This window comes from Scyliorhinus torazame, chromosome 10, assembly GCF_047496885.1.
Source record: "Scyliorhinus torazame isolate Kashiwa2021f chromosome 10, sScyTor2.1, whole genome shotgun sequence".
Classification (NCBI taxonomy): domain Eukaryota; kingdom Metazoa; phylum Chordata; class Chondrichthyes; order Carcharhiniformes; family Scyliorhinidae; genus Scyliorhinus; species Scyliorhinus torazame.
Window position 1 is genome coordinate 126,690,997 of NC_092716.1, and position 1,118,887 is coordinate 127,809,883.

General features: G+C 52.5%; 4 protein-coding genes and 1 long non-coding RNA gene across 12 annotated transcripts; 3 read left to right on the forward strand and 2 right to left on the reverse strand.

Moving 5' to 3' along the window:
• Positions 1 to 210,432: 210,432 nt before the first annotated feature.
• On the forward strand, positions 210,433 to 213,000 carry LOC140430912 (uncharacterized). Its single transcript, XM_072518707.1, has 2 exons — positions 210,433 to 210,480; positions 211,137 to 213,000. Exon 2 carries the CDS (start codon positions 211,526 to 211,528, stop codon positions 212,942 to 212,944), a length of 1,419 nt encoding a protein of 472 aa, XP_072374808.1. The 5' UTR covers positions 210,433 to 210,480; positions 211,137 to 211,525; the 3' UTR covers positions 212,945 to 213,000.
• On the forward strand, positions 211,651 to 312,571 carry LOC140430914 (uncharacterized). Of its 6 annotated transcripts, none has more exons than XM_072518712.1 (2): positions 211,651 to 211,783; positions 308,548 to 312,571. In XM_072518712.1, the coding sequence occupies exon 2, from the start codon at positions 308,640 to 308,642 to the stop codon at positions 309,519 to 309,521; it is 882 nt and encodes a 293-aa protein (XP_072374813.1). In that variant the 5' UTR covers positions 211,651 to 211,783; positions 308,548 to 308,639; the 3' UTR covers positions 309,522 to 312,571. The 6 variants fall into 6 exon arrangements, with proteins under 6 accessions (XP_072374813.1, XP_072374812.1, XP_072374816.1 ...); XM_072518711.1 differs by lacking the exon at positions 211,651 to 211,783 and adding an exon at positions 295,789 to 296,046; XM_072518715.1 differs by lacking the exon at positions 211,651 to 211,783 and adding an exon at positions 299,286 to 299,303.
• A 5,162-nt stretch (positions 312,572 to 317,733) lies between these two features.
• LOC140430916 (uncharacterized) lies at positions 317,734 to 340,952 on the reverse strand. Its single transcript, XR_011949579.1, has 3 exons — positions 340,781 to 340,952; positions 335,019 to 335,122; positions 317,734 to 318,930 (listed from the first exon to the last, which is right to left on the reverse strand). It is a non-coding gene; the product is annotated as an uncharacterized lncRNA (long non-coding RNA).
• Positions 340,920 to 352,593, forward strand: LOC140430913 (uncharacterized). Of its 2 annotated transcripts, XM_072518709.1 has the most exons (3): positions 340,920 to 340,978; positions 341,956 to 343,201; positions 348,736 to 352,593. In XM_072518709.1, the coding sequence occupies exons 2-3, from the start codon at positions 342,422 to 342,424 to the stop codon at positions 348,766 to 348,768; spliced, it is 813 nt and encodes a 270-aa protein (XP_072374810.1). In that variant the 5' UTR covers positions 340,920 to 340,978; positions 341,956 to 342,421; the 3' UTR covers positions 348,769 to 352,593. The 2 variants fall into 2 exon arrangements, with proteins under 2 accessions (XP_072374810.1, XP_072374809.1); XM_072518708.1 differs by having other exon boundaries at positions 341,956 to 352,593.
• A 92,098-nt stretch (positions 352,594 to 444,691) lies between these two features.
• LOC140384866 (zona pellucida-like domain-containing protein 1) lies at positions 444,692 to 963,374 on the reverse strand. 2 transcript variants are annotated; one of them, XM_072466810.1, is made up of 12 exons: positions 962,875 to 963,374; positions 962,357 to 962,457; positions 907,160 to 907,386; positions 896,751 to 896,935; positions 896,170 to 896,242; positions 830,829 to 830,923; positions 731,544 to 731,624; positions 486,659 to 486,833; positions 481,579 to 481,668; positions 473,063 to 473,180; positions 447,114 to 447,140; positions 444,692 to 445,264 (listed from the first exon to the last, which is right to left on the reverse strand). In XM_072466810.1, exons 2-12 carry the CDS (start codon positions 962,448 to 962,450, stop codon positions 445,107 to 445,109), a joined length of 1,323 nt encoding a protein of 440 aa, XP_072322911.1. In that variant the 5' UTR covers positions 962,451 to 962,457; positions 962,875 to 963,374; the 3' UTR covers positions 444,692 to 445,106. The 2 variants fall into 2 exon arrangements, with proteins under 2 accessions (XP_072322911.1, XP_072322912.1); XM_072466811.1 differs by lacking the exon at positions 481,579 to 481,668.
• Positions 963,375 to 1,118,887: the final 155,513 nt, after the last annotated feature.

A 1,118,887-nucleotide genomic window follows, 5' to 3' on the forward strand; every position in this document is an offset into this window, starting at 1 on the left:
CCCCCAGTCACAGAGTCAATCCCCCAGTCACAGAGTCAATCTCCCAGTCACAGTGTCAATCACCCAGTCACAGAGTCAATCTCCCAGTCACAGAGTCAATCCCCCAGTCACTGAGTGAATCTCGCACTCACAGAGTCAATCTCCCAGTCACAGTGTCAATCTCCCAGTCACATTGTCAATCTCCCAGTCACAGAGTCAATCTCCCAGTCACAGATTCAATCCCCCAGTCACAGAGTCAATACCCCTGTCAGAGAGTCAATCCCCCTGTCAGAGAGTCAATCCCCCAGTCACAGAGTCAATCCCCCAGTCACAGAGTCAATCCCCCAGTCACAGAGTCAATCCCCCAGTCACAGAGTCAATCCCCCAGTCACAGAGTCAATCCCCCAGTCACAGAGTCAATCCCCCAGTCACAGAGTCAATCCCCCAGTCACAGAGTCAATCCCCCAGTCACAGAGTCAATCCCCCAGTCACAGAGTCAATCCCCCAGTCAGAGAGTCAATCCCCCAGTCAGAGAGTCAATCCCCCAGTCAGAGAGTCAACCTCCCAGTCACAGAGTCAACCTCCCAGTCACAGAGTCAATCCCCCAGTCACAGAGACAGTCTCCCAGTCAGAGAGTCAATCCCCCAGTCAGAGAGTCAGTCTCCCAGTCACAGAGTCAACCTCCCAGTCACAGAGTCAATCTCCCAGTCAGAGAGTCAATCCCCCAGTCAGAGAGTCAATCCCCCAGTCAGAGAGTCAATCCCCCAGTCAGAGAGTCAATCTCCCAGTCACAGAGTCAATCTCCCAGTCACAGAGTCAATCTCCCAGTCACAGAGTCAATCCCCCAGTCACAGAGTCAATCTCCCAGTCAGAGAGTCAATCTCCCGGTCACAGAGTCAATCTCCCAGTCACAGAGTCAATCTCCCAGTCACAGAGTCAATCTGCCAGTGGCAGAGTCAATCTCCCAGTCACAGAGTCAATCCCCCTGTCAGAGTGTCAATCTCCCAGTCAGAGTGTCAATCTCCCAGTCACAGAGTCAATCCCCCAGTCACAGAGTCAATCCCCCAGTCACAGAGTCAATCCCCCAGTCACAGAGTCAATCCCCCAGTCACAGAGTCAATCCCCCTGTCAGAGAGTCAATCTCCCAGTCACAGAGTCAATCCCCCAGTCAGAGAGTCAATCCCCCAGTCAGAGAGTCAGTCTCCCAGTCACAGAGTCAATCCCCCAGTCAGAGAATCAATCCCCCAGTCAGAGAGTCAATCTCCCAGTCACAGAGTCAATCCCCCAGTCACAGAGTCAATCCCCCAGTCACAGAGTCAATCCCCCAGTCAGAGAGTCAATCCCCCAGTCAGAGAGTCAGTCTCCCAGTCACAGAGTCAATCCCCCAGTCACAGAGTCAATCCCCCAGTCACAGAGTCAATCTCCCAGTCACAGAGTCAATCTCCCAGTCACAGAGTCAATCTGCCAGTGGCAGAGTCAATCTCCCAGTCACAGAGTCAATCCCCCTGTCAGAGTGTCAATCTCCCAGTCAGAGTGTCAATCTCCCAGTCACAGAGTCAATCCCCCAGTCACAGAGTCAATCCCCCAGTCACAGAGTCAATCCCCCTGTCAGAGAGTCAATCTCCCAGTCACAGAGTCAATCCCCCAGTCAGAGAGTCAATCCCCCAGTCAGAGAGTCAATCCCCCAGTCAGAGAGTCAGTCTCCCAGTCACAGAGTCAATCCCCCAGTCAGAGAATCAATCCCCCAGTCAGAGAGTCAATCTCCCAGTCACAGAGTCAATCCTCCAGTCACAGAGTCAATCCCCCAGTCACAGAGTCAATCCCCCAGTCAGAGAGTCAATCCCCCAGTCAGAGAGTCAGTCTCCCAGTCACAGAGTCAATCCCCCAGTCACAGAGTCAATCCCCCAGTCACAGAGTCAATCCCCCAGTCACAGAGTCAATCCCACAGTCACAGAGTCAATCCCCCAGTCACAGAGTCAATCCCCCAGTCACAGAGTCAATCCCCCAGTCACAGAGTCAATCCCCCAGTCACAGAGTCAATCCCCCAGTCACAGAGTCAATCCCCCAGTCACAGAGTCAATCCCCCAGTCACAGAGTCAATCCCCCAGTCACAGAGTCAATCCCCCAGTAACAGAGTCAATCCCCCAGTAACAGAGTCAATCCCCCAGTCAGAGAGTCAATCCCCCAGTCAGAGAGTCAATCCCCCAGTCAGAGAGTCAATCCCCCAGTCAGAGAGTCAATCTCCCAGTCAGAGAGTCAATCTCCCAGTCAGAGAGTCAATCTCCCAGTCAGAGAGTCAATCTCCCAGTCACAGAGTCAATCTCCCAGTCAGTGTCAAACTCCCAGTCACATTGTCAATCTCCCAGTCACAGTGTCAATCTCCCAGTCACAGAGTCAATCTCACGGTCACAGAGTCAATCTCCCAGTCACAGAGTCAGTCTCACGGTCACAGAGACAGTCTCCCAGTCACAGAGTCAATCCCCCAGTCAGAGAGTTAGTCTCTGAAGGGCCTGTACTGCGCTGTATTGTTTAAAAAAAAAGAGTCAATCACCCAGTCACAGTGTCAATCACCCAGTCACAGAGTCAATCTCCCAGTCACAGAGTCAATCCCCCAGTCACTGAGTGAATCTCGCACTCACAGAGTCAATCTCCCAGTCACAGTGTCAATCTCCCAGTCACAGTGTCAATCTCCCAGTCACATTGTCAATCTCCCAGTCACAGAGTCAATCTCCCAGTCACAGAGTCAATCTCCCAGTCACAGATTCAATCCCCCAGTCACTGAGTCAATCCCCCAGTCACAGAGTCAATACCCCTGTCAGAGAGTCAATCCCCCTGTCAGAGAGTCAATCTCCCAGTCACAGAGTCAATCCCCCAGTCACAGAGTCAATCCCCCAGTCACAGAGTCAATCCCCCAGTCACAGAGTCAATCCCCCAGTCACAGAGTCAATCCCCCAGTCACAGAGTCAATCCCCCAGTCACAGAGTCAATCCCCCAGTCACAGAGTCAATCCCCCAGTCACAGAGTCAATCCCCCAGTCAGAGAGTCAATCCCCCAGTCAGAGAGTCAATCTCCCAGTCAGAGAGTCAATCTCCCAGTCACAGAGTCAATCTCCCAGTCACAGAGGCAATCTCCCAGTCAGTGTCAATCTCCCAGTCACATTGTCAATCTCCCAGTCACATTGTCAATCTCCCAGTCACAGTGTCAATCTCCCAGTCACAGAGTCAATCTCACGGTCACAGAGTCAATCTCCCAGTCACAGAGTCAGTCTCACGGTCACAGAGACAGTCTCCCAGTCACAGAGTCAATCCCCCAGTCAGAGAGTTAGTCTCTGAAGGGCCTGTACTGCGCTGTATTGTTTAAAAAAAAAGAGTGAATCTCCCAGTCACAGGGTCAATCTCCCAGTCACAGAGTCAATCTCCCAGTCACAGACTCAATCTCCCAGTCACAGAGTCAATCTCCCAGTCACAGAGTCAATCCCCCAGTCACAGAGTCAATCCCCCAGTCACAGAGTCAATCCCCCAGTCACAGAGTCAATCCCCCAGTCACAGAGTCAATCCCCCAGTCACAGAGTCAATCCCCCAGTCACAAAGTCAATCCCCCAGTCACAGAGTCAATCCCCCAGTCACAGAGTCAATCCCCCAGTCACAGAGTCAATCCCCCAGTCACAGAGTCAATCTCCCAGTCAGAGTCAATCCCCCAGTCACAGAGTCAATCCCCCAGTCACAGAGTCAATCCCCCAGTCACAGAGTCAATCCCCCAGTCACAGAGTCAATCCCCCAGTCACAGAGTCAATCCCCCAGTCACAGAGTCAATCCCCCAGTCACAGAGTCAATCCCCCAGTCACAGAGTCAATCCCCCAGTCACAGAGTCAATCCCCCAGTCACAGAGTCAATCCCCCAGTAACAGAGTCAATCCCCCAGTCAGAGAGTCAATCCCCCAGTCAGAGAGTCAATCCCCCAGTCAGAGAGTCAATCCCCCAGTCAGAGAGTCAATCCCCCAGTCAGAGAGTCAATCTCCCAGTCAGAGAGTCAATCTCCCAGTCAGAGAGTCAATCTCCCAGTCACAGAGTCAATCTCCCAGTCAGTGTCAAACTCCCAGTCACATTGTCAATCTCCCAGTCACAGTGTCAATCTCCCAGTCACAGAGTCAATCTCACGGTCACAGAGTCAATCTCCCAGTCACAGAGTCAGTCTCACGGTAACAGAGACAGTCTCCCAGTCACAGAGTCAATCCCCCAGTCAGAGAGTTAGTCTCTGAAGGGCCTGTACTGCGCTGTATTGTTTAAAAAAAAAGAGTGAATCTCCCAGTCACAGGGTCAATCTCCCAGTCACAGGGTCAATCTCCCAGTCACAGAGTCAATCTCCCAGTCACAGACTCAATCTCCCAGTCACAGAGTCAATCTCCCAGTCACAGAGTCAACCTCCGAGTCACAGAGTCAATCTCCGAGTCACAGAGTCAATCTCCCGGTCACAGAGTCAATCTCCCGGTCACAGAGTCAGTCTCCCAGTCCAGAGTCAATCTGCCAGTCACAGAGTCAATCTCCCGGTCACAGAGTCAATCTCCCGGTCACAGAGTCAGTCTCCCAGTCCAGAGTCAGTCTCCCAGTCACAGAGTCAATCTCCCAGTCACAGAGTCAATCCCCCAGTCACAGAGTCAATCCCCCAGTCACAGAGTCAATCTCCCAGTCACAGTGTCAATCACCCAGTCACAGAGTCAATCTCCCAGTCACAGAGTCAATCCCCCAGTCACTGAGTGAATCTCGCACTCACAGAGTCAATCTCCCAGTCACAGTGTCAATCTCCCAGTCACATTGTCAATCTCCCAGTCACAGAGTCAATCTCCCAGTCACAGATTCAATCCCCCAGTCACAGAGTCAATACCCCTGTCAGAGAGTCAATCCCCCTGTCAGAGAGTCAATCTCCCAGTCACAGAGTCAATCCCCCAGTCACAGAGTCAATCCCCCAGTCACAGAGTCAATCCCCCAGTCACAGATTCAATCCCCCAGTCACAGAGTCAATCCCCCAGTCACAGAGTCAATCCCCCAGTCACAGAGTCAATCCCCCAGTCACAGAGTCAATCCCCCAGTCACAGAGTCAATCCCCCAGTCACAGAGTCAATCCCCCAGTCACAGAGTCAATCCCCCAGTCAGAGAGTCAATCCCCCAGTCAGAGAGTCAATCTCCCAGTCAGAGAGTCAATCTCCCAGTCAGAGAGTCAATCTCCCAGTCACAGAGTCAATCTCCCAGTCACAGAGGCAATCTCCCAGTCAGTGTCAATCTCCCAGTCACATTGTCAATCTCCCAGTCACATTGTCAATCTCCCAGTCACAGTGTCAATCTCCCAGTCACAGAGTCAATCTCAAGGTCACAGAGTCAATCTCCCAGTCACAGAGTCAGTCTCACGGTCACAGAGACAGTCTCCCAGTCACAGAGTCAATCCCCCTGTCAGAGAGTTAGTCTCTGAAGGGCCTGTACTGCGCTGTATTGTTTAAAAAAAAAGAGTGAATCTCCCAGTCACAGGGTCAATCTCCCAGTCACAGAGTCAATCTCCCAGTCACAGACTCAATCTCCCAGTCACAGAGTCAATCTCCCAGTCACAGAGTCAATCCCCCAGTCACAGAGTCAATCCCCCGGTCACAGAGTCAATCCCCCAGTCACAGAGTCAATCCCCCAGTCACAGAGTCAATCCCCCAGTCACAGAGTCAATCCCCCAGTCATAAAGTCAATCCCCCAGTCACAGAGTCAATCCCCCAGTCACAGAGTCAATCCCCCAGTCACAGAGTCAATCCCCCAGTCACAGAGTCAATCTCCCAGTCACAGTGTCAATCACCCAGTCACAGAGTCAATCTCCCAGTCACAGAGTCAATCCCCCAGTCACTGAGTGAATCTCGCACTCACAGAGTCAATCTCCCAGTCACAGTGTCAAGCTCCCAGTCACATTGTCAATCTCCCAGTCACATTGTCAATCTCCCAGTCACAGAGTCAATCTCCCAGTCACAGAGTCAATCTCCCGGTCACAGAGTAAATCTCCCAGTCACAGAGTCAAACTCCAAGTCACAGAGTCAAACTCCGAGTCACAGAGTCAAACTCCAACTCACAGAGTCAAACTCCGAGTCACAGAGTCAATCCCCCAGTCACAGAGTCAATCCCCCAGTCAGAGAGTCAATCCCCCAGTCAGAGAGTCAGTCTCCCAGTCACAGAGTCAATCCCCCAGTCACAGAGTCAATCTCCCAGTCACAGAGTCAATCTCCCAGTCACAGAGTCAATCTGCCAGTGGCAGAGTCAATCTCCCAGTCACAGAGTCAATCCCCCAGTCAGAGAGTCAATCCCCCAGTCAGAGAATCAATCCCCCAGTCAGAGAGTCAATCTCCCAGTCACAGAGTCAATCCCCCAGTCACAGAGTCAATCCCCCAGTCAGAGAGTCAATCCCCCAGTCAGAGAGTCAGTCTCCCAGTCACAGAGTCAATCCCCCAGTCACAGAGTCAATCCCCCAGTCACAGAGTCAATCCCCCAGTCACAGAGTCAATCCCCCAGTCACAGAGTCAATCCCCCAGTCACAGAGTCAATCCCCCAGTCACAGAGTCAATCCCCCAGTCACAGAGTCAATCCCCCAGTCACAGAGTCAATCCCCCAGTCAGAGAGTCAATCCCCCAGTCACAGAGTCAATCCCGCAGTCACAGAGTCAATCCCCCAGTCACAGAGTCAATCCCCCAGTCACAGAGTCAATCCCCCAGTCACAGAGTCAATCCCCCAGTCACAGAGTCAATCCCCCAGTCAGAGAGTCAATCCCCCAGTCAGAGAGTCAATCCCCCAGTCAGAGAGTCAACCTCCCAGTCACAGAGTCAATCTCCCAGTCACAGAGTCAATCCCCCAGTCACAGAGACAGTCTCCCAGTCAGAGAGTCAATCCCCCAGTCAGAGAGTCAGTCTCCCAGTCACAGAGTCAACCTCCCAGTCACAGAGTCAATCTCCCAGTCACAGAGTCAATCCCCCAGTCAGAGAGTCAATCCCCCAGTCAGAGAGTCAATCCCCCAGTCAGAGAGTCAATCCCCCAGTCAGAGAGTCAATCCCCCAGTCAGAGAGTCAATCCCCCAGTCAGAGAGTCAATCCCCCAGTCAGAGAGTCAATCTCCCAGTCACAGAGTCAATCTCCCAGTCACAGAGTCAATCTCCCAGTCACAGAGTCAATCCCCCAGTCACAGAGTCAATCCCCCAGTCACAGAGTCAATCTCCCGGTCACAGAGTCAATCTCCCAGTCACAGAGTCAATCTCCCAGTCACAGAGTCAATCTGCCAGTGGCAGAGTCAATCTGCCAGTGGCAGAGTCAATCTCCCAGTCACAGAGTCAATCCCCCTGTCAGAGTGTCAATCTCCCAGTCAGAGTGTCAATCTCCCAGTCACAGAGTCAATCCCCCAGTCACAGAGTCAATCCCCCAGTCACAGAGTCAATCCCCCAGTCACAGAGTCAATCCCCCTGTCAGAGAGTCAATCTCCCAGTCACAGAGTCAATCCCACAGTCACAGAGTCAATCCCCCAGTCACAGAGTCAATCCCCCAGTCAGAGAGTCAATCCCCCAGTCAGAGAGTCAGTCTCCCAGTCACAGAGTCAATCTCCCAGTCACAGAGTCAATCTCCCGGTCACAGAGTCAATCTCCCAGTCACAGAGTCAATCTCACAGTCACAGAGTCAATCTCACAGTCACAGAGTCAATCTTCTAGTCACAGAGTCAATCTCCCGGTCACAGAGTCAATCTCCCGGTCACAGAGTCAATCTCCCAGTCTCAGAGTCAGTCTCCCTTTCACAGAGTCAATCTCCCAGTCACAGTGTGAGTCTCCCAGTCACAGAGTCAATCTCCGAGTCGCACAGTCAGTCTCCCAGTCACGGAGTCAGTCTCCCAGTCACACAGTCAATCTCCCAGTCACAGAGTCAATCTCCCAGTCGCAGAGTCAGTCTCCCAGCCCCAGAGTCAGTCTCCCAGTCACAGTCAATCTCCCAGTCACAGAGTCAATCTCCCAGTCACAGAGTCAATCTCCCAGTCACAGAGTCAATCTCCCAGTCACAGAGTCAATCTCCCAGTCACAGAGTCAAGCCCCCAGTCACAGTGTCAATCGTCCAGTCACAGTGTCAATCTCCCTGTCACAGTGTCAATCTCCCAGTCACAGAGTCAATCTCCCAGTCCCAGAGTCAATCTCCCAGTCCCAGAGTCAATCTCCCAGTCCCAGAGTCAATCTCCCAGTCCCAGAGTCAATCTCCCAGTCCCAGAGTCAATCTCCCAGTCACAGAGTCAATCCCCCAATCACAGAGTCAATCTCCCGGTCACAGAGTCAATCTACCAGTCACAGAGTCAGTCTCCCTGTCATAGAGTCAATCTCCCGGTCACAGAGACAATCTCCCAGTCACAGAGTCAATCTCCCAGTCACAGTGTGAGTCTCCCAGTCACAGAGTCAATCTCCCGGTCACAGAGTCAATCTCCCAGTCACAGAGTCAATCTCCCAGTCACAGAGTCAATCTGCCAGTGGCAGAGTCAATCTCCCAGTCACAGAGTCAATCCCCCTGTCAGAGTGTCAATCTCCCAGTCAGAGTGTCAATCTCCCAGTCACAGAGTCAATCCCCCAGTCACAGAGTCAATCCCCCAGTCACAGAGTCAATCCCCCAATCACAGAGTCAATCCCCCAGTCACAGAGTCAATCCCCCAGTCACAGAGTCAATCCCCCAGTCAGAGAGTCAATCCCCCAGTCAGAGAGTCAATCCCCCAGTCAGAGAGTCAACCTCCCAGTCACAGAGTCAATCTCCCAGTCACAGAGTCAATCCCCCAGTCACAGAGACAGTCTCCCAGTCAGAGAGTCAGTCTCCCAGTCAGAGAGTCAATCTCCCGGTCACAGAGACAATCTCCCAGTCACAGAGTCAATCTCCCAGTCACAGTGTGAGTCTCCCAGTCACAGAGTCAATCTCCCGGTCACAGAGTCAATCTCCCAGTCACAGAGTCAATCTCCCAGTCACAGAGTCAATCTGCCAGTGGCAGAGTCAATCTCCCAGTCACAGAGTCAATCCCCCTGTCAGAGTGTCAATCTCCCAGTCAGAGTGTCAATCTCCCAGTCACAGAGTCAATCCCCCAGTCACAGAGTCAATCCCCCAGTCACAGAGTCAATCCCCCAATCACAGAGTCAATCCCCCAGTCACAGAGTCAATCCCCCAGTCACAGAGTCAATCCCCCAGTCAGAGAGTCAATCCCCCAGTCAGAGAGTCAATCCCCCAGTCAGAGAGTCAACCTCCCAGTCACAGAGTCAATCTCCCAGTCACAGTGTCAATCTCCCAGTCACAGAGTCAATCTCACGGTCACAGAGTCAATCTCCCAGTCACAGAGTCAGTCTCACGGTCACAGAGACAGTCTCCCAGTCACAGAGTCAATCCCCCAGTCAGAGAGTTAGTCTCTGAAGGGCCTGTACTGCGCTGTATTGTTTAAAAAAAAAGAGTGAATCTCCCAGTCACAGGGTCAATCTCCCAGTCACAGAGTCAATCTCCCAGTCACAGACTCAATCTCCCAGTCACAGAGTCAATCTCCCAGTCACAGAGTCAATCCCCCAGTCACAGAGTCAATCCCCCAGTCACAGAGTCAATCCCCCAGTCACAGAGTCAATCCCCCAGTCACAGAGTCAATCCCCCAGTCACAGAGTCAATCCCCCAGTCACAAAGTCAATCCCCCAGTCACAGAGTCAATCCCCCAGTCACAGAGTCAATCCCCCAGTCACAGAGTCAATCCCCCAGTCACAGAGTCAATCTCCCAGTCACAGAGTCAATCCCCCAGTCACAGAGTCAATCCCCCAGTCACAGAGTCAATCCCCCAGTCACAGAGTCAATCCCCCAGTCACAGAGTCAATCCCCCAGTCACAGAGTCAATCCCCCAGTCACAGAGTCAATCCCCCAGTCACAGAGTCAATCCCCCAGTCACAGAGTCAATCCCCCAGTCACAGAGTCAATCCCCCAGTCACAGAGTCAATCCCCCAGTAACAGAGTCAATCCCCCAGTCAGAGAGTCAATCCCCCAGTCAGAGAGTCAATCCCCCAGTCAGAGAGTCAATCCCCCAGTCAGAGAGTCAATCCCCCAGTCAGAGAGTCAATCTCCCAGTCAGAGAGTCAATCTCCCAGTCAGAGAGTCAATCTCCCAGTCACAGAGTCAATCTCCCAGTCAGTGTCAAACTCCCAGTCACATTGTCAATCTCCCAGTCACAGTGTCAATCTCCCAGTCACAGAGTCAATCTCACGGTCACAGAGTCAATCTCCCAGTCACAGAGTCAGTCTCACGGTAACAGAGACAGTCTCCCAGTCACAGAGTCAATCCCCCAGTCAGAGAGTTAGTCTCTGAAGGGCCTGTACTGCGCTGTATTGTTTAAAAAAAAAGAGTGAATCTCCCAGTCACAGGGTCAATCTCCCAGTCACAGGGTCAATCTCCCAGTCACAGAGTCAATCTCCCAGTCACAGACTCAATCTCCCAGTCACAGAGTCAATCTCCCAGTCACAGAGTCAACCTCCGAGTCACAGAGTCAATCTCCGAGTCACAGAGTCAATCTCCCGGTCACAGAGTCAATCTCCCGGTCACAGAGTCAGTCTCCCAGTCCAGAGTCAATCTGCCAGTCACAGAGTCAATCTCCCGGTCACAGAGTCAATCTCCCGGTCACAGAGTCAGTCTCCCAGTCCAGAGTCAGTCTCCCAGTCACAGAGTCAATCTCCCAGTCACAGAGTCAATCCCCAAGTCACAGAGTCAATCCCCCAGTCACAGAGTCAATCTCCCAGTCACAGTGTCAATCACCCAGTCACAGAGTCAATCTCCCAGTCACAGAGTCAATCCCCCAGTCACTGAGTGAATCTCGCACTCACAGAGTCAATCTCCCAGTCACAGTGTCAATCTCCCAGTCACATTGTCAATCTCTCAGTCACAGAGTCAATCTCCCAGTCACAGATTCAATCCCCCAGTCACAGAGTCAATACCCCTGTCAGAGAGTCAATCCCCCTGTCAGAGAGTCAATCTCCCAGTCACAGAGTCAATCCCCCAGTCACAGAGTCAATCCCCCAGTCACAGAGTCAATCCCCCAGTCACAGATTCAATCCCCCAGTCACAGAGTCAATCCCCCAGTCACAGAGTCAATCCCCCAGTCACAGAGTCAATCCCCCAGTCACAGAGTCAATCCCCCAGTCACAGAGTCAATCCCCCAGTCACAGAGTCAATCCCCCAGTCAGAGAGTCAATCCCCCAGTCAGAGAGTCAATCTCCCAGTCAGAGAGTCAATCTCCCAGTCAGAGAGTCAATCTCCCAGTCACAGAGGCAATCTCCCAGTCAGTGTCAATCTCCCAGTCACATTGTCAATCTCCCAGTCACATTGTCAATCTCCCAGTCACAGTGTCAATCTCCCAGTCACAGAGTCAATCTCAAGGTCACAGAGTCAATCTCCCAGTCACAGAGTCAGTCTCACGGTCACAGAGACAGTCTCCCAGTCACAGAGTCAATCCCCCTGTCAGAGAGTTAGTCTCTGAAGGGCCTGTACTGCGCTGTATTGTTTAAAAAAAAAGAGTGAATCTCCCAGTCACAGGGTCAATCTCCCAGTCACAGAGTCAATCTCCCAGTCACAGACTCAATCTCCCAGTCACAGAGTCAATCTCCCAGTCACAGAGTCAATCCCCCAGTCACAGAGTCAATCCCCCGGTCACAGAGTCAATCCCCCAGTCACAGAGTCAATCCCCCAGTCACAGAGTCAATCCCCCAGTCACAGAGTCAATCCCCCAGTCATAAAGTCAATCCCCCAGTCACAGAGTCAATCCCCCAGTCACAGAGTCAATCCCCCAGTCACAGAGTCAATCCCCCAGTCACAGAGTCAATCTCCCAGTCACAGTGTCAATCACCCAGTCACAGAGTCAATCTCCCAGTCACAGAGTCAATCCCCCAGTCACTGAGTGAATCTCGCACTCACAGAGTCAATCTCCCAGTCACAGTGTCAAGCTCCCAGTCACATTGTCAATCTCCCAGTCACATTGTCAATCTCCCAGTCACAGAGTCAATCTCCCAGTCACAGAGTCAATCTCCCGGTCACAGAGTAAATCTCCCAGTCACAGAGTCAAACTCCAAGTCACAGAGTCAAACTCCGAGTCACAGAGTCAAACTCCAACTCACAGAGTCAAACTCCGAGTCACAGAGTCAATCCCCCAGTCACAGAGTCAATCCCCCAGTCAGAGAGTCAATCCCCCAGTCAGAGAGTCAGTCTCCCAGTCACAGAGTCAATCCCCCAGTCACAGAGTCAATCTCCCAGTCACAGAGTCAATCTCCCAGTCACAGAGTCAATCTGCCAGTGGCAGAGTCAATCTCCCAGTCACAGAGTCAATCCCCCAGTCAGAGAGTCAATCCCCCAGTCAGAGAATCAATCCCCCAGTCAGAGAGTCAATCTCCCAGTCACAGAGTCAATCCCCCAGTCACAGAGTCAATCCCCCAGTCAGAGAGTCAATCCCCCAGTCAGAGAGTCAGTCTCCCAGTCACAGAGTCAATCCCCCAGTCACAGAGTCAATCCCCCAGTCACAGAGTCAATCCCCCAGTCACAGAGTCAATCCCCCAGTCACAGAGTCAATCCCCCAGTCACAGAGTCAATCCCCCAGTCACAGAGTCAATCCCCCAGTCACAGAGTCAATCCCCCAGTCAGAGAGTCAATCCCCCAGTCACAGAGTCAATCCCGCAGTCACAGAGTCAATCCCCCAGTCACAGAGTCAATCCCCCAGTCACAGAGTCAATCCCCCAGTCACAGAGTCAATCCCCCAGTCACAGAGTCAATCCCCCAGTCAGAGAGTCAATCCCCCAGTCAGAGAGTCAATCCCCCAGTCAGAGAGTCAACCTCCCAGTCACAGAGTCAATCTCCCAGTCACAGAGTCAATCCCCCAGTCACAGAGACAGTCTCCCAGTCAGTGAGTCAATCCCCCAGTCAGAGAGTCAGTCTCCCAGTCACAGAGTCAACCTCCCAGTCACAGAGTCAATCTCCCAGTCACAGAGTCAATCCCCCAGTCAGAGAGTCAATCCCCCAGTCAGAGAGTCAATCCCCCAGTCAGAGAGTCAATCCCCCAGTCAGAGAGTCAATCCCCCAGTCAGAGAGTCAATCCCCCAGTCAGAGAGTCAATCCCCCAGTCAGAGAGTCAATCTCCCAGTCACAGAGTCAATCTCCCAGTCACAGAGTCAATCTCCCAGTCACAGAGTCAATCCCCCAGTCACAGAGTCAATCCCCCAGTCACAGAGTCAATCTCCCGGTCACAGAGTCAATCTCCCAGTCACAGAGTCAATCTCCCAGTCACAGAGTCAATCTGCCAGTGGCAGAGTCAATCTGCCAGTGGCAGAGTCAATCTCCCAGTCACAGAGTCAATCCCCCTGTCAGAGTGTCAATCTCCCAGTCAGAGTGTCAATCTCCCAGTCACAGAGTCAATCCCCCAGTCACAGAGTCAATCCCCCAGTCACAGAGTCAATCCCCCAGTCACAGAGTCAATCCCCCTGTCAGAGAGTCAATCTCCCAGTCACAGAGTCAATCCCACAGTCACAGAGTCAATCCCCCAGTCACAGAGTCAATCCCCCAGTCAGAGAGTCAATCCCCCAGTCAGAGAGTCAGTCTCCCAGTCACAGAGTCAATCTCCCAGTCACAGAGTCAATCTCCCGGTCACAGAGTCAATCTCCCAGTCACAGAGTCAATCTCACAGTCACAGAGTCAATCTCACAGTCACAGAGTCAATCTTCTAGTCACAGAGTCAATCTCCCGGTCACAGAGTCAATCTCCCGGTCACAGAGTCAATCTCCCAGTCTCAGAGTCAGTCTCCCTTTCACAGAGTCAATCTCCCAGTCACAGTGTGAGTCTCCCAGTCACAGAGTCAATCTCCGAGTCGCACAGTCAGTCTCCCAGTCACGGAGTCAGTCTCCCAGTCACACAGTCAATCTCCCAGTCACAGAGTCAATCTCCCAGTCGCAGAGTCAGTCTCCCAGCCCCAGAGTCAGTCTCCCAGTCACAGTCAATCTCCCAGTCACAGAGTCAATCTCCCAGTCACAGAGTCAATCTCCCAGTCACAGAGTCAATCTCCCAGTCACAGAGTCAATCTCCCAGTCACAGAGTCAAGCCCCCAGTCACAGTGTCAATCGTCCAGTCACAGTGTCAATCTCCCTGTCACAGTGTCAATCTCCCAGTCACAGAGTCAATCTCCCAGTCCCAGAGTCAATCTCCCAGTCCCAGAGTCAATCTCCCAGTCCCAGAGTCAATCTCCCAGTCCCAGAGTCAATCTCCCAGTCCCAGAGTCAATCTCCCAGTCACAGAGTCAATCCCCCAATCACAGAGTCAATCTCCCGGTCACAGAGTCAATCTACCAGTCACAGAGTCAGTCTCCCTGTCATAGAGTCAATCTCCCGGTCACAGAGACAATCTCCCAGTCACAGAGTCAATCTCCCAGTCACAGTGTGAGTCTCCCAGTCACAGAGTCAATCTCCCGGTCACAGAGTCAATCTCCCAGTCACAGAGTCAATCTGCCAGTGGCAGAGTCAATCTCCCAGTCACAGAGTCAATCCCCCTGTCAGAGTGTCAATCTCCCAGTCAGAGTGTCAATCTCCCAGTCACAGAGTCAATCCCCCAGTCACAGAGTCAATCCCCCAGTCACAGAGTCAATCCCCCAATCACAGAGTCAATCCCCCAGTCACAGAGTCAATCCCCCAGTCACAGAGTCAATCCCCCAGTCAGAGAGTCAATCCCCCAGTCAGAGAGTCAATCCCCCAGTCAGAGAGTCAACCTCCCAGTCACAGAGTCAATCTCCCAGTCACAGAGTCAATCCCCCAGTCACAGAGACAGTCTCCCAGTCAGAGAGTCAGTCTCCCAGTCACAGAGTCAACCTCCCAGTCACAGAGTCAATCTCCCAGTCACAGAGTCAATCCCCCAGTCAGAGAGTCAATCCCCCAGTCAGAGAGTCAATCCCCCAGTCAGAGAGTCAATCCCCCAGTCAGAGAGTCAATCCCCCAGTCAGAGAGTCAATCCCCCAGTCAGAGAGTCAATCCCCCAGTCAGAGAGTCAATCTCCCAGTCACAGAGTCAATCTCCCAGTCACAGAGTCAATCCCCCAGTCACAGAGTCAATCTCCCAGTCAGAGAGTCAATCTCCCGGTCACAGAGTCAATCTCCCAGTCACAGAGTCAATCTCCCAGTCACAGAGTCAATCTGCCAGTGGCAGAGTCAATCTCCCAGTCACAGAGTCAATCCCCCTGTCAGAGTGTCAATCTCCCAGTCAGAGTGTCAATCTCCCAGTCACAGAGTCAATCTCCCAGTCACAGAGTCAATCCCCCAGTCACAGAGTCAATCCCCCAGTCACAGAGTCAATCCCCCTGTCAGAGAGTCAATCTCCCAGTCACAGAGTCAATCCCACAGTCACAGAGTCAATCCCACAGTCACAGAGTCAATCCCCCAGTCACAGAGTCAATCCCCCAGTCAGAGAGTCAATCCCCCAGTCAGAGAGTCAGTCTCCCAGTCACAGAGTCAATCTCCCAGTCACAGAGTCAATCTCCCGGTCACAGAGTCAATCTCCCAGTCACAGAGTCAATCTCACAGTCACAGAGTCAATCTCACAGTCACAGAGTCAATCTTCTAGTCACAGAGTCAATCTCCCGGTCACAGAGTCAATCTCCCGGTCACAGAGTCAATCTCCCAGTCTCAGAGTCAGTCTCCCTTTCACAGAGTCAATCTCCCAGTCACAGTGTGAGTCTCCCAGTCACAGAGTCAATCTCCGAGTCGCACAGTCAGTCTCCCAGTCACGGAGTCAGTCTCCCAGTCACACAGTCAATCTCCCAGTCACAGAGTCAATCTCCCAGTCGCAGAGTCAGTCTCCCAGCCCCAGAGTCAGTCTCCCAGTCACAGTCAATCTCCCAGTCACAGAGTCAATCTCCCAGTCACAGAGTCAATCTCCCAGTCACAGAGTCAATCTCCCAGTCACAGAGTCAATCTCCCAGTCACAGAGTCAAGCCCCCAGTCACAGTGTCAATCGTCCAGTCACAGTGTCAATCTCCCTGTCACAGTGTCAATCTCCCAGTCACAGAGTCAATCTCCCAGTCCCAGAGTCAATCTCCCAGTCCCAGAGTCAATCTCCCAGTCCCAGAGTCAATCTCCCAGTCCCAGAGTCAATCTCCCAGTCCCAGAGTCAATCTCCCAGTCACAGAGTCAATCCCCCAATCACAGAGTCAATCTCCCGGTCACAGAGTCAATCTACCAGTCACAGAGTCAGTCTCCCTGTCATAGAGTCAATCTCCCGGTCACAGAGACAATCTCCCAGTCACAGAGTCAATCTCCCAGTCACAGTGTGAGTCTCCCAGTCACAGAGTCAATCTCCCGGTCACAGAGTCAATCTCCCAGTCACAGAGTCAATCTCCCAGTCACAGAGTCAATCTGCCAGTGGCAGAGTCAATCTCCCAGTCACAGAGTCAATCCCCCTGTCAGAGTGTCAATCTCCCAGTCAGAGTGTCAATCTCCCAGTCACAGAGTCAATCCCCCAGTCACAGAGTCAATCCCCCAGTCACAGAGTCAATCCCCCAGTCACAGAGTCAATCCCCCAGTCACAGAGTCAATCCCCCAGTCACAGAGTCAATCCCCCTGTCAGAGAGTCAATCTCCCAGTCACAGAGTCAATCCCCCAGTCAGAGAGTCAATCCCCCAGTCAGAGAGTCAGTCTCCCAGTCACAGAGTCAATCCCCCAGTCAGAGAATCAATCCCCCAGTCAGAGAGTCAATCTCCCAGTCACAGAGTCAATCCCCCAGTCACAGAGTCAATCCCCCAGTCACAGAGTCAATCCCCCAGTCACAGAGTCAATCCCCCAGTCAGAGAGTCAATCCCCCAGTCAGAGAGTCAGTCTCCCAGTCACAGAGTCAATCCCCCAGTCACAGAGTCAATCTCCCAGTCACAGAGTCAATCTCCCAGTCACAGAGTCAATCTGCCAGTGGCAGAGTCAATCTCCCAGTCACAGAGTCAATCCCCCAGTCAGAGAGTCAATCCCCCAGTCAGAGAGTCAATCCCCCAGTCAGAGAGTCAGTCTCCCAGTCACAGAGTCAATCCCCCAGTCAGAGAATCAATCCCCCCGTCAGAGAGTCAATCTCCCAGTCACAGAGTCAATCCCCCAGTCACAGAGTCAATCCCCCAGTCAGAGAGTCAATCCCCCAGTCAGAGAGTCAGTCTCCCAGTCACAGAGTCAATCCCCCAGTCACAGAGTCAATCCCCCAGTCACAGAGTCAATCCCCCAGTCACAGAGTCAATCCCCCAGTCACAGAGTCAATCCCCCAGTCACAGAGTCAATCCCCCAGTCACAGAGTCAATCCCCCAGTCACAGAGTCAATCCCCCAGTCACAGAGTCAATCCCCCAGTCAGAGAGTCAATCCCCCAGTCACAGAGTCAATCCCGCAGTCACAGAGTCAATCCCCCAGTCAAAGAGTCAATCCCCCAGTCACAGAGTCAATCCCCCAGTCACAGAGTCAATCCCCCAGTCACAGAGTCAATCCCCCAGTCAGAGAGTCAATCCCCCAGTCAGAGAGTCAATCCCCCAGTCAGAGAGTCAACCTCCCAGTCACAGAGTCAATCTCCCAGTCACAGAGTCAATCCCCCAGTCACAGAGACAGTCTCCCAGTCAGAGAGTCAGTCTCCCAGTCACAGAGTCAACCTCCCAGTCACAGAGTCAATCTCCCAGTCACAGAGTCAATCCCCCAGTCACAGAGTCAATCCCCCAGTCAGAGAGTCAATCCCCCAGTCAGAGAGTCAATCCCCCAGTCAGAGAGTCAATCCCCCAGTCAGAGAGTCAATCCCCCAGTCAGAGAGTCAATCCCCCAGTCAGAGAGTCAATCTCCCAGTCACAGAGTCAATCTCCCAGTCACAGAGTCAATCCCCCAGTCACAGAGTCAATCTCCCAGTCAGAGAGTCAATCTCCCGGTCACAGAGTCAATCTCCCAGTCACAGAGTCAATCTCCCAGTCACAGAGTCAATCTGCCAGTGGCAGAGTCAATCTCCCAGTCACAGAGTCAATCCCCCTGTCAGAGTGTCAATCTCCCAGTCAGAGTGTCAATCTCCCAGTCACAGAGTCAATCCCCCAGTCACAGAGTCAATCCCCCAGTCACAGAGTCAATCCCCCAGTCACAGAGTCAATCCCCCTGTCAGAGAGTCAATCCCACAGTCACAGAGTCAATCCCCCAGTCACAGAGTCAATCCCACAGTCAGAGAGTCAATCCTCCAGTCAGAGAGTCAATCCCCCAGTCAGAGAGTCAGTCTCCCAGTCACAGAGTCAATCTCCCAGTCACAGAGTCAATCTCCCGGTCACAGAGTCAATCTCCCAGTCACAGAGTCAATCTCACAGTCACAGAGTCAATCCCCCAGTCACAGAGTCAATCCCCCAGTCACAGAGTCAATCCCCCTGTCAGAGAGTCAATCTCCCAGTCACAGAGTCAATCCCACAGTCAGAGAGTCAATCCCCCAGTCAGAGAGTCAATCCCCCAGTCAGAGAGTCAGTCTCCCAGTCACAGAGTCAATCTCCGAGTCGCACAGTCAGTCTCCCAGTCACGGAGTCAGTCTCCCAGTCACACAGTCAATCTCCCAGTCACAGAGTCAATCTCCCAGTCGCAGAGTCAGTCTCCCAGCCCCAGAGTCAGTCTCCCAGTCACAGTCAATCTCCCAGTCACAGAGTCAATCTCCCAGTCACAGAGTCAATCTCCCAGTCACAGAGTCAATCTCCCAGTCACAGAGTCAATCTCCCAGTCACAGAGTCAAGCCCCCAGTCACAGTGTCAATCGTCCAGTCACAGTGTCAATCTCCCTGTCACAGTGTCAATCTCCCAGTCACAGAGTCAATCTCCCAGTCCCAGAGTCAATCTCCCAGTCCCAGAGTCAATCTCCCAGTCCCAGAGTCAATCTCCCAGTCCCAGAGTCAATCTCCCAGTCCCAGAGTCAATCTCCCAGTCACAGAGTCAATCCCCCAGTCACAGAGTCAATCTCCCGGTCACAGAGTCAATCTACCAGTCACAGAGTCAGTCTCCCTGTCATAGAGTCAATCTCCCGGTCACAGAGACAATCTCCCAGTCACAGAGTCAATCTCCCAGTCGCAGAGTCCGTCTCCCAGTCACGGTGTCAGTCTCCCAGTCACACAGTCAATCTCCCGGTCACAGAGTCAATCTCCCAGTCACAGAGTCAGTCAACCAGTCACAGAGTCAATCTCCAAGTCACAGAGTCAATCTCCCTGTCACAGAGTCAAGCCCCCAGTCACTGAGTGAATCTCGCACTCACAGAGGCAATCCCCCAGTCACAGAGTCAATCCCCCAGTCACAGAGTCAATCCCCCAGTCACAGAGTCAATCCCCCAGTCACAGAGTCAATCCCCCAGTCACAGAGTCAATCCCCCAGTCAGAGAGTCAATCCCCCAGTCAGAGAGTCAATCCCCCAGTCAGAGAGTCAATCTCCCAGTCACAGAGTCAATCTCCCAGTCACAGAGTCAATCTCCCAGTCACAGAGGCAATCTCCCAGTCAGTGTCAATCTCCCAGTCACATTGTCAATCTCCCAGTCACATTGTCAATCTCCCAGTCACAGTGTCAATCTCCCAGTCACAGTGTCAATCTCCCAGTCACAGAGTCAATCTCACGGTCACAGAGTCAATCTCCCAGTCACAGAGTCAATCTCCCAGTCAGAGAGTCAATCTCCCGGTCACAGAGTCAATCTCCCAGTCACAGAGTCAATCTCCCAGTCACAGAGTCAATCTGCCAGTGGCAGAGTCAATCTCCCAGTCACAGAGTCAATCCCCCTGTCAGAGTGTCAATCTCCCAGTCAGAGTGTCAATCTCCCAGTCACAGAGTCAATCCCCCAGTCACAGAGTCAATCCCCCAGTCACAGAGTCAATCCCCCAGTCACAGAGTCAATCCCCCAGTCACAGAGTCAATCCCCCTGTCAGAGAGTCAATCTCCCAGTCACAGAGTCAATCCCACAGTCACAGAGTCAATCCCCCAGTCAGAGAGTCAATCCCACAGTCAGAGAGTCAATCCCCCAGTCAGAGAGTCAGTCTCCCAGTCACAGAGTCAATCTCCCAGTCACAGAGTCAATCTCCCGGTCACAGAGTCAATCTCCCAGTCACAGAGTCAATCTCACAGTCACAGAGTCAATCTCACAGTCACAGAGTCAATCTTCTAGTCACAGAGTCAATCTCCCGGTCACAGAGTCAATCTCCCGGTCACAGAGTCAATCTCCCAGTCTCAGAGTCAGTCTCCCTTTCACAGAGTCAATCTCCCAGTCACAGTGTGAGTCTCCCAGTCACAGAGTCAATCTCCGAGTCGCACAGTCAGTCTCCCAGTCACGGAGTCAGTCTCCCAGTCACACAGTCAATCTCCCAGTCACAGAGTCAATCTCCCAGTCGCAGAGTCAGTCTCCCAGCCCCAGAGTCAGTCTCCCAGTCACAGTCAATCTCCCAGTCACAGAGTCAATCTCCCAGTCACAGAGTCAATCTCCCAGTCACAGAGTCAATCTCCCAGTCACAGAGTCAATCTCCCAGTCACAGAGTCAAGCCCCCAGTCACAGTGTCAATCGTCCAGTCACAGTGTCAATCTCCCTGTCACAGTGTCAATCTCCCAGTCACAGAGTCAATCTCCCAGTCCCAGAGTCAATCTCCCAGTCCCAGAGTCAATCTCCCAGTCCCAGAGTCAATCTCCCAGTCCCAGAGTCAATCTCCCAGTCCCAGAGTCAATCTCCCAGTCACAGAGTCAATCCCCCAGTCACAGAGTCAATCTCCCGGTCACAGAGTCAATCTACCAGTCACAGAGTCAGTCTCCCTGTCACAGAGTCAATCTCCCGGTCACAGAGACAATCTCCCAGTCACAGAGTCAATCTCCCAGTCGCAGAGTCCGTCTCCCAGTCACGGTGTCAGTCTCCCAGTCACACAGTCAATCTCCCGGTCACAGAGTCAATCTCCCAGTCACAGAGTCAGTCTACCAGTCACAGAGTCAATCTCCAAGTCACAGAGTCAATCTCCCAGTCACAGAGTCAAGCCCCCAGTCACTGAGTGAATCTCGCACTCACAGAGGCAATCCCCCAGTCACAGAGTCAATCCCCCAGTCACAGAGTCAATCCCCCAGTCACAGAGTCAATCCCCCAGTCACAGAGTCAATCCCCCAGTCACAGAGTCAATCCCCCAGTCAGAGAGTCAATCCCCCAGTCAGAGAGTCAATCTCCCAGTCAGAGAGTCAATCTCCCAGTCACAGAGTCAATCTCCCAGTCACAGAGGCAATCTCCCAGTCAGTGTCAATCTCCCAGTCACATTGTCAATCTCCCAGTCACATTGTCAATCTCCCAGTCACAGTGTCAATCTCCCAGTCACAGAGTCAATCTCACGGTCACAGAGTCAATCTCCCAGTCACAGAGTCAGTCTCACGGTCACAGAGACAGTCTCCCAGTCACAGAGTCAATCCCCCAGTCTGAGAGTTAGTCTCTGAAGGGCCTGTACTGCGCTGTATTGTTTAAAAAAAAAGAGTGAATCTCCCAGTCACAGGGTCAATCTCCCAGTCACAGGGTCAATCTCCCAGTCACAGAGTCAATCTCCCAGTCACAGACTCAATCTCCCAATCACAGAGTCAATCTCCCAGTCACAGAGTCAATCTCCCAGTCACAGAGTCAATCTCCCAGTCACAGAGTCAATCTCCGAGTCACAGAGTCAATCTCCCGGTCACAGAGTCAATCTCCCGGTCACAGAGTCAATCTCCCGGTCACAGAGTCAGTCTCCCAGTCCAGAGTCAATCTGCCAGTCACAGAGTCAATCTCCCGGTCACAGAGTCAATCTCCCGGTCACAGAGTCAGTCTCCCAGTCCAGAGTCAGTCTCCCAGTCCAGAGTCAGTCTCCCAGTCACAGAGTCAATCTCCCAGTCACAGAGTCAATCCCCCAGTCACAGAGTCAATCCCCCAGTCACAGAGTCAATCTCCCAGTCACAGTGTCAATCACCCAGTCACAGGGTCAATCTCCCAGTCACAGAGTCAATCCCCCAGTCACTGAGTGAATCTCGCACTCACAGAGTCAATCTCCCAGTCACAGTGTCAATCTCCCAGTCACATTGTCAATCTCCCAGTCACAGAGTCAATCTCCCAGTCACAGAGTCAATCTCCCAGTCACAGATTCAATCCCCCAGTCACAGAGTCAATCCCCCAGTCACAGAGTCAATACCCCTGTCAGAGAGTCAATCCCCCTGTCAGAGAGTCAATCTCCCAGTCACAGAGTCAATCCCCCAGTCACAGAGTCAATCCCCCAGTCACAGAGTCAATCCCCCAGTCACAGATTCAATCCCCCAGTCACAGAGTCAATCCCCCAGTCACAGAGTCAATCCCCCAGTCACAGAGTCAATCCCCCAGTCACAGAGTCAATCCCCCAGTCACAGAGTCAATCCCCCAGTCAGAGTGAATCCCCCAGTCAGAGAGTCAATCTCCCAGTCAGAGAGTCAATCTCCCAGTCACAGAGTCAATCCCCCAGTCACAGAGTCAATCCCCCAGTCACAGAGTCAATCCCCCTGTCAGAGAGTCAATCTCCCAGTCACAGAGTCAATCCCCCAGTCAGAGAGTCAATCCCCCAGTCAGAGAGTCAATCCCCCAGTCAGAGAGTCAGTCTCCCAGTCACAGAGTCAGTTCCCCCAGTCAGAGAATCAATCCCCCAGTCAGAGAGTCAATCTCCCAGTCACAGAGTCAATCCTCCAGTCACAGAGTCAATCCCCCAGTCACAGAGTCAATCCCCCAGTCAGAGAGTCAATCCCCCAGTCAGAGAGTCAGTCTCCCAGTCACAGAGTCAATCCCCCAGTCACAGAGTCAATCCCCCAGTCACAGAGTCAATCCCCCAGTCACAGAGTCAATCCCCCAGTCACAGAGTCAATCCCCCAGTCACAGAGTCAATCCCCCAGTCACAGAGTCAATCCCCCAGTCACAGAGTCAATCCCCCAGTCACAGAGTCAATCCCCCAGTCACAGAGTCAATCCCCCAGTCACAGAGTCAATCCCCCAGTCACAGAGTCAATCCCCCAGTCACAGAGTCAATCCCCCAGTCACAGTGTCAATCCCCCAGTCACAGAGTCAATCCCCCAGTCACAGAGTCAATCCCCCAGTAACAGAGTCAATCCCCCAGTCAGAGAGTCAATCCCCCAGTCAGAGAGTCAATCCCCCAGTCAGAGAGTCAATCCCCCAGTCAGAGAGTCAATCTCCCAGTCAGAGAGTCAATCTCCCAGTCAGAGAGTCAATCTCCCAGTCAGAGAGTCAATCTCCCAGTCACAGAGTCAATCTCCCAGTCAGTGTCAATCTCCCAGTCACATTGTCAATCTCCCAGTCACAGTGTCAATCTCCCAGTCACAGAGTCAATCTCACGGTCACAGAGTCAATCTCCCAGTCACAGAGTCAGTCTCACGGTCACAGAGACAGTCTCCCAGTCACAGAGTCAATCCCCCAGTCAGAGAGTTAGTCTCTAAAGGGCCTGTACTGCGCTGTATTGTTTAAAAAAAAAGAGTGAATCTCCCAGTCACAGGGTCAATCTCCCAGTCACAGAGTCAATCTCCCAGTCACAGACTCAATCTCCCAGTCACAGAGTCAATCTCCCAGTCACAGAGTCAACCTCCGAGTCACAGAGTCAATCTCCGAGTCACAGAGTCAATCTCCCGGTCACAGAGTCAATCTCCCGGTCACAGAGTCAATCTCCCGGTCACAGAGTCAGTCTCCCAGTCCAGAGTCAATCTGCCAGTCACAGAGTCAATCTCCCGGTCACAGAGTCAATCTCCCGGTCACAGAGTCAGTCTCCCAGTCCAGAGTCAGTCTCCCAGTCACAGAGTCAATCTCCCAGTCACAGAGTCAATCCCCCAGTCACAGAGTCAATCCCCCAGTCACAGAGTCAATCTCCCAGTCACAGTGTCAATCACCCAGTCACAGAGTCAATCTCCCAGTCACAGAGTCAATCCCCCAGTCACTGAGTGAATCTCGCACTCACAGAGTCAATCTCCCAGTCACAGTGTCAATCTCCCAGTCACATTGTCAATCTCCCAGTCACAGAGTCAATCTCCCAGTCACAGAGTCAATCTCCCAGTCACAGAGTCAATCTCCCAGTCACAGATTCAATCCCCCAGTCACAGAGTCAATCCCCCAGTCACAGAGTCAATACCCCTGTCAGAGAGTCAATCCCCCTGTCAGAGAGTCAATCTCCCAGTCACAGAGTCAATCCCCCAGTCACAGAGTCAATCCCCCAGTCACAGAGTCAATCCCCCAGTCACAGATTCAATCCCCCAGTCACAGAGTCAATCCCCCAGTCACAGAGTCAATCCCCCAGTCACAGAGTCAATCCCCCAGTCACAGAGTCAATCCCCCAGTCACAGAGTCAATCCCCCAGTCACAGAGTCAATCCCCCAGTCAGAGAGTCAATCCCCCAGTCAGAGAGTCAATCTCCCAGTCAGAGAGTCAATCTCCCAGTCACAGAGTCAATCTCCCAGTCACAGAGGCAATCTCCCAGTCAGTGTCAATCTCCCAGTCACATTGTCAATCTCCCAGTCACATTGTCAATCTCCCAGTCACAGTGTCAATCTCCCAGTCACAGAGTCAATCTCACGGTCACAGAGTCAATCTCCCAGTCACAGAGTCAGTCTCACGGTCACAGAGACAGTCTCCCAGTCACAGAGTCAATCCCCCAGTCAGAGAGTTAGTCTCTGAAGGACCTGTACTGCGCTGTATTGTTTAAAAAAAAAGAGTGAATCTCCCAGTCACAGGGTCAATCTCCCAGTCACAGAGTCAATCTCCCAGTCACAGACTCAATCTCCCAGTCACAGAGTCAATCTCCCAGTCACAGAGTCAATCCCCCAGTCACAGAGTCAATCCCCCAGTCACAGAGTCAATCCCCCAGTCACAGAGTCAATCCCCCAGTCACAGAGTCAATCCCCCAGTCACAGAGTCAATCCCCCAGTCACAGAGTCAATCCCCCAGTCACAGAGTCAATCCCCCAGTCACAGAGTCAATCTCCCAGTCACAGAGTCAATCCCCCAGTCACAGAGTCAATCCCCCAGTCACAGAGTCAATCCCCCAGTCACAGAGTCAATCCCCCAGTCACAGAGTCAATCCCCCAGTCACAGAGTCAATCCCCCAGTCACAGAGTCAATCCCCCAGTCACAGAGTCAATCCCCCAGTCACAGAGTCAATCCCCCAGTCACAGAGTCAATCCCCCAGTCAGAGAGTCAATCCCCCAGTCAGAGAGTCAATCCCCCAGTCAGAGAGTCAATCCCCCAGTCAGAGAGTCAATCTCCCAGTCAGAGAGTCAATCTCCCAGTCAGAGAGTCAATCTCCCAGTCAGAGAGTCAATCTCCCAGTCACAGAGTCAATCTCCCAGTCAGTGTCAAACTCCCAGTCACATTGTCAATCTCCCAGTCACAGTGTCAATCTCCCAGTCACAGAGTCAATCTCACGGTCACAGAGTCAATCTCCCAGTCACAGAGTCAGTCTCACGGTCACAGAGACAGTCTCCCAGTCACAGAGTCAATCCCCCAGTCAGAGAGTTAGTCTCTGAAGGGCCTGTACTGCGCTGTATTGTTTAAAAAAAAAGAGTGAATCTCCCAGTCACAGGGTCAATCTCCCAGTCACAGGGTCAATCTCCCAGTCACAGAGTCAATCTCCCAGTCACAGACTCAATCTCCCAGTCACAGAGTCAATCTCCCAGTCACAGAGTCAATCTCCCAGTCACAGAGTCAATCTCCGAGTCACAGAGTCAATCTCCCGGTCACAGAGTCAATCTCCCGGTCACAGAGTCAGTCTCCCAGTCCAGAGTCAATCTGCCAGTCACAGAGTCAATCTCCCGGTCACAGAGTCAATCTCCCGGTCACAGAGTCAGTCTCCCAGTCCAGAGTCAGTCTCCCAGTCACAGAGTCAATCTCCCAGTCACAGAGTCAATCCCCCAGTCACAGAGTCAATCCCCCAGTCACAGAGTCAATCTCCCAGTCACAGTGTCAATCACCCAGTCACAGGGTCAATCTCCCAGTCACAGAGTCAATCCCCCAGTCACTGAGTGAATCTCGCACTCACAGAGTCAATCTCCCAGTCACAGTGTCAATCTCCCAGTCACATTGTCAATCTCCCAGTCACAGAGTCAATCTCCCAGTCACAGAGTCAATCTCCCAGTCACAGATTCAATCCCCCAGTCACAGAGTCAATCCCCCAGTCACAGAGTCAATACCCCTGTCAGAGAGTCAATCCCCCTGTCAGAGAGTCAATCTCCCAGTCACAGAGTCAATCCCCCAGTCACAGAGTCAATCCCCCAGTCACAGAGTCAATCCCCCAGTCACAGATTCAATCCCCCAGTCACAGAGTCAATCCCCCAGTCACAGAGTCAATCCCCCAGTCACAGAGTCAATCCCCCAGTCACAGAGTCAATCCCCCTGTCACAGAGTCAATCCCCCAGTCAGAGAGTCAATCCCCCAGTCAGAGAGTCAATCCCCCAGTCAGAGAGTCAATCCCCCAGTCAGAGAGTCAATCTCCCAGTCACAGAGTCAATCTCCCAGTCACAGAGTCAATCTCCCAGTCACAGAGGCAATCTCCCAGTCAGTGTCAATCTCCCAGTCACATTGTCAATCTCCCAGTCACATTGTCAATCTCCCAGTCACAGTGTCAATCTCCCAGTCACAGAGTCAATCTCACGGTCACAGAGTCAATCTCCCAGTCACAGAGTCAGTCTCACGGTCACAGAGACAGTCTCCCAGTCACAGAGTCAATCCCCCAGTCAGAGAGTTAGTCTCTGAAGGGCCTGTACTGCGCTGTATTGTTTAAAAAAAAAGAGTGAATCTCCCAGTCACAGGGTCAATCTCCCAGTCACAGAGTCAATCTCCCAGTCACAGACTCAATCTCCCAGTCACAGAGTCAATCTCCCAGTCACAGAGTCAATCCCCCAGTCACAGAGTCAATCCCCCAGTCACAGAGTCAATCCCCCAGTCACAGAGTCAATCCCCCAGTCACAGAGTCAATCCCCCAGTCACAGAGTCAATCCCCCAGTCACAAAGTCAATCCCCCAGTCACAGAGTCAATCCCCCAGTCACAGAGTCAATCCCCCAGTCACAGAGTCAATCCCCCAGTCACAGAGTCAATCTCCCAGTGACAGTGTCAATCACCCAGTCACAGAGTCAATCTCCCAGTCACAGAGTCAATCCCCCAGTCACTGAGTGAATCTCGCACTCACAGAGTCAATCTCCCAGTCACAGTGTCAAGCTCCCAGTCACATTGTCAATCTCCCAGTCACATTGTCAATCTCCCAGTCACAGAGTCAATCTCCCAGTCACAGAGTCAATCTCCCAGTCAGAGAGTCAATCTCCCAGTCACAGAGTCAATCTCCCGGTCACAGAGTAAATCTCCCAGTCACAGAGTCAAACTCCAAGTCACAGAGTCAAACTCCGAGTCACAGAGTCAAACTCCGAGTCACAGAGTCAAACTCCGAGTCACAGAGTCCATCTCCGAGTCACAGAGTCAATCTCCGGGTCACAGAGTCAATCTCCCGGTCACAGAGTCAATCTCCCGGTCACAGAGTCAGTCTCCAGTCACAGAGTCAATCCCTCAGTCGCAGAGTCAATCTCCCCGTCACAGAGTCAATCCCCCAGTCACAGAGTCAATCCCCCTGTCAGAGAGTCAATCTCCCAGTCACAGAGTCAATCTCCCAGTCAAAGAGTCAATCCCCCAGTCAGTAAGTCAGTCTCCCAGCCACAGAGTCAATCTCCCAGTCACAGAGTCAATCTCCCAGTCACAGAGTCAATCCCCTAGTCAGAGAGTCAATCCCCTAGTCAGAGAGTCAATCCCCCAGTCAGAGAGTCAATCTCCCAGTCACAGAGTCAATCTCCCAGTCACAGAGTCAATCTCCAGTCACAGAGTCAATCTCCCAGTCACAGAGTCAATCCCCCAGTCAGAGAGTCAATCCCCCAGTCAGAGAGTCAATCCCCCAGTCAGAGAGTCAATCCCCCAGTCAGAGAGTCAGTCTCCCAGTCACAGAGTCAATCCCCCAGTCAGAGAATCAATCCCCCAGTCAGAGAGTCAATCTCCCAGTCACAGAGTCAATCCCCCAGTCACAGTCAATCCCCCAGTCACAGAGTCAATCCCCCAGTCAGAGAGTCAATCCCCCAGTCAGAGAGTCAGTCTCCCAGTCACAGAGTCAGTCCCCCAGTCACAGAGTCAATCCCCCAGTCACAGAGTCAATCCCCCAGTCACAGAGTCAATCCCCCAGTCACAGAGTCAATCCCCCAGTCACAGAGTCAATCCCCCAGTCACAGAGTCAATCCCCCACTCACAGAGTCAATCCCCCAGTCACAGAGTCAATCCCCCAGTCACAGAGTCAATCCCCCAGTCACAGAGTCAATCCCCCAGTCACAGAGTCAATCCCCCAGTCAGAGAGTCAATCCCCCAGTCAGAGAGTCAACCTCCCAGTCACAGAGTCAATCTCCCAGTCACAGAGTCAGTCACACGGTCACAGAGACAGTCTCCCAGTCAGAGAGTCAATCCCCCAGTCAGAGAGTCAGTCTCCCAGTCACAGAGTCAACCTCCCAGTCACAGAGTCAACCTCCCAGTCACAGAGTCAATCTCCCAGTCACAGAGTCAATCCCCCAGTCAGAGAGTCAATCCCCCAGTCAGAGAGTCAATCCCCCAGTCAGAGAGTCAATCCCCCAGTCAGAGAGTCAATCTCCTAGTCACAGAGTCAATCTCCCAGTCACAGAGTCAATCTCCCAGTCACAGAGTCAATCCCCCAGTCACAGAGTCAATCTCCCAGTCAGAGACTCAATCTCCCAGTCAGAGAGTCAATCTCCCGGTCACAGAGTCAATCTCCCAGTCACAGTGTCAATCTCCCAGTCACAGAGTCAATCTCCCAGTCACAGAGTCAATCCCCCTGTCAGAGTGTCAATCTCCCAGTCAGAGTGTCAATCTCCCAGTCACAGAGTCAATCCCCCAGTCACAGAGTCAATCCCCCAGTCACAGAGTCAATCCCCCAGTCACAGAGTCAATCCCCCAGTCACAGAGTCAATCCTCCTGTCAGAGAGTCAATCTCCCAGTCACAGAGTCAATCCCCCAGTCAGAGAGTCAATCCCCCAGTCAGAGAGTCAGTCTCCCAGTCAGAGAGTCAATCCCCCAGTCAGAGAATCAATCCCCCAGTCAGAGAGTCAATCTCCCAGTCACAGAGTCAATCCCCCAGTCACAGAGTCAATCCCCCAGTCACAGAGTCAATCCCCCAGTCACAGAGTCAATCCCCCAGTCAGAGAGTCAATCCCCCAGTCAGAGAGTCAATCCCCCAGTCAGAGAGTCAGTCTCCCAGTCACAGAGTCAATCCCCCAGTCACAGAGTCAATCTCCCAGTCACAGAGTCAATCTCCCAGTCACAGAGTCAATCTGCCAGTGGCAGAGTCAATCTCCCAGTCACAGAGTCAATCCCCCAGTCAGAGAGTCAATCCCCCAGTCAGAGAGTCAATCCCCCAGTCAGAGAGTCAATCCCCCAGTCAGAGAGTCAGTCTCCCAGTCACAGAGTCAATCCCCCAGTCAGAGAATCAATCCCCCAGTCAGAGAGTCAATCTCCCAGTCACAGAGTCAATCCCCCAGTCACAGAGTCAATCCCCCAGTCAGAGAGTCAATCCCCCAGTCAGAGAGTCAATCCCCCAGTCAGAGAATCAGTCTCCCAGTCACAGAGTCAATCCCCCAGTCACAGAGTCAATCCCCCAGTCACAGAGTCAATCCCCCAGTCACAGAGTCAATCCCCCAGTCACAGAGTCAATCCCCCAGTCACAGAGTCAATCCCCCAGTCACAGAGTCAATCCCCCAGTCACAGTCAATTCCCCAGTCAGAGAGTCAATCCCCCAGTCACAGAGTCAATCCCGCAGTCACAGAGTCAATCCCCCAGTCACAGAGTCAATCCCCCAGTCACAGAGTCAATCCCCCAGTCACAGAGTCAATCCCCCAGTCAGAGAGTCAATCCCCCAGTCAGAGAGTCAATCCCCCAGTCAGAGAGTCAACCTCCCAGTCACAGAGTCAATCTCCCAGTCACAGAGTCAATCCCCCAGTCACAGAGACAGTCTCCCAGTCAGAGAGTCAATCCCCCAGTCAGAGAGTCAGTCTCCCAGTCACAGAGTCAACCTCCCAGTCACAGAGTCAATCTCCCAGTCACAGAGTCAATCCCCCAGTCAGAGAGTCAATCCCCCAGTCAGAGAGTCAATCCCCCAGTCAGAGAGTCAATCCCCCAGTCAGAGAGTCAATCCCCCAGTCAGAGAGTCAATCCCCCAGTCAGAGAGTCAATCTCCCAGTCACAGAGTCAATCTCCCAGTCACAGAGTCAATCTCCCAGTCACAGAGTCAATCCCCCAGTCACAGAGTCAATCTCCCAGTCAGAGAGTCAATCTCCCAGTCACAGAGTCAATCTGCCAGTGGCAGAGTCAATCTCCCAGTCACAGAGTCAATCCCCCTGTCAGAGTGTCAATCTCCCAGTCAGAGTGTCAATCTCCCAGTCACAGAGTCAATCCCCCAGTCACAGAGTCAATCCCCCAGTCACAGAGTCAATCCCCCAGTCACAGAGTCAATCCCCCTGTCAGAGAGTCAATCTCCCAGTCACAGAGTCAATCCCACAGTCACAGAGTCAATCCCCCAGTCACAGAGTCAATCCCCCAGTCAGAGAGTCAATCCCCCAGTCAGAGAGTCAGTCTCCCAGTCACAGAGTCAACCTCCCAGTCACAGAGTCAATCTCCCGGTCACAGAGTCAATCTCCCAGTCACAGAATCAATCTCACAGTCACAGAGTCAATCTCACAGTCACAGAGTCAATCTTCTAGTCACAGAGTCAATCTCCCGGTCACAGAGTCAATCTCCCGGTCACAGAGTCAATCTCCCAGTCTCAGAGTCAGTCTCCCTTTCACAGAGTCAATCTCCCAGTCACAGTGTGAGTCTCCCAGTCACAGAGTCAATCTCCGAGTCGCACAGTCAGTCTCCCAGTCACGGAGTCAGTCTCCCAGTCACACAGTCAATCTCCCAGTCACAGAGTCAATCTCCCAGTCGCAGAGTCAGTCTCCCAGCCCCAGAGTCAGTCTCCCAGTCACAGTCAATCTCCCAGTCACAGAGTCAATCTCCCAGTCACAGAGTCAATCTCCCAGTCACAGAGTCAATCTCCCAGTCACAGAGTCAATCTCCCAGTCACAGTGTCAATCGTCCAGTCACAGTGTCAATCGTCCAGTCACAGTGTCAATCTCCCTGTCACAGTGTCAATCTCCCAGTCACAGAGTCAATCTCCCAGTCCCAGAGTCAATCTCCCAGTCCCAGAGTCAATCTCCCAGTCCCAGAGTCAATCTCCCAGTCCCAGAGTCAATCTCCCAGTCCCAGAGTCAATCTCCCAGTCACAGAGTCAATCCCCCAGTCACAGAGTCAATCCCCCGGTCACAGAGTCAATCTACCAGTCACAGAGTCAGTCTCCCTGTCATAGAGTCAATCTCCCGGTCACAGAGACAATCTCCCAGTCACAGAGTCAATCTCCCAGTCACAGTGTGAGTCTCCCAGTCACAGAGTCAATCTCCCAGTCGCAGAGTCCGTCTCCCAGTCACGGTGTCAGTCTCCCAGTCACACAGTCAATCTCCCGGTCACAGAGTCAATCTCCCAGTCACAGAGTCAGTCTACCAGTCACAGAGTCAATCTCCAAGTCACAGAGTCAATCTCCCAGTCACAGAGTCAAGCCCCCAGTCACTGAGTGAATCTCGCACTCACAGAGGCAATCTCCCAGTCACAGTGTCAATCTCTCTGTCACAGTGTCAATCTTCCAGTCACAGAGTCAATCTCCCAGTCACAGAGTCAATCCCCCAGTCACAAAGTCAATCCCCCAGTCACAAAGTCAATCTCCCAGTCACACAGTCAATCTCCCAGTCACACAGTCAATCTCCCAGTCACAGAGTCAATCTCCCAGTCACAGAGTCAATCTCCCAGTCACAGAGTCAATCTCCCAGTCACAGAGTGAGTCTCCCAGTCACAGAGTGAGTCTCCCAGTCACAGAGTGAGTCTCCCAGTCACAGAGTGAGTCTCCCAGTCACAGAGTGAGTCTCCCAGTCACAGAGTGAGTCTCCCAGTCACAGAGTCAATCTCCCAGTCACAGAGTCAATCTCCCGGTCACAGAGTCAATCTCCCAGTCACAGAGTCAGTCTCCCTGTAACAGAGTCAATCTCCCAGTCACAGTGTGAGTCTCCCGGTCACAAAGTCACTCTCCCAGTCGCAGAGTCAGTCTCCCAGTCACGGACTCAGTCTCCCAGTCACAGTGTCAATCTCCCAGTCACAGAGTCTATCTCCCAGTCACAGAGTCAATCTCCCAGTCACAGAGTCAATCTCCCAGTCACAGAGTCAATCTCCCAGTCACAGAGTCAATCTCCCAGTCACAGAGTCAATCGTCCAGTCACAGTGTCAATCTCCCAGTCACAGAGTCAATCTTCCAGTCCAGAGTCAATCCCCCAGTCACAGAGTCAATCTCCCAGTCACAGTGTGAGTCTCCCAGTCACCGAGTCAATCTCCCAGTCGCAGAGTCAGTCTCCCAGTCACGGAGTCAGTCTCCCAGTCACACAGTCAATCTCCCGGTCACAGAGTCAATCTCCCAGTCACAGAGTCAGTCTACCAGTCACAGAGTCAATCTCCAAGTCACAGAGTGAGTCTCCCTGTCACAGAGTAGGTCTCCCAGTCACAGAGTCAATCTCCCAGTCACAGAGTCAATCTCCCAGTCACAGTGTCAATCTCCCAGTCACAGAGTCAATCTCCCAGTCACAGAGTCAAGCCCCCAGTCACTGAGTGAATCTAGCACTCACAGAGGCAATCTCCCAGTCACAGTGTCAATCTCTCTGTCACAGTGTCAATCTCCCAGTCACAGAGTCAATCTCCCGGTCACAAAGTCAGTCTCCAGTCACAGAGTCAATCTCCCAGTCACAGAGTCAATCTCCCAGTCACAGAGTCAATCTCCCAGTCACAGAGTCAATCTCGCACTCACAGACGCAATCTCCCAGTCACAGTGTCAATCTCTCTGTCACAGAGACAATCCCCCAGTCGCAGAGTCAGTCTCCCAGTCACAGTGTCAATCTCCCAGTCACAGAGTCAATCTCCCTGTCACAGAGTCAATCTCCCAGTCACAGAGTCAAGCCCCCAGTCACAGAGTCAAGCCCCCAGTCACTGAGTGAATCTCGCACTCACAGAGGCAATCTTCCAGTCACAGTGTCAATCTCTCAGTCACAGTGTCAATCTCCCGGTCACAGAGTCAATCTCCCGGTCACAGTGTCAATCTCCCAGTCACAGTGTCAATCGTCCAGTCACAGTGTCAATCTCCCAGTCACAGTGTCAATCTCCCAGTCACAGAGTCAATCCCCCAGTCACAGAGTCAGTCTTCCGGTCAGAGAGTCAATCCCCCGGTCAAAGAGTCAATCTCCCGGTCACAGAGTCAATCTCCCAGTCACACAGTCAATCTCTCAGTCACACAGTCAATCTCCCGGTCACAGAGTCAGTCTCCAGTCACAAAGTCAATCTACCAGGCACAGAGTGAATCTCCCAGTCACAGAGTGAGTCTCCCAGTCACAGAGTGAGTCTCCCAGTCACAGAGTCAATCTCCCAGTCACAGAATCAATCTCCCGGTCACAGAGTCAATCTCCCGGTCACAGAGTCAATCTCCCAGTCACAGTGTGAGTCTCCCGGTCACAAAGTCAATCTCCCAGTCGCAGAGTCAGTCTCCCAGTCACGGACTCAGTCTCCCAGTCACAGTGTCAATCTCCCAGTCACAGAGTCTATCTCCCGGTCACAGAGTCAATCTCCCAGTCGCACTGTCAGTCTCCCAGCCACAGAGTCAGCCTCCCGGTCACAGAGTCGGTCTCCAGTCACAGTCAATCGCCCAGTCACAGAGTCAATCGCCCAGTCACAGTAGGTCTCCCAGTCAGAGTCAGTCATCCGGTCACAGAGTCAATCTCCCGGTCACAGAGTCAAACTCCCCGTCACAGAGTCAATCTACCAGGTACAGAGTGAATCTCCCAGTCACAGAGTGAGTCTCCCAGTCACAGAGTGAGTCTCCCAGTCACAGAGTGAGTCTCCCAGTCACAGAGTGAGTCTCCCAGTCACAGAGTGAGTCTCCCAGTCACAGAGTCAATCTCCCAGTCACAGAGTCAATCTCCCGGTCACAGAGTCAATCTCCCGGTCACAGAGTCAATCTCCCGGTCACAGTGTCAATCTCCCAGTCACAGTGTCAATCGTCCAGTCACAGTGTCAATCGTCCAGTCACAGTGTCAATCGTCCAGTCACAGTGTCAATCTCCCAGTCACAGAGTCAATCTCCCGGTCACAGAGTCAGTCTCCAGTCACAGAGTCAATCCCCCAGTCACAGAGTCAGACTTCCGGTCAGAGAGTCAATCCCCCGGTCAAAGAGTCAATCTCCCGGTCACAGAGTCAATCTCCCAGTCACAGAGTCAATCTCCCAGTCACAGAGTCAATCTCCCGGTCACAGAGTCAGTCTCCAGTCACAGAGTCAATCCCCCAGTCACAAAGTCAGTCTCCCAGTCACAGACTCAATCCCCCAGTCACAAAGTCAATCTCCCAGTCACACAGTCAATCTCCCAGTCACACAGTCAATCTCCCAGTCACAGAGTCAATCTCCCAGTCACAGAGTCAATCTCCCGGTCACAGAGTCAGTCTCCAGTCACAACGTCAATCTACCAGTCACAGAGTGAGTCTCCCAGTCACAGAGTGAGTCTCCCAGTCACAGAGTGAGTCTCCCAGTCACAGAGTCAATCTCCCAGTCACAGAGTCAATCTCCCGGTCACAGAGTCAATCTCCCGGTCACAGAGTCAATCTCCCGGTCACAGAGTCAATCTCCCAGTCACAGAGTGAGTCTCCCAGTCACAGAGTGAGTCTCCCAGTCACAGAGTGAGTCTCCCAGTCACAGAGTCAATCTCCCAGTCACAGAGTCAATCGCCCAGTCACAGAGTCAATCGCCCAGTCACAGTCAGTCTCCCAGTCAGAGTCAATCTCCCGGTCACAGAGTCAAACTCCCCGTCACAGAGTCAATCTCCCGGTCACAGAGTCAATCTCCCAGTCACAGAGTCAATCTCCCAGTCACAGAGTCAATCTCACAGTCACAGAGTCAATCTCACAGTCACAGAGTCAATCTTCTAGTCACAGAGTCAATCTCCCGATCACAGAGTCAATCTCCCAGTCTCAGAGTCAGTCTCCCTTTCACAGAGTCAATCTCCCAGTCACAGTGTGAGTCTCCCAGTCACAGAGTCAATCTCCCAGTCGCACAGTCAGTCTCCCAGTCACGGAGTCAGTCTCCCAGTCACACAGTCAATCTCCCAGTCACAGAGTCAATCCCCCAGTCACAGAGTCAATCTCCCGGTCACAGAGTCAATCTCCCAGTCACAGAGTCAATCTCCCGGTCACAGAGTCAATCTACCAGTCACAGAGTCAGTCTCCCTGTCATAGAGTCAATCTCCCGGTCACAGAGACAATCTCCCAGTCACAGAGTCAATCTCCCAGTCACAGTGTGAGTCTCCCAGTCACAGAGTCAATCTCCCAGTCGCAGAGTCAGTCTCCCAGTCACGGAGTCAGTCTCCCAGTCACACAGTCAATCTCCCGGTCACAGAGTCAATCTCCCAGTCACAGAGTCAGTCTACCAGTCACAGAGTCAATCTCCAACTCACAGAGTGAGTCTACCTGTCACAGAGTAGGTCTCCCAGTCACAGAGTCAATCTCCCAGTCACAGAGTCAATCTCCCAGTCACAGAGTCAATCTCCCAGTCACAGAGTCAAGCCCCCAGTCACTGAGTGAATCTCGCACTCACAGAGGCAATCTCCCAGTCACAGTGTCAATCTCTCTGTCACAGTGTCAATCCCCCAGTCGCAGAGTCAGTTTCCCAGTCACAGTGTCAGTCTCCCAGTCACAGAGTCAATCTCCCAGTCACAGAGTGAATCTCCCAGTCACAGAGTCAATCTCCCAGTCACATTGTCAATCTCCCAGTCACAGAGTCAATCTCCCAGTCACAGATTCAATCCCCCAGTCACAGAGTCAATACCCCTGTCAGAGAGTCAATCCCCCTGTCAGAGAGTCAATCTCCCAGTCACAGAGTCAATCCCCCAGTCACAGAGTCAATCCCCCAGTCACAGAGTCAATCCCCCAGTCACAGATTCAATCCCCCAGTCACAGAGTCAATCCCCCAGTCACAGAGTCAATCCCCCAGTCACAGAGTCAATCCCCCAGTCACAGAGTCAATCCCCCAGTCACAGAGTCAATCCCCCAGTCACAGAGTCAATCCCCCAGTCAGAGAGTCAATCTCCCAGTCAGAGAGTCAATCTCCCAGTCAGAGAGTCAATCTCCCAGTCACAGAGTCAATCTCCCAGTCACAGAGGCAATCTCCCAGTCAGTGTCAATCTCCCAGTCACATTGTCAATCTCCCAGTCACATTGTCAATCTCCCAGTCACAGTGTCAATCTCCCAGTCACAGAGTCAATCTCAAGGTCACAGAGTCAATCTCCCAGTCACAGAGTCAGTCTCACGGTCACAGAGACAGTCTCCCAGTCACAGAGTCAATCCCCCAGTCAGAGAGTTAGTCTCTGAAGGGCCTGTACTGCGCTGTATTGTTTAAAAAAAAAGAGTGAATCTCCCAGTCACAGGGTCAATCTCCCAGTCACAGAGTCAATCTCCCAGTCACAGACGCAATCTCCCAGTCACAGTGTCAATCTCTCTGTCACAGAGACAATCCCCCAGTCGCAGAGTCAGTCTCCCAGTCACAGTGTCAATCTCCCAGTCACAGAGTCAATCTCCCTGTCACAGAGTCAATCTCCCAGTCACAGAGTCAAGCCCCCAGTCACAGAGTCAAGCCCCCAGTCACTGAGTGAATCTCGCACTCACAGAGGCAATCTTCCAGTCACAGTGTCAATCTCTCAGTCAGTGTCAATCTCCCGGTCACAGAGTCAATCTCCCGGTCACAGTGTCAATCTCCCAGTCACAGTGTCAATCTCCCAGTCACAGAGTCAATCTCCCAGTCACAGAGTCAATCTCCCAGTCACAGAGTCAATCTCCCAGTCACAGAGTCAAGCCCCCAGTCACTGAGTGAATCTCGCACTCACAGAGGCAATCTCCCAGTCACAGTGTCAATCTCTCTGTCACAGTGTCAATCCCCCAGTCGCAGAGTCAGTTTCCCAGTCACAGTGTCAGTCTCCCAGTCACAGAGTCAATCTCCCAGTCACAGAGTCAATCTCCCAGTCACAGAGTCAATCTCCCAGTCACATTGTCAATCTCCCAGTCACAGAGTCAATCTCCCAGTCACAGATTCAATCCCCCAGTCACAGAGTCAGTCTTCCGGTCAGAGAGTCAATCCCCCGGTCAAAGAGTCAATCCCCCGGTCAAAGAGTCAATCTCCCGGTCACAGAGTCAATCTCCCAGTCACACAGTCAATCTCTCAGTCACACAGTCAATCTCCCGGTCACAGAGTCAGTCTCCAGTCACAAAGTCAATCTACCAGGCACAGAGTGAATCTCCCAGTCACAGAGTGAGTCTCCCAGTCACAGAGTGAGTCTCCCAGTCACAGAGTCAATCTCCCAGTCACAGAATCAATCTCCCGGTCACAGAGTCAATCTCCCGGTCACAGAGTCAATCTCCCAGTCACAGTGTGAGTCTCCCGGTCACAAAGTCAATCTCCCAGTCGCAGAGTCAGTCTCCCAGTCACGGACTCAGTCTCCCAGTCACAGTGTCAATCTCCCAGTCACAGAGTCTATCTCCCGGTCACAGAGTCAATCTCCCAGTCGCACTGTCAGTCTCCCAGCCACAGAGTCAGCCTCCCGGTCACAGAGTCGGTCTCCAGTCACAGTCAATCGCCCAGTCACAGAGTCAATCGCCCAGTCACAGTAGGTCTCCCAGTCAGAGTCAGTCATCCGGTCACAGAGTCAATCTCCCGGTCACAGAGTCAAACTCCCCGTCACAGAGTCAATCTACCAGGTACAGAGTGAATCTCCCAGTCACAGAGTGAGTCTCCCAGTCACAGAGTGAGTCTCCCAGTCACAGAGTGAGTCTCCCAGTCACAGAGTGAGTCTCCCAGTCACAGAGTGAGTCTCCCAGTCACAGAGTCAATCTCCCAGTCACAGAGTCAATCTCCCGGTCACAGAGTTAATCTCTCGGTCACAGAGTCAATCTCCCCGTCACAGTGTCAATCTCCCAGTCACAGTGTCAATCGTCCAGTCACAGTGTCAATCGTCCAGTCACAGTGTCAATCGTCCAGTCACAGTGTCAATCTCCCAGTCACAGAGTCAATCTCCCGGTCACAGAGTCAGTCTCCAGTCACAGAGTCAATCCCCCTGTCACAGAGTCAGACTTCCGGTCAGAGAGTCAATCCCCCGGTCAAAGAGTCAATCTCCCGGTCACAGAGTCAATCTCCCAGTCACAGAGTCAATCTCCCAGTCACAGAGTCAATCTCCCGGTCACAGAGTCAGTCTCCAGTCACAGAGTCAATCCCCCAGTCACAAAGTCAGTCTCCCAGTCACAGACTCAATCCCCCAGTCACAAAGTCAATCTCCCAGTCACACAGTCAATCTCCCAGTCACACAGTCAATCTCCCAGTCACAGAGTCAATCTCCCAGTCACAGAGTCAATCTCCCGGTCACAGAGTCAGTCTCCAGTCACAACGTCAATCTACCAGTCACAGAGTGAGTCTCCCAGTCACAGAGTGAGTCTCCCAGTCACAGAGTGAGTCTCCCAGTCACAGAGTCAATCTCCCAGTCACAGAGTCAATCTCCCGGTCACAGAGTCAATCTCCCGGTCACAGAGTCAATCTCCCGGTCACAGAGTCAATCTCCCAGTCACAGAGTGAGTCTCCCAGTCACAGAGTGAGTCTCCCAGTCACAGAGTGAGTCTCCCAGTCACAGAGTCAATCTCCCAGTCACAGAGTCAATCGCCCAGTCACAGAGTCAATCGCCCAGTCACAGTCAGTCTCCCAGTCAGAGTCAATCTCCCGGTCACAGAGTCAAACTCCCCGTCACAGAGTCAATCTCCCGGTCACAGAGTCAATCTCCCAGTCACAGAGTCAATCTCCCAGTCACAGAGTCAATCTCACAGTCACAGAGTCAATCTTCTAGTCACAGAGTCAATCTCCCGATCACAGAGTCAATCTCCCAGTCTCAGAGTCAGTCTCCCTTTCACAGAGTCAATCTCCCAGTCACAGTGTGAGTCTCCCAGTCACAGAGTCAATCTCCCAGTCGCACAGTCAGTCTCCCAGTCACGGAGTCAGTCTCCCAGTCACACAGTCAATCTCCCAGTCACAGAGTCAATCTCCCGGTCACAGAGTCAATCTACCAGTCACAGAGTCAGTCTCCCTGTCATAGAGTCAATCTCCCGGTCACAGAGACAATCTCCCAGTCACAGAGTCAATCTCCCAGTCACAGCGTGAGTCTCCCAGTCACAGAGTCAATCTCCCAGTCGCAGAGTCAGTCTCCCAGTCACGGAGTCAGTCTCCCAGTCACACAGTCAATCTCCCGGTCACAGAGTCAATCTCCCAGTCACAGAGTCAGTCTACCAGTCACAGAGTCAATCTCCAACTCACAGAGTGAGTCTACCTGTCACAGAGTAGGTCTCCCAGTCACAGAGTCAATCTCCCAGTCACAGAGTCAATCTCCCAGTCACAGAGTCAATCTCCCAGTCACAGAGTCAAGCCCCCAGTCACTGAGTGAATCTCGCACTCACAGAGGCAATCTCCCAGTCACAGTGTCAATCTCTCTGTCACAGTGTCAATCCCCCAGTCGCAGAGTCAGTTTCCCAGTCACAGTGTCAGTCTCCCAGTCACAGAGTCAATCTCCCAGTCACAGAGTCAATCTCCCAGTCACAGAGTCAATCTCCCAGTCACATTGTCAATCTCCCAGTCACAGAGTCAATCTCCCAGTCACAGATTCAATCCCCCAGTCACAGAGTCAATACCCCTGTCAGAGAGTCAATCCCCCTGTCAGAGAGTCAATCTCCCAGTCACAGAGTCAATCCCCCAGTCACAGAGTCAATCCCCCAGTCACAGAGTCAATCCCCCAGTCACAGATTCAATCCCCCAGTCACAGAGTCAATCCCCCAGTCACAGAGTCAATCCCCCAGTCACAGAGTCAATCCCCCAGTCACAGAGTCAATCCCCCAGTCACAGAGTCAATCCCCCAGTCACAGAGTCAATCCCCCAGTCACAGAGTCAATCCCCCAGTCAGAGAGTCAATCTCCCAGTCAGAGAGTCAATCTCCCAGTCAGAGAGTCAATCTCCCAGTCACAGAGTCAATCTCCCAGTCACAGAGGCAATCTCCCAGTCAGTGTCAATCTCCCAGTCACATTGTCAATCTCCCAGTCACATTGTCAATCTCCCAGTCACAGTGTCAATCTCCCAGTCACAGAGTCAATCTCAAGGTCACAGAGTCAATCTCCCAGTCACAGAGTCAGTCTCACGGTCACAGAGACAGTCTCCCAGTCACAGAGTCAATCCCCCAGTCAGAGAGTTAGTCTCTGAAGGGCCTGTACTGCGCTGTATTGTTTAAAAAAAAAGAGTGAATCTCCCAGTCACAGGGTCAATCTCCCAGTCACAGAGTCAATCTCCCAGTCACAGACTCAATCTCCCAGTCACAGAGTCAATCTCTCAGTCACAGTGTCAATCTCCCGGTCACAGAGTCAATCTCCCGGTCACAGTGTCAATCTCCCAGTCACAGTGTCAATCGTCCAGTCACAGTGTCAATCTCCCAGTCACAGTGTCAATCTCCCAGTCACAGAGTCAATCCCCCAGTCACAGAGTCAGTCTTCCGGTCAGAGAGTCAATCCCCCGGTCAAAGAGTCAATCTCCCGGTCACAGAGTCAATCTCCCAGTCACACAGTCAATCTCTCAGTCACACAGTCAATCTCCCGGTCACAGAGTCAGTCTCCAGTCACAAAGGCAATCTACCAGGCACAGAGTGAATCTCCCAGTCACAGAGTGAGTCTCCCAGTCACAGAGTGAGTCTCCCAGTCACAGAGTCAATCTCCCAGTCACAGAATCAATCTCCCGGTCACAGAGTCAATCTCCCGGTCACAGAGTCAATCTCCCAGTCACAGTGTGAGTCTCCCGGTCACAAAGTCAATCTCCCAGTCGCAGAGTCAGTCTCCCAGTCACGGACTCAGTCTCCCAGTCACAGTGTCAATCTCCCAGTCACAGAGTCTATCTCCCGGTCACAGAGTCAATCTCCCAGTCGCACTGTCAGTCTCCCAGCCACAGAGTCAGCCTCCCGGTCACAGAGTCGGTCTCCAGTCACAGTCAATCGCCCAGTCACAGAGTCAATCGCCCAGTCACAGTAGGTCTCCCAGTCAGAGTCAGTCATCCGGTCACAGAGTCAATCTCCCGGTCACAGAGTCAAACTCCCCGTCACAGAGTCAATCTACCAGGTACAGAGTGAATCTCCCAGTCACAGAGTGAGTCTCCCAGTCACAGAGTGAGTCTCCCAGTCACAGAGTGAGTCTCCCAGTCACAGAGTGAGTCTCCCAGTCACAGAGTGAGTCTCCCAGTCACAGAGTCAATCTCCCAGTCACAGAGTCAATCTCCCGGTCACAGAGTTAATCTCCCGGTCACAGAGTCAATCTCCCGGTCACAGTGTCAATCTCCCAGTCACAGTGTCAATCGTCCAGTCACAGTGTCAATCGTCCAGTCACAGTGTCAATCTCCCAGTCACAGAGTCAATCTCCCGGTCACAGAGTCAGTCTCCAGTCACAGAGTCAATCCCCCAGTCACAGAGTCAGACTTCCGGTCAGAGAGTAAATCCCCCGGTCAAAGAGTCAATCTCCCGGTCACAGAGTCAATCTCCCAGTCACAGAGTCAATCTCCCAGTCACAGAGTCAATCTCCCGGTCACAGAGTCAGTCTCCAGTCACAGAGTCAATCCCCCAGTCACAAAGTCAGTCTCCCAGTCACAGAGTCAATCCCCCAGTCACAAAGTCAATCTCCCAGTCACACAGTCAATCTCCCAGTCACACAGTCAATCTCCCAGTCACAGAGTCAATCTCCCAGTCACAGAGTCAATCTCCCGGTCACAGAGTCAGTCTCCAGTCACAACGTCAATCTACCAGTCACAGAGTGAGTCTCCCAGTCACAGAGTGAGTCTCCCAGTCACAGAGTGAGTCTCCCAGTCACAGAGTCAATCTCCCAGTCACAGAGTCAATCTCCCGGTCACAGAGTCAATCTCCCGGTCACAGAGTCAATCTCCCGGTCACAGAGTCAATCTCCCAGTCACAGAGTGAGTCTCCCAGTCACAGAGTGAGTCTCCCAGTCACAGAGTGAGTCTCCCAGTCACAGAGTCAATCTCCCAGTCACAGAGTCAATCGCCCAGTCACAGAGTCAATCGCCCAGTCACAGTCAGTCTCCCAGTCAGAGTCAATCTCCCGGTCACAGAGTCAAACTCCCCGTCACAGAGTCAATCTCCCGGTCACAGAGTCAATCTCCCGGTCACAGAGTCAATCTCCCAGTCACAGAGTCAATCTCACAGTCACAGAGTCAATCTCACAGTCACAGAGTCAATCTTCTAGTCACAGAGTCAATCTCCCGATCACAGAGTCAATCTCCCAGTCTCAGAGTCAGTCTCCCTTTCACAGAGTCAATCTCCCAGTCACAGTGTGAGTCTCCCAGTCACAGAGTCAATCTCCCAGTCGCACAGTCAGTCTCCCAGTCACGGAGTCAGTCTCCCAGTCACACAGTCAATCTCCCAGTCACAGAGTCAATCCCCCAGTCACAGAGTCAATCTCCCGGTCACAGAGTCAATCTCCCAGTCACAGAGTCAATCTCCCGGTCACAGAGTCAATCTACCAGTCACAGAGTCAGTCTCCCTGTCATAGAGTCAATCTCCCGGTCACAGAGACAATCTCCCAGTCACAGAGTCAATCTCCCAGTCACAGTGTGAGTCTCCCAGTCACAGAGTCAATCTCCCAGTCGCAGAGTCAGTCTCCCAGTCACGGAGTCAGTCTCCCAGTCACACAGTCAATCTCCCGGTCACAGAGTCAATCTCCCAGTCACAGAGTCAGTCTACCAGTCACAGAGTCAATCTCCAACTCACAGAGTGAGTCTACCTGTCACAGAGTAGGTCTCCCAGTCACAGAGTCAATCTCCCAGTCACAGAGTCAATCTCCCAGTCACAGAGTCAATCTCCCAGTCACAGAGTCAAGCCCCCAGTCACTGAGTGAATCTCGCACTCACAGAGGCAATCTCCCAGTCACAGTGTCAATCTCTCTGTCACAGTGTCAATCCCCCAGTCGCAGAGTCAGTTTCCCAGTCACAGTGTCAGTCTCCCAGTCACAGAGTCAATCTCCCAGTCACAGAGTCAATCTTCCAGTCACAGAGTCAATCTCCCAGTCACATTGTCAATCTCCCAGTCACAGAGTCAATCTCCCAGTCACAGATTCAATCCCCCAGTCACAGAGTCAATACCCCTGTCAGAGAGTCAATCCCCCTGTCAGAGAGTCAATCTCCCAGTCACAGAGTCAATCCCCCAGTCACAGAGTCAATCCCCCAGTCACAGAGTCAATCCCCCAGTCACAGAGTCAATCCCCCAGTCACAGAGTCAATCCCCCAGTCACAGAGTCAATCCCCCAGTCACAGAGTCAATCCCCCAGTCACAGAGTCAATCCCCCAGTCACAGAGTCAATCCCCCAGTCACAGAGTCAATCCCCCAGTCAGAGAGTCAATCCCCCAGTCAGAGAGTCAATCTCCCAGTCAGAGAGTCAATCTCCCAGTCAGAGAGTCAATCTCCCAGTCACAGAGTCAATCTCCCAGTCACAGAGGCAATCTCCCAGTCAGTGTCAATCTCCCAGTCACATTGTCAATCTCCCAGTCACATTGTCAATCTCCCAGTCACAGTGTCAATCTCCCAGTCACAGAGTCAATCTCAAGGTCACAGAGTCAATCTCCCAGTCACAGAGTCAGTCTCACGGTCACAGAGACAGTCTCCCAGTCACAGAGTCAATCCCCCAGTCAGAGAGTTAGTCTCTGAAGGGCCTGTACTGCGCTGTATTGTTTAAAAAAAAAGAGTGAATCTCCCAGTCACAGGGTCAATCTCCCAGTCACAGAGTCAATCTCCCAGTCACAGACTCAATCTCCCAGTCACAGAGTCAATCTCCCAGTCACAGAGTCAATCCCCCAGTCACAGAGTCAATCCCCCAGTCACAGAGTCAATCCCCCAGTCACAGAGTCAATCCCCCAGTCACAGAGTCAATCCCCCAGTCATAAAGTCAATCCCCCAGTCACAGAGTCAATCCCCCAGTCACAGAGTCAATCCCCCAGTCACAGAGTCAATCCCCCAGTCACAGAGTCAATCTCCCAGTCACAGTGTCAATCACCCAGTCACAGAGTCAATCTCCCAGTCACAGAGTCAATCCCCCAGTCACTGAGTGAATCTCGCACTCACAGAGTCAATCTCCCAGTCACAGTGTCAAGCTCCCAGTCACATTGTCAATCTCCCAGTCACATTGTCAATCTCCCAGTCACAGAGTCAATCTCCCAGTCATAGAGTCAATCTCCCGGTCACAGAGTAAATCTCCCAGTCACAGAGTCAAACTCCAAGTCACAGAGTCAAACTCCGAGTCACAGAGTCAAACTCCAAGTCACAGAGTCAAACTCCGAGTCACAGAGTCAATCTCCGAGTCACAGAGTCAATCTCCGAGTCACAGAGTCAATCTCCCGGTCACAGAGTCAATCTCCCGGTCACAGAGTCAATCCCCCAGTCAGTAAGTCAGTCTCCCAGCCACAGAGTCAGTCTCCCAGCCACAGAGTCAATCTCCCAGTCACAGAGTCAATCTCCCAGTCACAGAGTCAATCCCCTAGTCAGAGAGTCAATCCCCTAGTCAGAGAGTCAATCCCCCAGTCAGAGAGTCAATCTCCCAGTCACAGAGTCAATCTCCCAGTCACAGAGTCAATCTCCCAGTCACAGAGTCAATCCCCTAGTCAGAGAGTCAATCCCCCAGTCAGAGAGTCAATCCCCCAGTCAGAGAGTCAATCCCCCAGTCAGAGAGTCAATCCCCCAGTCAGAGAGTCAATCCCCCAGTCAGAGAGTCAGTCTCCCAGTCACAGAGTCAATCCCCCAGTCAGAGCATCAATCCCCCAGTCAGAGAGTCAATCTCCCAGTCACAGAGTCAATCCCCCAGTCACAGTCAATCCCCCAGTCACAGAGTCAATCCCCTAGTCAGAGAGTCAATCCCCTAGTCAGAGAGTCAATCCCCCAGTCAGAGAGTCAATCTCCCAGTCACAGAGTCAATCTCCCAGTCACAGAGTCAATCTCCAGTCACAGAGTCAATCTCCCAGTCACAGAGTCAATCCCCCAGTCAGAGAGTCAATCCCCCAGTCAGAGAGTCAATCCCCCAGTCAGAGAGTCAATCCCCCAGTCAGAGAGTCAATCCCCCAGTCAGAGAGTCAATCCCCCAGTCAGAGAGTCAGTCTCCCAGTCACAGAGTCAATCCCCCAGTCAGAGCATCAATCCCCCAGTCAGAGAGTCAATCTCCCAGTCACAGAGTCAATCCCCCAGTCACAGTCAATCCCCCAGTCACAGAGTCAATCCCCCAGTCACAGAGTCAGTCCCCCAGTCACAGAGTCAATCTCCCAGTCACAGAGTCAATCCCCCAGTCAGAGAGTCAATCCCCCAGTCAGAGAGTCAATCCCCCAGTCAGAGAGTCAATCCCCCAGTCAGAGAGTCAATCTCCTAGTCACAGAGTCAATCTCCCAGTCACAGAGTCAATCTCCCAGTCACAGAGTCAATCCCCCAGTCACAGAGTCAATCTCCCAGTCAGAGAGTCAATCTCCCAGTCAGAGAGTCAATCTCCCGGTCACAGAGTCAATCTCCCAGTCACAGAGTCAATCTCCCAGTCACAGAGTCAATCTCCCAGTCACAGAGTCAATCTGCCAGTGGCAGAGTCAATCTCCCAGTCACAGAGTCAATCCCCCTGTCAGAGTGTCAATCTCCCAGTCAGAGTGTCAATCTCCTAGTCACAGAGTCAATCCCCCAGTCACAGAGTCAATCCCCCAGTCACAGAGTCAATCCCCCAGTCAGAGAGTCAATCCCCCAGTCAGAGAGTCAGTCTCCCAGTCACAGAGTCAATCCCCCAGTCACAGAGTCAATCCCCCAGTCACAGAGTCAATCCCCCAGTCACAGAGTCAATCCCCTAGTCACAGAGTCAACCCCCCAGTCACAGAGTCAATCCCCCAGTCACAGAGTCAATCCCCCAGTCACAGAGTCAATCCCCCAGTCAGAGAGTCAATCCCCCAGTCACAGAGTCAATCCCGCAGTCACAGAGTCAATCCCCCAGTCACAGAGTCAATCCCCCAGTCACAGAGTCAATCCCCCAGTCACAGAGTCAATCCCCCAGTCACAGAGTCAATCCCCCAGTCAGAGAGTCAATCCCCCAGTCAGAGAGTCAACCTCCCAGTCACAGAGTCAATCTCCCAGTCACAGAGTCAATCCCCCAGTCACAGAGACAGTCTCCCAGTCAGAGAGTCAATCCCCCAGTCAGAGAGTCAGTCTCCCAGTCACAGAGTCAACCTCCCAGTCACAGAGTCAATCTCCCAGTCACAGAGTCAATCCCCCAGTCAGAGAGTCAATCCCCCAGTCAGAGAGTCAATCCCCCAGTCAGAGAGTCAATCCCCCAGTCAGAGAGTCAATCCCCCAGTCAGAGAGTCAATCCCCCAGTCAGAGAGTCAATCTCCCAGTCACAGAGTCAATCTCCCAGTCACAGAGTCAATCTCCCAGTCACAGAGTCAATCCCCCAGTCACAGAGTCAATCTCCCAGTCAGAGAGTCAATCTCCCGGTCACAGAGTCAATCTCCCAGTCACAGAGTCAATCTCCCAGTCACAGAGTCAATCTCCCAGTCACAGAGTCAATCTGCCAGTGGCAGAGTCAATCTCCCAGTCACAGAGTCAATCCCCCTGTCAGAGTGTCAATCTCCCAGTCAGAGTGTCAATCTCCCAGTCACAGAGTCAATCCCCCAGTCACAGAGTCAATCCCCCAGTCACAGAGTCAATCCCCCAGTCACAGAGTCAATCCCCCTGTCAGAGAGTCAATCTCCCAGTCACAGAGTCAATCCCACAGTCACAGAGTCAATCCCCCAGTCACAGAGTCAATCCCCCAGTCAGAGAGTCAATCCCCCAGTCAGAGAGTCAGTCTCCCAGTCATAGAGTCAATCTCCCAGTCACAGAGTCAATCTCCCGGTCACAGAGTCAATCTCCCAGTCACAGAGTCAATCTCACAGTCACAGAGTCAATCTCACAGTCACAGAGTCAATCTTCTAGTCACAGAGTCAATCTCCCGGTCACAGAGTCAATCTCCCGGTCACAGAGTCAATCTCCCAGTCTCAGAGTCAGTCTCCCTTTCACAGAGTCAATCTCCCAGTCACAGTGTGAGTCTCCCAGTCACAGAGTCAATCTCCGAGTCGCACAGTCAGTCTCCCAGTCACGGAGTCAGTCTCCCAGTCACACAGTCAATCTCCCAGTCACAGAGTCAATCTCCCAGTCGCAGAGTCAGTCTCCCAGCCCCAGAGTCAGTCTCCCAGTCACAGTCAATCTCCCAGTCACAGAGTCAATCTCCCAGTCACAGAGTCAATCTCCCAGTCACAGAGTCAATCTCCCAGTCACAGAGTCAATCTCCCAGTCACAGAGTCAAGCCCCCAGTCACAGTGTCAATCGTCCAGTCACAGTGTCAATCTCCCTGTCACAGTGTCAATCTCCCAGTCACAGAGTCAATCTCCCAGTCCCAGAGTCAATCTCCCAGTCCCAGAGTCAATCTCCCAGTCCCAGAGTCAATCTCCCAGTCCCAGAGTCAATCTCCCAGTCCCAGAGTCAATCTCCCAGTCACAGAGTCAATCCCCCAATCACAGAGTCAATCTCCCGGTCACAGAGTCAATCTACCAGTCACAGAGTCAGTCTCCCTGTCATAGAGTCAATCTCCCGGTCACAGAGACAATCTCCCAGTCACAGAGTCAATCTCCCAGTCACAGTGTGAGTCTCCCAGTCACAGAGTCAATCTCCCGGTCACAGAGTCAATCTCCCAGTCAGAGTCAATCTCCCAGTCACAGAGTCAATCTGCCAGTGGCAGAGTCAATCTCCCAGTCACAGAGTCAATCCCCCTGTCAGAGTGTCAATCTCCCAGTCAGAGTGTCAATCTCCCAGTCACAGAGTCAATCCCCCAGTCACAGAGTCAATCCCCCAGTCACAGAGTCAATCCCCCAGTCACAGAGTCAATCCCCCAGTCACAGAGTCAATCCCCCTGTCAGAGAGTCAATCTCCCAGTCACAGAGTCAATCCCCCAGTCAGAGAGTCAATCCCCCAGTCAGAGAGTCAGTCTCCCAGTCACAGAGTCAATCCCCCAGTCAGAGAATCAATCCCCCAGTCAGAGAGTCAATCTCCCAGTCACAGAGTCAATCCCCCAGTCACAGAGTCAATCCCCCAGTCACAGAGTCAATCCCCCAGTCACAGAGTCAATCCCCCAGTCAGAGAGTCAATCCCCCAGTCAGAGAGTCAGTCTCCCAGTCACAGAGTCAATCCCCCAGTCACAGAGTCAATCTCCCAGTCACAGAGTCAATCTCCCAGTCACAGAGTCAATCTGCCAGTGGCAGAGTCAATCTCCCAGTCACAGAGTCAATCCCCCAGTCAGAGAGTCAATCCCCCAGTCAGAGAGTCAATCCCCCAGTCAGAGAGTCAGTCTCCCCGTCACAGAGTCAATCCCCCAGTCAGAGAATCAATCCCCCCGTCAGAGAGTCAATCTCCCAGTCACAGAGTCAATCCCCCAGTCACAGAGTCAATCCCCCAGTCAGAGAGTCAATCCCCCAGTCAGAGAGTCAGTCTCCCAGTCACAGAGTCAATCCCCCAGTCACAGAGTCAATCCCCCAGTCACAGAGTCAATCCCCCAGTCACAGAGTCAATCCCCCAGTCACAGAGTCAATCCCCCAGTCACAGAGTCAATCCCCCAGTCACAGAGTCAATCCCCCAGTCACAGAGTCAATCCCCCAGTCACAGAGTCAATCCCCCAGTCAGAGAGTCAATCCCCCAGTCACAGAGTCAATCCCGCAGTCACAGAGTCAATCCCCCAGTCAAAGAGTCAATCCCCCAGTCACAGAGTCAATCCCCCAGTCACAGAGTCAATCCCCCAGTCACAGAGTCAATCCCCCAGTCAGAGAGTCAATCCCCCAGTCAGAGAGTCAATCCCCCAGTCAGAGAGTCAACCTCCCAGTCACAGAGTCAATCTCCCAGTCACAGTGTGAGTCTCCCAGTCACAGAGTCAATCTCCCGGTCACAGAGTCAATCTCCCAGTCACAGAGTCAATCTCCCAGTCACAGAGTCAATCTGCCAGTGGCAGAGTCAATCTCCCAGTCACAGAGTCAATCCCCCTGTCAGAGTGTCAATCTCCCAGTCAGAGTGTCAATCTCCCAGTCACAGAGTCAATCCCCCAGTCACAGAGTCAATCCCCCAGTCACAGAGTCAATCCCCCAGTCACAGAGTCAATCCCCCAGTCACAGAGTCAATCCCCCTGTCAGAGAGTCAATCTCCCAGTCACAGAGTCAATCCCCCAGTCAGAGAGTCAATCCCCCAGTCAGAGAGTCAGTCTCCCAGTCACAGAGTCAATCCCCCAGTCAGAGAATCAATCCCCCAGTCAGAGAGTCAATCCCCCAGTCAGAGAGTCAGTTTCCCAGTCACAGAGTCAATCCCCCAGTCACAGAGTCAATCTCCCAGTCACAGAGTCAATCTCCCAGTCACAGAGTCAATCTGCCAGTGGCAGAGTCAATCTCCCAGTCACAGAGTCAATCCCCCAGTCAGAGAGTCAATCCCCCAGTCAGAGAGTCAGTCTCCCCGTCACAGAGTCAATCCCCCAGTCAGAGAATCAATCCCCCCGTCAGAGAGTCAATCTCCCAGTCACAGAGTCAATCCCCCAGTCACAGAGTCAATCCCCCAGTCAGAGAGTCAATCCCCCAGTCAGAGAGTCAGTCTCCCAGTCACAGAGTCAATCCCCCAGTCACAGAGTCAATCCCCCAGTCACAGAGTCAATCCCCCAGTCACAGAGTCAATCCCCCAGTCACAGAGTCAATCCCCCAGTCACAGAGTCAATCCCCCAGTCACAGAGTCAATCCCCCAGTCACAGAGTCAATCCCCCAGTCACAGAGTCAATCCCCCAGTCACAGAGTCAATCCCCCAGTCACAGAGTCAATCCCCCAGTCAGAGAGTCAATCCCCCAGTCACAGAGTCAATCCCGCAGTCACAGAGTCAATCCCCCAGTCAAAGAGTCAATCCCCCAGTCACAGAGTCAATCCCCCAGTCACAGAGTCAATCCCCCAGTCACAGAGTCAATCCCCCAGTCAGAGAGTCAATCCCCCAGTCAGAGAGTCAATCCCCCAGTCAGAGAGTCAACCTCCCAGTCACAGAGTCAATCTCCCAGTCACAGTGTGAGTCTCCCAGTCACAGAGTCAATCTCCCGGTCACAGAGTCAATCTCCCAGTCACAGAGTCAATCTCCCAGTCACAGAGTCAATCTGCCAGTGGCAGAGTCAATCTCCCAGTCACAGAGTCAATCCCCCTGTCAGAGTGTCAATCTCCCAGTCAGAGTGTCAATCTCCCAGTCACAGAGTCAATCCCCCAGTCACAGAGTCAATCCCCCAGTCACAGAGTCAATCCCCCAGTCACAGAGTCAATCCCCCAGTCACAGAGTCAATCCCCCTGTCAGAGAGTCAATCTCCCAGTCACAGAGTCAATCCCCCAGTCAGAGAGTCAATCCCCCAGTCAGAGAGTCAGTCTCCCAGTCACAGAGTCAATCCCCCAGTCAGAGAATCAATCCCCCAGTCAGAGAGTCAATCTCCCAGTCACAGAGTCAATCCCCCAGTCACAGAGTCAATCCCCCAGTCACAGAGTCAATCCCCCAGTCACAGAGTCAATCCCCCAGTCAGAGAGTCAATCCCCCAGTCAGAGAGTCAGTCTCCCAGTCACAGAGTCAATCCCCCAGTCACAGAGTCAATCTCCCAGTCACAGAGTCAATCTCCCAGTCACAGAGTCAATCTGCCAGTGGCAGAGTCAATCTCCCAGTCACAGAGTCAATCCCCCAGTCAGAGAGTCAATCCCCCAGTCAGAGAGTCAATCCCCCAGTCAGAGAGTCAGTCTCCCCGTCACAGAGTCAATCCCCCAGTCAGAGAATCAATCCCCCCGTCAGAGAGTCAATCTCCCAGTCACAGAGTCAATCCCCCAGTCACAGAGTCAATCCCCCAGTCAGAGAGTCAATCCCCCAGTCAGAGAGTCAGTCTCCCAGTCACAGAGTCAATCCCCCAGTCACAGAGTCAATCCCCCAGTCACAGAGTCAATCCCCCAGTCACAGAGTCAATCCCCCAGTCACAGAGTCAATCCCCCAGTCACAGAGTCAATCCCCCAGTCACAGAGTCAATCCCCCAGTCACAGAGTCAATCCCCCAGTCACAGAGTCAATCCCCCAGTCAGAGTCAATCCCCCAGTCAGAGAGTCAATCCCCCAGTCACAGAGTCAATCCCGCAGTCACAGAGTCAATCCCCCAGTCACAGAGTCAATCCCCCAGTCACAGAGTCAATCCCCCAGTCAGAGAGTCAATCCCCCAGTCAGAGAGTCAATCCCCCAGTCAGAGAGTCAACCTCCCAGTCACAGAGTCAATCTCCCAGTCACAGAGTCAATCCCCCAGTCACAGAGACAGTCTCCCAGTCACAGAGTCAATCTCCCAGTCACAGAGTCAATCTCCCAGTCACAGAGTCAATCTCCCAGTCACAGAGTCAAGCCCCCAGTCACAGTGTCAATCGTCCAGTCACAGTGTCAATCTCCCTGTCACAGTGTCAATCTCCCAGTCACAGAGTCAATCTCCCAGTCCCAGAGTCAATCTCCCAGTCCCAGAGTCAATCTCCCAGTCCCAGAGTCAATCTCCCAGTCCCAGAGTCAATCTCCCAGTCCCAGAGTCAATCTCCCAGTCACAGAGTCAATCCCCCAATCACAGAGTCAATCTCCCGGTCACAGAGTCAATCTACCAGTCACAGAGTCAGTCTCCCTGTCATAGAGTCAATCTCCCGGTCACAGAGACAATCTCCCAGTCACAGAGTCAATCTCCCAGTCACAGTGTGAGTCTCCCAGTCACAGAGTCAATCTCCCGGTCACAGAGTCAATCTCCCAGTCACAGAGTCAATCTACCAGTCACAGAGTCAGTCTCCCTGTCATAGAGTCAATCTCCCGGTCACAGAGACAATCTCCCAGTCACAGAGTCAATCTCCCAGTCACAGTGTGAGTCTCCCAGTCACAGAGTCAATCTCCCGGTCACAGAGTCAATCTCCCAGTCAGAGTCAATCTCCCAGTCACAGAGTCAATCTGCCAGTGGCAGAGTCAATCTCCCAGTCACAGAGTCAATCCCCCTGTCAGAGTGTCAATCTCCCAGTCAGAGTGTCAATCTCCCAGTCACAGAGTCAATCCCCCAGTCACAGAGTCAATCCCCCAGTCACAGAGTCAATCCCCCAGTCACAGAGTCAATCCCCCAGTCACAGAGTCAATCCCCCTGTCAGAGAGTCAATCTCCCAGTCACAGAGTCAATCCCCCAGTCAGAGAGTCAATCCCCCAGTCAGAGAGTCAGTCTCCCAGTCACAGAGTCAATCCCCCAGTCAGAGAATCAATCCCCCAGTCAGAGAGTCAATCTCCCAGTCACAGAGTCAATCCCCCAGTCACAGAGTCAATCCCCCAGTCACAGAGTCAATCCCCCAGTCACAGAGTCAATCCCCCAGTCAGAGAGTCAATCCCCCAGTCAGAGAGTCAGTCTCCCAGTCACAGAGTCAATCCCCCAGTCACAGAGTCAATCTCCCAGTCACAGAGTCAATCTCCCAGTCACAGAGTCAATCTGCCAGTGGCAGAGTCAATCTCCCAGTCACAGAGTCAATCCCCCAGTCAGAGAGTCAATCCCCCAGTCAGAGAGTCAATCCCCCAGTCAGAGAGTCAGTCTCCCCGTCACAGAGTCAATCCCCCAGTCAGAGAATCAATCCCCCCGTCAGAGAGTCAATCTCCCAGTCACAGAGTCAATCCCCCAGTCACAGAGTCAATCCCCCAGTCAGAGAGTCAATCCCCCAGTCAGAGAGTCAGTCTCCCAGTCACAGAGTCAATCCCCCAGTCACAGAGTCAATCCCCCAGTCACAGAGTCAATCCCCCAGTCACAGAGTCAATCCCCCAGTCACAGAGTCAATCCCCCAGTCACAGAGTCAATCCCCCAGTCACAGAGTCAATCCCCCAGTCACAGAGTCAATCCCCCAGTCACAGAGTCAATCCCCCAGTCAGAGAGTCAATCCCCCAGTCACAGAGTCAATCCCGCAGTCACAGAGTCAATCCCCCAGTCAAAGAGTCAATCCCCCAGTCACAGAGTCAATCCCCCAGTCACAGAGTCAATCCCCCAGTCACAGAGTCAATCCCCCAGTCAGAGAGTCAATCCCCCAGTCAGAGAGTCAATCCCCCAGTCAGAGAGTCAACCTCCCAGTCACAGAGTCAATCTCCCAGTCACAGTGTGAGTCTCCCAGTCACAGAGTCAATCTCCCGGTCACAGAGTCAATCTCCCAGTCACAGAGTCAATCTCCCAGTCACAGAGTCAATCTGCCAGTGGCAGAGTCAATCTCCCAGTCACAGAGTCAATCCCCCTGTCAGAGTGTCAATCTCCCAGTCAGAGTGTCAATCTCCCAGTCACAGAGTCAATCCCCCAGTCACAGAGTCAATCCCCCAGTCACAGAGTCAATCCCCCAGTCACAGAGTCAATCCCCCAGTCACAGAGTCAATCCCCCTGTCAGAGAGTCAATCTCCCAGTCACAGAGTCAATCCCCCAGTCAGAGAGTCAATCCCCCAGTCAGAGAGTCAGTCTCCCAGTCACAGAGTCAATCCCCCAGTCAGAGAATCAATCCCCCAGTCAGAGAGTCAATCCCCCAGTCAGAGAGTCAGTTTCCCAGTCACAGAGTCAATCCCTCAGTCACAGAGTCAATCTCCCAGTCACAGAGTCAATCTCCCAGTCACAGAGTCAATCTGCCAGTGGCAGAGTCAATCTCCCAGTCACAGAGTCAATCCCCCAGTCAGAGAGTCAATCCCCCAGTCAGAGAGTCAATCCCCCAGTCAGAGAGTCAGTCTCCCCGTCACAGAGTCAATCCCCCAGTCAGAGAATCAATCCCCCCGTCAGAGAGTCAATCTCCCAGTCACAGAGTCAATCCCCCAGTCACAGAGTCAATCCCCCAGTCAGAGAGTCAATCCCCCAGTCAGAGAGTCAGTCTCCCAGTCACAGAGTCAATCCCCCAGTCACAGAGTCAATCCCCCAGTCACAGAGTCAATCCCCCAGTCACAGAGTCAATCCCCCAGTCACAGAGTCAATCCCCCAGTCACAGAGTCAATCCCCCAGTCACAGAGTCAATCCCCCAGTCACAGAGTCAATCCCCCAGTCACAGAGTCAATCCCCCAGTCACAGAGTCAATCCCCCAGTCAGAGAGTCAATCCCCCAGTCACAGAGTCAATCCCGCAGTCACAGAGTCAATCCCCCAGTCAAAGAGTCAATCCCCCAGTCACAGAGTCAATCCCCCAGTCACAGAGTCAATCCCCCAGTCACAGAGTCAATCCCCCAGTCAGAGAGTCAATCCCCCAGTCAGAGAGTCAATCCCCCAGTCAGAGAGTCAATCCCCCAGTCAGAGAGTCAACCTCCCAGTCACAGAGTCAATCTCCCAGTCACAGTGTGAGTCTCCCAGTCACAGAGTCAATCTCCCGGTCACAGAGTCAATCTCCCAGTCACAGAGTCAATCTCCCAGTCACAGAGTCAATCTGCCAGTGGCAGAGTCAATCTCCCAGTCACAGAGTCAATCCCCCTGTCAGAGTGTCAATCTCCCAGTCAGAGTGTCAATCTCCCAGTCACAGAGTCAATCCCCCAGTCACAGAGTCAATCCCCCAGTCACAGAGTCAATCCCCCAGTCACAGAGTCAATCCCCCAGTCACAGAGTCAATCCCCCTGTCAGAGAGTCAATCTCCCAGTCACAGAGTCAATCCCCCAGTCAGAGAGTCAATCCCCCAGTCAGAGAGTCAGTCTCCCAGTCACAGAGTCAATCCCCCAGTCAGAGAATCAATCCCCCAGTCAGAGAGTCAATCTCCCAGTCACAGAGTCAATCCCCCAGTCACAGAGTCAATCCCCCAGTCACAGAGTCAATCCCCCAGTCACAGAGTCAATCCCCCAGTCAGAGAGTCAATCCCCCAGTCAGAGAGTCAGTCTCCCAGTCACAGAGTCAATCCCCCAGTCACAGAGTCAATCCCCCAGTCACAGAGTCAATCCCCCAGTCACAGAGTCAATCCCCCAGTCACAGAGTCAATCCCCCAGTCACAGAGTCAATCCCCCAGTCACAGAGTCAATCCCCCAGTCACAGAGTCAATCCCCCAGTCACAGAGTCAATCCCCCAGTCACAGAGTCAATCCCCCAGTCAGAGAGTCAATCCCCCAGTCACAGAGTCAATCCCGCAGTCACAGAGTCAATCCCCCAGTCAAAGAGTCAATCCCCCAGTCACAGAGTCAATCCCCCAGTCACAGAGTCAATCCCCCAGTCACAGAGTCAATCCCCCAGTCAGAGAGTCAATCCCCCAGTCAGAGAGTCAATCCCCCAGTCAGAGAGTCAATCCCCCAGTCAGAGAGTCAACCTCCCAGTCACAGAGTCAATCTCCCAGTCACAGTGTGAGTCTCCCAGTCACAGAGTCAATCTCCCGGTCACAGAGTCAATCTCCCAGTCACAGAGTCAATCTCCCAGTCACAGAGTCAATCTGCCAGTGGCAGAGTCAATCTCCCAGTCACAGAGTCAATCCCCCTGTCAGAGTGTCAATCTCCCAGTCAGAGTGTCAATCTCCCAGTCACAGAGTCAATCCCCCAGTCACAGAGTCAATCCCCCAGTCACAGAGTCAATCCCCCAGTCACAGAGTCAATCCCCCAGTCACAGAGTCAATCCCCCTGTCAGAGAGTCAATCTCCCAGTCACAGAGTCAATCCCCCAGTCAGAGAGTCAATCCCCCAGTCAGAGAGTCAGTCTCCCAGTCACAGAGTCAATCCCCCAGTCAGAGAATCAATCCCCCAGTCAGAGAGTCAATCTCCCAGTCACAGAGTCAATCCCCCAGTCACAGAGTCAATCCCCCAGTCACAGAGTCAATCCCCCAGTCACAGAGTCAATCCCCCAGTCAGAGAGTCAATCCCCCAGTCAGAGAGTCAGTCTCCCAGTCACAGAGTCAATCCCCCAGTCACAGAGTCAATCTCCCAGTCACAGAGTCAATCTCCCAGTCACAGAGTCAATCTGCCAGTGGCAGAGTCAATCTCCCAGTCACAGAGTCAATCCCCCAGTCAGAGAGTCAATCCCCCAGTCAGAGAGTCAATCCCCCAGTCAGAGAGTCAGTCTCCCCGTCACAGAGTCAATCCCCCAGTCAGAGAATCAATCCCCCCGTCAGAGAGTCAATCTCCCAGTCACAGAGTCAATCCCCCAGTCACAGAGTCAATCCCCCAGTCAGAGAGTCAATCCCCCAGTCAGAGAGTCAGTCTCCCAGTCACAGAGTCAATCCCCCAGTCACAGAGTCAATCCCCCAGTCACAGAGTCAATCCCCCAGTCACAGAGTCAATCCCCCAGTCACAGAGTCAATCCCCCAGTCACAGAGTCAATCCCCCAGTCACAGAGTCAATCCCCCAGTCACAGAGTCAATCCCCCAGTCACAGAGTCAATCCCCCAGTCACAGAGTCAATCCCCCAGTCAGAGAGTCAATCCCCCAGTCACAGAGTCAATCCCGCAGTCACAGAGTCAATCCCCCAGTCACAGAGTCAATCCCCCAGTCACAGAGTCAATCCCCCAGTCAGAGAGTCAATCCCCCAGTCAGAGAGTCAATCCCCCAGTCAGAGAGTCAACCTCCCAGTCACAGAGTCAATCTCCCAGTCACAGAGTCAATCCCCCAGTCACAGAGACAGTCTCCCAGTCACAGAGTCAATCTCCCAGTCACAGAGTCAATCTCCCAGTCAGAGAGTCAATCTCCCAGTCACAGAGTCAATCCCCCAGTCACAGAGTCAATCCCCCAGTCACAGAGTCAATCCCCCAGTCACAGAGTCAATCCCCCAGTCAGAGAGTCAATCCCCCAGTCAGAGAGTCAGTCTCCCAGTCACAGAGTCAATCCCCCAGTCACAGAGTCAATCTCCCAGTCACAGAGTCAATCTCCCAGTCACAGAGTCAATCTGCCAGTGGCAGAGTCAATCTCCCAGTCACAGAGTCAATCCCCCAGTCAGAGAGTCAATCCCCCAGTCAGAGAGTCAATCCCCCAGTCAGAGAGTCAGTCTCCCCGTCACAGAGTCAATCCCCCAGTCAGAGAATCAATCCCCCCGTCAGAGAGTCAATCTCCCAGTCACAGAGTCAATCCCCCAGTCACAGAGTCAATCCCCCAGTCAGAGAGTCAATCCCCCAGTCAGAGAGTCAGTCTCCCAGTCACAGAGTCAATCCCCCAGTCACAGAGTCAATCCCCCAGTCACAGAGTCAATCCCCCAGTCACAGAGTCAATCCCCCAGTCACAGAGTCAATCCCCCAGTCACAGAGTCAATCCCCCAGTCACAGAGTCAATCCCCCAGTCACAGAGTCAATCCCCCAGTCACAGAGTCAATCCCCCAGTCAGAGAGTCAATCCCCCAGTCACAGAGTCAATCCCGCAGTCACAGAGTCAATCCCCCAGTCAAAGAGTCAATCCCCCAGTCACAGAGTCAATCCCCCAGTCACAGAGTCAATCCCCCAGTCACAGAGTCAATCCCCCAGTCAGAGAGTCAATCCCCCAGTCAGAGAGTCAATCCCCCAGTCAGAGAGTCAACCTCCCAGTCACAGAGTCAATCTCCCAGTCACAGTGTGAGTCTCCCAGTCACAGAGTCAATCTCCCGGTCACAGAGTCAATCTCCCAGTCACAGAGTCAATCTCCCAGTCACAGAGTCAATCTGCCAGTGGCAGAGTCAATCTCCCAGTCACAGAGTCAATCCCCCTGTCAGAGTGTCAATCTCCCAGTCAGAGTGTCAATCTCCCAGTCACAGAGTCAATCCCCCAGTCACAGAGTCAATCCCCCAGTCACAGAGTCAATCCCCCAGTCACAGAGTCAATCCCCCAGTCACAGAGTCAATCCCCCTGTCAGAGAGTCAATCTCCCAGTCACAGAGTCAATCCCCCAGTCAGAGAGTCAATCCCCCAGTCAGAGAGTCAGTCTCCCAGTCACAGAGTCAATCCCCCAGTCAGAGAATCAATCCCCCAGTCAGAGAGTCAATCCCCCAGTCAGAGAGTCAGTTTCCCAGTCACAGAGTCAATCCCTCAGTCACAGAGTCAATCTCCCAGTCACAGAGTCAATCTCCCAGTCACAGAGTCAATCTGCCAGTGGCAGAGTCAATCTCCCAGTCACAGAGTCAATCCCCCAGTCAGAGAGTCAATCCCCCAGTCAGAGAGTCAATCCCCCAGTCAGAGAGTCAGTCTCCCCGTCACAGAGTCAATCCCCCAGTCAGAGAATCAATCCCCCCGTCAGAGAGTCAATCTCCCAGTCACAGAGTCAATCCCCCAGTCACAGAGTCAATCCCCCAGTCAGAGAGTCAATCCCCCAGTCAGAGAGTCAGTCTCCCAGTCACAGAGTCAATCCCCCAGTCACAGAGTCAATCCCCCAGTCACAGAGTCAATCCCCCAGTCACAGAGTCAATCCCCCAGTCACAGAGTCAATCCCCCAGTCACAGAGTCAATCCCCCAGTCACAGAGTCAATCCCCCAGTCACAGAGTCAATCCCCCAGTCACAGAGTCAATCCCCCAGTCACAGAGTCAATCCCCCAGTCAGAGAGTCAATCCCCCAGTCACAGAGTCAATCCCGCAGTCACAGAGTCAATCCCCCAGTCAAAGAGTCAATCCCCCAGTCACAGAGTCAATCCCCCAGTCACAGAGTCAATCCCCCAGTCACAGAGTCAATCCCCCAGTCAGAGAGTCAATCCCCCAGTCAGAGAGTCAATCCCCCAGTCAGAGAGTCAATCCCCCAGTCAGAGAGTCAACCTCCCAGTCACAGAGTCAATCTCCCAGTCACAGTGTGAGTCTCCCAGTCACAGAGTCAATCTCCCGGTCACAGAGTCAATCTCCCAGTCACAGAGTCAATCTCCCAGTCACAGAGTCAATCTGCCAGTGGCAGAGTCAATCTCCCAGTCACAGAGTCAATCCCCCTGTCAGAGTGTCAATCTCCCAGTCAGAGTGTCAATCTCCCAGTCACAGAGTCAATCCCCCAGTCACAGAGTCAATCCCCCAGTCACAGAGTCAATCCCCCAGTCACAGAGTCAATCCCCCAGTCACAGAGTCAATCCCCCTGTCAGAGAGTCAATCTCCCAGTCACAGAGTCAATCCCCCAGTCAGAGAGTCAATCCCCCAGTCAGAGAGTCAGTCTCCCAGTCACAGAGTCAATCCCCCAGTCAGAGAATCAATCCCCCAGTCAGAGAGTCAATCTCCCAGTCACAGAGTCAATCCCCCAGTCACAGAGTCAATCCCCCAGTCACAGAGTCAATCCCCCAGTCACAGAGTCAATCCCCCAGTCAGAGAGTCAATCCCCCAGTCAGAGAGTCAGTCTCCCAGTCACAGAGTCAATCCCCCAGTCACAGAGTCAATCTCCCAGTCACAGAGTCAATCTCCCAGTCACAGAGTCAATCTGCCAGTGGCAGAGTCAATCTCCCAGTCACAGAGTCAATCCCCCAGTCAGAGAGTCAATCCCCCAGTCAGAGAGTCAATCCCCCAGTCAGAGAGTCAGTCTCCCCGTCACAGAGTCAATCCCCCAGTCAGAGAATCAATCCCCCCGTCAGAGAGTCAATCTCCCAGTCACAGAGTCAATCCCCCAGTCACAGAGTCAATCCCCCAGTCAGAGAGTCAATCCCCCAGTCAGAGAGTCAGTCTCCCAGTCACAGAGTCAATCCCCCAGTCACAGAGTCAATCCCCCAGTCACAGAGTCAATCCCCCAGTCACAGAGTCAATCCCCCAGTCACAGAGTCAATCCCCCAGTCACAGAGTCAATCCCCCAGTCACAGAGTCAATCCCCCAGTCACAGAGTCAATCCCCCAGTCACAGAGTCAATCCCCCAGTCACAGAGTCAATCCCCCAGTCAGAGAGTCAATCCCCCAGTCACAGAGTCAATCCCGCAGTCACAGAGTCAATCCCCCAGTCACAGAGTCAATCCCCCAGTCACAGAGTCAATCCCCCAGTCAGAGAGTCAATCCCCCAGTCAGAGAGTCAATCCCCCAGTCAGAGAGTCAACCTCCCAGTCACAGAGTCAATCTCCCAGTCACAGAGTCAATCCCCCAGTCACAGAGACAGTCTCCCAGTCACAGAGTCAATCTCCCAGTCACAGAGTCAATCTCCCAGTCACAGAGTCAATCTCCCAGTCACAGAGTCAAGCCCCCAGTCACAGTGTCAATCGTCCAGTCACAGTGTCAATCTCCCTGTCACAGTGTCAATCTCCCAGTCACAGAGTCAATCTCCCAGTCCCAGAGTCAATCTCCCAGTCCCAGAGTCAATCTCCCAGTCCCAGAGTCAATCTCCCAGTCCCAGAGTCAATCTCCCAGTCCCAGAGTCAATCTCCCAGTCACAGAGTCAATCCCCCAATCACAGAGTCAATCTCCCGGTCACAGAGTCAATCTACCAGTCACAGAGTCAGTCTCCCTGTCATAGAGTCAATCTCCCGGTCACAGAGACAATCTCCCAGTCACAGAGTCAATCTCCCAGTCACAGTGTGAGTCTCCCAGTCACAGAGTCAATCTCCCGGTCACAGAGTCAATCTCCCACTCACAGAGTCAATCTCCCAGTCACAGAGTCAATCTGCCAGTGGCAGAGTCAATCTCCCAGTCACAGAGTCAATCCCCCTGTCAGAGTGTCAATCTCCCAGTCAGAGTGTCAATCTCCCAGTCACAGAGTCAATCCCCCAGTCACAGAGTCAATCCCCCAGTCACAGAGTCAATCCCCCAGTCACAGAGTCAATCCCCCAGTCACAGAGTCAATCCCCCTGTCAGAGAGTCAATCTCCCAGTCACAGAGTCAATTCCCCAGTCAGAGAGTCAATCCCCCAGTCAGAGAGTCAGTCTCCCAGTCACAGAGTCAATCCCCCAGTCAGAGAATCAATCCCCCAGTCAGAGAGTCAATCTCCCAGTCACAGAGTCAATCCCCCAGTCACAGAGTCAATCCCCCAGTCACAGAGTCAATCCCCCAGTCACAGAGTCAATCCCCCAGTCAGAGAGTCAATCCCCCAGTCAGAGAGTCAGTCTCCCAGTCACAGAGTCAATCCCCCAGTCACAGAGTCAATCTCCCAGTCACAGAGTCAATCTCCCAGTCACAGAGTCAATCTGCCAGTGGCAGAGTCAATCTCCCAGTCACAGAGTCAATCCCCCAGTCAGAGAGTCAATCCCCCAGTCAGAGAGTGAATCCCCCAGTCAGAGAGTCAGTCTCCCCGTCACAGAGTCAATCCCCCAGTCAGAGAATCAATCCCCCCGTCAGAGAGTCAATCTCCCAGTCACAGAGTCAATCCCCCAGTCACAGAGTCAATCCCCCAGTCACAGAGTCAATCCCCCAGTCAGAGAGTCAGTCTCCCAGTCACAGAGTCAATCCCCCAGTCACAGAGTCAATCCCCCAGTCACAGAGTCAATCCCCCAGTCACAGAGTCAATCCCCCAGTCACAGAGTCAATCCCCCAGTCACAGAGTCAATCCCCCAGTCACAGAGTCAATCCCCCAGTCACAGAGTCAATCCCCCAGTCACAGAGTCAATCCCCCAGTCAGAGAGTCAATCCCCCAGTCACAGAGTCAATCCCGCAGTCACAGAGTCAATCCCCCAGTCAAAGAGTCAATCCCCCAGTCACAGAGTCAATCCCCCAGTCACAGAGTCAATCCCCCAGTCACAGAGTCAATCCCCCAGTCAGAGAGTCAACCTCCCAGTCACAGAGTCAATCTCCCAGTCACAGAGTCAACCTCCCAGTCACAGAGTCAATCTCCCAGTCACAGAGTCAATCCCCCAGTCAGAGAGTCAATCCCCCAGTCAGAGAGTCAATCCCCCAGTCAGAGAGTCAATCCCCCAGTCAGAGAGTCAATCCCCCAGTCAGAGAGTCAATCCCCCAGTCAGAGAGTCAATCCCCCAGTCAGAGAGTCAATCTCCCAGTCACAGAGTCAATCTCCCAGTCACAGAGTCAATCCCCCAGTCACAGAGTCAATCTCCCAGTCAGAGAGTCAATCTCCCGGTCACAGAGTCAATCTCCCAGTCACAGAGTCAATCTCCCAGTCACAGAGTCAATCTGCCAGTGGCAGAGTCAATCTCCCAGGCACAGAGTCAATCCCCCTGTCAGAGTGTCAATCTCCCAGTCAGAGTGTCAATCTCCCAGTCACAGAGTCAATCCCCCAGTCACAGAGTCAATCCCCCAGTCACAGAGTCAATCCCCCAGTCACAGAGTCAATCCCCCTGTCAGAGAGTCAATCTCCCAGTCACAGAGTCAATCCCACAGTCACAGAGTCAATCCCCCAGTCACAGAGTCAATCCCACAGTCAGAGAGTCAGTCTCCCAGTCACAGAGTCAATCTCCCAGTCACAGAGTCAATCTCCCGGTCACAGAGTCAATCTCCCAGTCACAGAGTCAATCTCACAGTCACAGAGTCAATCTCACAGTCACAGAGTCAATCTTCTAGTCACAGAGTCAATCTCCCGGTCACAGAGTCAATCTCCCGGTCACAGAGTCAATCTCCCAGTCTCAGAGTCAGTCTCCCTTTCACAGAGTCAATCTCCCAGTCACAGTGTGAGTCTCCCAGTCACAGAGTCAATCTCCGAGTCGCACAGTCAGTCTCCCAGTCACGGAGTCAGTCTCCCAGTCACACAGTCAATCTCCCAGTCACAGAGTCAATCTCCCAGTCGCAGAGTCAGTCTCCCAGCCCCAGAGTCAGTCTCCCAGTCACAGTCAATCTCCCAGTCACAGAGTCAATCTCCCAGTCACAGAGTCAATCTCCCAGTCACAGAGTCAATCTCCCAGTCACAGAGTCAATCTCCCAGTCACAGAGTCAAGCCCCCAGTCACAGTGTCAATCGTCCAGTCACAGTGTCAATCTCCCTGTCACAGTGTCAATCTCCCAGTCACAGAGTCAATCTCCCAGTCCCAGAGTCAATCTCCCAGTCCCAGAGTCAATCTCCCAGTCCCAGAGTCAATCTCCCAGTCCCAGAGTCAATCTCCCAGTCCCAGAGTCAATCTCCCAGTCACAGAGTCAATCCCCCAGTCACAGAGTCAATCTCCCGGTCACAGAGTCAATCTACCAGTCACAGAGTCAGTCTCCCTGTCATAGAGTCAATCTCCCGGTCACAGAGACAATCTCCCAGTCACAGAGTCAATCTCCCAGTCGCAGAGTCCGTCTCCCAGTCACGGTGTCAGTCTCCCAGTCACACAGTCAATCTCCCGGTCACAGAGTCAATCTCCCAGTCACAGAGTCAGTCTACCAGTCACAGAGTCAATCTCCAAGTCACAGAGTCAATCTCCCAGTCACAGAGTCAAGCCCCCAGTCACTGAGTGAATCTCGCACTCACAGAGGCAATCCCCCAGTCACAGAGTCAATCCCCCAGTCACAGAGTCAATCCCCCAGTCACAGAGTCAATCCCCCAGTCACAGAGTCAATCCCCCAGTCACAGAGTCAATCCCCCAGTCAGAGAGTCAATCCCCCAGTCAGAGAGTCAATCTCCCAGTCAGAGAGTCAATCTCCCAGTCACAGAGTCAATCTCCCAGTCACAGAGGCAATCCCCCAGTCAGTGTCAATCTCCCAGTCACATTGTCAATCTCCCAGTCACATTGTCAATCTCCCAGTCACAGTGTCAATCTCCCAGTCACAGAGTCAATCTCACGGTCACAGAGTCAATCTCCCAGTCACAGAGTCAATCTCCCAGTCAGAGAGTCAATCTCCCGGTCACAGAGTCAATCTCCCAGTCACAGAGTCAATCTCCCAGTCACAGAGTCAATCTGCCAGTGGCAGAGTCAATCTCCCAGTCACAGAGTCAATCCCCCTGTCAGAGTGTCAATCTCCCAGTCAGAGTGTCAATCTCCCAGTCACAGAGTCAATCCCCCAGTCACAGAGTCAATCCCCCAGTCACAGAGTCAATCCCCCAGTCACAGAGTCAATCCCCCAGTCACAGAGTCAATCCCCCTGTCAGAGAGTCAATCTCCCAGTCACAGAGTCAATCCCCCAGTCAGAGAGTCAATCCCCCAGTCAGAGAGTCAGTCTCCCAGTCACAGAGTCAATCCCCCAGTCAGAGAATCAATCCCCCAGTCAGAGAGTCAATCTCCCAGTCACAGAGTCAATCTCCCAGTCACAGAGTCAATCTCCCAGTCACAGAGTCAATCTGCCAGTGGCAGAGTCAATCTCCCAGTCACAGAGTCAATCCCCCAGTCAGAGAGTCAATCCCCCAGTCAGAGAGTCAATCCCCCAGTCAGAGAGTCAGTCTCCCCGTCACAGAGTCAATCCCCCAGTCAGAGAATCAATCCCCCCGTCAGAGAGTCAATCTCCCAGTCACAGAGTCAATCCCCCAGTCACAGAGTCAATCCCCCAGTCAGAGAGTCAATCCCCCAGTCACAGAGTCAGTCTCCCAGTCACAGAGTCAATCCCCCAGTCACAGAGTCAATCCCCCAGTCACAGAGTCAATCCCCCAGTCACAGAGTCAATCCCCCAGTCACAGAGTCAATCCCCCAGTCAGAGAGTCAGTCTCCCAGTCACAGAGTCAATCCCCCAGTCACAGAGTCAATCTCCCAGTCACAGAGTCAATCTCCCAGTCACAGAGTCAATCTGCCAGTGGCAGAGTCAATCTGCCAGTGGCAGAGTCAATCTCCCAGTCACAGAGTCAATCCCCCAGTCAGAGAGTCAATCCCCCAGTCAGAGAGTCAATCCCCCAGTCAGAGAGTCAGTCTCCCCGTCACAGAGTCAATCCCCCAGTCAGAGAATCAATCCCCCCGTCAGAGAGTCAATCTCCCAGTCACAGAGTCAATCCCCCAGTCACAGAGTCAATCCCCCAGTCAGAGAGTCAATCCCCCAGTCACAGAGTCAGTCTCCCAGTCACAGAGTCAATCCCCCAGTCACAGAGTCAATCCCCCAGTCACAGAGTCAATCCCCCAGTCACAGAGTCAATCCCCCAGTCACAGAGTCAATCCCCCAGTCACAGAGTCAATCCCCCAGTCACAGAGTCAATCCCCCAGTCACAGAGTCAATCCCCCAGTCACAGAGTCAATCCCCCAGTCAGAGAGTCAATCCCCCAGTCAGAGAGTCAATCCCGCAGTCACAGAGTCAATCCCCCAGTCAAAGAGTCAATCCCCCAGTCACAGAGTCAATCCCCCAGTCACAGAGTCAATCCCCCAGTCACAGAGTCAATCCCCCAGTCAGAGAGTCAATCCCCCAGTCAGAGAGTCAATCCCCCAGTCAGAGAGTCAACCTCCCAGTCACAGAGTCAATCTCCCAGTCACAGAGTCAATCCCCCAGTCACAGAGACAGTCTCCCAGTCAGAGAGTCAGTCTCCCAGTCACAGAGTCAATCCCCCAGTCAGAGAATCAATCCCCCCGTCAGAGAGTCAATCCCCCAGTCACAGAGTCAATCCCGCTGTCACAGAGTCAATCCCCCAGTCAAAGAGTCAATCCCCCAGTCACAGAGTCAATCCCCCAGTCACAGAGTCAATCCCCCAGTCACAGAGTCAATCCCCCAGTCAGAGAGTCAATCCCCCAGTCAGAGAGTCAATCCCCCAGTCAGAGAGTCAACCTCCCAGTCACAGAGTCAATCTCCCAGTCACAGAGTCAATCCCCCAGTCACAGAGACAGTCTCCCAGTCAGAGAGTCAGTCTCCCAGTCACAGAGTCAACCTCCCAGTCACAGTCAATCTCCCAGTCACAGAGTCAATCCCCCAGTCACAGAGTCAATCCCCCAGTCAGAGAGTCAATCCCCCAGTCAGAGAGTCAATCCCCCAGTCAGAGAGTCAACCTCCCAGTCACAGAGTCAATCTCCCAGTCACAGAGTCAATCCCCCAGTCACAGAGACAGTCTCCCAGTCACAGAGTCAATCTCCCAGTCACAGAGTCAATCTCCCAGTCACAGAGTCAATCTCCCAGTCACAGAGTCAAGCCCCCAGTCACAGTGTCAATCGTCCAGTCACAGTGTCAATCTCCCTGTCACAGTGTCAATCTCCCAGTCACAGAGTCAATCTCCCAGTCCCAGAGTCAATCTCCCAGTCCCAGAGTCAATCTCCCAGTCCCAGAGTCAATCTCCCAGTCCCAGAGTCAATCTCCCAGTCCCAGAGTCAATCTCCCAGTCACAGAGTCAATCCCCCAATCACAGAGTCAATCTCCCGGTCACAGAGTCAATCTACCAGTCACAGAGTCAGTCTCCCTGTCATAGAGTCAATCTCCCGGTCACAGAGACAATCTCCCAGTCACAGAGTCAATCTCCCAGTCACAGTGTGAGTCTCCCAGTCACAGAGTCAATCTCCCGGTCACAGAGTCAATCTCCCAGTCACAGAGTCAATCTCCCAGTCACAGAGTCAATCTGCCAGTGGCAGAGTCAATCTCCCAGTCACAGAGTCAATCCCCCTGTCAGAGTGTCAATCTCCCAGTCAGAGTGTCAATCTCCCAGTCACAGAGTCAATCCCCCAGTCACAGAGTCAATCCCCCAGTCACAGAGTCAATCCCCCAGTCACAGAGTCAATCCCCCAGTCACAGAGTCAATCCCCCTGTCAGAGAGTCAATCTCCCAGTCACAGAGTCAATCCCCCAGTCAGAGAGTCAATCCCCCAGTCAGAGAGTCAGTCTCCCAGTCACAGAGTCAATCCCCCAGTCAGAGAATCAATCCCCCAGTCAGAGAGTCAATCTCCCAGTCACAGAGTCAATCCCCCAGTCACAGAGTCAATCCCCCAGTCACAGAGTCAATCCCCCAGTCACAGAGTCAATCCCCCAGTCAGAGAGTCAATCCCCCAGTCAGAGAGTCAGTCTCCCAGTCACAGAGTCAATCCCCCAGTCACAGAGTCAATCTCCCAGTCACAGAGTCAATCTCCCAGTCACAGAGTCAATCTGCCAGTGGCAGAGTCAATCTCCCAGTCACAGAGTCAATCCCCCAGTCAGAGAGTCAATCCCCCAGTCAGAGAGTCAATCCCCCAGTCAGAGAGTCAGTCTCCCCGTCACAGAGTCAATCCCTCCAGTCAGAGAATCAATCCCCCCGTCAGAGAGTCAATCTCCCAGTCACAGAGTCAATCCCCCAGTCACAGAGTCAATCCCCCAGTCAGAGAGTCAATCCCCCAGTCAGAGAGTCAGTCTCCCAGTCACAGAGTCAATCCCCCAGTCACAGAGTCAATCCCCCAGTCACAGAGTCAATCCCCCAGTCACAGAGTCAATCCCCCAGTCACAGAGTCAATCCCCCAGTCACAGAGTCAATCCCCCAGTCACAGAGTCAATCCCCCAGTCACAGAGTCAATCCCCCAGTCACAGAGTCAATCCCCCAGTCACAGAGTCAATCCCCCAGTCAGAGAGTCAATCCCCCAGTCACAGAGTCAATCCCGCAGTCACAGAGTCAATCCCCCAGTCAAAGAGTCAATCCCCCAGTCACAGAGTCAATCCCCCAGTCACAGAGTCAATCCCCCAGTCACAGAGTCAATCCCCCAGTCAGAGAGTCAATCCCCCAGTCAGAGAGTCAATCCCCCAGTCAGAGAGTCAACCTCCCAGTCACAGAGTCAATCTCCCAGTCACAGAGTCAATCCCCCAGTCACAGAGACAGTCTCCCAGTCAGAGAGTCAGTCTCCCAGTCACAGAGTCAACCTCCCAGTCACAGAGTCAATCTCCCAGTCACAGAGTCAATCCCCCAGTCAGAGAGTCAATCCCCCAGTCAGAGAGTCAATCCCCCAGTCAGAGAGTCAATCCCCCAGTCAGAGAGTCAATCCCCCAGTCAGAGAGTCAATCCCCCAGTCAGAGAGTCAATCCCCCAGTCAGAGAGTCAATCTCCCAGTCACAGAGTCAATCTCCCAGTCACAGAGTCAATCCCCCAGTCACAGAGTCAATCTCCCAGTCAGAGAGTCAATCTCCCGGTCACAGAGTCAATCTCCCAGTCACAGAGTCAATCTCCCAGTCACAGAGTCAATCTGCCAGTGGCAGAGTCAATCTCCCAGGCACAGAGTCAATCCCCCTGTCAGAGTGTCAATCTCCCAGTCAGAGTGTCAATCTCCCAGTCACAGAGTCAATCCCCCAGTCACAGAGTCAATCCCCCAGTCACAGAGTCAATCCCCCAGTCACAGAGTCAATCCCCCTGTCAGAGAGTCAATCTCCCAGTCACAGAGTCAATCCCACAGTCACAGAGTCAATCCCCCAGTCACAGAGTCAATCCCACAGTCAGAGAGTCAATCCCCCAGTCAGAGAGTCAGTCTCCCAGTCACAGAGTCAATCTCCCAGTCACAGAGTCAATCTCCCGGTCACAGAGTCAATCTCCCAGTCACAGAGTCAATCTCACAGTCACAGAGTCAATCTCACAGTCACAGAGTCAATCTTCTAGTCACAGAGTCAATCTCCCGGTCACAGAGTCAATCTCCCGGTCACAGAGTCAATCTCCCAGTCTCAGAGTCAGTCTCCCTTTCACAGAGTCAATCTCCCAGTCACAGTGTGAGTCTCCCAGTCACAGAGTCAATCTCCGAGTCGCACAGTCAGTCTCCCAGTCACGGAGTCAGTCTCCCAGTCACACAGTCAATCTCCCAGTCACAGAGTCAATCTCCCAGTCGCAGAGTCAGTCTCCCAGCCCCAGAGTCAGTCTCCCAGTCACAGTCAATCTCCCAGTCACAGAGTCAATCTCCCAGTCACAGAGTCAATCTCCCAGTCACAGAGTCAATCTCCCAGTCACAGAGTCAATCTCCCAGTCACAGAGTCAAGCCCCCAGTCACAGTGTCAATCGTCCAGTCACAGTGTCAATCTCCCTGTCACAGTGTCAATCTCCCAGTCACAGAGTCAATCTCCCAGTCCCAGAGTCAATCTCCCAGTCCCAGAGTCAATCTCCCAGTCCCAGAGTCAATCTCCCAGTCCCAGAGTCAATCTCCCAGTCCCAGAGTCAATCTCCCAGTCACAGAGTCAATCCCCCAGTCACAGAGTCAATCTCCCGGTCACAGAGTCAATCTACCAGTCACAGAGTCAGTCTCCCTGTCATAGAGTCAATCTCCCGGTCACAGAGACAATCTCCCAGTCACAGAGTCAATCTCCCAGTCGCAGAGTCCGTCTCCCAGTCACGGTGTCAGTCTCCCAGTCACACAGTCAATCTCCCGGTCACAGAGTCAATCTCCCAGTCACAGAGTCAGTCTACCAGTCACAGAGTCAATCTCCAAGTCACAGAGTCAATCTCCCAGTCACAGAGTCAAGCCCCCAGTCACTGAGTGAATCTCGCACTCACAGAGGCAATCCCCCAGTCACAGAGTCAATCCCCCAGTCATAGAGTCAATCCCCCAGTCACAGAGTCAATCCCCCAGTCACAGAGTCAATCCCCCAGTCACAGAGTCAATCCCCCAGTCACAGAGTCAATCCCCCAGTCAGAGAGTCAATCCCCCAGTCAGAGAGTCAATCTCCCAGTCAGAGAGTCAATCTCCCAGTCACAGAGTCAATCTCCCAGTCACAGAGGCAATCCCCCAGTCAGTGTCAATCTCCCAGTCACATTGTCAATCTCCCAGTCACATTGTCAATCTCCCAGTCACAGTGTCAATCTCCCAGTCACAGAGTCAATCTCACGGTCACAGAGTCAATCTCCCAGTCACAGAGTCAATCTCCCAGTCAGAGAGTCAATCTCCCGGTCACAGAGTCAATCTCCCAGTCACAGAGTCAATCTCCCAGTCACAGAGTCAATCTGCCAGTGGCAGAGTCAATCTCCCAGTCACAGAGTCAATCCCCCTGTCAGAGTGTCAATCTCCCAGTCAGAGTGTCAATCTCCCAGTCACAGAGTCAATCCCCCAGTCACAGAGTCAATCCCCCAGTCACAGAGTCAATCCCCCAGTCACAGAGTCAATCCCCCAGTCACAGAGTCAATCCCCCTGTCAGAGAGTCAATCTCCCAGTCACAGAGTCAATCCCCCAGTCAGAGAGTCAATCCCCCAGTCAGAGAGTCAGTCTCCCAGTCACAGAGTCAATCCCCCAGTCAGAGAATCAATCCCCCAGTCAGAGAGTCAATCTCCCAGTCACAGAGTCAATCCCCCAGTCACAGAGTCAATCCCCCAGTCACAGAGTCAATCCCCCAGTCACAGAGTCAATCCCCCAGTCACAGAGTCAATCCCCCAGTCAGAGAGTCAATCCCCCAGTCAGAGAGTCAGTCTCCCAGTCACAGAGTCAATCCCCCAGTCACAGAGTCAATCTCCCAGTCACAGAGTCAATCCCCCAGTCACAGAGTCAATCCCCCAGTCACAGAGTCAATCCCCCTGTCAGAGAGTCAATCTCCCAGTCACAGAGTCAATCCCCCAGTCAGAGAGTCAATCCCCCAGTCAGAGAGTCAGTCTCCCAGTCACAGAGTCAATCCCCCAGTCAGAGAATCAATCCCCCAGTCAGAGAGTCAATCTCCCAGTCACAGAGTCAATCCCCCAGTCACAGAGTCAATCCCCCAGTCACAGAGTCAATCCCCCAGTCACAGAGTCAATCCCCCAGTCACAGAGTCAATCCCCCAGTCAGAGAGTCAATCCCCCAGTCAGAGAGTCAGTCTCCCAGTCACAGAGTCAATCCCCCAGTCACAGAGTCAATCTCCCAGTCACAGAGTCAATCTCCCAGTCACAGAGTCAATCTGCCAGTGGCAGAGTCAATCTCCCAGTCACAGAGTCAATCCCCCAGTCAGAGAGTCAATCCCCCAGTCAGAGAGTCAATCCCCCAGTCAGAGAGTCAGTCTCCCAGTCAGAGAGTCAATCTCCCAGTCACAGAGTCAATCTCCCAGTCACAGAGGCAATCCCCCAGTCAGTGTCAATCTCCCAGTCACATTGTCAATCTCCCAGTCACATTGTCAATCTCCCAGTCACAGTGTCAATCTCCCAGTCACAGAGTCAATCTCACGGTCACAGAGTCAATCTCCCAGTCACAGAGTCAATCTCCCAGTCAGAGAGTCAATCTCCCGGTCACAGAGTCAATCTCCCAGTCACAGAGTCAATCTCCCAGTCACAGAGTCAATCTGCCAGTGGCAGAGTCAATCTCCCAGTCACAGAGTCAATCCCCCTGTCAGAGTGTCAATCTCCCAGTCAGAGTGTCAATCTCCCAGTCACAGAGTCAATCCCCCAGTCACAGAGTCAATCCCCCAGTCACAGAGTCAATCCCCCAGTCACAGAGTCAATCCCCCAGTCACAGAGTCAATCCCCCTGTCAGAGAGTCAATCTCCCAGTCACAGAGTCAATCCCCCAGTCAGAGAGTCAATCCCCCAGTCAGAGAGTCAGTCTCCCAGTCACAGAGTCAATCCCCCAGTCAGAGAATCAATCCCCCAGTCAGAGAGTCAATCTCCCAGTCACAGAGTCAATCCCCCAGTCACAGAGTCAATCCCCCAGTCACAGAGTCAATCCCCCAGTCACAGAGTCAATCCCCCAGTCACAGAGTCAATCCCCCAGTCAGAGAGTCAATCCCCCAGTCAGAGAGTCAGTCTCCCAGTCACAGAGTCAATCCCCCAGTCACAGAGTCAATCTCCCAGTCACATAGTCAATCTCCCAGTCACAGAGTCAATCTGCCAGTGGCAGAGTCAATCTCCCAGTCACAGAGTCAATCCCCCAGTCAGAGAGTCAATCCCCCAGTCAGAGAGTCAATCCCCCAGTCAGAGAGTCAGTCTCCCCGTCACAGAGTCAATCCCCCAGTCAGAGAATCAATCCCCCCGTCAGAGAGTCAATCTCCCAGTCACAGAGTCAATCCCCCAGTCACAGAGTCAATCCCCCAGTCAGAGAGTCAATCCCCCAGTCACAGAGTCAGTCTCCCAGTCACAGAGTCAATCCCCCAGTCACAGAGTCAATCCCCCAGTCACAGAGTCAATCCCCCAGTCACAGAGTCAATCCCCCAGTCACAGAGTCAATCCCCCAGTCACAGAGTCAATCCCCCAGTCAGAGAGTCAATCCCCCAGTCACAGAGTCAATCCCGCAGTCACAGAGTCAATCCCCCAGTCAAAGAGTCAATCCCCCAGTCACAGAGTCAATCCCCCAGTCACAGAGTCAATCCCCCAGTCACAGAGTCAATCCCCCAGTCAGAGAGTCAATCCCCCAGTCAGAGAGTCAATCCCCCAGTCAGAGAGTCAACCTCCCAGTCACAAAGTCAATCTCCCAGTCACAGAGTCAATCCCCCAGTCACAGAGACAGTCTCCCAGTCAGAGAGTCAGTCTCCCAGTCACAGAGTCAACCTCCCAGTCACAGAGTCAATCTCCCAGTCACAGAGTCAATCCCCCAGTCAGAGAGTCAATCCCCCAGTCAGAGAGTCAATCCCCCAGTCAGAGAGTCAATCCCCCAGTCAGAGAGTCAATCCCCCAGTCAGAGAGTCAATCCCCCAGTCAGAGAGTCAATCCCCCAGTCAGAGAGTCAATCTCCCAGTCACAGAGTCAATCTCCCAGTCACAGAGTCAATCCCCCAGTCACAGAGTCAATCTCCCAGTCAGAGAGTCAATCTCCCGGTCACAGAGTCAATCTCCCAGTCACAGAGTCAATCTCCCAGTCACAGAGTCAATCTGCCAGTGGCAGAGTCAATCTCCCAGTCACAGAGTCAATCCCCCTGTCAGAGTGTCAATCTCCCAGTCAGAGTGTCAATCTCCCAGTCACAGAGTCAATCCCCCAGTCACAGAGTCAATCCCCCAGTCACAGAGTCAATCCCCCAGTCACAGAGTCAATCCCCCTGTCAGAGAGTCAATCTCCCAGTCACAGAGTCAATCCCACAGTCACAGAGTCAATCCCCCAGTCACAGAGTCAATCCCACAGTCAGAGAGTCAATCCCCCAGTCAGAGAGTCAGTCTCCCAGTCACAGAGTCAATCTCCCAGTCACAGAGTCAATCTCCCGGTCACAGAGTCAATCTCCCAGTCACAGAGTCAATCTCACAGTCACAGAGTCAATCTCACAGTCACAGAGTCAATCTTCTAGTCACAGAGTCAATCTCCCGGTCACAGAGTCAATCTCCCGGTCACAGAGTCAATCTCCCAGTCTCAGAGTCAGTCTCCCTTTCACAGAGTCAATCTCCCAGTCACAGTGTGAGTCTCCCAGTCACAGAGTCAATCTCCGAGTCGCACAGTCAGTCTCCCAGTCACGGAGTCAGTCTCCCAGTCACACAGTCAATCTCCCAGTCACAGAGTCAATCTCCCAGTCGCAGAGTCAGTCTCCCAGCCCCAGAGTCAGTCTCCCAGTCACAGTCAATCTCCCAGTCACAGAGTCAATCTCCCAGTCACAGAGTCAATCTCCCAGTCACAGAGTCAATCTCCCAGTCACAGAGTCAATCTCCCAGTCACAGAGTCAAGCCCCCAGTCACAGTGTCAATCGTCCAGTCACAGTGTCAATCTCCCTGTCACAGTGTCAATCTCCCAGTCCCAGAGTCAATCTCCCAGTCCCAGAGTCAATCTCCCAGTCCCAGAGTCAATCTCCCAGTCCCAGAGTCAATCTCCCAGTCCCAGAGTCAATCTCCCAGTCCCAGAGTCAATCTCCCAGTCACAGAGTCAATCCCCCAGTCACAGAGTCAATCTCCCGGTCACAGAGTCAATCTACCAGTCACAGAGTCAGTCTCCCTGTCATAGAGTCAATCTCCCGGTCACAGAGACAATCTCCCAGTCACAGAGTCAATCTCCCAGTCGCAGAGTCCGTCTCCCAGTCACGGTGTCAGTCTCCCAGTCACACAGTCAATCTCCCGGTCACAGAGTCAATCTCCCAGTCACAGAGTCAGTCTACCAGTCACAGAGTCAATCTCCAAGTCACAGAGTCAATCTCCCAGTCACAGAGTCAAGCCCCCAGTCACTGAGTGAATCTCGCACTCACAGAGGCAATCCCCCAGTCACAGAGTCAATCCCCCAGTCACAGAGTCAATCCCCCAGTCACAGAGTCAATCCCCCAGTCACAGAGTCAATCCCACAGTCACAGAGTCAATCCCCCAGTCACAGAGTCAATCCCACAGTCAGAGAGTCAATCCCCCAGTCAGAGAGTCAGTCTCCCAGTCACAGAGTCAATCTCCCAGTCACAGAGTCAATCTCCCGGTCACAGAGTCAATCTCCCAGTCACAGAGTCAATCTCACAGTCACAGAGTCAATCTCACAGTCACAGAGTAAATCTTCTAGTCACAGAGTCAATCTCCCGGTCACAGAGTCAATCTCCCGGTCACAGAGTCAATCTCCCAGTCTCAGAGTCAGTCTCCCTTTCACAGAGTCAATCTCCCAGTCACAGTGTGAGTCTCCCAGTCACAGAGTCAATCTCCGAGTCGCACAGTCAGTCTCCCAGTCACGGAGTCAGTCTCCCAGTCACACAGTCAATCTCCCAGTCACAGAGTCAATCTCCCAGTCGCAGAGTCAGTCTCCCAGCCCCAGAGTCAGTCTCCCAGTCACAGTCAATCTCCCAGTCACAGAGTCAATCTCCCAGTCACAGAGTCAATCTCCCAGTCACAGAGTCAATCTCCCAGTCACAGAGTCAATCTCCCAGTCACAGAGTCAAGCCCCCAGTCACAGTGTCAATCGTCCAGTCACAGTGTCAATCTCCCTGTCACAGTGTCAATCTCCCAGTCACAGAGTCAATCTCCCAGTCCCAGAGTCAATCTCCCAGTCCCAGAGTCAATCTCCCAGTCCCAGAGTCAATCTCCCAGTCCCAGAGTCAATCTCCCAGTCCCAGAGTCAATCTCCCAGTCACAGAGTCAATCCCCCAGTCACAGAGTCAATCTCCCGGTCACAGAGTCAATCTACCAGTCACAGAGTCAGTCTCCCTGTCATAGAGTCAATCTCCCGGTCACAGAGACAATCTCCCAGTCACAGAGTCAATCTCCCAGTCGCAGAGTCCGTCTCCCAGTCACGGTGTCAGTCTCCCAGTCACACAGTCAATCTCCCGGTCACAGAGTCAATCTCCCAGTCACAGAGTCAGTCTACCAGTCACAGAGTCAATCTCCAAGTCACAGAGTCAATCTCCCAGTCACAGAGTCAAGCCCCCAGTCACTGAGTGAATCTCGCACTCACAGAGGCAATCCCCCAGTCACAGAGTCAATCCCCCAGTCACAGAGTCAATCCCCCAGTCACAGAGTCAATCCCCCAGTCACAGAGTCAATCCCCCAGTCACAGAGTCAATCCCCCAGTCAGAGAGTCAATCCCCCAGTCAGAGAGTCAATCTCCCAGTCAGAGAGTCAATCTCCCAGTCACAGAGTCAATCTCCCAGTCACAGAGGCAATCCCCCAGTCAGTGTCAATCTCCCAGTCACATTGTCAATCTCCCAGTCACATTGTCAATCTCCCAGTCACAGTGTCAATCTCCCAGTCACAGAGTCAATCTCACGGTCACAGAGTCAATCTCCCAGTCACAGAGTCAATCTCCCAGTCAGAGAGTCAATCTCCCGGTCACAGAGTCAATCTCCCAGTCACAGAGTCAATCTCCCAGTCACAGAGTCAATCTGCCAGTGGCAGAGTCAATCTCCCAGTCACAGAGTCAATCCCCCTGTCAGAGTGTCAATCTCCCAGTCAGAGTGTCAATCTCCCAGTCACAGAGTCAATCCCCCAGTCACAGAGTCAATCCCCCAGTCACAGAGTCAATCCCCCAGTCACAGAGTCAATCCCCCAGTCACAGAGTCAATCCCCCTGTCAGAGAGTCAATCTCCCAGTCACAGAGTCAATCCCCCAGTCAGAGAGTCAATCCCCCAGTCAGAGAGTCTGTCTCCCAGTCACAGAGTCAATCCCCCAGTCAGAGAATCAATCCCCCAGTCAGAGAGTCAATCTCCCAGTCACAGAGTCAATCCCCCAGTCACAGAGTCAATCCCCCAGTCACAGAGTCAATCCCCCAGTCACAGAGTCAATCCCCCAGTCACAGAGTCAATCCCCCAGTCAGAGAGTCAATCCCCCAGTCAGAGAGTCAGTCTCCCAGTCACAGAGTCAATCCCCCAGTCACAGAGTCAATCTCCCAGTCACAGAGTCAATCTCCCAGTCACAGAGTCAATCTGCCAGTGGCAGAGTCAATCTCCCAGTCACAGAGTCAATCCCCCAGTCAGAGAGTCAATCCCCCAGTCAGAGAGTCAATCCCCCAGTCAGAGAGTCAGTCTCCCCGTCACAGAGTCAATCCCCCAGTCAGAGAATCAATCCCCCCGTCAGAGAGTCAATCTCCTAGTCACAGAGTCAATCCCCCAGTCACAGAGTCAATCCCCCAGTCAGAGAGTCAATCCCCCAGTCACAGAGTCAGTCTCCCAGTCACAGAGTCAATCCCCCAGTCACAGAGTCAATCCCCCAGTCACAGAGTCAATCCCCCAGTCACAGAGTCAATCCCCCAGTCACAGAGTCAATCCCCCAGTCACAGAGTCAATCCCCCAGTCAGAGAGTCAATCCCCCAGTCACAGAGTCAATCCCGCAGTCACAGAGTCAATCCCCCAGTCAAAGAGTCAATCCCCCAGTCACAGAGTCAATCCCCCAGTCACAGAGTCAATCCCCCAGTCACAGAGTCAATCCCCCAGTCAGAGAGTCAATCCCCCAGTCAGAGAGTCAATCCCCCAGTCAGAGAGTCAACCTCCCAGTCACAGAGTCAATCTCCCATTCACAGAGTCAATCCCCCAGTCACAGAGACAGTCTCCCAGTCAGAGAGTCAGTCTCCCAGTCACAGAGTCAACCTCCCAGTCACAGAGTCAATCTCCCAGTCACAGAGTCAATCCCCCAGTCAGAGAGTCAATCCCCCAGTCAGAGAGTCAATCCCCCAGTCAGAGAGTCAATCCCCCAGTCAGAGAGTCAATCCCCCAGTCAGAGAGTCAATCCCCCAGTCAGAGAGTCAATCCCCCAGTCAGAGAGTCAATCTCCCAGTCACAGAGTCAATCTCCCAGTCACAGAGTCAATCCCCCAGTCACAGAGTCAATCTCCCAGTCAGAGAGTCAATCTCCCGGTCACAGAGTCAATCTCCCAGTCACAGAGTCAATCTCCCAGTCACAGAGTCAATCTGCCAGTGGCAGAGTCAATCTCCCAGTCACAGAGTCAATCCCCCTGTCAGAGTGTCAATCTCCCAGTCAGAGTGTCAATCTCCCAGTCACAGAGTCAATCCCCCAGTCACAGAGTCAATCCCCCAGTCACAGAGTCAATCCCCCAGTCACAGAGTCAATCCCCCTGTCAGAGAGTCAATCTCCCAGTCACAGAGTCAATCCCACAGTCACAGAGTCAATCCCCCAGTCACAGAGTCAATCCCACAGTCAGAGAGTCAATCCCCCAGTCAGAGAGTCAGTCTCCCAGTCACAGAGTCAATCTCCCAGTCACAGAGTCAATCTCCCGGTCACAGAGTCAATCTCCCAGTCACAGAGTCAATCTCACAGTCACAGAGTCAATCTCACAGTCACAGAGTCAATCTTCTAGTCACAGAGTCAATCTCCCGGTCACAGAGTCAATCTCCCGGTCACAGAGTCAATCTCCCAGTCTCAGAGTCAGTCTCCCTTTCACAGAGTCAATCTCCCAGTCACAGTGTGAGTCTCCCAGTCACAGAGTCAATCTCCGAGTCGCACAGTCAGTCTCCCAGTCACGGAGTCAGTCTCCCAGTCACACAGTCAATCTCCCAGTCACAGAGTCAATCTCCCAGTCGCAGAGTCAGTCTCCCAGCCCCAGAGTCAGTCTCCCAGTCACAGTCAATCTCCCAGTCACAGAGTCAATCTCCCAGTCACAGAGTCAATCTCCCAGTCACAGAGTCAATCTCCCAGTCACAGAGTCAATCTCCCAGTCACAGAGTCAAGCCCCCAGTCACAGTGTCAATCGTCCAGTCACAGTGTCAATCTCCCTGTCACAGTGTCAATCTCCCAGTCCCAGAGTCAATCTCCCAGTCCCAGAGTCAATCTCCCAGTCCCAGAGTCAATCTCCCAGTCCCAGAGTCAATCTCCCAGTCCCAGAGTCAATCTCCCAGTCCCAGAGTCAATCTCCCAGTCACAGAGTCAATCCCCCAGTCACAGAGTCAATCTCCCGGTCACAGAGTCAATCTACCAGTCACAGAGTCAGTCTCCCTGTCATAGAGTCAATCTCCCGGTCACAGAGACAATCTCCCAGTCACAGAGTCAATCTCCCAGTCGCAGAGTCCGTCTCCCAGTCACGGTGTCAGTCTCCCAGTCACACAGTCAATCTCCCGGTCACAGAGTCAATCTCCCAGTCACAGAGTCAGTCTACCAGTCACAGAGTCAATCTCCAAGTCACAGAGTCAATCTCCCAGTCACAGAGTCAAGCCCCCAGTCACTGAGTGAATCTCGCACTCACAGAGGCAATCCCCCAGTCACAGAGTCAATCCCCCAGTCACAGAGTCAATCCCCCAGTCACAGAGTCAATCCCCCAGTCACAGAGTCAATCCCCCAGTCACAGAGTCAATCCCCCAGTCAGAGAGTCAATCCCCCAGTCAGAGAGTCAATCCCCCAGTCAGAGAGTCAATCTCCCAGTCAGAGAGTCAATCTCCCAGTCACAGAGTCAATCTCCCAGTCACAGAGGCAATCTCCCAGTCAGTGTCAATCTCCCAGTCACATTGTCAATCTCCCAGTCACATTGTCAATCTCCCAGTCACAGTGTCAATCTCCCAGTCACAGAGTCAATCTCACGGTCACAGAGTCAATCTCCCAGTCACAGAGTCAATCTCCCAGTCAGAGAGTCAATCTCCCGGTCACAGAGTCAATCTCCCAGTCACAGAGTCAATCTCCCAGTCACAGAGTCAATCTGCCAGTGGCAGAGTCAATCTCCCAGTCACAGAGTCAATCCCCCTGTCAGAGTGTCAATCTCCCAGTCAGAGTGTCAATCTCCCAGTCACAGAGTCAATCCCCCAGTCAGAGAGTCAATCCCCCAGTCACAGAGTCAATCCCGCAGTCACAGAGTCAATCCCCCAGTCAAAGAGTCAATCCCCCAGTCACAGAGTCAATCCCCCAGTCACAGAGTCAATCCCCCAGTCACAGAGTCAATCCCCCAGTCAGAGAGTCAATCCCCCAGTCAGAGAGTCAATCCCCCAGTCAGAGAGTCAACCTCCCAGTCACAGAGTCAATCTCCCAGTCACAGAGTCAATCCCCCAGTCACAGAGACAGTCTCCCAGTCAGAGAGTCAGTCTCCCAGTCACAGAGTCAACCTCCCAGTCACAGAGTCAATCTCCCAGTCACAGAGTCAATCCCCCAGTCAGAGAGTCAATCCCCCAGTCAGAGAGTCAATCCCCCAGTCAGAGAGTCAATCCCCCAGTCAGAGAGTCAATCCCCCAGTCAGAGAGTCAATCCCCCAGTCAGAGAGTCAATCCCCCAGTCAGAGAGTCAATCTCCCAGTCACAGAGTCAATCTCCCAGTCACAGAGTCAATCCCCCAGTCACAGAGTCAATCTCCCAGTCAGAGAGTCAATCTCCCGGTCACAGAGTCAATCTCCCAGTCACAGAGTCAATCTCCCAGTCACAGAGTCAATCTGCCAGTGGCAGAGTCAATCTCCCAGTCACAGAGTCAATCCCCCTGTCAGAGTGTCAATCTCCCAGTCAGAGTGTCAATCTCCCAGTCACAGAGTCAATCCCCCAGTCACAGAGTCAATCCCCCAGTCACAGAGTCAATCCCCCAGTCACAGAGTCAATCCCCCTGTCAGAGAGTCAATCTCCCAGTCACAGAGTCAATCCCACAGTCACAGAGTCAATCCCCCAGTCACAGAGTCAATCCCACAGTCAGAGAGTCAATCCCCCAGTCAGAGAGTCAGTCTCCCAGTCACAGAGTCAATCTCCCAGTCACAGAGTCAATCTCCCGGTCACAGAGTCAATCTCCCAGTCACAGAGTCAATCTCACAGTCACAGAGTCAATCTCACAGTCACAGAGTCAATCTTCTAGTCACAGAGTCAATCTCCCGGTCACAGAGTCAATCTCCCGGTCACAGAGTCAATCTCCCAGTCTCAGAGTCAGTCTCCCTTTCACAGAGTCAATCTCCCAGTCACAGTGTGAGTCTCCCAGTCACAGAGTCAATCTCCGAGTCGCACAGTCAGTCTCCCAGTCACGGAGTCAGTCTCCCAGTCACACAGTCAATCTCCCAGTCACAGAGTCAATCTCCCAGTCGCAGAGTCAGTCTCCCAGCCCCAGAGTCAGTCTCCCAGTCACAGTCAATCTCCCAGTCACAGAGTCAATCTCCCAGTCACAGAGTCAATCTCCCAGTCACAGAGTCAATCTCCCAGTCACAGAGTCAATCTCCCAGTCACAGAGTCAAGCCCCCAGTCACAGTGTCAATCGTCCAGTCACAGTGTCAATCTCCCTGTCACAGTGTCAATCTCCCAGTCCCAGAGTCAATCTCCCAGTCCCAGAGTCAATCTCCCAGTCCCAGAGTCAATCTCCCAGTCCCAGAGTCAATCTCCCAGTCCCAGAGTCAATCTCCCAGTCCCAGAGTCAATCTCCCAGTCACAGAGTCAATCCCCCAGTCACAGAGTCAATCTCCCGGTCACAGAGTCAATCTACCAGTCACAGAGTCAGTCTCCCTGTCATAGAGTCAATCTCCCGGTCACAGAGTCAATCTCCCAGTCACAGAGTCAATCTCCCAGTCGCAGAGTCCGTCTCCCAGTCACGGTGTCAGTCTCCCAGTCACACAGTCAATCTCCCGGTCACAGAGTCAATCTCCCAGTCACAGAGTCAGTCTACCAGTCACAGAGTCAATCTCCAAGTCACAGAGTCAATCTCTCAGTCACAGAGTCAAGCCCCCAGTCACTGAGTGAATCTCGCACTCACAGAGGCAATCCCCCAGTCACAGAGTCAATCCCCCAGTCACAGAGTCAATCCCCCAGTCACAGAGTCAATCCCCCAGTCACAGAGTCAATCCCCCAGTCACAGAGTCAATCCCCCAGTCAGAGAGTCAATCCCCCAGTCAGAGAGTCAATCCCCCAGTCAGAGAGTCAATCTCCCAGTCAGAGAGTCAATCTCCCAGTCACAGAGTCAATCTCCCAGTCACAGAGGCAATCTCCCAGTCAGTGTCAATCTCCCAGTCACATTGTCAATCTCCCAGTCACATTGTCAATCTCCCAGTCACAGTGTCAATCTCCCAGTCACAGAGTCAATCTCACGGTCACAGAGTCAATCTCCCAGTCACAGAGTCAATCTCCCAGTCAGAGAGTCAATCTCCCGGTCACAGAGTCAATCTCCCAGTCACAGAGTCAATCTCCCAGTCACAGAGTCAATCTGCCAGTGGCAGAGTCAATCTCCCAGTCACAGAGTCAATCCCCCTGTCAGAGTGTCAATCTCCCAGTCAGAGTGTCAATCTCCCAGTCACAGAGTCAATCCCCCAGTCACAGAGTCAATCCCCCAGTCACAGAGTCAATCCCCCAGTCACAGAGTCAATCCCCCTGTCAGAGAGTCAATCTCCCAGTCACAGAGTCAATCCCACAGTCACAGAGTCAATCCCCCAGTCAGAGAGTCAATCCCACAGTCAGAGAGTCAATCCCCCAGTCAGAGAGTCAGTCTCCCAGTCACAGAGTCAATCTCCCAGTCACAGAGTCAATCTCCCGGTCACAGAGTCAATCTCCCAGTCACAGAGTCAATCTCACAGTCACAGAGTCAATCTCACAGTCACAGAGTCAATCTTCTAGTCACAGAGTCAATCTCCCGGTCACAGAGTCAATCTCCCGGTCACAGAGTCAATCTCCCAGTCTCAGAGTCAGTCTCCCTTTCACAGAGTCAATCTCCCAGTCACAGTGTGAGTCTCCCAGTCACAGAGTCAATCTCCGAGTCGCACAGTCAGTCTCCCAGTCACGGAGTCAGTCTCCCAGTCACACAGTCAATCTCCCAGTCACAGAGTCAATCCCCCAGTCACAGAGTCAATCCCCCAGTCACAGAGTCAATCCCCCAGTCAGAGAGTCAATCCCCCAGTCAGAGAGTCAATCTCCCAGTCAGAGAGTCAATCTCCCAGTCACAGAGTCAATCTCCCAGTCACAGAGGCAATCCCCCAGTCAGTGTCAATCTCCCAGTCACATTGTCAATCTCCCAGTCACATTGTCAATCTCCCAGTCACAGTGTCAATCTCCCAGTCACAGAGTCAATCTCACGGTCACAGAGTCAATCTCCCAGTCACAGAGTCAATCTCCCAGTCAGAGAGTCAATCTCCCGGTCACAGAGTCAATCTCCCAGTCACAGAGTCAATCTCCCAGTCACAGAGTCAATCTGCCAGTGGCAGAGTCAATCTCCCAGTCACAGAGTCAATCCCCCTGTCAGAGTGTCAATCTCCCAGTCAGAGTGTCAATCTCCCAGTCACAGAGTCAATCCCCCAGTCACAGAGTCAATCCCCCAGTCACAGAGTCAATCCCCCAGTCACAGAGTCAATCCCCCTGTCAGAGAGTCAATCTCCCAGTCACAGAGTCAATCCCACAGTCACAGAGTCAATCCCCCAGTCAGAGAGTCAATCCCACAGTCAGAGAGTCAATCCCCCAGTCAGAGAGTCAGTCTCCCAGTCACAGAGTCAATCTCCCAGTCACAGAGTCAATCTCCCGGTCACAGAGTCAATCTCCCAGTCACAGAGTCAATCTCACAGTCACAGAGTCAATCTCACAGTCACAGAGTCAATCTTCTAGTCACAGAGTCAATCTCCCGGTCACAGAGTCAATCTCCCGGTCACAGAGTCAATCTCCCAGTCTCAGAGTCAGTCTCCCTTTCACAGAGTCAATCTCCCAGTCACAGTGTGAGTCTCCCAGTCACAGAGTCAATCTCCGAGTCGCACAGTCAGTCTCCCAGTCACGGAGTCAGTCTCCCAGTCACACAGTCAATCTCCCAGTCACAGAGTCAATCCCCCAGTCACAGAGTCAATCCCCCAGTCACAGAGTCAATCCCCCAGTCAGAGAGTCAATCCCCCAGTCAGAGAGTCAATCTCCCAGTCAGAGAGTCAATCTCCCAGTCACAGAGTCAATCTCCCAGTCACAGAGGCAATCCCCCAGTCAGTGTCAATCTCCCAGTCACATTGTCAATCTCCCAGTCACATTGTCAATCTCCCAGTCACAGTGTCAATCTCCCAGTCACAGAGTCAATCTCACGGTCACAGAGTCAATCTCCCAGTCACAGAGTCAATCTCCCAGTCAGAGAGTCAATCTCCCGGTCACAGAGTCAATCTCCCAGTCACAGAGTCAATCTCCCAGTCACAGAGTCAATCTGCCAGTGGCAGAGTCAATCTCCCAGTCACAGAGTCAATCCCCCTGTCAGAGTGTCAATCTCCCAGTCAGAGTGTCAATCTCCCAGTCACAGAGTCAATCCCCCAGTCACAGAGTCAATCCCCCAGTCACAGAGTCAATCTCCCAGTCACAGAGTCAATCCCCCAGTCAGAGAGTCAATCCCCCAGTCAGAGAGTCAGTCTCCCAGTCACAGAGTCAATCCCCCAGTCAGAGAATCAATCCCCCAGTCAGAGAGTCAATCTCCCAGTCACAGAGTCAATCCCCCAGTCACAGAGTCAATCCCCCAGTCACAGAGTCAATCCCCCAGTCACAGAGTCAATCCCCCAGTCAGAGAGTCAATCCCCCAGTCAGAGAGTCAGTCTCCCAGTCGCAGAGTCAATCCCCCAGTCACAGAGTCAATCTCCCAGTCACAGAGTCAATCTCCCAGTCACAGAGTCAATCTGCCAGTGGCAGAGTCAATCTCCCAGTCACAGAGTCAATCCCCCAGTCAGAGAGTCAATCCCCCAGTCAGAGAGTCAATCCCCCAGTCAGAGAGTCAGTCTCCCCGTCACAGAGTCAATCCCCCAGTCAGAGAATCAATCCCCCCGTCAGAGAGTCAATCTCCCAGTCACAGAGTCAATCCCCCAGTCACAGAGTCAATCCCCCAGTCAGAGAGTCAATCCCCCAGTCACAGAGTCAGTCTCCCAGTCACAGAGTCAATCCCCCAGTCACAGAGTCAATCCCCCAGTCACAGAGTCAATCCCCCAGTCACAGAGTCAATCCCCCAGTCACAGAGTCAATCCCCCAGTCACAGAGTCAATCCCCCAGTCAGAGAGTCAATCCCCCAGTCACAGAGTCAATCCCGCAGTCACAGAGTCAATCCCCCAGTCAAAGAGTCAATCCCCCAGTCACAGAGTCAATCCCCCAGTCACAGAGTCAATCCCCCAGTCACAGAGTCAATCCCCCAGTCAGAGAGTCAATCCCCCAGTCAGAGAGTCAATCCCCCAGTCAGAGAGTCAATCCCCCAGTCAGAGAGTCAATCCCCCAGTCAGAGAGTCAATCCCCCAGTCAGAGAGTCAATCTCCCAGTCACAGAGTCAATCTCCCAGTCACAGAGTCAATCCCCCAGTCACAGAGTCAATCTCCCAGTCAGAGAGTCAATCTCCCGGTCACAGAGTCAATCTCCCAGTCACAGAGTCAATCTCCCAGTCACAGAGTCAATCTGCCAGTGGCAGAGTCAATCTCCCAGTCACAGAGTCAATCCCCCTGTCAGAGTGTCAATCTCCCAGTCAGAGTGTCAATCTCCCAGTCACAGAGTCAATCCCCCAGTCACAGAGTCAATCCCCCAGTCACAGAGTCAATCCCCCAGTCACAGAGTCAATCCCCCTGTCAGAGAGTCAATCTCCCAGTCACAGAGTCAATCCCACAGTCACAGAGTCAATCCCCCAGTCACAGAGTCAATCCCACAGTCAGTGAGTCAATCCCCCAGTCAGAGAGTCAGTCTCCCAGTCACAGAGTCAATCTCCCAGTCACAGAGTCAATCTCCCGGTCACAGAGTCAATCTCCCAGTCACAGAGTCAATCTCACAGTCACAGAGTCAATCTCACAGTCACAGAGTCAATCTTCTAGTCACAGAGTCAATCTCCCGGTCACAGAGTCAATCTCCCGGTCACAGAGTCAATCTCCCAGTCTCAGAGTCAGTCTCCCTTTCACAGAGTCAATCTCCCAGTCACAGTGTGAGTCTCCCAGTCACAGAGTCAATCTCCGAGTCGCACAGTCAGTCTCCCAGTCACGGAGTCAGTCTCCCAGTCACACAGTCAATCTCCCAGTCACAGAGTCAATCTCCCAGTCGCAGAGTCAGTCTCCCAGCCCCAGAGTCAGTCTCCCAGTCACAGTCAATCTCCCAGTCACAGAGTCAATCTCCCAGTCACAGAGTCAATCTCCCAGTCACAGAGTCAATCTCCCAGTCACAGAGTCAATCTCCCAGTCACAGAGTCAAGCCCCCAGTCACAGTGTCAATCGTCCAGTCACAGTGTCAACCTCCCTGTCACAGTGTCAATCTCCCAGTCCCAGAGTCAATCTCCCAGTCCCAGAGTCAATCTCCCAGTCCCAGAGTCAATCTCCCAGTCCCAGAGTCAATCTCCCAGTCCCAGAGTCAATCTCCCAGTCCCAGAGTCAATCTCCCAGTCACAGAGTCAATCCCCCAGTCACAGAGTCAATCTCCCGGTCACAGAGTCAATCTACCAGTCACAGAGTCAGTCTCCCTGTCATAGAGTCAATCTCCCGGTCACAGAGACAATCTCCCAGTCACAGAGTCAATCTCCCAGTCGCAGAGTCCGTCTCCCAGTCACGGTGTCAGTCTCCCAGTCACACAGTCAATCTCCCGGTCACAGAGTCAATCTCCCAGTCACAGAGTCAGTCTACCAGTCACAGAGTCAATCTCCAAGTCACAGAGTCAATCTCCCAGTCACAGAGTCAAGCCCCCAGTCACTGAGTGAATCTCGCACTCACAGAGGCAATCCCCCAGTCACAGAGTCAATCCCCCAGTCACAGAGTCAATCCCCCAGTCACAGAGTCAATCCCCCAGTCACAGAGTCAATCCCCCAGTCACAGAGTCAATCCCCCAGTCAGAGAGTCAATCCCCCAGTCAGAGAGTCAATCCCCCAGTCAGAGAGTCAATCTCCCAGTCAGAGAGTCAATCTCCCAGTCACAGAGTCAATCTCCCAGTCACAGAGGCAATCTCCCAGTCAGTGTCAATCTCCCAGTCACATTGTCAATCTCCCAGTCACATTGTCAATCTCCCAGTCACAGTGTCAATCTCCCAGTCACAGAGTCAATCTCACGGTCACAGAGTCAATCTCCCAGTCACAGAGTCAATCTCCCAGTCAGAGAGTCAATCTCCCGGTCACAGAGTCAATCTCCCAGTCACAGAGTCAATCTCCCAGTCACAGAGTCAATCTGCCAGTGGCAGAGTCAATCTCCCAGTCACAGAGTCAATCCCCCTGTCAGAGTGTCAATCTCCCAGTCAGAGTGTCAATCTCCCAGTCACAGAGTCAATCCCCCAGTCACAGAGTCAATCCCCCAGTCACAGAGTCAATCCCCCAGTCACAGAGTCAATCCCCCTGTCAGAGAGTCAATCTCCCAGTCACAGAGTCAATCCCACAGTCACAGAGTCAATCCCCCAGTCACAGAGTCAATCCCACAGTCAGAGAGTCAATCCCCCAGTCAGAGAGTCAGTCTCCCAGTCACAGAGTCAATCTCCCAGTCACAGAGTCAATCTCCCGGTCACAGAGTCAATCTCCCAGTCACAGAGTCAATCTCACAGTCACAGAGTCAATCTCACAGTCACAGAGTCAATCTCACAGTCACAGAGTCAATCTTCTAGTCACAGAGTCAATCTCCCGGTCACGGAGTCAATCTCCCGGTCACAGAGTCAATCTCCCAGTCTCAGAGTCAGTCTCCCTTTCACAGAGTCAATCTCCCAGTCACAGTGTGAGTCTCCCAGTCACAGAGTCAATCTCCGAGTCGCACAGTCAGTCTCCCAGTCACGGAGTCAGTCTCCCAGTCACACAGTCAATCTCCCAGTCACAGAGTCAATCTCCCAGTCGCAGAGTCAGTCTCCCAGCCCCAGAGTCAGTCTCCCAGTCACAGTCAATCTCCCAGTCACAGAGTCAATCTCCCAGTCACAGAGTCAATCTCCCAGTCACAGAGTCAATCTCCCAGTCACAGAGTCAATCTCCCAGTCACAGAGTCAAGCCCCCAGTCACAGTGTCAATCGTCCAGTCACAGTGTCAATCTCCCTGTCACAGTGTCAATCTCCCAGTCACAGAGTCAATCTCCCAGTCCCAGAGTCAATCTCCCAGTCCCAGAGTCAATCTCCCAGTCCCAGAGTCAATCTCCCAGTCCCAGAGTCAATCTCCCAGTCCCAGAGTCAATCTCCCAGTCACAGAGTCAATCCCCCAGTCACAGAGTCAATCTCCCGGTCACAGAGTCAATCTACCAGTCACAGAGTCAGTCTCCCTGTCATAGAGTCAATCTCCCGGTCACAGAGACAATCTCCCAGTCACAGAGTCAATCTCCCAGTCGCAGAGTCCGTCTCCCAGTCACGGTGTCAGTCTCCCAGTCACACAGTCAATCTCCCGGTCACAGAGTCAATCTCCCAGTCACAGAGTCAGTCTACCAGTCACAGAGTCAATCTCCAAGTCACAGAGTCAATCTCCCAGTCACAGAGTCAAGCCCCCAGTCACTGAGTGAATCTTGCACTCACAGAGGCAATCCCCCAGTCACAGAGTCAATCCCCCAGTCACAGAGTCAATCCCCCAGTCACAGAGTCAATCCCCCAGTCACAGAGTCAATCCCCCAGTCACAGAGTCAATCCCCCAGTCAGAGAGTCAATCCCCCAGTCAGAGAGTCAATCTCCCAGTCAGAGAGTCAATCTCCCAGTCACAGAGTCAATCTCCCAGTCACAGAGGCAATCTCCCAGTCAGTGTCAATCTCCCAGTCACATTGTCAATCTCCCAGTCACATTGTCAATCTCCCAGTCACAGTGTCAATCTCCCAGTCACAGAGTCAATCTCACGGTCACAGAGTCAATCTCCCAGTCACAGAGTCAGTCTCACGGTCACAGAGACAGTCTCCCAGTCACAGAGTCAATCCCCCAGTCAGAGAGTTAGTCTCTGAAGGGCCTGTACTGCGCTGTATTGTTTAAAAAAAAAGAGTGAATCTCCCAGTCACAGAGTCAATCTCCCAGTCACAGAGTCAATCTGCCAGTGGCAGAGTCAATCTCCCAGTCACAGAGTCAATCCCCCAGTCAGAGAATCAATCCCCCAGTCAGAGAGTCAATCTCCCAGTCACAGAGTCAATCCCCCAGTCAGAGAGTCAATCCCCCAGTCACAGAGTCAATCCCCCAGTCAGAGAGTAAGACTCCCAGTCACAGAGTCAATCCCCCAGTCACAGAGTCAATCCCCCAGTCACAGAGTCAATCCCCCAGTCACAGAGTCAATCCCCCAGTCACAGAGTCAATCCCCCAGTCACAGAGTCAATCCCCCAGTCACAGAGTCAATCCCCCAGTCACAGAGTCAATCCCCCAGTCACAGAGTCAATCCCCCAGTCAGAGAGTCAATCCCCCAGTCACAGAGTCAATCCCGCAGTCACAGAGTCAATCCCCCAGTCACAGAGTCAATCTCCCAGTCCCAGAGTCAATCTCCCAGTCACAGAGTCAATCTCCCGGTCACAGAGTCAATCTCCCAGTCACAGAGTCAATCTCCCAGTCACAGAGTCAATCTGCCAGTGGCAGAGTCAATCTCCCAGTCACAGAGTCAATCCCCCTGTCAGAGTGTCAATCTCCCAGTCAGAGTGTCAATCTCCCAGTCACAGAGTCAATCCCCCAGTCACAGAGTCAATCCCCCAGTCACAGAGTCAATCCCCCAGTCACAGAGTCAATCCCCCAGTCACAGAGTCAATCCCCCTGTCAGAGAGTCAATCTCCCAGTCACAGAGTCAATCCCCCAGTCAGAGAGTCAATCCCCCAGTCAGAGAGTCAGTCTCCCAGTCACAGAGTCAATCCCCCAGTCAGAGAATCAATCCCCCAGTCAGAGAGTCAATCTCCCAGTCACAGAGTCAATCCCCCAGTCACAGAGTCAATCCCCCAGTCACAGAGTCAATCCCCCAGTCACAGAGTCAATCCCCCAGTCAGAGAGTCAATCCCCCAGTCAGAGAGTCAGTCTCCCAGTCACAGAGTCAATCCCCCAGTCACAGAGTCAATCTCCCAGTCACAGAGTGAATCTCCCAGTCACAGAGTCAATCTGCCAGTGGCAGAGTCAATCTCCCAGTCACAGAGTCAATCCCCCAGTCAGAGAGTCAATCCCCCAGTCAGAGAGTCAATCCCCCAGTCAGAGAGTCATTCCCCCAGTCAGAGAGTCAGTCTCCCAGTCACAGAGTCAATCCCCCAGTCAGAGAATCAATCCCCCCGTCAGAGAGTCAATCTCCCAGTCACAGAGTCAATCCCCCAGTCACAGAGTCAATCCCCCAGTCAGAGAGTCAATCCCCCAGTCAGAGAGTCAGTCTCCCAGTCACAGAGTCAATCCCCCAGTCACAGAGTCAATCCCCCAGTCACAGAGTCAATCCCCCAGTCACAGAGTCAATCCCCCAGTCACAGAGTCAATCCCCCAGTCACAGAGTCAATCCCCCAGTCACAGAGTCAATCCCCCAGTCACAGAGTCAATCCCCCAGTCACAGAGTCAATCCCCCAGTCAGAGAGTCAATCCCCCAGTCACAGAGTCAATCCCGCAGTCACAGAGTCAATCCCCCAGTCAAAGAGTCAATCCCCCAGTCACAGAGTCAATCCCCCAGTCACAGAGTCAATCCCCCAGTCACAGAGTCAATCCCCCAGTCAGAGAGTCAATCCCCCAGTCAGAGAGTCAATCCCCCAGTCAGAGAGTCAACCTCCCAGTCACAGAGTCAATCTCCCAGTCACAGAGTCAATCCCCCAGTCACAGAGACAGTCTCCCAGTCAGAGAGTCAGTCTCCCAGTCACAGAGTCAACCTCCCAGTCACAGAGTCAATCTCCCAGTCACAGAGTCAATCCCCCAGTCAGAGAGTCAATCCCCCAGTCAGAGAGTCAATCCCCCAGTCAGAGAGTCAATCCCCCAGTCAGAGAGTCAATCCCCCAGTCAGAGAGTCAATCCCCCAGTCAGAGAGTCAATCTCCCAGTCACAGAGTCAATCTCCCAGTCACAGAGTCAATCCCCCAGTCACAGAGTCAATCTCCCAGTCAGAGAGTCAATCTCCCGGTCACAGAGTCAATCTCCCAGTCACAGAGTCAATCTCCCAGTCACAGAGTCAATCTGCCAGTGGCAGAGTCAATCTCCCAGTCACAGAGTCAATCCCCCTGTCAGAGTGTCAATCTCCCAGTCAGAGTGTCAATCTCCCAGTCACAGAGTCAATCCCCCAGTCACAGAGTCAATCCCCCAGTCACAGAGTCAATCCCCCAGTCACAGAGTCAATCCCCCTGTCAGAGAGTCAATCTCCCAGTCACAGAGTCAATCCCACAGTCACAGAGTCAATCCCCCAGTCACAGAGTCAATCCCACAGTCAGAGAGTCAATCCCCCAGTCAGAGAGTCAGTCTCCCAGTCACAGAGTCAATCTCCCAGTCACAGAGTCAATCTCCCGGTCACAGAGTCAATCTCCCAGTCACAGAGTCAATCTCACAGTCACAGAGTCAATCTCACAGTCACAGAGTCAATCTTCTAGTCACAGAGTCAATCTCCCGGTCACAGAGTCAATCTCCCGGTCACAGAGTCAATCTCCCAGTCTCAGAGTCAGTCTCCCTTTCACAGAGTCAATCTCCCAGTCACAGTGTGAGTCTCCCAGTCACAGAGTCAATCTCCGAGTCGCACAGTCAGTCTCCCAGTCACGGAGTCAGTCTCCCAGTCACACAGTCAATCTCCCAGTCACAGAGTCAATCTCCCAGTCGCAGAGTCAGTCTCCCAGCCCCAGAGTCAGTCTCCCAGTCACAGTCAATCTCCCAGTCACAGAGTCAATCTCCCAGTCACAGAGTCAATCTCCCAGTCACAGAGTCAATCTCCCAGTCACAGAGTCAATCTCCCAGTCACAGAGTCAAGCCCCCAGTCACAGTGTCAATCGTCCAGTCACAGTGTCAATCTCCCTGTCACAGTGTCAATCTCCCAGTCACAGAGTCAATCTCCCAGTCCCAGAGTCAATCTCCCAGTCCCAGAGTCAATCTCCCAGTCCCAGAGTCAATCTCCCAGTCCCAGAGTCAATCTCCCAGTCCCAGAGTCAATCTCCCAGTCACAGAGTCAATCCCCCAGTCACAGAGTCAATCTCCCGGTCACAGAGTCAATCTTCCAGTCACAGAGTCAGTCTCCCTGTCATAGAGTCAATCTCCCGGTCACAGAGACAATCTCCCAGTCACAGAGTCAATCTCCCAGTCGCAGAGTCCGTCTCCCAGTCACGGTGTCAGTCTCCCAGTCACACAGTCAATCTCCCGGTCACAGAGTCAATCTCCCAGTCACAGAGTCAGTCTACCAGTCACAGAGTCAATCTCCAAGTCACAGAGTCAATCTCCCAGTCACTGAGTGAATCTCGCACTCACAGAGGCAATCCCCCAGTCACAGAGTCAATCCCCCAGTCACAGAGTCAATCCCCCAGTCACAGAGTCAATCCCCCAGTCACAGAGTCAATCCCCCAGTCACAGAGTCAATCCCCCAGTCACAGAGTCAATCCCCCAGTCAGAGAGTCAATCACCCAGTCAGAGAGTCAATCTCCCAGTCAGAGAGTCAATCTCCCAGTCACAGACTCAATCTCCCAGTCACAGAGGCAATCTCCCAGTCAGTGTCAATCTCCCAGTCACATTGTCAATCTCCCAGTCACATTGTCAATCTCCCAGTCACAGTGTCAATCTCCCAGTCACAGAGTCAATCTCACGGTCACAGAGTCAATCTCCCAGTCACAGAGTCAATCTCCCAGTCAGACAGTCAATCTCCCGGTCATAGAGTCAATCTCCCAGTCACAGAGTCAATCTGCCAGTGGCAGAGTCAATCTCCCAGTCACAGAGTCAATCCCCCTGTCAGAGTGTCAATCCCCCTGTCAGAGTGTCAATCCCCCAGTCAGAGTGTCAATCTCCCAGTCACAGAGTCAATCCCCCAGTCACAGAGTCAATCCCCCAGTCACAGAGTCAATCCCCCTGTCAGAGAGTCAATCTCCCAGTCACAGAGTCAATCCCACAGTCACAGAGTCAATCCCCCAGTCACAGAGTCAATCCCACAGTCAGAGAGTCAATCCCCCAGTCAGAGAGTCAGTCTCCCAGTCACAGAGTCAATCTCCGAGTCGCACAGTCAGTCTCCCAGTCACGGAGTCAGTCTCCCAGTCACACAGTCAATCTCCCAGTCACAGAGTCAATCTCCCAGTCGCACAGTCAGTCTCCCAGCCCCAGAGTCAGTCTCCCAGTCACAGTCAATCTCCCAGTCACAGAGTCAATCTCCCAGTCACAGAGTCAATCTCCCAGTCACAGAGTCAATCTCCCAGTCACAGAGTCAATCTCCCAGTCACAGAGTCAAGCCCCCAGTCACAGTGTCAATCGTCCAGTCACAGTGTCAATCTCCCTGTCACAGTGTCAATCTCCCAGTCACAGAGTCAATCTCCCAGTCCCAGAGTCAATCTCCCAGTCCCAGAGTCAATCTCCCAGTCCCAGAGTCAATCTCCCAGTCCCAGAGTCAATCTCCCAGTCCCAGAGTCAATCTCCCAGTCACAGAGTCAATCCCCCAGTCACAGAGTCAATCTCCCGGTCACAGAGTCAATCTTCCAGTCACAGAGTCAGTCTCCCTGTCATAGAGTCAATCTCCCGGTCACAGAGACAATCTCCCAGTCACAGAGTCAATCTCCCAGTCGCAGAGTCCGTCTCCCAGTCACGGTGTCAGTCTCCCAGTCACACAGTCAATCTCCCGGTCACAGAGTCAATCTCCCAGTCACAGAGTCAGTCTACCAGTCACAGAGTCAATCTCCAAGTCACAGAGTCAATCTCCCAGTCACAGAGTCAAGCCCCCAGTCACTGAGTGAATCTCGCACTCACAGAGGCAATCCCCCAGTCACAGAGTCAATCCCCCAGTCACAGAGTCAATCCCCCAGTCACAGAGTCAATCCCCCAGTCACAGAGTCAATCCCCCAGTCACAGAGTCAATCCCCCAGTCACAGAGTCAATCCCCCAGTCAGAGAGTCAATCACCCAGTCAGAGAGTCAATCTCCCAGTCAGAGAGTCAATCTCCCAGTCACAGACTCAATCTCCCAGTCACAGAGGCAATCTCCCAGTCAGTGTCAATCTCCCAGTCACATTGTCAATCTCCCAGTCACATTGTCAATCTCCCAGTCACAGTGTCAATCTCCCAGTCACAGAGTCAATCTCACGGTCACAGAGTCAATCTCCCAGTCACAGAGTCAATCTCCCAGTCAGAGAGTCAATCTCCCGGTCACAGAGTCAATCTCCCAGTCACAGAGTCAATCTCACAGTCACAGAGTCAATCTGCCAGTGGCAGAGTCAATCTCCCAGTCACAGAGTCAATCCCCCTGTCAGAGTGTCAATCCCCCAGTCAGAGTGTCAATCTCCCAGTCACAGAGTCAATCCCCCAGTCACAGAGTCAATCCCCCAGTCACAGAGTCAATCCCCCAGTCACAGAGTCAATCCCCCTGTCAGAGAGTCAATCTCCCAGTCACAGAGTCAATCCCACAGTCACAGAGTCAATCCCCCAGTCACAGAGTCAATCCCACAGGCAGAGAGTCAATCCCCCAGTCAGAGAGTCAGTCTCCCAGTCACAGAGTCAATCTCCCAGTCACAGAGTCAATCTCCCGGTCACAGAGTCAATCTCCCAGTCACAGAGTCAATCTCACAGTCACAGAGTCAATCTCACAGTCACAGAGTCAATCTTCTAGTCACAGAGTCAATCTCCCGGTCACAGAGTCAATCTCCCGGTCACAGAGTCAATCTCCCAGTTTCAGAGTCAGTCTCCCTTTCACAGAGTCAATCTCCCAGTCACAGTGTGAGTCTCCCAGTCACAGAGTCAATCTCCGAGTCGCACAGTCAGTCTCCCAGTCACGGAGTCAGTCTCCCAGTCACACAGTCAATCTCCCAGTCACAGAGTCAATCTCCCAGTCGCAGAGTCAGTCTCCCAGCCCCAGAGTCAGTCTCCCAGTCACAGTCAATCTCCCAGTCACAGAGTCAATCTCCCAGTCACAGAGTCAATCTCCCAGTCACAGAGTCAATCTCCCAGTCACAGAGTCAATCTCCCAGTCACAGAGTCAAGCCCCCAGTCACAGTGTCAATCGTCCAGTCACAGTGTCAATCTCCCTGTCACAGTGTCAATCTCCCAGTCACAGAGTCAATCTCCCAGTCCCAGAGTCAATCTCCCAGTCCCAGAGTCAATCTCCCAGTCCCAGAGTCAATCTCCCAGTCCCAGAGTCAATCTCCCAGTCACAGAGTCAATCCCCCAGTCACAGAGTCAATCTCCCGGTCACAGAGTCAATCTACCAGTCACAGAGTCAGTCTCCCTGTCATAGAGTCAATCTCCCGGTCACAGAGACAATCTCCCAGTCACAGAGTCAATCTCCCAGTCGCAGAGTCCGTCTCCCAGTCACGGTGTCAGTCTCCCAGTCACACAGTCAATCTCCCGGTCACAGAGTCAATCTCCCAGTCACAGAGTCAGTCTACCAGTCACAGAGTCAATCTCCAAGTCACAGAGTCAATCTCCCAGTCACAGAGTCAAGCCCCCAGTCACTGAGTGAATCTCGCACTCACAGAGGCAATCCCCCAGTCACAGAGTCAATCCCCCAGTCACAGAGTCAATCCCCCAGTCACAGAGTCAATCCCCCAGTCACAGAGTCAATCCCCCAGTCAGAGAGTCAATCCCCCAGTCAGAGAGTCAATCTCCCAGTCAGAGAGTCAATCTCCCAGTCACAGAGTCAATCTCCCAGTCACAGAGGCAATCTCCCAGTCAGTGTCAATCTCCCAGTCACATTGTCAATCTCCCAGTCACATTGTCAATCTCCCAGTCACAGTGTCAATCTCCCAGTCACAGAGTCAATCTCACGGTCACAGAGTCAATCTCCCAGTCACAGAGTCAGTCTCACGGTCACAGAGACAGTCTCCCAGTCACAGAGTCAATCCCCCAGTCAGAGAGTTAGTCTCTGAAGGGCCTGTACTGCGCTGTATTGTTTAAAAAAAAAGAGTGAATCTCCCAGTCACAGAGTCAATCTCCCAGTCACAGAGTCAATCTGCCAGTGGCAGAGTCAATCTCCCAGTCACAGAGTCAATCCCCCAGTCACAGAGTCAATCCCCCAGTCAGAGAGTCAATCCCCCAGTCAGAGAGTCAGTCTCCCAGTCACAGAGTCAATCCCCCAGTCAGAGAATCAATCCCCCAGTCAGAGAGTCAATCTCCCAGTCACAGAGTCAATCCCCCAGTCACAGAGTCAATCCCCCAGTCAGAGAGTCAATCCCCCAGTCAGAGAGTCAGTCTCCCAGTCACAGAGTCAATCCCCCAGTCACAGAGTCAATCCCCCAGTCACAGAGTCAATCCCCCAGTCACAGAGTCAATCCCCCAGTCACAGAGTCAATCCCCCAGTCACAGAGTCAATCCCCCAGTCACAGAGTCAATCCCCCAGTCACAGAGTCAATCCCCCAGTCACAGAGTCAATCCCCCAGTCAGAGAGTCAATCCCCCAGTCACAGAGTCAATCCCGCAGTCACAGAGTCAATCCCCCAGTCACAGAGTCAATCCCCCAGTCACAGAGTCAATCCCCCAGTCACAGAGTCAATCCCCCAGTCACAGAGTCAATCCCCCAGTCAGAGAGTCAATCCCCCAGTCAGAGAGTCAATCCCCCAGTCAGAGAGTCAACCTCCCAGTCACAGAGTCAATCTCCCAGTCACAGAGTCAATCCCCCAGTCACAGAGACAGTCTCCCAGTCAGAGAGTCAATCCCCCAGTCAGAGAGTCAGTCTCCCAGTCACAGAGTCAACCTCCCAGTCACAGAGTCAATCTCCCAGTCACAGAGTCAATCCCCCAGTCAGAGAGTCAATCCCCCAGTCAGAGAGTCAATCTCCCAGTCACAGAGTCAATCTCCCAGTCACAGAGTCAATCTCCCAGTCACAGAGTCAATCCCCCAGTCACAGAGTCAATCTCCCAGTCACAGAGTCAATCTCCCAGTCGCAGAGTCAGTCTCCCAGCCCCAGAGTCAGTCTCCCAGTCACAGTCAATCTCCCAGTCACAGAGTCAATCTCCCAGTCACAGAGTCAATCTCCCAGTCACAGAGTCAATCTCCCAGTCACAGAGTCAATCTCCCAGTCACAGAGTCAAGCCCCCAGTCACAGTGTCAATCGTCCAGTCACAGTGTCAATCTCCCTGTCACAGTGTCAATCTCCCAGTCACAGAGTCAATCTCCCAGTCCCAGAGTCAATCTCCCAGTCCCAGAGTCAATCTCCCAGTCCCAGAGTCAATCTCCCAGTCCCAGAGTCAATCTCCCAGTCCCAGAGTCAATCTCCCAGTCACAGAGTCAATCCCCCAGTCACAGAGTCAATCTCCCGGTCACAGAGTCAATCTACCAGTCACAGAGTCAGTCTCCCTGTCATAGAGTCAATCTCCCGGTCACAGAGACAATCTCCCAGTCACAGAGTCAATCTCCCAGTCGCAGAGTCCGTCTCCCAGTCACGGTGTCAGTCTCCCAGTCACACAGTCAATCTCCCGGTCACAGAGTCAGTCTACCAGTCACAGAGTCAATCTCCAAGTCACAGAGTCAATCTCCCAGTCACAGAGTCAAGCCCCCAGTCACTGAGTGAATCTCGCACTCACAGAGGCAATCCCCCAGTCACAGAGTCAATCCCCCAGTCACAGAGTCAATCCCCCAGTCACAGAGTCAATCCCCCAGTCACAGAGTCAATCCCCCAGTCAGAGAGTCAATCCCCCAGTCAGAGAGTCAGTCTCCCAGTCACAGAGTCAATCCCCCAGTCAGAGAATCAATCCCCCAGTCAGAGAGTCAATCTCCCAGTCACAGAGTCAATCCCCCAGTCACAGAGTCAATCCCCCAGTCACAGAGTCAATCCCCCAGTCACAGAGTCAATCCCCCAGTCAGAGAGTCAATCCCCCAGTCAGAGAGTCAGTCTCCCAGTCACAGAGTCAATCCCCCAGTCACAGAGTCAATCTCCCAGTCACAGAGTCAATCTCCCAGTCACAGAGTCAATCTGCCAGTGGCAGAGTCAATCTCCCAGTCACAGAGTCAATCCCCCAGTCAGAGAGTCAATCCCCCAGTCAGAGAGTCAATCCCCCAGTCAGAGAGTCAGTCTCCCAGTCACAGAGTCAATCCCCCAGTCAGAGAATCAATCCCCCCGTCAGAGAGTCAATCTCCCAGTCACAGAGTCAATCCCCCAGTCACAGAGTCAATCCCCCAGTCAGACAGTCAATCCCCCAGTCAGAGAGTCAGTCTCCCAGTCACAGAGTCAATCCCCCAGTCACAGAGTCAATCCCCCAGTCACAGAGTCAATCCCCCAGTCACAGAGTCAATCCCCCAGTCACAGAGTCAATCCCCCAGTCACAGAGTCAATCCCCCAGTCACAGAGTCAATCCCCCAGTCACAGAGTCAATCCCCCAGTCAGAGAGTCAATCCCCCAGTCACAGAGTCAATCCCGCAGTCACAGAGTCAATCCCCCAGTCACAGAGTCAATCCCCCAGTCACAGAGTCAATCCCCCAGTCACAGAGTCAATCCCCCAGTCACAGAGTCAATCCCCCAGTCAGAGAGTCAATCCCCCAGTCAGAGAGTCAATCCCCCAGTCAGAGAGTCAATCCCCCAGTCAGAGAGTCAATCCCCCAGTCAGAGAGTCAACCTCCCAGTCACAGAGTCAATCTCCCAGTCACAGAGTCAATCCCCCAGTCACAGAGACAGTCTCCCAGTCAGAGAGTCAATCCCCCAGTCAGAGAGTCAGTCTCCCAGTCACAGAGTCAACCTCCCAGTCACAGAGTCAATCTCCCAGTCACAGAGTCAATCCCCCAGTCAGAGAGTCAATCCCCCAGTCAGAGAGTCAATCCCCCAGTCAGAGAGTCAATCCCCCAGTCAGAGAGTCAATCCCCCAGTCAGAGAGTCAATCTCCCAGTCACAGAGTCAATCTCCCAGTCACAGAGTCAATCCCCCAGTCACAGAGTCAATCTCCCAGTCAGAGAGTCAATCTCCCGGTCACAGAGTCAATCTCCCAGTCACAGAGTCAATCTCCCAGTCACAGAGTCAATCTGCCAGTGGCAGAGTCAATCTCCCAGTCACAGAGTCAATCCCCCAGTCCGAGAGTCAGTCTCCCAGTCACAGAGTCAATCCCCCAGTCACAGAGTCAATCTCCCAGTCACAGAGTCAATCTCCCAGTCACAGAGTCAATCTGCCAGTGGCAGAGTCAATCTCCCAGTCACAGAGTCAATCCCCCAGTCAGAGAGTCAATCCCCCAGTCAGAGAGTCAATCCCCCAGTCAGAGAGTCAGTCTCCCAGTCACAGAGTCAATCCCCCAGTCAGAGAATCAATCCCCCCGTCAGAGAGTCAATCTCCCAGTCACAGAGTCAATCCCCCAGTCACAGAGTCAATCCCCCAGTCAGAGAGTCAATCCCCCAGTCAGAGAGTCAGTCTCCCAGTCACAGAGTCAATCCCCCAGTCACAGAGTCAATCCCCCAGTCACAGAGTCAATCCCCCAGTCACAGAGTCAATCCCCCAGTCACAGAGTCAATCCCCCAGTCACAGAGTCAATCCCCCAGTCACAGAGTCAATCCCCCAGTCACAGAGTCAATCCCCCAGTCACAGAGTCAATCCCCCAGTCAGAGAGTCAATCCCCCAGTCACAGAGTCAATCCCGCAGTCACAGAGTCAATCCCCCAGTCACAGAGTCAATCCCCCAGTCACAGAGTCAATCCCCCAGTCACAGAGTCAATCCCCCAGTCACAGAGTCAATCCCCCAGTCAGAGAGTCAATCCCCCAGTCAGAGAGTCAATCCCCCAGTCAGAGAGTCAATCCCCCAGTCAGAGAGTCAACCTCCCAGTCACAGAGTCAATCTCCCAGTCACAGAGTCAATCCCCCAGTCACAGAGACAGTCTCCCAGTCAGAGAGTCAATCCCCCAGTCAGAGAGTCAGTCTCCCAGTCACAGAGTCAACCTCCCAGTCACAGAGTCAATCTCCCAGTCACAGAGTCAATCCCCCAGTCAGAGAGTCAATCCCCCAGTCAGAGAGTCAATCCCCCAGTCAGAGAGTCAATCCCCCAGTCAGAGAGTCAATCCCCCAGTCAGAGAGTCAATCCCCCAGTCAGAGAGTCAATCTCCCAGTCACAGAGTCAATCTCCCAGTCACAGAGTCAATCCCCCAGTCACAGAGTCAATCTCCCAGTCAGAGAGTCAATCTCCCGGTCACAGAGTCAATCTCCCAGTCACAGAGTCAATCTCCCAGTCACAGAGTCAATCTGCCAGTGGCAGAGTCAATCTCCCAGTCACAGAGTCAATCCCCCTGTCAGAGTGTCAATCTCCCAGTCAGAGTGTCAATCTCCCAGTCACAGAGTCAATCCCCCAGTCACAGAGTCAATCCCCCAGTCACAGAGTCAATCCCCCAGTCACAGAGTCAATCCCCCTGTCAGAGAGTCAATCTCCCTGTCACAGAGTCAATCCCACAGTCACAGAGTCAATCCCCCAGTCACAGAGTCAATCCCACAGTCAGGGAGTCAATCCCCCAGTCAGAGAGTCAGTCTCCCAGTCACAGAGTCAATCTCCCAGTCACAGAGTCAATCTCCCGGTCACAGAGTCAATCTCCCAGTCACAGAGTCAATCTCACAGTCACAGAGTCAATCTCACAGTCACAGAGTCAATCTTCTAGTCACAGAGTCAATCTCCCGGTCACAGAGTCAATCTCCCGGTCACAGAGTCAATCTCCCAGTCTCAGAGTCAGTCTCCCTTTCACAGAGTCAATCTCCCAGTCACAGTGTGAGTCTCCCAGTCACAGAGTCAATCTCCGAGTCGCACAGTCAGTCTCCCAGTCACGTAGTCAGTCTCCCAGTCACGTAGTCAGTCTCCCAGTCACACAGTCAATCTCCCAGTCAGAGAGTCAATCCCCCAGTCAGAGAGTCAATCCCCCAGTCAGAGAGTCAATCCCCCAGTCAGAGAGTCAATCCCCCAGTCAGAGAGTCAATCCCCCAGTCAGAGAGTCAATCTCCCAGTCACAGAGTCAATCTCCCAGTCACAGAGTCAATCCCCCAGTCACAGAGTCAATCTCCCAGTCAGAGAGTCAATCTCCCGGTCACAGAGTCAATCTCCCAGTCACAGAGTCAATCTCCCAGTCACAGAGTCAATCTGCCAGTGGCAGAGTCAATCTCCCAGTCACAGAGTCAATCCCCCTGTCAGAGTGTCAATCTCCCAGTCAGAGTGTCAATCTCCCAGTCACAGAGTCAATCCCCCAGTCACAGAGTCAATCCCCCAGTCACAGAGTCAATCCCCCAGTCACAGAGTCAATCCCCCTGTCAGAGAGTCAATCTCCCTGTCACAGAGTCAATCCCACAGTCACAGAGTCAATCCCCCAGTCACAGAGTCAATCCCACAGTCAGGGAGTCAATCCCCCAGTCAGAGAGTCAGTCTCCCAGTCACAGAGTCAATCTCCCGGTCACAGAGTCAATCTCCCAGTCACAGAGTCAATCTCACAGTCACAGAGTCAATCTCACAGTCACAGAGTCAATCTTCTAGTCACAGAGTCAATCTCCCGGTCACAGAGTCAATCTCCCGGTCACAGAGTCAATCTCCCAGTCTCAGAGTCAGTCTCCCTTTCACAGAGTCAATCTCCCAGTCACAGTGTGAGTCTCCCAGTCACAGAGTCAATCTCCGAGTCGCACAGTCAGTCTCCCAGTCACGTAGTCAGTCTCCCAGTCACACAGTCAATCTCCCAGTCACAGAGTCAATCTCCCAGTCGCAGAGTCAGTCTCCCAGCCCCAGAGTCAGTCTCCCAGTCACAGTCAATCTCCCAGTCACAGAGTCAATCTCCCAGTCACAGAGTCAATCTCCCAGTCACAGAGTCAATCTCCCAGTCACAGAGTCAATCTCCCAGTCACAGAGTCAAGCCCCCAGTCACAGTGTCAATCGTCCAGTCACAGTGTCAATCTCCCTGTCACAGTGTCAATCTCCCAGTCACAGAGTCAATCTCCCAGTCCCAGAGTCAATCTCCCAGTCCCAGAGTCAATCTCCCAGTCCCAGAGTCAATCTCCCAGTCCCAGAGTCAATCTCCCAGTCACAGAGTCAATCCCCCAGTCACAGAGTCAATCTCCCAGTCACAGTGTCAATCGTCCAGTCACAGTGTCAATCTCCCAGTCACAGTGTCAATCTCCCAGTCACAGAGTCAATCCCCCAGTCACAGAGTCAGTCTTCCGGTCAGAGAGTCAATCCCCCGGTCAAAGAGTCAATCTCCCGGTCACAGAGTCAATCTCCCAGTCACACAGTCAATCTCTCAGTCACACAGTCAATCTCCCGGTCACAGAGTCAGTCTCCAGTCACAAAGTCAATCTACAAGGCACAGAGTGAATCTCCCAGTCACAGAGTGAGTCTCCCAGTCACAGAGTGAGTCTCCCAGTCACAGAGTCAATCTCCCAGTCACAGAATCAATCTCCCGGTCACAGAGTCAATCTCCCGGTCACAGAGTCAATCTCCCAGTCACAGTGTGAGTCTCCCGGTCACAAAGTCAATCTCCCAGTCGCAGAGTCAGTCTCCCAGTCACGGACTCAGTCTCCCAGTCACAGTGTCAATCTCCCAGTCACAGAGTCTATCTCCCGGTCACAGAGTCAATCTCCCAGTCGCACTGTCAGTCTCCCAGCCACAGAGTCAGCCTCCCGGTCACAGAGTCGGTCTCCAGTCACAGTCAATCGCCCAGTCACAGAGTCAATCGCCCAGTCACAGTAGGTCTCCCAGTCAGAGTCAGTCATCCGGTCACAGAGTCAATCTCCCGGTCACAGAGTCAAACTCCCCGTCACAGAGTCAATCTCCCGGTCACAGAGTCAGTCTCCAGTCACAGAGTCAATCTCCCCGTCACAGAGTCAATCTCCCAGTCACAGAGTCAATCTCCCAGTCACAGAGTCAAGCCCCCAGTCACTGAGTGAATCTCGCACTCACAGAGGCAATCTTCCAGTCACAGTGTCAATCCCCCAGTCACAGAGTCAGTCTTCCGGTCAGAGAGTCAATCCCCCGGTCAAAGAGTCAATCTCCCGGTCACAGAGTGAGTCTCCCAGTCACAGAGTGAGTCTCCCAGTCACAGAGTGAGTCTCCCAGTCACAGAGTCAATCTCCCGGTCACAGAGTTAATCTCCCGGTCACAGAGTCAATCTCCCAGTCACAGAGTCAATCTCCCAGTCACAGAGTCAATCTCCCGGTCACAGAGTCAGTCTCCAGTCACAGAGTCAATCCCCCAGTCACAAAGTCAGTCTCCCAGTCACAGAGTCAATCCCCCAGTCACAAAGTCAATCTCCCAGTCACACAGTCAATCTCCCAGTCACACAGTCAATCTCCCAGTCACAGAGTCAATCTCCCAGTCACAGAGTCAATCTCCCGGTCACAGAGTCAGTCTCCAGTCACAACGTCAATCTACCAGTCACAGAGTGAGTCTCCCAGTCACAGAGTGAGTCTCCCAGTCACAGAGTCAATCTCCCAGTCACAGAGTCAATCTCCCGGTCACAGAGTCAGTCTCCAGTCACAGAGTCAATCTCCCCGTCACAGAGTCAATCTCCCAGTCACAGAGTCAATCTCCCAGTCACAGAGTCAAGCCCCCAGTCACTGAGTGAATCTCGCACTCACAGAGGCAATCTTCCAGTCACAGTGTCAATCCCCCAGTCACAGAGTCAGTCTTCCGGTCAGAGAGTCAATCCCCCGGTCAAAGAGTCAATCTCCCGGTCACAGAGTCAATCTCCCAGTCACAGAGTGAGTCTCCCAGTCACAGAGTGAGTCTCCCAGTCACAGAGTGAGTCTCCCAGTCACAGAGTCAATCTCCCGGTCACAGAGTTAATCTCCCGGTCACAGAGTCAATCTCCCGGTCACAGTGTCAATCTCCCAGTCACAGTGTCAATCGTCCAGTCACAGTGTCAATCGTCCAGTCACAGTGTCAATCGTCCAGTCACAGTGTCAATCTCCCAGTCACAGTGTCAATCGTCCAGTCACAGTGTCAATCTCCCAGTCACAGAGTCAATCTCCCGGTCACAGAGTCAGTCTCCAGTCACAGAGTCAATCCCCCAGTCACAGAGTCAGACTTCCGGTCAGAGAGTCCATCCCCCGGTCAAAGAGTCAATCTCCCGGTCACAGAGTCAATCTCCCAGTCACAGAGTCAATCTCCCAGTCACAGAGTCAATCTCCCGGTCACAGAGTCAGTCTCCAGTCACAGAGTCAATCCCCCAGTCACAAAGTCAGTCTCCCAGTCACAGAGTCAATCCCCCAGTCACAAAGTCAATCTCCCAGTCACACAGTCAATCTCCCAGTCACACAGTCAATCTCCCAGTCACAGAGTCAATCTCCCAGTCACAGAGTCAATCTCCCGGTCACAGAGTCAGTCTCCAGTCACAACGTCAATCTACCAGTCACAGAGTGAGTCTCCCAGTCACAGAGTGAGTCTCACAGTCACAGAGTGAGTCTCCCAGTCACAGAGTCAATCTCCCAGTCACAGAGTCAATCTCCCGGTCACAGAGTCAATCTCCCGGTCACAGAGTCAATCTCCCGGTCACAGAGTCAATCTCCCAGTCACAGAGTGAGTCTCCCAGTCACAGAGTGAGTCTCCCAGTCACAGAGTGTGTCTCCCAGTCACAGAGTCAATCTCCCAGTCACAGAGTCAATCGCCCAGTCACAGAGTCAATCGCCCAGTCATAGTCAGTCTCCCAGTCAGAGTCAATCTCCCGGTCACAGAGTCAAACTCCCCGTCACAGAGTCAATCTCCCGGTCACAGAGTCAATCTCCCAGTCACAGAGTCAATCTCACAGTCACAGAGTCAATCTCACAGTCACAGAGTCAATCTTCTAGTCACAGAGTCAATCTCCCGATCACAGAGTCAATCTCCCAGTCTCAGAGTCAGTCTCCCTTTCACAGAGTCAATCTCCCAGTCACAGTGTGAGTCTCCCAGTCACAGAGTCAATCTCCCAGTCGCACAGTCAGTCTCCCAGTCACGGAGTCAGTCTCCCAGTCACACAGTCAATCTCCCAGTCACAGAGTCAATCCCCCAGTCACAGAGTCAATCTCCCGGTCACAGAGTCAATCTCCCAGTCACAGAGTCAATCTCCCGGTCACAGAGTCAATCTACCAGTCACAGAGTCAGTCTCCCTGTCATAGAGTCAATCTCCCGGTCACAGAGACAATCTCCCAGTCACAGAGTCAATCTCCCAGTCACAGTGTGAGTCTCCCAGTCACAGAGTCAATCTCCCAGTCGCAGAGTCAGTCTCCCAGTCACGGAGTCAGTCTCCCAGTCACACAGTCAATCTCCCGGTCACAGAGTCAATCTCCCAGTCACAGAGTCAGTCTACCAGTCACAGAGTCAATCTCCAACTCACAGAGTGAGTCTACCTGTCACAGAGTAGGTCTCCCAGTCACAGAGTCAATCTCCCAGTCACAGAGTCAATCGCCCAGTCACAGAGTCAATCTCCCAGTCACAGAGTCAAGCCCCCAGTCACTGAGTGAATCTCGCACTCACAGAGGCAATCTCCCAGTCACAGTGTCAATCTCTCTGTCACAGTGTCAATCCCCCAGTCGCAGAGTCAGTTTCCCAGTCACAGTGTCAGTCTCCCAGTCACGGAGTCAATCTCCCAGTCACAGAGTCAATCTCCCAGTCACAGAGTCAATCTCCCAGTCACAGAGTCAAGCCCCCAGTCACTGAGTGAATCTCGCACTCACAGAGGCAATCTTCCAGTCACAGTGTCAATCCCCCAGTCACAGAGTCAGTCTTCCGGTCAGAGAGTCAATCCCCCGGTCAAAGAGTCAATCTCCCGGTCACAGAGTCAATCTCCCAGTCACACAGTCAATCTCCCAGTCACAGAGTCAATCTCCCAGTCACAGTGTGAGTCTCCCGGTCACAAAGTCAATCTCCCAGTCGCAGAGTCAGTCTCCCAGTCACGGACTCAGTCTCCCAGTCACAGTGTCAATCTCCCGATCACAGAGTCAATCTCCCAGTCGCAGAGTCAGTCTCCCAGCCACAGAGTCAGTCTCCCAGTCACAGTCAGTCTCCCGGTCACAGAGTCGGTCTCCAGTCACAGAGTCAATCGCCCAGCCACAGAGTCAGTCTCCCAGTCAGAGTCAATCTCCCGGTCACAGAGACAAACTACCCGTCACAGAGTCAATCTCCCAGTCACAGAGTCAATCTCACAGTCACAGAGTCAATCTCACAGTCACAGAATCAATCTTCTAGTCACAGAGTCAATCTCCCGGTCACAGAGTCAATCTCCCAGTCTCAGAGTCAGTTTCCCTTTCACAGAGTCAATCTCCCAGTCACAGTGTGAGTCTCCCAGTCACAGAGTCAATCTCCCAGTCGCACAGTCAGTCTCCCAGTCACACAGTCAGTCTCCCAGTCACACAGTCAATCTCCGGTCACAGAGTCAATCTCCCGGTCACAGAGTCAGTCTCCAGTCACAGAGTCAATCTCCCAGTCACAGAGTCAATCTCCCAGTCACAGTCAGACTCCCAGTCAGAGTCAATCACCCGGTCACAGATTCAATCTCCCGGTCACAGAGTCAAACTCCACGTCACAGACTCAATCTCCCGGTCACAGAGTCAATCTCCCGGTCACAGAGTCAATCTCCCAGTCACAGAGTCAATCTCCCAGTCACAGAGTCAATCTCACAGTCACAGAGTCAATCTCACAGTCACAGAGTCAATCTTCTAGTCACAGAGTCAATCACCCGGTCACAGAGTCAATCTCCCAGTCTCAGAGTCAGTCTTCCTTTCACAGAGTCAATCTCCCAGTCACAGTGTGAGTCTCCCAGTCACAGAGTCAATCTCCGAGTCGCACAGTCAGTCTCCCAGTCACGGAGTCAGTCTCCCAGTCACACAGTCAATCTCCCGGTCACAGAGTCAATCTCCCGGTCACAGAGTCAGTCTCCAGTCACAGAGTCAATCTCCCAGTCACAGAGTCAATCTCCCAGTCACAGAGTCAGTCTACCAGTCACAGAGTCAGTCTCCCAGTCACGGAGTCAGTCTCCCAGTCACAGAGTCAATCTCCCAGTCACAGAGTCAATCTCCCAGTCACAGAGTCAATCTCCCAGTCACAGAGTCAAGCCCCCAGTCACAGTGTCAATCGTCCAGTCACAGTGTCAATCTCCCTGTCACAGTGTCAATCTCCCAGTCACAGAGTCAATCTCCCAGTCCCAGAGTCAATCTCCCAGTCCCAGAGTCAATCTCCCAGTCACAGAGTCAATCCCCCAGTCACAGAGTCAATCCCCCAGTCACAGAGTCAATCTACCAGTCACAGAGTCAGTCTCCCTGTCATAGAGTCAATCTCCCGGTCACAGAGACAATCTCCCAGTCACAGAGTCAATCTCCCAGTCACAGTGTGAGTCTCCCAGTCACAGAGTCAATCTCCCAGTCGCAGAGTCAGTCTCCCAGTCACGGAGTCAGTCTCCCAGTCACACAGTCAATCTCCCGGTCACAGAGTCAATCTCCCAGTCACAGAGTCAGTCAACCAGTCACAGAGTCAATCTCCAAGTCACAGAGTCAATCTCCCAGTCACAGAGTCAGTCTACCAGCCACAGAGTCAATCTCCAAGTCACAGAGTCAATCTCCCAGTCACACAGTCAATCTCTCTGTCACAGTGTCAATCTTCCAGTCACAGTGTCAATCCCCCAGTCACAGAGTCAATCTCCCAGTCACAGTGTGAGTCTCCCAGTCACAGAGTCAATCTCCGAGTCGCACAGTCAGTCTCCCAGTCACGGAGTCAGTCTCCCAGTCACACAGTCAATCTCCGGTCACAGTGTCAATCTCCCGGTCACAGAGTCAGTCTCCAGTCACAGAGTCAATCTCCCAGTCACAGAGTCAATCTCCCAGTCACAGAGTCAGTCTACCAGTTACAGAGTCAGTCTCCCAGTCACACAGTCAATTTTCCAGTCACACAGTCAATCTCCCAGTCACAGTCAATCTCCCAGTCACAGAGTCAATCTCCCGGTCACAGAGTCAGTCTCCAGTCACAGAGTCAATCTCCCAGTCACAGAGTGAGTCTCCCAGTCACAGAGTGAGTCTCCCAGTCACAGAGTCAGTCTCCCTGTCACAGAGTCAGTCTCCCTGTCACAGAGTCAATCTCCCAGTCACAGTGTGAGTCTCCCGGTCACAAAGTCAATCTCATAGTCGCAGAGTCAGTCTCCCAGTCACGGACTCAGTCTCCCAGTCAGTGTCAATCTCCCAGTCACAGAGTCTATCTCCCGGTCACAGAGTCAATCTCCCAGTCGCAGAGTCAGTCTCCCAGCCACAGAGTCAGTCTCCCGGTCACAGAGTCGGTCTCCAGTCACAGAGTCAATCGCCGAGTCACAGAGTCAATCGCCCAGTCACAGTCAGTCTCCCAGTCAGAGTCAATCACCCGGTCACAGAGTCAATCACCCGGTCACAGAGTCAATCTCCCGGTCACAGAGTCAACTCCCGGTCACAGAGTCAATCTCCCGGTCACAGAGTCAGTCTCCAGTCACAGAGTCAATCTACCAGGCACAGAGTGGATCTCCCAGTCACAGAGTGAGTCTCCCAGTCACAGAGTGAGTCTCCCAGTCACAGAGTGAGTCTCCCAGTCACAGAGTGAGTCTCCCAGTCACAGAGTGAGTCTCCCAGTCACAGAGTCAATCTCCCAGTCACAGAGTCAATCTCCCAGTCACAGAGTCAATCTCCCGGTCACAGAGTCAATCTCCCAGTCACAGTGTGAGTCTCCCGGTCACAAAGTCAATCTCCCAGTCGCGGAGTCAGTCTCCCAGTCACGGACTCAGTCTCCCAGTCACAGTGTCAATCTCTCAGTCACAGAGTCTATCTCCCGTTCACAGAGTCAATCTCCCAGTCGCAGAGTCAGTCTCCCCGCCACAGAGTCAGTCTCCCGGTCACAGAGTCGGTCTCCAGTCACAGAGTCAATCGCCCAGTCACAGAGTCAATCGCCCAGTCACAGTCAGTCTCCCAGTCAGAGTCAATCACCCGGTCACAGAGTCAATCACCCGGTCACAGAGTCAATCTCCCGGTCACAGAGTCAACTCCCGGTCACAGAGTCAATCTCCCGGTCACAGAGTCAGTCTCCAGTCACAGAGTCAATCTACCAGGCACAGAGTGGATCTCCCAGTCACAGAGTGAGTCTCCCAGTCACAGAGTGAGTCTCCCAGTCACAGAGTGAGTCTCCCAGTCACAGAGTGAGTCTCCCAGTCACAGAGTGAGTCTCCCAGTCACAGAGTCAATCTCCCAGTCTCAGAGTCAGTCTCCCTTTCACAGAGTCAATCTCCCAGTCACAGTGTGAGTCTCCCAGTCACAGAGTCAATCTCCCAGTCGCACAGTCAGTCTCCCAGTCACGGAGTCAGTCTCCCAGTCACACAGTCAATCTCCCAGTCACAAAGTCAATCCCCCAGTCACAGAGTCAATCTCCCGGTCACAGAGTCAATCTCCCAGTCACAGAGTCAATCTCCCGGTCACAGAGTCAATCTACCAGTCACAGAGTCAGTCTCCCTGTCATAGAGTCAATCTCCCGGTCACAGAGACAATCTCCCAGTCACAGAGTCAATCTCCCAGTCACAGTGTGAGTCTCCCAGTCACAGAGTCAATCTCCCAGTCGCAGAGTCAGTCTCCCAGTCACGGAGTCAGTCTCCCAGTCACACAGTCAATCTCCCGGTCACAGAGTCAATCTCCCAGTCACAGAGTCAGTCTACCAGTCACAGAGTCAATCTCCAACTCACAGAGTGAGTCTACCTGTCACAGAGTAGGTCTCCCAGTCACAGAGTCAATCTCCCAGTCACAGAGTCAATCGCCCAGTCACAGAGTCAATCTCCCAGTCACAGAGTCAAGCCCCCAGTCACTGAGTGAATCTCGCACTCACAGAGGCAATCTCCCAGTCACAGTGTCAATCTCTCTGTCACAGTGTCAATCCCCCAGTCGCAGAGTCAGTTTCCCAGTCACAGTGTCAGTCTCCCAGTCACAGAGTCAATCTCCCAGTCACAGAGTCAATCTCCCAGTCACAGAGTCAATCTCCCAGTCACAGAGTCAAGCCCCCAGTCACTGAGTGAATCTCGCACTCACAGAGGCAATCTTCCAGTCACAGTGTCAATCCCCCAGTCACAGAGTCAGTCTTCCGGTCAGAGAGTCAATCCCCCGGTCAAAGAGTCAATCTCCCGGTCACAGAGTCAATCTCCCAGTCACACAGTCAATCTCCCAGTCACAGAGTCAATCTCCCGGTCACAGAGTCAGTCTCCAGTCACAAAGTCAATCTCCCAGTCACAGAGTCAATCTCCCAGTCACACAGTCAATCTCTCTGTCACAGTGTCAATCTTCCAGTCACAGTGTCAATCCCCCAGTCACAGAGTCAATCTCCCAGTCACAGTGTGAGTCTCCCAGTCACAGAGTCAATCTCCGAGTCGCACAGTCAGTCTCCCAGTCACGGAGTCAGTCTCCCAGTCACACAGTCAATCTCCGGTCACAGTGTCAATCTCCCGGTCACAGAGTCAGTCTCCAGTCACAGAGTCAATCTCCCAGTCACAGAGTCAATCTCCCAGTCACAGAGTCAGTCTACCAGTTACAGAGTCAGTCTCCCAGTCACACAGTCAATTTTCCAGTCACACAGTCAATCGCCCAGTCACAGTCAATCTCCCAGTCACAGAGTCAATCTCCCGGTCACAGAGTCAGTCTCCAGTCACAGAGTCAATCTCCCAGTCACAGAGTGAGTCTCCCTGTCACAGAGTCAGTCTCCCTGTCACAGAGTCAATCTCCCAGTCACAGTGTGAGTCTCCCGGTCACAAAGTCAATCTCATAGTCGCAGAGTCAGTCTCCCAGTCACGGACTCAGTCTCCCAGTCAGTGTCAATCTCCCAGTCACAGAGTCTATCTCCCGGTCACAGAGTCAATCTCCCAGTCGCAGAGTCAGTCTCCCAGCCACAGAGTCAGTCTCCCGGTCACAGAGTCGGTCTCCAGTCACAGAGTCAATCGCCGAGTCACAGAGTCAATCGCCCAGTCACAGTCAGTCTCCCAGTCAGAGTCAATCACCCGGTCACAGAGTCAATCACCCGGTCACAGAGTCAATCTCCCGGTCACAGAGTCAACTCCCGGTCACAGAGTCAATCTCCCGGTCACAGAGTCAGTCTCCAGTCACAGAGTCAATCTACCAGGCACAGAGTGGATCTCCCAGTCACAGAGTGAGTCTCCCAGTCACAGAGTGAGTCTCCCAGTCACAGAGTGAGTCTCCCAGTCACAGAGTGAGTCTCCCAGTCACAGAGTGAGTCTCCCAGTCACAGAGTGAGTCTCCCAGTCACAGAGTGAGTCTCCCAGTCACAGAGTCAATCTCCCAGTCACAGAGTCAATCTCCCGGTCACAGAGTCAATCTCCCAGTCACAGTGTGAGTCTCCCGGTCACAAAGTCAATCTCCCAGTCGCGGAGTCAGTCTCCCAGTCACGGACTCAGTCTCCCAGTCACAGTGTCAATCTCTCAGTCACAGAGTCTATCTCCCGTTCACAGAGTCAATCTCCCAGTCGCAGAGTCAGTCTCCCCGCCACAGAGTCAGTCTCCCGGTCACAGAGTCGGTCTCCAGTCACAGAGTCAATCGCCCAGTCACAGAGTCAATCGCCCAGTCACAGTCAGTCTCCCAGTCAGAGTCAATCACCCGGTCACAGAGTCAATCACCCGGTCACAGAGTCAATCTCCCGGTCACAGAGTCAACTCCCGGTCACAGAGTCAATCTCCCGGTCACAGAGTCAGTCTCCAGTCACAGAGTCAATCTACCAGGCACAGAGTGGATCTCCCAGTCACAGAGTGAGTCTCCCAGTCACAGAGTGAGTCTCCCAGTCACAGAGTGAGTCTCCCAGTCACAGAGTGAGTCTCCCAGTCACAGAGTGAGTCTCCCAGTCACAGAGTCAATCTCCCAGTCTCAGAGTCAGTCTCCCTTTCACAGAGTCAATCTCCCAGTCACAGTGTGAGTCTCCCAGTCACAGAGTCAATCTCCCAGTCGCACAGTCAGTCTCCCAGTCACGGAGTCAGTCTCCCAGTCACACAGTCAATCTCCCAGTCACAAAGTCAATCCCCCAGTCACAGAGTCAATCTCCCGGTCACAGAGTCAATCTCCCAGTCACAGAGTCAATCTCCCGGTCACAGAGTCAATCTACCAGTCACAGAGTCAGTCTCCCTGTCATAGAGTCAATCTCCCGGTCACAGAGACAATCTCCCAGTCACAGAGTCAATCTCCCAGTCACAGTGTGAGTCTCCCAGTCACAGAGTCAATCTCCCAGTCGCAGAGTCAGTCTCCCAGTCACGGAGTCAGTCTCCCAGTCACACAGTCAATCTCCCGGTCACAGAGTCAATCTCCCAGTCACAGAGTCAGTCTACCAGTCACAGAGTCAATCTCCAACTCACAGAGTGAGTCTACCTGTCACAGAGTAGGTCTCCCAGTCACAGAGTCAATCTCCCAGTCACAGAGTCAATCGCCCAGTCACAGAGTCAATCTCCCAGTCACAGAGTCAAGCCCCCAGTCACTGAGTGAATCTCGCACTCACAGAGGCAATCTCCCAGTCACAGTGTCAATCTCTCTGTCACAGTGTCAATCCCCCAGTCGCAGAGTCAGTTTCCCAGTCACAGTGTCAGTCTCCCAGTCACAGAGTCAATCTCCCAGTCACAGAGTCAATCTCCCAGTCACAGAGTCAATCTCCCAGTCACAGAGTCAAGCCCCCAGTCACTGAGTGAATCTCGCACTCACAGAGGCAATCTTCCAGTCACAGTGTCAATCCCCCAGTCACAGAGTCAGTCTTCCGGTCAGAGAGTCAATCCCCCGGTCAAAGAGTCAATCTCCCGGTCACAGAGTCAATCTCCCAGTCACACAGTCAATCTCCCAGTCACAGAGTCAATCTCCCGGTCACAGAGTCAGTCTCCAGTCACAAAGTCAATCTCCCAGTCACAGAGTCAATCTCCCAGTCACAGAGTCAGTCTCCCTGTCACAGAGTCAATCTCCCAGTCACAGTGTGAGTCTCCCGGTCACAAAGTCAATCTCCCAGTCGCAGAGTCAGTCTCCCAGTCACGGACTCAGTCTCCCAGTCACAGTGTCAATCTCCCGATCACAGAGTCAATCTCCCAGTCGCAGAGTCAGTCTCCCAGCCACAGAGTCAGTCTCCCAGTCACAGTCAGTCTCCCGGTCACAGAGTCGGTCTCCAGTCACAGAGTCAATCGCCCAGCCACAGAGTCAGTCTCCCAGTCAGAGTCAATCTCCCGGTCACAGAGACAAACTACCCGTCACAGAGTCAATCTCCCAGTCACAGAGTCAATCTCACAGTCACAGAGTCAATCTCACAGTCACAGAGTCAATCTCACAGTCACAGAATCAATCTTCTAGTCACAGAGTCAATCTCCCGGTCACAGAGTCAATCTCCCAGTCTCAGAGTCAGTTTCCCTTTCACAGAGTCAATCTCCCAGTCACAGTGTGAGTCTCCCAGTCACAGAGTCAATCTCCCAGTCGCACAGTCAGTCTCCCAGTCACACAGTCAGTCTCCCAGTCACACAGTCAATCTCCGGTCACAGAGTCAATCTCCCGGTCACAGAGTCAGTCTCCAGTCACAGAGTCAATCTCCCAGTCACAGAGTCAATCTCCCAGTCACAGTCAGACTCCCAGTCAGAGTCAATCACCCGGTCACAGATTCAATCTCCCGGTCACAGAGTCAAACTCCACGTCACAGACTCAATCTCCCGGTCACAGAGTCAATCTCCCGGTCACAGAGTCAATCTCCCAGTCACAGAGTCAATCTCCCAGTCACAGAGTCAATCTCACAGTCACAGAGTCAATCTCACAGTCACAGAGTCAATCTTCTAGTCACAGAGTCAATCACCCGGTCACAGAGTCAATCTCCCAGTCTCAGAGTCAGTCTTCCTTTCACAGAGTCAATCTCCCAGTCACAGTGTGAGTCTCCCAGTCACAGAGTCAATCTCCGAGTCGCACAGTCAGTCTCCCAGTCACGGAGTCAGTCTCCCAGTCACACAGTCAATCTCCCGGTCACAGAGTCAATCTCCCGGTCACAGAGTCAGTCTCCAGTCACAGAGTCAATCTCCCAGTCACAGAGTCAATCTCCCAGTCACAGAGTCAGTCTACCAGTCACAGAGTCAGTCTCCCAGTCACGGAGTCAGTCTCCCAGTCACAGAGTCAATCTCCCAGTCACAGAGTCAATCTCCCAGTCACAGAGTCAATCTCCCAGTCACAGAGTCAAGCCCCCAGTCACAGTGTCAATCGTCCAGTCACAGTGTCAATCTCCCTGTCACAGTGTCAATCTCCCAGTCACAGAGTCAATCTCCCAGTCCCAGAGTCAATCTCCCAGTCCCAGAGTCAATCTCCCAGTCACAGAGTCAATCCCCCAGTCACAGAGTCAATCCCCCAGTCACAGAGTCAATCTACCAGTCACAGAGTCAGTCTCCCTGTCATAGAGTCAATCTCCCGGTCACAGAGACAATCTCCCAGTCACAGAGTCAATCTCCCAGTCACAGTGTGAGTCTCCCAGTCACAGAGTCAATCTCCCAGTCGCAGAGTCAGTCTCCCAGTCACGGAGTCAGTCTCCCAGTCACACAGTCAATCTCCCGGTCACAGAGTCAATCTCCCAGTCACAGAGTCAGTCAACCAGTCACAGAGTCAATCTCCAAGTCACAGAGTCAATCTCCCAGTCACAGAGTCAGTCTACCAGCCACAGAGTCAATCTCCAAGTCACAGAGTCAATCTCCCAGTCACACAGTCAATCTCTCTGTCACAGTGTCAATCTTCCAGTCAGAGAGTCAATCTCCCAGTCACAGAGTCAATCCCCCAGTCACAAAGTCAATCCCCCAGTCACAAAGTCAATCTCCCAGTCACACAGTCAATCTCCCAGTCACAGAGTCAGTCTCCAGTCACAGAGTCAATCTCCCAGTCACAGAGTCAATCTCCCAGTCACAGAGTGAGTCTCCCAGTCACAGAGTGAGTCTCCCAGTCACAGAGTGAGTCTCCCAGTCACAGAGTGAGTCTCCCAGTCACAGAGTCAGTCTCCCAGTCACAGAGTCAGTCTCACAGTCACAGTGTCAATCCCCCAGTCACAGAGTCAATCTCCCAGTCACAGTGTGAGTCTCCCAGTCACAGAGTCAATCTCCGAGTCGCACAGTCAGTCTCCCAGTCACGGAGTCAGTCTCCCAGTCACACAGTCAATCTCCGGTCACAGTGTCAATCTCCCGGTCACAGAGTCAGTCTCCAGTCACAGAGTCAATCTCCCAGTCACAGAGTCAATCTCCCACTCACAGAGTCAGTCTACCAGTTACAGAGTCAGTCTCCCAGTCACACAGTCAATTTTCCAGTCACACAGTCAATCTCCCAGTCACAGTCAATCTCCCAGTCACAGAGTCAATCTCCCGGTCACAGAGTCAGTCTCCAGTCACAGAGTCAATCTCCCAGTCACAGAGTGAGTCTCCCAGTCACAGAGTGAGTCTCCCAGTCACAGAGTCAGTCTCCCTGTCACAGAGTCAGTCTCCCTGTCACAGAGTCAATCTCCCAGTCACAGTGTGAGTCTCCCGGTCACAAAGTCAATCTCATAGTCGCAGAGTCAGTCTCCCAGTCACGGACTCAGTCTCCCAGTCAGTGTCAATCTCCCAGTCACAGAGTCTATCTCCCGGTCACAGAGTCAATCTCCCAGTCGCAGAGTCAGTCTCCCAGCCACAGAGTCAGTCTCCCGGTCACAGAGTCGGTCTCCAGTCACAGAGTCAATCGCCCAGTCACAGAGTCAATCGCCCAGTCACAGTCAGTCTCCCAGTCAGAGTCAATCACCCGGTCACAGAGTCAATCACCCGGTCACAGAGTCAATCTCCCGGTCACAGAGTCAACTCCCGGTCACAGAGTCAATCTCCCGGTCACAGAGTCAGTCTCCAGTCACAGAGTCAATCTACCAGGCACAGAGTGGATCTCCCAGTCACAGAGTGAGTCTCCCAGTCACAGAGTGAGTCTCCCAGTCACAGAGTGAGTCTCCCAGTCACAGAGTGAGTCTCCCAGTCACAGAGTGAGTCTCCCAGTCACAGAGTCAATCTCCCAGTCACAGAGTCAATCTCCCAGTCACAGAGTCAATCTCCCGGTCACAGAGTCAATCTCCCAGTCACAGTGTGAGTCTCCCGGTCACAAAGTCAATCTCCCAGTCGCGGAGTCAGTCTCCCAGTCACGGACTCAGTCTCCCAGTCACAGTGTCAATCTCTCAGTCACAGAGTCTATCTCCCGTTCACAGAGTCAATCTCCCAGTCGCAGAGTCAGTCTCCCCGCCACAGAGTCAGTCTCCCGGTCACAGAGTCGGTCTCCAGTCACAGAGTCAATCGCCCAGTCACAGTCAGTCTCCCAGTCAGAGTCAATCACCCGGTCACAGAGTCAATCTCCCGGTCAGAGAGTCAATCTCCCAGTCTCAGAGTCAGTCTTCCTTTCACAGAGTCAATCTCCCAGTCACAGTGTGAGTCTCCCAGTCACAGAGTCAATCTCCGAGTCGCACAGTCAGTCTCCCAGTCACGGGGTCAGTCTCCCAGTCACACCGTCAATCTCCGGTCACAGAGTCAATCTCCCGGTCACAGAGTCAGTCTCCAGTCACAGAGTCAATCTCCCAGTCACAGAGTCAATCTCCCAGTCACAGAGTCAATCTCCCAGTCACAGAGTCAATCTCCCAGTCACAGAGTCAATCTCCCAGTCACAGAGTCAATCCCCCAGTCACAGAGTCAATCTCCCAGTCACAGTGTCAGTCTCCCAGTCCAGAGTCAATCTCCCGGTCACAGAGACAATCTCCCAGTCACAGAGTCAGTCTGCCTGTCACAGAGTCAATCTCCCAGTCACAGAGTCAATCTCCCGGTCACAGAGAAAATCTCTCAGTCACAGAGTCAGTCTCCCTGTCACAGAGTCAATCTCCCAGTCACAGTGTGAGTCTCCCAGTCACAGAGTCAATCTCCCGGTCGCAGAGTCAGTCTCCCAGTCACGGAGTCAGTCTCCCAGTCACAGTGTCAATCCCCCAGTCACAGAGTCAGTTTAACAGTCACAGAGTCAGTCTCCCAGTCACAGAGTGAGTCTCCCAGTCACAGAGTGAGTCTCCCAGTCACAGAGTCAATCTCCCGGTCACAGAGTCAATCTCCCGGTCACAGAGTCAATCTCCCGGTCACAGAGACAATCTCTCAGTCACAGAGTCAGTCTCCCTGTCACAGAGTCAATCTCCCAGTCACAGTGTGAGTCTCCCAGTCACAGAGTGAATCTCCCAGTCGCAGAGTCAGTCTCCCAGTCACGGAGTCAGTCTCCCAGTCACAGTGTCAATCCCCCAGTCACAGAGTCAGTTTAACAGTCACAGAGTCAGTCTCCCAGTCACAGAGTGAGTCTCCCAGTCACAGAGTGAGTCTCCCAGTCACAGAGTCAATCTCCCGGTCACAGAGTCAATCTCCCGGTCACAGAGTCAATCTCCCGGTCACAGAGTCAAGCTCCCAGTCGCAGAGTCAGTCTCCCAGTCACGGACTCAGTCTCCCAGTCACAGTGTCAATCTCCCGGTCACAGAGTCAATCTCCCAGTCGCAGAGTCAGTCTCCCAGCCACAGAGTCAGTCTCCCAGCCACAGAGTCAGTCTCCCGGTCACAGAGTCGGTCTCCAGTCACAGAGTCAATCGCCCAGTCACAGAGTCAATCGCCCAGTCACAGTCAGTCTCCCAGTCAGAGTCAATCTCCCGGTCACAGAGACAAACTCCCCGTCACAGAGTCAATCTCCCAGTCACAGAGTCAATCTCACAGTCACAGAGTCAATCTTCTAGTCACAGAGTCAATCTTCTAGTCACAGAGTCAATCTCCCGGTCACAGAGTCAATCTCCCAGTCTCAGAGTCAGTCTCCCTTTCACAGAGTCAATCTCCCAGTCACAGTGTGAGTCTCCCAGTCACAGAGTCAATCTCCCAGTCGCACAGTCAGTCTCCCAGTCACGGAGTCAGTCTCCAAGTCACACAGTCAATCTCCGGTCACACAGTCAATCTCCCGGTCACAGAGTCAATCTCCCAGTCACAGAGTCAGTCTACCAGTCACAGAGTCAATCTCCAAGTCACAGAGTGAGTCTCCCTGTCACAGAGTAGGTCTCCCAGTCACAGAGTCAATCTCCCAGTCACAGAGTCAAGCCCCCAGTCACTGAGTGAATCTCGCACTCACAGAGGCAATCTTCAAGTCACAGTGTCAATCTCTCAGTCACAGTGTCAATCTCCCAGTCACAGTGTCAATCTCCCAGTCACCGTGTCAATCTCCCAGTCACAGTGTCAATCTCCCAGTCACAGTGTCAATCTCCCAGTCACAGAGTCAATCTCCCGGTCACAGAGTCAGTCTCCAGTCACAGAGTCAATCCCCCAGTCACAGAGTCAGTCTTCCGGTCAGAGCGTCAATCCCCCGGTCAAAGAGTCAATCTCCCGGTCACAGAGTCAATCTCCCAGTCACAAAGTCAGTCTCCCAGTCACAGAGTCAATCCCCCGGTCACAGAGTCAGTCTCCAGTCACAGAGTCAATCCCCCAGTCACAAAGTCAATCTCCCAGTCACACAGTCAATCTCCCAGTCACACAGTCAATCTCCCAGTTACACAGTCAATCTCCCAGTCACAGAGTCAATCTCCCAGTCACAGAGTCAATCTCCCGGTCACAGAGTCAGTCTCCCTGTCACAGAGTCAATCTCCCAGTCACAGTGTGAGTTTCCCGGTCACAAAGTCAATCTCCCAGTCGCAGAGTCAATCTACCAGTCACAGAGTCATTCTCCCAGTCACAGAGTCAATCCCCCAGTCACAAAGTCAATCTCCCAGTCACACAGTCAATCTCCCAGTCACACAGTCAATCTCCCAGTCACAGAGTCAATCTCCCAGTCACAGAGTCAATCTCCCAGTCACAGAGTGAGTCTCCCAGTCACAGAGTGAGTCTCCCAGTCACAGAGTGAGTCTCCCAGTCACAGAGTCAGTCTCCCAGTCACAGAGTCAGTCTCCCAGTCACAGTGTCAATCCCCCAGTCACAGAGTCAATCTCCCAGTCACAGTGTGAGTCTCCCAGTCACAGAGTCAATCTCCGAGTCGCACAGTCAATCTCCCAGTCACGGAGTCAGTCTCCCAGTCACACAGTCAATCTCCGGTCACAGAGTCAATCTCCCGGTCACAGAGTCAGTCTCCAGTCACAGAGTCAATCTCCCAGTCACAGAGTCAATCTACCAGTCACAGAGTCAGTCTCCCAGTCACAGAGTCAGTCTCCCAGTCACAGAGTCAGTCTCCCAGTCACAGAGTCAGCCTCCCAGTCACAGAGTCAGTCTCCCAGTCACACAGTCAATCTCCCAGTCACACAGTCAATCTCCCAGTCACACAGTCAATCTCCCAGTCAAAGAGTCAATCTCCCAGTCACAGAGTCAATCTCCCGGTCACAGAGTCAGTCTCCAGTCACAGAGTCAATCTCCCAGTCACAGAGTGAGTCCCCCAGTCACAGAGTGAGTCTCCCAGTCACAGAGTGAGTCTCCCAGTCACAGAGTGAGTCTCCCAGTCACAGAGTGAGTCTCCCAGTCACAGAGTAAGTCTCCCAGTCACAGAGTCAATCTCCCAGTCACAGTGTGAGTCTCTCGGTCACAAAATCAATCTCATAGTCGCAGAGTCAGTCTCCCAGTCACGGACTCAGTCTCCCAGTCACAGAGTCTATCCCCCAGTCACAGAGTCAATCCCACAGTCACAGAGTCAATCCCCCAGTCACAGAGTCAATCCCCCTGTCAGAGAGTCAATCTCCCAGTCACAGAGTCAATCCCCCAGTCAGAGAGTCAATCCCCCAGTCAGAGAGTCAGTCTCCCAGTCACAGAGTCAATCCCCCAGTCAGAGAATCAATCCCCCAGTCAGAGAGTCAATCTCCCAGTCACAGAGTCAATCCCCCAGTCACAGAGTCAATCCCCCAGTCACAGAGTCAATCCCCCAGTCAGAGAGTCAACCCCCCAGTCAGAGAGTCAGTCTCTCAGTCACAGAGTCAATCCACCAGTCACAGAGTCAATCTCCCAGTCACAGAGTCAATCTCCCAGTCACAGAGTCAATCTGCCAGTGGCAGAGTCAATCTCCCAGTCACAGAGTCAATCCCCCTGTCAGAGTGTCAATCTCCCAGTCAGAGTGTCAATCTCCCAGTCACAGAGTCAATCTCCCAGTCACAGAGTCAATCCCCCAGTCACAGAGTCAATCCCCCAGTCACAGAGTCAATCCCCCTGTCAGAGAGTCAATCTCCCAGTCACAGAGTCAATCTCCGAGTCACAGAGTCAATCTCCCGGTCACAGAGTCAATCTCCCGGTCACAGAGTCAGTCTCCCAGTCACAGAGTCAGTTCCCCCAGTCAGAGAATCAATCCACCAGTCAGAGAGTCAATCTCCCAGTCACAGAGTCAATCCTCCAGTCACAGAGTCAATCCCCCAGTCACAGAGTCAATCCCCCAGTCAGAGAGTCAATCCCCCAGTCAGAGAGTCAGTCTCCCAGTCACAGAGTCAATCCCCCAGTCACAGAGTCAATCCCCCAGTCACAGAGTCAATCCCCCAGTCACAGAGTCAATCCCCCAGTCACAGAGTCAATCCCCCAGTCACAGAGTCAATCCCCCAGTCACAGAGTCAATCCCCCAGTCACAGAGTCAATCCCCCAGTCACAGAGTCAATCCCCCAGTCACAGAGTCAATCCCCCAGTCACAGAGTCAATCCCCCAGTCACAGAGTCAATCCCCCAGTCACAGAGTCAATCCCCCAGTCACAGAGTCAATCCCCCAGTCACAGAGTCAATCCCCCAGTAACAGAGTCAATCCCCCAGTCAGAGAGTCAATCCCCCAGTCAGAGAGTCAATCCCCCAGTCAGAGAGTCAATCCCCCAGTCAGAGAGTCAATCTCCCAGTCAGAGAGTCAATCTCCCAGTCAGAGAGTCAATCTCCCAGTCACAGAGTCAATCTCCCAGTCAGTGTCAAACTCCCAGTCACATTGTCAATCTCCCAGTCACAGTGTCAATCTCCCAGTCACAGAGTCAATCTCACGGTCACAGAGTCAATCTCCCAGTCACAGAGTCAGTCTCACGGTCACAGAGACAGTCTCCCAGTCACAGAGTCAATCCCCCAGTCAGAGAGTTAGTCTCTGAAGGGCCTGTACTGCGCTGTATTGTTTAAAAAAAAAGAGTGAATCTCCCAGTCACAGGGTCAATCTCCCAGTCACAGGGTCAATCTCCCAGTCACAGAGTCAATCTCCCAGTCACAGAGTCAATCTCCCAGTCACAGAGTCAATCTCCCAGTCACAGAGTCAACCTCCGAGTCACAGAGTCAATCTCCGAGTCACAGAGTCAATCTCCCGGTCACAGAGTCAATCTCCCGGTCACAGAGTCAGTCTCCCAGTCCAGAGTCAATCTGCCAGTCACAGAGTCAATCTCCCGGTCACAGAGTCAATCTCCCGGTCACAGAGTCAGTCTCCCAGTCCAGAGTCAGTCTCCCAGTCACAGAGTCAATCTCCCAGTCACAGAGTCAATCCCCCAGTCACAGAGTCAATCCCCCAGTCACAGAGTCAATCTCCCAGTCACAGTGTCAATCACCCAGTCACAGAGTCAATCTCCCAGTCACAGAGTCAATCCCCCAGTCACTGAGTGAATCTCGCACTCACAGAGTCAATCTCCCAGTCACAGTGTCAATCTCCCAGTCACATTGTCAATCTCCCAGTCACAGAGTCAATCTCCCAGTCACAGAGTCAATCTCCCAGTCACAGATTCAATCCCCCAGTCACAGAGTCAATCCCCCAGTCACAGAGTCAATACCCCTGTCAGAGAGTCAATCCCCCTGTCAGAGAGTCAATCTCCCAGTCACAGAGTCAATCCCCCAGTCACAGAGTCAATCCCCCAGTCACAGAATCAATCCCCCAGTCACAGATTCAATCCCCCAGTCACAGAGTCAATCCCCCAGTCACAGAGTCAATCCCCCAGTCACAGAGTCAATCCCCCAGTCACAGAGTCAATCCCCCAGTCACAGAGTCAATCCCCCAGTCACAGAGTCAATCCCCCAGTCAGAGAGTCAATCCCCCAGTCAGAGAGTCAATCTCCCAGTCAGAGAGTCAATCTCCCAGTCACAGAGTCAATCTCCCAGTCACAGAGGCAATCTCCCAGTCAGTGTCAATCTCCCAGTCACATTGTCAATCTCCCAGTCACATTGTCAATCTCCCAGTCACAGTGTCAATCTCCCAGTCACAGAGTCAATCTCACGGTCACAGAGTCAATCTCCCAGTCACAGAGTCAGTCTCACGGTCACAGAGACAGTCTCCCAGTCACAGAGTCAATCCCCCAGTCAGAGAGTTAGTCTCTGAAGGGCCTGTACTGCGCTGTATTGTTTAAAAAAAAAGAGTGAATCTCCCAGTCACAGGGTCAATCTCCCAGTCACAGAGTCAATCTCCCAGTCACAGACTCAATCTCCCAGTCACAGAGTCAATCTCCCAGTCACAGAGTCAATCCCCCAGTCACAGAGTCAATCCCCCAGTCACAGAGTCAATCCCCCAGTCACAGAGTCAATCCCCCAGTCACAGAGTCAATCCCCCAGTCACAGAGTCAATCCCCCAGTCACAAAGTCAATCCCCCAGTCACAGAGTCAATCCCCCAGTCACAGAGTCAATCCCCCAGTCACAGAGTCAATCCCCCAGTCACAGAGTCAATCTCCCAGTCACAGAGTCAATCCCCCAGTCACAGAGTCAATCCCCCAGTCACAGAGTCAATCCCCCAGTCACAGAGTCAATCCCCCAGTCACAGAGTCAATCCCCCAGTCACAGAGTCAATCCCCCAGTCACAGAGTCAATCCCCCAGTCACAGAGTCAATCCCCCAGTCACAGAGTCAATCCCCCAGTCACAGAGTCAATCCCCCAGTAACAGAGTCAATCCCCCAGTCAGAGAGTCAATCCCCCAGTCAGAGAGTCAATCCCCCAGTCAGAGAGTCAATCCCCCAGTCAGAGAGTCAATCTCCCAGTCAGAGAGTCAATCTCCCAGTCAGAGAGTCAATCTCCCAGTCAGAGAGTCAATCTCCCAGTCACAGAGTCAATCTCCCAGTCAGTGTCAAACTCCCAGTCACATTGTCAATCTCCCAGTCACAGTGTCAATCTCCCAGTCACAGAGTCAATCTCACGGTCACAGAGTCAATCTCCCAGTCACAGAGTCAGTCTCACGGTCACAGAGACATTGTCCCAGTCACAGAGTCAATCCCCCAGTCAGAGAGTTAGTCTCTGAAGGGCCTGTACTGCGCTGTATTGTTTAAAAAAAAAGAGTGAATCTCCCAGTCACAGGGTCAATCTCCCAGTCACAGGGTCAATCTCCCAGTCACAGAGTCAATCTCCCAGTCACAGACTCAATCTCCCAGTCACAGAGTCAATCTCCCAGTCACAGAGTCAATCACCCAGTCACAGAGTCAATCTCCGAGTCACAGAGTCAATCTCCCGGTCACAGAGTCAATCTCCCGGTCACAGAGTCAGTCTCCCAGTCCAGAGTCAATCTGCCAGTCACAGAGTCAATCTCCCGGTCACAGAGTCAATCTCCCGGTCACAGAGTCAGTCTCCCAGTCCAGAGTCAGTCTCCCAGTCACAGAGCCAATCTCCCAGTCACAGAGTCAATCCCCCAGTCACAGAGTCAATCCCCCAGTCACAGAGTCAATCTCCCAGTCACAGTGTCAATCACCCAGTCACAGGGTCAATCTCCCAGTCACAGAGTCAATCCCCCAGTCACTGAGTGAATCTCGCACTCACAGAGTCAATCTCCCAGTCACAGTGTCAATCTCCCAGTCACATTGTCAATCTCCCAGTCACAGAGTCAATCTCCCAGTCACAGAGTCAATCTCCCAGTCACAGATTCAATCCCCCAGTCACAGAGTCAATCCCCCAGTCACAGAGTCAATACCCCTGTCAGAGAGTCAATCCCCCTGTCAGAGAGTCAATCTCCCAGTCACAGAGTCAATCCCCCAGTCACAGAGTCAATCCCCCAGTCACAGAGTCAATCCCCCAGTCACAGATTCAATCCCCCAGTCACAGAGTCAATCCCCCAGTCACAGAGTCAATCCCCCAGTCACAAAGTCAATCCCCCAGTCACAGAGTCAATCCCCCAGTCACAGAGTCAATCCCCCAGTCAGAGAGTCAATCCCCCAGTCAGAGAGTCAATCTCCCAGTCAGAGAGTCAATCTCCCAGTCACAGAGTCAATCCCCCAATCACAGAGTCAATCCCCCAGTCACAGAGTCAATCCCCCTGTCAGAGAGTCAATCTCCCAGTCACAGAGTCAATCCCCCAGTCAGAGAGTCAATCCCCCAGTCAGAGAGTCAATCCCCCAGTCAGAGAGTCAGTCTCCCAGTCACAGAGTCAGTTCCCCCAGTCAGAGAATCAATCCCCCAGTCAGAGAGTCAATCTCCCAGTCACAGAGTCAATCCTCCAGTCACAGAGTCAATCCTCCAGTCACAGAGTCAATCCCCCAGTCACAGAGACAGTCTCCCAGTCAGAGAGTCAATCCCCCAGTCAGAGAGTCAGTCTCCCAGTCACAGAGTCAATCCCCCAGTCACAGAGTCAATCCACCAGTCACAGAGTCAATCCCCCAGTCACAGAGTCAATCCCCCAGTCACAGAGTCAATCCCCCAGTCACAGAGTCAATCCCCCAGTCACAGAGTCAATCCCCCAGTCACAGAGTCAATCCCCCAGTCACAGAGTCAATCCCCCAGTCACAGAGTCAATCCCCCAGTCACAGAGTCAATCCCCCAGTCACAGAGTCAATCCCCCAGTCACAGAGTCAATCCCCCAGTCACAGAGTCAATCCCCCAGTCACAGAGTCAATCCCCCAGTAACAGAGTCAATCCCCCAGTCAGAGAGTCAATCCCCCAGTCAGAGAGTCAATCCCCCAGTCAGAGAGTCAATCCCCCAGTCAGAGAGTCAATCTCCCAGTCAGAGAGTCAATCTCCCAGTCAGAGAGTCAATCTCCCAGTCACAGAGTCAATCTCCCAGTCACAGAGTCAATCTCCCAGTCAGTGTCAAACTCCCAGTCACATTGTCAATCTCCCAGTCACAGTGTCAATCTCCCAGTCACAGAGTCAATCTCACGGTCACAGAGTCAATCTCCCAGTCACAGAGTCAGTCTCACGGTCACAGAGACAGTCTCCCAGTCACAGAGTCAATCCCCCAGTCAGAGAGTTAGTCTCTGAAGGGCCTGTACTGCGCTGTATTGTTTAAAAAAAAAGAGTGAATCTCCCAGTCACAGGGTCAATCTCCCAGTCACAGGGTCAATCTCCCAGTCACAGAGTCAATCTCCCAGTCACAGACTCAATCTCCCAGTCACAGAGTCAATCTCCCAGTCACAGAGTCAACCTCAGAGTCACAGAGTCAATCTCCGAGTCACAGAGTCACTCTCCGAGTCACAGAGTCAATCTCCCGGTCACAGAGTCAATCTCCCGGTCACAGAGTCAGTCTCCCAGTCCAGAGTCAATCTGCCAGTCACAGAGTCAATCTCCCGGTCACAGAGTCAATCTCCCGGTCACAGAGTCAGTCTCCCAGTCCAGAGTCAGTCTCCCAGTCACAGAGTCAATCTCCCAGTCACAGAGTCAATCCCCCAGTCACAGAGTCAATCCCCCAGTCACAGAGTCAATCTCCCAGTCACAGTGTCAATCACCCAGTCACAGAGTCAATCTCCCAGTCACAGAGTCAATCCCCCAGTCACTGAGTGAATCTCGCACTCACAGAGTCAATCTCCCAGTCACAGTGTCAATCTCCCAGTCACATTGTCAATCTCCCAGTCACAGAGTCAATCTCCCAGTCACAGAGTCAATCTCCCAGTCACAGATTCAATCCCCCAGTCACAGAGTCAATCCCCCAGTCACAGAGTCAATACCCCTGTCAGAGAGTCAATCCCCCTGTCAGAGAGTCAATCTCCCAGTCACAGAGTCAATCCCCCAGTCACAGAGTCAATCCCCCAGTCACAGAGTCAATCCCCCAGTCACAGATTCAATCCCCCAGTCACAGAGTCAATCCCCCAGTCACAGAGTCAATCCCCCAGTCACAGAGTCAATCCCCCAGTCACAGATTCAATCCTCCAGTCACAGAGTCAATCCCCCAGTCACAGAGTCAATCCCCCAGTCAGAGAGTCAATCCCCCAGTCAGAGAGTCAATCCCCCAGTCAGAGAGTCAATCTCCCAGTCAGAGAGTCAATCTCCCAGTCACAGAGTCAATCTCCCAGTCACAGAGGCAATCTCCCAGTCAGTGTCAATCTCCCAGTCACATTGTCAATCTCCCAGTCACATTGTCAATCTCCCAGTCACATTGTCAATCTCCCAGTCACAGTGTCAATCTCCCAGTCACAGAGTCAATCTCACGGTCACAGAGTCAATCTCCCAGTCACAGAGTCAGTCTCACGGTCACAGAGACAGTCTCCCAGTCACAGAGTCAATCCCCCAGTCAGAGAGTTAGTCTCTGAAGGGCCTGTACTGCGCTGTATTGTTTAAAAAAAAAGAGTGAATCTCCCAGTCACAGGGTCAATCTCCCAGTCACAGAGTCAATCTCCCAGTCACAGACTCAATCTCCCAGTCACAGAGTCAATCTCCCAGTCACAGAGTCAATCCCCCAGTCACAGAGTCAATCCCCCAGTCACAGAGTCAATCCCCCAGTCACAGAGTCAATCCCCCAGTCACAGAGTCAATCCCCCAGTCACAGAGTCAATCCCCCAGTCACAGAGTCAATCCCCCAGTCACAAAGTCAATCCCCCAGTCACAGAGTCAATCCCCCAGTCACAGAGTCAATCCCCCAGTCACAGAGTCAATCCCCCAGTCACAGAGTCAATCCCCCAGTCACAGAGTCAATCCCCCAGTCACAGAGTCAATCCCCCAGTCACAGAGTCAATCCCCCAGTCACAGAGTCAATCCCCCAGTCACAGAGTCAATCCCCCAGTAACAGAGTCAATCCCCCAGTCAGAGAGTCAATCCCCCAGTCAGAGAGTCAATCCCCCAGTCAGAGAGTCAATCCCCCAGTCAGAGAGTCAATCTCCCAGTCAGAGAGTCAATCTCCCAGTCAGAGAGTCAATCTCCCAGTCACAGAGTCAATCTCCCAGTCAGTGTCAAACTCCCAGTCACATTGTCAATCTCCCAGTCACAGTGTCAATCTCCCAGTCACAGAGTCAATCTCACGGTCACAGAGTCAATCTCCCAGTCACAGAGTCAGTCTCACGGTCACAGAGACAGTCTCCCAGTCACAGAGTCAATCCCCCAGTCAGAGAGTTAGTCTCTGAAGGGCCTGTACTGCGCTGTATTGTTTAAAAAAAAAGAGTGAATCTCCCAGTCACAGGGTCAATCTCCCAGTCACAGAGTCAATCTCCCAGTCACAGACTCAATCTCCCAGTCACAGAGTCAATCTCCCAGTCACAGAGTCAATCCCCCAGTCACAGAGTCAATCCCCCAGTCACAGAGTCAATCCCCCAGTCACAGAGTCAATCCCCCAGTCACAGAGTCAATCCCCCAGTCACAGAGTCAATCCTCCAGTCACAAAGTCAATCCCCCAGTCACAGAGTCAATCCCCCAGTCACAGAGTCAATCCCCCAGTCACAGAGTCAATCCCCCAGTCACAAAGTCAATCCCCCAGTCACAGAGTCAATCCCCCAGTCACAGAGTCAATCCCCCAGTCACAAAGTCAATCTCCCAGTCACAGAGTCAATCCCCCAGTCACAGAGTCAATCCCCCAGTCACAGAGTCAATCCCCCAGTCACAGAGTCAATCCCCCAGTCACAGAGTCAATCCCCCAGTCACAGAGTCAATCCCCCAGTCACAAAGTCAATCTCCCAGTCACAGAGTCAATCTCTCAGTCACAAAGTCAATCTCCCAGTCACAGAGTCAATCCCCCAGTCACAGAGTCAATCTCCCAGTCACAGAGTCAATCCCCCAGTCACAGAGTCAATCTCCCAGTCACAGAGTCAATCTCTCAGTCACAGAGTCAATCCCCCAGTCACAGAGTCAATCCCCCAGTCACAGAGTCAATCTCCCAGTCACAGAGTCAGTCTCCCAGTCACAGAGTCAATCTCCCAGTCACAGTGTCAAGCTCCCAGTCACATTGTCAATCTCCCAGTCACATTGTCAATCTCCCAGTCACAGAGTCAATCTCCCAGTCACAGAGTCAATCTCCCGGTCACAGAGTAAATCTCCCAGTCACAGAGTCAAACTCCAAGTCACAGAGTCAAACTCCGAGTCACAGAGTCAAACTCCGAGTCACAGAGTCAAACTCCGAGTCACAGAGTCAATCTCCGAGTCACAGAGTCAATCTCCGGGTCACAGAGTCAATCTCCCGGTCACAGAGTCAATCTCCCAGTCCCAGAGTCAATCTCCCAGTCCCAGAGTCAATCTCCCAGTCACAGAGTCAAACTCCGAGTCACAGAGTCAATCCCCCAGTCACAGAGTCAATCTCCCCGTCACAGTGACAACTCCCAGTCCAGAGTCAATCTGCCAGTCAAAGAGTCAATCCCCCAGTCAGAGAGTCAGTCTCCCAGTCACAGAGTCAGTCTCCCAGTCACAGAGTCAATCTCCCAGTCACAGAGTCAATCCCCTAGTCAGAGAGTCAATCCCCTAGTCAGAGAGTCAATCCCCCAGTCAGAGAGTCAATCTCCCAGTCACAGAGTCAATCTCCCAGTCACAGTCAATCTCCCAGTCACAGAGTCAATCTCCCAGTCACAGAGTCAATCCCCCAGTCAGAGAGTCAATCCCCCAGTCAGAGAGTCAATCCCCCAGTCAGAGAGTCAATCCCCCAGTCAGAGAGTCAGTCTCCCAGTCACAGAGTCAATCCCCCAGTCAGAGAATCAATCCCCCAGTCAGAGAGTCAATCTCCCAGTCACAGAGTCAATCCCCCAGTCACAGTCAATCCCCCAGTCACAGAGTCAATCCCCCAGTCAGAGAGTCAATCCCCCAGTCAGAGAGTCAGTCTCCCAGTCACAGAGTCAGTCCCCCAGTCACAGAGTCAATCCCCCAGTCACAGAGTCAATCCCCCAGTCACAGAGTCAATCCCCCAGTCACAGAGTCAATCCCCCAGTCACAGAGTCAATCCCCCAGTCACAGAGTCAATCCCCCAGTCACAGAGTCAATCCCCCAGTCACAGAGTCAATCCCCCAGTCACAGAGTCAATCCCCCAGTCACAGAGTCAATCCCCCAGTCAGAGAGTCAATCCCCCAGTCAGAGAGTCAATCCCCCAGTCAGAGAGTCAACCTCCCAGTCACAGAGTCAATCTCCCAGTCACAGAGTCAGTCACACGGTCACAGAGACAGTCTCCCAGTCAGAGAGTCAATCCCCCAGTCAGAGAGTCAGTCTCCCAGTCACAGAGTCAACCTCCCAGTCACAGAGTCAACCTCCCAGTCACAGAGTCAATCTCCCAGTCACAGAGTCAATCCCCCAGTCAGAGAGTCAATCCCCCAGTCAGAGAGTCAATCCCCCAGTCAGAGAGTCAATCCCCCAGTCAGAGAGTCAATCTCCTAGTCACAGAGTCAATCACCCAGTCACAGAGTCAATCTCCCAGTCACAGAGTCAATCCCCCAGTCACAGAGTCAATCTCCCAGTCAGAGAGTCAATCTCCCGGTCACAGAGTCAATCTCCCAGTCACAGGGTCAATCTCCCAGTCACAGAGTCAATCTGCCAGTGGCAGAGTCAATCTCCCAGTCACAGAGTCAATCCTCCTGTCAGAGTGTCAATCTCCCAGTCAGAGTGTCAATCTCCCAGTCACAGAGTCAATCCCCCAGTCACAGAGTCAATCCCCCAGTCACAGAGTCAATCCCCCAGTCACAGAGTCAATCCCCCAGTCACAGAGTCAATCCCCCAGTCACAGAGTCAATCCTCCTGTCAGAGAGTCAATCTCCCAGTCACAGAGTCAATCCCCCAGTCAGAGAGTCAATCCCCCAGTCAGAGAGTCAGTCTCCCAGTCACAGAGTCAATCCCCCAGTCAGAGAATCAATCCCCCAGTCAGAGAGTCAATCTCCCAGTCACAGAGTCAAACTCCCAGTCACAGAGTCAAGCCCCCAGTCACTGAGTGAATCTAGCACTCACAGAGGCAATCTCCCAGTCACAGAGTCAATCTCCAAGTCACAGAGTGAGTCTCCCTGTCACAGAGTAGGTCTCCCAGTCACAGAGTCAATCTCCCAGTCACAGAGTCAATCTCCCAGTCACAGTGTCAATCTCCCAGTCACAGAGTCAATCTCCCAGTCACAGAGTCAAGCCCCCAGTCACTGAGTGAATCTAGCACTCACAGAGGCAATCTCCCAGTCACAGTGTCAATCTCTCTGTCACAGTGTCAATCTCCCAGTCACAGAGTCAATCTCCCGGTCACAAAGTCAGTCTCTAGTCACAGAGTCAATCTCCCAGTCACAGAGTCAATCTCCCAGTCACAGAGTCAATCTCCCAGTCACAGAGTCAATCTCGCACTCACAGACGCAATCTCCCAGTCACAGTGTCAATCTCTCTGTCACAGAGACAATCCCCCAGTCGCAGAGTCAGTCTCCCAGTCACAGTGTCAATCTCCCAGTCACAGAGTCAATCTCCCTGTCACAGAGTCAATCTCCCAGTCACAGAGTCAAGCCCCCAGTCACAGAGTCAAGCCCCCAGTCACTGAGTGAATCTCGCACTCACAGAGGCAATCTTCCAGTCACAGTGTCAATCTCTCAGTCACAGTGTCAATCTCCCGGTCACGGAGTCAATCTCCCGGTCAGTGTCAATCTCCCAGTCACAGTGTCAATCGTCCAGTCACAGTGTCAATCTCCCAGTCACAGTGTCAATCTCCCAGTCACAGAGTCAATCCCCCAGTCACAGAGTCAGTCTTCCGGTCAGAGAGTCAATCCCCCGGTCAAAGAGTCAATCTCCCGGTCACAGAGTCAGTCTCCAGTCACAAAGTCAATCTACCAGGCACAGAGTGAATCTCCCAGTCACAGAGTGAGTCTCCCAGTCACAGAGTGAGTCTCCCAGTCACAGAGTCAATCTCCCAGTCACAGAATCAATCTCCCGGTCACAGAGTCAATCTCCCGGTCACAGAGTCAATCTCCCAGTCACAGTGTGAGTCTCCCGGTCACAAAGTCAATCTCCCAGTCGCAGAGTCAGTCTCCCAGTCACGGACTCAGTCTCCCAGTCACAGTGTCAATCTCCCAGTCACAGTCAATCGCCCAGTCACAGAGTCAATCGCCCAGTCACAGTAGGTCTCCCAGTCAGAGTCAGTCATCCAGTCACAGAGTCAATCTCCCGGTCACAGAGTCAAACTCCCCGTCACAGAGTCAATCTACCAGGTACAGAGTGAATCTCCCAGTCACAGAGTGAGTCTCCCAGTCACAGAGTGAGTCTCCCAGTCACAGAGTGAGTCTCCCAGTCACAGAGTGAGTCTCCCAGTCACAGAGTCAATCTCCCAGTCACAGAGTCAATCTCCCAGTCACAGAGTCAAACTCCCCGTCACAGAGTCAATCTACCAGGTACAGAGTGAATCTCCCAGTCACAGAGTGAGTCTCCCAGTCACAGAGTGAGTCTCCCAGTCACAGAGTGAGTCTCCCAGTCACAGAGTGAGTCTCCCAGTCACAGAGTGAGTGTCCCAGTCACAGAGTGAGTGTCCCAGTCACAGAGTGAGTCTCCCAGTCACAGAGTCAATCTCCCAGTCACAGAGTCAATCTCCCGGTCACAGAGTTAATCTCCCGGTCACAGAGTCAATCTCCCGGTCACAGTGTCAATCTCCCAGTCACAGTGTCAATCGTCCAGTCACAGTGTCAATCGTCCAGTTACAGTGTCAATCGTCCAGTCACAGTGTCAATCTCCCAGTCACAGAGTCAATCCCCCAGTCACAGAGTCAGACTTCCGGTCAGAGAGTCAATCCCCCGGTCAAAGAGTCAATCTCCCGGTCACAGAGTCAATCTCCCAGTCACAGAGTCAATCTCCCAGTCACAGAGTCAATCTCCCGGTCACAGAGTCAGTCTCCAGTCACAGAGTCAATCCCCCAGTCACAAAGTCAGTCTCCCAGTCACAGAGTCAATCCCCCAGTCACAAAGTCAATCTCCCAGTCACACAGTCAATCTCCCAGTCACACAGTCAATCTCCCAGTCACAGAGTCAATCTCCCAGTCACAGAGTCAATCTCCCGGTCACAGAGTCAGTCTCCAGTCACAACGTCAATCTACCAGTCACAGAGTGAGTCTCCCAGTCACAGAGTGAGTCTCCCAGTCACAGAGTGAGTCTCCCAGTCACAGAGTCAATCTCCCAGTCACAGAGTCAATCTCCCGGTCACAGAGTCAATCTCCCGGTCACAGAGTCAATCTCCCGGTCACAGAGTCAATCTCCCGGTCACAGAGTGAGTCTCCCAGTTACAGAGTGAGTCTCCCAGTCACAGAGTGAGTCTCCCAGTCACAGAGTCAATCTCCCAGTCACAGAGTCAATCGCCCAGTCACAGAGTCAATCGCCCAGTCACAGTCAGTCTCCCAGTCAGAGTCAATCTCCCGGTCACAGAGTCAAACTCCCCGTCACAGAGTCAATCTCCCGGTCACAGAGTCAATCTCCCAGTCACAGAGTCTATCTCACAGTCACAGAGTCAATCTCACAGTCACAGAGACAATCTTCTAGTCACAGAGTCAATCTCCCGATCACAGAGTCAATCTCCCAGTCTCAGAGTCAGTCTCCCTTTCACAGAGTCAATCTCCCAGTCACAGTGTGAGTCTCCCAGTCACAGAGTCAATCTCCCAGTCGCACAGTCAGTCTCCCAGTCACGGAGTCAGTCTCCCAGTCACACAGTCAATCTCCCAGTCACAGAGTCAATCCCCCAGTCACAGAGTCAATCTCCCGGTCACAGAGTCAATCTCCCAGTCACAGAGTCAATCTCCCGGTCACAGAGTCAATCTACCAGTCACAGAGTCAGTCTCCCTGTCATAGAGTCAATCTCCCGGTCACAGAGACAATCTCCCAGTCACAGAGTCAATCTCCCAGTCACAGTGTGAGTCTCCCAGTCACAGAGTCAATCTCCCAGTCGCAGAGTCAGTCTCCCAGTCACGGAGTCAGTCTCCCAGTCACACAGTCAATCTCCCGGTCACAGAGTCAATCTCCCAGTCACAGAGTCAGTCTACCAGTCACAGAGTCAATCTCCAACTCACAGAGTGAGTCTACCTGTCACAGAGTAGGTCTCCCAGTCACAGGGTCAATCTCCCAGTCACAGAGTCAATCTCCCAGTCACAGAGTCAATCTCCCAGTCACAGAGTCAAGCCCCCAGTCACTGAGTGAATCTCGCACTCACAGAGGCAATCTTCCAGTCACAGTGTCAATCCCCCAGTCACAGAGTCAGTCTTCCGGTCAGAGAGTCAATCCCCCGGTCAAAGAGTCAATCTCCCGGTCACAGAGTCAATCTCCCAGTCACACAGTCAATCTCCCAGTCACAGAGTCAATCTCCCGGTCACAGAGTCAGTCTCCAGTCACGAAGTCAATCTCCCAGTCACAGAGTCAATCTCCCAGTCACAGAGTCAGTCTCCCTGTCACAGAGTCAATCTCCCAGTCACAGTGTGAGTCTCCCGGTCACAAAGTCAATCTCCCAGTCGCAGAGTCAGTCTCCCAGTCACGGACTCAGTCTCCCAGTCACTGTGTCAATCTCCCGATCACAGAGTCAATCTCCCAGTCGCAGAGTCAATCTCCCAGTCGCAGAGTCAGTCTCCCAGCCACAGAGTCAGTCTCCCAGTCACAGTCAGTCTCCCGGTCACAGAGTCGGTCTTCAGTCACAGAGTCAATCGCCCAGCCACAGAGTCAGTCTCCCAGTCAGAGTCAATCTCCCGGTCACAGAGACAAACTACCCGTCACAGAGTCAATCTCCCAGTCACAGAGTCAATCTCACAGTCACAGAGTCAATCTCACAGTCACAGAATCAATCTTCTAGTCACAGAGTCAATCTCCCGGTCACAGAGTCAATCTCCCAGTCTCAGAGTCAGTTTCCCTTTCACAGAGTCAATCTCCCAGTCACAGTGTGAGTCTCCCAGTCACAGAGTCAATCTCCCAGTCGCACAGTCAGTCTCCCAGTCACGGAGTCAGTCTCCCAGTCACACAGTCAATCTCCGGTCACAGAGTCAATCTCCCGGTCACAGTCAGACTCCCAGTCAGAGTCAATCACCCGGTCACAGATTCAATCTCCCGGTCACAGAGTCAAACTCCACGTCACAGAGTCAATCTCCCGGTCACAGAGTCAATCTCCCGGTCACAGAGTCAATCTCCCAGTCACAGAGTCAATCTCACAGTCACAGATTCAATCTCACAGTCACAGAGTCAATCTTCTAGTCACAGAGTCAATCTTCTAGTCACAGAGTCAATCACCCGGTCACAGAGTCAATCTCCCAGTCTCAGAGTCAGTCTTCCTTTCACAGAGTCAATCTCCCAGTCACAGTGTGAGTCTCCCAGTCACAGAGTCAATCTCCGAGTCGCACAGTCAGTCTCCCAGTCACGGAGTCAGTCTCCCAGTCACACAGTCAATCTCCGGTCACAGAGTCAATCTCCCAGTCACAGAGTCAGTCTACCAGTCACAGAGTCAGTCTCCCAGTCACGGAGTCAGTCTCCCAGTCACAGAGTCAATCTCCCAGTCACAGAGTCAATCTCCCAGTCACAGAGTCAATCTCCCAGTCACAGTGTCAATCGTCCAGTCACAGTGTCAATCTCCCTATCACAGTGTCAATCTCCCAGTCCCAGAGTCAATCTCCCAGTCCCAGAGTCAATCTCCCAGTCCCAGAGTCAATCTCCCAGTCACAGAGTCAATCCCCCAGTCACAGAGTCAATCCCCCAGTCACAGAGTCAATCTCCCGGTCACAGAGTCAATCTACCAGTCACAGAGTCAGTCTCCCTGTCATAGAGTCAATCTCCCGGTCACAGAGACAATCTCCCAGTCACAGAGTCAATCTCCCAGTCACAGTGTGAGTCTCCCAGTCACAGAGTCAATCTCCCAGTCGCAGAGTCAGTCTCCCAGTCACGGAGTCAGTCTCCCAGTCACACAGTCAATCTCCCGGTCACAGAGTCAATCTCCCAGTCACAGAGTCAGTCAACCAGTCACAGAGTCAGTCTACCAGCCACAGAGTCAATCTCCAAGTCACAGAGTCAATCTCCCAGTCACACAGTCAATCTCTCTGTCACAGTGTCAATCTTCCAGTCAGAGAGTCAATCTCCCAGTCACAGAGTCAATCCCCCAGTCACAAAGTCAATCCCCCAGTCACAAAGTCAATCTCCCAGTCACACAGTCAATCTCCCAGCCACACAGTCAATCTCCCAGTCACAGAGTCAATCTCCCAGTCACAGAGTCAATCTCCCGGTCACAGAGTCAGTCTCCAGTCACAGAGTCAATCTCCCAGTCACAGAGTGAGTCTCCCAGTCACAGAGTGAGTCTCCCAGTCACAGAGTGAGTCTCCCAGTCACAGAGTGAGTCTCCCAGTCACAGAGTCAGTCTCCCAGTCACACAGTCAATCTCCGGTCACAGTGTCAATCTCCCGGTCACAGAGTCAGTCTCCAGTCACAGAGTCAATCTCCCAGTCACAGAGTCAATCTCCCAGTCACAGAGTCAGTCTACCAGTTACAGAGTCAGTCTCCCAGTCACACAGTCAATTTTCCAGTCACACAGTCAATCTCCCAGTCACAGAGTCAATCTCCCAGTCACAGAGTCAATCTCCCGGTCACAGAGTCAGTCTCCAGTCACAGAGTCAATCTCCCAGTCACAGAGTGAGTCTCCCAGTCACAGAGTGAGTCTCCCAGTCACAGAGTCAGTCTCCCTGTCACAGAGTCAGTCTCCCTGTCACAGAGTCAATCTCCCAGTCACAGTGTGAGTCTCCCGGTCACAAAGTCAATCTCATAGTCGCAGAGTCAGTCTCCCAGTCACGGACTCAGTCTCCCAGTCAGTGTCAATCTCCCAGTCACAGAGTCTATCTCCCGGTCACAGAGTCAATCTCCCAGTCGCAGAGTCAGTCTCCCAGCCACAGAGTCAGTCTCCCGGTCACAGAGTCGGTCTCCAGTCACAGAGTCAATCGCCCAGTCACAGAGTCAATCGCCCAGTCACAGTCAGTCTCCCAGTCAGAGTCAATCACCCGGTCACAGAGTCAATCACCCGGTCACAGAGTCAATCTCCCGGTCACAGAGTCAACTCCCAGTCACAGAGTCAATCTCCCGGTCACAGAGTCAGTCTCCAGTCACAGAGTCAATCTACCAGGCACAGAGTGGATCTCCCAGTCACAGAGTGAGTCTCCCAGTCACAGAGTGAGTCTCCCAGTCACAGAGTGAGTCTCCCAGTCACAGAGTCAATCTCCCAGTCACAGAGTCAATCTCCCAGTCACAGAGTCAATCTCCCGGTCACAGAGTCAATCTCCCAGTCACAGTGTGAGTCTCCCGGTCACAAAGTCAATCTCCCAGTCGCGGAGTCAGTCTCCCAGTCACGGACTCAGTCTCCCAGTCACAGTGTCAATCTCCCAGTCACAGAGTCTATCTCCCGGTCACAGAGTCAATCTCCCAGTCGCAGAGTCAGTCTCCCCGCCACAGAGTCAGTCTCCCGGTCACAGAGTCGGTCTCCAGTCACAGAGTCAATCGCCCAGTCACAGTCAGTCTCCCAGTCAGAGTCAATCACCCGGTCACAGAGTCAATCTCCCGGTCAGAGAGTCAATCGCCCAGTCTCAGAGTCAGTCTTCCTTTCACAGAGTCAATCTCCCAGTCACAGTGTGAGTCTCCCAGTCACAGAGTCAATCTCCGAGTCGCACAGTCAGTCTCCCAGTCACGGGGTCAGTCTCCCAGTCACACCGTCAATCTCCGGTCACAGAGTCAATCTCCCGGTCACAGAGTCAGTCTCCAGTCACAGAGTCAATCTCCCAGTCACAGAGTCAATCTCGCAGTCACAGAGTCAATCTCCCAGTCACAGAGTCAATCCCCCAGTCACAGAGTCAATCTCCCAGTCACAGTGTCAGTCTCCCAGTCCAGAGTCAATCTCCCGGTCACAGAGACAATCTCCCAGTCACAGAGTCAGTCTGCCTGTCACAGAGTCAATCTCCCAGTCACAGAGTCAATCTCCCGGTCACAGAGACAATCTCTCAGTCACAGAGTCAGTCTCCCTGTCACAGAGTCAATCTCTCAGTCACAGTGTGAGTCTCCCAGTCACAGAGTGAATCTCCCAGTCGCAGAGTCAGTCTCCCAGTCACGGAGTCAGTCTCCCAGTCACAGTGTCAATCCCCCAGTCACAGAGTCAGTCTCCCAGTCACAGAGTCAGTCTCCCAGTCACAGAGTGAGTCTCCCAGTCACAGAGTGAGTCTCCCAGTCACAGAGTCAATCTCCCGGTCACAGAGTCAATCTCCCGGTCACAGAGTCAATCTCCCGGTCACAGAGTCAATCTCCCAGTCGCAGAGTCAGTCTCCCAGTCACGGACTCAGTCTCCCAGTCACAGTGTCAATCTCCCGGTCACAGAGTCAATCTCCCAGTCGCAGAGTCAGTCTCCCAGCCACAGAGTCAGTCTCCCAGCCACAGAGTCAGTCTCCCGGTCACAGAGTCGGTCTCCAGTCACAGAGTCAATCGCCCAGTCACAGAGTCAATCGCCCAGTCACAGTCAGTCTCCCAGTCAGAGTCAATCTCCCGGTCACAGAGACAAACTCCCCGTCACAGAGTCAATCTCCCAGTCACAGAGTCAATCTCACAGTCACAGAGTCAATCTTCTAGTCACAGAGTCAATCTTCTAGTCACAGAGTCAATCTCCCGGTCACAGAGTCAATCTCCCAGTCTCAGAGTCAGTCTCCCTTTCACAGAGTCAATCTCCCAGTCACAGTGTGAGTCTCCCAGTCACAGAGTCAATCTCCCAGTCGCACAGTCAGTCTCCCAGTCACGGAGTCAGTCTCCAAGTCACACAGTCAATCTCCGGTCACACAGTCAATCTCCCGGTCACAGAGTCAATCTCCCAGTCACAGAGTCAGTCTACCAGTCACAGAGTCAATCTCCAAGTCACAGAGTGAGTCTCCCTGTCACAGAGTAGGTCTCCCAGTCACAGAGTCAATCTCCCAGTCACAGAGTCAAGCCCCCAGTCACTGAGTGAATCTCGCACTCACAGAGGCAATCTTCAAGTCACAGTGTCAATCTCTCAGTCACAGTGTCAATCTCCCAGTCACAGTGTCAATCTCCCAGTCACAGTGTCAATCTCCCAGTCACAGTGTCAATCTCCCAGTCACAGAGTCAATCTCCCGGTCACAGAGTCAGTCTCCAGTCACAGAGTCAATCCCCCAGTCACAGAGTCAGTCTTCCGGTCAGAGCGTCAATCCCCCGGTCAAAGAGTCAATCTCCCGGTCACAGAGTCAATCTCCCAGTCACAAAGTCAGTCTCCCAGTCACAGAGTCAATCCCCCGGTCACAGAGTCAGTCTCCAGTCACAGAGTCAATCCCCCAGTCACAAAGTCAATCTCCCAGTCACACAGTCAATCTCCCAGTCACACAGTCAATCTCCCAGTTACACAGTCAATCTCCCAGTCACAGAGTCAGTCTCCCAGTCACAGAGTCAATCTCCCAGTCACAGAGTCAATCTCCCGGTCACAGAGACAATCTCTCAGTCACAGAGTCAGTCTCCCTGTCACAGAGTCAATCTCCCAGTCACAGTGTGAGTCTCCCAGTCACAGAGTGAATCTCCCAGTCGCAGAGTCAGTCTCCCAGTCACGGAGTCAGTCTCCCAGTCACAGTGTCAATCCCCCAGTCACAGAGTCAGTCTCCCAGTCACAGAGTCAGTCTCCCAGTCACAGAGTGAGTCTCCCAGTCACAGAGTGAGTCTCCCAGTCACAGAGTCAATCTCCCGGTCACAGAGTCAATCTCCCGGTCACAGAGTCAATCTCCCGGTCACAGAGTCAATCTCCCAGTCGCAGAGTCAGTCTCCCAGTCACGGACTCAGTCTCCCAGTCACAGTGTCAATCTCCCGGTCACAGAGTCAATCTCCCAGTCGCAGAGTCAGTCTCCCAGCCACAGAGTCAGTCTCCCAGCCACAGAGTCAGTCTCCCGGTCACAGAGTCGGTCTCCAGTCACAGAGTCAATCGCCCAGTCACAGAGTCAATCGCCCAGTCACAGTCAGTCTCCCAGTCAGAGTCAATCTCCCGGTCACAGAGACAAACTCCCCGTCACAGAGTCAATCTCCCAGTCACAGAGTCAATCTCACAGTCACAGAGTCAATCTTCTAGTCACAGAGTCAATCTTCTAGTCACAGAGTCAATCTCCCGGTCACAGAGTCAATCTCCCAGTCTCAGAGTCAGTCTCCCTTTCACAGAGTCAATCTCCCAGTCACAGTGTGAGTCTCCCAGTCACAGAGTCAATCTCCCAGTCGCACAGTCAGTCTCCCAGTCACGGAGTCAGTCTCCAAGTCACACAGTCAATCTCCGGTCACACAGTCAATCTCCCGGTCACAGAGTCAATCTCCCAGTCACAGAGTCAGTCTACCAGTCACAGAGTCAATCTCCAAGTCACAGAGTGAGTCTCCCTGTCACAGAGTAGGTCTCCCAGTCACAGAGTCAATCTCCCAGTCACAGAGTCAAGCCCCCAGTCACTGAGTGAATCTCGCACTCACAGAGGCAATCTTCAAGTCACAGTGTCAATCTCTCAGTCACAGTGTCAATCTCCCAGTCACAGTGTCAATCTCCCAGTCACAGTGTCAATCTCCCAGTCACAGTGTCAATCTCCCAGTCACAGAGTCAATCTCCCGGTCACAGAGTCAGTCTCCAGTCACAGAGTCAATCCCCCAGTCACAGAGTCAGTCTTCCGGTCAGAGCGTCAATCCCCCGGTCAAAGAGTCAATCTCCCGGTCACAGAGTCAATCTCCCAGTCACAAAGTCAGTCTCCCAGTCACAGAGTCAATCCCCCGGTCACAGAGTCAGTCTCCAGTCACAGAGTCAATCCCCCAGTCACAAAGTCAATCTCCCAGTCACACAGTCAATCTCCCAGTCACACAGTCAATCTCCCAGTTACACAGTCAATCTCCCAGTCACAGAGTCAGTCTCCCAGTCACAGAGTCAATCTCCCAGTCACAGAGTCAATCTCCCGGTCACAGAGACAATCTCTCAGTCACAGAGTCAGTCTCCCTGTCACAGAGTCAATCTCCCAGTCACAGTGTGAGTCTCCCAGTCACAGAGTGAATCTCCCAGTCGCAGAGTCAGTCTCCCAGTCACGGAGTCAATCTCCCGGTCACAGAGTCAATCTCCCAGTCGCAGAGTCAGTCTCCCAGTCACGGACTCAGTCTCCCAGTCACAGTGTCAATCTCCCGGTCACAGAGTCAATCTCCCAGTCGCAGAGTCAGTCTCCCAGCCACAGAGTCAGTCTCCCAGCCACAGAGTCAGTCTCCCGGTCACAGAGTCGGTCTCCAGTCACAGAGTCAATCGCCCAGTCACAGAGTCAATCGCCCAGTCACAGTCAGTCTCCCAGTCAGAGTCAATCTCCCGGTCACAGAGACAAACTCCCCGTCACAGAGTCAATCTCCCAGTCACAGAGTCAATCTCACAGTCACAGAGTCAATCTTCTAGTCACAGAGTCAATCTTCTAGTCACAGAGTCAATCTCCCGGTCACAGAGTCAATCTCCCAGTCTCAGAGTCAGTCTCCCTTTCACAGAGTCAATCTCCCAGTCACAGTGTGAGTCTCCCAGTCACAGAGTCAATCTCCCAGTCGCACAGTCAGTCTCCCAGTCACGGAGTCAGTCTCCAAGTCACACAGTCAATCTCCGGTCACACAGTCAATCTCCCGGTCACAGAGTCAATCTCCCAGTCACAGAGTCAGTCTACCAGTCACAGAGTCAATCTCCAAGTCACAGAGTGAGTCTCCCTGTCACAGAGTAGGTCTCCCAGTCACAGAGTCAATCTCCCAGTCACAGAGTCAAGCCCCCAGTCACTGAGTGAATCTCGCACTCACAGAGGCAATCTTCAAGTCACAGTGTCAATCTCTCAGTCACAGTGTCAATCTCCCAGTCACAGTGTCAATCTCCCAGTCACAGTGTCAATCTCCCAGTCACAGTGTCAATCTCCCAGTCACAGAGTCAATCTCCCGGTCACAGAGTCAGTCTCCAGTCACAGAGTCAATCCCCCAGTCACAGAGTCAGTCTTCCGGTCAGAGCGTCAATCCCCCGGTCAAAGAGTCAATCTCCCGGTCACAGAGTCAATCTCCCAGTCACAAAGTCAGTCTCCCAGTCACAGAGTCAATCCCCCGGTCACAGAGTCAGTCTCCAGTCACAGAGTCAATCCCCCAGTCACAAAGTCAATCTCCCAGTCACACAGTCAATCTCCCAGTCACACAGTCAATCTCCCAGTTACACAGTCAATCTCCCAGTCACAGAGTCAATCTCCCAGTCACAGAGTCAATCTCCCGGTCACAGAGTCAGTCTCCCTGTCACAGAGTCAATCTCCCAGTCACAGTGTGAGTCTCCCGGTCACAAAGTCAATCTCCCAGTCGCAGAGTCAGTCTCCCAGTCACGGACTCAGTCTCCCAGTCAGTGTCAATCTCCCAGTCACAGAGTCTATCTCCCGGTCACAGAGTCAATCTCCCAGTCACAGAGTCAATCTCCCGGTCACAGAGACAATCTCTCAGTCACAGAGTCAGTCTCCCTGTCACAGAGTCAATCTCCCAGTCACAGTGTGAGTCTCCCAGTCACAGAGTGAATCTCCCAGTCGCGGAGTCAGTCTCCCAGTCACGGAGTCAGTCTCCCAGTCACAGTGTCAATCCCCCAGTCACAGAGTCAGTCTCCCAGTCACAGAGTCAGTCTCCCAGTCACAGAGTGAGTCTCCCAGTCACAGAGTGAGTCTCCCAGTCACAGAGTCAATCTCCCGGTCACAGAGTCAATCTCCCGGTCACAGAGTCAATCTCCCGGTCACAGAGTCAATCTCCCAGTCGCAGAGTCAGTCTCCCAGTCACGGACTCAGTCTCCCAGTCACAGTGTCAATCTCCCGGTCACAGAGTCAATCTCCCAGTCGCAGAGTCAGTCTCCCAGCCACAGAGTCAGTCTCCCAGCCACAGAGTCAGTAGCCCGGTCACAGAGTCGGTCTCCAGTCACAGAGTCAATCGCCCAGTCACAGAGTCAATCGCCCAGTCACAGTCAGTCTCCCAGTCACAGTCAATCTCCCGGTCACAGAGACAAACTCCCCGTCACAGAGTCAATCTCCCAGTCACAGAGTCAATCTCACAGTCACAGAGTCAATCTTCTAGTCACGGAGTCAATCTTCTAGTCACAGAGTCAATCTCCCGGTCACAGAGTCAAGCCCCCAGTCACAGAGTCAAGCCCCCAGTCACTGAGTGAATCTCGCACTCACAGAGGCAATCTTCCAGTCACAGTGTCAATCTCTCAGTCACAGTGTCAATCTCCCGGTCACAGAGTCAATCTCCCGGTCACAGTGTCAATCTCCCAGTCACAGTGTCAATCGTCCAGTCACAGTGTCAATCTCCCAGTCACAGTGTCAATCTCCCAGTCACAGAGTCAATCCCCCAGTCACAGAGTCAGTCTTCCGGTCAGAGAGTCAATCCCCCGGTCAAAGAGTCAATCTCCCGGTCACAGAGTCAATCTCCCAGTCACACAGTCAATCTCTCAGTCACACAGTCAATCTCCCGGTCACAGAGTCAGTCTCCAGTCACAAAGTCAATCTACCAGGCACAGAGTGAATCTCCCAGTCACAGAGTGAGTCTCCCAGTCACAGAGTGAGTCTCCCAGTCACAGAGTCAATCTCCCAGTCACAGAATCAATCTCCCGGTCACAGAGTCAATCTCCCGGTCACAGAGTCAATCTCCCAGTCACAGTGTGAGTCTCCCGGTCACAAAGTCAATCTCCCAGTCGCAGAGTCAGTCTCCCAGTCACGGACTCAGTCTCCCAGTCACAGTGTCAATCTCCCAGTCACATTGTCAATCTCCCAGTCACAGAGTCTATCTCCCGGTCACAGAGTCAATCTCCCAGTCGCACTGTCAGTCTCCCAGCCACAGAGTCAGCCTCCCGGTCACAGAGTCGGTCTCCAGTCACAGTCAATCGCCCAGTCACAGAGTCAATCGCCCAGTCACAGTAGGTCTCCCAGTCAGAGTCAGTCATCCGGTCACAGAGTCAATCTCCCGGTCACAGAGTCAAACTCCCCGTCACAGAGTCAATCTACCAGGTACAGAGTGAATCTCCCAGTCACAGAGTGAGTCTCCCAGTCACAGAGTGAGTCTCCCAGTCACAGAGTGAGTCTCCCAGTCACAGAGTGAGTCTCCCAGTCACAGAGTCAATCTCCCAGTCACAGAGTCAATCTCCCGGTCACAGAGTTAATCTCCCGGTCACAGAGTCAATCTCCCGGTCACAGAGTCAATCTCCCAGTCACAGTGTCAATCGTCCAGTCACAGTGTCAATCGTCCAGTCACAGTGTCAATCGTCCAGTCACAGTGTCAATCTCCCAGTCACAGAGTCAATCTCCCGGTCACAGAGTCAGTCTCCAGTCACAGAGTCAATCCCCCAGTCACAGAGTCAGACTTCCGGTCAGAGAGTCAATCCCCCGGTCAAAGAGTCAATCTCCCGGTCACAGAGTCAATCTCCCAGTCACAGAGTCAATCTCCCAGTCACAGAGTCAATCTCCCGGTCACAGAGTCAGTCTCCAGTCACAGAGTCAATCCCCCAGTCACAAAGTCAGTCTCCCAGTCACAGAGTCAATCCCCCAGTCACAAAGTCAATCTCCCAGTCACACAGTCAATCTCCCAGTCACACAGTCAATCTCCCAGTCACAGAGTCAATCTCCCAGTCACAGAGTCAATCTCCCGGTCACAGAGTCAGTCTCCAGTCACAACGTCAATCTACCAGTCACAGAGTGAGTCTCCCAGTCACAGAGTGAGTCTCCCAGTCACAGAGTGAGTCTCCCAGTCACAGAGTCAATCTCCCAGTCACAGAGTCAATCTCCCGGTCACAGAGTCAATCTCCCGGTCACAGAGTCAATCTCCCGGTCACAGAGTGAGTCTCCCAGTCACAGAGTGAGTCTCCCAGTCACAGAGTGAGTCTCCCAGTCACAGAGTCAATCTCCCAGTCACAGAGTCAATCGCCCAGTCACAGAGTCAATCGCCCAGTCACAGTCAGTCTCCCAGTCAGAGTCAATCTCCCGGTCACAGAGTCAAACTCCCCGTCACAGAGTCAATCTCCCGGTCACAGAGTCAATCTCCCAGTCACAGAGTCAATCTCACAGTCACAGAGTCAATCTCACAGTCACAGAGTCAATCTTCTAGTCACAGAGTCAATCTCCCGATCACAGAGTCAATCTCCCAGTCTCAGAGTCAGTCTCCCTTTCACAGAGTCAATCTCCCAGTCACAGTGTGAGTCTCCCAGTCACAGAGTCAATCTCCCAGTCGCACAGTCAGTCTCCCAGTCACGGAGTCAGTCTCCCAGTCACACAGTCAATCTCCCAGTCACAGAGTCAATCCCCCAGTCACAGAGTCAATCTCCCGGTCACAGAGTCAATCTCCCAGTCACAGAGTCAATCTCCCGGTCACAGAGTCAATCTACCAGTCACAGAGTCAGTCTCCCTGTCATAGAGTCAATCTCCCGGTCACAGAGACAATCTCCCAGTCACAGAGTCAATCTCCCAGTCACAGTGTGAGTCTCCCAGTCACAGAGTCAATCTCCCAGTCGCAGAGTCAGTCTCCCAGTCACGGAGTCAGTCTCCCAGTCACACAGTCAATCTCCCGGTCACAGAGTCAATCTCCCAGTCACAGAGTCAGTCTACCAGTCACAGAGTCAATCTCCAACTCACAGAGTGAGTCTACCTGTCACAGAGTAGGTCTCCCAGTCACAGGGTCAATCTCCCAGTCACAGAGTCAATCTCCCAGTCACAGAGTCAATCTCCCAGTCACAGAGTCAAGCCCCCAGTCACTGAGTGAATCTCGCACTCACAGAGGCAATCTCCCAGTCACAGTGTCAATCTCTCTGTCACAGTGTCAATCCCCCAGTCGCAGAGTCAGTTTCCCAGTCACAGTGTCAGTCTCCCAGTCACAGAGTCAATCTCCCAGTCACAGAGTCAATCTCCCAGTCACAGAGTCAATCTCCCAGTCACAGAGTCAAGCCCCCAGTCACTGAGTGAATCTCGCACTCACAGAGGCAATCTTCCAGTCACAGTGTCAATCCCCCAGTCACAGAGTCAGTCTTCCGGTCAGAGAGTCAATCCCCCGGTCAAAGAGTCAATCTCCCGGTCACAGAGTCAATCTCCCAGTCACACAGTCAATCTCCCAGTCACAGAGTCAATCTCCCGGTCACAGAGTCAGTCTCCAGTCACAAAGTCAATCTCCCAGTCACAGAGTCAATCTCCCAGTCACAGAGTCAGTCTCCCTGTCACAGAGTCAATCTCCCAGTCACAGTGTGAGTCTCCCGGTCACAAAGTCAATCTCCCAGTCGCAGAGTCAGTCTCCCAGTCACGGACTCAGTCTCCCAGTCACTGTGTCAATCTACCGATCACAGAGTCAATCTCCCAGTCGCAGAGTCAATCTCCCAGTCGCAGAGTCAGTCTCCCAGCCACAGAGTCAGTCTCCCAGTCACAGTCAGTCTCCCGGTCACAGAGTCGGTCTCCAGTCACAGAGTCAATCGCCCAGCCACAGAGTCAGTCTCCCAGTCAGAGTCAATCTCCCGGTCACAGAGACAAACTACCCGTCACAGAGTCAATCTCCCAGTCACAGAGTCAATCTCCCAGTCGCAGAGTCAGTCTCCCAGTCACGGAGTCAATCTCCCGGTCACAGAGTCAATCTCCCAGTCGCAGAGTCAGTCTCCCAGTCACGGACTCAGTCTCCCAGTCACAGTGTCAATCTCCCGGTCACAGAGTCAATCTCCCAGTCGCAGAGTCAGTCTCCCAGCCACAGAGTCAGTCTCCCAGCCACAGAGTCAGTCTCCCGGTCACAGAGTCGGTCTCCAGTCACAGAGTCAATCGCCCAGTCACAGAGTCAATCGCCCAGTCACAGTCAGTCTCCCAGTCAGAGTCAATCTCCCGGTCACAGAGACAAACTCCCCGTCACAGAGTCAATCTCCCAGTCACAGAGTCAATCTCACAGTCACAGAGTCAATCTTCTAGTCACAGAGTCAATCTTCTAGTCACAGAGTCAATCTCCCGGTCACAGAGTCAATCTCCCAGTCTCAGAGTCAGTCTCCCTTTCACAGAGTCAATCTCCCAGTCACAGTGTGAGTCTCCCAGTCACAGAGTCAATCTCCCAGTCGCACAGTCAGTCTCCCAGTCACGGAGTCAGTCTCCAAGTCACACAGTCAATCTCCGGTCACACAGTCAATCTCCCGGTCACAGAGTCAATCTCCCAGTCACAGAGTCAGTCTACCAGTCACAGAGTCAATCTCCAAGTCACAGAGTGAGTCTCCCTGTCACAGAGTAGGTCTCCCAGTCACAGAGTCAATCTCCCAGTCACAGAGTCAAGCCCCCAGTCACTGAGTGAATCTCGCACTCACAGAGGCAATCTTCAAGTCACAGTGTCAATCTCTCAGTCACAGTGTCAATCTCCCAGTCACAGTGTCAATCTCCCAGTCACAGTGTCAATCTCCCAGTCACAGTGTCAATCTCCCAGTCACAGAGTCAATCTCCCGGTCACAGAGTCAGTCTCCAGTCACAGAGTCAATCCCCCAGTCACAGAGTCAGTCTTCCGGTCAGAGCGTCAATCCCCCGGTCAAAGAGTCAATCTCCCGGTCACAGAGTCAATCTCCCAGTCACAAAGTCAGTCTCCCAGTCACAGAGTCAATCCCCCGGTCACAGAGTCAGTCTCCAGTCACAGAGTCAATCCCCCAGTCACAAAGTCAATCTCCCAGTCACACAGTCAATCTCCCAGTCACACAGTCAATCTCCCAGTTACACAGTCAATCTCCCAGTCACAGAGTCAATCTCCCAGTCACAGAGTCAATCTCCCGGTCACAGAGTCAGTCTCCCTGTCACAGAGTCAATCTCCCAGTCACAGTGTGAGTCTCCCGGTCACAAAGTCAATCTCCCAGTCGCAGAGTCAGTCTCCCAGTCACGGACTCAGTCTCCCAGTCAGTGTCAATCTCCCAGTCACAGAGTCTATCTCCCGGTCACAGAGTCAATCTCCCAGTCACAGAGTCAATCTCCCGGTCACAGAGACAATCTCTCAGTCACAGAGTCAGTCTCCCTGTCACAGAGTCAATCTCCCAGTCACAGTGTGAGTCTCCCAGTCACAGAGTGAATCTCCCAGTCGCGGAGTCAGTCTCCCAGTCACGGAGTCAGTCTCCCAGTCACAGTGTCAATCCCCCAGTCACAGAGTCAGTCTCCCAGTCACAGAGTCAGTCTCCCAGTCACAGAGTGAGTCTCCCAGTCACAGAGTGAGTCTCCCAGTCACAGAGTCAATCTCCCGGTCACAGAGTCAATCTCCCGGTCACAGAGTCAATCTCCCGGTCACAGAGTCAATCTCCCAGTCGCAGAGTCAGTCTCCCAGTCACGGACTCAGTCTCCCAGTCACAGTGTCAATCTCCCGGTCACAGAGTCAATCTCCCAGTCGCAGAGTCAGTCTCCCAGCCACAGAGTCAGTCTCCCAGCCACAGAGTCAGTAGCCCGGTCACAGAGTCGGTCTCCAGTCACAGAGTCAATCGCCCAGTCACAGAGTCAATCGCCCAGTCACAGTCAGTCTCCCAGTCACAGTCAATCTCCCGGTCACAGAGACAAACTCCCCGTCACAGAGTCAATCTCCCAGTCACAGAGTCAATCTCACAGTCACAGAGTCAATCTTCTAGTCACGGAGTCAATCTTCTAGTCACAGAGTCAATCTCCCGGTCACAGAGTCAAGCCCCCAGTCACAGAGTCAAGCCCCCAGTCACTGAGTGAATCTCGCACTCACAGAGGCAATCTTCCAGTCACAGTGTCAATCTCTCAGTCACAGTGTCAATCTCCCGGTCACAGAGTCAATCTCCCGGTCACAGTGTCAATCTCCCAGTCACAGTGTCAATCGTCCAGTCACAGTGTCAATCTCCCAGTCACAGTGTCAATCTCCCAGTCACAGAGTCAATCCCCCAGTCACAGAGTCAGTCTTCCGGTCAGAGAGTCAATCCCCCGGTCAAAGAGTCAATCTCCCGGTCACAGAGTCAATCTCCCAGTCACACAGTCAATCTCTCAGTCACACAGTCAATCTCCCGGTCACAGAGTCAGTCTCCAGTCACAAAGTCAATCTACCAGGCACAGAGTGAATCTCCCAGTCACAGAGTGAGTCTCCCAGTCACAGAGTGAGTCTCCCAGTCACAGAGTCAATCTCCCAGTCACAGAATCAATCTCCCGGTCACAGAGTCAATCTCCCGGTCACAGAGTCAATCTCCCAGTCACAGTGTGAGTCTCCCGGTCACAAAGTCAATCTCCCAGTCGCAGAGTCAGTCTCCCAGTCACGGACTCAGTCTCCCAGTCACAGTGTCAATCTCCCAGTCACATTGTCAATCTCCCAGTCACAGAGTCTATCTCCCGGTCACAGAGTCAATCTCCCAGTCGCACTGTCAGTCTCCCAGCCACAGAGTCAGCCTCCCGGTCACAGAGTCGGTCTCCAGTCACAGTCAATCGCCCAGTCACAGAGTCAATCGCCCAGTCACAGTAGGTCTCCCAGTCAGAGTCAGTCATCCGGTCACAGAGTCAATCTCCCGGTCACAGAGTCAAACTCCCCGTCACAGAGTCAATCTACCAGGTACAGAGTGAATCTCCCAGTCACAGAGTGAGTCTCCCAGTCACAGAGTGAGTCTCCCAGTCACAGAGTGAGTCTCCCAGTCACAGAGTGAGTCTCCCAGTCACAGAGTCAATCTCCCAGTCACAGAGTCAATCTCCCGGTCACAGAGTTAATCTCCCGGTCACAGAGTCAATCTCCCGGTCACAGAGTCAATCTCCCAGTCACAGTGTCAATCGTCCAGTCACAGTGTCAATCGTCCAGTCACAGTGTCAATCGTCCAGTCACAGTGTCAATCTCCCAGTCACAGAGTCAATCTCCCGGTCACAGAGTCAGTCTCCAGTCACAGAGTCAATCCCCCAGTCACAGAGTCAGACTTCCGGTCAGAGAGTCAATCCCCCGGTCAAAGAGTCAATCTCCCGGTCACAGAGTCAATCTCCCAGTCACAGAGTCAATCTCCCAGTCACAGAGTCAATCTCCCGGTCACAGAGTCAGTCTCCAGTCACAGAGTCAATCCCCCAGTCACAAAGTCAGTCTCCCAGTCACAGAGTCAATCCCCCAGTCACAAAGTCAATCTCCCAGTCACACAGTCAATCTCCCAGTCACACAGTCAATCTCCCAGTCACAGAGTCAATCTCCCAGTCACAGAGTCAATCTCCCGGTCACAGAGTCAGTCTCCAGTCACAACGTCAATCTACCAGTCACAGAGTGAGTCTCCCAGTCACAGAGTGAGTCTCCCAGTCACAGAGTGAGTCTCCCAGTCACAGAGTCAATCTCCCAGTCACAGAGTCAATCTCCCGGTCACAGAGTCAATCTCCCGGTCACAGAGTCAATCTCCCGGTCACAGAGTGAGTCTCCCAGTCACAGAGTGAGTCTCCCAGTCACAGAGTGAGTCTCCCAGTCACAGAGTCAATCTCCCAGTCACAGAGTCAATCGCCCAGTCACAGAGTCAATCGCCCAGTCACAGTCAGTCTCCCAGTCAGAGTCAATCTCCCGGTCACAGAGTCAAACTCCCCGTCACAGAGTCAATCTCCCGGTCACAGAGTCAATCTCCCAGTCACAGAGTCAATCTCACAGTCACAGAGTCAATCTCACAGTCACAGAGTCAATCTTCTAGTCACAGAGTCAATCTCCCGATCACAGAGTCAATCTCCCAGTCTCAGAGTCAGTCTCCCTTTCACAGAGTCAATCTCCCAGTCACAGTGTGAGTCTCCCAGTCACAGAGTCAATCTCCCAGTCGCACAGTCAGTCTCCCAGTCACGGAGTCAGTCTCCCAGTCACACAGTCAATCTCCCAGTCACAGAGTCAATCCCCCAGTCACAGAGTCAATCTCCCGGTCACAGAGTCAATCTCCCAGTCACAGAGTCAATCTCCCGGTCACAGAGTCAATCTACCAGTCACAGAGTCAGTCTCCCTGTCATAGAGTCAATCTCCCGGTCACAGAGACAATCTCCCAGTCACAGAGTCAATCTCCCAGTCACAGTGTGAGTCTCCCAGTCACAGAGTCAATCTCCCAGTCGCAGAGTCAGTCTCCCAGTCACGGAGTCAGTCTCCCAGTCACACAGTCAATCTCCCGGTCACAGAGTCAATCTCCCAGTCACAGAGTCAGTCTACCAGTCACAGAGTCAATCTCCAACTCACAGAGTGAGTCTACCTGTCACAGAGTAGGTCTCCCAGTCACAGGGTCAATCTCCCAGTCACAGAGTCAATCTCCCAGTCACAGAGTCAATCTCCCAGTCACAGAGTCAAGCCCCCAGTCACTGAGTGAATCTCGCACTCACAGAGGCAATCTCCCAGTCACAGTGTCAATCTCTCTGTCACAGTGTCAATCCCCCAGTCGCAGAGTCAGTTTCCCAGTCACAGTGTCAGTCTCCCAGTCACAGAGTCAATCTCCCAGTCACAGAGTCAATCTCCCAGTCACAGAGTCAATCTCCCAGTCACAGAGTCAAGCCCCCAGTCACTGAGTGAATCTCGCACTCACAGAGGCAATCTTCCAGTCACAGTGTCAATCCCCCAGTCACAGAGTCAGTCTTCCGGTCAGAGAGTCAATCCCCCGGTCAAAGAGTCAATCTCCCGGTCACAGAGTCAATCTCCCAGTCACACAGTCAATCTCCCAGTCACAGAGTCAATCTCCCGGTCACAGAGTCAGTCTCCAGTCACAAAGTCAATCTCCCAGTCACAGAGTCAATCTCCCAGTCACAGAGTCAGTCTCCCTGTCACAGAGTCAATCTCCCAGTCACAGTGTGAGTCTCCCGGTCACAAAGTCAATCTCCCAGTCGCAGAGTCAGTCTCCCAGTCACGGACTCAGTCTCCCAGTCACTGTGTCAATCTACCGATCACAGAGTCAATCTCCCAGTCGCAGAGTCAATCTCCCAGTCGCAGAGTCAGTCTCCCAGCCACAGAGTCAGTCTCCCAGTCACAGTCAGTCTCCCGGTCACAGAGTCGGTCTCCAGTCACAGAGTCAATCGCCCAGCCACAGAGTCAGTCTCCCAGTCAGAGTCAATCTCCCGGTCACAGAGACAAACTACCCGTCACAGAGTCAATCTCCCAGTCACAGAGTCAATCTCACAGTCACAGAGTCAATCTCACAGTCACAGAATCAATCTTCTAGTCACAGAGTCAATCTCCCGGTCACAGAGTCAATCTCCCAGTCTCAGAGTCAGTTTCCCTTTCACAGAGTCAATCTCCCAGTCACAGTGTGAGTCTCCCAGTCACAGAGTCAATCTCCCAGTCGCACAGTCAGTCTCCCAGTCACGGAGTCAGTCTCCCAGTCACACAGTCAATCTCCGGTCACAGAGTCAATCTCCCGGTCACAGAGTCAGTCTCCAGTCACAGAGTCAATCTCCCAGTCACAGAGTCAATCTCCCAGTCACAGTCAGACTCCCAGTCAGAGTCAATCACCCGGTCACAGATTCAATCTCCCGGTCACAGAGTCAAACTCCACGTCACAGAGTCAATCTCCCGGTCACAGAGTCAATCTCCCGGTCACAGAGTCAATCTCCCAGTCACAGAGTCAATCTCACAGTCACAGATTCAATCTCACAGTCACAGAGTCAATCTTCTAGTCACAGAGTCAATCTTCTAGTCACAGAGTCAATCACCCGGTCACAGAGTCAATCTCCCAGTCTCAGAGTCAGTCTTCCTTTCACAGAGTCAATCTCCCAGTCACAGTGTGAGTCTCCCAGTCACAGAGTCAATCTCCGAGTCGCACAGTCAGTCTCCCAGTCACGGAGTCAGTCTCCCAGTCACACAGTCAATCTCCGGTCACAGAGTCAATCTCCCAGTCACATAGTCAGTCTACCAGTCACAGAGTCAGTCTCCCAGTCACGGAGTCAGTCTCCCAGTCACAGAGTCAATCTCCCAGTCACAGAGTCAATCTCCCAGTCACAGAGTCAATCTCCCAGTCACAGTGTCAATCGTCCAGTCACAGTGTCAATCTCCCTGTCACAGTGTCAATCTCCCAGTCCCAGAGTCAATCTCCCAGTCCCAGAGTCAATCTCCCAGTCCCAGAGTCAATCTCCCAGTCACAGAGTCAATCCCCCAGTCACAGAGTCAATCCCCCAGTCACAGAGTCAATCTCCCGGTCACAGAGTCAATCTACCAGTCACAGAGTCAGTCTCCCTGTCATAGAGTCAATCTCCCGGTCACAGAGACAATCTCCCAGTCACAGAGTCAATCTCCCAGTCACAGTGTGAGTCTCCCAGTCACAGAGTCAATCTCCCAGTCGCAGAGTCAGTCTCCCAGTCACGGAGTCAGTCTCCCAGTCACACAGTCAATCTCCCGGTCACAGAGTCAATCTCCCAGTCACAGAGTCAGTCAACCAGTCACAGAGTCAGTCTACCAGCCACAGAGTCAATCTCCAAGTCACAGAGTCAATCTCCCAGTCACACAGTCAATCTCTCTGTCACAGTGTCAATCTTCCAGTCAGAGAGTCAATCTCCCAGTCACAGAGTCAATCCCCCAGTCACAAAGTCAATCCCCCAGTCACAAAGTCAATCTCCCAGTCACAGTGTGAGTCTCCCAGTCACAGATTCAATCTCCGAGTCGCACAGTCAGTCTCCCAGTCACGGAGTCAGTCTCCCAGTCACACAGTCAATCTCCGGTCACAGTGTCAATCTCCCGGTCACAGAGTCAGTCTCCAGTCACAGAGTCAATCTCCCAGTCACAGAGTCAATCTCCCAGTCACAGAGTCAGTCTACCAGTTACAGAGTCAGTCTCCCAGTCACACAGTCAATTTTCCAGTCACACAGTCAATCTCCCAGTCACAGAGTCAATCTCCCAGTCACAGAGTCAATCTCCCGGTCACAGAGTCAGTCTCCAGTCACAGAGTCAATCTCCCAGTCACAGAGTGAGTCTCCCAGTCACAGAGTGAGTCTCCCAGTCACAGAGTCAGTCTCCCTGTCACAGAGTCAGTCTCCCTGTCACAGAGTCAATCTCCCAGTCACAGTGTGAGTCTCCCGGTCACAAAGTCAATCTCATAGTCGCAGAGTCAGTCTCCCAGTCACGGACTCAGTCTCCCAGTCAGTGTCAATCTCCCAGTCACAGAGTCTATCTCCCGGTCACAGAGTCAATCTCCCAGTCGCAGAGTCAGTCTCCCAGCCACAGAGTCAGTCTCCCGGTCACAGAGTCGGTCTCCAGTCACAGAGTCAATCGCCCAGTCACAGAGTCAATCGCCCAGTCACAGTCAGTCTCCCAGTCAGAGTCAATCACCCGGTCACAGAGTCAATCACCCGGTCACAGAGTCAATCTCCCGGTCACAGAGTCAACTCCCAGTCACAGAGTCAATCTCCCGGTCACAGAGTCAGTCTCCAGTCACAGAGTCAATCTACCAGGCACAGAGTGGATCTCCCAGTCACAGAGTGAGTCTCCCAGTCACAGAGTGAGTCTCCCAGTCACAGAGTGAGTCTCCCAGTCACAGAGTGAGTCTCCCAGTCACAGAGTCAATCTCCCAGTCACAGAGTCAATCTCCCAGTCACAGAGTCAATCTCCCGGTCACAGAGTCAATCTCCCAGTCACAGTGTGAGTCTCCCGGTCACAAAGTCAATCTCCCAGTCGCGGAGTCAGTCTCCCAGTCACGGACTCAGTCTCCCAGTCACAGTGTCAATCTCCCAGTCACAGAGTCTATCTCCCGGTCACAGAGTCAATCTCCCAGTCGCAGAGTCAGTCTCCCCGCCACAGAATCAGTCTCCCGGTCACAGAGTCGGTCTCCAGTCACAGAGTCAATCGCCCAGTCACAGTCAGTCTCCCAGTCAGAGTCAATCACCCGGTCACAGAGTCAATCTCCCGGTCAGAGAGTCAATCTCCCAGTCTCAGAGTCAGTCTTCCTTTCACAGAGTCAATCTCCCAGTCACAGTGTGAGTCTCCCAGTCACAGAGTCAATCTCCGAGTCGCACAGTCAGTCTCCCAGTCACGGGGTCAGTCTCCCAGTCACACCGTCAATCTCCGGTCACAGAGTCAATCTCCCGGTCACAGAGTCAGTCTCCAGTCACAGAGTCAATCTCCCAGTCACAGAGTCAATCTCCCAGTCACAGAGTCAATCTCCCAGTCACAGAGTCAATCCCCCAGTCACAGAGTCAATCTCCCAGTCACAGTGTCAGTCTCCCAGTCCAGAGTCAATCTCCCGGTCACAGAGACAATCTCCCAGTCACAGAGTCAGTCTGCCTGTCACAGACTCAATCTCCCAGTCACAGAGTCAATCTCCCGGTCACAGAGACAATCTCTCAGTCACAGAGTCAGTCTCCCTGTCACAGAGTCAATCTCCCAGTCACAGTGTGAGTCTCCCAGTCACAGAGTGAATCTCCCAGTCGCAGAGTCAGTCTCCCAGTCACGGAGTCAGTCTCCCAGTCACAGTGTCAATCCCCCAGTCACAGAGTCAGTCTCCCACTCACAGAGTCAGTCTCCCAGTCACAGAGTGAGTCTCCCAGTCACAGAGTGAGTCTCCCAGTCACAGAGTCAATCTCCCGGTCACAGAGTCAATCTCCCGGTCACAGAGTCAATCTCCCGGTCACAGAGTCAATCTCCCAGTCGCAGAGTCAGTCTCCCAGTCACGGACTCAGTCTCCCAGTCACAGTGTCAATCTCCCGGTCACAGAGTCAATCTCCCAGTCGCAGAGTCAGTCTCCCAGCCACAGAGTCAGTCTCCCAGCCACAGAGTCAGTCTCCCGGTCACAGAGTCGGTCTCCAGTCACAGAGTCAATCGCCCAGTCACAGAGTCAATCGCCCAGTCACAGTCAGTCTCCCAGTCAGAGTCAATCTCCCGGTCACAGAGACAAACTCCCCGTCACAGAGTCAATCTCCCAGTCACAGAGTCAATCTCACAGTCACAGAGTCAATCTTCTAGTCACAGAGTCAATCTTCTAGTCACAGAGTCAATCTCCCGGTCACAGAGTCAATCTCCCAGTCTCAGAGTCAGTCTCCCTTTCACAGAGTCAATCTCCCAGTCACAGTGTGAGTCTCCCAGTCACAGAGTCAATCTCCCAGTCGCACAGTCAGTCTCCCAGTCACGGAGTCAGTCTCCAAGTCACACAGTCAATCTCCGGTCACACAGTCAATCTCCCGGTCACAGAGTCAATCTCCCAGTCACAGAGTCAGTCTACCAGTCACAGAGTCAATCTCCAAGTCACAGAGTGAGTCTCCCTGTCACAGAGTAGGTCTCCCAGTCACAGAGTCAATCTCCCAGTCACAGAGTCAAGCCCCCAGTCACTGAGTGAATCTCGCACTCACAGAGGCAATCTTCAAGTCACAGTGTCAATCTCTCAGTCACAGTGTCAATCTCCCAGTCACAGTGTCAATCTCCCAGTCACAGTGTCAATCTCCCAGTCACAGTGTCAATCTCCCAGTCACAGAGTCAATCTCCCGGTCACAGAGTCAGTCTCCAGTCACAGAGTCAATCCCCCAGTCACAGAGTCAGTCTTCCGGTCAGAGCGTCAATCCCCCGGTCAAAGAGTCAATCTCCCGGTCACAGAGTCAATCTCCCAGTCACAAAGTCAGTCTCCCAGTCACAGAGTCAATCCCCCGGTCACAGAGTCAGTCTCCAGTCACAGAGTCAATCCCCCAGTCACAAAGTCAATCTCCCAGTCACAAAGTCAATCTCCCAGTCACACAGTCAATCTCCCAGTCACACAGTCAATCTCCCAGTTACACAGTCAATCTCCCAGTCACAGAGTCAATCTCCCAGTCACAGAGTCAATCTCCCGGTCACAGAGTCAGTCTCCCTGTCACAGAGTCAATCTCCCAGTCACAGTGTGAGTCTCCCGGTCACAAAGTCAATCTCCCAGTCGCAGAGTTAGTCTCCCAGTCACGGACTCAGTCTCCCAGTCAGTGTCAATCTCCCAGTCACAGAGTCTATCTCCCGGTCACAGAGTCAATCTCCCAGTCACAGAGTCAATCTCCCGGTCACAGAGACAATCTCTCAGTCACAGAGTCAGTCTCCCTGTCACAGAGTCAATCTCCCAGTCACAGTGTGATTCTCCCAGTCACAGAGTGAATCTCCCAGTCGCAGAGTCAGTCTCCCAGTCACGGAGTCAGTCTCCCAGTCACAGTGTCAATCCCCCAGTCACAGAGTCAGTCTCCCAGTCACAGAGTCAGTCTCCCAGTCACAGAGTGAGTCTCCCAGTCACAGAGTCAATCTCCCGGTCACAGAGTCAATCTCCCGGTCACAGAGTCAATCTCCCGGTCACAGAGTCAATCTCCCAGTCGCAGAGTCAGTCTCCCAGTCACGGACTCAGTCTCCCAGTCACAGTGTCAATCTCCCGGTCACAGAGTCAATCTCCCAGTCGCAGAGTCAGTCGCCCAGCCACAGAGTCAGTCTCCCAGCCACAGAGTCAGTCTCCCGGTCACAGAGTCGGTCTCCAGTCACAGAGTCAATCGCCCAGTCACAGAGTCAATCGCCCAGTCACAGTCAGTCTCCCAGTCAGAGTCAACCTCCCGGTCACAGAGACAAACTCCCCGTCACAGAGTCAATCTCCCAGTCACAGAGTCAATCTCACAGTCACAGAGTCAATCTTCTAGTCACAGAGTCAATCTTCTAGTCACAGAGTCAATCTCCCGGTCACAGAGTCAATCTCCCAGTCTCAGAGTCAGTCTCCCTTTCACAGAGTCAATCTCCCAGTCACAGTGTGAGTCTCCCAGTCACAGAGTCAATCTCCCAGTCGCACAGTCAGTCTCCCAGTCACGGAGTCAGTCTCCAAGTCACACAGTCAATCTCCGGTCACACAGTCAATCTCCCGGTCACAGAGTCAATCTCCCAGTCACAGAGTCAGTCTACCAGTCACAGAGTCAATCTCCAAGTCACAGAGTGAGTCTCCCTGTCACAGAGTAGGTCTCCCAGTCACAGAGTCAATCTCCCAGTCACAGAGTCAAGCCCCCAGTCACTGAGTGAATCTCGCACTCACAGAGGCAATCTTCAAGTCACAGTGTCAATCTCTCAGTCACAGTGTCAATCTCCCAGTCACAGTGTCAATCTCCCAGTCACAGTGTCAATCTCCCAGTCACAGTGTCAATCTCCCAGTCACAGTGTCAATCTCCCAGTCACAGAGTCAATCTCCCGGTCACAGAGTCAGTCTCCAGTCACAGAGTCAAGCCCCCAGTCACTGAGTGAATCTCGCACTCACAGAGGCAATCTTCAAGTCACAGTGTCAATCTCTCAGTCACAGTGTCAATCTCCCAGTCACAGTGTCAATCTCCCAGTCACAGTGTCAATCTCCCAGTCACAGTGTCAATCTCCCAGTCACAGAGTCAATCTCCCGGTCACAGAGTCAGTCTCCAGTCACAGAGTCAATCCCCCAGTCACAGAGTCAGTCTTCCGGTCAGAGCGTCAATCCCCCGGTCAAAGAGTCAATCTCCCGGTCACAGAGTCAATCTCCCAGTCACAAAGTCAGTCTCCCAGTCACAGAGTCAATCCCCCGGTCACAGAGTCAGTCTCCAGTCACAGAGTCAATCCCCCAGTCACAAAGTCAATCTCCCAGTCACAAAGTCAATCTCCCAGTCACACAGTCAATCTCCCAGTCACACAGTCAATCTCCCAGTTACACAGTCAATCTCCCAGTCACAGAGTCAATCTCCCAGTCACAGAGTCAATCTCCCGGTCACAGAGTCAGTCTCCCTGTCACAGAGTCAATCTCCCAGTCACAGTGTGAGTCTCCCGGTCACAAAGTCAATCTCCCAGTCGCAGAGTCAGTCTCCCAGTCACGGACTCAGTCTCCCAGTCAGTGTCAATCTCCCAGTCACAGAGTCTATCTCCCGGTCACAGAGTCAATCTCCCAGTCACAGAGTCAATCTCCCGGTCACAGAGACAATCTCTCAGTCACAGAGTCAGTCTCCCTGTCACAGAGTCAATCTCCCAGTCACAGTGTGATTCTCCCAGTCACAGAGTGAATCTCCCAGTCGCAGAGTCAGTCTCCCAGTCACGGAGTCAGTCTCCCAGTCACAGTGTCAATCCCCCAGTCACAGAGTCAGTCTCCCAGTCACAGAGTCAGTCTCCCAGTCACAGAGTGAGTCTCCCAGTCACAGAGTGAGTCTCCCAGTCACAGAGTCAATCTCCCGGTCACAGAGTCAATCTCCCGGTCACAGAGTCAATCTCCCGGTCACAGAGTCAATCTCCCAGTCGCAGAGTCAGTCTCCCAGTCACGGACTCAGTCTCCCAGTCACAGTGTCAATCTCCCGGTCACAGAGTCAATCTCCCAGTCGCAGAGTCAGTCTCCCAGCCACAGAGTCAGTCTCCCAGCCACAGAGTCAGTCTCCCGGTCACAGAGTCGGTCTCCAGTCACAGAGTCAATCGCCCAGTCACAGAGTCAATCGCCCAGTCACAGTCAGTCTCCCAGTCAGAGTCAACCTCCCGGTCACAGAGACAAACTCCCCGTCACAGAGTCAATCTCCCAGTCACAGAGTCAATCTCACAGTCACAGAGTCAATCTTCTAGTCACAGAGTCAATCTTCTAGTCACAGAGTCAATCTCCCGGTCACAGAGTCAATCTCCCAGTCTCAGAGTCAGTCTCCCTTTCACAGAGTCAATCTCCCAGTCACAGTGTGAGTCTCCCAGTCACAGAGTCAATCTCCCAGTCGCACAGTCAGTCTCCCAGTCACGGAGTCAGTCTCCAAGTCACACAGTCAATCTCCGGTCACACAGTCAATCTCCCGGTCACAGAGTCAATCTCCCAGTCACAGAGTCAGTCTACCAGTCACAGAGTCAATCTCCAAGTCACAGAGTGAGTCTCCCTGTCACAGAGTAGGTCTCCCAGTCACAGAGTCAATCTCCCAGTCACAGAGTCAAGCCCCCAGTCACTGAGTGAATCTCGCACTCACAGAGGCAATCTTCAAGTCACAGTGTCAATCTCTCAGTCACAGTGTCAATCTCCCAGTCACAGTGTCAATCTCCCAGTCACAGTGTCAATCTCCCAGTCACAGTGTCAATCTCCCAGTCACAGTGTCAATCTCCCAGTCACAGAGTCAATCTCCCGGTCACAGAGTCAGTCTCCAGTCACAGAGTCAATCCCCCAGTCACAGAGTCAGTCTTCCGGTCAGAGCGTCAATCCCCCGGTCAAAGAGTCAATCTCCCGGTCACAGAGTCAATCTCCCAGTCACAAAGTCAGTCTCCCAGTCACAGAGTCAATCCCCCGGTCACAGAGTCAGTCTCCAGTCACAGAGTCAATCCCCCAGTCACAAAGTCAATCTCCCAGTCACACAGTCAATCTCCCAGTCACACAGTCAATCTCCCAGTTACACAGTCAATCTCCCAGTCACAGAGTCAATCTCCCAGTCACAGAGTCAATCTCCCGGTCACAGAGTCAGTCTCCCTGTCACAGAGTCAATCTCCCAGTCACAGTGTGAGTCTCCCGGTCACAAAGTCAATCTCCCAGTCGCAGAGTCAGTCTCCCAGTCACGGACTCAGTCTCCCAGTCAGTGTCAATCTCCCAGTCACAGAGTCTATCTCCCGGTCACAGAGTCAATCTCCCAGTCGCAGAGTCAGTCTCCCAGCCACAGAGTCAATCTCCCGGTCACAGAGTCAGTCTCCAGTCACAAAGTCAATCCCCCAGTCACAAAGTCAGTCTCCCAGTCACAGAGTCAATCCCCCGGTCACAGAGTCAGTCTCCAGTCACAGAGTCAATCCCCCAGTCACAAAGTCAATCTCCCAGTCACACAGTCAATCTCCCAGTCACACAGTCAATCTCCCAGTCACAGAGTCAATCTCCCAGTCACAGAGTCAATCTCCCAGTCACAGAGTGAGTCTCCCAGTCACAGAGTGAGTCTCCCAGTCACAGAGTGAGTCTCCCAGTCACAGATTCAGTCTCCCAGTCACAGAGTCAGTCTCCCAGTCACAGTGTGAATCCCCCAGTCACAGAGTCAATCTCCCAGTCACAGTGTGAGTCTCCCAGTCACAGAGTCAATCTCCGAGTCGCACAGTCAATCTCCCAGTCACGGAGTCAGTCTCCCAGTCACACAGTCAATCTCCGGTCACAGAGTCAATCTCCCGGTCACAGAGTCAGTCTCCAGTCACAGAGTCAATCTCCCAGTCACAGAGTCAATCTACCAGTCACAGAGTCAGTCTCCCAGTCACAGAGTCAGTCTCCCAGTCATAGAGTCAGTCTCCCAGTCACAGAGTCAGTCTCCCAGTCACACAGTCAATCTCCCAGTCACACAGTCAATCTCCCAGTCACACAGTCAATCTCCCAGTCACACAGTCAATCTCCCAGTCACAGAGTCAATCTCCCGGTCACAGAGTCAGTCTCCAGTCACAGAGTCAATCTCCCAGTCACAGAGTGAGTCCCCCAGTCACAGAGTGAGTCTCCCAGTCACAGAGTCAGTCTTCCGGTCACAGAGTGAGTCTCCCAGTCACAGAGTGAGTCTCCCAGTCACAGAGTAAGTCTCCCAGTCACAGAGTCAATCTCCCAGTCACAGAGTCAGTCTCCCTGTCACAGAGTCAATCTCCCAGTCACAGTGTGAGTCTCTCGGTCACAAAATCAATCTCATAGTCGCAGAGTCAGTCACCCAGTCACGGACTCAGTCTCCCAGTCACAGAGTCTATCTCCCGGTCACAGAGTCAATCTCCCAGTCGCAGAGTCAGTCTCCCAGCCACAGAGTCAGTCTCCCGGTCACAGAGTCGGTCTCCAGTCACAGAGTCAATCGCCCAGTCACAGAGTCAATCGCCCAGTCACAGTCAGTCTCCCAGTCACAGAGTGAGTCTCCCAGTCACAGAGTGAGTCTCCCAGTCACAAAGTCAATCCCCCAGTCACAAAGTCAGTCTCCCAGTCACAGAGTCAATCCCCCGGTCACAGAGTCAGTCTCCAGTCACAGAGTCAATCCCCCAGTCACAAAGTCAATCTCCCAGTCACACAGTCAATCTCCCAGTCACACAGTCAATCTCCCAGTCACAGAGTCAATCTCCCAGTCACAGAGTCAATCTCCCAGTCACAGAGTGAGTCTCCCAGTCACAGAGTGAGTCTCCCAGTCACAGAGTGAGTCTCCCAGTCACAGATTCAGTCTCCCAGTCACAGAGTCAGTCTCCCAGTCACAGTGTCAATCCCCCAGTCACAGAGTCAATCTCCCAGTCACAGTGTGAGTCTCCCAGTCACAGAGTCAATCTCCGAGTCGCACAGTCAATCTCCCAGTCACGGAGTCAGTCTCCCAGTCACACAGTCAATCTCCGGTCACAGAGTCAATCTCCCGGTCACAGAGTCAGTCTCCAGTCACAGAGTCAATCTCCCAGTCACAGAGTCAATCTACCAGTCACAGAGTCAGTCTCCCAGTCACAGAGTCAGTCTCCCAGTCACAGAGTCAGTCTCCCAGTCACAGAGTCAGTCTCCCAGTCACACAGTCAATCTCCCAGTCACACAGTCAATCTCCCAGTCACACAGTCAATCTCCCAGTCACACAGTCAATCTCCCAGTCACAGAGTCAATCTCCCGGTCACAGAGTCAGTCTCCAGTCACAGAGTCAATCTCCCAGTCACAGAGTGAGTCCCCCAGTCACAGAGTGAGTCTCCCAGTCACAGAGTCAGTCTTCCGGTCACAGAGTGAGTCTCCCAGTCACAGAGTGAGTCTCCCAGTCACAGAGTAAGTCTCCCAGTCACAGAGTCAATCTCCCAGTCACAGAGTCAGTCTCCCTGTAACAGAGTCAATCTCCCAGTCACAGTGTGAGTCTCTCGGTCACAAAATCAATCTCATAGTCGCAGAGTCAGTCTCCCAGTCACGGACTCAGTCTCCCAGTCACAGAGTCTATCTCCCGGTCACAGAGTCAATCTCCCAGTCGCAGAGTCAGTCTCCCAGCCACAGAGTCAGTCTCCCGGTCACAGAGTCGGTCTCCAGTCACAGAGTCAATCGCCCAGTCACAGAGTCAATCGCCCAGTCACAGTCAGTCTCCCAGTCACAGAGTGAGTCTCCCAGTCACAGAGTGAGTCTCCCAGTCACAGAGTCAATCTCCCAGTCACAGAGTCAATCTCCCAGTCACAGAGACAATCTCCCAGTCACAGAGTCAATCTCCCAGTCACAGAGTCAATCTCCCGGTCACAGAGTCAATCTCCCAGTCACAGAGTCAGTCTCCCTGTCACAGAGTCAGTCTCCCAGTCACAGAGTCAATCCCCCAGTCACAGAGTCAATCTCCCAGTCACAGTGTCAGTCTCCCAGTCCAGAGTCAATCTCCCGGTCACAGAGACAATCTCCCAGTCACAGAGTCAGTCTGCCTGTCACAGAGTCAATCTCCCAGTCACAGAGTCAATCTCCTGGTCACAGAGACAATCTCTCAGTCACAGAGTCAGTCTCCCTGTCACAGAGTCAATCTCCCAGTCACAGTTTGAGTCTCCCAGTCACAGAGTGAATCTCCCAGTCGCAGAGTCAGTCTCCCAGTCACGGAGTCAGTCTCCCAGTCACAGTGTCAATCCCCCAGTCACAGAGTCAGTTTAACAGTCACAGAGTCAGTCTCCCAGTCACAGAGTGAGTCTCCCAGTCACAGAGTGAGTCTCCCAGTCACAGAGTCAATCTCCCGGTCACAGAGTCAATCTCCCGGTCACAGAGTCAATCTCCCGGTCACAGAGTCAATCTCCCAGTCGCAGAGTCAGTCTCCCAGTCACGGACTCAGTCTCCCAGTCACAGTGTCAATCTCCCGGTCACAGAGTCAATCTCCCAGTCGCAGAGTCAGTCTCCCAGCCACAGAGTCAGTCTCCCAGCCACAGAGTCAGTCTCCCGGTCACAGAGTCGGTCTCCAGTCACAGAGTCAATCGCCCAGTCACAGAGTCAATCGCCCAGTCACAGTCAGTCTCCCAGTCAGAGTCAATCTCCCGGTCACAGAGACAAACTCCCCGTCACAGAGTCAATCTCCCAGTCACAGAGTCAATCTCACAGTCACAGAGTCAATCTCACAGTCACAGAGTCAATCTTCTAGTCACAGAGTCAATCTCCCGGTCACAGAGTCAATCTCCCAGTCTCAGAGTCAGTCTCCCTTTCACAGAGTCAATCTCCCAGTCACAGTGTGAGTCTCCCAGTCACAGAGTCAATCTCCCAGTCGCACAGTCAGTCTCCCAGTCACGGAGTCAGTCTCCAAGTCACACAGTCAATCTCCGGTCACACAGTCAATCTCCCGGTCACAGAGTCAATCTCCCAGTCACAGAGTCAGTCTACCAGTCACAGAGTCAATCTCCAAGTCACAGAGTGAGTCTCCCTGTCACAGAGTAGGTCTCCCAGTCACAGAGTCAATCTCCCAGTCACAGAGTCAAGCCCCCAGTCACTGAGTGAATCTCGCACTCACAGAGGCAATCTTCCAGTCACAGTGTCAATCTCTCAGTCACAGTGTCAATCTCCCAGTCACAGTGTCAATCTCCCAGTCACAGTGTCAATCTCCCAGTCACAGTGTCAATCTCCCAGTCACAGAGTCAATCTCCCGGTCACAGAGTCAGTCTCCAGTCACAGAGTCAATCCCCCAGTCACAGAGTCAGTCTTCCGGTCAGAGAGTCAATCCCCCGGTCAAAGAGTCAATCTCCCGGTCACAGAGTCAATCTCCCAGTCACACAGTCAATCTCCCAGTTACACAGTCAATCTCCCAGTCACAGTGTCAATCTCCCAGTCACAGTGTCAATCTCCCAGTCACAGTGTCAATCTCCCAGTCACAGAGTCAATCTCCCGGTCACAGAGTCAGTCTCCCAGTCACAGAGTCAATTCCCCGGTCACAGAGTCAGTCTCCAGTCACAGAGTCAATCCCCCAGTCACAAAGTCAATCTCCCAGTCACACAGTCAATCTCCCAGTCACACAGTCAATCTCCCAGTTACACAGTCAATCTCCCAGTTGCACAGTCAATCTCCCAGTCACAGAGTCAATCTCCCAGTCTCAGAGCCAATCTCCCGGTCACAGAGTCAATCTCCCGGTCACAGAGTCAATCTCCCAGTCACAGAGTCAGTCTCCCTGTCACAGAGTCAATCTCCCAGTCACAGTGTGAGTCTCCCGGTCACAAAGTCAATCTCCCAGTCGCAGAGTCAGTCTCCCAGTCACGGACTCAGTCTCCCAGTCACAGTGTCAATCTCCCAGTCACAGAGTCTATCTCCCGGTCACAGAGTCAATCTCCCAGTCGCAGAGTCAGTCTCCCCGCCACAGAGTCAGTCTCCCGGTCACAGAGTCGGTCTCCAGTCACAGAGTCAGTCGCCCAGTCAGAGTCAATCACCCGGTCACAGATTCAATCTCCCGGTCAGAGAGTCAATCTCCCAGTCTCAGAGTCAGTCTTCCTTTCACAGAGTCAATCTCCCAGTCACAGTGTGAGTCTCCCAGTCACAGAGTCAATCTCCGAGTCGCACAGTCAGTCTCCCAGTCACGGAGTCAGTCTCCCAGTCACACAGTCAATCTCCGGTCACAGAGTCAATCTCCCGGTCACAGAGTCAGTCTCCAGTCACAGAGTCAGTCTCCAGTCACATAGTCAATCTCCCACTCACAGAGTCAATGTCCCAATCACAGAGTCAATCTCCCAGTCACAGAGTCAATCTCCCAGTCACAGAGTCAATCCCCCAGTCACAGAGTCAATCTCCCAGTCACAGAGTCAATCTCCCAGTCACAGTGTCAGTCTCCCAGTCCAGAGTCAATCTCCCAATCACAGAGTCATCTCCCAGTCACAGTGTGAGTCTCCCAGTCACAGAGTCAATCTCCCAGTCGCAGAGTCAGTCTCCCAGTCACGGAGTCAGTCTCCCAGTCACGGAGTCAGTCTCCCAGTCACAGTGTCAATCCCCCAGTCACAGAGTCAGTTTACCAGTCACAGAGTCAGTTTACCAGTCACAGAGGCAGTCTCCCAGTCACAGAGTGAGTCTCCCAGTCACAGAGTGAGTCTCCCAGTCACAGAGTCAATCTCCCGGTCACAGAGTCAATCTCCCGGTCACAGAGTCAATCTCCCGGTCACAGAGTCAATCTCCCGGTCACAGAGTCAGTCTCCCTTTCACAGAGTCAATCTCCCAGTCACAGAGTGAGTCTCCCAGTCACAGAGTCAATCTCCCAGTCGCAGAGTCAGTCTCCCAGTCACGGACTCAGTCTCCCAGTCACAGTGTCAATCTCCCGGTCACAGAGTCAATCTCCCAGTCGCAGAGTCGGTCTCCAGTCACAGAGTCAATCGCCCAGTCACAGAGTCAATCGCCCAGTCACAGTCAGTCTCGTAGTCAGAGTCAATCTCCCGGTCACAGAGACAAACTCCCCGTCACAGAGTCAATCTCCCAGTCACAGAGTCAATCTCACAGTCACAGAGTCAATCTCACAGTCACAGAGTCAATCTTCTAGTCACAGAGTCAATCTCCCGGTCACAGAGTCAATCTCCCAGTCTCAGAGTCAGTCTCCCTTTCACAGAGTCAATCTCCCAGTCACAGTGTGAGTCTCCCAGTCACAGAGTCAATCTCCCAGTCGCACAGTCAGTCTCCCAAGTCACGGAGTCAGTCTCCCAGTCACACAGTCAATCTCCGGTCACAGAGTCAATCTCCCGGTCACAGAGTCAATCTCCCGGTCACAGAGTCAGTCTCCAGTCACAGAGTCAATCTCCCAGTCACAGAGTCAATCTCCAAGTCACACAGTCAATCTCCGGTCACACAGTCAATCTCCCGGTCACAGAGTCAATCTCCCAGTCACAGAGTCAGTCTACCAGTCACAGAGTCAATCTCCAAGTCACAGAGTGAGTCTCCCTGTCACAGAGTAGGTCTCCCAGTCACAGAGTCAATCTCCCAGTCACAGAGTCAAGCCCCCAGTCACTGAGTGAATCTCGCACTCACAGAGGCAATCTTCCAGTCACAGTGTCAATCTCTCAGTCACAGTGTCAATCTCCCAGTCACAGTGTCAATCTCCCAGTCACAGTGTCAATCTCCCAGTCACAGTGTCAATCTCCCAGTCACAGTGTCAATCTCCCGGTCACAGAGTCAGTCTCCAGTCACAGAGTCAATCCCCCAGTCACAGAGTCAGTCTTCCGGTCAGAGAGTCAATCCCCCGGTCAAAGAGTCAATCTCCCGGTCACAGAGTCAATCTCCCAGTCACACAGTCAATCTCCCAGTTACACAGTCAATCTCCCAGTCACAGTGTCAATCTCCCAGTCACAGTGTCAATCTCCCAGTCACAGTGTCAATCTCCCAGTCACAGTGTCAATCTCCCAGTCACAGAGTCAATCTCCCGGTCACAGAGTCAGTCTCCCAGTCACAGAGTCAATTCCCCGGTCACAGAGTCAGTCTCCAGTCACAGAGTCAATCCCCCAGTCACAAAGTCAATCTCCCAGTCACACAGTCAATCTCCCAGTCACACAGTCAATCTCCCAGTTACACAGTCAATCTCCCAGTTACACAGTCAATCTCCCAGTCACAGAGTCAATCTCCCAGTCACAGAGCCAATCTCCCGGTCACAGAGTCAATCTCCCGGTCACAGAGTCAATCTCCCAGTCACAGAGTCAGTCTCCCTGTCACAGAGTCAATCTCCCAGTCACAGTGTGAGTCTCCCGGTCACAAAGTCAATCTCCCAGTCGCAGAGTCAGTCTCCCAGTCACGGACTCAGTCTCCCAGTCACAGTGTCAATCTCCCAGTCACAGAGTCTATCTCCCGGTCACAGAGTCAATCTCCCAGTCGCAGAGTCAGTCTCCCCGCCACAGAGTCAGTCTCCCGGTCACAGAGTCGGTCTCCAGTCACAGAGTCAGTCGCCCAGTCAGAGTCAATCACCCGGTCACAGATTCAATCTCCCGGTCAGAGAGTCAATCTCCCAGTCTCAGAGTCAGTCTTCCTTTCACAGAGTCAATCTCCCAGTCACAGTGTGAGTCTCCCAGTCACAGAGTCAATCTCCGAGTCGCACAGTCAGTCTCCCAGTCACGGAGTCAGTCTCCCAGTCACACAGTCAATCTCCGGTCACAGAGTCAATCTCCCGGTCACAGAGTCAGTCTCCAGTCACAGAGTCAGTCTCCAGTCACATAGTCAATCTCCCAGTCACAGAGTCAATCTCCCAATCACAGAGTCAATCTCCCAGTCACAGAGTCAATCTCCCAGTCACAGAGTCAATCCCCCAGTCACAGAGTCAATCTCCCAGTCACAGAGTCAATCTCCCAGTCACAGTGTCAGTCTCCCAGTCCAGAGTCAATCTCCCAATCACAGAGTCATCTCCCAGTCACAGTGTGAGTCTCCCAGTCACAGAGTCAATCTCCCAGTCGCAGAGTCAGTCTCCCAGTCACGGAGTCAGTCTCCCAGTCACAGTGTCAATCCCCCAGTCACAGAGTCAGTTTACCAGTCACAGAGTCAGTTTACCAGTCACAGAGGCAGTCTCCCAGTCACAGAGTGAGTCTCCCAGTCACAGAGTGAGTCTCCCAGTCACAGAGTCAATCTCCCGGTCACAGAGTCAATCTCCCGGTCACAGAGTCAATCTCCCGGTCACAGAGTCAATCTCCCGGTCACAGAGTCAGTCTCCCTTTCACAGAGTCAATCTCCCAGTCACAGAGTGAGTCTCCCAGTCACAGAGTCAATCTCCCAGTCGCAGAGTCAGTCTCCCAGTCACGGACTCAGTCTCCCAGTCACAGTGTCAATCTCCCGGTCACAGAGTCAATCTCCCAGTCGCAGAGTCGGTCTCCAGTCACAGAGTCAATCGCCCAGTCACAGAGTCAATCGCCCAGTCACAGTCAGTCTCGTAGTCAGAGTCAATCTCCCGGTCACAGAGACAAACTCCCCGTCACAGAGTCAATCTCCCAGTCACAGAGTCAATCTCACAGTCACAGAGTCAATCTTCTAGTCACAGAGTCAATCTCCCGGTCACAGAGTCAATCTCCCAGTCTCAGAGTCAGTCTCCCTTTCACAGAGTCAATCTCCCAGTCACAGTGTGAGTCTCCCAGTCACAGAGTCAATCTCCCAGTCGCACAGTCAGTCTCCCAAGTCACGGAGTCAGTCTCCCAGTCACACAGTCAATCTCCGGTCACAGAGTCAATCTCCCGGTCACAGAGTCAATCTCCCGGTCACAGAGTCAGTCTCCAGTCACAGAGTCAATCTCCCAGTCACAGAGTCAATCTCCAAGTCACACAGTCAATCTCCGGTCACACAGTCAATCTCCCGGTCACAGAGTCAATCTCCCAGTCACAGAGTCAGTCTACCAGTCACAGAGTCAATCTCCAAGTCACAGAGTGAGTCTCCCTGTCACAGAGTAGGTCTCCCAGTCACAGAGTCAATCTCCCAGTCACAGAGTCAAGCCCCCAGTCACTGAGTGAATCTCGCACTCACAGAGGCAATCTTCCAGTCACAGTGTCAATCTCTCAGTCACAGTGTCAATCTCTCAGTCACAGTGTCAATCTCCCAGTCACAGTGTCAATCTCCCAGTCACAGTGTCAATCTCCCAGTCACAGTGTCAATCTCCCAGTCACAGTGTCAATCTCCCGGTCACAGAGTCAGTCTCCAGTCACAGAGTCAATCCCCCGGTCACAGAGTCAGTCTTCCGGTCAGAGAGTCAATCCCCCGGTCAAAGAGTCAATCTCCCGGTCACAGAGTCAATCTCCCAGTCACACAGTCAATCTCCCAGTTACACAGTCAATCTCCCAGTCACAGTGTCAATCTCCCAGTCACAGTGTCAATCTCCCAGTCACAGTGTCAATCTCCCAGTCACAGTGTCAATCTCCCAGTCACAGAGTCAATCTCCCGGTCACAGAGTCAGTCTCCCAGTCACAGAGTCAATTCCCCGGTCACAGAGTCAGTCTCCAGTCACAGAGTCAATCCCCCAGTCACAAAGTCAATCTCCCAGTCACACAGTCAATCTCCCAGTCACACAGTCAATCTCCCAGTTACACAGTCAATCTCCCAGTTACACAGTCAATCTCCCAGTCACAGAGTCAATCTCCCAGTCACAGAGCCAATCTCCCGGTCACAGAGTCAATCTCCCGGTCACAGAGTCAATCTCCCAGTCACAGAGTCAGTCTCCCTGTCACAGAGTCAATCTCCCAGTCACAGTGTGAGTCTCCCGGTCACAAAGTCAATCTCCCAGTCGCAGAGTCAGTCTCCCAGTCACGGACTCAGTCTCCCAGTCACAGTGTCAATCTCCCAGTCACAGAGTCTATCTCCCGGTCACAGAGTCAATCTCCCAGTCGCAGAGTCAGTCTCCCCGCCACAGAGTCAGTCTCCCGGTCACAGAGTCGGTCTCCAGTCACAGAGTCAGTCGCCCAGTCAGAGTCAATCACCCGGTCACAGATTCAATCTCCCGGTCAGAGAGTCAATCTCCCAGTCTCAGAGTCAGTCTTCCTTTCACAGAGTCAATCTCCCAGTCACAGTGTGAGTCTCCCAGTCACAGAGTCAATCTCCGAGTCGCACAGTCAGTCTCCCAGTCACGGAGTCAGTCTCCCAGTCACACAGTCAATCTCCGGTCACAGAGTCAATCTCCCGGTCACAGAGTCAGTCTCCAGTCACAGAGTCAGTCTCCAGTCACATAGTCAATCTCCCAGTCACAGAGTCAATCTCCCAATCACAGAGTCAATCTCCCAGTCACAGAGTCAATCTCCCAGTCACAGAGTCAATCCCCCAGTCACAGAGTCAATCTCCCAGTCACAGAGTCAATCTCCCAGTCACAGTGTCAGTCTCCCAGTCCAGAGTCAATCTCCCAATCACAGAGTCATCTCCCAGTCACAGTGTGAGTCTCCCAGTCACAGAGTCAATCTCCCAGTCGCAGAGTCAGTCTCCCAGTCACGGAGTCAGTCTCCCAGTCACAGTGTCAATCCCCCAGTCACAGAGTCAGTTTACCAGTCACAGAGTCAGTTTACCAGTCACAGAGGCAGTCTCCCAGTCACAGAGTGAGTCTCCCAGTCACAGAGTGAGTCTCCCAGTCACAGAGTCAATCTCCCGGTCACAGAGTCAATCTCCCGGTCACAGAGTCAATCTCCCGGTCACAGAGTCAATCTCCCGGTCACAGAGTCAGTCTCCCTTTCACAGAGTCAATCTCCCAGTCACAGAGTGAGTCTCCCAGTCACAGAGTCAATCTCCCAGTCGCAGAGTCAGTCTCCCAGTCACGGACTCAGTCTCCCAGTCACAGTGTCAATCTCCCGGTCACAGAGTCAATCTCCCAGTCGCAGAGTCGGTCTCCAGTCACAGAGTCAATCGCCCAGTCACAGAGTCAATCGCCCAGTCACAGTCAGTCTCGTAGTCAGAGTCAATCTCCCGGTCACAGAGACAAACTCCCCGTCACAGAGTCAATCTCCCAGTCACAGAGTCAATCTCACAGTCACAGAGTCAATCTTCTAGTCACAGAGTCAATCTCCCGGTCACAGAGTCAATCTCCCAGTCTCAGAGTCAGTCTCCCTTTCACAGAGTCAATCTCCCAGTCACAGTGTGAGTCTCCCAGTCACAGAGTCAATCTCCCAGTCGCACAGTCAGTCTCCCAAGTCACGGAGTCAGTCTCCCAGTCACACAGTCAATCTCCGGTCACAGAGTCAATCTCCCGGTCACAGAGTCAATCTCCCGGTCACAGAGTCAGTCTCCAGTCACAGAGTCAATCTCCCAGTCACAGAGTCAATCTCCAAGTCACACAGTCAATCTCCGGTCACACAGTCAATCTCCCGGTCACAGAGTCAATCTCCCAGTCACAGAGTCAGTCTACCAGTCACAGAGTCAATCTCCAAGTCACAGAGTGAGTCTCCCTGTCACAGAGTAGGTCTCCCAGTCACAGAGTCAATCTCCCAGTCACAGAGTCAAGCCCCCAGTCACTGAGTGAATCTCGCACTCACAGAGGCAATCTTCCAGTCACAGTGTCAATCTCTCAGTCACAGTGTCAATCTCTCAGTCACAGTGTCAATCTCCCAGTCACAGTGTCAATCTCCCAGTCACAGTGTCAATCTCCCAGTCACAGTGTCAATCTCCCAGTCACAGTGTCAATCTCCCGGTCACAGAGTCAGTCTCCAGTCACAGAGTCAATCCCCCGGTCACAGAGTCAGTCTTCCGGTCAGAGAGTCAATCCCCCGGTCAAAGAGTCAATCTCCCGGTCACAGAGTCAATCTCCCAGTCACACAGTCAATCTCCCAGTTACACAGTCAATCTCCCAGTCACAGTGTCAATCTCCCAGTCACAGTGTCAATCTCCCAGTCACAGTGTCAATCTCCCAGTCACAGTGTCAATCTCCCAGTCACAGAGTCAATCTCCCGGTCACAGAGTCAGTCTCCCAGTCACAGAGTCAATTCCCCGGTCACAGAGTCAGTCTCCAGTCACAGAGTCAATCCCCCAGTCACAAAGTCAATCTCCCAGTCACACAGTCAATCTCCCAGTCACACAGTCAATCTCCCAGTTACACAGTCAATCTCCCAGTTACACAGTCAATCTCCCAGTCACAGAGTCAATCTCCCAGTCACAGAGCCAATCTCCCGGTCACAGAGTCAATCTCCCGGTCACAGAGTCAATCTCCCAGTCACAGAGTCAGTCTCCCTGTCACAGAGTCAATCTCCCAGTCACAGTGTGAGTCTCCCGGTCACAAAGTCAATCTCCCAGTCGCAGAGTCAGTCTCCCAGTCACGGACTCAGTCTCCCAGTCACAGTGTCAATCTCCCAGTCACAGAGTCTATCTCCCGGTCACAGAGTCAATCTCCCAGTCGCAGAGTCAGTCTCCCCGCCACAGAGTCAGTCTCCCGGTCACAGAGTCGGTCTCCAGTCACAGAGTCAGTCGCCCAGTCAGAGTCAATCACCCGGTCACAGATTCAATCTCCCGGTCAGAGAGTCAATCTCCCAGTCTCAGAGTCAGTCTTCCTTTCACAGAGTCAATCTCCCAGTCACAGTGTGAGTCTCCCAGTCACAGAGTCAATCTCCGAGTCGCACAGTCAGTCTCCCAGTCACGGAGTCAGTCTCCCAGTCACACAGTCAATCTCCGGTCACAGAGTCAATCTCCCGGTCACAGAGTCAGTCTCCAGTCACAGAGTCAGTCTCCAGTCACGTAGTCAATCTCCCAGTCACAGAGTCAATCTCCCAATCACAGAGTCAATCTCCCAGTCACAGAGTCAATCTCCCAGTCACAGAGTCAATCCCCCAGTCACAGAGTCAATCTCCCAGTCACAGAGTCAATCTCCCAGTCACAGTGTCAGTCTCCCAGTCCAGAGTCAATCTCCCAATCACAGAGTCATCTCCCAGTCACAGTGTGAGTCTCCCAGTCACAGAGTCAATCTCCCAGTCGCAGAGTCAGTCTCCCAGTCACGGAGTCAGTCTCCCAGTCACAGTGTCAATCCCCCAGTCACAGAGTCAGTTTACCAGTCACAGAGTCAGTTTACCAGTCACAGAGGCAGTCTCCCAGTCACAGAGTGAGTCTCCCAGTCACAGAGTGAGTCTCCCAGTCACAGAGTCAATCTCCCGGTCACAGAGTCAATCTCCCGGTCACAGAGTCAATCTCCCGGTCACAGAGTCAATCTCCCGGTCACAGAGTCAGTCTCCCTTTCACAGAGTCAATCTCCCGGTCACAGAGTCAATCTCCCGGTCACAGAGTCAATCTCCCAGTCACAGAGTCAATCTCCCAGTCACAGTCAGTCTCCCAGTCAGAGTCAATCACCCGGTCACAGATTCAATCTCCCGGTCACAGAGTCAAACTCCCCGTCACAGAGTCAATCTCCCGGTCACAGAGTCAATCTCCCAGTCACAGAGTCAATCTCACAGTCACAGAGTCAATCTCACAGTCACAGAGTCAATCTTCTAGTCACAGAGTCAATCTCCCGGTCACAGAGTCAATCTCCCAGTCTCAGAGTCAGTCTCCCTTTCACAGAGTCAATCTCCCAGTCACAGTGTGAGTCTCCCAGTCACAGAGTCAATCTCCGAGTCGCACAGTCAGTCTCCCAGTCACGGAGTCAGTCTCCCAGTCACGGAGTCAGTCTCCCAGTCACACAGTCAATCTCCGGTCACAGAGTCAATCTCCCGGTCACATAGTCAGTCTCCAGTCACAGAGTCAATCTCCCAGTCACAGAGTCAATCTCCCAGTCACAGAGTCAGTCTACCAGTCACAGAGTCAGTCTCCCAGTCACACAGTCAATCTCCCAGTCACAGAGTCAATCTCCCAGTCACAGAGTCAATCTCCCAGTCACAGAGTCAATCTCCCAGTCACAGAGTCAATCTCCCAGTCACAGAGTCAATCTCCCAGTCACGGAGTCAATCTCCCAGTCACGGAGTCAATCTCCCAGTCACAGAGTCAATCTCCCAGTCACAGAGTCAAGCCCCCAGTCACAGTGTCAATCGTCCAGTCACAGTGTCAATCTCCCTGTCACAGTGTCAATCTCCCAGTCACAGAGTCAATCTCCCAGTCCCAGAGTCAATCTCGCAGTCACAGAGTCAATCTCCCAGTCACAGAGTCAATCTCCCAGTCACAGAGTCAATCTCCCAGTCACGGAGTCAATCTCCCAGTCACGGAGTCAATCTCCCAGTCACAGAGTCAATCTCCCAGTCACTGAGTCAAGCCCCCAGTCACAGTGTCAATCGTCCAGTCACAGTGTCAATCTCCCTGTCACAGTGTCAATCTCCCAGTCACAGAGTCAATCTCCCAGTCCCAGAGTCAATCTCCCAGTCACAGAGTCAATCCCCCAGTCACAGAGTCAGTCTTCCGGTCAGAGAGTCAATCCCCCGGTCAAAGAGACAATCTCCCCGTCACACAGTCAATCTCCCAGTCACACAGTCAATCTCCCAGTCACAGAGTCAATCTCCCGGTCACAGAGTCAGTCTCCAGTCACAGAGTCAATCCCCCAGTCACAAAGTCAGTCTCCCAGTCACAGAGTCAATCCCCCGGTCACAGAGTCAGCCTCCGGTCACAGAGTCAATCCCCCAGTCACAAAGTCAATCTCCCAGTCACACAGTCAATCTCCCAGTCACACAGTCAATCTCCCAGTCACAGAGTCAATCTCCCAGTCACAGAGTGAGTCTCCCAGTCACAGAGTGAGTCTCCCAGTCACAGAGTCAGTCTCCCAGTCACAGTGTCAATCCCCAGTCACAGAGTCAATCTCCCAGTCACAGTGTGAGTCTCCCAGTCACAGAGTCAATCTCCGAGTCGCACAGTCAGTCTCCCAGTCACGGAGTCAGTCTCCCAGTCACACAGTCAATCTCCGGTCACAGAGTCAATCTCCCGGTCACAGAGTCAGTCTCCAGTCACAGAGTCAATCTCCCAGTCACAGAGTCAATCTCCCAGTCACAGAGTCAGTCTACGAGTCACAGAGACAGTCTCCCAGTCACACAGTCAATCTCCCAGTCACACAGTCAATCTCCCAGTCACAGAGTCAATCTCCCAGTCACAGAGTCAATCTCCCAGTCACAGAGTCAGTCTCCAGTCACAGAGTCAATCTCCCAGTCACAGAGTGAGTCTCCCAGTCACAGAGTGAGTCTCCCAGTCACAGAGTGAGTCTCCCAGTCACAGAGTGAGTCTCCCAGTCACAGAGTGAGTCTCCCAGTCACAGAGTGAGTCTCCCAGTCACAGTGTGAGTCTCCCAGTCACAGAGTAAGTCTCCCAGTCACAGAGTCAATCTCCCAGTCACAGAGTCAGTCTCCCTGTCACAGAGTCAATCTCCCAGTCACAGTGTGAGTCTCCCGGTCACAAAGTCAATCTCCCAGTCGCAGAGTCAGTCTCCCAGTCACGGACTCAGTCTCCCAGTCAGTGTCAATCTCCCAGTCACAGAGTCTATCTCCCAGTCACAGTGTCAATCTCCCAGTCACAGAGTCAATCTCCCAGCCACAGAGTCAGTCTCCCGGTCACAGAGTCAGTCTAGAGTCACAGAGTCAATCCCCCAGTCACAGAGTCAGTCTTCCGGTCAGAGAGTCAATCCCCCGGTCAAAGAGTCAATCTCCCGGTCACACAGTCAATCTCCCAATCACAGAGTCAATCTCCCAGTCACAGAGTCAATCTCCCAATCACAGAGTCAATCCCCCAGTCACAGAGTCAATCCCCCAGTCACAGAGTCAATCTCCCGGTCACAGAGTCAATCTACCAGTCACAGAGTCAGTCTCCCTGTCATAGAGTCAATCTCCCGGTCACAGAGACAATCTCCCAGTCACAGAGTCAATCTCCCAGTCACAGTGTGAGTCTCCCAGTCACAGAGTCAATCTCCCAGTCGCGGAGTCAGTCTCCCAGTCACGGAGTCAGTCTCCCAGTCACACAGTCAATCTCCCGGTCACAGAGTCAATCTCCCAGTCACAGTGTCAATCTCCCAGTCACAGAGTCAATCTCCCAGTCACAGAGTCAAGCCCCCAGTCACTGAGTGAATCTCGCACTCACAGAGGCAATCTTCCAGTCACAGTGTCAATCTCTCAGTCACAGTGTCAATCTCCCAGTCACAGAGTCAATCTCCCGGTCACAGAGTCAGTCTCCAGTCACAGAGTGAATCCCCCAGTCACAGAGTCAGTCTTCCGGTCAGCGAGTCAATCCCCCGGTCAAAGAGTCAATCTCCCGGTCACACAGTCAATCTCCCAGTCACACAGTCAATCTCCCAGTCACAGAGTCAATCTCCCGGTCACAGAGTCAGTCTCCAGTCACAGAGTCAATCCCCCAGTCACAAAGTCAGTCTCCCAGTCACAGAGTCAATCCCCCGGTCACAGAGTCAGTCTCCGGTCACAGAGTCAATCCCCCAGTCACAAAGTCAATCTCCCAATCACACAGTCAATCTCCCAGTCACACAGTCAATCTCCCAGTCACAGAGTCAATCTCCCAGTCACAGAGTGAGTCTCCCAGTCACAGAGTGAGTCTCCCAGTCACAGAGTGAGTCTCCCAGTCACAGAGTCAGTCTCCCAGTCACAGTGTCAATCCCCCAGTCACAGAGTCAATCTCCCAGTCACAGTGTGAGTCTCCCAGTCACAGAGTCAATCTCCGAATCGCACAGTCAGTCTCCCAGTCACGGAGTCAGTCTCCCAGTCACACAGTCAATCTCCGGTCACAGAGTCAATCTCCCGGTCACAGAGTCAGTCTCCAGTCACAGAGTCAATCTCCCAGTCACAGAGTCAATCTCCCAGTCACAGAGTCAGTCTACCAGTCACAGAGTCAGTCTCCCAGTCACACAGTCAATCTCCCAGTCACACAGTCAATCTCCCAGTCACAGAGTCAATCTCCCAGTCACAGAGTCAATCTCCCAGTCACAGAGTCAATCTCCCGGTCACAGAGTCAGTCTCCAGTCACAGAGTCAATCTCCCAGTCACAGAGTGAGTCTCCCAGTCACAGAGTGAGTCGCCCAGTCACAGAGTGAGTCTCCCAGTCACAGAGTGAGTCTCCCAGTCACAGAGTGAGTCTCCCAGTCACAGAGTGAGTCTCCCAGTCACAGAGTGAGTCTCCCAGTCACAGAGTAAGTCTCCCAGTCACAGAGTCAATCTCCCAGTCACAGAGTCAGTCTCCCTGTCACAGAGTCAATCTCCCAGTCACAGTGTGAGTCTCCCGGTCACAAAGTCAATCTCCCAGTCGCAGAGTCAGTCTCCCAGTCACGGACTCAGTCTCCCAGTCAGTGTCAATCTCCCAGTCACAGAGTCTATCTCCCGGTCACAGAGTCAATCTCCCAGTCGCAGAGTCAGTCTCCCAGCCACAGAGTCAGTCTCCCGGTCACAGAGTCGGTCTCCAGTCACAGTGTCAATCTCCCAGTCACAGTGTCAATCTCCCAGTCACAGAGTCAATCTCCCAGTCACAGAGTCAATCTCCCGGTCACAGAGTCAATCCCCCAGTCACAAAGTCAGTCTCCCAGTCACACAGTCAATCTCCCAGTTACACAGTCAATCTCGCAGTCACAGAGTCAATCTCCCGGTCACAGAGTCAGTCTCCCAGTCACACAGTCAATCTCCCAGTCACAGAGTCAATCTCCCGGTCACAGAGTCAGTCTCCAGTCACAGAGTCAATCCCCCAGTCACAAAGTCAGTCTCCCAGTCACAGAGTCAATCCCCCGGTCACAGAGTCAGTCTCCGGTCACAGAGTCAATCCCCCAGTCACAAAGTCAATCTCCCAGTCACACAGTCAATCTCCCAGTCACACAGTCAATCTCCCAGTCACAGAGTCAATCTCCCGGTCACAGTGTCAATCCCCCAGTCACAGAGTCAATCTCCCAGTCACAGTGTGAGTCTCCCAGTCACAGAGTCAATCTCCGAGTCGCACAGTCAGTCTCCCAGTCACGGAGTCAGTCTCCCAGTCACACAGTCAATCTCCGGTCACAGAGTCAATCTCCCGGTCACAGTGTGAGTCTCCCAGTCACAGAGTGAGTCTCCCAGTCACAGAGTGAGTCTCCCAGTCACAGAGTGAGTCTCCCAGTCACAGAGTCAGTCTCCCAGTCACAGTGTCAATCCCCCAGTCACAGAGTCAATCTCCCAGTCACAGTGTGAGTCTCCCAGTCACAGAGTCAATCTCCGAGTCGCACAGTCAGTCTCCCAGTCACGGAGTCAGTCTCCCAGTCACACAGTCAATCTCCGGTCACAGAGTCAATCTCCCGGTCACAGAGTCAGTCTCCAGTCACAGAGTCAATCTCCCAGTCACAGAGTCAATCTCCCAGTCACAGAGTCAGTCTACCAGTCACAGAGTCAGTCTCCCAGTCACACAGTCAATCTCCCAGTCACACAGTCAATCTCCCAGTCACAGAGTCAATCTCCCAGTCACAGAGTCAATCTCCCAATCACAGAGTCAGTCTCCCAGTCACAGAGTAAGTCTCCCAGTCACAGAGTCAATCTCCCAGTCACAGAGTCAATCTCCCGGTCACAGTGTCAATCCCCCAGTCACAGAGTCAATCTCCCAGTCACAGTGTGAGTCTCCCAGTCACAGAGTCAATCTCCGAGTCGCACAGTCAGTCTCCCAGTCACGGAGTCAGTCTCCCAGTCACACAGTCAATCTCCGGTCACAGAGTCAATCTCCCGGTCACAGAGTGAGTCTCCCAGTCACAGAGTGAGTCTCCCAGTCACAGAGTGAGTCTCCCAGTCACAGAGTCAGTCTCCCAGTCACAGTGTCAATCCCCCAGTCACAGAGTCAATCTCCCAGTCACAGTGTGAGTCTCCCAGTCACAGAGTCAATCTCCGAGTCGCACAGTCAGTCTCCCAGTCACGGAGTCAGTCTCCCAGTCACACAGTCAATCTCCGGTCACAGAGTCAATCTCCCGGTCACAGAGTCAGTCTCCAGTCACAGAGTCAATCTCCCAGTCACAGAGTCAATCTCCCAGTCACAGAGTCAGTCTACCAGTCACAGAGTCAGTCTCCCAGTCACACAGTCAATCTCCCAGTCACACAGTCAATCTCCCAGTCACAGAGTCAATCTCCCAGTCACAGAGTCAATCTCCCAATCACAGAGTCAGTCTCCCAGTCACAGAGTAAGTCTCCCAGTCACAGAGTCAATCTCCCAGTCACAGAGTCAATCTCCCAGTCACAGTGTGAGTCTCCCGGTCACAAAGTCAATCTCATAGTCGCAGAGTCAGTCTCCCAGTCACGGACTCAGTCTCCCAGTCAGTGTCAATCTCCCAGTCACAGAATCTATCTCCCGGTCACAGAGTCAATCTCCCAGTCGCAGAGTCAGTCTCCCAGCCACAGAGTCAGTCTCCCGGTCACAGAGTCGGTCTCCAGTCACAGAGTCAATCGCCCAGTCACAGAGTCAATCGCCCAGTCACAGTCAGTCTCCCAGTCAGAGTCAATCTCCCGGTCACAGAGTCAAACTCCCCGTCACAGAGTCAATCTCCCAGTCACAATGTGAGTCTCTCGGTCACAAAGTCAATCTCCCAGTCGCAGAGTCAGTCTCCCAGTCACGGACTCAGTCTCCCAGTCACAGTGTCAATCTCCCAGTCACAGAGTCTATCTCCCGGTCACAGAGTCAATCTCCCAGTCGCAGAGTCAGTCTCCCCGCCACAGAGTCAATCCCCCAGTCACAGAGTCAATCTCCCAGTCACAGTGTCAGTCTCCCAGTCACAGTGTCAGTCTCCCAGTCCAGAGTCAATCTCCCAGTCACAGAGTCAATCTCCCGGTCACAGAGACAATCTCCCAGTCACAGAGTCAGTCTGCCTGTCACAGAGTCAATCTCCCAGTCACAGAGTCAATCTCCCGGTCACAGAGTCAATCTCCGAGTCGCACAGTCAGTCTCCCAGTCACGGAGTCAGTCTCCCAGTCACACAGTCAATCTCCGGTCACAGAGTCAATCTCCCGGTCACAGAGTCAGTCTCCAGTCACAGAGTCAATCTCCCAGTCACAGAGTCAACCTCCCAGTCACAGAGTCAGTCTACCAGTCACAGAGTCAGTATCCCAGTCACACAGTCAATCTCCCAGTCACACAGTCAATCTCCCAGTCACAGAGTCAATCTCCCAGTCACAGAGTCAATCTCCCGGTCACAGAGTCAGTCTCCAGTCACAGAGTCAATCTCCCAGTCACAGAGTGAGTCTCCCAGTCACAGAGTGAGTCGCCCAGTCACAGAGTGAGTCTCCCAGTCACAGAGTGAGTCTCCCAGTCACAGAGTGAGTGTCCCAGTCACAGAGTGAGTCTCCCAGTCACAGAGTGAGTCTCCCAGTCACAGAGTAAGTCTCCCAGTCACAGAGTCAATCTCCCAGTCACAGAGTCAGTCTCCCTGTCACAGAGTCAATCTCCCAGTCACAGTGTGAGTCTCCCGGTCACAAAGTCAATCTCCCTGTCGCAGAGTCAGTCTCCCAGTCACGGACTCAGTCTCCCAGTCAGTGTCAATCTCCCAGTCACAGAATCTATCTCCCGGTCACAGAGTCAATCTCCCAGTCGCAGAGTCAGTCTCCCAGCCACAGAGTCAGTCTCCCGGTCACAGAGTCGGTCTCCAGTCACAGTGTCAATCGCCCAGTCACAGAGTCAATCGCCCAGTCACAGTCAGTCTCCCAGTCAGAGTCAATCTCCCGGTCACAGAGTCAAACTCCCCGTCACAGAGTCAATCTCCCAGTCACAATGTGAGTCTCTCGGTCACAAAGTCAATCTCCCAGTCGCAGAGTCAGTCTCCCAGTCACGGACTCAGTCTCCCAGTCACAGTGTCAATCTCCCAGTCACAGAGTCTATCTCCCGGTCACAGAGTCAATCTCCCAGTCGCAGAGTCAGTCTCCCCGCCACAGAGTCAATCCCCCAGTCACAGAGTCAATCTCCCAGTCACAGTGTCAGTCTCCCAGTCACAGTGTCAGTCTCCCAGTCCAGAGTCAATCTCCCAGTCACAGAGTCAATCTCCCGGTCACAGAGACAATCTCCCAGTCACAGAGTCAGTCTGCCTGTCACAGAGTCAATCTCCCAGTCACAGAGTCAATCTCCCGGTCACAGAGTCAATCTCCGAGTCGCACAGTCAGTCTCCCAGTCACGGAGTCAGTCTCCCAGTCACACAGTCAATCTCCGGTCACAGAGTCAATCTCCCGGTCACAGAGTCAGTCTCCAGTCACAGAGTCAATCTCCCAGTCACAGAGTCAACCTCCCAGTCACAGAGTCAGTCTACCAGTCACAGAGTCAGTCTCCCAGTCACACAGTCAATCTCCCAGTCACACAGTCAATCTCCCAGTCACAGAGTCAATCTCCCAGTCACAGAGTCAATCTCCCGGTCACAGAGTCAGTCTCCAGTCACAGAGTCAATCTCCCAGTCACAGAGTGAGTCTCCCAGTCACAGAGTGAGTCGCCCAGTCACAGAGTGAGTCTCCCAGTCACAGAGTGAGTCTCCCAGTCACAGAGTGAGTGTCCCAGTCACAGAGTGAGTCTCCCAGTCACAGAGTGAGTCTCCCAGTCACAGAGTAAGTCTCCCAGTCACAGAGTCAATCTCCCAGTCACAGAGTCAGTCTCCCTGTCACAGAGTCAATCTCCCAGTCACAGTGTGAGTCTCCCGGTCACAAAGTCAATCTCCCTGTCGCAGAGTCAGTCTCCCAGTCACGGACTCAGTCTCCCAGTCAGTGTCAATCTCCCAGTCACAGAGTCTATCTCCCGGTCACAGAGTCAATCTCCCAGTCGCAGAGTCAGTCTCCCAGCCACAGAGTCAGTCTCCCGGTCACAGAGTCGGTCTCCAGTCACAGTGTCAATCTCCCAGTCACAGTGTCAATCTCCCAGTCACAGAGTCAATCTCCCAGTCACAGAGTCAATCTCCCGGTCACAGAGTCAGTCTAGAGTCACAGAGTCAATCCCCCAGTCACAGAGTCAGTCTTCCGGTCAGAGAGTCAATCCCCCGGTCAAAGAGTCAATCTCCCGGTCACACAGTCAATCTCCCAGTCACACAGTCAATCTCCCAGTCACACAGTCAATCTCCCGGTCACAGAGTCAGTCTCCAGTCACAGAGTCAATCCCCCACTCACAAAGCCATTCTCCCAGTCACACAGTCAATCTCCCAGTCACACAGTCAATCTCGCAGTCACAGAGTCAATCTCCCGGTCACAGAGTCAGTCTCCCAGTCACACAGTCAATCTCCCAGTCACAGAGTCAATCTCCCGGTCACAGAGTCAGTCTCCAGTCACAGAGTCAATCCCCCAGTCACAAAGTCAGTCTCCCAGTCACAGAGTCAATCCCCCGGTCACAGAGTCAGTCTCCGGTCACAGAGTCAATCCCCCAGTCACAAAGTCAATCTCCCAGTCACACAGTCAATCTCCCAGTCACACAGTCAATCTCCCAGTCACAGAGTCAATCTCCCAGTCACAGAGTCAATCTCCCGGTCACAGAGTGAGTCTCCCAGTCACAGAGTGAGTCTCCCAGTCACAGAGTGAGTCTCCCAGTCACAGAGTGAGTCTCCCAGTCACAGAGTGAGTCTCCCACTCACAGAGTGAGTCTCCCAGTCACAGAGTCAGTCTCCCAGTCACAGTGTCAATCCCCCAGTCACAGAGTCAATCTCCCAGTCACAGTGTGAGTCTCCCAGTCACAGAGTCAATCTCCGAGTCGCACAGTCAGTCTCCCAGTCACGGAGTCAGTCTCCCAGTCACACAGTCAATCTCCGGTCACAGAGTCAATCTCCCGGTCACAGAGTCAGTCTCCAGTCACAGAGTCAATCTCCCAGTCACAGAGTCAATCTCCCGGTCACAGAGTCAGTCTACCAGTCACAGAGTCAGTCTCCCAGTCACACAGTCAATCTCCCAGTCACACAGTCAATCTCCCAGTCACAGAGTCAATCTCCCAGTCACAGAGTCAATCTCCCAGTCACAGAGTCAGTCTCCCAGTCACAGAGTAAGTCTCCCAGTCACAGAGTCAATCTCCCAGTCACAGAGTCAATCTCCCAGTCACAGTGTGAGTCTCCCGGTCACAAAGTCAATCTCATAGTCGCAGAGTCAGTCTCCCAGTCACGGACTCAGTCTCCCAGTCAGTGTCAATCTCCCAGTCACAGAGTCTATCTCCCGGTCACAGAGTCAATCTCCCAGTCGCAGAGTCAGTCTCCCAGCCACAGAGTCAGTCTCCCGGTCACAGAGTCGGTCTCCAGTCACAGAGTCAATCGCCCAGTCACAGAGTCAATCGCCCAGTCACAGTCAGTCTCCCAGTCAGAGTCAATCTCCCGGTCACAGAGTCAAACTCCCCGTCACAGAGTCAATCTCCCAGTCACAGTGTGAGTCTCTCGGTCACAAAGTCAATCTCCCAGTCGCAGAGTAAGTCTCCCAATCACGGACTCAGTCTCCCAGTCACAGTGTCAATCTCCCAGTCACAGAGTCTATCTCCCGGTCACAGAGTCAATCTCCCAGTCGCAGAGTCAGTCTCCCCGCCACAGAGTCAATCCCCCAGTCACAGAGTCAATCTCCCAGTCACAGTGTCAGTCTCCCAGTCACAGTGTCAGTCTCCCAGTCCAGAGTCAATCTCCCAGTCACAGAGTCAATCTCCCGGTCACAGAGACAATCTCCCAGTCACAGAGTCAGTCTGCCTGTCACAGAGTCAATCTCCCAGTCACAGAGTCAATCTCCCGGTCACAGAGACAATCTCCCAGTCACAGAGTCAGTCTCCCTGTCACAGAGTCAATCTCCCAGTCACAGTGTGAGTCTCCCAGTCACAGAGTCAATCTCCCAGTCGCAGAGTCAGTCTCCCAGTCACGGAGTCAGTCTCCCAGTCACAGTGTCAATCCCCCAGTCACAGAGTCAGTTTACCAGTCACAGAGTCAGTCTCCCAGTCACGGAGTCAGTCTCCCAGTTACACAGTCAATCTCCCAGTCACAGGGTCAATCTCCCAGTCACAGAGTCAAGCCCCCAGTCACAGTGTCAATCTCCCTGTCACAGTGTCAATCTCCCTGTCACAGTGTCAATCTCCCCGTCACAGAGTCAATCTACCAGTCACAGAGTCAGTCTCCCTGTCATAGAGTCAATCTCCCGGTCACAGAGACAATCCCCCAGTCACAGAGTCAATCTCCCAGTCACATTGTGAGTCTCCCAGTCACAGAGTCAATCTCCCAGTCGCAGAGTCAGTCTCCCAGTCACGGAGTCAGTCTCCCAGTCACACAGTCAATCTCCCGGTCACAGAGTCAATCTCCCAGTCACAGAGTCAGTCTACCAGTCACAGAGTCAATCTCCAAGTCACAGAGTGAGTCTCCCTCTCACAGAGTAGGTCTCCCAGTCACAGAGTCAATCTCCCAGTCACAGAGTCAAGCCCCCAGTCACTGAGTGAATCTCGCACTCACAGAGGCAATCTTCCAGTCACAGTGTCAATCTCTCTGTCACAGTGTCAATCTCCCAGTCACAGTGTCAATCTCCCAGTCACAGTGTCAATCTCCCAGTCACAGTGTCAATCTCCCAGTCACAGTGTCAATCTCCCAGTCACAGTGTCAATCTCCCAGTCACAGTGTCAATCTCCCAGTCACAGAGTCAATCTCCCGGTCACAGAGTCAGTCTCCAGTCACAGAGTCAATCCCCCAGTCACAGAGTCAGTCTTCCGGTCAGAGAGTCAATCCCCCGGTCAAAGAGTCAATCTCCCGGTCACAGAGTCAATCTCCCAGTCACACAGTCAATCTCCCAGTAACACAGTCAATCTCCCAGTCACAGAGTCAATCTCCCGGTCACAGAGTCAATCTCCCGGTCACAGAGTCAGTCTCCAGTCACAGAGTCAATCCCCCAGTCACAAAGTCAGTCTCCCAGTCACAGAGTCAATCCCCCGGTCACAGAGTCAGTCTCCAGTCACAGAGTCAATCCCCCAGTCACAAAGTCAATCTCCCAGTCACACAGTCAATCTCCCAGTCACACAGTCAATCTCCCAGTCACAGAGTCAATCTCCCAGTCACAGAGTCAATCTCCCGGTCACAGAGTCAGTTTCCAGTCACAGAGTCAATCTACCAGGCACAGAGTGAATCTCCCAGTCACAGAGTGAGTCTCCCAGTCACAGAGTGAGTCTCCCAGTCACAGAGTGAGTCTCCCAGTCACAGAGTCAATCTCCCAGTCACAGAGTCAATCTCCCGGTCACAGAGTCAATCTACCAGTCACAGAGTCAGTCTCCCTGTCACAGAGTCAATCACCCAGTCACAGTGTGAGTCTCCCGGTCACAAAGTCAATCTCCCAGTCGCAGAGTCAGTCTCCCAGTCACGGACTCAGTCTCCCAGTCACAGTGTCAATCTCCCAGTCACAGAGTCTATCTCCCGGTCACAGAGTCAATCTCCCAGTCGCAGAGTCAGTCTCCCAGCCACAGAGTCAGTCTCCCGGTCACAGAGTCGGTCTCCAGTCACAGAGTCAATCGCCCAGTCACAGTCAGTCTCCCAGTCAGAGTCAATCACCCGGTCACAGAGTCAATCTCCCGGTCACAGAGTCAAACTCCCCGTTACAGAGTCAATCTCCCGGTCACAGAGTCAGTCTCCAGTCACAGAGTCAATCTACCAGGCACAGAGTGAATCTCCCAGTCACAGAGTGAGTCTCCCAGTCACAGAGTGAGTCTCCCAGTCACTGAGTGAGTCTCCCAGTCACAGTGTGAGTCTCCCAGTCACAGAGTCAATCTCCCAGTCACAGAGTCAATCTCCCGGTCACAGAGTTAATCTCCCAGTCACAGAGTCAGTCTCCCTGTCACAGAGTCAATCTCCCAGTCACAGTGTGAGTCTCCCGGTTACAAAGTCAATCTCCCAGTCGCAGAATCAGTCTCCCAGTCACGGACTCAGTCTCCCAGTTACAGTGTCAATCTCCCAGTCACAGTGTCAATCTCCCAGTCACAGTGTCAATCTCTCAGTCACAGAGTCAATCTCCCGGTCACAGAGTCAGTCTCCAGCCACAGAGTCAATCCCCCAGTCACAGAGTCAGTCTTCCGGTCAGAGAGTCAATCCCCCGGTCAAAGAGTCAATCTCCCCGTCACAGAGTCAATCTCCCAGTCACACAGTCAATCTCCCAGTCACATAGTCAATCTCCCAGTCACACAGTCAATCTCCCGGTCACAGAGTCAGTCTCCAGTCACAGAGTCAATCCCCCAGTCACAAAGTCAGTCTCCCAGTCACAGAGTCAACCCCCCGGTCACAGAGTCAGTCTCCAGTCACAGAGTCAATCCCCCAGTCACAAAGTCAATCTCCCAGTCACACAGTCAATCTCCCAGTCAAACAGTCAATCTCCCAGTCACACAGTCAATCTCCCAGTCACACAGTCAATCTCCCAGTCACAGAGTGAGTCTCCCAGTCACAGAGTGAGTCTCCCAGTCACAGAGTGAGTCTCCCAGTCACAGAGTCAATCTCCCAGTCACAGAGTCAATCTCCCGGTCACAGAGTCAATCTCCCAGTCACAGAGTCAGTCTCCCTGTCACAGAGTCAATCTCCCAGTCACAGTGTGAGTCTCCCGGTCACAAAGTCAATCTCCCAGTCGCAGAGTCAGTCTCCCAGTCACGGACTCAGTCTCCCAGTCACAGTGTCAGTCTCCCAGTCACAGAGTGAGTCTCCCAGTCACAGAGTGAGTCTCCCAGTCACAGAGTGAGTCTCCCAGTCACAGAGTCAGTCTCCCAGTCACAGTGTCAATCCCCCAGTCACAGAGTCAATCCCCCAGTCACAGAGTCAATCTCCCAGTCACAGTGTCAGTCTCCCAGTCACAGTGTCAGTCTCCCAGTCCAGAGTCAATCTCCCAGTCACAGAGTCAATCTCCCGGTCACAGAGACAATCTCCCAGTCACAGAGTCAGTCTGCCTGTCACAGAGTCAATCTCCCAGTCACAGAGTCAATCTCCCGGTCACAGAGACAATCTCCCAGTCACAGAGTCAGTCTCCCTGTCACAGAGTCAATCTCCCAGTCACAGTGTGAGTCTCCCAGTCACAGAGTCAATCTCCCAGTCGCAGAGTCAGTCTCCCAGTCACGGAGTCAGTCTCCCAGTCACAGTGTCAATCCCCCAGTCACAGAGTCAGTTTACCAGTCACAGAGTCAGTCTCCCAGTCACGGAGTCAGTCTCCCAGTTACACAGTCAATCTCCCAGTCACAGGGTCAATCTCCCAGTCACAGAGTCAAGCCCCCAGTCACAGTGTCAATCTCCCTGTCACAGTGTCAATCTCCCTGTCACAGTGTCAATCTCCCCGTCACAGAGTCAATCTACCAGTCACAGAGTCAGTCTCCCTGTCATAGAGTCAATCTCCCGGTCACAGAGACAATCCCCCAGTCACAGAGTCAATCTCCCAGTCACATTGTGAGTCTCCCAGTCACAGAGTCAATCTCCCAGTCGCAGAGTCAGTCTCCCAGTCACGGAGTCAGTCTCCCAGTCACACAGTCAATCTCCCGGTCACAGAGTCAATCTCCCAGTCACAGAGTCAGTCTACCAGTCACAGAGTCAATCTCCAAGTCACAGAGTGAGTCTCCCTGTCACAGAGTAGGTCTCCCAGTCACAGAGTCAATCTCCCAGTCACAGAGTCAAGCCCCCAGTCACTGAGTGAATCTCGCACTCACAGAGGCAATCTTCCAGTCACAGTGTCAATCTCTCTGTCACAGTGTTAATCTCCCAGTCACAGTGTCAATCTCCCAGTCACAGTGTCAATCTCCCAGTCACAGTGTCAATCTCCCAGTCACAGTGTCAATCTCCCAGTCACAGTGTCAATCTCCCAGTCACAGTGTCAATCTCCCAGTCACAGAGTCAATCTCCCGGTCACAGAGTCAGTCTCCAGTCACAGAGTCAATCCCCCAGTCACAGAGTCAGTCTTCCGGTCAGAGAGTCAATCCCCCGGTCAAAGAGTCAATCTCCCGGTCACAGAGTCAATCTCCCAGTCACACAGTCAATCTCCCAGTAACACAGTCAATCTCCCAGTCACAGAGTCAATCTCCCGGTCACAGAGTCAATCTCCCGGTCACAGAGTCAGTCTCCAGTCACAGACTCAATCCCCCAGTCACAAAGTCAGTCTCCCAGTCACAGAGTCAATCCCCCGGTCACAGAGTCAGTCTCCAGTCACAGAGTCAATCCCCCAGTCACAAAGTCAATCTCCCAGTCACACAGTCAATCTCCCAGTCACACAGTCAATCTCCCAGTCACAGAGTCAATCTCCCAGTCACAGAGTCAATCTCCCGGTCACAGAGTCAGTTTCCAGTCACAGAGTCAATCTACCAGGCACAGAGTGAATCTCCCAGTCACAGAGTGAGTCTCCCAGTCACAGAGTGAGTCTCCCAGTCACAGAGTGAGTCTCCCAGTCACAGAGTGAGTCTCCCAGTCACAGAGTCAATCTCCAAGTCACAGAGTCAATCTCCCGATCACAGAGTCAATCTACCAGTCACAGAGTCAGTCTCCCTGTCACAGAGTCAATCTCCCAGTCACAGTGTGAGTCTCCCGGTCACAAAGTCAATCTCCCAGTCGCAGAGTCAGTCTCCCAGTCACGGACTCAGTCTCCCAGTCACAGTGTCAATCTCCCAGTCACAGAGTCTATCTCCCGGTCACAGAGTCAATCTCCCAGTCGCAGAGTCAGTCTCCCAGCCACAGAGTCAGTCTCCCGGTCACAGAGTCGGTCTCCAGTCACAGAGTCAATCGCCCAGTCACAGTCAGTCTCCCAGTCAGAGTCAATCACCCGGTCACAGAGTCAATCTCCCGGTCACAGAGTCAAACTCCCCGTCACAGAGTCAATCTCCCGGTCACAGAGTCAATCTTCTAGTCACAGAGTCAAACTCCCCGTCACAGAGTCAATCTCCCGGTCACAGAGTCAGTCTCCAGTCACAGAGTCAATCTACCAGGCACAGAGTGAATCTCCCGGTCACAAAGTCAATCTCCCAGTCGCAGAGTCAGTCTCCCAGTCACGGACTCAGTCTCCCAGTCACAGTTTCAATCTCCCAGTCACAGTGTCAATCTCCCAGTCACAGTGTCAATCTCCCAGTCACAGAGTCTATGTCCCAGGCACAGAGTCAATCTCCCAGTCACAGAGTCAATCTCCCAGTCACAGAGTCAAGCCCCCAGTCACAGTGTCAATCTCCCAGTCACAGTGTCAATCTCCCAGTCACAGAGTCAATCTCCCAGTCGCAGAGTCAGTCTCCCAGTCACGGAGTCAGTCTCCCAGTCACACAGTCAATCTCCCGGTCACAGAGTCAATCTCCCAGTCACAGAGTCAGTCTCCCAGTCACAGAGTCAATCTCCCAGTCACAGAGTCAAGCCCCCAGTCACAGTGTCAATCGTCCAGTCACAGTGTCAATCTCCCTGTCACAGTGTCAATCTCCCAGTCACAGAGTCAATCTCCCAGTCCCAGAGTCAATCTCCCAGTCACAGAGTCATTCTCCCTGTCATAGAGTCAATCACCCGGTCACAGAGTCAATCTCCCGGTCACAGAGTGAAACTCCCCGTCACAGAGTCAATCTCCCGGTCACAGAGTCAATCTCCCAGTCACAGAGTGAGACTCCCAGTCACAGAGTCAGTCTCCCAGTCACAGAGTGAGTTTTCCAGTCACAGAGTCAATCTCCCAGTCACAGAGTCAATCTCCCAGTCACAGAGTCAATCTCCCGGTCACAGAGTCAATCTCCCAGTCACAGAGTCAGTCTCCCTGTCACAGATTCAATCTCCCAGTCACAGTGTGAGTCTCCCGGTCACAAAGTCAATCTCCCAATCGCAGAGTCAGTCTCCCAGTCACGGACTCAGTCTCCCAGTCACAGTGTCAATCTCCCAGTCACAGAGTCTATCTCCCAGTCACAGAGTCAATCTCCCAGTCACAGAGTCAAGCCCCCAGTCACAGTGTCAATCGTCCAGTCACAGTGTCAATCTCCCAGTCACAGTGTCAATCTCCCAGCCACAGTGTCAATCTCCCAGTCGCAGAGTCAGTCTCCCGGTCACAGGGTCAATCTCCCAGTCACAGAGTCAGTCTACCAGTCACAGAGTCAATCTCCCAGTCGCAGAGTCAGTCTCCCAGTCACGGAGTCAGTCTCCCAGTCACACAGTCAATCTCCCGGTCACAGAGTCAATCTCCCAGTCACAGAGTCAGTCTCCCAGTCACAGAGTCAATCTCCCAGTCACAGAGTCAAGCCCCCAGTCACAGTGTCAATCGTCCAGTCACAGTGTCAATCTCCCTGTCACAGTGTCAATCTCCCAGTCACAGAGTCAATCTCCCAGTCCCAGAGTCAATCTCCCAGTCACAGAGTCATTCTCCCTGTCATAGAGTCAATCACCCGGTCACAGAGTCAATCTCCCGGTCACAGAGTGAAACTCCCCGTCACAGAGTCAATCTCCCGGTCACAGAGTCAATCTCCCAGTCACAGAGTGAGACTCCCAGTCACAGAGTCAGTCTCCCAGTCACAGAGTGAGTTTTCCAGTCACAGAGTCAATCTCCCAGTCACAGAGTCAATCTCCCAGTCACAGAGTCAATCTCCCGGTCACAGAGTCAATCTCCCAGTCACAGAGTCAGTCTCCCTGTCACAGAGTCAATCTCCCAGTCACAGTGTGAGTCTCCCGGTCACAGAGTCAATCTCCCAATCGCAGAGTCAGTCTCCCAGTCACGGACTCAGTCTCCCAGTCACAGTGTCAATCTCCCAGTCACAGAGTCTATCTCCCAGTCACAGAGTCAATCTCCCAGTCACAGAGTCAAGCCCCCAGTCACAGTGTCAATCGTCCAGTCACAGTGTCAATCTCCCAGTCACAGTGTCAATCTCCCAGTCACAGTGTCAATCTCCCAGTCGCAGAGTCAGTCTCCCGGTCACAGAGTCAATCTCCCAGTCACAGAGTCAGTCTACCAGTCACAGAGTCAATCTCCAAGTCACAGAGTGAGTCTCCCTGTCACAGAGTAGGTCTCCCGGTCACAGAGTCAATCTCCCAGTCTCAGAGTCAGTCTCCCTTTCACAGAGTCAATCTCCCAGTCACAGTGTGAGTCTCCCAGTCACAGAGTCAATCTCCCAGTTGCACAGTCAGTCTCCCGGTCACTGAGTCAGTCTCCAGTCACAGAGTCAATCCCCCAGTCACAGAGTCAGTCTACCAGTCACAGAGTCAGTCCCCCAGTCACAGAGTCAATCTCCCAGTCACAGAGTCAATCTCCCAGTCACAGAGTCAATCTCCCAGTCACAGAGTCAAGCCCCCAGTCACAGAGTCAAGCCCCCAGTCACAGAGTCAAGCCCCCAGTCACAGTGTCAATCGTCCAGTCACAGTGTCAATCTCCCTGTCACAGTGTCAATCTCCCAGTCACAGAGTCAATCTCCCAGTCCCAGAGTCAATCTCCCAGTCACAGAGTCATTCTCCCTGTCATAGAGTCAATCTCCCGGTCACAGAGTCAATTCCCCAGTCACAGAGTCAATCTCCCAGTCACAGTGTGAGTCTCCCAGTCACAGAGTAGGTCTCCCAGTCACAGAGTCAATCTCCCAGTCACAGAGACAATCTCCCAGTCACGGTGTCAATCTTCCAGTCACAGAGTCAATCTCCCAGTCACAGAGTCAAGCCGCCAGTCACTGAGTGAATCTCGCACTCACAGACGCAATCTCCCAGTCACAGTGTCAATCTCTCTGTCACAGTGTCAATCCCCCGGTCAAAGAGTCAATCTCCCGGTCACAGAGTCAATCTCCCAGTCACAGAGTCAATCACCCGGTCACAGAGTCAGTCTCCAGTCACAGAGTCAATCCCCCAGTCACAGAGTCAATCCCCCGGTCACAGAGTCAGTCTCCAGTCACAGAGTCAATCTACCAGGCACAGAGTGAATCTCCCAGTCACAGAGTGAGTCTCCCAGTCACAGAGTGAGTCTCCCAGTCACAGAGTGAGTCTCCCAGTCACAGAGTCAATCTCCCAGTCACAGAGTCAATCTCCCTGTCACAGAGTCAATCTCCCAGTCACAGAGTCAGTCTCCCTGTCACAGTGTGAGTCTCCCGGTCACAAAGTCAATCTCCCAGTCGCAGAGTCAGTCTCCCAGTCACGGACTCAGTCTTCCAGTCACAGTGTCAATCTCCCAGTCACAGAGTCTATCTCCCGGTCACAGAGTCAATCTCCCAGTCGCAGAGTCAGTCTCCCAGCTACAGAGTCAGTCTCCCGGTCACAGAGTCGGTCTCCAGTCACAGAGTCAATCGCCCAGTAACAGAGTCAATCGCCCAGTCACAGTCAGTCTCCCAGTCACAGAGTCAATCCCCCAGTCACAGAGTCAATCCCCCGGTCACAGAGTCAGTCTCCAGTCACAGAGTCAATCCCTAGTCACAAAGTCAATCTCCCAGTCACACAGTCAATCTCCCAGTCACACAGTCAATCTCCCAGTCACAGAGTCAATCTCCCGGTCACAGAGTCAGTCTCCAGTCACAGAGTCAATCTACCAGGCACAGAGTGAATCTCCCAGTCACAGAGTGAGTCTCCCAGTCACAGAGTGAGTCTCCCAGTCACAGAGTGAGTCTCCCAGTCACAGAGTCAATCTCCCAGTCACAGAGTCAATCTCCCTGTCACAGAGTCAATCTCCCAGTCACAGAGTCAGTCTCCCTGTCACAGTGTGAGTCTCCCGGTCACAAAGTCAATCTCCCAGTCGCAGAGTCAGTCTCCCAGTCACGGACTCAGTCTTCCAGTCACAGTGTCAATCTCCCAGTCACAGAGTCTATCTCCCGGTCACAGAGTCAATCTCCCAGTCGCAGAGTCAGTCTCCCAGCTACAGAGTCAGTCTCCCGGTCACAGAGTCGGTCTCCAGTCACAGAGTCAATCACCCAGTCACAGAGTCAATCGCCCAGTCACAGTCAGTCTCCCAGTCAGAGTCAATCACCCGGTCACAGAGTCAATCTCCCGGTCACAGAGTCAAACTCCCCGTCACAGAGTCAATCTCCCGGTCACAGAGTCAATCTTCTAGTCACAGAGTCAAACTCCCCGTCACAGAGTCAATCTCCCGGTCACAGAGTCAGTCTCCCAGTCACGGACTCAGTCTCCCAGTCACAGTTTCAATCTCCCAGTCACAGTGTCAATCTCCCAGTCACAGTGTCAATCTCCCAGTCACAGAGTCTATGTCCCAGGCACAGAGTCAATCTCCCAGTCACAGAGTCAATCTCCCAGTCACAGAGTCAAGCCCCCAGTCACAGTGTCAATCTCCCAGTCACAGTGTCAATCTCCCAGTCACAGAGTCAATCTCCCAGTCGCAGAGTCAGTCTCCCAGTCACGGAGTCAGTCTCCCAGTCACACAGTCAATCTCCCGGTCACAGAGTCAATCTCCCAGTCACAGAGTCAGTCTCCCAGTCACAGAGTCAATCTCCCAGTCACAGAGTCAAGCCCCCAGTCACAGTGTCAATCGTCCAGTCACAGTGTCAATCTCCCTGTCACAGTGTCAATCTCCCAGTCACAGAGTCAATCTCCCAGTCCCAGAGTCAATCTCCCAGTCACAGAGTCATTCTCCCTGTCATAGAGTCAATCACCCGGTCACAGAGTCAATCTCCCGGTCACAGAGTGAAACTCCCCGTCACAGAGTCAATCTCCCGGTCACAGAGTCAATCTCCCAGTCACAGAGTGAGACTCCCAGTCACAGAGTCAGTCTCCCAGTCACAGAGTCAATCTCCCAGTCACAGAGTCAATCTCCCAGTCACAGAGTCAATCTCCCAGTCACAGAGTCAATCTCCCGGTCACAGAGTCAATCTCCCAGTCACAGAGTCAGTCTCCCTGTCACAGAGTCAATCTCCCAGTCACAGTGTGAGTCTCCCGGTCACAAAGTCAATCTCCCAATCGCAGAGTCAGTCTCCCAGTCACGGACTCAGTCTCCCAGTCACAGTGTCAATCTCCCAGTCACAGAGTCTATCTCCCAGTCACAGAGTCAATCTCCCAGTCACAGAGTCAAGCCCCCAGTCACAGTGTCAATCGTCCAGTCACAGTGTCAATCTCCCAGTCACAGTGTCAATCTCCCAGCCACAGTGTCAATCTCCCAGTCGCAGAGTCAGTCTCCCGGTCACAGAGTCAATCTCCCAGTCACAGAGTCAGTCTACCAGTCACAGAGTCAATCTCCCAGTCACAGAGTCAATCTCCCAGTCACAGAGTCAATCTCCCAGTCACAGAGTCAAGCCCCCAGTCACAGAGTCAAGCCCCCAGTCACAGAGTCAAGCCCCCAGTCACAGTGTCAATCGTCCAGTCACAGTGTCAATCTCCCTGTCACAGTGTCAATCTCCCAGTCACAGAGTCAATCTCCCAGTCCCAGAGTCAATCTCCCAGTCACAGAGTCATTCTCCCTGTCATAGAGTCAATCTCCCGGTCACAGAGTCAATTCCCCAGTCACAGAGTCAATCTCCCAGTCACAGTGTGAGTCTCCCAGTCACAGAGTAGGTCTCCCAGTCACAGAGTCAATCTCCCAGTCACAGAGACAATCTCCCAGTCACGGTGTCAATCTTCCAGTCACAGAGTCAATCTCCCAGTCACAGAGTCAAGCCGCCAGTCACTGAGTGAATCTCGCACTCACAGACGCAATCTCCCAGTCACAGTGTCAATCTCTCTGTCACAGTGTCAATCCCCCGGTCAAAGAGTCAATCTCCCGGTCACAGAGTCAATCTCCCAGTCACAGAGTCAATCACCCGGTCACAGAGTCAGTCTCCAGTCACAGAGTCAATCCCCCAGTCACAGAGTCAATCCCCCGGTCACAGAGTCAGTCTCCAGTCACAGAGTCAATCTACCAGGCACAGAGTGAATCTCCCAGTCACAGAGTGAGTCTCCCAGTCACAGAGTGAGTCTCCCAGTCACAGAGTGAGTCTCCCAGTCACAGAGTCAATCTCCCAGTCACAGAGTCAATCTCCCTGTCACAGAGTCAATCTCCCAGTCACAGAGTCAGTCTCCCTGTCACAGTGTGAGTCTCCCGGTCACAAAGTCAATCTCCCAGTCGCAGAGTCAGTCTCCCAGTCACGGACTCAGTCTTCCAGTCACAGTGTCAATCTCCCAGTCACAGAGTCTATCTCCCGGTCACAGAGTCAATCTCCCAGTCGCAGAGTCAGTCTCCCAGCTACAGAGTCAGTCTCCCGGTCACAGAGTCGGTCTCCAGTCACAGAGTCAATCGCCCAGTCACAGAGTCAATCCCCCGGTCACAGAGTCAGTCTCCAGTCACAGAGTCAATCCCTAGTCACAAAGTCAATCTCCCAGTCACACAGTCAATCTCCCAGTCACACAGTCAATCTCCCAGTCACAGAGTCAATCTCCCGGTCACAGAGTCAGTCTCCAGTCACAGAGTCAATCTACCAGGCACAGAGTGAATCTCCCAGTCACAGAGTGAGTCTCCCAGTCACAGAGTGAGTCTCCCAGTCACAGAGTGAGTCTCCCAGTCACAGAGTCAATCTCCCAGTCACAGAGTCAATCTCCCTGTCACAGAGTCAATCTCCCAGTCACAGAGTCAGTCTCCCTGTCACAGTGTGAGTCTCCCGGTCACAAAGTCAATCTCCCAGTCGCAGAGTCAGTCTCCCAGTCACGGACTCAGTCTTCCAGTCACAGTGTCAATCTCCCAGTCACAGAGTCTATCTCCCAGTCACAGAGTCAATCTCCCAGTCACAGAGTCAAGCCCCCAGTCACAGTGTCAATCGTCCAGTCACAGTGTCAATCTCCCAGTCACAGTGTCAATCTCCCAGTCACAGTGTCAATCTCCCAGTCGCAGAGTCAGTCTCCCGGTCACAGAGTCAATCTCCCAGTCACAGAGTCAGTCTACCAGTCACAGAGTCAATCTCCAAGTCACAGAGTGAGTCTCCCTGTCACAGAGTAGGTCTCCCGGTCACAGAGTCAATCTCCCAGTCTCAGAGTCAGTCTCCCTTTCACAGAGTCAATCTCCCAGTCACAGTGTGAGTCTCCCAGTCACAGAGTCAATCTCCCAGTTGCACAGTCAGTCTCCCGGTCACTGAGTCAGTCTCCAGTCACAGAGTCAATCGCCCAGTCACAGAGTCAATCGCCCAGTCACAGTCAGTCTCCCAGTCAGAGTCAATCACCCGGTCACAGATTCAATCTCCCGGTCGCAGAGTCAGTCTCCCAGTCACGGAGTCAGTCTCCCAGTCACAGTGTCAATCCCCCAGTCACAGAGTCAGTCTACCAGTCACAGAGTCAGTCCCCCAGTCACAGAGTCAATCTCCCAGTCACAGAGTCAATCTCCCAGTCACAGAGTCAATCTCCCAGTCACAGAGTCAAGCCCCCAGTCACAGAGTCAAGCCCCCAGTCACAGAGTCAAGCCCCCAGTCACAGTGTCAATCGTCCAGTCACAGTGTCAATCTCCCTGTCACAGTGTCAATCTCCCAGTCACAGAGTCAATCTCCCAGTCCCAGAGTCAATCTCCCAGTCACAGAGTCATTCTCCCTGTCATAGAGTCAATCTCCCGGTCACAGAGTCAATTCCCCAGTCACAGAGTCAATCTCCCAGTCACAGTGTGAGTCTCCCAGTCACAGAGTAGGTCTCCCAGTCACAGAGTCAATCTCCCAGTCACAGAGACAATCTCCCAGTCACGGTGTCAATCTTCCAGTCACAGAGTCAATCTCCCAGTAACAGAGTCAATCGCCCAGTCACAGTCAGTCTCCCAGTCACAGAGTCAATCCCCCAGTCACAGAGTCAATCCCCCGGTCACAGAGTCAGTCTCCAGTCACAGAGTCAATCCCTAGTCACAAAGTCAATCTCCCAGTCACACAGTCAATCTCCCAGTCACACAGTCAATCTCCCAGTCACAGAGTCAATCTCCCGGTCACAGAGTCAGTCTCCAGTCACAGAGTCAATCTACCAGGCACAGAGTGAATCTCCCAGTCACAGAGTGAGTCTCCCAGTCACAGAGTGAGTCTCCCAGTCACAGAGTGAGTCTCCCAGTCACAGAGTCAATCTCCCAGTCACAGAGTCAATCTCCCTGTCACAGAGTCAATCTCCCAGTCACAGAGTCAATCTCCCTGTCACAGTGTGAGTCTCCCGGTCACAAAGTCAATCTCCCAGTCGCAGAGTCAGTCTCCCAGTCACGGACTCAGTCTTCCAGTCACAGTGTCAATCTCCCAGTCACAGAGTCTATCTCCCGGTCACAGAGTCAATCTCCCAGTCGCAGAGTCAGTCTCCCAGCTACAGAGTCAGTCTCCCGGTCACAGAGTCGGTCTCCAGTCACAGAGTCAATCGCCCAGTCACAGAGTCAATCGCCCAGTCACAGTCAGTCTCCCAGTCAGAGTCAATCACCCGGTCACAGAGTCAATCTCCCGGTCACAGAGTCAAACTCCCCGTCACAGAGTCAATCTCCCGGTCACAGAGTCAATCTTCTAGTCACAGAGTCAAACTCCCCGTCACAGAGTCAATCTCCCGGTCACAGAGTCAGTCTCCAGTCACAGAGTCAATCTACCAGGCACAGAGTGAATCTCCCGGTCACAAAGACAATCTCCCAGTCGCAGAGTCAGTCTCCCAGTCACGGACTCAGTCTCCCAGTCACAGTTTCAATCTCCCAGTCACAGTGTCAATCTCCCAGTCACAGAGTCAATCTCCCGGTCACAGAGTCAATCCCCCAGTCACAGAGTCAATCCCCCAGTCACAGAGTCAATCCCCCAGTCACAGAGTCAATCCCCCAGTCACAGAGTCAATGCCTAAAAGGCTGGGAACAGACGAAGCCTACGTGGAATATAAGGAAAGTAGGAAGCAACTTAAGCAAGGAGTCAGGAGGGCTAGAAGAGGTCACGAAAAGTCATTGGCAAATAGGGTTTCGGAAAATCCTAAGTCTTTTTACACGTACATAAAATGCAAGAGGGTAGCCAGGGAAAGGGTTGGCCCACTGAACGATCAGGCCGGTGAGCCTTACTTCAGTGGTAGGGAAATTATTGGAGAGAATTCTTCGAGACAGTATCTACTCCCATTTGGAAGCAAATGGACGTTTTAGTGAGAGGCAGCATGGTTTTGTGAAGGGGAGGTCGTGTCTCACTAACTTGATAGAGTTTTTCGAGGAGGTCACTAAGATGATTGATGCAGGTACGGCAGTGATGCTGTCTACATGGACTTCAGTAAGGCCTTTGACAAGGTCCCTCATGGTAGACTAGTACAAAAGGTGAAGTGACACGGGATCAGGGGTGTGCTGGCAAGGTGTATACAGAACTGGCTAGGTCACAGAAGGCAGAGAGTAGCAATGGAAGGATGCTTTTCTAATTGGAGGGCTGTGACCAGTGGTGTTCCACAGGGATCAGTGCTGGGACCTTTGCTCTTTGTAGTATATATAAATGATTTGGAGGAAAATGTAACTGGTCTGATTAGTAAGTTTGCAGACGACACAAAGGTTGGTGGGATTGCGGATAGCGATGAGGACTGTCAGAGGATATACCAGAAGGATGTGGAGGCTTTAGAGAGGGTGCAGAAGAGATTTACCAGATTGTTGCCTGGTATGGAGGGCATTAGCTATGAGGAGCGGTTGAATCAACTCGGTTTGTTCTCACTGGAACGAAGGAGGTTGAGGGGAGACCTGATAGAGGTCTACAAAATTATGAGGGGCATAGACAGAGTGGATAGTCAGAGGCTTTTCCCCAGGGTAGAGGGGTCAATTACTAGGGGGCATAGGTTTAAGGTGAGAGGGGCAAGGTTTAGAGTAGATGTACGAGGCAAGTTTTTTACGTAGAGGGTAGTGGGTGCCTGGAACTCGCTACCGGAGGAGGTGGTGGAAGCAGGGACGATAGTGACATTTAAGGGGCATCTTGACAAATACATGAATAGGATGGGAATAGAGGGATACGGACCCAGGAAGTGTAGAAGATTGTAGTTTAGTCGTGCAGCATGGTCGGCACGGGCTTGGAGGGCCGTAGGGCCTGTTCCTGTGCTGTACATTTCTTTGTTCTTTGTTTGTTGACACGTCCCGTAAAATGGGAACCTTCGTCGGATTCAATGCTGCGGGGGAGTCCTCATCTCGTAAAGATGTGGTGGGTTAAGATCTTTGCGGTGGTCTTTGCCGTGTTCGTTCTGGATGGGAATGCCTCTACCCATTTCGTAAAAGTGTCTATGTCGACTAATACGTATTTGTAACCATTCCTGCAAGGGGGCAATGGTCCTATGAAATCAATCTGGAGGTTAGTCCAGGGGCCATTAATGGGGCGGGTGTGGCTAAGTTGAGCTTTCTTTGCGTATCTGTCCGGATTGTTTTGTGCACAGATAAGGCAATTCTCAACGTAGTGCATTACATCTTCTTTTAAACTTGGCCACCAACAGAGCTGCCTGAGGTGGGCTGTAGTGGGATCAATTCCCTGATGTCCATGAGTGTCATGGAACAAACAAATAAGTTGATTCCTGTCCTGTTCAGGAACCACATAAAGGCGTCTTTTAACACCACACCGTCATGTGTGGTCAGTGCATTTTAAAATCTAACATAAGGTGCTGGAAATTGTCCTTTTAAAATCTCCCTGAGATTGCTGTCCTGCTTCTGGGCCTGCACTAAATCCTCGATATTAGTCTGCGAGACCTGAACTGCATTCACTGGTGCGCTTTCGGGGGGTGTCCAGAAATATCCATGCCTGGAACCTGCTTCGGCCAGTGCATCGGCTTTTACATTTCAAGGGAGCGAGGAACGGTGGTGACTGCGAATTTTAACAATACCAAAGGTCCTGTCCTGTGCTTTCTCTAAAATATGGCGAAGCAATGGGGCTGAAGGGAGGGGTTTTCCGTCTACGGAAACAAATCCTCTTGCTTTCCACAGGGGGAGGAATTCTGTGAGGCTATTGCAGACATAGAGGCTGTCCGAGTATATGTCTGCTGGGCTGGGGAAGGAATCTGGGTGATCTATAATATACACAATGGCTGCTAGATATGCCGCCTGCGCGCCTAAGTGGCCTGGGAGTCTTAGTGAGATTTCTTCTAGGGCGCGTCCTCGATATATATGCCGCATCCTGTAATGCGCTTCCCGTCTAATACAGTGGAAGAACCATCCACATATATCCTTAAGGGTTCGCACGTGTCTGTTGGCTGGGGGCTCTGGGGTGAACTGGGGGGTGTTTTCACAATAAAGGGGCCTGTGTTGTGGTGCGGTGAGATGATTTCACATTCGTGGGGGGTGCCTGGGTACTGAAGGTTATCGGCTAATAAAGTGTGGGTCTTGGTCTGTTTAACGGTGATGTCCCGTTCCTGCAAAAGAACGGTCCATCTGGCTGCTCTAATTTGGCTAACTGTACCGTCCTTAAGTCGTCCGTCAAGTAAAAGTTGGGGGGGGGGTGTGTTCCATGAGGATTGTGATGGGGTTTAGTCCGGTTGTGTCGGAAAAATACTGAACCGCCCAGAAAACTGCGAGCAGGTGCCTTTCACAGGCCGAAAATCCCTGCTCCACAGGATCTAAAACTCTGGAGGTATAAGCTACGGGTCTTAATTGTTCGTGCCGTTCCTGGAGGAGCACGGCCGAATGGCTAGCTATAGCATAGGGGGAAAGCGGGTCTGGAACTTGTAGTGCGAGGGCTGCAATGAGGGCTCTTTTCAAAGCATCCACAGCATCCGTATGCTGCGGAAGCCATTCCCAAGGGGCTCCTTTCTTTAGGAGTTCCGAGAGGGGTGCTGCCTTGCTGGCGAAACCATCAATATGGTTTCGGCAGTAGCCAACCAGTCCTAAAAATGACAGGAGGGCTGAAACATTCTGGGGAAGGGGCAATTTGGCAATCGAGTCAATTCTTTTGTGCTCGTTCTCGCGTTTACCGTGCGTGATAATCGTCCCCAAATATATCACCTTGTTTTCCAAAATCTGGGCCTTTTTTGGGGTAACTTTGCAACCAATCTGTTGTAGGAGTTCCAGGAGTTCAGCCAGAAGCTCAATGTGCTCTGCCTTGGTGTCTGTCTGCAGTAATAGGTCGTCCACATACTGGACCAGACATTTGGGGCGAGAACATTTTGATAATACATTTGCCAGCTGTCGGTGGAAAATGGAGGGGGAGTTGTGGAATCCTTGTGGAATCCTGCTGGCCTTTAAAAGTGAAGGCAAATTTGTATTGGCACGCTTTTGCGGGACAATCTTTTCAAAACCCATTTCTCATTATGCGCTTCTTCTGAGGGGTCATAGTTGGTACAGGCTTTTTGTCCTGCCTCTATGGCATGGGAGATAAGGGTGCGGGTCCATTTGGCCATACCGTCTTGGGACAAATGGGCGCGGTCTAAATGACCGAAAACGGCTGTGAAATGGATCCACAGGTATCCAGCAAACGCTGTGGGATGTTCTGTTTTTTTCTGCCTGCACTTATTCAGGCCTTCTACTGGGTCACCTCTGTTGTAGTCGATCGCGTCTAGGATCGCTGTGTGCATTTCTGCAAGGGTGCCTCCTACATTCTGTGGGTCAGGAACAGCTTCTGCGACCGAAGGGTCTAAACTCAAAGCTGTGAGCTTCATGTGCTGACGCTCATCCAGGCCGTACATGGTCGCCTGCTGCTTTACTCCAGCAAAGAAGTGGTGGGGGTCTGAGGTGGGGAGGAACGGTGTGATTTTCTCGCACGCGTCCCGTAATTGGGTCACGGTTAAGGGGGGCGTGTACAGGAATTCCGTGTCTCCTTCCGATGTGACTGTGCGGTGGGTGGTTACTGGGTTCATTGGCGCCTGAACTATCTGCTCTGTGGGGGGTTGAGGCGCTTTTCTCTTCTGGGGCTTTCCTTGCGCACATGTTCCCTGAACATATCTATGTCTCATTTAATTCTTCCCAATCCGGGCCGTCTTCTGTATCTAACTGGGATCCAAAGGTGCTCTGGAATCCATTCTGAACTGAAAGCAAAGACTGCAGTTCTGCAATCTGCTTCCTGCACTTCGAATGATCTAGTGAGCTCTGTCTGTGCTCCATGGTGGTAGCATGGAGTGCTCGTAATGCTGCTTTCAGGTCGCTACACTGTCTTTGTAATGCCTCTACCTGTTTCTCTGTTTCCTCTCTTACCAGGACTGCACATTGTGTGTCCTGATAGGCCTTTTCGTACTGTGTCTGGAAGCTGCTCACTTGGCATCATCCACCTTTCCGTCCTTTGCTGAAAACTTCCTTCTCAACTCTATGTTCTCTTTCTCAACCTCACTTACATCGACCTTGCTCATTCGATATACTCCTTCTTTCTCTTTACGGAGTGTCCGAACGACCTCCTCTGTGCCTCGCAATTGTGCCAAACAGGACACGATTGCCATCGGCTTGCGAGCTTTTCCCAAGCTTTTCTTATGAATCTCTGACAGGTTCTCCCACCAAGTATGTCCCATTCACCCGGGTCCTATTTCCTTATTCTCACAGAATTTACTCCAAAGGGGCCATATTTTCCATTTGAGGTACTTCCTGATTTCCTCTTCCCAAACGGGACACTGTCCTTCTCTGCTGCTGGTCGCTGCGACCACAAATTCTTCAGGGTTCATGAGGAGTCGCATTGCCTGCATTGCCATCTTTCCTCTCTAAACACTCTCTTCAAATTTGGAACGAGGGGTACTAAGGCGTTGCTGTAATTACGGGTACGGCTTTCGCTATTTTCCAGAATACAAACTCCCGACAGTTTTTCGCAACAAAAAATCTATCAGTTTTACCTTATAGCCCTGTTAGTTACGCATGGATTAACACACTTCCGAATTATGAGGATTAATCAGAACTGCTTGAACACTTGTGGTTTTTCTGTTCCCAATTGGATTTCTAATTCAAATTATGGGTTCCCCCGGAGTGGTTAAGCCACTTCTAAGTCGGGTCCCGCCAGGATGTCGCCAGTAATATATTGCTAACTTTTGGTTGGCTCTTAATTCGTAATTTGCTCTGTTTGTTTAACCTTTGCTCTAGAGTCGCCAAGTATCTTTATGATACCGCCACGAGGTTCAAGTTCAAGTACTGATCAATAACTCAACACACCAATTTGTAACATTCAAATCAAAACACATTTATTATATACAGTAAGTCACTGCTTATGCATATACTCTACTTTCTAGACTATTTTCTATCAATAAAAGGCCTATACTTAGCTTCGGAATTGGCCCACCAGGTTAGGGGAACAAATGGCCTTTCGTTCAGGTCCTGAGTCTGCAGGATTCAAAAGCTGGTATGGACTGGTAGCTAGGAGCGCCTATCTCGTAGCGAGCGTTGACTGGAGACTTACTTGGTTGGTGCGGCAGCTGGGCAGTTCACTCTCAGGGGCTGATTCGCCTTGTTGAGTGACACTGCCAAGAAGACCGATTTGAACTTGGGGGCTTTACTTTATAGTCCCCAGGGGCTTCCCGCCGTTCGGGGCAGACCCTGTACCTGGTTCCAAATGATTGGACTGCGTTCCGATCACTTGGATCGATTTCTCCAGTACTGGAGTTGTTCCCTGATCGCTGGGCGGTCCCTAAATGTCCGTTGGCCTCCCTTTGTCTTGGCTCCTGTGGCCACCTGAGTTGGCCACTTCCCGACTTAAAATGGAGAACCGCAAAGGCTGAAGGGAAATTCAGCCAACACAGGCAAAAACTAGCAGGTGCAAGTTTACTGTGTATTAGACTCCTCAGAAACCCAGAGAGCATCGATATAAGCAGCCATCTACATAGTAATGTAGCAGCCATCTACATAGTAATGAGCGATCCCTGGGAACAATCAAAACATTTTGAGGTAAACAAGACCAAGCCAGACTCCTCGGCGCCATCAGGAGCCAACACAAAAGAGGTTAATGGACACTTAAAGACTGCCCAACGATCAGGGAACATCTCCAGTATTGGAGAAATCGAACCAAGCGATTGTAACGAAGGCCAATCACTTGAAACCAGGTACGGGGTTCGCCCCGAAGGGCGGGAAGCCCCTGGGGACTATAAAGTAAAGACACCAAGTTCAAATCGTCCTTCTTGACAGGGTCACTCAGCAACACGAAGCAACCCCTGAGAGTGAACTGTCCAGCGGCCTCCAAGAAAGTAAGTCTCAAGTCAACGCTCGCTATGAGATAGGCGCTCCTAGCTACCAGTCCATACCAGCTTTTGAATCCCGCAAACTCAGAACCCGAACAAAAGGCCATTTGTTCCCCTGACCTGGTGGGCCAGTCCGAAGTATAGGCCTGTTAGTTATAGAAATACCCTAGAAAGTAGAGTTCATGCATGAGTAGCGGTTTACTGTGTATAATAAATGTGTACTGATTTGAATCTTACTAATTGGTGTGTTGAGTGATTGATCATTACTTGAACTTGAGCCTCGTGGTGGTATCATAAAGGTACCTGGCGACTCAAGAGCAAATGTTATAAAACAGAGCCAATTGAACCAACCAAAAGTTAGCAATACTCCTGCTGGCGCCGAGGAGTCTGGCTTGGCCTTATTCATCTGAATGTATCAATTGTGCCTGGGATTCGCTCATTGCTATGCAGATGGCTGCTAGTTTCAGTGCTGTCTGGTTTTTGCAAGTTCCAGTACACAGGATTTCTGTACTTGCTCGCTTTTGCCTGTGTTGGCTGAATTTCCCTTTAGTCTTTGCGGTTCTCCATTTTAAGTCGGGAAGTGGCCAACCCAAGTGGCTACAACAGGAACAGGCCCTTCGGCCCTCCAAGCCCGTGCCAACCATGCTGCCCGACTAAACTACAATCTTCTACACGTCCTGGGTCCGTATCCCTCTATTCCCATCCTATTCATGCATTTGTCAAGATGCCCTTAAATGTCACTATCGCCCCTGCTTCCACCACCTCCTCCGGCAGCGAGTTCCAGGCACCCACTGCCCTCTGTGTAAAAAAACTTGCCTCGTACATCTACTCTAAACCTTGCCCCTCGCACCTTAAACCTATACCCCCAAGCAATTGACCCCTCTACCCTGGGGAAAAGCCTCTGACTATCCACTCTGTCTATGCCCCTCATAATTTTGTAGACCTCTGTCAGGTCGCCCCTCAACCTCCGTCGTTCCAGTGAGAACAAATCGAGTTTATTCAACCGCTCCTCATAGCTAATGCCCTCCATACCAGGCAACATTCTGGTAAATCTCTTCTGCACCCTCTCTACAGCCTCCACATCCTTCTGGCAGTGTGGCGACTAGAATTGAACACTCTACTCCAAGTGTGGCCTAACTAAGGTTCTATACAGCTGCAACATGACTTGCCAATTCTTATACTCAATGCCCCGGCCAATAAAGGCAAGAATGCCGTATGCCTTCTTGACTACCTTCTCCACCTGTGTTGTCCCTTTCAGTGACCTGTGGACCTGTACACCTAGATCTCTCTGACTTTCAATAGTCTTGAGGGTTCTACCATTCACTGTATATTCCCTACCTGCATTAGACCTTCCAAAATGCATTACCTCACATTTGTCCGGATTAAACTCCATCTGCCATCTCTCCGCCCAAGTCTCCAAACAATCTAAATCCTGCTGTATCCTCTGACAGTCCTCATCGCTATCCGCAATTCCACCAACTTTTGTGTCGTCTGCAAACTTACTAATCAGACCAGTTACATTTTCCTCCAAATCATTTATATATACTACAGACAGTAAAGGTCCCAGCACTGATCCCTGCGGAACACCACTAGTCACAGCCCTCCAATTAGAAAAGCATCCTTCCATTGTTACTCTCTGCCTTCTATGACCTAGCCAGTTCTGTAGCCACCTTGCCAGCTCACCCCGATCCCGTGTGACTTCACCTTTTGTACTAGTCTACCATGAGGGACGTTGTCCAAGGCCTTACTGAAGTCCATAGAGACAACATCCACTGCCCTACCTGCACCAATCATCTTTGTGATCTCTTCGAAAAACTCTATCAAGTTAGTGAGACACGACCTCCCCTTCACAAAACCATGCTGCCTCTCACTAATACGTCCATTTGCTTCCAAATGGGAGTAGATCCTATCTCGAAGAATTCTCTCTAGTAATTTCCCTACCACTGACGCAATGCTCACCGGCCTGTAGTTCCCTGGATTATCCTTGCTACCCTTCTTAAACAGAGGAACGACTTTGGCTATTCTCCAGTCCTCCGGGACATCACCTGAAGACAGTGAGGATCCAAAGATTTCTGTCAAGGCCTCAGCAATTTCCTCTCCAGCCTCCTTCAATATTCTGGGGTAGATCCCATCAGGCCCCGGGGACTTATCTACCGAAATATTTTTTAAGACGCCCAACACCTCGTCTTTTTGGATCTCAATGTGACCCAGGCTATCTACACACCCTTCTCCAGACTCAACATCTACCAATTCCTTCTCTTTGGTGAATACTGATGCAAAGTATTCATTTAGTACCTCACCCATTTCCTCTGGCTCCACACATAGATTCCCTTGCCTATCCTTCAGTGGGCCAACCCTTTCCCTGGCTACCCTCTTGCTTTTTATGTACGTGTAAAAAGCCTTGGGATTTTCCTTAACCCTATTTGCCAATGACTTTACGTGACCCCTTCCAGCCCTCCTGACTCCTTGCTTAAGTTCCTTCCTACTTTCCTTATATTCCACACAGGCTTCATCTGTTCCCAGCCTTTTAGCCCTGACAAATGCCTCCGTTTTCTTTTTGACGAGGCCTACAATATCTCTCGTTATTCAAGGTTCCCAAAATTTGCCGTATTTATCCTTCTTCCTCACAGGAACATGCCGGTCCTGAATTACTTTCAACTGACACTTGAAAGCCTCGGTTCTTCAGTTCCCGCCTAATATTGTTATAATTAGCCTTCTCCCAATTTAGCACATTCACAATAGGACCACTCTTACCCTTGTCCACCAGCACTTTAAAACTTACTGAATTGTGGTCACTGTTCCCGAAATACTCCCCGACTGAAACTTCTACCACCTGGCTGGGCTCATTCCCCAATACAAGATACAGTACAGCCCCTTCCCTAGTTGGACTGTCTACATATTGTTTTAAGAAGCCCTCCTGGATGCTCCTTACAAACTCTGCCGCGTCTAAGCCCCTGGCACTAAGTTAGTCCCAGTCAATATTGAGGAAGTTGAAGTCTCCCATCACAACAACCCTGTTGTTTTTACTCTTTTCCAAAATCTGTCTACCTATCTGCTCCTCTATCTCCCGCTGGCTGTTGGTGTAGTAAACCCCGAACATTGTGACTGCACCCTTCTTATTCCTGATCTCTGCCCATATAGCCTCACTGCCCTCTGAGGTGTCCTTCCATAGTACAGCTGTGATATTCTCCCTAACCAGTAGCGCAACTCTTTTACATCCCGCTCTATCCCGCCTGAAACATCTAAATCCTGGAATGTTTAGCTGCCAATCCTGCCCTTCCCTCAACCAGGTCTCTGTAATGGTAACAACATCATAGTTCCAAGTACTAATCCAAGCTCTAAGTTCATCTGCCTTACCCGTAATACTTCTTGCATTAAAACATATGCACTTCAGGCCACCAGACCCACTGTGTTCAGCAACTTCACCCTGTCTGCTCTGCCTCAGAGCCATACTAGCCCTATTCCCTAGTTCTCCCTCAATGCTCTCACCTTCTGACCTATTGCTCCTGTGCCCACCCCCCGCCATACTAGATTAAACCCTCCCATGTGACACTAGCAAACCTCGCGGCCAGGATATTTATGCCTCTCCAGTTTAGATGCAACCCGTCCTTATATAGGTAACACCAGCCCCGGAAGAGCTCCCAGTGGTCCAGATAATGGAAACCCTCCCTCCTACACCAGCTGTTTAGCCACGTGTTTAGCTGCTCTATCTTCCTATTTCTAGCCTCACTGGCCCGTGGCACAGGGTGTAATCCCGAGATTAGAACCCTAGAGGTCCTGTCTTTTAACTTTCTGCCTAGCACCCTGAACTCCTGCTGCAGGACCTCGTGCTCCTTCCTGCCTATGTCGTTAGTACCAATATGTACAATGACCTCTGCCTGTTTGCCCTCCCCCTTCAGGATGCCCTCTACCCGTTCGGAGACATCCTGGACCCTGGCACCAGGGAGGCAACATACCATCCTGGAGTCTCTTTCACGTCCACAGAAGCGCCTATCTGTGCTCCTGACTATAAAAGACTCCTTAAAAGTCTCCCACATTTCAAATGTGGATTTACCCTTAAACAGCTGCTCCCAATCCACATTCCCTAGCTCCAGCCGAATTTTGTTATACTTGGCCTTTCCCCAATTTAGCACTCTTCCTTTAGGACCACTCTCGTCTTTGTCCATGAGTATTCTAAAACTTATGGAATGGTGATCGCTATTCCCAAAGTAATCACCGACTGAAACTTCAACCACCTGACTGGGATCATTCCAGTATCCAGGTCCAGTATGGCCCCTTCCCGAGTTGGACTATTTACATACTGTTCTAAAAAACTCTCCTGGATGCTCCTTACAAATTCTGCTCCATCTACGTCTCCAACACTATATGAGTCCCATTCAATGTAGGGGAACATAAGAACATAAGAACTAGGAGCAGGAGTAGGCCATCTGGCCCCTCGAGCCTGCTCCGCCATTCAATGAGATCATGGCTGATCTTTTGTGGACTCAGCTCCACTTTCCGGCCCGAACACCATAACCCTTAATCCCTTTATTCTTCAAAAAACTATCTATCTTTATCTTAAAAACAGTTAATGAAGGAGCCTCTACTGCTTCACTGGGCAAGGAATTCCATAGATTCACAACCCTTTGGGTGAAGAAGTTCCTCCTAAACTCAGTCCTAAATCTACTTCCCCTTATTTTGAGGCTATGCCCCCTAGTTCTGCTTTCACCCGCCAGTGGAAACAACCTGCCCGCATCTATCCTATCGATTCCCTTCATAATCTTCTATGTTTCTATAAGATCCCCCCTCATCCTTCTAAATTCCAACGAGTACAGTCCCAGTCTACTCAACCTCTCCTCGTAATCCAACCCTTTCAGCTCTGGGATTAACCTAGTGAATCTCCTCTGCACACCCTCCAGTGCCAGAAGTTAAAATATCCCATCACGACCACCCTATTGCTCCTGCATGTTCAATATCTGTCTACATATTTGTTCCTCTAATTCACACTCGCTTTTGGGAAGCCTGGAGTAAAGTCCCAACAATGTTATTGCACCCTTCCTATTTCTTAGCTCTACCCATATTGCCTCAGTGCTCGAATCCTCCATCGTGCCCTCCTTAATCACAGTTGTGATATCATCTCTGACCAGTAATGCAACTCCTCCACCTCTTTTACCTCCTTCTCTATCCCTCCTGAAGCATCTATACCCTGGGATATTTAGTTGCCAATCTTGCCCTTCCCTCAACCAAGTCTCAGTAATACCAATAACATCATATTCCCAGGTACTAATCCAAGCCCTAAATTCATCTGCCTTACCTGCTACACTTCTCGCATTAAAACAAATGCACCTCAGACCCCCTGTCCCTTTGCGTTCATCATCTCTTCCCTGTCTACTCTTCCCCTTAGTCACATTGAGTTTATTGTCTAGTACCTTACTGGTTTTAGTTGCTGCCTCTTTACTGATCTCTAACTTCCTAATCTGGTTCCCCTTCCCATGCCACATTAGTTTAAAACCTGCCCAACAGTGTTAGCAAAAGCACCCCCTAGGACACTGGTTCCACTCCTGCCCAGGTGCAGACCATTCATTTTGTAATGGTCCCACCGCCCCCAGAACCGGTTTCAATGTCCCAAAAATCTGAACTCCTCCCTCCTGCACCATCTCTCAAGCCACGTATTCATTCTGACTATTCTTGAATTTCTACTCTGACTGTCCCGTGGCACTGGTAGCAATCCTGAGATTACTACCTTTTGAGGTCCTACTTTTTAACTTATCTCCTAACTCCCTAAATTCTGATTGTAGGACCTCATCCCCTTTTTTACCTATATCGTTGGTGCCTATATGCACCACGACAACTGGCTGTTCACCCTCCCCCTTCAGTATGTCCTGCAGCCGACCTGAGACATCCCTGACCCGTGCACCCGGGAGGCAACATACCATTCGGGAGTCTCGTTTTTGACCACAGAAACGCCTGTCTACTCCCCTTACGATTGAATCCCCTATGACTATAACCCTGCCAGTCTTTTTCCCACCCTTCTGTGCAGCAGAGCCAGCCACCGTGACATGAGCCTGGCTACTACTGCCTTCCCCTGGTGAGTCATCTCCCCCAACAGTATCCAAAACGGTATACCTGTTTTGGAGGGAGATGACCTGCACTGCCTTCCTGCTCTTTCTCTGCCTTTTGGTCTCCCATTTCCTGTCTCCCTCACCAATCCTAATCTGCGGTGTGACAAACGCACTGAACATGCTATCCACGACCTCCTCAGCATCGCGGATGCTCCAAAGTGCGTCCATCCGCAGCTCCAGAGCTGTCATGCGGTCTAACTGGAGCTGCAGCTGGACACACTTCCCGCACATGAAGGAGTCAGTGGCAACGGTCGCGTCCCTGAACTCCCACATTGAGCACGAGGAGCATAACACGGGTCTGGGATCTCCTGCCATTTTTACATTTTACCTTAACTGATTACAAATATAATCAGTTGGAGGGTTACAAATGTTGTGCCCTTTTTTAAGAAGGGCTGTTGGGATAAGCCTGGGAACTACAGACCGGTGAGTCTTACTTCTGTAGTGGGTAAGTTGTTAGAAGGTATTCTGAGGGACAGGATCTACAGGCATTTAGACAGGCATGGGCTAATTAGGGACAGTCAGCATGGCTTTGTGAATGGAAAATCATGTCTCACCAATTTGATTGAGATTTTGAAGGGGTAAGCAAGAAGGTAGATGAGGGCAGTGCAGTCGCCGTTGTCTACATGGACTTTAACAAGGCTTTTGACAAGGTACCACAAGGTAGGTCGTTGCAAAAGGTAAAATCTCACGGAATCCAGGGAGAGGTAGTCAATTGGATACAAAATTGGCTTGGCGACCGAAGCCAAAAGGTAGATGTGGAGGGTGGTTTTTCAAACTAGGGGCCTGCGACCAGCGGTGTGCCTCAGGGATCGGTGCTGGGTTCTCTGTTATATATATTAATGATTTGGATGAGAATGTAGGAGGCTTGTAGGAGCTTGCAGATGATACCAAGATTGGTGGCATAATGGATAGTGAAGAAGGTTATATAAGATTGTAACAGGAACTTGACCAAATGGGCCAGTGGGCCGATGAGTTTAATTTAGATAAATGTGAGGTGATGCATTTTGGTAGATCAAATGAGCAGGACCTACTCAGTTAATGGTAGGGAGTTGGGAACAGTTACAGAACAAAGAGATCTCTGGGTACAGGTTCATTGCTCCTTGAAGGTGGAGTCACAGGTGGACAGGGTGGTGAAGAAGGCATTCAGCATGCTACGTTTTATTGGTCAGAATACTGAATACAGGAGTTGGGATGTTTTGTTGAAGTTGTACAAGACATTGGTAAGACCACACATGGAATACTGTGTTCAGTTCTGGTCACCCTATTATAGGAAAGATATTGTGAAACTAGAAAGAGTGCAGAAGAGATTTATGAGGATGCTGCCAGGACTTGATGGTCTGAGCTATAAGGAGAGGCTGGAACTTTTTTCCCTGGAGCGTGGGAGGCTTAGGGGTGAACTTTTAGACATCTATAAAATAATGAGGGACATAGATAAGGTAGATAGTCGACATCTTTTCCAAAAGGTAGAGGAGTCTAGAACTAGAAAGCATAGGTTTCCGGTGGGAAGGGAGAGATGCAAAAGAGACCAGAGGGGAAATTTCTTCACATAGATGGTGGTGAGCATCTGGATCAAGCTGCCAGAGGCAATGGTAGAGGCGGGTACAATTTTTTCCTTTAAAAAAGTTAAACAGTTACACGGGCAGGGTGGGTTTTGAGGGATATGGGCCAAGTGCAGGCAAGTGGGACTAGCTTAGTGATAGAAACTGGGCGGCATGGACAAGCCGGGCCAAGGGGCATGTTTCCATGCTGTAAACATTTATGACATCTAAGTGAGGTTTTATACGGATGGGACAATGACGAGTTTAAATCGCCACCTGATCTGCTGATCAAAGTCGCCTCCGTTTCACCGGTCTGTTTCCCAAGCTCCAGCAAACTCCTGGGGCGGGATTCTCCAATAATGGGGCTATGTCCCCACACCAGCGTCAAAACGCAGGCGTTTCACTCTGGACTTTCCTTGCGGACTTACACCGTGGATCAAGATGAAAGAAGTAGGTCCCCCCCAAATCGCGCGCGCCCGCGGATCGGTGCCGCCCGATCGCTTGCCTGGCCGTCTGTGAGGTCTCCCCCGGTGAAGGATCCCCCCCACAAGGGCGGCCGCGTACTGAATCTGCAGCCACCACCGGTTAGAACCACGTCGTTGGGAACTCGGCCAGTTTTCCTGGGAGAATTGCCACGGGGGCCTTTTTCAATGGCCCCCTACTGCGCGCGCATGTGCGAGCGCGATTCGTGGCGATTCTCCAGGGACCGGAGAATCGCAGGAGCGGCGTCGGACCGGATTTCATCGTTGATGTCAATTTTCCGTCCCCTCGCCGATCGCTATTTCGGTATGGAGGCTCGGAGAATCCAGCCCCTGTTACTCCAGAAATATTTAGATTGGCTGTGAGAGACGACAATCAGAGAGAGTCCACCCACTCGGCCCATTCTCTCCTCTTCCACAGCTGCTTCACATCCTGTAGGGACTGAAAACCAAGTGAGGAGATGGTGAGTGAAGGAGCAGAATTTATAATAATTACATTGCACAATGTCCACACGAATGTTCAGGCAGTCTGACTATCCTGTGGGAATCAGGTGTGGAAATGCTCCTTATGCTGTGTGAGAAGCTGCAGCTGAGAGATACTCGCTGCTTTGTGCTTATGTGTGTTTATTGGAAGCATTTCCCTTCTGATTTACAGGCTGAGATTTGTTGATGGGTCATTACTGAATATGAGAAGGTGAGGTGTAATTATCTGGGAGAGGCAGAGACACATTTATTCAAATTCTTTATAAAGATTTTACCTTAAGGCGTCGGCCTTTCCCAAAAGCCTGGGCTTAGATTTGACACTTTTGCCCAGTGCTGTGTGAGAGCTGAATTTGGGATGTGCAGACTGAGTGAGGTTAGTGTATCTAATTTCCCAGGATAAACCAGAACCTTTCAATCAGCTACACTGAAGCAATGTTTACCTCAGTTTGCAGCACTGCCTACCAAGTGTGTTTTCTTCAAAGAATTTGGGAAAACAAGTGGGAACATTTTGAAATCTCCCTTGAATGAACACATATCGACACTCACTGTGGAACAGTCTCTAACTGAGGAGGCAGCCACTTCAGCAAAGGAGGAGAGGGAGTTGGAAGAAATCATGTTTCCTTTTCCTGTTTTACAGAAGGATTGCACCGTACTACACCAGAGAATACACAGAGGATAGACTCCGCAGATAGATCCTGGACATCACCCAACTGTGGGAAGACATCCAGTCCTTTCACTGCATTGCTCAACACAGAGACGGTTGGAAAGTAAAGCCATCATCCGGAAATGGGTCGGGTCAGGGAAACTTTGACATCTCATCAGATCGGAAACTGGTCAGTGGTGTGGAACATTCCATCAGAACCAACCTTTCCAAAGGTTTGGCTGTGGTGATTTGTAAAGGTGAGGCTGGGAAGATATGTGAATGAGCTCCAAGTGTGGTGAGAGCTTCAATCATTCATCGAACCTCATGAACCACTGACTCATTCCGACAGGCGAGAGACTGGTCAAGTATGAATTGTGTGAAGCATGATCAGATCTCTAACACACAAGATTCATCTGTTGTACAACTACTATGAGAATAAAAGCTACATGGCAGGGAAACTATTCAAATGTGATGCGTGTGACAAATCATTCTCACACTCATCTTACTACCGTGTACACCAACGCATTCACACTGGGGAGAAACCATTCACCTGCGAGGTGTGTCACAAATCATTTGTGCAGTCATCGTACCTTCGTAGACACCAACGCGTTCACACCGGAGAAAAGCCATTCAAATGTGAGGTATGTAACAAGAGCTTTGCAGAATTCTCCGGCCTGTTATATCATCGCCGCATTCACACAGGGGAAAAACCATTCACATGTGAGTTGTGTGACAAATCGTTCTCAGTGTCATCAAACCTCCGTGCTCACCAACGCACTCACACAGGGGAGAAGCCATTCCATTGTGAGGTGTGTAACAGAGGCTTTTCAGAATTATCGAGCCTTGTGAATCATCGGCGCATTCACACAGGGGAGAAACCATTCACATGTGAGGTATGTGACAAATCATTCTCAACGTCATCAAACTTTCTTGCACATCAACGAATTCACACAGGGGAGAAACCATTCAAGTGTGAGTTTTGCAATAAAGCTTTTGTAAAGTCTTCGAACCTCCAGATACACCAGAAGATTCATACAGGGGAGAGGCCCTTCAACTGCGAAATTTGTGAGAAAGCTTTTACCCGTTCGTCTGATCTCCTGATGCACCAGATGATTCACACGGGGGAGAAACCCTTCAAGTGTGAGGTTTGTGACCAAGCCTTCTTGAAGTCCGGGAACTTGCACATACACCAACGCATGCACACTGGAGAGAAACCGTTCAAGTGTGACGTGTGTAACAGGGGCTTTGCACAATCATCAGCTCTGGTGGGTCACTATCGCATTCACACTGGTGAAAAACCATTTACCTGTGAGGTGTGCAACCGAACATTCGCAAGGTCATCGACCCTCCGTGCACACCAATGCATTCACACAGGGGAGAAACCATTCACCTGCGATGTGTGCAACAAGTCTTTCTCCAGGTCATCGCAACTCCTGCTCCATCAGAGGATTCACACAGGAGTCAAATTGTTCAAGTGTGAAGTGTGTGAGAAAACATTCACACTGTCATCGACGCTTGGGAATCACCGACGCATTCACACTGAGGAGAAGCCTTTCAAGTGTGAGGTTTGTGACAAATCCTTCTTGAAATCAACAGACCTGCATGTACACCAACGCATTCACATTGGGGAGAAACCATTCAAGTGTGATGTTTGTGACAAGGCTTTCACCCGTTCCTCTGATCTCCCGAAACACCAGCGAATCCACACTGGGGAGAAACCATTTCGGTGTGAGGTGTGTGATAAATCATTCCGCCACTCATCGACCCTCTGCACACATCAACGCACTCACACAGGGGAGTAGATATTCATGACTGAGGAGTGCTACAAATCCTCAAGATCATCTAACATCCTTCTTTACCAGATGACCCATTTGGGAGTTAACTCTTGAAATGTAAGTTTCGTGATAAAGCTTTTCTTACATCTTCACTCCTGGGTCATCCGAGGATTCACACAGGGGAGAAACTCTACAGGTGTGATGTTTGTGAGAAGGTTTTCACCCACTCCTCTGATCTCTGAAGCACCAGTGGATCTACGCTGGTGAGAAACCATTCAGATGTGAGGTGTGTGACCAGGGCTGGGATTCTCCCCTACCCGGCGGGGCGGGGGAATCCGGCGTAATGGAGTGGCGGGAACCACTCCGGCGTCGCGCCGCCCCAAAGGTGCAGAATTCTCCGCACCTTTAGGGGACAAGCCCTCACCTTGTGGAAGGCCTGCGCAGGAACGTCAGCGGACGCTCACGGCATCCCCGCGCATGCGCAGTGGAGGGGGTCTCTTCCGCCTCCGCCATAGTGGGGACCATGGCGAAGGCGGAAGAAAAAGAGTGTCACCACGGCACAGGCACGCCCGCCGATCGGTAGGCTTCGATCGCGGGCCAGGCCACCGTGGGGGCACCCCCCGGGGCCAGATCGCCCCGCCGGTAAGGTAGGTGGTTCAATCCACGCCGGCTGCCGAGGGTTGACAGCGGCGGGACTTGGGCCCATCGCGGGCCGGAGAATCGCCGGGGGGAGCCCGCCGACCGGCGTGGCGTGATACCCGCCCCCGCCGATTCTCTGGTGGCGGAAAATTCGGGACACGGCGGGGGCGAGATTCACGCCAGCCCCCTGCGATTCTCCAACCTGGCGGGGGGTTGGAAAATCGAGCCCCAGGTTTTCACACTGCCAGTGTATCTCCTGGTCCTTCAACACACTCACACAGGGGAGAAATGGTATCACCATGAGCTTTGTAATGAAACCTTTGCACAGTTGTCGGACCTCCTGGAACATCAGTGAACCCACACGGGAGACAATCCCAGTGTGATGTGTCAGGATTCTATCATCTACTCCTCTCTCACTAAATACCAACATCTCCACACCGACTTGGAGCTGACTCACCTGCTTCCATTACACTGAGAGTTGTCTGTTGTTTACCCTCCAGTGCTCACACAGGGGAGCTGTCCTTCCTCAGCAGCGTCTGCCTCAGCAGCGTCTGCCTCAGCAGCGTCTGCCTCAGCAGCGTCTGCCTCAGCAGCGTCTGCCTCAGCCCCGTCTGCCTCAGCCCCGTCTGCCTCAGCCCCGTCTGCCTCAGCCCCGTCTGCCTCAGCCCCGTCTGCCTCAGCCCCGTCTGCCTCAGCCCCGTCTGCCTCAGCCCCGTCTGCCTCAGCCCCGTCTGCCTCAGCCCCGTCTGCCTCAGCAGCGTCTGTTTTGTAAGGGCCCCGAAGAATCCAGCACGAGTTTTAAGGATACAAAATAATAACGTTTATTCACTATAACAATATATACATAGCAGTGGCAGTAACTTTCCTTGCTACCTTCTCCTTCCTCCTGGTTCCTGGACTGGCCAGCTTATTTATAGTAGGAGTTTCTCCGCCCCCCTGATTGCGGAAGTTCATACTCCCATAGGATTGTGGGATAATCATTAGTCCCCAGCCAATCGTCAGTAGGCAGGTTATAACATCCCTCCCCCCCAAAGTCCAAGGAATCCACCGTAGGCCCTGGCGAAGGGAGGCGTCGAACTTGTTTGGCCGCAGGCCGGACGCCATTTGCACGTGGCGCTGGATCAGGCGGCGTATAACGAGACGGAGACCGGCGCTTCCGTGATGAACGGCGCGGTTGTACATCCACGGCCTGTGGACCCGAGGATTCCCCCTCTGATTCATCCTGTGTCTCCATCTCGGAGTCAGAGTCTGCTGCCTCCGTCATGTCAGCGTCTCTGTCCCCATTCGGTCCCGTCATGACCTGCGCAGGCTTTGAGTGAGGCACCAGTGGAAGATTTGGAGGACTACCTTCCCTTGTTTCTGGTCTTTGCCGCTGTTGAACTGAGCTCCGGGGGCGGGGAATCTTTTGCGGGGATGATCTTCTGGACCGGACGTGGTCTACATGTTTTCGCTGGAGACGACCCTGGGCTTGCACTTGGTACGATATAGGGCCCGTTTGGCGAAAGATTACCCCAGGAACCCATTGGGCACCACCAACAAAATTCCGCACAAATACTGGCTCACCGGGCGCAAACTGCCGAATCGGACGATGCTGAGACAATCCCGGTCCCTGCCGTTCTTGTGTGCGGCGTACTTTTGCGCCAATGTCCGGGAAGACCATACTAAGGCGGGTGCGAAGTCTCCGGCCCATTAGGAGTTCTGCGGGAGTTAACCCAGTCACTGTATGGGGGGTGGTCCTGTACGTAAACAAAAACCGAGCCAGTCTCGTGTCCATTGATCCGGAAGACTGCTTCTTTAGGCCTCTTTTGAATGTTTGCACTGCACGCTCTGCCAACCCATTTGAAGCCGGGTGGTAAGGGGCAGTGCGGATATGGCGGATGCCGTTCATCTTTGTAAACCTAGCAAACTCCTCACTCGTGAATGGAGTGCCATTATCCGTGACCAGCACCTCGGGGAGGCCATGCGTGCTAAATGATAAACGCATTTTTTCAATTGTTGCACAGGACGTTGTCCCCTGCATCTTATGCACCTCCAGCCATTTGGACTGGGCGTCAATTAGTAGAAGGAACATGGATCCCTGAAAAGGGCCTGCGAAATCTGCATGTAAGCGTGCCCAAGGCCGCCCTGGCCATTCCCAGTGATGTAGGGGCGCAGCCGGCGGAAGCTTCTGATGCTCCTGGCAAATGGAGCAGTTTTGGGCCACCTTCTCAATGTCGGTGTCGAGGCCTGGCCACCAGACATAACTCCGGGCCAACATTTTCATCTTGGTCACGCCCGGATGCCCATTGTGCAAGTCTGATAATATCAGCTCCTGGCCTTTTTCCGGGACAACCACACGCGTCCCCCACAAGAGGATGCCGTCTTCCACGCTGAACTCTTGACAGCTTGGAGGAAAATGCCCGTAACTCGCCTGGGAGCTGTCTATGCTGCCCACCATACAGGACTATGTGCTGAACCTTTGACAGGACAGGCTCCGTCTGGGTCCACTCACGGATCTGTGATGCCGTGACAGGCAAGGTGTCCATAAAATTTAGGGTTGCTACCACCTCACCGGTCGTGGGGGTCGACATGGGGCCGGTCGATAAAGGCAATCGGCTCAGTGCGTCGGCATTTGCTATCTGCGTACCTGGTTTGTGCTCCAGAGAATACTCATATGCAGCAAGCAACAAAGCCCAGCGCTGGATCCGTGCAGAAGCAATGGGCGGTATCGACTTATCCTCTCTGAAGAGTCCCAGCAGGGGCTTATGATCAGTGACGATAGTGAAATGGCGGCCGTACACATACTGGTGGAAGCGTTTCACCGCGAAAACCACTGCCAGGCCCTCCTTGATCTGCGCGTACTTCTTCTCCGCTGCAGTCAATGTGCGGGAGGCGAAAGCTATCGGTCGCTCGGCCCCGTTCTCCATCTTGTGGGACAGGACAGCCCCAATACCATACGGGGATGCATCACATGTGACGAGCAAAAGCTTTCCCGGATCATAGTGGGTTAGTAACCCAGACGACGACAATTGTTGCTTTACCCGCCGGAAAGCGGTTTCTTGCGGCTGACCCCAAACCCAGGTGTGATTTTTCTTTAGCAGCAGTTGTAAGGGGGCCAGCGTAGTTGCCAGATTGGGGAGGAACTTCCCGTAATAGTTTACGAGACCGAGAAAAGAACGAAGATGCGAAGTGTCAGTCGGGGTGGGGGCATGTTGAATTGCACGCACCTTCTCTGCGACGGGGTGCAGACCCTCGCGGTCCACCCGATAACCTAGGTAGACTACTTTTGCCTGAAATACGCACTTTGTGTGACGTAAACGGACTCCAGCCTCCGAAAGGCGTTTAAGGACAGCCTCCAGATTTTCCAAATGCTCTTGCTCCGACGTCCCTGTAATCAACACGTCATCTAGGTAGACAGCCACACGTGGTAAACCTCTCAAAATGCCCTCCATAACACGTTGAAAAATTGCGCAGGCAGAGGATACTCCAAAGGGCAACTGTGTATATTCATACAGGCCCCGGTGTGTGTTAATTGTTACATATGGTCGGGAGGCAGGGTCCAGCTCCAACTGCAGGTAGGCGTGACTCATATCTAATTTTGTGAATGAGAGTCCGCCTGCAAGTTTCGCGTAGAGATCCTCTATGCGAGGCATTGGGTATCGGTCGAGTCGGGAAACTGTATTCACTGTAAGTTTATAGTCGCCACACAAGCGAACTGTGGCATCTGGCTTCATTACTGGCACAATTGGTGCTGCCCAGTCAGCAAAACGGACAGGCCTGATAATACCCAAACTCTCCAAACGAGTGAGCTCCCCTTCTACCTTCTCGAGCAAAGCGTAAGGCACTGGGCGCGCCCGGAAATAGCGCGGTGTGGCTCCTGGTTCAACTTGGATACGGGCTACGGCCCCTTTTATTTTCCCCAGACCAGGCTGGAATACCTCTGGGTATCGTCCTAGCACCTCAGTCAACCCTCCAGAAACTGTTTGGAGGATGTGCTGCCATTGCAACCGCAAATGGCGCAACCAGTCCCGACCCAACAGGCTGGGCCCATGGCCACGCACTACGATAAGTGGGAAACGCCCCTCCTGGCATCCATAGACAACAGGGGTCATTGTAGTTCCTGCAATGTCCAGTGGTTCCCCAGTGTAGGTGGCCAACCTGGCCTGTGAGTCAGTTAGTGTAAGGGTCTGTATACCCTGCTTGATGCGGTCGAATGTCCTCTGGGCGATCACGGAGACCGCTGCGCCAGTATCCAACTCCATCTCCAGCGGGTGGCCATTGACCCGTACTGTCACCTTAATGGGGGCCACACGGGGAGCTGCCACACAATGCAGCTGCAGGCAGTCGTCCTCCGTCTCCACGTCCTCAGGAGTGGTCGCCGCAGGTTCATCCACATGGAAGGTACGGCCTCTGGGCTGGTCCCAGTTACGGCCCCTGGGCTGGTCCCAGTTTCGGTCGGAACGACGGCGCCTCTGGCGTCCCCAGGACCGCCGTCCGCGACGGGGTCGGCGCCTACAAGTCTGACACGGACATGGCTCCTCATCCATTGGCTCTGGAGAAGGCTCCCTTCGGGGAGGAATGTCCGATGGCCACTGGCGTCGGTCTGGTCGTTGCCTCGCCCAAGGTACCGCAGGAGTGCGGGGGGACGTTTTTGGGCGGAAAGGGTTTCGCCCCAAGGCATGCACTTCCATTCCCTGTAGCTCCTGTACTCCTCGCTCTGCGCTCTCTCGGGACAAGACTATTTGTATTGCCTGTTGAAAAGTCAATGTTGGCTCCGCTAACAACTTTCTCTGGGTGGCCGCATTGTTAATACCGCAAACCAAACGGTCGCGTAACATTTCTGACAAGGTCTCACCATAGTCACAGTATTCCGCAATCCCGCGTAGCCTGGATAAAAAAATCGGCAAGGGATTCTCCAGGGGTCCTCTCAGCGGTATTAAACCGGTAACGCTGGACTATCGTGGACGGGGTTGGGTTCAAGTGTTGCCCCACTATATTCACAAGTTCATCAAACGTTTTGGTGTCCGGCGCAGCTGGGTACGCAAGGCTCCTAATCACCCCAAACGTATGCGGTCCGCAGGCGGTGAGCAATATGACCACCTGGCGCTCATTTTCAGTGATATTGTTTGCCCGGAAATAGTAACGCATCCGTTGCGTGTACTGGTTCCAGCTTTCCAGCGCAGCATCAAAAACATCCAAACGTCCGTACAGAGGCATGGTATGATAGAAAACAACTTGCAACCTGTATCCAACAAAAATCCAGGGAGGTGGCTTCAGCAGTGTAGACAGCTATTCACTTTTACCTTCGTCGCCAGTTTTGTAAGAGCACCGAAGAATCCAGCACGAGTTTTAAGGATACAAAATAATAACGTTTATTCACTATAACAATATATACATAGCAGGAGCAGTAACTTCCCTTGCTACCTTCTCCTTCCTCCTGGTTCCTGGACTGGCCAGCTTATTTATAGTAGGAGTTTCTCCGCCCCCCTCATTGGGGAAGTTCATACTCCCATAGGATTGTGGGATAATCATTAGTCCCCAGCCAATCGTCAGTAGGCAGGTTATAGCAGTCTGCCTCAGCCCTGTCTGCCTCAGCCCTGTCTGCCTCAGCCCTGTCTGCCTCAGCCCTGTCTGCCTCAGCCCTGCCTGCCTCAGCCCTGCCTGCCTCAGCCCTGCCTGCCTCAGCCCTGCCTGCCTCAGCCCTGCCTGCCTCAGCCCTGCCTGCCTCAGCCCTGCCTGCCTCAGCCCTGCCTGCCTCAGCCCTGCCTGCCTCAGCCCTGCCTGCCTCAGCCCTGCCTGCCTCAGCCCTGTCTGCCTCAGCACTGTCTGTCTCAGCCTTGTCTGTCTCAGCAGCGTCTGTCTCTGTCCTGTCTGTCTGAGCACTGTCTGTCTCAGCACTGTCTGTCTCAGCAGCGTCTGTCTCTGTCCTGTCTGTCTCAGCACTGTCTGTCTCAGCACTGTCTGCCTCAGCACTGTCTGTCTCAGCACTGTCTGTCTCAGCACTGTCTGTCTCAGCACTGTCTGTCTCAGCACTGTCTGCCTCAGCACTGTCTGCCTCAGCACTGTCTGTCTCAGCACTGTCTGTCTCAGCACTGTCTGTCTCAGCACTGTCTGTCTCAGCACTGTCTGCCTCAGCCCTGTCTGTCTCAGCACTGTCTGTCTCAGCAGCGTCTGTCTCTGTCCTGTCTGTCTCAGCACTGTCTGTCTCAGCACTGTCTGTCTCAGCACTGTCTGCCTCAGCACTGTCTGTCTCAGCACTGTCTGTCTCAGCACTGTCTGTCTCAGCACTGTCTGCCTCAGCACTGTCTGCCTCAGCACTGTCAGTCTCAGCCCTGTCTGTCTCAGCCCTGTCTGTCTCAGCACTGTCTGTCTCAGCCCTGTCTGTCTCAGCACCGTCTGTCTCAGCACCGTCTGTCTCAGCCCTGTCTGTCTCAGCACTGTCAGTCTCAGCACTGTCTGTCTCAGCACTGTCTGTCTCAGCACTGTCTGTCTCAGCAGTGTCTACCTCAGCACTGTCTGCCTCAGCACTGTCTGTCTCACCACTGTCTGTCTCAGCACTGTCTGTCTCAGCCCTGACTGTCTCAGCCCTGACTGTCTCAGCCCTGACTGTCTCAGCACTGTCTGTCTCAGCCCTGTCTGTCTCAGCACTGTCTGTCTCAGCCCTGTCTGTCTCAGCACTGACTGTCTCAGCCCTGTCTGTCTCAGCACTGTCTGTCTCAGCAGTGTCTGTCTCAGCCCTGTCTGTCTCAGCACTGTCAGTCTCAGCACTGTCTGTCTCAGCAGTGTCTGTCTCAGCCCTGTCTGTCTCAGCACTGTCTGCCTCAGCCCTGTCTGTCTCAGCCCTGTCTGCCTCAGCACTGTCTGTCTCAGCACTGTCTGTCTCAGCACTGTCTGTCTCAGCACTGTCTGTCTCAGCACTGTCTGTCTCAGCCCTGTCTGCCTCAGCACTGTCTGTCTCAGCCCTGTCTGTCTCAGCACTGTCTGTCTCAGCCCTGTCTGTCTCAGCACTGTCTGTCTCAGCACTGTCTGCCTCAGCACTGTCTGCCTCAGCACTGTCTGCCTCAGCAGCGTCTGCCTAAGCACCGTCTGTCTCAGCACTGTCTGCCTCAGCACTGTCTGTCTCAGCACTGTCTGTCTCAGCACTGTCTGTCTCAGCACTGTCTGCCTCAGCCCTGTCTGCCTCAGCCCTGTCTGCCTCAGCACCGTCTGCCTCAGCACCGTCTGCCTCAGCACTGTCTGCCTCAGCACTGTCTGCCTCAGCACTGTCTGTCTCAGCACTGTCTGTCTCAGCACCGTCTGTCTCAGCACTGTCTGCCTCAGCACTGTCTGTCTCAGCCCTGTCTGTCTCAGCACTGTCTGTCTCAGCACTGTCTGCCTCAGCCCTGTCTGCCTCAGCCCTGTCTGCCTCAGCCCTGTCTGTCTCAGCACTGTCTGCCTCAGCAGCGTCTGCCTCAGCAGCGTCTGCCTCAGCCCTGTCTGTCTCAGCCCTGTCTGCCTCAGCCCTGTCTGTCTCAGCACTGTCTGCCTCAGCACTGTCTGCCTCAGCACTGTCTGTCTCAGCACCGTTTGCCTCAGCACTGTCTGCCTCAGCAGCGTCTGCCTCAGCCCTGTCTGTCTCAGCACTGTCTGTCTCAGCACTGTCTGCCTCAGCACTGTCTGTCTCAGCACCGTTTGCCTCAGCACTGTCTGTCTCAGCACTGTCTGCCTCAGCCCTGTCTGTCTCAGCACTGTCTGTCTCAGCCCTGTCTGTCTCAGCACTGTCTGTCTCAGCACTGTCTGTCTCAGCACTGTCTGTCTCAGCACTGTCTGCCTCAGCACTGTCTGTCTCAGCACCGTTTGCCTCAGCACTGTCTGTCTCAGCACTGTCTGTCTCAGCACTGTCTGTCTCAGCACTGTCTGTCTCAGCACTGTCTGTTTCAGCACTGTCTGTCTCAGCACTGTCTGTCTCAGCACTGTCTGTCTCAGCACTGTCTGCCTCAGCACTGTCTGCCTCAGCACTGTCTGCCTCAGCACTGTCTGTCTCAGCACTGTCTGTCTCAGCACTGTCTGCCTCAGCACTGTCTGCCTCAGCACTGTCTGTCTCAGCACTGTCTGCCTCAGCACTGTCTGCCTCAGCACTGGCTGTCTCAGCACTGTCTGTCTCAGCCCTGTCTGTCTCAGCACTGTCTGTCTCAGCACTGTCTGTCTCAGCACTGTCTGTCTCAGCACTGTCTGTCTCAGCACTGTCTGCCTCAGCACTGTCTGTCTGAGCCCTGTCTGTCTCAGCCCTGACTGTCTCAGCACTGTCTGTCTCAGCCCTGTCTGTCTCAGCACCGTCTGTCTCAGCCCTGTCTGTCTCAGCACTGTCTGTCTCAGCCCTGACTGTCTCAGCACTCTGTCTCAGCCCTGTCTGTCTCAGCCCTGTCTGTCTCAGCACTGTCTGTCTCAGCCCTGTCTGTCTCAGCACTGTCTGTCTCAGCACTGTCTGTCTCAGCACTGTCTGTCTCAGCACTCTGTCTCAGCCCTGTCTGTCTCAGCACTGTCTGTCTCAGCACTGTCAGTCTCAGCACTGTCTGTCTCAGCCCTGTCTGTCTCAGCCCTGTCTGTCTCAGCACTGTCTGTCTCAGCCCTGTCTGTCTCAGCACTGTCTGTCTCAGCACTGTCTGTCTCAGCACTGTCTGTCTGAGCACTCTGTCTCAGCCCTGTCTGTCTCAGCACTGTCTGTCTCAGCACTGTCAGTCTCAGCACTGTCTGTCTCAGCACTGTCTGTCTCAGCCCTGTCTGTCTCAGCACTGTCTGTCTCAGCACTGTCTGTCTCAGCACTGTCTGTCTCAGCACTCTGTCTCAGCCCTGTCTGTCTCAGCACTGTCTGTCTCAGCACTGTCAGTCTCAGCACTGTCTGTCTCAGCCCTGTCTGTCTCAGCACTGTCTGTCTCAGCACTGTCTGTCTCAGCACTCTGTCTCAGCCCTGTCTGTCTCAGCACTGTCTGTCTCAGCACTGTCAGTCTCAGCACTGTCTGTCTCAGCCCTGTCTGTCTCAGCCCTGTCTGTCTCAGCCCTGTCTGTCTCAGCACTGTCTGCCTCAGCACTGTCTGTCTCAGCCCTGTCTGCCTCAGCCCTGTCTGCCTCAGCCCTGTCTGTCTCAGCACTGTCTGTCTCAGCACTGTCTGCCTCAGCCCTGTCTGTCTCAGCACTGTCTGTCTCAGCACTGTCTGTCTCAGCACTGTCTGTCTCAGCCCTGCCTGTCTCAGCCCTGACTGTCTCAGCACTGTCTGTCTCAGCCCTGCCTGTCTCAGCCCTGTCTGCCTCAGCCCTGTCTGTCTCAGCCCTGTCTGTCTCAGCCCTGTCTGCCTCAGCACTGTCTGTCTCAGCACTGTCTGTCTCAGCCCTGTCTGTCTCAGCCCTGTCTGTCTCAGCCCTGTCTGCCTCAGCACTGTCTGTCTCAGCCCTGTCTGTCTCAGCCCTGTCTGTCTCAGCCCTGTCTGTCTCAGCCCTGTCTGCCTCAGCCCTGTCTGTCTCAGCACTGTCTGTCTCAGCACTGTCTGCCTCAGCACTGTCTGCCTCAGCACTGTCTGTCTCAGCACTGTCTGTCTCAGCACCGTTTGCCTCAGCACTGTCTGCCTCAGCAGCGTCTGCCTCAGCCCTGTCTGTCTCAGCACTGTCTGTCTCAGCACTGTCTGCCTCAGCACTGTCTGTCTCAGCACCGTTTGCCTCAGCACTGTCTGTCTCAGCACTGTCTGCCTCAGCCCTGTCTGTCTCAGCACTGTCTGTCTCAGCACTGTCTGCCTCAGCACTGTCTGTCTCAGCACCGTTTGCCTCAGCACTGTCTGTCTCAGCACTGTCTGTCTCAGCACTGTCTGTCTCAGCACTGTCTGTCTCAGCACTGTCTGTTTCAGCACTGTCTGTCTCAGCACTGTCTGTCTCAGCACTGTCTGTCTCAGCACTGTCTGCCTCAGCACTGTCTGCCTCAGCACTGTCTGCCTCAGCACTGTCTGTCTCAGCACTGTCTGTCTCAGCACTGTCTGCCTCAGCACTGTCTGCCTCAGCACTGTCTGTCTCAGCACTGTCTGCCTCAGCACTGTCTGCCTCAGCACTGGCTGTCTCAGCCCTGTCTGTCTCAGCCCTGTCTGTCTCAGCACTGTCTGTCTCAGCACTGTCTGTCTCAGCACTGTCTGTCTCAGCACTGTCTGTCTCAGCACTGTCTGTCTCAGCCCTGACTGTCTCAGCACTGTCTGTCTCAGCACTGTCTGTCTCAGCACTGTCTGTCTCAGCACTGTCTGTCTCAGCACTGTCTGTCTCAGCACTGTCTGTCTCAGCACTGTCTGCCTCAGCACTGTCTGTCTGAGCCCTGTCTGTCTCAGCCCTGACTGTCTCAGCACTGTCTGTCTCAGCCCTGTCTGTCTCAGCACCGTCTGTCTCAGCCCTGTCTGTCTCAGCACTGTCTGTCTCAGCCCTGACTGTCTCAGCACTCTGTCTCAGCCCTGTCTGTCTCAGCACTGTCTGTCTCAGCCCTGTCTGTCTCAGCACTGTCTGTCTCAGCACTGTCTGTCTCAGCACTGTCTGTCTCAGCACTCTGTCTCAGCCCTGTCTGTCTCAGCACTGTCTGTCTCAGCACTGTCAGTCTCAGCACTGTCTGTCTCAGCCCTGTCTGTCTCAGCCCTGTCTGTCTCAGCACTGTCTGTCTCAGCCCTGTCTGTCTCAGCACTGTCTGTCTCAGCACTGTCTGTCTCAGCACTGTCTGTCTGAGCACTCTGTCTCAGCCCTGTCTGTCTCAGCACTGTCTGTCTCAGCACTGTCAGTCTCAGCACTGTCTGTCTCAGCACTGTCTGTCTCAGCACTCTGTCTCAGCCCTGTCTGTCTCAGCACTGTCTGTCTCAGCACTGTCAGTCTCAGCACTGTCTGTCTCAGCCCTGTCTGTCTCAGCCCTGTCTGTCTCAGCCCTGTCTGTCTCAGCCCTGTCTGTCTCAGCCCTGTCTGTCTCAGCACTGTCTGTCTCAGCACTGTCTGTCTCAGCACTGTCTGTCTCAGCACTCTGTCTCAGCCCTGTCTGTCTCAGCACTGTCTGTCTCAGCACTGTCAGTCTCAGCACTGTCTGTCTCAGCCCTGTCTGTCTCAGCCCTGTCTGTCTCAGCCCTGTCTGTCTCAGCCCTGTCTGTCTCAGCACTGTCTGCCTCAGCACTGTCTGTCTCAGCCCTGTCTGCCTCAGCCCTGTCTGTCTCAGCACTGTCTGTCTCAGCACTCTGTCTCAGCCCTGTCTGTCTCAGCACTGTCTGTCTCAGCCCTGTCTGTCTCAGCACTGTCTGTCTCAGCACTGTCTGTCTCAGCACTGTCTGTCTCAGCACTCTGTCTCAGCCCTGTCTGTCTCAGCACTGTCTGTCTCAGCACTGTCAGTCTCAGCACTGTCTGTCTCAGCCCTGTCTGTCTCAGCCCTGTCTGTCTCAGCACTGTCTGTCTCAGCCCTGTCTGTCTCAGCACTGTCTGTCTCAGCACTGTCTGTCTCAGCACTGTCTGTCTGAGCACTCTGTCTCAGCCCTGTCTGTCTCAGCACTGTCTGTCTCAGCACTGTCAGTCTCAGCACTGTCTGTCTCAGCACTGTCTGTCTCAGCCCTGTCTGTCTCAGCACTGTCTGTCTCAGCACTGTCTGTCTCAGCACTGTCTGTCTCAGCACTCTGTCTCAGCCCTGTCTGTCTCAGCACTGTCTGTCTCAGCACTGTCAGTCTCAGCACTGTCTGTCTCAGCCCTGTCTGTCTCAGCACTGTCTGTCTCAGCACTGTCTGTCTCAGCACTGTCTGTCTCAGCCCTGTCTGTCTCAGCCCTGTCTGTCTCAGCCCTGTCTGTCTCAGCCCTGTCTGTCTCAGCCCTGTCTGTCTCAGCCCTGTCTGTCTCAGCACTGTCTGCCTCAGCACTGTCTGTCTCAGCCCTGTCTGCCTCAGCCCTGTCTGTCTCAGCACTGTCTGTCTCAGCACTGTCTGTCTCAGCACTGTCTGCCTCAGCCCTGTCTGTCTCAGCACTGTCTGTCTCAGCACTGTCTGTCTCAGCACTGTCTGTCTCAGCCCTGCCTGTCTCAGCCCTGACTGTCTCAGCACTGTCTGTCTCAGCCCTGCCTGTCTCAGCCCTGTCTGCCTCAGCCCTGTCTGTCTCAGCCCTGTCTGTCTCAGCCCTGTCTGCCTCAGCACTGTCTGTCTCAGCACTGTCTGTCTCAGCCCTGTCTGTCTCAGCCCTGTCTGTCTCAGCCCTGTCTGCCTCAGCACTGTCTGTCTCAGCCCTGTCTGTCTCAGCCCTGTCTGTCTCAGCCCTGTCTGCCTCAGCACTGTCTGTCTCAGCCCTGTCTGTCTCAGCACTGTCTGTCTCAGCACTGTCTGTCTCAGCCCTGCCTGTCTCAGCCCTGTTTGCCTCAGCCCTGTCTGCCTCAGCCCTGTCTGCCTCAGCACTGTCTGTCTCAGCACTGTCTGTCTCAGCCCTGTCTGCCTCAGCCCTGCCTGTCTCAGCCCTGTCTGCCTCAGCCCTGCCTGTCTCAGCCCTGTCTGCCTCAGCCCTGTCTGCCTCAGCACTGTCTGTCTCAGCACTGTCTGTCTCAGCACTGCCTGCCTCAACACTGTCTGTCTCAGCACTGTCTGTCTCAGCCCTGTCTGTCTCAGCCCTGCCTGCCTCAGCCCTGTCTGTCTCAGCACCGTCTGCCTCAGCACTGTCTGTCTCAGCCCTGTCTGTCTCAGCCCTGACTGTCTCAGCACTGTCTGCCTCAGCACTGTCTGTCTCAGCACTGTCTGTCTCAGCACTGTCTGTCTCAGCACTGTCTGTCTCAGCACTGTCTGTCTCAGCACTGTCTGTCTCAGCACTGTCTGTCTCAGCACTGTCTGTCTCAGCACTGTCTGTCTCAGCACTGTCTGTCTCAGCACTGTCTGTCTCAGCACTGTCTGTCTCAGCACTGTCTGTCTCAGCACTGTCTGTCTCAGCACTGTCTGTCTCAGCACTGTCTGTCTCAGCCCTGCCTGTCTCAGCCCTGACTGTCTCAGCACTGTCTGTCTCAGCCCTGCCTGTCTCAGCCCTGTCTGCCTCAGCCCTGTCTGTCTCAGCCCTGTCTGTCTCAGCCCTGTCTGCCTCAGCACTGTCTGTCTCAGCACTGTCTGTCTCAGCCCTGTCTGTCTCAGCCCTGTCTGTCTCAGCCCTGTCTGCCTCAGCACTGTCTGTCTCAGCCCTGTCTGTCTCAGCCCTGTCTGTCTCAGCCCTGTCTGCCTCAGCACTGTCTGTCTCAGCCCTGTCTGTCTCAGCACTGTCTGTCTCAGCACTGTCTGTCTCAGCCCTGCCTGTCTCAGCCCTGTTTGCCTCAGCCCTGTCTGCCTCAGCCCTGTCTGCCTCAGCACTGTCTGTCTCAGCACTGTCTGTCTCAGCCCTGTCTGCCTCAGCCCTGCCTGTCTCAGCCCTGTCTGCCTCAGCCCTGCCTGTCTCAGCCCTGTCTGCCTCAGCCCTGTCTGCCTCAGCACTGTCTGTCTCAGCACTGTCTGTCTCAGCACTGCCTGCCTCAACACTGTCTGTCTCAGCACTGTCTGTCTCAGCCCTGTCTGTCTCAGCACTGTCTGTCTCAGCCCTGTCTGTCTCAGCCCTGCCTGCCTCAGCCCTGTCTGTCTCAGCACCGTCTGCCTCAGCACTGTCTGTCTCAGCCCTGTCTGTCTCAGCCCTGACTGTCTCAGCACTGTCTGCCTCAGCACTGTCTGTCTCAGCACTGTCTGTCTCAGCACTGTCTGTCTCAGCACTGTCTGTCTCAGCACTGTCTGTCTCAGCACTGTCTGTCTCAGCACTGTCTGTCTCAGCACTGTCTGTCTCAGCACTGTCTGTCTCAGCACTGTCTGTCTCAGCACTGTCTGTCTCAGCACTGTCTGTCTCAGCACTGTCTGTCTCAGCACTGTCTGTCTCAGCACTGTCTGCCTCAGCACTGTCTGTCTCAGCCCTGCCTGCCTCAGCCCTGTCTGTCTCAGCACTGTCTGTCTCAGCACTGTCTGTCTCAGCACTGTCTGTCTCAGCACTGTCTGTCTCAGCACTGTCTGTCTCAGCCCTGTCTGTCTCAGCACTGTCTGTCTCAGCACTGTCTGTCTCAGCACTGTCTGTCTCAGCCCTGTCTGTCTCAGCACTGTCTGTCTCAGCACTGTCTGTCTCAGCACTGTCTGTCTCAGCACCGTCTGTCTCAGCACCGTCTGCCTCAGCACTGTCTGTCTCAGCACTGTCTGTCTCAGCACTGTCTGTCTCAGCACTGTCTGTCTCAGCACTGTCTGTCTCAGCACTGTCTGTCTCAGCCCTGCCTGTCTCAGCACTGTCTGTCTCAGCACCGTCTGCCTCAGCCCTGTCTGTCTCAGCACCGTCTGTCTCAGCACCGTCTGCCTCAGCACTGTCTGTCTCAGCACTGTCTGTCTCAGCACTGTCTGTCTCAGCACTGTCTGCCTCAGCCCTGTCTGTCTCAGCACTGTCTGTCTCAGCACTGTCTGTCTCAGCCCTGTCTGTCTCAGCACTGTCTGTCTCAGCCCTGTCTGTCTCAGCCCTGCCTGTCTCAGCCCTGTCTGTCTCAGCCCTGTCTGTCTCAGCACCGTCTGCATCTGCAGCGTCTGCCTCAGCACTGTCTGTCTCAGCACTGTCTGTCTCAGCCCTGTCTGTCTCAGCACCGTCTGCATCTGCAGCGTCTGCCTCAGCCCTGTCTGCCTCAGCCCTGTCTGCCTCAGCCCTGTCTGCCTCAGCCCTGTCTGCCTCAGCCCTGTCTGCCTCAGCCCTGTCTGCCTCAGCCCTGTCTGTCTCAGCACCGTCTGTCTCAGCCCTGTCTGTCTCAGCACTGTCTGTCTCAGCCCTGTCTGTCTCAGCCCTGTCTGTCTCAGCCCTGTCTGTCTCAGCCCTGTCTATCTCAGCCCTGTCTGTCTCAGCCCTGTCTGTCTCAGCACCGTCTGTCTCAGCACTGTCTGTCTCAGCCCTGTCTGTCTCAGCCCTGTCTGTCTCAGCACTGTCTGTCTCAGCCCTGTCTGTCTCAGCACTGTCTGTCTCAGCATGTCTGTCTCAGCCCTGACTGTCTCAGCACTGTCTGTCTCAGCACTGGCTGTCTCAGCCCTGTCTGCCTCAGCCCTGTCTGTCTCAGCATGTCTGTCTCAGCCCTGTCTGTCTCAGCCCTGTCTGTCTCAGCCCTGTCTGTCTCAGCCCTGTCTGTCTCAGCCCTGTCTGTCTCAGCATGTCTGTCTCAGCCCTGTCTGTCTCAGCCCTGTCTGTCTCAGCATGTCTGTCTCAGCCCTGTCTGTCTCAGCACTGTCTGTCTCAGCCCTGTCTGTCTCAGCACTGTCTGTCTCAGCACTGTCTGTCTCAGCCCTGTCTGTCTCAGCATGTCTGTCTCAGCCCTGTCTGTCTCAGCCCTGTCTGTCTCAGCCCTGACTGTCTCAGCACTGTCTGTCTCAGCCCTGTCTGTCTCAGCCCTGTCTGTCTCAGCCCTGACTGTCTCAGCCCTGACTGTCTCAGCATGTCTGTCTCAGCCCTGTCTGTCTCAGCATGTCTGTCTCAGCCCTGACTGTCTCAGCACTGTCTGTCTCAGCACTGTCTGTCTCAGCCCTGTCTGTCTCAGCATGTCTGTCTCAGCACTGGCTGTCTCAGCCCTGTCTGCCTCAGCCCTGACTGTCTCAGCACTGTCTGTCTCAGCCCTGTCTGTCTCAGCACTGTCTGTCTCAGCACTGTCTGTCTCAGCAGCGTCTGTCTCAGCCCTGTCTGTCTCAGCCCTGACTGTCTCAGCACTGTCTGTCTCAGCACTGTCTGTCTCAGCACTGTCTGTCTCAGCATGTCTGTCTCAGCCCTGACTGTCTCAGCACTGTCTGTCTCAGCACTGGCTGTCTCAGCCCTGTCTGCCTCAGCCCTGTCTGTCTCAGCACTGTCTGCCTCAGCCCTGTCTGTCTCAGCCCTGTCTGTCTCACCCCTGTCTGTCTCAGCATGTCTGTCTCAGCCCTGTCTGTCTCAGCCCTGTCTGTCTCAGCCCTGTCTGTCTCACCCCTGTCTGTCTCAGCATGTCTGTCTCAGCCCTGACTGTCTCAGCACTGTCTGTCTCAGCCCTGTCTGTCTCAGCCCTGTCTGTCTCAGCCCTGTCTGCCTCAGCCCTGTCTGCCTCAGCCCTGACTGTCTCAGCACTGTCTGTCTCAGCCCTGTCTGTCTCAGCACTGTCTGTCTCAGCACTGTCTGTCTCAGCACTGTCTGTCTCAGCCCTGTCTGTCTCAGCCCTGTCTGTCTCAGCCCTGTCTGTCTCAGCACTGTCTGTCTCAGCACTGTCTGTCTCAGCACTGTCTGTCTCAGCCCTGTCTGTCTCAGCACTGTCTGTCTCAGCACTGTCTGTCTCAGCACTGTCTGTCTCAGCCCTGTCTGTCTCAGCCCTGTCTGTCTCAGCACTGTCTGTCTCAGCCCTGACTGTCTCAGCACTGTCTGTCTCAGCCCTGTCTGTCTCAGCACTGTCTGTCTCAGCACTGTCTGTCTCAGCCCTGTCTGTCTCAGCCCTGTCTGTCTCAGCCCTGTCAGTCTCAGCCCTGTCTGTCTCAGCAGTGTCTGTCTCAGCCCTGTCTGTCTCAGCCCTGTCTGTCTCAGCCCTGTCTGTCTCAGCCCTGTCTGTCTCAGCAGTGTCTGTCTCAGCCCTGTCTGTCTCAGCCCTGTCTGTCTCAGCCCTGTCTGTCTCAGCCCTGTCTGTCTCAGCACTGTCTGTCTCAGCACTGTCTGTCTCAGCACTGTCTGTCTCAGCACTGTCTGTCTCAGCACTGTCTGTCTCAGCCCTGACTGTCTCAGCCCTGTCTGTCTCAGCCCTGTCTGTCTCAGCAGTGTCTGTCTCAGCCCTGTCTGTCTCAGCCCTGTCTGTCTCAGCCCTGTCTGTCTCAGCCCTGTCTGTCTCAGCACTGTCTGTCTCAGCACTGTCTGTCTCAGCACTGTCTGTCTCAGCACTGTCTGTCTCAGCCCTGACTGTCTCAGCCCTGACTGTCTCAGCCCTGTCTGTCTCAGCACTGTCTGCCTCAGCACTGTCTGCCTCAGCACTGTCTGCCTCAGCACTGTCTGCCTCAGCACTGTCTGTCTCAGCACAGTCTGTCTCAGCACCGTCTGTCTCAGCCCTGTCTGCCTCAGCACTGTCTGTCTCAGCCCTGTCTGTCTCAGCACTGTCTGTCTCAGCACTGTCTGCCTCAGCCCTGTCTGCCTCAGCCCTGTCTGCCTCAGCCCTGTCTGTCTCAGCACTGTCTGCCTCAGCAGCGTCTGCCTCAGCAGCGTCTGCCTCAGCCCTGTCTGTCTCAGCCCTGTCTGCCTCAGCCCTGTCTGTCTCAGCACTGTCTGCCTCAGCACTGTCTGCCTCAGCACTGTCTGTCTCAGCACCGTTTGCCTCAGCACTGTCTGCCTCAGCAGCGTCTGCCTCAGCCCTGTCTGTCTCAGCACTGTCTGTCTCAGCACTGTCTGCCTCAGCACTGTCTGTCTCAGCACCGTTTGCCTCAGCACTATCTGTCTCAGCACTGTCTGTCTCAGCACTGTCTGTCTCAGCACTGTCTGTCTCAGCACTGTCTGTCTCAGCCCTGTCTGTCTCAGCACTGTCTGTCTCAGCACTGTCTGTCTCAGCACTGTCTGTCTCAGCACTGTCTGCCTCAGCACTGTCTGTCTCAGCACTGTCTGTCTCAGCACTGTCTGCCTCAGCACTGTCTGCCTCAGCACTGTCTGTCTCAGCACTGTCTGTCTCAGCACTGTCTGCCTCAGCACTGTCTGCCTCAGCACTGTCTGTCTCAGCACTGTCTGCCTCAGCACTGTCTGCCTCAGCACTGGCTGTCTCAGCACTGTCTGTCTCAGCACTGTCTGTCTCAGCACTGTCTGTCTCAGCACTGTCTGTCTCAGCACTGTCTGTCTCAGCACTGTCTGCCTCAGCACTGTCTGTCTGAGCCCTGTCTGTCTCAGCCCTGACTGTCTCAGCACTCTGTCTCAGCCCTGTCTGTCTCAGCACCGTCTGTCTCAGCCCTGTCTGTCTCAGCACTGTCTGTCTCAGCACTGTCTGTCTCAGCACTGTCTGTCTCAGCCCTGACTGTCTCAGCACTCTGTCTCAGCCCTGTCTGTCTCAGCACTGTCTGTCTCAGCCCTGTCTGTCTCAGCACTGTCTGTCTCAGCACTGTCTGTCTCAGCACTGTCTGTCTCAGCACTCTGTCTCAGCCCTGTCTGTCTCAGCACTGTCTGTCTCAGCACTGTCAGTCTCAGCACTGTCTGTCTCAGCCCTGTCTGTCTCAGCCCTGTCTGTCTCAGCCCTGTCTGTCTCAGCACCGTCTGCATCTGCAGCGTCTGTCTCAGCCCTGTCTGCCTCAGCCCTGTCTGTCTCAGCACTGTCTGTCTCAGCACTGTCTGCCTCAGCCCTGTCTGTCTCAGCACTGTCTGTCTCAGCACTGTCTGTCTCAGCACTGTCTGTCTCAGCCCTGCCTGTCTCAGCCCTGTCTGTCTCAGCCCTGTCTGTCTCAGCACTGTCTGTCTCAGCACTGTCTGTCTCAGCCCTGTCTGTCTCAGCCCTGACTGTCTCAGCACTGTCTGTCTCAGCCCTGTCTGTCTCAGCACTGTCTGTCTCAGCCCTGTCTGTCTCAGCACTGTCTGTCTCAGCCCTGTCTGTCTCAGCCCTGACTGTCTCAGCACTGTCTGTCTCAGCCCTGTCTTCCTCAGCCCTGTCTGTCTCAGCCCTGTCTGTCTCAGCCCTGTCTGCCTCAGCACTGTCTGTCTCAGCCCTGTCTGTCTCAGCCCTGTCTGTCTCAGCACTGTCTGTCTCAGCCCTGCCTGTCTCAGCCCTGTCTGCCTCAGCCCTGTCTGCCTCAGCCCTGTCTGTCTCAGCACCGTCTGTCTCAGCAGCGTCTGTCTCAGCACTGTCTGTCTCAGCCCTGTCTGTCTCAGCCCTGTCTGTCTCAGCACTGTCTGTCTCAGCCCTGTCTGCCTCAGCCCTGCCTGTCTCAGCCCTGTCTGCCTCAGCCCTGCCTGTCTCAGCCCTGTCTGCCTCAGCCCTGTCTGCCTCAGCACTGTCTGTCTCAGCACTGTCTGTCTCAGCCCTGTCTGCCTCTGCCCTGCCTGTCTCAGCCCTGTCTGTCTCAGCACTGTCTGCCTCAGCACTGTCTGCCTCAGCCCTGCCTGCCTCAGCCCTGTCTATCTCAGCACTGCCTGTCGCAGCACTGTCTGTCTGAGCCCTGTCTGTCTCAGCACTGTCTGTCTCAGCACTGTCTGTCTCAGCACTGTCTGTCTGAGCCCTGTCTGTCTCAGCACTGTCTGTCTCAGCACTGTCTGTCTGAGCCCTGTCTGTCTCAGCACTGGCTGTCTCAGCACTGTCTACCTCAGCACTGTCTGTCTCAGCACTGTCTGTCTCAGCACTGTCTGTCTCAGCACTGTCTGTCTCAGCCCTGTCTGTCTCAGCACTGTCTGTCTCAGCACTGTCTGTCTCAGCACCGTCTGTCTCAGCACCGTCTGCCTCAGCACTGTCTGTCTCAGCACTGTCTGTCTCAGCACTGTCTGTCTCAGCACTGTCTGTCTCAGCACTGTCTGTCTCAGCCCTGCCTGTCTCAGCACTGTCTGTCTCAGCACCGTCTGCCTCAGCCCTGTCTGTCTCAGCACCGTCTGTCTCAGCACCGTCTGCCTCAGCACTGTCTGTCTCAGCACTGTCTGTCTCAGCCCTGTCTGTCTCAGCACTGTCTGTCTCAGCACTGTCTGTCTCAGCACCGTCTGTCTCAGCACCGTCTGCCTCAGCACTGTCTGTCTCAGCACTGTCTGTCTCAGCACTGTCTGTCTCAGCACTGTCTGTCTCAGCACTGTCTGTCTCAGCCCTGCCTGTCTCAGCACTGTCTGTCTCAGCACCGTCTGTCTCAGCACTGTCTGTCTCAGCCCTGCCTGTCTCAGCCCTGTCTGTCTCAGCCCTGTCTGTCTCAGCCCTGTCTGTCTCAGCACTGTCTGTCTCAGCCCTGCCTGTCTCAGCCCTGTCTGTCTCAGCCCTGTCTGTCTCAGCACCGTCTGCATCTGCAGCGTCTGCCTCAGCACTGTCTGTCTCAGCACTGTCTGTCTCAGCCCTGTCTGTCTCAGCACTGTCTGTCTCAGCCCTGTCTGTCTCAGCACCGTCTGCATCTGCAGCGTCTGCCTCAGCCCTGTCTGCCTCAGCCCTGTCTGCCTCAGCCCTGTCTGCCTCAGCCCTGTCTGTCTCAGCCCTGTCTGCCTCAGCCCTGTCTGCCTCAGCCCTGTCTGCCTCAGCCCTGTCTGCCTCAGCCCTGTCTGCCTCAGCCCTGTCTGCCTCAGCCCTGTCTGTCTCAGCACTGTCTGTCTCAGCATGTCTGTCTCAGCCCTGTCTGTCTCAGCACTGTCTGTCTCAGCCCTGTCTGTCTCAGCACCGTCTGTCTCAGCACTGTCTGTCTCAGCCCTGTCTGTCTCAGCCCTGTCTGTCTCAGCACTGTCTGTCTCAGCATGTCTGTCTCAGCCCTGTCTGTCTCAGCACTGTCTGTCTCAGCCCTGTCTGTCTCAGCACTGTCTGTCTCAGCATGTCTGTCTCAGCCCTGACTGTCTCAGCACTGTCTGTCTCAGCCCTGTCTGTCTCAGCACTGTCTGTCTCAGCACCGTCTGTCTCAGCACTGTCTGTCTCAGCCCTGTCTGTCTCAGCACTGTCTGTCTCAGCCCTGTCTGTCTCAGCACCGTCTGTCTCAGCACTGTCTGTCTCAGCCCTGTCTGTCTCAGCCCTGTCTGTCTCAGCACTGTCTGTCTCAGCATGTCTGTCTCAGCCCTGTCTGTCTCAGCACTGTCTGTCTCAGCCCTGTCTGTCTCAGCACTGTCTGTCTCAGCATGTCTGTCTCAGCCCTGACTGTCTCAGCACTGTCTGTCTCAGCCCTGTCTGTCTCAGTACTGTCTGTCTCAGCATGTCTGTCTCAGCCCTGACTGTCTCAGCCCTGTCTGTCTCAGCCCTGTCTGTCTCAGCACCGTCTGTCTCAGCACTGGCTGTCTCAGCCCTGTCTGTCTCAGCACCGTCTGTCTCAGCACTGTCTGTCTCAGCACCGTCTGTCTCAGCACTGTCTGCCTCAGCCCTGACTGTCTCAGCCCTGTCTGTCTCAGCCCTGTCTGTCTCAGCATGTCTGTCTCAGCATGTCTGTCTCAGCACTGTCTGTCTCAGCATGTCTGTCTCAGCCCTGCCTGTCTCAGCCCTGTCTGTCTCAGCATGTCTGTCTCAGCACTGGCTGTCTCAGCCCTGTCTGCCTCAGCCCTGACTGTCTCAGCACTGTCTGTCTCAGCCCTGTCTGTCTCAGCACTGTCTGTCTCAGCACTGTCTGTCTCAGCACTGTCTGTCTCAGCCCTGTCTGTCTCAGCCCTGTCTGTCTCAGCCCTGTCTGTCTCAGCACTGTCTGTCTCAGCCCTGTCTGTCTCAGCCCTGTCTGTCTCAGCACTGTCTGTCTCAGCACTGTCTGTCTCAGCACTGTCTGTCTCAGCCCTGACTGTCTCAGCCCTGTCTGTCTCAGCCCTGTCTGTCTCAGCCCTGTCTGTCTCAGCCCTGTCTGTCTCAGCCCTGTCTGTCTCAGCACTGTCTGCCTCAGCCCTGTCTGTCTCAGCCCTGTCTGTCTCAGCCCTGTCTGTCTCAGCCCTGTCTGTCTCAGCCCTGTCTGTCTCAGCCCTGTCTGTCTCAGCCCTGTCTGCCTCAGCACTGTCTGTCTCAGCCCTGTCTGCCTCAGCACCGTCTGTCTCAGCCCTGACTGTCTCAGCCCTGTCTGTCTCAGCCCTGTCTGTCTCAGCCCTGACTGTCTCAGCCCTGTCTGTCTCAGCACTGTCTGTCTCAGCACTGTCTGTCTCAGCACTGTCTGCCTCAGCACCGTCTGTCTCAGCACTGTCTGTCTCAGCATGTCTGTCTCAGCACTGGCTGTCTCAGCACCGTCTGTCTCAGCACTGTCTGCCTCAGCACCGTCTGTCTCAGCCCTGACTGTCTCAGCCCTGTCTGTCTCAGCCCTGTCTGTCTCAGCCCTGACTGTCTCAGCCCTGTCTGTCTCAGCACTGTCTGTCTCAGCACTGTCTGTCTCAGCACTGTCTGCCTCAGCACCGTCTGTCTCAGCACTGTCTGTCTCAGCATGTCTGTCTCAGCACTGTCTGTCTCAGCACCGTCTGTCTCAGCACTGTCTGCCTCAGCACCGTCTGTCTCAGCCCTGACTGTCTCAGCCCTGTCTGTCTCAGCACTGTCTGTCTCAGCACTGTCTGTCTCAGCACTGTCTGCCTCAGCACCGTCTGTCTCAGCACTGTCTGCCTCAGCACCGTCTGTCTCAGCACTGTCTGTCTCAGCACTGTCTGTCTCAGCCCTGTCTGTCTCAGCCCTGTCTGTCTCAGCCCTGTCTGTCTCAGCACTGTCTGTCTCAGCACTGTCTGTCTCAGCACTGTCTGTCTCAGCCCTGTCTGCCTCAGCACCGTCTGTCTCAGCCCTGACTGTCTCAGCCCTGTCTGTCTCAGCCCTGTCTGTCTCAGCCCTGACTGTCTCAGCCCTGTCTGTCTCAGCCCTGTCTGTCTCAGCCCTGTCTGCCTCAGCACTGTCTGTCTCAGCCCTGTCTGCCTCAGCACCGTCTGTCTCAGCCCTGACTGTCTCAGCCCTGTCTGTCTCAGCACTGTCTGTCTCAGCACTGTCTGTCTCAGCCCTGTCTGCCTCAGCACCGTCTGTCTCAGCCCTGACTGTCTCAGCCCTGTCTGTCTCAGCACTGTCTGTCTCAGCACTGTCTGCCTCAGCACTGTCTGCCTCAGCACCGTCTGTCTCAGCCCTGACTGTCTCAGCCCTGTCTGTCTCAGCCCTGTCTGTCTCAGCCCTGTCTGTCTCAGCACTGTCTGCCTCAGCACCGTCTGTCTCAGCCCTGACTGTCTCAGCCCTGTCTGTCTCAGCACTGTCTGTCTCAGCCCTGTCTGTCTCAGCCCTGTCTGTCTCAGCACTGTCTGTCTCAGCACTGTCTGTCTCAGCACTGTCTGCCTCAGCACTGTCTGCCTCAGCACCGTCTGTCTCAGCCCTGACTGTCTCAGCCCTGTCTGTCTCAGCCCTGTCTGTCTCAGCCCTGTCTGTCTCAGCACTGTCTGTCTCAGCACTGTCTGCCTCAGCACTGTCTGCCTCAGCACCGTCTGTCTCAGCCCTGACTGTCTCAGCCCTGTCTGTCTCAGCCCTGTCTGTCTCAGCCCTGTCTGTCTCAGCCCTGACTGTCTCAGCAGCGTCTGTCTCAGCCCTGTCTGTCTCAGCCCTGTCTGTCTCAGCACTGTCTGTCTCAGCACCGTCTGTCTCAGCCCTGTCTGTCTCAGCACCGTCTGTCTCAGCACTGTCTGTCTCAGCCCTGACTGTCTCAGCAGCGTCTGTCTCAGCCCTGTCTGTCTCAGCCCTGTCTGTCTCAGCCCTGACTGTCTCAGCAGCGTCTGTCTCAGCCCTGTCTGTCTCAGCCCTGACTGTCTCAGCACCGTCTGTCTCAGCACTGTCTGTCTCAGCCCTGACTGTCTCAGCACCGTCTGTCTCAGCCCTGACTGTCTCAGCCCTGTCTGTCTCAGCACTGTCTGTCTCAGCCCTGTCTGCCTCAGCACTGTCTGCCTCAGCACTGTCTGTCTCAGCACTGTCTGCCTCAGCACTGTCTGTCTCAGCACTGTCTGTCTCAGCACTGTCTGTCTCAGCACTGTCTGCCTCAGCACTGTCTGTCTCAGCCCTGACTGTCTCAGCCCTGACTGTCTCAGCCCTGTCTGTCTCAGCCCTGTCTGTCTCAGCCCTGTCTGTCTCAGCCCTGTCTGCCTCAGCACTGTCTGTCTCAGCCCTGTCTGCCTCAGCACTGTCTGCCTCAGCACTGTCTGCCTCAGCATGTCTGTCTCAGCCCTGTCTGTCTCAGCACTGTCTGTCTCAGCCCTGTCTGTCTCAGCACTGTCTGTCTCAGCACTGTCTGTCTCAGCCCTGTCTGTCTCAGCCCTGTCTGCCTCAGCCCTGTCTGTCTCAGCACTGTCTGCCTCAGCATGTCTGTCTCAGCCCTGTCTGTCTCAGCACTGTCTGTCTCAGCCCTGTCTGTCTCAGCACTGTCTGTCTCAGCCCTGACTGTCTCAGCCCTGTCTGCCTCAGCACTGTCTGTCTCAGCACTGTCTGTCTCAGCCCTGTCTGTCTCAGCCCTGTCTGTCTCAGCCCTGACTGTCTCAGCCCTGTCTGCCTCAGCACTGTCTGTCTCAGCACTGTCTGTCTCAGCCCTGTCTGTCTCAGCCCTGTCTGTCTCAGCACTGTCTGTCTCAGCCCTGACTGTCTCAGCCCTGTCTGCCTCAGCACTGTCTGTCTCAGCACTGTCTGTCTCAGCCCTGTCTGTCTCAGCACTGTCTGTCTCAGTACTGTCTGTCTCAGCACTGTCTGCCTCAGCACTGTCTGTCTCAGCCCTGTCTGTCTCAGCCCTGTCTGTCTCAGCACTGTCTGTCTCAGCACTGTCTGTCTCAGCCCTGTCTGTCTCAGCCCTGTCTGTCTCAGCACTGTCTGTCTCAGCACTGTCTGCCTCAGCACTGTCTGTCTCAGCCCTGTCTGTCTCAGCCCTGTCTGTCTCAGCCCTGCCTGTCTCAGCCCTGTCTGCCTCAGCACTGTCTGTCTCAGCACTGTCTGTCTCAGCCCTGTCTGTCTCAGCCCTGTCTGTCTCAGCCCTGTCTGTCTCAGCACTGTCTGTCTCAGCCCTGTCTGTCTCAGCACTGTCTGTCTCAGCACTGTCTGCCTCAGCACTGTCTGCCTCAGCATGTCTGTCTCAGCCCTGTCTGTCTCAGCACTGTCTGCCTCAGCACTGTCTGCCTCAGCACTGTCTGTCTCAGCACTGTCTGTCTCAGCACTGTCTGCCTCAGCACTGTCTGTCTCAGCACTGTCTGCCTCAGCACTGTCTGCCTCAGCACTGTCTGCCTCAGCATGTCTGTCTCAGCACTGTCTGTCTCAGCCCTGTCTGCCTCAGCACTGTCTGCCTCAGCATGTCTGTCTCAGCCCTGTCTGTCTCAGCACTGTCTGTCTCAGCACTGTCTGTCTCAGCCCTGTCTGTCTGAGCCCTGTCTGTCTCAGCCCTGTCTGCCTCAGCACTGTCTGCCTCAGCATGTCTGTCTCAGCCCTGTCTGTCTCAGCCCTGTCTGTCTCAGCCCTGTCTGTCTGAGCCCTGTCTGTCTCAGCCCTGTCTGTCTCAGCCCTGTCTGTCTCAGCCCTGTCTGTCTCAGCCCTGTCTGTCTCAGCCCTGTCTGTCTCAGCACTGTCTGCCTCAGCCCTGTCTGTCTCAGCCCTGTCTGTCTCAGCCCTGTCTGTCTCAGCACTGTCTGTCTCAGCACTGTCTGTCTCAGCCCTGTCTGTCTCAGCCCTGTCTGTCTCAGCCCTGACTGTCTCAGCCCTGACTGTCTCAGCCCTGTCTGTCTCAGCCCTGTCTGTCTCAGCACTGTCTGTCTCAGCCCTGTCTGTCTCAGCCCTGTCTGTCTCAGCACTGTCTGTCTCAGCCCTGTCTGTCTCAGCACTGTCTGTCTCAGCCCTGTCTGTCTCAGCCCTGTCTGTCTCAGCCCTGTCTGTCTGAGCCCTGTCTGTCTCAGCCCTGTCTGTCTCAGCACTGTCTGTCTCAGCACTGTCTGTCTCAGCCCTGTCTGTCTCAGCACTGTCTGTCTCAGCCCTGTCTGTCTCAGCACTGTCTGTCTCAGCACTGTCTGTCTCAGCCCTGTCTGTCTCAGCACCGTCTGTCTCAGCACTGTCTGTCTCAGCAGTGTCTGTCTCAGCAGTGTCTGTCTCAGCACCGTCTGTCTGAGCACTGTCTGTCTCAGCCCTGTCTGTCTCAGCACTGTCTGTCTCAGCACCGTCTGTCTCAGCACTGTCTGTCTGAGCCCTGTCTGTCTCAGCACTGTCTGTCTCAGCACTGTCTGTCTCAGCAGTGTCTGTCTGAGCACTGTCTGTCTCAGCACTGTCTGTCTCAGCACCGTCTGTCTCAGCAGTGTCTGTCTCAGCCCTGTCTGTCTCAGCACTGTCTGTCTCAGCCCTGTCTGTCTCAGCACTGTCTGTCTCAGCACCGTCTGTCTCAGCACTGTCTGTCTCAGCAGTGTCTGTCTCAGCACTGTCTGTCTCAGCACTGTCTCCCTCAGCACTGTCTGTCTCAGCCCTGACTGTCTCAGCACTGTCTGTCTCAGCCCTGTCTGTCTCAGCACTGTCTGTCTCAGCACTGTCTCCCTCAGCACTGTCTGTCTCAGCACTGTCTCCCTCAGCACTGTCTGTCTCAGCACTGTCTGTCTCAGCACTGTCTCCCTCAGCACTGTCTGTCTCAGCACTGTCTGTCTCAGCACTGTCTCCCTCAGCACTGTCTCCCTCAGCACTGTCTGTCTCAGCACTGTCTGTCTCAGCACTGTCTCCCTCAGCACTGTCTGTCTCAGCACTGTCTGTCTCAGCACTGTCTGTCTCAGCACTGTCTCCCTCAGCACTGTCTGTCTCAGCCCTGACTGTCTCAGCACCGTCTGTCTCAGCACCGTCTGTCTCAGCACTGTCTGTCTCAGCAGTGTCTGTCTCAGCAGTGTCTGTCTGAGCACTGTCTGTCTCAGCACTGTCTGTCTCAGCACCGACTGTCTCAGCAGTGTCTGTCTCAGCCCTGTCTGTCTCAGCACTGTCTGTCTCAGCCCTGTCTGTCTCAGCACTGTCTGTCTCAGCACTGTCTGTCTCAGCACTGTCTGTCTCAGCACTGTCTGTCTAGGCCCTGTCTGTCTCAACCCTGTCTGCCTCAGCACTGTCTGTCTCAGCCCTGTCTGTCTCAGCCCTGTCTGTCTCAGCCCTGTCTGTCTGAGCACTGTCTGTCTCAGCACTGTCTGCCTCAGCACTGTCTGCCTCAGCACTGTCTGCCTCAGCACTGTCTGTCTCAGCAGTGTCCGTCTCAGCCCTGTCTGTCTCAGCACTGTCTGTCTCAGCACTGTCTGTCTCAGCAGCGTCTGTCTCAGCACTGTCTGTCTCAGCCCTGTCTGTCTGAGCACTGTCTGTCTCAGCACTGTCTGCCTCAGCACTGTCTGTCTCAGCAGTGTCCGTCTCAGCCCTGTCTGTCTCAGCACTGTCTGTCTCAGCACTGTCTGTCTCAGCCGCGTCTGTCTCAGCACTGTCTGTCTCAGCACTGTCTGTCTAGGCCCTGTCTGTCTCAACCCTGACTGTCTCAGCACTGTCTGTCTCAGCCCTGTCTGTCTCAGCCCTGTCTGTCTCAGCCCTGTCTGTCTGAGCACTGTCTGTCTCAGCACTGTCTGCCTCAGCACTGTCTGCCTCAGCACTGTCTGCCTCAGCACTGTCTGTCTCAGCAGTGTCCGTCTCAGCCCTGTCTGTCTCAGCACTGTCTGTCTCAGCACTGTCTGTCTCAGCAGCGTCTGTCTCAGCACTGTCTGTCTCAGCCCTGTCTGTCTGAGCACTGTCTGTCTCAGCACTGTCTGCCTCTGCACTGTCTGTCTCAGCAGCGTCTGTCTCAGCACTGTCTGTCTCAGCACTGTCTGTCTCAGCCCTGTCTGTCTCAGCCCTGTCTGTCTCAGCCCTGTCTGTCTCAGCACTGTCTGTCTCAGCACTGTCTGTCTCAGCCCTGTCTGTCTCAGCACTGTCTGTCTCAGCACTGTCTGTCTCAGCAGTGTCTGTCTGAGCACTGTCTGTCTCAGCACTGTCTGTCTCAGCACTGTCTGTCTCAGCCCTGTCTGTCTGAGCACTGTCTGTCTCAGCCCTGTCTGCCTCAGCACTGTCTGTCTCAGCACTGTCTGTCTCAGCCCTGTCTGTCTGAGCACTGTCTGTCTCAGCCCTGTCTGTCTGAGCACTGTCTGTCTCAGCACTGTCTGTCTCAGCCCTGTCTGTCTCAGCACCGTCTGTCTCAGCCCTGTCTGTCTCAGCCCTGTCTGTCTGAGCACTGTCTGTCTCAGCACTGTCTGTCTCAGCCCTGTCTGTCTCAGCACCGTCTGCCTCTGCACTGTCTGTCTCAGCAGCGTCTGTCTCAGCTCTGTCTGTCTCAGCCTTGTCTGTCTCAGCACTGTCTGCCTCAGCACTGTCTGCCTCAGCCCTGTCTGCCTCAGCCCTGTCTGTCTCAGCACTGTCTGTCTCAGCACCGTCTGTCTCAGCACCGTCTGTCTCAGCACCGTCTGTCTCAGCACCGTCTGTCTCAGCACCGTCTGTCTCAGCACCGTCTGTCTCAGCACCGTCTGTCTCAGCACCGTCTGTCTCAGCACCGTCTGTCTCAGCACCGTCTGTCTCAGCACCGTCTGTCTCAGCACCGTCTGTCTCAGCACCGTCTGTCTCAGCACCGTCTGTCTCAGCACCGTCTGTCTCAGCACCGTCTGTCTCAGCACCGTCTGTCTCAGCACCGTCTCTCAGCACCGTCTGTCTCAGCACCGTCTGTCTCAGCACTGTCTGTCTCAGCACCGTCTGTCTCAGCCCTGTCTGTCTCAGCACCGTCTCTCAGCACCGTCTGTCTCAGCACCGTCTGTCTCAGCACCGTCTGTCTCAGCACTGTCTGTCTCAGCCCTGTCTGTCTCAGCAGCGTCTGTCTCAGCCCTGTCTGTCTGAGCACTGTCTGTCTCAGCACTGTCTGTCTCAGCACCGTCTGCCTCAGCACTGTCTGTCTCAGCACTGTCTGTCTCAGCAGCGTCTGTCTCAGCCCTGTCTGTCTCAGCCCTGTCTGTCTCAGCACTGTCTGTCTCAGCCCTGTCTGTCTGAGCACTGTCTGTCTCAGCACTGTCTGTCTCAGCACTGTCTGCCTCAGCACTGTCTGCCTCAGCACTGTCTGTCTCAGCACTGTCTGTCTCAGCACTGTCTGTCTGAGCACTGTCTGTCTCAGCACTGTCTGTCTCAGCACTGTCTGTCTCAGCAGCGTCTGTCTCAGCCCTGTCTGTCTCAGCCCTGTCTGTCTCAGCACTGTCTGTCTCAGCCCTGTCTGTCTCAGCCCTGACTGTCTCAGCACCGTCTGTCTCAGCACTGTCTGTCTCAGCACTGTCTGTCTCAGCACTGTCTGCCTCAGCACTGTCTGCCTCAGCACTGTCTGTCTCAGCACTGTCTGTCTCAGCACTGTCTGTCTGAGCACTGTCTGTCTCAGCACTGTCTGTCTCAGCACTGTCTGCCTCAGCACTGTCTGCCTCAGCACTGTCTGTCTCAGCACTGTCTGTCTCAGCACTGTCTGCCTCAGCCCTGTCTGCCTCAGCCCTGTCTGTCTCAGCACTGTCTGTCTCAGCACTGTCTGTCTCAGCACCGTCTGTCTCAGCACTGTCTGCCTCAGCCCTGTCTGCCTCAGCCCTGTCTGTCTCAGCACTGTCTGTCTCAGCACTGTCTGTCTCAGCACTGTCTGTCTCAGCACTGTCTGTCTCAGCCCTGTCTGTCTCAGCCCTGTCTGTCTCAGCCCTGTCTGTCTCAGCCCTGTCTGTCTCAGCCCTGTCTGCCTCAGCACTGTCTGTCTCAGCACTGTCTGTCTCAGCACTGTCTGTCTCAGCCCTGTCTGTCTCAGCACTGTCTGCCTCAGCCCTGTCTGTCTCAGCACTGTCTGCCTCAGCCCTGTCTGTCTCAGCCCTGTCTGTCTCAGCCCTGTCTGTCTCAGCCCTGTCTGTCTCAGCACCGTCTGTCTCAGCACTGTCTGTCTCAGCACTGTCTGTCTCAGCCCTGTCTGTCTCAGCCCTGTCTGTCTCAGCACTGTCTGTCTCAGCCCTGTCTGCCTCAGCACTGTCTGCCTCAGCACTGTCTGTCTCAGCACTGTCTGTCTCAGCACTGTCTGTCTCAGCCCTGTCTGTCTCAGCCCTGTCTGTCTCAGCCCTGTCTGTCTCAGCACTGTCTGCCTCAGCACTGTCTGTCTCAGCACTGTCTGTCTCAGCACTGTCTGTCTCAGCCCTGTCTGTCTCAGCCCTGTCTGTCTCAGCCCTGTCTGTCTCAGCCCTGTCTGTCTCAGCCCTGTCTGCCTCAGCACTGTCTGTCTCAGCACTGTCTGTCTCAGCCCTGTCTGTCTCAGCACTGTCTGTCTCAGCACTGTCTGCCTCAGCACTGTCTGCCTCAGCACTGTCTGTCTCAGCACTGTCTGTCTCAGCCCTGTCTGTCTCAGCCCTGTCTGTCTCAGCACTGTCTGCCTCAGCCCTGTCTGTCTCAGCACTGTCTGCCTCAGCCCTGTCTGTCTCAGCCCTGTCTGTCTCAGCCCTGTCTGTCTCAGCCCTGTCTGTCTCAGCACCGTCTGTCTCAGCACTGTCTGTCTCAGCACTGTCTGCCTCAGCCCTGTCTGCCTCAGCCCTGTCTGTCTCAGCACTGTCTGTCTCAGCACTGTCTGTCTCAGCACTGTCTGTCTCAGCCCTGTCTGTCTCAGCACTGTCTGTCTCAGCACTGTCTGTCTCAGCACTGTCTGTCTCAGCCCTGTCTGCCTCAGCACTGTCTGCCTCAGCACTGTCTGTCTCAGCACTGTCTGTCTCAGCACTGTCTGCCTCAGCCCTGTCTGTCTCAGCCCTGTCTGCCTCAGCACTGTCTGTCTCAGCCCTGTCTGTCTCAGCACTGTCTGCCTCAGCCCTGTCTGTCTCAGCCCTGTCTGTCTCAGCCCTGTCTGTCTCAGCCCTGTCTGTCTCAGCCCTGTCTGTCTCAGCACTGTCTGTCTCAGCCCTGACTGTCTCAGCCCTGTCTGTCTCAGCCCTGTCTGTCTCAGCCCTGTCTGTCTCAGCACTGTCTGTCTCAGCACTGTCTGTCTCAGCACTGTCTGTCTCAGCACTGTCTGCCTCAGCACTGTCTGTCTCAGCACTGTCTGTCTCAGCCCTGTCTGTCTCAGCACTGTCTGCCTCAGCCCTGTCTGTCTCAGCACTGTCTGCCTCAGCCCTGTCTGTCTCAGCACTGTCTGCCTCAGCCCTGTCTGTCTCAGCACTGTCTGTCTCAGCCCTGTCTGTCTCAGCACTGTCTGCCTCAGCCCTGTCTGTCTCAGCACTGTCTGCCTCAGCACTGTCTGCCTCAGCCCTGTCTGTCTCAGCCCTGTCTGTCTGAGCACTGTCTGTCTCAGCACTGTCTGTCTCAGCCCTGTCTGTCTCAGCACTGTCTGTCTCAGCAGCGTCTGTCTCAGCCCTGACTGTCTCAGCTCCATCTGCCTCAGCACTGTCTGTCTCAGCCCTGTCTGTCTCAGCCCTGTCTGTCTCAGCACTGTCTGTCTCAGCACTGTCTGTCTCAGCCCTGTCTGTCTCAGCCCTGTCTGCCTCAGCACTGTCTGTCTCAGCCCTGTCTGTCTCAGCCCTGTCTGTCTCAGCCCTGACTGTCTCAGCTCCATCTGCCTCTGCACTGTCTGTCTCAGCACTGTCTGTCTCAGCCCTGTCTGTCTCAGCTCCATCTGCCTCAGCACTGTCTGTCTCAGCACTGTCTGTCACAGCCCTGTCTGTCTCAGCACTGTCTGTCTCAGCACTGTCTGTCTCAGCCTTGTCTGTCTCAGCACTGTCTGCCTCAGCACTGTCTGCCTCAGCCCTGTCTGCCTCAGCCCTGTCTGTCTCAGCACCGTCTGTCTCAGCACCGTCTGTCTCAGCACCGTCTGTCTCAGCACCGTCTGTCTCAGCACCGTCTGTCTCAGCACCGTCTGTCTCAGCACCGTCTGTCTCAGCACCGTCTGTCTCAGCACCGTCTGTCTCAGCACCGTCTGTCTCAGCACCGTCTGTCTCAGCACCGTCTGTCTCAGCACCGTCTCTCAGCACCGTCTGTCTCAGCACCGTCTGTCTCAGCACCGTCTGTCTCAGCACTGTCTGTCTCAGCACTGTCTGTCTCAGCACTGTCTGTCTCAGCACTGTCTGTCTCAGCACTGTCTGTCTCAGCACTGTCTGTCTCAGCCCTGTCTGTCTCAGCACCGTCTGCCTCAGCACCGTCTGTCTCAGCACCGTCTGTCTCAGCACTGTCTGTCTCAGCACTGTCTGTCTCAGCACTGTCTGTCTCAGCACTGTCTGTCTCAGCAGCGTCTGTCTCAGCACTGTCTGTCTCAGCCCTGTCTGTCTCAGCCCTGTCTCTCTCAGCCCTGTCTGTCTCAGCCCTGTCTGTCTCAGCACTGTCTGTCTCAGCCCTGTCTCTCTCAGCCCTGTCTGTCTCACCCTGTCTGTCTCAGCACTGTCTGTCTCAGCACTGTCTGTCTCAGCACCGTCTGTCTCAGCACCGTCTGTCTCAGCACCGTCTGTCTCAGCACCGTCTGTCTCAGCACCGTCTGCCTCAGCACCGTCTGCCTCAGCACCGTCTGCCTCAGCACCGTCTGCCTCAGCACCGTCTGTCTCAGCACCGTCTGTCTCAGCACCGTCTGCCTCAGCACCGTCTGTCTCAGCACTGTCTGTCTCAGCACTGTCTGTCTCAGCACTGTCTGTCTCAGCACTGTCTGCCTCAGCACTGTCTGCCTCAGCACTGTCTGCCTCAGCACTGTCTGTCTCAGCACTGTCTGTCTCAGCACTGTCTGCCTCAGCACTGTCTGCCTCAGCACTGTCTGCCTCAGCACTGTCTGCGTCAGCACTGTCTGCCTCAGCACTGTCTGCCTCAGCACTGTCTGCCTCAGCCCTGTCTGCCTCAGCACTGTCTGTCTCAGCAATGTCCGTCTCAGCACTGTCTTAGCACTTACTCCTAGGCCTACTAAATCTCCAGGGGTCTACTCCTCCCATCTGCTCCATGAAGTCCTTGAGCACCCTAGCCGCTGCCGGCCTCCTCCCGGTCCTGGACCTCGGATCTGTCCAGCCCTGGGTCCAGCACCTTATAAAGTCTCCCCAATTACCAACTTTCCCGCCTCCAGGTCCGGGATACATCCCAACATACGCCTCATAAAATTTGCATCATCCCAGTTCGGGGCATATACGTTCACCAGAACCACCGCCTCCCCTTGCAATCTGCCACTCACCATCATGTATCTACCCCCACTATCCGCCACTATGGTCTTTGCCTCAAACAGTACCCGTTTCCCCACTAAAATAGCCACCCCCCTGTTCTTCGCATCTAAACCCGAATGAAACACGTGCCCCACCCATGCTTTACGTAGTCTGACCTGGTCTATCAGTTTCAGATGCGTCTCCTGCAACATAACCACATCTGCCTTTAATTTATTTAGGTGTGCGAGTACCCGTGCCCTTTTAATCGGCCCGTTCAGCCCTCTCACGTTCCACATGATCAGCTGGGTTGGGGGGCTCTTTACCCCCCCTGTCGACTAGCCATCCCCTTTTTTAACCCAGCTCCTCACCCGGTTCCCACATACCCGTATATCCCCCCGACGGCACCCTCCCGTCTCGACCACCCCACCCCATACCAGCCCCCCCTTCTCCTTAGCAGCAGCAACCCAGTTAACCCTCCCCCTCCGCTAGATCCCTTTCTAGCGTAGTTGCACCCCCCATGTTGCTCCCAGAAGTCAGCGAACTCTGGCTGACCTCGGCTTCCCCCCTTGTCCTCGGCCCCCACTGTGCGAGGCCCCCTCCTTCCTGCGTCCCTGTTCCCGCCATAATTACCATAGCGCGGGAACAAAGCCCGTGTTTCCCACTTGGCCCCGCCCCTAATGACCGGCGCCCACAGTTCCTCATCCTCCCCCCCCCCCCACAACATGGGGAAGAGAGAAAAGTTACAGGGTCGCAACAACTTGAAAAATCATCCCCTCCCCCTTTTTCCCCCCCTCACCCCACATAATCACCCCACCACTTTGTCCCAAACGTTCTTTTTCTCGCCCGCCTATTCCAGCTTCTCGTCCACAATAAATGTCCACGCCTCTTCTGCCGTCTCAAAGTAGTGGTGCTTCCCTTGGTGTGTGACCCACAGCCTTGCCGGCTGCAACATTATGAATTTGACCTTTTTGTGAAGCACCGCCTTAGCCCGATTAAAACTTGCCCTCCTTCTCGCCACCTCCGCACTCCAATCCTGGTATACGCGGATCACCGCGTTCTCCCACCTACAGCTCCGAGTTTTCTTCGCCCATCTGAGGACCATCTCTCTGTCATTATAGCGGAGAAACCTCACCACTATAGCTCGAGGTATTTCTCCAGCACTCGGTCTTCGCGCCATAACTCGATAAGCTCCCTCCACCTCCAAAGGGCCCGCCGGGGCCTCCGATCCCATTAGCGAGTGAAGCATCGTGCTCACATATGCCCCGACGTCCGCCCCTTCTGCGCCTTCGGGAAGACCCAGAACCCTTAAATTCTTCCTCCTCGAATTATTCTCCAGCACCTCCAGCCTTTCCACACACCTTTTGTGTTGTGCCTCGTGCATCTGTCTTCACCGCCAGGCCCTGTATTTCATCTTCATTTTCAGCAGCCTTTGCCTTCACGCCCCGCAGCTCCTGCTCCTGGGTCTTTTGCTCCTCCTTTAGCCCTTCAATCGCCTGTAATATCGGGGCCAGCAGCTCCTTCTTCATCTCTTTTTTCAGTTCTTCCACACAGCGCCGCAGGAACTCTTGTTGGTCCAGGCCCCATACCAAACGGCCACCTTCCGATGCCATCTTGCTTTGAGCTTGCCTTCCTTGCCACTGCTCCAGAGGATCCTCCGCAATCCGGCCGCTTTCCTCTCCCTTTTCCATACGTGTCCGGGGGGATTCCCTTCTGGTTTACCGCACAGTGTTTTTAGCCGTTAAAATTACTGCTGGGGCTCCTATCAAGAGCCCAAAAGTCCGTTCCACCGGGAGCTGCCGAAACGTGCGACTTAGCTGGTCATCGCCGCACCCGGAAGTCCTATCCCATGCCTCCTTACTTTCTGCAGAAGCCTACCATGGAGAACCTTATCAAATGTCTGACTAAAATCCATGTACACTACATCCACTGCTTTACCTTCATCCACATGCTTGGTCACCTCCTCAAAGAATTCAATAAGACTTGTAAGGCAAGACCTACCCCTCACAAATCCGTGTTGACTATCCCTAATCAAGCAGTGTTTTTCCAGATGCTCAGAAATCCTATCCTTCAGTCCCCTTTCCATGACTTTGCCTACCACCGAAGTAAGACTAACTGGCCTGTAATTCCCAGGGTTATCCCTAGTCCCTTTTTTGAACAGGGGCACGACATTCGCCACTCTCCAATCCCCTGATACCACCCCTGTTGACAGTGAGGACAAAAAGATCATTGCCAACGGCTCGGCAATTTCATCTCTTGCTTCCCATAGAATCCTTGGATATATCCCGTCAGGCCCGGGGGACTTGTCTATCCTCAGGTTTTTCAAAATGCCCAACACATCTTCCTTCCTAACAAGTATTTCCTCGAGCTGACCAATCTGTTTCACACTGTCCTCTCCAACAATATGGCCCCTCTCATTTGTAAATACAGAAGAAAAGTACTCGTTCAAGACCTCTCCTATCTCTTCAGACTCAATACACAATCTCCCGCTACTGTCCTTGATCGGACCTACCCTCGCTCCAGTCATTCTCATATTTCTCACATATGTGTAAAAGGCCTTGGGGTTTTCCTGGATCCTACCCACCAAAGATTGTTCATGCCCTCTCTTAGCTCTCCTAATCCCTTTCTTCAGTTCGCTCCTGGCTATCTTGTATCCCTCCAACGCCCTGTCTGAACCTTGTTTCCTCAGCCTCACATAAGTCTCCTTTTTCCTCTTAACATAGAACATAGAACAATACAGCGCAGTACAGCCCCTTCGGCCCACGATGTTGCACCGAAACACAAGCCATCTAACCTACACTATGCCATTATCATCCATATGTTTATCCAATAAACTTTTAAATGCCCTCAATGTTGGCGAGTTCACTACTGTAGCAGGTAGGGCATTCCACGGCCTCACTACTCTTTGCGTAAAGAACCTACCTCTGACCTCTGTCCTATATCTATTACCCCTCAGTTTAAAGTTATGTCCCCTCGTGCCAGCCATTTCCATCCGCGGGAGAAGGCTCTCACTGTCCACCCTATCCAACCCCCTGATCATTTTGTATGCCTCTATTAAGTCTCCTCTTAACCTTCTTCTCTCCAACGAAAACAACCTCAAGTCCATCAGCCTTTCCTCATAAGATTTTCCCTCCATACCAGGCAACATCCTGGTAAATCTCCTCTGCACCCGCTCCAAAGCCTCCACGTCCTTCCTATAATGCGGTGACCAGAACTGTACGCAATACTCCAAATGCGGCCGAACCAGAGTTCTGTACAGCTGCAACATGACCTCCCGATTCCGGAACTCAATCCCTCTACCAATAAAGGCCAACACGCCATAGGCCTTCTTCACAACCCTATCAACCTGGGTGGCAACTTTCAGGGATCTATGTACATGGACACCTAGATCCCTCTGCTCATCCACACTTTCAAGAACTTTACCATTAGCCAAATATTCCGCATTCCTGTTATTCCTTCCAAAGTGAATCACCTCACACTTCTCTACATTAAACTCCATTTGCCACCTCTCAGCCCAGTTCTGCAGCTTATCTATATCCCTCTGTAACCTGCTACATCCTTCCACACTATCGACAATACCACCGACTTTAGTATCGTCTGCAAATCTACTCACCCACCCTTCTGTGCCTTCCTCTAGGTCATTGATAAAAATGACAAACAGCAACGGCCCCAGAACAGATCCTTGTGGTACTCCACTTGTGACTGTACTCCATTCTGAACATTTCCCATCAACCACCACCCTCTGTCTTCTTTCAGCTAGCCAATTTCTGATCCACATCTCTAAATCACCCTCAATCCCCAGCCTCCGTATTTTCTGCAATAGCCTACCGTGGGGAACCTTATCAAACGCTTTGCTGAAATCCATATACACCACATCAACTGCTCTACCCTCATCTACCTGTTCAGTCACCTTCTCAAAGAACTCAATAAGGTTTGTAAGGCATGACCTACCCTTCACAAAGCCATGCTGACTATCCCTGATCATATTATTCCTATCTAGATGATTATAAATCTTGTCTCTTATAATCCCCTCCAAGACTTTACCCACTACAGACGTGAGGCTCACCGGTCTATAGTTGCCGGGGTTGTCTCTGTTCCCCTTTTTGAACAAAGGGACCACATTTGCTGTCCTCCAGTCCTCTGGCATTATTCCTGCAGCCAATGATGACATAAAAATCAAAGCCAAAGGTCCAGCAATCTCTTCCGTGGCCTCCCAAAGAATCCTAGGATAAATCCCATCAGGTCCCGGGGACTTATCTATTTTCAGCCTGTCCAGAATTGCCAACACCTCTTCCCTACGTACCTCAATGCCATCTATTCTATTAGCCTGGGGCTCAGCATTCTCCTCCACAACATTATGTTTTTCCTGAGTGAATACTGACGAAAAATATTCATTTAGTATCTTGCCTATCTCTTCAGACTCCACACACAATTTCCCATCCCTGTCCTTGACTGGTCCTACTCTTTCCCTCGTCATTCGCTTATTCCTGACATACCTATGGAAAGCTTTTGGGTTTTCCTTGATCCTTCCTGCCAAATACTTCTCATGTCCCCTCCTTGCTCGTCTTAGCTCTCTCTTTAGATCCTTCCTCGCTACCTTGTAACTATCCATCGCCCCAACTGAAACTTCACACCTCATCTTCACATAGGCCTCCTTCTTCCTCTTAACAAGAGATTCCACTTCCTTGGTAAACCACGGTTCCCTCACTCGACGCCTTCCTCCCTGCCTGACCGGTACATACTTATCAAGAACACGCAGTAGCTGATCCTTGAACAAGCCCCACTTATCCAGTGTGCCCAACACTTGCAGCCTACTTCTCCACCTTATCCCCCCAAGTCACGTCTAATGGCATCATAATTGCCCTTCCCCAGCTATAACTCTTGCCCTGCAGTGTATACTTATCCCTTTCCATCATTAACGTAAACGTCACCGAATTGTGGTCACTGTCCCCAAAGTGCTCTCCTACCTCCAAATCTAACACCTGGCCTGGTTCATTACCCAAAACCAAATCCAACGTGGCCTCGCCTCTTGTTGGCCTGTCAACATATTGTTTCAGGAAACCCTCCTGCACACACTGTACAAAAAACGACCCATCTATTGTACTCGAACTATATCTTTTCCAGTCAATATTTGGAAAGTTAAAGTCTCCCATAATAACTACCCTGTTACTTTCGCTCTTATCCAGAACCATCTTCGCCATCCTTTCCTCTACATCCCTAGAACTATTAGGAGGCCTATAAAAAACTCCCAACAGGGTGACCTCTCCTTTCCTGTTTCTAACTTCAGCCCATACTACCTCGGAAGAAGAGTCCCCATCTAGCATCCTCTCCGCCACCGTAATACTGCTCTTGACTAGCAGCGCCACACCTCCCCCTCTTTTGCCTCTTTCTCTGAGCTTACTAAAACACCTAAACCCCGGAACCTGCAACATCCATTCCTGTCCCTGCTCTATCCATGTCTCCGAAATGGCCACAACATCGAAGTCCCAGGTACCAACCCATGCTGCCAGTTCCCCTACCTTGTTTCGTATACTCCTGGCATTGAAGTAGACACACTTCAAACCACCTACCTGAACACTGGCCCCCTCCTGCGACGTCAAATCTGTGCTCCTGACCTCTATACTCTCATTCTCCCTTACCCTGAAACTACAATCCAGGTTCCCATGCCCCTGCTGCATTAGTTTAAACCCCCCCCAAAGAGCACTAACAAATCTCCCCCCCAGGATATTTGTGCCCCTCAGGTTCAGATGTAGACCATCCTGTCTGTCGAGGTCCCACCTTCCCCAGAAAGAGCCCCAGTTATCCAGAAATCTGAATCCCTCCCGCCTGCACCATCCCTGTAGCCACGTGTTTAAATGCTCTCTCTCCTTATTCCTCATCTCACTATCACGTGGCACGGGCAACAACCCAGAGATAACAACTCTGTTTGTTCTAGTTCTGAGCTTCCATCCTAGCTCCCTGAAAGCCTGCCTGACATCCTTGTCCCCTTTCCTACCTATGTCGTTAGTGCCAATGTGGACCACGACTTGGGGCTGCTCCCCCTCCCCCTAAGGACCCGGAAAACACGATCCGAGACATCACGTACCCTTGCACCTGGGAGGCAACATACCAAACGTGAGTCTCTCACGCTCCCACAAAATCTCCTATCTGTGCCCCTGACTATCGAGTCCCCAATTACTAATGCTCTGCTCCTCTCCCCCCTTCCCTTCTGAGCAACAGGGACAGACTCCGTGCCAGAGGCCCGTACCCCATGGCTTACCCCTGGTAAGACCCCCCCCCCACAAGTATCCAAAGCGGTATACTTGTTTCTCAGGGGAACGACCGCAGGGGATCCCTGCACTGACTGCTTTTTCCCAGTCCCTCTTACAGTTACCCACCTATCTCCAATCTTTGGTGTAACTAATTCCCTGAAGCTACTATCTATGACCCCTTCTGCCTCCCGAATGATCCGAAGTTCTTCCAACTCCAGCTCCAGTTCCCTAACTCGGTCTTGGAGGAGCTGGAGATGGCAGCACTTCCTGCAGGTAAAATCAGCAGGGACACTAACTGCATCCCTCACCTCAAACATCCTGCAGGAGGAACATTGCACTCCCTTCCCTGCCATTCCTCTAACTTTCTACCAAGATCTGGCAAACAACTAAATTAAATTTTTTATAAAAAATTATATATAATAAAATATGGTACTTACCTCAGACCAATGGGTTTTATTATTAGGTTAGAGGAGGAGGGCGGGTGGGAGACACTACACGTGTAGTGTCCTGGGTTTCCTCTCCACCAGAATTTATTGGTGAGGGTCTTCCCAGACGTCCGCGCGTCGACTTCCTGTTCCCGCCTAAAACACTAATTTTTTTTTAAAAATTCTCAGCTCCTGCTGAAATTGACTAACCAGCCAGCTCCACTCCCGCCGAAATCGACTGGCCTGCCCCTGCAAAGACAAGTGCTTTTAAAGGACAGACTTACCTCCCAGCAGCCACTTCCGCAATGCTCCCGCTGAAACTGACTCACCAGCTGTTCTCCCGCCGAAATCGACTGGCCTGCCCCTGCAAAGACAAGTGCTTTTAAAGGACAGACTTACCTCCCAGCAGCCACTTCCGCACTGCTCCCGCTGAAACTGACTCACCAGCTGTTCTCCCGCCGAAATCGACAAGACATTCAACCTCTCTTGTCAACCATGGTTCCCTCACTAGACCATCTCTTCCCTGCCTGACAGGGACATACATATCAAGGACACGTAGTACCTGTTCCTTGAACAAGTTCCACATTTCACTTGTGTCCTTCCCTGACAGCCAATGTTCCCAACTTATGCACTTCAGTTCTTGTCTGACAGCATCGCACCTATCCCTCTCCATTACTAAAGTGAAAGTCACAGAATTGTGGTCACTATCTCCAAAATGCTCCCCCACTAAAAATCTATCACTTGCCCTGGCTCATTACCAAGTACTAAATCCAATATTGCCCCTCCTCTGGTCGGACAATCTACATACTGTGTTAGAAAAGCTTCCTGGACACACTGCACAAACACCACCCCATCCAAACTGTTTGATCTAAAGAGTTTCCACTCAATATTTGGGAAGTTAAAGTCACCCATGACTACTACCCTGTGACTTCTGCACCTTTCCAAAATCTATTTCCCAATCTGTTCCTCCACATCTCTGCTACTATTGGGGGGCCTATAGAAAACTAACAAGGTGACTGCTCCTTTCCTATTTCTGACTTCAACCCATACTACCTCAGTAGGCTGATACTCCTTGAACTGCCTTTCTGCAGCTGTTATACTATCTTTAATTAACAATGCCACCCCCCCACCTCTTTTACCACCCTCCTTAATCTTATTGAAACATCTATAACCAGGGACCTCCAACAACCATTTCTGCCCCTCTTCTATCCAAGTTTCCGTGATGGCCACCACATCGTAGTCCCAAGTACCGATCCATGCATTAAGTTCACCCACCTTATTCCTGATGCTTCTTGCGTTGAAGTATACACACTTCAACCCATCTCCGTGCCTGCAAGTACTCTCCTTTGTCAGTGTTCCCTTCCCCACTGCCTCATTACACGCTTTGGCGTCCTGAATATCGGCTACCTTAGTTGCTGGACTACAAATCCGGTTCCCATTCCCCTGCCAAATTAGTTTAAACCCTCCCGAAGAGTACTAGAAAACCTCCCTCCCAGGATATTGGTGCCCCTCTGGTTCAGATGCAACCCGTCCTGCTTGTACAGGTCCCACCTTCCCCAGAATACGCTCCAATTATCCAAATACCTGAAGCCCTCCCTCCTACACCATTCCTGCAGCCACGTGTTCAGCTGCACTCTCTCCCTATTCCTAGCCTCGCTATCACGTGGCACCGGCAACAAACCAGAGATGACAACTCTGTCTGTCCTGGCTTTTAACTTCCAGCCTAACTCCCTAAACTTGTTTATTACCTCCACACCCCTTTTCCTACCTACGTCATTGGTACCAATGTGCACCACAACTTCTGGCTGCTCCCCCTCCCCGTTAAGGATCCTGAAGACATGATCCGAGACATCCCTGGCCCTGGCACCCGGGAGGCAAAATACCTTCCGGGAGTCTCGCTCGCGACCACAGAATCTCCTATCTATTCCCCTAACCATTGAATCTCCAACAACTATTGCTTTTCTATTCTCCCCCCTTCCCTTCTGAGCCCCAGAGCCAGACTCAGTGCCAGAGACCTGGCCGCTAGGGCCTTCCCCCCGGTAGGTCATCCCCCCAACAGCATCCAAAACGGTATACTTGTTTTGAAGGGGAACAGCCACGAGGGATCCCTGCACTGTCTGCCTGTTTGTTTTTTCCCCCCTGACTGTAACCCAGCTATTCTTGTCCTGTACCTTGGGTGTGGTTACCTCCCTGTAACTCTTCTCTATCACCCCCTCTGCCTCCCGGATGATCCGAAGTTCATCCAGCTTCAGCTCCAGTTCCCTAACATGGTCTTTGAGGAGCTGGAGTTGGGTGCACTTCCCGCAGGTATAGTCAGCGGGGACACCGGTGGTATCCCTCACCACCCACATCCTACAGGAGGAGCATGCAACTGGCCTAGCCTCCATCCCCCTTACCTGACAGAATATAGCTGCCCTGTGGACTAACTAGTTCTCCACCCTCCGACTCTGCTCCCAGTCAGCTACACTTTCTGTAAACTCCTGGCTCTCTTCTCACTCTTTGCGGAAATGTCGGAAACAAAATGAAAGGAGCACCTTACTCCCTCCTCACCTAACTCCCTCGGTCACCAAACTCTTACTATAGCACTCAAATGCACCAAATTCAGCACCCCCTCAGTCACCAAACTCTTACTATAGCACTCAAATGCACCAAATTCAGCACTCCCTCAGTCACCAAACTCTCACTATAGCACTCAAATGCACCAAATTCAGCACTCCCTCAGTCACCAAACTCTCACTATAGCACTCAAATGCACCAAATTCAGCACTCCCTCGGTCACCAAACTCTCACTATAGCTCTCAAATGCACCAAATTCAGCACTCAGTGCAAACAAAGTCTGCACTGTCGGGGATCACTTTTATACTGTGAATCTAGACTCTGAAAACTGGCCTAATCCAATTAACTAATTAACAAGCTCCAGCTGCAAGTGCCCAGAAGTAGAAGCTTTGTTTCGAGCTGATTGAAAATTCACCTTCTTCTAAACCAAACGGCAACTTTTAAGTTAATTAACTATACAAAAGAAAGACTAAACTTTAGATAAAAATGAAGCCTTATACTCCCTCAGTCACCAAACTCTTACTATAGCACTCAAATGCACCAAATTCAGCACTCAGTCTGTCTCAGCACTGTCTGTCTCAGCCCTGTCTGTCTCAGCCCTGTCTGTCTCAGCCCTGTCTGTCTCAGCCCTGTCTGTCTCAGCCCTGTCTGTCTCAGCCCTGTCTGTCTCAGCACTCTGTCTCAGCACTGTCTGTCTCAACACTGTCTGTCTCAGCCCTGTCTGTCTCAACCCTGTCTGTCTCAGCCCTGTCTGTCTCAGCCCTGTCTGTCTCAGCCCTGTCTGTCTCAGCCCTGTCTGTCTCAGCCCTGTCTGTCTCAGCCCTGTCTGTCTCAGCCCTGTCTGTCTCAGCACTGTCTGTCTCAGCACTGTCTGTCTCAGTAGTTTCCGTCTCAGCCCTGTCTGTCTCAGCCCTGTCTGTCTCAGCCCTGTCTGTCTCAGCCCTGTCTGTCTCAGCCCTGTCTGTCTCAGCACTGTCTGTCTCAGCACTGTCTGTCTCAGTAGTTTCCGTCTCAGCCCTGTCTGTCTCAGCCCTGTCTGTCTCAGCACTGTCTGTCTCAGCACTGTCTGTCTCAGTAGTTTCCGTCTCAGCCCTGTCTGTCTCAGCCCTGTCTGTCTCAGCACTGTCTGTCTCAGCACTGTCTGTCTCAGTAGTTTCCGTCTCAGCAGTGACTCTCCAACCTCTCCCACTATCAGTCCAATTGTTTCAAGATGGTTAATTTAACCGTTGACCAGATCTCCAAACATCACCAAAAGAAGGCATCAAATGTATAGAAGCTGCTGTAGAAACTCACATCCTTTCAGTGCAGTGTCAGGTACAAACCACTCACTGACTCTCACTCTGACCAAGGAGGCAATCAGATACTCAGTGGTTAGAAAGGCTTCAGCTTCTGATCTACCAGCACAAGCACCCGGGGGAGGAGCCACACCTGGGGTAGTAATGGAGTGAAAAAAGCAAATGTGGATGCTGGAATCTGAAATGAAAGAGAAAATACTGCAAAATCTCAGCAGGTCTGCAGGTAGAGCTGATCATCTGTTGTTGTTGAATTCGATGTTGAGACCGGAAGGCTTCCCCCTTCCCTTTCCCCCACATCTACAGTTCATCCTCTGATGTTAATTTCTCTGCTCTTTGGCGTTTCACACCTTTTGTTCTCTCTGGGGACTGCCATTAGCACTATTTCCCCTTGGTTTCTGTGGCCATTAGCACCCGGTTTTCCTGGGTTTCTGTGGCTATTCATCTTTCATTCTCACTCCACTGTATAAATATTTCGCACTTTCTCTGTCAGCTTTGACAAAGGGTCATCTGGACTCGAAACATTAGTTATTTTCTCTCCATATAGATGCTGCCAGACTTGCTGAGATTTTGCAGCATTTTCTCTTTCGTAGTAATGGAGGGACTTCAATTAGCCTCAGCATCTCTGGTCTGTGGAGGGGGAGAATCAGCCGGGAATCCCATTCCTCATCAGTGACTCCAGCTGGGAATACAGTCAACCGTCCCAAAGTGTTTCATGGAGACATAATCAGAGAGAGAGAAACACCGAGACAAAGAAGGAGATATTAGATGGGGATGGTCAAAAATCTGGTGAAAAAGGTGGGACTGGAGGAGGGTCTTAAAGGAGGGGAGAGAGGTAAAGATTCAGAGAGGTTTAAGGAGGGAATTCTAAAGGTCCCGCTACCTAAGGTGCATCTATTACAAGCACTGAACAAACTCCTCTTTCGCAGTGGAGACAGTGGTATTGTCACTCGACTAGTAATTCAGAGACCTCGAGTCGTGCTCTGGAGACCCGGGTTGGAATCCCACCATGGCAGATGGTGAAATTTGAATCCAAAAAAATAAATCTGGAATTAAAAGTCTAAAGAGGACCATGAAACATTGTCAATTGTTGTAAAAACCCATCTGATTCACTAATGTCTTTTAGGGAAGGAAATCTGTCCTCCTTACCTGGTCTGACCTCCATGTGACTCCAGACCCACCACAATGTGGTTGACTCTGAAATGCCCTCAGGGATGGGCAAAAATGCTGGCCCAGCCTGCGAGGTCCACACCCCATGGACGAACAAAATAAAACATGCTGGGCACACCTTCCTTGGGAAAGACAGATGTAAAGTATTTGTTTAATGCCTCAGTAATAACCCTATCTTCGTGCAGAAATCCCTTTTTAGCCCCTCATTGGCTCCACTCATCCTTTTACCAACCTTTCACTAGTTATATTCCTGTGGAAGACTTTTGGGTTCCTTTTTACTTTCTCTTTCCTTCTGCCATTTGTTTTCCAATTCCCCTCTGAACCTTTGATATTCAGTCTAGTTCACTTGTATTCTCCACCTGGCAACGGTCATAAGCACACTTTTTCTCCTTAATCTTTTTTTGTCATCCAGGAAGCTCTGGATTTCTTTGCCCTGCCTTTCCCCTTTGTGGGAATATACCTGGACTTTACCTGATCAATCTCTTTAAATCTCTTTAACAACAATCTCTTTAAAGGCAGCGCATTGCTCAGTTAATGTTTTACTGAACATTAGTTAGTCATGTACAATATGTAGTGATAGACTTGGAATTACAGGAGAAGCAAAGTTTTAAAAGAGTCCAGCAAGGAAAATTGGTGGGGTTAAACAATAATACATCAAAGCAAGGAGTAATACAAACAAGGTAGATGAATTAAGAGGCACAGGTAGACAGACACATGGCAGCATATGTCTTTGCTATAACGGAAACCTGGCGAAAGGAGGGGCAGAATTGGCAGCTTAATATCCCTGTTTATAGAGTTTTCAGCAGGACAGAGGGAGATAAAAAAGGAGGGGGAGTAGCACTAATGGTGAAAGAATCAATTTCACTAATGGTGAAAGAATCTGTTGTGAGAACAGATGATATACTAAGCGGGTCAACGAACAAGGCTTTATGGGTTGAGCTTAGAAATAAAGAAGGGGCAGTCACTGCTGGGAGTACACTACAGACGCCCAAATAGTGAAAGGGAGATAGAAGAACAAATATGAAGCCAAATTTTTGCCTGTAAGAACATGAGGGCAATAATAGAATCATAGATCATAGAATCATAGAAGTTTACAGCATGGAAACAGGCCCTTCGGCCCAACCAGTCCATGCCGCCCAGTTTTTACCATTAAGCTAGTCCCAGTTGCCCGCACTTGGCCCATAACCCTCTATACCCATCTTACCCATGTAACTATCTAAATGCTTTTTAAAAGACACAATTGTACCCGCCTCTACCACTACCTCTGGCAGCACATTCCAGACACTCACTACCCTTTGAGTGAAGAAATTGCCCCTCTGGGCCCTTCTGAATCTCTCACCTGAAACCTATGCCCTCTAGTTTTAGACTCCCCTACCTTTGGGAAAAGATGTTGACTATCTACCTTATCTATGCCCCTCATTATTTTATAGACCTCTATAAGATCACCCCTAAGCTCCAGGGAAAAAAGTCCCAGTCTACCCAGCCTCTCCTTATAACTCAAACCATCAAGTCCCGGTAACATCCTAGTAAATCTTTTCTGCACTCTTTCTAGTTTAATAATATCCTTTCTATAATAGGGTGACCAGAACTGCACACAGTATTCCAAGTGTGGCCGTACCAATGTCTTGTACAACTTCAACAAGACGTCCCAACTCCTGTATTCAATGTTCTGACCAATGAAACCAAGCATGCCGAATGCCTTCTTCACCACCCTGTCCACCTGCGACTCCACCTTCAAGGAGCTATGAACCTGTACTCCTAGATCTCTTTGTTCTATAACTCTCCCCAACGCCATACCATTAACTGAGTAGGTCCTGGCCTGATTCGATCTGCCAAAATGCATCACCTCACATTTACCTAAATTAAACTCCATCTGCCATTCGTCGGCCCACTGGCCTAATTGATCAAGATCCCGTTGCAATCCTAGACAACCTTCTTCACTATCCACTGTGCCACCAATCTTGGTGTCATCTGCAAACTTACTAACCATGCCTCCTAAATTCTCATCCAAATCATTAATATAAATCACAAATAACAGTGGACCCAGCACCGATCCCTGAGGCACACCACTGGTCACAGGCCTCCAGTTTGAAAAACAACCCTCTACAACCACCCTCTGTCTTCTATCGTCCAGCCAATTTTGAATCCAATTGGCAACCTCACCCTGGATCCCGTGAGCTTTAACCTTCTGCAACAACCTACCATGTGGTACCTTGTCAAAGGCTTTTCTAAAGTCCATGTAGGCAACGTCTACTGCACTGCCCTCATCTACCTTCTTGGTCACCCCCTCAAAAAACTCAATCAAATTTGTGAGACATGATTTTCCACGCACAAAGCCATGCTGACTGCCCCGAATCAGTCCTTGCCTCTCTAAATGCTTGTAGATCCTGTCTCTCAGAATACCTTCTAGCAACTTACCTACTACAGACGTTAGGCTCACCGGTCTGTAGTTCCCAGGCTTTTCCCTGCTGCCCTTCTTAAACAAGGGCACAGCATTCGCTACTCTCCAATCTTCAGGCACCTCACCTGTGGCTGCCGATGATTCAAATATCTCTGTTAGGGGACCCGCAATTTCCTCCCTAGCCTCCCACAACATCCTGGGATACATTTCATCAGGTCCCGGGGATTTATCTACCTTGATGCGCTTTAAGACTTCCAGCACCTCCTCCTCTGTAATATGCACACTTCTCAAGACATCACTATTTATTTCCCTTCGTTTCCTAACATCCATGCCTTTCTCCACCGTGAATACCGATGAGAAATATTCATTCAGGATCTCACCCAACTCTTGTGGCTCTGCACATAGATGTCCTTGTTGATCCTTAAGAGGCCCTACTCTGTCCCTAGTTACTCTTTTTCCCTTTATGGATCTGTAGAAGCTCTTTGGATTCTCCTTTGCATTATTTGCCAAAGCAATTTCATGTCCCCTTTTTGCCCTCCTGATTTCCCTCTTAACTCTATTTCGACAATCTCTATACTCTTCAAGGGATCCACTTGATCCCAATTGTTTATGTACGTCATATGCCTCCTTCTTTTTGACCAGAGTCTCAATATCTCGAGTCATCCAGGGTTCCCTACTTCTACCAGCCTTGCCCTTCACTCTAAAGGGAATGTGCTTACCCTGAACCCTGGTTAACACATTTTTAAAAGCCTCCCATTTACCAGCCGTCCCTTTGCCTGCCAACAGTCTCCCCCAATCTACCTCTGAAAGTTCCTGTCTGATACCATCAAAATTGGCCTTGCCCCAATTAAGAATTTTAACTCTTGGGCCAGACCTATCATTCTCCATAGCTATCTTAAAACTAATGGAGTTATGGTCACTTGTCCCAAAGTGATCCCTCACTAACACTTCTGTCACTTGCCCTTCCTTATTTCCCAAGACGAGGTCAAGTTTTGCCCCCTCTCTAGTCGGTCCATCCACATACTGAATGAGAAATTCCTCCTGAATACACTCAACAAATTTCCCGCCACCCAAGCCCCTAATGCTATGGCTGTCCCAGTCAATGTTGGGAAAGTTAAAGTCCCCTACTATTACCGCCCTATTATTCTTGCAGCTATCTGTAATCTCCTTACATATTTGCTCCTCAATTTCCTGCTGACTATTTGGGGGCCTATAGTACAGTCCTATCAAGGTGATCTCTCCCTTCTTATTTTTCAGCTCCACTCATATAGACTCAGTGGGCGAACCCTCGGATATATCCCCTCTAAGTACTGCCGTGATATTCTCCCTAATCAAAAACGCCACTCCCCCTCCTCTCTTACCTCCTGTTCTATCCTTTCTATAGCATCTGTACCCCGGAACATTGAGCTGCCAGTCCTGCCCCTCCCTTAGCCATGTTTCAGTCATAGCTATAATATCCCAGTCCCACGTGCCCATCCATGCCCTGAGTTCATCCGCTTTGCCCGTCAGGCCCCTTGCATTGAAATAAATGCAGTTTAATGTAGACTTTCCTTGCTCTCTGCCCTGCTTTCTCTGGTCATGCTTTACACACTCTCCCTTCCTGCCTTTTGTTTCCGTCCCCACTGACTTCCTACATCGGTTCCCATCCCCCTGCCACATTAGTTTAAACCCTCCCCAACTGCACTAGCAAACACACCCCCGAGAACATTGGTTCCGGTCCCACCCAGATGCAGACCGTCCGATTTGTACAGGTCCCACCTCCCCCAGAACCGGTCCCAATGTCCCAGGAATTTGAAACCCTCCCTCTTGCACCATCTCTCAAGCCACGTATTCATCCTAGCTATCCTGTCATTCCTACTCTGACTATCACGTGGCACTGGTAGCAATCCTGAGATTACTAGCTTTGAGGTCCTACGTTTTAGTTTAACTCCTAACTCCCTAAATTCAGCTTGTAGGACCTCATCCCGTTTTTTACATATATCGTTGGTGCCTATATGCACCACGACAGCTGGCTGTTCACCCTCTCCCTCCAGAATGCCCTGCAGCCGCTCCGAGACATCCTTGACCCTTGCACCAGGGAGGCAACATACCAACCTGGATTCTCGTTTGCGTCCGCAGAAACGCCTGTCTATTCCCCTTACAATTGAATCCCCTATCACTATAGCTCTGCCACTCTTTTTCCCGACCTTCTGTGCAGCAGAGTAGGAGACTTACATCCCAATATTAAATGGGAATCAAACAATATAGGGAACTTTGGGAGAAAAATTCACGCAGTGTCTCCAGGAAAATATTTTCATCCTGTTAGTAACAAACTCAATGAGAGGAGATGCAATTCTAGACCTAGTCTTGGGAACGAAGAAAGGTGAGTGACAGTTGGTGACCCTATTGGGGGTAGTGATAACAATTCAGTTACATTCAGTGTTACCATGGAAAAGGACAGATATAAAGCAGGAGTAAAAATTTTGAATTGGGGGAAGGCAAGTTTTGTAGAAATGAAAAGGGACTTGGCTGAGGTGGACTGGCCAGCATTGCTAGAGAATAAATCAGTGGAAAACAGTGGGAAGCACTAAAAGGAGTGATCCTAAATGTATAAAGTAGACATGTCCCCTTCAAAAATAAGAGTGCAAATCTAGACCCCCCCTGGTGACCCCCCTGGTTGTCTCGAGGAATACGGGGTAAGATCAAACAATAGAAGAAAGCGTATGATAGGCACAAAGAACTAAACACTGCAGATAGCCTAGACAAGTAGAGAAAGTGCAGGGACAAAGTCAAAAAGGGAATCAAAGAGAGGGCATGAAAAAAGATTCACAAGTAAAGTTAAAGAAAACCCCAAAGATGTTTTTCCAAAATATTAATGGTAAAAGGTTAAGGAGAATGCAGGAGCTATCAGAGATGAAGAAGGGAACGTATGTGTCGATACAGAGGTTGTGGGAAGGGTTTTAAATGAATATTTTGTCTCTGTGCTTGCAATGGAAATGGATGATGCAGATATAGTAGTTCAGGAGGAACACTGTGAGCTATTGGATGGGATAATCATAAAGAGAGAGGAAGTACTCAAAAGGATTGGAATCCTTGAACGTTGATAAGACACCAGGATCAGATGGTTGTTTCAGAGGCTACTGAAGTAGGTCAGAGAGGAGAAAGCAAATGCTCTGAGGATAATTTTCCAATCCTCACTAGGCACAGGGGAGGTATCAGAGGACTGGAGAAATGCAAACGTGGTTGCATTGTTAAAAAAGGGATCAAAGGAAATGCCAAATAATTATAGGCAAGTTAGTCTTGTGTAGATGGTGGGCAATTTACTAGAATCAATCCCAGTCTCATCCAGCCTCTCCGAACTCAAACCATCAAGTCCCGGTAGCATCCTTGTAAATCTTTTCTGCACTCTTTCTAGTTTAATAATATCCTTTCTAGAAAAGGGTGACCAGACTTGTACACAGTATTCCAAGTGTGGCTTTACTAATGTCTTGTAGAACTTCAGCAAGATGTCCCTGTATTCAATGTTCTGTCCAGTGGCAGAATTAGGGGCAGCACGGTAGCACAAGTGGCTAGCACTGTGGCTTCACAGCGCCAGGGTCCCAGGTTTGATTCCCCGCTGGGTCACTGTCTGTGAGGAGTCTTCATGTTCTCCCCATGTCTGCATGGATTTCCTCCGGGTGCTCCGGTTTCCTCCCACAGTCCAAAAACATGCAGGTTAGGTAGATTGGCCACGCTAAAATTGCCCTTAGTGTCCAAAAAGGTTAGGAGGGGTTATTGGGTTACAGGGATAGGGTGGAAGTGAGGGCTTAAGGAGGTCGGTGCAGACTCGACGGGCCAAATGGCCTCCTTCTGCACTGTATGTTCTATGACACCAAGCATGCCGAATGCCTTCTTCACCATCCTGTTCACCTGTGACTCCATTTCAAGGAGCTATGAACTGGTCCTCCTAGATCTCTTTGTTCTGTAACTCTCGCCAACTCCCTACCATTAACTGAGTAGGTTCTGCCTCGATTCATTCGATCAAAATGCATCACCTCACATTTAGCTAAATTAAACTCCATCTGCCATTCACCGGCCCACTGGCCCAATTGATCAAGATCCTGTTGCAATCCTAAGTAACCTTCTTCACTATCCACTATGCCACCGATCTTGGTGTCATCTACAAACGTACTAACCATGCCTCACCCAAATCATTAATATAAGTAACAAATAAAAGTGGACCGGCACTGATCCCTGAGGCACACCGCTGGCTACAGGCCTCCAGTTTGAAAACAACCCTCTACAAACGTCTGTCTTCAAGCCACTTTTTTATCCAATTGGTTACCTCACCCTGGATCCCGTGAGATTTAGCCTTATGCAACAACCTTCCAAGCAGTACCTTGTCAAAGGCCTTGTTAAAGTCCATGTAGAAAACATTGATCGCCCTGCCCTCATCTACCTTATTGGTTGCCCCTTCAAAAACCTCAATCAAATTTGTGAGACATAATTTTCCACTCACAAAGCAATGCTGACTGTCCCTAATCAGTTATTGCCTCTCTAAATCCCTGTCGATCCTTTGAACAACGTACCCACCACAGTTCCCAGGCTTTTCCCTGTGGCCCTTCTTAAATAAAGGCACAACAATTGCTACCCTCCAATCTTCAGGCACCTCGCCTGTGGCTGTCGATTCAAATATCTCTGCTAGGGAGCCGGCAATTTCCTCCCTAGCCTCCCACAATGTCATGGGATATATTTCATTGGGTCTGGAGATTTATCCACCTTGATGCGCTGTATGATTTCCAGCACCTTCTTCTCTGTAATAGGTACACTCCTCCAAGCCATCACTATTTATTTCCCCAAGTTCCCTAACGTCCAAGCCTTTCTCAACAGTAAATACCGATGAAAAATATTCATTTAGGATCTCACCCATCTCTTGTGGACCTGCACATAGATGACCTTGTAGATCAGAGGCCCTACTCGCTCCCTCGTTACTCTTTTATCCTTTATGTATTTGTAGAAGCTCTTTGGATTCTCCTTTGCCTTATCTGCCAAGACAATCTCATGTCCCCTTTTTGCCCTCCTGATTTATCTTTAACTCTACTCCGACAACTTCTATACTCTTCAAGGGATCCACTTGATCCCAGCTACCGATGCATGTCATATGCCTCCTTCTTCTTTTTGACCGGGGCCTCAATATCCTGAGTCATCCAGGGTTCCCTACTTCTACCAGCCTTGTCCTTCACTCTAAAAGGAATGTGCTTATCCTGAATCCTGGTTAGCACACTTCTGAAAGATTCCCACTTACTAGTCGTCCCTTTGCCTGCCAACAGACTCCCACAATCAACTTTTGAAAGTTCCTGTCTAATACCATCAAAATTGGCCTTGCCCTAATTTAGAATTTTAACTTTTCGGCCAGATCTATCATTTTCCAATAGCTATCTTAAAACTAATGGAATTATGGTGACTGGTCCCAAAGTGATCCCTCACTAACACTTCTGGTCACCTGCCCTTCCTTATTCCCCAAGAGGAGGTTAGGTTTTGCCCCCTCTCAAGTCGGGCCATCCACATATTGAATGCAAAATTCCTCCTGAATACACTAAACAAATTACTCTCCATCCAAGCCCCAGCCCGTACCAGCCCCGTACCAGCCTCCCCAAACAGGCGCCGGAATGTGGCGACTAGGGGCTTTTCACAGTAACTTAATTTGAAGCCTACTTGTGACAATAAGCGATTTTCATTTCGTTTCATTCAAATGCTATGGCTGTCCCAGTCAGTGTTGGGAAAGTTAAAGTCCTCAACTATTACCACCTTATTTTTCTTGCAAGCATCTTTAATCGCCTTAAAATTTGTTCCTCAATTTCTGGCTGGTTATTTCGGAGAGAGCACAAAACATGACTGGACAGATGGTCTGTGAAAACAGGGCAGAGACCAAGGGAAGTATAGATGAAACTGCATTTATTTCAATGGAAGAATGCAAGTCGTACAATCCTATCAAAGTGATCTCTCCCTTCTTATTTTTCAGTTCTATCCATATATACACTCAATCGGCAAAAACCTCGGATATAACCTCTCTCTGTACTGCCGTGATACTGTCCCTAATCAAAAACGCGACTGCCCCGCATCTCTTACCTCCTGTTCTATCTTTCCTATAGCATCTGTACCCCGGAACATTGAGCTGCCAGTCCTGCCCCTCCCTTAGCCATGTTTCAGTAATAGCTACAATATGGGATGTGTCCCATGTGCCCATCCATGCCCTGAGTTCATCTGCTCTACCCACCAGGTCTCTTGCAATGGAATAAATGCAGTTTAATCTATACTTCCCTTAGTCTCTGCCCTGTTTTCGCAGAGCATCTTTCCGGTCATGTTTTGTGCTCTCTCCCTGTGATTTATTTATCTTTGTCTTACTGGACCCATTCACTGAGTTCTCCACAGTCTCTGTACTGTGGCTCTTTTTGATTTTTGACTTTGGTTTCTCTGCCTTTAACTTTTCCCGTTACTGCCTTTTTGTTTCTGTCCCCAATTTATTTCCCTCCAACCTCCTGCATTGGTTCCCATTCCCCTGCCACAATAGTTTAAACCCACCCCAACAGCACCAGCAAACACTCCCCCTAGTACCTTGGCTCCAGTCCTGCCCAGGTGCAGACCATCCGATTTGTACTGGTGCCACCTCCCCCAGAACCGGTTCCAATGTCCCAAGATTTTGAATACCTCCCTCTTGCACCATCTCTCAAGCCACATATTCATTTTATCTGTCCTGACATTCCTACTCTGACAAGCACGTGGCGCTGGTAGCATCCTGAGATTACTACCTTTGAGGTCCTACTTTTTAGGTTAACTCCTTACTCCCTAAATTCAGCATGTAGACCTCATCCCGTTTTTTACCTGTATCGTTAGTGCTGTCTGTTCAACCTCTCCCTCCAGAATGTCCTGCAGCTCCTCAGAGACATCCTTGACCCTTGCACCAGGGAGGCAACACACCATCGTGGAGTCTTGATGCATCTGCAGAAATGCCTGTCTATTCCCCTTACCATTGAGTCCCCTATCACTGTAGCTCTGCCATTCTTCCTGCCCTCCTGTGCAGCAGAGCCCGACACGGTGCCTTGAACCTGGCAGCTGCCACCTTCCCCTGGTGAGCCATCTCCCAACAGTATCCAAAACGGTATATCTGTTTTGGAGGGGGATGACCGCAGAGGACTCCTGCACTGCCTACCTACTCTTCCTCTGTCTGATGGTCACCCATTTCCTGTCTCCCTCAGTAATATTTAACTGCGGTGTGACCAATTCACTGAACGTGCTGTCCACGACTTCCTCAGCATCGTGGATGGTTCAAAGTGAGTCCATCCGCAGCTCCAGAGCCAACAAGCGGACACACCTATTACACGTGAAGGAGGCACGGACACCGGACGGATCCGTGAGTTCTCACTTATAATAATAATCTTTATTGTCACAGATAGGCTTACACTAACACTGCAATTAAGTTACTGTGAAAATCCCCGAGTCACCACACTCCGGTGCTTGTTCGGGTACACTGAGGGAGAATTCAGAATGTCCAAATTACCTAACAGCACATCTTCCGGGACTGGGAGGAAACCGGAGCACCCAGAGGAAACCCACGCAGACACAGGGAGAACGTTCAGACTCCACATAGACAGTGACCACGCCGGGAATCAAACCTGGGAGCCTGGAATTATGAAGCGACAGTGCTAACCACTGCTACTATTGCCGTGCTTACCTGATGGACGAGGTGACAGAGTTGACTTCTCCCAGAATCCTCTTCTGCCACCTCTGCTGGATGATGACCGTCCAACTGTTGGAAGTCTTACAACACCAAGTTAAAGTCCAACAGGTTTGTTTCAAATCACCAAATCACCTGTTGGACTTTAACCTGGTGTTGTAAGACTTCCGACTGTGCTCACCCCAGCCCAATGCCGGCACCTCCACATCATTCCAACTGTTGGTCACTGGAGAGGTTCTTTGGCTACCCGCAACACAGTCGAGGTGACTGATTCTGGGAGAAGTCAGCTCAATCTGCTGGACAAGATATCGATCTTTACCCCGCTTGTCCTCCTCACAGTGCCTTTTTTGGATAGAGAAGGGAGGGAGGGAAACACTAATGTAGTGTTTCGGGCTTATTCGCTCTTTGACACTGTTAGTCATCATTAGACTTTTCATTTCAGGTTTATATTGAATTCAAATCCCACCAGCTGCAGACGTGGGATTCGAACCCAGGTGCCCGCGTATTACCCTGGGTCTCATGATTACTAATGCAATAAAAATACCACCACGCCACCGCCTCTGTATTTACCACAGTGCATTTGCAAAGTTGCACTTTGATCCTAATTTAGATTTTGACTATTTTCCCTCTTACTTTGAACCCGGTTAATATCTCACTATTTCCTGTTTGAGTGCTATCGGTCTCTCCCAATATTTTGTGTACCTTGGTATTTCTTTCTAGTCTGAACTCCTGGTTCCCACACCCTTGCCACATTAGTTTAAACCCTCTCCCATAGCACCAACCATCCGCCCTGTGAGGAACCTGATCCGGCTCTGTTAGGTGTAACCTGCCCTGCCTGTACGGCTCCCATATCCCCTAGGGCTGATTCCCAATGTCCCAGGAGTCTAAAGCCCACCATTCTGTTCCACCTCTCCAGTCACACATTTATCTGCTTTATCTTCCTATTTCTCACTTGCGCCTGGTACCACGAGAAATCTGGAGATTATTACTTTGAAGGTCCTGCTTGCTAATTTTCGAACTGATTCCCTAAATTCAGACAACAGGATCACATCCCTCTTTCTACCCGTGTTGTTGATACTGATGTGGACCATGACTCCTGGCTGTTCACCCCCTCAGGATGCACTGCGGGTATTCAGCAACATCCTTCACCCCGACAGAGAGGCAACAAATTGTCCTGCATTCATTTCTGAGGCAGCATAAAAACCTATTTGTTCCACTAACTATTAAATGTATCACTATGACTCTTCCAGTCTTGATTGTGACCCTGTACAGCTGAACCAGCTGTGGTGCAATGGACTTGGCTCTGGTTGCATTCTCCAGATCAACCATCACTTTCATCAGTGTTCAGAACTGAATACTGGTTGGAGAGTGAGATACATTCACGAACTCCTGCTCTTTCTGCCTTTCTGAAACGTCCTGATATCACCCCTAAGATCTCAAGCTTGAATTTTAACGCTAATCCCCCTGTGCCAGTAAAAGAAGTCAGCTCTCAGGAGTTTGGGGTAGAATCGGACTGTGCTTTGGTTGGTGAATTTCAAGTGCTTTATTATTTTGGTTGATTCAAAGTTTAGTGTCAGCTGAATACTGTTTTTGTCTGCTGTTTTATCAATCTTCTGTCTAGATTTATAACTCACTATAAATTCACTTTTCACCTTAACCCAAACTACCTGATTTGTCAGCATGGTGTGTTCCTATTCACTGAAACACTCAGTAAAGAGTCCTGTACACAATATATTGGTCAATGTCACTGTCAGCTGGTGTACTTTCTCCATACATGGGTTTATCATTTCCAGTTCACCGGAAATGAAATGTTGCCCTGAGAAATAAAAGACTTGCATTTTTAAAAAAAAACTCTTTTTATTGGCTTTTCTCATATTTATAAACAGTTGTTGTGTGTATACATTACATGTATCTTGCCCGCGCTAATTTACTTTATTTTACAGAGGTTTGTTTTGTCCTTCATTTAACTAACTCTATGTACATTTGTTTGCCCTCTGGATCGATCTATGATTTCCCCCCCCTCCATCCTCTCCACCCCCCCCCCTCCCCCCCGCTATTGGCTTCAGCACCCTTCCTCTTTTCTTGTGGTTTCCCCACCTTCCTTCCGCGCCCCCCACCCCCCCAGGCTGCGCAGTTCTTTGGTTCCCCATCTATCTTTTTTTTTTTCTTTCTCCCCCCTGGCTTACTCCTCGCTGCTGGTCTCGAACAGGTTTTGGATCAGGCCGATGAACTGCCCCCAAGTATCCAGGAAGCCTTCCTCTGACCCTCGGGTGGCGTACCTCTTCTCCAGGTGGAAAAATTCCGAGAGGTCAGCGAGTCAGTCTGCAGCTGTGAGTGGTTATGCTGATCGCCAGCCGAGCAGGATTCTCCGGCGTGCGATTAGGGAAGCGAAAGCAAGAGCGTTGGCCACCTTCCCCATGTGAAACCCTGGCAGCTCCGATACCCCGAAGATTGCCACTATTGGGCATGGCTTCACCCTCACCCACACAACCTTGGACATTGCCTCGGAGAAGGCTGTCCAGAACCCAGCAAGCTTGGGGCAAGCCCAAAACATGTGGCCGTGGTTGGCCAGACCCCTCTGGCACCGTTCACATTTGTCCTCCACCTCGGGGAAGAACCTGCTCATTCGGGTTCTGGTCAGGTGCGCTTGTGCACCACTTTGAGCTGCACTAGGCTTAGCCTTGCGCAGGAGGAGGTGGAGCTCACCCTGCTCCAGAGTCTCAATCCTACCTCTGTCCCCAGTTCATCCTCCCATTTTTGTCTGGTCCCGTCCAGTGGTGTTCGGGCTCTGTCCAGTAGCTGTCCATATATTTTCCCACATAGCCCCTTCTCGCTGTCGGTACTTGGGACTACAATGTGGTGGCCATCACATGCCCATTAAGGGCAGCACGGTAGCCTTGTGGATAGCACAATTGCTTCACAGCTCCAGGGTCCCAGGTTCGATTCCGGCTTGGGTCACTGTCTGTGCGGAGTCTGCACATCCTCCCCGTGTGTGCGTGGGTTTCCTCCGGGTGCTCCGGTTTCCTCCCACAGTCCAAAGATGTGCGGGTTAGGTGGATTGGCCATGATAAATTGCCCTTAGTGTCCAAAATTGCCCTTAGTGTTGGGTGGGGTTACTGGGTTATGGGGATAGGGTGGCGGTGTTGACCTTGGGTAGGGTGCTCTTTCCAAGAGCCGGTGCAGACCCGATGGGCCGAATAGCCTCCTTCTGCACTGTAAATTCTATGATAATCTTCTCCCGGATGCCAAACTCTCGAGTGTATCAGGGCTGATAGGGCTGCTTGGTATGACCTGGGATCGCTCTCGTCATTCCAGACGAGTCTGTACGAATTATCTCTGCCATTAGAGGTGGTGTCTAGTTGTGTGGGGATGGAATCGGGGTCGTCATTGTAGATCGGTGGTCGGTGGTGGGGTTTGTTTAGGAAAGTGATCATGAAGGGATCACTCGGATCGTAGTCGGATTTGCTGGGTGTGGGTCCTGTTGCATGGGGATAGTCGGGAGGGGTGCTGTGGCTGTCGTCCGAGTCGCTGTCTCTGCTGCTGCAGTCTGTGGGCGTTCTGGGGCGGAGTGTATATTTTGGGGGTGGAGTCAAGGTCGAGTCCGTGGCTGGGCTGGACGTGTTGGGGGATGGTAGGGTTACGTTGGCTGTGGGCGGGGTGTGGTGTGCTGCGTCGAGCATGACGTGGTGTGAGTGGTTAGACTGTGTTCCATATGCCTTCAGCTGGTTGATATGGAACCACGCAGTCTTTCCGTTGGGATACTTTATGTTGTACATGGAGGGGCTTACTTTGTCCACAATGGAGTACGGACCCCAGTACTTTAGTGACAGGAATGTGCTGGGGTTGTATACGGAGAGCATGACTTGCTGTCCTACACTGTACTCCGTCGCATGCACTGTCTTATTGAAACAGGCCTTGCTCTGTTTCCTTTGTGTGCCTAATCGCTGCTAGCTGAGCCGTTTTAACACATTCTCTACCAGTTGTTCTACTGCTTTCTCGTGTATGAGGGCCGTCACCTCAGGGCTGGTCAAGTTTAAACCTAATAAACATTCTGTGCCTTTCATGGGGCGTCCGGTCATGAGGGTGTGTGGGGTGTAACCTGTAGAAGTTGAAACTGTATTACGCAGAAACATCAGCGCAAAAGGGAGGACTGAGTCCCAAGTGGTGTTGTTTTGCTGGACCATTTTTCTGAGGGTGGATTTTAGGGTCCGATTCATGCGCTCCACGATACCACTCGACTGTGGGTGGTATGCTATGTGGAATTTTTGCGTAATGCCAAATATCGTGAGGACATTCTTCATGACACGTCCCGTAAAATGGGAACCTTGGTCGGATTCAATGCTGCGGGGGAGTCCCCATCTCGTAAAGATGTGGTGGGTTAAAATCTTGGCTGTGGCCTTTGCCGTGTTCGTTCTGGATGGGAGTGCTTCCACCCATTTTGTAAACGTGTCTATCACCACGAGTACAGACTTATAACCATTCCTGCAAGGGGGCAATGGTCATATAAAATCAATCTGGAGGTTAGTCCAGAGGCCATTAACGGGTCGGGTGTGACTGAGTTGAGCCTTCTTGGCATATCTGTCCGGATTATTCTGGGCACAGATAAGACAATTCTCGATGTAGTGATTTACATCATCCTTTAAATTCGGCTACCAGCAGAGCTGCCTGAGGTGGGCTGTAGTGGGATTGATTCCCTGATGGCCATGACCATCATGGAACAAACCAATCAATTGATTCCTGTCCTGTTCAGGAACCACATAACGGGTGTCTTTTAACACCACACCGTCATGTGTGGTCAGAGCATTTTTAAATCTCTCGTAGGGTGCTGGATAGTTTCCTTTTAAAATCTCCCTGAGATTTCTATCCTGCTTCTGGGCCTGCACTAGCTCCTCGATCTTAGTCTATGAGACCTGAACTGCATTCACTGGTGCACTTTCGGGGGGTGTCCAAAGGTATCCATGCCTGGAACCTGCTTTAGCCAGTGCGTCGGCTTTTACATTTCCAGGGGGGGGGCGGAACGATGGTGACTTCGAACTTTGACTATACCAAAAGTCCTGTTCTGTGCTCTCTCTAAGATATGACGGAGTAATGGGGCTGAAGGGAGGGGTTTTCCGTCTGCGGAAACAAATCCTCTTGCTTTCCACAGGAGTAGGAATTCCGTAAGGCTGTTGCAGACATAGAGGCTGTCCGAGTATATGTCTGCTGGGCTGGGGAAGGAATCTGGGTGTTCTACTATGTATGCGATGGCCGCGAGCTCTGCTGCCTGCGCGCCTAAGTGTCCTGGAGGTTTTATTGCTATTTCTTCTAGGGCGCGTCCCTGCGCGTCCTCAACATAAATACCGCAACCTGTTATGCGCTTCCCTTCCAATATCGTGGAAGATCCTTCCACATATATCTTTATGGGTTCGCACGTGTCTGTGTGCTTGGGGCTCTGGTTTGAACTACCTATCTTTCTGGGGGATGTTTTAGCAATAAAGGGGCCTGTGTTGTGGTGTGGAGAGATAATTTCACATTCATGGGGGGTTCCGGGGTACTGTAGGTTGTCGGCTAAAAAAGTGTGGGTCTTTGTCCTTTTAACAGTGATGTCCCGTCCCTGCAAAAGAAGGGTCCATCCAGCTGCTCAAATCTGACTGACTGTACCGTCCTTGAGTCGTCCGTCCAGTAAAAGTTGGGTGGGGGGGGTGTTCTGTGAGGATTGTGATGGGGTTTAGTCCGGTAATGTACGAAAAATACTGCACTGCCCAGAATACTGCGAGCATGTGCCTCTCACAGGCTGAAAATCCGTGCTCCACAGCATCTAAAACTCTGGAGGCGTAAGCTATGGGTCTTAACTGGTCATGCCGTTCCTGAAGGAGCACGGCCGAAAGGGTGCAATCTGTGCTTGCTACCCCTATAGCGTAAGGGGAAAGTGGGTCTGGAACTTGTAGTGCGGGGGCTGCTACGAGTGCTTGCTTCAACGCATCCACAGCATCCATATGCTGCGGAAGCCATTCCCAGGGGGCTCCTTTCTTTTGGAGGTCTGAGAGGGGTGCTGCCTTGCTGGCGAAACCGTCAATGTGGTTTCGGCAGTAGCCAACCAGTCCTAAAAACGACCGGAGGGCTGAAACGTTTTGGGGAAGGGGCAATTTAGCAATCAAGTCAATCCTTTTATGCTCGATCTCGCGTTTACCATGTGTGATAATTGTTCCCAAATATATCACCTTATCTTCCAAAATCTGGGCCTTTTTGGGGTTAACTTTACAACCGATTGAGTGTAAGAGTTCCAGGAGTTCGGACAGAAGCTCAATGTGCTCTTCCTTGGTGTCTGTCTGCAGAAGTAGATTGTCTACGTACTGGACCAGACATTTGGGGCATGAATATTTGGCTAATCCATTTGCCAGCTGTCGGTGGAAAATGGAGGGGGAGTTGTGGAATCCTTGTGGAAGGCATGTCCACGTGTACTGCTGTGCTTTAAAGGTGAAGACAAATTTGTACTGGCCGCCTTTGCCAATGGAATGGACCAGAACCCATTACTGACATCCAAAACCGTAAAGAATCGGGAATTGAGTCCCTGCTTGAGCATGGTCTCGGGACTTGTGGCTACCGTGGGGGCTGCTGCGGGGGTGACTTTGTTGAGTTCCCGGTAATCGATGGTCAGTCGCCATGATCCATCGGGCTTTCTCACTGGCCAAATTGGGGCATTATTAGTGGAGGCTACTGATCTAAGTACGCCCTGCTCTAATTAGCTTTCAATTCCTTTTGAGATTTCTCCATCTGCCTCTTGGGGAAATCCATACTGTTTTTGGGGTCTGGGGTCAGGTCCTGTGATTTGTACGGAACCAGTCATCCATCCACAGTCGTGCTTGTGGGTCGCGAATGCTGTCCTGTTCTTTTGCTGAACTGCCCTAACCTGCTTGTCCGTGCTAAGCGTGGTCAGGTTGAACCAAAATTCGCCTACTGCGCTAATTTTGTTCGCGCATTCACCTATGTTGAGCGTTGCGGGGGCTCTTGCGGATTTTGCCATTTTCCAGACACACTGGTTGACTGGATCAAATGATAGGTTGTGGGAATTCATAAAATCGATTCCCAGAATGTGTTCTGCTGTGTGGGGTAGATCGACTAAGACTACGGGGTGCTTGGTGGTGATGTTGCCGATTTGAATGGGTACAGGGGCTGTGATGTGTCCTGGCTGTGAGTGGCCTGTAAAGCCACTGAGGGTGATAGAGGCTGTAGTGGGCCACGTGTCCTTTTGGAACATGATGGAGGAATTGATTGTGGTGAGGGACCCTCCTGTGTCCCATAGAAATTCGGTGGGCTGTCCCCCGAATTCTTGCTGCGACTACCGGTCGTCCGGACCTATCCCAAAGGGTGTCGCAGACCCAACTGGGGGAGCCCGAACACCATCAGTCCGTTCCGGTCAGGTCCGTCTGCTCTGAATGGGCGCTGACACTATGAATGGGCTCTGTCTTCTTCTTACTCAGAGTGCCCGTCTGCTGGGCTCTCTGAGGCTTTCGGGGGGTATTGCATTCCCTTGCAAAGTGTCCCAATTGTCCACAGTTGTAACACTCCTGTGACTTTTGTGGGGGGCTGTTCTTTCCTTCATTTACCCATGCGGGGTGGTGTGTTTTAACTGCCTGTATATCTGCGTCGGCCTGCTTTTCTTTGAGATTTTTAACTGTGGGTTTGTTTTGTACAGACTGCTCCCAGGTGCGGGACAATCTTTTCACTACCCACTTTGCGTTATGAGCCTCCTCTGAGGGATCATAATTGGCGCAAGCTTTTTGTCCTGTTTCTGTGGCATGGGAGATAAGGGTGTGGGTCCATTTGGCCATGTTGTCTGGGGACAAATGGGCGCAGTCTAAGTCTCCAAAAACTGCTGCAAAATGGATCCGCAGGTGTCCAGGAAACGCTGTGGGGTGCTCGTTTTTCTTTTGCCTGCATTTGTTGAGGCCATCTACGGGGTCACCCCGGTTATACCCGATCGCGTCTAGGACCGTGGTTTGCATTTCTGCAAGGGTCCTACATTCTGTGGGACAGGAAGGGCTGCTACGACCGAAGGGTCTAGACTCAGAACTGTGAGCTTCACGTGCTCTCGCTCATCCAGGCCGTACATGGTCGCCTGCTGCTTTACTCTGGCAAAGAAATGGTGGGGGTCTGAGGTGGGGAGGAACGGTTTGATTTTATCGCGCACGTCCAGTAATTGGGTCACTGTTAAGGGGGTGGTGTACAGAAATTCCGTATCGTCCGATGTGGCTGTGCGGTGGGTGGTTACAGGGTTCATTGGAGCCTGAACTATCTGCTCTGTGGGGGGTTGGGGCGCTTTCCTCTTCTGTGGCTTTCCCTGCACACATGTTCCCTGAACATAGCTCTGCGCTGGCGCAATTAACTCTTCCCAATCAGGGCCGTCTTCCTCATTTAACTTTGCTCCAAAGGTTTCTTGGAATCCTTTTTGGACTGAAAGCAGAGATTGCAGCTCTGCAATCTGCTTCCGGCAATTTGCGTGGTCTAACGAGCTTTGTCTTTGCTCCGTGGTGGCAGCAGGGGGTGCTCTTAATGCTGCCTTCAGGTCACTACACTGCCTCTGCAATGCTTCTACCTGCTTCTCGGTTTCTTCTCATACCAGGACTGCACGTTGCGTGTCCTGATAGGCCTTTTCATACGGGGACTGGAAGCTGCTTAAGAGCGCCAGACAAGACTGGTGTGCCCACTTGGCATCGTCCACCTCTCCGTCTTTTGCTGCCAACTTCCTCCTCAACTCTAAGTTCTCTCTTTCTACCTCACTTACATCGACCTTACTCATTCGATGTATGCCTTCTACCTCTTTCCGGAGCGTCCTACCGACCTCCTCTGTGCCTCGCAACAGTGCCAAGCAGGACACGATTGCCATCGACTTGCGCGCTTTCCCTAAGCTCTTGTGAATATCGCTCAGGTTCTCCCACCAAGTATGTCCTATACTCCTGGGACCTGTTTCCTCATTGCTACAGAATTCGCTCCAAAGGGGCCATCCTTTCCCTTTGAGGTACTTCCTAATTTCTTCCTCCCATACGGGACACTGTCCTACTCTACTGCTGCTGGTCGCTGCGACCGCAAATTCCTCTGGGTTCATGAGGCGCTGCATTGCCTGCATTGCCATCTTCCCTATCCGAATGCTTCTTTTAAATTTGGAACAGGGGTACGGCTTTCGCTAATTTCCAAAATACAAACTCCCGACAGTTTTGTCGCAACAAAAAATATATCAGTATTACCTTATAGCCCTGTTAGTTACGCATGCATACACACACTTCCGAATTATGAGGATTGATCAGAACTGCTTGAACACTTGTGGTTTTTCTGTTCCCAATTGGATTTCTAATTCAAATTTTTGGGTTCTCCCAGAGTGGTTAAGCCACTTCGAGATCGGGTCCTGTCAGAATGTCGCCAGTAATATGTTGCTAACTTTTGGTTGGTTCAATTGGCTCTGTTTTATAACCTTTGCTCTCGAGTCGCCAGGTATCTTTATGATAATGCCACAAGGTTCAAGTCCAAGTCAACACACCAATTAGTAAGATTCAAATCAAAGCACATTTATTATACACAGTAATCGCTACTCATGCACAAATTCTACGTCTAAGCTACTTCTCCAACTAACAGGCCTATACTTAACTTGGAACTGGCCCACCAGGTCAGGGGAACAAATGGCCTTTCATTCGGAATCTGAAACTGCGGGATTCAAAGCTGGTATGGACTGGTAGCTAGGAGTGCCTATCTCGTAGCGAGCGTCGACTTGAGACTTACTTCAGGGACCATTCACTCTCAGGGGTTGCTTCGCGTTGCTGAGTGACCCGGTCAAGGAGCACGATTTGAACTTGGGGCTTAACTTTTATAGTCCCCAGGGGCTTCCCGCCTTTCGGGGCGGATCCTGTACCTGGTTCTCGGTGATTGGACTTCGTTCCAATCGCTTGGTTCGATTTCTCCAATACTGGAGCGGTTCCCTGATCGATGGGCGGTCTTGAGGTGTTCGTTAACCTCTTTTGTGTTGGCTCCTGCTGGCGCCGGGGAGTCTGGCTTAGTTTTGTGTGTCCCAAATGTTGCTATTGTTCCCAGGGATTGCTCATTAGTATGTAGATGGCTGCTACATTATTATGCGGATGGTCGCTGGTATTGATGCTGTTTGGGCTTTTGCAGAGTTAAATACACAGCAAACCTACACCTGCTGGTTTCTGCCTGTGTTGGCTGAATTTCCCTTCAGCCTTTGCCGTTCGCCATTTTAAATTGGGACTTGGCCAATTCAGGTGGCTACAGTCATTATCACATTCAGCATCACGCCTGATGCTCGCTGTGAGCTGCCTACCCTTGACACAGCCCGTTTGGTCCTCTGCGACCACCTCTGGTACACAGCCCTCCAGCCTTTTGGCCAGGACTGTTTTTTTGCATCCACGTTCAGCAGTGAAATGGGTCTGTATGATCCACATTCCGTCAGGTCTTTATCTTTTTTAGGTATGATTGTGGCCTCCGCTAGCGTGGGGGGGCAGGGTGCTCCTTGCCAGTGAGTCTGCGAACATGTCCCTTAAGTGTGGGGCCAAGACTGGTGCGAATTATTTGTAGAAGTCCGCCGGGAACCCGTCGGGACCCGGTGCCTTCCCCGCCTGCATGGAGCTGATGCTCTCCATGATTTCTCCCAGGTCCATTGGTGCTTCCAGCTCCCCCTGTCTGTCCTCCCCCACAACTGGTACTTCCAGTCTGTCTAGGAACTGTTTCATTTCCACATCCCCATTGAGGGGCTCGGAGGTGCACAGTCCCTGGTAGAAAATCTCAAATGCCCAATTGATCTCCTTTGGCTCTGTTACCAGTCTGCCTCTGCTATCCTTAACCTGCGCTATTTCCCTTGTGGCTGCCTGCTTTCTCAGCTGGTTAGCCAATAGGCAGCCAGCCATATCTCCGTGTTCGTAGAAGCTCCCCTGTGTCTGGTGGAGTTGGTCCACTGCTTTCCTAGTTGATAGCAGGTTAAAGTCTATTTGCAGCTTTTTCCTCTCCGCCAGCAGTCCTATGGTCGGGGCCTCGGAGTATTTTCTATCAACTTCCAGAATGGAGTCCACTAGCTGTTGCCTGGCCACCCTCTCTTCCCTATCTCTGTTTGCCTTGTAGGCTATGATCTCTCCTCTGATTACGTCCTTCAGTGCCTCCCAAAACGGGGAGGGTGAGACCTCCCCGTTTTGGTTGTTACTGACGTAGTCGCCTATGGCCCGCAATATTTTTTGGCAGAAGGCCTTGTCAGCCAGGAGGTCCGTGTCCACCCTCCACGTAGGGCGCTGGTCCCGGCCTGTATCCAACCTCACATCCATACAATGTGGAGCGTGGTCGGAGATAACGATCGCGGAGTCGTCCGTTCCCGTGATCCCTGGAAGCACCGATACGGGTGTATACCTTGTGCACCTGTGAGAAGAGCGAGAACTCCTTTTCTCCAGTGCGCAGGAACCTCCATGGGTCCACCGCCCCCATAAATGCTCCTAGTTCCCTGGCCATGCCAGTCATTCTCCCTGTTCTGGGGTTTGATCGATCGGTCAGTGAGTCCTGTACGCAGTTAAAGTCGCCCCCATTATCAGTCGGTGTGTGTCAATGTCGGGGATTTCTGCCATGGTCTTCTTCATGAATTCTGTGTCATCCCAGTTGGGAGCGTACACATTTACCAGTACGACAGGTGCCCCTTCCAGGACACCGCTGACCATGACGTATCTTCCCTATGGGTCCGTAACTGTCTTGGTTTCCGTAAACCTCATCCTTTTGCTAATTAATATTGCTGCCCCCCTATCCCTCGTCCCGTAGCATGAGTGGTATGTCTGTCCCACCCAGCCCTTTCTTACCAGCAGTCAGTCCTTCTCCCTCAGGTGCTTCTCTCGTAGGTAGATTATGTCTGCTTTTAGGCTTCTTAGGTGGGTGAAGTGTCTGAATCTTTTCACTGGGCCGTTGAGCCCCCTTACATTCCAGGTAACAATCCTGGTGGGGGCTTTCTGACCCCCCCCCCTCCCCCGGTCCTGCGGGGTCACCCTTACTTACCTAGTGGACAGGCCCCTGCACTTCGGGGTTTCCCTTTGCTGGGGGCCGTCCAGAATGGCCAGGGTCACCGCTCTCACCATGAGGTTGGGCCCCAGTGCTCTGGGGTTTCCCTTTGTCCAGGGGGCAACCAATGTGGCCGCCAGATGTGTGTATGCCACGTGGGTGCGCCCCTGAACTCCGGGGTCTCCCTTCCCCCTGATGCCCTCCCGAGTGGCTGTTTGCGGCACCCTCTTGGTTCCTCGCCCTGCTCCATGCCTGCCGAGGCTTATGTCTGTCCTGCTTCGGTATCTCACCTTTCTCTTTGCTTCCCTTTTGTTCTGCGCTCTGCCCTCGACTCCTCCCCCCTCAAATCTCCGTCTCATCTTGTGGGGACGTCTGCCTGTGCGTCCACTGCTCCTGCACTTTCCCCTCGTTGCTGCTGCTGCTTGCGTCTCCCTGTTCCTTCGCTTTGGTGTTTCTCTTTCCTCCAGCCATCTGTCTCTCTCTCTCCTTACCCTGGGGTTGCCCTCACTTCCCCCATCCTCTACTCTCGCTGGGTCTGCCTCTGGCTTCAGATTTTTTTTTTGTTTGTTTGTTTGTTTGGGGAGGGGGTTGTAGTTGGTTCCCTTTCCTCCCCCCCTCTTTCTTTTCATTTCTCTTTTTGTTTTTCTTCCCCCTCTCCTCCTCCTAGTTTCCCTTCTCTCTCACTGGGTCAGGGGGGTCACGAGGGAGGTTTCCTGGCCTGGTCAGGAGTCCCCCTTTGTCTCACCGCTCACCACGTGATCGCCATCGGTCAGTGGGGGAGGTCTCTCTCTCTCCTGATCGCTGGCTCCGCTCCCGAGCACTTTCATCTCCAGCTCCGGGTTTGGTGGGGGGGGGGGGGGGAAGTGTCTCCGCTCCTCTTCTGCCGCCGCACTTTCCTGCTGTGGTCGGGCAAGTTCGCGCTCTTAGGCGCACGTTCCATTCCGAGAACGAGACGCAATTCAGGAGCCCCGCGACCGCTCTCTTCCCCTGTCGGAAGTCAAATCCGAGACTTGCATTTTTATATCAACTTTCACAAACTCGGCATCTGAAAATATTACAGCCAATGAAGTGTTTTTGAAGTGTAGTCACTGATGTAATGTCGGAAACATGGCAGTCAATTAGTTCACAGCAAGCCCAAATGTGAAAATGACCAAATAATCTGTTTTTGTGATGTTGATTGTCGGATCCATATTGACCAGGACATCAGGGATAACTCCTGCTCTTCTACAACATAATATCATGGGGGATTCTTTTACATTCACCTGAGAAGGCAGACAGGGCCTTAGTTTAATTGGTCTGAAAATGGTATCTCTGACAGTGCAGCTCTCCTTCAGTACTGCACTGGAATGTCAGCCGAAGTGCTGGAGCGAGACTTGAACCCACAGCTTTCTGACTCAGAGTCGACAGTGCTAACTAAGCCACCGCTGACAACAGCAGTGTGGGATGTGTAGCCTTGGATATGTTTCACAGAAGGTTAAAAGAGGAAGTGAGCAATGTTTTCTGTTATCCATACTCTCTCTCGCCCAGAGTGAACAAAGAACAAAGAAAAGTACAGCACAGGAACAGGCTCTTCGGCCCTCCAAGCCTGTGCCGACCATGCTGCCCGTTTAAACTACAATCTTCTACACTTCCTGGGTCCGTATCCCTCTATTCCCATCCTATTCATGTATTTGCCAAGATGCCCCTCAAATGTCACAATCGTCCCTGCTTCCACCACCTCCTCCGGTAGCGAGTTCCAGGCACCCACTACCCTCTGTGTAAAAAAGCTTGCCTCGTACATCTCCTCTAAACCTTGCCCCTCACACCTTAAACCTATGCCTCCTAGTAATTGACCCCTCTACCCTGGGAAAAAGTCTCTGACTATCCACTCTGTCTATGCCCCTCATAATTTTGTAGACCTCTTATCATGTCGCCCCTCAACCTCCGTCGTTCCAGTGAGAACAAACCGAGTTTATTCAACCGCTCCTCATAGCTAATGCCCTCCATACCAGGCAACATCCTGGTAAACCTCTTCTACACCCTCTCTAAAGCCTCCACATCCTTCTGGTAGTGTGGCGACCAGAATTGAACACTATACTCCAAGTGTGGCCTAACTAAGGTTCTTTCCAGCTGCAACATGACTTGCCAATTCTTATACTCAATGCCCCGGCCAATGAAGGCAAGCATGAAGTATACCTTCTTGACTACCTTCTCCACCTGTGTTGCCCCTTTCAGTGACCTGTACAGCTAGATCTCTCATCTCTCTGACTGTCAATACTCTTGAGGGCTCTACCATTCACCGTATATTCCCGACCTGCATTTGACCTTCCAAAATGCATTACCTCACATTTGTCTGGATTAAACTCCATCTGCCATCTCTCCGCCTAAGTCTCCAAACAATCTAAATTCTGCTGTATCCTTTGACAGTCCTCATCGCTATCCGCAATTCCACCAACCTTTGTGTCGTCTGCAAACTTACTAATCAGACCAGTTACATTTTCCGCCAAATCATTCATATATACTACAAACTAGTATAGAACATAGAACGATACAGCGCAGTACAGGCCCTTCGGCCCACAATGTTGCACCGACATGGGAAGTCAAAAAACAAAAGCCATCTAACCTACACTATGCCATTATCATTCATGTGCTTATCCAATAAACTTTTAAATGCCCTCAATGTTGGCGAGTTCACTACTGTTGCAGGGAGGGCATTCCACGGCCTCACCACTCTTTGCGTATAGAACCTACCTCTTGCCTCTGTCCTATATCTATTACCCCTCAGTTTAAGGCTATGTCCCCTCGTGCTAGCCATTTCCATCCGCGGGAGAAGGCTCTCACTGTCCACCCTATCTAACCCCCTGATCATTTTGTATGCCTCTATTAAGTCTCCTCTTAACCTTCTTCTCTCTAACGAAAACAACCTCAAGCCCATCAGCCTTTCCTCATAAGATTTTCCCTCCATACCAGGCAACATCCTGGTAAATCTCCTCTGCACCCGCTCCAAAGCTTCCATAGACACCACATCAACTGCTCTACCCTCGTCTACCTGTTCAGTCACCTTCTCAAAGAACTCGATAAGGTTTGTGAGGCATGACCTACCCTTCACAAAGCCATGCTGACTATCCCTAATCATATTATTCCTATCTAGATGATTATAAATCTTGTCTCTTATAATCCCCTCCAAGACTTTACCCACAACAGACGTGAGGCTCACCGGTCTATAGTTGCCGGGGTTGTCTCTCCTCCCCTTCTTGAACAAAGGGACCACATTTGCTATCCTCCAGTCCTCTGGCACTATTCCTTAGCCAATGATGACATAAAAATCAAAGCCAAAGGCCCAGCAATCTCTTCCCTGGCTTCCCAGAGAATCCTAGGATAAATCCCATCAGGCCCCGGGGACTTATCTATTTTCAGCCTGTCCAGAATTGCCAACACCTCTTCCCTCCGTACCTCAATGCCATCTATTCTAATAGCCTGGGTCTCCGCATTCGCCTCCACAACATTCTCTTTTTCCTGAGTGAAAACTGACGAAAAATATTCATTTAGTATCTCTCCTATCTCTTCAGGCTCCACACACAACTTCCCATCCCTGTCCTTGACTGGCCCTACTCTTACCCTAGTCATTCTTTTATTCCTGACATACCGATAGAAAGCTTTTGGGTTTTCCTTGATCCTACCTGCCAAATACTTCTCATGTCCCCTCCTTGCTCGTCTTAGCTCTCTCTTCAGATCCTTCCTCGCTACCTTGTAACTATCAAGTGCCCCAACTGAAACTTCACTCCTCATCTTCACACAGGCCTCCTTCTTCCTCTTAACAAGAGATTCCACTTCTTTGGTAAACCACGGTTCCCTCGCTCGACGCCTTCCTCCCTGCCTGACCGGTACGTACTTATCAACAACACGCAGTAGCTGTTCCTTAAACCAGCTCCACATATCCAGTGTGCCCTACACTTGCAGCCTACTTCTCCAACCTATCCCCCCCAAGTCATGTCTAATGGTATCATAATTTCCCTTCCCCCAGCTACAACTCTTGCCCTGCGGGGTATACTTATCCCTTTCCATCACTAACGTAAACGTCACCGAATTGTGGTCACTGTTCCCAAAGTGCTCACCTACCTCCAAATCTAACACCTGGCCTGGTTCATGACCCAAAACCAAATCCAATGTGGCCTCTCCTCTTGTTGGCCTGTCAACATATTGTGTCAGGAAACCCTCCTGCACACATTGTACAAAAAACGACCCATCTAATGTACTCGAACTATATCTTTTCCAGTCAATATTTGGAAAGTTAAAGTCTCCCATAATAACTACCCTGTTACTTTCGCTCTTATCCAGAATCATCTTCGCCATCCTTTCCTCTACATCCCTAGAACTATTTGGAGGCCTATAGAAAACTCCCAACAGGGTGACCTCTCCTTTCCTGTTTCTAACCTCAGCCCATACTACCTCGGAAGAAGAGTCCTCTAGCATCCTCTCCGCCACCGTAATACTGTTTTTGACTAGCAGCGCCACACCTCCCCCTCTTTTGCTTCCTTCTCTGAGCTTACTAAAACACCTAAACCCCAGAACCTGCAACAACCATTCCTGTCCCTGCTCTATCCATGTCTCCGAAATGGCCATAACATCGAAGTCCCAGGTACCAACCCATGCTGTCAGTTCCCCTACCTTATTTCGTATACTTCTGACATTGAAGTAGACACACTTCAAACCACCTACCTGAACACTGGCCCCCTCCTGCGAAGTCAATTCTGTGCTCCTGACCTCTACACTCTCAATCTCTCGTACCCTAAAACTACAATCCAGGTTCCCATGCCCCTGCTGTATTAGTTTAACCCCCCCCCACCCCCCCCAAAGAGCACTAACAAATCTACCCCCCAGGATATTTGTGCCCCTCAGGTTCAGATGTAGACCATCCTGCCTGTAGAGGTCCCACCTTCCCCAGAAAGAGCCCCAGCTATCCAGAAATCTGAATCCCTCCCGCCTGCACCATCCCTGTAGCCACGTGGTTAATTGCTCTCTCTCCCTATTCCTCATCTCATTATCACGTGGCACGGGCACAACCCAGAGATAACAACTCTGTTTGTTCTCGTTCTGAGCTTCCATCCTAGCTCCCTGAAAGCCTGCCTGACATCCTTGTCCCCTTTCCTACCTATGTCGTTAGTGCCAATGTGGACCACGACTTGGGGCTGCTCCCCCTCCCCCCTAAGGACCCGGAAAACATGATCCGAGACATCACGTACCCTTGCACCTGGGAGGCAACAAACCAAACGTGAGTCTCTCTCGCTCCCACAAAATCTCCTATCTGTGCCCCTGACTATCGATTCCCCAATTACTAATGCTCTGCTCCTCTCCCCCCTTCCCTTCTGAGCAACAGGGACAGACTCCGTGCCAGAGGCCCATACCCCATGGCTTACCCCTGGTAAGTCCCCCCCTCCCCACAAGTATCCAAAGCGGTATACTTGTTACTCAGGGGAACGACCGCAGGGGATCCCTGCACTGACTGCTTCTTCCCAGTCCCTCTTACAGTTACCCATCTATCTCCAATCTTTGGTGTAACTAATTCCCTGAAGCTGCTATCTATGACCCCCTCTGCCTCCCGAATGATCCGAAGTTCATCCAACTCCAGCTCCAGTTCCCTAACTCGGTCTTGGAGGAGCTGGAGATGGCTGCACTTCCTGCAGGCAAAATCAGCAGGGACACTAACGGCATCCCTCACCTCAAACATCCTGCAGGAGGAACGTTGCACTCCCTTCCCTGCCATCCCTCTAGCCTCCAACAATTAAATAAATAAATAAAAAATAAAAAATATAATAATAATATGGCACTTACCTCACACCAATGGGTCTTATTATTAGGTTAGAGGAGGTGGGTGGGTGGGAGACACTACACGTGTAGTGTCTTGGGTTTCCTCTCCACCAGAATTTATTGGTTGGGGGGGGGGCCTTCCCAGAAGTCAAACTTCCGGTTCCCGCCTTATATTAAAAATAAATAAATAAATAATAAAACAGAAAAGGAGAACAGAAACGGGACCAGGTAAGTGTTTTTAAAGTAAAAACTTACCTCCCAGAAGTCCCTTGCGCACCGCTCCCTCCGAAATCCAAAGTGCTGCTCCTGCAAAGGTAAGGGTTTTTAAAGGAAAAACTTACCTCCCAGAGGTCCCTTGCGCACCGCTCCCGCCAAAATCCAAAGGGCTGCTCCTGCAAAGGTAAGTGTTTTTAAAGTAAAAACTTACCTCCCAGAAGTCCCTTGCGCACCGCTCCCGCCGAAATCCAAAGTACTGCTCCTGCAAAGGTAAGGGTTTTTAAAGGAAAATCTTACCTCCCAGAAGTCCCTTGCGCATCGCTCCCTCCGAAATCCAAAGTGCTGCTCCTGCAAAGGTAAGTGTTTTTAAAGTAAAAACGTACCTCCCAGAAGTCCCTTGCGCACTGCTCCCGCCGAAATCCAAATCCGAAATCCAAGTATATACTAGGGGCTGGTTTAGCACAGGGCTAAATCGCTGGCTTTGAAAGCAGACCAGGGCAGGCCAGCAGTACGGTTCAATTCCCGTACCAGCCTCCCCAAACGGGGGCCGGAATGTGGCGACGAGGGGCTTTTCACAGGAACTTCATTTGAGGCCTACTTGTGACAATAAGTGATTTTCATTTCATTTCAACAGCAAAGGTCCCAGCACTGATCCCTGCGGAACACCACTAGTCACAGCCCTCCAATCAGAAAAGCAGCCTTCCATTGCTGCAACTCTGCCTTCTATGACCTAGTCAGTTCTGTATCCATCTTTCCAGCTCACCCCTGATCCCATGTGACCTCACCTTTTGTACCAGTCTGCCATGAGGGACCTTGTCAAAGGCCTTACTGAAGTCCATATAGACAACATCCACTGCCCTACCTGCATCAATCATCTTTGTGACCTCTTCGAAAAACTCTATCAAGTTAGTGAGACACGACCTCCCCTTCACAAAACCGTGCTGCCTCTCGCTAATACGTCCATTTGCTTTCAAATGGGAGTAGATCCTGTCTCGAAGAATTCTCTCTAGTAATTTCCCTACCACTGACGTAAGGCGCACCGGCCTGTAGTTCCCTGGATTATCCTTACTACCATTTTTAAACAAAGGAATAACATTGGCTATTCTCCAGTTCTCTGGGACATCACCTGAAGACAGTGAGGATCCAAAGATTTCTGACAAGGCCTCAGCAATTTCCTCTCACGCCTCCTTCAGTATTCTCAGGTCGATCTCATCAGGCCCTGGGGACTTATCGACCTTAATATTTTTCAAGACGCCCAACACCTCGTCTTTTTTGATCTCAATGTGACCCAGGCTATCTACACACCCTTCTCCAGACTCAACATCCACCAATTCCTTCTCTTTGGTGAATACTGATGCAAAGTATTCATTTAGTACCTCGCCCATTTCCTCTGGCTCCACACATAGATTCCCTTGCCTATCCTTCAGTGGGCCAACCCTTTCCCTGACTACCCTCTTTTCCTTAACCCTATTTTCCAATGACTTTTCTTGACCCCTTTTAGCCCTCCTGACTCCTTGCTTAAGTTCTTTCCTTATATTCCACACAGGCTTGGTCTGTTCCCAGCCTTCTAGCCCTGACAAATGCCTCCTTTTTCTTTTTGAAGAGGCCTACAATATCTCTCGTTATCCAAGGTTCCTGAAATTTGCCGTATTTATCCTTCTTCCTCACAGGAACATGCCGGTCCTGAATTCCTTTCAACTGACATTTGAAAGCCTCTCACATGTCAGATGGTGATTTACCCTCTCCAGTTTAGATGCAGCACGGTAGCATTGTGGATAGCACAATTGCTTCACAGCTCCTGGGTCCCATGTTCGATTCCGGCTTGGGTCACTGTCTGTGTGGAGTCTGCACATCCTCCCCGTGTGTGCGTGGGTTTCCTCCGGGTGCTCCGGTTTTCTCCCACAGTCCAAAGATGTGCAGGTTAGGTGGATTGGCCATGATAAATTGCCCTTAGTGTCCAAAATTGCCCTTAGTGTTGGGTGGGGTTACTGGGTTATGGGGATAGGGTGAAGGTGTTGACCTTGGGTAGGGTGCTCTTTCCAAGAGCCAGTGCAGACTCGATGGGCCGAATGACCTCCTTCTGCACTGTAAATTCTATCTATGATCCTTTTACAGGTAACACCTGCTCCGGAAGAGCTCCCAGTGGTCCAGATAACAGAAACCCTCCCTCCTACACCAGCTGTTTAACCACGTGTTTAGCTGCTCCATCTTCCTATTTCTCGCCTCACTGTCACGTGACACAGGGAATAATCCCGAGATTACAACCCTAGAGGTCCTGTCTTTTAACTTTCTGCCTAACTCCCTGAACCCCTGCTGCAGGACCTCATGCCCCTTCATGCCTATGTCGTTAGTACCAATATGTACAATGACCTCTGCCTGTTTGCCCTCCCCCTTCAGGATGCCCGCTACCCGTTCTGAGACATCCTGGACCCTGGCACCAGGGAGGCAACATACATCCTGGAGTCTCTTTCACGTCCACAGAAGCGCCTATTTGTGCCCCTGACTATTGCCCTTCAGCGCTTTGACCCTCCCTGCTGAACATCAGAGCCAGCCATGGTGTCACTGCTCTGGCTACTGCTGTTTTCCCCTGATAGGCTATTCCGCCCAACAGTATCCAAAGCGGTACACCTGTTCGAGAGGGGGACAACCATAGGGGATTCCTGCACTGACTGCCTGCCCCTTCTGGTGGTCACCCATCTCTCTGCCTGCACCTTGGGTGTGACCATATCTCTAGAACTGCTATCTCTGACGCTTTCCGCCACCTGCATGCTCCTAAGTGCATCCAATTGCTGCTCCAACCGAGCCACGTGGTCTGTGAGGAGCTGCCATTGGTTACACTTGCTGTACATGTAGTCGCCGGAACGCTGGAAGCGTCGCAGATCTGCCACATCTCACAGTTGGAGCACTGCACCCCGCTGAGTGACATTTAAGCACTAATTAATTAATTAAAAATAAACACTTGAATTATTGTCAGATTGAGTTACAATTAACTATATGGCCCTGATGCTAGATGCTTTTTACTGTAAAATTAAATGCTAAATACCGATCACTGCCCTCAGGTTTAGTTACTCCACTATCTAGTTAATCAATTAGATTTGTTTTGCAATATTATTTTTTTTTCAAATTTAACAGATTCCCAACCAGCCAATCAGATCACAGCTTTACTGTGATGTCACTTCAGTCCCTCTCCCCCCCCCCCCCCACGCAATTGAAAAGGTAATAAAAATAAAAATCACTTACCTTCCCATGATGCTCTCTGGTTTTCTCTCTGCAGATTAACAGTTACAGGCCAGAAGAAAGAGAACAAAACGGTAGGGGAAAAGCACCTTCTCCCACTCTGCACGGAATTACCTCACTGCACCAAATTACCAAGTTCCAGTTCCCACTCTGGATGTGTCTCACTCGCTCAGGGTGTGTCTACTTCACCTGCGCAAAACTTTCTGAGTGCGCTTTTTGTCTGTCTTTTTAAAAAATATATATTTTATTGAAGTTTTTCAAACAAAGATTTTCCGTTTTTACAACTTAATAAAGGAATATACATTAAACGTTATTTAAATAATATATTAAACTAACAACAGATGGAAAAAGAAATAAACAAAAAGCAAATATCAACAACTAACTAAGAAAAAACAAGAACACGGAATAATCCTCTCCCCCCCCCCACCCCTCCCCCTCCCCCCTGGGTTGCTGCTGCTGTCTTTTCTGTTTTTCCATTATCGTTCCGCGAGATAGTCAAGGAACGGTTGCCACCGCCTGGTGAACCCCTGAGCCGATCCTCTTAACGCATATTTTATTCGTTCCAGAGTTATGAACCCTGCCATGTTGTTTATCCAGGCCTCCACGCCCGGGGGCTTCGCTTCTTTCCACATAAGTAGAATCCTTCTACGGGCTACTAGGGACGCAAAGGCAAAGACGTCGGCCTCTTTCGCCTCCTGCACTCCCGGCTCTTCTGCAACCCAAAATATAGCCAACCCCCAGCTTGGTTTGACCCGGACCCCCACCACCTTTGAGATCACTCTTGCCACACCCTCCCAGAACTCATGCAGTGTCGGACACGACCAGAACATGTGAGTGTGGTTCGCCGAGCTTCCCGAGCACCTCCCACACCTGTCCTCCACCCCAAAAAACCTGCTCAGTCTTGCTCCCGTCATATGCGCTCTGTGTGGAACCTTAAATTGAATCAGGCTAAGCCTGGCACACGAGGACGAGGAATTTACCCTACTTAGGGCATCTGCCCACAGCCCCTCCTCAATCTCTTCCCCCAGCTCCTCTTCCCATTTTCCCTTCAGCTCCTCTACCATCGCCTCCCCCTCGTCTCTCATCTCCCTGTATATTTCGGACACTTTACCTTCTCCAACCCATGCCCCCGAAATCACTCTATCCTGGACCCCTTGCGTCGGGAGCCGCGGAAATTCCCTCACCTGTTGCTTTGTAAATGCCCTCACTTGAATGTATCGGAAAGCATTCCTTGGTGGCAACTTATATTTTTCTTCCAATGCTCCCAAACTCGCAAACGTCCCGTCCACAAACAGGTCCTTCAGCTTCCTAATTCATGCTCGCTGCCAACATTGAAATCCCCCATCTATCCTCCCCGGGACGAACCTGTGATTGTTCCTTATCGGGGACCACACCGAGGCACTCGTCACTCCCCTATATCGTCTCCGCTGCCCCCAGATCTTCAAGGTCGCCACCACCACTGGGTTTGTGGTGTACCTTTTCGGGGAAAACGGTAGTGGCGCCGTCGCCAGCGCTTTTAGGCTCGTTCCGTTACAGGACGCCGTCTCCAACCTTTTCCACGTCGCACCTTCTTCTTCCCTCATCCACTTACAGACCATCGACACATTGGCGGCCCAATAGTAGTCACTCAGACTCGGCAGTGCCAATCCCCCTCTATCCCTACTGCGCTGCAGGAACACCCTCTTTACCCTCGGGGTCTTTCCCGCCCACTCAAAGCTCATAATGCTCCTGTCTATTTTTTTAAAGAAGGCCTTTGTAATCAGGATGGGGAGGCACTGAAACACGAAAAGAAACCTCGGGAGGACCACCATTTTAACCGCCTGTACTCTGCCCGCCAATGACAGGGGCACCATATCCCACCTCTTAAAGTCCTCCACCGTCTGCTCTACCAATCGCGTCAAGTTAAGTTTATGTAGGGTTCCCCAGTTCCTGGCCACCTGAATCCCCAGGTATCGAAAATTCCTTGCTACTCTCCTCAGCGGCAGAGCATCTATCCCCCTGCCCTGTTCCCCGGGGTGCATCACAAAAAGTTCGCTCTTTCCCATGTTTAATTTGTATCCCGAGAACTCGCCAAACTCCCTGAGTATCTGCATTACCTCTGGCATCCCCTCTACCGGGTCCGCCACATATAGCAGCAAATCGTCTGCATATAGTGACACTCGATGTTCCTCTCCCCCTCTAAGCACCCCCCTCCACCTCTTTAGAGTCCCTCAGCGCTATGGCCAATGGTTCAATTGCCAACGCGAACAGTAACGGGGACAGGGAGCACCCTTGTCTTGTACCCCTATGTAATCAAAAGTATCCCGATCTTTGCCTGTTTGTAACGACGCTTGCCACCGGGGCCGCGTACAAGAGTCTAACCCATCTGATGAACCCCTCCCCAAACCCAAATCTCTTCAGCACCTCCCACAAATAGTCCCACTCCACCCTATCGAATGCCTTCTCTGCATCCATCGCCACCACTATCTCTGCCTCCCCCTCCGGTGGGGGCATCATCATCACCCCCAGCAACCTTCGTACATTGGCATTCAGTTGTCTCCCCTTAACAAACCCTGTCTGGTCGTCATGTACCACCCCTGGGACACAATCCTCTATCCTTGTCGCCATCACTTTGGCCAGCAGTTTGGCGTCTACGTTTCGGAGGGAGATGGGCCTGTATGACCCGCACTGCAGCGGGTCTTTGTCTCGTTTCAGGATTAGCGATATCGTCGCCTCCGACATTATCGGGGGTAATGTCCCCCTTTCCTTAGCCTCATTAAAAGTTCTCGCCAAAAGCGGGGCCAACAGGTTCATATATTTCCTATAAAATTCCACCGGGAACCCATCTGGTCCAAGGGCCTTCCCTGCTTGCATGCTCCCAATTCCTTTGATCACCTCATCCACCTCAATCTGCGCCCCCGGACCTGCCACCTCCTGCCCCTCCACCCTCGGGAACTCTAGTTGGTCCAAAAAGTGTCTCATTCCCTCTTTCCCCTCCGGGGGTTGGGACTTGTACAGCCTCTCATAGAATATCTTGAACACCTCGTTCACTTTCCCTGCTCTCTGCTCCATCTTTCCCGTTTCGTCCCTATCTCCACCAATCTCTCTTGCCGCCCCCCTCTTCCGAAGTTGTTGGGCCAGCAGCCGGCTCGCCTTTTCCCCATATGCATATTGTATCCCCTGTGCCTTCCTCCACTGTGTCTCTGCCTTTCCCATGGTCAGCAGGTCAAACTCCGTCTGTAATCTTCGTCTTTCCCTGTATAGCCCTTCGTCTGGGGCCTCCGCATACTTCCTATCCACCCTCAAAATTTCCCCTACTAATCTCTCTCTTTCTTTACCCTCTTGTTTCCCCTTGTGGGCTCTGATGGAAATCAGCTCTCCTTTAACCACCGCCTTCAGCGCTTCCCATACTACTCCCACCTGGACCTCCCCATCGTCATTGACCTCCAGGTATCTTTTGATACATCCCCTCACCCTTCCGCATACCCCCTCGTCCGCCAGTAGTCCCATGTCTAATCGCCAGAGTGGGCGCTGGTCCCTTTCCTCTCCTAGTTACAGCTCCACCCAATGCGGGGCGTGATCTGAAACGGCTATGGCCGAGTACTCCGTTCCTGCCACTTTCGGGATCAGTGCCCTTCCCAAAACAAAAAAGTCTGTCCGGGAATATACGTTGTGGACATGGGAGAAAAAGGAAAACTCTTTACCCATCGGTCTGGCGAATCTGCACGGATCTACTCCCCCCATTTGCTCCATGAACCCCTTAAGCACCTTGGCCGCTGCTGGCCTTCTCCCTGTCCTGGATCTGGACCGGTCCAGCCCTGGATCAAGCACTGTGTTAAAGTCCCCCCCCATTAACAAATTTCCCACCTCCAGGTCCGGGATACATCCCAGCATTTGCTTCATGAGTCCCGCGTCATCCCAGTTCGGGGCATATACGTTCACCAGCACAACCGCCTCATCCTGCAATCTGCCACTCACCATCACATACCTGCCCCCACTATCCACCACTATGGTCTTAGCCTCGAACGATACACGTTTCCCCACCAGTATTGCCACCCCTCTGTTTTTCGCGTCCAACCCTGAGTGGAATACCTGTCCCACCCATCCTTTCCTTAGTCTAACCTGATCCGCCAACTTCAGGTGCGTCTCCTGGAGCATAACTACGTCCGCCTTCAGTCTCTTTAAGTGCGCAAACACCCTTGCCCTCTTAATCGGCCCATTTAAACCTCTCACATTCCACGTGATCAGCCGGGTTGGGGGCCATTTACCACCCCCCCCTCGTCGACTAGCCATCCCCCTTTTTAAACCATCTCCTCACCCAGGTCTCACGCACCCGTCTGTCCTCCAAACGGCGCCCTCCCGTCATGACCACCTCGTCTCTTATCAGTTCCCCCTTACTCTCAGCAGCAGCAACCCAGTTAATCTCCCCCCCCCCCCAAGATCCCCCTCTAGCTTGATTACTCCCCCCATATTGCTTCCGGAAGTCAGCTATCTCTTGCTGACCTCGGCTTCCCCCGTTCATCCTTTGACCTCCCTGCGTGTGAGGCTCCCTTCCTTCCTGCGCCCTTTTTCCCGCCATAGTTTCCATAGCGCGGGAAAATACCCGCGCCTTCCTCTCGACCCCGCCCCTAATGGCGCAGTTCCCTCATTCCCCTTCCCTGTCCGCTTTTCCACCGGCGCCCACATTTCTTCATGTCCCCCACATCGGGGGGAGAAAAATTCCCCGTCCAACATTATTATACATTAGCCCTCCCCTCTCCCCACTTTACATTTCTGTGCCACCACCTCACTACCCCTCTCCAGGCAATTTCTCAAGTCTGGCCAATTTCTCTTCCTGAATAAATGTCCATGCCTCCTCCGCCGTCTCGAAGTAGTGGTGTTTGCCCTGATGTGTGACCCACAATCTCGCAGGCTGCAGCATCCCAAATTTGACTTTCTTCCTATGGAGCACCGCCTTGGCCCGGTTGAAACTCGCCCTCCTTCTCGCCACCTCCGCACTCCAGTCTTGATACACGCGTATCACCGCGTTCTCCCACTTGCTACTCCGTGTCTTCTTAGCCCAGCTCAGGACCATCTCCCTGTCCCTGTAGCGATGGAACTTCACCACTTTTACGCTTGGTGTTTCCCCTGCCTTTGGTCTTCTCACGAGGACCCGGTACGCTCCCTCCACTTCCAGGGGGCCCGTTGGGACCTCAGCTCCCATTAGAGTATGGAGCATCGTACTCACATACGCCCCAGCATCAGCTCCCTCTATTCCTTCGGGGAGACCTAAAATCCGTTGGTTCTTCCTCCTCGAGCTGTTCTCCAGGGCTTCCAGCCTTTCTATGCACCTCTTGTGTAGTGCCTCGTGCGTCTCCGTTTTTACCACCAGGCCCTGTATCTCGTCTTCGTTCTCGGCTGCCTTTGCCTTCACTCCACAGAGCTCCATCGCCTGGACCTTCTGTGTTTCCTTTAGTCCCTCGATTGCCAGTAACATCGGCGCCAGCACCTCTTTCTTGAGCTCCTCCACACATCGTCGGAGGAACTCCTGCTGTTCTGGGCCCCATACCATCTGGTCTCCCTCGGCCGCCATCTTGCTTCTCCCTTCTCTTCTCTGCCTCTGCTCCAAAGGATCCTCCGCAATCTGGCCACTACTGTCGCTCCTTTCCATCCACACCCGGGGGGACTCCTTCCTTTGTCACCTCACACTGGGTTTGGCCGCAAAAAATTTCCGTTGGGGCTCCCGATAAGAGCCCAAAAGTCCGTTGAAACGGGAGGTGCCGAAACGTGCGGCTTAGCTGGTCATCGCCGCAACCGGAAGTCCCTTTTGTCTGTCTTTTATACAGACATCAGCTAACCAGGGTGACTCACACTACTTAAGCTTCAAAGCCAAGAATACAATGTACAACCTTGTGTCATTAAACAGGCCTCAGGCGACTGACAGGTAACTGCCTCTCAGCAATTAGGGTGGGGGCAGCTTCAGCCAATCAGACACTAAGCTACACACTGCACTTTTAACTGAAAAACAGCAAAATTAGACTTACCACTTAGCTTTCCTGATTACCTCACTGCACCAAATTACCAAGGTCCAATTCCCACTCTGGATGTGTCTCACTCAGGATGTGTCTCCTTCACTTGTGCAAAGCTAGGAGTGGAGTGGCTTCCTCCTCTCCCCCAATCCTCCCTCAGTGTCTCTCTTTCTCTCTCTCTCCCTGTTCTCCCTCTCTATCTCACGTCCTCCCTCTCACATTCCCTCTCTCCCTCTCTCAGTTCTTTTTTTCTTCTCTGTTATGAAGGTTGTTGTAACTGGGAGAGGGGTGGGGGTTTGGGGAGGAGTCTTGTTTCTTTCAAAATGATTTAGAAGACCCCCACAGTGCAACCTCGCCGGCAGCTGCCAGAAACATCCTCCCCATCAATAAAAAACAACTCAAAACGGGTTTTAACAAAGGAGGAGAGGGGGTTGGAGGAAATCGTGTTTCCTTTTCCTGTTTTACAGAAGGATTGCACCGTACTACACCAGAGAATACAGAGAGGATGGTCTCCACAGATAGATCCTGACCATCACCCACGGAACAACTGCACAACTGTGGGAAGACACACAGTCCCTTCACAGCATTGCTCAACACAGAGACGGTTGGACAGTAACACCACCATCTGGAAATCGGTCGGGTCAGGGGAGCTTTGACATCTCATCAGATCTGAAACTAGTCAATGGTGTGGAATCTTCCATCAGAATCAACTTTCTGAAGGTTCGGCTGTGGGTGATCGGTGAAGGTGAGGCTGGGAAGAAGTGTTTTGGGGTTCCAACTGCATCTATTTTATCACCTGTAACGCAAGGAGGGCTTCATGGAAGGGAAACTGTCCCTGTGTGAGGAGTGCGATCAAGCATTTCCACAGTGATCGAGATTCATAAAACATCGACACCGTCACACTGGGGAGAAACCGGTCAAGTGTGAGGTTTGTGACAAAACCTTCACAAATTCATCAAACCTCCTGGTCCATCAGTTATCCAAGCCGGCGAGAAACCCTTCAATTGTCTGTGAGAAGGGTTTTGTGACAACTACAAGCCTCCTGAGACACCAAAGTGTTCACACCGGGGAAAAGCCCTTCAGGTGTGAGGTTTGTGAGAAGGTTTTCACCCACTCCTCTGATCTCCTGAGGCATCAGAGGATCCACACAGGGGAGAAACCCTTCAGGTGCGATGTTTGTGGCCAAACCTTCACATGGTCACCAAATCTTGTGCAACACCAACGGATTCGCACTGGGGAGAGACCATTCAAGTGTGAGATGTGTGATAAAAACTTTTCTCACTCGTCAGCCCTGGTGGATCACCGACGTCTTCACACCAGTGAGAAACTATTCACGTGCGAGGTGTGCGCAAAATCATTCTCACGCTTATCATCACTCCATGTACACCGCCACATTCACAGGAGGGAAGAGACCTTTCACAAGTGAAATGTGTGACAAATCCTCACACTCATCTCACTTTCACATACACCAAAGCATTCACACTAGGAAGAGAGCATTCATTTGTGAGGTGTGTGACAAAGCCTTCACAAACACACCGATGCTCCTGATGCACCAACGCATCCACACAGGGGAGAAACCCTTCAGGTGCGAGGTTTGTGAGAAGGCTTTCAGACACTCCTCTGCCCTCCTGAGCCACCACAAAATCCACACGGGGAGAAACCCTTCAGGTGTGAGATGTGTGATCGAGCCTTCATACATTCATCAACGCTCATGAATCACCGACGTATCCACACTGGGGAGAAGGTTTTCAGGGGCGAAATTCTCCGGAAACGGCGCGATGTCCGCCGACTGGCGCCCAAAACGGCGCAAATCAGTCGGGCATCGCACCGCCCCAAAGGGGCGGAATGCTCCGCATCTTTGGGGGCCGAGCCCCAACCTTAAGTGGCTAGGCCCACCGCCGGACTAATTTCCGCCCCGCCAGCTGGCAGAAAAGGTCTTTGGTGCCCCGCCAGCTGGCGCGGAAATGACAGCGGGCGCTGACGGCATTCCCGCGCATGCGCAGTGGAGGAAGTCTCCTCCGCCTCCGCCATGGTGGAGACCGTGGCGAAGGCGGAAGGGAAAGAGTGCCCCCACAGCACAGGCCCGCCCGCGGATCGGTGGGCCCCGATCGCGGGCCAGGCCACCGTGGGGGCACCCCCCGGGGCCAGATCGCCCCGCGCCCCCCCCCAGGACCCCGGAGCCCGCCCGCGCCACCTTGTCCCGCCGGTAAGGCATGTGGTTTAATCTACGCCGGCGGGACAGGCATTTTAGCGGCGGGACTTGGGCCCATCCGGGCCGGAGAATCGCGGGGGGTGGCCCGCCAACCGGCGCGGTGCGATTCCCGCCCCCGCCGAATATCCGGTGGTGGAGAGTTCGGCAACCAGCGGGGGCGGGATTCACGCCAGCCCCCGGCGTTTCTCCAACCCGGCGGGGGGTCGGAGAATCTCGCCCCTGGTGTGAGATATGTAGTGAAGGCTTGGCACGATCATCGGGTCTGGTGAATCACTGCCGTATCCACACTGGGGAGAAACCATTCTTGTGCAAGTCGTGCAACAAATCATTCCCGCAGTCATTGACCCTCCACGAACACCGTACGTATTCACACCGGGGAGAGGCCGTACATGTGCAAGGTGTGCGACAAATCATTCTCACACTCATCTCACTTTCGTCTCCACCAACGTATTCACACAGGGGTGAAACCATACAGATGTGACGTATGCAATAGGTCATTTACACGCTCAGCGACCCTCCATGTACACCAACACATTCACACAGGGAGGAAACCATTCAAATATAAGGTGTGTGACAAAGGCTACGCAAGCTCATCGAAACTCCTGCTCCATCAACGGACTCACACTGGGAAGTAACCCTTTGAGTGTGAGATTTATAATAAAAAATTTCTGAACTCTTCGATACTCCTGGGACACCAGCGGATCCACACTGGTGACAAACCATTCAAATATGACAACATTTCACAAAATCAATGTATCTCCTAGTTCATCAATGCACTCACAGCGAGAAACCCTGTGAGTCCTATAATAATAATCTTTATTGTCACAAGTAGGCTTACATTAACGCTGCAATGAAGTTATTGTGAAAAGCCCCTAGTTGCCACACTCCGGCGCCTGTTCGGGTACACGGAGGGAGAATTCAGAATGTCCAAATTACCTAACAGAACGTCTTTCGGGACATGTGGAAACCGGAGCACCTGGAGGAAACCCACGCAGACACAGGGAGAATGCAAACTCCGCACAGACAGTGATCCAAATCAGAATTGAACCTGGGACCCTGGCGTTGTGAAGCACGGTGGCACAGTGGTTAGGACTGTTGCCTCACAGACTGGGTTTGATTCCGACCTTGGTTGTCTGTGTAGAGTTTGCACATTCTCGTTGTGTCTGTGTGGGTACTCCAGTTTCCCCCCACAGTCCAAAAAAATGCAGGTTAGGTGGGGTTATGGGCTTACGAGGGTATCATAGAATCATATCACAGAATTTACAGTGCCGAAGGAGGCCATTCGGCTCATCGAGTCTGCACCGACCCATGTAAAGAGTACCCTACTGAAGCCCACACTTCCACATTATCCCAGTAACCCCACCTAACCTTTTTTAGACACTAAGGGGCTAAATTGCATGACCAATCCACCTAAACTGCACATCTTTGGACTGGGAGAAAACCAGAGCAACCATAGGAAACCCACGCAGACACGGGGAGAACGTGCAGACTCCGCACAGACTGTGACCCAGCGGGGAATCGAACTTGGGACCCTGCAGCTGTGAAGCAACTGTGCTAACCAATGTGCTACCATGCCGCCCAGGCCAGGGGAGTGGGCCTCGGCAGTGTGCTCTTCAGTGGGGTATGTGCAGACGCGATGGCATCCTGCGCTGTAGGAATTCTATGATAAGTTAGATATAAAGTGTAAATTGAACTTTCACAATCTTTAACACTGATTTATTAGACATCACCGAGGAAGTTTGCACCACCCACAGAAATGACCACAGTCCTAGATGGGAATAATGGGAGCGGTGAGTTTCTGCCAATTGCACCTATTTGAGGTGGCTCTTCAAATTACATTCAGGGTTTTTGGGTGTGTTGGGTGTTTCAGGTACCAACAATCAGTCATATTCATGATTCCAGTCTACCTGCTGGAAAATGTAGAACAGGATCAAGCGTTGAATTCAGTTCATATGATTTATTAAAGATTGTAAAACGGCCGGGAGAGCATGTTTGCCTTAACTTCTATGTAAGAAGTTAGACAGAACTCATCTTGGCTTACATATCCGAGAGCACAAGTTATATAAATTTTTTGACAGTCTTTATCATTTCTCTTTGCTCCTCCCAATATTCTGTAGCCTAGCCTTTCCCCAACAATTAATGTTTATTCAAGACCCTCAAGATCTCCATGGTGACGATATTATCCTTAATATCCAAGGACTTTCCTGTGACCTTTATAATCGGTAATAGATCACGCTTCTAGACATTGGCCAGCTGGAAACTCCTTCATCCGATAGGGGAGGAATTTATTCTTCCCTCCGATAATGGCTAATGCCAGCAGCTTGGATTTTTACGAAAACAAAGAGTCAGTCTCTCTCTTATCACCTATCTGGCCACGAGGCCCCAACTAGCTTCATACTGCGAGCTGCCCTTGACTATTTTACTTTTAACATAAAGGATAATATGGTTACCACTCCTAATTCACAGAATATTTTATCATGCTTGTGTATTAGATTATAATATGAATTCTTTTTAAGGTTATATGGGTGTGTCTTTAATATAAGTGTATCCATTATTACCATTTATACAGAGTGAATCTATAACAAATGTCAAATGTTTACCAGAGGGAAATGAGACAGCAGCTGCAATTAAAAAAAATGTGCAGCACAGGAACAGGTCATTTGACCATGCTGCCTGTCTAACCTAAAACCTTCTACACTTCCGGGGTCCGTATCCCTCTATTCCCATCCTATTCATGTATTTGTCCCTTAAACATCATTATCAAACCTGCTTCCATCAGGTAGCGAGTTCCAAGCACCCACGACCCTCTGTGTAAAAAACGTTACTCGCACATCTCCGATAAACTTTTGCCCCACACCTTAAACCTATATCCCCTTGTAATTGACTCTTCCACCCTGGGAAAAAGCTTCTGACTAGCCACTCTGTCCATGGACCTCACAGTTTTGTAGACGTCGATCAGGTCGCCCTTCAACCTCTGTCGTTCCAGTGAGAACAAACCGAGTTTATCCAACCTCTCCTCATAGCTAATGCCCTCCATACCAGGCATCGTTCTGGTAAACCTCTTCTATACCCTCGCCAAAGCTTCCACATCCTTCTTGTACTGTGGCGACCAAAATTGAACACTATATTCCAAGTAAGGCCTAACTAAGGTTCTATACAGCTGCAGCATGACTTGTCAATTTTTATACCCAATGCACCGGCCGATGAAGGAAATCATTTCGTATGCCCTTTTCTTTAAAATTTAGAGTACCCAATTCATTTTTTCCAATTAAGGGGCAATTTAGCATGGCCAATCCACCTAGCTTGCACAGTTTTGGGTTATGGGGGCGAAACCTACGCAAACACGGGGAGAATGTGCAAACTCCACACGGACGGTGACCCAGAGCCGGGATCGAACCTCGGACCTCGGCGGCGTGAGGTCACAGTGCTAACCCACTGCACCTCCGTGCTGCCCCGTCGTACGCCTTCTTGACTACCTTTACCGCGTTGCCACTTTCAGTGTTATGTGAACATGTACACCAAGATCCTGTCAATACTCTTAGGGGTTCTGTCATTTACTGTATATTTCTCACCTGTATTCGACTTTCCAAAATGTATTACCATATATTTGTCCAGATTATACTCCATCTGCCATTTTTCCACCCAAGTCTCTAACCGATCTATATCCTGCTGTATCTTCTGACAGTCCTCATCACTATCTGCAATTCCACCGAACTTTGTGTCGTCAGCAAAATTACTAATCAGACCAGTTACAATTTCCTCCAAATCGTTTATATATACTACGAACAACAAAGGTCCCAGCACTGATCCCTGCAGAACACCACTAGTCACAGCCCTCCAATTAGAAAAGCATCCTTCCATTGCTGCTCTCTGCATTCTATGACCTAGCCAGTTCTGTATCCATCTTGCCAGCTCACCTCTGATCCCATGTGACTTCAGCTTCTGTACCAGTCAGCCATGAGGGACCTTGTCAAACGTCTTCCTGAAATCCATGTCAACAACATCCACTGCCCTACCCTCATCAATCATCTCGTCACTGCCTCAAAAACTCGATCAAGATAGTGAGACACAACCTCCCTTTCACAAAACCATGTTGCCTCTCGCTAACACATCCACTTGCTTCCAAATGGGAGTAAATCCTGTTTCATAGAAAATAGAAGCATTCGGCCATTCGAGCCTGCTTTGCCATTCATTATGGTCATAGCTGATCATTGAGTTTGATACCCTGATCCCACCTCCCCCTCCCCATATCCTTTGATCCCTTTAGCCCCAAGAACTATATCTAATACCTTCTTGAAATTACAAAGTAGTTTGGCCTCAACTACTTTCTGTTGTAGTGAATTTCACTGATTCACCACTCTCCCGGTGAAGAAATTTCTCCTCATCTCAGTCCTTATCCATTAACTATGACCCTTAGTTCTGGACTCCCCCACCATCGGCAACATTCTTTCTGAATCTACCCTGTCTAATCCTCTTAGAATTTTGTAATTTTCTCTGAGATCCGGTCTCACTCTTCCAATCCCGAGATTACAACCCTGGAGGTCCTGTTTTTTAACTTTCTACCTAATTCCCTGAACTCCTGCTACAGGACCTTGTCACTCTTCCTGCCTATGTCATTGGTCCCAATATATACCACAACCTCTGGCTGTTCACCCTCCCCCTTCAGAATCCCCCTGTTCACCCTCCCCCTTCAGAATCCCCCTGCCCTTTCAGAGACATCCTGGCACCAGGGAGGCAATGTATCATCCTGGAAGCTCTTACGCATCCACAGACATGAATAAGTGAAGTTTTATTCAGATAGGACACTAATAAGTTTAATCTCCTTCTGATCAAAGTCGCCTCTGTTTCACGGTCAGTTTGCCAAGCTTCAGGAAACTCCTGTCACTCCAGAAATATTTGGATTGGCTGTGAGAGACGACAATCAGAGAGAGAGTCCACCCACTCTGCCCATTCTCTCCTCTTCCTCTTTCACAGCTGCTTCACATCCTGTAGGGACTGAAAACCAAGTGAGGAGATGGTGAGTGAAGGAGCAGAATTTATAATAATTACATTGCACAATATCCACACTAATGTTCAGGCAGTCTGACTATCCTGTGGGGGATCAGGTGTGGAAATGCCCCTTATGCTGTGTGAGAAGCTGCAGCTGAGAGACCTGGTTACTCGCTGCTTTGTGCTGAGCTGACTGATTGACTGTGTTGGATATTGAGTGTGTTTATTGGAAGCATTTCCCTTCTGATTTACAGGCTGAGATTTGTTGATGAGTGAATACTGAATATGACAAGGTGAGGTGAAATTATCTGGCAGGGGTAGAGACACATTTATTCAAATGTTTTTTAATGTCTTTAAAGATTTTACCTGAAGACCTCGGTCTTTCCCAAAAGCATGGGCTTAGGTTTGATACTTTTGAGTTCTTGTGAGTTCTCCCAGTGAGCCAGAGAAGACACAGCCAGAGTGAGATAGAACCAAGAGTGAGTTTGGGAATTTGAATGTAGGTGGGAATTGAATCAAATCAGTAAGGCAGTAAGGGGGCTGTTTAGCACAGGGCTAAATCGCTGGCTTTGAAAGCAGGTCAGCAGCACGGTTCAATCCCCTTAACAGCCTCCCCGAACAGGCGCTGGAATGTGGCGACTAGGGGCTTTTCACAGTAACTTAATTTGAAGCCTACTTTTGACAATAAGCGATTTTCATTCATTAGGGCTGTTTAGCACAGGGCTAAATCGCTGGCTTTGAAAGCAGAGCAAGGCAGACCAGCAGCACGGTTCGATTCCCGTAACAGCCTCCCCGAACAGGTGCCGGAATGTGGCGACTAGGGGCTTTTCACAGTAACTTCATTTGAAGCCTACTTGTGACAATAAGCAAATTTCATTTCCTTTTAAATTAATTTAAATTAATCTAGAATTGTGCAGTGTAGGTTAACAAGGGCTGCCCCACCCACTCACATAACTGGTTGGCAGTTAAGTGTCAGTCACTTTAAATCTACCTTGATGGAAAAGGAGGGGAGTCAACTCAGACCAATTTAAAAAGAGCAACTTGTAAACTCACTCCCAGTGAGTTCTCCCAGTGAGCCAGAGAGAAGACAGAGCCAGGAGTGAGACAGAACCAAGAGTGAGTTTGGGAATTTGAATCTAGGTGGAAATTCAAAACTTGGGGGTAGGAGGTGCTTTTTATCCCTGGTACGTGACTGGTAAGTAGTGTTTCTGTTTTCTTTTTCTTTTCATTGGTATATTTATTTATTTTTTTCTTCGTTGTTTATTTATTTATTAATTCTTTTGGGAAATTGTGATTGTTGAAGTTAACCGAAGGTTTAAGACATGGCAGGAGATCTCATGCTCCTCGTGTGCGATGTGGGAGCTCAGGGACACGTCCACTGTCCCTGGCTCCTTCACGTGCAAGAAGTGTGTCCAGTTGCAGCTCCTGTTAAACCGATTGACGGCTCTGGAGCTGCGGATGGACTCACTTAGTAGCATCCGTGATGCTGAGGACGTCGTGGATAGCACGTTTAGCGAGTTGATCACACCGCAGGTGAAAGGTACTGAGGGAGATAGAAAATGGGTGACCAAAAGACAGAACAAGAGTAGGAAGGCAGTGCAGGTGTCCTCTGCGGCCATCTCCCTGCAAAACAGATATACCGCTTTGGATACTGTTGAGGGAGATGGCTCACCAGGGGAAGGCAGTAGCAACCAGGTTCATGGCACCATGGCTGGCTCTGCTGCGCAGCTGGGCAGGAAGAAGAATGGCAGGGCTATAGTGATAGGGGACTCAATTTTAAGGGGAATAGACAGGCGGTTCTGCAGACGCAATCGAGACTCCAGGATGGTATGTTGCCTCCCTGGTGCAAAGGTCAAGGATGTCTCGGAGCGTCAGTAGGACATTCTGGGCGGGGGGAGGGGGGTGGGTGAACAGCCAGCTGTCGTGGTGCACATAGGCACCAACGATATAGGTAAAAAACGGGACGAGGTCCCTGAAATCAGGGAGTTAGGAGTTAAACTAAAAAGTAGGACATCAAAGGTAGTAATCTCAGGATTGCTACCAGTGCCACGAACTAGTCAGAGTAGGAATGCCAGGATAGATAGGATGAATGCGTGGCTCGAGAGATGGTGCAAGAGGGAGGGATTCAAATTCCTGGGGCATTGGAACCGGTTCTGGGAGAGGTGGGACCAGTACAAACCGGACGGTCTGCAACTGAGCAGGACTGGAACTGATGTCCGAGGGAGGGTATTTGCTAGAGCTGTTGGGGAGAGTTTAAACAAATGTGGCAGGGGGATGGGAACCGATGAAGGAAGTTGGAAGGTAGTAAAACAGGGACAGAAACAAAAGGCAGTAAGGGGGAAAGTAAGGCAGAGGAAGCCATAGTCAAAAATCAAAAAGGGCGACAGTGACTGAGGGGAGCTCAGTGAATAGGACCAGGAATACTAAAAGGAATAAAACGGGAAGTGAAAACATGAAGGGTAAGCGACGCGGCAGGTTGTTACATGAAGATATGGGTTCAACGACAAGGAAAATTAGGAGAAAGGTTGAGGGGAAATATAACTTAGGAGAGGTTACTGATCGAGGTGTTAAGATTCAGAACAGAGGTAAAAAAGCCAACATAAGTGTACTTTACCTGAATGCTCGTAGTATTCAGAATAAGGTAAATGAGTTGATGGCGCAAATCATCGTGAATGACTAATTTAGTGGCCATTACTGAAACATGGTTAAAGGATGGTCATGACTGGGAGTTAAATATCCAAGGGTATCAAACTATTCGGAAGGACCGAGTGGTGGTGTAGCTCTGTTATTTAAGGATGACATCCGGGCTACAGTCAGGGATGACATCGGTGCTATGGAGGATAAGGTTGAATCCATTTGGGTGGAAATCAGGAATAGTAAGGCAAAAAAGTCACTGATAGGGGTAGTAGGCCACCAAATAGTAACATTATGGTGGGGCAGGCAATAAACAAAGAAATAACTGATGCATGTAGAAATGGTACAGCAGTTATCATGGGGGATTTTAATCTACATGTCGATTGGTTTAACCAGGTCGGTCAAGGCAGCCTTGAGGAGGAGTTTATAGAATGTATCCACGATAGTTTCCTAGAACAGTATGTAATGGAACCTACGAGGGAACAAGCGGTCCTCGATCTGGTCCTGTGTAATGAGACAGGATTGATTCAGGATCTCATAGTTAGGGATCCTCTCGGAAGGAGCGATCACAATATGGTAGAATTTAAAATACAGATGGAGGGTGAGAAGATAAAATCAAACATTAGTGTTTTGTGCTTAAACAAAGGAGATTACAATGGGATGAGAGAAGAACTAGCTAAGGTAGACTCGGAGCAAAGACTTTATGGTGAAACAGTTGAGGAACAGTGGAGAACCTTCCAAGCGATTTTGCACCGTGCTCAGCAAAGGTTTATACCGACAAAAAGGAAGGACGGTAGAAAGAGGGAAAATCGACCGTGGATATCTAAGGAAATAAGGGAGAGTATCAAATTGAAGGAAAAAGCATACGAAGTAGCAAAGATTAGTGGGAGACTGGAGGACTGGGAAATCTTTAGGGGGCAACAGAAAGCTACTAAAAAAGCTATCAAGAGGAGTAAGATAGATTATGAGAGTAAACTTGCTCAGTATATAAAACAGGTCGTAAAAGTTTCTCCAAATATATAAAACAAAAAAGAATGGCTAAGGTAAATATTGGTCCTTTAGAGGATGAGAAGGGAGATTTAATAATGGGATTTGAGGAAATGGCTGAGGAACTGAACAGGTTTTTTGGGTGGGTCTTCACAGTGGAAGACACAAATAACATGCCAGTGACTGATGGAAATGAGGCTATGACAGGTGAGGACCTTGAGAGAATTGTTATCACCAAGGAGGTAGTGATGGGCATGCTAATGGGCTAAAGGTAGACAAGTCTCCTGGCCCTGATGGAATGCATCCCAGAGTGCTAAAAGAGATGGCTAGGGAAATTGCAAATGCACTAGTGATAATTTATCAAAATTCACTGGACTCTGGGGTGGTCCCGGCGGATTGGAAATTAGCAAACGTGACATCACTGTTTAAAAAAGGAGGTCGGCAGAAAGCGGGTAATTATAGGCCAGTGAGCTTAACTTCGGTAGTAGGGAAGATGCTGGAATCTATCATCAAGGAAAAAATAGCGAGGCATCTGGATGCAAATTGTCCCATTGGGCAGACGCAGCATGGGTTCATAAAAGAGAGGTCGTGCCTAACTAATTTAGTGGAATTTTTTGAGGACATTACCAGTGCAGTAGATAACGGGGAGCCAATGGATGTGGTACATCTGGATTTCCAGAAAGCCTTTGACAAGGTGCCACACAAAAGGTTGCTGCATAAGATAAAGATGCATGGCATTAAGGGGAAAGTAGTAGTATGGATAGAGGATTGGTTAATTAATAGAAAGCAAAGAGTGGGGATTAATGGGTGTTTCTCTGGTTGGCAATCAGTAGCTAGTGGTGTCCCACAGGGATCAGTGTTGGGCCCACAACTGTTCACAATTTACATAGATGATTTGGAGTTGGGGACCAAGGGCAATGTGTCCAAGTTTGCAGACGACACTAAGATAAGTGGTAAAGCAAAAAGTGCAGAGGATACTGGAAGTCTGCAGAGGGATTTGGATAAGCTAAGTGAATGGGCTAGGGTCTGGCAGATGGAATACAATGTTGACAAATGTGAGGTTATCCATTTTGGTAGGAATAACAGCAAAAGGGATTATTATTTAAATGATAAAATATTAAAACATGCTGCTGTGCAGAGAGACCTGGGTGTGCTAGTACATGAGTCGCAAAAAGTTGGTTTACAGGTGCAACAGGTGATTAAGAAGGCAAATGGAATTTTGTCCTTCATTGCTAGAGGGATGGAGTTTAAGACAAGGGAGGTTATGGTACAATTGTATAAGGTGTTAGTGAGGCCACACCTGGAGTATTGTGTTCAGTTTTGGTCTCCTTACTTGAGAAAGGACGTACTGGCACTGGAGGGTGTGCAGAGGAGATTCACGAGGTTAATCCCAGAGCTGAAAACGTTGGATTGCGAGGAGAGGTTGAGTAGACTGGGACTGTACTCGTTGGAATTTGAAGGATGAGGGGGGATCTTATCGAAACATATAAAATTATGAAGGGAATAGATAGGATAGATGCGGGCAGGTTGTTTCCACTGGCGGGTGAAAGCAGAACTAGAGAGCATAGCCTCAAAATAAGGGGAAGTAGATTTAGGACTGAGTTTAGGAGAAACGTCTTCACCCAAAGGGTTGTGAATCTATGGACTTCCTTGCCCAGTGAAGCAGTAGAGGCTCCTTCAGTAAATGTTTTTAAGATAAAGATAGATAGTTTTTTGAAGAATAAAGGGATTAAGGGTTATGGTATTTGGGCACGAAGGTGGAGCTGAGTCCACAAACGATCAGCCATGATCTCATTGAATGGTGGAGCAGGCTCGAGGGGCCAGATGGCCCACTCCTGCTTCTAGTTCTTATGTCCTTATGCTGTGTGTGAGCTGAATTTGGGATGTGCAGTCTGAGTGAATGCAAAGTATCTAATTTCCCAGGATAAACCAGAATCCTTCAATCGGCTACACCGCAGCAATATTTTCCTCAGCTTCCTGCACTTCCTGCCAGTGAGTTTTCTTCAAATAATTTGGGAAAACAAGGAGAGAAATTGCAAAATCTCCATTGAATTAACATTTCTCCTGAGTGTTTTTTATATTAAACACATTCTCTTAAGGGTAAAACTGGTCTTCACCAGCACAAATTGACAGCCCATTTTACACTCTGCCTGACTGTCTTTTCCATTGTCCTCACGGTGCCTGGGAAGATGGGGTCTGGGCTGAGGAAAGAAAGTAGCCACGTTTTCTGCTCCTGGTCACTATCCAGTGTCCTTGCTGGAAACAGTCAAGTGAGGGGAAAGAAAGGATTTGTATCTGATCCCCACACTGGGGAACAGCAGACTGACACTCACTGTGGAATAGTCTCTAACTGAGGAGTCAGCCCCTTCAGCAAAGGAGGTGAGGGAGTTGGAGGAAATCATGTTTTCTTTTCCTATTTTACAGAAGGATTGCATCGTATCACACCGGAGAATACAGAGAGGATAGACTCCACAGATAGATCCTGACCATCATCCATAGGTTAATAAGATGTCCGAATGAGCAAGGTCCATCTGTTTAACAGCCAGATGAATAAGAAACCATTCAAGTGTCAGACTTGTGACCAAGACTTCGCACGGTCATTGAGTCTCATGAAGCACCAACGCATTCACACTGGAGAGAAACCATTCAAGTGTGAGGTGTGTCAGAAATCGTTCTCGCAGTCATCGAATCTCCACAGACACCAACGTGTTCACACGAGGGCGAAGCCATTCACATGCGAGGTGTGTGAGAAATCATTCTCGAAATCATCACACCTTCGTGTACACCAGCGCACACACACTGGGGAGAAACCCTTCACATGTAAGGTATGCAAGAAATCATTCTCTGACTCATCCACCCTCCGTAGACACCACCGTGTTCATACAGGAGAGAAACCTTTCACATGCGAGGTGTGTAAAAAATCATTTACGTACTTATCAACCCTCCATGTACATCAACGTGTTCATACAGGCGAGAAGGCATTCAGATGTGGTGTGTGCAACAAATCATTTTCTCAGTTGTGTAATCTCCGCACACACCAACACAGTCACACAGCTGCAAAGCCATTCACATGTGAGGTTTGTGAGAAATTGTTTTCCACGTCATCAAACCTACGTGAACACAGACGCACGCACACAGGGGAGAAACCATTCACGTGCAAGGTGTGTGACAAATCTTTTTCGCAGTTATCGAACTTTCTCGTACATGAACGCCTTCACACAGGGGAGAAACCCTTCAAGTGTGACGTTTGCAACAAAGCCTTCACACGCTTATCAAGCCTCTTTGTCCATCAGTGGATCCACACAGCAGAGAAACCCTTCAAGTGTGTTGTTTGTGATAAGTCTTTTGTGACATCTACAAGGCTCCTGACACACCAGAGGATTCATACAGAGAAATAATCCTTCAACTATGTGAGATCGCCTTCAGAAACTCATCAAACGTTTTGCTCCAGCACAGGATTCACTCAGGGGAGAAATGCTTTACGTGCAATGTTTGTGACAAGGTTTTCACCTGCTCCTCTGATTTCATGAGGCCCCAGAGGAGAAGCCGTCGGTGTGAGCTCTGTAATAAAACCTTCGCACAGTTGTCAAACTACTCTTAGAACATCAGTGAATCCACACGGGAGCCAAACCCTTCCAGTTTAACGTGTTAGAATTTGGACCTGATTAGATTTGTGGAGGTGTACCTATCTGTGGCCAATTTAACTTTTAAATCCCAAATTCACAATTTAGATTAAATGGTTGTGTTGAGCTGACGTACAAAGTACAATCAATGATGAAGAGAGAAACAGGTATGGTGAAATAAAGTAGAATTTCTCAAAAAAATGGTAAATGTTCTTAATGTGCCTCAAGGGTCAGTGTCAGGCACATTGCTGTTTGTTTTCTATATCAATGATTTGCAATGTACAAGGCATGATCAGTAAATTTGTACTTAAAATACCAATACCAAATAGATGGTATTGTAGACAGTGAGGAAGGTTATCAAAAATTGCAGCAGGATCCTGATCAGCTGGGAAGTGGGCTGAGAAATGGCAAATGGAGTTCAATACAGGTAAGTGAGGTGTTGCAATTTGGAAAGTAAAATAAAGGTAAGACTTTCACGGTGAAAGGTAGGACCTTAAGGAGTATTGTGGAATAGAGGGACCTTGGAGTTCAGGTGCACAGTTCTGTAAAGGTGGAGTCACAGGTAGATAGAGCAGTGAAGAAGGCTTTTGGCATGCTGGCCTTCATCAGTCAGTGCATTGAGTATAGAACTGGGAAGTTATGTTGCAATTGTACAGGAAGTTGACGAGGCCGCACCGAAGTATTGTGTTCAGTTTTGGTCGCTTTCCAAAGGAAATGTTATTAAACTGGAGAGAGTACAGAAGAGATTTACAAGGACTCAAGAGACTGAGTTAGGGAGAGATTGGATAGGCTAGGATGTTTTTCTTTGGAGCGTAGGATACTATGGGGTGATCTTATAGAGGTGAATAAGATCATGACAGGCATGGATAGGGTGAATTGCACTCAGTCTTTTTCCCAGGGTTGGGGAATCGAGAACTAGAGGCCATAGGTTTATGAGGGGAAAGAATTAATGGGAACCTGAAGAGCAACTTTTTTACACAGAGGATGTTCTCTACGTGGAATGAGCTGCTGGAGGAAGTGGTTGAGGCAGGGACATTGACAATATTTAAAAGGCATTTGGACAGATACATGGTTCGGAAAGGTATGGGTATGGGCCAAATGTAGGCAAATGGGGTCAGCTTAGATGGCCACTTTGGTAGGCATGTACCAGTTTGGGCCGAAGGGCCTAACTACGTGCTGGATTCTATGAACAGGGAAGACGGCATGGATGAACTCAAAAGGCCACAAATCCTCTGAGTGTGCACAGCACATAAGACATCTTTTTCCTTCTGTTGACGCTATTAACAGGTGCAGCAAGCACTTAAGAAATAAATGGTATGTTGGCCTCTGTTACACGAGGGTTTGAGTAAAGGAGTAAAGATGTCTTACGGCAATTATATCGAGCCTTGTTGAGACCGTACCTTCAATATAGTACAGAGGTTTGGGGCTGGATTCTCCGCAGCCCGACGCTGAAATCGGGTCTGGCGCCGGGGTGGAGAATCAATTTCTGTGCATGGAATCGTGACCGGCGCCGGTTCCCCGATTCTCCGGGCCCCAAAAAGCGTAACCCTACCTGCGGCCATTGCTGGAGGCATGTCCTGCTATTCTCTGCCCCGACCAGCTGAAGTCCCGAAGGCGTGGATCTAATGTGTTCCTGTCATTCGGGATATTTGCATGGCGGCTGCGGACTCAGTCAGTGGCTGCCATGGTCGGAGGCTGGATGAGTGGAGGGCAGGGGAGAGGCCTCATACGGGACCAGGCAATTTTTGGGCGGGTGGTCAGGGTCGGGCCCGCGGCTGATCGGGGCACTATTTGCGCGGTCCAGGTCCGCTGTCTGAATCCGCCATGGAGCACGGCGCGACTGCTGGACGGCCTCTGACTCGGAAGTGCGGGGCCCCGCTGCAGCTAAAGCTGCTGGATTCATGACGGGTTCCTGCTAGCCCCCTGCAGGGCTATGAATATGGGGCCTTTTCACGCCAGTTTTTCTGGCGTAAAAGGCCACAGTTTTTACGACGGTGTGGGAACATAGTCCCCAAAACAGAGAATCCAGTCCTTGGTCTCCTTACCCAAGGAAAGATTTACTTGCTATTGTGAGAGTGCAACAAAGGTTCACTAAATTAATGCTTGGGATGGAGGGACGATTAAATAGACTGGGCTCGATTTTAGAAGAATGAGAGGTGATCTCATTCAAACATAGAAATTTGTCACAGGGCTGGACATGGTGATGCAGAAAAGATGCTTCCCTTGGCTGAGGGAATCTAGACCCAGGGGGTGCAATCTCAGAATAAGGGGCCGGCCATTTAGGACTGAACTGAGGAGGAATGTCTTCACTCAAAGGTGGTAAATCTGTGGAATTCTCTGCCCTTCAGGACCGGGGAGGCTCAGTCATGACTTTGTTCAAGACCGAGATCGATAGATTTCCACACATTAAAATATCGAGGGATACAGTAATAGTGCGGCAAAATGGTGTTGGGGTAGAAGATCAGCCTGGACTCACTGAATGGTGCAATGGTCTCGAAGGGCTAAATGGCCCACTCCTGTTCCTAGTTCTGATGTTCAGCGTGGGTCAGTATCTGCTCCTTAGAAGAGTGTTACCCTAGAAACCCTGCTGAAGATGTCTTGGAACCCTAAATATTTATCCCTCATTGCTCCTTGTGCCATATTTGGACATGGCTCATATTAACCCTTTCAGTGGGTTAAAAGTTAGGTCATTAGCTTTATCCCCACCTACGAAGCTCAAGTCATGTAAACAGGAGCTGAAAATAGATTCTTCGCACTCAATTCTGTCCCTGGATGTTACATAAAGTACAAGCGATGTTCCCATAAACTATGTTACATCCTTATCACAGTCTGTGGCTCATTGGTCTTAAGTTATTTTCACATACACAGGAACTGGTTACCCATGTGCTAAAAAACATTTAAACAAGGACTCCCAAGTCCCTTTGTGCTTCTGATTTCCTAAGCATTTCCCCATTTATAAAATAGTCTGTGCCTCCATTCCTCCTTCCAAAGTGAATAACCTCACACTTTTCCACATTGTATTTCATCTGCCACTTCTTTGCCCACTCTCCTAGCCTGTCCAAGTCCTTCTGCGACCCCCTTGCTTCCTCAATACTACCTGTCCCTCTACAAATCTTTGTATCATCTGCAAACTTAACAACAGTGCCTTCAGTTCCTTCTTCCAGATCATTAATGTATATTGTGAAAAGTTGTGGTCCCAGCACAGACCCCTGAGGCACACCACTAGTCACTGGCTGCCATCCTGAAAAAGACCCCTTCATCCTCACTCTCTGCCTTCTGCCAGTCAGCCAATCCTCTATCCATACCAGGATCTTTACCCTTCACACCATCGGCTCCTAACTTATTTAACAGTCTCCTATCAGGCACCTTGTCAAAGGCCTTCTGGAAATCTAAATAAATCACATCCACTGGCTCTCCTTTGTCTAACTTCCTTGTTACCTCCTCAAAGAACAGATTTGTCAGACACGACCTCCCTTTGACAAAGCCGTGCTGACTCAGTCCTATTTTATCATGCACTTCCAAGTGCTTCGCGATCTCATCTTTAATAACAGACTCTAAAATCTTACCAGCGAAGTCAGGCTAACCGGCCTATAATTTCCCGTCTTCTGCCTCCCCCCTTCTTAAACAGTGATGCTACATTAGCCACTTTCCAGTCCGCTGGGACCCTTCCTGCCTCCAGTGATTCCTGAAAGATCACCACCAATGCCTCCACAATTTCCTCAGCTATCGCTTTTAGAACCCTGGGGTGTAGTCCATCCGGTCCAGGTGATTTATCCACCTTCAGAGCTTCCAGTTTCCCCAGAATCTTCTCCTTAGTAATGGTCACTGCACTCACCTCTGCCCCCTGGTTCTCCTGGAGCTCTGGCATCCCACTGGTGTCTTTCACCGTGAAGACTGATGCAAAGTAACTGTTCAGTTTCTCTGTCATTTCTTTGTTTCCTATTATTACTTCTCCAGCCTCATTTTCCAGTGGTCCAATGTCTATTTTTGCCGCTCTCCTGCGTTTTATATTTTGAAAAAAACTCTTCCAATCTTCTTTTATATTACTAGCTAGCTTACACATATTGGTAATCAGCATCGATGCAGGGTGCAGCATCGTGGTGGTCTGCTGCATCCTCCACAACACCGAGCATCAGAGGGGCAATGTGCTGGAGGAGGTGGAACACAATGCCTCGTCCGACGAGGAGGATGCGGGGGTGGGCGAGTCATGGAGCTCGAGTAGGCACGGGAGGCCGCACAGCATGTGCACCAGGGTCAACGAGCACGGGACGCTCTGATCGCCTCCAGGTTCATCGACGGGGGGATGGGGTGTTGGTGTTGGAGGAGGGGGGACTCGCCAGAGGCATGGACACCGCACCCCACCTCCACACCCCCGCACTCCTACCCCCTGCCTTCCCAAAGGACAGCCCCGCCTGCAAATCCCTCCATGATACATACCTGTTGCACTAAAGGGCACTGGCCCTGGGTTGGCAGTAACAGTGGGTCTTGTCCATTTGATTGAGTATGATGACAATCCGCTCTGCGATGAGCCATGGTGCTCCACATCATTTGGTAATGTCTGACTCCTGCCCATGGTAGAACTTTCCACCGTCCACCTGGATGATCCCTGCATGCGAGCTAGCCATTCCATCACATGGTTCCATCGAATGCCTCGGGTGGCAGTGGTGGGATGTTCAACAGGGTGGGCTGGAGGTGTGTGATGTGGAGCCCAGGCCAGATCCCAGAGGGTCTGCCCATTCCCCCCCCAAATGTCCGCCCATTCCTCCACCCACCCCCTACGGCCAGCCCACCCCTCACACCCATCTGACTGGTGAACCACTGTATTAGGGCATGTAAGGTAGGACCTGCACTACAGGTTCGCCGGTAGCCTCTGCCGGCTGGCTCTGCCCACTAAGAACTGAATAAATATGCATGACCTCCGGTGCCCTGCCATTTCGCCAGCTGCAGCAGGAGGCCCCGCATCTGACTGTAATAAAGCCACAGTTGTACCCAATCTGCGTCTTTGTGCAATTGATTGCGCATCAATTTATTACAGTTAGATTTTTCCACAGAATGGATATCCGAATTGAACCCGATTGCCTGCAGCTGGATCCGCACTTGCCCGACGCCAGAAAAGATTTTACTCACTGGCTAGCATGTTTTGAGGCCTACATCAACGCTGCGGACCCCGCGCCAACGGAGGCTCAGAAGATAAACGTCCTGTACTCCAGACTGAGCTCCAGCGTGTTCCCGTTGATCCAAGACGCCACGAATTACACACAAGCAATGGAACTCCTTAAGGAACATTACGCGCAGAAGACGAACACGCTCTTCACCAGGTATGTACTCGCCATCCGCTCGCAACTACCTGGTGAGTCCATCGAAGACTTCTGGTGGGCCCTAATTCCACTCGTCCGGGACTGTGACTGTCAGGCTGTTACGGCCACCGAACACACAAACCTCATGCGCGATGCTTTCGTGATGGGGATTGCGTCGGACCGCATCCGAGAACGATTACTGGAAGGGGCCACGAACGAACTGGCGGAGACTAAAACCCTGGCGCTCTCCATGACGGTCGCATCCCGTAATGTGCAATCTTACCCCTCCCGCCGCGCTGCCCACCTTTCTACCCGCTCCTACCCATCCTGGACCCCGCCGACGACCTCCTCAGCCGGGGCCCTGCCTTCCCAATACGCCTGCGCCGCATGCCGATCCGCGCACCCCGGCGTTTCCGCTGCTACTTCTGCGGTCAGCAGAAGCACCCCCGCCAAAACTGCCCGGCCTGCACTGCTGTTTGTAAATTCTGCAGTAAAAAGGGCCACTTTGCGGCTGTGTGCCAGGCCCGCGCAGTCGCTGCGATCGCGCCCGCTATCGCCCCCTCCCCCATGCCAGACGCACAATGGGAGCCGCCATCTTCTCCTGGGGCCATGTGCGACCAATGGGCGCCGCCACCTTGTCCCCCTTCGGCCACGTGCTTGTCCCATCTTGTCCCGATCCCGCAATGGGCGCCGCCATCTTGTCCCCCACAGGGTATCCGGACATCCCGAGATCGGAACCGCACACACTCGCCACCTGAAGCATCCGACGGCTACCCGCAGCTCAGTTCGATGATGCTGGACCAATCTTGTCCGCACAACCTGGCCACCGCGTCGACGACGGTGAAAATCAATGGCCTTGCGACCTCGTGCCTGCTGGACTCCGGGAGCACCGAAAGTTTCGTACAGCCAGATACGGTAAGGCGCTGCTCCCTTGCGGTCCATCCTGCCAATCAAAGGATCTCCCTAGCATCCGGATCCCACACCGTCCCGATCCGAGGCGTCTGTACAGTCACCCTCGCTGTCCAGGGCATAGAATTTAGTAACTTCCGCCTCTCTGTCCTTTCTAATCTCTGCGCTGCACTCCTGTTGGGTCTGGACTTCCAGTACAATCTTCAGAGCATCACCCTCAAATTCGGCGGGCCCTTACTCCCCCTTACCGTTTGCGGCCTCTTGACCCTCCAGGTCGATCCTCCTTCCATTTTTGCCAATCTAACTGCAGATTGCAAGCCCGTTGCCACCAGGAGCAGATGGTACAGCACCCAGGACAAGACCTTCATCAGGTTCGAAGTCCAGCAGCTGCTTAAGGAGGGTATTATCGAGGCCAGCAACAGCCCCTGGAGAGCCCAAGTGGCAGTGGTTAAAACTGGGGAGAAACACAGGATGGTCGTGGACTACAGCCAGACCATCAATTGGTACACACAGCTCGACGCGTACCCCCTCCCACGCATATCTGATATGGTCAATCAGATTGCGCCGTACCGGGTCTTCTCAACAATTGACCTGAAATCCGCCTACCACCAGCTCCCCATCCGGAAGTCGGACCGGCCATACACGGCCTTCGAGGTGGACGGTCGCCTCTCCCACTTCCTTAGGGTTCCTTTCGGCGTCACAAATGGGGTCTCGGTCTTCCAAAGGGAGATGGACCGAATGGTCGACCAGTACGGTTTGCGGGCCACCTTTCCGTACTTAGATAATGTCACCATCTGCGGCCATGACCAGCAGGACCACGATGCCAACCTCGATAAATTACTCCGCACTGCCACTCTCCTCAGCCTGACCAAAACAAAGAGAAGTGTGTGTTCAGGACGACCCGGTTAGCCATTCTTGGCTATGTAGTCCAAAACGGACTTCTCGGGCCCGACCCCGATCGCATGCTTCCCCTCCCCCACTGTCCCAAGGCCCTCAAATTCTGCCTGGGGTTCTTTTCCTATTACGCCCAGTGGGTCCCAAACTATGCGGACAAGGCCCGCCCACTCATTCAGTCCACCCTATTCCCCCTCGCGGCCGAGGCACAATACGCTTTTGCCCGCATCAGAGCAGACATCGTCAAGGCCGGGATGCGAGCAGTGGACGAGTCACTGCCTTTTCCAAGTAGAAAGTGACGCTTCAGACATCGCCCTTGCCGCCACTCTAAACCAGGCAGGCTGACCTTCATGCCTCTGAAATTCGACACTCGTCCGATGAAAAGGAGGCCCAAGCTATTGTTGAAGCTGTGCGGCATTGGAGGCATTACCTGGCTGGTAATAGATTCACTCTTCTTACGGACCAACGGTCAGTAGCCTTCATGTTCAATAACACACAGTAGGGCAAGGTTCAACCGAATATCGATCAAAGAGCCAATACACCAGTTAGTTAGTTCAAAGTCAATACTACTTTATTTACACACAGTATGATTTACTCATACACTACAGGCTAAACTATGTCTATCACGAACACCTATACTTAACTTTGGGTGCCCATTTAGGTCAGAGGAACAATGGCCGTTTTTCGGATCGGAGGCTGTTGGGTTCGAAGAGGTAACAGGAGTACAGCTAAGGTCGTCCGTCTGGTAGCGAGCGTTGAACTTGAACTTACTTGCTTCTGGTGGTGCAGGTGGGTCTCTCCGGTTGAGAACCAATTCCAAGAGGCTGAACATATGGCGGGGGTTCCTTCTTATACTCGGGGGGGGGGGGGGGGGGGGTGGGGGGGGGCTTTGCGCGCTTTTAGGCGGGCCTTGAATTTGGTCCCAATTAATTGGGCAGCTTCTCGATCACTGCCATCAATCTGAGCCAATAAAGGGGCGGGTGCCTTGATGGCTGGGCCTGTCCGAAGTGGCTGTTGGCCTTGCTTTGTTTGTGTCTTCTTGCTGGGGTTGTGGCGCCGGAATGTGTGGGACGGTATCGGCTACCTGAGCATTAGTCTTTGTTCATCGGAGATGGGCCATCAGTGTGCAAATCTGCCAAGAGTTTTGCTTCTGTCTGCAGTCTGTTTTCTAAATACACATTCAGGCTCTGTGCCTGCTTGTTTACTTCGCATTATCCATTTTTCCCTGTATGCTCTGTGAGTGTCCATTTTATATATGCTGAAAGTGGCCATCCCAGATGGCTACATTCCTTCCTTATGATCCTCAACGCGAAGCGTGAAGGATCACATTACTGAATCATCTTTGTTCTCTGCCTAAGTCAAGAATCCGCAATCAAGGACAGGTTCTATCCTACTCTGTCCTATGGATTCGAACCTTTACCTAAATTGCTTTTATTTACATCATATCATTATAAAATCCTAAGGGGCACTGGAACATTCAAGCATGCATTATATTTCTTCTTTTAAACACAGGAACCGTTAACTATCTTTCTCTAAACTATCTTCAGGCTGTTAAGCCAATCAAAAAGAATTTACAAACAGTGTAAAACTATACAATAGCAGCATTACATTTCTCTGTATCTTGGCGGTCAAGTACAGAAAATTCACATCCTTTCTTTGTCAGAGCAAAACAAAAAAAATAATCGATGCACTTTATTTATTCAGAGAGAATTGTGGGTTTGCTGGAGTCCGAAAATAGGGGGTCTAAGTATGTATACCGGAGTGCGGGAGGCTTTCCTTTGCCATTTCCTTTGTCTCACTGTCTGGATGACACTGCAGAGTATTGCTATCACTAATAGGGCTTCCACGATGTATGAAAGGGAATACCATTTTATGAGGTTGTTGCACCAGGTTGGTGTGTCAGTGGCTGTTTCTGGGTGTGGTGTATGGCAGTGATGGGAAACATTCACGGCCTGTGGGGTAGGTGTCAGGGGGGTCGCTTCCGTGCGCAACTGTAGTGATCCCACGATGATCCAAATGTAGGTCATGATGTCCGTCTTCATTTTTCTCTTGGTCTTCCTCGGTCTTCTGATGTTTTGGATTTCCTGTGGACATAAGCATAATATCTGTTATTACCTTGTTTAAGATCTCGTATGTCTGTCTGTCTCTCCTTTTATCATCAATTGCCCATTAGAATTGTCACCTTATGTGACTCCCTCATTTTTTTTTTAAACCAAATATTTTTGGGGACAAGACATCCGAAAAAGAAAATACTGTCACAGGGCGAGCAGTCTCGCAGCCTGTGTGGCCGATGCGCTGAGTGGGCGGACACTTTCTCCGTCCAGCAGCCAATCATTTCGTCCAAGTGTTTGAGGATGTAAATAGCATGTGGGAGAGCGAGTCGGCGGAAAGGAAACAAAACTTATGGCAAAGAAAATTCTTTAAACCACAGACTAAAAGCAGTAAAAGAGTTTCGAAATAAAAGCTCCGAATGGGGTGCGTATGGGCAAGAATGGGTGGAATCCCCGGGTAGGGCGGTGATCAGTGCCGTAGGTGCACTACCCAAGCGTAGCTGACCAGATGAGGGGCCTCAGGCAGGACGGGGACCAGTGCCGTTACTCCACTGCCTGGGTGACTGGACAAGAACGGAAAGAATTTGTGTTCACCGTGGATAAACTGCCTCTTATGATTGCCGTCGAATCAGAAGAGTAGTTATGACTGTATCAATTGGTATCTGTTGACAAACTTGTTCCTCTAACTGCCATGTAGCATTAAAGGAGTAGTCGTGACTGCAAGGAAATTTGGCGTGGGGCCATGAATAAACTATCAAAGGGTCGTATACAATACAAACATTCAACATGTAACATATCAAACTAAAAATGGGCAGGCTCCATCAGAAAGAAGGACACCGTAAATCTCAGTCGGTTCCTTTTTACCATCATCTGGACACCTCATTGTCCCACTGCAAAAAGAGTCGCAAAGGGGCTAGCCTGGTGGGAGTCAGACACTGAGTCATCATCTTCTCCCGGTTGCCAAACTCGTGACTGGAGTAGGTGTGCCAAGGCGGCCTGGGCTGATGTGGGGTCCATCTCATCGTTACGGATGAGTCTGTAGGAATTGTCGCGGAGCCAATGCTTAGTGTCTTGGGTGGAGGCGGTAGGGGGCAATCCATCGTCATCGTGCGGTGGGTCTGGTTCAGGGGCTTTTATATAAGTGGTCTCGAAGGGGTCGAACGTATCCTGTTCGGAGTCGCTGGGATTGGGGCCTGGTGCAGAATTTAAATCGTGTGGCGGGTCCATGAGGTCTAACGTATCAGTGCTGTCGCTGTCGGTGCTAATCGAATGAAGGGAGGGGCGGAGTCGTGTCTCTGGGGGTGGAGTCAACTTGATGTCCGAGGACAGGCTGAACTGGTTGGGAGAGGGTAGGAATAGGTCGTCCATGGGCGGGGCATTTTCGTCTGCTGCTGCGAGTGAGATGTGGTGGGAGTGGTTGCACCGTGTGCCATAAGCCTTAAACTGGTTTATGTGAAACCATCCTGACTTGCCATTAGGATAAGTGATCTTATAAACGGAGGGGCTGACTTTATCTGAAATTGAGTAGGGTCCTGCGAATTTGGGGGAAAGAAATTAACTGGGGTGGTACAGGGAGAGCATGACCTGCTGTCCTACTGAAAATTCCGTTGGGTGTACCGTTTCATCAAAACATGCTTTACTCTTTTTTTCCATGTGCCTAGCCGAACAGCCGCGGTGAGCTGGGCTGCTGTAACATTTTCCAGGGTCTGCTGTACTGCTTTCTCATGGGTGAGGGCGGAGACTGTGGGGCTGGCCAAATCAAGCCCTAACAAGTATTCTGTTCCCTTCATGGGTCATCCGGTCATTGGGGGGGGGGGGGGGGGGGGTGTATCCTGTCGAAGTTGATACCGTGTTCTTAATGAACATGAGTGCAAATGGGAGAACTGTGTCCCATGTCGTATGGTGTTGCTGCACCATTTTCCTGAGGATTGCCTTGAGGGTTCGATTCATTCGCTCTACGATTCCACTTGATTGGGGGCGATGGGCAATATGAAATTTTTGTAGTATGCCGAAAATTGTGAGGACATTTTTCATGACGCGTCCTGTGAAATGTGAGCCTTGGTCTGACTCGACACTACGGGGAAGGCCCCATCTTGTGAAGATGTGCTGTGTTAGAATCTTGGCTGTCATTTTAGCCGTGTTAGTCCTAGATGGAAAAGCTTCCACCCATTTCGTGAAGGTGTCGATCACTACCAACACATACTTAAAACCATTTTTGCAGGGGGGTAGGGGACCCATATAATCTATCTGTAAATTGGTCCAGGGGCCATTAACTGAGTTGACCTTTCTTCGCATACCTTTCTGGATTGTTCTGGGCGCAAATCAAGCAATTCTCAATGTAATGAGTCACATTGGATTTTAAATCGGGCCACCAGCAGAGAAGTCTGAGGTGGGCAAGGGTTGAATATATCCCTTGGTGTCCATGGTTATCATGGAATTGGCAGATAATCTGGTTTCTAGCTTGGGTGGGGACCACATAAATACCGTCTTTTTAAATTATGCCATCGTGTGCTTTTAAAGCGTTTCTGCACTTATCATAGGGGGCTGGGAAGTTACCTTTTAAAACGTCCCTCAGCTTTTCGTCTTCCTTCCGTGCGTGGGCTAAATCTTGGATATTGGTCTGTGAGACCTGGACCACGTGTACTGGGGCATTCTTGGGGGGATTCCAAAAGTGACCATGTCTGGAACCTGCTTTTGCTAGGGAGTCTGCCTTAACGTTACCGGGGGGGGGGGGGGGGGGGGGGAAGAACGATGGTGGCTGTGAACCTTAACGATACCGTATTTACGGCCTTTAGCTGTCTTGAGAATATGCTGGAGTAATGGGGCTGAGGGGAGGGGTTTCCCGTCGGCGGAAACAAAACCTTTAGATTCCCACAGGGGTAGGAACTCAGTTAAGCTATTGCAGACATATAGGCTGTGGGAGTTTTTGTCGGCTGTGGTCGGGAACGAGTCGGGGTGCTGTACAACGTATGCTACGGCTGTTAATTTGGCTGCCTGCGAACCTAGGTATCCAGGCAATTTCAGTGAGATTTCTTCTAACGTGCGTCCCTGCGCGTCGTCTACATAAATGCCACAACCAGTGATTTGCTTGCCATTTAAAACTGTGGAGGAGCCATCCACATAAATCCTAAGAGCTGCGTCTGTGTCTGTGGCCTGGGGTATCTGGTGTGTAGTACCTGGTTTCGGGGAGCTGATTTGGGTACGAAGGGTCCTGCATTGTGCTTGGTGGTAATGATCTCACACTCATGTGGGGTGCATGCGTACTGTAAATTATCTGCGAGAAACGTGTGTGTCTTAGTCCTTTTAACCGGAATGTCCTGTCCTTGTAGGAGAAGGGTCCATCGTGCTGCGCGAATCTGGCTGACTGTGCCGTCCTTTAGTCTACCGTCTAGTAGAAGTTGGGTTGGGGTGTGCTCTGTCAGAATGGTTACGGGGTTGAGTCCTGTTATGAACGCAAAGCACTGAACAGCCCAAAAAACTGCGAGCAAGTGCCTTTCGCAGGCAGAAAATCCTTGCTCTACCGGATCGAGAACTCGTGAGGCCTGAGAGTGCAATGCCCCCCAGAAACAGCAGCGAAACCAGAACAGAACCAAGCCCATTCACAGTGTTAGCGCCCGTTCCGAGAACGCAGTCATGAACGACACCAGTTAGTTAGTTCAAAGTCAATGCTACTTTATTTACACCATAAGACATAGGAGCGGAAGTAAGGCCATTCGGCCCATCGAGTCCACTCCACCATTCAATCATGGCTGATTTCAACTCCATTTATCCGCTCTCTCTCCATAGCCCTTAATTCCTCGAGAAATCAAGAATTTATCAACTTCTGTCTTAAAGACACTCAACGTCCCGGCCTCCACCGCCCTCTGTGGCAATGAATTCCACAGACCCACCACTCTCTGGCTGAAGAAATTTCTCATCTCTGTTCTAAAGTGACTCCCTTTTATTCCAAGGCTGTGCCCCCGGGTCCTAGTCTCCCCTGCTAATGGAAACAACTTCCCTACATCCACCCTATCTAAGCCATTCATTATCTTGTAAGTTTCTATTAGATCTCCCCTCAACCTCCTAAACTCCAATGAATATAATCCCAGGATCCTCAGACGTTCATCGTATGTTAGGCCTACCATTCCTGGGATCATCCGTGTGAATCTCCGCTGGACCCGCTCCAGTGCCAGTATGTCCTTCCTGAGGTGTGGGGCCCAAAATTGCTCACAGTATTCTAAATGGGGCCTAACTAATGCTTTATAAAGCTTCAGAAGTACATCCCTGCTTTTATATTCCAAGCCTCTTGAGATGAATGACAACATTGCATTTGCTTTCTTAATTACGGACTCAACCTGCAAGTTTACCTTTAGAGAATCCTGGACGAGGACTCCCAAGTCCCTTTGCACTTCAGCATTATGAATTTTGTCACCGTTTAGAAAATAGTCCACGCCTCTATTCTTTTTTCCAAAGTGCAAGACCTCGCACTTGCCCACGTTGAATTTCATCAGCCATTTCTTGGACCACTCTCCTAAACTGTCTAAATCTTTCTGCAGCCTCCCCACCTCCTCCACACTACCTGCCCCTCCACCTATCTTTGTATCATCGGCAAACTTAGCCAGAATGCCCCCAGTCCCGTTATCTAGATCGTTAATATATAAAGAGAACAGCTGTGGCCCCAACACTGAACCCTGCGGGACACCACTCGTCACCGGTTGCCATTCCGAAAAAGAACCTTTTATCCCAACTCTCTGCCTTCTGCTTGACAGCCAATCATCAATCCATGTTAGTACTTTGTCTCGAATACCATGGGCCCTTATTTTACTCAGCAGTCTCCCGTGAGGCACCTTATCAAAGGCCTTTTGGAAATCAAGATAGATAACATCCATTGGCTCTCCTTGGTCTAACCTATTTGTTATCTCTTCAAAGAACTCTAACAGGTTTGTCAGGCATGATCTCCCCTTACTAAATCCATGCTGACTTGTCCTAATCCGACCCTACACTTCCAAGAATTTAGAAATCTCATCCTTAACAATGGGTTCTAGAATCTTGCCAACAACCGAGGTTAGGCTAATTGGCCTATAATTTTCCATCTTTTTCCTTGTTCCCTTCTTGAACAGGGGGGTTACAACAGCGATTTTCCAATCCTCTGGGACTTTCCCTGACTCCAGTGACTTTTGAAAGATCATAACTATTTCTTCAGCTATCTCCTTTAGAACTCTAGGATGTAGCCCATCTGGGCCTGGAGATTTATCAATTTTTAGACCTCTTAGTTTCTCTAGCACTTTCTCCTTTATGATGGCTACCATATTCAACTCTGCCTCCTGACTCTCCGGAATTGTTGGGATATTACTCATGTCTTCTACTGTGAAGACTGACGCAAAGTACTGATTTAGTTCCTCAGCTATTTCCTTGTCTCCCATCACAAAATTACCAGCGTCATTTTGGAGCGGCCCAATGTCAACTTTTGCCTCCCATTTGTTTTTAATGTATTTAAAGAAACTTTTACTATCATTCCAAATGTTACTGGCTAGCCTACCTTCATATTTGATCCTCTCTTTCCTTATTTCTCTCTTTGTTATCCTCTGTTTGTTTTTGTAGCCTTCCCAATCTTCTGACTTCCCACTACTCTTTGCCACATTATAGGCTTTCTCTTTTGCTTTAATGCATTCCCTAACTTCCTTTGTCAGCCATGGCTGCCTAATCCCCCCTCTAATAACCTTTTTTTTCTTTGGGGTGAACCTCTGTACTGTGTCCTCAATTACTCCCAGAAACTCCTGCCATTGCTGTTCTACTGTCTTTCCCACTAGGCTCTGCTCCCAGTCGATTTTCGTCAGTTCCTCCCTCATGCCCCTGTAGTTACCTTTATTTAACTGTAACACCTTTACATCTGATTCTACCTTCCTTCTTTCAAATTGGAGGTTGAATTCTACCATATTATGATCACTGCCTCCTAAGTGCTCCCTTACTTTAAGATCTTTAATCAAGTCTGGCTCATTACATAACACTAAGTCCAGAATGGCCTGTTCCCTCGTGGGCTCCATCACAAGCTGTTCCAAAAAGCCCTCCTGTAAACATTCAATGAATTCCCTTTCCTTGGGTCCACTGGCAGCATTATTTACCCAGTCCACCTGCATATTGAAGTCCCCCATGATCACTGTGACCTTGCCTTTCTGAAATGCACTTTCTATTTTGTGCCCCTGGTCCTGACCACTGTTAGGAGGCCTGTACATAACTCCCATTATGGTTTTTTTGCCTTTGTGGTTCCTCAACTCTACCCACACAGACTCCACATCATCTGACCCTATGTCGTTTAGTGCTATTGATTTAATTTCATTCCTAATTAACAAGGCAACCCCGCCCCCTCTGCCCACCTCTCTGTCTTTTCGATAGGTTGTGAATCCCTGGAAGTTTAAATGCCAGTCCTGAACCCCCTGCAACCATGTCTCTGTGATGCCTACCACATCATACCTGCCAGTCACAATCTGGGCCACAAGCTCATCTACCTTGTTCCGTACACTGCGCGCATTTAAATATAGCACCTTTAATTCTCTATTGACCGTCCCTTTTTGTTTTCTTAGTGTGGTGGACCTTGGTTTACTGAGCCTTTCCATACACTGTGTCATATTTTGTGGGATGGGGACTATCGTAACCTCTCCTGAGTTTTGTCTTTTCGTGCTTTTTTGTATTCCTAAGCAGCTACGCTTCCCACTGATTACTTCACCTCTTGTTTCCCTGACTTTCCCTTCCCCCCCAATATTTAGTTTAAAGTCCTATTGACCACCCTATTTACTCTTTTCGCCAGAACACTGGTCCCAGCTCGGTTCAGGTGGAGACCATCCCAACGGTGTAGGTCCCCCTGTCCCAAAACTGATGCCAGTGTCCCATGAAAAGGAACCCCTCTTTCCCACACCACTCTTTCAGCCACATGTTAACTTCCCTTATTCTTGCCTCCCGATGCCAATTTGCACGTGGCTCGGGCAGTAATCCGGAGGTTATGACCCTTGAGGACCTGTTTTTTAATTTGAATCCTAGCTCTTTATAATCTCTAAACAGGTCCTCTTTCCTAGACTTGCCTATGTTGTTGGTACCGACATGGACCACAACAACTGGATCCTCCCCCTCCCTCTCTAGTATCCTTTCAAGCCGGTCAGAGATGTCCCGCACCCTAGCACCGGGCAGGCCACATACCATGCGGGACTCTTTATCCTGCTCACAAAGGATACTATCTATCCCCCTGATAATAGAATCCCCTACAACTACAACTTGCCTATTTACTCCCTCCCCTGGAATGGCCTGCTGAACCATGGTGCCTTGGTCAGCTGACTCATCCTTCCTGCAGCCCTGTTCGCCATCCACACAGGGAGCAAGTGCCTCATACCTGTTGGACAGAGTCAAGGATAAGCATATGGATGATAATGGCATAGTGTAGGTTAGATGGCTTTTGTTTCGGTGCAACATCGTGGGCCAAAGGGCCTGACTGCGCTGTATTGTTCTATGCTCTATGTTCTAAGGGCTGAGGCTCCTGAGTTCCTGACTGCTGGTTCCCTTTACCTGCCTGACTTGCAGTCACACCCTGCTGTCCCTGGCCACTGGCAGGATTTAAACTACTTACTCTGACAGGTGTGACTGCCTCCTGAAACACAGCATCCAGGTAAGTCTCCCCCTCCCGGATGTGCCTCAGTGTTTGAAGCTCAGACTCCAGCTCATCAACTCTGAGCCGGAGCTCTTCGAGCAGCCAACGCTTACTGCAGATGTGGTCGCTGCAGCTCGCAATGGGATCTGCCAGCTCCCACATCAAGCAGCTCAAGCACATCACCTGACCAGCCATCACTAATTAATTAATTAGTTTAATTTAAGTTTACGAGTTTAGCTGTGTTTTTGTTTTTAAATTTGGGGCAGATTTTCTATCAACCAATCAGATCACAGCTTCCCTCTGACGTCACTTTTGGGGGGAAAAAACTGGAAAACGAAGTTACCATTAGGTTTTTATACTCACAGAGACTGCTCCTCCTCCTCCGAACGGCTCCCGAAATTAGGCCCGGAGAAAGAGAGAGAACAAAACAGTCGGGAAAAAGCACCTTCTCCAACTCTTCACCGAATTACCTCACTGCACCAAATTACCAAATTCTCACTCTGTCTGTGTCTCACTCACTCGGGCTGTGTCTCCTTGACCTGTGCAATGCTTACTAAGTGCGCTTTCCGTCTGTCTTTTATACAGACTTTAGGATGACTCACACTAAAACTTCAAAGAGAAGAAAACAATGTGTACCCTTGTGCCCCTTAACAGGCCTCAGGTGACTGCCAGATAACTGCCTCTCAGCAATTAGGGTGGGGGCAGCTTCAGCCAATCAGACACTAATCTACACTGCACTTTTAACTGAAAAACAGCAAAATCACACACAGTATGATTTACTCATGCACAATAACACTACAGGCTAAGCTATGTCTATCACGAACACCTATACTTAACTTCGGGTGCCCATTTAGGTCAGAGGAACAATGGCCGTTGTTCGGATCGGAGGCTGTTGGGATCGAAGAGGTAGCAGGAGTACAGCTAAGGTCGTCCGTCTGGTAGCGAGCGTTGAACTTGAACTTACTTGCTTCTGGTGGTGCAGGTGGGTCTCTCCGGTTGAGAACCAATTCCAAGAGGTTGAACATATGGCGGGGGTTCATTCTTTTACTCGGGAGGGCTTTGCACGCTTTTAGGCGGGCCTTAACCTTGGTCCCAATTAATTGGGCAGCTTTGCGATCACTGCCATCGATCTGAGCCAATAAAGGGGCGGGTGCCTTGATGGCTGGGCGTATCCTAAGTGGCCGTTGGCCTTGCTTTGTTTGTTTCTTCTTGCTGAGGTACTGGCGCCGGAATGTGTGGGACAGTATCGGCTACCTGAGCATTGGTCTTTGGTTCATCGGAGATGGGCCATCAGTGTGCAAATCGGCCAAGATTTTGGTTCTGTCTGCAGTCTGTTTTCTAAATACACATTCAGGCTCTGTGCCTGCCTGTTACTTTGCATTGTCCGTTTTTCCCTGTATGCTCTGTGAGAGTACATTTTATATTCTGAAAGTGGCCATCCCAGATGGCTACACTCTGCACGTTCCCGCGATGGAGCTGAGGGAGTGCGACATCCCAGTCAGGGACGATGCTATCTCCCGCTGGGTCTGTGCGACGCCATCTATCACATGGACAAGGGCGCCGATGCTTTCAGCGATGGCCTGCTGGGACTGGGCCAGACCCCGCAGCGTGGCGGCAATGTCCATGTGGCTCCGGAGCATGGCTGCCTGTGAGAGGGCAGCCCTGTCGTGGGCCACGGATGACGCGTGCGCACTAAGCCCCACGCCCTGAAGAACCTGACCCATGCCCAAAACCGTTTTCTCCATTGCCTCCATCGCAGACGCCACCCGTGCGGTGTCGGCCTGGGTGGCAGCCATGACCAGCACCACTCCCTGATCGTGGATGCGGATGGACTCCTCCAGCTGCGTCTGCAGTTGCCGCAAGACAGCCGTCATCCCGTTGTCTGATACCTGGGTTGCAAATGCATCGGGTCTGTGGGTGGGTCTGGAAAGCCCAGGAACCCGGGAGCCGTCTGGGCAGCAGCTGGGCCTGGCCTGCGTTTGGGCAGCAGCTAGGCCTGGCCTGCCCTCTGACCGTCCAGTCCCTCGGCTGCTCCTACCTCCACCTGCTGTACCGGTTCGGCTGTGTAGTGTGCACCAGTCTGTGAACCAGGAGCCTCGTCGCTTACTTGCCCAACCGAGGTGACTGTATCTGCGATGGCTGAAGTGGTGGGTGACAGCGTGCCCCGGCCGCTAGGTCCTCGTCTGTACCCTGAACCTTGGCCCGGTGCATTGAGACCACGGCCCATGCCAGGTGCCGTGCCCCTGTGCCTCGTCTATCGCAACGTCCTCCGTGCGTCACTGTCCTGAGGGGCTGTCATGTCGCCATCACTGTCCTGGCTCGCTGTTCCCTCCTCGTCCATCTCACTGTCATCTGTGTCATTACTGTCCGACCCAACGTCTCTGTCTGTCCTTGATGCGTCACACCTCGATGGCCCGGCTTCAGAGGATGGCCCTCCTCCCCGTGATACTTCTCCTCTTTCCGGTTCGACCCTGTGGCCGGAAGAGGTTGGAGCTGGACGGTGGCGGGGTGACCGAGCAGTTCCACGGCGGTGCTCGTGTGGCCCTGGAGAACACAGTAAGGCACGTTTTGTGAGACATGCGGAGTCGTATGTGAGAGGGTGGAGAGGGCAGTGTAAGGGTGTGGGCTGTGGGGGTGGTGCAGCGTCAGGCGGTGGGGTGGGTGTGGACTGTGGGGGTGGTGCAGTGTCAGGCGGTGGGTTGTGCGGGTGTGGACTGTGGGGATGGTGCAGTGTCAGGCGGTGGGGGCGTGGACTGTGAGGGTGGTGCAGTGTGAGGTGGTGGGATGTGAGGGTGTGGACTGTGGGGTTGGTGCAGTGTCAGCGGTGGGATGTGAGGGGGTGGTGTGTGAGGGGGGTGGAGGTACTGATGGGCTGAGGGACTGCATGCAGACAGTGGATTCTCGCTTGGAGCTTTGCCTCCGACCTGGCACGGCGCTACCTCCCGGCTGGCGGCTCCCCCAGCAAGGTCCAGTGCCCTTTGCTCGTGGACAGTAAGGGGGTGCAGCTCAGGTGATCCCCTCCGGTTCTTGCACGCTCCCTCTGATTGCGAGCTGTCTTGGCCTTTGGGGGGTGGGGGGGTGAACCTCAGGGTTAGGCGGTCATTAGCAGGACGCACACATGAACGCTACATTATCACAAAGTAGGGACACTAGGACCCACGCCATGGCACCTGCCCACTGGGTGGGGTGGGGGGTTCCACATGGGGCCCCAGCTCCCCCCCCCCCTTCCCCCGGCATGGGCAGTTGCCCGGGGGGGAGTGTCAGGGTACTTACCCTCGCTGCCCTCGTGAGGTCGTGCAGTTTCTTCCTGCACTGGTCTCCGGAGCGGGGGATGTTCCCCTCAGCGCTGATGGCCGTCCCAACCTCTCGCCATCCCTGCCTCACGGTGCTGCATGGCTGCCGGTGTCCGCGTCTGGGAAAGAGGATGGCCCGGCGCTCCTACACACCCTCCAGAAGTACCTCCAGGTCGCTGTCGCAGAAGCGGGGAGCGGCGCGACAGGGCTCCTCTATGTCGGTGTGCTAATCCGCGCACTTCCTTATACGCAGCGCGGCGTCATCCTGGCGTCGCGCGATGATGCCACTGGTCCTGCGCAACGCCCACCACATTTCTCGCGGCACCACTGCTCACCCCTTTTCTGGCACTGAGTCGGTCGTGGCGGGGGCCTGTTCGCGCCGTTGTGAAACGTGACGCCGTTCACGACGGCGTGGGCACATAGGCCCGCGATCAGAGATTCGCCCCCAACATCTTTGTGACCTCCTCAAAAAACTATAAGTTAGTGAGACACGACCTCCCCTTCACAAAACTGTGCTGCCTCTTTCTAATACATCCATTTGCTTTCAAATGGGAGTAGATCCTGTCTCGAAAAATTCTCTCCAGTAATTTCCCTACCACTGACGTAAGGCTCACCTGCCTGTAGTTCCCTGGATTATCCTTGCTACCCTTCTTAAACAGAGGAACAACATTGGCTATTCTCCAGTCCTCCAGGACATCACATTCAGGGCAGGTTCGATTCCCGGCTTGGGTCACTGTCTGTGCAGAGTCTGCACGTTCTCCCCGCGTGTGCGTGGGTTTCCTCCGGGTGCTCCTGTTTCCTTCCACAGTCCAAAGATGTGCAGGTTAGGTGGATTGGTCATGCTAAATTGCCCTTCGTGTCCAAAATTGCCCTTAATGTTGGGTGGGGTTACTAGGTTATGGGGATAGGGTGGAGGTGTGGGCTTCGGTAGGGTGCTCTTTCCAAGAGCCGGTGCAGACTCAACTGAAAATTAAGAATTTCAGCACTCTCATAACCTCAGGTCATTTCAAAACACATATTCAGCACAAGTCATTTCAGCAAAACTCCCTCTACTGAGTCCCATTGTTCTAACAAATACATTTGCAAGATAAAGTGCAGTCCAAGGCCACGACAACAGCATAGCAACAGTATAGAACCTAAAAGAACAGTCAGGTCAGCAACAAACCAGTTCAGGCCGCTTGTGATAACAGCGTTAAATCGCATTCCATAACTCATACAGGAATTCATCTATGAAACATTTTCGACTAATATTGCATATGGAAGATGGACAGCTTACCATCAAATCAAATGTATTTGACTCTAACCCAAACCAATTAGGATTACATAGGGGTGTAATTAGATGGCTGAAGACAGATATGATACAGTACAACTGTTACGTTTCGTTCGGCCATTTTTATCTGGATCATTGTACTCTCTCTTTCTTTCATGAATCATCTATACTTTGACTTAACTTTTCGCTGTCTCTCTATTTTCATATTTCACTTTCTGACTTGACTTTTGAAGTTATTGTGAGCTGTTTGCCTAAACAAAAAATAATTTCTGTGATTGTTTGAAAGTTCAATTGTCTACAAGTTGCCTCTCTGTGAGTCCTATGTTGGCTGGACTTATTAGAGAATAAGACTTTAAATGATTCTCAATTGTAATCAATAGAGACAAATAAAGCAGATTCTTATTTGCACCTGAGAAGATTTAATTTAAATTTCTACTGAGTTTTAGTAATCGCAAAGTGCTGCTAAAACCACATGGTAGATCTATCCTGCCGATTACGCCAAGTTGCACTTTATCTTGCAAATGTATTTGTTAGAACAATGGGACTCAGGAGAGTGAGTTTTGCTGAAATGACTTATGCTGAATATGTGTTTTGAAATGACCTGAGGTTATGAGAGTGATGAAATTCTTAATTTTAAATGGGAAAACTGGGGTTTAATAGACTAGGGACTTAATGTTTTTACCTATCGGTTGGATTAGAAATAGTTGGCTTCTACAGTCGGCCCTTTGATAAATCGAAAGAATAAGTGAGATATCATCACAATAAGATAAAATACATCATTAATGCGATAGGGTAGGTGAAAGCGCAAAGAGTAACTCATTCATATTGTCATTGCAGTTTTAAACAATAGAGTGGATAAGCATTGCATTACAAGCATTTCAGCAATAATTATTATAATTCTTAAAGAATAACAATTAATAAATTAATCAAATTTGATTCTACTGATTCAGTATTAATAAATTATACAATATGTTAATAATATAGTCAAATAAATGAATGATAATGCAGTAAATAATAGTTCAACAAAAACTTTCCATTTGATGTTATTGGCTAATAAATATGAACCATGTGGATTGGTGGGGCACTATGGGTAGGCATGCATTAGCCAAAGTATCTGATCAGCAGCACTAATACGTAAATAATAAGTCCAAATAGGAAAAGTCCCTTAATGATGTTAATTCCTGTGCCACCCAACCAATTGGAAAGTCAACCCCAATAAGTGTAATCAAAGAGTTGGACAATTTTGAAATTTTTTTTTTTTTTTTTTAAACGTTGTATTGGATGTGTATTGCTAAGTCTTTGACATCTTCTGGATTATACACAAAAGCTTGTTGAAAGGGGTAATTTTGCTGCAGAGACAAAAAGGGCGTATAGTGGGTGGATAAATTGAAATGATGCCATTTGCATCTCTAAACGTTTTTCATATATGTCACTCAAATGGACTGGAAGTAAAAGTTGAATTGCTGCCAAATTCCCGTTATCAAACGTCTTAGAACAATGTCTTGGAATATAGATTTGCTTTTAATCAGAGTGGTGTGTTTTTTTTTTAAAAAACAGCTTCCACATTGTCTGAAGTTTTAATTGCCAGGCTAATTTTAAACATTTATTTTAAAATATCAAACACGTATTGAATATATGACTGAACCAATCTTGCACTGAATCTTGGTTTTCTATAGATGAATTTGTCGATTCTGTTAAGGAAGCACAGCTACCAAGGTATGTTTATTAAAACTGCCATGAGAGGCTTTTGGATCGGGGCCAGCAGCATTTAGTGGTCGGTCTCAGAGTAAGATAACGGTTTGTTCTGGGGTTTACAAGTTTGAACTTCTCTCCAAATTTCAGCATCATACGGTTGAATACCTGATTCTAACCATGTCCATTTTTCTTCCATTGTACAAACATCCTGCATTTCACGTAAATCATGTAACAATTTGTAAATGTGACTGGATTCTGATGCCATTGGGAGGCAGCTTCCCTTGCTGCTTGGTCCGCAAGAGCATTTCCTCTTGCTTCCATAGTGTCTTCATAGAGTATGGGCTTTACATTTTATAACTGATACTTCTTTTGGTAAGACCATAGCTTCTGGAAGATCTCATACTTCCTGTCCATTTCGGATAGGTGTACCTGCTGTTGTGAAAAATCCTCTTTTTCTCCACAGATGGCCAAAATCATGTGCTATTCCAAAACCATATCTGGAGTCATTATAGATGTTAGCAGTTTTATCTCTTGCCACATGACATGCTTCTGTTAGTCCCTTTAATTCGGCCTGCTGAGCTGATGTACCTTGTGGCAAACTTCCTTCAGCTAATACTTTGTATGGGCTTGTGACTGCTCACCCAGCTTTTCTGATACCCTAGAGAGGAACCATCTGTGAATAGGATTAAATCTGGGTTCTGTAGTGGATCTTCTTCTGCTAAGCGTACCTCTTCCATTTCCTCTATTATTTTCATACAGCCATGCCCTTCTCCCTCCTCTCCCTTTTGTTCCTCGGGAAGCGGGAGCAAAGATGATGGGTTTACTGGACTGGCTTTGTGAAGACAAAGGTTGGGTGCTTCCAAAACTGCTGTCCATCTAGCTGATATAACTTGTGACACTCTGTTCATGGATAGTAGAGAATGGACTGAGTGTGGACATTTAATGGTTAACATTTGGTCTAGAACAAGGCCTGATGTCATAATTACAGCCCGACATGTGGCTTCCATGGCTTGTAAACAGCTGCCAAATGCTCGTGCCACATTGTCAAGTTTAATGGAGTAGTATCCAACTGGTCTCACCATGTTCTTGGGCTAGTACTGCAGTCATGTAACCCTCTTTTTCATGAACAAACATGGTAAAAGGTTTTCCATTGTTTGGAAAACCTAAGCCTGGTGCTGAACACAGGACCTTTTTCAAATTTAGAAATGATTGCTTCTGTTCTAAATTGAGATTAACTGGATCCTTTGATTTTCTGTTTCCTTTTAAAAGATCATTCAATGGTTGGGATAACTGAGTGTAAGAAACAATCCAATTTCTGTTAAAATTATAGTCCCAAAAAGGATCTTACTTCCTGTACAGTTGAGGGTTCTTTAGCTACTTTGATGGCAGCCGTTCTGTCCTGAGTAAGTTCCCTTTTTCTTTTGGATATTTTCTGACCTAAGGAAACAACTTCTTATTGGGAAATCTGGGCTTTGGCAAAGCTAGCTTTGTGACCATTAATACGGAGGTGGTTCAGGACCACTCGTAGGTCTTTCTCATGATCATCTTTATTGATGGAGACTATCAGAACATCATCTACATACTGGATAATGGTGGAAGGCAGATCAGGCAGTTGCCCGAGATGATTCTGTGGAGCCATGTGGCAAACAGTTGTGCTATTGTGAAAACCTTGCGATAGTCTAGTCCTTGTGCACTGTTGTTGATTAACTGTAAAAGCAAACCATGGTTGCATTTGCTTAGCTAGTGGTACTGACCAGAAGCCATTTGCCATGTCAGTGACTGAAAACCATTGAAGGTCAGGAGTTAAAGAGTTAAAGATTGTAGATGGATCTGCCACTAAAGGAGCTTTTCTGACAATGAATTGGTTTGCCTTTCTATAGTCAATAGTGAGGCGCCATGTGCCATTAGCCTTTTTTACAGGCCACACAGGGCTGTTTGATGAACTGTGAACGCGCACTAAAATACCCCTCTCTTCAAGTTGTTTTATTATAGGTAGAATGCCTTGAATTGAAGTTTTATTAATACGGTATTGTTTGGTACAAGGTGGAGCGGATCCCATAAAAGTGACTGGTTCCATTTTCAAAAGGCCACAATCATTTTTATCTATTGCCCAAATTGGATGATTTTGTATTTCATCTTTTTTGATGTGTCTAATGGACCAGGTGATTTTTCCATTATTGAAATTGAGTGAAGAATTTAGTTGTGATAAGATGTCCATACCTAGAAGTGCTTGTGTTACCGGACCTACCCAAATTGATGCCATCAGTTGATGTGGTCCAAATTCTAAAAGCAGTGGCTTAGTTTGTCGAAGAGTAATAGAATCTCCTCCTGCAGCAAAAGCTTCAATTTTTCCTGCAGTTAGGGGAAACAAAGCAGCATTCTGTTCAGTAACACAGGTAAGTTCTGCTCCAGTGTCAAATAAAAAATCGATATGAATACCTCCCACTCTTAGTGAAATATATAGTCCATCATTTTTCTGTTCCACGAGTGCATGTCGAGAAAAATGGAGAGAATAATCAAGAGTGGGGTCTAGTAGTTTTTTGAATTATCATGCAGAGAATGTCTTTGAGCTGGAGGACAGCTGTTTAACATTTCATTCATAGCATTGTCGTCATCGTGTACATCCCTACGTGGGTACGGCTCATCCCTACGTGGGAAAGGCTGGGAGGGTCTAGAATCCCTGTACGCAAGTCTGGGTGTTTCTTGTTGGAACGTAACCCTAGATGCGTCTGGTTTGTGCGCATCAGGGCAGTTTAGCACAGGGCTAAATCGCTGGCTTTGAAAGCAGACCAAGGCAGGCCAGCAGCACGGTTCAATTCCCGTAACAGCCTCCCCAAACAGGCGCCGGAATGTGGCGACTAGGGGCTTTTCACAGTAACTTCATTGAAGCCTACTTGTGGCAATAAGCGATTTTCATTTTCATCACGTGATTGACCGCGAGGTGGAAACATATTGTAGTGAACATTGTCTACTTCATTATCATCTCTACTTCATTATCATCTCTCGAATCCATCTGTTGTTTATGATAGCATGTTGCCATACAGTGTCCTACTCTACTGCAGAAAAGACATTGTGGTATTTTTTTTACATGATTTTAATGGGGCAAGGGTACATGTTTGCCCTGACGCTTGTGGTGAAATTGTAGTTACTGCTGATATTCCTGCAGGTGCTGCAACAGCTGCCGCTGGAGCAGCGGGTAGAGCAACACCTGCTGCTGGAGCAGCAGGTAACATAAGCTGAAATTGATCAACGGGTAAATAGGCTGATTGAGCAAAAGGTACAATGGGCTGGATTTGAGCAATAGGCTGCATTTGAGCAGGTACCATAGGCTGCATTTGAACAGGTACCATAGACTGCATTTGAACAACTAGTGTTAAAGATTGCCTGATTGTGCAGACCACGATCTATCTGAATGCATCGGTCAACCATGTCCCGATATGTACCAGCTGTGGCCCAAGCCGGTAAAACCAAATTCAAGGCAGCAGAAACTTCAGATTTAACACCGGCTATAAAAGCCATTTTAAATGGACTTAAAGTGCTTGTGTCCCATGTGTCTGTTTCACGTGCAAGTGTCATTCCTGAGTGTTCTGTCCAAGTATGCAAAAATCTTTCTTCAAAATCCTGAATATCTTCCTTATATTTTTGAATGCAAGATGTGATCTTAGACCAATCAATTCTCGAGGGGCGAAATCTTAATAGCCAATTTTTGATCGCCAGCCAACCAGCTTCTAAATTTAGCAAATCCTCTCCGAGGGCAATTTGTACCTCTATTCCAAGACTTGCACTGGCACGAATGCCTACTACAATAGTCAGAATTTGTACCCCATCAAATGGGTGGAGATGATAAACGGATTGTAATCTGTGAAGTTGACCCCATGTGGTCAGACCACCCTTTTTAGGGTGTGGAAGATCTTTGGACCAACCGTCAATTTTTTCAGGGTCTGCTGGTTCATGAATCCAATGGTGGTCAAATATGTTTTCAGTGACAGTTTCACCTTCCTCTTCTACTTTCTTGCTTCCAACTCTAATCCGTTTGCGTTTTAAAAGGGCGAGTCAAATTAATTTAGTATTTTACGTTGTAGCAAAATTGTTGCATCACTATCTTCATCTGATTCAACTGGCAAAGGAACTTTAGATTTTAATTTAGGCCTGACATTTGATCTCGGCTGTGCAATTGCCGATTGTGCCACTGGGGCTGCTTGCTGAATTTGAGCTGTTTGTTCAGCTGCTGGTTGAATCTGAGCTGTGCTTTGGTTTAAATTCTGAGCTGCAAGACTGTCTGTCAGGATCTTGCAGTATCCTTTAAAATTGTTCATTTCTCCTTCTAAAACACATCTTTCTTCGATTAACCTGCAATTTTCAATTTCAATTCGCTCAGTTTTTGTTTGCAACTGTTGGTATTTTGACTCCATTTCAAGAACTTTTATGTTGCAATTCCTCAATTTGAAAAGATAGCTGCTGGACTTTAAAGTCCAGAGAAGACACAGCCAGATTGAGACAGCAAAGAGTGAGTTTGGGAATTTGAAGCTAGGTGGCAATTCGAAGCTGGGTGGGGAGGAGGTGCTTTTTAACCCCGGTAAGTGACTGGTAAGTAGTTCTTCGTTTCATTGTCTAATTTATTCATTTATTTTTTTCTTTGTTGTTTTTAAAAAAAAATTGTAGTTGTTGAAGTTAACCGAAGGTTCAAGACATGGCAGGAGATCCCAGACCCGTGTCATGCTCCTCGTGTGCGATGTGGGAGCTCAGGGACCCATCCACTGTCCCTGGCTCCTTCACATGCAAGAAGTGTGTCCAATTGCAGCTCCTGTAGACCGCTTGACGGCTCTGGAGCTGCGGATGGACTCACTTTGGAGCATCCGCGATGCTGAGGACGTCGTGAATAGCACGTTTAGCGAGTTGGTAACACCGTAGGTGAAAGTTACTGAGGGAGATAGAAAATGGGTGTCCAAAAGACAGAGCAAGAGTAGGAAGACAGTGCAGGTGTCCTCTGCGGTCATCTTCCTGCAAAACAGATATACCGCTTTGGATACTGTTGAGGGAGATGACTCACCAGGGGAAGGCAGCAGCGGCCAGGTTCATGGCATCGTGGCTGGCTCTGCTGCGCAGCAGGGCAGGAAGAATGGCAGGGCGATAGTGATAGGTGACTCAATCGTAAGGGGAATAGACAGGCGGTTCTGCAGACGCATGGCTCACCAGGGGAAGGCAGCAGCGGCCAGGTTCATGGCATCATGGTTGGCTCTGCTGCGCAGCAGGGCAGGAAGACGAATGGCAGGGCGATAGTGATAGGTGACTCAATCGTAAGGGGAATAGACAGGCGGTTCTGCGGACGTAATCGATACTCCAGGATGGTATGTTGCCTCCCTGGTGCAAGGATGTCTCCGAGCGGCTGCAGGACATTCTGGAGTGGGGGGGGGGGCGGAGAGTGAACAGCCAGCTGCCGTGGTGCACATAGGCACCATTGATATAGGTAAAAAACGGTACAAGGTCCTACAAGCTGAATTCTGGGAGTTAGGAGTTAAACTAAAAAGTAGGACCTCAAAGGTAGTAATCTCAGGATTGCTACCTGTGCCATGAGCTAGTAGTCAGAGTAGGAATGTCAGGATAGATAGGATGAATGCATGGCTCGAGAGATGGTGCAAGAGGGAGGGTTTCAAATTCCTGGGGCATTGGAACCGGTTGTGGGGAGGTGGAACCAGTAAAACCAGATGGTCTGCATGGCAAGGAAGGGGGAGGGGTCTGGTAGAGGAGGAGAAAAGGATGCTGGGTAACAAGAGGTTAAGGAATGAGAAGTGAGGCCAATTAGGATGTATGGCCAGGTCAGGAGGGGTATAGGATGACCTATGGGAATCGTGTATGTGAAACTTGATGCCATTTGAATGTATTTGTAGAGATCCTTTGTCTCCAATAGCACTCGATTCGGAAGACCCTGGAGGCAGCTTGACACAAAGGTTGGTGGAGTTGTAGATTGTGTTGCGGGCTGTTGCAGGTTACAACAGGACATTTGCAAGGTCGAATTTGAATGCTGAATACAGGGTTAAAGACATGATTCTTGGAAGTGTGGAGGAACAGAGGGATCGTGGGTTCCACGTATATAGATCCCTCAAAGTTGCCATCCAGGTTGATAAAATTGTTAAGAAGGCGTATGGTGTGTTGGCTTTCATTAACAGAGGGATTGAGTTTAAAAGCCGCGAGGTTTTGCTGCAGCTTTATAAAAACCTGGTTAGACCACACTTGGAATATTGTGTCCAGTTCTGGTCGCCTCATTATAGGAAGGATGTGGATGTTTTGGAGAGGGTGCAGAGGAGATTTACCAGGATGCTGCCTGGACTGGAGGGCATGTCTTATGAAGAAAGGTTGAGGGAGCTAGGGCTTTTATCACTGGAGCGAAGAAGGCAGAGAGGTGATTTGATAGAGGTATACAAGGTGATGAGAGGCATAGATAGAGTGAATAGCTAAAGACATTTCCCCAGGGCAGAAATACCTGTCACAAGGAGACATAATTTTAAGGTGATTGGGGGAAGGTTTAGGGGCGATGTCAGAGGTAGGTTCTTTGCACAGAGAGTGGTGGGTTCCAGCGGAGGTGGTGGAGTCAGAGTTATTAGGGACATTTAAGCCTCTTGGACAGGCACATGAACAGCAGTAAATTGAAGGGGTGTAGGTTAGGTTGATCTTAGGTTAGGATAAATGGTTGGCACAACATTGTGGGCCGAAGGGCCGGTACTGTGCTGTTCTATGAATAACCCACCTCCTGACCCCTCAAAGTCTGTCCACCCTCTACAAGGCACAAGTCAGGAGTGTAATGGAATACTATCCACTTGCCTGGATGAGTACAGCTCCAACAACACTCCAGAAGCTCAACACCATCCAGGACAAAGCTGCCCACTTGATTGCTCCCCCTTCCACAAACATTCAAACCTTCCACCACCGATGCACAGTAGCAGCCGTGTGTATCATTTACAAGATGCACTGCAGTAACTCCAAGGTTCCTTAGGCAGCGCCTTTCAAACCTGTCATGATATTCAGGTGAACATCACAGCACATACATACACACATAATGATGGACAGATCAACGGACCAATCAACACACACAACACGACAGCCAATCACGGACAAGAGCCTACACAGTACTAAGGAGGGAACACGACACTTCTTGGGCACTCGAGCAGGAGAGAGCTCAGGGCACAGACCTCATTGCCAGCGACTCAGAGGTTCACCATGTGCTGAATACCAGAGTTCACTATGTTTATAGTACAATGAAATAAAACTGCGTTGTACCATATGCAACCGTGTTGGTTCGTCTGTGTGTCAGAGTACCCAACACTTCAAAACACTTATGGGCAGCACGGTAGCACAAGTGATTAGCACTGTGGCTTCACAGCGCCAGGGTCCCAGGTTCGATTCCCCGCTGGGTCACTGTCTGTGCGGAGTTTGCACGTTCTCCCCGTGTGTGCGTGGGTTTCCTCTGGGTGCTCCGGTTTCCTCCCACAGTCCAAAGACGTGCAGGTTAGGTGGATTGGCCATGCTAAATTACCCGTAGTGTCCATAAGGGTTGGGAGGGGTTGTTGGGTTGCGGGGATAAGGTGGAAGTGAGGGATTAATGTGGGTCGGTGCAGACTCGATGGGCCGAATGGCCTCCTTCTGCACTGTATGTTCTATGTAATCTATGTAAAAACCCACGACCACTACCATATAGAAGGATAAGAGCAGCAGATACCTGGGAACCCCACCACCTGGAGGTTCCCCTCCAAATCACTCACCACCCTGACTTTTAAATATATCGCCGTTCCTTCACTGTCGCTGGGGCAAAATCCTGGAACTCACTCCCTAACAGCACAGCGGTGTACCTACACCACATGGTCCGCAGCGGTTGAAGAAGGCAACTCACCACCACCTTCTGAAGGGCGACTAGGGATGGGCAATAAATACTGGCCTAACCAGCAATTCCCATAAATTAATTTTTAAAAAGTTAGGTTTTAATCAGATGGGACAATGACAAGTTTAAATCCCCACCTGATCTGCTGATCAAAGTCGCCTCTGTTTCACGGTCAGTTTGCCAAGCTTCAGGAAACTCCTGTCACTCCAGAAATATTTGGATTGGCTGTGAGAGACGACAATCAGAGAGAGTCCACCCACTCTGCCCATTCTCTCCTCTTCCTCTTTCACAGCTGCTTCACATCCTGTAGGGACTGAAAACCAAGTGAGGAGATGGTGAGTGAAGGAGCAGAATTTATAATAATTACATTGCACAATGTCCACACTAATGTTCAGGCAGTCTGACTATCCTGTGGGGGATCAGGTGTGGAAATGCCCCTTATGCTGTGTGAGAAGCTGCAGCTGAGAGACCTGGTTACTCGCTGCTTTGTGCTGAGCTGACTGATTGACTGTGTTGGATATTGAGTGTGTTTATTGGAAGCATTTCCCTTCTGATTTACAGGCTGAGTTTTGTTGATGAGTCATTACTGAATATGAGAAGGTGAGGTGTAATTATCTGGTAGGGGCAGAGACAATTATTTAAATTCTTTAAAGATTTTACCTGAAGGCCTCGGCCTTTCCCAAAAGCCTGGGCTTGGATTTGACACTTTTGCCCAGTGCTGTGAGAGAGCTGAATTTGGGATGTGCAGACTGAGTGAGGTTAGTGTATCTAATTTCCCAGGATAAACCAGAACCTTTCAATCAGCTACACTGAAGCAATGTTTACCTCTGCTTCCAGCACTTCCTACCAAGTGTGTTTTCTTCAAATAATTTGGGAAAACAAGGGGAGAATTTAAAAATCTCCATTTAATTAACATTTTTCCTGAGTGGTTTTTACATTAAACACATTCTCTTAGGGTAAAACTGGTCTTCAGCAGCACCACTCGAGGTCATAGAGAATTGATTGACAGCCCGTTTTACACTCTCCCTGACTGTCTATTCCATTGTCTTCACGGTGCCTGGGAAGATGGGGTCTGGGCTGAGGAATGAAAGTAGCCACGTTGTCTGCTCCTGGTCACTATCCAGTGTCCCTGCTGGAAACAGAGGGTGTGACAGTCAAGTGAGGGGAAAGAAAGGACTTCTATCTGATCCCCATTTAGGGGAACAGCAGACTGACACTCTCTGTGGAACAGTCTCTAACTGAGGAGTCAGCCCCTTCCGCAAAGGAGGAGAGGGAGTTGAAAGAAATCATGTTTCCTTTTCCTGTTTTACAGAAGGATTGCACCGTACTACACCAGCGAATACAGAGAAGATAGACTCCACAGATAGATCCTGACCATCACCCAACTGTGGGAAGACACCCAGTCCCCTCACAGCATTGCTCAACACAGAGACGGTTAGGCAGTCAAACCATCATCTGGAAATTGGTTGGGTCAGGGGAGCTTTGACATCTCATCAGATCTGAAACTGGTCAGTTGTGTGGAACCTTCCATCAGAACCAACCTTTCCAAAGGTTCAACTGTAGGTGATCGGTGAAGGTGAGACTGGGAAGAAGTGTGAATGGGATCCAAGTGTGGTGAGAGCTTCAATCATTCATCGAGCCTCATGAACCACTGACTCATTCGTACAGGTGAGAGGCTGTTCACTTTTCAGGTGTGCGAGGAGAGCTCCACAGGATCATATGATCTTCTAAAAGACAAGGTGAATCTGTTATACAACTGTTGACAGAAAAACAGCCACATGGCAGAGACACTTAAGTGTGAGCTGTGTGACAAATCATTCTCACGCTTATCTTACTTTCGTCTCCATGAACGCAGTCACACAGGTGAAAAACCATTTACTTGTGAAGTGTGTGACAAATCATTCTCACATCTTTCAAACCTCCGCTCACACCAACGTATTCACACAGGAGAGAAACCATTCACGTGTGAGGTTTGTGACAAATCGTTTTCGCAGTCATCAATCCTTCGCTCACACCAACGCATTCACACAGGGGAGGATTTGTATACCTGTAACATGTGTGGCAAAGCCTTCACACAGTCATCGAATCTCTTGGTCCATCAGACAATCCACACAGGGGAGAAACCTTTCAAGTGTGAGATTTGCAATAAAGCTTTCGCAACATCTACAAGGCTCCTGACACACCAGAGGATTCACAGTGGGGAGAAACCCTTTCGGTGTGAATTTTGTGAGATGTCTTTCATCCAATCCTCCGATCTCTTGACTCACCAGAGGATTCACACAGGGGAGAAACCCTTCAAGTGTGAGGTGTGCAACAGATCATTCACACAGTCGTCAACGCTCGTGCAACACCGACGTATTCACACCGGGGAGAAACCGTTCAAGTGCGAGGTGTGTGAGAAATCATTCTCGCGCTCATCCCACTTTCGTGTTCACCAACGCATTCACACAGGGGAGAAAACATTCACCTGTGAAGTGTGTGACAAATCATTCTCGCGGTCATCAACCCTCCATGAACACCACCGCCTTCACACAGGGGAGAAACCTTTCACGTGTGAGGTGTGTAATAAGGGATTTGCACAGTTATCAGGCCTGTTAAATCATCGGCATGTTCACACAGTGGAGCAGCCCCTGAAACGTGAGCTGTGTGACTGCGACATCAAACCGTGAACAATGCTCATGAAACACAGACACACCCGCACTGAGGAAAAGGTGTTCCAGTGTGAGGTGTGTCAAAGTCCTCACAAGGACTGCTGATGCACCAGATGATTGACACAGTGGAGGAAACACTCAATTGTGCAGGGTGTGAATGAGCCTTCCTACTGTCAGTGACATTTGTGCAACGCTGACATATTCACCCTTCATGTGAGGTCTGAAATGAGGGCTTTGCACAATCGGCAGACATTGTGATTCACTGGCACTTTCACACTGGAGAGAAACTGTTCATGTGTGAGGAATGCGGCAAAGCCTTCACAAGCTTGACAAAGGTGCTGGTCCATCAGGCAGGAGGAATGCTTCCAAGTTTGAGATTTATGATCAAGCTGTCAATATATGATCAATATATATTAATGATTTGGAGGAGGGAACAAAATGTAACATCTCAAAGTTTGCAGATGGTACCAAATTAGGTGGGAGGGTGAATTGTGACGAGGATGTAGGGATCCTACAGCAAGATCTGGACAGGTTGGACGAGTGGGCAAACCAATAGCAGATGCAGTATAATTTGGATAAATGTGAGGTTATTCATTTTGGAACCAAAAACAGGAAGGCAGATTACTACTTGAATGGTTGTAAATTGGGAGAGGGGAGTGCGCAGCGTGACCTGGGTGTCCTTGTGCACCATTCGCTGAAGGTAAGCATGCAGGTGCAGCAGGTGGTAAAGAAGGCTAAGTATGCTGGCCTTCATTGCAAGAGGTTTCGAGTATAGAAGCAGGGATGTGTTGCTGCAATTGTACAGGGCCTTGGTGAGGCCACACTTGGGAGTATTGTGTGCAGTTTTGGTCTCCTTCGCTGAGGATGTTCTTGCTCTCGAGGGAGTGCAGCGAAGGTTTACCAGACTGATTCCAGGGATGGCGGGACTGTCATATGAGGAGAGATTGACTAGGTTGGGATTGTTCTCGCTGGAGTTCAGAAGAATGAGGGGGATCTTTCAAATTCCTAGGGGTGCACATCTCCAAATATCTGTCCTGGTCCACCCACGTCGACACTACCACCAAGAAAGCACAACAGCACCTATACTTCCTCAGGAAACTAAGGAAATTCTCCACATTAACCCTTACCAACTTTTACAGATGCACCCTAGAAAGCATCCTATCTGGCGGCATCACAGCCTGGTATGGCAACTGCTCGGCCCAGGACCACAAGAAACTTCAAAGGGTCGTGAACACCGCCCAGTCCATCACACGAACCTGCCTCCCATCCATTGACTCCATCTACACCTCCCGCTGCCTGGGGAAAGCGGGTCGCATAATCAAAGACCCCTCCCACCCGGCTTACTCACTCTTCCAACTTCTTCCATCGGGCAGGAGATACATGGAGATACAGAAGTCTGAGAACACACACGAACTGACTCAAAAACAGCTTCTTCCCCACTGTCACCAGACTCCTAAATGACCCTCTTATGGACTGACTTCAGTAACACTACACCCTGTATGCTTCATCTGATGCCGGTGCTTATGTAGTTACATTGTATATGTTGTGTTGCCCTATTATGTATTTTCTTTTATTTCCTTTTCTTCTCATGTACTTAATGATCTATTGAGCTGCTTGTAGAAAAATACTTTTCACTGTACCTCGGTACACGTGACAATAAACAAATCCAATCCAATCCAATCTCATAGAGACTTATAAAATTCTAACAGGACTAGACAGGGTAGATGCAGGGAAGATGTTACCAATGATGGGTGTGTCCCGAACCAGGGGTCACAGTCTGAGGATTCAGTGTGAACCATTTCGGACAGAGATAAGGAGACATTTCTTCACACAAAGAGTGAGGAGCCTGTGGAATTCATTACCACAGGAAGTAGTTGATGCTAAAATCTTGAATATATTCAAGAGCGGCTGGATATAGCACTTGGGGAGAATGGGATCGAAGGCCATGGGGGGAAAGCAGGATTGGCTATTGAGTTGCATGATCAGCCATGATCGTGATGAATGGCAGAGCAGGCCTCCTGCTCCTATCTTCCACGTATCTATGTAAGTTCTCCTAAAGCCTTTAAACATTCTTGAACAGCAGTTTATCCACACTAGGGAGAAACTATATTGCTGTGAGACAATATTTTCAGACAGTCAGTGTATGTCCTGGTCCATCAACACATCTGTAGTAAAGCCAATCTCAATCTTAGTTCAGTCGTCGGACCTCCTGGAACATCAATGAACCCACACGGGAGACAATCCCAGTGTGATGTGTCAGGATTCTATCACCTACTCCTCTCTCACTAAATACCAACATCTCCACACCGACTTGGAGCTGACTCACCTGCTTCCCTTACACTGAGAGTTGTCTGTTGTTTACCCTCCAGTGCTCACACAGGGGAGCTGTCCTGCCACAGCACTGTCTGCCTCAGCAGCGTCTGCCTCAGCACTGACTGTCTCAGCAGTGACTGTCTCAGCCCTGTCTGTCTCAGCCCTGTCTGTCTCAGCCCTGTCTGTCTCAGCCCTGTCTGTCTCAGCCCTGACTGTCTCAGCCCTGACTGTCTCAGCCCTGACTGTCTCAGCCCTGACTGTCTCAGCCCTGACTGTCTCAGCCCTGACTGTCTCAGCCCTGACTGTCTCAGCCCTGACTGTCTCAGCCCTGACTGTCTCAGCCCTGACTGTCTCAGCCCTGACTGTCTCAGCCCTGTCTGTCTCAGCCCTGTCTGTCTCAGCCCTGACTGTCTCAGCCCTGACTGTCTCAGCCCTGTCTGTCTCAGCCCTGTCTGTCTCAGCCCTGTCTGTCTCAGCCCTGTCTGTCTCAGCCCTGACTGTCTCAGCCCTGACTGTCTCAGCCCTGACTGTCTCAGCCCTGTCTGTCTCAGCCCTGTCTGTCTCAGCCCTGACTGTCTCAGCCCTGACTGTCTCAGCCCTGACTGTCTCAGCCCTGACTGTCTCAGCCCTGTCTGTCTCAGCCCTGACTGTCTCAGCCCTGTCTGTCTCAGCCCTGACTGTCTCAGCCCTGACTGTCTCAGCCCTGTCTGTCTCAGCCCTGTCTGTCTCAGCCCTGTCTGTCTCAGCCCTGTCTGTCTCAGCCCTGACTGTCTCAGCCCTGACTGTCTCAGCCCTGTCTGTCTCAGCCCTGACTGTCTCAGCCCTGTCTGTCTCAGCCCTGTCTGTCTCAGCCCTGTCTGTCTCAGCCCTGTCTGTCTCAGCCCTGACTGTCTCAGCCCTGACTGTCTCAGCCCTGACTGTCTCAGCCCTGACTGTCTCAGCCCTGACTGTCTCAGCCCTGTCTGTCTCAGCACTGCCTGGCTCAGCACTGACTGTCTCAGCAGTGACTGTCTCAGCCCTGTCTGTCTCAGCCCTGACTGTCTCAGCAGTGACTGTCTCAGCAGTGACTGTTTCAGCCCTGTCTGTCTCAGCCCTGACTGTCTCAGCCCTGACTGTCTCAGCCCTGTCTGTCTCAGCCCTGACTGTCTCAGCCCTGTCTGTCTCAGCCCTGTCTGTCTCAGCCTTGTCTGTCTCAGCCCTGTCTGTCTCAGCCCTGACTGTCTCAGCACTGTCTGTCTCAGCCCTGTCTGTCTCAGCCCTGTCTGTCTCAGCACTGTCTGTCTCAGCCTTGTCTGTCTCAGCCCTGTCTGTCTCAGCCCTGTCTGTCTCAGCCCTGTCTGTCTCAGCACTGTCTGTCTCAGCCCTGTCTGTCTCAGCTCTGTCTGTCTCAGCCTTGTCTGTCTCAGCCCTGCCTGTCTCAGCAGTGCCTGTCTCAGCACTCTGTCTCAGCAGTGTCTGTCTCAGCACCGTCTATCTCAGCAGTGACTGTCACAGCAGTGTCTGTCTCAGCCCTGTCTGTCTCAGCCTTGTCTGTCTCAGCCCTGCCTATCTCAGCAGTGCCTGTCTCAGCACTCTGTCTCAGCACCGTCTATCTCAGCAGTGACTGTCACAGCAGTGTCTGTCTCAGCCCTGTCTGTCTCAGCCCTGTCTGTCTCAGCCCTGCACTGAGTCTCAGCACCGTCTATCTCAGCACCGTCTATCTCAGCACCGTCTGTCTCAGCAGTGTCTGTCTCAGCAGTGTCTGTCTCAGCACTGTCTGTCTCAGCACTGTCTGTCTCAGCACTGTCTGTCTCAGCACTGTCTTTCTCAGCACCGTCTGTCTCAGCCCTGTCTGTCTCAGCCTTGTCTGTCTCAGCCCTGCACTGAGTCTCAGCACCGTCTATCTCAGCAGTGTCTGTCTCAGCACTGTCTGTCTCAGCACTGTCTGTCTCAGCACTGTCTGTCTCAGCACTGTCTGTCTCAGCACCGTCTGTCTCAGCACCGTCTGTCTCAGCACCGTCTGTCTCAGCACCGTCTGTCTCAGCAGTGTCTGTCTCAGCAGTATCCGTCTTCAACCTCTCCCACCATCAGTCCAATCATTTTAAGAAGGTCAATTTAATCTTTGATCAGATTACTAAACATCACCAATATGTATCGAAGCTGCTGCTTATGCACAGATGTCACTGTGTCCCTGGGAGCATTTCATCAGCCACAGGAAGTAGGTGATTATGGAGAATGTGGGTCAGGATTTTCATTACTGAATATGAGAAGATGAAGTGTAATTATCTGGGAGGGGCAGAGTGAGGATTCTCACTGATTTTCAATTGTTGAGTTGTGTGTGTGTGTGCTGGCTATTATCCTGTGGAATGTGAATGGTCAGTTATGTATGTGTGTTGGGATCTGGATGTGTTCTGTCTTTTCTAAATCCCTTTAAGACCCACACACCCCTATCTCTGAATTTCGGAGAGGGTACAGAAGAGATTTACTAGAATGGTTCCAGAATTGAGGGATTGCAGTTTTGTGGAGAAACTGGGGTTGTTTCCCTGAGAACAGCGAAGGTTAAGAGGAGATTTGTCAGAGATGTTTAAAATCATAAAGGGTTTAGACATTGTAAATAAGGAAAAATTGTTTCATTACACCCAATGCTGATCCCAGCATCTCCATCTACTGGTTTGATGATAATTCCTTGAACTTGTTTGACCTGAAGCCATGATTCTCCATGGAGTCAATATTGAGGATTTCCCCAACTGCCTGTGGGGTGGGATATTCCCAGGGATGGTGACACTGGAGACTGGAATGTTTGAGGATTGGTTTCATTCAGCGACGTGTGTGCACAATTATTTCGTATACTGTCGTGCACAGCACCTGACTGTCTTTTCCATTGTCCTCACGGTGCCTGGGAAGATGGGGGTCTGGGCTGAGAAAGAAAGTAGCCACGTTGTCTGCTCCTGATCACTATCCAGTGTCCCTGCTGGAAACAGAAGGTGTGACAGTCAAGGAGGAAAAATAAAGGACTTCTATCTGATCCCACACAGGGGAATAGCAGACTGACACTCATTGTGGAACAGTCTCTAACTGAGGAGGCAGCCCCTTCAGCAAAGGAGGAGAGGGAGTTGGAGGAAATCATGTTTCCTTTTCCTGTTTTACAGAAGGATTGCACCGTACTACATCAGAGAATATAGAGAGGATAAACGCCGCGGATAGATCCTGACCATCGCCCAAGGAACAACTGCACAACTGTGGGAAGACATCAAGTCCCTTCACAGCATTGCTCAACACAGAGACGGTTGGACAGTAAAACCATCATCTGGAAATCGGTCGAGTCAGGGGAGCTTTGACATCTCATCAGATCTGAAACTGGTCAGATCTGAAGGTTTAGCTGTTAGCGATAGGTCAGGGTGAAGCTGGGAAGAAGTGTGAGTGGGCTCCAAGTGTGGTGAGAACTCCAATCATTCATCGAGCCTCATGAACCACTGACTCATTCCTATAGGTGAGCGGCTGTTCAAGTGTGAGGTGAATGAGGACGAGTCCACGCTGTGCATCCGTTGCATCACCTATAACACGTGAATTGAATGGAAGAGAAACCATTCAAGTGTGAGGTATGTGACAAATCATTCTCGTGCTCAACTCAGTCCTGAGACACCAACACATTCTCACAGGGGAGAAACCATTTACATGCGTTTGTGAAAAATCATTCTCCTCATCCACGCTCCGTGTACACCAACGCATTCACAGAGGGGAGAAACCAGTCAAGTGTGAGGAGTGTGGTGAAGCCTTCATACAGTTATCACATCACCTGGTCTATCAGACAATCCACACAGGGTATAAACCTTTCAAGTATGAGGTTTGCAATAAAGGTTTTGTGACATCAAAAGGCTCTTGGAACACCAGTTAAAAAACATTCAGATGGGAATTGTGCAATCGAGCCTTTGTCCAGTCATCAGCTCTCGCACAACACCGCTGCATCCACACTGAGTGGAAACTGTTCACTTGTGAGAACATAGAAAAATACAGAACAGAACAGGCCCTTCGGCCCACCATGTTGTGCCGAACCTTTGTCCTAGATTAAGAATAAATTAATCTACACCCCATCATTCTACCGTAATCCATGTACCTATCCAATAGCCGCTTGAAGGTCCCTAATGTTTCCGACTCAACTACTTCCACAGGCAGTGCATTTCATGCCCCCACTACTCTCTGGGTAAAGAACCTACCTCTGACATCCCCCCTATATCTTCCACCATTCACCTTAAATTTTGTCCCTTTATGTGAGGTGTGTGACAAATCATTCTCGCGCTCATCAACCCTCCACAGAATCGACGCACCCACACTGGGGAGAAACCATTCGCGTGGGAAGTGTGTGACAAATCATTCTCGCATTCATCGGCCCTCTGTGAACACCAACGCCTTCACGCGGGGGAGAAGCTGTTCAAGTGTGAGGTGTGTCTGGTGAGTGGCCGGCGTATTCACACAGGAGAGAAGAAAACATTCACGTGTGAGGTGTGTAATAAGGACTTTGAACAATTATGGGGCATGTTGGCTCACCCTCGCATTCACACAGTGGTGAAGACAAGCTGGGTGTGTGACAGCCTCACAGACAGCCACGCTCATGAAACACTGACACATCCATACAGAGGGAAAGGTGTTTAATTGTGAGGTGTGTGACACTTCACATTCTGAGACAGACTTGTGAAATACTGACACATTCACACAGGGTAGAAGGCGTTCAAATGTGAGGTGTTTAACAATAGTTTTACACAATCATCAGACCTGATTTATGGCTGACACATTCACACAGGAAACTGGTCACATGGGATATGTGTGGCAAAGCCTTCACAAACAAATAGAAATTCCTTGTTCTTGCTGGGAGTCACACAAGAAATTAGCTCTTCAAGAATGAGCTGATGAAGCTTCCCTGAAGTCTTTGATGCTCCTGGAACACCACTAGATTCACACAGTGGAGAAATCCATCAGGTGTAATGTTTGTGACAAGTCTTTCACTCGCACACCTGATATCCTGAAGAACCATGGGGATTTACACAGGAGATAAACAATCCAGATGTGAGGTATGGAACCTCCACACACATCAACGGATTTACACGAGGTTTAACCCATTCAGGTGTGAGGTATGTGACAAAGCTTTAACACAGTCAGTGTATCTCCTGGCCCATCAACACACTCACACAGGAGAAACCCTATCAGCGAGAGTTCTGAAATAAAAACCTTCACCCAATTTGCGTATCTCCTGGAACATCAGTGAACCTGCATGTAAGGTACCCTTCCAGTGTGACGTGTGCCAGGATTGTTTGTCCTACTCCTGTAAGAGTCCTTCCTGTTTATTCCCTTATTTCCCCCTTTATTTTGCCGTTATGATTTTTGATCCATGGGTGATTAACCAACTTTATCTTTAAGTCAAGTAGCAGTTTAGGAAGTTTGCAGACTACACAAAGGTTGGTGGAATTGCGGATAGCGATGAGGACTGTCAGAAGATACAGCAGGATTTAGATTGTTTGGAGACTTGGGCGGAGAGATGGCAGATGGAGTTTAATCCGGACAAATGTGAGGTAATGCATTATGGAAGGTCTAATGCAGGTAGGGAATATACAGTGAATGGTAGAACCCTCAAGAGTATTGTAAGTCAAAGAGATCTAGGAGTACAGGTCCACAGGTCACTGAAAGGGGCAACACAGGTGGAGAAGGTAGTCAAGAAGGCATACGGCATGCTTGCCTTCATTGGCCGGGGCATTGAGTATAAGAATTGGCAAGTCATGTTGCAGCTGTATAGAACCTTAGGCCACACTTGGAGTATAGTGTTCAATTCTGGTCGCCACACTACCAGAAGGATGTGGAGGCTTTAGAGAGGGTGCAGAAGAGATTTACCAGAATGTTGCTGGTATTGAGGGCATTAGCTATGAGGAGCGGTTGAATAAACTCGGTTTGTTCTCACTGGAACAAAGGAGGTTGAGGGGCGACCTGATAGAGGTCTACAAAATTATGAGGGGCATAGACAGAGTGGATAGTCAGAGGCTTTTCCCTGGGGTAGAGGGGTCAATTACTAGGGGGCATAGGTTTAAGGTGAGAGGGGCAAGGTTTAGAGTAGATGTACGAGGCAAGTTTTGTACGCAGAGGGTAGTGGGTGCCTGGAACTCGCTACCGGAGGAGGTGGTGGAAGCAGGGACGATAGTGACATTTAAGGGGCATCTTGACAAATATATGAATAGGATGGGAATAGAGAGATACGGACCCAGGAAATGTAGAAGATTGTAGTTTAGTCGGGCAGCATGGTCGGCACGGGCTTGGAGGGCCGAAGGGCCTGTTCCTGTGCTGTACATTTCTTTGTTCAGAGAGAACGAGGAATTCAGAAGTTACAGGAGAGAACAGTCTGCTAATCACTCCTAGTTTAAATCAGAGCTTTAGACTTTCCTGCACCAGATAAAGAGATGAGATGGGACTCAGTTTGATTGATTGGCTGGTGGCCAATGAATTGGTCCAAAAGGCCTGGCAGCAGGTGGTGATTGGATCCTGTCCCAATGGATGGTTTTCAGAGTCCCAAGGAGATTCAGTTTGACTCCTGGACACAGAACGACCTGCTTTTTGTCCCTATCCAGAAAAGCTGTGAGTGCTGTATTCCTGAAGCTGCAGAGAACCTGGATGAATGAATCTACACGAAAAACATTACAGGCTGTAAACAACGACCAGGACCAGGTCGTTTCTCCTGAAAGACTGTGAGTGCTGTATTCCTGAAACTGTAGAGGCCTGAATGACTTTACATTAAAAACCTTGAACTGAAAGCAAAGTTTGAACAGGAGTAAGGTGCTGAAAACATCCACGTCTTTTACTTATTTTTTTTATCCCTTTCTCTCTGCCTTTGCCTATCTTGTGTAGAGGGTTGAAGCAAGTTTAAATGGGGAATGAAGAATTAGATCATCATGAACCAGTTGTATTTGCTGCAGAGTTCATTATAGTTCTTGTTATAAATAAACAGTAATTGTGTTTAAACTTACAAACCCGGTGACTGTAATTATTGGACAGCCAAGGACCAAAAGCTTCGGACACTTTTCTAAGAATTATTAGTTAATTCACTTGTGTTGTGACTCCAGGTCAAGTGGGGCTGGAATTGACTGTGCACTTTCCCAGCGTGTCGTAGTACTCCTCTCTCACCAAACACCAACATCTCCCCATGGACTTGGAGCTGACTCACCTGCTGCCCTTACACTGAGAGTTGTCTGTTGTTTACCCTCCAGTGCTCACACAGCACAGCTGTCCTTCCAAAACACTGTCTGTCTCAGCAGTGTCTGTCTCAGCACTGTCTGTCTCAGCACTGTCTGTCTCAGCACTGTCTGTCTCAGAGTGTCTGCCTCAGCACTGTCTGCCTCAGCACTGTCTGCCTCAGCACTGTCTGTCTCAGCACTGTCTGTCTCAGCACTGTCTGTCTCAGCACTGTCTATCTCAGCATGTCAGTCTCAGCACTGGCTGTCTGTTGAAATCTACCATGCGGTTTAAGTGTAGGCTCGTATACACTTTTAACTCAGTAGAAATTTACGCTACACGTCTCGGGTGCGAAATGAAATCTTTTATTGTGTCCATTGATTATAATTGAGAGTTTGAGATTTCTTGTGGTTTCAAATCAAATGTTCTCAGAAAGCCCCTGCAGAAGGCTTTTAAGAGATATAATTAACTTAGTGGTTTACAAACAATTTGAACTTTCAAAATACAGCAATGGTTTCTTGCTAAAGCAAACCGCTTGCGCAGACTTTAGAGTTAGAGTAGAAATATGAAAATACAAAATAAGGATAGCGAGTAGTTAGGTAAATAGTATAGAGTGATCCCTGAATGGAAAATGGCTGCCCAGACTCTATCTTTCAGGAAAATGTTATCAGTCTGACTCCATTTGTCCCTACCCTTGTAATGTGCTGTTTGGCTTGGATGAGTCTCAAATTAGGGCAGCACGGTAGCATAGTGGTTAGCACAATTGCTTCACAGCTCCAGGGTCCCAGGTTCCATTCCCGGCTTGGGTCGCTGTCTGTGCGGAGTCTGCACGTTCTCCCCGTGTCTGCGTGGGTTTCCTCCGGGTGCTCCGGTTTCCTCCCACAGTCCAAAGATGTGCGGGTTAGGTGGATTGGCCATGCTAAATTGCCCTTAGTGTCCAAAATTGTCCTTCGTGTTGGGTGGGGTTACTGGGTTATGGGGATAGGGTGGGGGTATGGGCTTGGGTAGGGTGCTCTTTCAAAGAGCCGGTGCTGACTCGATGGGCCAAATGGCCTCCTTCTGCATTGTAAATTCTATGATTATAAAAATTCTATGAAATGCATTTGGTTGGATGGTTAGTTGTCAATCATCAATTTGCAACATATATGTGAATATGTTGCATCTTTGGGTGCTTTCTGTGTGTTGGAATGTAACTTACACTTTTAATCAGATCTGTTTTCTGCTGACTGCTATATTTATTCACATTTTGAACAATGGCAGATTCATTTTATTCATGTTAACTTATTGTGACCTTCATTGAATTGTTTCATTTGCTTCTGGTTAGACTGTAGATGTTTCAAATCCATGCTTTCATTATTGCAAGCTATACACTTTGCAATCTGAAGTTATGTTTGCAGTCTTATGATGGAATTCATTTTAAAAATGAATTTTGACATGGGCTTTAGTATTTACATCAAAATAGCTAAATCAATGATCCTTTTAACTATCAGAAATAGTTGGTTCCCTTCAGTCCTCCCTTTGATAAATCGAAAGATTAAGTGAGATATATCATAATAAAATAAAAGGAAGGAGAAATGCGATAGGATAGGTAAAAGCGCAAAGAGGAACTCATTCACATTGTTTTTGATGGTTTTCTTGTTTGAAAACAGCCTTCAACAATAGAGCGGGCAAGCTTTGCATTTCAAACATCACAACAAAAATACTTAAAATTCTTAAAGAATTATTATAATACAATAACAATTAATCAATAAATAGAATTTGATTCTACTGGTTCAGTATTAATCTTTTAGCAGTACATTAGTAATACAGTCAAATAATTGATAGGTTTGATCAAATAGTCAAACAGTCAAAGAATTGATAGGTTAGTAACGGTTCAACAGTAATATTTTAGTTCTATTTCATTTAATGGTGGTTAAGTGGGATTAATGTGAATCATTCTGATTGGCATGGCGTTTAGTGAATAGTTGGCTAACGCATTTGATCACCAGGAATGTCATGTAGATGGTGAATCCTGCTACACAAAAGAAAAAGATTGTACTGTGGACATTCCTGTGGGTCCCAACCACCTGCAAAGTTTCTCCCAGATAGAGATATCTGAGGGTCTGTCAAGCTTTCTGACTTCTTTTTGGATGTGTGCTGCCAGATCTTTAACTTCTTTTGAATTATCTGGAATAAAAGTGCAACACTCTGCACCAATCAGGGCACCTTTTTCGGCTAGCACATAATCAAGTGCCATTCGATTTTGTAGTGCCACGGTTCGAATTGCTTGCATTTCGTCAGAGATTTTAGGGCATTGGCAGTATAGTCAGCTACGTCTTGTATGATGATTGTTATTTTATTTAATTTGTTGGCTACCCTTGTTTCCCAATAAAAAGGAATAGAACAACGAACAAAGAAATGGACATTCTGGGGGGGGGAGGGTGAACAGCCAGCTGTCGTGGTGCACAAAGGCACCAAATATATAGGTAAAAAATGGGACGAGGTCCCTCAAGCTGAATTTAGGGAGCTAGGAGTTAAACTAAAAAGTAGGACCTCAAAGGTAGTAATCTCAGGATTGATACCAGTGCCACGAGCTAGTCAGAGTAGGAATGTCAGGATAGAGAGGATGAATGCGTGGCTCAAGAGATGGGTGGGATTCAATTCCTGGGACATTGGAACCAAAGAACAACAAGGAACAAAGAAATGTACAGCACAGAAACGGGCCCTTCGGCCCTCCAAGCCCGTGCCGACCATGCTGCCCGACTAAACTACAATCTTCTACACTTCCTGGGTCCGTATCCCTCTATTCCCATCCTATTCATGTATTTGTCAAGATGCCCCTTAAATGTCACTATTGTCCCTGCTTCCACCACCTCCTCCGGTAGCGAGTTCCAGGCACCCACTACCCTCTGCGTACAAAACTTGCCTCGTACATCTACTCTAAACCTTGCCCCTCTCACCTTAAACCTATGCCCCCTAGTAATTGACCCCTCTACCCCGGGGAAAAGCCTCCGACTATCCACTCTGTCTATGCCCCTCATAATTTTGTAGACCTCTATCAGGTCGCCCCTCAACCTCCTTCGTTCCAGTGAGAACAAACCACGTTTATTCAACCGCTCCTCATAGCTAATGTCCTCCATACCAGCAACATTCTGGTAAATCTCTTCTGCACCCTCTCTAAAGCCTCCACATCCTTCTGGTAGTGTGGCGACCAGAATTGAACACTATACTCCAAGTGTGGCCGAACTAAGGTTCTATACAGCTGCAACATGACTTGCCAATTCTTATACTCAATGCCCCGGTCAATGAAGGCAAGCATGCCGTATGCCTTCTTGACTACCTTCTCCACCTGTGTTGCCCCTTTCAGTGACCTGTGGACCTGTACTCCTAGATCTCTTTGACTTTCAATACTCTTGAGGGTTCTACCATTCACTGTATATTCCCTACCTGCATTAGACCTTCCAAAATGCATTACCTCACATTTGTCCGGATTAAACTCCATCTGCCATCTCTCCGCCCAAGTCTCCAAACAATCTAAATCCTGCTGTATCCTCTGACAGTCCTCATCGCTATCCGCAATTCCACCAACCTTTGTGTCGTCTGCAAACTAACTAATCAGAAGTTACATTTTCCTCCAAATCATTTATATATGCTACAAACAGCAAAGGTCCCAGCACTGATCCCTGTGGAACACCACTGGTCACAGCCCTCTAATTAGAAAATCATCCTTCCATTGCTACTCTCTGCCTTCTATGACCTAGCCAGTTCTGTATCCACCTTGCCATCTCACCCCTGATCCCGTGTGACTTCACCTTTTGTACTAGTCTACCATGAGGGACCTTGTCAAAGGCCTTACTGAAGTCCATATAGACAACATCCACTGCTCTACCTGCATCAATCATCTTAGTGACCTCCTCGAAAAACTCTATCAAGTTAGTGAGTCACGATCTCCCCTTCACAAAACCATGCTGCCTCTCACTAATACGTCCATTTGCTTCCAAATGGGAGTAGATCCTGTCTCAAAGAATTCTCTCCAGTAATTTCCCTACCACTGAAGTAAGGCTCACCGGCCTGTAGTTCCCTGGATATCACGTTTATTTCTTAGAGTGATTGGTTCTGATAGATAAGGGAGATGAGAGAGATGATGGATAGCAGGTACAACATATCCTAAATAGCAAGATCCTGACAAATTTTGGAAGCCAGGAGTATGCTTTGTCATTACAGATAAAATAAGTTCCATTATAAGCCGAATATTGGTAAATATATCCTTTTTTTTTATTAAATAATTTTTATTGAAGGTTTTCATAAAATATCAACAACAAAATGAGAAAGAAAAAAGAACCCAACAGGGGTAAGTACAAAACACAATCTAAAAAAGCAACCCCCCAAACCCCTCCCCAACCCGTACCTCAATAATAAATTAACATTAACACCCCGACTTAAGACAACAGGTGTATACACCCCCTCAGACCCTTCCAGTGTAAATAACATAAACAAAAATAAAGTAAACCCCCTGCTTCTGCCATTGATCAATGTCTAGCGTTCTGCCAGAAAGTCTAAGAACGGTTGCCACCGCCTAAAGAACCCTTGTACCGACCCTCTCAAGGCGAATTTCACCCTCTCCAATTTAATGAACCCTGCCATATCGCTGATCCAGGATTCCACACTTGGGGGGCCTCGTATCTTTCCACTGAAGGAGAATCCTCCGCCGGGCTACCAGGGACACAAAGGCCAGAATTCCAGCCTCTTTCGCCTTCTGCACTCCCGGCTCCTCTGCCACCCCAAATATTGCGAGCCCCAGCCTGGTTTGACCCTGGATCCTACCACCCTCGACACCTTCCTCGCTACGCCCTTCCAAAATTCCTCCAGCGCTGGGCATGCCCAGAACATATGGGTGTGATTTGCTGGGCTCCCTGAGCACCTAACACACCTGTCCTCACCCCCAAAGAACCTGTTCATCCTTGTCCCGGTCATGTGTGCCCTGTACAGCACCTTAAACTGTATGAGGCTGAGCCTCGCGCATGAAGAGGAAGAGTTCACCCTCCCTAGGGCATCTGCCCATGTCCCCTCTTCGATCTCCTCTCCCAACTCCTCCTCCCACTTACCTTTCAACTCCACCACCGAGGCCTCCTCCTCCTCCTGCATCACCTGGTAAGTTTCCGAGATCTTCCCCAATCCCACCCACCCCCCGAGAGCACCTTGTCCTGTACTGTGTGTGGCAGTAGCCATGGGAATTCCACCACCTGCCGTCTGGCAAACGCCCTTACCTGTAAGTACCTGAAGGTGTTCCCCGGGGGGAGCCCGTAGTTCTCCTCCAGCTCACCCAAGCTCGCGAACTTCCCGTCCAGAAACAGGTCCCCTAACTTTCGTATGCCTGCCCTGTGCCACCCCGAAAACCCTCCACCTGTTCTTCCTGGGGCGAACCGGTGGTTCCCCCGTAATGGGGTCCACGCCGAGGCCCTAACTTCCCCCCTATGCCTCCTCCACTGCCCCCAAATTTTGAGGGCCGCCACCACCACCGGGCTCGTGGTATACGTCCTTGGAGGGAGCGGCAGCGGCGCTGTTCCCAGCGCCCCCAGACTCGTACCCACACAGGACGCCGTCTCCAGCCTCTTCCATGCAGCCCCCTCCCCCTCCATCACCCACTTGCACACCATTGTCGCATTGGCCCAGTAGTACCCACAGAGGTTGGGCAGTGCCAGCCCCCCCCTATCTCTACTCCGCTCCAGGAACACCCTTCTCACCCTCGGAGTCCCTCGTGCCCACACAAACCCCATTATACTCCTGTTAACCCGCCTGAAAAAAGCCTTCGCGATAAACACGGGGAGGCACTCGAACAAGAACAAAAACCTTGGGAGCACCGTCATTTTGATTGACTGCACCCTACCCGCCAGGGACAGCGGCAATGCGTCCCACCTCTTGAACTCCTCCTCCATTTGCTCCACCAGCCTTGTAAAGTTAAGCCTATGCAGGGCCCCCCAGCTCCTGGCCACCTGGACCCACAAATATCTGAAACTCCTCTCCGCCCTTTTTAGTAGGAGCTCGCCAATGCCCCTCTCCTGGTCCCCTAGCTGAACTACGAACAGCTCGCTCTTCCCCATATTGAGCTTGTACCCCGAAAAGTCCCCAAATTCCCTAAGCATCCTCATTACCTCTGGCATTCCTCCCACCGGGTCCGCCACATACAGCAGCAGGTCGTCCGCATAAAGCGACACCCTGTGCTCCTCCCCACCCCGCACCAACCCCCTCCAGTTCCTCGACTCTCTCAGTGCCATAGCCAGGGTTTCAATCGCCAGTGCGAAGATCAGGGGGGACAGGGGACACCCCTGTCTCGTCCCTCGGTGCAACCGAAAGTACTCCGACCTCCTCCTATTTGTGGCCACACTCGCCATCGGGACCTCGTACAACCCGCCTAACCCACCTGACAAACCCCTCCCCAAACCCGAACCTCTTCAGCACCTCCCACAGGTACCCCCACTCTACCCTATCGAAGGCTTTCTCAGCGTCCATCGCCACCACTATCTCCGCCTCCCCCTCCCTCGCCGGCATCATGATAATGTTCAAAAGCCTCCGCACATTCGCGTTCAACTGTCTCCCCTTCACAAACCCCGTCTGGTCTTCATGGATGATCTGCGGCACACAATCCTCAATCCTCGTGGCTAAGACCTTCGCCAGCACCTTGGCATCTACATTTAGCAAGGAAATCGGTCTGTAAGACCCACATTGCAGGGGATCCTTGTCCCGCTTCAGGATCAAGGAGATCAGTGCCCGGGATATCGTCGGGGGTAAAGCCCCCCCCCCTCCCTTGCCTCATTAAAGGTCCTAACTAACAACGGGCCCAACAGGTCCATATATTTTTTATAGAACTCGACCGGGAAACCGTCCGGCCCCGGTGCCTTCCACGCCTGCATGCTTCCTATCCCTTTGATCAGCTCCTCCAGCCCAATCGGGGCCCCCAGTCCCGCCACCAGTCCCTCTTCCACCTTTGGAAACCTCAATTGGTCCAGGAAACGGCCCATCCCTCCCTCCTCCCGTGGGGGCTTGGATCGGTACAATTCCTCGTAAAAGTCCCTGAAGACCCCATTGATGCCAACCCCACTCCGCACCACGCTCCCTCCCCTGTCCTTAACTCCCCCGATCTCCCTAGCTGCGTCCCGCTTCCGAAGCTGATGCGCCAGCATCCGGCTTGCCTTTTCCCCATACTCGTAGACCGCCCCCTGGGCCTTCCTCCACTGCACCTCCACCTTCCTGGAATTCGGCCTGGAGGCTGCGCCTCTTCCTCAACAATCCTTCCTCAGGTTCTTCCGCATACCTCCTGTCTACCCTCACCATCTCCCCCACCAGCCTCTCCCTCTCCCCCCGCTCCCTCCGCTCCTTGTGGGCCCTGATGGAGATCAGCTCTCCCCTCACCACCGCCTTCAGTGCCTCCCATACCATCCCCACTCGGACCTCCCCGTTGTCGTTGGTCTCCAAGTACCTCTCTATCCTTCCTCGGACCCGCTCGCTCACCTCCTCGTCCGCCAACAGCCCCACCTCCAAGCGCCAAAGCGGGCGCTGGTCCCTCTCCTTCCCCCATCTCCAAGTCCACCCAATGCGGGGCGTGGTCCGAAATGGCTATTGCTGAATACTCGGTATCCTCTACTCTTGCTATCAGCGCCCTACTCAAAATGAAAAAGTCGATTCGAGAATAAGCCTTATGGACATGTGAGAAGAATGAAAATTCCCTCGCCCCCGGCCTTGCAAATCTCCAAGGGCCAACCCCTCCCATTTGGTCCATAAATCCCCTCAACACTCTAGCCGCCGCCGGCTTCCTACCCGTCCTAGACCTGGAGCGATCCAGTGCAGGATACAACACCGTGTTAAAGTCTCCCCCCATTATCAGGCCCCCCACTTCCAAGTCTGGGATCCGACCCAACATACGCCGCATAAAACCCGCATCGTCCCAGTTCGGAGCATACACATTAACCAGTACCACCCTCTCTCCCTGCAACTTACCACTTACCATTATGTACCTACCGCCATTATCTGCCATAATGCTCGACGCCTCAAATAACACCTTCTTTCCCACCAAGATCGCCACCCCTCGATTTTTGGCATCTAGCCCCGAGTGAAACACCTGACCTACCCACCCTTTCCTCAGTCTTACCTGGTCTGCCACCTTCAGGTGTGTCTCCTGGAGCATAACCACATCCACCTTGAGCCCCTTCAGGTGCGCGAACACGCGGGCCCACTTAACCGGCCCATTCAGTCCCCTTACATTCCAGGTTATCAGCCGGATTAGGGGGCTACCCGCCCCCCTCCTCCGCCGACTAGCCATGACCCCTCCTCGGCCAGCCATGCGCCCGCACCCCACACCCGGCCCGTTCCCCACAGCGGCATACCCCCGTCTTGACCCACCCCACTCGCTCCAGCTCCTCCTTGATCTTAGCAGCAGCAACTCGATTTCCCCCCCCCCCCCCCCCCCCCCCCCGGCTAGGACCAATCCTAGCTGGTTTACTCCCCCCATTGCACTTCCGCAAGTCAGCTGACTCCTGCTGACCCCAGCCACTCCCGCCTCCCCTTCGACTCCTCCCATTGTGTGGCACACCCTCCTCTCCCGCTCCCCATTCACAGGGTCTCCCCCTCCGTGCAAAGCGCGGGAAACAATCTTCGCTTCCCCGCCCCGGTCCCGTCCCTCCCAGTCTTCGGCACGGGAAAAAAATCCCGCGCTCCCCACCTACCAGGCCCCGCCACCAACCAAAATAGTGCCCAACCCGGCCCATCCACCCTCCCCAACCCGAAAGAGAAAAACAGAGAAAAAGAAACCCAAAACAATGCAAAGGCCCCCCCCCCCACGAACCAAAAATAGGCATAACATATCCACCGCAGTCCCCAATCGCCCATCCCGACCCTCAGTCTGTGTCCAGCTTCTCGGCCTGAACAAAGGCCCACGCCTCCTCCGGAGACTCAAAATAATGGTGCCGGTCCTTGTAGGTAACCCACAATCGCGCCAGCTGCAACATGCCAAACTTCACCCCCTTCCTGTGCAGCACCGCCTTCGCTCGATTGTACCCGGCCCTCCTCTTCGCCACCTCTGCAGTCCAGTCCTGATATATCCGAACTTGCACGTTCTCCCACCTGCTGCTCCTCTCCTTGGCCCACCTGAGCACACACTCCCGATCGACGAACCGATGGAACCGCACCAGCACCGCCCGCGGAGGCTCGTTAGCCTTGGGCCTCCTCGCCAACACTCTATGGGCCCCTTCCAGCTCCAGGGGCCCCTGGAAGGACCCCGCTCCCATCAGCGAGTTTAACATGGTGACCACATCGGCCCCCACGTCCGACCCCTCCAGCCCCTCCGGGAGGCCCAGAATCCGCAGATTCTTCCGCCTCGACCGATTCTCCATCTCCTCCAACCGCTCCTGCCATTTCTTGTGGAGCGCCTCGTGTGCCTCCACCTTTACCGCCAGGACTAAGATCTCGTCTTCATTGACAGAGATCTTTTGTTGAGCCTCTCGGATCGCCACCCCCTGGGCCGTCTTTGTCTCCAGCAGCTTATCAATAGAAGCCTTCATCGGCTCTAGCAGGTCCTTTTTAATCTCTCTGAGGCAGCGCTGGATACCCTCCTGTTGCTCCTCCGCCCACTGCCTCCACGCTGCCTGGTCTCCGCCTGCCGCCATTTTGTCCTTCTTCCCTCCCTTCTTCTGGTCCACCACCACCTTTTTTGTCACCCCGCTCCGAGTTAAAGACATATACTGACGGGGAACTATTATTAACTCCTTCCCACACCGGGAAACGTCGAAAAAGTGCCCTTGGGGGCCCTGAAAAGAGCCCAAAAGTCTCGAGAGGGAATCCTTTTGGCAGTGTTCGCTTCACCAATCTGCCCCAAAATGTCCGTGGAAACTCCTGAAAAAGGTCTAAGTGTCCGTTCCAGACGGGAGCTGCCGAATGCGTGACCTACTCCTCCATGGCCGCCACCGGAAGCCTCGTCCCCGCTTCTTCAGTGGCTCTGGTGAGATCTTTTCACAGTTGTTCCTCCTGCTGTTAGAATTCACTTTTGATAAAGGTCCTCAGGACTGTTTGCAGCTTTAAGCTTGCCCTTCCCCCGCTTGCATGCTGCAAACTGCTGCAAATGCTGTTTATCCTGTTGCAGCCAAATCTTCCACTGCTTCTGCCGGGCCTGGCAGCCAAAAGACACAACACCCCTGGAGGACACTGTCAGGGGAGTGTTGCAGTCCTCTTGCCACACCGGGAAATGTCAAACAAATGACATCTATGGCTAATGGCCACAGAAACCAATGGGAAAGAGTGCTAATGGCAGTCCCCAGAGAGAACAAAAGATGTGAAAAGTACAACTTTCATATGGATGATAATGGTATAATGGCTTTTGTTTCGGTGCAACATCGTGGGCCGAAGGGCCTGTACTGCGCTGTATTGTTCTATGTTCTATGTTTCTGTGGCCATTCGCACCCGGTTTCTCTGGGTTTCTGTGGCTATGACTCATCTTTCATTCTCACTCCACGGTATAAATATTTCTCACTTTCTCTGTCTGTTAGCTTTGACAAAGAGTCATTGGACTTGAAACATTAGCTTTTTCATCTCCCTACAGATGCTGCCAGACCTGCTGAGATTTTCCAGCATTTTCTCTTTCGCTATGGCCCATCTTCATCCCTCTAGGGTCATTACTAGTGAGACATATTGATCCTTCTTGTTTAAGAGTAGTTGAGAGATTAATATGTGGAGGAGTTTTATTTGTGTTATATTTAGGTTGATACCAGTCTGAAAAAGTGTTTAGTGGATAACCCGCAGATTTCCATAAAATAGCTTTAAATGAATTTGGTACCTTCCTTTCTTACATGATACTGCTCCAGGACGGGATACTGCAGAGCGAGGTGCGCTCTGATAGATGTACCATTCTGCTGTTTCTGAAGCATTAAAAGGGATAGTTAAGAAAGGAATGCCATCTCCTGAGTGGGTGGGGGTTGCAATGCATACCCAACAATTGGAAATATTGAAATTTTCAGCATATATCTTAGATATGTAAAGAAATGTGTTTTCATTTAACTCTGGGACAAAGTTTACAAGGCCAATTATATAACTGAAAATGAATATTATGGCAAACATTTTTACAGATCTTAATACTTATACGCGCGCTTCACATGTGACGCGTGGATCCAATTGTTCTTTCCTTTCAGTTTTACAGCGGACTGGGTGGTGAGAAGGATTAGAAAAGGTCCTTCCCACTTCGATCCTAAAGGCTCCTTCTGTAGTTTTTTGACGTAAACTACCTCGTCGGGCACAAGGTCGTGGCCACCTCCTGGGGGGGTCTCCCCAAGCGGCCAACACCTGTTGAGAAGCAGAACTAACAGCATTTGTTAAATTTCGACAATAAGTCAGCAAAGTATCACTCATTAAATGACAGTCTGCCTTTTGCAAGTCAATAGTCCCTGGCAGAGGCATTGGTCTGCCTGTGATGATCTCAACTGGACTTAAGCCTGTTGTTCTGTTTGGGGTTGCTCTGATACTGCATAATACTATTGGCACGACTTGGATCCAATTCATGCCTCCTTGGTTGTCCATCAGCCTTTCCTCATAGGATTTTCCCTCCATACCAGGCAACATCCTGGTAAATCTCCTCTGCACCCGCTCCAAAGCCTCCTCGTCCTTCCTATAATGCGGTGACCAGAACTGTACGCAACACTCCAAATGCGGCCGTACCAGAGTTCTGTACAGCTGCAACATGACCTCCCGACTCCGGAACTCAATCCCTCTACCAATAAAGGCCAACACTCCATAGGCCTTCTTCACAACCCTATCAACCTGGGTGGCAACTTTCAGGGATCTATGTACATGGACACCTAGATCCCTCTGCTCATTCACACTTCCAAGAACTTTACCATTAGCCAAATATTCCGCATTCCTGTTATTCCTTCCAAAGTGAATCACCTCACACTTCTCTACATTAAACTCCATTTGCCACCTCTCAGCCCAGCTCTGCAGCTTATCTATATCCCTCTGTAACCTGCTACATCCTTCCACACTATCGACAACACCACCGACTTTAGTATCGTCTGCAAATTTACTCACCCACCCTTCTGCACCTTCCTCTCGGTCATTGATAAAAATGACAAACAGCAACGGCCCCAGAACAGATCCTTGTGGTACTCCACTTGTAACTGAACTCCATTCTGAACATTTCCCATCAACCACCACCCTCTGTCTTCTTTCAGCTAGCCAATTTCTGATCCACATCTCTAAATCACCCTCAATCCCCAGCCTCCGTATTTTCTGCAATAGCCTACCGTGGGGAACCTTATCAAACGCTTTGCTGAAATCCATATACACCACATCAACTGCTCTACCCTCGTCTACCTGTTCAGTCACCTTCTCAAAGAACTCGATAAGGTTTGTGAGGCATGACTACCCTTCACAAAGCCATGCTGACTATCCCTGATCATATTATTCCTATCTAGATGATTATAAATCTTGTCTCTTATCATCCCCTCCAAGACTTTACCCACTACAGACGTGAGGCTCACCGGTCTATAGTTGCCGGGGTTGTCTCTGCTCCCCTTTTTGAACAAAGGGACCACATTTGCTATCCTCCAGTCCTCTGGCACTATTCCTGTAGCCATCTGGGGATAAAGTCTTTGCATAGCACCTTGGCTGTCTGGGAGGCTGTGGCTCTCCTAGCTGGAGCAGCTTCTACCCATCTAGAGAATTTATCCACTATTACAAGGACGTCATTGTACTTTTGGCATTTAGGAAGGGTGATGTAGTCTACCTGTGTATCCTGGAACGGTCCTGCAGGAGCAGGAGTGTTTAATTGATGCATTGATGTTATAGGTCCCAAGTTGTTCTTTTCACAGGTCACACAACAGTTTGATACCAATTGTGCGTGTTTTTTGAATCCACCACACCAACTCCTCTGGAATCGATCCATCATTTGTTGGGGTGATAGATGTCCCCATGAAGGGATTTGTTGGGCCAAAAAGGCATCAGTGCTTGTGGTGCTACTGGTTTATCAGTCTGAACCTGTCTCCAAATATCATCATCATACAACTGAATACCTGATTCTAACCATGTCCACTTTTCTTTCTGTGTACAGTCACATTGCATTTCACGTAGATCCTGTAATAAACTGGTCACTCCCAACTTGTAAATGTGATTGTATTCCTCATACCATTGAGAGACAGCTTCCCTTGCTGCTTGGTCCGCAAGAGCTTCCATGGTGCTTTTGCTTCCATGTTGTCTTCATGAGTATGGACTTCACATTTTACAATTGATACTTCTTTTGGAAAGGCCATGGCTTCTAGGAGATCTCATACTTCCTTTCCATTTCGGTTAGGTGTACCTGCTGTTGTGAGAAATCATCTTTTTCTCCACAGGTGGCCAAAATCATGTGCCACTCCAAAACCAAATCTGGAGTCAGTGTAGATACAAAGAACAAAGAAAAAAGAAATGTACAGCACAGGAACAGGACCTTCGGCCCTCCAAGCCCGTGCCTACAAGCTGAATTTAGGGAGGTAGGAGTTAAACTAAAAAGTAGGACCTCAAAGGTAGTAATCTCAGGATTGCTACCAGTGCCACGAGCTAGTCAGAGTAGGAATGTCAGGATAGAGAGGATGAATGCGTGGCTCGAAAGATGGGAGGGATTCAATTCCTGGGACATTGGAAACAAAGAACAACAAGGAACAAAGAAATGTACAGCACAGGAACGGGCCCTTCGGCCCTCCAAGCCCGTGCCGACCATGCTGCCCGACTAAACTACAATCTTCTACACTTCCTGGGTCCGTATCCCTCTATTCCCATCCTATTCATGTATTTGTCAAGATGCCCCTTAAATGTCACTATCGTCCCTGCTTCCACCACCACCTCCGGTAGCGAGTTCCAGGCACCCACGACCCTCTGCGTACAAAACTTGCCTCGTACATCTACTCTAAACCTTGCCCCTCTCACCTTAAACCTATGCCCCCTAGTAATTGACCCCTCTACCCCGGGGAAAAGCCTCTGACTATCCACTCTGTCTATGCCCCTCATAATTTTGTAGACCTCTATCAGGTCGCCCCTCAACCTCCTTCGGTCCAGTGAGAACAAACCGAGTTTATTCAACCGCTCCTCATAGCTAATGCCCTCCATACCAGGCAACATTCTGGTAAATCTCTTCTGCACCCTCTCTACAGCATCCAAATCCTTCTGGCAGTGTGGCGACTAGAATTGAACACTCTACTCCAAGTGTGGCCTAACTAAGGTTCTTTACAGCTGCAACATGACTTGCCAATTCTTATACTCAATGCCCCGGCCAATGAAGGCAAGCATGCCGTATGCCTTCTTGACTACCTTCTCCACCTGTGTTGCCCCTTTCAGTGACCTGTGGACCTGTAACCCTAGATCTCTTTGACTTTCAATACTCTTGAGGGTTCTACCATTCACTGTATATTCCCTACCTGCATTCGACCTTCCAAAATGCATTACCTCACATATGTCCGGATTAAACTCCATCTGCCATCTCTCCGCCCAAGTCTCCAAACAATCTAAATCCTGCTGTATCCTCTGACAGTCCTCATCGCTATCCGCAATTCCACCAACCTTCTGTGTCGGCTGCAAACTTACTGATCAGACATTTTCCTCCAAATCATTTATATGTACTACAAACAGCAAAGGTCCCAGCACTGATCCCTGTGGAACACCACTGGTCGCAGCCCTCCAATTAAAAAAGCATCCTTCCATTGCTACTCTCTGCCTTCTATGACCTAGCCAGTTCTGTATCCACCATGCCATCTCACCCCTGATCCCGTGTGACTTCACCTTTTGTACTAGTCTACCATGAGGGACCTTGTCAAAGGCCTTACTGAAGTCCATATAGACAACATCCACTGCCCTACCTGCATCAATCATCTTAGTGACCTCCTCGAAAAACTCTATCAAGTTAGTGAGACACGACCTCCCCTTCACAAAACCATGCTGCCTCTCACTAATACGTCCATTTGCTTCCAAATGGGAGTAGATCCTGTCTCAAAGAATTCTCTCCAGTAATTTCCCTACCACTGAAGTAAGGCTCACCGGCCTGTAGTTCCCTGGATTATCCTTGCTACCCTTCTTAAACAGAGGAACAACATTGGCTATTCTCCAGTCCTCCGGGACATCACCTGAAGACAGTGAGGATCCAAAGATTTCTGTCAAGGCCTCAGCAATTTCCTCTCCAGCCTCCTTCAGTATTCTGGGGTAGATCCCATCAGGCCCTGGGGACTTATCTACCTTAATATTTTTTAAGACACCCAACACCTCGTCTTTTTGGATCTCAATGTGACCCAGGCTATCTACACACCCTTCTCCAGACTCAACATCTACCAGTTTCTTCTATTTGGTGAATACTGATGCAAAGTATTCATTTAGTACCTCGCCCATTTCCTCTGGCTCCACACATAGATTCCCTTGCCTATCCTTCAGTGGGCCAACCCTTTCCCTGGCTACCCTCTTGCTTTTTATGTACGTGTAAAAAGCCTTGGGATTTTCCTTTTCTGGGGTAGGTGGGACCAGTACAAACCGGACGGTCTGCACCTGGGCAGGACTGGAACCGATGTCCAATAGTGTTTGCTAGAGCTGTTGGGGAGAGTTTAAACTAATGTGGCAGGGGGATGGGAACCGATGCAGGAAGTTGGAAGGTAGTAAAACAGGGACAGAAATAAAAGGCAGTAAGGGGGAAAGTGTAAGGCAGAGAAGCCATAGTCAAAAATCAAAAAGGGCGACAGTGCAAGGTACAGTGACTGAGGGGAGCTCAGTGAATAGGACCAGGAATATTAAAAGAAATAAAACGGGAAGTGAAAACATTAATGGTAAGCGACGTGGCAGGTTGTTACGGAAGATATGGGTTCAACGACAAGGAAAATTAGGAGAAGGGTTAAGAGGAAATATAACTTAGGAGAGGTTACTGATCGAGGTGTTAAGATTCAGAACAGAGATAAAAAAGCCAACATAAGTGTACTTTACCTGAATGCTCGTAGTATTCGGAATAAGGTAAATGAGTTGATGGTGCAAATCATCGTGAATGACTATGATTTAGTGGCCATTACTGAAACATGGTTAAAGGATGGTCACGACTGGGAGTTAAATATCCAAGGATATCAAACAATTCGGAAGGACAAAGTGGATGGTAAGGGAGGTGATGTAGCTCTGTTATTTAAGGATGACATCCGAGCAACAGTAAGGGATGACATCGGTGCTATGGAGGATAAGGTTGAATCTATTTGGGTGGAAATCAGGAATAGTAAGGCGAAAAAGTCACTGATAGGAGTAATCTATAGGCCACCAAATAGTAACATTATGGTGGGGCAGGCAATAAACAAAGAAATAACGGATGCATGTAGAAATGGTACAGCAGTTATCATGGGGGATTTTAATCTACATGTTGATTGGTTTAACCAGGTCGGTCAAGGCAGCCTTGAGGAGGAGTTTATAGAATGTATCCGCGATAGTTTCCTAGAACAGTATGTAATGGAACCTACGAGGGAACAAGCGGTCCTAGATATGGTCCTGTGTAATGAGACAGGATTGATTCAGGATCTCATAGTTAGGGATCCTCTCGGAAGGAGCGATCACAATATGGTGGAATTTAAAATACAGATGGAGGGTGAGAAGGTAAAATCAAGCACTAGTGTGTGTTTAAACAAAGGAGGTTACAATGGGATGAGAGAAGAGCTAGCTAAGGTAGACTGGGAGCAAAGACTTCATAGTGAAACAGTTGAGGAACAGTGGAGAACCTTCCAAGTGATTTTTCACAGTGCTCAGCAAAGGTTTATCCCAACAAAAAGGAAGGACGGTAAAAAGAGGGAAAATCGACCGTGGATATCTAAGGAAATAAGGGAGAGTATCAAATTGAAGGAAAAAACATACAAAGTAGCAAAGATCAGTGGGAGACTCGAGGACTGGGAAATCTTTAGGGGGCAACAGAAAGCTGCTAAAAAAGCTATAAAGAAGAGTAAGATAGATTATGAGAGTAAACTTGCTCAGAATATAAAAACAGATAGTAAAAGTTTCTACAAATACATAAAACAAAAAAGAGTGGCTAAGGTAAATATTGGTCCTTTAGAGGATGAGAAGGGAGATTTAATAATGGGAGATGAGGAAATGGCTGAGGAACTGAACAGGTTTTTTGGGTCAGTCTTCACAGTGGAAGACACAAATAACATGCCAGTGACTGATGGAAATGAGGCTAAGACAGGTGAGGACCTTGAGAGGATTGCAGCACTTAGAATTTCAGCGGGAGAGGCGTGCAGGGGCTGCCGGTAGGTGAGTATTTGAGTTTAAAACACTTACCTGGTCCCGTTTCTGTTCTTCTTTTCTGTTTTATTTTTTATTTTATTTTTTAAGGCGGGAACCGGATGTTCGACCCGGAACCGGGAGTTCGACCCGCGGACTTCCGGGAAGCTCCCCCCCACCCCCCCACCCCCACCAATAAATTCTGGTGGAGAGGAAACCCGAGACACTACACGTGTAGTGTCTCCCACCCTCCCTCCTCTAACCTAATAATAAGACCCATTGGTGTGAGGTAAGTGCCATATTATATTATTATTTTTCTTTTTAAAATTTTTTTATTTATTAACCAGATCTTGATTGGAAGTTAGAGGGATGGCAGGGAAGGGAGTGCAATGTTCCTCCTGCAGGATGTTTGAGGTGAGGGATGCTGTTAGTGTCCCTGCTGATTTTACCTGCAGGAAGTGCAGCCATCTCCAGCTCCTCCAAGACCGAGTTAGGGAACTGGAGCTGGAATTGGATGAACTTCGGATCATTCGGGAGGCAAAGAGGGTCAGAGATAGCAGCTTCAGGGAATTAGTTACACCAAAGATTGGAGGTAGATGGGTAACTGTAAGAGGGACTGGGAAGAAGCAGTCAGTGTAGGGATCCCCTGCGGTCGTTCCCCTGAGTAACAAGTATACCGCTTTGGATACTTGTGGGGGGGACGACTTACCAGGGGTAAGTCATGGGGTACGGGCCTCTGGCACGGAGTCTGTCCCTGTTGCTCAGAAGGGAAGGGGGAGAGGAGCAGAGCATTGGTAATTGGGGACTCAGGGGCATAGGAGATTTTGTGGGAGCGAGAGAGACTCACGTTTGGTATGTTGCCTCCCAGGTGCAAGGGTACGTGATGTCTCGGATCGTGTTTTCCGGGTCCTTTAGGGGGAGGGGGAGCAGCCCCAAGTCGTGGTCCACATTGGCACTAACGACATAGGTAGGAAAGGGGAAAGGGGACAGGCTTTCAGGGAGCTAGGATGGAAGCTCAGAACGAGAACAAACAGAGTTGTTATCTCTGGGTTGTTGCCCGTGCCACGTGATAATGAGATGCGGACTAGGGAGAGAGAGCAATTAAACACGTGGCTACAGGGATGGTGCAGGCGGGAGGGATTCAGATTTCTGGATAACTGGGGCTCTTTCTGGGGAAGGTGGGACCTCTACAGACAGGATGGTCTACATTTGAACCTGAGGGGCACAAATATCCTGGGGGGGAGATTTGTTAGTGCTCTTGGGGGGGGTTTAAACTAATGCAGCAGGGGCATGGGAACCTGGATTGTAGTTTTAGGGTACGGGAGAATGAGAGTATAGAGGTTAGGAGCACAGATTTGACTTCGCAGGAGGGGGCCAGTGTTCAGGTAGGTGGTTTGAGTATACAAAATAAGGTAGGGGAACTGGCAGCATGGGTTGGTACCTGGGACTTCGATGTTGTGGCCATTTCGGAGACATGGATAGAGCAGGGACAGGAATGGATGTTGCAGGTTCCGGGGTTTAGGTGTTTTAGTAAGCTCAGAGAAGGAGGCAAAAGAGGGGGAGGTGTGGCGCTGCTAGTCAAGAACAGTATTACGGTGGCGGAGAGGATGCTAGATGTGGACTCTTCTACCGAGGTAGTATGGGCTGAGGTTAGAAACAGGAAAGGAGAGGTCACCCTGTTGGGAGTTTTCTATAGGCCTCCAAATAGTTCTAGGGATGTAGAGGAAAGGATGGCGAAGATGATTCTGGATAAGAGCGAAAGTAACAGGGTAGTTATTATGGGAGACTTTAACTTTCCAAATATTGACTGGAAAAGATATAGTTCGAGTACATTAGATGGGTCGTTTTTTGTACAATGTGTGAAGGAGGGTTTCCTGACACAATATGTTGACAGGCCAACAAGAGGCGAGGCCACTTTGGATTTGGTTTTGGGTAATGAACCAGGCCAGGTGTTAGATTTGGAGGTAGGTGAGCACTTTGGGGACAGTGACCACAATTCGGTGAAGTTTACGTTAATGATGGAAAGGGATAAGTATACCCCGCAGGGCAAGAGTTATAGCTGGGGGAAGGGCAATTATGATGCCATTAGACATGACTTGGGGGGGTGGGTTGGAGAAGTAGGCTGCAAGTGTTGGGTACACTGGATATGTGGAGTTTGTTCAAGGAACAGCTACTGCGTGTTCTTGATAAGTACGTACCGGTCAGGGAGGGAGGAAGGCATCGAGCGAGGGAACCGTGGTTTACCAAAGAAGTGGAATCTCTTGTTAAGAGGAAGAGGGAGGCCTATGTGAAGATGAGGTGTGAAGTTTCAGTTGGGGCGCTTGATAGGTACAAGGTAGCGAGGAAGGATCTAAAGAGAGAGCTAAGACGAGCAAGGAGGGGACATGAGAAGTATTTGGCAGGTAGGATCAAGGAAAACCCAAAAGCTTTCTTTAGGTATGTCAGGAATAAAAGAATGACTCGGGTAAGAGTAGGGCCAATCATGGACAGGGATGGGAAGTTGTGTGTGGAGTCTGAAGAGATAGGCGAGATACTAAATGAATATTTTTCGTCAGTATTCACTCAGGAAAAAGATAATGTTGTGGAGGAGAATGCTGAGACCCAGGCTAATAGAATAGATGGCATTGAGGTACGTAGGGAAGAGGTGTTGGCAATTCTGGACAGGCTGAAAATAGATAAGTCCCCGGGGCCTGATGGGATTTATCCTAGGATTCTCTGGGAAGCCAGGGAAGAGATTGCTGAGCCTTTGGCTTTGATTTTTATGTCATCATTGGCGACAGGAATAGTGCCAGAGGACTGGAGGATAGCAAATGTGGTCCCTTTGTTCAAGAAGGGGAGCAGAGACAACCCTGGCAACTATAGACCAGTGAGCCTCACGTCTGTTGTGGGTAAAGTCTTGGAGGGGATTATAAGAGACATGATTTATAATCATCTAGATGGGAATAATATGATCAGGGATAGTCAGCATGGCTTTGTGAAGGGTAGGTCATGCCTCACAAACCTTATTGAGTTCTTTGAGAAGGTGACTGAACAGGTAGACGAGGGTAGAGCAGTTGATGTGGTGTATATGGATTTCAGTAAAGCGTTTGATAAGGTTCCCCACGGTAGGCTATTGCAGAAAATACGGAGGCTGGGGATTGAGGGTGATTTAGAGATGTGGATCAGAAATTGGCTAGCTGAAAGAAGACAGAGGGTGGTGGTTGATGGGAAATGTTCAGAATGGAGTTCAGTTACAAGTGGCGTACCACAAGGATCTGTTCTGGGGCCGTTGCTGTTTGTCATTTTTATCAATGACCTAGAGGAGGGCGCAGAAGGGTGGGTGAGTAAATTTGCAGACGACACTAAAGTCGGTGGTGTTGTCGACAGTGCGGAAGGATGTTGCAGGTTACAGAGGGACATAGATAAGCTGCAGAGCTGGGCTGAGAGGTGGCAAATTGAGTTTAATGTAGAGAAGTGTGAGGTGATTCACTTTGGAAGGAATAACAGGATTGCGGAATATTTGGCTAATGGTAAAATTCTTGGAAGTGTGGATGAGCAGAGGGATCTCGGTGTCCATGTACATAGATCCCTGAAAGTAGCCACCCAGGTTGATAGGGTTGTGAAGAAGGCCTATCGAGTTTTGGCCTTTATTGGTAGAGGGATTGAGTTCCGGAGTCAGGAGGTCATGTTGCAGCTGTACAAATCTCTGGTACGGCCGCATTTGGAGTATTGCGTACAGTTCTGGTCACCTCATTATAGGAACGACGTGGAAGCTTTGGAACGGGTGCAGAGGAGATTTACCAGGATGTTGCCTGGTATGGAGGGAAAATCTTATGAGGAAAGGCTGATGGACTTGAGGTTGTTTTCGTTAGAGAGAAGAAGGTTAAGAGGAGACTTAATAGAGGCATACAAAATTATTAGATAGGGTGGACAGTGAGAGCCTCCTCCTGCGGATGGAAATGGCTAGCATGAGGGGACATAGCCTTAAACTGAGGGGTAATAGATATAGGACAGAGGTCAGAGGTAGGTTCTTTACGCAAAGAGTGGTGAGGCCGTGGAATCCCCTACCTGCAACAGTAGTGAACTCGCCAACATTGAGGGCATTTAAAAGTTTATTGGATAAGCATATGGATGATAATGGCATAGTGTAGGTAAGATGGCTTTTGTTTTTTGACTTTCCATGTCGGTGCAACATCGTGGGCCGAAGGGCCTGTACTGCGCTGTATCGTTCTATGTTCTATGTTATCACCAAGGAGGTAGTGATGGGCAAGCTAATGGGGCTAAAGGTAGACAAGTCTCTTGGACCTGATGGAATGCATCCCAGAGTGCTAAAGGAGATGGCTAGGGAAATTGCAAATGCACTTGTGATAATTTACCAAAATTCACTAGACTCAGGGGTGGTCCCGGCGGATTGGAAATTAGCAAATGTGACACCACTGTTTAAAAAAGGAGATAGGCAGAAAGCGGGTAATTATAGGCCAGTGAGCTTAACTTCGGTAGTAGGGAAGATGCTGGAATCTATCATCAAGGAAGAAATAGCGAGGCATCTGGATGGAAATTGTCCCATTGGGCAGACGCAGCATGGGTTCATAAAGGGCAGGTAGTGCCTAACTAATTTAGTAGAATTTTTTGAGGACATTAACAGTGCGGTAGATAACAGGGCGCCAATGGATGTGGTATATCTGGATTTCCAGAAAGCCTTTGACAAGGTGCCACACAAAAGGTTGTTGCATAAGATAAAGATGCATGGCATTAAGGGGAAAGTAGCAGCATGGATAGAGGATTGGTTAATTAATAGAAAGCAAAGAGTGGGGATTAATGGGTGTTTCTCTGGTTGGCAATCAGTAGCTAGTGGTGTCCCTCAGGCATCAGTGTTGGGCCCACAACTGTTCGCAATTTACATAGATGATTTGGAGTTGGGGACCAAGGGCAATGTGTCCAAGTTTGCAGACGACACTAAGATAAGTGGTAAAGCAAAAAGTGCAGAGGATACTGGAAGTCTGCAGAGGGATTTGGATAAGCTAAGTGAATGGGCTAGGGTCTGGCAGATGGAATACAATGTCGACAAATGTGAGGTTATCCATTTTGGTAGGAATAACAGCAAAAGGGATTATTATTTAAATGATAAAATATTAAAACATGTTGCTGTGCAGAGAGACCTGGGTGTGCTAGTACATGAGTCGCAAAAAGTTGGTTTACAGGTGCAACAGGTGATTAAGAAGGCAAATGGAATTTTGTCCTTCATTGCTAGAGGGATGGAGTTTAGGACTAGGGAGGTTATGCTGCAATTGTATAAGGTGTTAGTGAGGCCACACCTGGAGTATTGTGTTCAGTTTTGGTCTCTTTACTTGAGAAAGGACGTACTGGCACTGGCGGGCATGCAGAGGAGATTCACTAGGTTAATCCCAGATCTGAAGGGGTTGGATTACGAGGAGAGGTTGAGTAGACTTGGACTGTACTCGTTGGAATTTAGAAGGATGAGTGGGGATCTTATAGAAACATATAAGATTATGAAGGGAATAGATAGGATAGATGCGGGCAGGTTGTTTCCACTGGCGGGTGAAAGCAGAACTAGGGGGCATAGCCTCAAAATAAGGGGAAGTAGATTTAGGACTGAGTTTAGGAGGAACTTCTTCACCCAAAGGGTTGTTAATCTATGGAAGTCCTTGCCCAGTGAAGCAGTAGAGGCTCCTTCATTAAATGTTTTTAAGATAAAGATAGATAGTTTTTTGAAGAATAAAGGGATTAAGGGTTATGGTGTTCGGGCCGGAAAGTGGAGCTGAGTCCACAAAAGATCAGCCATGATCTCATTGAATGGTGGAGCAGGCTCGAGGGGCCAGATGGCCTACTCCTGCTCCTAGTTCTTATGTTTGTGAGGCACGACCTACCCTTCACGAAACCGTGTTGACTATGTCTAATCAAATTATTCCTTTCCAGATGATTATACACCCTATCTCTTATAAACCTTTCCAAGATTTTGCCCACAACAGAAGTAAGGCTCACTGGTCTATAGTTACCGGGGTTGTCTCTACTCCCCTTCTTGAACAATGGGACAACATTTGCTATCCTCCAGTCTTCTGGCACTATTCCTGTTGACAAAGATGACTTCAAGATCAAAGCCAAAGGCTCAGCAATCTATTCCCTCGCTTCCCAAAGAATCCTAGGATAAATCCCATCCGGCCCAGGGCACTTATCTATTTTCACATTTTCCAGAATTGTTAACACCTCCTCCTTATGAACCTCAAGCCCTTCTAGTCTAGTAGCCTGAATCACAGTATTCTCCTCAACAACATTGTCTTTTTCCTGTGTGAATACTGACGAAAATTATTCATTTTGCACCTCTCCTATCTCCTCGGATTCCCAGCACAACTTCCCACTACTGTCCTTGACTGGCCCTACTCTTACCCTAGTCATTCTTTTATTCCTGACATATCTAGAGAAAGCTTTAGGGTTATCCTTGATCCTACCTGCCAAAGACTTCTCATGTCCCCTCCTGGCTCTTCTTAGCTCTCTCTTTAGGTCCTTCCTAGCTAACTTGTAACTCTCGAGCGCCCTTACTGAACCTTCATGTCTCATCTTTACATAAGCCTCCTCCTTCCTCTTGACAAGTGTTTTGACTGCCTTAGTAAACCACAGTTCCCTTGCTCGACCACTTCCTCCCTGCCTGACAGGCACATACTTATCAAGGACACGCAGTAGCTGTTCCTTGAACAAGCTCGACATTTCCATTGTGCCCATCCCCAGCAGTTTTCCTCTCCATCCGGTGCATCCTAAGTCTTGCCTTATCGCATCATAATTGCCTTTCCCCCAGATATAACTCTTGCCCTGATAGGTATATACCTATCCCTTTCCATCACTAAAGTAAACGTAATCGAATTGTGGTCACTATCACCATAGTGCGCACCTACGTCCAAATCTAACATCTGGTTCATTACCCAGTACCAAATCCAATGCAGCCTCGCCTCTCGTTGGCCTATCTACATACTGTGTCAGGAAACCCTCCTGCACACATTGGACAAAAACGGATCCATCTAAAGTACTCGAACTATAGCGTTTCCAGTCAATATTTGGAAAGTTAAAGTCCCCCATAACAACTACCCTGTTGCTTTCGCTCCTATCCAGAATCATTTTTGCAATCCTTTCCTCTACATCTCTGGAACCTTTCGGAGGCCTATAGAAAACCCCTAACAGGGTGACCTCTCCTTTCCTGTTTCCAACCTCAGCCCATACTACCTCAATTGACGAGTCCTCATCAAACGTCCTTTCTGCCACCGTAATACTGTCCTTGACGAACAATGCCACGCCTCCCCCTCTTTTACCACCTTCCCTGAGTTTACTGAAATATCTAAACCCCGGCACCTGCAACAACCATTCCTGACCCTGCTCTCTCCATGTCTCCGAAATGGCCACAACATCGAAGTCCCAGGTACCAACCCGCCAAGTTCACCCACCTTATTCCGGATGCTCCTGACATTGAAGAAGACACACTTTAAACCACCTTCCTGCCTGCCGGTACTCTCCTGCAACTTTGAAACCTTACTCATGACCTCACTACTCTCAACCTCCTGTATACTGGAGCTACAATTCAGGTTTGCAAGCCCCTGCTGAACTAGTTTAATCCCTCCCGAAGAGCATTAGCAAATTTCCCCCCCAGGATATTGGTACCCCTCTGGTCCAGGTGTAGACCATCCCATTTGTAGAGGTCCCACCGACCCCAGAATGAGTCCCAGTTATCCAGAAATCTGAAACCCTCCCTCCTGCACCATCCCTGTAGCCACGCGTTCAACTCCTCTCTTTCCCTATTCCTCATCTCGCTATCACGTGGCACGGGTAACAACCCAGAGATAATAACTCTGTTTGTCCTAGATCTAAGTTTCCACCCTAGCTCCCTGAATTCCTGCCTTACATCCCTATCCCTTTTCCTACCTATGTCGTTGGTACCTATGTGGGCCATGACTTGGGGCTGCTCCCCCTCCCCCTTAAGGATCCCGAAAACACGATCCGAGACATCACGCACCCTGGCACCTGGGAGGCAACATACCAAACATGTCCCATCTTTTGAAATCCTCCTCCATTTGCTCCACCAACCTCGTCAGATTCAGTTTATGTAGGGTCCCCCAACTCCTGGCTATCTGGATCCCCAGATACCGAAAGCTCCCCTCCACCCTCCTCAGCGGTAGGTCCCCTATCCCTCTTTATTGGTCCCCCGTCTGTAATACAAAGAGCTCACTCTTCCCTACATTGAGCTTATAGCCCGAAAACTCCCCAAACTCCCTTAGAGTCTGCATGACCTCCACCATCCCCTCCATTGGATCCGCCACGCACAGCAACAGGTCATCCGCATATAGCGACACCCGATGCTCTTCTCCCCCTCGGACCACCCCCTCCATTTATTAGATTCCCTCAATGACATGGCCAATGGTTCGATCGCCAATGCGAACAACAGTCGAAAGTACTCCGACCTCCGCCGGTTCGTCACTACACTCGCCATCGGGGCTCTGTAAAGGAGCTTAACCCAATTGATAAACCCTACTCCGAACCCAAACCTACGCAGCACCTCCCAGAGGTGCGCCGACTCTACTCGGTCAAAGGCCTTCTCCGCGTCCATAGCTGCCAGTATCTCCGCTTCTCCCTCCTCCGATGGCATCATTATCACGTTTAAGAGCCGCCGCACATTGGTGTTTAGTTGCCTGCCCTTTACAAATCCCGTCTGCTCCTCGTGGATTACCCCCGGGACACAGTCCTCGATCCTCGTGGCCAGCACTTTTGCCAGCAACTTTGCATCCACATTGAGGAGCGAGATCGGCCTGTACAATCCACATTGCAGTGGGTCCTTGTCCCACTTTAGGATCAAATAAATTGTCGCTTCCGACATTGTCGGGGGCAGGGTCCCCTCCTCTCTTGCCTCATTAAAGGTCCTCACCAGTAGCGGGGCCAACAGGTCTGCGTGCTTCCTGTAGAACCCCACCGGGAATCCGGCCGGTCCCAGGGCTTTCCCCGCCTGCATGCTCCCCAAACCCTTGCTCAGCTCCTCCAACCCAATTGGTGCCCCCAAACCAGCCACCTCTTGCTCCTCCACATTCGGGAATCTCAGCTGATCTAGGAATCATCTCATCCCCTCTTCCCCCGCTGGGGGCTGGGATCTGTACAGCTCTTCATAAAAGGCCTTGAATACCTCGTTTATTTTCGTTGCTCTCCGAACCATGGCTCCCCTTCCATCTTTGACTCCCCCTATTTCCCTCGCTGCCATCCTCTTACGGAGCTGGTGTGCCAGCATCTGACTAGCCTTTTCCCCATACTCGTAGGTCGCCCCCTGCGCTTTCCTCCAATGTGCCTCCGCCTTCCCTGTGGTCAACAGGTCAAACTCCGTCTGGCGCCGTCATCTTTCCCCAAGTAATCTTTCCTCCGGGGCCTCTGCGTATCTCCTGTGTACTCTCAAAATCTCCCCCACTAACCTCTCCCTTTCCATACCCTCTGTCTTCTCCCTATGAGCCCTAATGGAAATGAGCTCTCCCCTGATCACCGCCTTCAACACCTCCCATACCACCCCCACCCGCACCTCCCCGTTGTCGTTGGCCTCCAAGTACCTTTCGATATACCCCCTCACCTTCCCACACACCACCCCGTCCGCCAGCAGTCCCACATCCAGCCGCCACAACGGCCGTTGGTCCCTCTCCTCTTCCAGCTCCAGTTCCACCCAGTGCGGGGCATGGTCCGAAACGGCTATAGCCGAATACTCCGTCCCCTTCACCCTCGGGATGAGCGCCCTACCCAGAACAAAGAAATCTATCTGGGAGTAGGCTTTGTGTACATGGGAGAAGAAAGAAAATTCCCTGGCCTGCGGCCTTGCAAACCGCCATGGGTCCACTCCCCCCATCTGATCCATAAACCCCCTAAGTACCTTGGCCGCCGCTGGCCTCTTTCCAGTCCTTGATTTGGAGCGGTCCAGTGCTGGATCCAAAACTGTATTGAAGTCCCCTCCCATTATCAGGCCTCCTACCTCCAAGTCCGGAATGCGCTCCAACATGCGCTTCATGAATCCTGCATCATCCCAGTTCGGGGCGTATACGTTTACCAACACCACCCACGTCCCTTGCAGTCTACTGCTCACCATTACATATCGCCCTCCATTGTCCGCTACAATAGTCTTGGCCTCAAACGACACCCGCTTTCCCACCAATATTGCCACCCCTCTATTCTTCGCATCCAGTCCCGAGTGGAATACCTGTCCTATCCATCCCTTTCTTAGCCTGACCTGGTCTGCCACCTTCAGGTGTGTCTCTTGGAGCATGGCCACATTCGCCTTCAGTCCCTTTAAGTGCGCGAACACTCGAGACCTCTTCACCGGCCCATTCAGGCCCCTCACATTCCACGTTATCAGCCGGATTGGAGGGGCTCTCACCACCCACCCCACGCCCCGCCGACTAGCCATCTCCTTTTCTGGGCCAGTCCCGTGTCCACTCCTCCCTCACCCTCCAGTCCCCCAGAGGGGGGACCCCCGTCCCGACCACCTCTTCTGTGTCCCATTCCCTTTCGGCCAGTGTAGCAGCAACCCTTTCCCCCCCCTTCCCCCCCGCTAGACTCCTGTCTAGCTTTTTTGCTCCCCCCATGTCACTCCCGTAAGTCAGCTGACGCCTGCTGACCCCGGCTTCCCCCACCGTCCCATTGACCTCCCCGCGTGGGAGTCTCCCAATTCATATGCATTCCTTCGTTCCCCTTCCCGCCTTTCTTCCCGCGCACGGGAAAACACCCCGCGCTTTCCAAAGCCCGCTCCGCCCCCTCTGGCGCAGCGAGAGAGCCTTGTCTCTCTCCCCCAGCCCATGTAACATTTCCTGCGTGTGATTGACCCCCTATATACAACAACCATCACACATCCAACCCCAAAACATCCCCCCCCCCACCCTCACAAACCCTCAGTTAGAGTCCAACTTTTCAGCTTGTACAAAGGTCCACGCCTCTTCAGGCATTTCGAAGTAATAGTGTTGGTCCTTGTATGTGACCCACAGTCGCGCTGGCTGCAGCATTCCGAATTTCACTTCTTTCCGGTACAACGCCGCTTTGGCCCGGTTGAAATCCGCTCTCCGCTTTGCAACCTCCGTGCTCCAGTCCGGGTATATTCAGATCTCTGCATTGTCCCTATAAATTCTTGATTTCTCGAGGAATTAAGGGCTATGGAAAGAGAGCGGGTAAATGGAGTTGAAATCAGCCATGATTGAATGGTGGAGTGGACTCGATGGGCCGAATGGCCTTACTTCCACTCCTATGTCTTATGGTCTTATGGTCCCACTTACTGCTCCGCTCCTTCTTGGCCCATCTCAGGACCCACTCTCTGTCCGTGAACCGGTGGAACCTCACCACCATCGCCCTTGGCGGCTCATTTGCCTGGGGCTTCTTCGCCAGCACCCGATATGCCCCGTCCAACTCCAGCGGCCTCGAAGGGGCCTTCGTGCCCATCATCGCCTCGAGCAGCGTGCCCGCGTATGCCCCGGCATCAGCCCCCTCCACTCCCTCAGGGAGACCCAGGATTCGCAGATTCTTTCTCCTCGACCTGTTCTCCAGGTCTTCGAGTCTTCCCGCCCACCTCTTGTGTAGCGCCTCGTTCTGCTCCACTCTTACTGCCAGGTCCACGAGCTCATCCTCGTTCTGACTGACTCTTTTCTGTACCTCCTGGATCTTAGCTTCGTGGGCCTTCTGCGTGATCCCGAGTCCTTCAATTGCCGAAAGCATAGGCGCCAACATCTCTTTGCGCATCTCCTCGCGCTGCTCCTCGAAGCCCATGTAACATTTCCTGCGCGTGATTGACCCCCTATATACAACAACCATCACACATCCAACCCCAAAACATCCCCCCCCCCACCCTCACAAACCCTCAGTTAGAGTCCAACTTTTCAGCTTGTACAAAGGTCCACGCCTCTTCAGGCATTTCGAAGTAATAGTGTTGGTCCTTGTATGTCCCTGGCCACCGCCATTTTGTTTTCTTTCCCTCGCTTCTCCCGTTGCTCCAGTGCCGCTCCTTTGGCCGTTACACTTCTGGTCCGTTTAATAGAAGTTGGAGGGGGACCTCTCTCTTCCCTTCCCCACGGGTTGTGTCAAAAAAAAAAAAAGCTCCGTTGGGGCTCCTCTAACGAGCCTGAAAGTCCATGGTAGCGGGAGCTGCCGAATCGTGCGGCTTAGCTCCGCATAGCCGCAACCGGAAGTCGAGAGGGAATCCTTTTGGCAGTGTTCGCTTCACCAGTCTGCCCCAAAAAGTCTATGGAAACTCCTGAAAAAGGTCTGAGAGTCGGTTCCAGACAGGAGCTGCCGAATGCGCGACCTACTCCTTCATGGCCGCCACCGGAAGCCTCGTCCCTGCTTCTTTAATGGTCTTGGTAGATCTTTTCACAGTTGTTCTCTCTGCTGCTAGAATTCACCTTTGATAGAGTCAAGTCAGATTGCAACTTTAAGCTTGCCCTTCCCCCGCCTGCATGCTGGAAGAGGCTTTTGTCTATTCCTATAGCTGAAGCCAAATCCTTTACTGTTTCTGCCGGGTCTGGTAGCCAAAAGACATAACATTCCTGGGGGACACTGTCAGGGGAATGCTGCAGCCTTCTTCTCACACCGGGAAATGTCAAACAAATGCTGTGGGGGCCCTGTAAAAGAGCCCAAAAGTCCGTTCCAAGCGGGAGCTACCGAATATGCGACCTAGCTCTGCATAGCCGCACCCGGAAGTCCCCCTATGAAGGTTCAGTTAGGGCGCTCGAGAGTTACAAGTTAGCTAGGAAGGACCTAAAGAGAGAGCTAAGAAGAGCCAGGAGGGGACATGAGAAGTCTTTGGCAGGTAGGATCAAGGATAACCCTAAAGCTTTCTCTAGATATGTCAGGAATAAATGAATGACTAGGGTAAGAGTAGGGCCAGTCACGGACAGTAGTGGGAAGTTGAGCTTGGAGTCCGAGGAGATAGGAGAGGTGCTAAATGAATATTTTTTGTCAGTATTCGCAAAGGAAAAAGACAATGTTATCGAGGAGAATACTGAGATTCATGCTACTGGACTAGAAGGGCTTGAGCTTCATAAGGAGGAGGTGTTAGCAATTCTGGAAAGTGTGAAAATAGATAAGTCCCCTGGGCCGGATGGGATTTATCCTAGGATTCTCTGGGAAGCTAGGGAGGAAATTGCTGAGCCTTTGGCTTTGATCTTTAAGTCATCTTTGTCTACAGGAATATTGCCAGAAGACTGGAGGATAGCAAATGTTGTCCCCTTGTTCAAGAAGGGGAGTAGAGACAACCCCGGTAACTAGTGACCAGTGAGCCTTACTTCTGTTGTGGGCAAAATCTTGGAACGGTTTATAAGAGATAGGATGTAAAATCATCTGGAAAGGAATAATTTGATTAGAGATAGTCAACACGGTTTTGTGAAGGGTAGGTCGTGCCTCACAAACCTTATTGAGTTCTTTGAGAAGGAGGCCAAACAGGTGGATGAGGGTAAAGCAGTTGATGTGGTGTATATGGATTTCAGTAAAGCGTTTGATAAGGTTCCCCACGGTAGGCTACTGCAGAAAATACAGAGGCATGGGATTCAGGGTGAGTTAGCAGTTTGGATCAGAAATTGGCTAGCTGTAAGAAGACAAAGGGTGGTGGTTGATGGGAAATGTTCAGACTGGAGTCCAGTTACTGGTGGTGTACCACAAGGATCTGTTTTGGGGCCAGTGCTGTTTGTCATTTTTATAATTGACCTGGATGAGGGCGTAGAAGGATGGGTGAGTAAATTTGCTGATGACACTAAAGTCGGTGGAGTTGTGGACAGTGCGGAAGGATGTTACAAGTTACAGGGGGACATAGATAAGCTGCAGCACTGGGCTGAGAGGTGGCAAATGGAGTTTAATGCAGAAAAGTGTGAGGTGATTCATTTTGGAAGGAATAACAGGAAGACAGAGTACTGGGCTAATGGTAAGATTCTTGGCAGTGTGGATGAGCAGAGAGATCTCGGTGTCCATGTACATAGATCCCTGAAAGTTGCCACCCAGGTTGAGAGGGTTGTTAAGAAGGCGTACGGTGTGATGGCTTTTATTGGTAGAGGGATTGAGTTTCGGAGCCATGAGGTCATGTTGCAGCTGTACAAAACTCTGGTGCGGCCGCATTTGGAGTATTGCGTGCAATTCTGGTCGCCGCATTATAGGAAGGATGTGGAAGCATTGGAAAGAGTGCAGAAGAGATTTACCAGAATGTTGCCTGGTATGGAGGGAAGATCTTATGAGGAAAGGCTGAGGGACTTGAGGCTGTTTTCATTAGAGAGAAGAAGGTTAAGAGGTGACTTAATTGAGGCATACAAGATGATCAGAGGATTGGATAGGGTGGACAGTAAGAGCCTTTTTCCTCGGATGGTGATGTCTAGCGCGAGGGGCCATAGCTTTAAATTGAGGGGAGATAGATATAAGACCATGTCAGAGGTAGGTTCTTTACTCGGAGAGTAGTAAGGGCGTGGAATGCCCTGCCTGCAACAGTAGTGGACTCGCCAACACTAAGGGCATTTAAATGGTCATTGGATAGACGTATGGACGATAAGGGAATAGTGTAGATGGGCTTTAGAGTGGTTTCACAGGTCGGTGGTACATCGAGGGCCGAAGGGCCTGTACTGCGCTGTAATGTCACTTTAAGGTAACTCCTTCAATGTCCTTTCCTGCCCCCGTGCCTGGATCACGAACATCTCGCTCTTTCCCGTATTTAACTTGCAACCTGAAAATCGTCCAAATTCTCCTAGTATCTCCAGGATTTCAGCCATCTCACCCCCCCCCCCCCCCCCCCCCCCCCCCCAACTGGGTCTGTGACATGGAGCAGCAAGTCGTCCGCATAGAGAGAGACCCTGTGTTCCACTCCACCCATCCCCCCTCACTATTCCCCGCCAGGCATTCGATGATTTAAGGGCCATTGCTAGGGGTTCTATGGCCAGGGCAAACAGTAATGTGGAGAGCGGACATCCCTGTCTTGTCCCCCGACAGAGACTGAGGTATTCTGACCGGACTCGTTGGTTCTTACATTTGCCACCAGAGCCTGATATAACAGCCGGACCCAGTCCCCAAATCCCTGTCCGAACCCAAACCTGCCTAGAATATTCCACAGGTATGTCCACTCCATCCGGTCGAGAGCCTTCTCCGCGTCCATGGCTACTATCACCTCAACATCGCGCCCCTCCGCTGGTATCATTAGAACATTAAGAAGCCGTCTAATATTGGATGTCAGGTGCCTGCCCTTCACAAATCCCCTCTGATCCTCCCCGATTACCTCCGGGACACAATACTCTATTCGAGTGGCCAAGATCTTTGCCAGCAATTTAGCATCAACGTTCAGTAAGGAAATTGGTCTGTACGATCCACAGTTCTCCGGGTCCTTGTCTCGCTTAAGGATGAGAGAGATTGATGCCTGTGATAGCGTTGGGGGGAGTACTCCCAACTCCTTGGACTCGTTAAAAGCATAAACCAGGAGCGGCCCAGTAGCCCAGAAAACCTATTGTAAAATTCCACTCGGGATCCATCAGGTCCCGGGGCCTCACCCGATTGCATCGCCCACAATCCGTCTATCACCTCCCCGAGTCCAACTGGACCCCCCAGGACTTCCACGAGCTCCTCATCCATCTTCGGGAACTCTCGCCTCTCTCGGAATTGATTTATACCCTCATCCCCGGCTGGGGGTTCTGACTCATATAGTCGACTATAGAATTCACGGAACACGTCATTAACCGCCCCCGGGTCTATCACTACCTTCCCCCTCATATCCTTTATTTTCCCTATTTCTTTCGCCGCCTCCTGCTTCCTCAGCTGATGTGCCAGTATCCTGCCAGCTTTCTACCCATATTCGTACACTGCCCCTTTTACCCTCCTCAGCTGTCCCTCTGCCTTGCCAATTCCATTTGGAGTCTCCGACGCTCCTTCAGGAGCTCCTCATTCGGAGACTCCATATACCTCCTGTCCACCTGTAAGATTTCTCCTACCAACCTGTCCAGCTCCGCCCGTTCAGTCTTCTCCCGATGGGTCCAAATCGAAATACATTCCCCTCTAATAACCGCTTTCAATGCCTCCCAAACCACCCCAGCCGTGGTCTTTCCCATATCATTGTTCTTTATATACCCCAAAATTGCCTCCCTCACTCGCTCACAGATCTCATCATCCACGAACAGCCGTGCATCTAATCTCCACTGTGGGCGCTGAGATTTTTCCATGCTTGCCCATAGGTCTACCCAATCTGGTGCATGGTCTGACACCACAATTGCTGAGTACTCAGTGTCCTCCACCCCCGCTAACAGTTTTTTATCCAGTACAAAGAAATCTATCCTGGTGTATACCTTGTGCACATGAGAGTAGAATAAATATTCCTTGCTCCGTGGCAACCCCTCCCATGCGCTCCATGAACCCCCGCAGTTCTTTCACCATTGCTGATATCTTCCCTGACCTAGAACTCGACTGGCCCATTTTCGGATCTAGGACCGTGTTGAAGTCACCCCCCATAACCAACTAGTTCGAGTCAATGTCTGGGATCTTTCCCAGAACTTACTGAGAAATGCGACATCATCCCAGTTTGGGGCATATATATTTACCAACACCACTGCCATTCCCTCCAGTTTCCCGCTAACCATAATAGATCTGCCTCCTGGGTCTGCCTCTATCTTCCCCACCTCAAATGCCACCCTTTTGTTATTATCAGGATGGCCACCTCCCTTGTTTTAAAGTCCAGTTCCGAATGGAATACCTGTCCGACCCAGCCTTTCTTCAGTCTAACTTGGTCTCCCAGCTTCAAGTGTGTCTCCTATAGCATGGCCATGTCCGCTTTTAGCTGTCTCAAGTGTGCGAACACACGGGCCCTTTTGACCGGCCCATTCAGTCCATGAACATTTCACGTAACCAGTCTTGTCAGGGGGGCTCTTGCCCCCCCCCCTCCCCTGTCAATCAGCCATTATCTTCCTTGGGCAAGCCCTTAGCCCATGTCCCGCACCTCCCCTGGCGAGCCCCTCGGCAGCCACTGCCATCTGGTCTCCATCTCCATCCTCCTAAAAGTCCTCTAGCCGTCAGCAGGCCCCTCTCCCTGCTCCATCTCTCTTCAGCTCTGCCCCCACTTTGCTCCTGTGAACCAGCTCTTCCAGCTAACCTAGCAAATCCCGCTCCTGGCGCCCAGCATCCTACCACTTGCTGGATCCTCCCCCCCCCCCAACTCTTAACATAAGTTCTCAAAACAATAGCAAGAAACACAGAAAGAAAACAGACAATCCCCCAAGGTCCGGGTGCAGAGGCCCACCCCTCCTCCCTTTACAACATCTTATCAGTCCTTATCAGGAAAATTGGCGGAGTTACAACAGAAAGATGTAGAAATAAAACGGATATATCAGAAAGCACATGCGGAAGAGGAATCTGAGAGTATACCAGAGTGTTATTACCGCAAAAATTATGTCTTGATGAGAAAATGGAGACCTGTACATATGCAGGTGGATGAAAAGTGGGCAGGAGTTCATCAAGTAGTATTGCCGGTAGGGTACAGAAAGGAGGTGTTGCGAGTTGCACATGAGGTACCAGTGGGAGGTCATTTGGGAATAAGGAAAACTCAAGCTAAAATCCAGAAACATTTTTATTGGCCTGGACTACATAAAGATGTAGTTAAATTTTGTCAATCATGTCACGCATGTCAAGTGATAGGGAAACCTCAAGCAGTGATAAAACCAGCACCCTTAATACCCATTCCAGAATTTGAGGAACCTTTTACAAGGGTCCTAATCGATTGTGTAGAACCGCTTCCTGAAGCAAAAAGTGGGAATCAATATCTTTTGACTGTAATGGATGTGTCTACTAGGTTTCCAGAGGCCATTCCAGTACGTAATATTACAGCTAAAAGGATTGTGGAGGAGTTACTTAAATTCTTTACTAGATATGGACTACCCACAGAAATTCAATCGGATCAAGGAACGAATGTTACTTCAAAGTTATTCAAAGAGGTTATGTGTAGTTTAGGAATAAAACAATTTAAATAAACTGCGTACCATCCAAAATCGCAGGGCGTATTAGAAAGGTGGCATCAGACATTAAAGACAATGTTGAGGGCGTATTGTCAAGATTATCCAGAGGATTGGGATGAAGGAATCCCATTCGTATTGTTTGCAATTAGGGATGCACCTAATGAGTCTACCAAATTTAGTCCTTTTGAACTAATTTTTGGTCATGAGGTAAGAGGACCACTTAAATTGATTAAGGAAAAATTGGTGGGTGAGAAATCGGAAATTACACTTTTGGATTACGTATCAAATTTTAGGGAACGATTAAATAGAGTAGGTGAATTGGCTAGGCAACATTTGAAAGTTGCACAAAATGTGATGAAACGGGTAGTGGACAAGAAATCCAAAGTTCGTAGTGGTAGCCTTTAAAAGCTAGGTTTTGTGGACCGTATCAGATTGAAAGGAAATTAAGTGAGGTGAATTATGTGGTAAAAACACCAGATAGAAGGAAGACTCACCGAGTGTGTCTTGTGACTATGCTTAAAAGGTACTTTGAAAGGGAAGGAGAGAAAAGTAGGTTTTAATGATTCTAACTCAAAGTGACGAACCAAATCCAGATGACTGTGAATTTGACATACCTCAAATTAAATTGGAAAATGAGAATGTTCTTAAAAATTGGGATGAATTGTTAAATTACCTTCCACAGGAAAAACAAACTGATCTGAAAGAGCTATTGATATCACATGGGCAAGTTTGTAGAGCTAAATTGGGAAGTACTAAAATGGCTATACATGATGTAGATGTGGGAAATGCTGTTCCTATCAAACAACATCCATATAGACTTAATTTACTTGGAGTATAGTGTTCAACTTGGAGTATAGTGTTCAATTCTGGTCGCCACACTACCAGAAGGATGTGAAGGCTTTAGAGAGGGTGCAGAAGAGATTTACCAGAATGTTGCCTGGTATGGAGGGCATTAGCTATGAGGAGCGGTTGAATAAACTCGGTTTGTCCTCACTGGAATGAAGGAGGTTGAGGGGAGACCTGATAGAGGTCTACAAAATTATGAGGGGCATAGACAGAGTGGATAGTCAGAGGCTTTTCCCCAGGGTAGAGGGGTCAATTACTAGGGGGCATAGGTTTAAGGTGAGAGGGGCAAGGTTTAGAGTAGATGTACGAGGCAAGTTTTTTACGCAGAGGGTAGTGGGTTCCTGGAACTCGCTACCGGAGGAAGTGGTGGAAGCAGGGACGATAGTGACATTTAAGGGGCATCTTGACAAATACATGAATAGGATGGGAATAGAGGGATACCGACCCAGGAAGTGTAGAAGATTGTAGTTTAGTCGGACAGCCCCTGGCACCTAACATCCTACCACCTGCCTAGGCCCACCTCTAACGGCCTGTCGAACGCATCTTCCCCGAGCATCTTCTCCAGCACCTTCCCCACACACGCACCAGCATCCGATCCCTCTGGTAGAGTGACAATCCGGATATTCTGCCTGCGAGAACGATTCTCAAAGTCCTCCACCTTCTCTAAAGCCATTTCTGCCGATCCTGTAGGTTATTAATTTCCATTGCCGTCACAGTGTACTGCTCCTCTTGTTCCACCGCCAGCTCCTGCAACTTTTGCATCACCTGTCCCTCAGTCGTCACTTTCTCCTCCACCTGGTCGACCACCTTCTTAATCGAGGCCACTGCCCGGGTCAGGTCCTCCGCACACTCTTTACGATGCCGGGTGAACTTCTCATCCAAGTATTAACCCACTGATCCATCGTCCATTGAGCTGGCGTGGTCGAACTTTGCTTCTCTGCCATTGCATCCACCAAACTGTGAACTTCACTCCCAGCCAACTTTTGATTTCTTCTTTTATGATTGTTTCCTGGGCGCAGCTCCATAAACTAGGGCTCGTGTTCTTCTCCTCTCGCTTGTATCCACTTATTCCCATGAAAATCCAGCTTAAAAGCCGTAAAAAAACCACTAAGAGCATGAGCTGCTAAAGGTGCGACCGTTGAAAAATACAAAATAAAAATCGCTGATTGTCACAAGTAGGCTTCAAACAAAGTTATTGTGAAAAGCCCCTAGTCACCACGTTCCGGAGCCTGTTCAGGGAGGCTGGGGCGTTCACTCCATGGTCGCCACCGGAAGTCAAACACAGAGATTTTAAAGAAACATCTTTCTGTTGTATTCTGACAGAGATTCCCCTGATGTGAGTGTGTGTGTGTGTTAGTAAAGTAGTGAAGTGAGCCAGCTCTCAGGAGTGTGTATGGGGTAGAATAGGATCCTGCTTTAGTTGATGATGTGAATTATAGACAGATCCTCTTCAGGTGACGGGTGTTTGACTAATACCATGGGTAATGTTTGATGCACTATCAATTACGGCGAGAGGAGAGTAGAATGTAATCGAGGCTTTATTACACATAGATGTGTGGCCTCCTACAGCAGCATACGAAATGGCTGCTGTTTGGAGAGCACACAAGGTTTATACCCCGCCTCCTGGGCGGAGCCAGCAGGCAGGGATCTACCCCCGTGCCTGTAGTACAGGAGCCTTACCATAATACCCATATATACAATATAATACAACAGTGGTGACTACCATATTCACCCCCTGTTAAAAATGAGTCCAGCGGGGGTGGTGGAAAACTATGTACATACAGATTGGTTTTAAAATTACAGAGAAGGTTACAAATTTAGACGATCGGGCGCCTTGATCTGTCGTTGAGAGCGCTGCAGTGCTGGTGGCGACTCAGGCATCGGCTTGCTCTTCGGTGACTCCAGGAGTGTGTCGAAATCCTCTTCATCCCCGTGTGCGTGCAAGGGGAGGACGGATTGTCCTGGAGTGGGGGCTGTGATGGTGTGCGCCGGGGGAGGGAAGGTTGGCACCGGGGCAGGGGGGGGGGGGGGGGGGGGGTGGGGAGGCTGTGGGGACTCAGCTGGTGCCAGATCCCTGAGGGAGACTGTGTGATTGTTAAATGGAAAGAGTGTGAAGGAGAGATATTAAATGAAGAGTGTGTGAAGGAGAGGTTGTTAAATGAAACGAGTGTGAAGAAAAGAGTGCTAAATGAAGAGTGTGAAGGAGAGATTGGTAAATGAAGAGTGTGAAGGAGAGATTGTTAAATTAATTGTCTGAACGAGAGATTGTTAAATTAAGAGTGAAGGAGAGATTGGTAAATGAAGAGTGTGAAGGAGAGATTGTTAAATGAAAAGAGTGTGAAGGACAGATGGTTAAATGGAAAGAGTGTGAAGGAGAGATGGTTAAATGGAAAGTGTGTGAAGGAGAGATTGTTAAATGAAAAGAGTGTGAAGGAAAGATTGTTAAATTAAGAGTGTGAAGGAGAAATGGTTAAATCAAATGAGTTTGAAGGAGAGATGGTTAAATCAAATGTGTGAAGAAGAGATTGTTAAATGGAAAGAGTGTGAAGGAGAGGTTGTGAAATGAAATGAGTGTGAAGGAGAGATTGTTAAATGGAAAGGGTGTGAAGGAGGATTGTTAAATGAAAATAGTGTGAAGGAGGGATTGTTAAATGGAAAGAGTGTGAAGGAGAGATTGTTAAATGTAAAGAGTGAAGAAGAGGTTGTTAAATGGAAAGAGTGAAGGAGAGGTTGTTAAATCAAATGAGTGTGAAGGAGAGATTGTTAAATGACATGAGATTGAAGGAGAGGTTGTTAAATGAAAAGAGTGTGAAGGAGAGATTGTTAAATGAAATGTGTAAAGGAGAGATTGTTAAATGTAAAGAGTGAAGGAGAGGTTGTGAAATGGAAAGAGTGTGAAGGAGAGGTTGTTAAATGAAATGAGTGTGAAGGAGAGATTGTTAAATGTAAAGAGTGAAGGAGAGATTGTTAAATGGAATGAGTGTGAAGGAGAGATTGTTAAATGAAATGAGTGTGAAGGAGAGATTGTTAATCAAGAGTGTGAAGGAGAGATTGATAAATGAAAAGAGTGAAGGAGAGGTTGTTAAATGGAAAGTGTGAAGGAGAGATTGTTAAATGGAAAGAGTGTGAAGGAGAGATTGTAAAATGAAAAGCGTGTGATGGAGAGATTGTTTAAATGAAGAGTCTGAAGGAGAGCTGTTTAATGAAAAGAGTTTGATTGGGAAATGGTTAAATGAAAATATTGTGAAGGAGAGATTGTTAAATGGAAATAGTGTGATGGAGAGATTGTTTATGGAAAGAGTGTGAAGGAGAGATTGTTAAATTAAGAGCATGAAGGAGAGATGGTTAAATAAAATGAGTTTGAAGGAGAGGTTGTTAAATGGAAAGAGTGTGAAGGAGAGATTGTTAAATGGAAAGTGTGAAGGAGAGGTTTTTAAATGAAAAGAGTGTGAAGGAGAGATGGTTAAATGAAATGAGTTTGAAGGAGAGGTTGTTAAATGTAAAGAGTGAAGGAGAGATTGTTAAATGGAATGAGTGTGAAGGAGAGATTGTTTAAATGAAGAATCTGAAGGAGAGCTGTCAAATGAAAAGAGTTTGATTGGGAAATGGTTAAATGAAAATATTGTGAAGGAGAGATAGAAATAGTGTGAAGGAGAGATTGTTTGATTGTTTATGAAAAGAGTGTGAAGGACAGATGGTTAAATGGAAAGAGTGTGAAATGGAAAGTGTGTGAAGGAAAGATTGATAAATGAAAAGAGTGAAGGAGAGGTTGTTAAATGGAAAGAGTGTGAAGGAGAGATTGTTAAATGTAAAGAGTGAAGGAGAAATTGTTAATCAAGAGTGTGTGAAGGAGAGGTTGTTAAATGAAATGAGTGTGAAGGAGAGATTGATAAATGAAAAGAGCGAAGGAGAGGCTGTTAAATGGAAAGAGTGTGAAGGAGAGATTGTTAAATGAAATGAGTGTGAAGGAGAGATTGTTAAATGAAATGTGTGAAGGAGAGATTTTTAAATGTAAAGAGTGAAGGAGAGGTTGTTAAATGGAAAGAGTGAAGGAGAGATTGTTAAATGGAAAGAGTGTGAAGGAGAGGTTGTTAAATGAAATGAGTGTGAAGCAGAGATTGTTAAATGTAAAGAGTGAAGGAGAGATTGTTAAATGAAATGAGTGAAGGGGAGATTGTTAAATGAAATGAGTGTGAAGGAGAGATTGTTAATCAAGAGTGTGAAGAGAGGCTGTTAAATGAAATGAGTGTGAAGGAGAGATTGATAAATGAAAAGAGCGAAGGAGAGGCTGTTAAATGGAAAGAGTGTGAAGGAGAGATTGTTAAATGGAAAGAGTGAAGGAGAGATTGTTAAATGGAAAGAGTGTGAAGGAGAGGTTGTTAAATGTAAAGAGTGAAGGAGAGATTGATAAATGAAATGAGTGTGAAGATGGATTGTTAAATGAAAAGAGTGTGAAGGAGAGATTGTTAAATGAAATGAGTTTGAAGGAGAGGTTGTTAAATGGAAAGTGTGAAGGAGAGATTGTTAATCAAGAGTGTGAAGGAGAGATTGTTAAATGAAAAGAGTGTGAAGGAGAGATTGTTAAATGAAAAGTGTGTGAAGGAGAGATTGTTAAATGAAAAGTGTGTGAAGGAGAGATTGTTAAATGTAGTGTGTGAAGGAGAGATTGTTAAATGTGTGTGAAGGAGAGGTTGTTAAATGGAAAGAGTGTGAAGGAGAGATTGTTAAATGAAATGAGTGTGAAGGAGAGATTGTTAATCAAGAGTGTGAAGGAGAGATTGTTAAATGAAAAGTGTGTGAAGGAGAGATTGTTAAATGAAAAGAGTGTGAAGGAGAGATTGTTAAATGTAGTGTGTGAAGGAGAGATTGTTAAATGTGTGTGAAGGAGAAATTGTTAAATGGAAAGAGTGTGAAGGAGAGATTGTTAAATCAAATGAGTTTGAAGGAGAGGTTGTTAAATGGAAAAAGTGTGAAGGAGAGATTGTTAAATGGAAAGTGTGAAGGAGAGGTTGTTAAATGAAATGAGTGTGAAGGAGAGATTGTTAAATGGAAAGAGTGTGAAGGAGACATTGTTCAATGAAATGAGTGTGAAGGAGAGATTGTTGATCCAGAGTGTGAAGGAGAGATTGATAAATGAAATGAGTGTGAAGGAGAGATTGTTAAATGTAAAGAGTGAAGGAGATGTTGTTAAATGTAAAGAGTGAAGGAGAGATTGTTAAATGGAATGAGTTTGATTGGGAAATGGTTAAATGAAAATATTGTGAAGGAGAGATTGTTAAATGAAGAGTGTGAAGGAGAGATGGATAAATGGAAAGAGTGTGACGGAGAGATTGTTAAATGAAAAGAGTGTGAAGGAAAGATTGTTAAATTAAGAGTGTGAAGGAGAGATGGTTAAATGAAATGAGTTTGAAGGAGAGGTTGTTAAATGAAGAGTGTGAAGGAGAGATTGTTAAATGTAAAGAGTGAAGGAGAGATTGTTAATCAAGAGTGTGAAGGAGAGATTGATAAATGAAAAGAGTGAAGGAAAGATTGTTAAATTAAGAGTGTGAAGGAGAGATGGTTAAATGAAATGAGATTGAAGGAGAGGTTGTTAAATGAAGAGTGTGAAGGAGAGGCTGTTAAATGGAAAGAGTGTGAAGGAGAGATTGTTCAATGTAAAGTGTGAAGGAGAGATTGTTAAATAAAATGAGATTGAAGGAGAGGTTGTTAAATGGAAAGAGTGTGAAAAGAGATTGTTAAATGTAAAGAGTGAAGGAGAGATTGTTAAATGGAATGAGTGTGAAGGAGAGATTGTTAAATGGAAAGAGTTTGAAGGAGAGGTTGTTAAATCAAATGAGTGTGAAGGAGAGATTGTTAAATGTAAAGTGTGAAGGAGAGATTGTTAAATGGAATGAGTGTGAAGGAGAGATTGTTAAATGAAATGAGTGTGAAGGAGAGATTGTTAAATGGAAAGAGTGTGAAGGAGAGATTGTTAACTGTAAAGAGTGAAGGAGAGTTTGTTAAATGAAAGAGTGTGAAGGAGAGATTGTTAAATAAAATGAGTTTGAAGGAGAGGCTGTTAAATGAAATGAGTGTGAAGGAGAGATTGTTCAATCAAATGAGTGTGAAGGAGAGGTTGTTGATCCAGAGTGTGAAGGAGAGATTGATTAATGAAAAGAGTGTGAAGGAGAGATTGTTAAATGTAAAGAGTGAAGGAGAGATTGTTAAATGGAATGAGTGTGAAGGAGAGATTGTTAATCAAGAGTGTGAAGGAGAGATTGTTAAATGTAAAGAGTGAAGGAGAGATTGTTAAATGGAATGAGTGTGAAGGAGAGATGGTTAAATGGAAAGAGTGTGAAGGAGAGATTGTTAAATGAAATGAGTGTGATGGAGAGATTGTTTAAATGAAGAGTCTGAAGGAGAGCTGTTAAATGAAAAGAGTTTGATTGGGAAATGGTTAAATGAAAATATTGTGAAGGAGAGATAGAGATAGTGTGAAGGAGAGATTGTTAAATGGAAATAGTATGAAGGAGAGATTGTTTATGGAAAGAGTGTGAAGGTGAGATTGTTAAATGGAAAGAGTGTGAAGGAGAGATTGTTAAATGAAATTAGTGTGAAGGAGAGATTGTTAAATACAATGAGATTGAAGGAGAGATTGTTAAATGTAAAGAGTGAAGGAGAGGTTGTTTAAATGAAGAATCTGAAGGAGAGCTGTCAAATGAAAAGAGTTTGATTGGGAAATGGTTAAATGAAAATATTGTGAAGGAGAGATAGAAATAGTGTGAAGGAGAGATTGTTTGATTGTTTATGAAAAGAGTGTGAAATGGAAAGTGTGTGAAGGAAAGATTGATAAATGAAAAGAGTGAAGGAAAGGCTGTTAAATGGAAAGAGTGTGAAGGAGAGATTGTTAAAGAAAATGAGTTTGAAGGAGAGGTTGTTAAATGAGGAGTGTGAAGGAGACATTGTTAAATGGAAAGAGTGTGAAGGAGAGATTGTTAATCAAGAGTGTGTGAAGGAGACATTGTTAAATGAGGAGTGTGAAGGAGAGATTGTTAAATGGAAAGAGTGTGAAGAGAGATTGTTAAATGAAAAGAGTGTGAAGGAGAGATTGTTAAATGTAGTGTGTGAAGGAGAGATTGTTAAATGTGTGTGAAGGAGAGGTTGTTAAATGTAAAGAGTGTGAAGGAGAGATTGTTAAATGAAATGAGTGTGAAGGAGAGATTGTTAATCAAGAGTGTGAAGGAGAGGCTGTTAAATGGAAAGAGTGTGAAGGAGAGGTTGTTAAATGAAATGAGTGTGAAGGAGAGATTGATAAATGAAAAGAGCGAAGGAGAGGCTGTTAAATGGAAAGAGTGTGAAGGAGAGATTGTTAAATGAAATGAGTGTGAAGGAGAGATTGTTAAATGAAATGAGTGTGAAGGAGAGATTTTTAAATGTAAAGAGTGAAGGAGAGGTTGTTAAATGGAAATAGTGAAGGAGAGATTGTTAAATGGAAAGAGTGTGAAGGAGAGGTTGTTAAATGAAATGAGTGTGAAGGAGAGATTGCTAAATGTAAAGAGTGAAGGAGAGATTGTTAAATGAAATGAGTGAAGGGGAGATTGTTAAATGAAATGAGTGTGAAGGAGAGATTGTTAATCAAGAGTGTGAAAGAGAGGCTGTTAAATGGAAAGAGTGTGAAGGAGAGGTTGTTAAATGAAATGAGTGTGAAGGAGAGATTGATAAATGAAAAGAGCGAAGGAGAGGCTGTTAAATGGAAAGAGTGTGAAGGAGAGATTGTTAAATGAAATGATTGTGAAGGAGAGATTGTTAAATCAAATGAGATTGAAGGAGAGGTTGTTAAATGAAGAGGTTGTTAAATGAAAAGAGTGTGAAGGAGAGATTGTTAAATGAAATGAGTGTGAAGGAGAGATTTTTAAGTGTAAAGAGTGAAGGAGAGGTTGTTAAATGGAAAGAGTGTGAAGGAGAGATTGTTAAATGGAAAGAGTGTGAAGGAGAGGTTGTTAAATGAAATGAGTGTGAAGGAGAGATTGTTAAATGTAAAGAGTGAAGGAGAGATTGTTAAATGAAATGAGTGTGAAGGAGAGATTGATTAATGAAAAGTGAAGGAGAGATTGTTAAATAAAATGAGTTTGAAGGAGAGGTTGTTAAATGGAAAGTGTGAAGGAGGTTGTTAAATGAAAACAGTGTGAAGAGAGATTGTTAAATGAAAAGAGTGTGATGGAGAGATTGTTAAATGAAATGAGTTTGAAGGAGAGGTCGTTAAATGAAATGAGTGTCAAGGAGAGATTGTTAATCAAGAGTGTGAAGGAGAGATTATTAAATGAAAAGTGTGTGAAGGAGAGATTGTTAAATGAAAAGTGTGTGAAGGAGAGATTGTTAAATGTAGTGTGTGAAGGAGAGATTGTTAAATGTGTGTGAAGGAGAGGTTGTTAAATGGAAAGAGTGTGAAGGAGAGATTGTTAAATGAAATGAGTGTGAAGGAGAGATTGTTAAATAAAGTGTGTGAAGGAGAGATTGTTAAATGAAAAGAGTGTGAAGGAGAGATTGTTAAATGTAGTGTGTGAAGGAGAGATTGTTAAATGTGTGTGAAGGAGAAATTGTTAAATGGAAAGAGTGTGATGGAGAGATTGTTAAATGGAAAGAGTGTGAAGGAGAGATTGTTAAATGTAAAGAGTGAAGGAGAGGTTGTTAAATGGAAAGAGTGTGAAGGAGACATTGATCAATCAAATGAGTGTGAAGGAGAGGTTGTTGATCCAGAGTGTGAAGGAGAGGTTGTTAAATGGAAAGAGTGTGAAGGAGAGATTGTTAAATGGAAAGTGTGTGAAGGAGTGGTTGTTAAATGAAATGAGTGTGAAGGAGAGATTGTTAAATGTAAAGAGTGAAGGAGAGGTTGTTAAATGGAAAGAGTGTGAAGGAGACATTGATCAATCAAATGAGTGTGAAGGAGAGGTTGTTGATCCAGAGTGTGAAGGAGAGATTGATTAATGAAAAGAGTGTGAAGGTGAGATTGTTAAATGTAAAGAGTGAAGGAGAGATTGTTAAATGTATTGTTAAATGTAAAGAGTGAAGGAGAGGTTGTTAAATGGAAAGACTTTGAAGGAGAGGTTGTTAAATCAAATGAGTGTGAAGGAGAGATTGTTGAATGTAAAGAGTGAAGGAGAGATTGTTAAATGGAATGAGTGTGAAGGAGAGATTGTTAATCAAGAGTGTGAAGGAGAGATTGATAAATGAAAAGAGTGTGAAGGAGAGATTGTTAAATGTAAAGAGTGAAGGAGAGATGGTTAAATGGAAAGAGTGTGATGGAGAGATTGTTTAAATGAAGAGTCTGAAGGAGAGCTGTTAAATGAAAAGAGTTTGATTGGGAAATGGTTAAATGAAAATATTGTGAAGGAGAGATAGAGATAGTGTGAAGGAGAGATTGTTAAATGGAAATAGTATGAAGGAGAGATTGTTTATGGAAAGAGTGTGAAGGTGAGATTGTTAAATGGAAAGAGTGTGAAGGAGAGATTGTTAAATGAAAAGAGTGTGAAGGAGAGGCTGTTAAATGGAAAGAGTGTGAAGGAGAGATTGTTAAATGAAATGAGTGTGAAGGAGAGATTGTTAAATGTAAAGAGTGAAGGAGAGGTTGTTAAATGGAAAGAGTGTGAAGGAGAGATTGTTAAATGGAAAGAGCGTGAAGGAGAGATTGTTAAATGAAATGAGTGTGAACGAGAGATTGTTAATCAAGAGTGTGAAGGAGAGATTGATAAATGAAAAGAGTGAAGGAGAGGTTGTTAAATGGAAAGAGTGTGAAGGAGAGGCTGTTAAATGGAAAGAGTGTGAAGGAGAGATTGTTAAATGAAATGAGTGTGAAGGAGAGATTGTTAAATGTAAAGAGTGAAGGAGAGGTTGTTAAATGGAAAGAGTGTGAAGGAGAGATTGTTAAATGGAAAGAGCGTGAAGGAGAGATTGTTAAATGAAATGAGTGTGAACGAGAGATTGTTAATCAAGAGTGTGAAGGAGAGATTGATAAATGAAAAGAGTGAAGGAGAGGTTGTTAAATGGAAAGAGTGTGAAGGAGAACATAGAACATAGAAAATACAGCACAGAACAGGCCCTTCGTCCACGATGTTGTGCCGAACCTTTGTCCTAGATTAATCATAGATTATCATTGAATTTACAGTGCAGAAGGAGGCCATTCAGCCCTTTGAGTCTGCACCGGCTCCTGGAAAGAGCACCCTACCCAAACCCAACACCTCCACCCAACACCAAGAGCAATTTTGGACATTAAGGGCAATTTATCATTGGCCAATTCACCTAACCTGCACATCTTTGGACTGTGGGAGGAAACCGGAGCACCCGGAGGAAACCCACGCAGACACGGGGAGGACGTGCATGTTGATTCCCAAATTTCTTTCTCCGTCAGTCTGGCCTCAATAAAAGTCGAGATGGATTCGCACGTAAAAAGAAGTTATTTTATTCAGCTTGCAAGCTTGATTCATTTCATAGAAACATAAGAGACATCCAGTCTCCTACATCCCAGAAAGCGAATGAACAAAGAGACAAAGGGATCTCTGCAAATCAATTCAAATGGTATCAAGTTTCACATACTCGACGCCCATAGGTCAGCCTATATCCCTCCTGACCTGTTTGATCTATTCTGATTGGCTCACTTCCAATCCCTTTCTCTGGCCCCTATCAATGCAGCATGACTCTCATAGACACACCTCTTCCTGCTTTTTCCATGCGGTCTCAAATCCCTTTGTCTCTATCTGCCAGAATCAAAGTGGCTTATTTCTACATTACATTAACTAATATCTCTAAAGTAACTATTTTATATCACATTCGTCATGCAGACTCCGCACAGACAGTGACCCAAGCCGGAATCGAACCTGGGACCCTGGAGCTGTGAAGCATTGTGCTATCCACAATGCTACCGTGCTGCCCTTAAGAACAAATACATCTACACTATATCATTTTACCGTAATCCATGTACCTATCCAATAGCTGCTTGAAGGTCCCTAATGTTTCCGACTCAACTACTTCCACAGGCAGTGCATTCCATGCCCCCACTACTCTCTGGGTAAAGAACCTACCTCTGATATCCCTCCTATATCTTCCACCTTTCACCTTAAATTTATGTCCCCTTGTAATGGTTTGTTCCACCCGGGGAAAAAGTCTCTGACTGTCTACTCCATCTATTCCCCTGATCATCTTATAAACCTCTATCAAGTCGCCCCTCATCCTTCTCCGTTCTAATGAGAAAAGGCCTAGCACCCTCAACCTTTCCTCGTAAGACCTACTCTCCATTCCAGGCAACATCCTGGTAAATCTTCTTTGCACCTTTTCCAAAGCTTCCACATCCTTCCTAAAATGAGGCGACCAGAACTTTACACAGTACTCCAAACGTGGCCTTACCAAAGTTTTGTACTGCTGCATCATCACCTCACGGCTCTTAAATTCAATCCCTCTGTTAATGAACGCGAGCACACCGTAGGCCTTCTTCACAGCTCTATCCACTTGAGTGGCAACTTTCAAAGATATATGAACATAGACCCCAAGATCTCTCTGCTCCTCCACATTGCCAAGAACTCTACCGTTAACCCTGTATTCCGCATTCATATTTGTCCTTCCAAAATGGACGACCTCACACTTTTCAGGGTTAAACTCCATCTGCCACTTCTCAGCCCAGCTCTGCATCCTATCTATGTCTCTTTGCAGCCGACAACAGCCCTCCTCACACTCCACCAATCTTCGTATCGTCTGCAAATTTACTGACCCACCCTTCAACTCCCTCATCCAAGTCATTAATGAAAATCACAAACAGCAGAGGACCCAGAACTGATCCCTGCGGTACGCCACTGGTAACTGGGATCCAGGCTGAATATTTACCATCCACCACCACTCTCTGACTTCTATCGGTTAGCCAGTTCGTTATCCAACTGGCCAAATTTCCCACTATCCCATGCCTCCTTACTTTCTGCATAAGCCTACCATGGGGAACCTTATCAAATGCCTTACTAAAATCCATGTACACTACATCCACTGCTTTACCTTCACCCACATGCTTGGTCACCTCCTCAAAGAATTCAATAAGACTTGTAAGGCAAGACCTACCCCTCACAAATCCGTGCTGACTATCCCGAATCAAGCAGTGTCTTTCCAGATGCTCAGAAATCCTATCCTTCAGTACCCTTTCCATTACTTTGCCTACCACCGAAGTAAGACTAACTGGCCTGTAATTCCCAGGGTTATCCCTAATCCCTTTTCTGAACAGGGGCACGACATTCGCCACTCTCCAATCCCCTGGTACCACCCCTGTTGACAGTGAGGACGAAAAGATCATTGCCAACGGCTCTGCAATTTCATCTCTTGCTTCCCATAGAATCCTTGGATATATCCCGTCAGGCCCGGGGGACTTGTCTATCCTCAAGTTTTTCAAAATGCCCAACACATCTTCCTTCCTAACAAGTATTTCCTCGAGCTTACCAATCTGTTTCACACTGTCCTCTCCAACAATATGGCCCCTATCATTTGTAAATACAGAAGAAAAGTACTCGTTCAAGACCTCTCCTATCTCTTCAGACTCTATACACAATCTCCCGCTACTGTCCTTGATCGGACCTACCCTCGCTCCAGTCATTCTCATATTTCTCACATATGTGTAAAAGGCCTTGGGGTTTTCCTTGATCCTACCCGCCAAAGATTGTTCATGCCCTCTCTTAGCTCTCCTAATCCCTTTCTTCAGTTCCCTCCTGGCTATCTTGTATCCCTCCAATGCCCTGTCTGAACCTTGTTTCCTCAGCCTTACATAAGTCTCCTTTTTCCTCTTAACAAGACATTCAACCTCTCTTGTCAACCATGGTTCCCTCACTCGACCATCTCTTCCCTGCCTGACAGGGACATACATATCAAGGACACGTAGCACCTGTTCCTTGAACAAGATCCACATTTCACTTGTGTCCTTCCCTGACAGCCTATGTTCCCAACTTATGCACTTCAATTCTTGTCTGACAACATCGTATTTACCCTTCCCCCAATTGTAAACCTTGCCCTGTTGCACTATCCCTCTCCATTACTAAAGTGAAAGTCACAGAATTGTGGTCACTGTCTCCAAAATGCTCCCCCACTAACAAATCTATCACTTGCCCTGGTTCATTACCCAGTACTAAATCCAATATTGCCCCTCCTCTGGTCAGACAATCTACATACTGTGTTAGAAAAGCTTCCTGGACACACTGCACAAACAACACCCCATCCAAACTATTTGATCAAAAGAGTTTCCACTCAATATTTGGGAAGTTAAAGTCGCCCATGACTACTACCCTATGACTTCTGCACCTTTCCAAAATCTGTTTCCCAATCTGTTCCTCCACATCTCTGCTACTATTGGGGGGCCTATAGAAAACTCCTAACCAGGTGACTGCTCCTTTCCTATTTCTGACTTCAACCCATACTACCTCAATAGGGTGATACTCCTCGAACTGCCTTTCTGCAGCTGTTATACTATCTCTAATTAATAATGCCACCCCCCCCCCCCACCTCTTTTACCACCCTCCCTAATCTTATTGAAACATCTATAACCTATGATCTCCTATAATCTATAGGAGAGATTGTTAAATGAAATAAGAACAAAGAACAAAGAACAAAGAAATGTACAGCACAGGAATAGGCCCTTCGGCCCTCCAAGCCCGTGCCGACCATACTGCCCGACTAAACTACAATCTTCTACACTTCCTGGGTCCGTATCCTTCTATTCCCGCCCTATTCATATATTTGTCAAGATGCCCCTTAAATGTCCCTATCGTCCCTGCTTCCACTACCTCCTCCGGTAGCGAGTTCCAGGTACCCACTACCCTCTGCGTAAAAAACTTGCCTCGTACATCTACTCTAAACCTTGCCCCTCTCACCTTAAACCTATGCCCCCTAGTAATTGACCCCTCTACCCTGGGGAAAAGCCTCTGTCTATCCACTCTGTCTATGCCCCTCATAATTTTGTATTCCTCTATCAGGTCGCCCCTCAACCTCCTTCGTTCCAGTGAGAACAAACCGAGTTTATTCAATCGCTCCTCATAGCTTATGCCCTCCATACCAGGCAACATTCTGGTAAATCTCTTCTGCACCCTCTCTAAAGCCTCCACATCCTTCTGGTAGTGTGGCGACCAGAATTGAACACTATACTCCAAGTGTGGCCTAACTAAGGTTCTATACAGCTGCAACATGACTTGCCAATTCTTATACTCAATGCCCCGGCCAATGAAGGCAAGCATGCCGTATGCCTTCTTGACTACCTTCTCCACCTGTGTTGCCCCTTTCAATGACCTGTGGACCTGTACTCCTAGATCTCTTTGACTTTCAATACTCTTGAGGGTTCTACCATTCACTGTATATTCCCTACCTGCATTAGACCTTCCAAAATGCATTACCTCACATTTGTCCGGATTAAACTCCATCTGCCATCTCTCCGCCCAAGTCTCCAGACAATCTAAATCCTGCTGTATCCTCAGACAGTCCTCATCGCTATCCGCAATTCCACCAACCTTTGTGTCGTCTGCAAACTTACTAATCAGACCAGTTACATTTTCCTCCAAATCATTTATATATACTACAAAGAGCAAAGGTCCCAGCACTGATCCCTGTGGAACACCACTGGTCACAGCCCTCCAATTAGAAATGAGTGCGAAGGAGAGATTGTTAAATGTTGTGTGTGAAGGAGAGATTGTTAAATGTTGTGTGTGATGGAGAAATTGTTAAATGGAAAGAGTGTGAAGGAGAGATTGTTAAATGAAATGAGTGTGAAGGAGAGATTGTTAATCAAGAGTGTGAAGGAGAGATTGTTAAATGAAATGCGTGTGAAGGAGAGATTGTTAAATGTAGTGTGTGAAGGAGAGATTGTTAAATGTTGTGTGTGATGGAGAAATTGTTAAATGGAAAGAGTGTGAAGGAGAGATTGTTAAATGGAAAGAGTGTGAAGGAGAGATTGTTAAATGAAAAGAGTGTGAAGGAGAGATTGTTAAATGAAAAGGATGTGAAGGGGAGATTGTTAAATTAAGAGTGTGAAGGAGAGATTATTAAATTAGGAGTGTGAAGGAGAGATTGTTAAATTAGGAGTGTGAAGGAGAGATTGTTAAATGAAATGAGTGTGAAGGAGAGATTGTTAAATGAAAAGAGTGAAGCAGAGGTGGTTAAATGGAAAGAGTGTGAAGGAGAGATTGTTAAATGGAAAGAGTGTGAAGGAGAAATTGTTAAATGAAATGAGTGTGAAGGAGAGATTGTTAAATGAAATGTGTGAAGGAGAGAAGGAGAAATTGTTAAATGAAATGAGTGTGAAGGAGAGATTGTTAAATGAAAAGAGTGTGAAGGAGAGATTGTTAAATGAAAAGAGTGTGAAGGAGAGATTGTTAAATGAAAATGTGTGAAGGAGAGATTGTTAAATGTAGTGTGTGAAGGAGAATTTGTTAAATGGAAAGAGTGTGAAGGAGAGATTGTTAAATGGAAAGAGTGTGAAGGAGAGATTGTTAAATGAAAAGAGTGTGAAGGAGAGATTGTTAAATGAAAAGGATGTGAAGGGGAGATTGTTAAATGGAAAGAGTGTGAAGGAGAGATTATTAAATTAGGAGTGTGAAGGAGAGATTGTTAAATGGAGAGTGTGAAGGAGACATAGTTAAATGAAATGAGTGTGAAGGAGAGATTGTTAAATGTAGTGTGTGAAGGAGAAAATGTTAAATGGAAAGAGTGTGAAGGAGAGATTGTTAAATGAAATGAGTGTGAAGGAGAGATTGTTAAATGGAAAGAGTGTGAAGGAGAGATGGTTAAATGAAATGAGTGTGAAGGAGAGATTGTTAAATGAAAAGGATGTGAAGGGGAGATTGTTAAATGGAAAGAGTGTGAAGGAGAGATGGTTAAATGAAATGAGTGTGAAGGAGAGATTGTTAAATGAAAAGGATGTGAAGGGGAGATTGTTAAATGGAAAGAGTGTGAAGGAAAGATTGATAAATTAAGAGTGTGAAGGAGAGATTGTTAAATGGAGTGTGAGAAGGAGATATAGTTAAATGACGAGTGTGAAGGAGAGCTGTTAAATGAAAAGAATGTGAAGGGGAAATGGTTAAATGAAATATTGTGAAGGATAGATGGCTAAATGGAAAGCTTGTGAAGGAGAGAATGTTAAATGAAAAGAGTGTGAAGGAGAGATAGAAATAGTGTGAAGGAGAGATTGTTAAATGGAAATAGTGTGAAGGAGAGATTGTTAAATGGAAATAGTGTGAAGGAGAGATTGTTTAATGGAAACAGTGTGAAGGAGAGATTGTTAAATGAAAAGAGTGTGAAGGAGAGATTGTTAAATGGAAAGAGTGTGAAGGAGAGATTGTTAAATGAAAAGAGTGTGAAGGAGAGATGGTTAAATGGAAAGGGTTTGAGGGAGAGATTATTAAATGATAGAGTGTGAAGGAGAGATTGTTAAATGAAAAGAGTGTGAAGGAGAGATTGTTAAATGAAAAGTGTGTGAAGGAAAGATTGTTAAATGAAGAGTGTGAAGGAGAGATGGTTAAATGGAAAGAGTGTGATGGAGAGATTGTTAAATGGAAAGTGTGTGAAGGAGAGGTTGTTAAATGAAAAGACTGTGGAGGCGAGGTTGATAAATTGTGTGTGAAGGACAGATTGTTAAATGGAAAGAGTGTGAAGGAAAGATTGTTAAATTAAGAGTGTGAAGGAGAAATTGTTAAATGAAAACGGTGTGAAGGAGAGATTCTTAAGTGAATAGTGTGAAGGAGAGATTGTTAAATTAAGTGAGTGAAGGAGAGATTGTTAAATGAAATGAGTGTGAAGGAGTGATTGTTAAATGAAAAGAGTGTGAAGGAGAGATTGTTAAATGAAATGAGTGTGAAGGAGAGATTGTGAAATGTAGTGTGTGAAGGAGAAATTGTTAAATGGAAAGAGTGTGAAGGAGAGATTGTTAAATGAAATGAGTGTGAAGGAGAGATTGTTAAATGGAAAGAGTGTGAAGGAGAGATTGTTAAATGAAATGAGTGTGAAGGAGAGATTGTTAAATGAAAAGGATGTGCAGGGGAGATTGTTAAATGGAAAGAGTGTGAATCATAGATCATAGAATTTACAGTGCAGAAGGAGGCCATTCGGCCCATCGAGTCTGCACCGGCTCTTGGAAAGAGCACCCTACCCAAGGTCAACACCTCCACCCTATCCTCATAACCCAGTAACCCCACCCAACACTAAGGGCAATTTTGGACACTAAGGGCAATTTATCATGGCCAATCCACCTAACCTGCACATCTTTGGACTGTGGGAGGAAACCGGAGCACCCGGAGGAAACCCACGCACACACGGGGAGGATGTGCAGACTCCGCACAGACAGTAACCCAAGCCGGAATCGAACCTGGGACCCTGGAGCTGTGAAGCAATTGTGCTAACCACTGTGCTACCGTGCTGCCCTTTCCGTGAAGGAAAGATTGTTAAATTAAATTAAGAGTGTGAAGGAGACATTGTTAAATGAAATGAGTGTGAAGGAGACATTGTTAAATGAAATGAGTGTGAAGAAGAGATTGTTAAATGAAATGAGTGTGAAGGAATGATTGTGAAAATAAGAGTGTGAAGGGGAGATTGTTAAATTAGGAGTGTGAAGGAGAGATTGTTAAATGGAGAGTGTGAAGGAGCCATTGTTAAATGGAAAGAGTGTGAAGGAGAGCTGTTAAATGAAAAGAGTGTGAAGGGGAAATGGTTAAATGAAAATATTGTGAAGGAGAGATAGAAATAGTGTGAAGGAGAGATTGTTAAATGGAAATAGTGTGAAGGAGAGATTGTTTATGGAAAGAGTGTGAAAGAGAGATTGTTAAATGAAAAGAGTGTGAAGGAAAGATTGTTAAATTAAGAGTGTGAAGGAGAGATGGTTAAATGGAAAGAGTGTGAAGGAGAGATTGTTAAATGGAAAGAGTGTGGAGGACAGATTGTTAAATGAAAAGAGTGTGAAGGAAAGATTGTTAAATTAAGAGTGTGAAGGAGAGATGGTTAAATGGAAAGGGTTTGAAGGAGAGATCATTAAATGAAAAGAGTGTGAAGGAGAGATTGTTAAATGAAAAGAGTGTGAAGGAGAGATTGTTAAATGAAAAGAGTGTGAATGAAAGATTGTTAAATTAAGAGTGTGAAGGAGAGATGGTTAAATGGAAAGAGTGTGATGGAGAGATTGTTAAATGGAAAGAGTGTGAAAAAGAGATTGTTAAAAGAAGAGTGTGAAGGAGAGATTGTTAAAGGAAACGAGTGTGAACGGGAGATTGTTAAATTAGGAGTGTGAAGAAGAGATTGTTAAATGAAAAGAGTGTGAAGGAGAGATTGTTAAAGGAAAAGAGTGTGAAGGAGAGATTGTTAAATGGAAATAGTGTGAAGGAGAGATTGATAAATGAAAAGAGTGAAGGAGAGATTGTTAAATGAAAAGAGTGTGAAGCAGAGTTGTTAAATGAAATGAGTGTGAAGGAAAGATTGTTAAATTAGGAGTGTGAAGGGGAGATTGTAAATTAGGAGCGTGAAGGAGAGATTTTTAAATGGAGAGTGTGAAGGAGACATTGTTAAATGGAAAGAGTGTGTAGGAGAGCTGTTAAATGAAAAGAGTGTGAAGGGGAAATGGTTAAATGAAAATATTGTGAAGGAGAGATAGAAATAGTGTGAAGGAGAGATTGTTAATTGGAAATAGTGTGAAGGAGAGATTGTTAAATGGAGTGTGTGAAGGAGATATAGTTAAATGACGAGTGTGAAGGAGAGCTGTTGAATGAAAAGAATGTGAAGGGGAAATGGTTAAATGAAAATATTGTGAAGGATAGATGGCTAAATGGAAAGCTTGTGAAGGAGAGAATGCTAAATGAAAAGAGAGTGAAGGAGAGATAGAAATAGTGTGAAGGAGAGATTGTTAAATGGAAATAGTGTGAAGGAGAGATTGTTAAATGGAAAGAGTGTGAAGGAGAGATTGTTAAATGAAAAGAGTGTGAAGGAGAGATGGTTCAATGGAAAGGGTTTGAGGGAGAGATTATTAAATGATAGAGTGTGAAGGAGAGATTGTTAAATGAAAACAGTGTGAAGGAGAGATTGTTAAATGAAAAGTGTGTGAAGGAAAGATTGTTCAATGGAAAGTGTGTGAAGGAGAGGTTGTTAAATGAAAAAACTGTGAAGGAGAGGTTGTTAAATTGTGTGTGAAGGAGAGATTGTTAAATGGAAAGAGTGTGAAGGAAAGATTGTTAAATGGAAAGAGTGTGAAGGAGAGATTGTTAAATGAAATGAGTGTGAAGGAGAGATTGTTGAATGAAAAGAGTGTGAAGAAGAGATTGTTAAATGAAATGAGTGTGAAGGAATGATTGTGAAAATAAGAGTGTGAAGGGGAGATTGTTAAATTAGGAGTGTGAAGGAGAGATTGTTAAATGGAGAGTGTGAAGGAGCCATTGTTAAATGGAAAGAGTGTGAAGGAGAGCTGTTAAATGAAAAGAGTGTGAATGGGAAATGGTTAAATGAAAATATTGTGAAGGAGAGATAGAAATAGTCTGAAGGAGAGATTGTTAAATGGAAATAGTGTGAAGGAGAGATTGTTTATGGAAAGAGTGTGAAGGAGAGATTGTTAAATGAAAAGAGTGTGAAGGAAAGATTGTTAAATTAAGAGTGTGAAGGAGAGATGGTTAAATGGAAAGAGTGTGAAGGAGAGATTGTTAAATGGAAAGAGTGTGGAGGACAGATTGTTAAATGAAAAGAGTGTGAAGGAAAGATTGTTAAATTAAGAGTGTGAAGGAGAGATGGTTCAATGGAAAGGGTTTGAAGGAGAGATCATTAAATGAAAAGAGTGTGAAGGAGAGATTGTTAAATGAAATGAGTGTGAAGGAGAGATGGTTAAATGGAAAGAGTGTGAAGGAGAGATTGTTAAATGGAAAGAGTGTGGAGGACAGATTGTTAAATGAAAAGAGTGTGAATGAAAGATTGTTAAATTAAGAGTGTGAAGGAGAGATGGTTAAATGGAAATAGTGTGAAGGAGAGATTGTTTATGGAATGAGTGTGAAGGAGAGATTGTTAAATGGAAAGAGTGTGAAGGAGAGATTGTTAAATGAAAAGAGTGTGAAGGAAAGATTGTTAAATTAAGAGTGTGAAGAAGAGATGGTTAAATGGAAAGAGTGTGAAGGAGAGATTGTTAAATGGAAAGAGTGTGGAGGAGAGATTGTTAAATGAAAAGAGTGTGAAGGAGAGATTGTTAAATGAAAAGAGTGTGAAGGAAAGATTGTTAAATTAAGAGTGTGAAGGAGAGATGGCTAAATGGAAAGAGTGTGAAAGAGAGATTGGTAAATGAAATGAGTGTGAAGGAGAGATTGTTAAATGTAGTGTGTGAAGGAGAGATTGTTAAATGGAAAGAGTGTGAAGGAGAGATTGTTAAATGGAAAGAGTGTGAAGGAGAGATGGTTTAATGAAATGAGTGTGAAGGAAAGATTGTTAAATAAAGAGTGTGAAGGAGAGATTGTTAAATGGAGTGTGAGAAGGAGATATAGTTAAATGAAGGGTGTGAAGGAGAGCTGTTAAATGAAAAGAATGTGAAGGTTAAATGAAAATATTGTGAAGGATAGATGGCTAAATGGAAAGCTTGCGAAGGAGAGAATGTTAAATGAAAAGAGTGTGAAGGAGAGATTGTTAAATAAAAAGAGTGTGAAGGAAAGATTGTTAAATGAAGAGTGTGAAGGAGAGATGGTTAAATGGAAAGTGTGTGAAGGAGAGATTGTTAAATGAAAGGACTGTGAAGGAGAGGTTGATAAATTGTGTGTGAAGGTGAGATTGTTAAATGGAAAGAGTGTGAAGGAAAGATTGTTAAATTAAGAGTGTGAAGGAGAAATTGTTAAATGAAAACGGTGTGAAGGAGAGATTCTTAAGTGAATAGTGTGAAGGAGAGATTGTTAAATTAAGTGAGTGAAGGGGAGATTGTTAAATGAAATGAGTGTGAAGGAGAGATTGTTCAATGGAAAGAGTTTGAAAGAGAGATTGTTAAATGAAATGAGTGTGAAGGAGAGATTGTTAAATGTAGTGTGTGAAGGAGAAATTGTTAAATGAAATGAGTGTGAAGGAGAGATTGTTTAATGGAAAGAGTGTGAAGGAGAGATGGTTAAATGAAATGAGTGTGAAGGAGAGATGGTTAAATGAAAAGGATGTGCAGGGGAGATTGTTAAATGGAAAGAGTGTGAAGGAAAGATTGTTAAATCAAGAGTGTGAAGGAGAGATTGTTAAATTAGGAGTGTGAAGGAGAGATTGTTCAATGGAGAGTGTGAAGGAGAGATAGATAAATGAAAAGAGTGAAGGAGAGGTTGTTAAATGAAAAGAATGTGAAGGGGAAATGGTTAAATGAAAATATTGTGAAGGATAGATGGCTAAATGGAAAGAGTGTGAAGGAGGGATAGAAATAGTGTGAAGGAGAGATTGTTAAATGGAAATAGTGTGAAGGAGAGATTGTTAAATGGAAATAGTGTGAAGGAGAGATTGTTTAATGAAAAGAGTGTGAAGGAGAGATTGTTAAATGGAAAGAGTGTGAAGGAGAGATGGTTAAATGGAAAGGGTTTGAAGGAGAGATTGTTAAATGAAAAGAGTGTGAAGGAGAGATTGTTAAATGAAAAGAGTGTGAAGGAGAGGTTGATAAATTGTGTGTGAAGGAGAGATTGGTAAATGGAAAGAGTGTGAAGGAGAGATTGCTAAATTAAACGGGTGTCAAGGAGAGATTGTTAAATGAAGAGTTTGAAGGAGAGATTGTTAAATGAAAAGAGTGTGAAGGAGAGAAAGATAAATGAAAAGAGTGAAGGAGAGGTTGTTAAATGGAAAGAGTGTGAAGGAGAGATTTTTAAATGGAAAGAGTGTGAAGGAGAGATTGTTAAATGAAATGAGTGTGAAGGAGAGATTGATAAATGAAAAGAGTGAAGGAGAGATTGTTAAATGAAATGAGTGTGATGGAGAGATTGATAAATGAAAAGATTGAAGCAGAGGTTGTTAAATGGAAAGAGTGTGAAGGAGAGATTGTTAAACGTAAAGAGTGAAGGAGAGATTGTTAAATGGAATGAGTGTGAAGGAGAGATTGTTAAATGGGAAGAGTGAAGGAGAGATTGTTAAATGAAAAGAGTGTGAAGGAGAGATTGTTAAATGAAATGAGTGTGAAGGAGAGATTGTTAATCCAGAGTGTGAAGGAGAGATTGTTAAATGAAAAGAGTGTGAAGGAGAGATTGTTAAATGGAAAGAGTGTGAAGGAGAGATTGTTAAATGTCGTGTGTGAAGGAAAGATTGTTAAATTAAGAGTGTGAAGGAGAGATGGTTAAATGGAAAGAGTGTGAAGGAGAGATTGTTAAATGGAAAGAGTGTGGAGGACAGATTGTTAAATGAAAAGAGTGTGAAGGAAAGATTGTTAAATTAAGAGTGTGAAGGAGAGATGGTTAAATGGAAAGGGTTTGAAGGAGAGATTATTAAATGAAAAGAGTGTGAAGGAGAGATTGTTAAATTAAACGGGTGTCAAGGAGAGATTGTTAAATGAAGAGTTTGAAGGAGAGATTGTTAAAGGAAAAGAGTGTGAAGGAGAGATAGATAAATGAAAAGAGTGAAGGAGAGGTTGTTAAATGGAAAGAGTGTGAAGGAGAGATTTTTAAATGGAAAGAGTGTGAAGGAGAGATTGTTAAATGAAATGAGTGTGAAGGAGAGATTGATAAATGAAAAGAGTGAAGGAGAGATTGTTAAATGAAATGAGTGTGATGGAGAGATTGATAAATGAAAAGAGTGAAGGAGAGGTTGTTAAATGGAAAGAGTGTGAAGGAGAGATTGTTAAATGTAAAGAGTGAAGGAGAGATTGTTAAATGGAATGAGTGTGAAGGAGAGATTGTTAAATGGGAAGAGTGAAGGAGAGATTGTTAAATGAAAAGAGTGTGAAGGAGAGATTGTTAAATGAAATGAGTGTGAAGGAGAGATTGTTAATCCAGAGTGTGAAGGAGAGATTGTTAAATGAAAAGAGTGTGAAGGAGAGATTGTTAAATGGAAAGAGTGTGAAGGAGAGATTGTTAAATGCCGTGTGTGAAGGGAAGATTGTTAAATTAAGAGTGTGAAGGAGAGATGGTTAAATGGAAAGAGTGTGAAGGAGAGATTGTTAAATGGAAAGAGTGTGGAGGACAGATTGTTAAATGAAAAGTGTGTGAAGGAAAGATTGTTAAATTAAGAGTGTGAAGGAGAGATGGTTCAATGGAAAGGGTTTGAAGGAGAGATTATTAAATGAAAAGAGTGTGAAGGAGAGATTGTTAAATGAAAAGAGTGTGAAGGAGAGATTGTTCAATGAAAAGAGTGTGAAGGAAAGATTGTTAAATTAAGAGTGTGAAGGAGAGATGGTTAAATGGAAAAAGTGTGATGGAGTGATTGTTGAATGGAAAGAGTGTGAAAAAGAGATTGTTAAATGAAATGAGTGTGAAGGAGAGATTGTTAAATGTAGTGTGTGAAGGAGAAATTGTTAAATGGAAAGAGTGTGAAGGAGAGATTGTTAAATGAAATGAGTGTGAAGGAGAGATTGTTAAATGAAAAGAGTGTGAAGGAGAGATTGTTAAATTAAAAGGATGTGAAGGGGAGATTGTTAAATGGAAAGAGTGTGAAGGAAAGATTGTTAAATTAAGAGTGTGAAGGAGTGTGATGGAGCGATTGTTAAATGGAGTGTGAGAAGGAGACATAGTTAAATGAAGAGTGTGAAGGAGAGCTGTTAAATGAAAATAATGTGAAGGGGAAATGGTTGAATGAAAAGATTGTGAAGGATAGATGGCTAAATGGAAAGCTTGTGAAGGAGAGATTGTTAAATGAAAAGAGTGTGAATGAGAGATAGAAATAGTGTGAAGGAGAGATTGTTAAATGAAATGAGTGTGAAGGAGACATTGTTAAATGAAAAGGATGTGAAGGTGAGATTGTTAAATGGAAAGAGTGTGAAGGAAAGATTGTTAAATTAAGAGTGTGAACGGGAGATTGTTAAATTAGGAGTGTGAAGAAGAGATTGTTAAATGAAAAGAGTGTGAAGGAGCGATTGCTAAATGAAAAGGGTGTCAAGGAGAGATTGTTAAAAGAAGAGTGTGAAGGAGAGCTATTAAATGAAATGAGTGTGAAGGGGAGATGGTTAAATGAAAAGAGTGAAGGAGAGGTTGTTAAATTGTAAGAGTGTGAAGGAGAGATTGTTAAATGAAATGAGTGTGAAGGAGAGATTGTAAAATGGAAAGAGTGTGAAGGAGAGATTGTTTAAATGAAGAGTCTGAAGTAGAGCTGTTAAATGAAAAGAGTGTGAAAGAGAGATGGTTAAACGAATTGTGTGAAGGAGAGATCATAGATCATAGAATTTACAGTGAAGAATGTTAAATTAAGAGTGAAGGAGAGATTGGTAAATTAAGTGTGTGAAGGAGAGATTGTTAAATGGAAAGGGTGTGAAGGATAGATTGTTAACTGGAAAGAGTGTGAAGGAAAGATTGTTAAATTAAGTGTGTGAAGGAGAGATTGTTAAATGAATTGTGTGAAGGAGAGATTGTTAAATGAATTGTGTGAAGGAGAGATTGTTAAATTAAGAGTGAAGGAGAGATTGGTAAATTAAGAGTGTGAATGAGAGATTGTTAAATGAAAAGAGTGTGAAGGAGCGATTGCTAAATGAAAAGGGTGTCAAGGAGAGATTGTTACAAGAAGAGTGTGAAGGAGAGATTGTTAAAGGAAAAGAGTGTGAAGGAGAGATTGTTCAATGAATTGTGTGAAGGAGAGATTGTTAAATTAAGAGTGAAGGAGAGATTGGTAAATTAAGAGTGTGAAGGAGAGATTGTTAAATGAAAAGTGTGTGAAGGAGCGATTGCTAAATGAAAAGGGTGTCAAGGAGAGATTGTTAAAAGAAGAGTGTGAAGGAGAGATTGTTAAAGGAAAAGAGTGTGAAGGAGAGATTGTTAAATGAAAAGAGTGTGAAGGAGCGATTGCTAAATGAAAAGGGTGTCAAGGAGAGATTGTTAAAAGAAGAGTGTGAAGGAGAGATTGTTAAAGGAAAAGAGTGTGAAGGAGAGATTGATAAGTGAAAAGAGTGAAGGAGATGTTGTTAAATGGAAATAATGTGAAGGAGAGATTGTTAAATGAAATGAGTGTGAAGGGGAGATTGTAAAATGAAAATAGTGTGAAGGAGAGCTGTTAAAAGAAAAGAGAGTGAGGGGGAAATGGTTAAATGAAAATAACCATTTTATTCTTAACAACCTCTCCTTCACTCTTTTCATTTATCAATCTCTCCTTCACTCTTTTCCTTTAACAATCTCCCTCCTTCACACTCTTAATTTACCAATCTCTCCTTCACACTCTCTTCATTTAAGAATCTCTCCTTCACACTCTCTTCAGTGAAGGAGTGAAGGAGAGGTTGCAAAGGATTGATGGCTAAATGGAAAGTTTGTGAATGAGAGATTGTGAAATGAAAAGATTGTGAAGGAGGGATTGTTAATGAAGAGTGTGAAGGAGAGATTGTTAAATGGAAATAGTGTGAAGGAGAGCTGTTAAATGAGAATAGTGTGAAGGAGACACGGTTAAAAGGAAAGTTTGTGAAGGAGAGATTGTTAAAGGAAAAGAGTCTGAAGGATAGATGGCTAAATGGAAAGCTTGTGAAGGAGAGAATGCTAAATGAAAAGAGAGTGAAGGAGAGATAGAAATAGTGTGAAGGAGAGATTGTTAAATGGAAATAGTGTGAAGGAGAGATTGTTAAATGGAAAGAGTGTGAAGGAGAGATTGTTAAATGAAAAGAGTGTGAAGGAGAGATGGTTAAATGGAAAGGGTTTGAGGGAGAGATTATTAAATGATAGAGTGTGAAGGAGAGATTGTTAAATGAAAACAGTGTGAAGGAGAGATTGTTAAATGAAAAGTGTGTGAAGGAAAGATTGTTCAATGGAAAGTGTGTGAAGGAGAGGTTGTTAAATGAAAAGACTGTGAAGGAGAGGTTGTTAAATTGTGTGTGAAGGAGAGATTGTTAAATGGAAAGAGTGTGAAGGAAAGATTGTTAAATGGAAAGAGTGTGAAGGAGAGATTGTTAAATGAAATGAGTGTGAAGGAGAGATTGTTAAATGAAAAGAGTGTGAAGAAGAGATTGTTAAATGAAATGAGTGTGAAGGAATGATTGTGAAAATAAGAGTGTGAAGGGGAGATTGTTAAATTAGGAGTGTGAAGGAGAGATTGTTAAATGGAGAGTGTGAAGGAGCCATTGTTAAATGGAAAGAGTGTGAAGGAGAGCTGTTAAATGAAAAGAGTGTGAATGGGAAATGGTTAAATGAAAATATTGTGAAGGAGAGATAGAAATAGTCTGAAGGAGAGATTGTTAAATGGAAATAGTGTGAAGGAGAGATTGTTTATGGAAAGAGTGTGAAGGAGAGATTGTTAAATGAAAAGAGTGTGAAGGAAAGATTGTTAAATTAAGAGTGTGAAGGAGAGATGGTTAAATGGAAAGAGTGTGAAGGAGAGATTGTTAAATGGAAAGAGTGTGGAGGACAGATTGTTAAATGAAAAGAGTGTGAAGGAAAGATTGTTAAATTAAGAGTGTGAAGGAGAGATGGTTCAATGGAAAGGGTTTGAAGGAGAGATCATTAAATGAAAAGAGTGTGAAGGAGAGATTGTTAAATGAAAAGAGTGTGAAGGAGAGATGGTTAAATGGAAAGCGTGTGAAGGAGAGATTGTTAAATGGAAAGAGTGTGGAGGACAGATTGTTAAATGAAAAGAGTGTGAATGAAAGATTGTTAAATTAAGAGTGTGAAGGAGAGATGGTTAAATGGAAATAGTGTGAAGGAGAGATTGTTTATGGAATGAGTGTGAAGGAGAGATTGTTAAATGGAAAGAGTGTGAAGGAGAGATTGTTAAATGAAAAGAGTGTGAAGGAAAGATTGTTAAATTAAGAGTGTGAAGAAGAGATGGTTAAATGGAAAGAGTGTGAAGGAGAGATTGTTAAATGGAAAGTGTGTGGAGGAGAGATTGTTAAATGAAAAGAGTGTGAAGGAGAGATTGTTAAATGAAAAGAGTGTGAAGGAAAGATTGTTAAATTAAGAGTGTGAAGGAGAGATGGCTAAATGGAAAGAGTGTGAAAGAGAGATTGGTAAATGAAATGAGTGTGAAGGAGAGATTGTTAAATGTAGTGTGTGAAGGAGAGATTGTTAAATGGAAAGAGTGTGAAGGAGAGATTGTTAAATGGAAAGAGTGTGAAGGAGAGATGGTTTAATGAAATGAGTGTGAAGGAAAGATTGTTAAATAAAGAGTGTGAAGGAGAGATTGTTAAATGGAGTGTGAGAAGGAGATATAGTTAAATGAAGGGTGTGAAGGAGAGCTGTTAAATGAAAAGAATGTGAAGGTTAAATGAAAATATTGTGAAGGATAGATGGCTAAATGGAAAGCTTGCGAAGGAGAGAATGTTAAATGAAAAGAGTGTGAAGGAGAGATTGTTAAATGAAAAGAGTGTGAAGGAAAGATTGTTAAATGAAGAGTGTGAAGGAGAGATGGTTAAATGGAAAGTGTGTGAAGGAGAGATTGTTAAATGAAAGGACTGTGAAGGAGAGGTTGATAAATTGTGTGTGAAGGTGAGATTGTTAAATGGAAAGAGTGTGAAGGAAAGATTGTTAAATTAAGAGTGTGAAGGAGAAATTGTTAAATGAAAACGGTGTGAAGGAGAGATTCTTAAGTGAATAGTGTGAAGGAGAGATTGTTAAATTAAGTGAGTGAAGGGGAGATTGTTAAATGAAATGAGTGTGAAGGAGAGATTGTTCAATGGAAAGAGTTTGAAAGAGAGATTGTTAAATGAAATGTGTGTGAAGGAGAGATTGTTAAATGTAGTGTGTGAAGGAGAAATTGTTAAATGAAATGAGTGTGAAGGAGAGATTGTTTAATGGAAAGAGTGTGAAGGAGAGATGGTTAAATGAAATGAGTGTGAAGGAGAGATGGTTAAATGAAAAGGATGTGCAGGGGAGATTGTTAAATGGAAAGAGTGTGAAGGAAAGATTGTTAAATCAAGAGTGTGAAGGAGAGATTGTTAAATTAGGAGTGTGAAGGAGAGATTGTTCAATGGAGAGTGTGAAGGAGAGATAGATAAATGAAAAGAGTGAAGGAGAGGTTGTTAAATGAAAAGAATGTGAAGGGGAAATGGTTAAATGAAAATATTGTGAAGGATAGATGGCTAAATGGAAAGAGTGTGAAGGAGGGATAGAAATAGTGTGAAGGAGAGATTGTTAAATGGAAATAGTGTGAAGGAGAGATTGTTAAATGGAAATAGTGTGAAGGAGAGATTGTTTAATGAAAAGAGTGTGAAGGAGAGATTGTTAAATGGAAAGAGTGTGAAGGAGAGATGGTTAAATGGAAAGGGTTTGAAGGAGAGATTGTTAAATGAAAAGAGTGTGAAGGAGAGATTGTTAAATGAAAAGAGTGTGAAGGAGAGGTTGATAAATTGTGTGTGAAGGAGAGATTGTTAAATGGAAAGAGTGTGAAGGAGAGATTGCTAAATTAAACGGGTGTCAAGGAGAGATTGTTAAATGAAGAGTTTGAAGGAGAGATTGTTAAATGAAAAGAGTGTGAAGGAGAGAAAGATAAATGAAAAGAGTGAAGGAGAGGTTGTTAAATGGAAAGAGTGTGAAGGAGAGATTTTTAAATGGAAAGAGTGTGAAGGAGAGATTGTTAAATGAAATGAGTGTGAAGGAGAGATTGATAAATGAAAAGAGTGAAGGAGAGATTGTTAAATGAAATGAGTGTGATGGAGAGATTGATAAATGAAAAGATTGAAGCAGAGGTTGTTAAATGGAAAGAGTGTGAAGGAGAGATTGTTAAACGTAAAGAGTGAAGGAGAGATTGTTAAATGGAATGAGTGTGAAGGAGAGATTGTTAAATGGGAAGAGTGAAGGAGAGATTGTTAAATGAAAAGAGTGTGAAGGAGAGATTGTTAAATGAAATGAGTGTGAAGGAGAGATTGTTAATCCAGAGTGTGAAGGAGAGATTGTTAAATGAAAAGAGTGTGAAGGAGAGATTGTTAAATGGAAAGAGTGTGAAGGAGAGATTGTTAAATGTCGTGTGTGAAGGAAAGATTGTTAAATTAAGAGTGTGAAGGAGAGATGGTTAAATGGAAAGAGTGTGAAGGAGAGATTGTTAAATGGAAAGAGTGTGGAGGACAGATTGTTAAATGAAAAGAGTGTGAAGGAAAGATTGTTAAATTAAGAGTGTGAAGGAGAGATGGTTAAATGGAAAGGGTTTGAAGGAGAGATTATTAAATGAAAAGAGTGTGAAGGAGAGATTGTTAAATTAAACGGGTGTCAAGGAGAGATTGTTAAATGAAGAGTTTGAAGGAGAGATTGTTAAAGGAAAAGAGTGTGAAGGAGAGATAGATAAATGAAAAGAGTGAAGGAGAGGTTGTTAAATGGAAAGAGTGTGAAGGAGAGATTTTTAAATGGAAAGAGTGTGAAGGAGAGATTGTTAAATGAAATGAGTGTGAAGGAGAGATTGATAAATGAAAAGAGTGAAGGAGAGATTGTTAAATGAAATGAGTGTGATGGAGAGATTGATAAATGAAAAGAGTGAAGGAGAGGTTGTTAAATGGAAAGAGTGTGAAGGAGAGATTGTTAAATGTAAAGAGTGAAGGAGAGATTGTTAAATGGAATGAGTGTGAAGGAGAGATTGTTAAATGGGAAGAGTGAAGGAGAGATTGTTAAATGAAAAGAGTGTGAAGGAGAGATTGTTAAATGAAATGAGTGTGAAGGAGAGATTGTTAATCCAGAGTGTGAAGGAGAGATTGTTAAATGAAAAGAGTGTGAAGGAGAGATTGTTAAATGGAAAGAGTGTGAAGGAGAGATTGTTAAATGCCGTGTGTGAAGGAAAGATTGTTAAATTAAGAGTGTGAAGGAGAGATGGTTAAATGGAAAGAGTGTGAAGGAGAGATTGTTAAATGGAAAGAGTGTGGAGGACAGATTGTTAAATGAAAAGAGTGTGAAGGAGAGATTGTTCAATGAAAAGAGTGTGAAGGAAAGATTGTTAAATTAAGAGTGTGAAGGAGAGATGGTTAAATGGAAAAAGTGTGATGGAGTGATTGTTGAATGGAAAGAGTGTGAAAAAGAGATTGTTAAATGAAATGAGTGTGAAGGAGAGATTGTTAAATGTAGTGTGTGAAGGAGAAATTGTTAAATGGAAAGAGTGTGAAGGAGAGATTGTTAAATGAAATGAGTGTGAAGGAGAGATTGTTAAATGAAAAGAGTGTGAAGGAGAGATTGTTAAATTAAAAGGATGTGAAGGGGAGATTGTTAAATGGAAAGAGTGTGAAGGAAAGATTGTTAAATTAAGAGTGTGAAGGAGTGTGATGGAGCGATTGTTAAATGGAGTGTGAGAAGGAGACATAGTTAAATGAAGAGTGTGAAGGAGAGCTGTTAAATGAAAATAATGTGAAGGGGAAATGGTTGAATGAAAAGATTGTGAAGGATAGATGGCTAAATGGAAAGCTTGTGAAGGAGAGATTGTTAAATGAAAAGAGTGTGAATGAGAGATAGAAATAGTGTGAAGGAGAGATTGTTAAATGAAATGAGTGTGAAGGAGACATTGTTAAATGAAAAGGATGTGAAGGTGAGATTGTTAAATGGAAAGAGTGTGAAGGAAAGATTGTTAAATTAAGAGTGTGAACGGGAGATTGTTAAATTAGGAGTGTGAAGAAGAGATTGTTAAATGAAAAGAGTGTGAAGGAGCGATTGCTAAATGAAAAGGGTGTCAAGGAGAGATTGTTAAAAGAAGAGTGTGAAGGAGAGCTGTTAAATGAAATGAGTGTGAAGGGGAGATGGTTAAATGAAAAGAGTGAAGGAGAGGTTGTTAAATTGTAAGAGTGTGAAGGAGAGATTGTTAAATGAAATGAGTGTGAAGGAGAGATTGTAAAATGGAAAGAGTGTGAAGGAGAGATTGTTTAAATGAAGAGTCTGAAGGAGAGCTGTTAAATGAAAAGAGTGTGAAAGAGAGATGGTTAAACGAATTGTGTGAAGGAGAGATCATAGATCATAGAATTTACAGTGAAGAATGTTAAATTAAGAGTGAAGGAGAGATTGGTAAATTAAGTGTGTGAAGGAGAGATTGTTAAATGGAAAGGGTGTGAAGGATAGATTGTTAACTGGAAAGAGTGTGAAGGAAAGATTGTTAAATTAAGTGTGTGAAGGAGAGATTGTTAAATGAATTGTGTGAAGGAGAGATTGTTAAATGAATTGTGTGAAGGAGAGATTGTTAAATTAAGAGTGAAGGAGAGATTGGTAAATTAAGAGTGTGAATGAGAGATTGTTAAATGAAAAGAGTGTGAAGGAGCGATTGCTAAATGAAAAGGGTGTCAAGGAGAGATTGTTACAAGAAGAGTGTGAAGGAGAGATTGTTAAAGGAAAAGAGTGTGAAGGAGAGATTGTTCAATGAAAAGAGTGTGAAGGAGCGATTGCTAAATGAAAAGGGTGTCAAGGAGAGATTGTTAAAAGAAGAGTGTGAAGGAGAGATTGTTAAAGGAAAAGAGTGTGAAGGAGAGATTGATAAGTGAAAAGAGTGAAGGAGATGTTGTTAAATGGAAATAATGTGAAGGAGAGATTGTTAAATGAAATGAGTGTGAAGGGGAGATTGTAAAATGAAAATAGTGTGAAGGAGAGCTGTTAAAAGAAAAGAGAGTGAGGGGGAAATGGTTAAATGAAAATAACCATTTTATTCTTAACAACCTCTCCTTCACACTCTTAATTTACCAATCTCTCCTTCACACTCTCTTCATTTAAGAATCTCTCCTTCACACTCTCTTCAGTGAAGGAGTGAAGGAGAGGTTGCAAAGGATAGATGGCTAAATGGAAAGTTTGTGAATGAGAGATTGTGAAATGAAAAGATTGTGAAGGAGGGATTGTTAATGAAGAGTGTGAAGGAGAGATTGTTAAATGGAAATAGTGTGAAGGAGAGCTGTTAAATGAGAATAGTGTGAAGGAGACATGGTTAAAAGGAAAGTTTGTGAAGGAGAGATTGTTAAAGGAAAAGAGTCTGAAGGAGAGATTGTTAAATGAAGACAGTGTGAAGGAGAGATTGTTAAATGAAGAGAGTGTGAAGGAGAGATTGTTAAAGGAAAAGAGTGAAGGAGAGATTGATAAATGAAAAGAGTGAAGGAGAGGTTGTTAAATGGAAAGAGTGTGAAGGAGAGATTGTTAAATGAAGAGAGTGTGAAGGAGAGATTGTTAAATGAAGAGAGTGTGAAGGAGAGATTGTTAAATGAAGAGTGTGAAGGAGAGGTTGATAAATGAAAAGAGTGTGAAGGATTGCTAAATGAAAAGAGTGTGAAGGAGAGATTGTTAAATGAATTGTGTGATGGCGAGATTGTTAAATGGAAAGAGCGTGAAAGAAAGATTGTTAAATTAAGAGTGTGAAGGAGAGATTGTTAAATGGAAAGAATTTGTCATAGAATTTGCAGTGCAGAAGGAGGCCATTCGGCCCATCGAGTCTGCACCGGATCTTGCAAAGAGCACCCTACCCGAGGTCAACACCTCCACCCTCTCCCCATAACCCAGTTTCCCCACCCAACAATAAGGACAATTCTGGACACTAAGGGAAATTTATCATGGCCAGTTCACCTACCTGCACATCTTTGGACTGTGGGAGGAAACGGGAGCACCCGGAGGAAACCCACGCACACACGGGGAGGATGTGCAGACTCCGCACAGATGGTCACCCAAATCGGAATCGAACCTGGGACCCTGGAGCGGTGAAGCAATTGTGCTATCTACAATGCTACCGTGCTGTCCCGTGAAGGAGAGATTGTTAAATGAACAGCCTGTGAAGGAGAGATTGTTAAATGAAGAGTGTGAACAAAGAACAAAGAACAAAGAAATGTACAGCACAGGAACAGGCCCTTCGGCCCTCCAAGCCCGTGCCGACCATACTGCCCGACTCAACTACAATCTTCTACACTTCCTGGGTCCGTATCCTTCTATTCCCATCCTATTCATATATTTGTCAAGATGCCCCTTAAATGTCCCTATCGTCCCTGCTTCCACTACCTCCTCCGGTAGCGAGTTCCAGGCACCCAATACCCTCTGCGTAAAAAACTTGCCTCGTACATCCACTCTAAACCTTGCCCCTCTCACCTTAAACCTATGCCCCCTAGTAATTGACCCCTCTACCCTGGGGAAAAGCCTCTGACTATCCACTCTGTCTATGCCCCTCATAATTTTGTATACCTCTATCAGGTCGCCCCTCAACCTCCTTCGTTCCAGTGAGAACAAACCGAGTTTATTCAATCGCTCCTCATAGCTTATGCCCTCCATACCAGGCAACATTCTGGTAAATCTCTTCTGCACCCTCTCTAAAGCCTCCACATCCTTCTGGTAGTGTGGCGACCAGAATTGAACACTATACTCCAAGTGTGGCCTAACTAAGGTTCTATACAGCTGCAACATGACTTGCCAATTCTTATACTCAATGCCCCGGCCAATGAAGGCAAGCATGCCGTATGCCTTCTTGACTACCTTCTCCACCTGTGTTGCCCCTTTCAATGACCTGTGGATCTGTACTCCTAGATCTCTTTGACTTTCAATACTCTTGAGGGTTCTACCATTCACTGTATATTCCCTACCTGCATTAGCCCTTCCAAAATGCATTACCTCACATTTGTCCGGATTAAACTCCATCTGCCATCTCTCCGCCCAAGTCTCCAGACAATCTAAATCCTGCTGTATCCTCAGACAGTCCTCATCGCTATCCGCAATTCCACCAACCTTTGTGAAGGAGAGATTTTTAAATGAAAAGAGTGTGAAGGAGAGATTGTTAAATGTAGAGTGTTAAGGAGAAATTGTTAAATGAAGAGTGTGAAGGATTGTTAAATGAAAAGAGTGTGAAGGAGTGATTGTTAAAGGAAAAGAGCGTGAAGGAGAGATTGTTAAAGGAAAAGAGTGAAGGAGAGATTGTTAAAGGAAAAGAGTGTGAAGGAGAGATTGTTCAATGGAAATAGTGTGAAGGAGAGATTGTTTAATGAAAAGTGTGAAGGAGAGATTGTTAAATGGAGAGTGGGAGTAAATGGAGAGTAGGCATCACTCCCACTTGTGATGCAACTATATCATTACCCAAGATAAACTGTATTCCTGGACAAGATAGTTTCTCTATTCTTCCTACTTCCAGTTCACCACTCTTCATTGGACTTTCCAACCTTACCTTACCTAATTGAACGCTACTCCACTCACCCTGAATTCCACATATTACCACCTTTTCTGGCAACATTCTTTCCAAACTACATAACTCCTCATCTCTTACCATTAAAGATTGACTAGCTCCCGTATCTCTTAAAATTGTGACTTCTTTACCTGCTCCTCCTGATACACATGAGTAAACTTTACCCACACAAGTAAATTCTTTAAAGACATCTGGGACCTTCTTATCAATCACCTCTTGATCAGACTGTACAATCTTTTGCATTCCTTCGCTTCACTTGGGTTTTTCTTTACAACTTTAACAAACCTCACTGTCTTATCCTGTTTTACCACATCAGCCTTCCCAGTGCTTTTCTTCAACCACCAACACTGGCCTAGTTTATTACAGTGAAAACATTTGAAACTTTTCATTTCTTTTCCACCCTCCTGGATTTAAAAAAAAATCTGATGTACACTCTCCTTATTATCTCCCATCAGATCACCTTTACCTTTACCACTTGAGTATTTCTCATGTCCCCAGTTTCTATCCCTCACAGGCTGAAACTGATGTCGGAAACCAAGCTTTGATTTCTGAACTAATTCATAATCATCTGCCAATTCTGCTGCTAATCTCGCAGATATAACCCTCTGCTCTTCCACATGAGTTCTCACTACATCAGGAATTGAATTTTTAAACTCCTCCAAAAGCATAATTTTTCTGAGACCTTCACACGTTTGGTCTATTTTCAAAGCCCTTATCCACCTATTAAAATTACTCTGTTTGATCCTTTCAAACTCCATGTATGTTTGAACAAATTCTTTCCTTAAATTTCTAAACCTTTGTCTGTAGGCTTCAGGCACTAGTTCATATGCATCTAAGATGGATTTCTTTCACCTCCTCATACGTCCCAGATACCTCCTCCGGTAGTGATGCAAACACTTCCGTAGCTCTACCTACCAGCTTTGTTTGAATCAGTAATATCCACATGTCCTGTGACCATTTAATTTGTTTAGCTACCTTCTCAAATGAAATGAAAAAGACTTCCACCTCCTGCTCGTCAAACCGTGGCAATGCTTAGAGATATTTAAGTAGATTCCCACCAAGCCTTTGACATTGATGCTCTTTCTCACTATCCTCATCACCATCATCTAACTGCACGTTTCCCTTTACGTCTGCCAATTTTAACTGATTGTCATGTTTCATGGCCATTTTCTGAACTCTCTTTATCTTTTTCCCTGATCTGTATCTCCCTCTCTCTTTCTTTTTGTTCTGCTAGGGCTATTCTTTCTTTTCTCCTTTCTTCTCTCTCCTTTTCTTTTTCCTCTCTCTCTTTCGTATTGAAGCTGCTTTAATTCTTTCTCATGTTCCATTTGTTTAATTTGCAACTGAATGTTTTCCATTTTCAATGAGTCAAACTGTATCTCAGGCAACTTTAAATGCTTAGCCACCGCCATAATTACCTCATCTTTCCGCAATTTGTCAGGTAATGTTAACTGCAATGTTTTTGCCAAATCTAACAGTCTGTTTTAAGTCTCTGTCCATAAGGTACTGCGTGTGACAGTGTCCATCCCCCAAAACTTCTGAGCCTCTGAAAGAGCCATTGTCCACACCACAATACCACACCTGAAAAGCAACCACAATACGCTCACCCCTCACTGTCTTTAAGTTCACTAAGCCAATCCAATAGATAGACTTTTATCCCGGACGAGCCCCCAATTGTTAGGGGCCAGGGTTTAGAGAATCCCAAAGTGTATCATGGAGTTCACCTGACCCACAACTTTTAAAAGATTGTGATATGGGGAGCACACGGCTTACTCTACAGGTATGGTACAGCAGAACATGGACCAGTGGTTTTTAAAACAAAACAATGTTTATTCTACGAACTCAAGTTAACCTTTCTAAAACAAACAGTGAACATCTTAGCAACCAGTAAATCAAATACAACCCCCAAAGAATACCACACTAAATAACCTGTATGCTGTCCTTTTACCATCCAAAAGGCTTAACAAACCTCCAAACAGGAGCACATCAGTCCAGGGTTAAAACTTCCCTGACGCAACGCAGATGCATTAATTCTGAGATTGCAGAATTAAGTGTAAAGGACAGATGGGTAAATAAAATATGTCCACAATCATGTTTCTTGTTTAAACAAAAGAAGGGTGGTGACAAAATGACATCTGGTAGAGAACTCTTACTCCACCCCTTTTCAAACCAGCAGAGAATTAACCCGTGCTTGTTAGTGCCTGGATCTCGTATGTATCAATTGTGGGGACCATGAATTGGATTCAATTTGAATTGGTTTTTGGAGCAGGCAAGGAACTGGATTAGGGGTTTGCCCCTGACCACACTCTGAGCTCTGGCTTTGCACCTCTGATAAAGTGATTAAAAAGAACAGGTGAAGATGTATTTTTAATGGGAATTTACAAATCTTAAGTTTTGAATTGTCAGATATATTCAGATTAGTTAACCCACTCTGTCCCAAGCAGAATGGATATTTTGCGTTTTACTTTATAAGTAACTGCAAGTGGAACAATATTTGCAGTAGCTTCAGGAATTTGAGATAGTTGAGTTATTGTAAACTGGCTAACTAAATGGGCACAAGCACGTCGGGGTCGGGTTCAAGCGCAACAGAATCAGGCACGTAATTGACAAATGTGATATAAAATAGTTACTTTAGAGATACTAGTTAATGTAATGTAGAAATAAGCCACTTTGATTCTGGCAGTTAGGGACAAAGGGATTTGAGACCGCATGGAAAAAGCAGGAAGAGGTGTGTCTATGAGAGTGATGCTGCATTGATAGGGGCCAGAGAAAGGGATTGGAAGTGAGCCAATCAGAATAGATCAAACAGGTCAGGAGGGACATAGGCTGACCTATGTCCGTCGAGTATGTGAAACTTGATACCATTTGAATTGATTTTGCAGAGATCCCTTTGTCTCTTTGTTCAGTCGTTTTCTGGAGCTTAAGAGGCTGGATGTCTCTTATGTTTCTGTAAGATGAATTAAGCTTGCAAGCTAAATAAATAACTTCTTTTTACGTGCGAATCCATCTCAACTTTTATTGAGGCCAGACTGACAGAGAAAGAAATTTGGGAATCAACATTTGGTGCCGAAACCCGGGATTTCTCAGGGCGATCCTGATCCAACTGCGAAATCAGAATTAGACTGATTATGAACAGGAGGATGGGGAACAAAGGGCCCTCAATGTAGAACTGGAAAATGACCGCGCATTGATTGTTCCCCTCTTCTTATCGTCTGATTAGTCTGGTCACTCGCGGTTGGCACAGAAAGACCGCCTCGACGAAATCACAGGTCAGTCTGGGGATTAGCATTTTAATTGATGGGATTTCATAGAGTTAATTCGGCTGGGGTAGGCTGTACTGTTGATGTAACATTTCAAATATAAATGGTTCAACTTTATTTGTGAGTTAATTCGGCTGGGGTAGGCTGTACTGTTGATGTAACATTTCAAATATAAATGGTTCAACATTATTTGTGAGTTAATTCGGTTGGGTTACGTTATGAGAGGTAGATGTAACATTTGAAATTGAAAATGGTTCACCTCTATATGTCTGTGTGTTAAAAATATAGTTGATTAAGCTAAAATTTTCTCTTTGGACTGTAGTGGCGAAAAAACGCAGTTCCAAGGACTAGTTGAGATTATGGGAAATTCCTTGGATAGCACAAATGATCCAGGCATGCCACTGCAAATATTATGTGATAAGTATCCGGACAAAGCGAAGGACTTTAGAAAATTGTCAGCACAGTTAAGAACTAAAATGGGAGATGAATGGCCACTAGGGGGAACCAAAGACCTAGAAATGGTTAAGAAAATCCAGGGACAAATATGGAAAAAAAATCAAGGTATGAAAACTAAAGAATTAATTGGATTATGGAGGCAATATTGTCAAGAGGAAAAAGATAAGATTATGTTGTCCAGCTGGCAGGATAACGTCCTTAAAATGGGGATTTCAATTAGTGAACAGGGTAACCTAAAAACATTACAGATCTTGAAAAAGGAATGCGCATTTAAAAAAAGAGCAAATAGAGACAGGAAGGACCCGGGTCACACAAGAGGCGAACTTCTGGGAGGTGAGTACTTACTTTAAAAAGCCTTCCCTTTACAGGAGCAGCCCTTTGGATTTCGGCGGCAGCGGTGCGCAGGGGCCTTCTTGGAGGTGAGTAGTGTATTTAAAAAGCCTTCCCTTTACAGGAGCAGCCCTTTGGATTTCGGCGGCAGCGGTGCGCAGGGGCCTTCTTGGAGGTGAGTAGTGGATTTAAAAAGCCTTACCTTTGCAGGAGCAGCCCTTTGGATTTCGGCGGCAGCGGTGCGCAGGGGCCTTCTGGGAGGTGAGTACTTACTTTAAAAAGCCTTCCCTTTACAGGAGCAGCCCTTTGGATTTCGGCGGCATTACAGATCTTGAAAAAGGAATGCGCATTTAAAAAAAGAGCAAATAGAGACAGGAAGGACCCGGGTCACACAAGAGGCGAACTTCTGGGAGGTGAGTACTTACTTTAAAAAGCCTTCCCTTTACAGGAGCAGCCCTTTGGATTTCGGCGGCAGCGGTGCGCAGGGGCCTTCTTGGAGGTGAGTAGTGTATTTAAAAAGCCTTACCTTTACAGGAGCAGCCCTTTGGATTTCGGCGGCAGCGGTGCGCAGGGGCCTTCTGGGAGGTGAGTAGTGAATTTAAAAAGCCTTGCCTGGTCCCGTGTCTGTTCTTTTCTGTTTTATTTGTCTTTATATAAGGCGGGAACCGGAAGTTCGACCCGCGGACCTCTGGCAAGTCCCCCCCGCCCCCCCCCCCCCCAACCAATAAATTCTGGTGGAGAGGAAACCCGAGACACTACACGTGTAGTGTCTCCCACCCGCCCTCCTCCTCTAACCTAATAATAAGACCCATTGGTGTAAGGTAAGTGCCATATTATATTATTATTATATTATTGGCATTGTGCAGGTCAAGGTTCGGAGGTGGAGGAGCAGTCTCTGTCAGCGAGAGAACCTGAGAACATCGAAGACACTCAGAAGGTAAGAAGGTAAGTTACTTATTTTTACTTATTTTTACTTTTATACCTTTTTTCAAATTGTGTGTGTCGGGGGGAAACTGAAGTGACATCACAGAAAAGCTGTGGCCAGAGTGGCTGGTTGGGATTCTAACCTAAATTTTAAAAAAATTTGAGTATTTGGGAACTAATTAAACATCATAACTTAATTATAATTTAGAGGATATCTAAGCCAGAGATCGGAGAGTATTATAGTTAGCTATCGCATTTCTATTAGAAATCTAGTGCTGGAAACAGATAGTTGACAGTAACTTTGAAATTTAAAAAAAAAGTATTTAAAAAAAAAGACAAATTTTAATTTTAATTTTAATTAATTGACGCAATGTCAGTTAGAGGGGTGCTGTGCTCTGACTGTGAGATGTGGCAGGTCCGGGAGGCTTCCAGCGTCCCGGATGGCTTCATCTGCAGAAAGTGCACCCAACTGGAGCTCCTCACAGACCGCATGGTTCGGTTGGAGCAGCAATTGGATGCACTTAGGAGCATGCAGGTGGCGGAAAGCGTCATAGATCGCAGTTATGTAAATGTGGTCATACCCAAGGTGCAGGCAGAGAAATGGGTGACCACCAGAAAGGGCAGGCAGTCAGTGCAGGAATCCCCTGTGGTTGTCCCCCTCTCGAACAGATATACCCCTTTGGATACTGTCGGGGGGGATAGCCTATCAGGGGAAAACAGCAGCAGCCAGAGCAGTGGCACCACGGCTGGCTCTGATGCGCAGAAGAGTAATAGTAATAGGGGACTCTATAGTCAGGGGCACAGATAGGCGCTTCTGTGGACGTGAAAGAGACTCCAGGATGGTATGTTGCCTCCCTGGTGCCAGGGTCCAGGGAGTATCTATCCGAATATAGTAACTATCCGAATGGGTAGAGGGCATCCTGAAGGGGGAGGGCAAACAGGCAGAGGTCGTTGTACATATTGGTACTAACGACATAGGCAGGAAGGGGCATGAGGTCCTGCAGCAGGAGTTCAGGGAGCTAGGCAGAAAGTTAAAAGACAGGACCTCGAGGGTTGTAATCTCGGGATTACTCCCTGTGCCACGTGCCAGTGAGGCTAGAAATAGGAAGATAGAGCAGATAAACACGTGGCTAAACAGCTGGTGTAGGAGGGAGGGTTTCCGTTATCTGGACCACTGGGAGCTCTTCCGGGGCAGGTGTGACCTGTATAAGATGGACGGGTTGCGTCTAAACCGGAGAGGCATAAATATCCTGGCCGCGAGGTTTGCTAGTGTCACACGGGAGGGTTTAAACTAGTATGGCAGGGGGGTGGGCACGGGAGCAATAGGTCAGAAGGTGAGAGCATTGAGGGAGAACTAGGGAATAGGGACAATGTGGCTCTGAGGCAGAGCAGACGGGGTGAAGTTGCTGAACACAGCGGGTCTGGTGGCCTGAAGTGCATATGTTTTAATGCAAGGAGCATTACGGGTAAGGCAGATGAACTTAGAGCTTGGATTACTACTTGGAACTATGATGTTGTTGCCATTACAGAGACCTGGTTGAGGGAAGGGCAGGATTGGCAGCTAAACGTTCCAGGATTTAGATGTTTCAGGCGGGATAGAGGGGGATGTAAAAGGGGAGGCGGAGTTGCGCTACTTGTTTGGGAGAATATCACAGCTATACTGCGAGAGGACACCTCAGAGGGCAGTGAGGCTATATGGGTAGAGATCAGGAATAAGAAGGGTGCAGTCACAATGTTGGGGGTATACTACAGGCCTCCCAACCGCCAGCAGGAGATAGAGGAGCAGATAGGTAGACAGATTTTGGAAAAGAGTAAAAACAACAGGGTTGTGGTGATGGGAGACTTCAACTTCCCCAATATTGACTGGGACTCACTTAGTGCCAGGGGCTTAGACGGGGCGGAGTTTGTAAGGAGCATCCAGGAGGGCTTCTTAAAACAATATGTAAACAGTCCAACTAGGGAAGGGGCGGTACTGGACCTGGTATTGGGGAATGAGCCCGGCCAGGTGGTAGATGTTTCAGTAGGGGAGCATTTCGGTAACAGTGACCACAATTCAGTAAGTTTTAAAGTACTGGTGGACAAGGATAAGAGTGGTCCGAGGATGAATGTGCTAAATTGGGGGAAGGCTAATTATAACAATATTAGGCGGGAACTGAAGAACATAGATTGGGGGCGGATGTTTGAGGGCAAATCAACATCTGACATGTGGGAGGCTTTCAAGTGTCAGTTGAAAGGAATACAGGACTGGCATGTTCCTGTGAGGAAGAAAGATAAATACGGCAATTTTCGGGAACCTTGGATGACGAGTGATATTGTAGGCCTCGTCAAAAAGAAAAAGGAGGCATTTGTCAGGGCTAAAAGGCTGGGAACAGACGAAGCCTGTGTGGCATATAAGGAAAGTAGGAAGGAACTTAAGCAAGGAGTCAGGAGGGCTAGAAGGGGTCACGAAAAGTCATTGGCAAATAGGGTTAAGGAAAATCCCAAGGCTTTTTACACGTACATAAAAAGCAAGAGGGTAGCCAGGGAAAGGGTTGGCCCACTGAGGATAGGCAAGGGAATCTATGTGTGGAGCCAGAGGAAATGGGCGAGGTACTAAATGAATACTTTGCATCAGTATTCACCAAAGAGAAGGAATTGGTAGATGTTGAGTCTGGAGAAGGGGGTGTAGATAGCCTGGGTCACATTGTGAGCCAAAAAGACGAGGTGTTGGGTGTCTTAAAAAATATTAAGGTAGATAAGTCCCCAGGGCCTGATGGGATCTACCCCAGAATACTGAAGGAGGCTGGAGAGGAAATTGCTGAGGCCTTGACAGAAATCTTTGGATCCTCGCTGTCTTCAGGGGATGTCCCGGAGGACTGGAGAATAGCCAATGTTGTTCCTCTGTTTAAGAAGGGTAGCAAGGATAATCCCGGGAACTACAGGCCGGTGAGCCTTACTTCAGTGGTAGGGAAATTACTGGAGAGAATTCTTCGAGACAGGATCTACTCCCATTTGGAAGCAAATGGACGTATTAGTGAGAGGCAGCACGGTTTTGTGAAGGGGAGGTCGTGTCTCACTAACTTGATAGAGTTTTTCAAGGAGGTCACTAAGATGATTGATGCAGGTAGGGCAGTAGATGTTTTCTATATGGACTTTAGTAAGGCCTTTGACAAGGTCCCTCATGGTAGACTAGTACAAAAGGTGAAGTCACACGGGATCAGGGGTGAACTGGCAAGGTGGATACAGAACTGGCTAGGCCATAGAAGGCAGAGGGTAGCAATGGAGGGATGCTTTTCTAATTGGAGGGCTGTGACCAGTGGTGTTCCGCAGGGATCAGGGCTGGGACCTTTGCTCTTTGTAGTATATATAAATGATTTGGAGGAAAATGTAACTGGTCTGATTAGTAAGTTTGCAGACGACACAAAGGTTGGTGGAATTGCGGATAGCGATGAGGACTGTCTGAGGATACAGCAGGATTTAGATTGTCTGGAGACTTGGGCGGAGAGATGGCAGATGGAGTTTAATCCGGACAAATGTGAGGTAATGCATTTTGGAAGGGCTAATGCAGGTAGGGAATATACAGTGAATGGTAGAACCCTCAAGAGTATTGAAAGTCAAAGAGATCTAGGAGTACAGATCCACAGGTCATTGAAAGGGGCAACACAGGTGGAGAAGGTAGTCAAGAAGGCATACGGCATGCTTGCCTTCATTGGCCGGGGCATTGAGTATAAGAATTGGCAAGTCATGTTGCAGCTGTATAGAACCTTAGTTAGGCCACACTTGGAGTATAGTGTTCAATTCTGGTCGCCACACTACCAGAAGGATGTGGAGGCTTTAGAGAGGGTGCAGAAGAGATTTACCAGAATGTTGCCTGGTATGGAGGGCATAAGCTATGAGGAGCGATTGAATAAACTCGGTTTGTTCTCACTGGAACGAAGGAGGTTGAGGGGCGACCTGATAGAGGTATTCAAAATTATGAGGGGCATAGACAGAGTGGATAGTCAGAGGCTTTTCCCCAGGGTAGAGGGGTCAATTACTAGGGGGCATAGGTTTAAGGTGAGAGGGGCAAGGTTTAGAGTAGATGTACGAGGCAAGTTTTTTACGCAGAGGGTAGTGGGTGCCTGGAACTCACTACCGGAGGAGGTAGTGGAAGCAGGGACGATAGGGACATTTAAGGGGCATCTTGACAAATATATGAATAGGATGGGAATAGAAGGATACGGACCCAGGAAGTGTAGAAGATTGTAGTTTAGTCGGGCAGCATGGTCGGCACGGGCTTGGAGGGCTGAAGGGCCTGTTCCTGTGCTGTACATTTCTTTGTTCTTTGTTCTTTGTACGTAGTTCAATGGCTGGCCTTGAATTGACAGAAGAAGAAAAATTCAATAATTCGGAAAAGTCAGTAAAAGTTCCGTCTGCACCCATAGTATGGTCTGCACTCATTCCAGAACCACCAGAGTACAATAATATATACCCAGCCATTGCTCCCCAAATTTCAAATATGCCAGAAACTCAAGCCCTTTTGGGTGATAGTGTGGGTCCTGATTTACCAACTTCACAACCGAAAGAGCAAAAGGAACTCTGTCCCACAAGCCCAGTTAGCTCTAGGACAAGATCTCGGACAGTGAGAGAGGGGCTTGACGCTCACCAGAAACAATTAAGCATATCACCTAAGTCTCCCCAAACTAAGGAGACATCACAAGATTTGGGAACAAAGAAAGCTGAAACAACTTTGGTTGAAGAGAAAGACCTCCCCCTAGTGACAGGGAGAGACGTTGAAGTCTTGGAACAACCAGGGGAAATAGCTAGAGTGCCCCCTGGTGACATTCGGAGACAGTTACCGATTAGGAAGATGCGAAACCCCGACCCAGGGACTGCGGCAGCGAACCCCACGATAGATGTTTACTTCCCATGGACACCCAGTGAGATGATGGCTATTATGGCTACAATCCCAGATAGAAAAAAATCTCCTGCTGCCTTCGTGGATTCATTGAGAACTACCATCTCAATTTATCAAGCTGGGCCCTAGTCCAGCAGATTTTAACCCCAGCAGAGTACCGCAATTATCTTAACCACCTGAATTATGCTAGTCATGCCGCACTCCAGCAGGCCTATGCGTTAGACGACGATAGAAGGACACAGATCTTGAATGCATTGAATAGCACATTTCAAAGGCCCATAAATCTTTCTGTTATCTTAGACCTAAAACCTAAGAAGACTGAAGAGCCAGAGGAATTTCTGGAGCGTTTTAATGAAATCTACTGGGGGCAGTCAGGCGATTTGCTGTATCAAAATGGTCAGAATTCCCCTCAATACTGTGCTATGTTAATGCATTGCCTACCACCTTCTGTGGTTACTGCTGTGAAATGTAATAACATGAATTGGACAGAGAACGACCCTTCCCAGATGGCAAGGGCAGTCAGATTTTACTGGAAGGAGGGTGTAGGCCAAGAAGGAGGCTCAGGTACAAAGGTTAAGACTGAGTATGTAATGAAAAAGGATGATCTGCGACCCCAACAAGTGGCAGAAATGGTAGTTTACCAGCAGGAGCCCCAATATAGTGACTTTGGGTGGGTGGATCAGCGAAGAGGAGGATACCAAACCCACCCAAAGGGACCCTCACCCCATTTTTATGGCCCACCGAACGAATCAACAGTTCTACAACCGCAGCCCCCTCTGAGGGGCCATTGGTCTACTGGAAGACGAGGCCGGGGCAGAAATAGAGGGAGCAATGCATGTTTTAATTGCGGACGTGTATATCACTGGCAACAGGAATGCCCCTTTAAAAGACAGACAGTAGAAGGAGATTATTCGACCCAAAGGAGGGGGTACCCACCAAGGGGAGGACAGATGAGATACACTGACTTCTCCCAGGAAAACCCTTTCCCAACACAGGATTGACTAGCTAATTTAGCCATAAGGACTCTCCAATCCGACAGGGAACCTATTATCTCTCTGCAGATAGGAGATCAACATCACTCATTTGTAATCGACACAGGGGCAGCTATGTCTTCTGTGCAATCAACACTTAAATTACCAATATCCGACCACACGCAGCAATTGTCAGGGTTCCAAGGACAGGTGTGTGAGTATCCTATTTCTGAACCTGTGACAGTCACTTACGAGAATACGTCTGCAGAGCATCAGTTTGTAGTGACTACTGGATTGGACTGTAACTTGTTGGCCCGGGATTTACTGTGTATCTTCCAGCTACAGCTAGAATGCGGAGATGAGGGGGTAACGGTTACATCATGGAGGATGAGACAACAGTGCTATATTTCTATCACCCCCCAGTGGTGGACGTTAGACGTTGAACAGTCACTGCATCACGTTACCCTGGCCTATGACAGAACTGGATGAAACAGGGAGTTGGAGGACAAATACCGGCCATTACTTGAGACCGAATGGCCAGTCAAGGTGACAGCCACAGTCATGGGAAAAGAAGGTACAGCCGATTTTGTTACAATATCACCACATTTATGGCCACAGTCAGCTTCGGTAAGCCCTCATATTACACGTCAGGTCCATGACCAGTACCATGCCAGGGATATGGGGCGAATGGTCAGGAGGGCAGTGGATCATTCAGATCCAACAGACTACGCACTTCAAGTCATGCCAGACGGCACTACCATAAAATATTTTGAGGTCCCTGAAACGATTAACACTCGACTGCAGCATCACAGGGGACATGATGTGTTGGAATATGTCAATCCACAGGTCTGGGCGGAATACCCATCACAAGTGGGAAAGACAAATGTTACACCTATCAAGGTAATTATTAAGGATCATGCAAAGCTACCTTCCATTCGGCAATACCCCCTGAAATCTCAAGCTGCTCCATCAATAGATAAATTAATTCAAGAACTGTTGAAACAGGGTATTTTGGTCCCTTGCCAATCAGAATGCAATACCTCAATACTTGCTGTGCCTAAACCAGCCAAACCAGACCAGTACCGATTAGTACAGGATTTACGTTCAATTAATGCCATCGCACAGCCGTTACATGCTCTCGTCCCTAACCCTGCCCACATACTGGCTCAAATTCCAGCTCAAGCGCGGGTCTTCGCCGTAATTGACCTTCAGCACGCCTTCTTTGCCCTCCCACTTGCGACTGAAAGTCAATATTTGTTTGCCTTCACTTACAATGGACAGCAGTATACCTGGACCCGACTGCCACAGGGGTTCGTCAATTCACCTACGCTCTTCTCCAGATGTCTGCAGACCCAACTCCAGGCCTTGACATTGGAGCATGGTTCCACTCTAGTGCAGTATGTAGATGACATATTGGTGGCAAGTCCTGACGAGCCCAGTAATAGGGATGATATGATCCAATTATTGAACCACCTATCCTCGTTGGGTTATGTTGTTTCACAAGCAAAGGTCTTGGTGGCTCAGAGAAAAGTTAAGTTCTTAGGAGTTTTACTTACAGCCACAGAAAGAAGTCTCGAACCCAGTAGGATTGAACCAATATGCCAATTCCCCGCCCCTACAATAGCCAAGGAGGTTCGTCATTGGCTGGGTATGGTGAATTATTGTCGGCAGTGGATACCAAACATCGCTGTCTATACAAGGCTGCTGACGCCTTACACGAGTAAAGAGGGAAACTTTATTCTCACCACCGAGGCACTCGAGGCCTTCCGTTGCCTGAAGCAGGCCTTGCTACAAGCACCGGCCCTTGGTAGGCCCCTATACGACCGACCATTCCAGATATACTGTACTGTTCTGGAAGGATGTTCAACAGCGGTACTCACCCAGCAACATGGGGACAAGCACCGGCCCGTAGCATATTACTCTTCCAAACTCGACCCAGTGGCGTTGGGCCACCCTGTTTGCACCCAGATCTTGGCAGCGATATACAATAGTTTGCAGGCTGCTGCCAACATCACTCTCCAACAGGATATTACGGTGTATAGCTCCCACTCGGTAATCGCACTATTGGGGCAACTGCAGACTCAGCATCTTACCGCAGCTCGTCAGAATAGGTATGAGATATACCTTTTGAACAATCCACGTCTGACATTTAAATATTGTACCACTATCAATCCAGCCTGTTTTCTTAGCGGTCCCCCTGTCCATGAGGATGCGCCTGGTCACGACTGTTTAGCCTTGATTCAGGAAACTACAACAATAAGGGACGATCTGAGTGATATTCCGTTAAAACAACCTGACATGATTATGTATGTTGATGGCAGTGCATTAGTAAGCCCCACTGGCCGGAGACTGTCCGGTTATGCAATCATAGATCAGGATGGTCTGATTCTAGAAGCGGCAGCTTTCCAGACCCCTTACTCAGCACAACAAGCCAAACTTTTTGCCCTCACCCGTGCATGTATACTTGGGGGAGATCGCCGGGTAAATATCTACACTGACTCCCGATATGCTTTCGGGGTAGTTCATGACTTCGGACAACTCTGGAAGAATAGGGGATTCCTTACCTCGGCAGGCACAGAAATATCCAACCGGGGTTTAGTTAATGACCTACTGCAGGCCCTCCTTAAGCCCGCGCAGATTTCCGTTATTAAATGCGCTGCCCACACGAATGGTACAACCCCAGTTGACGTTGATAATGAACGAGCAGATCGTGCAGCGCGAACAGCCGCACAAATTCAGCAAGTGATGGTGCCTAAAATGTTAAGTCAGACTAAACGATCTACTATAAATATGTCTGCTTCTGACAAGTCAATGCCAACCATCCAAGACGTCATAAGGTTACAGGAGGACGCTCCTGAGAGTGATAAACAAATGTGGAAACGGTTAGGTTGTACATATGATTCTGTTTCCTCTTTATGGACCACGCCTGCACATCAGACTTGTATGTCTGATGTGCTGGCTTTATGGGTCATTGAATGTGTACACTTTGCAACTCATTGTGGGGCTCGAGGGACTAGTGATTTGTTGCTGGACACTTGGTGGCATCCTAAAATGCAGGGGTTGGCCCAAAGTATCAGTAATCGGTGTTTGATTTGTCAGCAATATAACACCGGAAAAGGTATCCCTTGTGGGAAGGGGCAAACCCCGTTGCCCAGTGGTCCCTTTGAGACGCTCCAAATGGATTACATTGAGTTGGAAAGGTGTCAATGTTACAAATATGTTTTGGTCATTGTGGATGTGTTCAGCAGATGGGTCGAGGCGTATCCGACTATCGATAATAAAGCTGCTACTGTGGTTAAAGTCTTGATGAGGGAAATCATTCCCCGGTACGGTATACCAGCTCAGTTAAGTTCTGATAATGGGCCTCATTTTATTGGACAAATTAACAAGGAGTTTTGCTCCCAGTTGGGCATACGCCAGCAGTTACACTGTGCTTACAGACCGCAGGCGGCCGGGTTGGTTGAGAGACACAATCAGACCCTCAAAACTAAATTGGCTAAATTAAGAGCAGACACGGGACTGACATGGCTTAAGTTGCTCCCCGTTGCCCTCTTCCAGCTGCGAGTTACACCTGCGGGACCAGCCCGGCTCTCTCCCGCCGAGATTCTTTATGGCAGGCCTCTTAGAACTCCTTGGAGCCTGCAGGTTCCCAGACGGGTTCAGTTTCATCAGATGACTGAAGAAATGACCACCTATGTTCTAGCCCTTATGCAAGTGCTCAAGGAACTCCATGGCCAAGTCCGCGCGGCTCACCAGCCATTGCCCCCAATACCTAGCTCACTTTCAGTCCAGCCCGGTAGTTATGTCATGGTCAAAAATTGGACTAGGAAGGGGTCGGAGCCGCGATGGGACGGGCCCTTCCAAGTTCTCCTTGCCACCCCCACAGCAGTTAAAGTGGAGGGGCGAAGTGCTTGGGTCCACCTACATCACTGTAAATTGAGTCCATCTCCACTACTGTAAAAGGTCGGATACTAACCTGCCTCCCTTCTCCAGTGCTATTTTACAGGTGTGGAGCATGATGGAGTGGCTACGCATCGTCTGTCTGATATTTGGCCTCACTTCGCTTGGCGTGTTATTGGCGATGGACATGGAAAAGGGGAATATTATGTATCTGTGTAGCCCCAACCAATCTACAAGGATACATCACCTATGCAAAGGTGATGTTCTTCGCTGCCCCCATATACGAGGACATGGTATCGACTCATGGAAGGTTATCAAAGTTAAGGAGAATGCAGGAGTCATGAAGCAGTTGCACCGGTCCCGGCGATGGGAAGGGAACATTATATGGACATTGCCTTGTTTTTGGAATACATGTAAATTTGATTTTGGTACAATAAAGGTAACATCAGGCTATCAGAAGAGTGTAGGAAGAGGCTATGAGAAAGAGAAAGGGACTAGAGAGAGGACGGGGCGTATGAGAAGGGAAGTACAGCTAGAACGTAGGTTACCGGGAGATACACTTAAGTTAATTAAAGGCCAAACTGAGGAAAACCCGGGTAGTATGAATCTCTTCTACCAGATTTACCACCGTCTGTATGGCCAGGGACGGGTTGTCTGCTACCCAAACCCCGCAGCGGTGTCTAGGTTATTTTCTGTTTCACCGCTTTGGGGCACTCCCCAAACGGTGGTTCATTGTCAGCATTCCGAATCACTGCCCGAGCAGGTCACTCTTCCTTACGATCCGGGTTCAGCACCACCGGCTATTTGCCTTCCCCTTCATAGATAGTTCATAGAATTTACAGTGCAGAAGGAGGCCATTCAGCCCATCGAGTCTGCACCGGCTCTTGGAAAGAGCACCCTACCCAAGGTCAACACCGCCACCCTATCCCCATAACCCAGTAACCCCACCCAACACTAAGGGCAATTTTGGACACGAAGGGCAATTTATCATGGCCAATCCACCTAACCTGCACATCTTTGGACTGTGGGAGGAAACCGGAGCACCCGGAGGAAACCCACGCACACACGGGGAGGATGTGCAGACTCCGCACAGACAGTGACCCAAGTTGGAATAGAACCTGGGACCCTGGAGCTGTGAAGCAATTGTGCTATCCACAAGGCCACCGTGCTTCCTCGGGATAATTCCCATTCACAGTACGATAGGCTGCGACGGTGGAGGGCGTACATACCTAGCCACTTCACTCCCAATAGGGATTCCCGGTCGTACGAGAATTGCTTCAGCAGTGAAGGATATGGCTGTTTGCTGGTAGAGGTGGACACAAATATAACATGTCTGTTTCCCACCTGTACAGACAGGAGGTGCCATATCACCCAGGCGTCTGGCCAATGCGTTTGTTACAACACCACTTGCGTTCCATTGAACGCCGGCCTCCAGCTCCTCTGTGGCTGGGCGAATGTCTCTCATATCACTGTTGGGACTAGGGCTTTCCGCATTGCTGGGCGGCCCGAATGACATTTCAAAGTTGGATAAACTGGGCTACTGGGAGGTCCTTACGCAACTGATATGCTGATTGTGATGCTAGTCTCCACACGGAACAAGGATTCTACTTTTTATTTAATGGTACAGCGACCAACGTTTTGTCACCCCCATTTCCCCGCCGAATTGCTATAGGGACTCTAGTCCCTACCACAGTCCCTTGCCCTTCGGCGTGGAACCTGCATAATCAGTTAGCACGCCAGGCAGTCTCTGCTGAATTTTGCGAGAACTGGAAAAAACCTCAGGTTCTTGCACCCAACCGGGGCCACTCAGCCGGGTGGGGCATTCTGAGCGTATTGACACTGGGAGGTGTGGGGGGTTCCTTGGCTGTCAGTGATCGGAATTATTTTATTTGCGGCCTTACCATCTTGGGAAATGAAACCTTGGGAGCCCTCGGGGCAATAACTAAGGAGTTGTCTCAGCTACGGTTGTTTGCAATGCAGAACCGGTATGCTCTTGACTATCTTCTGGCCCGTGAGGGTGGGGTATGCGCCATAGTACAGGGCAAGTGTATCATGGGAGTTCAGGACTTGACCGCTAACATCACTAAATTTATGGATCGCATACGGGATCACTTGGACGGGATGCAGGATCCTGGCTCTTGGGGTAACTGGGGATTTGGAGGATGGAAGGACTGGTTGATAAATATGGCCATGTATCTAGTGGTAGCTATCGACTGCATCTTTGTGGGCCTGGCCATCCTTAAACGTGTGATGGGTAGAATGCGGGGTGCACTGGATCAGATCACCGCCCCAATCACAAAAAAAAAAAATTTAACTGTTAAAATCCATGAGGGTGAGGCAGATGAAGGGGGGCTAAGACAGGAATTGGAAATGCAGCGATGGATCTTTTTAGATGAGGAACCGTAGCTATGGATTGGATAGTTCGGTTATCATGGAATGATAAAAGGAGGGAATGACGAATGTGATATAAAATAGTTACTTTAGAGATACTAGTTAATGTAATGTAGAAATAAGCCACTTTGATTCTGGCAGTTAGGGACAAAGGGATTTGAGACCGCATGGAAAAAGCAGGAAGAGGTGTGTCTATGAGAGTGATGCTGCATTGATAGGGGCCAGAGAAAGGGATTGGAAGTGAGCCAATCAGAATAGATCAAACAGGTCAGGAGGGACATAGGCTGACCTATGTCCGTCGAGTATGTGAAACTTGATACCATTTGAATTGATTTTGCAGAGATCCCTTTGTCTCTTTGTTCAGTCGTTTTCTGGAGCTTAAGAGGCTGGATTTCTCTTATGTTTCTGTAAGATGAATTAAGCTTGCAAGCTAAATAAATAACTTTTTACGTGCGAATCCATCTCAACTTTTATTGAGGCCAGACTGACAGAGAAAGAAATTTGGGAATCAACATAATCATGAGGAAAATAGATGTAAAAAGGTTGCAAAATATGAGAACTACTAACCCCTGAATAACACACATGTTCGGCCCATTCAGGATAAGCTTTATACGGACAACACCTAACACCTGATGACGACCAGGACACTTTTCCACTTTTCCCTTAGATTTTCAGATTAAACATTCAAAAAAAGGAATAAGGAAGGGAATATAAGAGAAACCAGTGAAAGGTCTACCCAGGAAGAGGGCCTGGATATACAATTGAATGGGACAACAGTGTTAGGGACACACACTAAGACAATCAACAATAATTAACAAACTCATCGATCGAGAAAGGGAGACAGCCAGAAGGCTCTGACAGGGGCAGCTAAGACACAACCTTGATCTGATCTAAAGGGGGATGGTGCCTGATTGAATAGACAGCCCGCAACTGGCTAAGCTAGCCAAATGACAAGAGACGCTGGACAACTGTACTCTCAAGGGACCAGAGTATGCTCAGCGATCCCCAACTACTGGGCGAGATAACGCGGGTAGAGGTGTTCCTGATGATCCCTATCATCACACCGGACTCAGGGCCATTCCCTCACAGCCAACTGGAGAACATTGGAATCGTACTGGCTAATACCTCGCTCAGGTACTATCTCACCGAGACCTCTGCTATACGCAGGAATAATATATGGAATCTCCCTCACGGGGTGTAAAGAGAAAGGGGACATTACTGTGTGCCCCCACCCGGTGGGACAGGGAGAGTTGAACGAATGTGAGTTAATCAGAACTCATGGTTGTGTCAGAGATTACACCTGCCCTCATGCATTTTAAGTTTACGGAGGAAAAAGAAAATACTGCATCTCCGCCACCATAACCTCCTATCACTATAACGTTTGTACCCCTTAGGCCCACCACTATAGGCCTAGCAAGGATCATTTGAGTTCAGATTATAAAGAGCCAGAGATGGTCCCACATCTTGCAGAAACTCTGAGGGAATGCAGACTCAAGATCGGTCAATCGGTTAAGCTTTACCACAAGTTACCGAAAAAAAAATCCATGCTTTGAGAAAAAGAAACACCGAGGAACTACTTCAGAGTGAAAGTTGGTGGCAGAGAGTATGGGACTGTTAGATCAGCTTATTTGCAAACTGGTATGAATAACACCATTTAATTACAGACAGCAGAGTTAGTCAGGGAGGCGGTAGGAATGGTTGATATGAAGGCATTGAACATGACATATATGGGTTCGTTTGAGGGGTGATCTTTGAATCACATGCACGGTGTACGTACAGCACATCTGGGAGGTTATATGCCCCAAAGGCCGTATATCTTTAATACACACCCTGCAGCCCTCATATCGATTCATTGTGGTCATTTGGGATTCAGTAAACATCTTCCATGACCAACAGGAGGGAATGTTGGTGGGAAAAATTCTGTCTCCCACATTATATGATTGTGGGACATTCATATGGGAAAATTCTGCTTTTTACAATATATAACTAATTCTTAACTATGTTGCAAATTATATCTAACCCTGCAATTCGATGTACTTTCTGTGTCTGATACTGGAAGCAGCCCTGTGTGCAAAACAAATGACTCATCGCCAGGTGCATACTCAAAGACCATGGGCTATTAACAAACTTTGCCCAAGGTCTGAATGCCTTAAGATATATGTGCCTGCCCGGCTAGCTACAAGTTGAAGAATTAGCACAAAAGGAAAAGGCTGTAGATTACAAACTAATAACATGGACTGAAGGATTAATTAGTTGCATGTAATGAATTGTGACGCAAATAAAAGGTGATTGGCTGTATGTAAATGAGATTACAAACTGATTTTGCTTTCAAATCTGTATATTGTCCACGTGCGAACCTTAACTCAAGTGAGAAAGAGTATTGCGAGGCTGCGGAGAGTCCAAATCTTTCTCCCAGATCTGATATAATAAACTACTTCTTTACTCACTGAAAAATGCCTACGTGTGAATATTTTCACCTCTAACAAATGTATTGTATGTTTTCTTCGAAATCTCAAGGAAAGGGGATGGAGTGATATGCATCAACAAGGGTATGTGTAAATATGTTAGCCTCCGACCAGTAGGTGTCAGGCAAGTAGTAGCAGGTGACACTAACCTGGTGAGTCTTGAGGAGAAACCATGGTGGTCAGTCGGGTTTGTATTAGTTCCGGTTTTATAGCATTAGTTTCCAAGCCGCAGTTTATTATACTATAATAAAATTAATTAGTCTTGAACTAGATGTTCTTTAGTACGCCGACTCAGTAATTGTCTCTGTACTCGAACATAACACCAGAGTCCTCAACGTCATGCCCAGTCCGGCAGGTCCTCGAACGACAGGCACTGCCGGTACACACCAGGCATCATGCGGCACTTCCTGCCCTCCGCCTCCTCGGCCTGTTCGGTGGCTAGCTCCCCATCCTCACCGGCTGACTCCTGTTCCTCTGGGGCAGACTCTGCTGCTGCAGAGTCCCTGTCAAGCAGCTCCAGCTCGTGCAGCCTTAGTGCATCCCCCAGGGCTGTGGCGACCAGGATGAAGGCCACCATTCCTAGTTGAATTCCGAAGTCCATTGTCTGTAGGGGGTGAAATGCAGACTTGTTAGCATGGTGTTTACCCCTGTGCCCAACCAGGTCCAACAAGCTACGCAGTTGCCCGAGCATGTCCCCCCTCCCTCCCCCATTCTCACACCCAACCTCAGCCATTCTCCCTGGCACTCTGCCCTTCACACCTCTGGCCCCGTCAGTGCCCAGCACCATGGAGGCCTCTGGCCCTGGTGCCCATCTCTGCAGCAGTACCAGTGGCTGGTGCTACCCACGCCAACGGTGCACTCTACAGCTCCCGTCCAGCTCTCTCCTGCAGGGCGACTGTGCACGTTGCCCTTGGGTGGATCGCGTGCTACCCCGCTGGCAGGTGGCAGCCGGTTGCAGGGGGTGGTGGAAGAGTTGGTGGAGTGGAGGGTGTGAGCTAGGGTGTGAGGGTGATGGGGTGGAGGCACCCATATGACCAGTGTCACTCTGCGCAACCACGAGCCATGGTGGGCGGTCAGTGGGATGCACAGCAAGATGGCTGCCTTGCAGGCCGTGGCAACAGTGGTCCATATCTTGATGCCCCAGTCCATTGGGGGGCTACTTGGCCCCACGGCTCATCCCTGGTCACATCCCCCTCCCGATGTCCACACTGCCCCCCCGCCCCTCACCGCCCAGCCAGTGGCAGGACCGGCAGCCCATGGTCGCGCCTCTCTGTGTCCTACCTCCTCTCTCTCCTTCACCTGTTTCCCAATTTTTGAAACCACAAGTGAAACTCGCATCAGTAATTCCTCCCGGTGGAGGCGGAGCATCGCGGAGGTCCCGGAGAATACCGGGTCAGGCCCATTAATGATATGTGAACGGCGTTTACTGTCGTTGCGGAGTAGAATGGATTTACGTCACTGTCGAGGAGCACGGCATTCTGGTGTGCGCCTGGCACCCGCCACGATTTTGGCGACACCTCCGATTCTTCGGCCAATCATGTTTGCGATTTCTGCACGTGTATGTTTTCAAGAAGCAGTTAGAAGTATCACTTGAGGCAAAAGGAATCAAAGGATATGGGGGGAAAGTGGGATTAGGCTATTCCAATGGATGATCAGCCTTGATCATGATGAATGGTGGAACAGGCTCGAAGGGCCAACCCTGCTCCCATTTTCTATGTTTCTCTGCTTTCTGCCTCTGATCTCTGGGTGAAATGTCAGACCGACCCGCTGGGTAGGGCTTGGTGGACTACATATTTTATTGTGTGTGCCCTGGCGGCTGTACACTGCCTGGATGTGTGTAAGTGCAGGAACCATAACCTGCTTTCCGAGAGCGAAAGCAAAACCCGTGCGCACTATTTCTCCCGCCCCTTGACCCCGTGGCTCTTGGCCCCCTGACCCCGTGGCTCTCGGCCCCCTGACCCCGTGTCACTCGGCTCCCTGACCCCGTGGCTCTCGGCCCCCTGACCCCGTGGGTGTTTTCCCATCCTTTAATATCTTAGCTAGTCTAATCCCATTCTCCCTCCTCACTCCCCACACCCTTCAATATCCCACACGATCCTTTCCTGTGGAATTGAGAGATGACTCAGACACTTCTGTTCATCAAACCTTATTTAATATTCTTGTCAGCAAGCGATTGCAAAATACATTTCCCCATTGTTTGCACCCTCTTTCTTTTGTTCCTCCCTTCATTCTCTTTCTCTCTGCCCTTGAGGAATCCCACTAACTCTTCATTTCTTCTCTCTCCACTCCCATCTTTCTGTTACTCTTTCTCACCGTCTCTCTCAGCCTCTCACACACCATCACTCTTTTTATCTGTTTCTCTCTCAGCACCTCACTCATCCAGTATCTCCACTCTCCACTCTCCACTCTCCCCTCTCTGTATTTTTCTCTCTTTCTATTGCTGTCTCTCTCTTTTGTTTGGTGCCTCTTTGCTGCCTGTTATTCTCGCTTTGTCTCTATCTCTCTGTGTGTCTCTCCCTCTCTCTCCCCCCCGCTGCTCTCTCTCTCACCCCCACTCTCAACTCCCACATTACTGAGGATCGTCCTCCATCTTTCCCTTGGTCCGTTTTCTCAGGAAAGGCCATCCGATCAGGAATGCTGCTGCTCCAACACACGAGAAAGCTAGGATTCCCATCCCGGCTCTGAGGGCTGCCACAATTTGTGGGTAATTCCTGGGAGGACAAGCTGCTGAGACAGACAGACACGGTTTGAGTCAATGGTGCTTTTTTTCATCCCTTTTACCCTGTCTCTCTCTTCCCAAGAATCCCATCTGCATTCTCCATCTCCTTCTCCTCATCTCTCTGTGGTACTGGGAACAGTTTGACAAGACTCATCGGCCAGGAACAGAAACTTCCACATGAGGCCCCTGGCTAAATCGATACTGGCCGTTTGCAAGAGCACTGAAGTCAACACAAACTCGTTATCGCTATAGGGACTTTGTGATTACCCACTCAGGTGTACACAAAAGAACAAAGAATATGTAACAAACTTCCAGGCACAGGTGATCAACTTTGCAGCAGAATGAAGGACAGCTAAAAGAAGCCATCGGACTCCATGATGATCTGATGGCTGGTCAGACGAGGGAGTTTCAGAGGACAATGGATATTGATTGAATCACCCTGGATAAACAGGAGCATCCTGTTCTTCCATTAATGAGTTTAAGTCTGGATGGGACAATTGAACTGAGGCCAGCTGTGGGCGTATACCTATGACTCAATCCAAACTTCCCAGTATAAAGGAAGGAACATCGGCACAGATATTTAGCCATAACCTGAGAGTCCCCCGGGCACAACCATCGCAAGAAGAAGGGACCCTGGGATTCATAGCCCAGCGAAGACATCCGCATCGTGATCGTAGCCTGGCCAGCCTCCTTCACGAAGTGAGGGTAAAACCTAAAGCTCAGCTGTGAGTCTGAGTCATTGTTGACTGAGAGAATTGTGAATAAAATTGTGTTAAATCGTGACCCTGGTTTTTCCTTTGTTCATCTTGCAAATAAGGGCACTTTGATAAAACTTTTGAATAATAAACTGGTCGAAGTGTCTGAAGTTTTACAGACAACACCCTCTACCGGCATGTCTCCATCACTCTTGCTGTTGCCCCTTTATCTCCCTCTCCTGTTCCCTATCTCTGCAAGTTTAAGGTGAGAGGGGAGAGATTCAGAAGGGCCCAGAGGGGCAATTTCTTCACTCCGAGGGTAGTGAGTGTCTGGAATGTGCTGCCAGAGGTAGTAGTAGAGGCGGGTACAATTGTGTCTTTTAAAAAGCATTTAGATAGTTACATGGGTAAGCTGGGTATAGAGGGTTATGGGCCAAGTGCGGGCAACTGGGACTAGCTTAATGATAAAAACTGGGCGGCATGGACTGGTTGGGCCGAAGGGCCTGTTTCCATGCTGTAAACTTCTATGATTCTTCTATGATTCTATAAGTGCATCGCTCTTCACCTTCTATTCTGCTGTCCACTTCCCTTCCTCTCCCTCCTAATCAACCACTTCATCAACCTCCTCCTTTTGCTCCCCCTTCTCACCCTCAAAATGCCCTGCTCCCGACATTTTCCCACTTGATCCCCTTCCCTCTCTCCATCCCTGCTACTTCTTTGCTCCATTTCTTCACCCTCTCCCCCTCCTCTCTTGACACCGCTCTCCCCTACTCCCTCTTGCCCTCCCACTGTCTCTACCTTCTGCCACTGCCTCTTCATTCTCTGCCCTCGCAATCTTCAGATTTGCCGTTCCCACTTTACCCATTTCTCCAGCTCACTCTCCAACATTTCCCCTGTTTTCCCAACTGCTCGTCCCCCAGACTCATTACTTTCCCTCTTGGCAGGTGGACGCCACATGACTGCCTCCACCCGGCCCTCCCCAGTGATACCAGTCAAACTGCAGCCAATCACTCCATGTGGGTCAGCTCAAGGTGCAAAGAGCCTGCAGCTCAACGTGGTTACAACGGTGTGGAGGAAAGGACAGTCCAGCACCACAACCAATCTACAGTCCAGTCTCATCAGCCAACTATGTGAAAACGATTGGCGCTGGCGCTGTACTTACATTGTCCAGAGGCGACGGAGAGGATGTCTAAGGAGACAAAATTAAATCAATCCAAAAATTAGTACTGTTGAAATTCACTTTCCTGTCTTGGGTGTGTTTGATGGGACAATGTAGAGGGAGGTTTACGGGGCAGCGCGGTGGCCCAGTGATTAGCACTACTGCCTCAACACGCCGAGGACCAGGGTTCGATCCCGGACCCAGGTCACTGTCCATATGGAATTTGCACATTCTCCCTCAGTGTGGGTCTCACCACCACAACCCAAAGATGTGCTGGTTAGGTGGATTGGCCACACTAAATTGCCCCTTAATTAGGAAAAAAAAAGAGTTGAGTACTCTAAATTTATTTTTAAAAAGTAGAGGAAGGTCTGGGCGTGATCCAATGGCCACGCTGTGCTGGAAAAGCAGCTCGCCGTGGCGCTGTATGGCTGATGAAAGCCGGGAGACCTTGTTCCTGGGATCTACCTGGCACTCGACACCTCGCGAGATTGTGTTGGATCTTGTTCATGTTATGATGTAAATCCTGCCCATTGTGGGATTTTCTTTGGGCAAATTACACATTAGAGCGAGACATCTAGATTGGATCACGCCCAGAGTAAACCTTCCTCTACTGTTTTTTAAATAAATTTAGAGTACCCAAATCTTTTATTTTCCAATTAAGGGGCAATTTAGTGTGGCCAATCCACCTAACCAGCACATCTTTGGGTTCATCACTGGAGGAAGGAGCAGTGCTCCGAAAGCTAGTGATTTGAAACAAACCTGCTGGACTTTAACCTGGTGTTGTAACATACCTTATACAGTTGCAGCATAACCTCCCTCGTCTTAAATTCCATTCTTCTAGCACTGAAGTACAAAATACCATTCACCTTCTTAATCACCTGTAAACCAACTTTTTGCACCTGTAAACCAACTTTTTGTGACTCATGCACTAGCACACCCAGGTCCCTCTGCATAATAGCATGTTTTAATATTTTATCATTTAAATAATAATCCCTTTTGTTGTTATTCCTACCAAAATGGATAACGTCACATTTGTCCACATTGTATTCAATCTGCCAGACCCTAGCCTATTCACTTAACCTATCCAAATCCCTCTGCAGACTTCCAGTATCCTCTGCACTTTTTGCTTTCTGGTGGGGTAGACTGAGGATCTCCGCTCACCGGACCTCCATAGTGTAGCGCGAGATCCTGAAGCAACCCGATCCACCCCGAACGCACTATGGGAGCATCTCTGCACCCCCAGCCCAATCACGCAGACAAACAAAATGCCAGCTAGCTTGGCACCATCATCCTGGCCTCCTGGCAGTACTAATGCCTGCTGGCAGCACCACCTGGGCATCTCAGCCATGCCAGGCCGACATCTAGACGGCACTTCCAGGGCACCACCCTGCCCAAAAAGCAAGCAGCTGGAGGCATCCAATCCTCTGGGAGACTTCAACGGGTGCTTTTCTGTCTGGTTCCTGTTTGTGGGGATCAGTGCTGTATGCCGCTCATTCGAGGTCTCCGAGGTGAAGGGAAGAATCTCAAGCCTCAGGTACCTTGAGAATCTATGTTCCCTAAAACTGGCAACATAGGTGGCCAGGGTGATTACAGGAGTTGGGAAATCATGTTGCAGCTGTATAAAATCTTGGTTAGATCGCATTTGGAGTATTGTATCAGAAGGATGTGGAAGCTTTGGAGAGAGTGCAAACAAGGTTCACCAGGATGTTGCCTGGTCTCGAGGGTGTTGGCTATGAGGAGAGGTTAAATAAACTAGGATTATTTTCACTGGAAAGACAAAGGCTGAGGGGAGACCTGATAGAGGTCTACAAAATGATGAGAAGCTGAGACAGGGTGGATAGTCAGAGGTTCTTTTCAAGGGTGGAAGTGTTAATTACACAGGTTCAAGGTGAGAGGGAAAGTTTAAGGGGAATGTGCGGGGTAAGATTATCATGCAGAGAGTGGTGGGTGCCTGGAACGCACATTAGCAACATTTAAGAGGCACCTGGATGGGTACATGAATGGGGAGGAAATAGAGGGATACGGACTGAGTAAGGGCAGAAGGTTTTGTTTTTAGTTAGGGCATCATGATTGACACAGGCTTGGAGGGCCAAAGGGCCTGTTCCTGTGCTCTACTTTGCTTTGTTCTTTGTTTTGTATCTAACCCCGTGCTGTACCTGTGGTGATATACATCACTGTAAGTACACAAAGGGTTAATGTACATACACTACGCCTAGCTAGACACCAGAGTGATCACCAGAGACATGACACACAGGCAGTCAACCAATAGGTCATTAAGATAGGACACGACCAACGGGCAGTCACGATACACACAGAGGTGACACTACCACAGGGGAGCATTACACCAACCCATATAAAAGGACACATCACTCATGCTCAGTCTCGTCCAGTGGAGACTCTCAGTGAGTACAGACACAGGGTTGATTGAACATCACTCCCACCACATGGACTGCAGCAGACTGGTTCGTCAGTCTGAGTAGCTATAGCAGGATTAAGAGTAGCGTCGAAACCAAGTAGGAGAATTGTTAATAGCTCAATAAATGTGTTAAAGTTTTCTCCAAGTCTCAACCTTCCTTTGTCAGAGTGCACATCAAGGAAGCAGCTTATGCTACGTCAAGGGTATAACAAAACATGGTTCCAGGAGTGGACTGTTAAATCCATATAGTTTCAATTCAGCGAACAGTTACAACCAGCAACAAAAGCCAGGCAAGATGATGTTCAGGATTCCGATTCCACAGCAGCTCCAGTACCAAGGCAATCTCAGTGAAAACTGGCGTTGGTTCCGGCAGAGATTCAAGATCTACCTGGTAGTGTCCGACCTAGATGGCGGGTAGACGGAGTGTTTGACGGGGAGAGTGTAGAGGGTGTGTTTGATGGGAGGGGGTAGAGGGAGTGTTCGACGGGGCGGGTGTAGAGGGAGTGTTTGACGGCGAGAGGGTAGAGGGAGTGTTTGATGGGGAGAGGGTATTGGGAGTGTTTGAGGGAGTGAGGGTAGAGGGAGCGTTTGATGGGAGGGGGTAGAGGGAGTGTTTGAGGGGGAGGGGGTAGAGGGAGTGTTTGACGGGGAGAGGGAGTGTTTGATGCGAGGGAATAGAGGGAGTGTTTGATGGGAGGGCGTAGAGGGAGTGTTTGAGGGGGAGGGGGTAGAGGGAGTGTTTGAGGGGGAGGGGGTAGAGGGAGTGTTTGACGGGGAGGGGGTAGAGGGAGTGTTTGATGGGGAGAGGGTAGAGGGAGTGTTTGATGGGAGGGGTAGAGAGAGTGTTTCAGGGGGAGTGGGTAGAGGGAGTGTTTGAGAGGGAGGGGATAGAGGGAGTGTTTGACGGGGAGGGGTAGAGGGAAAGTCTGACAGTGAGGGGTAGAGGGGGAGTTTGACGGGAAGGGGTAGCGGGAGTGTTTGATGGGAGGGGGTAGAGGAAGTGTTTGATGGGGAGGGGTAGAGGGAAAGTTTGACAGGGCGGGGTAGAGGGGGAGTTTGACTGGATGGGGTAGAGGGAGTGTTTGACGGGAGGGGGTAGAGGGAGTGTTTAACGGGGAGGGTGTAGAGGGAGTGTTTGACGGGGAGAGGGTAGAGGGAGTGTTTGATGGGAGGGGGTAGAGAGAGTGTTGAGGGGGAGGGGGTAGAGGGAGTGTTTGATGGGAGAGGGTAGAGGGAGTGTTTGATAGGAGTGAATAGAGGGAGAGTTTCAAGGTGAGAGAGTAGAGGGAGTGTTTGACGGGGTGGGAAGAGGGAGTGTTTGACGGGGGTAGGGGGAGTGTTTGATGGGATGGGGTAGGGGCAGTTTTTGCGGGGAGAGCGTAGAGGGTTTGGTTGATGGGGAGAGGGTTAGAGGGAGTGTTTAATGGGGAGCGGGTAGAGGGAGTGTTAGATCGGGAGGGGGTAGAGGGAGTGCTTGATGGGGAGGGGGTAGTGGGAGTTCATGATGGGGAGATGGTAAAGGGAGTGTTTGAGGAGGAGAGGGTCTGTTTGACGGGGAGTGGGTAGAGGGAATGATGACGGGAGGGGGTAGAGGGGGTGTTTGACGCGAGGGTGTAGTGGAGTGTTTGACGGGGAGGAGGTAGAGGGAGTGTTTGACAGGAAGGGGGTAGACCGAGTGTTTGACGGGGAGGGGGTAGAGGGAAAGTTTGACAGGGAGGGGAAGAGGGGGAGTTTGATGGGAAGGGGTAGAGGGAGTGTTTGACGGGAGGGTGTAGTGGGAGTGTTTGAAGGGGAGGAGGTAGAGGGAGTGTTTGACAGGAAGGTGGAAGACGGAGTGTTTGACGGGGAGGGGGTCAAGGGTGTGTTTTAGGGGGAGAGGTTAGAGGGAGTGTTTGACGGGAGGGGTAGAGGGAAAGTTTAACAAGGAGGGGTAGGGGGGGAGTTTGACGGGAAGGGGTAGACGGTGTGTTTGACGGGGAGGGGGTAGAGGGAGTGTTTGACGGGGAGGGGGTAGAGGGAGTGTTTGAGAGGGAGGGGGTAGAGGGAGTGTTTGACGGGGAGGGGTAGAGGGAAGGTTTGACAGGGAGGGGTAGAGGGGGGGTTTGACGGGAAGGGGTAGAGGGAGTGTTTGACGGGAGGGTGTAGAGGGATTGTTTGACGGGGAGGAGGTAGAGGGAGTGTTTGACGGGGAGGGGTTAGAGGGAGTGTTTGATGGGAGGGGGTACAGGGAGTGTATGAGAGGGAGGTGGTAGAGGGAGTGTTTGACGGGAGGGGGTAGAGGGAGTGTTTGAGGGGGAGAGGGAAGAGGGAGTGTTTGAGGGGGAGAGGGGAGAGGGAGTGTTTGACGGGGAGGGTGGAGAGGGAGTGTTTGAGGGGGAGGGGGTAGAGGGAGTGTTTGATGGGATGGGGTAGAGGGAGTGTTTGAGGGGGAGAGGGAAGAGGGAGTGTTTGAGGGGGAGAGGGTAGAGGGAAGGTTTGACAGGGAGGGGTAGAGTTGGAGTTTGACGGGAAGGGGTCGAGGGAGTGTTTGACGGGGAGGGGGTAGAGGGAGTGTTTGAGGGGGAGGGGGTAGAGGGAGTGTTTGATGGGAAGGGGTAGAGGGAGTGTTTGAGGGGGAGAGGGAACAGGGAGTGTTTGAGGGGGAGAGGGTAGAGGGAAGGTTTGACAGGGAGGGGGCAGAGGGAGTGTTTGATGGGAGGTGGCAGAGGGAGTGTTTGATGGGCGGGGTAGAGGGAGTGTTTGAGGGGGAGGGGGGATAGGGAGTGTTTGACGGGGAGGGGGTAGATGGAGTGTTTGACGGGGAGGGTGTAGAGGGAGTGTTTGACGGGGAGGGGTTAGAGGGAGTGTTTGATGGGAGGGGGTAGAGGGAGTGTTTGAGGGGGAGGGGGTCGAGGGAGTGTTTGATGGGAGAGGCTAGAGGGAGTGTTTGATGGGAGTGAATAGAGGGAGAGTTTCAAGGTGAGAGAGTAGAGGGAGTGTTTGACGGGGGGGGGGGAAGAGGGAGTGTTTGACGGGGGGTAGGGGGAGTGATTCAAGGGATGGGGTAGGGGCAGTTTTTGCGGGGAGAGCGTAGAGGTAGGTTGATGGGGAGAGGGTTAGAGGGAGTGTTTAATGGGGAGGGGGTAGAGGGAGTGCTTGATGGGGAGGGGGTAGTGGGAGTCCATGATGGGGAGGGGGTAAAGGGAGTGTTTGAGGAGGAGAGGGTCTGTTTGACGGGGAGTGGGTAGAGGGAATGATGACGGTAGGGGGTAGAGGGGGTGTTTGACGCGAGGGTGCAGTGGGAGCGTTTGACGGGGAGGAGGTAGAGGGAGTGTTTGACAGGAAGGGGGTAGACTGAGTGTTTGACGGGGAGGGGAAGAGGAGGAGTTTGACGGGAAGGGGTAGAGGGGTGTTTGACGGGTGGGTGTAGTGGGAGCGTTTGAAGGGGAGGAGGTAGAGGGAGTGTTTGACAGGAAGGGGGAAGACGGAGAGTTTGACGGGGAGGGGGCCGAGGGTGTGTTTTAGGGGGAGAGGTTAGAGGGAGTGTTTGACGGGGAGGGGTAGAAGGAAAGTTTAACAAGGAGGGGTAGGGGGGGAGTTTGACGGGGAGGGGGTAGAGGGTGTGTTTGACGGGGAGGGGGTAGAGGGAGTGTTTGATGGGGAGGGGGTAGAGGGAGTGTTTGGTGGGAGGGGGTAGAGGGAGTGTTTGATGGGGAGGGGGTAGAGGGAGTGTTTGGTGGGAGGGGGTAGAGGGAGTGTTTGATGGGAGGGGGTAGAGGGAGTGTTTGACGGGGAGGGGGTAGAGGGAGTGTTTGACGGGGAGGGGGTAGAGGGAGTGTTTGGTGGGAGGGGGTGGAGGGAGTGTTTGATGGGAGGGGGCAGAGGGAGTATTTGAGGGGGAGGGGGTAGAGGGAGTGTTTGACGGGGAGGGGTAGAGGGGGGATTTGACGGGAAGGGGTAGAGGGAGTGTTTGACGGGAGGGTGTGGAGGGAGTGTTTGATGGGATGGGGTAGAGGGTGTGTTTAACGGGGAGGAGGTAGAGGGAGTGTTTGATGGGGAGGGGTTAGAGGGAGTGTTTGATGGGAGGGGGTACAGGGAGTGTATGAGAGGGAGGTGGCAGAGGGAGTGTTTGATGGGAGGGGGTAGAGTGAGTGTTTAAGGTGGAGAGGGAAGAGGGAGTGTTTGAGGGGGAGAGGGGAGAGGGAGTGTTTGATGGGGAGGGGGTAGAGGGAGTGTTTGAGGGGGAGGGGGTAGAGGGTGTGTTTGACGAGCAGGGGCAGAGGGAGTGTTTGAGGGGGAGAGGGAAGAGGGAGTGTTTGAGGGGGAGAGGGTAGAGGGAAGGTTTGACAGGGAGGGGTAGAGGTGGAGTTTGACGGGAAGGGGTCGAGGGAGTGTTTGACGGGGAGGGGGTAGAGGGAGTGTTTGACGGCGAGGGGGCAGAGGGAGTGTTTGATGCGGGGTGGCAGAGGGAGTGTTTGAGGGGGAGGGTGTATAGGGAGTGTTTGACGGGCAGGGGGTAGATGGAGTGTTTGACGGGGAGGGGGTAGAGGGTGTGTTCGACGGGGCAGGTGTAGAGGGAGTGTTTGAGGGGGAGAGGGTTGAGGGAGCGTTTGATGGGAGGGGGTAGAGGGATTGTTTGAGGGGGAGGGGGTAGAGGGAGAGTTTGATAGGGAGAGTGTAGAGGGAGTGTTTGATGGGAGGGGGTAGAGGGAGTGTTCGACGGGGCGGGTGTAGAGGGAGTGTTTGACGATGAGAGGGTAGAGGGAGTGTTTGACGGGGATAGGGTATTTGGAGTTTGTGAGGGGGTGAGGGTAGAGGGAGCGTTTGATGGGAGGGGGTGGAGGGAGTTTTTGAGGGGGAGGGGGTAGAGGGAGTGTTTGACGGGGAGAGGGTAGAGGGAGTGTTTGATGGGAGGGGGTAGAGAGAGTGTTTGATGGGAGGGCATAGAGGGAGTGTTTGAGGGGGAGGGGGTAGAGGGAGTGTTTGAGGGGGAGGGGGTAGAGGGAGTGTTTGACGGGCAGGCAGTAGAGGGAGTGTTTGACGGGGAGAGGGTAGAGGGAGTGTTTGATGGGAGGGGGTAGAGGGAGTGTTTGAGGGGGAGGGGGGAGAGGGAGTTTTTGAGGGGGAGGGGGTAGAGGGAGTGTTTGAGGGGGAGGGGGTAGAGGGAGTGTTTGACGGGGAGAGGGTAGAGGGAGTGTTTGATGGGAGGGGGTAGAGGGAGTGTTTGACGGGGAGAGGGTAGAGGGAGTGTTTGATGGGAGGGGGTAGAGGGAGTGTTTGATGGTAGGCGTAGAGGGAGTGTTTGCCGGGGAGGGGTAGAGTGAAAATTTGACAGGGAGGGGTAAAGGGGGAGTTTGACGGGAAGGGGTAGCGGGAGTGTTTAACGGGAGGGCGTAGAGGGAGTGTTTGATGGGAGGGGGTAGAGGGAATGTTTGACGGGGAGGGGGTAGAGGGAGTATTTGAGGAGGAGAGGGTAGAGGGAGTGTTTGACGGGAAGGGGTAGAGGGAGTGTTTGAGGGGGAGAGGGAAGAGTTAGTGTTTGATGGGAGGGGGTAGAGGGAGTGTTTGAGGGGGAGGGGGGAGAGGGAGTTTTTGAGGGGGAGGGGGTAGAGGGAGTGTTCGAGGGGGAGAGCGTCTACGGAGCGTTTGACGGGTATGGGTAGAGGGAGCGTTTGAGGGGTAGAGGGAAGAGGGAGTGTTTGAGGGGAGAGGGAGTGTTTGACGGGGAAGGGGTAGAGGGAGTGTTTGAGGGGGAGAGGGTAGAGGGAGAGTTTGACGGGGAGGGGGGCGAGGGAGTGTTTGTGGGGAGTGGGAAGAGGGAGTATTTGAGGGGGGAGGGCAGAGGGAGTGTTTGACGTGAGGGGGTAGAGGGAGTGTTAACGGGGAGAGGGTAGAGGGAGTGTTAACAGGGAGAGTGTAGAGGGAGTGGTTGAGGGGGAGAGGGTAGAGCGAGTATATGGCCGTGGGGAGGTGGTAGAGGGTGTGATTGACGGAAGGGGTAGAGGGAGTGTTTGACGGGGAGTGGGCAGAGGGAGTGTTTAACGGGGTGGGGGTAGAGGGAGTGTTTGACGGGGTGGGGGTAGAGGGAGTGTTTGATGGGGAGGGGGTGGAGAGAGTGTTTGACGGGGAGAGGGTATTGGGAGTGTTTGAAGGGGAGGGGGTAGAGGGAGTGATGGATGGGGAGGGTGTAGAGGGAGTGTTCGACGGGGAGGGGGTAGAGGGAGTGTTTGATGGGAGGGCGCAGAGTGAGTGGTTGAGGGGGTTGGGGTATTGGGAGTGTTTGAAGGGGAGGGGGTAGAGGGAGTGTTTGACGGGGAGGGGGTAGAGGGAGTGTTTGACGGGGAGGGGGTAGAGGGAGTGTTCGACGGGGCGGGTGTAGAGGGAGTGTTTGACGGGGAGAGTGTAGAGGGAGTGTTTGACAGGGAGAGGGCATTGGGAGTGTTTGAGGGGGAGAGGGTAGAGGGAGCGTTTGGTGGGAGTGGGTAGAGGGAGTGTTTGAGGGGGAGGGGGTAGAGGGAGTGTTTGACGGGGAGGGGTAGAGGGAAAGTTTGACAGGGAGCGGTAGAGGGGGAGTTTGACGGGAAGGGGTAGCGGGAGTGTTTGACGGGATGGGGTAGAGGGAGCGTTTGATGGGGAGGGGGTAGAGGGAGTGTTTGATGGGAGATGGTAGAGGGATTGTTTGAGGGGGATCGGGTAGAGGGAGTGTTTGAGGGGGAGGGGGTAGAGGGAGTCTTTGACGGGGAGGGGGTAGAGGGAGTGTTTGACGGGGAGGGGGTAGAGGGAGTGATCGACGGGGCGGGTGTAGAGGGAGTATTTGACGGGGAGAGTGGAGAGGGAGTGTTTGACGGGGAGAGGGCATTGGGAGTGTTTGAGGGGGAGAGGGTAGAGGGAGCGTTTGATGGGAGGGGGTAGAGGGAGTGTTTGAGGGGGAGGGGGTAGAGGGAGTGTTTGACGGGGAGGGGTAGAGGGAAAGTTTGACAGGGAAGGGTAGAGTGGGAGTTTGACGGGAAGGGGTAGAGGGAGTGTTTGACGGGGAGGGGGTAGAGGGAGTGTTTGACGGGAGGGCGTAGAGGGAGTGTTTGAGGGGGAGGGCGATGGATAGTTACAAAGTAGCGAGGAAGGATCTAAATAGAGAGCTAAGACGAGCAAGGAGGGGACATGAGAAGTATTTGGCAGGTCGGATCTAGGAAAACCCAAAAGCTTTCTATAGGTATGTCAGGAATAATCGAATGACTGGGGAAAGAGTAGGACCAGTCAAGGACAGGGATGGGAAGTTGTGCGTGGAGTCTGAAGAGATAGGAGAGATACTAAATGAATATTCTTCGTCAGTATTCACTCAGGAAAAAGATAATGTTGTGGAGGAGAATGCTGAGACCCAGGCTATTAGAATAGATGGCATTGAGGTACGTAGGGAAGAGGTGTTGGCAATTCTGGACAGGCTGAAAATAGATAAGTCACCGGGGCCTGATGGGATTTATCCTAGGATTCTCTGGGAGGCCAGGGAAGAGATTGCTGGACCTTTGGCTTTGATTTTTATGACATCATTGGCTACAGGAATAGTGCCAGAGGACTGGAGGATAGCAAATGTGGTCCCTTTGTTCAAAAAGGGGAGCAGAGACAACCCCGGCAACTATAGACCGGTGAGCCTCACGTCTGTAGGGGGTAATGTCTTGGAGGGGATTATAAGAGACAAGATTTATAATCATCTAGATAGGAATAATATGATCAGGGATAGTCAGCATGGCTTTGTGAAGGGTAGGTCATGCCTCACAAACCTTATCGAGTTCTTTGAGAAGGTGACTGAACAGGTAGACAAGGGTAGAGCCGTTGATGTGGTGTATATGGATTTCAGCAAAGCGTTTGATAAGGTTCCCCATGGTAGGCTATTGCAGAAAATACGGAGGCTGGGGATTGAGGGTGATTTAGAGATGTGGATCAGAAATTGGCGAGCTGAAAGAAGACAGAGGGTGGTGGTTGATGGGAAATGTTCAGAATGGAGTTCAGTTACAAGTGGAGTACCACAAGGATCCGTTCTGGGGCCGTTGCTGTTTGTCATTTTTATCAATGACCTAGAGGAAGGCGCAGAAGGGTGGGTGAGTAAATTTGCAGACGATACTAAAGTCGGTGGTGTTGTCGACAGTGTGGAAGGTGGTAGCAGGTTTCAGAGGGATATAGATAAGCTGCAGAGCTGGGCTGAGAGGTGGCAAATGGTGTTTAATGTAGAGAAGTGTGAGGTGATTCACTTTGGAAGGAATAACAGGAATGCGGAATATTTGGCTAATGGTAAAGTTCTTGGAAGTGTGGATGAGCAGAGGGATCTAGGTGTCCATGTACATAGATCCCTGAAAGTTGCCACCCAGGTTGATAGGGTTGTGAAGAAGGCCTATGGAGTGTTGGCCTTTATTGGTGAGGGATTGAGTTCCGGAGTCAGGAGGTCGTGTTGCAGCTGTACAAAACTCTGGTACGGCCGCATTTGGAGTATTGCGTACAGTTCTGGTCACCGCATTATAGGAAGGACATGGAGGCTTTGGAGCAGGTGCAGAGGAGATTTACCAGGATGTTGCCTGGTATGGAGGGAAAGTCTTATGAGGAAAGGCTGATGGACTTGAGGTTGTTTTCGTTAGAGAGAAGAAGGTTAAGAGGAGACTTAATAGAGGCATACAAAATGATCAGGGGGCTAGATAGGGTGGACAGTGAGAGCCTTCTCCCGCGGATGGAAATGGCTGGCACGAGGGGACATAGATTTAAACTGAGGGGTAATAGATATAGGACAGAGGTCAGAGGTAGGTTCTTTACGCAAAGAGTAGTGAGGCCGTGGAATGCCCTACCTGCAACAGTCGTGAACTCGCTAACATTGAGGGCATTTAAAAGTTTATTGGATAAACATATGGATGATAATGGCATAGTGTAGGTTAGATGGCTTTCGTTTCGGTGCAACATCGTGGGCCGAAGGGCCTGTACTGCGCTGTATCATTCTATGTTCTATGCTCTATGTAGAAATGGTACAGCAGTTATCATGGGGGATTTTAATCTACATGTCGATTGGTTTAACCAGGTCGGTCAAGGCAGCCTTGAGGAGGAGTTTATAGAATGTATCCCCGATAGTTTCCTAGAACAGTATGTAATGGAACCTACAAGCGTTTGCACTGAGTGCTGAATTTGGTGCATTTGAGTGCGATAGTGAGAGTTTGGTGACCGAGGGAGTTAGGTGAGGAGGGAGTAAGGCGCTCCTTTCATTTTGTTTCCGACATTTCCGCAAAGAGTGAGAAGAGAGCCAGGAGTTTACAGAAAGTGTAGCTGACTGGGAGCAGGGTCGGAGGGCGGAGATCTAGTTAGTCCACAGGGCAGCTATATTCTGTCAGGTAAGAGGGGATGGAGGCTAGGCCAGTTACATGCTCCTCCTGTAGGATGTGGGTGGTGAGGGATACCACCGGTGTCCCCACTGACTATACCTGCGGGAAGTGCACCCAACTTCAGCTCCTCAAAGACCGTGTTAGGGAACTGGAGCTGAAGCTGGATGAACTTCGGATAATCCGGGAGGCAGAGGGGGTGATTGAGAAGAGTTACAAGGAGGTAACCACACCCAAGGTACAGGACAAGAATAGCTGGGTTACAGTCAGGGGGAAAAAAACAAACAGGCAGAAAGTGCAGGGATCCCTCGTGGCCGTTCCCCTTCAAAACAAATATACCGTTTTGGATGCTGTTGGGGGGGATGACCTACCAGTGGAAGGCCCTAGCGGACAGGTCTCTGGCACTGAGTCTGGCTCTGGGGCTCAGAAGGGAAGGGGGGAGAATAGAAAAGCAATAGTTGTTGGAGATTCAATGGTTAGGGGAATAGATAGGAGATTCTGTGGTCGCGAGCGAGACTCCCGGAAGGTATGTTGCCTCCCGGGTGCCAGGGCCAGGGATGTCTCGGATCGTGTCTTCAGGATCCTTAAGGGGGAGGGTGAGCAGCCAGAAGTCGTGGTGCACATTGGTACCAACGACATAGGTAGGAAAAGGGGTGTGGAGGTAATAAACAAGTTTAGGGAGTTAGGCTGGAAGTTAAAAGCCAGGACAGACAGAGTTGTCATCTTTGGTTTGTTGCCGGTGCCACGTGATAGCGAGGCTAGGAATAGGGAGAGAGTGCAGCTGAACACGTGGCTGCAGGAATGGTGTAGGAGGGAGGGCTTCAGGTATTTGGATAATTGGAGCGCATTCTGGGGAAGGTGGGACCTGTACAAGCAGGACGGGTTGCATCTGAACCAGAGGGGCACCAATATCCTGGGAGGGAGGTTTTCTAGTACTGTTCGGGAGGGTTTAAACTAATTTGGCAGGGGAATGGGAACCGGATTTGTAGTCCAGCAACTAAGGTAGCCGATATTCAGGACGCCAAAGCGTGTAATGAGGCAGTGGGGAAGGGAACACTGACAAAGGAGAGTACTTGCAGGCACGGAGAGGGGTTGAAGTGTGTATACTTCAACGCAAGAAGCATCAGGAATAAGGTGGGTGAACTTAAGGCATGGATCGGTACTTGGATAGAAGAGGGGCAGAAATGGTTGTTGGAGGTCCCTAGTTATAGATGTTTCAATAAGATTAGGGAGGGTGGTAAAAGAGGTGGGGGGGGTGGCATTATTAATTAGAGATAGTATAACAGCTGCAGAAAGGCAGTTCGAGGAGTATTAGCCTACTGAGGTAGTATGGGTTGAAGTCAGAAATAGGAAAGGAGCAGTCACCTTGTTAGGAGTTTTCTATAGGCCCCCCAATAGTAGCAGAGATGTGGAGGAACAGATTTGGAAACAGATTTTGGAAAGGGGCAGAAGCCATAGGGTAGTAGTCATGGGCGACTTTAACTTCCCAAATATTGAGTGGAAACTCTTTGGATCAAATAGTTTGGATGGGGTGGTGTTTGTGCAGTGTGTCCAGGAAGCTTTTCTAACGCAGTATGTAGATTGTCCGACCAGAGGAGGGGCAATATTGGATTTAGTACTGGGTAATGAGCCAGGGCAAGTGATAGATTTGTTAGTGGGGGAGCATTTTGGAGATAGTGACCACAATTCTGTGACTTTCACTTTAGTAATGGAGAGGGATAGGTACGTGCAACAGGGCAAGGTTTACAATTGGGGGAAGGGTAAATACGATGTTGTCAGACAAGAATTGAAGTGCATAAGTTGGGAACATAGGCTGGCAGGGAAGGACACAAGTGAAATGTGGATCTTGTTCAAGGAACAGGTGCTACGTGTCCTTGATATGTATGTCCCTGTCAGGCAGGGAAGAGATGGTCGAGTGAGGGAACCATGGTTGACAAGAGAGGTTGAATGTCTTGTTAAGAGGAAAAAGGTGACTTATGTAAGGCTGAGGAAACATGGTTCAGACAGGGCATTGGAGGGATACAAGATAGCCAGGAGGGAACTGAAGAAAGGGATTAGGAGAGCTAAGAGAGGGCATGAACAATCTTTGGCGGGTAGGATCAAGGAAAACCCCAAGGCCTTTTACACATATGTGAGAAATATGAGAATGACTAGAACGAGGGTAGGTCCGATCAAGGACAGTAGCGGGAGATTGTGTATTGAGTCTGAAGAGATAGGAGAGGTCTTGAACGAGTACTTTTCTTCTGTATTTACAAATGAGAGGGGCCATATTGTTGGAGAGGACAGTGTGAAACAGATTGGTAAGCTCGAGGAAATACTTGTTAGGAAGGAAGATGTGTTGGGCATTTTGAAAAACTTGAGGATAGACAAGTCCCCCGGGCCTGACGGGATATATCCAAGGATTCTATGGGAAGCAAGAGATGAAATTGCAGAGCTGTTGGCAATGATCTTTTCGTCCTCACTGTCAACAGGGGTGGTACCAGGGGATTGGAGAGTGGCGAATGTCGTGCCCCTGTTCAAAAAAGGGACTAGGGATAACCCTGGGAATTACAGGCCAGTTAGTCTTACTTCGGTGGTAGGCAAAGTAATGGAAAGGGTACTGAAGGATAGGATTTCTGAGCATCTGGAAAGACACTGCTTGATTCGGGATAGTCAGCACGGATTTGTGAGGGGTAGGTCTTGCCTTACAAGTCTTATTGAATTCTTTCAGGAGGTGACCAAGCATGTGGATGAAGGTAAAGCAGTGGATGTAGTGTACATGGATTTTAGTAAGGCATTTGATAAGGTTCCCCATGGTAGGCTTATGCAGAAAGTAAGGAGGCATGGGATAGTGGGAAATTTGGCCAGTTGGATAACGAACTGGCTAACCGATAGAAGTCAGAGAGTGGTGGTGGATGGTAAATATTCAGCCTGGATCCCAGTTACCAGTGGCGTACCGCAGGGATCAGTTCTGGGTCCTCTGCTGTTTGTGATTTTCATTAATGACTTGGATGAGGGAGTTGAAGGGTGGGTCAGTAAATTTGCAGATGATACGAAGATTGGTGGAGTTGTGGATAATGAGGAGGGCTGTTGTCTGCTGCAAAGAGACATAGATAGGATGCAGAGCTGGGCTGAGAAGTGGCAGATGGAGTTTAACCCTGAAAAGTGTGAGGTTGTCCATTTTGGAAGGACAAATATGAATACGGAATACAGGGTTAACGGTAGAGTTCTTGGCAATGTGGAGGAGCAGAGAGATCTTGGGGTCTATGTTCATACATCTTTGAAAGTTGCCACTCAAGTGGATAGAGCTGTGAAGAAGGCCTCCGGTGTTCTCGCGTTCATTAACAGAGGGATTGAATTTAAGAGCCGTGAGGTGATGATGCAGCTGTACAAAACTTTGGTAAGGCCACATTTGGAGTACTGTGTACAGTTCTGGTCGCCTCATTTTAGGAAGGATGTGGAAGCTTTGGAAAAGGTGCAAAGAAGATTTACCAAGATGTTGCCTGGAATGGAGAGTAGGTCTTACGAGGAAAGGTTGAGGGTGCTAGGCCTTTTCTCATTAGAACGGAGAAGGATGAGGGGCGACTTGATAGAGGTTTATAAGATAATCAGGGGAATAGATAGAGTAGACAGTCAGAGACTTTTTCCCCGGGTGGAACAAACCATTACAAGGGGACATAAATTTAAGGTGAAAGGTGGAAGATATAGGAGGGATATCAGAGGTAGGTTCTTTACCCAGCGAGTAGTGGGGGCATGGAATGCACTGCCTGTGGAAGTAGTTGAGTCGGAAACATTAGGGACCTTCAAGCAGCTATTGGATAGGTACATGGATTACGGTTAAATGATATAGCGTAGATTTATTTGTTCTCAAGGGCAGCACGGTAGCATTGTGGATAGCACAATTGCTTCACAGCTCCGGGGTCCCAGGTTCGATTCCGGCTTGGGTCACTGTCTGTGCGGAATCTGCACGTCCTCCCCGTGTCTGCGTGGGTTTCCTCCGGGTGCTCCGGTTTCCTCCCACAATCCAAAGATGTGCCGGTTAGGTGAATTGGCCAATGATAAATTGCCCTTAATGTCCAAATTGCCCTTGGTGTTGGGTGGCGGTGTTGAGTTTGGGTGGGGTGCTCTTTCTGGGGGCCGGTGCAGACTCGGGGGGCCGAATGGCCTCTTTCTGCACTGTAAATTCAATGATAATCTATGATTATCAACATCGTGGGCCAAAGGGCCTGTTCTGTGCTGTATTTTCTATGTTCTATGTGCTATGGAACAAGCGGTCCTAGATCTGGTCCTGTGTAATGAGACAGGATTGATTCAGGATCTCATAGTTAGGGATCCTCTCGGAAGGAGCGATCACAATATGGTGGAATTTAAAATACAGATGGAGGGTGAGAAGGTAAAATCAAGCACGAGAGTTTTGTGCTTAAACAAAGGAGATTACAAGGGGATGAGAGAAGAACTGACTAAGGTAGACTGGGAGCAAAGACTTTATAGTGAAACAGTTGAGAAACAGTGGAGAACCTTCCAAGTGATTTTTCACAGTGCTCAGCAAAGGTTTATACCAACAAAAAGGAAGGGTGGTAAAAAGAGGGAAAATCGACCGTGGATATCTAAGGAAATAAGGGAGAGTATCAAATTGAAGGAAAAAACATACAAAGTAGCAAAGATCAGTGGGAGACGAGAGGACTGGGAAATCTTTAGGGGGCAACAGAAAGCTACTAAAAAAGCTATAAAGAAGAGTAAGATAGATTATGAGAGTAAACTTGCTCAGAATATAAAAACAGATAGTAAAAGTTTCTACAAATACGTAAAACAAAAAAGAGTGGCTAAGGTAAATATTGGTCCTTTAGAGGATGAGAAGGGAGATTTAGTAATGGGAGATGAGGAAATGGCTGAGGAACTGAACAGGTTTTTTGGGTCGGTCTTCACAGTGGAAGACACAAATAACATGCCAGTGACTGATGGAAATGACGCGATGACAGGTGAGGACCTTGAGAGAATTGTTATCACCAAGGAGGTAGTGATGGGCAAGCTAATGGGGCTAAAGGTAGACAAGTCTCCTGGACCTGATGGAATGCATCCCAGAGTGGTAAAAGAGATGGCTAGGGAAATTGCAAATGCACTAGTGATAATTTACCAAAATTCACTAGACTCTGGGGTGGTCCCGGCGGATTGGAAATTAGCAAACGTGACACCACTGTTTAAAAAAGGAGGTAGGCAGAAAGCGGGTAATTATAGGCCAGTGAGCTTAACTTCGGTAGTAGGGAAGATGCTGGAATCTATCATCAAGGAAGAAATAGCGAGGCATCTGGATGGAAATTGTCCCATTGGACAGACGCAGCATGGGTTCTTTAAGGGCAGGTCGTGCCTAACTAATTTAGTGGAATTTTTTGAGGACATTAACAGTGCGGTAGATAACGGGGAGCCAATGGATGTGGTATATCTGGATTTCCAGAAAGCCTTTGACAAGGTGCCACACAAAAGATTGTTGCATAAGATAAAGGTGCATGGCATTAAGAGGAAAGTAGCAGCATGGATAGAGGATTGGTTAATTAATAGAAAGCAAAGAGTGGGGATTAATGGGTGTTTCTCTGGTTGGCAATCAGTAGCTAGTGGTGTCCCTCAGGGATCAGTGTTGGGCCCACAACTGTTCACAATTTACATAGATGATTTGGAGTTGGGGACCAAGGGCAATGTGTCCAAGTTTGCAGACGACACTAAGAGAAGTGGTAAAGCAAAAAGTGCAGAGGATACTGGAAGTCTGCAGAGGGATTCGGATAGGCTAAGTGAATGGGCTAGGGTCTGGCAGATGGAATACAATGTTGACAAATGTGAGGTTATCCATTTTGGTAGGAACAACAGCAAAAGGGATTATTATTTAAATGATAAAATATTAAAACATGCTGCTGTGCAGAGAGACCTGGGTGTGCTAGTGCATGAGTCGCAAAAAGTTGGTTTTCAGGTGCAACAGGTGATTAAGAAGGCAAATGGAATTTTGTCCTTCATTGCTAGAGGAATGGAGTTTAAGACTAGGGAGGTTCTGCTGCAATTGTATAAGGTGTTAGTGAGGCCACACCTGGAGTATTGTGTTCAGTTTTGGTCTCCTTACTTGAGAAAGGACGTACTGGCACTGGAGGGTGTGCAGAGGAGATTCACTAGGTTAATCCCAGAGCTGAAGGGGTTGGATTACGAGGAGAGGTTGAGTAGACTGGGACTGTACTCGTTGGAATTTAGCAGGATGAGGGGGGATCTTATAGAAACATATAAGATTATGAAGGGAATAGATAGGATAGATGCGGGCAGGTTGTTTCCACTGGCGGGTGAAAGCAGAACTAGGGGGCATAGCCTCAAAATAAGGGGAAGTAGATTTAGGACTGAGTTTAGGAGGAACTTCTTCACCCAAAGGGTTGTGAATCTATGGAATTCCTTGCCCAGTGAAGCAGTAGAGGCTCATTCATTAAATGTTTTTAAGATAAAGATAGATAGTTTTTTGAAGAATAAAGGGATTAAGGGTTATGGTGTTCGGGCCGGAATTTGGAGCTGAGTCCACAAAAGATCAGCCATGATCTCATTGAATGTTGGAGCAGGCTCGAGGGGCCAGATGGCCTACTCCTGCTCCTAGTTCTTATGTTCTTATGTTTGACGGGAGGGGGTAGAGGGAGTGTTTGTCGTGGAGGGGGTAGAGGGAGTGTTTGGCGAGGGGGTAGAGTGAGTGTTTGACGGGAGTGGGTACAGGGTGTGCTTGTCGGGGAGGGGGTAGAGTGAGTGTTTGATGGGAGGGGATAGAGGGAGTGTTTGATGGGAGGGGGTAGAGCAGTGTTTGACAGCGAGAGGTTAGAGGGAGTGTTTGAGTGGGCGAGGGTAGAGGGAGCGTTTTCGGGAGGGGGTAGAGGGAGTGTTTGAGGGGGAGGAGGTAGAGTGTGTGTTTGACGTGGAGGGGTAGAGAGAGTATTTGACGGGAAGGGGTAGAGGGAATGTTTAACGGGGAGTGGGTAGAGGGCGTATTTGAGGGTGAGAGGGTAGAGGGGAGGGGTATCATAGATTATCATAGAATTTACAGTGCAGAAGGAGGCCATTCGGCCCATCGAGTCTGCACCGGCTCTTGGAAAGAGCACCCTACCCAAGGTCAACACCTCCACCCTATCCCCATAACCCAGTAACCCCACCCAACGCTAAGGGCAATTTTGGACACTAAGGGCAATTTGTCATGACCAATCCACCTAACCTGTCTGTGGACTGTGGGAGGAAACCGGAGCACCCAGGGGAAACCCACTCCCACACGGGGAGGATGGGCAGACTCCGCACAGACAGTGACCCAAGCCGGAATCGAACATGGGACCCTGGAGCTGTGAAGCAATTGTGCTAGCCACAATGAACAAAGAACAAAGAAATGTACAGCACAGGAACAGGCCCTTCGGCCCTCCAAGCCCGTGCCGACCATGCTGCCCGACTAAACTAGAATCTTCTACACTTCCTGGGTCCGTATCCCTCTATTCCCATCCTATTCATGTATTTGTCAAGATGCCCCTTAAATGTCACTATCGTCCCTGCTTCCACCACCTCCTCCGGTAGCGAGTTCCAGGCACCCACTACCCTCTGCGTAAAAAACTTGTTTGACGGGGAGAGGGTAGAGGGAGTGTTTTACGGGGAGAGGGTAGCGGGAGTGTTTGTGGGAGAGGCGGTGGAGGGAGTGTTTGACGGGAGGGGGCAGAGTAAGTTTTTGAGTGGAGAGTGTAGAAGGAGTGTTTGACAGGGAGAGGGAGTAGAGGGAGTGTTTGATGGGAGGAGGTAGAGGGAGTGTTTGATGGGAAGGGGTAGAGGGAGTCTTCGACGGGAGGGGGAAGCGGGAGTATTTGAGGGGGAGGGGGTAGAGGGAGTGTTTGTGGGGGAGAGGGTAGAGGGAGTGTTTGACGGGAGAGGGTAGAGGGAGTGTTTGACGGGAGGGGGTAGAGGGAGTGTTTGACGGGAGAGGGTAGAGGGAGTGTTTGACGGGAGAGGGTAGAGGAGTGTTTGGGGGGAGAGGGTAGACGGTGGTTTGACGGGAGAGGGTAGAGGGGGTGTTTGACTGGAGGGGGTAGATGGAGTGTTTGACTGGAGGGGGTAGAGGGAGTGTTTGAGGGGGAGAGGATAGAGGGAGTGTTTGAGGGGAGGGGTTTGAGGGAGTGTTTGACCGGAGGGGTTAGAGGGAGTGTTTGACGGGAGGGGGTAGAGGGAGTGTTTAACGGGGAGGGGTTAGAGGGAGTGTTTGACGGGAGGGGGTAGAGGGAGTGTTTGATGGGAGGGGAGAGAGTGTTTGACGGGGAGGGGGTAGAGGGAGTGTTTGACGGGGAGGGGTAGAGGGAGTGTTTGACGGGGAGGGGTTAGAGGGAGTGTTTGACGGGAGGGGGTAGAGGGTGTGTTTGACGGGGAGGGGGTAGAGCGAGTTTTCGACGGGTGAGGTTAGAGTGAGTGTTCGACGGGAGTGGGTAGAGGGAGTGTTTGACGGGAGGGGGTAGAGGGAGTGTTTGACGGGAGGGGGTAGAGGGAGTGTTTGACGGGAGGGGGTAGAGTGAGAGTTTGACGGGGAGGTGGTAGAGCGAGTGTTTGACGGGTTGGTGTAGAGTGTGTGTTTGACGGGGAGGGGGTAGAGGGAGTGTTTGAGGGGAGGGGTTAGAGGGAGTGTTTGACGGGAGGGGGTAGAGGGAGTGTTTGAGAGGATGGGTTGATCTGGACCTGCATCATGGAATTCTGCAGGTGCTTTGGCCGCGATTGGTCAAGGGTGATCTCTCCCAGTTGCGGGTAGTCCAAGTCCTCAGCCAAGTCGAATTAACAAATGGCCGCCGCCGTCGGTCACACATGTCGAGACTAGAAGATGGCCGCCGCCAAGATGGCTGCCCCCATGACTCGCACGAGGCCAATGACATGTCAGAAAGGGGAGTGTCTGGCCGGTGCACAGCCACGTTGCGGGGCCTGTGGGCCTGAAGCTTGATTTACGGCCCTGGTGATCTTTTTGTTTCTGGGCCTTGGGCCTGGACAGGCAGACCCTCGCGAAATACCCCTTCTTTCCGCAGTCACTGCAGATGGTGGAGCGGGCTGGGCATCGTGGACGTGGGTGCTGGCCCTGCCCACAGAAATAGTACGGTGTGACCCCGGTCTGGGCGGGTCGCCGCACGGCACAGGCCCATTGCGTGGCCGAATCTGGAGAAGTCCGAGGGGGGCTCGCAGGGTCCGCAAGGTACATGCCTAGGTTGTGGTGGGCCACTTCCAGTGAGATGGCGAGCGTTACCATGTCCTGAAGGTCTTTTGCTCCATTTTTGAGGAGTCGCTGCCTGATATAGGTGGAACGGATGCCGGACACGAACGCGTCTCGGATGTGCAGGTTCATGTGGATTTCCGCCGTCACGTCCTGATGATCACCGTTCCTGGCGACCGCGGTAAGCTTTTCCATGTACTCATCTAGCATTTCCCCTGAGCGATGCCGGCAGGTAGAGAGCAGGTGTCGTGCATGTACCTCGTATATGGGTTTGACGAAACGCTTTCGCAGGATCTCGATTACCTCATCTTAAGAGGTTTCTTTCTCGATCATGGCAGAGATTCTATGGCTCACCCGGGCGAGGAGTAGGCACAGCTTGCGAGGCCCTAGGACGGGAGTTTCCAAGGATTCCAGGTAGGCCTCAAAGCAGCGGAGCCAGTACTTAAAAATGTATTTGACCTCCGGTGTCCGTGCTTCCAGGTTGAGCTTTTCAGGCTTGAGACCGAGTCCATCCTAACGTAATCTGTTTATTAAATTGTAGTACCCTCAATAATGACACGAGAGTGTAGAATGGTAAATGGAGGCTTTAATAAACAGAGAACTAGTCAGTGACCGAGACGTGTGCTTACTGAGTGCCGCCTACAGGGCGTCACCTTATATATGGCTCCCTGGTGGGCGGAGCCGGAGGCGGAGTCCCCCAGGGTTCTTAAAGGGGTATCACCTACATGATGTTAAGGGTACAGCGGGATTTCAGCGGGAGCGGAGCAGGTGAGTCAATTTCAGCGGGAGCAGTGCGCAAGTGATTTCTGGGAGGTAAGTTTCTCCTTTAAAAACACTTGTCTTTGCAGGAGCAGGCCAGTCGATTTCAGCGGGAGCGGGGCAGGTTAGTCAATTTCAGCGGGAGCAGTGCGCAAGTGACTGCTGGGAGGTAAGTTTCTCCTTTAAAAACACTTGTCTTTGCAGGAGCAGGCCAGTCGATTTCAGCGGGAGCGGAGCAGGTTAGTCAATTTCAGCGGGAGCAGTGCGCAAGTGATTTCTGGGAGGTAAGTCTCTCCTTGAGCCACCCGTCTGTTAGGTGGCACATGACACGCTGTAGCAGGGGGTCAGCCGCAGTCTCGTGGCGAATTTGGACAAGGCGTTCATCCGTGGCCAGTAGATTGGAGGCCATGAAGGCCACATGGGCATCAACCTGGCAGACGAATCCCGCTGGGTCACACGGGGTGTTGACTGCCCTGGACAGAGCATCGGCTATGATCAGGTCTTTGCCCGGGGTGTATACGAGCTGAAAGTCGTATCGCCGGAGTTTGAGCAGAATGCGTTGGAGGTGAGGCGTCATGTCGTTCAAGTCTTTTTGTATAATGTTGACCAGCGGGCAATGGTCGGTCTCGACGGTGAATTGGGGAAGGCCATGCACATAATCATGAAATTTGACGACACCGGTCAACAGGCCCAGGCACTCTTTTTCTATCTGCGCGTAGCGCTGTTCCGTGGGGGTCATGGCACGTGACGCATATGCAACGGGGGCCCATGATGAGGCCTCATCACATTGCAGGAGCACTGCCCCAATGCCAGATTGGCTGGCATCGGTCGAAATTTTTGTCTCTTTCGCTGGATCGAAAAAGGCCAATACCGGGGCCGTGGTAAGTTTGGTTTTAAGTTCTGTCCATTCGCTCTCGTGGGCAGGAAGCCATTGGAAGTCTGTCGTCTTCCTGACCAGGTTCCTGAGAGCTGTGGTATGAGAGGCGAGGTTAGGGGTGAACTTCCCTAGGAAGTTGACCATGCCCAGAAATCAGAGGACCGCCTTCTTGTCCTCTGGCTTTTTCATGGCTGTGATGGCAGCCACCTTGTCCGCATCCGGCCGCACACCAAACTGGGAGTGTGGTCCCCTAGGAACTTGAGTTCCGTCTGGCCGAAGGAGCATTTGGCTCTGTTGAGGCGTAGGCCCTGCTCACGTATGCATTTGAACACGCGCTGGAGGCGACTGATATGCTCCTGTGGGGTGGTGGACCAAATTATTATGTCGTCAACATAGACGCAAGCACCTTCAATGCCTCCATCATTTAGAACATAGAACATAGAACGATACAGTGCAGTACAGGCCCTTCAGCCCACGATGTTGCACCGACATGGGAAGTCAAAAAAACAAAAGCCATCTAACCTACACTATGCCATTATCATCCATATGCTTATCCAATAAACTTTTAAATGCCCTCAATGTTGGCGAGTTCACTGCTGTTGCAGGTGGGCATTCCATGGCCTCACCACTCTTTGCGTAAAGAACCTACCTCTGACCTCTGTCCTATATCTATTACCCCTCAGTTTAAGGCTATGTCCCCTCGTTCTAGCCATTTCCATCCGCGGGAGAAGGCTTTCACTGTCCACCCTATCTAACCCCCTGATCATTTTGTATGCCTCTATTAAGTCTCCTCTTAACCTTCTTCTCTCGAACGAAAACAACCTCAAGTCCATCAGCCTTTCCTCATAAGATTTTCCCTCCATACCAGGCAACATCCTGGTAAATCTCCTCAGCACCCGTTCCAAAGCTTCCACGTCCTTCCTATAATGACGTGACCAGAACTGTATGCAATATTTGTTCCATGATCCTGTGGAATACTTCTGACGCCGATATGATCCCACACGGCATCCTGTTGTAACAATATCTGCCAAAAGGGGTGTTAAAGGTACACAGTTTCCTGCTGGATCTGTCTAGTTGAATTCGCCAGAATCCTTTCGAGGCGTCAAGTTTGGCGAAGAGCTTGGCCCGAGCCATCTCGCACGTGATCTCTTCGCGCTTGGGGATTGGGTAATGCTCCTTCATTATGTTGCGATTCAGATCCTTTGGATCAATGCAGATTCTGAGCTCGCCGGAAGGCTTCTTTACGCACACCATGGAACTGACCCAGTTGGTTGGTTCCGTAACTCTGGAGATCACTCCTTGGTCTTGGAGGTCCTCCAGCTGCTGCTTGAGATGGTCCTTGAGTGGTGCTGGGACTCTGCGAGGTCCATGCACCATAGGAATATGAATCTGTTTGAGTATGATCTTGTAAGTATAGGGAGCGTGCCCATGCCTTTGTGCTGGTCGATGATGGCGTTCAGTTGTGCCCTGAAGTCAGCATCCTGGAAAGCAGACGTGTTATCAGGAGAGAGAGAGTGAACTCTTTGAACGTGGTTTAGCATTTGCACGCCTGTGCGCCAAGCAGAGAGTCCTTCGAGGAGCCCACGATCTCGAAAGGAAGGATGGCTTTTCGTGTCTTGTGCGTCACTTCAAGTTGGCACGAGCTGGTAGCAGGAATGATGTTGCCATTGTAGTCCAATAGCTGGCAGGCCGATGGGAGAATGGTTGGTTTGACACGAAGGCTTTGGATAGCAGACCACGCCATGAGATTAGCAGAGGCACCAGTGTCCAGGCGGAATCGTATTTGGGACCAGTTGACCGTCAGGGTGGCACACCACTCATCGTCTGGATCGATGCTGTATACCGACAGCGGCTGGTGTCTTTGCTTCGGGGACAGCCTGACACCGACTCGAAAAGATGCCTTCGGGTCCTCGGTGTCACTGCTGTGTGGGAGGTCGGAATCGGACTCGGTGACCGTGGGTTGAATTGCCCGAACATTCCTGTGAGGCTGGCTGAATCGATATGAATTGGAAGGCTGAGCTGTTAGACAGCAGGCAGCATAGTGGCCAAGTCTTCCACATCGTAGGCATTGTCGAGATTTTGCGGGGCATTGCCGCTTTAAATGGGCGGAGCCACAGTTGCCGCACGTCGTGGCGTCAGCACGTTCGCTGTGCCACCGCGCATGCGCGGTGCGGTCCTGCGTGGTGCGCGTCTGTGCATTACGTTCCTCCATGTCGCTGTCCCCTAGTTTGGTGCGTACAAGCGCGGGAGTCTGCAAAAAGCGCGCAAAATGGCCGCCCTCATCCAGGCTGAGTCCCTGGAGGTGTTCAATCACTTGGACCCGTTCTGCTTCGTGGGGACCTTGCCGCGCCGTTTCAGCCACTTGTATATGGGAGTACCGACTGGTGGCATTTTCATGTAGGACACAGGTCTCGATGGCGGTCACTAGGGTGAGTTGCTTTATTTTGAGGAGCTGCTGACGTAGGAGGTCCGACTGAACACCGAAAACGATCTGGTCGCGTATCATGGAGTCGGGGGTGGGCCCGTAGCTGCAAGATTGCGCAAGGATGCGGAGGTGCGTTAAAAAGGATTGGAAAGGTTCGTCCTTACCCTGCAAACGCTGCTGGAACACGTAGCGTTCGAAACTTTCATTCATCTCTACGCTGCAGTGAGTGTCAAATTTGAGGAGAACCGTCTTGAACTTCGTCATCTGCAAAGGTGAGAGAGTTGAAAATATGAATGGCATGGTCCCCGGCCGTGGAGAGGAGAAGAGCAATCTTTCTGGTGTCCGTGGCTTCGAGGAAGAGCTGGAAGCGCTGTTTGAAAATTGGCCCCGAGGTTGCTGGCGATGCGGAGCGGCGGCGGCGGGCTGATGTTGTCCATGTTGCAGAATGACGGAATGCTGGCGGAAGGCAGATCACTTGCAGGTAGGTCTAAGAAGTGCTAGTGTGCAACCACGCCTAGTATCATGATGTGTTGGGTGTTCTGGATCACATACAAGTCACCAACACTTGAAGTAGTGGAACACTATTTTATTAAAAGGTTAACTATTTAAACATACTTGAACTGTGGGTGAATATGATACCAGCTTTAACTAAAGACCTTTCCCTTGTCCTAACCAGTTGATGCACTCAGCACATGGTGAATGTCTGTGTTGCAGGTTGTGAGCTCTGTGCTCCTAGCTAGCTGTTACTCGAATGAGTAGGAACTCTGATGTCCCCTGTCTTTATGGTGCGTGTGCTCTCACTGATTGGTCCCACTGTGTGTCCATCAATGTGTGTCTGCACCATGATATACTGGTGTATATTATGACAGGGAGAGGGAGTGTTCGATGGGGCAGGATTGAGAATGTTGACCATAGAGGGCAGAGGAAGGTTTACTCACTGTTTCGGGTCCTGGTTATGATGGGTACAGATGTTACTGTGGTGGGACTGCTGTTGGTATCTCGCATTTCTGGACCATGGGCCTTCCGTCTTCTACGACTCTGGGCTGTGCTGCAGATCTGGAGAAAGAAGTCTTGATTAAAAGAGATTTACACATTGTTATCCTCCCAGAACACACCATCTGAGTGTTAGCCTCCCAGAACACACCATCTGAGTGTATGATGTTTCTCAGTTTAGCATACTGTACTCAGGCCACAATCAGGGCCTCCAGCTCCCTAACATCCATCATTTATGTTGTTCACCTTGCTCTGACACTCTGCTCTATGGCCATTGCCCTGCTGCTCTGAATGCCAACACAAGTTCAAGGAGCAGCACCTTATCTTCCCACCTGGTGTTTGCAGCCTTTAGTACAACCATTTCAGATTGGAAACTCTGTCCCTGTGTTTTGTATTCTTTTTCTTTGCATCTTTGTTTCGTTCTCATTATTCCCTAGATTTTCATAATGGCCAACATTGATTTATCTCCTGCCATTCACCCCTCTTCTAGACATTTATTTTGTTTTGTTTTAAATAAAAGCATAAAATGCTGGACATACCCAGCAGCATCTGTGTAGGCGAAGAGAGCAGGGTTAGTGTTTGAGGGCAAAGACATTTCTTCGGCACTGAACGATTGGATATTGTCTGATGAGGAAAGGTTGGACAGGGTGGATTTGGCTCCACTGGAGTTTATCAGAAGATCTTGAGGGGACATAGAGTTTTATAGCACAGGAAGAGGTCCTTCAGCCCACTGTGTCTGTGCCAGCCATCAAGCACCTATCTACTCTAATCCCATTTTCCAGCACTTGGCCTGTATGCTCTGGTGTTTCAAATACTCATTTAATGTTTCTTTAAAGTTGTGAGGATTCCCGCCTCTGCCACCCTTTCAGGCAGAGAGTTCCAGATTCCGACCACCCTCTGGGTGAAAAAGCTTTTCCTCAAGTTCCCCTCTAAATCTCCAGCTCATCTTCTTATAAATGTATGCCCCTGGTTATTGATGACTCTAACTAAGGGGTAAAGTTTCTTCATATCTACCCTATCTATATCTGTCATAATCTGATACACCTCAATCAGGTCCCCTCTGAGCCTTCTCTGCTCTTGGGAACACAACCTGAGTCTATACAATCTCTTCATAGCTAAAATGCTCCATCCTGATGTATCTGCAGTGCTATCACATCCCTCCTATAATGCAGATTCTAGAACTGCGCACAATACTCTAGCTGTGGCCTTACCAACTTTTTATACAGTTCCAACATAAGTTCCCTGCTCTTAAACTCTATGCCTTGCCAATAAAGGTAAGTTGACAAGGTGGATGTGGAGAGGATGTTTCCTCTTGTGGGAGAGTCTAGAACTAAGGGTCACTGTTTAAAAATAAGTGGTTGCTCATTTCAAACAGAGATGAGATTTTTTTTTCTGAGGTGGAGAGTCTCTGGAACTCACTTCCTCAAAAGGCAGCGGAAGCAGAATTTTGAATATTTTTAAGGCAGAGCTGGATAGATTCTTGATTAACAAGGGGGTAAAAGGTTATCCCGGGCCACCTGGATTCCCAGATACCGAAAGCTCTTCCCTACCATTCTAAACATCAGTTCTCCCAGTCTCTTCTCCTGTCCTCTTGCCTGGATCGCAAACATCTCACTTTTCCCCATGTTCAATTTATATCCCAAAAAATTGCCAAATTCTCCCAGGATACAAGAGCAGGTCATCTGCGTAAAGCGAGACCCGGTGCTCCACCCCTCCCCCCCCCTCCCCCCTCCCCCCCCCCCTCCCGCCCTTTGGAATTCTGCTTCTGCTGACATTTTAATTTTCCCCGAGAAAGTCGATGAACGGCTGCCACCTCCGAGAGAACCCCAGCATTGACCCTCTTAAGGCAAACTTTATTTTCTTGAGACTGAGAAACCCAGCCATGTCACTAACCCAGGTCTCGACACTCGGGGGCTGCGACTCCCTCCACATTAATAAGATCTGTCTGCGGGCTACCAGGGAGGCAAAGGCCAGGATGTCGGCATCTTTTGCCCCCTGAACTCCCGGCTCTTCCGACACTCCAAAGATCGTCACCTCCGTACTCGGCACCACCCGTGTTTTGAGTACCGTGGACATTACCTTAGCAAAACCCTGCCAAAACCCTCTAAGCTTCGGGCATGCCCAAAACATGTGGACATGATTTGCTGGGCTTCCCGCGCACCTCGCAAATCTATCTTCTACCCCGAAAAACCTGCTCATCCTAGCCGCTGTCATGTGTGCCCGTTGGACTACCCTAAATTGTATCAGGCTAGGCCTGGCACATGTTGAGGATGTATTAACCCTGCTTCGGGCATCCGCCCACAGACCCGCCTCTATCTCTCCTCCCAGCTCGTCCTATCACTTGCCCTTAAGCTCCTCCACCGGTGTTTCCTCCGCATCCCAAAGCTCCTGATAAATATCTGATACCTTCCCCTCTCCCACCCATGTACTGGAGACAACTCTGTCCTGTATCCCCCGTGGCGGCAGCAGCGGAAAGGCCGGAACCTGCTTTCTCAAGAAGTCTCGTACCTGAAAATACCTAAACCCATTCCCTGCTGGCAATTCAAATTTATCCTCCAAGGCTTTCAAGCTTTCACCCCGGCCGAATCCAGCCCTTTCCAGATCCTAGAGGCTCTTAACGCCATGGCCAATGGCTCGATGGCCAGAGCAAACAGTAACGGGGAGAGGGGGCACCCTTGCCTCATCCCTCGGTGTAGTTTAAAATACCCCAACCTCATCCAGTTCATATGCACACTCGCTACTGGTGACTGATAGAGCAACCGCACCCAGTCAATGAAGCTCTCACCAAACCCAAACCTTTCCAGCACCTCCCACAGGTAATCCCACTCCACCTGATGAAAAGTTTTCTCCACATCCCTCACTACCACCACCTCCATCTCCCATCCTTCTGAGGGCATCATAATAACATTTAAAAGCCTTCAAACATTAGCATTGAGTTGCCTGCCCTTTACAAATCCCATCTGGTCTTCCCCTATCACCCCTGGGTCACAGTCCTCTTTCCTTGTGGTCAATATCTCAGCCAGCAGTTTGGCGTCCACATTCAGTAGAGAAATTGGCCTGTCTGACCCGCATTGCTCCGGATCCTTCTCCCATTTCCGGATCAATGAGATCGAGGCCTGTGGCATTGTTGAGGGGGGGAGGACTCCCTTCTCTCTTGCTTCATTAAATGTCCTCACCAGCAGTGGGCTCAATATCTCTGAAAACATCTTATAGAATTCGGCCTTGCCAGATTACATGCCCTCCAGCCCCTCAATTATTTCCCCAATTTCAATTGGGGCTCCCAGCCCTTCCACCAGATCCTCATCCACCCTCGGGAACCTCAACTGACCCAAAAACTGCCTCATCCCCTCCACCCCAACCGGGGGTTCCGACTCATATAATTTACTGTAAAAGTCCTTAAACACCTCATTCACCCTCACTGGGTCCAGGACATTATTCCCACCTCTACTCTTTACTCTCCCTTCTCCCTGGCCGCCTCCCTTTTTCTGAGCTGGTGCGCCAACATTCTGCTTGCCTTTTCCCCGTACTCATAAATCTCCCCCCTTGCCTTCCTCAACTGTTCCACCACTTTCCTTGTAGTCAACAGCCCAAACTACGCCTGGAACCTCCGCCGCTCACTCAGTAGCCCCGCGTCCGGGGCCTCCGAGTATCTCCTGTCCACCTGGAGTATTTCCTCCACTAACCTATCCCTCTCAGCCCGTTCTGTCTTTTCTCTGTGGGCCCGTATCGAGATTAATTCCCCTCTGACCACTGCCTTCAAAGCTTCCCAAACCGTCACTGCAGAGACCTCCCCGTATCATTTGTTTCCAGGTAGTTCTGGATGGACTTGTTCACCCGCTCACAGATCGCTTCGTCCGCTAGCAGCCCCACATCCAGTCTCCACAGCGGGCGTTGTCCTCTCTCCAAACTAACCCGTAGATCCACCCGTATCGGATCATGTGGGGCATGATCCGGTACTGCGATTGCCGAGTACTCAGTATCCACCACCGAGTATTAGAGCCCTGCTCAGAACAAAAGAGTCGATGCGAGAGTATACATTGTGGACATGGGAGAAAAAAGAAAACTCCTTCCCCCTTGGCCGTGCAAACCTCCATGGGTCTACTCCCCCCATCTGTTCCATAAACCCCTTCAATTCCTTTGCCGCGGCTGGCCTCCTCCCTGTCTTGGATTTTGACCGGTCAAATTCCGGATCAATGACTGTATTGAAGTCCCTCCCATGATCAGGTTATGTGACTCTAGGTCCGGGATCTTGCCTAACACCCGCCTCATAAATTCCACATTGTCGCAATTCGGAGCATATACGTTCACGAGTACCACCCGCACCCCGTCCAGCTTCCCACTCACCATTATGTACCTGCTCCCCTTGTCGGACATGATTCTCCCTGCCTTAAATGCCACTCGCTTATTGATCAAGATCACTATGCCCCTGGTCTTTGAGTCCAGCCCTGGGTGGAATACTTTGCCAACCCACCCCTTTCTCAATCTCGTCTGGTCTATAGTCTTTAGGTGTGTCTCTTGTAGCATTGCCACGTCCACCTTCAGCCTGCTCAAATGCGCAAACAAGCGAGCCCTCTTGACCGGCCCATTCAACCCCCTAACATTCCATGTAATCAGCCTGGTCGGGGAGCTTCCCGCCCCCCCCCCCCTCCCCCCCTGCCGACTAGCCATCACAATTTTTAGGCCAGCCTCCAGTTCATGCCACCGGCCTCCTCGAGCCCTTCCTCGGGCATTCGCCGTCCCCGACCTCCCATTTGTCCCCCAGTAAGAGTTCCTCCCCTGTCAGCAAAGCAGCTCCCCCCTCCCCTGCTCCCTCCCCCCCTGGTAACAGCACTAGAAACCCAAACCCCACATCAAGCTCCAGCTTAACACCTGCTCGCCCCCCACTATGCGTCCGTGAGTCAGCTGACCCAAGCAGACTTGATAGCTCCCATCATGGCACCAAACTGTCTGTCTCCCCATTGTTCTCTCCCCTCTCCCCCAACTTGAACATACATATTCAAAGCATCACATTCCCCAGTAAACAAACATCAGAAAAAACAGTGAAAAAACAACCACAGAAAAAAACAGCCACAGAAACCAGCTCCCAGTAGGACAAAGTTAACTTTAGCCAAACAAAACAGCCCCTTATTACACACAACACTACTTATTCAAACCAGCACAAAAGTGATTTTCAACAAATCGCCACCACAATACTCTCTAAGGATTCAGTGTCTTTAATTTACCTCCAGTCTTTTTTCCTTGATGAAAGTCCATACATCGTCTGGTGTTTTGAAATAAAAATCCCGTTCCTCATATGTGACCCACAGATGGGCTGGGTACAAATCCCGAACTTCACCCCCTTCTTAAAGAGGGCTGTTTTTGCCCGATTGAACCCAGCTCTTGGCCAAATCTGTGCCCAGGTCTTGATAAATGCGCAGCTCGCAATTCTCCCACCTGCTGCTCTGCTCTTTCTTAGCCCCTCCGCAGAACGTGTTCCTTGTCCAGGAATCGGTGCACATGTGCCACCATCGCCCTCGGCGGCTCGTTCGCTTCTTCACGGGGGCTCTGTGCGCTCTATCCACTTCCAGGGGCCAAGGGAACGCCTCAGCCCCCATCAACTTCTCCAGCATGTTCGTCACATAGGCCCTCGCATCCGATCCCTCACTGCTTTCAGGGAGGCCGACGATTCTCAGATTCTGCTTCCTGGACCTGTTCTCCAGGTCCTCTAGCTTCTCCTGCATTCTTTTCTGGCGGTCGTTCATCATCTCCACCTTGGTCGCCAGCACGGTTAGGTATTCCTCATGCTCGGACACCTTTTTCTCCACCTCCTGGATCGCACGTCCGTAGGTTTCTTGATTCTGCACCACCTGATCAATCGAAGCCTTGATCGGGTCCAGCGTGTCCTTCTTAAGCTTGGCGAAGCAATCTTCAAAAAACTTCACTCACTGCTCCGTCGAGTGATGCACTCTCTAATTAACAGTGCCACTCCCCCTCCTCTTTTACCTTCCTCCCTATTCTTCTTAAAACATCTAAACCCCAGAACATCTAACAACCATTCCTGCCCCCGTGAAATCCATGTCTGAGTAATGGCCACAACATCATCGTTCCAAGTACTGGTCCATGCTCTAGGTTCATCTCTCTTATTCCTGACACTCCTTGCATTGAAACAGACACACCCTTCCCTACTGAGCCACAGAGCTAGGCTCAGTGCCAGAGACCTGGCCGCTAAGGCCTTCCTCCTGTAGGTCATCCCCCCCCAACAGCATCTAAAACAGTATGCCTGTTTTGAAGGGGAACGGCCACGAGGGATCCCTGAACTGTCTGCCTGTTCCCTTTCATTCCCCTCACTGTAACCCAGCTACTCTTGTCCTGAACCTTGGGTGTGGCTACCTCTCTGTAACTCCTCTCTATCACCCCCTCTGCCTCCCACATGATCCAAAGTTCATCCAGCTCCAGCTCCAGTTCCCTAACGCAGTCTCCGTGGAGCTGGTGTTGGATGCACTTCCCGCAGGTGTAGTCAGTGGGGACATAGTGGTATCCCTTACCTCCCACATCCTACAGGAGGAGCATGCAACTGCCTTAACTTCCATCCCCCACTGATCTGAATTCCCAAATAGAATTAAAAGGAAAAAAAAGTTGAAGATTAACATTCGTTAAGCTCTTCAAAAAAAGGGAGCTAGGCAGACCTCTGTGACATATCTCTCCCAGAAAGGCTGAAATGAGCAGATCTGGACACTCTCTCTAGCAGTCCTGTGAAGATTTAACTTCTGACTGAAAGGCGGTAATCAATAGCCATGTCTGTGAAAGTTTAAAACTATATTTGAAAGGCTAGTTATTAAAATACTCTCCAGCCTGGCCTGTGAGCACTTCCCTTGTGAATAAAAGACTGGAAAGCTGAAATTGATGTTCCCAACAGGTGAGGTTCCAGTCGAGCGCTACCTGTAGGAAGAGGGGGCTGTTTAAAAACCTATTTGAAATCCTCAAGTGAAAGACTCTAATATTATCTCAGTGAGTCAGAATGCCAGTCTGGTGGAGGAATTTCAACTGAAAGTGACAGAGAGAATTCTACAGCCTGCATGGAAGATGACCATTAGACGATCCAAACCAACCAATGATTTCAACTCTTACGACCTTAAAAGATCGCAGGCTACAAAGACCACTACCTCAGCAGCAAAGAACCATCTCACGGCCTTTTAATCCCTGTTATTTTCAATCATTTCCCTATCTCTACCATGTGTCTGTCTTGTGTGTGTCTGGGCGGAGGGTGAGATGGGGTTTGGGTAATAATTACATTGGCAGATTGTTTTGATACCCTGGGCAAGTGCGCAGTAAATTCCAGCCCCACAGACCCAGAGTTCCACATTAGTGAATTAACCAATAATTTGTGTTTTCCTGAGATCTTTAACCCATGACTGCTCCAATGAGTTACTGACACCAGACTTGTATGTAAAACTGTTTATTTATAGTAAGATTAAACAATGAATATATAAAATAAATAATTGTCACTATGGTCTACCAGTCTACCTATTCCCAAAACCCCATCCCACCCTCCACCCAGACACACACAAAACAGACACTGGGTAAGGAGATAGGAAGCGGGTTAGTCGAATGGGAATGGAAGGAAAAGGTTCAAGATGAATCTTTGCTGCTGTGGTTGTGGCCTATGTCGGCGCTGGTCTTCTCCGAATGTGAATCCTTAGGGAATTGGTTTAGATAAGAGATTCAGGTCAATGCAACTCTAATCTCCGACCACCAGATGAGCTCACACAGGAGATTCAGGCCAGCGCAATTCTGACTTCTGACTACCGGATGGAGTTCACACAGGAGATTCAGGTTAGTGCAATTCTGACTCTGACCACTGTGTGGAGGCCCCATCTCCTGGAGAAATTACTGGAAGTTTAAACCCGAGAACTCTACAGTGTCTTCTGTTTGCCTGATCTCTGTACAGAATATCGGCTGCATTATGAAGAGTGTACAGAAACACCGGCTGTATTTTAAAGAATGTTCACAGATTGGGTTCCTCCTAGCCATTCAGATAGAGGATTAAAGACTCACAGATCTGGTTGAGGAACTGCTTTGAATTTTCCTCCTGAAGTTTGCACATTCTCCCCCTGTCTGCGTAGGTTTCCTCCGGGTTCTTCAGTTTTCTCCCACAGTCCAAAGATGTGCAGGGTTATGTGGATTGGCCTTGATAAATGTCCCCTCAGCGAACAAGAGGTTAGGTGGGGTTACTGGATTGCAGGGATGGGATGGAGGCCTTAGTGTCCAAAATTGCCCTTAATGTTGGGCGGGGTTACTGGGTTATGTAGATAGAGTGGAGGTGTGGGCTTGGGTGGGGTGCTCTTTCCAAGAGGTGGTGCAGAATAGATGGGCCGAATGGCCTCCTTCTGCCCTGTAAGTTCTATGTCCTTACAACTCTCCCGGCGTTGTAACTCAGTTTCCACCTTCGTGAGCAAAGCGCAAGGGACCGGTAAATTCTCACCTGAGCCACTTGTATTTTATGCAGGCCCTCCTGGAATACCTCTGAATACTTCCCGCCGTCCTTTCTGCCGGTGCTCATCTGAAAAATATGCTGCCAAACAAAGCGAAGTGTTTGCAGCCGATCAAAGCCCAACAGATTAGGTCCCAGGTCATGTACCACTATTAGCGGCAGTCGGATTGTCTGCTGACCATGGGTCACGATTACTATAATGCACAACGGCTCCCCAGTATACATTGCCAATCTGTCCTTAGTATCACATGAGTTTATTTCCCGTACAAAGCCTGCAAAAGGTCTGCTGATGGAGAGGACAGTCCCTGTGTCATTCTCCTTCACTCAGGGGGTGCCCATTCACCTGCAGTTTAATCTCAATCGGTGCCACTTTAAGAGGCCGTGATATAGTTTTATAAAAATTTATTTACAGGATGTGGGATGCTGGTTAGGCCAGTATTTATTCCCCATCTCTCGTTGCCCTTCAGAAGGTGGTGGTGAGCTGCCTTCTTGAACCGCTGCAGTCCTTCAGGTGTAGGTACACCCCTAGTGCTGTTAGGGAGGATGTTCCAGGATTTTGCCCCAGCGACAGTGAAGGAACGGCGATATATTTCCAAGTCAGGGTGGTGAGTGATTTGGAGGGGAACTTCCAGGTGGTGGGGCTCCCAAGTAACTGCTGCTCTTGTCCTTCTAGATGGTAGTGGTTGTGGGTTTGGAAGGTGCTGTCTAAGGAACCTTGGCGAGTTACTGCAGTGCATCTTGCAGATGGTACACACAGCTGCCACTGTTCGTCGGTGGTAGAACATAGAACATAGAACATTACAGCGCAGTACAGGCCCTCGGCCCTCGATGTTGCGCCGACCTCTGAAACCACTCTAAAGCCCATCTACACTATTCCCTTATCGTCCATATGTCTATCCAATGACCATTTAAATGCCCTTAGTGTTGGCGAGTCCACTACTGTTGCAGGCAGGGCATTCCACGCCCTTACTACTCTCTGAGTAAAGAACCTACCTCAGACATCTGTCTTATATCTATCTCCCCTCAATTTAAAGCTGTGTCCCCTCGTGCTAGACATCACCATCCGAGGAAAAAGGCTCTCGCTGTCCACCCTATCCAATCCTCTGATCATCTTGTATGCCTCAATTAAGTCACCTTTTAACCTTCTTCTCTCTAACGAAAACAGCCTCAAGTCCCTCAGCCTTTCCTCATAAGATCTTCCCTCCATACCAGGCAACATTCTGGTAAATCTCCTCTGCACCCTTTCCAATGCTTCCACATCCTTCCTATAATGCGGCGACCAGAATTGCACGCAATACTCCAAATGCGGCCGCACCAGAGTTTTGTACAGCTGCAACATGACCTCATGGCTCCGAAACTCAATCCCTCTACCAATAAAAGCTAACACACCGTACGCCTTCTTAACAACCATCTCAACCTGAGTGGCAATTTTCAGGGATCTATGTACATGGACACCAAGATCTCTCTGATCATCCACACTGCCAAGAATCTTACCATTAGCCCAGTACTCTGTCTTCCTGTTATTCCTTCCAAAATGAATCACCTCACACTTTTCTGCAGCTTATCTATGTCCCTCTGTAACTTGTAACATCCTTCCGCACTGTCCACAACTCCACCGACTTTAGTGTCATCTGCAAATTTACTCACCTAGCCTTCTATGCCCTCCTCCAGGTCATTTATAAAAATGACAAACAGCAGTGGCCCCAAAACAGATCCTTGTGGTACACCACTAGTAACTGGACTCCAGTCTGAACACTTCCCTTCAACCACCACCCTTTGTCTTCTTCCAGCTAGCCAATTTCTGATCCAAACTGCTAAATCTCCCTGAATCCCATGCTTCCGTATTATCTGCAGTAGCCTACCTTGGGGAACCTTATCAAACGCTTTACTGAAATCCATATACACCACATCAACTGCTTTACCCTCATCCACCTGTTTGGTCGCCTTCTCAAAGAACTCAATAAGGTTTGTGAGGCACGACCTACCCTTCACAAAACCGTGTTGACTATCTCTAATCAAATTATTCCTTTCCAGATGATTATACACCCTATCTCTTATAAACCTTTCCAAGATTTTGCCCACAACAGAAGTAAGGCTCACTGGTCTATAGTTACCGGGGTTGTCTCTACTCCCCTTCTTGAACAAGGGGACACCATTTGCTAGTTTGAATGTGCTGAAGAGCAATCAAGATGGTCATTGTCTGGCACTTCTGTGGCGCGAATGTAACTTGCCACTTGTCAGCCCTAGCCTGGATACTGTCCAGGTCTTGCTGCATTTGGACATGGGCTGCTTCATTGTCTGAGGAGTCACGAATGGTGCTGAACATTGTGCAGTCATCTGCAAACATCCCCACTTCAAACCTTATGATGGAAGGGAGATCATTGATGAAGGAGATGAAGATTATTGAGCCTGGGGCACTACCGTGAGGAACTCCTGCAGTGATGTCCTGGAGCTGAGATGATTTTAAAAAAATCAATTTAGAGTATTCAATTTATTTTTTCCAATTCAGGGGCAATTTACCTTGGCCAATCCACCTACACTGCACATCTTTTGGGTTGTGCGGTCGAAACCCACGCAAACACGGGGCAAATGTGCAAACTCCACACGGACAGTGACCCAGAGCCGGGATCAAACCTGGGACCTCAGCGTCATGAGGCAACTGTGCTAGCCACTTGCGCCACCGTGCTGTCATCGGAGTTGAGGTGATTGACCTCGAACCACCACAACCATCTTCCTTTGTGCCAGGTATGACTCCAACCAGCAGAGAGTTTTCGCCCTGATTCCCATTGACTCCAGTTTAGCTCGGGCTCCTGGGTGCCAAACTCTGTCAAATGCTGCCTTGACATCAAGGGCAGTCACTCTCACCTCAGCTCTTTTGTCCATGTTCGAACCAAGACTGTAATGAGGTCAGGAGCTGAGTGACCCTGGCGGAACCCAAACTGAGCGTCCGTGAGCAGGTTATTGTTGAGTAAGTGCTGCTTGATAGCACTGTTGATGACTCCTTCCATCACTTTGCTGATGATAGAGAGTAGACTGATAGGGCGGTAATTGGCTGGGTTGGATTTGTCCTCTTTCTTGTGTACAGGACACACCTGGGCAATTTCCCTCATTGTCGGGTAGGTGCCAGTGTTGTAGCTGTACTGGAACAGCTTGGCCAGGAGTGCGGCAAGTTCTGGAGCACAAGTCTTCAGTACTATTGCCGGAATATTGTCAGGACCCATAGCCTTTGCATATCCAGTGTCTTCAGCCATTTCTTGGTATCACGCGGAGTAAATCGTATTGGCTGAAGACGGACATCTGTGATGCTGGGGACCTCCAGAGGACACCGAGATGGATCATCCACTCGGCACTTCTGACTGAAGATTGTTGCAAATATCTCAGCCTTGTCCTTTGCACAGACATCCTCCATCATTGAGGATGGGATATTTGTGGAGCCTCCTCCTCCACTGAGTTGTTTAATAGTGCACCTCCATTCACACTTGGATGTGGCAGTATTGCAGAGCTTAGATCTGATGTGTACGTTGTGGAATTGCTTTGCTCTGTCTGTTACTTGCTGCTTATGCTGTTTGGCACACAAGTAGTCCTGTGTTGTAGCTTCACCAGGTTGACACCTCATTTTTTGAGTATGCCTGATGTTGCTCCTGGCATGCTCTCCTGCAATCTTCATTGAACCCGGCCTGATCTGCTGGCTTGGTGGTAATGGTGGAATGGGGGATATTATATGTCAGGCCATGAGGTTGCAGATAGTGGTTGAGGACAATTCTGCAGCTGTTGATGGCCCACAGCGCCTCATGGATGCCAAGTCTTGACTTGCTAGATCTTTTCGAAGTCTATCCCATTTAGCAAGGTGGTAGTGCCACAGAACACGATGGAGGGTATCCTCAATGTGAAGACGTGACTTTGTCTCCACAAGGACTGTAGAGTGGTCACTTTCATGACATGCAGACAGACACATAATGACATACAGACAAGCAGCTAATGGACACAGAGAACAGGACATGACCAATAAGCAGGCAGGACACTTAGGGGTGGGATCTGACTATAAAAGACACGAGGCACTCACACTCTGCCTCTTTCCACTGATGAACATCTAGAGAGTAAGTCAAGGGTGTTGTTACAACCTCGCACCTCCACCACGTGGCTAAGAGCTAGTCTGGTTCAGTCAGACAGAGTAACCACACTTAAGTTAGCAGAGAGTCGAACTCACAGAGAACTGTGCTAACTGTGCTATTAGTTCAATAAACCTGATTGAACGAACATCAAGGTCTGGAGTATCTTTTTGATCTAAGCTGCATCCAGTTGCAGCCAGTGTTAGACCAGTGTACCTAATACGACGTGATACCAGGAGACTACTAATTTAGGGTGGCTTATCTTAGTCCGTTCCGTGATGACCAGCAAATGTATCCCGGCAGATGTAGAGTCTGCACGTTCTCCCCGTGTCTGCGTTGGTTTCCTCCGGGTGCTCCGGTTTCCCCCCACAGCCCAAAGACGTGCAGGTTGGGTGGATTGGCCATGATAAATTGCCCTTAGTGACCAAAAGGTTCTGAGGGGTTATTGGATTACGGGGATAGGGTGGAAGTGAGGGCTTAAGTGGGTCGGTGCAGACTCGATGGGTCGAATGGCATCCTTCTGTTCTGTATATTCTATGTTCATGTTCTATGAACGTTAATTTATTCACGGTCAAAAGAATCTGTCTTTTGGTGGTAAATACATACACAGTATCAATTCCATTTGGGACTACCAACATGCCGGTACCTGCCTGGGCCGGCCTTGATACTATCAGCCCCAGCTGGGTGGGCCTCCGCCCACTAGCGGGAAAGCACATATTCCAGAGTCCCACAGGGAGATGAATCAGGGTTTCCCCATGGGCCTCATGGAGGTTATTACAGAGAGAATTAGTTCTGAGTTAATTGGTTCCTAGCTCTTTACAGACACTACAACGATATATAACAGCTATCTCACTGCAGGGTAAGTAGGACGTTTTAGTGAAGGGCAAGACAAAGACCATATTTAGGAGCAGTTGAATATTATCACTCCTCATAACCTTGGTTGCCAGGTGTCGTGTGCTTACCTGGGCAGGCAGTGATGGGCAGACAGATATCTCGCAGATGCGGGCAGCACATTGAAGGTAAAAGGTGGAAAGTGGAAGATCACTGTGCTCAATGAAACGAAAGGCCTGGAAGGAGAAATGGGCATAGGGCGCTTCTCCATTCACCAGTATTGATGTCTTCTCATTCTTCACACACCTGGAAAAACAATGTTAAAGGGGTTTCTAGAAAATTCCGTTCACTAAAGGGGGGGTTGGGGCGGTGAATGTGGAAATGTCATCATTCCAATTTCTAATTGGTGGTTAGCATTGTTGCTTCACAGCACCAGGGTCCTAATCACGTCAACCCCTACTCCCAATAACGTCAACCCCTGCTCCCAATCACGTCAACCCCTGCTCCCAATCACGTCAACCCCTACTCCCAATCACGTCAACCCCTGCTCCCAATCATGTCAACCCCAGCTCCCAATAACGTCAACCCCTGCTGCCAATCACATCAGCCCCTGCCCCAATCACATCAACTCCTGTTCCCAATCACATCAACCCCTGCTCCCAAAGACGCCAAGCCCTGCTTCCAAAGATGTTAAGCCCCACCCCCAATGATATCAAACCACGGCCCTAATTACGTCAAGCCCCGTTCACCCCACCCCCAATGAGGTCAAGTCCCTCCCGCAAAGACGTCAAGCCCTGTTCCGAAAGACATCAAGCCCTGCCCCCAATGACTCCAAGGCCCATCCCCAATATGTCAATGACATCAAGCCCCAGTCCCAAGAGTCAAAATCTTGCACAACAAACCTTCCAGTTGAAAAGCTTGAATGGACTGAGCCACCTATTACTGACTCTCAAGCGGGTCCACACCAGTTGAACATCATTTAGTGAGTATCGAGCATCACCTTTGATCAATGGTTTGTCACCATCACAATTACTGATGAACAGGAAGATAAGAACAAAGTTGCCATGTCTTTCAAATGAACAAGCAAGTGATGAAGCTCCCAGCAGAGACAAACCATGGGAATCCCAGTGCAACTGCAAACTTGAGGAATGCCAAATGGAATTGTATGTTGACTCCCAAGCGGACGGATTGTTCATTGGGGAAGAAACAGGGCAGGAAACGATACTGAAATTCCTTGGCGACTGCCTGGTAGAATCTGGCTTTGACTCTCAAATGACAGAATTCTTGGACAAGCCCCAAAATGTGAAAATTATCTTGCTTTTCAAACAATGGACTCTCTTGGAAAAAAAACAGCGGATGAAATCCCCCATTGAACTGCAAGGAACAGAGAGTGAATTTGAAATTCGGCAGCCTCAACAATCCCAGTGTGAATTTAAAGCAATACAAACACCAGTCAAAGATCAAATGGCCAACAGTAAACATGCTGGATCAGGAATGGGGTTTCCTGACATGAATCAAAATGTGGGTCCTCCAGCTCCACTTATGATAACTAAATTGGCTCGAAAGCCTGTGGTAGTGACCCCTCAGCAGATGGAGCAGCCGATCGACTCCCGGAGAAATCATCGGGCGGGCTTCTCCACTCCCACGCCGAAGTGGCCGCGCCGTCGTGAACGCCGGCGAGGTTCACGACGGTGCGGAACGGCCCCGGTCCCGACCGATTCAGGCCCTGACAATCGGCCAGGATCGGGGCCGCATCATCTACATGCGCCAGGCCTTGTCGCCCGCGTAAAAGCGGCGCCGCATAGATGACACGGCCGGCGCCGCATAACAGACGTCATCCGCGCATGCGTGGTTGCCGTCCTGTCCAAATCCGCCCCGCAAGAAGATGGGGGACGGATCTTGCGGGGCCGCGGAAGGAAGGAGGTCCTCCTTCAGAGAGGACGGCCCAACGATCGGTGGGCACCGATCGCGGGCCACCCCACATTCAAGGTGAAGCCCGGTGCAGGATCCTCCCTCGCCCCCCCAACAGGCCGCCCCCCCAGCGTTCACGCACCGCCCACGACTGCAGCGACCAGGTGTGGACGGCGCCGGGGGGGAACCCGCCGTTTTGGCCTGGCCGCTCGGCCCATCCGGGCCTCAGAATCGCGGGGGTGCCGGAGAATCACCATTTTGGGTGTCTCCGGCGATTCTCCGGCCTGCGGCCCGCGAAACCCGACCGGGCCGTTCCCGCCGCTTGGGAAAATCGCGGGACGGCGTCGGACCAGCGTCCCCGGAAATTTTGGCGGCCCAGGCGATTCTCCCAACCGGCGTGAGAGTGGAGAATCGCGCCCATCATGTTTGACACAAACGTGGAAGTTCGTTATCCAAGAGTGAAGGCAGAAAGTAGGGATAGTCTTGTTTATCTCGAAGGGAAAGTGTATTTACTGGTCATAGATTACTTTTGTAATTTTCCTGAAGCGGCAGTTATCCAGCTTGTCAGCCAGGTGTGTTATAATGCATACTAAAGCTATCTTTGCTCATCATGGCATTCCACAGGTTGTCATGAGTTACAATGGTCCATGCTTCAGTTGTCAGGAATGGAGGGGATCGACTTCCGGTTGCGGCTATGCGGAGCTAAGCCGCACATTCGGCGGCTCCCGCTAAAATGGACTTTTGGGCTCTCCTGAGGAGCCCAACGGCAATTTCTTCGACAACTTCCAGTGTGGGAAGGTGAGCAAGGTCCCCCCTCCATAGTATATGGATTGGACCAGGAGTGGAGCGGTCAAAAAAGCGTTTTTGGAGCAGCAAAAAGTGCGAGGGAGAAAAAACAAGATGGCGGCGGGCGGAGATCAAGCGGCATGGGTGCAGGAGCAGCAGGAGTTTCTCAGGCGCTGCTTTGAGGAGCTGAAGAAAGAGGTGCTGGCGCCAATGCTGACGGCGATCGAGGGGTTAGTGGAGACCCAGAATGCCCAAGTGGCGACGATCCGGGAGGTGCGATCCGGGAGAACGAGGATGAGATCTTGGGCCTGGCGGTGAAGGTGGAGGCCCATGAGGTGCTGCACAAGAGGTGGGCGGAAAGATTCGAGGACCTGGAGAACAGGTCGAGGAGGAAGAACCTTCGGATTCTGGGTCTCCCTGAAGGAGTGGAGGGGGCCGATGCTGGAGCATATGTGAGCACGATGCTCAACTCGCTGATGGGTGCGGAGACCTCTCTGAGTCCCCTGGAGCTAGATGGGGCTCATCGGGTCCTGGCAAGGAGACCTAAGGCCAACGAGCCGCCAAGGGCGGTAGTGGTGAGGTTTCACCGTCTCGTGGATAGAGAGTGTGTTTTGAGATGGGCCAAGAAAGAGCGGAGCAGCTGATGGGAGAATACGGAGATCCGAATCTATCAGGACTGGAGTGCGGAGGTGGCAAAGAAGAGAGCTGGTTTTAATCGGGCCAAGGCGGTGCTCCATCTGAAGGGGGTGAGGTTCGGAATGCTGCAGCCAGCGCAATTGTGGGTCACATTTCAGGATCGACACCACTACTTTGAAATGCCTGAGGAGGCTTGGACCTTTATACAAACTGAAAAGTTGGACTGAAACTGAGGGTCTGTGGTTGTGGGCTGTATACAAGGTTTTAACTATGCGTAGGGAATGTTCCACGGGTTGGGCGATGGATGGGGATGGGGGAAGAGATCTGATGGGGAGACTGTGAGAGAATGTGGGCGCCGGTGCTGGAGGGAGGGCAGGCCCGGGAATGGGGGAATTGGGATTAGGCCGCAAAAGGAGCTGGGCCAGAGGGGGTGGGTTTGGCTTAGGAAAGCGCGGGCTTTTTCTCGCGTTAGGGAAGGGCGGAGGGGCGGGGTGGAGGAGCGCACACTGACTGCTGGGGAGGAGGGGGAGGGGGGATTCCCACACGGGGGGGTCAATGGGATGGCGGGGGAGGCCGGGGTCAGCAGGAGTCAGCTGACTTACGGGAGTGTTATGGGGGGAGCAAAAGAGCTAGACATGGATCTAGCGGGGTGAGGGGGGGGGGGGGGTATAGGTTTGCTGCTGCATTAGCCGATGGGGAACTGGAAACAGAAGAGGTGGTCGGGACGGGGGTCCCCCGTCTGGGGGACTGGAGGGTGTGGGAGGCGCGGACACGGGACTGGCCTAGAAAAGGAGATGGCTAGTCGGCGGGGGGGAGCGGGGGGAAGCCCCCCAATCCGGCTGATAACTTGGAATGTGAGGGGCCTGAATGGGCCAGTTAAGAGGGCCCGAGTGTTCGCGCACTTAAAAGGACTGAAGGCGGACGTGGTCATGCTTCAGGAGACACATTTGAAGGTGGCAGACCAGGTCAGGTTACGAAAGGGATGCGTAGGACAGGTATTCCATTCGGGGCTGGATGCAAAGAACAGAGGGGTGGCCATACTGGTGGGGAAGTGGGTGTCGTTTGAGGCCGAGACTATTGTAGTGGACAATGGAGGTCGATACGTGATGGTGAGCGGTAGGTTGCAGGGGGCGTGGGTGGTATTGGTAAACGTATACGCCCCAAACTGGGATGATGCCGGATTTATGAAGCGCATGTTGGGGCGGATTCTGAATCTGGAGGCAGGAAGCTTGATATTGGGGGGGATTTCAACACGGTGTTGGACCCAGCATTAGATCTCTCCAGATCTAGGACGGAGAAGAGGCCGGCTGCGGCCGAGGTGTTTAGGGGGTTTATGGACCAGATGGGGGCAGTAGATCCGTGGAGATTTGCTAGGCCCCTGGCCAGGGAATTTTCTTTTTTTTCTCACGTACACACAGCCTATTCCCGGATAGATTTTTTTGTTTTGAGTAGGGCGCTGATCCCGAAGGTGGAGGGAACGGAGTATTCGGCCATAGCCATCTCAGACCACGCCCCGCACTGGGTGGAGCTGGAGTTAGGAGAGGAGAGGGACCAACGCCCGCTGTGGCGTCTGGATGTGGGACTACTGGCGGATGAGGTGGTGTGCGGGAGGGTTCGGGGGTGCATTGAAAGGTATTTGGAGGCCAACGACAATGGGGAGGTGCAGGTGGGGGTAGTATGGGAGGCGCTGAAGGAGGTGGTCAGGGGAGAGTTAATCTCCATCAGGGCTCACAGGGAGAAGAGAGAGGGCAGGGAAAGGGAGAGGTTAGTGGGGGAGATCCTAAGGGTAGACAGGAGATATGCAGAGGCCCCTGAGGAGGGACTACTTAGGGAGCGGCAAAGTCTCCAGACGGAATTCGACCTGTTGACCACAGGGAAGGCAGAGGCACAGGGGGCGACGTACGAGTATGGGGAGAAGGCGAGCCGGATGCTGGCACATCAGCTCCGTAAGAGGATGGCAGCGAGGGAGATAGGTGGAGTCAAGGATGGCAGGGGAACTACGGTGCGGAGTGCGGTGAAAGTAAATGAGGCATTTAAGGACTTTTATGAGGAGCTGTGCAGATCTCAGCCCCCAGCGGGGGAAGAGGGGATGCGACGATTTCTAGATCAACTGAGGTTCCCGAGGGTGGAGGAGCAGGAGGTGGCTGGTTTGGGGGCGCCAATTGGGTTGGAGGAGCTGGTTAAAGGACTGGGGAGCATGCAGGCGGGGAAGGCCCCGGGGCCAGATGGGTTCCCGGTTGAGTTTTACAGGAAGTATGCGGACCTGTTAGCCCCGTTGCTAGTGAGGACTTTCAATGAGGCAAGGGAGGGGGGGGACCCTGCCCCCGACAATGTCCGGGGCGCTGATCTCTCTGATCCTGAAGTGGGACAAGGACCCACTGCAATGTGGGTCGTATAGACCGATCTCGCTCCTCAATGTGGATGCTAAGTTGCTGGCAAAAGTGCTGTAGCACCATCAATATGACGCGAGGCAGGTTGAGGTAATATCAATTGAAGGCTTTATTAAGCAGAACTTTATCCCCAGCAGCGTGGTTACAGAATGCAGCTGCTGAGGGAAATGGAGGGAAAAACTGGGTTCTTATACCAGCATTTCTGGGTGGAGTCCAGTAGGTGGCAGGGCCTATCAGGACCTGGCATCCCTCCACCAATAGCCTGTCGACACGTGGTGTACCGTATTACCCCTAATACATACCACCACAAGTGCTGGCTACGAGAATTGAGGACTGTGTCCCGGGGGTGATTCATGAGGACCAGACGGGATTTGTAAAGGGCAGGCAGCTAAACACCAATGTACGGAGGCTCCTAAACGTGATTATGATGCAATCGGTGGAGGGAGAGGCGGAGATAGTGGCAGCTATGGATGAGGAGAAGGCCTTTGACCGGTTGGAGTGAGAGTATCTCTGGGAAGTGTTGCGGAGGTTTGGGTTTGGGGAGGGGTTTATTAGTTGGGTTGAGCTCCTATATAGAGCCCCGGTGGCAAGTGTGGCTACGAATCGGCGGAGGTCGGAGTATTTTTGGCTGTATTGAGGGACGAGGCAGAAGTGCCCCCTGTCCCCCCTGTTGTTTGCATTAGCAATTGAGCCTTTGGCCATGGCATTAAGGGAGTCCAGGAACTGGAGGGGGGTGGTCCGAGGGGGAGAGGAGCATCGAGTGTCGCTGTATGCGGACGACCTGGCAGATCCAGTGGAGGTGATGGTGGAGGTCATGCGGATCCTAAGGGAGTTTGGGGACTTCTCGGGCTATAAGCTCAATGTAGGGAAAAGTGAGCTCTATGTGGTGCATCCAGGGGACCAGGGAAGAGGGATAGACAACCTACCGTTGAGGAGGGCGGAAAGGAGCTTTCGCTACTTGGGGATCCAGGTAGCTAGGGGGCCCTGCACAAACTTAATTTGACGCGGCTGGTGGAGCAGATGGAGGAGGACTTAAAAAGATGGGATGTGTTGCCACTCTTGCTAGCGGGCAGGGTACAGTCGATTAAAATGATGGTCTCCCGAGGTTTCTTTTTGTGTTCCAGTGCCTTCCTATTATGAATACCAAGGCCTTTTTAAGCGGGTAGGTAGGAGCATCATGGGTTTTGTGTGGGCAAACAAGACCCCGAGGGTAAGGAGGGGGTTTCTGGAGCGTAGTAGGGACAGAGGAGGGCTGGCGTTGCCGAATCTGGGTGGCTATTATTGGCCAGCCAACGTAGCGATGATCCGTCTGTGGAGGCGGCATGGAAGAGGTTGGAGATGGCGTCCTGCAAAGCAACGAGCCTGAGGGCGCTGGTGACGGCACTGCTGCCGCTCTCGCCGACAAGGTACACCACGAGTCCAGCAACGCTAAAGATCTGGGGGCAGTGGAGACGACATAGGGGTGAGATGGGAGCCTCGGTGTGGTCCCCGATCTGGGAGAACCATCAGTTCGTCCCAGGGAGGATGGATGGGGGATTTCGGAGCTGGCATCGGGCAGGGATCAAAAGAATGGGGAACCTGTTTATAGACGGGACGTTTGCGAGCCCAGGGGCGCTGGAGGAGAAGTTCAGGTTACCCCCGGGAAATGCGTTCAGGTATATGCAAGTGAGGGCGTTTGTGAGGTGGCAGGTGAGGGAATTCCCGTTGCTCCCGGCACAGAGGATTCAGGACAGGGTGATTTTGGGTGTATGGGTCGGAGAAGTCAAGGTTTTGGCGATATATCAGGAGATGAAAGAATAGGGGGAGGCTTTGGTAGAGGAGCTGAAGGGCAAGTGGGAGGAGGAGTTGGGGGAGGAGATTGAAGAGGGTCTGTGGGCGGTTGCCCTGAGTAGGGTTAATTCCTCTTCCTCATGTGCCAGGCTCAGCCTGATACAGTTTAAGGTTATTCACAGAGCGCATATGACAGGGGCGAGGCTGAGTAGGTTCTTTGGGGTGGAGGACAGATGTGGGAGGTGCTCGGGAAGCCCGGCAAATCACATCCTCATGTTTTGGTTGTGCCCGGCACTGGATGGGTTCTCGAGGAGTTTTACGAGGACTATGTCCAAGGCGGTGAAAGTCCAGGCAAACCAAGTTGGGGGCTGGGATTATTTGGGGTGGTGGATGAGCCGGGAGTGCAGGAGGCGAAAGAGGCCGGTATTCTGGCCTTTGCGTCCCTGGTAGCCCGGCGAAAGATCTTGCTCATGTGGAAAGACGTGAAGCCCCCCAGTGTGGAAGCCTGGATAAATGACATGGCAGGGTTCATTAAGCTGGAGAGGATAAAGTTTGCCTTGAGAGGGTCTGCGCAAGGGTTCTTCAGGCGGTGGCAACTGTTCCTGGACTATCTTTCTGGCCTGCAAAATCCTACCAACTGTCCTGGCTTGAGACAATTCACACCTCTTTAAACTGGGGTTACCCCATCTCTGGATCTGTAACGATTTAATCACCTGCTAATGCTTGCATTCCAAGCATTGTTTGGCATCTTTGAATTTGTCTATATATGTGTTTCTGGAACAGACCTCTTCATTCACCTTAGGAAGGAGCAGCGCTCCGAAAGCTAGTGACATCGAAACAAACCTGTTGGACTTTAACCTGGTGTTGTAAGACTTCGTACTATCTTTCTTCACTCAGAGGGTAGTGAGTGTCTGGAATGTGCTGCCAGAGGTAGTAGTAGAGGTAGGTACAATTGTGTCTTTTAAAAAGCATTTAGATAGTTACATGGGTAAGATGGGCATAGAGGGTTATGGGCCAAGTGCGGGCAACTGGGACTAGCTTAATGGTAAAAACTGGGCGGCATGGACTGGTTGGGCCAAAGGGCCTGTTTCCATGCTGTAAGCTTCTATGATTCTATGATTTTATGATCTCGCGGAGCGTTAGAATGAGGTTGGTCAGCAGCAGCAGCAACCCAGGGAGGGAGGAGAGGGGAGTGGGGTGTTTCTTTCGGGGGGGGCGGGGCATTTGGGCGGGTGGGGGAGGTTTTTTCCCCAGGGGTACTTGTAAAAAGCATATGGGAGGGTTAATATGTGCGGGAGAAACCCATCATATAAGCTCGGTATTATGTTTGATTGATATGTTTATGTTTTGCTCTGTTCTTTTCTGTCTTTCTTTTTTGTTACGGTTTAATTGGTTGAAAAAGTTTTGTTGGAAAAACTTTGAATCAACATATTTTCAACAAAAAAAAAGGAATGGAGGGGATTTGCGCAGAAGTACGACTTCAGGCATGTCACATCCAGTGTTTTATATCCACAGTTAAATGGGAAGGCAGAGAAAGGTGTGCAAATAGTAAAACAATTACTTAAAAAATCGATGGACAGCCAAGATGATCTATGTCTGGCATTGCTTGGTTATCGAGCATCATCATTGAGCAAATGGTTTATCACCATCCTAATTACTGATGAACAGGAAGATCAGAACAATGTCGCCATGTCTTTCAAATCAACAAGCAAGTCACAAAATAAAACACCAACGGCAATCTCGAAAGAGGAAGCAGAAGAGATACGATGACAGGTCAACCAGGTCTCTACAACCTTTCGAACACGATGATATCGTAAGGGTGGAGGATCCTGATGGCTGATCAAAGTGTGGAAGTGATCCAGAAAATAGGTCCAAAGTCCGATACAGTCATCACAGAACAAGGCCAGGTATTCAGGAGGAACAGAAGAGCTTTGTTAAAAATTCAGCAACCTGTTACGTCACTGTCAGCAGATGATGTGTGTGAAAACTTCTGCCCACCCAAACCAATGCAACCTGAACAAGTGTCATGCGAGTGTCCCTTTAAGAAAGCTTTTTGTCTTATCACATGGCTTCAGTGATGTCATAGTGTGGGTGGAGCTGATCTGTGGCTGTGAGATGTTTTGGTTTAATTTTCAGTTTGACGGCTGTGGGCTCAAGAAGAAAGAAGTGTTCCCAATCTTAATTTATTTTCATTTAAAAAACTGCTCCAGAAGTAAACAGGTTGTGGATACCTGCTTTGGTAACTTAAAAGATATATTCAGGGAAATATAGTGAGAATGCAGAGTGCTGGGTCACGCCCTTGAATAGGGGTTTTTGGTTTAGTGGATTTTGATTTTGAATTGGAACAGTTAAGGGGGGATTCATTAAGTTTCATACATCGATAACTGTAGCTGGGTGGTGTATTTATGTTTGTAATTGATAAAAATTCTTGCCGTGTGTTTATATATATATGTTAACTGTCATGAGAATGTCACTTTATGAAAATGAAATGAAAATCACTTATTGTCACAAGTACGCTTCAATGAAGTTACTGTGAAAAGTCCCTAGTCGCCACATTCCGGCACCTGTTCGGGGAGGCTGTTACGGCTTTAAGAGGCTTTAAGAAATGTTTGTCTGCACATGTTACTGCAGTGATGTCAGAGTGTGGGTGGAGCTGTGCTCTGGCTCGGCTTTTTAGTTTCACTTTGAGAAAAGCTTGGGTGTGTCTGCGTTTTTTGGTTCCGTTTCAGTGTTGGAGCTGGAGTCAGCCAGAGAAGGTGTAATGTTGTTCTCTCTGCCATGTAAAGACTATCTCTTGATCATTTAGTGAATTCAGAGTGATAACTGTTCTCAGTAGTGAATTTAAAAGGTTTGTTAAAAGTTTTTTTTTAATGTCTTATGGATGTTAAAAGGAAAGTAAGGATTACTTAGTGTTGTATTCTTTGGGGGTTGTATTTGAATTGATGGTTGCTGAGATGTTCACTGTATGTTTTAAAAAGTTAACTTGAGTTCATAGAATAAACATTGTTTTGCTTTAAAAAATACTTTTCCATTTCTGCTGTACCATACCTGTAGAGTGGGCCGTGTGCTCCCCATACCACAATCTAGTAAAGGTCGTGGGTCAGGTGAACTCCATGATACACTTTGGGATTCTCTAAACCCCGGCCCATAACAAATTGGGGGCTTGAGGGGGATAAAAGTCTATCTATTGGATTGGCTTAGTGAACTTAAAGACAGTGAGGGGTGAGCATATTGTGGTTGCTTTTCAGCTGTGGTATTCTAGTTTAAGTAGGGAGTGTCTTGTGGACAATGGCTCTTTCAGAGGCTCTGAAGTTTTTGGGGGTGGAGACAGTCACACGCAGTACCTTACGAAAGAGACTAAAAACAGGCTTTTAGAGTTGGCAAAAACATTGCAGTGAGCATTACCTGACAAAATGCGAAAATATGAGGTAATTATGGCGGTGGCTAAACATTTAAAGTTGCCTGAGATACAGTTTGACTCATTGGAAATGTCAAAAATTCAGTTACAAATTAAACAAATGGTACATGAGAAAGAATTAAAGCAGCTTGAATACGAAAGAGCTAGACAGGAAAAAGAAAGAGAGAGAGAGTTTGAACTTCGGAAATGGCCATGAAACATGACATAACTAAGCTCTTAGAATAAAGCTAGTTTTGATTAAAGTGTCTGGGAAGACTGATGAATCACACCTGAAGGGAAGGCTCTTGTGCTCATCCTAGCCAAATTCAACATAAAGATTGTAGGTCAGGTGGACTCCATCATACACTTTGCAGTTTCTAAGCCCTGGCCCATAACACAAGACTCAAGAGTACAATCTGAAGATGCACAGAATAATGCAGTTCCAACAGAGGCATCTTCAGAGCCACAAGAATGTCAAGCAGATTGGTCGGACCAACAAAAACTTAGAGGTCAACAAGACATCAAAAGAATCTGTAGCGGACACTGTAATTGTAATAGTATGGGGTTCTACAAAGGAAGAACACGACGACCGACTCATCAAAGTACTACAGAGTGTTGAGAAGTATGGACTAAGGTTGAACAAAGCCAAGTGTCAATTTGGCGTTAAAGAAATCACGTTTCTGGTGGCCAAGTTGTCTGCTCAACGCGTACAACCTGATCAAATCAAAATACAGGCAATAATGAATATGCCATGACCACCAGACAAGAAAAGAGTTCTGAGGATATTAGGAATGATCAACTATATAGGCAGATTCATACCGAATTTGACAGCCAGGGCAACATGTCTGAGAGAAATAATGAAAAAGTTGGATACTTCTGAATGGTCAGAGAAGCATGAGCAAGAATGACTTACTCTGAAGACAGCTTTGACAACAGCTCCAACACTAGCATTTTTTGACCTGACCAAGAAAATAAAAATCTCGACTGTGCGTCGAATGATGTGTTAGGTGCAGTTTTGGTACAGCATGAATTTGATAAGTAAATGGCAAGACACAGAAACCTTGAAAAATCTCCAGGAATGCTTGTACTATTGAACCCACCAATCCATGTGCGCATTCAAAGCATAATATATTCAAAGCATACAAGCATAAAGCAAATATACTCTCTTGACTAACTGAAATGTTTCACAAACTTCCACACCTAGTAACGATTCACGATCTGTGGCTACAATTGAAAATTTCACTTCATGGATTCTATCTTCGACTTGAACTTCAAATTCACACATGTCTAAAGAATCAATCCTTTGACCATTGTAACCTTTTAAAAATACTGGTCTGTTCAAAATCTTGGGCTTGATTCTCATTGCGTCAATATCCGTGATACTGATGAGATTCGCTCTCGCTCCTGTGTCGTGTTTGACACTTGTAAACGTTTGATTAATGAGTAATGAAACTGTCCAATTATCTTCATTTACAGTAGATACTTCAATCTTACTACTACTTATTTTAGTAGAAGACTTGTCTCTTCGTTTGGCTTGGTTGGCCCTGTGCATTAAAAACAACATCAATGACGAATGTGTCATAGAATCATAGATGTTTACAGCATGGAAACAGGCCCTTCGGCCCAACCAGTCCATGCCGCCCAGTTTTTACCATTAAGCTAGTCCCAGTTGCGAATACCATACAGCGCTCGCCCGAGGTTCCCCAGGCGAATACCAAACAGCGCTCGCCCGAGCTCCTCCAGGCCAATACCAAACTGCGGTCGCCCGAGGTCCCCCAGGCGAATACCAAACAGCGCTCGCCCGAGGTCACCGAGGCGAATACCAAACAGCGCTCGCCCGAGGTCCCCCAGGCGAATATCAAACAGCGCTCGCCCGAGGTCCCCCAGGCGAATACCAAACAGCGCTCGCCCGAGGTCCCCCAGGCGAATACCAAACAGCGCTCGCCCACGATCCCCGAGGCGAATACCAAACAGCGCTCGCACGAGGTCCCCCAGGCGAATACCAAACAGCGCTCGCCCAAGGTCCCCCAGGCGAATACCAAACAGCGATCCCCTAGTCGAATACCAAACAGCGCTCGCACGAGGTCCCCCAGGCGAATACCAAACATCGCTCACCCGAGGTACCCCAGGCAAATACCAAACAGCGCTCGCCCGAGGTCCCCCAGGCGAATACCAAACAGCGCTCGACCGAGGTACCCCAGGCAAATACCAAACAGCGCTCGCCCGCGATCCCGGAGGCGAATAGCAAACAGCGCTCGCCCGAGGTCCCCGAGGCGAATACCAAACAGCACTCGCCCGAAGTCCCCCAGACAAATACAAAACAGCGCTCGCCCGAGGTCCCCCAGGCGAATACCAAACAGCGCTCGCACGTGGTCCCCGAGGCGAATACCAAACAGCGCTCGCCCGAGGTCCCACAGGCGAATACCAAACAGCGCTCGCCCAAGTTCCCGCAGGCGAATACCAAACAACGCTCGCCCGAGGTCCCCGAGGTGAACACCAAACAGCGTTCGCCCGAGGTCACCGAGGCGAATACCAAACAGCGCTCGCCCGAGGTCCCCGAGGCGAATACCAAACAGCGCTCGCCCGAGGTCCCCTAGGTGAATACCAAACAGCGCTCGCCCGTGGTCCCCGAGGCGAATACCAAACAGCGCTCGCCCGAGATCCCCCAGATGAATACCAAACAGCGCTCGCCCGAGGTCCCCCCGGCGAATACCATACAGCGCTCGCACGAGGTTCCCCAGGCGAATACCAAACAGCGCTCGCCCGAGGTCCCCGAGGCGAATACCAAAAAGCGCTCGCCCGAGGTCCCCCAGGCAAATAGCAATCAGCGCTCGCCCGAGGTCCCAGATGTGAATACCAAACAGCGCTCGCCCGAGGTCCCAGAGGCGGATACCAAACAGCGCTCGCCCGAGGTCCCCGAGGCAAATACCAAACAGCGCTCGCCAGAAGTCCCCCAGGCGAACACCAAACTGCGCTCGCCCGAGGTACCAGAGCCGAATACCAAACAGCACTCGCACTACTTCCCCCAGGCGAATACCAAACAGCGTTCGCCCGAGGTCCCCCAGGCCAATACCAAACAGCGCTCGCCCGAGGTCCCCCAGGCGAATACCAATCAGCGATGGCCCGAGGTCGCTCAGGCGAATACCAAACAGCGCTCGCCCGCGATCCCCGAGGCGAATATCAAACAGCGCTCGCCCGAGGTCCCCAAGGCGAATACCAAACAGTGCTCGCCCACGATCCCCGAGGCGAATAGGAAACAGCGCTCGCCCGAGGTCCGCGAGGCGAACACCAAATAGCACTCGCCCGAAGTCCCCCAGACAAATACCAAACAGCGCTCGCACGTGGTGGCCGAGGCGAATACCAAACAGCGCTCGCACGTGGTCCCCGAGGCGAATACCAAACAGCGCTCGCCCGAGGTCCCCCAGGCCAATACCAAACAGCGCTCGCCCGCGATCCCCGAGGCGAATATCAAACAGCGCTCGCCCGAGGTCCCCAAGGCGAATACCAAACAGTGCTCGCCCACGATCCCCGAGGCGAATAGGAAACAGCGCTCGCCCGAGGTCCGCGAGGCGAACACCAAATAGCACTCGCCCGAAGTCCCCCAGACAAATACCAAACAGCGCTCGCACGTGGTCGCCGAGGCGAATACCAAACAGCGCTCGCACGTGGTCCCCGAGGCGAATACCAAACAGCGCTCGCCCGAGATCCCCCAGGCGAATACCAAACAGCGCTCGCCCGAGGTCCCCCAGGCCAATACCAAACAGCGCTCGCCCGAGGTCCCCCAGGCGAATACGAAACAGCGCTGGCCCGAGGTCCCTCAGGCGAATACCAAACAGTGCTCGCCCGAGGTCCCCGAGGCCAATACCAAACAGCTCTCGCCCGAGGTCCTGCAGGCAAATACCAAACAGCGCTGGCCCGAGGTCCCGCAGGCAAATAGCAAACAGCGCTCGTCCAAGGTCCCCAAGGCGAATACCAAACAGCGCTTGCCTGAGGTCCCCCAGGTGAATACCAAACAGCGCTCGTACGTGGTCCCCGTGGCGAATACCAAACAGCGCTCGCCCGAGGTCCCCGAGGTGAATACCAAACAGCTCTCGCCCGAGGTCCCCCAGGCAAATACCAAACTGCGCTCGCCCGAGGTCCCCCAGGCGAATCCCAAACAGCGTTCGCCCGAGGTCCCCCAGGCAAATAGCAAACAGCGCTCGCCCGAGGTCCCCGACGCGAATACCAAACAGAGCTCGCCCGAGGTCCCCGAGGCAAATACCAAACAGCGCTCGCCCGAGGTCCCCCAGGCATATAGCAAACAGCGCTCGCCCGAGGTCCCCCAGGCAAATAACAAACAGTGCTCGCACGAGGTCCCTGATGCAAATACCAAACAGCGCTCGCCCGAGGTCCACCAGGCAAATACCAAAGAGCGCTCGCACGAGGTCCCCCAGGCGAATACCATACAGCGCTCGCCCGAGGTCACCGAGGCGAATACCAAACAGCGCTCGCCCGAGGTCCCCGAGTCGAATACCAAACAGCGTTCGCCCGCAGTCCCCGAGGCGAATACCAAACAGCGCTCGCCCGAGGACCCCAGGCGAATACCAAACAGCGTTCACCCGAGGTCCGCCAGGCAAATACCGAACAGCGCTCACCCGAGGTCCCCGAGGCGAATACCAAACAGTGCTCGCCCGAGGTCCCCCAGGCGAATACCAAACAGCGCTCGCCCGAGGTCCCCGAGGCGAATACCAAACAGCTCTCACCCGAGGTACCCCAGACAAATACCAAACAGCGCTGGCCCGAGGTCCCGCAGGCAAATACCAAACAGCTCTCGCCCGAGGTCCCCGAGGCAATACCAAACAGCTCTCGCCCGAGGTCCCCCAGACAAATACCAAACAGCGCTGGCCCGAGGTCCCTCAGGCGAATACCAAAGAGTGCTCGCCCGAGGTCCCCGAGGCCAATATCAAACAGCGCTCGCCCGAGGTCCCGCAGGCAAATACCAAACAGCACTCGCCCGAGGTCCCCGAAGCAATACCAAACAGCTCTCGCCCGAGGTCCCCCAGACAAATACCAAACAGCGCTGGCCCGAGGTCCCTCAGGCGAATACCAAAAAGTGCTCGCCCGAGGTCCCCGAGGCCAATACCAAACAGCGCTCGCCCGAGGTCCCGCAGGCAAATAGCAAACAGCGCTCGTCCAAGGTCCCCAAGGCGAATACCAAACAGCGCTTGCCTGAGGTCCCCCAGGTGAATACCAAACAGCGCTCGTACGTGGTCCCCGTGGCGAATACCAAACAGCGCTCGCCCGAGGTCCCCGAGGTGAATACCAAACAGCTCTCGCCCGAGGTCCCCCAGGCGAATACCAAACTGCGCTCGCCCGAGGTCCCCCAGGCGAATCCCAAACAGCGTTCGCCCGAGGTCCCCCAGGCAAATAACAAACAGCGCCCCCACGAGGTACCCCAGGCGAATACCATACAGCGCTCGCCCGAGGTCCCCGAGGCAATTATCAAACAGCGCTCGCCCGAGGTCCCCCAGGCATATAGCAAACAGCGCTCGCCCGAGGTCCCCCAGGCAAATAACAAACAGCGCTCGTTCAAGGTCCCTGATGCGAATACCAAGCTGCGCTCGCCCGAGGTCCACCAGGCAAATACCAAACAGCGCTCGCACGAGGTCCCCCAGGCGAATACCATACAGCGCTCGCCCGAGGTCCCCGAGGCGAATACCAAACAGTGCTCGCCCGAGGTCCCCGAGTCGAATACCAAACAGCGTTCGCCCGCAGTCCCCGAGGCGAATACCAAACAGCGCTCGCCCGAGGACCCCAGGCGAATACCAAACAGCGTTCACCCGAGGTCCGCCAGGCAAATACCGAACAGCGCTCACCCGAGGTCCCCGAGGCGAATACCAAACAGTGCTCGCCCGAGGTCCCCCAGGCGAATACCAAACAGCGCTCGCCCGAGGTCCCCCAGGTGAATACCAAACATCGCTCGTACGTGGTCCCTGAGTCAAATATCAAACAGCGCTCGCCCGAGGTCCCCCAGGTGAATACCGAACAGCGCTCGCCCGAGGTCCCTCAGGTAAATACCAAACAGTGCTCGCCCGAGGTCCCCAAGGCGAATACCAAACAGCTCTCGCCCGAGGTCCCCCAGGTGAATACCAAACAGCACTCGTACGTGGTCCTCGAGTCAAATATCAAACAGCGCTCGCCTGAGGTCCCCCAGGTGAATACCAAACAGCGCTCGCCCGAGGTCCTCCAGGCAAATACCAAAGAGCGCTCGCACGAGGTCCGCAGGCGAATACCATACAGCGCTCGCCCGAGGTCCACCAGGCAAATAGCAAACAGCGCTCACCCGAGGACACTGATGCGAATACCAAACAGCGCTCGCCCGAGGTCCCCCAGGTGAATACCATACAGCGCTCGCCCGAGGTCCCCCAGGCAAATAGCAAACAGCGCTCGCCCGAGGACACTGATGCAAATACCAAACAGCGCTCGCCCGAGTCCCCCAGGTGAATACCATACAGCGCTCGCCCGAGGTCCCACAGGCAAATAGCAAACAGCGCTCGCCCGAGGACACTGATGCGAATACCAAACAGCGCTCGCCCGAGGTCCCCCAGGTGAATACCAAATAGCGCTCGCCCGAGGTCCCTGATGCGAATACCAAAGAGCGCTCGCCCGAGGTCCCCGAGGGGAATACCAAACAGCGCTCGCCCGAGTTCCCTGATGCGAATACCAAACAGAGCTCGCCCGAGGTCCCCCAGGCGAATACCAAACAGCGCTCGCCCGAGGTCCCCGAGGCGAACACCAAACAGCACTCGCCTGAAGTCCCCCAGACAAATACCAAACAACGCTGGCCCGAGATCCCTCAGGCGAATACCATACAGAGCTCGCCCGAGGTCCCCGAGGCGAATACCAAACAGCTCTCACCCGAGGTCCCCCAGACAAATACCAAACAGCGCTGGCCCGAGGTCCCGCAGGCAAATACCAAACAGCTCTCGCCCGAGGTCCCCGAGGCAATACCAAACAGCTCTCGCCCGAGGTCCCCCAGACAAATACCAAACAGCGCTGGCCCGAGGTCCCTCAGGCGAATACCAAAGAGTGCTCGCCCGAGGTCCCCGAGGCCAATATCAAACAGCGCTCGCCCGAGGTCCCGCAGGCAAATACCAAACAGCTCTCGCCCGAGGTCCCCGAAGCAATACCAAACAGCTCTCGCCCGAGGTCCCCCAGACAAATACCAAACAGCGCTGGCCCGAGGTCCCTCAGGCGAATACCAAAAAGTGCTCGCCCGAGGTCCCCGAGGCCAATACCAAACAGCGCTCGCCCGAGGTCCCGCAGGCAAATACCAAACAGCGCTCGTTCAAGGTCCCCAAGACGAACACCAAACAGCACTCACCCGAAGTCCCCCAGACAAATACCAAACAGCGCTGGCCCGAAGTCCCCCAGACAAATACCAAACAGCGCTCGCCCGAGGTCCCTCAGGCGAATACCAAACAGTGCTCGCCCGAGGTCCCCAAGGCGAATACCAACAGCGCTCGCCCGAGGTCCCCGAGGCGAATATGAAACAGCGCTCGCCCGAGGTCCCCGAGGCGAGTACCAAACAGCGCTTTCCTGAGGTCCCCCAGGTGAATACCAAACAGCGTTCGTACGTGGTCCCCGAGTCAAATATCAAACAGCGCTCGCCCGAGGTCCCCGAGGCGAATACCAAACAGCTCTCGCCCGAGGTCCCCCAGGTGAATACCAAACAGCGCTCGTACGTGGTCCCCGAGGCGAATACCAAACAGCGCTCGCCCGAGGTCCCCCAGGCGAATCCCAAACAGCGTTCGCCCGAAGTTCCCCAGTAGAATACCAAAAAGCGCTCGCCCGTGGACCCCAGGCGAATACCAAACAGCGCTCGCCTGAGGTCCCCCAGGCGAATCCCAAACAACATTCGCCCGAGGTCCCCGACGCGAATACCAAACAGCGCTCGCCCGAGGTCCCCCAGGTGAATACTAAACAGCGCTCACTCGAGGTCCCCCAGGCGAATCCCAAACAGCGTTCGCCCGAGGTCCCCCAGGCAAATAGCAAACAGCGCTCGCCCGAGGTCCCCGACGCGAATACCAAACAGCGCTCGCCCGAGGTCCCCCAGGTGAATACCAAACAGCGCTCGTACGTGGTCCCCGAGTCAAACATCAAACAGCGCTCGCACGAGGTCCCCGAGGCGAATATCAAACAGCGCTCGCCCGAGGTCCCCCGGGTGAATACCAAACAGCGCTCGCCCGAGGTCCCTGATGCGAATACCAAACAGCGTTCGCCCGCAGTCCCCGAGGTCAATACCAAACAGCGCTCGCCCGAGGACCCCTGGCGAATACCAAACAGCGTTCACCCGAGGTCCCCCAGGCGAATACCTAACAGCGCTCACCCGAGGTCCCCGAGGCGAATACCAAACAGTGCTCGCCCGAGGTCCCCGAGGCGAATATGAAACAGCGCTCGCCTGAGGTCCCCCACGCGAATACCAAACAGCGCTCACTCGAGGTCCCCCAGGCGAATCCCAAACAGTGTTCGCCCGAGGTCCCCCAGGCAAACAGCAAACAGCGCTCGCCCGAGGTCCCCGATGCGAATACCAAACAGCGCTCGCCCGAGGTCCCCCAGGTGAATACCAAACAGCGCTCGTATGTGGTCCCTGAGTCAAATATCAAACAGCGCTCGCCCGAGGTCCCCCAGGTGAATACCAAACAGCGCTCGCCCGAGGTCCCCAAGGGGAATACCAAACAGCTCTCGCTCGAGGACCCCCAGGTGAATACCAAACAGCGCTCGTACGTGGTCCCCGAGTCAAATACCAAACAGCTCTCGCCCGAGGTCCCCCAGACAAATACCAAACAGCGCTGGCCCGAGGTCCCTCAGGCGAATACCAAAAAGTGCTCGCCCGAGGTCCCCGAGGCCAATACCAAACAGCGCTCGCCCGAGGTCCCGCAGGCAAATACCAAACAGCGCTCGTTCAAGGTCCCCAAGACGAACACCAAACAGCACTCACCCGAAGTCCCCCAGACAAATACCAAACAGCGCTGGCCCGAAGTCCCCCAGACAAATACCAAACAGCGCTCGCCCGAGGTCCCTCAGGCGAATACCAAACAGTGCTCGCCCGAGGTCCCCAAGGCGAATACCAACAGCGCTCGCCCGAGGTCCCCGAGGCGAATATGAAACAGCGCTCGCCCGAGGTCCCCGAGGCGAGTACCAAACAGCGCTTTCCTGAGGTCCCCCAGGTGAATACCAAACAGCGTTCGTACGTGGTCCCCGAGTCAAATATCAAACAGCGCTCGCCCGAGGTCCCCGAGGCGAATACCAAACAGCTCTCGCCCGAGGTCCCCCAGGTGAATACCAAACAGCGCTCGTACGTGGTCCCCGAGGCGAATACCAAACAGCGCTCGCCCGAGGTCCCCCAGGCGAATCCCAAACAGCGTTCGCCCGAAGTTCCCCAGTAGAATACCAAAAAGCGCTCGCCCGTGGACCCCAGGCGAATACCAAACAGCGCTCGCCTGAGGTCCCCCAGGCGAATCCCAAACAACATTCGCCCGAGGTCCCCGACGCGAATACCAAACAGCGCTCGCCCGAGGTCCCCCAGGTGAATACTAAACAGCGCTTACTCGAGGTCCCCCAGGCGAATCCCAAACAGCGTTCGCCCGAGGTCCCCCAGGCAAATAGCAAACAGCGCTCGCCCGAGGTCCCCGACGCGAATACCAAACAGCGCTCGCCCGAGGTCCCCCAGGTGAATACCAAACAGCGCTCGTACGTGGTCCCCGAGTCAAACATCAAACAGCGCTCGCACGAGGTCCCCGAGGCGAATATCAAACAGCGCTCGCCCGAGGTCCCCCGGGTGAATACCAAACAGCGCTCGCCCGAGGTCCCTGATGCGAATACCAAACAGCGTTCGCCCGCAGTCCCCGAGGTCAATACCAAACAGCGCTCGCCCGAGGACCCCTGGCGAATACCAAACAGCGTTCACCCGAGGTCCCCCAGGCGAATACCTAACAGCGCTCACCCGAGGTCCCCGAGGCGAATACCAAACAGTGCTCGCCCGAGGTCCCCGAGGCGAATATCAAACAGCGCTCGCCCGAGGTCCCCCAGGTGAATACCAAACAGCGCTCGCCCGAGGTCCCCAAGGGGAATACCAAACAGCTCTCGCTCGAGGACCCCCAGGTGAATACCAAACAGCGCTCGTACGTGGTCCCCGAGTCAAATATCAAACAGCGCTCGCCCGAGGATCCCCAGGCGAATACCAAACAGCGCTCGCCTGAGGTCCCCCAGGTGAATACCAAACAGCGTTCGCCCGAGGTCCTCCAGGCAAATACCAAACAGCGCTCGCCCGAGGTCCCCCAGGCAAATACCAAACAGCGTTCGCCCGAGGTCCTCCAGGCAAATACCAAACAGCGCTCGCCCGAGGTCCCGCAGGTGAATACCAAACAACGCTCCCCCGAGGTCCCCCAGGCGAATACCAAACAGCACTCGCCCGAGGTCCCCGAAGCGAATACCAAACAGCGCTCGGCCGAGGTCCCGCAGGTGAATACCAAACAGCGCTCGCCCGCGGACCCCAGGCGAATACCAAACAGCGCTCGCCCGAGGTCCCCCAGGCGAATACCAAACAGCGCTCGCCCGAGGTCCCCCAGGCGAATACCAAACAGCGCTCGCCCGCGGTCCCCCAGGCGAATACCAAACAGCGCTCGCCCACGATCCCCGAGGCGAATACCAAACAGCGCTCGCACGAGGTCCCCCAGGCGAATACCAAACAGCGCTCGCCCGAGGTCCCCCAGGCGAATACCAAACAGCGCTTGCCCGCGATCCCCTAGTCGAATACCAAACAGCGCTCGCACGAGGTCCCCCAGGCGAATACCAAACATCGCTCACCCGAGGTACCCCAGGCAAATACCAAACTGCGCTCGCCCGAGGTCCCCAATGCGAATACCAAACAGCGCTCGCCCGAGGTACCCCAGGCAAATACCAAACAGCGCTCGCCCGCTATCCCCGAGGCGAATAGCAAACAGCGCTCGCCCGAGGTCCCCCCGGCGAATACCATACAGCGCTCGCACGAGGTTCCCCAGGCGAATACCAAACAGCGCTCGCCCGCGGTCCCCGGGGCGAATACCAAAAAGCGCTCGCCCGAGGTCCCCCAGGCAAATAGCAACCAGCGCTCGCCCGAGGTCCCAGATGCGAATACCAAACAGCGCTCGCCCGAGGTCCCCGAGGCAAATACCAAACAGCGCTCGCCAGAAGTCCCCCAGGCGAATACCAAACAGCGCTCGCACGTGGTCCCCGAGGAGAATACCAAACAGCGCTCGCCCGAGGTCCCACAGGCGAATACCAAACAGCGCTCGCCCAAGTTCCCCCAGGCGAATACCAAACAACGCTCGCCCGAGGTCCCCGAGGTGAACACCAAACAGCGTTCGCCCGAGGTCAGCGAGGCGAATACCAAACAGCGTTCGCCCGAGGTCCCCGAGGCGAATACCAAACAGCGCTCGCCCGAGGTCCCCCAGGTGAATACCAAACAGCGCTCGCCCGCGGTCCCCGAGGCGAATACCAAACAGCGCTCGCCCGAGATCCCCCAGATGAATATCAAACAGCGCTCGCCCGAGGTCCCCCCGGCGAATACCATACAGCGCTCGCACGAGGTTCCCCAGGCGAATACCAAACAGCGCTCGCCCGCGGTCCCCGGGGCGAATACCAAAAAGCGCTCGCCCGAGGTCCCCCAGGCAAATAGCAACCAGCGCTCGCCCGAGGTCCCAGATGCGAATACCAAACAGCGCTCGCCCGAGGTCCCCGAGGCAAATACCAAACAGCGCTCGCCAGAAGTCCCCCAGGCGAACACCAAACTGCGCTCGCCCGAGGTACCAGAGCCGAATACCAAACAGCACTCGCCCGAGTTCCCCCAGGCGAATACCAAACAGCGCTCGCCCGAGGTCCCCCAGGCAAATGCCAATCAGCGAAGGCCCGAGGTCCCTCAGGCGAATACCAAACAGCGCTCGCCCGCGATCCCCGTGGCGAATATCAAACAGCGCTCGCCCGAGGTCCCCAAGGCGAATACCAAACAGCGCTCGCCCACGATCCCCGAGGCGAATAGGAAACAGCGCTCGCCCGAGGTCCGCGAGGCAAACACCAAACAGCACTCGCCCGAAGTCCCCCAGACAAATACCAAACAGCGCTCGCACGTGGTCCCCGAGGCGAATACCAAAGGGCGCTCGCACGTGGTCCCAGAGGCGAATACCAAACAGCGCTCGCCCGAGGACCCCCAGGCGAATACCAAACAGCGCTCGCCCGACGTCCCCCAGGCCAATACCAAACAGCGCTCGCCCGAGGTCCCCCAGGCGAATCCGAAACAGCGCTGGCCCGAGGTCCCTCAGGCGAATACCAAACAGTGCTCGCCCGAGGTCCCCGAGGCCAATACCAAACAGCTCTCGCCCGAGGTCCCGCAGGCAAATACCAACCAGCGCTGGCCCGAGGTCCCTCAGGCGAATACCAAACAGCGCTCGCCCGAGGTCCCGCAGGCAAATAGCAAACAGCGCTCGTCCAAGGTCCCCAAGGCGAATACCAAACAGCGCTTGCCTGAGGTCCCCCAGGTGAATACCAAACAGCGCTCGTACGTGGTCCCCGTAGCGAATACCAAACAGCGCTCGCCCGAGGTCCCCGAGGTGAATACCAAACAGCTCTCGCCCGAGGTCCCCCAGGCGAATACCAAACTGCGCTCGCTCGAGGTCCCCCAGGCGAATCCCAAACAGCGTTCGCCCGAGGTCCCCCAGGCAAATAGCAAACAGCGCTTGCCCGAGGTCCCCGACGCGAATACCAAACAGCTCTCGCCCGAGGTCCCCCAGGCAAATAACAAACAGCGCTCGCCCGAGGTCCCTGATGCGAATACCAAACAGCGCTCGCCCGAGGTCCACCAGGCAAATACCAAACAGCGCTCGCACGAGGTCCCCCAGACGAATACCATACAGCGCTCGCCCGAGGTCCCCGAGGCGAATACCAAACAGCGTTCGCCCGCAGTCCCCGAGGCGAATACCAAACAGCGTTCACCCGAGTTCCCCCAGGCGAATACCAAACAGCGCTCGACCGAGGTCCCCAAGGCGAATACCAAACAGCGCACGCCCGAGGTCCCCGAGGCGATAATGAAACAGCGCTCGCCCGAGGTCCCCGAGGCGAATACCAAACAGCGTTTGCCTGAGGTCCCCCAGGTGAATACCAAACAGCGCTCGTACGTGGTCCCCGAGGCAAATACCAAACAGCGCTCGCCCGAGGTCCCCCAGGCGAATCCCAAACAGAGTTCGCCCGAAGTTCCCCAGGAGAATACCAAAAAGCGCTCGCCCGTGGACCCCAGGCGAATACCAAACAGCGCTCGCCTGAGGTCCCCCAGGCGAATCCCAAACAGCGTTCGCCCGAGGTCCCCCAGGCAAATAACAAACAGCGCTCACTCGAGGTCCCCCAGGCGAATCCCAAACAGCGTTCGCCCGAGGTCCCCCAGGCAAATAGCAAACAGCGCTCGCCCGAGGTCCCCGACGCGAATACCAAACAGCGCTCGCCCGAGGTCCCTCAGGTGAATACCAAACAGCGCTCGTACGTGGTCCCCGAGTCAAATATCAAACAGCGCTCGCCCGAGGTCCCCGAGGCGAATACCAAACAGCTCTCGCCCGAGGTCCCCCAGGTGAATACCAAACAGCGCTCGTACGTGGTCCCCGAGTCAAATATCAAACAGCGCTCGCCCGAGGTCCCCCAGGTGAATACCAAACAGCTCTCGCCCGAGGACCCCAGGCGAATACCAAACAGCGCTCACCAGAGGTCCCCGAGGCGAATACCAAACAGTGCTCGCCCGAGGTCCCCGAGGCGAATATGAAACAGCGCTCGCCTGAGGTCCCCCACGCAAATCCCAAACAGTGTTCGCCCGAGGTCCCCCAGGCAAACAGCAAACAGCGCTCGCCCGAGGTCCCCGGGGCGAATACCAAAAAGCGCTCGCCCGAGGTCCCCCAGGCAAATAGCAATCAGCGCTCGCCCGAGGTCCCAGATGCGAATACCAAACAGCGCTCGCCTGAGGTCCCTGAGGCGCATACCAAACAGCGCTCGCCCGAGGTCCCCGAGGCAAATACCAAACAGCGCTCGCCAGAAGTCCCCCAGGCGAACACCAAACTGCGCTCGCCCGAGGTACCAGAGCCGAATACCAAACAGCACTCGCCCGAGTTCCCCCAGGCGAATACCAAACAGCGCTCGCCCGAGGTCCCCCAGGCAAATACCAATCAGCGATGGCCCGAGGTCCCTCAGGCGAATACCAAACAGCGCTCGCACGCGATCCCCGTGGCGAATATCAAACTGCGCTCGCCCGAGGTCCCCAAGGCGAATACCAAACAGCGCTCGCCCACGATCCCCGAGGCGAATAGGAAACAGCGCTCGCCCGAGGTCCGCGAGGCAAACACCAAACAGCACTCGCCCGAAGTCCCCCAGACAAATACCAAACTGCGCTCGCACGTGGTCCCCGAGGCGAATACCAAAGAGCGCTCGCACGTGGTCCCAGAGGCGAATACCAAACAGCGCTCGCCCGAGGACCCCCAGGCGAATACCAAACAGCGCTCGCCCGACGTCCCCCAGGCCAATACCAAACAGCGCTCGCCCGAGGTCCCCCAGGCGAATCCGAAACAGCGCTGGCCCGAGGTCCCTCAGGCGAATACCAAACAGTGCTCGCCCGAGGTCCCCGAGGCCAATACCAAACAGCTCTCGCCCGAGGTCCCGCAGGCAAATACCAACCAGCGCTGGCCCGAGGTCCCTCAGGCGAATACCAAACAGCGCTCGCCCGAGGTCCCGCAGGCAAATAGCAAACAGCGCTCGTCCAAGGTCCCCAAGGCGAATACCAAACAGCGCTTGCCTGAGGTCCCCCAGGTGAATACCAAACAGCGCTCGTACGTGGTCCCCGTAGCGAATACCAAACAGCGCTCGCCCGAGGTCCCCGAGGTGAATACCAAACAGCTCTCGCCCGAGGTCCCCCAGGCGAATACCAAACTGCGCTCGCCCGAGGTCCCCCAGGCGAATCCCAAACAGCGTTCGCCCGAGGTCCCCCAGGCAAATAGCAAACAGCGCTTGCCCGAGGTCCCCGACGCGAATACCAAACAGCTCTCGCCCGAGGTCCCCCAGGCAAATAACAAACAGCGCTCGCCCGAGGTCCCTGATGCGAATACCAAACAGCGCTCGCCCGAGGTCCACCAGGCAAATACCAAACAGCGCTCGCACGAGGTCCCCCAGGCGAATACCATACAGCGCTCGCCCGAGGTCCCCGAGGCGAATACCAAACAGCGTTCGCCCGCAGTCCCCGAGGCGAATACCAAACAGCGTTCACCCGAGTTCCCCCAGGCGAATACCAAACAGCGCTCGACCGAGGTCCCCAAGGCGAATACCAAGCAGCGCACGCCCGAGGTCCCCGAGGCGATAATGAAACAGCGCTTGCCCGAAGTCCCCGAGGCGAATACCAAACAGCGCTCGTACGTGGTCCCCGAGTCAAATATCAAACAGCGCTCGCCCGAGGTCCCCCAGGTGAATACCAAACAGCTCTCGCCCGAGGACCCCAGGCGAATACCAAACAGCGCTCACCAGAGGTCCCCGAGGCGAATACCAAACAGTGCTCGCCCGAGGTCCCCGAGGCGAATATGAAACAGCGCTCGCCTGAGGTCCCCCACGCAAATCCCAAACAGTGTTCGCCCGAGGTCCCCCAGGCAAACAGCAAACAGCGCTCGCCCGAGGTCCCCGGGGCGAATACCAAAAAGCGCTCGCCCGAGGTCCCCCAGGCAAATAGCAATCAGCGCTCGCCCGAGGTCCCAGATGCGAATACCAAACAGCGCTCGCCTGAGGTCCCTGAGGCGCATACCAAACAGCGCTCGCCCGAGGTCCCCGAGGCAAATACCAAACAGCGCTCGCCAGAAGTCCCCCAGGCGAACACCAAACTGCGCTCGCCCGAGGTACCAGAGCCGAATACCAAACAGCACTCGCCCGAGTTCCCCCAGGCGAATACCAAACAGCGCTCGCCCGAGGTCCCCCAGGCAAATACCAATCAGCGATGGCCCGAGGTCCCTCAGGCGAATACCAAACAGCGCTCGCACGCGATCCCCGTGGCGAATATCAAACTGCGCTCGCCCGAGGTCCCCAAGGCGAATACCAAACAGCGCTCGCCCACGATCCCCGAGGCGAATAGGAAACAGCGCTCGCCCGAGGTCCGCGAGGCAAACACCAAACAGCACTCGCCCGAAGTCCCCCAGACAAATACCAAACTGCGCTCGCACGTGGTCCCCGAGGCGAATACCAAAGAGCGCTCGCACGTGGTCCCAGAGGCGAATACCAAACAGCGCTCGCCCGAGGACCCCCAGGCGAATACCAAACAGCGCTCGCCCGACGTCCCCCAGGCCAATACCAAACAGCGCTCGCCCGAGGTCCCCCAGGCGAATCCGAAACAGCGCTGGCCCGAGGTCCCTCAGGCGAATACCAAACAGTGCTCGCCCGAGGTCCCCGAGGCCAATACCAAACAGCTCTCGCCCGAGGTCCCGCAGGCAAATACCAACCAGCGCTGGCCCGAGGTCCCTCAGGCGAATACCAAACAGCGCTCGCCCGAGGTCCCGCAGGCAAATAGCAAACAGCGCTCGTCCAAGGTCCCCAAGGCGAATACCAAACAGCGCTTGCCTGAGGTCCCCCAGGTGAATACCAAACAGCGCTCGTACGTGGTCCCCGTAGCGAATACCAAACAGCGCTCGCCCGAGGTCCCCGAGGTGAATACCAAACAGCTCTCGCCCGAGGTCCCCCAGGCGAATACCAAACTGCGCTCGCCCGAGGTCCCCCAGGCGAATCCCAAACAGCGTTCGCCCGAGGTCCCCCAGGCAAATAGCAAACAGCGCTTGCCCGAGGTCCCCGACGCGAATACCAAACAGCTCTCGCCCGAGGTCCCCCAGGCAAATAACAAACAGCGCTCGCCCGAGGTCCCTGATGCGAATACCAAACAGCGCTCGCCCGAGGTCCACCAGGCAAATACCAAACAGCGCTCGCACGAGGTCCCCCAGGCGAATACCATACAGCGCTCGCCCGAGGTCCCCGAGGCGAATACCAAACAGCGTTCGCCCGCAGTCCCCGAGGCGAATACCAAACAGCGTTCACCCGAGTTCCCCCAGGCGAATACCAAACAGCGCTCGACCGAGGTCCCCAAGGCGAATACCAAGCAGCGCACGCCCGAGGTCCCCGAGGCGATAATGAAACAGCGCTTGCCCGAAGTCCCCGAGGCGAATACCAAACAGCGCTTGCCTGAGGTCCCCCAGGTGAATACCAAACAGCGCTCGTACGTGGTCCCCGAGGCGAATACCAAACAGCGCTCGCCCGAGGTCCCCCAGGCGAATCCCAAACAGAGTTCGCCCGAAGTTCCCCAGGAGAATACCAAAAAGCGCTCGCCCGTGGACCCCAGGCGAATACCAAACAGCGCTCGCCTGAGGTCCCCCAGGCGAATCCCAAACAGCGTTCGCCCGAGGTCCCCCAGGCAAATAACAAACAGCGCTCGCCCGAGGTCCCCGACGCGATTACCAAACAGCGCTCGCCCGAGGTCCCTCAGGTGAATACCAAACAGCGCTCGTACGTGGTCCCCGAGTCAAATATCAAACAGCGCTCGCCCGAGGTCCCCGAGGCGAATACCAAACAGCTCTCGCCCGAGGTCCCCCAGGTGAATACCAAACAGCGTTCGGCCGCAGTCCCCGAGGCGAATACCAAACAGCGCTCGCCCGAGGACCCCAGGCGAATACCAAACAGCGCTCACCAGAGGTCCCCGAGGCGAATACCAAACAGTGCTCGCCCGAGGTCCCCGAGGCAAATATGAAACAGCGCTCGCCTGAGGTCCCCCACGCGAATCCCAAACAGTGTTCGCCCGAGGTCCCCCAGGCAAACAGCAAACAGCGCTCGCCCGAGGTCCCCGACGCGAATACCAAACAGCGCTCGCCCGAGGTCCCCCAGGTGACTACCAAACAGCGCTCGTACGTGGTCCCTGAGTCAAATATCAAACAGCGCTCGCCCGAGGTCCCCCAGGTGAATACCAAACAGCGCTCGCCCGAGGTCCCCAAGGTGAATACCAAACAGCTCTCGCTCGAGGACCCCCAGGTGAATACCAAACAGCGCTCGTACGTGGTCCCCGAGTCAAATATCAAACAGCGCTCGCCCGAGGTCCCCCAGGCGAATACCAAACAGCGCTCGCCTGAGGTCCCCCAGGTGAATACCAAACAGCGCTCGCCCGAGGTCCTCCAGGCAAATACCAAACAGCGCTCGCCCGAGGTCCCGCAGGTGAATACCAAACAGCGCTCGCCCGAGGTCCCCCAGGCGAATACCAAACAGCACTCGCCCGAGGTCCCCGAGGCGAATACCAAACAGCGCTCGCCCGAGGTCCCGCAGGTGAATACCAAACAGCGCTCGCCCGCGGACCCCAGGCGAATACCAAACAGCGCTCGCCCGAGGATCCCCAGGCGAATACCAAACAGCGCTCGCCCGATGTACCCCAGGCAAATACCAAACAGTGCTCGCCCACGATCCCCGAGGCGAATAGCAAACAGCGCTCGCCCGAGGTCCCCGAGGTTAATTCCAAACAGCACTCGCCCGAAGTCCCCCAGACAAATACCAAACAGCGCTCGCCCGAGGTCCCCCAGGCAAATACCAAACAGCGCACGCACGTGGTCCCCCAGGCAAATAGCAAACAGCGCTCGCCCGAGGTCCCCGACGCGAATACCAAACAGCGCTCGCCCGAGGTGCCCCAGGCAAATAGCAAACAGCGCTCGCCCGAGGACACTGATGCGAATACCAAACAGTGCTCACCCGAGGTCCCCCAGGCAAATACCAAACAGAGCTCGCCTGAGGTCCCCCAGGCGAATACCAAACAGCGCTCGCCCGAGGTCCCTGATGCGAATACAAAACAGCGCTCACCCGAGGCCCCCCAGGCGAATACCAAACAGCGCTCGCCTGAGGTCCCCCAGCGAATACCAAACAGCGCTCGCCCGAGGTCCCTGATGCGAATACCAGACAGAGCTCGCCCGAGGTCCCCCAGGCGAATACCAAACAGCGCTCACACGAGGTCCCGGAGGCGAATACCAAACAGCGCTCGCCCACAATCCCTGAGGCGAATAGCAAACAGCGCTCGCCCGAGGTCCCCGACGTGAACACCAAACAGCACTCGCCCGAAGTCCCCGAGGCGAATACCAAACAGAGCTCGCCCGAGGTCCCCGAGGCGAACACCAAACAGCACTCGCCCGAAGTCCCCCAGACAAATACCAAACAGCGCTGGCCCGAGGGCCCCCAGGCGAATACCAAACAGCGCTCGCCCGAGATCCTCCAGGCAAATAGGAAACAGCGCTCGTCCGAGGTCCTCGAGGCGAATACCAAACAGCTCTCGCCCGAGGTCCCCCAGACAAATACCAAACAGCGCTGGCCCGAGGATCCCCAGACAAATACCAAACAGCGCTGGCCCGAGGTCCCTCAGGCGAATACCAAACAGCGCTCGTCCAAGGTCCCCAATGCGAATACCAAACAGCACTCGCCCGAAGTCCCCCAGACAAATACCAAACAGCGCTGGGCCGAGGTCCCTCAGGCGAATTACAAACAGTGCTCGCCCGAGGTCCCTCAGGCGAATACCAAACAGTGCTCGCCCGAGGTCCCCGAGGCGAATACCAAACAGCGCTCGCCCAAGGTCCCCAAGGCGAATACCAAACAACGCTTGCCCGAGGTCCCCGAGGCGAATATGAAACAGCGCTCGCCCGAGGTCCCCGAGGCGAATACCAAACAGCGCTCGCCCGAGGTCCCCGAGGTGAATACCAAACAGCGCTCGCCCGCAGTCTCCGAGTCGAATATGAAACAGCTCTCGCACGAGATCCCCCAGGCGAATCCCAAACAGCGTTCGCCCGAGGTTCCCCAGGCAAATCCCAAACAGCGTTCACCCGAGGTCCCCCAGGCAAATAGCAAACAGCGCTCGCCCGAGGTCCCCGACGCGAATACCAAACAGCGCTCGACCGAGGTCCACCAGGTGAATACCATACAGCGCTCGCCCGAGGTCCCCGAGGCAAATAGCAAACAGCTCTCGCCCGAGGTCCCCCAGCTAAATACCATACAGCGCTCGCCCGAGTTACCCCAGGCAAATAGCAAACAGCGCTCGCCCGAGGACACTGATGCGAATACTAAACAGCGCTCGCCCGAGGTCCCCCAGGGGAATACCATACAGCGCTCGCCCGAGGTCCCCCAGGCAAGTAGCAAACAGCGCACGCCCGAGGACACTGATGCGAATACCAAACAGCGCTCGCCCGAGGACCCCCAGGCAAATAGCAAACAGAGCTCGCCTGAGGTCCGCCAGGCGAATACCAAACAGCGCTCGCCCGAGGTCCCTGATGCGAATACCAAACAGAGCTCGCCCGAGGTCCCCCAGGCGAATACCAAACAGTGCTCACACGAGGTCCCCGAGGCGAATACCAAACAGCGCTCGCCCACGATCCCCGATGCGAATAGCAAACAGCGCTCGCCCGAGGTCCCCGAGGCGAACACCAAACAGCACTCGCCCGAAGTCCCCCAGACAAATACCGAACAGCGCTGGACCGAGGTCCCTCCGGCGAATACCAAACAGAGCTCGCCCGAGGTCCCCCAGGCGAATACCAAACAGCGCTCGCCCGAGGTCCCCGAGGCGAATACCAAACAGAGCTCGCCCGAGGTCCCCGAGGCGAACACCAAACAGCACTCGCCCGAAGTCCCCCAGACAAATACCAAACAGCGCTGGCCCGAGGTCCCCCAGGCGAATACCAAACAGCGCTCGCCCGACGTCCCCCAGGCGAATACCAAACAGCGCTCGCCCGAGGTCCCTGATGCGAATAGCAAACAGAGCTCGCCCGAGGTCCCCCAGGCGAATACCAAACAGCGCTCACACGAGGTCCCCGAGGCGAATACCAAACAGCGCTCGCCCACGATCCCCGAGGCGAATAGCAAACAGCGCTCGCCCGACGTCCCCGAGGCGATCACCAAACAGCGTTGGCCCGAGGTCCCTCAGGCGAATACCAAACAGTGCTCGCCCGAGGTCCCCGAGTGCAAATACCAAACAGCTCTCGCCCGAGGTCCTCCAGGCAAATAGGAAACAGCGCTCGTCCGAGGTCCCCGAGGCGAATACCAAACAGCTCTCGCCCGAGGTCCCCCAGACAAATACCAAACAGCGCTGGCCCGAGGTCCCGCAGGCAAATACCAAACAGCACTCGCCCGAAGTCCCCCAGACAAATACCAAACAGCGCTGGGCCGAGGTCCCTCAGGCGAATACCAAACAGAGCTCGCCCGAGATCCCCGAGGGCAAATACCAAACAGCTCTCACCCGATATCCTCCTGGCAACTAGGAAACAACGCTCGTCCAAGGTCCCCGAGGCGAATACCAAACAGCTCTCGCCCGAGGTCCCCCAGACAAATACCAAACAGCGCTGGCCCGAGGTCCTGCAGGCAAATACCAAACAGCTCTCGCCCGAAGTCCCCCAGACAAATACCAAACAGCGCTGGCCCGAGGTCCCTCAGGCGAATACCAAACAGTGCTCGCCCGAGGTCCCCGAGGCCAATACCAAACAGCGCTCGCCCGAGGTCCCCCAGACAAATACCAAACAGCGCTGGCCCGAGGTCCCTCAGGCGAATACCAAACAGTGCTCGCCCGAGGTCCCTCAGGCGAATACCAAACAGTGCTCGCCCGAGGTCCCCGAGGCGAATACCAAACAGCGCTCGTCCAAGGTCCCCCAGGGCGAATACCAAACAACGCTTGCCCGAGGTCCCCGAGGCGAATATGAAACAGCGCTCGCCCGAGGTCCCCGATGCGAATACCAAACAGCGCTCGCCCGAGGTCCCCGAGGCGAATACCAAACAGCGCTCGCCCGAGTTCCCCGAGGTGAATACCAAACAGCGCTCGCCCGAGGTCCCCGAGGCGAATACCAAACAGCGCTTGCCTGAGGTCCCCGAGGTGAATACCAAACAGCGCTCATACGTGGTCCCCGAGGCGAATACCAAACAGCGCTCGCCCGAGGTCCCCGAGGTGAATACCAAACAGCGCTCGCCCGCAGACCCCGAGTCGAATATGAAACAGCTCTCGCCCGAGGTCCCCCAGGCGAATCCCAAACAGCGTTCGCCCGAGGTTCCCAAGGAGAATACCAAAAAGCGTTCGCCCGTGGACCCCAGGCGAATACCAAACAGCGCTCGCCTGTGGTCCCCCAGGCGAATAACAAACAGCGCTCGCCCGAGGTCCCCCAGGCGAATCCCAAACAGCGTTCGCCCGAGGTCCCCTAGACAAATAGCAAACAGCGATCGCCCGAGGTCCCCGACGCGAATACCAAACAGCGCTCGCCCGAGGTCCCCCAGGTGAATACCAAACAGCACTCGTACGTGGGTCCCCGAGTCAAATATCAAACAGCTCTCGCCCGAGATCCCCCAGGTGAATACCAAACAGCGCTCGTACGTGGTCCCCGAGTCAAATATCAAACAGCGATCACCCGAGGTCCCCCAGGCGAATACCAAACAGCGCCCGCCTGAGGTCCCCCAGGTGAATACCAAGCAGCGCTCGCCCGAGGTCCTCCAGGCAAATACCAAAGAGTGCTCACACGAGGTCCCCAGGCAAATACCAAACAGCCCTCGCCCGAGGTCCCCCAGGCGAATACCAAACAGCGCTCGCCCGAGGACACTGATGCGAATACCAAACAGCGCTCGCCCGAGGTCCCCCAGGTGAATACCATACAGTGCTCGCCCGAGGTCCACCAGGCAAATACCAAACAGCGCTCGCCCGAGTTCCCCGAGGCGAATACCAAACAGCGCTCGCCCGAGGTCCCCCAGGCAAATAGCAAACAGCGCTCGCCCGAGGTGCCCCAGGCGAATACTATACAGCGTTCGCCCGAGGTCCCTGAGGCGAATACCAAACAGCGCTCGCCCGATGTCCCCCAGGCAAATAGCAAACAGCGCTCGCCCGTGGTCCCCCAGGCGAATACCAAACAGCGCTCGAACGAGGTCCGCCAGGGAAATAGCAAACAGCGCTCGCCCGAGGTCTTCGATGCGAATACCAAACAGCGCTCGCCCGAGGTCCCCGAGTCGAATACCAAACAGCGTTCGCCCGGTGTCCCCGAGGCGAATACCAAACTGCGCTCGCCCGAGGACCCCAGGCGAATACCAAACAGCGCTCACTCGAGGTCCCCGAGGCCAATACCAAACAGAGCTCACCCGAGGTCCCCGAGGCGAATACCAAACAGTGCTCACCCGAGGTCCCCGAGGCGAATACCAAACAGTGCTCGCCCGAGGACCCCAGGCGAATACCAAACAGCGCTCACTCGAGGTCCCCCAGACAAATACCGAACAGCGCTGGCCCGAGGTCCCTCAGGCGAATACCAAACAGAGCTCGCCCGAGGTCCCCCAGGCGAATACCAAACAGCGCTCGCCCGAGGTCCCCGAGGCGAACACCAAACAGCACTCGCCCGAAGTCCCCCAGACAAATACCAAACAGCGCTGGCCCCAGGTCCCCCAGGCGAATACCAAACAGCGCTCGCCCGACGTCCCTCAGGCGAATACCAAACAGCGCTCGCCCGAGGTCCCTGATGCGAATACCAAACAGAGCTCGCCCGAGGTCCCCCAGGCGAATACCAAACAGTGCTCACACGAGGTCCCCGAGGCGAATACCAAACAGCGCTCGCCCACGATCCCCGATGCGAATAGCAAACAGCGCTCGCCCGAGGTCCCCGAGGCGAACACCAAACAGCACTCGCCCGAAGTCCCCCAGACAAATACCGAACAGCGCTGGACCGAGGTCCCTCCGGCGAATACCAAACAGAGCTCGCCCGAGGTCCCCCAGGCGAATACCAAACAGCGCTCGCCCGAGGTCCCCGAGGCGAATACCAAACAGAGCTCGCCCGAGGTCCCCGAGGCGAACACCAAACAGCACTCGCCCGAAGTCCCCCAGACAAATACCAAACAGCGCTGGCCCGAGGTCCCCCAGGCGAATACCAAACAGCGCTCGCCCGACGTCCCCCAGGCGAATACCAAACAGCGCTCGCCCGAGGTCCCTGATGCGAATAGCAAACAGAGCTCGCCCGAGGTCCCCCAGGCGAATACCAAACAGCGCTCACACGAGGTCCCCGAGGCGAATACCAAACAGCGCTCGCCCACGATCCCCGAGGCGAATAGCAAACAGCGCTCGCCCGACGTCCCCGAGGCGATCACCAAACAGCGTTGGCCCGAGGTCCCTCAGGCGAATACCAAACAGTGCTCGCCCGAGGTCCCCGAGTGCAAATACCAAACAGCTCTCGCCCGAGGTCCTCCAGGCAAATAGGAAACAGCGCTCGTCCGAGGTCCCCGAGGCGAATACCAAACAGCTCTCGCCCGAGGTCCCCCAGACAAATACCAAACAGCGCTGGCCCGAGGTCCCGCAGGCAAATACCAAACAGCACTCGCCCGAAGTCCCCCAGACAAATACCAAACAGCGCTGGGCCGAGGTCCCTCAGGCGAATACCAAACAGAGCTCGCCCGAGATCCCCGAGGGCAAATACCAAACAGCTCTCACCCGATATCCTCCTGGCAACTAGGAAACAACGCTCGTCCAAGGTCCCCGAGGCGAATACCAAACAGCTCTCGCCCGAGGTCCCCCAGACAAATACCAAACAGCGCTGGCCCGAGGTCCTGCAGGCAAATACCAAACAGCTCTCGCCCGAAGTCCCCCAGACAAATACCAAACAGCGCTGGCCCGAGGTCCCTCAGGCGAATACCAAACAGTGCTCGCCCGAGGTCCCCGAGGCCAATACCAAACAGCGCTCGCCCGAGGTCCCCCAGACAAATACCAAACAGCGCTGGCCCGAGGTCCCTCAGGCGAATACCAAACAGTGCTCGCCCGAGGTCCCTCAGGCGAATACCAAACAGTGCTCGCCCGAGGTCCCCGAGGCGAATACCAAACAGCGCTCGTCCAAGGTCCCCCAGGGCGAATACCAAACAACGCTTGCCCGAGGTCCCCGAGGCGAATATGAAACAGCGCTCGCCCGAGGTCCCCGATGCGAATACCAAACAGCGCTCGCCCGAGGTCCCCGAGGCGAATACCAAACAGCGCTCGCCCGAGTTCCCCGAGGTGAATACCAAACAGCGCTCGCCCGAGGTCCCCGAGGCGAATACCAAACAGCGCTTGCCTGAGGTCCCCGAGGTGAATACCAAACAGCGCTCATACGTGGTCCCCGAGGCGAATACCAAACAGCGCTCGCCCGAGGTCCCCGAGGTGAATACCAAACAGCGCTCGCCCGCAGACCCCGAGTCGAATATGAAACAGCTCTCGCCCGAGGTCCCCCAGGCGAATCCCAAACAGCGTTCGCCCGAGGTTCCCAAGGAGAATACCAAAAAGCGTTCGCCCGTGGACCCCAGGCGAATACCAAACAGCGCTCGCCTGTGGTCCCCCAGGCGAATAACAAACAGCGCTCGCCCGAGGTCCCCCAGGCGAATCCCAAACAGCGTTCGCCCGAGGTCCCCTAGACAAATAGCAAACAGCGATCGCCCGAGGTCCCCGACGCGAATACCAAACAGCGCTCGCCCGAGGTCCCCCAGGTGAATACCAAACAGCACTCGTACGTGGGTCCCCGAGTCAAATATCAAACAGCTCTCGCCCGAGATCCCCCAGGTGAATACCAAACAGCGCTCGTACGTGGTCCCCGAGTCAAATATCAAACAGCGATCACCCGAGGTCCCCCAGGCGAATACCAAACAGCGCCCGCCTGAGGTCCCCCAGGTGAATACCAAGCAGCGCTCGCCCGAGGTCCTCCAGGCAAATACCAAAGAGTGCTCACACGAGGTCCCCAGGCAAATACCAAACAGCCCTCGCCCGAGGTCCCCCAGGCGAATACCAAACAGCGCTCGCCCGAGGACACTGATGCGAATACCAAACAGCGCTCGCCCGAGGTCCCCCAGGTGAATACCATACAGTGCTCGCCCGAGGTCCACCAGGCAAATACCAAACAGCGCTCGCCCGAGTTCCCCGAGGCGAATACCAAACAGCGCTCGCCCGAGGTCCCCCAGGCAAATAGCAAACAGCGCTCGCCCGAGGTGCCCCAGGCGAATACTATACAGCGTTCGCCCGAGGTCCCTGAGGCGAATACCAAACAGCGCTCGCCCGATGTCCCCCAGGCAAATAGCAAACAGCGCTCGCCCGTGGTCCCCCAGGCGAATACCAAACAGCGCTCGAACGAGGTCCGCCAGGGAAATAGCAAACAGCGCTCGCCCGAGGTCTTCGATGCGAATACCAAACAGCGCTCGCCCGAGGTCCCCGAGTCGAATACCAAACAGCGTTCGCCCGGTGTCCCCGAGGCGAATACCAAACTGCGCTCGCCCGAGGACCCCAGGCGAATACCAAACAGCGCTCACTCGAGGTCCCCGAGGCCAATACCAAACAGAGCTCACCCGAGGTCCCCGAGGCGAATACCAAACAGTGCTCACCCGAGGTCCCCGAGGCGAATACCAAACAGTGCTCGCCCGAGGACCCCAGGCGAATACCAAACAGCGCTCACTCGAGGTCCCCCAGACAAATACCGAACAGCGCTGGCCCGAGGTCCCTCAGGCGAATACCAAACAGAGCTCGCCCGAGGTCCCCCAGGCGAATACCAAACAGCGCTCGCCCGAGGTCCCCGAGGCGAACACCAAACAGCACTCGCCCGAAGTCCCCCAGACAAATACCAAACAGCGCTGGCCCCAGGTCCCCCAGGCGAATACCAAACAGCGCTCGCCCGACGTCCCTCAGGCGAATACCAAACAGCGCTCGCCCGAGGTCCCTGATGCGAATGGCAAACAGAGCTCGCCCGAGGTCCCCCAGGCGAATACCAAACAGCGCTCACACGAGGTCCCCGAGGCGAATACCAAACAGCGCTCGCCCACGATCCCCGAGGCGAATAGCAAACAGCGCTCGCCCGACGTCCCCGAGGAGAACACCAAACAGCGTTGGCCCGAGGTCCCTCAGGCGAATACCAAACAGTGCTCGCCCGAGGTCCCCGAGGGCAAATACCAAACAGCTCTTGCCCGAGATCCTCCAGGCAAATAGGAAACAGCGCTCTTCCGAGGTCCCCGAGGCGAATACCAAACAGCTCTCGCCCGAGGTCCCCCAGACAAATACCAAACAGCGCTGGCCCGAGGTCCTCCAGGCAAATACCAAAGAGTGCTCACACGAGGTCCCCAGGCAAATACCAAACAGCCCTCGCCCGAGGTCCCCCAGGCGAATACCAAACAGCGCTCGCCCGAGGACACTGATGCGAATACCAAACAGCGCTCGCCCGAGGTCCCCCAGGTGAATACCATACAGTGCTCGCCCGAGGTCCACCAGGCAAATACCAAACAGCGCTCGCCCGAGGTCCCCGAGGCGAATACCAAACAGCGCTCGCCCGAGGTCCCCCAGGCAAATAGCAAACAGCGCTCGCCCGAGGTGCCCCAGGCGAATACTATACAGCGTTCGCCCGAGGTCCCTGAGGCGAATACCAAACAGCGCTCGCCCGATGTCCCCCAGGCAAATAGCAAACAGCGCTCGCCCGTGGTCCCCCAGGCGAATACCAAACAGCGCTCGAACGAGGTCCGCCAGGGAAATAGCAAACAGCGCTCGCCCGAGGTCTTCGATGCGAATACCAAACAGCGCTCGCCCGAGGTCCCCGAGTCGAATACCAAACAGCGTTCGCCCGGTGTCCCCGAGGCGAATACCAAACAGCGCTCGCCCGAGGACCCCAGGCGAATACCAAACAGCGCTCACTCGAGGTCCCCGAGGCCAATACCAAACAGAGCTCACCCGAGGTCCCCGAGGCGAATACCAAACAGTGCTCACCCGAGGTCCCCGAGGCGAATACCAAACAGTGCTCGCCCGAGGACCCCAGGCGAATACCAAACAGCGCTCACTCGAGGTCCCCCAGACAAATACCGAACAGCGCTGGCCCGAGTTCCCTCAGGCGAATACCAAACAGAGCTCGCCCGAGGTCCCCCAGGCGAATACCAAACAGCGTTCGCCCGAGGTCCCCGAGGCGAATACCAAACAGAGCTCGCCCGAGGTCCCCGAGGCGAACACCAAACAGCACTCGCCCGAAGTCCCCCAGGCGAATACCAAACAGCGCTCGCCCGAGGACACTGATGCGAATACCAAACAGCGCTCGCCCGAGGTCCCCCAGGTGAATACCATACAGTGCTCGCCCGAGGTCCACCAGGCAAATACCAAACAGCGCTCGCCCGAGGTCCCCGAGGCGAATACCAAACAGCGCTCGCCCGAGGTCCCCCAGGCAAATAGCAAACAGCGCTCGCCCGAGGTGCCCCAGGCGAATACTATACAGCGTTCGCCCGAGGTCCCTGAGGCGAATACCAAACAGCGCTCGCCCGATGTCCCCCAGGCAAATAGCAAACAGCGCTCGCCCGTGGTCCCCCAGGCGAATACCAAACAGCGCTCGAACGAGGTCCGCCAGGGAAATAGCAAACAGCGCTCGCCCGAGGTCTTCGATGCGAATACCAAACAGCGCTCGCCCGAGGTCCCCGAGTCGAATACCAAACAGCGTTCGCCCGGTGTCCCCGAGGCGAATACCAAACAGCGCTCGCCCGAGGACCCCAGGCGAATACCAAACAGCGCTCACTCGAGGTCCCCGAGGCCAATACCAAACAGAGCTCACCCGAGGTCCCCGAGGCGAATACCAAACAGTGCTCACCCGAGGTCCCCGAGGCGAATACCAAACAGTGCTCGCCCGAGGACCCCAGGCGAATACCAAACAGCGCTCACTCGAGGTCCCCCAGACAAATACCGAACAGCGCTGGCCCGAGTTCCCTCAGGCGAATACCAAACAGAGCTCGCCCGAGGTCCCCCAGGCGAATACCAAACAGCGCTCGCCCGAGGTCCCCGAGGCGAATACCAAACAGAGCTCGCCCGAGGTCCCCGAGGCGAACACCAAACAGCACTCGCCCGAAGTCCCCCAGACAAATACCAAACAGCGCTGGCCCGAGGTCCCCCAGGCGAATACCAAACAGCGCTCGCCCGACGTCCCCCAGGCGAATACCAAACAGCGCTCGCCCGAGGTCCCTGATGCGAATAGCAAACAGAGCTCGCCCGAGGTCCCCCAGGCGAATACCAAACAGCGCTCACACGAGGTCCCCGAGGCGAATACCAAACAGCGCTCGCCCACGATCCCCGAGGCGAATAGCAAACAGCGCTCGCCCGACGTCCCCGAGGAGAACACCAAACAGCGTTGGCCCGAGGTCCCTCAGGCGAATACCAAACAGTGCTCGCCCGAGGTCCCCGAGGGCAAATACCAAACAACTCTTGCCCGAGATCCTCCAGGCAAATAGGAAACAGCGCTCTTCCGAGGTCCCCGAGGCGAATACCAAACAGCTCTCGCCCGAGGTCCCCCAGACAAATACCAAACAGCGCTGGCCCGAGGTCCTGCAGGCAAATACCAAACAGCTCTCGCCCAAAGTCCCCCAGACAAATACCAAACAGCGCTGGCCCGAGGTCCCTCAGGCGAATACCAAACAGTGCTCGCCCGAGGTCCCCGAGGCCAATACCAAACAGCGCTCGCCCGAGGTCCCCCAGACAAATACCAAACAGCGCTGGCCCGAGGTCCCTCAGGCGAATACCAAACAGTGCTCGCCCGAGGTCCCTCAGGCGAATACCAAACAGTGCTCGCCCGAGGTCCCCGAGGCGAATACCAAACAGCGCTCGTCCAAGGTCCCCCAGGGCGAATACCAAACAACGCTTGCCCGAGGTCCCCGAGGCGAATATGAAACAGCGCTCGCCCGAGGTCCCCAAGGCGAATCCCAAACAGCGTTCGCCCGAGGTTCCCAAGGAGAATACCAAAAAGCGTTCGCCCGTGGACCCCAGGCGAATACCAAACAGCGCTCGCCTGTGGTCCCCCAGGCGAATAACAAACAGCGCTCGCCCGAGGTCCCCCAGGCGAATCCCAAACAGCGTTCGCCCGAGGTCCCCTAGACAAATAGCAAACAGCGCTCGCCCGAGGTCCCCGACGCGAATACCAAACAGCGCTCGCCCGAGGTCCCCCAGGTGAATACCAAACAGCACTCGTACGTGGGTCCCCGAGTCAAATATCAAACAGCTCTCGCCCGAGATCCCCCAGGTGAATACCAAACAGCGCTCGTACGTGGTCCCCGAGTCAAATATCAAACAGCGATCACCCGAGGTCCCCCAGGCGAATACCAAACAGCGCCCGCCTGAGGTCCCCCAGGTGAATACCAAGCAACGCTCGCCCGAGGTCCTCCAGGCAAATACCAAAGAGTGCTCACACGAGGTCCCCAGGCAAATACCAAACAGCCCTCGCCCGAGGTCCCCCAGGCGAATACCAAACAGCGCTCCTCCGAGGACACTGATGCGAATACCAAACAGCGCTCGCCCGAGGTCCCCCAGGTGAATACCATACAGTGCTCGCCCGAGGTCCACCAGGCAAATACCAAACAGCGCTCGCCCGAGGTCCCCGAGGCGAATACCAAACAGCGCTCGCCCGAGGTCCCCCAGGCAAATAGCAAACAGCGCTCGCCCGAGGTGCCCCAGGCGAATACTATACAGCGCTCGCCCGAGGTCTTCGATGCGAATACCAAACAGAGCTCGACCGAGGTCCCCCAGGCGAATACCAAACAGCGCTCGCCCGAGGTCCCCGAGTCGAATACCAAACAGCGTTCGCCCGTTGTCCCCGAGGCGAATACCAAACAGCGCTCGCCCGAGGACCCCAGGCGAATACCAAACAGCGGTCACTCGAGGTCCCCGAGGCCAATACCAAACAGAGCTCACCCTAGGTCCCCGAGGCGAATACCAAACAGTGCTCACCCGAGGTCCCCGAGGCGAATACCAAACAGTGCTCGCCCGAGGACCCCAGGCGAATACCAAACAGCGCTCACTCGAGGTCCCCTAGGCCAATACCAAACAGCGCTCGCCCGAGGTTCCCGAGGCGATTACCAAAGAGTGCTCGCCCGAGGTCCCCGAGGCGAATACCAAACAGCGCACGCCCGAGGTCCCCGAGGCGAATCCCAAACAGCGTTCGCCCGAGGTCCCCCAGGCAAATAGCAAACAGCGCTCGCCCGAGGTCCCCGAGGCGAATACCAAACAGCTCTCGCCAGAGGTCCCCGAGGCGAATACCAAACAGCGCTCGCCCGAGGTCCCCGAGGCGAATCCCAAACAGCATTCGCCCGAGGTCCCCCAGGCAAATAGCAAACAGCGCTGGCCCGAGGTCCCGCAGGCAAATACCAAACAGCTCTCGCCCGAGGTTCCCCAGACAAATACCAAACAGCGCTGGCCCGAGGTCCCTCAGGCGAATACCAAACAGTGCTCGCCCGAGGTCCCTCAGGCGAATACCAAACAGTGCTCGTCCAAGGTCCCCAAGGCGAATACCAAACAACGCTTGCCCGAGGTCCCCGAGGCGAATATGAAACAGCGCTCGCCCGAGGTCCCCGATGCGAATACCAAACAGCGCTCGCCCGAGGTCCCCGAGGCGAATACCAAACAGCGCTCGCCCGAAGTCCCCGAGGTGAATACCAAACAGCGCTCGCCCGAGGTCCCCGAGGCGAATACCAAACAGCGCTCGCACGAGGTCCCCGAGGTGAATACCAAACAGCGTCATACGTGGTCCCCGAGGCGAATACCAAACAGCACTCGCCCGAAGTCCCCCAGACAAATACCAAACAGCGCTGGGCCGAGGTCCCTCAGGCGAATTACAAACAGTGCTCGCCCGAGGTCCCTCAGGCGAATACCAAACAGTGCTCGCCCAAGGTCCCCAAGGCGAATACCAAACAACGCTTGCCCGAGGTCCCCGAGGCGAATATGAAACAGCGCTCGCCCGAGGTCCCCGAGGCGAATACCAAACAGCGCTCGCCCGAGGTCCCCGAGGTGAATACCAAACAGCGCTCGCCCGCAGTCTCCGAGTCGAATATGAAACAGCTCTCGCACGAGATCCCCCAGGCGAATCCCAAAAAGCGTTCGCCCGAGGTTCCCCAGGAGAATACCAAAAAGTGCACGCCCGTGGACCCCAGGCGAATACCAAACAGCGCTCGCCTGAGGTCCCCCAGGCGAATACCAAACAGCGCTCGCCCAAGGTCCCCCAGGCAAATCCCAAACAGCGTTCACCCGAGGTCCCCCAGGCAAATAGCAAACAGCGCTCGCCCGAGGTCCCCGACGCGAATACCAAACAGCGCTCGACCGAGGTCCCCCAGGGGAATACCATACAGCGCTCGCCCGAGGTCCCCCAGGCAAGTAGCAAACAGCGCACGCCCGAGGACACTGATGCGAATACCAAACAGCGCTCGCCCGAGGACCCCCAGGCAAATAGCAAACAGAGCTCGCCTGAGGTCCGCCAGGCGAATACCAAACAGCGCTCGCCTGAGGTCCCTGATGCGAATACCAAACAGAGCTCGCCCGAGGTCCCCCAGGCGAATACCAAACAGCGCTCACACGAGGTCCCCGAGGCGAATACCAAACAGCGCTCGCCCACGATCCCCGATGCGAATAGCAAACAGCGCTCGCCCGAGGTCCCCGAGGCGAACACCAAACAGCACTCGCCCGAAGTCCCCCAGACAAATACCGAACAGCGCTGGCCCGAGGTCCCTCAGGCGAATACCAAACAGAGCTCGCCCGAGGTCCCCCAGGCGAATACCAAACAGCGCTCGCCCGAGGTCCCCGAGGCGAATACCAAACAGAGCTCGCCCGAGGTCCCCGAGGCGAACACCAAACAGCACTCGCCCGAAGTCCCCCAGACAAATACCAAACAGCGCTGGCCCGAGGTCCCCCAGGCGAATACCAAACAGCGCTCGCCCGACGTCCCCCAGGCGAATACCAAACAGCGCTCGCCCGAGGTCCCTGATGCGAATAGCAAACAGAGCTCGCCCGAGGTCCCCCAGGCGAATACCAAACAGCGCTCACACGAGGTCCCCGAGGCGAATACCAAACAGCGCTCGCCCACGATCCCCGAGGCGAATAGCAAACAGCGCTCGCCCGACGTCCCCGAGGCGATCACCAAACAGCGTTGGCCGGAGGTCCCTCAGGCGAATACCAAACAGTGCTCGCCCGAGGTCCCCGAGGGCAAATACCAAACAGCTCTCGCCCGAGGTCCTCCAGGCAAATAGGAAACAGCGCTCGTCCGAGGTCCCCGAGGCGAATACCAAACAGCTCTCGCCCGAGGTCCCCCAGACAAATACCAAACAGCGCTGGCCCGAGGTCCCGCAGGCAAATACCAAACAGCACTCGCCCGAAGTCCCCCAGACAAATACCAAACAGCGCTGGGCCGAGGTCCCTCAGGCGAATACCAAACAGAGCTCGCCCGAGATCCCCGAGGGCAAATACCAAACAGCTCTCACCCGATATCCTCCTGGCAACTAGGAAACAACGCTCGTCCAAGGTCCCCGAGGCGAATACCAAACAGCTCTCGCCCGAGGTCCCCCAGACAAATACCAAACAGCGCTGGCCCGAGGTCCTGCAGGCAAATACCAAACAGCTCTCGCCCGAATTCCCCCAGACAAATACCAAACAGCGCTGGCCCGAGGTCCCTCAGGCGAATACCAAACAGTGCTCGCCCGAGGTCCCCGAGGCCAATACCAAACAGCGCTCGCCCGAGGTCCCCCAGACAAATACCTAACAGCGCTGGCCCGAGGTCCCTCAGGCGAATACCAAACAGTGCTCGCCCGAGGTCCCTCAGGCGAATACCAAACAGTGCTCGCCCGAGGTCCCCGAGGCGAATACCAAACAGCGCTCGTCCAAGGTCCCCCAGGGCGAATACCAAACAACGCTTGCCCGAGGTCCCCGAGGCGAATATGAAACAGCGCTCGCCCGAGGTCCCCGATGCGAATACCAAACAGCGCTCGCCCGAGGTCCCCGAGGCGAATACCAAACAGCGCTCGCCCGAGGTCCCCGAGGTGAATACCAAACAGCGCTCGCCCGAGGTCCCCGAGGCGAATACCAAACAGCGCTTGCCTGAGGTCCCCGAGGTGAATACCAAACAGCGCTCATACGTGGTCCCCGAGGCGAATACCAAACAGCGCTCGCCCGAGGTCTCCGAGGTGAATACCAAACAGCGCTCGTCCGCAGACCCCGAGTCGAATATGAAACAGCTCTCGCCCGAGGTCCCCCAGGCGAATCCCAAACAGCGTTCGCCCGAGGTTACCAAGGAGAATACCAAAAAGCGTTCGCCCGTGGACCCCAGGCGAATACCAAACAGCGCTCGCCTGTGGTCCCCCAGGCGAATAACAAACAGCGCTCGCCCGAGGTCCCCCAGGCGAATCCCAAACAGCGTTCGCCCGAGGTCCCCTAGACAAATAGCAAACAGCGCTCGCCCGAGGTCCCCGACGCGAATACCAAACAGCGCTCGCCCGAGGTCCCCCAGGTGAATACCAAACAGCACTCGTACGTGGGTCCCCGAGTCAAATATCAAACAGCTCTCGCCCGAGATCCCCCAGGTGAATACCAAACAGCGCTCGTACGTGGTCCCCGAGTCAAATATCAAACAGCGATCACCCGAGGTCCCCCAGGCGAATACCAAACAGCGCCCGCCTGAGGTCCCCCAGGTGAATACCAAGCAACGCTCGCCCGAGGTCCTCCAGGCAAATACCAAAGAGTGCTCACACGAGGTCCCCAGGCAAATACCAAACAGCCCTCGCCCGAGGTCCCCCAGGCGAATACCAAACAGCGCTCCTCCGAGGACACTGATGCGAATACCAAACAGCGCTCGCCCGAGGTCCCCCAGGTGAATACCATACAGTGCTCGCCCGAGGTCCACCAGGCAAATACCAAACAGCGCTCGCCCGAGGTCCCCGAGGCGAATACAAAACAGCGCTCGCCCGAGGTCCCCCAGGCAAATAGCAAACAGCGCTCGCCCGAGGTGCCCCAGGCGAATACTATACAGCGTTCGCCCGAGGTCCCTGAGGCGAATACCAAACAGCGCTCGCCCGATGTCCCCCAGGCAAATAGCAAACAGCGCTCGCCCGTGGTCCCCCAGGCGAATACCAAACAGCGCTCGAACGAGGTCCGCCAGGGAAATAGCAAACAGCGCTCGCCCGAGGTCTTCGATGCGAATACCAAACAGCGCTCGCCCGAGGTCCCCGAGTCGAATACCAAACAGCGTTCGCCCGGTGTCCCCGAGGCGAATACCAAACAGCGCTCGCCCGAGGACCCCAGGCGAATACCAAACAGCGCTCACTCGAGGTCCCCGAGGCCAATACCAAACAGAGCTCACCCGAGGTCCCCGAGGCGAATACCAAACAGTGCTCACCCGAGGTCCCCGAGGCGAATACCAAACAGTGCTCGCCCGAGGACCCCAGGCGAATACCAAACAGCGCTCACTCGAGGTCCCCCAGACAAATACCGAACAGCGCTGGCCCGAGGTCCCTCAGGCGAATACCAAACAGAGCTCGCCCGAGGTCCCCCAGGCGAATACCAAACAGCGCTCGCCCGAGGTCCCCGAGGCGAATACCAAACAGAGCTCGCCCGAGGTCCCCGAGGCGAACACCAAACAGCACTCGCCCGATGTCCCCCAGACAAATACCAAACAGCGCTGGCCCGAGGTCCCCCAGGCGAATACCAAACAGCGCTCGCCCGACGTCCCCCAGGCGAATACCAAACAGCGCTCGCCCGAGGTCCCTGATGCGAATAGCAAACAGAGCTCGCCCGAGGTCCCCCAGGCGAATACCAAACAGCGCTCACACGAGGTCCCCGAGGCGAATACCAAACAGCGCTCGCCCACGATCCCCGAGGCGAATAGCAAACAGCGCTCGCCCGACGTCCCCGAGGCGAACACCAAACAGCGTTGGCCCGAGGTCCCTCAGGCGAATACCAAACAGTGCTCGCCCGAGGTCCCCGAGGGCAAATACCAAACAGCTCTCGCCCGAGATCCTCCAGGCAAATAGGAAACAGCGCTCGTCCGAGGTCCCCGAGGCGAATACCAAACAGCTCTCGCCCGAGGTCCCCCAGACAAATACCAAACAGCGCTGGCCCGAGGTCCTGCAGGCAAATACCAAACAGCTCTCGCCCGAAGTCCCCCAGACAAATACCAAACAGCGCTGGCCCGAGGTCCCTCAGGCGAATACCAAACAGTGCTCGCCCGAGGTCCCCGAGGCCAATACCAAACAGCGCTCGCCCGAGGTCCCCCAGACAAATACCAAACAGCGCTGGCCCGAGGTCCCTCAGGCGAATACCAAACAGTGCTCGCCCGAGGTCCCTCAGGCGAATACCAAACAGTGCTCGCCCGAGGTCCCCGAGGCGAATACCAAACAGCGCTCGTCCAAGGTCCCCCAGGGCGAATACCAAACAACGCTTGCCCGAGGTCCCCGAGGCGAATATGAAACAGCGCTCGCCCGAGGTCCCCGATGCGAATACCAAACAGCGCTCGCCCGAGGTCCCCGAGGCGAATACCAAACAGCGCTCGCCCGAGGTCCCCGAGGTGAATACCAAACAGCGCTCGCCCGAGGTCCCCGAGGCGAATACCAAACAGCGCTTGCCTGAGGTCCCCGAGGTGAATACCAAACAGCGCTCATACGTGGTCCCCGAGGCGAATACCAAACAGCGCTCGCCCGAGGTCCCCGAGGTGAATACCAAACAGCGCTCGCCCGCAGACCCCGAGTCGAATATGAAACAGCTCTCGCCCGAGGTCCCCCAGGCGAATCCCAAACAGCGTTCGCCCGAGGTTCCCAAGGAGAATACCAAAAAGCGTTCGCCCGTGGACCCCAGGCGAATACCAAACAGCGCTCGCCTGTGGTCCCCCAGGCGAATAACAAACAGCGCTTGCCCGAGGTCCCACAGGCGAATCCCAAACAGCGTTCGCCCGAGGTCCCCTAGACAAATAGCAAACAGCGCTCGCCCGAGGTCCCCGACGCGAATACCAAACAGCGCTCGCCCGAGGTCCCCCAGGTGATTACCAAACAGCACTCGTACGTGGGTACCCGAGTCAAATATCAAACAGCTCTCGCCCGAGATCCCCCAGGTGAATACCAAACAGCGCTCGTACGTGGTCCCCGAGTCAAATATCAAACAGCGATCACCCGAGGTCCCCCAGGCGAATACCAAACAGCGCCCGCCTGAGGTCCCCCAGGTGAATACCAAGCAACGCTCGCCCGAGGTCCTCCAGGCAAATACCAAAGAGTGCTCACACGAGGTCCCCAGGCAAATACCAAACAGCCCTCGCCCGAGGTCCCCCAGGCGAATACCAAACAGCGCTCCTCCGAGGACACTGATGCGAATACCAAACAGCGCTCGCCCGAGGTCCCCCAGGTGAATACCATACAGTGCTCGCCCGAGGTCCACCAGGCAAATACCAAACAGCGCTCGCCCGAGGTCCCCGAGGCGAATACCAAACAGCGCTCGCCCGAGGTCCCCCAGGCAAATAGCAAACAGCGCTCGCCCGTGGTCCCCCAGGCGAATACCAAACAGCGCTCGAACGAGGTCCGCCAGGGAAATAGCAAACAGCGCTCGCCCGAGGTCTTCGATGCGAATACCAAACAGAGCTCGCCCGAGGTCCCCCAGGCGAATACCAAACAGCGCTCGCCCGAGGTCCCCGAGTCGAATACCAAACAGCGTTCGCCCGGTGTCCCCGAGGCGAATACCAAACAGCGCTCGCCCGAGGACCCCAGGCGAATACCAAACAGCGCTCACTCGAGGTCCCCGAGGCCAATACCAAACAGAGCTCACCCTAGGTCCCCGAGGCGAATACCAAACAGTGCTCACCCGAGGTCCCCGAGGCGAATACCAAACAGTGCTCGCCCGAGGACCCCAGGCGAATACCAAACAGCGCTCACTCGAGGTCCCCTAGGCCAATACCAAACAGCGCTCGCCCGAGGTTCCCGAGGCGATTACCAAAGAGTGCTCGCCCGAGGTCCCCGAGGCGAATACCAAACAGCGCACGCCCGAGGTCCCCGAGGCGAATCCCAAACAGCGTTCGCCCGAGGTCCCCCAGGCAAATAGCAAACAGCGCTCGCCCGAGGTCCCCGAGGCGAATACCAAACAGCTCTCGCCAGAGGTCCCCGAGGCGAATACCAAACAGCGCTCGCCCGAGGTCCCCGAGGCGAATCCCAAACAGCATTCGCCCGAGGTCCCCCAGGCAAATAGCAAACAGCGCTGGCCCGAGGTCCCGCAGGCAAATACCAAACAGCTCTCGCCCGAGGTTCCCCAGACAAATACCAAACAGCGCTGGCCCGAGGTCCCTCAGGCGAATACCAAACAGTGCTCGCCCGAGGTCCCTCAGGCGAATACCAAACAGTGCTCGCGCGAGGTCCCCGATGCGAATACCAAACAGCGCTCGCCCGAGGTCCCCGAGGCGAATACCAAACAGCGCTCGCCCGAAGTCCCCGAGGTGAATACCAAACAGCGCTCGCCCGAGGTCCCCGAGGCGAATAACAAACAGCGCTTGCCTGAGGTCCCCGAGGTGAATACCAAACAGCGTCATACGTGGTCCCCGAGGCGAATACCAAACAGCGCTCGCCCGAGGTTCCCGAGGTGAATACCAAACAGCGCTCGCCCGCAGACCCCGAGTCGAATATGAAACAGCTCTCGCCCGAGGTCCCCCAGGCGAATCCCAAACAGCGTTCGCCCGAGGTTCCCAAGGAGAATACCAAAAAGCGCTCGCCCGTGGACCCCAGGCGAATACCAAACAGCGCTCGCCTGTGGTCCCGCAGGCGAATAACAAACAGCGCTCGCCCGAGGTCCCCCAGGCGAATCCCAAACAGCATTCGCCCGAGGTCCCCTAGACAAATAGCAAACAGCGCTCGCCCGAGGTCCCCGACGCGAATACCAAACAGCGCTCGCCCGAGGTCCCCCAGGTGAATACCAAACAGCACTTGTACGTGGGTCCCCGAGTCAAATGTCAAACAGCTCTCGCCCGAGATCCCCCAGGTGAATACCAAACAGCGCTCGCCCGAGGTCCCCGAGGCGAATACCAAACAGCGCTCACCCGATGTCCCCCAGGCAAATAGTAAACAGCGCTCGCCCGTGGTCCCCCAGGCGAATACCAAACAGTGCTCGCCCGAGGTCCCTCAGGCGAATACCAAACAGTGCTCGCCCGAGGTCCCCGAGGCGAATACCAAACAGCGCTCGTCCAAGGTCCCCAAGGCGAATACCAAACAACGCTTGCCCGAGGTCCCCGAGGCGAATATGAAACAGCGCTCGCCCGAGGTCCCCGATGCGAATACCAAACAGCGCTCGCCCGAGGTCCCCGAGGCGAATACCAAACAGCGCTCGCCCGAAGTCCCCGAGGTGAATACCAAACAGCGCTCGCCCGAGGTCCCCGAGGCGAATACCAAACAGCGCTTGCCTGAGGTCCCCGAGGTGAATACCAAACAGCGTCATACGTGGTCCCCGAGGCGAATACCAAACAGCGCTCGCCCGAGGTTCCCGAGGTGAATACCAAACAGCGCTCGCCCGCAGACCCCGAGTCGAATATGAAACAGCTCTCGCCCGAGGTCCCCCAGGCGAATCCCAAACAGCGTTCGCCCGAGGTTCCCAAGGAGAATACCAAAAAGCGCTCGCCCGTGGACCCCAGGCGAATACCAAACAGCGCTCGCCTGTGGTCCCGCAGGCGAATAACAAACAGCGCTCGCCCGAGGTCCCCCAGGCGAATCCCAAACAGCATTCGCCCGAGGTCCCCTAGACAAATAGCAAACAGCGCTCGCCCGAGGTCCCCGACGCGAATACCAAACAGCGCTCGCCCGAGGTCCCCCAGGTGAATACCAAACAGCACTCGTACGTGGGTCCCCGAGTCAAATGTCAAACAGCTCTCGCCCGAGATCCCCCAGGTGAATACCAAACAGCGCTCGCCCGAGGTCCCCGAGGCGAATACCAAACAGCGCTCACCCGATGTCCCCCAGGCAAATAGTAAACAGCGCTCGCCCGTGGTCCCCCAGGCGAATACCAAACAGTGCTCGCCCGAGGTCCCTCAGGCGAATACCAAACAGTGCTCGCCCGAGGTCCCCGAGGCGAATACCAAACAGCGCTCGTCCAAGGTCCCCAAGGCGAATACCAAACAACGCTTGCCCGAGGTCCCCGAGGCGAATATGAAACAGCGCTCGCCCGAGGTCCCCGATGCGAATACCAAACAGCGCTCGCCCGAGGTCCCCGAGGCGAATACCAAACAGCGCTCGCCCGAAGTCCCCGAGGTGAATACCAAACAGCGCTCGCCCGAGGTCCCCGAGGCGAATACCAAACAGCGCTTGCCTGAGGTCCCCGAGGTGAATACCAAACAGCGTCATACGTGGTCCCTGAGGCGAATACCAAACAGCGCTCGCCCGAGGTTCCCGAGGTGAATACCAAACAGCGCTCGCCCGAGGTTCCCGAGGTGAATACCAAACAGCGCTCGCCCGCAGACCCCGAGTCGAATATGAAACAGCTCTCGCCCGAGGTCCCCCAGGCGAATCCCAAACAGCGTTCGCCCGAGGTTCCCAAGGAGAATACCAAAAAGCGCTCGCCCGTGGACCCCAGGCGAATACCAAACAGCGCTCGCCTGTGGTCCCGCAGGCGAATAACAAACAGCGCTCGCCCGAGGTCCCCCAGGCGAATCCCAAACAGCATTCGCCCGAGGTCCCCTAGACAAATAGCAAACAGCGCTCGCCCGAGGTCCCCGACGCGAATACCAAACAGCGCTCGCCCGAGGTCCCCCAGGTGAATACCAAACAGCACTCGTACGTGGGTCCCCGAGTCAAATGTCAAACAGCTCTCGCCCGAGATCCCCCAGGTGAATACCAAACAGCGCTCGCCCGAGGTCCCCGAGGCGAATACCAAACAGCGCTCACCCGATGTCCCCCAGGCAAATAGTAAACAGCGCTCGCCCGTGGTCCCCCAGGCGAATACCAAACAGTGCTCGCCCGAGGTCCCTCAGGCGAATACCAAACAGTGCTCGCCCGAGGTCCCCGAGGCGAATACCAAACAGCGCTCGTCCAAGGTCCCCAAGGCGAATACCAAACAACGCTTGCCCGAGGTCCCCGAGGCGAATATGAAACAGCGCTCGCCCGAGGTCCCCGATGCGAATACCAAACAGCGCTCGCCCGAGGTCCCCGAGGCGAATACCAAACAGCGCTCGCCCGAAGTCCCCGAGGTGAATACCAAACAGCGCTCGCCCGAGGTCCCCGAGGCGAATACCAAACAGCGCTTGCCTGAGGTCCCCGAGGTGAATACCAAACAGCGTCATACGTGGTCCCTGAGGCGAATACCAAACAGCGCTCGCCCGAGGTTCCCGAGGTGAATACCAAACAGCGCTCGCCCGCAGACCCCGAGTCGAATATGAAACAGCTCTCGCCCGAGGTCCCCCAGGCGAATCCCAAACAGCGTTCGCCCGAGGTTCCCAAGGAGAATACCAAAAAGCGCTCGCCCGTGGACCCCAGGCGAATACCAAACAGCGCTCGCCTGTGGTCCCGCAGGCGAATAACAAACAGCGCTCGCCCGAGGTCCCCCAGGCGAATCCCAAACAGCATTCGCCCGAGGTCCCCTAGACAAATAGCAAACAGCGCTCGCCCGAGGTCCCCGACGCGAATACCAAACAGCGCTCGCCCGAGGTCCCCCAGGTGAATACCAAACAGCACTCGTACGTGGGTCCCCGAGTCAAATGTCAAACAGCTCTCGCCCGAGATCCCCCAGGTGAATACCAAACAGCGCTCGCCCGAGGTCCCCGAGGCGAATACCAAACAGCGCTCACCCGATGTCCCCCAGGCAAATAGTAAACAGCGCTCGCCCGTGGTCCCCCAGGCGAATACCAAACAGCGCTCGCCCGAGGTCCCCCAGGGAAATAGAAAACAGCGCCCGCCCGAGGTCTCCGAGGCGAATACCAAACAGAGCTCGACCGAGGTCCCCCAGGCGAATACCAAACAGCGCTCGCCCGAGGTCCCCGAGTCGAATACCAAACAGCGTTCGCCCGGTGTCCCCGAGGCGAATACCAAACAGCGCTCGCCCGAGGACCCCAGGCGAATACCAAACAGCGCTCACTCGAGGTCCCCGAGGCCAATACCAAACAGCACTCACCCGAGGTCCCCGAGGCGAATACCAAACAGTGCTCACCCGAGGTCCCCGAGGCGAATCCCAAACAGCATTCGCCCGAGGTCCCCCAGGCAAATAGCAAACAGCGCTCGCCCGAGGTCCCCGAGGCGAATACCAAACAGCTCTCGCCAGAGGTCCCCAAGGCGAATACCAAACAGCGCTCGTACGTGGTCCCCGAGTCAAATATCAAACAGCGCTCGCCCGAGGTCCTCCAGGCAAATACCAAACAGCGCTGGCCCGAGGTCCCGCAGGCAAATACCAAACAGCTCTCGCCCGAGGTTCCCCAGACAAATACCAAACAGCGCTGGCCCGAGGTCCTCCAGGCAAATACCAAACAGCGCTGGCCCGAGGTCCCGCAGGCAAATACCAAACAGCTCTCGCCCGAGGTTCCCCAGACAAATACCAAACAGCGCTCGCCCGAGGTCCCCGAGGCCAATACCAAACAGCGCTCGCCCGAGGTCCCGCAGGCAAATACCAAACAGCGCTCGTCCAAGGTCCCCAAGGCAAATACCAAACAGCACTCGCCCGAAGTCCCCCAGACAAATACCAAACAGCGCTGGCCCGAGGTACCCCAGACAAATAACAAACAGCGCTCGCCCGAGGTCCCTCAGGCGAATACCAAACAGTGCTCGCCCGAGGTCCCCGAGGCGAATACCAAACAGCTCTCGCCCGAGGTCCCGCAGGCAAATACCAGACAGCGCTCGTCCAAGGTCCCCAAGGCGAATACCAAACAACGCTTGCCCGAGGACCCCGAGGCGAATATGAAACAGCGCTCGCCCGAGGTCCCCGAGGCGAATACCAAACAGCGCTTGCCTGAGGTCCCCCAGGTGAATACCAAACAGCGCTCATACGTGGTCCCCGAGGCGAATACCAAACAGCGCTCGCCCGAGGTCCCCGAGGCGAATACCAAACAGCGCTCGCCTGAGGTCCAGTAGGCGAATACCAAACAGCGCTCGCACGAGGTCCCCCAGCTGAATCCCAAACAGCGTTCGCCCGTGGTCCCCTAGACAAATAGCAAACAGCGCTCGCCCAAGGTCCCCGACGCGAATACCAAAAAGCGCTCGCCCGAGGTCCCCCAGGTGAATACCAAACAGCGCTCGTACGTGGGTCCCCGAGTCAAATATCAAACAGCGCTCGCCCGAGGTCCCCCAGGCAAATAGCAAACAGCGCTAGCCCGAGGTCCCCGACGCGAATACCAAACAGCTCTCGCCCGAGATACCCCAGGTGAATACCAAACAGCGCTCGTACGTGGTCCCCGAGTCAAATATCAAACAGCGCTCGCCCGAGTTCCTCCAGGCAAATACCAAACAGCGCTGGCCCGAGGTCCCGCAGGCAAATACCAAACATCTCTCGCCCGAGGTTCCCCAGACAAATACCAAACAGCGCTGGCCCGAGGTCCCTCAGGCGAATACCAAACAGTGCTCGCCCGAGGTCCCCGAGGCCAATACCAAACAGCGCTCGCCCGAGGTCCCGCAGGCAAATACCAAACAGCGCTCGTCCAAGGTCCCCAAGGCAAATACCAAACAGCACTCACCCGAAGTCCCCCAGACAAATACCAAACAGCGCTGGCCCGAGGTCCCTCAGGCGAATACCAAACAGCGCTGGCCCGAGGTCCCTCAGGCGAATACCAAACAGTGCTCGCCCGAGGTCCCCGAGGCCAATACCAAACAGCGCTCGCCCAAGGTACCCCAGACAAATACCAAACAGCGCTGGCCCGAGGTACCCCAGACAAATACCAAACAGCGCTCGCCCGAGGTCCCTCAGGCGAATACCAAACAGTGCTCGCCCGAGGTCCCCGAGGCGAATACCAAACAGTGCTCGCCCGAGGTCCCGCAGGCAAATACCAAACAGCGCTCGTCCAAGGTCCCCAAGGCGAATACCAAACAACGCTTGCCCGAGGTCCCCGAGGCGAATATGAAACAGCGCTCGCCCGAGGTCCCCGAGGCGAATACCAAACAGCGCTTGCCTGAGGTCCCCCAGGTGAATACCAAACAACGCTCGCCGAGGTCCTCCAGGCAAATACCAAAGAGCGCTCGCACGCAGACCCCGAGTTGAATATGAAACAGCTCTCGCCCGAGGTCCCCCAGGCGAATCCCAAACAGCGTTCGCCCGAGGTTCCCAAGGAGAATACCAAAAAGCGCTCGCCCGTGGACCCCAGGCGAATACCAAACAGCGCTCGCCTGTGGTCCCGCAGGCGAATAACAAACAGCGCTCGCCCGAGGTCCCCCAGGCGAATCCCAAACAGCATTCGCCCGAGGTCCCCTAGACAAATAGCAAACAGCGCTCGCCCGAGGTCCCCGACGCGAATACCAAACAGCGCTCGCCCGAGGTCCCCCAGGTGAATACCAAACAGCACTCGTACGTGGGTCCCCGAGTCAAATGTCAAACAGCTCTCGCCCGAGATCCCCCAGGTGAATACCAAACAGCGCTCGCCCGAGGTCCCCGAGGCGAATACCAAACAGCGCTCACCCGATGTCCCCCAGGCAAATAGTAAACAGCGCTCGCCCGTGGTCCCCCAGGCGAATACCAAACAGCGCTCGCCCGAGGTCCCCCAGGGAAATTGAAAACAGCGCCCGCCCGAGGTCTCCGAGGCGAATACCAAACAGAGCTCGCCCGAGGTCCCCCAGGCGAATACCAAACAGCGCTCGCCCGAGGTCCCCGAGTCGAATACCAAACAGCGTTCGCCCGGTGTCCCCGAGGCGAATACCAAACAGCGCTCGCCCGAGGACCCCAGGCGAATACCAAACAGCGCTCACTCGAGGTCCCCGAGGCCAATACCAAACAGCACTCACCCGAGGTCCCCGAGGCGAATACCAAACAGTGCTCACCCGAGGTCCCCGAGGCGAATCCCAAACAGCATTCGCCCGAGGTCCCCCAGGCAAATAGCAAACAGCGCTCGCCCGAGGTCCCCGAGGCGAATACCAAACAGCTCTCGCCAGAGGTCCCCAAGGCGAATACCAAACAGCGCTCGTACGTGGTCCCCGAGTCAAATATCAAACAGCGCTCGCCCGAAGTCCTCCAGGCAAATACCAAACAGCGCTGGCCCGAGGTCCCGCAGCCAAATACCAAACAGCTCTCGCCCGAGGTTCCCCAGACAAATACCAAACAGCGCTGGCCCGAGGTCCTCCAGGCAAATACCAAACAGCGCTGGCCCGAGGTCCCGCAGGCAAATACCAAACAGCTCTCGCCCGAGGTTCCCCAGACAAATACCAAACAGCGCTCGCCCGAGGTCCCCGAGGCCAATACCAAACAGCGCTCGCCCGAGGTCCCGCAGGCAAATACCAAACAGCGCTCGTCCAAGGTCCCCAAGGCAAATACCAAACAGCACTCGCCCGAAGTCCCCCAGACAAATACCAAACAGCGCTGGCCCGAGGTCCCTCAGGCGACTACCAAACAGTGCTGGCCCGAGGTCCCTCAGGCGAATACCAAACAGTGCTCGCCCGAGGTCCCCGAGGCCAATACCAAACAGCGCTCGCCCAAGGTACCCCAGACAAATACCAAACAGCGCTGGCCCGAGGTACCCCAGACAAATACCAAACAGCGCTCGCCCGAGGTCCCTCAGGCGAATACCAAACAGTGCTCGCCCGAGGTCCCCGAGGCGAATACCAAACAGCTCTCGCCCGAGGTCCCGCAGGCAAATACCAAACAGCGCTCGTCCAAGGTCCCCAAGGCGAATACCAAACAACGCTTGCCCGAGGTCCCCGAGGCGAATATGAAACAGCGCTCGCCCGAGGTCCCCGAGGCGAATACCAAACAGCGCTTGCCTGAGGTCCCCCAGGTGAATACCAAACAGCGCTCATACGTGGTCCCCGAGGCGAATACCAAACAGCGCTCGCCCGAGGTCCCCGAGGCGAATACCAAACAGCGCTCGCCTGAGGTCCAGTAGGCGAATACCAAACAGCGCTCGCACGAGGTCCCCCAGCTGAATCCCAAACAGCGCTCGCCCGTGGTCCCCTAGACAAATAGCAAACAGCGCTCGCCCAAGGTCCCCGACGCGAATACCAAAAAGCGCTCGCCCGAGGTCCCCCAGGTGAATACCAAACAGCGCTCGTACGTGGGTCCCCGAGTCAAATATCAAACAGCGCTCGCCCGAGGTCCCCCAGGCAAATAGCAAACAGCGCTAGCCCGAGGTCCCCGACGCGAATACCAAACAGCTCTCGCCCGAGATACCCCAGGTGAATACCAAACAGCGCTCGTACGTGGTCCCCGAGTCAAATATCAAACAGCGCTCGCCCGAGGATCCCCAGGCGAATACCAAACAGCGCTCGCCCGAGGTCCCCCAGGCGAATACCAAACAGCGCTCGCCCGAGGTCCCCGAGTCGAATACCAAACAGCGTTCGCCCGGTGTCCCCGAGGCGAATACCAAACAGCGCTCGCCCGAGGACCCCAGGCGAATACCAAACAGCGCTCACTCGAGGTCCCCGAGGCCAATACCAAACAGCGCTCACCCGAGGTCCCCGAGGCGAATACCAAACAGTGCTCACACGAGGTCCCCGAGGCGAATCACAAACAGCATTCGCCCGAGGTCCCCCAGGCAAATAGCAAACAGCGCTCGCCCGAGGTCCCCGAGGCGAATACCAAACAGCTCTCGCCAGAGGTCCCCAAGGTGAATACCAAACAGCGCTCGTACGTGGTCCCCGAGTCAAATATCAAACAGCGCTCGCCCGAGTTCCTCCAGGCAAATACCAAACAGCGCTGGCCCGAGGTCCCGCAGGCAAATACCAAACATCTCTCGCCCGAGGTTCCCCAGACAAATACCAAACAGCGCTGGCCCGAGGTCCCTCAGGCGAATACCAAACAGTGCTCGCCCGAGGTCCCTCAGGCGAATACCAAACAGTGCTCGCCCGAGGTCCCCGAGGCCAATACCAAACAGCGCTCGCCCAAGGTACCCCAGACAAATACCAAACAGCGCTGGCCCGAGGTACCCCAGACAAATACCAAACAGCGCTCGCCCGAGGTCCCTCAGGCGAATACCAAACAGTGCTCGCCCGAGGTCCCCGAGGCGAATACCAAACAGTGCTCGCCCGAGGTCCCGCAGGCAAATACCAAACAGCGCTCGTCCAAGGTCCCCAAGGCGAATACCAAACAACGCTTGCCCAAGGTCCCCGAGGCGAATATGAAACAGCGCTCGCCCGAGGTCCCCGAGGCGAATACCAAACAGCGCTTCCCTGAGGTCCCCCAGGTGAATACCAAACAACGCTCGCCGAGGTCCTCCAGGCAAATACCAAAGAGCGCTCGCACGCAGACCCCGAGTTGAATATGAAACAGCTCTCGCCCGAGGTCCCCCAGGCGAATCCCAAACAGCGTTCGCCCGAGGTTCCCAAGGAGAATACCAAAAACGCTCGCCCGTGGACCCCAGGCGAATACCAAACAGCGCTCGCCTGTGGTCCCGCAGGCGAATAACAAACAGCGCTCGCCCGAGGTCCCCCAGGCGAATCCCAAACAGCATTCGCCCGAGGTCCCCTAGACAAATAGCAAACAGCGCTCGTCCGAGGTCCCCGACGCGAATACCAAACAGCGCTCGCCCGAGGTCCCCCAGGTGAATACCAAACAGCACTCGTACGTGGGTCCCCGAGTCAAATGTCAAACAGCTCTCGCCCGAGATCCCCCAGGTGAATACCAAACAGCGCTCGCCCGAGGTCCCCGAGGCGAATACCAAACAGCGCTCACCCGATGTCCCCCAGGCAAATAGTAAACAGCGCTCGCCCGTGGTCCCCCAGGCGAATACCAATCAGCGCTCGCCCGAGGTCCCCCAGGGAAATAGAAAACAGCGCCCGCCCGAGGTCTCCGAGGCGAATACCAAACAGAGCTCGCCTGAGGTCCCCCAGGCGAATACCAAACAGCGCTCGCCCGAGGTCCCCGAGTCGAATACCAAACAGCGTTCGCCCGGTGTCCCCGAGGCGAATACCAAACAGCGCTCGCCCGAGGACCCCAGGCGAATACCAAACAGCGCTCACTGGAGGTCCCCGAGGCCAATACCAAACAGCACTCACCCGAGGTCCCCGAGGCGAATACCAAACAGTGCTCACCCGAGGTCCCCGAGGCGAATCCCAAACAGCATTCGCCCGAGGTCCCCCAGGCAAATAGCAAACAGCGCTCGCCCGAGGTCCCCGAGGCGAATACCAAACAGCTCTCGCCAGAGGTCCCCAAGGCGAATACCAAACAGCGCTCGTACGTGGTCCCCGAGTCAAATATCAAACAGCGCTCGCCCGAGGTCCTCCAGGCAAATACCAAACAGCGCTGGCCCGAGGTCCCGCAGGCAAATACCAAACAGCTCTCGCCCGAGGTTCCCCAGACAAATACCAAACAGCGCTGGCCCGAGGTCCTCCAGGCAAATACCAAACAGCGCTGGCCCGAGGTCCCGCAGGCAAATACCAAACAGCTCTCGCCCGAGGTTCCCCAGACAAATACCAAACAGCGCTCGCCCGAGGTCCCGCAGGCAAATACCAAACAGCGCTCGTCCAAGGTCCCCAAGGCAAATACCAAACAGCACTCGCCCGAAGTCCCCCAGACAAATACCAAACAGCGCTGGCCCGAGGTCCCTCAGGCGACTACCAAACAGCGCTGGCCCGAGGTCCCTCAGGCGAATACCAAACAGTGCTCGCCCGAGGTCCCCGAGGCCAATACCAAACAGCGCTCGCCCAAGGTACCCCAGACAAATACCAAACAGCGCTGGCCCGAGGTACCCCAGACAAATACCAAACAGCGCTCGCCCGAGGTCCCTCAGGCGAATACCAAACAGTGCTCGCCCGAGGTCCCCGAGGCGAATACCAAACAGCTCTCGCCCGAGGTCCCGCAGGCAAATACCAAACAGCGCTCGTCCAAGGTCCCCAAGGCGAATACCAAACAACGCTTGCCCGAGGTCCCCGAGGCGAATATGAAACAGCGCTCGCCCGAGGTCCCCGAGGCGAATACCAAACAGCGCTTGCCTGAGGTCCCCCAGGTGAATACCAAACAGCGCTCATACGTGGTCCCCGAGGCGAATACCAAACAGCGCTCGCCCGAGGTCCCCGAGGCGAATACCAAACAGCGCTCGCCTGAGGTCCAGTAGGCGAATACCAAACAGCGCTCGCACGAGGTCCCCCAGCTGAATCCCAAACAGCGTTCGCCCGTGGTCCCCTAGACAAATAGCAAACAGCGCTCGCCCGAGGTCCCCGACGCGAATACCAAAAAGCGCTCGCCCGAGGTCCCCCAGGTGAATACCAAACAGCGCTCGTACGTGGGTCCCCGAGTCAAATATCAAACAGCGCTCGCCCGAGGTCCCCCAGGCAAATAGCAAACAGCGCTAGCCCGAGGTCCCCGACGCGAATACCAAACAGCTCTCGCCCGAGATACCCCAGGTGAATACCAAACAGCGCTCGTACGTGGTCCCCGAGTCAAATATCAAACAGCGCTCGCCCGAGGATCCCCAGGCGAATACCAAACAGCGCTCGCCCGAGGTCCCCCAGGCGAATACCAAACAGCGCTCGCCCGAGGTCCCCGAGTCGAATACCAAACAGCGTTCGCCCGGTGTCCCCGAGGCGAATACCAAACAGCGCTCGCCCGAGGACCCCAGGCGAATACCAAACAGCGCTCACTCGAGGTCCCCGAGGCCAATACCAAACAGCGCTCACCCGAGGTCCCCGAGGCGAATACCAAACAGTGCTCACACGAGGTCCCCGAGGCGAATCACAAACAGCATTCGCCCGAGGTCCCCCAGGCAAATAGCAAACAGCGCTCGCCCGAGGTCCCCGAGGCGAATACCAAACAGCTCTCGCCAGAGGTCCCCAAGGTGAATACCAAACAGCGCTCGTACGTGGTCCCCGAGTCAAATATCAAACAGCGCTCGCCCGAGTTCCTCCAGGCAAATACCAAACAGCGCTGGCCCGAGGTCCCGCAGGCAAATACCAAACATCTCTCGCCCGAGGTTCCCCAGACAAATACCAAACAGCGCTGGCCCGAGGTCCCTCAGGCGAATACCAAACAGTGCTCGCCCGAGGTCCCCGAGGCCAATACCAAACAGCGCTCGCCCGAGGTCCCGCAGGCAAATACCAAACAGCGCTCGTCCAAGGTCCCCAAGGCAAATACCAAACAGCACTCGCCCGAAGTCCCCCAGTCAAATACCAAACAGCGCTGGCCCGAGGTCCCTCAGGCGAATACCAAACAGCGCTGGCCCGAGGTCACTCAGGCGAATACCAAACAGTGCTCGCCCGAGGTCCCCGAGGCCAATACCAAACAGCGCTCGCCCAAGGTACCCCAGACAAATACCAAACAGCGCTGGCCCGAGGTACCCCAGACAAATACCAAACAGCGCTCGCCCGAGGTCCCTCAGGCAAATACGAAACAGTGCTCGCCCGAGGTCCCCGAGGCGAATACCAAACAGTGCTCGCCCGAGGTCCCGCAGGCAAATACCAAACAGCGCTCGTCCAAGGTCCCCAAGGCGAATACCAAACAACGCTTGCCCGAGGTCCCCGAGGCGAATATGAAACAGCGCTCGCCCGAGGTCCCCGAGGCGAATACCAAACAGCGCTTGCCTGAGGTCCCCCAGGTGAATACCAAACAACGCTCGCCGAGGTCCTCCAGGCAAATACCAAAGAGCGCTCGCACGCAGACCCCGAGTTGAATATGAAACAGCTCTCGCCCGAGGTCCCCCAGGCGAATCCCAAACAGCGTTCGCCCGAGGTTCCCAAGGAGAATAACAAAAAGCGCTCGCCCGTGGACCCCAGGCGAATACCAAACAGCGCTCGCCTGAGGTCCCGCGGGCGAATACCAAACAGCGCTCGCACGAGGTCCCCCAGCCGAATCCCAAACAGCGTTCGCCCGAGGTCCCCTAGACAAATAGCAAACAGCGCTCGCCCGAGGTCCCCGACGCGAATACCAAAAAGCGCTCGCCCGAGGTCCCCCAGGTGAATACCAAACAGCGCTCGTACGTGGGTCCCCGAGTCAAATATCAAACAGCGCTCGCCCGAGGTCCCCCAGGCAAATAGCAAACAGCGCTCGCCCGAGGTCCCCGACGCGAATACCAAACAGCTCTCGCCCGAGATACCCCAGGTGAATACCAAACAGCGCTCGTACGTGGTCCCCGAGTCAAATATCAAACAGCGCTCACCCAAGGTCCCCCAGGCGAATACCAAACAGCGCACGCCTGAGGTCGCCCAGGTGAATACCAAACAACGCTCGCCCGAGATCCTCCAGGCAAATACCAAACAGCCCTCGCCCGAGAACACTGATGCGAATACCAAACAACGCTCGCCCGAGGTCCCCCAGCTGAATACCATACAGCGCTCGCCCGAGGTCCACCAGGCAAATACCAAACAGCGCACGCACGAGGTCTCCCAGGCGAATACCATACAGCGCTCGCCCGAGGTCCCCGAGGCGAATACCAAACAGCGCTCGCCCGAGGTCCCCCAGGCAAATAGCAAACAGCGCTCGCCCGAGGTTCCCCAGGCGAATACCATACAGCGCTCGCCCGAGATCCCCGAGGCGAATACCAAACAGCGCTCGCCCGAGGTCCCCCAGGGAAATAGCAAACAGCGCTCGCCCGAGGTCTCCGAGGCGAATACCAAACAGCGCTCGCCCGAGGTCCCCCAGGCGAATACCAAACAGCGCTCGCCCGAGGTCCCCGAGTCGAATACCAAACAGCGTTCTCCCGGAGTCCCCGAGGCGAATACCAAACAGCGCTCGCCCGAGGACCCCAGGCGAATACCAAACAGCGCTCACTCGAGGTCCCCGAGGCCAATACCAAACAGCGCTCACCCGAGGTCCCCGAGGCGAATACCAAACAGTGCTCATCCGAGGTCCCCGAGGCGAATACTAAACAGCGCTCGCCTGAGGACCCCAGGCGAATACCAAACAGCGCTCTCTCGAGGTCCCCTAGGCCAATACCAAACAGCGCTCGCCCGAGGTCCCCGAGGCGAACACCAAACATTGCTCGCCCGAGGTCCCCGAGGCGAATACCAAACAGCGCTCGCCCGAGTTCCCCAAGGCGATTCCCAAACAGCGTTCGCCCGAGGTCCCCCAGGCAAATAGCAAACAGCGCTCGCCCGAGGTCCCCGAGGCGAATACCAAACAGCGCTCGCCCGAGGTCCCCCAGGTGAATACCAAACAGCACTCGTACGTGGGTCCCCGAGTCAAATACCAAACAGCGCTCGCCCGAAGTCCCCCAGGCGAATACCAAACAGCGCTCGCACGTGGTCTCCGAGGCGAATACCAAACAGCGCTCGCACGTGGTCCCCGAGGCGAATACCAAACAGCACTCGCCCGAGGTCCCCCAGGCGAATACCATACAGCGCTCGCCCGAAGTCCCCCAGGCGAATACCAAACAGCGCTCGCCCGCGGTCACCGAGGCGAATATCAAACAGCGCTCGCCCGAGGTCCCCCAGTCAAATAGCAAACAGCGCTCGCCCGAGGTCCCTGATGGGAATACCAAACAGCGCCGCCCGAGGTGCCCGAGGCGAATACCAAACAGCGCTCGCCCGAATTCCCCCAATTGAATATAAAACAACGCTCGCCCAAGGTCCCCGAGGCGAATACCAAACAGCGTTCGCCCGAGGTCCCCCAGGGGAATACCAAACAGCGCTCGCCCGCGGTCCCCGAGGTGAATACCAAACAGCTCTCGCCCGAGGTCCCCCAGGGGAATACAAAACAGCCCTCGCCCGAGGTCCCCCAGGCAAATACCAAACAGCGTTCGCGCGAGGTCCCCCAGGCGAATACCATACAGCGCTCGCACGAGGTTCCCAAGGGGAATACCAAACAGCGCTCGCCCGAGGTCCCCGAGGCGAATACCAAACAGCGCTCGCCCAAGGTCCCCCAGGCAAATAGCAAACAGCGCTCGCCCGAGGTCCCAGATGCGAAAACCAAACAGCGCTCGCCAGAGGTGCTGAGTCGGATACCAAACAGCGCTCGCCCGAGGTCCCCGACGCAAATACCAAACAGCGCTCGCCCGAGGTCCCCCAGGCGAATACCAAACAGCACTAGCCCGAGATCCCGCAGGCGAATACCAAACAGCGCTCACCCGAAGTGCCCCAGGCGAATACCAAACAGCACTTGCTCGAGGTCCCCCAGGCGAATACTAAAGAGCGCTCACCCGAGGTCCCTGATGCGAATACCAAACAGCGCTCGCCAGAGGTCACCGAGGCGGATACCAAACAGCGCTCGCCCGAGGTCCCCCAGATGAATACAAAAGAGCGCTCGCCCGAGGTCCCCCAGGCAAATACCAAACTGCGCTCGCCCGAGGTCCCCCCCGGCGAATACCATACAGCGCTCGCACGAGGTCCCCCGGGCGAATACCAAACAGCACTTGCTCGAGGTCCCCCAGGCGAATATTAAAGAGCGCTCGCCCGAGGTCCCCGAGGCTAATACCCAACAGCGCTCGCCCGCGTTCCCAAGGCGAATACCAAACAGCGCTCGCCCGAGGTACCAGAGCCGAATACCAAACAGCACTCGCCCAAGTTCCCCCAGGCGAATACCAAACAGCGCTCGCCCGAGGTCCCCCAGGCCAATACCAAACAGCGCTCGCCCGAGGTCCCCCAGGCAAATACCAAACACCGATGGCCCGAGGTCCCTCAGGCGAATACCAAACAGCACTCGCCCGCGATCTCCGAGGCGAATATCAAACAGCGCTCGCCCGAGGTCCCCGAGGCGAATACCAAACAGTGCTCACACGAGGTCCCCGAGGCGAATCACAAACAGCATTCGCCCGAGGTCCCCCAGGCAAATAGCAAACAGCGCTCGCCCGAGGTCCCCGAGGCGAATACCAAATAGCTCTCGCCAGAGGTCCCCAAGGTGAATACCAAACAGCGCTCGTACGTGGTCCCCGAGTCAAATATCAAACAGCGCTCGCCCGAGGTCCTCCAGGCAAATACCAAACAGCGCTGGCCCGAGGTCCCGCAGGCAAATACCAAACATCTCTCGCCCGAGGTTCCCCAGACAAATACCAAACAGCGCTGGCCCGAGGTCCCTCAGGCGAATACCAAACAGTGCTCGCCCGAGGTCCCCGAGGCCAATACCAAACAGCGCTCGCCCGAGGTCCCGCAGGCAAATACCAAACAGCGCTCGTCCAAGGTCCCCAAGGCAAATACCAAACAGCACTCGCCCGAAGTCCCCCAGACAAATACCAAACAGCGCTGGCCCGAGGTCCCTCAGGCGAATACCAAACAGCGCTGGCCCGAGGTCCCTCAGGCGAATACCAAACAGTGCTCGCACGAGGTCCCCGAGGCGAATCACAAACAGCATTCGCCCGAGGTCCCCCAGGCAAATAGCAAACAGCGCTCGCCCGAGGTCCCCGAGGCGAATACCAAATAGCTCTCGCCAGAGGTCCCCAAGGTGAATACCAAACAGCGCTCGTACGTGGTCCCCGAGTCAAATATCAAACAGCGCTCGCCCGAGGTCCTCCAGGCAAATACCAAACAGCGCTGGCCCGAGGTCCCGCAGGCAAATACCAAACATCTCTCGCCCGAGGTTCCCCAGACAAATACCAAACAGCGCTGGCCCGAGGTCCCTCAGGCGAATACCAAACAGTGCTCGCCCGAGGTCCCCGAGGCCAATACCAAACAGCGCTCGCCCGAGGTCCCGCAGGCAAATACCAAACAGCGCTCGTCCAAGGTCCCCAAGGCAAATACCAAACAGCACTCGCCCGAAGTCCCCCAGACAAATACCAAACAGCGCTGGCCCGAGGTCCCTCAGGCGAATACCAAACAGCGCTGGCCCGAGGTCCCTCAGGCGAATACCAAACAGTGCTCGCCCGAGGTCCCCGAGGCCAATACCAAACAGCGCTCGCCCAAGGTACCCCAGACAAATACCAAACAGCGCTGGCCCGAGGTACCCCAGACAAATACCAAACAGCGCTCGCCCGAGGTCCCTCAGGCGAATACCAAACAGTGCTCGCCCGAGGTCCCCGAGGCGAATACCAAACAGCGCTCGCCCGAGGTCCCGCAGGCAAATACCAAACAGCGCTCGTCCAAGGTCCCCAAGGCGAATACCAAACAACGCTTGCCCGAGGTCCCTGAGGCGAATATGAAACAGCGCTTGCCTGAGGTCCCCCAGGTGAATACCAAACAACGCTCGCCGAGGTCCTCCAGGCAAATACCAAACAGCCCTCGCCCGCAGACCCCGAGTTGAATATGAAACAGCTCTCGCCCGAGGTCCCCCAGGCGAATCCCAAACAGCGTTCGCCCGAGGTTCCCAAGGAGAATAACAAAAAGCGCTCGCCCGTGGACCCCAGGCGAATACCAAACAGCGCTCGCCTGAGGTCCCGCGGGCGAATACCAAACAGCGCTCGCACGAGGTCCCCCAGCCGAATCCCAAACAGCGTTCGCCCGAGGTCCCCTAGACAAATAGCAAACAGCGCTCGCCCGAGGTCCCCGACGCGAATACCAAAAAGCGCTCGCCCGAGGTCCCCCAGGTGAATACCAAACAGCGCTCGTACGTGGGTCCCCGAGTCAAATATCAAACAGCGCTCGCCCGAGGTCCCCCAGGCAAATAGCAAACAGCGCTCGCCCGAGGTCCCCGACGCGAATACCAAACAGCTCTCGCCCGAGATACCCCAGGTGAATACCAAACAGCGCTCGTACGTGGTCCCCGAGTCAAATATCAAACAGCGCTCACCCAAGGTCCCCCAGGCGAATACCAAACAGCGCACGCCTGAGGTCGCCCAGGTGAATACCAAACAACGCTCGCCCGAGGTCCTCCAGGCAAATACCAAACAGCCCTCGCCCGAGAACACTGATGCGAATACCAAACAACGCTCGCCCGAGGTCCCCCAGCTGAATACCATACAGCGCTCGCCCGAGGTCCACCAGGCAAATACCAAACAGCGCACGCACGAGGTCTCCCAGGCGAATACCATACAGCGCTCACCCGAGGTCCCCGAGGCGAATACCAAACAGCGCTCGCCCGAGGTCCCCCAGGCAAATAGCAAACAGCGCTCGCCCGAGGTTCCCCAGGCGAATACCATACAGCGCTCGCCCGAGGTCCCCGAGGCGAATACCAAACAGCGCTCGCCCGAGGTCCCCCAGGGAAATAGCAAACAGCGCTCGCCCGAGGTCTCCGAGGCGAATACCAAACAGCGCTCGCCCGAGGTCCCCCAGGCGAATACCAAACAGCGCTCGCCCGAGGTCCCCGAGTCGAATACCAAACAGCGTTCTCCCGGAGTCCCCGAGGCGAATACCAAACAGCGCTCGCCCGAGGACCCCAGGCGAATACCAAACAGCGCTCACTCGAGGTCCCCGAGGCCAATACCAAACAGCGCTCACCCGAGGTCCCCGAGGCGAATACCAAACAGTGCTCATCCGAGGTCCCCGAGGCGAATACTAAACAGCGCTCGCCTGAGGACCCCAGGCGAATACCAAACAGCGCTCTCTCGAGGTCCCCTAGGCCAATACCAAACAGCGCTCGCCCGAGGTCCCCGAGGCGAACACCAAACATTGCTCGCCCGAGGTCCCCGAGGCGAATACCAAACAGCGCTCGCCCGAGTTCCCCGAGGCGAATCCCAAACAGCGTTCGCCCGAGGTCCCCCAGGCAAATAGCAAACAGCGCTCGCCCGAGGTCCCCGAGGCGAATACCAAACAGCGCTCGCCCGAGGTCCCCCAGGTGAATACCAAACAGCACTCGTACGTGGGTCCCCGAGTCAAATACCAAACAGCGCTCGCCCGAAGTCCCCCAGGCGAATACCAAACAGCGCTCGCACGTGGTCTCCGAGGCGAATACCAAACAGCGCTCGCACGTGGTCCCCGACGCGAATACCAAACAGCACTCGCCCGAGGTCCCCCAGGCGAATACCATACAGCGCTCGCCCGAAGTCCCCCAGGCGAATACCAAACAGCGCTCGCCCGCGGTCACCGAGGCGAATATCAAACAGCGCTCGCCCGAGGTCCCCCAGTCAAATAGCAAAGAGCGCTCGCCCGAGGTCCCTGATGGGAATACCAAACAGCGCCGCCCGAGGTGCCCGAGGCGAATACCAAACAGCGCTCGCCCGAGGTCCCCCAGGTGAATATAAAACAGCGCTCGCCCGCGGTTCCCGAGGCAAATACCAAATAGCGCTCGCCCGAGTTCCCACAGGCGAATACCAAACAACGCTCGCCCAAGGTCCCCGAGGCGAATACCAAACAGCGTTCGCCCGAGGTCCCCCAGGGGAATACCAAACAGCGCTCGCCCGCGGTCCCCGAGGTGAATACCAAACAGCTCTCGCCCGAGGTCCCCCAGGGGAATACAAAACAGCCCTCGCCCGAGGTCCCCCAGGCAAATACCAAACAGCGTTCGCCCGAGGTCCCCCAGGCGAATACTATACAGCGCTCGCACGAGGTTCCCAAGGGGAATACCAAACAGCGCTCGCCCGAGGTCCCCGAGGCGAATACCAAACAGCGCTCGCCCGAGGTCCCCCAGGCAAATAGCAAACAGCGCTCGCCCGAGGTCCCAGATGCGAATACCAAACAGCGCTCGCCAGAGGTGCTGAGGCGGATACCAAACAGCGCTCGCCCGAGGTCCCCGACGCAAATACCAAACAGCGCTCGCCCGAGGTCCCCCAGGCGAATACCAAACAGCACTAGCCCGAGATCCCGCAGGCGAATACCAAACAGCGCTCACCCGAAGTGCCCCAGGCGAATATCAAACAGCACTTGCTCGAGGTCCCCCAGGCGAATACTAAAGAGCGCTCACCCGAGGTCCCTGATGCGAATACCAAACAGCGCTCGCCAGAGGTCACCGAGGCGGATACCAAACAGCGCTCGCCCGAGGTCCCCCAGATGAATACAAAAGAGCGCTCGCCCGAGGTCCCCCAGGCAAATACCAAACTGCGCTCGCCCGAGGTCCCCCCCGGCGAATACCATACAGCGCTCGCACGAGGTCCCCCGGGCGAATACCAAACAGCACTTGCTCGAGGCCCCCCAGGCGAATATTAAAGAGCGCTCGCCCGAGGTCCCCGAGGCTAATACCCAACAGCGCTCGCCCGCGTTCCCAAGGCGAATACCAAACAGCGCTCGCCCGAGGTACCAGAGCCGAATACCAAACAGCACTCGCCCAAGTTCCCCCAGGCGAATACCAAACAGCGCTCGCCCGAGGTCCCCCAGGCCAATACCAAACAGCGCTCGCCCGAGGTCCCCCAGGCAAATACCAAACACCGATGGCCCGAGGTCCCTCAGGCGAATACCAAACAGCACTCGCCCGCGATCTCCGAGGCGAATATCAAACAGCGCTCGCCCGATGTCCCCGAGGCGAATACCAAACAGCGCTCGCCCGCGATCCCAGAGCCGAATACCAAACAGCACTCGCCCGAGTTCCCCCAGGCGAACACCAAACAGCACTCGCCCGAAGTCCCCCAGACAAATACCAAACAGCGCTCGCCCGAAGTCCCCCAGGCGAATACCAAACAGCGCTCGCACGTGGTCCCCGAGGCGAATACCAAACAGCGCTCGCCCGAGGTCCCCCAGGCGAATACCATACAGTGCTCGCCCGAAGTCCCCCAGACAAATACCAAACAGCGCTCGCACGTGGTCCCCCAGGCGAATACCAAACAGCACTCGCCCGAGGTCCCCCAGGCGAATTCCATACAGCGCTCGCCCGAAGTCCCCCAGGCGAATACCAAACAGCGCTCGCCCGAGGTCCCACAGGCGAATACCAAACAGCGCTCGCACGTGGTCCCCGAGGCGAATACCAAACAGCGCTCGCCCGAGGTCCCCCAGGCGAATACCAAACAGCGCTTGCACGTGGTCCCCGAGGCGAATACCAAACAGCGCTTGCCCGAGGTCCCACCGGCGAATACCAAACAGCGCTCGCCCGAGGTCCCCCAGGCGAATACCATACAGCGCTCGCCTGAGGTCCATCAGGCAAATACCAAACAGCGCTCGCACGTGGTTCCCGAGGCGAATACCAAACAGCGTTCGCACGTGGTCCCCGAGGCGAATACCAAACAGTGCTCGCCCGAGGTCCCCCAGGCGAATACCAAACAGCGCTCGCCCGAGGTCCCTCAGGCGAATACCAAACAGCGCTCGCACGTGGTCCCCCAGGCGAATACCAAACAGCGCTCGCACGTGGTCCCCCAGGCGAATACCAAACAGCACTCGCACGTGGTCCCCGAGGCGAATACCAAACAGCGCTCGCACGAGGTCCCCCAGGCGAATACCATACAGCGCTCGCCCGAGTTCCCCCAGGCGAATACCAAACAACGCTCGCCCGAGGTCCCAGAGGCGAATACCAAACAGCGCACGCCGGATGTCCCCGAGGCGATCACCAAAGAGCGCTCGCCCGAGGTCCCGAGGCGAATCCCAAACAGCGCTCGCCCGTGGTCCCCGAGGCGAACACCAAACAGTGCTTGCCCGATGTCCCCGAGGTGAATACCGAACAGCGCTCGCACGTGGTCCCCGAGGCGAATACCAAACAGAGCTCGCCCGAGGTCCCCCAGGCGAATACCAAACAGCGCTCGCCCGAGGTCCCCCAGGCGAATACCAAACAGCGCTCGACCGAGGTCCCCCTGGCGAATACCAAACAACGCTCGCCCGAGGTCCCTGATGCGAATAACAAACAGCGCTCGCCCGAGGTCCCCCAGGCGAATACCAAACAGCGCTCGACCGAGGTCCCCCTGGCGAATACCAAACAGCGCTCGCCCGAGGTCCCTGATGCGAATACCAAACAGCGCTCGCCCGCAGTCCACGAGGCGAATACCAAACAGCGCTCGCCCGAGGACCCCAGACGAATACCAAACAGTGCTCGCCCGAGCTCCCGCAGGCGAATACCAAACAGAGCTCGCCCGAGGTCCCCCAGGCAAATACCAAACAGCGCTCGCCCGTGGTCCCCGAGGCGAACACCAAACAGCGCCCGCCCGATGTCCCCGAGGTGAATACCAAACAGCGCTCGCACGTGGTCCCCGAGGCGAATACCAAACAGCGCTCGCCCGAGGTCCCCCAGGCGAATACCATACAGCGCTCGCCCGAGTTCCCCCAGGCGAATACCAAACAACGCTCGACCGAGGTCCCCGAGGCGAATACCAAACAGCGCTGGCCGGAAGTCCCCGAGGCGATCACCAAAGAGCGCTCGCCCGAGGTCCCGGAGGCGAATAACAAACAGCGCTCGCCCGAGGTCCCCGAGGCGAATACCAAACAGCGCTCGCCCGAGGTCCCCGAGGCGAATACCAAACAGCGCTCGCCCGAGGTCCCCTAGGCGAATACCATACAGCGCTCGCCCGCGATCCCCGAGGCGATTACCAAACAGTGCTCGACGAGGTCCCCCAGGCAAGTAGAAAACAGCGCTCGCCGAGGTCCCAGATGTGAATACCAAACAGCGCTCGCCCGAGGTCCCCGAGGCGGATATCAAACAGCGATGGCCCGAGGTCCCCCAGGCGAATACCAAACAGCGCTGGACCGAGGTCCCCCAGGCGAATACCAAACAGCGCTCACCCGAGGTCCCTGAGGCGGATACGAAACAGCGCTCGCCCGAGGTCCCCGAGGCGGATACCAAACAGCGCTCGCCCGATGTCCCCGAGGCGAATACCAAACAGCGCTCACCCGAGGTCCCCGAGGCAAAAACCAAACAGCGCTGGCCCGAGGTCCCCGAGGCGAATACGAAACAGCGCTCACCCGAGGTCCCCGAGGCAAATACCAAACAGCGCTCGCCCGAGGTCCCCGAGGCCAATACCAAACAGCGCTCGCACGTGGTCCCCGAGGCGAATACCAAACAGCGCTCGCCCGAGGTCCCCCAGGCGAATACCATACAGCGCTCGCCCGAAGTCCCCCAGACAAATACCAAACAGCGCTCGCACGTGGTCCCCCAGGCGAATACCAAACAGCACTCGCCCGAGGTCCCCCAGGCGAATTCCATACAGCGCTCGCCCGAAGTCCCCCATGCGAATACCAAACAGCGCTCGCCCGAGGTCCCCCAGGCGAATACCAAACAGCGCTCGCACGTGGTCCCCGAGGCGAATACCAAACAGCGCTCGCCCGAGGTCCCCCAGGCGAATACCAAACAGCGCTCGCACGTGGTCCCCGAGGCGAATGCCAAACAGCGCTTGCCCGAGGTCCCACCGGCGAATACCAAACAGCGCTCGCCCGAGGTCCCCCAGGCGAATACCATACAGCGCTCGCCTGAGGTCCATCAGGCAAATACCAAACAGCGCTCGCACGTGGTTCCCGAGGCGAATACCAAACAGCGTTCGCACGTGGTCCCCGAGGCGAATACCAAACAGTGCTCGCCCGAGGTCCCCCAGGCGAATACCAAACAGCGCTCGCCCGAGGTCCCTCAGGCGAATAACAAACAGCGCTCGCACGTGGTCCCCCAGGCGAATACCAAACAGCGCTCGCACGTGGTCCCCCAGGCGAATACCAAACAGCACTCGCACGTGGTCCCCCAGGCGAATACCATACAGCGCTCGCCCGAGTTCCCCCAGGCGAATACCAAACAACGCTCGCCCGAGGTCCCCGAGGCGAATACCAAACAGCGCACGCCGGATGTCCCCGAGGCGATCACCAAAGAGCGCTCGCCCGAGGTCCCGAGGCGAATCCCAAACAGCGCTCGCCCGTGGTCCCCGAGGCGAACACCAAACAGTGCTTGCCCGATGTCCCCGAGGTGAATACCGAACAGCGCTCGCACGTGGTCCCCGAGGCGAATACCAAACAGAGCTCGCCCGAGGTCCCCCAGGCGAATACCAAACAGCGCTCGCCCGAGGTCCCCTAGGCGAATACCAAACAGTGCTCGACCGAGGTCCCCCTGGCGAATACCAAACAACGCTCGCCCGAGGTCCCTGATGCGAATACCAAACAGCGCTCGCCCGAGGTCCCCCAGGCGAATACCAAACAGCGCTCGACCGAGGTCCCCCTGGCGAATACCAAACAGCGCTCGCCCGAGGTCCCTGATGCGAATACCAAACAGCGTTCGCCCGCAGTCCACGAGGCGAATACCAAACAGCGCTCGCCCGAGGACCCCAGACGAATACCAAACAGTGCTCGCCCGAGCTCCCGCAGGCGAATACCAAACAGAGCTCGCCCGAGGTCCCCCAGGCGAATACGAAACAGCGCTCGCCCGTGGTCCCCGAGGCGAACACCAAACAGCGCCCGCCCGATGTCCCCGAGGTGAATACCAAACAGCGCTCGCACGTGGTCCCCGAGGCGAATACCAAACAGCGCTCGCCCGAGGTCCCCCAGGCGAATACCATACAGCGCTCGCCCGAGTTCCCCCAGGCGAATACCAAACAACGCTCGACCGAGGTCCCCGAGGCGAATACCAAACAGCGCTGGCCGGAAGTCCCCGAGGCGATCACCAAAGAGCGCTCGCCCGAGGTCCCGGAGGCGAATAACAAACAGCGCTCGCTCGAGGTCCCCGAGGCGAATACCAAACAGCGCTCGCCCGAGGTCCCCGAGGCGAATACCAAACAGCGCTCGCCCGAGGTCCCCTAGGCGAATACCATACAGCGCTCGCCCGCGATCCCCGAGGCGATTACCAAACAGTGCTCGACGAGGTCCCCCAGGCAAGTAGAAAACAGCGCTCGCCGGAGGTCCCAAATGCGAATACCAAACAGCGTTCGCCCGAGGTCCCCGAGGCGGATACCAAACAGCGCTCGCCCGAGGTCCCCAAGGCAAATAGAAAACAGCGCTCGCCGAGGTCCCAGATGTGAATACCAAACAGCGCTCGCCCGAGGTCCCCGAGGCGGATATCAAACAGCGATGGCCCGAGGTCCCCCAGGCGAATACCAAACAGCGCTGGCCCGAGGTCCCCCAGGCGAATACCAAACAGCGCTCACCCGAGGTCCCTGAGGCGGATACGAAACAGCGCTCGCCCCAGGTCCCCGAGGCGGATACCAAACAGCGTTCGCCCGATGTCCCCGAGGCGAATACCAAACAGCGCTCACCCGAGGTCCCCGAGGCAAAAACCAAACAGCGCTGGCCCGAGGTCCCCGAGGCGAATACGAAACAGCGCTCACCCGAGGTCCCCGAGGCAAATACCAAACAGCGCTCGCCCGAGGTCCTCGAGGCGAATACCAAACAGCGTTCGCCCGAGGTCCCCGAGGCGTATACCAAACAGCGCTCGCCCGAGGTCCCCGAGGCGAATGCCAAACAGCGCTCGCCCGCGATCCCCGAGGCGAATACCAAACAGCGCTCGCCCGAGGTCCTCTAGGCGAATACCATAAATCGCTCGCCCGCGATCCCCGAGGCGAAAACCAAACAGCGCTCGCCCGAGGTCCCCTAGGCAAATAGAAAACAGCGCTTGCCCGAGGTCCCAAATGCGAATACCAAACAGCGTTCGCCCGAAGTCCCCGAGGCGGACACCAAACAGCGCTCGCCCGAGGTCCCCAAGGCAAATAGAAAACAGCGCTCGCCGAGGTCCCAGATGTGAATACCAAACAGCGCTCGCCCGAGGTCCCCGAGGCGGATATCATACAGCGCTCGCCCGAGGTCCCCGAGGCAAATACCAAACAGCGCTCGCCCGAGGTCCCCCAGGCGAATACCAAACAGCGCTCACCCTAGGTCCCCGAGGTGGATACGAAACAGCGCTCGCCCGAGGTCCCCGAGGCGGATACCAAACAGCGCTCGCCCGAGGTCCCCGAGGCAAATACCAAACAACGCTCGCCCGAGGTCCCTCAGGCGAATACCAAACAGCGCTCGCCCGAGGTCCCCGAGGCGAATACCAAACAGCGTTCGCCCGAGGTCCCCCAGGGGAATGCCAAACAGCGCTCGCCCGAGGTCCCCCAGGTGAATACAAAACAGCGCTCGCCCGAGGTCCCCCAGGTGAATACAAAACAGCGCTCGCCCGAGGTCCCCCAGGCAAATACCAAACAGCGTTCGCCCGAGGTCCCCCAGGCGAATACCATACAGCGCTCGCCCGAAGTCCCCCAGGCGATAACCAAACAGCGCTCGACCGAGGTCCCCCAGGCGAATACCAAACAGCGCTCGCACGTGGTCCCCGAGGTGAATACCAAACAGCGCTCGCCCGAGGTCCCCCAGGCGAATACCAAACAGCGCTCGCACGTGGTCCCCGAGGCGAATACCAAACAGCGCTTGCCCGAGGTCCCACCGGCGAATACCAAACAGCGCTCGCCCGAGGTCCCCCAGGCGAATACCATACAGCGCTCGCCTGAGGTCCATCAGGCGAATACCAAACAGCGCTCGCACGTGGTACCCGAGGCGAATACCAAACAGCGTTCGCACGTGGTCCCCGAGGCGAATACCAAACAGTGCTCGCCCGAGGTCCCCCAGGCGAATACCAAACAGCGCTCGCCCGAGGTCCCTCAGGCGAATACCAAACAGCGCTCGCACGTGGTCCCCAAGGCGAATACCAAACAGCGCTCGCACGTGGTCCCCGAGGCGAATACCAAACAGCGCTCGCCCGAGGTCCCCGAGGCGAATGCCAAACAGCGCTCGCCCGCGATCCCCGAGGCGAATACCAAACAGCGCTCGCCCGAGGTCCTCTAGGCGAATACCATAAATCGCTCGCCCGCGATCCCCGAGGCGAAAACCAAACAGCGCTCGCCCGAGGTCCCCCAGGCAAATAGAAAACAGCGCTCGCCCGAGGTCCCAAATGCGAATACCAAACAGCGTTCGCCCGAAGTCCCCGAGGCGGACACCAAACAGCGCTCGCCCGAGGTCCCCAAGGCAAATAGAAAACAGCGCTCGCCGAGGTCCCAGATGTGAATACCAAACAGCGCTCGCCCGAGGTCCCCGAGGCGGATATCATACAGCGCTCGCCCGAGGTCCCCGAGGCAAATACCAAACAGCGCTCGCCCGAGGTCCCCCAGGCGAATACCAAACAGCGCTCACCCTAGGTCCCCGAGGTGGATACGAAACAGCGCTCGCCCGAGGTCCCCGAGGCGGAGACCAAACAGCGCTCGCCCGAGGTCCCCGAGGCAAATACCAAACAACGCTCGCCCGAGGTCCCTCAGGCGAATACCAAACAGCGCTCGCCCGAGGTCCCCGAGGCGAATACCAAACAGCGTTCGCCCGAGGTCCCCCAGGGGAATGCCAAACAGCGCTCGCCCGAGGTCCCCCAGGTGAATACAAAACAGCGCTCGCCCGAGGTCCCCCAGGTGAATACAAAACAGCGCTCGCCCGAGGTCCCCCAGGCAAATACCAAACAGCGTTCGCCCGAGGTCCCCCAGGCGAATACCATACAGCGCTCGCCCGAAGTCCCCCAGGCGATAACCAAACAGCGCTCGACCGAGGTCCCCCAGGCGAATACCAAACAGCGCTCGCACGTGGTCCCCGAGGTGAATACCAAACAGCGCTCGCCCGAGGTCCCCCAGGCGAATACCAAACAGCGCTCGCCCGAGGTCCCTGAGGCGAATACCAAACAGCGCTCGCCCGAGGTCCCCGAGGCGAATACCAAACAGCGCTCGCCCGAGGTCCCCGAGGCGAATACCAAACAGCGCTCGCCCGAGGTCCCTGAGGCGAACACCAAACAGCGCTCGCCCGAGGTCCCCGAGGCGAATACCAAACAGCGCTCGCCCGAGGTCCCCGAGGCGAATACCAAACAGCGCTCGCCCGCGATCCCCGAGGCGATTACCAAACAGCGCTCGCCCGAGGTCCCCCAGGCAAATAGAAAACAGCGCTCGCCGAGGTCCCAGATGTGAATACCAAACAGCGTTCGGCCGAGGTCCCCGAGGCGGATACCAAACAGCGCTCGCCCGAGGTCCCCAAGGCAAATAGAAAACAGCGCTCGCCGAGGTCCCAGATGTGAATACCAAACAGCGCTCGCCCGAGGTCCCCGAGGCGGATATCAAACAGCGATGGCCCGAGGTCCCTCAGGCGAATACCAAACAGCGCTGGCCCGAGGTCCCCGAGGCAAATACCAAACAGCGCTCTCACGAGATCCCCGAGGCGAATACCAAACAGCGTTCGCCCGAGGTCCCCGAGGCGAATACGAAACAGCGCTCGCCCGAGGTCCCCGAGGCGGATACCAAACAGCGCTCGCCCGATGTCATCGAGGCGAATACCAAACAGCGCTGGCCCGAGGTCCCCGAGGCGAATACCAAACAGCGCTAACCCGAGGTCCCCGAGGCAAATACCAAACAGCGCTCGCACGAGATCCCCGAGGCGAATACCAAACAGCGTTCGCCCGAGGTCCCCGAGGCGAATACCAAACAGCGCCGCCCGAGGTCCCCGAGGCGAATACCAAACAGCGTTCGCCCGCGATCCCAGAGCCGAATACCAAACAGCACTCGCCCGAGGTCCCCTAGGCGAATACCATACAGCGCTCGCCCGAGGTCCCCGAGGCGAATACCAAACAGCGCTCGCCCGAGGTCCCCCAGGCAAATAGAAAACAGCGCTCGCCCGACGTCCCAATTGCGAATACCAAACAGCATTCGCCCGAGGTCCCCGAGGCGGATACCAAACAGCGCTTGCCCGAGGTCCTCAAGGCAAATAGAAAACAGCGCTCGCCGAGGTCCCAGATGTGAATACCAAACAGCGCTCGCCCGAGGTCCCCGAGGCGGATATCAAACAGCGCTTGCCCGAGGTCCCCGAAGCAAATACCAAACAGCGCTCGCCCGAGGTCCCCCAGGCGAATACCAAACAGCGCTCACCCGAGGTCCCCGAGGCGGATACGAAACTGCGCTCGCCCGAGGTCTCCGAGGCGGATACCAAAGAGCGCTCGCCCGAGGTCCCCGAGGCAAATACTAAACAGCGCTCACCCGAGGTCCCCCAGGCGAATATTAAAGAACGCTCGCCCGAGGTCCCCGAGGCAAATACCAAACAGCGCTCGCCCGAGGTCCCCCAGGCAAATAACAAACAGCGATGGCCCGAGGTCCCTCAGGCGAATACCAAACAGCGCTGGCCCAGGTCCCCGAGGCGAAAACCAAACAGCGCTCGCCCGAGGTCCCCTAGGCAAATAGAAAACAGCGCTCGCCCGAGGTCCCAAATGCGAATACCAAACAGCGTTCGCCCGAAGTCCCCGAGGCGGACACCAAACAGCGCTCGCCCGAGGTCCCCAAGGCAAATAGAAAACAGCGCTCGCCGAGGTCCCAGATGTGAATACCAAACAGCGCTCGCCCGAGGTCCCCGAGGCGGATATCATACAGCGCTCGCCCGAGGTCCCCGAGGCAAATACCAAACAGCGCTCGCCCGAGGTCCCCCAGGCGAATACCAAACAGCGCTCACCCTAGGTCCCCGAGGTGGATACGAAACAGCGCTCGCCCGAGGTCCCCGAGGCGGATACCAAACAGCGCTCGCCCGAGGTCCCCGAGGCAAATACCAAACAACGCTCGCCCGAGGTCCCTCAGGCGAATACCAAACAGCGCTCGCCCGAGGTCCCCGAGGCGAATACCAAACAGCGTTCGCCCGAGGTCCCCCAGGGGAATGCCAAACAGCGCTCGCCCGAGGTCCCCCAGGTGAATACAAAACAGCGCTCGCCCGAGGTCCCCCAGGTGAATACAAAACAGCGCTCGCCCGAGGTCCCCCAGGCAAATACCAAACAGCGTTCGCCCGAGGTCCCCCAGGCGAATACCATACAGCGCTCGCCCGAAGTCCCCCAGGCGATAACCAAACAGCGCTCGACCGAGGTCCCCCAGGCGAATACCAAACAGCGCTCGCACGTGGTCCCCGAGGTGAATACCAAACAGCGCTCGCCCGAGGTCCCCCAGGCGAATACCAAACAGCGCTCGCACGTGGTCCCCGAGGCGAATACCAAACAGCGCTTGCCCGAGGTCCCACCGGCGAATACCAAACAGCGCTCGCCCGAGGTCCCCCAGGCGAATACCATACAGCGCTCGCCTGAGGTCCATCAGGCGAATACCAAACAGCGCTCGCACGTGGTACCCGAGGCGAATACCAAACAGCGTTCGCACGTGGTCCCCGAGGCGAATACCAAACAGTGCTCGCCCGAGGTCCCCCAGGCGAATACCAAACAGCGCTCGCCCGAGGTCCCTCAGGCGAATACCAAACAGCGCTCGCACGTGGTCCCCAAGGCGAATACCAAACAGCGCTCGCACGTGGTCCCCGAGGCGAATACCAAACAGCGCTCGCCCGAGGTCCCCGAGGCGAATGCCAAACAGCGCTCGCCCGCGATCCCCGAGGCGAATACCAAACAGCGCTCGCCCGAGGTCCTCTAGGCGAATACCATAAATCGCTCGCCCGCGATCCCCGAGGCGAAAACCAAACAGCGCTCGCCCGAGGTCCCCCAGGCAAATAGAAAACAGCGCTCGCCCGAGGTCCCAAATGCGAATACCAAACAGCGTTCGCCCGAAGTCCCCGAGGCGGACACCAAACAGCGCTCGCCCGAGGTCCCCAAGGCAAATAGAAAACAGCGCTCGCCGAGGTCCCAGATGTGAATACCAAACAGCGCTCGCCCGAGGTCCCCGAGGCGGATATCATACAGCGCTCGCCCGAGGTCCCCGAGGCTAATACCAAACAGCGCTCGCCCGAGGTCCCCCAGGCGAATACCAAACAGCGCTCACCCTAGGTCCCCGAGGTGGATACGAAACAGCGCTCGCCCGAGGTCCCCGAGGCGGATACCAAACAGCGCTCGCCCGAGGTCCCCGAGGCAAATACCAAACAACGCTCGCCCGAGGTCCCTCAGGCGAATACCAAACAGCGCTCGCCCGAGGTCCCCGAGGCGAATACCAAACAGCGTTCGCCCGAGGTCCCCCAGGGGAATGCCAAACAGCGCTCGCCCGAGGTCCCCCAGGTGAATACAAAACAGCGCTCGCCCGAGGTCCCCCAGGTGAATACAAAACAGCGCTCGCCCGAGGTCCCCCAGGCAAATACCAAACAGCGTTCGCCCGAGGTCCCCCAGGCGAATACCATACAGCGCTCGCCCGAAGTCCCCCAGGCGATAACCAAACAGCGCTCGACCGAGGTCCCCCAGGCGAATACCAAACAGCGCTCGCACGTGGTCCCCGAGGTGAATACCAAACAGCGCTCGCCCGAGGTCCCCCAGGCGAATACCAAACAGCGCTCGCCCGAGGTCCCTGAGGCGAATACCAAACAGCGCTCGCCCGAGGTCCCCGAGGCGAATACCAAACAGCGCTCGCCCGAGGTCCCCGAGGCGAATACCAAACAGCGCTCGCCCGAGGTCCCTGAGGCGAACACCAAACAGCGCTCGCCCGAGGTCCCCGAGGCGAATACCAAACAGCGCTCGCCCGAGGTCCCCGAGGCGAATACCAAACAGCGCTCGCCCGCGATCCCCGAGGCGATTACCAAACAGCGCTCGCCCGAGGTCCCCCAGGCAAATAGAAAACAGCGCTCGCCGAGGTCCCAGATGTGAATACCAAACAGCGTTCGGCCGAGGTCCCCGAGGCGGATACCAAACAGCGCTCGCCCGAGGTCCCCAAGGCAAATAGAAAACAGCGCTCGCCGAGGTCCCAGATGTGAATACCAAACAGCGCTCGCCCGAGGTCCCCGAGGCGGATATCAAACAGCGATGGCCCGAGGTCCCTCAGGCGAATACCAAACAGCGCTGGCCCGAGGTCCCCGAGGCAAATACCAAACAGCGCTCTCACGAGATCCCCGAGGCGAATACCAAACAGCGTTCGCCCGAGGTCCCCGAGGCGAATACGAAACAGCGCTCGCCCGAGGTCCCCGAGGCGGATACCAAACAGCGCTCGCCCGATGTCATCGAGGCGAATACCAAACAGCGCTGGCCCGAGGTCCCCGAGGCGAATACCAAACAGCGCTAACCCGAGGTCCCCGAGGCAAATACCAAACAGCGCTCGCACGAGATCCCCGAGGCGAATACCAAACAGCGTTCGCCCGAGGTCCCCGAGGCGAATACCAAACAGCGCCGCCCGAGGTCCCCGAGGCGAATACCAAACAGCGTTCGCCCGCGATCCCAGAGCCGAATACCAAACAGCACTCGCCCGAGGTCCCCTAGGCGAATACCATACAGCGCTCGCCCGAGGTCCCCGAGGCGAATACCAAACAGCGCTCGCCCGAGGTCCCCCAGGCAAATAGAAAACAGCGCTCGCCCGACGTCCCAATTGCGAATACCAAACAGCATTCGCCCGAGGTCCCCGAGGCGGATACCAAACAGCGCTTGCCCGAGGTCCTCAAGGCAAATAGAAAACAGCGCTCGCCGAGGTCCCAGATGTGAATACCAAACAGCGCTCGCCCGAGGTCCCCGAGGCGGATATCAAACAGCGCTTGCCCGAGGTCCCCGAAGCAAATACCAAACAGCGCTCGCCCGAGGTCCCCCAGGCGAATACCAAACAGCGCTCACCCGAGGTCCCCGAGGCGGATACGAAACTGCGCTCGCCCGAGGTCTCCGAGGCGGATACCAAAGAGCGCTCGCCCGAGGTCCCCGAGGCAAATACTAAACAGCGCTCACCCGAGGTCCCCCAGGCGAATATTAAAGAACGCTCGCCCGAGGTCCCCGAGGCAAATACCAAACAGCGCTCGCCCGAGGTCCCCCAGGCAAATAACAAACAGCGATGGCCCGAGGTCCCTCAGGCGAATACCAAACAGCGCTGGCCCAGGTCCCCCTGGCGAATACCAAACAGCGCTCACCCGAGGTCCCTGAGGCGGATACGAAACAGCGCTCGCCCGAGGTCCCCGAGGCGGATAGCAAACAGCGCTCGCCCGAGGTCCCCGAGGCGATTACCAAACAGCACTCGCCCGAGGTCCCCGAGGCGAATACCAAACAGCGTTCGCCCGAGGTCACCAAGGCGAATACCAAACAGCGCTCCCCCGAGGTCCCCGAGGCGAATACCAAATAGCGCTCTCCCGCAATCCCAGAGCCGAACACCAAACAGCACTCGCCCGAGGTCCCCCAGGTGAATACCAAACAGCGCTCACCCGATATCTCCGAGGCCAATACCAAACAGCTCACGCCCGAGGTCCCGCAGGCAAATACCAAACAGCGCTGGCCCGAGGTCCCTCAGGCAAATACCAAACAGCGCTCGCCCGAGTTCCCACAGGCGAATACCAAACAGCGCTCGCCCACGGTACACCAGGCGAATACCAAACAGTGCTCGCCCGAGGTCCCCCAGGCAAATACCAAACAGCGATGGCCCGAGGTCCCCCAGGCAAATACCAATCAGCGATGGCCCGATGTCCCACAGGCAAATACCAAACAGCGCTCGTCCGAGTTCCCCCAGGCGAATACCAAACACCGCTCGCCCGAGGTCCCCAGGCCAATACCAAACAGCGCTCGCCCGAGGTCCCCCAGGCGAATACCAAACAGCGCTCGCACGTGGTCCCCGAGGCGAATACCAAACAGCGCTTGCCCGAGGTCCCACCGGCGAGTACCAAACAGCGCTCGCCCGAGGTCCCCCAGGCGAATACCATGCAGCGCTCGCCTGAGGTCCATCAGGCAAATACCAAACAGCGCTCGCACGTGGTTCCCGAGGCGAATACCAAACAGCGTTCGCACGTGGTCCCCGAGGCGAATACCAAACAGTATTCCCCCAGGCGAATACCAAACAGCGCTCGCCCGAGGTCCCTCAGGCGAATACCAAACAGCGCTCGCACGTGGTCCCCCAGGCGAATACCAAACAGCGCTCGCACATGGTCCGCCAGGCGAATACCAAACAGCGCTCGCACGTGGTCCCCGAGGCGAATACCAAACAGCGCTCGCCCGAGGTCCCCCAGGCGAATACCATACAGCGCTCGCCCGAGTTCCCCCAGGCGAATACCAAACAACGCTCGCCCGAGGTCCCCGAGGCGAATACCAAACAGCGCTCGCCGGATGTCCCCGAGGCGATCACCAAAGAGCGCTCGCCCGAGGTCCCGAGGCGAATCCCAAACAGCGCTCGCCCGTGGTCCCCGAGGCGAACACCAAACAGCGCTCGCCCGATGTCCCCGAGGTGAATACCGAACAGCGCTCGCACGTGGTCCCCGAGGCGAATTCCAAACAGAGCTCGCCCGAGGTCCCCCAGTCGAATACCAAACAGCGCTCGCCCGAGGTCCCCCAGGCGAATACCAAACAGCACTCGACCGAGGTCCCCCTGGCGAATACCAAACAGCGCTCGCCCGAGGTCCCTGATGCGAATACCAAACAGCGTTCGCCCGCAGTCCCCGAGGCGAATACCAAACAGCGCTCGCCCGAGGACCCCAGACGAATACCAAACAGTGCTCGCCCGAGCTCCCGCAGGCGAATACCAAACAGAGCTCGCCCGAGGTCCCCCAGGCGAATACCAAACAGCGCTCGCCCGTGGTCCCCGAGGCGAACACCAAACAGCGCTCGCCCGATGTCCCCGAGGTGAATACCAAACAGCGCTCGCACGTGGTCCCCGAGGCGAATACCAAACAGCGCTCGCCCGAGGTCCCCCAGGCGAATACCATACAGCGCTCGCCCGAGTACCCCCAGGCGAATACCAAACAACGCTCGACCGAGGTCCCCGAGGCGAATACCAAACAGCGCTGGCCGGAAGTCCCCGAGGCGATCACCAAACAGCGCTCGCCCGAGGTCCCGGAGGCGAATACCAAACAGCGCTCGCCCGAGGTCCCGGAGGCGAATACCAAACAGCGCTCGCCCGCGATCCCCGAGGCGATTACCAAACAGCGCTCGCCCGAGGTCCCCCAGGCAAATAGAAAACAGCGCTCGCCGGAGGTCCCAAATGCGAATACCAAACAGCGTTCGGCCGAGGTCCCCGATGCGGATACCAAACAGCGCTCGCCCGAGGTCCCCAAGGCAAATAGAAAACAGCGCTCGCCGAGGTCCCAGATGTGAATACCAAACAGCGCTCGCCCGAGGTCCCCGAGGCGGATATCAAACAGCGATGGCCCGAGGTCCCTCAGGCGAATACCAAACAGCGCTGGCCCGAGGTCCCCCAGGCGAGTACCAAACAGCGCTCACCCGAGGTCCCTGAGGCGGATACGAAACAGCGCTCGCCCGAGGTCCCCAAGGCGGATACCAAACAGCGCTCGCCCGATGTCCCCGAGGCTAATACCAAACAGCGCTCACCCGAGGTCCCCGAGGCAAATACCAAACAGCGCTGGCCCGAGGTCCCCGAGGCGAATACCAAACAGCGTTCGCCCGAGGTCCCCGAGGCGAATACCAAACAGCGCTCGCCCGAGGTCCCCGAGGCGAATACCAAACAGCGCTCGCCCGAGGTCCCCTAGGCGAATACCATACAGCGCTCGCCCGCGATCCCCGAGGCGATTACCAAACAGCGCTCGCCCGAGGTCCCCCAGGCAAATAGAAAACAGCGCTCGCCGGAGGTCCCAAATGCGAATACCAAACAGCGTTCGGCCGAGGTCCCCGAGGCGGATACCAAACAGCGCTCGCCCGAGGTCCCCAAGGCAAATAGAAAACAGCGCTCGCCGAGGTCCCAGATGTGAATACCAAACAGCGCTCGCCCGAGGTCCCCGAGGCGGATATCAAACAGCGATGGCCCGAGGTCCCTCAGGCGAATACCAAACAGCGCTTGCCCGAGGTCCCCCAGGCGAATACCAAACAGCGCTCACCCGAGGTCCCTGAGGCGGATACGAAACAGCTCTCGCCCGAGGTCCCCGAGGCGGATACCAAACAGCGCTCGCCCGATGTCCCCGAGGCGAATACCAAACAGCGCTCACCCGAGGTCCCCGAGGCAAATACCAAACAGCGCTGGCCCGAGGTCCCCGAGGCGAATACCAAACAGCGCTAACCCGAGGTCCCCGAGGCAAATACCAAACAGCGCTCGCACGAGATCCCCGAGGCGAATACCAAACAGCGTTCGCCCGAGGTCCCCGAGGCAAATACCAAACAGCGCTCGCCCGAGGTCCCCGAGGCGAATACCAAACAGCGTTCGCCCGCGATCCCAGAGCCGAATACCAAACAGCACTCGCCCGAGGTCCCCTAGGCGAATACCATACAGCGCTCGCCCGAGGTCCCCGAGGCGAATACCAAACAGCGCTCGCCCAAGGTCCCCCAGGCAAATAGAAAACAGCGCTCGCCCGACGTCCCAATTGCGAATACCAAACAGCATTCGCCCGAGGTCCCCGATGCGGATACCAAACAGCGCTTGCCCGAGGTCCCCAAGGCAAATAGAAAACAGCGCTCGCCGAGGTCCCAGATGTGAATACCAAACAGCGCTCGCCCGAGGTCCCCGAGGCGGATATCAAACAGCGCTTGCCCGAGGTCCCCGAGGCAAATACCAAACAGCGCTCGCCCGAGGTCCCCCAGGCGAATACCAAACAGCGCTCGCCCGAGGTCCCCGAGGCAAATACTAAACAGCGCTCACCCGAGGTCCCCCAGGCGAATATTAAAGAACGCTCGCCCGAGATCCCCGAGGCAAATACCAAACAGCGCTCGCCCGAGGTCCCCCAGGCAAATAACAAACAGCGATGGCCCGAGGTCCCTCAGGCGAATACCAAACAGCGCTGGCCCAGGTCCCCCAGGCGAATACCAAACAGCGCTCACCCGAGGTCCCTGAGGCGGATACGAAACAGCGCTCGCCCGAGGTCCCCGAGGCGGATAGCAAACAGCGCTCGCCCGAGGTCCCCGAGGCGAATACCAAACTGCGCTCACCCGAGGTCCCCGAGGCAAATACCAAACAGCGCTGGCCCGAGGTCCCCGAGGCGATTACCAAACAGCACTCGCCCGAGGTCCCCGAGGCGAATACCAAACAGCGTTCGCCCGAGGTCACCGAGGCGAATACCAAACAGCGCTCCCCCGAGGTCTCCGAGGCGAATACCAAATAGCGCTCGCCCGCGATCCCAGAGCCGAACACCAAACAGCACTCGCCCGAGGTCCCCAGGGCGAATAACAAACAGCGCTCACCCGATATCCCCGAGGCCAATACCAAACAGCTCACGCCCGCGGTCCCGCAGGCAAATACCAAACAGCGCTGGCCCGAGGTCCCTCAGGCAAATCCCAAACAGTGCTCGCCCGAGGTCCCCGAGGCCAATACCAAACAGCTCTCGCCCGAGGTCCCGCAGGCAAATACCAAACAGCGCTCGCACGAGTTCCCACAGGCGAATACCAAACAGCGCTCGCCCACGGTACACCAGGCGAATACCAAACAGTGCTCGCCCGAGGTCCCCCAGGCAAATACCAAACAGCGATGGCCCGAGGTCCCCCAGGCAAATACCAATCAGCGATGGCCCGATGTCCCACAGGCAAATACCAAACAGCGCTCGCCCGCGATCCCCGAGGCGAATACCAAACAGCGCTCGCCCGAGGTCCCCTAGGCGAATACCATACAGCGCTCGCCCGCGATCCCCGAGGCGAATACCAAACAGCGCTCGCCCGAGGTCCCCCAGGCAAATAGAAAACAGCGCTCGCCCGAGGGCCCCCAGGCGAATACCATACAGCGCTCGCCTGAGGTCCATCAGGCAAATACCAAACAGCGCTCGCAGGTGGTCCCCGAGGCGAATACCAAACAGCGCTCGCCCGAGGTCCGCCAGGCGAATACCATACAGCGCTCGCCCGAGTTCCCCCTAGGCGAATACCAAACAACGCTCGACCGAGGTCCCCGAGGCGAATACCAAACAGCGCTGACCGGAAGTCCCCGAGGCGATCACCAAAGAGCGCTCGCCCGAGGTCCCGGAGGCGAATAACAAACAGCGCTCGCCCGAGGTCCCTGAGGCGAACACCAAACAGCGCTCGCCCGCGATCCCCGAGGCGATTATCAAACAGCGCTCGCCCGAGGTCCCCCAGGCAAGTAGAAAACAGCGCTCGCCGGAGGTCCCAAATGCGAATACCAAACAGCGTTCGCCCGAGGTCCCCGAGGCGGATACCAAACAGCGCTCGCCCGAGGTCCCCAAGGCAAATAGAAAACAGCGCTCGCCGAGGTCCCAGATGTGAATACCAAACAGCGCTCGCCCGAGGTCCCCGAGGCGGATATCAAACAGCGATGGCCCGAGGTCCCCCAGGCGAATACCAAACAGCGCTGGCCCGAGGTCCCCCAGGCGAATACCAAACAGCGATGGCCCGAGGTCCCCCAGGCGAATACCAAACAGCGATGGCCCGAGGTCCCCCAGGCGAATACCAAACAGCGCTGGCCCGAGGTCCCGCAGGCGAATACCAAACAGCGCTGACCCGAGGTCCCTGAGGCGGATACGAAACAGCGCTCGCCCGAGGTCCCCGAGGCGGATACCAAACAGCGCTCGCCCGATGTCCCCGAGGCGAATACCAAACAGCGCTCACCCGAGGTCCCCGAGGCAAATACCAAACAGCGCTGGCCCGAGGTCCCCGAGGCGAATACCAAACAGCGCTCACCCGAGGTCCCCGAGGCAAATACCAAGCAGCGCTCGCCCGAGGTCCCCAAGGCGAATACCAAACAGCGTTCGCCCGAGGTCCCCGAGGCGAATACCAAACAGCGCTCGCCCGAGGTCCCCGAGGCGAATACCAAACAGCGCTCGCCCGCGATCCCCGAGGCGAATACCAAACAGCGCTCGCCCGAGGTCCTCTAGGCGAATACCATAAAGCGCTCGCCCGCGATCCCCGAGGCGAAAACCAAACAGCGCTCGCCCGAGGTCCCCCAGGCAAATAGAAAACAGCGCTCGCCCGAGGTCCCAAATGCGAATACCAAACAGCGTTCGCCCGAAGTCCCCGAGGCGGACACCAAACAGCGCTCGCCCGAGGTCACCAAGGCAAATAGAAAACAGCGCTCGCCGAGGTCCCAGATGTGAATACCAAACAGCGCTCGCCCGAGGTCCCCGAGGTGGATATCAAACAGCGCTCGCCCGAGGTCCCCGAGGCAAATACCAAACAGCGCTCGCCCGAGGTCCCCCAGCCGAATACCAAACAGCGCTCACCCTAGGTCCCCGAGGTGGATACGAAACAGCGCTCGCCCGAGGTCCCCGAGGTGGATACCAAACAGCGCTCGCCCGAGGTCCCCGAGGCAAATACCAAACAGCGCTCACCCGAGGTCCCCCAGGCGAATATTAAAGAACGCTCGCCCGAGGTCCCCAAGGCAAATACCAAACAACGCTCGCCCGAGGTCCCTCAGGCGAATACCAAACAGCGCTCGCCCGAGTTCCCCCAGGCGAATACCAAACAATGCTCGCCCGAGGTCCCCGAGGCGAATACCAAACAGCGTTCGCCGGAGGTCCCCCAGGGGAATGCCAAACAGCGCTCGCCCGCGGTCCCCGAGGCGAATACCAAACAGCTCTCGCCCGAGGTCCCCCAGGTGAATACAAAACAGCGCTCGCCCGAGGTCCCCCAGGCAAATACCAAACAGCGTTCGCCTGAGGTCCCCCAGGCGAATACCATACAGCGCTCGCACGAGGTTCCCAAGGCGAATACCAAACTGCGCTCGCCCGAGGTCCCCGAGGCGAATACCAAACAGCACTCGCCCGAGGTCCCCCAGGCAAATAGCAAACAGCGCTCGCCCGAGGTCCCAGATGCGAATACCAAACAGCGCTCGCCAGAGGTCCCGAGGCGGATACCAAACAGCGCTCGCCCGAGGTCCCCGACGCAAATACCAAACAGCGCTCGCCCAAGGTCCCCCAGGCGTATACCAAACAGCACTAGCCCGAGATCCCGCAGGCGAATACCAAACAGCGCTCACCCGAAGTGCCCCAGGCGAATACCAAACAGCACTTGCTCGAGGTCCCCCAGGCGAATACTAAAGAGCGCTCACCCGAGGTCCCTGATGCGAATACCAAACAGCGCTCGCCAGAGGTCACCGAGGCGGATACCAAACAGCGCTCGCCCGAGGTCTCCCAGATGAATACAAAAGAGCGCTCGCCCGAGGTCCCCCAGGCAAATACCAAACTGCGCTCGCCCGAGGTCCCCCCCGGCGAATACCAGACAGCGCTCGCACGAGGTCCCCCGGGCGAATACCAAACAGCACTAGCTCGAGGTCCCCCAGGCGAATATTAAAGAGCGCTCGCCCGAGGTCCCCGAGGCAAATACCAAACAGCGCTCGCCCGCGTTCCCCAGGCGAATACCAAACAGCGCTCGCCCGAGGTCCCCAAGGCGAATACCAAACAGCAATCGACCGAGGTCCCCCTGGCGAATACCAAACAACGCTCGCCCGAGGTCCCTGATGCGAATACCAAACAGCGTTCGCCTGCAGTCCCCGAGGCGAATACCAAACAACGCTCGCCCGAGGACCCCAGACGAATACCAAACAGTGCTCGCCCGAGCTCCCGCAGGCGAATACCAAACAGAGCTCGCCCGAGGTCCCCCAGGCGAATACCAAACAGCGCTCGCCCGTGGTCCCTGAGGCGAACACCAAACAGCGCTCGCCCGATGTCCCCGAGGTGAATACCAAACAGCGCTCGCACGTGGTCCCCGAGGCGAATATCAAACAGCGCTCGTCCGAGGTCCCCCAGGCGAATACCATACAGCGCTCGCCCGAGTTCCCCCAGGCGAATACCAAACAACGCTCGACAGAGGTCCCCGAGGCGAATACCAAACAGCGCTGGCCGGAAGTCCCCGAGGCGATCACCAAACAGCGCTCGCCCGAGGTCCCGGAGGCGAATACCAAACAGCGCTCGCCCGAGGTCCCTGAGGCGAACACCAAACAGCGCTCGCCCGAGGTCCCCGAGGCGAATACCAAACAGCGCTCGCCCGAGGTCCCCCAGGCGAATACCATACAGCGCTGGCCAGAGGTCCCCCAGGCGAATACCAGAAAGCGCTCACCCGAGGTCCCTGAGGCGGATACGAAACAGCGCTCGCCCGAGGTCCTCGAGGCGGATACCAAACAGCGCTCGCCCGATGTCCCCGAGGCGAATACCAAACAGCGCTCACCCGAGGTCCCCGAGGCAAATACCAAACAGCGCTGGCCCGAGGTCCCCGAGGCGAATACCAAACAGCGCTCACCCGAGGTCCCCGAGGCAAATACCAAACAGCGCTCGCACGAGGTCCCCGAGGCGAATACCAAACAGCGTTCGCCCGAGGTCCCCGAGGCGAATACCAAACAGCGCTCGCCCGAGGTCCCCGAGGCGAATACCAAACAGCGTTCGCCCGCGATCCAAGAGCCGAATACCAAACAGCACTCGCCCGAGGTCCCCCAGGCGAATACCAAACAGCGCTCGCCCGAGGTCCCCGAGGCGAATACCAAACAGCGCTCGCCCGAGGTCCCCGAGGCGAATACCAAACAGCGTTCGCCCGAGGTCCCCCAGGGGAATACCAAACAGTGCTCGCCCGCGGTCCCCGAGGCGAATACCAAACAGCTCTCGCCCGAGGTCCCCCAGGTGAATACAAAACAGCGCTCGCCCGAGGTCCCCCAGGCAAATACCAAACAGCGTTCGCCCGAGGTCCCCCAGGCGAATACCATACAGCGCTCGCACGAGGTTCCCAAGGCGAATACCAAACTGCGCTCGCCCGAGGTCCCCCAGGCGAATACCAAACAGCACTCGCCCGAGGTCCCCCAGGCAAATAGCAAACAGCGCTCGCCCGAGGTCCCAGATGCGAATACCAAACAGCGCTCGCCAGAGGTCTCGAGGCGGATACCAAACAGCGCTCGCCCGAGGTCCCCGACGCAAATACCAAACAGCGCTCGCCCAAGGTCCCCCAGGCGAATACCAAACAGCACTAGCCCGAGATCCCGCAGGCGAATACCAAACAGCGCTCACCCGAAGTGCCCCAGGCGAATACCAAACAGCACTTGCTCGAGGTCCCCCAGGCGAATACTAAAGAGCGCTCACCCGAGGTCCCTGATGCGAATACCAAACAGCGCTCGCCAGAGGTCACCGAGGCGGATACCAAACAGCGCTCGCCCGAGGTCCCCCAGATGAATACAAAAGAGCGCTCGCCCGAGGTCCCCGAGGCGAATATCAAACAGCGCATGTCCGAGGTCCCCCAGGCGAATACCATACAGCGCTCGCCCGAGTTCCCCCAGGCGAATACCAAACAACGCTCGACCGAGGTCCCCGAGGCGAATACCAAACAGCGCTGGCCGGAAGTCCCCGAGGCGATCACCAAACAGCGCTCGCCCGAGGTCCCGGAGGCGAATACCAAACAGCGCTCGCCCGAGGTCCCTGAGGCGAACACCAAACAGCGCTCGCCCGAGGTCCCCGAGGCGAATACCAAACAGCGCTCGCCCGAGGTCCCCGAGGCGAATACCAAACAGCGCTCGCCCGAGGTCCCCTAGGCGAATACCATACAGCGCTCGCCCGCGATCCCCGAGGCGATTACCAAACAGCGCTCGCCCGAGGTCCCCCAGGCAAATAGAAAACAGCGCTCGCCGGAGGTCCCAAATGCGAATACCAAACAGCGTTCGCCCGAGGTCCCCGAGGCGGATACCAAACAGCGCTCGCCCGAGGTCCCCAAGGCAAATAGAAAACAGCGCTCGCCGAGGTCCCAGATGTGAATACCAAACAGCGCTCGCCCGAGGTCCCCCAGGCGAATACCATACAGCGCTGGCCCGAGGTCCCCCAGGCGAATACCAAAAAGCGCTCACCCGAGGTCCCTGAGGCGGATACGAAACAGCGCTCGCCCGAGGTCCCCGAGGCGGATACCAAACAGCGCTCGCCCGATGTCCCCGAGGCGAATACCAAACAGCGCTCACCCGAGGTCCCCGAGGCAAATACCAAACAGCGCTGGCCCGAGGTCCCCGAGGCGAATACCAAACAGCGCTCACCCGAGGTCCCCGAGGCAAATACCAAACAGCGCTCGCACGAGGTCCCCGAGGCGAATACCAAACAGCGTTCGCCCGAGGTCCCCGAGGCGAATACCAAACAGCGCTCGCCCGAGGTCCCCGAGGCGAATACCAAACAGCGTTCGCCCGCGATCCCAGAGCCGAATACCAAACAGCACTCGCCCGAGGTCCCCCAGGCGAATACCAAACAGCGCTCGCCCGAGGTCCCCGAGGCGAATACCAAGCAGCGCTCGCCCGAGGTCCCCGAGGCGAATACCAAACAGCGTTCGCCCGAGGTCCCCCAGGGGAATACCAAACAGTGCTCGCCCGCGGTCCCCGAGGCGAATACCAAACAGCTCTCGCCCGAGGTCCCCCAGGTGAATACAAAACAGCGCTCGCCCGAGGTCCCCCAGGCAAATACCAAACAGCGTTCGCCCGAGGTCCCCCAGGCGAATACCATACAGCGCTCGCACGAGGTTCCCAAGGCGAATACCAAACTGCGCTCGCCCGAGGTCCCCGAGGCGAATACCAAACAGCACTCGCCCGAGGTCCCCCAGGCAAATAGCAAACAGCGCTCGCCCGAGGTCCCAGATGCGAATACCAAACAGCGCTCGCCAGAGGTCCCGAGGCGGATACCAAACAGCGCTCGCCCGAGGTCCCCGACGCAAATACCAAACAGCGCTCGCCCAAGGTCCCCCAGGCGAATACCAAAGAGCACTAGCCCGAGATCCCGCAGGCGAATACCAAACAGAGCTCACCCGAAGTGCCCCAGGCGAATACCAAACAGCACTTGCTCGAGGTCCCCCAGGCGAATACTAAAGAGCGCTCACCCGAGGTCCCTGATGCGAATACCAAACAGCGCTCGCCAGAGGTCACCGAGGCGGATACCAAACAGCGCTCGCCCGAGGTCCCCCAGATGAATACAAAAGAGCGCTCGCCCGAGGTCCCCCAGGCAAATACCAAACTGCGCTCGCCCGAGGTCCCCCCCGGCGAATACCAGACAGCGCTCGCACGAGGTCCCCCGGGCGAATACCAAACAGCACTAGCTCGAGGTCCCCCAGGCGAATATTAAAGAGCGCTCGCCCGAGGTCCCCGAGGCAAATACCAAACAGCGCTCGCCCGCGTTCCCCAGGCGAATACCAAACAGCGCTCGCCCGAGGTACCAGAGCCGAATACCAAACAGCACTCGCCCAAGTTCCCCCAGGCGAATACCAAACAGCGCTCGCCCGAGGTTCCCCAGGCAAATACCAAACACCGATGGCCCGAGGTCCCTCAGGCGAATACCAAACAGCACTCGCCCGCGATCTCCGAGGCGAATACCAAACAGCGCTCGCCCGAGGTCCCCGAGGCGAATACCAAACAGCGCTCGCCCGAGGTCCCCTAGGCGAATACCATACAGCGCTCGCCCGCGATCCCCGAGGCGATTACCAAACAGCGCTCGCCCGAGGTCCCCCAGGCAAATAGAAAACAGCGCTCGCCGGAGGTCCCAAATGCGAATACCAAACAGCGTTCGCCCGAGGTCCCCGAGGCGGATACCAAACAGCGCTCGCCCGAGGTCCCCAAGGCAAATAGAAAACAGCGCTCGCCGAGGTCCCAGATGTGAATACCAAACAGCGCTCGCCCGAGGTCCCCCAGGCGAATACCATACAGCGCTGGCCCGAGGTCCCCCAGGCGAATACCAAAAAGCGCTCACCCGAGGTCCCTGAGGCGGATACGAAACAGCGCTCGCCCGAGGTCCCCGAGGCGGATACCAAACAGCGCTCGCCCGATGTCCCCGAGGCGAATACCAAACAGCGCTCACCCGAGGTCCCCGAGGCAAATACCAAACAGCGCTGGCCCGAGGTCCCCGAGGCGAATACCAAACAGCGCTCACCCGAGGTCCCCGAGGCAAATACCAAACAGCGCTCGCACGAGGTCCCCGAGGCGAATACCAAACAGCGTTCGCCCGAGGTCCCCGAGGCGAATACCAAACAGCGCTCGCCCGAGGTCCCCGAGGCGAATACCAAACAGCGTTCGCCCGCGATCCCAGAGCCGAATACCAAACAGCACTCGCCCGAGGTCCCCCAGGCGAATACCAAACAGCGCTCGCCCGAGGTCCCCGAGGCGAATACCAAGCAGCGCTCGCCCGAGGTCCCCGAGGCGAATACCAAACAGCGTTCGCCCGAGGTCCCCCAGGGGAATACCAAACAGTGCTCGCCCGCGGTCCCCGAGGCGAATACCAAACAGCTCTCGCCCGAGGTCCCCCAGGTGAATACAAAACAGCGCTCGCCCGAGGTCCCCCAGGCAAATACCAAACAGCGTTCGCCCGAGGTCCCCCAGGCGAATACCATACAGCGCTCGCACGAGGTTCCCAAGGCGAATACCAAACTGCGCTCGCCCGAGGTCCCCGAGGCGAATACCAAACAGCACTCGCCCGAGGTCCCCCAGGCAAATAGCAAACAGCGCTCGCCCGAGGTCCCAGATGCGAATACCAAACAGCGCTCGCCAGAGGTCCCGAGGCGGATACCAAACAGCGCTCGCCCGAGGTCCCCGACGCAAATACCAAACAGCGCTCGCCCAAGGTCCCCCAGGCGAATACCAAAGAGCACTAGCCCGAGATCCCGCAGGCGAATACCAAACAGAGCTCACCCGAAGTGCCCCAGGCGAATACCAAACAGCACTTGCTCGAGGTCCCCCAGGCGAATACTAAAGAGCGCTCACCCGAGGTCCCTGATGCGAATACCAAACAGCGCTCGCCAGAGGTCACCGAGGCGGATACCAAACAGCGCTCGCCCGAGGTCCCCCAGATGAATACAAAAGAGCGCTCGCCCGAGGTCCCCCAGGCAAATACCAAACTGCGCTCGCCCGAGGTCCCCCCCGGCGAATACCAGACAGCGCTCGCACGAGGTCCCCCGGGCGAATACCAAACAGCACTAGCTCGAGGTCCCCCAGGCGAATATTAAAGAGCGCTCGCCCGAGGTCCCCGAGGCAAATACCAAACAGCGCTCGCCCGCGTTCCCCAGGCGAATACCAAACAGCGCTCGCCCGAGGTACCAGAGCCGAATACCAAACAGCACTCGCCCAAGTTCCCCCAGGCGAATACCAAACAGCGCTCGCCCGAGGTTCCCCAGGCAAATACCAAACACCGATGGCCCGAGGTCCCTCAGGCGAATACCAAACAGCACTCGCCCGCGATCTCCGAGGCGAATATCAAACAGCGCTCGCCCGATGTCCCCGAGGCGAATACCAAACAGCGCTCGCCCGCGATCCCAGTGCCGAATACCAAACAGCACTCGACCGAGTTCCCCCAGGCGAACACCAAACAGCACTCGCCCGAAGTCCCCCAGACAAATACCAAACAGCGCTCGCCCGAGGTCCCCCAGGCGAATACAAAACAGCGCTCGCACGTGGTCTCCGAGGCGAATACCAAACAGCGCTCGCACGTGGTCCCCGAGGCGAATACCAAACAGCGCTCGCCCGAGGTCCCCCAGGCGAATACTATACTGCGCTCGCCCGAAGTCCCTCAGACAAATACCAAACAGCGCTCGCACGTGGTCCCCCAGGCGAGTACCAAACAGCACTCGCCCGAGGTCCCCCAGGCGAATACCATACAGCGCTCGCCCGAAGTCCCCCAGGCGAAAACCAAACAGCGCTCGACCGAGGTCCCCCAGGCGAATACCAAACAGCGCTCGCACGTGGTCCCCGAGGCGAATACCAAACAGCGCTCGCCCGAGGTCCCCCAGGCGAATACCATACAGCGCTCGCCCGAAGTCCCCCAGGCGAAAACCAAACAGCGCTCGACCGAGGTCCCCCAGGCGAATACCAAACAGCGCTCGCACGTGGTCCCCGAGGCGAATACCAAACAGCGCTTGCCCGAGGTTCCACCGGCGAATACCAAACAGCGCTCGCCCGAGGTCCCCCAGGCGAGTACCATACAGCGCTCGCCTGAGGTCCATCAGGCGATTACCAAACAGCGCTCGCACGTGGTTCCCGAGGCGAATACCAAACAGCGTTCGCACGTGGTCCCCGAGGCGAATACCAAACAGTGCTCGCCCGAGGTCCCCCAGGCGAATACCAAACAGCGCTCGCCCGAGGTCCCTCAGGCGAATACCAAACAGCGCTCGCACGTGGTCCCCGAGGCGAATACCAAACAGCGCTCGCACGTGGTCCCCGAGGCGAATACCAAACAGCGCTCGCCCGAGTTCCCCCAGGCGAATACCAAACAGCGCTCGCACGTGGTCCCCGAGGCGAATACCAAACAGCGCTCGCACGTGGTCCCCTAGGCGAATACCAAACAGCGCTCGCCCGAGGTCCCCCAGGCGAATACCATACAGCGCTCGCCCGAGTACCCCCAGGCGAATACCAAACAACGCTCGCCCGAGGTCCCCGAGGCGAATACCAAACAGCGCTCGCCGGATGTCCCCGAGGCGATCACCAAAGAGCGCTCGCCCGAGGTCCCGAGGTGAATCCCAAACAGCGCTCGCCCGTGGTCCCCGAGGCGAACACCAAACAGCGCTCGCCCGATGTCCCCGAGGTGAATACCGAACAGCGCTCGCACGTGGTCCCCGAGGCGAATACAAAACAGAGCTCGCCCGAGGTCCCCCAGGCGAATACCAAACAGCGCTCGCCCGATGTCCCCAAGGCGAATACCAAACAGCACTCGACCGAGGTCCCCCTGGCGAATACCAAACAACGCTCGCCCGAGGTCCCTGATGCGAATACCAAACAGCGTTCGTCTGCAGTCCCCGAGGCGAATACCAAACAGCGCTCGCCCGAGGACCCCAGACGAATACCAAACAGTGCTCGCCCGAGCTCTGGCAGGCGAATACCAAACAGAGCTCGCCCGAGGTCCCCCAGGCGAATACCAAACAGCGCTCGCCCGTGGTCCCCGAGGCGAACACCAAACAGCGCTCGCCCGATGTCCCCGAGGTGAATACCAAACAGCGCTCGCACGTGGTCCCCGAGGCGAATACCATACAGCGCTCGCCCGAGTTCCCCCAGGCGAATACCAAACAACGCTCGACCGAGGTCCCCGAGGCGAATACCAAACAGCGCTGGCCGGAAGTCCCCGAGGCGATCACCAAACAGCGCTCGCCCGAGGTCCCGGAGGCGAATACCAAACAGCGCTCGCCCGAGGTCCCTGAGGCGAACACCAAACAGCGCTCGCCCGAGGTCCCCGAGGCGAATACCAAACAGCGCTCGCCCGAGGTCCCCGAGGCGAATACCAAACAGCGCTCGCCCGAGGTCCCCTAGGCGAATACCATACAGCGCTCGCCCGCGATCCCCGAGGCGATTACCAAACAGCGCTCGCCCGAGGTCCCCCAGGCAATTAGAAAACAGCGCTCGCCGGAGGTCCCAAATGTGAATACCAAACAGCGTTCGCCCAAGGTCCCCGAGGCGGATACCAAACAGCGCTCGCCCGAGGTCCCCAAGGCAAATAGAAAACAGCGCTCGCCGAGGTCCCAGATGTGAATACCAAACAGCGCTGGCCCGAGGTCCCCGAGGCGAATACCAAACAGCGCTCACCCGAGGTCCCCGAGGCGAATACCAAACAGCGCTCGCACGAGGTCCCCGAGGCGAATACCAAACAGCGTTCGCCCGAGGTCCCCGAGGCGAATACCAAACAGCGCTCGCCCGAGGTCCCCGAGGCAAATACCAAACAGCGCTCGCCCGCGATCCCAGAGCCGAATACCAAACAGCACTCGACCGAGTTCCCCCAGGCGAACACCAAACAGCACTCGCCCGAAGTCCCCCAGACAAATACCAAACAGCGCTCGCCCGAGGTCCCCCAGGCGAATACCAAACAGCGCTCGCACGTGGTCTCCGAGGCGAATACCAAACAGCGCTCGCACGTGGTCCCCGAGGCGAATACCAAACAGCGCTCGCCCGAGGTCCCCCAGGCGAATACCATACTGCGCTCGCCCGAAGTCCCTCAGACAAATACCAAACAGCGCTCGCACGTGGTCCCCCAGGCGAATACCAAACAGCACTCGCCCGAGGTCCCCCAGGCGAATACCATACAGCGCTCGCCCGAAGTCCCCCAGGCGAAAACCAAACAGCGCTCGACCGAGGTCCCCCAGGCGAATACCAAACAGCGCTCGCACGTGGTCCCCGAGGCGAATACCAAACAGCGCTCGCCCGAGGTCCCCCAGGCGAATACCATACAGCGCTCGCCCGAAGTCCCCCAGGCGAAAACCAAACAGCGCTCGACCGAGGTCCCCCAGGCGAATACCAAACAGCGCTCGCACGTGGTCCCCGAGGCGAATACCAAACAGCGCTGGCCCGAGGTCCCCCAGGCGAATACCAAAAAGCGCTCACCCGAGGTCCCTGAGGCGGATACGAAACAGCGCTCGCCCGAGGTCCCCGAGGCGGATACCAAACAGCGCTCGCCCGATGTCCCCGAGGCGAATACCAAACAGCGCTCACCCGAGGTCCCCGAGGCAAATACCAAACAGCGCTGGCCCGAGGTCCCCGAGGCGAATACCAAACAGCGCTCACCCGAGGTCCCCGAGGCGAATACCAAACAGCGCTCGCACGAGGTCCCCGAGGCGAATACCAAACAGCGTTCGCCCGAGGTCCCCGAGGCGAATACCAAACAGCGCTCGCCCGAGGTCCCCGAGGCAAATACCAAACAGCGCTCGCACGAGGTCCCCGAGGCGAATACCAAACAGCGTTCGCCCGAGGGCCCCGAGGCGAATACCAAACAGCGCTCGCCCGAGGTCCCCGAGGCGAATACCAAACAGCGTTCGCCCGCGATCCCAGAGCCGAATACCAAACAGCACTCGCCCGAGGTCCCCCAGGCGAATACCAAACAGCGCTCGCCCGAGGTCCCCGAGGCGAATACCAAACAGCGCTCGCCCGAGGTCCCCGAGGCGAATACCAAACAGTGTTCGCCCGAGGTCCCCCAGGGGAATACCAATCAGCGCTCGCCCGCGGTCCCCGAGGCGAATACCAAACAGCTCTCGCCCGAGGTCCCCCAGGTGAATACAAAACAGCGCTCGCCCGAGGTCCCCCAGGCAAATACCAAACAGCGTTCGCCCGAGGTCCCCCAGGCGAATACCATACAGCGCTCGCACGAGGTTCCCAAGGCGAATACCAAACTGCGCTCGCCCGAGGTCCCCGAGCCGAATACCAAACAGCGCTCGCCCGAGGTCCCCCAGGCAAATCGCAAACAGCGCTCGCCCGAGGTCCCAGATGCGAATACCAAACAGCGCTCGCACGTGGTCCCCGAGGCGAATACCAAACAGCGCTCGCCCGAGGTCCCCCAGGCGAATACCATACAGCACTCGCCCGAGTTCCCCCAGGCGAATACCAAACAACGCTCGCCCGAGGTCCCCGAGGCGAATACCAAACAGCGCTCGCCGGATGTCCCCGAGGCGATCACCAAAGAGCGCTCGCCCGAGGTCCCGAGGCGAATCCCAAACAGCGCTCGCCCGTGGTCCCCGAGGCGAACACCAAACAGCGCTCGCCCGATGTCCCCGAGGTGAATACCGAACAGCGCTCGCACGTGGTCCCCGAGGCGAATACCAAACAGAGCTCGCCCGCGGTCCCCCAGGCGAATACCAAACAGCGCTCGCCCGAGGTCCCCCAGGCAAATACCAAACAGCACTCGACCGAGGTCACCCTGGCGAATACCAAACAGCGCTCGCCCGAGGTCCCTGATGCGAATACCAAACAGCGCTCGCCCGAGGTCCCCCAGATGAATACAAAAGAGCGCTCGCCCGAGGTCCCCCAGGCAAATACCAAACAGCGCTTGCCCGAGGTCCCACCGGCGAATACCAAACAGCGCTCGCCCGAGGTCCCCCAGGCGAATACCATACAGCGCTCGCCTGAGGTCCATCAGGCAAATACCAAACAGCGCTCGCACGTGGTTCCCGAGGCGAATACCAAACAGCGTTCGCACGTGGTCCCCGAGGCGAATACCAAACAGTGCTCGCCCGAGGTCCCCCAGGCGAATACCAAACAGTGCTCGCCCGAGGTCCCTCAGGCGAATACCAAACAGCGCTCGCACGTGGTCCCCCTGGCGAATACCAAACAGCGCTCGCACGTGGTCCCCCAGGCGAATACCAAACAGCGCTCGCACGTGGTCCCCGAGGCGAATACCAAACAGCGCTCGCACGACGTCCCCCAGGCGAATACCATACAGCGCTCGCCCGAGTTCCCCCAGGCGAATACCAAACAACGCTCGCCCGAGGTCCCCGAGGCGAATACCAAACAGCGCACGCCGGATGTCCCCGAGGCGATCACCAAAGAGCGCTCGCCCGAGGTCCCGAGGCGAATCCCAAACAGCGCTCGCCCGTGGTCCCCGAGGCGAACACCAAACAGCGCTCGCCCGATGTCTCCGAGGTGAATACCGAACAGCGCTCGCACGTGGTCCCCGAGGCGAATACCAAACAGAGCTCGCCCGAGGTCCCCCAGTCGAATACCAAACAGCGCTCGCCCGAGGTCCCCCAGGCGAATACCAAACAGCGCTCGACCGAGGTCCCCCTGGCGAATACCAAACAGCGGTCGCCCGAGGTCCCTGATGCGAATACCAAACAGCGTTCGCCCGCAGTCCACGAGGCGAATACCAAACAGCGCTCGCCCGAGGACCCCAGGCGAATACCAAACAGCGCTCGCCCGTGGTCCCCGAGGCGAATAACAAACAGCGCTCGCCCGAGGTCCCTGAGGCGAACACCAAACAGCGCTCGCCCGAGGTCCCCGAGGCGAATACCAAACAGCGCTCGCCCGAGGTCCCCGAGGCGAATACCAAACAGCGCTCGCCCGAGGTCCCCTAGGCGAATACCATACAGCGCTCGCCCGCGATCCCCGAGGCGATTACCAAACAGCGCTCGCCCGAGGTCCCGAGGCGAATCCCAAAGAGCGCTCGCCCGAGGTCCCGAGGCGAATCCCAAACAGCGCTCGCCCGTGGTCCCCGAGGCGAACACCAAACAGCGCTCGCCCGATGTCTCCGAGGTGAATACCGAACAGCGCTCGCACGTGGTCCCCGAGGCGAATACCAAACAGAGCTCGCCCGAGGTCCCCCAGTCGAATACCAAACAGCGCTCGCCCGAGGTCCCCCAGGCGAATACCAAACAGCGCTCGACCGAGGTCCCCCTGGCGAATACCAAACAGCGGTCGCCCGAGGTCCCTGATGCGAATACCAAACAGCGTTCGCCCGCAGTCCACGAGGCGAATACCAAACAGCGCTCGCCCGAGGACCCCAGACGAATACCAAACAGTGCTCGCCCGAGCTCCCGCAGGCGAATACCAAACAGAGCTCGCCCGAGGTCCCCCAGGCGAATACCAAACAGCGCTCGCCCGTGGTCCCCGAGGCGAATAACAAACAGCGCTCGCCCGAGGTCCCTGAGGCGAACACCAAACAGCGCTCGCCCGAGGTCCCCGAGGCGAATACCAAACAGCGCTCGCCCGAGGTCCCCGAGGCGAATACCAAACAGCGCTCGCCCGAGGTCCCCTAGGCGAATACCATACAGCGCTCGCCCGCGATCCCCGAGGCGATTACCAAACAGCGCTCGCCCGAGGTCCCCCAGGCAAGTAGAAAACAGCGCTCGCCGGAGGTCCCAAATGCGAATACCAAACAGCGTTCGCCCGAGGTCCCCGAGGCGGATACCAAACAGCGCTCGCCCGAGGTCCCCAAGGCAAATAGAAAACAGCGCTCGCCGAGGTCCCAGATGTGAATACCAAACTGAGCTCGCCTGAGGTCCCCGAGGCGGATATCAAACAGCGATGGCCCGAGGTCCCCCTGGCGAATACCAAACAGCGCTCGCCCGAGGTCCTTGATGCGAATACCAAACAGCGTTCGCCCGCAGTCCACGAGGCGAATACCAAACAGCGCTCGCCCGAGGACCCCAGACGAATACCAAACAGTGCTCGCCCGAGCTCCCGCAGGCGAATACCAAACAGAGCTCGCCCGAGGTCCCCCAGGCGAATACCAAACAGCGCTCGCCCGTGGTCCCCGAGGCGAATAACAAACAGCGCTCGCCCGAGGTCCCTGAGGCGAACACCAAACAGCGCTCGCCCGAGGTCCCCGAGGCGAATACCAAACAGCGCTCGCCCGAGGTCCCCGAGGCGAATACCAAACAGCGCTCGCCCGAGGTCCCCTAGGCGAATACCATACAGCGCTCGCCCGCGATCCCCGAGGCGATTACCAAACAGCGCTCGCCCGAGGTCCCCCAGGCAAGTAGAAAACAGCGCTCGCCGGAGGTCCCAAATGCGAATACCAAACAGCGTTCGCCCGAGGTCCCCGAGGCGGATACCAAACAGCGCTCGCCCGAGGTCCCCAAGGCAAATAGAAAACAGCGCTCGCCGAGGTCCCAGATGTGAATACCAAACAGCGCTCGCCCGAGGTCCCCGAGGCGGATATCAAACAGCGATGGCCCGAGGTCCCCCAGGCGAATACCAAACAGCGCTGGCCCGAGGTCCCCCAGGCGAATACCAAACAGCGCTCACCCGAGGTCCATGAGGCGGATACGAAACAGCGCTCGCCCGAGGTTCCCGAGGCGGATACCAAACAGCGCTCACCCGAGGTCCCCGAGGCAAATACCAAACAGCGCTGGCCCGAGGTCCCCGAGGCAAATACCAAACAGCGCTCGCACGAGGTCCCCGAGGCGAATACCAAACAGCGCTCGCCCGAGGTCCCCGAGGCGAATACCAAACAGCGCTCGCCCGAGGTCCCCCAGGCAAATCGCAAACAGCGCTCGCCCGAGGTCGCAGATGCGAATACCAAACAGCGCTCGCACGTGGTCCCCGAGGCGAATACCAAACAGCGCTCGCCCGAGGTCCCCCAGGCGAATACCATACAGCACTCGCCCGAGTTCCCCCAGGCGAATACCAAACAACGCTCGCCCGAGGTCCCCGAGGCGAATACCAAACAGCGCTCGCCGGATGTCCCCGAGGCGATCACCAAAGAGCGCTCGCCCGAGGTCCCGAGGCGAATCCCAAACAGCGCTCGCCCGTGGTCCCCGAGGCGAACACCAAACAGCGCTCGCCCGATGTCCCCGAGGTGAATACCGAACAGCGCTCGCACGTGGTCCCCGAGGCGAATACCAAACAGAGCTCGCCCGCGGTCCCCCAGGCGAATACCAAACAGCACTCGCCCGAGGTCCCCCAGGCAAATACCAAACAGCACTCGACCGAGGTCCCCCTGGCGAATACCAAACAGCGCTCGCCCGAGGTCCCTGATGCGAATACCAAACAGCGCTCGCCCGAGGTCCCCCAGATGAATACAAAAGAGCGCTCGCCCGAGGTCCCCCAGGCAAATACCAAACAGCGCTTGCCCGAGGTCCCACCGGCGAATACCAAACAGCGCTCGCCCGAGGTCCCCCAGGCGAATACCATACAGCGCTCGCCTGAGGTCCATCAGGCAAATACCAAACAGCGCTCGCACGTGGTTCCCGAGGCGAATACCAAACAGCGTTCGCACGTGGTCCCCGAGGCGAATACCAAACAGTGCTCGCCCGAGGTCCCTCAGGCGAATACCAAACAGCGCTCGCCCGAGGTCCCTCAGGCGAATACCAAACAGCGCTCGCACGTGGTCCCCCAGGCGAATACCAAACAGCGCTCGCACGTGGTCCCCCAGGCGAATACCAAACAGCGCTCGCACGTGGTCCCCGAGGCGAATACCAAACAGCGCTCGCACGACGTCCCCCAGGCGAATACCATACAGCGCTCGCCCGAGTTCCCCCAGGCGAATACCAAACAACGCTCGCCCGAGGTCCCCGAGGCGAATACCAAACAGCGCACGCCGGATGTCCCCGAGGCGATCACCAAAGAGCGCTCGCCCGAGGTCCCGAGCCGAATCCCAAACAGCGCTCGCCCGTGGTCCCCGAGGCGAACACCAAACAGCGCTCGCCCGATGTCTCCGAGGTGAATACCGAACAGCGCTCGCACGTGGTCCCCGAGGCGAATACCAAACAGAGCTCGCCCGAGGTCCCCCAGGCGAATACCGAACAGCGCTCGCCCGAGGTCCCCCAGGCGAATACCAAACAGCGCTCGACCGAGGTCCCCCTGGCGAATACCAAACAGCGGTCGCCCGAGGTCCCTGATGCGAATTCCAAACAGCGTTCGCCCGCAGTCCACGAGGCGAATACCAAACAGCGCTCGCCCGAGGACCCCAGACGAATACCAAACAGTGCTCGCCCGAGCTCCCGCAGGCGAATACCAAACAGAGCTCGCCCGAGGTCCCCCAGGCGAATACCAAACAGCGCTCGCCCGTGGTCCCCGAGGCGAATAACAAACAGCGCTCGCCCGAGGTCCCTGAGGCGAACACCAAACAGCGCTCGCCCGAGGTCCCCGAGGCGAATACCAAACAGCGCTCGCCCGAGGTCCCCGAGGCGAATACCAAACAGCGCTCGCCCGAGGTCCCCTAGGCGAATACCATACAGCGCTCGCCCGCGATCCCCGAGGCGATTACCAAACAGCGCTCGCCCGAGGTCCCCCAGGCAAGTAGAAAACAGCGCTCGCCGGAGGTCCCAAATGCGAATACCAAACAGCGTTCGCCCGAGGTCCCCGAGGCGGATACCAAACAGCGCTCGCCCGAGGTCCCCAAGGCAAATAGAAAACAGCGCTCGCCGAGGTCCCAGATGTGAATACCAAACTGAGCTCGCCTGAGGTCCCCGAGGCGGATATCAAACAGCGATGGCCCGAGGTCCCCCTGGCGAATACCAAACAGCGCTCGCCCGAGGTCCTTGATGCGAATACCAAACAGCGTTCGCCCGCAGTCCACGAGGCGAATACCAAACAGCGCTCGCCCGAGGACCCCAGACGAATACCAAACAGTGCTCGCCCGAGCTCCCGCAGGCGAATACCAAACAGAGCTCGCCCGAGGTCCCCCAGGCGAATACCAAACAGCGCTCGCCCGTGGTCCCCGAGGCGAATAACAAACAGCGCTCGCCCGAGGTCCCTGAGGCGAACACCAAACAGCGCTCGCCCGAGGTCCCCGAGGCGAATACCAAACAGCGCTCGCCCGAGGTCCCCGAGGCGAATACCAAACAGCGCTCGCCCGAGGTCCCCTAGGCGAATACCATACAGCGCTCGCCCGCGATCCCCGAGGCGATTACCAAACAGCGCTCGCCCGAGGTCCCCCAGGCAAGTAGAAAACAGCGCTCGCCGGAGGTCCCAAATGCGAATACCAAACAGCGTTCGCCCGAGGTCCCCGAGGCGGATACCAAACAGCACTCGCCCGAGGTCCCCAAGGCAAATAGAAAACAGCGCTCGCCGAGGTCCCAGATGTGAATACCAAACAGCGCTCGCCCGAGGTCCCCGAGGCGGATATCAAACAGCGATGGCCCGAGGTCCCCCAGGCGAATACCAAACAGCGCTGGCCCGAGGTCCCCCTGGCGAATACCAAACAGCGCTGGCCCGAGGTCCCCGAGGCGAATACCAAACAGCGCTCACCCGAGGTCCCCGAGGCAAATACCAAACAGCGCTCGCACGAGGTCCCCGAGGCGAATACCAAACAGCGTTCGCCCGAGGTCCCCGAGGCGAATACCAAACAGCGCTCGCCCGAGGTCCCCGAGGCGAATACCAAACAGCGTTCGCCCGCGATCCCAGAGCCGAATACCAAACAGCACTCGCCAAAGGTCCCCCAGGCGAATACCAAACAGCGCTCGCCCGAGGTCCCCGAGGCGAATACCAAACAGCGCTCGCCCGAGGTCCCCGAGGCGAATACCAAACAGCGTTCGCCCGAGGTCCCCCAGGGGAATATCAAACAGCGCTCGCCCGCGGTCCCCGAGGCGAATACCAAACAGCTCTCGCCCGAGGTCCCCCAGGTGAATACAAAACAGCGCTCGCCCGAGGTCCCCCAGGCAAATACCAAACAGCGTTCGCCCGAGGTCCCCCAGGCGTATACCATACAGCGCTCGCACGAGGTTCCCAAGGCGAATACCAAACTGCGCTCGCCCGAGGTCCCCGAGCCGAATACCAAACAGCGCTCGCCCGAGGTCCCCCAGGCAAATAGCAAACAGCGCTCGCCCGAGGTCCCAGATGCGAATACCAAACAGCGCTCGCACGTGGTCCCCGAGGCGAATACCAAACAGCGCTCGCCCGAGGTCCCCCAGGCGAATACCATACAGCGCTCGCCCGAGTTCCCCCAGGCGAATACCAAACAACGCTCGCCCGAGGTCCCCGAGGCGAATACCAAACAGCGCTCGCCGGATGTCCCCGAGGCGATCACCAAAGAGCGCTCGCCCGAGGTCCCGAGGCGAATCCCAAACAGCGCTCGCCCGTGGTCCCCGAGGCGAACACCAAACAGCGCTCGCCCGATGTCCCCGAGGTGAATACCGAACAGCGCTCGCACGTGGTCCCCGAGGCGAATACCAAACAGAGCTCGCCCGCGGTCCCCCAGGCGAATACCAAACAGCGCTCGCCCGAGGTCCCCCAGGCAAATACCAAACAGCACTCGACCGAGGTCCCCCTGGCGAATACCAAACAGCGCTCGCCCGAGGTCCCTGATGCGAATACCAAACAGCGCTCGCCCGAGGTCCCCCAGATGAATACAAAAGAGAGCTCGCCCGAGGTCCCCCAGGCAAATACCAAAGAGCGCTTGCCCGAGCTCCCACCGGCGAATACCAAACAGCGCTCGCCCGAGGTCCCCCAGGCGAATACCATACAGCGCTCGCCTGAGGTCCATCAGGCAAATACCAAACAGCGCTCGCACGTGGTTCCCGAGGCGAATACCAAACAGCGTTCACACGTGGTCCCCGAGGCGAATACCAAACAGTGCTCGCCCGAGGTCCCCCAGGCGAATACCAAACAGCGCTCGCCCGAGGTCCCTCAGGCGAATACCAAACAGCGCTCGCACGTGGTCCCCCAGGCGAATACCAAACAGCGCTCGCACGTGGTCCCCCAGGCGAATACCAAACAGCGCTCGCACGTGGTCCCCGAGGCGAATACCGAACAGCGCTCGCACGAGGTCCCCGAGGCGAATACCAAACAGCGCTCGCACGAGGTCCCCCAGGCGAATACCATACAGCGCTCGCCCGAGTTCCCCCAGGCGAATACCAAACAACGCTCGCCCGAGGTCCCCGAGGCGAATACCAAACAGCGCACGCCGGATGTCCCCGAGGCGATCACCAAAGAGCGCTCGCCCGAGGTCCCGAGGCGAATCCCAAATAGCGCTCGCCCGTGGTCCCCGAGGCGAACACCAAACAGCGCTCGCCCGATGTCTCCGAGGTGAATACCGAACAGCGCTCGCACGTGGTCCCCGAGGCGAATACCAAACAGAGCTCGCCCGAGGTCCCCCAGGCGAATAACAAACAGCGCTCGCCCGAGGTCCCCCAGGCGAATACCAAACAGCGCTCGACCGAGGTCCCCCTGGCGAATACCAAACAGCGCTCGCCCGAGGTCCCTGATGCGAATACCAAACAGCTTTCGCCCGCAGTCCACGAGGCGAATACCAAACAGCGCTCGCCCGAGGACCCCAGACGAATACCAAACAGTGCTCGCCCGAGCTCCCGCAGGCGAATACCAAACAGAGCTCGCCCGAGGTCCCCCAGGCGAATACCAAACAGCGCTCGCCCGTGGTCCCCGAGGCGAATAACAAACAGCGCTCGCCCGAGGTCCCTGAGGCGAACACCAAACAGCGCTCGCCCGAGATCCCCGAGGCGAATACCAAACAGCGCTCGCCCGAGGTCCCCGAGGCGAATACCAAACAGCGCTCGCCCGAGGTCCCCTAGGCGAATACCATACAGCGCTCGCCCGCGATCCCCGAGGCGATTACCAAACAGCGCTCGCCCGAGGTCCCCCAGGCAAGTAGAAAACAGCGCTCGCCGGAGGTCCCAAATGCGAATACCAAACAGCGTTCGCCCGAGGTCCCCGAGGCGGATACCAAACAGCGCTCGCCCGAGGTCCCCAAGGCAAATAGAAAACAGCGCTCGCCGAGGTCCCAGATGTGAATACCAAACAGCGCTCGCCCGAGGTCCCCGAGGCGGATATCAAACAGCGATGGCCCGAGGTCCCCCAGGCGAATACCAAACAGCGCTGGCCCGAGGTCCCCCAGGCGAATACCAAACAGCGCTCACCCGAGGTCCATGAGGCGGATACGAAACAGCGCTCGCCCGAGGTCCCCGAGGCGGATACCAAACAGCGCTCGCCCGATGTCCCCGAGGCGAATACCAAACAGCGGTCACCCGAGGTCCCCGAGGCAAATACCAAACAGCGCTGGCCCGAGGTCCCCGAGGCGAATACCAAACAGCGCTCACCCGAGGTCCCCGAGGCAAATACCAAACAGCGCTCGCCCGAGGTCCCCGAGGCGAATACCAAACAGCGTTCGCCCGAGGTCTCCGAGGCGAATACCAAACAGCGCTCGCCCGAGGTCCCCGAGGCGAATACCAAACAGCGCTCGCCCGCGATCACCGAGGCGAATACCAAACAGCGCTCGCCCGAAGTCCTCTAGGCGAATACCATAAAGCGCTCGCCCGCGATCCCCGAGGCGAAAACCAAACAGCGCTCGCCCGAGGTCCCCCAGGCAAATAGAAAACAGCGCTCGCCCGATGTCCCAAATGCGAATACCAAACAGCGTTCGCCCGAAGTCCCCGAGGCGGACACCAAACAGCGCTCGCCCGAGGTCCCCAAGGCAAATAGAAAACAGCGCTCGCCGAGGTCCCAGATGTGAAGACCAAACAGCGCTCGCCCGAGGTCCCCCAGGCGAATACCAAACAGCGCTCGCCCGAGGTCCCAGATGCGAATACCAAACAGCGCTCGCACGTGGTCCCCGAGGCGAATACCAAACAGCGCTCGCCCGAGGTCCCCCAGGCGAATACCATACAGCGCTCGCCCGAGTTCCCCCAGGCGAATACCAAACAACGCTCGCCCGAGGTCCCCGAGGCGAATACCAAACAGCGCTCGCCGGATGTCCCCGAGGTGATCACCAAAGAGCGCTCGCCCGAGGTCCCGAGGCGAATCCCAAACAGCGCTCGCCCGTGGTCCCCGAGGCGATCACCAAACAGCGCTCGCCCGATGTCCCCGAGGTGAATACCGAACAGCGCTCGCACGTGGTCCCCGAGGCGAATACCAAACAGAGCTCGCCCGCGGTCCCCCAGGCGAATACCAAACAGCGCTCGCCCGAGGTCCCTCAGGCAAATACCAAACAGCACTCGACCGAGGTCCCCCTGGCGAATACCAAACAGCGCTCGCCCGAGGTCCCTGATGCGAATACCAAACAGCGCTCGCCCGAGGTCCCCCAGATGAATACAAAAGAGCGCTCGCCCGAGGTCCCCCAGGCAAATACCAAAGAGCGCTTGCCCGAGCTCCCACCGGCGAATACCAAACAGCGCTCGCCCGAGGTCCCCCAGGCGAATACCATACAGCGCTCGCCTGAGGTCCATCAGGCAAATACCAAACAGCGCTCGCACGTGGTTCCCGAGGCGAATACCAAACAGCGTTCACACGTGGTCCCCGAGGCGAATACCAAACAGTGCTCGCCCGAGGTCCCCCAGGCGAATACCAAACAGCGCTCGCCCGAGGTCCCTCAGGCGAATACCAAACAGCGCTCGCACGTGGTCCCCCAGGCGAATACCAAACAGCGCTCGCACGTGGTCCCCCAGGCGAATACCAAACAGCGCTCGCACGTGGTCCCCGAGGCGAATACCAAACAGCGCTCGCACGAGGTCCCCGAGGCGAATACCAAACAGCGCTCGCACGAGGTCCCCCAGGCGAATACCATACAGCGCTCGCCCGAGTTCCCCCAGGCGAATACCAAACAACGCTCGCCCGAGGTCCCCGAGGCGAATACCAAACAGCGCACGCCGGATGTCCCCGAGGCGATCACCAAAGAGCGCTCGCCCGAGGTCCCGAGGCGAATCCCAAACAGCGCTCGCCCGTGGTCCCCGAGGCGAACACCAAACAGCGCTCTCCCGATGTCTCCGAGGTGAATACCGAACAGCGCTCGCACGTGGTCCCCGAGGCGAATACCAAACAGAGCTCGCCCGAGGTCCCCCAGGCGAATACCAAACAGCGCTCGCCCGAGTTCCCCCAGGCGAATACCAAACAACGCTCGCCCGAGGTCCCCGAGGCGAATACCAAACAGCGCACGCCGGATGTCCCCGAGGCGATCACCAAAGAGCGCTCGCCCGAGGTCCCGAGGCGAATCCCAAACAGCGCTCGCCCGTGGTCCCCGAGGCGAACACCAAACAGCGCTCGCCCGATGTCTCCGAGGTGAATACCGAACAGCGCTCGCACGTGGTCCCCGAGGCGAATACCAAACAGAGCTCGCCCGAGGTCCCCCAGGCGAATACCAAACAGCGCTCGCCCGAGGTCCCCCAGGCGAATACCAAACAGCGCTCGACCGAGGTCCCCCTGGCGAATACCAAACAGCGGTCGCCCGAGGTCCCTGATGCGAATACCAAACAGCGTTCGCCCGCAGTCCACGAGGCGAATACCAAACAGCGCTCGCCCGAGGACCCCAGACGAATACCAAACAGTGCTCGCCCGAGCTCCCGCAGGCGAATACCAAACAGAGCTCGCCCGAGGTCCCCCAGGCGAATACCAAACAGCGCTCGCCCGTGGTCCCCGAGGCGAATCACAAACAGCGCTCGCCCGAGGTCCCTGAGGCGAACACCAAACAGCGCTCGCCCGAGGTCCCCGAGGCGAATACCAAACAGCGCTCGCCCGAGGTCCCCGAGGCGAATACCAAACAGCGCTCGCCCGAGGTCCCCTAGGCGAATACCATACAGCGCTCGCCCGCGATCCCCGAGGCGATTACCAAACAGCGCTCGCCCGAGGTCCCGCAGGCAAGTAGAAAACAGCGCTCGCCGGAGGTCCCAAATGCGAATACCAAACAGCGTTCGCCCGAGGTCCCCGAGGCGGATACCAAACAGCGCTCGCCCGAGGTCCCCAAGGCAAATAGAAAACAGCGCTCGCCGAGGTCCCAGATGTGAATACCAAACAGCGCTCGCCCGAGGTCCCCGAGGCGGATATCAAACAGCGATGGCCCGAGGTCCCCCTGGCGAATACCAAACAGCGCTCGCCCGAGGTCCCTGATGCGAATACCAAACAGCGTTCGCCCGCAGTCCACGAGGCGAATACCAAACAGCGCTCGCCCGCGATCCCCGAGGCGATTACCAAACAGCGCTCGCCCGAGGTCCCCCAGGCAAGTAGAAAACAGCGCTCGCCGGAGGTCCCAAATGCGAATACCAAACAGCGTTCGCCCGAGGTCCCCGAGGCGGATACCAAACAGCGCTCGCCCGAGGTCCCCAAGGCAAATAGAAAACAGCGCTCGCCGAGGTCCCAGATGTGAATACCAAACAGCGCTCGCCCGAGGTCCCCGAGGCGGATATCAAACAGCGATGGCCCGAGGTCCCCCTGGCGAATACCAAACAGCGCTCGCCCGAGGTCCCTGATGCGAATACCAAACAGCGTTCGCCCGCAGTCCACGAGGCGAATACCAAACAGCGCTCGCCCGAGGACCCCAGACGAATACCAAACAGTGCTCGCCCGAGCTCCCGCAGGCGAATACCAAACAGAGCTCGCCCGAGGTCCCCCAGGCGAATACCAAACAGCGCTCGCCCGTGGTCCCCGAGGTGAATACCAAACAGCGCTCGCCCGAGGTCCCCGAGGCGAATACCAAACAGCGCTCGCCCGAGGTCCCCTAGGCGAATACCATACAGCGCTCGCCCGCGATCCCCGAGGCGATTACCAAACAGCGCTCGCCCGAGGTCCCCCAGGCAAGTAGAAAACAGCGCTCGCCGGAGGTCCCAAATGCGAATACCAAACAGCGTTCGCCCGAGGTCCCCGAGGCGGGTACCAAACAGCGCTCGCCCGAGGTCCCCAAGGCAAATAGAAAACAGCGCTCGCCGAGGTCCCAGATGTGAATACCAAACAGCGCTCGCCCGAGGTCCCCGAGGCGGATATCAAACAGCGATGGCCCGAGGTCCCCCAGGCGAATACCAAACAGCGCTGGCCCGAGGTCCCCCAGGCGAATACCAAACAGCGCTCACCCGAGGTCCATGAGGCGGATACGAAACAGCGCTCGCCCGAGGTCCCCGAGGCGGATACCAAACAGCGCTCACCCGAGGTCCCCGAGGCAAATACCAAACAGCGCTGGCCCGAGGTCCCCGAGGCGAATACGAAACAGCGCTCACCCGAGGTCCCCGAGGCAAATACCAAACAGCGCTCGCACGAGGTCCCCGAGGCGAATACCAAACAGCGTTCGCCCGAGGTCCCCGAGGCGAATACCAAACAGCGCTCGCCCGAGGTCCCCGAGGCGAATACCAAACAGCGTTCGCCCGCGATCCCAGAGCCGAATACCAAACAGCACTCGCCCGAGGTCCCCCAGGCGAATACCAAACAGCGCTCGCCCGAGGTCCCCGAGGCGAATACCAAACAGCGCTCGCCCGAGGTCCCCGAGGCGAATACCAAACAGCGTTCGCCCGAGGTCCCCCAGGGGAATACCAAACAGCGCTCGCCCGCGGTCCCCGAGGCGAATACCAAACAGCTCTCGCCCGAGGTCCCCCAGGTGAATACAAAACAGCGCTCGCCCGAGGTCCCCCAGGCAAATACCAAACAGCGTTCGCCCGAGGTCCCCCAGGCCAATACCATACAGCGCTCGCACGAGGTTCTTAAGGCGAATACCAAACTGCGCTCGCCCGAGGTCCCCGAGCCGAATACCAAACAGCGCTCGCCCGAGGTCCCCCAGGCAAATAGCAAACAGCGCTCGCCCGAGGTCCCAGATGCGAATACCAAACAGCGCTCGCACGTGGTCCCCGAGGCGAATACCAAACAGCGCTCGCCCGAGGTCCCCCAGGCGAATACCATACAGCGCTCGCCCGAGTTCCCCCAGGCGAATACCAAACAACGCTCGCCCGAGGTCCCCGAGGCGAATACCAAACAGCGCTCGCCGGATGTCCCCGAGGCGATCACCAAAGAGCGCTCGCCCGAGGTCCCGAGGCGAATCCCAAACAGCGCTCGCCCGTGGTCCCCGAGGCGAACACCAAACAGCGCTCGCCCGATGTCCCCGAGGTGAATACCGAACAGCGCTCGCACGTGGTCCCCGAGGCGAATACCAAACAGAGCTCGCCCGCGGTCCCCCAGGCGAATACCAAACAGCGCTCGCCCGAGGTCCCCCAGGCAAATACCAAACAGCACTCGACCGAGGTCCCCCTGGCGAATACCAAACAGCGCTCGCCCGAGGTCCCTGATGCGAATACCAAACAGCGCTCGCCCGAGGTCCCCCAGATGAATACAAAAGAGCGCTCGCCCGAGGTCCCCCAGGCAAATACCAAAGAGCGCTTGCCCGAGCTCACACCGGCGAATACCAAACAGCGCTCGCCCGAGGTCCCCCAGGCGAATACCATACAGCGCTCGCCTGAGGTCCATCAGGCAAATACCAAACAGCGCTCGCACGTGGTTCCCGAGGCGAATACCAAACAGCGTTCGCACGTGGTCCCCGAGGCGAATACCAAACAGTGCTCGCCCGAGGTAACCCAGGCGAATACCAAACAGCGCTCGCCCGAGGTCCCTCAGGCGAATACCAAACAGCGCTCGCACGTGGTCCCCCAGGCGAATACCAAACAGCGCTCGCACGTGGTCCCCCAGGCGAATACCAAACAGCGCTCGCACGTGGTCCCCGAGGCGAATACCAAACAGCGCTCGCACGAGGTCCCCGAGGCGAATACCAAACAGCGCTCGCACGAGGTCCCCCAGGCGAATACCATACAGCGCTCGCCCGAGTTCCCCCAGGCGAATACCAAACAACGCTCGCCCGAGGTCCCCGAGGCGAATACCAAACAGCGCACGCCGGATGTCCCCGAGGCGATCACCAAAGAGCGCTCGCCCGAGGTCCCGAGGCGAATCCCAAACAGCGCTCGCCCGTGGTCCCCCAGGCGAATACCAAACAGCGCTCGCACGTGGTCCCCGAGGCGAATACCAAACAGCGCTCGCACGAGGTCCCCGAGGCGAATACCAAACAGCGCTCGCCCGAGGTCCCCCAGGCGAATACCAAACAGCGCTCGACCGAGGTCCCCCTGGCGAATACCAAACAGCGCTCGCCCGAGGTCCCTGATGCGAATACCAAACAGCGTTCGCCCGCAGTCCACGAGGCGAATACCAAACAGCGCTCGCCCGAGGACCCCAGACGAATACCAAACAGTGCTCGCCCGAGCTCCCGCAGGCGAATACCAAACAGAGCTCGCCCGAGGTCCCCCAGGCGAATACCAAACAGCGCTCGCCCGTGGTCCCCGAGGCGAATAACAAACAGCGCTCGCCCGAGGTCCCTGAGGCGAACACCGAACAGCGCTCGCCCGAGGTCCCCGAGGCGAATACCAAACAGCGCTCACCCGAGGTCCCCGAGGCGAATACCAAACAGCGCTCGCCCGAGGTCCCCTAGGCGAATACCATACAGCGCTCGCCCGCGATCCCCGAGGCGATTACCAAACAGCGCTCGCCCGAGGTCCCCCAGGCAAGTAGAAAACAGCGCTCGCCGGAGGTCCCAAATGCGAATACCAAACAGCGTTCGCCCGAGGTCCCCGAGGCGGATACCAAACAGCGCTCGCCCGAGGTCCCCAAGGCAAATAGAAAACAGCGCTCGCCGAGGTCCCAGATGTGAATACCAAACAGCGCTCGCCCGAGGTCCCCGAGGCGGATATCAAACAGCGATGGCCCGAGGTCCCCCAGGCGAATACCAAACAGCGCTGGCCCGAGGTCCCCCAGGCGAATACCAAACAGCGCTCACCCGAGGTCCATGAGGCGGATACGAAACAGCGCTCGCCCGAGGTCCCCGAGGCGGATACCAAACAGCGCTCGCCCGATGTCCCCGAGGCGAATACCAAACAGCGGTCACCCGAGGTCCCCGAGGCAAATACCAAACAGCGCTGGCCCGAGGTCCCCGAGGCGAATACCAAACAGCGCTCACCCGAGGTCCCCGAGGCAAATACCAAACAGCGCTCGCCCGAGGTCCCCGAGGCGAATACCAAACAGCGTTCGCCCGAGGTCTCCGAGGCGAATACCAAACAGCGCTCGCCCGAGGTCCCCGAGGCGAATACCAAACAGCGCTCGCCCGCGATCACCGAGGCGAATACCATACAGCGCTCGCCCGAAGTCCTCTAGGCGAATACCATAAAGCGCTCGCCCGCGATCCCCGAGGCGAAAACCAAACAGCGCTCGCCCGAGGTCCCCCAGGCAAATAGAAAACAGCGCTCGCCCGAGGTCCCAAATGCGAATACCAAACAGCGTTCGCCCGAAGTCCCCGAGGCGGACACCAAACAGCGCTCGCCCGAGGTCCCCAAGGCAAATAGAAAACAGCGCTCGCCGAGGTCCCAGATGTGAAGACCAAACAGCGCTCGCCCGAGGTCCCCGAGGCGGATATCAAACAGCGCTCGCCGAGGTCCCCGAGGCAAATACCAAACAGCGCTCGCCCGAGGTCCCCCAGGCGAATACCAAACAGCGCTCACCCTAGGTCCCCGAGGTGGATACGAAACAGCGCTCGCCCGAGGTCCCCGAGGCGGATACCAAACAGCGCTCGCCCGATGTCCCCGAGGCAAATACCAAACAGCGCTCACCCGAGGTCCCCCAGGCGAATATTAAAGAACGCTCGCCCGAGGTCCCCGAGGCAAATACCAAACAACGCTCGCCCGAGGTCCCTCAGGCGAATACCAAACAGCGCTCGCCCGAGTTCCCCCAGGCGAATACCAAACAACGCTCGCCTGAGGTCCCCGAGGCGAATACCAAACAGCGTTCGCCCGAGGTCCCCCAGGGGAATGCTAAACAGCGCTCGCCCGCGGTCCCCGAGGCGAATACCAAACAGCTCTCGCCCGAGGTCCCCCAGGTGAATACAAAACAGCGCTCGCCCGAGGTCGCCCAGGCAAATACCAAACAGCGTTCGCCCGAGGTCCCCCAGGCGAATACCATACAGCGCTCGCACGAGGTTCCCAAGGCGAATACCAAACTGCGCTCGCCCGAGGTCCCCGAGGCGAATACCAAACAGCGCTCGCACGTGGTCCCCGAGGCGAATACCAAACAGCGCTCGCACGAGGTCCCCCAGGCGAATACCACACAGCGCTCGCCCGAGTTCCCCCAGGCGAATACCAAACAACGCTCGCCCGAGGTCCCCGAGGCGAATACCAAACAGCGCACGCCGGATGTCCCCGAGGCGATCACCAAAGAGCGCTCGCCCGAGGTCCCGAGGCGAATCCCAAACAGCGCTCGCCCGTGGTCCCCGAGGCGAACACCAAACAGCGCTCGCCCGATGTCCCCGAGGTGAATACCGAACAGCGCTCGCACGTGGTCCCCGAGGCGAATACCAAACAGAGCTCGCCCGAGGTCCCCCAGGCGAATACCAAACAGCGCTCGCCCGAGGTCCCCCAGGCGAATACCAAACAGCGCTCGACCGAGGTCCCCCTGGCGAATACCAAACAGCGCTCGCCCGAGGTCCCTGATGCGAATACCAAACAGCGTTCGCCCGCAGTCCACGAGGCGAATACCAAACAGCGCTCGCACGTGGTCCCCGAGGCGAATACCAAACAGTGCTCGCCCGAGCTCCCGCAGGCGAATACCAAACAGAGCTCGCCCGAGGTCCCCCAGGCGAATACCAAACAGCGCTCGCTCGTGGTCCCCGAGGCGAACACCAAACAGCGCTCGCCCGATGTCCCCGAGGTGAATACCAAACAGCGCTCGCACGTGGTCCCCGAGGCGAATACCAAACAGCGCTCGCCCGAGGTCCCCCAGGCGAATACCATACAGCGCTCGCCCGAGTTCCCCCAGGCGAATACCAAACAACGCTCGACCGAGGTCCCCGAGGCGAATACCAAACAGCGCTGGCCGGAAGTCCCCGAGGCGATCACCAAAGAGCGCTCGCCCGAGGTCCCCGAGGCGAATACCAAACAGCGCTCGACCGAGGTCCCCCTGGCGAATACCAAACAGCGCTCGCCCGTGGTCCCCGAGGCGAACACCAAACAGCGCTCGCCCGATGTCCCCCAGGCGAATATTAAAGAGCGCCCGCCCGAGGTCCCCGAGGCGAATACCAAACAGCGCTCGCCCGAGGTACCAGAGCCGAATACCAAACAGCGCTCGCCCGAGGTCCCCTAGGCGAATACCATACAGCGCTCGCCCGCGATCCCCGAGGCGATTACCAAACAGCGCTCGCCCGAGGTCCCCCAGGCAAGTAGAAAACAGCGCTCGCCGGAGGTCCCAAATGCGAATACCAAACAGCGTTCGCCCGAGGTCCCCGAGGCGGATACCAAACAGTGCTCGCCCGAGGTCCCCAAGGCAAATAGAAAACAGCGCTCGCCGAGGTCCCAGAGGTCCCCGAGGCGGATATCAAACAGCGATGGCCCGAGGTCCCCCAGGCGAATACCAAACAGCGCTGGCCCGAGGTCCCCCAGGCGAATACCAAACAGCGCTCACCCGAGGTCCCTTAGGCTGATACGAAACAGCGCTCGCCCGAGGTCCCCGAGGCGGATACCAAACAGCGCTCGCCCGATGTCCCCGAGGCGAATACCAAACAGCGCTCACCCGAGGTCCCCGAGGCAAATACCAAACAGCGCTGGCCCGAGGTCCCCGAGGCGAATACCAAACAGCGCTCACCCGAGGTCCCCGAGGCAAATACCAAACAGCGCTCGCCCGAGGTCCCCAAGGCGAATACCAAACAGCGTTCGCCCGAGGTGCCCGAGGCGAATACCAAACAGCGCTCGCCCGAGGTCCCCGAGGCGAATACCAAACAGCGCTCGCCCGCGATCCCCGAGGCGAATACCAAACAGCGCTCGCCCAAGGTCCTCTAGGCGAATACCATAAAGCGCTCGCCCGCGATCCCCGAGGCGAAAACCAAACAGCGCTCGCCCGAGGTCCCCCAGGCAAATAGAAAACAGCGCTCGCCCGAGGTCCCAAATGCGAATACCAAACAGCGTTCGCCCGAAGTCCCCGAGGCGGACACCAAACAGCGCTCGCCCGAGGTCCCCAAGGCAAATAGAAAACAGCGCTCGCCGAGGTCCCAGATGTGAATACCAAACAGCGCTCGCCCGAGGTCCCCGAGGCGGATATCAAACAGCGCTCGCCCGAGGTCCCCGAGGCAAATAACAAACAGCGCTCGCCCGAGGTCACCCAGACGAATACCAAACAGTGCTCACCCTAGGTCCCCGAGGTGGATACGAAACAGCGCTCGCCCGAGGTCCCCGAGGCGGATACCAAACAGCGCTCGCCCGAGGTCCCCGAGGCAAATACCAAACAGCGCTCACCCGAGGTCCCCCAGGCGAATATTAAAGAACGCTCGCCCGAGGTCCCCGAGGCAAATACCAAACAACGCTCGCCCGAGGTCCCTCAGGCGAATACCAAACAGCGCTCGCCCGAGTTCCCCCAGGCGAATACCAAACAACGCTCGCCCGAGGTCCCCGAGGCGAATACCAAACAGCGTTCGCCCGAGGTCCCCCAGGGGAATGCCAAACAGCGCTCGCCCGCGGTCCCCGAGGCGAATACCAAACAGCTCTCGCCCGAGGTCCCCCAGGTGAATACAAAACAGCCCTCGCCCGAGGTCCCCCAGGCAAATACCAAACAGCGTTCGCCCGAGGTCCCCCAGGCGAATACCATACAGCGCTCGCACGAGGTTCCCAAGGCGAATACCAAACTGCGCTCGCCCGAGGTCCCCGAGGCGAATACCAAACAGCACTCGCCCGAGGTCCCCCAGGCAAATAGCAAACAGCGCTCGCCCGAGGTCCCAGATGCGAATACCAAACAGCGCTCGCCAGAGGTCCCGAGGCGGATACCAAACAGCGCTCGCCCGAGGTCCCCGACGCAAATACCAAACAGCGCTCGCCCAAGGTCCCCCAGGCGAATACCAAACAGCACTAGCCCGAGATCCCGCAGGCGAATACCAAACAGCGCTCACCCGAAGTGCTCCAGGCGAATACCAAACAGCACTTGCTCGAGGTCCCCCAGGCGAATACTAAAGAGCGCTCACCCGAGGTCCCTGATGCGAATACCAAACAGCGCTCGCCAGAGGTCACCGAGGCGGATACCAAACAGCGCTCGCCCGAGGTCCCCCAGATGAATACAAAAGAGCGCTCGCCCGAGGTCCCCCAGGCAAATACCAAACTGCGCTCGCCCGAGGTCCCCCCCGGCGAATACCAGACAACGCTCGCACGAGGTCCCCCGGGCGAATACCAGACAGCACTTGCTCGAGGTCCCCCAGGCGAATATTAAAGAGCGCCCGCCCGAGGTCCCCGAGGCGAATACCAAACAGCGCTCGCCCGCGTTCCCCAGGCGAATACCAAACAGCGCTCGCCCGAGGTACCAGAGCCGAATACCAAACAGCACTCGCCCAAGTTCCCCCAGGCGAATACCAAACAGCGCTCGCCCGAGGTCCCCCAGGCCAATACCAAACAGCGCTCGCCCGAGGTCCCCCAGGCAAATACCAAACACCGATGGTCCGAGGTCCCTCAGGCGAATACCAAACAGCACTCGCCCGCGATCTCCGAGGCGAATATCAAACAGCGCTCGCCCGATGTCCCCGAGGCGAATACCAAACAGCGCTCGCCCGCGATCCCAGAGCCGAATACCAAACAGCACTCGCCCGAGTTCCCCCAGGCGAACACCAAACAGCACTCGCCCGAAGTCCCCCAGACAAATACCAAACAGCGCTCGCCCGAGGTCCCCCAGGCGAATACCAAACAGCGCTCGCACGTGGTCTCCGAGGCGAATACCAAACAGCGCTCGCACGTGGTCCCCGAGGCGAATACCAAACAGCGCTCGCCCGAGGTCCCCCAGGCGAATACCATACTGCGCTCGCCCGAAGTCCCTCAGACAAATACCAAACAGCGCTCGCACGTGGTCCCCCAGGCGAATACCAAACAGCACTCGCCCGAGGTCCCCCAGGCGAATACCATACAGCACTCGCCCGAAGTCCCCCAGGCGAAAACCAAACAGCGCTCGACCGAGGTCCCCCAGGCGAATACCAAACAGCGCTCGCACGTGGTCCCCGAGGCGAATACCAAACAGCGCTCGCCCGAGGTCCCCCAGGCGAGTACCAAACAGCGCTCGCACGTGGTCCCCGAGGCGAATACCAAACAGCGCTTGCCCGAGGTCCCACCGGCGAATACCAAACAGCGCTCGCCCGAGGTCCCCCAGGCGAGTACCATACAGCGCTCGCCTGAGGTCCATCAGGCGAATACCAAACAGCGCTCGCACGTGGTTCCCGAGGCGAATACCAAACAGCGTTAGCACGTGGTCCCCGAGGCGAATACCAAACAGTGCTCGCCCGAGGTCCCCCAGGCGAATACCAAACAGCGCTCGCACGTGGTCCCCGAGGCGAATACCAAACAGCGCTCGCACGTGGTCCCCGAGGCGAATACCAAACAGCGCTCGCACGAGGTCCCCCAGGCGAATACCATACAGCGCTCGCCCGAGTTCCCCCAGGCGAATACCAAACAACGCTCGCCCGAGGTCCCCGAGGCGAATACCAAACAGCGCACGCCGGATGTCCCCGAGGCGATCACCAAAGAGCGCTCGCCCGAGGTCCCGAGGCGAATCCCAAACAGCGCTCGCCCGTGGTCCCCGAGGCAAACACCAAACAGCGCTCGCCCGATGTCCCCGAGGTGAATACCGAACAGCGCTCGCACGTGGTCCCCGAGGCGAATACCAAACAGAGCTCGCCCGAGGTCCCCCAGGCGAATACCAAACAGCGCTCGCCCGAGGTCCCCCAGGCGAATACCAAACAGCGCTCGACCGAGGTCCCCCTGGCGAATACCAAACAGCGCTCGCCCGAGGTCCCTGATGCGAATACCAAACAGCGTTCGCCCGCAGTCCACGAGGCGAATACCAAACAGCGCTCGCACGTGGTCCCCGAGGCGAATACCAAACAGTGCTCGCCCGAGCTCCCGCAGGCGAATACCAAACAGAGCTCGCCCGAGGTCCCCTAGGCGAATACCAAACAGCGCTCGCTCGTGGTCCCCGAGGCGAACACCAAACAGCGCTCGCCCGATGTCCCCGAGGTGAATACCAAACAGCGCTCGCACGTGGTCCCCGAGGCGAATACCAAACAGCGCTCGCCCGAGGTCCCCCAGGCGAATACCATACAGCGCTCGCCCGAGTTCCCCCAGGCGAATACCAAACAACGCTCGACCGAGGTCCCCGAGGCGAATACCAAACAGCGCTGGCCGGAAGTCCCCGAGGCGATCACCAAAGTGCGCTCGCCCGAGGTCCCCGAGGCGAATACCAAACAGCGCTCGACCGAGGTCCCCCTGGCGAATACCAAACAGCGCTCGCCCGTGGTCCCCGAGGCGAACACCAAACAGCGCTCGCCCGATGTCCCCCAGGCGAATATTAAAGAGCGCCCGCCCGAGGTCCCCGAGGCGAATACCAAACAGCGCTCGCCCGAGGTACCAGAGCCGAATACCAAACAGCGCTCGCCCGAGGTCCCCTAGGCGAATACCATACAGCGCTCGCCCGCGATCCCCGAGGCGATTACCAAACAGCGCTCGCCCGAGGTCCCCCAGGCAAGTAGAAAACAGCGCTCGCCGGAGGTCCCAAATGCGAATACCAAACAGCGTTCGCCCGAGGTCCCCGAGGCGGATACCAAACAGTGCTCGCCCGAGGTCCCCAAGGCAAATAGAAAACAGCGCTCGCCGAGGTCCCAGAGGTCCCCGGGGCGGATATCAAACAGCGATGGCCCGAGGTCCCCCAGGCGAATACCAAACAGCGCTGGCCCGAGGTCCCCCAGGCGAATACCAAACAGCGCTCACCCGAGGTCCCTGAGGCTGATACGAAACAGCGCTCGCCCGAGGTCCCCGAGGCGGATACCAAACAGCGCTCGCCCGATGTCCCCGAGGCGAATACCAAACAGCGCTCACCCGAGGTCCCCGAGGCAAATACCAAACAGCGCTGGCCCGAGGTCCCCGAGGCGAATACCAAACAGCGCTCACCCGAGGTCCCCGAGGCAAATACCAAACAGCGCTCGCCCGAGGTCCCCAAGGCGAATACCAAACAGCGTTCACCCGAGGTGCCCGAGGCGAATACCAAACAGCGCTCGCCCGAGGTCCCCGAGGCGAATACCAAACAGCGCTCGCCCGCGTTCCCCAGGCGAATACCAAACAGCGCTCGCCCGAGGTACCAGAGCCGAATACCAAACAGCACTCGCCCAAGTTCCCCCAGGCGAATACCAAACAGCGCTCGCCCGAGGTCCCCCAGGCCAATACCAAACAGCGCTCGCCCGAGGTCCCCCAGGCAAATACCAAACACCGATGGTCCGAGGTCCCTCAGGCGAATACCAAACAGCACTCGCCCGCGATCTCCGAGGCGAATATCAAACAGCGCTCGCCCGATGTCCCCGAGGCGAATACCAAACAGCGCTCGCCCGCGATCCCAGAGCCGAATACCAAACAGCACTCGCCCGAGTTCCCCCAGGCGAACACCAAACAGCACTCGCCCGAAGTCCCCCAGACAAATACCAAACAGCGCTCGCCCGAGGTCCCCCAGGCGAATACCAAACAGCGCTCGCACGTGGTCTCCGAGGCGAATACCAAACAGCGCTCGCACGTGGTCCCCGAGGCGAATACCAAACAGCGCTCGCCCGAGGTCCCCCAGGCGAATACCATACTGCGCTCGCCCGAAGTCCCTCAGACAAATACCAAACAGCGCTCGCACGTGGTCCCCCAGGCGAATACCAAACAGCACTCGCCCGAGGTCCCCCAGGCGAATACCATACAGCACTCGCCCGAAGTCCCCCAGGCGAAAACCAAACAGCGCTCGACCGAGGTCCCCCAGGCGAATGCCAAACAGCGCTCGCACGTGGTCCCCGAGGCGAATACCAAACAGCGCTCGCCCGAGGTCCCCCAGGCGAGTACCAAACAGCGCTCGCACGTGGTCCCCGAGGCGAATACCAAACAGCGCTTGCCCGAGGTCCCACCGGCGAATACCAAACAGCGCTCGCCCGAGGTCCCCCAGGCGAGTACCATACAGCGCTCGCCTGAGGTCCATCAGGCGAATACCAAACAGCGCTCGCACGTGGTTCCCGAGGCGAATACCAAACAGCGTTAGCACGTGGACCCGAGGCGAATACCAAACAGTGCTCGCCCGAGGTCCCCCAGGCGAATACCAAACAGCGCTCGCACGTGGTCCCCGAGGCGAATACCAAACAGCGCTCGCACGTGGTCCCCGAGGCGAATACCAAACAGCGCTCGCACGAGGTCCCCCAGGCGAATACCATACAGCGTTCGCCCGAGTTCCCCCAGGCGAATACCAAACAACGCTCGCCCGAGGTCCCCGAGGCGAATACCAAACAGCGCACGCCGGATGTCCCCGAGGCGATCACCAAAGAGCGCTCGCCCGAGGTCCCGAGGCGAATCCCAAACAGCGCTCGCCCGTGGTCCCCGAGGCGAACACCAAACAGCGCTCGCCCGATGTCCCCGAGGTGAATACCGAACAGCGCTCGCACGTGGTCCCCGAGGCGAATACCAAACAGAGCTCGCCCGAGGTCCCCCAGGCGAATACCAAACAGCGCTCGCCCGAGGTCCCCCAGGCGAATACCAAACAGCGCTCGACCGAGGTCCCCCTGGCGAATACCAAACAGCGCTCGCCCGAGGTCCCTGATGCGAATACCAAACAGCGTTCGCCCGGATTCCACGAGGCGAATACCAAACAGCGCTCGCACGTGGTCCCCGAGGCGAATACCAAACAGTGCTCGCCCGAGCTCCCGCAGGCGAATACCAAACAGAGCTCGCCCGAGGTCCCCCAGGCGAATACCAAACAGCGCTCGCTCGTGGTCCCCGAGGCGAACACCAAACAGCGCTCGCCCGATGTCCCCGAGGTGAATACCAAACAGCGCTCGCACGTGGTCCCCGAGGCGAATACCAAACAGCGCTCGCCCGAGGTCCCCCAGGCGAATACCATACAGCGCTCGCCCGAGTTCCCCCAGGCGAATACCAAACAACGCTCGACCGAGGTCCCCGAGGCGAATACCAAACAGCGCTGGCCGGAAGTCCCCGAGGCGATCACCAAAGTGCGCTCGCCCGAGGTCCCCGAGGCGAATACCAAACAGCGCTCGACCGAGGTCCCCCTGGCGAATACCAAACAGCGCTCGCCCGTGGTCCCCGAGGCGAACACCAAACAGCGCTCGCCCGATGTCCCCCAGGCGAATATTAAAGAGCGCCCGCCCGAGGACCCCGAGGCGAATACCAAACAGCGCTCGCCCGAGGTACCAGAGCCGAATACCAAACAGCGCTCGCCCGAGGTCCCCTAGGCGAATACCATACAGCGCTCGCCCGCGATCCCCGAGGCGATTACCAAACAGCGCTCGCCCGAGGTCCCCCAGGCAAGTAGAAAACAGCGCTCGCCGGAGGTCCCAAATGCGAATACCAAACAGCGTTCGCCCGAGGTCCCCGAGGCGGATACCAAACAGTGCTCGCCCGAGGTCCCCAAGGCAAATAGAAAACAGCGCTCGCCGAGGTCCCAGAGGTCCCCGGGGCGGATATCAAACAGCGATGGCCCGAGGTCCCCCAGGCGAATACCAAACAGCGCTGGCCCGAGGTCCCCCAGGCGAATACCAAACAGCGCTCACCCGAGGTCCCTGAGGCTGATACGAAACAGCGCTCGCCCGAGGTCCCCGAGGCGGATACCAAACAGCGCTCGCCCGATGTCCCCGAGGCGAATACCAAACAGCGCTCACCCGAGGTCCCCGAGGCAAATACCAAACAGCGCTGGCCCGAGGTCCCCGAGGCGAATACCAAACAGCGCTCACCCGAGGTCCCCGAGGCAAATACCAAACAGCGCTCGCCCGAGGTCCCCAAGGCGAATACCAAACAGCGTTCACCCGAGGTGCCCGAGGCGAATACCAAACAGCGCTCGCCCGAGGTCCCCGAGGCGAATACCAAACAGCGCTCGCCCGCGATCCCCGAGGCGAATACCAAACAGCGCTCGCCCGAGGTCCTCTAGGCGAATACCATAAAGCGCTCGCCCGCGATCCCCGAGGCGAAAACCAAACAGCGCTCGCCCGAGGTCCCCCAGGCAAATAGAAAACAGCGCTCGCCCGAGGTCCCAAATGCGAATACCAAACAGCGTTCGCCCGAAGTCCCCGAGGCGGACACCAAACAGCGCTCGCCCGAGGTCCCCAAGGCAAATAGAAAACAGCGCTCGCCGAGGTCCCAGATGTGAATACCAAACAGCGCTCGCCCGAGGTCCCCGAGGCGGATATCAAACAGCGCTCGCCCGAGGTCCCCGAGGCAAATAACAAACAGCGCTCGCCCGAGGTCACCCAGACGAATACCAAACAGCGCTCACCCTAGGTCCCCGAGGTGGATACGAAACAGCGCTCGCCCGAGGTCCCCGAGGCGGATACCAAACAGCGCTCGCCCGAGGTCCCCGAGGCAAATACCAAACAGCGCTCACCCGAGGTCCCCCAGGCGAATATTAAAGAACGCTCGCCCGAGGTCCCCGAGGCAAATACCAAACAACGCTCGCCCGAGGTCCCTCAGGCGAATACCAAACAGCGCTCGCCCGAGTTCCCCCAGGCGAATACCAAACAACGCTCGCCCGAGGTCCCCGAGGCGAATACCAAACAGCGTTCGCCCGAGGTCCCCCAGGGGAATGCCAAACAGCGCTCGCCCGCGGTCCCCGAGGCGAATACCAAACAGCTCTCGCCCGAGGTCCCCCAGGTGAATACAAAACAGCGCTCGCCCGAGGTCCCCCAGGCAAATACCAAACAGCGTTCGCCCGAGGTCCCCCAGGTGAATACCATACAGCGCTCGCACGAGGTTCCCAAGGCGAATACCAAACTGCGCTCGCCCGAGGTCCCCGAGGCGAATACCAAACAGCACTCGCCCGAGGTCCCCCAGGCAAATAGCAAACAGCGCTCGCCCGAGGTCCCAGATGCGAATACCAAACAGCGCTCGCCAGAGGTCCCGAGGCGGATACCAAACAGCGCTCGCCCGAGGTCCCCGACGCAAATACCAAACAGCGCTCGCCCAAGGTCCCCCAGGCGAATACCAAACAGCACTAGCCCGAGATCCCGCAGGCGAATACCAAACAGCGCTCACCCGAAGTGCTCCAGGCGAATACCAAACAGCACTTGCTCGAGGTCCCCCAGGCGAATACTAAAGAGCGCTCACCCGAGGTCCCTGATGCGAATACCAAACAGCGCTCGCCAGAGGTCACCGAGGCGGATACCAAACAGCGCTCGCCCGAGGTCCCCCAGATGAATACAAAAGAGCGCTCGCCCGAGGTCCCCCAGGCAAATACCAAACTGCGCTCGCCCGAGGACCCCCCCGGCGAATACCAGACAACGCTCGCACGAGGTCCCCCGGGCGAATACCAGACAGCACTTGCTCGAGGTCCCCCAGGCGAATATTAAAGAGCGCCCGCCCGAGGTCCCCGAGGCGAATACCAAACAGCGCTCGCCCGCGTTCCCCAGGCGAATACCAAACAGCGCTCGCCCGAGGTACCAGAGCCGAATACCAAACAGCACTCGCCCAAGTTCCCCCAGGCGAATACCAAACAGCGCTCGCCCGAGGTCCCCCAGGCCAATACCAAACAGCGCTCGCCCGAGGTCCCCCAGGCAAATACCAAACACCGATGGTCCGAGGTCCCTCAGGCGAATACCAAACAGCACTCGCCCGCGATCTCCGAGGCGAATATCAAACAGCGCTCGCCCGATGTCCCCGAGGCGAATACCAAACAGCGCTCGCCCGCGATCCCAGAGCCGAATACCAAACAGCACTCGCCCGAGTTCCCCCAGGCGAACACCAAACAGCACTCGCCCGAAGTCCCCCAGACAAATACCAAACAGCGCTCGCCCGAGGTCCCCCAGGCGAATACCAAACAGCGCTCGCACGTGGTCTCCGAGGCGAATACCAAACAGCGCTCGCACGTGGTCCCCGAGGCGAATACCAAACAGCGCTCGCCCGAGGTCCCCCAGGCGAATACCATACTGCGCTCGCCCGAAGTCCCTCAGACAAATACCAAACAGCGCTCGCACGTGGTCCCCCAGGCGAATACCAAACAGCACTCGCCCGAGGTCCCCCAGGCGAATACCATACAGCGCTCGCCCGAAGTCCCCCAGGCGAAAACCAAACAGCGCTCGACCGAGGTCCCCCAGGCGAATACCAAACAGCGCTCGCACGTGGTCCCCGAGGCGAATACCAAACAGCGCTCGCCCGAGGTCCCCCAGGCGAGTACCAAACAGCGCTCGCACGTGGTCCCCGAGGCGAATACCAAACAGCGCTTGCCCGAGGTCCCACCGGCGAATACCAAACAGCGCTCGCCCGAGGTCCCCCAGGCGAGTACCATACAGCGCTCGCCTGAGGTCCATCAGGCGAATACCAAACAGCGCTCGCACGTGGTTCCCGAGGCGAATACCAAACAGCGTTAGCACGTGGTCCCCGAGGCGAATACCAAACAGTGCTCGCCCGAGGTCCCCCAGGCGAATACCAAACAGCGCTCGCACGTGGTCCCCGAGGCGAATACCAAACAGCGCTCGCACGTGGTCCCCGAGGCGAATACCAAACAGCGCTCGCCCGAGGTCCCCCAGGCGAATACCATACAGCGCTCGCCCGAGTTCCCCCAGGCGAATACCAAACAACGCTCGCCCAAGGTCCCCGAGGCGAATACCAAACAGCGCTCGCCGGATGTCCCCGAGGCGATCACCAAAGAGCGCTCGCCCGAGGTCCCGAGGCGAATCCCAAACAGCGCTCGCCCGTGGTCCCCGAGGCGAACACCAAACAGCGCTCGCCCTATGTCCCCGAGGTGAATACCGAACAGCGCTCGCACGTGGTCCCCGAGGCGAATACCAAACAGAGCTCGCCCGAGGTCCCCCAGGCGAATACCAAACAGCGCTCGCCCGAGGTCCCCCAGGCGAATACCAAACAGCACTCGACCGAGGTCCCCCTGGCGAATACCAAACAGCGCTCGACCGAGGTCCCTGATGCGAATACCAAACAGCGTTCGCCTGCAGTCCCCGAGGCGAATACCAAACAGCGCTCGCCCGAGGACCCCAGACGAATACCAAACAGTGCTCGCCCGAGCTCCCGCAGGCGAATACCAAACAGAGCTCGCCCGAGGTCCCCCAGGCGAATACCAAACAGCGCTCGCCCGTGGTCCCCGAGGCGAACACCAAACAGCGCTCGCCCGATGTCCCCGAGGTGAATACCAAACAGCGCTCCACGTGGTCCCAGAGGCGAATACCAAACAGCGCTCGCCCGAGGTCCCCCAGGCGAATACCATACAGCGCTCCCCCGAGTTCCCACCGGCGAATACCAAACAACGCTCGACCGAGGTCCCCGAGGCGAATACGAAACAGCGCTGGCCGGAAGTCCCCGAGGCGATCACCAAACAGCGCTCGCCCGAGGTCCCGGAGGCGAATACCAAACAGCGCTCGCCCGAGGTCCCTGAGGCGAACACCAAACAGCGCTCGCCCGAGGTCCCCGAGGCGAATACCAAACAGCGCTCGCCCGAGGTCCCCTAGGCGAATACCATACAGCGCTCGCCCGCGATCCCCGAGGCGATTACCAAACAGCGCTCGCCCGAGGTCCCCCAGGCAAATAGAAAACAGCGCTCGCCCGAGGTCCCAAATGCGAATACCAAACAGCGTTCGCCCGAGGTCCCCGAGGCGGATACCAAACAGCGCTCGCCCGAGGTCCCCAAGGCAAAGAGAAAACAGCGCTCGCCGAGGTCCCAGATGTGAATACCAAACAGCGCTCGCCCGAGGTCCCCGAGGCGGATATCAAACAGCGATGGCCCGAGGTCCCTCAGGCGAATACCAAACAGCGCTGGCCCGAGGTCCCCCAGGCGAATACCAAACAGCGCTCACCCGAGGTCCCTGAGGCGGATACGAAACAGCGCTCGCCCGAGGTCCCCGAGGCGGATACCAAACAGCGCTCACCCGAGGTCCCCGAGACGAATACCAAACAGCTCTCGCCCGAGGTCCCCCAGGTGAATACAAAACAGCGCTCGCCCGAGGTCCCCCAAATGCGAATACCAAACAGCGTTCGCCCGAGGTCCCCGAGGCGGATACAAAACAGCGCTCGCCCGAGGTCCCCGAGGCGGATATCAAACAGCGATGGCCCGAGGTCCCTCAGGCGAATACCAAACAGCGCTCACCCGAGGTCCCTGAGGCGGATACGAAACAGCGCTCGCCCGAGGTCCCCGAGGCGGATACCAAACAGCGCTCGCCCGATGTCCCCGAGGCGAATACCAAACAGCGCTCACCCGAGGTCCCCAAGGCAAATAGATAACAGCGCTCGCCGAGGTCCCAGATGTGAATACCAAACAGCGCTCGCCCGAGGTCCCCGAGGCGGATATCAAACAGCGCTCGCCCGAGGTCCCCGAGGCGGATACCAAACAGCGCTCGCCCGAGGTCCCCGAGGCGGATACCAAACAGCGCTCGCCCGAGGTGCCCCAGGCGAACACCAAACAACGCTCGCCCGAGGTCCCCGAGGTGAATACCAAACAGCGCTCGCCGGAATTCCCCGAGGCGATCACCAAACAGCGCTCGCCCGAGGTCCCCGAGGCGAACACCAAACAGCGCTCGCCCGAGGTCCCCGAGGCGAATACCAAACAGCGCTCGCACGTGGTCCCCGAGGCGAATACCAAACAGCGCTCGCCCGAGGTCCCCCAGGCGAATACCAAACAGCGCTCGCACGTGGTCCCTGAGGCGAATACCAAACAGCGCTCGCACGTCGTCCCCGAGGCGAATACCAAACAGCGCTCGCCCGAGGTCCCCCAAGCGAATACCATACAGCGCTCGCCCGAGTTCCCCAGCCGAATACCAAACAACGCTCGCCCGAGGTCCCCGACGCGAATACCAAACAGCGCTCGCCGGAAGTCCCCGAGGCGATCACCAAACAGCGCTCGCCCGAGGTCCCCGAGGCGAATACCAAACAGCGCTCGCCCGAGGTCCGCCAGGCAAATACCAAACAGCGATGGCCCGAGGTCCCTCAGGCGAATACCAAACAGCGCTCGTCCACGATCCCCGAGGCGAATATCAAACAGCGCTCGCCCGAGGTCCCAGAGGCAAATACCAAACAGCGCTCGCCCGAGGTCCGCCAGGCAAATACCAAACAGCGATGGCCCGAGGTCCCTCAGGCGAATACCAAACAGCGCTCGTCCGCGATCCCCGTGGCGAATATCAAACAGCGCTCGCCCGAGGTCCCCGAGGCGAATACCAAACAGCGCTCGCCCGCGATCCCAGAGCCGAATACCAAACAGCACTCGCCCGAGTTCCCCCAGGCGAATACCAAACAGCGCTCGCCCGAGGTCCCCCAGGCGAATACCAAACAACGCTCGCCCGAGGTCCCCGAGGTGAATACCAAACAGCGCTCGCCGGAATTCCCCGAGGCAAATACCAAACAGCGCTCGCCCGAGGTCCCCGAGGCGAATACCAAACAGCGCTCGCCCGAGGTGCCCGAGGCAAATACCAAACAGCGCTCGCCCGAGGTCCCCGAGGCGAACACCAAACAGCGCTCACCCGAGGTCCCCGAGCGAAAACCAAACAGCGCTCGCCCGAGGTCCCCCAGGCGAATACCATACAGCGCTCGCCGGAAGTCCCCGTGGCGATCACCAAACAGCGCTCGCCCGAGGTGCCCGAGGCGAATACCAAACAGCGCTCGCCCGATGTCCCCGAGGCGAACACCAAACAGCGCTCGCCCGAGGTCCCCGAGGCGAATACCAAACAGCGCTCGCCCGAGGTCCCCCAGGCGAATACCGTACAGCGCTCGCCCGAGTTCCCCCAGGCGAATACCAAACAGAGTTCGCCCGAGGTCCCCCAGGCGAATACCATACAGCGCTCGCCTGCGATCCCCGAGGCGAATACCAAACAGCGCTTGCCCGAGGTCCCCCAGACAAATAGAAAACAGCGCTCACCCGAGGTCCCAGATGCGAATACCAAACAGCGCTCGCCCGAGGTCCCCCAGGCAAATAGCAAACAGCGCTCGCCCGAGGTCACCAGGCGAATACCAAACAGCGCTCGCTTGAGGTCCCCCAGGCGAATACCAAACAGCGCTCGCCCGAGGTCCCCGAGCGAAAACCAAACAGCGCTCGCCCGAGGTCCCCCAGGCGAATACCATACAGCGCTCGCCGGAAGTCCCCGTGGCGATCACCAACCAGCGCTCGCCCGAGGTGCCCGAGGCGAATACCAAACAGCGCTCGCCCGAGGTCCCCGAGGCGAACACCAAACAGCGCTCGCCCGAGGTCCCCGAGGCGAATACCAAACAGCGCTCGCCCGAGGTCCCCCAGGCGAATACCATACAGCGCTCGCCCGAGTTCCCCCAGGCGAATACCAAACAGAGTTCGCCCGAGGTCCCCCAGGCGAATACCATACAGCGCTCGCCTGCGATCCCCGAGGCGAATACCAAACAGCGCTTGCCCGAGGTCCCCCAGACAAATAGAAAACAGCGCTCACCCGAGGTCCCAGATGCGAATACCAAACAGCGCTCGCCCGAGGTCCCCCAGGCAAACAGCAAACAGCGCTCGCCCGAGGTCACCAGGCGAATACCAAACAGCGCTCGCTTGAGGTCCCCCAGGCGAATACCAAACAGCGCTCGCCCGAGGTCCCCATGGCGAATGCCAAACAGCGCTCGCCCGAGGTCCCCGAGGCCAATACCAAACAGCTCTCGCCCGAGGTCCCGCAGGCAAATACCAAACAGTGCTCGCCCGAGTTCCCCCAGGCGAATACCAAACAGCGCTCGCCCGAGGTCCCCCAGGCGAATACCATACAGCGCTCGCCTGCGATCCCCGAGGCGAATACCAAACAGCGCTTGCCCGAGGTCCCCCAGACAAATAGAAAACAGCGCTCACCCTAGGTCCCAGATGCGAATACCAGAAGGCGCTCGCCCGAGGTCCCCGAGGCGGATAAAAACAGCGCTCGCCCGAGGTCCCCGAGGAAGATACCAAACAGCGCTCGCCCGAGGTCCCCCAGGCAAATAGAAAACAGCGCTCGCCAGAGGTCCCAGATGCGAATACCAAACAGCGCTCGCCCCAGGTCCCCGAGGCGGATATCAAACAGCGCTCGCCCGAGGTCCTCGAGGCAAACACCAAACAGCGCTCGCCCGAGGTCCCCCAGGCGAATACCAAACAGCGCTCGCCCGAGGTCCGCCAGGCAAACATCAAACAGCGATGGCCCGAGGTCCCTCAGGCGAATACCAAACAGCGCGCGTCCGCGATCGCCGAGGCGAATATCAAACAGCGCTCGCCCGAGGTCCCCGAGGCAAATACCAAACAGCGCTCGCCCGAGGTCCGCCAGGCAAATACCAAACAGCGATGGCCCGAGGTGCCTCAGGCGAATACCAAACAGCGCTCGTCCGCGATCCCCGAGGCGAATATCAAACAGCGCTCGCCCGTGGTCCCCGAGGCGAATACCAAACAGCGCTCGCCCGCGATACCAGAGCCGAATACCAAACAGCACTCGCCCGAGCTCCCCGAGGCGAATACCAAACAGCGCTCGCCCGAGGTCCCCCAGGCAAATACCATACAGCGCTCGCCTGCGATCCCCGAGGCGAATACCAAACAGCGCTCGCCCGAGGTCCCCCAGGCAAATAGAAAACAGCGCTCGCCCGAGGTCCCAGATGCGAATACCAAACAGCGCTCGCCCGAGGTCCCCGAGGCGGATACCAAACAGCGCTTGCCCGAGGTCCCCGAGGCGAATACCAAACAGCGCTCGCCCGAGGTCCCCCAGGCAAATAGAAAACAGCGCTCGCACGAGGTCCCAGAGCCGAATACCAAACAGCACTCGCCCGAGTTCCCCCAGGCGAACACCAAACAGCACTCGCCCGAAGTCCCCCAGACAAATACCAAACAGCGCTCGCCCGAGGTCCCCCAGGCGAATACCAAACAGCGCTCGCACGTGGTCTCCGAGGCGAATACCAAACAGCGCTCGCACGTGGTCCCCGAGGCGAATACCAAACAGCGCTCGCCCGAGGTCCCCCAGGCGAATACCATACTGCGCTCGCCCGAAGTCCCTCAGACAAATACCAAACAGCGCTCGCACGTGGTCCCCCAGGCGAATACCAAACAGCACTCGCCCGAGGTCCCCCAGGCGAATACCATACAGCGCTCGCCCGAAGTCCCCCAGGCGAAAACCAAACAGCGCTCGACCGAGGTCCCCCAGGCGAATACCAAACAGCGCTCGCACGTGGTCCCCGAGGCGAATACCAAACAGCGCTCGCCCGAGGTCCCCCAGGCGAGTACCAAACAGCGCTCGCACGTGGTCCCCGAGGCGAATACCAAACAGCGCTTGCCCGAGGTCCCACCGGCGAATACCAAACAGCGCTCGCCCGAGGTCCCCCAGGCGAGTACCATACAGCGCTCGCCTGAGGTCCATCAGGCGAATACCAAACAGCGCTCGCACGTGGTTCCCGAGGCGAATACCAAACAGCGTTAGCACGTGGTCCCCGAGGCGAATACCAAACAGTGCTCGCCCGAGGTCCCCCAGGCGAATACCAAACAGCGCTCGCACGTGGTCCCCGAGGCGAATACCAAACAGCGCTCGCACGTGGTCCCCGAGGCGAATACCAAACAGCGCTCGCCCGAGGTCCCCCAGGCGAATACCATACAGCGCTCGCCCGAGTTCCCCCAGGCGAATACCAAACAACGCTCGCCCAAGGTCCCCGAGGCGAATACCAAACAGCGCTCGCCGGATGTCCCCGAGGCGATCACCAAAGAGCGCTCGCCCGAGGTCCCGAGGCGAATCCCAAACAGCGCTCGCCCGTGGTCCCCGAGGCGAACACCAAACAGCGCTCGCCCTATGTCCCCGAGGTGAATACCGAACAGCGCTCGCACGTGGTCCCCGAGGCGAATACCAAACAGAGCTCGCCCGAGGTCCCCCAGGCGAATACCAAACAGCGCTCGCCCGAGGTCCCCCAGGCGAATACCAAACAGCACTCGACCGAGGTCCCCCTGGCGAATACCAAACAGCGCTCGACCGAGGTCCCTGATGCGAATACCAAACAGCGTTCGCCTGCAGTCCCCGAGGCGAATACCAAACAGCGCTCGCCCGAGGACCCCAGACGAATACCAAACAGTGCTCGCCCGAGCTCCCGCAGGCGAATACCAAACAGAGCTCGCCCGAGGTCCCCCAGGCGAATACCAAACAGCGCTCGCCCGTGGTCCCCGAGGCGAACACCAAACAGCGCTCGCCCGATGTCCCCGAGGTGAATACCAAACAGCGCTCCACGTGGTCCCAGAGGCGAATACCAAACAGCGCTCGCCCGAGGTCCCCCAGGCGAATACCATACAGCGCTCCCCCGAGTTCCCACCGGCGAATACCAAACAACGCTCGACCGAGGTCCCCGAGGCGAATACGAAACAGCGCTGGCCGGAAGTCCCCGAGGCGATCACCAAACAGCGCTCGCCCGAGGTCCCGGAGGCGAATACCAAACAGCGCTCGCCCGAGGTCCCTGAGGCGAACACCAAACAGCGCTCGCCCGAGGTCCCCGAGGCGAATACCAAACAGCGCTCGCCCGAGGTCCCCTAGGCGAATACCATACAGCGCTCGCCCGCGATCCCCGAGGCGATTACCAAACAGCGCTCGCCCGAGGTCCCCCAGGCAAATAGAAAACAGCGCTCGCCCGAGGTCCCAAATGCGAATACCAAACAGCGTTCGCCCGAGGTCCCCGAGGCGGATACCAAACAGCGCTCGCCCGAGGTCCCCAAGGCAAAGAGAAAACAGCGCTCGCCGAGGTCCCAGATGTGAATACCAAACAGCGCTCGCCCGAGGTCCCCGAGGCGGATATCAAACAGCGATGGCCCGAGGTCCCTCAGGCGAATACCAAACAGCGCTGGCCCGAGGTCCCCCAGGCGAATACCAAACAGCGCTCACCCGAGGTCCCTGAGGCGGATACGAAACAGCGCTCGCCCGAGGTCCCCGAGGCGGATACCAAACAGCGCTCACCCGAGGTCCCCGAGACGAATACCAAACAGCTCTCGCCCGAGGTCCCCCAGGTGAATACAAAACAGCGCTCGCCCGAGGTCCCCCAAATGCGAATACCAAACAGCGTTCGCCCGAGGTCCCCGAGGCGGATACAAAACAGCGCTCGCCCGAGGTCCCCGAGGCGGATATCAAACAGCGATGGCCCGAGGTCCCTCAGGCGAATACCAAACAGCGCTCACCCGAGGTCCCTGAGGCGGATACGAAACAGCGCTCGCCCGAGGTCCCCGAGGCGGATACCAAACAGCGCTCGCCCGATGTCCCCGAGGCGAATACCAAACAGCGCTCACCCGAGGTCCCCAAGGCAAATAGATAACAGCGCTCGCCGAGGTCCCAGATGTGAATACCAAACAGCGCTCGCCCGAGGTCCCCGAGGCGGATATCAAACAGCGCTCGCCCGAGGTCCCCGAGGCGGATACCAAACAGCGCTCGCCCGAGGTCCCCGAGGCGGATACCAAACAGCGCTCGCCCGAGGTGCCCCAGGCGAACACCAAACAACGCTCGCCCGAGGTCCCCGAGGTGAATACCAAACAGCGCTCGCCGGAATTCCCCGAGGCGATCACCAAACAGCGCTCGCCCGAGGTCCCCGAGGCGAACACCAAACAGCGCTCGCCCGAGGTCCCCGAGGCGAATACCAAACAGCGCTCGCACGTGGTCCCCGAGGCGAATACCAAACAGCGCTCGCCCGAGGTCCCCCAGGCGAATACCAAACAGCGCTCGCACGTGGTCCCTGAGGCGAATACCAAACAGCGCTCGCACGTCGTCCCCGAGGCGAATACCAAACAGCGCTCGCCCGAGGTCCCCCAAGCGAATACCATACAGCGCTCGCCCGAGTTCCCCAGCCGAATACCAAACAACGCTCGCCCGAGGTCCCCGACGCGAATACCAAACAGCGCTCGCCGGAAGTCCCCGAGGCGATCACCAAACAGCGCTCGCCCGAGGTCCCCGAGGCGAATACCAAACAGCGCTCGCCCGAGGTCCGCCAGGCAAATACCAAACAGCGATGGCCCGAGGTCCCTCAGGCGAATACCAAACAGCGCTCGTCCACGATCCCCGAGGCGAATATCAAACAGCGCTCGCCCGAGGTCCCAGAGGCAAATACCAAACAGCGCTCGCCCGAGGTCCGCCAGGCAAATACCAAACAGCGATGGCCCGAGGTCCCTCAGGCGAATACCAAACAGCGCTCGTCCGCGATCCCCGTGGCGAATATCAAACAGCGCTCGCCCGAGGTCCCCGAGGCGAATACCAAACAGCGCTCGCCCGCGATCCCAGAGCCGAATACCAAACAGCACTCGCCCGAGTTCCCCCAGGCGAATACCAAACAGCGCTCGCCCGAGGTCCCCCAGGCGAATACCAAACAACGCTCGCCCGAGGTCCCCGAGGTGAATACCAAACAGCGCTCGCCGGAATTCCCCGAGGCAAATACCAAACAGCGCTCGCCCGAGGTCCCCGAGGCGAATACCAAACAGCGCTCGCCCGAGGTGCCCGAGGCAAATACCAAACAGCGCTCGCCCGAGGTCCCCGAGGCGAACACCAAACAGCGCTCACCCGAGGTCCCCGAGCGAAAACCAAACAGCGCTCGCCCGAGGTCCCCCAGGCGAATACCATACAGCGCTCGCCGGAAGTCCCCGTGGCGATCACCAAACAGCGCTCGCCCGAGGTGCCCGAGGCGAATACCAAACAGCGCTCGCCCGATGTCCCCGAGGCGAACACCAAACAGCGCTCGCCCGAGGTCCCCGAGGCGAATACCAAACAGCGCTCGCCCGAGGTCCCCCAGGCGAATACCGTACAGCGCTCGCCCGAGTTCCCCCAGGCGAATACCAAACAGAGTTCGCCCGAGGTCCCCCAGGCGAATACCATACAGCGCTCGCCTGCGATCCCCGAGGCGAATACCAAACAGCGCTTGCCCGAGGTCCCCCAGACAAATAGAAAACAGCGCTCACCCGAGGTCCCAGATGCGAATACCAAACAGCGCTCGCCCGAGGTCCCCCAGGCAAATAGCAAACAGCGCTCGCCCGAGGTCACCAGGCGAATACCAAACAGCGCTCGCTTGAGGTCCCCCAGGCGAATACCAAACAGCGCTCGCCCGAGGTCCCCGAGCGAAAACCAAACAGCGCTCGCCCGAGGTCCCCCAGGCGAATACCATACAGCGCTCGCCGGAAGTCCCCGTGGCGATCACCAACCAGCGCTCGCCCGAGGTGCCCGAGGCGAATACCAAACAGCGCTCGCCCGAGGTCCCCGAGGCGAACACCAAACAGCGCTCGCCCGAGGTCCCCGAGGCGAATACCAAACAGCGCTCGCCCGAGGTCCCCCAGGCGAATACCATACAGCGCTCGCCCGAGTTCCCCCAGGCGAATACCAAACAGAGTTCGCCCGAGGTCCCCCAGGCGAATACCATACAGCGCTCGCCTGCGATCCCCGAGGCGAATACCAAACAGCGCTTGCCCGAGGTCCCCCAGACAAATAGAAAACAGCGCTCACCCGAGGTCCCAGATGCGAATACCAAACAGCGCTCGCCCGAGGTCCCCCAGGCAAACAGCAAACAGCGCTCGCCCGAGGTCACCAGGCGAATACCAAACAGCGCTCGCTTGAGGTCCCCCAGGCGAATACCAAACAGCGCTCGCCCGAGGTCCCCATGGCGAATGCCAAACAGCGCTCGCCCGAGGTCCCCGAGGCCAATACCAAACAGCTCTCGCCCGAGGTCCCGCAGGCAAATACCAAACAGTGCTCGCCCGAGTTCCCCCAGGCGAATACCAAACAGCGCTCGCCCGAGGTCCCCCAGGCGAATACCATACAGCGCTCGCCTGCGATCCCCGAGGCGAATACCAAACAGCGCTTGCCCGAGGTCCCCCAGACAAATAGAAAACAGCGCTCACCCTAGGTCCCAGATGCGAATACCAGAAGGCGCTCGCCCGAGGTCCCCGAGGCGGATAAAAACAGCGCTCGCCCGAGGTCCCCGAGGAAGATACCAAACAGCGCTCGCCCGAGGTCCCCCAGGCAAATAGAAAACAGCGCTCGCCAGAGGTCCCAGATGCGAATACCAAACAGCGCTCGCCCCAGGTCCCCGAGGCGGATATCAAACAGCGCTCGCCCGAGGTCCTCGAGGCAAACACCAAACAGCGCTCGCCCGAGGTCCCCCAGGCGAATACCAAACAGCGCTCGCCCGAGGTCCGCCAGGCAAACATCAAACAGCGATGGCCCGAGGTCCCTCAGGCGAATACCAAACAGCGCGCGTCCGCGATCGCCGAGGCGAATATCAAACAGCGCTCGCCCGAGGTCCCCGAGGCAAATACCAAACAGCGCTCGCCCGAGGTCCGCCAGGCAAATACCAAACAGCGATGGCCCGAGGTGCCTCAGGCGAATACCAAACAGCGCTCGTCCGCGATCCCCGAGGCGAATATCAAACAGCGCTCGCCCGTGGTCCCCGAGGCGAATACCAAACAGCGCTCGCCCGCGATACCAGAGCCGAATACCAAACAGCACTCGCCCGAGCTCCCCGAGGCGAATACCAAACAGCGCTCGCCCGAGGTCCCCCAGGCAAATACCATACAGCGCTCGCCTGCGATCCCCGAGGCGAATACCAAACAGCGCTCGCCCGAGGTCCCCCAGGCAAATAGAAAACAGCGCTCGCCCGAGGTCCCAGATGCGAATACCAAACAGCGCTCGCCCGAGGTCCCCGAGGCGGATACCAAACAGCGCTTGCCCGAGGTCCCCGAGGCGAATACCAAACAGCGCTCGCCCGAGGTCCCCCAGGCAAATAGAAAACAGCGCTCGCACGAGGTCCCAGATGCGAATACCAAACAGCACTCGCCCGAGGTCCCCGAGGCGGATTTCAAACAGCGCTCGCCCGAGCACCCCGAGGCAAATACCAAACAGCGCTCGCCCGAGGTTCCCCAGGCGAATCCCAAACAGCGCTCACCCGAGGTCCCCGAGGCGGATACGAAACAGCGCTCGCCCGAGGTCCCCGAGGCGGATACCAAACAGCGCTCGCCCGAGGTCCCCGAGGCAAATACCAAACAGCGCTCACCCGAGGTCCCCCAGGCGAATATTAAAGAACGCTCGCCCGAGGTCCCCGAGGCAAATACCAAACAGCGCTCACCCGAGGTCCCTGAGGCGGATACGAAACAGCGCTCGCCCGAGGTCCCCGAGGCGGATACCAAACAGCGCTCGCCCGAGGTCCCACAGGCAAATAGAAAACAGCGCTCGCCCGAGGACCCAGATGCGAATACCAAACTGCGCTCGCCCGAGGTCCCCGAGGCGGATACCAAACAGCGCTCACCCGATGTCCCCGAGGCAAATGCCAAATAGCGCTCGCCCGAGTTCCCCGAGGCAAATACCAAACAGCGCTCGCCCGCGGTACCCCAGGCGAATACCAAACAGCACTTGCTCGAGGTCCCCCAGGCGAATATTAAAGAGCGCTCGCTGGAGGTCCCCGAGGCGAAATACCAAACAGCACACGCCCGACGTCCCCCAGGCGAATATCAAACAGCGCTCGCCCGAGGTCCACCAGGCGAATACCAAACAGCGCTGGCCCGAGGTCCCTCAGGCGAATACCAAACAGTGCTCGCCCGAGGTCCTCTAGGCCAATACCAAACAGCTCTCGCCCGAGGTCCCTCAGGCGAATACCAAACAGCGCTCGCCCGAGGTCCCCGAGGCCAATACCAAACAGCGCCCGTATGAGGTCCCTAAGGCGAATACCAAACAGTGCTCGCACGTGGTCCGCGAGGCGAACATGAAACTGCACTCGCCCGACGTCCCCGAGGCGAATATGAAACAGCGCTCGCCCGAGGCCCCCGAGGCGAATACCAAACAGCTCTTGCCTGAGGTCCCCCAGGTGAATACCAAACAGCGCTCGTACGAGGTCCCTCAGGCGAATACCAAACAGTGCTCGCCCGAGGTCCCCGAGGCGAATATGAAACAGGGCTCGCCCGAGGTCCCCGAGGCGAATATGAAACAGCGCTCGCCCGAGTTCCCCGAGGCGAATACCAAACAGCGCTTGCCTGAGGTCCCCCAGGTGAATACCAAACAGCGCTCGTACGTGATCCCCGAGGCGAATACCAAACAGCGCTCGCACGAGGTCCCCGAGGCGAATACCAAACAGCGCTCGCCCGAGGTCCCCCAGGCGAATCCCAAACAGCGTTCGCCCGATGTCCCCCAGGCAAATAGCAAACAGCGCTCGCCCGAGGTCCCCAGGCGAATACCAAACAGCGCTCGCCTGAGGTCCCCCAGGCGAATACCAAACAGCGCTCACCCGAGACCCCACAGGCGAATACCAAACAGCGTTCATACGTGGTCCCCCAGGCCAATACCAAACAGCGCTCGCCCGAGGTCCCCGAGCAAATACCAAACAGCGCTCGCCCGCGGCCCACCAGGCGAATACCAAACAGCGCTCGCCAGAGGTCCCCCAGGCGAACAACAAACTGCGCTCGCACGAGGTACCCGAGCTGAATACCAAAAAGCGCTCGCCAGAGGTCCCCCAGGCGAATACCAAACAGCGCTGTCCCGAGGTCCCTCAGGCGAATCCCAAACAGTGCTCGCCCGAGGTCCACGAGGCCAATACCAAACAGCTCTCGCCCGAGGTCCCGCAGGCAAATACTAAACAGCGCTGGCCCGAGATCCCTCAGGCGAATACCAAACAGCGTTCGCTCGAGGTCCCCGAGGCCAATCCCAAACAGCGCTCGCCCGAGGTCCCCCAGGCCAATACCAAACAGCGCTCGCCCGAGGTCCCGCAGGCAAATACCAAACAGCGCTCGCCCGAGGTCCCCGAGGCGAATATGAAACAGCGCTCGCCCGAGGTCCCCGAGGCGAACATGAAACAGCGCTCGCCCAAGGTCCCCCAGGCGAATACCAAACAGCGCTTGCCTGAGATCCCCCAGGTGAATACCAAACAGCGCTCGTACGTGGTCCCCGAGGCGAGTACCAAACAGCGCTCGCCCGAGGTCCCCCTGGCGAATACCATACAGCGCTCGCACGAGGTTACCCAGGCGAATACCAAACAGCGCACGCCCGCGATCCCCGAAGCGAGTACCAAACAACGCTCGCACGAGGTCCCCCAGGCAAATAGAAAACAGCGCTCGCCCAAGGTCCCAGATGCGAATACCAAACAGCGCTCACCCGAGGTCCCCGAGGCAAATACCAAACAGCGCTCGCCCGAGGTCCCCCAGGCGAATGCCAAACAGCGCTCGCCCGAGGTCCCCGAGGCGGATACCAAACAGCGCTCGCCCGAGGTCCCCGAGGCAAATAACAAACAGCGCTCACCCGAGGTCCCCCAGGCGAATACCAAACAGCACTTGCCCGAGGTCCCCCAGGCGAATATTAAAGAGCGCTCGCCCGAGGTCCCCGAGGCGAATACCAAACAGCACACGCCCGAGGTCCCCGAGAAGAATACCAAACAGCGTTCGCCCAAGGTCACCGAGGCGAATACCAAACAGCACACGCCCGAGGTCCCCGAGGCGAATACCAAACAGCACACGCCCGCGGTCCCCAAGGCAAATACCAAACAGCGCTCGCCCGCGGTACCCCAGGCGAATACCAAACAGCACTTGCTCGAGGTCCCCCAGGCGAATATTAAAGAGCGCTCGCTGGAGGTCCCCGAGGCGAAATACCAAACAGCACACGCCCGACGTCCCCCAGGCGAATATCAAACAGCGCTCGCCCGAGGTCCACCAGGCGAATACCAAACAGCGCTGGCCCGAGGTCCCTCAGGCGAATACCAAACAGTGCTCGCCCGAGGTCCTCTAGGCCAATACCAAACAGCTCTCGCCCGAGGTCCCTCAGGCGAATACCAAACAGCGCTCGCCCGAGGTCCCCGAGGCCAATACCAAACAGCGCCCGTATGAGGTCCCTAAGGCGAATACCAAACAGTGCTCGCACGAGGTCCGCGAGGCGAACATGAAACTGCACTCGCCCGACGTCCCCGAGGCGAATATGAAACAGCGCTCGCCCGAGGCCCCCGAGGCGAATACCAAACAGCTCTTGCCTGAGGTCCCCCAGGTGAATACCAAACAGCGCTCGTACGAGGTCCCTCAGGCGAATACCAAACAGTGCTCGCCCGAGGTCCCCGAGGCGAATATGAAACAGGGCTCGCCCGAGGTCCCCGAGGCGAATATGAAACAGCGCTCGCCCGAGTTCCCCGAGGCGAATACCAAACAGCGCTTGCCTGAGGTCCCCCAGGTGAATACCAAACAGCGCTCGTACGTGATCCCCGAGGCGAATACCAAACAGCGCTCGCACGAGGTCCCCGAGGCGAATACCAAACAGCGCTCGCCCGAGGTCCCCCAGGCGAATCCCAAACAGCGTTCGCCCGATGTCCCCCAGGCAAATAGCAAACAGCGCTCGCCCGAGGTCCCCAGGCGAATACCAAACAGCGCTCGCCTGAGGTCCCCCAGGCGAATACCAAACAGCGCTCGCCCGAGGTCCCCCAGGCGAATGCCAAACAGCGTTCGCCCGAGGTCCCCCAGGCAAATAGCAAACAGCGCTCGCCCGAGGTCCCCGACGCGAATACCAAACAGCGCTCGCCCGAGGTCCCCCAGGTGAATACCAAACAGCGCTTGCCCGAGGTCCCCGAGGCGAATATGAAACAGCGCTCGCCCGAGGTCCCCGAGGCGAACATGAAACAGCGCTCGCCCAAGGTCCCCCAGGCGAATACCAAACAGCGCTGGCCCGACGTCCCCCAGGTGAATACCAAACAGCGCTCGCCCGAGGTCCCGCAGGCAAATACCAAACAGCGCTCCTCCGAGGTCCCCTAGGCGAATACCAAACAACGCTTGCCCGAGGTCCCCGAGGCGAATATGAAACAGCGCTCGCCCGAGGTCCCCGAGGCGAACATGAAACAGCGCTCGCCCAAGGTCCCCCAGGCGAATACCAAACAGCGCTTGCCTGAGATCCCCCAGGTGAATACCAAACAGCGCTCGTACGTGGTCCCCGAGGCGAATACCAAACAGCGCTCGCCCGAGGTCCCCGAGGCGAATATCAAACAGCGCTCGCCCGAGGTCCCCCTGGCGAATACCATACAGCGCTCGCACGAGGTTACCCAGGCGAATACCAAACAGCGCTCGCCCGCGATCCCCGAAGCGAATACCAAACAGCGCTCGCCCGAGGTCCCCCAGGCAAATAGAAAACAGCGCTCGCCCGAGGTCCCAGATGCGAATACCAAACAGCGCTCGCGCGAGGTCCCCGAGGCGGATACCAAACAGCGCTCGCCCGAGGGCCCCGAGGCAAATACCAAACAGCGCTCGCCCGAGGTCCCCCTGGCGAATACCATACAGCGCTCGCACGAGGTTACCCAGGCGAATACCAAACAGCGCTCACCCGCGATCCCCGAAGCGAGTACCAAACAACGCTCGCACGAGGTCCCCCAGGCAAATAGAAAACAGCGCTCGCCCAAGGTCCCAGATGCGAATACCAAACAGCGCTCACCCGAGGTCCCCGAGGCAAATACCAAACAGCGCTCGCCCGAGGTCCCCCAGGCGAATGCCAAACAGCGCTCGCCCGAGGTCCCCGAGGCGGATACCAAACAGCGCTCGCCCGAGGTCCCCGAGGCAAATAACAAACAGCGCTCACCCGAGGTCCCCCAGGCGAATACCAAACAGCACTTGCCCGAGGTCCCCCAGGCGAATATTAAAGAGCGCTCGCCCGAGGTCCCCGAGGCGAATACCAAACAGCACACGCCCGAGGTCCCCGAGACGAATACCAAACAGCGTTCGCCCAAGGTCACCGAGGCGAATACCAAACAGCACACGCCCGAGGTCCCCGAGGCGAATACCAAACAGCACACGCCCGCGGTCCCCAAGGCAAATACCAAACAGCGCTCGCCCGCGGTACCCCAGGCGATTACCAAACAGCACTTGCTCGAGGTCCCACAGGCGAATATTAAAGAGCGCTCGCTGGAGGTCCCCGAGGCGAAATACCAAACAGCACACGCCCGACGTCCCCCAGGCGAATATCAAACAGCGCTCGCCCGAGGTCCCCCAGGCGAATACCAAACAGCGCTGGCCCGAGGTCCCTCAGGCGAATACCAAACAGTGCTCGCCCGAGGTCCTCTAGGCCAATACCAAACAGCTCTCGCCCGAGGTCCCTCAGGCGAATACCAAACAGCGCTCGCCCGAGGTCCCCGAGGCCAATACCAAACAGCGCCCGTATGAGGTCCCTAAGGCGAATACCAAACAGTGCTCGCACGAGGTCCGCGAGGCGAACATGAAACTGCACTCGCCCGACGTCCCCGAGGCGAAAATGAAACAGCGCTCGCCCGAGGCCCCCGAGGCGAATACCAAACAGCTCTTGCCTGAGGTCCCCCAGGTGAATACCAAACAGCGCTCGTACGAGGTCCCTCAGGCGAATACAAAACAGTGCTCGCCCGAGGTCCCCGAGGCGAATATGAAACAGCGCTCGCCCGAGGTCCCCGAGGCGAATATGAAACAGCGCTCGCCCGAGTTCCCCGAGGCGAATACCAAACAGCGCTTGCCTGAGGTCCCCCAGGTGAATACCAAACAGCGCTCGTACGTGATCCCCGAGGCGAATACCAAACAGCGCTCGCACGAGGTCCCCGAGGCGAATACCAAACAGCGCTCGCCCGAGGTCCCCCAGGCAAATCCCAAACAGCGTTCGCCCGATGTCCCCCAGGCAAATAGCAAACAGCGCTCGCCCGAGGTCCCCAGGCGAATACCAAACAGCGCTCGCCTGAGGTCCCCCAGGCGAATACCAAACAGCGCTCGCCCGAGGTCCCCCAGGCGAATGCCAAACAGCGTTCGCCCGAGGTCCCCCAGGCAAATAGCAAACAGCGCTCGCCCGAGGTCCCCGACGCGAATACCAAACAGCGCTCGCCCGAGGTCCCCCAGGTGAATACCAAACAGCGCTCGTACGTGGTCCCCGAGTCAAATATCAAACAGCGCTGGCCCGAGGTCCCCCAGGCCAATACCAAACAGCGCTCGCCCGAGGTCCCGCAGGCAAATACCAAACAGCGCTCCTCCGAGGTCCCCAAGGCGAATACCAAACAACGCTTGCCCGAGGTCCCGAGGCGAATATGAAACAGCGCTCGCCCGAGGTCCCCGAGGCGAACATGAAACAGCGCTCGCCCAAGGTCCCCCAGGCGAATACCAAACAGCGCTTGCCTGAGATCCCCCAGGTGAATACCAAACAGCGCTCGTACGTGGTCCCCGAGGCGAATACCAAACAGCGCTCGCCCGAGGTCCCCGAGGCGAATATCAAACAGCGCTCGCCCGAGGTCCCCCTGGCGAATACCATACAGCGCTCGCACGAGGTTACCCAGGCGAATACCAAACAGCGCTCGCCCGCGATCCCCGAAGCGAATACCAAACAGCGGTCGCCCGAGGTCCCCCAGGCAAATAGAAAACAGCGCTCGCCCGAGGTCCCAGATGCGAATACCAAACAGCGCTCGCCCAAGGTCCCCAAGGCGGATACCAAACAACGCTCGCCCGAGGTCCCCCAGGCAAATAGAAAACAGCGCTCGCCCGAGGTCCCAGATGCGAATACCAAACAGCGCTCGCGCGAGGTCCCCGAGGCGGATACCAAACAGCGCTCGCCCGAGGGCCCCGAGGCAAATACCAAACAGCGCTCGCCCGAGGTCCCCCTGGCGAATACCATACAGCGCTCGCACGAGGTTACCCAGGCGAATACCAAACAGCGCTCGCCCGCGATCCCCGAAGCGAGTACCAAACAACGCTCGCACGAGGTCCCCCAGGCAAATAGAAAACAGCGCTCGCCCAAGGTCCCAGATGCGAATACCAAACAGCGCTCACCCGAGGTCCCCGAGGCAAATACCAAACAGCGCTCACCCGAGGTCCCCCAGGCGAATACCAAACAGCACTTGCCCGAGGTTCCCCAGGCGAATATTAAAGAGCGCTCGCCCGAGGTCCCCGAGGCGAATACCAAACAGCACACGCCCGAGGTCCCCGAGACGAATACCAAACAGCGTTCGCCCAAGGTCACCGAGGCGAATACCAAACAGCACACGCCCGAGGTCCCCGAGGCGAATACCAAACAGCACACGCCCGCGGTCCCCAAGGCAAATACCAAACAGCGCTCACCCGCGGTACCCCAGGCGAATACCAAACAGCACTTGCTCGAGGTCCCCCAGGCGAATATTAAAGAGCGCTCGCTGGAGGTCCCCGAGGCGAAATACCAAACAGCACACGCCCGACGTCCCCCAGGCGAATATCAAACAGCGCTCGCCCGAGGTCCCCCAGGCGAATACCAAACAGCGCTGGCCCGAGGTCCCTCAGGCGAATACCAAACAGTGCTCGCCCGAGGTCCTCTAGGCCAATACCAAACAGCTCTCGCCCGAGGTCCCTCAGGCGAATACCAAACAGCGCTCGCCCGAGGTCCCCGAGGCCAATACCAAACAGCGCCCGTATGAGGTCCCTAAGGCGAATACCAAACAGTGCTCGCACGAGGTCCGCGAGGCGAACATGAAACTGCACTCGCCCGACGTCCCCAAGGCGAATATGAAACAGCGCTCGCCCGAGGCCCCCGAGGCGAATACCAAACAGCTCTTGCCTGAGGTCCCCCAGGTGAATACCAAACAACGCTCGTACGAGGTCCCTCAGGCGAATACCAAACAGTGCTCGCCCGAGGTCCCCGAGGCGAATATGAAACAGCGCTCGCCCGAGGTCCCCGAGGCGAATATGAAACAGCGCTCGCCCGAGTTCCCCGAGGCGAATACCAAACAGCGCTTGCCTGAGGTCCCCCAGGTGAATACCAAACAGCGCTCGTACGTGATCCCCGAGGCGAATACCAAACAGCGCTCGCACGAGGTCCCCGAGGCGAATACCAAACAGCGCTCGCCCGAGGTCCCCCAGGCGAATCCCAAACAGCGTTCGCCCGATGTCCCCCAGGCAAATAGCAAACAGCGCTCGCCCGAGGTCCCCAGGCGAATACCAAACAGCGCTCGCCTGAGGTCCCCCAGGCGAATACCAAACAGAGCTCGCCCGAGGTCCCCCAGGCAAATCCCAAACAGCGTTCGCCCGAGGTCCCCCAGGCAAATAGCAAACAGCGCTCGCCCGAGGTCCCCGACGCGAATACCAAACAGCGCTCGCCCGAGGTCCCCCAGGTGAATACCAAACAGCGCTCGTACGTGGTCCCCGAGTCAAATATCAAACAGCGCTGGCCCGAGGTCCCCCAGGCCAATACCAAACAGCGCTCGCCCGAGGTCCCGCAGGCAAATACCAAACAGCGCTCCTCCGAGGTCCCCAAGGCGAATACCAAACAACGCTTGCCCAAGGTCCCCGAGGCGAATATGAAACAGCGCTCGCCCGAGGTCCCCGAGGCGAACATGAAACAGCGCTCGCCCAAGGTCCCCCAGGCGAATACCAAACAGCGCTTGCCTGTGATCCCCCAGGTGAATACCAAACAGCGCTCGCCCGAGGTCCCCCTGGCGAATACCATACAGCGCTCGCACGAGGTTACCCAGGCGAATACCAAACAGCGCTCGCCCGCGATCCCCGAAGCGAATACCAAACAGCGCTCGCCCGAGGTCCCCCAGGCAAATAGAAAACAGCGCTCGCCCGAGGTCCCCCAGGCAAATAGGAAACAGCGCTCGCCCAAGGTCCCCAAGGCGGATACCAAACAACGCTCGCCCGAGGTCCCCCAGGCAAATAGAAAACAGCGCTCGCCCGAGGTCCCAGATGCGAATACCAAACAGCGCTCGCGCGAGGTCCCCGAGGCGGATACCAAACAGCGCTCGCCCGAGGGCCCCGAGGCAAATATCAAACAGCGCTCGCCCGAGGTCCCCCAGGCGGATACCAAACAGCGCTCGCCCGAGGTCCCCGAGGCAAATAACAAACAGCGCTCACCCGAGGTCCCCCAGGCGAATACCAAACAGCACTTGCTCAAGGTCCCCCAGGCGAATATTAAAGAGCGCTCGCCCGAGGTCCCCGAGGCGAATACCAAACAGCACACGCCCGAGGTCCCCGAGACGAATACCAAACAGCGTTCGCCCGAGGTCCCCGAGGCGAATACCAAAAAGCACACGCCCGCGGTCCCCGAGGCGAATACCAAATAGCACACGCCCGAGGTCCCCGAGGCAAATACCAAACAGCACACGCCCGCGGTCCCCAAGGCAAATATTAAAGAGCGCTCGCCGGAGGTCCCCGAGGCGAAATACCAAACAGCACACGCCCGAGGTCCCCCAGGCGAATATCAAACAGCGCTCACCCGAGGTCCCCCAGGCGAATAGCAAACAGCGCTGGCCCGAGGTCCCTCAGGCGAATACCAAACAGCGCTCGCCCGAGGTCCCCCAGGCGAATACCAAACAGCTCTCGCCCGAGGTCCCGCAGGCAAATACCAAACAGTGCTCGCACGAATTCCCCGAGGCCAATACCAAACAGCGCCTGTATGAGGTCCCTTCGGCGAATACCAAACAGTGCTCGCCCGAGTCCCGCGAGGCGAATATGAAACAGCGCTCGCCCGAGTTCCCCGAGGCGAATACCAAACAGCGCTTGCCTGAGGTCCTACAGGTGAATACCAAACAGCGCTCGTACGTGATCCCCGAGGCGAATACCAAACAGCGCTCGCACGAGGTCCCCGAGGCGAATACCAAACAGCGCTCGCCCGAGGTCCCCCAGGCGAATCCCAAACAGCGTTCGCCCGAGGTCCCCCAGGCAAATAGCAAACAGCGCTCGCGCGAGGTCCACAGGCGAATACCAAACAGCGCTCGCCTGAGGTCCCCCAGGCGAATATCAAACAGCGCTCGCCCGAGGTCCCCCAGGCGAATCCCAAACAGCGTTCGCCCGAGGTCCCCCAGGCAAATAGCAAACAGCTCTCGCCCGAGGTCCCCGACGCGAATACCAAACAGCGCTCGCCCGAGGTCCCCCAGGTGAATACCAAACAGCGCTCGTACGTGGTCCCCGAGTCAAATATCAAACAGCGCTGGCCCGAGGTCCCCCAGGCGAATACCAAACAGCGCTGGCCTGAGGTCCGCCAGGTGAATACCAAACAGCGGTCGCCCGAGGTCCCTCTGGCAAATACCAAACAGTGCTCGCCCGAGGTCCACGAGGCGAATACCAAACAGCTCTCGCCCGAGGTCCCCCAGGTGAATACCAAACAGCGCTCGTACGTGGTCCCCGAGTCAAATATCAAACAGCAATCGCCTGAGGTCCCCCAGGCGAATACCAAACAGCGCTCGCCTGAGGTCCCCCAGGTGAATACCAAACAGCGCTCGCCCGAGGTCCCCCAGGCAAATAGCGAACAGCGCTCGCACGAGGTCCCCCAGGCGAATACCAAACAGCACTTGCTCGAGGTCCCCCAGGCGAATATTAAAGAGCGCTCGCCCGAGGTCCCCGAGGCGAATACCAAACAGCACACGCCCGAGGTCCCCGAGACGAATACCAAACAGCGTTCGCCCGAGGTCCCCGAAGCGAATACCAAACAGCACACGCCCGCGGTCCCCGAGGCGAATACCAAACAGCACACACCCGAGGTCCCCGAGGTGAATACCAAACAGCACACGCCCGCGGTCCCCAAAGCAAATACCAAACAGCGCTAGCCCGTGGTATCCCAGGCGAATACCAAACAGCACTTGCTCGAGGTCCCCCAGGCGAATATTAAAGAGCGCTCGCCGGAGGTCCCCGAGGTGAAATACCAAACAGCGCTCGCCCGAGGTCCCCCAGGCGAATACCAAACAGCGCTGGCCCGAGGTCCCTCAGGCGAATACCAAACAGTGCTCGCCCGAGGTCCTCTAGTCCAATACCAAACAGCTCTCGCCCGAGGTCCCGCAGGCAAATACCAAACAGTGCTCGCCCGAGGTCCCCGAGGCCAATACCAAACAGCGCCTGTATGAGGTCCCTAAGGCGAATACCAAACAGTGCTCGCCCGAGGTCCGCGAGGCGAACATGAAACTGCGCTCGCCCGAGGCCCCCGAGGCGAATACCAAACAGCGCTTGCCTGAGGTCCCCCAGGTGAATACCAAACAGCGCTCGCCCGAGGTCCCCGAGGCGAATACCAAACAGCGCTCGCCCAAGGTCCCCCAGGCGAATACCAAACATCGCTCACCCGAGGTCCCCGAGGCGAATACCAAACAGTGCTCGCCCGAGGTCCCCAATGCGAATATGAAACAGCGCTCGACTGAGGTCCACCAGGCGAATACCAAACAGCGCTCGCCTGAGGTCCCGCAGGCAAATACCAAACAGCGCTCGTCCAACGTACCCAAGGCGAATACCAAACAGCGTTCGCCCGAGGTTCCCCAGGAGAATACCAAACAGCGCTCGCACGTGGTCCCCCAGACGAATACCAGACAGCACTCGACCGAGGTCCCACTGGCGAATACCAAACAGCGCTCGCCCGAGGTCCCTGATGCGAATACCAAACAGCGTTCGCCCGCAGTCCCCGAGGCGAATACCAAACAGCGCTCGCCCGAGGACCCCAGGCGAATACCAAACAGCGCTTGCACTTGGTCCCCGAGGCGAATACCAAACAGCGCTCGCACGTGGTCCCCGAGGCGAATACCAAACAGCGCTCGCCCGAGGTCCCCCAGGCGAATACCAAACAGCGCTCGCTCGTGCTCCCCGAGGCGAATACCAAACAGCGCTCGCATGTGGTCCCTGAGGCGAATACCAAACCGCGCTCGCTCGAGGTCCCCCAGGCTAATACCATACAGCGCTCGCCTGAGTTCCCCCAGGTGAATACCAAACAACGCTCGCCCGAGGTCCCCGAGGCGAATACCAAACAACGCTCGCCCGAAGTCCCCGAGGCGAACATCAAACAGCGCTCGCCCGAGGTCCAGAAGGCGAATACCAAACAGCGCTCGCCCGACGTCCCCGAGGCGGATACCAAACAGCGCTCGCCCGAGGTCCCCCAGGCAAATAGAAAACAGCACTCGCCCGAGGTCCCAGATGCGAATACCAAACAGCGCTCGCCAGAGGTCCGCGAGGCGGATACCAAACAGCGCTCGCCCGAGGTCCCCGAGTTGAATACCAAACAGCGCTCGTCCAAGGTCCCCCAGGCCAATACCAAACAGCGCTCGCCCGAGGTCCCCCAGGCGAATACCAAACAGCGCTCGCCCGAGATCCCCGAGGCGAATACCAAAGAGCGCTCGCCAGAGGTCCCCGAGTTGTATACCAAACAGCGCTCGTCCAAGGTCCCCCAGGCCAATACCAAACAGCGCTCGCCCGAGGTCCCCCAGGCGAATACCAAACAGCGCTCGCCCGAGATCCCCGAGGCGAATACCAAACAGTGCTCGCCAGAAGTCCCCGAGTTGAATACCAAACAGCGCTCGTCCAAGGTCCCCCAGGCCAATACCAAACAGCGCTCGCCCGAGGTCCCCCAGGCGAATACCAAACAGCGCTCGCCCGAGATCCCCGGGGCGAATACCAAACAGTGCTCGCCAGAAGTCCCCCAGGCGAATACCAAACAGCGCTCGCCCGAGGTCCCCCAGGCGAATACCAAACAGCAATGGCCCGAGGTCCCTCAGGCGAATACCAAACAGCGCTCGCCCGCGATCCCCGAGGCGAATATCAAACAGCGCTCGCCCGAGGTCCCCGAGGCGAATACCAAACAGCGCTCGTCCGCGATCCCCGAGGCGAATAACAAACAGCGCTCGCCCGCGATCCCCGAGGCGAATATCAAACAGCGCTCGCCCGAGGTCCCCGAGGCGAATACCAAACAGCGCTCGCCCGAGGTCCCCCAGGCGAATACCAAACAGCGCTCGCCCGCGATCCCCGAGGCGAATATCAAACAGCGCTCGCCCGAGGTCCCCGAGGCGAACACCAAACAGCGCTCGCCCGAGGTCCCCGAGGCGAACACCAAACAGCGCTCGCCCGAGGTCCCCCAGGCGAATACCAAACAGCGCTCGCCCGAGGTCCCCCAGGCGAATACCATACAGCGCTCGTCCGAAGACCCCCAGGCGAATACCAAACAGCGCTCGCACGTGGTCCCCGAGGCGAATACCAAACAACGCTCGCACGTGGTCCCCGAGGCGAATACCAAACAGCGCTCGCCCGAGGTCCCCGAGGCGAATACCAAACAGCGCTCGCCCGAGGTCCCCCAGGCGAATACCAAACAGCGCTCGCCCGAGGTCCCCCAGGCGAATACCAAACAGCGCTTGCACTTGGTCCCCGAGGCGAATACCAAACAGCGCTCGCACGTGGTCCCCGAGGCGAATACCAAACAGCGCTCGCCCGAGGTCCCCCAGGCGAATACCAAACAGCGCTCGCACGTGGTCCCCGAGGCGAATACCAAAAAGCGCTCGCACGTGGTCGCTGAGGCGAATACCAAACAGCGCTCGCCCGAGGTCCCCCAGGCGAATACCAAACAGCGCTCGCCCGAGTTCCCCCAAGCGAAGACCAAACAACGCTCGCCCGAGGTCCCCGAGGCGAATACCAAACAGCGCTCGCCCGAAGTCCCCGAGGTGAACATCAAACAGCGCTCGCCCGAGGTCCCCGAGGCGAATACCAACAGCGCTCGCCCGAGGTCCCCGAGGCGAACACCAAACAGCGCTCGCCCGAGGTCCCCGAGGCGAATACCAAACAGCGCTCGCCCGAGGTCCCCGAGGCGAATACCAAACAGCGCTCGCCCGAGGTCCCCCAGGCGAATACCAAACAGCGCTCGCCCGAGGTCCCCCAGGCAAATAGAAAACAGCGCTCGCCCGAGGTCCCAGATGCGAATACCAAACAGCGCTCGCCCGAGGTCTCCGAGGCGGATACCAAACAGCGCTCGCCCGAGGTCCCCCAGGCAAATAGAAAACAGCGCTCGCCCGAGGTCCCAGATGCGAATACCAAACAGCGCTCGCCAGAGGTCCGCGAGGCGGATACCAAACAGCGCTCGCCCGAGGTCCCCGAGGTGAATACCAAACAGCGCTCGTCCAATTTCGCCCAGGCCAATACCAAACAGCGCTCGCCCGAGGTCCCCCAGGCGAATACCAAATAGCGCTCGCCCGAGATCCCCGAGGCGAATACCAAACAGTGCTCGCCAGAAGTCCCCCAGGCGAACACCAAACTGCGCTCGCCCGAGGTACCAGAGCCGAATACCAAACAGCACTCGCCCGAGTTCCCCCAGGCCAATACCAAACAGCGCTCGCCCGAGCTCCCCCAGGCGAATACCAAACAGCGATGGCCCGATGTCCCTCAGGCGAATACCAAACAGCGCGCGCCCGCGATCCCCGAGGCGAATATCAAACAGCGCTCGCCCGAGGTCCCCGAGGCGAACACCAAACAGCGCTTGCCCGAGGTCCCCGAGGCGAGTACCAAACAGCGCTCGCCCGAGTTCCCCGAGGCGAACACCAAACAGCGCTCGCCCGAGGTCCCCCAGGCGAATACCAAACAGCGCTCGCACGTGGTCCCCGAGGCGAATACCAAACAGCGCTCGCCCGAGGTCCCCCAGGCGAATACCAAACAGCGCTCGCCCGACGTCCCCGAGGCGAATACCATACAGCGCTCGACCGAAGTCCCCCAGACATATACCAAACAGCGCACGCACGTGGTCCCCAAGGCGAATACCAAACAGCGCTCGCCCGAGGTCCCCCAGGCGAATACCATACAGCGTCGTCCGAAGTCCCCCAGGCGAATACCAAACAGCGCTCGCACGTGGTCCCCGAGGCGAATACCAAACAACGCTCGCACGTGGTCCCCGAGGCGAATACCAAACAGCGCGCTCGCACGTGGTCCCCGAGGCGAATACCAAACAGCGCTCGCCCGAGGTCCCCCAGGCGAATACCAAACAACGCTCGCACGTGGTCCCCGAGGCGAATACCAAACAGCGCGCTCGCACGTGGTCCCCGAGGCGAACACCATGCAGCGCTCGACCAAAGTCCCACAGACATATACCAAACAGCGCACGCCCGTGGTCCCCAAGGCGAATACCAAACAGCGCTCGCCCAAAGTCCCCGAGGCGAACATCAAACAGCGCTCGCCCGTGGTCCCCGAGGCGAATACCAAACAGCGCTCGCCCGAGGTCCCCGAGGCGAACACTAAACAGCGATCGCCCGAGGTCCCCGAGGCGAATACCAAACAGCGCTCGCCCGAGGTCCCCCAGGCAAATAGAAAACAGCGCTCGCCCGAGGTCCCAGATGCGGATACCAAACAGCGCTCGCCCGAGGTCCCCGAGGTGAATACCAAACAGCGCTCATCCAAGGTCCCCCAGGCCAATACCAAACAGCGCTCGCCCGAGGACCCCCAGGCGAATACCAAACAGCGCTTGCCCGAGATCCCCGAGGCGAATACCAAACAGTGCTCGCCAGAAGTCCCCCAGGCGAACACCAAACTGCGCTCGCCCAAGGTACCAGAGCCGAATACCAAACAGCACTCGCCCGAGTTCCCCCATGCAAATACCAAACAGCGCTCGCCCGAGGTCCCCCAGGCGAATATCAAACAGCGCTCGCCCGAGGTACCCGAGGCGAATACCGAACAGCGCTCGCCCGCGATCCCCGAGGCGAATACCAAACAGCGCTCGCCCGAGGCGAACACCAAACAGCGCTCGCCCGAGGTCCCCCAGGCGAATACCAAACAGCGCTCGCACGTGGTCCCCGAGGCGAATACCAAACAGCGCTCGCCCGAGGTCCCCCAGGCGAATACCAAACAGCGCTCGCCCGAGGTCCACGAGGCGAATACCATACAGCGCTCGACCGAAGTCCCCCAGACATATACCAAACATCGGTCGCACGTGGTCCCCGAGGCGAGTACCAAACTACGCTCGCACGTGGTCCCCGAGGCGAATACCAAACAGCGCTCGCCCGAGGTCCCTCAGGCGAATACCAAACAGCGCTCGCCCGAGGTCCCCCAGGCGAATACCAAACGGCGCTTGCACGTGGACGCCGAGGCAAATACCAAACAGCGCTCGCCCGAGGTCCCCCAGGCGAATACCAAACAGCGCTCGCACGTGGTCCCCGAGGCGAATACCAAACAGCGCTCGCACGTGGTCCCCGAGGCGAATACCAAACAGCGTTCGCCCGAGGTCCCCCAGGCGAATACCATACAGCGCTCGCCCGAGTTCCCCCAGGCGAATACCAAACAACGCTCGCCCGAGGTCCCCGAGGCGAAAAGCAAACAGCGCTCGCCCGAAGTCCCCGAGGCGTACATCAAACAGCGCTCGCCCGAGGTCCCCGAGGCAAATACCAAACAGCGCTCGCCCGAGGTCCCCGAGGCGAACACCAAACAGCGCTCGCCCGAGGTCCCCGAGGCGAGTACCAAACAGCGCTCGCTCGAGGTCCCCGAGGCGAATACCAAACAGCGCTCGCCCGAGGTCCCCCAGGCGAATACCAAACAGCGCTCGCCCGAGGTCCCCCAGGTAAATAGAAAACAGCGCTCGCCCGAGGTCCCAGATGCGAATACCAAACAGCGCTCGCCCGAGGTCTCCGAGGCGTATACCAAACAGCGCTCGCCCGAGGACCCCCAGGCAAATAGAAAACAGCGCTCGCCCGAGGTCCCAGATGCGAATACCAAACAGCGCTCGCCAGAGGTCCCCGAGGCAGAAAACAAACAGCGCTCGCCCGAGGTCCCCGAGGCAAATACCAAACAGCGCTCACCCGAGGTCCCCCAGGCGAATACCAAACAGAGCTCACCCGAGGTCCGCGAGGCGGATACCAAACAGCGCTCGCCCGAGGTCCCCGAGGCGAACACCAAATAGCGCTCAGCCGAGGTCCCCCAGGCGAATACGAAACAGCGTCACACGCGGTCCCCGAGGCGAATACCGAACAGCGCTCACCCGAGGTCCCCCAGGCGAAAACCAAACAGCGCTCGCCCGAGGTCCCCGAGGTGAATATCATACAGCGCTCGACCGAAGTCCCCCAGACATATACCAAACATCGCTCGCACGTGGTCCCCGAGGCGAGTACCAAACTAGGCTCGCACGTGGTCCCCGAGGCGAATACCAAACAGCGCTCGACCGAGGTCCCCCAGGCGAGTACCAAACAGCGCTCGCCCGAGTTCCCCCAGGCGAATACCAAACGGCGCTTGCACGTGGACCCCGAGGCGAATACCAAACAGCGCTCGCCCGAGGTCCCCCAGGCGAATACCAAACAGCGCTCGCCCGAGGTCCCCCAGGCGAATACCAAACAGCGCTCGCACGTGGTCCCCGAGGCGAATACCAAACAGCGCTCGCCCGAGGTCCCCCAGGCGAATACCATACAGCGCTCGCCCGAGTTCCCCCAGGCGAATACCAAACAACGCTCGCCCGAGGTCCCCGAGGCGAATACCAAACAGCGCTCGCCCGAAGTCCCCGAGGCGTACATCAAACAGCGCTCGCCCAAAGTCCCCGAGGCGAATACCAAACAGCCCTCGCCCGAGGTCCCCGAGGCGAACACCAAACAGCGCTCGCCCGAGGTCCCCGAGGCGAATACCAAACAGCTCTCGCCCGAGGTCCCCGAGGCGAATACCTAACAGCGCTCGCCCGAGGTCCCCCAGGCGATTACCAAACAGCGCTCGCCCGAGGTCCCCCAGGCAAATAGAAAACAGCGCTCGCCCGAGGTCCCAGATGCGAATACCAAACAGCGCTCGCCCGAGGTCTCAGAGGCGGATACCAAACAGCTCTCGCCCGAGCTCCCCGAGGCAAATACCAAACAGCACTCGCCCGAGGTCCCCCAGGCGAATAACAAACAGCGCTCACCCGAGGTCCCCGAGGCGGATACCAAACAGCGCTCGCCCGAGGTCCACGAGGCGGATACCAAACAGCGCTCGCCCGAGGTCCCCGAGGCAAATACCAAACAGCGCTCACCCGAGGTCCCCCAGGCGAATACCAAACAGCGCTCGCCCGCGATCCCCGAGGCGAATATCAAACAGCGCTCGCCCGAGGTCCCCCAGGCGAATACCAAACAGCGCTCGCCCGAGGTCCCCGAGGCGAATACCATACAGCGCTCGACCGAAGTCCCCCAGACATATACCAAACATCGCTCGCACGTGGTCCCCGAGGCGAGTACCAAACTACGCTCGCACGTGGTCCCCCAGGCGAATACCAAACAGCGCTCGCCCGAGGTCCCTCAGGCGAATACCAAACAGCGCTCGCCCGAGGTCCCCCAGGCGAATACCAAACGGCGCTTGCACGTGGACCCCGAGGCAAATACCAAACAGCGCTCGCCCGAGGTCCCCCAGGCGAATACCAAACAGCGCTCGCACGTGGTCCCCGAGGCGAATACCAAACAGCGCTCGCACGTGGTCCCCGAGGCGAATACCAAACAGCGTTCGCCCGAGGTCCCCCAGGCGAATACCATACAGCTCTCGCCCGAGTTCCCCCAGGCGAATACCAAACAACGCTCGCCCGAGGTCCCCGAGGCGAAAAGCAAACAGCGCTCGCCCGAAGTCCCCGAGGCGTACATCAAACAGCGCTCGCCCGAGGTCCCCGAGGCAAATACCAAACAGCGCTCGCCCGAGGTCCCCGAGGCGAACACCAAACAGCGCTCGCCCGAGGTCCCCGAGGCGAGTACCAAACAGCGCTCGCTCGAGGTCCCCGAGGCGAATACCAAACAGCGCTCGCCCGAGGTCCCCCAGGCGAATACCAAACAGCGCTCGCCCGAGGTCCCCCAGGTAAATAGAAAACAGCGCTCGCCCGAGGTCCCAGATGCGAATACCAAACAGCGCTCGCCCGAGGTCTCCGAGGCGTATACCAAACAGCGCTCGCCCGAGGACCCCCAGGCAAATAGAAAACAGCGCTCGCCCGAGGTCCCAGATGCGAATACCAAACAGCGCTCGCCAGAGGTCCCCGAGGCAGAAAACAAACAGCGCTCGCCCGAGGTCCCCGAGGCAAATACCAAACAGCGCTCACCCGAGGTCCCCCAGGCGAATACCAAACAGAGCTCACCCGAGGTCCGCGAGGCGGATACCAAACAGCGCTCGCCCGAGGTCCCCGAGGCGAACACCAAATAGCGCTCAGCCGAGGTCCCCCAGGCGAATACGAAACAGCGTCACATGCGGTCCCCGAGGCGAATACCGAACAGCGCTCACCCGAGGTCCCCCAGGCGAAAACCAAACAGCGCTCGCCCGAGGTCCCCGAGGTGAATATCATACAGCGCTCGACCGAAGTCCCCCAGACATATACCAAACATCGCTCGCACGTGGTCCCCGAGGCGAGTACCAAACTAGGCTCGCACGTGGTCCCCGAGGCGAATACCAAACAGCGCTCGACCGAGGTCCCCCAGGCGAGTACCAAACAGCGCTCGCCCGAGTTCCCCCAGGCGAATACCAAACGGCGCTTGCACGTGGTCCCCGAGGCGAATACCAAACAGCGCTCGCCCGAGGTCCCCCAGGCGAATACCAAACAGCGCTCGCCCGAGGTCCCCCAGGCGAATACCAAACAGCGCTCGCACGTGGTCCCCGAGGCGAATACCAAACAGCGCTCGCCCGAGGTCCCCCAGGCGAATACCATACAGCGCTCGCCCGAGTTCCCCCAGGCGAATACCAAACAACGCTCGCCCGAGGTCCCCGAGGCGAATACCAAACAGCGCTCGCCCGAAGTCCCCGAGGCGTACATCAAACAGCGCTCGCCCAAAGTCCCCGAGGCGAATACCAAACAGCCCTCGCCCGAGGTCCCCGAGGCGAACACCAAACAGCGCTCGCCCGAGGTCCCCCAGGCGAAAACCAAACAGCGCTCGCCCGAGGTCCACCAGGCGAATACCATACAGCGCTCGCCCGAGTTCCCCCAGGCGAATACCAAACAACGCTCGCCCGAGGTCCCCGAGGCGAATACCAAACAGCGCTCGCCCGAAGTCCCCGAGGCGTACATCAAACAGCGCTCGCCCGAGGTCCCCGAGGCGAATACCAAACAGCGCTCGCCCGAGGTCCCCGAGGCGAACACCAAACAGCGCTCGCCCGAGGTCCCCGAGGCGAATACCAAACAGCGCTCGCCCGAGGTCCCCGAGGCGAATACCAAACAGCGTTCGCCCGAGGTCCCCCAGGCGATTACCAAACAGCGCTCGCCCGAGGTCCCCCAGGCAAATAGAAAACAGCGCTCGCCCGCGGTCCCCAAGGCCAATACCAAACAGCGCTCGCCCGAGGTCCCCCAGCTGTAAACCAAACAGCGCTCACCTGAGGTACCCGAGCCGAATACCAAACAGCACTCGCCCAAGTTCCCCCAGGCGAATACCAAACAGCAATGGCCCGAGGTCCCTCAGGCGAATACCAAACAGCGCTCGCCCGCGATCCCCGAGGCGAATATCAAACAGCGCTCGCCCGAGGTACCCGAGGCGAATACCAAACAGCGCTCGCCCGCGATCCCCGAGGCGAATACCAAACAGCGCTCGCCCGCGATCCCCGAGGCGAATATCAAACAGCGCTCGCCCGAGGTCCCCGATGCGAACACCAAACAGCGCTCGCCTGAGGTCCCCCAGGCGAATACCAAACAGCGCTCGCACGTGGACCCCGAGGCGAATACCAAACAGCGCTCGCCCGAGGTCCCCCAGGCAAATATCAAACAGCGCTCGCCCGAGGTCCCCGAGGCGAATACCATACAGCGCTCGACCGAAGTCCCCCAGACATATACCAAATATTGATCGCACGTGGTCCCCGAGGCGAGTACCAAACTACGATCGCACGTGGTCCCCGAGGCGAATACCAAACAGCGCTCGCCCGAGGTCCCCCAGGCGAATACCAAACAGCGCTCGCCCGAGGTCCCCCAGGCGAATACCAAACGGCGCTTGCATGTGGACCCCGAGGCGAATACCAAACAGCGCTCGCACGTGGTCCCCGAGGCAAATACCAAACAGCGCTCGCCCGAGGTCCCCCAGGCGAATACCAAACAGCGCTCGCACGTGGTCCCCGAGGCGAATACCAAACAGCGCTCGCACGTGGTCCCCGAGGCGAATACCAAACAGCGTTCGCCCGAGGTCCCCCAGGCGAATACCATACAGCGCTCGCCCGAGTTCCCCCAGGCGAATACCAAACAACGCTCGCCCGAGGTCCCCGAGGCGAATAGCAAACAGCGCTCGCCCGAAGTCCCCGAGGCGTACATCAAACAGCGCTCGCCCGAGGTCCCCGAGGCAAATACCAAACAGCGCTCGCCCGAGGTCCCCGAGGCGAACACCAAACAGCGCTCGCCCGAGGTCCCCGAGGCGAGTACCAAACAGCGCTTGCTCGAGGTCCCCGAGGCGAATACCAAACAGCGCTCGCCCGAGGTCCCCCAGGCGAATACCAAACAGCGCTCGCCCGAGGTCCCCCAGGCAAATAGAAAACAGCGCTCGCCCGAGGTCCCAGATGCGAATACCAAACAGCGCTCGCCCGAGGTCTCCGAGGCGTATACCAAACAGCGCTCGCCCGAGGACCCCCAGGCAAATAGAAAACAGCGCTCGCCCGAGGTCCCAGATGCGAATACCAAACAGCGCTCGCCAGAGGTCCCCGAGGCAAATACCAAACAGCGCTCGCCCGAGGTCCCCCAGGCGAATACCAAACAGAGCTCACCCGAGGTCCCCGAGGCGGATACCAAACAGCGCTCGCCCGAGGTCCACGAGGCGGATACCAAACAGCGCTCGCCCGAGGTCCCCGAGGCAAATACCAAACAGCGCTCACCCGAGGTCCCCCAGGCGAATACCAAACAGCGCTCGCCCGCGATCCCCGAGGCCAACACCAAACAGCGCTCACCCGAGGTCCCCCAGGCGAATACCAAACAGCGACACACGCGGTCCCCGAGGCCAATACCAAACAGCGCTCTACCGAGGTTCCCTAGGCGAATACCAAACAGCGCTCGCCCGAGGTCCCCGAGGCGAATACCATACAGCGCTCGACCGAAGTCCCCCAGACATATACCAAACATCGCTTGCACGTGGACCCCGAGGCGAATACCAAACAGCGCTCGCACGTGGTCCCCAAGGCAAATACCAAACAGCGCTCGCCCGAGGTCCCCCAGGCGAATACCAAACAGCGCTCGCACGTGGTCCCCGAGGCGAATACCAAACAGCGCTCGCACGTCGTCCCCGAGGCGAATACCAAACAGCGTTCGCCCGAGGTCCCCCAGGCGAATACCATACAGCGCTCGCCCGAGTTCCCCCAGGCGAATACCAAACAACGCTCGCCCGAGGTCCCCGAGGCGAATAGCAAACAGCGCTCGCCCGAAGTCCCCGAGGCGTCCATCAAACAGCGCTCGCCCGAGGTCCCCGAGGCAAATACCAAACAGCGCTCGCCCGAGGTCCCCGTGGCGAACACCAAACAGCGCTCGCCCGAGGTCCCCGAGGCGAGTACCAAACAGCGCTTGCTCGACGTCCCCGAGGCGAATACCAAACAGCGCTCGCCCGAGGTCCCCCAGGCGAATACCAAACAGCGCTCGCCCGAGGTCCCCCAGGCAAATAGAAAACAGCGCTCGCCCGAGGTCCCAGATGCGAATACCAAACAGCGCTCGCCCGAGGTCTCCGAGGCGTATACCAAACAGCGCTCGCCCGAGGACCCCCAGGCAAATAGAAAACAGCGCTCGCCCGAGGTCCCAGATGCGAATACCAAACAGCGCTCGCCAGAGGTCCCCGAGGCAGAAAACAAACAGCGCTCGCCCGAGGTCCCCGAGGCAAATACCAAACAGCGCTCGCCCGTGGTCCCCCAGGCGAATACCAAACAGAGCTCACCCGAGGTCCCCGAGGCGGATACCAAACAGCGCTCGCCCGAGGTCGACGAGGCGGATACCAAACAGCGCTCGCCCGAGGTCCCCGAGGCAAATACCAAACAGCGCTCACCCGAGGTCCCCCAGGCGAATACCAAACAGCGCTCGCCCGCGATCCCCGAGGCGAATATCAAACAGCGCTCTCCCGAGGTCCCCCAGGCGAATACCAAACAGCGCTCGCCCGAGGTCCCCGAGGCGAATACCATACAGCGCTCGACCGAAGTCCCCCAGACATATACGAAACATCGCTCGCACGTGGTCCCCGAGGCGAGTACCAAACTACGCTCGCACGTGGTCCCCGAGGCGAATACCAAACAGCGCTCGACCGAGGTCTCCCAGGCGAATACCAAACAGCGCTCGCCCGTGTTCCCCCAGGCGAATACCAAACGGCGCTTGCACGTGGACCCCGAGGCGAATACCAAACAGCGCTCGCCCGAGGTCCCCCAGGCGAATACCAAACAGCGCTCGCACGTGGTCACCGAGGCGAATACCAAACAGCGCTCGCACGTGGTCCCCGAGGCGAATACCAAACAGCGCTCGCCCGAGGTCCCCCAGGCGAATACCATACAGCGCTCGCCCGAGTTCCCCCAGGCGAATACCAAACAACGCTCGCCCGAGGTCCCCGAGGCGAATACCAAACAGCGCTCGCCCGAAGTCCCCGAGGCGTACATCAAACAGCGCTCGCCCGAGGTCCCCGAGGCGAATACCAAACAGCGCTCACCCGAGGTCCCCCAGGCGAATACCAAACAGCGCTCGCACGTGGTCCCCGAGGCGAATACCAAAGAGCGCTCGCCTGAGGTCCCCGAGGCGAACACCAAACAGCGCTCACCCGAGGTCCCCCAGGCGAATACCAAACAGCGACACACGCGGTCCCCGAGGCCAATACCAAACAGCGCTCTCCCGAGGTCCCCCAGGCGAATACCAAACAGCGCTCGCCCGAGGTCCCCGAGGCGAATACCATACAGCGCTCGACCGAAGTCCCCCAGACATATACCAAACATCGCTTGCACGTGGACCCCGAGGCGAATACCAAACAGCGCTCGCACGTGGTCCCCGAGGCAAATACCAAACAGCGCTCGCCCGAGGTCCCCCAGCCGAATGCCAAACAGCGCTCGCACGTGGTCCCCGAGGCGAATACCAAACAGCGCTCGCACGTGGTCCCCGAGGCGAATACCAAACAGCGTTCGCCCGAGGTCCCCCAGGCGAATACCATACAGCGCTCGCCCGAGTTCCCCCAGGCGAATACCAAACAACGCTCGCCCGAGGTCCCCGAGGCGAATAGCAAACAGCGCTCTCCCGAAGTCCCCGAGGCGTACATCAAACAGCGCTCGCCCGAGGTCCCCGAGGCAAATACCAAACAGCGCTCGCCCGAGGTCCCCGAGGCGAACACCAAACAGCGCTCGCCCGAGGTCCCCGAGGCGAGTACCAAACAGCGCTTGCTCGAGGTCCCCGAGGCGAATACCAAACAGCGCTCGCCCGAGGTCCCCCAGGCGAATACCAAACAGAGCTCGCCCGAGGTCCCCCAGGCAAATAGAAAACAGCGCTCGCCCGAGGTCCCAGATGCGAATACCAAACAGCGCTCGCCCGAGGTCTCCGAGGCGGATACCAAACAGCGCTCGCCCGAGGACCCCCAGGCAAATAGAAAACAGCGCTTGCCCGAGGTCCCAGATGCGAATACCAAACAGCGCTCGCCAGAGGTCCCCGAGGCAGAAAACAAACAGCGCTCGCCCGAGGTCCCCGAGGCAAATACCAAACAGCGCTGGCCCGAGGTCCCCCAGGCGAATACCAAACAGAGCTTACCCGAGGTCCCCGAGGCGGATACCAAACAGCGCTCGCTCGAGGTCCACGAGGCGGATACCAAACAGCGCTCGCCCGAGGTCCCCGAGGCGAATACCAAACAGCGCTCACCCGAGGTCCCCCAGGCGAATACCAAACAGCGCTCGCCCGCGATCCCCGAGGCGAATATCAAACAGCGCTCGCCCGAGGTCCCCGAGGCGAACACCAAACAGCGCTCACCCGAGGTCCCCCAGGCGAATACCAAACAGCGACACACGCGGTCCCCGAGGCCAATACCAAACAGCGCTCTCCCGAGGTCCCCCAGGCGAATACCAAACAGCGCTCGCCCGAGGTCCCCGAGGCGAATACCATACAGCGCTCGACCGAAGTCCCCCAGACATATACCAAACATCGCTCGCACGTGGTCCCCAAGGCGAATACCAAACAGCGCTCGCACGTGGTCCCCGAGGCGAATACCAAACCGCGCTCGCCCGAGGTCCCCCAGGCGAATACCATACAGAGCTCGCCCGAGTTCCCCCAGGCGAATACCAAACAACGCTCGCCCGAGGTCCCCGAGGCGAATACCAAACAGCGCTCGCCCGAAGTCCCCGAGGCGTACATCAAACAGCGCTCGCCCGAGGTCCCCCAGGCGAATACCAAACAGCGCTCGCACGTGGTCCCCGAGGCGAATACCAAACAGCGCTCGCCCGAAGTCCCCCAGGCGAATACCATACAGTGCTCGACCGAAGTCCACCAGACATATACCAAACATTGCTCGCACGTGGTCCCCCAGGCGAATACCAAACAACGCTCGCCCGAGGTCCCCGAGGCGAATACCAAACAGCGCTCCCCCGAAGTCCCCGAGGCGTACATCAAACAGCGCTCGCCCGAGGTCCCCGAGGCGAATACCAAACAGCGCTCGCCCGAGGTCCCCGAGGCGAATACCAAACAGTGCTCGCCCGAGGAACCCGAGGCGAATACCAAACAGCTCTCGCCCGAGGTCCCCGAGGCGAATACCAAACAGCGCTCGCACGAGGTCCCCCAGGCGAGTACCAAACAGCGCTCGCCGGAGGTCCCCCAGGCAAATAGAAAACAGCGCTCGCCCGAGGTCCCAGATGCGAATACCAAACAGCGCTCGCCCGAGGTCTCAGAGGCGGATACCAAACAGCGCTCGCCCGAGCTCCCCGAGGCGAATACAAAACAGCGCTCACCCGAGGTCCCCGAGGCGGATACCAAACAGCGCTCGCCCGAGGTCCACGAGGCGGATACCAAACAGTGCTCGCCCGAGGTCCCCGAGGCAAATACCAAACAGCGCTCACCCGAGGTCCCCCAGGCGAATACCAAACAGCGCTCGCCCGCGATCCCCGAGGCGAATATCAAACAGCGCTCGCCCGAGGTCCCCGAGGCGAACACCAAACAGCGCTCACCCGAGGTCCCCCAGGCGAATACCAAACAGCGTCGCACGCGGTCCCCGAGGCGAATACCAAACAGCGCTCGCCCGAGGTCCCCCAGGCGAATACCAAACAGCGCTCGCCCGAGGTCCCCGAGGCGAATACCATACAGCGCTCGACCGAAGTCCCCCAGACATATACCAAACATCGCTCGCACGTGGTCCCCGAGGCGAGTACCAAACTACGCTCGCACGTGGTCCCCGAGGCGAATACCAAACAGCGCCCGCCCGAGGTCCCCCAGGCGAATACCAAACAGCGCTCGCCCGAGGTCCCCCAGGCGAATACCAAACGGCGCTTGCACGTGGACCCCGATGCGAATACCAAACAGCGCTCGCACGTGGTCCCCGAGGCGAATACCAAACAGCGCTCGCCCGAGGTCCCACAGGCGAAAACCAAACAGCGCTCGCCCGAGGACCCCAGGCGAATACCATACAGCGCTCGCCCGAGTTCCCCCAGGCGAATACCAAACAACGCTCGCCCGAGGTCCCCGAGGCGAATACCAAACAGCGCTCGCCCGAAGTCCCCGAGGCGTACATCAAACAGCGCTCGCCCGAGGTCCCCGAGGCGAATAACAAACAGCGCTCGCCCGAGGTCCCCGAGGCGAACACCAAACAGCGCTCGCCCGAGGTCCCCGAGGCGAATACCAAACAGCGCTCGCCCGAGGTCCCAGAGGCGAATACCAAACAGCGCTCGCCCGAGGTCCCCCAGGCGATTACCAAACAGCGCTCGCCCGAGGTCCCCCAGGCAAATAGAAAACAGCGCTCGCCCGAGGTCCCAGATGCGAATACCAAACAGCGCTCGCCCGAGGTCTCAGAGGCGAATACCAAACAGCGCTCACCCGAGGTCCACCAGTCGAATACCAAACAGCGTTCGCCCGCGGTCCCCTAGGCCAATACCAAACAGCGCTCGCCCGATGTCCCCGAGGCAAATACCAAACAGCGTTCGCCCGAGGTCCCCCAGCTGTAAACCAAACAGCGCTCACCTGAGGTACCCGAGCCGAATACCAAACAGCACTCGCCCAAGTTCCCCCAGGCGAATCCCAAACAGCGCTCGCCCGAAGTCCCCGAGGCGAACATCAAACAACGCTCGCCCTAGGTCCCCGAGGCGAATACCAAACAGCGGACGCCCGAGGTCCCCGAGGCGAATACCAAACAGCGCTAACCTGAGGTCCCCGAGGCGAATACCAAACAGCGCTCGCCCGAGGTCCCCCAGGCGAATACCAAACAGCGCTCGCCCGATGTCACACAGGCAAATAGAAAACAGCGCTCGCCCGAGGTCCCCCAGGCAAATAGAAAACAGAGCTCGCCCGAGGTCCCAGATGCGAATACCAAACAGCGCTCGCCAGATGTCCGCGAGGCGGATACCAAACAGCGCTCGCCCGAGGTCCCCGAGGTGAATACCAAACAGCGCTCGTCCAAGGTCCCCCAGGCCAATACCAAACAGTGCTCGCCCGAGGTCCCCGAGGTGAATACCAAACAGCGCTCGTCCAAGGTCCCCCAGGCCAATACCAAACAGCGCTCGCCCGAGGTCCCCCAGGCGAATACAAAACAGCGCTTGCCCGAGATCCCCGAGGCGAATACCAAACAGCGCTCGCCCGCAGTCCCCGAGGCGAATATGAAACAGCGCTCGCCCGAGGTCCCCCAGGCGAATACCAAACAGCGCTCGCCCGAGGTCCCCGAGGCGAATACCAAACAGCGCTCGCCCGAGGTCCCCCAGGCGAATACCAAACAGCGCTCGCCCGCGATGCCCGAGGCGAATACCAAACAGCGCTCGCCCGAGGTCCCGGAGGCAAATAACAAACAGCGCTGGCCCGAGGTCCCTCAGGCGAATACCAAACAGTGCTCGCCCGAGGTCCCCGAGGCCAATACAAAACAGCGCTCGCCCGAGGTCCCCGAGGCAAATATGAAACAGCGCTCGCCCGAGGTCCCCCAGGCAAATATGAAACAGCGCTCGCCCGAGGTCCCCCAGGTGAATACCAAACAACGCTCGCACGAGGTCACTCAGGCGAATATGAAACAGTGCTCGCCCGAGGTCCCAGAGCGAATATGAAACAGCGCTCGCCCGAGGTCCCCGAGGCGAATACCAAAGAGCTCTTGCCTGGGGTCCCCCAGGTGAATACCAAACAGCGCTCGTACGTGGTCTCCGAGGCGAATACCAAACAGCGCTCGCACGAGGTCCCCGAGGCGAATACCAAACAGCGCTCGCCCGCAGTCCCCGAGGCGAATAGGAAACAGCGCTCGCCTGAGGTCCCCCAGGCGAATACCAAACAGGTTTCGCCGGAGGTCCCCCAGGCAAATAGCAAACAGCGCTCGCCCGAGGTCCCCGACGCGAATACCAAACTGCGCTCGCACGAGGTCCCCCAGGTGAATACCAAACAGCGCTCGTACGTGGTCCCCGAGTCAAATTTCAAACAGCGCTCGCCCGAGGTCCCCCAGGCGAACACCAAACAGCGCTCGCCTGAGGTCCCCCAGGTGAATACCAAACAGCGCTCGCCCGAGGTCCCTCAGGCAAATACCAAATAGTGCTCGCCCGAGGTCCCCGAGGCGAATACCAAACAGCTCTCGCCTGAGGTCCACCAGGTGAATACCAAACAGCGCTCGTACGTGGTCCCCGAGTCAAATATCAAACAGCGCTCGCACGAGGTCCCCAAGGCGAAAACCGTACAGCGCTCGCACGAGGGCCCCGAGGCGAATACCAAACAGCGCTCGCCCGAGTTCCCCCAGGCGAATACCAAACAACGCTCGCCCGAGGACACCGAGTCGAATGCCAAACAGCGCTCGCCCGAGGTCCTCGTGGCGAATACCTAACAGCGCTCGCCCGAGGTCCCCGAGACGAATACCAAACAGCGCTCGCCCGAGGTCCCCCAGGTGAATACCAAACAGCACTCGCCCGCGGTCCCCGAGGCGAATACCAAACAGCGCTCGCCCGAGGTCCCCCAGGTGAATACAAAACAGCCTTGCTCGAGGTCCCCCAGGCAAATACCAAACAGCATTCGCCCGATATTCCCCAGGCGAATAACAAACAGCGCTCGCCCGAGGTCCCCCAGGCGAATACCATACAACGCTCGCCCGAGGACCCCGAGTCGAATACCAAACAGCGCTCGCCCGAGGTCCCCGAGGCGAATACCTAACAGCGCTCGCCCGAGATCCCCGAGGCAAATACCAAACAGCGCTCGCCCGTGGTCCCCCAGGTGAATACCAAACAGTGCTCGCCCGCGGTCCCCGAGGCGAATACCAAACAGCTCTCGCCCGAGGTCCCCCAGTCGAATACCATACAGCACTCGCACGAGGTTCCCCAGGCGAATACCAAACAGCGCTCGCCCGAGGTCCCCCAGGCAAATAGCAAACAGCGCTCGCCCCAGGTCCCAGATGAGAATACCAAACAGCGCTCGCCCGAGGTCCCCGAGGCGGTTACCAAACAGCGCTCGCCCGAGGTCCCCGAGGCAAATACCAAACAGCGCTCGCCCGAGGTCCCCCAGGCGAATACCAAACAGCGCTCGCCCGAGGTCCCCGAGGCGAACACCAAACAGCGCTCGCCCGAGGTCCCCGAGGCGAGTACCAAACAGCGCTTGCTCGAGGTCCCCGAGGCGAATACCAAACAGCGCTCGCCCGAGGTCCCCCAGGCGAATACCAAACAGAGCTCGCCCGAGGTCCCCCAGGCAAATAGAAAACAGCGCTCGCCCGAGGTCCCAGATGCGAATACCAAACAGCGCTCGCCCGAGGTCTCCGAGGCGGATACCAAACAGCGCTCGCCCGAGGACCCCCAGGCAAATAGAAAACAGCGCTTGCCCGAGGTCCCAGATGCGAATACCAAACAGCGCTCGCCAGAGGTCCCCGAGGCAGAAAACAAACAGCGCTCGCCCGAGGTCCCCGAGGCAAATACCAAACAGCGCTGGCCCGAGGTCCCCCAGGCGAATACCAAACAGAGCTTACCCGAGGTCCCCGAGGCGGATACCAAACAGCGCTCGCCCGAGGTCCACGAGGCGGATACCAAACAGCGCTCGCCCGAGGTCCCCGAGGCGAATACCAAACAGCGCTCACCCGAGGTCCCCCAGGCGAATACCAAACAGCGCTCGCCCGCGATCCCCGAGGCGAATATCAAACAGCGCTCGCCCGAGGTCCCCGAGGCGAACACCAAACAGCGCTCACCCGAGGTCCCCCAGGCGAATACCAAACAGCGACACACGCGGTCCCCGAGGCCAATACCAAACAGCGCTCTCCCGAGGTCCCCCAGGCGAATACCAAACAGCGCTCGCCCGAGGTCCCCGAGGCGAATACCATACAGCGCTCGACCGAAGTCCCCCAGACATATACCAAACATCGCTCGCACGTGGTCCCCAAGGCGAATACCAAACAGCGCTCGCACGTGGTCCCCGAGGCGAATACCAAACCGCGCTCGCCCGAGGTCCCCCAGGCGTACATCAAACAGCGCTCGCCCGAGGTCCCCCAGGCGAATACCAAACAGCGCTCGCACGTGGTCCCCGAGGCGAATACCAAACAGCGCTCGCCCGAAGTCCCCCAGGCGAATACCATACAGTGCTCGACCGAAGTCCACCAGACATATACCAAACATTGCTCGCACGTGGTCCCCCAGGCGAATACCAAACAACGCTCGCCCGAGGTCCCCGAGGCGAATACCAAACAGCGCTCCCCCGAAGTCCCCGAGGCGTACATCAAACAGCGCTCGCCCGAGGTCCCCGAGGCGAATACCAAACAGCGCTCGCCCGAGGTCCCCGAGGCGAATACCAAACAGTGCTCGCCCGAGGTCCCCGAGGCGAATACCAAACAGCTCTCGCCCGAGGTCCCCGAGGCGAATACCAAACAGCGCTCGCACGAGGTCCCCCAGCCGAGTACCAAACAGCGCTCGCCGGAGGTCCCCCAGGCAAATAGAAAACAGCGCTCGCCCGAGGTCCCAGATGCGAATACCAAACAGCGCTCGCCCGAGGTCTCAGAGGCGGATACCAAACAGCGCTCGCCCGAGCTCCCCGAGGCGAATACAAAACAGCGCTCACCCGAGGTCCCCGAGGCGGATACCAAACAGCGCTCGCCCGAGGTCCACGAGGCGGATACCAAACAGTGCTCGCCCGAGGTCCCCGAGGCAAATACCAAACAGCGCTCACCCGAGGTCCCCCAGGCGAATACCAAACAGCGCTCGCCCGCGATCCCCGAGGCGAATATCAAACAGCGCTCGCCCGAGGTCCCCGAGGCGAACACCAAACAGCGCTCACCCGAGGTCCCCCAGGCGAATACCAAACAGCGTCGCACGCGGTCCCCGAGGCGAATACCAAACAGCGCTCGCCCGAGGTCCCCCAGGCGAATACCAAACAGCGCTCGCCCGAGGTCCCCGAGGCGAATACCATACAGCGCTCGACCGAAGTCCCCCAGACATATACCAAACATCGCTCGCACGTGGTCCCCGAGGCGAGTACCAAACTACGCTCGCACGTGGTCCCCGAGGCGAATACCAAACAGCGCCCGCCCGAGGTCCCCCAGGCGAATACCAAACAGCGCTCGCCCGAGGTCCCCCAGGCGAATACCAAACGGCGCTTGCACGTGGACCCCGAGGCGAATACCAAACAGCGCTCGCACGTGGTCCCCGAGGCGAATACCAAACAGCGCTCGCCCGAGGTCCCACAGGCGAAAACCAAACAGCGCTCGCCCGAGGACCCCAGGCGAATACCATACAGCGCTCGCCCGAGTTCCCCCAGGCGAATACCAAACAACGCTCGCCCGAGGTCCCCGAGGCGAATACCAAACAGCGCTCGCCCGAAGTCCCCGAGGCGTACATCAAACAGCGCTCGCCCGAGGTCCCCGAGGCGAATAACAAACAGCGCTCGCCCGAGGTCCCCGAGGCGAACACCAAACAGCGCTCGCCCGAGGTCCCCGAGGCGAATACCAAACAGCGCTCGCCCGAGGTCCCAGAGGCGAATACCAAACAGCGCTCGCCCGAGGTCCCCCAGGCGATTACCAAACAGCGCTCGCCCGAGGTCCCCCAGGCAAATAGAAAACAGCGCTCGCCCGAGGTCCCAGATGCGAATACCAAACAGCGCCCGCCCGAGGTCTCAGAGGCGAATACCAAACAGCGCTCACCCGAGGTCCACCAGTCGAATACCAAACAGCGTTCGCCCGCGGTCCCCTAGGCCAATACCAAACAGCGCTCGCCCGATGTCCCCGAGGCAAATACCAAACAGCGTTCGCCCGAGGTCCCCCAGCTGTAAACCAAACAGCGCTCACCTGAGGTACCCGAGCCGAATACCAAACAGCACTCGCCCAAGTTCCCCCAGGCGAATCCCAAACAGCGCTCGCCCGAAGTCCCCGAGGCGAACATCAAACAACGCTCGCCCTAGGTCCCCGAGGCGAATACCAAACAGCGGACGCCCGAGGTCCCCGAGGCGAATACCAAACAGCGCTAACCTGAGGTCCCCGAGGCGAATACCAAACAGCGCTCGCCCGAGGTCCCCCAGGCGAATACCAAACAGCGCTCGCCCGATGTCACACAGGCAAATAGAAAACAGCGCTCGCCCGAGGTCCCCCAGGCAAATAGAAAACAGAGCTCGCCCGAGGTCCCAGATGCGAATACCAAACAGCGCTCGCCAGAGGTCCGCGAGGCGGATACCAAACAGCGCTCGCCCGAGGTCCCCGAGGTGAATACCAAACAGCGCTCGTCCAAGGTCCCCCAGGCCAATACCAAACAGTGCTCGCCCGAGGTCCCCGAGGTGAATACCAAACAGCGCTCGTCCAAGGTCCCCCAGGCCAATACCAAACAGCGCTCGCCCGAGGTCCCCCAGGCGAATACAAAACAGCGCTTGCCCGAGATCCCCGAGGCGAATACCAAACAGCGCTCGCCCGCAGTCCCCGAGGCGAATATGAAACAGCGCTCGCCCGAGGTCCCCCAGGCGAATACCAAACAGCGCTCGCCCGAGGTCCCCGAGGCGAATACCAAACAGCGCTCGCCCGAGGTCCCCCAGGCGAATACCAAACAGCGCTCGCCCGCGATGCCCGAGGCGAATACCAAACAGCGCTCGCCCGAGGTCCCGGAGGCAAATAACAAACAGCGCTGGCCCGAGGTCCCTCAGGCGAATACCAAACAGTGCTCGCCCGAGGTCCCCGAGGCCAATACAAAACAGCGCTCGCCCGAGGTCCCCGAGGCAAATATGAAACAGCGCTCGCCCGAGGTCCCCCAGGCAAATATGAAACAGCGCTCGCCCGAGGTCCCCCAGGTGAATACCAAACAACGCTCGCACGAGGTCACTCAGGCGAATATGAAACAGTGCTCGCCCGAGGTCCCAGAGCGAATATGAAACAGCGCTCGCCCGAGGTCCCCGAGGCGAATACCAAAGAGCTCTTGCCTGGGGTCCCCCAGGTGAATACCAAACAGCGCTCGTACGTGGTCTCCGAGGCGAATACCAAACAGCGCTCGCACGAGGTCCCCGAGGCGAATACCAAACAGCGCTCGCCCGCAGTCCCCGAGGCGAATAGGAAACAGCGCTCGCCTGAGGTCCCCCAGGCGAATACCAAACAGGTAAGAAGGGTGGCAGGGATAATCCCGGGAACTACAGGCCGGTGAGCCTTACTTCAGTGGTAGGGAAATTACTGGAGAGAATTCTTCGAGACAGGATCTACTCCCATTTGGAAGCAAATGGACGTATTAGTGAGAGGCAGCACGGTTTTGTGAAGGGGAGGTCGTGTCTCACTAACTTGATAGAGTTTTTCGAGGAGGTCACTAAGATGATTGATGCAGGTAGGGCAGTAGATGTTGTCTATATGGACTTCAGTAAGGCCTTTGACAAGGTCCCTCATGGTAGACTAGTACAAAAGGTGAAGTCACACGGGATCAGGGGTGAACTGGCAAGGTGGATACAGAACTGGCTAGGCCATAGAAGGCAGAGGGTAGCAATGGAGGGATGCTTTTCTAATTGGAGGGCTGTGACCAGTGGTGTTCCACAGGGATCAGTGCTGGGACCTTTGCTCTTTGTAGTATATATAAATGATTTGGAGGAAAATGTAACTGGTCTGATTAGTAAGTTTGCAGACGACACAAAGGTTGGTGGAATTGCGGATAGCGATGAGGACTGTCTGAGGATACAGCAGGATTTAGATTGTCTGGAGACTTGGGCGGAGAGATGGCAGATGGAGTTTAACCTGGACAAATGTGAGGTAATGCATTTTGGAAGGGCTAATGCAGGTAGGGAATATACAGTGAATGGTAGAACCCTCAAGAGTATTGAAAGTCAAAGAGATCTAGGAGTACAGGTCCACAGATCACTGAAAGGGGCTACACAGGTGGAGAAGGTAGTCAAGAAGGCATACGGCATGCTTGCCTTCATTGGCCGGGGCATTGAGTATAAGAATTGGCAAGTCATGTTGCAGCTGTATAGAACCTTAGTTAGGCCACACTTGGAGTATAGTGTTCAATTCTGGTCGCCACACTACCAGAAGGATGTGGAGGCTTTAGAGAGGGTGCAGAAGAGATTTACCAGAATGTTGCCTGGTATGGAGGGCATAAGCTATGAGGAGCGATTGAATAAACTCGGTTTGTTCTCACTGGAACGAAGGAGGTTGAGGGGCGACCTGATAGAGGTATACAAAATTATGAGGGGCATAGACAGAGTGGATAGTCAGAGGCTTTTCCCCAGGGTAGAGGGGTCAATTACTAGGGGGCATAGGTTTAAGGTGAGAGGGGCAAAGTTTAGAGTAGATGTACGAGGCAAGTTTTTTACGCAGAGGGTAGTGGGTGCCTGGAACTCACTACCAGAGGAGGTAGTGGAGGCAGGGACGATAGGGACATTTAAGGGGCATCTTGACAAATATATGAATAGGATGGGAATAGAAGGATACGGACCCAGGAAGTGTAGAAGATTGTAGTTTAGTCGGGCAGTATGGTCGGCACGGGCTTGGAGGGCCGAAGGGCCTGTTCCTGTGCTGTACATTTCTTTGTTCTTTGTTCTTTGTTCTTTGTTTCGCCGGAGGTCCCCCAGGCAAATAGCAAACAGCGCTCGCCCGAGGTCCCCGACGCGAATACCAAACTGCGCTCGCACGAGGTCCCCCAGGTGAATACCAAACAGCGCTCGTACGTGGTCCCCGAGTCAAATTTCAAACAGCGCTCGCCCGAGGTCCCCCAGGCGAACACCAAACAGCGCTCGCCTGAGGTCCCCCAGGTGAATACCAAACAGCGCTCGCCCGAGGTCCCTCAGGCAAATACCAAATAGTGCTCGCCCGAGGTCCCCGAGGCGAATACCAAACAGCTCTCGCCTGAGGTCCACCAGGTGAATACCAAACAGCGCTCGTACGTGGTCCCCGAGTCAAATATCAAACAGCGCTCGCACGAGGTCCCCAAGGCGAAAACCGTACAGCGCTCGCACGAGGGCCCCGAGGCGAATACCAAACAGCGCTCGCCCGAGTTCCCCCAGGCGAATACCAAACAACGCTCGCCCGAGGACACCGAGTCGAATGCCAAACAGCGCTCGCCCGAGGTCCTCGTGGCGAATACCTAACAGCGCTCGCCCGAGGTCCCCGAGACGAATACCAAACAGCGCTCGCCCGAGGTCCCCCAGGTGAATACCAAACAGCGCTCGCCCGCGGTCCCCGAGGCGAATACCAAACAGCGCTCGCCCGAGGTCCCCCAGGTGAATACAAAACAGCCTTGCTCGAGGTCCCCCAGGCAAATACCAAACAGCATTCGCCCGATATTCCCCAGGCGAATAACAAACAGCGCTCGCCCGAGGTCCCCCAGGCGAATACCATACAACGCTCGCCCGAGGACCCCGAGTCGAATACCAAACAGCGCTCGCCCGAGGTCCCCGAGGCGAATACCTAACAGCGCTCGCCCGAGATCCCCGAGGCAAATACCAAACAGCGCTCGCCCGTGGTCCCCCAGGTGAATACCAAACAGTGCTCGCCCGCGGTCCCCGAGGCGAATACCAAACAGCTCTCGCCCGAGGTCCCCCAGGCGAATACCATACAGCACTCGCACGAGGTTCCCCAGGCGAATACCAAACAGCGCTCGCCCGAGGTCCCCCAGGCAAATAGCAAACAGCGCTCGCCCCAGGTCCCAGATGAGAATACCAAACAGCGCTCGCCCGAGGTCCCCGAGGCGGTTACCAAACAGCGCTCGCCCGAGGTCCCCGAGGCAAATACCAAACAGCGCTCGCCCGAGGTCCCCCAGGCGAATACCAAACAGCACTAGCCCTAGATGCCCCAGGCGAATACCAAACAGCGCTCACCCGAGGTCCCACAGGCGAATACCAAACAGCACTTGCTCGAGGTCCCCCAGGCGAATATTAAAGAGCGCTCGCCCGAGGTCCCCCAGGCGAATACCAAACAGCGCTCGCCTGAGGTCCCCCAGGTGAATACCTAACAGCGCTCGCCCGAGTTCCCCCAGGTGAATACCAAACAGCGCTCGTACGTGGTCCCCGAGTCAAATATCAAACAGCGCTCGCCCGAGGTCCCCCAGGCGAATACCAAACAGCGCTCGCCTGAGGTCCCCCAGGTGAATACCAAACAGCGCTCGCCCGAGTTCCCCCAGGTGAATACCGAACAGCGCTCGTACGTGGTCCCCCAGGCAAATAGCAAACAGCACTCGCCCGAGGTCCCTGATGCGAATACCAAACAGCGCTCGCCCGAGGTCCCCCAGGTGAATACCAAACAGCGCTCGCCCGAGGTCCCCCAGGCAAATACCAAACAGCGCTCGCACGAGGTCCCCCAGGCGAATACCATACAGCGCTAGCCCGAGTTCCCCGAGGCGAATACCAAACAGCGCTCGCCCAAGGTCCCCCAGGCAAATAGCAAACAGCGCTCGCCCGAGGTCCCTGATGCGAATACCAAACAGCGCTCGCCCGAGGTCCCCCAGGCAAATAGCAAACAGCGCTCGCCGTGGTCACTGATGCGAATACCAAACAGAGCTCGCCGATGTCCCCCAGGCGAATACCAAACAGCGCTCGCCCGAGGTCCCCGAGTCGAATACCAAACAGCGTTCGCCCGCAGTCCCCGAGGCGAATACCAAACGGCGCTCGCCCGAGGTCCCCCAGGCGAATACCAAACAGCGCTCGCCCGAGGTCCCCCAGGCGAATACCAAACAGTGTTCGCCCGAGGTCCACCAGGCGAATAACATACAGCGCTCGCACGAGGTTCCCCAGGCGAAGACCTAACAGCGCTCGCCCGAGGTCCCCGAGGCGAATACCAAACAGCCCTCGCCCGAGGTCCCCCAGGCAAATAGCAACAGCGCTCTCCCGAGGTCCCAGATGCGAATACCAAACAGCGCTCGCCCGAGGTCCCCGAGGCGGATACCAAACAGCGCTCGCCCGAGGTCCCCGAGGCAAATACCAAACAGCGCTCGCCCGATGTTTCCCAGGCGAATACCAAACAGAGCTCGCCCGAGGTCCCCCAGGCGAATACCATACAGCGCTCGCACGAGCTTCCCCAGGCGAATACCTAACAACGCTCGCCCGAGGTCCCCGAGGCGAATACCAAACAGCCCTCGCCCGAGGTCCCCCAGGCAAATAGCAACAGCGCTCTCCCGAGGTCCCAAATGCGAATACCAAACAGCGCTCGCCCGAGGTCCCCGAGGCGGATACCAAACAGCGCTCGCCCGAGGTCCCCGAGGCAAATACCAAACAGCGCTCGCCCGATGTTCCCCAGGCGAATACCAAACAGTGCTCGCCCGAGGCCCCCCAGGCGAATATCAAACAGCACTCGCCCGAAGTCCCCCAGATAAATACCAATCAGCGCTCGCCCGAGGTCCCCCAGGCGAATACCAAACAGCGCTCGCACGTGGTCCCTGAGGCGAATGCCAAATAGCGCTCGCCCGAGGTCCCTCAGGCGAATGCCAAACAGCGCTTTCCCGAGGTCCCCCAGGCGAATACCATACAGCGCTCGCACGTAGTCCCCGAGGCGAATACCAAATAGCGCTCGCCCGAGGACCCTCAGGCAAATACCAAACAGCACTCGCCCGAGTTCCCCCAGGCGAATACCAAACAGCGCTCGCCCGAGGTCCCCCAGGCGAATACCATACAGCGCTCGCACGAGGTTCCCCAGGCGAATACCAAATAGCGCTCGACCGAGGTCCCCGAGGCGAATACCAAACAGCGCTCGCCCGAGGTCCCCCAGGCAAATAGCAAAGACCGCTCGCCCGAGGCCCTAGATGCGAATACCAAACAGCGCTCGCCCGAGGTCCCAGAGGCGGATACCAAACAGCGCTCGCCCGAGGTCCACGAGGAAAATACCAAACAGCGCTCGCCTGAGGTCCCCCAGGCGAATACCAAACAGCACTCGCCCGAAGTCCCCCTGGCGAATACCAAACAACGCTCGCCCGAGGACCCCCAGGCGAATGCCAAACAGCGTTCGCCCGAGGTCCCCCAGGCGAATACCATACAGCGCTCGCACGAGGTTCCCCAGGCGAATACCAAACAGCGCTCGTATGTGGTCCCCCAGGCAAATAGCAAACAGTGCTCGCCCGAGGTCCCTGATGCGAATACCAAACAGCGCTCGCCCGAGGTCCCCCAGGTGAATACCAAACAGCGCTTGCCCGAGGTCCCCCAGGCAAATTCCAAACAGCGCTCGCACGAGGTCCCCGAGGCGAATACCAAACAGCGCTCGCCCGAGGTCCCCAGGCAAATAGCAAACAGCGCTCGCCCGAGGTCCCTGATGCGAATACCAAACAGCGCTCGCCCGAGGTTCCCCAGGCAAATAGCAAATAGCTCGAACGAGGTCCCTGATGCGAATACCAAACAGAGCTCGCCCGAGATCCCCCAGACGAATACCAAACAGCGCTCGCCCGAGGTCCCCGAGTCGAATCCCAAACAGCGTTCGCCCGAGGTCCCCCAGGTGAATACCAAACAGCGCTCGCCCGAGGTCCCCCAGGCGAATACCAAACAGCACTCGCCCGAAGTCCCCCAGACAAATACCAAACAGCGCTCGCACGAGGTCCCCCAGGCGAATACCAAACAGCGTTCGCCTGAGGTCCCCCAGGCGAATACCATTCAGCGCTCGCACGAGGTTCCACAGGCGAATACCAAACAGCGCTCGCCCGAGGTCCCCGAGGCGAATACCAAACAGCCCTCGCCCGAGGTCCCCAAGGCAAATGGCAACAGCGCTCGCCCGAGGTCCCAGATGCGAATGCAAAACAGCGCTCGCCCGAGGACCCGAGGCGGATACCAAACAGCGCTCGCCCGAGGTCCCCGAGGCAAATACCAAACAGCGCTCGCCCGAGGTCCCCCAGGCGAATACCAAACAGCGCTCGACCGAGGCCCCCCAGGCGAATACCAAAGAGCTCTTGCCTGGGGTCCCCCAGGTGAATACCAAACAGCGCTCGTACGTGGTCTCCGAGGCGAATACCAAACAGCGCTCGCACGAGGTCCCCGAGGCGAATACCAAACAGCGCTCGCCCGCAGTCCCCGAGGCGAATAGGAAACAGCGCTCGCCTGAGGTCCCCCAGGCGAATACCAAACAGGTTTCGTCGGAGGTCCCCCAGGCAAATAGCAAACAGCGCTCGCCCGAGGTCCCCGACGCGAATACCAAACTGCGCTCGCCCGAGGTCCCCCAGGTGAATACCAAACAGCGCTCGTACGTGGTCCCCGAGTCAAATTTCAAACAGCGCTCGCCCGAGGTCCCCCAGGCGAACACCAAACAGCGCTCGCCTGAGGTCCCCCAGGTGAATACCAAACAGCGCTCGCCCGAGGTCCCTCAGGCAAATACCAAATAGTGCTCGCCCGAGGTCCCCGAGGCGAATACCAAACAGCTCTCGCCTGAGGTCCACCAGGTGAATACCAAACAGCGCTCGTACGTGGTCCCCGAGTCAAATATCAAACAGCGCTCGCACGAGGTCCCCAAGGCGAAAACCGTACAGCGCTCGCACGAGGGCCCCGAGGCGAATACCAAACAGCGCTCGCCCGAGTTCCCCCAGGCGAATACCAAACAACGCTCGCCCGAGGACACCGAGTCGAATGCCAAACAGCGCTCGCCCGAGGTCCTCGTGGCGAATACCTAACAGCGCTCGCCCGAGGTCCCCGAGACGAATACCAAACAGCGCTCGCCCGAGGTCCCCCAGGTGAATACCAAACAGCGCTCGCCCGCGGTCCCCGAGGCGAATACCAAACAGCGCTCGCCCGAGGTCCCCCAGGTGAATACAAAACAGCCTTGCTCGAGGTCCCCCAGGCAAATACCAAACAGCATTCGCCCGATATTCCCCAGGCGAATAACAAACAGCGCTCGCCCGAGGTCCCCCAGGCGAATACCATACAACGCTCGCCCGAGGACCCCGAGTCGAATACCAAACAGCGCTCGCCCGAGGTCCCCGAGGCGAATACCTAACAGCGCTCGCCCGAGATCCCCGAGGCGAATACCAAACAGCGCTCGCCCGTGGTCCCCCAGGTGAATACCAAACAGTGCTCGCCCGCGGTCCCCGAGGCGAATACCAAACAGCTCTCGCCCGAGGTCCCCCAGGCAAATAGCAAACAGCGCTCGCCCCATGTCCCAGATGAGAATACCAAACAGCGCTCGCCCGAGGTCCCCGAGGCGGTTACCAAACAGCGCTCGCCCGAGGTCCCCGAGGCAAATACCAAACAGCGCTCGCCCGAGGTCCCCCAGGCGAATACCAAACAGCACTAGCCCTAGATGCCCCAGGCGAATACCAAACAGCGCTCACCCGAGGTCCCACAGGCGAATACCAAACAGCACTTGCTCGAGGTCCCCCAGGCGAATATTAAAGAGCGCTCGCCCGAGGTCCCCCAGGCGAATACCAAACAGCGCTCGCCTGAGGTCCCCCAGGTGAATACCTAACAGCGCTCGCCCGAGTTCCCCCAGGTGAATACCAAACAGCGCTCGTACGTGGTCCCCGAGTCAAATATCAAACAGCGCTCGCCCGAGGTCCCCCAGGCGAATACCAAACAGCGCTCGCCTGAGGTCCCCCAGGTGAATACCAAACAGCGCTCGCCCGAGTTCCCCCAGGTGAATACCGAACAGCGCTCGTACGTGGTCCCCCAGGCAAATAGCAAACAGCACTCGCCCGAGGTCCCTGATGCGAATACCAAACAGCGCTCGCCCGAGGTCCCCCAGGTGAATACCAAACAGCGCTCGCCCGAGGTCCCCCAGGCAAATACCAAACAGCGCTCGCACGAGGTCCCCCAGGCGAATACCATACAGCGCTAGCCCGAGTTCCCCGAGGCGAATACCAAACAGCGCTCGCCCAAGGTCCCCCAGGCAAATAGCAAACAGCGCTCGCCCGAGGTCCCTGATGCGAATACCAAACAGCGCTCGCCCGAGGTCCCCCAGGCAAATAGCAAACAGCGCTCGCCGTGGTCCCTGATGCGAATACCAAACAGAGCTCGCCGATGTCCCCCAGGCGAATACCAAACAGCGCTCGCCCGAGGTCCCCGAGTCGAATACCAAACAGCATTCGCCCGCAGTCCCCGAGGCGAATACCAAACGGCGCTCGCCCGAGGTCCCCCAGGCGAATACCAAACAGCGCTCGCCCGAGGTCCCCCAGGCGAATACCAAACAGTGTTCGCCCGAGGTCCACCAGGCGAATACCATACAGCGCTCGCACGAGGTTCCCCAGGCGAATACCTAACAGCGCTCGCCCGAGGTCCCCGAGGCGAATACCAAACAGCCCTCGCCCGAGGTCCCCCAGGCAAATAGCAACAGCGCTCTCCCGAGGTCCCAGATGCGAATACCAAACAGCGCTCGCCCGAGGTCCCCGAGGCGGATACCAAACAGCGCTCGCCCGAGGTCCCCGAGGCAAATACCAAACAGCGCTCGCCCGATGTTCCCCAGGCGAATACCAAACAGAGCTCGCCCGAGGTCCCCCAGGCGAATACCAAACAGCGCTCGCCCGAGGTCCCCGAGTCGAATACCAAACAGCGTTCGCCCGAGGTCCCCCAGGCGAATACCAAACAGCGCTCGCCCGAGGTCCCCCAGGCGAATACCAAACAGCGCTCGCCCGAGGTCCCCCAGGCGAATACCAAACAGTGTTCGCCCGAGGTCCACCAGGCGAATACCATACAGCGCTCGCACGAGGTTCCCCAGGCGAATACCTAACAACGCTCGCCCGAGGTCCCCGAGGCGAATACCAAACAGCCCTCGCCCGAGGTCCCCCAGGCAAATAGCAACAGCGCTCTCCCGAGGTCCCAAATGCGAATACCAAACAGCGCTCGCCCGAGGTCCCCGAGGCGGATACCAAACAGCGCTCGCCCGAGGTCCCCGAGGCAAATACCAAACAGCGCTCGCCCGATGTTCCCCAGGCGAATACCAAACAGTGCTCGCCCGAGGCCCCCCAGGCGAATATCAAACAGCACTCGCCCGAAGTCCCCCAGATAAATACCAATCAGCGCTCGCCCGAGGTCCCCCAGGCGAATACCAAACAGCGCTCGCACGTGGTCCCTGAGGCGAATGCCAAATAGCGCTCGCCCGAGGTCCCTCAGGCGAATGCCAAACAGCGCTTTCCCGAGGTCCCCCAGGCGAATACCAAACAGCGCTCGCACGTAGTCCCCGAGGCGAATACCAAATAGCGCTCGCCCGAGGACCCTCAGGCAAATACCAAACAGCACTCGCCCGAGTTCCCCCAGGCGAATACCAAACAGCGCTCGCCCGAGGTCCCCCAGGCGAATACCATACAGCGCTCGCACGAGGTTCCCCAGGCGAATACCAAATAGCGCTCGACCGAGGTCCCCGAGGCGAATACCAAACAGCGCTCGCCCGAGGTCCCCCAGGCAAATAGCAAAGACCGCTCGCCCGAGGCCCTAGATGCGAATACCAAACAGCGCTCGCCCGAGGTCCCAGAGGCGGATACCAAACAGCGCTCGCCCGAGGTCCACGAGGAAAATACCAAACAGCGCTCGCCTGAGGTCCCCCAGGCGAATACCAAACAGCACTCGCCCGAAGTCCCCCTGGCGAATACCAAACAACGCTCGCCCGAGGACCCCCAGGCGAATGCCAAACAGCGTTCGCCCGAGGTCCCCCAGGCGAATACCATACAGCGCTCGCACGAGGTTCCCCAGGCGAATACCAAACAGCGCTCGTATGTGGTCCCCCAGGCAAATAGCAAACAGTGCTCGCCCGAGGTCCCTGATGCGAATACCAAACAGCGCTCGCCCGAGGTCCCCCAGGTGAATACCAAACAGCGCTTGCCCGAGGTCCCCCAGGCAAATTCCAAACAGCGCTCGCACGAGGTCCCCGAGGCGAATACCAAACAGCGCTCGTCCGAGGTCCCCAGGCAAATAGCAAACAGCGCTCGCCCGAGGTCCCTGATGCGAATACCAAACAGCGCTCGCCCGAGGTTCCCCAGGCAAATAGCAAATAGCTCGAACGAGGTCCCTGATGCGAATACCAAACAGAGCTCGCCCGAGATCCCCCAGACGAATACCAAACAGCGCTCGCCCGAGGTCCCCGAGTCGAATCCCAAACAGCGTTCGCCCGAGGTCCCCCAGGTGAATACCAAACAGCGCTCGCCCGAGGTCCCCCAGGCGAATACCAAACAGCACTCGCCCGAAGTCCCCCAGACAAATACCAAACAGCGCTCGCACGAGGTCCCCCAGGCGAATACCAAACAGCGTTCGCCTGAGGTCCCCCAGGCGAATACCATTCAGCGCTCGCACGAGGTTCCACAGGCGGATACCAAACAGCGCTCGCCCGAGGTCCCCGAGGCGAATACCAAACAGCCCTCGCCCGAGGTCCCCAAGGCAAATGGCAACAGCGCTCGCCCGAGGTCCCAGATGCGAATGCAAAACAGCGCTCGCCCGAGGACCCGAGGCGGATACCAAACAGCGCTCGCCCGAGGTCCCCGAGGCAAATACCAAACAGCGCTCGCCCGAGGTCCCCCAGGCGAATACCAAACAGCGCTCGACCGAGGCCCCCCAGGCGAATACCAAACAGCATTCGCCCGAAGTCCCCCAGACAAATACCAATCAGCGCTCGCCCGAGGTCCCCCAGCCGAATACCAAACAGCGCTCGCACGTGGTCCCCGAGGCGAATACCAAATAGCGCTCGGCCGAGGTCCCTCAGGCGAATGCCAAACAGCGCTTTCCCGAGGTCCCCCAGGCGAATACCAAACAGCGCTCGCACGTTGTCCCCGAGGCGAATACCAAATAGTGCTCGCCCGAGGTCCCTCAGGCGAATACCAAACAGTGCTCGCCCGAGTTCCCCCAGGCGAATACCAAACAGCGCTCGCCCGAGGTCCCCCAGGCAAATACCATACAGCGCTCGCACGAGGTTCCCCAGGCGAATATCAAACAGCGCTCGCCCGAGGTCCCCGAGGCGAATACCAAACAGCGCTCGCCCGAGGTCCCCGAGGCGAATACCAAACAGCGCTCGCCCGCGGTCCCCGAGGCGAATACCAAACAGCGCTCGCCCGAGATCCCCCAGGTGAATGCAAAACAGCGCTCGCCCGAGGTCCCCCAGACAAATACCAAACAGCGTTCGCCCGAGGTCCCAGATGCGAATACCAAACAGCGCTCGCCCGAGGTCCCCCAGGCGAATACCAAACAGCACTAGCCCGAGATCCCCCAGGCGAATACCAAACAGCACTCACCCGAGGTCCCCCAGGCGAATACCAAACAGCACTTGCTCGAGGTCAATCCTGGCGAATATTAAAGAGCGCTCGCCCGAGGTCCCCGAGGCGAATACCAAACAGCGCTCGCCCGCGGTCCCCCAGGCGAATACCAAACAGCGCTCGCCAGAGGTCCCCCAGGCGAACACCAAACTGCGCTCGCCCGAGGTAACCCAGGTGAATACCAAACAGCGCTCGTACGTGGTCCCCGAGTAAAATATAAAACAGCGCTCGCCCGAGGTCCCCCATGCGAATACCAAACAGCGCTCGCCGCAGGTCCCCCAGGCTAATACCAAACAGCGCTCGCCCGAGGTCCCCCAGGCGAATACCAAACAGCGCTCGCACGAGGTCCCCGACGTGAATACCAAACAGCTCTCGCCCGAGGTCCCTGATGCGAATACCAAACAGCGTTCGCCCGAGGTCCCCGAGGCGAATACCAAACAGCGCACGCCCGAGATCCCGCAGGCAAATACCAAACAGTGCTCGCCCGAGGACCCCCAGGCGTATACCAAACAGCGCTCGCCCGAGGTCCACCCAGGCAAATACCAAACAGCGTTCGCCCGAAGTCCCCCAGGCGAATACCTAACAGCGCTCGCCGGAGGTCCCCCAGGCTAATACCAAACAGCGCTCGCCGGAGGTCCCCCAGGCTAATACCAAACAGCGCTCGCCCGAGGTCCCCCAGGCGAATACCAAACAGCACTCGCCCGAGGTCCCCGAGGCGAATACCAAACAGCACTCGCCCAGGGTCCCCGAGGCGAATACCAAACAGCACTCGCCCGAGGTCCCCCAGGCGAATACCAAACAGAGCTCGCCCGCGGTCACCGAGGCGAATATCAAACAGCGCTCGCCCGAGGTCCCCCAGTCAAATAGCAAACAGCGCTCGCCCGAGGTCCCTGATGGGAATACCAAACAGCGCCGCCCGAGGTGCCCGAGGCGAATACCAAAGAGCGCTCGCCCGAGGTCCCCCAGGTGAATATAAAACAGCGCTCGCCCGCGGTTCCCGAAGCGAATACCAAATAGCGCTCGCCCGAGATCCCCGTGGCGAATACCAAACAGCGCTCGCACGTGGTCCCCGAGGCGGATACCAAACAGCGCTCGCCCGAGATCCCCGTGGCGAATACCAAACAGCGCTCGCACGTAGTCCCCGAGGTGAATATCAAACAGCGATCGCCCGAGGTCCCCGAGGCGAATACCAAACAGCGCTCGCCCGAGGTCCCTGATGCGAATACCAAACAGCGCTCGCCCGAGGTCCCCGAGGCGAATACCAAACAGCGCTCGCCCGAGGTCCCCCAGGCGAATACCAAACAGCGCTCGCCCGAGGTCCCCCAGGCGAATACCAAACAGCACTCGACCGAGGTCCCCCTGACGAATATTAAAGAGCACTCGCCCGATGCCCCGAAGGAATACCAAACAGCACTCGCCCGAGGTCCCACAGGCGAATATCAAACAGCGCTCGCCCGAGGTCCCCCAGGCAAATACCAAACAGTGCTCGCCCGAGGACTCCCACGCGTATACCAAACAGCGCTCGCCCGAGATCCACCCAGGCAAATACCAAACAGCGTTCGCCCGAAGTCCCCCAGGCGAATACCAAACAGCTCTCGCCCGAGGTCCCTGATGCGAATACCAAACAGCGCTCGCACGAGGTCCCTGATGCGAATACCAAACAGCGCTCGCTCGAGGTCCCCGAGGCGAAGACCAAACAGCGCTGGCCCGAGACCCCCAGGCAAATACCAAACAGCGCTCGCCCGAGGTCCCCCAGGCGAACACCAAACAGTGCTCGCCCGAGGACCCCCAGGCGTATACCAAACAGCGCTCGCCCGAGGTCCACCCAGGCAAATACCAAACATCGTTCGCCCGAAGTCCCCCAGGCGATATCAAACAGCGCTCGCCGGAGGTCCCCCAGGCTAATACCAAACAGCGCTCGCCCGAGGTCCCCCAGGCGAATACCAAACAGCACTCGCCCGAGGTCCCCGAGGCGAATACCAAACAGCACTCGACCGAGGTCGCCCTGACGAATATTAAAGAGCGCTCGCCCGACGCCCCGAAGGAATACCAAACAGCAGTCGCCCGAGGTCCCCGAGGCGAATACCAAACAGCACTCGCCCGAGGTCCCCCAGGCGAATATCAAACAGCGCTCGCCCGAGGTCCCCCAGGCGAATACCAAACAGTGCTCGCCCAAGGACCCCCAGGCGTATACCAAACAGCGCTCGCCCGAGGTCCACCCAGGCAAATACCAAACAGCGCTCGCCTGAGGTCCCCCAGGCGAATACCAAACAGCGCTCGCCCGAGGTCCCCCAGGCGAATTCCAAACAGCGCTCGCACGAGGTCCCCGAGGCGAATATCAAACAGCGCTCGCCCGAGGTCCCCCAGGGGAATACCAAAAGCGCTCACCCGAGGTCCCCAAGGCGAATACCAAAAGCGCTAGCCAGAGGTCCCCGAGGCAAATAGCAAAAAGCACTCGCCCGACGTAACCGCAGGCAAATACCAAACAGCGCTCGCCCGAGGTCCCCCAGGTGAATACCAAACAGCGCTTGCCCGAGGTCCCCCAGGCAAATTCCAAACAGCGCTCGCACGAGGTCCCCGAGGCGAATACCAAACAGCGCTCGCCCGAGGTCCCCAGGCAAATAGCAAACAGCGCTCGCCCGAGGTCCCTGATGCGAATACCAAACAGCGCTCGCCCGAGGTTCCCCAGGCAAATAGCAAATAGCTCGAACGAGGTCCCTGATGCGAATACCAAACAGAGCTCGCCCGAGATCCCCCAGACGAATACCAAACAGCGCTCGCCCGAGGTCCCCGAGTCGAATCCCAAACAGCGTTCGCCCGAGGTCCCCCAGGTGAATACCAAACAGCGCTCGCCCGAGGTCCCCCAGGCGAATACCAAACAGCACTCGCCCGAAGTCCCCCAGACAAATACCAAACAGCGCTCGCACGAGGTCCCCCAGGCGAATACCAAACAGCGTTCGCCTGAGGTCCCCCAGGCGAATACCATTCAGCGCTCGCACGAGGTTCCACAGGCGAATACCAAACAGCGCTCGCCCGAGGTCCCCGAGGCGAATACCAAACAGCCCTCGCCCGAGGTCCCCAAGGCAAATGGCAACAGCGCTCGCCCGAGGTCCCAGATGCGAATGCAAAACAGCGCTCGCCCGAGGACCCGAGCCGGATACCAAACAGCGCTCGCCCGAGGTCCCCGAGGCAAATACCAAACAGCGCTCGCCCGAGGTCCCCCAGGCGAATACCAAACAGCGCTCGACCGAGGCCCCCCAGGCGAATACCAAAGAGCTCTTGCCTGGGGTCCCCCAGGTGAATACCAAACAGCGCTCGTACGTGGTCTCCGAGGCGAATACCAAACAGCGCTCGCACGAGGTCCCCGAGGCGAATACCAAACAGCGCTCGCCCGCAGTCCCCGAGGCGAATAGGAAACAGCGCTCGCCTGAGGTCCCCCAGGCGAATACCAAACAGGTTTCGTCGGAGGTCCCCCAGGCAAATAGCAAACAGCGCTCGCCCGAGGTCCCCGACGCGAATACCAAACTGCGCTCGCCCGAGGTCCCCCAGGTGAATACCAAACAGCGCTCGTACGTGGTCCCCGAGTCAAATTTCAAACAGCGCTCGCCCGAGGTCCCCCAGGCGAACACCAAACAGCGCTCGCCTGAGGTCCCCCAGGTGAATACCAAACAGCGCTCGCCCGAGGTCCCTCAGGCAAATACCAAATAGTGCTCGCCCGAGGTCCCCGAGGCGAATACCAAACAGCTCTCGCCTGAGGTCCACCAGGTGAATACCAAACAGCGCTCGTACGTGGTCCCCGAGTCAAATATCAAACAGCGCTCGCACGAGGTCCCCAAGGCGAAAACCGTACAGCGCTCGCACGAGGGCCCCGAGGCGAATACCAAACAGCGCTCGCCCGAGTTCCCCCAGGCGAATACCAAACAACGCTCGCCCGAGGACACCGAGTCGAATGCCAAACAGCGCTCGCCCGAGGTCCTCGTGGCGAATACCTAACAGCGCTCGCCCGAGGTCCCCGAGACGAATACCAAACAGCGCTCGCCCGAGGTCCCCCAGGTGAATACCAAACAGCGCTCGCCCGCGGTCCCCGAGGCGAATACCAAACAGCGCTCGCCCGAGGTCCCCCAGGTGAATACAAAACAGCCTTGCTCGAGGTCCCCCAGGCAAATACCAAACAGCATTCGCCCGATATTCCCCAGGCGAATAACAAACAGCGCTCGCCCGAGGTCCCCCAGGCGAATACCATACAACGCTCGCCCGAGGACCCCGAGTCGAATACCAAACAGCGCTCGCCCGAGGTCCCCGAGGCGAATACCTAACAGCGCTCGCCCGAGATCCCCGAGGCGAATACCAAACAGCGCTCGCCCGTGGTCCCCCAGGTGAATACCAAACAGTGCTCGCCCGCGGTCCCCGAGGCGAATACCAAACAGCTCTCGCCCGAGGTCCCCCAGGCAAATAGCAAACAGCGCTCGCCCCATGTCCCAGATGAGAATACCAAACAGCGCTCGCCCGAGGTCCCCGAGGCGGTTACCAAACAGCGCTCGCCCGAGGTCCCCGAGGCAAATACCAAACAGCGCTCGCCCGAGGTCCCCCAGGCGAATACCAAACAGCACTAGCCCTAGATGCCCCAGGCGAATACCAAACAGCGCTCACCCGAGGTCCCACAGGCGAATACCAAACAGCACTTGCTCGAGGTCCCCCAGGCGAATATTAAAGAGCGCTCGCCCGAGGTCCCCCAGGCGAATACCAAACAGCGCTCGCCTGAGGTCCCCCAGGTGAATACCTAACAGCGCTCGCCCGAGTTCCCCCAGGTGAATACCAAACAGCGCTCGTACGTGGTCCCCGAGTCAAATATCAAACAGCGCTCGCCCGAGGTCCCCCAGGCGAATACCAAACAGCGCTCGCCTGAGGTCCCCCAGGTGAATACCAAACAGCGCTCGCCCGAGTTCCCCCAGGTGAATACCGAACAGCGCTCGTACGTGGTCCCCCAGGCAAATAGCAAACAGCACTCGCCCGAGGTCCCTGATGCGAATACCAAACAGCGCTCGCCCGAGGTCCCCCAGGTGAATACCAAACAGCGCTCGCCCGAGGTCCCCCAGGCAAATACCAAACAGCGCTCGCACGAGGTCCCCCAGGCGAATACCATACAGCGCTAGCCCGAGTTCCCCGAGGCGAATACCAAACAGCGCTCGCCCAAGGTCCCCCAGGCAAATAGCAAACAGCGCTCGCCCGAGGTCCCTGATGCGAATACCAAACAGCGCTCGCCCGAGGTCCCCCAGGCAAATAGCAAACAGCGCTCGCCGTGGTCCCTGATGCGAATACCAAACAGAGCTCGCCGATGTCCCCCAGGCGAATACCAAACAGCGCTCGCCCGAGGTCCCCGAGTCGAATACCAAACAGCATTCGCCCGCAGTCCCCGAGGCGAATACCAAACGGCGCTCGCCCGAGGTCCCCCAGGCGAATACCAAACAGCGCTCGCCCGAGGTCCCCCAGGCGAATACCAAACAGTGTTCGCCCGAGGTCCACCAGGCGAATACCATACAGCGCTCGCACGAGGTTCCCCAGGCGAATACCTAACAGCGCTCGCCCGAGGTCCCCGAGGCGAATACCAAACAGCCCTCGCCCGAGGTCCCCCAGGCAAATAGCAACAGCGCTCTCCCGAGGTCCCAGATGCGAATACCAAACAGCGCTCGCCCGAGGTCCCCGAGGCGGATACCAAACAGCGCTCGCCCGAGGTCCCCGAGGCAAATACCAAACAGCGCTCGCCCGATGTTCCCCAGGCGAATACCAAACAGAGCTCGCCCGAGGTCCCCCAGGCGAATACCAAACAGCGCTCGCCCGAGGTCCCCGAGTCGAATACCAAACAGCGTTCGCCCGAGGTCCCCCAGGCGAATACCAAACAGCGCTCGCCCGAGGTCCCCCAGGCGAATACCAAACAGCGCTCGCCCGAGGTCCCCCAGGCGAATACCAAACAGTGTTCGCCCGAGGTCCACCAGGCGAATACCATACAGCGCTCGCACGAGGTTCCCCAGGCGAATACCTAACAACGCTCGCCCGAGGTCCCCGAGGCGAATACCAAACAGCCCTCGCCCGAGGTCCCCCAGGCAAATAGCAACAGCGCTCTCCCGAGGTCCCAAATGCGAATACCAAACAGCGCTCGCCCGAGGTCCCCGAGGCGGATACCAAACAGCGCTCGCCCGAGGTCCCCGAGGCAAATACCAAACAGCGCTCGCCCGATGTTCCCCAGGCGAATACCAAACAGTGCTCGCCCGAGGCCCCCCAGGCGAATATCAAACAGCACTCGCCCGAAGTCCCCCAGATAAATACCAATCAGCGCTCGCCCGAGGTCCCCCAGGCGAATACCAAACAGCGCTCGCACGTGGTCCCTGAGGCGAATGCCAAATAGCGCTCGCCCGAGGTCCCTCAGGCGAATGCCAAACAGCGCTTTCCCGAGGTCCCCCAGGCGAATACCAAACAGCGCTCGCACGTAGTCCCCGAGGCGAATACCAAATAGCGCTCGCCCGAGGACCCTCAGGCAAATACCAAACAGCACTCGCCCGAGTTCCCCCAGGCGAATACCAAACAGCGCTCGCCCGAGGTCCCCCAGGCGAATACCATACAGCGCTCGCACGAGGTTCCCCAGGCGAATACCAAATAGCGCTCGACCGAGGTCCCCGAGGCGAATACCAAACAGCGCTCGCCCGAGGTCCCCCAGGCAAATAGCAAAGACCGCTCGCCCGAGGCCCTAGATGCGAATACCAAACAGCGCTCGCCCGAGGTCCCAGAGGCGGATACCAAACAGCGCTCGCCCGAGGTCCACGAGGAAAATACCAAACAGCGCTCGCCTGAGGTCCCCCAGGCGAATACCAAACAGCACTCGCCCGAAGTCCCCCTGGCGAATACCAAACAACGCTCGCCCGAGGACCCCCAGGCGAATGCCAAACAGCGTTCGCCCGAGGTCCCCCAGGCGAATACCATACAGCGCTCGCACGAGGTTCCCCAGGCGAATACCAAACAGCGCTCGTATGTGGTCCCCCAGGCAAATAGCAAACAGTGCTCGCCCGAGGTCCCTGATGCGAATACCAAACAGCGCTCGCCCGAGGTCCCCCAGGTGAATACCAAACAGCGCTTGCCCGAGGTCCCCCAGGCAAATTCCAAACAGCGCTCGCACGAGGTCCCCGAGGCGAATACCAAACAGCGCTCGTCCGAGGTCCCCAGGCAAATAGCAAACAGCGCTCGCCCGAGGTCCCTGATGCGAATACCAAACAGCGCTCGCCCGAGGTTCCCCAGGCAAATAGCAAATAGCTCGAACGAGGTCCCTGATGCGAATACCAAACAGAGCTCGCCCGAGATCCCCCAGACGAATACCAAACAGCGCTCGCCCGAGGTCCCCGAGTCGAATCCCAAACAGCGTTCGCCCGAGGTCCCCCAGGTGAATACCAAACAGCGCTCGCCCGAGGTCCCCCAGGCGAATACCAAACAGCACTCGCCCGAAGTCCCCCAGACAAATACCAAACAGCGCTCGCACGAGGTCCCCCAGGCGAATACCAAACAGCGTTCGCCTGAGGTCCCCCAGGCGAATACCATTCAGCGCTCGCACGAGGTTCCACAGGCGGATACCAAACAGCGCTCGCCCGAGGTCCCCGAGGCGAATACCAAACAGCCCTCGCCCGAGGTCCCCAAGGCAAATGGCAACAGCGCTCGCCCGAGGTCCCAGATGCGAATGCAAAACAGCGCTCGCCCGAGGACCCGAGGCGGATACCAAACAGCGCTCGCCCGAGGTCCCCGAGGCAAATACCAAACAGCGCTCGCCCGAGGTCCCCCAGGCGAATACCAAACAGCGCTCGACCGAGGCCCCCCAGGCGAATACCAAACAGCATTCGCCCGAAGTCCCCCAGACAAATACCAATCAGCGCTCGCCCGAGGTCCCCCAGCCGAATACCAAACAGCGCTCGCACGTGGTCCCCGAGGCGAATACCAAATAGCGCTCGGCCGAGGTCCCTCAGGCGAATGCCAAACAGCGCTTTCCCGAGGTCCCCCAGGCGAATACCAAACAGCGCTCGCACGTTGTCCCCGAGGCGAATACCAAATAGTGCTCGCCCGAGGTCCCTCAGGCGAATACCAAACAGTGCTCGCCCGAGTTCCCCCAGGCGAATACCAAACAGCGCTCGCCCGAGGTCCCCCAGGCAAATACCATACAGCGCTCGCACGAGGTTCCCCAGGCGAATATCAAACAGCGCTCGCCCGAGGTCCCCGAGGCGAATACCAAACAGCGCTCGCCCGAGGTCCCCGAGGCGAATACCAAACAGCGCTCGCCCGCGGTCCCCGAGGCGAATACCAAACAGCGCTCGCCCGAGATCCCCCAGGTGAATGCAAAACAGCGCTCGCCCGAGGTCCCCCAGACAAATACCAAACAGCGTTCGCCCGAGGTCCCAGATGCGAATACCAAACAGCGCTCGCCCGAGGTCCCCCAGGCGAATACCAAACAGCACTAGCCCGAGATCCCCCAGGCGAATACCAAACAGCACTCACCCGAGGTCCCCCAGGCGAATACCAAACAGCACTTGCTCGAGGTCAATCCTGGCGAATATTAAAGAGCGCTCGCCCGAGGTCCCCGAGGCGAATACCAAACAGCGCTCGCCCGCGGTCCCCCAGGCGAATACCAAACAGCGCTCGCCAGAGGTCCCCCAGGCGAACACCAAACTGCGCTCGCCCGAGGTAACCCAGGTGAATACCAAACAGCGCTCGTACGTGGTCCCCGAGTAAAATATAAAACAGCGCTCGCCCGAGGTCCCCCATGCGAATACCAAACAGCGCTCGCCGCAGGTCCCCCAGGCTAATACCAAACAGCGCTCGCCCGAGGTCCCCCAGGCGAATACCAAACAGCGCTCGCACGAGGTCCCCGACGTGAATACCAAACAGCTCTCGCCCGAGGTCCCTGATGCGAATACCAAACAGCGTTCGCCCGAGGTCCCCGAGGCGAATACCAAACAGCGCACGCCCGAGATCCCGCAGGCAAATACCAAACAGTGCTCGCCCGAGGACCCCCAGGCGTATACCAAACAGCGCTCGCCCGAGGTCCACCCAGGCAAATACCAAACAGCGTTCGCCCGAAGTCCCCCAGGCGAATACCTAACAGCGCTCGCCGGAGGTCCCCCAGGCTAATACCAAACAGCGCTCGCCGGAGGTCCCCCAGGCTAATACCAAACAGCGCTCGCCCGAGGTCCCCCAGGCGAATACCAAACAGCACTCGCCCGAGGTCCCCGAGGCGAATACCAAACAGCACTCGCCCAGGGTCCCCGAGGCGAATACCAAACAGCACTCGCCCGAGGTCCCCCAGGCGAATACCAAACAGAGCTCGCCCGCGGTCACCGAGGCGAATATCAAACAGCGCTCGCCCGAGGTCCCCCAGTCAAATAGCAAACAGCGCTCGCCCGAGGTCCCTGATGGGAATACCAAACAGCGCCGCCCGAGGTGCCCGAGGCGAATACCAAAGAGCGCTCGCCCGAGGTCCCCCAGGTGAATATAAAACAGCGCTCGCCCGCGGTTCCCGAAGCGAATACCAAATAGCGCTCGCCCGAGATCCCCGTGGCGAATACCAAACAGCGCTCGCACGTGGTCCCCGAGGCGGATACCAAACAGCGCTCGCCCGAGATCCCCGTGGCGAATACCAAACAGCGCTCGCACGTAGTCCCCGAGGTGAATATCAAACAGCGATCGCCCGAGGTCCCCGAGGCGAATACCAAACAGCGCTCGCCCGAGGTCCCTGATGCGAATACCAAACAGCGCTCGCCCGAGGTCCCCGAGGCGAATACCAAACAGCGCTCGCCCGAGGTCCCCCAGGCGAATACCAAACAGCGCTCGCCCGAGGTCCCCCAGGCGAATACCAAACAGCACTCGACCGAGGTCCCCCTGACGAATATTAAAGAGCACTCGCCCGATGCCCCGAAGGAATACCAAACAGCACTCGCCCGAGGTCCCACAGGCGAATATCAAACAGCGCTCGCCCGAGGTCCCCCAGGCAAATACCAAACAGTGCTCGCCCGAGGACTCCCACGCGTATACCAAACAGCGCTCGCCCGAGATCCACCCAGGCAAATACCAAACAGCGTTCGCCCGAAGTCCCCCAGGCGAATACCAAACAGCTCTCGCCCGAGGTCCCTGATGCGAATACCAAACAGCGCTCGCACGAGGTCCCTGATGCGAATACCAAACAGCGCTCGCTCGAGGTCCCCGAGGCGAAGACCAAACAGCGCTGGCCCGAGACCCCCAGGCAAATACCAAACAGCGCTCGCCCGAGGTCCCCCAGGCGAACACCAAACAGTGCTCGCCCGAGGACCCCCAGGCGTATACCAAACAGCGCTCGCCCGAGGTCCACCCAGGCAAATACCAAACATCGTTCGCCCGAAGTCCCCCAGGCGATATCAAACAGCGCTCGCCGGAGGTCCCCCAGGCTAATACCAAACAGCGCTCGCCCGAGGTCCCCCAGGCGAATACCAAACAGCACTCGCCCGAGGTCCCCGAGGCGAATACCAAACAGCACTCGACCGAGGTCGCCCTGACGAATATTAAAGAGCGCTCGCCCGACGCCCCGAAGGAATACCAAACAGCAGTCGCCCGAGGTCCCCGAGGCGAATACCAAACAGCACTCGCCCGAGGTCCCCCAGGCGAATATCAAACAGCGCTCGCCCGAGGTCCCCCAGGCGAATACCAAACAGTGCTCGCCCAAGGACCCCCAGGCGTATACCAAACAGCGCTCGCCCGAGGTCCACCCAGGCAAATACCAAACAGCGCTCGCCTGAGGTCCCCCAGGCGAATACCAAACAGCGCTCGCCCGAGGTCCCCCAGGCGAATTCCAAACAGCGCTCGCACGAGGTCCCCGAGGCGAATATCAAACAGCGCTCGCCCGAGGTCCCCCAGGGGAATACCAAAAGCGCTCACCCGAGGTCCCCAAGGCGAATACCAAAAGCGCTAGCCAGAGGTCCCCGAGGCAAATAGCAAAAAGCACTCGCCCGACGTAACCGCAGGCAAATACCAAACAGCACTCACCCGAGGTTCCCCAGGCGAATACCAAACAGCGCTCGCACGTTGTCCCCGAGGCGAATACCAAACAGCGCTCGCCTGAGGTCCCCCAGGCGAATACCAAACAGCACTCGACCGAGGTCCCCCTGGCGAATATTAAAGAGCGCTCGTCCGAGGTCCCCGAGGGAATACGAAACAGCACTCGCCTGAGGTCCCCCAGGCGAATACCAAACAGCGCTCGCCCGAGATCCCCCAGGTGAATATAAAACAACGCTCGCCCGCGGTTCCCGAGGCGAATACCAAACAGCGGTCGCCCGAGGTCCCCCAGGCGAATACCAAACAGCGCTCACCCGAGGTCCCCGAGCCGGATACCAAACAGAGCTTGCCCGAGGTCCCCGAGGCGAATACCAAACGGCGCTCGCCCAAGCTCCCCCAGGCGAATACCAAACAGCACTCGACCGAGGTCCCCCTGGCGAATATTAAAGAGCGCTCGTCCGAGGTCCCCGAGGGAATACGAAACAGCACTCGCCTGAGGTCCCCCAGGCGAATATCAAACAGCGCTCGCCCGAGTTCCCCGAGGCGAGTACCAATCATCGCTCGCCCGAGGTCCACCCAGGCAAATACCAAACAGCGCTCGCCTGACATCCCCCAGGCGAATACCAAATAGCGCTCGCCCGAGGTCCCCCAGGCGAATACCAAACAGCGCTCGCCCGAGGTCCCCCAGGCGAAAAGCAATCAGCGCTCACACAAGGTCCCTGAGGCGAATATCAAACAGCGCTCGCCCGAGGTCCCCCAGGGGAACACCAAACAGCGCTCGCCCGAGGTCCCCCAGGCGAATACCAAACAGCGCTCGCACGTGGTCCCCGAGGTGAATATCGAACAGCGCTCGCCCGAGGTCCCCCAGGCGAATACCAAACAACGCTCGCCCGAGGTCCCCCAGGCGAATAACGAACAGCGCTCGCCCGAGGTCCCCCAGGCGAATACCAAACAGCGCTCGCACGTGGTCCCCGAGGTGAATATCAAACAGCGCTCGCCCGCGGTTCCCGAGGCGAATACCAAACAGCGGTCGCCCGAAGTCCCCCAGGCGAATACCAAACAGCGCTCGCCGGAGGTCCCCCAGGCTAATACCAAACAGCGCTCGCCGGAGGTCCCCCAGGCTAATACCAAACAGCGCTCGCCCGAGGTCCCCCAGGCGAATACAAACAGCACTCGCCCGAGGTCCCCGAGGCGAATACCAAACAGCACTCGCCCGAGGTCCCCGAGGCGAATACCAAACAGCACTCGCCCGAGGTCCCCTAGGCGAATACCAAACAGAGCTCGCCCGCGGTCACCGAGGCGAATATCAAACAGCGCTCGCCCGAGGTCCCCCAGTCAAATAGCAAACAGCGCTCGCCCGAGGTCCCTGATGGGAATACCAAACAGCGCCGCCCGAGGTGCCCGAGGCGAATACCAAACAGCGCTCGCCCGAGGTCCCCCAGGTGAATATAAAACAGCGCTCGCCCGCGGTTCCCGAGGCGAATACCAAATAGCGCTCGCCCGAGATCCCCGTGGCGAATACCAAACAGCGCTCGCACGTGGTCCCCGAGGCGGATACCAAACAGCGCTCGCCCGAGATCCCCGTGGCGAATACCAAACAGCGCTCGCACGTGGTCCCCGAGGTGAATATCAAACAGCGATCGCCCGAGGTCCCCGAGGCGAATACCAAACAGCGCTCGCCCGAGGTCCCTGATGCGAATACCAAACAGCGCTCGCCCGAGGTCCCCGAGGCGAATACCAAACAGCGCTCGCCCGAGGTCCCCCAGGCGAATACCAAACAGCGCTCGCCTGAGGTCCCCCAGGCGAATACCAAACAGCACTCGACCAAGGTCCCCCTGACGAACATTAAAGAGCGCTCGCCCGTTGCCCCGAAGGAATACCAAACAGCACTCGCCCGAGGTCCCACAGGCGAATATCAAACAGCGCTCGCCCGAGGTCCCCCAGGCAAATACCAAACAGTGCTCGCCCGAGGACTCCCACGCGTATACCAAACAGCGCTCGCCCGAGATCCACCCAGGCAAATACCAAACAGCGTTCGCCCGAAGTCCCCCAGGCGAATACCAAACAGCTCTCGCCCGAGGTCCCTGATGCGAATACCAAACAGCGCTCGCACGAGGTCCCTGATGCGAATACCAAACAGCGCTCGCCCGAGGACCCCGAGGCGAAGACCAAACAGCGCTGGCCCGAGATCCCCCAGGCAAATACCAAACAGCGCTCGCCCGAGGTCCCCCAGGCGAAAACCAAACAGTGCTCGCCCGAGGACCCCCAGGCGTATACCAAACAGCGCTCGCCCGAGGTCCACCCAGGCAAATACCAAACAGCGTTCGCCCGAAGTCCCCCAGGCGAATATCAAACAGCGCTCGCCCGAGGTCCCCCAGGGGAATACCAAAAGCGCTCACCCGAGGTCCCCGAGGCAAATAGCAAAAAGCACTCGCCCGACGTAACCGCAGGCAAATACCAAACAGCACTCACCCGAGGTTCCCCAGGCGAATACCAAACAGCGCTCGCACGTTGTCCCCGAGGCGAATACCAAACAGCGCTCGCCTGAGGTCCCCCAGGCGAATACCAAACAGCACTCGACCGAGGTCCCCCTGGCGAATATTAAAGAGCGCTCGTCCGAGGTCCCCGAGGGAATACGAAACAGCACTCGCCTGAGGTCCCCCAGGCGAATACCAAACAGCGCTCGCCCGAGATCCCCCAGGTGAATATAAAACAACGCTCGCCCGCGGTTCCCGAGGCGAATACCAAACAGCGGTCGCCCGAGGTCCCCCAGGCGAATACCAAACAGCGCTCACCCGAGGTCCCCGAGCCGGATACCAAACAGAGCTTGCCCGAGGTCCCCGAGGCGAATACCAAACGGCGCTCGCCCAAGCTCCCCCAGGCGAATACCAAACAGCACTCGACCGAGGTCCCCCTGGCGAATATTAAAGAGCGCTCGTCCGAGGTCCCCGAGGGAATACGAAACAGCACTCGCCTGAGGTCCCCCAGGCGAATATCAAACAGCGCTCGCCCGAGTTCCCCGAGGCGAGTACCAATCATCGCTCGCCCGAGGTCCACCCAGGCAAATACCAAACAGCGCTCGCCTGACATCCCCCAGGCGAATACCAAATAGCGCTCGCCCGAGGTCCCCCAGGCAAATACCAAACAGCGCTCGCCCGAGGTCCCCCAGGCGAAAAGCAATCAGCGCTCACACAAGGTCCCTGAGGCGAATATCAAACAGCGCTCGCCCGAGGTCCCCCAGGGGAACACCAAACAGCGCTCGCCCGAGGTCCCCCAGGCGAATACCAAACAGCGCTCGCACGTGGTCCCCGAGGTGAATATCGAACAGCGCTCGCCCGAGGTCCCCCAGGCGAATACCAAACAACGCTCGCCCGAGTACCCCAGGCGAATAACGAACAGCGCTCGCCCGAGGTCCCCCAGGCGAATACCAAACAGCGCTCGCACGTGGTCCCCGAGGTGAATATCAAACAGCGCTCGCCCGAGGTCCCCGAGGCGAATACCAAACAGCGCTCGCCCGAGGTCCCTGATGCGAATACCAAACAACGCTCGCCCGAGGTCCCCGAGGCGAATACCAAACAGCTCTCGCCCGAGGTCCCCCAGGCGAATACCAAACAGCACTCGACCGAGGTCCCCCTGACGAATATTAAAGAGCGCTCGCCCGAGGCCCCGAAGGAATACCAAACAGCACTCGCCCGAGGTCCCACAGTCGAATATCAAACAGCGCTCGCCCGAGGTCCCCCAGGCAAATACCATACAGTGCTCGCCCGAGGACATCCACGCGTATACCAAACAGCGCTCGCCCGAGGTCCACCCAGGCAAATACCAAACAGCGTTCGCCCGAAGTCCCCCAGGCGAATACCAAACAGCGCTCGCCGGAGGTCCCCCAGGCTAATACCAAACAGCGCTCGCCCGAGGTCCCCCAGGCGAATAACAAACAGCGCTCGCACGAGGTCCCCGACGCGAATACCAAACAGCTCTCGCCCGAGGTCCCTGATGCGAATACCAAACAACGCTCGCCCGAGGTCCCCCAGGTGAATATAAAACAGCGCTCGCCCGCGGTTCCCGAGGCGAATACCAAACAGCGGTCGCCCGAGGTCCCCCAGGTGAATACCAAACAGCGCTCACCCGAGGTCCCCGAGGCGGATACCAAACAGAGCTCGCCCGAGGTCCCCGAGGCGAATACCAAACGGCGCTCGCCCGAGGTCCCCCAGGCGAATACCAAACAGCACTCGACCGAGGTCCCCCTGACGAATATTAAAGAGCGCTCGCCCGAGGCCCCGAAGGAATAACAACCAGCGCTCGCCGGAGGTCCCCCAGGCTAATACCAAACAGCGCTCGCCCGAGGTCCCCCAGTCGAATACCAAACAGCGCTCGCACGAGGTCCCCGACGCGAATACCAACCAGCTCTCGCCCGAGGTCCCTGATGCGAATACCAAACAGCGCTCGCACGAGGTCCCTGATGCGAATACCAAACAGCGCTCGCCCGAGGTCCCCGAGGCGAATACCAAACAGCGCTCGCCCGAGATCCCCCAGGCAAATACCAAACAGCGCTCGCCCGAGGTCCCCCAGGCGAACACCAAACAGTGCTCGCCCGAGGACCCCCAGGCGTATACCAAACAGCGCTCGCCCGAGGTCCACCAAGGCAAATACCAAACAGCGTTCGCCCGAAGTCCCCCAGGCGAATACCAAACAGCGCTCGCCGGAGGTCCCCCAGGCTAATACCAAACAGCGCTCACCCGAGGTCCCCCAGGCGAATACCAAACAGCACTCGCCCGAGGTCCCCGATGCGTATACCAAACAGCACTCGCCCGAGGTCCCCGAGGCGAATACCAAACAGCACTCGACCGTGGTCCCCCTGACGAATATTAAAGAGCGCTCGCCCGAGGCCCCGAAGGAATACCAAACAGCACTCGCCCGAGGTCCCCGAGGCGAATACCAAACAGCACTCGCCCGAGGTCCCCCAGGCGAATATCAAACAGCGCTCGCCCGAGGTCCCCCAGGCGAATACCAAACAGTGCTCGCCCGAGGACCCCCAGGCGTATACCAAACAGCGCTCGCCCGAGGTCCACCCAGGCAAATACCAAACAGCGTTCGCCCGAAGTCCCCCAGGCGAATACCAAACAGCGCTCGCCGGAGGTCCCCCAGGCTAATACCAAACAGCGCTCGCCGGAGGTCCCCCAGGCTAATACCAAACAGCGCTCGCCCGAGGTCCCCCAGGCGAATACAAACAGCACTCGCCCGAGGTCCCCGAGGCGAATACCAAACAGCACTCGCCCGAGGTCCCCGAGGCGAATACCAAACAGCACTCGCCCGAGGTCCCCTAGGCGAATACCAAACAGAGCTCGCCCGCGGTCACCGAGGCGAATATCAAACAGCGCTCGCCCGAGGTCCCCCAGTCAAATAGCAAACAGCGCTCGCCCGAGGTCCCTGATGGGAATACCAAACAGCGCCGCCCGAGGTGCCCGAGGCGAATACCAAACAGCGCTCGCCCGAGGTCCCCCAGGTGAATATAAAACAGCGCTCGCCCGCGGTTCCCGAGGCGAATACCAAATAGCGCTCGCCCGAGATCCCCGTGGCGAATACCAAACAGCGCTCGCACGTGGTCCCCGAGGCGGATACCAAACAGCGCTCGCCCGAGATCCCCGTGGCGAATACCAAACAGCGCTCGCACGTGGTCCCCGAGGTGAATATCAAACAGCGATCGCCCGAGGTCCCCGAGGCGAATACCAAACAGCGCTCGCCCGAGGTCCCTGATGCGAATACCAAACAGCGCTCGCCCGAGGTCCCCGAGGCGAATACCAAACAGCGCTCGCCCGAGGTCCCCCAGGCGAATACCAAACAGCGCTCGCCTGAGGTCCCCCAGGCGAATACCAAACAGCACTCGACCAAGGTCCCCCTGACGAACATTAAAGAGCGCTCGCCCGTTGCCCCGAAGGAATACCAAACAGCACTCGCCCGAGGTCCCACAGGCGAATATCAAACAGCGCTCGCCCGAGGTCCCCCAGGCAAATACCAAACAGTGCTCGCCCGAGGACTCCCACGCGTATACCAAACAGCGCTCGCCCGAGATCCACCCAGGCAAATACCAAACAGCGTTCGCCCGAAGTCCCCCAGGCGAATACCAAACAGCTCTCGCCCGAGGTCCCTGATGCGAATACCAAACAGCGCTCGCACGAGGTCCCTGATGCGAATACCAAACAGCGCTCGCCCGAGGACCCCGAGGCGAAGACCAAACAGCGCTGGCCCGAGATCCCCCAGGCAAATACCAAACAGCGCTCGCCCGAGGTCCCCCAGGCGAAAACCAAACAGTGCTCGCCCGAGGACCCCCAGGCGTATACCAAACAGCGCTCGCCCGAGGTCCACCCAGGCAAATACCAAACAGCGTTCGCCCGAAGTCCCCCAGGCGATATCAAACAGCGCTCGCCGGAGGTCCCCCAGGCTAATACCAAACAGCGCTCGCCAGAGGTCCCCCAGGCGAATACCAAACAGCACTCGCCCGAGGTCCCCCAGGCGAATACCAAACAGCGCTCGCACGTGGTCCCCGAGGTGAATATCAAACAGCGCTCGCCCGAGGTCCCCCAGGCGAATACCAAACAACGCTCGCCCGAGGTCCCCCAGGCGAATAACGAACAGCGCTCGCCCGAGGTCCCCCAGGCGAATACCAAACAGCGCTCGCACGTGGTCCCCGAGGTGAATATCAAACAGCGCTCGCCCGAGGTCCCCGAGGCGAATACCAAACAGCGCTCGCCCGAGGTCCCTGATGCGAATACCAAACAACGCTCGCCCGAGGTCCCCGAGGCGAATACCAAACAGCACTCGCCCGAAGTCCCCCAGACAAATACCAAACAGCGCTCGCCCGAGGTCCCCCAGGCGAATACCAAAAAGTGCTCGCACATGGTCCCCGAGGCGAATACCAAATAGCGCATGCACGAGGTCCCTCTGGCGAATACCAAACAGCGCTCGCCCGAGTTCCCCCAGGCGAATACCAAACAACGCTCACCCGAGGACCCCGAGGCGAATACCAAACAGCGCTCGCCCGAGGTCCCCGAGGCGAATACCAAACAGCGCTCGCCCGCGGTCCCCGAGGCGAATACCAAACAGCGCTCGCCCGAGATCCCCCAGGTGAATGCAAAACAGCGCTCGCCCGAGGTCCCCCAGACAAATACCAAACAGCGTTCGCCCGAGGTCCCAGATGCGAATACCAAACAGCGCTCGCCCGAGGTCCCCCAGGCGAATACCAAACAGCACTAGCCCGAGATCCCCCAGGCGAATACCAAACAGCACTCACCCGAGGTCCCCCAGGCGAATACCAAACAGCACTTGCTCGAGGTCAATCCTGGCGAATATTAAAGAGCGCTCGCCCGAGGTCCCCGAGGCGAATACCAAACAGCGCTCGCCCGCGGTCCCCCAGGCGAATACCAAACAGCGCTCGCCAGAGGTCCCCCAGGCGAACACCAAACTGCGCTCGCCCGAGGTAACCCAGGTGAATACCAAACAGCGCTCGTACGTGGTCCCCGAGTAAAATATAAAACAGCGCTCGCCCGAGGTCCCCCATGCGAATACCAAACAGCGCTCGCCGCAGGTCCCCCAGGCTAATACCAAACAGCGCTCGCCCGAGGTCCCCCAGGCGAATACCAAACAGCGCTCGCACGAGGTCCCCGACGTGAATACCAAACAGCTCTCGCCCGAGGTCCCTGATGCGAATACCAAACAGCGTTCGCCCGAGGTCCCCGAGGCGAATACCAAACAGCGCACGCCCGAGATCCCGCAGGCAAATACCAAACAGTGCTCGCCCGAGGACCCCCAGGCGTATACCAAACAGCGCTCGCCCGAGGTCCACCCAGGCAAATACCAAACAGCGTTCGCCCGAAGTCCCCCAGGCGAATACCTAACAGCGCTCGCCGGAGGTCCCCCAGGCTAATACCAAACAGCGCTCGCCGGAGGTCCCCCAGGCTAATACCAAACAGCGCTCGCCCGAGGTCCCCCAGGCGAATACCAAACAGCACTCGCCCGAGGTCCCCGAGGCGAATACCAAACAGCACTCGCCCAGGGTCCCCGAGGCGAATACCAAACAGCACTCGCCCGAGGTCCCCCAGGCGAATACCAAACAGAGCTCGCCCGCGGTCACCGAGGCGAATATCAAACAGCGCTCGCCCGAGGTCCCCCAGTCAAATAGCAAACAGCGCTCGCCCGAGGTCCCTGATGGGAATACCAAACAGCGCCGCCCGAGGTGCCCGAGGCGAATACCAAAGAGCGCTCGCCCGAGGTCCCCCAGGTGAATATAAAACAGCGCTCGCCCGCGGTTCCCGAAGCGAATACCAAATAGCGCTCGCCCGAGATCCCCGTGGCGAATACCAAACAGCGCTCGCACGTGGTCCCCGAGGCGGATACCAAACAGCGCTCGCCCGAGATCCCCGTGGCGAATACCAAACAGCGCTCGCACGTAGTCCCCGAGGTGAATATCAAACAGCGATCGCCCGAGGTCCCCGAGGCGAATACCAAACAGCGCTCGCCCGAGGTCCCTGATGCGAATACCAAACAGCGCTCGCCCGAGGTCCCCGAGGCGAATACCAAACAGCGCTCGCCCGAGGTCCCCCAGGCGAATACCAAACAGCGCTCGCCCGAGGTCCCCCAGGCGAATACCAAACAGCACTCGACCGAGGTCCCCCTGACGAATATTAAAGAGCACTCGCCCGATGCCCCGAAGGAATACCAAACAGCACTCGCCCGAGGTCCCACAGGCGAATATCAAACAGCGCTCGCCCGAGGTCCCCCAGGCAAATACCAAACAGTGCTCGCCCGAGGACTCCCACGCGTATACCAAACAGCGCTCGCCCGAGATCCACCCAGGCAAATACCAAACAGCGTTCGCCCGAAGTCCCCCAGGCGAATACCAAACAGCTCTCGCCCGAGGTCCCTGATGCGAATACCAAACAGCGCTCGCACGAGGTCCCTGATGCGAATACCAAACAGCGCTCGCTCGAGGTCCCCGAGGCGAAGACCAAACAGCGCTGGCCCGAGACCCCCAGGCAAATACCAAACAGCGCTCGCCCGAGGTCCCCCAGGCGAACACCAAACAGTGCTCGCCCGAGGACCCCCAGGCGTATACCAAACAGCGCTCGCCCGAGGTCCACCCAGGCAAATACCAAACATCGTTCGCCCGAAGTCCCCCAGGCGATATCAAACAGCGCTCGCCGGAGGTCCCCCAGGCTAATACCAAACAGCGCTCGCCCGAGGTCCCCCAGGCGAATACCAAACAGCACTCGCCCGAGGTCCCCGAGGCGAATACCAAACAGCACTCGACCGAGGTCGCCCTGACGAATATTAAAGAGCGCTCGCCCGACGCCCCGAAGGAATACCAAACAGCAGTCGCCCGAGGTCCCCGAGGCGAATACCAAACAGCACTCGCCCAAGGTCCCCCAGGCGTATATCAAACAGCGCTCGCCCGAGGTCCCCCAGGCGAATACCAAACAGTGCTCGCCCAAGGACCCCCAGGCGTATACCAAACAGCGCTCGCCCGAGGTCCACCCAGGCAAATACCAAACAGCGCTCGCCTGAGGTCCCCCAGGCGAATACCAAACAGCGCTCGCCCGAGGTCCCCCAGGCGAATTCCAAACAGCGCTCGCACGAGGTCCCCGAGGCGAATATCAAACAGCGCTCGCCCGAGGTCCCCCAGGGGAATACCAAAAGCGCTCACCCGAGGTCCCCAAGGCGAATACCAAAAGCGCTAGCCAGAGGTCCCCGAGGCAAATAGCAAAAAGCACTCGCCCGACGTAACCGCAGGCAAATACCAAACAGCACTCACCCGAGGTTCCCCAGGCGAATACCAAACAGCGCTCGCACGTTGTCCCCGAGGCGAATACCAAACAGCGCTCGCCTGAGGTCCCCCAGGCGAATACCAAACAGCACTCGACCGAGGTCCCCCTGGCGAATATTAAAGAGCGCTCGTCCGAGGTCCCCGAGGGAATACGAAACAGCACTCGCCTGAGGTCCCCCAGGCGAATACCAAACAGCGCTCGCCCGAGATCCCCCAGGTGAATATAAAACAACGCTCGCCCGCGGTTCCCGAGGCGAATACCAAACAGCGGTCGCCCGAGGTCCCCCAGGCGAATACCAAACAGCGCTCACCCGAGGTCCCCGAGCCGGATACCAAACAGAGCTTGCCCGAGGTCCCCGAGGCGAATACCAAACGGCGCTCGCCCAAGCTCCCCCAGGCGAATACCAAACAGCACTCGACCGAGGTCCCCCTGGCGAATATTAAAGAGCGCTCGTCCGAGGTCCCCGAGGGAATACGAAACAGCACTCGCCTGAGGTCCCCCAGGCGAATATCAAACAGCGCTCGCCCGAGTTCCCCGAGGCGAGTACCAATCATCGCTCGCCCGAGGTCCACCCAGGCAAATACCAAACAGCGCTCGCCTGACATCCCCCAGGCGAATACCAAATAGCGCTCGCCCGAGGTCCCCCAGGCGAATACCAAACAGCGCTCGCCCGAGGTCCCCCAGGCGAAAAGCAATCAGCGCTCACACAAGGTCCCTGAGGCGAATATCAAACAGCGCTCGCCCGAGGTCCCCCAGGGGAACACCAAACAGCGCTCGCCCGAGGTCCCCCAGGCGAATACCAAACAGCGCTCGCACGTGGTCCCCGAGGTGAATATCGAACAGCGCTCGCCCGAGGTCCCCCAGGCGAATACCAAACAACGCTCGCCCGAGGTCCCCCAGGCGAATAACGAACAGCGCTCGCCCGAGGTCCCCCAGGCGAATACCAAACAGCGCTCGCACGTGGTCCCCGAGGTGAATATCAAACAGCGCTCGCCCGCGGTTCCCGAGGCGAATACCAAACAGCGGTCGCCCGAAGTCCCCCAGGCGAATACCAAACAGCGCTCGCCGGAGGTCCCCCAGGCTAATACCAAACAGCGCTCGCCGGAGGTCCCCCAGGCTAATACCAAACAGCGCTCGCCCGAGGTCCCCCAGGCGAATACAAACAGCACTCGCCCGAGGTCCCCGAGGCGAATACCAAACAGCACTCGCCCGAGGTCCCCGAGGCGAATACCAAACAGCACTCGCCCGAGGTCCCCTAGGCGAATACCAAACAGAGCTCGCCCGCGGTCACCGAGGCGAATATCAAACAGCGCTCGCCCGAGGTCCCCCAGTCAAATAGCAAACAGCGCTCGCCCGAGGTCCCTGATGGGAATACCAAACAGCGCCGCCCGAGGTGCCCGAGGCGAATACCAAACAGCGCTCGCCCGAGGTCCCCCAGGTGAATATAAAACAGCGCTCGCCCGCGGTTCCCGAGGCGAATACCAAATAGCGCTCGCCCGAGATCCCCGTGGCGAATACCAAACAGCGCTCGCACGTGGTCCCCGAGGCGGATACCAAACAGCGCTCGCCCGAGATCCCCGTGGCGAATACCAAACAGCGCTCGCACGTGGTCCCCGAGGTGAATATCAAACAGCGATCGCCCGAGGTCCCCGAGGCGAATACCAAACAGCGCTCGCCCGAGGTCCCTGATGCGAATACCAAACAGCGCTCGCCCGAGGTCCCCGAGGCGAATACCAAACAGCGCTCGCCCGAGGTCCCCCAGGCGAATACCAAACAGCGCTCGCCTGAGGTCCCCCAGGCGAATACCAAACAGCACTCGACCAAGGTCCCCCTGACGAACATTAAAGAGCGCTCGCCCGTTGCCCCGAAGGAATACCAAACAGCACTCGCCCGAGGTCCCACAGGCGAATATCAAACAGCGCTCGCCCGAGGTCCCCCAGGCAAATACCAAACAGTGCTCGCCCGAGGACTCCCACGCGTATACCAAACAGCGCTCGCCCGAGATCCACCCAGGCAAATACCAAACAGCGTTCGCCCGAAGTCCCCCAGGCGAATACCAAACAGCTCTCGCCCGAGGTCCCTGATGCGAATACCAAACAGCGCTCGCACGAGGTCCCTGATGCGAATACCAAACAGCGCTCGCCCGAGGACCCCGAGGCGAAGACCAAACAGCGCTGGCCCGAGATCCCCCAGGCAAATACCAAACAGCGCTCGCCCGAGGTCCCCCAGGCGAAAACCAAACAGTGCTCGCCCGAGGACCCCCAGGCGTATACCAAACAGCGCTCGCCCGAGGTCCACCCAGGCAAATACCAAACAGCGTTCGCCCGAAGTCCCCCAGGCGAATATCAAACAGCGCTCGCCCGAGGTCCCCCAGGGGAATACCAAAAGCGCTCACCCGAGGTCCCCGAGGCAAATAGCAAAAAGCACTCGCCCGACGTAACCGCAGGCAAATACCAAACAGCACTCACCCGAGGTTCCCCAGGCGAATACCAAACAGCGCTCGCACGTTGTCCCCGAGGCGAATACCAAACAGCGCTCGCCTGAGGTCCCCCAGGCGAATACCAAACAGCACTCGACCGAGGTCCCCCTGGCGAATATTAAAGAGCGCTCGTCCGAGGTCCCCGAGGGAATACGAAACAGCACTCGCCTGAGGTCCCCCAGGCGAATACCAAACAGCGCTCGCCCGAGATCCCCCAGGTGAATATAAAACAACGCTCGCCCGCGGTTCCCGAGGCGAATACCAAACAGCGGTCGCCCGAGGTCCCCCAGGCGAATACCAAACAGCGCTCACCCGAGGTCCCCGAGCCGGATACCAAACAGAGCTTGCCCGAGGTCCCCGAGGCGAATACCAAACGGCGCTCGCCCAAGCTCCCCCAGGCGAATACCAAACAGCACTCGACCGAGGTCCCCCTGGCGAATATTAAAGAGCGCTCGTCCGAGGTCCCCGAGGGAATACGAAACAGCACTCGCCTGAGGTCCCCCAGGCGAATATCAAACAGCGCTCGCCCGAGTTCCCCGAGGCGAGTACCAATCATCGCTCGCCCGAGGTCCACCCAGGCAAATACCAAACAGCGCTCGCCTGACATCCCCCAGGCGAATACCAAATAGCGCTCGCCCGAGGTCCCCCAGGCGAATACCAAACAGCGCTCGCCCGAGGTCCCCCAGGCGAAAAGCAATCAGCGCTCACACAAGGTCCCTGAGGCGAATATCAAACAGCGCTCGCCCGAGGTCCCCCAGGGGAACACCAAACAGCGCTCGCCCGAGGTCCCCCAGGCGAATACCAAACAGCGCTCGCACGTGGTCCCCGAGGTGAATATCGAACAGCGCTCGCCCGAGGTCCCCCAGGCGAATACCAAACAACGCTCGCCCGAGTACCCCAGGCGAATAACGAACAGCGCTCGCCCGAGGTCCCCCAGGCGAATACCAAACAGCGCTCGCACGTGGTCCCCGAGGTGAATATCAAACAGCGCTCGCCCGAGGTCCCCGAGGCGAATACCAAACAGCGCTCGCCCGAGGTCCCTGATGCGAATACCAAACAACGCTCGCCCGAGGTCCCCGAGGCGAATACCAAACAGCTCTCGCCCGAGGTCCCCCAGGCGAATACCAAACAGCACTCGACCGAGGTCCCCCTGACGAATATTAAAGAGCGCTCGCCCGAGGCCCCGAAGGAATACCAAACAGCACTCGCCCGAGGTCCCACAGTCGAATATCAAACAGCGCTCGCCCGAGGTCCCCCAGGCAAATACCATACAGTGCTCGCCCGAGGACATCCACGCGTATACCAAACAGCGCTCGCCCGAGGTCCACCCAGGCAAATACCAAACAGCGTTCGCCCGAAGTCCCCCAGGCGAATACCAAACAGCGCTCGCCGGAGGTCCCCCAGGCTAATACCAAACAGCGCTCGCCCGAGGTCCCCCAGGCGAATAACAAACAGCGCTCGCACGAGGTCCCCGACGCGAATACCAAACAGCTCTCGCCCGAGGTCCCTGATGCGAATACCAAACAACGCTCGCCCGAGGTCCCCCAGGTGAATATAAAACAGCGCTCGCCCGCGGTTCCCGAGGCGAATACCAAACAGCGGTCGCCCGAGGTCCCCCAGGTGAATACCAAACAGCGCTCACCCGAGGTCCCCGAGGCGGATACCAAACAGAGCTCGCCCGAGGTCCCCGAGGCGAATACCAAACGGCGCTCGCCCGAGGTCCCCCAGGCGAATACCAAACAGCACTCGACCGAGGTCCCCCTGACGAATATTAAAGAGCGCTCGCCCGAGGCCCCGAAGGAATACCAACCAGCGCTCGCCGGAGGTCCCCCAGGCTAATACCAAACAGCGCTCGCCCGAGGTCCCCCAGTCGAATACCAAACAGCGCTCGCACGAGGTCCCCGACGCGAATACCAACCAGCTCTCGCCCGAGGTCCCTGATGCGAATACCAAACAGCGCTCGCACGAGGTCCCTGATGCGAATACCAAACAGCGCTCGCCCGAGGTCCCCGAGGCGAATACCAAACAGCGCTCGCCCGAGATCCCCCAGGCAAATACCAAACAGCGCTCGCCCGAGGTCCCCCAGGCGAACACCAAACAGTGCTCGCCCGAGGACCCCCAGGCGTATACCAAACAGCGCTCGCCCGAGGTCCACCAAGGCAAATACCAAACAGCGTTCGCCCGAAGTCCCCCAGGCGAATACCAAACAGCGCTCGCCGGAGGTCCCCCAGGCTAATACCAAACAGCGCTCACCCGAGGTCCCCCAGGCGAATACCAAACAGCACTCGCCCGAGGTCCCCGATGCGTATACCAAACAGCACTCGCCCGAGGTCCCCGAGGCGAATACCAAACAGCACTCGACCGTGGTCCCCCTGACGAATATTAAAGAGCGCTCGCCCGAGGCCCCGAAGGAATACCAAACAGCACTCGCCCGAGGTCCCCGAGGCGAATACCAAACAGCACTCGCCCGAGGTCCCCCAGGCGAATATCAAACAGCGCTCGCCCGAGGTCCCCCAGGCGAATACCAAACAGTGCTCGCCCGAGGACCCCCAGGCGTATACCAAACAGCGCTCGCCCGAGGTCCACCCAGGCAAATACCAAACAGCGTTCGCCCGAAGTCCCCCAGGCGAATACCAAACAGCGCTCGCCGGAGGTCCCCCAGGCTAATACCAAACAGCGCTCGCCGGAGGTCCCCCAGGCTAATACCAAACAGCGCTCGCCCGAGGTCCCCCAGGCGAATACAAACAGCACTCGCCCGAGGTCCCCGAGGCGAATACCAAACAGCACTCGCCCGAGGTCCCCGAGGCGAATACCAAACAGCACTCGCCCGAGGTCCCCTAGGCGAATACCAAACAGAGCTCGCCCGCGGTCACCGAGGCGAATATCAAACAGCGCTCGCCCGAGGTCCCCCAGTCAAATAGCAAACAGCGCTCGCCCGAGGTCCCTGATGGGAATACCAAACAGCGCCGCCCGAGGTGCCCGAGGCGAATACCAAACAGCGCTCGCCCGAGGTCCCCCAGGTGAATATAAAACAGCGCTCGCCCGCGGTTCCCGAGGCGAATACCAAATAGCGCTCGCCCGAGATCCCCGTGGCGAATACCAAACAGCGCTCGCACGTGGTCCCCGAGGCGGATACCAAACAGCGCTCGCCCGAGATCCCCGTGGCGAATACCAAACAGCGCTCGCACGTGGTCCCCGAGGTGAATATCAAACAGCGATCGCCCGAGGTCCCCGAGGCGAATACCAAACAGCGCTCGCCCGAGGTCCCTGATGCGAATACCAAACAGCGCTCGCCCGAGGTCCCCGAGGCGAATACCAAACAGCGCTCGCCCGAGGTCCCCCAGGCGAATACCAAACAGCGCTCGCCTGAGGTCCCCCAGGCGAATACCAAACAGCACTCGACCAAGGTCCCCCTGACGAACATTAAAGAGCGCTCGCCCGTTGCCCCGAAGGAATACCAAACAGCACTCGCCCGAGGTCCCACAGGCGAATATCAAACAGCGCTCGCCCGAGGTCCCCCAGGCAAATACCAAACAGTGCTCGCCCGAGGACTCCCACGCGTATACCAAACAGCGCTCGCCCGAGATCCACCCAGGCAAATACCAAACAGCGTTCGCCCGAAGTCCCCCAGGCGAATACCAAACAGCTCTCGCCCGAGGTCCCTGATGCGAATACCAAACAGCGCTCGCACGAGGTCCCTGATGCGAATACCAAACAGCGCTCGCCCGAGGACCCCGAGGCGAAGACCAAACAGCGCTGGCCCGAGATCCCCCAGGCAAATACCAAACAGCGCTCGCCCGAGGTCCCCCAGGCGAAAACCAAACAGTGCTCGCCCGAGGACCCCCAGGCGTATACCAAACAGCGCTCGCCCGAGGTCCACCCAGGCAAATACCAAACAGCGTTCGCCCGAAGTCCCCCAGGCGATATCAAACAGCGCTCGCCGGAGGTCCCCCAGGCTAATACCAAACAGCGCTCGCCAGAGGTCCCCCAGGCGAATACCAAACAGCACTCGCCCGAGGTCCCCCAGGCGAATACCAAACAGCGCTCGCACGTGGTCCCCGAGGTGAATATCAAACAGCGCTCGCCCGAGGTCCCCCAGGCGAATACCAAACAACGCTCGCCCGAGGTCCCCCAGGCGAATAACGAACAGCGCTCGCCCGAGGTCCCCCAGGCGAATACCAAACAGCGCTCGCACGTGGTCCCCGAGGTGAATATCAAACAGCGCTCGCCCGAGGTCCCCGAGGCGAATACCAAACAGCGCTCGCCCGAGGTCCCTGATGCGAATACCAAACAACGCTCGCCCGAGGTCCCCGAGGCGAATACCAAACAGCGCTCGCCCGAGGTCCCCCAGGCGAATACCAAACAGCACTCGACCGAGGTCCCCCTGACGAACATTAAAGAGCGCTCGCCCGAGGCCCCGAAGGAATACCAAACAGCACTCGCCCGAGGTCCCACAGTCGAATATCAAACAGCGCTCGCCCGAGGTCCCCCAGGCAAATACCATACAGTGCTCGCCCGAGGACATCCACGCGTATACCAAACAGCGCTCGCCCGAGGTCCACCCAGGCAAATACCAAACAGCGTTCGCCCGAAGTCCCCCAGGCGAATACCAAACAGCGCTCGCCGGAGGTCCCCCAGGCTAATACCAAACAGCGCTCGCCCGAGGTCCCCCAGGCGAATAACAAACAGCGCTCGCACGAGGTCCCCGACGCGAATACCAAACAGCTCTCGCCCGAGGTCCCTGATGCGAATACCAAACAACGCTCGCCCGAGGTCCCCCAGGTGAATATAAAACAGCGCTCGCCCGCGGTTCCCGAGGCGAATACCAAACAGCGGTCGCCCGAGGTCCCCCAGGTGAATACCAAACAGCGCTCACCCGAGGTCCCCGAGGCGGATACCAAACAGAGCTCGCCCGAGGTCCCCGAGGCGAATACCAAACGGCGCTCGCCCGAGGTCCCCCAGGCGAATACCAAACAGCACTCGACCGAGGTCCCCCTGACGAATATTAAAGAGCGCTCGCCCGAGGCCCCGAAGGAATACCAACCAGCGCTCGCCGGAGGTCCCCCAGGCTAATACCAAACAGCGCTCGCCCGAGGTCCCCCAGTCGAATACCAAACAGCGCTCGCACGAGGTCCCCGACGCGAATACCAACCAGCTCTCGCCCGAGGTCCCTGATGCGAATACCAAACAGCGCTCGCACGAGGTCCCTGATGCGAATACCAAACAGCGCTCGCCCGAGGTCCCCGAGGCGAATACCAAACAGCGCTCGCCCGAGATCCCCCAGGCAAATACCAAACAGCGCTCGCCCGAGGTCCCCCAGGCGAACACCAAACAGTGCTCGCCCGAGGACCCCCAGGCGTATACCAAACAGCGCTCGCCCGAGGTCCACCAAGGCAAATACCAAACAGCGTTCGCCCGAAGTCCCCCAGGCGAATACCAAACAGCGCTCGCCGGAGGTCCCCCAGGCTAATACCAAACAGCGCTCGCCCGAGGTCCCCCAGGCGAATACCAAACAGCACTCGCCCGAGGTCCCCGATGCGTATACCAAACAGCACTCGCCCGAGGTCCCCGAGGCGAATACCAAACAGCACTCGACCGAGGTCCCCCTGACGAATATTAAAGAGCGCTCGCCCGAGGCCCCGAAGGAATACCAAACAGCACTCGCCCGAGGTCCCCGAGGCGAATACCAAACAGCACTCGCCCGAGGTCCCCCAGGCGAATATCAAACAGCGCTCGCTCGAGGTCCCCCAGGCGAATACCAAACAGTGCTCGCCCGAGGACCCCCAGGCGTATACCAAACAGCGCTCGCCCGAGGTCCACCCAGGCAAATACCAAACAGCGTTCGCCCGAAGTCCCCCAGGCGAATACCAAACAGCGCTCGCCGGAGGTCCCCCAGGCTAATACCAAACAGCGCTCGCCGGAGGTCCCCCAGGCTAATACCAAACAGCGCTCGCCCGAGGTCCCCCAGGCGAATACAAACAGCACTCGCCCGAGGTCCCCGAGGCGAATACCAAACAGCACTCGCCCGAGGTCCCCGAGGCGAATACCAAACAGCACTCGCCCGAGGTCCCCTAGGCGAATACCAAACAGAGCTCGCCCGCGGTCACCGAGGCGAATATCAAACAGCGCTCGCCCGAGGTCCCCCAGTCAAATAGCAAACAGCGCTCGCCCGAGGTCCCTGATGGGAATACCAAACAGCGCCGCCCGAGGTGCCCGAGGCGAATACCAAACAGCGCTCGCCCGAGGTCCCCCAGGTGAATATAAAACAGCGCTCGCCCGCGGTTCCCGAGGCGAATACCAAATAGCGCTCGCCCGAGATCCCCGTGGCGAATACCAAACAGCGCTCGCACGTGGTCCCCGAGGCGGATACCAAACAGCGCTCGCCCGAGATCCCCGTGGCGAATACCAAACAGCGCTCGCACGTGGTCCCCGAGGTGAATATCAAACAGCGATCGCCCGAGGTCCCCGAGGCGAATACCAAACAGCGCTCGCCCGAGGTCCCTGATGCGAATACCAAACAGCGCTCGCCCGAGGGCACCGAGGCGAATACCAAACAGCGCTCGCCCGAGGTCCCCCAGGCGAATACCAAACAGCGCTCGCCCGAGGTCCCCCAGGCGAATACCAAACAGCACTCGACCAAGGTCCCCCTGACGAACATTAAAGAGCGCTCGCCCGTTGCCCCGAAGGAATACCAAACAGCACTCGCCCGAGGTCCCACAGGCGAATATCAAACAGCGCTCGCCCGAGGTCCCCCAGGCAAATACCAAACAGTGCTCGCCCGAGGACTCCCACGCGTATACCAAACAGCGCTCGCCCGAGATCCACCCAGGCAAATACCAAACAGCGTTCGCCCGAAGTCCCCCAGGCGAATACCAAACAGCTCTCGCCCGAGGTCCCTGATGCGAATACCAAACAGCGCTCGCACGAGGTCCCTGATGCGAATACCAAACAGCGCTCGCCCGAGGACCCCGAGGCGAAGACCAAACAGCGCTGGCCCGAGATCCCCCAGGCAAATACCAAACAGCGCTCGCCCGAGGTCCCCCAGGCGAAAACCAAACAGTGCTCGCCCGAGGACCCCCAGGCGTATACCAAACAGCGCTCGCCCGAGGTCCACCCAGGCAAATACCAAACAGCGTTCGCCCGAAGTCCCCCAGGCGATATCAAACAGCGCTCGCCGGAGGTCCCCCAGGCTAATACCAAACAGCGCTCGCCAGAGGTCCCCCAGGCGAATACCAAACAGCACTCGCCCGAGGTCCCCGAGGCGAATACCAAACAGCACTCGACCGAGGTCCCCCTGACGAATATTAAAGAGCGCTCGCCCGAGGCCCCGAAGGAATACCAAACAGCACTCGCCCGAGGTCCCCGAGGCGAATACCAAACAGCACTCGCCCGAGGTCCCCGAGGCGAATACCAAACAGCACTCGCCCGAGGTCCCCCAGGCGAATATCAAACAGCGCTCGCCCGAGGTCCCCCAGGCGAATACCAAACAGTGCTCGCCCGAGGACCCCCAGGCGTATACCAAACAGCGCTCGCCCGAGGTCCACCCAGGCAAATACCAAACAGCGTACGCCCGAAGTCCCCCAGGCGAATACCAAACAGCGCTCGCCGGAGGTCCCCCAGGCTAATACCAAACAGCGCTCGCCGGAGGTCCCCCAGGCTAATACCAAACAGCGCTCGCCCGAGGTCCCCCAGGCGAATACAAACAGCACTCGCCCGAGGTCCCCGAGGCGAATACCAAACAGCACTCGCCCGAGGTCCCCGAGGCGAATACCAAACAGCACTCGCCCGAGGTCCCCAGGCGAATACCAAACAGAGCTCGCCCGCGGTCACCGAGGCGAATATCAAACAGCGCTCGCCCGAGGTCCCCCAGTCAAATAGCAAACAGCGCTCGCCCGAGGTCCCTGATGGGAATACCAAACAGCGCCGCCCGAGGTGCCCGAGGCGAATACCAAACAGCGCTCGCCCGAGGTCCCCCAGGTGAATATAAAACAGCGCTCGCCCGCGGTTCCCGAGGCGAATACCAAATAGCGCTCGCCCGAGATCCCCGTGGCGAATACCAAACAGCGCTCGCACGTGGTCCCCGAGGCGGATACCAAACAGCGCTCGCCCGAGATCCCCGTGGCGAATACCAAACAGCGCTCGCACGTGGTCCCCGAGGTGAATATCAAACAGCGATCGCCCGAGGTCCCCGAGGCGAATACCAAACAGCGCTCGCCCGAGGTCCCTGATGCGAATACCAAACAGCGCTCGCCCGAGGTCCCCGAGGCGAATACCAAACAGCGCTCGCACGAGGTCCCCCAGGCGAATACCAAACAGCGCTCGCCCGAGGTCCCCCAGGCGAATACCAAACAGCACTCGACCGAGGTCCCCCTGACGAACATTAAAGAGCGCTCGCCCGATGCCCCGAAGGAATACCAAACAGCACTCGCCCGAGGTCCCACAGGCGAATATCAAACAGCGCTCGCCCGAGGTCCCCCAGGCAAATACCAAACAGTGCTCGCCCGAGGACTCCCACGCGTATACCAAACAGCGCTCGCCCGAGATCCACCCAGGCAAATACCAAACAGCGTTCGCCCGAAGTCCCCCAGGCGAATACCAAACAGCTCTCGCCCGAGGTCCCTGATGCGAATACCAAACAGCGCTCGCACGAGGTCCCTGATGCGAATACCAAACAGCGCTCGCCCGAGGACCCCGAGGCGAAGACCAAACAGCGCTGGCCCGAGATCCCCCAGGCAAATACCAAACAGCGCTCGCCCGAAGTCCCCCAGGCGAACACCAAACAGTGCTCGCCCGAGGACCCCCAGGCGTATACCAAACAGCGCTCGCCCGAGGTCCACCCAGGCAAATACCAAACAGCGTTCGCCCGAAGTCCCCCAGGCGATATCAAACAGCGCTCGCCGGAGGTCCCCCAGGCTAATACCAAACAGCGCTCGCCCGAGGTCCCCCAGGCGAATACCAAACAGCACTCGCCCGAGGTCCCCGAGGCGAATACCAAACAGCACTCGACCGAGGTCCCCCTGACGAATATTAAAGAGCGCTCGCCCGACGCCCCGAAGGAATACCAAACAGCAGTCGCCCGAGGTCCCCGAGGCGAATACCAAACAGCACTCGCCCGAGGTCCCCCAGGCGAATATCAAACAGCGCTCGCCCGAGGTCCCCCAGGCGAATACCAAACAGTGCTCGCCCAAGGACCCCCAGGCGTATACCAAACAGCGCTCGCCCGAGGTCCACCCAGGCAAATACCAAACAGCGTTCGCCCGAAGTCCCCCAGGCGAATACCAAACAGCGCTCGCCCGAGGTCCCCCAGGCGAATTCCAAACAGCGCTCGCACGAGGTCCCCGAGGCGAATATCAAACAGCGCTCGCCCGAGGTCCCCCAGGGGAATACCAAAAAGCGCTCGCCCGAGGTCCCCAAGGCGAATACCAAAAGCGCTCGCCTGAGGTCCCCGAGGCAAATACCAAAAAGCACTCGCCCGACGTAACCGCAGGCGAATACCAAACAGCGCACGCACGTGGTCCCCGAGGTGAATATCAAACAGCGATTGCCCGAGGTCCCCGAGGCGAATACCAAACAGCGCTCGCCCGAGGTCCCTGATGCGAATACCAAACAGCGCTCGCCCGAGGTCCCCGAGGCGAATACCAAACAGCGCTCGCACGAGGTCCCCCAGGCGAATACCAAACAGCGCTCGCCCGAGGTCCCCCAGGCGAATACCAAACAGCACTCGACCGAGGTCCCCCTGACGAACATTAAAGAGCGCTCGCCCGATGCCCCGAAGGAATACCAAACAGCACTCGCCCAAGGTCCCACAGGCGAATATCAAACAGCGCTCGCCCGAGGTCCCCCAGGCAAATACCAAACAGTGCTCGCCCGAGGACTCCCACGAGTATACCAAACAGCGCTCGCCCGAGATCCACCCAGGCAAATACCAAACAGCGTTCGCCCGAAGTCCCCCAGGCGAATACCAAACAGCTCTCGCCCGAGGTCCCTGATGCGAATACCAAACAGCGCTCGCACGAGGTCCCTGATGCGAATACCAAACAGCGCTCGCCCGAGGACCCCGAGGCGAAGACCAAACAGCGCTGGCCCGAGATCCCCCAGGCAAATACCAAACAGCGCTCGCCCGAGGTCCCCCAGGCGAACACCAAACAGTGCTCGCCCGAGGACCCCCAGGCGTATACCAAACAGCGCTCGCCCGAGGTCCACCCAGGCAAATACCAAACAGCGTTCGCCCGAAGTCCCCCAGGCGATATCAAACAGCGCTCGCCGGAGGTCCCCCAGGCTAATACCAAACAGCGCTCGCCCGAGGTCCCCCAGGCGAATACCAAACAGCACTCGCCCGAGGTCCCCGAGGCGAATACCAAACAGCACTCGACCGAGGTCCCCCTGACGAATATTAAAGAGCGCTCGCCCGACGCCCCGAAGGAATACCAAACAGCAGTCGCCCGAGGTCCCCGAGGCGAATACCAAACAGCACTCGCCCGAGGTCCCCCAGGCGAATATCAAACAGCGCTCGCCCGAGGTCCCCCAGGCGAATACCAAACAGTGCTCGCCCAAGGACCCCCAGGCGTATACCAAACAGCGCTCGCCCGAGGTCCACCCAGGCAAATACCAAACAGCGTTCGCCCGAAGTCCCCCAGGCGAATACCAAACAGCGCTCGCCCGAGGTCCCCCAGGCGAATTCCAAACAGCGCTCGCACGAGGTCCCCGAGGCGAATATCAAACAGCGCTCGCCCGAGGTCCCCCAGGGGAATACCAAAAAGCGCTCGCCCGAGGTCCCCAAGGCGAATACCAAAAGCGCTCGCCTGAGGTCCCCGAGGCAAATACCAAAAAGCACTCGCCCGACGTAACCGCAGGCAAATACCAAACAGCACTCACCCGAGGTACCCCAGGCGAATACCAAACAGCGCTCGCACGTTGTCCCCGAGGCGAATACCAAACAGCGCTCGCCCGAGGTCCCCCAGGCGAATAACAAACAGCGCTCGCCCGAGGTCCCCGAGGCGAATACCAAACAGCGCTCGCCCGAGGTCCCCCAGGTGAATATAAAACAGCGCTCGCCCGCGGTTCCCGAGGCGAATACCAAACAGCGGTCGCCCGAGGTCCCCCAGGCGAATACCAAACAGCGCTCACCCGAGGTCCCCGAGGCGGATACCAAACAGAGCTTGCCCGAGGTCCCCGAGGCGAATACCAAACGGCGCTCGCCCAAGCTCCCCCAGGCGAATACCAAACAGCACTCGACCGAGGTCCACCTGGCGAATATTAAAGAGCGCTCGTCCGAGGTCCCCGAGGGAATACGAAACAGCACTCGCCCGAGGTCCCCCAGGCGAATATCAAACAGCGCTCGCCCGAGTTCCCCGAGGCGAGTACCAATCATCGCTCGCCCGAGGTCCACCCAGGCAAATACCAAACAGCGCTCGCCTGACATCCCCCAGGCGAATACCAAATAGCGCTCGCCCGAGGTCCCCCAGGCGAATACCAAACAGCGCTCGCCCGAGGTCCCCCAGGCGAAAAGCAATCAGCGCTCGCACAAGGTCCCTGAGGCGAATATCAAACAGCGCTCGCCCGAGGTCCCCCAGGGGAACACCAAACAGCGCTCGCCCGAGGTCCCCCAGGCGAATACCAAACAGCGCTCGCACGTAGTCCCCGAGGTGAATATCAAACAGCGCTCGCCCGAGGTCCCCCAGGCGAATACCAAACAACGCTCACCCGAGGTCCCCCAGGCGAATAACGAACAGCGCTCGCCCGAGGTCCCCCAGGCGAATACCAAACAGCGCTCGCACGTGGTCCCCAAGGTGAATATCAAACAGCGCTCGCCCGAGGTCCCCGAGGCGAATACCAAACAGCGCTCGCCCGAGGTCCCTGATGCGAATACCAAACAGCGCTCGCCCGAGGTCCCCGAGGCGAATACCAAACAGCGCTCGCCCGAGGTCCCCCAGGCGAATACCAAACAGCACTCGACCGAGGTCCCCCTGACGAATATTAAAGAGCGCTCGCCCGAGGCCCCGAAGGAATACCAAACAGCACTCGCCCGAGGTCCCACAGTCGAATATCAAACAGCGCTTGCCCGAGGTCCCCCAGGCAAATACCAAACAGTGCTCGCCCGAGGACATCCACGCGTATACCAAACAGCGCTCGCCCGAGGTCCCCCAGGCGAATACCAAACAGTGCTCGCCCGAGGACCCCCAGGCGTATACCAAACAGCACTCGCCCGAGGTCCCCGAGGCGAATACCAAACAGCACTCGCCCGAGGTCCCCGAGGCGAATACCAAACAGCACTCGCCCGAGGTCCCCCAGGCGAATATCAAACAGCGTTCGCCCGAGGTCCCCCAGGCGAATACCAAACAGTGCTCGCCCGAGGACCCCCAGGCGTATACCAAACAGCGCTCGCCCGAGGTCCACCCAGGCAAATACCAAACAGCGTTCGCCCGAAGTCCCCCAGGCGAATACCAAACAGCGCTCGCCGGAGGTCCCCCAGGCTAATACCAAACAGCGCTCGCCGGAGGTCCCCCAGGCTAATACCAAACAGCGCTCGCCCGAGGTCCCCCAGGCGAATACAAACAGCACTCGCCCGAGGTCCCCGAGGCGAATACCAAACAGCACTCGCCCGAGGACCCCGAGGCGAAGACCAATCAGCGCTGGCCCGAGATCCCCCAGGCAAATACCAAACAGCGCTCGCCCGAGGTCACCGAGGCGAACACCAAACAGTGCTCGCCTGAGGACCCCCAGGCGTATACCAAACAGCGCTCGCCCGAGGTCCCTGATGGGAATACCAAACAGCGCCGCCCGAGGTGCCCGAGGCGAATACCAAACAGCGCTCGCCCGAGGTCCCCCAGGTGAATATAAAACAGCGCTCGCCCGCGGTTCCCGAGGCGAATACCAAATAGCGCTCGCCCGAGATCCCCGTGGCGAATACCAAACAGCGCTCGCACGTGGTCCCCGAGGCGGATACCAAACAGCGCTCGCCCGAGATCCCCGTGGCGAATACCAAACAGCGCTCGCACGTGGTCCCCGAGGTGAATATCAAACAGCGATCGCCCGAGGTCCCCGAGGCGAATACCAAACAGCGCTCGCCCGAGGTCCCTGATGCGAATACCAAACAGCGCTCGCCCGAGGTCCCCGAGGCGAATACCAAACAGCGCTCGCACGAGGTCCCCCAGGCGAATACCAAACAGCGCTCGCCCGAGGTCCCCCAGGCGAATACCAAACAGCACTCGACCGAGGTCCCCCTGACGAACATTAAAGAGCGCTCGCCCGATGCCCCGAAGGAATACCAAACAGCACTCGCCCGAGGTCCCACAGGCGAATACCAAACAACGCTCACCCGAGGTCTCCCAGGCGAATAACGAACAGCGCTCGCCCGAGGTCCCCCAGGCGAATACCAAACAGCGCTCGCACGTGGTCCCCGAGGTGAATATCAAACAGCGCTCGCCCGAGGTCCCCGAGGCGAATACCAAACAGCGCTCGCCCGAGGTCCCTGATGCGAATACCAAACAGCGCTCGCCCGAGGTCCCCGAGGCGAATACCAAACCGAGGTCTCCCAGGCGAATACCAAACAGCACTCGACCGAGGTCCCCCTGACGAATATTAAAGAGCGCTCGCCCGAGGCCCCGAAGGAATACCAAACAGCACTCGCCCGAGGTCCCACAGTCGAATATCAAACAGCGCTCGCCCGAGGTCCCCCAGGCAAATACCAAACAGTGCTCGCCCGAGGACATCCACGCGTATACCAAACAGCGCTCGCCCGAGGTCCACCCAGGCAAATACCAAACAGCGTTCGCCCGAAGTCCCCCAGGCTAATACCAAACAGCGCTCGCCCGAGGTCCCCCAGGCGAATACCAAACAGCGCTCGCACGAGGTCCCCGACGCGAATACCAAACAGCTCTCGCCCGAGGTCCCTGATGCGAATACCAAACAGCGCTAGCCCGAGGTCCCCCTGGTGAATATAAAACAGCGCTCGCCCGCGGTTCCCGAGGCGAATACCAAACAGCGGTCGCCCGAGGTCCCCCAGGCGAACACCAAACAGCGCTCACCCGAGGTCCCCGAGGCGGATACCAAACAGAGCTCACCCGAGGTCCCCGAGGCGAATACCAAACGGCGCTCGCCCGAGGTCCCCCAGGCGAATACCAAACAGCGCTCGTCCGAGGCCCCCGAGGGAATACGAAACAGCACTCGCCCGAGGTCCCCCAGGCGAATATCAAACAGCGCTCGCCCGAGGTCCCCCAGGGGAACACCAAACAGCGCTCGCCCGAGGTCCCCCAGGCGAATACCAAACAGCGCTCGCACGTAGTCCCCGAGGTGAATATCAAACAGCGCTCGCCCGAGGTCCCCCAGGCGAATACCAAACAACGCTCACCCGAGGTCCCCCAGGCGAATAACGAACAGCGCTCGCCCGAGGTCCCCCAGGCGAATACCAAACAGCGCTCGCACGTGGTCCCCAAGGTGAATATCAAACAGCGCTCGCCCGAGGTCCCCGAGGCGAATACCAAACAGCGCTCGCCCGAGGTCCCTGATGCGAATACCAAACAGCGCTCGCCCGAGGTCCCCGAGGCGAATACCAAACAGCGCTCGCCCGAGGTCCCCCAGGCGAATACCAAACAGCACTCGACCGAGGTCCCCCTGACGAATATTAAAGAGCGCTCGCCCGAGGCCCCGAAGGAATACCAAACAGCACTCGCCCGAGGTCCCACAGTCGAATATCAAACAGCGCTTGCCCGAGGTCCCCCAGGCAAATACCAAACAGTGCTCGCCCGAGGACATCCACGCGTATACCAAACAGCGCTCGCCCGAGGTCCCCCAGGCGAATACCAAACAGTGCTCGCCCGAGGACCCCCAGGCGTATACCAAACAGCACTCGCCCGAGGTCCCCGAGGCGAATACCAAACAGCACTCGCCCGAGGTCCCCGAGGCGAATACCAAACAGCACTCGCCCGAGGTCCCCCAGGCGAATATCAAACAGCGTTCGCCCGAGGTCCCCCAGGCGAATACCAAACAGTGCTCGCCCGAGGACCCCCAGGCGTATACCAAACAGCGCTCGCCCGAGGTCCACCCAGGCAAATACCAAACAGCGTTCGCCCGAAGTCCCCCAGGCGAATACCAAACAGCGCTCGCCGGAGGTCCCCCAGGCTAATACCAAACAGCGCTCGCCGGAGGTCCCCCAGGCTAATACCAAACAGCGCTCGCCCGAGGTCCCCCAGGCGAATACAAACAGCACTCGCCCGAGGTCCCCGAGGCGAATACCAAACAGCACTCGCCCGAGGACCCCGAGGCGAAGACCAATCAGCGCTGGCCCGAGATCCCCCAGGCAAATACCAAACAGCGCTCGCCCGAGGTCACCGAGGCGAACACCAAACAGTGCTCGCCTGAGGACCCCCAGGCGTATACCAAACAGCGCTCGCCCGAGGTCCCTGATGGGAATACCAAACAGCGCCGCCCGAGGTGCCCGAGGCGAATACCAAACAGCGCTCGCCCGAGGTCCCCCAGGTGAATATAAAACAGCGCTCGCCCGCGGTTCCCGAGGCGAATACCAAATAGCGCTCGCCCGAGATCCCCGTGGCGAATACCAAACAGCGCTCGCACGTGGTCCCCGAGGCGGATACCAAACAGCGCTCGCCCGAGATCCCCGTGGCGAATACCAAACAGCGCTCGCACGTGGTCCCCGAGGTGAATATCAAACAGCGATCGCCCGAGGTCCCCGAGGCGAATACCAAACAGCGCTCGCCCGAGGTCCCTGATGCGAATACCAAACAGCGCTCGCCCGAGGTCCCCGAGGCGAATACCAAACAGCGCTCGCACGAGGTCCCCCAGGCGAATACCAAACAGCGCTCGCCCGAGGTCCCCCAGGCGAATACCAAACAGCACTCGACCGAGGTCCCCCTGACGAACATTAAAGAGCGCTCGCCCGATGCCCCGAAGGAATACCAAACAGCACTCGCCCGAGGTCCCACAGGCGAATACCAAACAACGCTCACCCGAGGTCTCCCAGGCGAATAACGAACAGCGCTCGCCCGAGGTCCCCCAGGCGAATACCAAACAGCGCTCGCACGTGGTCCCCGAGGTGAATATCAAACAGCGCTCGCCCGAGGTCCCCGAGGCGAATACCAAACAGCGCTCGCCCGAGGTCCCTGATGCGAATACCAAACAGCGCTCGCCCGAGGTCCCCGAGGCGAATACCAAACCGAGGTCTCCCAGGCGAATACCAAACAGCACTCGACCGAGGTCCCCCTGACGAATATTAAAGAGCGCTCGCCCGAGGCCCCGAAGGAATACCAAACAGCACTCGCCCGAGGTCCCACAGTCGAATATCAAACAGCGCTCGCCCGAGGTCCCCCAGGCAAATACCAAACAGTGCTCGCCCGAGGACATCCACGCGTATACCAAACAGCGCTCGCCCGAGGTCCACCCAGGCAAATACCAAACAGCGTTCGCCCGAAGTCCCCCAGGCTAATACCAAACAGCGCTCGCCCGAGGTCCCCCAGGCGAATACCAAACAGCGCTCGCACGAGGTCCCCGACGCGAATACCAAACAGCTCTCGCCCGAGGTCCCTGATGCGAATACCAAACAGCGCTAGCCCGAGGTCCCCCTGGTGAATATAAAACAGCGCTCGCCCGCGGTTCCCGAGGCGAATACCAAACAGCGGTCGCCCGAGGTCCCCCAGGCGAACACCAAACAGCGCTCACCCGAGGTCCCCGAGGCGGATACCAAACAGAGCTCACCCGAGGTCCCCGAGGCGAATACCAAACGGCGCTCGCCCGAGGTCCCCCAGGCGAATACCAAACAGCGCTCGTCCGAGGCCCCCGAGGGAATACGAAACAGCACTCGCCCGAGGTCCCCCAGGCGAATATCAAACAGCGCTCGCCCGAGTTCCCCGAGGCGAGTACAAATCACCGCTCGCCCGAGGTCCACCCAGGCAAATACCAAACAGCGCTCGCACGTGGTCCCCGAGGTGAATATCAAACAGCGCTCGCCCGAGGTCCCCCAGGCGAATACCAAACAACGCTCGCCCGAGGTCCCCCAGGCGAATAACAAACAGCGCTCGCCCGAGGTCCCCCAGGCGAATACCAAACAACGCTCGCCCGAGGTCCCCGAGGCGAATACCAAACAGCGCTCGCCCGAAGTCCCCGAGGCGAATACCAAACAGCTCTCGCCCAAGGTCGCCGAGGCGAATACCAAACAGCGCTCGCCCGAGGTCCCCCAGTTGAATCCCAAACAGCGCTCGCCCGCTGTTCCCGAGGCCTGGGGGACCTCAGGCGAGTGCTGTTTCGTATTCCCTCGGGGACCTCGGACGAGCGCTCTTTAATATTCGCCAGGGGGACCTCGGTCGAGTGCTGTTTGATATTCGCCTGGGGGACCTCGGGCGAGCGCTGTTTGGCATTCGCCTCGGGGACCTCGGGCGAGCTCTGTTTGGTATCCGCCTCGGGGACCTCGGGTCAGCGCTGTTTGGTATTCGCCTGGGGGACCTCGGGCGACCGCTGTTTGGTATTCGCCTCGGGAACCGCGGGCGAGCGCTGTTTTATATTCACCTGGGGGACCTCGGGCGAGCGCTGTTTGGTATTCGCCTCGGGGACCTCGGACGAGCGCTGTTTGATATTCGCCTCGGGGACCTCGGGCGAGCGCTGTTTGTTATTCGCCTGGGGGACCTCGGGCGAGCGCTGTTTGGTATTCGCCTCGGGGACAACGTTCGAGCGCTGTTTGGTATTTGCCTGGGGAACCTCGGGTGAGTGCTGTTTGTTATTTGCCTGCGGTTACGTCGGGCTTTTTGGTATTTGCCTCGGGGACCTCAGGCGAGCGCTTTTGGTATTCGCCTTGGGGACCTCGGGCGAGCTCTGTTTGGTATTCGCCTCGGGAACAGCGGGCGAGCGCTGTTTGGGATTCAACTGGGGGACCTCGGGCGAGCGCTGTTTGGTATTTGCCTCGGGGACCTCGGGCGAGCGCTGTTTGGTATTCGCCTGGGGGACCTCGGGTGAGCTCTGTTTGGTATTCGCCTCGGGAACAGCGGGCGAGCGCTGTTTGGGATTCAACTGCGGGACCTCGGGCGAGCGCTGTTTGGTATTCGCCTCGGCGACCTTGGGCGAGAGCTGTTTGGTATTCGCCTCGGGGACTTCGGGCGAGCGCTGTTGGTATTCGCCTCGGGGACCTCGGGCGAGCGTTGTTTGGTATTCGCCTGGGGGACCTCGGGCGAGCGCTGTTTGTTATTCGCCTGGGGGACCTCGGGCGAGCGTTGTTTGGTATTCGCCTGGGGGACCTCGGGCGAGCGCTGTTTGATATTCACCTCGGGGACCACGTGCGAGCGCTGTTTGGTATTTGCCTGGGTGGACCTCGGGCGAGCGCTGATTTGTACTCGCCTCGGGGAACTCCCGCGAGCGCTGTTTGATATTCGCCTGGGGGACCTCGGGCGAGTGCTGTTTCGTATTCCCCCGGGGGCCTCGGATGAGCGCTCTTTAATATTCGCCAGGGGAACCTCGGTCGAGTGCTGTTTGGTATTCGCCTGGGGGACCTCGGGCGAGCGCTGTTTGGTATTCGCCTCGGGGACCTCGGGCGAGCTCTGTTTGGTATCCGCCTCGGGGACCTCGGGTGAGCGCTGTTTGGTATTCGCCTGGGGGACCTCGGGCGACCGCTGTTTGGTATTCGCCTTGGGAACCGCGGGCGAGCGCTGTTTTATATTCACCTGGCGGACCTCGGGCGAGCGCTGTTTTATATTCACCTGGGGGACCTCGGGTGAGTGCTTTTTGGTATTTGCCTCGGGGACCTCATGCTAGCGCTTTTGGTATTCACCTTTGGGATCTCGGGCGAGCGCTTTTTGGTATTCCCCTGGGGGTCCTCGGGCGAACGCTGTTTGATATTCGCCTCGGGGACCTCGTGCGAGCGCTGTTTGGAATTTGCCTGGGGGACCTCGGGCGAGCTCTGTTTGGTATTAGCCTGGGGGACCTCGGGCGAGCGCTGTTTGGTATTCGCCTGGGGGACTTCGGGCGAACGCTGTTTGGTATTTGCCTGGGTGGACCTCGGGCGAGCGCTGTTTGGTATACGCCTGGGGGTCCTCGCACTCGCACGTTGTCCTTGAGGTGAATACCAAACAGCGCTCGCCCGAGGTCCCCCAGGCGAATAACAAACAGCGCTCGCCCGAGGTCCCCGAGGCGAATACCAAACAGCGCTCGTCCGAGGTCCCCGAGGCAAATACCAAACAGCGCTCGCCCGAGGTCCCCCAGGTGAATATAAAACAGCGCTCGCCCGCGGTTCCCGAGGCGAATACCAAACAGCGGTCGCCCGAGGTCCCCCAGGCGAATACCAAACAGCGCTCACCCGAGGTCCCCGAGGCGGATACCAAACAGAGCTCGCCCGAGGTCCCCGAGGCGAATACCAAACAGCGCTCGCCCGAGGTCCCCCAGGCGAATACCAAACAGCACTCGACCGAGGTCCCCCTGGTGAATATTAAAGAGCGCTCGTCCGAGGTCCCCGAGGGAATACGAAACAGCGCTCGCCCGAGGACCCCCAGGCGAATATCAAACAGCACTCGCCCGATTTCCCCGAGGCGAGTACCAATCAGCGCTCGCCCGAGGTCCACCCAGGCAAATACCAAACAGCGCTCGCCTGACGTCCCCCAGGCGAATACCAAATAGCGCTCGCCCGAGGTCCCCCAGGCGAATACCAAACAGCGCTCGCCCGAGGTCCCCCAGGCGAAAAGCAATCAGCGCTCGCACAAGGTCCCCGAGGCGAATATCAAACAGCGCTAGCCCGAGGTCCCCCAGGGGAATACCAAACAGCGCTCGCCCGAGGTCCCCCAGGCGAATACCAAACAGCGCTCGCACGTGGTCCCCGAGGTGAATATCAAACAGCGCTCGCCCGAGGTCCCCCAGGCGAATACCAAACAACGCTCGCCCGAGGTCCCCCAGGCGAATAACAAACAGCGCTCGCCCGAGGTCCCCCAGGCGAATACCAAACAACGCTCGCCCGAGGTCCCCGAGGCGAATACCAAACAGCGCTCGCCCGAAGTCCCCGAGGCGAATACCAAACAGCTCTCGCCCAAGGTCGCCGAGGCGAATACCAAACAGCGCTCGCCCGAGGTCCCCCAGTTGAATCCCAAACAGCGCTCGCCCGCTGTTCCCGAGGCGAATACCAAACAGAGCTCGCCCGAGGTCCCCCAGGCGAATACCAAACAGCGCTCGCCCGAGGTCCCCGAGGCGTATACCAAACAGCGCTCGCCCGATTTCCCCCAGGCGAATACCAAACGGCGCTCGCCCGATGTCCCCCAGGCGAATACCAAACAGCACTCGACCGACGTCGACCTGGCGAATATTAAAGAGCGCTCGCCCGAGGTCCCCGAGGCGAATATCAAACAGCGCTCGCCCGAGGTCCCCCAGGCGAAAAGCAATCAGCGCTCGCACAAGGTCCCTGAGGCGAATATCAAACAGCGCTCGCCCGAGGTCCCCCAGGGGAACACCAAACAGCGCTCGCCCGAGGTCCCCCAGGCGAATACCAAACAGCGCTCGCACGTAGTCCCCGGTGAATATCAAACAGCGCTCGCCCGAGGTCCCCCAGGCGAATACCAAACAACGCTCGCCCGAGGTCCCCCAGGCGAATAACGAACAGCGCTCGCCCGAGGTCCCCCAGGCGAATACCAAACAGCGCTCGCACGTGGTCCCCGAGGTGAATATCAAACAGCGCTCGCCCGAGGTCCCCGAGGCGAATACCAAACAGCGCTCGCCCGAGGTCCCTGATGCGAATACCAAACAGCGCTCGCCCGAGGTCCCCGAGTCGAATACCAAACAGCGCTCGCCCGAGGTCCCCCAGGCGAATACCAAACAGCACTCGACCGAGGTCCCCCTGACGAATATTAAAGAGCGCTCGCCCGAGGCCCCGAAGGAATACCAAACAGCACTCGCCCGAGGTCCCACAGTCGAATATCAAACAGCGCTCGCCCGAGGTCCCCCAGGCAAATACCAAACAGTGCTCGCCCGAGGACATCCACGCGTATACCAAACAGCGCTCGCCCGAGGTCCACCCAGGCAAATACCAAACAGCGTCCGCCCGAAGTCCCCCAGGCTAATACCAAACAGCGCTCGCCCGAGGTCCCCCAGGCGAATACCAAACAGCGCTCGCACGAGGTCCCCGACGCGAATACCAAACAGCTCTCGCCCGAGGTCCCTGATGCGAATACCAAACAGCGCTCGCCCGAGGTCCCCCAGGTGAATATAAAACAGCGCTCGCCCGCGGTTCCCGAGGCGAATACCAAACAGCGGTCGCCCGAGGTCCCCCAGGCGAATACCAAACAGCGCTCACCCGAGGTCCCCGAGGCGGATACCAAACAGAGCTCACCCGAGGTCCCCGAGGCGAATACCAAACGGCGCTCGCCCGAGGTCCCCCAGGCGAATACCAAACAGCGCTCGTCCGAGGCCCCCGAGGGAATACGAAACAGCACTCGCCCGAGGTCCCCCAGGCGAATATCAAACAGCGCTCGCCCGAGTTCCCCGAGGCGAGTACAAATCACCGCTCGCCCGAGGTCCACCCAGGCAAATACCAAACAGCGCTCGCACGTGGTCCCCGAGGTGAATATCAAACAGCGCTCGCCCGAGGTCCCCCAGGCGAATACCAAACAACGCTCGCCCGAGGTCCCCCAGGCGAATAACAAACAGCGCTCGCCCGAGGTCCCCCAGGCGAATACCAAACAGCGGTCGCCCGAGGTCCCCCAGGCGAATACCAAACAGCGCTCACCCGAGGTCCCCGAGGCGGATACCAAACAGAGCTCGCCCGAGGTCCCCGAGGCGAATACCAAACAGCGCTCGCCCGAGGTCCCCCAGGCGAATACCAAACAGCACTCGACCGAGGTCCCCCTGGTGAATATTAAAGAGCGCTCGTCCGAGGTCCCCGAGGGAATACGAAACAGCACTCGCCCGAGGTCCCCCAGGCGAATATCAAACAGCGCTCGCCCGAGTTCCCCGAGGCGAGTACCAATCAGCGCTTGCCCGAGGTCCACCCAGGCAAATACCAAACAGCGCTCGCCTGACGTCCCCCAGGCGAATACCAAATAGCGCTCGCCCGAGGTCCCCCAGGCGAATACCAAACAGCGCTCGCCCGAGGTCCCCCAGGCGAAAAGCAATCAGCGCTCGCACAAGGTCCCCGAGGCGAATATCAAACAGCGCTAGCCCGAGGTCCCCCAGGGGAATACCAAACAGCGCTCGCCCGAGGTCCCCCAGGCGAATACCAAACAGCGCTCGCACGTGGTCCCCGAGGTGAATATCAAACAGCGCTCGCCCGAGGTCCCCCAGGCGAATTCCAAACAACGCTCGCCCGAGGTCCCCCAGGCGAATAACAAACAGCGCTCGCCCGAGGTCCCCCAGGCGAATACCAAACAACGCTCGCCCGAGGTCCCCGAGGCGAATACCAAACAGCGCTCGCCCGAAGTCCCCGAGACGAATACCAAACAGCTCTCGCCCAAGGTCGCCGAGGCGAATACCAAACAGCGCTCGCCCGAGGTCCCCCAGTTGAATCCCAAACAGCGCTCGCCCGCTGTTCCCGAGGCGAATACCAAACAGAGCTCGCCCGAGGTCCCCCAGGCGAATACCAAACAGCGCTCGCCCGAGGTCCCCGAGGCGTATACCAAACAGCGCTCGCCCGATTTCCCCCAGGCGAATACCAAACGGCGCTCGCCCGATGTCCCCCAGGCGAATACCAAACAGCACTCGACCGACGTCGACCTGGCGAATATTAAAGAGCGCTCGCCCGAGGTCCCCGAGGCGAATATCAAACAGCGCTCGCCCGAGGTCCCCCAGGCGAAAAGCAATCAGCGCTCGCACAAGGTCCCTGAGGCGAATATCAAACAGCGCTCGCCCGAGGTCCCCCAGGGGAACACCAAACAGCGCTCGCCCGAGGTCCCCCAGGCGAATACCAAACAGCGCTCGCACGTAGTCCCCGAGGTGAATATCAAACAGCGCTCGCCCGAGGTCCCCCAGGCGAATACCAAACAACGCTCGCCCGAGGTCCCCCAGGCGAATAACGAACAGCGCTCGCCCGAGGTCCCCCAGGCGAATACCAAACAGCGCTCGCACGTGGTCCCCGAGGTGAATATCAAACAGCGCTCGCCCGAGGTCCCCGAGGCGAATACCAAACAGCGCTCGCCCGAGGTCCCTGATGCGAATACCAAACAGCGCTCGCCCGAGGTCCCCGAGGCGAATACCAAACAGCGCTCGCCCGAGGTCCCCCAGGCGAATACCAAACAGCACTCGACCGAGGTCCCCCTGACGAATATTAAAGAGCGCTCGCCCGAGGCCCCGAAGGAATACCAAACAGCACTCGCCCGAGGTCCCACAGTCGAATATCAAACAGCGCTCGCCCGAGGTCCCCCAGGCAAATACCAAACAGTGCTCGCCCGAGGACATCCACGCGTATACCAAACAGCGCTCGCCCGAGGTCCACCCAGGCAAATACCAAACAGCGTTCGCCCGAAGTCCCCCAGGCTAATACCAAACAGCGCTCGCCCGAGGTCCCCCAGGCGAATACCAAACAGCGCTCGCACGAGGTCCCCGACGCGAATACCAAACAGCTCTCGCCCGATGTCCCTGATGCGAATACCAAACAGCGCTCGCCCGAGGTCCCCCAGGTGAATATAAAACAGCGCTCGCCCGCGGTTCCCGAGGCGAATACCAAACAGCGGTCGCCCGAGGTCCCCCAGGCGAATACCAAACAGCGCTCACCCGTGGTCACCGAGGCGGATACCAAACAGAGCTCACCCGAGGTCCCCGAGGCGAATACCAAACGGCGCTCGCCCGAGGTCCCCCAGGCGAATACCAAACAGCGCTCGTCCGAGGCCCCCGAGGGAATACGAAACAGCACTCGCCCGAGGTCCCCCAGGCGAATATCAAACAGCGCTCGCCTGAGTTCGCCGAGGCGAGTACAAATCACCGCTCGCCCGAGGTCCACCCAGGCAAATACCAAACAGCGCTCGCACGTGGTCCCCGAGGTGAATATCAAACAGCGCTCGCCCGAGGTCTCCCAGGCGAATACCAAACAACGCTCGCCCGAGGTCCCCCAGGCGAATAACAAACAGCGCTCGCCCGAGGTCCCCCAGGCGAATACCAAACAACGCTCGCCCGAGGTCCCCGAGGCGAATACCAAACAGCGCTCGCCCGAAGTCCCCGAGGCGAATACCAAACAGCTCTCGCCCAAGGTCGCCGAGGCGAATACCAAACAGCGCTCGCCCGAGGTCCCCCAGTTGAATCCCAAACAGCGCTCGCCCGCTGTTCCCGAGGCCTGGGGGACCTCGGGCGAGTGCTGTTTCGTATTCCCTCGGGGACCTCGGACGAGCGCTCTTTAATATTCGCCAGGGGGACCTCGGTCGAGTGCTGTTTGATATTCGCCTGGGGGACCTCGGGCGAGCGCTGTTTGGCATTCGCCTCGGGGACCTCGGGCGAGCTCTGTTTGGTATCCGCCTCGGGGACCTCGGGTGAGCGCTGTTTGGTATTCGCCTGGGGGACCTCGGGCGACCGCTGTTTGGTATTCGCCTCGGGAACCGCGGGCGAGCGCTGTTTTATATTCACCTGGGGGACCTCGGGCGAGCGCTGTTTGGTATTCGCCTCGGGGACCTCGGACGAGCGCTGTTTGATATTCGCCTCGGGGACCTCGGGCGAGCGCTGTTTGTTATTCGCCTGGGGGACCTCGGGCGAGCGCTGTTTGGTATTCGCCTCGGGGACAACGTTCGAGCGCTGTTTGGTATTTGCCTGGGGAACCTCGGGTGAGTGCTGTTTGTTATTTGCCTGCGGTTACGTCGGGCTTTTTGGTATTTGCCTCGGGGACCTCAGGCGAGCGCTTTTGGTATTCGTCTTGGGGACCTCGGGCGAGCTCTGTTTGGTATTCGCCTCGGGAACAGCGGGCGAGCGCTGTTTGGGATTCAACTGGGGGACCTCGGGCGAGCGCTGTTTGGTATTTGCCTCGGGGACCTCGGGCGAGCGCTGTTTGGTATTCGCCTGGGGGACCTCGGGTGAGCTCTGTTTGGTATTCGCGTCGGGAACAGCGGGCGAGCGCTGTTTGGGATTCAACTGCGGGACCTCGGGCGAGCGCTGTTTGGTATTCGCCTCGGCGACCTTGGGCGAGAGCTGTTTGGTATTCGCCTCGGGGACTTCGGGCGAGCGCTGTTTGGTATTCGCCTCGGGGACCTCGGGCGAGCGTTGTTTGGTATTCGCCTGGGGGACCTCGGGCGAGCGCTGTTTGTTATTCGCCTGGGGGACCTCGGGCGAGCGTTGTTTGGTATTCGCCTGGGGGACCTCGGGCGAGCGCTGTTTGATATTCACCTCGGGGACCACGTGCGAGCGCTGTTTGGTATTTGCCTGGGTGGACCTCGGGCGAGCGCTGATTTGTACTCGCCTCGGGGAACACCCGCGAGCGCTGTTTGATATTCGCCTGGGGGACCTCGGGCGAGTGCTGTTTCGTATTCCCTCGGGGGCCTCGGATGAGCGCTCTTTAATATTCGCCAGGGGGACCTCGGTCGAGTGCTGTTTGGTATTCGCCTGGGGGACCTCGGGCGAGCGCTGTTTGGTATTCGCCTCGGGGACCTCGGGCGAGCTCTGTTTGGTATCCGCCTCTGGGACCTCGGGTGAGCGCTGTTTGGTATTCGCCTGGGGGACCTCGGGCGACCGCTGTTTGGTATTCGCCTTGGGAACCGCGGGCGAGCGCTGTTTTATATTCACCTGGGGGACCTCGGGCGAGCGCTGTTTTATATTCACCTGGGGGACCTCGGGCGAGCGCTGTTTGGTATTCGCCTCGTGGATCTCGGGCGAGCGCTGTTTGTTATTCGCCTGGGGGACCTCGGGCGAGCGCTGTTTGGTATTTGCCTCGGGGACAACGTGCGAGCGCTGTTTGGTATTCGCCTGGGGAACCTCGGGTGAGTGCTTTTTGGTATTTGCCTCGGGGACCTCATGCTAGCGCTTTTGGTATTCACCTTTGGGACCTCGGGCGAGCGCTTTTTGGTATTCCCCTGGGGGTCCTCGGGCGAACGCTGTTTGATATTCGCCTCGGGGACCTCGTGCGAGCGCTGTTTGGAATTTGCCTGGGGGACCTCGGGCGAGCTCTGTTTGGTATTAGCCTGGGGGACCTCGGGCGAGCGCTGTTTGGTATTCGCCTGGGGGACTTCGGGCGAACGCTGTTTGGTATTTGCCTGGGTGGACCTCGGGCGAGCGCTGTTTGGTATACGCCTGGGGGTCCTCGCACTCGCACGTTGTCCTTGAGGCGAATACCAAACAGCGCTCGCCCGAGGTCCCCCAGGCGAATAACAAACAGCGCTCGCCCGAGGTCCCCGAGGCGAATACCAAACAGCGCTCGTCCGAGGTCCCCGAGGCAAATACCAAACAGCGCTTGCCCGAGGTCCCCCAGGTGAATATAAAACAGCGCTCGCCCGCGGATACCCGAGGCGAATACCAAACAGCGGTCGCCCGAGGTCCCCCAGGCGAATACCAAACAGCGCTCACCCGAGGTCCCCGAGGCGGATACCAAACAGAGCTCGCCCGAGGTCCCCGAGGCGAATACCAAACAGCGCTCGCCCGAGGTCCCCCAGGCGAATACCAAACAGCACTCGACCGAGGTCCCCCTGGTGAATATTAAAGAGCGCTCGTCCGAGGTCCCCGAGGGAATACGAAACAGCACTCGCCCGAGGTCCCCCAGGCGAATATCAAACAGCGCTCGCCCGAGTTCCCCGAGGCGAGTACCAATCAGCGCTCGCCCGAGGTCCACCCAGGCAAATACCAAACAGCGCTCGCCTGACGTCCCCCAGGCGAATACCAAATAGCGCTCGCCCGAGGTCCCCCAGGCGAAAAGCAATCAGCGCTCGCACAAGGTCCCCGAGGCGAATATCAAACAGCGCTAGCCCGAGGTCCCCCAGGGGAATACCAAACAGGGCTCGCCCGAGGTCCCCCAGGCGAATACCAAACAGCGCTCGCACGTGGTCCCCGAGGTGAATATCAAACAGCGCTCGCCCGAGGTCCCCCAGGCGAATACCAAACAACGCTCGCCCGAGGTCCCCCAGGCGAATAACAAACAGCGCTCGCCCGAGGTCCCCCAGGCGAATACCAAACAACGCTCGCCCGAGGTCCCCGAGGCGAATACCAAACAGCACTCGACCGAGGTCCCCCTGGTGAATATTAAAGAGCGCTCGTCCGAGGTCCCCGAGGGAATACGAAACAGCACTCGCCCGAGGTCCCTCAGGCGAATATCAAACAGCGCTCGCCCGAGTTCCCCGAGGCGTGTACCAATCAGCGCTCGCCCGAGGTCCACCCAGGCAAATACCAAACAGCGCTCGCCTGACGTCCCCCAGGCGAATACCAAATAGCGCTCGCCCGAGGTCCCCCAGGCGAATACCAAACAGCGCTCGCCCGAGGTCCCCCAGGCGAAAAGCAATCAGCGCTCGCACAAGGTCCCCGAGGCGAATATCAAACAGCGCTAGCCCGAGGTCCCCCAGGGGAATACCAAACAGCGCTCGCCCGAGGTCCCCCAGGCGAATACCAAACAGCGCTCGCACGTGGTCCCCGAGGTGAATATCAAACAGCGCTCGCCCGAGGTCCCCCAGGCGAATACCAAACAACGCTCGCCCGAGGTCCCCCAGGCGAATAACAAACAGCGCTTGCCCGAGGTCCCCCAGGCGAATACCAAACAACGCTCGCCCGAGGTCCCCGAGGCGATCACCAAACAGCGCTCGCCCGAGGTCCCCGAGGCGAATACCAAACAGCGCTCGCCCGAAGTCCCCGAGGCGAATACCAAACAGCTCTCGCCCAAGGTCGCCGAGGCGAATACCAAACAGCGCTCGCCCGAGTTCCCCCAGTTGAATCCCAAACAGCGCTCGCCCGCTGTTCCCGAGGCGAATACCAAACAGAGCTCGCCCGAGGTCCCCCAGGCGAATACCAAACAGCGCTCGCCCGAGGTCCCCGAGGCGTATACCAAACAGCGCTCGCCCGATTTCCCCCAGGCGAATACCAAACGGCGCTCGCCCGATGTCCCCCAGGCGAATACCAAACAGCACTCGACCGACGTCGACCTGGCGAATATTAAAGAGCGCTCGCCCGAGGTCCCCGAGGCGAATATCAAACAGCGCTCGCCCGAGGTCCCCCAGGCGAAAAGCAATCAGCGCTCGCACAAGGTCCCTGAGGCGAATATCAAACAGCGCTCGCCCGAGGTCCCCCAGGGGAACACCAAACAGCGCTCGCCCGAGGTCCCCCAGGCGAATACCAAACAGCGCTCGCACATAGTCCCCGAGGTGAATATCAAACAGCGCTCGCCCGAGGTCCCCCAGGCGAATACCAAACAACGCTCGCCCGAGGTCCCCCAGGCGAATAACGAACAGCGCTCGCCCGAGGTCCCCCAGGCGAATACCAAACAGCGCTCGCACGTGGTCCCCGAGGTGAATATCAAACAGCGCTCGCCCGAGGTCCCCGAGGCGAATACCAAACAGCGCTCGCCCGAGGTCCCTGATGCGAATACCAAACAGCGCTCGCCCGAGGTCCTCGAGGCGAATACCAAACAGCGCTCGCCCGAGGTCCCCCAGGCGAATACCAAACAGCACTCGACCGAGGTCCCCCTGACGAATATTAAAGAGCGCTCGCCCGAGGCCCCGAAGGAATACCAAACAGCACTCGCCCGAGGTCCCACAGTCGAATATCAAACAGCGCTCGCCCGAGGTCCCCCAGGCAAATACCAAACAGTGCTCGCCCGAGGACATCCACGCGTATACCAAACAGCGCTCGCCCGAGGTCCACCCAGGCAAATACCAAACAGCGTTCGCCCGAAGTCCCCCAGGCTAATACCAAACAGCGCTCGCCCGAGGTCCCCCAGGCGAATACCAAACAGCGCTCGCACGAGGTCCCCGACGCGAATACCAAACAGCTCTCGCCCGAGGTCCCTGATGCGAATACCAAACAGCGCTCGCCCGAGGTCCCCCAGGTGAATATAAAACAGCGCTCGCCCGCGGTTCCCGAGGCGAATACCAAACAGCGGTCGCCCGAGGTCCCCCAGGCGAATACCAAACAGCGCTCACCCGAGGTCCCCGAGGCGGATACCAAACAGAGCTCACCCGAGGTCCCCGAGGCGAATACCAAACGGCGCTCGCCCGAGGTCCCCAGGCGAATACCAAACAGCGCTCGTCCGAGGCCCCCGAGGGAGTACGAAACAGCACTCGCCCGAGGTCCCCCAGGCGAATATCAAACAGCGCTCGCCCGAGTTCCCCGAGGCGAGTACAAATCACCGCTCGCCCGAGGTCCACCCAGGCAAATACCAAACAGCGCTCGCACGTGGTCCCCGAGGTGAATATCAAACAGCGCTCGCCCGAGGTCCCCCAGGCGAATACCAAACAACGCTCGCCCGAGGTCCCCCAGGCGAATAACAAACAGCGCTCGCCCGAGGTCCCCCAGGCGAATACCAAACAACGCTCGCCCGAGGTCCCCGAGGCGAATACCAAACAGCGCTCGCCCGAAGTCCCCGAGGCGAATACCAAACAGCTCTCGCCCAAGGTCGCCGAGGCGAATACCAAACAGCGCTCGCCCGAGGTCCCCCAGTTGAATCCCAAACAGCGCTCGCCCGCTGTTCCCGAGGCCTGGGGGACCTCGGGCGAGTGCTGTTTCGTATTCCCTCGGGGACCTCGGACGAGCGCTCTTTAATATTCGCCAGGGGGACCTCGGTCGAGTGCTGTTTGATATTCGCCTGGGGGACCTCGGGCGAGCGCTGTTTGGCATTCGCCTCGGGGACCTCGGGCGAGCTCTGTTTGGTATCCGCCTCGGGGACCTCGGGTGAGCGCTGTTTGGTATTCGCCTGGGGGACCTCGGGCGACCGCTGTTTGGTATTCGCCTCGGGAACCGCGGGCGAGCGCTGTTTTATATTCACCTGGGGGACCTCGGGCGAGCGCTGTTTGGTATTCGCCTCGGGGACCTCGGACGAGCGCTGTTTGATATTCGCCTCGGGGACCTCGGGCGAGCGCTGTTTGTTATTCGCCTGGGGGACCTCGGGCGAGCGCTGTTTGGTATTCGCCTCGGGGACAACGTTCGAGCGCTGTTTGGTATTTGCCTGGGGAACCTCGGGTGAGTGCTGTTTGTTATTTGCCTGCGGTTACGTCGGGCTTTTTGGTATTTGCCTCGGGGACCTCAGGCGAGCGCTTTTGGTATTCGCCTTGGGGACCTCGGGCGAGCTCTGTTTGGTATTCGCCTCGGGAACAGCGGGCGAGCGCTGTTTGGGATTCAACTGGTGGACCTCGGGCGAGCGCTGTTTGGTATTTGCCTCGGGGACCTCGGGCGAGCGCTGTTTGGTATTCGCCTGGGGGACCTCGGGTGAGCTCTGTTTGGTATTCGCCTCGGGAACAGCGGGCGAGCGCTGTTTGGGATTCAACTGCGGGACCTCGGGCGAGCGCTGTTTGGTATTCGCCTCGGCGACCTTGGGCGAGAGCTGTTTGGTATTCGCCTCGGGGACTTCGGGCGAGCGCTGTTTGGTATTCGCCTCGGGGACCTCGGGCGAGCGTTGTTTGGTATTCGCCTGGGGGACCTCGGGCGAGCGCTGTTTGTTATTCGCCTGGGGGACCTCGGGCGAGCGTTGTTTGGTATTCGCCTGGGGGACCTCGGGCGAGCGCTGTTTGATATTCACCTCGGGGACCACGTGCGAGCGCTGTTTGGTATTTGCCTGGGTGGACCTCGGGCGAGCGCTGATTTGTACTCGCCTCGGGGAACTCCCGCGAGCGCTGTTTGATATTCGCCTGGGGGACCTCGGGCGAGTGCTGTTTCGTATTCCCTCGGGGGCCTCGGATGAGCGCTCTTTAATATTCGCCAGGGGGACCTCGGTCGAGTGCTGTTTGGTATTCGCCTGGGGGACCTCGGGCGAGCGCTGTTTGGTATTCGCCTCGGGGACCTCGGGCGAGCTCTGTTTGGTATCCGCCTCGGGGACCTCGGGTGAGCGCTGTTTGGTATTCGCCTGGGGGACCTCGGGCGACCGCTGTTTGGTATTCGCCTTGGGAACCGCGGGCGAGCGCTGTTTTATATTCACCTGGGGGACCTCGGGCGAGCGCTGTTTTATATTCACCTGGGGGACCTCGGGCGAGCGCTGTTTGGTATTCGCCTCGTGGACCTCGGGCGAGCGCTGTTTGTTATTCGCCTGGGGGACCTCGGGCGAGCGCTGTTTGGTATTTGCCTCGGGGACAACGTGCGAGCGCTGTTTGGTATTCGCCTGGGGAACCTCGGGTGAGTGCTTTTTGGTATTTGCCTCGGGGACCTCATGCTAGCGCTTTTGGTATTCACCTTTGGGACCTCGGGCGAGCGCTTTTTGGTATTCCCCTGGGGGTCCTCGGGCGAACGCTGTTTGATATTCGCCTCGGGGACCTCGTGCGAGCGCTGTTTGGAATTTGCCTGGGGGACCTCGGGCGAGCTCTGTTTGGTATTAGCCTGGGGGACCTCGGGCGAGCGCTGTTTGGTATTCGCCTGGGGGAATTCGGGCGAACGCTGTTTGGTATTTGCCTGGGTGGACCTCGGGCGAGCGCTGTTTGGTATACGCCTGGGGGTCCTCGCACTCGCACGTTGTCCTTGAGGCGAATACCAAACAGCGCTCGCCCGAGGTCCCCCAGGCGAATAACAAACAGCGCTCGCCCGAGGTCCCCGAGGCGAATACCAAACAGCGCTCGTCCGAGGTCCCCGAGGCAAATACCAAACAGCGCTCGCCCGAGGTCCCCCAGGTGAATATAAAACAGCGCTCGCCCGCGGTTCCCGAGACGAATACCAAACAGCGGTCGCCCGAGGTCCCCCAGGCGAATACCAAACAGCGCTCACCCGAGGTCCCCGAGGCGGATACCAAACAGAGCTCGCCCGAGGTCCCCGAGGCGAATACCAAACAGCGCTCGCCCGAGGTCCCCCAGGCGAATACCAAACAGCACTCGACCGAGGTCCCCCTGGTGAATATTAAAGAGCGCTCGTCCGAGGTCCCCGAGGGAATACGAAACAGCACTCGCCCGAGGTCCCCCAGGCGAATATCAAACAGCGCTCGCCCGAGTTCCCCGAGGCGAGTACCAATCAGCGCTCGCCCGAGGTCCACCCAGGCAAATACCAAACAGCGCTCGCCTGACGTCCCCCAGGCGAATACCAAATAGCGCTCGCCCGAGGTCCCCCAGGCGAATACCAAACAGCGCTCGCCCGAGGTCCCCCAGGCGAAAAGCAATCAGCGCTCGCACAAGGTCCCCGAGGCGAATATCAAACAGCGCTAGCCCGAGGTCCCCCAGGGGAATACCAAACAGCGCTCGCCCGAGGTCCCCCAGGCGAATACCAAACAGCGCTCGCACGTGGTCCCCGAGGTGAATATCAAACAGCGCTCGCCCGAGGTCCCCCAGGCGAATACCAAACAACGCTCGCCCGAGGTCCCCCAGGCGAATAACAAACAGCGCTCGCCCGAGGTCCCCCAGGCGAATACCAAACAACGCTCGCCCGAGGTCCCCGAGGCGAATACCAAACAGCGCTCGCCCGAAGTCCCCGAGGCGAATACCAAACAGCTCTCGCCCAAGGTCGCCGAGGCGAATACCAAACAGCGCTCGCCCGAGGTCCCCCAGTTGAATCCCAAACAGCGCTCGCCCGCTGTTCCCGAGGCGAATACCAAACAGAGCTCGCCCGAGGTCCCCCAGGCGAATACCAAACAGCGCTCGCCCGAGGTCCCCGAGGCGTATACCAAACAGCGCTCGCCCGATTTCCCCCAGGCGAATACCAAACGGCGCTCGCCCGATGTCCCCCAGGCGAATACCAAACAGCACTCGACCGACGTCGACCTGGCGAATATTAAAGAGCGCTCGCCCGAGGTCCCCGAGGCGAATATCAAACAGCGCTCGCCCGAGGTCCCCCAGGCGAATATCAAACAGCTCTCGCCCGAGGTCCCTGATGCGAATACCAAACAGCGCTTCCCCGAGGTCCCCGAGGCGGATACCAAACAGCGCTCGCCCGAGCTCTCCGAGGCAAAGACCAAACAGCGCTCGCTCGAGGTCACCCAGGCGAATACCAAACAGCACTCGACCGAGGTCCTCCTGCCGAATATTAAACAGCGCTTGCCCGAAGTCCCCGAGGGAATACCAAACACCACTCGCCCGAGGTGCCCCAGGCGAATATCAAACAGCGCTGGGCCGAGGTCCCTCAGGCGAATACCATACAGCGCTCGCCCGAGGTCCCCGAGGCGAATACCGAACAGCTCTCCCCCGAGGTCCCCAAGGCAAATACCAAACAGCGCTCGTCCGAGGTCCCCAAGGCGAATACCAAACAACGCTTGCCCGAGGTCCCCGAGGCGAATACCAAACAGCACTCGCCCGAGGTCCCCGAGGCGAATACCAAACAGCTCTCGCCCGAGGTCCCCGAGGCGAATACCAAACAGCGCTCGCCCAAAGTCCCCGAGGCGAATACCAAACAGCTCTCTCCCGAGGTCGCCGAGGCGAATACCAAACAGCGCTCGCCCGAGGTCCCCCAGGTGAATACCAAACAGCGCTCGCCCGCTGTTCCCGAGGCGAATACCAAACAGAGCTCGCCCGAGGTCCCCCAGGCGAATACCAAACAGCGCTCGCCCGATTTCCCCCAGGCGAATACCAAACAGCGCTCGCCCGAGGTCCCCGAGGCGTATATCAAACAGCGCTCGCCCGATGTCCCCCAGGCGAATACCAAACAGCACTCGACCGAGGTCCCCCTGGCGAATATTAAAGAGCGCTCGCCCGAGGTCCCCGAGGCGAATATCAAACAGCGCTCGCCCGAGGTCCCCCAGGCGAATATCAAACAGCTCTCGCCCGAGGTCCCTGATGCGAATACCAAACAGCGCTTTGCCGAGGCGGATACCAAACAGCGCTCGCGCGAGCTCTCCGAGGCACAGACCAAACAGCGCTCGCCCGAGGTCCCCCAGGCGAATACCAAACAGCACTCGACCGAGGTCCCCCTGGCGAATATTAAAGAGCGCTCGCCCGAGGTCCCCGAGGGAATACCAAACACCACTCGCCCGAGGTCCCCCAGGCGAATATCAAACAGCGCTGAGCCGAGGTCCCTCAGGCGAATACCATACAGCGCTCGCCCGAGGTCCCCGAGGGAATACCAAACACCACTCGCCCGAGGTCCCCCAGGCACAGACCAAACAGCGCTCGCCCGAGGTCCCCCAGGCGAATACCAAACAGCGCTCGCCCGAGGTCCCCGAGGGAATACCAAACACCACTCGCCCGAGGTCCCCCAGGCGAATATCAAACAGCGCTGAGCCGAGGTCCCTCAGGCGAATACCATACAGCGCTCGCCCGAGGTCCCCGAGGCGAATACCAAACAGCTCTCCCCCGAGGTCCCCAGGGCAAATACCAAACAGCGCTCGTCCGAGGTCCCCGAGGCGAATACCAAACAGCTCTCCCCCGAGGTCCCCGAGGCGAATACCATACAGCGCTCGCCCGAGGTCCCCGAGGCGAATACCAAACAGCTCTCCCCCGAGGTCCCCAGGGCAAATACCAAACAGCGCTTGCCCGAGGTCCCCGAGGCGAATACCAAACAGCGCTCGCCCGAAGTCCCCGAGGCGAATACCAAACAGCGCTCGCCGGAGGTCCCCCAGGCCAATCCCAAACAGCGCTCGCCCGAGGTCCCCCAGGCGAATACCAAAGAGCGCTGGCCCGAGGTCCCTCAGGCGAATACCAAACAGTGCTCGCCCGAGGCCCCTCAGGCAAATACCAAACAGTGCTCGCCCGAGGTCCCCAAGGCGAATACCAAACAGCTCTCGCCCGAGGTCCCCCAGGTGAATACCAATCAGCACTCGTACGTGGTCCTCGAGTCAAATATCAAACAGCGTTCGCCCGAGGTCCCCCAGGCGAATACCAAACAGCGCTCGCATGTGGACCCCGAGGCGAATACCAAATAGCGTTCGCCCGAGGTCCCCCAGGGTGAATACCAAACAGCACTCGCCTGAGGTCCCCCAGGTGAATACCAAACAGCGCTCGCCAGAGGTCCCCCAGGCAAATACCAAACAGCGCTCGCCCGAGGTCCCCCAGGCAAATAGGAAACAGCGCTCGCCCGAGGTCCCTGATGCGAATACCAAACAGCGCTCGCACGAGGTCCCCCAGCTGAATACCAAACAGCTCTCGCCAGAGGTCCCTGATGCGAATACCAAACAGCGCTCGCCTGAGGTCCCCGAGGAGGATACCAAACAGCGCTCGCCCGCGGTTACCCAGGCTTTTGAGTAGAGAGAGACTCTCACACACCTTCTGGCTGTGACTGGGCTATCCAGCTCTGAAAATGAAACAAAACACACCCTGCAGCACACAGCCTAAAATGAAAGTAAAAAGCTGACACAGTCTAGCTCCATCCACACTCTGACATCACAGACCAACACCCATTTCTTAAAGATACATTTCTGAAACACCCATTTCTTAAAGGTACTCTCACATGACAATACATCGAGAGATACCATTAAACAGCAGGGAGGAAGGTGATTGACAGAATCCACACACCGAGAGATACCATTAAACAGCAGGGAGGAAGATGATTGACAGAATCCACACACCGAGAGATACCATTAAACAGCAGGGAGGAAGATGATTGACAGGATCCACACACCGAGAGATACCATTCAACAGCAGGGAGGAAGGTGATTGACAGGATCCACACACCGAGAGATACCATTAAACAGCAGGGAGGAAGGTGATTGACAGGATCCATACACCGAGAGATACCATTAAACAGCAGGGAGGAAGGTGATCGACAGCATTCACACTCCGAGAGATACCATTAAACAGCAGGGAGGAAGGTGATTGACAGGATCCACACACCGAGAGATACCATTAAACAGCAGGGAGGAAGATGATTGACAGGATCCACACACCGAGAGATACCATTCAACAGCAGGGAGGAAGGTGATTGACAGGATCCACACACCGAGAGATACCATTAAACAGCAGGGAGGAAGGTGATTGACAGGATCCATACACCGAGAGATACCATTAAACAGCAGGGAGGAAGGTGATCGACAGCATTCACACTCCGAGAGATACCATTATACAGCAGGGAGGAAGATGATTGATAGCATCCATACTGCGAGAGATACCATTAAACAGCAGGGAGGAAGGTGATCAACAGCATTCACACACTGAGAGTTCCCATTAAACAGCTGGGAGGAAGGTCATTGGTAGCTACACACCAGATATCAGATCACGTACATAAGTAATCACAAGACAACATACATGCCTTTGTAGTGATTGGATTGTTCAATTAAGTATGCGAACATTTGATGTGATTGGTTAATTATTCTCCTACACAATGCATGATGTAACCTTAATCGATAGTCAAGATTGAACATACATAACTAGCAACAAAAGATTGATGTATGCTAATTTTTTGTAACCGAATCTCACAATATATCTGTGTGTTCCACAGGAGAGGTGCCTGAAGATTGGAGGGTAGTAAATGTTGTGCCCTTGTTTAAGAAGGGCTGTAGGGATAAGCCCGGGAACAGACCGGTAAGCCTTCTGTAGTGGGTGAGTTGTTAGAAGTTATTCTGAGAGGCAGGATCTACAGGATTCGGGACAGTCAGCACGGCTTTGTGAATGGAAAGTCATGTCTCACAAATTTGATTGAGTTTTTTTGTAGAGGTAACCAAGAAGGTAGATGAGGGCAGTGCAGTCAATGTTGTCTACATGGACTTTAGCAAAGCCTTTGGCAAGGTACTGCATGGTAGGTTGTTGCAAAAGGTTAAATCTCACAGAATCCAGGGTGAGGTCGCCAATTGGATACAAATTGACTTGGCGACCGAAGCCAAAGGGTGGTTGTGGAGATTGTTTTTCAAACTGGAGGCCTGTGACCAGTGGTGTGCCTCAGGCATCGGTGCTGAGTCCACTGTTATTTGTTATACATATTAATGAGTTGGATGAGAATGTAGAATCCATGGTCAGTAAGTTTGCAGACGACACCAAGATTGGTGGCATAGTGGATCGTGAAGAAAGTTATATAAGATTGTAACAGGATCTTGACCAATTGGGCCAGTGGGTCGATGAATGGCAGATTAATTTGGATAAATGTGAGGTCATGCATTTTGATAGATCAAATCAGGGCAGGACCTACTCAGTTAATGGTAGGGAGTTGGGAGAGTTACAGAACAAAAAGATCTCGGGATACAGGTTCATCGCTCCTTGAAGATGGAGTCGCAGGTGACAGGGTGGTGAAGAAGGCATTCAGCATGCTAGGTTTTATTGGTCAGAATATTGAATACAGGTTTTAGGATGTTTTGTTGAAGTTGTACAAGACATTGGTAAGACCACACGTGGAATACTGTGTTCAGTTCTGGTCACCCTATTATAGGAAGGATATTGTTAAACTAGAAAGAGTGCAGAAGAGATTTCCAAAGATGCTACCAGGACTTGTTGCTCTGAGTTACAAGAAGAGGTTAGATAGGCTGGGACATTTTTCCCTGGAGTGTAGGAGGCTGAGCGGTGATCTTCTAGAGGTCTATAAAATAATGAGGAGCATAGATCAGGTAGATAGTCGACATCTTTTCCCAAAGGTAGAGGAGTCTAGAACTAGAGGGCATAGGTTTAAGTTGAGAGGGGAGATATACAAAAGAGACCAGAGGAGAAATTTCTTCACACAGAGGGTGGTAAGCATCTGGAATGGGCTGCCAGAGGCAGTGGTAGAGGCGGGTACGATTTTGTCCTTTAAAAAGCAGTTAGACAGTTAAATGGGCAGGATGGTTATAGAGCGATATGGGCCAAATGTGGGCAAGTGGGACTAGCTTAGTGATAGAAACTGGGTGGCATGGCAAACTGGGCTGAAGGGCCTGTTTCCATGTTGTAAACATCTCTGACTCTATGGCACTCTGAAAAGGACCTGTTTCTTCCCACTCTCTGCTTCCTGTCTGCCAACCAGTTCTCTATCCACGTGAATATATATTACCCCTATACCATGAGCTTTAATTTTGCTCACTAATCTCTTGTCTGGGGCCTTGTCAAAAGCCTTTTGAAAGTCCAGATACACAATATCCACTGGTTCACCCTTGTCCACTCCACTGGTCAGACCCTGAAAAAATTCCAGAAGATTTGTCAAGCATGTGAATCCATGCTGACTTGGATCGATCCTGCCCCCGCTTTCCAAATGCTCAGTTATTTCATCCTTAATAATTGACCCCAGCATTTTCCCCACCAGCGATGTCAGGCTAACCGATCTATAATTCCCTGTTTACTCTCTCCTTCCTTTTTTAAAAAGTGAGGATTACATTATCTACCCTCCAATCCATTGGAACTCTTCCAGAGTCTATAGAATGCTGGAAAATGATCACCAATGTGTCCACGATTTCTAGGGTCACTTTCTTAAGTACTCTGGTATGCAGGGCATCAGGCCCTGGAGACGTATTGGGTTTTAATCCCATCAATTTCCCCAATACAGTTTCCTGACCAATAAAGATTTCCTTCAGTTCCTCCTTCATGCTCGATCCTCTATCCCCTTGTACTTCCAGAAGGTTACTTGTGCCCTCCTTAGTGAAGACCGATCCAAAGTATTTGTTCAGCTGGTCTGCCATTTCTTTGTTGCCCATTATTAATTTACCTGATTCACCAGTCTTTTTCTCTTCACATATCTAGGAAAGCTTTTGCAGTCAGTTTTTATGTTTTCTGCAAGCTTATCCTAGTATTCTATTTTCCCCTTCTGAATTAAACCCCTTGTCCTCCTCTGCTGAATTTACAATTTCTCTCATTCCTCAGGCTTTCTGGCCAAATTATATGCCTCCTCTTTGGCTGTAATACTATCCCTGATTACCCTCATTAGCCATGGTTGAGCCACCTTACTCTTGAGCCAGATAGGGATGTACAATTGTTGAAGTTCATCCATGTCTTCTTTAAATGTCTGTCATTGCCGATCCACCGTCAACCCCTTAAGTATCCTTTGCCAGTTTATCCTAGCCAATGTCTCATACCATCAAAGTTAACTTTCAAGTTCAGGACCTTAGTCTCAGACTTAACTGTGTCACTCTCTATCTTAATGAAGAATTCTACCATGTTATGGTCAATCTTCCCGAAAGGATCTCGCACCACAACGTTGCTAATTAATCCTCTTTCATTGCACAATATCCAGACTAGGATTGCCTGCTCTCTAGTTGGTTCCTCAACATATTGGTTCCTGATACTGCTCTCATTCCTGGAGGCTCTGCCTAATTCCAATCTCTCTCCTCTTTCTCCCACACCCCATCACCATTGCAAGCAATCCTTCATGACATCCTCCCTCTCGCAATGCAATTCATCATCTTATTCTGAATATGCCTCTCCCTTTTCTCATTCCCCTTCCTTATCGAATTTTAACACCACTCACTATGCTCATTATGCTCTTAACAGTTATATCTCGACACTCTTTTGCTTTCCCTCACCAGCTCTGCCCAGCGCCTGGCTGTCTGTTTATTAACATATTATCACCCCCACTTGGAGAAACAATACAAACTTACCCATCAAAGAGATTATAAGTGGAGCCGTTGCCAAGAATTTTGGATGTGCTGGCATAGCAACGTTCCAAAAACAGGTGGAATCTGTCAAAGGAAAGAAGATATTTTATGTTTCAAACAAAGCAGCGGTCCCAGGAAACAACAAACACAACCTTACCCTAAACAAAACACAATCGCACCCAGAACAAAACACAACCTCATCCTGAATAAAAACACAATCTCACCCTGAACAAAACACAATCTCACCCTGAAAAAACACAATTTCACCCTGAACAAAACACAATCTCAACCTGAAAAAAAACAATCTCACCCTGAACAAAACACAAACTCAACCAGAAAACACAACCTCACCCTGAACAAAACACAATCTCACCCTGAACAAAACACAACCTCACCCTGAGCAAAACAAAATCTCACCCTGAACAAAATACAATCTCAGCCTAAAAAAACATAACCTCACCCTGAATAAAACACAACTTCACCCTGAACAAAACACAACCTCACCCTGAACAAAACACAACTTGACCCTGAAAAATACACAATCTCACCCTGAACAAAACACAACTTCACCCTGAACAAAACACAACCTCACCCTGAAAAAAACACAATCTCATCCTGAGCAAAACACAACCTCACCCTGAACAAAATACAACATCACCCTGAAAAAAGACAACTTCACACTGAACAAAACACTACGTCACCCTGAACAAAACACAATCTCACCCTGAACAAAACACAACCTCACCTTCAACAAAACACAATCTCACACTGAACAAGGCACAATCTCACCCTGAACAAAACACAATCTCACCTTGAACAAAATGCAACCACACCCTGAACAAAACACAACCTCAACCTGAACAAAACACAATCTCACCCTGAACAAATTACAACCTCACCCTGAACAAAACACAATCTCACCCTGAAAAAACACCTCACCCTGAACAAAACACAGCGTCACCCTGAACAAAACACAACTTCACCGTGAAGAAAACACAATCTCACCATGAACAAAACACAATCTCACCCTGAACAAAACACAATCTCGCCCTTAACAAAACACAACCTCACGCTGAACAAAACACAGCATCACCCTGAACAAAACACAATCTCACCCTGAATGAAACGCAATTTCACCCTGAACAAAACACAATCTCAACCTGAAAACACAACCTCACCCTGAATAAAACACAACTTCACTCTGAACAACACATAACCACACCCTGAACGAAACACAACCTCACCCTGAACAAAACACAATCTCACTCTGACCAAAACACAACCTCACCCTGAACAAAACACAACCTCACCCTGAACAAAACACAACCTCACCCTGAACAAAACACAATCTCACCCTGTACAAAACACAACCTCACCCTGAACGAAACACAACCTCACCCTGAACAAAACACAATCTCACCCTGAACAAAACACAACTTCACTCTGAACAACACATAACCTCACCCTGAACAAAGCACAATCTCACCCTGAACAAAACACAATCTCACCCTGAAAAAAGACAACTTCACCCTGAACAAAACACAATCTCACCCTGAACAAAACACAACCACACCCTGAACAAAAGACAATTTCACCCTGAACAAAACACAACCTCACCTTCAACAAAACACAATCTCACCCTAAACAAGGCACAATCTCACACTGAACAAAACACAACCTCACCTTCAACAAAAGACAATCTCACCCTGAACAAGGCACAATCTCACCCTGAACAAAACACAATCTCACCTTGAACAAAACACAACCACACCCTGAACAAAACACAACCTCAACCTGAACAAAACAAAATCTCACCCTGAAAAAACACCTCACCCTGAATAAAAAACAGCGTCACCCAGAACAAAACACAACTTCACCGTGAAGAAAACACAATCTCACCCTGAACAAAACACAACCTCACCCTGAACAAAACACAACCTCACCCTAAACAAATTACAACCTCATCCTGAACAAAACACAATTTACCCTGAAAAAAACACAACCTCACACTGAACAAAACACAATCCCACCCTGAACAAAACACAATCTCGCCCTTAACAAAACACATCCTCACGCTGAACAAAACACAACATCACCCTGAACAAAACACAATCTCACCCTGAATGATACGCAATCTCACCCTGAACAAAACACAATCTCAACCTGAAAACACAACCTCACCCTGAATAAAACACAACTTCACTCTGAACAACACATAACCTCACCCTGAACGAAACACAACCTCACCCTGAACAAAACACAATCTCACTCTGACCAAAACACAACCTCACCCTAAACAAAACACAATCTCATCCTGAACAATACACAACCTCACCCTGAACAAAACACAATCTCACCCTGAACTAAACACAACCTCACCCTGAACAAAACACAATATCACCCTGAACAAAGCACAATCTCACCCTGAACAAAACAAAATCTCACCCTGAAAAATGACAACTTCACCATGAACAAAACACAACCTGACCCTTGTCAAAACACAACATCACGCTGAACAAAACACAACCTCACCCTGAACAAAACACAATCTCAACCTGAAAACACAACCTCACCCTGAATAAAACACAACTTCACTCTGAACAACACATAACCTCACCCTGAACGAAACACAACCTCACCCTGAACATTACACAACCTCACCCTGAACAAAACACAATCTCACGCTGAACAAAACACAATCTCACCCTGAACAAAACGCAATTTCACCCTGAACAAATCGCAACCTCTCCTTCAACAAAACACAATCTCACCCTGAACAAGGCACAATCTCACCCTGAACAAAACACAATCTCACCTTGAACAAAACGCAACCACACCCAGAACAAAACACAACCTCAACCTGAACAAAACACAATCTCACCCTGAAAAAACACCTCACCCTGAATAAAACACAGCTTCACCCTGAACAAAACACAACCTCACCCTGAACAAAACCCAATCTCACCCTGAACAAAACACAATCTCACCCTGAACAAAACACAACATCACCCTGAACAAAACACAATATCACCCTGAACAAAACACAACCTCACACTGAACAAAACACAATCACAGCCTGAACAAAACATAATCTCACCCTGAAAAAACACAACTTCACCCTGAAGAAAACAGAACCTCACCATGAACAAAACACAATCTCACCCTGAACAAAACGCAATCTCACCCTTGTCAAAACACAATCTCACCCTGAACAAAACACAACCTCACCTTCAACAAAACACAATCTCACCCTGAACAAGGCACAATCTCACACTGAACAAAACACAACCTCAGCTTCAACAAAAGACAATCTCACCCTGAACAAGGCACAATCTCACCCTGAACAAAACACAATCTCACCTTGAACAAAACACAACCACACCCTGAACAAAACACAACCTCAACCTGAACAAAACAAAATCTCACCCTGAAAAAACACCTCACCCTGAATAAAACACAGCGTCACCCTGAACAAAACACAACTTCACCGTGAAGAAAACACAATCTCACCCTGAACAAAACACAATCTCACCCTGAACAAAACACAATATCACCCTGAACAAAGCACAATCTCACCCTGAACAAAACAAAATCTCACCCTGAAAAATGACAACTTCTCCATGAACAAAACACAACCTGACCCTTGTCAAAACACAACATCACGCTGAACAAAACACAACCTCACCCTGAACAAAACACAATCTCAACCTGAAAACACAACCTCACCCTGAATAAAACACAACTTCACTCTGAACATTACACAACCTCACCCTGAACAAAACACAATCTCACGCTGAACAAAACACAATCTCACCCTGAACAAAACGCAATTTCACCCTGAACAAATCGCAACCTCTCCTTCAACAAAACACAATCTCACCCTGAACAAGGCACAATCTCAACCTGAACAAAACACAATCTCACCTTGAAAAAACACCTCACCCTGAATAAAACACAGCTTCACCCTGAACAAAACACAACCTCACCCTGAACAACACCCAATCTCACCCTGAACAAAACACAATCTCACCATGAACAAAACACAACATCACCCTGAACAAAACACAATATCACCCTGAACAAAACACAACCTCACACTGAACAAAACACAATCACAGCCTGAACAAAACATAATCTCACCCTGAAAAAACACAACTTCACCCTGAAGAAAACAGAACCTCACCATGAACAAAACACAATCTCACCCTGAACAAAACACAATCTCACCCTTGTCAAAACACAACCTCACGCTGAACATAACACAAGCTCACCCTGAACAAAACACAATCTCACCCTGAACAAAACACATCCTCACCCTGAACAAAACACAATTTCACCCTAAACAAAACACAACCTCACCCTGAACAAAACACAATCTCAGCCTGAACAAAGCACAATCTCACCCTGAACAAAACACAACCTCACCCTGAATGAAAGACTACTTCAGCCTGAACAAAACACAACCTCACCCTGAAAAAAACACAATTTCACCCTGAACAAAACACATCCTCACCCTGAACAAAACACAATTTCACCCTGAACAAAACACAACCTCACCCTGAACAAAACACAATCTCAGCCTGAACAAAGCACAATCTCACCCTGAACAAAACACAATCTCACCCTGAAAAAAGACAACTTCACCCTGAACAAAACACAACCTGAAACTGAAAAAACACAACCTCACCCTGAATAAAACACAACTACAGCCTGAACAAAACACAACCTCACCCTGAACAAAACACAATTTCACCCTGAATGAAACACAATCTCACCGTTAGCAAAACACAATCTCACCCTGAACAAAGCACAATCTCACCCTGAACAAAACAATATCTCACCCTGAAAAAAGACAACTTCACCCTGAACAAAACACAACATCAACATGAAATAAACACAACATTAACCTGAAGAAAACACAGTCTCACTCTGAACAAAACAAAATCTGACCCTGAATAATACACAATCTCACCCTAAAAAAACACAACCTCTTCCTGAACAAAACACAACATCAACCTGAACAAAACAAAGCTTCACCACTGAACAAAACACAACCTCAACCTGAACAAAACACAATCTAACCCAGAAAAGACACAACCTCACCCTGATTAAAACAAAACTTCGGCCTAAAAAAAACACAACCTCACCCTGAACAAAACACAATCCCACCCTGAAAAAACACCTCATCCTGAATAAAACACAGCTTCACCCTGAACAAAACACAACTTCTCCGTGAAGAAAACACAATCTCACCCTGAACAAAACACAACCTCACCCTGAACAAAACACAATCTCACCCTGAACAAAACACAACATCACCCTGAACAAAACACAATTTCACCCTCAACAAAACACAACCTCACACTGAACAAAACACAACCTCAACCTGAACAAAACAAAATCTCACCCTGAAAAAACACAACCTCACCCTGAATAAAACACAACTTCAGCCTGAACAAAACACAACTTCACCCTGAAGAAAACACAATCTCACCCTGAAAAAACACCTCACCCTGAATAAAACACAGCGTCACCCTGAACAAAACACAACTTCACCGTGAAGAAAACACAATCTCACCCTGAACAAAACACAATCTCACCCTGAACAAAACACAATATCACCCTGAACAAAGCACAATCTCACCCTGAACAAAACAAAATCTCACCCTGAAAAATGACAACTTCTCCATGAACAAAACACAACCTGACCCTTGTCAAAACACAACATCACGCTGAACAAAACACAACCTCACCCTGAACAAAACACAATCTCAACCTGAAAACACAACCTCACCCTGAATAAAACACAACTTCACTCTGAACATTACACAACCTCACCCTGAACAAAACACAATCTCACGCTGAACAAAACACAATCTCACCCTGAACAAAACGCAATTTCACCCTGAACAAATCGCAACCTCTCCTTCAACAAAACACAATCTCACCCTGAACAAGGCACAATCTCAACCTGAACAAAACACAATCTCACCTTGAAAAAACACCTCACCCTGAATAAAACACAGCTTCACCCTGAACAAAACACAACCTCACCCTGAACAACACCCAATCTCACCCTGAACAAAACACAATCTCACCCTGAACAAAACACAACATCACCCTGAACAAAACACAATATCACCCTGAACAAAACACAACCTCACACTGAACAAAACACAATCACAGCCTGAACAAAACATAATCTCACCCTGAAAAAACACAACTTCACCCTGAAGAAAACAGAACCTCACCATGAACAAAACACAATCTCACCCTGAACAAAACACAATCTCACCCTTGTCAAAACACAACCTCACGCTGAACATAACACAAGCTCACCCTGAACAAAACACAATCTCACCCTGAACAAAACACATCCTCACCCTGAACAAAACACAATTTCACCCTAAACAAAACACAACCTCACCCTGAACAAAACACAATCTCAGCCTGAACAAAGCACAATCTCACCCTGAACAAAACACAACCTCACCCTGAATGAAAGACTACTTCAGCCTGAACAAAACACAACCTCACCCTGAAAAAAACACAATTTCACCCTGAACAAAACACATCCTCACCCTGAACAAAACACAATTTCACCCTGAACAAAACACAACCTCACCCTGAACAAAACACAATCTCAGCCTGAACAAAGCACAATCTCACCCTGAACAAAACACAATCTCACCCTGAAAAAAGACAACTTCACCCTGAACAAAACACAACCTGAAACTGAAAAAACACAACCTCACCCTGAATAAAACACAACTACAGCCTGAACAAAACACAACCTCACCCTGAACAAAACACAATTTCACCCTGAATGAAACACAATCTCACCGTTAGCAAAACACAATCTCACCCTGAACAAAGCACAATCTCACCCTGAACAAAACAATATCTCACCCTGAAAAAAGACAACTTCACCCTGAACAAAACACAACATCAACATGAAATAAACACAACATTAACCTGAAGAAAACACAGTCTCACTCTGAACAAAACAAAATCTGACCCTGAATAATACACAATCTCACCCTAAAAAAACACAACCTCTTCCTGAACAAAACACAACATCAACCTGAACAAAACAAAGCTTCACCACTGAACAAAACACAACCTCAACCTGAACAAAACACAATCTAACCCAGAAAAGACACAACCTCACCCTGATTAAAACAAAACTTCGGCCTAAAAAAAACACAACCTCACCCTGAACAAAACACAATCCCACCCTGAAAAAACACCTCATCCTGAATAAAACACAGCTTCACCCTGAACAAAACACAACTTCTCCGTGAAGAAAACACAATCTCACCCTGAACAAAACACAACCTCACCCTGAACAAAACACAATCTCACCCTGAACAAAACACAACATCACCCTGAACAAAACACAATTTCACCCTCAACAAAACACAACCTCACACTGAACAAAACACAACCTCAACCTGAACAAAACAAAATCTCACCCTGAAAAAACACAACCTCACCCTGAATAAAACACAACTTCAGCCTGAACAAAACACAACTTCACCCTGAAGAAAACACAATCTCACCCGGAACAAAACACAATCTCGCCCTTAACAAAACACAACCTCACGCTGAACAAAACACAATCTCACCCTGAATGAAACACAATCTCACACTTAACAAAACACAATCTCAACATGAAAACACAACCTCACCCTGAATAAAACACAACATCACTCTGAACAACACATAACCTGACCCTGAATGAAACACAACCTGACCCTGAACAAAACACAACCTCACCCTGAACAAAACACAACCTCACTCTGAACAAAACTCTATCTCACCCTGAACAAAACACAATCACACCCTGAAAAAATACAACTACACCCTGAACAAAACACAACCTCACCTTGAACAAAATCCCATCTCACCCGGAAAAAAACACAACCTCAACCTGAACAAAACACAATCTCACCCTGAAAAAACACCTTACCCTGGATAAAACACAACTTCACCCTGAAAAATACACAACCTCGCCCTGAACAAAATACAACCTCACCCTGAAAAAACACAATTTCAGGCTGAACAAAACACAACCTCACCATGAACAAAACACAATCTCACCCTGAACAAAATACAACCTCACCCTGAACAAAACACAATTTCACCCTGAACAAAACACAACCTCACCCTGAACAAAACACAACCTCACTCTGAACAAAACTCTATCTCACCCTGAACAAAACACAATCACACCCTGAAAAAATACAACTACGCCCTGAACAAAACACAACCTCACCTTGAACAAAATCCCATCACACCCGGAAAAAAACACAACCTCAACCTGAACAAAACACAATCTCACCCTGAAAAAACACCTTACCCTGGATAAAACACAACTTCACCCTGAAAAATACACAACCTCGCCCTGAACAAAATACAACCTCACCCTGAAAAAACACAATTTCAGGCTGAACAAAACACAACCTCACCCTGAAAAAACACAATTTCAGGCTGAACAAAACACAACCTCACCATGAACAAAACACAATCTCACCCTGAACAAAACACAACCTCACCCTGAACAAAACACAATTTCACCCTGAACAAAACACAACCTCACCCTGAACAAAACACAACCTAAACCTGAACAAAACACAACCTCACCCTGAATAAAACAAATCTTCAGCCTGAAAAAAACACAACCTCACCCTGAACAAAAGACAATCTCACCCTGAACAAAACACAATCTCGCCCTTAACAAAACACAACATCACGCTGAACAAAACACAACCTCACCCTGAACAAAACACAATCTCACCCTGAATGAAACACAATCTCACTCTGAACAAAACACAATCTCAACCTGAAAACACAACCTCACCCTGAATAAAACACAACTTCACTCTGAACAAAACTCAATCTCAACCTGAAAACACAACCTCACCCTGAATAAAACACAACTTCACTCTGAACAACACATAACCTGACCCTGAACGAAACACAACCTCAACCTGAACAAAACACAACCTCACCCTGAGCAAAACTCTATCTCACCCTGAACAAAACACAGTTTGACCCTGAAAAAAGACAACTTCACCCTGAGCAAAACACAACCTCACGCTAAGCAAAACACAATCTCACCCTAAACAAAACTCCATCTCACCTTGAACAAAACACAACCTGAACAAACACAACCTCACCCTGAATAAAACACAACTACAGCCTGAACAAAACACAACCTCACCCTGAACAAAACACAATTTCACCCTGAATGAAACACAAACTCACCGTTAGCAAAACACAATCTCACCCTGAACAAAGCACAATCTCACCCGGAACAAAACAAAATCTCACCCTGAAAAAAGACAACTCACCCTGAACAAAACACAACCTCAACCTGAAATAAACACAACCTCAACCTGAAGAAAACACAACCTCACTCTGAACAAAACACAATCTCACCCTGAACAAATCACAACCTCACCCTGAACAAAACAAAATCTGACCCTGAATAAAACATAATCTCACCCTAAAAAAACACAACCTCATCCTGACTAAAACAAAACTTCACCCTGAACAAAACACAACATCAACCTGAACAAAACACAACTTCAACCTGAACAAAAAAGAACCTCACCCTGAACAAAACACAATCTCACCCTGAACAAAGCACAATCTCACCCTGAAAAAAACACAATCACACCCTGAAAAAATACAACTACACCCTGAACAAAACACAATCTCACCCTGAACAAAACACAACCTCACCCTGAATAAAACACAACAACAGCCTGAACAAAATACAATTTCACCCTGAATGAAACACAAACTCACCGTTAGCAAAACACAATCTCACCCTGAACAAAGCACAATCTCAGCCGGAACAAAACAAAATCTCACCCTGAAAAAAGACAACTCACCCTGAACAAAACACAACCTCAACCTGAAATAAACACAACCTCAACCTGAAGAAAACACAACCTCACTCTGAACAAAACACAATCTCACCCAGAACAAAACACAAGCTCACTTTGAACAAAACAAAATCTGACCCTGAACAAAACACAATCTCACCCTGAACAAAACACAACTTCACCCTGAACAAAACACAATTTCACCCTGAACAAAAAACAACCTCACCCTGAACAAAACACAATCTCACCCTGAACAAAGCACAATGTCATCCTGAAAAAAACAAAGTCACACCCTGAAAAAATACAACTACACCCTGAACAAAACACAACCTCACCCTGAACAAAAAACAATTTCACCCTGAACAAAACACAACCTCACCTTGAACAAAATCCCATCTCACACGGAACAAAACACAACCTCAACCTGAACAAAACACAACCTCACCCTGAACAAAACACTATTTCACCCTGAACAAAACACAACCTCACCCTGAACAAAACACAACCTCAACCTGAACAAAACACTATCTAACCCTGAAAAAACACAACCTCACCCTGAATACAACAAATCGTCAGCCTGAAAAAAACACAACCTCACCCTGAACAAAACACGATCTCACCCTGAACAAAACACAATCTCGCCCTTAACAAAACACAACCTCGCGCTGAACAAAACACAATCTCACCCAGAACGAAACACAACCTCTCCCTGAACAAAACACAATCTCACCCTGACCAGAACACAACCTCACCCTGAACAAAACAAAACCTCACCCTGAACAAAATACAACCTCACCCTGAACAAAACACAATCTCACCCTGAACAAAACACAATATCACCCTTAACAAAACACAACCTCACCCTGAACAAAACTCAATCTCACCCTGAACAAAACACAACCTGAACCTGAAAAAACACAACCTCACCCTGAATAAAACACAACTACAGCCATAACAAAACACAACCTCACCCTGAACAAAACACAATTTCACCCTGAATGAAACACAAACTCACCGTGAGCAAAACACAATCTCAACCTGGACAAAGCACAATCTCACCCTGAACAAAACACAACCTGAACCTGAAAAAACACAACCTCACCCTGAATAAAACACAACTACAGCCTTAACAAAACACAACCTCACCCTGAACAAAACACAATTTCACCCTGAATGAAACACAAACTCACCGTTAGAAAAACACAATCTCAACCTGGACAAAGCACAATCTCACCCTGAACAAAACACAGTCTCACCCTGAAAAAAGACAACTTCACCCTGAACAAAACACAACCACAACCTGAAATAAACACAACCTCAAACTGAAGAAAACACAATCTCACACTGAACAAAACACAATCTCACCCTGAACAAAACACAATATCACCCTGAACAAAACACAACCTCACCCTGAACAAAACTCAATCTCACCCTGAACAAAACACAACCTGAACCTGAAAAAACAAAAACCTCACCCTGAATAAAACACAACTACAGCCTTAACAAAACACAACCTCACCCTGAACAAAACACAATTTCACCCTGAATGAAACACAAACTGACCGTTAGAAAAACACAATCTCAACCTGGACAAAGCACAATATCACCCTGAACAAAACACAACCTCACCCTGAACAAAACACAACCTCACCCTGAACAAAGCACAACCTCACCCTGAACAAAACAAAATCTGACCCTGAATAAAACACAATCACACCATAAAAAAACAAACCCTCATCCTGAATAAAAGAAAATTTCACCCTGAACAAAACACAACATTAACCTGAAGAAAACACAACTTCACCCTGAACAAAACACAACCTCACCCTGAACAAAACACAATCTCACCCTGAACAAAACACAACTTCACCCTGAACAAAACACAGTTTCACCCTGAACAAAAAACAATCTCACCCTGAATAAAACACAACTTCACCCTGAACAAAACACAACCTCACCCTGAACTAAACACAATCTCACCCTGAACAAAACACAACTTCACCCTGAACAATACACAATTTCACCCTGATCAAAAAACAACCTCACCCTGAACAAAACACAATCTCACCCTGAACAAAACACAATCTCACCCTGAACAAAACACAATATCACCCTGAACAAAACACAACCTCACAATGAACAAAACACAACCTCACCCTGAACAAAACACAACATCACCCTGAACAAAACAAAATCTGACCCTGAGTAAAACACAATCTCACCATAAAAAAACAAACCCTCATCCTGAATAAAAGAAAATTTCACCCTGAACAAAACACAACATCAACCTGAACAAAACACAACTTCACCCTGAACAAAACACAACCTCACCCTGAACAAAACTCAATCTCACCCTGAACAAAACACAACCTGGACCTGAAAAAACACAACCTCACCCTGAATAAAACACAACTACAGCCTTAACAAAACACAACCTCACCCTGAACAAAACACAATTTCACCCTGAATGAAACACAAACTCACCGTTAGCAAAACACAATCTCAACCTGGACAAAGCACAATCTCACCCTGAACAAAACACAGTCTCACCCTGAAAAAAGACAACTTCACCCTGAACAAAACACAACCACAACCTGAAATAAACACAACCTCAAACTGAAGAAAACACAATCTCACACTGAACAAAACACAATCTCACCCTGAACAAAACACAATATCACCCTTAACAAAACACAACCTCACCCTGAACAAAACTCAATCTCACCCTGAACAAAACACAACCTGAACCTGAAAAAACACAACCTCACCCTGAAGAAAACACAACTACAGTCTTAACAAAACACAACCTCACCCTGAACAAAACACAATTTTACCCTGAATGAAACACAAACTCACCGTTAGAAAAACACAATCTCAACCTGGACAAACACACTATATCACCCTGAACAAAACACAACCTCACCCTGAACAAAACACAACCTCACCCTGAACAAAGCACAACCTCACCCTGAACAAAACAAAATCTGACCCTGAGTAAAACACAATCTCACCATAAAAAAACAAACCCTCATCCTGAATAAAAGAAAATTTCACCCTGAACAAAACACAACATCAACCTGAAGAAAACACAACTTCACCCTGAACAAAACACAACCTCACCCTGAACAAAACACAATCTCACCCTGAACAAAACACAACTTCACCCTGAACAAAACACAGTTTCACCCTGAACAAAAAACAACCTCACCCTGAACAAAACACAATCTCACCCTGAACAAAACACAATCTAACCCTGAACAAAACACAATATCACCCTGAACAAAACACAACCTCACAATGAACAAAACACAACCTCACCCTGAACAATACACAACATCACCCTGAACAAAACAAAATCTGACCCTGAGTAAAACACAATCTCACCATAAAAAAACAAACCCTCATCCTGAATAAAAGAAAATTTCACCCTGAACAAAACACAACATCAACCTGAACAAAACACAATTTCACCCTGAACAAAACACAACCTCACCCTGAACAAAACACAATCTCACCCTGAACAAAACACAACTTCACCCTGAACAACACACAGTTTCACCCTGAACAAAAAACAACCTCACCCTGAACAAAACACAATTTCACCCTGATCAAAAAACAACCTCACCCTGAACAAAACACAATCTCACCCTGAACAAAGCACAATCTCACCCTGAACAAAACACAAGCACACCCTGAAAAAATACAACTACACCCTAAACAAAACACAATCTCACCCTGAACAAAACACAACCTCAACCTGAACAAAACACAACCTCACCCTGAACAAAACACCATTTCACCCTGAACAAAACATAGTCTCACCCTGAAAAAAGACAACTTCACCCTGAACAAAACGCAACCTCAACCTGAAATAAACACAACCTCAAACTGAAGAAAACACAACCTCACTCTGAAAAAAACACAATCTCACCCTGAACAAAACACAACCTCACCCTGAACAAAACAAAATCTGACGCTGAGAAAAACACAATCTCACCATAAAAAAACACAACCTCATCCTGAATAAAACAAAATTTCACCCTGAACAAAACACAACATCAACCTGAACAAAACACAACTTCACCCTGAACAAAACACAACCTCACCCTGAACAAAACACAATCTCACCCTGAACAAAACACAACTTCACCCTGAACTAAACACAATTTCACCCTGAACAAAAAACAACCTCACCCTGAACAAAACACAATCTCACCCTGAACAAAACACAACCTCACCCTGAACAAAACAAAATCTGACGCTGAGAAAAACACAATCTCACCATAAAAAAACACAACCTCATCCTGAATAAAACAAAATTTCACCCTGAACAAAACACAACATCAACCTGAACAAAACACAACTTCACCCTGAACAAAACACAACCTCACCCTGAATAAAACACAATCTCACCCTGAACAAAACACAACTTCACCCTGAACTAAACACAATTTCACCCTGAACAAAAAACATCCTCTCCCTGAACAAAGCACAATCTCACCCTGAACAAAGCACAATGTCACCCTGAACAAAATACAATCACACCCTGAAAAAATACAACTACACCCTGCACAAAACACAATCTCACCCTGAACAAAACACAACCTCAACCTGAACAAAACACAATTTCACCCTAAACAAAACACAACCTCACCTTGAACAAAATCCCATTGCACCCGGAATAAAACACAACCTCAAACTGAACAAAACACAATCTCACCCTGAAAATACACCTTACCCTGAATAAAACATAACTTCACTCTGAACAAAACACATCCTCACCCTGATCAAAACACAATCGCACCTTGAACAAAACAAAATCTCACCCTGAACAGAACATAATTTCACCCTGAACAAAACACATCCTCACCTTGAACAAAACACAATCTCACCCTGAGAAAGCACAATCTCACCCTGATGAAAACATAATCTTACCTTGCACAACACACAACCTCACCCTGAACAAAACACAACCTCAACCGGAACAAAACACAATCTCACCCTGAACAAAACACAATCTCACCCTGACCAAAACACAGCCTGCCCCTGAACAAAACACAATCTCACCCTGAACAAAACACAATCTCACCCTTGTCAAAACACAACCTCACCCTGAACAAAACACAATCTCACCCTGAACAAAACACAACCTCACCCTGAACAAAACACTATTTCACCCTGAACAAAACACAACCTCACCCTGAACAAAACACAACCTCAACCTGAACAAAACACTATCTAACCCTGAAAAAACACAACCTCACCCTGAATACAACAAATCGTCAGCCTGTAAAAAACACAACCTCACCCTGAACAAAACACGATCTCACCCTGAACAAAACACAATCTCGCCCTTAACAAAACACAACCTCGCGCTGAACAAAACACAGTTTCACCCTGAACAAAAAACAATCTCACCCTGAACAAAACACAACTTCACCCTGAACAAAACACAACCTCACCCTGAACTAAACACAATCTCACCCTGAACAAAACACAACTTCACCCTGAACAATACACAATTTCACCCTGAATGCAACACAATCTCACCGTTAGCAAAACACAATCTCACCCTGAACAAAGCACAATCTCACCCTGAACAAAACAATATCTCACCCTGAAAAAAGACAACTTCACCCTGAACAAAACACAACCTCAACATGAAATAAACACAACATTAACCTGAAGAAAACACAGTCTCACTCTGAACAAAACAAAATCTGACCCTGAATAATACACAATCTCACCCTAAAAAAACACAACCTCTTCCTGAACAAAACACAACATCAACCTGAACAAAACAAAGCTTCACCCTGAACAAAACACAACCTCTCACTGAACAAAACACTATCTCACCCTAAACAAAACACAACTTCACCCTGAACAAAACACAATTTCACCCTGAACAAAAAACTTCCTCACCCTGAACAAAGCACAATCTCACAATGAAAAAAACACAATCACATCCTGAAAAAATACAACTACACCCTGAACAAAACACAATCTCACCCTGAACAAAACACAACCTCACCACTGAACAAAACACAACCTCAACCTGAACAAAACACAATCTAACCCAGAAAAGACACAACCTCACCCTGATTAAAACAAAACTTCGGCCTGAAAAAAACACACCCTCACCCTGAACAAAACACAACCTCAACCTGAACAAAACACAATCCCACCCTGAAAAAACACCTCATCCTGAATAAAACACAGGTTCACCCTGAACAAAACACAACTTCTCCGTGAAGAAAACACAATCTCACCCTGAACAAAAAACATCCTCACCCTGAACAAAACACAATCTCACCCTGAACAAAACACATCACCCTGAACAAAACACAATTTCACCCTCAACAAAACACAACCTCACACTGAACAAAACACAACCTCAACCTGAACAAAACAAAATCTCACCCTGAAAAAACACAACCTCACCCTGAATAAAACACAACTTCAGCCTGAACAAAACACAACCTCACCCTGAACAAAACAGAATCTCACCCGGAACAAATCACAATCTCGCCCTTAACAAAGCACAACCTCACGCTGAACAAAACACAATCTCACCCTGAATGAAACACAATCTCACACTTAACAAAACACAATCTCAACCTGAAAACCCAACCTCACCCTGAATAAAACACAACATCACTCTGAACAACACATAACCTGACCCTGAATGAAACACAACCTGACCCAAAACACAACCTCACCCTGAACAAAACACAACCTCACTCTGAACAAAACTCTATCTCACCCTGAACAAAACACAATCACACCCTGAAAAAATACAACTCCACCCTGAACAAAACACAACCTCACCTTGAACAAAATCCCATCTCACCCGGAAAAAAACACAACTACAGCCTGAACTGTAGTGTAGGTTAGATGGCTTTTGTTTCGGTGCAACATCGTGGGCCGAAGGGCCTGTACTGCGCTGTATTGTTCTATGTTCTATGTTCTAAAACTCCATCTCAACCTGAAAACACAACCTCACCCTGAATAAAACACAACTTCACTCTGAACAACACATAACCTCACCCTGAACGAAACACAACCTCAACCTGAACAAAACACAACCTCACCCTGAACAAAACTCTATCTCACCCTGAATAAAACACAGTCTCACCCTGAAAAAAGACAACTTCACCCTAAGCAAAACACAACCTCACGCTAAGCAAAACACAATCTCACCCTAAACAAAACTCCATCTCAACTTGAACAAAACACAACCTGAACAAACACAACCTCACCCTGAATAAAACACAACTACAGCCTGAACAAAACACAAACTCACCCTGAACAAAACACAATTTCACCCTGAATGAAACACAAACTCACCGTTAGCAAAACACAATCTCACCCTGAACAAAGCACAAGCTCACCCGGAACAAAACAAAATCTCACCCTGAAAAAAGACAACTCACCCTGAACAAAACACAACCTCAACCTGAAATAAACACAACGTCAACCTGAAGAAAACACAACCTTACTCTGAACAAAACACAATCTCACCCTGAACAAATCACAACCTCACCCTGAACAAAACAAAATCTGACCCTGAATAAAACATAATCTCTCCCTAAAAAAACACAACCTCATCCTGACTAAAACAAAACTTCACCCTGAACAAAACACAACATCAACCTGAACAAAACACAACTTCAACCTGAACAAAAAAGAACCTCACCCTGAACAAAACACAATCTCACCCTGAACAAAGCACAATCTCACCCTGAAAAAAACACAATCACACCCTGAAAAAATACAACTACACCCTGAACAAAACAAAATCTCACCCTGAACAAAACACAACCTCACCCTGAATAAAACACAACCTCACCCTGAACAAAACACAACCTCACCCTGAATGAAACACAAACTCACCGTTAGCAAAACACAATCTCACCCTGAACAAAGCACAATCTCAGCCGGAACAAAACAAAATCTCACCCTGAAAAAAGACAACTCACCCTGAACAAAACACAACCTCAACCTGAAATAAACACAACCTCAACCTGAAGAAAACACAACCTCACTCTGAACAAAACACGATCTCACCCAGAACAAAACACAAGCACACTTTGAACAAAACAAAATCTGACCCTGAACAAAACACAATCTCAACCTGGACAAAGCACAATCTCACCCTGAACACAACACAGTCTCACCCTGAAAAAAGACAACTTCACCCTGAACAAAACACAACCACAACCTGAAATAAACACAACCTCAAACTGAAGAAAACACAATCTCACACTGAACAAAACACAATCTCACCCTGAACAAAACACAATATCACCCTGAACAAAACACAACCTCACCCTGAACAAAACTCAATCTCACCCTGAACAAAACACAACCTGAACCTGAAAAAACACAACCTCACCCTGAATAAAACACAACTACAGCCTGAACAAAACACAACCTCACCCTGAACAAAACACAATTTCACCCTGAATGAAACACAATCTCACCGTTAGCAAAACACAATCTCACCCTGAACAAAGCACAATCTCACCCTGAACAAAACAATATCTCACCCTGAAAAAAGACAACTTCACCCTGAACAAAACACAACCTCAACATGAAATAAACACAACATTAACCTGAAGAAAACACAGACTCACTCTGAACAAAACAAAATCTGACCCTGAATAATACACAATCTCACCCTAAAAAAACACAACCTCTTCCTGAACAAAACACAACATCAACCTGAACAAAACAAAGCTTCACCCTGAACAAAACACAACCTCTCACTGAACAAAACACTATCTCACCCTAAACAAAACACAACTTCACCCTGAACAAAACACAATTTCACCCTGAACAAAAAACTTCCTCACCATGAACAAAGCACAATCTCACAATGAAAAAAACACAATCACATCCTGAAAAAATACAACTACACCCTGAACAAAACACAATCTCACCCTGAACAAAACACAACCTCACCACTGAACAAAACACAACCTCAACCTGAACAAAACACAATCTAACCCAGAAAAGACACAACCTCACCCTGATTAAAACAAAACTTCGGCCTGAAAAAAACACAACCTCACCCTGAACAAAACACAACCTCAACCTGAACAAAACACAATCCCACCCTGAAAAAACACCGCATCCTGAATAAAACACAGCTTCACCCTGAACAAAACACAACTTCACCGTGAAGAAAACACAATCTCACCCAGAACAAAAAACAACCTTACCCTGAACAAAACACAATCTCACCCTGAACAAAACACATCACCCTGAACAAAACACAATTTCACCCTCAACAAAACATAACCTCACACTGAACAAAACACAACCTCAACCTGAACAAAACAAAATCTCACCCTGAAAAAACACAACCTCACCCTGAATAAAACACAACTTCAGCCTGAACAAAACACAACCTCACCCTGAACAAAACACAATCTCACCCGGAACAAATCACAATCTCGCCCTTAACAAAGCACAACCTCACGCTGAACAAAACACAATCTCACCCTGAATGAAACACAATCTCACACTTAACAAAACACAATCTCAACCTGAAAACCCAACCTCACCCTGAATAAAACACAACATCACTCTGAACAACACATAACCTTACCCTGAATGAAACACAACCTGACCCTGAACAAAACACAACCTCACTCTGAACAAAACTCTATCTCACCCTGAACAAAACACAATCACACCCTGAAAAAATACAACTCCACCCTGAACAAAACACAACCTCACCTTGAACAAAATCCCATCTCACCCGGAACAAAACACAACTACAGCCTGAACTGTAGTGTAGGTTAGATGGCTTTTGTTTCGGTGCAACATCGTGGGCCGAAGGGCCTGTACTGCGCTGTATTGTTCTATGTTCTATGTTCTAAAACTCAATCTCAACCTGAAAACACAACCTCACCCTGAATAAAACACAACTTCACTCTGAACAACACATAACCTCACCCTGAACGAAACACAACCTCAACCTGAACAAAACACAACCTCACCCTGAACAAAACTCTATCTCACCCTGAATAAAACACAGTCTCACCCTGAAAAAAGACAACTTCACCCTGAGCAAAAAACAACCTCACGCTAAGCAAAACACAATCTCACCCTAAACAAAACTCCATCTCAACTTGAACAAAACACAACCTGAACAAACACAACCTCACCCTGAATAAAACACAACTACAGCCTGAACAAAACACAACCTCACCCTGAACAAAACACAATTTCACCCTGAATGAAACACAAACTCACCGTTAGCAAAACACAATCTCACCCTGAACAAAGCACAAGCTCACCCGGAACAAAACAAAATCTCACCCTGAAAAAAGACAACTCACCCTGAACAAAACACAACCTCAACCTGAAATAAACACAACCTCAACCTGAAGAAAACACAACCTCACTCTGAACAAAACACAATCTCACCCTGAACAAATCACAACCTCACCCTGAACAAAACAAAATCTGACCCTGAATAAAACATAATCTCACCCTAAAAAAACACAACCTCATCCTGACTAAAACAAAACTTCACCCTGAACAAAACACAACATCAACCTGAACAAAACACAACTTCAACCTGAACAAAAAAGAACCTCACCCTGAACAAAACACAATCTCACCCTGAACAAAGCACAATCTCACCCTGAAAAAAACACAATCACACCCTGAAAAAATACAACTACACCCTGAACAAAACAAAATCTCACCCTGAACAAAACACAACCTCACCCTGAATAAAACACAACTACAGCCTGAACAAAATACAATTTCACCCTGAATGAAACACAAACTCACCGATAGCAAAACACAATCTCACCCTGAACAAAGCACAATCTCAGCCGGAACAAAACAAAATCTCACCCTGAAAAAAGACAACTCACCCTGAACAAAACACAACATCAACCTGAAATAAACACAACCTCAACCTGAAGAAAACACAACCTCACTCTGAACAAAACACAATCTCACAAAGAACAAAACACAAGCTCACTTTGAACAAAAGAAAATCTGACCCTGAACAAAACACAATCTCACCCTGAACAAAACACAACTTCACCCTGAACAAAACACAATTTCACCCTGAACAAAAAACAACCTCACCCTGAACAAAACACAATTTCACCCTGAACAAAGCACAATGTCATCCTGAAAAAAACAAAGTCACACCCTGAAAAAATACAACTACACCCTGAACAAAACACAACCTCACCCTGAACAAAACACAATTTCACCCTGAACAAAACACAACCTCACCTTGAACAAAATCCCATCTCACACGGAACAAAACACAACCTCAACATGAACAAAACACAATCTCACCCTGAAAAAACACCTTACCCTGAATAAAACACAACTTCACCCTGAAAAATACACAACCTCACCCTGAACAAAACACAACCTCACCCTGAAAAAAACACAATCTCATCCTGACAAAAACACAACCTCGCCCTGAACAAAATACAACCTCACCCTGAAAAAACACAACTTCAGGCTGAACAACACACAACCTCACCCCGAACAAAACACAATCTCACCATGAACAAAACACAATCTCACCCTTGTCAAAACACAACCTCACGCTGAACAAAACACAACCTCACCCTGAACAAAACACAATCTCATCTTGAACAAAACACAACCGCACCCTAAACAAAACACAATCTCATCTTGAAAAAACACAACCTCACCCTGAATAAAACAAATCTTCTGCCTGAAAAAAACACAACCTCACCCTAAACAAAACACAATCTCACCCTGAACAAAACACAATCTCGCCCTTAAAAAAACAAAACCTCACGCTGAACAAAACACAAACTCACCCTGAACAAAACACAACTTCACCCTGAACAAAACACAATTTAACCCTGAACAAAAAACAACCTCACCCTGAACAAAACACAATTTCACACTGAACAAAGCACAATCTCACCGTGAACAAAACACAATCTCAACCTGAAAACACAACCTCACCCTGAATAAAACACAACTTCACTCTGAACAACACATAACCTGACCCTGAACGAAACACTACCTTCCCTGAACAAAACACAACCTCACCCAGCACAAAACACAGTCTCACCCTGAAAAAAGACTACTTCAACCTGGACAAAACACAACCTCACCCTAAACAAAACCCAATCTCACCCTAAACAAAACACAATATCACCCTGAACAAAACACAACCTCACCCTGAACAAAACTCAATTTCACCCTGAACAAAACACAACCTCACCCTGAATAAAACACAACTACAGCCTGAACAAAACACAACCTCACCCTGAACAAACACAATTTCACCCTGAATGAAACACAAACTCACCGTTAGCAAAACACAATCTCACCCTGAAAAAAACACAATCTCATCCTGACAAAAACACAACCTCGCCCTGAACAAAATACAACCTCACCCTGAAAAAACACAACTTCAGGCTGAACAACACACAACCTCACCCCGAACAAAACACAATCTCACCATGAACAAAACACAATCTCACCCTTGTCAAAACACAACCTCACGCTGAACAAAACACAACCTCACCCTGAACAAAACACAATCTCATCTTGAACAAAACACAACCGCACCCTAAACAAAACACAATCTCATCTTGAAAAAACACAACCTCACCCTGAATAAAACAAATCTTCTGCCTGAAAAAAACACAACCTCACCCTAAACAAAACACAATCTCACCCTGAACAAAACACAATCTCGCCCTTAAAAAAACAAAACCTCACGCTGAACAAAACACAAACTCACCCTGAACAAAACACAACTTCACCCTGAACAAAACACAATTTAACCCTGAACAAAAAACAACCTCACCCTGAACAAAACACAATTTCACACTGAACAAAGCACAATCTCACCGTGAACAAAACACAATCTCAACCTGAAAACACAACCTCACCCTGAATAAAACACAACTTCACTCTGAACAACACATAACCTGACCCTGAACGAAACACTACCTTCCCTGAACAAAACACAACCTCACCCAGCACAAAACACAGTCTCACCCTGGAAAAAGACTACTTCAACCTGGACAAAACACAACCTCACCCTAAACAAAACCCAATCTCACCCTAAACAAAACACAATATCACCCTGAACAAAACACAACCTCACCCTGAACAAAACTCAATTTCACCCTGAACAAAACACAACCTCACCCTGAATAAAACACAACTACAGCCTGAACAAAACACAACCTCACCCTGAACAAACACAATTTCACCCTGAATGAAACACAAACTCACCGTTAGCAAAACACAATCTCACCCTGAACAAAGCACAATCTCACCCCGAACAAAACAAAATCTCACCCTGAAAAAAGACAACTCACCCTGAACAAAACACAACCTCAACCTGAAATAAACACAACCTCAACCTGAAGAAAACACAACTTCACTCTGAACAAAACACAATCTCACCCTGAACAAATCACAACCTCACCCTGAACAAAACAAAATCTGACAATGAATAAAACACAATTTCACCCTAAAAAAACACAACCTCATCCTGACTAAAACAAAACTTCACCCTGAACAAAACACAACAGCAACCTGAACAAAACACAACTTCACCCTGAACAAAAAAGAACCTCACCCTGAACAAAACACAATCTCACCCTGAACAAAGCACAATCACACCCTGATAAAATACAAATACACCCTGATAAAATACAAATACACCCTGAACAAAACACAAACTCACCCTGAACAAAACACAACCTCAACCTGAACAAAACACAACCTCACCCTGAAAAAAACACAAGCTCACCTTGAACAAAATCCCATCTCACCCGGATCAAAACACAACCTCAACCTGAACAAAACACAACCTCACCCTGAAAAAACACCTTACCCTGAATAAAACACAACTTCACCCTGAACAAAACACAACATCGCCCGAAAAAAAACAATCTCATCCTGACCAAAACACAACCTCGCCCTGTACAAAATACAACCTCTCCCTGAAAAAACACAACTCCAGGCTGAACAAAACACAACTTCACCCTGAACAAAAAACAATCTCACCCTGAACAAAACACAATCTCACCCTTGTCAAAACACAACCTCACGCTGAACAAAACACAACCTCACCCTGAACAAAACACAATCTCACCCTGAACAAAACACAACCTCACCCTGAACAAAACACTATTTCACCCTGAACAAAACACAAGCTCACCCTGAACAAAACACAACCTCAACCTGAACAAAACACAATCTCACCCTGAAAAAACACAACCTCACCCTGAATACAACAAATCGTCAACCTGAAAAAAACACGTCACCCTGAACAAAACACAATCTCATACTGAACAAAACACAATCTCGCCCTTAACAAAACACAACCTCACGCTGATCAAAACACAACCTCACCCTGAACAAAACACAATCTCACACTGAATGAAACACAATCTCACCCTGAACAAAACACAATCTCAACCTGAAAACACAACCTCACCCTGAATAAAACACAACTTCACTCTGAACAACACATAACCTCACCCTGAAGAAACACAACCTCTCCCTGAACAAAACACAATCTCACCCTGAACAAAACACAATATCACCCTGAACAAAACACAGCCTCACCCTGAACAAAACTCAATCTCACCCTGAACAAAACACAACCTGAACCTGAAAAAACACAACCTCACCCTGAATAAAACACAACCTCACCCTGAACAAAACCCTATCTCACCCTGAAAAAAGACAACTTCACCCTGAACAAAACACAACCTCACCCTAAACAAAACACAATCTCACCCTAAACAAAACACAATATCACCCTGAACAAAACACAACCTCACCCTGAACAAAACTCAATCTCACCCTGAACAAAACACAACCTAAACCTGAAAAAACACAACCTCACCCTGAATAAAATACAACTACAGCCTGAACAAAACACAATTTCACCCTGAATGAAACACAATCTCACTGTTAGCAAAACACAATCTCACCCTGAACAAAGCACAATCTCACCCGGAACAAAACAAAATCTCACCCTGAAAAAAGACAACTCACCCTGAACAAAACACAACCTCAACCTGAAATAAACACAACATCAACCTGAAGAAAACACAACATCAACCTGAACAAAACACAACCTCACTCTGAACAAAACACAACCTCACCCTGAACAAAACTTAATCTCACCCTGAACAAAACACAACCTGAACCAGAAAAAACACAACCTCACCCTGAATAAAACACAACATCCAGCCTTAACAAAACACAACCTCTCGCTGAACAAAACACAATTTCAACCTGAATGAAACACAAACTCACCGTTAGCAAAACACAATCTCAACCTGGACAAAGCACAATCTCACCCTGAACAAAACATAGTCTCACCCTGAAAAAAGACAACTTCACCCTGAACAAAACACAACCTCAACCTGAAATAAACACAACCTCAAACTGAAGAAAACACAACCTCACTCTGAAAAAAACACAATCTCACCCTGAACAAAACACAACCTCACCCTGAACAAAACAAAATCTGACGCTGAGAAAAACACAATCTCACCATAAAAAAACACAACCTCATCCTGAATAAAACAAAATTTCACCCTGAACAAAACACAACATCAACCTGAACAAAACACAACTTCACCCTGAACAAAACACAACCTCACCCTGAACAAAACACAACCTCACCCTGAACAAAACACAATCTCACCTTGAACAAAACACAACTTCACCCTGAACTAAACACAATTTCACCCTGAACAAAAAACAACCTCACCCTGAACAAAACACAATCTCACACTGAACAAAACACAACCTCACCCTGAACAAAACAAAATCTGACGCTGAGAAAAACACAATCTCACCATAAAAAAACACAACCTCATCCTGAATAAAAGAAAATTTCACCCTGAACAAAACACAACATCAACCTGAACAAAACACAACTTCACCCTGAACAAAACACAACCTCACCCTGAACAAAACACAATCTCACCCTGAACAAAACACAACTTCACCCTGAACAAAACACAACCTCACCCTGAAAAAAACAAAATCTGACCCTGAGTAAAACACAATCTCACCATAAAAAAACACAACCTCATCCTGAATAAAACAAAATTTCACCCTGAACAAAACACAACATCAACCTGAACAAAACACAACTTCACCCTGAACAAAACACAACCTCACCCTGAACAAAACACAATCTCACCCTGAACAAAACACAACTTCACCCTGAACTAAACACAATTTCACCCTGAACAAAAAACAACCTCACCCTGAACAAAACACAATCTCACCCTGAACAAAACACAATATCACCCTTAACAAAACACAACCTCACCCTGAACAAAACTCAATCTCACCCTGAACAAAACACAACCTGAACCTGAAAAAACACAACCTCACCCTGAATAAAACACAACTACAGCCTTAACAAAACACAACCTCACCCTGAACAAAACACAATTTCACCCTGAATGAAACACAAACTCACCGTTAGCAAAACACAATCTCAACCTGGACAAAGCACAATCTCACCCTGAACAAAACAAAATCTGACGCTGAGAAAAACACAATCTCACCATAAAAAAACACAACCTCATCCTGAATAAAAGAAAATTTCACCCTGAACAAAACACAACATCAACCTGAACAAAACACAACTTCACCCTGAACAGAACACAACCTCACCCTGAAAAAAGACAACTTCACCCTGAACAAAACACAACCTCACCCTAAACAAAACACAATCTCACCCTAAACAAAACACAATATCACCCTGAACAAAACACAACCTCACCCTGAACAAAACTCAATCTCACCCTGAACAAAACACAACCTAAACCTGAAAAAACACAACCTCACCCTGAATAAAATACAACTACAGCCTGAACAAAACACAATTTCACCCTGAATGAAACACAATCTCACTGTTAGCAAAACACAATCTCACCCTGAACAAAGCACAATCTCACCCGGAACAAAACAAAATCTCACCCTGAAAAAAGACAACTCACCCTGAACAAAACACAACCTCAACCTGAAATAAACACAACATCAACCTGAAGAAAACACAACATCAACCTGAACAAAACACAACCTCACTCTGAACAAAACACAACCTCACCCTGAACAAAACTTAATCTCACCCTGAACAAAACACAACCTGAACCAGAAAAAACACAACCTCACCCTGAATAAAACACAACATCCAGCCTTAACAAAACACAACCTCTCGCTGAACAAAACACAATTTCAACCTGAATGAAACACAAACTCACCGTTAGCAAAACACAATCTCAACCTGGACAAAGCACAATCTCACCCTGAACAAAACATAGTCTCACCCTGAAAAAAGACAACTTCACCCTGAACAAAACACAACCTCAACCTGAAATAAACACAACCTCAAACTGAAGAAAACACAACCTCACTCTGAAAAAAACACAATCTCACCCTGAACAAAACACAACCTCACCCTGAACAAAACACAACTTCACCCTGAACAAAACACAACCTCATCCTGAATAAAACAAAATTTCACCCTGAACAAAACACAACATCAACCTGAACAAAACACAACTTCACCCTGAACAAAACACAACCTCACCCTGAACAAAACACAACCTCACCCTGAACAAAACACAATCTCACCTTGAACAAAACACAACTTCACCCTGAACTAAACACAATTTCACCCTGAACAAAAAACAACCTCACCCTGAACAAAACACAATCTCACACTGAACAAAACACAACCTCACCCTGAACAAAACAAAATCTGACGCTGAGAAAAACACAATCTCACCATAAAAAAACACAACCTCATCCTGAATAAAAGAAAATTTCACCCTGAACAAAACACAACATCAACCTGAACAAAACACAACTTCACCCTGAACAAAACACAACCTCACCCTGAACAAAACACAATCTCACCCTGAACAAAACACAACTTCACCCTGAACAAAACACAACCTCACCCTGAAAAAAACAAAATCTGACCCTGAGTAAAACACAATCTCACCATAAAAAAACACAACCTCATCCTGAATAAAACAAAATTTCACCCTGAACAAAACACAACATCAACCTGAACAAAACACAACTTCACCCTGAACAAAACACAACCTCACCCTGAACAAAACACAATCTCACCCTGAACAAAACACAACTTCACCCTGAACTAAACACAATTTCACCCTGAACAAAAAACAACCTCACCCTGAACAAAACACAATCTCACCCTGAACAAAACACAATATCACCCTTAACAAAACACAACCTCACCCTGAACAAAACTCAATCTCACCCTGAACAAAACACAACCTGAACCTGAAAAAACACAACCTCACCCTGAATAAAACACAACTACAGCCTTAACAAAACACAACCTCACCCTGAACAAAACATAATTTCACACTGAACAAAGCACAATCTCACCGTGAACAAAACACAATCTCAACCTGAAAACACAACCTCACCCTGAATAAAACACAACTTCACTCTGAACAACACATAACCTGACCCTGAACGAAACACTACCTTCCCTGAACAAAACACAACCTCACCCAGCACAAAACACAGTCTCACCCTGAAAAAAGACTACTTCAACCTGGACAAAACACAACCTCACCCTAAACAAAACCCAATCTCACCCTAAACAAAACACAATATCACCCTGAACAAAACACAACCTCACCCTGAACAAAACTCAATTTCACCCTGAACAAAACACAACCTCACCCTGAATAAAACACAACTACAGCCTGAACAAAACACAACCTCACCCTGAACAAACACAATTTCACCCTGAATGAAACACAAACTCACCGTTAGCAAAACACAATCTCACCCTGAAAAAAACACAATCTCATCCTGACAAAAACACAACCTCGCCCTGAACAAAATACAACCTCACCCTGAAAAAACACAACTTCAGGCTGAACAACACACAACCTCACCCCGAACAAAACACAATCTCACCATGAACAAAACACAATCTCACCCTTGTCAAAACACAACCTCACGCTGAACAAAACACAACCTCACCCTGAACAAAACACAATCTCATCTTGAACAAAACACAACCGCACCCTAAACAAAACACAATCTCATCTTGAAAAAACACAACCTCACCCTGAATAAAACAAATCTTCTGCCTGAAAAAAACACAACCTCACCCTAAACAAAACACAATCTCACCCTGAACAAAACACAATCTCGCCCTTAAAAAAACAAAACCTCACGCTGAACAAAACACAAACTCACCCTGAACAAAACACAACTTCACCCTGAACAAAACACAATTTAACCCTGAACAAAAAACAACCTCACCCTGAACAAAACACAATTTCACACTGAACAAAGCACAATCTCACCGTGAACAAAACACAATCTCAACCTGAAAACACAACCTCACCCTGAATAAAACACAACTTCACTCTGAACAACACATAACCTGACCCTGAACGAAACACTACCTTCCCTGAACAAAACACAACCTCACCCAGCACAAAACACAGTCTCACCCTGGAAAAAGACTACTTCAACCTGGACAAAACACAACCTCACCCTAAACAAAACCCAATCTCACCCTAAACAAAACACAATATCACCCTGAACAAAACACAACCTCACCCTGAACAAAACTCAATTTCACCCTGAACAAAACACAACCTCACCCTGAATAAAACACAACTACAGCCTGAACAAAACACAACCTCACCCTGAACAAACACAATTTCACCCTGAATGAAACACAAACTCACCGTTAGCAAAACACAATCTCACCCTGAACAAAGCACAATCTCACCCCGAACAAAACAAAATCTCACCCTGAAAAAAGACAACTCACCCTGAACAAAACACAACCTCAACCTGAAATAAACACAACCTCAACCTGAAGAAAACACAACTTCACTCTGAACAAAACACAATCTCACCCTGAACAAATCACAACCTCACCCTGAACAAAACAAAATCTGACAATGAATAAAACACAATTTCACCCTAAAAAAACACAACCTCATCCTGACTAAAACAAAACTTCACCCTGAACAAAACACAACAGCAACCTGAACAAAACACAACTTCACCCTGAACAAAAAAGAACCTCACCCTGAACAAAACACAATCTCACCCTGAACAAAGCACAATCACACCCTGATAAAATACAAATACACCCTGATAAAATACAAATACACCCTGAACAAAACACAAACTCACCCTGAACAAAACACAACCTCAACCTGAACAAAACACAACCTCACCCTGAAAAAAACACAAGCTCACCTTGAACAAAATCCCATCTCACCCGGATCAAAACACAACCTCAACCTGAACAAAACACAACCTCACCCTGAAAAAACACCTTACCCTGAATAAAACACAACTTCACCCTGAACAAAACACAACATCGCCCGAAAAAAAACAATCTCATCCTGACCAAAACACAACCTCGCCCTGTACAAAATACAACCTCTCCCTGAAAAAACACAACTCCAGGCTGAACAAAACACAACTTCACCCTGAACAAAAAACAATCTCACCCTGAACAAAACACAATCTCACCCTTGTCAAAACACAACCTCACGCTGAACAAAACACAACCTCACCCTGAACAAAACACAATCTCACCCTGAACAAAACACAACCTCACCCTGAACAAAACACTATTTCACCCTGAACAAAACACAAGCTCACCCTGAACAAAACACAACCTCAACCTGAACAAAACACAATCTCACCCTGAAAAAACACAACCTCACCCTGAATACAACAAATCGTCAACCTGAAAAAAACACGTCACCCTGAACAAAACACAATCTCATACTGAACAAAACACAATCTCGCCCTTAACAAAACACAACCTCACGCTGATCAAAACACAACCTCACCCTGAACAAAACACAATCTCACACTGAATGAAACACAATCTCACCCTGAACAAAACACAATCTCAACCTGAAAACACAACCTCACCCTGAATAAAACACAACTTCACTCTGAACAACACATAACCTCACCCTGAAGAAACACAACCTCTCCCTGAACAAAACACAATCTCACCCTGAACAAAACACAATATCACCCTGAACAAAACACAGCCTCACCCTGAACAAAACTCAATCTCACCCTGAACAAAACACAACCTGAACCTGAAAAAACACAACCTCACCCTGAATAAAACACAACCTCACCCTGAACAAAACCCTATCTCACCCTGAAAAAAGACAACTTCACCCTGAACAAAACACAACCTCACCCTAAACAAAACACAATCTCACCCTAAACAAAACACAATATCACCCTGAACAAAACACAACCTCACCCTGAACAAAACTCAATCTCACCCTGAACAAAACACAACCTAAACCTGAAAAAACACAACCTCACCCTGAATAAAATACAACTACAGCCTGAACAAAACACAATTTCACCCTGAATGAAACACAATCTCACTGTTAGCAAAACACAATCTCACCCTGAACAAAGCACAATCTCACCCGGAACAAAACAAAATCTCACCCTGAAAAAAGACAACTCACCCTGAACAAAACACAACCTCAACCTGAAATAAACACAACATCAACCTGAAGAAAACACAACATCAACCTGAACAAAACACAACCTCACTCTGAACAAAACACAACCTCACCCTGAACAAAACTTAATCTCACCCTGAACAAAACACAACCTGAACCAGAAAAAACACAACCTCACCCTGAATAAAACACAACATCCAGCCTTAACAAAACACAACCTCTCGCTGAACAAAACACAATTTCAACCTGAATGAAACACAAACTCACCGTTAGCAAAACACAATCTCAACCTGGACAAAGCACAATCTCACCCTGAACAAAACATAGTCTCACCCTGAAAAAAGACAACTTCACCCTGAACAAAACACAACCTCAACCTGAAATAAACACAACCTCAAACTGAAGAAAACACAACCTCACTCTGAAAAAAACACAATCTCACCCTGAACAAAACACAACCTCACCCTGAACAAAACAAAATCTGACGCTGAGAAAAACACAATCTCACCATAAAAAAACACAACCTCATCCTGAATAAAACAAAATTTCACCCTGAACAAAACACAACATCAACCTGAACAAAACACAACTTCACCCTGAACAAAACACAACCTCACCCTGAACAAAACACAACCTCACCCTGAACAAAACACAATCTCACCTTGAACAAAACACAACTTCACCCTGAACTAAACACAATTTCACCCTGAACAAAAAACAACCTCACCCTGAACAAAACACAATCTCACACTGAACAAAACACAACCTCACCCTGAACAAAACAAAATCTGACGCTGAGAAAAACACAATCTCACCATAAAAAAACACAACCTCATCCTGAATAAAAGAAAATTTCACCCTGAACAAAACACAACATCAACCTGAACAAAACACAACTTCACCCTGAACAAAACACAACCTCACCCTGAACAAAACACAATCTCACCCTGAACAAAACACAACTTCACCCTGAACAAAACACAACCTCACCCTGAAAAAAACAAAATCTGACCCTGAGTAAAACACAATCTCACCATAAAAAAACACAACCTCATCCTGAATAAAACAAAATTTCACCCTGAACAAAACACAACATCAACCTGAACAAAACACAACTTCACCCTGAACAAAACACAACCTCACCCTGAACAAAACACAATCTCACCCTGAACAAAACACAACTTCACCCTGAACTAAACACAATTTCACCCTGAACAAAAAACAACCTCACCCTGAACAAAACACAATCTCACCCTGAACAAAACACAATATCACCCTTAACAAAACACAACCTCACCCTGAACAAAACTCAATCTCACCCTGAACAAAACACAACCTGAACCTGAAAAAACACAACCTCACCCTGAATAAAACACAACTACAGCCTTAACAAAACACAACCTCACCCTGAACAAAACACAATTTCACCCTGAATGAAACACAAACTCACCGTTAGCAAAACACAATCTCAACCTGGACAAAGCACAATCTCACCCTGAACAAAACAAAATCTGACGCTGAGAAAAACACAATCTCACCATAAAAAAACACAACCTCATCCTGAATAAAAGAAAATTTCACCCTGAACAAAACACAACATCAACCTGAACAAAACACAACTTCACCCTGAACAGAACACAACCTCACCCTGAAAAAAGACAACTTCACCCTGAACAAAACACAACCTCACCCTAAACAAAACACAATCTCACCCTAAACAAAACACAATATCACCCTGAACAAAACACAACCTCACCCTGAACAAAACTCAATCTCACCCTGAACAAAACACAACCTAAACCTGAAAAAACACAACCTCACCCTGAATAAAATACAACTACAGCCTGAACAAAACACAATTTCACCCTGAATGAAACACAATCTCACTGTTAGCAAAACACAATCTCACCCTGAACAAAGCACAATCTCACCCGGAACAAAACAAAATCTCACCCTGAAAAAAGACAACTCACCCTGAACAAAACACAACCTCAACCTGAAATAAACACAACATCAACCTGAAGAAAACACAACATCAACCTGAACAAAACACAACCTCACTCTGAACAAAACACAACCTCACCCTGAACAAAACTTAATCTCACCCTGAACAAAACACAACCTGAACCAGAAAAAACACAACCTCACCCTGAATAAAACACAACATCCAGCCTTAACAAAACACAACCTCTCGCTGAACAAAACACAATTTCAACCTGAATGAAACACAAACTCACCGTTAGCAAAACACAATCTCAACCTGGACAAAGCACAATCTCACCCTGAACAAAACATAGTCTCACCCTGAAAAAAGACAACTTCACCCTGAACAAAACACAACCTCAACCTGAAATAAACACAACCTCAAACTGAAGAAAACACAACCTCACTCTGAAAAAAACACAATCTCACCCTGAACAAAACACAACCTCACCCTGAACAAAACACAACTTCACCCTGAACAAAACACAACCTCATCCTGAATAAAACAAAATTTCACCCTGAACAAAACACAACATCAACCTGAACAAAACACAACTTCACCCTGAACAAAACACAACCTCACCCTGAACAAAACACAACCTCACCCTGAACAAAACACAATCTCACCTTGAACAAAACACAACTTCACCCTGAACTAAACACAATTTCACCCTGAACAAAAAACAACCTCACCCTGAACAAAACACAATCTCACACTGAACAAAACACAACCTCACCCTGAACAAAACAAAATCTGACGCTGAGAAAAACACAATCTCACCATAAAAAAACACAACCTCATCCTGAATAAAAGAAAATTTCACCCTGAACAAAACACAACATCAACCTGAACAAAACACAACTTCACCCTGAACAAAACACAACCTCACCCTGAACAAAACACAATCTCACCCTGAACAAAACACAACTTCACCCTGAACAAAACACAACCTCACCCTGAAAAAAACAAAATCTGACCCTGAGTAAAACACAATCTCACCATAAAAAAACACAACCTCATCCTGAATAAAACAAAATTTCACCCTGAACAAAACACAACATCAACCTGAACAAAACACAACTTCACCCTGAACAAAACACAACCTCACCCTGAACAAAACACAATCTCACCCTGAACAAAACACAACTTCACCCTGAACTAAACACAATTTCACCCTGAACAAAAAACAACCTCACCCTGAACAAAACACAATCTCACCCTGAACAAAACACAATATCACCCTTAACAAAACACAACCTCACCCTGAACAAAACTCAATCTCACCCTGAACAAAACACAACCTGAACCTGAAAAAACACAACCTCACCCTGAATAAAACACAACTACAGCCTTAACAAAACACAACCTCACCCTGAACAAAACATAATTTCACCCTGAATGAAACACAAACTCACCGTTAGAAAAATACAATCTCAACCTGGACAAAGCACAATCTCACCCTGAACAAAACACAGTCTCACCCTGAAAAAAGACAACTTCACCCTGAACAAAACACAACCACAACCTGAAATAAACACAACCTCAAACTGAAGAAAACACAATCTCACACTGAACAAAACACAATCTCACCCTGAACAAAACACAATATCACCCTGAACAAAACACAACCTCACCCTGAACAAAACACAACCTCACCCTGAACAAAACACAACCTCACCCTGAACAAAACAAAATCTGACCCTGAGTAAAACACAATCTCACCATAAAAAACAAACCCTCATCCTGATTAAAAGAAAATTTCACCCTGAACAAAACACAACATCAACCTGAACAAAACACAACTTCAGCCTGAACAAAACACAACCTCACCCTGAACAAAACACAATCTCACCCTGAACAAAACACAACTTCACCATGAACAAAACACAGTTTCACCCTGAACAAAAAACAACCTCACCCTGAACAAAACATAATCTCACCCTGAACAAAGCACAATCTCACCCTGAACAAAACACAATCACACCCTGAAAAAATACAACTACACCCTGAACAAAACACAATCTCACCCTGAACAAAACACAACCTCAACCTGAACAAAACACAACCTCACCCTGAACAAAACACAACCACAACCTGAAATAAACACAACCTCAAACTGAAGAAAACACAACTTCACCCTGAACAAAACACAGTTTCACCCTGAACAAAAAACAACCTCACCCTGAACAAAACACAATCTCACCCTGAACAAAGCACAATCTCACCCTGAACAAAACACAATCACACCCTGAAAAAATACAACTACACCCTGAACAAAACACAATCTCAACCTGAACAAAACACAACCTCAACCTGAACAAAACACAACCTCACCCTGAACAAAACACAACTACACCCTGAACAAAACACAATCTCACCCTGAACAAAACACAGCCTCAACCTGAACAAAACACAACCTCACCTTGAACAAAATCCCATCTCACCCGGAACAAAACACAACCTCAACCTGAACAAAACACAATCTCACCCTGAAAAAACACCTTACCCTGAATAAAACACAACTTCACTCTGAACAAAACACATCTCACCCTGATCAAAACACAATCGCACCTTGAACAAAACAAAATCTCACCCTGAACAGAACATAATTACACCCTGAACAAAACACATCCTCACCCTGACCAAAACACAGCCTGACCCTGAACAAAATACAACCTCACCCTGAACAAAACACAATTTCACCCTGAACAAAACACAACCTCACCCTGAACAAAACACAATCTCTGCCTGAACAAAGCACAATCTCACCCTGAACAAAACACAATCTCACCCTGAAAAAAGACAACTTCACCCAGAGCAAAACACAACCTCACCCTGAACAAAACACAATCTCACCCTGAACAAAACACAACTTCACCCGAAAGAAAACATAATTGCACCCTGAACAAAGCACAATCTCACCTTGAACAAAACACAATCTCAACCTGAACATAACACAATCTTACCCTGAACAAAACACAATCTCACCCTGAACAAAACACAACCCGACCCTGCACAAAACACAACTTCAACCTGAACAAAACACAACCTCACCCTGAACATAACACAATCTCACCCTGAACAAAACACAACTTCACCCTGAACAAAACACAACCCCAACCTGAACAAAACACAGTCTCACCCTGAACAAAACACAACCTCACCCTGAACAAAACACAACTTCACCCTGAACAAAACACAACTTCACACTGAACAGAGCACAATCTCACCCTGAGCAAAACACAGTCTCACCCTGAAAAAAGACAACTTCACCCTGAACAAAACACAATCTCTCACTGAACAAAAGACAATCTCACCCTGAACAAAACACAATATCACCCTGTACAAAACACAACCTCACCCTGAACAAAACTCAATCTCACCCGGAACAAAACACAACCTCAACCTGAAAAACCACAACCTCAGCCTGAATAAAACACAACTTGAGCCTAAACAAAACACAACCTCACCCTGAACAAAATACAATCTCACCCTGAACGAAACACAATCTCACCCTGAACAAAACACAACCTCACCCTGAACAAAACACAACCTCACGCTGAACAAAACACAACCTCAACCTGAACAAAACACAACCTCACCCTGAATAAAACAAATCTTCAGCTTGAAAAAAACACAACCTCACCCTGAACAAAAGACAATCTCACCCTGAACAAAACACAACATCACCCTGAACAAAACACAATTTCACCCTCAACAAAACACAACCTCACACTGAACAAAACACAACCTCAACCTGAACAAAACAAAATCTCACCCTGAACAAAACACAACCTCACCCTGAACAAAACACAACCACAACCTGAAATAAACACAACCTCAAACTGAAGAAAACAAAACTTCACCCTGAACAAAACACAGTTTCACCCTGAACAAAAAACAACCTCACCCTGAACAAAACACAATCTCACCCTGAACAAAGCACAATCTCACCCTGAACAAAACACAATCACACCCTGAAAAAATACAACTACACCCTGAACAAAACACAATCTCAACCTGAACAAAACACAACCTCAACCTGAACAAAACACAACCTCACCCTGAACAAAACACAACTACACCCTGAACAAAACACAATCTCACCCTGAACAAAACACAGCCTCAACCTGAACAAAACACAACCTCACCTTGAATAAAATCCCATCTCACCCGGAACAAAACACAACCTCAACCTGAACAAAACACAATCTCACCCTGAAAAAACACCTTACCCTGAATAAAACACAACTTCACTCTGAACAAAACACATCTCACCCTGATCAAAACACAATCGCACCTTGAACAAAACAAAATCTCACCCTGAACAGAACATAATTACACCCTGAACAAAACACATCCTCACCCTGACCAAAACACAGCCTGACCCTGAACAAAATACAACCTCACCCTGAACAAAACACAATTTCACCCTGAACAAAACACAACCTCACCCTGAACAAAACACAATCTCTGCCTGAACAAAGCACAATCTCAACCTGAACAAAACACAATCTCACCCTGAAAAAAGACAACTTCACCCAGAGCAAAACACAACCTCACCCTGAACAAAACACAATCTCACCCTGAACAAAACACAACTTCACCCGAAAGAAAACATAATTGCACCCTGAACAAAGCACAATCTCACCTTGAACAAAACACAATCTCAACCTGAACATAACACAATCTTACCCTGAACAAAACACAATCTCACCCTGAACAAAACACAACCCGACCCTGCACAAAACACAACTTCAACCTGAACAAAACACAACCTCACCCTGAACATAACACAATCTCACCCTGAACAAAACACAACTTCACCCTGAACAAAACACAACCCCAACTTGAACAAAACACAGTCTCACCCTGAACAAAACACAACCTCACCCTGAACAAAACACAACTTCACCCTGAACGAAACACAACTTCACACTGAACAGAGCACAATCTCACCCTGAGCAAAGCACAGTCTCACCCTGAAAAAAGACAACTTCACCCTGAACAAAACACAATCTCTCACTGAACAAAAGACAATCTCACCCTGAACAAAACACAATATCACCCTGTACAAAACACAACCTCACCCTGAACAAAGCTCAATCTCACCCGGAACAAAACACAACCTCAACCTGAACAAAACACAACTTCACCCGAAAGAAAACATAATTGCACCCTGAACTAAGCACAATCTCACCTTGAACAAAACACAATCTCAACCTGAACATAACACAATCTTACCCTGAACAAAACACAATCTCACCCTGAACAAAACACAACCCGACCCTGCACAAAACACAACTTCAACCTGAACAAAACACAACCTCACCCTGAACATAACACAATCTCACCCTGAACAAAACACAACTTCACCCTGAACAAAACACAACCCCAACCTGAACAAAACACAGTCTCACCCTGAACAAAACACAACCTCACCCTGAACAAAACACAACTTCACCCTGAACAAAACACAACTTCACACTGAACAGAGCACAATCTCACCCTGAGCAAAACACAGTCTCACCCTGAAAAAAGACAACTTCACCCTGAACAAAACACAATCTCTCACTGAACAAAAGACAATCTCACCCTGAACAAAACACAATATCACCCTGTACAAAACACAACCTCACCCTGAACAAAACTCAATCCCACCCGGAACAAAACACAACCTCAACCTGAAAAACCACAACCTCAGCCTGAATAAAACACAACTTGAGCCTAAACAAAACACAACCTCACCCTGAACAAAATACAATCTCACCCTGAACGAAACACAATCTCACCCTGAACAAAACACAACCTCACCCTGAACAAAACACAACCTCACCCTGAACAAAACACAACCTCAACCTGAACAAAGCACAACCTCACCCTGAATAAAACAAATCTTCAGCTTGAAAAAAACACAACCTCACCCTGAACAAAAGACAATGTCACCCTGAAAAAAACACAACATCACCCTGAACAAAACACAATTTCACCCTCAACAAAACACAACCTCACACTGAACAAAACAAAATCTCACCCTGAACAAAACACAACCTCACCCTGAACAAAACACAACCACAATCTGAAATAAACACAACCTCAAACTGAAGAAAACACAACTTCACCCTGAACAAAACACAGTTTCACCCTGAACAAAAAACAACCTCACCCTGAACAAAACACAATCTCACCCTGAACAAAGCACAATCTCACCCTGAACAAAACACAATCACACCCTGAAAAAATACAACTACACCCTGAACAAAACACAATCTCAACCTGAACAAAACACAACCTCAACCTGAACAAAACACAACCTCACCCTGAACAAAACACAACTACACCCTGAACAAAACACAATCTCACCCTGAACAAAACACAGCCTCAACCTGAACAAAACACAACCTCACCTTGAACAAAATCCCATCTCACCCGGAACAAAACACAACCTCAACCTGAACAAAACACAATCTCACCCTGAAAAAACACCTTACCCTGAATAAAACACAACTTCACTCTGAACAAAACACATCTCACCCTGATCAAAACACAATCGCACCTTGAACAAAACAAAATCTCACCCTGAACAGAACATAATTACACCCTGAACAAAACACATCCTCACCCTGACCAAAACACAGCCTGACCCTGAACAAAATACAACCTCACCCTGAACAAAACACAATTTCACCCTGAACAAAACACAACCTCACCCTGAACAAAACACAATCTCTGCCTGAACAAAGCACAATCTCACCCTGAACAAAACACAATCTCACCCTGAAAAAAGACAACTTCACCCAGAGCAAAACACAACCTCACCCTGAACAAAACACAATCTCACCCTGAACAAAACACAACTTCACCCGAAAGAAAACATAATTGCACCCTGAACAAAGCACAATCTCACCTTGAACAAAACACAATCTCAACCTGAACATAACACAATCTTACCCTGAACAAAACACAACCTCACCCTGAACAAAACACAACCCGACCCTGCACAAAACACAACTTCAACCTGAACAAAACAGAACCTCACCCTGAACATAACACAATCTCACCCTGAACAAAACACAACTTCACCCTGAACAAAACACAACCCCAACCTGAACAAAACACAGTCTCACCCTGAACAAAACACAACTTCACCCTGAACAAAACACAATCACACCCTGAAAAAATACAACTACACCCTGAACAAAACACAATCTCAACCTGAACAAAACACAACCTCAACCTGAACAAAACACAACCTCACCCTGAACAAAACACAACTACACCCTGAACAAAACACAATCTCACCCTGAACAAAACACAGCCTCAACCTGAACAAAACACAACCTCACCTTGAACAAAATCCCATCTCACCCGGAACAAAACACAACCTCAACCTGAACAAAACACAATCTCACCCTGAAAAAACACCTTACCCTGAATAAAACACAACTTCACTCTGAACAAAACACATCTCACCCTGATCAAAACACAATCGCACCTTGAACAAAACAAAATCTCACCCTGAACAGAACATAATTACACCCTGAACAAAACACATCCTCACCCTGACCAAAACACAGCCTGACCCTGAACAAAATACAACCTCACCCTGAACAAAACACAATTTCACCCTGAACAAAACACAACCTCACCCTGAACAAAACACAATCTCTGCCTGAACAAAGCACAATCTCACACTGAACAAAACACAATCTCACCCTGAAAAAAGACAACTTCACCCAGAGCAAAACACAACCTCACCCTGAACAAAACACAATCTCACCCTGAACAAAACACAACTTCACCCGAAAGAAAACATAATTGCACCCTGAACAAAGCACAATCTCACCTTGAACAAAACACAATCTCAACCTGAACATAACACAATCTTACCCTGAACAAAACACAATCTCACCCTGAACAAAACACAACCCGACCCTGCACAAAACACAACTTCAACCTGAACAAAACACAACCTCACCCTGAACATAACACAATCTCACCCTGAACAAAACACAACTTCACCCTGAACAAAACACAACCCCAACCTGAACAAAACACAGTCTCACCCTGAACAAAACACAACCTCACCCTGAACAAAACACAACTTCACCCTGAACGAAACACAACTTCACACTGAACAGAGCACAATCTCACCCTGAGCAAAACACAGTCTCACCCTGAAAAAAGACAACTTCACCCTGAACAAAACACAATCTCTCACTGAACAAAAGACAATCTCACCCTGAACAAAACACAATATCACCCTGTACAAAACACAACCTCACCCTGAACAAAGCTCAATCTCACCCGGAACAAAACACAACCTCAACCTGAAAAACCACAACCTCAGCCTGAATAAAACACAACTTGAGCCTAAACAAAACACAACCTCACCCTGAACAAAATACAATCTCACCCTGAACGAAACACAATCTCACCCTGAACAAAACACAACCTCACCCTGAACAAAACACAACCTCACCCTGAACAAAACACAACCTCAACCTGAACAAAACACAACCTCACCCTGAATAAAACAAATCTTCAGCTTGAAAAAAACACAACCTCACCCTGAACAAAAGACAATCTCACCCTGAACAAAACACAACATCACCCTGAACAAAACACAATTTCACCCTCAATGAAACACAACCTCACACTGAACAAAACACAACCTCAACCTGAACAAAACAAAATCTCACCCTGAAAAAACACAACCTCACCCTGAATAAAACCCAACTTCAGCCTGAACAAAACACAACTTCACCCTGAAGAAAACACAATCTCACCCGGAACAAAACACAATCTCGCCCTTAACAAAACACAACCTCACGCTGAACAAAACACAATCTCACCCTGAATGAAACACAATCTCACACTTAACAAAACACAATCTCAACATGAAAACACAACCTCACCCTGAATAAAACACAACATCACTCTGAACAACACATAACCTGACCCTGAATGAAACACAACCTGACCCTGAACAAAACACAACCTCACCCTGAACAAAACACAACCTCACTCTGAACAAAACTCTATCTCACCCTGAACAAAACACAATCACACCCTGAAAAAATACAACTACACCCTGAACAAAACACAACCTCACCTTGAACAAAATCCCATCTCACCCGGAAAAAAACACAACCTCAACCTGAACAAAACACAATCTCACCCTGAAAAAACACCTTACCCTGGATAAAACACAACTTCACCCTGAAAAATACACAACCTCGCCCTGAACAAAATACAACCTCACCCTGAAAAAACACAATTTCAGGCTGAACAAAACACAACCTCACCCTGAAAAAACACAATTTCAGGCTGAACAAAACACAACCTCACCATGAACAAAACACAATCTCACCCTGAACAAAACACAACCTCACCCTGAACAAAACACAATTTCACCCTGAACAAAACACAACCTCACCCTGAACAAAACACAACCTCACTCTGAACAAAACTCTATCTCACCCTGAACAAAACACAATCACACCCTGAAAAAATACAACTACGCCCTGAACAAAACACAACCTCACCTTGAACAAAATCCCATCTCACCCGGAAAAAAACACAACCTCAACCTGAACAAAACACAATCTCACCCTGAAAAAACACCTTACCCTGGATAAAACACAACTTCACCCTGAAAAATACACAACCTCGCCCTGAACAAAATACAACCTCACCCTGAAAAAACACAATTTCAGGCTGAACAAAACACAACCTCACCCTGAAAAAACACAATTTCAGGCTGAACAAAACACAACCTCACCATGAACAAAACACAATCTCACCCTGAACAAAACACAACCTCACCCTGAACAAAACACAATTTCACCCTGAACAAAACACAACCTCACCCTGAACAAAACACAACCTCAACCTGAACAAAACACAACCTCACCCTGAATAAAACAAATCTTCAGCCTGAAAAAAACACAACCTCACCCTGAACAAAAGACAATCTCACCCTGAACAAAACACAATCTCGCCCTTAACAAAACACAACATCACGCTGAACAAAACACAACCTCACCCTGAACAAAACACAATCTCACCCTGAATGAAACACAATCTCACTCTGAACAAAACACAATCTCAACCTGAAAACACAACCTCACCCTGAATAAAACACAACTTCACTCTGAACAAAACTCAATCTCAACCTGAAAACACAACCTCACCCTGAATAAAACACAACTTCACTCTGAACAACACATAACCTGACCCTGAACGAAACACAACCTCAACCTGAACAAAACACAACCTCACCCTGAACAAAACTCTATCTCACCCTGAACAAAACACAGTTTGACCCTGAAAAAAGACAACTTCACCCTGAGCAAAACACAACCTCACGCTAAGCAAAACACAATCTCACCCTAAACAAAACTCCATCTCACCTTGAACAAAACACAACCTGAACAAACACAACCTCACCCTGAATAAAACACAACTACAGCCTGAACAAAACACAACCTCACCCTGAACAAAACACAACTTCACCCTGAACGAAACACAACTTCACACTGAACAGAGCACAATCTCACCCTGAGCAAAACACAGTCTCACCCTGAAAAAAGACAACTTCACCCTGAACAAAACACAATCTCTCACTGAACAAAAGACAATCTCACCCTGAACAAAACACAATATCACCCTGTACAAAACACAACCTCACCCTGAACAAAGCTCAATCTCACCCGGAACAAAACACAACCTCAACCTGAAAAACCACAACCTCAGCCTGAATAAAACACAACTTGAGCCTAAACAAAACACAACCTCACCCTGAACAAAATACAATCTCACCCTGAACGAAACACAATCTCACCCTGAACAAAACACAACCTCACCCTGAACAAAACACAACCTCACCCTGAACAAAACACAACCTCAACCTGAACAAAACACAACCTCACCCTGAATAAAACAAATCTTCAGCTTGAAAAAAACACAACCTCACCCTGAACAAAAGACAATCTCACCCTGAACAAAACACAACATCACCCTGAACAAAACACAATTTCACCCTCAATGAAACACAACCTCACACTGAACAAAACACAACCTCAACCTGAACAAAACAAAATCTCACCCTGAAAAAACACAACCTCACCCTGAATAAAACCCAACTTCAGCCTGAACAAAACACAACTTCACCCTGAAGAAAACACAATCTCACCCGGAACAAAACACAATCTCGCCCTTAACAAAACACAACCTCACGCTGAACAAAACACAATCTCACCCTGAATGAAACACAATCTCACACTTAACAAAACACAATCTCAACATGAAAACACAACCTCACCCTGAATAAAACACAACATCACTCTGAACAACACATAACCTGACCCTGAATGAAACACAACCTGACCCTGAACAAAACACAACCTCACCCTGAACAAAACACAACCTCACTCTGAACAAAACTCTATCTCACCCTGAACAAAACACAATCACACCCTGAAAAAATACAACTACACCCTGAACAAAACACAACCTCACCTTGAACAAAATCCCATCTCACCCGGAAAAAAACACAACCTCAACCTGAACAAAACACAATCTCACCCTGAAAAAACACCTTACCCTGGATAAAACACAACTTCACCCTGAAAAATACACAACCTCGCCCTGAACAAAATACAACCTCACCCTGAAAAAACACAATTTCAGGCTGAACAAAACACAACCTCACCCTGAAAAAACACAATTTCAGGCTGAACAAAACACAACCTCACCATGAACAAAACACAATCTCACCCTGAACAAAACACAACCTCACCCTGAACAAAACACAATTTCACCCTGAACAAAACACAACCTCACCCTGAACAAAACACAACCTCACTCTGAACAAAACTCTATCTCACCCTGAACAAAACACAATCACACCCTGAAAAAATACAACTACGCCCTGAACAAAACACAACCTCACCTTGAACAAAATCCCATCTCACCCGGAAAAAAACACAACCTCAACCTGAACAAAACACAATCTCACCCTGAAAAAACACCTTACCCTGGATAAAACACAACTTCACCCTGAAAAATACACAACCTCGCCCTGAACAAAATACAACCTCACCCTGAAAAAACACAATTTCAGGCTGAACAAAACACAACCTCACCCTGAAAAAACACAATTTCAGGCTGAACAAAACACAACCTCACCATGAACAAAACACAATCTCACCCTGAACAAAACACAACCTCACCCTGAACAAAACACAATTTCACCCTGAACAAAACACAACCTCACCCTGAACAAAACACAACCTCAACCTGAACAAAACACAACCTCACCCTGAATAAAACAAATCTTCAGCCTGAAAAAAACACAACCTCACCCTGAACAAAAGACAATCTCACCCTGAACAAAACACAATCTCGCCCTTAACAAAACACAACATCACGCTGAACAAAACACAACCTCACCCTGAACAAAACACAATCTCACCCTGAATGAAACACAATCTCACTCTGAACAAAACACAATCTCAACCTGAAAACACAACCTCACCCTGAATAAAACACAACTTCACTCTGAACAAAACTCAATCTCAACCTGAAAACACAACCTCACCCTGAATAAAACACAACTTCACTCTGAACAACACATAACCTGACCCTGAACGAAACACAACCTCAACCTGAACAAAACACAACCTCACCCTGAACAAAACTCTATCTCACCCTGAACAAAACACAGTTTGACCCTGAAAAAAGACAACTTCACCCTGAGCAAAACACAACCTCACGCTAAGCAAAACACAATCTCACCCTAAACAAAACTCCATCTCACCTTGAACAAAACACAACCTGAACAAACACAACCTCACCCTGAATAAAACACAACTACAGCCTGAACAAAACACAACCTCACCCTGAACAAAACACAATTTCACCCTGAATGAAACACAAACTCACCGTTAGCAAAACACAATCTCACCCTGAACAAAGCACAATCTCACCCGGAACAAAACAAAATCTCACCCTGAAAAAAGACAACTCACCCTGAACAAAACACAACCTCAACCTGAAATAAACACAACCTCAACCTGAAGAAAACACAACCTCACTCTGAACAAAACACAATCTCACCCTGAACAAATCACAACCTCACCCTGAACAAAACAAAATCTGACCCTGAATAAAACATAATCTCACCCTAAAAAAACACAACCTCATCCTGACTAAAACAAAACTTCACCCTGAACAAAACACAACATCAACCTGAACAAAACACAACTTCAACCTGAACAAAAAAGAACCTCACCCTGAACAAAACACAATCTCACCCTGAACAAAGCACAATCTCACCCTGAAAAAAACACAATCACACCCTGAAAAAATACAACTACACCCTGAACAAAACACAATCTCACCCTGAACAAAACACAACCTCACCCTGAATAAAACACAACAACAGCCTGAACAAAATACAATTTCACCCTGAATGAAACACAAACTCACCGTTAGCAAAACACAATCTCACCCTGAACAAAGCACAATCTCAGCCGGAACAAAACAAAATCTCACCCTGAAAAAAGACAACTCACCCTGAACAAAACACAACCTCAACCTGAAATAAACACAACCTCAACCTGAAGAAAACACAACCTCACTCTGAACAAAACACAATCTCACCCAGAACAAAACACAAGCTCACTTTGAACAAAACAAAATCTGACCCTGAACAAAACACAATCTCACCCTGAACAAAACACTACTTCACCCTGAACAAAACACAATTTCACCCTGAACAAAAAACAACCTCACCCTGAACAAAACACAATTTCACCCTGAACAAAGCACAATGTCATCCTGAAAAAAAAAAGTCACACCCTGAAAAAATACAACTACACCCTGAACAAAACACAACCTCACCCTGAACAAAACACAATTTCACCCTGAACAAAACACAACCTCACCTTGAACAAAATCCCATCTCACACGGAACAAAACGCAACCTCAACATGAACAAATCACAATCTCACCCTGAAAAAACACCTTACCCTGAATAAAACACAACTTCATCCTGAAAAATACACAACCTCACCCTGAACAAAACACAACCTCACCCTGAAAAAAACACAATCTCATCCTGACAAAAACACAACCTCGCACTGAACAAAATACAACCTCACCCTGAAAAAACACAACTTCAGGCTGAACAACACACAACCGCACCCCGAACAAAACTCAATCTCACCATGAACAAAACACAATCTCACCCTTGTCAAAACACAACATCACGCTGAACAAAACACAACCTCACCCTGAACAAAACACAATCTCATCTTGAACAAAACACAACCGCACCCTAAACAAAACACAATTTCACCCTGAACAAAACACAACCTCACCCTGAACAAAACACAACCTCAACCTGAACAAAACACAATCTCATCCTGAAAAAACACAACCTCACCCTGAATAAAACAAATCTTCAGCCTGAAAAAAACACAACCTCACCCTAAACAAAACACAATCTCACCCTGAACAAATCACAATCTCGCCCTTAACAAAACACAACCTCACGCTGAACAAAACACAAACTCACCCTGAACAAAACACAACTTCACCCTGAACAAAACACAATTTAACCCTGAACAAAAAACAACCTCACCCTGAACAAAACACAATTTCACACTGAACAAAGCACAATCTCACCCTGAACAAAACACAATCTCAACCTGAAAACACAACCTCACCCTGAATAAAACACAACTTCACTCTGAACAACACATAACCTGACCCTGAACGAAACACTACCTTCCCTGAACAAAACACAACCTCACCCAGCACAAAACACAGTCTCACCCTGAAAAAAGACTACTTCAACCTGGACAAAACACAACCTCACCCTAAACAAAACCCAATCTCACCCTAAACAAAACACAATATCACCCTGAACAAAACACAACCTCACCCTGAACAAAACTCAATTTCACCCTGAACAAAACACAACCTCACCCTGAATAAAACACAACTACAGCCTGAACAAAACACAACCTCACCCTGAACAAAACATAATTTCACCCTGAATGAAACACAAACTCACCGTTAGCAAAACACAATCTCACCCTGAACAAAGCACAATCTCACCCCGAACAAAACAAAATCTCACCCTGAAAAAAGACAACTCACCCTGAACAAAACACAACCTCAACCTGAAATAAACACAACCTCAACCTGAAGAAAACACAACCTCACTCTGAACAAAACACAATCTCACCCTGAACAAATCACAACCTCACCCTAAACAAAACAAAATCTGACAATGAATAAAACACAATTTCACCCTAAAAAAATACAACCTCATCCTGACTAAAACAAAACTTCATCCTGAACAAAACACAACATCAACCTGAACAAAACACAACTTCACCCTGAACAAAAAAGAACGTCACCCTGAACAAAACACAATCTCACCCTGAACAAAGCACAATCACACCCTGATAAAATACAAATACACCCTGATAAAATACAAATACACCCTGAACAAAACACAAACTCACCCTGAACAAAACACAACCTCAACCTGAACAAAACACAACCTCACCCTGAAAAAAACACAAGCTCACCTTGAACAAAATCCCATCTCACCCGGATCAAAACACAACCTCAACCTGAACAAAACACAACCTCACCCTGAAAAAACACCTTACCCTGAATAAAACACAACTTCACCCTGAACAAAACACAACATCGCCCGAAAAAAAACAATCTCATCCTGACCAAAACACAACCTCGCCCTGTACAAAATACAACCTCTCCCTGAAAAAACACAACTCCAGGCTGAACAAAACACAACTTCACCCTGAACAAAAAACAATCTCACCCTGAACAAAACACAATCTTACCCTTGTCAAAACAGAACCTCACGCTGAACAAAACACAACCTCACCCTGAACAAAACACTATTTCACCCTGAACAAAACACAAGCTCACCCTGAACAAAACACAACCTCAACCTGAACAAAACACCATCTCACCCTGAAAAAACACAACCTCACCCTGAATACAACAAATCGTCAACCTGAAAAAAACACGTCACCCTGAACAAAACACAATCTCATACTGAACAAAACACAATCTCGCCCTTAACAAAACACAACCTCACGCTGAACAAAACACAACCTCACCCTGAACAAAACACAATCTCACACTGAATGAAACACAATCTCACCCTGAACAAAACACAATCTCAACCTGAAAACACAACCTCACCCTGAATAAAACACAACTTCACTCTGAACAACACATAACCTCACCCTGAACGAAACACAACCTCTCCCTGAACAAAACACAATCTCACCCTGAACAAAACACAATATCACCCTGAACAAAACACAGCCTCACCCTGAACAAAACTCAATCTCACCCTGAACAAAACACAACCTGAACCTGAAATAACACAACCTCACCCTGCATAAAACACAACCTCACCCTGAATAAAACACAACCTCACCCTGAACAAAACCCTATCTCACCCTGAACAAAACAGTCTCACCCTGAAAAAAGACAACTTCACCCTGAACAAAACACAACCTCACCCTAAACAAAACACAATCTCACCCTAAACAAAACACAATCTCACCCTGAGCAAAGCACAGTCTCACCCTGAAAAAAGACAACTTCACCCTGAACAAAACACAATCTCTCACAGAACAAAAGACAATCTCACCCTGAACAAAACACAATATCACCCTGTACAAAACACAACCTCACCCTGAACAAAGCTCAATCTCACCCGGAACAAAACACAACCTCAACCTGAACAAAACACAACTTCACCCGAAAGAAAACATAATTGCACCCTGAACAAAGCACAATCTCACCTTGAACAAAACACAATCTCAACCTGAACATAACACAATCTTACCCTGAACAAAACACAATCTCACCCTGAACAAAACACAACCCGACCCTGCACAAAACACAACTTCAACCTGAACAAAACACAACCTCACCCTGAACATAACACAATCTCACCCTGAACAAAACACAACTTCACCCTGAACAAAACACAACCCCAACCTGAACAAAACACAGTCTCACCCTGAACAAAACACAACCTCACCCTGAACAAAACACAACTTCACCCTGAACAAAACACAACTTCACACTGAACAGAGCACAATCTCACCCTGAGCAAAACACAGTCTCACCCTGAAAAAAGACAACTTCACCCTGAACAAAACACAATCTCTCACTGAACAAAAGACAATCTCACCCTGAACAAAACACAATATCACCCTGTACAAAACACAACCTCACCCTGAACAAAACTCAATCCCACCCGGAACAAAACACAACCTCAACCTGAAAAACCACAACCTCAGCCTGAATAAAACACAACTTGAGCCTAAACAAAACACAACCTCACCCTGAACAAAATACAATCTCACCCTGAACGAAACACAATCTCACCCTGAACAAAACACAACCTCACCCTGAACAAAACACAACCTCACCCTGAACAAAACACAACCTCAACCTGAACAAAACACAACCTCACCCTGAATAAAACAAATCTTCAGCTTGAAAAAAACACAACCTCACCCTGAACAAAAGACAATCTCACCCTGAACAAAACACAACATCACCCTGAACAAAACACAATTTCACCCTCAACAAAACACAACCTCACACTGAACAAAACACAACCTCAACCTGAACAAAACAAAATCTCACCCTGAACAAAACACAACCTCACCCTGAACAAAACACAACCACAATCTGAAATAAACACAACCTCAAACTGAAGAAAACACAACTTCACCCTGAACAAAACACAGTTTCACCCTGAACAAAAAACAACCTCAGCCTGAACAAAACACAATCTCACCCTGAACAAAGCACAATCTCACCCTGAACAAAACACAATCACACCCTGAAAAAATACAACTACACCCTGAACAAAACACAATCTCAACCTGAACAAAACACAACCTCAACCTGAACAAAACACAACCTCACCCTGAACAAAACACAACTACACCCTGAACAAAACACAATCTCACCCTGAACAAAACACAGCCTCAACCTGAACAAAACACAACCTCACCTTGAACAAAATCCCATCTCACCCGGAACAAAACACAACCTCAACCTGAACAAAACACAATCTCACCCTGAAAAAACACCTTACCCTGAATAAAACACAACTTCACTCTGAACAAAACACATCTCACCCTGATCAAAACACAATCGCACCTTGAACAAAACAAAATCTCACCCTGAACAGAACATAATTACACCCTGAACAAAACACATCCTCACCCTGACCAAAACACAGCCTGACCCTGAACAAAATACAACCTCACCCTGAACAAAACACAATTTCACCCTGAACAAAACACAACCTCACCCTGAACAAAACACAATCTCTGCCTGAACAAAGCACAATCTCACCCTGAACAAAACACAATCTCACCCTGAAAAAAGACAACTTCACCCAGAGCAAAACACAACCTCACCCTGAACAAAACACAATCTCACCCTGAACAAAACACAACTTCACCCGAAAGAAAACATAATTGCACCCTGAACAAAGCACAATCTCACCTTGAACAAAACACAATCTCAACCTGAACATAACACAATCTTACCCTGAACAAAACACAATCTCACCCTGAACAAAACACAACCCGACCCTGCACAAAACACAACTTCAACCTGAACAAAACAGAACCTCACCCTGAACATAACACAATCTCACCCTGAACAAAACACAACTTCACCCTGAACAAAACACAACCCCAACCTGAACAAAACACAGTCTCACCCTGAACAAAACACAATCACACCCTGAAAAAATACAACTACACCCTGAACAAAACACAATCTCAACCTGAACAAAACACAACCTCAACCTGAACAAAACACAACCTCACCCTGAACAAAACACAACTACACCCTGAACAAAACACAATCTCACCCTGAACAAAACACAGCCTCAACCTGAACAAAACACAACCTCACCTTGAACAAAATCCCATCTCACCCGGAACAAAACACAACCTCAACCTGAACAAAACACAATCTCACCCTGAAAAAACACCTTACCCTGAATAAAACACAACTTCACTCTGAACAAAACACATCTCACCCTGATCAAAACACAATCGCACCTTGAACAAAACAAAATCTCACCCTGAACAGAACATAATTACACCCTGAACAAAACACATCCTCACCCTGACCAAAACACAGCCTGACCCTGAACAAAATACAACCTCACCCTGAACAAAACACAATTTCACCCTGAACAAAACACAACCTCACCCTGAACAAAACACAATCTCTGCCTGAACAAAGCACAATCTCACCCTGAACAAAACACAATCTCACCCTGAAAAAAGACAACTTCACCCAGAGCAAAACACAACCTCACCCTGAACAAAACACAATCTCACCCTGAACAAAACACAACTTCACCCGAAAGAAAACATAATTGCACCCTGAACAAAGCACAATCTCACCTTGAACAAAACACAATCTCAACCTGAACATAACACAATCTTACCCTGAACAAAACACAATCTCACCCTGAACAAAACACAACCCGACCCTGCACAAAACACAACTTCAACCTGAACAAAACAGAACCTCACCCTGAACATAACACAATCTCACCCTGAACAAAACACAACTTCACCCTGAACAAAACACAACCCCAACCTGAACAAAACACAGTCTCACCCTGAACAAAACACAACCTCACCCTGAACAAAACACAACTTCACCCTGAACGAAACACAACTTCACACTGAACAGAGCACAATCTCACCCTGAGCAAAACACAGTCTCACCCTGAAAAAAGACAACTTCACCCTGAACAAAACACAATCTCTCACTGAACAAAAGACAATCTCACCCTGAACAAAACACAATATCACCCTGTACAAAACACAACCTCACCCTGAACAAAGCTCAATCTCACCCGGAACAAAACACAACCTCAACCTGAAAAACCACAACCTCAGCCTGAATAAAACACAACTTGAGCCTAAACAAAACACAACCTCACCCTGAACAAAATACAATCTCACCCTGAACGAAACACAATCTCACCCTGAACAAAACACAACCTCACCCTGAACAAAACACAACCTCACCCTGAACAAAACACAACCTCAACCTGAACAAAACACAACCTCACCCTGAATAAAACAAATCTTCAGCTTGAAAAAAACACAACCTCACCCTGAACAAAAGACAATCTCACCCTGAACAAAACACAACATCACCCTGAACAAAACACAATTTCACCCTCAATGAAACACAACCTCACACTGAACAAAACACAACCTCAACCTGAACAAAACAAAATCTCACCCTGAAAAAACACAACCTCACCCTGAATAAAACCCAACTTCAGCCTGAACAAAACACAACTTCACCCTGAAGAAAACACAATCTCACCCGGAACAAAACACAATCTCGCCCTTAACAAAACACAACCTCACGCTGAACAAAACACAATCTCACCCTGAATGAAACACAATCTCACACTTAACAAAACACAATCTCAACATGAAAACACAACCTCACCCTGAATAAAACACAACATCACTCTGAACAACACATAACCTGACACTGAATGAAACACAACCTGACCCTGAACAAAACACAACCTCACCCTGAACAAAACACAACCTCACTCTGAACAAAACTCTATCTCACCCTGAACAAAACACAATCACACCCTGAAAAAATACAACTACACCCTGAACAAAACACAACCTCACCTTGAACAAAATCCCATCTCACCCGGAAAAAAACACAACCTCAACCTGAACAAAACACAATCTCACCCTGAAAAAACACCTTACCCTGGATAAAACACAACTTCACCCTGAAAAATACACAACCTCGCCCTGAACAAAATACAACCTCACCCTGAAAAAACACAATTTCAGGCTGAACAAAACACAACCTCACCCTGAAAAAACACAATTTCAGGCTGAACAAAACACAACCTCACCATGAACAAAACACAATCTCACCCTGAACAAAACACAACCTCACCCTGAACAAAACACAATTTCACCCTGAACAAAACACAACCTCACCCTGAACAAAACACAACCTCACTCTGAACAAAACTCTATCTCACCCTGAACAAAACACAATCACACCCTGAAAAAATACAACTACGCCCTGAACAAAACACAACCTCACCTTGAACAAAATCCCATCTCACCCGGAAAAAAACACAACCTCAACCTGAACAAAACACAATCTCACCCTGAAAAAACACCTTACCCTGGATAAAACACAACTTCACCCTGAAAAATACACAACCTCGCCCTGAACAAAATACAACCTCACCCTGAAAAAACACAATTTCAGGCTGAACAAAACACAACCTCACCCTGAAAAAACACAATTTCAGGCTGAACAAAACACAACCTCACCATGAACAAAACACAATCTCACCCTGAACAAAACACAACCTCACCCTGAACAAAACACAATTTCACCCTGAACAAAACACAACCTCACCCTGAACAAAACACAACCTCAACCTGAACAAAACACAACCTCACTCTGAATAAAACAAATCTTCAGCCTGAAAAAAACACAACCTCACCCTGAACAAAAGACAATCTCACCCTGAACAAAACACAATCTCGCCCTTAACAAAACACAACATCACGCTGAACAAAACACAACCTCACCCTGAACAAAACACAATCTCACCCTGAATGAAACACAATCTCACTCTGAACAAAACACAATCTCAACCTGAAAACACAACCTCACCCTGAATAAAACACAACTTCACTCTGAACAAAACTCAATCTCAACCTGAAAACACAACCTCACCCTGAATAAAACACAACTTCACTCTGAACAACACATAACCTGACCCTGAACGAAACACAACCTCAACCTGAACAAAACACAACCTCACCCTGAACAAAACTCTATCTCACCCTGAACAAAACACAGTTTGACCCTGAAAAAAGACAACTTCACCCTGAGCAAAACACAACCTCACGCTAAGCAAAACACAATCTCACCCTAAACAAAACTCCATCTCACCTTGAACAAAACACAACCTGAACAAACACAACCTCACCCTGAATAAAACACAACTACAGCCTGAACAAAACACAACCTCACCCTGAACAAAACACAATTTCACCCTGAATGAAACACAAACTCACCGTTAGCAAAACACAATCTCACCCTGAACAAAGCACAATCTCACCCGGAACAAAACAAAATCTCACCCTGAAAAAAGACAACTCACCCTGAACAAAACACAACCTCAACCTGAAATAAACACAACCTCAACCTGAAGAAAACACAACCTCACTCTGAACAAAACACAATCTCACCCTGAACAAATCACAACCTCACCCTGAACAAAACAAAATCTGACCCTGAATAAAACATAATCTCACCCTAAAAAAACACAACCTCATCCTGACTAAAACAAAACTTCACCCTGAACAAAACACAACATCAACCTGAACAAAACACAACTTCAACCTGAACAAAAAAGAACCTCACCCTGAACAAAACACAATCTCACCCTGAACAAAGCACAATCTCACCCTGAAAAAAACACAATCACACCCTGAAAAAATACAACTACACCCTGAACAAAACACAATCTCACCCTGAACAAAACACAACCTCACCCTGAATAAAACACAACAACAGCCTGAACAAAATACAATTTCACCCTGAATGAAACACAAACTCACCGTTAGCAAAACACAATCTCACCCTGAACAAAGCACAATCTCAGCCGGAACAAAACAAAATCTCACCCTGAAAAAAGACAACTCACCCTGAACAAAACACAAGCTCAACCTGAAATAAACACAACCTCAACCTGAAGAAAACACAACCTCACTCTGAACAAAACACAATCTCACCCAGAACAAAACACAAGCTCACTTTGAACAAAACAAAATCTGACCCTGAACAAAACACAATCTCACCCTGAACAAAACACAACTTCACCCTGAACAAAACACAATTTCACCCTGAACAAAAAACAACCTCACCCTGAACAAAACACAATTTCACCCTGAACAAAGCACAATGTCATCCTGAAAAAAAAAAGTCACACCCTGAAAAAATACAACTACACCCTGAACAAAACACAACCTCACCCTGAACAAAACACAATTTCACCCTGAACAAAACACAACCTCACCTTGAACAAAATCCCATCTCACACGGAACAAAACGCAACCTCAACATGAACAAATCACAATCTCACCCTGAAAAAACACCTTACCCTGAATAAAACACAACTTCACCCTGAAAAATACACAACCTCACCCTGAACAAAACACAACCTCACCCTGAAAAAAACACAATCTCATCCTGACAAAAACACAACCTCGCACTGAACAAAATACAACCTCACCCTGAAAAAACACAACTTCAGGCTGAACAACACACAACCGCACCCCGAACAAAACTCAATCTCACCATGAACAAAACACAATCTCACCCTTGTCAAAACACAACATCACGCTGAACAAAACACAACCTCACCCTGAACAAAACACAATCTCATCTTGAACAAAACACAACCGCACCCTAAACAAAACACAATTTCACCCTGAACAAAACACAACCTCACCCTGAACAAAACACAACCTCAACCTGAACAAAACACAATCTCATCCTGAAAAAACACAACCTCACCCTGAATAAAACAAATCTTCAGCCTGAAAAAAACACAACCTCACCCTAAACAAAACACAATCTCACCCTGAACAAAACACAATCTCGCCCTTAACAAAACACAACCTCACGCTGAACAAAACACAAACTCACCCTGAACAAAACACAATTTCACACTGAACAAAGCACAATCTCACCCTGAACAAAACACAATCTCAACCTGAAAACACAACCTCACCCTGAATAAAACACAACTTCACTCTGAACAACACATAACCTGACCCTGAACGAAACACTACCTTCCCTGAACAAAACACAACCTCACCCAGCACAAAACACAGTCTCACCCTGAAAAAAGACTACTTCAACCTGGACAAAACACAACCTCACCCTAAACAAAACCCAATCTCACCCTAAACAAAACACAATATCACCCTGAACAAAACACAACCTCACCCTGAACAAAACTCAATTTCACCCTGAACAAAACACAACCTCACCCTGAATAAAACACAACTACAGCCTGAACAAAACACAACCTCACCCTGAACAAAACATAATTTCACCCTGAATGAAACACAAACTCACCGTTAGCAAAACACAATCTCACCCTGAACAAAGCACAATCTCACCCCGAACAAAACAAAATCTCACCCTGAAAAAAGACAACTCACCCTGAACAAAACACAACCTCAACCTGAAATAAACACAACCTCAACCTGAAGAAAACACAACCTCACTCTGAACAAAACACAATCTCACCCTGAACAAATCACAACCTCACCCTAAACAAAACAAAATCTGACAATGAATAAAACACAATTTCACCCTAAAAAAATACAACCTCATCCTGACTAAACCAAAACTTCATCCTGAACAAAACACAACATCAACCTGAACAAAACACAACTTCACCCTGAACAAAAAAGAACCTCACCCTGAACAAAACACAATCTCACCCTGAACAAAGCACAATCACACCCTGATAAAATACAAATACACCCTGATAAAATACAAATACACCCTGAACAAAACACAAACTCACCCTGAACAAAACACAACCTCAACCTGAACAAAACACAACCTCACCCTGAAAAAAACACAAGCTCACCTTGAACAAAATCCCATCTCACCCGGATCAAAACACAACCTCAACCTGAACAAAACACAACCTCACCCTGAAAAAACACCTTACCCTGAATAAAACACAACTTCACCCTGAACAAAACACAACATCGCCCGAAAAAAAACAATCTCATCCTGACCAAAACACAACCTCGCCCTGTACAAAATACAAACTCTCCCTGAAAAAACACAACTCCAGGCTGAACAAAACACTATTTCACCCTGAACAAAACACAAGCTCACCCTGAACAAAACACAACCTCAACCTGAACAAAACACAATCTCACCCTGAAAAAACACAACCTCACCCTGAATACAACAAATCGTCAACCTGAAAAAAACACGTCACCCTGAACAAAACACAATCTCATACTGAACAAAACACAATCTCGCCCTTAACAAAACACAACCTCACGCTGAACAAAACACAACCTCACCCTGAACAAAACACAATCTCACACTGAATGAAACACAATCTCACCCTGAACAAAACACAATCTCAACCTGAAAACACAACCTCACACTGAATAAAACACAACTTCACTCTGAACAACACATAACCTCACCCTGAACGAAACACAACCTCTCCCTGAACAAAACACAATCTCACCCTGAACAAAACACAATATCACCCTGAACAAAACACAGCCTCACCCTGAACAAAACTCAATCTCACCCTGAACAAAACACAACCTGAACCTGAAATAACACAACCTCACCCTGAATAAAACACAACCTCACCCTGAATAAAACACAACCTCACCCTGAACAAAACCCTATCTCACCCTGAACAAAACAGTCTCACCCTGAAAAAAGACAACTTCACCCTGAACAAAACACAACCTCACCCTAAACAAAACACAATCTCACCCTAAACAAAACACAATATCACCCTGAACAAAACACAACCTCACCCTGAACAAAACTCAATCTCACCCTGAACAAAACACAACCTGAACCTGAAAAAACACAACCTCACCCTGAATAAAATACAACTACAGCCTGAACAAAACACAATTTCACCCTGAATGAAACACAATCTCACTGTTAGCAAAACACAATCTCACCCTGAACAAAGCACAATCTCACCCGGAACAAAACAAAATCTCACCCTGAAAAAAGACAACTCACCCTGAACAAAACACAACCTCAACCTGAAATAAACACAACATCAACCTGAAGAAAACACAACATCAACCTGAACAAAACACAACCTCACCCTGAACAAAAAACAACCTCAACCTGAACAAAACTTAATCTCACCCTGAACAAAACACAACCTGAACCAGAAAAAACACAACTTCACCCTGAATAAAACACAACATCCAGCCTTAACAAAACACAACCTCACCCTGAACAAAACACAATTTCAACCTGAATGAAACACACACTCACTGTTAGCAAAACACAATCTCAACCTGGACAAAGCACAATCTCACCCTGAACAAAACATAGTCTCACCCTGAAAAAAGACAACTTCACCCTGAACAAAACACAACCTCAACCTGAATAAAACACAACCTCAAACTGAAGAAAACACAACCTCACTCTGAAAAAAACACAATCTCACCCTGAACAAAACACAACCTCACCCTGAACAAAACAAAATCTGACGCTGAGAAAAACACAATCTCACCATAAAAAAACACAACCTCATCCTGAATAAAACAAAATTTCACCCTGAACAAAACACAACATCAACCTGAACAAAACACAACTTCACCCTGAACAAAACACAACCTCACCCTGAACAAAACACAATCTCACCTTGAACAAAACACAACTTCACCCTGAACTAAACACAATTTCACCCTGAACAAAAAACAACCTCACCCTGAACAAAACACAATCTCACACTGAACAAAACACAACCTCACCCTGAACAAAACAAAATCTGACGCTGAGAAAAACACAATCTCACCATAAAAAAACACAACCTCATCCTGAATAAAAGAAAATTTCACCCTGAACAAAACACAACATCAACCTGAACAAAACACAACTTCACCGTGAACAAAACACAACCTCACCCTGAACAAAACACAATCTCACCCTGAACAAAACACAACTTCACCCTGAACTAAACACAATTTCACCCTGAACAAAAAACAACCTCACCCTGAACAATGCACAATCTCACCCTGCACAAAGCACAATGTCACCCTGAACAAAACACAATCACACCCTGAAAAAATACAATTACACCCTGCACAAAACACAATCTCACCCTGAACAAAACACAACCTCAACCTGAACAAAACACAACCTCACTCTGAAAAAACACAATCTCACCCTGAACAAAACACAACCTCACCCTGAAAAAAACAAAATCTGACCCTGAGTAAAACACAATCTCACCATAAAAAAACACAACCTCATCCTGAATAAAACAAAATTTCACCCTGAACAAAACACAACATCAACCTGAACAAAACACAACTTCACCCTGAACAAAACACAACCTCACCCTGAACAAAACACAATCTCACCCTGAACAAAACACAACTTCACCCTGAACTAAACACAATTTCACCCTGAACAAAAAACAACCTCACCCTGAACAAAGCACAATCTCACCCTGATCAAAGCACAATCTCACCCTGAACAAAACACAATCACACCCTGAAAAAATACAACTACACCCTGCACAAAACACAATCTCACCCTGATCAAAACACAACCTAAACCTGAACAAAACACAACCTCAACCTGAACAAAACACAATTTCACCCTGAACAAAACACATCCTCACCTTGAACAAAGCACAATCTCACCCTGAGAAAGCACAATCTCACCCTGAAGAAAAGATAATCTCACCTTGCACAACACACAATCTCACCGTGAACAAAACACAACCTCAACCGGAACAAAACACAATCTCACCCTGAACAAAACACAACCTCACCCTGACCAAAACACAGCCTGACCCTGAACAAAACACAATCTCACCCTGAACAAAACACAATCTCACCCTTGTCAAAACACAACCTCACGCTGAACAAAACACAACCTCACCCTGAACAAAACACAATCTCACCCTGAACAAAACACAACCTCACCCTGAACAAAACACTATTTTACCCTGAACAAAACACAACCCCACCCTGAGCAAAACACAACCTCAACCTGAACAAAACACTATCTAACCCTGAAAAAACACAACCTCACCCTGAATACAACAAATCGTCAGCCTGAAAAAAACACCACCTCACCCTGAACAAAACACGATCTCACCCTGAACAAAACACAATCTCGCCCTTAACAAAACACAACCTCGCGCTGAACAAAACACAACCTCACCCTGAACGAAACACAACGTCTCCCTGAACAAAACACAATCTCACCATAAAAAAACAAACCCTCATCCTGAATAAAAGAAAATTTCACCCTGAACAAAACACAACCTCACCCTGAACAAAACACAATCTCACCCTGAACAAAACACAACTTCACCCTGAACAAAACACAGTTTCACCCTGAACAAAAAACAACCTCACCCTGAACAAAACACAATCTCACCCTGAACAAAGCACAATCTCACCCTGAACAAAACACAATCACACCCTGAAAAAATACAACTACACCCTGAACAAAACACAATCTCACCCTGAACAAAACACAACCTCAACCTGAACAAAACACAACCTCACCCTGAACAAAACACAACCACAACCTGAAATAAACACAACCTCAAACTGAAGAAAACACAACTTCACCCTGAACAAAACACAGTTTCACCCTGAACAAAAAACAACCTCACCCTGAACAAAACACAATCTCACCCTGAACAAAGCACAATCTCACCCTGAACAAAACACAATCACACCCTGAAAAAATACAACTACACCCTGAACAAAACAATCTCACCCTGAACAAAACACAACCTCAACCTGAACAAAACACAACCTCACCCTGAACAAAACACAACTACACCCTGAACAAAATCCCATCTCACCCGGAACAAAACACAACCTCAACCTGAACAAAACACAATCTCACCCTGAAAAAACACCTTACCCTGAATAAAACACAACTTCACTCTGAACAAAACACATCTCACCCTGATCAAAACACAATCGCACCTTGAACAAAACAAAATCTCACCCTGAACAGAACATAATTACACCCTGAACAAAACACATCCTCACCCTGACCAAAACACAGCCTGACCCTGAACAAAATACAACCTCACCCTGAACAAAACACAATTTCACCCTGAACAAAACACAACCTCACCCTGAACAAAACACAATCTCTGCCTGAACAAAGCACAATCTCACCCTGAACAAAACACAATCTCACCCTGAAAAAAGACAACTTCACCCAGAGCAAAACACAACCTCACCCTGAACAAAACACAATCTCACCCTGAACAAAACACAACTTCACCCTTAAGAAAACATAATTGCACCCTGAACAAAGCACAATCTCACCTTGAACAAAACACAATCTCAACCTGAACATAACACAATCTTACCCTGCACAAAACACAACTTCAACCTGAACAAAACACAACCTCACCCTGAACATAACACAATCTCACCCTGAAAAAACACAACTTCACCCTGAACAAAACACAACCCCAACCTGAACAAAACACAGTCTCACCCTGAACAAAACACAACCTCACCCTGAACAAAACACAACTTCACCCTGAACAAAACACAACCTCACACTGAACAGAGCACAATCTCACCCTGAGCAAAACACAGTCTCACCCTGAAAAAAGACAACTTCACCCTGAAAAAAACACAATCTCGCACTGAACAAAAGACAATCTCACCCTGAACAAAACACAATATCACCCTGTACAAAACACAACCTCACCCTGAACAAAACTCAATCTCACCCTGAACAAAACACAACCTCAACCTGAAAAACCACAACCTCAGCCTGAATAAAACACAACTTGAGCCTGAACAAAACACAACCTCACCCTGAACAAAATACAATCTCACCCTGAACAAAACACAATCTCACCCTGAACAAAACACAACCTCACCCTGAACAAAACACAACCTCACCCTGAACAAAACAAAATATGACCCTGAGTAAAACACAATCTCACCATAAAAAAACACACCCTCATCCTGAACAAAGCACAATCTCACCCTGAACAAAACACAATCACACCCTGAAAAAATACAACTACACCCTGAACAAAACACAATCTCACCCTGAACAAAACACAACCTCAACCTGAACAAAACACAACCTCACCCTGAACAAAACACAACTACACCCTGAACAAAATCCCATCTCACCCGGAACAAAACACAACCTCAACCTGAACAAAACACAATCTCACCCTGAAAAAACACCTTACCCTGAATAAAACACAACTTCACTCTGAACAAAACACATCTCACCCTGATCAAAACACAATCACACCCTGAAAAAATACAACTACACCCTGAACAAAACACAATCTCACCCTGAACAAAACACAACCTCACCCTGAACAAAACACAACCACAACCTGAAATAAACACAACCTCAAACTGAAGAAAACACAACTTCACCCTGAACAAAACACAGTTTCACCCTGAACAAAAAACAACCTCACCCTGAACAAAACACAATCTCACCCTGAACAAAGCACAATCTCACCATGAACAAAACACAATCACACCCTGAAAAAATACAACTACACCCTGAACAAAACACAATCTCACCCTGAACAAAACACAACCTCAACCTGAACAAAACACAACCTCACCCTGAACAAAACACAACTACACCCTGAACAAAATCCCATCTCACCCGGAACAAAACACAACCTCAACCTGAACAAAACACAATCTCACCCTGAAAAAACACCTTACCCTGAATAAAACACAACTTCACTCTGAACAAAACACATCTCACCCTGATCAAAACACAATCGCACCTTGAACAAAACAAAATCTCACCCTGAACAGAACATAATTACACCCTGAACAAAACACATCCTCACCCTGACCAAAACACAGCCTGACCCTGAACAAAATACAACCTCACCCTGAACAAAACACAATTTCACCCTGAACAAAACACAACCTCACCCTGAACAAAACACAATCTCTGCCTGAACAAAGCACAATCTCACCCTGAACAAAACACAATCTCACCCTGAAAAAAGACAACTTCACCCAGAGCAAAACACAACCTCACCCTGAACAAAACACAATCTCACCCTGAACAAAACACAACTTCACCCTTAAGAAAACATAATTGCACCCTGAACAAAGCACAATCTCACCTTGAACAAAACACAATCTCAACCTGAACATAACACAATCTTACCCTGCACAAAACACAACTTCAACCTGAACAAAACACAACCTCACCCTGAACATAACACAATCTCACCCTGAACAAAACACAACTTCACCCTGAACAAAACACAACCCCAACCTGAACAAAACACAGTCTCACCCTGAACAAAACACAACCTCACCCTGAACAAAACACAACTTCACCCTGAACAAAACACAACCTCACACTGAACAGAGCACAATCTCACCCTGAGCAAAACACAGTCTCACCCTGAAAAAAGACAACTTCACCCTGAAAAAAACACAATCTCGCACTGAACAAAAGACAATCTCACCCTGAACAAAACACAATATCACCCTGTACAAAACACAACCTCACCCTGAACAAAACTCAATCTCACCCTGAACAAAACACAACCTCAACCTGAAAAACCACAACCTCAGCCTGAATAAAACACAACTTGAGCCTGAACAAAACACAACCTCACCCTGAACAAAATACAATCTCACCCTGAACAAAACACAATCTCACCCTGAACAAAACACAACCTCACCCTGAACAAAACACAACCTCACCCTGAACAAAACAAAATATGACCCTGAGTAAAACACAATCTCACCATAAAAAAACACACCCTCATCCTGAACAAAGCACAATCTCACCCTGAACAAAACACAATCACACCCTGAAAAAATACAACTACACCCTGAACAAAACACAATCTCACCCTGAACAAAACACAACCTCAACCTGAACAAAACACAACCTCACCCTGAACAAAACACAACTACACCCTGAACAAAATCCCATCTCACCCGGAACAAAACACAACCTCAACCTGAACAAAACACAATCTCACCCTGAAAAAACACCTTACCCTGAATAAAACACAACTTCACTCTGAACAAAACACATCTCACCCTGATCAAAACACAATCGCACCTTGAACAAAACAAAATCTCACCCTGAACAGAACATAATTACACCCTGAACAAAACACATCCTCACCCTGACCAAAACACAGCCTGACCCTGAACAAAATACAACCTCACCCTGAACAAAACACAATTTCACCCTGAACAAAACACAACCACACCCTGAACAAAACACAATCTCTGCCTGAACAAAGCACAATCTCACCCTGAACAAAACACAATCTCACCCTGAAAAAAGACAACTTCACCCAGAGCAAAACACAACCTCACCCTGAACAAAACACAATCTCACCCTGAACAAAACACAACTTCACCCTTAAGAAAACATAATTGCACCCTGAACAAAGTACAATCTCACCTTGAACAAAACACAATCTCAACCTGAACATAACACAATCTTACCCTGCACAAAACACAACTTCAACCTGAACAAAACACAACCTCACCCTGAACATAACACAATCTCACCCTGAACAAAACACAACTTCACCCTGAACAAAACACAACCCCAACCTGAACAAAACACAGTCTCACCCTGAACAAAACACAACCTCACCCTGAACAAAACACAACTTCACCCTGAACAAAACACAACCTCACACTGAACAGAGCACAATCTCACCCTGAGCAAAACACAGTCTCACCCTGAAAAGAGACAACTTCACCCTGAAAAAAACACAATCTCGCACTGAACAAAAGACAATCTCACCCTGAACAAAACACAATATCACCCTGTACAAAACACAACCTCACCCTGAACAAAACTCAATCTCACCCTGAACAAAACACAACCTCAACCTGAAAAACCACAACCTCAGCCTGAATAAAACACAACTTGAGCCTGAACAAAACACAACCTCACCCTGAACAAAATACAATCTCACCCTGAACAAAACACAATCTCACCCTGAACAAAACACAACCTCACCCTGAACAAAACACAACCTCACCCTGAACAAAACAAAATATGACCCTGAGTAAAACACAATCTCACCATAAAAAAACACACCCTCATCCTGAATAAAACAAAATCTCACCCTGAAAAAACACAACATCAACCTGAACAAAACACAACTTCACACTGAACAAAACACAACCTCACCCTGAACAAAACACAATCTCACCCTGACCTAAATACAATCTCACCCTGAACAAAACACAACATCACCCTGAACAAAACTCAATCTCACCCTGAACAAAACACAACCTCAACCTGAAAAAACACAACCTCAGCCTGAATAAAACACAACTTTAGCCGGAACAAAACACACCCTCATCCTGAATAAAACAAAATTTCACCCTGAACAAAACACAACATCAACCTGAACAAAACACAACTTCACCCTGAACAAAACACAACCTCACCCTGAACTAAACACAATCTCACCCTGAACAAAACACAACTTCACCCTGAACAAAACACAATTTCACGCTGATCAAAAAACAACCTCACCCTGAACAAAACACAATCTCACCCTGAACAAAGCACAATCTCACCCTGAACAAAACACAATCACACCCTGAAAAAATACAACTACACCCTAAACAAAACACAATCTCACCCTGAACAAAACACAACCTCATCCTGAACAAAACACAACCTCACCCTGAATAAAACACAACCTCACCTTGAACAAAATCCCATCTCACCCGGAACAAAACACAACCTCAACCTGCACAAAACACAATCTCACCCTGAACAAAACACAACCTCACCCTGAACAAAACACAACCTCAGCCTGAATAAAACACAACTTTAGCCTGAACAAAACACAACCTCACCCTGAACAAAATACAATCTCACCCTGAACAAAACACAATCTCACCCTGAACAAAACACAACCTCACCCTGAACAAAACACAACCTCACCCTGTACAAAACACAACCTCTCCCTGAACAAAACAAAATCTGACTCTGAGTAAAACACAATCTCACCATAAAAAAACACACCCTCATCCTGAATAATACAAAATTTCACCCTGAACAAAACACAACTTCACACTGAACAAAACACAACCTCACCCTGAACAAAACACAATCTCACCCTGACCAAAACACAATCTCACCCTGAACAAAACACAACCTCACCCTGAACAAAACTCAATCTCACCCTGAACAAAACACAACCTCAACCTGAAAAAACACAACCTCAGCCTGAATAAAACACAACTTGAGCCTGAACAAAACACAACCTCACCCTGAACAAAATACAATCTCACCCTGAACAAAACACAGTCTCACCCTGAACAAAACACAACCTCACCCTGAACAAAACACAACCTCACCCTGAACAAAACACAACCTCACCCTGAACAAAACAAAATCTGACTCTGAGTAAAACACAATCTCACCATAAAAAAACACACCCTCATCCTGAATAAAACAAAATTTCACCCTGAACAAAACACAACATCAACCTGAACAAAACACAACTTCACCCTGACAAAACACAACCTCACCCTGAACAAAATACAATCTCACCCTGAACAAAACACAACTTCACCCTGAACAAAACACAATTTCACCCTGAACAAAAAACAACCTCTCCCAGAACAAAACACAACCTCAACCTGAACAAAACACAACCTCACCCTGAACAAAACACAATTTCACCCTGAACAAAACACAATCTCACCTTGAACAAAATCCCATCTCACCCGGAACAAAACACAACCTCAACCTGAACAAAACACAATCTCACCCTGAACAAAACACAACCTCACCCTGATCAAAACACAATCGCACCTTGAACAAAACAAAATCTCACCCTGAACAAAACATAATTTCACCCTGAACAAAACACATCCTCACCTTGAACAAAACACAATCTCACCCTGACAAAGCACAATCTCACCCTGAACAAAACAAAATCTCACCTTGAACAACACACCTTCTCACCCTGAACAAAGCACAATCTCACCCTGAACAAAACACAATATCACCCTGAACAAAACACAACCTCACCCTGAACAAAACACAACCTCACCCTGAACAAAACACAACCTCACCCTGAACAAAACAAAATCTGACCCTGAGTAAAACACAATCTCACCATAAAAAAACAAACCCTCATCCTGAATAAAAGAAAATTTCACCCTGAACAAAACACAACATCAACCTGAACAAAACACAACTTCACCCTGAACAAAACACAACCTCACCCTGAACAAAACACAATCTCACCCTGAACAAAACACAACTTCACCCTGAACAAAACACAGTTTCACCCTGAACAAAAAACAACCTCACCCTGAACAAAACACAATCTCACCCGGAACAAAGCACAATCTCACCCTGAACAAAACACAATCACACCCTGAAAAAATACAACTACACCCTGAACAAAACACAATCTCACCCTGAACAAAACACAACCTCAACCTGAACAAAACACAACCTCACCCTGAACAAAACACAACTACACCCTGAACAAAACACAATCTCACCCTTAACAAAACACAACCTCAACCTGAACAAAACACAACCTCACCTTGAACAAAATCCCATCTCACCCGGAACAAAACACAACCTCAACCTGAACAAAACACAATCTCACCCTGAAAAAACACCTTACCCTGAATAAAACACAACTTCACTCTGAACAAAACACATCTCACCCTGATCAAAGCACAATCGCACCTTGAACAAAACAAAATCTCACCCTGAACAGAACATAATTACACCCTGAACAAAACACATCCTCACCCTGACCAAAACACAGCCTGACCCTGAACAAAATACAACCTCACCCTGAACAAAACACAATTTCACCCTGAACAAAACACAACCTCACCCTGAACAAAACACAATCTCTGCCTGAACAAAGCACAATCTCACCCTGAACAAAACACAATCTCACCCTGAAAAAAGACAACTTCACCCAGAGCAAAACACAACCTCACCCTGAACAAAACACAATCTCACCCTGAACAAAACACAACTTCACCCTTAAGAAAACATAATTGCACCCTGAACAAAGCACAATCTCACCTTGAACAAAACACATTCTCAACCTGAACATAACACAATCTTACCCTGAACAAAACACAATCTCACCCTGAACAAAACACAACCCGACCCGGCACAAAACACAACTTCAACCTGAACAAAACACAACTTCAACCTGAACATAACACAATCTCACCCTGAACAAAACACAACTTCACCCTGAACAAAACACAACCCCAACCTGAACAAAACACAGTCTCACCCTCAACAAAACACAACCTCACCCTGAACAAAACACAACTTCACCCTGAACAAAACACAACCTCACACTGAACAGAGCACAATCTCACCCTGAGCATAACACAGTCTCACGCTGAAAAAAGACAACTTCACCCTGAACAAAACACAATCTCTCACTGAACAAAAGACAATCTCACCCTGAACAAAACACAATATCACCCTGTACAAAACACAACCTCACCCTGAACAAAACTCAATCTCACCCTGAACAAAACACAACCTCAACCTGAAAAACCACAACCTCAGCCTGAATAAAACACAACTTGAGCCTGAACAAAACACAACCTCACCCTGAACAAAATACAATCTCACCCTGAACAAAACACAATCTCACCCTGAACAAAACACAACCTCACCCTGAACAAAACACAACCTCACCCTGAACAAAACAAAATATGACCCTGAGTAAAACACAATCTCACCATAAAAAAAACACACCCTCATCCTGAATAAAACAAAATCTCACCCTGAACAAAACACAACATCAACCTGAACAAAACACAACTTCACACTGAACAAAACACAACCTCACCCTGAACAAAACACAATCTCACCCTGACCAAAACACAATCTCACCCTGAACAAAACACAACCTCACCCTGAAAAAAACTCAATCTCACCCTGAACAAAACACAACCTCAACCTGAAAAAACACAACCTCAGCCTGAATAAAACACAACTTTAGACTGAACAAAACACACCCTCATCCTGAATAAAACAAAATTTCACCCTGAACAAAACACAACATCAACCTGAACAAAACACAATCTCACCCTGAACAAAACACAACCTCACCCTGAACAAAACTCAATCTCACCCTGAACAAAACACAACCTCAACCTGAAAAAACACAACCTCAGCCTGAATAAAACACAACTTTAGCCTGAACAAAACACACCCTCATCCTGAATAAAACAAAATTTCACCCTGAACAAAACACAACATCACCCTGATCAAAACACAACTTCACCCTGAACAAAACACAACCTCACCCTGAACTAAACACAATCTCACCCTGAACAAAACACAATCACACCCTGAAAAAATACAACTACACCCTAAACAAAACACAATCTCACCCTGAACAAAACAAAACCTCAACCTGAACAAAACACAACCTCACCCTGAACTAAACACCATTTCACCCTGAACAAAACACAACCTCACCTTGAACAAAATCCCATCTCACCCGGAACAAAACACAACCTCAACCTGAACAAAACACAATCTCACCCAGAACAAAGCACAACCTCACCCTGAACAAAACACAACCTCAGCCTGAATAAAACACAACTTTAGCCTGAACAAAACACAACCTCACCCTGAACAAAATACAATCTCACCCTGAACAAAACACAATCTCACCCTGAACAAAACACAACCTCACCCTGAACAAAACACAACCTCACCCTGAACAAAACACAACCTCTCCCTGAACAAAACAAAATCTGACTCTGAGTAAAACACAATCTCACCATAAAAAAACACACCCTCATCCTGAATAATACAAAATTTCACCCTGAACAAAACACAACTTCACACTGAACAAAACACAACCTCACCCTGAACAAAACACAATCTCACCCTGACCAAAACACAATATCACCCTGAACAAAACACAACCTCACCCTGAACAAAACTCAATCTCACCCTGAACAAAACACAACCTCAACCTGAAAAAACACAACCTCAGCCTGAATAAAACACAACTTTAGCCTGAACAAAACACAACCTCACCCTGAACAAAATACAACCTCACCCTGAACAAAACACAACCTCACCCTGAACAAAACACAACCTCACCCTGAACAAAACAAAATCTGACTGAGTAAAACACAATCTCACCATAAAAAAACACACCCTCATCCTGAATAAAACAAAATTTCACCCTGAACAAAACACAACATCAACCTGAACAAAACACAACTTCACCCTGAACAAAACACAACCTCACCCTGAACAAAATACAATCTCACCCTGAACAAAACACAACTTCACCCTGAACAAAACACAATTTCACCCTGAACAAAAAACAACCTCACCCAGAACAAAACACAACCTCAACCTGAACAAAACACAACCTCACCCTGAACAAAACACAATTTCACCCTGAACAAAACACAATCTCACCTTGAACAAAATCCCATCTCACCCGGAACAAAACACAACTTCAACCTGAACAAAACACAATCTCACCCTGAACAAAACACAACCTCACCCTGATCAAAACACAATCGCACCTTGAACAAAACAAAATCTCACCCTGAACAAAACATAATTTCACCCTGAACAAAACACATCCTCACCTTGAACAAAACACAATCTCACCCTGACAAAGCACAATCTCACCCTGAACAAAACAAAATCTCACCTTGAACAACACACCTTCTCACCCTGAACAAAGCACAATCTCACCCTGAACAAAACACAATATCACCCTGAACAAAACACAACCTCACCCTGAACAAAACACAACCTCACCCTGAACAAAACACAACCTCACCCTGAACAAAACAAAACCTGACCCTGAGTAAAACACAATCTCACCATAAAAAAACAAACCCTCATCCTGAATAAAAGAAAATTTCACCCTGAACAAAACACAACATCAACCTGAACAAAACACAACTTCACCCTGAACAAAACACAACCTCACCCTGAACAAAACACAATCTCACCCTGAACAAAACACAACTTCACCCTGAACAAAACACAATCTCACCCTGAACAAAGCACAATCTCACCCTGAACAAAACACAATCACACCCTGAAAAAATACAACTACACCCTGAACAAAACACAATCTCACCCTGAACAAAACACAACCTCAACCTGAACAAAACACAACCTCAACCTGAACAAAACACAACTACACCCTGAACAAAACACAATCTCACCCTGAACAAAACACAACCTCAACCTGAACAAAACACAATCTCATCCTGAAAAAACACCTTACCCTGAATAAAACACAACTTCACTCTGAACAAAACACATCTCACCCTGATCAAAACACAATCGCACCTTGAACAAAACAAAATCTCACCCTGAACAGAACATAATTACACCCTGAACAAAACACATCCTCACCCTGACCAAAACACAGCCTGACCCTGAACAAAATACAACCTCACCCTGAACAAAACACAATTTCACCCTGAACAAAACACAACCTCACCCTGAACAAAACACAATCTCTGCCTGAACAAAGCACAATCTCACCCTGAACAAAACACAAGCTCACCCTGAAAAAAGACAACTTCACCCAGAGCAAAACACAACCTCACCCTGAACAAAACACAATCTCACCCTGAACAAAACACAACTTCACCCTTAAGAAAACATAATTGCACCCTGAACAAAGCACAATCTCACCTTGAACAAAACACAATCTCAACCTGAACATAACACAATCTTACCCTGAACAAAACACAGTCTCACCCTGAACAAAACACAACCTCACCCTGAACAAAACACAACTTCACCCTGAACAAAACACAACCTCACACTGAACAGAGCACAATCTCACCCTGAGCAAAACACAGTCTCACCCTGAAAAAAGACAACTTCACCCTGAACAAAACACAATCTCTCACTGAACAAAAGACAATCTCACCCTGAACAAAACACAATATCACCCTGTACAAAACACAACCTCACCCTGAACAAAACTCAATCTCACCCTGAACAAAACACAACCTCAACCTGAAAAACCACAACCTCAGCCTGAATAAAACACAACTTGAGCCTGAACAAAACACAACCTCACCCTGAACAAAACTCAATCTCACCCTGAACAAAACACAACCTCAACCTGAAAAACCACAACCTCAGCCTGAATAAAACACAACTTGAGCCTGAACAAAACACAACCTCACCCTGAACTAAACACAATCTCACCCTGAACAAAACACAATCACACCCTGAAAAAATACAACTACACCCTAAACAAAACACAATCTCACCCTGAACAAAACAAAACCTCAACCTGAACAAAACACAACCTCACCCTGAACAAAACACCATTTCACCCTGAACAAAACACAACCTCACCTTGAACAAAATCCCATCTCACCCGGAACAAAACACAACCTCAACCTGAACAAAACACAATCTCACCCAGAACAAAGCACAACCTCACCCTGAACAAAACACAACCTCAGCCTGAATAAAACACAACTTTAGCCTGAACAAAACACAACCTCACCCTGAACAAAATACAATCTCACCCTGAACAAAACACAATCTCACCCTGAACAAAACACAACCTCACCCTGAACAAAACACAACCTCACCCTGAACAAAACACAACCTCTCCCTGAACAAAACAAAATCTGACTCTGAGTAAAACACAATCTCACCATAAAAAAACACACCCTCATCCTGAATAATACAAAATTTCACCCTGAACAAAACACAACTTCACACTGAACAAAACACAACCTCACCCTGAACAAAACACAATCTCACCCTGACCAAAACACAATATCACCCTGAACAAAACACAACCTCACCCTGAACAAAACTCAATCTCACCCTGAACAAAACACAACCTCAACCTGAAAAAACACAACCTCAGCCTGAATAAAACACAACTTTAGCCTGAACAAAACACAACCTCACCCTGAACAAAATACAACCTCACCCTGAACAAAACACAACCTCACCCTGAACAAAACACAACCTCACCCTGAACAAAACAAAATCTGACTGAGTAAAACACAATCTCACCATAAAAAAACACACCCTCATCCTGAATAAAACAAAATTTCACCCTGAACAAAACACAACATCAACCTGAACAAAACACAACTTCACCCTGAACAAAACACAACCTCACCCTGAACAAAATACAATCTCACCCTGAACAAAACACAACTTCACCCTGAACAAAACACAATTTCACCCTGAACAAAAAACAACCTCACCCAGAACAAAACACAACCTCAACCTGAACAAAACACAACCTCACCCTGAACAAAACACAATTTCACCCTGAACAAAACACAATCTCACCTTGAACAAAATCCCATCTCACCCGGAACAAAACACAACTTCAACCTGAACAAAACACAATCTCACCCTGAACAAAACACAACCTCACCCTGATCAAAACACAATCGCACCTTGAACAAAACAAAATCTCACCCTGAACAAAACATAATTTCACCCTGAACAAAACACATCCTCACCTTGAACAAAACACAATCTCACCCTGACAAAGCACAATCTCACCCTGAACAAAACAAAATCTCACCTTGAACAACACACCTTCTCACCCTGAACAAAGCACAATCTCACCCTGAACAAAACACAATATCACCCTGAACAAAACACAACCTCACCCTGAACAAAACACAACCTCACCCTGAACAAAACACAACCTCACCCTGAACAAAACAAAATCTGACCCTGAGTAAAACACAATCTCACCATAAAAAAACAAACCCTCATCCTGAATAAAAGAAAATTTCACCCTGAACAAAACACAACATCAACCTGAACAAAACACAACTTCACCCTGAACAAAACACAACCTCACCCTGAACAAAACACAATCTCACCCTGAACAAAACACAACTTCACCCTGAACAAAACACAATCTCACCCTGAACAAAGCACAATCTCACCCTGAACAAAACACAATCACACCCTGAAAAAATACAACTACACCCTGAACAAAACACAATCTCACCCTGAACAAAACACAACCTCAACCTGAACAAAACACAACCTCAACCTGAACAAAACACAACTACACCCTGAACAAAACACAATCTCACCCTGAACAAAACACAACCTCAACCTGAACAAAACACAATCTCATCCTGAAAAAACACCTTACCCTGAATAAAACACAACTTCACTCTGAACAAAACACATCTCACCCTGATCAAAACACAATCGCACCTTGAACAAAACAAAATCTCACCCTGAACAGAACATAATTACACCCTGAACAAAACACATCCTCACCCTGACCAAAACACAGCCTGACCCTGAACAAAATACAACCTCACCCTGAACAAAACACAATTTCACCCTGAACAAAACACAACCTCACCCTGAACAAAACACAATCTCTGCCTGAACAAAGCACAATCTCACCCTGAACAAAACACAAGCTCACCCTGAAAAAAGACAACTTCACCCAGAGCAAAACACAACCTCACCCTGAACAAAACACAATCTCACCCTGAACAAAACACAACTTCACCCTTAAGAAAACATAATTGCACCCTGAACAAAGCACAATCTCACCTTGAACAAAACACAATCTCAACCTGAACATAACACAATCTTACCCTGAACAAAACACAGTCTCACCCTGAACAAAACACAACCTCACCCTGAACAAAACACAACTTCACCCTGAACAAAACACAACCTCACACTGAACAGAGCACAATCTCACCCTGAGCAAAACACAGTCTCACCCTGAAAAAAGACAACTTCACCCTGAACAAAACACAATCTCTCACTGAACAAAAGACAATCTCACCCTGAACAAAACACAATATCACCCTGTACAAAACACAACCTCACCCTGAACAAAACTCAATCTCACCCTGAACAAAACACAACCTCAACCTGAAAAACCACAACCTCAGCCTGAATAAAACACAACTTGAGCCTGAACAAAACACAACCTCACCCTGAACAAAATACAATCTCACCCTGAACAAAACACAATCTCACCCTGAACAAAACACAACCTCACCCTGAACAAAACACAACCTCACCCTGAACAAAACAAAATATGACCCTGAGTAAAACACAATCTCACCATAAAAAAAACACACCCTCATCCTGAATAAAACAAAATCTCACCCTGAACAAAACACAACATCAACCTGAACAAAACACAACTTCACACTGAACAAAACACAACCTCACCCTGAACAAAACACAATCTCACCCTGACCAAAACACAATCTCACCCTGAACAAAACACAACCTCACCCTGAACAAAACTCAATCTCACCCTGAACAAAACACAACCTCAAACTGAAAAAACACAACCTCAGCCTGAATAAAACACAACTTTAGCCTGAACAAAACACACCCTCATCCTGAATAAAACAAAATTTCACCCTGAACAAAACACAACATCAACCTGAACAAAACACAACTTCACCCTGAACAAAACACAACCTCACCCTGAACTAAACACAATCTCACCCTGAACAAAACACAACTTCACCCTGAACAAAACACAATTTCACCCTGATCAAAAAACAAACTCACCCTGAACAAAACACAACCTCAACCTGAAAAAACACAACCTCAGCCTGAATAAAACACAACTTTAGCCTGAACAAAACACACCCTCATCCTGAAAAAAACAAAATTTCACCCTGAACAAAACACAACATCAACCTGAACAAAACACAACTTCACCCTGAACAAAACACAACCTCACCCTGAACTAAATACAATCTCACCCTGAACAAAACACAATCACACCCTGAAAAAATACAACTACACCCTAAACAAAACACAATCTCACCCTGAACAAAACACAACCTCAACCTGAACAAAACACAACCTCACCCTGAACAAAACACCATTTCACCCTGAACAAAACACAACCTCACCTTGAACAAAATCCCATCTCACCCGGAACAAAACACAACCTCAACCTGAACAAAACACAATCTCACCCAGAACAAAACACAACCTCACCCTGAACAAAACACAACCTCACCCTGAACAAAACACAACTTTAGCCTGAACAAAACACAACCTCACCCTGAACAAAATACAATCCCACCCTGAACAAAACACAATCTCACCCTGAACAAAACACAACCTCACCCTGAACAAAACACAACCTCACCCTGAACAAAACACAACCTCTCCCTGAACAAAACAAAATCTGACTCTGAGTAAAACACAATCTCACCATAAAAAAACACACCCTCATCCTGAATAATACAAAATTTCACCCTGAACAAAACACAACTTCACACTGAACAAAACACAACCTCACCCTGAACAAAACACAATCTCACCCTGACCAAAACACAATATCACCCTGAACAAAACACAACCTCACCCTGAACAAAACTCAATCTCACCCTGAACAAAACACAACCTCAACCTGAAAAAACACAACCTCAGCCTGAATAAAACACAACTTTAGCCTGAACAAAACACAACCTCACCCTGAACAAAATACAACCTCACCCTGAACAAAACACAACCTCACCCTGAACAAAACACAACCTCACCCTGAACAAAACAAAATCTGACTCTGAGTAAAACACAATCTCACCATAAAAAAACACACCCTCATCCTGAATAAAACAAAATTTCACCCTGAACAAAACACAACATCAACCTGAACAAAACACAACTTCACCCTGAACAAAACACAACCTCACCCTGAACAAAATACAATGTCACCCTGAACAAAACACAACTTCACCCTGAACAAAACACAATTTCACCCTGAACAAAAAACAACCTCACCCAGAACAAAACACAACCTCAACCTGAACAAAACACAACTTCACCCTGAACAAAACACAATTTCACCCTGAACAAAACACAATCTCACCTTGAACAAAATCCCATCTCACCCGGAACAAAACACAACCTCAACCTGAACAAAACACAATCTCACCCTGAACAAAACACAACCTCACCCTGATCAAAACACAATCGCACCTTGAACAAAACAAAATCTCACCCTGAACAAAACATAATTTCACCCTGAACAAAACACATCCTCACCTTGAACAAAACACAATCTCACCCTGACAAAGCACAATCTCACCCTGAACAAAACAAAATCTCACCTTGAACAACACATCTTCTCACCCTGAACAAAGCACAATCTCACCCTGAACAAAACACAACATCACCCTGAACAAAACACAACCTCACCCTGAACAAAACACAACCTCACCCTGAACAAAACACAACCTCACCCTGAACAAAACAAAATCTGACCCTGAGTAAAACACAATCTCACCATAAAAAAACAAACCCTCATCCTGAATAAAATAAAATTTCACCCTGAACAAAACACAACATCAACCTGAACAAAACACAACTTCACCCTGAACAAAACACAACCTCACCCTGAACAAAACACAATCTCACCTTGAACAAAATCCCATCTCACCCGGAACAAAACACAACCTCAACCTGAACAAAACACAATCTCACCCTGAACAAAACACAACCTCACCCTGATCAAAACACAATCGCACCTTGAACAAAACAAAATCTCACCCTGAACAAAACATAATTTCACCCTGAACAAAACACATCCTCACCTTGAACAAAACACAATCTCACCCTGACAAAGCACAATCTCACCCTGAACAAAACAAAATCTCACCTTGAACAACACACCTTCTCACCCTGAACAAAGCACAATCTCACCCTGAACAAAACACAATATCACCCTGAACAAAACACAACCTCACCCTGAACAAAACACAACCTCACCCTGAACAAAACACAACCTCACCCTGAACAAAACAAAATCTGACCCTGAGTAAAACACAATCTCACCATAAAAAAACAAACCCTCATCCTGAATAAAAGAAAATTTCACCCTGAACAAAACACAACATCAACCTGAACAAAACACAACTTCACCCTAAACAAAACACACCCTCACCCTGAACAAAACACAATCTCACCCTGAACAAAACACAACTTCACCCTGAACAAAACACAATCTCACCCTGAACAAAGCACAATCTCACCCTGAACAAAACACAATCACACCCTGAAAAAATACAACTACACCCTGAACAAAACACAATCTCACCCTGACCAAAACACAACCTCAACCTGAACAAAACACAACCTCAACCTGAACAAAACACAACTACACCCTGAACAAAACACAATCTCACCCTGAACAAAACACAACCTCAACCTGAACAAAACACAATCTCACCCTGAAAAAACACCTTACCCTGAATAAAACACAACTTCACTCTGAACAAAACACATCTCACCCTGATCAAAACACAATCGCACCTTGAACAAAACAAAATCTCACCCTGAACAGAACATAATTACACCCTGAACAAAACACATCCTCACCCTGACCAAAACACAGCCTGACCCTGAACAAAATACAACCTCACCCTGAACAAAACACAATTTCACCCTGAACAAAACACAACCTCACCCTGAACAAAACACAATCTCTGCCTGAACAAAGCACAATCTCACCCTGAACAAAACACAATCTCACCCTGAAAAAAGACAACTTCACCCAGAGCAAAACACAACCTCACCCTGAACAAAACACAATCTCACCCTGAACAAAACACAACTTCACCCTTAAGAAAACATAATTGCACCCTGAACAAAGCACAATCTCACCTTGAACAAAACACAATCTCAACCTGAACATAACACAATCTTACCCTGAACAAAACACAGTCTCACCCTGAACAAAACACAACCTCACCCTGAACAAAACACAACTTCACCCTGAACAAAACACAACCTCACACTGAACAGAGCACAATCTCACCCTGAGCAAAACACAGTCTCACCCTGAAAAAAGACAACTTCACCCTGAACAAAACACAATCTCTCACTGAACAAAAGACAATCTCACCCTGAACAAAACACAATATCACCCTGTACAAAACACAACCTCACCCTGAACAAAACTCAATCTCACCCTGAACAAAACACAACCTCAACCTGAAAAACCACAACCTCAGCCTGAATAAAACACAACTTGAGCCTGAACAAAACACAACATCACCCTGAACAAAATACAATCTCACCCTGAACAAAACACAATCTCACCCTGAACAAAACACAACCTCACCCTGAACAAAACACAACCTCACCCTGAACAAAACAAAATATGACCCTGAGTAAAACACAATCTCACCATAAAAAAAACACACCCTCATCCTGAATAAAACAAAATCTCACCCTGAACAAAACACAACATCAACCAGAACAAAACACAACTTCACACTGAACAAAACACAACCTCACCCTGAACAAAACACAATCTCACCCTGACCAAAACACAATCTCACCCTGAACAAAACACAACCTCACCCTGAACAAAACTCAATCTCACCCTGAACAAAACACAACCTCAACCTGAAAAAACACAACCTCAGCCTGAATAAAACACAACTTTAGCCTGAACAAAACACACCCTCATCCTGAATAAAACAAAATTTCACCCTGAACAAAACACACCATCAACCTGAACAAAACACAACTTCACCCTTAACAAAACACAACCTCACCCTGAACTAAACACAATCTCACCCTGAACAAAACACAACTTCACCCTGAACAAAACACAACCTCACCCTGAACAAAATACAATCTCACCCTGAACAAAACACAACTTCACCCTGAACAAAACACAATTTCACCCTGAACAAAAAACAACCTCACCCAGAACAAAACACAACCTCAACCTGAACAAAACACAACCTCACCCTGAACAAAACACAATTTCACCCTGAACAAAACACAATCTCACCTTGAACAAAATCCCATCTCACCCGGAACAAAACACAACTTCAACCTGAACAAAACACAATCTCACCCTGAACAAAACACAACCTCACCCTGAACAAAACAAAATCTGACCCTGAGTAAAACACAATCTCACCATAAAAAAACAAACCCTCATCCTGAATAAAAGAAAATTTCACCCTGAACAAAACACAACATCAACCTGAACAAAACACAACTTCACCCTGAACAAAACACAACCTCACCCTGAACAAAACACAATCTCACCCTGAACAAAACACAACTTCACCCTGAACAAAACACAATCTCACCCTGAACAAAGCACAATCTCACCCTGAACAAAACACAATCACACCCTGAAAAAATACAACTACACCCTGAACAAAACACAATCTCACCCTGAACAAAACACAACCTCAACCTGAACAAAACACAATCTCATCCTGAAAAAACACCTTACCCTGAATAAAACACAACTTCACTCTGAACAAAACACATCTCACCCTGATCAAAACACAATCGCACCTTGAACAAAACAAAATCTCACCCTGAACAGAACATAATTACACCCTGAACAAAACACATCCTCACCCTGACCAAAACACAGCCTGACCCTGAACAAAATACAACCTCACCCTGAACAAAACACAATTTCACCCTGAACAAAACACAACCTCACCCTGAACAAAACACAATCTCTGCCTGAACAAAGCACAATCTCACCCTGAACAAAACACAAGCTCACCCTGAAAAAAGACAACTTCACCCAGAGCAAAACACAACCTCACCCTGAACAAAACACAATCTCACCCTGAACAAAACACAACTTCACCCTTAAGAAAACATAATTGCACCCTGAACAAAGCACAATCTCACCTTGAACAAAACACAATCTCAACCTGAACATAACACAATCTTACCCTGAACAAAACACAGTCTCACCCTGAACAAAACACAACCTCACCCTGAACAAAACACAACTTCACCCTGAACAAAACACAACCTCACACTGAACAGAGCACAATCTCACCCTGAGCAAAACACAGTCTCACCCTGAAAAAAGACAACTTCACCCTGAACAAAACACAATCTCTCACTGAACAAAAGACAATCTCACCCTGAACAAAACACAATATCACCCTGTACAAAACACAACCTCACCCTGAACAAAACTCAATCTCACCCTGAACAAAACACAACCTCAACCTGAAAAACCACAACCTCAGCCTGAATAAAACACAACTTGAGCCTGAACAAAACACAACCTCACCCTGAACAAAATACAATCTCACCCTGAACAAAACACAATCTCACCCTGAACAAAACACAACCTCACCCTGAACAAAACACAACCTCACCCTGAACAAAACAAAATATGACCCTGAGTAAAACACAATCTCACCATAAAAAAAACACACCCTCATCCTGAATAAAACAAAATCTCACCCTGAACAAAACACAACATCAACCTGAACAAAACACAACTTCACACTGAACAAAACACAACCTCACCCTGAACAAAACACAATCTCACCCTGACCAAAACACAATCTCACCCTGAACAAAACACAACCTCACCCTGAACAAAACTCAATCTCACCCTGAACAAAACACAACCTCAAACTGAAAAAACACAACCTCAGCCTGAATAAAACACAACTTTAGCCTGAACAAAACACACCCTCATCCTGAATAAAACAAAATTTCACCCTGAACAAAACACAACATCAACCTGAACAAAACACAACTTCACCCTGAACAAAACACAACCTCACCCTGAACTAAACACAATCTCACCCTGAACAAAACACAACTTCACCCTGAACAAAACACAATTTCACCCTGATCAAAAAACAAACTCACCCTGAACAAAACACAACCTCAACCTGAACAAAACACAACCTCACCCTGAACAAAACACCATTTCACCCTGAACAAAACACAACCTCACCTTGAACAAAATCCCATCTCACCCGGAACAAAACACAACCTCAACCTGAACAAAACACAATCTCACCCAGAACAAAACACAACCTCACCCTGAACAAAACACAACCTCACCCTGAACAAAACACAACTTTAGCCTGAACAAAACACAACCTCACCCTGAACAAAATACAATCCCACCCTGAACAAAACACAATCTCACCCTGAACAAAACACAACCTCACCCTGAACAAAACACAACCTCACCCTGAACAAAACACAACCTCTCCCTGAACAAAACAAAATCTGACTCTGAGTAAAACACAATCTCACCATAAAAAAACACACCCTCATCCTGAATAATACAAAATTTCACCCTGAACAAAACACAACTTCACACTGAACAAAACACAACCTCACCCTGAACAAAACACAATCTCACCCTGACCAAAACACAATATCACCCTGAACAAAACACAACCTCACCCTGAACAAAACTCAATCTCACCCTGAACAAAACACAACCTCAACCTGAAAAAACACAACCTCAGCCTGAATAAAACACAACTTTAGCCTGAACAAAACACAACCTCACCCTGAACAAAATACAACCTCACCCTGAACAAAACACAACCTCACCCTGAACAAAACACAACCTCACCCTGAACAAAACAAAATCTGACTCTGAGTAAAACACAATCTCACCATAAAAAAACACACCCTCATCCTGAATAAAACAAAATTTCACCCTGAACAAAACACAACATCAACCTGAACAAAACACAACTTCACCCTGAACAAAACACAACCTCACCCTGAACAAAATACAATCTCACCCTGAACAAAACACAACTTCACCCTGAACAAAACACAATTTCACCCTGAACAAAAAACAACCTCACCCAGAACAAAACACAACCTCAACCTGAACAAAACACAACTTCACCCTGAACAAAACACAATTTCACCCTGAACAAAACACAATCTCACCTTGAACAAAATCCCATCTCACCCGGAACAAAACACAACCTCAACCTGAACAAAACACAATCTCACCCTGAACAAAACACAACCTCACCCTGATCAAAACACAATCGCACCTTGAACAAAACAAAATCTCACCCTGAACAAAACATAATTTCACCCTGAACAAAACACATCCTCACCTTGAACAAAACACAATCTCACCCTGACAAAGCACAATCTCACCCTGAACAAAACAAAATCTCACCTTGAACAACACATCTTCTCACCCTGAACAAAGCACAATCTCACCCTGAACAAAACACAATATCACCCTGAACAAAACACAACCTCACCCTGAACAAAACACAACCTCACCCTGAACAAAACACAACCTCACCCTGAACAAAACAAAATCTGACCCTGAGTAAAACACAATCTCACCATAAAAAAACAAACCCTCATCCTGAATAAAATAAAATTTCACCCTGAACAAAACACAACATCAACCTGAACAAAACACAACTTCACCCTGAACAAAACACAACCTCACCCTGAACAAAACACAATCTCACCTTGAACAAAATCCCATCTCACCCGGAACAAAACACAACCTCAACCTGAACAAAACACAATCTCACCCTGAACAAAACACAACCTCACCCTGATCAAAACACAATCGCACCTTGAACAAAACAAAATCTCACCCTGAACAAAACATAATTTCACCCTGAACAAAACACATCCTCACCTTGAACAAAACACAATCTCACCCTGACAAAGCACAATCTCACCCTGAACAAAACAAAATCTCACCTTGAACAACACACCTTCTCACCCTGAACAAAGCACAATCTCACCCTGAACAAAACACAATATCACCCTGAACAAAACACAACCTCACCCTGAACAAAACACAACCTCACCCTGAACAAAACACAACCTCACCCTGAACAAAACAAAATCTGACCCTGAGTAAAACACAATCTCACCATAAAAAAACAAACCCTCATCCTGAATAAAAGAAAATTTCACCCTGAACAAAACACAACATCAACCTGAACAAAACACAACTTCACCCTAAACAAAACACACCCTCACCCTGAACAAAACACAATCTCACCCTGAACAAAACACAACTTCACCCTGAACAAAACACAATCTCACCCTGAACAAAGCACAATCTCACCCTGAACAAAACACAATCACACCCTGAAAAAATACAACTACACCCTGAACAAAACACAATCTCACCCTGACCAAAACACAACCTCAACCTGAACAAAACACAACCTCAACCTGAACAAAACACAACTACACCCTGAACAAAACACAATCTCACCCTGAACAAAACACAACCTCAACCTGAACAAAACACAATCTCACCCTGAAAAAACACCTTACCCTGAATAAAACACAACTTCACTCTGAACAAAACACATCTCACCCTGATCAAAACACAATCGCACCTTGAACAAAACAAAATCTCACCCTGAACAGAACATAATTACACCCTGAACAAAACACATCCTCACCCTGACCAAAACACAGCCTGACCCTGAACAAAATACAACCTCACCCTGAACAAAACACAATTTCACCCTGAACAAAACACAACCTCACCCTGAACAAAACACAATCTCTGCCTGAACAAAGCACAATCTCACCCTGAACAAAACACAATCTCACCCTGAAAAAAGACAACTTCACCCAGAGCAAAACACAACCTCACCCTGAACAAAACACAATCTCACCCTGAACAAAACACAACTTCACCCTTAAGAAAACATAATTGCACCCTGAACAAAGCACAATCTCACCTTGAACAAAACACAATCTCAACCTGAACATAACACAATCTTACCCTGAACAAAACACAGTCTCACCCTGAACAAAACACAACCTCACCCTGAACAAAACACAACTTCACCCTGAACAAAACACAACCTCACACTGAACAGAGCACAATCTCACCCTGAGCAAAACACAGTCTCACCCTGAAAAAAGACAACTTCACCCTGAACAAAACACAATCTCTCACTGAACAAAAGACAATCTCACCCTGAACAAAACACAATATCACCCTGTACAAAACACAACCTCACCCTGAACAAAACTCAATCTCACCCTGAACAAAACACAACCTCAACCTGAAAAACCACAACCTCAGCCTGAATAAAACACAACTTGAGCCTGAACAAAACACAACATCACCCTGAACAAAATACAATCTCACCCTGAACAAAACACAATCTCACCCTGAACAAAACACAACCTCACCCTGAACAAAACACAACCTCACCCTGAACAAAACAAAATATGACCCTGAGTAAAACACAATCTCACCATAAAAAAAACACACCCTCATCCTGAATAAAACAAAATCTCACCCTGAACAAAACACAACATCAACCAGAACAAAACACAACTTCACACTGAACAAAACACAACCTCACCCTGAACAAAACACAATCTCACCCTGACCAAAACACAATCTCACCCTGAACAAAACACAACCTCACCCTGAACAAAACTCAATCTCACCCTGAACAAAACACAACCTCAACCTGAAAAAACACAACCTCAGCCTGAATAAAACACAACTTTAGCCTGAACAAAACACACCCTCATCCTGAATAAAACAAAATTTCACCCTGAACAAAACACACCATCAACCTGAACAAAACACAACTTCACCCTGAACAAAACACAACCTCACCCTGAACTAAACACAATCTCACCCTGAACAAAACACAACTTCACCCTGAACAAAACACAATTTCACCCTGATCAAAAAACAAACTCACCCTGAACAAAACACAACCTCAACCTGAAAAAACACAACCTCAGCCTGAATAAAACACAACTTTAGCCTGAACAAAACACACCCTCATCCTGAAAAAAACAAAATTTCACCCTGAACAAAACACAACATCAACCTGAACAAAACACAACTTCACCCTGAACAAAACACAACCTCACCCTGAACTAAATACAATCTCACCCTGAACAAAACACAATCACACCCTGAAAAAATACAACTACACCCTAAACAAAACACAATCTCACCCTGAACAAAACACAACCTCAACCTGAACAAAACACAACCTCACCCTGAACAAAACACCATTTCACCCTGAACAAAACACAACCTCACCTTGAACAAAATCCCATCTCACCCGGAACAAAACACAACCTCAACCTGAACAAAACACAATCTCACCCAGAACAAAACACAACCTCACCCTGAACAAAACACAACCTCAGCCTGAATAAAACACAACTTTAGCCTGAACAAAACACAACCTCACCCTGAACAAAATACAATCTCACCCTGAACAAAACACAATCTCACCCTGAACAAAACACAACCTCACCCTGAACAAAACACAACCTCACCCTGAACAAAACACAACCTCTCCCTGAACAAAACAAAATCTGACTCTGAGTAAAACACAATCTCACCATAAAAAAACACACCCTCATTCTGAATAATACAAAATTTCACCCTGAACAAAACACAACTTCACACTGAACAAAACACAACCTCACCCTGAACAAAACACAATCTCACCCTGACCAAAACACAATATCACCCTGAACAAAACACAACCTCACCCTGAATAAAACTCAATCTCACCCTGAACAAAACACAACCTCAACCTGAAAAAACACAACCTCAGCCTGAATAAAACACAACTTTAGCCTGAACAAAACACAACCTCACCCTGAACAAAATACAACCTCACCCTGAACAAAACACAACCTCACCCTGAACAAAACACAACCTCACCCTGAACAAAACAAAATCTGACTCTGAGTAAAACACAATCTCACCATAAAAAAACACACCCTCATCCTGAATAAAACAAAATTTCACCCTGAACAAAACACAACATCAACCTGAACAAAACACAACTTCACCCTGAACAAAACACAACCTCACCCTGAACAAAATACAATCTCACCCTGAACAAAACACAACTTCACCCTGAACAAAACACAATTTCACCCTGAACAAAAAACAACCTCACCCAGAACAAAACACAACCTCAACCTGAACAAAACACAACCTCACCCTGAACAAAACACAATTTCACCCTGAACAAAACACAATCTCACCTTGAACAAAATCCCATCTCACCCGGAACAAAACACAACCTCAACCTGAACAAAACACAATCTCACCCTGAACAAAACACAACCTCACCCTGATCAAAACACAATCGCACCTTGAACAAAACAAAATCTCACCCTGAACAAAACATAATTTCACCCTGAACAAAACACATCCTCACCTTGAACAAAACACAATCTCACCCTGACAAAGCACAATCTCACCCTGAACAAAACAAAATCTCACCTTGAACAACACATCTTCTCACCCTGAACAAAGCACAATCTCACCCTGAACAAAACACAATATCACCCTGAACAAAACACAACCTCACCCTGAACAAAACACAACCTCACCCTGAACAAAACACAACCTCACCCTGAACAAAACAAAATCTGACCCTGAGTAAAACACAATCTCACCATAAAAAAACAAACCCTCATCCTGAATAAAATAAAATTTCACCCTGAACAAAACACAACATCAACCTGAACAAAACACAACTTCACCCTGAACAAAACACAACCTCACCCTGAACAAAACACAATCTCACCTTGAACAAAATCCCATCTCACCCGGAACAAAACACAACCTCACCCTGAACAAAACACAATCTCACCCTGAACAAAGCACAATCTCACCCTGAACAAAACACAATCACACCCTGAAAAAATACAACTACACCCTAAACAAAACACAATCTCACCCTGAACAAAACACAACCTCAACCTGAACAAAACACAACCTCACCGTGAACAAAACACCATTTCACCCTGAACAAAACACAACCTCACCTTGAACAAAATCCCATCTCACCCGGAACAAAACACAACCTCAACCTGAACAAAACACAATCTCACCCAGAACAAAACACAACCTCACCCTGAACAAAACACAACCTCAGCCTGAATAAAACACAACTTTAGCCTGAACAAAACACAACCTCACCCTGAACAAAATACAATCTCACCCTGAACAAAACACAATCTCACCCTGAACAAAATACAACCTCACCCTGAACAAAACTCAATCTCACCCTGAACAAAACACAACCTCAACCTGAAAAAACACAACCTCAGCCTGAATAAAACACAACTTTAGCCTGAACAAAACACAACCTCACCCTGAACAAAATACAACCTCACCCTGAACAAAACACAACCTCACCCTGAACAAAACACAACCTCACCCTGAACAAAACAAAATCTGTCTCTGAGTAAAACACAATCTCACCATAAAAAAACACACCCTCATCCTGAATAAAACAAAATTTCACCCTGAACAAAACACAACATCAACCTGAAAAAAACACAACTTCACCCTGAACAAAACACAACCTCACCCTGAACAAAATACAATCTCACCCTGAACAAAACACAACTTCACCCTGAACAAAACACAATTTCACCCTGAACAAAAAACAATCTCACCCAGAACAAAACACAACCTCAACCTGAACAAAACACAACCTCACCCTGAACAAAACACAATTTCACCCTGAACAAAACACAATCTCACCTTGAACAAAATCCCATCTCACCCGGAACAAAACACAACCTCAACCTGAACAAAACACAATCTCACCCTGAACAAAACACAACCTCACCCTGATCAAAACACAATCGCACCTTGAACAAAACAAAATCTCACCCTGAACAAAACATAATTTCACCCTGAACAAAACACATCCTCACCTTGAACAAAACACAATCTCACCCTGACAAAGCACAATCTCACCCTGAACAAAACAAAATCTCACCTTGAACAACACATCTTCTCACCCTGAACAAAGCACAATCTCACCCTGAACAAAACACAATATCACCCTGAACAAAACACAACCTCACCCTGAACAAAACACAACCTCACCCTGAACAAAACACAACCTCACCCTGAACAAAACAAAATATGACCCTGAGTAAAACACAATCTCACCATAAAAAAACAAACCCTCATCCTGAATAAAATAAAATTTCACCCTGAACAAAACACAACATCAACCTGAACAAAACACAACTTCACCCTGAACAAAACACAACCTCACCCTGAACAAAACACAATCTCACCTTGAACAAAATCCCATCTCACCCGGAACAAAACACAACCTCAACCTGAACAAAACACAATCTCACCCTGAACAAAACACAACCTCACCCTGATCAAAACACAATCGCACCTTGAACAAAACAAAATCTCACCCTGAACAAAACATAATTTCACCCTGAACAAAACACATCCTCACCTTGAACAAAACACAATCTCACCCTGACAAAGCACAATCTCACCCTGAACAAAACAAAATCTCACCTTGAACAACACACCTTCTCACCCTGAACAAAGCACAATCTCACCCTGAACAAAACACAATATCACCCTGAACAAAACACAACCTCACCCTGAACAAAACACAACCTCACCCTGAACAAAACACAACCTCACCCTGAACAAAACAAAATCTGACCCTGAGTAAAACACAATCTCACCATAAAAAAACAAACCCTCATCCTGAATAAAATAAAATTTCACCCTGAACAAAACACAACATCAACCTGAACAAAACACAACTTCACCCTGAACAAAACACAACCTCACCCTGAACAAAACACAATCTCACCCTGAACAAAACACAACTTCACCCTGAACAAAACACAATCTCACCCTGAACAAAGCACAATCTCACCCTGAACAAAACACAATCACACCCTGAAAAAATACAACTACACCCTGAACAAAACACAATCTCACCCTGAACAAAACACAACCTCAACCTGAACAAAACACAACCTCAACCTGAACAAAACACAACTACACCCTGAACAAAACACAATCTCACCCTGAACAAAACACAACCTCAACCTGAACAAAACACAATCTCACCCTGAAAAAACACCTTACCCTGAATAAAACACAACTTCACTCTGAACAAAACACATCTCACCCTGATCAAAACACAATCGCACCTTGAACAAAACAAAATCTCACCCTGAACAGAACATAATTACACCCTGAACAAAACACATCCTCACCCTGACCAAAACACAGCCTGACCCTGAACAAAATACAACCTCACCCTGAACAAAACACAATTTCACCCTGAACAAAACACAACCTCACCCTGAACAAAACACAATCTCTGCCTGAACAAAGCACAATCTCACCCTGAACAAAACACAATCTCACCCTGAAAAAAGACAACTTCACCCAGAGCAAAACACAACCTCACCCTGAACAAAACACAATCTCACCCTGAACAAAACACAACTTCACCCTTAAGAAAACATAATTGCACCCTGAACAAAGCACAATCTCACCTTGAACAAAACACAATCTCAACCTGAACATAACACAATCTTACCCTGAACAAAACACAGTCTCACCCTGAACAAAACACAACCTCACCCTGAACAAAACACAACTTCACCCTGAACAAAACACAACCTCACACTGAACAGAGCACAATCTCACCCTGAGCAAAACACAGTCTCACCCTGAAAAAAGACAACTTCACCCTGAACAAAACACAATCTCTCACTGAACAAAAGACAATCTCACCCTGAACAAAACACAATATCACCCTGTACAAAACACAACCTCACCCTGAACAAAACTCAATCTCACCCTGAACAAAACACAACCTCAACCTGAAAAACCACAACCTCAGCCTGAATAAAACACAACTTGAGCCTGAACAAAACACAACATCACCCTGAACAAAATACAATCTCACCCTGAACAAAACACAATCTCACCCTGAACAAAACACAACCTCACCCTGAACAAAACACAACCTCACCCTGAACAAAACAAAATATGACCCTGAGTAAAACACAATCTCACCATAAAAAAAACACACCCTCATCCTGAATAAAACAAAATCTCACCCTGAACAAAACACAACATCAACCTGAACAAAACACAACTTCACACTGAACAAAACACAACCTCACCCTGAACAAAACACAATCTCACCCTGACCAAAACACAATCTCACCCTGAACAAAACACAACCTCACCCTGAACAAAACTCAATCTCACCCTGAACAAAACACAACCTCAACCTGAAAAAACACAACCTCAGCCTGAATAAAACACAACTTTAGCCTGAACAAAACACACCCTCATCCTGAATAAAATAAAATTTCACCCTGAACAAAACACAACATCAACCTGAACAAAACACAACTTCACCCTGAACAAAACACAACCTCACCCTGAACTAAACACAATCTCACCCTGAACAAAACACAACTTCACCCTGAACAAAACACAATTTCACCCTGATCAAAAAACAAACTCACCCTGAACAAAACACAACCTCAACCTGAAAAAACACAACCTCAGCCTGAATAAAACACAACTTTAGCCTGAACAAAACACACTCTCATCCTGAAAAAAACAAAATTTCACCCTGAACAAAACACAACATCAACCTGAACAAAACACAACTTCACCCTGAACAAAACACAACCTCACCCTGAACTAAACACAATCTCACCCTGAACAAAACACAACTTCACCCTGAACAAAACACAATTTCACCCTGATCAAAAAACAACCTCACCCTGAACAAAACACAATCTCACCCTGAACAAAGCACAATCTCACCCTGAACAAAACACAATCACACCCTGAAAAAATACAACTACACCCTAAACAAAACACAATCTCACCCTGAACAAAACACAACCTCAACCTGAACAAAACACAACCTCACCGTGAACAAAACACCATTTCACCCTGAACAAAACACAACCTCACCTTGAACAAAATCCCATCTCACCCGGAACAAAACACAACCTCAACCTGAACAAAACACAATCTCACCCAGAACAAAACACAACCTCACCCTGAACAAAACACAACCTCAGCCTGAATAAAACACAACTTTAGCCTGAACAAAACACAACCTCACCCTGAACAAAATACAATCTCACCCTGAACAAAACACAATCTCACCCTGAACAAAACACAACCTCACCCTGAACAAAACACAACCTCACCCTGAACAAAACACAACCTCTCCCTGAACAAAACAAAATCTGACTCTGAGTAAAACACAATCTCACCATAAAAAAACACACCCTCATCCTGAATAATACAAAATTTCACCCTGAACAAAACACAACTTCACACTGAACAAAACACAACCTCACCCTGAACAAAACACAATCTCACCCTGACCAAAACACAATATCACCCTGAACAAAACACAACCTCACCCTGAACAAAACTCAATCTCACCCTGAACAAAACACAACCTCAACCTGAAAAAACACAACCTCAGCCTGAATAAAACACAACTTTAGCCTGAACAAAACACAACCTCACCCTGAACAAAATACAACCTCACCCTGAACAAAACACAACCTCACCCTGAACAAAACACAACCTCACCCTGAACAAAACAAAATCTGACTCTGAGTAAAACACAATCTCACCATAAAAAAACACACCCTCATCCTGAATAAAACAAAATTTCACCCTGAACAAAACACAACATCAACCTGAACAAAACACAACTTCACCCTGAACAAAACACAACCTCACCCTGAACAAAATACAATCTCACCCTGAACAAAACACAACTTCACCCTGAACAAAACACAATTTCACCCTGAACAAAAAACAACCTCACCCAGAACAAAACACAACCTCAACCTGAACAAAACACAACCTCACCCTGAACAAAACACAATTTCACCCTGAACAAAACACAATCTCACCCTGAACAAAACACAACCTCACCCTGATCAAAACACAATCGCACCTTGAACAAAACAAAATCTCACCCTGAACAAAACATAATTTCACCCTGAACAAAACACATCCTCACCTTGAACAAAACACAATCTTACCCTGACAAAGCACAATGTCACCCTGAACAAAACAAAATCTCACCTTGAACAACACACCTTCTCACCCTGAACAAAGCACAATCTCACCCTGAACAAAACACAATATCACCCTGAACAAAACACAACCTCACCCTGAACAAAACACAACCTCACCCTGAACAAAACACAACCTCACCCTGAACAAAACAAAATCTGACCCTGAGTAAAACACAATCTCACCATAAAAAAACAAACCCTCATCCTGAATAAAATAAAATTTCACCCTGAACAAAACACAACATCAACCTGAACAAAACACAACTTCACCCTGAACAAAACACAACCTCACCCTGAACAAAACACAATCTCACCCTGAACAAAACACAACTTCACCCTGAACAAAACACAATCTCACCCTGAACAAAGCACAATCTCACCCTGAACAAAACACAATCACACCCTGAAAAAATACAACTACACCCTGAACAAAACACAATCTCACCCTGAACAAAACACAACCTCAACCTGAACAAAACACAACCTCAACCTGAACAAAACACAACTACACCCTGAACAAAACACAATCTCACCCTGAACAAAACACAACCTCAACCTGAACAAAACACAATCTCACCCTGAAAAAACACCTTACCCTGAATAAAACACAACTTCACTCTGAACAAAACACATCTCACCCTGATCAAAACACAATCGCACCTTGAACAAAACAAAATCTCACCCTGAACAGAACATAATTACACCCTGAACAAAACACATCCTCACCCTGACCAAAACACAGCCTGACCCTGAACAAAATACAACCTCACCCTGAACAAAACACAATTTCACCCTGAACAAAACACAACCTCACCCTGAACAAAACACAATCTCTGCCTGAACAAAGCACAATCTCACCCTGAACAAAACACAATCTCACCCTGAAAAAAGACAACTTCACCCAGAGCAAAACACAACCTCACCCTGAACAAAACACAATCTCACCCTGAACAAAACACAACTTCACCCTTAAGAAAACATAATTGCACCCTGAACAAAGCACAATCTCACCTTGAACAAAACACAATCTCAACCTGAACATAACACAACCCGACCCTGCACAAAACACAACTTCAACCTGAACAAAACACAACCTCACCCTGAACATAACACAATCTCACCCTGAACAAAACACAACTTCACCCTGAACAAAACACAACCCCAACCTAAACAAAACACAGTCTCACCCTGAACAAAACACAACCTCACCCTGAACAAAACACAACTTCACCCTGAACAAAACACAACCTCACACTGAACATAACACAATCTCACCCTGAACAAAACACAACTTCACCCTGAACAAAACACAACCCCAACCTAAACAAAACACAGTCTCACCCTGAACAAAACACAACCTCACCCTGAACAAAACACAACTTCACCCTGAACAAAACACAACCTCACACTGAGCAGAGCACAATCTCACCCTGAGCAAAACACAGTCTCACCCTGAAAAAAGACAACTTCACCCTGAACAAAACACAATCTCTCACTGAACAAAAGACAATCTCACCCTGAACAAAACACAATATCACCCTGTACAAAACACAACCTCACCCTGAACAAAACTCAATCTCACCCTGAACAAAACACAACCTCAACCTGAAAAACCACAACCTCAGCCTGAATAAAACACAACTTGAGCCTGAACAAAACACAACCTCACCCTGAACAAAATACAATCTCACCCTGAACAAAACACAATCTCACCCTGAACAAAACACAACCTCACCCTGAACAAAACACAACCTCACCCTGAACAAAACAAAATATGACCCTGAGTAAAACACAATCTCACCATAAAAAATACACACCCTCATCCTGAATAAAACAAAATCTTACCCTGAACAAAACACAACATCAACCTGAACAAAACACAACTTCACACTGAACAAAACACAACCTCACCCTGAACAAAACACAATCTCACCCTGACCAAAACACAATCTCACCCTGAACAAAACACAACCTCACCCTGAACAAAACTCAATCTCACCCTGAACAAAACACAACCTCAACCTGAAAAAACACAACCTCAGCCTGAATAAAACACAACTTTAGCCTGAACAAAACTCACCCTCATCCTGAATAAAACAAAATTTCACCCTGAACAAAACACAACATCAACCTGAACAAAACACAACTTCACCCTGAACAAAACACAACCTCACCCTGAACTAAACACAATCTCACCCTGAACAAAACACAACTTCACCCTGAACAAAACACAATTTCACCCTGATCAAAAAACAAACTCACCCTGAACAAAACACAATCTCACCCTGAACAAAGCACAATCTCACCCTGAACAAAACACAATCACACCCTGAAAAAATACAACTACACCCTAAACAAAACACAATCTCACCCTGAACAAAACACAACCTCAACCTGAACAAAACACAACCTCACCCTGAACAAAACACCATTTCACCCTGAACAAAACACAACCTTACCTTGAACAAAATCCCATCTCACCCGGAACAAAACACAACCTCAACCTGAACAAAACACAATCTCACCCTGAACAAAACACAACCTCACCCTGAACAAAACACAACATCAGCCTGAATAAAACACAACTTTAGCCTGAACAAAACACAACCTCACCGTGAACAAAATACAATCTCACCCTGAACAAAACACAATCTCACCCTGAACAAAACACAACCTCACACTGAACAAAACACAACCTCACCCTGAACAAAACACAACCTCTCCCTGAACAAAACAAAATCTGACTCTGAGTAAAACACAATCTCACCATAAAAAAACACACCCTCATCCTGAATAAAACAAAATTTCACCCTGAACAAAACACAACTTCACACTGAACAAAACACAACCTCACCCTGAACAAAACACAATCTCACCCTGACCAAAACACAATCTCACCCTGAACAAAACACAACCTCACCCTGAACAAAACTCAATCTCACCCTGAACAAAACACAACCTCAACCTGAAAAAACACAACCTCAGCCTGAATAAAACACAACTTTAGCCTGAACAAAACACAACCTCACCTGAACAAAATACAATCTCACCCTGAACAAAACACAGTCTCACCCTGAACAAAACACAACCTCACCCTGAACAAAACACAACCTCACCCTGAATAAAACACAACCTCACCCTGATCAAAACAAAATCTGACTCTGAGTAAATCACAATCTCACCATAAAAAAACACACCCTCATCCTGAATAAAACAAAATTTCACCCTGAACAAAACACAACATCAACCTGAACAAAACACAACTTCACCCTGAACAAAACACAACCTCACCCTGAACAAAATACAATCTCACCCTGAACAAAACACAACTTCACCCTGAACAAAACACAATTTCACCCTGAACAAAAAACAACCTCACCCAGAACAAAACACAACCTCAACCTGAACAAAACACAACCTCACCCTGAACAAAACACAATTTCACCCTGAACAAAACACAATCTCACCTTGAACAAAATCCCATCTCACCCGGAACAAAACACAACCTCAACCTGAACAAAACGCAATCTCACCCTGAAAAACACCTTACCCTGAATAAAACACAACTTCACCCTGAACAAAACACATTCTCACTCAGAACCAAACACAACCTCACCCTGATCAAAACACAATCGCACCTTGAACAAATCAAAATCTCACCCTGAACAAAACATAATTTCACCCTGAACAAAACACATCCTCACCTTGAACAAAACACAATCTCACCCTGACAAAGCACAATCTCACCCTGAACAAAACAAAATCTCACCTTTAACAACACACCTTCTCACTCTGAACAAAGCACAATCTCACCCTGAACAAAACACAATCTCACCATGAACAAAACACAACCTCACCCTGAAGAAAACATAATTACACCCTGAACAAAGCACAATCTCACCCTGAAAAAAGACAACTTCACCCTGAACAAAACACAATCTCACCCTGAACAAAACACAATCTTACCCTGAACTAAACACAACCTGACCCTGCACAAAACACAACTTCACCCTGAACAAAACTCAACCTCACCCTGAACATAACACAATCTCACCATGCCCAAAACACAACCTCACCCTGAACAAAACACAATCTCACACTGAACAGAGCACAATCTCAACCTGAGCAAAACACAGCCTCACCCTGAAAAAATACAACTTCACCCAGAACAAAACACAACCTCACACCGAACAAAACACAACCTCACCCTGAACAAAACACAACTTCACCCTGAACAAATCACAACCTCACCCTGAACAAAACACAATCTCACACTGAACAGAGCACAATCTCACCCTGAGCAAATCACAGTCTCACCCTGAAAGAAGACAACTTCACCTGAACAAAACACAACCTCACACTGAACAAAACACAATCTCACCCTGAAGAAAACACAACCTCACCCTGAAGAAAATATAATTACACCCTGAACAAAGCACAATCTCACCTTGAACAAAACACAATCTCACCCTGAACAAAACACAACCTGAACCTGCACAAAACACAACTTCACCCTGAACAAAACACAACCTCACCCTGAACATAACACAATCTCACCATGCCCAAAACACAACCTCACCATGAACAAAACACAACCACACCCTGAACAAAACACAGTCTCACCCTGAACAAAACACAACCTCACCCTGAACAAAACACAACTTCACCCTGAACAAAACACAATCTCACACTGAACAGAGCACAATCTCACCCTGAGCAAAACACAGTCTCACCCTGAAAAAAGACAACTTCACCCTGAACAAAACACAACCTCACACTGAACAAAACACAATATCACCCTGAACAAAACACAACCTCACCCTGAACAAAACACAACCTCACCCTGAACAAAACACAATCTCACCCTGAACAAAACACAACCTCACCCTGAACAAAACACAATTTCACCCTGAACAAAACACAACCTCACCCTGAACAAAACACAATTTCACCCTGAACAAAACACAACCTCACCCTGAACAAAAGTAAATGTTCTTTGTTCCCCTTCAGGACCTTCCCTGATGGCCCTCCCTGATCCTCCCCACCTTGATCCCTCCCTCCACCAGCAATGCTCACAACCCCTGTTTCTCTCATCATCTCTTCTACTCTCCACTCCCTCGACGTCTCACTCCCACAATCGTCCTTCTTTCTCGCTCAATCCGCAACTTTTGACCATTTCAAACTCTCTCCCTTCTGCTCCCAGGTCACTTACCTGCTGCTGAGATTAAAGGCCATGACCGCAACAAAAATGGTGGTGTTGAGGGGGATTCCATAATGGGGGATCAACAGGCGGCTTTGGTAGGAATGCTGGAATCAAATCCAGAGGAGACAGAAAGAGTGAATTAGGTAATGTGACCAATATACCATAAAACCTAAAACATCCACCTTCTCACTGTATGCCTCAATCCCACCGACCCACATTCTCGGCAATCCCACAGACCAACCTCCTCGTCAATCCCACTGACCCACCTTCTCCCTAATCACCCATTCCCATTGACCCAAATTTTCCCAAATCCTCCAATCCCACTGACCCACCTTCTCCCAAATCCCTCATTCCCACCGACCCACCTTCTCACTAATCACCCGATCCCATTGACCCACATTTTCCCTAATCCCCCAATCCCACCGACCAACCTTCTCCCCAATCCCACCAGGCCACCTTCTCCCCAAACCCACCGACCCACCTTCTCTCCAATCCCACCAACCCACCTTCTCCCCAATCCCACCGATCCACCTTCTCCCCTGACCCAGCAACCCACCTTCTCCCCAATCCCACCAACCCACCTTCTCCCCAACCCCACCGACCCACATTCTCCCCAATCCCACCGGGCCACCTTCTCCCCAATCCCACCAACCCACCATCTCCCCAACCCTACCGACCCACCTTCTCCCAAATCCCACCGATCCACATTCATCCCAATCCCACCAACCCACATTCTCCCCATTCCCGGTGACCCACCTTCTCCTTAATCTCACTGACGTACCTTCTCCCAATTCCCACCGACCCACCTGGTCCCCAATCCCATGGACCCACCTTCTCTCTAATTTCTCAATCCCAATGAGCCACCTTCTCCTGAATCCCATCGAACAACCTTCTCCCCAATCCCAGCGACCCACCTTCTCCCCAATCCCACCAGGCCACCTTCTCCCCAATCCCACTGATCCATCTTCTCCCCAATCCCACAAGGCCACCTTCTCCCCAATCCCACCAGGCCACCTCCTTCCTAATCCCATCGACCAACCTTCTTCCTAATCCCACCAACCAACCTTCTGCCCAATCCTGCAATCCTATTGACCCACCTTCTCCCTCAAACCCACCGACCCACCTTCACCCCAATCCCACCGACCCACCTTCTCCCCAGTCCCACCGACCCACCTTCACCTCAATCCCACCGACCCACCTACACCCCAATCCCACCGACCCACCTTCCTCCTAATCCCACCGACCCACCTTAACCCCAATCCCACCGACCCACCTTCTCCCCAGTCCCACCGACCCACCTTCACCCACAATCCCACCGACCCACCTTCACCCCAATCCCACCGACCCACCTTCTCCCCAATTCCCGCAGGCCACCTTCTCCCCAATCCCACCGATCCACCTTCTCTCCAATCCCACCAACCCACCGTCCCCCCAATCCCACCGATCCACCTTCTCCCCAATCCCACCAACTCACCTTCTCCCCAATCCCACCAACCCACCTTCTCCCCAACCCCACCGACCCACCTTAGCCCCAATCCCACCGGGCCACCTTCTCTCCTATCCCACCAGGCCACCTTCTCCCTAATCGCTCAATCCAACCGACCCACCTTCTCACCCAATCCCACCGACCCACCTTCTCCCCAATCCCACCCACCCACCTTCTCCCCAATTGCTCAATAACACCGACCCACCTTCTCACCCACCCCCACCGACCCAGCTACTCCCCAGTACCACCAACCCACCGTCTCCCCAATCCCACCAATCCACCTTCTCCCCAATCCCACCAACTCACCTTCCCCCCAACCCCACCGACCCACCTTAGCCCCAATCCCACCGGGCCACCTTCTCTCCAATCCCACCAGGCCACCTCTCCCCAATCCCACCGATCCACCTTCTCCCCAATCCCACCGATCCACCTTCACCCCAATCCCACCGGCCCACCTTCACCCCAATCCCACCAACCCACCTTCTCCCGAATCCCACCGACCCACCTACTCCTCAATCCCACCAAGCAACGTTCTCCCAAATCACAGGAACCCACCTTCTCCTTAATCCCAGCGACCCACCTTCTCCCCAATCCCAGTGACCCACTTTCTCCTTAATCGCACAGACGCACCTTCTCCCAAATCTCACCGACCCACCTGCTCCCCAATCCCACGGACCTACCTTCTCCCTAATTTCTCAATCTAAATGAGCCACCTTCTCCTGAATCCCATCGACCAATCTTCTCCCCAATCCCATCGACCCATCTTCTCCCCAATCCCATCGGGCTACCTTCATCCCAATCCCAGTGACCCACATTCTCCCAATCCCACCAGGCCACCTTCTCCCCAATCCCACCGGTCCACCTTCACCCCAATCCCACCGGGCCACCTTCGGCCCAATCCTGCAATCCCATTGACCCACCTTCTCCCCAATTCCCGCAGGCCACCTTCTCCCCAATCCCACCGATCCACCTTCTCTCCAATCACACCAGGCCACCTTCTTCCTAATCCCACCAACCCACCTTCTTCCTCAACCCACCTGCTGACCAATCCTGCAATCCCATTGACCCACCTTCTCCCTCAATCCCACCGAAACACCTTCACCCCAATCCCACCGACCCACCTTCTCCCCAATTCCCGCAGGCCACCTTCTCCCCAATCCCACTGATCCACCTTCTCTCCAATCCCACCAACCCACCGTCTCCCCAATCCCACCGATCCACCTTCTCCCCAATCCCACCAACTCACCTTCTCCCCAATCCCACCAACCCACCTTCTCCCCAACCCCACCGACCCACCTTAGCCCCAATCCCACCGGGCCACCTTCTCTCCAATCCCACCAGGCCACCTTCTCCCTAATCGCTCAATCCAACCGACCCACCTTCTCACCCAATCCCACCGACCCACCTTCTCCCCAATCCCACCCACCCACCTTCTCCCCAATTGCTCAATAACACCGACCCACCTTCTCACCCACCCCCACCGACCCAGCTACTCCCCAGTCCCACCAACTCACCGTCTCCCCAATCCCACCGATCCACCTTCTCCCCAATCCCACCAACTCACCTTCTCCCCAACCCCACCGACCCACTTTAGCCCCAATCCCACCGGGCCACCTTCTCTGCAATCCCACCAGGCCACCTCTCCCCAATCCCACCGATCCACCTTCTCCCCAATCCAACCGATCCAGCTTCACCCCAATCCCACCAGCCCACCTTCACCCCAATCCCACCAACCCACCTTCTGCCGAATCCCACCAACCCACCTTCTCCCCAATCCCACTGACCCACGTCCTCCTCAACCTTACTGACCCACCTTCTCCCGAATCCCACCGACCCACCTACTCCTCAATCCCACCAAGCAACGTTCTCCCAAATCACAGGAACCCACCTTCTCCTTAATCCCAGCGACCCACCTTCTCCCCAATCCCAGTGACCCACTTTCTCCTTAATCGCACAGACGCACCTTCTCCCAAATCTCACCGACCCACCTGCTCCCCAATCCCACGGACCTACCTTCTCCCTAATTTCTCAATCCCAATGAGCCACCTTCTCCTGAATCCCATCGACCAATCTTCTCCCCAATCCCATCGACCCATCTTCTCCCCAATCCCATCGGGCTACCTTCATCCCAATCCCAGTGACCCACATTCTCCCAATCCCACCAGGCCACCTTCTCCCCAATCCCACCGGTCCACCTTCTCCCCAATCCCACCGGGCCACCTTCTGCCCAATCCTGCAATCCCATTGACCCACCTTCTCCCCAATTCCCGCAGGCCACCTTCTCCCCAATCCCACCGATCCACCTTCTCTCCCATCCCACCAACCCACCTTCTTCCTCAACCCACCTGCTGCCCAATCCTGCAATCCCATTGACCCACCTTCTGCCCAATCCCACCGGGCCCCCTTCTGCCCAATCCTGCAATCCCATTGACCCACCTTCTCCCCAATTGCCGCAGGCCACCTTCTCCCCAATCCCACCGATCCACTTTCTCTCCAATCACACCAGGCCACCTTCTTCCTAATCCCACCAACCCACCTTCTTCCTCAACCCACCTGCTGCCCAATCCTGCAATCCCATTGACCCACCTTCTCCCTCAATCCCACCGAAACACCTTCACCCCAATCCCACCGACCCACCTTCTCCCCAATTCCCGCAGGCCACCTTCTCCCCAATCCCACCGATCCACCTTCTCTCCAATCCCACCAACCCACCGTCTCCCCAATCCCACCGATCCACCTTCTCCCCAATCCCACGGACCCACCTTCTCCCCAATCCCACCAGGCCACCTTCTCCCCAATCCCACCGTGCCACCTTCTCCCCAATCCCACCGACCCACCTTCTCCCCAATCCCACCCACCCACCTTCTCCCCAATTGCTCATTCACACCTACCCACCTTCTCACCCAATCCAACCGACCCAGCTACTCCCCAGTCCCAGCAACCCACCTTCTCCCCAATCCCACTGACCCACCTTCTCCCCAATCCCACCGACCCACCTTCTACCAATCCCACCGACCCACCTTCTCCCTAATCGCTTAATCCAACCGACCCACATTCTCACCCAATCCCACCGACCCACCTTCTCCCCAATCCCACCCACCCACCTTCTCCCCAATTGCTCAATAACACCGACCCACCTTCTCACCCAACCCCACCAACCCAGCTACTCCCCAGTCCCAGCAACCCACCTTCTCCCCAATCCCACCGACCCACCTTCTACCAATCCCAGCGACCCACCTTCTCCATAATCCCACCGACCCACCTTCTCCCCAATCACACCGACCCATCTTCTCCCAGTCCCACCTACCCAGCTTCTCCCCAGTCCCAGCAACCCACCTTCTCCCCAATCCCACCAACCAACCTTATCCCCAATCCCAGCGACACATATTCTCCTTAATCCCAGCGACCCACCTTCTCCCCAATCCCGGTGACCCACCTTCTCCTTAATCTCACTGACGCACCTTCTCCCAATTCCCACCGACCCACCTGCTCCCCAATCCCATGGACCCACCTTCTCCCTAATTTCTCAATCCCAATGAGCCACATTCTCCTGAATCCCATCGACCAACCTTCTCCCCAATCCCATCAACTCATCTGCTCCCCAATCCCACCAGGCTACCTTCAGCAGAATCCCAGCGACCCACCTTCTCCCCAATCCCACCAGGCCACCTTCTCCCCAATCCCACCAGGCCACCTTCCCCCAATCCCACTGATCCACCTTCTTCCCAATCCCACAAGGCCACCATCTCCCCAATCCCACCAGGCCACCTCCTTCCTAATCCCACCAACCCACCTTTTACCTAATCCCACCACCCTCCTTCTGCCCAATCCTGCAATCCCATTGACCCACATTCTCCCCAGTCCCACCGACCCACCTTCACCCTCAATCCCACCGACCCACCATCACCCCAATCCCACCGACCCACCTTCTCCCCAATTCCCGGGGGCCACCTTCTCCCCAATCCCACCGACCCTCCTTTTCTCCAATCCCACCAACCCACCGTCTCCCCAATCCCACCGATCCACCTTCTCCCCAATCCCACCAACCCACCTTCTCCCCAACCCCACCGACCCACCTTCGCCCCAATCCCACAGGGCCACCTTCTCTCCAACCCCACCAGGCCACCTTCTCCCCAATCCCACCAACCCACCTTCTCCCCAACCCCACCGATCCACCTTCACCCCATTCCCACCGCCCCACCTTCATCACAATCCCACCAACCCACCTTCTCCCGAATCCCACCAACCCAACTTCTCCCCAATCCCACCGACCCACCTCATCCCCAATCTTACTGACCCACCTTCTCCCGAATCACACTGACCCACCTACTCCCCAATCCCAGCAACCCACCTTCTCCCCAATCCCAGTGACCCACCTGCTCCCCAATCCCACGGACCCACCTTCTCCCTAGTTTCTCAATTCCAATGAGCAACCTTCTCCTGAATCCCATCGACCAATCTTCTCCCCAATCCCATCGACCCATCTTCTCCCCAATCCCACCGGGCTACATTCAGCCCAGTCCCAGCGACCCACCTTCTCCCTAATCCCACCAGGGAACTTTCTCCCCAATCCCACTGATCCACCTTCTCCCCAATCCCACAAGGCCACCTTCGCCCCAATCCCAGCAGGCCACCTCCTTCCTAATCTCACCGACCCACCTTTTTCCTAATCCCACCAACCCACCTTCTGCCCAATCCTGCAATCCAATTGACCCACCTTCTCCCTCAATCCCACCGACCCACCTTCACCCCAATCCCACCGACCCACCTTCCTCCTAATCCCACCGACCCACCTTAACCCCAATCCCACCGACCCACCTTCACCCCAGTCCCACCGACCCACCTTCACTCTCAATCCCACCGACCCTCCTTCAGCACAATCCCACCGACCCACCTTCTCCCCAATTCCCGCAGGCCACCTTCTCCCCAATCCCACCGATCCACCTTCTCTCCAATCCCACCAACCCACCATCTCCCCAATCCCACCGATCCACCTTCTCCCCAATCCCACCAACTCACCTTCTCCCCAATCCTACCAACCCACCTTATCCCCAACCCCACCGACCCACCTTAGCCCCAATCCCACCGGGCCACCTTCTCTCCAATCCCACCATGCCACCTCTCCCCAACCCCACCGATCCACCTTCTCCCCAATCCCACCGATCCACCTTCACCCCAATCCCACCGGCCCACCTTCACCCCAATCCCATCAACCCACCTTCCCCCGAATCCGACCAACCCACCTTCTCCCCAATCCCACTGACCCACCTCCTCCTCAACCTTACTGACCAACCTGCTCCCGAATCCCACCGACCCACCTACTCCCCAATCCCACCAAGCAACGTTCTCCCAAATCACAGGGACCCACCTTCAACTTAATCCCAGCTACCCACCTTCTCCCCAATCCCAGTGACCCACTTTCTCCTTAATCCCACCGACGCACCTTCCCCCAAATCTCACCGACCCACCTGCTCCCCAATCCCACGGACCTACCTTCTCCCTAATTTCTCAATCCCAATGAGCCACCTTCTCCTGAATCCCATCGACCAATCCTCTCCCCAATCCCATCGACCCATCTTCTCCCCAATCCCATCGGGCTACCTTCATCCCAATCCCAGTGACCCACCTTCTCCCAATCCCACCAGGCCACCTTCTCCCCAATCCCACTGATCCACCTACTCCCCAATCCCACCAGGCCACCTTCTCCCCAATCACACCAGGCCACCTTCTTCCTAATCCCACCAACCCACCTTCTTCCTCAACTCACCTGCTGCCCAATCCTGCAATCCCATTGACCCACCTTCTCCTTCAATCCCACCGACCCACCTTCACCCCAATCCCACCGACCCACCTTCCCCAAATCCCACTGGGCCACATTCTCTCCAATCCCACCGGCCCACCTTCTCCACAATCCCACTGGGCCACCTTCTGCCCAATCCTGCAATCCCATTGACACACCTTCTCCCCAGTCCCACCGACCCACATTGTCCCTCAATCCCACCGACCCACTTTCTCCCAATCCCACTGACCCACCATCTCCCCAATCCATCAACCCCACTGATCCACTTTCTCCCCAATCCCACTCTCCCATCTTCACCTCAATTCCTCAATCCCACCGATCCACCTTCACCCCAATCCCACCGACCCACCTTCTCCCCAATCCAACCGACCCACCTTCTCCCCAATCCTACCGACCCACCTTCTCCCCAATCCCACCGACCAACCTTCTCCTCAATCCCACCAACCCACCTTCTCCTGAATCCAACCGATCCACCTTTTCCCCAATCCCACCTTGCCCCCCAATCACACCGACCCACCTTCTCCCCAATCCCACGGACCCACCTTCTCCCCAATCACACCAGGCCACCTTCTCCCCAATCCCACCGTGCCACCTTCTCCCCAATCCCACCGACCCACCTTCTCCCCAATCCCACCCACCCACCTTCTCCCCAATTGCTCATTCACACCGACCCACCTTCTCACCCAATCCCACCGACCCAGCTACTCCCCAGTCCCAGCAACCCACCTTCTCCCGAATCCCACCGACCCACCTACTCCTCAATCCCACCAAGCAACGTTCTCCCAAATCACAGGAACCCACCTTCTCCTTAATCCCAGCGACCCACCTTCTCCCCAATCCCAGTGACCCACTTTCTCCTTAATCGCACAGACGCACCTTCTCCCAAATCTCACCGACCCACCTGCTCCCCAATCCCACGGACCTGCCTTCTCCCTAATTTCTCAATCCCAATGAGCCACCTTCTCCTGAATCCCATCGACCAATCTTTTCCCCAATCCCATCGACCCATCTTCTCCCCAATCCCATCGGGCTACCTTCATCCCAATCCCAGTGACCCACATTCTCCCAATCCCACCAGGCCACCTTCTCCCCAATCCCACCGGTCCACCTTCTCCCCAATCCCACCGGGCCACCTTCTGCCCAATTCTGCAATTCCATTGACCCACCTTCTCCCCAATTCCCGCAGGCAACCATCTCCCCAATCCCACCGATCCACCTTCTCTCCAATCACACCAGGCCACCTTCTTCCTAATCCCACCAACCCACCTTCTTCCTCAAACCACCTGCTGCCCAATCCTGCAATCCCATTGACCCACCTTCTCCCTCAATCCCACCGACCCACCTTCACCCCAATCCCACCGACCCACCTTCTCCCCAATTCCCGCAGGCCACCTTCTCCCCAATCCCACCGATCCACCTTCTCTCCAATCCCACCAACCCACCGTCTCCCCAATTCCACCGATCAACCTTCTCCCCAATCCCACCAACTCACCTTCTCCCCAATCCCACCAACCCACCTTCTCCGCAGCCCCACCGACCCACCTTAGCCCCAATCCCACCGGGCCACCTTCTCTCCAATCCCACCAGGCCACCTTCTCCCTAATCGCTCAATCCAACCGACCCACTTTCTCACCCAATCCCACCGACCCACCTTCTCCCCAATCCCACCCACCCACCTTCTCCCCAATTGCTCAATAACACCGACCCACCTTCTCACCCACCCCCACCGACCCAGCTACTCCCCAGTCCCACCAACTCACCGTCTCCCCAATCCCACCGATCCACCTTCTCCCCAATCCCACCAACTCACCTTCTCCCCAACCCCACCGACCCACCTTAGCCCCAATCCCACCGGGCCACCTTCTCTGCAATCCCACCAGGCCACCTCTCCCCAATCCCACCGATCCACCTTCTCCCCAATCCCACCGATCCACCTTCACCCCAATCCCACCGGCCCACCTTCACCCCAATCCCACCAACCCACCTTCTGCCGAATCCCACCAACCCACCTTCTCCCCAATCCCACTGACCCACGTCCTCCTCAACCTTACTGACCCACCTTCTCCCGAATCCCACCGACCCACCTACTCCTCAATCCCACCAAGCAACGTTCTCCCAAATCACAGGAACCCACCTTCTCCTTAATACCAGCGACCCACCTTCTCCCCAATCCCAGTGACCCACTTTCTCCTTAATCGCACAGACGCACCTTCTCCCAAATCTCACCGACCCACCTGCTCCCCAATCCCACGGACCTACCTTCTCCCTAATTTCTCAATCCCAATGAGCCACCTTCTCCTGAATCCCATCGACCAATCTTCTCCCCAATCCCATCGACCCATCTTCTCCCCAATCCCATCGGGCTACCTTCATCCCAATCCCAGTGACCCACATTCTCCCAATCCCACCAGGCCACATTCTCCCCAATGCCACCGGTCCACCTTCTCCCCAATCCCACCGGGCCACCTTCTGCCCAATCCTGCAATCCCATTGACCCACCTTCTCCATCAATCCCACCGACCCACCTTCACCCCAATCCCACCGACCCACCTTCCCCCAATCCCACTGGGCCACATTCTCTCCAATCCCACCGGTCCACCTTCTCCCCAATCCCACCGGGCCACCTTCTGCCCAATCCTGCAATCCCATTGACCCACCTTCTCCCCAGTCCCACCGACCCACTTTCTCCCCAATCCCACTGACCCACCATCTCCCCAATCCATCAATCCCACTGACCCACTTTCTCCCCAATCCCACTCTCCCATCTTCACCTCAATTCCTCAATCCCACCGATCCACCTTCACCCCAATCCCACCGACCCACCTTCGCCCCAATCCCACCGACCCACCTACTCCCCAATCCCACCAAGCAACGTTCTCCCAAATCACAGGGACCCACCTTCTCCTTAATCCCAGCTACCCACCTTCTCCCCAATCCCAGTGACCCACTTTCTCCTTAATCCCACCGACGCACCTTCTCCCAAATCTCACCGACCCACCTGCTCCCCAATCCCACGGACCTACCTTCTCCCTAATTTGTCAATCCCAATGAGCCACCTTCTCCTGAATCCCATCGACCAATCTTCTCCCCAATCCCATCGACCCATCTTCTCCCCAATCCCATCGGGCTACCTTCATCCCAATCCCAGTGACCGACCTTCTCCCAATCCCACCAGGCCACCATCTCCCCAATCCCACTGATCCACCTACTCCCCAATCCCACCAGGCCACCTTCACCCCATTCCCACCGCCCCACCTTCATCACAATCCCACCAACCCACCTTCTCCCGAATCCCACCAACCCACCTTCTCCCCAATCCCACCGACCCACCTCATCCCCAATCTTACTGACCCACCTTCTCCCGAATCACACTGACCCACCTACTCCCCAATCCCACCAACCAACGTTCTCCCCAATCCCAGGTACCCACCTTCTCCTTAATCCCAGCAACCCACCTTCTCCCCAATCCCAGTGACCCACCTGCTCCCCAATCCCACGGACCCACCTTCTCCCTAATTTCTCAATTCCAATGAGCAACCTTCTCCTGAATCCTATCGACCAATCTTCTCCCCAATCCCATCGACCCATCTTCTCCCCAATCCCACCGGGCTACCTTCAGCCCAGTCCCAGCGACCCACCTTCTCCCTAATCCCACCAGGCAACATTCTCCCCAATCCCACTGATCCACCTTCTCCCCAATCCCACAAGGCCACCTTCTCCCCAATCCCACCAGGCCACCTCCTTCCTAATCCCACCGACCCACCATCTTCCTAATCCCACCGACCCACCTTCTGCCCAATCCTGTAATCCCATTGACCCACCTTCTCCCTCAATCCCACCGACCCACCTTCAACCCAATCCCACCGACCCACCTTCCTCCTAATCCCACCGACCCACTTTAACACCAATCCCACCGACCCACCTTCTCCCCAGTCCCACTGACCCAACTTCACCCTCAATCCCACCGACCCACCTTCACCACAATTCCACCGACCCACCTTCTCCCCAATTCCCGCAGGCCACCTTCTCCCCAATCCCACCGATCCACCTTCTCTCCAATCCCACCAACCCACCATCTCCCCAATCCCACCGATCCACCTTCTCCCCAATCCCACCAACTCACCTTCTCCCCAATCCCACCAACCCACCTTATCCCCAACCCCACCGACCCACCTTAGCCCCAATCCCACCGGGCCACTTTCTCTCCAATCCCACCAGGCCACCTCTCCCCAATCCCACCGATCCACCTTCTCCCCAATCCCACCGATCCACCTTCACCCCAATCCCACCGGCCCACCTTCACCCCAATCCCATCAACCCACCTTCTCCCGAATCCCACCAACCCACCTTCTCCCCAATCCCACTGACCCACCTCCTCCTCAACCTTACTGACCAACCTTCTCCCGAATCCCACCGACCCACCTACTCCCCAATCCCACCAAGCAACGTTCTCCCAAATCACAGGGACCCACCTTCTCCTTAATCCCAGCTACCCACCTTCTCCCCAATCCCAGTGACCCACTTTCTCCTTAATCCCACCGACGCACCTTCTCCCAAATCTCACCGACCCACCTGCTCCCCAATCCCACGGACCTACCTTCTCCCTAATTTCTCAATCCCAATGAGCCACATTCTCCTGAATCCCATCGACCAATCTTCTCCACAATCCCATCGACCCATCTTCTCCCCAATCCCATCGGGCTACCTTCATCCCACTCCCAGTGACCCACCTTCTCCCAATCCCACCAGGCCACCATCTCCCCAATCCCACTGATCCACCTACTCCCCAATCCCACCAGGCCACCTTCTCCCCAATCACACCAGGCCACCTTCTTCCTAATCCCACCAACCCACCTTCTTCCTCAACTCACCTGCTGCCCAATCCTGCAATCCCATTGACCCACCTTCTCCTTCAATCCCACCGACCCACCTTCACACCAATCCCACCGACCCACCTTCCCCCAATCCCACTGGGCCACATTCTCTCCAATCCCACCGGCCCACCTTCTCCCCAAACCCACTGGGCCACCTTCTGCCCAATCCTGCAATCCCATTGACACACCTTCTCCCCAGTCCCACCGACCCACATTCTCCCTCAATCCCACCGACCCACTTTCTCCCCAATCCCACTGACCCACCATCTCCCCAATCCATCAATCCCACTGACCCACTTTCTCCCCAATCCCACTCTCCCATCTTCACCTCAATTCCTCAATCCCACCGATCCACCTTCACCCCAATCCCACCGACCCACCTTCTCCCCAATCCAACCGACCCACGTTCTCCCCAATCCTACCGACCCACCTTCTCCCCAATCCCACCGACCAACCTTCTCCTCAATCCCACCAACCCACCTTCTCCCGAATCCAACCGATCCACCTTTTCCCCAATCCCACCTTGCCCCACAATCACACCGACCCACCTTCTCCCCAATCCCACCGACCCACCTTCTCCCCAATCACACCAGGCCACCTTCTCCCCAATCCCACCGTGCCACCTTCTCCCCAATCCCACCGACCCACCTTCTCCCCAATCCCACCCACCCACCTTCTCCCCAATTGCTCATTCACACCGACCCACCTTCTCACCCAATCCCACCGACCCAGCTACACCCCAGTCCCAGCAACCCACCTTCTCCCCAATCCCACCGACCCACCTTCTCCCCAATCCCACCCACCCACCTTCTCCCCAATTGTTCAATAACACTGACCCACCTTCTCACCCAACCCCACCAACCCAGCTACTCCCCAGTCCCAGCAACCCACATTCTCCCCAATCCCACCGACCCACCTTCTGCCAATCCCAGAGACCCACCTTCTATATAATCCCACCGACCCACCTTCTCCCCAATCACACCGACCCATCTTCTCCCCAGTCCCACCGACCCAGCTTCTCCCCAGTCCCAGCAACCCACCTTCTCCCCAATCCCACCAACCAACCTTATCCCCAATCCCAGCGACCCATATTCTCCTTAATCCCAGCGACCCACCTTCTCCCTAATCCCGATGACCCACCTTCTCCTTAATCTCACTGACGCACCTTCTCCCAATTCCCACCGACCCACCTGCTCCCCAATCCCATGGACCCACCTTCTCCCTAATTTCTCAATCCCATTGACCCACCTTCTCCCTCAATCACACCGACCCACCTCCACCCCAATCCCATCAACTCATCTGCTCCCCAATCCCACCGGGCTACCTTCAGCAGAATCCCAGCGACCCACCTTCTCCCCAATCCCACCAGGCCACCTTCTCCCCAATCCCACCAGGCCACCTTCCCCCCAATCCCACTGATCCACCTTCTCCCCAATCCAACAAGGCCACCTTCTCCCCAATCCCACCAGGCCACCTCCTTCCTAATCCCACCAACCCACCTTCTTCCTAATCCCACCACCCTCCTTCTGCCCAATCCTGCAATCCCATTGACCCACCTTCTCCCCAGTCCCACCGACTCACCTTCACCCTCAATCCCACCGACCCACCTTCACCCCAATCCCACCGACCAACCTTCTCCCCAATTCCCGCGGGCCACCTTCTCCCCAATCCCACCGACCCTCCTTCTCTCCAATCCCACCAACCCACCATCTCCCCAATCCCACCGATCCACCTTCTCCCCAATCCCACCAACCCACCTTCTCCCCAACCCCACCGACCCACCTTCGCCCCAATCCCACAGGGCCACCTTCTCTCCAACCCCACCAGGCCACCTTCTCCCCAATCCCACCAACCCACCTTCTCCCCAACCCCACCGATCCACCTTCACCCCATTCCCACTGCCCCACCTTCATCCCAATCCCACCAACCCACCTTCTCCCGAATCCCACCAACCCACCTTCTCCCCAATCCCACCGACCCACCTCCTCCCCAATCTTACTGACCCACCTTCTCCCGAATCCCACTGACCCACCTACTCCCCAATCCCACCAACCAACGTTCTCCCCAATCCCAGGTACCCACCTTCTCCTTAATCCCAGCAATCCACCTTCTCCCCAATCCGAGTGACCCACCTTCTCCTTAATCCCACCGACGCACCTGCTCCCCAATCCCACGGACCCACCTTCTCCCTAATTTATCAATTCCAATGAGCAACCTTCTCCTGAATCCCATCGACCAATCTTCTCCCCAATCCCATCGACCCATCTTCTCCCCAATCCCACCGGGCTACCTTCAGCCCAGTCCCAGCGACCCACCTTCTCCCTAATCCCACCAGGCCACCTTCTCCCCAATCCCACTGATCCATCTTCTCCCCAATCCCACAAGGCCACCTTCTCCCCAATCCCACCAGGCCACCTCCTTCCTAATCCCACCGACCCACCTTCTTCCTAATCCCACCAACCCACCTTCTGCCCAATCCTGCAATCCCATTGACCCACCTTCTCCTCAATCACACCGACCCACCTTCACCCCAATCCCACTGACCCACCTTCTCACCAGTCCCTCCGACCAACCTTATCCCCAATCCCAGTGACCCATCTACTCCTTAATCGAAGCGACTCACCTTATCCCCAATCCCAGTGACCCACCTTCTCCTTAATCCCACCGACGCACCTTCTCCCAACTCCCACCGACCCACCTGCTCCCCAATCCCACGGACCTACCTTCTCCCTAATTTCTCAATCCCAATAAGCCACCTTCTCCTGAATCCCATCAACCAATCTTCTCCCCAATCCCATCGACCCATACTCTCACCAATCCCATCGGGCTACTTTCATCCCAATCCCAGCGACCCACCTTCTCCCAATCCCACCAGGCCACCTTCTCCCCAATCCCACTGATCCACCTACTCCCCAATCCCACCAGGCCACCTTCTCCCCAATCACACCAGGCCACCTTCTTCCTAATCCCACCAAACCACCTTCTTCCTAATCCCACCATCCCACCTACTGCCCAATCCTGCAATCCCATTGACCCACCTTCTCCCTCAATCCCACCGACCCACCTTCACCCCAATCCCACCGACCCACCTTCTCCCCAATCCCACCGGGCCACATTCTCTCCAATCCCACCGACCCACCTTCTCCCCAATCCCATCGGGCCACCTTCTGCCCAATCCTGCAATCCCATTGACCCACCTTCTCCCCAGTCCCACCGACCCACCTTCTCCCTCAATTCCACCGACCCACTTTCTCCCCAATCCCACCGACCCACCATCTCCCCAATCCATCAATCTCACTGACCCACTTTCTCCCCAATCCCACTCTCCCATCTTCACCTCAAATCCTCAATCCTACCAATCCACCTTCACCCCAATCCCACCGACCCACCTTCTCACCAATCCAACCGACCCACCTTCTCCCCAATCCCACCGACCCAACTTCTCCCCAATCCCACCGACCCACCTTCTCCCCAATCCCACCGACCCACCTTCTCCCCAATCCCAACGACCCACCTTCTCCTCTGTCCCACCAACCCACCTTCTCCCGAATCCAACTGATCCACCTTTTCCCCAATCCCACCTTCCCCCCCAATCACACCGACCCACCTTCTCCCCAATCCCACGGACCCACCTTCTCCCCAATCCCACCGACCCACCTTCTCCCCAATCCCACCGTGCCACCTTCTCCCCAATCCCACCGACCCACCTTCTCCCCAATACCACCCACCCACCTTCTCCCCAATTGCTCATTCACACCGACCCACCTTCTCACCCAATCCCACCGACCCAGCTACACCCCAGTCCCAGCAACCCACCTTCTCCCCAATCCCACCGACCCACCTTCTCCCCAATCCCACCGACCCACCTTCTACCAATCCCACCGACCCACCTTCTCCCTGATCGCTCAATCCAACCGACCCACCTCTCACCCAATCCCACCGACCCACCTTCTCCCCAATCCCACCCACCCACCTTCTCCCCAATTGTTCAATAACACTGACCCACCTTCTCACCCAACCCCACCAACCCAGCTACTCCCCAGTCCCAGCAACCCACATTCTCCCCAATCCCACCGACCCACCTTCTGCCAATCCCAGAGACCCACCTTCTCCTTAATCCCAGCTACCCACCTTCTCCCCAATCCCAGTGACCCACTTTCTCCTTAATCCCACCGACGCACCTTCTCCCAAATCTCACCGACCCACCTGCTCCCCAATCCCACGGACCTACCTTCTCCCTAATTTCTCAATCCCAATGAGCCACATTCTCCTGAATCCCATCGACCAATCTTCTCCACAATCCCATCGACCCATCTTCTCCCCAATCCCATCGGGCTACCTTCATCCCACTCCCAGTGACCCACCTTCTCCCAATCCCACCAGGCCACCATCTCCCCAATCCCACTGATCCACCTACTCCCCAATCCCACCAGGCCACCTTCTCCCCAATCACACCAGGCCACCTTCTTCCTAATCCCACCAACCCACCTTCTTCCTCAACTCACCTGCTGCCCAATCCTGCAATCCCATTGACCCACCTTCTCCTTCAATCCCACCGACCCACCTTCACACCAATCCCACCGACCCACCTTCCCCCAATCCCACTGGGCCACATTCTCTCCAATCCCACCGGCCCACCTTCTCCCCAAACCCACTGGGCCACCTTCTGCCCAATCCTGCAATCCCATTGACACACCTTCTCCCCAGTCCCACCGACCCACATTCTCCCTCAATCCCACCGACCCACTTTCTCCCCAATCCCACTGACCCACCATCTCCCCAATCCATCAATCCCACTGACCCACTTTCTCCCCAATCCCACTCTCCCATCTTCACCTCAATTCCTCAATCCCACCGATCCACCTTCACCCCAATCCCACCGACCCACCTTCTCCCCAATCCAACCGACCCACGTTCTCCCCAATCCTACCGACCCACCTTCTCCCCAATCCCACCGACCAACCTTCTCCTCAATCCCACCAACCCACCTTCTCCCGAATCCAACCGATCCACCTTTTCCCCAATCCCACCTTGCCCCACAATCACACCGACCCACCTTCTCCCCAATCCCACCGACCCACCTTCTCCCCAATCACACCAGGCCACCTTCTCCCCAATCCCACCGTGCCACCTTCTCCCCAATCCCACCGACCCACCTTCTCCCCAATCCCACCCACCCACCTTCTCCCCAATTGCTCATTCACACCGACCCACCTTCTCACCCAATCCCACCGACCCAGCTACACCCCAGTCCCAGCAACCCACCTTCTCCCCAATCCCACCGACCCACCTTCTCCCCAATCCCACCGACCCACCTTCTACCAATCCCACCGACCCACCTTCTCCCTGATCGCTCAATCCAACCGACCCACCTCTCACCCAATCCCACCGACCCACCTTCTCCCCAATCCCACCCACCCACCTTCTCCCCAATTGTTCAATAACACTGACCCACCTTCTCACCCAACCCCACCAACCCAGCTACTCCCCAGTCCCAGCAACCCACATTCTCCCCAATCCCACCGACCCACCTTCTGCCAATCCCAGAGACCCACCTTCTATATAATCCCACCGACCCACCTTCTCCCCAATCACACCGACCCATCTTCTCCCCAGTCCCACCGACCCAGCTTCTCCCCAGTCCCAGCAACCCACCTTCTCCCCAATCCCACCAACCAACCTTATCCCCAATCCCAGCGACCCATATTCTCCTTAATCCCAGCGACCCACCTTCTCCCTAATCCCGATGACCCACCTTCTCCTTAATCTCACTGACGCACCTTCTCCCAATTCCCACCGACCCACCTGCTCCCCAATCCCATGGACCCACCTTCTCCCTAATTTCTCAATCCCATTAACCCACCTTCTCCCTCAATCCCACCGACCCACCTCCACCCCAATCCCATCAACTCATCTGCTCCCCAATCCCACCGGGCTACCTTCAGCAGAATCCCAGCGACCCACCTTCTCCCCAATCCCACCAGGCCACCTTCTCCCCAATCCCACCAGGCCACCTTCCCCCCAATCCCACTGATCCACCTTCTCCCCAATCCAACAAGGCCACCTTCTCCCCAATCCCACCAGGCCACCTCCTTCCTAATCCCACCAACCCACCTTCTTCCTAATCCAACCACCCTCCTTCTGCCCAATCCTGCAATCCCATTGACCCACCTTCTCCCCAGTCCCACCGACTCACCTTCACCCTCAATCCCACCGACCCACCTTCACCCCAATCCCACCGACCAACCTTCTCCCCAATTCCCGCGGGCCACCTTCTCCCCAATCCCACCGACCCTCCTTCTCTCCAATCCCACCAACCCACCATCTCCCCAATCCCACCGATCCACCTTCTCCCCAATCCCACCAACCCACCTTCTCCCCAACCCCACCGACCCACCTACGCCCCAATCCCACAGGGCCACCTTCTCTCCAACCCCACCAGGCCACCTTCTCCCCAATCCCACCAACCCACCTTCTCCCCAACCCCACCGATCCACCTTCACCCCATTCCCACTGCCCCACCTTCATCCCAATCCCACCAACCCACCTTCTCCCGAATCCCACCAACCCACCTTCTCCCCAATCCCACCGACCCACCTCCTCCCCAATCTTACTGACCCACCTTCTCCCGAATCCCACTGACCCACCTACTCCCCAATCCCACCAACCAACGTTCTCCCCAATCCCAGGTACCCACCTTCTCCTTAATCCCAGCAACCCACCTTCTCCCCAATCCGAGTGACCCACCTTCTCCTTAATCCCACCGACGCACCTTCTCCCAAATCTCACCGACCCACCTGCTCCCCAATCCCACGGACCTACCTTCTCCCTAATTTCTCAATCCCAATGAGCCACCTTCTCCTGAATCCCATCGACCAATCTTCTCCACAATCCCATCGACCCATCTTCTCCCCAATCCCATCGGGCTACCTTCATCCCACTCCCAGTGACCCACCTTCTCCCAATCCCACCAGGCCACCATCTCCACAATCCCACTGATCCACCTACTCCCCAATCCCACCAGGCCACCTTCTCCCCAATCACACCAGGCCACCTTCTTCCTAATCCCACCAACCCACCTTCTTCCTCAACTCACCTGCTGCCCAATCCTGCAATCCCATTGACCCACCTTCTCCTTCAATCCCACCGACCCACCTTCACACCAATCCCACCGACCCACCTTCCCCCAATCCCACTGGGCCACATTCTCTCCAATCCCACCGGCCCACCTTCTCCCCAAACCCACTGGGCCACCTTCTGCCCAATCCTGCAATCCCATTGACACACCTTCTCCCCAGTCCCACCGACCCACATTCTCCCTCAATCCCACCGACCCACTTTCTCCCCAATCCCACTGACCCACCATCTCCCCAATCCATCAATCCCACTGACCCACTTTCTCCCCAATCCCACTCTCCCATCTTCACCTCAATTCCTCAATCCCACCGATCCACCTTCACCCCAATCCCACCGACCCACCTTCTCCCCAATCCAACCGACCCACGTTCTCCCCAATCCTACCGACCCACCTTCTCCCCAATCCCACCGACCAACCTTCTCCTCAATCCCACCAACCCACCTTCTCCCGAATCCAACCGATCCACCTTTTCCCCAATCCCACCTTGCCCCACAATCACACCGACCCACCTTCTCCCCAATCCCACCGACCCACCTTCTCCCCAATCACACCAGGCCACCTTCTCCCCAATCCCACCGTGCCACCTTCTCCCCAATCCCACCGACCCACCTTCTCCCCAATCCCACCCACCCACCTTCTCCCCAATTGCTCATTCACACCGACCCACCTTCTCACCCAATCCCACCGACCCAGCTACACCCCAGTCCCAGCAACCCACCTTCTCCCCAATCCCACCGACCCACCTTCTCCCCAATCCCACCGACCCACCTTCTACCAATCCCACCGACCCACCTTCTCCCTGATCGCTCAATCCAACCGACCCACCTCTCACCCAATCCCACCGACCCACCTTCTCCCCAATCCCACCCACCCACCTTCTCCCCAATTGTTCAATAACACTGACCCACCTTCTCACCCAACCCCACCAACCCAGCTACTCCCCAGTCCCAGCAACCCACATTCTCCCCAATCCCACCGACCCACCTTCTGCCAATCCCAGAGACCCACCTTCTATATAATCCCACCGACCCACCTTCTCCCCAATCACACCGACCCATCTTCTCCCCAGTCCCACCGACCCAGCTTCTCCCCAGTCCCAGCAACCCACCTTCTCCCCAATCCCACCAACCAACCTTATCCCCAATCCCAGCGACCCATATTCTCCTTAATCCCAGCGACCCACCTTCTCCCTAATCCCGATGACCCACCTTCTCCTTAATCTCACTGACGCACCTTCTCCCAATTCCCACCGACCCACCTGCTCCCCAATCCCATGGACCCACCTTCTCCCTAATTTCTCAATCCCATTGACCCACCTTCTCCCTCAATCCCACCGACCCACCTCCACCCCAATCCCATCAACTCATCTGCTCCCCAATCCCACCGGGCTACCTTCAGCAGAATCCCAGCGACCCACCTTCTCCCCAATCCCACCAGGCCACCTTCTCCCCAATCCCACCAGGCCACCTTCCCCCCAATCCCACTGATCCACCTTCTCCCCAATCCAACAAGGCCACCTTCTCCCCAATCCCACCAGGCCACCTCCTTCCTAATCCCACCAACCCACCTTCTTCCTAATCCCACCACCCTCCTTCTGCCCAATCCTGCAATCCCATTGACCCACCTTCTCCCCAGTCCCACCGACTCACCTTCACCCTCAATCCCACCGACCCACCTTCACCCCAATCCCACCGACCAACCTTCTCCCCAATTCCCGCGGGCCACCTTCTCCCCAATCCCACCGACCCTCCTTCTCTCCAATCCCACCAACTCACCATCTCCCCAATCCCACCGATCCACCTTCTCCCCAATCCCACCAACCCACCTTCTCCCCAACCCCACCGACCCACCTTCGCCCCAATCCCACAGGGCCACCTTCTCTCCAACCCCACCAGGCCACCTTCTCCCCAATCCCACCAACCCACCTTCTCCCCAACCCCACCGATCCACCTTCACCCCATTCCCACTGCCCCACCTTCATCCCAATCCCACCAACCCACCTTCTCCCGAATCCCACCAACCCACCTTCTCCCCAATCCCACCGACCCACCTCCTCCCCAATCTTACTGACCCACCTTCTCCCGAATCCCACTGACCCACCTACTCCCCAATCCCACCAACCAACGTTCTCCCCAATCCCAGGTACCCACCTTCTCCTTAATCCCAGCAACCCACCTTCTCCCCAATCCGAGTGACCCACCTTCTCCTTAATCCCACCGACGCACCTGCTCCCCAATCCCACGGACCCACCTTCTCCCTAATTTATCAATTCCAATGAGCAACCTTCTCCTGAATCCCATCGACCAATCTTCTCCCCAATCCCATCGACCCATCTTCTCCCCAATCCCACCGGGCTACCTTCAGCCCAGTCCCAGCGACCCACCTTCTCCCTAATCCCACCAGGCCACCTTCTCCCCAATCCCACTGATCCATCTTCTCCCCAATCCCACAAGGCCACCTTCTCCCCAATCCCACCAGGCCACCTCCTTCCTAATCCCACCGACCCACCTTCTTCCTAATCCCACCAACCCACCTTCTGCCCAATCCTGCAATCCCATTGACCCACCTTCTCCCTCAATCACACCGACCCACCTTCACCCCAATCCCACTGACCCACCTTCTCACCAGTCCCTCCGACCAACCTTATCCCCAATCCCAGTGACCCATCTACTCCTTAATCCCAGCGACCCACCTTCTCCCAATCCCGGTGACCCACCTTCTCCTTCATCTCACTGACGCACCTTCTCCCAATTCCCACCGACCCACCTGCTCCCCAATCCCATGGACCCACCTACTCCCTAATTTCTCAATCCCATTGACCCACCTTCTCCCTCAATCCCACCGCCCCACCTCCACCCCAATCCCACCGACCCACTTTCTCCCCAGTCCCACCGACACACCTTCACCCCAATCCCACCGACCCACCTTGACCCCAATCCCACCGACCCACCTTCACCCCAATCCCACCGACCCACCTTTTCCCCAATTCCCGCGGGCCACCTTCTCCCCAATCCCACCAGGCCACCTTCTCCCCAATCCCACCAACCCACCTTCACCCCAATCCCACCGACCCACCTTCTTCCTAATCCCACCAACCCACCTTCTGCCCAATCCTGCAATCCCATTGACCCACCTTCTCCCTCAATCCTACCGACCCACCTTCACCCCAATCCCACCGACCCACCTTCTCCCCAGTCCCACCGACCCACCTTCACCCCAATCCCACCGACCCACCTTCACCCTCAATCCCACCGACCCACCTTCACCCCAATTCCACCGACCCACCTTCTCCCCAATTACCGCGGGCCACCATCTCCCCAATCCCACCAGGCCACCTTCTCCCCAATCCCACCAACCCACCTTCTCCCCAAACCCACCGATCCACCTTCTCACCAATCCCACCGATCAACCTTCACCCCAATCCCACCGCCCCACCTTCACCCCAAGCCCACCAACCCACCTTCTCCCGAATCCCACCAACCCACCTTCTCCCCAATCCCACTGACCCACCTCCTCCTCAATCTTACTGACCCACCTTCTCCCGAATCCCACCGACCCACCTACTCCCCAATCCCACCAACCAACGTTCTCCCCAATCACAGGGACCCACCTTCTCCTTAATCCCAGCGACTCACCTTATCCCCAATCCCAGTGACCCACCTTCTCCTTAATCCCACCGACGCACCTTCTCCCAACTCCCACCGACCCACCTGCTCCCCAATCCCACGGACCTACCTTCTCCCTAATTTCTCAATCCCAATAAGCAACCTTCTCCTGAATCCCATCAACCAATCTTCTCCCCAATCCCATCGACCCATCCTCTCCCCAATCCCATCGGGCTACTTTCATCCCAATTCCAGCGACCCACCTTCTCCCAATCCCACCAGGCCACCTTCTCCCCAATCCCACTGATCCACCTACTCCCCAATCCCACCAGGCCACCTTCTCCCCAATCACACCAGGCCACCTTCTTCCTAATCCCACCAAACCACCTTCTTCCTAATCCCACCATCCCACCTACTGCCCAATCCTGCAATCCCATTGACCCACCTTCTCCCTCAATCCCACCGACCCACCTTCACCCCAATCCCACCGACCCACCTTCTCCCCAATCCCACCGGGCCACATTCTCTCCAATCCCACCGACCCACCTTCTCCCCAATCCCATCGGGCCACCTTCTGCCCAATCCTGCAATCCCATTGACCCACCTTCTCCCCAGTCCCACCGACCCACCTTCTCCCTCAATCCCACCGACCCACTTTCTCCCCAATCCCACCGACCCACCATCTCCCCAATCCATCAATCTCACTGACCCACTTTCTCCCCAATCCCACTCTCCCATCTTCACCTCAAATCCTCAATCCTACCAATCCACCTTCACCCCAATCCCACCGACCCACCTTCTCACCAATCCAACCGACCCACCTTCTCCCCAATCCCACCGACCCAACTTCTCCCCAATCCCACCGACCCACCTTCTCCCCAATCCCACCGACCCACCTTCTCCCCAATCCCAACGACCCACCTTCTCCTCAGTCCCACCAACCCACCTTCTCCCGAATCCAACTGATCCACCTTTTCCCCAATCCCACCTTCCCCCCCAATCACACCGACCCACCTTCTCCCCAATCCCACGGACCCACCTTCTCCCCAATCCCACCGACCCACCTTCTCCCCAATCCCACCGTGCCACCTTCTCCCCAATCCCACCGACCCACCTTCTCCCCAATCCCACCCACCCACCTTCTCCCCAATTGCTCATTCACACCGACCCAACTTCTCACCCAATCCCACCGACCCAGCTACACCCCAGTCCCAGCAACCCACCTTCTCCCCAATCCCACCGACCCACCTTCTCCCCAATCCCACCGACCCACCTTCTACCAATCCCACCGACCCACCTTCTCCCTGATCGCTCAATCCAACCGACCCACCTCTCACCCAATCCCACCGACCCACCTTCTCCCCAATCCCACCCACCCACCTTCTCCCCAATTGTTCAATAACACTGACCCACCTTCTCACCCAACCCCACCAACCCAGCTACTCCCCAGTCCCAGCAACCCACATTCTCCCCAATCCCACCGACCCACCTTCTGCCAATACCAGAGACCCACCTTCTATATAATCCCACCGACCCACCTTCTCCCCAATCACACCGACCCATCTTCTCCCCAGTCCCACCGACCCAGCTTCTCCCCAGTCCCAGCAACCCACCTTCTCCCCAATCCCACCAACCAACCTTATCCCCAATCCCAGCGACCCATATTCTCCTTAATCCCAGCGACCCAATTTCTCCCTAATCCCGATGACCCACCTTCTCCTTAATCTCACTGACGCACCTTCTCCCAATTCCCACCGACCCACCTGCTCCCCAATCCCATGGACCCACCTTCTCCCTAATTTCTCAATCCCATTGACCCACCTTCTCCCTCAATCCCACCGACCCACCTCCACCCCAATCCCATCAACTCATCTGCTCCCCAATCCCACCGGGCTACCTTCAGCAGAATCCCAGCGACCCACCTTCTCTCCAATCCCACCAGGCCACCTTCTCCCCAATCCCACCAGGCCACCTTCCCCCCAATCCCACTGATCCACCTTCTCCCCAATCCAACAAGGCCACCTTCTCCCCAATCCCACCAGGCCACCTCCTTCCTAATCCCACCAACCCACCTTCTTCCTAATCCCACCACCCTCCTTCTGCCCAATCCTGCAATCCCATTGACCCACCTTCTCCCCAGTCCCACCGACTCACCTTCACCCTCAATCCCACCGACCCACCTTCACCCCAATCCCACCGACCAACCTTCTCCCCAATTCCCGCGGGCCACCTTCTCCCCAATCCCACCGACCCTCCTTCTCTCCAATCCCACCAACCCACCATCTCCCCAATCCCACCGATCCACCTTCTCCCCAATCCCACCAACCCACCTTCTCCCCAACCCCACCGACCCACCTTCGCCCCAATCCCACAGGGCCACCTTCTCTCCAACCCCACCAGGCCACCTTCTCCCCAATCCCACCAACCCACCTTCTCCCCAACCCCACCGATCCACCTTCACCCCATTCCCACTGCCCCACCTTCATCCCAATCCCACCAACCCACCTTCTCCCGAATCCCACCAACCCACCTTCTCCCCAATCCCACCGACCCACCTCCTCCCCAATCTTACTGACCCACCTTCTCCCGAATCCCACTGACCCACCTACTCCCCAATCCCACCAACCAACGTTCTCCCCAATCCCAGGTACCCACCTTCTCCTTAATCCCAGCAACCCACCTTCTCCCCAATCCGAGTGACCCACCTTCTCCTTAATCCCACCGACGCACCTGCTCCCCAATCCCACGGACCCACCTTCTCCCTAATTTATCAATTCCAATGAGCAACCTTCTCCTGAATCCCATCGACCAATCTTCTCCCCAATCCCATCGACCCATCTTCTCCCCAATCCCACCGGGCTACCTTCAGCCCAGTCCCAGCGACCCACCTTCTCCCTAATCCCACCAGGCCACCTTCTCCCCAATCCCACTGATCCATCTTCTCCCCAATCCCACAAGGCCACCTTCTCCCCAATCCCACCAGGCCACCTCCTTCCTAATCCCACCGACCCACCTTCTTCCTAATCCCACCAACCCACCTTCTGCCCAATCCTGCAATCCCATTGACCCACCTTCTCCCTCAATCACACCGACCCACCTTCACCCCAATCCCACTGACCCACCTTCTCACCAGTCCCTCCGACCAACCTTATCCCCAATCCCAGTGACCCATCTACTCCTTAATCCCAGCGACCCACCTTCTCCCAATCCCGGTGACCCACCTTCTCCTTCATCTCACTGACGCACCTTCTCCCAATTCCCACCGACCCACCTGCTCCCCAATCCCATGGACCCACCTACTCCCTAATTTGTCAATCCCATTGACCCACCTTCTCCCTCAATCCCACCGCCCCACCTCCACCCCAATCCCACCGACCCACTTTCTCCCCAGTCCCACCGACACACCTTCACCCCAATCCCACCGACCCACCTTGACCCCAATCCCACCGACCCACCTTCACCCCAATCCCACCGACCCACCTTTTCCCCAATTCCCGCGGGCCACCTTCTCCCCAATCCCACCAGGCCACCTTCTCCCCAATCCCACCAACCCACCTTCACCCCAATCCCACCGACCCACCTTCTTCCTAATCCCACCAACCCACCTTCTGCCCAATCCTGCAATCCCATTGACCCACCTTCTCCCTCAATCCTACCGACCCACCTTCACCCCAATCCCACCGACCCACCTTCTCCCCAGTCCCACCGACCCACCTTCACCCCAATCCCACCGACCCACCTTCACCCTCAATCCCACCGACCCACCTTCACCCCAATTCCACCGACCCACCTTCTCCCCAATTACCGCGGGCCACCATCTCCCCAATCCCACCAGGCCACCTTCTCCCCAATCCCACCAACCCACCTTCTCCCCAAACCCACCGATCCACCTTCTCACCAATCCCACCGATCAACCTTCACCCCAATCCCACCGCCCCACCTTCACCCCAAGCCCACCAACCCACCTTCTCCCGAATCCCACCAACCCACCTTCTCCCCAATCCCACTGACCCACCTCCTCCTCAATCTTACTGACCCACCTTCTCCCGAATCCCACCGACCCACCTACTCCCCAATCCCACCAACCAACGTTCTCCCCAATCACAGGGACCCACCTTCTCCTTAATCCCAGCGACTCACCTTATCCCCAATCCCAGTGACCCACCTTCTCCTTAATCCCACCGACGCACCTTCTCCCAACTCCCACCGACCCACCTGCTCCCCAATCCCACGGACCTACCTTCTCCCTCATTTCTCAATCCCAATAAGCCACCTTCTCCTGAATCCCATCAACCAATCTTCTCCCCAATTCCATCGACCCATCCTCTCCCCAATCCCATCGGGCTACTTTCATCCCAATCCCAGCGACCCACCTTCTCCCAATCCCACCAGGCCACCTTCTCCCCAATCCCACTGATCCACCTACTCCCCAATCCCACCAGGCCACCTTCTCCCCAATCACACCAGGCCACCTTCTTCCTAATCCCACCAAACCACCTTCTTCCTAATCCCACCATCCCACCTACTGCCCAATCCTGCAATCCCATTGACCCACCTTCTCCCTCAATCCCACCGACCCACCTTCACCCCAATCCCACCGACCCACCTTCTCCCCAATCCCACCGGGCCACATTCTCTCCAATCCCACCGACCCACCTTCTCCCCAATCCCATCGGGCCACCTTCTGCCCAATCCTGCAATCCCATTGACCCACCTTCTCCCCAGTCCCACCGACCCACCTTCTCCCTCAATCCCACCGACCCACTTTCTCCCCAATCCCACCGACCCACCATCTCCCCAATCCATCAATCTCACTGACCCACTTTCTCCCCAATCCCACTCTCCCATCTTCACCTCAAATCCTCAATCCTACCAATCCACCTTCACCCCAATCCCACCGACCCACCTTCTCACCAATCCAACCGACCCACCTTCTCCCCAATCCCACCGACCCAACTTCTCCCCAATCCCACCGACACACCTTCTCCCCAATCCCACCGACCCACCTTCTCCCCAATCCCAACGACCCACCTTCTCCTCAGTCCCACCAACCCACCTTCTCCCGAATCCAACTGATCCACCTTTTCCCCAATCCCACCTTCCCCCCCAATCACACCGACCCACCTTCTCCCCAATCCCACGGACCCACCTTCTCCCCAATCCCACCAGGCCACCTTCTCCCCAATCCTACCGTGCCACCTTCTCCCCAATCCCACCGACCCACCTTCTCCCCAATCCCACCCACGCACCTTCTCCCCAATTGCTCAATCACACCGACCCACCATCTCACCCAATCCCACCGACCCAGCTTCTCCACAGTCCCAGCAACCCACCTTCTCCCCTAACCCACCGACCCACCTTCTCCCCAATCCCACCGACCCTCCTTCTCCCTAATCGCTCAATCCCACCAACCCACCTTCTCCCCAATCCCACTGGCCCACCTCCTCCACAATCTTACTGACCCACCTTCTCCCGAATCCCACCGTCCCACCTTCTCCCTAATCCCACCGTCCCACCTTCTCACCAATCCCACCAACCCCCCTTCTCCCGAATCCAACCGATCCACCTTTTCCCCAAACCCACCTTCCCCACAATCACACCGACCCACCTTCTCCCCAATCCCACCAGGCCACCTTCTCCCCAATCCCACCGACCCACCTTCTCCCCAATCCCACCCACCCACCTTCTCCCCAATTGCTCAATCACACCGACCCATCTTCTCCCCAAACCCACCGACCCACCTTCTCCCCAATCCCACCGACCCACCTTCTCCCTAATCGCTCAATCCAACTGACCCACCTTCTCACCCAGTCCCAACGACCCAGCTTCTCCCCAGTCCCAGCAACCCACCTTCTCCCCAATCCCAGCGACCCACCTTCTACCAATCCCAGCGACCCACCTTCTCCATAATACCACCGACCCACCTTCTCCCCAATCACACCGACTCAGCTTCTCCCAGTCCCACCGACCCAGCTTCTCCCAGTCCCAACAACCCACCTTCTCCCCAGTACCATCAAGCAACCTTACCCCCAATCCCAGCGACCCATATTCTCCTTAATCCCAGCGACCCACTTTATCCCCAATCCCGGTGACCCGCCTTCTCCTTAATCTCACTGACGCACCTTCTCCCAATTCCCACAGACCCACCTGCTCCCCAATCCCATGGACCCACCTTCTCCCTAATTTCTCAATCCCAATGAGCCACATTCTCCTGAATCCCATCGACCAACCTTCTCCCCAATCCCATCAACTCATCTGCTCCCCAATCCCACCGGGCTACCTTCTCCCCAATCCCACCAGGCCACCTCCTTCCTTATCCCACCGACCAACCTTCTTCCTAATCCCACCACCCTCCTTCTGCCCAATCCTGCAATCCCATTGACCCACCTTCTCCCCAGTCCCACCGACCCACCTTCACCCTCAATCCCACCGACCCACCTTCACCTCAATCCCACCGACCCATCTTCTCCCCAATTACCGCGGGCCACCTTCTCCCCAATCCCACCGACCCTCCTTCTCTCCAATCCCACCAACCCACCGTCTCCCCAATCCCACCGATCCACCTTCTCCCCAATCCCACCAACCCACCTTCTCCCCAACCCCACCGACCCACCTTCGCCCCAATGCCACAGGGCCACGTTCTTTCCAACCCCACCAGGCCACCTTCTCCCCAATTCCACCAACCCACCTTCTCCCCAACCCCACCGATCCACCTTCACCCCATTCCCACCGACCCACCTTCACCTCAATCCCACCGACCCATCTTCTCCGCAATTACCGCGGGCCACCTTCTCCCCAATCCCACCGACCCTCCTTCTCTCCAATCCCACCAACCCACCGTCTCCCCAATCCCATCAACCCACCTTCTCCTGAATCCCACCAACCCACCTTCACCCCAATCCCACCGGCCCACCTTCACCCCAATCCCACCAACCCAACTTCTCCCGAATCCCACCAACCCACCAAGTCCCCAATCCCACCAACCAACGTTCTCCCAAATCACAGGGACCCACCTTCTCCTTAATCCCAGCGACCCACCTTCTCCCCAATCCCAGTGACCCACTTTCTCCTTAATCCCACCGACGCACCTTCTCCCAAATCTCACCGACCCACCTGCTCCCCAATCCCACGGACCTACCTTCTCCCTAATTTCTCAATCCCAATGAGCCACCTTCTCCTGAATCCCATCGACCAATCTTCTCCACAATCCCATCGACCCATCTTCTCCCCAATCCCATCGGGCTACCTTCATCCCAATCCCAGTGACCCACCTTCTCCCAATCCCACCAGGCCACCTTCTCCCCAATCCCACTGATCCACCTACTCCCCAATCCCACCAGGCCACCTTCTCCCCAATCACACCAGGCCACCTTCTTCCTAATCCCACCAACCCACCTTCTTCCTCAACCCACCTGCTGCCCAATCCTGCAATCCCATTGACCCACCTTCTCCCTCAATCCCACCGACCCACCTTCACACCAATCCCACCGAGCCACCTTCCCCCAATCCCACTGGGCCACATTCTCTCCAATCCCACCGGCCCACCTTCTCCCCAATCCCACCGGGCCATCTTCTGCCCAATCCATCAATCCCACGGACCCACCTTCTCCCCAGTCCCACCGACCCACCTTCACCTCAATTCCTCAATCCCACCGATCCACCTTCACCCCAATCCCACCGGTCACCTTCTCTCCAATCCAACCGACCCACCTTCTCCCCAATCCCACCGACCCACCTTTTCCCCAATCCCACCTTCCCCCCCAATCACACCGACCCACCTTCTCCCCAATCCCACCGTGCCACCTTCTCCCCAATCCCACCGACCCACCTTCTCCCCAATCCCACCCACGCACCTTCTCCCCAATTGCTCAATCACACCGACCCACCATCTCACCCAATCCCACCGACACAGATTCTCCCCAGTCCCAGCAACCCACCTTCTAACCTAACCCACCGACCCACCATCTCACCCAATCCCACCGACCCAGCTTCTCCCCAGTCCCAGCAACCCACTTTCTCCCCTAACCCAGCGACCCACCTTCTCACCCAATCCCACCGACCCAGCTACTCCCCAGTCCCAGCAACCCACCTTCTCCCCAATCCCACCGACCCACATTCTCCCTCAATCCCACCGACCCACTTTCTCCCCAATCCCACTGACCCACCATCTCCCCAATCCATCAATCCCACTGACCCACTTTCTCCCCAATCCCACACTCCCATCTTCACCTCAATTCCTCAATCCCACCGATCCACCTTCACCCCAATCCCACCGACCCACCTTCTCTCCAATCCAACCGACCCACCTTCTCCCCAATCCCACCGACCCACCTTCTCCCCAATCCCACCGACCAACCTTCTCCTCAATCCCACCAACCCACCTTCTCCCGAATCCAACCGATCCACCTTTTCCCCAATCCCACCTTCCCCCACAATCACACCGACCTACCTTCTCCCCAATCCCACGGACCCACCTTCTCCCCAATCCCACCAGGCCACCTTCTCCCCAATCCCACCGTGCCACCTTCTCCCCAATCCCACCGACCCACCTTCTCCCCAATCCCACCCACCCACCTTCTCCCCAATTGCTCATTCACACCGACCCACCTTCTCACCCAATCCCACCGACCCAGCTACTCCCCAGTCCCAGCAACCCACCTTCTCCCCAATCCCACCGACCCACCTTCTCCCCAATACCACCGACCCACCTTCTACCAATCCCACCGACCCACATTCTCCCTAATCGCTCAATCCAACCGACCCACCTTCTCACCCAATCCCACCGACCCACCTTCTCCCCAATCCCACCAGGCCACCTTCTCCCCAATCCACCGTGCCACCTTCTCCCCAATCCCACCGACCCACCTTCTCCCCAATCCCACCCACCCACCTTCTCCCCAATTGCTCATTCACACCGACCCACCTTCTCACCCAATCCCACCGACCCAGCTACTCCCCAATACCACCGACCCACCTTCTACCAATCCCACCGACCCACATTCTCCCTAATCGCTCAATCCAACCGACCCACCTTCTCACCCAATCCCACCGACCCACCTTCTCCCCAATCCCACCCACCCACCTTCTCCCCAATTGCTCAATAACACCGACCCACCTTCTCACCCAACCCCACCGACCCAGCTACTCCCCAATCCCAGCAACCCACCTTCTCCCCAATCCCACCGACCCACCTTCTACCAATCCCAGCGACCCACCTTCTCCATAATCCCACCGACCCATCTTCTCCCCAATCACATCAGGCTACCTTCATCCCAATCCCAGTGACCCACCTTCTCCCAATCCCACCAGGCCACCTTCTCCCCAATCCCACTGATCCACCTACTCCCCAATCATACCAGGCCACCTTCTTCCTAATCCCACCAACCCACCTTCTTCCTCAACCCACCTGCTGCCCAATCCTGCAATCCCATTGACCCACCTTCTCCCTCAATCCCACCGAACCACCTTCACCCCAATCCCACCGACCCACCTTCCCCCAATCCCACTGGGCCACATTCTCTCCAATCCCACCGGCCCACCTTCTCCCCAATCCCACCGGGCCACCTTCTGCCCAATCCTGCAATCCCATTGACCCACCTTCTCCCCAGTCCCACCGACCCACATTCTCCCTCAATCCCACCGACCCACTTTCTCCCCAATCCCACTGACCCACCATCTCCCCAATCCATCAATCCCACGGACCCACTTTCTCCCCAATACCACTCTCCCACCTTCACCTCAATTCCTCAATCCCACCGATCCACCTTCACCCCAATCCCACCGGTCACCTTCTCTCCAATCCAACCGACCCACCTTCTCCCCAATCCCACCGACCCACCTTTTCCCCAATCCCACCTTCCCCCCCAATCACACCGACCCACCTTCTCCCCAATCCCACCGTGCCACCTTCTCCCCAATCCCACCGACCCACCTTCTCCCCAATCCCACCCACGCACCGCACCGTCTCCCCAATTGCTCAATCACACCGACCCACCATCTCACCCAATCCCACCGACACAGATTCTCCCCAGTCCCAGCAACCCACCTTCTAACCTAACCCACCGACCCACCATCTCACCCAATCCCACCCACACAGCTTCTCCCCAGTCCCAGCAACCCACCTTCTCCCCTAACCCACCGACCCACCTTCTCACCCAATCCCACCGACCCAGCTACTCCCCAGTCCCAGCAACACACCTTCTCCCCAATCCCACCGACCCACCTTCTCCCCAATCCCACCGGGCCACCTTCTGCCCAATCCTGCAATCCCATTGACCCACCTTCTCCCCAGTCCCACCGACCCACATTCTCCCTCAATCCCATCGACCCACTTTCTCCCCAATCCCACTGACCCACCATCTCCCCAATCCATCAATCCCACTGACCCACTTTCTCCCCAATCCCACTCTCCCATCTTCACCGCAATTCCTCAATCCCACCGATCCACCTTCACCCCAATCCCACCGACCCACCTTCTCCCCAATCCCACCGACCCACCTTCTCCCCAATCCCACCGACCAACCTTCTCCTCAATCCCACCAACCCACCTTCTCCCGAATCCAACCGATCCACCTTTTCCCCAATCCCACCTTCCCCCCCAATCACACCGACCCACCTTCTCCCCAATCCCACGGACCCACCTTCTCCCCAATCCCACCAGGCCACCTTCTCCCCAATCCCACCGTGAAACCTTCTCCCCAATCCCACCGACCCACCTTCTCCCCAATCCCACCCACCTTCTCCCCAATTGCTCATTCACACCGACCCACCTTCTCACCCAATCCCACCGACCCAGCTACTCCCCAGTCCCAGCAACCCACCTTCTCCCCAATCCCACCGACCCACCTTCTCCCCAATCCCACCGACCCACCTTCTACCAATCCCACCGACCCACATTCTCCCTAATCGCTCAATCCAACCGACCCACCTTCTCACCCAATCCCACCCACCCACCTTCTCCCCAATTGCTCAATAACACCGACCCACCTTCTCACCCAACCCCACCGACCCAGCTACTCCCCAGTCCCAGCAACCCACCTTCTCCCCAATCCCACCGACCCACCTTCTACCAATCCCAGCGACCCACCTTCTCCATAATCCCACCGACCCACCTTCTCCCCAATCACACCGACCCATCTTCTCCCCAGTCGCACCGACCCAGCTTCTCCCCAATTACCGCGGGCCAGCTTCTCCCCAATCCCACCGACCCTCCTTCTCTCCAATCCCACCAACCCACCGTCTCCCCAATCCCACCGATCCACCTTCTCCCCAATCCCACCAACCCACCTTCTCCCCAACCCCACCGACCCACCTTCGCCCCAATGCCACAGGGCCACGTTCTTTCCAACCCCACCAGGCCACCTTCTCCCCAATTCCACCAACCCACCTTCTCCCCAACCCCACCGATCCACCTTCACCCCATTCCCACCGACCCACCTTCACCTCAATCCCACCGACCCATCTTCTCCGCAATTACCGCGGGCCACCTTCTCCCCAATCCCACCGACCCTCCTTCTCTCCAATCCCACCAACCCACCGTCTCCCCAATCCCATCAACCCACCTTCTCCTGAATCCCACCAACCCACCTTCACCCCAATCCCACCGGCCCACCTTGACCCCAATCCCACCAACCCAACTTCTCCCGAATCCCACCAACCCACCAAGTCCCCAATCCCACCAACCAACGTTCTCCCAAATCACAGGGACCCACCTTCTCCTTAATCCCAGCGACCCACCTTCTCCCCAATCCCAGTGACCCACTTTCTCCTTAATCCCACCGACGCACCTTCTCCCAAATCTCACCGACCCACCTGCTCCCCAATCCCACGGACCTACCTTCTCCCTAATTTCTCAATCCCAATGAGCCACCTTCTCCTGAATCCCATCGACCAATCTTCTCCACAATCCCATCGACCCATCTTCTCCCCAATCCCATCGGGCTACCTTCATCCCAATCCCAGTGACCCACCTTCTCCCAATCCCACCAGGCCACCTTCTCCCCAATCCCACTGATCCACCTACTCCCCAATCCCACCAGGCCACCTTCTCCCCAATCACACCAGGCCACCTTCTTCCTAATCCCACCAACCCACCTTCTTCCTCAACCCACCTGCTGCCCAATCCTGCAATCCCATTGACCCACCTTCTCCCTCAATCCCACCGACCCACCTTCACCCCAATCCCACCGAGCCACCTTCCCCCAATCCCACTGGGCCACATTCTCTCCAATCCCACCGGCCCACCTTCTCCCCAATCCCACCGGGCCACCTTCTGCCCAATCCATCAATCCCACGGACCCACCTTCTCCCCAGTCCCACCGACCCACCTTCACCTCAATTCCTCAATCCCACCGATCCACCTTCACCCCAATCCCACCGGTCACCTTCTCTCCAATCCAACCGACCCACCTTCTCCCCAATCCCACCGACCCACCTTTTCCCCAATCCCACCTTCCCCCCCAATCACACCGACCCACCTTCTCCCCAATCCCACCGTGCCACCTTCTCCCCAATCCCACCGACCCACCTTCTCCCCAATCCCACCCACGCACCTTCTCCCCAATTGCTCAATCACACCGACCCACCATCTCACCCAATCCCACCGACACAGATTCTCCCCAGTCCCAGCAACCCACCTTCTAACCTAACCCACCGACCCACCATCTCACCCAATCCCACCGACCCAGCTTCTCCCCAGTCCCAGCAACCCACTTTCTCCCCTAACCCAGCGACCCACCTTCTCACCCAATCCCACCGACCCAGCTACTCCCCAGTCCCAGCAACCCACCTTCTCCCCAATCCCACCGACCCACATTCTCCCTCAATCCCACCGACCCACTTTCTCCCCAATCCCACTGACCCACCGTCTCCCCAATCCATCAATCCCACTGACCCACTTTCTCCCCAATCCCACACTCCCATCTTCACCTCAATTCCTCAATCCCACCGATCCACCTTCACCCCAATCCCACCGACCCACTTTCTCTCCAATCCAACCGACCCACCTTCTCCCCAATCCCACCGACCCACCTTCTCCCCAATCCCACCGACCAACCTTCTCCTCAATCCCACCAACCCACCTTCTCCCGAATCCAACCGATCCACCTTTTCCCCAATCCCACCTTCCCCCACAATCACACCGACCTACCTTCTCCCCAATCCCACGGACCCACCTTCTCCCCAATCCCACCGGGCCACCTTCTCCCCAATCCCACCGTGCCACCTTCTCCCCAATCCCACCGACCCACCTTCTCCCCAATCCCACCCACCCACCTTCTCCCCAATTGCTCATTCACACCGACCCACCTTCTCACCCAATCCCACCGACCCAGCTACTCCCCAGTCCCAGCAACCCACCTTCTCCCCAATCCCACCGACCCACCTTCTCCCCAGTACCACCGACCCACCTTCTACCAATCCCACCGACCCACATTCTCCCTAATCGCTCAATCCAACCGACCCACCTTCTCACCCAATCCCACCGACCCACCTTCTCCCCAATCCCACCAGGCCACCTTCTCCCCAATCCACCGTGCCACCTTCTCCCCAATCCCACCGACCCACCTTCTCCCCAATCCCACCCACCCACCTTCTCCCCAATTGCTCATTCACACCGACCCACCTTCTCACCCAATCCCACCGACCCAGCTACTCCCCAGTCCCAGCAACGCACCTTCTCCCCAATCCCACCGACCCACCTTCTCCCCAATACCACCGACCCACCTTCTACCAATCCCACCGACCCACATTCTCCCTAATCGCTCAATCCAACCGACCCACCTTCTCACCCAATCCCACCGACTCACCTTCTCCCCAATCCCACCCACCCACCTTCTCCCCAATTGCTCAATAACACCGACCCACCTTCTCACCCAACCCCACCGACCCAGCTACTCCCCAATCCCAGCAACCCACCTTCTCCCCAATCCCACCGACCCACCTTCTACCAATCCCAGCGACCCACCTTCTCCATAATCCCACCGACCCATCTTCTCCCCAATCACATCAGGCTACCTTCATCCCAATCCCAGTGACCCACCTTCTCCCAATCCCACCAGGCCACCTTCTCCCCAATCCCACTGATCCACCTACTCCCCAATCCCACCAGGCCACCTTCTCCCCAATCATACCAGGCCACCTTCTTCCTAATCCCACCAACCCACCTTCTTCCTCAACCCACCTGCTGCCCAATCCTGCAATCCCATTGACCCACCTTCTCCCTCAATCCCACCGAACCACCTTCACCCCAATCCCACCGACCCACCTTCCCCCAATCCCACTGGGCCACATTCTCTCCAATCCCACCGGCCCACCTTCTCCCCAATCCCACCGGGCCACCTTCTGCCCAATCCTGCAATCCCATTGACCCACCTTCTCCCCAGTCCCACCGACCCACATTCTCCCTCAATCCCACCGACCCACTTTCTCCCCAATCCCACTGACCCACCATCTCCCCAATCCATCAATCCCACGGACCCACTTTCTCCCCAATACCACTCTCCCACCTTCACCTCAATTCCTCAATCCCACCGATCCACCTTCACCCCAATCCCACCGGTCACCTTCTCTCCAATCCAACCGACCCACCTTCTCCCCAATCCCACCGACCCACCTTTTCCCCAATCCCACCTTCCCCCCAATCCCACCGACCCACCTTCTCCCCAATCCCACCCACGCACCTTCTCCCCAATTGCTCAATCACACCGACCCACCATCTCACCCAATCCCACCGACACAGATTCTCCCCAGTCCCAGCAACCCACCTTCTAACCTAACCCACCGACCCACCATCTCACCCAATCCCACCCACACAGCTTCTCCCCAGTCCCAGCAACCCACCTTCTCCCCTAACCCACCGACCCACCTTCTCACCCAATCCCACCGACCCAGCTACTCCCCAGTCCCAGCAACCCACCTTCTCCCCAATCCCACCGACCCACCTTCTCCCCAATCCCACCGGGCCACCTTCTGCCCAATCCTGCAATCCCATTGACCCACCTTCTCCCCAGTCCCACCGACCCACATTCTCCCTCAATCCCATCGACCCACTTTCTCCCCAATCCCACTGACCCACCATCTCCCCAATCCATCAATCCCACTGACCCACTTTCTCCCCAATCCCACTCTCCCATCTTCACCTCAATTCCTCAATCCCACCGATCCACCTTCACCCCAATCCCACCGACCCACCTTCTCCCCAATCCCACCGACCCACCTTCTCCCCAATCCCACCGACCAACCTTCTCCTCAATCCCACCAACCCACCTTCTCCCTAATCGCTCAATCCAACCGACCCACCTTCTCACCCAATCCCACCGATCCACCTTTTCCCCAATCCCACCCACCCACCTTCTCCCCAATTGCTCAATAACACCGACCCACCTTCTCACCCAACCCCACCGACCCAGCTACTCCCCAGTCCCAGCAACCCACCTTCTCCCCAATCCCACCGACCCACCTTCTACCAATCCCAGAGACCCACCTTCTCCATAATCCCACCGACCCACCTTCTCCCCAATCACACCGACCCATCTTCTCCCCAGTCGCACCGACCCAGCTTCTCCCCAGTCCCAGCAACCCACCTTCTCCCCAATCCCCCCAACCAACCTTATCCCCAATCCCAGCGACCCATATTCTCCTTAATCCCAGCGACCCACCTTCTCCCCAATCCCACGGACCCACCTTCTCCCCAATCCCACCGGGCCACCTTCTCCCCAATCCCACCGTGCCACCTTCTCCCCAATTCCACCGACCCACCTTCTCCCCAATCCCACCCACCCACCTTCTCCCCAATTGCTCATTCACACCGACCCACCTTCTCACCCAATCCCACCGACCCAGCTACTCCCCAGTCCCAGCAACCCACCTTCTCCCCAATCCCACCGACCCACCTTCTCCCCAGTACCACCGACCCACCTTCTACCAATCCCACCGACCCACATTCTCCCTAATCGCTCAATCCAACCGACCCACCTTCTCACCCAATCCCACCGACCCACCTTCTCCCCAATCCCACCAGGCCACCTTCTCCCCAATCCACCGTGCCACCTTCTCCCCAATCCCACCGACCCACCTTCTCCCCAATCCCACCCACCCACCTTCTCCCCAATTGCTCATTCACACCGACCCACCTTCTCACCCAATCCCACCGACCCAGCTACTCCCCAGCCCCAGCAACCCACCTTCTCCCCAATCCCACCGACCCACCTTCTCCCCAATACCACCGACCCACCTTCTACCAATCCCACCGACCCACATTCTCCCTAATCGCTCAATCCAACCGACCCACTTTCTCACCCAATCCCACCGACCCACCTTCTCCCCAATCCCACCCACCCACCTTCTCCCCAATTGCTCAATAACACCGACCCACCTTCTCACCCAACCCCACCGACCCAGCTACTCCCCAATCCCAGCAACCCACCTTCTCCCCAATCCCACCGACCCACCTTCTACCAATCCCAGCGACCCACCTTCTCCATAATCCCACCGACCCATCTTCTCCCCAATCACATCAGGCTACCTTCATCCCAATCCCAGTGACCCACCTTCTCCCAATCCCACCAGGCCACCTTCTCCCCAATCCCACTGATCCACCTACTCCCCAATCCCACCAGGCCACCTTCTCCCCAATCATACCAGGCCACCTTCTTCCTAATCCCACCAACCCACCTTCTTCCTCAACCCACCTGCTGCCCAATCCTGCAATCCCATTGACCCACCTTCTCCCTCAATCCCACCGAACCACCTTCACCCCAATCCCACCGACCCACCTTCCCCCAATCCCACTGGGCCACATTCTCTCCAATCCCACCGGCCCACCTTCTCCCCAATCCCACCGGGCCACCTTCTGCCCAATCCTGCAATCCCATTGACCCACCTTCTCCCCAGTCCCACCGACCCACATTCTCCCTCAATCCCACCGACCCACTTTCTCCCCAATCCCACTGACCCACCATCTCCCCAATCCATCAATCCCACGGACCCACTTTCTCCCCAATACCACTCTCCCACCTTCACCTCAATTCCTCAATCCCACCGATCCACCTTCACCCCAATCCCACCGGTCACCTTCTCTCCAATCCAACCGACCCACCTTCTCCCCAATCCCACCGACCCACCTTTTCCCCAATCCCACCTTCCCCCCAATCACAACGACCCACCTTCTCCCCAATCCCACCGTGCCACCTTCTCCCCAATCCCACCGACCCACCTTCTCCCCAATCCCACCCACGCACCTTCTCCCCAATTGCTCAATCACACCGACCCACCATCTCACCCAATCCCACCGACACAGATTCTCCCCAGTCCCAGCAACCCACCTTCTAACCTAACCCACCGACCCACCATCTCACCCAATCCCACCCACACAGCTTCTCCCCAGTCCCAGCAACCCACCTTCTCCCCTAACCCACCGACCCACCTTCTCACCCAATCCCACCGACCCAGCTACTCCCCAGTCCCAGCAACCCACCTTCTCCCCAATCCCACCGACCCACCTTCTCCCCAATCCCACCGGGCCACCTTCTGCCCAATCCTGCAATCCCATTGACCCACCTTCTCCCCAGTCCCACCGACCCACATTCTCCCTCAATCCCATCGACCCACTTTCTCCCCAATCCCACTGACCCACCATCTCCCCAATCCATCAATCCCACTGACCCACTTTCTCCCCAATCCCACTCTCCCATCTTCACCTCAATTCCTCAATCCCACCGATCCACCTTCACCCCAATCCCACCGACCCACCTTCTCCCCAATCCCACCGACCCACCTTCTCCCCAATCCCACCGACCAACCTTCTCCTCAATCCCACCAACCCACCTTCTCCCGAATCCAACCGATCCACCTTTTCCCCAATCCCACCTTCCCCCCCAATCACACCGACCCACCTTCTCCCCAATCCCACGGACCCACCTTCTCCCCAATCCCACCAGGCCACCTTCTCCCCAATCCCACCGTGAAACCTTCTCCCCAATCCCACCGACCCACCTTCTCCCCAATCCCACCCACCCACCTTCTCCCCAATTGCTCATTCACACCGACCCACCTTCTCACCCAATCCCACCGACCCAGCTACTCCCCAGTCCCAGCAACCCACCTTCTCCCCAATCCCACCGACCCACCTTCTCCCCAATCCCACCGACCCACCTTCTACCAATCCCACCGACCCACATTCTCCCTAATCGCTCAATCCAACCGACCCACCTTCTCACCCAATCCCACCGACCCACCTTCTCCCCAATCCCACCCACCCACCTTCTCCCCAATTGCTCAATAACACCGACCCACCTTCTCACCCAACCCCACCGACCCAGCTACTCCCCAGTCCCAGCAACCCACCTTCTCCCCAATCCCACCGACCCACCTTCTACCAATCCCAGCGACCCACCTTCTCCATAATCCCACCGACCCACCTTCTCCCCAATCACACCGACCCATCTTCTCCCCAGTCCCAGCAACCCACCTTCTCCCCTAACCCACCGACCCACCTTCTCACCCAATCCCACCGACCCAGCTACTCCCCAGTCCCAGCAACCCACCTTCTCCCCAATCCCACCGACCCACCTTCTCCCCAATCCCACCGGGCCACCTTCTGCCCAATCCTGCAATCCCATTGACCCACCTTCTCCCCAGTCCCACCGACCCACATTCTCCCTCAATCCCATCGACCCACTTTCTCCCCAATCCCACTGACCCACCATCTCCCCAATCCATCAATCCCACTGACCCACTTTCTCCCCAATCCCACTCTCCCATCTTCACCTCAATTCCTCAATCCCACCGATCCACCTTCACCCCAATCCCACCGACCCACCTTCTCCCCAATCCCACCGACCCACCTTCTCCCCAATCCCACCGACCAACCTTCTCCTCAATCCCACCAACCCACCTTCTCCCGAATCCAACCGATCCACCTTTTCCCCAATCCCACCTTCCCCCCCAATCACACCGACCCACCTTCTCCCCAATCCCACGGACCCACCTTCTCCCCAATCCCACCAGGCCACCTTCTCCCCAATCCCACCGTGAAACCTTCTCCCCAATCCCACCGACCCACCTTCTCCCCAATCCCACCCACCCACCTTCTCCCCAATTGCTCATTCACACCGACCCACCTTCTCACCCAATCCCACCGACCCAGCTACTCCCCAGTCCCAGCAACCCACCTTCTCCCCAATCCCACCGACCCACCTTCTCCCCAATCCCACCGACCCACCTTCTCCCCAATCCCACCGTGCCACCTTCTCCCCAATCCCACCGACCCACCTTCTCCCCAATCCCACCCACGCACCTTCTCCCCAATTGCTCAATCACACCGACCCACCATCTCACCCAATTCCACCGACACAGATTCTCCCCAGTCCCAGCAACCCACCTTCTAACCTAACCCACCGACCCACCATCTCACCCAATCCCACCCACACAGCTTCTCCCCAGTCCCAGCAACCCACCTTCTCCCCTAACCCACCGACCCACCTTCTCACCCAATCCCACCGACCCAGCTACTCCCCAGTCCCAGCAACCCACCTTCTCCCCAATCCCACCGACCCACCTTCTCCCCAATCCCACCGGGCCACCTTCTGCCCAATCCTGCAATCCCATTGACCCACCTTCTCCCCAGTCCCACCGACCCACATTCTCCCTCAATCCCATCGACCCACTTTCTCCCCAATCCCACTGACCCACCATCTCCCCAATCCATCAATCCCACTGACCCACTTTCTCCCCAATCCCACTCTCCCATCTTCACCTCAATTCCTCAATCCCACCGATCCACCTTCACCCCAATCCCACCGACCCACCTTCTCCCCAATCCCACCGACCCACCTTCTCCCCAATCCCACCGACCAACCTTCTCCTCAATCCCACCAACCCACCTTCTCCCGAATCCAACCGATCCACCTTTTCCCCAATCCCACCTTCCCCCCCAATCACACCGACCCACCTTCTCCCCAATCCCACGGACCCACCTTCTCCCCAATCCCACCAGGCCACCTTCTCCCCAATCCCACCGTGAAACCTTCTCCCCAATCCCACCGACCCACCTTCTCCCCAATCCCACCCACCCACCTTCTCCCCAATTGCTCATTCACACCGACCCACCTTCTCACCCAATCCCACCGACCCAGCTACTCCCCAGTCCCAGCAACCCACCTTCTCCCCAATCCCACCGACCCACCTTCTCCCCAATCCCACCGACCCACCTTCTACCAATCCCACCGACCCACATTCTCCCTAATCGCTCAATCCAACCGACCCACCTTCTCACCCAATCCCACCGACCCACCTTCTCCCCAATCCCACCCACCCACCTTCTCCCCAATTGCTCAATAACACCGACCCACCTTCTCACCCAACCCCACCGACCCAGCTACTCCCCAGTCCCAGCAACCCACCTTCTCCCCAATCCCACCGACCCACCTTCTACCAATCCCAGCGACCCACCTTCTCCATAATCCCACCGACCCACCTTCTCCCCAATCACACCGACCCATCTTCTCCCCAGTCGCACCGACCCAGCTTCTCCCCAGTCCCAGCAACCCACCTTCTCCCCAATCCCCCCAACCAACCTTATCCCCAATCCCAGCGACCCATATTCTCCTTAATCCCAGCGACCCACCTTCTCCCCAATCCCGGTGACCCACCTTCTCCTTAATCTCACTGACGCACATTCTCCCAATTCCCACCGACCCACCTGCTCCCCAATCCCATGGACCCACCTTCTCCCTAATTTCTCAATCCCAATGAGCCACATTCTCCTGAATCCCATCGACCAACCTTCTCCCCAATCCCATCAACCCATCTGCTCCCCAGTCCCACCGGGCTACCTTCAGCAGAATTCCAGCGACCCACCTTCTCCCCAATCCCACCAGGCCACCTTCTCCCCAATCCCACCAGGCCACCTCCTTCCTAATCCCACCAACCCACCTTCTTCCTAATCCCACCACCCTCCTTCTGCCCAATCCTGCAATCCCATTGACCCACCTTCTCCCCAGTCCCACCGACCCACCTTCACCCTCAATCCCACCGACCCACCTTCACCCCAATCCCACCGACCCACCTTCTCCCCAATTCCCGCGGGCCACCATCTCCCCAATCCCAACGACCCTCCTTCTCTCCAATCCCACCAACCCACCTTCTCCCCAATCCCACCAACCCACCTTCTCCCCAACCCCACCGACCCACCTTCACCCCAATCCCACAGGGCCACCTTCTCTCCAACCCCACCAGGCCACCTTCTCCCCAATCCCACCACCCCACCTTCTCCCCAACCCCACCGATCCACCTTCACCCCATTCCCACCGATCCACCTTCACCCCATTCCCACCGACCCACCTTCACCTCAATCCCACCGACCCATCTTCTCCCCAATTACCGCGGGCCACCTTCTCCCCAATCCCACCGACCCTCCTTCTCTCCAATCCCACCAACCCACCGTCTCCCCAATCCCATCAACCCACCTTCTCCTGAATCCCACCAACCCACCTTCACCCCAATCCCACCGGCCCACCTTCACCCCAATCCCACCAACCCACCTTCTCCCGAATCCCACCAACCCACCAACTCCCCAATCCCACCAACCAACGTTCACCCAAATCACAGGGACCAACCTTCTCCTTAATCCCAGCGACCCACCTTCTCCCCAATCCCAGTGACCCACTTTCTCCTTAATCCCACCGACGCACCTTCTCCCAAATCTCACCGACCCACCTGCTCGCCAATCCCACGGACCTACCTTCTCCCTAATTTCTCAATCCCAATGAGCCACCTTCTCCTGAATCCCATCGACCAATCTTCTCCCCAATCCCATCGACCCATCTTCTCACAAATCCCATCGGGCTACCTTCATCCCAATCCCAGTGACCCACCTTCTCCCAATCCCACCAGGCCACCTTCTCCCCAATCCCACTGATCCACCTACTCCCCAATCCCACCAGGCCACCTGCTCCCCAAGCACACCAGGCCACCTTCTTCCTAATCCCACCAACCCACCTTCACCCCAATCCCACCAACCCACCTTCCCCCAATCCCACTGGGCCACATTCTCTCCAATCCCACCGGCCCACCTTCTCCCCAATCCCACCGGGCCACCTTCTGCCCAATCCTGCAATCCCATTGACCCACCTTCTCCCCAGTCCCACCGACCCACATTCTCCCTCAATCCCACCGACCCACTTTCTCCCCAATCCCACTGACCCACCATCTCCCCAATCCATCAATCCCACGGACCCACTTTCTCCCCAATCCCACTCTCCCATCTTCACCTCAATTCCTCAATCCCACCGATCCACCTTCACCCCAATCCCACCGGTCACCTTCTCTCCAATCCAACCGAACCACCTTCTCCCCAATCCCACCGACCCACATTTTCCCCAATCCCACCTTCCCCCCCAATCCCACCAACCCACCGTCTCCCCAATCCCATCAACCCACCTTCTCCTGAATCCCACCAACCCACCTTCACCCCAATCCCACCGGCCCACCTTCACCCCAATCCCACCAACCCACCTTCTCCCGAATCCCACCAACCCACCAATTCCCCAATCCCACCAACCAACGTTCACCCAAATCACAGGGACCAACCTTCTCCTTAATCCCAGCGACCCACCTTCTCCCCAATCCCAGTGACCCACTTTCTCCTTAATCCCACCGACGCACCTTCTCCCAAATCTCACCGACCCACCTGCTCCCCAATCCCACGGACCTACCTTCTCCCTAATTTCTCAATCCCAATGAGCCACCTTCTCCTGAATCCCATCGACCAATCTTCTCCCCAATCCCATCGACCCATCTTCTCACAAATCCCATCGGGCTACCTTCATCCCAATCCCAGTGACCCACCTTCTCCCAATCCCACCAGGCCACCTTCTCCCCAATCCCACTGATCCACCTACTCCCCAATCCCACCAGGCCACCTGCTCCCCAAGCACACCAGGCCACCTTCTTCCTAATCCCACCAACCCACCTTCACCCCAATCCCACCGACCCACCTTCCCCCAATCCCACTGGGCCACATTCTCTCCAATCCCACCGGCCCACCTTCTCCCCAATCCCACCGGGCCACCTTCTGCCCAATCCTGCAATCCCATTGACCCACCTTCTCCCCAGTCCCACCGACCCACATTCTCCCTCAATCCCACCGACCCACTTTCTCCCCAATCCCACTGACCCACCATCTCCCCAATCCATCAATCCCACGGACCCACTTTCTCCCCAATCCCACTCTCCCATCTTCACCTCAATTCCTCAATCCCACCGATCCACCTTCACCCCAATCCCACCGGTCACCTTCTCTCCAATCCAACCGAACCACCTTCTCCCCAATCCCACCGACCCACATTTTCCCCAATCCCACCTTCCCCCCCAATCACACCGACCCACCTTCTCCCCAATCCCATCGTGCCACCTTCTCCCCAATCCCACCGACCCACCTTCTCCCCAATCCCACCCACGCACCTTCTCCCCAATTGCTCAATCACACCGACCCGCAATCTCACCCAATCCCACCGACACAGATTCTCCCCAGTCCCAGCAACCCACCTTCTAACCTAACCCACCGACCCACCATCTCACCCAATCCCACCGACCCAGCTTCTCCCCAGTCCCAGCAACCCACCTTCTCCCCTAACCCACCGACCCACCTTCTCACCCAATCCCACCGACCCAGCTACTCCCCAGTCCCAACAACCCACCTTCTCCCCAATCCCACCGACCCACCTTCTCCCCAATCCCACCGGCCCACCTTCTGCCCAATCCTGCAATCCCATTGACCCACCTTCCCCCCCAATCACACCGACCCACCTTCTCCCCAATCCCACGGACCCACCTTCTCCCCAATCCCACCAGGCCACCTTCTCCCCAATCCCACCGTGCCACCTTCTCCCCAATCCCACCGACCCACCTTCTCCCCAATCCCACCCACCCACCTTCTCCCCAATTGCTCATTCACACCGACCCACCTTCTCACCCAATCCCACCGACCCAGCTACTCCCCAGTCCCAGCAACCCACCTTCTCCCCAATCCAACCGACCCACCTTCTCCCCAATCCCACCGACCCACCTTCTACCAATCCCACCGACCCACATTCTCCCTAATCGCTCAATCCAACCGACCCACCTTCTCACCCAATCCCACCGACCCACCTTCTCCCCAATCCCACCCACCCACCTTCTCCCCAATTGCTCAATAACACCGACCCACCTTCTCACCCAACCCCACCGACCCAGCTACTCCCCAGTCCCAGCAACCCACCTTCTCCCCAATCCCACCGACCCACCTTCTACCAATCCCAGCGACCCACCTTCTCCATAATCCCACCGACCCACCTTCTCCCCAATCACACCGACCCATCTTCTCCCCAGTCGCACCGACCCAGCTTCTCCCCAGTCCCAGCAACCCACCTTCTCCCCAATCCCCCCAACCAACCTTATCCCCAATCCCAGCGACCCATATTCTCCTTAATCCCAGCGACCCACCTTCTCCCCAATCCCGGTGACCCACCTTCTCCTTAATCTCACTGACGCACCTTCTCCCAATTCCCACCGACCCACCTGCTACCCAATCCCATGGACCCACCTTCTCCCTAATTTCTCAATCCCAATGAGCCACATTCTCCTGAATCCCATCGACCAACCTTCTCCCCAATCCCATCAACTCATCTGCTCCCCAATCCCACCGGGCTACCTTCAGCAGAATTCCAGCGACCCACCTTCTCCCCAATCCCACCAGGCCACCTTCTCCCCAATCCCACCAGGCCACCTTCCCCCCAATCCCACTGATCCACCTTCTCCCCAATTCCACAAGGCCACCTTCTCCCCAATCCCACCAGGCCACCTCCTTCCTAATCCCACCAACCCACCTTCTTCCTAATCCCACCACCCTCCTTCTGCCCAATCCTGCAATCCCATTGACCCACCTTCTCCCCAGTCCCACCGACCCACCTTCACCCTCAATCCCACCGACCCACCTTCACCCCAATCCCACCGACCCACCTTCTCCCCAATTCCCGCGGGCCACCATCTCCCCAATCCCACCGACCCTCCTTCAATCCAATCCCACCAACCCACCAACTCCCCAATCCCACCGATCCACCTTCTCCCCAATCCCACCAACCCACCTTCTCCCCAACCCCACCAACCCACCTTCGCCCCAATCCCACAGGGCCACCTTCTCTCCAACCCCACCAGGCCACCTTCTCCCCAATCCCACCAACCCAACTTCTCCCCAACCCCACCGATCCACCTTCACCCCATTCCCACCGCCCCACCTTCATCCCAATCCCACCAACCCACCTTCTCCCGAATCCCACCAACCCACCTTCTCCCCAATCCCACCGACCCACCTCCTCCCCAATCTTACTGACCCACCTTCTCCCGAATCCCACTGACCCACCTACTCCCCAATCCCACCAACCAACGTTCTCCCCAATCCCAGGTACCCACCTTCTCCCTAATCCCAGCAACTGACCTTCTCCCCAATCCCAGTGACCCACCTTCTCCTTAATCCCACCGACGCACCTGCTCCCCAATCCCACGGACCCACCTTCTCCCTAATTTCTCAATTCCAATGAGCAACCTTCTCCTGAATCCCATCGACCAATCTTCTCCCCAATCCCATCGACCCATCTTCTCCCCAATCCCACCGGGCTACCTTCAGCCCAGTCCCAGCGACCCACCTTCTCCCTAATCCCACCAGGCCACCTTCTCCCCAATCCCACTGATCCATCTTCTCCCCAATCCCACAAGGCCACCTTCTCCCCAATCCCACCAGGCCACCTCCTTCCTAATCCCACCGACCCACCTTCTTCCTAATCCCACCAACCCACCTTCTGCCCAATCCTGCAATCTCATTGACCCACCTTCTCCCTCAATCCTACCGACCTACCTTCACCCCAATCCCACCGACCCACCTTCTCCCCAGTGCCACCTACCCACCTTCGCCCCAATCCCAACGACCCACCTTCACCCTCAATCCCACCGACCCAACTTCACCCCAATTCCACCGACCCACCTTCTCCCCAATTCCCGCGGGCCACCATCTCCCCAATCCCATCAGGCCACCTTCTTCCCAATCCCACCAACCCACCTTCTCCCCAACCACACCGATCCACCTTCTCACCAATCCCACCGATCCACCTTCACCCCAATCCCACCGCCCAACCTTCACCCCAAGCCCACCAACCCACCTTCTCCCGAATCCCACCAACCCACCTTCTCCCCAATCCCACTGACCCACCTCCTCCTCAATCTTACTGACCCACCTTCTCCCGAATCCCGCCGACCCACCTACTCCCCAATCCCACCAACCAACGTTCTCCCCAATCACAGGGACCCACCTTCTCCTTAATCCCAGCGACTCACCTTCTCCCCAATCCCAGTGACCCACCTTCTCCTTAATCCCACCGACGCACCTTCTCCCAAATCCCACCGACCCACCTGCTCCCCAATCCCACGGACCTACCTTCTCCCTAATTTCTCAATCCCAATGAGCCACCTTCTCCTGAATCCCATCGACCAATCTTCTCCCCAATCCCATCGACCCATCCTTTCCCCAATCCCATCGGGCTACTTTCATCCCAATCCCAGCGACCCACCTTCTCCCAATCCCACCAGGCCACCTTCTCCCCAATCCCACTGATCCACCTACTCCCCAATCCAACCAGGCCACCTTCTCCCCAATCACACCAGGCCACCTGCTTCCTAATCCCACCAACCCACCTTCTTCCTAATCCCACCATCCCACCTACTGCCCAATCCTGCACTCCCATTGACCCACCTTCTCCCTCAATCCCACCGACACACCTTCACCCCAATCCCACCGACCCACCTTCTCCCCAATCCCACCGGGCCACATTCTCTCCAATCCCACCGACCCACCTTCTCCCCAATCCCATCGGGCCACCTTCTGCCCAATCCTGCAATCCCATTGACCCACATTCTCCCTCAATCCCACCGACCCACTTTCTCCCCAATCCCACCGACCCACCATCTCCCCAATCCATCAATCTCACTGACCCACTTTCTCCCCAATCCCACTCTCCCATCTTCACCTCAATTCCTCAATCCCACCGACCCACCTTCTCCCCAATCCCACCGACCCACCTTCTCCCCAATCCCAACGACCCACCTTCTCCTCAGTCCCACCAACCCACCTTCTCCCGAATCCAACCGATCCACCTTTTCCCAATTCCCACCTTCCCCCCCAATCACACCGACCCACCTTCTCCCCAATCCCACCGTGCCACCTTCTCCCCAATCCCACCGACCCACCTTCTCCCCAATCCCACCCACGCACCTTCTCCCCAATTGCTCAATCACACCGACCCGCCATCTCACCCAATCCCACCGACACAGCTTCTCCCCAGTCCCAGCAACCCACCTTCTAACCTAACCCACCAACCCACCATCTCACCCAATCCCACCGACCCAGCTACTCCCCAGTCCCAGCAACCCACCTTCTCCCCAATCCTACCGACCCACCTTCTCCCCTATCCCACCGACCCACCTTCTACCAATCCCACCGACCCACCTTCTCCCTAATCGCTCAATCCAACCGACCCACCTTCTCACCCAATCCCACCGACCCACCTTCTCCCCAATCCCACCCACCCACCTTCTCCCCAATTGCTCAATAATACCGACCCACCATCTCACCCAACCCCACCGACCCAGCTACTCCCCAGTCCCAGCAACCCACCTTCTCCCCAATCCCACCGACCCACCTTCTACCAATCCCAGCGACCCACCTTCTCCATAATCCCACCGACCCACCTTCTCCCCAATCACACCGACCCATCTTCTCCCCAGTCCCACCGACCCAGCTTCTCCCCAGTCCCAGCAACCCACCTTCTCCCCAATCCCACCAACCAACCTTATCCCCAATCCCAGCGACCCATATTCTCCTTAATCCCAGCGACCCACCTTCTCCCCAATCCCGGTAACCCACCTTCTCCTTAATCTCACTGACGCACCTTCTCCCAATTCCCACCGACCCACCTGCTCCCAATCCAATGGACCCACCTTCTCCCTAATTTCTCAATCCCAAAGAGCCACATTCTCCTGAATCCCATCGACCAACCTTCTCCCCAATCCCATCAACTCATCTGCTCCCCAATCCCACCGGGCTACCTTCAGCAGAATCCCAGCGACCCTCCTTCCCTCCAATCCCACCAACCCACCGTCTCCACAATCCCACCGATCCACCTTCTCCCCAACCCCACCAACCCACCTTCTCCCCAACCCCACCGACCCACCTTCGCCCCAATCCCACAGGGCCACTTTCTCTCCAATCCCATCAACCCACCTTCTCCTGAATCCCACCAACCCACCTTCTCCCCAATCCCACCGACCCACCTCCTCCCCAATCTTACTGACCCACCTTCTCCCGAATCACACCGACCCACCTACTCCCCAATCCCACCAACCAACGTTCTCCCCAATCCCAGGGACCCACCTTCTCCTTAATGCCAGCGACCCACCTTCTCCCCAATCCCACCGATCCACCTTCACCCCATTCCCACCGCCCCACCTTCATCCCAATCCCACCTACCCACCTTCTCCCGAATCCCACCAACCCACCTTCTCCCCAATCCCACCGACTCACCTCCTCCCCAATCTTACTGACCCACCTTCTCCCGAATCCCACCGACCCACCTACTCCCCAATCCCACCAACCAACGTTATCCCCAATCCCAGCGACCCATATTCTCCTTAATCCCAGCGACCAACCTTCTCCCCAATCCCGGTGACCCACCTTCTCCTTAATCTCACTGACGCACCTTCTCCCAATTCCCACCGACCCACCTGCTCCCCAATCCAATGGACCCACCTTCTCCCTAATTTCTCAATCCCAATGAGCCACATTCTCCTGAATCCCACCGACCAACCTTCTCCCCAATCCCATCAACTCATCTGCTCCCCAATCCCACCGGGCTACCTTCAGCAGAATCCCAGCGACCCTCCTTCTCTCGAATCCCACCAACCCACCGTCTCCCCAATCCCACCGATCCACCTCCTCCCCAATCCCACCAACCCACCTTCTCCCCAACCCCACCGACCCACCTTCGCCCCAATCCCACAGGGCCACTTTCTCTCCAACCCCACCAGGCCACCTTCTCCCCAATTCCACCAACCCACCTTCTCCCCAACCCCACCGATCCACCTTCACCCCATTCCCACCGCCCCACCTTCATCCCAATCCCATCAACCCACCTTCTCCTGAATCCCACCAACCCACCTTCTCCCCAATCCCACCGACCCACCTCCTCCCCAATCTTACTGACCCACCTTCTCCCGAATCACACCGACCCACCTACTCCCCAATCCCACCAACCAACGTTCTCCCCAATCCCAGGGACCCACCTTCTCCTTAATGCCAGCGACCCACCTTCTCCCCAATCCCACCGATCCACCCTCACCCCATTCCCACCGCCCCACCTTCATCCCAATCCCACCTACCCACCTTCTCCCGAATCCCACCAACCCACCTTCTCCCCAATCCCACCGACCCACCTCCTCCCCAATCTTACTGACCCACCTTCTCCCGAATCCCACCGACCCACCTACTCCCCAATCCCACCAACCAACGTTATCCCCAATCCCAGCGACCCATATTCTCCTTAATCCCAGCGACCAACCTTCTCCCCAATCCCGGTGACCCACCTTCTCCTTAATCTAACTGACGCACCTTCTCCCAATTCACACCGACCCACCTGCTCCCCAATCCAATGGACCCACCTTCTCACTAATTTCTCAATCCCAATGAGCCACATTCTCCTGAATCCCATCGACCAACCTTCTCCCCAATCCCATCAACTCATCTGCTCCCCAATCCCACCGGGCTACCTTCAGCAGAATCCCAGCGACCCTCCTTCCCTCCAATCCCACCAACCCACCGTCTCCACAATCCCACCGATCCACCTTCTCCCCAACCCCACCAACCCACCTTCTCCCCAACCCCACCGACCCACCTTCGCCCCAATCCCACAGGGCCACTTTCTCTCCAATCCCATCAACCCACCTTCTCCTGAATCCCACCAACCCACCTTCTCCCCAATCCCACCGACCCACCTCCTCCCCAATCTTACTGACCCACCTTCTCCCGAATCACACCGACCCACCTACTCCCCAATCCCACCAACCAACGTTCTCCCCAATCCCAGGGACCCACCTTCTCCTTAATGCCAGCGACCCACCTTCTCCCCAATCCCACCGATCCACCTTCACCCCATTCCCACCGCCCCACCTTCATCCCAATCCCACCTACCCACCTTCTCCCGAATCCCACCAACCCACCTTCTCCCCAATCCCACCGACTCACCTCCTCCCCAATCTTACTGACCCACCTTCTCCCGAATCCCACCGACCCACCTACTCCCCAATCCCACCAACCAACGTTATCCCCAATCCCAGCGACCCATATTCTCCTTAATCCCAGCGGCCAACCTTCTCCCCAATCCCGGTGACCCACCTTCTCCTTAATCTCACTGACGCACCTTCTCCCAATTCCCACCGACCCACCTGCTCCCCAATCCAATGGACCCACCTTCTCCCTAATTTCTCAATCCCAATGAGCCACATTCTCCTGAATCCCACCGACCAACCTTCTCCCCAATCCCATCAACTCATCTGCTCCCCAATCCCACCGGGCTACCTTCAGCAGAATCCCAGCGACCCTCCTTCTCTCGAATCCCACCAACCCACCGTCTCCCCAATCCCACCGATCCACCTCCTCCCCAATCCCACCAACCCACCTTCTCCCCAACCCCACCGACCCACCTTCGCCCCAATCCCACAGGGCCACTTTCTCTCCAACCCCACCAGGCCACCTTCTCCCCAATTCCACCAACCCACCTTCTCCCCAACCCCACCGATCCACCTTCACCCCATTCCCACCGCCCCACCTTCATCCCAATCCCATCAACCCACCTTCTCCTGAATCCCACCAACCCACCTTCTCCCCAATCCCACCGACCCACCTCCTCCCCAATCTTACTGACCCACCTTCTCCCGAATCACACCGACCCACCTACTCCCCAATCCCACCAACCAACGTTCTCCCCAATCCCAGGGACCCACCTTCTCCTTAATGCCAGCGACCCACCTTCTCCCCAATCCCACCGATCCACCCTCACCCCATTCCCACCACCCCACCTTCATCCCAATCCCACCTACCCACCTTCTCCCGAATCCCACCAACCCACCTTCTCCCCAATCCCACCGACCCACCTCCTCCCCAATCTTACTGACCCACCTTCTCCCGAATCCCACCGACCCACCTACTCCCCAATCCCACCAACCAACGTTATCCCCAATCCCAGCGACCCATATTCTCCTTAATCCCAGCGACCAACCTTCTCCCCAATCCCGGTGACCCACCTTCTCCTTAATCTAACTGACGCACCTTCTCCCAATTCACACCGACCCACCTGCTCCCCAATCCAATGGACCCACCTTCTCACTAATTTCTCAATCCCAATGAGCCACATTCTCCTGAATCCCATCGACCAACCTTCTCCCCAATCCCATCAACTCATCTGCTCCCCAATCCCACCGGGCTACCTTCAGCAGAATCCCAGCGACCCTCCTTCTCTCCAATCCCACCAACCCACCGTCTCCCCAATCCCACCGATCCACCTCCTCTCCAATCCCACCAACCCATCTTCTCCCCAACCCCATCGACCCACCTTCGCCCCAATCCCACAGGGCCACTTTCTCTCCAACCCCACCAGGCCACCTTCTCCCCAATTCCACCAACCCACCTCCTCCCCAACCCCACCGATCCACCTTCACCCCATTCCCACCGCCCCACCTTCATCCAATCCCATCAACCCACCTTCTCCTGAATCCCACCAACCCACCTTCTCCCCAATCCCACCGACCCACCTCCTCCCCAATTTTACTGACCCACCTTCTCCCGAATCACACCGACCCACCTACTCCCCAATCCCACCAACCAACGTTCTCCCCAATCCCAGGGACCCACCTTCTCCTTAATGCCAGCGACCCACCTTCTCCCCAATCCCACCGATCCACCTTCACCCCATTCCCACCGCCCCACCTTCATCCCAATCCCACCTACCCACCTTCTCCCGAATCCCACCAACCCACCTTCTCCCCAATCCCACCGACCCACCTCCTCCCCAATCTTACTGACCCACCTTCTCCCGAATCCCACCGACCCACCTACTCCCCAATCCCACCAACCAACGTTCTCCCCAATCCCAGGGACCCACCTTCTCCTTAATCCCAGCGACCCACCTTCTCCCCAATCCCAGTGACCCACCTTCTCCTTAATCCCACTGACTCACCTTCTCCCAAATCTCACCAACCCACCTGCTCTCCAATCCTACGGACCCACCTTCTCCCTAATTTCTCAATCCCAATGAGCCACCTTCTCCTGAATCCCATCGACCAATCTTCTCCCCAATCCCATCGACCCATCTTCTCCCCAATCCCACCGGGCCACCTCCTCCCCAATCCCACTGATCCACCGACTCCCCAATCCCACCAGGCCACCTTCTCCCCAATCACACCAGGCCACCTCCTTCCTAATCCCACCGACCCACCTTCACCCCAATCCCACCGACCCAACTTCTCCCCAATCCCACCGGGCCACCTTCTCTCCAATCCCACCAACCCACTTTCTCCCCAATCCCACCGACCCACCTTCTCCCCAATCCCTCAATCCCACTGACCCACTTTCTCCCCAATCCCACTGTCCCATCTTCACCTCAATTCCTCAATCCCACCGAACCACATTCACCCCAATCCCACCGACCCACCTTCTCCCCAATCCAACCGACCCACCTTCTCCCCAATCCCACCGACCCACCTTCTCCCCAATCCCACCGACCCACCTTCTCCCCAATCCCACCAACCCGCCTTCTCCCGAATCCAACCGACCCACCTTTTCCCCAATCCCACCTTCCCCCTCCCCCAATCACACCGACCCACCTTCTCTCCAATCCCAGGGACCCACCTTCTCCCCAATCCCTCCAGGCGACATTCTCCCCAATCCCACCGGGCCACCTTCTCCCCAATCCCACCGACCCACCTTCTCACCAAACCCACCGACCCACCTTCTCCCCAATCGCTCAATCACACCGACCCAACATCTCACTCAATCACACCGACCCAGCTTCTCCGCTGTCCCAGCAACCCACCTTCTCCCCAATCCCACCGACCCACCTTCTCCCCAATCCCACCGACCCACCTTCTCCCCAATCCCAGCAACCCACCTTCTCCCCAATCCCACCGACCCACCTTCTCCCCAATCCCAGCAACCCACCTTCTCCGCAATCCCACCTATCCACCTTCACCCCATTCCCACCGCCCCACCTTCATCCCAATCCCACCAACCCACCTTCTCCCGAATCCCACCAACCCACCTTCTCCCCAATCCCACCAACCAACGTTCTCCCCAATCCCAGGGACCCACCTTCTCCTTAATCCCATCGACCCACCTTCTCCCCAATTCCCGCGGGCCACCTTCTCCCCAATCCCACCAGGCCACCTTCTCCCCAATCCCACCAACCCACCTTCACCCCAATCCCACCGACCCACCTTTTTCCTAATCCCACCAACCCACCTTCTGCCCAATCCTGCAATCCCATTGACCCACCTTCTCCCTCAATCCCACCGACCCACCTTCACCCCAATCCCACCGACCCACCTTCACCCTCAATCCCACCGACCCACCTTCTTCCTTATCCCACCAACCCACCTTCTGCCCAATCCTGCAATCCCATTGACCCACCTTATCCCTCAATCCCACCGACCCACCTTCACCCCAATCCCACCGACCCACCTTCACCCTCAATCCCACCGATCCACCTTCACCCCAATCCCACCGACTCACCTTCTACCCAATTCCCGCGGGCCACCTTCTCCCCAATCCCACCAGGCCACCTTCTCCCCAATCCCACCAACCCACCTTCTCCCCAACCCCACCGATCCACCTTCTCACCAATCCCACCGATCCACCTTCACCTCAATCCCACCGCCCCACCTTCACCCCAAGCCCACCAACCCACCTTCTCCCAAATCCCACCAACCCACCTTCTCCCCAATCCCACTGACCCACCTCCTCCTCAATCTTACTGACCCACCTTCTCCCGAATCCCACCGACCCACCTACTCCCCAATCCCACCAACCAACGTTCTCCCCAATCACAGGGACCCACCTTCTCCTTAATCCCAGCGACTCACCTTCTCCCCAACCCACCGACCCACCTTCTCCCCAATCCCAGCAACCCACCTTCTCCCCTAACCCACCGACCCACCTTCTCCCCAATCCCACCGACCCACCTTCTCCCTAATCGCTCAATCCCACCAACCCACCTTCTCCCCAATCCCACTGACCCACCTCCTCCTAAATCTTACTGACCCACATTCTCCCGAATCCCACCGTCCCACCTTCTCCCCAATCCCACCGACCCACTTCTCCTCAATCCCACGGACCCACCTTCTCCCTAATCCCACCAGGCCACCTTCTCCCCAATCCCACCGTGCCACCTTCTCCCCAATCCCACCGACCCACCTTCTCCCCAATCCCACCCACCCACCTTCTCCCCAATTGCTCAATCACACCGACCCACCTTCTCACCCAATCCCACCAACCCAGCTTCTCCCCAGTCCCAGCAACCCACCTTCTCCCTAGTCCCAGCGACCCACCTTCTCCCCAATCCCGGTGACCCACCTTCTCCTTAATCTCACTGACGCACCTTCTCCCAATTCCCACCGACCCACCTGCTCCCCAATCCCATGGACCCACCTTCTCCCTAATTTCTCAATCCCAATGAGCCACATTCTCCTGAATCCCTTCGACCAACCTTCTCCCCAATCCCATCAACTCATCTGCTCCCCAATCCCACCGGGCGACCTTCAGCAGAATCCCAGCGACCCACCTTCTCCCCAATCCCACCAGGCCACCTTCTCCCCAATCCCACCGGGCCACCTTCTCCCCAATCCCACCGACCCACCTTCTCACCAAACCCACCTACCCACCTTCTCCCCAATCGCTCAATCACACCGACCCACCTTCTCACTCAATCACACCGACCCAGCTTCTCCGCTGTCCCAGCAACCCACCTTCTCCCCAATCCCACCGACCCACCTTCTCCCCAATCCCACCGACCCATCTTCTCCCCAATCCCACCAGGACACCTTCTCCCCAATCCCACCGAGCCACCTTCTCCCCAATCCCACCGACCCACCTTCTCACCAAACCCACCTACCCACCTTCTCCTCAATCGCTCAATCACACCGACCAAGCTTCTCCGCTGTCCCAGCAACCCACCTTCTCCCCAATCCCACCGACCCACCTTCTCCCCAATCCCACCGACCCACCTACTCCCCAATCCCACCAGGCGGCCTTCTCCCCAATCCCACCGGGCCACCTTCTCCCCAATCCCACCGACCCACCTTCTCACCAATCCCACCGACCCACCTTCTCCCCAATCGCTCAATCACACTGACCCACCTTCTCACTCAATCACACCGACCCAGCTTCTCCGCTGTCCCAGCAACCCACCTTCTCCCCAATCCCACTGACCCAGCTTCTCCCCAGTCCCAGCAACCCACCTTCTCCCCAGTCCCACTGACCCACCTACTCCCCAATCCCACCGACCTACCTTCAACCAATCCCAGCGACCCACCTTCTCCCCAATCCCACTGACCCACCTTCTCCCCAATCACACCGACCAACTTCTCCTACTCCCACCGACCCAGCTTCTCCCCAGTCCCACCGACCCAGCTTCTCCCCAGTCCCACCGACCCACCTTCTCCTTAATCCCACCGACTCACCTTCTCCCAAATCCCACCGACCCACCTGCTCCCCAATCCCACGGACCCACCTTCTCCCTAATTTCTCAGTCCCAATGAGCCACCTTCTCCTGAATCCCATCGACCAATCTTCTCCCCAATCCCATCGACCCACCTTCTCCCCAATCCCACCAACCCACCTTCTCCCGAATCCAACCGACCCACCTTTTCCCCAATCCCACCTTCCCCCTCCCCCAATCACACCGACCCACCTTCTCTCCAATCCCAGGGACCCACCTTCTCCCCAATCCCTCCAGGCGACATTCTCCACAATCCCACCGGGCCACCTTCTCCCCAATCCCACCGACCCACCTTCTCACCAAACCCACCGACCCACCTTCTCCCCAATCGCTCAATCACACCGACCCAACATCTCACTCAATCACACCGACCCAGCTTCTCCGCTGTCCCAGCAACCCACCTTCTCCCCAATCCCACCGACCCACCTTCTCCCCAATCCCACCGACCCACCTTCTCCCCAATCCGAGCAACCCACCTTCTCCCCAATCCCACCGACCCACCTTCTCCCCAATCCCAGCAACCCACCTTCTCCGCAATCCCACCAATCCACCTTCACCCCATTCCCACCGCCCCACCTTCATCCCAATCCCACCAACCCACCTTCTCCCGAATCCCACCAACCCACCTTCTCCCCAATCCCACCAACCAACGTTCTCCCCAATCCCAGGGACCCACCTTCTCCTTAATCCCATCGACCCACCTTCTCCCCAATTCCCGCGGGCCACCTTCTCCCCAATCCCACCAGGCCACCTTCTCCCCAATCCCACCAACCCACCTTCACCCCAATCCCACCGACCCACCTTTTTCCTAATCCCACCAACCCACCTTCTGCCCAATCCTGCAATCCCATTGACCCACCTTCTCCCTCAATCCCACCGACCCACCTTCACCCCAATCCCACCGACCCACCTTCACCCTCAATCCCACCGACCCACCTCCTTCCTAATCCCACCAACCCACCTTCTGCCCAATCCTGCAATCCCATTGACCCACCTTATCCCTCAATCCCACCGACCCACCTTCACCCCAATCCCACCGACCCACCTTCACCCTCAATCCCACCGATCCACCTTCACCCCAATCCCACCGACTCACCTTCTACCCAATTCCCGCGGGCCACCTTCTCCCCAATCCCACCAGGCCACCTTCTCCCCAATCCCACCAACCCACCTTCTCCCCAACCCCACCGATCCACCTTCTCACCAATCCCACCGATCCACCTTCACCTCAATCCCACCGCCCCACCTTCACCCCAAGCCCACCAACCCACCTTCTCCCAAATCCCACCAACCCACCTTCTCCCCAATCCCACTGACCCACCTCCTCCTCAATCTTACTGACCCACCTTCTCCCGAATCCCACCGACCCACCTACTCCCCAATCCCACCAACCAACGTTCTCCCCAATCACAGGGACCCACCTTCTCCTTAATCCCAGCGACTCACCTTCTCCCCAACCCACCGACCCACCTTCTCCCCAATCCCAGCAACCCACCTTCTCCCCTAACCCACCGACCCACCTTCTCCCCAATCCCACCGACCCACCTTCTCCCTAATCGCTCAATCCCACCAACCCACCTTCTCCCCAATCCCACTGACCCACCTCCTCCTCAATCTTACTGACCCACATTCTCCCGAATCCCACCGTCCCACCTTCTCCCCAATCCCACCGACCCACTTCTCCTCAATCCCACGGACCCACCTTCTCCCTAATCCCACCAGGCCACCTTCTCCCCAATCCCACCGTGCCACCTTCTCCCCAATCCCACCGACCCACCTTCTCCCCAATCCCACCCACCCACCTTCTCCCCAATTGCTCAATCACACCGACCCACCTTCTCACCCAATCCCACCAACCCAGCTTCTCCCCAGTCCCAGCAACCCATCTTCTCTCCAAACCCACCGACCCACCTTCTCCCCAATCCCTCCGATCCACCTTCTCCCTAATCGCTCAATCCAACCGACCCACCTTCTCACCCTATACCAACGACCCAGCTTCTCCCCAGTCCCAGCAACCCACCTTCTCCCCAATCCCACCGACCCACCTTCTACCAATCCCAGCGACCCACCTTCTCCATAATCCCACCGACCCACCTTCTCCCCAATCCCACCGACCCAGCTTCTCCCCAGTCCCAGCAACCCACCTTCTCCCTAGTCCCAGCGACCCACCTTCTCCCCAATCCCGGTGACCCACCTTCTCCTTAATCTCACTGACGCACCTTCTCCCAATTCCCACCGACCCACCTGCTCCCCAATCCCATGGACCCACCTTCTCCCTAATTTCTCAATCCCAATGAGCCACATTCTCCTGAATCCCATCGACCAACCTTCTCCCCAATCCCATCAACTCATCTGCTCCCCAATCCCACCGGGCGACCTTCAGCAGAATCCCAGCGACCCACCTTCTCCCCAATCCCACCAGGCCACCTTCTCCCCAATCCCACCGGGCCACCTTCTCCCCAATCCCACCGACCCACCTTCTCACCAAACCCACCTACCCACCTTCTCCCCAATCGCTCAATCACACCGACCCACCTTCTCACTCAATCACACCGACCCAGCTTCTCCGCTGTCCCAGCAACCCACCTTCTCCCCAATCCCACCGACCCACCTTCTCCCCAATCCCACCGACCCATCTTCTCCCCAATCCCACCAGGACACCTTCTCCCCAATCCCACCGAGCCACCTTCTCCCCAATCCCACCGACCCACCTTCTCACCAAACCCACCTACCCACCTTCTCCCCAATCGCTCAATCACACCGACCCAGCTTCTCCGCTGTCCCAGCAACCCACCTTCTCCCCAATCCCACCGACCCACCTTCTCCCCAATCCCACCGACCCACCTACTCCCCAATCCCACCAGGCGGCCTTCTCCCCAATCCCACCGGGCCACCTTCTCCCCAATCCCACCGACCCACCTTCTCACCAATCCCACCGACCCACCTTCTCCCCAATCGCTCAATCACACTGACCCACCTTCTCACTCAATCACACCGACCCAGCTTCTCCGCTGTCCCAGCAACCCACCTTCTCCCCAATCCCACTGACCCAGCTTCTCCCCAGTCCCAGCAACCCACCTTCTCCCCAGTCCCACTGACCCACCTACTCCCCAATCCCACCGACCTACCTTCAACCAATCCCAGCGACCCACCTTCTCCCCAATCCCACTGACCCACCTTCTCCCCAATCACACCGACCAACTTCTCCTACTCCCACCGACCCAGCTTCTCCCCAGTCCCACCGACCCAGCTTCTCCCCAGTCCCACCGACCCACCTTCTCCTTAATCCCACCGACTCACCTTCTCCCAAATCCCACCGACCCACCTGCTCCCCAATCCCACGGACCCACCTTCTCCCTAATTTCTCAGTCCCAATGAGCCACCTTCTCCTGAATCCCATCGACCAATCTTCTCCCCAATCCCATCGACCCACCTTCTCCCCAATCCCACCTGGCCACCTTCTCCCAAATCCCACTGATCCACCTACTCCCCAATCCCACCAGGCCACCTTCTCCCCAATCACACCAGGCCACCTCCTTCCTAATCCCACCGACCCACCTTCATCCTAATCCCACCAACCCACCTTCTGCCCAATCCTGCAATCCCATTGTCCCACCTTCTCCCTCAATCCCACCGACCCACCTTCTCCCCAATCCCACCGACCCACTTCTCCTCAATCCCACGGACCCACCTTCTCCCTAATCCCACCAGGCCACCTTCTCCCCAATCCCACCGTGCCACCTTCACCCCAATCCCACCGACCCACCTTCTCCCCAATCCCACCCACCCACCTTCTCCCCAATTTCTCAATCACACCGACCCACCTTCTCACCCAATCCCACCAACCCAGCTTCTCCCCAGTCCCAGCAACCCATCTTCTCTCCAAACCCACCGACCCACCTTCTCCCCAATCCCTCCGATCCACCTTCTCCCTAATCGCTCAATCCAACCGACCCACCTTCTCACCCTATCCCAACGACCCAGCTTCTCCCCAGTCCCAGCAACCCACCTTCTCCCCAATCCCACCGACCCACCTTCTACCAATCCCAGCGACCCACCTTCTCCATAATCCCACCGACCCACCTTCTCCCCAATCCCACCGACCCAGCTTCTCCCCAGTCCCAGCAACCCACCTTCTCCCCAGTCCCAGCGACCCACCTTCTCCCCAATCCCGGTGACCCACCTTCTCCTTAATCTCACTGACGCACCTTCTCCCAATTCCCACCGACCCACCTGCTCCCCAATCCCATGGACCCACCTTCTCCCTAATTTCTCAATCCCAATGAGCCACATTCTCCTGAATCCCATCGACCAACCTTCTCCCCAATCCCATCAACTCATCTGCTCCCCAATCCCACCGGGCGACCTTCAGCAGAATCCCAGCGACCCACCTTCTCCCCAATCCCACCAGGCCACCTTCTCCCCAATCCCACCGGGCCACCTTCTCCCCAATCCCACCGACCCACCTTCTCACCAAACCCACCGACCCACCTTCTCCCCAATCCCACCGGGCCACCTTCTCCCCAATCCCACCGACCCACCTTCTCACCAAACCCACCGACCCACCTTCTCCCCAATCGCTCAATCACACCGACCCACCTTCTCACTCAATCACACCGACCCAGCTTCTCCGCTGTCCCAGCAACCCACCTTCTCCCCAATCCCACCGACCCACCTTCTCCCCAATCCCACCGACCCACCTTCTCCCCAATCCCACCAGGACACCTTCTCCCCAATCCCACCGAGCCACCTTCTCCCCAATCCCACCGACCCACCTTCTCACCAAACCTACCTACCCACCTTCTCCCCAATCGCTCAATCACACCGACCCAGCTTCTCCGCTGTCCCAGCAACCCACCTTCTCCCCAATCCCACCGACCCACCTTCTCCCCAATCCCACCGACCCACCTACTCCCCAATCCCACCAGGCGGCCTTCTCCCCAATCCCACCGGGCCACCTTCTCCCCAATCCCACCGACCCACCTTCTCACCAATCCCACCGACCCACCTTCTCCCCAATCGCTCAATCACACTGACCCACCTTCTCACTCAATCACACCGACCCAGCTTCTCCGCTGTCCCAGCAACCCACCTTCTCCCCAATCCCACTGACCCAGCTTCTCCCCAGTCCCAGCAACCCACCTTCTCCCCAGTCCCACTGACCCACCTACTCCCCAATCCCACCGACCTACCTTCAACCAATCCCAGCGACCCACCTTCTCCCCAATCCCACTGACCCACCTTCTCCCCAATCACACCGACCAACTTCTCCTACTCCCACCGACCCAGCTTCTCCCCGTCCCACCGACCCAGCTTCTCCCCAGTCCCACCGACCCACCTTCTCCTTAATCCCACCGACTCACCTTCTCCCAAATCCCACCGACCCACCTGCTCCCCAATCCCACGGACCCACCTTCTCCCTAATTTCTCAGTCCCAATGAGCCACCTTCTCCTGAATCCCATCGACCAATCTTCTCCCCAATCCCATCGACCCACCTTCTCCCCAATCCCACCAGGCCACCTTCTCCCAAATCCCACTGATCCACCTACTCCCCAATCCCACCAGGCCACCTTCTCCCCAATCACACCAGGCCACCTCCTTCCTAATCCCACCGACCCACCTTCATCCTAATCCCACCAACCCACCTCCTGCCCAATCCTGCAATCCCATTGTCCCACCTTCTCCCTCAATCCCACCGACCCACCTTCTCCCCAATCCCACCGGGCCACCTTCTCTCCAATCCCACCGACCCACCTTCTCCCCAATCACACCGACCCAGCTTCGCCCCAGTCCCACCGACCCACCTTCTCCCCAATCCCACCGACCCAGCTACTCCCCAATTCCACCGACCCAGCTTCTCCCCATTCCCAGCAACCCACCTTCTCCCCAATCCAACTGACCCACCGGCTTCCTGTTCCCACCGACCCACCTTCTCACCTATCATAGAATCGTAGAATCATAGAATTTACAGTGCAGGTGGAGGCTATTCAGCCCATCGAGTCTGCACCGGCTCTTGGAAAGAGCATCCCACCCAAGCCCACACCTCCACCCTATCCCCATAACCCAGTAACCCCACACAACACTAAGGGCAATTTTGGACACTAAGGACAATTTATCATGGCCAATCCACCTAACCTGCACATCTTTAGACTGTGGGAGGAAACCGGAACACCCGGAGGAAACCCACGCACACACAGGGAGAACGTGCAGATTCCGCACAGACAGTGACTCAAGTCGGGACCCTGGAGCTGTGAAGCAATTGTGCTAACCACTATGCTACCATGCTGCCCCACCGACCTGTCTTCTCCTCAATCCCATGACCCGCCTTATACTCAATCCCTGATCTCAGTGCATGTTGGATGACATTGCGGACATTGCGAAGGTTTGGAGGTGGTGAAATATGGGACAAATGCAAGAGAATTAGGACAGAAAAGTTAGTCTATTGGAGAGCAGGTTAGTTTGGGAAAGAAGTTTAGGATTAGTTGGGGAGTAGGGAAGAGGGACAGGGAGAGAGTGAGAATTGGATTGGGAGAGCGAGGGTGGGAAGAGATTGGAAGTGCTGGGTGTTTGTGAATCCTCTGATGAAGTTATATTTCTTACCGAGTAAAGTTCAAGTCCTAATGTGCTGATGAATCTTCCTTGGTTGTCTCTCATTGCCACACTCAAACCATCCCTGTAGATAAGAAACTGAATCAGAAATAGCAATCGTCTCTTTCCCACCCAAACCCCAATCGGGACCCTGGTGATGTCCGCCAATCCTGTGACAATCCGGGGACATACACCTGACATCCCCACTGTCCCACAGGATTCTGGGATTTCTTGAGATTTTGCAGAGCTTGCTGGGGAGAGATGGCTGGAGTTCAGGATACTCAAAATTGAGTCGACCCAGGATTGAAGGGTGAACCATGATTAAGAGATCCCACGATATAGAGATGCCCAGGATGGAGGGACGAAATTAGGATTGAGAGACCCCCTGCATTGAGGAATAAAACGAGGAATGAGAGACCCCATCATTGAGAATGAAACTAGGATTGAGAGGCGCCCAGGATTGAGGAATGAAACCTGAATTGAGTGATCACGAGGATTGAGGGATGAAATCAGGGCTAGAAGACCCTCCAGATTGAGAGATCCTTGGGACTGATAGACCCCAGGTTTGAGAGAATGCTCCTGTGAGTACTCACACAGAAATCTGGGTGTCGCTGATGAGGTAGAGTAATGGGTAGTTACAAGAATATTGATAAAAGAGTCCCTGTGTGTAGGTCACCATGCTGTCTGCGGATTCCTGTGACAGAATTGCTCCACGAACGCTCATCGTCTGTTGGGGCGAGGTTTCCTGGAAAATCCCCTCAAATTCTTCATCCAGCACCTGCAGTAAAGGGACAGAAACATCACCCCTAAACTGTGAGAACCCCTCAGCAGCCCCCCCCTCAAATTATGAGACCCCCTCACTCCCCCCAAACTGTGAGACCCCCTCACCCACCCACACTGTGAGACCCCTCAACCTCCCCAAACTGTGAGACCCCTCACCCCCACAAACTGTGAGACCCCCTCACCCCCACAAACTGTGAGACCCCCTCACCCCCCCAAACTGTGAGACTCCTCACCCCCCAAACTGAGACCCCTCACCCCCCCAAACTGAGACTCCTTACCCCCCCAAACTGAGACTCCTCACCCCCCCAAACTGTGAGTCTCCTCACTCCCCCCAAACTGAGACTCCTCACCCCCCCAAACTGAGACTCCTCACTCCCCCAAACTGCGAATTCTCACGCCCCCAAACTGTGAGACTCCTCACCACCCCCAAATTGTGAGACCCCTCACCCCCCAAACCAAAACCCCTCACCTCCCAAACTGCGAGACCTCCTCACCCGCCTCAAACTGTGAGGTTTTTCACCCCCCCAACCTGAGACTCCTCACCCCCCCAAACAGAGACTTCTCACCCCCCCAAATTGTGACTCCTCAGCCCCCCAAACTGAGACTCCTCACCCCACCAAATTGTGAGACTTCTCACCACCCAAACAGAGACTCCACACGCCCCCAAACTGTGAGACCCCATCAGCCCCCCAAACTGAGACCCCTCACCCCCCCAAACTGTGAGACCACATCGCCCCCCCCAAACTGAGAACCCTCACCCCCCCACAAACTGTGAGACCCCTCACCCCCCCCAAACTGTGAGACCCCTCACCCCCCCAACTGAGACTCCTCACACCCCCAAACTGTGAGACCCATCACACCCCCAAACTGTGAGACTGCTCCCCCTCCACCAAACTGAGACTCCTCACCCCCCAAACTGAGACTCCTCACCCCCCCAAACTGAGACTCTGCACTCCCCCAAACTGAGCCCCTCACACCCCCTCAAACTGAGCCCCTCACCCCCCCAAACTATGAGACTCCTCACACCCCCAAACTGAGACCCCTCACCCCCAGGAACTGTGAGACCCCTCACCCCCCCAAATGAAACTCCTCACTCCCCCAAACTGTGAGAGACCTCAACCCCCCAAACTGTGAGACTCCTCACCCCCCCAATCTGTGAGACCCCCTCACCTCCCCCAAACTGAGACTCCTCAACCCCCCCAAACTGAGACTCCTCACCCCCCCAATGTGTGAGACGCCTCCCCCCTCAAACTGAGACTCCTCACACCCCAAAACTGTGAGACTCCTCACACCCCCAAACTGTGACTCCTCACCCACACGAAACTGAAATTCCTCACCACCCCCAAACTGAGACTCCTCACCCCCCCCAAACTGAGACTCCTCACCCTCCCAAACTGAGACTCCTCACCCCCCCAAACTGAGACTCCTCACCCCCCAAACTGAGACTCCTCACCCCCCCCAAACTGAGAATTCTCACCCCCCCCAAACTGAGACTCCTGACCCTCCCAAACTGTGAGACTCGTCACCCCCCCAAACTGTGAGACGCCTCACCCCCCCCAAACTGAGACTCCTGACCCTCCCAAACTGTGAGACTCGTCACCCCCCCAAACTGTGAGACGCCTCACCCCCCCCAAACTGAGACTCCTCACCCCCCCCAAACTGAGACTCCTCACCCCCCCAAACTGAGACTCCTCATCCCCATCAAACTGAGACTCCACACCCCCCCATATTGAGTCTCCTCACCCCCCCAAACTGAGACACCTCACCCCCCCAACTGAGACTCCCCACCCCCCCAAACTGAGACTCCTCACCCCCCCCAAACTGTGAGACTCCTGACCCCCCCAAACTGAGACAACTCACCCCCCCAAACTGAGACCCCTCAGCCCACAAATTGCGACTTCTCACCCCCCAAAACTGTGACACCCCTCACCTCCCCAAACTGAGACTCCTCACCCCCCCAAACTGAGACTCCTCACCCCTCAAACTGAGACTCCTCACCCCCCCAAACTGAGACTCCTCACCCCCCAAACTGAGACTCCTCACCCCCCCCAAACTGAGAATTCTCACCCCCCCCAAACTGAGACTCCTGACCCTCCCAAACTGTGAGACTCGTCACACCCCCAAACTGTGAGACGCCTCACCCCCCCCCCCAAACTGAGACTCCTCACACCACCAAATTGAGTCTCCTCACCCCCCCAAACTGAGACACCTCACCCCCCCCAACTGAGACTCCCCACCCCCCCAAACTGAGACTCCTCACCCCCCCAAACTGTGAGACTCCTGACCCCCCCAAACTGAGACAACTCACCCCCCCAAACTGAGACCCCTCAGCCCCCAAACTGCGACTTCTCACCCCCCAAAACTGTGACACCCCTCACCTCCCCAAACTGAGACTCCTCACGCCCCCAAAACTGAGATCCGTCACCCCCCTAACTGAGACACCTCAACCCCCCCAATCTGAGACCCCTCACCTCCCAAACTGAGACTCCTCACCGCCCCAAACTGAGACTCCTCACTCACCCAAACTGAGACTCCTCACACCCCCCAAACTCAGACTCCTCCCCCCCCCAAACTGAGACTATTCACCCCACCCCGCACACTGAGACTCCTCACAAACCCAAACTGAGACTCCCCACCCCCCCAAACAGAGACACCTCACCCCCCCCAAACTGTGAGACTCCTCACCCTCCACAAACTGAGACTCCTCACCCCCCCAAACTGTGAGACCCCTCACTCCCCCAACTGAGACTCCTCACCCCCCCGGACTGTGAGACTCCTCACCACCACCCCCAAACTGTGAGACCCCCTCATCCCGTCAAACTGAGACTCCTCACCCCACTCAAACTGAGACTTCTCGCCCACCCCAATGTGTGAGACACCTCACCCCCCCAAACTGAGACTCCTCACCCCCCAAACTGTGAGACCCCTCACCCCCCCAACTGAGACTCCTCACACCCCCAAACTGTGAGACCCATCACACCCCCAAACTGTGAGACTGCTCCCCCTCCCCCAAACTGAGACTCCTCACCCCCCCAAACTGAGAGGCCTCATCCCCCCAAACTGAGACTCTGCACCCCCCCAAACTGAGCCCCTCACACACTCCCAAACTGAGCCCCTCACCCCCCCAAACTGAGACACCTCACCCCCCCAAACTGAGACCCCTCACCCCCCAAAACTGAGTCCCTCACCCCCCCAAACTGTGAGACTCCTCACCCCCGCTAAACTGAGACACCTCACCCCTCCCAAACTGAGACTCCTCACCCCACCAAACTGAGACACCTCACCCCCCCGCAAACTGAGACTCCTCACCCCCCCAAACTGAGACTCCTCAGCCCCCCCAAACTGAGACTCCTCACCCCCCCAAACTGAGACACCTCACCCCCCCAACAGAGACTCCTCACCCCCCAAACTGAGACTCCTCACCCCCCAAAACTGTGAGACTCCTCACCTACCCAAACTGAGACTCCTCACGCCCCCCAAACTGAGACACCTCACCGCCCCAAACTGAGACTCCTCACACTCCCAAACTGAGGCCCCTCTGCCCCCCACAAACTGAGCCCCTCACCCCCCCAAACTGTGAGACTCCTCACCCCTCCCCAACTGAGACTCCTCACCCCACCAAACTGAGACTCCACCCCCCCCAAACTGAGACTCCTCAGCCCCCCAAACTGAGACTCCTCACCCCCCCAAACTGAGACTCCTCAGCCCCCCAAACTGAGACTCCTCACCCCCCCCAAACTGAGACACCTCAAACCCCCCCAATCTGAGACCCCTCACCCCCCCCAAACTGAGACACCTCACCGCCCCAAACTGAGACTCCTCACCCACCCAAACTGAGACTCCTCACACCCCCAAACTCAGACTCCTCACCCCCCAAACAGAGACACCTCACCCCCCCAAACTGTGAGACTCCTCACCCTCCACAAACTGAGACTCCTCACCCCCCAAACTGTGAGACCCCTCACTCCCCCAACTGAGACTCCTCACCCCCCCGAACAGTGAGACTCCTCACCCCCCCCAAACTGTGAGACCCCCTCACCCCCGTCAAACTGAGACTCCTCACCCCCCCAAACTGAGACTCCTCGCCCACCCCAATGTGTGAGACATCTCACCCCCCCAAACTGTGAGTCCTCACACCCCCAAACTGTGAGACCCATCACACCCCCAAATTGTGAGACTGCTCTCCCTCCACCAAACTGAGACTCCTCACTTCCCCAAACTGAGACTACTCATCCCCCCAAACTGAGACTCTGCACCCCCCTCAAACTGAGCACCTCACACCCCCCCAAACTGAGCCCCTCACCCCCCCAAACTGAGACCCCTCAGCCCCCAAACTGAGACCCCTCACCCCCCAAACTGAGACTCCTTACCCCCCAAACTGAGCCCCTCACCCCCCAAACTGTGAGACTCCTCACCCCCGCTAAACTGAGACACCTCACCCCTCCCAAACTGAGACTCCTCACACCCCCAAACTGAGACCCCTCAGCCCCCCACAAACTGAGCCCCTCACCCCCCCAAACTGTGAGACCCCCTCACCCCGTCAAACTGAGACTCCTCACCCCCCCAAACTGAGACTTCTCGCCCACCCCAATGTGTGAGACACCTCACCCCCCCAACCTGAGACTCCTCACCCCCCAAACTGTGAGACCCCTCACCCCCCCAACTGAGACTCCTCACACCTCCAAACTGTGAGACCCATCACACCCCCAAACTGTGAGACTGCTCCCCCTCCCCCAAACTGAGACTCCTCACCCCCCCAAACTGAGACTCCTCACCCCCCCAAACTGAGAGTCTGCACCCCCCCAAACTGAGCCCCTCACACACTCCCAAACTGAGCCCCTCACCCCCCCAAACTGAGACCCCTCACCCCCCCAAACTGAGACCCCTCACCCCCCCAAACTGAGACTCCTTACCTCCCAAAACTGAGTCCCTCACCCCCCCAAACTGTGAGACTCCTCACCCCCGCTAAACTGAGACACCTCACGCCTCCCCAACTGAGACTCCTCACCCCACCAAACTGAGACACCTCACCCCCCCGCAAACTGAGACTCCTCACCCCCCCAAACTGAGACTCCACCCCCCCCAGACTGAGACCCCTCACATCCCGCAAACTGAGACTCCTCAGCCCCCCAAACTGAGACTCCTCACCCCCCCAAACTGAGACACCTCACCCCCCCCAACTGAGACTCCTCACCTACCCAAACTGAGACTCCTCACGCCCCCCAAACTGAGACACCTCACCGCCCCAAACTGAGACTCCTCACGCCCCCCCCAAACTGAGACTCCACCCCCCCAGACTGAGACCCCTCACACCCCCCAAACTGAGACACCTCACCCCCCCCAACTGAGATTCCTCACCCCACCAAACTGAGACTCCACCCCCCCAGACTGAGACACCTCAGCCCCCCCCAACTGAGACTCCTCACCCCCCCAAACTGTGACACTCCTCACCCCCCCAAACTGAGACTCCTCAGCCCCCCAAACTGAGACACCTCACCCCCCCCCAACTGAGACTCCTCACCCCCCCAAACTGTGAGACTCCTGACCCCCCCAAACTGAGACAACTCACCCCCCAAAACTGAGACCCCTCACCCCCCAAACTGAGACTCCTCACACCCCCAAACTCAGACTCCTCACCCCCCAAACAGAGACACCTCACCCCCCCCAAACTGTGAGACTCCTCACCCTCCACAAACTGAGACTCCTCACCCCCCCCGAACTGTGAGACTCCTCACCCCCCCGAACTGTGAGACCCCCTCACCACCGTCAAACTGAGACTCCTCACCCCCCCCAAACTGAGACTCCTCGCCGACCCCAATGTGTGAGACCCCCTCACCCCCGTCAAACAGAGACTCCTCACCCCCCCCAAACTGAGACTCCTCGCCCACCCCAATGTGTGAGACCCCCTCACCCCCGTCAAACTGAGACTCCTCACCCCCCCCAACTGTGACTCCTCACACCCCCAACCTGTGAGACCCATCACACCCCCAAATTGTGAGACCCCCTCACCCCGTCAAACTGAGACTCCTCACCCCCCCAAACTGAGACTTCTCGCCCACCCCAATGTGTGAGACACCTCACCCCCCCAAACTGAGACTCCTCACCCCCCAAACTGTGAGACCCCTCACCCCCCCAACTGAGACTCCTCACACCTCCAAACTGTGAGACCCATCACCCCCCCAAACTGTGAGACTGCTCCCCCTCCCCCAAACTGAGACTCCTCAGCCCCCAAACTGAGACTCCTCATCCCCCCAAACTGAGAGTCTGCACCCCCCCAAACTGAGCCCCTCACACACTCCCAAACTGAGCCCCTCACCCCCCCAAACTGAGACCCCTCACCCCCCCAAACTGAGCCCCTCACACACTCCCAAACTGAGCCCCTCACCCCCCCAAACTGAGACCCCTCACCCCCCAAAACTGAGACCCCTCACCCCCCCAAACTGAGTCTCCTTACCTCCCAAAACTGAGTCCCTCACCCCCCCAAACTGTGAGACTCCTCACCCCCGCTAAACTGAGACACCTCACCCATCCCAAACTGAGACTCCTCACACTCCCAAACTGAGATCCCTCAGCCCCCCACAAACTGAGCCCCTCACCCCCCCAAACTGTGAGACCCCCTCACCCCCGTCAAACTGAGACTCCTCACCCCCCCAAACTGAGACTCCTTGCCCACCCCAATGTGTGAGACATCTCACCCCCCAAACTGAGACTCCTCACCCCCCAAACTGTGAGACACCTCACCCCCCCCAACTGAGACTCATCACTCCCCCAAACTGTGAGACCCATCACACCCCCAAACTGTGAGACTGCTCCCCCTCCACCAAACTGAAATTCCTCACCCCCAAACTAAGACTCCTCACCCCCCCAAACTGAGACTCTGCACCCCCCCAAACTGAGCACCTCACACACCCCCAAACTGAGCCCCTCACCCCCCCAAACTGAGACCCCTCACCCCCCAAACTGAGACCCCTCACCCCCCCAAACTGAGACTCCTTACCCCCCAAACTGAGCCCCTCACCCCCCCAAACTGTGAGACTCCTCACCCCCGCTAAACTGAGACACCTCACCCCTCCCAAACTGAGACTCCTCACACCCCCAAACTGAGACCCCTCAGCCCCGTCAAACTGAGACTCCTCACCCCCCCAAACTGAGACTCCTCGCCCACCCCAATGTGTGAGACATCTCACCCCCCCAAACTGAGACTCCTCACCCCCCCAAACTGTGAGACCCCTCACCGCCCCCAACTGAGACTCCTCACACCCCCAAACTGTGAGACCCATCACACCCCCAAACTGTGAGACTGCTCTCCCTCCACCATACTGAGACTCCTCACCCCCCAAACTGAGACTCCTCACCCCCCCCCAAACCTAGACTCTGCACCCCCCCCAAACTGAGCACCTCACACCCCCCAAAAATGAGCCCCTCACCCCCCCAAACTGAGACCCCTCACCCCCCAAACTGAGACCCCTCACCCCCCCAAACTGAGAATCCTTACCCCCCAAACTGAGCCCCTCACCCCCCCAAACTGTGAGACCCCCTCACCCCCGTCAAACTGAGACTCCTCACCCCCCCAAACTGAGACTCCTCGCCCACCCCAATGTGTTAGACATCTCACCCCCCCAAACTGAGACTCCTCACACCCCCAAACTGTGAGACTGCTCCCCCTCCACCAAACTGAGACTCCTCACACCCCCAAACTGAGACTCCTCACCCCCCCAAACTGAGACTCTGCACCCCCCAAACTGAGCACCTCACCCCCCCCAAACTTAGCCCCTCACCCCCCCCCCCAAACTGAGACCCCTCACCCCCCAAACTGAGACCCCTCACCCCCCCAAACTGAGACTCCTTACCCCCCAAACTGAGCCCCTCCCCCCCAAACTGTCAGACTCCTCACCCCCGCTAAACTGAGACTCCTCACACCCCCAAACTGAGACCCCTCAGCCCCCCACAAACTGAGCCCCTCACCCCCCCCAAACTGAGACTCCTCACCCCCCCAAACTGAGACTTCTCACCCCCCAAACTGAACCCCTCAGCCCCCCACAAACTGAGCCCCTCACCCCCCCAAACTGAGACTCCTCACCCCCCCAAACTGAGACTTCTCACCCCCCAAACTGTGAAACTCCTCACCCCCCCAAACTGAGACTCCTGACCCCCCCAACTGAGACCCCTCGCCCACCCCAAACTGAGACCCCTCACCCCCCAAACCGAGACTCCTCACGCCCCTCACCCCCCCAAACTTAGACTTCTCACCCCCCAAACTGTGAAACTCCTCACCCCCCAAACTGAGACCACTCACCCCCCCAAACTGACTCCTCACCCCCCCAAACTGAGACTCCTCACCCCCCAAACTGTGAGACCCCTCACCACCCCCCAAACTGAGACCCTCACCCCCCCAAACTGAAACTCCTCACCCCCCCATACTGTGAGCCCCCTCCCCGCACCAAACTGAGATTCCTGACCCCCCAAACTGTGAGACGCCTCACCCCCCCCAAACTGAGACTCCTCACCCCCCCAAACTGAGACTCTGCACCCCCCCAAACTGAGCCCCTCACACCCCCCCAAACTGAGCCCCTCACCCCCCAAACTGAGACCCCTCACCCCCCCAAACTGAGACTCCTTACCTCCCAAAACTGAGTCCCTCACCCCCCCAAACTGTGAGACTCCTCACCCCCGCTAAACTGAGACACCTCACCCCTCCCAAACTGAGACTCCTCACACTCCCAAACTGAGACCCCTCTGCCCCACACAAACCTGCCCCTCACCTCCCCAAACTGTGAGACCCCCTCACCCCCGTCAAACTGAGACAACTCACCCCTCCCCAACTGAGACTCCTCACCCCACCAAACTGAGACTCCACCCCCCCCAGACTGAGACCCCTCACACCCCCCAAACTGAGACTCCTCACCCCCCAAACTGAGACTCCTCACCCCCCCAAACTGAGACACCTCACCCCCCCCCAACTGAGACTCCTCACCCCCCCCAGACTGACACTCCACACCACCCCAAACTGTTAGACTCCTGACCCCCCCAAACTGTGAGACTCCTGACCCCCCCAAACTGAGACAACTCACCCCCCCAAACTGTGACCCCTCACCCCCCAAACTGAGACTTCTCACCCCCCAAAACTGTGAGACCCCTCACCTACCCAAACTGAGACTCCTCACACCCCCCAAACTGAGATCCGTCACCCCCCCAAACTGAGACACCTCAACCCCCCCCAATCTGAGACCCCTCACCCCCCCAAACTGAGACACCTCACCGCCCCAAACTGAGACTCCTCACCCACCCAAACTGAGACTCCTCACCCCCCCCAGACTGAGACCCCTCACACCCTCCAAACTGAGACTCCTCACCCACCCAAACTGAGACTCCTCACCCCCCCCAGACTGAGACCCCTCACACCCTCCAAACTGAGACTCCTCACCCCCCCCAAACTGAGGCTCCTCACACCTCCCAAACTCAGACTCCTCCCCCCCAAACTGAGACTCTTCACCCCACCCCGCACACTGAGACTCCACACACCCCCCAAACTGAGACTCCTCACCCCCCCAAACTGAGACTCATCAGCCCCCCAAACTGAGACTCCTCACCCCCCCAAACTGAGACACCTCACCCCCCCAACTGAGACTCCTCACCCCCCCAAACTGAGACTCCTCACCCCCCAAACTGTGAGACTCCTGACCCCCCCAAACTGAGACCCCTCACCCCCCAAACTGAGACTTCTCACCCACCAAAACTGTGAGACCCCTCACCTACCCAAACTGAGACTCCTCACGCCCCCCAAACTGAGATCCGTCACCCCCCCAAACTGAGACACCTCAACCCCCCCCAATCTGAGACCCCTCACCCCCCCAAACTGAGACACCTCACCGCCCCAAACTGAGACTCCTCACCCACCCAAACTGAGACTCCTCACCCCCCAAACTGTGAGACCCCTCACCACCCCCCAAACTGAGACCCTCACCCCCCCAAACTGAAACTCCTCACCCCCCCATAGTGTGAGCCCCCTCCCCGCCCCAAACTGAGACTCCTGACCCCCCAAACTGTGAGACGCCTCACCCCCCCCAAACTGAGACCCCTCACCCCCCCCAAACTGTGAGACCCCTCACCCCCCCAAACTGTGAAACCCCTCACCCTCGCAAACTGTGAGACCCCTCACCGCCCCTCTCCTGTGGGACATCTCTAACTGCCCCCTGCCCCCCAGGCAGTGACACTGTACCTGGAACACATTGCCACACTTTCCGATGATGTCATCAGTAATGGGGAAGTGAAAATGGAGCACAGGTATGCTCAAATTCCAATGCGCTTCACCATAACAATCCGGATCGGTAAACACACTGTTCATGGCCAACATCATCTCATTGTATCCTGAATAATAGACTGGACATAGCAGGATGCTCAAAGTAACAGACTGCTGACCACAAACGACCACCAAATCACTGCTCTCTGCAGAGAGAGAGAGAAAATGTAAGTGAGAGAACGAGATGTTTATGTGAGAGAGAATGGGCTGTATTCTTAAAGTGCTGTTAGGACACTGTTGTAAACCCTTTGTCTGTTCTCTGTGTTCTTCTTAACCCCGGTCCTGCTGACTGCCTTTGATCTACCATCTTCTTCCTATCAGCTACAACACTGACATTTTTACTTAAACTTTAGGCAAACCACAGACTTCAGGATACCTTTCAGCAGACTTTAGTTCAGAGAATTGCAGGTTAGGTGGATTGGCCATGCTAAATTGCCCTTAGTATCCAGAAATTTGAGGGTCAGGTGCAGTTATGGGGTTGCAGGGATAGGGTGGGAGCCTGGATAGGGCGCTCTTTCAGAGAGTTGGTGCAGACTCGATGGGCCAAATGGCTTCCTTCTGTACTGTAGTGGTTCATATGAAACACGCCTGGTTTAATGGATCTGCCCAAGACTTCACTTTTTGATTCTGTGGCAGAGCCCGTGACGTTAGTTTGATAGATTTGCAAGCAGCTAATCGGTGAATCTGAAATTCTGAACTATCAACTGTTGTTGCTTGCGATTGGTGGAGCTATTCAGAATCTTCCGGAAGAAAGGAGAGTCATTTGGAGAGCTCTGTTTTGTCCTCATTCTGAAGAGAGATTCAGCCTGGAAGCAGCTGGAAGACGCTCTCTCTCTGCCAGGTGATTTTAAAAACTCCTAGTCAGGTTAGTGAAGGCATTCCTATTTAAAAGGCAGACAGCAGTCAGAACTGTGAAGGGAAACGTCTGGAGTGAAAAATTGCAAAAGCTTCTCAACCAGGTTTGAGTCCTTAATCCTCTGAATGAATGGCTGGGAAGAACCTAATCTGAGAACACTCTTTATAATACAGCTGAGGTTTCTGTACAAAGATCAGGCAAATGGAAAACACTGTAATAGTCTCAGGTTTAAAGTCTCAGTAAAATCTCGGGGAGACAGTTGTTCGGAGCTCAGAATTGCACTGATCTGAATCACCTGTCCGAGCTCCATCTGGTAGTCAGAGGTCAGAAGTGCACTGACTTGAATCCCTGATTCCCCAGAGGGTCGCATTCGGAGAAAACCGACGCCTTCAGAGGCCATAACCGCAGCAGCGAAGATTCATCTCAAACCTTTTCCTTCAATTTCCATTGTTTTAATTCTGCCCCTCCCCTTACTGTGTGTCTATTTTGTGTGTCTGGGGGGGGAGGTGGGATGGGGTTTTGGGAATAGGGAGACTAGCAGTCCACAGTGCCAATTAATTCCGTTATATGTTCAGCTCTACTCTTGTTATAAATAAAGTTTGTTAATGTTTTACATATAAATCAGGGGCAGGATTCTCCGGTCGCCGATGCCGAAATCGCGTTCGGCCGGAGAATACCCGATTCCTTTTTTTTTCAAATGTATTTTATTACAAACATGTATCAAAACAGGTTACAGCGAACAAACACCCCGGGAAACATTCTTCCCAACAATCAACTATACAGTCTGTACAGATTTTCCTCCTTTTTCACACACCCCCTCCCCCCCTGTGACGAACAGCTCCTCAAACACAGTCACAAACATCCCCCAACTTTCCTCAAACCTGCCTGCTGAGCCCCTTAACTCATACTTTATCTTCTCTAACCGCACAAAGTCATACAGGCCACCCAACCAAGCTGCTACCCCCGGTGGCGACGCCGACCGCCACGCCAGCAAAGTTTGTCGCCGTGCAATCAGAGAGGCGAAGGCCATGACATCGGCCTTCCTCCTCTCCATGAGCTCCGGCTTCTCTGAAAACCCAAATATCGCCACCAAAGGGTCCGGGTCCACCTCCTCCTCCACTGTCCGGGCTAAGACTGCGAACATTCCCGCCCAGAATCTTCCCAATTTTTCACAACCCCAAAACACGTGCGTGCGATTTGCTGGCCCCCGCCCACACCTCTCACACTCATCTGCTACCCCCTGAAAGAACCCACTCATTCTCGCCCGAGTCATATGCACCCTGTGCACCACATTAAACTGTATCAGGCTCATCCTTGCACATGAGGAGGTCCCGTTTACCCTTCGCAGTGCCTCACTCCATATGTTCCCCAATTGATCTTTCCCCCCAACTCCGCTTCCCGTTTCTCCTTGACCTTCACCACCCACTCCCCCAGTCACTTGCATATATCCCCAATTCTTCCCGCCCCTTCCACATCCGGGCGCAGCAGTCGCTCCAGCAGGGTATGTCCCAGCAACCTAGGGAACCCTCTCCAGACCTTTCACGCAAAGTCCCTAACCTGTAGATATCTGAACTCACTCCCTATCGGCAGCTCTACCCTCTCCCTGAGCTCCTCCAGACTGTATTCCTCCAATTACAGACCCCTCACCTTGACCAGCCCCACTTCCCTCCACCTCCTGTATACACTATCCATCCCCCCAGCTCAAACCCATGATTCTCGCACAGCAGCGTTAGCACCAACATCCCTTCCACCCTAAAATGCCTCCTCAGCTGATTCCATATCTTCACCGTGGACTGCACCACTGGGCTCCCTGAATACCTACTCGGAGCCATTGGCAATGCGGCCGTCACCACAGCCCTCAAGCTAGACCCCTTACAAGATTCCTCCTCCATCCTAACCCACTCTACCCCTTCTCCTTCCCACCACTGCCGCACCTTGTCCACATTGGTCACCCAATAATAATGAAGCAAGTTCTGCAACGCCAACCCCCCTGCTGCCTCTGTAGCAGGGTCCGCCCCACCCTCGGCACTTTCCCCACCCATCCAAAGTCAGAAATTTTCTTTTATTTCCTTTTCTTTACATGTACTTAGTGATCTGTTGAGCTGCTCGCAGAAAAATACTTTCACTGTACCTCGGTACACGTGACAATAAACAAATCCAATCCAATGATCCAATGATTGTGTCCACTTTCCGAGAAAAGGCCTTTGGTATAAAGACCGGGAGAGCTTGAAAGATAAACAAGAACCTCTGCAGAATATTCATTTTCACCACTTGGATCCTCCCCACCAGCGTTAAGTACTGTGTATCCCACCTCTTAAGTTCCTCCCTCGCCTCCAACACCAGCTTCGTTGAGTTCCACTTGTGAAGTCTCGCCCATTCCCTCACTACCTGAATCCCCAAATACCTAAACTTTTCCCCCGCTACCGTAAATGGCATCCCCCCTAAATTAGCCCGCTGTGCCGGCTCATTCACCGGGAATACGTCGCTTTTCCCTACATTCAGCTTGTGTCCCGAGAACCCTCCAAACCTCCCCAACAGGCCCATAATCCTTCCCACACTCTCCAACGGATCTGAAACATACAGCAGGAGGTAATCGGCACAAAGCGACACCCGATGCTCCTGTGCCCTCATTATCCCCTGCCACTCTGCCGACCCCCTGAGAGCCATCGCTAATGGGCTCTATGGCCAGCGCAAACAGCAGCGGCAACAGCGGGCATCCCTGCCTCGTACCCCTGTGAAAGTCAAAACTTTGTGAGCTCATATCATTCGTCCTCACCCTCGCTCTTGGTGCCACATACAGCAACCGCACCCATGTCACAAATCTCAGCCCAAACCCAAACCTTCCCAAAACTTCGAACAAGTACCGCCACTCCACCCGATCAAATGCCTTCTCCGCGTCCGTGGACACCACCACCTCCGGTACCAGAGCCCCCGACGTATTCATCACCACATTCAACAGCCGTCTTATATTACTCGCGAGCTGCCTGCCTTTCACAAAGCCTGTTTGATCTACTGCCACCACCCCGAGGACACACTCCTCCATCCTCCCTGCCAACAACTTAGCCAATACTTTCACATCCGTGTTCAATAGTGATATGGGTCTATACGACCCACATTCACCGGGCCATTCCCTTTTTTCGGGATTAGTGTGATCACTGCCTGCGTCTTCATCACCGACAACTCCCCCTTCTCCAGTGCTTCATTAAGCGCCCCCAGCAGATGTGGTGCCAAGTCCGCCACAAATTCCTTATAAAATTCCGCTGGTACCCATCTGGCCCAGGGGCCTTCCCCAACTTCATACTCCTGATACTATCCAGCACCTTCCTCATCCCCAGGGGCTCCTGCCACGCCTGCCTCTTTGCTACCTCCACCTGGGGAAATTCCAGCTCATCCAGAAATCACCCCATGTCCCCCTCCTGTCCCCCCGGATCTGCCTCACAAAGTTCCTGGTAGTACTTTCTGAATCCCTTACTTATCTTCTGTGGCTCTGACACCACATCCCCAGCCCCAGTCCGTATCTTCAATATATCCTTGGACGCAGCCTGCCTCCGCAGCTGATGCGCCTTCTCCCCATACTCGTATTGCACCCCCCTTGCCCTACGCAGTTGCCCTACCGCCCTCCCTGTTGTCAGCCTGTCAAACTGACCCCACAACTATTTCCTCCTCGCCAATCCCTCCACGGTGGGCACCCTCGAATATTCCCTGTCCACCTCCACTATCTCGCTCAGGAGACGGTCATATTCTGCCCTCCTTTCCTTATCTGCATGAGCTGTAAACAAAATAATTTCTCTCCGGACCACTGCCTTCAGTGCTTCCCATAAAATGCCCACCGACACCTCTTAATTCTGATTCAACTCCACATAATCCTTAATCGCTGACCGCACTTTATCACAAAAACCTCCATCCGCCAACAACCCCGAGTCAAACCTCCACCCCGGCCTCTGCTCTCGTCCCGTACTGAACCCAATATATCCAGCCAGTGGGGTGCATGGTCCGAGATAACTATCCCCGCATACTCTGCCCCCTCCACCCCAACCAAAATCTCCCAACTCACTGCAAAGTAATCAATCCTCAATACACCTTATAGACGAGTGAAACAAAGGAATACTCCCTTCCCCCTGGGATCTGAAAATGCCATGGTTCCACCATACCCATCCTCTCCATAAACCCCCCCGATCTCCCTCGCCATTCGTACCCTACCCATCGACCTGGGCCTCGACCTATCCACCCTCGTCTCTAGGACACAGTTAAAATCTCCTCCCATGATCAACTGGCGTTTCGCCAAATCCGTGATCGCTGCCAGCAACCCCATTGTAAAACCCACATCGTCCCAATTTGGGGCATACACATTTACCAACACTACCGGGGCCCCTTCCGATACCCCACTCACAATCACACATCTCCCGGGTACCTCACCTCCTTCGCACTCGCAAATCCATTTTTTTGCTCATTAAAATCGCCGCTCCCCTCAATTTCGAATCAAACCCCGAGTGAAAAACCTGCCCGACCCACCCCTTCCTTAACCTAACCTGGTCCCTCACACGGAGGTGTGTCTCCTCCAAAAAGACCACCCCCGCTTTCAAGCTCCTGAGGTGCGTGAACACCCGAGACCTTTTAACCGCCCCATTCAGTCCCCGGACATTCCACGTTGCAAGCCGAACCGGAGGCTTGCGCCTCCAATCCCCTCTACCATCCGTCATCTTCCCCACTTAACTCCTGCCCCTTTAATTCCACCCTGTACCTAGCCCATCCCAGATGGCCCCTTCCTCCGCCCATGACCATGTCATCTCTCACCCCTTGCCACGTCGCAACAGCCTCCCCCCCTTCCCCCCCCCCCCCCCCCACCAGCCTCCCCCCCCACACCCTCCCCCTGCCACCCCTCTCGGATTTCTCCTCCACCACCTCACTTCCGTTCATCAGCATAACCTGCGAGCACAGCAGCTCCTGCCCAAAGGCATTTACCAATTACCTCCTCCTCCACACCACCCCCCCCACTCCTCAGCTCAAGGAGAAAGACTCCCTGTCGACCTTACCCTCCCCGCCCAAACAAAGACTTCTCCTGAACTCCAGGCAGCCTTCTCCAAAAGCAAGCAAACAAATGTTAAACATAAACAGTCCTAGAAAACAGGAGGGGGGACGAGAACATCCATCCCCACATAAACCTTCCACCCCTCACAATCCCAACAGTAACAAGCAAACACATCCCCCCCAAAAAAAGATGAACATTCCCCAATCTTTACCTCCATTTCAAACATGCTCCCAACTGTCATGGGAATGTCACTTTAAGAAATGTTTGTCTTCTCAAATGGCTGCAATGATGTCATTGTGTGGGTGGAGTTGGGCTCTGGCTCTGCTTTTTGGTCTCTCTCTCTGCTAAAGAATGTCTCCAGATTACTTGATAACTTCACAGTAATACCGGTTTTCTGTAAGGAATGCAAACCTAATGTTTTGTCGGAGAAAAGGGTGCTTGGCTTATGGATGTTGTTCGGAAAGTTATTAAGGGTTACCTATAGAATACTTTATCTTTGCGGGGGGGTATCTGTGTTGCTAGTTGCTAAGATGTTCACTGTGTGTTTATAAAATGTTAACTAGATTCATAGAATAAACATTGTTTTGTTTAAAAATACTTACGATCTCTGTTGCATAACACCTGTAAAGTGGATCCTTGTGCTCCCCATAACCAAAATTTATAAAAAATTGTGGGTAAGGGGAACTCCATGATACACTTTGGTGTTCTCTAAACCCTGGCCCATAATACAACCATTACAAAGTGGCAGCACCCCGGTTCCCAAGCATTGTCCACTCAGATCTCCCCCAATCTATGCTCCTAAATGGAGTCTTCTGCTGCTTTTGGGGTCTCTAAATAATACTCCCGGCCTCCGAACGTCACCCATAATTTCGCCGGGTAGAGCACCCCAAACTTGATCTGCCGCCGGTACAGCACCGCCTTGGCCTTGTTGAAACCTGCCCGCCGTTTTGCCAACTCGGCTCCGATGTCCTGATAAGTTCAGACCCTATTCCCCTCCCAGTCGCAGCTACGCTTCTCCTGGCCCATGGTAGAATCTTCTCTTTCTCTTCAAATTTGTGGAGCCTCACGATTACCACCGGTGGCGGCTCCCTGGCTCTAGGCTTCTGCCTCAGGGACCTGTGCGCTCTGTTGACTTCAGGCACCTTATCCAGCACCTTTTCTGCCACCAGCCCTGCCAGCATCTTTGAGACGTACCTCCTGGCATTCACACCTTCCACTCTTTCAGGCAGGCCCACTATTCACAGGTTCTGTCTTCTCGAGACATTCTCCTGCTCCTCCACCTTTGCCTTCAACGTTTTACAGAAGTCTCCTAAGAGCCCCACCTCCACCTCCAGAGCCACCACATGATCGCTCCTTCGATCTCCCGTATCTGCGACCCCTACACTTCCAAATACCTCTCCACCCGTTCCAGAGAACGCTTCAGGGGTGCCACAGCTTCTGCAATGGCCTTTGCGAAACCTTTTCAAAGTTGTTCCCTCTGTTGCTGATTTTCAGCTTTAATAAAGGCCATCAAGTCAAGCTGAAGCCTTTTAACCTGATCCGGCCCGTCCCCCGCCTTTCATGTCTTTTGTTGTTGCTGCAGAAGTCTGCTCCAACCTTTCAGCCAAATCTCTCACTGTTTTCTGCCGGGTCTGGTAACCAGCAGACATACCATTCCCTTGGGAAAGTACTCCTCCAACACTCACCTACGTCTTTTCATCAAAATTCCACCCTGTGTTGGTTAAAAAGAGCTCTTTTCTGTGACCCTGGGCAGGAGCTGCCTTGTATGTGACCACTTACTCCATGGCCCACACCAGAAGCCAAGAATACCTGATTCCGACCAAATCGGGGCTGCGACGCTTTTGCGATGCTCCACCTCCTCCAAAGCGGCGTACTCTGTGTGCACACCACGCCAAGTATCGACGGCCTCAGGACTTTGCCTGAGGCCCGCCCCCTGATGCTCCACCCCTGACCGAGTTCCCGATGGCGTGGGTGTCATGTGACCGCACTCGTTGGGAACTCGGCTGCGGACTCAGTCAAGCGCCGCCACAGTCAGGGGAGGGCCTATCCATGGGCAGGGGAGGACATTATTTAGGGCTGGAGGCACTGTAGGGGGGGTGGGGGGGGTGGTCCGGGATGCGCGAGCCAGCCGAAGGAGGGGACTATTTTGCGGGGCTGGGTCCGCGGACGGTCTCCGCCATGTAGCCCGGAACGGCTGCTGCAGGCCGCCACCATGCGCGGCCACGGACCCGGCAATTCTCCGAGGCGTATCGGCAGCTAGAGCCGGGTGCTCGACGCTGCCGTCCTGCTAACCCCCAGCAAAACGGGGAATGGGAAGCCGTTTTGCGCCATTTTTTCGCTACCGTTCCCACGCCGGTGTGGGGACATAGCCCCAGAATCGGAGAGTCCATCCCCTGGTGTCTGTAACTCATTGAAGTAGTCAAGGGTTAAAGATCTCAGGAAAACAGGGGCGGCAAAGTGGCGCAGTGGTTAGCACTGCTGCCTGTGGCACTGAGAACTCGGTCCTGGCCCCGGGTCACTCTCTGTGAGGACTTTGCACATTGTTCCGTGTCTGCGTGGGCTTCACCCCCACAACCAAAAGATGTGCAGGCTAGGTGGATTGGTCACGCTAAATTGCCCCTTAATTGAAAAAAAATAATTGGGAGTACTCTAAACTAATATATTAAAAAATCCCAGGGAAAGAGAATTATTGGTTCATTCACTTACGTTGGAACTCCGGGATCTGTGGGGCTGAAAGCACTGACCGGGCACTCGCCCAGGGTGTCGTGACAGTGCTGACACCGGGACTGAATCACGGCTGTTTTACGGTCATGATGGGAGTGCCGGTCTTGGAGCCATTCAGGACATGCTAATGGGCCAGCACTTCGTGCCACGTGGAGCTAGTGTGATGCCAACGCACGCCTGCGTGTGATTTGCCAGGGTCAGGATCGGCACTGAAGAGGCTGACACACACTCTCATTCCAGTCAACAAGTCACTCCCCGAAGAGCGACCCCGAGGTTCACTCACGCAGACCTGGAGACGTTGCTGGATGCCGTGTTGGAGAGGTGGGACACCCTGTCCCCGGGTGGGAATGCGGCTGCTACCCACTGATGTCAACTGGGTCTGGGCGGAGGTGGCACAGGCTGTGAGCACCTCGGGCCTCACTGTGAGGACCAGACAGCCATGCAGGAAGAAGCTGTATGACTTCCTCAGGGCGGCCAAGGTGAATCAGCACCTCCGGCTTCGACACCTCCCCAACCCACACCACACACCTCACACCTATCATGAGCACCCCTCCCTGTCCCGCCCCACCAAATGTGGACCCCAACAGACAGATCGGTAGGTGCGACTGGGCAACCCCCCAGGTCTGTGTCACATTGAGATCGTAAAGGATGGGGAGTTATGCGTCTTGAAAAACATTCAGGTGGATAAGTCCCGAGGGCCTGGATGGGATATACCCCAGAATGCTAAGAGAGGCAAGGGAGGAAATTGCTGGGGTTTTAACAGAACTCTTTGTATTGTACTGGCTACAGATAAGGTCCCAATGGACTGGAGAATAGCCAATGCTGTTCCTTTGTTTAAGGGTAGCAAGGATAATCCAGGTAATTACAGGCCGGTGAGCCTCCCGTCAGTGGTAGGGAAATTATTGGAGAGGATTCTTCGAGACAGGATTTACTCCCACTTGGAAATAAGTGGACGTATTAGCGAGAGGCAACATGGTTTTGTGACGTTGTTTCTTACTAACTTGATCGAGTTTTTTGAGGAAGTGACAAAGGTGATTGATGAAGGTAGAGCAGTGGATATTGTTTACATGAACTTCAATAAAGCCTTTGACAAGGTCCCTCATGGCAGACTGGTACAGAAGGCAAAGTCATACGGGGTCAGAGGTGAACTAGCAAGATGGATCTGTATCGTGGCTTGGTCATAGAAGGCAGAGAGTAGCAATGGAAGGGTGCTTTTCTGAATGGAGGGCTGTGACTACTGGTGTTCCGCAGGGTCAGTGCTGGGCCCTTTGCTGTTCATAGTATGGATAAATGATTTGGAGGAAAATGTAACTGGTCTGATTAGTAAGTTTGCAGATGACACAAAGGTTGGTGGAATTGCGGATAGCGATGAGGACTGTCAGAGGATACAGCAGGATTTAGATCGTTTGGAGACTTGGGCGGAGAGATGGCAGATGGAGTTTAATCTGGACAAATGTGAGGTAATGCATTTTGGAAGGTCTAATGCAGGTAGGAAATATACAGTGAATGGTAGTACCCTCAAGAGTATTGAACGGCAGAGAGATCTAGGTGTACAGGTCCACAGGTCACTGAAAGGGGCAACACAGGTGGAGAAGGTAGTCAAGAAGGCATACGGCATGCTTGCCTTCATTGGCCGGGACATTGAGTATAAGAATTGGCAAGTCATGTTGCAGCTGTATAGAACCTTAGTTAGGCCACACTTAGAATATAGTGTTCAATTCTGGTCGCCACACTACCAGAGGATGTGGAGGCTTTGGAGATGGTGCTGATGAGATTTACCAGAATGTTGCCTGGTATGGAGGGCATTATGGAAGCGAGGTTGGATAAACTCAGTTTGTTCTCACTTGAACAATGGAGGTCTACAAAATTATGAGGGGCATAGACAGAGTTGATAGTCAGAGTTTTTTCCCAGGGTGGAAGAGTCAATTACTGGGGGACAAAGGTTTAAGGTGCGAGGGCAAAGTTAAGAGGAGATGTACGAGGTAAGTTTTTATATCGAGGGTAGTCATCATAGAATTATCATAGAATTTACAGTGCAGAAGGAGGCCATTCGGCCCATCGAGTCTGCACCGGCTCTTGGAAAGAGCACCCTACCCAAGGTCAACACCGCCACCCTATCCCCATAACCCAGTAACCCCACCCAACACTAAGGGCAATTTTGGACACTAAGGGCAATTTATCATGGCCAATCCACCTAACCTGCACATCTTTGGACTGTGGGAGGAAACCGGAGCACCCGGAGGAAACCCACGCACACACGGGGAGGATGTGCAGACTCCGCACAGACAGTGACCCAAGCCGGAATCGAACCTGGGACCCTGGAGCTGTGAAGCAATTGTGCTATCCACAAGGCTACCGTGCTGCCACAGGTAGTGGGTGCCTGGAACTCACTGCTGGAGGAGGTGATGGAAGCAGGGACGATAGTGATGTTCCTCAGTGACTGGAAAATGCTCTGCATTGCCTCAGCTATTTCCATCTGAGAGCGGGACATGTCCCACAGCGCCTCATTGAAGTCCATCTGGTACTGGGTCACGTCCCCCAGCGAGTTGGACCGATGCCCTCAGGCATGGCTGTCACTGACTGTACCTGGTAGAGGCAGGAATGCCCAGGAAAGACAGCATTCGGAGATCTGCTGGATCTCAGGACCCAGCTGGGTCCCAGTCAGATGCTGAGCCTCTGGACCAGGTTTACCCGGAACTGATGCAGTCCATCGGGTGCAACTGTGATATTCAGAGGGGGATGTCAGCAACACTCCAACAGGTGCATAGTCGATTGGAGGAGTCCCAGAGGCTACAGGCTCAGGAGATGGCGCCGGCATTGCATGACACCGGGCTCTCCACTGCGGTCACCACCCGAGCAGTGTTGGCCTCGGTGCCACGTATTGCTGGCGCCATCTCCTGAGCCTGGACAAAAGAAATGGATGACACAGATATCGTAGTTCAGGAGGAACACTGTGAGACATTGGATGGGATAATCATAAAGAGAGAGGAAGTACTCAAAGGATTGAAATCCTTGAAAGTTGATAAATCACCAGGACCAGATGGATTGTTCCCGAGGCTACTGAAGGAGGACAGGGAGGAGATAGAAGATGCTGTGAAGATGGTTTTCCAATCCTCACTAGACACAGGGGAGGTACCAGAGGACTGGAGAAATGCAAACGTGGTTCCATTGTTTAAAAAGGGATCAAAGGAAATGCCAAACAATTATAGGCCAGTTAGTCTTACGTCAGTGTTGGGCAAATTAGTAGAATTAATCCTGAATGGTAGGACTAACTGTCACAGAGAAAGGCATGGACTAGCCAGGGAGAGTCAGCATGGATTTGTTAAAGGAAGGTCTTGCCTCACAAATTTGACTGAATTCTTTGAGGAAGTGACAAGAAGTGTTGATGAAGGTAGTGCAGTGGATGTGGTGTACATGGATTTTAGCATGGTGTTTGACAAAGTCCTACATGGCAAATTGGTGAAGAAAGTGAAAGTCCATGGGACACAGGGCAATGTGGCAAACTGGATAAATAGTTGGCTTCGTAACAGGAAACAAGATTGGCCGGGTGGTAAACAGTGAGGTTGAATGTCTTGGGTTACAGGAATATATAGATGGGATGATCAAATGGGCAGATAAGTGGCAGATGGAATTTAACCCTGAAAATAGTGAGTGATACACTCTGGACGGGACCAGTATTCAATGAACAGCATGACACTAAGAAGTTCCAAGGATCTCTGAAGGTGGAAGGGCAGGTTAATTGGGTGGTGAAAAAAACATATGGGCCTTAATCAATCAAGGGATAGATTACAAAAGCAGGGCAGTCATGTTGGTGTTGTTTAGAAATTTGGTACCACAGCTGGAGTTCTGGTCGCCAAATTATAGGAAGGATGTGATTGCACTGGAGAGGGTGCAGAGAAGATTCATAGAACATAGAACATAGAAAATACAGCACAGAACAGGCCCTTCGGCCGACGATGTTGTGCCGAACTTTTGTCCTAGATTAAGAACAAATCAATCTACACCCCAGCATTCTACCGTAATCCATGTACATAGAACATAGAAGATAGAACAATACAGCGCAGTACAGGCCCTTCGGTCCACAATGTTGCACCGAAACAAAAGCCATCTAACCTACACTATACCATTATCATCCATATGTTTATCCAATAAACTTTTAAATGCCCTCAATGTTGGCGAGTTCACTACTGTAGCAGGTAGGGCATTCCACGGCCTCACTACTCTTTGCGTAAAGAACCTACCTCTGACCTCTGTCCTATATCTATTACCCCTCAGTTTAAAGTTATGTCCCCTCGTGCCAGCCATTTCCATCCGCGGGAGAAGGCTCTCACTGTCCACCCTATCCAACCCCCTGATCATTTTGTATGCCTCTATTAAGTCTCCTCTTAACCTTCTTCTCTCCAATGAAAACAACCTCAAGTCCATCAGCCTTTCCTCATAAGATTTTCCCTCCATACCAGGCAACATCCTGGTAAATCTCCTCTGCACCCGCTCCAAAGCCTCCACGTCCTTCCTATAATGCGGTGACCAGAACTGTACGCAATACTCCAAATGCGGCCGTACCAGAGTTCTGTACAGCTGCAACATGACCGCTTGACTCCGGAACTCAATCCCTCTACCAATAAAGGCCAACATTCCATAGGCCTTCTTCACCACCCTATCAACCTGGGTGGCAACTTTCAGGGATCTATGTACATGGACACCTAGATCCCTCTGCTCATCCACACTTTCAAGAACTTTTCCATGAGCCAAATATTCCACATTCCTGTTATTCCTTCCAAAGTGAATCACCTCACACTTCTCTACATTAAACTCCATTTGCCACCTCTCAGCCCAGCTGTACCTATCCAATAGCTGCTTGAAGGTCCCTAATGTTTCCGACTCAACTACTTCCACAGGCAGTGCATTCCATGCCCCCACTATTCTCTGGGTAAAGAAACTACCTCTGACATCCCCCCTATATCTTCCACCTTTCACCTTAAATTTATGTCCCCTTGTAATGGTTTGTTCTACCAAGGGAAAAAGTCTACTCTATCTATTCCCCTGATCATCTTATAAACCTCTACCAAGTCACCCCTCATCCTTCTCCGTTCTAATGAGAAAAGGCCTAGCATCCTCAACCTTTCTTCGTAAGACCTACTCTCCATTCCAGGAACATCCTTGTAAATCTCCTTTGCACCTTTTCCAAAGCTTCCACACCCTTCCTAAAATGAGGCGACCAGAACTGCACACAATGTGTCCTTACCAAGGTTTTGTACAGCTGCATCATCACCTCACGGCTCTTAAATTCAATCCCTCTGCTAATGAACGCGAGCACACCATAGGCCTTCTTCACAGCTCTATCCACTTGAGTGGCAACTTTCAAAGATCTATGAACATAGACCCCAAGATCTCTCTGCTCCTCCACATTGCCAAGAACTCTACCGTTAACCCTGTATTCTGCATTCATATTTGTCCTTCCAAAATGGACAACCTCACACTTTTCAGGGTTAAACTCCATCTGCCACTTCTCAGCCTTGCTCTGCATCCTATCTATGTCTCTTTGCAGCCGACAACAGCCCTCCTCACTATCCACAACTCCACCAATCTTCGTATCGTCTGCAAATTTACTGACCCACCCTTCAACTCCCTCATCCAACTCCCTCATGAAAATCACAAACAGCAGAGGACCCAGAACTGATCCCTGTGTTACGCCACAGGTAACTGGGATCCAGGCTGAATATTTGCCATCCACCACCACTCTCTGACTTCAATCAATTCACCAAGATGTTGTCTGGATGGACCATTGAAGTTATGAAGAGAGGTTGGATAGGCTTGGGTTGTTTTCTCTGGAGCAGAGAAGACTGAGGGGTGACCTGATTGAGGTGGACAAGATTATGAGGGGCATGGACTGGGTGGATAGGGAGCAGCTGTTCCCCTTAGTTGTGAGTCACAAGGCGAGGGGCGGGAGGTTGAGGGAGGATTTGAGAAAACACTTTTTTACCCAGAGGGTCGTGACGGTCTGGAATGCACTGCCTGGGTGGGTGGTAGAGGCGGGGTGCCTCACATCATTTAAAAAGTACCTGGATGAGCACTTGGCACGTCATAACATTCAAGGTACTGGACCAAGTGCTGGCAAATGGGATTAGGTAGGTGGGTCAGGTTTCATTTACATGTTGGTGCAGGGTCGATGGGCCGAAGGGCCTCTTTTGCACTGTGCGATTCTGTGAGAGGGAATGAGTGTATGAGAGAGCGGGAATGTGTGTGGGTGTGTGAGAGAGGGAATGTGTGTGTGTGTGTGAGAGAGAGAGAATGTGTGTGTGAGAGAGAGTGTGTGTGAGAGAGAGTGTGTGTGTGAGAGAGAGTGTGTGTGAGAGAGAGAGTGTGTGTGAGAGAGAGAGCATGTGTGAGAGAGAATGTGTGTGTGAGAGAGAGAGTTGCGTGAGAGAGAGTGTGTGAGAGAGAGAGTGTGTGTGAGAGAGAGGGAATGTGTGTGTGTGAGAGAGAGAGAATGTGTGTGTGAGAGAGAGAGAGAATGTGTGTGAGAGAGAGAGTGTGTGTGAGAGAGTGTGTGTGAGAGAGAGGGAATGTGTGTGTGTGAGAGAGGGAGAATGTGTGTGAGAGAGAGAGAGTGTGTGTGAGAGAGAAGGAATGTGTGTGTGTGTGTGAGAGAGAGGGAACGTGTGTGTGGGTGTGTGAGAGAGTGTGTATGTGAGAGAGCGTGTGTGAGAGAGAGAGAGTGTGTGAGAGAGAGTGTGTGTGTAAGAGAGAATGTGTGTGTGAGAGAGTGTGTGAGAGAGAGGAAACGTGTGTGTGTGAGAGAGGGAATGTGTGTGTCTGTGTGTGAGAGAGAGTGTGTGTGTGAGAGAGAGAGCATGTGTGTGTGAGAGAGGGGGAATGTGTGTGTGAGAGAGAGCTGATTGTGCAACTGGAGCTGCTTGTTGAATTAGAGCTGATTGTGCAACTGGGGCTGCTTGTTGAATAGGAGTTGATTGTGCAACTGGGGCTGCTTGTTGGATTGGAACTGATTGTGCAACTGGGGCTGCTTGTTGAATAGGAGTTGATTGTGCAACTGGGGCTGCTTGTTGGATTGGAACTGATTGTGCAACTGGGGCTGCTTGTTGAATTAGAGCTAATTGTGCAACTGGGGATGCTTGTTGGATTGGAACTGATTGTGCAACTGGGGCTGCTTGTTGAATAGGAGTTGATTGTGCAACTGGGGCTGCTTGTTGGATTGGAACTGATTGTGCAACTGGGGCTGCTTGTTGAATTAGAGCTAATTGTGCAACTGGGGCTGCTTGTTGGATTGGAACTGATTGTGCAACTGGGGCTGCTTGTTGAATTAGAGCTGATTGTGCAACTGGGGCTGCTTGTTGAATTGGAGTTGTTTGTGCAACTGGGGCTGCTTGTTGAATTGGAGCTGATTGTGCAACTTTAGCTGCCTGTTGAATTGGAGCTGATTGTGCAACTGGGGATGCTTGTTGAATTGGAGCTGATTGTGCAACTGGGGATGCTTGTTGAATTGGAGCTGATTGTGCAACTGGGGATGCTTGTTGAATTGGAGCTGATTGTGCAACTAGGGATGGTTGTTGAATTGAAGCTCTTTGTGCAACTGAAGCTGCTTGTTGAATTGGAGCTGTTTGTACAACTGGGGCTGCTTGTTGAATTAGAGCTGATCGTGCAAATGGAGCTGCTTGTTGAACTGGAGCTGTTGTGCAACTGGAGCTGCTTGTTGAATGAGAGCTGTTTTTACAACTGGGGCTGCTTGTTGAATTGGAGCTGATTGTGCAACTGGAGCTGCTTGTTGAATTGGAGCTGTTTTTAGAACTGGGGCTGCTTGTTGAATAGGTGCTGATTGTGCAACTGGAGCTGCTTGTTGAATTGGAGCTGTTTTTAGAACTGGGGATGCTTGTTGAATAGGTGCTGATTGTGCAACTGGAGCTGCTTGTTGAATTGGAACTGTTTCTGCAACTGGGGCTGCTTGTTGAATTAGAGCTGATTGTGCAACTGGGGCTGCTTGTTGAAATGGAGGTGTTTGTGCAACTGGGGCTGCTTGTTGAATTGGAGCGGATTGTGCAACTGAGGCTGCTTGTTGAATTGGAGCTGTTTGTACAACTGGGGCTGCGTGTTGAATTGGAGCTGTTTGTGCAACTGGAGCTGCTTGTTGCATTAGAGCTGTTTGTACAACTGGGGCTGCTTGTTGAATTGGAGCTGTTTGTACAACTGGAGCTGCTTGTTGAATTAGAGCTGATTGTGCAACTGGAGCTGCTTGTTGAATTGGAGCTGTTTGTTGAATTGCAGCTGTTTGTGCAACTGGGGCTGCTTGTTGAATTGGAGCTGTTTGTGCAACTGGGGCTGGTTGTTTAATTGCAGCTGTTTGTACAACTGGGGCTGCTTGTTGAATTGGAGCTGTTTGTGCAACTGAAGCTGCTTGTTGAATTGGAGCTGGTTGTGCAACTGGAGCTGCTTGTTGAATTGGAGCTGTTTGTGCAACTGGGGCTGGTTGTTTAATTGCAGCTGTTTGTACAACTGGGGCTGGTTGTTTAATTGCAGCTGTTTGTACAACTGGAGCTGCTTGTTGAATTGGAGCTGTTTGTGCAACTGGGGCTGCTTGTTGAATTGGAGCTGATTGTGCAACTTTAGCTGCTTGTTGTATTGGAGCTGTTTGTGCAACTGGAGCTGCTTGTTGAATTAGAGCTGATTGTGCAACTGGGGCTGCTTGTTGAACTGGAGATGCTTGTGCAACTGGGGCTGCTTGTTGAACTGGATCTGTTTGTGCAACTGGGTCTGCTTGTTGAATTAGAGCTGATTGTGCAACTGGGTGCTTGTTGAATTGGAGCTGATTGTGCGACTGGAGCTGCTTGTTGAATTGGAGCTTTTTGTGCACTGGGGCTGCTTGTTGAATAGGAGCTGATTGTGCACTGGGGCTGCTTGTTGAATAGGAGCTGATTGTGCAACTGGGGCTGCTTGTTGAACTGGAGCTGTTTGTGCAAATGGAGCTGCTTATTTCATTGGAGGTGTTTGTACAACTGGGGCTGTTTTTTGAATTGGAGCTGATTGTGCAACTGGAGCTGCTTTTTGATTTGGAGCTGTTTGTACAACTGGGGCTGCTTGTTGAATTAGAGCTGATTGTGCAACTGGGGCTGCTTGTTGTATTGGAGCTGTTTGTGCAACTGGGGCTGGTTGTTTAATTGGAGCTGTTTGTACAACTGGAGCTGCTTGTTGAATTAGAGCTCATTGTGCAACTGGGGCTGCTTGTTGAACTGGAGCTGTTTATGCAACTGGGGCTGCTTGTTGAACTGGAGCTGTTTGTGCAACTGGGTGCTTGTTGAATTGGAGCTGATTGTGCGACTGGAGCTGCTTGTTGAATTGGATCTGTTTGTGCAACTGTGGCTGCTTCTTGAATTGGAGCTGTTTGTTCAACTGGAGCTGCTTGTTGAATTGGAGCTGATTGTGCAACTGGAGCTGCTTGTTGAATTGGAGCTGCTTGTTGAATTGGAGCAGTTTTTGCAACTGGGGCTGCTTGTTGAATTGGAGGTGTTTGTACAACTGGGGCTGCTTGTTGAATTGGAGCTGTTTGTACAATTGGGGCTGCTTGTTGAATTGGAGCTGATTGTGCAACTGGAGATGCTTGTTGAATTGGAGCTGTTTGTACAACTGGGGGTGCTTGTTGAATTGGAGCTGGTTGTGCAACTGGAGCTGCTTGTTGAATTGGAGCTGTTTGTGCAACCGAGGCTGCTTGTTGAATTGGAGCTGATTGTGCAACTCTAGCTGCTTGTTGTATTGGAGCTGTTTGTACAACTGGATCTGCTTGTTGAATTAGAGCTCATTGTGCAACTGGGGCTGCTTGTTGAACTGGAGCTGTTTATGCAACTGGGGCTGCTTGTTGAACTGGAGCTGTTTGTGCAACTGGGGCTGCTTGTTGAATTAGAGCTGATTGTGCAACTGGGTGCTTGTTGAATTGGAGCTGATTGTGCGACTGGAGCTGCTTGTTGAATTGGATCTGTTTGTGCAACTGTGGCTGCTTCTTGAATTGGAGCTGTTTGTACAACTGGGGCTGCTTGTTGAATTGGAGCTGATTGTGCAACTGGAGCTGCTTGTTGAATTGGAACTGCTTGTTGAATTGCAGCTGTTTGTGCAACTGGGGTTACTTGTTGAATTGGAGCTGTTTGTGCAACTGGGGCTGGTTGTTTAATTGGAGCTGTTTGTGCAACTGAAGCTGCTTGTTGAACTGGAGCTGTTTGTGCAACTGGGTCTGCTTGTTGAATTAGAGCTGATTGTGCAACTGGGTTCTTGTTGAATTGGAGCTGATTGTGCGACTGGAGCTGCTTGTTGAATTGGAGCTTTTTTGTGCAACTGGGGCTGCTTGTTGAATAGGAGCTGATTGTGCAACTGGGGATGCTTGTTGAACTGGAGCTGTTTGTGCAAATCGAGCTGCTTGTTTCATTGGAGGTGTTTGTACAACTGGGGCTGTTTTTTGAATTGGAGCTGTTTGTGCAAATGAGGCTGCTTGTTGAATTTGAGCTGATTGTGCAACTGGGGCTGCTTGTTGAATTGGAGCTGTTTGTACAACTGGGGATGCTTGTTGAATTAGAGCTGATTATGCAACTGGGGCTGCTTGTTCAATTGGAGCTGATTGTGCAACTGGGGCTGCTTGTTGAATTAGAGCTGATTGTGCAACTGGGGCTGGTTGTTGAAATGGAGCTGGTTGTGCAACTGGGGCTGCTTGTTGAATTAGAGCTGATTGTGCAACTGGGGCTGCTTGTTGAATTGGAGCTGATTGACCAACTGGGGCTGCTTGTTGAATTAGAGCTGATTGTGCAACTGGAACTGCTTGTTGAATTGGAGCTAATTGTGCAACTGGAGCTCCTTGTTGAATTGGAGCAGATTGTGCAACTGGAGCTGCTTGTTGAATTAGAGCTGTTTTTACAACTGGGGCTGCTTGTTGAATTGGAGGTGTTTGTTCAACTGGGGCTGCTTGTTGAATCGGAGCTAATTGTGCAACTGGAGCTGCTTGTTGAATTGGAGCTGATTGTGCAACTGGAGCTGCTTGTTGAATTAGAGCTGATTGTGCAACTGGAGCTGCTTGTTGAATTGGAGCTGTTTTTACAACTGGGGATGCTTGTTGAATTGGAGCTGTTTTTAGAATTGGGGCTGCTTGTTGAATTAGAGCTGATTGTGCAACTGGGGCTGCTTGTTGAATTGGAGGTGTTTGTACAACTGGGGCTGCTTGTTGAATTGGAGCTGATTGTGCAACTGGAGCTGCTTGTTGAATTGGAGCTGTTTGTGCAACTGGGGCTGCTTGTTGTATTGGAGCTGTTTGTGCAACTGGGGCTGGTTGTTTAATTGGAGCTGTTTGTACAACTGGGGCTGCTTGTTGAATTGGAGCTGTTTGTGCAACCGAGGCTGCTTGTTTCATTGGAGGTGTTTGTACAACTAGGGCTGTTTTTTGAATTGGAGCTGATTGTGCAACTGGAGCTGCTTTTTGATTTGGAGCTGTTTGTGCAAATGAGGCTGCTTGTTGAATTTGAGCTGATTGTGCAACTGGGGCTGCTTGTTGAATTGGAGCTGTTTGTACAACTGGGGATGCTTGTTGAATTAGAGCTGATTATGCAACTGGGGCTGCTTGTTCAATTGGAGCTGATTGTGCAACTGGGGCTGCTTGTTGAATTAGAGCTGATTGTTCAACTGGGGCTGCTTGTTGAACTGGAGCTGTTTATGCAACTGGGGCTGCTTGTTGAACTGGAGCTGTTTGTGCAACTGGGGCTGCTTGTTGAATTAGAGCTGATTGTGCAACTGGGTGCTTGTTGAATTGGAGCTGATTGTGCGACTGGAGCTGCTTGTTGAATTGGATCTGTTTGTGCAACTGTGGCTGCTTCTTGAATTGGAGCTGTTTGTACAACTGGGGCTGCTTGTTGAATTGGAGCTGATTGTGCAACTGGAGCTGCTTGTTGAATTGGAACTGCTTGTTGAATTGCAGCTGTTTGTGCAACTGGGGTTACTTGTTGAATTGGAGCTGTTTGTGCAACTGGGGCTGGTTGTTTAATTGGAGCTGTTTGTGCAACTGAAGCTGCTTGTTGAATTGGAGCTGGTTGTGCAACTGGAGCTGCTTGTTGAATTGGAGCTGTTTGTGCAACTGGGGCTGCTTGTTGAATTGGAGCTGATTGTGCAACTTTAGCTGCTTGTTGTATTGGAGCTGTTTATGCAACTGGAGCTGCTTGTTGAATTAGAGCTGATTATGCAACTGGGGCTGCTTGTTGAACTGGAGCTGCTTGTGCAACTGGGGCTGCTTGTTGAACTGGAGCTGTTTGTGCAACTGGGTCTGCTTGTTGAATTAGAGCTGATTGTGCAACTGGGTTCTTGTTGAATTGGAGCTGATTGTGCGATTGGAGCTGCTTGTTGAATTGGAGCTTTTTTGTGCAACTGGGGCTGCTTGTTGAATAGGAGCTGATTGTGCAACTGGGGCTGCTTGTTGAATTAGAGCTGATTGTGCAACTGGGGCTGGTTGTTGAAATGGAGCTGGTTGTGCAACTGGGGCTGCTTGTTGAATTAGAGCTGATTGTGCAACTGGGGCTGCTTGTTGAATTGGAGCTGATTGACCAACTGGGGCTGCTTGTTGAATTAGAGCTGATTGTGCAACTGGAACTGCTTGTTGAATTGGAGCTAATTGTGCAACTGGAGCTGCTTGTTGAATTGGAGCAGATTGTGCAACTGGAGCTGCTTGTTGAATTAGAGCTGTTTTTACAACTGGGGCTGCTTGTTGAATTGGAGGTGTTTGTACAACTGGGGCTGCTTGTTGAATCGGAGCTAATTGTGCAACTGGAGCTGCTTGTTGAATTGGAGCTGATTGTGCAACTGGAGCTGCTTGTTGAATTAGAGCTGATTGTGCAACTGGAGCTGCTTGTTGAATTGGAGCTGTTTTTACAACTGGGGATGCTTGTTGAATTGGAGCTGTTTTTAGAATTGGGGCTGCTTGTTGAATTAGAGCTGATTGTGCAACTGGGGCTGCTTGTTGAATTGGAGGTGTTTGTACAACTGGGGCTGCTTGTTGAATTGGAGCTGATTGTGCAACTGGAGCTGCTTGTTGAATTGGAGCTGTTTGTGCAACTGGGGCTGCTTGTTGTATTGGAGCTGTTTGTGCAACTGGGGCTGGTTGTTTAATTGGAGCTGTTTGTACAACTGGGGCTGCTTGTTGAATTAGAGCTGTTTGTGCAACTGGGGCTGCTTATTGAATTGGAGCTGTTTGTACAATTGGGGCTGCTTGTTGAATTGGAGCTGATTGTGCAACTGGAGCTGCTTGTTGAATTGGAGCTGTTTGTACAACTGGAGCTGCTTGTTGAATTGGAGCTGTTTGTGCAACCGAGGCTGCTTGTTGAATTAGAGCTGTTCATGCAACTGGGTCTGCTTGTTGAATTAGAGCTGATTGTGCAACTGGGTGCTTGTTGAATTGGAGCTGTTTGTGCAACCGAGGCTGCTTGTTGAATTAGAGCTGTTCATGCAACTGGGTCTGCTTGTTGAATTAGAGCTGATTGTGCAACTGGGTGCTTGTTGAATTGGAGCTGATTGTGCGACTGGAGCTGCTTGTTGAATTGGAGCTTTTTGTGCAACTGGAGCTGCTTGTTGAATTGGAGCTGTTTGTGCAACCGAGGCTGCTTGTTTCATTGGAGGTGTTTGTACAACTAGGGCTGTTTTTTGAATTGGAGCTGATTGTGCAACTGGAGCTGCTTTTTGATTTGGAGCTGTTTGTGCAAATGAGGCTGCTTGTTGAATTTGAGCTGATTGTGCAACTGGGGCTGCTTGTTGAATTGGAGCAGATTGTGCAACTGGAGCTGCTTGTTGAATTAGAGCTGTTTTTACAACTGGGGCTGCTTGTTGAATTGGAGGTGTTTGTACAACTGGGGCTGCTTGTTGAATCGGAGCTAATTGTGCAACTGGAGCTGCTTGTTGAATTGGAGCTGATTGTGCAACTGGAGCTGCTTGTTGAATTAGAGCTGATTGTGCAACTGGAGCTGCTTGTTCAATTGGAGCTGTTTTTACAACTGGGGATGCTTGTTGAATTGGAGCTGTTTTTAGAATTGGGGCTGCTTGTTGAATTAGAGCTGATTGTGCAACTGGGGCTGCTTGTTGAATTGGAGGTGTTTGTACAACTGGGGCTGCTTGTTGAATTGGAGCTGATTGTGCAACTGGAGCTGCTTGTTGAATTGGAGCTGTTTGTGCAACTGGGGCTGCTTGTTGTATTGGAGCTGTTTGTGCAACTGGGGCTGGTTGTTTAATTGGAGCTGTTTGTGCAACTGGAGCTGCTTGTTGAATTGGAGCTGTTTGTGCAACTGGGGCTGGTTGTTTAATTGGAGCTGTTTGTACAACTGGGGCTGCTTGTTGAATTAGAGCTGTTTGTGCAACTGGGGCTGCTTATTGAATTGGAGCTGTTTGTACAATTGGGGCTGCTTGTTGAATTGGAGCTGATTGTGCAACTGGAGCTGCTTGTTGAATTGGAGCTGTTTGTACAACTGGAGCTGCTTGTTGAATTGGAGCTGTTTGTGCAACCGAGGCTGCTTGTTGAATTAGAGCTGTTCTTGCAAATGGGTCTGCTTGTTGAATTAGAGCTGATTGTGCAACTGGGTGCTTGTTGAATTGGAGCTGTTTGTGCAACCGAGGCTGCTTGTTGAATTAGAGCTGTTCATGCAACTGGGTCTGCTTGTTGAATTAGAGCTGATTGTGCAACTGGGTGCTTGTTGAATTGGAGCTGATTGTGCGACTGGAGCTGCTTGTTGAATTGGAGCTTTTTGTGCAACTGGAGCTGCTTGTTGAATTGGAGCTGTTTGTGCAACCGAGGCTGCTTGTTTCATTGGAGGTGTTTGTACAACTAGGGCTGTTTTTTGAATTGGAGCTGATTGTGCAACTGGAGCTGCTTTTTGATTTGGAGCTGTTTGTGCAAATGAGGCTGCATGTTGAATTTGAGCTGATTGTGCAACTGGGGCTGCTTGTTGAATTGGAGCTGTTTGTACAACTGGGGATGCTTGTTGAATTAGAGCTGATTATGCAACTGGGGCTGCTTGTTCAATTGGAGCTGATTGTGCAACTGGGGCTGCTTGTTGAATTAGAGCTGATTGTTCAACTGGGGCTGGTTGTTGAAATGGAGCTCGTTGTGCAACTGGGGCTGCTTGTTGAATTAGAGCTGATTTTGCAACTGGGGCTGCTTGTTGAATTGGAGCTGATTGACCAACTGGGGCTGCTTGTGAATTAGAGCTGATTGTGCAACTGGAACTGCTTGTTGAATTGGAGCTAATTGTGCAACTGGGACTGCTTGTTGAATTGGAGCTGATTGTGCAACTGGAGCTGCTTGTTGAATTAGAGCTGTTTTTACAACTGGGGTTGCTTGTTGAATTGGAGCTGTTTGTACAACTGGGGCTGCTTGTTGAATCGGAGCTAATTGTGCAACTGGAGCTGCTTGTTGAATTAGAGCTGTTTTTACAACTGGGGCTGCTTGTTGAATTGGAGCTGATTGTGCAACTGGAGCTGCTTGTTGAATTGGAGCTGTGTTTAGAACTGAGGCTGCTTGTTGAATTGGAGCTGATTGTGCAACTGGAGCTGCTTGTTGAATTGGAGCTGTTTTTACAACTGGGGATGCCTGTTGAATTGGAGCTGTTTTTAGAACTGGGGCTGCTTGTTGAATTAGAGCTGATTGTGCAACTGGGGCTGCTTGTTGAATTGGAGGTGTTTGTACAACTGGGGCTGCTTGTTGAATTGGAGCTGATTGTGCAACTGGAGCTGCTTGTTGAATTGGAGCTGTTTGTACAACTGGGGTTGCTTGTTGAATTTGAGTTGTTTGTGCAACTGAAGCTGCTTGTTGAATTAAGCTGAGTGTGCAACTGGAGCTGCTTGTTGAATTGGAGCTGTTTGTACAACCGGGGATGCTTGTTGAATTAAGCTGAGTGTGCAACTGGTGCTGCTTGTTGAATTGGAGCTGTTTGTACAACTGGGGGTGCTTGTTGAATTGGAGCTGGTTGTGCAACTGGAGCTGCTTGTTGAATTGGAGCTGTTTGTGCAACTGAGGCTGCTTGTTGAATTAGAGCTGTTCATGCAATTGGGGCTGCTTGTTGAATTGGGGCTGTTTGTGAAACTGTGGCTGCTTGTTGAATTGGAGCTGATTGTGCAACTCAAGCTGCTTGTTGTATTGGAGCTGTTTGTACAACTGGAGCTGCTTGTTGAATTAGAGCTCATTGTGCAACTGGAGCTGCTTGTTGAATTGGAGCTGTTTGTGCAACCGAGGCTGCTTGTTGAATTGGAGCTGTTCATGCAATTGGGGCTGCTTGTTGAATTGGGCTGTTTGTGCAACTGGGGCTGCTTGTTGAATTGGAGCTGTTTGTACAACTGGAGCTGCTTGTTGAATTAGAGCTCATTGTGCAACTGGGGCTGCTTGCTGAACTGGAGCTGTTTATGCAACTGGGGCTGCTTGTTGAACTGGAGCTGTTTGCGCAACTGGGGCTGCTTGTTGAATTAGAGCTGATTGTGCAACTGGGTGCTTGTTGAATTGGAGCTGATTGTGCGACTGGAGCTGCTTGTTGAATTGGATCTGTTTGTGCAACTGTTGCTGCTTCTTGAATTGGAGCTGTTTGTTCAACTGGAGCTGCTTGTTGAATTGGAGCTGATTGTGCAACTCGAGCTGCTTGTTGAATTGGAGCTGCTTGTTGAATTGGAGCAGTTTTTGCAACTGGGGCTGCTTGTTGAATTGGAGCTGTTTGTACAACTGGGGTTGCTTGTTGAATTTGAGTTGTTTGTGCAACTGAAGCTGCTTGTTGAATTAAGCTGAGTGTGCAACTGGAGCTGCTTGTTGAGTTGGAGCTGTTTGTACAACCGGGGATGCTTGTTGAATTAAGCTGAGTGTGCAACTGGTGTTGCTTGTTGAATTGGAGCTGTTTGTACAACTGGGGGTGCTTGTTGTATTGGAGCTGGTTGTGCAACTGGAGCTGCTTGTTCAATTGGAGCTGTTTGTGCAACCGAGGCTGCTTGTTGAATTAGAGCTGTTCATGCAATTGGGGCTGCTTGTTGAATTGGGGCTCTTTGTGCAACTGGGGCTGCTTGTTGAATTGGAGCTGATTGTGCAACTAGAGCTGCTTGTTGAATTCGAGCTGTTTGTACAATTGGGGCTGCTTGTTGAATTGGAGCTGTTTGTGCAACTGGGGCTGCTTGTTGAATTGGAGCTGATTGTGCAACTGTTTGAGAAGCAGGAATTGTTTGTGAAATTGAATTTGGTGGTGAAACTGGATTTTGAACTGTGTTACTTAGAGTACTCACTTCAGCCTCAGAACTAACATTCACGTCTGTGCTTCAGTTTAAATTATAAGCTGCAAGACTATCTGTCAAGATTTTGCAGTGTCCTTTAAAATTGTTCATTCTGTCACTGTTCATTCACCTTCCAAAATACAATTCCAAAAGAAGGGTGCAGTCACAATGTTGGGGGTTTACTACAGGCCTCCCAACAGCCAGCGGGAGATAGAGGAGCAGATAGGTAGACAGATTTTGGAAAAGAGTAAAAACAACAGGGTTGTGGTGATGGGAGACTTCAACTTCCCCAATATTGACTGGGACTCACTTAGTGCCAGGGGCTTCGACGGGGCGGAGTTTGTAAGGAGCATCCAGGAGGGCTTCTTAAAACAATATGTAGACAGTCCAACTAGGGAAGGGGCGGTACTGGACCTGGTATTGGGGAATGAGCCCGGCCAGGTGGTAGATGTTTCAGTAGGGGAGCATTTCGGTAACAGTGACCACAATTCAGTAAGTTTTAAAGAACTGGTGGACAAGGATAAGAGTGGTCCGAGGATGAATGTGCTAAATTGGGGGAAGGCTAATTATAACAATATTAGGCGGGAACTGAAGAACATAGATTGGGGGCGGATGTTTGAGGGCAAATCAACATCTGACATGTGGGAGGCTTTCAAGTGGCAGTTGAAAGGAATACAGGACTGGCATGTTCCTGTGAGGAAGAAAGATAAATACGGCAATTTTCGGGAACCTTGGATGACGATTGTAGGCCTCGTCAAAAAGAAAAAGGAGGCATTTGTGAGGGCTAAAAGGCTGGGAACAGACGAAGCCTGCATGGAATATAAGGAAAGTAGGAAGGAACTTAAGCAAGGAGTCAGGAGGGCTAGAAGGGGTCACGAAAAGTCATTGGCAAATAGGGTTAAGGAAAATCCCAAGGCTTTTTACATGTACATAAAAAGCAAGAGGGTAGCCAGGGAAAGGGTTGGCCCACTGAAGGATAGGCAAGGGAATCTATGTATGGAGCCAGAGGAAATGGGCGAGGTACTAAATGAATACTTTGCATCAGTATTCACCAAAGAGAAGGAATTGGTAGATGTTGAGTCTGGAGAAGGGGGTGTAGATAGCCTGGGTCACATTGTGATCCAAAAAGACGAGGTGTTGGGTGTCTTAAAAAATATTAAGGTAGATAAGTCCCCAGGGCCTGATGGGATCTACCCCAGAATACTGAAGGAGGCTGGAGAGGAAATTGCTGAGTCCTTGACAGAAATCTTTGGATCCTCGCTGTCTTCAGGGGATGTCCCGGAGGACTGGAGAATAGCCAATGTTGTTCCTCTGTTTAAGAAGGGTAGCAAGGATAATCCCGGGAACTACAGGCCGATGAGCCTTACTTCAGTGGTAGGGAAATTACTGGAGAGAATTCTTCGAGACAGGATCTACTCCCATTTGGAAGCAAATGGACGTATTAGTGAGAGGCAGCACGGTTTTGTGAAGGGGAGGTCGTGTCTCACTAACTTGATAGAGTTTTTCAAGGAGGTCACTAAGATGATTGATGCAGGTAGGGCAGAGGATGTTGTCTATATGGACTTCAGTAAGGCCTTTGACAAGGTCCCTCATGGTCGACTAGTACAAAAGGTGAAGCCACACGGGATCAGGGGTGAGCTGGCAAGGTGGATACAGAACTGGCTAGGTCATAGAAGGCAGAGAGTAGCAATGGGGGGATGCTTTTCTAATTGGAGGGCTGTGACCAGTGGTGTTCCACAGGGATCAGTGCTGGGACCTTTGCTCTTTGTAGTATATATAAATGATTTGGAGGAAAATGTAACCGGTCTGATTAGTAAGTTTGCAGACGACACAAAGGTTGGTGGAATTGCGGATAGCGATGAGGACTGTCGGAGGATACAGCAGGATTTAGATTGTCTGGAGACTTGGGCGGAGAGATGGCAGATGGAGTTTAATCCGGACAAATGTGAGGTAATGCATTTAGGAAGGTCTAATGCAGGTAGGGAATATGCAGTGAATGGTAGAACCCTCAAGAGTATTGAAAGTCAAAGAGATCTAGGAGTACAGGTCCACAGGTCATTGAAAGGGGCAACACAGGTGGAGAAGGTAGTCAAGAAGGCATACGGCATGCTTGCCTTCATTGGCCGGGGCATTGAGTATAAGAATTGGCAAGTCATGTTGCAGCTGTATAGAACCTTAGTTAGGCCACACTTGGAGTATAGTGTTCAATTCTGGTCGCCACACTACCAGAAGGATGTGGAGGCTTTAGAGAGGGTGCAGAAGAGATTTACCAGAATGTTGCTTGGTATGGAGGGCATTAGCTATGAGGAGCGATTGAATAAACTCGGTTTGTTCTCACTGGAACGAAGGAGGTTGAGGGGAGACCTGATAGAGGTATATAAAATTATGAGGGGCATAGACAGAGTGGATAGTCAGAGGCTTTTCCCCAGGGTAGAGGGGTCAATTACTAGGGGGCATAGGTTTAAGGTGAGAGGGGCAAGGTTTAGAGTAGATGTACGAGGCAAGTTTTTTACGCAGAGGGTAGTGGGTGCCTGGAACCCGCTACCGGAGGAGGTAGTGGAAGCAGGGACGATAGGGACATTTAAGGGCATCTTGACAAATATATGAATAGGATGGGAATAGAAGGATACGGACCCAGGAAGTGTAGAAGATTGTAGTTTAGTCGGGCAGCATGGTCGGCACTGGCTTGGAGGGCCGAAGGGCCTGTTCCTGTGCTGTACATTTCTTTGTTCTTTGTTCTTTACATCTTTCTTCGATTAACTTGCAATTTTCAATTTCGACTCGCTCAGTTTTTGTCTGTAACTGTTGGTTTTTTGACTCTGTTTCAATAACTTTATGTTGTAATTCTCCAATTTGAAATGATTGTTGCAGAACTTTAAAGGTTTTGTTTTCCATAATGTTTTAATCTGATCATAATGCTCAAGTTTAGATTTTGCATCTCGAAATCCCGCAACATCTGCGGCTAGTTGATCTTTAGTGGATTAAGGTCATGATCACTTTTATTTTTAACAGTTACTTCTTGCTGTCGGAAAGCATTCTGTGACCCCTCCCAGGCTGCTCCTCTGGAAACCCTCAGACCCTAGCTGACCCATAATTGGGGAATCGTTGCTGGGTCCTTTGTTTTTTGTAGTGTACATTAATGATCTGATGTGAAAGTAGGAGGTATGATCAATAAGTTCACAGATGACAAAAAAATTGGTGGTGTCATAAATAGTGAGGAGGAAAGCCTTAGACTACAGGATGATTGATGTAGGCAGGTTGCTTAGATGAGCAGAAGAGAGGCAAATTAAATTTAATCATGAAAAGTTTGAGGGAATGCTTTTTGTGAGGACCAACGAGGCAACAGAATGTACAATGAATGGTGGGACAACAAAGAACAAAGAAAAATACAGCACAGGAACAGGCCCTTCGGCCCTCCAAGCCTGCGCCGACGATGCTGCCTGTCCAAACTAAAGTCTTCTACACTTCCTGGTTCCGTATCCCTCTATTCACATCCTATTCATGTATTTGTCAAGATGCCCCTTAAACGTCACTATTATCCCTGCTTCCACCACCTCCTCCGGCACCCACTACCCTCTGCGTAAAAAACTTGCCTATTACATCTCCTCTAAACCTATGCCCCCTAGTAATTGACCCCTCTACCCTGGGGAAAAGCCTCTGACTATCCACTCTGTCTATGCCCCTCATAATTTTGTAGACCTCTATCAGGTCACCCCTCAACCTCCGTCGTTCCAGTGAGAACAAACTGAGTTTATTCAACCTCTCCTCACAGTTAATGCTCTCCATACCAAGCAACATCCTGGTAAATCTCTTCTGCACCCTCTCTAAAGCCTCCACATCCTTCTGGTAGTGTGGCGACCAGAATTGAACACTATACTCCAAGTGTGGCCTAACTAAGGTTCTATACAGCTGCAACATGACTTGCCAATTTTTATACTCAATGCCCCGGTCAATGAAGGCAAGCATGCCGTATGCCTTCTTCGTGACCTTCTTCACCAGTGTTGCCCTTTTCAGTGACCTGTGGACCTGTACTCCTAGATCTCTCTGACTTTCAATACTCTTGCGGGTTCTACCATTCACTGTATATTTCCTACCTGCATTAGACCTTCCAAAATGCATTACCTCACATTTGTCCGGATTAAACTCCATCCGCCATTCCTCCGCCCAAGTCTCCAAACAATCTAAATCCTGCTGTATCTTCTGACAGTCCTCATCGCTATCCGCAATTCCATCAATCTTTGTGTCGTCTGCAAACTTACTAATCAGACCAGTTACATTTTCCTCCAAATCATTTTTTTTTAAGAAAATATTTTATTGAAGCATTTGTAATTTTCAGTTTGACACATTCACATTTCTTAAAGGAAAAAAAAAAGGGTGGGCTGGAGCAGGCAAAAAAAATGAAAAAACAATGTCCCCTACTGCCCACGTCCTATTCCCTAATTACCCCTAGACTGAGTTCCCTGTCCTTGGGCGGGATTCTCCGACCCCCCGTCGAGTTGGAGAATCGCCGGGGGGGAGCGGCATGAATTCTCCGGCGCCATTGTTTTGGTGGTGGCGGGAATCGTGCCGCGCCGGTCAGGGGCCGTCGGCAGTGGCCCCCCCTGGCAATTGTCCGCTCCGCGATGGGCCGATCGGCCGCCCATTTTCGGCCTGTCCTGCCGGCCTGGATGAGACCTGGTCCGTACCGGCGGGACCTGGCTCTGCGGGCACCCTGCGGAGTCCTCGGGGGGATCCGGCCCCAAGGGGGGCCCCCACAGTAGTTTGGTCCGCGATTGGGGCCCAGCGATCTGCGGGCGGGCCTGTGCCGTGGGGGCACTCTTTAATCCACGCCGGCCGCTATAAAACTCCACCATGGCCAGCGCAGAGAAGAAACCCCCTGCACATGCAGGGATCATGCCAGCGGTTCTGCGCATGTGCCAGAACACGCTAGCGCTCCCGCGCATGCGGCAACTCACGCCGGCCGGCGGAAGCCCTTCGGCGCCGGTTGGCATGGCGCCAACCCCGCCGACACCAGCGTAGCCCCCGACGGTGCGGACGGTTCTGCACATTCCGGGCGGCCCGACGCCGGAGTGGTCCACGCCACTCCTCAGCACCGGTATGGCCCACCCCGCCGGATACCGGAGAATCCCGGCTCTTATTTAACATTGCCATGCCTCCTAGTTTCTTCCCCCCAACCACCACCCCCCCCCTTACTGCTGACGTTTAATTTTCTTTGAAGAAGTCGATGAGCAGTTGCCACCTTTGGGCGAACTCCTGCGTTGATTCTCTCAAGGCGAACTTGATTTTTTTCCAGGCTGAGAAAGCCTGCCATATCGTTGACCCACACACCTGACTGGGGGCTCTGAGTCCCTCCATCCCAGCAAAATCCGTCTCCGGGCCACCAGGGAGGAGAAGGCCAGGGCATCAGCCTCCCTCCCCCCACCTTGGCCCCCAGATTATCCAATACTCCAAAGATTGCCAGTTCTGGACTCGGGGTTACCCTCCCTTCCAGGACTTCTGACAAAACGCCTGCAAATCCCTGCCAGAATCCCTTCAACTTCGGACACGCCCAGAACATGGTTAGCCGGACTACCCCCACACATCTATCCTCCACCTCCTCAAAGAACCTGCTCATCCGGGCTACCATCATGGGAGCCCTGTGGACCACCTTGAACTGGAGCAGGCTAAGTCTGGCACAGGACGAAGATGAATTAACTCTCTTCAAGGCTTTTTCCCACTTTTTCATTTCCAGCTCTCCTCCCAGCTCCTTTTCCCACTTCCTCTTAACCTCACTGATCGGGGCCCCTTCCCACTCCATCAAGTCCTTGTATATCTCCGAAGTCCAATCTCCAACCCCAGTTTTTGACATCACCTTGTCCTGTAGTCCCCTCAGGAGGAGGCGAGGAAAGCTTGGAACCAGCCTCCGGACAAAGTCCCGCACCTGAAGATATCGAAACCCATTCACGCCGGCAACTCAAACTCCTTCTCCAGTGCCTCCAAGGTCAGAAAGCCCTCCTGGATAAATAAATCCCCAAATCTCTTGATCCGTGCCTGCTGCTACCTCCTGAAGCCTCCATCCAGCCCCCCCGGGACAAACCGGTGATTGTTACAAATCGGTGACCACACTGACTATGCACTCATGCACATAATGAGGTACAGACAGGCAGTGACAGACCAACCTGCTGACAGGGCAGAACACAACCAATCATCAGGCAGAACACCAGAGGGGGGGGCTTCCAGCTATAGAACACACGAGGCATCAGCACTCCGCCTTTTTCCACTGGTGACAACTGTAGTGACAGTCGGGGTGTATATATCAGTTAGCAACTTCTACACGTGGTACAGAGTTAGTCTGGTCTAGTTAGTTATAGTTAGCACACTTAGATTAGTATAGTGTCAACCCACAGCAAGCTGTGTGCACTGCTCCGGAAGTTCAATAAAACGTATTGAACTAACGGCTAAGTTTGGTGTCTACTTTCCAGTACAACTGCATCCAGTTGCAGTCCGTGTTACCCCGGGGTGAATAACACGACATGGTACCAGTAGTCCACTTTATCTAAGTGGTTTACCTCGAGTGATTCAGTGGTGACCAGCAAGTGCTTTCCAGCGGCATGGAGAAGATCCAGGCCCCTCCAAAGCTATGGATCTCCGGCAATCTCGGCGCCAACTGGCGGTTCTTCAAGCAGAGGTTCCTTCTCTACATTGAGGCCTCGGGCCTCGAGGGTGCGTCCGATGCCAGAAAAATTGCACTGCTCCTATCAACTGCGGGGGACCAAGCTAGCCAAATATTCAACTTGCTCACTTTTGCCGACGACGAGGACAAGACCAAATTCAAGACCGTTTTAGCTAAATTCGACAGTCACTGTGAAGTCGAAAAGAACGAGAGCTTTGAGCACTATGTCTTCCAGCAACGCCTTCAGGGTAAGGATGAACTTTTCCAATCCTTTATAACTCATCTCCGTATATTAGCGCAGTCCTGCAACTATGGCGACACTGCTAATTCCATCAACAGGGATCAGATTGTGCTTGGGGTCCACTCCGACTCTTTGCGGGAGCAGCTCCTCAAAATTAAAAGCATGACCCTGCCAGTCGCAATCGAGATGTGTAAAGTGCATGAACAGGCGCAAAATCGGTACTCCCATTTCAAATCGGTAGAATTGAGGATTGCAAAGATGATTCTGGGTAGGAACGAAAGCAACAGGGTAGTTGTTATGGGGAACTTTAACTTTCCAAATATTGACTGGAAACGCTATAGTTCGAGTACTGAGATGGGTCCGTTTTTGTCCAATGTGTGCAGGAGGGTTTCCTGACACAGTATGTAGATAGGCCAACCAGAGGCGAGGCCGTATTGGATTTGGTACTGGGTAATGAACCAGGACAGGTGTTAGATTTGGAGGTAGGTGAGCACTTTGGTGATAGTGACCACAATTCGATTACGTTTACTTTAGTGATGGAAAGGGATAGATATATACCGCAAGGCAAGAGTTATATCTGGGGGAAAGGCAATTATGATGCGATGAGGCAACAAAGAACAAAGAAATGTACAGCACAGGAACAGGCCCTTTGGCCCTCCAAGCCCGTGCCGACCATGGATACTCTTAGGAGTATTAGGAAGACTTAGGATACATCGGATGGAGAGGAAAATGCAGGGGATGGGCACAATGGAAATGTGGAGCTTGTTCAAGGAACAGCTACTGCGTGTCCTTGATAAGTATGTACCTGTCAGGCAGGGAGGAAGTGGTCGAGCGAGGGAACCGTGGTTTACTAAAGCAGTCGAAACACTTGTCAAGAGGAAGAAGGAGACTTATGTAAAGATGAGACATGAAGGTTCAGTTAGGGCGCTCGAGAGTTACAAGTTAGCTAGGAAGGACCTAAAGAGAGTGCTAAGAAGAGCCAGGAGGGGACATGAGAAGTCTTTGGCAGGTAGGATCAAGGATAACCCTAAAGCTTTCTATAGACATGTCAGGAATAAAAGAATGACTAGGGTAAGAGTAGGGCCAGTCAAGGACAGTAGTGGGAAGTTGTGCTTGGAGTCCGAGGAGATAGGAGAGATGCTAAATTAATATTTTTCGTCAGTAGACACAGGAAAAAGACAATGTTGTCGAGGAGAATACTGAGATTCAGGCTACTGGACTAGAAGGGCTTGAGGTTCATAAGGAGGAAGTGGTAGCAATTCTGGAAAGTGTGAAAATAGATAAGTCACTTGGGCCGGATGGGATTTATCCTAGGATTCTCTGGGAAGCTAGGGAGGACATTGCTGAGCCTTTGCCCTTGATCTTTAAGTCATCTTTGTCTACAGGAATAGTGGCAGAAGACTGGAGGATAGCAACTGTTTTCCCCTTGTTCAAGAAGGGGAGTAGAGATAACTCCGGTAACTATAGACCAGTGAGCCTTACTTCTGTTGTGGGAAAAATCTTGGAAAGGTTTATAAGAGATAGGATGTATAATCATCTGGAAAGGAATAATTTGATTAGAGATAGTCAACACGGTTTTGTGAAGGGTAGGTCGTGCCTCACAAACCTTATAGAGTTCTTTGAGAAGGTGACCAAACAGGTGGATGAGGGTAAAGCAGTTGATGTGGTGTATATGGATTTCAGTAAAGCGTTTGATAAGGCTCCCCATGGTAGGCTACTGCAGAGAATACGGAGGCATGGGATTCAGGGTGATTTAGCAGTTTGGATCAGAAATTGGCTAGCCGGAAGAAGACAAAGGGTGGTGGTTGGTGGGAAATGTTCAGACTGGAGTCCAGTTACTAGTGGTGTACCACAAGGATCTGTTTTGGGGCCACTGCTGTTTGTCATTTTTATAAATGACCTGGAGGAGGGCGTAGAAGGATGGGTTAGTAAATTTGCAGATGACACTAAAGTCGGTGGAGTTGTGGACAGTGCGGAACAAAGAACAAAGAAATGTACAGCACAGCAACAGGCCCTTCGGCCCTCCAAGCCCGTGCCGACCATGCTGCCCGACTAAACTACAATCTTCTACACTTCCTGGGTCCGTATCCCTCTATTCCCATCCTATTCATGTATTTGTCAAGATGCCCCTTAAATGTCACTATCGTCCCTGCTTCCACCACCTCCTCCGGTAGCGAGTTCCAGGCACCCACTACCCTCTGCGTAAAAAGCTTGCCTCGTACATCTACTCTAAACCTTGCCCCTCTCACCTTAAACCTATGCCCCCTAGTAATTAACCCCTCTACCCTGGGGAAAAGCCTCTGACTATCCACTCTTGTCTATGCCCCTCATAATTTTGTAGACCTTTATCAGGTCGTCCCTTAACCTCCTTCATTCCAGTGAGAACAAACTGAGTTTATTCAACCGCTCCTCATAGCTAATGCCCTCCATACCAGGCAACATTCTGGTAAATCTCTTCTGCACCCTCTCTAAAGCCTCCACATCCTTCTGGTAGTGTGGCGACCAGAATTGAACACTATACTCCAAGTGTGGCCTAACTAAGGTTCTATACAGCTGCAACATGACTTGCCAATTCTTATACTCAATGCCCCGGCCAATGAAGGCAAGCATACCGTATGCCTTCTTGACTACCTCCTCCACCTGTGTTGCCCCTTTCAGTGACCTGTGGACCTGTACTCCTAGATCTCTTTGACTTTCAGGATGGATGTTACAAGTTACAGAGGGACATCGATAAGCTGCAGCGCTGGGCTGAGAGGTGGCAAATGGAGTTTAATGCAGAAAAGTGTGAGGTGATTCATTTTGGAAGGAATAACAGGAAGACTGAGTACTGGGCTAATGGTAAGATTCTTGGCAGTGTGGATGAGCAGAGAGATCTCGGTGTCCATGTACATAGATCCCTGAAAGTTGCCACCCAGGTTGAGAGGGTTGTTAAGAAGGCGTACGGTGTGTTAGCTTTTATTGGTAGAGGGATTGAGTTTAGGAGCCATGAGGTCATGTTGCAGCTATACAACACTCTGGTGCGGCCGCATTATAAGAAGGATGTGGAAGCATTGGAAAGGGTGCAGAGGAGATTTACCAGAATGTTGCCTGGTATGGAGGGAAGATCTTATGAGGAAAGGCTGAGGGACTTGAGGCTGTTTTCGTTAGAGAGAAGAAGGTTAAGAGGCGACTTAATTGAGGCATACAAGATGATCAGAGGATTGGATAGGGTGGACAGTGAGAGCCTTTTTCCTCGGATGGTGATGTCCAGCACGAGGGGACATACCTTTAAATTGAGGGGAGATAGATATAAGACAGATGTCAGAGGTAGGTTCTTTACTCAGAGAGCAGTAAGGGCGTGGAATGCCCTGCCTGCAACAATAGTGGACTCGCCAACACTAAGGACATTCAAATGGTCATTGGATAGACATATGGACAATAAGGGAATAGTGTAGATGGGCTTTAGAGTGGTTTCACAGGTCAGCGCAACATCGAGGGCCGAAGGGCCTGTACTGCGCTGTAATGTTCTATGTTCTATGTTCTATGTTCTAATACTTGAAGGGTAGGCTCAAGTGCTCCCTTTCGTCAAATTGAACATAAAAAATTATAGGTCAGGTGACCTCCATAATATACTTTGGAGTTTTTAAACTCCATGTGAGAGAGTGTGTGAGTGTGTATGTGAGAGAATGTGTGTGTGAGGGTGTGCATATGAGAGAGTGTATGAGAATGTGTGTGAGGTTGTGCATTTGAGAGTGTGTGTGAGTGTCTATGAATGTGAGATTGAGTGTGTGAGAATGTATATGTGAGATGCGTGTGACTGTGTGTGTGAGAGAGTGTGTGTGTTGTGTTTGAGTCTGTGTGTTTGTGTATGACTCTGTGTGTTTGAGAGAATATGTGTGTTTCTGTGTGAATCTGTGTGTGTGTGAGAGTGTGTGTGTGTTTGTGCATTTTTAAGTGAGAGTCTGTGTGTGCGTGTCTGTATGTGTGTGTCTGTGCATGTGTGGGAGTGGGAGTGAGAGAGATTGTCTGTGTGTCTGAGATTACATGTGTGTGTGTCTGTGCCTGTTTGTGTGCGTCCTTTGTATGTGTGTGTCTGTGTGTGTAATTATGTGTGTGGTGAACACCGCTAGTGGTATATTATATGTATTATGGCACCGCCCGCATATTAGAGGTACGATGGTAAATCCCTGCCTGCTGGCTCAGCCCAGCAGGTGGCGTAATAAAGTGGGTGCTCTCCTGCACTGCAGCCATTCTGGGTCCAGCTACAGAGGCACAACATCTTGTTCAATAAAGCCTCGATTGTTCCACCATTCTCGTCTCGTGGTAATTGACAGTACATCAGTGTGTCCTTTGTGTGTGTGCACATGTGCAGCACGGTAGCATAGTGGTTAGCACAATTGCTTCACAGCTCCAGGGTCCCAGGTTCGATTCTGGCTTGGGTCACTGACTCTGCGGAGTCTGCACATCCTCCCCGTGTGTGCGTGGGTTTCCTCCGGGTGCTCCGGTTTCCTCCCACAGTCCAAAGATGTGCAGGTTAGGTGGATTGGCCATGATAAATTGCACTTAGTGTCCAAAATTGCCCTTAGTGTTGGGTGGGGTTACTGGGGTATGGGGATAGGGTGGGGGTGTGGTCTTGGGTAGGGTGCTCTTTCCAAGAGCCGGTGCAGACTCGATGGGCCGAATGGCCTCCTTCTGCACTGTAAATTCCATGTTTCTAAATTCTATGTGCATGAGAGAGAGTATGTGAGATTGTGTGTGTGTGTGAGACTTCCGGTGATGATGATGATGTTGAGCGGACGCACATCAGGTGGCTCTACCCCGAACCAAGACAAAAAGCACTATTAGTTGAATTTTGTCCAAATCTCAAGGAAAAAAAAAATCCCTCAACAGCTAAAGGAGGGTAACCAAAAAACATGCCAGCAAACGGGAGCACGAGGGGACCACGGACTGCAGAAGCGGTGGAAAGAGCCATGACTAGCAGGCAGACGAGACAGCGGACCTACCAGGCATTGGGGCACCGGCCACCCAGGTGAGAGGGTGGTCAACGGCCCGAGCACCAGCCTCCCCCCCCCCCCCCCCCCCCCCCCGACCTGGAGATGGATGGAAGAGCTTCCTGATGAAGGAGGTAACCACCATGAAGGGGGCGATTAGGATGGAGATCCAGGTGTCGGTCAAGGTGGCGGTAGCAGAAGCGATGGCCACCATTCAGAAGGCAATCGATGGGCTGGGGAATAAAGTGGAGACACATGAGAAGACAACCTGGAGAAGGCCTTGACAGACCATAGCAACAGGATCGTCACCCTGGAGGCGGGGGTAAAAAGGTTGGTGGCGGTACAGGGAACCGAAGGGGGAAAGTCGAGGATCAGGAGACTAGATCCCGACGACAGAACATCAGGACCGTGGGCCTGCCAGAAGGCATTGAAGGCAAAGACACGACGGATTACATCACCCAAATGCTGTGCAACTTAGTCGGGAGAGGCAGCTTCACCAAACCCCCAGAGCTTGACAGAGCACACAGATCGCTCAGATCGAAATCTAAAGCCAGGGAGCAGCCGAGGGCGATTATCGCAAAGCTCCACCGATACCAGGACCATGAGAGGATCCTGCGGTGGGCACCTGTGAAGGACACAAAATCAGAATCTACCAAGAAAAAGGACAGAGCGAGCAAAACGCAGAGCCGAGTTTAACCAGGCAAAATCGGCCCTGCACAAGAACGGCGTACGTTTCGGTATGCTGTTTCCAGCTAGGCTTTGGGTCACATACCAAAAAAATTAACATTACTTCAACTCCCCGGAGGAAGCAAATGAATTTGTCAGAACCAACGGCCTGGACAAGGGACAGGCACAGCAACGATGAGAGATGTGCAGGGAAAGACTCTGAAAGAGCAAAAGACTCATTGTACTGTGAGCATGTTTGCACAGGGCTGTGCTGCCTCGTTCCAATTATAAAGGGAAGACTGGGTCTTAGAAAGGAGAGGGACTGGGACGAGAAGTCAGGATTAAAGGGCAGGATTCTCCGACCCCCCCGCCGGGTTGGAGAATCACCGGGGAGCAGCGTAAATCCCGCCCCTGCCGGCTGCCGAATTCTCCGACACAGGTGATTTGGCAGGGGCAGGAATCGCGCCGCGTCGGTCGGTGGCCGCTCGCAGTGGCCCCCCGGCGATTCTCCGGCCCGCAATGGGCCGAGTGCCCGCCCGATTTTTGCCGGTCCCGCCGGAATAAAATTAGAGTAGGTCCTTACCGGCGTGACCTGGCAGCGCGGGCGGCCTCCGGGGTCCTTGGGGAGGGGTGGGGGGGTCGGTGCGTGGGGGGATCTGGCCCCGGGAGATGCCCTCACGGTGGCCTGGTCCGCGATTGGGGCCCACCGATCCGCGGGCGGGCCTATGCTGTGGGGGCACTCTATTGTTCTGCGTCGGCCGCTGTGGTCCTCCGTGATGGCCGACGCGGAGGTGAACCCCCCCTGCACATGCGCTGCGATGACGCCAGCACACGCTGGCACTCCCACGCATGCGCCAACTTGCACCGGCCGGCAGAGGCCCTTCGTCGCCGGTTGGCGTGGTGCCAAGCCCCTTCCCCGCCGGCCAGCGTGGCACAAACTACTCCGGGGCTGGCCAAGCCCCTGACGGTGCAGAGGATTCCGCACCTTTGGGGCGGCCTGATGCCGGAGTGGTTCACGCCACTCCTCGTCGCCGAGACCCCCCGCCCTGCCGGGTGGGAGAGAATCCCGCCCAAAACAGGGAGAACGGGCAGCCAGGGGGCATAAGGAAGAGGCTAGACCCGTCTCGGGAGGGAGGGGGCCACCACACTAGCAGAAATAGCTAGCACGGGAAGACAGAAAGCAAGGGCACTTCCCGGCAGGGAGGGAGCGCCTGGTCGGCGAAGGGGGTTCACGGGGGGGACAGAGCACAGGGACTGGGAAGGGGAAAGCACGGGGAGATGGGGAAAGGGAGACACAGGGAGAGGGGACGGGGGATGGGGGGATGGGGGGAAATGGACACAAAAAGAACAGAGAAGGAAAAATGAGCTGGGTTTCGTACAGACCTCGGCAGGTGAGGAACAGGTTGACAAAACAAGATGGCGTTGTATGCAGCCACTTTGAAGGGTTCCTGGGCAAATGGAAACCCCGGAGTGCAGGGGCCCGGCTTCATGGTGAGATAGGCGACCATGGCCATTTTGGATGGCCCCCTAATAAAGGGAAACCCCAGAGTGCAGAGTCCAACAGTTGATCCTGCAGGAGGGGGGGGGGGGGACAAAAACTCCCCACCAGGATGACCTCCTGGAATGTCGGGACTTGACGGCCCGGCGATAAGATCCAGAGTCTTCACCCAGCCTGAAGGCTGACATAGTCTTCCTGCAGGAAACACATCTGAGGGAGTAGGGTAAGAAAGGGCTGGATGGGACAGACGTACCATTCATGCTACGGGACGAGGGTTAGGGAAGTAGCTCTGTTGATTAGTAAGAGGACGAGGTTCACTGCTACAAGGATGGTTACAGACCCAGGGGGACGGTATGTCATGATATTTGATGTCCTGGAAGGGGCACCGGGAGTCCTGGTAAATGTGTACACTCCCAACTGGGACGACAACTGGCAGCTGGCGGTAAAGAAGACTAATGGTATGTTAATAATAATAATAATAATAATTGCTTATTGTCACAAGTAGGCTTCAATGAAGTTACTGTGAAAAGCCCCTAGTCGCCACATTCCAGCGCCTGTTCGGGGAGGCCGATACGGGAATTGAACCCGTGCTGCTGGCCTTGTTTTGCATTATAAGCCAGCTGTTTAGCCCACTGTGCTAAACCAGCCCGTACTGTGCTAAACCAGCCCCTATGAATATTGGCCTTCATTGCGAGAGGTTTCGAGTATAGAAGCAGGGATGTGTTGCTGCAATTGTCCAGGGGCTTGGTGAGGCCACACTTGGAGTATTGTGTGCAGTTTTGTTCTCCTTCTCTGAGGAAGGATGTTGTTGCTCTCGAGGGAGTGCAGCGAAGGTTTACCAGACTGATTCCAGGGATGGCGGGACTGTCCTATGAGGAGAGATTGACGAGGTTGGGATTGTTCTCGCTGGAGTTCAGAAGAATGAGAGAAGATCTCATAGAGACTTATAAAATTCTAACAGGACCTGACAGGGTAGATGCAGGGAAGATGGTACCAATGATGGGTGTGTCTAGAACCAGGGGTCATAGCCTGAGGATTCAGGGTAAACCATTTCGGACAGAGATAAGGAGGCATTTCTTCACACAAACAGTGGTGAGCCTGTGGAATTCATTACCACAGGAAGCAGTTGATGCTAAAACTTTGAATATATTCAATAGGCGGCTGGATCTAGCACTTGGGGAGAATGGGATCAAAGGCTGTGGGGAGAAAGCAGGATTAGGCTATTGAGTTTGATGATCAGCCTTGATCGTGATGAATGGCAGCTCAGGCTCGAAGGGCCAAAAGGCCTCCTCCTGCTCCTATCTTCTATGTATCTAGGTATCTATGACATAGGCTTCATAAAAAAACCATGGCGGAAATCCCGACATTGACAGGCACCGACTGATCATGGGGGCAACTTCAACTGTGCACAGGACCCATTGACAGACCGATCGGTCCCCAGATCGGGAATAGGATGGGCATGGCTAGGGAGTAGGGAACATTCATGGAACACATGCGGGTGGTGGACCCGTGGCGGTTCTTACACCCCAGTGAGAGTGAATTCTCATTCTTTTCATCGGTCCACAAAGCATTCCACAAAGCACACCTGCTTTCCCTGGCGGGGAGAGTGCAGACGATCACAATGAACGTACTGCCGAGGATCCTCTTCCTGTTGAGATCCATACCAATCTTCACCCCAAGGCCTATTTCCACAAAGTAGACAAAATGATTATGCCGTTTGTGTGTGTGTGTGTGTGTGTAGGGGGGGGGGTTGGAACCGGAGGATCCCTAAGTCAGCACTGCAAAGGAGGAAATACATGGTGGTCTGGCCACCACAGCCGAGAGAGTGAGGGGATAGATACGATATTCAAACATGGAATGGGTGAGGCTGGTGGAGTCCTCCGGCAAGGGAACAACCCTCCGAGCTCTCACCATGGCAGTGCTCCCATCCTCCCCTGACAAAGTACTCATTCAGCCCAGTGGTGGTAGCCACACTGATGACGTGGAACCAAATGAGGCAGCATTTTGGTCTAACCGAGATGGGCCCCATTTGCGGTAACCACAAATTCCCCACAGCTATGCTCATTTCCCCCTTTAAAAAATGGAGACAGGACGGGGAGGCATTAGTGGCAAGGGACCTTTACGTAGGGGACAGACTTGGGACCTTGGACGAACTGATAGAGAACCTGGATCTTCCGTGGTAGTACTGTAGATTTGGCAAGGCTGGACCGCCCATGTATTTCTTCCGTGATCAAATACTCAGAAGTGACAGGCCTGGCTTTAGAAAAGTGTCCTTATTACTGACCAATCAGAAATGAGAAAACAATTCTCAAAACACCCACAATATGATGAAGAGACAGAGAGAGAGCTCAGGCACTTTCTCCGCAAGGAGACGGAAAGGTACCCCAGGGCCCCGAGAGACACACTACTGGAGGAACTAATAAACACGGACAGCAAGGAGGGGGTGAATGTGGGAACATATACGGACAGTTGCGAGACAGGGCAAGACTATCATTGGACAAAACTAGACAGAAATGGGAGGACTAATTGGGGACAGAAGTGGGCTGGGGACTCTGGAGCGAAGCACTGAGCAGGGCCAACTCCACCTCCTCCTGCGCAAGGCTCAGCCGAATGCAGCTCAAAGTGGTGCACAGAGCTCACCTGACCAGAACCCGAATGAGCAGGTTCTTCCTGGAGGTGGAGGACAAATGTGAACGGTGCCAGGGAGCCCCGGCCAACCACACCCACATGTTCTGGGCCTGCCCCAGACTTGTCGGTTCTCGACAGCCTTCTTCGAGGTGATGGCCAAGGTTATGGGGGTGAGGGCGGAGCTGTGCCCGTGAGTGACAGTCTTCAGGGTATCGGATCAGCCAGATCTTCAGATGGGAAAGAGGACGGATGCCCTGGCTTTTACATCCCGAATCACCCGCTGGAGAATCCTGCTCGGCTAATGATCAGCAGCACCACCCACAGCTGTAGGCTGGCAGAATTTCTCCACCTGGAGAAGATCAAGTTCACCATCCGAGGGTCGGACGAGGGCTTCCACAAAGCATGGAGGCCGTTCATCAGCCTGTTCCAAGACTTGTTTGAGGCCAACAGCAACTAGGAAATGGGCAGGGGGTGTTGGGGAGAGACAGAGAAAGGGAGGACAGGTATAAGAGACAGGGACAGAGCGGGGGAGGGAGGGAAGTCGTCTCACAAAACAAAGTGCGGGTGAGAGGGGAGGGGGGAAGGGCCACGCAGGCCCCCCTCCCAACACCAAACAACAAAAATGAAAACCTCCAGCGAGGGGCTAAAAAGGAAAAACTGGAACATGCCTCCAACAGGGGGAGAGGGGGACCGCATGTAAAAACCGTTGTACATAAGACACAAACAGGCTTGTAAATATCAGACACATTTTCAGCTGGTGAGTTGCGGGTGTCTGTATCTGTCTGGGCGTCTGTGTGTGTGAGTGTGTGGGTGTCTGTGTCTGTCTGGGTGTCTGTGTGTGTGAGTGTGTGTGTCTGTTGAGTGTCTGTATGTGTGAGTGTGTGGGTGTCTGTCTGGGTGTCTGTGTGTGTGTGTGTGTGTGTGTGTGTGTGTCTGTCTGTGCGTGTGTGTCTGTCTGGGTGTCTGTGTGTGTGTGTCTCTGTCTGTCTAGGTGTCTGTGTGTGTGTCTGTCTGGGGGTCTGTGTGTGTGAGTGTGTGTGTGTCTGTCGAGTGTCTGTGTGTGTGAGTTTGTGGGTGTCTGTGTCTGTCTGGGTGTCTGTGTGTGTGTGTGTCAGTCTTTGTGTCTGTGTGTGTGTGTCTGTCTAGGTGTCCATGTGTGAGTGTGTATGTGTCTGTCTAGGTGTCTGTGTCTGTGTCTATGTCTGTCTGGGTGTCTGTGTGCGTGTGTCTGTCTGGGTGTCTGTATGTGTGAGTGTGTGTGTGTCTGTCGAGTGTGTGTGTGAGTGTGTGGGTGTCTGTGTGTGTGTGTGTCTGTCTGTCTAGGTGTCTGTGTGTGTGTCTGTCTGGGGGTCTGTGTGTGTGAGTGTGTGTGTGTCTGTCGAGTGTCTGTGTGTGTGAGTTTGTGGGTGTCTGTGTCTGTCTGGGTGTCTGTGTGTGTGTGTGTGTCAGTCTTTGTGTCTGTGTGTGTGTGTCTGTCTAGGTGTTCATGTGTGAGTGTGTATGTGTCTGTCTAGGTGTCTGTGTGTGTGTCTATGTCTGTCTGGGTGTCTGTGTGTGTGTGTCTGTCTGGGGGTCTGTGTGTGTGTCTATGTCTGTCTGGGTGTCTGTGTGTGTGTGTCTGTCTGGGGGTCTGTGTGTGTGAGTGTGACTGTGTCTGTCGAGTGTGTGTGAGTGTGTGGGTGTCTGTGTGTGTGTGTGTGTGTGTCTGTCTAGGTGTCTGTGTGTGTGAGTGTGTTTGAACATGAACAACAAACAAAATTACAGCACAGGAACAGGCCCTTCGGCCCTCCCAGCCTGCACCGATCCAGATACTGGGCGGGATTCTCCCCTAACCAGCGGGGCGGGGGGTTCCGGCGTAATGGAGTGGCGGGAACCACTCCGGCGTCGGGCCGCCCCAAAGGTGTGGAAGCCTTCGCACCTTTAGGGGCCAAGCCCTCACCTTGAGGGGCTAGGCCCGCGCCGGAGTGGTTTCCGCTCCGCCGGCTGGCGGGAAAGGCCTTTGGCGCCACGCCAGCCAGGGCTGAAAGGTCTTCACCGGGCGATGCATGCGCGGGAGTGTCAGTGGCTGCTGACGTCATCCCCGCACATGCGCAGGGGAGGGGGTCTCTTCCGCCTCCGCCATAGTGAAGACCATGGCGAAGGTGGAAGAAAAAGAGTGCCCCCACGGCACAGGCCCGCCCGCGGATCGGTGGGTCCCGATCGCGGGCCAGGCCACTGTGGGGGCATCCCCCAGGAACCCAGAGCCCGCCCGCGCCGCCTTGTCCCACCGTTCCAAAGGTGGTTTAATCCACACCGGCTGGAGAGGGTTGACAGCGACGGGACTGCGGCCCATCGTGGGTTGGAGAATCGCCGGGGGTGGGCCCGCCGACTGGCGCGGCGCGATTCCCACCCCCGCTGAATCTCTGGTGGCAGAGAATTCGGGACACGGCGGGGCAGGATTCACACCAGCCCCCGGCGATTCTCCGACCGGGTGGGGGGGGTTGGAGAATCGCGCCCCCTTTATCTAAATCTGTTCCCTATTTTCCAAGGATCTACTTCCCTCTGTTCCCCGCCCGTTCATATGTCTGTCTAGATGCATCTTAAATGATGCTATTGTGCCCGCCTCTACCACCTCCGCTGGCAAAGCGTTCCAGGCACCCACCACCCTCTGTGTATAAAACCTTCCCCCTCTCACCTTGAAATCGTGACCCCTTGTAACTGATACCCCCACTCTTGGAAAAAGCTTGTTGCTATCCACCCTGTCCATACCTCTCATAATTTTGTAGACCTCAATCAGGTCCCCCCTCAACCTCCGTCTTTTAAACGAAAACAATCCTAATCGACTCAACCTTTCTTCATAGCTCGCACCCTCCATACCAGGCAACATCCTGGTGAACCTCCTCTGCACCTTCTCTAAAGCATCCACATCCTTCTGGTAATGTGGCGACCAGAAATGTATGTAGTATTTTAATGTGGCCTATCCAAAGTCCTATACAACTGTAACATGACCTGTCGACTCTTGTACTCAATACCTCGTCTGATGAAGGCAAGCATGCTGTATGCCTTCTTGACCACTCTATCGACCTGTGTTGCCACCTTCAGGGTACAATGGACCTGAACTCCCAGATCTCTCTGTACATCAATTTTCCCCAGGACTCTTCCATTGACCGTATAGTCCGTTCTTGAATTAGATCTTCCAAAATACATCACCTCGCATTTGCCTGGATTGAACTCCATCTGCCATTTCTCTGCCCAACTCTCCAATCTATTTATATTTTGATGTATTCTCTGACAGTCCTCCTCGCTATCTGCAACTCCACCAATCTTAGTGTCATCTGCAAACTTGCTAATCAGACCACCTATACCTTCGTCCAGATCATTTATGTATATCACAAACAACAGTGATCCGAGCATTGATCCCTGTGGAACACCACTAGTCACTTTTCTCCATTTTGAGACACTCCCTTCCACCACTACTCTCTGTCTCCTGTTGCCCAGCCAGTTCTTTATCCATCTAGCTAGTACACCCTGAACCCCATACAACTTCACTTTTTCCATCAACCTGCCATGGGAAACTTTATCAAACGCCTTACTGAAGTCCATGTATATGACATCTACAGCCCTTCCCTCATCAATTAACGTTGTCACTTCCTCAAAGAATTCTATTAGGTTTGTAAGACATGACCTTCCCTGCACAAAACCATGCTGCCTATCACTGATAAGTCTATTTTCTTCCAAATGTGAATAGATCCTATCCCTCAGTATCTTCTCCAACAGTTTGCCTACCACTGACGTCAAGCTCACAGGTCTATAATTCCCTGGATTATCCCTGCTACCCTTCTTAAACAAAGGGACAACATTAGCAATTCTCCAGTCCTCCGGGACCTCATCCGTGCTCAAGGATGCTGCAAAGATATCTGTTAAGGCCCCAGCTATTTTTTCCCTCATAAACCTGGGATAGATCACATCCGGACCTGGGGACTTGTCCACCTTAATGACTTTTAGAATACCCAAAACGTCCCCCTTTCTTATGCCGACTTGACCTTGAGTATTTAAACATCCATCCCTAGCCTCAACATCCGTCATGTCCCTCTCCTTGGTGAATACCGATGCAAAGTACTCATTAAGAATCTCACCCATTTTCTCTGACTCCACGCATAAATTCCCTCTTTTGTCTTTGAGTGGGCCAATCCTTTCTCTAGTACCCTCTTGCTCCTTATATACAAATAAAAGGCTTTGGGATTTTCCTTAACCCTGTTAGCCAAAGATATTTCATGACCCCTTTTAGCCCTCTTTATTGCGCGTTTGAGATTTGTCCTACTTTCCCGATATTCCTCCAAAGCTTCATCAGATTTAAGTCGCCTAGATCTTATGTATGCTTCCTTTTTCATTTGCTCGTCTCACAATTCCACCCGTCATCCATGGTTCCCTAATCTTGCCATTTCTATCCCTCATTTTCACAGGGTCATGTCTGTCCTGCACTCTAATCAACCTTTCCTTAAAAGACTCCCACATTTCAAATGTGGATTTACCCTTAAAGAGCTGCTACCAATCCACATTCCCCAGCTCCTGCCGAATTTTGTTGTACTTGGCCTTTCCCCAATTTAGCACTCTTTCTTTCGGGCCACTCTCGTCTTTGTCCATGAGTATTCTAAAACTTAAGGAATTGTGATCGCTGAGGCACGATCAATTTGGCTGGAGACGAAGTTGAATTCAAAATGAGACTTTATTAGTATCTGAAGTGTGGCCTCCTACAGCAGCTGACGAAATGGCTGTGAGCTGGAGGCCACGCATATTTATTACCCGGCTCCTGGGCGGAGCTAGCATGCAGGGGCCCAGGTGAACCTGTACTGCAGGTTCTACCGTACAACACTTAATATAGGAACAAAGTGGTTTACCACAATCGCTGTTCCCAAAGTAATCACCGACTGAAACTTTAACCACCTGGCCGGGATCAGTGTGTGTGAGTGTGGTTGTGTCTGTCTGGGTGTCTGTGTGTGTGAGTGTGTGCGTGTCTGTGTCTGACTAGGTGTCTGTGTGTGAGTGTGTGTGTGTGTGTCTGGGTGTCTGTGTGTGTGTATCTATGTCTATCTGGGTGTCTGTGTGTGTGTTGTAAGGTTTTCGGGCAATTCGGCCCTTTTTGGACTGCCCAAGAATAAAACCCAGAGACTAAACTGGACACTTTTCAGCCAAAGGAACGTAACCAAATTTCCCAGCAGGCTTGGTCCGCTGAGCCGAGTAGGGGCATAGGTATTTACAAGCCCCCCCAGGAGCTACAAGGAAGAAGGAGCCAGACAACTAGATAAGATTAAACACAGAGACAAAGGGGCATGGTAATGCTGTAAGGGGCCTGCTTGCAAGCAGGACAATGGGATGGTCATAGCCCCATGCAGATGTAAATGACTTTGCCTCCACCAGAGCAGAATCCAATCAACACCCCATCAACATAGCAGCGATCTCCAGAGCAGATGGAAGACTTTGAAAATCTTCACAAGGGAGCTCAACCTCGTTATCTCAAAAAGCAGACTGGAGGCGGACCTAGGGAAGGTACTCCCATCTCGACAGGTCTGACCGGCTCAAAGGGGGCAGGACCAGCGGGAACTTTAAACCTTATGGATTCAATGCAAAAGGGGCTGGCCGAACACAGGAAAAAGCCAGGTAAAACGGATATAAAAGGGGCTGTGTTTCGATTGAGGGTCTCTTGGCTTGACCTCTCCACCTTTGACTTGACCTCCTGCAGCCTGTGACCGTAAGTACCCTGCAGCAGCTTGCGAAACTCCCTTGACTTTGATAGTGGTTGAGGCTTTGGGGAAGGGGACTTGATTTGTGTTTTGTGCCATTGCTAAACTTGTGTAACAATAAGATTTTACGTTGTGTCCGTTATAGTACTTCTTGAATAGACTTAGTTTGTGTTAGAGTTTAAGATTTTACTATAATTTCTTCTGTTTGATGATTTTGACCTGGGTTTTGCAAGAAACCTCGATTTGCTGATAATTGGAGTTGTTTCAATTCTTCAATCTCTCACCAGCGATCTCTGACTAAGTCATTGTTAAGATATTCCTCACCTTAATTCCGGGGTCGAGAATCTAGGGTCATCTTGAACGATTCATTCAGGACAGGCTGCTGGTTAGGTAATAAACAGCAGTGACCTATTCTCTCTCTTGGGAAAGCTACTCCAGCGAAGTAGGAACCGGGTGGGTGTTGCACCACCGGCAAGAGAGAGAATCACCTGGGCATTGGTGGGGGTCTGGATATCTGTGTGATATAAGCCTCAGGCTTCCGGTTAGGGATAAACGGCAGGCTTGATTCAGTGCTCTCTTCCGTGGAGGTGTCCCAGTGCGGCATCCCCTGGCCTCTGAAGTTTCAGTGCCAGCTGGAGAGAGACACACACAGATACTCAAACCCCAGATATCGGCCCAGTAGTGGAGTAGCAGAGATGGAACCCTCTACAATGGCGACCGCGGCAGGAGCCCGGTGGTTTGGAGTGTGTGACTTGGCAGAGGGGGTGAGGGAACGAAGTAAAATGGAGGAGAGAATCTCCTCGTATATGTGGCAAAAGGTCAACCTCACCAAACCTTGGGTCTCAGAACTAATCAATGCGGAGCGACCTGTAATGGCGGCGGCCGCATGGACAGAAAGTAAGGCACACAAAAGGCACTTGGAGAAGGCAGTTTGGCTGGTCTGCTTGTCCCAGCAGGTAGTCATAACAGAGCGAAGGGTCGAAGAATTAGAGCAGGAGTTGGGAGAAGTGAGGGCCAGCGCAGGGGACAGCGCTAGCGCAGCGGAACGACTGCGGGAGGAATTGGCAGAAATGAAACAGGACAGCCTACAGGAAAGCGAGTCTAACCGGTGCAAGAAGGAATATCTCCACTGCCAGATAGTGGAGGGTAAGACAAAGGAATGGAGGCTCCAGGAACTCTATGCTCGGAGTACAGAGCAGTGTAGGAAGCTGGAGGGGAAGTACCGGGACATCCAGGCAGCGTACCGAGTGGCTCGCGAGGAAGTAGGGGACTGTGCTCACGGGCCGTGCCAGGCACGGATAACAGAGTTGGAGTAGACCTTGTCCAAGGTCAGGGGACAGGTACACCTGGTAGGTCCAGGGGGGTTCCCAAGGGGCAAGGGGCTCCTCGCAGCGGATGATTCCCCAAAGGCCAAGAGGAATAGACCGCCTCCTGAGGCGCCGGGATTGTGTCCGGGTCGGCAGGGGGGGATCGGACTGCACGTTCAGGGGCAAGTCCAGGGGGGGTCGGCAGGGTACCCCCAGCTGGCGGCGTGTCCGCCTGGTTTCGTATGTGGGTCCCCATGGGATGGAGACAGACCGCTGCCTGGGATGCCGGTGATGGGGCCGGGTCAGCAGGTCGGGTTCGGACCACCCGGTCAGGGGCAGGTCCAAGGGGGGTCAGTGGTGTATCCCCAGATAGCGGCGTCTCCTATATGGGTAGTTAGCCCGGGGACAGGGGGGCTACCCAACGGGGCAGGAGAGCTGGATGCCGGGGAGGCGGAGGAGCAGGAACCCCAGGTAGGGCAGATGTGCCCTGTCAGGCAGAGAAGGTATGGTCCCCCGGCGGGGCTGGCGAATAGGGGACCGGTTGAGGGCGACATTATCATTCCTCATGGGGCATCCGCGCTCAGGGGGATGGTGGCCCACGTTCCCAGGCTAACTCCGAAAGGGGATCCGTCGCTTCATTTTATGGAGGTGGAGCAGGCTGCCAGCATTAATGACTGCGACGAGGGGGAGCAAGTAAGGATGCTCCTGATGACCCTAGATCCCCAACTATGCAGGGCAGTGACCTCCGGGAATGGGGGAAGACCTGACACATGGGCGGCAGCACAGACCGCTGTTCTGGAGGCAATGGGCTTGAATCTGGGTAGCCCTTTCATGAGGGTGGGGGAAACCAAGCAGCAGCTAGGGGAATCGCCAAATATGTTCGCAGACAGGCTGTGGACTGTCTATGTGGAGGCGTGCGGGACTCCCGCGGATAGGCAGAATTTAGATGAGAGAACAGCCCACTGGCTGAAGACCCTCGTAGCTAACTGTCTCCCTCACGTTAGGGCAAAGGCCGAACACTGGTTCGACCCGCAGAGTCCGGACCTTAATGAGGCAGAGGTCCTTAGAAAACTCACCCTTGCATATCGCAACTGGGAGAGGAGTGAGGAAAAGCCCCATAAGGGTCAGGTGCATGGAATCACACCAGCACCCCCTAAGAGCGAGTGGAAGCATGAGGGCACCCGGACCTCCGACAAGAGACCGGTATGCTACGGGTGTGGAAAGACCGGGCATTTCAAGAGGGAGTGTGAGAACCCTAGCAAGGAGGAGAGGGCTCCCGTAGTAGAGAGTCAGACCCCGGCGGCAGGAGCAGCTGCTCCAGAAACCATCGATTTAAAAAAACTTTTAGCCTTTTTGCAGAGCCTAGCAGCTGGGTCGGGACAGGTGGCAATGGCAATGGGCCAGGACCTGCCCGCACCCACACCACAAGAACCCGTATGACTACCCAGGGAGCAGCCTCAGGAAAAAGGGAACGCAGGGGTAGTTCTAGCCCCAGACCCTGGTCCGGTCCAGGTGCAGGGTCCCATTCTGGAGGCTGCCTCAGCGGCTATTTGCAGTTTAAATCCCTTAAGGTGGGACCCCTGCGAACGCCACATCAGTCAATTTTAAATTGTTCCACCCCATAAGGGCAAGAAAGAGCAAGTTGGGGGGAAGACTGGGGGTGGTAGTGGAGAAACCCCCCGTAGAATTAACGACGGTGGAGGAGGTCCCTGACTCCACGGTCACACAACCGGTGACAAGGTGCTGTCCCGAAGGGGCAGTCCCAAAGAAACCGACAGTGCTGCAAGCACCCAGCCCAGGGACAGTAACGATTCCCAAGCCCTTACCTGTGGGTCAGGTGGCCTGCCTTAGTATAGAGGCTAGGGAGGCAGAGGAGAGGGAGGTATCACCTTGGGCGTGGGAACCATCCAGGGGACGAAGGAGCAATCGGGTCTCCAAGCCCCCGGTAAGATGGTCCCCAGTAGAAGGGAACGGTGAGGGATGTAGGACATTATCCACTGCTGCCACAGGTAGTCCAGTCTCCGGAGGGAGCAGAAAGGGATCCCCGAACCCCTTTGGGGAAGGAGAGGCAAGGGGCAGTCCGGACCCCCGGGAGGGGAAGGTCTGGCCCGAGCCGTTGGTCCAAACAGGTGAACAGCCCCAGTATAGCGGGGTCCAGTTTTAATTTGGCCACCCGGAGACGGGTGGCATTGTTTATAGCATTCCCCCCCTGTTAGTTCTAATTAGTGTTTAGTGGTGTGTGGGTTATTTAGGATCGTGGGATCACAGAAGCGCATAGTGCAGTGATATAATGATTGAGTGGCAGGCACTAGGACCCTGGTGGAGCCGGGCTGTGGACACAGAATCACAGACAGGCTGCGGCAATTTCATGTCAATTTCCCAACTTCAAAGCGGGAGCTGCTGCTGCCGCTGGATAGAAGCCATGCACTTTAAGGTAGGTAGTTCTGTAGAGGCAAGGATGTGTTTTGTCTCTTTTACAGATGGGGCACCCGACGATGTGGAGCTTGCTGATGATCTTGGCGATGGTGGGACCGGGAGAACTCCGCAGAGGCGAGACAGAACAGTCCTTCGTCTATGGGTGCTCTGGCGGCAGAGCCCCTCTTGTCACTACCGGACAGGGAGACCAGGTGGCCACAGAGCAGACCCGCTACTCACACCTGGGGAGGTGGCCTGGGTGGCTGGGGTCGAACTCGACCAGGTACTCCAGCCACCAGAGCTTCACCTATGGAGAGGCCTCTGTACTCTGCGAGGAGATACAGGTAGCGACTGACCGGGTTAGGGTGACTGAGGGCAGGCGGGTGTGTTTAACCTGTGAGAGGGACGTTCCTTTGGGGAGATGGTGGTGGCTCAGGAAGCTGAGCCTGGACATGAGGGATCGGTCCTCGGACTGGGAACGCCTGGACAACAACACCTACCGGACCATCACGGGGTCACCGGGTAGGATCACCGTTTGCTGGGATAAGTGGTGGGCTTCTGACCAGGGCATTTATTTGTGTTTATGGGGGTCTACCAAGGCATGTCCACAAGGGGCATCGATCACTTTTGTTAGGTGGTGGCAGAACCCAGGGAACGGGATGAATTGACCGCAGTGGGGAGGGATGTGTAACGCCCAGGGAAGGGATGACTGTAAAGCCTACCGAACTGCTGGTTCAGGTAGAGACCCCTGCCCACAGCCCAACCAATCGACCCTCACAACTGTCCGATCACCACCAGGGGGCCTGAGAATGGTTTAGTGTTTGTCCCCACAAAGAAAATGTTGCACCAGGGGGTACATTATGCTGTCGCCTCAGTTGTACTGAACCTCTCAGCTGCAGGTATCGACGACGGAGGAAAATGAAGAGCCTTCAACGGGCTTTTGGGAAGAAGCGAAGTGCAGCCCAGAAAAGAGGATCCTTAGTGAAATAAAGAGATTCAAATGTAAATAGTTGTATGGATTCGCGGGTTTCAGTTATTTGATTGTGATATATGTACAGGGACCCTTACGTTTGGGGTTCCGGTGAAATGTGTCTATGTTACTGTGTTTAAATTAAGTATGGTCTTGTCTTTCCCTTTCAATGAAATTAGGGGTAGCCTAGATTAAGGGAACTGTCTTGGGACTTGTAGTTTCGCATGTTGTTGAGGGGGGGGCAAAAGGAAATGATTGCCCTTCACCTGTGTCGATACGGTCCAAGCAGGTAGGGACGTATCGAAGGGGCATCTGTAAGGTTTTCGGGCAATTCGGCCCTTTTTGGACTGCCCAAGAATAAAACCCAGAGACTGTAAACTGGACACTTTTCAGCCAAAGGAACGTAACCAAATTTCCCAGCAGGCTTGGTCCGCTGAGCCGAGTAGGGGCATAGGTATTTACAAGCCCCCCCAGGAGCTACAAGGAAGAAGGAGCCAGACAACTAGATAAGATTAAACACAGAGACAAAGGGGCATGGTAATGCTGTAAGGGGCCTGCTTGCAAGCAGGACAATGGGATGGTCATAGCCCCATGCAGATGTAAATGACTTTGCCTCCACCAGAGCAGAATCCAATCAACACCCCATCAACATAGCAGCGATCTCCAGAGCAGATGGAAGACTTTGAAAATCTTCACAAGGGAGCTCAACCTCGTTATCTCAAAAAGCAGACTGGAGGCGGACCTAGGGGAGGTACTCCTATCTTGACAGGTCTGACCGGCTCAAAGGGGGCAGGACCAGCGGGAACTTTAAACCTTATGGATTCAATGCAAAAGGGGCTGGCCGAACACAGGAAAAAGCCAGGTAAAACGGATATAAAAGGGGCTGTGTTTCGATTGAGGGTCTCTTGGCTTGACCTCTCCACCTTTGACTTGACCTCCTGCAGCCTGTGACCGTAAGTACCCTGCAGCAGCTTGCGAAACTCCCTTGACTTTGATAGTGGTTGAGGCTTTGGGGAAGGGGACTTGATTTGTGTTTTGTGCCATTGCTAAACTTGTGTAACAATAAGATTTTACGTTGTGTCCGTTATAGTACTTCTTGAATAGACTTAGTTTGTGTTAGAGTTTAAGATTTTACTATAATTTCTTCTGTTTGATGATTTTGACCTGGGTTTTGCAAGAAACCTCGATTTGCTGATAATTGGAGTTGTTTCAATTCTTCAATCTCTCACCAGCGATCTCTGACTAAGTCATTGTTAAGATATTCCTCACCTTAATTCCGGGGTCGAGAATCTAGGGTCATCTTGAACGATTCATTCAGGACAGGCTGCTGGTTAGGTAATAAACAGCAGTGTCCTATTCTCTCTCTTGGGAAAGCTACTCCAGCGAAGTAGGAACCGGGTGGGTGTTGTACCACCGGCAAGAGAGAGAATCACCTGGGCATTGGTGGGGGTCTGGATATCTGTGTGATATAAGCCTCAGGCTTCCGGTTAGGGATAAACGGCAGGCTTGATTCAGTGCTCTCTTCCGTGGAGGTGTCCCAGTGCGGCATCCCCTGGCCTCTGAAGTTTCAGTGCCAGCTGGAGAGAGACACACACAGATACTCAAACCCCAGATATCGGCCCAGTAGTGGAGTAGCAGAGATGGAACCCTCTACAGTGTCTGTCTGGGTGTCTGTGTGTGTGAGTGTGCCTGTGTCTGTCGAGTGTCTGTGTGTGTGAGTGTGTGTGTGTCTGTGTCTGTCTAGGTGTCTGTGTGTGAGTGTGTGTGTGTCTGTCTGGGTGTGTGTGTGTGTGTATCTATGTCTGTCTGGGTGTCTGTGTGTGTATCTGTCTGGGTGTCTGTCGAGTGTCTGTGTGTGTGAGTGTGTGGGTGCCTGTGTCTGTCTGGGAGTCTGTGTCTGTCTGGGTGTGTGAGTGTGTGTGTGTCTGTGTCTGTCTGGGAGTCTGTGTTTGTGTGTGTGTCTGTCTGGGTGTCTGTGTGTGAGTGTGTGTGTGTCTGTGTCTGTCTAGGTGTCTGCGTGTGTGAGTGTGTGTGTGTCTATCTGGGTGTCTGTGTGTGTGTGTGTGTCTGTCTGGGTGTCCGTGTCCGTGGGTGTCTGTCTGGGTGTCCGTGTGTGTGGTGTATGTCTGGGTGTCTGTGTGTGTGGTGCTCAATACCTGACTGTAGACTGTGACTTACTTGCAGCTCGAAGGGTGGGGTTTCCCTGGCAGTTCTGCAGGGGCTGTTGTATCGGTGTGGAGGCAGCCAATCCAAGGAGGAGGAGAAAGCTCATTCCTAGTCTGAAGGGTTAAAAATGGAAATACATCAGACACCTGAGATCTCCACTCGCAGACAAATCTATGGCATTGCTCCCCATGGAGTTCTGAGTCACTGGTACACACACAGCAAGATCCCACAGTCCTCGATCCCCTGCAACCCTTGACCACTGACCAAAGATAGGTATGTAATGCACCCTCCCACAGTAGAATTGCCATATCGGACACACTGCCCCTCACACTCTCTGGACACTTTTCAATCTTGACTCTTGGAGGAGTCAAATGATTGGACCCAACAATCAGCTTTATTTTGATAGCCCCTTTAATGTAACCAAATATCCCAAAATGCCTCACAGAACATTCACAAAACAAAGTATAGCCCCCAGTCCCAGAGAGCGACAGATTCCCCAGAACACAGGCAAGTAGCATATAGGGACTGACCTGAATACAGCAGCTGGCCCGACACTTCCTGTCTCTGTCTCTCACTCTATCTCTCTCACTATCTCTGTCTGTGTCTCTCTCTCTCTCTGTCTCTCTCTCCCACTCTCTCAATCTTTGTCTCAGTCTCTCTCACTCTCTGTCTCTCTCTTTTACTCTCTCTATCTCGGTCTCTCTCTGTCTCCCTCTTCTACTCTCTATCTCGGTCTCTCTCACTCTGTCTCTCTCTCTCTTTCTCTCTGTCTCTCTCTTTTACTCTCTCTATCTCTCTCTGTGTCTCTCTGTCTCTCTCTCTCTGTCTATCTCATCTACTCTATCTCGGTCTATCTCACTGTCTCTCTCTATCTCTCTTTCTCTAGCTGTTGGTCTCTCTCTGACAAGCTTTCTCTATCTCTCTTTCTTTCTCAGTCCCTCTCTCTCTCTATCTCTATATCTGTCTCTTTCACTCTCTCCCTGACAATCTCTATCTCTGTCCGGTTCTCTCTCTCTGTCTGTCTCCCTTCCGTGATCAGCTACTCAGAAGTGGCAGGCCTGGCTTTAGAAAGGCGTCCTTATTATTGACCAATCAGAAATGAGAAAACAATTCCTTTCTGTAACACCCGCAATATGATGGAGAGGGTGAGTGAGGCAGAGAGAGGGTGGAAAGCAGAGCGTGAGAGAAAGGGAGTGACAGAGAGGGGGAGGCAGAGAGAGAGAGAGAGAGAGACAGAGAGAGAGAGTGAGGCAGAGTGAGAGATAGTGAGTGAGGCAGCGAGAGGGTGGAAAGCAGACCAAGAGAGAAAGGGAGGGAGAGAGAGGCGGAGGCAGAGAGAGAGACAGATAGAGAGTGAGACAGAGTGAGTGAGGCAAAGAGAGAGAGAGTGTGAGTGAGGTAGAGAGAGAAGGAGGCAAAGAGAGAGGCAGAAAGAGAAAGTGAGGCAGAGAGAGAGGGAGACAGAGAGAGAGAGAGAGAGAGTCAGAGGGAGAGGGAGGCAGAGAAAGTGAGTGGGAGGCAGAGTGAGAGAGAGGGAGGAAGAGAAAGACAGAGACAGGTGGGGGCAGAGAGAGAGAGGGAGGCAGAGGGAGAATGAGTGAGACAGAGAGAGAGGGAGGCAGAGAGAGAGAGAGAGTGTTCTCTCTTTCTGCATTCTTTCTGGTTGTATCACAGCTTGGTATGGAGCCTGCTCTACCCAAGACCGCAGGAAACTACAAAAGGTCGTGTGGTAAACCACTGTGTTCCTATATTAAGTGTTGTACGGTAGAACCTGCACTACAGGTTCACCTGGGCCCCTGCATGCTAGCTCCGCCCAGGAGCCGGGTTATAAATATGCGTGGCCTCCAGCTCACAGCCATTTCGTCAGCTGCTGTTGGAGGCCACACTTCAGATACTATTAAAGCCTCAGTTTGAATTCAACTTCGTCTCCAGCCAAATTGATCGTGCCTCAATTTATTAGTATCTGATTCAGAAGATGGACCTCCGGATTAAACCAGATCGCCTGCAGCTGGATCCACACGCAAGCAACGCCAGAAAGGACTTCCAGCACTGGCTAGCTTGTTTTGAAGCGTCTATCAACGTGGCGTGGACCCCTGTTCCAGAGGCTCAGAAGATTCATATCTTGTACTTCAGACTCAGCTCTAAAATCTTCCCGCTGATCCAGGATGCGCCCAATTACGCTGACGCTATGACTCGACTCAAAGAGAGTTATGGGCAGAAGACGAACACGCTCTTCGCCAGACACACGCTCACAACGTGTACTCAACTACCTGGTGAGTCAATCGAGGACTTCTGGAGGGCCCTGATCCCACTAGTTTGGGACTGTGACTGCCAGGACGCTACAGCTAAGGAGCACTCAGATCTCCTTATAAGGGACACTTTTGTAACTGGTATTGGGTCCGATGTTATCAGGCAGCGGCTCCTAGAAGGAGCCACGCACGACCTCGTAGGGACTAAAACACGAGTGTTTTCCATGACGGTCCCCCTGCACAATGTACAGTCCTACGCCCCCAACCGCGCAGCCCACTCCTACGCTTCATGGACCCCATATGCAGCCGCCCCAGCGGGGGCGCTACCCACCCAATACGCCTGCGCTACGCACCAGCCAGTGATCTCCGGGGGGCCCCGATGCTATTTTTACCGCCAACAAAGACACCCCCGCCAATGCTGCCCAGCCCACGCTGCCCTTTGTAAGGTCTGCGGGAAGAAGGGCCACTACGCAGCGGTGTGCCAGGCCCTCTCAGCGGCAGCAGTCGCCCCCAACCCCCCGGTCACGGACAATGGGCGCCGCTATCCTTCCCTCCTCCCCAGGCCATGTGCGAGCAATGGGCGCCGCCATCTTCTCCCACGCACCAGGCCCCAGCGGTAGCCCCCAACCCCCCGGTCATGGACAATGGGCGCCGCTATCCTCCCCTCCTCCCCAGGCCATGTGCGAGCAATGGGCGCTGCCATCTTCTCCCCCGCACAACACGTGCGTTTCATGGGCGCCGCCATCTTGCTCCACCCCCGCAATGTGCGTTCCATGGGCGCCGCCATTTTGTGACCCCCAGGACCTCCGGGCGCCGCCATCTTGTCCACCCAGCAGCACACGGAGACCAACGGCGTTTCAGGACCCCGACGCAGCGGCCGCCTCACTACCCGACGATCAACCACGACTCGCGTCCATGGTAATCGACCAGTCCAGACCACGCACTCTGACCAACGCATCCACCAGCGTGAAAGCAAACGGCCACGTGACCTCCTGCCTACTGGACTCCGGGAGCACCGAGAGCTTTGTACATCCAAATACAGTAAGGCACTGCTCCCTTAAGGTACACCCTACCAATCAAAGTATCTCCCTGGCCTCCGGATCCCATCGCATAGTGATCCAGGGGTACCGCACGGTCACGCTCACAGTCCAAGGCGTAGAGTCCCACGGTTTTTGCCTCTACGTCCTCCCTAACCTCTGCGCTGCATATATCCTTGCCTGGATTTTCAGTGCAGCCTCCAGAACCTGACCCTTACATTCGGCAGACCCTTACCACCCCTCACTGTGTGCGGCCTCGCGACCCTAAAGGTCGATCTTCCTTCCCTCTTTGCCAATCTAACTCCAGATTGCAAACCCATCGCCACCAGGAGCAGACGGGACAGCACCCAGGATTTTGCACTGAGTGCTGAATTTGGTGCATTTTGAGTGCTATAGTAAGAGTTTGGTGACCGAGGGAGTATAAGGCTTCATTTTTATCTAAAGTTTAGTCTTTCTTTTATTTAGTTAATTAACTTAAAAGTTGCTGTTTGGTTTAGAAGAAGGTGAATTTTCAATCAGCTTTAAACAAGCTTCTACTTGTAGGCACTTGCAGCTGGAGCTTGTTAATTAGTTAATTGGATTAGGCCAGTTTTCAGAGGCTAGATTCACAGTATAAAAGTGATCCCCTACAGTGCAGACTTTGTTTGCACTGAGTGCTGAATTTGGTGCATTTTGAGTGCTATAGTAAGAGTTTGGTGACCGAGGGAGTGCTGAATTTGGTGCATTTTGAGTGCTATAGTAAGAGTTTGGTGACCGAGGGAGTGCTGAATTTGGTGCATTTGAGTGCAATAGTGAGAGTTTGGTGACCGAGGGAGTTAGGTGAGGAGGGAGTAAGGTGCTCCTTTCATTTTGTTTCCGACATTTCCGCAAAGAGTGAGAAGAGAGCCAGGAGTTTACAGAAAGTGTAGCTGACTGGGAGCAGAGTCGACGGGTGGAGATCTAGTTAGTCCACAGGGCAGCTATATTCTGTCAGGTAAGAGGGGATGGAGGCTAGGCCAATTGCATGCTCCTCCTGTAGAATGTGGGTGGTGAGGGATACCACCGGTGTCCCCGCTGACTATACCTGCGGGAAGTGCACCCAACTTCAGCTCCTCAAAGACCGTGTTAGGGAACTGGAGCTGAAGATGGATGAACTTCGGATCATCCGGGAGGCAGAGGGGGTGATTGAGAAGAGTTACAGGGAGGTAACCACACCCAAGGTACAGGACAAGAATAGCTGGGTTACAGTCAGGGGGAAAAAAACAAACAGGCAGACAGTGCAGGGATCCCTCGTGGCCGTTCCCCTTCAAAATAAGTATACCGTTTTGGATGCTGTTGGGGGGGATGACCTACCGGGGGAAGGCCCTAGCGGCTAGGTCTCTGGCACTGAGTCTGGCTCTGGGGCTCAGAAGGGAAGGGGTGAGAATAGAAAAGCAATAGTTGTAGGAGATTCAATGGTTAGGGGAATAGATAGGAGATTCTGTGGTCGCGAGCGAGACTCCCGGAAGGTATGTTGCCTCCCGGGTGCCAGGGCCAGGGATGTCTCGGATCGTGTCTTCAGGATCCTTAAGGGGGAGGGGGAGCAGCCAGAAGTCGTGGTGCACATTGGTACCAACGACATAGGTAGGAAAAGGGGTGTGGAGGTAATAAACAAGTTTAGGGAGTTAGGCTGGAAGTTAAAAGCCAGGACAGACAGAGTTGTCATCTCTGGTTTGTTGCCGGTGCCACATGATAGCGAGGCTAGGAATAGGGAGAGAGTGCAGTTGAACACGTGGCTGCAGGAATGGTGTAGGAGGGAGGGCTTCAGGTATTTGGATAATTGGAGCGCATTCTGGGGAAGGTGGGACCTGTACAAGCAGGACGGGTTGCATCTGAACCAGAGGGGCACCAATATCCTGGGAGGGAGGTTTTCTAGTACTCTTCGGGAGGGTTTAAACTAATTTGGCAGGGTAATGGGAACCGGATTTGTAGTCCAGCAACTAAGGTAGTCGATATTCAGGACGCCAAAGCGTGTAATGAGGCAGTGGGGAAGGGAACACTGACAAAGGAGAGTACTTGCAGGCACGGAGATGGGTTGAAGTGTGTATACTTCAACGCAAGAAGCATCAGGAATAAGGTGGGTGAATTTAAGGCATGGATCGGTACTTGGGACTACGAAGTGGTGGCCATCAAGGGAGTTGAAGGGTGGGTCAGTAAATTTGCAGACGATACGAAGATTGGTGGAGTTGTGGATAGTAAGGAGGGTTGTTGTCGGCTGCAAAGAGACATAGATAGGATGCAGAGCTGGGCTGAGAAGTGGCAGATGGAGTTTAACCCTGAAAAGTGTGAGGTTGTCCATTTTGGAAGGACAAATATGAATGCGGAATACAGGGTTAACGGTAGAGTTCTTGGCAATGTGGAGGAGCAGAGAGATCTTGGGGTCTATGTTCATACATCTTTGAAAGTTGCCACTCAAGTGGATAGAGCTGTGAAGAAGGCCTATGGTGTGCTCGCGTTCATTAACAGAGGGATTGAATTTAAGAGCCGTGAGGTGATGATGCAGCTGTACAAAACTTTGGTAAGGCCACATTTGGAGTACTGTGTACAGTTCTGGTCACCTCATTTTAGGAAGGATGTGGAAGCTTTGGAAAAAGTGCAAAGAAGATTTACCAGGATGTTACCTGGAATGGAGAGTAGGTCTTACGAGGAAAGGTTGAGGGTGCTAGGCCTTTTCTCATTAGAACGGAGAAGGATGAGGGGCGACTTGATAGAGGTTTATAAGATGATCAGGGGACTAGATAGAGTAGACAGTCAGAGACTTTTTCCCCGGGTGGAACAAACCATTACAAGGGGACATAAATTTAAGGTGAAAGGTGGAAGATATAGGAGGGATATCAGAAGTAGGTTCTTTACCCAGAGAGTAGTGGGGGCATGGAATGCACTGCCTGTGGAAGTAGTTGAGTCGGAAACATTAGGGACCTTCAAGCAGCTATTGGATAGGTACATGGATTACGGTAAAATGATATAGTATAGATTTATTTGTTCTTAAGGGCAGCACAGTAGCATTGTGGATAGCACAATTGCTTCACAGCTCCAGGGTCCCAGGTTCAATTCCGGCTTGGGTCACTGTCTGTGCGGAGTCTGCACGTCCTCCCCGTGTCTGCGTGGGTTTCCTCCGGGTGCTCCGGTTTCCTCCCACAGTCCAAAGATGTGCAGGGTAGGTGGATTGGCCATGATAAATTGCCCTTAGTGTCCAAAATTTCCCTTGGTGTTGGGTGGAGGTGTAGAGTTTGGGTAGGGTGCTCTTTCCAAGAGCCGGTGCAGACTCAGGGGGCCGAATGGCCTCCTTCTGCACTGTAAATTCAATGATAATCTATGATTAATCTAGGACAAAGGTTCGGCACAACATCGTGGGCCGAAGGGCCTGTTCTGTGCTGTATTTTCTATGTTCTATGTTCTATAAGGCCTTCATTAGGTCCGAGGTCCAGCGGTTGCTTCAGGAGGGAGTCATCGAGGCCAGCAACAGCCCCTGGAGAGCTCAAGTGGTAGTGGTTAAGTCTGGGGAGAAAAATCGAATGGCCAGACCATCAACAGGTACACGCAGCTCGTCGCGTACTCCCTCCCACGCATATCTGACATGGTTAACCAGATTGCACAGTACCGGGTCTTCTCAAAGGTGGACCTGAAATCCGCTTACCACCAGCTCCCCATCCGTAAATCGGACTGGCCATACACCGCCTTCGAGGCAGACGGCCGGCTATATCACTTCCTTAGGGTCCCCTTCGGCGTCACCAATGGGGTTTCGGTCTTCCAAAGGGAGATGGACCAAATGGTCGACTGGTACGGCTTGCGGGCCACGTTTCCGTACCTAGACAATGTGACCATCAGCGGCCATGATCAACAGGACCACGACACTAACCTCGCGAAATTTTTCCGCACCGCCACTCTCCTCAACCTCACGTACAACAAGGAGAAGTGTGTGTTCCGTACAAACCGCTTAGCCATCCTCGGCTACGTGATCCAGAAAGGAGTTCTGTGGCCCGATCACGACCGCATGCACCCCCTCATGGAGCTTCCCCTCCCCCACTGCCCCAAGGCCCTCAAACGCTGCATGGGGTTCTTCTCGTATTACTCTCAGTGGGTCCCAAACTATGCGGACAAGGCCCACCTCGCTAAATTTCTCCACACCGCTACTCTCCTCATACAGTCCACTCATTTCCCCCTGACGACAGAGGCCCAACAGGCCTTCGCCCGGATATTGCCAAGGCCACAATGCACGCTGTAGACGAAACACTTCCTTTCCAAGTAGAAAGCGACGCATTGGACATCGCCCTCGCCGCCACCCTCAACCAGGCAGGCCCGTGGCATTCTATTCCCGCACCCTCCATGCCTCCGAAATTCGGCACTCATCTGTCAAAAAGGAGGCCCAGGCTATCGTTGAGGCTGTGCGACATTGGAGGCATTACCTGGCCGGCAGGAGATTCACTCTCCTCACTGACCAACGGTCGGTAGCCTTCATGCTCAACAACACACAGTGGGGCAAGATCAAAAATGACAAAATATTGCGGTGGAGAATCGAGCTCTCCACCTACAACTATGAGATTAAGTATCGCCCTGGCAAACTCAACGAGCCCTCAGATGCCCTATCCCGAGGTACATGTGCCAGCGCACAGGTAGACTGACTCCGTACCCTGCACGACAGCCTTTGACACCCAGGGGTCACTCGGTTGTACCACTTAAGGCACAAAATTTGCCCTACTCCGTCGAGGAAGTAAGGATGATCACCAAGGTCTGTGCGGAGTGCAAACCGCACTTCTACTGGCCGGACCGCGCGCACCTGGTGAAGGCCTCCCGCCCCTTTGAATGCCTCAGCGTGGATTTCAAAGGACCCCTCCCCTCCTCTTACCGACACACATATTTCCTCAGTGTAATCGATGAATACTCCCGTTTTCCCTTCGCCATCCCATGCCCCGACATGACATCTGCCACCGTCATTAAAGCCCTTAATTTTATCTTCACTCTGTTCGGCTTCCCCGCCTACATCCACAGTGACAGGGCATCCTCATTCATGAGTTACGCCAGTTCCTGCTCAGCAATGGTATCGCCTCCCGGGGAAATGGACATAGAAAGGGAGAATGGGACGGTATGGAGGGCCGTCCAGCTGGCCCTACGGTCCAGAAATCCCCCGTCCTCCCGCTGGCAAGAGGTCCTCCCTGATGCACTACATTTCATTCGCTCATTACTTTGCACTGCTCCTAACAGTACACCACATGAACGCCTTTTTGCCTTCCCCAGGAACTCCACATCTGGGGTATCACTCCCAACTTGGCTCACAACTCCGGGAACCGTGCTTCTCCGTAAACATGTGTGACTCCACAAGGCGGATCCGTTGGTGGATAGGGTGCACCTGCTCCAGGCAAACCCACAGTACGCCTACGTGGCATTCCCCGATGGCCGCCAGGATACCTTCTCCCTCAGGGACAAGGCACCAGCAGGTTCTGCCCCCACACCACCCCCGTCGCCCCCGGCGCCACCCTCCCCTCCCCCGCCACCCCCATCACCCCATCTCGGACCGTCCATCCTCCCCCTGCCCACCCCTATTGATGAAGTGGATTTTGGCATGCTCCCGGAGTCAACTTCGACCACGACAGCACCAACATCGCCGGCTATCAACACGACAGCACCAACATCGAGGGCAGCACGGTAGCACAGTGGTTAGCACAATTGCTTCACAGCTCCAGGGTCCCAGGTTCGATTCCGTGCTGGGTCACTGTCTGTGCGGAGTCTGCACATCCTCCCCGTGTGTGCGTGGGTTTCCTCCGGGTGCTCCGGTTTCCTCCCGCAGTCCAAAGATGTGCAGGTTAGGTGGATTGGCCATACTAAATTGCCCATCGTGTCCAAAATTGCCCTTAGTGCTGGGTGGGGTTACTGGGTTATGGGGATAGGGTGGAGGTGTTGACCTTGGGTAGGGTGCTCTTTCCAAGAGCCGGTGCAGACTCGATGGGCCGAATGGCCTCCTTCTGCACTGTAAATGCTATGGGCTATGGGCTATGGGCTATGGGCTATGGGCTCCACCTCGTCGATCCCAGAGGACGATCAAGGCGCCGGACTGGCTGAACCTCTGACCTGCCTACCGGATGACCAGAGACATTTTTTTTTTCACTGTTCTGTAAATATTAAAGATTGCGAATTGTATATAGTTATCCACCACCCCCGCCGGACTCAATTTTAACAGGGGATGAATGTGGTAAACCACTGTGTTCCTATATTAAGGGTTGTACAGTAGAGTCTGCACTACAGGTTCACCTGGGCCCCTGCATGCTAGCTCCGCCCAGGAGCCGGGTTATAAATATACGTGGCCTTCAGCTAGTAGCCATTTCGTCAGCTGCTGTTGGAGGCCACACTTCAGAGACTAATAAAGCCTCAGTTTGAATTCAACTTCGTCTCCAGCCAAATTGATCGTGCCTCAGGTCGTGAATATAGCCTAGTCCATCACGCAAACCAGCCTCCCATCCATTGACTCTATCTATAATTCCCGCTGACTCGGAAAGGCAGCCAGCATAATTAAGGACCCCACGCAGCCCGGACATACTCTCCACCTCCTTCCGCCAGGAAAAAGATACCAAAGTTTGAGGTCACGTACCAACCGACTCAAGAAAAGCTTCTTCCCTCCTGCCATCAGACTTTTGAATGGACCTACCTCGTATTAAGTTGATCCTTTCTCTGCACCTTGCAATAACTAACGTTATATTCTGGAATCTCTCCTTCCTTCCTTATGTATGGTATGCATTGTTTGTACAGCAAGAAACAATATTTTTCACTGTGTACTGATACATGTGACAATAATAAATCAAATCAAATCAAATCAGTGAATGAAACAGAGAGTGAGGGAGGCAGAGAGAGCGAGGGAGGCAGAGTGAGAGAGATGGAGGAAGAGAAAGACAGAGAGAGAGGGGGGCAGAGAGAGAGAGGGAGAGCGAGGGACGCAGAGAGAGAGAGAGAGAGTGAGGGAGATAGAGAGAGCGAGGGAGGCAGAGTGAGAATGTGGGAGGAAGAGAGTGAGGGAGGGAGAGGGAGAGTAAGTGAGTGATGTGCCATCAATCAACACAAGACGAGTAGTGAACGAAACTGAGGCTTTAATAAGCTAAACAGAACGCCTCCTGGCCTCTGATCCCGAACTGGGGCAGGGCCGGAGGTCGTCACCTTTATAACAAGCCCGTGGGGAGGCGGAGCCATCAGGCAGTGGTTTACCACAATACATGTAATACAGGAGCAGGTTACCACAATACATATAATATACTAACAGTGGTTTGCCACATTCACCCCCTGTTAAAAAAAAGAGTCCAGCGGGGGCAAAGTGGACTTAAAGGTCGAGTCTGTTGGGGGCTTTGACCTTCCACCGTGATCGCCTCAGTCCCGGCTGTGTTGTGTGCACTGGTGTCGATACCTGCACGTCCGGGAGCGTGTTGTCTTCTTCAGCCAGTAGTTGAGTCGGTGGAGGGGGGTGCGGTGTAGGGGCGGGGGTGGTGGTGATGGTCGCTGGGGAACCTGCAGGTGCCAAATCCCGGAGGGAGACAGTGTCCTGTCGCCCATCCTGATGTGCCACGTAGGCATATTGTGGGTTGGCATGGAGGAGCAGGCCCTTCACGATGAGGGGATCTCATTTATGACTCCTCGCATGCTTCCGGAGGAGAACGGGCCCTGGGACTGTCAGCCAGGACTGGAGCGAGACCACTGAGGTGGACTTCCTAGGAAAGGCGAACATACGTTCATGAGGGGTCTCATTGGTGGCAGTGCACAGGAGCGACCGGATGGAGTGGAGCGCATCGGGAAGGACCTCCTGCCAGCGGGAGACTGGGAGACTTCTAGACCGTAGGCCAGAAGGACGGCCTTCCAGACCGTTGCTTTACATAAGAACATAAGAACTAGGAGCAGGAGTAGGCCATCTGGCCCCTCGAGCCTGCTCCACCATTCAATGAGATCATGGCTGATCTTTTGTGGACTCAGCTCCACTTTCCCGCCCAAACACCATAACCCTTAATCCCTTTATTCTTCAAAAAACTATCTATCTTTATCTTAAAAACATTTAATGAAGGAGCCTCTACTGCTTCACTGGGCAAGGAATCCCATATATTCACAACCCTTTGGGTGAAGAAGTTCCTCCTAAACTCAGTCCTAAATCTACTTCCCCTTATTTTGAGTTCTGCTTTCACCCACCAGTGGAAACAACCTGCCCGCATCTATCCTATCTATTCCCTTCATAATCTTATATGTTTCTATAAGATCCCCCCTCATCCTTCCAAATTCCAACGAGTACGATCCCAGTCTACTCTACCTCTCCTTGTAATCCAACCCCTTCAGCTCTGGGATTAACCTAGTGAATCTCCTCTGCACACTCTCCAGTGCCAGTACGTCCTTTCTCAGGTAAGGAGACCAAAACTGAACACAATAGGTGTGGCCTCTCCAACACCTTATACAATTGCAGCATAACCTCCCCAGTCTTAAACTCCATCCCTCTCGCAATGAAGGACAAAATTCCTTCTTAATCACCTGTTGCACCTGTAAACCAACTTTTTGCGACTCATGCACTAGCACACCCAGGTCTCTCTGCACAGCAGCATGTTTTAATATTTTATCATTTAATTAATAATCCCTTTTGCTGTTGTTCCTACCAAAATGGATAACCTCACATTTGTCAACATTGTATTCCATCTGCCAGACCCTAGCCCATTCACTTAGCCTATCCAAATCCCTCTGCAGACTTCCAGTATCCTCTGAACTTTTTGCTTTACCACTCCTCTTAGTGTTGTCTGCAAACTTGGACACATTGCCCTTGGTCCCCAACTACAAATCATCTATGTAAATTGTGAACAATTGTGGGCCCAACACTGATCCCTGAGGGACACCACTAGCTACTGTTTGCCAACCAGAGAAACACCCATTAATCCCCACTCTTTGCTTTCTATTAATTAACCAATCCTCTATCCATGCTACTACTTTCCCCTTAATGCCATGCATCTTTATCTTATGCAGCAACCTTTTGTGTGGCACCTTATCAAAGGCTTTCTGGAAATCCAGATATACCACATCCATTGGCTCCCTGTTATCGACTGCACTGGTAATGTCCTCAAAAAATTCCACTAAATTAGTTAGGCACGACCTGCCCTTTATGAACCCATGCTGTGTGTGCCCAATGGGACAGTTTCCATTCAGATGCCTCACTATTTCTTCCTTGATGCTAGATTCCAGCATCTTCCCTACTACCGAAGTTAAGCTCACTGGCCTATAATTACCTGCTTTCTGCCTACCTCCTTTTTTAAACAGTGGTGTCACGTTTGCTAATTTCCAATCCGCCGGGACCACCCCAGAGTCTAGTGAATTTTGGTAAATTATCATTAGTGCATTTGCAATTTCCCAAGCCATCTCTTTTAGCACTCTGGGATGCTTTCTCCCTCTCTACCTGTCCGTTTCCCCGGGGGTTGTAACTGGTCGTCCTGCTTGAGGCGATGCCCTTGCTAAGTAGGAACTGATGCAACTCGTCGTTCATGAAGGAGGAACCCCGATCGCTATGGATGTAGGTGGGGAACCCGAACAAGGTGAAGAGACTGTGCAGGGCCTTGGTGACGGTGGCAGAGGTCATGTCAGGACATGGGATGGCAAAGGGGAATCGTGAGTACTCGTCAACAATGTTGAAGAAGTACACGTTAATGTCAGTGGAGGGGAGGGGCCCATTGAAATCGACACTGAGGCGCTCAAAGGGGCGGGAGGCCTTTACCAGGTATGCTCTGTCGGGACGATAGAAGTGCAGTTTGCACTCCGCGCAGACCTGGCAGTCCCTGGTCACGGTCCTGACCTCCTCAATGGAGAAAGGCGGCTTGTGGGCCTTGACAAAATGAAAAACATGGGTGACCCCCGGGTGACAGAGGTCATTGTGGAGGGCCCGAAGTCGGTCTAACTGTGCGCTGGCACATGTACCGTGGGATTGGGCATCTGGGGGCTCATTGAGCTTCCCAGGTCGGTACAAGATCTCATTGTTGTAGGTGGAGAGTTCGATCCTCCACCTCAGAATCTTGTCGTTCTTGATCTTGCCCCGCTGTGTATTATTAAACATGAAGGCAACCGACCATTGGTCAGTGAGGAGAGTGAATCGCCTGCCGGCCAGGTAATGCCTCCCATGTCGCACAGCTTCTACAATGGCTTGGGCTTCCTTTTCGACGGAGGAGTGTCGAATTTCGGAGGCATGGAGGGTACGGGAGAAGAAAGCCACGGGCCTGCCCGCCTGGTTGAGGGTAGCGGCCAGGGCAAAGTCTGATGCACCGCTCTCCACCTGGAACGGAATGGACTCGTCCACAGCGTGCATCGCGACTTTGGCAATATCCGCCTTGATGCGGTTGAAGACCAGGTGGGCCTCAGCCGTCAGGGGAAAAATTATAGATTTAATGGGTGGGCGGGCCTTGTCCGCATAATTGGGGACCCACTGGGCAGAATAAGAGTAGAACCCCAGGCATCTCTTCAGGTCCTTGGGGCAGTGGGGGAGGGGAAGTTCCAGGATGTGGTCGGGGTCGGGCCCCAGGATTCCATTTTCCACAACGTAGCCAAGGATGGCTAGGCGGGTTGTGCGGAAAACGCATTTCTCCTTCTTGTATGTGAGGTTAAGGAGCTTAGTGGTGTCGAGGAAATGCCGGAGGTTTGCGTCATGGTCCTAGTGGTCATGGCCGCAGATGGTGACATTATCTAGGTACGGGAACGTGGCCCGCAGCCCGTACTGGTCAACCATTCGGTCCATTTCTCGCTGGAAGACCGAGACCCCATTGGTGACCCTGAGGAAGTGGTAGAGGCGGCCGTCTGCCTCGAAGGCAATGTATTGGCGGTCCTCCGGGAGGATAGGGAGCTGGCGGTACGCGGACTTCAAGTCGACTGTGGAGAAGACTCGATACTATGCAATCTGATTGACCATGTCAGATATGCGGGGGAGGGGGTACGCATCGAGCTACATGTACTGGTTGATCGTCTGACTGTAGTCGATGACCATCCGGTGCTTCAACCACTACTTGGGCTCTTCAGGGGCTGGTTCTAGCCTCAATGATCCCCTCTCGTAGGAGTCGCTGGACCTCCGACCTGATAAAGGCCCTGTCCCGGGCACTGTATCGTCTGCTCCTAGTGGCGACAGGCTTACAGTCCGGGGTGAGGTTAGCGAAGAGCGAGGGTTGGGGGACCTTAAGGGTCGCGAGGCGACAGACGGTGAGGGGGTGCAGGGGTCCACCGAACTTTAAGGTAAGGCTTTGGAGGTGGCACTTGATGTCGAGGCCCAGTAATAGAGATGGAGGAGGACATAGAATATAAAGTTAGTATACTCTACGCCTTGTATCAAAAGGGTCGCGACACAGTACCCCCGGATTGCTACGGAATGTGATCCGGAAGCCAGTGAGATTTTCTGGGTCACGGGAAAAATTGGGAGGGAGCAGCGCCTTACCGTATCTGGGTGGATAAAGCTGTCTGTGCTCCCGGAGTCGAAGAGGCAGGCCATCTCGTGCCCGTTGATCCGGACGGTCATCGTGGATTTCGTGAGTTGATGAGGTCGAGACTGGTCGAGTGTGATGGAGGCGAGCTTCGGAAGGTAGTGGGTGGGCCAGTCGGAGGTAACGGTGGCCAGCGTACGACCGGGTGAGCAGGGGTCCCGGGAGGCGGCGGAGCGTTTCCAAGATGGCGGCCCCATGGGTCGCACGTGGCAGGTGGCATCCGAGGTGGCGTCAGAGATGGCGGCCCCCATGGGTCGAGCATGGCGGGTGGAGTACAAGATGGCGGCGAAGATGGCGGCCCCCACGGGTCGCTCATGTCAGGTGGCAGCGAAGATGACGGCCCCCACGGGTCGCACATGGTGGGTGGCAGCGAAGGTGACAGCCCCCACGAGTCGCACATGGTGGGGGGCAGCGAAGATGACGGCACCCACGAGTCGCACATGGCGGGTGGCGCGGCAGATGGGGGAGGTCCCGACAGGCAACAGGCAGTGCTGCTGGGCCTGGAACTTTAGGGACAGGTCAGGCCTGGTAGACTTTGGCGAAGTGGCCCTTCCTCCCACACCCATTGCAAATCGTGTTCCGTGCAGGGCAGCATTGTCTGGGGTGCCTACCCTGGCCGCAAAAGTAGCATTTTGGGCTTCCGGAGCTGGCGGGCTGTTGCACGGCACAGGCATGCGCTGCGCTCGAGTCGGGTGATGGCGGCGCTCACGAGAGTGCCGCGTGGTCGGAGGTGTAGGCCTCCATGTTCTGGAAAGCCACTTCCAGCGAGTTTGAGAGCTGCACTGTCTCTGGGAGGCCGAATGTACCCCCTTCTAGCAAGTGCTGGTGGATGGAATTGGATTTATACCCGCGACATAGGCGTCCCTGATCAGCAACTCCATGTGTTGGACAGCCGATACCGCCTGGCAAGCACAGTTCCAGCCAAGTACCCGCAAGGCACGATGGAATTCGGCTTGTGATTCTCCGGGGCGTTGTCGCCTCGTGTCAAGGAGGTGCCTGGCATACACCTCGTTTACTGTCGTTATGTACTGTCCCTTCAGCAGCATTATCGCCTTCTGATAAGAAGAACTTGCGGGCTCACCCGTGCGTTGAGTATTTGCTGCTTTGGGAGGTCGGTGACGTCTTCGGTGGAGGATCCGAGGTAAGCTTCGAAGCAGCTTAGCCAGTGCTAGACTGTTGCAGTGGCGTCGGCTGCCTGTGGGTCCAGCTCCAGGTGATCAGGATTGAGTGATGAATTCATCTTAAAAGTTTATCTTATTAAATTGATGTGCCATCAATCAACACAAGACGAGTAGTGAACGAAGCCGAGGCTTTAATAAGCTAAACAGAAAGCCTCCTGGCCTCTGATCCCGAAATGCGGCAGGGCCAGAGATCGGCCATATTTATACCGGGCCCGAGGGGAGGCGGAGCCATCAGGCAGTGGTTTACCACAATACATGTAATACCGTAACAGTGGTTTACCACAGTGAGGCAGAGAGAGGGAGCGAGGCAGGATGAGAGAAAAGGAAGAGAAAGTCAGAGCGGGGGAAACAGAGAGAGATAAAAGCAGAGAGAGAGAGGAAGACAGAGAGAGAGAATGAGTGAGGCAGAGAGGGAGGCAGATAGTGAGGGAGTCAGATAGAGTGAGGGAGGGAGAGAGAGGAGGGGCAGAGGGAGAGGGTTGATTGTGAAAGAGAGATAGCGAGAGAGAGATAGAGAGAGTGAGACATAGACAGAGAGTGAGTTAGTGAGAGAGTGGTAGAGATAGAGAGAGAGGGATGGATAGAGAGAGAGAGAGGGAGAGATAGAGAGAGACACAGAGAGGGAGAGAGAGGGAGAGACAGAGAAAGAGAGACAGAAAGAGAGAAAGAGTGAGATGGTGAGATAGAGAGTGTGAGAGAACGAGAGCGAGAGAGAGACAGAGACTGAGATAATTAGAGAGACAGAGAGGGAGGGAGAGAGAGAGAGGGGAAGACGGGGAGAGAGAGAGGGTGAGAGAGGGGGAGGGAGGGAGAGAGAGATAGGTAGTGTAAGAGTGAGACAGAGAAGGAGGGAGAGAGAGAAAGACAGCTCTTCCTCAGCCAACTAGAGCCCGCTTGCAACAATGGCAACCAGGAGACCAGCCCCAAGATTCAGGAATGCAAATCTTGCCAGGCTCCAAACACAGTGTAGGCCAGGAGGGATGTCCGGTTCCCCCGAGGGTCCCGAAAGGTCAATCTCAGGACAGCCAGTGCTGATCTGGGTCGTGATGGCGGCGCTTTGGGCGCCGCGAGTGTGACGAGGATGACTGGCCTCCAGTGCCGGAAAAAGATCAATGACCAATTAGGTGGATTGGCCATGATAAATTGCCCTTAGTGTCCAAAATTGCCCTTGGTGTTGGGTGGGGTTACTGGGTTATGGTGATAGGGTGTAGGTGTTGACCTTGGGTAGGGTGCTCTTTCCAAGAGTCGGTGCAGATTCGATGGGACGAATGGCCTCCTTCTGCACTGTAAATTCTATGATAATCTCAGATGATGACCGACACCGAGCAGCACGAGTGAGCCGACAGCCAACGCCCCACCACCCCGCCCCACCACCCCACCCTCCCGAGACATTTCCACCCCACACGAGCATCCACCCCCCCAAATCTCCATGTGACCTCCAACCCTCCCTCCACCAACCTCCAACCCCTCCCTTCACACACACCCCCACCTCTGTGAACCACATGTGTGGTTAACGATACCCTCTCTGTGTAGCCGCAGGAAAAGTTCTCCCGCAATCAACGGGAAAGGTCCAGACTGGCGGTGAAGTGTCGGACTTAAGAATCCTCACCTACCTCGAGGAACAGGCCGTGGAGGTGACCGGTGTAGTCGAGGACAGGGCGGTCACCCACGTGGAGGCTGGCAGAAATTTCTCCTCACCTCAGTCTGACCCCTGATCCTCAAACCAAGACCCCTAGTTCTGGACTCCCCCACTGGAAGGAACATTCTTTCTGAATCTACCCTCACTAATCCTGTTAGAATTTTAGACGTTTCTATGAGATCCCTGTAATGTTCTTTCATTATACTGTTGTTGAATCTTGATGTGGGAGCGTTAACAAACAACATTAGACTTTGTTTTACAACAAAACTATTTATTACTAACACTACTCTAAAGGATTACTATAATGTCTACGATTAATACAGTTGGAAATTATGGTCGAACACTAACTTACACTAAGTTACGACAGAGCTACTCTAATATGCAACTGCTGTCAACCCCTTACTAACACCTTGTCCTGGAACACATGGTGCGTTCGGGTTACGTGCCTGCATACTCGCACCACCTTCTGGCCGGAGACTATAACTACAACTGTAAAATATATAACTTGTAATACACATACAGATGATGATGATCTACTCATATTGTACACAGATGATAGTCTACCCTTCATCACATCCTCCTTTCTTTCAAAATGATCGTGAATCATAATCATGTACATTCAAACGAAGCACATTATCATGTGAGAGTCCCTTAAAGAAAAGTATGTTTTATCAAATGGCTGCAGTGATGTCAGTGTGTGGGTGGAGCTGGAATGTGATTCTGTTTTTTACTTTCGTTTTGAGCTGGAAACTGCTGTGTGCCTTAATTTCGTTATCAGTTGAAAGCTGTATTCAGACGACAAGGATGTTGGAGTCTCTCTCTCTCTGTATATTAAAATGGTGTTCAGGTCACTTGATAATTTAAAAGTGATACCTGCTTTCTGTAGAGATTTCAAACCTACTGTCTTTGTTAAAAAGTCTCTTTTGATTTATCGATGTTGTTCGGAAAGTTATTAAGGGTTATCTGTAGAGGATTGTATCTGTGGGGATTATCTGGGTTGGGAGTTGATAAACTGTTACTGTGTGTTTATAAAGTGTTCACTGAATTCATAGAATAAACATTGTTTTGTTTTAAAAATCCTTCAGGTCTCTGTTGCATAACACCTGGAGAGTGGACCTTTGTGCTCTCCATAACCAAAATCTATTAAAAGTTAGAGGTCAGGTGAACTCCATGATATACTTTGGTGTTCTCTAAGCCCTGGCCCATTACAATTTAGGGGATCGTGGGGTAAAAGTCTGTCTTTCGTGATTGGGTTGGCTTAGTGAACTTAAAGACAGTAAGGGATGAGCATATTTGTTTTTCAGTTGTGGTATTCCAGTTTAAGTAGGGACTGTGTTGTGGACAATGGCTCTTTCATTGAAATTTTTGGGGGTGGAGAAGATCACACGCAGTAACTTATGGACCAAGACCAAAAACAGGCTTTTAGATTTGGCAAAAACATTGCAGTTAACATTACCTGACAGAATACGAAAAGATGAGGGGTGGGATTCTCTCAGACCACGCCGTTCAGAGAATCACCGGACCGGGCGTGTTTCGTGCGATGTCGCCCCGACGGCGGTCTGCCGATTCTCCGCCCGGGGTGGGTCAAGTGGCTGCCAAGAAAGCCCGAGCCCGCCGGCGACATTCACATGTGGTGTTAACCGGCGGGACCTCGGCATGCATCCTGTCGGGGGTGGCCTGGTTGGGGGGAAAGAGGGGGCCGACCTCGGTGGGGGGGGCGGGCTCCACCGTGGCCTGGCCCGCGCTTGGGACCTACTGGTGGGGGCCTCTTTTACACCGCCCCTGTAGCCCTATGCCATGTTGCGCGGGGCCGGTGCGGAGAAGGAAGCTGCCATGCATGCGCGAGTTCCCGCCGGTCGCAGCACGCATGCGCAGACCCACGGCACACGTTTGACACTGGTATTGGCGGCTGGAGCGGCGAGAGTGGCGCCAGTGCTGTGCTGGCCCCCTGTAGGGCAGAGGAATGGTACACTTAGCGGTCCGATGACGCCGTTGTTAAACTCTCCGATTTTTACAACGGCGTCAATACTCTGCTGTAGGAAGGGAGAATCCCACCCTAGGCACGTACGGCGGTAGCTGATAATTTAAAATTGCCTGAGATACAGTCGGACTCATGGAAATGGCAAAAATTCAGTTACAAATCAAGCAACTTGAACTTGAAAAAGAATTAAAGCAGCTTGAATACGAAATGAGAGAAAAAGAGAGAGAAAGGGAGGTACAGATCAGGGAAAAAGAAAAGGAGAGAGAAGAAAGAGAAAAAGTAAAAATTGCCCTGGCAGAACATAAAGAAAGAGAAAGGGCTGTACAGATCAGGGAAAAAGAAAAAGGGAGAGAAAGAGAGCGAGAGGAAAAGGAAAAGGAGAGAAAGGGAAGGGAAAAAGAGAGAGAGTTTGAACTTATGAAAATGGCCATGAAACATGGCAGTCAGTTAAAATTGGCGGCTGGAAAGAAAAATGTACGTTCTGAGGAAAGTGATGAAGATAATGAGCTTGAGCGTCATAGCCGAAGGCTTCGTGGGGATCTATCTAAATATGTCCACACATTGCCAAGGTTTGATGAGAAGGAGGTAGAAGCCTTTTTCATTTCATTTGAGAAGGTAGTTAAACAAATGAAATGGCTACAGGACATGTGGGGATTACTGATTCAAACAAAGTTGGTAGGTAGAGCTAGTGAAGTGATTGGATCACTATCAGAGGAGGTATCTGGTACGTATGAGAAGTAGAAAAAAATCCATCTTGGGTGCACATGAACTAGTGCCTGAAGCTTACAGACATAAGTTTGGAAATTTAAGGAAAGGACCTGGTCAAACATACATGGAATTTGAAAGGATCAAACAGAGTAATTTTGATAGGTGGATAAGGACTTTGAAAATAGACCAAACGTATGAAGCTCTCAGAGAAATTATACTTTTGGAGGAGTTTAAAAATTCAATTCCGGATGTAGTGAGAACTCATGTGGAAGAGCAGAGGGGTAAAGCTGCGAGATTAGCAGCGGAAATGGCAGATGATTATGAATTAGTTCATAAATCAAAGATTGGTTTCCGACATCAGTTTCAGCCGGTGAGGGATAGAAACTGGGGACATGAGAAATACTCAAGTGGTAAAGGCAAAGGTGATCTGCTGGAAGATAATAAGGAGAGTGTACCTCAGATTAAAAATGAAATCCAGGAGGGTGGAAGAGACATGCAAAGTTTCAAATGTTTTCACTGTAATAAGCTAGGCCACGTAAAGTCACAGTGTTGGTGGTTGAAGAAAAGCACTGGGAAGGCTGATGTGGTCAAACAGGATAAGACAGTGGGGTTTGTGAAAGTGGTAAAGGAAAGCCCAAGTGAAGCGAAGGAGGTGCAAAAGATTGTACAGCCTGATTAAGAGGTGATTGATAAGAAGGTGGCAGATCTCTTTAAAACATTGACTTGTGTGGGTAAAGTTTACTCATGTGTACCAGGAGGAGCAGGTAAAGAAGTCACAATTTTAAGAGATACGGGAGCTGGTCAGTCTTTGATGGTAAGAAATGAGGAGTTATGGAGTTTGGGAGGAATATTGCCCGAAAAGGTAGTAATTCAGGGTGAGAAGAGTAGTGTTCCATTATATATGATAAAGTTGGAGAGTACAGTGAAGAGTGATGAAGTGGTAGTAGGAGTAATAGAGAAGCTATCTTGTCCAGGAAAACAGTTTATCTTGGGTAATGATATAGCTGGATCACAGGTGGGAGTGATGCCGACTGTGGTTATTAAGCCAGTGGAAAATCAGACAACTGAAGTGTTGAAGGACGAATATCCTGGGATTTTTCCGGTTTGTGTAGTAACAAGGTCGCAAAGTCACAGGTTAAGACACGAGGAGAAATCAAAGAGTGAAGATAAAGTTGAAGTTCAATTATCAGAAATGATTTTTGATCAGATGGTTGGAAAAGAACAAGAACAGTTGGAGGACGAGGCGGATATTTTTGGTTCAGGAAAATTGGCGGAGTTACAAAGTTACAACAGAAAGATATAGAAATAAAACGGATATATCAGAAAGCATACACAGAAGAGGAATCAGAGTGTATACCAGAGTGTTATTATCGTAAAAGTGATGTCTCGATGAGAAAATGGAGACCTTTACATATGCAGGCGGATGAAAAGTGGGCAGAAGTTCATCAAGTAGTATTGCCGGTAGGGTATGGAGAGGAGGTGTTGCGAGTTGTACATGAGGTACCAGGAGGAGGTCATTTGGGAGTAAGGAAAACTCAAGCTAAAATCCAGAAACATTTTTATTGGCCTGGACTACATAAAGATGTAGTTAGATTTTGTCAATCATGTCACACATGTCAAGTGATAGGGAAACCTCAAGCAGTAATAAAACCAGCGCCCTTAATACCCATTCCAGCATTTGAGGAACCTTTTACAAGGGTCTTAATTGATTGCGTAGGACTGCTTCCTAAAACAAAAAGTGGGAATCAATATCTTTTGACTATAATGTATGTGTCTACTAGGTTTCCAAAGGCTATTCAGTACGTAATATTACAGCTAAAAAGATTGTAGAGGAGTTACTTAAATTCTTTACCAGACATGGACTACCCACAGAAATACAATCCGATCAAGGATCACATTTTACCTCAAGGTTATTCAAAGAAGTTATGGATAGCTTAGGAATAAAACAATTTAAATCAACTGCGTACCATCCATAATTGCAGGGAGCTTTGGAAAGGTGGCATCAGACATTAAAGACAATGTTGAGGGCTTATTGTCAAGATTATCCAGAGGATTGGGATAAAGGAATTCCATCCATAGAATTTACAGTGCAGAAGGAGGCCATTTGGCCCATCGAGTCTGCACCGGCTCTTTGAAAGAGCACCCTACCCAAGCCCACACCTCCACCCTATTCCCATAACCCAGTAACCCGACCCAACACTAAGGGCAATTTTGGACACTAAGGGCAATTTAGCATGACCAATCCACCTAACCTGCACATCTTTGGACTGTGGGAGGAAACCGGAGCACCCGGAGGAAACCCACGCACACACGGGGAGAACATGCAGACTCCGCACAGACAGTGACCCAAGCCGGGAATCGAACCTGGGACCCTGGAGTTGTGAAGCAATTGTGCTAACCACCATGCTACACAATTAGGGATGCACCAAAAGAGTCAACCAAATTCAGTCCTTTTGAACTAATTTTTAGTCATGAGGTAAGAGGACCACTTAAATTGATTAAGGAAAAATTGGTGAGTGAGCAGTCGGAACTTATTGGATTACGTGTCAAAGTTTAGGGAATGGTTAAATAGAGCAGGGGAATTGGCTGGACAACATTTAAAAGTTGCACAAAATGTGATGAAACGGGTAGTGGACAAGAAAGCAAAAATTTGTAGTTCTGCCAGTGGAGATAAAGTTTTAATATTGTTACCAGTGGTAAGTGAACCTTTAAAAGCAAGCTTTTGTGGACCTTATCAGATTGAAAGGAAATTAAGTGAGGTTAATTATGAGGTAAGAACGCCGGATAGAAGGAAAACTCACCGAGTGTGTCAGCACGGTGTGGCAGCACGGTAGCACAAGTGGATAGCACTGTGGCTTCACAGCGCCAGCGTCCCATGGTTCGATTCCCCACTGGTTCACTGTCTGTGCGGAGTCTGAACGTTCTCCCTGTGTCTACGTAGGTTTCCTCCGGATGCTCCGGTTTCCTTCCACAGTCCAAAGACACGCAGGTTAGGTGGATTGGCCATGATAAATTGCCCTCAGTGTCCAAAAAAATTAGACGGGGTTATTGGGTTACGGGGATAGCGTGGAAGTGAGGACCTGGGTGGGTTGGTGCAGACTCGATGGGCCGAATGGCCTCCTTCTGCACTGTATGTTCCATGTCAATAGACTTAAAAGGTATTTTGAAAGGGAAGGAGAGCAAAACGAGGAGGTTTTCATGATTCTAGCTCAAAGTGAAGAACTAAATCCAGATGACTCTGAATTTGACATCCCTCAAATTAAATTGGAAAACGAGGATGTTCTTAAAAATTGGGATAAATTGTTGAGTTACGTTCCAGAGCAAAAGCGAACTGACCTGAAAGTTATTGATATCACATGGGCAAGTTTGTGGAGATAAGTTGGGAAGTTGTAAAATGGCTATACATGATGTAGATGTGGGAAATGCTGTTCCAATTAAACAACATCCATATAGACTTAACCCTTTAAAATTGGCATAGGTTAACAAAGAAATTAAAGGTATGCTTAAAAATGGCATAATTGAAGTGGGTTGCAGTCAATGGAGCTCACCCATAGTGATGGTACCTAAACCAGACGGTACCCAATGGTTGTGGGTTGACTATGGAAAGGTTAATGCAGTTACAAGAACGGACTCTTATCCTATCCCACGCTTGGAGGATAGCATTGAGAAGATCTTTTATTTCCAAACTGGATTTACTTAAGGGTTACTGGCAGGTACCTTTATCCGAAAGGGCGAAGGAGATTTCAGCTTTTGTCCCTCCAGATGGTATATACCAATTCAAAGTTATGCCATTTGGTATGAAAAACGCCCAGCCACATTTCAACGGTTAACTAACAAAGTTGTTTCAGGATTACCGAATTGTGCGGAATACACTGACGATCTGGTAATTTCTAGTCAGACATGGAAAGAACATTTGAAGCATCTGATGCAGTTATTTGATCGACTTCAGGAGGCGGGTTTGGTGGTAAATCTAGCCAAAAGTGAATTTGGAAAAGCCCAAATCACTGTCCTTGGCCATACAATCGGACCGGGTCGAATGGTCCCACGGGATGTGAAAACAACAGTTATTTAGGAGTTTCCAATACCCTCGACACGAAGGGAAATAATGCAATTTCTTGGCATGAGTGGATTTTACCGGAGATTTGTGCCAAATCTTAGCAGCATGGTTGCTCCACTGACGGACTTGCTAAAGAAGCGTAACAAATTCCAGTCGACAGCGGAGTGTCAAAAGGCATTTGACTGCCTGAAGGCTGTGTTAACCACTGCTCATGTGTTGACCATCCCAAATTACACAAAACCATTCGAAGTAGCGGTTGATGCGAGCGATGTGGGTGCTTCTACAAGACAATGATGAAGGACTAGAGCAGCCTTTTGGTTATTTTTCAAAGAAATTGAATTCTCACCAGAAGAAGTATTCAACGATTGAGAAGGAGACTTTGAGCGTGGTGTTGGCTTTGGAATATTTTCACATTTATGTGACCAGCAATCCATCTGACACAATTATATATACTGATCATAATCCATTAACGTTTTTGGAGCGATTCCGGAATAACAATGCCAGACTGTTTTGATGGAGTTTATTGTTACAGCCATTTCATTTAAAAATAATACATGTGGCAGGACAAGAAAACGTGATAAAGGATGCTTTGTCACAAATGTGATGAAGAGAAGCAGGTTCGGTGGAGAAAGAAGAACTAAAATGGACTATATTATTATAAATATTTATGTGTTTTGTTTTGTTAAAATAAAATGTATATTTACTTCAATATTTCTGAAAGGAAGTGAAAAGGTGAAAAATGAAACCATCTTGAAGTTGATAGATTTTTCTTTCTTGGGGGGAGGTGTCACGTGAGATGACCTTTAAGGAAAGTTTATTTTATCAAATTGCTGCAGTGATGACATTGTGTGGGTGGAGCTGGAATGTGAGTCTGTCTTTTACTTTCGTTTTGAGCTGGAAGCTGCTGTGTGTCTTAGTTTCGTTTTCAGTTGAAAGCTGTATTCAGATGACAAGGGTGTTGGAGTCTCTCTCTCTCTGTATGTTAAAAAGCTGTTCAGATCACTTGATAATTAAAAAGTGATACCTGCTTTCTGTGGAGATTTCAAACCTGTTGTCTTTGTTAAAAAGGTGTATTGACTTATGGATGTTGTTAAGAAAGTTATTAAGGGTTACCAAAAGAGTATTTTATCTGTGGGGATTATCAGGGTTGGTAGTTGATAAACTTTTACTGTGTGTTTATAAAGTGTTGACTAAATTCATAGAATAAACATTGTTTTGTTTTTAAAATACTTAAGGTCTCTGATGCATAACGCCTGGAGAGTGGACCCTTGTGCTCCCCATAACCAAAACCTATTAAAAGTTGGACGTCAGGTGAACTCCATGATGTACTTTGACCCATAACAACATACACATTTACTTTAGTCATGTAAAACTGCATGTGTGCAAACTTGACTGTTCATCAGCTCAATCGATCAGGCTTCCAACTAATTCTGCTGCTGAACGGCCTTTGTTGCCGGGATTGTCCTTTTTCCTGTGTTTGTTGTGTTGAAATATGTGTTGACTTCTTGCTTTCTTTCTATTTTTGAAGATCCTTTGACTTCTTGCTTCTTGAAAGATCTGTTGCTGAAGTATTAAAAACTCTTGTTCTTTTCTGTTTTCTCTCTGAAGACAGGTTTGGTATCTATATGAACCTTGATCTATATTTTTCTTGAGCGTGAACTAGCATTCTTGTGAGACCTAACATGTTGAGGTTTCACGGAGTTTGGTTAGGTTTGCCTGCAACCTCTGTACATCCTCAACTAATTGTATTATCTCTCAGTCTTTTGCTGCCAATTTAATTTCCTGACTTGATCGTGTTGACACTTCGATAGCTTGTTCAACTCCAGGTGCTTTCTGGATCTGGGTGGCCAGCTGCAGGGATTTGTTAGCTGAGAAAAGTTGCTCATGTAAGGTCTCTGTCTCTCTTTGAACCACATCTGCCCTCTGAACAGCCCTTTCCGGATCTGTCCTGATAACTCAACATCCTCCACTTTGGCAGTTGATTCTGCATCAACTTTGATTTTAAATCACATAGCTCAGTCTGAAGTGATTCACTTGGACCTTGTGATTGGTCTCCTCAAATTTGGAGGCCAAAAATGTTTGAGTCTTCTGCAACTTCCTGTCCTTTTCCGTGAAGTCATTGCGTAATGTCTGCTCTTTCCCAAGAGCAAGGCTTTCTGTTTTGCTGCTCAAGGTCTGCTCATACTCGTTGATTGTTTCTTTAAGCCGGGACATTGAAAACAGTGCGAGAGGAGAGTGAGCCGGGACATTGAAAACAGCGCGAGAGGAGAGTGAGCCGGGACATTGAAAACAGCGCGAGAGGAGAGACAGCCGGCACAGTGAAAACAGCGCGAGAGGAGAGACAGCCGGGACAGTGAAAACAGCGCGGGAGGAGAGACAGCCGGGACATTGAAAACAGCGCGGGAGGAGAGACAGCCGGCACAGTGAAAACAGCGCGAGAGGAGAGACAGCCGGGACAGTGAAAACAGCGCGAGAGGAGAGTGAGCCGGGACAGTGAAAACAGCGCGAGAGGAGAGTGAGCCGGGACAGTGAAAACAGCGCGAGAGGAGAGTGAGCCGGGACAGTGAAAACAGCGCGAGAGGAGAGTGAGCCGGGACAGTGAAAACAGCGCGAGAGCTGAGTGAGCCGGGACATTGAAAACAGCGCGGAGCTGAGTGAGCCGGGACATTGAAAACAGCGCGAGAGCTGAGTGAGCCGGGACAGTGAAAACAGCGCGAGAGCTGAGTGAGCCGGGACAGTGAAAACAGCGCGAGAGGAGAGTGAGCCGGGACAGTGAAAACAGCGCGAGAGGAGAGTGAGCCGGGACAGTGAAAACAGCGCGAGAGGAGAGACAGCTGGGACAGTGAAAACAGCACGAGAGGAGAGTGAGCCGGGACAGTGAAAACAGCGCGAGAGGAGAGTGAGCCGGGACAGTGAAAACAGCGCGAGAGGAGAGACAGCTGGGACAGTGAAAACAGCGCGGGAGCTGAGTGAGCCGGGACATTGAAAACAGCGCGAGAGGAGAGTGAGCCGGGACAGTGAAAACAGCGCGAGAGGAGAGTGAGCCGGGACATTGAAAACAGCGCGGGAGCTGAGTGAGCCGGGACATTGAAAACAGCGCGAGAGGAGAGTGAGCCGGGACAGTGAAAACAGCGCGGGAGCTGAGTGAGCCGGGACAGTGAAAACAGGGCGAGAGCTGTGTGAGCCGGGACAGTGAAAACAGCGCGAGAGGAGAGTGAGCCGGGACAGTGAAAACAGCGCGGGAGGTGAGTGAGCCGGGACAGTGAAAACAGCGCGGGAGCTGAGTGAGCCGGGACAGTGAAAACAGCGCGGGAGCTGAGTGAGCCGGGACAGTGAAAACAGCGCGGGAGGTGAGTGAGCCGGGACAGTGAAAACAGCGCGAGAGGAGAGTGAGCCGGGACAATGAAAACAGCGCGGGAGCTGAGTGAGCCAGGACAGTGAAAACAGCGCGAGAGGTGAGTGAGCCGGGACAGTGAAAACAGCGCGAGAGGTGAGTGAGCCGGGACAGTGAAAACAGCGCGAGAGGTGAGTGAGCCGGGACAGTGAAAACAGCGCGGGAGCTGAGTGAGCCAGGACAGTGAAAACAGCACGAGAGGTGAGTGAGCTGGGACAGTGAAAACAGCGCGAGAGCTGAGTGAGCCGGGACAGTGAAAACAGCGCGAGAGGAGAGTGAGCCGGGACAGTGAAAACAGCGCGGGAGGAGAGTGAGCCGGGACAGTGAAAACAGCGCGAAAGGAGAGTGAGCCGGGACAGTGAAAACAGCGCGAGAGGAGAGACAGCCAGGACATTGAAAACAGCGCGGGAGGTGAGTGCGCCGGGACAGTGAAAACAGCGCGAGAGGAGAGAGAGCCGGAACATTGAAAACAGCGCGGGAGGTGAGTGAGCCGGGACAGTGAAAACAGCGTGAGAGGAGAGAAAGCCGGGACAATGAAAACAGCGCGAGAGGAGAGAGAGCCGGGAGATTTAAAAAGCGCGGGAGATTTAAAAAGCGCGGGAGGAAAGAGAGCCGGGACATTGAAGACAGCGCGAGAGGAGAGAGAGCCGGTAGATTTAAAAAGCGTGGGAGATTTAAAAAGCGCGGGAGCTGCGAGTCAGAGCGGAGATTTTAAAAGATCGCGGCCTAGTTTCGGGAGCCGTTCGGAGGAGGAGGAGCAGTCTCTGTCAGGGAGAGAACCTGAGAACATCTAAGACACTCAGAAGGTGAGAAGGTAAGTAAGTGATCTTTACTCATTTTTACCTTTATACCTTTTTTCAAATTGTGTGTGTCGGGGGGAAACAGAAAGCTGTGACCTGAGTGGCTGGTTGGGAATCGACACTAAATTAAAAAAATTAAGCATTGGTAACTAATAAAACATAATTACCTAATTATAATTTAGAGGGGTATCTAAGCCAGAGATCGGAGAGTACTATATTTAGCTTTTGCATTTATATTAGAAATCTAGTGCTAGGAAACAGATAGTTAACAGTAACTTTAAAAAAAAGAAAAACATAAAAATATTTTTTAAAATTTTAAACTTTTAATTTTAATTAATTGACGCAATGTCAGTTAGAGGGATGCAGTGCTCTGACTGTGAGATGTGGCAGGTCCGGGAGGCTTCCAGCGTCCCGGGTGGCTTCATCTGCAGAACGTGCACCCAACTGGAGCTCCTCACAGACCGCATGGTTCGGTTGGAGCAGCAATTGGATGCATTTAGGAGCATGCAGGTGGCGGAAAGCGTCATAGATCGCAGTTATATAAATGTGGTCACACCCAAGGTGCAGGCAGAGAAATGGGTGACCACCAGAAAGGGCAGGCAGTCAGTGCAGGAATCCCCTGTGGTTGTCCCCCTCTTGAACAGGTATACCCCTTTGGATACTGTCGTGGGGGATAGCCTATCAGGGCAGCAGCCAGAGCAGTGGCACCACGGCTGGCTCTGATGTTCAGAAGGGAGGGTCAAAGCGCAGAAGAGCAATAGTAATAGGGGACTCTATAGTCAGGGGTACAGATAGGCGCTTCTGTGGACGTGAAAGAGACTCCAGGATGGTATGTTGCCTCCCTGGTGCCAGGGTCCAGGATGTCTCCGAACGGGTAGAGGGCATCCTGAAGGGGGAGGGCAAACAGGCAGAGGTCGTTGTACATATTGGTACTAACGACATAGGCAGGAAGGGGCATGAGGTCCTGCAGCAGGAGTTCAGGGAGCTAGGCAGAAAGTTAAAAGACAGGACCTCTAGGGTTGTAATCTCGGGATTACTCCCTGTGCCACGTGCCAGTGAGGCTAGAAATAGGAAGATAGAGCAGCTAAACACGTGGCTAAACAGCTGGTGTAGGAGGGTGGGTTTCCGTTATCTGGACCACTGGGAGCTCTTCCGGGGCAGGTGTGACCTATATAAGAAGGACGGGTTGCATCTAAACTGGAGAGGCATAAATATCCTGGTCGCGAGGTTTGCTAGTGTCAAACGGGAGGGTTTAAACTAGTATGGCAGGGGGGTGGGCACGGGAGCAATAGGTCAGAAGGAGAGAGCATTGAGGGAGAACTAGGGAATAGGAACAGTGGGGCTCTGAGGCAGAGCAGACAGGGAGAAGTTGCTGAACACAGCAGGTCTGGTGGCCTGAAGTGCATATGTTTTAATGCAAGAAGTATTACGGGTAAGGCAGATGAACTTAGAGCTTGGATTAGTACTTGGAACTATGATGTTGTTGCCATTACAGAGACCTGGTTGAGGGAAGGGCAGGATTGACAGCTAAACGTTCCAGGATTTCGATGTTTCAGGCGGGAGAGAAGGGGATGTAAAAGGGGTGGCGGAGTTGCGCTACTGGTTAGGGAGAATATCACAGCTGTACTGCGGGAGGACACCTCAAAGGGCAGTGAGGCTATATGGGTAGAGATCAGGAATAAGAAGGGTGCAGTCACAGTGTTGGGGGTTTACTACAGGCCTCCCAACAGCCAGCGGGAGATAGAGGAGCAGATAGGTAGACAGATTTTGGAAAAGAGTAAAAACAACAGGGTTGTGTTGATGGGAGACTTCAACTTCCCCAATATTGACTGGGACTCACTTAGTGCCAGGGGCCTAGATGGGGCGGAGTTTGTAAGGAGCATCCAGGAGGGCTTCTTAAAACAATATGTGGACAGTCCAACTAGGGAAGGGGCGGTACTGGACCTGGTATTGGGGGAATGAGCCCGGCCAGGTGGTAGATGTTTCAGTAGGGGAGCATTTCGGGAACAGTGACCACAATTCAGTAAGTTTTAAAGTGCTGGTGGACAAGGATAAGAGTGGTCCTAGGATGAAGGTGCTAAATTGGGGGAAGGCTAATTACAACAATATTAGGCGGGAACCGAAGAACCTAGATTGGGGGTGGATGTTTGAGGGCAAATCAACACCTGGCATGTGGGAGGCTTTCAAGTGTCAGTTGAAAGGAATTCAGGACCGGCATGTTCCTGTGAGGAAGAAGGATAAATACGGCAATTTTCGGGAACCTTGGATAATGAGAGACATTGTAGGCCTCGTCAAAAAGAAAAAGGAGGTATTTGTCAGGGCTAAAAGGCTGGGAACAGACAAAGCCTGTGTGGAATATAAGGAAAGTAGGAAGGAACTTAAGCAAGGAGTCAGGAGGGCTAGAAGCGGTCACGAAAAGTCATTAGCAAATAGGGTTAAGGAAAATCCCAAGGCTTTTTACACGTACATAAAAAGCAAGAGGGTAGCCAGGGAAAGGGTTGGCCCACTGAAGGATAGGCAAGGGAATCTATGTGTGGAGCCAGAGGAAATGGGCGAGGTACTAAATGAATACTTTGCATCAGTATTCACCAAAGAGAAGAAATTGGTAGATGTTGAGTCTGGAGAAGGGTGTGTAGATAGCCTGGGTCACATTGAGATCCAAAAAGACGAGGTGTTGGGTGTCTTAAAAAATATTAAGGTAGATACGTCCCCAGGGCCTGATGGGATCTACCCCAGAATACTGAAGGAGGCTGGAGAGGAAATTGCTGAGGCCTTGACAGAAATCTTTGGATCCTCACTGTCTTCAGGTGTTGTCCCGGAGGATTGGAGAATAGCCAATGTTGTTCCTCTGTTTAAGAAGGGTAGCAAGGATAATCCAGGGAACTACAGGCCGGTGAGCCTTACTTCAGTGGTAGGGAAATTACTGGAGAGAATTCTTCGAGATAGGATCTACTCCCATTTGGAAGCAAATGGATGTATTAGTTAGAGGCAGCATGGTTTTGTGAAGGGGAGGTCGTGTCTCACTAAATTGATAGAGTTTTTCGAGGCGGTCATTAAGATGATTGATGCAGGTAGGGCAGTGGATGTTGTCTATATGGACTTCAGTAAGGCCTTTGACAAGGTTCCTCATGGTAGACTAGTACAAAAGGTGAAGTCACACGGGATCAGGGGTGAGCTGGCAAGGTGGATGCAGAACTGGCTAGGTCATAGAAGGCAGAGAGTAGCAATGGAAGGATGCTTTTCTAATTGGAGGGCTGTGACCAGTGGTGTTCCACAGGGATCAGTGCTGGGACCTTTTCAGTTTGCAGTATATATAAATGATTTGGAGGAAAATGTAACTGGTCTGATTAGTAAGTTTGCAGACGACACAAAGGTTGGTGGAATTGCGGAGAGCGATGAGGACTGTCAGAGGATACAGCAGGATTTAGATTGTTTGGAGACTTGGGCGGAGAGATGGCAGATGGAGTTTAATCCGGACAAATGTGAGGTAATGCATTTTGGAAGGTCTAATGCAGGTAGGGAATATACAGTGAATGGTAAAACCCTCAGGAGTATTGAAAGTCAAAGAGATCTAGGAGTACAGGTCCACAGGTCACTGAAAGTGGCAACACAGGTGGAGAAGGTAGTCAAGAAGGCATACGGCATGCTTGCCTTCATTGGCCGGGGCATTGAGTATAAGAATTGGCAAGTCATGTTGCAGCTGTATCGAACCTTAGTTAGGCCACACTTGGAGTATAGTGTTCAGTTCTGGTCGCCACACTACCAGAAGGATGTGGAGGCTTTAGAGAGGGTGCAGAAGAGATTTACCAGAATGTTGCCTGGTATGGAGGGCATTAGCTATGAGGAGCGGTTGAATAAACTCGGTTTGTTCTCATTGGAACAAAGGAGGTTGAGGGGCGACCTGATAGAGGTCTACAAAATGATGAGGGGCATAGACAGAGTGGATAATCAGAGGCTTTTCCCCGGGGTAGAGGGGTCAATTACTAGGGGGCATAGGTTTAAGGTGAGAGGGGCAAGGTTTAGAGTAGATGTACGAGGCAAGTTTTTTTACGCAGAGGGTAGTGGGTGCCTGGAACTCGCTGCCGGAGGAGGTGGTGGAAGCAGGGACGATAGTGACATTTAAGGGGCATCTTGACAAATACATGAATAGGATGGGAATAGAGGGATATGGACGCAGGACGTGTAGAAGATTGTAGTTTAGTCGGGCAGCATGGTCAGCACGGGCTTGGAGGGCCGAAGGGCCTGTTCCTGTGCTGTACATTTCTTTGTTCTTTGTTCTTTTGTAACTGCTTTTATTGTTGCTTCCTGATTCTTGACTTCTGCAAACTCCTTGTCGTATTACTCAAGTGTGTCCCGCAGTTTCTGATTCTCGGTTTCTATATCTTGCATACGCTGGACTTTGAGCTGGAGCTGTTGTCCTGGATCTAATGTTGGAATGGGATCACTGAGGTCACTGTTGGTGGTACGCAGTGTTGCATTTTCAGATTGCAATGAGTTGTTCTTCTCCAGCAGAAGTCCCTCTAGGGTTTTGGATGTGTCCTGTAATCTAGACCCTTCTGATGCTACACCTCCCATCAATTTCAGGATACTCAGCTCTTATTTAACCTCTTCATGGCCAGACTGCCCTTTCAGCTTTTCCTCTAGTTGCTGGAGTGTGCTGTTCTTTGCACTGAGCTGCTGTTCTTTGGTATCTCTGAGATTATCCATCACCATTTGCAGCTGTGCCTTTTTCTCTTGCAGGCAGGTATCCATATCTCCTGTCTTTCTATTTAGCTCTTCCTTCTGGATGTCCAGTTGCTTGATTTCCTGATGCAATTCACCTATCTCAGTGTGTAGCTTCTGCAGTTTAAACACAGCATTCTGTTATTGTCTTCACTTGCTTCAAATGCGTTTTTCGACTGAGTAACTTTGTTCTCCCATTCAAGGCAATTCCCTTTCATGTGGCTTCTCTCTCTCTGGAGACTCAATACTGTGCTGAAGGGAATTCATTTTGTGTTCAGTTGGTTTATGATTTGCCAATCCTTCTCAATAAGCTGTTTCTGGTGTGCTATTTCTGCTCATTGAAACTGAGAGACAACTTCTGGAGGCGACCATGGAGTGAGTGGTTGCATATGGCGGCCATGAGTGAGTGGTCGCATATTTGGCTGCTGCGTCTCATGGTGGTCTTTTCATGGCCTTCACCCCAGTTTGCAGCAGGAATTGTGGAGTAAAAAGGTGTAGGAGTGAGAGCAGAAGAGAGTGACCCCTAGTTTATGGAGCGGCGGATTAGAAGTGCGCGGAAAAAACAAACCTGAGGCGGGTGAGTACCTGGCAACGCACACGGAGATGGGGTATGGGCAGGGGCAGGGTCCGGCCCTGCCAGACCAGTGATTGATGGAGCAGTTGGTGAGCTTCTTGAACGAGAGGTTCACCCAGCAGTGGAAGGAAAGTGCGGAGGACCTGGCCCGGGCGGTGGACTCGATCATGGCCGTGGTTGACCACGTGGAGATGAGACTGTCAGTCCAGGGACAGGCGATCCAGAGGTTGGAGGAGCTGGTGGGGGAGCATGAGGAACAGTCCACCACGATGGCAGCGGAGATGGGACTGATGCGACACCAGCAGATGCGACTGCTGGAGAAAGTGGAGGACTCGGAGAACCGTTTCCATAGGCAGAACATCCAGATTGTGGGCCTGCCGGGGGGAGCGAACGATCGGATGCGAGAGCGTATGTTGGGAAGATGCTGGAGAAGCTGCTCGGGGAAGTTGCGTTTAACCGGTCGTTGGAGGTGGATCGAGACCACAGGACGCTGCTGCGCAAGCCCCAGGGGGGCGAGCCACCGAGGGCGATGGTGGTACGGTTACATCGGTTCCTGGATAAGGAACGCACGAGGCTTTCTGTTTAGCTTATTAAAGCCTCGGTTTCGTTCACTACTCGTCTTGTGTTGATTGATGGCACATCAATTTAATAAGATAAACTTTTAAGATTAATTCATCACTCAATCCAGATCGCCTGGAGCTGGACCCACAGGCAGCCGACGCCACTGCAACAGTCTAGCACTGGCTAAGCTGCTTCGAAGCTTACCTCGGATCCTCCACCGAAGATGTCACCGACCTCCCAAAGCAGCAAATACTCAACGCACGGGTGAGCCCGCAAGTTCTTCTTATCAGAGACACCCCTTCGTATATGGAGGCGATAATGCTGCTGAAGGGACAGTACGTAAAGACAGTAAACGAGGTGTACGCCAGGCACCTCCTTTTCACGAGGCGACAACGCCCCGGAGAATCATAAGCCGAATTCCTGCGTGCTTTGCGGGTACTTGGCTGGAACTGTGCTTGCCAGGCGGTATCGGCTGTCCAACACACGGAGCTGCTGATCAGGGATGCCTATGTCGTGGGTATTAAATCCAATTACATCCGCCAGCGCTTGCTAGAAGGGGGTACACTCGGCCTACCAGACTCAAACTTGCTGGAAGTGGCTTTCCAGAACATTGAGGCCTAGACCTCCAACCACGCGGCACCCTCGTGGGTGCCACCATCACCCGACTCGAGTGCAGCGCAAGCCTGAGCCGCGCAGCAACCCGGCAATGCCAGAAGCCCGAAATGCTACTTTTGCGGCCAGGGTAAGCACCCGAGACAACGCTGCCCTGCACGGAACGCGATTTGCAACGCGTGTGGGAGGCAGGGCCACTTTGGCAAAGTCTGCCAGGCCCGACCTGTCCCTAAAGTTCTAGGCCCAGCAGCACTGCCTGTTGCCTGTCAGGACCTCCCCCATCTGCCACGCCACCCGTCATGTGCGACTCGTGGGCGCCGCCTTTTTCGCTGCCACCCGCCATGTGCGACCCGTAGGGGGCCGCCATCTTTGCCGCCATCTTGTACTCCACCCACCATGCGTGATCCATGGCGGCCACCATCTTGGAAACGATTGGCCGCCTCCCGGGACACCTGCTCACCCGGTCGTCTGCTGGCCACCGCTACCTCCGACCGGCCCACCCACCACCTTCCGAAGCTCGCCTCCATCACACTCGACCAGTCTCAACCTCATCAACTCACGAAATCTACGATGACCGTCCGGATCAACGGGCACGAGACGGCCTGCCTCTTCGACTCCGGGAGCACAGACAGCTTTATCCACCCAGATACGGTAAGGCGCTGCTCCCTCCCAATTTTACCCGCGACCCACAAAATCTTTCTGGCTCCCGGATCACATCCCGTAGCAATCCGGGGGTACTATGTCACGACCCTTTCGGTGCAAGGCATAGAGTACACTAACTTTAAGCTCTACGTCATCCCCCATCTCTGCGCTGCCCTATTACTGGGCCTCGGCTTCCAGTGCCACCTCCAAAGCCTTACCTTAAAGTTCGGTGGACCCCTGCACCCCTCACCGTCTGTAGCCTCGCGACCCTTAAGGTCGCCCCACCCCCGCTCTTCGCTAACCTCACCCCGGACTGTAAGCCCGTCGCCACTGGGAGCAGACGATACAGTGCCCGGGACAGGGCCTTTATCAGGTCGGAGATCCAGCGACTCCAAGAGAGGGGATCATTGAGGCTAGAACCAGCCCCTGGAGAGCCCAAGTAGTGGTCGTCAAGACAGGTTGAAGCACCGGAGGGTCATCAACTACAGTCAGACGATCAACCAGTACATGTAGCTCGATGCGTACCCCCTCCCCCGCATATCTGACATGGTCAATCAGATTGCACAGTATCGAGTCTTCTCCACAGTCGACTTGAAGTCCGCATACCACCAGCTCCCTATCCGCCCGGAGGACCGCTAATATACTGCCTTCGAGGCGGATGGCTGCCTCTACCACTTCATCAGGGTCCCCTTCGGCGTCAACAATGGGGTCTCGGTCTTCCAGCGAGAAATGGACCGAATGGTTGGCCAGTACGGGCTGTGGGCCACATTCACGTAGCTAGATAATGTCACCATCTGCGGCCATGACCAGCAGGACAATGACACAAACCTCCGTGATTTCCTCCACACCGCTAAGCTCCTTAACCTCACATACAATAAGGAGAGATGCGTTTTCCGCCCAACCCGCCTAGCCATCCTTGGCACGTTTCGGCAGCTCCCGTTCTAACGGACTTTTGGGCTCTTTTTGGGAGCCCCAATGGAAATTTTTTTGGCTCAAACACTGTGTGGGGTGACGAAGTAAGGAGTCCCCCCTGGTGTGTATGGAAAAGACCAGTGGCAGTGGCCAGATTGCGAAGGATCCTCTGGAGCAGCGGCAGAGAAGAGAGGGAAGAAGCAAGATGGCGACGGATGGAGCCCAGACGACATGGGGCCCGGACCAGCAGGAATTCCTTTGACGGTGTGTGGAGGAATTAAAGAAGGAGGTGCTGGCGCCGATGTTGTTGGCAATCGAAGGGATAAAAGAAACGCAAAAGGCCCAGGCGATAGAGCTCCGTGGGGTGAAGGCGAAGGCAGCTGAGAACGAGGATGAGATTCTGGGCCTAGCGGTAAAAATGGAGACGCACGAGGCGCTACATAAGAGGTGTATCGAAAGGCTCGAAGTCCTGGAGAACAGCTCGAGGAGAAAGAACCACTGGATTCTGGGTCTCCCCGAGGGAGTGGAGGGAGCTGACGTTGGGGCTTATGTGAACACGATGCTCCATTCGCTAATGGGAGCTGAGGCCCCCTCGGGCCCCCTGGAGGTGGAAGGGGCTCACCGGGTCCTTGCGAGGAGACCAAAGGCTGGAGAACCACCAAGGGCGATAGTGGTGAGATTTCACCGCTTCACCGACAGAGAGGCGGTTTTGAGCTGGGCCAAGAAGGTACGGAGTAGCAGGTGGGAGAATGCGGTGATACGAGTGTATCAGGACTGGAGCGCGGAGGTGGCGAGAAGGAGAGCGAGTTTTAATCGGGCCAAGGCGGCGCTACACAAGAAGAAAGTAAAGTTTGGGATGCTGCAGCCGGCGCGATTGTGGGTCACGTACCTAGATAGACACTACTACTTTGAAACGTCGGACGAGGCATGGACCTTCATCCAAAAAGAGAAATTGGACCAGAACTGAGGGACTGATGCTGTGGGGGAGATGATGATGTTGATGTACAGAAATGTAAATTGGGGGATGGGAGGTTCACAGTATCGGGACGATGGATGGGGTTTTTCTTTTCTCTTCTTGACGGGGGGACATGATGGAATGTGAGAGGCCTAAATGGGCCGATTAAGAGGGCCCGAGTGTTTGCGCACTTAAAAGGACTGAAGGCGGACGTAGTCATGCTTCAGGAGACGCATCTGAAGGTGGCGGACCAGGTTAGGTTAAGGAAAGGATGGGTGGGACAGGTGTTCCACTCAGGGTTGGACGCAAAAAATAGAGGGGTGGCGATATTGGTGGGGAAACGCGTGTCGTTCGAGGCTAGGAATATAGTGGTGGACAACGGTGGTAGATATGTGATGGTGAGTGGTAGATTGCAGGGAAGGGAGGTCGTGCTGGTAAATGTATATGCCCCGAACTGGGATGATGCGGGATTTATGAAGCGGATGCTGGGACGTATCCCGGACCTGTAGGTAGGAAGCCTGGTAATGGGGGGGGGGATTTCAATACTGTGCTGGACCCAGGGTTAGATCGGTCTAGATCCAGGACCGGATGCAGGCCGGCAGCGGCCAAGGTGCTCAGGGGGTTTATGGAGAAAATGGGGGGAGTGGATCCGTGGAGATTTGCTAGGCCGTTGGCCAAAGAGTTTTCCTTTTTCTCCCATGTTCATAAGGTCTATTCCCGGATAGATTTCTTCGTTTTGGGAAGGTCACTGATTTCGAGGGTGGCAGGAATGGAGTACTCGGCCATAGCCGTTTCAGACCATGCCCCGCACTGGGTGGATCTGGAACTAGGAGAGGAGAGGGAACAGCGCCCACTCTGGCGACTGGATGTGGGACTATTGGCGGATGAGGGGGTCTGTGGAAGGGTGCGGGGATGTATTGAGAGGTACCTGGAGGCCAATGATGATGGTAAGGTCCAGGTGGGGGTAGTATGGGAAGCGCTGAAGGCAGTGGTTAGGGGAGAGCTGATCTCCATTAGGGCTCACAAGGAGAAAAAATAGGGCAAAGAAAGGGAGAGATTAGTGAGGGAGATTTTGAGTGTGGATAAAAGATATGTGGAGGGCCCGGACGAAGGACTATATAGAGAGAGGCGAAGACGTCAGACGGAGTTTGACCTGCTGACCACAGGAAAGGCAGAGGCACAGCGGAGGAAGGCACAGGGGATGAGATACGAATATGGGGAAAAGGCGAGCCGGCTGCTGGCCCACCAGCTTCGTAAGAGGATAGCGGCGAGGGAAATAGGGGGAGTTAGAGATGAAACGGGAACTACGGTGCGGAGTGCAGGGAAGGTAAATGAGGTGTTTAAGACCTTTTATGAGAGGCTATATAGGTCCCAACCCCCGGAGGGAAAAGAGGGAATGCAACAGTTTCTGGACCAACTAAGGTTCCCGAGGGTGGAGGAGCAGGAGGTGGCAGGTCTGGGGGCGCAAATCGGGGTGGACGAGGTGACTAAAGGGCTGGGGAACATGCAGGCAGGGAAGGCCCCGGGACCAGACGGGTTCCCGGTGGAATTTTATCGGAAATATGTGGACTTGTTGGCCCCGCTGCTGGCGAGAACCTTTAACGAGGCCAGAGAAGGGGGGACCCTACCCCCGACAATGTCGGAGGCGACAATATCACTGATCCTGAAGCGGGATAAAGATCCGCTGCAATGCGGGTCATATAGTGCTAGCGACGAGGATCGAGGATTGTGTCCCGGGGGTGGTGCATGAAGACCAGACAGGGTTTGTAAAGGGGAGACAACTGAATGTCAACGTGCGACGGCTGTTGGGGGTGATAATGATGCCCCCAGCGGAGTGGGAGGCAGAGATAGTGGCAGCGATGGATGCAGAGAAGGCATTTGATAGGGTAGCGTGGGAGTATTTATGGGAGGTGTTGAGGAGGTTTGGGTTCGGGGAGGGGTCTGTCAGTTGGGTCAAGTTCCTCTATGGGGCCCCAGTGGCAAGTGTAGTCACAAATCGGCAGAGATCGGAGTATTTTCGGTTACATCGGGGAACAAGGCCCCCTGTCCCCATTACTGTTCGCGCTGGCAATTGAACCACTGGCCATAGCGTTGAGAGACTCTAGGAAATGGAGGGGGGTGGTTAGAGGGGGAGAGGAACACCGAGTGTCACTCTACGCAGATGACCTACTGCTGTATGTGGCGGATCCTGTGGAGGGGATGATAGAGGTTATGCAGGTATTGAGGGAGTTTAGAGATTTTTCGGGGCTTAATATGGGGAAGAGTGAGCTTTTCGTAGTACACCCCGGGGATCAGGGAAGAGGGATAGACGGCCTGCCGTTAAGGAGAGTGGAAAGGAGCTTCCGATATTTGGGGATTCAGGTAGCCAGGAGCTAGGGAACTTTACACAAACTCAATCTGACGCGGCTGGTGGAGCAGGTGGAGGAGGATTTCAAGAGGTGGGATATGCTGCCGCTCTCATTGGCGGGCAGAGTGCAGGCGGTCAAGATGATGGTCCTCCCAAAGTTTCTTTTTGTGTTTCAATGTCTCCCCATTTTGATCACTAAGGCCCTTTTTAAGAAAATAGATCGGAGTGTTATGAGTTTTGTGTGGGCAGGGAAGACCCCGAGGGTCAGGAGGGGGTTCCTGCAGCGCAGCAGGGACAGAGGGGGACTGGCGTTGCTGAATCTGGACGATTATTACTGGGCCGCCAATGTGGCGATGGTTCGCAAGTGGATGAGTGAGGGAGAGGGGGCGGCGTGGAAGAGGCAGGAGATGGCCTCCTGTAAAGGAACGAGTCTTCCATCCCGCGGATGGAAATGACTAGCACGAGGGGACATAGCCTTAAACTGAGGGGTAATAGATATAGGACAGAGGTCAGAGGTAGGTTCTTTACGCAAAGAGTGGTGAGGCCGTGGAATGCCCTACCTGCAACAGTAGTGAACTCGCCAACATTGAGGGCATTAAAAAATTTATTGGATAAGCATATGGATGATAATGGCATAGTGTAGGTTAGATGGCTTTTGTTTTTTGACTTCCCATGTCGGTGCAACATCGTGGGCCGAAGGGCCTGTACTGCGCTGTATCGTTCTATGTTCTATGTTCTAAAGGCACTGGTGACGGCGCCACTACCGCTCTCCCCGAAAAGGTATACCACGAACCCAGTGGTGGTGGCAACCTTAAGGATCTGGAGGCAATGGAGGCGACATAGGGGTGTGACGGGTGCCTCGGTGTGGTCCCCGATCAGGAACAGCCATAGGTTTGTCCCAGGAAGGATGGACGGAGGGTTCCAGAGCTGGCATCGGGCAGGAATTAGGAGACTGAGAGATTTGTTTATTGACGGGACGTTTGCGAGCCTGGGAGCGCTGGAGGAAAAGTACGAGTTGCCCCCCGGGGAATATCTTTAGATACATGCAAGTGAGGGCGTTTACGAGGCAACAGGTGAGGGAATTTCCGCTGCTCCCGACACAGGGGATCCAAGATAGAGTGATTTCGGGGGTATGGGTCGGGGAGGGCAAAGTGTCCGAAATATATCAGGAGATGAGGGGGAGGCGCTGGTAGAGGAGCTGAAGGGAAAATGGGAAGAAGAGCTGGGAGAGGAGATTGAGGAGGGGCTGTGGGCTGATGCCCTAAGTAGGGTAAATTCCTCTTCCTCGTGTGCCAGGCTTAGCCTGATACAATTCAAGGTTCTACACAGAGCACACATGACGGGAGCAAGGCTGAGCAGGTTCTTCGGGGTGGAGGAAAGGTGCGGGAGGTGCTTGGGAAGCCCGGCGAACCACACACATATGTTTTGGTCGTGTCCGGCACTGGAGGGGTATTGGAGGGGTGTGGCAAGAGTGATCTCAAAGGTGGTGAAGGTCCGGGTCAAGCCAGGCTGGGGGTTAGCTATATTTGGGGTAGCGGAGGAGCCGGGAGTGCAGGAGGCGAAAGAGGCCGATATTCTGGCCTTTGCGTCCTTGGTAGCCCGGTGAAGGATCCTACTCATGTGGAAGGAAGCGAAACCCCCCGGCGTGGAGGCCTGGATAAACGATATGGCAGGGTTCATAAAACTGGAACGGATGAAGTTTGCGTTGAGAGGATCGGTTCAGGGGTTCTCCAGGCGGTGGCAACCGTTCCTTGACGTGGAACGTTAAGGGAACACAGATCGTAAGCAGCAGCAGCCCAGGGGGGGGGGGGGGAGGGAAGCGGGGGGGGACTATTTTTTGTTACTTTGTTAGTTCACTATTTTATTTAAATAATGTTACTGATTAGTTATTGTGTTATCTTATATGTTTATTTGTAAGGTGGAAAAATTATGTTTGAAAACTTTAGTAAAATATATATTTTTTAAAAAAAGAACAAGCTCCACATTTCCATCATGCCCATCTCCTGCAGTTTTCCTCACCATCCGATGCATCCTAAGTCATGCCTCATCGCATCATAATTGCCTTTCCCCCAGATATAACTCTTGCCCTGCGGTATATACCTATCCCTTTCCATCACTAAAGTAAACGTAATCGAATTGTGGTCACTATCACCAAAGTGCTCACCTACCTTCAAATCTAACACCTGTCCTGGTTCATTACCCAGTACCAAATCCAATATGGCCTCGCCTCTCGTTGGCCTATCTGCATACTGTGTCAGGAAACCCTCCTGCACACTTTGGACAAAAACGGACCCATCTAAAGTACTCGAACTATAGCGTTTGCAGTCAATATTTGGAAAGTTAAAGTCCCCCATAACAACTAAACTGTTGCTTTCGCTCCTATCCAGAATTGCAATCTTTTCCTCTACATCTCTTGAACTTTTCGGAGGCCTATAGAAAACCCCTAACAGGGTGACCACTCCTTTCCTGTTTCTAATCTCAGCCCATACTACCTCAGTAGACGAGTCCTCATCAGACGTCCTTTCTGCCACCCTAATACTATCCTTGACTAACTATGCCACCCCTCCCCCTCTTTTACCACCTTCCCTGAGCTTACTGAAATATCTAAACTCCGGCACCTGCAACAACCGTTCCTGTCCCTGCTCTATCCATGTCTCCGAAATGGCCACAACATCGAAGTCCCAGGTACCAACCTTATTCCGAATGCCCCTGGCATTGAAGAAGACACACTTTAAACCACCTTCCTGCCTGCCGGTACACTCCTGCAACTATGAAGCCTTACTCATGACCTCTCTACTCTCAACCTCCTGTATACTGGAGCTACAATTCAGGTTCCCAAGCCCCTGCTGATCTAGTTTAAACCCTCCCGAAGAGCATTAGCAAATTTCCGCCCCCCCCCCCCAGGATATTGGTATTGTTGCTAACTTTGCCTTGGTTCAATTGCTCTGTTTTATTACCTTTGCTCTCGAGTTGCCAGGTATGATACCGCCACGTGGTTCAAGTCCGAGTAATGATCAATAATCCAATACACCTATTAGTAAGATTTAAATCAAAGCACATTTATTATACACAGTAATCGCGACTCATGCACAAATTCTACGTCTAAGCTACTTCTACAACTAACAGGCCTATACTTAACTTTGGACTGGCCCACCAGGTCAGGGAAACAAATGGCCTTTCGTTCGGGTTCTGAGCCTGTGGGGTTCGAAGTTGGTACAGATTGGTAGCTAGGAGCGCCTATCTCGTAGCGAGCGTTGAATTAAGACTTACGATTTCGATCTTCACTGCTCCGGTCACGGTCAATGTTGGTTTGTTGTTGCTGGGTGACCCGGGCAGGAAGAAGAGCGTGAAGAGAGCGAAGAGGTGGAGAAGAAGAGAGCGATTTGAACTTGGGGCTCAATTCTTATAGTCCCCAGGGGCTTCCCGCCTTTCGGGGCGGACCCTGTACCTGGTCCCAAGTGATTGGACTTTGTCCCAATCGCTTGGTTCGATTTTCTCCAATGCTGGAGCGGTTCCCTGATCGATGGGCGGTCCTGAGGTGGTCGTTCACCTCCCTTTGTGTAGGTTCCTGCTGGCGCCGAAGAATCTGGTTTTGCTTTGTGTGTCTAAATGTTGCTTATTCTTCCCGGGGATTGCTCATTAGTATGCAGATGGCTGTTGTTTTGTTATGCTGATGGTTGCTGGTATCGATATTGTCTGGCCTTTCCAGAGGTAAATACACAGCCAACCTGCAGCTGCTGGTGTTTGTCTTGTTGGCTGACTTTCCCATCAGCCTTTGCCGTTCGCCATTTTGAATTGGGAGTTGCCCATTTTAAGTGGCTACAGCACCCCTCTGGTCCAGGTGTAGACCATCCCGTTTGTAGAGGTCCCACCGATCCCAGAATGAGCCCCAGTTATCCAGAAATCTGAAACCCTCCCTCCTGCACCATCCCTGTAGCCACGTGTTCAACTCCTCTCTCTCCCTATTCCTCGTCTCGCTATCACGTGGCACGGGTAACAACCCAGAGATAATAACTCTGTGTGTCCGAGATAAGCCATGGGGTACGGGCCTCTGGCACGGAGTCTGTCCCTGTTGCTCAGAAGGGAAGGGGGGAGAGGAGCAGAGCATTAGTAATTGGGGACTCTATAGTCAGGGGCACAGATAGGAGATTTTGTGGGAGCGTGAGAGACTCACGTTTGGTATGTTGCCTCCCAGGTGCAAGGGTACGTGATGTCTCGGATCGTGTTTTCCGGGTCCTTAGGGGGGAGGGGGAGCAGCCCCAAGTCGTGGTCCACATTGGCACGAACGACATAGGTAGGAAAGGGGACAAGGATGTCAGGCAGGCTTTCAGGGAGCTAGGATGGAAGCTCAGAACTAGAACAAACAGAGTTGTTATCTCTGGGTTGTTGCCCGTGCCACGTGATAGTGAGATGAGGAATAGGGAGAGAGAGCATTTAAACACATGGCTACAGGGATGGTGCAGGCGGGAGGGATTCAGATTTCTGGATAACTGGGGCTCTTTCTGGGGAAGGTGGGACCTCTACAGACAGGATGGTCTACATCTGAACCTGAGGGGCACAAATATCCTGGGGGGGAGATTTGTTAGTGCTCTTTGGGGGGTTTAAACTAATGCAGCAGGGGCATGGGAACCTGGATTGTAGTTTTAGGGTAAGGGAGAATGAGAGTATAGAGGTCAGGAGCACAGATTTGACGTCGCAGGAGGGGGCCAGTGTTCAGGTAGGTGGTTTGAAGTGTGTCTACTTCAATGCCAGGAGTATACGAAACAAGGTAGGGGAACTGGCAGCATGGGTTGGTACCTGGGACTTCGATGTTGTGGCCATTTCGGAGACATGGATAGAGCAGGGACAGGAATGGATGTTGCAGGTTCCGGGGTTTAGGTGTTTTAGTAAGCTCAGCGAAGGAGGCAAAAGAGGGGGAGGTGTGGCGCTGCTAGTCAAGAGCAGTATTACGGTGGCGGAGAGGATGCTAGATGGGGACTCTTCTTCCGTGGTAGTATGAGCTGAAGTTAGAAACAGGAAAGGAGAGGTCACCCTGTTGGGAGTTTTTTTATAGGCCCCCTAATAGTTCTAGGGATGTAGAGGAAAGGATGGCGAAGATGATTCTGGATAAGAGCGAAAGTAACAGGGTAGTTATTATGGGGGACTTTAACTTTCCAAATATTGACTGGAAAAGATATAGTTCGAGTACAATAGATGGGTCATTTTTTGTACAGTGTGTGCAGGAGGGTTTCCTGAAACAATATGTTGACAGGCCAACAAGAGGCGAGGCCACGTTGGATTTGGTTTTGGGTAATGAACCAGGCCAGGTGTTGGATTTGGAGGTAGGAGAGCACTTTGGGGACAGTGACCACAATTCGGTGACGTTTACGTTAATGATGGAAAGGGATAAGTATACACCGCAGGGCAAGAGTTATAGCTGGGGGAAGGGCAATTATGATGCCATTAGACGTGACTTGGGGGGGATAAGGTGGAGAAGTAGGCTGCAAGTGTTGGGCACACTGGATAAGTGGGGCTTGTTCAAGGATCAGCTACTGCATGTTCTTGATAAGTATGTACCGGTCAGACAGGGAGGAAGGCGTCGAGCGAGGGAACCGTGGTTTACCAAGGAAGTGGAATCTCTTGTTAAGAGGAAGAAGGAGGCCTATGTGAAGATGAGGTGTGAAGTTTCGGTTGGGGCGATGGATAGTTACAAGGTAGCGAGGAAGGATCTAAAGAGAGAGCTAAGACGAGCAAGGAGGGGACATGAGAATTATTTGGCAGGAAGGATCAAGGAAAACCCAAAAGGTTTCTATAGGTATGTCAGGAATAAGCGAATGACTAGGGAAAGAGTAGGACCAGTCAAGGACAGGGATGGGAAATTGTGTGTGGAGTCTGAAGAGATAGGCGAGATACTAAATGAATATTTTTCGTCAGTATTCACTCAGGAAAAAGATAATGTTGTGGAGGAGAATGCTGAGCCCCAGGCTAATAGAATAGATGGCATTGAGGTACGTAGGGAAGAGGTGTTGGCAATTCTGGACAGGCTGAAAATAGATAAGTCCCCGGGACCTGATGGGATTTATCCTAGGATTCTCTGGGAGGCCAGGGAAGAGATTGCTGGACCTTTGGCTTTGATTTTTATGTCATCATTGGCTACAGGAATAGTGCCAGAGGACTGGAGGACAACAAATGTGGTCCCTTTGTTCAAAATGGGGAGCAGAGTCAACCCCGGCAACTATAGACCGGTGAGCCTCACGTCTGTAGTGGGTAAAGTCTTGGAGGGGATTATAAGAGACAAGATTTATAATCATCTAGATAGGAATAATATGATCAGGGAGAGTCAGCATGGCTTTGTGAAGGGTAGGTCATGCCTCACAAACCTTATTGAGTTCTTTGAGAAGGTGACTGAACAGGTAGAGGGTAGAGCAGTTGATGTGGTGTATATGGATTTCAGCAAAGCGTTTGATAAGGTTCCCCACGGTAGGCTATTGTAAAAAATACGGAGGCTGGGGATTGAGGGTGATTTAGAGATGTGGATCAGAAATTGGCGAGCTGAAAGAAGACAGAGGGTGGTGGTTGATGGGAAATGTTCAGAATGGAGTACAGTCACAAGTGGAGTACCACAAGGATCTGTTCTGGGGCCGTTGCTGTTTGTCATTTTTATCAATGACCTAGAGGAAGGCGCAGAAGGGTGAGTAAATTTGCAGACGATACTAAAGTCGGTGGTGTTGTTGATAGCGTGGAAGGATGTAGCAGGTTACAGAGGGATATAGATAAGCTGCAGAGCTGGGCTGAGAGGTGGCAAATGGAGTTTAATGTAGAGAAGTGTGAGGTGATTCACTTTGGAAGGAATAACAGGAATGCGGAATATTTGGCTAATGGTAAAGTTCTTGAAAGTGTGGATGAGCAGAGGGATCTAGGTGTCCATGTACATAGATCCCTGAAAGTTGCCACCCAGGTTGATAGGGTTGTGAAGAAGGCCTATGGAGTGTTGGCCTTTATTGGTAGAGGGATTGAGTTCCGGAGTCGGGAGGTCATGTTGCAGCTGTACAGAACTCTGGTACGGCCGCATTTGGAGTATTGCGTACAGTTCTGGTCACCGCATTATAGGAAGGATGTGGAGGCTTTGGAGCGGGTGCAGAGGAGATTTACCAGGATGTTGCCTGGTATGGAGGGAAAATCTTATGAGGAAAGGCTGATGGACTTGAGGTTGTTTTCGTTGGAGAGAAGAAGGTTAAGAGGAGACTTAATAGAGGCATACAAAATGATCAGGGGGTTGGATAGGGTGGACAGTGAGAGCCTTCTCCCGCGGATGGATATGGCTGGCACGAGGGGACATAACTTTAAACTGAGGGGTAATAGATATAGGACAGAGGTCAGAGGTAGGTTCTTTACGCAAAGAGTAGTGAGGCCGTGGAATGCCCTACCTGCTACAGTAGTGAACTCGCCAACATTGAGGGCATTTAAAAGTTTATTGGATAAACATATGGATGATAATGGCATAGTGTAGGTTAGATGGCTTTTGTTTCGGTGCAACATCGTGGGCCGAAGGGCCTGTACTGCGCTGTATTGTTCTATGTTCTATGTTCTATAAGTTTCCACCCTAGCTCCCTGAATTCCTGCCTTACATCCCTATCCCTTTTCCGACCTATGTCGTTGGTGTCTATGTGGACCACGACTTGGGGCTGCTCCCCCTTCCCCTTAAGGATCCCGAAAACACGATCAGAGACATCACGCACCCTGGCACCTTAGAGGGATCCCTGTACTGACTGCTTCCTCCCAGCCCCTCTCACTGTCGGTGTCTGTATTGTATAATCACTGTACTAGCTGCAGTGACTCACATGCTGCTGCGCCTATCAGTGATCGATCGCTTGTCTGCTTCAACAATTGCAGATTTTTTTTTTTATACAGTATTTTTAGTAAGGTTTTGCAGAATTTTTCATAATAAAACAGTAGTAACAATAATAACAAAACAAACTAGAGTGAACATTAACATAGTGCAAAAAGAGAATATACAATAACAATTAAATAGACATTACCCCACGCGACTCAGTCTTCCCACACCATCCCAATGAAGCACTCACCACCCCCCCCCCCCTCACCCCCCACCCACCCCCCCCCCCCCACGGATTGCTGCTGCTGACATTTTAATTTTCCCCGAGAAAGTTGATGAACGGCTGCCACCTCCGGGTGAACCCTTGCGTAGACCCTTTTAAGGCAAACTTTATTTTCTTGAGACTGAGAAACCCAACCATGTCACTAACCCAGGTCTCTACACTCGGGGGCTTCGACTCCCTCCATCTCCGGGCTACTAGGGAGGCAAAGGCCAAGACGTCGGCCTCTTTCGTCCCCTGAACTCCCGGCTCTTCTGACACTCCAGAGATAGCGATCTCTATCTCTGGACTCGGCACCACCCGTGTGTTAAGCACCTTGAACATTGACCTCGTGAACCCCTGCCAGAACTCTCTAAGCTCTGAGCATGCCCAAAACATGTGGACATGGTTTGCAGGACTGCCCTTGCACCTCACACAACTGTCTTCTACCCCAAAAAACTTGCTCATTCTCGCTGCTGTCATGTGTGCCCGGTGGACCACCTTAAATGAATTAGACTGAGCCTGGCACATGATGAGGAGGAATTAACCCTGCCCAGGACCTCTGCCCACAGACCCGCTTCCAACTCCTCACCGAGCTCCTCCTCCCACTTGTCCTTGAAATGAAATGAAATGAAAATCGCTTATTGTCACAAGTAGGCTTCAATGAAGTTACTGTGAAAAGCCCCTAGTTGCCACATTCCGGCGCCTGTTCGGGGAGGCTGTTACGGGAATTGAACCGTGCTGCTGGCCTGCCTTGGTCTGCTCCTCCACCGGGGTTTCCTCCGCCTCCTGTAGTTCCTGGTAGATATCCGACACCTTACCCTCCCCCACCCAGGTGCCGGAGACCACCCTGTCCTGTATCCTCAGTGGCGGCAACGTCGAAAAGGCCATTACCTGTTTTTTCAGGAAGGCTCGTACTTGCAGATATTTAAAGGCGTTTCCTGGCGGCAAATTAAATTTGTCCTCCAGCGCCTTCAAACTGGGAAAGCTTCCGTCTATGAACAAATCTCCCATCCTTCTGATGCCTGCCCTCTGCCAGCTCTGGAACCCACCATCCACCCTACCTGGGACAAACCTGTGGTTGTTACATATCGGTGTCCAGACCGACGCTCCCTCCACCTTCTTGTACCTCCTCCACTGTCCCCAGATCCGCAGTGTCGCCTCCACCACCGGACTTGTAGAGTAACGGGTCGGTGAGAATGGCAAAGGAGCCGCTATCAAAGCTCTCAGACTAGTACCTTTACATGACGCCGCCTCCAACTGCTCCCACGCCGCCCCCCCCACATCGCCCACTTCCTAATCATAGCTTTATTGGCCGCCCAGTAGTAGTTGCGAAAGTTCGGCACCGTAATGTTCCGGGTCATTCCCTCGTTTAAGAATGAGTGAGATCAAGGCCTGTGACATTGTTGGGGGGAGGGTTCCTTTCTCTCTAGCCTCATTGAAGGTCCTCTTCAGGAGTGGGCTCAATATTTCCAAAAATTTCTTATAGAATTCTACCTGGTAACCGTCCGGCCCCAACGCTTTACCCGATTGCATGCCCTTGGCAATCTCCTCCAAATCAATCGGGGCCCCCTCCACCAGGTCCTCTTCCACCTTTGGAAACCTCAACTGGTCCAAAAATTGCTTCATCCCTTCCGCTCCCGTCGGGGGTTCTGACTCATATAGTTTACTATAGAACTCCTTAAAATTCACCCTCCCCTGGATCCAAGACCATGTTACCCTGCTTATTCTTTACTCCCCCGATTTCCTGGCCGCCTCCCTCTTTCACAGTTGGTGTGCCAGCATTCTACTCGCTTTCTCCCCGTACTCATAGACTGCCCCACTTGCCTTCCTCAGCTGTGCTACCGCTTTCCCTGTGATCAGCAGTTCAAACTCCGCCTGCAGACTCCGCCACTCCCTCAGTAGCCCCGCCTCAGGGGCCTCCGCGTATCTCCTGTCCACTCAGAATATGCCCTCCACCAGTCTCTCCCTCTTCGCTCTTTCTCCCTTTTCCCTATGGGATCGAATTGAGATGAGCTCCCCTCTGACAACTGCCTTCAGAGCCTTCCAGACCGTTGCTGCTGCTACCTCACCCGTATCATTTGTTTCCAGGTAATCCTGGATGTTCCTGCTAATCCACCCGCAAACCTCTTCGTCCGCCAGCAGCCCCACTTCCAGTCTCCAGAGTGGGCGCTGCCCTCTCTCCTCACTAAGCCGCAGGTCCACCCAGTGCGGGGCATGGTCCGAGACTGTGATTGCTGAGTATTCTGTCCCCGCCACCTTTGGGATTAACGCCCTGCTCAAGACAAAGAAGTCTATGCAGGAATAAACCTTATGAACGTGGGAGCAAAACGAGAACTCCTTCGCTCTCGGCCACGCGAACCTCCAGGGATCCACCCGCCCCCCCCACCACTCCCCCACCTGCTCCATAATACCCTTCAGTCCCTTAGCCACTGCCAGTCGCTTCCCGTTCCTGGACTTCGACCGGTCCAGCTCGGGTTCAATGACTGTGCTAAAGTCTCCCCCCATGATCAGGTTGTGTGACTCCAAGTCCGGGATTTTGCCTAGCATGCGTCTCATAAATTCCACATCATCCCAATTTGGAGTGTAGACATTCACAAACACCACCCTGAACCCCTCCCACTTTCCACTCACCATTATATGCCTGCCGCCCTTATCTGCCACAATTCCCCCAGCCTCGAATGCCACACCCTTACTGATCAGAATTGCCACCCCCCTGGTCTTCGAATCCAACCCTGAATGGAACACTTGGCCTACCCATCCCTTTCTCAATCTATTATGATCTGCGAGCTTTAAATGTGTCTCCTGAAGCATTGCTACGATGCCTTCAACCCCTTTAGATGCGCGAACACGCACGATCTTTTGACCGGCCCATTCAAACCCCTCACATTCCACGCGATCAGCCGGGACGGGGGGCTAACCACCCCCCTGCTGACTAGCCATCGCCCTTTTTTGGCCAACCTCAAGCCCGTGCCCCTCGCTTCCTTGAGCACCCCCCCCCCCACAGGGAGCCACCGCCCCCGACCCTCAATTGGTACCCCGAAATTGATAACTCCTCTGTCAGCAAAGCAGCATCCCCCTCCCCTCCCCCCCCCAACAGCCCCACGACCCAAAACCCCCCGCCAAGCACCAGCTGAGCACTTGCTCACCCGCCACTACGCTCCCAAGAGTCAGCTGACCCATGCTGACCCCGGCAGCTCCCGCCCCTGGCGCCGATCAGACTCTCGCCTCATTGTCCGGACCCCTCTCCCCACATGAATAAACCAATTTAGCTACCTCTCCAGCCCCAGTGAGTAAATAGTAATACAGAACAAAAAATAAACAGAAGACACTAACATTGCCCCATGAGGAGTCACTTGTTGAACCAAGGCTCCAACTTCCCAAAAAATCGCACTAAGTACAGGGCCCCCTCTCCCCTCCGTATCTCAACTTTGCCGAAAACACTGCACCCTCCAGCCACCACCACAGCCCTTACACGCACCAAACATTGTATACAATCTTATATTAGAAACGGTACCGTGTTACCCAACCCCACCGCCGCATTCCACCAAAGCTTAACTGTCCTTTAATTCGAGTCCAGTTTTTCTTGTTTGACGAATGACCACACCTCGTCCAGCGTCTCAAAATAGTGATGCTGTTCCTTGTACGTGACCCATAGCCTCGCTGGGTGTAGCATCCCAAATTTCACCCCCTTGCTGAAGAGGGTCGCCTTCACCCGGTTGAATCCAGCACGCCTCTTGGCCAGCTCCGCACCCATTCGCGCAGCTCCAGGGGTCGAGGGAATACCCCCGTCCCTATCAGTGTCTCCAGCGTCTTGGACTTAAATGCTCCTTCATCCGACCCCTCCACACCTTCGGGGAGGCCCACAATTCTCAAGTTCTGTCTCCTGGACCTGTTTTCTAGGTCCTCCAGCCTCTTCTGCCACTTCTTGTGGAGGTCATCCTGAGCCTGCACCTTAAGGGCCAATACGACCAACTTGTCCTCATGGTCGGATAGCTTTTTCTCCATCTCCTTAATCGCTTTCCCTTGTGTCGCCAGAGTTGCGATCATTTAGTCTATTGATGCCTTCATTGGGGCCAGCATGTCCTTTTTAAGATCAGCAAAGCAGCCCCTAAGGAACTCCTGTTGCTCCTGTGACCACTGCGCCCACGTACCCTGGTCTATACCGGCCGCCATGCCGTGCCTCGGCGTCGGCTCCGCACGCTTCTGTCTGTTGAGACTTAAACGCTTCACCCGGCCACGCCTGGTCCAGCTATCCATACAACAGGCCAAAAAAGGGTGATGGCTAGTGTTTTTGGCAGTGTTTGCTTCACCAATCTGCCCCAAAAAGTCGGTGAAAACTCCTGAAAAAAGGTCTGAGAGTCCATTCCAGACGGGAGCTGCCGAATGCACGACCTACTCCTCCATGGCCGCCATCGGAAGTCTCGTCACCGCTTCTTCAATGGCCTTTGCAAGATCTTTTCACAGCTGTTCCCTCTGCTGCTGGAATTCAGCTTTAATAAAGGCCATCAAGTCAGTTTGAATACTTTGAGCTTGCCCTTCCCCCGCCTGCACGCTGGAAGAGACTTTTGTCTTTGCTGCAGCACCAGCCAAATCCCTCACGGTTTCTGCCGGGTCTGGTAACCAAGAGGCATACCATTCCTGGGGGAAAGTACTCCTCCAACAGTCACCTACATCTTTTCATCAAAATTCCACCCCGTATTGATTAAAAAGAGCTCTTTTCTGTAACCTTGGGCAGGAGATGCCTTGTATGTGACCACTTACCCCATGGTCCACACCGGAAGTGACAATTGAAGATTTAACTGTGAATAATTGTGCATTCACTTTGACTTGTCAGTTACACTTTCCCAACATCTTGATTGGTGTGCCGTGGTTTTCGGTGAGATTGCAATCATTATTCTCTATACGTGGTTGAATCTACATTTTCCGCATTTGCTTTGTTGATTAAATTCGCTCTGGCACCTGTGTCCAGTTTGATGTTTGTGCTGGTTTGATTAATTATGAGCGGAATCGTCCAATTATTCAAATGGTTTGCTATTTCTTCTTCTATTTTTGTGTTTCATTGTTCAGTGCCTTCATTGATCATGTCACGAAACAAGAACTTCCCAGGCCATCTGGTGCATCATTAAACTCAGCTTGCCTGTTCAGAGATGCACTTTGCATAATTGACGAATCACTAATTTTTTTAGCCTCAGTTATCACATTAACTCTCTTAGGTTGCTGCATTCTTGCAATTTACAGGTATTGCTGGGCAAAATGGTTCTTGGAGCATCTGCTGCAATTTTAGCCATTTGCAGGGCATTTTGTCAGGTGCGTTCTGTCGCACCTCCATGATAAAATGCCGTTCTCCAAAGATTTCTCAAAATGGCCACTGCCCGGACCACGTTTCTGATCCCGCTGCGACACAGCAAAGAAGGCGGTGGTCACGCCCTCTTTTTCCCGCCACTTTCTTGTGTCTGGACCTCAGTAATTTGCTTATATACAATCTCACTGGCCTTGCATATTTTTATGGCATCTGCTAGTTTTAAATCTTTTTCCCTCAGCAATCGCTCGCGTAACTTATCACATTGCAGACCGTAAACATAACGTTCGAAAGTTTCATTTTTTGGGGGAAGGCAATAGGTATCAAATTGCTCGATTACTTTTGAGTAGCTCGTCTTGTTTTCCTCTGAAGGAAAAGTATTATACAGATCAATTGTTTGGGGGCCGTCTACTGTCACTAGGAGATCAATTTTTCTCATGTCTGAAGCTTCTTGGAGACCAAGAAGTGAACTGTTGCTTGAAAGCCCGCCAGTTCACATCTACGTTGCCAGCTGTGAGCAGTTGACTGGGAGTCTTCAATGCTTCCATCTTGCTTCGACGATCCTGGTAGTATTTCGTTTTACAGCCGATTTTCTCTGAGTCTCCGATTGTTTCCTTGTGTCTTCTCGACTTATCTAACTTTCCCTAACTGTTCTCTTTCGACATCCACTCGAAGGTACCCTGTAATATTCTTTGATTATGCTGATCTTGGATCTTGATGTGGTAGTGCTAACAAAGAACGTTAGACTTTGTTTTACAACAAATCTATTTATTACTAACATTACTCTATGATGTCTAAGATTAATACAGTTGGAAATAATGGTCTAACACTAACTTACACTAAGATACCACAGAGCTACTCTAATATTCGACTGATATCATCTCCTCACTAACACCTTCTGTTGGAATACCCGGTGCGTCCAGGTTGCGTGCTTGCATACTCACACCATCTGCTGGTCGGATGCTAGAACTACAACAGTAAAACATATAACTTATAATACACGTACAGATGATGATGATCTACTCATATTATACGCAGATGATAGTCTACATATCATCACAATCCCCTCTCACTCTTCTAAACTCCAACGAATATAATCCTAAACAACTTAGTCTCTCTTCACATGTCAGTCTCGCCATCCCAGGAATCAGCCTGGTAAACCTTCGCTGCACTCCTTCCATAGCAAGAACATCCTACCTCAGATAAGGAGACCAAAACTGCACACAATACTCCAGGTGTGGCCTCACCAATACCCTGTACAATTGCAATAAAACATCCCTATTCCTGTACTAAATCCTCTTGCTATAAAGGCCAATATACCATTTGCCTGCTGTAGCTGCGTGCTTACTTTCAGCGACTGATGCACAAGGACACCAAGGTCCCGCTGAGTATCCATCGCTCTCAATTTACACCCATTGAAATAATAACCTGTCTTCCTATTTTACCACAAAGGGGCATTTTTGTGGAGAAAAGTACAGCTATTCGGCTATAGTGTACTTCATACTCACGCACACGAGAAACCAGACGAAGACCGAGTGTCCAGCGAGGCCTTTATTGCAGCTATAGCACAGGCTGTTGAGTTTAATCTGGACAAATGTGAGGCAATGCATTTTGGTAGGTCTAACATAGAGGGGAAATATACCGTAAATGGCAAAACTCTTAGGAATGTAGAAAGTCAGAGAGATCTGGGCAAAGGGAAAGTGCTGGAGAATCTCAGCAGGTCTGGCAGCATCTGTAGGGAGAGAAAAGAGCTAACATTTCGAGTCCCGATAACCCTTTGTCAAAGTACAAGGACACCAAGATCTGGGCATGCAGGTCCACAGATCTTTGAAAGTGGCAACACAAGTGGACAAGGTAGTCAATAAAACATACGGAATGCTTGCCTTCATTGGACGGGGCATCGAGTATAAAAACTGGCAAGTCATGCTACAGTTGTATAGAACCTAGGTAAGGCTGCACCTGGAATATTGCGCACAATTCTGGTGGCCACACTACCAGAAGGATGTGGAGGCTTTGGAGAGGTGCAGAGAAAGTTTACCAGGATGTTGCCTGGTCTGGAGGATGTTAGCTATGTGGAGAGGCTGAATAGACTCGGACTGTTTTCATTAGAAAGACGGAGTTTGCGGGGTGACCTGAGAGAGGCTTACAAGATTTTGAGGGGCATGGATAGAGTGGATGGGCAGGCACTCTTTCCCAGGGTGGAGGGGTCAGTCACCAGGAGGTAGAGGTTTAAGGTCCATGGGTCAATGTTTAGAGGAGGTGTGTGAGGCAGGTTTTTTACGTAGAGGATGGTGAGTGCCTGGAATGCATTGCCAGGGGAGGTTGTGGAAGCAGATACATTAATGGCATTCCAAAGGCATCTTGACAAACACATGGATAGGATGGGTATAGAGGGATACGGCACAAGGAAGTGCTGAGGGCTTTGGTAAAGGTTGTATCATAACCGGTACCGGGTTGGAGGGCCAAAGTGCCTGTTCCTGTGCTGTATTGTTCTTTGTTTTTTGGAAGGAAGATGTGTTGGGCATTTTGAAAAACTTGAGGATAGACAAGTTCCCCGGGACTGACGGGATATATCCAAGGATTCTATGGGAAGCAAGAGATGAAATTGCAGAGCCTTTGGCAATGATCTATTCGTCCTCACTGTCAACAGGGGTGGTACCAGGGGATTGGAGAGTGGCGAATGTCGTGCCCCTGTTCAAAAAAGGGAATAGGGATAACCCTGGAAATTACAGGCCAGTTAGTCTTACTTCGGTGGTAGGCAAAGTAATGGAAAGGGTACTGAAGGATAGGATTTCTGAGCATCTGGAAAGACACTGCTTGATTAGGGATAGTCAGCACGGATTTGTGAGGGGTAGGTCTTGCCTTACAAGTCTTATTGAATTCTTTGAGGAGGTGATCGAGCATGTGGATGAAGGTAAAACAGTGGATGTAGTGTACATGGATTTGAGTAAGGCATTTGATAAGGTTCCCCATGGTAGGCTTATGCAGAAAGTAAGGAGGCATGGGATAGTGGGAAATTTGGCCAGTTGGATAACGAACTGGCTAACCGATAGAAGTCAGAGAGTGGTGGTGGATGGTAAATATTCAGCCTGGATCCCAGTTACCAGTGGCGTACCGCAGGGATCAGTTCTGGGTCCTCTGCTGTTTGTGATTTTCATTAATGACTTGGATGAGGGAGTTGAAGGGTGGGTCAGTAAATTTGCAGACGATACGAAGATTGGTGGAGTTGTGGATAGTGAGGAGGGCTGTTGTCGGCTGCAAAGAGACATAGATAGGATGCAGAGCTGGGCTGAGAAGTGGCAGATGGAGTTTAACCCTGAAAAGTGTGAGGTTGTCCATTTTGGAAGGACAAATATGAATGCGGAATACAGGGTTAACGGTAGAGTTCTTGGCAATGTGGAGGAGCAGAGAGATCTTGGGGTCTATGTTCATACATCTTTGAAAGTTGCCACTCAAGTGGATAGAGCTGTGAAGAAGGCCTATGGTGTGCTCGCGTTCATTAACAGAGGGATTGAATTTAAGAGCCGTGAGGTGATGATGCAGCTGTACAAAACTTTGGTAAGGCCACATTTGGAGTACTGTGTACAGTTCTGGTCGCCTCATTTTAGGAAGGATGTGGAAGCTTTGGAAAAGGTGCAAAGGAGATTTACCAGGATGTTGCCTGGAATGGAGAGTAGGTCTTACGAGGAAAGGTTGAGGGTGCTAGGCCTTTTCTCATTAGAACGGAGAAGGATGAGGGGCGACTTGATAGAGGTTTATAAGATGATCAGGGGAATAGATAGAGTAGACAGTCAGAGACTTTTTCCCCGGGTGGAACACACCATTACAAGGGGACATAAATTTAAGGTGAAAGGTGGAAGATATAGGAGTGATATCAGAGGTTGGTTCTTTACCCAGAGAGTAGTGGGGGCATGGAATGCACTGCCTGTGGAAGTAGTTGAGTCGGAAACATTAGGGACCTTCAAGCAGCTATTGGATAGGTACATGGATTACGGTAAAATTATATAGTGTAGATTTATTTGTTCTTAAGGGCAGCACGGTAGCATTGTGGATAGCACAATGCTTCACAGCTCCAGGGTCCCAGGTTCGATTCCGGCTTGGGTCACTGTCTGTGCGGAGTCTGCACGTCCTCCCCGTGTCTGTGTGGGTTTCCTCCGGGTGCTCCGGTTTCCTCCCACAGTCCAAAGATGTGCAGGTTATGTGAATTGGCCAATGATAAATTGCCCTTAATGTCCAAAATTGCCCTTGGTGTTGGGTGGAGGTGTTGAGTTTGGGTAGGGTGCTCTTTCCAGGAGCCGGTGCAGACTCAAAGGGCCGAATGGCCTCCTTCTGCACTGTAAATTCAATGATAATCTATGATTAATCTAGGTCAAAGGTTCGGCACAACATCGTGGGCCGAAGGGCCTGTTCTGTGCTGTATTTTCTATGTTCTATGTTCTATGTCATTTGTATTCCAAGTAGGCATACCAGAGAGCCCCGTTTCAAGGTTTACACAGACAGTTATACTCCAGATTTGATTATAATAAAGTGTCATATATCAACTAATTGTTACTGGTTATCCATGTCCAGTCACAATTATCAATTAGATTTACATCGTGCATTGTATATGAGAACAATTAACCAATCATTACATAGAGTCGTCTTCTTTATTATAATCTCCAATCAATACAAAGGCACGTACATGCTGTCCTCTAATATTTTTCGTTATCAAGACTGTGGGTATCAATCAGCTCCCCGTCTGACTCCTCTATATTATAATCAGCAATAAACAGTTCTTTGGGATTATAACTTCCTTTCTGTCTATTTCCAGGCAATCTGGCACCAGAGCAAAATGGTGAACGATCCCTGAAGAATGACCGTCTATCGCTTCCCTTTCCTGGGGCCCCATCACCAGTAAGCTGTATACTTGCGATGTTTTCAATTAGCCAGCAACTTCATCTCAGGATCTCATGTGAGGCTACAATGGATTTTTACCGCCTTCAGCACTGAGTGGATAACTGGAGTTTCAAAACTAATTCTGATATGTAGCCTAAAGCTTTCCCCGTTCAGACATCACTCCTACCGGCTCATTCCAAAATCATCACACACCCAAGTGTCAGACCCAGTGTTCTTAATTTTGGATTCATTTTACTCCCATTTCTTTTATATTATTTTAATTATTTTTTGTCCATGAATCCATAATCAGTGTGGCTTTAAGCAGTTGACTTAAGCTGAGGCAGCCTGCTCATCAGGACAATGTTTTTGGATTGTTGGGAGAGGAGAAAACAGACACGTCGGAGCAGAGGGAAAATTAAGAACCATCTTTGGAGGATATTGGTTCGACTGGCTGGCCGATAACCTGTGGGTTCGCCATGTACACAGTTATGCCTGACAACAGTCAGTGATTTATTCCTGTCTGATGCTTCTGAGAGAGCTGGGCAGATGTGAGAGTGCTGCACTGTCAGAGGGTCAGTACTGAGGGAGTGCTACACTGTCAGAGGGTCAGTACTGAGGGAGTGCTGCACTGTCAGAGGGTCAGCACTGAGGGAGTGCTGCACTGTCAGAGGGTCAGTACTGAGGGAGTGCTGCACTGTCAGAGGGTCAGTACTGAGGGCGTGCTGCACTGTCAGAGGGTCAGTACTGAGGGAGTGCTGCACTGTCAGAGGGTCAGTACAGAGGGAGTGCTGCACTGTCAGAGGGATGGTTGCACTGTCAGAGGGTCAGTACTGAGGGAGTGCTGCACTGTCAGAGGGATGGTTGCACTGTCAGAGGGTCAGTACTGAGGGAGTGCTGCACTGTCAGAGGGTCAGTACTGAGGGAGTGCTGCACTGTCAGAGGGTCAGTACTGAGGGAGTGCTGCACTGTCAGAGGGTCAGTACTGAGGGAGTGCTGCACTGTCAGAGGGATGGTTGCACTGTCAGAGGGTCAGTACTGAGGGAGTGCTGCACTGTCAGAGGGATGGTTGCACTGTCAGAGGGTCAGTACTGAGGGAGTGCTGCACTGTCAGAGGGTCAGTACTGAGGGAGTGCTGCACTGTCAGAGGGATGGTTGCACTGTCAGAGGGTCAGTACTGAGGGAGTGCCGCACTGTCAGTGGATCAGTACTGAGGGAGTGCTGCACTGTCAGAGGGTAAGTACTGAGGGAGTGCTGCACTGTCAGAGGGTCAGTACTGAGGGAGTGCTGCACTGTCAGAGGGTCAGTACTGAGGGAGTGCCGCACTGTCAGAGGGTCAGTACTGAGGGAGTGCTGCACTGTCAGAGGGTCAGTACTGAGTGAGTGCTGCACTGTCAGAGGGATGGTTGCACTGTCAGAGGGTCAGTACTGAGGGAGTGCTGCACTGTCAGAGGGATGGTTGCACTGTCAGAGGGTCAGTACTGAGGGAGTGCTGCACTGTCAGAGGGTCAGTACTGAGGGAGTGCTGCACTGTCAGAGGGTCAGTACTGAGGGGGTGCTGCACTGTCAGAGGGACAGTACTGAGGGAGTGCCGCACTGTCAGAGGGTCAGTACTGAGGGAGTGCTGCACTGTCAGAGGGTCAGTACTGAGGGAGTGCTGCACTGTCAGAGGGTCAGCACTGAGGGAGTGCTGCACTGTCACAAGGTCAGTACTGAGGGAGTGCTGCACTGTCAGAGGGATGGTTGCACTGTCAGAGGGTCAGTACTGAGGGAGTGCTGCACTGTCAGAGGGTAAGTACTGAGGGAGTGCTGCACTGTCAGAGGGTCAGTACTGAGGGAGTGCTGCACTATCAGAGGGTCAGTACTGAGGGAGTGCCGCACTGTCAGAGGGTCAGTACTGAGGGAGTGCTGCACTGTCAGAGGGTCAGTACTGAGGGAGTGCTGCACTGTCAGAGGGTCAGTACTGAGGGAGTGCTGCACTGTCAGAGGGATGGTTGCACTGTCAGAGGGTCAGTACTGAGGGAGTGCCGCACTGTCAGTGGGTCAGTACTGAGGGAGTGCTGCACTGTCAGAGGGTAAGTACTGAGGGAGTGCTGCACTGTCAGAGGGTCAGTACTGAGGGAGTGCTGCACTATCAGAGGGTCAGTACTGAGGGAGTGCCGCACTGTCAGAGGGTCAGTACTGAGGGAGTGCTGCACTGTCGGAGTGTCAGTACTGAGGGAGTGCTGCACTGTCGGAGGGTCAGTACTGAGGGAGTGCTGCACTGTCGGAGTGTCAGTACTGAGGGAGTGCTGCACTGTCGGAGGGTCAGTACTGAGGGAGTGCTGCACTGTCGGAGTGTCAGTACTGAGGGAGTGCTGCACTGTCGGAGGGTCAGTACTGAGGGAGTGCTGCACTGTCAGAGGGTCAGTACTGAGGGAGCGCCACACTGTCAGAGGGTCAGTACTGAGGGAGTGCTGCACTGTCAGAGGGTCAGTACTGAGGGAGTGCTGCACTGTCGGAGGGTCAGTACTGAGGGAGTGCTGCACTGTCAGAGGGTCAGTACTGAGGGAGTGCTGCACTGTCAGAGGGTCAGTACTGAGGGAGTGCCGCACTGTCAGAGGGTCAGTACTGAGGGAGTGCTGCACTGTCACAGGGTCAGTACTGAGGGAGTGCTGCACTGTCAGAGGGTCAGTACTGAGGGAGTGCTGCACTGTCGGAGGGTCAGTACTGAGGGAGTGCTGCACTGTCAGAGGGTCAGTACTGAGGGAGTGCTGCACTGTCGGAGGGTCAGTACTGAGGGAGTGCTGCACTGTCAGAGGGTCAGTACTGAGGGAGTGCTGCACTGTCAGAGGGTCAGTACTGAGGGAGTGCCGCACTGTCAGAGGGTCAGTACTGAGGGAGTGCTGCACTGTCAGAGGGATGGTTGCACTGTCAGAGGGTCAGTACTGAGGGAGTGCTGCACTGTCAGAGGGTCAGTACTGAGGGAGTGCTGCACTGTCAGAGGGATGGTTGCACTGTCAGAGGGTCAGTACTGAGGGAGTGCCGCACTGTCAGTGGATCAGTACTTAGGGAGTGCTGCACTGTCAGAGGGTAAGTACTGAGGGAGTGCTGCACTGTCAGAGGGTCAGTACTGAGGGAGTGCTGCACTGTCAGAGGGTCAGTACTGAGGGAGTGCCGCACTGTCAGAGGGTCAGTACTGAGGGAGTGCTGCACTGTCGGAGTGTCAGTACTGAGGGAGTGCTGCACTGTCGGAGGGTCAGTACTGAGGGAGTGCTGCACTGTCGGAGTGTCAGTACTGAGGGAGTGCTGCACTGTCGGAGGGTCAGTACTGAGGGAGTGCTGCACTGTCGGAGTGTCAGTACTGAGGGAGTGCTGCACTGTCGGAGGGTCAGTACTGAGGGAGTGCTGCACTGTCAGAGGGTCAGTACTGAGGGAGCGCCACACTGTCAGAGGGTCAGTACTGAGGGAGTGCTGCACTGTCAGAGGGTCAATACTGAGGGAGTGCTGCACTGTCAGAGGGTCAGTACTAAGCGAGTGCTGCACTGTCAGAGGGTCAGTACTGAGGGAGTGCTGCACTGTCAGAGGTTCAGTACTGAGGGAGTGCTGCACTGTCAGAGGGTCAGTACTGAGGGAGTGCTGCACTGTCACAAGGTCAGTACTGAGGGAGTGCTGCACTGTCAGAGGGTCCGTACTGAGGGAGTGCTGCACTGTCAGAGTTAGGACTGAGGGAGTGCTGCACTGTCAGAGGGTCAGTACTGAGGGAGAGCTGCACTGTCAGAGGGTCAGTACTGAGGGAGTGCTGCACTGTCAGAGGGTCAGTACTGAGGGAGTGCTGCACTGTCAGAGGGTCAGTACTGAGGGAGTGCTGCACTGTCGGAGGGTCAGTACTGAGGGAGTGCTGCACTGTCAGAGGGTCAGTACTGAGGGAGTGCTGCACTGTCGGAGGGTCAGTACTGAGGGAGTGCTGCACTGTCAGAGGGTCAGTACTGAGGGAGTGCTGCACTGTCAGAGGGTCAGTACTGAGGGAGTGCCGCACTGTCAGAGGGTCAGTACTGAGGGAGTGCCGCACTGTCAGAGGGTCAGTACTGAGGGAGTGCCGCACTGTCAGAGGGTCAGTACTGAGGGAGTGCTGCACTGTCAGAGGATCAGTACTGAGGGAGTGCTGCACTGTCAGGAATTCAGTACTGAGGGAGCGCTGCACTGTCAGGAATTCAGTACTGAGGGAGCTCTCCTCACTGACCAACGGTCGGTAGCCTTCATGTTTAACAACACACTGCTGGGCAAGATCAAGAACGATAAAATCTTGAGGTGGAGAATCAAGCTCTCCACCTACAACTACGAGATTTTGTATCGCCCTGGTAAGCTCAACGAGCCCCCCGATGCCCTATCCCGAGGTACATATGTCAGCGCACAGGTGGACCAACTCCGGACTCTGCACGACAACCTTTGTCACCCGGGAGTCATACGTTTGTACCACTTCATCAAGGCCCGCAATCTGCCCTACTCCGTCGAGGAAGTCAGGGCAATCACCAGAGACTGCCAGGTCTGCGCGGAGTGCAAACCGCACTTCTACCAGCCAGACCAGGTGCGCCTGGTGAAGGCCTCCCGCCCCTTTGAACACCTCAGCGTGGACTTCAAAGGGCCCCTCCCCTCCACCGACCGTAACACGTACTTCCTCAGTGTGGTCAATGAATATTCCAGATTCCCCTTTGTCACCCCATGCCCCGACATGACGTCTGCCACCGTCATCAAAACCCCTCAACACCATCTTCGCTCTGTTCAGCTTCCCCGCCTACGTCCACAGCGACAGGGGATTCTCATTCATGAGCGATGAACTGCGGCAGTTCCTGCTCAACAAGGGTATCGCCTCAAGCAGGACGACCAGCTATAACCCCCGGGGAAACGGGCAGGTGGAGAGGGAGAATGTGACGGTCTGGAGGGCTGTCCAGATGGCCCTACGGTCCAGAAATCTCCCAGCCTCCCGCTGGCAGGAGGTCCTCCCTGACGCACTGCAATCCATTCGGTCGCATAAGTTGGGAACATAGGATGTCAGGGAAGGACACAAGTTAAATGTGGAGCTTGTTCAAGGAACAGGTGCTACGTGTCCTTGATACGTATGTCCCTGTCAGGCAGGGAAGAGATGGTCGAGTGAAGGAACCATGGTTGACAAGAGAAGTTGAATATCTTGTTAAGAGGAAAAAGGAGACTTATGTAAGGCTGAGGAAACAAGGTTCAGACAGGGCGTTGGAGGGATACAAGATAGCCAGGAGAGAACTGAAGAAAGGGATTAGGAGAGCTAAGAGAGGGCATGAACAATCTTTGGCGGGTAGGATCAAGGAAAACCCCAAGGCCTTTTACACATATGTGAGAAATATGAGAATGACTAGAGCGAGGGTAGGTCCGATCAAGGACTGTAGCGGGAGATTGTGTATTGAGCCTGAAGAGATAGGAGAGGTCTTGAACGAGTACTTTTCTTCATGACTGGGTAATGTTTTTTTGTCCGTTGCTTGTGGATTGTGACCTGTAAATGCAGCTCTTTTACTTCCTCCTGTCTCTAATATATCGTCAGACTGTCTCATTCTGAATAAAGCTGGCACATTGACTCCCCACCCTGGGGCACAAGGAGAAATTCAAGTTCTTGTTGTCCTGGGAAAGAAGGGCCTGTTGAGATCTGATATCTTCCCCATTGTACTCCTGCCTCGGGAATCTCGGCCTACGGCTTCGACCTAGATTCTGATCAATAGAACAAGTTGGCCCAATTAAAAGAGGAAGAGACATAGTGAGAGCAGCGAAGCCTGAGAGAGAGACAGAGAGGGAGACAAAGAGAGAAACAGCCAGAGAGACGGCGAGAGGGAGTGACAGAGAGAAGCAGAGAGAGAGAGACAATGAGAGAGAAACAGCCAGAGAGACGGCGAGAGGGAGTGACAGACAGAAGCAGAGAGAGACAGAGAGGGAGACAAAGAGAGAGAAACAGCCAGAGAGACGGCGAGAGGGAGTGACAGAGAGAAGCAGAGAGAGACAGAGAGGGAGGCAAAGGGAGAGAAACAGCCAGAGAGACGGCGAGAGGGAGTGACAGAGAGAAGCAGAGAGAGACAGAGAGGGAGACAAAGAGAGAGAAACAGCCAGAGAGACGGCGAGAGGGAGTGACAGAGAGAAGCAGAGAGAGACAGAGAGGGAGGCAAAGGGAGAGAAACAGCCAGAGAGACGGCGAGAGGGAGTGACAGAGAGAAGCAGAGAGAGACAGAGAGGGAGACAAAGAGAGAGAAACAGCCAGAGAGACGGCGAGAGGGAGTGACAGAGAGAAGCAGAGAGAGACAGAGAGGGAGACAAAGAGAGAGAAACAGCCAGAGAGACGGCGAGAGGGAGTGACAGAGAGAAGCAGAGAGAGACAGAGAGAAGCAGAGAGAGACAGAGAAGGAGGCAAAGAAAGGGAGAGACTGACAGAGTGGGAGTCAGAAAGAGGGAGTGAGAGACAGATAGAGCAAGAGGGAAGGAGCCTGTGTGATAGAAGATGGAGAGGAGAGGGAGATGGAGACAAGGAGGGAGACAGGGAGAGAGTGAAAGGGAGAGAAAAGCGAGCAAGACAGTGTAGAACCAGAATTGGAGAGACGGTAGGAACACACGGTAGGGTAGAAATGGTCTATTACTGCATACACAGAATCACAAAAACTACTGCTGCTCTCCCCAAAGGGCCACCTTCCCTGACCTGCACCCAGGTCAGGGTTTTTATACTGAGTAGTTTGCCCTTATAAAGGGGAAACCCCACCCCCAATTATCAGGGGAGTTCACACTCAGCTGTGCAAGGGGGCAAATTAATAGAGCAAGGTCCTTGGCCCCCAAGGGGGGGAAGGGGGGGTCGTAGCACCTCTCCCACCCCTCTGCCCAAAGACTGGACAAATGCCCATATCTTCAGGCTGAGGCCCTCTTGTTCGCTTGGGGAGTGGATGGCAGTCCGACGTCGACGGCACGGGTCCGTGAGGTATGTAACGCACCAATGATCGGGTGGAGCATTGAGGTGGGGGCGGTGTGGCCAGCAATGGTGCCGTTATTGAAGACGGGTGGACGACCACAGCAGGTGGGCCTGTGTCCATGTTCGAGTCGGTGTCGGAGTTTTCTGATGAGGCGTCAGGCACCTCACCTTCTTGGGCTTTGACGGACAGAGGCGACAGCGACCGGTATGGCACCTTAGGCGGTAAAGAGGACTGTGGATGGACGTGGACTTACGTAACCGGAGTGTGTTCTGAAGGCTCCTGCGTGTGGTGGCGGATATGGTCCAGGTGGTGGCTGGCTTCATATCCCTGTGTTCGGAGCGAATAGGAAAGTGGACCAGAGACCAGGGGCGAGATTCTCCGACCCCCACCTGGTCAGAGAATCGCCGTGGGCCGTCGTGAATCCCGCCCCCGCCGCCCGCCAAATTCTCCGAAGGGAGAAAAGTCGGCGGGGCGTCAATCGCGCCGCACGCCTCTGAGAATGGCATGGGCGGGCGCGAGGCAATGGACTTCGGGGCTGCCGATATTCTCCCGTCCGGATGGGCCGAAGTCCCGCCAACGTGACCCATGGGTCACGTTGGCGTAAATCAAAACACCTTGAAATCGGCGTCAACCAGTGCTCATGGTTGACGCCGACCAGCGTGGAGGTGGGTGACAGCCTGGGGGGTTGGCCGCTGGAGAGGTGATGGCGTGGCCGCAGTCTGTGTGTGTGGGGGAGAGGTGTGTGTAGGGTTGTGTGTGTGTGGTGGGGGGGAGGGGGTTAGAGTGGGGTGGGCTCCGGGGGAGTGCCGGGATGGGGGGTGAGTGCCTGGGATGGGAGGATGACTGCCGGGGATGGGGACAGTGGGGGGGTCCGTGTCGGGGAGGGGAACGGGGGACGGGGCTCCGTGCTGGGGAGGACGACGGGGAGGTGCGTGCCGGGGAGGGGGACGGGGAGGTGCATACCAGGGAGGGGGACGGGGAGGTGCGTGCCAGGGAGGGGGACGGGGGAGGGGTCCGTGTCGGGGAGGGGGACGGGGGTCCGTGCCGGGGAAGGGGACGGGGAGGTGCGTGCCGGGGAGGGGGGCGGGGAGGTGCGTGCCAGGGAGGGGGACGGGGGACGGGGGGGTCCGTGTCGGGGAGGGGGACGGAGGACGGGGGATGTGGGTTCGTGCCGGGGAGGGGGACGGGGAGGTGCGTGCCGGGGACGGGGAGGTGCATGCCGGGGAAGGGGACGGGGTGGGAGGGGTGCGTGCCGGGGAGGGGTACAGGGAGGTGCGTGCCGGGGAGGGGGACGGGGAGGTGCGTGCCGGGGAGGGGGACGGGGAGATGCGTGCCGGGGAGGGGGGGTGCGAGGGCAAGTGAGTTTGTCCGCCTGACCAGGTGCCAGCCTCCAACAGTCGCGCCCATGCGGTCCATGCCACCTGGCTGGGGGGAGGAGGGGGTATGGGCAATGATGACATGTCGTCCCCATCCCCCCCTCTGCAGGCCGTCATGTTTTCCGGTCAGCCAGCGATGTTGGCCGCCGTGGCGGCAGCCGCTAATGTCCATGTTGCCCTGGATGAGAAGGATTCATAGATTCAGAGAATTTACAGTGCAGAAGGAGGCCATTCGGCCCATCGAGTCTGCACCGGCTCTTGGAAAGGAGGAGGAGGAGCGTGCCAGAGAGGCGGCGCAGGCTGCCGCAGAGGGGCAGGTGTCAGCCGACCAGGCTGGAGGGATACCTGCCCGACAGGACGAGGAGGAGGAACATGAGGAGGGGGAGGAGGACGTCGCGGCGACACGGCAACAGAGGCACCCGAGGACGCCCCGTGTGTACCGGCCCCGGCTGTCGTACCAGGACCTCACGGACCGGGAATGCAGGAGGAGACTCCGGATGAGCCGGGAAACCGTGGCACACATTTGCCACCTGCTGGCACACCTGTCACCGCGTGGCACTGGCAGGGGACACCCTCTCCCCGTGTCCGTCAAGGTTACGGTGGCCCTGAACTTTTATGCCACGGGGTCATTCCAGGCATCGAGTGGCGACCTGGCCGGCATCTCGCAGACATCGGTGCACCGGTACATCCGGGCAGTAACAGACGCCCTATATGCCATTGCGCACCGCTACATCCGCTTCCCTGTGGACTGAGCCAGCCAAGATGCCCGGGCCGTGGGCTTCTCTGCCGTGGCTGGGTTTCCCATGGTCCAGGGCACGATTGATGGGATGCACGTCGCCGTGCAGCCACCTGCAGATAACAGGGCCGTGTTCACCAATAGGAAGGGGACCTATTCGATGAACATACAGGTGGTCTGCGACCACCGCATGATGATCCTGCACGTCTGCGACCGTTACCCGGGCAGTGTACACGACTCATTTGCGTTGCCGCGGTCATACATCCCCAGCATGTACGAGGGACGCCATCCCCGGCTGAGGGGCTGGTTGCTGGGCGACAGGAGCTACCCATTGTAATCGTGGCTGATGACGCCTATACGGAGGCCACGCAATGAGGCGGAGAACCGCTACAATGATGCCCATGTAGCGACAAGGGGAGTGATCGAGAGGTGCTTTGGTGTGCTGAAGATGCGTTTCAGGTGCCTGGACCTCTCAGGGGGCGCCCTCCAGTATCGGTCAGATAGGGTCGGCCGCAACATTGTGGTATGCTGCGTCCTGCACAATATAGCCCAGCAGAGGGGCGATGTGCCGCAGGCAGAGGAGGGCGGAGTGGAGGAGCAGCAGGAAGAGGCGCAGTCCTCCTCAGATGAGGGGGATGGGGGCAATGGTCAGGGCAGACAGGCTAGACATGGGCGGGTGGCTGTCCACCGTTAGCGGCTGGGCCAGCGGGCACGGGACAAGCTGATAGACGCCCGTTTCACTGACTAGATGGGCGTGGGAATCGGGTAGTATGGCCACAGACCGCACACCATGGCAACACCCGACCACCCTCCCCCCCCACCCATCCACCCACCCAGCACCCTCACCCCCCTCCCCAACCCCACCCACCCCACCCACATGCACACCACCCCCCCATTGCCGATCCACCTGCGGCACAATGGCCGGGCTCACACAGTTGCCGGTGGACGCGTGTCTATTGCAGGCCATGGAGGATGATGACATCCCGCTCTGCGACGAGCTCCTGGCTCCACATCGTTAGACGATGTCTGACCCATGGCCACAGTATCACCATCCACCTGGACCATCCCTGCATGCGGCTGTGACACTGCAGCGCACGGTCCCGTCCTCTGCCCGGGGGGATGTTGAGCGCGGCCCAGGGGGAAGGGGGCAGACTCACCTGGGGCTGAGGTAAGACCACCCCTCACACACACACTTGTGCTCAACGTACATGACACCCGCTTTGGACAGAGCACAAAGGCAGCTTCTGTAGGTGTAACATTGACTTTAATAACAAAAGCAGTTCATGCACGTGCCCTAGCCCCTAAAGCTCATCTGTGCCCTGCACCCATGCCAACTTACTCAGTGTCTAATTGTTTGGCCTTACGGGCCCTTTGACTACGCCTAGGTGTTTCCCCAGATGGTACAGCAGAACTGGAGGTGGATTCCTGTGATTCCTGCACTCTGACACGGGACCTTTAGCGGCCGTTTCCTGGGGCGTCCTGGCCTAGATGGGCCAGGCTGCGGCCCGGGCGACTGGGATGGCGAGCTGCCAGCCTGTCCTGCCCGTTGCCCACGGACGGAAGGGGGGGAGCCCGAGGTGTTGAGGTGTTCCGGGACCTCCCCTACAATGGGACCCGGAACGGGCCCAGCACTTCCTCCTCCCTCGGGTGCCCGATGGCCCCCGGGCCTCTACATGGGTGGGGGATGCGAACCGACTGGCCATCAAACGCCCCCCTGACATCTGGCGCTGCCAGTCCTGGAGGCCCGTGCTGGTATCGACAAGGGTCTGCAGGTTTGCAGCCATGGAGTTCAGGGAGTTGGCAATCCCTGTCTGTGACTGTGCAATGCCGGCTAGCACATGGGCAATGGCGCCGATGCCCTCAGCGATGGCCTGCAGGGATTGGACCATTGCCTGCAGAGACTGGGCTATGGCGTTGAGCGCCTCTGCCATCTGGCGCTGGCACTGGCTCATGGCCTCCTGGGAGAGGGCAGCCATGTCCTGGGCCACAGACGGCGCCTGCACGGAAAGCCCTAGGCCTCGCAAACCGCTCCCCATGTCTGACACCGTCGCACACATTGCCTCCACCGTGGACGCCACCCATGCGTTGTCGGCCTGGGTGGCACGCATGACCGGCACCACTGCCAGCTCCTGAACGCGGGTGGACTCCTCCATCTGCGACTGCAGCCGCCGCAAGATGGCCGTCACCCTCTTCGCTCGTCCCAGGTTCGGTGGTTGCATCGGACCTATGGGTGGGTGTGGTAACCCCAGGAACCCGGGATCCATCTGGGCGGCAGATGTTCGCATGCGCCGGGCTGCCCTCCGACTGCCCGGCCCCTCTGCTGCTCCTACCTCCACCTGCTGTACCGGGACATAAGAACATAAGAACATAAGAACTAGGAGCAGGAGTAGGTCATCTGGCCCCTCGAGCCTGCTCCACCATTCAATGAGATCATGGTTGATCTTTTGTGGACTCAGCTCCACTTTCCGGCCGGAACACCATAACCCTTAATCCCTTTATTCTTCAAAAAACTATCTATCTTTATCTTAAAAACATTTAATGAAGGAGCCTCTACTGCTTCACTGGGCAAGGAATTCCATAGATTCATAACCCTTTGGGTGAAGAAGTTCCTCCTAAACTCAGTCCTAAATCTACTTCCCCTTATTTTGAGGCTATGCCCCCTAGTTCTGCTTTCACCCGCCAGTGGAAACAACCTGCCCGCATCTATCCTATCCATTCCCTTCATAATCTTATATGTTTCTATAAGATCCCCGCTCATCCTTCTAAATTCCAACGAGTACAGTCCCAGTCTACTCAACCTCTCCTCGTAATCCAACCCCTTCAGCTCTGGGATTAACCTAGTGAGTCTCCTCTGCACACCCTCCAGTGCCAGTACTTCCTTTCTCAAGTAAGGAGGCCAAAACTGAACACAATACTCCAGGTGTGGCCTCACTAACACCTTATACAATTGCAGCAGAACCTCCCTAATCTTAAACTCCATCCCTCTAGCAATGAAGGACAAAATTCCATTTGCCTTCTTAATCTCCTGTTGCACCTGAAAACCAACTTTTTGCGACTCATGCACTAGCACACCCAGGTCTCTCTGCACAGCATCATGTTTTAATATTTTATCATTTAAATAATAATCCCTTTTACTGTTACTCCTACCAAATGGATAACCTCACATTTGTCAACATTGTATTCCATCTGCCAGACCCTAGCCCATTCACTTAGCCTATCCAAATCCCTTTGCAGACTTACAGTATCCTCTGCACTTTTTGCTTTACCACTTATCTTAGTGTCGCCTGCAAACTTGGACACATTGCCCTTGGTCCCCAACTCCAAATCATCTATATAAATAGTGAACAGTTGTGGGCCCAACACTGATCCCTGAGGGACACCACTAGCTACTGATTGCCAACCAGAGAAACACCCATTAATCCCCACTCTTTGCTGTCTATTAATTAACCAATCCTCTATCCATGCTACTACTTTCCCCTTAATGCCATGCATCTTTCTTATGCAACAACCTTTTGTGTGGCACCTTGTCAAAGGCTTTCTGGAAATCCAGATATACCACATCCATTGGCTCCCCGTTATCGACCGCACTGTTAATGTCCTCAAAAAATTCCACTAAATTAGTTAGGCACGACCTGCCCTATATGAACCCATGCTGCGTCTACCCAATGGGACAATTTCCATCCAGGTGCCTCGCTATTTCTTCCTTGATGATAGATTCCAGCATCTTCCCTACTACTTTTTAAGGTGAGAGGGGCAAAGTTTAGAGTAGATGTACGAGGCAAGTTTTTTACGCAGAGGGTAGTGGGTGCCTGGAACTCACTACCGGAGGAGGTAGTGGAGGCAGGGACGATAGGGACATTTAAGGGGCATCTTGACAAATATATGAATAGGATGGGAATAGAAGGATACGGACCCAGGAAGTGTAGAAGATTGTAGTTTAGTCGGGCAGTATGGTCGGCACGGGCTTGGAGGGCCGAAGGGCCTGTTCCTGTGCTGTACATTTCTTTGTTCTTTGTTCTTTGTTCTTAAGTTAAGCTCACTGGCCTATAATTACCCGCTTTCTGCCTACCTCCTTTTTTAAACAGTGGTGTCACGTTTGCTAATTTCCAATCCGCTGGGACCACCCCAGAGTCTAGTGAATTTTGGTAAATTATCACTAGTGCATTTGCAATTTCCCTAGCCATCTCTTTTACCACTCTGGGATGCACTCCATCAGGTCCAGGAGACTTGTCTACCTTTAGCCCCATTAGCTTGCCCATCAATACCTCCTTGGTGATAACAATCCTCTCATCGCCTCATTTCCATCAGTCACTGGCATATTATTTGTGTCTTCCACTGTGAAGACCGACCCAAAAAACCTGTTCAGTTCCTCAGCCATTTCCTCATCTCCCATTATTAAATTTCCCTTCTCATCCTCTAAAGGACCAATATTTACCTTAGCCACTCTTTTTTGTTTTATGTATTTGTAGAAACTTTTACTATCTGTTTTTATATTCTGAGCAAGTTTACTCTCATAATTTATCTTACTCTTCTTTATAGCTTTTTAGTAGCTTTCTGTTGCCCCCTCAAGATTTCCCAGTCCTCTAGTCTCCCACTGATCTTTGCTACTTTGTAAGTTTTTTCCTTCAATTTGATACTCTCCCTTATTTCCTTAGATATCCACGGTCGATTTTCCCTCTTTTTACCATCCTTCATTTTTGTTGGTATAAACCTTTGCTGAGCACTGTGAAAAATCACTTGGAAGGTTCTCCACTGTTCCACAACTGGGGGCAGCACGGTAGCCTTGTGGATAGCACAATTGCTTCACAGCTCCAGGGTCCCAGGTTCGATTCCGGCTTGGGTCACTGTCTGTGCGGAGTCTGCACATCCTCCCCGTGTGTGCGTGGGTTTCCTCCGGGTGCTCCGGTTTCCTCCCACAGTCCAAAGATGTGCAGGTTAGGTGGATTGGCCATGATAAATTGACCTTAGTGTCCAAAATTGCCCTTAGTGTTGGGTGGGGTTACTGGGTTATGGGGATAGGGTGGAGGTGTTAACCTTGGGTAGGGTGCTCTTTCCAAGAGCCGGTGCAGACTCGATGGGCCGAATGGCCTCCTTCTGCACTGTAAATTCTATGATTCTATGATTCTAACTGTTTCACTATAAAGTCTTTGCTCCCAGTCTACCTTAGCTAGTTCTTCTCTCATCCCATTGTAATCTCCTTTGTTTAAGCACAAAACACTAGTGCTTGATTTCACCTTCTCACCCTCCATCTGTATTTTAAATTCCACCATATTGTGATCGCTCCTTCCGAGAGGATCCCTAACTATGAGATCCTGAATCAATCCTGTCTCATTACACAGGACCAGATCTAGGACCGCTTGTTCCCTCGTAGGTTCCATTACATACTGTTCTAGGAAACTATCGCGGATACATTCTATAAACTCCTCCTCAAGGCTGCCTTGACTGACCTGGTTAAACCAATCAGCATGTAGATTAAAATCCCCCATGATAACTGCTGTACCATTTCTACATGCATCTGTTATTTTTTTGTTTATTGCCTGCCCCACCATAATGTTACTATTTGGTGGCCTATAGATTACTCCTATCAGTGACTTTTTCGCCTTACTATTCCTGATTTCCACCCAAATGGATTCAACCTTATCCTCCATAGCACCGATGTCATCCCTTACTATTGCCCGGATGTCATCCTTAAATAACAGAGCTACACCTTACCATCCACTCTGTCCTTCCGAAAAGTTTGATACCCTTGGATATTTAACTCCCAGTCGTGACCATCCTTTAACCATGTTTCAGTAATGGCCACAAAATCATAGTCATTCACGATGATTTGCGCCATCAACTCATTTACCTTATTCCGAATACTACGAGCATTCAGGTAAAGTACACTTATGTTGGCTTTTTTTACCTCTGTTCTGAATATTAACACCTCGATCAGTAACCTCTCCTAAGTTATATTTCCTCTTAACCTTTCTCCTAATTTTCCTTGTCATTGAACCCATATCTTCATGTAACAACCTGCCGCGTCGCTTACCATTGATGTTTTCACTTCCCGTTTTATTTCTTTTAGTATTCCTGGTCCTATTCACTGAGATACCCTCAGTCACTGTGCCTTGTACTGTTGCCCTTTTTGATTTTTGACTATGGCTTCTCTGCCTTACACTTTCCCCCTTACTGCCTTTTGTTTCTGTCCCTGTTTTACTACCTTCCAACTTCCTGCATCGGTTCCCGTCCCCCTGCCACATTAGTTTAAACTCTCCCCAACAGCTCTAGCAAACACCCCCCGTAGGACATGGGTTCCAGACCTGCCCAGGTGCAGACCATCCGGTTTGTACTGGTCCCACCTCCCCCAGAACCGGTTCCAATGTCCCAGGAATTTGAATCCCTCCCTCTTGCACCATCTCTCGAGCCACGCATTCATCCTCTCTGTTCTGACATTCCTACTCTGACTAGCTCGTGGCACTGGTAGCAATCCTGAGATTACTACCTTTGAGGTCCTACTTTTTAGTTTAACTCCTAGCTCCCTAAATTCAGCTTGTAGGACCTCGTCCCGTTTTTTATCTATATTGTTGGTGCCTATGTGCACCATGACAGCTGGCTGTTCACCCTCCCCCCCCCCCCCCCTCCAGAATGCCCTGCAGCCGCTCAGAGACATCCTTGACCCTTGCACCAGGGAGGCAACATACCATCCTGGAATCTCGATTTCGTCCACAGAACCGCCTGTCTATTTCCCTTACAATTGAGTCCCCTATCACTATAGCCCTGCCATTCTTCTTCCTTCCCAGCTGCGCAGCAGAGCCAGCTACGGTGCCATGACCTGGCTGCTGCTGCCTTCGCCTGGTGAGCCATCTCCCTCAACAGTATCCAAAGCGGTATATCTGTTTTGCAGGGAGATGACCGCAGAGGACACCTGCACTGCCTTCCTACTCTTGCTCTGTCTTTTGGTCACCCATTTTCTATCTCCCTCAGTACCTTTCACCTGCGGTGTGACCAACTCGCTAAACGTGCGATCCACGACGTCCTCAGCATTGCGGTTGCTCCAAAGTGAGTCCATCCGCAGCTCCAGAGCCGTCAAGCGGTTTAACAGGAGCTGCAACTGGACACACTTTTTGCACGTGAAGGAGCCAGGGACAGTGGACGTGTCCCTGAGCTCCCACATCGCACACGAGGAGCATGACACGGGTCTGAGATCTCCTGCCATGTCTTAAACCTTCGGTTAACTTCAACAATTTCAATTTCCCCCCTAAAAATGTAAATAAATAAATAAACAACGAAGAAAACAATAAATAAATATACCAATGAAAAGAAACAGAAAAACAGAAACACTACTTACCAGTCACTTACCAGGGATAAAAAGCACTTACTCCCCACCCAGCTTTGAATTCCCACCTAGATTCAAATTCCCAAACTCATGTTGGACGGCTGTGTTGTGCACACCAGTGAGTGTACCAAACTCCCAACCGAGGTGAGCGTCTCTGCGATGGTGGAGGGTGTTGGTGACAGCAGTGGCGTTGTGCCGTGCGCATCGGCTGACTCAGAGTCCATGGCACTTTGGGGTGGCGGTTCGTCTCCACCCATCCAATCTGTGTCACTGTCCTGTATTTCAGTTTCCTGGGTTGGGGTGTCCTGGGTAGTGGTCTCCTGGGTAGGGGTCTCCTGGGTAGGGGTGTCCTGGGTAAAGGTGTCCTGGGTTGTGGTTTCGTGGCTCGGCTGCGACGGGGGCCTGTGGCTGCCCCTCTCGTCGCTGGGTGGCGCACGCCTGCGTCGCCGCACCCGCACGAGACGGGGGCGTCGTCTCCCTTTTGCTCCAGGTCTCTCCGTCTCCCATGGTCGCCGAGGGGCATCCTGCGGGCGTTGCGTGCCAGAGGGTCCGGGTCTCTCCGTCTCCCGTGGTCTCCGTGGGGCATCCTGCGGGCGTTGCGTGCCAGAGGGTCCGGGTCTCTCCGTCTCCCGTGGTCTCCGTGGGGCATCCTGCGGGCGTTGCGTGCCAGAGGGTCCGGGTCTCTCCGTCTCCCATGGTCGCCGAGGGGCATCCTGCGGGCGTTGCGTGCCAGAGGGTCCGGGTCTCTCCGTCTCCCGTGGTCTCCGTGGGGCATCCTGCGGGCGTTGCGTGCCAGAGGGTCCGGGTCTCTCCGTCTCCCGTGGTCTCCGTGGGGCATCATGCGGGCGTCGCGTGCCAGAGGGTCCGGGTCTCTCTGTCTCCCGTGGTCTCCGCAGGGCATCATGCGGGCATCGCGTGCCAGAGAGTCCGGGTCTCTCCGTCTCCCGTGGTCTCCGAGGGGCATCATGCGGGCGCCGCGTGCCAGAGGGTCCGGGTCTCTCCGTCTCCCGTGGTCTCCGAGGGGCATCATGCGGGCGGTCTGCACCTGCGGGGATGGGTGCCTCGACGTTTTTTCCTGCGATACACAATGAAGCATGCATGGTTAGACACGCAGGCAGTGATCAGGTGATATGGGGGAGGGGGGATATGGGGGAGGGGGGATATGGGGGAGGGGGATATGGGGGAGGGGGGATATGGGGACAGGCTGTCGGTGGCTCACTTGCTGGTGGGCCCGCGACTTCTGCATCGGCAACCGCCCGGCCCTCGGGTCCGCCAGCCAGTTCCAGGGTCCTTTCCTCATGTTCGGTCAGTGGCCTCTCATCAGCTGGGCCTCCTCCAGTCCTCACATGCTCCCTGGTGTTGTGTGCGCTTCTCCCGTGGGGGGCGGGGGGGGGGGAGGTGGCAGGGGTAAAAGACAACAGTGTTAGACAGGTATATGAATGCACGCCATCGGTTGCGCGTGTATTGCAGAGGTTAAGGTTAGGGCTGAATTCACTTGGGGATATGGGGGATATGGGGGAGGGGGGATATGGGGGATATAGGTGGAGGGGCAGGTATTATGGAGGAGGTGGGGAGGCTGCATAAAGATTTAGACAGTTTAGGAGAGTGGTCCAAGAAATGACTGGTGAAATTCAACGTGGGCAAGTGCGAGGTCTTGCACTTTGGAAAAAAGAATAGAGGCATGGACTATTTTCTAAGCGGTAACAAAATTCATAATGCTGAAGTGCAAAGGGACTTGGGAGTCCTAGTCCAGGATTCTCTAAAGGTAAACTTTCAGGTTGAGTCCGTAATTAAGAAAGCAAATGCAATGTTGCCATTTATGTCAAGTGGCTTGGAATATAAAAGCAGGGATGTACTTCTGAAGCTTTATAAAGCATTAGTTAGGCCCCGTTTAGAATACTGTGAACAATTTTGGGCCCCACACCTCAGGAAGGACATACTGGCACTGGAGCGGGTCCAGCGGAGATTCACACGGATGATCCCAGGAATGGTAGGCCTAACATACGATCAACGTCTGAGGATCCTGGGATTATATTCATTGGAGTTTAGGAGATTGAGGGGAGATCTAATAGAAACCTACAAGATAATGAATGGCTTAGATAGGGTGGACGTAGGGAAGTTGTTTCCATCAGCAGGGGAGACTAGGACCCGGGGGCACAGCCTTAGAATAAAAGGAAGTCACTTTAGAACAGAGATGAGGAGAAATTTATTCAGCCAGAGAGTGGTGGGTCTGTGGAATTCATTGCCACAGAGGGCGGTGGAGGCCGGGACGTTGAGTGTCTTTAAGACAGAAGTTGATAAATTCTTGATTTCTCGAGGAAGTAAGGGCTATGGAGAGAGAGCGGGTAAATGGAGTTGAAATCAGCCATGATTGAATGGTGGAGTGGACTCGATGGGCCGAATGTCCTTACTTCCGCTCCTATGTCTTATGGGGGAGGGGGATGTGGGGGATATGGGGGAGGGGGATATGGGGGATATGGGAGGTGGGATATGGGGGATATGGGGGAGGGGGGATATGGGGAAATGGGGAGGGGGGATATGGGGGAGGGGAGATATGGGGAAGGGGGATATGGGGAGGGGGATATGGGGGAGGGGGATATGGGGGATATGGCAGAGGGGGAATATGAGGGATATGGGGAGAGGGGGTATGGGGATATGGGGGAGGGGGGATATGGGGAAATGGGGGAGGGGGGATATGGGGGAGGGGAGATATGGGGAGGGGGCATATGGGGAGGGGGAGGGAGATATGGGGAAGTGGGATATGGGGAAATGGGGGAGGAGGATATGGGGGAGGGGGATATGGGGGAGGTGGGATATGGTGGATATGGGGAGGGGGGATATGGGGGAGGGGGGATTTGGGGGATATGGGGGAGAGGGATATGGGGATATGGGCGAGGGGGGATAATGGGGATATGGATATCGGGCAGGGAGGGGGGCTCATCCTGGCTGCCCTGACGAGGTTGTTCACCTTCTTGTGGCACTGGGTGCCTGTCCGTGGCGTCAAGGCCACAGCGCTGACGGCCTCTGCCACCTCCCTCCACAGACGCCGGCTGTGGCGTGGGGCAACTCTGCGGCCGTGTCCGGGATACAGGGCCTCCCTCTTCTGCTCCACTGCGTCCAGGAGCGCCTCCATGTCACGGGACTGGAACCTCGGGGCTGAGCGGCGGGCGGCCATCCGGTTGGGTCTTCTGGTCGGGTGGGGGGAGCAGCGCGTCTTATGAGCCGTTACGCTATGCGGCGTGAATGACGCCGTGCGGCGTGAACCACGTGAGCCAGCGCGGATAGCGTCACGCCGCTGCTAGCCCATTCCGGGCGAGGGAATTAGCGATGTTTGGGGCGGCGCGTTGCAGGTGTGATTTGCGCCGTTTTTGGCGCCGGTTGGCGGACATCACGCCGATATCGGAGAATCCCGCCCCTGGAATACCACGCCCGGGAACCATGTGGCGCCGGTGCCAAAATTGCGCACGTTTTCAGTGTCCCTCGGTTTAAAGGAGCGCCGCTGCAAGCGCGGATTGTGTCTGTCTCGGAGAAGCTTTGTTGCTGGCGGATCTGAGCACCTCTGTCTGGGGTCAGCAGGCTGAGGCGGGTCTGGAGCCAACAGCAACTCTGCTGGTGCTACACCCACAGAACAAAGAATAAAGAAAAGTACAGCACAGGAACGGGCCCTTCGGCCCTCCAAGCCTGCGCCGACCATACTGCCTGTCTAAACTAAAATCTTCTACCCTTCTGGGGTCTTCTATTCCCATCCTATTCATGTATTTGTCAAAATGCCCCTGAAATGTCACTATCATCCCTGCTTCCACCACCTCCTCCGGTAGCGAGTTCCAGGCACCCACTACTTTCTGTGTAAAAAACCTGCCACTTAATCTCCTCTAAACCTTGCCCCTTGCACCTTAAAACTATGCCACCTCGTAATTGACCCCTCTACCCTGGGGAAAAACCTCTGACTATCCACTCTGTCTATGCCCCTCATAATTTTGTAGACCTCCATCAGATCGCCCCTCAACGTCTGTCGTTCTAGTGAGAACAAACCGAGTTTATTCAACCTCTCCTCATAGCTAATGCCCTCCATACCAGGCAACATTCTGGTAAATCTCTTCTGCACCCTCTCTAAAGCCTCCACATCCTTCTGGTAGTGTGGCGACCAGAATTGAACACTATACTCCAAGTGTGGCCAAACTAATGTTCTATACAGCTGCAACATGACTTGCCAATTTTTATACTCAATGCCCCGGCCAATGAAGGCAAGCATGCCGTATGCCTTCTTGACTACCTTCTCCACCTGTGTTGCCCCTTTCAGTGATCTGTGGACCCGTAGTGGCATGAGGGGTTGTCTGGTAACTGATTAGAAAATCGGCCAGCCGTGGCTCCGAAGACCATGTGGTCAGTTTCTTCGTGGCACTGTTGAAGTTTTGGACTGCTCTCTCGCCAAACGTTCCAGGCTGGGTGATGTGCGGCGGTCTATACATGCCAAATTCCGTTTCAGGCCATGAACAACTCAAACTCCTTGCTGGTGAACGTGGTGCCGTTGTCCGACATCAACACTTCGGGTAATTCATGGGTGCTGAATGTGTGCCAAAGCCTCTCTGCTGTTGTCTTTGTGGCCATGATTTGTATCTTGTGGACCTCAAGCCACTTTGTAATTGCGTCTACCATCACGAGGCATGTCGCTCCCTAAAATGGGCCGACACGGTTGCTGTGGACGCAGGACCACGGTTTTCACAGCCATTCCCAAGGGTGTATTGGTGCAGCTGGTGGGGCCTTCTGGTTCTCCTGGCATGGGCCGCAGTGCTGGGCCACCTTCCTGATGTCTGAGTCTATCCCAAGCCACCAGACATAGCTGCGGGCAAGAGTCTTCATCTTGGATACCCCCAGGTCTCCATTGTAGAGGTCTTATAAGAAGAGGACCCGACCAGGTTCTGGGGTGACCACCCGTGTCCTCCACAATAAGACACCGTCCTCTATACTCAGCTCCGGGTGCTTTGATGTATAGGCCGCAGATCGTCGGGCAAAGATCTGTGCTGGCCCCCATACTGGATCATGTGTCGAACACTCAACAGATGTGGGTCTGTCTGCGTCCATTTTTAAATGCGAGCTGCTGTGACCGGCAAGAAATCCATGAAGTGGAAATCTGCTACTACTCTCTCACACCCCTGAGCATCCAGACAAACAGACACCTCACTACACCTCTCCAACAGGTCTACTCTGCTGTGGGGAGGCAAATGATTAGGGTTTACTAACAACAATCTATTAGGGCAATTAACAATAATTCTTCGGGATTTTGAATTTATGTCGTGCAGTATAGTAGATTAAAGCAATAAAGGACAATTTTACAAAGCTTTCAGCTAAAAGCTGATGTGGCACCATCTGCAGCAGTCAGCATAAGGGTCAAGTAACATGCTCCACTTTAACCGGTTCTCAGTAACCTTAACAGCTTGTTCTTAAGACATAATCTACAAGTAGTCAGAGATAAGACCATAAGACATAGGAACAGAATTAGACCACTCGGCCCATCGAATCTACTCCGCCATTCAATCATGGCTGACATGTTCTCATCCCTATTCTCCTGCCTGATCCCCTTATTAATCAAGAACCTATCTATTCCTGTCTTAAAACACACTGAGTGATTTCTTCTCATCGTCCCTTTAGTCTGAGATGGTGTCCTCTGGTTCTAGTTTCTCCTACAAGGGGAAACATCCTCTCCACGTCCACTCTATCAAGGCCTAGCAGTGTCTCGTAAGTTTCAATAAGATCCCCCCTCATCCTTCTAAACTCCAACTAGACCCAGAGTCCTCAACCACTGCTTACATGAGAAGCTCTTCATTCCAGAGATCATTCTTGCAAACCTCCTCTGGATCCTTTCCAAAGGCCAGCACATCCTTCCTTAGATACGGGGTCCAAAACTGCTCACAATACTCCAAATGGGGTCTGACCAGAGCCTTATGCAGCCTCAGAAGAACATCCCTCAGAAGTACATCCCTCAGAAGTACATACAGGTTAATACCATGTTTTCCTCACTCAACCTAAGGACCAGACACATCGATGGGTCTGGCACCAAGTAGGGAGGTTAGGAAGGAAGCCATAGAAAGATGAAGGGTAGATAAAGGTAGATAACACTCACTCTGCCAGAGTGCACGGATGTAACTTGTTGCATGTAAAATGTAATGCTCAAAAGTAAACACTATCTATGCCTACGTAACCTACACTGTATAAATGTTACTTGATTTCATGTGTTAGGCAGAGTCAGCTCCAGAGTTCTCTGAAGTGGAGCTCGCCAAACACATTGGTCGATAAATGATCGTTGTTTGCTTGAGACTCCGTCGATTATTTTGTGGAACGGAGATAAACCACAGATAAACAACATCCCCCCCGTGCTGACCACAGAAGATCATCAAACCTTTTTCGGCACTGATGTCACGTGTGGTGCATTGAACGACCTGGGTGGCGACCTCTCTCTCCAGGCCTTTCTGGTCAGGTACTGCCTCCTCTTTCTGTTCCTTGGCATGAGTATGTCCTGCCTGGCACCAACCTCCTTCAGGCACTGATCTGAAAAAAACAGGGTAGGGCAGAGTGCACCCAGTGGACTTGCTGCTCCCCCCTTTTCATGGTCACCACATGCCCTGATTTCAATGTTCCGTAATGTTCCACAGCTTCAGTAAATTCCCTCTGCTGCTCCTGCAACAGTGGGCAGCCCTCTGGGTGCCATGTGAAGGGGTTTTAAACTGGCACTGGACACTCAATCCTGTCCATACTGTCAGCCCAATCAGGAGACGTGCTTCATACTGGATGGGCCTTACTTGGCCATGTGATATCGCGTGGAGAGCATGATCCTGGTCAGGAGTGATTTCTACATTGGCTTCTGCGGCCTCAGACTTGGTGTGTATGGCAAGCCTGCAATTCAGGCCAGTGAGAAACAGAGAGAGAGACTATTACAATCCTAGACCAGACCCCAACAGTTGCTAGAATGCCTGACAAAACCACTATATTTTACTTAATTTGTAAGACTGTGAGGAAAGGATACTTCATTCCAGGAGTGACTCCATGCAGATATAAGGATGTGATGTATTAAAACAAACTTTATTACCAACAGTATTAAACTAACTTAACATCACCAGTTAAACAATGCTTAATAATAACACAAAACACTAACTTCAAACTGCTACCTTTTATATCCACCCAAGCAGAACCCATCTCAGGTCAAAATCCACTTTGAAAAACAATTAGCCAACCCAGGAATATTTGCTTAAAGAGATGTCTTGGATAAACCGCTCGAGAGAGAAATCCTTCAGGAACCAGTTTGCAGGTTCTTGTCTGTGTTAGACTACTGTTTAACCTGTCAGTCTTTTCAGAAACTGCTGTTCTGTTCACAGGCAAAATCTTTGAACTAAACCGCTGGGAGAGCAGCTGCTGGTCAGTTCACAAAGAACAAAAGAACAAAGAAGTGCACAGCACAGGAACAGGCCCTTCGAGCCTCCAAGCCTGCGCCGACCATGCTGCCCGACTAAACTAAAACCCTCTACCCTGCCGGGGTGCACATCCCTCTATTCCCATCCTATTCATGTATTTGTCAAGATGCCACTTAAACGTCACTATCGTACCTACCACCTCCCCCGGCAGCAAATTACACACCACCCTCTGTGTAAAAGACTTCCCTCATACATCTTCTCTTAACTTTGCCACTCGCACCTTAAACTTATGTCCCCTAGTAATTGACTCTCCCACCCCTGGGATAAAGCTTCTGACGATCCACTCTTTCCATGCACCTCATAATTCTGTAGACTTCTATCAGGTCACCCTCAGCCTCTGTAATTCCCATGAGAAGAAACCGGGTTTATCCACACCCCGGTGGAATTATCTCACTCCATACACAACAGATAATCCCTCTTTTCCCATTTGTGAAAAAGCTTTCTCAGTTTCTGAAAGGGTTCTTGACAGGTATACAATAGGCCTCTCAGACTATCATTCAGTCTGTGACGAAAAACGGCCCCATTGGCAGAGAAGCCGGAGATTTAAAAGCGGGAGAGGAGCCGGAGATTTAAAAACGAGAGAGGAGCGGGAGATTTAAAAGCGCGGGAGAGGAGCCAGAGATTTAAAAGCGGGAGTGGAGCAGGAGATTTAAAAGCGGGAGAGGAGTGGGAGATTTAAAAGCGCGGGAGAGGAGCCGGAGATTTAAAAGCGGGAGTGGAGCGGGAGATGTAAAACCGGGAGAGGAGCCAGAGATTTAAAAGCGGGAGAGGAGCGGGAGATTTAAAAGCAGGAGAGGAGCCAGAGATTTAAAAGCGGGAGTGGAGCGGGAGATTTAAAACCGGGAGAGGAGCCAGAGATTTAAAAGCGGGAGAGGAGCCGGAGATTTAAAAGCAGGAGAGGAGCCGGAGATTTAAAAGCGGGAGTGTAGCGGGAGATTTAAAAGCAGGAGACGAGCCAGAGATTTAAAAGCGGAAGAGGAGCCAGAGATATAAAAGTGGGAAAGGAGCGGGAGATTTAAAAGCAGGAGAGGAGCGGGAGATTTAAAAACGGGAGAGGAGCCGGCGATTTAAAAGCGGAAGAGGAGCCGGAGATTTAAAAGTGGGAGAGGAGCCGGAGATTTAAAAACGGAAGAAGAGCCGGAGATTTAAAAACGGGAGAGGAGCCGGCGATTTAAAAGCGGAAGAGGAGCCGGAGATTTAAAAGTGGGAGAGGAGCCGGAGATTTAAAAGCGGGAGAGGAGCGGGAGATTTAAAAGCGGGAGAGGAGCCGGCGATTTAAAAGCGGGAGAGGAGCCGGAGATTTAAAAGCGGGAGAGGAGCTGGAGATTTAAAAGCGCGGGAGAGGAACCGGAGATTTAAAAGTGGGAGAGGAGCCGGCGATTTAAAAGCGGAAGAGGAGCCGGAGATTTGAAAGTGGGAGAGGAGCCGGAGATTTAAAAGCGGAAGAGGAGCCGGAGATTTAAAAGCGGAAGAAGAGCCGGAGATTTAAAAGTGGGAGACGAGACGGAGATTTAAAAGCGGGAGTGGAGCGGGAGATTTAAAAGCGCGGGAGAGGAGCCGGCGATTTAAAAGCGGGAGTGGAGCAGGAGAGGAGCAGGAGGTTTAAAAGCGGGAGAGGAGCCAGAGATTTAAAAGCGGAAGAGGAGCCAGAGATTTAAAAGCGGGAGTGTAGCGGGAGATTTAAAAGCTGGAGAGGAGCCAGAGATTTAAAAGCGGAAGAGGAGCCAGAGATTTAAAAGTGGGAAAGGAGCGGGAGATTTAAAAGCAGGAGAGGAGCGGGAGATTTAAAAACGGGAGAGGAGCCGGAGATTTAAAAGTGGGAGAGGAGCCGGAGATGTAAAAGCGGAAGAAGAGCCGGAGATTTAAAAGTGGGAGAGCAGCCGGCGATTTAAAAGCTGAAGAGGAGCCGGAGATTTAAAAGCGGGAGAGGAGCTGGAGATTTAAAAGCGGGAGTGGAGCCGGAGATTTAAAAGTGGGAGAGGAGCCGGAGATTTAAAAGCGGAAGAGGAGCCGGAGATTTAAAAGTGGGAGAGGAGCCGGAGATTTAAAAGCGGGAGTGGAGCGGGAGATTTAAAAGCGGGAGAGGAGCCGGAGATTTAAAAGCGGGAGAGGAGCTGGAGATTTAAAAGCGGGAGTGGAGCCGGAGATTTAAAAGTGGGAGAGGAGCCGGAGATTTAAAAGCGGAAGAGGAGCCGGAGATTTAAAAGTGGGAGAGGAGCCGGAGATTTAAAAGCGGGAGTGGAGCGGGAGATTTAAAAGCGCGGGAGAGGAGCCGGCGATTTAAAAGCGGGAGTGGAGCGGGAGAGGAGCAGGAGGTTTAAAAGCGGGAGAGCAGCCAGAGATTTAAAAGCGGAAGAGGAGCCAGAGATTTCAAAGTGGGAGAGGAGCGGGAGATTTAAAAGCGGGAGAGGAGTGGGAGATTTAAAAGCGGGAGAGGAGCGGGAGAGGAGCAGGAGGTTTAAAAGCGGGAGAGGAGCCAGAGATTTAAAAGCGGAAGAGGAGCCAGAGATTTAAAAGTGGGAGAGGAGCGGGAGATTTAAAAGCGGGAGAGGAGCGGGAGAGGAGCAGGAGGTTTAAAAGCAGGAGAGGAGCCAGAGATTTAAAAGTGGGAGGGGAGCGGGAGATTTAAAAGCGGGAGAGGAGTGGGAGATTTAAAAGCGGGAGAGGTGCCAGAGATTTAAAAGCGGAAGAGGAGCCAGAGATTTAAAAGTGGGAGAGGAGCGGGAGATTTAAAAGCGGGAGAGGAGCCGGAGATTTAAAAGTGGGAGAGGAGCTGGAGATTTAAAAGCGGAAGAAGAGCCGGAGATTTAAAAGTGGGAGAGCAGCCGGCGATTTAAAAGCTGAAGAGGAGCCGGAGATTTAAAAGCGGGAGAGGAGCGGGAGATTTAAAAGCGGGAGAGGAGCCGGCGATTTAAAAGCGGGAGAGGAGCCGGAGATTTAAAAGCGGGAGAGGAGCTGGAGATTTAAAAGCGCGGGAGAGGAGCCGGAGATTTAAAAGTGGGAGAGGAGCTGGCGATTTAAAAGCGGAAGAGGAGCCGGAGATTTAAAAGTGGGAGAGGAGCCGGAGATTTAAAAGCGGAAGAGGAGCCGGAGATTTAAAAGTGGGAGAGGAGCCGGAGATTTAAAAGCGGGAGTGGAGCGGGAGATTTAAAAGCGCGGGAGAGGAGCCGGCGATTTATAAGCGGGAGTGGAGCGGGAGAGGAGCAGGAGGTTTAAAAGCGGAAGAGGAGCCAGAGATTTCAAAGTGGGAGAGGAGCGGGAGATTTAAAAGCGGGAGAGGAGTGGGAGATTTAAAAGCGAGAGAGGAGCCAGAGATTTCAAAGTGGGAGAGGAGCGGGAGATTTAAAAGCGGGAGAGGAGCGGGAGAGGAGCAGGAGGTTTAAAAGCAGGAGAGGAGCCAGAGATTTAAAAGCGGAAGAGGAGGCACAGATTTAAAAGTGGGAGAGGAGCGGGAGATTTAAAAGCGGGAGAGGAGTGGGAGATTTAAAAGCGGGAGAGGTGCCAGAGATTTAAAAGTGGGAGAGGAGCGGGAGATTTAAAAGCGGGAGAGGAGCCGGAGATTTAAAAGCGGGTGAGGAGCGGGAGATTTGAAAGCGGGAGAGGAGCCGGAGATTTAAAAGCGGAAGAAGAGTCGGAGATTTAAAAGCGGTAGAGGAGCCGGAGATTTAAAAACGAGAGAGGAGCGGGAGATTTAAAAGCGCGGGAGAGGAGCCAGAGATTTAAAAGCGGGAGTGGAGCAGGAGATTTAAAAGCGGGAGAGGAGTGGGAGATTTAAAAGCGCGGGAGAGGAGCCGGAGATTTAAAAGCGGGAGTGAAGCGGGAGATGTAAAACCGGGAGAGGAGCCAGAGATTTAAAAGCGGGAGAGGAGCGGGAGATTTAAAAGCAGGAGAGGAGCCAGAGATTTAAAAGCGGGAGTGGAGCGGGAGATTTAAAACCGGGAGAGGAGCCAGAGATTTAAAAGCGGGAGAGGAGCCGGAGATTTAAAAGCAGGAGAGGAGCCGGAGATTTAAAAGCGGGAGTGTAGCGGGAGATTTAAAAGCAGGAGAGGAGCCAGAGATTTAAAAGCGGGAGTGGAGCGGGAGATTTAAAACCGGGAGAGGAGCCAGAGATTTAAAAGCGGGAGAGGAGCCGGAGATTTAAAAGCAGGAGAGGAGCCGGAGATTTAAAAGCGGGAGTGTAGCGGGAGATTTAAAAGCAGGAGAGGAGCCAGAGATTTAAAAGCGGAAGAGGAGCCAGAGATTTAAAAGTGGGAGAGGAGCCGGAGATTTAAAAACGGAAGAAGAGCCGGAGATTTAAAAACGGGAGAGGAGCCGGCGATTTAAAAGCGGAAGAGGAGCCGGAGATTTAAAAGTGGGAGAGGAGCCGGAGATTTAAAAGTGGGAGAGCAGCCGGCGATTTAAAAGCTGAAGAGGAGCCGGAGATTTAAAAGTGGGAGAGGAGCCGGAGATTTAAAAGCGGGAGAGGAGCGGGAGATTTAAAAGCGGGAGAGGAGCCGGCGATTTAAAAGCGGGAGAGGAGCCGGAGATTTAAAAGCGGGAGAGGAGCTGGAGATTTAAAAGCGCGGGAGAGGAGCCGGAGATTTAAAAGTGGGAGAGGAGCCGGCGATTTAAAAGCGGAAGAGGAGCCGGAGATTTAAAAGTGGGAGAGGAGCCGGCGATTTAAAAGCGGAAGAGGAGCCGGAGATTTGAAAGTGGGAGAGGAGCCGGAGATTTAAAAGCGGAAGAGGAGCCGGAGATTTAAAAGCGGAAGAAGAGCCGGAGATTTAAAAGTGGGAGACGAGACGGAGATTTAAAAGCGGGAGTGGAGCGGGAGATTTAAAAGCGCGGGAGAGGAGCCGGCGATTTAAAAGCGGGAGTGGAGCAGGTGAGGAGCAGGAGGTTTAAAAGCGGGAGAGGAGCCAGAGATTTAAAAGCGGAAGAGGAGCCAGAGATTTAAAAGCGGGAGTGTAGCGGGAGATTTAAAAGCTGGAGAGGAGCCAGAGATTTAAAAGCGGAAGAGGAGCCAGAGATTTAAAAGTGGGAAAGGAGCGGGAGATTTAAAAGCAGGAGAGGAGCGGGAGATTTAAAAACGGGAGAGGAGCCGGAGATTTAAAAGTGGGAGAGGAGCCGGAGATTTAAAAGCGGAAGAAGAGCCGGAGATTTAAAAGTGGGAGAGCAGCCGGCGATTTAAAAGCTGAAGAGGAGCCGGAGATTTAAAAGCGGGAGAGGAGCTGGAGATTTAAAAGCGGGAGTGGAGCCGGAGATTTAAAAGCGGGAGAGGAGCCGGCGATTTAAAAGCGGAAGAAGAGCCGGAGATTTAAAAGTGGGAGAGGAGCCGGCGATTTAAAAGCGGGAGAGGAGCCGGAGATTTAAAAGCGGGAGAGGAGCTGGAGATTTAAAAGCGGGAGTCGAGCCGGAGATTTAAAAGTGGGAGAGGAGCTGGAGATTTAAAAGCGGAAGAGGAGCCGGAGATTTAAAAGTGGGAGAGGAGCCGGAGATTTAAAAGCGGGAGTGGAGCGGGAGATTTAAAAGCGCGGGAGAGGAGCCGGCGATTTAAAAGCGGGAGTGGAGCGGGAGATGTAAAACCGGGAGAGGAGCCAGAGATTTAAAAGCGGAAGAGGAGCGGGAGATTTAAAAGTGGGAGAGGAGCCGGAGATTTAAAAGCGGAAGAGGAGCCGGAGATTTAAAAGTGGGAGAGGAGCCGGAGATTTAAAAGCGGGAGTGGAGCGGGAGATTTAAAAGCGCGGGAGAGGAGCCGGCGATTTAAAAGCGGGAGTGGAGCGGGAGAGGAGCAGGAGGTTTAAAAGCGGGAGAGCAGCCAGAGATTTAAAAGCGGAAGAGGAGCCAGAGATTTCAAAGTGGGAGAGGAGCGGGAGATTTAAAAGCGGGAGAGGAGCCGGAGATTTAAAAGCGGGAGAGGTGCCAGAGATTTAAAAGCGGAAGAGGAGCCAGAGATTTAAAAGCGGGAGAGGAGTGGGAGATTTAAAAGCGGGAGAGGTGCCAGAGATTTAAAAGCGGAAGAGGAGCCAGAGATTTAAAAGTGGGAGAGGAGCTGGAGATTTAAAAGTGGGAGAGGAGCCGGAGATTTAAAAGTGGGAGAGGAGCCGGAGATTTAAAAGTGGGAGAGGAGCCGGAGATTTAAAAGCGGAAGAAGAGCCGGAGATTTAAAAGTGGGAGAGCAGCCGGCGATTTAAAAGCTGAAGAGGAGCCGGAGATTTAAAAGCGGGAGAGGAGCCGGCGATTTAAAAGCGGGAGAGGAGCCGGAGATTTAAAAGCAGGAGAGGAGCCAGAGATTTAAAAGCGGGAGAGGAGCCGGAGATTTAAAAGCAGGAGAGGAGCCAGAGATTTAAAAGCGGAAGAGGAGCCAGAGATTTAAAAGTGGGAGAGGAGCGGGAGATTTAAAAGCGGGAGAGGAGCCGGAGATTTAAAAGCGGGAGAGGAGCGGGAGATTTAAAAGCGGGAGAGGAGCCGGCGATTTAAAAGCGGGAGAGGAGCCGGAGATTTAAAAGCAGGAGAGGAGCCAGAGATTTAAAAGCGGAAGAGGAGCCAGAGATTTAAAAGTGGGAGAGGAGCGGGAGATTTAAAAGCGGGAGAGGAGCCGGAGATTTAAAAGCGGGAGAGGAGCGGGAGATTTAAAAGCGGGAGAGGAGCCGGCGATTTAAAAGCGGGAGAGGAGCCGGAGATTTAAAAGCAGGAGAGGAGCCAGAGATTTAAAAGCGGAAGAGGAGCCAGAGATTTAAAAGTGGGAGAGGAGCGGGAGATTTAAAAGCGGGAGAGGAGCCGGAGATTTAAAAGTGGGAGAGGAGCCGGAGATTTAAAAGCTGAAGAGGAGCCGGAGATTTAAAAGCGGGAGAGGAGCCGGAGATTTAAAAGCGGGAGAGGAGCTGGAGATTTAAAAGCGCGGGAGAGGAGCCGGAGATTTAAAAGTGGGAGAGGAGCCGGCGATTTAAAAGCGGAAGAGGAGCCGGAGATTTAAAAGTGGGAGAGGAGCCGGAGATTTAAAAGCGGAAGAGGAGCCGGAGATTTAAAAGTGGGAGAGGAGCCGGAGATTTAAAAGCGGGAGTGGAGCGGGAGATTTAAAAGCGCGGGAGAGGAGCCGGCGATTTATAAGCGGGAGTGGAGCGGGAGAGGAGCAGGAGGTTTAAAAGCGGGAGAGCAGCCAGAGATTTAAAAGCGGAAGAGGAGCCAGAGATTTCAAAGTGGGAGAGGAGCGGGAGATTTAAAAGCGGGAGAGGAGTGGGAGATTTAAAAGCGGGAGAGGAGCGGGAGAGGAGCAGGAGGTTTAAAAGCGGGAGAGGAGCCAGAGATTTAAAAGCGGAAGAGGAGCCAGAGATTTCAAAGTGGGAGAGGAGCGGGAGATTTAAAAGCGGGAGAGGAGCGGGAGAGGAGCAGGAGGTTTAAAAGCAGGAGAGGAGCCAGAGATTTAAAAGCGGAAGAGGAGCCACAGATTTAAAAGTGGGAGAGGAGCGGGAGATTTAAAAGCGGGAGAGGAGTGGGAGATTTAAAAGCGGGAGAGGTGCCAGAGATTTAAAAGTGGGAGAGGAGCGGGAGATTTAAAAGCGGGAGAGGATCCGGAGATTTAAAAGCGGGTGAGGAGCGGGAGATTTGAAAGCGGGAGAGGAGCCGGAGATTTAAAAGCGGAAGAAGAGCCGGAGATTTAAAAGCGGAAGAGGAGCCACAGATTTAAAAGTGGGAGAGGAGCGGGAGATTTAAAAGCGGGAGAGGAGCCAGAGATTTAAAAGTGGGAGAGGAGCCGGAGATTTAAAATCGGAAGAAGAGCTGGAGATTTAAAAGTGGGAGAGGAGCCGGAGATTTAAAAGCGGAAGAAGAGCTGGCGATTTAAAAGTGGGAGAGGAGCCGGCGATTTAAAAGCGGAAGAGGAGCCGGAGATTTAAAAGTGGGAGAGGAGCCGGAGATTTAAAAGCGGAAGAGGAGCCGGAGATTTAAACGTGGGAGAGGAGCCGGAGATTTAAAAGCGGGAGTGAAGCGGGAGATTTAAAAGCGCGGGAGAGGAGCCGGCGATTTAAAAGCGGGAGTGGAGCGGGAGAGGAGCAGGAGGTTTAAAAGCGGGAGAGCAGCCAGAGATTTAAAAGCGGAAGAGGAGCCAGAGATTTCAAAGTGGGAGAGGAGCGGGAGATTTAAAAGCGGGAGAGGAGTGGGAGATTTAAAAGCGGGAGAGGAGCGGGAGAGGAGCAGGAGGTTTAAAAGCGGGAGAGGAGCCAGAGATTTAAAAGCGGAAGAGGAGCCAGAGATTTCAAAGTGGGAGAGGAGCGGGAGATTTAAAAGCGGGAGAGGAGCGGGAGAGGAGCAGGAGGTTTAAAAGCAGGAGAGGAGCCAGAGATTTAAAAGCGGAAGAGGAGCCACAGATTTAAAAGTGGGAGAGGAGCGGGAGATTTAAAAGCGGGAGAGGAGTGGGAGATTTAAAAGCGGGAGAGGTGCCAGAGATTTAAAAGTGGGAGAGGAGCGGGAGATTTAAAAGCGGGAGAGGAGCCGGAGATTTAAAAGCGGGTGAGGAGCGGGAGATTTGAAAGCGGGAGAGGAGCCGGAGATTTAAAAGCGGAAGAAGAGCCGGAGATTTAAAAGCGGAAGAGGAGCCACAGATTTAAAAGTGGGAGAGGAGCGGGAGATTTAAAAGCGGGAGAGGAGCCAGAGATTTAAAAGTGGGAGAGGAGCCGGAGATTTAAAATCGGAAGAAGAGCTGGAGATTTAAAAGTGGGAGAGGAGCCGGAGATTTAAAAGCGGAAGAAGAGCTGGCGATTTAAAAGTGGGAGAGGAGCCGGCGATTTAAAAGCGGAAGAGGAGCCGGAGATTTAAAAGTGGGAGAGGAGCCGGAGATTTAAAAGCGGAAGAGGAGCCGGAGATTTAAACGTGGGAGAGGAGCCGGAGATTTAAAAGCGGGAGTGGAGCGGGAGATTTAAAAGCGCGGGAGAGGAGCCGGCGATTTAAAAGCGGGAGTGGAGCGGGAGAGGAGCAGGAGGTTTAAAAGCGGCAGAGCAGCCAGAGATTTAAAAGCGGAAGAGGAGCCAGAGATTTCAAAGTGGGAGAGGAGCGGGAGATTTAAAAGCGGGAGAGGAGTGGGAGATTTAAAAGCGGGAGAGGAGCGGGAGAGGAGCAGGAGGTGTAAAAGCGGGAGAGGAGCCAGAGAATTAAAAGCGGAAGAGGAGCCAGAGATTTCAAAGTGGGAGAGGAGCGGGAGATTTAAAAGCGGGAGAGGAGTGGGAGATTTAAAAGCGGGAGAGGTGCCAGAGATTTAAAAGTGGGAGAGGAGCGGGAGATTTAAAAGCGGGAGAGGAGTGGGAGATTTAAAAGCGGGAGAGGTGCCAGAGATTTAAAAGTGGGAGAGGAGCGGGAGATTTAAAAGCGGGCGAGGAGCCGGAGATTTAAAAGCGGGTGAGGAGCGGGAGATTTAAAAGCGGGAGAGGAGCCGGAGATTTAAAAGCGGAAGAAGAGCCGGAGATTTAAAAGCGGAAGAGGAGCCACAGATTTAAAAGTGGGAGAGGAGCGGGAGATTTAAAAGCGGGAGAGGAGCCAGAGATTTAAAAGTGGGAGAGGAGCCGGAGATTTAAAAGCGGAAGAAGAGCCGGAGATTTAAAAGTGGGAGAGGAGCCGGAGATTTAAAAGCGGAAGAAGAGCTGGAGATTTAAAAGCGGGAGAGGAGCCGTAGATTTAAAAGCGGAAGAAGAGCCGGAGATTTAAAAGTGGGAGAGGAGCCGGAGATTTAAAAGCGGAAGAGGAGCCGGAGATTTAAAAGCAGGAGCGGAGCCGAAGGTTGAAAAGCGGGAGTGTAGCGGGAGATTTAAAAGGGGGAGAGGAGCGGGAGAGGAGCAGGAGATTTAAAAGCGGGAGAGGAGCCAGAGATTTAAAAGCGGAAGAGGAGCCAGTGATTTAAAAGCGGAAGAGGAGCCGGAGATTTAAAAGTGGGAGAGGAGCGGGAGAGGAGCCGGAGAATGTGGTAGTATGTATTGGGGGTCATGTGGGACTGGAAGCCCTAATGTCATTGGCTGACAGATCCCGGGTCCTGGTTGGCCGTTGACCTCATGCTCCGCCCTGAAGGCGAAGTATAAGAAGCCGGTGCCTTCCCCCGCAGGCCAGTTTACTATCGGGCTGCTGGGGAACAGACACGCTTAATAAAGCCTCATCGACTTCACTCTATTCGTCTCACGGAGTCTTTGTGCGCTACAATTTATTAAGCGTGCCTAAAAAGGACTCTGGAGCTCAGGATCATTCCAGAATGCCTGAGGATCAGCCCCCACGCAGTGAATGCGGCACCAGCCTTCAAACACTGGCAGACTTGCTTCGAGGCCTACATCAGATCGACCACAGGCCGAGTCTCAGACGAACAAAAACTGCAGGTCCTGCACTCGTGGGTGAGCACGGAGATTTTCACCCTCATTGAAGACACCGACGATTTCCAGACGGCGTTCACAGCTCTCAGAAGTCTCTACGTTCGCCCAGTTAACCAAATCTACGCTCGCTACCAGCTCGCGACAAGACGGCAAGCTCCGTGAGAATCGATGGACGAGTTCTACGCCGCGCTGCTGATTTTGGGACGAGCCTGCAGCTGCCCGTCGGTGAATGCAAACGAACATACGGACATGTTAATGCGCGACGCTTTTGTGGCAGGTATGCAATTCTCCCAAATCCGCCAAAGACTTCTAGAAAAAGAGTCGCTAGGACTCTCAGAGGCACGGGCCCTCGCAGCCTCCCTGGACGTAGCCGCGCGTAATACTCGCGCCTACGGCCCCGACCGCGCGGCAGGCCATTGGGCCCCGTACGTACCCGTCGCGGCAAACCCCCTACCCCCCCCCCCCCGGACACCCCACAGGCTTGCGCAGTCCAAACGCCGAGTCGCACCGGGGGCGCCCGCTGTTATTTCTGCGGCCAGGCGGAGCACCCCCGACAACGTTGTCCGGCCCGCGCAGCCATCTGCAAAAGCTGCGGGAAAGAGGGCCACTATGCGGTGGTGTGCCGATCCCGCGAGGTCGCCGCCGTCCCGGGGCCACAGGGAGCCCTACAGGCAGTCTATGTCTCCCAACCCCCCCAGCACGCCATGTGCGACCCGCAGACGCCGCCATTTTGGGTCCCGACCACCACGAGGGGAGGAGGGGTGCCGCCATCTTGGACTGCCCCCGACCTGTACGACGCATGGGGGCGGCCATTTTGTCCACCCCCGACGCCATCTTGTGACCCCTCAGCCACGTGCGATGTATGGGGGCGGCCATTTTGTCCATCCCCGACGCCATCTTGGACGGCAACAACGGACCCCACCCCACTACTACAACCACGGCTCGCTTCGGTTACGCTCGATCAGGCTCGGCCCCGGACTCTCCAGACGACGACGACAACGGTCCTAATTAACGGCCACGAGACGCCATGCCAAGTCGACTCAGGGAGCACGGAAAGTTTTATACATCCCGACACGTTAAGACGCTGTTCCTTAACTACCTACCCCAGCGCACAAAAGATTTGCCTAGCTGCAGGATCCCACTCCGTACAGATCCAGGGATTCTGCATAGTTACCCTAACGGTACAGGGGAGGGAATTCAAAAACTACAAACTTAACGTCCTTCCCCAACTCTGTGCCCCCACCTTGCTGGGCTTAGATTTTCAATGTAACCTACAGAGCCTTACGTTTAAATTCGGCGGCCCCATACCCCCACTCACTATTTGCGGCCTCGCCACCCTCAAGGTGCAACCCCCGTCCTTGTTTGCGAACCTCACCCCGGATTGCAAACCCGTCGCCACTAGGAGCAGACGGTACAGCGCCCAGGACCGGACCTTCATTCGCTCCGTAGTCCAGCGGCTACTAAAGGAGGGCATAATCCAGGCCAGCAATAGTCCCTGGAGAGCGCAGGTGGTAGTAGCGAAGACAGGGGAGAAACAAAGGATGGTCATTGACTATAGCCAGACCATCAACAGGTACACACAACTAGACGCGTACCCTCTCCCCCGCATATCCGACATGGTCAATCGGATTGCCCAATATAAAGTCTTCTCCACCGTGGACCTCAAGTCCACCTACCATCAGCTCCCCATCCGCCCAAGTGACCGCAAGTACACAGCCTTCGAGGCAGACGGGCGATTATACCATTTCCTACGGGTCCCTTTTGGCGTCACAAACGGGGTCTCGGTCTTCCAACGGGAGATGGACCGAATGGTTGATCAACATGGGTTACGGGCCACGTTCCCGTACCTCGACAATGTAACCATCTGCGGCCACGATCAGCAGGACCACGACGCCAACCTCCAAAAATTCCTCCAGACCGCCAAAGCCTTGAACCTCACGTACAACGAGGACAAGTGCGTTTTTAGCACCGACCGGCTAGCCATTCTGGGCTACATAGTGCGCAATGGGATAATAGGCCCCGACCCCGAACGTATGCGCGCACTCATGGAATTTCTCCTCCCGCACTGCCCAAAAGCCCTGAAACGCTGCCTGGGGTTCTTTTCGTACTACGCCCAGTACGCAGACAAGGCCCGCCCCCTAATACAGACCACGACTTTCCCTCTGTCGACAGAGGCTTGCCAGGCCTTCAGCCGCATCAAAGCGGACATCGCAAAGGCCACGATGCGCGCCATCGACGAGTCCCTCCCCTTCCAGGTCGAGAGCGACGCCTCTGACGTAGCTCTAGCGGCTACCCTTAACCAAGCGGGCAGACCCGTGGCCTTCTTCTCCCGAACCCTCCACGCCTCAGAAATCCGCCACTCCTCAGTGGAAAAGGAAGCCCAAGCCATAGTGGAAGCTGTGCGACATTGGAGGCATTACCTGGCCGGCAGGAGATTCACTTTCCTCACTGACCAACGGTCGGTAGCCTTCATGTTCGATAATGCACAGCGGGGCAAGATTAAAAATGACAAGATCTTAAGGTGGAGGATCGAGCTCTCCACCTTCAACTATGAGATCTTGTACCGGCCCGGAAAGCTGAACGAGCCGTCCAATGCCCTATCCCGCGGCACATGTGCCAACGCACAAATTGACCGCCTCCAAGCCCTCCACGAGGACCTCTGCCACCCGGGGGTCACTTGGTTTTACCACTTCATCAAGTCCCGCAATCTCCCATACTCTTTAGAGGAGGTCCGTACAGTCACAAGGGACTGCCACATCTGCGCAGAATGCAAACCGCATTTTTTCAGGCCAGATGGAGCGCACCTGATTAAGGCTTCCCGCCCCTTTGAACGCCTCAGTCTCGATTTCAAATGGCCCCTCCCCTCCACCGACCGCAACGCGTATTTCCTTAATGTAGTGGACGAATACTCCCGCTTCCCTTTTGCCATTCCCTGCTCCGACATGACCGCGGCCACAGTCATTAAAGCCCTGAACAGCATCTTCACGCTGTTCGGTTACCCCGCATATGTCCACAGCGACAGGGGGTCCTCTTTCATGAGTGACGAGCTGCGCCAGTTCCTGCTCAGCAAGGGCATAGCTTCAAGCAGGATGACCAGCTACAACCCCCGGGGGAACGGGCAAGTAGAAAGGGAGAACGGCACGGTCTGGAAGGCCGTCCTACTGGCCCTACGGTCCAGGGATCTCCCAGTTTCACGGTGGCAGGAGGTCCTCCCGGACGCTCTCCATTCCATCCGGTCGTTATTATGTACAAGTACTAATCAAACGCCCCACGAGCGTCTCCTTGTCTTCCCTAGGAGGTCCTCCTCTGGAACGTCGCTGCCGACCTGGCTGGCGGCCCCAGGACCCATCCTGCTCCGAAAGCACGTGCGGGCACATAAGGCGGACCCGTTGGTCGAAAGGGTTCACCTCCTCCACGTAAACCCCCAGTACGCCTACGTGGAGTACCCCAACGGCCGACAGGACACGGTCTCCCTGCGGGATCTGGCGCCCGCCGGCACCACGCACACCCCCCCGACACCATCAACCCAACCTCCCCCCTTCCTGCCACCGCCGCACCCCGCGACCGCCCCCTTCCCAGGAGGATCAGTCCCCCTCCCCTTTGCACCGACAGCTGAAACCGTGCGGCTCCCGGAGGCGACAACACTGGTGCAAGCACCACCACCACCGCCGGGGCCGAGGCGATCGACACGGACGACCAGACCGCCCGACCGACTCGTGGCGTCGATGTAAAACAAAGATGGACTGTCCAATCAACATTTTGTTTTTCCTATACCGTCTGTAAATAGTTGTAACTGGACGATACTGTCCAATACTGTACTACCATGTAACTGTTCTATCCTCCCAGGACCAGCCCTGTAAACCCTTACCACCATACGAAGCATCACCCCGCTGGGTTCATTTTTGACAAGGGGTGAATGTGGTAGTATGTATTGGGGGTCATGTGGGACTGGAAGCCCTAATGTCATTGGCTGACAGATCCCGGGTCCTGGTTGGCCGTTGACCTCATGCTCCGCCCTGAAGGCGAAGTATAAGAAGCCGGTGCCTTCCCCCGCAGGCCAGTTTACTATCGGGCTGCTGGGGAACAGACACGCTTAATAAATTCTCATCAACTTCACTCTATTCGTCTCACGGAGTCTTTGTGCGCTACAGAGATTTAAAAGCGGGAGATTTAAAAGCAGGAGAGGAGCCGGAGATTTAAAAGCGGGAGAGGAGCCAGAGATTTAAAAGTGGGAGAGGAGCGGGAGATTTAAAAGCGGGAGAGGAGCCGGAGATTTAAAAGCGGAAGAGGAGCCGGAGATTTCAAAGTGGGAGAGGAGCGGGAGATTTAAAAGCGGGAGAGGAGCGGGAGATTTAAAAGCGCGGGAGAGGAGCCGGAGATTTAAAAGTGGGAGAGGAGCCGGAGATTTAAAAGCGGAAGAGGAGCGGGAGTTTTAAAAGCGGGAGAGGAGCCGGCGATTTAAAAGCGGAAGAGGAGCCGGAGATTTAAAAGTGGGAGAGGAGCCGGAGATTTAAAAGCGGGAGAGGAGTTGGAGATTTAAAAGCAGGAGAGGAGCCGGAGATTTAAAAGCGGGAGTGGAGCGGGAGATTTAAAAGCGGGAGTGGAGCGGGAGATTTAAAAGCGGGAGAGGAGCGGGAGAGGAGCAGGAGATTTATAAGCGGGAGAGGAGCCAGAGATTTAAAAGCGGAAGAGGAGCCAGAGACTTAAAAGCGGTAGAGGAGCCGGAGATTTAAAAGTGGGAGAGGAGCCAGAGATTTAAAAGCGGGAGAGGAGCCAGAGATTTAAAAGCGGGAGAGGAGCCAGAGATTTAAAAGCGGGAGAGGAGCCGGAGATTTAAAAGCGGAAGAGGAGCGGGAGTTTTAAAAGCGGGAGAGGAGCCGGCGATTTAAAAGCGGAAGAGGAGCGGGAGTTTTAAAAGCGGGAGAGGAGCCGGCGATTTAAAAGCGGGAGTGGAGCGGGAGATTTAAAAGCGGGAGTGGAGCGGGAGATTTAAAAGCGGGAGAGGAGCGGGAGAGGAGCAGGAGATTTATAAGCGGGAGAGGAGCCAGAGATTTAAAAGCGGAAGAGGAGCCAGAGACTTAAAAGCGGTAGAGGAGCCGGAGATTTAAAAGTGGGAGAGGAGCCAGAGATTTAAAAGCGGGAGAGGAGCCAGAGATTTAAAAGCGGGAGAGGAGCCAGAGATTTAAAAGCGGGAGAGGAGCCGGAGATTTAAAAGCGGAAGAGGAGCGGGAGTTTTAAAAGCGGGAGAGGAGCCGGCGATTTAAAAGCGGAAGAGGAGCGGGAGTTTTAAAAGCGGGAGAGGAGCCGGCGATTTAAAAGCGGAAGAGGAGCCGGAGATTTAAAAGTGGGAGAGGAGCCGGAGATTTAAAAGCGGGAGAGGAGTTGGAGATTTAAAAGCAGGAGAGGAGCCGGAGATTTAAAAGCGGGAGTGGAGCGGGAGATTTAAAAGCGGAAGAGGAGCGGGAGTTTTAAAAGCGGGAGAGGAGCCGGCGATTTAAAAGCGGAAGAGGAGCCGGAGATTTAAAAGTGGGAGAGGAGCCGGAGATTTAAAAGCGGGAGAGGAGTTGGAGATTTAAAAGCAGGAGAGGAGCCGGAGATTTAAAAGCGGGAGTGGAGCGGGAGATTTAAAAGCGGGAGTGGAGCGGGAGATTTAAAAGCGGGAGAGGAGCGGGAGAGGAGCAGGAGATTTATAAGCGGGAGAGGAGCCAGAGATTTAAAAGCGGAAGAGGAGCCAGAGACTTAAAAGCGGTAGAGGAGCCGGAGATTTAAAAGTGGGAGAGGAGCCAGAGATTTAAAAGCGGGAGAGGAGCCAGAGATTTAAAAGCGGGAGAGGAGCCAGAGATTTAAAAGCGGGAGAGGAGCCAGAGATTTAAAAGCGGAAGAGGAGCCAGAGATTTAAAAGCGGACGAGGAGCCAGAGATTTAAAAACGGGAGAGGAGCCAGAGATTTATAAGCGGGAGAGGAGTCGGAGATATAAAAGCGGAAGAGGAGCCGGAGATTTAAAAGCGGAAGAGGAGCCAGAGATTTAAAAGTGGGAGAGGAGCGGGAGATTTAAAAGTGGGAGAGGAGCCGGAGATTTAAAAGCGGAAGAGGAGCCGGAGATTTAAAAGTGGGAGAGGAGCCGGAGATTTAAAAGCGGAAGAGGAGCCGGAGATTTAAAAGTGGGAGAGGAGCCAGAGATTTAAAAGCGGGAGAGGAGCCAGAGATTTAAAAGCGGGAGAGGAGCCAGAGATTTAAAAGCGGGAGAGGAGCCGGAGATTTAAAAGCGGAAGAGGAGCGGGAGTTTTAAAAGCGGGAGAGGAGCCGGCGATTTAAAAGCGGAAGAGGAGCGGGAGTTTTAAAAGCGGGAGAGGAGCCGGCGATTTAAAAGCGGAAGAGGAGCCGGAGATTTAAAAGTGGGAGAGGAGCCGGAGATTTAAAAGCGGGAGAGGAGTTGGAGATTTAAAAGCAGGAGAGGAGCCGGAGATTTAAAAGCGGGAGTGGAGCGGGAGATTTAAAAGCGGAAGAGGAGCGGGAGTTTTAAAAGCGGGAGAGGAGCCGGCGATTTAAAAGCGGAAGAGGAGCCGGAGATTTAAAAGTGGGAGAGGAGCCGGAGATTTAAAAGCGGGAGAGGAGTTGGAGATTTAAAAGCAGGAGAGGAGCCGGAGATTTAAAAGCGGGAGTGGAGCGGGAGATTTAAAAGCGGGAGTGGAGCGGGAGATTTAAAAGCGGGAGAGGAGCGGGAGAGGAGCAGGAGATTTATAAGCGGGAGAGGAGCCAGAGATTTAAAAGCGGAAGAGGAGCCAGAGACTTAAAAGCGGTAGAGGAGCCGGAGATTTAAAAGTGGGAGAGGAGCCAGAGATTTAAAAGTGGGAGAGGAGCCAGAGATTTAAAAGCGGGAGAGGAGCCAGAGATTTAAAAGCGGGAGAGGAGCCAGAGATTTAAAAGCGGAAGAGGAGCCAGAGATTTAAAAGCGGACGAGGAGCCAGAGATTTAAAAACGGGAGAGGAGCCAGAGATTTATAAGCGGGAGAGGAGTCGGAGATATAAAAGCGGAAGAGGAGCCGGAGATTTAAAAGCGGAAGAGGAGCCAGAGATTTAAAAGTGGGAGAGGAGCGGGAGATTTAAAAGTGGGAGAGGAGCCGGAGATTTAAAAGCGGAAGAGGAGCCGGAGATTTAAAAGTGGGAGAGGAGCGGGAGATTTAAAAGCGGGAGAGGAGCCGGAGATTTAAAAGCGGAAGAGGAGCCGGAGATTTAAAAGTGGGAGAGGAGAGGGAGATTTAAAAGCGGAAGAGGAGCCGGAGATTTAAAAGTGGGAGAGGAGCGGGAGATTTAAAAGCGGGAGAGGAGCCGAAGATTTAAAAGTGGAAGAAGAGCCGGAGATTTAAAAGTGGGAGAGGAGCCGGAGATTTTAAAGCGGGAGAGGACTAGGAGATTTAAAAGCGGGAAAGGAGCCGGAGATTTAAAAGCAGGAAAGGAGCCGGAGATTTAAAAGCGGGAGAGGAGCCGGAGATTTAAAAGCGGGAGAGGAGCGGGAGATTTAAAAGTGGAAGAGGAGCAGGAAATTTAAAAGCGGGAGAGGAGCGGGAGATTTAAAAGCAGGAAAGGAGCCGGAGATTTAAAAGCGGGAGAGGAGCCGGAGATTTAAAAGCGGGAGAGGAGCGGGAGATTGAAAAGCGGGAGAGGAGCCAGTGATTTAAAAGCGCGGTAGAGGAGTGGGCGATTTAAAAGCGGGAGAAGAGCCTGTGATTTAAAAGCGGGAGAGGAGCGGGAGATTTAAAAGCGGGAGAGGAGCGGGAGATTGAAAAGCGGGAGAGGAGCCAGTGATTTAAAAGCGCGGTAGAGGTGTGGGCGATTTAAAAGCGGGAGAAGAGCCTGTGATTTAAAAGCGGGAGAGGAGCGGGAGATTTAAAAGTGGAAGAGGAGCAGGAAATTTAAAAGCGGGAGAGGAGCGGGAGATTTAAAAGCATGGAAGTTCAGTAAGTAGCGTAGACAAACTGAAGAGTGATGTCACAGGAGGGCGGTGTTTGGATTGGTCAAGAGAAGACCTTCTGGTAAGTAGTGGTGACTGGTAAGTAGTTTTTCTTTTCATCTGTCTATTTTGTTTGTTTTTATTTTTTTTTTGGCATTGTAGTTGTTTAAGTTAACCTAAGGTTTAACACATGGCAGGAGATCCGAGACCCTTGTCATGCTCCTCGTGTGTGATGTGGGAGCTCAGGGACACGTCCACTGGCCCCGGCTCCTTCACGTGCAAGAATTGTGTCCCGTTGCAGCTCCTGTTAGACCGCTTGACGGCTCTGGCGCTGCGGATGGACTCACATTGGAGCATCCGCAATGCTGAGGACATTGTGGATAGCAAGTTAGCGAGTTGGTCACACCGCAGTTGAAAATTACTGAGGGAGATAGAAAATGGGTGGCCAAAAGAGAGAGCAAGAGTAGGAAGGCAGATGACCTGTGGTCATCTCCCTGTAAAACTGGTATACCGTTTTGGATACTGTTGGGGGAGATGGCTCACCAGGTTCATGGCACCGTGCTGGCTCTGCTGCGCAGCTGGGCAGGAAGAATAATGGCAGGTCTATAGTGATAGGGGACTCAATGGTAAGGGGAATAGACAGGCGGTTCTGCGAACGCAATCGAGACTCCAGGATGGTATGTTGCCTCCCTGGTGCAAGGGTTAAGGATGTCTCGGAGCGTTTGCAGGACCGTCTGAGGGGGGAGGGTGAACAGCCAGCTGTCGTGGTGCACATAGGCACCAACGATATAGGTAAAAAACAAGATGAGGTCCCACAAGCTGAATTCAGGGAGTTAGGAGTTAAACTAAAAAGTAGGACCTCAAAGGTATTATCACAGGATTGCTACCAGTGCCACGAGGTAGCCAGAATAGAAATGTCAGGACAGATAAGATTAACGTGTGACTCAAGAGATGGTGCAAGAGGGAGGGATTCAAATTCCTAGGGCATTGGAACTGGTTCTGGGGGAGGTGGGACCAGTACAAACCGGATGGTCTGCACCTGGGCAGGACTGGAACCAATGTCCTGGGGGTGGGGGGGGGGGGGGGGGGAGGAGAGGGGGGGGGTTGCTAGTGCTGTTGGGGAGGGTTTCAACTGATGTGGCAGGGGGGTGGGAACTGATGCAGGAAGTCGGAGGGAAGTAAAAAGGGGCCAGAAACAAAAAGCAGTAAGGGGGAATGTGTAAGGCAGAGAAGCCACAGTCAAAAATCAAAAAGGGCCACAGTACAGGGTACATTAATTGAGGAGAGTGTGAAAAGGGAGGTGGCCAATGCAGGATTGAGGGTGTTGTACCTAAATGCGCGCAGTATACGGAACAAGGTAAATGAGCTTGTTGCACACAGTGAAATTGGCCGGTACGATGTTGTGGGCATCACAGAGACGTGGCTGCAAGGGGATCAGGGCTGGGATATGTGTCCTATCGAAAGGACAGGCAGGTGGGCAAAGGGCGCGGGGTTGCATTGTTAGTAAGGAATGAAGTTAAATCAATAGCAAGGAACGATATGGGATCAGAAGGCATAGAATCTCTGTGGATAGAGTTGAGGAATTGCAAAGGTAAAAAGACCCTGATGGGAGTTATGTACAGGCCCCCTAGCAGTAGTCAGGATGTGGGGCAGAAAATAAATCAGTTGATAGAAAAGGCATGTAAAAAAGGCAATATTACAATCATCATGGGGAACTTCAATATGCAGGTGGACTGGGAAAATCAGGTTGGTAGTGGATCCCAAGAAAAGGAATTTGTGGAATATCTAAGAGATGTTTTTTTGGAGCAGCTTGTGATACAGCCTGCTAGGGAACAGGCAATTCTGGATTTGGTGATGTGTAATAGAACTTAGAACATAGAAAAATACAGCATAGAACAGGCCCTTCGGTCCACGATGTTGTGCCGAACCTTTGTCCTAGATTAATCATAGATTATCATTGAATTTACAGTGCAGAAGGAGGCCATTCGGCCCATTGAGTCTGCACCAGCTCTTGGAAAGACCACCCTACCCAAAGTCAACACCCCCACCCAACACTAAGGGCAATTTTGGATACTAAGGGCAATTTATCATGGCCAATCCACCTAACTTGCACATCTTTGGACTGTGGGAGGAAACCGGAGCACCTGGAAGAAACCCACGCAGACACGGGGAGGATGTGCAGACTCCGCACAGACAGTGACCCAAGCCGGAATCGAACCTGGGACCCTGGAGCTGTGAAGCAATTGTGCTATCCACAATGCTACCGTGCTGCCCTTAAGAACAAATAAATCTACACTATATCATTTTACCGTAATCCATGTACCTATCCAATAGCTGCTTGAAGGTCCCTAATGTTTCTGACTCAACTACTTCCACAGGTAGTGCATTCCATGCCCCCACTACTCTCTGGATAAAGAACCTACCTCTGACATCCCCCCTATCTCTTCCACCATTCACCTTAAATTTATGTCCCCTTGTAATGGTTTGTTCCACCCGGGGAAAAAGTTTCTGATTGTCTACTCTATCGATTCCCCTGATCATCTTATAAAGCTCAATCAAGTCGCCCCTCATCCTTCTCCATTCTAATGAGAAAAGGCCTAGCACCCTCAACCTTTCCTCGTAAGACCTACTCTCCATTCCAGGCAACATCCTGGTAAATCTCCTTTGCACCTTTTCCAAAGCTTCCACATCCTTCCCAAAATGAGGCGACCAGAACTGTACACAGTACTCCAAATGTGGCCTTACCAAAGTTTTGTACAGCTGCATCATCACCTCACGGCTCTTAAATTCAATCCCTCTGTTAATGAACGCTAGCACACCATAGGCCTTCTTCACAGCTCTCTCCACTTGAGTGGCAACTTTCAAAGATCTATGAACATAGACCCCAAGATCTCTCTGCGTCTCCACATTGCCAAGAACTCTACCGTTAACCCTGTATTCCGCATTCATATTTGTCCTTCCAAAATGGACAACCTCACACTTTTCAGGGTTAAACTCCATCTGCCACTTCTCAGCCCAGCTCTGCATCCTATCTATGTCTCTTTGCAGCCGACAACAGCCCTCCTCACTATCCACAACTCCACCAATCTTCGTATCGTCTGCAAATTTACTGACCCACCCTTCAACTCCCTCATCCAAGTCGTTAATGAAAATCACAAACAGCAGAGGACCCAGAACTGATCCCTGTGGTACGCCACTGGTAACTGGGATCCAGGCTGAATATTTGCCATCCACCACCACTCTCTGACTTCTATCGGTTAGCCAGCTCGTTATCCAACTGGCCAAATTTCCCACTATCCCATGCCTCCTTACTTTCTGCAGAAGCCTACCATGGGGAACCTTATCAAATGCTTTACTAAAATCCATGTACACTACATCCACTGCTTTACCTTCATCCACATGCTTTGTCACCTCCTCAAAGAATTCAATAAGACTTGTAAGGCAAGACCTACCCCTCACAAATCCGTGCTGACTATCCCTAATCAAGCAGTGTTTTTCCAGATGCTCAGAAATCCTTTCCTTCAGTACCCTTTCCATGACTTTGCATACCACCGAAGTAAGACTAACTGGCCTGTAATTCCCAGGGTTATCCCTATTCCATTTTTTGAACAGGGGCACGACATTCGCCACTCTCCAATCCCCTGGTACCACCCCTGTTGACAGTGAGGACGAAAAGATCATTGCCAGCGGCTCTGCAATTTCATCTCTTGCTTCCCATCGAATCCTTGGATATATCCCGTCAGGCCCGGGGGACTTGTCTATCCTCAAGTTTTTCAAAATGCCCAACACATCTTCCTTCCTAACAAGTATTTCCTCGACCTTACCAGTCTGTTTCACACTGTCCTCTCCAACAATATGGCCCCTCTCATTTGTAGATACAGAAGAAAAGTACTCGTTCAAGACCTCTCCTATCTCTTCAGACTCAATGCACAATCTCCCGCTACTGTCCTTGATCGGACCTACCCTCGCTCTAGTCATTCTCATATTTCTCACATATGTGTAAAAGGCCTTGGGGTTTTCCTTGATCCTACCCGCCAAAGATTATTCATGCCCTCTCTTAGCTCTCCTAATCCCTTTCTTCAGTTCCCTCCTGGCTATCTTGTATCCCTCCAACGCCCTGTCTGAACCTTGTTTCCTCAGCCTTACATAAGTCTCCTTTTTCCTCTTAACAAGGTATTCAACCTCTTTTGTCAACCATGGTTCCCTCACTCGACCATCTCTTCCCTGCCTGACAGGGACATACATATCAAGGACACGTAGTAGCTGTTCCTTGAACAAGTTCCACATTTCACTTGTGTCCTTCCCTGACAGCCTATGTTCCCAACTTATGCACTTCAATTCTTGTCTGACAACATCGTATTTATCCTTCCCCCAATTGTAAACCTTGCCCTGTTGCACGTACCTATCCCTCTCCATTACTAAAGTGAAAGTAACAGAATTGTGGTCATTATCTCCCAAATGCTCCCCGACTAACAAATCTATCACTTGCCCTGGTTCATTACCACGTACTAAATCCAATATTGCCCATCCTCTGGTCGGACAATCTACATACTGTGTTAGAAAAGCTTCCTGGACACACTGCACAAACACCACCCCATCCAAACTATTTGATCTAAAGAGTTTCCACTCAATGTTTGGGAAGTTAAAGTCACCCATGACTACTACCCTGTGACTTCTGCACCTTTCCAAAATCTATTTCCCAATCTGTTCCTCCACATCTCTGCTACTGTTGGGGGGCCGATAGAAAACTCCTAACAAGGCAGACTTGTTATGACAAGGCAGAATGCTCGCAATCCAAGCATTGTCTGGCATCTTTGAATCTGTCTATATATATGTTTCTGGAACAGACCTCTTCATTCTCCTGAGGAAGGAGCAGCGCTCCGAAAGCTAGTGACATCGAAACAAACCTGTTGGACTTTAACCTGGTGTTGTAAAACATCTTACCAAGGCAGACTTGATTAGGGAACTTAAGGTGAAGGAACCCTTAGGGAGCAGTGATCACAATATGATAGAATTTACCCTGCAGTTTGAGAGAGAGAAGCTGCAATCAGATGTAACGGCAGTAAATTTAAATAAGGGTAACTACAAAGACATGAGGGAGGAGCTGGCCAGAGTTGATTGCAGAAGGAGCCCAGCAGGGAAGACAGTGGAACAGCAATGGCAGGAGGTTTTGGGGGTTATTAGGGAGGCACAACAGAAATTCATCCCAAGGAGGAGGAAACATGCTAAGGGGAGGACAAGGCAGCCATGGCTGACGAGGGACGTCAAGGACAGCATAAAAGCTAAAGAAAAAGCATACAAAGTGGTGAGCATTAGTGGGAAGCCAGAGGATTGGGAAGCTTTTAAAAACGAGCAGAGGACAACTAAAAAAGCAATAAGGGGGGAGAAGATGAAGTATGAGTGCAAGCTAGCTAGTAATATAAAGGAAGATAGGAAGAGTTTTTTTCAAGATATAAAAGGTAAGAGAGAGGCAAAAATAGACATTTGACCACTGGAAAAGGAGGCTGGAGAAGTAATAATAGGAAACAAAGAAATGGCAGATGAACTGAATAGTTACTTTGCATCAGTCTACACGGTGGAAGACACCAGTGGGATGCCAGAGCTCCAAGAGAACCAGGGGGTAGAGGTGAGTGCAGTGACCATTACTAAGGAGAAGGTTCTGCGGAAACTGAAAGGTCTGAAAGTGGATAAATCACCTGGACCGGATGGACTACACCCCATGGTTCTAAAAGAGATAGCTGAGGAAATTGTGGAGGCATTAGTGATGATCTTTCAGGAATCACTGGAGGCAGGAAGGGTCCCAGAGGACTGGAAGGTGGCTAATTCGGCGGGAGAACAGCTGGTGAGTCAGTTTCAGCGGGAGCAGTGCGGAAGTGGCTGCTGGGAGGTAAGTCTGTCCTTTAAAAGCACTTGTCTTTGCAGGGGCAGGCCAGTCGATTTCGGCGGGAGTGGAGCTGGCTGGTTAGTCAATTTCAGCAGGAGCTGAGAATTATTTTTTTTTAAAATTAGTGTTTTAGGCGGGAATAGGAAGTTGACCCGCGGACGTCTGGGAAGACCCTCACCAATAAATTCTGGTGGAGAGGAAACCCGAGACACTACACGTGTAGTGTCTCCCACCCGCCCTCCTCCTCTAACCTAATAATAAAACCCATTGGTCTGAGGTAAGTACCATATTTTATTATATTATATTATTATTTTTTATAAAAAATTTAATTTAATTGTTAGCCAGATCTTGGTAGAAAGTTAGAGGAATGGCAGGGAAGGGAGTGCAATGTTCCTCCTGCAGGATGTTTGAGGTGAGGGATGCAGTTAGTGTCCCTGCTGATTTTACCTGCAGGAAGTGCTGCCATCTCCAGCTCCTCCAAGACCGAGTTAGGGAACTGGAGCTGGAGTTGGAAGAACTTCGGATCATTCGGGAGGCAGAAGGGGTCATAGATAGCAGCTTCAGGGAATTAGTTACACCAAAGATTGGAGATAGGTGGGTAACTGTAAGAGGGACTGGGAAAAAGCAGTCAGTGCAGGGATCCCCTGCGGCCGTTCCCCTGAGAAACAAGTATACCGCTTTGGATACTTGTGGGGGGGGGGACTTACCAGGGGTAAGCCATGGGGTACGGGCCTCTGGCACGGAGTCTGTCCCTGTTGCTCAGAAGGGAAGGGGGGAGAGGAGCAGAGCATTAGTAATTGGGGACTCTATAGTCAGGGGCACAGATAGGAGATTTTGTGGGAGCGTGAGAGACTCACGTTTGGTATGTTGCCTCCCAGGTGCAAGGGTACATGATGTCTCGGATCGTGTTTTCCGGGTCCTTAGGGGGGAGGGGAAGCAGCCCCAAGTCGTGGTCCACATTGGTACTAACGACATAGGTAAGAAAGGGGACAAGGATGTCAGGCAGGCTTTCAGGGAGCTAGGATGGAAGCTCAGAACTAGAACAAACAGAGTTGTTATCTCTGGGTTGTTGCCCGTGCCACGTGATAGTGAGATGAGGAATAGGGAGAGAGAGCATTTAAACACGTGGCTACAGGGATGGTGCAGGCGGGAGGGATTCAGATTTCTGGATAACTGGGGCTCTTTCTGGGGAAGGTGGGACCTCTACAGACAGGATGGTCTACATCTGAACCTGAGGGGCACAAATATCCTGGGGGGAGATTTGTTAGTGCTCTTGGGGGGGGGTTTAAACTAATGCAGCAGGGGCATGGGAACCTGGATTGTAGTTTTAGGGTAAGGGAGAATGAGAGTATAGAGGTCAGGAGCACCGATTTGACGTCGCAGGAGGGGGCCAGTGTTCAGGTAGGTGGTTTGAAGTGTGTCTACTTCAATGCCAGGAGTATACGAAACAAGGTAGGGGAACTGGCAGCATGGGTTGGTACCTGGGACTTCGATGTTGTGGCCATTTCGGAGACATGGATAGAGCAGGGACAGGAATGGATGTTGCAGGTTCCGGGGTTTAGGTGTTTTAGTAAGCTCAGAGAAGGAGGCAAAAGAGGGGGAGGAGTGGCGCTGCTAGTCAAGAGCAGTATTACGGTGGCGGAGAGGATGCTAGATGGGGACTCTTCTTCCGAGGTAGTATGGGCTGAAGTTAGAAACAGGAAAGGAGAGGTCACCCTGTTGGGAGTTTTTTATAGGCCTCCTAATCGTTCTAGGGATGTAGAGGAAAGGATGGCGAAGATGATTCTGGATAAGAGCGAAAGTAACAGGGTAGTTATTATGGGAGACTTTAACTTTCCAAATATTGACTGGAAAAGATATAGTTCGAGTACAATAGATGGGTCGTTTTTTGTACAGTGTGTGCAGGAGGGTTTCCTGAAACAATATGTTGACAGGCCAACTAGAGGCGAGGCCACGTTGGATTTGGTTTTGGGTAATGAACCAGGCCAGGCGTTGGATTTGGAGGTAGGAGAGCACTTTGGGGACAGTGACCACAATTCGGTGACGTTTACGTTAATGATGGAAAGGGATAAGTATACACCGCAGGGCAAGAGTTATAGCTGGGGGAAGGGCAATTATGATGCCATTAGACGTGACTTGGGGGGGATAAGGTGGAGAAGTAGGCTGCAAGTGTTGGGCACACTGGATAAGTGGGGCTTGTTCAAGGATCAGTTACTGCGTGTTCTTGATAAGTATGTACCGGTCAGGCAGGGAGGAAGGCGTCGAGCGAGGGAACCGTGGTTTACCAAGGAAGTGGAATCTCTTGTTAAGAGGAAGAAGGAGGCCTACGTGAAGATGAGGTGTGAAGTTTCAGTTGGGGCGATGGATAGTTACAAGGTAGCGAGGAAGGATCTAAAGAGAGAGCTAAGACGAGCAAGGAGGGGACATGAGAAGTATTTGTCAGGAAGGATCAAGGAAAACCCAAAAGCTTTCTATAGGTATGTCAGGAATAAGCGAATGACTAGGGAAAGAGTAGGACCATTCAAGGACAGGGTTGGGAAATTGTGTGTGGAGTCTGAAGAGATAGGCAAGATACTAAATGAATATTTTTCGTCAGTATTCACTCAGGAAAAAGATAATGTTGTGGAGGAGAATGCTGAGCCCCAGGCTAATAGAATAGATGGCATTGAGGTACGTAGGGAAGAGGTGTTGGCAATTCTGGACAGGCTGAAAATAGATAAGTCCCCGGGACCTGATGGGATTTATCCTAGGATTTTCTGGGAGGCCAAGGAGGAGATTGCTGGACCTTTGGCTTTGATTTTTATGTCATCATTGGCTACAGGAATAGTGCCAGAGGACTGGAGGACAGCAAATGTGGTCCCTTTGTTCAAAAAGGGGAGCAGAGACAACCCCGGCAACTATAGACCGGTGAGCCTCACGTCTGTAGTGGGTAAAGTCTTGGAGGGGATTATAAGAGACAAGATTTATAATCATCTGGATAGGAATAATATGATCAGGGATGGTCAGCATGGCTTTGTGAAGGGTAGGTCATGTCTCACAAACCTTATTGAGTTCTTTGAGAAGGTGACTGAACAGGTAGATGAGGGTAGAGCAGTTGATGTGGTGTATATGGATTTCAGCAAAGCGTTTGATAAGGTTCCCCACGGTAGGCTATTGCAGAAAATACGGAGGCTGGGGATTGAGGGTGATTTAGAGATGTGGATCAGAAATTGGCTAGCTGAAAGAAGACAGAGGGTGGTGGTTGGTGGGAAATGTTCAGAATGGAGTACAGTCACAAGTGGAGTACCACAAGGATCTGTTCTGGGGCCGTTGCTGTTTGTCATTTTTATCAATGACCTAGAGGAAGGCGCAGAAGGGTGGGTGAGTAAATTTGCAGACGATACTAAAGTCGGTGGTGTTCTCGATAGTGTGGAAGGATGTAGCAGGTTACAGAGGGATATAGATAAGCTGCAGAGCTGGGCTGAGAGGTGGCAAATGAAGTTTAATGTAGAGAAGTGTGAGGTGATTCACTTTGGAAGGAATAACAGGAATGCGGAATATTTGGCTAATGGTAAAGTTCTTGAAAGTGTGGCTGAGCAGAGGGATCTAGGTGTCCATGTACATAGATCCCTGAAAGTTGCCACCCAGGTTGATAGGGTTGTGAAGAAGGCCTATGGAGTGTTGGCCTTTATTGGTAGAGGGATTGAGTTCCGGAGTCGGGAGTTCATGTTGCAGCTGTACAGAACTCTGGTACAGCCGCATTTGGAGTATTGCGTACAGTTCTGGTCACAGCATTATAGGAAGGACGTGGAGGCTTTGGAGCGGGTGCAGAGGAGATTTACCAGGATGTTGCCTGGTATGGAGGGAAAATCTTATGAGGAAAGGCTGATGGACTTGAGGTTGTTTTTGTTGGAGAGAAGAAGGTTAAGAGGAGACTTAATAGAGGCATACAAAATGATCAGGGGGTTGGATAGGGTGGACAGTGAGAGCCTTCTCCCGCGGATGGAAATGGCTGACACGAGGGGACATAACTTTAAACTGAGGGGTAATAGATATAGGACAGAGGTCAGAGGTAGGTTCTTTACGCAAAGAGTAGTGAGGCCGTGGAATGCCCTACCTGCTACAGTAGTGAACTCGCCAACATTGAGGGCATTTAAAAGTTTATTGGATAAACATATGGATGATAATGGCATAGTGTCGGTTAGATGGCTTTTGTTTCGGTGCAACATCGTGGGCCGAAGGGCCTGTACTGCGTTGTATTGTTCTATGTTCTATGTTCTATGTTCTAATGTAACACCACTGTTTAAGAAGGGAGGGAGGCAGAAGATGGGAAATTATAGACTGGTCAGCCTGACTTCAGTCATTGGTAAGATTTTAGAGTCTGTTATTAAGGATGAGATCGCGAAGCACTTGGAAGTGCATGATAAAATAGGACTGAGTCAGCACGGCTTTGTCAAAGGGAGGTCGTGTCTGACAAATCTATTAGAGTTCTTTGAGGAGGTAACAAGAAAGTTAGACAAAGGAGAACCAGTGGACCTGATTTATTTAGATTTGCAGAAGGCCTTTGACAAGGTGCTGCATCAGAGACTGTTCAATAAGTTAAAAGCCCATGGTGTTATGGGTAAGATCCTGGCATGGATCGAGGATTGGCTGACTGGAAGAAGGCAGAGAGTGGGGATATAGGGGTCTTTTTCATGATGGCAGCCGGTGACTAGTGGTGTGCCTCAGGGGTCTGTGCTGAGACCACAACTTTTCACAATATACATTAATGATCTGGAAGAAGGTACTGAAGGCACTGTTGCTAAGTTTGCAGATGATACAGAGATCTGGGGCGTCATTTTCCGACCCCCCCAGAGGGTCGGAGAATGGCCGTTGGCCGCCGTGAATCCCGCCCCCGCCGGTTGCCGAAGTCTCCGAAGGGAGAAAAGTCGGCGGGGTGTTAATGGCGCCGCTGTAGAAGCCAAGTATTTCAAATACAACTAGTATAGGTAAAAGATAGCTGTTTAAGCATAAATGTTGAGCCCCAGTTTTAAATACCCATTTATACAGCATAATTCACTTTTACTGAAGTCCGTTGTTCTGGCAAATGCATATTTTCAAAGACAGTGTGACATTAAAACAGCAAGATAATTTGACACTGCTTGTGCTAATTGTCAAGGACAGGGACTGGATACACAGCAACATTGTTCACAATGCAGATAACAGCTGGGTCAGAAAAGCTGATGTTGTACATTGAAGATGGACGGCTTGCCATCAAATCAAATGTGTTTGAGTCTAACCCAAACCAATTAGGATTATATTGGGGGGTAATTAGACGACTTAAGACAGATATGAAAGTGTATAACTAAAAAGTTTCTCCCGGCCATTTTAGGTTAGGTTAGGTTGGGTTAGGTTAGGTTAGGTTGGGTTAGGTTAGGTTTAGTTTCTTAAGTTTTGTCTTTCTGTTAGTTTAGTCAGTTTTTGCCTTTGATTCTAGTCTCCATTTTAGTTTATGTCTTTTGGGGGTTGTCAGTTTAACAGTCTGTGCCAGTGATGTTAGTCCACTTTTGACTTTGAGTTTGAGTTTAGCTGAAGATTAGCTTTCTCTCTCTCTTCATGTTTCATTGCCAGACTTTGACCTTTAAAAAGTTACTTTCGAGCTGTCTGCCTAAGCAAAGAAAGATAATGTCTGTAATTCTCTGAAAGCTTCGAATTGTCTACGAATTGCCTTTTAAATGACTTTCAAATTGTCTACGAATTGCCTTTTAAATGACTTTCAAATTGTAATCAAGCGACTACAAATAAAACAATTCTTTTTGGCACCTGAGGAGTTTATACTGCAAATTTCTGCTGAGTTCCAGTATTCGCAAAGTGCTACTGATAACCGAATAGCAGAGATGATATAAATTCCTTCAACTTTACACAGTCGAATAATACAAGGAATCGAACAACTTAACACAGTCTACAAATATTACAAATCTTACAACTTTTCGTATTGCGCCAGGACTTGATTCATCAACTAAGTTTCCCCCAAACCTGGCGTAGTTCGACAGGTTAAGATCCCTATAATTTAAAGTTTCCTTTAATTTTGGCGAGCCAGCCAGGAGTCGAACCTAGAATCTTCTGATTACAAGATTCCCATAAATTAAAGATTCCTTCATATTGGCGTAGTCGGCAGTCAGGGGGGGAGTACTGAGGACGACCTTCGGAGGCCCAGGTGACGACGGAAAGCTTCGAAGATAATCGGAGGAGGTCGGGAACCTTCGGGAAGCTTCGGAGATAATCGGAGGAGGCCCAGAAGACAGCCGGAACCCACGGCTAGACTGGGGTAAGAAATATATTTTTCACCCATTAAAAGTCTTAAAGCCGCATCAATCAGTACTTCGACCCTTGAAAAGAACATTTTTTATAGACTGTTAAATAAATCAAGTGCCAGTCGGTCGGTCAGACTATCAGACGTGACTGGAAGATGAGTCACTGCAGTAACTAAAATAAAACGTCAGTCAGCGATCAAGAAAAGTTATGGCTGATCCTAATCAAAGTGTAGATTCAGAGCCTTTAGCAGACAGAAAATTACTCCCCACTACATCCAAAGGGGGTGCTGGAATACCAGATGTTTCTGTTGAAGATATGTTGGGGGATTGTAGATCTTTCACTCGTAGACATTTTAACCTATGTGAAACCTCAAAAAAAATTGAATCAAAGTATGATATCCCCAGAGGACAGTGGTCCTTCAATAATATCAAGAGAGCATGGGGAAAATGCACACGATTACACGGTGCAGAACGTGTAAAATGGTCCCTGGTAATTACGGGACAGATACACAGTCAGCAAGAGATCATTGTTAAAAATAAAAGTGATCATCAGCTTCAGTCCACTCAAGACCAACTAAGTGCAGTTCTTGAAGATTTGCAAGATGCAAAATCCAAACTTGAGCATTATGATGAAATTAGAACAGATTTGCAAAATAAAACCTCTGAACTCCAGCAGTTAAATGTTCAAATCGCAGAATTTCAAAATCAAGTTTTGAAGTGGAGTCAGAATTCCAAAATCAAGTTTTTAAAATGGAGTCAAAATACCAACAGCTGCAATTAAATACTGAACGAAGTGATGATGAGTATAGGTCTACTAAAAAACAATTAATTACAGTTGTTGAAGAATTGCAAGATGCAAAATCCAAACTTGAAACAGATTTGCAAGATGCAAAATCCAAACTTGAGCATTCTGATGAAATTAAAACAGATTTGCAAGTTGCAAAATCCAAACTTGAGCATTATGATGAAATTAAAACAGAATTGCAAGATGCAAAATCCAAACTTGAAACAGATTTGCAAGATGCAAAATCCAAACTTGAGCATTCTGATGAAATTAAAACAGATTTGCAAGTTGCAAAATCCAAACTTGAAACAGAATTGCAAGTTGCAAAATCCAAACTTGAAACAGAATTGCAAGTTGCAAAATCCAAACTTGAGCATTATGATGAAATTAGAACAGATTTGCAAAACAAAACCTCTGAACTCCAGCAATTTCAAATCCAAGTTTTTAAAGTGGAGTCAAAATACCAACAGTTGCAATTAACTACTGAGCGAAGCGATGATGAGTATAGGTCCACTAAAAAACAATTAATTACAGTTGTTGAAGAATTGCAAGATGCAAAATCCAAACTTGAAACAGATTTGCAAGATGCAAAATCCAAACTTGAGCATTCTGATGAAATTAAAACAGAATTGCAAGATGCAAAATCCAAACTTGAAACAGAATTGCAAGATGCAAAATCCAAACTTGAAACAGATTTGCAAGATGCAAAATCCAAACTTGAGCATTCTGATGAAATTAAAACAGAATTGCAAGATGCAAAATCCAAACTTGAGCATTATGATGAAATTAAAACAGATTTGCAAGTTGCAAAATCCAAACTTGAGCATTATGATGAAATTAAAACAGATTTGCAAGTTGCAAAATCCAAACTTGAGCATTATGATGAAATTAAAACAGAATTGCAAGATGCAAAATCCAAACTTGAAACAGAATTGCAAGTTGCAAAATCCAAACTTGAGCATTATGATGAAATTAAAACAGATTTGCAAGATGCAAAATCCAAACTTGAAACAGATTTGCAAGTTGCAAAATCCAAACTTGAGCATTATGATGAAATTAAAACAGAATTGCAAGATGCAAAATCCAAACTTGAAACAGAACTGCAAGATGCAAAATCCAAACTTGAGCATTCTGATGAAATTAAAACAGGTTTGCAAGTTGCAAAATCCAAACTTGAGCATTATGATGAAATTAAAACAGATTTACGAGTTGCAAAATCCAAACTTGAGCATCATGATGAAATTAAAACAGATTTGCAAAACAAAACCTCTGAACTCCAGCAGTTATCTTTTCAAATAACAGAATTCCAAAATCAAGTCTTTGAAGTGGAGTCAAAATACCGACAATTGCAATTAAAAACTGAGCGAATTGAACTTGAAAATTGCAAGTTAGTGAAAGAAAGATGTGTTTTAGAAAGAAATATAACCAGCGTGACTGAACATTGTAAATCTTTGACAAACATGCTTTCTGTACAAAAGATTGAACAAACTCAGAAAGCAGTCCAAGCCACCCACCTAGTGGCACAATCGGCAATTGCACAGTCAAGATCAATTGTTAAACATAAATCATTTTCTCTGTCGGATGAATCAGACGAAGATAGTGTTCCTACAATACAAAATACTAAAGCAATTCGACTAGCCCCTTTAAAACACAAACGGGTTAGAGTTAGAAGCAAAAAAATAGAAGAAGATGGTGAAACTATCACTAGAAACATATTTGACCACCAATGGGTTCATGAACAAATTGATCCTTCTAAAATTGACGAATGGTCCAAGGGTCTTCCACACCCTAAAAAGGGTGGTAAGACCACATGGGATGGAATTCACAGATTACAAGCCATTTACAGTCTCCACCCATTTGATGGAGTACAAATTCTGACTATCATGCTAGGTACTCGTATAAGTTCAACCCTTAAAAATGAAGTAGAAGTTGCCCTTGGAGACGATTTGCAAAATTTAGAAGCTGGTTGGCTAACAATCAAGAATTGGCTATTACAATTTCGCCCCCCGAGGACCAATTGGTCTAAGATCACAGCTTGCTTTCAAAAAAAGAATGAAGATATTCAGGATTTTGAGGAAAGATTTTTACGTACTTGGATGGAATATTCAGGGATGACACTCGACAAGGAAAATGACACATGGGATGCAAGCACTTTAAGTCCATTAAAAACGGCTTTTATAGCCGGTGTTAAACCTGGAGTTTCTGCTGCCTTGAATTTGGTTTTACCAGCTTGGGCCACAGCTGGCACATACCGAGACATAGTTGACCGATGCATTCAGATAGACCGTGGTTTGCACAATCAGGCAACTTTTAACACTGCAGCTGCTCAAATGCAGCCTATTGCTCAAATCCAGCCCATGTTACCTGCTGCTCCAGCAGCGGCTGTTGCAGCACCTGCAGGAATATCAGCAGTAACTACAATTTCACCACCAGCGCCAGAGCAAACATGTACCCTTGCTCCATTAAAATCACGTAAGAAAATACCACAATGTCTTTCCTGTGGTAGAGTAGGACACTGGATGGCAAAATGCTATCAAAAACAACGGATGGATTCAAGAGATGATAATGAAGTAGACAATGTTCACTACAATACATCTCCACCTCGTGGTCAACCATGTAACACGTACCAACAAGACACACCCAGTTTGGCTTCTGGTCAGCAACACTGGCTAAGCAACTACAACCATGGTTTGCTTTTACAGTTAATCAACAACAGTATCATAATAGCCCAACTGTTTACCACATGGCTTTACAGAATCATCTCAGGCAACTGCCTGTTCGGCCTTCCACCATTATCCAATATGAAGATGATGTTCTGATAACCTCTATCAATAAAGATGATCATGACAAAGATTTACGGATGGTCTTGAACCACCTCAGTACTAACAGTCGCAAAGCTAGCTTTCACAAAGCACAAATTGCCCAGAAAGATGTTTACTTGGGACAGAAAATTTCCAAACGAAAAAGGGAACTTACTCAGAAGAGAACGGCTGCCATCAAAGCAGCTAAAGAACCCTCAATGTATCGCTAAAAAGTTGCCAAGAACTGTCAACTTAAGAAAACTGTCATTCTGAACGTTGCTTTATTAATTTAAAGAAATTAACATATCTTGTTAGCTGTGTTTCCTTTAACAGAATCGGCAAATTCATCTACAGAAAATCAAGATACAGCACAAGATTGGTTCAGTTATATATTTAATAAGTTATTGTATTTGATATTTTAAAATAAATGTTTAAAATTAGCCTGGAAATTAAAACTTCAAACAATGTGGAAGCTGGTTTTTAAAAAAAACAACAACAATCTTTGATTAAAAGCCAAAAGAACATATCGTTCAAAGAAATTTGATAACGGGAATTTGACAGCAATCCAACTTTTACTCCCAGTCCATTTGAGTGACAAAAAAAAAGTTTAAAGATGCGAATGGCATCATTCCAAGCTATACGCCTCTTTTTGTCTCTGCAAGAAAATTAACCCTTTCAACAAGCTTTTGTGTATTATCCAGAAGATGTCAAAGACTTGACATCAATTTTGATAATCATTTTACCATTTATTACTAGATCATATGTTCAACTTTTATTGTATAATCATTTTACAAGAAGTTATTATTAATTACCAATGTGATCAGGTTTGATTAGTTTGTTGATTGTGGCAATTATTTTGAAATGCCTGTTGCAATGTTAATTCCATTTTATTGTTTAAAACTGCAATGATTCTTTGCGCTTTTACCTATCCTATCGCATTAATGATGTATTTTAATCTTTTCTGATATATCTCAATTTTTCGATTTATCAAAGGGCCGACTGTAGAAGCCAAGTATTTCAAATACAACTAGTATAGGTAAAAGATAGCTGTTTAAGCATAAATGTTGAGCCCCAGTTTTAAATACCCATTTATACAGCATAATTCACTTTTACTGAAGTCCGTTGTTCTGGCAAATGCATATTTTCAAAGACAGTGTGACATTAAAACAGCAAGATAATTTGACACTGCTTGTGCTAATTGTCAAGGACAGGGACTGGATACACAGCAACATTGTTCACAATGCAGATAACAGCTGGGTCAGAAAAGCTGATGTTGTACATTGAAGATGGACGGCTTGCCATCAAATCAAATGTGTTTGAGTCTAACCCAAACCAATTAGGATTATATTGGGGGGTAATTAGACGACTTAAGACAGATATGAAAGTGTATAACTAAAAAGTTTCTCCCGGCCATTTTAGGTTAGGTTAGGTTGGGTTAGGTTAGGTTAGGTTGGGTTAGGTTAGGTTTAGTTTCTTAAGTTTTGTCTTTCTGTTAGTTTAGTCAGTTTTTGCCTTTGATTCTAGTCTCCATTTTAGTTTATGTCTTTTGGGGGTTGTCAGTTTAACAGTCTGTGCCAGTGATGTTAGTCCACTTTTGACTTTGAGTTTGAGTTTAGCTGAAGATTAGCTTTCTCTCTCTCTTCATGTTTCATTGCCAGACTTTGACCTTTAAAAAGTTACTTTCGAGCTGTCTGCCTAAGCAAAGAAAGATAATGTCTGTAATTCTCTGAAAGCTTCGAATTGTCTACGAATTGCCTTTTAAATGACTTTCAAATTGTCTACGAATTGCCTTTTAAATGACTTTCAAATTGTAATCAAGCGACTACAAATAAAACAATTCTTTTTGGCACCTGAGGAGTTTATACTGCAAATTTCTGCTGAGTTCCAGTATTCGCAAAGTGCTACTGATAACCGAATAGCAGAGATGATATAAATTCCTTCAACTTTACACAGTCGAATAATACAAGGAATCGAACAACTTAACACAGTCTACAAATAGTATAAATCTGATAACTTGTCGTATTGCGCCAGGACTTGATTCATCAACTAAGCTTCCCCCAAACTTGGCGTGGTTCGACAGGTTAAGATCCCATAAATTATAGTTTCCCCCAGAGGGTCGGAGAATGGCCGTTGGCCGCCGTGAATCCCGCCCCCGCCGGTTGCCGAAGTCTCCGAAGGGAGAAAAGTCGGCGGGGTGTTAATGGTGCCGCTGACGTCGGAGAATGGCACGGGTCTGCGCAAGGCAGCCGATTTTCGGCCTGCCGATATTCTCCCTTCCGGATCGGCCGAAGTCCCGTCGACGTGATGACCGTTCACGTCGACGTAAATCAAACCTCCTTTTCATCGGCGTGGAGGTGAGTGACGGCCTGGGGGGTTGGCCGCTGGGCAGGCGATGGCGTGGCTGCAGTCTGAATGTGTGGGGAGAGGTGTATCTCGGGTTGTGTGTGTGTGTGTGCGGCGGGGGGGGTGGTTAGAGTGGGCTGGGCTCCGGGGGAGTGCCGGGAGGGGGGTCAGTGCCGGGGAGGAGGTTGGGGTCTGTGCCGGGGAGGGGGATGGGGGGGTCCATGCCGGGGAGGGGGATGGGGGGTCCGTGCCGGTGAGGGGGATGGGAGGGTCCGTGCCGGGGAGGGGGATGGGGGGTCCGTGCCGGGGAGGGGGGTGGCGGGTCCGTGCCGGGGAGGGGGATGGGGGGTCCGTGCCGGGGAGGGGGATGGGGGGTCCGTGTAGGGGAGGGAGATGGGGGGTGCGTGCCGGGGAGGGGGATGGGGGGCCCGTGCCGGGGAGGGGGGGTGCGAGGGCAAGTGAGTTGGTCCACCTGGCCAGGTGCCAGCCTCCAACAGTTTGACCCATGCGGTCCATGCCACCTGGCTGGGGGGAAGGAGGGGATATGGGCAATGATGACATGTCGTCCCCGCCCCCGCCCCCCCCCCAGCCAGGCCATCATGTTTTCCGATCATCCAGCGATGTTGGCCGCCGTGGTGGCAGCCGCTCATGTCTATGTTGCCCTGGATGAGGAGGAGGAGGAGGAGCGTGCCAGAGAGGCGTCGCAGGCTGTCGCAGAGGGGCAGGCGGCAGCCGCCCAGGCTGGAGGGACACCTGACCGACAGGACAAGGAGGGGGAGGAGGACATCGCGGCCCCACGGCAACGGAGGCACCCGAGGGCGCCCCGTGTGTACCGGCCCCGGCTGTCATACCAGGACCTCACGGACCGAGAATGCAGGAGGAGACTCCGGATGAGGCGGGAAACCGTGCACACATCTGCCACCTGCTGGCACACCTGTCACCGCGTGGCACTGGCGGGGGACACCCTCTCCCCGTGTCCGTCAAGGTTACGGTGGCCCTGAACTTTTATGCAACGGGGTCATTCCAGGCACCGAGTGGGGACCTGTCCGGCATATCACAGACATCGGTGCATCGGTGCATCCGGGCAGTGACAGATGCCCGATATGCCATGGCGCACCGCTACATCCGCTTCCCCGTGGACCGGGCCAGCCAAGATGCCTGGGCCGTGGGCTTCTCTGCCGTGGCCGGGTTCCCCATGATCCAGGGCGCGATTGATGGGATGCACGTCGCCGTGCGGCCACCTGCAGATAACAGGGCCATGTTCACCAATAGGAAGGGGACCTATTCGATGAACGTACAGGTGGTCTGCGACCACCGCATGATGATCCTGCAAGTCTGCGCCCGTTACTCAGGCAGTGTACACGACTCATACGTGTTGTCGCAGTCATCCATCCCCAGCATGTACGAGGGACGCCATCCCCGGCTGAGGGGCTGGTTGCTGGGCGACAGGGGCTACCCATTGCGATCGTGGCTGATGACGCCTATACGGAGGCCACGCAATGAGGCGGAGAACCGCTACAATGATGCCCATGTAGCGACAAGGGGAGTGATAGAGAGGTGCTTTGGCATGCTGAAGATGCGTTTCAGGTGCCTGGACCTCTCTGATACTGCCCTCCAGTATCGGTCAGATAAGGTCGGCCGCATCATTGTGGTGTGCTGCGTCCTGCACAACATAGCCCAACAGAGGGGCGATGTGCCGCAGGCAGAGGAGGGCGGAGTGGAGGAGCAGCAGGAAGAGGCGCAGTCCTCCCCAGATGAGGGGGATGGGGGCAATGATCAGGGCAGACGGGGTAGACACAGGCGGGTGGCTGTCCACCGTTGCCGGCTGGCCCAGCGGGCACGGGACAGACTGATAGCCGTCCGCTTCACTGACTAGATGGGCGTGGGAATCGGGTAGTATGGCCACAGACCGCACACCATGGCAACAGCCGACCACCCACACCCCCCACCCATCCACCCACCCAGCACCCTCACCCCCCTCCCCAACCCCACCCACTCCACCCGCATGCACACCACCCCCCCCCATTGCCGATCCACCTGCGGCACAACGGGCCGGGCTCACACAGTTGCGGGTGGACGCGTGTCTATTGCAGGCCATGGAGGATGATGACAACCCGCCCTGCGGTGAGCTCCTGGCTCCACATCGTTGGACTATATCTGACCCATGGCCACAGTACCACCATCCACCCGGACCATCCCTGCATGCGGCTGTGACACTGCAGCGCACGGTCCCGTCCTCTGCCCGGGGGGATGTTGATGGCGGCCCAGGGGGAAGGGGGCAGACTCACCTGGGGCTGAGGTAAGACCACCCCTCACACACACACTTGCGCTCAACGTACATGACACCCCCGCACGCTTTGGACAGAGCACAAAGGCAGCTTCTGTAGGTGTAACATTGACTTTAGTAACCAAACGAGTTCATGCACGTGCCCTAGCCCCTAAAACTCATCTGTGCCCTGCACCCGTGCCAACTTACTCAGTGTCTAATTGTTTGGCCTTACGGGCCCTTTGACTACGTCTACGTGGTTCCCCAGACGGTACAGCAGAACTGGAGGTGGACTCCTGTGATTCCTGCCCTCTGACACTGGATCCCTTTGGCGGCCGTTTCCTGGGGCGTCCTGGCCTAGATGGGCCAGGCTGCGGCCCGGGCGACTGGGATGGCGAGCTGCCAGCCTGTCAAAGAACAAAGAACAAAGAACAAAGAACAAAGAAATGTACAGCACAGGAACAGGCCCTTCGGCCCTCCAAGCCCGTGCCGACCATACTGCCCGACTAAACTACAATCTTCTACACTTCCTGGGTCCGTATCCTTCTATTCCCATCCTATTCATATATTTGTCAAGATGCCCCTTAAATGTCCCTATCGTCCCTGCCTCCACTACCTCCTCCGGTAGTGAGTTCCAGGCACCCTGCCCGTTGCCCACCCGATGCACCTGGGATGGAAGGGGGGGAGTCCGAGGTGTCGCGGTGTTCCGGGACCTCCCCTACAGGGGGAGCCGGGACGGACCACACCACCTCCTCCTCCCTCGGGATGCCAGATGGCCCCCAGGCCTCTACATGGGTGGGGGATGCGAACGGACTGGCCATCCGACGCCCCCCTGACATCTGGCGCTGCCAGTCCTGGAGGCCCGTGCTGGTATCGACAGGGGTCTGCAGGTTTGCAGCCATGGAGCCCAGGGGGTTGGCAAACTCTGTCTGTGACAGTGCGACGCCGGCTCGCACATGGCCACTGGCGCCGATGCCCTCAGCGATGGCCTGCTGAGACTGGGCTATGGCCTGCAGAGATTGGGCTATGGACTGCTGAGACTGGGCCATGGCCTGCAGAGACTGGGCCATAGCCTGCAGAGACTGGGCTATGGCCTGCTGAGACTGGGCTATGGTGTTGAGCGCCTCTGCCATCTGCCGCTGGCGCTGGCTCATGGCCTCCTGTGAGAGGGCAGCCGTGTCCTGGGCCACAGACGCCGCCTGCACGGAAAGCCCCAGGCCTCGCAAACCGTTCCCCATGTCTGACACCGTCGTACACATTGCCTCCACCGCGGACGCCACCCATGCGGTGTCAGCCTGGGTGGCACGCATGACCGGCACCACTTCCAGCTCCTGGATGCGAGTGGACTCCTCCACCTGCGACTGCAGCCGCCGCAAGCCACCCGTCACCCTCTTCGCTCGTCTCCGGGTCGGTGGTTGCATCGGATCTATGGGTGGGTGTGGAAACTCCAGGAACCCGGGATGACATCTGGGCGGCAGATGTTTGCTTGGGCTGGGCTGCCCTCTGACCGCCCGGCCCCTCTGCTGCTCCTACCTCCACCTGCTATACCGGGACGGCTGTGTTGTGCGCACCAGTGAGTGTACCAGACGCCTCATCACTAAAGTGCCCAACCGAGGTGAGTGTTTCTGCGATGGTGGAGGGTGTTGGTGACAGCAGTGGCGTTGTGTCGTGCTCTTCGTCCCACTCTGAGTCCATGGCACTTTGGGGTGGGGGTTCGTCTCCACCCATCCACTTTGAGTCACTGTCCGGTATTTCGTCTTCCTGGGTAGTGCTGTCCCGGGTAGGGGTGTCCTGGGTAGTGGTGTCCTGGGTAGTGGTGTCCTGGGTAGTGGTGTCCTGGCTCAGATGTGACGGGGGCCTGTGGCTGCCCCCCTTGTCGCTGGGTGGTCGCTCCTGCACGTGACGGGGGTGTCGTCTCCCTGTTGCTCCAGGTCTCTCCGTCTCCCGTGGTGTGGGAGGGGCATCCTGCGGGCGTCGCATGCTGGAGTGTCCGGGTCTCTCTGTCTCCCGTGGCCTCCGAGGGGCATCCTGCGGGCGTCGCATGCTGGAGTGTCCGGGTCTCTCTGTCTCCCGTGGCCTCCGAGGGGCATCCTGCGGGCGTCGCATGCTGGAGGGTCCGGGTCTCTCTGTCTCCCGTGGCCTCCGAGGGGCATCCTGCGGGCGTCGCATGCTGGAGGGTCCAGGTCTCTCCGTCTCCTGTGGTCTCCGAGGGGCATCCTGCGGGCGGTCTGCATCTGCGGGGATGGGTGCCTGGACGTTTGGTCCTGCGATACACAATGAAGCATGCATGGTTAGACATCAGGCAGTGATCAGGTGATACGGGGAGGGGGATATGGGGGAGGGGGGATATGGGGACGGGCTGTCGGTGGCTCACTTGCTAGGACGCCCCCGACGTCTGCATCAGCAACCTCCCGGTCCTCAGGTCCGCCAGCCAGTTCCTGGGCCCTTTCCTCGTGTTCGGTCAGTGGCCTCTCATCAGCGGGCCCTCCTCCAGTCCTCACATGCTCCCTATTGTTGTGTGCGCGCTTCTCCTGTGGGGTGGGGGGGGGGTGGGGGGGGGGGGTGGTGGCGGGGGTAAAAGGCAACACTGTTAGGCAGGTATATGAATGCACGCCATCGGTTGCGCGTGCATTGCAGAGGTTAAGGTTAGGGCTGGATTCACTTGGGGATATGGGGAATATGGGGGATATGGGGAGGGGGATATGGGGGAGGGGGGATATGGGGGAGAGGGGATATGGGGAGGGGGGCTATGGGGGAGGGGGGATATGGGGGAGGGGGGATATGGGGGAGAGGGGATATGGGGAGGGGGGCTATGGGGAGGGGGATATGGGGGAGAGGGATATGGGGGAGGGGGGATATGGGGGAGGGGGGATATGGGGGAGGGGGGATATGGGGGAGGGGGGATATGGGGGAGGGGGGATATGGGGAGGCTCACCCTGCCTGCTCTGACGAGGTTGTTCACCTTCTTGTGGCACTGGGTGCCTGTCCGTGGTGTCAGGGCCACAGCGGTGACGGCCTCTGCCACTTCCCTCCACAGACGCCAGCTGTGGCGTGGGGCAACTCTGCGGCCGTGCCCGGGATACAGGGCATCCCTCCTCTGCTCCACTGCATCCAGGAGCGCCTCCACATCCCGTGACTCGAACCTCGGGGCTGAGCGGCGGCCAGCCATCCAGTCGGGTGTTCCGGTCGGGTGTTCCGGTCGGGTGGGGGGGAGCATCGCGGCCTTATGAGCCGTCACGCCGTGCGGCGCGTATGACGCTGCACGGCATCAACCACGTGTGCAACGCGGATCCCGTTACGTCGCTGCTAGCCCATTTCGGGCCGGAGACTTTCGACCCATTTTTCCGACGTGACGCAAGTCGGATTTGCGCCGTTTTTTGCGCCTATCGGCGGACTTTGCGCCGATAACGGAGAATTTCGCCCCTGTAGAGGGACATATGCAGTTCACTGGGAGCAGTTCTGGTTGCCTCATTTTAGGAAGGATGTGGAAGCTTTGAAAAATGTGTGTGATGAATGGTTACTGTATTACTGTACCCTTATCACCATGTAAGGTGATGTCCCCTTTAAGACCGGGCTTGGAACCCTGGGGGAACTCCGCCTCCGGCTCTGCCCACCAGGAAGTCATATATAAGACTCTGTAGGCGGCACCCAGTAAGCACCCGTCTCGGCATCAGGCTAGTTCTCAGCTTATTAAAGCCTTCTTTACCGTTCTACTATTTTGCGTCATTATTGTCGATTTCGGCGGCGTGAGAGCAGCTGGTTAGTCAGTTTCAGCGGGAGCATTGCGGAAGGAGGGTGCTGGGAGGTAAGTCAACCTTTAAAAGCACTTCTCTTTGCAGGGGCAGGCCAGTCGATTTCGGCGGCGTGAGAGCAGCTGGTTAGTCAGTTTCAGCGGGAGCATTGCGGAAGGAGGGTGCTGGGAGGTAAGTCAACCTTTAAAAGCACTTCTCTTTGCAGGGGCAGGCCAGTCGATTTCGGCGGCGTGAGAGCAGCTGGTTAGTCAGTTTCAGCGGGAGCATTGCGGAAGGAGGGTGCTGGGAGGTAAGTCAACCTTTAAAAGCACTTCTCTTTGCAGGGGCAGGCCAGTCGATTTCGGCGGCGTGAGAGCAGCTGGTTAGTCAGTTTCAGCGGGAGCATTGCGGAAGGAGGGTGCTGGGAGGTAAGTCAACCTTTAAAAGCACTTCTCTTTGCAGGGGCAGGCCAGTCGATTTCGGCGGCGTGAGAGCAGCTGGTGAGTGGTGAGTCAGTTTCAGCAGGAGCTGAGACTTTTTCTCTTTTCTTTCAATTAGTTTTTTAGGCGGGATCAGGAAGTCGACCCGCGGACGTCTGGGAAGACCCTCACCAATAAATTCTGGTGGAGAGGAAACCCGAGACACTACACGTGTAGTGTCTCCCACCCGCCCTCCTCCTCTAACCTAATAATAAAACCCATTGGTCTGAGGTAAGTACCATATTTTTATTATATTATTATTATTTTTATAAAAATTTAATTTAGTTGTTAGCTAGATCTTGGTAGAAAGTTAGAGGAATGGCAGGTAAGGGAGTACAATGTTCCTCCTGCAGGATGTTTGAGGTGAGGGATGCAGTTAGTGTCCCTGCTGATTTTACCTGCAGGAAGTGCTGCCATCTCCAGCTCCTCCAAGACCGAGTTAGGGAACTGGAGCTGGAGTTGGAAGAACTTCGGATCATTCGGGAGGCAGAAGGGGTCATAGATAGCAGCTTCAGGGAATTAGTTACACCAAAGATTGGAGATAGGTGGGTAACTGTAAGAGGGACTGGGAAAAAGCAGTCAGTGCAGGGATCCCCTGCGGTCGTTCCCCTGAGAAACAAGTATACCGCTTTGGATACTTGTGGGGGGGGGGACTTACCAGGGGTAAGCCATGGGGTACGGGCCTCTGGCACGGAGTCTGTCCCTGTTGCTCAGAAGGGAAGGGGGGAGAGGAGCAGAGCATTAGTAATTGGGGACTCTATAGTCAGGGGCACAGATAGGAGATTTTGTGGGAGCGTGAGAGACTCACGTTTGGTATGTTGCCTCCCAGGTGCAAGGGTACGTGATGTCTCGGATCGTGTTTTCCGGGTCCTTAGGGGGGAGGGGGAGCAGCCCCAAGTCGTGGTCCACATTGGCACCAACGACATAGGTAGGAAAGGGGACAAGGATGTCAGGCAGGCTTTCAGGGAGCTAGGATGGAAGCTCAGAACTAGAACAAACAGAGTTGTTATCTCTGGGTTGTTGCCCGTGCCACGTGATAGTGAGATGAGGAATAGGGAGAGAGAGCATTTAAACACGTGGCTACAGGGATGGTGCAGGCGGGAGGGGTTCAGATTTTTGGATAACTGGGGCTCTTTCTGGGGAAGGTGGGACCTCTACAGACAGGATGGTCTACATCTGAACCTGAGGGGCACAAATATCCTGGGGGGGAGATTTGTTAGTGCTCTTTGGGGGGGTTTAAACTAATGCAGCAGGGGCATGGGAACCTGGATTGTAGTTTTAGGGTAAGGGAGAATGAGAGTATAGAGGTCAGGAGCACAGATTTGACGTCGCAGGAGGGGGCCAGCGTTCAGGTAGGTGGTTTGAAGTGTGTCTACTTCAATGCCAGGAGTATACGAAACAAGGTAGGGGAACTGGCAGCGTGGGTTGGTACCTGGGACTTCGATGTTGTGGCCATTTCGGAAGACATGGATAGAGCAGGGACAGGAATGGATGTTGCAGGTTCCGGGGTTTAGGTGTTTTAGTAAGCTCAGAGAAGGAGGCAAAAGAGGGGGAGGTGTGGCGCTGCTAGTCAAGAGCAGTATTACGGTGGCGGAGAGGATGCTAGATGGGGACTCTTCTTCCGAGGTAGTATTGGCTGAAGTTAGAAACAGGAAAGGAGAGGTCACCCTGTTGGGAGTTTTTTATAGGCCTCCTAATAGTTCTAGGGATGTAGAGGAAAGGATGGCGAAGATGATTCTGGATATGAGCGAAAGTAACAGGGTAGTTATTATGGGAGACTTTAACTTTCCAAATATTGACTGGAAAGATATAGTTCGAGTACAATAGATGGGTCGTTTTTTGTACAGTGTGTGCAGGAGGGTTTCCTGAAACAATATGTTGACAGGCCAACAAGAGGCGAGGCCACGTTGGATTTGGTTTTGGGTAATGAACCAGGTCAGGTGTTGGATTTGGAGGTAGGAGAGCACTTTGGGGACAGTGACCACAATTCGGTGACGTTTACGTTAATGATGGAAAGGGATAAGTATACACCGCAGGGCAAGAGTTATAGCTGGGGGAAGGGCAATTATGATGCCATTAGACGTGACTTGGGGGGGATAAGGTGGAGAAGTAGGCTGCAAGTGTTGGGCACACTGGATAAGTGGGGCTTGTTCAAGGATCAGTTACTGCGTGTTCTTGATAAGTATGTACCGGTCAGACAGGGAGGAAGGCGTCGAGCGAGGGAACCGTGGTTTACCAGGGAAGTGGAATCTCTTATTAAGAGGAAGAAGGAGGCCTATGTGAAGATGAAGTGTGAAGTTTCGGTTGGGGCGATGGATAGTTACAAGGTAGCGAGGAAGGATCTAAAGAGAGAGCTAAGACGAGCAAGGAGGGGACATGAGAAGTATTTGGCAGGAAGGATCAAGGAAAACCCAAAAGCTTTCTATAGGTATGTCAGGAATAAACGAATGACTAGGGAAAGAGTAGGACCAGTCAAGGACAGGGATGGGAAATTGTGTGTGGAGTCTGAAGAGATAGGCGAGATACTAAATGAATATTTTTCGTCAGTATTCACTCAGGAAAAAGATAATGTTGTGGAGGAGAATGCTGAGCCCCAGGCTAATAGGATAGATGGCATTGAGGTACGTAGGGAAGAGGTGTTGGCAATTCTGGACAGGCTGAAAATAGATAAGTCCCCGGGACCTGATGGGATTTATCCTAGGATTCTATGGGAGGCCAGGGAAGAGATTGCTGGACCTTTGGCTTTGATTTTTATGTCATCATTGGCTACAGGAATAGTGCCAGAGGACTGGAGGACAGCAAATGTGGTCCCTTTGTTCAAAAAGGGGAGCAGAGACAACCCCGGCAACTATAGACCGGTGAGCCTCACGTCTGTAGTGGGTAAAGTCTTGGAGGGGATTATAAGGGACAAGATTTATAATCATCTAGATAGGAATGATATGATCAGGGATAGTCAGCATGGCTTTGTGAAGGGTAGGTCATGCCTCACAAACCTTATTGAGTTCTTTGAGAAGGTGACTGAACAGGTAGACGAGGGTAGAGCAGTTGATGTGGTGTATATGGATTTCAGCAAAGCGTTTGATAAGGTTCCCCACGGTAGGCTATTGCAAAAAATACGGAGGCTGGGGATTAAGGGTGATTTAGAGATGTGGATCAGAAATTGGCTAGCTGAAAGAAGACAGAGGGTGGTGGTTGATGGGAAATGTTCAGAATGGAGTACAGTCACAAGTGGAGTACCACAAGGATCTGTTCTGGGGCCGTTGCTGTTTGTCATTTTTATCAATGACCTAGAGGAAGGCACAGAAGGGTGGGTGAGTAAATTTGCAGATGATACTAAAGTCGGTGGTGTTGTCGATAGTGTGGAAGGATGTAGCAGGTTACAGAGGGATATAGATAAGCTGCAGAGCTGGGCTGAGAGGTGGCAAATGGAGTTTAATGTAGAGAAGTGTGAGGTGATTCACTTTGGAAGGAATAACAGGAATGCGGAATATTTGGCTAATGGTAAAGTTCTTGAAAGTGTGGCTGAGCAGAGGGATCTAGGTGTCCATGTACATAGATCCCTGAAAGTTGCCACCCAGGTTGATAGGGTTGTGAAGAAGGCCTATGGAGTGTTGGCCTTTATTGGTAGAGGGATTGAGTTCCGGAGTCGGGAGGTCATGTTGCAGCTGTACAGAACTCTGGGACGGCCGCATTTGGAGTATTGCGTACAGTTCTGGTCACCGCATTATAGGAAGGACGTGGAGGCTTTGGAGCGGGTGCAGAGGAGATTTACCAGGATGTTGCCTGGTATGGAGGGAAAATCTTATGAGGAAAGGCTGACGGACTTGAGGTTGTTTTCGTTGGAGAGAAGAAGGTTAAGAGGAGACTTAATAGAGGCATACAAAATGATCAGGGGGTTGGATAGGGTGGACAGTGAGAGCCTTCTCCCGCGGATGGATATGGCTGGCACGAGGGGACATAACTTTAAACTGAGGGGTAATAGATATAGGACAGAGGTCAGAGGTAGGTTCTTTACGCAAAGAGTAGTGAGGCCGTGGAATGCCCTACCTGCTACAGTAGTGAACTCGCCAACATTGAGGGCATTTAAAAGTTTATTGGATAAACATATGGATGATAATGGCATAGTGTAGGTTAGATGGCTTTTGTTTCGGTGCAACATCGTGGGCCGAAGGGCCTGTACTGCGCTGTATTGTTCTATGTTCTATGTTCTATTGAGGGTACTACAATTTAATAAGCTGAACTACGTTAGGATGGACGCAGGTTTCAAGTCAGAGAAGCTCAACCTTTTTGAGGAGCTCAAATTTTTAAATACTCGCTCCGCTGCTTCGAGGCCTACCTGGACTCCTCGGAGACTCCTGTCCTAGGGCCACGCAAGCTGCGCCTCCTCCATGCGCGGGTGAGTCACAGAACCTCCACCACGATCGAAAAGGCGACTACTAACGATGAGGCGGTTGAGATCCTGCGCAAGCGGTTCGTCAAACCCATAAATGAAGTACATGCCCGGCATCTGCTCTCTACCTGTCAGCAGCGCTTAGGGGAAACGCTAGACTCGGCTGAGGATTCATATTACCCGCAACTGGCAGCAATCACCATCAATCAAACGCGGCCAAAGCACCTGCAGAATTCCATGATGCAGGTCCAGGTCAACGGGCGCGACATTCCCTGCCTCTTCGACTCCGGGAGCACGGAGATCTTTTCCACCCAGAAATGGTAAGGTGCTGCTCCTTGCGCACCCATCCCACGTCTCAAACCATAGCCCTCGCCTCCGGGTCCCACTCGGTCCAAATCAAGAGGTATTGTATTGCGGACCTCTCGATCCAGGGCGCCGAATACGGTAATTTCAAACTTTATATCCTCCCTCACCTCTGCGCCCCGCTGCTGCTCGGGCTGGATTTCCAATGCAGCCAGCGAAGCCTGACACTGAAGTTCGGCGGACCCTTGCCCCCCCCTCGCGATATGCAGCCTTGCGACACTGAAAGTCGCACCCCCTCTCTATTCGCGAACCTCACTCCCGACTGTAAGCCCTTCACCACCAGGAGCCGGCGGTACAGTGCCCAAGACATAGAACATAGAACATTACAGCGCAGTACAGGCCCTTCGACCCTCGATGTTGCGCCGACCTGTGAAACCACTCTAAAGCCCATCTACACTATTCCCTTATCGTCCATATGTCTATCCAATGACCATTTGAATGCCCTCAGTGTTGGTGAGTCCACTACTGTTGCAGGTAGGGCACTCCACACCCTTACTACTCTCTGAGTAAAGAACCTACCTCTGACATCTGTCTTATATCTATCTTCCCTCAATTTAAAGCTATGTCCCCTCGTGCTAGACATCACCATCCGAGGAAAAAGGCTCTCACTGTCCACCCTATCCAATCCTCTGATCATCTTGTATGCCTCAATTAAGTCACCTCTTAACCTTCTCTCTAATGAAAACAGCCTTATGAGCCTTTCCTCATAAGATCTTCCCTCCATACCAGGCAACATTCTGGTAAATCTCCTCTGCACCCTTTCCAATGCTTCCACATCCTTCCTATAATGCGGCGACCAGAATTGCACGCAATACTCCAAATGCGGCCGCACCAGAGTTTTGTACAGCTACAACATGACCTCATGGCTCCGAAACTCAATCCCTCTACCAATAAAAGCTAACACACCGTACGCCTTCTTAACAACCCTCTTAACCTGAGTGGCACCTTTCAGGGATCTGTGTACATGGACACCGAGATCTCTCTGCTCATCCACACTGCCAAGAATCTTACCATTAGCCCTGTGCTCTGTCTTCCTGTTATTCCTTCCAAAATGAATCACCTCACACTTTTCTGCATTAAACTCCATTTGCCACCTATCAGCCCAGCGCTGCAGCTTATCTATGTCCCTCTGTAACTTGTAACATCCTTCCGCACTGTCCACAACTCCACCGACTTTAGAGTCATCTGCAAATTTACTCACCCATCCTTCTACGCCCTCCTCCAGGTCATTTATAAAAATGACAAACAGCAGTGGCCCCAAAACAGATCCTTGTGGATTAGTAAGTGGACTCCAGTCTGAACATTTCCCATCAACCACCATCCTTTGTCTTCTTCCAGCTAGCCAATTTCTGATCCAAATTGCTAAATCACCCTGAATCCCATACCTCCATATTTTCTGCAGCTCCCGTGGGGAACCTTATCAAACGCTTTACTGAAATCCATATACACCACATCAACTGCTTTACCCTCATCCACCTGTTTGGTCACCTTCTCAAAGAACTCAATAAGGTTTGTGAGGCACGACCTACCCTTGACGAAACCGTGTTGACTATGTCTAATCAAATTATTCCTTTCCAGATGATTATACATCCTATCTCTTATAAACCTTTCCAAGGTTTTGCCCACAACAGAAGTAAGGCTCACTGGTCTATAGTTACCGGAGTTGTCTCTACTCCCCTTCTTGAACAAGGGGACAACATTTGCTATCCTCCAGTCTTCTGGCACTATTCCTGTTGACAAAGATGACTAAAAGATCAAAGCCAAAGGCTCAGCAATCTCCTCCCTAGCTTCCCAGAGAATCCTAGGATAAATCCCATCCGGCCCAGGGGACTTATCTATTTTCATACTTTCCAGAATTGCTAACACCTCCTTATGAACCTCAAGCCCTTCTAGTCTAGTAGCCTGAATCTCAGTATTCTCCTCGACAACATTGTCTTTTTCCTGTGTGAATACTGACGAAAAATATTCATTTAGCACCTCTCCTATCTCCTCGGACTCCAAGCACAACTTCCCACTACTGTCTTGACTGGCCCTACTCTTACCCTAGTCATTCTTTTATTCCTGACATATCTATAGAAAGCTTTAGGGTTATCCTTGATCCTACCTGCCAAAGACTTCTCATGTACCCTCCTGGCTCTTCTTAGCTCTCTCTTTAGGTCCTTCCTAGCTAACTTGTAACTCGCGGTATACTTGTTACTAAGGGGAACGACCACAGGGAATCCCTGTACTGGCTGCTTCCTCCCAGCCCCTCTCACCATCACCCAGTGTCACTTGACAACAGCTCCTCCACAAACCACCTTCAAGTTAGGGTGACCACAACGGAGGTATGCAAATTTCCCTTGCAACAGCCAATCAGCAGCTCTGCTCTACTGCCCTCTGCTGGATGCTTGTCTTCACTCGAATAGCTAGGGTCTCTAGCTCAGGTACACCTTCAAGTTAGGGTGACCACAACGGAGGTATGCAAATTTCCCTTGCAACAGCCAATCAGCAGCCCTGCTCGACTGCCCTCTGCTGGATCTTTTATTAAGTCAGAGGTCCAGCGTTTACTGGGAGAGAGCATCATCGAGGCTAGCAACAGCCCCTGGAGAGCACAAGTGGTGGTAGTACGGTCTGGGGAAAAGAAACGGATGGGCGTGGACTATAGCCAGACCATAAACCGCTTCACGCAGCTCGATTCGTACCCCCTTCCTCGCATAGCAGAAATGGTCAATCGGATCACTCCATACCAGGTATTTTTCACTGTCGATCTCAAAACCACCAGCTCCCTATCCGACCGAAAGACCGCCCCTATACTGCTTTCGAAGCAGTCGGCCAGCTCTTCCAGCTCTTCCACTTCCTCAGGGTCCCCTTTGGCATCACAAATGGGGTCTCCGTCTTCCAGAGGGCGATGGACCAAATGGTGGACCAGTACGGCTTGCGGGCTACATACCCATACTTGGACAATGTCATCTGCGGCCATGATCAGCAGGACCATTAGCGAACCTTGAAAAGTTCCTTCAGGCCGCCTGAGCCCTCAACCTGACCTACAACAAGGAAAAATGCATTTTCCACACAACCCGACTAGCCATCCTCGGCTACGTCGTGGAAAACGGGGTCCTAGGTCCCGACCCAGACCTCATGAGCCCCCTTAAGGAACTTCCCCTCCCCCGTGGCACAAGGCCCTCAAACGGTGCTTGGGGCTTTCCTCCTATTACGTCCAGTGGGTCCCCAAATATGCGGACAAAGCCCACCCACTCATTAAGACCTTGGCATTTCCCCTGATGGCTGAGGCCCGGTCAGCCTTCAGCCGTATCAAGGCCGACATCATCAAAGCCGCTATGCACGCGGTGGACGAAACCATCCCTTTCCAGGTAGAGAGCGATGCGTCAGACATCTGCCTGGCTGCTACCCTCAACCAGGCAGGCAGGCCAGGAGCATTCTTCTCCCGGACACTCACCGCCTCCGAGGTTCGACACTCTGCAGTCGAAAAGGAGCCACAAGCCATTGTGGAGGCTGTGCGGCACTGGAGGCACTACCTAGCCGGTAGGAGGTTCACCCTCGTTACCAACCAATGGTCGGTAGCCTTCATGTTTGATAACGCACAGCGAGGCAAAATTAAAAATGATAAAATCTTGAGGTGGAGGATCGAACTCTCCACCTACACGTACGATATCAAGTATCATCCAGGGGAGCTCAACGAGCCCCCAGATGCCCTGTCCCGCGGCACATACGCCAACGCGCAGGAGGACCGCCTGCAAGCCATCCTCTGTCACCCGGGTGTTACCAGGCTCGTCCACTTCATCAAGTCCCGCAACCTACCTTACTCCACCAAGGCTATGACCAGGGCTTGCCAGATCTGCGCGGAGTGCAAACCGCACTCCTACCGGCCAGACAAGGCTCACCTCGTAAAGGCCTTGGGGCCCTTTGAGCGACTAAGCGTGGACTTCAAAGGCCCCCTCCCGTCCACCAACCGCAATACCTACTTCCTCACCGTCATCGACGAGTTCTCCCGCTTCCCATTCGCCGTCCCCTGCCCCGACGTGACCTCGGCCACCGTGATAAAGGCACTGCACAGCATCTTCACTCTGTTCGGTTTCCCCGCTTATATCCACAGCGACCGGGGTACATCGTTCATGAGCGACGAGCTGTGTCAGTATCTGCTCAGCCTCGAGCAGAACGACCAGTTATAACCCGCGGGGAAACGGGCAGGTGGAGAGGGAGAACGCGACAGTGTGGGAGGCTGTCCTTCTGGCCCTACGATCGAGAAGTCTCCCAACCACCCGCTGGCAGGAGGTCCTACCTGATGCCCTACACTCCATTAGGTCTCTCCTCTGCACGGCCACGAATGAGACCCCTCACAACCGCTTTCATAGAATTTACAGTGCAGAAGGAGGCCATTCGGCCCATCGAGTCTGCACCGGCTCTTGGAAAGAGCACCCCACCCAAAGTCGACAACTCCACCATATCCCCATAACCCAGTAACCCCACCCAACACTAAGGGCAATTTTGGACACTAAGGGCAATTTATCATGGCCAATCCACCTAACCTGCACATCTTTGGACTGTGGGAGGAAAGCGGAGCACCCGGAGGAAACCCACGCACACACGGGGAGGATGTGCAGACTCCGCACAGACAGTGACCCAAGCCGGAATCGAACCTGGGACCCTGGAGCTGTGAAGCAATTGTGCTATCCACAATGCTACCGTGCTGCCCACGCTTGTTTGTCTTCCCCAGGAAGTCCACCTCTGGGGTCTCGCTTCCACCTTGGCTGATGACTCCGGGACCTGTTCTTCTCCGGAGGCACACGAGGAGCCATAAAACGGATACCCTGGTCGAGATGGTTTGACTGCTACATGTGAACCCCCGATACGCCTACGTCGAGCACCCCAACGGCAGGCAAGACACAGTTTCCCTCCGTGATCTGGCACCCGCTGGTTCCCCCACTACAGATGCCCCCTCCCTCACGGCTCCCCTGTGGGATCCGGCGCCCACGACTCCCCCACCCCCAGTCCCACTCCCCGTCGGTGGACACCGACCGCGCGCTCCCCCTAGCGCCCCCCCCTCCACACTCCCCGCCGGTGCCGGCACCACTACCCCCAGTCCCAGCTATTCCCCTCTGTGCCCCGACACCCTACCCCAACCCGGACCAAAGCTCCGACCACCATGCTCCTGGATGTACCCTCACCTATGACGTCCGTGTCCGCTGCACTACCGCCCGAGCTGAGGAAGTCGATGAGGAAGATTAGGCCACCAAAACGAATAGACTTGTGACTCCACTTCACCCCCGCCGGAGTTTGCGTTTTTTTTTAAACAGGGGGTGAATGTGATGAATGATTACTGTGTTACTGTACCCTTAACACCATGTAAGGTGATGTCCCCTTTAAGACTAGGCTTGGAACCTGGGGGACTCCGCCTCTGGCTCCGCCCACCAGCGAGTCGTACATAAGAGGCCTCTCTGTAAGCGGCACCCAGTAAGCACCCATCTCGGAATCAGGCTAGTTCTCAGCTTATTAAAGCCTTCTTTACCGTTCTGCTCTCTTGCGTCGTTATTGAGGGTACTACAAGGTGCAAAGGAGATTTACCAGGATGTTGCCTGGAATGGAGAGTAGGTCTTACGAGGAAAGGTTGAGGGTGCTAGGCCTTTTCTCATTAGAACGGAGAAGAATGAGGGGCGATTTGATAGAGGTTTATAAGATGATCAGGGGAATAGATAGAGTAGACAGTCAGAGACTTTTTCCTGGGTGGAACAAACCATTACAAGGGGACATAAATTTAAGAAGAATGGTGGCAGATATAGGGGGGGATGTCAGAGGTAGGTTCATTACCCAGAGAGTAGTGGGGGCATAGAATGCACTGCCTGTGGGAGTTGTTGTGTCGGGAACATTAGGGACCTTCAAGCGGCTATTGGATAGGTACATGGATTACGGTAGAATGCTGGGTGTAGATTGATTTGTTCTTAATCTAGGACAAAAGTTCAGCACAACATCGTGGGCCGAAGGGCCTGTTCTGTGCTGTATTTTCTATGTTCTAAGTTAGCTCACTGGCGTGGAAAGTCATTTTTTCCCTTTTTAGGTGAACTTCCACCTCCTTAAATCTTTTCATTACTTAATTTAGATAATCAAAGTCTTCTTCAGTTGTACCAGTAATTAATATATCATCAAAGTACACAACAACACACAGAAAGCCCTGAAATAACTTTCCATAGTTCTTTGAAACATGATGCAAGCTGATGAAACACCAAAAGGCAAGTATGTAAACTGATATAATCCATTATGGTTATTAATAGTCACGTATCCTCTCGACGAATCTTCCAACTCTAACTGTTGGGGTGCGATTTAACCGGAAAAAGTCTATGTCTTGTTTTGGGCAACTTTATTGGGGTGTTTGTTGATGATTACAGTGCCAAGAAGCAACCAGCTTCACATCTGGACACAGCTTCATTCAGGACAGAACTAAATTACTTTCTCAAAATTCCTGATGACATAACGGTAGCATTGTGGATAGCACAATTGCTTCACAGCTCCATGGTCCCAGGTTCGATTCCGGCTTGGGTCACTGTCTGTGCGAAGTCTGCACATCCTTCCCGTGTGTGCGTGGGTTTCCTCCGGGTGCTCCGGTTTCCTCCCACAGTCCAAAGATGTGCAGGTTAGGTGGATTGTCCATGATAAATTGCCTACGTGTCCAAAATTGCCCTTCGTGTTCCCATCATGTGGCCCATCCAGGGCAATGCCCACTGTAGCACTTACAGGGGGCACCGGGCAGGGCCCAGCCGACTGTACCCCTGGCAACAGGGACAGGAGCCAGTGCCAGAGACCCCCATGGTGCCATGCACCTACGGGGCCAGGAGTGTGGGGATGTGGGTGGGGGGGTGAAATGCAGGGGCCGAGCCCACAGCCCCAATTGGGGTCACCATGTAGCTTGTTGGACCTGGTTGGGTACGAGGGTACGCACAATACTAACATGTCAGCCTTTCACCCCCTGGAGACAAATGATATTGGGATTCAACCAGCAATGGTGGCCTTCCTACTAGTCACAGCAGCCTTGGGGACTGCCCTGTGGCTGTACGCGCCGGAGTTGCTCGAGGCGGAGGATGCAGCAGCATCGGAGTGTGTCCCAGAGGAACAGGAGTCAGTTGCCCAGGATGGAGAGCCGGCTTTCTAACAGGCTGAGGAGGAGGAGGTGCCAAGGGGGGGCCCCGTTGTGGACCGATAGCGCCTGTCATTCGAGGGCCTGCTGGACAGGGCATGCCGTCGAAGACTTCGGCTGAGCAGAGACACACTGTAACATTGCCAGCTCATGGAGCACCTGGCACTGCGGGAGAATGGGGGAGGGTAGCTGCTCCCGGTGGCCGTTAAGTTGATGTTTACCCTGAACCTTTACGCCACGGGGTCCTTCCAGATGCTGAGTAGGGACCTGTCCGGGATCTCACTGACCTCGGGGCACAGGTGCATCCGTGGCATCATGAAGGCCCTATATGCCCGTCGGCTCGATGCATCCACTTCAATGTGGACCAAGCTCACCAGGATACCCGGGCAGCGGGGTTCGCCACGATCGATGAGATGCCCGGGTCCAGGGGGTGATCGATGAGATGCAGGTCCCCCTATGAGCACCTGCAGATAACAGGCCGCTCTACACAAACCAATGAAGCTGATATGTGACCATCAGCTGCGCATCGTCCATCTCTGGGCCTGATACCCGGGCAGTCTGCACGACTCCCTAACCCTGGCACACTCGGCGATTCCTGACATCCTGACATGTTCGAGGGGCACCCCCCCCCCTCCCCCCCCCCCCCCCCCGCCCCCGCGGCTGAGGGGTTGGCTCCTGGGTGACAGGGATTACCCTCTGTGGCTGTACCTGATGACACCTATCCGGAGGCTACAGATGGTGTGGACACCCGATACAACGTCACCCATACAGCAACCAGGAGTGTGATCGAGCGGTGCTTCGGTCTCCTGAAGATGTGCTTCAGGTGCCTGGACTGATCTGGAGGGCCCCTCCAGTATGATGCTGAGAGGGTCGCCTGCATCATGCCAGCCTGCTGCGTCCTCCACAACATCGAGCAGCAGAGGGGCGATGTGCAGGAGGAGGAGGATGAAAACCAGTCCTCGTCTGACGAGGAGGATGCGGGGAAGGCGAGGGTGGGTAGAATATGGGGCCCAGGCAGACACGGGAGGCTGCACAATGTGTACATAGAACATAGAACATACAGTGCAGAAGGAGGCCATTTGGCCCATCGAGTCTCCACTTAATCCCTCATTTCCACCCTATCCCCGTAACCCAATAATCCCTCCTAATATTTTTCGACACTAAGGGCAATTTAGCATGGCCAATCCACCTAACCTGCAAGTCTTTGGACTGTGGGAGGAAACCGGAGCACCCGGAGGAAACCCACGCAGACATGGGGAGAACGTGCAAACTCCGCACAGACAGTGACCCAGCGGGGAATCAAACCTGGGACCCTGACGCTGTGAAGCCACAGTGCTATCCACTTGTCCTACCGTGCTGCCCATGTACGCCAAGGCCAACGTGCACGGGACACTCTGATTGCCTCCAGAATCAATAACTTGGGGGGACAGGACAGGGGCACGGGCGCCACACCAAACCCACCCCCTCTAGCCCCCCCCCATTCCCCCCACCCTACCCGCTACCTGCAACCCCCTCTATGATACATACCTGTCTCTGGCACGAGGTCCGGCTTTGGGACTCAGAAGGGAAGGGGGGAGATTAGGAGAGCGCTAGTTATCGGGGACTCAATAGTTCGAGGTACAGACAGGCAGTTCTGTGGCCACGGGCGAGGCTCTCGGATGGTTTGTTGGCTCCCGGGTGCCAGGGTCCATGGCGTCTCAGATCGTGTCTTCAGGATCCTTAAGGGGGAGGGGGAGCAGCCAGAAGTCGCGGTGCACATTGGTACCAACGACATAGGTAGGAAAAGGGGTGTGCAGGTAATACACACGTTTAGGGAGTTAGGCTGGAAGTTGAAAGCCAGAACAGAGAGAGTTGTCACCTCTGGTTTGTTGCCGGTGCCACGTGATAGCGAGGCTAGGAATAGGGAGAGAGTGCAGCTGAACACGTGGCTGCAGGAATGGTGTAGGAGGGAGGGCTTCAGGTATTTGGATTATGGAGCGCATTCTGGGGAAGGTGGGACCTGTACAAGCAGGACGGGTTGCATCTGAACCAGAGGGGCACCAATATCCTGGGAGGGAGGTTTTCTAGTACTCTTCGGGAGGGTTTAAACTAATTTGGCAGGGGAATGGGAACCGGATTTGTAGTCCAGCAACTAAGGTAGCCGATGTTGAGGACATCAAAGCGTGTAATGAGGCAGTGGGGAAGGGAACAGTGACAAAGGAGAGTACTTGCAGGCATGGAGATGGGTTGAAGTGTGTATACTTCAACGCAAGAAGCATCAGGAATAAGGTGGGTGAACTTAAGGCATGGATCGGTATTTGGGACTACGATGTGGTGGCCATCACGGAAACTTGGATAGAAGAGGGGCAGAAATGGTTGTTGGAGATTCCTGGTTATAGATGTTTCAAAAAGATTAGGGAGGGTGGTAAAAGAGGTGGGGGGGGCATTGTTAATTTGAGATAGTATAACAGCTGCAGAAAAGCAGTTCTAGGAGGATCTCATATATTGGTTGAAGTCAGAAATAGGAAAGGAGCAGTCGCCTTGTTGGGCGATTTCTATAGGCCCCCCAATAGCAGCAGAGATGTGGAGGAACAGATTGGGAAACAGATTTTGGAAAGGTGGGGAAGTCATGCGTGACTTCAACTTCCCAAATATTGAATGGAAACTCTTTAGATCATAGATCATAGACTTTACAGTGCAGAAGGATGCCATTCGGCCCATCGAGTCTGTACTGGCACTTGGAAAGAGCACCCTACCCAAGGCCAACACCTCCATCCTATCCCCATAACCCAGTAACCCAGTAACCCCACCCAACACAAAGGGCAATTTTGGACACGAAGGGCAATTTATCATGGCCAATCCACCTAACCTGCACATCTTTGGACTGTGGGAGGAAACCGGAGCACCCAGAGGAAATCCACGCACACACGGGGAGGATGTGCAGACTCCGCACAGACAGTGACCCAAGCTGGGAATCGAACCTAGGACCCTGGAGCTGTGAAGCAATTGTGCTGTCCACAATGCTACCGTGCTGCCCCTTTAGATCAAATAGTTTGGATGGGGTGGTGTTTGTGCAGTGTGTCCAGGAAGCTTTTCCAACACTGTATGTAGGTTGTCCGACCAGAGGGGAGGCAATATTGGACTTGGTACTTGGTAATGAACCAGGACAAGTGATAGCTTTGTTAGTGGGGGAGCATTTTGGAGATAGTGACCACAATTCTGCGACTTTCACTTTAGTAATGGAGAGGGATAGGTGCGTGCAACAGGGCAAGGTTTACAATTGGGGGAAGGGTAGATGCGATGCTGTCAGACAAGAACTGAAGTGCATAAGTTGGGAACATTGGCTGTCAGGGAAGGACACAAGTGAAATGTGGAACTTGTTCAAGGAACAGGTGCTACGTGTCCTTGATATGTATGTCCCTGTCAGGCAGGGAAGAGATGGTCGAGTGAGGGAACCATGGTTGACAAGAGAGGTTGAATATCTTGTTAAGAGGAAAAAGGAGACTTATGTAAGGCTGGGGAAACAAGGTTCAGACAGGGCATTGGAGGGATACAAGATAGCCAGGAGGGAACTGAAGAAAGGGATTAGGAAAGCTAAGAGAGGGCATGAACAATCTTTGGCGGGTAGGATCAAGGGAAACCCCAAGGCCTTTTACACATATATGAGAAATATGGGAATGATTAGAGCGAGGGTAGGTCCGATCAAGGACAGTAGCGGGAGATTGTGTATTGAGTCTGAAGAGATAGGAGAGGTCTTGAACGAGTACTTTTCTTCAGTATTTACGAATGAGAGGGGCCATATTGTTGGAGAGGACAGTGTGAAACAGATTGGTAAGCTCGAGGAGATACTTGTTAGGAAGGAAGATGTGTTGGGCATTTTGAAAATCTTGAGGATAGACAAGTCCCCCAGGCCTGACGGGATATATCCAAGGATTCTATGGGAAGCAAGAGATGAAATTGCCGTTGGCAATGATCTTTTCATCCTCACTGTCAACATGGATGATAATGGCATAGTGTAGGTTAGATGGCTTTTGTTTCGGTGCAACATCGTGGGCCGAAGGGCCTGTACTGCGCTGTATTGTTCTATGTTCTATGTTCTATGGGTGGTACCAGGGGATTGGAGAGTGGCGAATGTCGTGCCCCTGTTCAAAAAAGGGAATAGGGATAACCCTGGGAATTACAGGCCAGTTAGTCTTACTTCGGTGGTAGGCAAAGTAATGGACAGGGAACTGAAGGATAGGATTTCTGAGCATCTGGAAAGACACTGCTTGATTAGGGATAGTCAGCACGGATTTGTGTGTGGTAGATCTTGCCTCGCAAGCCTTATTAAATTCTTTGAGGAGGTGACCAAGCACGTGGATGTAGTGTACCTGGATTTTAGTCAGGCATTTGATAAGGTTCCCCATGGTAGGCTTATGCAGAAAGTAAGGAAGCATGGGATCGTAGGAAATATGGCCAGTTGGATAATGAACTGGCTAACCGATAGAAGTCAGAGAGTGGTGGTGGATGGCAAATATTCAGCCTGGATCCCAGTTACCAGTGGCGTACCGCAGGGATCAGTTCTGGGTCCTCTGCTGTTTGTGATTTTCATTAATGACTTGGATGAGGGAGTTGAAAGGTGGGTCAGTAAATTTGCAGACAATATGAAGATTGGTGGAGTTGTGGATCGTGAGGAGGGTGGTTGTCAGCTGCAAAGAGACATAGATAGGATGCAGAGCTGGGATGAGAAGTGGCAGATGGAGTTTAACCCTGAAAAGTGTGAGGTTGTCCATTTTGGAAGGACAAATATGAATGCGGAATACAGGGTTAACGGTAGAGTTCTTGGCAATGTGGAGGAGCAGAGAGATCGTGGGGTCTATGTTCATAGATCTTTGAAAGTTGCCACTCAAGTGGATAGAGCTGTGAAGAAGGCCTATGGTGTGCAAGCATTCATTAGCAGAGGGATTGAATTTAAGAGCGTGAGGTGATGATGCAGCTGTACAAAACCTTGGTAAGGCCACATTTGGAGTACTGTGTGCAGTTCTGGTCGCCTCATTTTAGGAAGGATGTGGAAGCTTTGGAAAAGGTGCAAAGGAGATTTACCAGGATGTTGCCTGGAATGGAGAGTAGGTCTTACGAGGAAAGGTTGAGGGTGCTAGGCCTTTTCTCATAAGAACGGAGAAGGATGAGGGGTGTCTTAATAGAGGTTTATAAGATGATCAGGGGAATAGATAGAATAGACAGTCAGAGACTTTTTCCCCGGGTGGAACAAACCATTACAAGGGGACATAAATTTAAGGTGAATGGTGGAAGATATAGGGGGGATGTCAGAGGTAGGTTCTTTACCCAGAGAGTATGGGGGCATGGAATGCACTGCCTGTGGAAGTAATTAAGTTGGAAATATTAGGGACCTTCAACCATCTATTGGATAGGTACATGGATTACGGTAGAATGATGGGGTGTAGATTAATTTGTTCTTAATCTAGGACAAAAGTTCGGCACAACATCGTGGGCCAAAGGGCCTGTTCTGTGCTGTATTTTCTCTGTTCTATGTTCACCTGGGTGATCCCTGCATGCGAGCGGGCCATTGCATAACACGGTCCCATCAAATCCCTGGGGTGATGGTGGTGGGGACGGTCTGGGGTGGGGGGAATGGGGAGTGGGAAGCCCAAGCCACACACAACATCCGCACATTCCCCCCCTCTCCCCGCATATCTTCTCTGGCCAGCCCAGCCCTCACATCCATCTGACAGAGCATTTAGGTAGGTTGTAACAGTGTAAATAGTTGTTTAATGTGACAACGTATATACAGATTTCTGCCCTAGTCCCTATAACTAAACTGTGTCCTGCACCCGTACCAACGTAACTTGTGTCTAACTTTCTGGCCTTACGGGCCAAATGCTATGTCTAGGTGGAGCCCAGATGGTGCAGCAGGGGTGGTGGTGGCCCTCTGTGGTGGCGGCCTGCTGTGGTGGCAGCCCGCTGTGGTGGCAGCCTGCTGTGATTCCCGCCCTGCCACCTTGGTCTCTGTTGGAGGGCGTCTTCTGGGGCAACCGGGCCTGGATGGGCCAGCCGCTACTCGGGTGTCCCAGATGGCATGGTGTCGCCCTGTTTTGCCCGCTGCCCACCAGATGCACCAGGGACAGGAGAAGGGGAGTCCGAGGTGCTGCGGTGCTCCGGCACCTCCCCTGCGGGAGTCACTGGCATGGCCCCCTCACCTCCTCCTTCCTCGGAGTGCTTGATGGCCCCGGGCTACTCCACGGAACGGGGGTGCGAGCGGAGCTATCCCCTGAGGCTCCCCCACCACCTGGCGTTGCCAGTCCTGGAGGTCCGCTCTGGTCTTGACCAGGATCTGCATGCTCGCGGCCATAGAGCACAGGGTGTGGGCCGTCACCGTCTGGGACTGCACCACATCACCCATTGATTGTGCCACCACCTTGTGAGTCTGTGTCACATCAGCCAGTGGCTGCACCATCTCCCTCTGGGACTGGGCCACCTCCCTCTGTGTCAGCGCCATGTTGGCCAGCGCCTGGGCATTGCGGCTGACGCTCCCAGCCATGGCCTGCTGGGACTGGGCCACGCTCAGGGGAGCCGCTGCGATTCCCAGGAGGCTCTGGCACACGGCTGCCCGTGAGAGGGCAGCCCTGCCTTGGTTCTTAGCGCCTGCACAGAATGCCCCAGGCCTTGGACACACTGATCCATAGCCAAAACCCTCGCTCCCAATGCCTCCACTGCGAACGCCACCCGTGCGATGTTGGCCTGGGTGGCACGCATGACCGGCACCACCTCCTGCTGCTGCACACGGTTGGACTCCTCCAACTGCACCTGCAGGCTCTGGATGCTCGCCGACAACCCCTCATGTGGTCCCTGGCTTTGCGACTGCATCTCCTCAATCGATGGGCCTGTCCATTCCAGAAGCCTGAAGCCAGTCTGGCCGGTAGCACAGTGGTTAGCACAGTTGCTTCACAGCTCCAGGGTCCCAGGTTCGATTCCTGGCTTGGGTCACTGTCTGTGCGGAGTCTGCACGTTATCCCCATGTCTCCATGTGTTTCCTCCGGGTGCTCCGGTTTCCTCTCACAGTCCAAAGATGTGCAGGTTAGATGGATTGGCCATGCTAAATTGCCCTTCGAGTCCAAAATGGTTGGGTTACAGGAATGGGGTGGAGGTGGTAGCTTGGGTAGGGTGCTATTTCCAAGGGCCGGTGCAGACACGATGGGCTGAATGGCCTCCTTCTGCACTGTAACTTCTGCACTGTAAATTTTATGATTCTATGATTACACAGTACCAAGCCCAATATATTCTCTGGCTGGTTCCAGAACGTGCTGTTCTTTGAAACTATCTCGGTAATATTCGGAAAAATCCTCATGTCAGTCTAAACTAACTGTGCAGGGGTGTGGGAACCAAGAAGAAATATTAATGAGGAATACCAGGATACACAAAATACAGAGAGGGACAGGGAGGACAGAGAGAATAGTAAATTCACAGGTGGAGTCAGATTAAGGGGGAAAGTAATGACGTTTAAATCAGGTTTACTGTGCGTGTGTGTGAATACATGAAGTGTAGCGAATAAGACTGAGGAGTTACAGGCACATATTGTGTTGTGGAAATATAATGTTGTGGTGGTAACAGAGATCTGGCTCAAGGCAGGGCAGGACTGGATGATAAATATTCCGAGGAACAAGGGGCGTCATTCTCCGACCCCCCGCCGGGTCGGAGAATGGCCGTTGGCCGCCGTGAATCCTGCCCCCGCCGAAGTCTCCGCTCCCGGAGATTGGGCGGGAATCCGGCCGCGCCGGTTGGCGGGACCCCCCGCTGGATTCTCCGGCCCGGATGGGCCGAAGTCCCGCCCAGGAATTGCCTGTCCCGCCGACGTAAATCAAACCTGGTATTTACCGGCGGGACCAGGCGGCGTGGGCGGGCTCCGGGGTCCTGGGGGGGGGCGCGGGGCGATCTGACCCCGGGGGGTGCCCCCACGGTGGCCTGGCCCGCGATCGGGGCCCACCGATCCGCGGGCGGGCCTGTGCCGTGGGGGCACTCTTTCCCTTCCGCCTCCACTACGGCCTCCACCATGGCGGAGGCGGAAGAGACTCTCCCCACTGCGCATGCGCGGGAAACTGACAGCGGCCGCTGACGCTCCCGCGCATGCGCTGGGAAACTGACAGCGGCCGCTGACGCTCCCGCGCATGCGCCGCATTTCCGCGCCAGCTGGCGGGGCAACAAACGCCATTTCCGCCAGCTGGTGGGGCGGAAATCCCTCCGGCGTCGGCCTAGCCCCTCAATGTTGGGGCTAGGCCGCCAAAGATGCGGAGACTTCCGCACCTTTGGGCCGGCGCGATGCCCGTCTGATTGGCGCCGGCTTTGGCGCCAGTCGGCGGGCATCCCGCCGTTGGGGGAGAATTTCGCCCCTGGTGTTCAGAAAATATAGGAAAGAGGGAGGGGTGGGGCGGCAGGGTGGCACTGTGGTTAGCATTGCTGCCTCACAGCTCCAGGGACCCGGGTTCAATCCTGGCCTCCGGTGACTGTCTGTGTGGAGATGTGATGAGTGGAGTCTTGCAGGGACTGTGCTGGAGCCTCAACTATTTATAATTCACATCAGTGACTAAGACGACAGGAGTGAAGGCACGGTAGCCACATTTGCAGATGACACAAAGATAGGGAGGAAAGTATGTTGTGAAGAACACATAAGGAGGTTTCAGACATATATAGATAGGTTAAATGGGTGGGAAAAAACCTGGCAGATGGAGTATAATTTGGGAAAGTGTGAAGTTGATCACTTTGGCATGAAGAATAATAAAGCTGACGCGGTATTCTCTGTTCCTAAGACTAAGTATTGACGCTGGGGCAGGATTTGCGGAGTTCTATGATAACAAAACTGGCGATGCGCCTGTACTGATTCGACGACTGTTAAGGAGCTAGCACCAGCTCCATGTGAAACAGAATCCATTCCAATCAGATACAGTACTGGTTTCATCGGATTCACGATTGACACTCAGGAGGCCAATAAGCTGCAACCACAGTACACATTTAACTCCCCACACACACCATCCCAGCCAACAAGACGGCAGTGAGGAACCCCTACCCTGCACCACATGCTGGTATGCATATCTGCTGGCAGACCAGGTGTCCTGGCCACTGAAACCACCCCCTGGGCTGCATGCATCCAACAGTCTAACACTGTGTTTTCTGATTCCACTCCCTCACTACCGCCACCCCCCCCACCCCTCCCATTCGAGAAAAGGCCGCCCATAACCGCCGAGAGCTCGAGAAGACAGGAGGGGGACCGCCGGACCTGTGGCCCCTCACCTCAGCGGGCCCTGGACGTGGTTGCCGGGCCCGAGGAAATGGCAGTCGCCGGGGTGGAGATTGGTGTTGGGAGAGGAAGTGAGACCCTGCTGAGTTTCAGTTCCCCGTGACACACCACACTCACCCTCACACCACCCCTACACCACCTTCACCCCCAAACCACCCTCACACCACCCCCACACCCACACCACCAACCTACTCACTCCTTAGTCCACTTTAAAATGGATGCATTGAGCCGACTGGACATATAGGGCCTCTGTGATAGCACGGATGCACCTGTGCACCAAGCTCTGTGAGATCTCAGACAGGTCCCCACTCAGTGCCTGGAAGGACCCTGTGGCATAAAGGTTCAGGGCGACCATCACCTTGATGGCCACCAGGAGCAGGTTTCCTCCACGGTGTCAGGTGCGCCATGATCTGTCAGATATGTCACACTACCTCTCTGCTCAGCCAAAGTCTGCAATAGCATGACGGGTCCAGCAGGTCCTCGAGTGACAGGCGCTGCCGGTACACGAGGCCTCATGTGGCACCTCCTTTACACCTCCTCCTTCTCCTCCTCCCTGGGCTGTTGGGCAGCAAGCTCTCCATCCTCAGCGACTGCTTCCTGTTCCTCCTCCTTGAGCAGCTTCACTGGCCATCACTGCTGGTTGAATTCCAATATACATTGTCTGCAGGCGGTGGTGCGTACCTCCGTGCCCAACCAAGTCCAACAGGCTACACAGTGGCCGGGTTGGCACTGAAGACTCTGCCCTCGCATGTATTCCCCCCCCCCCCCCCCCCACCCACTCCTCCATCCTTGCACACATGGCCCTGCCGAGTGTCCCTGTTGCCAGGGGTACCATCAGGTGACCCTGCCCATGCCAGTGGTATGCTCAGCGGTCTCAGTGCAGCGCCCTCCTGTGGGGGCTACTGTGGCCGTTGCCCTTGGGTGGGCCATGTGATGCCCTGCTGGTAGGTGGTGGTGATGGAGTGGGGTGGTAAGGCGGAGGGTGGGGTGCGGGGATGTTAGGGTGGGGGCACCCAAATGGCCGGTGTCACTCCGCAGAACCAGGGGCCAAGGTGGGTAGTCAGTGGGCTCTGTAACAAGAAGGCTGCTCTGCAGGCAGTAGCAATTGTGATCCATGCCTGGACATCAGCCCCATCCCCTGCGGGGTCACTCCGGCCCCACGCCCATCCCCCCATCACTCACCACCCCCCCGCCTTGGCAGGGCCCCCCACCCCAACTAGTGTCAAGACCGGCAGCTCCCGTCATGCCTTTCCATGTCTACCTCCTCTCTCTCCTTCAATAGCCAAGGCACCTATTTCCCGACTTTTAAAAGCAGAAGTGAACCACGCCATCGGAAATCGCAGAATCGCCGGAGAATATCGGGTCAGGCTCCTAATGAAATACCAACAGCGTTTCCTGTACGTGGGTTCTGGAACACATTGACGCCACTGTTGAGGCGATGGAGAATTTCGATTTGGCGTGAAACCGGCACCTGCCACGATTTCGGCATCAAAACCGATTCTTTGCCCAATCGCATTTCCCGATTTCGGCATTGGCCGATGGAGAATCCCACACAGAGTATTACTTAATTGGAGAATGACTGCAGAATTCCAATGCATAGAGGGATCTCTACATCTCTAGAGGGATAGAGGGTGGCACAGCGGCACAGTGGTTAGCACCACTGCCTCCCAGCGCTAGGGGCCAGGGTTCGATTTCCAGCCTTCGGGAACTGTGTGGAGTTTGTACATTCTCCCCATGTCTGCGTGGGTTTCTTCCGGGTGCTCCAGTTTCCTCCCACAGTCCAAAGACATGCAGGTTAGGTGGATTGGCCATGATAAATTGGCCCTGAGTGTCTAAAGATTTGGTGGCTTTACTGGGATGGGGAGGGGGGGCCTAGGTGGGGTACTCTTTCAGAGTGTCGGTGCAGACTCAATGGGCTGAATGGGATTCTATAATTCTTTAATTTAAGTGTTCTCGTGCCTGAGTCGCAAAGTGTCAGTATGCAGGTAGAGTATGTAGTTACGAAGAGATGGAATGCTATCCTTTATTACTAGAGGAATTGAACATAAACGTAAGAATGTTCTGCTTCAGTTATACAGGACATTGATTGGTGAGACCACATCTCGAACACCGTGTGCCGTTTTGGTCTCCTTATTTGAAGGATGTAAATGTCTCAGAGCTGGTTCAGAGGATGATAAGATTCATACCCAAAATGAGCGGGTTGTCTTATGAAGAAAGGTTGGACAGTGTTTCCATTGGAGTTTAGCAGAGTGAGGAGTGACTTGATTGAAGTATATAAGATCCTGAGTGGACTTGACAAGATGGATGTGGGAAGGTTGCTTTCTCTTGTGGGCGAGTCCAGAACCAGAGGGCACTGTTTAAAAATTAGGAGCCATCTTTTTAGGACAGAGATGAGGAGAATTTCTTTCTCTCAAAGGGTTATGTGACTCTGAAACTCTTGCTTCAGAATGCGTTGGAAGCAGGGCCACTGAATAGCTTGGCAAGCTGGTAATAGAGGCAAAACTGTTTGAAAGAGTCATTGGCAAACTGTGGGCTATTGTCAAAGACAATAGGATAAACGGTATCATGTGTGGCAAACATCTCCCCTGGCAGAGCAATGATCTCCGCCAAGTGTGGAGTGTTTGTGTCGCTGGTTGACCTTTGCTCCCGGATGCACAGGTCGTAGAATTAGAAATCATGTGACTGGTAGGCAAGGAGACGTTGTGCTCTACATCCTCAGTAAAGTGTACATCATTCCCCACAGGACAGGGCGTCAGCTGTGCTTTCATATTTATCCTGGACACAGTCTGTATTGGCAATCCATAATCCAAACTTCATCTTCACCGTTAAGCAGGGTAATTCATCGCATTTAATGATATATCTGGGGAGTGAACTTGAGTCCCAGGATGTAATCTGCAAAACTTTTTTCGAACACAGGTGATTGCAGGAGCTGTGTTTCTGGTACAATACCTGGGTGTGGGCGAGATGTCACACTGAATGTGGAATGATACAGCTCCCAGGTAAAGGTACAGCTGAGGGCTATGTCACTTTGGAACTCTGTCTCAGGAGGTAGTGGAGGTGGGTTGACTGAATCTCTCGACCTGTTGATGACAGAGATTGATGGTGGGCTCGGTCTGGATTGTTATAGGCCACTGTTTCCATGGATCTGAGCCTTGTATTCAATTGTGACAAATGTCCTCTGTTGGTGTTCATCTCAATATCAGACCTTGGGCAATTGTAGCTCTCCAGTGATGTGTGCAGGTTGGACAGGAGCTTACCAGCTGATGGTAGATTAAGGGGTGGTGGGAAATTGCTGATGTAGGATCCCTACAGTGCAGGAAGAGGCCATTTGGCCCATCGAGTCTACACCAACCTCTGAAAGAGCATCCCACCCACCTTATACCCGTAACCCCCTGAACCTTTGGACACTAAGGGGAAATTTATCATGGCCAATCAACCTAACCTGCACATCTTTGGACTGTGGGAGGAAACCGGAGCACTCGGAGGAAACCCACACAGACACTGGGAGAAAGGGCAAACTCCACACAAACAGTGACCCAAGGCCGGAATTGAACCCAGGTCCCTGGCACTGTGAGGCAGCAGTGCTAACCACTGTGCCACCCCTAGTTTGCAGGGGATCTGCTTGGACATCAAGGGCTGAATAATATCGGGCTGAATTCTCCAAAAATGGGGCTATATCGTTTTACTCCAGACTTTCCTGAAATAAATACAGGGTATCATGTGGGAGTACCTTTAAGAAATGGGTGTTTATTACTGCAGTGATGTCAGAGTGTGGGTGGAGCTGGGCTGTCTGCCAGCTTTTAGTTTCACTTTGAGGAAAGCTTGGGTGTGTCTGTGTTTTTTGGTTTCATTTCAGTGTTGGGGCTGCAGGAGGTGTAATGTTTCTCTCTCTGCCATGTAAAGACTATCTCTTGATCATTTGGCGAATTCAGAGCGATAACTGTTCTCAGTAGTGAATTTAAACCTGATGTGCTTCTGTTAAAAGTTTTTTTTAAAGTCTTATGGATGTTAAAAGGAAAGTAAGGATTACTTAGTGTTGTATTTGAATTAATGGTTACTAAGATGTCACTGTATGTTTTAAAAAGGCTTACATGAATTCATAGAATAAACCTTGTTTTGCTGAAAAAAAAACGTTTCCATTTCTGCTCTACCACACCTGTAGAGTGGGCCGTGTGCTCCCCATACCACAATCTATTAAAAGTTGTGGGTCAGGTGAGCTCCATGATACACTTTGGGGTTCTCTAAACCCTGGCTCATAACAACGGCAATTCATCTCCCTGCAGGGGGCTAGCAGGGACCCGGGGATCTTCACCCAGATTTGGCTGCAGCTACGGGCCATCGCACTTCCGATTCCGAGTCCTCACCTGCACAGGGCGGCAGCCTCCAGCGGCCATGCTGAGCGCCATGGCAGACTCGGACCGTGGACCATCATTGAGAAAGAAAGGGTGGGGGAGGGGAGCAGGGTGGGGGAGAAGGGCAGGGTGGGGAAGAGGGGCAGGGTGGGGGAGGGGTGCAGGTTGGGGGAGGGGAGCAGGGTGGGGGAGAGGGGCAGGGGTGCAGGTTGGGGTAGGGGAGCAGGGTGAGGGAGGGGAGCAGGGTGGCGGCCCCCAATCGGACCCACGCCGCCTCATCCGACCCGCCTAACCGCTGCCTCGGCCACCCATAAGGCCCCCCTGTGATGGATCCCCCCACCAGGCCCGCCGCTGACTGAGACCCGACCGGCCAGATGTGGATAGAACCACGCTGTCGGGATCGGAGTATCACTGGGAGGGCCTCTGGCAATGGCCCCCAGCCGTGTGGTGTGATTCGCGGGCGAACGATTCTCCGGGAACCGGAGAATTGCGGGAGTTGTGCCGGGCCCGATTCGGGCGTAAAAGTCGATTCTCCGCCTCGTAGCCAAACGCGATTTCAGCACGGGGCTGCGGAGAATCCAGCCCATGCCCTCAGATATCAATAGTGGCTCTGGATTCCCGCCATTTATAACTGAGAGTAAAGCGCAAAGTCTGTCAACACCCTGCTGTAAGGTCACAAAAGGAAAATCCATGAATGAGAATGGTTGGTGACGTCATCCAGCCATTCTGAATTGTCAGTCATTGTATAGCGAGAAATCTCGGCCTCCGTGATAATGGTGAATGGTCAGTGATTGAAGGGCGACCGGCTTTAACAAATGTCCTTCGCAGTTTGCAATCTTCATCCAACCAGAGCTGACAGAAGGTGCAATTTGAGAAACCCGAGCTCCTGGTGAATTCACCAAGCATCTGGTGATTTCACCAAGCTCCTGGTGAGTTTCACCAAGCTCCCGGTGATTTCACCAAGCTCCTGGTGATTTCACCAAGCTCCTGGTGATTTCACCAAGATCCTGGTGATTTCACCAAGTTCCTGGTGATTTCACCAAGCTCCTGGTGATTTCACCAAGTTCCTGGTGATTTCACCAAGCCTGGTGATTTCACCAAGATCCTGGTGATTTCACCAAGTTCCTGGTGATTTCACCAAGCTACTGGTAAATTCACCAAACCTGGTGAGTTTCGCCAAGCTCCAGTAGTTACCACTGCTGCCTCAGAGCACCAGGGACCGGTTCAATTCCAACCTCAGGCGACTGTGCAGAGTCTGCACATTCTTCCTGTGGGGGAGGGGTGCAGGGTGGGGGTGGGGGAGGGGAGCAGGGTGCATGGGTTTCCTCCGGGTGCTCCAGTTTCCTCCCACAGTCCAAAGATGTGCAGGTTAGGTGGGTTAGATATGCTAAATTGCTCTTAGGTAGTGTTACAAGGATAGGGTGGGGGTTTGGGCTAGGTTAGTGAGCTCTTTAAGAGGGTCGGTGCAGACACGATGGGTCAAATGGCCTCCTTCTGCACTGCAGGGATGCTTTGATTCTCCTGGTGAGTTTCATCAAGTTCCTGTTGACAGATCCCAGAAGATGGCTTTCTCTTCTGATGGTCATGTTTGACCAGTCACGAGACTTGGGTATCTGAGCACCAGGAAGTGCAGTTTCCACAGAGCTGAGAATAGTTTTGGGAAATTCCGCCTGGAATTGTTCTGGCTGTTCTGCCCCTTCCAGCTTGTGAGTGAGTTATGAATGTGCGCAGGCCCGCCAGCGTGGCACTGAACACTCCTGATTCTGGATCAAGTGAAGAATTCCCATCTATCTCTTGCCTGAAAACAAAGTGCGACAGTCACATGTGCTCCGCATCCTGGAGTCTTGGGTCAATAATTGTGGCTGGATGAATCCTGTTTTCAGTCGCTGTATTGAATCAATAAGAATTGATGTAGGCTGTCAGGGAAGGGCACAAGTGAAATGTGGAACTTGTTCAAGGAACAGGTTCTACGTGTCCTTAATATGTATGTCCCTGTCAGGCAGGGAAGAGATGGTCGAGTGAGGGAACCATGGTTGACAAGAGAGGTTGAATGTCTTGTTAAGAGGAAAAAGGAGACTTATGTAAGGCTGAGGAAACAAGGTTCAGACAGGGCGTTGGAGGGATACAAGATAGCCAGGAGGGAACTGAAGAAAGGGATTAGGAGAGCTAAGAGAGGGCATGAACAATCTTTGGCGGGTAGGATCAAGGAAAACCCCAAGGCCTTTTACACATATGTGAGAAATATGAGAATGACTACAGCGAGGGTAGGTCCGATCAAGGACAGTAGCGGGAGATTGTGTATTGAGTCTGAAGAGATAGGAGAGGTCTTGAGCGAGTACTTTTCTTCTGTATTTACAAATGAGAGGGGCGATATTGTTGGAGAGGACAGTGTGAAACAGATTGGTAAGCTCGAGGAAATACTTGTTAGGAAGGAAGGTGTGTTGGGCATTTTGAAAGACTTGAGGATGGACAAGTCCCCCGGGCCTGACGGGATATAGCCAAGGATTCTATGGGAAGCAAGAGATGAAAGTGCAGAGCCGTTGGCAATGATCTTTTCGTCCTCACTGTCAACAGGGGTGGTACCAGGGGATTGTAGAGTGGCGAATGTCGTGCCCCTGTTCAAAAAAGGAACTAGGGATAACCCTGGGAATTACAGGCCAGTTAGTCTTACTTCGGTGGTAGGCAAAGTAATGGAAAGGGTACTGAAGGATAGGATTTCTGAGCATCTGGAAAGACACTGCTTGATTAGGGATCGTCAGCACGGATTTGTGAGGGGTAGGTCTTGCCTTACAAATCTTATTGAATTATTTGAGGAGGTGACCAAGCATGTGGATGAAGGTAAAGCAGTGGATGTAGTGTACATGGATTTTAGTAAGGCATTTGATAAGGTTCCCCATGGTAGGCTTCTGCCGAAAGTAAGGAGGCATGGGATAGTGGGAAATTTGGCCAGTTGGATAACGAACTGGCTAACCAATAGAAGTCAGAGAGTGGTGGTGGATGGCAAATATTCAGCCTGGATCCCAGTTACCAGTGGCGTACCGCAGGGATCAGTTCTGGGTCCTCTGCTGTTTGTGATTTTCATTAATGACTTGGATGAGGGAGTTGAAGGGTGGGTCAGTAAATTTGCAGACGATACGAAGATTGGTGGAGTTGTGGATAGTAAGGAGGGCTGTTGTCGGCTGCAAAGAGACATAGATAGGATGCAGAGCTGGGATGAGAAGTGGCAGATGGAGTTTAACCCTGAAAAGTGTGAGGTTGTCCATTTTGGAAGGACAAATATGAATGCGGAATACAGGGTTAACGGTAGAGTTCTTGGCAATGTGGAGGAGCAGAGAGATCTTGGGGTCTACGTTCATACATCTTTGAAAGTTGCCACTCAAGTGGATAGAGCTGTGAAGAAGGCCTATGGTGTGCTCGCGTTCATTAACGGAGGGATTGAATTTAAGAGCCGTGAGGTGATGATGCAGCTGTACAAAACTTTGGTAAGGCCACATTTGGAGTACTGTGTACAGTTCTGGTCACCTCATTTTAGGAAGGATGTGGAAGCTTTGGAAAAGGTGCAAAGAAGATTTACCAGGATGTTACCTGGAATGGAGAGTAGGTCTTACGAGGAAAGGTTGAGGGTGCTAGGCCTTTTCTCATTAGAACGGAGAAGGATGAGGGGCGACTTGATAGAGGTTTATAAGATGATCAGGAGAATAGATAGAGTAGACAGTCAGAGACTTTTTCCCCGGGTGGAACAAACCATAACAAGGGGACATAAATTTAAGGTGAAAGGTGGAAGATATAGGAGGGATATCAGAGGTAGGTTCTTTACCCAGAGAGTAGTGGGGGCATGGAATGCACTGCCTGTGGGAGTAGTTGAGTCGGAAACATTAGGGACCTTCAAGCAGCTATTGGATAGGTACATGGATTACGGTAAAATGATATAGTGTAGATTTATTTGTTCTTAAGGGCAGCACGGTAGCATTGTGGATAGCACAATTGCTCCACAGCTCCAGGGTCCCAGGTTCGATTCCGGCTTGGGTCATTGTCTGTGCGGAGTCTGCACGTCCTCCCCGTGTCTGCGTGGGTTTCCTCCGGGTGCTCCGGTTTCCTCCCACAGTCCAAAGATGTGCAGGTTAGGTGGATTGGCCATGATAAATTGCCCTTGGTGTCCAAAATTGTCCTTGGTGTTGGGTGGAGGTGTTGAGTTTGGGTGGGGTGCTCTTTCCAAGAGCCGGTGCAGACTCAGGGGGCCGAATGGCCTCCTTCTGCACTGTAAATTCAATGATAATCTATGATTAATCTAGGACAAAGGTTCGGCACAACAACGTGGGCCGAAGGGCCTGTTCTGTGCTGTATTTTCTATGTTCTATGAATTCACATTCCTGTCACTGCCACAAATTGTACAGTAGGTTAGTGGCCATTGATTGCATTGTCCCCTCCCTCACCCTGCTCCCCTCCCCACCCTGCTCCCCTCCCCACCCTGCTCCCCTCCCTCACCCTGCTCCCCTCCCCACCCTGCTCCCCTCCCCACCCTGCTCCCCTCCCTCACCCTGCTCCCCTCCCCATCCTGCTCCCCTCCCTCACCCTGCTCCCCTTCCCACCCTGCTCCCCTCCCTCACCCTGCTCCCCTCCCCACCCTGCTCCCCTCCCCACCCTGCTCCCCTCCCTCACCCTGCTCCCCTCCCCACCCTGCTCCCCTCCCCACCCTGCTCCCCTCCCTCACCCTGCTCCCCTCCCCACCCAGCTCCCCTCCCCACCCTGCTCCCCTCCCCACCCTGCTCCCCTCCCCCACCCTGCTCCCCTCCCCCACCCTGCACCCCTCCCTCACCCTGCTCCCCTCCCCACCCTGCTCCCCTCCCACCCTGCTCCCCTCCCCACCCTGCACCCCTCCCCACCCTGCTCCCCTCCCCACCCTGCTCCCCTCCCAACCATGCTCCCCTCCCCACGCTGCACCCCTCCCCACCCTGCTCCCCTCCCCCACCCTGCTCCTCTCCCCCACCCTGCTCCCCTCACTCCCCTCCCCACGCTGCTCCTCTTGCCAACCTGCTCCTCTCCCGCACCCTGCTCCCCTTCCGCACCCTGCTCACCTCCCCCACCCTGCTCCCCTCCCTCACCCTGCTCCCCTCCCCACCCTGCTCCCCTCCCCACCTGGCTCCCCTCCCCACCCTGCTCCCCTCCCCCACCCTGCTCCCCTCCCCACGCTGCTCCCCTCCCCACCCTGCTCCCCTCCCCACCCTGCTCCCCTCCCCACCCTGCTCCCCTCCCCCACCTTGCTCCCCTCGCCCACCCTTCTTCCCTCCCCCATTTTGCTTCCCTCCCCACCCTGCTCCCCTCCCCCAACCTGCACCCCTCCCCACCCTGCTCCCTATCCCCCACCCTGCTGCCCTCCCCCACCCTGCCCACCTCCCGAACCTGCACCCCTCCCCACCCTGCTTCCCTCCCCCAACCTGTACCCCTCCCCAACCTGCACCCCTCCCCATCCTGCTGCCCTCCCCACCCTGCTCCCCTCCCCCCATCTTGCTTCCCTCCCCCACACTACTTCCCTTCCCCAACCTGCACCCCTCCCCATCCTGCTCCCCTCCCCCACCCTGCTCCCCTCCCCATCTTGCTTCCCTCCCCCACACTGCTCCCCTCCCCCAACCTGCACCCCTCCCGAAACTGCTCCCCTCGCCCACCCTGCTCCCCTCCCTCACCCTGCTCCCCTCCCTCACCCAGCTCCCCTCCCCCACACTGCTCCCCTCCCCACCCTGCTCCCCTCCCCCACCCTGCTCCCTTCCCCACCCTGCTCCCCTCCCCACCCTGCTCCCCTCCCCACCCTGCTCCCCTCCCCACCCTGCTCCCCTCCCCACCCTGCTCCCCTCCCCACCCTGCTCCCCTCCGCACCCTGCTCGCCTCCGCACCCTGCTCCCCTCCCCCACCCTGCTCCCCTCCCCCACCCTGCTCCCCTCCCCACCCTGCTCCCCTCTCCACACTGCTCCCCTCCCACGCTGCTCCCCTCCCCACCGTGCTCCCCTCCCCCACCCTGCTCCCCTCCCCACCCTGCTCCCCTCCCAACGCTGCTCCCCTCACACGCTGCTCCCCTCCCCACCGTGCTCCCCACACCCATCCTGCTCCCCTCCCCACCCTGCTCCCCTCCCCCACCCTGCTCCCCTCCCCACGCTGCTCCCCTCCCCACCCTGCTCCCCTCCCCCATTTTGCTTCCCTCCCCACCCTGCTCCCCTCCCCCACCCTGCTCCCCTCCCCACCCTGCTCCCCTCCCCCACCCTGCTGCCCTCCCC

Coding starts and splice junctions, on each gene's coding strand:
- LOC140430912 (XM_072518707.1), top strand. CDS start 211,526: ATGATCAGATCTCTAACACACAAGATTCATCTGTTGTACAACTACTAT.
- LOC140430914 (XM_072518712.1), top strand. CDS start 308,640: ATGAGCAAGGTCCATCTGTTTAACAGCCAGATGAATAAGAAACCATTC.
- LOC140430913 (XM_072518708.1), top strand. CDS start 342,422: ATGGCAGAGACACTTAAGTGTGAGCTGTGTGACAAATCATTCTCACGC.
- LOC140384866 (XM_072466810.1), bottom strand. CDS start 962,450: ATGAGCTTTCTCCTCCTCCTTGGATTGGCTGCCTCCACACCGATACAA. Junction 731,625..830,828: donor GCCTTTAATCTCAGCAGCAG/GTAAGTGACCTG, acceptor TTCCTTTGACAG/ATTCCACCTGTTTTTGGAAC. Junction 486,834..731,543: donor ACTTATAATCTCTTTGATGG/GTAAGTTTGTAT, acceptor TTGTTTTTCCAG/GTGTGTGAAGAATGAGAAGA.